Source organism: Lepidochelys kempii, chromosome 4 (assembly GCF_965140285.1).
Source record: "Lepidochelys kempii isolate rLepKem1 chromosome 4, rLepKem1.hap1, whole genome shotgun sequence".
Classification (NCBI taxonomy): domain Eukaryota; kingdom Metazoa; phylum Chordata; order Testudines; family Cheloniidae; genus Lepidochelys; species Lepidochelys kempii.
Window position 1 is genome coordinate 33,841,979 of NC_136383.1, and position 1,153,433 is coordinate 34,995,411.

The 1,153,433-nt window shown below is 41.3% G+C and overlaps 7 protein-coding genes and 1 pseudogene across 55 annotated transcripts; 3 read left to right on the forward strand and 5 right to left on the reverse strand.

Moving 5' to 3' along the window:
- Positions 1-5,828: 5,828 nt before the first annotated feature.
- On the reverse strand, positions 5,829-13,865 carry TIFA (TRAF interacting protein with forkhead associated domain). Its single transcript, XM_073340911.2, has 2 exons — positions 13,636-13,865; positions 5,829-8,112 (listed from the first exon to the last, which is right to left on the reverse strand). The coding sequence occupies exons 1-2, from the start codon at positions 13,844-13,846 to the stop codon at positions 7,532-7,534; spliced, it is 792 nt and encodes a 263-aa protein (XP_073197012.2). The 5' UTR covers positions 13,847-13,865; the 3' UTR covers positions 5,829-7,531.
- Positions 13,523-88,539, forward strand: ALPK1 (alpha kinase 1). The gene is made up of 15 exons (XM_073340905.2): positions 13,523-13,948; positions 41,767-41,902; positions 48,676-48,855; positions 54,019-54,173; positions 67,435-67,633; positions 70,498-70,557; positions 72,885-72,971; positions 73,757-73,833; positions 75,731-75,826; positions 77,641-77,745; positions 78,100-80,278; positions 82,572-82,725; positions 84,310-84,472; positions 86,807-86,993; positions 87,787-88,539. Exons 3-15 carry the CDS (start codon positions 48,735-48,737, stop codon positions 87,984-87,986), a joined length of 3,783 nt encoding a protein of 1,260 aa, XP_073197006.2. The 5' UTR covers positions 13,523-13,948; positions 41,767-41,902; positions 48,676-48,734; the 3' UTR covers positions 87,987-88,539.
- Positions 88,540-120,138: 31,599 nt separating this feature from the next.
- On the reverse strand, positions 120,139-120,867 carry NEUROG2 (neurogenin 2). Its single transcript, XM_073340054.1, has one exon. The coding sequence runs from the start codon at positions 120,865-120,867 to the stop codon at positions 120,139-120,141; it is 729 nt and encodes a 242-aa protein (XP_073196155.1).
- Positions 120,868-127,859: 6,992 nt separating this feature from the next.
- On the reverse strand, positions 127,860-179,904 carry ZGRF1 (zinc finger GRF-type containing 1). Its single transcript, XM_078852409.1, has 31 exons — positions 179,462-179,904; positions 177,196-177,306; positions 176,393-176,469; positions 176,218-176,298; positions 176,022-176,078; positions 174,922-175,107; positions 171,491-173,858; positions 168,868-168,947; positions 166,814-166,822; positions 165,086-165,175; positions 164,479-164,664; positions 163,055-163,208; positions 161,496-162,152; positions 159,322-159,492; positions 158,377-158,561; positions 157,789-157,976; positions 155,860-155,999; positions 153,635-153,781; positions 150,240-150,354; positions 149,047-149,060; positions 148,690-148,932; positions 147,266-147,425; positions 145,686-145,763; positions 144,869-145,016; positions 144,230-144,357; positions 143,210-143,333; positions 142,274-142,450; positions 141,988-142,122; positions 138,524-138,785; positions 134,833-134,964; positions 127,860-127,915 (listed from the first exon to the last, which is right to left on the reverse strand). The coding sequence occupies exons 3-31, from the start codon at positions 176,411-176,413 to the stop codon at positions 127,860-127,862; spliced, it is 6,492 nt and encodes a 2,163-aa protein (XP_078708535.1). The 5' UTR covers positions 176,414-176,469; positions 177,196-177,306; positions 179,462-179,904.
- Positions 179,559-215,775, forward strand: LARP7 (La ribonucleoprotein 7, transcriptional regulator). Of its 6 annotated transcripts, none has more exons than XM_073340913.1 (14): positions 179,559-179,858; positions 181,798-181,901; positions 183,768-183,983; positions 185,426-185,526; positions 185,630-185,713; positions 190,354-190,518; positions 191,742-191,850; positions 193,650-194,024; positions 196,171-196,306; positions 201,640-201,797; positions 202,898-203,016; positions 206,004-206,163; positions 208,476-208,567; positions 215,371-215,775. In XM_073340913.1, exons 3-14 carry the CDS (start codon positions 183,776-183,778, stop codon positions 215,449-215,451), a joined length of 1,788 nt encoding a protein of 595 aa, XP_073197014.1. In that variant the 5' UTR covers positions 179,559-179,858; positions 181,798-181,901; positions 183,768-183,775; the 3' UTR covers positions 215,452-215,775. The 6 variants fall into 6 exon arrangements, with proteins under 6 accessions (XP_073197014.1, XP_073197016.1, XP_073197013.1 ...); XM_073340915.1 differs by having other exon boundaries at positions 179,559-179,833; XM_073340912.1 differs by lacking the exon at positions 181,798-181,901.
- A 1,344-nt stretch (positions 215,776-217,119) lies between these two features.
- Positions 217,120-217,970, reverse strand: LOC140910967 (NADH dehydrogenase [ubiquinone] iron-sulfur protein 3, mitochondrial pseudogene; annotated as a pseudogene).
- Positions 217,971-248,410: 30,440 nt separating this feature from the next.
- On the forward strand, positions 248,411-815,003 carry ANK2 (ankyrin 2). Of its 28 annotated transcripts, XM_073340945.2 has the most exons (51): positions 524,221-525,055; positions 587,618-587,719; positions 611,250-611,348; positions 613,832-613,930; positions 648,515-648,613; positions 655,762-655,947; positions 656,425-656,448; positions 658,656-658,754; positions 659,977-660,075; positions 676,412-676,510; positions 679,759-679,956; positions 682,613-682,711; positions 682,866-682,964; positions 685,823-685,921; positions 689,706-689,903; positions 700,488-700,586; positions 701,270-701,368; positions 705,323-705,520; positions 707,017-707,115; positions 707,223-707,321; positions 709,798-709,896; positions 712,556-712,654; positions 721,088-721,160; positions 730,524-730,668; positions 736,586-736,688; positions 737,373-737,476; positions 742,018-742,059; positions 742,987-743,022; positions 757,180-757,404; positions 759,131-759,229; positions 760,368-760,522; positions 762,215-762,426; positions 762,886-763,090; positions 765,363-765,459; positions 770,254-770,482; positions 773,678-773,803; positions 776,263-776,385; positions 779,668-779,700; positions 782,032-782,053; positions 785,388-791,210; positions 792,647-792,721; positions 795,993-796,124; positions 796,773-796,919; positions 798,092-798,368; positions 800,295-800,589; positions 806,096-806,188; positions 806,697-806,780; positions 807,722-807,886; positions 808,517-808,699; positions 810,591-810,682; positions 812,858-815,003. In XM_073340945.2, the coding sequence occupies exons 1-51, from the start codon at positions 524,927-524,929 to the stop codon at positions 813,033-813,035; spliced, it is 12,093 nt and encodes a 4,030-aa protein (XP_073197046.2). In that variant the 5' UTR covers positions 524,221-524,926; the 3' UTR covers positions 813,036-815,003. The 28 variants fall into 28 exon arrangements, 27 of the variants coding, with proteins under 27 accessions (XP_073197026.2, XP_073197030.2, XP_073197029.2 ...); XM_073340929.2 differs by lacking the exons at positions 524,221-525,055; positions 806,096-806,188; positions 810,591-810,682 and adding exons at positions 250,569-250,585; positions 334,949-335,009 and having other exon boundaries at positions 812,858-812,963; XM_073340928.2 differs by lacking the exons at positions 524,221-525,055; positions 806,096-806,188; positions 810,591-810,682 and adding exons at positions 302,967-303,010; positions 334,949-335,009 and having other exon boundaries at positions 812,858-812,963.
- Positions 815,004-861,743: 46,740 nt separating this feature from the next.
- CAMK2D (calcium/calmodulin dependent protein kinase II delta) lies at positions 861,744-1,133,332 on the reverse strand. Of its 17 annotated transcripts, none has more exons than XM_073340953.2 (21): positions 1,132,504-1,133,331; positions 1,131,086-1,131,180; positions 1,015,695-1,015,754; positions 968,975-969,029; positions 944,731-944,796; positions 940,893-940,965; positions 934,805-934,907; positions 927,959-928,042; positions 926,847-926,941; positions 924,690-924,812; positions 923,257-923,340; positions 922,413-922,455; positions 917,320-917,354; positions 915,830-915,862; positions 911,302-911,361; positions 909,666-909,707; positions 906,912-906,960; positions 878,957-879,032; positions 872,622-872,716; positions 868,119-868,347; positions 861,744-863,748 (listed from the first exon to the last, which is right to left on the reverse strand). In XM_073340953.2, the coding sequence occupies exons 1-21, from the start codon at positions 1,132,569-1,132,571 to the stop codon at positions 863,745-863,747; spliced, it is 1,572 nt and encodes a 523-aa protein (XP_073197054.1). In that variant the 5' UTR covers positions 1,132,572-1,133,331; the 3' UTR covers positions 861,744-863,744. The 17 variants fall into 17 exon arrangements, with proteins under 17 accessions (XP_073197054.1, XP_073197051.1, XP_073197053.1 ...); XM_073340950.2 differs by having other exon boundaries at positions 917,320-917,357; XM_073340952.2 differs by lacking the exon at positions 940,893-940,965 and adding an exon at positions 941,954-942,026 and having other exon boundaries at positions 1,132,504-1,133,330.
- Positions 1,133,333-1,153,433: the final 20,101 nt, after the last annotated feature.

The window sequence follows — 1,153,433 nt, forward strand, 5'->3', positions numbered from 1 at the left end:
CCCATTATAATCAAGTATGCTAGCTTTCAACAGAGTAGCTCAAAGGGGCACCCGACCAGTTGAAAGTAGATAAGAAAGAATGGTGACTTTTGGTGACCTCTAATGTTTTTTAACTTGAATGTCCCTTTAGATTTTACAGTTATATAAACACTGAACCAAATTCTGCTCACACTGATGCTGACGTGAAGCCAGAGTGACTCTGATGAAGTCCAGTGTATGCGAGAGAAGGATTTGGACCCCTGTTTATAGTTTTCCTGCATTTTCATTAAAGGCCTGATCCAAAGGCAGTCTATGGGAATCTTTCCATTGACCTAGGATCAAGCTCTAAGACATTTTATCCCTGCTCTTCAGCAGTGGTGCAGCCAGGGCAAAGCAGAGTAGCCAACCACGAATGGCTCGTCCTGGTATAGAAAGATTATTCAGTAGCAGAGCCACAATGGCAACCAGTGTAAATTCATGTAAACCTCAGGCTGTTCTCTAATTTATGCCAGAGCACTGGACTGTACAGAACTGGCATCTGATCAAAGGAGCAAAAAGATGGCTTTAAACAATCTTTGCCCAGCACCCTGAATTTCATTGTGCACTCCTTGGCACGGAAGCTTTTTAATTGAATGGTCATAAGTAAATATAACTCTGGAATATTTGTGCTTCAATATTTACACAGCACTTGTATTTTTTGAATGTATTGGCATCCCCTTTGAAAGGAATCTTCACTGGCCACAAAGTGATCTTTAAATGGAACATTTTTCTTGTGAAAAAGTCAATTTGGTATTAAGGACGTATTTCCATTTTGAGTCAAGACTCAGATGGCACTGACCAGCTGTAGCCATGAAGGGAAGCGTGTCTGCTACAAGATAAACTTTTTTTTTTTTTTTTGGTGGGTGGGATTCTCATCTGAATTAACCGAAACCTTACAAATTATTTGGATTTGGGAATTTTGTTTCTCCTAAACTGTTTTGTCTGTTTCGAGGGCTGAATTCTCCTACTAGTCAATAGAGCTGGATCTCGACTGAATATTTTGCCTCTGTTCCACAGAAATCAATGGGACTTCCATTGCAGAATGAGTGCAGAATATACAATGAAGCTCTGTGCTGTGGTTTACAGGTCTGCTGTGTGGATTGGAATGGAGAATTTTTATTGAGTCAGCAGGTTTTTTGTGGGGGTGAGGCCTCTCTTTACTCGTCATATAATCTATTTGAATGGTAGAGACCAGAATATCAAATATTAGTTGCCATTTTGTTGAGAATATTAACTTGGGAAATGTAATAAATGGTCAGGAACAATGCAACCGAGTTGAATTTTTCTATGTAACAGGACCAGTAAATAGTGAAGAAAGTAATATCATTGTACAATGCAAATTCTGGCAACCTGTTCATAGAATCATAGAATCATAGAATATCAGGGTTGGAAGGGACCCCAGAAGGTCATCTAGTCCAACCCCCTGCTCAAAGCAGGACCAATTCCCAGTTAAATCATCCCAGCCAGGGCTTTGTCAAGCCTGACCTTAAAAACCTCTAAGGAAGGAGATTCTACCACCTCCCTAGGTAACGCATTCCAGTGTTTCACCACCCTCTTAGTGAAAAAGTTTTTCCTAATATCCAATCTAAACCTCCCCCACTGCAACTTGAGACCATTACTCCTCGTTCTGTCATCTGCTACCATTGAGAACAGTCTAGAGCCATCCTCTTTGGAACCCCCTTTCAGGTAGTTGAAAGCAGCTATCAAATCCCCCCTCATTCTTCTCTTCTGCAGGCTAAACAATCCCAGCTCCCTCAGCCTCTCCTCATAACTCATGTGTTCCAGTCCCCTAATCATTTTTGTTGCCCTTCGCTGGACTCTCTCCAATTTATCCACATCCTTCTTGAAGTGTGGGGCCCAAAACTGGACACAGTACTCCAGATGAGGCCTCACCAATGTCGAATAGAGGGGAACGATCACGTCCCTCGATCTGCTCGCTATGCCCCTACTTATACATCCCAAAATGCCATTGGCCTTCTTGGCAACAAGGGCACACTGCTGACTCATATCCAGCTTCTCGTCCACTGTCACCCCTAGGTCCTTTTCCGCAGAACTGCTGCCTAGCCATTCGGTCCCTAGTCTGTAGCTGTGCATTGGGTTCTTCCGTCCTAAGTGCAGGACCCTGCACTTATCCTTATTGAACCTCATCAGATTCCTTTTGGCCCAATCTTCCAATTGGTCTAGGTCCTTCTGTATCCTATCCCTCCCCTCCAGCGTATCTACCACTCCTCCCAGTTTAGTATCATCCGCAAATTTGCTGAGAGTGCAATCCACACCACCCTCCAGATCATTTATGAAGATATTGAATAAAACCGGCCCCAGGACCGACCCTTGGGGCACTCCACTTGATACCGGCTGCCAACTAGACATGGAGCCATTGATCACTACCTGTTGAGCCCGACAATCTAGCCAGCTTTCTACCCACCTTATGGTGCATTCATCCAGCCCATACTTCCTTAACTTGCTGACAAGAATACTATGGGAGACCGTGTCAAAAGCTTTGCTAAAGTCAAGAAACAATACATCCACTGCTTTCCCTTCATCAACAGAACCAGTAATCTCATCATAAAAGGTGATTAGATTAGTCAGGCATGACCTTCCCTTGGTGAATCCATGCTGGCTGTTCCTGATCACTTTCCTCTCATGCAAGTGCTTCAGGATTGATTCTTTGAGGACCTGCTCCATGATTTTTCCAGGGACTGAGGTGAGGCTGACTGGCCTGTAGTTCCCAGGATCTTCCTTCTTCCCTTTTTTAAAGATTGGCACTACATTAGCCTTTTTCCAGTCATCCGGGACTTCCCCGGTTCGCCACGAGTTTTCAAAGATAATGGCCAGTGGCTCTGCAATCACAGCCGCCAATTCCTTCAGCACTCTCGGATGCAACTCGTCCGGCCCCATGGACTTGTGCACGTCCAGCTTTTCTAAATAGTCCCTAACCGCCTCTATCTCCACAGAGGGCTGGCCATCTCTTCTGCATTTTGTGATGCCCAGCGCAGCAGTCTGGGAGCTGACCTTGTTAGTGAAAACAGAGGCAAAAAAAGCATTGAGTACATTAGCTTTTTCCACATCCTCTGTCACTAGGTTGCCTCCCTCATTCAGTAAGGGGCCCACACATTCCTTGGCTTTCTTCTTGTTGCCAACATACCTGAAGAAACCCTTCTTGTTACTCTTGACATCTCTGGCTAGCTGCAGCTCCAGGTGCGATTTGGCCCTCCTGATAACATTCCTACATGCCCGAGCAATATTTTTATACTCTTCCCTGGTCATATGTCCAACCTTCCACTTCTTGTAAGCTTCTTTTTTATGTTTAAGATCCGCTAGGATTTCACCATTAAGCCAAGCTGGTCGCCTGCCATATTTACTATTCTTTCGACTCATCGGGATGGTTTGTCCCTGTAACCTCAACAGGGATTCCTTGAAATACAGCCAGCTCTCCTGGACTCCTTTCCCCTTCAAGTTAGTCCCCCAGGGGATCCTGGCCATCCGTTCCCTGAGGGAGTCGAAGTCTGCTTTCCTGAAGTCCAGGGTCCGTATCCTGCTGCTTACCTTTCTTCCCTGCGTCAGGATCCTGAACTCAACCAACTCATGGTCACTGCCTCCCAGATTCCCATCCACTTTTGCTTCCCCCACTAATTCTATCCGGTTTGTGAGCAGCAGGTCAAGAAAAGCGCCCCCCCTAGTTGGCTCCTCTAGCACTTGCGCCAGGAAATTGTCCCCTACGCTTTCCAAAAACTTCCTGGATTGTCTATGTTTTGAAGTTAAGTCTAAGATAGCACCAAACAAGAGTGTTAATATTGTAAATTACAGCTGTAATACATTAGTAGAAAAAACTAACAGGAATACAATTACTTTATGTGGGTAAGTACAAAACAACACTTTCAGGCAGCAAGCGAACACACTAAACATAGTAAAGCATATGTATTTTATGACTAGATCTAAGGGCCTGATTTTGAACAGAATTGTCACTACCTGGCCTTTCTGCACTCAAGTGCAAATATCTGTGCACAGTTATTTGCAAGTGCATTTGGGTGTCTGTGTTGCATGACTGTGCCCATATATCAAATACTTAGATGTTTAAACTGATAGCAGTTGTTCCTACAAGATAAGGACAAATAAAGCAAAGCTTGGGCCATAATTTTCAAAGATGAGATCCTGCAGTTAGGATCCAAAATCCATATTTATGGAAGCTGCTAGGTTCTCAGGACAGATGAAAATCAGGTGACTTATTTAGATGGCCTAACTGATGGCACCCATTTTTTTTTAAATCATTGTTCAGGTTTTAAAATTCTGCCCCTTAATGTGCATCTAAAGCTACATCTCACTCTTCTCCTGATAAGAGGAGTAAATTTCCTTTAGTATTATAGACAGTATCTGTATACTAGCTGTAAAGGCAAATTTATATCCAGGTGGATTATATATACAATTCTCAGAACCAAATGTTTATGGTTTAAAAAGTCCCTCTACTAAATAACAATGCCCTTGTGGGTCACACAGATTTAAAAACCTGAAACAATGAAGCTGTTAGGTGTCTATCTTCAATTTAGTGTTGAGTGATCCTCCCCACCCACCCAATCCAGTGTAATCCTAAAAGCATCTCTCTCAGTTTTTCTTGTAACATAGTGAGTTAGCATTGCTATGATTTCCAGCATTCTCTCTACCTAAATCCTTTTAGATGGTTCATTTAATCCCTTTAAAAATTAGGAATGTATTTCAATGTTATCCATAACTGAGTAAAAATAGAATCATACTGGATAAGATGGTGGTCGGGGCTCAGTTCTAACAAAGCCTTAGCAGTTTGATCCTCTCCACATTAGCAGACACAACCACAGTTGATAGGAAACCCTGGAGGAGCCACGTTAGATCCTGAGGTCTGAATGAGATTCTATGAGGTGGAAGTACAGAGTTTGGCCCCAAGTTTCAAACAGGTTCAATTTCTAGCACAGACATTGCATGCTCTGTGGTCCCGTCGTGTAGTCAAAAGAGCAGGTTTGAAATCAACATGTACCTGCTTAGAAATCACAGTTAGAAACTCTTTGCCACAATGATCTATAGTGCAAATTTGTAATTGTTTAAGCATTTCCTTTGCTGCTTCCCCAAACATTCTTTTACCTGGAAGTTGCATCTGAAGTGAGAGTACGTAGTCATTCTAGATAAACCCACTCCTCATATTATTCAGTGCTCAACTTTCTGAGCCCTATTCAATATTACCCTGCGGTCCCTTTGTGCCAGCTAAGTTCGTGTAGAAGGGGAACAGCTTAGGCATGAAAGCCACCCAATGTAGGGAGCTTCTGTACCCCCTCCAGAGGATCCCCAGGCATGAGGGTATGCTGGGGATACAGAGGGAGGGGACTGGGATGTGACTGGGGGAGACCTCTGCTTTGGCAATTCTGTGCTCCTGAGGAGACCCAGAGTTTGTTACAGCAGGGGAGAAACTTGATGCAGCCCTTAGGGGCAGAACTGAATTGAATTAAGTAGAGCCAGAACCCTGAAGTTTGTGGGATAAGAGAGAAGCAGCTGTTGGGCAGGGGATTACACACTCTGGGTGAATTAAAATTAAAAATGAGGGTAAACAATGCATAGCTATATGGCTAATGTTGTTGTAGGTCTCCAGGTGGCATTATTTCAGGCACTCTTCTATTTCTCTGAAAGCATGATTTTGGAGCAATGCTCATCACCAGCTGTGATCTCATCACCATCTTTTTAGATGCTGAATAATTGCCAGTAAAGCTTGATATCTCAGAAAAATTTTCCCTTATATATTTGTGCTTACAAGATATAACCACACAAGAGGACAAAATATTATAAGGCGTGCAAACATTTTTAATAAAACCTCACATTATTCACATTATTTTATTTACACTCACATCTTTGAAGATGTAATAGCATTTTTATTATAGCACATTCTGATCACTTTAGGATTAGAAGAAAAATTATGTTTCTGTGGGGCTACAGAAAATTCTTTCCTGGGTATCTGGCTGGTGAATCTTGCCCATATGCTCAGGGTTCAGCTAATCGCCATATTTGGGGTCAGGAAGGAATTTTCCTCCAGGGCAGATTGGAAGAGGCCCTGGAGGTTTTTCGCCTTCCTCTGTAGCATGGGGCACGGGTCACTTGCTGGAGGATTCTCTGCTCCTTGAAGTCTTTAAACCACGATTTGAGGACTTCAATAGCTCAGACATAGGTGAGAGGTTTATCGCAGGAGTGGGTGGGGGAGATTCTGTGGCCTGCGTTGTGCAGGAGGTTGGACTAGCTGATCATAACGGTCCCTTCTGAACTTAGTACCTAGGAGGCTAAATATACCAACTAAATAGCTCTATTTTCACAAAATATGAATAAAAAAGTTTCAGAGTTTCATTTTCAACCCTAACATAGAAGTTAGGGTTGCAAATGGATCTCAGTCTGAATACAGATTGCACTTCAGTATCAAAGTTAATAATGCAATATAACAAGTTTGCATATTAATCCTGGTCATTTGTACTTTATTTATAAAGCCAGAACTTTGCACCGTGTTTTACAGAAATAATTAAACAGAAATATATAGCGAGAGACCCTGTGTTACTGGGGCTGTTAGTGGGACTGGCACTTTCAGCTCCTGAATCGGAGAACAAGCCAACTCAAATCCACCTGGAGGTAATGAAATCCCTATGTGCCTAGTCGACAACTAATTAGCTAATGACCCTGACAAAGGATTACCAGCTGAGTTGGTTTCTAGAGACAGGAAGTTCACCAGAGCCAGGAGCCTAGAAGTGCACTCCTAGACATGGGAATGCTTAACTAAAGGCTAGGCTGTCAAGCTACATAGTGCTGCAGAGAAGAGCTATAGCTGACACATCTGACTCTGGAGAAAATTCTTCCCAGACAGTGGCAAGAGGCCTGAACTGAGAGAACTGCTGGAGTGGACTGGTGGACTCAGGTGGGATGGATAAATTAAGATTGACTGTCTCCTAGCTAAGACACTGGGGTGAAGGTCTGGATGCATTTTCAGTGGGGCTCCAGTTAATAAACTAGACCCCCTCAGAGGGATGCTATTCCCTAAATAAAGCCTCATTTAACTTACTGATAGCCCACTTGGGGAAAGTGAGGCAGGGAGCATCTACAGGACACCTGGCCAAATAGTGGCACTATAGGGCAGGTACACCCTGTCTGAAAGAGCTTATGGTCTATGGCCCCAATCCTACAACTGGATCTGCTACCATGGGCCTTTATGCCCATGCAAAGATCCACTAACTCTGATTGGGGTTTACCACAGACAAACACAGAAGGTGATAACAGAGTGGCAGGGAGGAGACAGGATGGACATTAAATAAAGATGATGCAGGGCTAATGACATTTGTAAATGAATAAGTTCTGATATGTTTAAACAGAGTGTGCAAGAGGGGAAGAATACATAACACAGCAGTGGTAACTATGGAAAGCAAAACAAATGCAGTCTGCTGAGGAGATAAGATTTGGTCCTCTGAAGTCATACTGAATTAGATATTGGACACTGTTGAAAGCAACCTTCTCCCTTCTATCACAAATCATTTTCATCCATCTCTACTGGTTTTACTCCTTGGGAATAGACCAAAGAAGGAAACATACCACACTCGGGGATGGGCTGCAGTGAAGGCGGGTGTCTCTCTTGCAAAAGTGAAGCTTGGGACAACTCAAAACAAATCTCAAAATAATCCACTGATTCCCCATCTTGTCTTTGCATTAAGAGTTGGTAGTCTCCAAAGCGAATGATGCATTTCCATGGCAGGTCAATTTTATTTAGGTAGTCCAGTTCCACATTGTCCACAAGTAGCTTGGTCTTTTTGCTCATGTTCTTTATCTCAAAACCAAATTCTGAGCTGTTGCGTTGCCTGAAAAACTGCAGGGTAAACTGAACCCGGGAAACACGGGTATCCATTAAATTATAATGGCAGATGTTAGAATCTCGGCCAAATTTTGCCACTTCATCTACCCTGCACCGCTCTCGCTTATGGAATTTTAAGCTGCGAAACACCTGCTTTTCTTCCTGGCAAGGATGGTACAAAGTTATATGGAGACAAGTTACTGTCTCTTCAGTTTCCACTTCTTCCATGGAGCTCATGATGATGATCCTTCTCAGAACTACAAGAAAGAAAGAAACATGGAATTTTTGCAATACCAAAAAAATCCACCTGGAACGGCATCATTTAAAGAACTTTACATACTATTAATCAATTAATGTGTACTTGTTTTATAGAGAACCACGGGTAGTAAACATAGTCTAGCAGCTAGGGCACAGGACTGGTAGTTAAGAACTCCAGGTCAATCACAATCGTTCTATTCCCAGTTTTGCCATTGACTTGTTATGTGGCTCTGGACAGATCAAAAGCTTCTCTGTGCTCTGTAAAATGAGAAACAGTACAGAGACAAGGTGAGTGAGGTAATAATATCTTTTATCGGACCAAGTTCTGTGTAAGAGCAAAAGTTTGTCTCTCTCATGAACAGAAGTTGGTCTGATAAAAGATATTCCCTCACCCACCTTGTCTCTCTAGCATCCTGGGACTGACATGTCTACAACAACACTGCATACAACCATAAGTTCATAACAGGCTGTTATGAAACTTCCTTAATATTTTTAAATGTTTTGAGATCTTTGCAGGAAACTACGCAAATATATTAACTAGTTCTGCCTCTATTATAAGTGTCTTACTAAATGGATTCACCTTTGAAGAAACATTTTGGTGAAACACCACTGGAAGCCTAAGCACTTGTTTTGTTTTGTAGACCTCAGACCCATATTGGAACTATTACATAGTATTTGTTAATTACTCTGAATATTCTATATCACTATATTATATTCCTTTGACAATATGAAATGTGACAAGTACCCTTTACAAGTACAGCTTGCCTGGGATGTGGGAAACTCAGGTTCAATTCCCCTCTTCCTGCCAGAAAGTGGGGAGAGGATTTGAACAGAGGTCTCAGAGCTCTCTAATCACTACGCTGTGGGGCATTCTGGTGTAGGGTTTCCTTGGTCTCCTGTTTTGAAACAGTGGCACTCCAGCTAAATAACGGAAGTGTGATTGGACAGACCCCTCAGTCTTGCACTTCCCGGATGGGTTCCCTTACCCCTGGACTATAGAGTCATTCTCCCTCTCCTTCTGGCCTAATGACTATGTCAATATTTATCCATGGTAGAACAGTCAAGTAGGAGCTCAGAAGAACACTAGAGTTTTCAGAACTACCCACTGACACAAACTTTACCTTCTGAAATCTCATTAAGGAGTAGCTGCTGTATGTAATACGTTACAGATATCGAAAATGAATTTAAAGTGCGTGTGAAAATTCCCCTGCTTTCTCCAACAAAAATGGGGTACAGGATTTGCCATACTGCACCAGACCAGTAGTTCATCTAGCCCAGTATCCTGTCTCTAACAGTGGCCAACACTAGTTGCGTTAGAGGAAGATGCAAAAAAAACCTGTAGTTATGGAAGAGTCTGTCCAGAGGGAAAGTTTCTTCCTAAACCCCATTAATTAGCAGTTGGCTCATGCCTGGAAATATGGGGGATATATCCCTTTCAAAACTCCTTGTTGTTGTTTTTAATCTGTGCTATTGTAATTCTGGATGTTCTTGTCCACATAAATGTCATATTTAACTCTTGGCCACATAGCTTGTGGCAAAGAGTACCACAAGCTAATTGTGCACTGTGTTTAAACGGTTTTTTCTTCTACATCCAAATAAGATCATCACTTAACTGATATGTACATTTGACTATGAGATGCGTAATCAACGTTATTCATTTCATCTGAGTCATTACTAAAAGCAGTTTACAGTTCAGTTTATTGTATTTTATTGCGACATGAAGCATCATTGTGATATGGACTGACATACGATTGCCTTTCCAAGCACAAGATTGCACAACTTTAATCTATAAACATACAAAGAATGGATTACTGGTACTATGACACCTTTCTGTGATGCCAGTATTTAGAGATACCATATAAATATCTCAAGACCTCTGGAATTATTTTCCTTCCTTGATTGATATTCAAAACAAGGCACAATGCTTTTTTCTTACAAAGCAACAGCTCAGGCACAGAACATCTCCCATTTCAGTGCTGGATAAATCTGGCCAGGGAAATCATACTAGTGAACTCTACTTAAGTATTACTTGCTAGAGTGGTGCTAATATGGTTTTCCTGGCCATTATAAGCAAAACCTAAATGTTAAGAAACGAATTAATTTCAAGTAGATTATGATTTCTAGGCTGTTTATAACACCTGTAAATAATTCTGCTTTTTCCCAGCCCATCTTGAAAACAATATAGTTGATTTTGGGTAAAATTATATTGCAGTTTTATGCAATTATAGTTCTTTCTAAAGTGATTTTGGTGCTTATGAAGAGCAACTTTCAGTCATGCCTGAAAAAGATCAAAACCTTAGAAAAGATCTGAACCTGTAACTTACAAGTGGAAAATTCTACATTCCATCACTCTACTCCTAAATCAGTTGGAGGTGCATCAGTAATGCTTACTGTCTTTCAATTACCAGAGCAGAGAAGTGTATTCGGAAGAATTTGCAGATGTTGTGAATGAGACATGCCAATGCAGGCCTGTATGTTTTGTTCAAAATGTTGCATGTCAAATTTTACAAATGACCATTTGCTTCTGTTAAACGCCTAAGGCGGCAGGAGGGGATGTCAGGAAGTTCTCTCAAACAGAGAAGCCAGTTCCTAGATACTGGATTACACCTCAGTAAGTGGACAGCATGTAGATTAGACAGGGCTGCAATGGGAGCAAAATCTTTTCCACGGTGCTACAATATATTTTTAAGATATGGATTTTGTATTTTGCATGGAAATATGCACTTAATTAAACTCTTGCCCAGTTGGGGCCAAGTCCTGAAGGAAGCAAAAAGCCCCCAGCCTTTAGCAAGAGTTTTACATACAGAGGACTACAGTGTTGAACTCTTGGTGTCATTTCACATTTGGAATGTGCATACTTGGCTCACTTCCCCTTACATTCCGCACAACTCCATCAGCAAAAAATCCACACAACTTCCTTGGGGCACTGACTGTTAACATCACCGTGCATGGGAATTTGTGGATCTTTTGCTGAAGGGTTAGGCTGCCCGTACACCCACCCCACAAAAGAAAATTTCTAACAACAAATTTTTCTCTGATATTCAAACTTTTTCTACTGACAAATAAAACAAGCAGCAAGAGGCCCACAAAGCCAGATTACAAATGTGAAAACACTAATGATACAACTGTTTTGAAAGCAATTCTGACTCCATTAAATCTCAAAACTTAGAAAGGGAACAAACTGGTTAAACCATCAGGTCACGTAGAAGATGTCAGTTCCTAATAGAGGCCATAATAAATATTTGTGCATGCTCATTTAACAAATAATTTCTCCACCATAAAAAATCCTGTAAATTCAGATTCTATATGACACATCTTTGGATACTGCAATGATGAGTGTAGACAGACGGCTGCATTCCACCCTCAAATGCATCCTTGCAACACTCATTGATTAGAAGGGAATTTGTAAGTCTGTCATGGGGCAGCTGCCCCCTCACTGGTATATAAGGGGTTAAAGCAATCCTGCCTGCATGGGAGGCAGCCAATAAGGAAAAGGCTTGTAGTGTCAGCCAGTTAGTGGAATGTTTATTGGAGGAGCTAATCAAGGCCAGCCATATAAGAAGGGGCTGCTGAGCTAAGCAGAGGCAGTCACTCTCTACAGTTTGAGGGAGGAGAACTGGCTGCTCGGAGCAGAGGTTCTCAACCAGTGGTCTGGGGCCCCCAGGGGGGGGCCAAGAGCTGGTTTGAGGGGGTCTCCCCAGTATAGCTGGTATTAGCCTTACTAGGGCCCAGGACAGAAAGCTGAAGCTCCACCATGGAGGACTGCAGCCTAGGGGCCTGAGCTGCAGCACCTCGGGCTGAAGCCTGAGCAACTTAATTTTGCGGTGCTCCTTGTGGCATGGGCTACTGGGCAATTGCTCTGCTTCCTACCCCTTAATGCCAACCATAGATTTTATACAGAGAAACACAATTATTGTGGTACAGGTGGACCTTGGTGTGTTTATAGCACGTCATGGGGGCCACAGAAAGGAAAAGGTTGAGAACCCCTGGCTTAGAGGACTGGAGCACAATGGACAGAGCAGTGCTGGGCAGGGTCAACAGTTTGACTGCTGCCAAACTGAGGGCCTGATACACAGGCAGAGGAGGTACTGGGACTGCAGGGAAGGAGATGGCAGAGTTGGAGGAGGGGTAGCACATAGCTGCTGGCCACGGGATCCCTGGGTTGGGACCCAGAGTAGCGGGCGGGCCTGAATCTTCTCTCCCTCCTCCCTGACTTTGCCTCCACTTGCCACTGAGCGGCGTGGCCAGTGTATGGACTGAAGTTTGCTACTGAGATAATCAGCTAAAACCTGGACTGCAGTTCACCAGTGAGGCAAGCGGTTGGACTGAGGGGTGTTGGTCCCCTAGAACAGGGGATAGAACCGAGTGGGGCAGAGCTGGAGGGCTGTATCCAGAAGAGGACGACGGAGTCCAGGGAGTGACGCAGGTCCTGGATGCGGAGACAGTGGAGTGAGGATGGGCAGGACACCACCTGGCAACCCGGAGCTATGGCCAGCAGGGGGTGCCACGGTGGTGAGTAGAACACCTGTCACAAGGTCCAAGAGCAGAATTTCCCATAATGCCTGGGAATTGACTAGAGTAAAGACCCCCCGCCCCCCCATATCTTGCTATGTTTATTCCTTTGTGATGTTTTTGTTGTTGTTTTTTTAAAGTGAGTAAATTTACTGAGTTGACAGTGCAGCAAGATCTAGTAGAGGCATCCAGGGTCCTGACAATTAAGGGCTTGATCCTGCGCCTAGTAAAGACCATGGCAAAACTTCCACTGCCTCCAACAGCAGCAGGCAGGCGCCCTCACAGCGCGGCAGAGGTGCCCCTCCAAGCTCCATCCCGCCGCAGACCGGGAGGAGGCATCTCTTCACCCACGCAAAAAAGGAAGCGACGCTAAATGGGTGCGGGCAGCAGGCGGATGCGCAGTCCCACGCCCATCTCTGTCTGCGAGCAAGAACCTGCCCCTCAGTGGCAACGGCAGGGGAAAGGCGGCGGCCCGGTCCCTTGGCTGCCACCTGCGGGCGGGACATTTTTCTCCTCGCAGCTGAAAAACCCCAGGCGCCGATTTCGTTGGCCCAGAAGCAGCTGCTGGCAGCGCATCCAAAGGGAAACACGCCCGCGCCTGGCTCGCCTGGAACAGCGAGGGCTCGGAGGCGCTCCGCGCCGGGGCGGGCAGCTGCGCTACGCCACGTGCAGGCCGGCGGGAAGTCCTCTGCCTGGCGGGGTTACCAGCTGCGCCCCGCGCCAGCCCGCTCCGACGAGCAGCGACCCGCCGGCTGCCTGCCGCGGGCGCGGGTCATGGCACGCCGCCCTCTGCATCCGCAAATCAGCCGCACCCCACTGATTCGCTGCACGCACACACACACACCCACCCCCGCACGCACACACACACACACACACATTCTCCGCTCGTGGCGCAGCCCCTGCGGACGCCGCCCCCCCCCCTTTCCCCGCCGCTCCCATCCATCCCCTTGAAACTGCCCCCTCGGGAAAGAAGTGGGGGCAAGAAACAGCGCTCGGCTCTGTGCGCTCACCTCCGCCGGCGGGCCCCAGATCGCAGCCAGGCGGATCCCAGCGGGGTGTCGCGGGAGCGAAACGAGCCTCTCCCGCGCCCTGGGCTTGCTCCTCTCCAGGCTCGGCGTGAACACGAGACTGTTTATGCAGAGCTGGCAGAGGACAGGACTCTTCCCCGCACTCCCCTCCCGTTGCCTGCCCGGGGTGGGAGAGGGGGAGCAGCTGCACCATGGGACTTGTAGTTCGCAGCACTCGGGCGGCGGCTTCAGCAGTCCCAGGAGGGCTTCACGTAGGACGGCCACCAAAACAAACCCGCTGGACCGGCGGCTTCATGTAAGTGCCCAGCACAGCGGTCCGCAAGGCGGATAATCAAAGGGGCGCCAGCAACTTAAAAACCAGGCGGCGGTCCGAACCTCTGATTGTTGTGAATAACGCCTGCTGATCACCAGATTTGCAAGGGATTACAGAAATGTATTTCCCTCTTCTTTTGTCGCTGTGTTTTCTTTGCGCATTTAGCAGCCCTCTGTGTGTGGCGGACTCTACCGCTTGCTTTGTACACTCGTACAGTCGGTCGGTTTCCTTTGCTGGTGCTGTGGCCTTTCACACAGCAACGGAGCTGAGAAACATTTTAATAAAAACGAAAATGAGTGAAAAGCTCCCAGAAACTGTCATGGGGGAGGCAGGGCAGGTGTACTGCCTGAGACTACATTCCCATATAGGCAATGTCCATATAATCATATTAATTAAAATTGACCCATCTTGTAGAAGGTGTCAACATACCTGGCATGTATGTATTTAATTAAAGTTAAAGGAAGTGTTCTAGCTCCATTCAGAAGTTTGTTTCTATCTGGGTTCTTGTACAGGATCTATGAGGGACAGAGTTTATCTAGGTGTATCCTACATGTTGTTTGCATTCTATCAGTGTAAGAAAAAAGTTCTCTTAACACTACCATGATCAGATTTCTGTGCCACTGATTATTTTATTTTGAGCAAAATCTTACTCAATTTACTGTCTCACAGCCCTCACCAAAGTTAGTGGTGATTAATGGGACTTTTGTGTAAGCAACTCTCAGTAATCCATTCTAAATAAACATTTTTAGATATAAAAAGTTTTAAAGTTATATTTCTAGGCAGCAAAACAGGCTGAGTCAAATGGTCAGTTAATTGCTTTTGAACACCATTCTGCGTGTAAGCCACTGAAAGACACTTCACTAGTTCTCAAGTGTATTTTTCCCCTGTTATTAACCACTGGTCCCCACTAGACTTTATTTAGAAACAAACAAAATATCTGCTTATAATGTGGTATGCCGAATACTTGTCAGTGTTAATAAACTATCGATTTACATTTTAAAATAGGAAGTAAATTGAAAACTGGGTAGGTTACATCAGATGAACTACCCAACTAAATTATCCTGTACATTTAGAAATGCAATGTGAGACAGGACACTGCTCACTGAGGAGAAGGAGGAATCTTTGTTCATGAAACTTTATGGTTAAGATCGTAAACCCATTGTGACACTGCACTCCATATTCTTCATAGTATAATGATGCATTTTATGCAAGACAGGTAATGTAAGATGTCATTGGAAAAGTTATGATTTGCTGAATAGGATTATCCAGTTTGTATGCACGTATCATTTTTGTATCTGAAGTTATGAATATTGGCTATGTGTCTGTATTTCAAATGTAGTTATACCTGGTGATGCCTACTAGGCAAGATGCTTTCAGTCTAGATAGTGGGCGCTGAAGGGCCTATTCAGGGTAATGAGCCATTAGGGAAAACAGAAGGCCTCAGGAGAAGCTTATCCATCATTTGGTGAGCCTTCCTGTGAACGCTCCATACAATCTGTAAGTAATGGCTGCTATGACTCAGCAAGGTATGCAAGGGCATGTAACCAGGCCACATGATCCATCCTGGGATGTCGGTGTTTTTCCACAAGCTGAGTTTCAGACAGTTCCCTCCGTATAATAAAGGTATCTAAGGCAGAGAGTGACATCATCTGTTCTTCACTCCCCACATAAGAAGATTCTTGGAAACACCTAAGGAACAAAAACTGAACTGGGGGAAGTGCTGGACCCAGGCTAAAGGGATTTCTAGCCTGTGTGTGAAAGACCTGAGGATTCCAAGCTGTAAACCAAGTACAGCTTGTCCCTTAAGAATCTGCAAGCCTGCTTGTACCATCTCTCCGGGTGAGAGATTGGATATGAATTAGCAGTTTATCTAGTATAATCAGCTTAGTTTGCATTTTTGTTTACTTACTAAGTAATCTGCTTTGATCTGTTTGCTACCACTTAGAATCACTTAACTTCAAACTTACTGGTTTAGATTAAAACATAAAATAAATGTATTAACTACAAAAATATAGATTTTAAGTGCTTGGGAATCCTAGCTCAGAGGGGCTGTTGCATTTCCTCCTCACAGTGGGGGGTGGGAAGCAAACTGGATAATAAATTTATGCTGGTTGGGGTTTAGACCAGGGCAGGACGATACAGCTCTGGGAACTAGACTGGGAAACTGGTTATTTTGTCCGTAGCCTCTCTACTGTTGGTTCATGCAGTAGCTGGTCAGAGCCTGCAGGTAACTGCAGCTGGGTGTATCCCTGCCTGTGTAAATGCGGTGGAAGTGTAAAATTAGGAGCGGGTCTGCAGCTTGTCACAGCAGCACAGTGTGAGAGGGAGCCCAGGCTGGTGGGTCAGAGGGCTCAGTGGCACCCCAGGAGGAACCCATCACACCCATAAAAGTCAGTAAAAATGAACATTATATTTCCAAACAATCATTGCATGCCCTCTTTTATAAGTGAAGTATTTTGTATTACTCACTATGGTGATAGCTTTGATCTTATAGTAAATACCACATGTTCAGCATGACTGAATAACAGTTATCATTGTAATAAATATCTGAATTCCTTGACATCTGTAGGTTCAGAATCTCAGTCTACTGTTGCATTAAACAGTGTTTTGTCTTTAAGATCCTGTTAGAGTTGAAAGAAAGAGAGCATCTGTAAATACACGCATGCATATGTCTGAGTGTAGAGCACATGATGAATGCCGAATTAGGCCCTCTGTACAGTTTTCAGTCTTCCCACATTCATTTCGTAGTACCTAGTTTTCAATCAGTATCACACTTAGTAAAGCACACAAGCTACTTTGGACTACATCTGTTTCAAGTTTAAAACAAAACTAATTTCGAGATCTCCAATCACAAAGGAATTACTGAACAATGTCTTTAAAAATGTGGAAATCACATTTTAAAATCCTGGGATAATTCAAAAACAGACAAAGAAAAATTGTACTAAACTTTACAGTGGGCGGGGGAAACAACAACCCACTTGGGACTGGAAGTGAATGTGCAAACATTAATTTCAAATGGCAATTTTTCTAAAACATTTTCATTTATAGGTGCTTAATGTCTCTTAATTCATAACAATGCTAACAAGCAGTTCCGCTGAAACCCTGGTAACCACAGAGTTGAGCTTGGAACGTGAGATATGTATAGAGTCTTACCCAGTTTTCTTTATATGTAGTTGTAGGATTGTCTCCAACTTCTCCCTCAAGGACTGGCTTTGTCCATAACTCATGGAGTTGAGAGGATTTCTACATTTAATTTGTTGTTTTACCATAACTGATGGCCAATTTGGTTGTCTGCTTAAGTCACTGAATTTTTCAGTTGTGCCTCTTTCTTTAATAGCTTGTCTCAAAGATAGACAAAATTAGACTATGAAAGCAATGCTCCCAGCTGATAATGTGTAAAACATAAAGTAGATGTATTTATGCCAGTACATATTAGAATCATAGGAATTAATGTGATAAATAAAATTTGTAAATGTTACCCTAATATGATCTAAACACAGAAAAGGGAAACTCTCTTCAGTTCTTAGCTTACAAATAGATATTTGTGTCCTTAATTATGTGTAACTTTCAGCAATCACACCATGCTCAGATCTTCACATGAGGTTTCCTCCAATGTGTTTTCACTTCATTGGGGCTCCAGACAAGATCGAGGATGTATTGCTGTCCTTTAGAATTCAACCTGTGAGCTAAAGACTAAGCCCAGTCGTCTTGTGCTCAAGTCACCTTCAGCTGAGCTCCTAACAGTGTATCCTAGTCACTGGCCCACATGCCCAGTATTGAATCCCTACAATCAAAAGTATTCAGAACTGAACTGTTCTTTGGTGACACTCCAGTGTCACCTCTGCAATGTCTTGGCCACAGAGACAAATGCTCCATCATAAAGTGATTACATCAAGGAAAACATATTTGTATTGTAATTCCTCTACACAGAAACATTTCCCCCACCCATCAGGGTGTTTATATTATAAAGACTCTGCTTGTTAGGGAAACATTTAGGTTTGTTTTGGTTGGGTTTGTTTGGTTTTACATTTACAGCTTAATTAAGGTATTTGCCAACCAGAATAAAGTAACTTTTCTTATGTTTTAAGGAACAAATGCTGAGTCTGATCAAATTTTACTGACTGTTAGAGAAGAAAAATCCTTTCTTGGCTGGCAATCCAAGTTCAGTCAAAAATAATATTTTATTTTGAGTCCTGATGCAAACTTACTGTATAATAAAAGTTCAGTTATAGCATCTTTCATCCAATGGTTTCCAAGTTCCTTACAAAAATGAGCAGGTGTTAATTACAGATACAGTAACTGATGTACAGAGAAGTAAGTTACTTTCACAGGATCGCACAGTGAGTGACAGGTTTCAGAGTAGCAGTTGTGTTCGTTTGTATTCACAAAAAGAAAAGGAGGACTTGTGGCACCTTAGAGACTAACATTTATTTGAGCATAAGCTTTCGTGAGCTACAGCTCAATTCATCGGAGTAAGTGGCAGAGTAGGAAATAAATTCCAGGTCTTTTAAATTCCAGCCTTAACTGTTAGACAATACTGCATCTCCCATACTATGTATGTGACAGTATGATATCTGTGTGCCAAATCTTGTAATCTATACTTTTGCAACATTCCCGTTGAAATCAATGTGTGTTATGCCTGAGTAAACTTTGCAGGATTTGACTCCTTGTGAATAAATACTACAATGTTATAAAACACATGCTTAGATTACTATAAATACACAAATTCCATACCACGGATGATTAAACAATACAGTATATTACTTCCTTTTGTATACGAAAGTGCTTAACTGCTTTAGGTACATTTGGCTGGATATGTTGCTTGTGCTCATTTAAAATGATTCTTGTGATGTAACTATTTGGTGTGTACAGTTTTTTGTTTATATATTTTTTAAAAAGCCTTACTTCAGAGAGAATTTTAGATCTTAGTGCTATTGCTTTTAATGTGATAATCCTGAAAAGGATATACTGGAAACAAAGTGAAGGAAAATCATCTCTGTCATACATATCCCAGAATGTCTTTTTAGTGCAACAGTCTTGTATTGGTGTGTTTTTCTGTCAAAAAGTATCTTGTTACAGACTGATGGCGGGAGCTGCTGTGATTGGAAAACCCACAGTTGTGCAACTTTTATGTGCTTTTATTGTCTGTGCTGTTTTTCATGTCTCTTGCCTGCCTCTCATTTCCTTGAAACAGAACTAATTTACAAGAACTCTGTGATGTTTGATGATGATAAGGAATGATTGTCTTCCTGAATCAGATTACATGCTATCATCAGTCGGGTAACCTGCTTTATCTTCCCACCATTCATCTGCTTATTATTTGATAAGCACTTGGGTGTAGGAGGATTTTTCTTGGAAAGTATAGTTAATATGAGGTTAAAGAATCTTTAATGACCAGGTTATGGCTTTTTAAAGAGAGAGAAAGTGAGAGTGTGTGTGTGTGAGAGAGAGAGAAACCCATTCCTTGGACAACAGCAACTGGGTCTGATTCTCCTCTCCACACCAATTTTACACTGGTGGAACTCCACTGCCTCCAGTGAAGTTACTCCCAATTTACACTGATGTAAGTGAGAGGAGAGTCAGGCCCAGCTGATATTGTCCAAGGAATGGGTCTCTCTCTCTCTTAAAAAAGCCATGCTTTTAGGATAGCGTCATTAGCATTTACTGCAATAATACAGTTGCTTGGATTATTAGGGTGCATTTTTCTCATATTAACTTTGCTGCTGGATCTCTGTAGCTTCAGACTTTCCTTAGCTGAAAAGTGGGACTGCAAATAAATGTTGAATGGCAAAATTTTGGAAAGCTAGACAGTGTAGCCTAGTGGTTAGGGTACTGGACAGGGAGTCAGATGATCTGACTTCTGTGACCAGCATAGCCACTGACCGGGTGTGTGACCTTGGACAAGTCACTTCATTTTCTGTGCTTCTGTTTCCCCACACGCCTTCTATCTGCCTTGTCTATGTAAACTAAGGTGTTGGGACAGGGACTTTTTCTAATATGTGTTTGGGGCCCTGATCTTAGTTGGGGCCTTAAGGTGCTACTGATACAAAATATCTTAATAGTAGGAACTCTGAAGGGAACCACACACTCAAGATTTGTTTTATGTTGGATATGGATGAAAACAGCAGCACATTAGATCAGAAAAGTAATTTTGAGTAATGGACCAAAGACAAAGTTTATTTGATTCAGACTGGGCGTTATAGAATGAAAGATATAAATTTATGATATCTTCTGTTAATTATCCTTGAACTGTCATATTAACATAGTGGGACCTGACATAGATTTTCTGTGATCCTTGCCAGTAATTTTGGGTCCACAGAGAACACATTACTGAATGAGTGCTAATGAAAGGAGCACTGGGATTCAAGCAATTTTTTTTACATTCATAACTGATGCGGCAAGCCCAGAGGTGGCAGGGCTATGAACTGCTAAGCATAGAGGTGCCAGGACTCAGCCTGATGCAAATTAAGCAGTGACCAGAACTATTCTGTCAAGGAATTTAGCAGCTTAGGGTGCTCTAGGAACTCAGTCCTGCACCCATTGAAGTCAATGGCAAATTCTGAAGTTATTTGCAGAAAAAGGCCCTCATTAAAGAGACGTTCTGGGACATGCCTGATCATTTGCTTTGAGGACAGTATTGCTAATATCACGGACAAAGTAAACTGTATTCTATAGGTGATGCATGGGAAGGGGGGTCACGTGCCCTGCAGATTTCTGCCAGGGTTTATACAATTTTTTTTTGCAGGGAATGGGTTCAAAATTTTGCCCCCACCCATTATCAACAATTGTCACCTCTACTGTACTGTTAATTTTTATTCTTAGAAATAATACATTTGCATTTAGTTATATGAAATCTGAATAAATATCTGCACGGGTATGTATTCGTATTGGGCACCGGTTATATATACAGAATGTTCATTTGTTATTTGGGCATTGCTTTTGAGCAACGGGCTGATATTAGGTGACTGCTCAGCCTTGTTTATTCAGATCAACAAAACATGCTTATCTTTGCCACAGATCCTCCAGCTACATTGGAAAAAAAACACAGGCTGTGTTTATCCTACCACTTATGTCAGTATAACTGTCGCTCGGGGCCACCCCACCCTCCCAAGTAACATAAATTACACTGACCTAGGTGCCAGTGGGGACAGTGCTATGTCAGCGGAAGAAGCTCTCTACCACTGCTCGTTGGGGGTGGATTAATTAAGTCAATGGGAGAGCTTCACTGGATTACAGCATGTAAAGAACTTACAGTGGCACAGCTGTTCGGTGCAGTCATAGCCTAGTATAGTCATAGCCACAATTTTGGTACCACAGATGTTATACAGTCACTATCAACTTCTTTAGATCTGAAAATGTGTTTTCCTTAATGGAAGATAAATCCAGTGTAGAGAGAGATAATTATAATCAAGATACATGCAGAGTTTAGGGAAGGACTCGAAGACCTATCGCCTTCTTGCAGCAGCAAGAGGGGCTAGCATGGGAGAGGATAACCAGGAGAGAGAGCTGCTTCTCACTTCCACCACTCAAATCAGGCAGGAAGAGAGGCTCACATTTATCAGATTCCTATGGGCTTGTCTAAATGTGCAGCAGTGTGCACTACAAGGATGTGAATTCTAAGGCACACCAACGTAGTGCATGTTAACTGGCTCATGTAGAACCTGCTGCATGCACTAGGGGACTTTTAGTGCACGCTAACAGGATCTGTATGGGCCAGGGTGTGCAAAACACATTAGTGTATATTAAAATTCACATCTTTCTAGTGCGTATTGCTACACCATGTGCACCAGCTCTCTTTCCTATTGGCTACTAAAGATGGAGCCCCTGAACATGGCATCCCTACATCTTCCCAGTGATGTCCACACCCGTACTTTATCTCTTGAGGCTAAGCAAGATAAACTCCCTTAACTTTTCCTCATGATCTTATTTTCAAATCCCTTATTCGGTCTGATTGCCTTTTCTTTGAACCCTTTCTGTGTCCATGATATCATTTTAAAGTGAGGGCACTAATACTGATATGGTTTTGCTAAACAAATTACTAGGGTAAGTAATGTCTTGTCTCCTCATTATTTCAAAAGAGGAACTTCCCTTCTTGAACATCAGTATTTTGCAACACTCGCTTACAATAATAATTGCAACGAGACATGTCTAGTGGCTTCTCCACATAGAAAATAAGGGTTGGACTCACAATGGGGACTTGGGCACCCAACTGGCACTTAGGCACCGTAGTCTCAAAACCCCCAAGCAGCTGCTGTGTAATTCTGTAGGTGCCAAACCTCCCAAGATGCCCATGTTTTCATAGGTAAAGTTCCCTGGCTGCCTATATTTCTGCTGGCAGGTAGGTAAGCATGCAACCACCTCAGACCTGACACCACTGAAGACTAAATAATCTCTGGTTCTCCTTCAGATTTAACTTAATTCAGCTAGTGGGTGCAAAGTTCATACACTTTCAAAATGTCATTATACTCCTGCAAGCGAATACTGGCTGCACCAGCGACCACGTTTGTGTGGTGAACGGAGAGCAAACTGAACTAGAGGTGAAGCCCGACCCCTGAAGTGTAATTAGTGTGCCTAAGAAAATAAGGGTTTGGATTTAGCTGGTTCAACCGCTTGAGCAAGTTCTGAGTTTTCTTCCTTGTTTCTCCAGTACCATGTGCACTCCTAATTGATGATATCTTTTTGAGAGATTTAATAAGATGGGTTGGCTTTGAGATGTAGGAAACTATTGTCTTAACTGAGCATTAATAACAGGGCTTATTCCTCACTCACACTGATAAATGAGACTCCGACTCAGTGGAAGTCGGATGGGGCAGGTTAATATTGGTGTTACACACAGAAGTGAGACTCTCCTGACTTTTCAGTATTTATATTCTCAACCTTAATTTTGCACAAAGAAGGATTTTTGGCATAAGGGAGTGGGGCTGGGACTGTCTCGTTGGTCCTTCATTGTAAATTAGATTGGGGGAGTTTCCCATGGAAAATTCCAGCTTTTGGGGGGAAATATTTACTGCTATATATGGCATGGAGGAGATTTCTAAACAAATAGCTGTTGTTTTTTTTAAATGATGTACCTGCAGTTGAGGCAGTTTAAATATTCCCATGAAATAGTTTAGCAGCCATCTTAAAAGCAAACAATGAAAGACAAGTAGTAGGAAGAGAGTAATTACACTCACAATTGTCTGCTATCTCCTTCTGTATCTCACTGTTTACCAGGCACACAGTAACTTTCTTTTTGTAAAACACCACCTGGAACTCAAGGAAATCAAATATTAGACAATACTATTTTACTTGTTGGCTTTAGCTGTCCTTGTGTAGCCCCTCTATTCATTTAAATTGCTTTTCGGTATAGAAGTATTGCCATACCAGATCAGATTAATGGTCTGTTACAGTATCCTGACAATGGCCAGCTCCTGTAGCTTCACAGGAAGGTTCAAAAAATCCCACAATGGAGTAAACCGAGGATTACTGACTACAGCCCAGCCCTTTGGCATGACACCAGCACAGACTGCAACTTCTAGCCTTGACCCACACCTTGCAGCCAGGATCCTGACACTAACTCATCTCCTCAGAAAGCAGCATAGGTGCCTAAGCCTCCTCACTCCAGCTGGAAGGTTCCCATTTGTGGATCACTAAGCTGATAATAGGCACTTTTCTGTCTCCTGACAGGTTCGGTCACAGAGACCCCCCCCCTTAGGACTGTCACCTGATGTGCTGAGACTACCTCTGAGCCTGTTTTCTCTGCCAGTTTGGGCCTCCAGAACCCTGCTTTGTTGAGCCAGACATGCTAGCCTGCTGCAACACAGACCCAGCGTCTGAACCATGCCCCCAAAGCTGCAGACTTAACTGAAAACTGCTTAAGAAGTGCTCCTGTTTTCCGCACCCAGACACTCAGCTCCCAATGGGACTCAAACCCTAAATAAATCCGTTTTACTCTGCATAAAGTTTATACAGGGTAAACTCATAAATTTTTCACCCTCTATAACACTGATACAGAGAGATGCACAGCTGTTTGCTCCCCCAGCTATTAATCACTTACTCTGGGTTAATTAATAAACAAAAGTGATTTTATTAAGTATAAAAAGTAGGATTTAAGTGGTTTCAAGTAATAACAGAGAGAAAAAGTAAGTTACCAAGCCAAATAAAACAAAACACACAAGTCTAAGTCTAATACATTAAGAAACTGAATACAGGTAAATCTTACCCTTAGAGATGTTCCAATAAGCTTCTTTCACAGACTAGACTCCTTCCTAGTCTGGGTCCAATCCTTTCTCCTTGTACAGACCTTGTTAGTTTCAGCAGGCATCTTAGGTGAAAAGCAGGGGATTCCTTTTGTTCTGTTCTACCGCCTTTAATAGCTTTGGCACAAGGCAGGAATCCTTTGTCTCTGTCTGGGTTCCTACCCCTCCTTCTAAATGGAAAAGCACCAGGTTAAAGATGGATTCCAGTTCAGGTGACATAATCACATGTCCTGTGAGACTTTATTACCCGCTCTCTGGCACACACATATACAGGAAGTCTTACAAGTAAACAGAGCCATTTACAACCAATTGTCCTGGTTAATGGGAGCTATCAAGATTCCAAACCACCATTAATGGCCCACACTTTGCATCATTACAACAGAACCTAGTCTTAGATACAAGAATAATACATTCATGCAAATAGGATGACCACACTCAGTAGATTATAAGATTTGTAATTATACCTTACAAGAGACCTTTTGCATAAAGCATATTCTAGTTACATCATATCCACACTTATAAACATATTTTTATAAAAATATGGAGTGCAATGTCACAGTGCCTACCTCTGAGAGATGGGTGGGGCTTAGCACACACTCTTCTGGTCAGCGTCTCCCACTGGCTAGCTTAGACAGCAAGCTGCCTAGCATACTGGCTTTTGTGGCTGGCATTTGTAGGCACCTATTTCTCCCCAGTCATTGTCTATGGAGCCCAGGTTTCTAACTTGACTTTGTGGATCACAGTGTGGTTTGTCTGATTTTTTTCTAGGTGCTTAAAAGTTAGGCGTTGTGTTGCATCCCCTAAGTCCCTTGGGTATCCCACCCGTAGTATTTTACTGCCAAATATTATTTACTACTGTTAAAGGCCTAAACTTCCTCACCTTGCTCATATATGTGGTACCTATTTGATTCAGGGGAACTATTCCCATGAATAAGGCAAATAAGGTTTGACTTTTAGATGGTCTGTTAAGAAATGCACACTGTGCAAGCAAGAATTTTTATAGGTTTTTCTTTCTAGACAGAAACATTAAATAATTACCATAAGCTATCTTTTTTTGCCTGGGAAGTTCTCCAGCATAAACTTTTGAACCTCACAGAAGATAGGTAAGTTTTTAAGTACTCTTGAAATCAATTTACTTTCATGCAGAATAACCTGTAAATGCAATAAATTTGCTTTGTCTTTGGTGGAGAAAGAAATCATAGATCACATTAAATTATTTTAGAAGAGCGTTTAGATGTAGGGTTTGTTTCAAAGCCTGTTTGATGAATAAAGAAATTGAATTAGATAACACTTAAACCTGATTATGTAAATTTAACATACTGCCAGCCACTAACTGACAGGGTTTAGGAAGAATCAACCACTTTGGGTAGGTTATTCCATAATTTCTTACTTTGCATTCTTGACTCTTCCTTTGGAGCAGCTGGTTCTGGCCACTATCAGAAACAAGATACTAGCCTAGATGGACCACTAGTCTGGGCCGAAAGGGCAATTCTTATATTCCTCAGTTATTAAAATAAATTAATTTTTGAGGTGAAATCCTGGCCCCTTGAAGCCAGCAGCAAAACTCCCATTGACTTCAATGGAGCCAGGATTTCACTCTATGTCTTCTTCCTTTGTTTGATTCCCAAGGGACTAACTTTGAAACCTGGCTATCTAAACTGCAAATGCAGAATTTACAAGCACAGCTTCTATGTGGACAGAGTGGGTGTTTCCTTGCACAAATGAGTAACTGTGCATATAAGCACTCATTTTGCAGGAACTATTTAGTTGACCACTTTGAATGTGTGTGTTAGCTTTCTGACCACTATTAAAATAGCCATTAATTTGTAGGTGGTCTGACCATTTGAATACTAATTTAGAATAATTGACTGTAGTGACTCCTTTTACTCAGAATCCACCTTGTATAATGCCCACACCAGATTTAAGTGCAGCGTAAAAAGGGTAAATGTAAAGAGATACCATTATTCTGCAAAGCTGCGCTCTCACCACAAGAGGACAGAAATGAACATTAAAGGGCTTAACATTATGTGCCTTAAATATATAAAATAAAGACTACCTAGACTTTTGCAGAAAACCTATGAAAAATGTGATCAGTATGTGAGCTTTTTTCCCCAGGGGTTGGCTCCACAAACATATTTCAGAAGCCAAGTATTCCTGCACTCCCTTTCACTTCCTCCAACCCTCAAAGACGCATGTCCTACATTATTCCCCTTCAGACAGAGCATCTGGGAGTCGGAGACTGAGAACACCTTAAATTTTTCTCCCCTTGCATCTGTCGAGCCTGTCCTACAAACACACATACGTACTAACTTTACTTATATGAGAAGACCCATTAGCTTCTGTTAGGAGTACTCACCTGATTAAAGTTATGCATGTGCTTGTGTTTACAGGATCAACCGCTGGATAGCCACCCCAACCCACCGAGTGAGCTTATTTTAATGTCTTAAAAATAGAATTCCCTTTATTAAAGGATATTATTACTTTAATATTACATAGAAAACAAATATATAGTGTGATGGATTGCATTTCAAATAGCTATTTACTATCTGTATAATACCACAGTCATCATGATATTATATAAAAATTTGAACTTACATCACCCTTTGGTCTTAAACTCCTTGACAACATCCTTTGTTTGATTAGCCTTAAAATTGCTTGAGTAATATCCCCAAATTAGATGATTTTTCTGTGCCATTAATTAAATGACCATAAAGAGTGGAATACAGAATCATAACTGCCTCAGCACAGAAGGCTGGACTTGATGACTTTTAAAGGTCCCATACATACATACACTTCTATAATTATTAGAGATAGACTAGACCTATAGTTCACATTGTTCTCCCCTACTAACAGTATCTTTGAGTACTATTGCATTGCATCCTTTTCTTTAATAGGGCATTATTATTGTCTGTTTGGGAACCTTGTAGCTGAATTTCTTCAGTAACTCTCATTGCCATGAATTCCACAAGAATCCATTGAAGATGGGGTGATAACAATGATGAGATACAGAGTAACTGGGAGCTTTGGGGGCACAATAGCCAGACTTGTGAATATCTGTATACTGGTGGCTAGATGATACCAAGGAATCATAGACAGCTTACATCTGTGAATATAAAGTACTATAAATTGAATTACAATTTTCATATCTTCTTAGAAAAGAAGATACCTGCCCAAAATTATCTCGCTTTCTACTACTTGATCTAATTCTAGTCTGTATTGCTTCTGGTATGGGAAGTCATCTGAAAACAAATTGTATGCAACTTTACTGATTCCAGATGTATTTCCACTTTAATCGCTCGGGTATGTTCACATATCCCTGTTCAGGCAGGTTAAGATATTAGCCAGTAGGTGGCAATGTTGGGTTATGTTACCAGAGTTGTAGTGTAAATCAAGCCTTTGTTTTGTTCTTTTTTAAAAGACTTTTAGTGCTCGTTAAGATCTTGTGAACACTTGATCCTGAAAACATTTGCAGACATGAGTAACTTTATGCACACGAGTAGTCCCATTGAGTTCAATGAGACTACTCGTGTGTGTTTGCAGGATCAGGGTCTAATGTGCTGGGCAACCTTGGAGACTGAGGGTGAGGTTTCCAAAGGCATACAGGGGAGTTAGTTGCCTAACTCTTTTTTCTGTCCTCAACAATCTCTTCCAAACTCCTCTGTGTATCCAAAGACAGAAGCAGCATCAAGAGCAAATATTATGCCATCTTCCCCTAGCATTGCCCTGCTGCTGTACCTCAAACTTGATAGTGGGGTAGCTATAATTTTTTGAATGTATGAATTAGAATTTTTGAATTACAAGAGCTGTAAACCTCCCTTTGGAAATATCTGGGGGTGATGATAGTGGACTGGAGTGTCTGGGGGTGATGATAGTGGACTGGAGTGTCTAGGGGTGATGATTGTGAACTGGAGGTTGCTTAGAGCTCACTGGGGAAGGCAGCAAAGCCCTAATAATAATTTACAGCCAGACACTAGTACTGTATATCCCTTATTTATTTATTTTGCAGCAGCCAAAGTGTGCTAATAAGACTTGATCCCTGCCCCCTAAGAGCTTATGATCCAAATATCAGACAAGACACACAGCTGATTCTAAATGGAAGAGGAGAGGGAAGTGGGGAGGAAGGAATAGGAGAGATGCATAGGAAGGAGATGAATTTGCTGAAAGTTTTGAATCCCAGTTCTGGAGCGAGTATCCAGAACCGCTCTAAAACCTGAAGTATTTGGGAGGCATTTCAATGCAAGAACAAAATGTGACTCTCTCCTTGTTTTACTTCCCTCTTCAGTCCTCCTGCCTTTACCTGGGGGATAGGATTCTTCCCTCTCCTGCACTGCTTGGTGCCTGAATCAGTCTTCGTGAGCTTGCGTGCATGACTGACAAGGAGAGCTGTTTCTGGCAAGATGGGCTTTCCCCATCTCTCTCTCTCTTTCGCTCCCCCATCTTCTCTTTTTCCTGTGTTGTGCCTCCATTCCTGCTCCAGGCCTGTCTTGTTTCTCATCTGTCCTTCCCTCCCTGACTTCTTTTTTCTCTCATTTCCTTCTTGTCTTTTCGCCCTTTCTCCTCTTACTTGCCCTGTCTCCCTCACCTGCCATTCTCTGCTTCCTCTCACTGTCTCACCGGTTCTCCTAGCTGTGTCACCTTCCCCCCATCCTTCACCCATCCCTGTTCTCTTCCTTTTCTCCTCCTCTAGCTCATCTCACCTCTCTTCCTTCTCACTTTCTGCTCTTTCTTCCTGATTCTCCTCTGTCCTCCCTCCCTAAAAAGAACAAAGTGTTAGGGTGCCTTATGTGACAAGTTCAATCACACAGGTCTGGGACAGCAAGACATTTGTAGGGAGGCTGTGAGCTAGAAGGAGCAGATATTTGTTAGGTTGTATAGGGTATGAGCTGACCCTGCTACCATAAACTTGTACCTAGTAAGGAACTCTTCCCCAATCCTTTGATCTCTCCCCTGATTTGGCTACATTGTGGGAGCTGCTCAGGCATTCAGCTTCCTACTTTGACAGAGTGGGTGCTACGGCAGTCAGCATCAAGAAGGGATCTGTAGTGGGGTTCTGCCACAGAAAAAGGGCCATAGCATCTCTGTGACCTGGAGGTAGCAGTAGTTCAGTTCCTTAGTCAGTCTTTAGCCTCTCTGTTGATACTGCCAATAAGTCCCAGTGGTGAGGGTATTCTTTAAAATAAGAAATGTTAAATACGTTATACATCACACATTTGTCTAGAATACTCTACCTCTTTCCACCTTGTCAGAAGCTGTAGAATCACAAAGTTCATTTTTGGTGCTCAGCTGAGATCTACAAATGCACAAGGTCAACAAAAGCAGAGCAGCCTCCAGTGAGTGCCATTTTACATGCTGAGCATTTGCTGCACAAGATAAGTGTTGTAACAGCAGAACCTTCCTGTGGAATTCAATAGAGAATGGTAGAGTTTTCGGTAGAGTTTTAAACCAACTGATAAAATTCCAGAGCAGTGATATGATTCTTCATTATGGATACACTAGTTGCAGCTCCATAATAAATGCTGAGCTGAGTTTTGCACTTGAAGCATAGGTTCAGGTTAAATATGAAGAGCGGTATTACCAGCCCCAAGTGTTCAGAATCGTGAGTTAGGCCCCACAAAATTAGGAGCCTGGCTCAAAATTCATGAGATTTTTAAGAAATAATCAATTTAAAGGATTTTTTTTTTATTTGCCTTTTGACTGGGGCCTTTGTGGTTTACATTTTCAGGCTTTTCTCAAAAATCGTGAGGATTAATAATTTTTTTTTCTTTTAAAATGAAAGCTGAAATTCTCACATACTCAGCGAACTCAAGGAGCTGGAGCTCTAAAATAAACCCCAATTATCATGCATCTAGTGCTCAGATAAAAAGAATTGGCAACACTGGAAGAATATATTGTATCCTCTTCAAAATTACAGCATTAGCTCTTTGGGCACAGAATGAATTTTCTAAGAATTTACAAGTAAATTGGTTGGTTAATGTATGGGTTAATGTTAATTTTAAATGGGTCTTTTAAGAAATGTACTTAATTGTTTTTTTTATTTTTGTTTTTTGTGTCCCAAATGATCTCAGTTCAGGCATTGTCTGTCTGCACAAAAATTGACAGGTGATTCTTGAGTAAATTTAGTACAATGGGTAGGGTTTTTATTTTTTATTTATTTTTCTAAAATAAATGTTTAGAATTAATACTCCTCTTCCAATGTGCTTCATAAGTGAAGACTTATCTGAGGAACAACGTTCTTCAGAGAAACTCCCCTCATTCAAAATGGCTGCCTTCACTCAGTGTTCTCAAAGGGACTGAAGCCACCGATTGCCCTTAGCAAAAATGGAGTCAGAACTATCAGGGGTTCACCAGCTGATGCAGTTGCTGGAATAGCCTGGTTCCTGATACATATACCGTGTGGTGGAAAGACCACTGGCACCATTTATGCTAGCCCTTCTATCCCGACAGGCACGCTAACAATTTAGCCTAGAATGATCCAGGCTCAATTGGAATTAAATGTTGAAAAATCAGTCTAAATAGCATGGTATGTATGTTGGATAAACAATTGAGAAGACTGTATGTGAATACAGGGTGTTTTACAATCGTGCCAGGGGAACAAAAGTTAGTTAGCACAGTAAGTTTCTCAAGCCTAAGTGACGTCTGAGAATCTGCAAGTTTAACAAATCAGGAAAAGATTCCTCCTGCAGCTTCTCCTGGCACATCATCCTCCCATTCTTCCTTTTCTCCAGTGGATCATGGTTCTTGTTGAAACATTGTAGAATCAATTCCTGATAAAGTAGCTGTGTAATATGACTGTAAATTAATCATAGCATAGAAGTGCAGAACCAGAAAGAAACAGATATGAAAGTGCAGCAGGAACGTTATGCTCAGTCACTGGGAAAAGGGGGCAACGAGGCACTATCATGTGGCTCTTGCTAATTAGAGTGGCGTTGACTGACTTTGGAGGAACCCTCATGCAGCCCACAGAATGGGAGAGGTTCACTGTGGTGCAGGGTTTCGAGAATAGCAAAGGGAAGTGAATGATGGAAGAGACACCTTTTTAAAAATAATATCATTTTTTTAAATACGGTCTCCCACAGTATTCTTGTCAGCAAGTTAAAGAAGTACAGGCTGGATGAATGCACTATAAGGTGGGTAGAAAGTTGGCTAGATTGTCGGGCTCAACGGGTAGTGATCAATGGCTCCATGTCTAGTTGGCAGCCAGTGTCAAGTGGAGTGCCCCAGGGGTCGGTCCTGGGGCCGGTTTTGTTCAATATCTTCATAAATGATCTGGAGGATGGTGTGGATTGCACTCTCAGCAAATTTGCGGATGATACTAAACTGGGAGGAGTGGTAGATACGCTGGAGGGCAGGGATAGGATACAGAGGGACCTAGACAAATTGGAGAATTGGGCCAAAAGAAATCTGATGAGGTTCAATAAGGATAAGTGCAGGGTTCTTTCTCCCAGGGGAGAAATACTCAGAACTTCCCTTTTTGCCTTTTTGCAATCAGGCACCAAAACTGCTAGAAGCCTTGGATTATGGGGTGGGGCATGTTTTTGAAGAGGAATTTCTAGTGGATTTAGTAGAGTTGGAAGGTAGAAATCACTAATATTACTTCTAGGGCAGCACTATTGTGACTCGTAATTGTGCACCTAATTCCTTGCTGTAATTGTGCCTCCTCACTCGCTGCTATACAGAAAGGGAGCCCCTTGCATTTTCTCTGTAAAACATCAAATTAGTTGATCAAAAAAGCAGGTTTTACTGGTGGCTGGCCCCAATGGATCTATGCTGATTTACATCAACTGAGGATCTGGCCTACACAATTTAAGGGAGACAACCACCCAGTAAACATGAGTGAAGTTACACTGATTTATTCCAGGTGAGGATCTCACCATTTTAGGGAGATTGTGTATTCTGTGACTTAAACCTGTATTGACTTAAGTTATAATTTTATGGAGGTTTCCTCAAACTTAAGAGAACACTGATCATATATTTAAGGTTTTCTCCTTGGTTGTGCTTGAATTCTAGTGACTAAAATATCAGAGACATTTTCATTTATACAGGATGAGGCAAATTAAATGACTATCTTCTAAGAAGGGCTTCTAACATGGTTGCTGATTGGACCCATGGAATTGGACCCAGCTCTCCTGTTCCTGTCCAGGTGTGCCCTAGTCTGGTGTAATGAGGAGGGCAAGGCTCCTCGAGGTTATAAAGGAGAGACACCCCAAAGGCAAGAAAAAGTTCAAAACGCAGAGAAAGAATTCAGAACTCATTGTCCACAAAGCAGGAGAGGCCAGAGTCCTGAATAGAGAGAGCTCGGAGGAAGAGCAGAGCTGGGCTGAGAGCTTCAGGGTGAGGCTGCCACTCCTAAAGGAGGAAGCGGTGAAAATGCCATGGTTGAGCAGTGGTGCCAGATCAGGCTGGTGAAAGCAGAAGGCAAGAAAGCAGTCAGAGGATCACCTACAAACTTCCCAGACCAGAGAGCCGTGGCCAGAAAGGGTGGAAGACTGAGAACAGCAAAGGGAGATGGCTTCCGGCTCTCTGAGCCGGAAAACTGAAGCCAGAAAGGGCTGAAGGCTGGGAATGATAGAGGAGTGAGCCCACTGATGTCTCCAGGCAAGAGCTGGGAAGGAAACGGAGCAGAGAATCTAGGGGGGCTGGGGTGAGGCATAGTGAGGAGGCATATAGGGGAGCTGGAGCACAGTGAGAGACACTGGAGCTGTACTTGGTGTGGATAGACTTTTGGGACTTGAAAGAGTGAATGTACCATTCAGATTGTGCTGGGGAAATCTGGATTATGGTTCTGGGACCTCTTGTAATAAATTAACCCCGGAAATGGCTATTTATTGCATGGAGTTACTGAGGACTCCAGAAGAAAGGGGAAATTGAGGCATGTGCGTCTGTCAGCCATGGCCTGCCTCGAGGGTAACTCAGGAAGGGGCCATCTTATCACATATAGTGGATAATGCAGGTAGGAGATCAGCCCCTTGGAAAAGGGGACTCTGTGCAAGGGAAATTGAGGCAGCGATGGGGGAAGGAATATCTTCATTCAGAGATATTTATGTGAGTTATCACCAACTTCAGGGACCTTCACTATTCATATGTGATTTGGACCATTTTTCTTTCAGAATGACAGACTGTGGACATTTTTGCATGTAGACCTCAATAATCTTTATACCACCTCAGACTACAGTCTTGTCTGATATCGTGAACTAAGCAAAATAGGACCTGGCCAGTACTTGGCTGGGAGATGCCCAAGAGAATCCCATTAAACTGTAGGAAGTGATATTGGTAATTCAGTAGAGTAGATGGTATTCTTTTCCCTGAGTGGGTACAGAATAAGTACAGAAAGTAAGGGGCTCTGGGCTACTGACGGTTTCATCTTTCAAATGAGATGAAAAATTGAAGACCTGACTATAACAGGGACCACTGGAGTCAGTGGACTATGACCCATCATGTGACAGGGTATTAACCTTTGTAACCCTGCTGACTAGTTGTGATCATTAAAGACCCTATGGCACTCTTTGCAAGAACCAGAGTATTAGTCCTGGTGTCCTGGTCAGATTGCAATTTAAGAAATGTGTTCTGTCTGTACCTTCAAATGAATATCGTATTCTTCTGTAGTTCCTGTTCTAAGGTGTCGTGCTGCTGTGTACAGATGCCATATTCCACCCCAAGGTGGCTGCATTTCAAAGGCATATGAAGTGATCATTGTGTATAGTTTGTCTAGAAGTGGGTTACTTTGAATATCATACTGGGGTCCTTATTAATGAAAGGTTCTGGGTAAATGTAAGATATTATTTTTGTCACTTAAAAAAACCCCCTGTTTGGCTACTCTGAAGCAAATTAATTGTGCGTAAAGATAAGTCTTTGGAGTATTTAAAGGCCTGAAGAAATGTCACTGGCTTCAGGAGGCTTTAGAACAGGCCCATAAATAGCATGGTTTTCTTTCTAATTTGATTGTATTGTGTCTTGCGATGCTCACATAAGGTACCTTGTGCACTGTATTGTGTAACAATGTATGTTCTAGTCCACTATGCAAATTTTAAAGGGGCTAGGTGATGTGCATTAGTCATCTACCTATGTGAGATGTATCTTGCCCTAGAGTTTAATTAATGGACATGTGTGGAATAGCCAGCAGAAGAGTGGCTGGTTGGTGTTGACCAGAAGTGTTTTACCTGGGGTGACTGCTAAGTGATGAAGCTTCCTGGGATGATGCAATATTGACAGTTTTACTCAGCAGCAGTCACTGATCATAAAGCTCTCTGGTGAATCAGTGAGGCACCTGCTGGACTCTTTTCTCTTGTTTTCAGCTGCCACCCTGAAAATAAGAGAAACAGATATGTGTGTGCGTTCACACACAGAAGGCTTGATTTAAAACCCACTGCAGTAAATGGGAGTCCTTCTACCAATTTCAATTGGCTCTGGATCAGGTCCACAGAAAGGGATATAGGAAAAGAAAGAAAAAGAATGTGGATGAAGAAAATGCATAGGAATGAAAAGGACGTAAAAAGGAGAAAGGGAAGTAGGGGGATGGAATAGAGAAAGGGAGAGAAGCATGGTTCAAAAAACATTTCCAGTTTACAATAGTATCCCATATCACTTTCAGATTATACTGGCCATTGCAATTTAGAAGGTGGCCATCAAAATTTGGTAAATTTTAGGTAGCCCACAGAAAACTGTGCTAAGACAATCTCACCCAGAAGGCTGGTTCTCAGTTCATCTCTGTAAATTGTGAATTGTTGTTCCAGCAGCCATGTCTTCTGAATAATTGCTTGCTGTTGAAGGACCAGGTCAACATTTTACTTTAATCTTGTATGCTACAATTATAGATTGGCAGTTAGAAGTAGTGACGGCAGCCTAGCATCTCATGTGCAGTGTGACCTTATTTGGGGGGAGGGAGGTTCTGCCCCTTTATAAAAAATTCTTCATGATGAAAACATTAGGATTTCACAACACAGAGAGCACTGGTTTATGGATTTGTGCAAAGTCTCACAAGGGAACACTGTTGAATAGGCTTCAAAGTGATTCAGCCATGGCATAACTGCGGCTGTGGCCACATGTAATATAGCCTGTAGCTCTTTAAAGAGGATTAGCCTTAGATCAGGGGAAGCATTCATCACTGGATTTCATGTAAAGTAGAATATGCTAATGAAATGGAAATGTCTACAGCAAACATTGCATAATATCGTAGACCCTCAAAATTGAGCTTAGTGTCTTGATATCTCCACTGGAAGTCCAATTTCTTCCTCTCATTATTACTGGGAGAAAAAGTAAAATTTGTGATGTTACAAAAACATCTCTTTTTAGTAAATAAGGTTCATTTTGTTACCTGATTAGCTCACCAAAGTTCAAACAACAGTAGCCAATATCTTAAGGTAACTTTATGAACAATAGTGACTCTTTTAATAAATGTACAGCATTGCCAATAGAAACCCTCCTCCTCTCCCCACCCCCCACTTTTTAATCTGTTTATTTTGATCATATACACATAAGCTTTGATCCTGAATTCTTTGTGTTTCTATACCTCCCATTGGTTTTACTAGCAGATTATGGTATGCAGGAAATTCAGGATCAGTTCTGCAGATGCAAAATAATTCTGTCATATAGATCTACTCTACTGCAGCCTTATAAGCCATTTCCTCCCTTCTGCCTATACATGAATCTCAGTGCCCAGTTTTACAAAGTGCTGTGGGTTTGAGTCCCTCTCTCTCATATTCCACTTTTATACCAATGTAACTCCACTGACATCATCTGAGTTGTTCTGGATTTAGCCGGTGTTACTGACAGTAAAATTGGGCGCTATGTTTCCATTATACGTCTCTCTGCAGAGCATTTTGTGAATAGTTGGTAAAAAGACCCCATAAAAATAAAGCCCAAGAGTTTCAAAAATTACTAGTGATTCTGGTTGTCCAACTGGAGATGCTTTAAAGAGATCTGATTCTTAGAAAGTGCTGAGCGCCTGCCCTCTGAAAATCAGGCCCTTTTGTGTTGTCTCAAGTTGGGCACCCAAAAATCACTAGTTGCTATTGAAATTCTTGGCCAAATTGTATTTTTTTAAAAAAAGGAATCCATTCCTATAGTAGAAAATAGTATATTAATATACTATTTTCAAATATGTTTAACATTTTAATCTGATTTAATGCATATTATTTTTTATTAATTTGTAAATTTCACGCTGTATATTTTATCATGATGGGAAGCAGGCGAAGAGATGTGAAGCCTTGGAACTCTTACACGTGCAGGTAGTCTGTATTTACATGAGTAATCCCCTTGAAATCAACTTTACTCACATGAGTAAGCATGGGTTCACGTGAGTTTGAGTTGATCAGGCCCACGGTTTTGTATATACAGCCAGTTTTTTTCATACATGTGCAACACATTTGGTCAAATATTTGGTATAAATATAGAGAGAGATGCATAATATACCCCTATGGGGTCATTTAGGTTTTGCACATTTACACATGAAGATGTGAAGTGCTCTATAGGCTTCATCTCAATTTGCTGGGAAATAAAAGTCCTAGGAAAGGCTTTGAGCAGAGGGTTCCTCTGGCTTGATTACCAAAGCGTGAGCTTTCATTAGTTACTAGCATTTCACTCCGCTCAGCTCAGTAGCTTAGGATTTTGTTTTTTGTTGGTTGGTTGTTTGGGGTGGGGGGTGTTTTATTTTTTATATTGCAGTTTTGAAGGGTTTGTCTCTGCAGACACGGAGGACTGGTGATACATATTCATGAAAGAGAAGTCTTTCCAGCCGCTGTTAACAGTGACAAAGACTTAGCTGTTTCACACAGCAAGCTGACTGGAATTGTGTGTGGGGGGCTGCATGACCAGATTAGTGCAAACAGCAAGCTTATTTCTCAAGTCGTTAGGCCTCGCCTTCCTAACAATTTCCCCAATTGTCATTTGTGACAAAGCTGTCATTAGGTGATGGCTTCTTTTGGCCATTTTCAGATAAAGATAATTTCCTTAACTTCCATTTTATTTGACAACAAGTAGTTTGGAACAGAAAGGAAGTGCTTCAGTAGTTTATGGATTAGGGGTTTGTCACTTCAAAGGCATCTTTGATCTAAAAATATGTGCTGTACCAAATTCATTGTCTTTTTGTTAAAGATCTTTTAAATTTATTGATCTGTCTCTCAGTTATTCCCTCTTTTGCATCCAATAATGGTGTGTGAAGTGGTAGTTTTGGGAGAGAGGGGGAGAGCCAGAATTAGCACTTTTAAAATCACTACAAGAGCAAAACAACAGGTGCTTTTGTACACCAAGTCCTGACACTATCACAATTCTGCATTTAGCCAAAGATCCCTTCTGCTGTTAGCACCCTGTGTTATGCTAGAGGTATCAGTTGGGGGTGGAGGAGGTAAAAAGTTGGGACTTTTGGACTGTTCTTAAGGGAAGTAATGGAAATATTTACACACTTATGTTTCATGAGGAACAGCTTACAGTACACATTTCACATCCACCATCCTATCAGCCAGTTTTATCAAGCAACAAGAACCAATGGCCTATGAATGTGGAGTGAATATAGAGCAGTGTACTGCACAGTCTGTTGAAAATAGACACCTGAGGCACAGAGGATAGTCCAACAGGAGCAGCAGAGCATTTCAAAAATGACTCAGGTTGGGTTTGCTTGCTTGTTTGTTTTAACATTTCTGGTTAATAAGTAAACAAAGTTTGAACAGTTTAGGAATCAGTTTCTGCCCCAGAATTCCCCTCTCCTTTACATCCCCTCGTACATAAAGTGGCCAATTGCTCTACATTTTTGGTTTACAGATCGAGGAGACAATTTTATGTTCTCCAGAATAATGCTGCTCATGCAAATATTCTTGCAGGCAGCCTTTTTTGGCTCCTATGGACAGTGCAAATGGCTGTGTGAAAGAAATGTGTACAAGTTGTGAAGTGTCTTTATACCACAGTGAAATTGTGCATATATGGCCAAATTCAGGAAAGAACTGCTATTGAGAAAAATACTTAAGTACATACTTAAAGTTAAGCATCTCCCATTTAATTCAGTGAAAGTTGTGGTTCTCAGTACTTCTGCGTCAGTCCCTTCTTCCCTTATGTATCTTGTTTTGTGGATATAGCTATGGGTGAATTAACTGAAAAGGGAATATTTACATGCAACTGCAAGAAGGACAAGTCTTCCATAGACATGGAGAATTGAGGGAGATTATTTTAAACCCCCACCTATCTTAAAAATGCTAACTCTCAAGGGAAATGTTTAATGAGGATACATTCTGGAGAGCAATGAAATCTAAATTTTTTACTGACAACTTTTTTTTTAAGACCTAAAACAAAGTGCAATGTGAAACTTCACCTGTTAGAAGTTTTCTTTCTTAGGTGCTTATTAGTGTGGTGATGTCTGGTTTTCTCAAATAGAATCATAGAACTGGAAGGGACCACGAGAGGTCATCTAGTCCAGTCCCTTGCACTCATCATCAGGATCAAAGTTTTATGTAAATGTCTATTGTTTTTAAATTTCATGGATGTTCCCCTAAAATTCAAAAGAATAATCTCTAATGCTTCATTCTGAATAGATCATTTCCCTTAAAGACTTTATTCCCTTAAAAGCTAAAACAGTTTTGAAATAAATCACTTGAGACTTTTTTTTGTTTTACTAATAAAGAACATTCTTGATGTTCTACTCAGTATCTGTACCACACTGAAAAAAATCTGAAGTTCTCTGAAGAACCATATGAAGGATCCTTAAATGTCCAGTGGATATATTTACAATCCATCCCCAAAGCACTGTTTTTCAATAATGGCCAAGGTAGGTAACAGGGATTCTGTCTCCAATCTTTATTACATTACTCACCTGAGCTCTTTTTCTCAGGAGCCCATATGGCTTACAAATAAAGTGAGGCCATGCTGAAAGTCCAGTTGTGAATTAGGGATGTTTGGATCCAGTTTCTGATTCACCCCACTACAGAGATAGGAAGCAGCCATCAAGTTTGGCTCCAGACCTGGATCTAAGCTTTCCCAAAGTATGGGTAAGTGGGGTTAGATGAAGTGTTTTGTTTTGGGCCTATCTCTGCTTATAAGACCAAATTCTGCTTTCCATTACACCAGAACAAATCTATCTCAGTAATGACATTACTCTGGGTTTACACTGGTTTAACTGGGGGGCAGAATTTGTTCTGTTTTAATAATATCTAACCTATCCACATTAGCTTTTTCTGTAATGCTTATCTCTGTAGAGCCTAATAACAATTCCCTCACTGCTGTGGGCTGTTCCTGATCCCATTTCTAAACACAAGCACTTCTGCTTCAGTTTTGACTAGGGGTGGCTGTACAGAGGGCGGCTTCCCCCCCCCCCCCCCCGCCTTCTCTCCTTTTGCCTGTTAATTGGCTGAGACCACCAGAATTTGGAGGACACAGATGTCACTGATAGTTTGCCTAGGGAGCACATTCATGCCCATCTGTTGCAGTCTAGAAGGCTGTTCGTATATCCACAAGGCCTTCATTTAATTCTTGTCAGAAAGTAATGTAAATCCAGTTTACCTCAGAGGTCACAGCCGAGATTTATGCCAATGAGCCCCCTGCAATTTACACACACTGTAGTTGTATAGGATGAAAAGAAAGCCTTTCATGTTTGTGCATATTAACAAGAAAGCTTGCCTTTGGAGAGGCTTTTTTGATTGAGGTTCTTCCTTATTTTAATACAGCCAATGCCAGTTGGTATACCCAGCTTTACAAAAAGAAAACATCTAATCTTTAAACCAGAGAAGTAAAAAAATAAAAAGCCCCTAGCAAATAGCTTTGCCATGTCTCTTTCATTATCTCTGACAAAGCAAAGCTTCCATGCACCAGAAAAAAATAATACTCTAGTGAAACACAAGTGATTGTCGGAATATTCAGAAACTGAATTTGCCTGCTGCTGGGGTGATAGTAATACTGATCAGCTGAAATGCTCGCTGGTGATATTTTTTAAAGTCTTTGGTTGCTAGTGTGTTGCTTTTTCCACATGTAGAAAAATTCTAGGACATGAGACCAAATCCTCAGCTGCTGTAAATCGGCATAGCTCCATTGAAATTAATGGAGCAACACCATTTACATGAACTAGGGATTTGGCCCCAAAGTGTTCTGTGACAAGTGCATAAATGCATAGAACTAGTAGTATACATTTTCTACTTCTTTTTTTTTTTGTTAAATTGACTTTTCAATAGGAACTGGAAGACTGACAGTGCATATAAATGTGACCCTGACTATTCGGATCTGAAAAGAAAAACAGACTGCTGTAGAAATAAAACCACAACATCTAGACTTCTAAATTTCACAGGTGTGGGGCCCAATCCTGCTCCTGATGGAAGTCCGTGGGAGTTTTGCTACCTACTTCTAAAGGGGACTGGATGAGGCTCTTTAGATTTAATGGATAAAAAATGCAGCACAGGTAAAGACAAAGATTCACAGTGCTCTGCGTAAGCATCTACCTCCAAGTGCGAAAGCACAACCTGTACGTGACTTTGAACGCTTTGCACCTGTATGAATTAGAAGGGAGAGAACAGTTAAAAGGTTGCATTCTACTAAATGGAATTTACATTTAACTTTAATGCAAATATATTAAAAATAACTATTTTCATATAAAAATAAAGGATCAGATTTTTTTTAAAGTTCTTCAAGCAGTTGAGAAAAAATATCACCAAATCATGAACATACAGGGAAGAAAGATGAGAATGTTTTGCTATAGTGAGATGTGTCAGGGTGTCTGAGACAGTCATAGAGGGCCTGATTTTTAGAGAAGTTGAGTACTATGATTTAACTGGATCTAGATGAACGTTGAGGGTGGGCCTTTCATGTATATCAGTTTTAGACTGATGCAGCCCCACTGACCTCATTGGAGTTACTCCTAGAATCAGGCCCTAAGTCTGCTTAGTGTAGAAAAGGCATCTCTTCCCACTCTCAGCAATGTGTCACAGCAGTGGATTTTGCTTTGGGGAAATGCTTTCTGATGTGATTGACATGAAGCTGAGTATCATGTACACTCTGGAATTTAAACTCAGCTTGAATTTTCCATCACTAAGGAAGGGCATGAGGGAGGAGAAGGAGGCACAGCTGACACAAAAATTAAAACAGTGTTTGATTTCTGAGTTTCAGTGTAGCACTTAAAATAATTAAAATGTTTATTTGAAAGTCAAAACAGTCCCAGTCATAAATAACTACCTCATTTCTCAATTGACTGTGCTGAGTCCGAACTGAAATGCCCCTGGGATGAGGTTTAGTTGCTCCCTGTTGGGATTAATCCATAAACACAGCCTCCACATGGAAATCATCAGGTCTTCGCTTCCCCTCCATTGGTCTCCCTGGAATTATAGCATGGCCTCAATAAGATCAAAATTAGGGTAATATATTTTCAGAGAAAAAAGGCTCAGAAACTCTAACTGGGATTTCAGGACCGTAGCACCGTGAACATTTTCTAAACATTGTTCACAGCTTCTCGAATTGTTATGATGTTTGCTCCATTTTTGGAGTGTCTGTGCTGATTGCTTTTCAAAAACGGCTTCAAAACTGATTGCAGCCTAGTTAGGCGAAGTCCCAACTTTCCTCCTACCCACAATATAACTTAAAATTCCTTTCTTTTGGCAGATGGTGTGCTGTTCTAGCTCAGGGGTTCTGAAACCTTTTCACCGTGCAGTCCACACCTTACTAAAGAGATCATCTCCTGCTGGTCCCCCCCAGCCTCCTACTCTCACTCCTATTGTGTGGCAACTACAGCATTTGTGTAAGTACTACTGGTAGGTATTTTCTGGTGTTTTTAATATAATAAAGGTTTTGTCCTCCTTGGGAAAAAAATTAATTACACTGTCTTCTTTTGCTCTTCAATTCATCTCCTTCTCCATATTCTTTATTCTCCTACCCACAGCTTTCCCTGGGGCCTGATTGTCTTCTCCTCTTGCATGTTTCCCTGCTGTCAGATCTTCCTTTCTTTGGCCGATGTTGTGCAACCCCTCAATTCCCTTCTCCTCTGCTGCTTGGCCACATTGCTTTTCTGCCTAGTCACTTTCTTCTCTGTTTTCTTGCCAGTGCTAGCCCGGCATTCTGATTCCCTTTCCTCCCTGCGTCTTGCTCCCCTGAAAATGCTGCTGAGCCACTTGGTAGCTTCTCCCCTGGGCATTCTCGTTTGAGGCTCTTAAATCTGTTCCCAGATGTTGCTCCTGCTCATAACTGACCTCTCCAGTCCACCTGATGGCTCCAGCCTCAGGGACTGGCTTCTGTTTCTCCTCCTCCTCAGTAGCGATGGAGGAGGCTATAGCACTGGCTCCTCCTTTTGGTGTTCAGCTGTTCCCAGGATCTTGGAGGAGGAGCCAGCACCTTTTGACCTGCCGGCTTTCTCTGCAATCTGCAGGCAGTCTGGGAACCATAGTTATCGAGCTGCTGGTCTAACGCTTGGGAACCTGATATAGGGACGGATACTGAAATATTGAAGCCAAAGGAAACTTTGCAACTGACTTCAAGGTGGTGCAGGACCGGGCCAGGAAAGAGGCCTAGGTTTATAAAAATTAATAAATGCAATTGAAAAGTTTTACACCAGTGAAATATACATTCATAATCCTATTAAAGTCTCTCAGTTGTTCCGCTCTGGTGCCCTAAATCTCCTTCCATCTGCTCATGATAACGTTTGGTCATATACTGGACTTTAGGGTGTTGTATACATAACATGCAAGCTAGGAGTCCCTTTTTATTGGAGGTGAAGAGGTATTTAGCACTCTAATACTATTGGTATTTATTTTATTTTTTATTAAGCTACGTAAGAAATGGCAAAAGAGAGCACCAGAATGAACACATGGCTGCTTTCACCCCGGGGGCCCTTCTGTCATTCACCAACACATGGAAGCTCATGATATACCAACAAATCATACAAATATTTCGTTATTGTACAGTATGTAGACTCACTTTGCGGTGGCATCCACCAAAGAAAATCGTGGTGGGTGGTGGGTTTATTCTTTCTTGCCTTTCTTTCTAGCTACTGTGCCACTCCTTCTTGCTGGCGTGGTATGACAGGCCCAGATTATTGGCTAACAGTCTATACTGACTATATTTTGCATGGGACAGAGGAGGAATAAAGGGGGAAAAAATCTACAAAGGCCAAGTCAGCAAAGACGGTACCAGGTCACTGTATCAATATCTCAGCGATAGTCCAACGTGGCATGGGAGAATGGTTTGTTGTAGGATGGTCAGCCCAAACTGGGTAGAATCTAAAATGCCAGTGTTTTCATCCTTGTTCCCAATGGCCTGCAGGAACATAAAACATACTTACTCGGAGAGATGTGGGTTTGCAGGCTGATAGTTTACCAGATAAAAAATATCCTGATGCTATAGTTAGCATTGTTGCAGAGCAGCAAGTGGGAAATGTGAAGAAAAATGGATTGGTTTTCATAATCCTGGGAACAGACTACCTGTTGCCCACTAACAACTGAAGAGTGAGCCAAATTGTTTCCCAATAAAAGTTTTAGGACTTATAGATCAAAATCTACACTGTGGTGCTCAATAACTCAAAGAAAACTTATTCTTCCTGACTATACTCTGCAGTTACTATCGAGATATAGATCTTTTATGGGAAACTATTTCTGAAGTGACTAAATATGGAGTTTGATTTTTTTTTTAACCCATCATTCACCTTGGGAGCAACTTGGAAGTGGACAGCCTGGAAGAGGTGATTGAATTCCAAGGGGAAAAAGTGTTTTCTTGTATATTTGGGGTAGGATTTTGTGGTAACTAGACAAAAATATCCTCAAAACTACTGAAAATCACAGAGTGAGCTGGGGAAACCTATATACACGTTTCTCAAGTCTTACTTAAAGAATAATGGGCCAGATTCCCAAGTCCAGCTGCAATGTATGCAACACAAGTCGGACCATGTTTGCAAAGCTCCCTTTGATTTCCCTGTTCCTTGAACACTGTGTTTAAGGCCAGCTCCCTGTTCTTTCTTGCTCTAGTGCATTTTTAGCAGAATTTTTTTTTTCTGTGAGCATTTATCTGAAGTTGGGATGATGTGGCCCAAAACATTTCTTCTTCAACCAGCTGCTAATGCACGCTATTTCCAAGTCGGTGGGGTCTCTCTCTCTCTCTCTCACTACAGAATATATGTATAAGGAAAAGAGAGAGAGACTGTGTGTAAACTAATACATGTATGTATGGTAATAAAGTGCTCCCCAGAAAAGCAAGTTTTGTTTTTTTTAAAGAAATCTATTTACATGCAGGAATGGAACTAGGGCCATATGGCAGGGATGATTTGTCTTAACCGGAGATGTACTCATGGGACTGTCACATGCACCCCTTCATAGACAGGATTGTTTAGTCAGATAAATCAATTGGATGTCAGTGTCCCTAATGGTAAATGTAGCTCTGGTGTTTTATAGTAGCTTGAGTTGAGAGCTTTTTTTTTTTTTTCTTTGATTGACAGGTAGCCTGTAACTAGATCAATTTCTTTAGCCCTAATGGGACAAGGCGGAGAGTGCTTTGGTACTATAAGGATGTACTTTTCCAGCAATGCTACCAGGTTTAGCAAACTGAAGTTCTCACTACTTATCCCTGTACAAAAGATGCTTAGGAAAAGGAATCTCTGTGAAGCGAAGTTGTGATGAGCCTTTTCCAGTGATCTTGACAAATCAGTTTGGCCTACAATTTCACTTGTTATTTAGATTTGAAATTTTTTTTGGAGCGGGGGGAAGAAGAGAGGGTAGGTTTTAACCTCAGGATAATTGTTGTTTGTTTTTAAGTTATTAATAGCTAAATTAGGGTTTAAACATGACTAGCTGACATGATGCTGAACACGGTTTGTGCCTTATCTATGCTGGATATACTGTTGTGGTCAGTATCCTATAAGTTAATTGGAGTCTTCACTATAATGTTTTGTAGTGAAGACCAGGCCTCCAAGCTAGATTGTGTCATTTAGGTGTAGCCTTGTGTTGTGGGGTGATGCAGACCCTAGAGGGACCACAGTCTTAGGGAGCGTTATAGCTCCCTCTTTCATTGTCCCCAAAGAGCATCCAGCAGTCCCTCTGCCTGGGGAGCTAAAGAGACCACATAACCAGAAAGTAGTTCCTTGCCATTTCCCTATCTTCTGCTGGCAGTGGAGCTCTGCTGACTGTTCTGCATGCTTGGAAGAATGCAGAGAACTGGCTCAGGCCTATTTCGATTCCTACCATCACTGATGAACACTAGGGAGAAGACAGCACTGGTGGAGTGGGGCAATCTTCTATAGGCATGCTGTGAAAAACCCATCCCTGTTCAGGGGCAGCCACCAAATTTGTGAGCATCCCATCCTCCACTGACTCACTTTCAAGCATTAACTGTTACAACGAATGTACTGAAGTCATAATTCCTTCCAGTGGGTTCATGTGAAGTGAACAAAACTCCTGTTAACATAAAGAAGACTAGTGACAGGAGACTGTTCCAGAGGTATAGGATTTAAAACTGAGAATTTGCCACCTGTTTCTGTCCTGAACTGTAACTGCAAAAAGAACATGCTTCATAAATCAGTGAAACCCTGAGTAATGTAGGAGTGATTTAAAAGCATGTGCTTGTTCTTTGCAGCATTTAAGTGCTTTCACCACGAGACCATCCTTTCTCTTCCTGTAATCCCTTGCCTCATTCATTACTCATCTTCCAGCTTCTGCAACAAATGCAGATAAAAGGTTGCACAAGTAACTTTATTCTGGCATTTCCTGACTTTTGAGTGCTCAACTTTGCAACCTTAATAATGTTTAATTGTTTATTACACACATAGTTTATTGTGTGTAATTTCCAAATGGAAAAAAAAAACCCAGAAATTCCATCAGGTGGTATGATATTGGCACCCACACGGGTCATTGGCAGAACTGGAACCTTTAGAGCCACCACACTGACCTCGGCTAGAGGTAGCAGGTTGTCATCCTGTATGTGGACCAGCATTGGCGCAGAATGAGAGAGTTTGCCAGGGTTTCAGAGATATTTGCTGACCGCTGAGGAGTGGGGAGACTCGGAGATCTTGGGTTCCATTCCAGGCTCTGTAGGGCAGTGTTCTGCAGTAGGCACAGACTTTTCTGCTGTGCCCCCCTCCCCCAAAATGTGATCATTTCTGCCCCATCGTTTCCAATGTGGCCCTGCCCTAATCCTGTCTCTTCCTCACCCCTTGCTCCTTGTCCCAATTCCATTCTCCTCACCTAGCCAGTCCCAGTCTCCACTCCTCAGGGTTTTGATACCAGTCCCAGTCTACTTGCCCAGAAAGTCCTAGATCTATCACTGTAGCCTATAGGTATAGGTATGTGCTAGGGGAAGCCTGGGTATAATGCAATGAGCCTACAAAGCCTCAAGGTCTGTAAAACAGTAGCATAGCCGAATTAATTAAGGTATAAGGCCCCAAAATCCTTGGCATAACGCATTATGAAAGTTGTACCCCAGCCTGTATGCTTTGAGAGGGAGAGACGTAGCTCTTGGGAGATACTAGGATGATGACCACTCGTGATGGTGAGGAAGAAGATAACTAACACTTAAGATTGTTTTGCAAGATATGGGGATAAGTATATGGATGCTCCATGCATTTTATCTTATTTCTGCCTGGTTTGGTGGGTTGGAGTGTTTGTGAATTTGCTAATTGTATTAATAAAACTGTTATAAACCAGAGTGTGCATGTTACATTAGGATGTACATGGTTGTAACAGTAGTTCTGATAATACTGGGCCTAATCTTGATACAAGAACCTACCAAACTTCAGAGTGCTAATTAGGGAAACTAAATTAGTAATATAATCAACATACAATTAATAGATCAGGCAACATCGCTTTGGACTTCCCATCCCTGTCTCTACCCTTCTCTTTATCCAGCCATTCCCAGTCACCCCATCTTTTTAACCCAGTCTCACTGACCAGCAAGTCCCAGTACCTTTCCTTCTAGCTCATCCAATCTGTCTGTCTCCCCCAAGTCTGGCCTCCGGTTGCCCCTTCCCCATGTTTTCCAGTCTCAATTTTCCTTCCCTGGCTTCTTGTCCAATCTCAGTGTTTGCCCCCCAACTCTTTGTCCCAGTTACTACCCAGGTTCCTTATGCCAATCTATCCCTCTCTCCCCTTGCAGGTCCAGCTCTTGTCCCCTCTGCATTGAATCAAGCAGCTTTGTCCTCCAAACTGCCTGGGCCTAACAGCGGGGTCATTGACAGGCTTTCTGTTCTCAGTTTCAGGACCCTGACCTGAACCTGGACTCAGCCCAGCCTGCAGCAGCTCTGAGATGCAATGCAGGGAAAGCCCTGATCAGTCCTGAGTTGGAGCATGCCTGGTGCAACTGGAATCTTTGGGGAATTTCAGTGCTAAAATCAAGTGTCTTCTGAGCAGGCGTCAACTTCAGTTTTTCAGAGGCTTATAACTTGGCCAAAGTTTGGAATATTTTCACAGGGTCATCAGAAGACTCATCCCTGACACAAAGGCCACCCCATGCCAAACTTCAAGTCCCTGCTCCAAAATGGGGGGACACTAGAAGTTCTCAAAGTGAAGGTCACCAAAATTTAACAGGGGCAAAACAATGTATCTTTCTCTAATACGATTCTTGGAAATGGCCAAACCATTTCAGCTGAAATTTTTCTAAAAACTCCAGTCTGAAGCAGACTCCCAACATGGAAAATTTCAGCCAAAATGGTTTACGTTCGACAAAGTTATAAGCAACTGAAAACAGGACCTTATAATGGGAAATGTCAGGCAATCCTAATAATAGGCAGTGCTACAAGCCCCACCCAAAATATAAAAAACAGTCCTCTTCCCCCTCTATGTTCTAAGGTGGCTGTTGTAGCTGAATTCCATAGTTTTCTGTAATTTCAGGCTAGATTTTTTGTGTATAGTTTGTCTACGTCACACTGTGTTGAGAGCCATTGAATCAAACACTAGTATCTCTAGATATAGATTCTGAAATCTTGAATGCTGGGACAGATTCCTTTCAAGATATTATTTAGAGAGAATATTGTATTGGGGGATTATCAGCGTGTGTTGTTGATTAGGGAAGTTTGGTGGGTGGATGCATAGGAGAGAGCTGCATACTACGATGCCCATGAGTAAAAATTATACAGCCTAACTATTCCCTACAGGCTCCACTAAGCATATGCCATGTCACCCAGCAAGTGTTTGAAAATTCACTGTAATTCTGTGTTTAAAAGGTCTACAATTCAGTTCAAACTAAAAGCACTTGACTGCGTGAGTCTCCTAAGTGAAAAGGGATTCAGTACACCCTGGCTAGTCACTTCACTGCTTGTGATTTTACGGCTCCATTGAAAAGCAAGCCCTTTCTCTCTGCTCTCTGGTACCTCTGAGATGTTTGCCTTGCACAGTTTGTCACAGAGACCCTGCAGTTATTTCACACACTCCTCTAATAAAGTCTTCCGGGGCTGTCATGTATTTCCCCTATTATCTCTCCCTGCTTGAGTCTCGCAGATAATTGATGATGCTTTAGTTAATCATCTTCCCTCTCTTTTGTTCACCAGGTACCTCAGCCTTGAAGGGATCCTTTTCATTTAGAATTTGTGTCTTCTCCTAGGTAATTGATCACTGCTCACCCAGGGACGCCCGATTCGCAGCAGAGTGGGAGCAGGCATCATGAATAATCAAAAAGTAGTGGCTACGCTGCTTCAGGAGTGCAAGCAAGCGCTGGATGTGCTCTCACCCAAGCTGTCTGATGCATCGGAGGAAGACAAGAGAGAATACCAGCAGTGCAAAGGTGAGGTCCCAACGAGAGGCCCCAGGAACAAACCAGCACATTGTTGTGAACTTCCTTGCCACAGTGACACATCCCCATCCCTGTCCTATTTTTCTTCTCTCAGAAGATCAGTGTCAGGAGCTGACTGGATTTCTAGGGCATGAATGGGATGTGGGCTACAGGCAGGCAGGGAAAGAAGCCCACTTTGTTGCAGTGAATTGCTGTCAGTTCCAATTTTAGGCTTCAGTAAACATGAGCCTATAAGGAGCAGTTTAGTTTGGGAAGAACAATGCCCAAAAGTTTGCTGATGCACATAAATTTCAATTATTAAAAAAAAGATGCAACTTCTGAATGCTGGCACTTATTTACTTTCCTGTCACGAGGAATTTGTGTGTTGCTTATATATTTAACAGTTTTTCCTCATAAAAAAAATCTCACCATTTGAATCTCTTTCTTGTAAAACATTCAACACCTTTACAAGTGGTGTTCCAAGAAAAAACACTTGCAATATCCATATTGAAAGAATAACCTCTGCCATTTAATATTTGGAATAAATACATGCAAAATGAGTGCTAGGATGGAAGAGTTTTACATTGCCTGTCCTATGGAGAAGCTAGCATTTATTTCAGCATTGTGTGATGCTTGGTGTTTTGAATTATTTCAATTCCAGTGAAATTTAAATTTGCATTAGACACGAAAACCTGCAGAATGTTACGGTTAGTTCTATTCTCTTGTAATAAGCTTTCCAAGGGACTACCCAACCTTATACCATCGTAGCTTTTATTTTGCACTTGAGGAAATCTTTTGAGTTTTCATTACTGAATTTGTTTTCTGAGTGTCTTTCTTTCTGTCACCAGCTGGAGAGTATGCCTCTTCTGTTTTGCCACACAGAAAAATTATTCATGCAATGAATACGAAGGAAAATATTAATAGTTGAATCTGAGATTTTTTTAAAAGCACCAAAACCCTTTTTTTTTTAAATCGGAGAGTGCACGTGCCTCTCGCCAACTAGTTCACTTGTCTGTAGTTGGTATTATATACATTCAGTGCATTCTCCCCACTTTGCATGAGTGAGTCAATCATAATATTATTTAGTCCATTCTTGACCCATTTTGTATTCTAGTCTGCTTGGAACAGATTTTCAAACCCATGCTCTTACTGGGAGGTCAGCTGGCTATCAAGCACCTCAGTTAGTTTCTGAGCATGGTTGTGTTTGAGGGTAGTGGATAGGTTTCTGTTATAGATACGGGAAGATTTTTCTTTTTCTACAAAGGGTACTTTGTTTTCTCATCACAAATTCCTTTAAGCTTTATCACTCTTTAGAATGGACTGTTGAACTCCTAATCAGGTAACGCTTTCTTCTCCATCCTTCTCTTCTTCTTTTCTCCTATTAAATGCCACAAAGCATGAGAAATAATCAGTTTAGTTCCAGATAAGGTAAATCAGTGCCCTTATAGTTACTAAATTAGACATGGCCCTTCAGGTAAACTGCTTCAGGAAGTGAGTGATCAGAGACTGAAGTGAGGCTCAGGCTTTTCTTAGGAACGGCTGCCATGGGCTGGCTAAAAGAAGAAAATCCACTTGCAATGGGGCAGTGATAATAATATTAATACCTAATCATAATTGCTGTCTCTGTGTGTATTCCACTGGAGGGCACAGACTGCAGGTTGGCTGGATGATCTCAGACTGCAGATCCCCTTTCCTATGGCAGGTGGCTTTTAAACAGCAGTAACAATCAGATTGTGATATAACTGATTCATCAAGCCCACATGTGCTTCCAACAGAATGGCATTAGTACAGGGTCACTTATGGCAGCAGTTTGAGCCAAGGGGATTCTCTGAACACAAACGCTGAGGGTTTTTCTTCTCTCCCCTACCACAGACGTTGCCTTTGTCAAACTGGTTTTCGGACCAAACACAGGAACTGAAAACCAAATGCACACACAAATGGGGAAAAAAAGAATCCTCACCATACCTTATTTAAGGTTTTTTGTTTTGTTTATAAATCCTTCAAATCAGCTTCAGTGTAGTTTCATCTCCTTCTTCAGCCCTCCTAATTAGCAGTGAATTTACATTGCTTACAGAGATAACACAGCCAGGCCATAAAATCGGTGGTGCTTGGATTTTGGCTGAAGAGTACAATATTATTTATAGTTGCCACTGCAATATTTTATGGTTCCATAGATGATGTTACAATGCACAACACAATACAATAATTGTATTTATTGCAGTCACATCCAGAGGCTCCAGTAAGGTTTGGTGCCCCATTCTACTAGGCACATTACAAATGCTTAAGAAGACCTGCTCCCAAAGACAATCGAAGACTCATTGACTTTCAATGAGACTTAGGTTCGTAAGGCCCAAATTCTCAAAGGTACTTGGGCACCTTACTCCCATTGAAAACTCCCACTGATTTCAGTGGGAGTAAGGCACCTAAGTACCTTTAAGGATCTTGGCCTAATTGCTCAAGTCACTTTAGAAAATGAGACTAAAGTTCCCAAGTGACTTAGGTGCTTTTGAAAATTTTATCCTAAATTCTTTTTTAACTAACACAGAATCAAGGACATTTGGTTAAGATAATAGGAAAGGATGAGGCCATATTCTATCCTTTGTTTTTTATTGTATCCAAATGGGAACAGAGTCCACCTGCAGGATTGGGGCCTAATTAAAATAAAATGTTTAATGCAAACAAACAATAGCAGGTTAAGGGTAACAGTAATACAGTTATGCTCTCAGAGAGCCTGCCTATGAGTGTCCCAAACCACATTATTTACTAGTTTTGTAATGCCTGGTGCTGTTACTGTCCTCTATATGTCGGTATTATTTAATTCAGTGTGCTTTTTTTTTTATTGGGGAGGGGGAAGATGAGGAAGAAGAAAGGGAGAGATTGGCAGCATTCGGAAGTTGCAAGCAGTGGGGTGCAGCAAGTCAATATCAGCAACTGTTAAATCCATTAACTACAAATGTCTGAGTCAAAGAAGTCACTCTGGCAGAAAAGTTGACTCTGGCATCTCTGCAGATATTGCTTGCCTGCCTGCCTGTCCTCTTCCTTCTTCTGCTGCAGTTGCGGCTCTGGGCTGAAGGGGAAGCTGGGAGATGAAAAGCTCCTCTGCTGGAGGTGTCAGCCACATGGGACAGCCCAGTAGCGTATCCGAATGGCACCTTTTGGGACTCAGTGTCTCCAAGCAGGCTCCACCATGCTCCACTGGGGAGGCGGCCAGGGGAAACTTCCTCTTCGTTTAATAAGGCTACTGTACATAAAAAGGCAGGATCTTAGTTCTGTCTTCTTTGTGGTCAGCCAAGCTTCCCTCAGTCCTATTTATGTGTCACCACAGTTGTTGTCATAGAGTTGCTGTTGGCACTGGGAAGAGGTGAGCATGCTACATAGCTGTAATCCCCTCTGTCCATTCCATTGAACCAGATTTCCATGCCTTTACTCTCCGCCATACTGTACAGCCGTGGGAATAATACAGTCAATGCCCAGACAGTGCTTCAGAACACTGGGGAATCCTGGCTGCTTGTGGGGTGGTAGCAACATATAACTGCAGTGCAATGTCACTTGAGTGAGATAATATGTGCAAGAATTTGGGCATAATTTTAAAGGCAACTTTTGAAAATTTGGCCCTGAATGTCAGGGCTTCCATCATTTTCCAAGGAAAACTATTCTACAGCCCAATACATCTCACTATCAGTAAATTGACTTTAATAAGGATAAGAAATGTAGGTTTTAATTTATTATCTCTAAGATATGATTTTGTAGAAATGTAGAAGTACATTTAGCTCATTATGTCATTAAGCAATGATGATCTCAGAACAGGATTTTTCCTGGGGATCAATGACCAGCTAGAGCTAGATACATAGCTGATGATTGCCATTAATCCCGACTGGTCAATAATCCCTGGTTAATCCACTTTTATTAGCACTGGGAGTCATCAAGTTCTGGTAGTTAGCATAGAGGTCTGAGAGTCATGAGACCGGGATTCATGCCTAGTCTATTCTATTCCTAACTCTGCCACTGACTCACTGTGTGACCTTTGGCAAATCATTGAGGGGCTGAGCGTGCAACATTCCACTTGAAGTCAATGGTAGTGTTGGGTGCTCTTCACCTCAGAAAATCAGGCCTTTAACCTCACTGTGTCTCAGTTTTCCCATCTGTACAATACCCATTTTAAATAGGACTTAGAGATCCTCAGATGTAAGGCACTGCCAATGTGGAATTCAAAAGTGTAAAATTGGCATAATTCTGCTTCCATTGAAGTCAGTGGTCCATTGGCTCCAGCAGGAGCAGGGTTAATCTATGCACAACACTTCTGAAAATTCTACTGTATGTGTTATGGAGTATTATTACTTCTAACATAAACTGAAAATGAAGCATAACAGTACAGGCACATGTTGCCAGATCCTCAGCTAGTGTAAATCAGTGTAGCTCCATGGACTACAAAGGAACTACCCGACTGCATAGAAGATTTGGTCCATGGATTTTCTGTATGGATGATGCAGTTTCAGCTGGTAAATACAGGGCATTTGTAGAGAATTAATTCCCTGTGCCATACATCAGCCATTCAAATGGACTGAATAATTTCTTCTTTGTTTTCCTACATAACTGAGTTTTATTACTCCTTTCATGGTGGTACTGGGAGTGTGTGTGCACGCGCAGGGGGGTGATCCATAATTATTTCTACTACTGCAGGTTGAATAATTCATTACCAATGACCTTTGTGGCAAATGTGGACACTGAAGAATTATTTAACAAACTCTCCCAGCCTTCTAATTATCTTAGTCCTTTTTAGTCATTAGCAGATTTCTAATACAGTCTTTAGCGAAGGGGATAGGTTTACCATGCTGTTGGATTAATTCACTCAGCCAAAAACCCTGTTCTCACTTTGGGGAAAATGTTTCCTACGTTTCTTTCTCTAGTTCTTCACGCATAGACGGCCACCAAAGTGTTTTACTTCCTGCTAAAAACCTTTTTAATGGCTGGCAGCCCCAATTTACCTGCAGGGCATAGCAGAGCAACTGATGAGACGCACCCCTCTCATTATTACTCTTGTGACAAAAACCAACAGCTTGTAGTGACTGAGAAGAGGTGCAGGCAAGGGAATGCTTTTTGCAGGTTAAATGCTACATCATAACACTAGAGGCTGAATCGTCTGCAATTTCCTTAACTGCACTTTGACCTTTTCAGCTTCGCTCCCTGATGATCTAAGGACCCTTATTGAAGAGGCAAAGGAAATGAAGTGGCCCTTCGTGCCAGAGAAGTGGCAATACAAACAAGCCATAGGCCCAGAAGACAAAACAAACCTGCAAGATATGATCAGTGCAAGGCTGCATGAATTACTGGTATGAAGTTCAACACACCTGTTCCTTTAAAATCTACAAATGCAATTCTTGAATGTATAGTGCCCTAGTCCACTATATTTACTGTTACACAGATGACACCATTCCTCACTGTAATTTAGCAGACAATGATTTTGTTGATGAACTGATCAGCGGAAGCAGCTACCAGAAAAGGGCCAATCACATACAGACTAGGTATGGGACTCCATCACTTCCCTCGCTGAATTCCCCAGATGAGACGGGGTTCCGACTAGTTTGAACAGCTTAGAATCATTCCCGTTGTGATTTTAATGTATCCGTATTCTGGAGACAGTGGCTTTGTTTCATCACTCTCCATGGAGTACCTAATCTACAGATAGGGTAGACATAACGAAAGGTGGAAGGATAAAGGATAGTATTGCTGTTCAGAAACTGGGAGCCCAGTCCTGCACCCATTGAAATTAATAGTTCTTCCATTGATACCAGTGTGAGTAAAATCAGGCCCTACTGTTATATTTCTGTGCTGTGGGCTAGCTGGGACTCAGACTTGAACTTGAGATCTAAGATGATGTTCACTCCTATTCCCAGCTGGCAACCCAATGAGAGCCTTTATGTTGAATGTTAAGAGACTCTCTTGCTATGCCTGGTAGTGGGGGAAAATGGCCTAACTCAGAGCACAACACATAGTGGAGTAATGAGTCCCAGTGGACAATGCAGGAGGTGGGCATCAGAGGGTATGTATATGCTGTAATTAAAAATCCATGGCTGGCCTGTGCCAGCTGACTCAGGCTCGTGGGGCTCTAGCTAAGGAGCTGATTAATTGCAGCATAGATGTTCGGAGCCCGGGCTCTAGGACCCTCCGACGTGGGAGGGACCCAGAGCTTGGACTATAGCCCGAGCCTGAACATCTATACTGCAGTTAAACAGCCCTTTCACCCAGGCCCCGCCAGTGAAAGTCAGCTGGCATGGACAAGCCGTAGGTGTCTAATTGCAGTGTAGACATACCCAAAAAGGCTCCAGGCAGGATATAATGGGTGGAAGCAGTGACATCTCCACGTGTACAATATTTTGCTACTGTATAATGGTACAGGAAAGAAAGTATCTCAAATATTAAAGGAAAAATGTTTGCAGAACCTAAAAGGACTTTGATAGTATTCCCCGTGGCAGGACTAATTATATAAATGGGCAGGAGTATGCCTACATGGAATGATTTGTTCATTAATACAAAACAAAAACATAAAAATAACTTTACTTCATTTATGCTGTTTTACTAATCTTTGTACTTGATGCATTTGGGTCAGGGATGGCCTTTGTTCTGTTTTTGCCTTGCACAATGGGGTCCTGATCCAGGACTGGGGCTCCTAGTTGCTATGGTAATACAAATAAATAAATAATAATAATAATAGATTAGTCACTTTCACTTTATTAGCCCCTTTAACGTTCCAGTGATCTTGCACTACTGTGATGCTGTTGTGTTCAGGTTTCCAGCAACAGAGGAGAATGTTCAAATCCTCCCAGAAAACTTTGCATTGACATTTAAAATAAAATCCTGAAATACATATTTATATAATATTTTGTAAAACCTGATTTTAAAAAAATACAGAACTCTTTTAGTTCAATGATAGCACAGAGTAAGGAATCCTCTCATGAGTGAGGTCATGTGGGATTGGGCCCTCGGTTTTGGAACGAAACTCCACAACAGAAACCTGCAAAAATGTGTTTCTGCGTCATGCAAGAAACCCCTTTGATTTAAATGGGGTTTTTCACAAGCGTAAGGGTTACTCACCCAAGAAAGGGTTTGTAGGATTGAGCCCTAAACAATATTTGGTGCATAAAGACCCAAGCCTGGAAGGTGATGAGTTCAAGCTAAACAAACCGGATAAAAAAACCCACTTTTTCTCAGCCTTTTCCAGTTATAGAAATATTAAGTGTTGCTTGTTTGTTTATTTTAAAGTCAAGTGTGATATTTAGGTTCCTGGTGCCTGTTTAAAAACAGAGTTAAAACTGAAGATGAGGTGATGCCAGTTTTCCTCTCCCTTACTGTGAGGTACATCAGGACTAGTGAGCAGAATTACACTGGTGCAAGTGAAAGGGGAGTCAGGCCCAAGAGACCTGGGGAGAAATCCTGGCTGCTCTGACATGAATGGCAAAACTCTTAATGACTTCACTAAGGCAGGGATTCCATTCTTGATCTTGTATACTTCACTGGGAGCCAGGCCTGAGTAAAGCCGACAAGTTTTGGATCCAGGAACTTCAGTCATATTTTTTATACATCAGCGCAAGTCGCTTTAAAAAAAGAAAATTGGAAGCTTGAGTTGAACACCTTACATGTTACTAATAAGTGGGGAGGGTTTGCTTTCGTACGCTCCACTGATAAGGAGGATTTTATTGTAATTCTGAATTTATTTTGGTATTTTCTTTTTTTCTGTTGGTGTGTGTGGCCCTAGACAGAAATTTATGGCAGAGGCCAACCTCCTTTACAGTCCTCACAAAGCTTTCTAACTTTGGAGCATTTGTCTGCTCTCTCCCAGGACAAACACCTGCAGTAAACTCCCCAAGAAAGCTGGATAGATAGGAGATTAATGTGGCTGTAATAGCGGAGCAGTGTTTTCAGCATTATGCCCGCTCCCCAGGTAGATGGGTCTTTTCCGAGATGATACCAATTATTTATTGCTGAAACATCTGTTGATAACTGCAGCTGCCCTTGTTAAACAAAGCATATCATGGGGTCACAGACTATAGGGACCTAAAATCCTACCGCATGCTAGTTTTAAACCATTCACCAATACCCCCTGAAATCAATGGGTTACCGTCTTCTTCAATGTTTCATCATGCCATTGAAAATACTTTGTAAACACTGTGCTGCCCTTCCCCGTGTGCTTTGAAGTATTATTTCATCTTCATCGGTAATTTATATTCCAGTACTATTGTACTGTGGGGAAAAAAGGGAAAACCTTTTTTGTTTTCCATTTAATTGTAGATCGACTGACATTTTGACCTGTATTATTAGTATTAGTCAGGAAAAGGGATTTTTTCTCTCCTTCTCATCCCCCCCCCCTTTTTTTTTTCTTAATTTTAAATAAAATTTCAAGGCAGAGCAAGAGCTCCTTCAGCTCTTTGAATCAAAGGCTGGGGGAAAATGAGGCTGAAAAGGAATGTTTACAGTTTGATGAGGAAAGATAAAAGTCTGAACAACTTCTTTATTCTTTTTAACATGGAGGGCAAAGAGATAATTAAATTCTCTGAAAGAAAAATAAGCCTTTGTAAATATTGAGGAAAACCTTTAACAATTTTCATCTCCATTTATGCTAAATTATTATGTTTAGAATAAGTTCTTAAATTTAATGAACTAAGGTTTGTAAAGAACTTTGCGATCTTGAATGGAAGGCGCTTTATTACCATAGAGCGTTGTTGCTATTATGAAGTGTCAGATTTTGATCCCTTTACTCATGTTGTGTAATGACTTATTTGGTGACTAGTTCGTTGATTTCTTGGTTCTACTCAAAGGGAGTGAGTGTATTGGAATTTGGTCCTCAGCATTTGGCTTATTCTCACATTTTTAAAACTGGTGTATCAGTTCCTGGCTGCTGAATCTGGAGGAGGCACAAACAGTTTGTCTGACCTATCAAGGTGAGACGGCTTACGTCATCCTTTTAAACTGCTCCGCTTAGTATTTGTTTCAGAATTTTTGCTTTTCCAATGTGACTAAAAGATTATTTCCTTCCCCCACAATTTTTTTTTTTTTAGTCCTATTTGGGCCAAATTCAATGGGAATCTCCCCTGCATCTCTTAGAAATGTGTTCTGATGAAAATTCACGGGCATATCCAAATGACCATCCCAATTTAACTGACTCAACAAAGCATTTCTCACTTTTTTTAAACAGACAAACAGGTTTTTAAAGGAGTGGTCAGCTAAAAGTGAGCATATCCCGCAGCTAGCTACAGTGGACCTCATTCTGCAGGCCTTCTTCAGCCAAAATTCCCACAAAGTGGGTATTTTTGCTGAGTAGAGACTTCAGGATGGAGCTCTTTATTTGTATCTAAAGCCTAAAAAATGTTCCAGTTGTCAGTGAGATCCTACTGCTTCCAAACCCCAAACATTTGGAAGCATTAGGATTTTTGTTTTACTTATATGACTGCTTTTGTTTTCCCTTGTCAGACCTTGGTTGCAGCCTTAAATCTGGAAGGGTTATGCCCTCTCCATAAGAAAATCACACACACACCTGCAGGACTAAGACAGGACTCCTGGCCCTTCTGTTCCAAAACCTGAAGCGTCTGCTGCTTATATTAGCTCTGTGAACAATCTCTAAAAAGAACAGGAGTACTTGTGGCACCTTAGAGACTAACCCATTTATTTGAGCATAAGCTTTCGTGAGCTACAGTTGCATCCGATGAAGTGACCTGTAGCTCACGAAAGCTTATGCTCAAATAAATGGGTTAGTCTCTAAGGTGCCACAAGTCCTCCTTTTCTTTTTGCGAATACAGACTAACACGGCTGCTACTCTGAAACCTGAACAATCTCTGTTAGCTGTAAGCTATCAAAATGTCCCTATGTTCTGCTATCAGCCTATAGAGGGCAACATGCCCACACACACACGTATGCGAGTAGCTTCATTATGGAACAACTATATGCTCATGAGCAGTCATCTTGTGGCTACTCATGTCATTTAGTGATTTACTGGATTAGGGCCCTATCCTGCTCTTACTGAAGTAAATGACAAAAATCTCCCATGAGATTAATGGGAGCAGGATTGCACCCTGTTATAGGTTTCAGAGTAACAGCCGTGTTAGTCTGTATTCGCAAAAAGAAAAGGAGTACTTGTGGCACCTTAGAGACTAACCAATTTATTTGAGCATAAGCTTAGCTCACGAAAGCTTACACCCTGTTATAGTAATCGTTGTATTTATTATATTAAATATTTGTAATTATCACAGACCAGGATGCTATTTTGCTGGGTGCAGTACAAACACAGAACAAAAAGATAGTCCCTGCACCCAAAGAGCAAGAGGGCAAATGGGTACAGATAGACAAGGAAATAATGAGATAATACTTGTCACCATAATGGGCAGTGGTCTCATCAGCAGCCTAGCCATTGACAAGTTTTTTGTAGGCATGAGGGCAAAGAAGAGTTACCCTAAACCATCCACAAGAATCATTAAGAACTTTGCTTATTGAAAATCTGTTTTCTTTTCAAATGTAGCCAGCATATGAAGTTTCAAGGAAATTTAACTACATGGAAAGCTGGAAGGGGTCAGAGTAAGCCAGTTTTGACTAGAGGGAAACCAGCCTTAAACAGAAGTCAATTTCAAGTAATGATAACTCTTTCTTATTACTAGAGTAGTGCCAAGGGACCAGCCAAGACTGGGTCCACACATGGTGCTAGGCCATGTACACACAAGTAGACAGTCCCTGCCCCAAAGAGCTTGCAGGTTAACTAGATAGGAGAAACACAGGATGAGGGCAAGTGGTATAACTCACAAGCAGAGTGAACAATGTAAAACAATATTTAATGACTGTTAACTAAAAATACATTTTCTGCCAGGTTTGAAGAAAATATGTTAGTTTATTTCTATGTCCTCACAGTAAATGTGGCAATTTTCAGACCAAAACAATTTTTCAAGGTAAAGTTATTGAGAGATTGTGGGGAGGCAGTCTAAGATAGGCTATTGTAATGGGAACTAGTTGCAACCTTAACTTCAGGAAAGCTTATTCAGTCCTTACATGGGCAAAATTCCATGAAGTTTAATGGGAATATTCAAGTCAATGAGAATTGTGCCTTAATGAGGACTGAATACGCTTTCCTAATGACTTTACCTAATGAAATGTTTAGAGGCTAACATTAGAGAAACAGTCCTGATTAAGATGCCACAGGTGTGCCTGACACTTTAGAGATGGGAACCTTTGAAACAGCAGGAAAGAGGGGGAGCTGAGTATTTAGCTTTCTCCTTTTTGTCCCTGTTGGTAAGGTAACAAAGAGCATTATAATCTAAAGCCCTAACTCTTGGCCCTAGGTCTTTAGCTGTCCAGGCTGACCTTTTGCTACCTGACTTACATTATAAGAGCTCCCTTAGGTAATCCAAGTGTAAGGGAGAGTCAGGTAACTGAGATCTGTAGTTTTGTTTCTGTCTGGTGCTGAGTACAGGGCAAGGAGGAATTCATGCCATCACAGGCTGCCTTTCATTTCTACCGATGCCTACATCCCTAGCATCCCCGATCTTTCTTTTTTTTTTAATTGAGAAATATCACAGAACTTTTATAAGCATCGGAGAATGGCAGCTCTCTAATTATAATCCATGATTTGCAGTGCTCAGGAAACTGAAATAGGTACAAAACCAAAACTTCCCATCTGATCTGTTGGATCAAAGAACAGTTTACCTGTTGGATCCTATGGTAAATTAGCCAAAGTTACTTGTGATAATGCTGAAAGTGTCTAGCCCTGTCTGGTAAATGGCCACAGTATAGCTGTCTATTAGTCTGAGTGACCAATGACCATTTTAAAGTATTTAAAGAGAGACAAGGTGGGTGAGGTAATATCTTTCATTGGACCAACTTCTGGTGGTGAGAGAGACAAGCTTTTCAGCTACACAGACCTGAAGAAAAGCTCTGTGGAGCTCAAAAGTTCATCTCTTTCACCAACTGAGTTGGTCCAATAAAAGATATTACTTCACCCATCTTCTCTCTCTAATATTCTGGAGCCAACATGGCTACAACCACATTGTAGGAAACATTTTAAAGGTATGATATCTTGTGTACCTTAAGGGATATAAATTAACCCTGTTAATTCCCAGTTTTCAAATGATAGTATAGCAGTATCTTCAAGCCCTGGTGATTCACAAAACATTTACTGGTTTCAGAGGAACAGCCGTGTTAGTCTGTATTCGCAAAAAGAAAAGGAGTACTTGTGGCACCTTAGAGACTAACCAATTTATTTGAGCATGAGCTTTCGTGAGCTACAGTGAGCTGTAGCTCACGAAAGCTCATGCTCAAATAAATTGGTTAGTCTCTAAGGTGCCACAAGTACTCCTTTTCTTTTTGCGAAAACATTTACTGTATCTATTCTCACAACACCCCTGTGGGAAGTATTATTGTCCCCATTTTACAGATGGCCCAGATCAAAGATATTGAGATGCCTATTTCCCATTGATTTCAATTGGAGTTAAGTGACCAAATATCTTTGAGGATCTAGACCTAAGTGACCTGCCCAAGGTCACACCAGCACAGTAGGGAATCAAACCTGCCTCTCCTTAGTCCAGTGGTTAGGGCACTAGCCTAGGACTATCTTTCCTGTCATAGCAGGCAGAAACTTAGCACTTGCATAGCAGTTTACATTTTCCAAGTGCTCCATGTACTTAGTAACTAATCTTCCTGGGGTTATGGTGAGTGCCCAAAGGGACTCAAGCTTTGTTTTCCTGATTCTGACATCCTCAGAATTCCTCAATGGCAACATAGCCTCAGAGATTCACAAATGAATATTTATCCATGTGTTGTCATGTGTATAAAGTCTATGTGCTGTTAAAGCTTAGAACAGGAAATGAAAAATATATAGTAAATGTAATTGCCAGAGAATTAAGCTGAAAAGAGAGAGTGAGTTTTTGATTAGTTAGATTATTTACAAAGATTGACAGAGAAACCCAGTGCAATGCCACAGGGTTAACAATTCCCAGCAGATCCAGTCCCCACTGGAGAAGATGGGCTTTGCTAACAGTGCATTATTCAAGTCCTTCAATGCCATATCCTTCAATGCTTTGGCCTTTCATTGATTGGCCCACAGCTGATATAGATGGATGGAAGAAATATAAACAAGTAATAGACAATTTCTTTGGATTTATATACATAGACGAGATGTAAATTGTGTGTAAATTTTGGAAAAGATCTAGGAAATATAACTGAAACCACTGGAAATATGCACCATGAAAATTCCTTCCTGATGCGTTTATTTAGGATCTCTGTGAAGAATTTAAATTTTCACTAACAAAATAAATGAAAGTTGAAGTGTTCAAACATGAGTGCCTACAGCTAGGCACATAGTTCCCTAGTTAGGCACAGAGATGAATGCAGGATGAGTTAATGGTGCTCAGCATCTTTGAAAATTAAGCCGTTTATTAGCTGCCTAAGTTTCTACCCCTTTTAGTTGCAAGGGCATCTTTCCCAGTGTGAGTCTGCAGACGAACACTCTTTTCATGGGATGCTTACCTATGTGTTCATTGCTTTGTAAATAGACAGACAGGCGTGAACCAGTATTTCATTTATTTGTGCTTTTAATTCCTGTTAAATCAGTCATCACGTTAAGGGTTCCCCAGTCTTCTTCCCCTCCTCCTCTTCATTCATTATACACCAATAATATCCTTTTTACACAGTTCCTGCCAGGTCTAGTGCCAGATGGCTCTGGTTCTGAGTTTGTGTCCCGTCTTGGGAACAGCTGCCATTGTCAGTGCAAAGAAGGTGTCATGGCTTTGAACCCAAAGCTGGGACCCAAACTTGAAGCTCTATGTGGGGCAGAGCTATAGCAGTAATGCAAGAAGCCATGAAAACAGCACACACTTCCACTCACTGCTGTTAAGCAAAAGCCCTTCACTTTCAGTAAAGGCTCTTTTGCATTTTTTCCAATCAACCATGTATAGAAATCTCATGCAAACTTAATTCCGTCACCACCTGACTCCGCTTCCCAGCCATGAGGTTCCTCTTTGTATCATAAACTCAATTAGACATATGCATTTCACTTCATGGAAACAGATGTTGAAACAAAGTGTATTTTATTTCTCTCTCCCTTTCTCCCCCTAGATCTAGACACATACAGACACTCTCTAAAATGATAACAATAGGAAATATAGTAAATGAGAGAGCCCCCCCAAAGAAGGACAAAGGGGCTTAAGTGTCCATGTCTGAGCAGTAGATCTGAATTTCTGATTGCTCTCAGTTAGGCAGTTACACCTTTGAAGTCAGTGGAGTTACTCTGGGTTTATAATGATGCTATGGAGAGCAGAACTGGGTCCTCTGTCTCAGTCTGTTTAAAAGTAGTTTTGAGAGTTTCTTTGTACATGATTTTGTTTACATACCCAGCATGGCAGTTATCCAGCACTGTCTTTGGATGCTAAGGAATTCTAAAGCCATGTTATTTGGCAACAAATGAAAGAAGTGAGTATTAATTTCTCAGTGTACTGGTAGAAACACAGGAACATAAGGACAGGGACTGACACCAGGCTATGTTACTATATGCCACACAGCGTGCAGCCGTTCCTTTTTTTAAAAAAATAGCGAAGATTCTCCCCCGGGCTTGACTTTTCTACATTTTGAGTCCATTTGGTTTTGGAGAGAGACACAAGAGGCTTCAGCTTTGAGCAGAGAGCTAAATTATGCAGCTGCAAGGCTGCCAGGCCCTCCAGAATAGGATGCTTCGTTTAGATTTTTCACAATGCTATTGAAGTGCTTATTTTCCTCCTGAAGAGACACAAACAGATGCAAACTTCTGTAAACACTTTAGAAATGAATTCAGTGAGTTTGGCCTCTCAGCAGTGCTCAATAGCTGACAGAAAAATGTCTAATTAGTGCAAGTGGAAATAATAGGGCCACTTGGATTCCTTCCATCCTCCTCCAAGTCTACTTTTCCTAGGAACTCAAAGGCCCTTTTGTTTGGCAGGTCACCCTCTCTCAGGCTTTTGTGCTCCAATCTATTAAGGGAAGAAGGGGAGAAAAAATAGATTAGGCAATGCTCTGTGCTTAAATATATGGTGTGTTCATGAGCATTTAGAATGGGTAGTTTGCAGGGTCAGTTTACAGGTGCTTAAAGAGAGGGATTCCTCCATTGTAAGCAGGCAGAAGTAGAGCATGTGCACGCAGGGAGTGGGGAATCCCTTTCAAGTGCCATCCTTTCAGCAAAGACCCTCTCTGGATCAGGAAAAAGTTAAACAAAAAAACAAAAATCAGAATAGCACCTTGAAGTGTGGAAAAGCTGGGAGATAGCAAATATGCTGCTATTGATTGGTTCCATTATCCTATCATATCCTATCCAAACCATCCCTGCCTTGCTTTCTTCATCGCCTGAGAGTTACATAGCAAGCTGTGAATTTAAAAACTGGACAGAGTGGTAAAATCCCCTCTGTGAGCCTGATCCTGATCTCAGTTGCATCAGTGTAAATCGAGGGTAACACTATTGATGTCATGGAGCTACCCTGGTGTAAAAACCCATATGAATGGAAAATCCGTCTCAGTGGCCCAGTTCTCAAAGGTAGTTAGGCGCCTAACTCTCGTGAGTTACATGTACACTTGCGGTGGCGTGTAGCAGACAGACACTGCACAGCCAGCTAGTGCAGATATAAAGATCCGTGTAGATGGGGAGAGAGAGCTTAGGCAAGTAGAGTGGCATGCCCTACAGGCAGGACCCCTAGGGTATATTCCCTACACAACTTTCTATAAGCCCAAGCAGTGCCTCTCATGTCAACAGTGCTGTTTTTAGCAGTGTCGTGTCCACTGCCTCCCCACAGCCAGAGCCATGGTGAAAGGTTCCAGCAGTGAGGAAAGGCTCTGGCAGGTGGGCCTTTCCCTGCCTGGGCTTTTCTCGAGGAGAGCCTTTTCCCCACTGGCTCCTCCCTGCCACAGCCTGTTCTTGCTGGGGAGCTGCTGGAGTTTTCGCTGCTTCTAGAGCCTTTCATTGTGGGGTATAGCTACGCACCACAGGGACAAGTGTCAATGCAGCCAACCTTTCAGTGTGGCGGAGAGCTAAATGCGTGGTGCTTCTCCTTTATACACTGTTATAAGTGTAGACATAGCCATTGAGTTGGGTGCCTAAATACCTTTGAGGTTTTGGGCCAGTGTGCCTACGAGGAGAGCTAATGAGAGGGAAATGTTATAAGCCGAGTACAAACATTGAGATAGCTGCCAAAATTTTTTTTTTTTTTTTTTAAATTTTGCTCGTGATTCAGATAAAGTTCTCTCTTCAGTCACGCACTATCTGACAGGGCTTTGAGGACTGATTCTGCTCTCACTCACAGCACTTTTAACACCACTGATTTCAGTGGAGTTACTCCTGATTTACACTGGTGTGAGGGAGAGGAGAGTCAGGCCCTTTTTGGAATAGAGCTTGACATACTAGATTTTTCAAACACTCATGGCTCTGCACTTTTCACTGTATAGAGAGCTCTTTATATCCAAGCACCTCAAAGCACCTGACAAAGCTGGATAAGTAGCATTACGAGTCTCATTTTTACAAGGCGGGGTAATTGAGGGCTACAGGGAGGTTGTGGGCCAAAGACCTGGCTGGAAAGCATATTCTATGGCTGTGGAAGCACAGGAGGGACGGGTTCCCTGACTATACCATATTGTGAGAGTCTCTTCTCGCTTCCTGAAGTGACCTGCGCTCCCCCTTCTCCCCTCTGTGAAGACAACTCCTTTCACTTTTCTCTTACTTAAGACCGAGAGACCATGTGGCCCATGGGAATTCTATAGAATAGGATCCAGTTAAAAGACAGTTTGGACAAGAAGGAAGGGACAATAACTTCACACTCCTCTACATTCCTCCTACAACCGGTGCTCCCGGGGTGATTTTTTGAGATAGGAAAAGAGGCTCCTGCCATGGTGTAATGTAGACATTTCAGTGAAATGATCATTGGATGCTACTCTCCCCATCACAAGACAGGCCCTCAAAGGATGTATGAAATTCCTAATTTGAACTTGTGGAGCTCTTTTCCTCATTGCCCCATTGTGTGTGGCAGGGGACAATGACTGATCCCACAACTCCCCTGGAAAGGGCATGGTGTTTGGGCCCTAGCCTGGCAGATGTCCCAAGATCTGCATGGCTCTAGACACCCACAGAGTCTCTGTGCATCCACACTGCTACCCTGCTGGCCTCCCTTCCCCCTAACAGCATGCTCCTTCAGGAACTCTGGCTGATTCCTCATACCAGTAAGAAGGATCAGCCTCAGAGGGGACTCCAAGGGAGCTAATACTGCTTTAAAAATCATTAAAGGTGACCTGCAAAGGAAAAAACATTGGACTTCTGCCCTGTTTGCTTCTTTGTGATGTATAAAGGAGTGTTTGATCTTGTAATCTTAATGTTGCATTAATGCCAGTTATTTATATTTAGGGCTGATCCCTCAAAGAGCTGATTTGCCTCCTGAGAGGCCATAATTTCCTACGGGACTTTTAGGGAAAAAAAGGAAAAGAAAATTTGCAGTTAACACTGACCGCTCCCATTTAAGCTAATGGGAACTCCAGCAGTTCAGCAACACTGAAAATTTGGATAGTATTTGGGTAGTATTTAAATATTTATGCATGTGTAAATAAGTGGCCTGATTTTCAGAGGCACTCAAGTTTGAGTTTTCATCTTCACCTCTCCGTGCCTCAGTTTCCCAATTGCAAAATAGGACTAACAGTACTTACCCACCTATGTAACTTCCTTGAAGATTTATGGATAACAGCTGCTGCACAAACTAGATGCGGAGCTCTTGCAGCTCTCAGTGACATCAGATGGGAATTGAGGAGGTGCTCGGTACTTCTCCAGGTCAAGCAGTGTAAGAGCTAGACATTACCATTATGACTATGAATTGGTTTGTTGTCCATTTAAATTTACAAAGCACTTAACTACCATTCTAGGAGCAGTATAACAATTAAAAAGACAAAATAGGGACAAAATCCACATTACAAACCCATAAAACAAACTGCCCAACCAGAAGTTTCCATGCTAAAAAACAAATCAGAAAATAGACAGAAGTAATATTTATAATGCTAATAAACGCTATTTAATCACTATCGCCCTTACCAAAAGCCCAGGAACAAAAGAATTGCAAGCAGATTGAGAAATGCATATAGTATTTCATCAACCAGCAGATATTTGTTTTTCCCAATGTCTATTTCTTCGATCTCTGTAAAATTGTATGACTGTCTGATAGCAAATAAGGAAGACTATTTGACTGAAAATCTGGTCTCGTGCATAGTGTTGTACAAGCAGCATCATTTGGCAAAAAGAAAAGGAGTACTTGTGGCACCTTAGAGACTAACAAATTTATTAGAGCATAAGCTTTCGTGAGCTACAGCTCACTTCATTGGATGCATCCGATGAGGTGAGCTGTAGCTCACAAAAGCTTATGCTCAAATAAATTTGTTAGTCTCTAAGGTGCCACAAGTACTCCTTTTCTTTTTGCGGATACAGACTAACAATGCTGTTACTCTGAAACCTGTCATTTGGCAAAGAGTTATTAAGCCTGAGTATTTTCTGTAAACGGTTAACTGAACTTCTTTTACCTCTCCTGTTTGTGCCTGGCTGTCTCCTGTTTTTGGTGTTCTTTTCAGGTTTATTTGAAAGCCTCCATCATGGTCAAGGACTGTGCAACAGCAGCTGCTATCGTGTTCCTGATTGACCGATTCCTATATTGGGTGGATGCCTCCAGCAAACTTCTTCGGATTGCCAAAGGCCTGCACAAGTTGCAGCCAGCCACACCAATAGCCCCTCAGGTGGTTATTCGCCTAGCTCGCATCTCTGTAAATTCAGGTAACAAAACCCCTGTTAAGCGCTCGCTCTCTCCCTCTCCATTTTCTCTGCTCAGTTCTAATTAGGAGCTACTTGACTTTCAAGAGGATACTTTGTCCTATTCTGGGGATGACATTCCTATGATCCCAGTGCCATCTTTTCAAACGTAGATCCCACCCCCCTGCATCCCTCCCACCTCCTCTTGCCAGCACAAAGGGCCTGGCATAAAGGGTTTCAGAGCCAAAAGCAGTAGAGAAAATTGTGAAAGGGTGTGGAAAATACTAATTGGAGCTTTTGTTCCTTCACAAATCTGGCCTGCTGGTTTCAAACAGAGGTATCTGAATTGCTGTACTTCTGACCGAGAGCCTTTAAAAAGTAGATTAGAACACCGGCATTTTCTCTGCACTGTCCCGGCCGTTTTTTCAGTAGGGCCACTTGACTACACAAACAATGCCGCTGACAGCCCCACTAATGTAAATTGGTGCTTCTTTTCATCATACTTGGAGCGTGGATGGTACCTGAACGGCTTTTAAAGTATCTTCCCTTATTTCAGGACCAAAGGTAAAAGGAGAAGCTGACTGAATCTACCCTGGTTTTAACAACTCAATTTAAATTACGTGATTTTTTTTTTGGTAAAATAATGACAATAGAAACTATAATTTACCTTTCAGAACCATTCTTGTTTCTATCCGTGTGTTTCGAATGCTCCCATTGCTGTGGTGTCTAAGCACCAGAATATTCATATTTTGGGCTGGTGCTGCAAACATATAACTCTACTCACATGAGCAGTTCTGTTGATTTCGGGTGGACTGCTTGTGGAGCCAAAGCTGCCTCAGTATGATAAGAGTGGTGTAAAAAGGCCTCACAGCGTCTCTCTCAGCATTCAAACCTGCCAGTGTGTGACACAGGCCATTGAAACGAGTGACGAATGGCTGAGATGTGGAACACCTGTGTTTTGTTAAATGCTGTGCTGTCATTGGCAGCTTTTACTGGTTTTTTCCCCGTGAAGTCTGTGTGTAGGATGTTTCCTTGCTGCATGAATTCAATACCCATGTTCTTAAATCTGGTATTGAGGAGGGGTAGTTGTCCCAGGTTGCTTAGAGGAGTCGTGGGTTTGGGAAGAGGGTGCCTCCCTGGATTTGTTGGGGGATCGTGGGGAGAGGGATTTAGGCTGCCAGTACAATTCAGGCCAGGCCATGCATTTCCCCAGTTGAGCTTTCCTCACCTCCTTCCATCTCCCCTAAAATTAAATCTGTCCTATCGCCCTACCTCTCTGTAGCTCACCAGAGCTGCTACCCCTGCTCCTCTCTAGTCCTCCCTTCTAAGGAACAGAGGGGGAGCCCAGGGAACTGGTGGGACAACTACACGAGAGAGAGAATGTAGAAGGGCGTGGAGCCGCTCAGCCTGCAAAGAGACCAGCAGCTCAGGGCCTGTTCCCCAATCCTCTTCTGTGAATGATGTAGCAGCCTAACCTCCTCACCCCTCCTCTGTCCAAAACCACATCTCTGTGCTTGTGATCAATCCCCAGGAGCACTCCCTATTCCCTGAAGAGGGGTAGAGGGGATCAGGGAACCATAGCTGCTGGAGGACAGTCTTCTCCTTTCCTCCACTATCTGCCACTGTTTCCTGTCCTTGGAGGACACCATCTCAGGGTAGGGGAAGATGCAGGGTGGGTGGCACAGTGGAGAGCTCAGCCCAAAGGGCTTGATTATGCCTGTTCAGAGCAGCCCTACATTATGGGAAGGGTGGAGCACCACAGGCAAGCTGAGGCCTTTTAACGAGTTCAGCATACTATCCTCATTATGACCAGCCGAGTGGCCCATGAGGAGATCACAGCCATGGCACCCGCCTACTCCCTGCCCTCCTTTAGGTGCTGACCCCCTGTAGGGAGCATCTCAGAAGCAGCTCTGTGTAAGGTGCATTTCTCCCTCCCCACAGCTGGGTGGCTGTGCAGGGGCCAGACCTACATGATTGTAAGTAATACTGTAATATCTAGGTACTGGAAGGAATGAAGCAAGGCCCATAACTCTGCTAGGGGTTGTTGTTTCTTTAACAAATATTTTTTTATTTATTACCTCAATTCTACAAACACGTTGTACTGAGCATATCACATGAATGCAATGGGACTATTCGCAGCAGTAGTTCTGCACTCTAGTGTTGGCAGGATGGAGCTGTAGAGCAGGAGTTCTCAAACTGTGGGTCGCAACCCCGTTTTAATGGGGTCGCCAGGGCTGGCGTTAGACTTGCTGGGATCCAGGATCAAAGCCTGAGCGTTTCAGCCCTGAGTGCTGGGGCTCAGGCTTCGGCTTCAGCCCTGGGTGGCAGGACTGAGGTTACAGGGCCCCCCGTCCAGGGCTGAAGCCCTTGGGCTTTGGCCCCACTGATTAGGGCAGTGGGGCTTGAGGGGGCTCAGGCTTTAGTCCTACCTTCTGGGGTTGTATAGTAATTTTCGTTATCAGAAGGGGGTCGTGGTGCAATGAAGTTTGAGAACCACTGCTGTAAAGTAATACATATTAACTCGGCATACAGGATTTTCTAAGTACAAAATAGTGCAAGTGTTCTAGCTATAAAGTATCCTACTTTATCATTTCTTCTGTGTTTCTGTACATGCAAAATTGCATGTGGCATTCAGTATACATACAGGTGTCCTTTATTTCCTGACCACTAGTTCATGTCTAGCTGTGAGTGTTTAACAGCAGTCCTAATTTCAGAAATGTACTTTTATACATAGTATAATTAAAAACCACTTAAACATGAACAGTGAATGCATTAGGAAGATGGAGACTAACTAGAATAGACAGAGTTTTATTCATGAATAGTTCAATCCCATCTAGATTACATAATGCATTTTTATGTTCATCTATCTTTTTGGGTTCTTTTTTCAGGAAAACTTTTAAAAGCTGAGTATATTCTAAGCAGCCTTATAAATGACAATGGAGCAACAGGTATGTCTAAGTCATCGTTTTTGGCAGTTTTATAATTCTTTTAGCTAATTGCACCACTCGCCACACTCACACAAACTTTAAATATTATCATTCACTGCCCAACCGTTATTAAACTCCTGATTTTGCAATGACTTACACCGGGCATAATGCTTCCTACCAATATTAGTCAGAATTCAGTTGTGCTGCTAACAGTAGTAGCCTGATAAGAAATAATACTGATAACTAATATGTGCCTGCAGGATCGGGTCTTCAATTGCGATGTTCTCTTGCAGCTTGATCATGCATTCCTTGTGCACCAAAAACTCCCGCAAAAGCCCCTTTGTTGTTAGTATTTATTTCATTTTTAATTATTTTATTTTTAATGCCCAAAAATGTGGTAGGCAAATTACATATTTCCCTTCTCTCTGCTCTTTACCATGAGAGAGAGAGAGAGAGATGTGGACAATGAAGCTTACTCTTTTCAAACTTCCCTAATTCATTCAGGGCCCAAACTCTGCGAAGAAGTTCGAGAAGTACCCTGCACCTTTGACTGTATGACTGGCACTCTGCCTGCTGATTTCTGTCCGATTCTAAACCTTTGACCAGTTTCAAACAGTTGACTGATCTTTATTTATTTTCTTTTTTAACTCAGATTGTCAGAGAAATGTTTCTCTCTTTCCTCCCATTCGGGCTTTATGCACAAAATGAGGAATATTGTGTCCTGTGCCAATAATAATTGTTTCTCTATATAGTGACCACCAGAGCTAAAAAATTGGGATTTGTACCAATGGAAAAGAAAGAATTCCATCTTTCACAGCACTGGTTCTAGCCTTGGAAAGGTCTGAAATACTGAACTTAGAAGTCATAATATTTTTGTGCTATTTTAGAACACTGTTAGAATTTTTATAAATACTTCTTTGTTATCATTACTCTCTCTCCCTCAGAGGTCTATACAGTTGGAGTCAGAACTTGCTTTACGGGTGGAAGGATGTGCAGTATTGCCAACTCCAGGTGCTCAGTAATCACGAGTCAGGCCCCAAAAATCATGAGGTTTTTTTTTTTAAATTATAAATTTTTGGTGCTTTTTCTTTGCCTTTTGGTTTCTGAGCCTTTATGATTCACTTGGGTCATGTTTTCAAGCTTTTCTCCACAACAATGAGGGCTAGAAACTTCCTTTTTTAAAATGAAAGATAAGTCTCTCAAACATCCACGTAAGTCCAGGAGCTGGGGTTGAAGAGACATACCAAATATCAGAAGACTTGTGATTAAGTCAGTGTGGGTTGACAGTTTTGAATATGAACAACATTGCCAGTTTTAAAAAAATTCAAACCTCTGAGATAAGGTTATTTGAATGCTGTTCAGCGAGAATAATTGTTTTATGTAACCATAATTTGTGATATTCATTCCTTAATTATTTTCAGTGATGTGTGTAAATGTATGTCTTGTTTTTAATTATGCCGGGCAAACTTACTTATAAGTTAATAAAGTTTTGGGTGTGAACATACAATATGTATGAAAGATGCCATATAACTATCAGACAAAAATAAGAATGTAGATTCCTAAACATTATTTGATGAAATTATGAGCACTCTTGTTTTAAGATGCATAACATATTGATAAAAGAAAAGGAGGACTTGTGGCACCTTAGAGACTAACCAATTTATTTGAGCATAAGCTTTCGTTACCTACAGCTCACTTCATCGGATGCATTTCCACTGAATGCATCCGATGAAGTGAGCTGTAGCTCATGAAAGCTTATGCTCAAATAAATTGGTTAGTCTCTAAGGTGCCACAAGTACTCCTTTTCTTTTTGCGGATACAGACTAACACGGCTGTTACTCTGAAACCTGACATATTGATGTGTGATGAGAAAACATTTTTTGGCACAGGCTAAAAAAATGTGTTATGCTGCCATTTATACATTACCACAAATATATTAATTAATTTAAGTAATCACTTCCGTTAATATTTGTGATATTTAAATATTATTTATTAATATTTAGCCACCCTTGCAAACCGCTCTGAAATCTTTAGTAGGATATTCCATAAAAGTGCCAAATATTATTATTATTATTTTATTTTATTATTATTATTGCTGTTGTTCTATGGTTTATCTAAAAATAATTGGTATGAAAGCTTTATACTGGTGTATATCTCTCTGAGTTCTTTTACTGTTCCATCACCTTTGTATCTCAGTACCTACAAGGTACCTAAAGCCCTAATTCGAAGCCCACTGAAGTCATTGGAAAGATGCCAGTTGATTTCATTGGGATTTGGATCAGATTTTAAGGGCTCAGGAACCACCAACAGCTGTCACACTCCAGTGAGTTTTTTAACTCTCGTTTCAGGCGTGTGGCTGTATGACAAGGAAAGTGATAGGATTCTTGTTCAGTCAGTCTGTATACAGATCAGAGGACAGATTCTGCAAAAGCTTGGTAAGATCACACTCTGCAGCCAGACACTTTTCCATGCAGTGATTTCACCATTTAAGCGTTAAACTAATTACCCGTGTTCACAACTTACTAAAAAGAAATTCCTGTGTTAAGTAAAGACTTGGCTTATCTAAAATTTCCCCCTGGTTTCCCTGACAGAGAAAGCCACAGAAAATTAGCTCTACTCACAACTGGCTGAGACAGAAAACACTTGTAGCTAGCAAGAGCCCATTTATCAAACAAATGTAATTTACAGATCGTCAGTCTGTTTGCTGAGACCACCAGAAGATATGCACTTGTAAATGCTGTTTCTTATGTTATTTTTAATATTCAAGCAATTCCCCCCTTTTCAACATTCTTTCCTGAATTGCCAGCCAGTAACTTACCCCCATAGAGCTGTCATGAAAATTCCCTGGGCAGACGCAAGAAGGCCCCAGGATGGTGGTGCAAAGAGCTGCTGTATGGAAGCTCTGCCCTTGGTAGGATGATAGCACAGCCGGCCTACTGCTATGCTGTGCCTTCCAAGTGAATTTGCATTTTCATGACTGCTAATCTAGGATCTTTCACAAGCATAAAACTTACATTTATGAACAAACCAAAGCAATATGAAATTAATAAATGTAATGTTGTAACTAAGCTGGAAAAGTGTGATAGAATGGTTTTATACAGTCTTGAAATCTCCCAGCTCAGGTTAGGTGAAATAAACTCATCTGCTTTAAGCAATATAGAGCTATGTTGTAACTTAAAGAAGCAGTCTGCTTATTGATCATTTCTCTGCTTTATTTCAGGAATGTGGTATGAGGCAGCGGAGCTGATTTGGGCTTCAATTGTAGGCTATTTCAAACTGCCTCAGCCAGATAAAAAGGTTAGTGTTTTTTTCACCCTGAATACTCTGACTAATTCCACGTTGATTCCAGAATCCATTGTGTTTCCCTCAGTCATATGTCCTGGGTTTATTCTTCCTGGATGTGGTCAGTTTCAGTCACGGGGGGCAAATGTTCTAGCTGAACGTTACACTATACTTGATTTATTTTTACATGCATGTGCATGCGCTTATTTGAAACCAGCATGTCTTGAGCTTTGTTTTGCTTTCTGCAAAGGAATAAAATGATCATTTTCATTCATTAGCATCATCAGAAGTAAATGATCAAATGAGACGGTGCAATGTAGTTCTCTGATGGAGTGACAGACTAGTACCAAGATGCAGCCATTGTTATACTTTTAGGGAGGGGCCTTAACCATTTAATTGGAACCAAACTTTCCCGAGCTTCAGGAGTGTTCAAATTCTGAACCAGGGTCTGAATATCTATCTATCTATCTGGGTAGTTATACAGTCCCCATCATTGACATATCTGAATGGCTTACAGTATATATTCATCTTCATAACCCCCCCGTGAGGTAGAGAAATGCTGCTATTTCCATTTTACAGATGGGGAACTGAGGCGGAGAAGGGGTGAGTGACTTGCACAGAGTCACAAAGGAAGTCTGTGGCAGAGCAGGGAATTGAAGCTTGGTCTACTCAGTCTTATGTTAGTGCCCTAACCATCATAGATCCTACAGCCATCCTTCATATATTTTGTTATTAACTTTGCAAATAGCCCAGATCTTTATAACACTTCCATGCTTTAGAATGTTTGGAATCTGGATCTCAATTGTGTAAACCAGTCCTGTCTTTATAATGGACCAAACCAAAACTCCAGATCCCAAACTCCCTAAACTTAGTTTGTTAAAACTCTGGACCAAAGTTTTGCATCTTGAACCTTTGAATCAGAATCAGAAATACTTATATGAAAGCAGAGGTGTGCAGGGAATTTTACAGATATTTAAGAAGGCAAAGAGGCATCATGTAATGGAATGATTTAGCTGTACTAACTGCAATCTTAAGGTAATCTGTTGGCTGGCATCTGTTTGGGAATAGTGAACAATTGTCCTGTTTTAGAAGGACACAAATGGCAAATTCACCTATCTTCATGACATTACAAATTCTTGTGGTTCACTGACCCCTATTCAAAATTGCTCATTCCAATCCCCAGAGTTAAATCGTCATTAACTGGAGCTCCTGCCTTTTTGTCAAAATCTGGGATTTTTTTAAGTGCTTCATAAAATAGTTCAGGGCAACATTAACTCTTCAGTAGCTTGGTGCTCTATCAGCAGAACTGCATGTTGATTGCATTTGATATGGCGCTTGTCTAGACAATTTTTCCTTGTGCCTCGCAAATAGTTTGAGAAAAACTGATCAGTTCTAAATTATTGTTGTGCAGCTAAAGTTAGTAGAGTGTTAAAACTGAGCCTAAACAGATTAAGAACCTGTTTTCCAAAATCTGTTTAGTCAGGATTTAATGTAGCATTTAGTCTGAAGATATTCTTATGTCACATGATGCTGTGCCGTATTTGTCACACCTTGAAAGCTGACAGGCTGGAGAAAATAGGAAGGAAGAATGTAACAAAATTCCAATCCTCATTCAAATCCCTCCTATAATACAGAGCAAGTTCCCTAGTTGGTGTAAATGAATGCAGTTTAATTCAGTTTAGTAGAGCCATACAGACTTACACCAGCCTTCATTTTTTCCCCAATGCCCGCACATTTATAAGAATCCAAAAAATATAGTTTGGCTAATTCGTTTCCTGCTCTAGATTTCCCCATGTGTCCTCTCTTCTCTGTGTGTCTTGTAGATGTCTTTATCTTTGTGTCTTGTACAGCAGCGTCAAAAATAGAAAATAAAATGGAAAAAACACTTGTTTGTTTGTTTTTTATTTTTCAGGGAATTGCTACATCACTGGGTATTTTGGCTGACATCTTTGTTTCCATGAGTGAGAAAGATTATAATAGTTTTAAAAACAACTCTCAAGTTGACCTGGTAAATATTCATATATTAGAAGTCTTTTGCTGATCCTTGTCTAGTTGCACCAACCGCAGCCAAACTTCCTACTCTTGTCCTTGCACTGAGTGCTTGGGGAAGCTCTACAACGCCAGCCAAAGAGTTCATTATCTCACCTAAACACAAAGTGGGTGTCATTTCCCTCCAGGACAAATTGAAGGAACACTGTGTGAACATTGTTAAGACCAAAATTAGACACCTCTTAAAACTTCCAATGTGATGGGAAGGGTCTCCGGGACACAGGAATTGGTATTGATCAGACCATTAGTGTAGATAATCTAGTATCTTGCTCTGGCAATAGCCCAAGACTCATTAAAGAGAGAGCCTCTTATGGACACAAAACTTGAGAGGTGTTGAGCATCTGCAAAACCTAGTGGACTCAACTAATCAAATTCTAAGGACCGTGCTCTATCCTGACTGAGTCTTGATCTTCACTGAAATCAATGGCAATTTGCCTGAGTAATTATTATGTTTTAACTTCTTAAAGATCTCAGGATTCATTCCATAGGGAGTGGATCATGTTCAGTGCATCTCAGGATTTGTCCTATAATGAAGTCATTTATTTCACATAACTTGAGAGGAGAAATCAGTTTCCTTCTGAACTAGAAGTGCAATCTGAACATAGCATTGCATTGGAACAAACAGGGACTTTCATTTTCTTCCACAGTGTGTCAAGTCCTGTGGTCCTAAATCAGATCTTGCTCAGACAAAATTCCTGTTGAACTATGTTAATGTAAACAGTAAGGCTGCACAGTTAGTCAGAAGAAATCAGGATACCTAGAAGTTAAGGTTCACAAGGCAATTTAATTCATGTGCATTGGCTATATTTAGTATCTTCCTGTTTTCTGGTTAGATATGTAGCTTAATTTCTGTTGGACATAAAATGACTACTACAAAATCCATGGCCAATTGAATGTAGTTATAGGAATCCTCAATTTACTGCTTTACCTGATTTTATTTTAATGAAGTTGTAGCATTTCATGACATCAGGCCAAATTATGACTCATGTTCTCAGCAGATGCAGCTGGGCTCTGCAGTCAGATCAGTCCCACTGATTTCAATGGAACTATACTGGATTACCTCAGTGTAACTGAGATCAGACTCTGCCCTTTTATTTCCAACTATTTCCCACCACATTACTATTACCCTCATTATACAGTCAAGTCTTTATGGGTATGCAATGCTACCAATGGAAGCCCAAGATTCAAACTCAGGCTCAAGCCTAACCCCGCTTCCATCCACACAAAAATCACTCTAACCTAGGGCTCAGACCCAGGACCCCAGGAGGGTGGAGGATCTGAGCCTGAGTCAAGCCACGACCCACAGTTCAAGCTCTATTGCTTTGCAATGTAGACACAGCCCCACTAGATCCGTGTTCTGGGAGTCCACCAAAAGTATTCCATGAGCTGACTTCCTTTGTCCTCTGGACCGTCAAGTTTTTCCACACTGTACCACGAATAAAGGGCTAGAGCGGCCACATTTTGGGAGGGTGCTAGGAAATCTGAGATATGGGTGGTTGGACTCAGGCCCGGATAATGTAGTGTAGATGCTCCAGGCCCAAGTTGGGACCCAGGGTTCAACAATTCCTAACCTAGGGTCATAGATGAGTGTAGAGACTCAAGCCCTATGTTAACAAATCCAGGCTCTGCTAACTCAAGATCTACTAACCCTGGACTTACATTGCAGTGTAGACATACCCTATAAGTGTTACTTGCCTTTGTCCACCTCCACGAACATGACATTACAAAGATGACATAGTGTGTAAAGGAATTTTTATCCTGCTGTTTTAACAGCGCCTTCTCCAAGAGTTTGACCATCGCTTCCTGTCAGCTGCTGAAGCCTGCAAGCTGGCAGCTGCCTTCAGCCAGTACACCCCGCTTTTTGTGCTCACAGCAGTGGTGAGTATGATTTCAGTTCACATCTGGGACTTGGGCAGGATGCTGCACCCTTCCCAGAACTCCTATCTAAAACCACAGAGGAAGAAAGACAGGCGGAGAGAGAGATCCCCCAGAGTGATAGTGCTTTGCAAGTTAATACCTCACCCCCATGCAACTTTAAGCAAATTTAGAATAAAGCAGCATAATCAGATATATGAGACAATCCTTACCTCATTTCCTAGAAATGCAGAAACGAGCTGTAAGAGTTGGTATCTGTGCCTTGAAATGCATGAAGAAACAGCACTTTTTTCTTTTTATTTGGAACAGAATTCCAGATTTCTAATTCATTGACTTCTCATCCTTTTTCCTTTTCAGAACATCCGTGGCACATGCTTATTGTCCTATAGTTACTCCACACAATGTCCTCCAGAGAAGAGAAAGTTCTATTTGTCTGAAGCTAAGAAATCCTTTGAAATTGGTCTCCTCACCAAGAAAGAAAATGACCCTGTCACTAGCAGGCAGGAGCTTCATAGTTTCATTAAAGCAGCTTTTTGCCTTACAACAGTTAATCGGCAGCTCTACGGGCAGAGCGAGAGACTCTGTGTGGTGAGACAGCTATGTAGCGAAGCCATGGAGAAACTGTACACTTACAGCACTTCACCTTTTACAGAAGATCAAGACAAAGAAACACTTGCCAAAGAGATCATGTCTTTGATCATGTCTGTCAAGGAGCATTTACAAGTACAAAGCTTCCCTAATTCAGATGCCAGATCTTATGTTCCTGATAGCTACAAAGGTGTAGTAGAAAAGCCTATCTTGCGTGGTGAAGTGAATTTTGAGAAAATCCTTGAAATGCATTCCCAGCATCATAGGTCAGTAAGTGAAGTGTTTGAAAGTACTTGCAGGAGCCAGGAAACCAGGCACAGAGAAGCCAAAATGGGAGCTTGCATCACTGCCTTAAAAACTGACACTAAAAATGTAGACACTATATGTAACACTGAAGAAAAATTATGCGGTGGCAAGGACATTGCCAAAATCTCTGCTTCACAAAACACAAGAAGCCATGAGAGACTCCATGGGCAAACAAGAAGGAGATGGATTAGTTCTAATGCAATGAACGTCTCCCTTGTAGAAGAAATGGAGAGCAAGCCATTAGACAAAGTTACCAATGATGAAAATGGCATTTTCAGCAGTTTGCAAAGCAGGAGTCAAACCACTAGTTCTTTGAAGTCTTGGAGCAAGTTGTCAAAATCAAGTTCCTCTGCTAGCTGGGAGGAGCTAGATTGCAACGCCAGCAATACGCTTCCCAGAGATTGGCAACAAAGGGGAAAGGGCTCAGTGGATGAGCAGTGTTGCACAGTCTCAACTGAATCTACTGAGGGAAATGTTCAAGGCGGGAGCCTGCACTCGTCCTTCCAAACTCATCATCTCTCTCTTCAGGAGTCACCAGGTGGCTGTTCAGGTCCTTCTCAGCATTCATTAAAGAATAATATGCTCTTTGCTAATAGACTAGCAGATGTGTCCTCAGCTTCCAGAGAAGGGCTCTTGCAGGGGACAGAACCTGAAAGGGGTGCCTCAAAACAGAACGCAGGGGATGCCAATAGTATAGACTTCAGGAACAATGCTATTTCTTTCGTGGACTTAAAGGGTTCCCATTTTTCTGGTCCCAACAGACCTGAGAGGGAGATGATTTCCTCTTCCTTGGTAGAATTAGAATCCTTTGAAATGATTGAGTCCAGAACCGAGGATAGCAATAGAGACTTCAGTGTTATTCACAGCCCTACTCAGCGCAGCAGAGTGGAAGGAAATGTAATAGATGCCGAAGCGTATAAAAGAATCACAGAGCCATTATCTAGAAATAGTTATGTGTGGATTGACCCGGAAGGAGATACTGTAGACAGTACAGATGATCTGTCAGTTGAGCCTCATATACCTATAGGTAAGGTAGGTACTACTACATCTATAAGCAACAAGTCAAAAATAGCAAGTGGTTCCTTTGTACGTAACTGGATTAATAAATCTTCTGCTGGAAATGGGTCTTTTGAAATGCCTGAAGTTGACACCCAGGCAGATACAGAAGATGAATGGGAGTTTGCTTTCAGCAATAGAGGGAGCTCAGTAAACAACACTCCTGCCATGAATGCTCCAAGGCCTCAACTTAACCACAGGGTTGGGATCAGAATTTCACCATCAGGGAGGAAGAAGCCAGAAGCTGACAATTTTAATGACTGTGCTACCACAGAGGAAGATGAAGCGGAAAAGTACAGGAATGTTCTGAACAGCAGCCACAGCTCAAGCTCCTCTCTGAAATCATGGTACAAATCAGCGCAGTTTTCCAGCAGTTTCTCTGAACTAGAGAGTCCATCTTTTCTGAACTCCAGTGGGAGCTCTTTTGTCTTTGAGCCTGGGAGAACCAAAGAACAAATCCTAAAAGCTCGCTTTCTAGAGGATGATGACTATGAGAAGCTCTTGTCAGGTGTTGAGCATCACTGGCTAGTGCAGAGACTGGAGTCTACTGGAATATTGAAGGCTAGACAGCTCCATAAAGCATACTGTAAGTAACATCTCCCCTGTGTGTATATGTTATGTGCCATCGTAATCCCAAATCCAGTTATAAGAGGGTAAGAAGGGATTTTGAACTACATGCAGGCTGGCACTCCTACTATGATGATGAACAAGGTATAAATCCCTCAAAGATAGATAGAAATCTAGAGTCTGATCTTGCAATTCTTATTCATATGTGTTTGTACATTGGCCCTCTAATTCAGAGGTTAGAGTACTGCCCCTGTAAACTGAGGGTCACATCTTTGATTCTCATTTTGATTTATGCCAATAATTTAGATGAGAGTAGAGTAGGGACTGGTCCTTTCTGGTCTTGAACATCTATGAAACTATGTCTGAGTAAAGGCTGCAGAATTAGGTCTGTACTTCTTACTAGGATTATATAGATCTCAAGAGTCTGGATATTTTTAGGCCCTCCTCATTTTTCAAAATATTTACATTTAAATGAAAAAAGAGCCAAGCCAGGGCAGCACAACATTTTGGCTTAGTTTACTGTTTTGCTTAATATCGTATCCAGTTTTTTCCTTTGATCCGTTAACCAAACCAAGTAAGACTGTACCTGCTGCCAGAATCTCTCAATTATTTTTAATTTGTCTTAAGGTCCTTGTGAGTTTTATATTTTGTTCATTTCAATAAAACTCTGTTCTCAATCTGTGAGTCTAGGAGCTCTGTCTGCTAGCTCACAAAGTTAATAAACAACTGAAGCGAAGCACTAGCTTAATGTGTGGCTCTAATCCGAAGAGGGTAAGTTTTGATTAAACATTTTGATTGATCTGATCTGAAAAAAAAAATCAGAAGTTCAGTTTGTGAATATTGAGATTTCAATTTGTGATGGGAAAATTATTTGAAATCTTGAAAATTCTTGTAGAATCATTTCCTGCCCAGCTCTAAGTGCCATGGTCTATCTAGTACAGTATCCACTCTCTGACAGTGCCAGCACCAGATGCTTCAGGGGAAGGTATACGAGCCCTGCAGTGGGCAAATGTGAGAGAATCTACTTCCACATGAAGGTCTCCTCCAATCCAGGGGTGGGCAAACTTTTTGGCTCAAGGGCCACATCTGGGTATGGAAATTGTATGGCGAGCCATGAATGCTTACAAAATTGGGGGTTGCGGTGCTGGAGTGGGTGAGGGCTCTGGCTGGGGGTGCAGGCTCTGGGGTGGGGCTGGGGATGAGGAGTTGGGAGTGCAGGAGGGTGCTCCAGGCTGGAACCAAGGGGTTTGGTGGGCGGGAGGGCAATCAGGGCTGGGATAGGGGGTTGGGGCATGGGAGGGGATCAGGGGCAGGCTCCGGGTAGCACTTACCTCACGCAGCTCCCAGAAACAATGGCACATCCCCTTCTCCGGCTCCTATGCAGAAGCGCGGCCAGGCGGCTCTGCGTGCAGCCCTGTGTGCAGGCACTGCCCCTGTAGCTCCCATTGGCTTTCAGTTCCTGGCAGCTCCTGACCAATGGGAGCTGCAGGGGTGCGCTTGGGGTGGGGGCAGCATGCAGAGGCCCCTGGCTGCCCCTACATGTAGGAACCGGAGGGGGGATGTGCCGCTGGTTCCGGGAACCAGGCGGAGTGGGGCAAAACCCCGACCCCACTCCCCAGCTGGAGCACCAGAGCAGGTCAAGCCCCAGACCCCGCTTCCCGGTGGGAGCTCGAGCGCCGGATGTGGCCCCTGGGCTGTAGTTTTCCCACCTCTGTCCTAATCCTAGCAGTACATTGGTTTTAACCGTGAAGGTTTTATATTCCTTCCAAATTTGTGTTAGCATTAACTAGTATAAGTCTAGATATTCTTATCAGTATAACTGTCCAGTGCCACACAATTTGGTGGTATTCAGGCTTATATATGAGCGAGAGGCTTATGACTGGCACATAGCAGGGGCATTACAGAGCAGGAGTGAAATGCATTTCATTCTTCCTGTAGATATTTTGTGTTCTCTACTTGCTAATAGTTTTTCTTCTGGACTCCCTAATCATTTAAACTTTTATTAGTGTACAAGACGGGGGCAGGAAACCGCAAAGCAGCCCTACAGTGTGTCCTGCCAAAGCAACGCATTTTGCCTAACTATCTTATATATTTCCACTTACGGATGCGCTTCTACAAAAGATGCTGTTTCAATACTGCGCTGTAATAGTTGACTGTGACAGGGTAGCAGAGCTTTGAAACTTTGTCTGGGCATGGACATCAATCCCAACGAAAAAAACTGATAGCTCTTAGGTTTCATCCTTGGTTACTGGTATAGAACAACATTGCTAAAGAAGCTGTCAGTTTCATGTGTGGGGGTTTTCTTTTGGTAGCTGCTCTTCTTCTGAAATACTCCAAGAAATCTGGGCTGTGGACAGGCCAGGAAACAGCTGTGTATATTGGAGACTACCTGAGCGTGGCGAAGGAAGGCAAACAAAGGACTGCATTTTGGATACACTTTCTGCATCAAGAAGAAACTTTGGGAAGGTATTGATCAAGCACAAATTGCTGAAATGAAATTTTAATCAGGGCTAATTCTGCACACATAGGAACATGGCAGTTGCCATACTGGATCAGACCCAAGGTCCAGCTAGTCCAGTGTCCTGTCTCTGACAGTGGTCAGTACCGGGTGCTTCAGAAAAAGGTGCAAGAAACCCCAATGTTATAGGGGAATTATGGAATAACCTGTTCCCAGGGCAAGTATTTCTTCCTAATCTCCATTTGTTAAGAGCTGTTAATATCCTGAAGCAAAAGGGTTTTATAGCCCTTCCAAAGCTCCTGGCTATTTGATTGATCCTCACTGTTATAGCTCTGGATATTCTTGTTACCCAGTTTGATTCTGAAGTTACAGCTTTCCATTGGGACAGGTATTTAAAAAGAACCAATTGCTTCATTATTGTTTTCTATGTTATCTGACACTGTGTTACATTTACTGTCCATTTTCCTATTATGCCCTTGGGCTTGTCTACATACAAACTTGCGCAGAAGTAAGTGAATGGATTTTATTTCACACCTTTTGTTGTTTCAGATTCTCTCATTTTGCATTCCTATTTCCTATTTAAATATAATCCAGATACAACACTCGTAATCTGAAATGAGAGTTATTCACACACAGACTTGCATAAAATAGGAAAATAGTCAAATTAAAACCAATTTAGTGATTTCAGTGCAAGCTTGTATGTAAACAAGGCACACAGTAGAGTGCAGGCTTGTTGTGTTTTAATACAAATATGAGTAGAGGTTGCTCATGGGCACAAGATTAATTGCCAAGTCTTGTCCTCTGCCTCGAGTTGAGGTCTTTAGGTCTTGCTGTGCTCAGTGCTGTAACGCCCAAGTCTGATTTTTTTTCAAAAATGATTTAGACACTTGGGAGCCTAAATCCCATTTACAGTCAGAGATTTTGGCTCCCAAGTGTCCAAATCACTTTTGAAAGTAAGATTTAGGCTCCTAAATCAGTTAGGCATTGCAATGCTGAGCGCAGCAACACCTAAATGGCTTTAAAAATCTGAGCCTAGCTGTCTTGTTCTCAAGAGGATAAGGAGAGAGCTGGGCGGGGCGGAGCATGGCATGTCTGAGAGATGGATAACATTTTATTCTGTGCCGTGGCTTTGTGAAATGGACACCCCTGCCCTAAGAACTGGAATAAGTCTACCAGCTCACTTCACCAAGGCCACAGCACCTAGAGGCATTGCTTGCTGCTTGGCAGAGGGAAATGTGGATTTTGGATCATGAGTAAATGTGGTATATGGGTTATTAGGGAGTGTGGTGGGATTTTCAAAGGTGCAATATGCTCCAGTGGAAGTCAGCTAGAGTTAGATGCCAAATTCATTTACACGCTTTTGAAATTCTCACCCTAAGACTAAGATCTTTCAGAGCTAACTTCTGTTGTTCCATCAAGAGGTACAAGACCAGATTTCAGTTGTTGTCATTTTAAATAAGTTACCAATAAATAGCTTTGCTCTTGAACAACAAAGTGGATTTGTGGTGATGATTTGCATCCCAATGAGGATTTTGCTTATTGCTATCTGCCTGAGGAATTGGCTATGCTGTGTGTCTGTTTTTCCCATGTAGGTATGTTGGGAAAGAGTATAAAGAAGAAAAGGGGCTTCTTAATCATTTCATTGATGTAGAGCGACAAATGACTGCCCAGTACTACGTGACAGAATTCAACAAAAGGCTGTATGAGCAAAAGATCCCAACACAGATCTTTTACATCCCCTCTGCAGTACTCCTGGTAAGAAATCCTGAACTGAAATCAACTGAAGCAGGGAACTTACAGAAGCCAGCAGGAAATGATCAGAGAATGTTTCTCCTGTAGAACAGTGGGTAGAGAGAAAGGTATAAAATTAGGAAAGTTACAAGATCTCTGCAGAACAATAATTATTATAAGCCACTTGTGTCCCATACACAGTGGATATGTAAACACAGCATTTTGGAGCAAATGGAAGTGAGCCTCCTGGCTAAGGGTAGACCGCCGCTTCGTAGGCTTCAGAGTCTGAGCTCAAGCCGTAACTTCAAAGCACTGTCTAAACAGCTGTTTTTAGAACAGTTGTATGATCCTCGCTAGGCCAAGTCTGTCGACCCAGAGAGGCTCGCTCGTTCACACTCCGAAACACTGGGTAGAGGTCCCCTAAGAGGCAAATGCCATTACCTGGTAAACAAGTTTGATTATTTAAAGATGAAAAAACATCTAACATACAAGCACAGATTCTCACTAAAGGGTGCAATGGATGCACCTGTAAAAGTATGTATGTCCTGCCGGGCCACCAAACCCATACCTTTACGTGTGTAACTTGGGCAGGGAAGGGTTCAGTTAACCAGCTGGTAGGTGTAGTTGCCCAACTTGTGTTAGCACCTAACCAGTTTGTGCACAGAAATATGAGGGCTCATGTTTGCCTGCAGGTGCACGTACTATTTTAGTAGCTGCACCTTTAGTATGCTTCTTTAAAATTTAGCCTATACTTCTAATGGTGCTCTCGGAACTACCAGAATTTGGGTAAAATTCTGCTCCATTTATTCACTTAAATTGGCTCATTGATTTAAGTGGGACTGCTCAGCACTGGTGCCAGAATGGGGGGCAGGGAGCCGTGGCTCTCCCCACTTATAAAAGGACCATGCCCCCCACTTTTTAACAAAGGAAACATGTGCTGAGGGGAAAAAATGCAGTCCCCATGTTTAGAACTAAAGTTGCCTGTTTGTTTGTACTATAATTAAATATTATAATGTGGCTACATTTTGTATTCTGGTTATTTATGTTACAGTTGTATTCTGCAGGTTATTTAAATAGTATTTTAATTCCTCTGCCACTTTGTCCTTGGCCCACCCGCTTCGATGAAGGTTCCAGTGGCCTTGCTACTCAGATGAGCCAGGCAAGAAGGGTGTGGCCCTGAGATTGTCAATTCCTTGAGACAGGAACTTGTTTTTTCATTTGATCATTAAAATAATCATAAATAATAATTACTAATCGTAACAATGTTGCTGGAAATAACGGTTACAATAATGTGGGCCAGATCCTCAGGTCCAGTCAGTCCCCATTCAGTGCAGCCTGAGGGTTACCCTAATTTGCATTGATTTGTAATGGCACCCAAGGAGCAGATGGGGATCACCAGGTTGCATTACATCCAGACTTGCCCCCAAGACACTGTCCTTACCGAGAGGGATGGGAGGGGATGGCCTAGAGTCAACATAGCTGGCCACAAGCCATGTGGGGAGTCCTCCGTTCCAGGGAAATCTGCAGCTACCCTGAGACAGTGGCTTTCTGGCCCTCTTGCATCACCTGAACGGTGCACCGGGTCCAGAGCATTAGCCAACATCTATCCCTCTATTTTTTATAAATCTAGTTTACATATTTAACTACGTTCTATTAGATTCCTGCATTTCAAATACAAATAGCCAAGTAGACTATTATACACAGTATCTATGTCCTCTATGTCTTTGTCCCTGCATGTGTGGAATATAATTTACTGCTCTGTTGTTCACGTATATGCTATAATGCAATATGCAAATGACCTTGGATCAAAGAGCTTTGCTTTACTGCTTTTGCTAAGTATGCTGTCATTGATGCTGCTTTACACTGGAGCACTGGTTAGCAAGGCCTAATGCAGTTTTAGCATGAATACATTCAAGCGCTTGAATATGTAGACATAACTACGTCCACCAACCACAGACCATGTAAAAGATGAACGGCTGCTGGTTGTTGGTCTGCCATCTTCTCATCTCCTTCTCCCACTTTTTATACTGACTTTCTTGCAATATATTTTTCATTTGCTTTACAAGGAAGATACCTATAGAACTTGTTGATCCCCGTGTCTAGTGTCACCAGGCCGAATTAACGTTTCCAGAGCTGATACTTTCTTCTCTCTCGCTAGATGTGAGCTCTGCTTCCAGATGTGTTGTGATGGGACCAAACAAATGGATGGCACAGTGTGGGGGCTCTTTACATCCTTTTAGTGCAGTGAAAAAAAGTAATAGTGCAAATAAGAATTCAGATAGCTGAGCTATAGGACTTCTCACTGTTTTCATCTCTACTAGGATTATTTTAACCCGTTAACATTCTGTTTTCTTTCAGATATTAGAAGGCAAATCTATAAAAGGATGTGTGAGTGTGGAGCCCTATATTCTGGGAGAATTTGTGAAACTATCTAATAACACAAAAGTAGTAAAAACAGAGTACAAAGCCACAGAGTATGGCTTGGCCTTTGGCCATTTCTCCCATGAGTTTTCCCATGGCACAGATGTGGTTGTCGATTTGCAAGGTTTGTATGATGGCTGGTTCTGTTTGTTGTGTGTCCTTCCCATTTTCCAGCAGTGTGTGCTGTACAAAGAACAAAACCATTTACAGTGTCACTAAGACAAGGGGAGGCATAGAGAGGACTCAGACTCACATTGTGTAAGAAAATAGGCCATAATTTTTGGCATGTGAAATAAATAACACCTGGCGGCTCAAAGAGACCCTCCCTTTCTTCGTGATGTGAGAGAAACTGTAATCATGTTCCTGGGCCAGATCCTAGTGTGATGCAACCTTGTGTCACTCCACCCATGTGAAAGCTAAACTAAAGCTAACAGAAATGGGCCCCTGAGGGGCTTCCCTGCAAAGGGGGCTCCTCAGGTAACACCGAGACAGTGTAGCAGTTCCCATGCCACCCTTCTCCTTCCCTGTGACTGGCAAGCCCCAAAATGGCTGAAACCATTCATCCCCTCTTTAGCTTCACAGGCTCTCCTGGGTTAGAGCTGATGACCTGACCTTCCAAGCTGTTGACTCAAGTACCCTCCTCCCTTAGCAGGGTAAAGCCAAAAACAAGATGCTATTGGGACCTAATGTCATCTTGTGAATGTGTTCTTACCTGCATATCAGTACAGATGTTAAGGGCCTTATTCTGCTCTCACCTACCCTGGGGTAAATCAGGAGTAACTCCACTGACATCAGCAGAATTCCACCTATGTAAAATTGATCAGACTTGGGGTGGGTGGAGCTTAATTACAGAACACAATGAAGTGAAGGGACTATTGTATGTCATTTTATATTCAGATGTATTCTTTATTCTACAGGTTGGGTGACTGGTAATGGAAAAGGCCTCATATACCTCACAGACCCCCAGATTCATTCTCTTAATGGGAAAGATGTTTCACACTCCACCAACTTTGGAGAGAAAGGAATTTATTATTTCTTCAATAATCAACACGTGGAGTGCAATGAAATCTGCCATCATCTTTCTTTAACGAGGCCTTCGGTAGCAAAACCTAACTAGCTTTGTGCAAAGACAGCCTGACAGGTGCTGACATGGGACCTGATCCCTCACACATTTATATACATTAATAACTCTGCTTGTTAGAGAAGAGCCATAGAAGTAAAATTACTTCTATTCCTAAGTGTTGGAAGGATCTGGGTCATTGTTCCAGGTTGGTAACACCACGTTACTGAATACAGCTTGTTGTGGAAATTAACAAAACCACATAAAAGTATATTCAAGGAACATCAAGGGTATAACAAACCCACAAGAGCCAGCAATATTGTGAGCTCACACTAGAACTTTGTCCTTATAATGATCAGTCTCATCTAGAAATCACAGCACCAGAAGGAGATACGATGGTACAACCTTTACTCAGGGCTTGACTTCAATGTGGGTTTTGGCTGAGAAAGGACAGTGGGATTTGTAACCCCTGCTGCTATTAGGAGATACTATCCTAAGGAAGAGGGTGTAGTCAGGATCTGGTATAGTTATTTCAGGTATTTGGGTTTACTTGTATTTATGATTTTCAGAGACTTTTTTCAGTGTTGACATGCTGTGTTACTAAAACAAAAAGTGATAAAAACTTAGCTTCTTTTTTTCAGACCTGAGTGTGTAATTTCTTGCTTACATTGTAAAATGGCAGTTTTAACTGTGCTAGCCACAGAGCAAACCTTGCAGCCCTTATACAGGCAAAACTGCTGTTGAAGCCAAAGGAAGCCGTGCCTGAGGACAGATGGATGGACTTGCTCACATCTGTGTTTAATGTGCCCACAGGACACTTTCCTATCAGCCTGGCAGTTCTCTCTTAAAAACAAAACAAAACTCCCACTGATGCCTCTAATGGAACTCTGGCTGCCACAAATCTAAAGGCCAGTCTTGCAACCCGTATTCATACAAGTAGTCCCGCTGAAGTGAAGGGAGCTATTTGCCTTTAACGAGTATACTCAAGTACAGTTATAAACTAAGGGACTGTCTGTGCAGAGAATTAGTGTGTAGTAAGCTGGAATGTACATCTGCGATGCACCAGCCGACCGTGCACTAACTGATTGCGTAGATCCTGCAGTCGCTGCTGTGAAACTTGTACTGAACTTGTAGCATGTGGTAGTAGGATCCACGCAGTCAGTTAGTGAAAGGTAGGCTAGTTGAACTGTAGATTTACTCCTCAGGTTGCTGCATACTAACTCTCCATAGAGACAAGCCATAAGTAATGGCAAGTTGGTCTGTAAGAACATTGGTTTTGCTTTTTTTGGCTGTCGACTGGATGTGGGTAGGTTTAGGGCATTCCCTGCTGCCCTACACATGTGGAGGAACATTCTGATCTGACTTACACTAGCTTTACGTGGTGTAACTGCTCCCGAGAGGCGGTGGTGGAAGAAGGTGGAACCTTGGCTGAGCTGGCACAGGGGGATGTGATTTGCTGCTGGTACCAAGGAGGACCCAGGAGAAATTGTTTGTTTCTCTGAGGGGTGTCTCTGGCTAGGTCTACACTATGAGCTAGGGATGTGATTCCATGTCCACGCGGATGTACTCATGCTAGCTCTCATCTGAGCTGCCGTGTTAATCAGAGGGAGTTGGCCGCAAAAGCACAGACAGCAGCAGCACACGCGAGCAGCCCCAAATACGTACCCACAGGGTTCAGGTGGGTTTGTACTCAGGGCAGCTAGCACCGCGGTGCTGCCTATGCTCTTCATAGAATCACAGAGCCATAGGGATAGACAGGACCGCAAGGGCCATCTAGTCTAACCCCCTGCCAGGATGCAGGACTTGGGTCTAAATCATCCAAGACTCATGGCTATCCAGCCTCTTCTTGAAAACCTCCAGGGAAGGAGCTTCCACAACTTCCCGAAGCAGTTTGTTCCATTGTCCTATTGTTGTTGCAGTTGGGAAGTTTTTCCTGAGATCTTATCTAAATCTGCTATGTTGTAGTTTGAACCCATTGTCTCTTGCCCTGCCCTTTCTGGCTAGAGAGAACAATTTTTCTCCGTCTTTTTATGGCAGCCTTTCAAGTATTTGAAGACTGCTATCATGTCCCCCACCCCTTAATCTCCACTTTTCCAAACTAAACTTACCCAGTTCCTTCAGCCTTTGCTCATATGGCTGGCATTCCATCCCTTTGATCATCTTCATTGCTCACCTATGGATCCTTCCCAGTTTCTCTACATCCTTTCTATACAGTGGTGACCAAAATTGGACACAGGACTCTAGATGAGGCCTAACCAGCACTGAGTAGAGCAGTACTATCACCTCATGCAATGCCTCTGTTAATGCAGCCCAAAATTGCATTTGCTTTTTTGGCAACAGCATTTCATTGTTGACTCATGTTGAGGTTGTGATCCATCACGACTCCCAGATCCTTCTCAGCAGTGCCGCTGTCAAGCTAGTTATCCCCCATTCTGTATTTGTGCATTTGTTTTTTCTTCCCTAAGTGTAGCACCTTACCTTTTGTCTTTGTTGAATTTTGTTGAAATGTTGAATTTATCTTTGTTGGAAGCGTTGTGGCTACACTACTGTTCTTAGTGTCCTAACTCAGATGAGAGCTAGCACTCCTATGGATATGTGAGCTGGGAATCACGCCCCCTAGCACATAGCGTCGACATAGCCACAGAATAACAATGTCTCCTGGGGACTGCAGCTTACACAATTTTCAGGGCAGTGCCTAAAGTCACATTCTATACCCATGTGCTCATCTAGCATGAACTTATTCTCTGACACTTTGCACTCTTTTGTCACTGATGGTGTAAGAGCCTGTCATCTGTAGCTCATGTCATCTAGAAGTGCCTTCCTGTACATCACAAGCCCACGAAAGCGTATGCTCAAATAAATTTGTTAGTCTCTAAGGTGCCACAAGTACGCCTGTTCTTTCTACTTAACTCCTAGCTGTTTTCAAATCCACCCTGAAAGGATCTCTTTTCTCCCTTGGTCTACATCTGTAACTTCCCTTTTTCTTCTGTTTTCATTTCTAACATGTCTCTTGATTTAACTCTATAAAGAATGAGGATGCCAAACTCCCTACTTGCTCAATGTATCTATGCAGCCCATGATATATTAGGATTTCTGCAGAATATAAGAATATCATATAAATATTAAGTTTCTGCTCCTCATGGTTGTGAAAATAAACTTTCCAATGTACAGTGAGCCTGTGCACTAGCCTAGATAAACCTGAAACACCAACTCAAAGAAAGTTGTGAACGGTCCTAATTCCGAGCAGTATGATGTTAACTCTGAACTGTAATGATGCTGGAAGAAACACATTTGTGGATAACTAAGGCTTGCTATTGCACACATTATTTGCACATATGTTTTCTGCAGTCATGCATGCAAATTAGATAATTCCATGTACAAATGATTAAATAAACAAATGGCAGACACAGGGACAGTCCTAAAAGTATCCTGCAGAATTTTCCCACTGACTGATGCTGAATGCACTAGCAATTTTACTAGCTACGTGTTTGATCCATCTCCAATTAATGCTAATGGAAAAATTTGTGTGGACTCCAAAGACTTGTCATAGCCTCTGAAAGTTTAATTATGACATGGTCATATTCTTGTTCATCCTTTGTACAATCATTATCATCAGCGGGAGCTCTGTTGTTGACTCAGGATCGATTCCTGTCCCTGATTTTGTGACCCTGACTCACAGACCATTATATAAAACTGTAATTCTCCACCGAATGGGTTTGATGCCTTTCATTTTGGGGTTTCTTCAGTCAACATAAATTATGAGACTGAAGCAGAAATGTCTGGTGATATTCTAGGGTTCAGGAGATGTAATTTCACACTAACTCCCTCAACAGCCAGTGTCACTTACCCTGCTGTTCTGCCCCCTGAAAATACTTAATTTAATTCAAGCCACAATCCAAGGACATTTCTTGGAGCTTTTACATGTTTGCTGGGTGTGCTGGGGACATGTTTTAGTATTGCATGTACATGCAGCTGCTGCTTTGAACATTTCCTCTATTTCATTCATTTTTATCTGCACTTTTGTTATTGTTCATGGTTCTCTAGTATACTCCAAGAATCCCTGATTTTTAACACTCCGCAGTCTTTGAATGTCCTGTGGTATGTGTGCTGTCCGCAGGCTTCAATAGTGCTTACCCTGGGTAGAGGCAGCTGCCGCTTTTTACTTTTTATGAAACAATCTTTTGTTTTTTTTAGACCAAAGCTTGTAATTCATGGACATGACCTTCTTGGACTTTTGTGAGTTACCACCTGGAGAATTGGAAAGTAGCAAATGCAGTTATGTCATTCCCTTCTCAGAAACTCACTGGGGATGTATTCAAGGGGCAGAGAATGTCAGGCTTTATCTGCATTAGATTTCTTGTAGGGCTTCTCTTCACTGCAACAGATAGCTCGAGTTAGTACACTCAAGTTCCTGCACTCGAGCTAGCCTTCAGAACAGCACGGGAGTTACACGGAGTGGTTGGATTAGCAGCAGAGACTGATGAGTTGTAACTCGAGCTGTTATATCCCCACTGTGTGTCTAGCGGCAGCATCACTGGAGCTTCAACACACCCTCCTTAAGGGTATGTCTCCACTGCTCCTGGGTCGGGAGGGTGATTTCCAGGCCAGGCAGCCAGACTCAGACTAGCTCCGCTTGAGCCAGTGTGCTAAAAATAGCAGTGTGGATGTTCCAGCACGGCCTAGCTGTCAGAGTCCAAGCCTGCCCAACCCCCTGGGTCTGAGCTTGGGTGGTTAGTCCAAGCCACTGCCTGTGCCTCATTTTTTGCATCGTAGCTCAAGCTGAGCTAACATGAGTCTGTCTACCCTTGCTAGGTATTGCATCCCCCAAGCTGTGGTGTAGACATTACCTGACAGGGCAGCTGGCTTGAGTTTAAAGCACACTTTAGCTAGAGATTTTTGTGTGGGGGCAGGAATTGATTTAGTATTAACACTCAGATTATAGCTTGAGCTAACTGTGCAGTGAAGCCTCACGCTTAGTGCTACTTTGCTGGTGATGTGATTGACCTCGTAGAAAGCGCTGAAAGCCTCTGTCTGTGAAATAGCCAGACAAACTAGGTTCAGATGTATTCAGATCATTGTCCAAACTTTTTTTTGAGCTGTATGGTCTAGTGGTGGCAATGCAGGATTCAGACACTCTTGAGTTTTATTCCTGGTTCTTCCACTGACTTGCTGTATGGCCTTACTCAAGTTAATTAACCTCACTGCTGCTCTGTTTCTCCATCTGCATAATGAATACCTACCACACAGGTTTGGTGAGGATTAATTTGTTACTGTTCGTATAGCACTTTGAAGATGCCACTGCAATGTCTAGTAAGTGCTAAGTATTATCTAAACTGTACCTGGGAAGCAGCTAAAGGCCTTGATCTTGCATATGGTTCCATGCAGTTCAACCCTGTCTCCATGTGGCACCTCATCAATTTCAGTGGGGTTCTGTGTAGGTTTGGGGGAGGTCCACCCAGGGGGAACAACCTCTTGAATGGGGGGCAATATTTGTCACTTCTCAGGGAGCTGCCCCACCAGCTAAAATAGAACACCTCTGACTTTGCAAAGAGTGTGCCCCCTTGTGTTTTGTAACAACATTTGATTTTCCTGCTAAATATTTAGTTCAAGACTTCCTTTAGCTAAAATACAATTTTTTACAAGCCAAAATAGGTCTTAAAGTTCCAATATCCTGTCCCAGAAAAGCATCTGGTTGATATTGTTTAGGGTATTTTTTTTCCCTCATCTTGAGGGGGAAGGAAACTGGGTACTAAAGTTCCATAAAAATATCGGACCCCCAGTACAAAGTTAGGCTTAACAAAACCATCAGCTTTTGTTTCTCCAGCCAGCAGAGAGTTCAGGCTTTTTGTTATTGTTGTTTAGTTCTGCTATTGTTTTCAAGGTGTTGTTTGTACTGAGTTGTTTGGATATACAGATGCCCTATAATTGCACAGAGCAGGGGAAACTAGTTGTAAGGAGTGGGAAGTAAGAGAAAAAAATTAAATCTCTTTATTATGGTGCATAAACCTTCAGTGTTGGGGAGCTGTGCAGCTGCGCAGGGAAAAAATGCATTCAGAAATATAATGCTAGTGTGAATAATCCTTTCTAGAATGCTGTTTGCAGACTGCTCCAGCTTTGTCAGGTGAACTTGAACTGGGCCATCAGATTTGCTCTCATTCCCACTGCACACTGTCTATCACCCCAGGGCATTCACCGTCTTGCCTGTTGTTAAAAAAGAGCAAACAATCCATCATTGAGCCTGGGAGTCACTTTCTCATAGAAAAGTAAAATCGGCATGTGACAGTACACTCAGCTCCAATGTTTCGCAGATTAAAATGATACATGAAAACTCACGTGTTACGGGGAAGATTAAGTCAGTTATCTTGTACCACAGCCAATAAAGAAGAGGATTGTCTGCAACAGTAAAATGCTGGTTAACCTAGTGACAAAAATTGTGTGCACATGGGTTAGTGCTTCTGGAAAATACAGCTACAGAATTTAAAGGAAAAAAAGGTAGTAAGGTTTCAGGAATTAATAGGCTGCAAAAATGTTACATTAAAGCTTTTTTGCAGAACTCTATAGGGTGTTTTTAAAATTTTCTCAGATTAGTTGAAGGGTCCTAATAAATTATAAGCAACTAACACTGCCATGCCGAGTAACTATCAGCACTAATAACACTTTTAATAATTAAAGCTGACAGCATTTTAAATGGCTAATTTGCTGTTTATATTGTTTGTTTTACTTTTTGATTTCACTCTGGTAGACAGTGAAATTAAACTGATCATTTTCACTATTTTTAGTCAGTTTCACTTTTGGTTATCATGCATGAGAACAAGGGTATTGTTTTCTTTCACAATCTATCCATCTTACATAATTATATGGCCCCCATTAGATTAGTATCGGAGTGCCTGACAGTCTTTAATGTATTTATCCTCAAAATACCCCGTGATGTCAGCAAGTATAAATATCCCTGTGGGTAATTGTCTGCAGTAATTCTCCCAAGGACTTCCAGAGGAAGCCTGTGATGGAGCAAGGAATTGCACCGTAACCATTTACCCACCTTTCCGTTCTGAGGGGCTGTTACAGAGAAACCAAAAAAAAAAAAAAATTAAAAAACCTTTTCATTTACATTTTTACAAAATGATTTTTTCTATTTATGAGATTTATTAAAAAAACTTTTTTCTTAACAAAAATCTAAATTTTAAGTCTTAAGCAAGTTGGCAGTATCTCTTTATTCTAACAAATTACAGACCCTTATTGTACCTGTATTTTTTCACCGTAAAAAGGCCCAAATATGCAAGTGTTTGTCATAAATCCTTAGGAAAATAAATGTGTATGACACCATTTTGCTGAGTTTTCCCAGTGCGCTATAAAAGATGGAATGCACACCAGATCATTACAGAAGGTTGTATTTTCATGTGTGTCTCTCTGTTGGTTCCAACAGGCTTTGGATCAGGCCCTTTAACTGGGTCCCCAGTCTCTTCTGAGATGCTGTGTAACGTAAACCACAGAAGGCCAGAGTCTGATCCTATTAACAACACTGAATAGCTCATCGCTCCATGCGTAACCCCAATGACTTCAGCGTTATTGCTCTGAGGAGTAGAATACTGAGATGCTACGTGCTGTGAGGAAGGAATCAGAACCTGGCCCAAAAGGAGATGATCTAACATTTTAATATCCATTTTTAACAGTTTTATCTGGTGAGTGAGGCCAAAACCAAAGTTTGGTAATTTTCTTCCTGTGCTTCCCTGGTTGTTCAAAAATGGGCTTTCTCTGTGCCCTGGTTAGCTCTGAGTGGGTTTCTGGCTTATGGTTGCCTTTGAGTTAGCAACAAACCAGACTGACTCAGCTAGCAGTGAGCTAGCTTTAAGAAGGGTAGCCTCAGCAGCGTGCTCTTTCAGCACATCTTCCTGGCAGTAGTTGTTTGAAATAAGGACACATTGTAACGGTCGGCCTCTGTTGTTTACTTTGGTGCAAGACTTCTGAGTCAGGGAGCTCAGGATTGTAGGAGTCAATGGATAAGCATCTCAGTTACTACAGCCCTTTAATGAGAAGCAGCTAGTATGTCACTCTGTAGTTAGTGGCAATGACCGTGTAGCAGAGCGCCTGCCAGACAAGCTACAACGGCGATTGGCAGCCTAAACAATAGTGAATCACTTGGATTGCCAAAGTGCTGCTCAGTTGTGTTAGTTGGGTTCCTTTGGGCATTGCACAGCACTTTGTGCCTGGTCAGTTTTGCTGCTTCCCTTGTAATGTAATCCGGGGACTAGTTACGAATAACAAATACCCTACCAGAAATTAAGTCACTGCTGTTAGCACAAAGGGGTACAAATTGCTCCACTAAACCCAGGAGGATTCACCCCTGAGCAGGGCCATTATAACTTGTGACCAGGCCTCCAAAGGGGCCCTCCTGGTGGAGGCTGCCTGATTATGTGCTGAATCCTGGGTGCCCTGACCATGCCTACCCAACAGCGTAATGCTGTCCATTTCCGAGGCTGCACTGCCAGCCTCAGGGCCCCTCCCCTGTCCCCACCAGTGTGGGGGTTATGGGTACCTTGTGCTACTGAAACCTCCTCCAGGTGGATTTTCCTTTATTGGGAGATCTCCTTGCAAGGCTTCACTAGCCAAAGCCACTATGGCCTAGGACTTGATTCTGATTTCACACCAATGTAGATCAGAAGTAATTCCAGAAGTAACTCTAAATCAATAGATATATAACAGTGTAAGATCCGGGTGTCATCAGAATGAGGCTCAGAATGGCAGCAGGCCGCAACTTGAATCACAGGGAACTGCAACGATTCATTTTATTTATTTATAACATTAACAGGTCCTAAACAGGGGATTGGATGACTCAGGGGTGGGAGCTGGACACAGAGCATTTCAAATCTATATCTAGAATTCAGTTTGGACGTAGTGACTAAAAATCCCAGTTCTGCTATTGACTTATGAGGCCTTGGGAAAATCACTTAACCTAATTGAGTCTCAATTATTTTCTTATCTATTAATGGGATGATAAATTACTTCTGTCAAAGGGTGCCGTGGGATTAGTTAGTTAATGTTTATATTGTACTTTGAAGATATAAGCACCATATAAGTGCTAGCATGATCATTCTACAAAAGCTGTTCTCTGCTCTGTGTTTTGGTCTCTATAGAATTTTGTCATTTTATTCATAAGGAAATTAGGTCTGAGTAGGGGGAGAAGAAAACAGTCTCTCTTCTCTGCCTGCATGTTGTTGGCTCAAGTAACAGACAAGGGCCTGGGTTTATACTCCGTGCTTGCACTCTGGTGCTGCCAGGAGTATGCGGTGGGTGTGCGGGACCATTTGAAGAGATCTTTCTGTCCTTCCAAGGAGATGTGGTCCCTTCTACTTCTCTCTCTGAGTCTCTCTGGGGATCCCCTGGTGCTTTTTATAAAGTGTATGGGGCAAATCTAATAGCCTGGCCAACTAGGATGTCCCAAATGCAGCAGATTCCAGGGCTTAGGAGGAACTATCAGCAAGAGAGTAGTGGTGGCAGTGGACACTTCCAGTGCACTACCAGCATTTAACATAATTGCGGAGTACTGTAGGATATTTCCTGTGGAAAAAGAGCTCTGCAGAGCCCAGAGTCAGTCTCTTCTAATGATGCATTACTGAATAAAATTGCCTTAGTAGCTTTATATAAATGTTTGCCCTCTACTCTCCTGGCCTGAGACATCACTCCGAGTACTTCACATTAAATGGTGTCAACAATGCATTCGGAGAGACCTCTCCAGGTCTGTGGCAGCCATATGCATTCTTGAATTCAAGATGGTGCACTCCTGAAGATAATGGACACTCGTTTCAATCCAGAGATCTAAATTTAGACCCTGATCCCTGAGACTCCTCAGATCTTACTTCTTGTAGTGGGGCAAATCCCCACTTCTGTCAGGAAGGGGTTAAAAAGCTCCACTGGCACAGTGAGCTTCAACCCAGCAAGCACCTGTGAAGCTCGTCACGCCTTAAAAGGGAGGATCCCTGCTGCGTGCTGCTGCCTGTAGCTGCTCTGAAGGAGCAGGATTGCAACTCAGCACCTCCCTCGCCCTTGGAAGCCGGGGCTGCTGCCTGGCGAAACGCCTTGAGAGCCTTGGCCCACCAGGCCCTCTCAGACAGGTGAAGGGCCGGTATTTTTCCCTGTTCCTCACCCACTCCCCTTTGGCTTCCCAGTGGTGTAGGATTGTGGGTTTTGTTTTGGTTTTTGCTTTTTTTTTTTTTGCTTTTTTTTTATATTTCATGCCTCTTAGAAACAGGTCAGGTTAACCATTGTGACAGGGTCGGGCCACATGGCTACAGGAGAGGGATCCTATTGGGATCCAGAAAGTGGGCAGGCGGAAGCCCACCCACTGCTAAAGGATTCTCCCCCCCGCCCCACCCCAGCCTAAGGGGGGGGGATCCACAGGAACTGGAAGCCAAGTGATTTCAGGGGACGACTAATAAAATAACAGTAACAGGAGTGTGGTCAAAGGAAACCTGAGGGGGACACCGAGCAGAGACAGTGCCCACTGCTCCTCGAAGGCGTCAAGGGAGTCAGTGGACGCCGCCCAGAGGAACTCTGCCTGGATGCATGAATGGATTGAGGATCGGAAATAGGCCCCACAGTCACAGGAGACTCCATCGGCCAACCTCCTCTCCCTGGTTTTATAGATGGCCATTTAAGCCAGGGTCAGGAGGAGGTTGACCAGGAGGTCCTGTGGTTTTGTGGGGCCATGGATAGTGAGTGCATAGATAAGGAGGTGAGGGGAAAAGTGCAGCCAGAAATGTAACAAAATATTTGTGAGGAGCCAGAATAGGGGCTGCAACCTGGTGCACTCCAAGTAATCGTGTGCCAGCGTCTCCCTCACGCCACAGAAGGGGCAGGTGTCTGGGACAGGGGTAAACCGTGCCAAATACACACCCGTCCTCAAGGCCCCATGAAGGAGCCGCCAACTGATATCCCCAGCGGGCCTCAGGCCAGGGTAGAGTATAGGCTGGCCCACCGGGGCTCCTCACCCTTTTTGTGGGCAGTGGAAGCATACTGACTTTGTTTGGAGTACTTTAACTCCCCCCTGCAAGAAGGCCGACACCTTGAACAATGCAGCAGGAGGGCTGTGCCGAAGACTCTGAGATCACCTCTGGGGGGTGCTAGAGTGGTAATATTACCCATCCGTAAAAATAATATCCAAAAACTCTACTGCAGAGAAGCTTTTTTTCATTGGCTCCTCGTGTCTCTGATAGATTGATTTGAAATCACTGGAGTAATGTTGCTGAAATACTGAAAGTTTTTTGCAGATGAGGTTAAAAGGGTCCAGCTGGCAATATTAACTCCAGAGCCTGCATGCCACCAGCCTGTAACTGTCATTCCTCCTCTGAATAACACAGCCCTTCATTCTCCACATGGATGACAAACACATCAGTGCATGTATTGCTGCAGTTTCTCAGCAAGCAGGAATCTGGGGTGACAGTTACAAGGAAAGCTGTGTTAATTATTTAACAGAATAGGGGGCAGGATGTAGCTGGAGGACCTGTGTTCCCCTTTGGATTAAACACTGCCTCAGTTAAATCAGTTATGATGCATTCATCACGGAGTCCATCTGCGGGGATGGGAGCGGGGGATAAATGAGTTAGATCTCAGCAGCAGTGCACTGTAGAGGCACTCAGCGGCAACTGCTGCCTGTCTGAAGAAGAGCATCTCCAGACAAGCCTGCCTAGAACAATGCCCACTGTGCAGCCTCTCCATCCAATCCCCCTGCCATGTGACTCACTCCAACAGTGTGAAGGCCTGCTCCTTAACAGAAAACCAGGATCACGCTGGATGTTTATAATGGATTTGTTGAACTGGCCACAGGGCCGTACAGAGGATACAAATCTTTATCCCCTCCAGAATTGCAGAGCTTCGTGGAGCATGCTCTGGCCTCAGCACAATGCAGTTATTGCTCACTGACTGTCTGGTCTTAGCTACCCATTCAATTGACTTTATCTGGATAAGTCTCATATGGGTGCCTTTATGATCAGATTCTCATTCACAGGAGTAGAGGGAGGCGGGAGAGAGGGCTCAAAGGGAAACTTGCTCTCCTTAAAGACAATAGCAGTCCTCCCTTTGAATTCAATGGCAGCAGGAGCAGACATTGAATATTCACAGGAGATGCTACCAAGAGCAGAAAAATAATGTTTCTGCTGAGGTTTCCCATCATTTCCAATCACTCTTTTGTTTCTACAAAGAACGCCATCCCTCCAGAATGACCACAGCTGCACTGGAGTGGAACAGATTTTTATTTTAATCTGGTTTGCCTTCTAATTCCTTAGTTAGATTGTGTCTCTGGTCACTGATTATTCAAAGTAAGGGATATCATAGCCTGGGATTAATCCTTACTGAATGGATGAGCAGGACATCAGCTGCTTCTCCATCACCTCCATAAGGGCTAAGTCTGGCTCTTAGCTCTATATGGTGGTGGATACAGTCAGTGATTGAGTTCCTTTTGACATTGATGGGAGATTGGTATGCAGAGGGCAGGGAGAGCAGAAATAAATGTCAATATCTGCATACGGATCAGGGAGTAGAATTTTGCACTGGTAGAATTTTTTAACATGGCAACTGCGAGGGCAATTCTGTCCTGACTTACTGTATAGCCCATAACCCCCCACTGGAATCAATAGTGTTGCACAGCAGGTGAGTCAGGCCAGAATCTAGCACCTTTATTTCACCCAGAGACAAATCAAATAGTCGCCAAGAAAAATACATGCTTTTTTAGCTATATTTAATGCTGCACACACCCACCATGCCACCTACCTACCCATCCAAAGCAGGTGGTCAGAGAATAAGAGGGGAGTGGAGTGGCCAGAGCCTCGGCTCCGCCTTCTTAATGCACCAGCCAGCACAGCAGAGCCAGCTCACGGTGGGTAATAGTTTACTATTTGAATAGATCAGGATCAAGTTTCTATACCTCACCTGAAACATGGGGAAGTTAGGAAGGAATCATGCCTCTGCCCATCCCTGTGCTATTTCTGGGGCATGGGGGTGCACCAATGCATTGACCTGTGGACAGGGTAAGAAATGAAAGCAAAATCTAGCCGTCAGAAAGTTAAAGGAGAGTTTTCCCCCTAACTTTGCTATTAAGGGGAAAAAAACAAGACATCCACTGCAGGAATAAATGAAAGGCTGCTGTAAATTCTGCAGGGGAGGAGGGTTAGAGCACATGTAGAGTTCCAGGAATATTTCAAACAAGGGTGGGATTAATATTACAATGCAAAAGACTGACTTTTCACAACCACAAAGAATGTTAATAATCTCTCCTATCTTTTAAATCCACTTTCCTCCCCTCTTTCTGTCCCAATCTATTTTTAAATTGGATTCAATAAATCCCACATAAGTATTATTTGTAGATTACACTCAATGTACATGTTTGAAATGCATCAGTGGGCCACTAATGCAGTTCCCTGCTGATTAAATTCATGCCACCTACTGGTGGATTAAGGTGTAGGAATTATAGGCCTGTGCCTAGTGTTCCAGTTGCTGGAATCCTATGATGAACTCAGAAACAATTAAAAAAAAAGTCTCCAGCTCTCATGAATGCAAAGAAGAGTTGAATGTGAGCCAAATAGACGTGATATCTGCCTGAGTCTGCAGGCAGCCTGAAACAATAGAACAATAGTTCCTAGAGATGTGAACTGCCCTATTCATCTTGATTCCAAAAGCTGCTGCCACCCCAAGGAGGGATGGGGGGGCCATTGCCTAAGCACCATTGTCACAGCGTGGGGGTGGGCCCATGGGAGCTCTAGAATGCGCTGTGCCCACACTGCTCAGAATGCCTTAATTCATCCCTCCCTGAGACTTCAATCTTACGTGTGCCAGGCTCACCAAATGGGTGAATAAACAGTCTAGGAATGTATGTCTGATCATACAAAATACCGTACTGAAAGATGTCAATCTCTGGCACTGGGGAAGAAATGGTAATTTTGCTTGAGGGAGGCCTGATTAAAACCTGAGGGCCACACCCTGGTTGAGTCAACCATTACTCTGTGATTAGTCCCTTTTACTTCACTGGGACCACTATTTCAGTAAGGTGCCACAACCGGCCTCAGTTGGAGTGGAATCTGGTCCTGACTAAGGCCTTGTCTACACTGGCAAGTTTCTGCGCAGTAAAGCAGCTTTCTGCAGTGTAACTCCCGAGGGGTACACGCTGCCAAGCCACTCAGGGCACAGAAACTGCACAGTTGCAGCGCTGTAAAAAACCCACCCCGACGAGAGGCGGAGAGCTTTCTGCCCCAGGGCTACAGCGCTGCAATGCCAGTGTAGACAGCGTGACAATTCCAGCGCTGCGATTGGCCTCCGGGAGGTGTCCCACGATGCCTGTTCTCGCCTCTCTGGTCATCGACTTGAACTCTACTGCCCTGCCCTCAGGCGGCCAACTGAGAGCCCCACCCCTTAGATTCCTTAGGAATTTTGAAATCCCCTTCCTGTGTGCTCGGTGACGCGTGCAGTGGTCTCAGTGCATCTTTCCAGGTGGCCAAGCCTGCTCCACGCACCAGGCCATCCCCCGCTTGGAGCAGTGCCGAGCTGCTGGGCCTCACCAGCGTTTGGGGAGAGGAGGCTGTCCAGTCCCAGCTGCGCTCCAGCCATAGGAATTACGATACCTATGGACAGAGTTCACGATGCAGGACAGAAAGGGGCCATGTCCGGGACACATTGTAGTGCAGGGTCAAAGTGAAGGAGCTGCGGAACGCCTACCCAGGGGTGAAAGTAAGTCTAGGGACTTACTGGTACGGGGCTGGGCTGGGGCTGGATCTGGCCCCCAGAAGGGGCGGGGCCCAGGGCGGAAGGGGCGGGGCTGGGGGAGGTCAGAGCCAGACCCGGCCCACCCTGTACCGGCAAGTGCCTCCTTCCCCCTCCCCGGGGTAACAGCGGCAGCCGGGGGCTCTGGCAGCAGTTTAAAGGGCCCGGGGCGGTAGCGGTGGCCGGAGCCCTGGTTCCTTTAAATCGTCCCTGGAGTCCCGCCGCTGCTTCCCCAGGGCTCCAGCAGCAGGGCTGCAGGGACAGGGATCCGGCCGCCACTACCATGCCAGGCCCTTTAAATTGTCCCCAGGTGGCTGGAGCCCCTGGCCCTTTAAATTGCTGCCAGAGCCCCGCTGCCGGAGCCCTAGGGAAGTGGCGGCAGGGCTCCGGGGACGATATAAAGGGCCCAGGGCTCAGCCGCCGCTACTGCACTGGGCCCTTTAAATCGCCGCCCCAGCCCCAGCCCTGCCGCCACTACCCCAGGGCTCCAGCAGCGGGGCTCTGGCAGCAATTTAAAGGGCCAGGGGCTCCAGCCGCTGCTGGGAGCCACAGGCCCTTTAAACTGCGCCTGGAGAAGCCGATCCACCCCAGTACGGCGCACCGGCTCTTGCCGTGCCAGGGCGTACCAGCTTACTTTCACCTCTGCGCCTACCACAAGGCGCAGGAGGCAAACCGCAGCTCCGGTGCTGCTAGTCCTACAAAGAGCTGGACGTTGATACTCTGTGGCAACCCCACCTCCACTGCGAAGGCCACTGTGGATATTTCAGTGACTCGCCTGCCAGTCGAGAGTGGAAGGAGGAAATCTTGGATGAGGAGGGGGAGGGGAAGGGGGACCCAGAGCCAGAGGCAGAGGACAACTTGAAGGTCAGCGATGCATGCAGCCAAGAGCTCTTCTCTACCCCGGAGGAGGCTAGCCAGTCACAGCTGTCAGAACTTGCAAAAGAACAAACAGGAGAGGATGCCCCTGGTAAGTGGCTTTGATTCTGGGAATCGCTGAAGCGAGTTGTTGGGGGCAGGAGAGTTGCAGAAAGCAGGCTTGTGTCTGTATGGTGCACGTACCACCACATGCCTAGTCTGAGCAGTGGAACAGGGTGTTGATTGACTCCCTCACTTCACGGGAATCTGCCTCAGAGATCTCTACGAAACTCTCATGGAGATACTGGGCAATCCACTGCCGCAGGTTCTTTGGCAGAGCTGCTTTGTTTCTTGCCCCATTAAGGGTAACTTTCCCATGCCACTCTGCCATCACTGAGGAGGGAGGGCCATTGCTGCACACAGGCAAGCCGCATAGGGGCCAGGGCAGAAGCTGCAATCTTGGAGAAGAACCCTTGATTCCCTGCTCACCCTCAGCAGTGAGATATCTTCCCTAATGAACATAGCCTGTGGAAAATGAGGGGACAGGAATGATTATAAAGCCCCCCCCTACAGTGCTGGCTCTCCCCAAGAGCCACATGTCCAGTGTACAGTACAGTACAGTCCTGGAACACCTATTTGGGGAGACTTGTGGCTCATGTGTGCTTGCCTGGGGTCAGCCAGTTAGTGACAGGTATGTCAATACTGGCTATGTTTTAAATCACTGAATCAGTGGTCTGTGTGTTGCAAACAATACTGCTTCTGTAAAATGTTGCATTTTGGTTTCATAGATATGACCTTGGGAGCCCAACCGCCGTCTTTGTTATCACTGGCTGAACAGCTGCGCAGAATTAGAAAGTGGACCCCATGAAAAACTAGGGAAGGACTTTCTGCGTGAGGTCATGATGCACTCCGTGGCCGAAAAACAAGAATCCAAGGAATGGTGGGACAGCGAGAAGAGGGACTGAAGGGAGAATGCAGCACATCAGAATGAAGCCCTGGAACAGCTCTTAAATGTTATGTAGCGCCAAGCGGACACACTCCAGGTGTTAATAGCACTGCAAACCGAGCAACTCTGCACCTGCACTCCCCTGCAGCTGCTGTTGCAAAACTCTTTCCCATGTGCCTCCCACCCCCTAGACACTGCCAACACACTCTTACCAACTGCCTGGCTCCAGTCGGTCCCCACTGCATTCCACTCCTTCCCCATCACCGTCCAGTACCAGAGACTCCCAGTATCCACTTCATTCAACACCCGTCCCTCTGCAGTTTAGCCCTGCTGAAGTACAGTACCCACTGCACTGTACTCCAAAGGACAAGGTTGCATATGATACTTGGACATACACAAATCTTTAACCGTCCCGGGACCCCACCTCCTCCTGGGCCCCTCTCTTCCCCCATCCCCAACAGTACTGATGTGGTTTTTTGTTTGTCTCTCTCCTCCAGTTGTTGTTTTTAAATAAAAGAATTGTGTTGGTTTGAAAGCAATCTGTATTCCATTAATTGAAAGCAAACAGAGCCCTGCAAAGGTAATTTTCTTAAACCTTCATAGTGCATCGTCTGCACCAGCCACAATCATTTCCTAGCATTACAAGCACTGCACTCCCAAGCATAGCAACAAATATTAGTGGCTTTCAGCTTCAAATTGCTGCTTCAAGGCATCCCTGATCCTTATGGCCCCGCGCTGTGCCCCTCTAATAGCCCTAGTCTCTGGCTGTTCAAACTCAGCCACCAGGCGCTGAGCCTCAGCAGTCCAGCCCGGAGTGAAGCTTTCACCCTTCCCTTCACAAATATTATGGAGTGTACAGCACGCGGCTATAAGCATAGGAATAGTGTCATCGGCCAGGTCCAGCCTCCCATATAGGCAGTGCCAGCGGGCCTTTAAATGGCCAAAAGCACACTCAACAGTCATTCTGCACTTGCTCAGCCTATTGTTGAACTACTCCTTGCTGCTGTCAAGGTGCCCTGTGTATGGCTTCATAAGCCACGGCATTAAGGGGTAGGCGGGGTCTCCCAGGATCACATTGGGCATTTCGATTTCCCCTACTGTGATCTTCTGATCTGGGAAGAGAGTCCCTGCTTGCAGCTTCCTGAACAGGCCAGTGTTCCGAAAGATGTGTGTGTCATGCACCTTTCCAGACCAACGTGCATTAATGTCCAGGAAACGCCCACGGTGAGCCACAAGTGCCTGAGAACCATAGAGAAATAAGCCTTCCGCTTAATGTGCTCGGTGGTCTGGTGCCAGAATTGGAATATGCATGCCGTCTATCGTCCCCTCCTCATTTAGGTAAGACCATTTGTACAAAGCCATCCACAATGTCACACACATTGCCCAGTGTCATGGTCTTTTGGAGCAGGATGCAATTAACGGCCCTGCACACTTCCATCAACACAAGTCCAACGTTTGACTGTCCCACTCCAAACTGGTTAACGACCGATTGGTAGCAGTCTGGACTAGCCAGCTTCCACAGTGCAAACTCCATGGGCTTCTCCAATGACAGGGCAGCGCTCATTCTCGTGTCCTTGCGCCGCAGGGCTGGGGTGGGCTCCTCACACAATTCCATGAACATGGCTTTCCTCATCCGAAAGTCCTCATCCGAAAGTTCTGCAGCTACTGCCATCATCCCAGACGTGCATCACGATGTGATCCCACTACTCAGTGCTTGCTTCCTGAGCCCAAAAGCGGCATTCCACTGTGGTCAGCACCTCCAGGAATGCCACAAGCAATCTCACGTGGTGAGACCATTGTCAAACTCCTCTTGCTTTTGTAGTTGAAGGAATAACTCCACTACCACGTGTTAGTCAGAGCAAGCCGCATACTGGTCAACAGTGCGGGATCCATTCGTGCAGACCAATGAGACAGAGCGTGCAGTACACAAACTGTTGAAAGATGGTGCCAAATGTGGACAGAAGCATAAGGATTGCTGGGATACATCACGGGACAGTGGGATAAGACCCAAGATGCCCCACGCCCCCTCCACCTTAGCTGCAGAAGAGGAAGAAATGCTTTGTGGGATAGCTGCCCAGAGTGCACCTCTCTGAATGCCGATGCAAGTGCCGCAAGTGTGAACACGCTATTGCGCAGGCAGCTGACAGTGTAAACACACAACCGTGGTTTCCCTTCAGTGCTCTCTGAGCGGCGCTGTAACTGCCAGCGATGTAACTCTGCCAGTGTAGACACACCTTAAGGTCTTCAGGCGTTGGCTCCAGAACAGTAACTAATATAGCTGTTTTCAAAGCTGTATTGTCTGTCCCTCATTCCCATATAAAAACAGGACAATTGAGGATCTGATTTTTTTTAATTTTTTTTTTGTCGGTGAGGCATCACTGATTATTATATTGTTCAAACATGAATGTATTATTACTTCTGTTTTATTGTATTTAACCATCTCCTTCTTCCCATCCCCGTCTTTAAAAAAAATATAATCAACCAAACTAATGAGTCCAGTGACGTTAACAGTCAGTTGAGCTATATAACTTGCACGGTCATGCAAGAGGTGTTTTTTGTCTCGCTCCTTAGTTCGGGAGCACCAGTTGATATTAGCAAAGTTGAAGTCCAAACTGCTGCGCTTGATGCTAGAGGCTGAGGGCTGCAGTCCCCCTAGAGTAGGCCATCATGTTAATAAGGGTTGATTTGTAAACGGCGTCTATCCCCACCCCCCTTTGCCTGAGTCCCGCTTTTCTGCTCAATGGCACAGATGCTGCTTTGTGCTGTCTGGGACCAAGCAGCTATTAGCAGCAAATCTAGCAAGGGAAATTAATGAAGGGGACTACTAATAAAAGACAGCTCAGGACAGCCATCCCAACTTGCTCCAAGCGGTAATTAACTTTTAAAAAAAAAAACTCATGAAGGTAAATATGCCATCAGCTTTGGTCCAGTCTCTCTTTCTCCTTTATTAAAAGATGAGAGAGAGCAAGATTGTTCATGGGTAGCTAAGGCAATCAATATTCCTTTCCCGTAAGAACAACTTTCAGTAACTTGCTGCACTATTTCTCAAAATCCCTGGCATAGAAACATAGAGCAATCCTCAGAGACCCAAACCAGAGACTGTCTCTGATTAAAAGCGGCCAAATAAATAAATAGACTAAATAAAAAAACCGTCTGAAGAGAAATAGATTTGAGAGTAAAAATTATTTTAAAAGGAAGAGCATCTCTTTTGCCATCTAATGTTGTTGCTTTTCTTTCATCGCATACTCTGAATTTAATACACCATGCTAACAGCTGTAGATATAAAAATGGCAGACAGAATAAAGCTAGATGCTTGCAGACAGATCTCAGAGACCCATTGGCAGTTCAGTTGAGTTTGGTTTTGACCATTCAGCATCAACGACTAGGGGCTAATTTGCCCCCACTTAGCCCTATGCAACCCCACTGAAGTTATGTAACCTTTTATGTTCACAGTTGAATAGACTTTAAGACCAGCAGGAACCTTTATGATTATGGAGTTAGATGCCTAAATATCTTTGAAGATCTGGGCGTTGGTGTCTAAATACTGGGCCAGATCTTGTGACTTATATTTGGATAAAACTCTCACTGAAGACAATGGGATTTTTGCCTCAGTGGGGCTGTAGAAATGGGCTCATTATACAAGAAGTGCACACAGTTGAGATTATGCAGGGGATATTTCTCTAGACCCTTTTAAATAATATACACTAACAATACTGCCTGGGCCAATCAGCTTACAGTGAAAGCTAAATTTTTCCAGGACCCAGTCGGTATAGGAATTGTTTCTATGGATAGTGTGTCTCCAACTTTTGCATTTATTGATACCCTCATTGACCCATCCCTTTTCCCAACAGCCAAGTCCCTAGTTCTCAAAATGTTTCCTTTTTCAGAGTAATTCAAAGGGTTTATAGTCTATTTATTGTGTATGAAAATTACTGATTTTGAGGAGGTTATAAATAAAACATTTTCTGTTTGCTTGGGCACATGCGTACATTTGCAAGTGTGACCCTTACACTGGGATCTGCATATACTGCCAGTCTGAAAGAGAGTGCCTGTATTTCTGAGTATGATTGTTGTCCTTACCTACAAAAATAAGATTAGGGAAAGCAGTTACTGTCTACTGTTCAACAGCTTGAATGTACTGGTGAATGCAGCTGCCTTGAGCGCTTTGCCACAGAGTCAAACTCTTCCCAATAAGCCTTCTATGCTTGCTTGAAAAACACAGGCTTAGCCTTCATTTAACCGTTAGCCTTGCTTCTGGCTCAGTTTTATTCCTTCACGCTGAGTTTATCTGATTATTTCAGCTGGGTGAAACAGAAGGCCTGTTGACATCACCAGTGAATACTCTGGCCTTGTATATGGCTCTGAAGCAGCCATCTAACATTTCATAAAGACGCAGAAATCAACTTTGGAGAAGCACTGGGAAAGCTTGGATGTAAAGCACATATTAAACAGATTCTACACTCATCTGGCACAAATGAAAGAAAGCAGCACACTTATCTGTATGCAGCAAGTGGCCTTTCAAAAACACACAAATAGCATATTACAAATAAAGCCCAATGTTTTGATCATTTAAGATCTACCTAGTCTTTCCATGCTGCAAACCTCTCATTTGTCAATTTTGAAAAGCACAGCATGCAAGACGGGCCTGAGATCCAAAGTATGGACCCATCTCTGAACTCTCACAACTTTTTGGGAATTTTTTGGATCTGAAGTTTTGGTTCCAGCCCAGTTCTAAACCTGATTGTGATGAGCTGCTTTTCCTATAACTTTATTAGTATTTTGCCACAGTTGGATGGCTGCTTGTGAATTCGTATTTATTAGTGTACTGGAGAATGAAGTTCTTTGTCTCACCACACCAGATGTTACAAAAGCCCCACCATTTCCCACAAATGTGCCTCAACACTTGACCAGGCAAGACAGCTTGCAGGAATAAGAAAGAGTGCAGTCTTCCTGACCATTTAGTCTTTGGGTTCTCTGCAGAGACTGCTAAGAAGGTTGCTGATTGTAATAGTAGTTTTAGCGGTGTGGATACATGCCCTGCTTACGTGATTCCATATCTATTGCTCTTTCTCCATCTCTGAGACAAGACACACCCCACTAGAGTCACCAACAAGGCACAGTTGTCAGGGCTCTGCTTTTTTCTGTCATCTTCTTGGTTGTGTTTTCTCTACTTTTAACTTTAACTACTGCTATAATGTTGATGATACAGAACTATACCTATCTTTTGACACCTCTAGTGACTCCTCCCTGACTAACCGTCTCCAAATAGACTCCCTCATCTCCTGTGCTGGGAAATCTCCTTCCCCCTACCTCAGCAACATCGTGTAACCTACTGCCTCAGCTCCAGCTCTGCTCACCCGTGTCTTTATCTCCTCTTCCCTTGACAATGCATTTCTCTTCTATATGGTCTCCTAAAATTAACACTTCCAGACACCTGTATGAACAGGAAGCGGCCGCTTGCTTTCTTCCACACAAACATCACCACATCAACTTCATCCTCATGGGCTCCTCATTCATTTCTGGGTCAAGTTCAAACCTGTCCTCCTAAAGCCTTCCATGACCTCCATGCAGCCTGTCTCCCAGATAATTAGCCCTCTCTAATCCCCTCCCTAATGCCCCTATTTGTTTTGCAGTGACATCCTCTCAGTCCCTCACATCCTCCCCACTCTCAGTGCAATGGCCTCTGGCAGAATGACCCTTCTGTATTTGTTAGATAGCCTATCCCAAAGGAAAATTCATAGCACCAGGCTACTGTCATCTCCACCAATCAAGAAGCAAGAGGTAAAAAGCCTGATTGTACAAGGTTAGCATTACCCTTTCCCATCAGCCTCTATACTTCTTTCATTTTGAATTGTACATGGGTTTTCAGCAGTTTGAATTCCTGCTACAGGAATTATTCCAGTAGCAGGCAGCTGTCCTCCAGTGGACCAGCCATTAAAGAGGGGAGGAGACACATTGTCCGCTCATTTCAGAAGTGTGAAGAAATACTTCCCTGCCACCTCCTCTCCTTCCACAGAAAGTCAAAAGAGGAAGGAGGGAAAAAAGACAAAAGGAAAGACAGAAAGGGAGGGAAAAGCACTGCAGAGGAGAATACCTCAGTCTTAGCCAGGCAAACCACAGTTTCCAGACTTCTGGTAGGCAAGTGTCCCTCCCTCCTGTTATCTCTCTGTGTTCCAGGTTCCTGAACTCTCTACTCTTCTCCCTGCCAGCTACATCCACACAGCTTGCTGCCTCCCTCTTGCATGTGTTTATTATTAGTAGTAATTATTTTATTTTATTTCATTTATTATTATTCCCTGTCAGATGGGATAAGCAGAAGTTTACAACAAGCTCTTTATAACTTCTCTGTCACATCAACTCTCCGTCTCATTCCAAATATCATATGAAAAAAAATGATTTCTCCTTTGACTATTAGTTGTATGTATTGTTTTCATTACAATAGTGCCTAGAGCCTATTGTGCAAGGCACTGTATAAATACATGATGAGGAAAGTCCCTGCCCCAAAGACCTTACAGTCTAAATAAACAAGAAAGACAAAAAGGTGAGAAGGGAAACAAAGAAGATGAAGTGATTTGCCCAAGGTCACCCAGCAGGTCAGCAGCAAAACTAGGAATAGAACTCAAGTCTCTAGACTCCCAGCCCAATGACTTGTTTTTGCTTTCCCCCTGTTATTTTAGGGCCCAATCCTGCAATGATTTACTTACATGCTTAACATTACACACTGTGAAAAGTCCTTTTGACTTAAAAGCATGTATACATTTTGGTGGGATCATGACCTTACTAACTACTTAACTGGACTTGTGTGTACAAGAACCCTGTAAATATTTTGGGATAGAGTTTGTAGGAAAGATGGTATGCAGAATTGTAGTGCATGCATATTTAATCACCGTCCCATGTACAATGCCTATGCTGATGTGTGGCATCAACTACACCATAAAGGGCCCCCAGCTTAAGCACACGCAGAACTTTACACCGCTGCCTAGTCCCAATGGAGTTAATGTCAATGGGACTCCTCATGTGTGCAAATTTCCACATGAGCTTTTGTCATTGAAGGACCTGGACCTAGTTTAGGGTTGTCTCAAGGTGACATTGGCACTTTAAGAAAGAAATGGTCTGTGCACCTGTGGCTGGTAAGTTGCTCACTCCCTTCCCCTCTTCACCCCAATTAGGCTTAAAAAGGGCACCTGGGCCAAGGCCTAAATGAAAAAGGTCCCTGTAGGAAGTCAGATGAAAGCTGCCTGGAAGGCCCCTGAAAGAAGTCAAGAGAAAACTGGTGAGTCAGAGCTGCCTAAAAGCATTGACTGAGAGAGATGGAGAAGGGCAGGTGAAAGCTGCCTTAGGAAGAGAGAAGATACCCAGAAAGAAGTAGCAGGAGATGCAGAGACCTGAATAAGGGGTTGGTCCTAGAGGGTGGTTCCCTGAGCCAGGAAAGGACTGCAGGCAGGGAGGCCTGGCTGACTGGAATACTGTAGGCAGTTCTGTCACAGGAGACCTGACCTGGGACTACCAGAGGAGACTTGTGGGAGAGAACTGAATCTTAAAATTCTCAGGGAGAACTCTCTGGTGGATGATGGTGGCGTAGGGGGAATTGGTGACTTTTGAATGGGATTGAAGAGTTGCTGCATTATAACTTAGTTTTACTTTGGGGTTTTGAGAAGTGTTTTACTGTGTGGACTGTGGCAGTTGAATTTCTTGCTCAGAGAGAAAATGTTACTTTGCACTGGTGGAGTCCAAGGGGAAACTGAGGCAGGTGTGCACATCATGCTATGGCCTGCTAGAGAGGGCACTCCAGGTAGGGCCACCCTATGCAAGGGCCTATGTGGATTTTCAGTATCAGTTCTGTCTTTCATGGGTTTGAGGGATCATTGTACAAGTTACATTCAAAGCTGTTAAATCTCATGGTTACAGAACTTCACAAACATTTTTGTGGACAAGTGTGTTGTTTTTTTTATTATTATAGAGATGCTACTTTTAGTTTTTTACATATCCTTTCTGAGGCAAAGAGTTTTAACTTTGAAAACACAATGGTTGATCTTTTCAATGTAAAACAACTTTGAAGCTGCTGAAATATCAAATATTAAAAATCATGCAGTGATTGCATACCTGTTAATACTGCAAAAATTACAGTGCCATAATAACAATATACTTCCTAACTGAATTACTTGAAAGTACAATTGGATTACTTGTTTCCCTGGCATGATGTAGAACATTATGATAAGCTAATTTAAAAATGACAAATGCAAGACCTGATTTTTGCATTCCTTGTGTAGCAAAAACTTGCATGGAGTGCAAGCTTAAGCCTACAAAAAAATGGAAATAATCAAGAATGCAAAACAAATTCCTTATCAATAATTACATACAAAATAAAGGAGTGGTGACAATTCCACAGATTCAATGGAAAATAATCTATTATTGGGAGGGAACGAGGGAGGGAGTGTTGTTCCTGGTTCTTAACTGCGAACTATGTCAGTTCAGATTTACCTGGGAAGCATAAATTGGTTGAATTTACAGTTCTCTTAGATTTTACTGTCCAGCCTCCTACACTTACTTTTGCAGAGTGATCAGTTCCTTGATGGGGCGAGGGTGCGGAACAGCTGATCAACAGCCCTAGCCATTCAAGCACTAAAGCTCCACTTTCTCTGTCTTTGCTTCCAGACATTTGTCTAAGAGGACCGGGGAGAGGAGGGGATCTTTGTTTAAATTACACAGCCAAATTATGGCTGTATCAGGAACACTTTTAAGTTTATGATGAGATGTTGCAAGATTTATGCCTTACGTGAAAGAAAGCAAACACAGACCCTGGGGATTACGCTTTTGTCACACTGGCACTGCTCTGGCTTCTCGTTGCTATTCTGATGCCAAGGAGGGCAACAAACCCCCTTGAGAGTCCTAGAACTACCCGCTGAGCTCTGATGGTGCCATAATGCAATACACACAGGGATCATAAACTCGTTGTAAAGGGAAGATGACCTCTCTGTCACAAGGAATTACCTTTTTATGGTGAGGTGCTGCTATGGAAACCTGATTTTGAACTGTAGGTATCCCAAATCCAGTACAGTATCTGCCTTCAGACGCATGGTGTTTCACTGGTGGGGCATTGTGTTTTCCCTGCTTACCCGCCACTAACTGTAAAAAGGGGCTACTCAAGGTTATTTTAAAATGGTGCATTTCAGAAATTAGAGCCGTGGTAGCATGAAGGCCTGTGTTCCCAGCAGAGGCTCTTTCAGCTGTAGCTACAGAGACATGAGCTGATGTCAGGCACATGCCCTGCTGGGTGGGAGAGGGTCTTTTATTTGCACGTGACAGAGGCTGACAGGGCAGAGTGGTGATCCCTCCCTCCCCCCCCCCTCTGTATTTGGGCAGAGCGGCTCACATTGTATGTTTACAGACAGTAAATGATAAAAACAGACCTTTCCTTTCATGCTCTGAATGGCTGGATGAGTGGGGAATGCAAGTGAAACGAGCAAATCTCAATAATGGACAGGAACTGTACACCAACTGTAATGTACCGAGTAGGATCCGTTCACATCCCCTTCTCCCCAAGTCTTCCATGCAACCTTAGCTGTGGAGGAATGATTAGCTTTTCTAGCACATGCTCAGCTCACTTTCCAGTGACATGTTATTGCTCAGTTTAATGGATCTGTGTGTCTCTCTCCAGAAACCATAAATTGAGCTTTCCCCTGGAGCCGTGTTTATTAAAAAACAAAAAAAAACCCACAACTTCAAAGACTGTGTGGGCTACATTATGCCCCCCGATGTGAGGTTCAATGGGACTCATCTCAGCTAGGATTCTTTTTATTGTCTGAATCCAAAACTCAGCTGAACCCACAACGTTCTTGTCTGGATTTGGGTGGAAACCACTGAGCTGATCATAAAATCATAGGACTGGAAGGGACCTCAAGAGGTCATCTAGTTCATTCCCCTGCACTCCTGGCAGGACTAAATATTAGACATCCCTGCTCTTAATCAGATTCCACAGCCTCCCTAGGCAATTATTCCAGTGCTTAACCACCCTGACAGTTGAAGTTTTTCCTAATGTCCAACCCAATTGGGCTGCAAATTTAGTCCGTTGCTTCTTGGCCTATCCTCAAAGGTTATGAACAGTTCTTCTTCCTCTGCCTTGTAACAATCTTTCATGTATTTGAAAGCTGTTATGTCCCCTCTCAGTCTTTTCTTTTCCAGACTAAACAAACCGAATTTTTTTTCACTCTTCCCCGGTTGATCATGTTTTCTAGATCTTTAATCATTTTTGTTGCTCTTCTCTGGACTTTCTCCAATTTGGCCACCTCCTTCCTGAAATGTGGCGCCCAGAACTGGACGCAGTTGATGGTGGTTGCTACTGAAATCCATATCTGTTTTCGGCTTTGATCTGACTTATTGCCAGAGTGAACGTGGATGACTGTGGAGCATTTTGAAGCCCCTGAAAGACCCGGCTCAAGTTTCTGGTTTATAAGGAACCCCCAAACCAGGTTTTGTAAGGTAATGTTTTCTCACTTCCGTAGCTCCACCAATAACCAGTGCTGGTGTCTATTCTCCCTACTCCTGTTAGGACAAGGCACTCTCTAGTCTAGCCCATGAACAAGGCACTGGAGACTGGAAATAAACAGGGAGAAGAAATGTCCTGCTCCAAGTCCTGTGCTGCCTTGCTGCGAGCTGGAAGGAGCCCGGAAAAGAATAATGAAATGCTAATCACCTTGGCGCATTGCTCATCATACCTGCGTGGTAGCCACATTAGATGTCCAGGTACAGCCTTTAATAGGAAGAAAACTTCGCCTTTGGGGGCATAGGGCGTATTACCGAGCCTTTTAAAAATGCACGTGGGAGAGAGATTTGGTGGGACAATGGAATCGGTGGGGCCTGGCTTGGAGAGAGGAAAAGCACTTCCCCCCCCCCTTTTTTTTTTTTGCATTCCTAGAGGTTGGTTATTAAAAGGGGTGGTTAAGAAGAAGAAAGTGAAGCTGGTCCCACGCGCTAGCCCCACACGCTCACTGGCGTGAACGAGTGGGTCTTGTTTTGTTCCTTCAGGCCACTGGCAGATTTGGGGGGGACCCAGCCTGAGATTGCTGGCCACATCAAAGCAGTGATTATGCAAATACCCACTTTTCTTTTTTTAAGGAATTATTTATCCCACAATAACCCCCTGCCAGGGTGGGGAACAATAGATCTGGCCAGATAGGCTTCTAGCCCAAGGCTGCCGAGGAGGGGTTTGGGGGGGGGGAGAGAACCCCGCAAGTTTTATTGGGCTAACCTAATTTCACTAATTCTCTTTTCACACATTTTTCTTTCGCGACTGCGCTTTAAGGGCCGGGTTTCACGCTCCCAGGATCTCCTGGCACCGGGCAAATTCATGGGCTGCGCATTTTATTTAATTAATACATTCAACCGCGCCGAGTCCTTGGTGGGGGATTGGCGCTTTTGTAACGAGTTCCAGGTGTTTGTCCCCAGAAGTCACCCAGTGCTCTCGGGCGGATGATGAAGATGGGACCGACTGATTGCGATTAGTGACAGCGCTATAAATCTAGAGGTAACGCCACCGAGGTCAGGGGAGTTAGCAGGCTTTACTGAGTGCGAGCGGATCCCCTCCTGGGACATTTAAATAGGAGGAGGACGCTTGGCTGGAAGTGTGGGTGATTACCCAGCCTGTATCCGATCCCCCTCTCTCCTGGTCGTACACTGGCTGATGAGAGCTTGGCTGCGTAAGTCTGAAAGTGAACCAGGGCTATCGCCCCGTGACTACCTCCGGGCTCTGGCCTGTTGCCCAGCGGCTCCTCCGCCTGTCCCAGTCGCTATCTGTCTATCCCTGGCGATCTGAGCGGAGATTGGGAACGATTCGCCCTGGGCATACGGCCCTCGTGTAGATCCCGTCCATGTCTGTTCCGTGGCGGTTCGCCCCCCTCCTGTCTCCTCCCTGCTCCGCGGCTCTCTGAGCAGACGCTTGTCAGGCAGGGGCGGCCTCGCACTGCGGGACTCGTGTGCTCCGACAAGGGCTCAAGCTGCTGCTCCCACCCCCCTTCCAGGGCCGTTCAAAGTCGATGAACGAGGAGCGAGCGAGCTCGGGTACCTGCCTCGGTCCACTTCTCCATCCTGCGCCTCCGGCTTTCGGTGGAGAGCAGGGGCTGGATTACTGCCTGTTTCTTGGGGCCCCAAGGCTCGTGTATCGTAACCCCTCTTCCTTATAAAAAGGGTCGCGTGATCTGCTCTCTCCACTTCGTTTCCTTTAGCTTCCCGAGAACAATAAGGAAGGACCGGGCTCTGCTACTGCCGGAGACAGGCACGACCAGGGGGCAGAATCTGGCCCGAAGCCTCGCACTCGGTTTAGATCCCCCCCACACACACACACCCCGATTTCTGTCCAGGGTACTTGCTTTTAGAGAAACAGACCCCTAACATGGCACTTCTTGGGAAAAACCCAGTCGCCTTTCTAGTCATCTGCGCACAACCAATTCCTTCAAGGGCTCACAAGTGAATAAAAAGCCCTGCAAGTGTGGTGATCAGCCTAAAACTCTGGCGTCATGAACGGATCCCGCTGAGGACCGAGACATAGATTCCAGAGTTGTTCCGCCACAAAGGAAAACATCCTTGTAACCACTCCCCAGACTGTACTTTTCTTTTCTTTTCTTTTTTTTTTTTAAAGCAACTTCAGCAGTGAATAGAAACGAAGTTTGTGCACGCAAAAAGACCAGGCTGTCTAGACCCGAATAGTTATCACATAGCTATATGTTCCAATGCACATCTCTCAGGTCTACATTCTGGGTGTTCTCTCTCTCACACTCACACACACGTATCTGACATGAGGGTAGCACCAGGGTGGCAGACCCTTCAGTCGCATCGCAAGTGGCCCTACTATTTCACACTATCCCTACGGTGATCTCTCCTTCTGGCTGAAATCCTGCTCAGTGCCACAGAAGGCTATATGTCCGTGTTGGTGTGTGTTTGAGTATTTTATTGTCGTGAGGAGGGAATCAGATTTAATATTTAACGATTTTAAATGGGTATTTCCTTGGTAGGCCTTGGGGGGGGGGTGTGTGAATTAAATGAGTGGACGTGATTAAATGAGGGATAAGTGATTGTCGGGAACATACAGAACGATGGCTGCCTTATAAATGCAGGGCCTCGGCAACGCAAGCAGCTGTTACTGTGTCTTAGGGGTGTTTTTTCTTTGAGGATCATCGATCCGCTAGAAACCTCCATCAGAGCCTTCACAGTGCACTGGATGGAGGTGATAAAACTTTCAAACACTGTTCCGGATGAAGGAAATTTCCTATGCGTGGCCAGCAGCCATTTTTAAAAAGCTGTAATAAATGAATTCTTTCCCCATTTTGTCCTTAAACTAAAACATATGAAGTGAACAAAACATTAGTTAACTTCTATCGATGTAGTGCAAGAACAGGCCTGAAGTCATTCGATTATGCACACCTGGTCACTTAAAAAACCACCACGATTTTGTTCTAAATGTTCCGAGTGTCATTTCCTGGGCTGAGGTGATGTTGGCCTACGATGCAGGCCCGAGCGAAGTTTTGAGTGTTGTGACCGGAAATGATCACGAGCTAGCGCAGATGCTTTGGGTAAATAATCGCTGTGTGTAACGGGCTATATGTCCTCCTGAGCCTTACCTGCGAGGCTCTGTTTGGTAAATTCGGTTTCCGTTGGAAACCATAGTGATAGTATTAAATCATAAACCTCTGAGAGGCACAGAGAAAGAATCGTCTTCATACGAATACATTTACTTTCCATTTAACCTGAGGGAGTGATTGATTGAAATAGCCGTTTAATCCGGTTTATCTCACTGGATTGGTACAGATGAGAATTTGTCACATTACTCTCTTCTGTGTCCATTCTCACATAGAAAGACACAGCAAATAGCAGGGCAAAAATCTTCAGGACACTTTCGCTGAATTTGAATCAACTGCAAGGTTTAGTAAAAGAGCTCTGTTCTCGCCTTCCTCAGCGTTGCATCATGACCGAGTCCACTCACCGAGCAGCCCCAACTTCACAGCATCTCTGGATTTATATACAGTAAAAGGTAGTGGATTTATTTTTATGACCCAGAGCCCACTAAAACTGTTAAGATTTAACTTTATGGAAGGTAAAGGCAGTATTTCTAGCTGTACCTTTCAAGTTCTTTGCAATCGTGGGTTAACATTAACTTTGTAAAATCATGTAATGTCGACTGAAGTCTTAAACCAGTAAAATTTATTTTTAGAGCAAGACCAAATTTGATTTCAGGCTTTTTATTTCGAAAACGTAAGCCATTTATTTAAAAGTAGCGTTCAGTTATTTATGGTCTCCTCGTTCACATCTACACCTTGCCTCTCTTTTTAGGGAACTAACTATACACGCTTCTTCTGGGTGTTTTTGTGTGTCAAAGCACCGCAGTCGCTTTGTCATATGTTTCTCTACATGTGAACATGCAAATATACCTAGGGTTTGTATTAATGTCAGCGGATCCTATTCTACCTATTCTGACCGCCTTCGATCGATTGGCTTTCTGGGGGGTTAAGTCACTTAGCATGTCGTAGGATGCCCCCTAAACTTTCGTGGTTACAATAAATGACTCGCCCCTTTTGCTGCCAGATGATACGTAAACATTCCAATCAGAAACGGTACACAAAAGTTATGAAAATTATATACTTTATTTATCGTATCATAAGAACAATCCTTCGCTCTTCAGCTGTAAATACATACTAGAATAAACTCTGTAAAATATACAAAAAAATATACATATCTTCCATGAAATCTTTCTTTTATAATAAATAGATGTGAACACGTGTGTGGCTGATCGCTGTAATGCTCCGTGTCTGTTTAGGTTTTCAGTCTGTTGATTTATTTTTAATCTCTTGAAAGAATGGGGGAGTGCCTCGTCCCCTAAAAGGTCGAGATAAATAATGCATGAGGTAATCCTCCCTCCTGATTCTCCCCCCCCCTTTTCTCTACATTTCCCCCCCTTTTTGATAGAGAGTTCAGCCTAAATTTCCACGCTTGCATTCAATCATTACAAAGCCTACAAATTATACAATGACTTCTAACCTGGGCCTCGAACAAAACAACTTTTTCCCCTCTTATAAATCATAAGAGACAGATGGCAAAATAGGGGGAGGGAGCAGGAAAGAGAAGGACGGGACAAAAACGCATTGTGACAAAGCTGGGAAACTGAACAAAGTGCACATCAGAGAGGAAAAGTTTGGTTTGACAGGTGAAATTCCCACAGCCTTGAGGCAGCACTGGGAAGAAAGCAGATGCCAGACATCGCAAATCTGTGGCTAATATTGTTACCGGCCCTATGGTTCAGCTGCGAAAGTACTTGTCCGTCAGACATTAACATGTCAGTGAAGAATCAGAGGTGAGGAGAGCCCACCACGCAGTGGCGCTTCCTTAGCAGATTCCCAGGGCCCGCAGCGTGCCCGACGTGTTCGCACCCCTTCCCTCCACTCGGCCGCCTCGCGTGTCTCTGCCCGAGGCTCGCTGGAGGCTCTCCTGCGGGGCGGGGGCTCTTCCTAACCGCAGCGTGGGTCAGAGCCCCTGCGATCTTCCCCCGTCTCTCTCCAGGCCTGCCCGGGTACTACGCCAGCTCTCCAGCCCCCGCGCACCTTATTGCACCAGCACTAGGCGAGCGCCCCCCCCTACCCCCCCGCCAGCAGGGCCCGAGCTGCTGGCCGGGCGGCGTTAGATAAAGTCCCTGGCCTGCGGGCGAGGCGGCGCGTAGCGGTGCTTGTCTGGCTGCCAGTAGTCCATGTCCGAGGCGGAGCTGCCCGGCGATAAAGCGCAGCTGTAGGAGGAGGCGGCGGAGGACAGGGGGCTGCCGGTGCAGCTCCAGGAGGAGGCGGGCGAGGGGCTGCTGTCCGTGCTGGCGGGCGCGCCCCCGGGGCTCAGCAGCACTGCCTCGGGGAAGAGGGCTCCCGGCAGGCCGGCGGCGGCAGCGCCGCAGTGGTCGGCCAGGCGCAGGGTCTCGGTCAGCGCCCAGATGTAGTTGTGCGCGAAGCGCAGCGTCTCGATCTTGGTGAGCTTGGCGTCCTCGGGGAAGGTGGGCAGCACCTCGCGCAGCGCGTCCAGCGCCGCGTTCAGGTTGTGCATGCGGTTCCGCTCCCGGTTGTTGGCCTTCAGCCGCCGGCTCTTCTTGATCCTCTGCACCGTCTCGGCTGTCTTGGTCCCCCGGGAGCCGGGCCGGGCCCGGCCGGGGCGCCGCTTGCACTCGTGCAGCCTCAGGCTCAGCTGCAGCCGCGCCGGCTGCTCCTCCGCCGGGCGGGCCGGCGAGGGCGCCTGGAGTTCGTCGTCCTCCTCTTCCTCGGAGCTGGAGGAGAGCGGGGTGAGCGAGGAGGAGCAGGGCGAGGCCGGGCCCAGCAGCAGCAGGTCTCCCTCCGCCTTCAGCTCCAGGCTCTCCGGCTTCACGAACATCCTGCAACGAGAGCGGGAGAAGCCCCATCACGCCATGTCCCCGCATCGCCCCGGCCTCAGGGGCTGCAGCCCGCCCGCCCCAGGGCCGGGGCACTCCTCCTGCGGGCGCTCACCTGGCCTGGCAGCACCGCGCCCCGTTGCTCCCTGCCCACCCTTGGCCGTGTAGCTGCCATGCGCCTAGAGGCACACGCTGTGATCTGCCCACGTTGTGCCCGCGGTCTCCACAGCGCTTCTCCTCGCCCGCTCTAGAGCTAGCCCGGCAAATAGACGCCGAGCAGCCAGCCCCGCTGCAGCGCTGCCATAAAAACGCAGGGATGCACTCCCACCCCCGGCTGCTCTCTGCTGAGAACCTGACATCTCTGCCTTTAAAACAGCTGGAGCGGGCCATGCCGGCGCGCAGGGAGAGGGAAGCGGCCGCGGCCGGGCTTAGCAGCAAGATATTTTGCTCTCAGCAACTGGGGTTTTTTTTGGTTTTTTTTGCGCCACCGCGAGGGAGGGGAGGCGGGGGAGAGAGGAAAATAAAAACTCCATCAACGTTTGAAGCAGAGACTCGGTGACTTACTTGGCTCCCCTTTACAATGTTTTTGTCTCTTTGCGGAGTGCTCTCTCCCTGCACTGGCCCTCTCTGCAATCGTCAGGGGCAGACTTGCGGGTGTCCCCCGCCCCTCCCTTCTCCTGGAGAGGGTCCCACTGTTGCTGGATAGGGGGTGGGGGTCCAGCTGCCTTTGCCAAAGAGGAGTTGAAGAAGGGCCGGTTGCCTGCTGCCTCTCTCTGTGTTTTGTTGGTGGGGTGTGTGAGAGTGAGTCCTGGTGGGGCCAGCTGCTGGCACGCGCCCCGGCACTCCAGTTAAAGTGAAGCGGCTTGAGGTTCAGTGGCTGCGTGTCTGGCACACGACTCTCCTTAAAACCCCTTATATACCCCGCAGAAAACAATCAAATCTACCCCCAGGGCCCCTTGAGCTTTCCCCTCCCCCTCCCAGGGTTTATTCTTTCTTTTCATTTCATTTATCATCACTCATCTCATTCTTTCTCTCTCTTTTAAAGCCCCCTGCACCCCTTGCCTCCCTCCCCCACCCTCCTTCCCTGTCTTCTTTTATCTGATCCCCATAAAGTGTGTGGTGCAGCCCCGGCTGCTCTGCGGTGTGATTGGTGCCTCGCGCTCGGTTGGAGCGTGCCGCTAATTTATTAATGAATGGGGGTCGCGAGGCGCAGCTGGCCAATCAGGGAGTCCCGCTAGCCACGCGCGCTGGAGCCTGCTCCTTTTCAGCAGCTCATTAGGCTGGAGGGCAGCGAAGGGGAGGGGGACTGTAGTATCCAAAACTCAACCCCCCTCTCCTCGCAGACTCAGATGCACAGAGAGACAGACGTACAGGCCGGGACACACAGACGCACCTATAGAAAAGCTGAAGCATGAGCTGATGTATCAGATTCCACTGAGAACAAGGGCAGCTCAGAGGTTGATACTCAATGAAATTCTGTGACGCACAGTTTACACCCTACATGGACAACTGAAAGATACAATGTTGGGAAGCACGTGTGTCCGTATAGGTCTATCCAAATAATATCGTGGGCGTGGTGTACTACTATCTTGAGCAAAGGGGGTGGGGGTGGTTCTGGAGAGGTGGGGGGGGCGGGGGAAGATGCGGAGTAAGCGACCTCTAGTGTGTGGTAGTGGATGGGGGTGTGGAGGAGGAGGTTTTTAGCTGTGCATGGTGGAGGGCATGAAGTAGGGTTGTGTGCGCCTGTCTGACTCCGTGGGCAAAGGTGTCTGTGTTGCTGGATAAGAGTTGTGTATACAGGGGGTTGCAAGCCTGGAGCAGGATTATCTACGCCTTTCGGGGAGGGGTGTGTGTAAGGGTAGCAGGTGTGGAGCAGGCTGTGTCTGAGTAGAGGGGGGTGGTATGTGGCGTTGGAAGCCCACATCTGGTACATGTTGTGTGTGGTGGGAGAACTCTTGTCTCCAAGGCATAACTACCAGCTCTTCAGTGAATGAGTTGCATTCCCGCTCCTCATCATGTTTACTTGCCCATTTTAGCTTGCTCAGTGTGTTTCGCATGAAGTGTAGACCTGCCCTGAGGAAAGGAGCTGTCCAGAGTCCCCTCAGCTAGCCAAGTGCTCCTCGCTTGCCTTCTTGCAATAAAAACAAAAACAGCGAGGAGTACTAGTGGCACCTTAGAAACTAACAAAGCTCAAAGGTGCCACTACTGCTCCTCGTTGTTTTTGCTGGTACAGACTAACACCGCTTCCACTCCGAAACCTTCTTCCAATAGTTCCCTTCTGGCTTGCTTGTCTAAACAAATCCCTCCCTTCTCTTTCCCTGTGCCTCGGAGGGCATTCGAATCCTGTAGCCAAAAGACACCGGTGACAGGATGCCTGTGTGCTTGTTGGAGGAAGGAGGATTAAAGAGACTGTGGCTACGGATTCAGGGGGTTAGGGGTACACGGAATCATTAGATAGCGATCCCTCAACAACAGAATTGCCAGGAGGACTGGGGGATTTGTAGGGGAGGATTCGCATCTGTAAATGTCCTGAAATGAAATAATTGACACACTATAGCTCGGATGATAAATAACATTGAAAGTGATTTACCCAGGCTAGGAGAGGGGGAACTTTGAAAAGAACATATAGAAGCCATTGCCAGAATAGCGGCCATTTAACTTTTTTTTAAGGCAAGGAGACTAAAGAGTTTTTGCCATACAAAGGAGGAGAAAAGGGCAGCTAATGTGTCTGTTGAAATTGTTGGAAGGCCCATGTGCGGATAAGAGCTGTACCTCGTGTTCTGGAGGGATCTGAGCAAATGAAATCTTTCTTGGCAACCCATGACACACACGGGAAATAATAAATCCACGACAAATGGCTTGCGCGAGATTCATCCTTTTTTTTTTTTTTGCAGCCTCTTTTTAAAATTTCTGTGCTAACGTATTTTCTCTGCTCTGTGTCCATTCGTGTAGTTTAAGGCTCTAAAACAGATAACAAAAATAAAACAAAAGGCGAGTTATGATTAGCATTGTTTGAAAACTCGGAACAACTTTAGAATGAATATGAGAAAAGGGAAGCCTTTTAAAAATTGTCTTAAACACACAACATTTAATTAATGCCAGTTTATGATGGGGAAGAGAGAGGACAGATTAAGAAGGAATTTGCCTTATGTACATTTATGCTGGATTTTGTGTTTGAAGACTAACAAAGAGAAATCCTTCCCTAAAGAAAGGGAGAAAAATGATTTGGGGAACAAAAAAGTACATTGGAGATGCGTAGTTTTCATTACAACATACTGTAGTAAGATGTTCAAATACATATCTGAAAAATCTTAACTCTGCCTCTCTTTTTATTTTTGGCCAGAGTTTCAGCATGCTGAAAGAAATAAACAAATACAACTGAAAACAAGAGGGTTTTCTGCAGCTTTAGGGAGATGTTTCACATACACTTCATAGTTGATCAGATGGTATATCTACTTTTGCCTTGTATTTCCCTCACCCTTCTAAAAGCAGGGAAATTCAGAGGAATGAACGGAAATGTAATTTTTGGCGATGTGTTTATTTTATAATGTGCCATTCGTTCCATCGAGTGACATATTCACCAATTTTAAAACAACAATGTGGAATACAACACACTGACACAATATCCCCTCCAAAGGACTTAAACAAAACAAATCAAACAAACAAACAAACAACCCCTCATCAGTCCACGACCAAAACTCGCCCCCCACCAGGGTGAGTTTCTCCAGACCACCCTCTGAGGCAAAAGTCTTGAGTGAACACATAGGCCTTGCAACATGCCCTGGAGGTCAACAAATTTGGTCTCTGTCGGTCCAACAGGGGAAACGAATAAAGACATATACAATCAAATGAAGACCACAGCATATTTTAGGGTGCAAAATCAATTTCTATGAATATTGTTGTAAACACGATTATTGCAACTTGTGGGGGAGGAAGGAAAACCCCCAAATCTAAAAATACGTAAAGACAAACCTAAAACCTAGATGTTGATACTATCACACACAGAGATACTGTACTTACTTAAAGCTCAATGCAGCTCAACTAACTTCATATTCAACAAAGATATATTTCCAGATTCTACGTGATTTGGTCCTTCATAATGAGTGTGCCCGAATTTCTTTGTGAAAAATGCTTTTTTTATCATTATTATTTTAGCTTTCATGTTTTAGTGCTGAAACCAAATCTGAGCGTTAATGCCACTTTTTAAAAAAAGTTTTACATTTAAATGCAATTGAATGTAATACACACAAAGTTTCAGGTACCGGTGAAAGACTTCCCATACAGTCCTTGTACATGCTCTCTTAAGAGCAGTAAGATAGTGACTGGTTTCTTGCAAATCCAAAGCATTACTAAATGTAGTGGACTGAATGGAAAGTGTCTGCGAATCTGGCAAGTGATTTAAATGAACATTTTAAATATGGTTCATTAGAAGTATGGAAAATCTACATGCTTTCTTAACTGTATGCAAGAGTAAAACAAAGAGAAACTCCATGCAACAGCCCTTAGTTTCCTTTCTCGACCTTATGAAAAATCTTCAATGCAGACTAGAGTCTCCTAGGCTCTCAGTTGTTCCACATTCTTGGATTTCTCTCCCCCCGCCCATTTACCGAGATTTATTTAACTTTGTCACTGATGTAAAAAGTGATAGACTGGATATGGACAGTATTGGGGTTTTGTTAGAAAAATTAGAAATCAAAAGGCCCTTTAAAATTTCCAAACCCAATCTTTCTCCATGGTGTCAAGTTATCAGAAACAAATAGTTATGGGGGGATGCTACAGGGAAAGAAAAATTTGGAGGAAAGAACCTTCATAGCAAAACAATGTTCAGTTGCGTGATTTAAATGCGGGAACGTGGATGTTTCAGTGCTGCAATAAGAATGACTGGAAAGTGTATGTTTTTCAAACTAGTTGAGTTTAACCCAGCCTCCTCCTTGTTCAACAACTTAGCCAGGTCGTGATGGCAAAAAGCGATTTCAGTTCCTCGTCGATTTTGAGCCAAACGTGACCAAAGAACTAAGCTAGGGCTGGGCTTTCTAGCACTCTTTTAACGTAGCTAAATTCAAGAGGCACTTGTGTGGTCTAAAAAACTGGCCAAATGAAACGAAGCTGAACTGTTATGCAAAGAGCGCTGAATAGCCCCGGGGGGTGGAAAAGAAGTGTCGCCTACTGCCCACGGCATGAACTGTCCCCAAAGGGTCAAACTGTTCAGCTTCAGCCCCTTTGCCAGGCTCAAGCCTACTTTGCAGGAACAAAAGCCCAAAGCAGGCAGTGATCAAGAAACAGGAGCACAATGATTTAAGCTCATCACACAGCCCAGAAATAAAGGGCACTGAGCTGGCGTGTGAGTGAGTGAGAGACCTTTAGAAAGGCTTTGTTCGTTATAAGAAGCTTGAACTCTGAGGCGACCCAAAAGTCCTAAAAGTTTAGGGTAGGTGTTGCTCAGGGACCTTTGGCTCCAGCCCATGCACGCTTCGACCTCACAAGTTGCGAGCGAGCATTAATGGCTCGCTGCTGCCCCAGGTGAACAGGGGCCAGGGCGGGGGCCTCAGCAGGGCATGGGGGCTCAAAGTGTGTGTGTGTGTGGATGTCGCTGTACCGTCACCGAAACCTAGGGCGCTCTGCACGTGCTGCGGATTGCAGGGAGGGGCTGGACGGCGGGAGAGGTGCCGCGAGCCCATGGCGCTTAGCTGCAGCTCTCGGGCCCCTCTCCTGTGTGGGGCAGAGTTGGGAGGCGAGGGCAGAAACTCGGTTCCTGTTGGCATTTCTGGTGTTGAGAGAGGCAGCCCGGGGCACCCCCCCCCCCCCCCTTCAGTGTGTTACAGGGCCAGGGCATCGAAATACACGCCACCTCTGGGAGCAGCCCCCGCCCCCACCCCACCCCACCCCAAAGACTCGCTTTCCTCCCCCCTCTTGTGTCTGGGGCAATGAAGCAGCGGGCCAGATTGATGTATTGGTTGGGTTTCACCCGGAGCTGTCCTTGCCCCTGTGGCTTCAAGGCGTCTTTTCCCTCTAGCACAGAGCCCCCCCCCCCGGTGTGCCTGTGCCCCCGTTTTAGGCCGATTGTTCCCTTCCAGATTTGCATGGCAGGTGCAGGCCCGCGGAGTGATTTTTAGACCCATGGCCCCTCCCGTCTCCCCCAAAGGGTGTCTGCGTGCCTGTGAAAAAGGCCGCCGGTCCCCTCCTTTCCAGAAGAGAAGACTCTGCAGCCCGCGTCAGCATGCTTCAGTTTTCTTATTATTTTCTATAGATCTGGGCAAAAGAACAGCCGATTGTGTGGAAAAACCCGGTGCCTGCAAAAGGGACATTGGCCATCCAGGCGAAGGTGCGAGAGCGAGCGAGCGCTAATCACTGAACCAGGAGACAAATACGATTACCAGCTTCGAGCCTTGAGTCAGAAAGTCTCATAGACTTTAAGATGTTAATCCCCAACATAATCCTTCCTTTGGCGTGTCGGAATAGTGCAGCCACAAGAGTTGTTTTGTTATTTATATTGGCGTTTAATAAAACTCAGCCAGTGGTGAATGGGCTGCCCACTCTCCAATGGTAATTAATTCCCTATTTCAGTGACCCAATTGTGCTGGGATAGAGCAGTGGGACAGTCCCGCTGCCCCAACCCGCCTTTGTGCCGCTACACGGCTCTCGTGCTTCAACAGCTATGGAAACTCGTTCTTTTGATGTCATTCAAGGGAGTTTTCCTTGGGCATCTTCTAAACTTCAAGGACCCTTTTCTTTCTCAAATGCATGAAAAGCAGGGCTAGCTTGACCACCTCTGTAGAATTTAATGATTTGGTGAAAGGGCCTTTTGGGGGGTTGTGTAAGGGGAGAGAGAAAGAAAATTGGGCAGGGGGCTATCCAAACTTGAGCGCACCCACCTCATTCAGCTCCTAATATATACAGATCTTGAAAGCCATCCTTCCTTATTGCACATACTTCTGGGCTTCTCTTGGCCAAGCCATTTTTTCAAAAAACGATCTGCTGGGAAACGTGTATTATTTTACACTCTTGCCACACGTTCGAACAGGAGCACGTTGGCATTGTGCACTCTCAGCCCTGGGGAAAAAATGATTAAGACGGAATTATCAGCCCTTAAAAGGGAAAGCTAAAATGGGTGGAATCAGTTCGGTTCGTGTTATAACCAAGGATGCGCTATTTGCTTTTATATGTTGGGGCTTACGCGGAGCGGAAGAGAAAGTAACAGCTATTCGGTGGCTGCGGAGGGAAGGTGTGAAATAAACACGTGAAGAACATGCAGGGGCGCTGCAAAGCAGTCCCAGCACAAGCAGCTCCTTCTATGTCTTTATACACACTTAAAAAAAAAAAAAACACCCACCTTCGCAAGTCACAGAAACAAGTCCTGAATTCAACTAAGAAAATACAGAGTGAACCATATGGCCAGGGTGGCTCGAGTTGGCTGCATTTTCCCCCAGACAAAGAAGGGATTGAGAGTTGAAGGAAAGGAGAAAAAAACCAACTTTCCGGCTGATGAAGCTGTTGTCTGGAGGCAATGATCCCAAATCTCAAGGCTTTATTCCAGGCTCCGACTGAGACGTGATATGTCATATGATTAGCATCTTTCATATTTACAAGAGTAGTATAGGCTGCCAGTCTTTAGAGAAAGGCGAGAGAAAGAAGGGGCATATGCTGAAATGGATTTAGCATTTGAAAGAGTGAAAAGAGATCGGATAAATACACTTAAACGAGGATTTAGTTTTACTCCTGTTGAGTTCTAATGGATTGTTGATTGAGATTTTAGGGAGCTGTAACAGAGGTGTCAGCAGTAATTTAAAGGAACTATTCAGTCGTCTACTGTTTCTTCTCCTTCCACACTTCACTTATTAATGTCTTCAGTCACTCCCTGGGCCCGAAACACTTATCAAATATGATAGTGCGCGCGCTCTCTCGCAAATTTAAGAAAATGGATAGCTGCAAAGTTTAGGCTGTGTAATGCAGTTCTGTTTTTCACTCACAAAGAACAGCACTTCAGCTTCTGCTGGCAGCAGACTTGCATCAGATTTAAGTCATTATCTGTACTGATGTCGTGTGATTATTCAAATGTTCTTTCTTCACTACCTTTCTTTCTTAAACCTTTGATAGTTCAAGAGGATATTCAGATTGGTCTAGCAGAAAGCAAGAGTACACTGGCACCACCTCGTGGACAATCTTTATTTTATCACAAGATCATTTTTAGGCTCTAGAAGAACGTACAAGTACAATGAACAACACATGCATATTATATTAAATCACGTTGCAAAACCAAGCTTTCTATATGATATACAAGAAATACCAGTTACTGGTTTCAAGTTGTTTCAGAAACTAGGAAGATTGGCTTGAATATCTTAACTAAGTGACTTTTTTCTAAACAACTAATACTTTCAATATAAAACATTATTAGACCTGGGGCCTAGACTTATTCTTTGATTAAAATATATTTTCAAGAAGCTACAAGAGGCTTCTCTGGTGTTTTTTTTTTTTTGATCATTTTATAAGAAGCTGTTCTGGTTAGTTTCCAGACTTCTTGTACAGGTTTCCTCTTTTATGTCCAGCTCTGTCATGGAATACCATGCTATGAAGTTGTATTCATATCATTCAGGTGGACAGCAGCACTGAAGAGAAAGAATAAGTATTTGTGGGTGGCTAAAGACACATTCTTCTTTTTCAATTCTCACCATAGATTTTATTTTTAATGGGAGTCACGGAGTGTTTCATTTACTCATGAAGGAAAAAATAAAAAAGCTTCAGTGTCTTATCAATGGATTTGCAAGTAAGTCAAGTAAGAACTCTTCTAAGATAGGCCATGCTAAATGATGATGTAATTCTAAAGATCAATTAAATACTTTTCAAAGGTTATTTTTAAAAAAAGGGAAAAATGCATTTTTTTCTTTATAAAAAGCTTACCCAAATTTTGTAGGATTGGCTGAAAGAACCCATGTTCTCAGAGAGTGAAAACACTTTAGTTTTTATTATTGTTTGAAATACTGTGTCTAAAATGTTTATCCACACACCAAAACCACATTTAGGTTACATTCTTATACCCTCAGTCACAATGATTAACATTTCACTCCACAAGTGGTCCCACTGGAAACAAAGCTGCCATTTAATGTGAGTAAGGGTATCATCATCTGGCCCATAAAGAAGATGAGATAATCAGCTTGTGAAACAACCACTTACTAAATCATAGCGAAAATCCCTTTGAAGTCACTGGAAGCAAGAGTTGGCCCAAAGTAAAGAATTACTCCATCCTTTGTAAAAATTCATAAAGGGCTGCCAGCACATGTAATAGATTCAGGTGGTGGCTATGCTTTGTTTCCTGGTATTTAGAGCCTGGGATGATGGCAGTAATATCTTAAGTTTTCCAGCACGGCTACATGAAAAATGCTTTTATCACACCAACTCCTGATAGTCACGGTCACATAAGAATGCATATAACTATCAGCAATTAATATAAGGGCAACAGGAGAGGGGAAGACACTGCATTAATGTATGGTCTGCGAATATACCATCATAACTTAAAAAATTATGTTTTCAGCAAGTATTTAATATCTCAACTACAGCATCAGATAAGGCCGGAAAGGACTTCTTGGATCTACAGAACCTATTCTGCATTACACCCATCACTACGTTATTTGAGCACCCAGTCCAACCTATATGTGTGGTAAATAGCATAAAACACACCATGTGTGAGAGAGATGGATGTTTTCTTTTTCTCCATTAATGATATAGCCATGTGGTATTGCTGGAGATATTGCATATTCTCTCTCCACTAGGTATATTTCCCTCTCAGTTAGTCCTAAACAATGGCTCAGGTCACCAATAACCTGAGTCCTATTTTCAGTGTGTATTTCATTTTGCCCTCTTGCTCTTACCACTGTAATTACTTTCAGTGCTAGATTAAATTACCAGGAATGTATTTAAAACTAGGAAAACAAACTTTAAAACTTCTATTAATTGTTATGTTTCAGAATAGCAGCCGTGTTCTTCTGTATCTGCAAAAAGAAAAGGAGTACTTGTGGCACCTTAGCGACTAACAAATTTATTTGAGCATAAGCTTTCGTGAGCTACAGCTCACTTCACACGAAAGCTTATGCTCAAATAAATTTGTTAGTCTCTAAAGGTGCCACAAGTACTCCTTTTCTATTAATTGTTATGATCATTATAACAGTATATACAAAATTTGGCATACTAATTTGAATTGCTGCTTCACACTAAAAATCCTGGTGGCACCTTGGAGACTAACAAATTTATTTGGGCATAAGCTTTCATGGGCCCATGAAAGCTTATGCCCAAATAAATTTGTTAGTCTCCAAGGTGCCACCAGGACTCCTCGTTGTTTTTGCTGATACAGACTAACACGGCTACCACACTGAAAACTAAAAAGCCTGTGTGTTGCCAAACCAGCCAGAGCTTTCTCAGGATTTCATTCCTAGATATAAGTGGCAATAATTAAGCCTGGAGGTCACACAGACACAGATAACCAAAGCTAGATCTGTGTTGGATAGGATGGGGTATAATCTTGTGACTATTTGTAAATGGAAATGGTTGTAGTTTGCTGACATGTCTATTTGAGCATCCCACAGCAATAATTTGTTCCCCGTGTAGGTAGTTACAGACTGCAATCAAATCACCCCCATAACCTTCTCTTTGATAAGCTAAATATATGTGTGTTACAATTTGTTCTGAAAACACGAGTCCTTCTTCACCCTCCAATCCCTATAGGAATTGTCTGATTTATGGTACAACTATTTCTTATTTTCAGGTTTTTAAAAAGGCTGAAATTGATCAGGAGTATCAACAATACATGTGGCAAAAGCATATCCACCATTAGACAGATTCCAGAAAATCCCAAACTTGATATTTATGTTAATAAGGAACACATACGATCAACCATAACTCAGTGCCCCCAGCTACTGGGCCTTCTGATTTTGTGTATAAGAATTACCCCATAGGCAAAATCCCATATCCGGAGTCTCCAGGCATTTCTTTTGAAAGGAGGAAACCATTCACTGTAATGTATACAGGATCATGGTTCCAAGCCAAGTACTAGACTCAAATGGTGGACAATTCCAGAGAACATCTGCAGGGGTCTTCCAATATTCCTTCCAGACTCATGGGTACACATATCAGATGCCTGATGGGGTGAGGAGCAAACTTGGGGCACAGAACAGAACAGGGCACTTTGAGCTCCACAGGGCAGCTATGAAGCTCCTAAAGGTTACTTTCTATGAAGTTTCCAGAGACACCTCTAGGGTGACCACATTTTGTTCCAGTCAGACAACACTACCACTGTGGCTTATCTCAACAACCAAGGGGGAATTTGGGAGCTCGTTTCTACATGTAGAAGCAATGGAGATAATGAAATGGCAGAGAAGAATGCATTTTCCATAAGAGCAATATACATAAAGAGAGAACGGAGTCAGAAGGCAGATGGCTAAGCAGACATGCAGTCAACAGCTCAGATTGGTGTATAAATCAGGACATTGTTAACCTGATTTTACAGAAATACGGCCTCCTGTCAATCTGTTTGCCAGTCAGAAGAACAGAATGTCGACAAAGTACAGTACTTCACATCGGGGGAGCGGATGCCAGGTCCCTGGGGACAGATGCTCTCTTGCACAGATAGCCACAGGACCTGTTTTACACAGTCCCATCTCTTCTACTTCTAGGGAAGGGAATTCAGAAGATAAGGTGAGAAGCAGCAAAAGGCGATAACCCTGGTCTCCTTAACCAGTGTGGAGATAGAACTTTCTTGGCATTAGAACTCTCCAATGCATCTACCAGTGAGACTGGTTATTCTTCACCAAGGTCCTATCCTCCATCCAGGCCGTCTACTCAGACTATCTACCAAAGTGATTGGGACTCTCCTCTCTTCCAGAAAGGATTAATTAGTAAATAATTTCCTCCTTTGTCAGGAAAAGATATAGCTCAAAACAAAAAACTCAAGTACCCTGGCATCTCAGCTATTCTGGACTTTCTTCAGGACCGTATAGACCAATTACTTCAGCCAACCACCACAGTGCATCAGGTGTCAGCCATATGTAGTATCTGACATGCAGATACTTGGCAGGGAATCCTCAAGTATCCAGATTTCTCAGGACTATCAGATTTGTTAGACCTGCAGTTAGCCCAATCTCTCCCAAATGGGACCTACCACTGCTGCTGAAAGCCCTCACCCACCTTTTTGAACTACTGACATCCGTCACTCCCTTCTATTAATTCCATCAAAACCTATTTCTGGTCACTATCACATCTGCTAGATCAGTCTCGGAGTTGGCAGCGTTATCCAAGCACTGATTCATAGACTTTAGACTCTGATGACAAGGTGGTATTAAGATTCACATAATCTTTCTTGCCAAAAGTGAGCTCATGTTTCCATGCCTCACATTAGGGCATCCTACAAAAAACTGTGGCATAATCAGGATGTTTGTAGATCCCTATAGAGCTATCAAGCATATCAAATTGACAATAAGATCGGGCTCCTTGTTCATCTCCTTTCATCCGAAGTGTCAATGGCTCCAGGTAGCCATTTCCAAACCATTTCTGGTCAGACGGATCAAGTTATGCTTCGTAGAGTTGTACAATGTATCAAGAGCACTTGTTCCTGATAGAATCAAGGGACGCTCCACAAGGTCTATGGTGACTTCATGGGCAGAAAGAGCCTATACTTCCACTGAGTTCTGTAGTGCAGCAACATGGTCCTCTATTAATGCCTTTATTAGACACTATAAGGTGGAATTTCTATCTTCCACAGAGGCTTCCTACATAGCCTTAATCATTCCCATAACTTTCTCTGAGCCCCTTATAATTCTGTGATATGGTTTTGGAGATGGGATGGCTAGTACTGCACACAGTATTCCAGAGGAAGTGGCACCACTATTTCACATAATATCATTATAATATTTTCCATCTTATTCTTCATTCCATTCCTTATGCATCCTAACATCTTATTTGTTTTTTATTTTTTCTGACTGCAGCTGCACATTGAGCAAAGGTCTTCATTGAGTTGTCCACAATTATGCCCATGTCCCTTTCCTGAGCTAATACAGTTAATTTAGAACCTGTATGATGTATGAGTAATTCAAATTTCCCCTTCCAATGTGCATCATTTTGCAATTATCAACATAGAATTTCATCTGCCATTGTGTTGCCCATTCACCTACCTATAGTAGGTCACTATGGAGTTACTCTATCTTCCTTGGACTTGACTAGCACATAAAATTTTGTGTGGTCTGCAAATTTTGCTACCTCGCTGCTTCAACTCTCTCTCTCTTGATTGTTGTTAAACATATTAAACAACACTGGACCTAGTACAGAACCTTGAGGCACCCTTGTATTAATCTTTTGCGATGATTAATGATTTATTCCTACTGTTTGTTTCCTGCTTCTAAGCTAGTTTTTGGTACATGACAATATTTTGCTTCTAAAACTACATAGTTTTTGAGTAGTCTCTAAAATCTCTGAGAGATTGTCATAGGCCTTTTGAGAGACTAAAGTAAGTGTCAACTTTTCTCTTCTGTCCACTACTCACTAACATCTTTAAAGAATTCTAATAGATTACTGAGAACATTTTTCTTTGCAGAAACTGTGCTGGTTAGACCATATCTAATGTTCCAGGTGTTTTGTTATTCTCTCTGTAATTATTGTTTCAACCAATTTGCAGGTATAGATATAAGGCTTACTACTGGCCTGTAACTTCCAGGATCACTCCAAGGGCCTTTTAAAGTTAGATCTATCATCTAAACTAGGGAGTTAACAGAGAGAGACAATGCAAGTTACAGTGCTCTTAAATTTAAGGACTTCAGTTGTCAAGCAATTAGATGTAATTATTTTAGTGGTTCATATATGGAGTAAATACAGAGGTATGCGTGCACTGGAATATAAAAAAATTATGTTACAAATGCTTATTTATTATATTATACTATCTATTTAAAATATTCTTTGGCGTTACATAGAAAAGCACACAATTTTTATACCTTTTTCCTGCTGTGAAAGAGATTTTTTTCTTTTGCTTTTGCTTATTCTTTCTTTTTCCTCCAAGTAATATTTAAGAATGTTGTTCAGTTGTTCCTCATACTGGCTTACATGTTGCAATCCATTCTCTCTTCCTAAAAGCAGTCACACAGGACAATTACACCTTACGTTGCAACATCTATCATACAATCATATTGTCGTGATGAAAATATCTAATTCCCAAAACACACCAAAAGGAAATGTTTCCCTAACCTTGAAAACTGGATTTCTGCAAGGAGCCTAACCATTATAAATCAATGGGGCTCTTCTTCTAATGTCAACAGGTAGTTAACTAATTTAGTGGGTAGAGTTTTGGCATCCAACTCTTCTCTGGCAGCAGATCCTACCTCTTTTCTTTTTTTTTTCCCCACCAGCTGAGAACGGCTGTAGCACCTCCTAACATGCTAACTCACTGTTTCTCAAAGTGTGTGGTGTGCCCCACACATGGGTGTACAAAAGCGTAGCTGAGGGTGTCAGTTGTACTTTAGCTTTCAGAGTAGCAGCCGTGTTAGTCTGTATTCGCAAAAAGAAAAGGATGCATCCGATGAAGTGAGCTGTAGCTCACGAAAGCTTATGCTCAAATAAATTAGTTAGTCTCTAAGGTGCCACAAGTTGTATTTTAGAGTCTCCGTTTTCATTTTTAAAAGTCTCTGGCTGTCACTGTTTCAAGGAAAACTTTAAAGATCTGATGATGGGAATATGGCCTGGTCTATGGTGCTCAGGGGTGTGAAAAATCCACATCCAAGTGCTGTAGCTATGCCAACCCAACCCCAGGAGGACACACAGCAAAGTCAATGGAAGATTGTTTCAGTTGACCTAGTTATCGTCATCTGGGAGGCGGTATTCCTACAGTGACAGCATTTCCATTGCTATAGACTGCATCTACGTTACAGGGGTTATACTGGCATAGCTGTCGTGTTGTAGTTATGCCACTAGAGTTCCCATAGTGTAAACATGGCCTATAATTGATTCAGTAATGTCTGCCTGAGTTTGCAGAGAGCCTGAAACAATAGCTTTGAGGTGTGAACTGCCTCGTTTATTTTATTGGGACTAACTCAGATGCCAATGATATTTCAGATGTCAACACAGAATCATAGAACTGGAAGGGACCTCGAGAGGCAATCTAGTCCAGTCCCTGCACTCAAGGCAGGACTAAGTATTATCTAGACCAGTGGTTCCCAGACTTGTTCCACCGCTTGTGCAGGGAAAGCCCCTGGTGGGCCGGGCCAGTTTGTTTACCTGCCGCGTCTGCAGGTTCGGCCGATTGCGGCTCCCACTGGCTCCAGGCCAATGGGAGCTGCTGGAAGCAGCGCAGGCTGAGGGACATACTGGCCGCCACTTCCAGCAGCTCCCATTGGCCTGGAGCAGTGAACTGCGGCCAGTGGGAGCTGCCATCGCCCAAACCTGTGGACGTGGCAGGTAAACAAACCGGCCCGGCCCGCCAGGAGCTTTCCCTGCACAAGCGGTGGAACAAGTTTGGGAACCACTAATCTAGACCATCCCTGACAGGTGTTTGTCCAACCTGCTCTTAAAAATCCCCAATAATGGAAATTCCACAACCTCCCTAGGCAACTTATTCCAGTGATTAACCACTCTGACAGTTAGAAAGTTTTTCCTAATGTCCAATCTAAATGGGCTGCAAATTAAGCCCATTGCTTCTTGCCTATCCTCAGAGGTTAAGAAGAACAATTTTTCTCCCTCCTCCTTGTAATAACCTTTTATGTACTTGAAAACCGTTATGTCTTCTCTCAGTCTTCTCTTCTCCAGACTAAATAAACCCAATTTCTTTCCATCTTCCCTCACAAGTCATGTTTTCTAGACCTTTAATAATTTTTATTGCTCTTCTCTGGACGTTCTCCAATTTATCCACATCTTTCCTGAAATGTGGCGCCCAGAACTGGACACAATACTCCAGTTGAGGCCTAATCAGCGTGGAGTAAAGTGAAAGAATTACTTCTCATGTCTTGCTCACAATACTCCTGCTAATACATCCCAGAATGATGTTTGCTTTTTTGTAACAGCGTTACACTATGACACCCAGATCCCTTTCCACAGTACTCTTTCCTTCATAAACATACAGATAAGGGTAGCATAAAATCCCTCCTGGGCAGCTGTCCTAAATCTTTACCTGTAAGGGGTTAAGAAGCTCAAATAACCTGGTTGGCACCTGACCAAAAGGACCAATAAGGGAAGAAAATACTTTAAAATCGGAGGGGGGTTTGTTTGTGCTCTTTTTGTTTGTTCCCTCTCCAGCCGGAGAGAGAAGCCAACAGGGACAACATCTCCTGAAAATATACCTGGAATAATCCATCTAAGAATTACAAAAATTGTAAGTGAGGCAAGGAAATGTGTTAGGTTATCTTTTGTTTTTAGCTTGTGAATTTTCCCTATGCTAAGAGGTAGTTTTATTCCTGTTTTTTTGTAACTGTGAAGCTGAGTCCAGAGGGGAGTCCTCTGTGTTTTAAATCTTTTTATTATCCCGTAAAGTTACCTTCCATGCTGATTTTGCAGGTGTGATTTTTTTACTTTATAATAAAGCTCGTCTTTTAAGAACCTGATTGATTTTAGTGTCCTAAAGATAGAGGGTTTGATCTGTGCTTACATTGTAACCAATTGGTTGGTATATTATTCTCAAGCCTCTCCAGGAAAGGGGGTGAAGGGACTTGGGGGGATATTTTGGGGGAACAGGGACTCCAAGTGACCCTTTCCTGAATTTTTGTGTAAAATCACTTGGTGGTGGCAGCAATACTGTCCAAGGACAAGGAAAGGAATGTGTGTCGGGGAAGTTTTTAACCTAAGCTGTAGAATATAAGCTTAGGGGGTCTTTCATGCAGGTCCCCACATCTGTACCCCAGAGTTCAGAGTGGGGCGGGAACCCTGACAGCAGTCATTTCCCAAGGAACTGGAGTAGACTCTGGGGTAGGAAGCTCCCTTTTCATCACTAAAACTTTTTTTCAAAATCTACAGCTAGGGAATTAGAGGGAAGACAGGAAATATAACCAAAGAGGAAAGCTGCAAGTTTTAGCTCTAATTATGCTGCTTGTTGTGTTGGAGGGGAGAAGAGCCTTAGTTGTCAAAAGGAGAGATTTCAGTGAGTGAGGAGGGAAGATGGACAAGAGGAAGTCCCTGTATTGATAAGAGAGAGCTAAGTGGAGGGACTGATGGCTAAAAGGTCAAATTCAACAGGTGCATAGGGCTGAGGTTTGAACTGCAGAGTCTGTAAGGACTTCAGGCCCCTACCCATATTGTACCTTGTGCTGGGTTTCAGCTGTGCAACCACAGGCCCTGGGGGTTGCCTGGTGTTGGGCAGTTTGGTGGACCTCACTTCTTGAGGATTTCACTTCCTCTTTTCACCTCACTTGACTGAGTGATGTGATTGTTACAGGGGTAGAGAAGACCAATGAGAAGATGGGAGCTGCTCCATTAGAGGAGCTGGCTGTTAATACTTTTTTTTGACTTGTTGGCTACCTGCTGATATCAGGAAAAGAAAGAGCAGCCTCATACCTGCAAACTGATTACAGGCTGCTAAGCATAAATAACTGTTTGCAGATACACTGCAGACATTTAAATAAGGTGCAATACAGTTTTATTACAGCCAGAAAAAAACTATACCAATTAAGAGGTGGTTTTAAAATTAAAAATATTAATTTTTACCTTCACAGTGGTGAATTACGCGTCCCCATAGTTTGTTCTTACGCAAACAGGCCAGATTTCCCACAATCAACAAATGCCTCTTTCCTCTTGTCAGAGCAACATTCATTCTATTTTCTGAGTCTATGAACCCAACTTGTTTTGTTCTCACACACGACAAAACAATGATTTCCTTTTCTGCTCCTTGGAATGCATCTACAGTAGACACTTGGATGGCTTTAATCTCAAGAGCATCTGAGTGTACAGCACTAAGTAAATTATAAATCTGTGGACAAAAGAAGTTGATGAAGAGTCATTGGTTTATAAATATACTAGTTACATAGTCACACTCATTCATGTCTCCAATAAAAATACTGCTGAGGAGTCTGAGTCTACTCACATTAAACGAACTAGCAACTCTATTGATTATATATTACAGGAGTACCTCCATCAAGTGCTAACACAAAATTTTGCATTGAGTCTATCCTGACACAACATCCATATGTCTAATGAGGGACAGCATTCCTTCCTGGCAACCAGACAGCCCAACATAAGACTTTGAGGACAGAGTGACAGGTACATATCACATACAACTCCTCATTTGCTAAATAGAGAGCACCATGTTAGACACAATGATTCCATTCCTGGCATACATAATCAATTCACAATGGGCTTCCCATCCATTAGTTAAAATTAGAGAGGTTCTGATGTATTATCAGTCAGTTTTCTATAATGCTGATTACACTTGGGGGAGGGAATGAACCAAATTTCTGAGGCAGTGAATCTCAGCTGTATGAATTAACACAATCCTTCTGAGTTGTTTATTAGCAAAGTTATGCAAATTTATGTAAATATGTTTAACAGCAAAGTAAATGCCAACTTTGGTCTATCTATGATCAAATGTTGTTTAGCGCTCCTTCCTCACTATTGAGTCCACCAGGAAAAAAAAATCCAGATTGCTCAGTTCAAAGACACACTGTTTATAACAAGATATATTCTTTTGGAAGAAACAACTATATAAACATTACCATTTTTAATAAAGAATAGAAACTTACATTATGAAGAAAAATACTTTATTGCAATTTCTTAAGAACAGCCATACAGGGTCAGTATCCTGTCCCCTGAGAGCTGCTTTAGAGGGAATGAACAGAACTGGGCAATTTCAGTTGTCCAGTCCCAGCTTCTGGCAGGTGGAGGTTTGGAACACTCAAAGAATGGGGTTGGGTCCCTGACCATCTCAGCTAATAGCCACTGATGGACCTATCCTCCATGAACTTTTCTAATTCTTTTTTGAACCCAGTTATACTTATGGCCATCACAACATCCCCTGGCAATAAAGTTCCACAGGCTGACGGTGTGAAGAAGTATTTCCTTTTGTTTTACACTTACTGTTTATTATTTGAATCAAGTGATCCCTAGTTGTTGTGTTATGTGAAGGGGTAAATAACACTTTTCCTGTAACTTTCTCCACACCACTCATGATTTTATAGACCTCTATCACTTCCTGCTTTAGTCATCTCTTTTCTAAGATGAACAGTGACAGTCTCTTTAATCTCTCCTCATAGGAAAGCTGTTCCATACCCCGATCACTTTTGTTACCCTTCTCTGTACTTTTTCCAATTCTTTTTAATGAGACAGGGTGCCCAGAACTGCACACTGTATTCAACGTGTGGGCATACAATGGATTTAGATATTGGTATCATGATCGTTTCTGTTTTATTACTTATCCCTTTCCTAATGGTTTCTAGCATTGTTAGCTTTTTTGACTGCTGCTGCACACTGAATAGATGTTTTCAGAGAACTATCCACAATGACTCCAAGATCTTTCTTGAGTGCCAACAGCTAATTTAGACCCCATCATTTTGTATGCGTCGTTGGATTATTTTTTCCAATGTAAATTACTTTGCACTTATCAACATTGAATTCCATCTGCCATTTTGTGGCCCAGTCACTCAGTGTTATGAGATCCCTTTGTAACGCTTCAGTGTTTTTGGACTTAACTGTTTTGAGTAGTTTTGTATTGTCTGCAAATTTTGCCACCTCACTGTTCATCCCCTTTTCTCCTTTCATTTATTGATATGTTGAATAGCACAGGTCCCAGTACAGATCGTTGGGGGAACCCTGCTATTTACCTCTCTCCACTGTGAAAACTGACCATTTATTCCTACCCTTTGTTTCCTATCTTTTAACCAGTAACTGATCTATGACAGGACCTTCCCTCTTATCCCATGATTGCTTAGTTTACTTAAGAGCCTTTGGTGAGGGCCTTGCCAAAGGTTTTCTGTGTATTATATCCACTGGATCACCATTGTCCACATGCTTGTTGACACACTAAAATAATTCTAATAGACTGGGGCATAATTTCCCTTTAGAAAAGCAGTGTTGACTTTTTCCCAACACATTGTGGTCATCTGTGTGTCTGATAATTCTGTTCTTTACTATAGTTTTAACCCCATTTGCCTGGTACTGAAATTAGGCTTAACAGCCTGTCATGCTTACCTCTGGAGCCGGTTTTAAAAATCGCCATTATATTAGTCATTCCGCAATTTCATATTTGAGTTCCTTCAGAACTCTTGGGTGAATACCATCTGGTTCTGGTGATTTATTACTGCTGAATTTATAAATTTGTTCCAAAACCTCCTCAATCTGGGACAGTTCCTCAGATTTGTCACCTAAAAAGAATGGCTCTGGTGTGTGGATCTCCCCCACACCCTCTGCAGTGAAGACTCATGCAAAGAATTCAATTAGCTTCTCCATAAGTCTTCCTTGAGTGCTCCTTCAGCATCTCAATCATCCAGGGGCCCCCACTGACTGTTTAGTAGGCTTCTGATGTACTTTAGGACTAAATCAGAAATTGCCTCTTCCCTTGTGGGCTTCAGGACAAACTATTCCAAGAAACAGTCATTTATGTTGTCTGAAATTTTATCTCTGCATCTATTCCTGAGATAACATATCCAGTCAATATGAGGATAGTTGAAAACCCTAATTATTTCTGAGTTTTCTGCCTTTGTAGCTTCTCTAATCTCCCTTAGCATTTCACAATCACTGTCACCATCCTGGTCAGGTGGTCGCTAGTATATTCCTACTGTTATACTCTTATTGTTCAAACATGGAATTCCTATCCAGAGAGATTCTCTGGTGTAGTCTGATTCATTGAGAAGTTTTATTATATTTGCGTTAATGCTTTCTTTCACTTATAGTGCCACTCCCCTACGTGCGCAACTTACTCTGTCATTCCATATATTTTTATCTCGTGCTATTACTGTGTGCCAGTGATTATCCTCATTCCACCATGTTTCTGTGACGCCTATTATATCAATATTCTCATTTACTGCCAGGCACTTTAGGTCACCGATCCTAGTATTTAAACTTCTAGCAGTTGTATATAAGCACTTGTACATTTTATCAATATTCAGTTGCTTGCCCTCATGTATTACATTTAAATGGGACTCATTTACGGTTGACTGTTCATCACTTCTTGTACATACCTTATACATCTGTGACTTATATAGTGTAATCACCCCAATTATGGATCCGTCTATTCCACTTGCAATCAGAGACTGGATAAGCTTGATTATAAAAGAAACTTCTGCCATATTATAAAAGCTATTATCTCTTTCAATCTGGAGATGGGAAAGAGATTTCAAATTATGCTCTGCTGAAAGGCTATTTAAAAAAACATTTAGCCATCCAAGGATAATGCAAAAACCCTAACAAGTAAAATCCCAAACCAAGATATCTATTGACTACTTTTGAAGTTATTTAAAAACCTACCTGCTCTGTCCCATTAACATTAAAGAAACATAGTGTTGGAAGCCAATCCAATAGTGGACTTCTGTCCATCTCTGAAATGCCATCCAACAGATTTCCTTCATAGAACAGATCATTGACTACAGCACTAATAGCAGGGTGACAGCGATACTGTGTCCTAAGAAAGACTGCATCATGTCCCTAAAGAAATGCAACACAAAAAATATGAAGAAAATGTAAATAGTTGCTAATCACTGGGAAATTGCTTAATAATTTATATCAATCAAGCAACTAATAGAAAAGAGTTATTTAGATCAGTGGTCCCCAACCTTTTTTGCTCGTGCGCCCCCCCCACATTTATCTGGTCTGTGTCCCCCCAGAAGCCAGAGTTGGGGGCCTGGAGCAGGACCAGAGCCGTGGTGGGAGCTGGGGCTAGGGCCAGGAGCAGAGCTGGGGGCAGCGTGGAGCTGGGTGGCGCTCCCTTACCACTCCCGCGTGGGGGCTGACCCGGGCCTCCCCACGCACCATCCCCAAATGTCCTCCCTAGGGGACATGCCCCACAGTTTGGGGATCACTGACTTACTCTATAGTAAAAAACAAATAGAGATTAAACTATTAAGATCCAGTTGTGTCCCTGGATACATTCCTGAAGCTCTCACTGATGTTTATGGAAACTGTACCTGCATAACTGAGGACAGAAGCTGGCAAGTATACTGTAATTCACTCCCATTTTATTCACGCACATGATGTTTTCAAGCTTCTATGAGGGGTTCAATTATTGATAAGTAATACTTACAGAAAAAAAAATCTGGATAAAACGACAAAAAATCACTCTCCTACTAAGATGCATTTAGATTAACTGCCTCAGAGAACACGGGAGTGAAATCCTGGCACCACTAAATTCAACAGGGCCTGGATTTCATCCCATATCTTTTAAAAGATGTGTTTAGCAGCACATACCATCAAGCAAAGCCGGTCAAAGAGAGTCTGCTCCAATCCATTATCATGAGCACCTTCAGACCCTGGAATAATTGGTGGAAGCTGCTTAGGGTCTCCAACTAGAATCAGCTTTTCACACTCAAACCTGCAATCAGTATTCCAATGAAAATCCAAAACACAAACTCTAATTGTTGTTAGTACTGTAATTAATTCATTTTACAATGTGGTTCACTTTATAATTAGCAGTTTGCTTTGTACTGGGCTCCTCTTCTATTAACCCCTTGTGACAGAGTGAACTGTCACATGGGAGAAAAAACAAAAACAAAAAAAAACCCAACCCCACAAGCAGGTGACTCCAATTAACCTCTTAGGGGCTGCTAAGAGTGGGAGGGGTCTGGGCCAATATAAATCAGACATAGCTCATTCCAAGGGAAGTGAGAAGGAGAGGTAATATCCAAGAAGACTGAGATGCTGAAGGAGGCAAAACAGTGTCAGAAAGGGGAAGGGGAAGAAAACAAAATCACCTGGGCGAAAATGTTCCCAGTTTAGGAACAGTTGGGCACAGGCTGGGGCTTGCCTCCCTAGGAAACCTTGGACTTGCCTGAGAGAAGATAATTCATGGGAAATGGGGCTAAAGACTTTGGGTGTAGATGACGGTAAACTCAATAGTGATACACCTCTTTTAAAAGTACTCCCACATTCTCTCTAGTATCTTTTTTCTCCCCCCACCTCTTCTGTGATGGTGAGATCATCCTGGCCCCCCAGGCAATGGCTTAGTGACATGTGGAATTCGGGGCTTAGCTGGCCAAGTCATATTCATGATTAAATTCCTGGAGCTTTTAAGAATCCACCAATTCACACACCTCCTTTGTCAACTGAATTAAATGGGTGTCCACTTAATGCATACTAGTCCAGACTTTGTTTTCTTGATGAGTGCAAATTAATTATGTTCTTAAAATACCAAAGTGTGATCGTTATTTAAAGTTGTCAGTATTAGCTAAAAGTCATTGCTAAACCGAAATCTAAACAGTTGATTTGTACCTTGCAATGGGAAGGAGAGAAACAGGTTCTGTCATCTGACTGCACTCATCCAGTACCACCACAGGAAACTTAAGGTCATTCATGGAAGGGAATGGGCAGGCAGCACAGGTTGCTCCAACCACTCTCACCTTTGTGATGGGGTGTGTGGGGAAGAGATTTAATAACCTACACAAATACATTGCTACTGATTCCATGATAGCATAAGTTACATAATTAAATTTCCATCTCTCTAGGCATTTCTAGTATACCCATCACTGTGGTATACAGACACCAAAGACTGAAGTTCAACTTCTATAACATCTGGTACACATGCTTCTTCAAAGCTGCATTAACAGTTTTGCCCCCTCCCCCACAATTAAATATTTTATATTACATTTAAGGTTCCAGCGGACACCTCTTATCTTGTGATTCCCTTTCTTTAATACATTTAAAGTAGAACTCAATCATACAACCTTCATTTACTAAAGTATTTTGGAAAAAAACTTGTCAGGGTCTAGAATATATCTCATTCTATACGAGTATAAGGCTTTGGCAGCATCAGACATCAGAGGGGACTGCCAGTTTATACATGCTTGGCCTCTCAAGTAAAGACTTCTAAACTGTTTATTCTCTCTTCTTTCAATCAGTGTGTTTAAGTACCTGTTGCAGAATAGCTTTATTGGTTCCCAGCTTATGATGATCAATACTCTTCCTCACATATATTTTTTCTGCTGGAGTTAAATCTTTTTTCATCAAGGCAAGCAGTTCTTTTAATTGTTCATTTTCACTTCCAGAGCCTGCATGTAAGCTTTAAAAATATTTTGAAATGAGTTATGAATATTGAATATAACTGCTTTTAGCACTCAAATACAGGAAGTATATAAAATAGTTATATTCACTACTTCAGTATGATTGATTTAGTTAATGTTTGTAAATCTTCACAATACCCATGTGAGATATGTTTGTTTCTTCCATTATACAATGGAGAGAATCTTACCTAAGTCATGAGTGCCCAAAGCCACGTAGCAAGTTAGCTGCAGTCTGGATTAGAACTGAGGAGCTTGTTTTTCATTCTTATGCAGGCATGTTTATATATGATATCTGAGTGTAACACTCAGCTGGCGATTCTGAGTAATTGAACACTTTTCCAAGCTCTTTAAGTTCATACTATGCTTTGTTAACTTAAATTGCACAGAAAATGCTATCTAGATCACTTCTGCTTAAATCATACCAACTTTTAAACAGATGTCTAAAACCCAAACCATTTTAGATCAACACAGCCATATAAGACTGTTTGATTACAAACTATAAGCCATTACCACTATTACATTTTCTGTAAAATCAACTGCTCTGCAAGAGATGTTGAAAGACACATTAAAATCATATTTCCATAGCCTTCACAGCCATCACCTTACAGTACCACTTACTACTATCAATCATGTGATCTATTCAGTCCTCTGAAGATCTTAAGCCTTACCTGTAAGGAAGAACTGGCTTGGCAATTTTTCTAACACTTCCAACTCTGATAAAGTCCTCAAATCCAAGATCCAGTAGACTTTGAAAAAAGATGCAAGACACTTATTGTAGAAATGGAACAAAATGCAAAACTTGCATGGAAAATGACTACTCTTAACAGTGACAGATAATCAAAACACAAACTTTTTTACAGCCAATTTATCATGTGAAGTAAAGCCATGTACTACAAAACATGCACTGGTCATTTATTTTGACAAGAGTAGATTAATGTTGATTAAATTTCTCTCAGTGATACTTGATACTTTTGTAATAGTCCTCCCAAAAGCACTCCTCACCTGCATTTTGTTCCTTACTCCTTATCCCTCCTTTCATCCCCATCACTTGCTTCCACAAGCTGCACTAAACCTTAACCTCTCCAACTTCCTTCCCATGCTGGCTCCTCTTGTTGATCCTCTCAATCCCACATTCATGCTCACTTCCTTCTAATACTCATCATTGCTGATGATGTCTCTTTTTAACCCTGTCCCCTTTTATTTCTGACTTGTTCTCCTCTTGTCTTCACACCTACCACCTAACTTCATTCATTCTCTTCTCCCTCTTCTTCCCAACTCTTTTACTCCCCTTTTAGGAGCACTTGCTCCACTTAGCAACAACACGGACTTGGTACACAACTCTTAATATTCTGCTACCTATTTATGTTTGACATCACACAACCTGGCTGTTTTCCTGCATCCATATCTGCCCTCTCCTGCAGTGACCTTGCCTTCTCACACGCTTTGTGTGCTAGATGCTGCTGCTCTCTCCTTTCTATTGTTTCCAGCCCCACGCTCTCACAGGGTCACTTCCTTTTGAAGTCTGTTGTGTAACTTCCCCACCTGACTTTAGGTTGCAGTGAATCATTCTTTGACTCTGGATGGTTTTCCCTTTTCCTCAGTCCCCTTGTCTTATTCTTCGTGACTTCAATACTCATACTGACTTCCCCACTTATCCGAAAGCCTCTTGCTGCTCCCACTTCCTGCTGATTTGGTCACTCATTTGACCTGGTGTTCACCATGAATTGTTTACACTCTACCTCTTCTCATCTCCAAATCACCTCTCTCTGACCATCAACTCATCTTTCAGCATCACTCCCTCTGCCTCTTGAGACTCCCAATCCATTAGCCACTCTGGGCCAATAATAAAGGCATAGTGCTTCCTGAAGCTCCCAGAGCACAGGGGAGCTTCAGGTATGGCTGCTGTGCCACACCCCAGGAGGGTGCAATGTGCCTCTCCTCCATGACTGACCATCTGCTGGAAGTTAGTTTAAACTTAGCCTTGCACAGTTAACACTGCTGGACTTACACAGTCCTTGAGCTCAGGTGAGCTGCTCTGGGGAGGAGCAAGAGCCATTACAAGAGAAGAGAAGGACACAGTCTAGCCCAAAGGGTCTATACTGGAAAAAGTAACACAATTAAGTCTAACAGGGCAGATGTGCCACTATAATACATACAGACATACAAACATACACACAGACAAAAAGAAATGTCATTTGCTACCTATGTAGCAAAGAGTCTATAATCTTTTTAATTCAATGTTCCTTACCCAAGAAGTACCCTGTCAACAGCAACGTTAGTGGAAGAAGCAATCAGAAGTTTCCATGGGGTTGGTCTTGAGCCTTCAGCTGCTTCACTGTTTTCAAATAACTGTACCAGAAACAAGACCACAACAGACAGCAAATAGCTCTTTCCAGCTCCAAAAACACCTAGTTTTGGGAGAAATTTTGGGAGAAAACCCAAGGTTACAAATGAATAATTTCAAGGAAACATAATTTTATATTTATTGAAATTAGTTCTTCAAGTATTATGGCTTGATTTTTCTCAGTACTTCCTTTGGAAGCAGACAGCTACCTGAACAACCAATAGTTGTGGGGAATCTTGTGGACCTACAATTTGCATTAATTATCTGGAATGTTTAGAAAAAGAAAAGGCTTGAAAGTTGCTAAGGCAGGAATCCCCTCAGAAGCAAATGCAAAGTGACTGTCCACAAGGTGTGTATTATGCCCCGAGGGACAGCATGCAGATGTTTAGAAAGGAGAAGAGAACGGTGACATGGGTTACTCTACAACTGGAATAATAAATTATAAAACAGATGCATGTGCTGACAGCATAACACAATTTTTTTAAAAATAGGCAGCTTGATCCAAACATTATTATAAATGTATTTATTTTAATAGGACCCAACACTAAGAGATGTGCCTCCCAATACAGATTAAAAATAAGATCTCTGAACTAAGGAGTTTACAAACTGTTTGGATACAATACAATGAGAGGGCAAAAAGACTGTAGGGAAAAGGAGATGATCAAGGACAAAGACAGCAGCAAGCAGGTTCTGTGGTTATTTAGCAAGGCCAGTATACAGCACGATGGAGCAAAAATCACTTTTTATATTAGATTGATTGAATGATTAAGCGAAAGAAACAAATCCCGACTCTGCAATTGGATCTGCTAGAATGGAACCCAGAGTTCATGCAAAGTCCTACAGAATTTAGTGGGATCCTCCAAGGGCACAGGTGACTGTGCTGATAATCCTGAAATGGAATCAAAGCCTTAATCAGCATGTTTCCTGTAGGCCTCATGGAAGAAGTGGATCTTCAAGAAAGATTTGCAAGAGGAGAGGGCAGTAGTTTTGTAAACCAGCTGAAGAAAGACATTCCATGTATATGGGCTTCCAGTAACTTCCACTTGGTTCACTTTGAGATTAACCAGCATTAAACTGGGCATAAGGATATCCTGCACTATGGAGTATTGCAAATGGAGTGGAGCCTATGATAACTGTACAGTCTATTATGTTAGCATTTAAAGAATTTAGACATGAATATTCCACTAACAATAGCATCACGTCAACTTGTATTCTTACACAGATCAAGTCATCTAGCATCTCTTTGGGTGCTTGTGTGTACAATAAAGGGGCTCAAAGGATCAGGCAAAAATAAGGGCTGTAATTTCATGATTTTATTTGCTTTCTACCATGTATGATTGTGATAGGGAAGGCCTGTTTTTCCATTTCTGCATCATTTTCAGGTGATGCCATCATCTGAGCTATCTGAATCAGTGCTGAAGCTTGATCTGGGTTCAGCTGGAATATCTGGATCATCTTTCTGGCCAATCCCAGTGTTACTTCTGGACTGAGAAGTCCACACATCATTGTGCTCTTGGTATTTAAAGCTGGCGGAATAAATTTTCTTTTGTTGACTCTGTTAGCATGTTCAACTCTGAAAGGCCTAAGAAACACAAGAGTTGACAGATCAGTAAATTCAGACCATTTGCAACGCAATGCATCTATACGTAACTTATAAACACATGATTTTAGGTGTGCGTGCATACATGTAAAATTGCTGCTCTAAGGGGAGGGAATCAAAGTGTACTGTAGTTTTGACTTACTTTCACCAGATTTTCAAGTAAAAATGGAGAAAATATTTTCACTTTCATCTCTGTATATTTAAATATAATCCCAAATTCATACATTATTTTTCTGAACTTCCTTCTATTTTGAAATATAGTAAATCTGTATATGGCTGCCAAATATTTTCATATTCTGTTACAAATAATCTAAATACCAATTTGGTTTAAAAAACCCACTGTCCTATTTGTTTTTTTTAAATAAACCATACCCTCACTGCTTATCTGGGTCAAAGATTTCTGTTTGCTAAACATAATCTCACCAAGTTTTAAAAGTTACTGGTATGCTTATCAATACAAGCCACCTCCTGAGTCTAGTGTTATGGCTGTTAGATTGGCTCTCTTTCCTCCCCGCCCCTCCACCTCTTCTTTCCCACCAGGGAATATATATTTTAAATCTAATCTTCCTGTGATTTCTTAGTCCTGCATGTTTTTTCTGACACTTCTCTCGAGTGAAGGATAGTTATTTGAAATTTGTGGCAAACAAGTTTGCATATCTATGCATTTGTACTGTACATGTGGTTTATAAGTTTATTATTAAAGGTCTATATTTCTATATGGTTAAACAAGTCATTATACATGTGAATGATAACTTTAATGACATCATTGCAATTATCTTATACACTTAACAATTACTTTGTGACTACTCAAGAATATTTTTTACCCTTGGCATGAATTTGTTCCTATGTTACAAATGTAGGGAGGAAATACTGGAAGATTAATTAACGGAATATAAAGGTTGTTCCCATTAAATTAGTATGGTTACTGACTTTGACATTAAACTTGTATTATAAAGTTTCACAATCCAGAAATCATTAAGAAGTCTAATATTAATCTCCAAGTTACAAGAGGTGGGGCACAGGTGTATGTAAATCTAAACAAATACTTCAAACCCTTGAATGAGATTTAAGCAAGGAATTACTTGCATCATAAATTAATGAAAACTGAAGTGTGTCATTAGGTGCTAACTATACTTGATTTATAGTGCCACATTTTCCAGCTTTTTTTTTCACACTTACTTTTTGTCCAGAAAACACAAATGAAAGCTTGCTTGTTCCTGTCACATCTATATAACACACATGAGACTGTGTGCAAGCACAGAGGTTACTTATACTTACATTTCTAGTAGGTACTTCATTAGTGGTAGAGTAGCTGGATTGAAGTACTCCAGCATATTTCTCAAAGTTGTGAGCTCAGTACCAGCATTACAAACCAGCAAGGCATAAACAATCACTGGAAAGATTACAAAGCAGGTTACAAAGTGTAATCAGCCACAGAAAACAGTCTAGTAATTTATTTCTAATGTTGAGTAAATAACTTTCCCTGTTGTAATGGAAGCCAAACTGAGGACTTTACAATGTCTAACCTATGATTCTAGAGCAAAAGATCAATGAGAATGTCCTTTAAGCCCATTATTTTGAGGGATTTCTAGTTCTGGCATGAAAATCCTTCAGGGATGGAAACCTGGATACAAAATCTCAGCATTTCCTCTAATATTTTAAGGAAATTATTTCATTGTCTATGGAGTTTAGGAGATGAACTTTTAAAGTATTATTTGTTCATCAATAAACCAGCTTCATTTCCATTTTGTAAATCTCTTACAGGTGGAGTTTTCTTTCAAAGCATGAATTACAATACATAGCCTGCCTGCCTTATGTTGATTTTATCTAGTACTGTTCTTAGCCCTTTGTTTTACCCCTCAAGAATTAAAATTTATCATACATAGCCTGCAATCTTTGGTCAGCTAAATAGCTCGTTCTTTTTAGAATGTGGTGGCAGTGTTTGTGCAGAACAATTAAACTCAGGGTATATCTCTACCACAGTTAGACACCTGCAGCTGGCCTGTGCCAGGTGACTCATGCTCATGGGGCTCGGACTAAGTGGCTGTCCAACTGCAGCGTTGATGTTTGGGCTACGGCTGGAACTCAGGCTCTAGGCCCCTGCGAGGTGTGAGGGTCCCAGCCAAGCCTAAACTGCAATTAAACAGCCCCTTAGCTCAAGTCAACTGGCACGGGCCAGCCATGGTGTCTAATTGCAGTGTAGACATATCCTTAGTTTGCAGATTATTTTTAGTGCCTACCTTACTACTATAGACTCAATCTGAGGTGTATTTTACAAACTATGCAATGAAAAACTTTACCCAACGAAAACTACAATAAAATGATGGGAAGATAACAGAAACAAAAGTTCATATTTAAGCATCTTCCAATGTCTTCTGACAGTAGCCCACACAAGACCTGAAAGTTGTTCTATTTTTCTGCAGTAATGAATGCTGCAATTAAAGTCACAACACCTATTTTTACTTTAGTCTTTCTGCAGTCTTAAATGATGGAAAAACATTTTGTGTTTGGTTTCAGCTCAAAAGTGTTTAAGAACTAGAAAATTCATTAAGCTTTTCTGAATTAGCCAAATGGGAAGGAAGAACTACTTTTTATTATAGGAAAATGTAAACGTTGTTGCATATGGATAATATAAAAATAGCTAAACCTTAACATTTCAAGTTTATGTAGCTAGACCTCCATGAAGAAAAATTTGTTTTTTAAATCTAGTGTCTTACAATAACATTATGGGCTATTTAAAAGTCTCTTTAGACATGCTTAATCAGGACCGGCTCTATGCACCAGCAAAGCAAGCACATGCTTGGGGCGGCACAATTCCAGGGGCAGCATTCCGGCCACCCTTTTTTTTTTCTTTTCTTTTTCTTGGGCAGTTGCGCTCTTAGAGCTTGGGGAGGCAAATCTTTTCCTTGGGGCAGCAAAAATCCTAGAGCCGGCCCTGTGCTTAATTTAACATCTCCATTAGGGTTTTCAGCTTTGTAATTGACCAAAGTAGTATGAAATAGCCCTATTTCAATGCCACAGATAGGGTTTTTTCTCGTTTTAAAATCTAAAAGGAAAATAAATGTGAAACCTTATACCAAGACATTAAAATTGCAAAGCTAGACACAATAGTCAGGGAATGGAAGAGTTAAGGGCCCGATCCTGTGGTTCTCACTCCAGGCAAAACTCCCATTGAATTCTGGGTGCCTGGCTATGATAGAAATGTTTGCTTGGCCACATTGCACATATGTACAGTGATATTTCTTCTTAATCTTCAGTCTATTAAATGAGTAACTTGGTATATAAAGCATGTGCAGTGTACCTGTGTTAACAAAGCTATTGAAAACATAACTCTTGAATTCTTTGTATTTGTGTAAACTCTTAAAGTTGTATCAAAATAGCGTCAACAGGTGTAGGCCTCTATCCTGCTCCATAAAGAACATACGCTGCACTACAAAGAGTTCCTACTTACTTCCTCCTTGGCTTATTTGTAACTCCAGCAACCAAAAACCATAATCCTCAACATAAGCTTTCCCCCGTGTTTGGCTGTTCCTTGCGTTTCTCTGTAGGACCGCCTCTGCTCTAGCACCCACTTCCCTCTGGTCAAGGAATGCTCCAAACCCTCTAGTATCACTTTCCAAAATGACAGGTTTCAGAGTAACAGCCGTGTTAGTCTGTATTCGCAAAAAGAAAAGGAGTACTTGCGGCACCTTAGAGACTAACCAATTTATTTGAGCATAAGCTTATGCTCAAATAAATTGGTTAGTCTCTAAGGTGCCACAAGTACTACTTTCCAAAATACCACCACAAAATATAACAAACTGATAAGGAGTGGGTCTAAATGAGGCTGGGGTGGAGGGGAGAAGAACAAAACTAAAAGAAGGAAGATGGCACTAATTTACTTTTGAAATATTTGGCAAATAATAAATGTCACTGTGTCACAAAACAACTCCAACTCTCTCTCTACTGGCAGTGTTCACTTTCCGAAACATTTACAAAAATAACTCAAAACTGAAAGTCCTTTAAAAATTTATCCAACTTTATTTTTCTGAACATTCCAAACACTTTGATTTTTAAGGTGTACCAGGGTGTGGGAATATAACAACACAGGAAGGAAGATCAGCTGAGCCACAGAATAGATTACAAGAAAAGGAGGACTTGTGGCACCTTAGAGACTAACAAATTTATTTGAGCATAAGCTTTCGTGAGCTACAGCTCACTTCATCGATGAAGTGAGCTGTAGCTCACGAAAGCTTATGCTCAAATAAATTTGTTAGTCTCTAAGGTGCCACAAGTCCTCCTTTTCTTTTTGCGGACACAGACTAACACGGCTGCTACTCTGAAACCTGTCAGAATAGATTAAATAATTCCAAACTTTATTATGTAAAAATACATTTTACCTAGCAAGTTCTTAAAACACTAATGACATACTTCCTCAGTTGTAACTGGTGAGATAATCACTGTCTACCACTTTGCCTTATGGGCCCTTAACTTCTTCAGCTGCTCATTGCTCAACCAGTAAGGAATTGTTTAAATGATTGACCTGAAAATAATACTTTGCACAGTTGGATAATCAAAAAATAATTCATAATAACGTTTGAGAAATAGTCACCCTATTCCTCATTCCTACTCAGATACTTCTCATAAGTATTGGTCTATTAATGTATTAAACAATTCTTTGGGATAAAACTTACTATTTGAGCACCAATTTGAGGGATAATAGCCTTTAAGAGGCAATAATTCAACTTCATTGCTAGATGATGGTCCAAAGAAAGCACTACATGCAATGAAAGTGTCCAGGGATTCAAAGTATAGAGTCTTTGAAACAACCCAAAGGTCATCTGTCAAAACAATAGATCAATTTATTTCACTCAAGTTTCTGCTATTGCAGGCTTTTAAAAAAACTTAACATTCATTATTTTGCAAATTAAGCCATTAATACTCTTTAAAATAAAGAGGGGAAGGTAGTACAAAATTTAAAAGATTTGTTGGTACACTCATTTGAAAGGGAGTCATCAGATAATTCATAAGCTTCTTAATACCTTCTTTACTTACCATGAATTACAGTAAGCATACAACTAATGTACTAAAGGTTTTTCCCTATGGTAACTAGTATCAAGTGACTTCCGACTAATCTAAAACATTTTTTAATGCTTTTCACGCTATTTGGATTTCAGACAAATTGTTTAAAAGAACAGTAATCATTGCCAGCCACTAAACCAGATTACAATTATACTTAGCAGCTATTTTGCTAAAGAACAGTAAAACGCTAAACACAAAAAATCCTCTTCACACTAGATTCTGATACCTTTAGGCTATGTCTATGCTGTGCACCTTACAATGGTGCAGCTGTGTCACTGCAGCTACACTGCTGTAAGGTGCGCTGTGTAGCCACTTCTTATCCACAGGAAAGAGCTCTCCCAGTGACACAATAAAACCACCTCCAGCGAGGGACAGGCACTCCCGCCAACGAAGTGCTGTCCACACTGGTGCTTTTCATCATTAAAACTTTTGTCACACCCCTGAGCGACAAAAGTTTTAACAACGAAAGTGTCAGTGTAGACATAGCCTCGGTAATGTTGGATAATACTTTAGTCCACATGTAATCCCAATGAGGTATAACTTCGTAAGTAAGGTGCTACTCATCATGGTTTAGGTTGTCAAAATCTGGTCCTTAGTTTTGTATGGTAGACCAACATTTTCCTCTGCTCCCTTAAAGGGTACTGTGCTGGCAGAAAAGAGTGATGCAGGATGAAGCCGGCAAAAGCTCTATAAATTCTTTGCCATACATTATGAGAGTAAAATGTAATTACATTCTCAATTTGCCATATAATGGAGAACATAGAAAGGGGGATTATGAATTGTGTTAAAAGTCAAGTTTTCTGAACTGTGCAGGAATAGGCACATAGTTGCCCACACTCAGTTCTGGCACAAAGTACTTCAAGGTGTGCAAGTCAGAGGTTTGTCCACACAGAGTTTCAGTATCTCTCTGTAAATGCAAACCTACACTTCAGAGTACTGATGTACCTAGTGTGCGCAGAGGCAAATGTGCATGTACGCTTCTGAATTGTCCTATAGTTATATTCTACCTTTCAATTAGAAAAATCTCAAAGTGCATAAATTATGTAGATATGAGAATCACCTCATCTACCACTGAAGTGCAGCCACTTGAGTGGAATGCAGTAGCTGTCAAACAGGGGAATACAACACTAAATTTAAATCAAGACGTGAAAAATACCTTTTCCAAATGAAACTGCAGAGAACTTTAGGTAGGCAGGATGTAATTATCAAAAATGGAATATGATTGTAGCACTAGGGCAGACAACTTCCTTGATCTTGTGAAAAGTTCTTTAATGACCACAGTGGTCAAGAACCTTGGGGTTTTTTGTGTTTTTTTTTTTAATTAAACGTCTACATTGACAGTTCCTCTAGCAGAACACTAATCCCTAACACGGCAATGGGTCACTAGGTCAGAACCAGTTCAGAGAGAAGAGTGATACCTATTGAATAACCTACACTAATTTCTATGACCTGAGCTTTTCTTAAAGGCTCTCCATTCAAATACTGACCATTCCTGACTCTACATAGCTTGCTAAATCTAACAAAATCACAGGCCAAGGTGGCATGTCTGTAGACCATAAATACTATAAAATCACATAAGCTTATATTAAATATTTTTACTTTGTACAACATTCACTTTCTATTTTTCTGAACATGGTTTTCAATGTTCATGATTACAAAAGCAAAAGCTGACAATACATCTAGCTACCTTTCTAAAATCAGAACTAAGCATCATTGCTTGCCAGGATTGATGGATCTGAGGTTTTTCTCTTCTGTGATAAATGCTTTAGAAGATCACTTTAGAGACAAAACAGGAACCTGTATTAGACCTGACACTGAGATACTCAGATTCACTTACCTTTGCTGTACACAGAGGAGTATTCCTTTCTGCTCAATTTAAGATATAACTTGCTTTTAGAATCCCCATCAAATCTGTCATTTGCAATCATTGATTTCTTTAGCTTACTACAATGTTTTCTTCGTACATCAAAGGCTCTTCTGTTTTTTTTTTTAAAAAATCATATTACTTCGAGAGTCAGCATGTAATCTAAGCAAAAACCTGGCAGATTTCTGATTCACAATAAGAAACAAATCAGTCTTGTCAAATAACAGCAAAAATATGAAAAGATTTTAATGATTTTTTCAGTCTTTTCTCTCCTTTGAAGAGTTTATGAAACATTTATACCTACTAAGAAATACTTTCTTACCTTCCCACCTACTTAACCAGGCAAGAAATGGGAATGTAAAACATTTTTCCCCTTTGCTATTAGTTGTGTAGCTGAATATGAAAGCATTAACTTCGAGAACACAAACATTTAGTGTTTAAATTTGTTTTCCTCTGCTATACTACTTCAGTAGCAAGGAACGCATGACATATTAAGCCTAATTTTTAGAGCTGTTTGGAAAACTTTAAACATTTTGCAATTTCTACAAAAATGGAAAATATTTTTCACTTAAAATGGTTTGTTTCAAGACTAGCCTTACTAATTTTCTATTCATTATCAAACCTATACATTTTACCTGTAGAGTAACCATGAACTTCCTGAGCAGCTGCCTCTGCTGCTGCCCATAAATTGCAGCAGCAGCAGCAGCAGCATGAAACTTTGACAATTGCCTGCAGGATTTTAAATGGATTGCTGTGAAAGCACTAGAGTTGGCTGTCTGCTAATTCAGAAAACACCATAGAGTCATTTTTTACCTTCAGTTAACATCAGGAAGTTTATCTCCAAAGCCAGGAGGACTAGTTTTCGGTTGTTTTTTTTTTTTGTTTGTTTTTAAATTGACAGTGTGAGGTCTGCAAAAACGTATGGCTTAGACCCCCACAACTTCTTAGGGAAAGTTTCACATTCACCACTGGCAAATGGCCAGGTGGAGTTTCAAATGGTAATGACTTTTAGTTACTACCAAGCTGGGCCACAATGAACTTACTGTTCTGAAAACGAAAAGCTCAATATACCACTATTAGTCACCCAGTCAACACTGGGAATTCTTATCTGGTGAAGAGGCTGCAGCAAGTTGCTGGCTAGTGAATTATCCCATTTTAATCACTTTAATGGAGAGAGCACTTGTAGAGGAGCTGTTAAATAGAAAATGCAATAAACTGAGGTGGAATTTTACTTGTCCCACCATAGTCACACTGCTAGGGCAAAGATCTGGGATTCAGGCAATTCACACCTTTATTGCTACACTTTGTTGTAGATTCATGTTAACATTCAGAAGTTTTTCTTTGCTACCTCTCTACTCCTACTCAAGCTGCCCTGTTTATGCATCCCTGATGCAGCTCTTCTGGCCATAGCATACCACTGAGAGCTCTGTTCAGCTGATTATCCACCACAGCCCCCAAAGATGGAAGCTTAAATTCTGGAGAAACTGAATGGTAAGCATGCTTACCAAAGAACATTTCCAATTTGGCTTTATTGAGTGGATTTTTGTCAAATCCTGCTCAACAGAATGTATTTATGGGAAAAGTTACACAAATGGTAACAAACAACAATCAGAAGGGGCTTAAATGATTTATCAGATAGCAGGTACGCAATAACATTTTCACAAGACTGATGAAGAAAGCAAAGTCCTGATACTGACAGTATCTTTCTCAGTCTGAACTTCTGAAAATTTCCCCACAGAATCATTATCTCATTAGAAAAGACGGTGAACGCGGGCTAGATTCTCTGCTGGTATAATTCCACTGAGGTTAATGGGATTACAGCAGCAGAACATTTATACCTGGGTATTTACAAATGTTAACTCTTATAGTGCCATATGAAGTATATTTTGTACTCCACTATACCTCACCAAAAGCTGGCATTGCTCATAGATAGAAATCTTTTGACATCTGAGGTAAGCTCCAATACTCTTTATATCATGAAGCACTAGACTGGGTCTGGATTTTAGCTGTCCCGGGTTCACTTCTTCTATCCACTTGAAAAACTTACACTGGTCAGCTTTTGGGGCATCACAGGTATAAAAAAGGCGACCCTAGAACAAAGATAAGTCATCCAAATTTTATTTTGAAAATGAAAATCTGTAAATTTGCTAGCCCATATTGCATGCTATTCATATAAGAGAACAAATCTGCTTTTTCAGTATGCTCCATAAACCTGCTGGAAAACCAAGCAGCTTCGCAGAATACTCATTTCTGTAATTGTGTACTAACTGTGTTTCACCACTATCCACAGAATCTGATATTTAGCAAATTTATAGATTTAGAAACTCAAGTCTCAACTTAACTACATATGTGTGTAAATAAAATGTTTATAGAAAAAGATGTATTAATAATTAAATTGATACTAACACTGATCTTCACAATATTGTAATCCATTTTAATTTGTAAGTGTTAACAGAATATAATCTAAGTACCATAAAAAAGAAACAGCACCTTATTTTGACCTTCTTTTTTAACCATAACAAGCTTTGCTGGATGCTTGTGATTGCAAAGTGGAACACAGTTTTCCTTCCTTTCCTCTTGACCATCTTTCACTGAAGTGCAAAATGATGTGTTCACTTTGGAAAGAGCCTTGTGTAGCCTTTGTGACAGCTCAAAAAGCAATATGTTTAATTGCTCTTTACATAAAAAAGAGAAGGGGGGATTAAGATTACCGTTAAATAATACTTGTGTACATAAATTAAGTAAACAAATGCATCTAAATTTGTTACTATCAACCTCAAATCTAGAAGGCCAATTTTTTCAAAGGTGTAAACCTGACGTCTAAATATGATACCATCTTCTGAGTGTGAACAATTAGAAATTTAGTTCCAACTACCTTATTTCCACAAGTCCCATTTAGGTGTGTAAATTGAAGGATTTACATATTAAAATGATTGCACTTGAAAAAAGTTAAGTACAAATTTTGATGTGGGACTTAAGTGGTATGTGGGCCTTGGGCTAGACAACAGCACAGAGGTGAATTTCGCCCTTAGTCTGGTTTTTTTTGAAAAATTGGATAAAAACAGCAATCAGTTTGAACCCACTGTTGTCAGAGTAACTAAGACACAGTCAAATCAGATAGAAGTTACTGTTCCCCACCATGAAAACGCACTACTTTGAGCAAAGCTACATATATCACGACATGGCATATGACGTTCTTTAAATAAATGGTCAAGGAGTGAAGAGGCAGAGGAGCCTAATAGTCACAACAATAACTAAGTATATGTCAGAATTAAGGTGTGTGGCCAGGAGAGGCAGTCGGGTGCCCAAACAGATAGAAATCTAATATTAACATAACATGGATATCACTTCTTCACTTTGTGAAATTTTAGAAATAAATTAATAGGTTGTAATTTTTTTTTATTTATTATAGTTTCCAACAGATGTCAGCCGTACCTGTCAAAGCAGCTGTAAAGATCTGTTTGTAATGAACATAAGACTGAAACACAGTAGGTATATATGTCTGTCTTTTAGGAAGATTAGTACATTTTACTTTATCCCCACTCGGAAAAGACAGCTCAGAGATAGATATATCCTGCAAAGTAACAAAATGAGGCATTAAAAAGCCTTGCCAAACCCTGATTCTCCCTTATTCTTTTTATAAAATAAGTAATCCCGAATGGGAGGAATTTTGATTCCTAACTGATATGCAAAAGTGGTCCGATTCACCTTCCGTGGGACTACCCATGTGTGTAAAGATAAGCACATACAAGTTTGCAGTACTGGGGCTTTGGACAGCACTTTACACAGTACTACCATGTTCACTTCCAGTATGCTAAACAAAGTGAAGTTCACCCCTGTACTGAGGGCCTGTACAAAGTCTATGCACAATCTAAGTGCTATTTTGAGAGCTTTAGTGGAAGTGAGGCATAGGCATGGTACAGTTCTTAGCACAGAGATGAATTCCACTCAATCCATGACAAGTACAATTTCTGCACTACAGCAAAACTAGTTTCACTTCTACAGTTCAGAAGACTTTTCGGCATTTCATTGTGCATATACCTTATTATCTGGGGGCTGAAATATGGCCTGCCAGGTTTGTACTTGGAAACAAATATTTTCACCAGTTCTCAAACATCTATTTTCTTGATCTGTAAACTGTAAGACTTTTGTTTTTGGTCCCCCTCCTCCCCAATTCAATCCACTTTTCACTTGTTTTAGACACTGCTTTTTGTTCCGAACTCAAACATCTCTATTTGTATTTCTCAAGAAGTTCTTAGTTTATTATACATGACTCCTAATTGGTTTGCTTTTAATGCTAAAATGGATGAGAACTCATGAAAATTAACTACTGCATTTTGAAATAATACTTTTCAAGCCTTAATATTCTCACTTCTGTGAGCAGTCTATATTAATAACCATAACCCCCAAGCTATAACTATGAAATATTAACTTTAAATCACACAAAAAAATTATTTTTATCTTTCACATTTTCCTATTTTCCCCAATGTTCCTCCCTCCTTCTGCCACTGCTGTGTCAAAGGCAGGAAGAAAATGACTAATTATACGGGGGAACGATGAAACTTACTATGCATTTGACTGTATTATGTAGATAAAGTACCCAAACCTTGTTTTAAACAGATGGAATCTTACATTTGTAGTAACCTTAGCTGTCACTTACTACAGTAGTAGGTAAAGTGTGACTTTTTTTAAGTTGACTGTCACTAAAGATTGCAAAAGCATGAAATCAGCCATTATAGTCTATCAAGTTAATTTCCCCCCTCAAAACATTAACTTCTTTAACAAACAAACTAAAAATGGCTCTTTTCTCTGAAGAAAACATGAATTTAAAAATAAATTTGAAGGGGAACAAAACCTAGAAAAATTGGAGACAATTTTCATAAAAACCACCTGAAATGTACCTATAAGTCTTCTCTGTGCAAAAGTCATATGTTCATGCACAAGGAAATACAGGTACAGCTAAATATCATTTGCCTATAGAATTATGTATTTCCACCTGGTATGTGTGTGCTTGCTACAAACATGTTTTCACTCAGAATAGCCAATTTTTGAAAGTGGCCTTGCCAATTCTGGACAAGACCATAACACCACAAATGGCTTCTTGTCATCCCCCGGCATCAAAATTCAGAGCGTACAAGTCTATATCTGGCAGTGGATTAGCCAGGAGTTCGTCATAAAACAGTTATCAGAATAAAAATGTTTGTACCATAAACTGTCTTTGTGCAGCAGCTAAAGATATAGAAAATAGTTCAATATTTAGCTCTAATATCCCAAAGGAGATCAGACAAATGCAGTTAGAATGCTCAGTAAAATGTTTTTCTATCAACAATAAACATATCACACCATTCAGCCTTGCAAGTTTTTACATGCCAGGACTTTTTTTAAACATAAGTAACATGTCCTTGATCTTTTCTTCATCAAAAGTGTGGATAAGTAGGTGTGTTTTTTGTGCTTAGAATGGTGAACTTTCATGACTATTTTGCAAGGATGTTTTTGATAAGACCTGCTCCAGATAGTACAGCCAGACATGCATCGCCAGTGGATCAAACATGTAGTAAGTGTACACAGTCTGCTTGAATAGTTACACACCTGGGTGCCTCCTATTACACCACGGTGAGTCAGCTGACCTAACACCTTTTGTGCTTCTTCAGCAATAGGAATCTGGTTTAAGTGCAGAGAAAGTATCTTCCCTTCTGAAACAGAATCTTGGCTGCTAAAATTTCGGCCGTGTTTACCAAGTATGCCTTTTATCATTTGCAGATGCATAGAGTCTGGAAGGCTTTTATTCATGGCATCACTCTGACTCTCTCTAGTGTCAGCAAGTGGCATTCCAAAGACATTGTCAGCACAGAAGTAATCAGTCACTTTCACATCTTCTCTGTTTTGAGTTATCAAATCACATTGAGCCGTGTTTTGATATTTCAGCCACTTGCTTTGTCTGTTTTGTGAAGTTGCATTAGAAAACACTGGCTGTATAAACTCCCTTTGTCTTTCTTCCAAGCACTCTACAGGCACAGAAGTTTCATACTTCTTGTCCTCAGGCCCAAAAGCACAGACAGGAAATGATGCTGACTTGTCATAAAAGTTGACTGTTGGAGAACCAAAGGATTGCTGGACTTCCTCACAGTCAATTACACCTGAATAATAAACTTCTGAGTCAGGAATCTCCTCAGTGGCAGGAACAGTGATAAGTGGCATTCTTGTTCTAAGTGTGGACGGGAGTCTTGAGAGGTTGCCATCTCCTGAACAGAAAGACTCCTCTATTCCTATAAGGCAAATATGTCTTTAGCAACCTGCTGCACCAATCCTTCAGACACCATATTAATTTTAAAGACACACAGAATAAGCAAAGTATTCCAATTTCCTCATGCATCTTGACTTTATCATGTCTGTCGTCATTTCAAATGTGATTCTTACATAATTTAAATTCCTATTTTCAAATAAAAATTTAGAGGAGTTGCACTTAAGAACTATATTCCCTAAAAATTGTTTCAGTACTCAAGCAGGATAGCCTCTACTACTGCAGTTACTAATAAATATTTGGAACTGATGGCTGGGTCAGCAGCATGCTTTCAAAAAACATTATAGATTGCAGCTTTAACATTTGCAAGAAATAAAACAATACCACAAAGTTACTATTGTCCCATGTGAAAAATAAGGTTCTGGAATTACAAGAATCCTTTTGCCCAAATTCAATATGAGAAGAAATAGTCCAGGTATTAATATAGTCACTAAAAGTAGGTTCAGTGGAAGAAAATTTAAAAGCCAGCAAATAAAAAAATTACTAAGAGTGAAAGCTTGGCTTTCAGCTTTTTTTTTTTTTTAAATGCCTTATTATAAAAGGCATTTGATTTGTTGCAGTTTCTTACTGGAGGAAATACTCCAGGGAAAAAACAGAGTACATCATTGCTCTAATTAACTTACCCAGGCCAGCGAGATATTTTAGATAATTGCTATTTACAACTTTACAAAAACATACATGAGACCTGAAACAAATGACAGTTGAAGGAGCTTGGCATTTGCCAGGAAGCACTCAGAACATTTCAGGATCTAGACCCAAGCATATAGTAGCAGGTTTATGCAATGGAATTTATTCTGTGTCACAGAACTTCAAAGCTCTGCAGGCAAAAGTAGCATAACCTGTAATTATAAAGAATATTTTTCTCACTGAAAATGTATGCTGAATTTTCTTTGTCACTTGATAAACATCTGGATGTGAGGGACTTCTGTTCTTGTATGTCTATCCTATTTTCTTCACTCCTTGGAGTTGGGGACATAGAATCAGAATTCAACGAAGGAACCTGCTGCACTGATGAGAACACCTACATGCAAGGAAGCAATTTGTAAAGCTAAGTTAGGAAGAGAAACAAACGGGAGATAGTAAAAAAAACCAGTAATACTCAAAACATTGTTTACAACTACATGAAACACTTCCTCCAAAACTTTGAGGAAAGGCATCTAACAAAATATAACATGCATATTAGATACTACTGTTATTTCCATTATAGGAAAAGAGACCTAAAATAAACAACCTATTCACACCTTGTTGGGCTCCCAGGAAGTCCACTGTGTCAGTCCCAAATTAAAATCGGAATGAGAAGATGATGTAAAATTCAACATCGCTGCTGGGGGGGAAAAAAGAGGGAAAGACAACATTCAGACAGAATAATCATTCTGGAGGTCAGTCACTATTACTTCATATTTACTTACGAGATGCACTGGGGATTGCGTTTTCAATAAAGTCAAATTTCTTTTGAAAATTATCTTCTGTAATAAAGTTCAGATCATCTTCTGTAAGACTTCTTGAGCCTGGGGACTTCAGAAAAAACTAACTTTATAAAGCTGATAAAATATTATTCATCTTTCAAAATAATCATTTTCATTTTAAATGGGAAGAACTCATTTCCAATCAAAAACTTTCAATCAAAAGCAAAAAAATTTGCATTAGCAATGTTGCAGTTCTGGAAATAAGACATATAAATGACTTTCCTCCAGTTTCTTCAGTACTGTAAGGGACACTGTTCTGGAGAAAAGGATGGCACAATATTCCAGGAATCTGAGACCAGATATTTAAGTCAGGACAATATGATCCAGACAGATTTTTTTTTCCTTCTCCTTGATTCAGGACTCTAAAGTACATCATATATTGTAACAGGACTGGGCAGTTACAGGTGCCACTGTCAAGAACAGATCAGAATAGAATGTTACACTCCTGATCCCCCCCAAATGAGTGAATTGTAAAAGGCCTTGGTTGTTTTCCTCTAGGAGGAATGTATTCAATTTAATACCCCATGTTACAAATGTGTGTGTTTCACTGATCGGAGACCTTGATTAGAATAAAATTAGAAATTCAGTCTTATAAACTCTTACTCATATGAACAAGGCCTCCAGCAAAGTAAAGATTTGTAGGATCAATCCTCATTATTACTCTTAAGCAAACGTTGTGAACACAAACTAACTTTTTTAGTTCTTAGTGATTTTGATATATTTATGGTGGTTTTAATAAACATTTAGGAGGAGAATTAGCTATCTTCACATGATGTTTTCTTGGATTAGACTAAAGAAAGACAACTAGAACAAACCTCATTTTACCTGTATTAGGCCAGTCACGATAGAACTGCTTGGTAAGTGGGGTGACAATAAATAATTGTCTGTTGTGAGGCTTTCGTGCTCAACAGTATCTGGGTATTGATTCCATTTTAGCTGTGAGTAGGGAGGTCTCCTCACTAACTCACTAGCCGCTGATCCTTGTACCTGGTGCCCTGGAAATTCAACTGGCTATACAACATATTGTGATATTATTAAATGAAAGCAAAAACTGTTTAGCAACAATATATTTACAGATAATCTGTTTCCGATTATAGAAAGGAAAACACAATTTGTTTGCTCTTACAATACTGTATAGGGCAAGCATTCACGCATGTCTCTGCAACTCAGCACAAACTATTTTCCACATCTTTAATTCAACAGAAAATTGTGACATTCTTCTTTCATTTAGTGAACTACGAATTTGCAATCCATAATAAACTGCATACAGAAAGTTATATTAAAATGCGAACAAATTGGGAGGCCTACGATGAATGTTTGTTAAATATTTTCGATTGGAACTTTACCCAGCATTCTATTGAAAATGGTGAACCATTATCTTAAATTTTAAAGACATATGGCATTGTTAGCACTTGAACTCCTTAGACTGTACCTTTGGTTGGTGGACAAAGGTTTCCTGGCCTGGTACTACAGCTAGGAGAGCAGCAACAGATTTCTCTCCTTTGTTGTTCATGGAAGATTGCTGGATACAAAGCAACAAGAGCAAATTGGTCAGACAGTGCGATTGGTTATTCTGTACATAGTCACTTTTGCAAAGGAGGACCTATTCTGGCTTGAAGTCAAAATTTGTTTCATGGAAAAAGTTCTGTATTTAACATTTAACCCGGATATAGATCTCAAGAGTTTTCTGGCAGCTAATATGTCTATACACTGGAGAATACTGTAACTCATGCCCACTGTTTGGAAGCCAGAAAACTCGTGGCCCCACTGTTGACTAACTTTAATACGCAACTTGTATGGGGAGAAACAGAAGAATGTGCTTAGAAAGATGCCTATTTCTGTCAGATGGAAGAACATGATAAATTTTAATTCTTGAGGGTTAAAACAAAGGGCTAAGAACAGTACTAGATAAAATCAACATAATGCAGGCAGGCACTGCGCAAATGTCATCACACAGTCTAACCACGAACCTCAATTCAATCAAGCACTGCAGCTCTTAGTAAAGTATGCTAGAAAGCAGTAAGAGAACTCTTAAATCGTGAAAATTAAAAAAAAAAGTGGGAAAATAGCAACAACAACGAAATGCCAGTAATAATACCAAGAGCTTGGGGAGTTGGGGGGAGATATCAGCATACTATAGCAATGGGAGTAGGCAGTAAGTATTTTGGAATAGGAGATACTTAATCCCAGATTCAGCTCCACTAGAGATCCTTTAACCATTTAAGAAGATATGACACTTCTTTTCTTCAAACTGCAGTGGGACCACTGGGGGCAACCGTTACCCATCTTTTTGGGCAGGCCCTATTTCATCACACTGTAGTATCCCATTAAAGATTCTGGATATGGAATTGTTAGAAACAAAAAAATCAGTCATTGAGACCGCTTTGCCCAGGCTGGGAAGGGTCAATGCAAGAGAATGGCTGATGGATAGGAATGTAGGAAATAGGGCAGTGTATGAAGAACCTTAAAGAAATATTTATCAGAATGATTGCAGCAAGCAATGTTATGACTGCCATTATTTTCAAAATTTAATTGCATTCTATAACATTTTGCTTTTCAGCTTCCCCATTCTAATTTCCAAACCAGACTGAAAATATTCACTTGTATGCCCAATCCCATTAATCTCTTACTAAGGTGGATGCGAACTTTATCAGGGGAGTGTGGGACTGTAACTATTGTTTGTTTTACAGCACTGAAAAGGGTGCCAGGCACCTCCCACTAGATCGACAAAATAAATGTGCTGCTGTGCTTAATGCCTTACAATCTAGTTTCAGGCAAGACAGAACAAAGCAGGCCCCAGAATAGTATGGTGTGAAGGAGGAGGATTAAATGAACAAGATCCCATGGTTAGCCATCAAAGGCATGTAAGCAGAATGATGAAACAATTGTTCTTTTAAATAGTCCTTAGATCCTTTATATATTAAGAATTGGAGCTGTAAGAGCATGAGATACATGTGTGTATACATGTCATTTCAGAGCAGAACCATTTGGTACATCATATTAAAGATGATAATATAAATGCAATGACATTTTTAAAATATTGAAAATTCTGGAATTTGTGTGTAGAATATTTCACTGTTTGAGGCTGAAACAAGAAGTGTGTTCTTTCACCCTGTAGGGCCAAACTGGTAAATTAATAACAATATCCTCTCCCGCTTACCTTCTCACCCTTCAAAAAATTAAAAAAAAAAAAATTGAAGCAGTTTAAGTTTTCCTTAGATTAACTGTGGTAGGAAGGGCAGAAGTTCTCAGTACATTTACAAGAAAACTTGGCGTTATTAGTTCCCCATTTAAAAATTAAACTCGGTAGGAACATAAGAATCACCATACTAGATGGGACAAGTGATCTATCTAGACCTGTGTCCTTCCTTTAAAAGTGGACAGATGCTCTAGAAGAAGGTGTTAAGAAACCATGTAAGAAACAGAGAATAACCTACACAAAAGAGAAGTTTCTTTCTAATCCTAGGCATACTGCGGTTGGCTTTTCCCTTGAAGATGTAGCACTTTTATGGTATCGAATATAATTCTGAATATTTTATATAAATGTCCTGATAAGCTCTTAACCTAAATAATATAGTACAAAATGCAAGATCATGTATTTAGGGTCTAATCATGAGCACAGTTTATATCAGAAATTCTTATCAGTTGGAAGCAACAGAGGAGAAACCTGGGTCTGTAGGTTGATCCCAAGAGGACTACAAACCACCCATGCAGCTGTGAAAAAGGCAAATGCAGTCTCAGGATGTATTAAGTGAGGCATTTCCAGCACACACACACAGAGAGCAGTCTTAATGCCATTGAACAAGACACTGTTAAGACCTCATTTGAAATACTGTGCATAATTCTGTTGATCCATATTCTAGAACAGTAGTTTTCAACTTTTTCATTTGTGGATTGATAAATTTCGAATGGAGGTACAGACCCCTTTGGAAATCTTAGACATAGTCTGTGGAACCCCAGGTGTCCACGGACCACAGGTTGAAAACTGCTATTCTAGAAAGATGAATTTAAACAAACAGGTGCAAACAATAGCTCTAGGATGATCAGGAAAATGGAAGACATATGAGAGACTGGAAGAGTTTAGCTTATATAGTCTAGCAAAAAGAAGACAAAGGGGATATGATTACTCTTTATAAATACATCAGAGGAGTAAGTACCAGGGAGGTGAAGAGCTATTTAAGCTAAAGGGTAATGTTGGCAGAAGAACAGATGGATATAAACTGGCCATGAACAAATTCAGGCTGGAAATTAGAAGGTTTCTAACCATCAGATGCTTGAACTTCTGGAACAGATGCATAATAGGAATTGTGGGGGCAAACAACTTCATTAGTTGTGAGAGAGAGCTGGACAAACAGGGTTGCTTGTGACGGTACAAGACAGAGGTCAGAATCCCTGTGGCTCACTTCCGGTTTGTCTTATGTTCCTTAAAGCTCATGCTTCATGGCTTCAGCTAGCAGAAGGTGTCAGGAAAGGCTTTTTTCCCTCCTGTGTATTCTGGGAGGTGTGTGGGTTTTTTTGTTTTGGTCTCTTTCCCTAGAAGCATCAGGGGTTGCCATGACTGGAAATAGGATATTGGACAGTGAGTCTCAGGGCTCTGAAGTGGCACCAAGCATTCTCTCTCTCTCTCTCTCTGATACTTGGGCTGGCTGTTTCTTCATGTGCCCAGGGTCTAAGTGATTGCTATACATGGGTTCAAGAAGGAATCTTCCTCCAGGTCCAACTGGCAGTGACTCTGGGGTGATTTCGCCTTTCTCTGCAGTGAGTGGGGGTGGGTCACTTGCTAGGATTATCAGGGTTATCTCTCAATCATTTTCCTGCCATTGTGAGTGTCCTGGTCACTGGTAGACCTCGGTCCCTCCTATTCTCTGCTTGTGACACATAAGAGTCTAATCTTCTGTGGCTGTAATACTATGGTCTAATTTTGGTTGTTGGGTTTCGCGTGTGTGTGGTATTGGTGGCCTGATATACAGTTGGTAGGACTAGATGGTCTGGTGGTCCCTTATGGCCTTAAACCTTATGAGCAATATATTTTGGCAATGAGGATCACAGGTTAATAATGTGTTGAATTAAAAGTATGTAGGTATATTACATTATTTGTTTATATTCCATCGCGCAGCTCAACCACTGTGGTTTCTCAAAGTATCAAGTGGATTTAATGAGCAGCATGGGAGCTGATTTTATTGTGTATAGGAACATGTACATGAACTTTATTACCATCAATTCAGGAGAGTCAAAGTAGAAATAAGATGTCTGCATATCTTCTGAATAAGAGACTTCAGCTAACTGTTGCCTAGCTACAAAAGAAGGAAAAACATAAGTCTTAGTTACAATTTCAATTCAATCAGAAAAAATCTGAACGTTTATACGTTTCTGATCCTGCAACCCTTACTCATGTAAGTAGTTATCCCCTTGAAGTCAATGGCACTATTCACGGAAATAAGATATTCAGGTTTGGGGCACATGTTTAAGAAAGTTGCTACCAAGTACCAAAAACTGCAGAAGGTATTTTAGCACACATACTTCTTGTACATGCTTATGTCAGTGGTGTATATAAAATAGTCTGACAATACCACTCCAAAAGAGGCGGATACACTGTCGATACACATTTAAATCTGCAAATTACTGTAAGAGGTCCTCTGGAGCTGTTACTACTTCATTCCAAGAATGTCAAATTTTTTTTAAAGCCATTTCCTGGGCTATTCAATGGTCATATAGAAAAAAAAACCCCAACATTACAGCTTAATACCCTATCCCTGAAGACACTGGCAACTGCTCATATAAGTAAAGTTAAGCCTATGTCTAAGTCTTTGAAGGATGAGGACCTTACTAATTAATATTTTTCTTCATGTAGTTTTGATATAAAAGCAAGTATATGAAAGTTTCACATGGGAAGAGACAAAAAAAATTGATTGACAAAAGATCCTAACATCTTTGGAACTAATCCAGTGTCAAAACACGCAGCTTCCTTTAAAAAAAAAAAAAAAAAAAAAAAAGCCAAACCCAGTGCTTTTAATGTAACCATTTTTTGATGGGGGGGTAGGAGGGTGGGGTGGAACTCTTCAAAAGGAACTGAAAAAGGACAGCTACATTAACTGAAAACTGCCAAAGTAAAAATGTTTCCGCTAAGGACCGAATTTGTATTTTTCTTTTTTTTGTAATAAAGCTTAAAGACTACTTAAACGATATTTAGCAATATCCTTTTTAAATAACTGAAAACAAAATTTAAATTAATCGAGGCCAGCAATTACAGTTGTTGGCACTTGAGGCTTGATATTTGCTAAAGTAGTTAGCATAAATTTTTTTTTTGGCTGGTTATACCTTTATGTCTGCTTTTTTAAATTATTTTCAGATTGTTGTACCACACTTTTCAAATTAGCATCTCTAATTCACCACTGAGTAATCATGTTATCAGGGCCCACTGCTAGAATGGGAAATCTGAAATAAAATTGCAATATACAACAGATATTGCTTTCAGATGGCTCAAGTATACATTCTCCTACCTGATTATACATTTTCCAGGAATTACATCTGTTCACCCAGTTGTAAGAGTTGCTTTGTTTCCTCAACTACCACTAAGTTCAGAATTGATCCCCCTTATGTGTTTTCTATTACATATGCGGGGTCTGATTTTTATCATTTTAAATCTTTGTTTAATATACAAATGACAATGGCTTGAGGAAAACACTGTTTATTTTAAATCTCAAAATGAAAGGAAGCCATCTTCAAAAAAAATCTTACTTCTGGAGATTGCTGTCCCTTCACATGTTGTGCTGCTCACTTTAAAAACATATTAGGGCTAAATACTGTCCAATTAGTTTAAATGGCAATGCACAAATAACTGCAGACAGAATTTGACCCATAATCAGATTTTCAATTTTCTTTCAATAATTTTAATGGTATACTTTGATAAAAATTGTCAAATTTCAATGCTTACAAATTACCATGTTGATAAGTTAAATCCTTACCACAGACTCAAATGTTAGTAGGCCCTGCTCTCAAATCCACTGAAGTCCATGTAAAGACTTCAATGAGCTTTAGGTCAGGCCTAAAAGCCTACTCACTGTAGCCAATAACTGTGATGTTAACTAATTATCAGTACAAAATGTTACTCTATTTGTCTTTTGTAGTTTTGTGTAACAAATCATCCATCTTCAATCCTTGTATTTTCTAGCTGTTCCCACATTCTCTGGCTTGGGGTGGGGGAGTCGACCTCCAACTTTCAGGCAATAATGAAGCATAACATTCTGCTTAGTCACTATTATGGTCATCATTTTTCCTACAGACTCTGTTAAAGGGCCCAATCCTATATCCACAGGAGTCAATGGCGAAATCCCATTGTGTTCAGTGATGCAGGACCAGATCCTACATGAAATTAACTGTAAAAAAAATTAAATTGTGAATTTTAATATTAGTGAAAAGTTATGACTAGCAGTTCTGGAAACGGAAGCATTTTATTTAACTACAGCACAGGTACAATACAAAGTGATAGTGAAAGCTTCCCCTGCAGTATGTTTCAACATGACCTAAAATGATGACTTCTAGGGTTGAAAGGCAGTTCAGTCTCCATGCCCATTCAATCCTTGTCTCCTCTGTTGAGACTAGATAAAAATAAGTTTGTTTGTTTATCTGTGCCAAGATACTCATGGAAAGTATAAGATATCATCTGTAGAACATATAAAACTCATACCAAAATTCAATTTTCTGATTGGAAATACTTTTTTTCAATAGAATTAAATCTTTACGGGAAAATAAAGCAGCCAGGTCAAACACTAATGTAGAAATCAAATATTTAAAAATGTAATTCCATAATCCAGTGTCAAATGGAATTTGACCTAACCTTCCAATTCTTCAGCTTGTTCACTTTTCTCTTTAGTAGTCTCTCGTTGATACAGCAAACTATTATTTTCCTCCATCATTTGTAAGCTTTCTAATGCTGTCTTATGTTCTGTCAAAGATCTTAAAAGAATAATGCCATTTGCCAACTCAGGAAGCCCTGAGGAATTATCAATTTGAGCCAAATGTTTCAAGCAATCAGTTCCCATTCTTTCACCTTCCCTGGCTTCATGGATAGAAGGCATGATGCTTGATCCATTTTCAAACTCCGTTTCACCTATTCCGGCTCCCTTTGAAGATGAATGCCCTTTTGTTAAAGGATAAGTGGCAGTTCTGGAAACCTGAGTATGTTCTTTATCTAATGTATCAAATGCAATACAATATTTACTTGTAATATACTGGCATGGGTCATTGGAATTGCAAGCCCTTAGTGGTAAGGCTAGTAAAGAACTAACTGGTTTAATGTCATCACCACTAGCACCCAAGTAATTTTCTAAAGAATTATCCTGGGAGTTTGTGCCTCCAAGATGTAGAACATCTCTTTCAGGATTTTTGTCCATGACAGAAGTTTGTAAAGTAGCAGGAATATATGAAATAATTTCAGTTTTCTCAAACTTGTTGTTCTTAGTATCACATTCATAATTACTGACTCCACTGTGCACAAAATCATCAGAGCACTTTTTATTCACTAGTAAGTCACTAACAGTACACACTGGTGAGAAATCAAAGCCTCTCTCACTGCCAGTGGTTTCAATATTTAATGTACTTGCACTCATCCCTTTTACAATGTTTTCAGCCTCTGAATGTCCCAGTTCAATCAAAGAAGGAGTTAGAGCATCTTTCACACTCTTGTCAAAACCTTCATAGGTTTCATCACAAAGTTTTAATGGCAGAGACTCTCTGATCTGATTATCATCTCTCTCTCCCAGCATTGCTGAATATTTGACAACTCTTTCCTCATTACTATGTAGCATTACTTCACAGTTCCTGTGAACCCTCCTCTCACCATTTTGTGCCATAGCTCCCTTTGTCAAGCATGCTGAACCCTGTGAAAACATATTACTTTCACATACTACTTTATCTTCTGTGTCACTAAAATCAAAACCATCCAACAGATTGAAGTTAATTTCCATGAACTGTCCAGCTTGATCACTAACATCTCCACATACAGTTAATTCCTCATTTATAGCTCCAGGACCAGCCCATGTTACGTCCCCAGAAATCTTAGACTCATTAACTACACTTCCTGAATTTATTCTTGGCAGAGGTTGACTTTGTGACTGAGCAGAAGAAACTGCTGAATCTTTAAGACTCTCAGTTACTGCATGTTCATTGGATTTGGGGAGATTTATTTCAAAGGTAATAGACTCATTTGTGCTTCTAGAATAAACCTCTTCTGAAGATGAGACAAATTGAATGTTACTCTCTTTATTTATGTTTGGTTCAGATAATACACAAGTATTTGGTTGGTCTTCACCAGAACTTTCATTAATAGTTGACAGTTGAATTGCCCAGTCACTTCTGCTGGATGCAGAAGCTTGAGAAGCTATTTTACAATCCCAGCTGTATTGCCTCTCATGATCTGATAATTTCATGCAACTGTAATTTAGCTCTTTTTCAACAGGCTGCACAAAAGCTGTTTCGAACTGTGAAACCTTTGCGTTGTAAGGGTCTTGTAAATCCAAACCTACATTACTTGTTTTGTCATGTCTCCTTTCTATGACTTCTTCATCACAAGATAGTTCCGTTGAATTTGGCAGCATATAAACATCCCAACAATTATTAGTTATAATTTTCTCTGTTGTATACTGGTGCTGTATATTCTTGGTGCTTTCTCTGTCAGAGTTATCCATATGTCCAGATAGAGTTTCGCTCTTTCGTTTAAATAAAATGCCTGTGCTTTCTGATGGCTGATATCCAGAAAAACACTCTGTGATTTCAGAAGGTTTTTGCTCTTTGCACAGTTGTGTTGGCTTGGATTTCAGAAGTGCTATAATCTGTGCTTTGCTCCTGATGTTCTGTGAGACTGCCTCACCATTGATTATCTGACAATTTGATTCCATCTGTTCAGAAATGGAGATGCTGTGGTTTCTATTGTGTATCACTTCTTTGGGAATGCAAATATAAGAAGTGGAAACCAGTGAGGAGACAGACATACCGTCTCTATCGTTACTTGCGCAAGCATCATTATTAGAGTGAGACGGTAAATTAGTTTTTGCATCCTTCTTGCAAGTAGTAGAAAATAAAGGAGAGGTGATATGCAACTGAGACGGAAAGGAAGACTGAGACCACTTAGATGAAGGGGATATTATTGCTGCATCATCTTCCATTGGCACCATTTTCTTTTCAACTTGACGTGGCCCCTGGAAGCCCTAAGAGAAAAGTTTTTAATTTTAATCTTATTCATAAATCAGCTTTTAAATTTGAAACCTAAACAGTAAAAAGCAACAGTACACCTTTTATGCTGCATGTTCTTATCAAACAATTTGACACATTCATTGAACAATCCCAAATTATGCTTCTTTTGTATTGCACCCTTAAGAGCGGCAATGCTGCTAAACATAACAAATCTATTAAACCAGGAAAAAATAACTCTTGATAATATTACAGTCCCCCCAAAGCACAAAAATGTATCAGTACATTTAATACTGAAACTCTGGCATTAAGCCACTCTGTTCCCAGGCACTGCAACATATACATTATTGTGCAAACCATGTAATGTTTTGAGCCCCTCTGAAAAAAGGTGGTAAGAGAAAAATTGATAGACGTTTAAGGAAAATGGTATGAACAGAGACTGCTGAAATATACATGCATAAGAATTCACAGAATGATATGTATCAAAACAATAGACTTGCTTACATATGCTGAGCAAGGTAGTTTTGTTCATCTCCGGCAGCACAAATTTTAATTACATATTTTCTTTCCAATACATCTTACTTATTTCATTTGTACTACCCAAATATGTACTAATGCATCCACTGGAAGTTTAATACTCTTCATTACTACATTAATGTTAACGACCTGTAACTAAATCGAACCTAACATGCTGTAAAATAAAGCTGGCTAGGATGACATATTTAGTGTGAATTTAACAAGTCACGGTTCTAAATAAAATACTTATATTAATGTAGTTTGCAGCTGAGAATTATACTCAAACATTTTATTTTTATTTTCTTGTCTACACACACCTCACTTGATTTCACTCCACTGGAATTCCTCCCTTACATGCCCAAAACACAGCCTTATTCCTTGGGTAAGCAGAAAGCACTAGGAAAGACATGAAGTTGGATGCAGGTACAGGGAATACACAACCAGGAGGAGGGAAACTGAGTACTCTGAAATTGGTTTTCCCTGACACTAGTGCAAATTAAGAAGTTCCATTAATGTTTTAAATTGTATATGAATGTCAAATATACATAAGAAACAAAAACATACAGTATGTTTCCTTTTCAAGCCAACAGGTAGATGTGGCAGAGATAGACCAGTGGGCTTCAAACTATTTCTGTTCAATATAGGAGCTTCTGTTTTCTTTGGCTGCTCACTACCACAGTTTTCAGTAACTTTTGCTGCTTCAATTGTGATCAAATATCGGTCACTTTCTAAGTCATCTCCAGGTTTCACCTAGTCGAGACAAAGAACAAAAGGGATAGTGTGTGTAACGGCCAGTGAAAAAATGACAGTTTATCCTAAATGTTGCAAAACGTATGCATACTGAAAGAATTTTTGTTTACAATATTGTCATAAATGAAAGCATAACACACAATATTCACTCTATCCTAGACAACTGGAGCAGACTAGATATGAAAGCAAACATTAGCCCTTAGTTTCAAATTATGTTTGTATAGGTTTTAATGTAAAAACTCCAATTTGCTCAGACTACTGAATACTGTAGCTTTAAAAAAAAGAAGTTTTTAAACATCTAGCTCCTTAAATCCTAATTATTTATATAGGTCCATCAGTGTTTGGCTGTACAATAACTCAGTAATACCAAACAAACAGCTCTCCACCTCAGGAGCTTGCAACATGAAAAGGTACTATACAGATCAAAATCAAACATGTAATGGTGAGAGTACATTGTAGTTGTAATGCTTTCTAGAATAGGTAGGTCTATGAAGGATTTTTTTTTCTTTTTGTTTTTAAAGAAATGGTGTGAAAGAATTACATACTTTAGTAGGAGGATATTCCAAGCATAGTGGGTTGCACAACCACATGCAGTGAAAACTTACTGTACGTTACTATTCATTATCCACCATAAGCACATTTGTCAGTTATCCACTGAATACATCTGCTATGTACTGCTTTGTACTGCTTTACATATAGTGACATACAGTGACATACAAACAACCTGTCCAGATGATTGTTTTCTAATGCAAAAATTTAACAGCTGCAAGGATCAGAACATTAGCAACGATAAGCTAGACAAAACTGTAGTGTATGGAATTTTGGATCATGTGAAGATAAAAGATGCTGCCTCAACTTACTATCCAAACAAGGATAAAAGCTTTTAAATTATTATAAAAATAATAAAGAAATACCTGAGATTTAACAAATACACTCTCCAAACATTGTCCTCTGTCATCAAATAAGGTTGCCTGTATCAAAATAGGATAATTTTAAACAACAATTGTGTTTCAAAAAGCAAACAGAGTGACACAAATAGAAGATGCAAGAGTAGTACTATATATGATACAGTATTAGAGTATCATACTGTATTAAACCTGAATTCTTCACCTTATTTCCTCCAATACTGGTCTTCAAAACTCCATCTTGCCATACTTTTGATTTCTTTGTCTTCTGATGAGTGTACAAGATCTTATTTTTAAAAAAAAAATGTAAATACAAATTATTTACAGTGGTCCTACATGCATATTTGAATTTTATATACAATTATAAAAATAAGACTCACAGTAAACTCCTGACAAGCCATTGCTTTGGTGAAACAAAGCAATCCAAAGGCTTACTGCAGATATTCAGATCTTCACCCTACCCAAAAGAGAGAAGGGCAGATTTGGAATTCAACTCCGCTACAATGCAAGTGTCAGACAAAAAAGACACACATCCAGTACTTTCCCTATAAGGGAGTGGGAAGTAAGACAGGGTAAAAACTGGGTGGTGGTTATAGTGAAGGAATTTTGGAGTTCTAAATACTCATATGGTGAAAATAAGCTAACAAAAATAAAAAATATTAGCAAAAACAGCATTTTTAGTACATATCAAGAAGAGGTCTAATTTTCAGAGGTGTTGAGCATCTTTAACTCATATTCATTTTAATGGAAGCTCTAGCTGATAATATTAGCACATCTCTGAAAAATCAGTTTAATTAATGTTTATGCACACTTTGAAAATTATTAGGCTAATAATTTTCAAACAGAAAACAACATATCCACTACTAACAAATTAAGAAAGACTTTCAAGCCCCTAGTGATTTGGTGGGGCTTCATTTTTGGTACCTAATTTTGAACACTACAAAGGGACCTGATCTTCTGAAAGTGCTGAGTACACATACTGCAAAATCAAGCCTCTTTTAGGTGTCTCAAGTTGGGCACCTAAAATCACTAGTCTCCCATGAAAATCTTGGCCTAAGGCAGTCAATAGTAATCAAAACTTTATAAAACATTTCCTCATCTTCAAACACTGACACACCAATAGAGTAGAAAAGTAAATGTTAAACATAATAACTTGTATTTATATGTAAAGACTTGCACTTACATTGGGATCTTAATCATCATTATCAGTTGCTGAGACTTCAATTAAAACACAACCAAAGGAACACAGCTAACACTGGCAATTGCTCTAACTTCTTGAAATCACTGGCTGGCTCTGTAGACAGCAATATAAGTAAGTGTTTAAAAGTAATCAAACATAAGAAAAGGCACATGGCAAGACATAAAACATGGGAAAGCTGGAGAGATTACAGAAAAAAATATGATGATTAGACTAGCTATTAAAACATAGATGAAGGGATAATGAGAATACTTAGTATATTTTAACATTCGGGTTAGGGTTGTTATATTTTAACAGTCAGAGCAGTAGAGACAAGTTGAAATATCTCATAGAATACTTTTCTAGTTGGTCCCCAAAAGGTATTTTTGAAAAATCATAATATGCTGATTATGCTGTTAGCAGATAAACAGATATTAAATTAGAATATATTTTCTTTCTATATAAATGTATTTACAACTGAATCAAAAACATGTATTAGAAGATAAAATATATTCATGCTTTTTCTCATGACAATGTCTCTCAAGCTGTGCTACCTTTTTCATTATGAATTCCAGTTTTAAAGTGTCTTGTCTTTCAACTTCTTAAATTCTACACACTCACCACAAGGTGGCTCCGAACCTTTACCTATAAATTTATTCTTCTCAGTCTTTGTACTGTTTAGAGAGATATATGGAAAATCATGTTCCCAACTGTGCAATTCAGATTCTGTGGCCCATCACCATTCTTGTAACAATACTAGAAGTCTGCACTTTCCCCTTACTTGAGCTAATAACAATGCTAAATCAAGCCATTTTACACAAAGATGGTTACTTAAGAGCAGAATAGGAATTTTCAGATAGTCTTCATCTCATCCCAAGTAACAAAATGGAACAAGAATAAGAATGGAAATTATAGAATCTGTTGGTGAAAGCCTTAACGACCTAGAATAAATCAGCAATATTGATAATGCCTAATGTTAAAAATAAGACCGTACTGCATAGTTTCTATGAAAGACAGTATCTTATAATGTTTTCATAGTTACAAATTTAACAGCAGCAGAGGAAGAGAGAAATTAAAAGAATGAAAAATAATCAACTTTTCTTTCTGATCCAGCACTAATTCCTAGAAAGTATTATGGTTCTGAAAGGATTTGTACCAGAACAAACTGTACTCATATTTCTGGCAGGGCATGAAACATTATTATTTTGCTCTCATATCACTCCCTTCATATTAAAGGTGATTAACAGCCACCATCTCAAACCATTTACAAGGGAATTTTCAAAAGTATTCCATGTTAGCTAAACACTGATCTTACTGAAGTCAATGGGACTTTTACCACTGACTTCAATGACAGCAGAGTTCAGGCAATACTGAGTGCTTTTAAAAATCCCAATGTTAAAGACTAATACTTTTTACCCTTGAAAGTTGGGTTATTAGTGTAACTGAAGCTCTTAACATTTCAAAGTTATATATTATTTTTATTTTTTTTCCGCCTGATAGCAAGACATTAGGTGCTACACTTTTTAGTGGTTTCTTTGGTATAGCAGAGCTTTAAGAAAAAAAAAGTGAACCAGGACTGACTTATAGCAAATCCTGTCTCTGGGGCAAGCTGATGGGAAGCACTAAGGTGACCTGCAATGGAAAGAAGTTGGGCTTCTGCTCTTTGCCTCTAGAGGCCAGAGTACTGTACAAACATCGACCAGAGGCAGTAGTCCCTGCTCTGGAGAGCATGCATGGAGCAATCCACCCATCAGCAAGTCACACGCTAGCTAGGCTGGAGGACGCGGGTGCCGGAAGGACTAGACAAAGACAGGAGGCGAGGGTAGACATGCTGCCACGGAGCGGACAGAGGGGTACGCCCCGACATCCGGGGGCTCTTGTTTTCGTCACCAGACGCGTCATGTCACTGACTGACCGTTTCTATGGAGGCGGACGAGCCCCTCCCGAGCCCACAGGGCGGGCGAGCGGGCGCTGCACTCCTGCTAGTCCTGGTGTAATAAACAGCAAGCAGCCCGAGCCGGCCTCCCCCGCCCCGGTCTTTCCCAACCCCCCCGGCACGGATCGCGAGCCCAGCAGCGCTGAGCCTCTCCGGTCACCCTTAAAAGCGGCGAGGGAGGGAGGGCTGGCGACGTGAGACCGGACGCGGTTGCGCTAAGGGGCGATCGCTGTGCTGACCCCGATGGGGCCGGGTGGCGCCTGGGCTACGTCCGAGAGACGCGGGGCCGGGGGTGTCAGAGCGCCAGGAGCCGGCCCTCCCCCTCTCTTCCCGCACCTCTCGCGGTCTCCGCCTTTCTCCCATGTTCAAAGGTTTCCCGCGCCGCCCGCTGTCGATGACGTTGTTTTCCAGCGCGACAGCATGGGAAGCCCCGCCCCGCCTGGCGGGCGGCGCGAGAGCCGGTAGCCAAGAGGTGGCGTGCCGGCGGCACGCGCTCACGAGCGCCCTTCGCAGAGAACTGACGCTGGGATCCGGCGGAAGGGCAGGCGGGGGCCTTCTCCTGCGGCCGAGCGTCGCGCGCTGGTGTCCATGCTGTGACTGCTGCTGCGCCAGGGAGGGCAGGAGCCCGGGGAGGAGGCGGGCGTGGGTTCTCTGGCCGCGGGCTTGTGCGTCACGCCGCCAGAAGCCCGCAGGAGTTCGCGGCGGCAGGTGAAAGCCCGGCTCTCCGGACGGGGTGAGGGAGAGACATGGGGATTTAGGGCAACGTGTAACCCCTTCCGCCCCGCGGGCAGGGGGCGCTGCCGGGTGCTTTCTCCGCGCATGCGTCAAGGCGCTTCCGCGCGGCTCGTGCGATGGGCAAGAGGCGTTAGTGGCGTTGGGCGCGCTGGGGCGGGGGGCGCAGCTCATCACTGGATCCTCCCTCTTGTCCGTCAGGGCTTGAGGGGGTGACTCCGAAGTGCTGTTGCTGCCCCCTGTGTCACCTCCTCCTAGCACTCCGGAGTGAGGCCATTGGCACGGGGAGGGGCAGTTCCTTTGCGATCAGTGCAGTGGTGTAGCGAGGGAGTTGACTTCTGCCCTGCTGTGGTCTGCACTCGCCTCTCTGGCCATGTCTACACTGCATTGTAAACCCGACCCACGCTTGTGCATTGGGTTGAGTATCCAGGCTGTATTGTAAACCTGGGCTTACAGTTGCTGGAGTTGGGCCCACTTGTCCAGGATGTGATACACCGATCTTCTGACTTGGGTCTGTTGCTTGAGCTGCATTCACCCTACAAAATGATAGGGCTTGGACCTAAGTCTCACACAGTATCAGGCTCTTCCCTCTCCCTCCCCCCCCCCCCCCCGCACTCCTTGGATGGGCCCCTTGCTGATCAGTGTTGTGAGTGGATGATAAGGGGGTGGGCTCAAACCTGAGTCTGAGCCCAAGTTTCCAGTGCAGTACAGTATAGAACATACTCTAAATGACTGCAATCTAAGTTCAGCTCTGCAGCCCCCAATTCAGTTTGATAACCCTACCATACTGCATTTACACCTGCTCAACATTATAACAAAGCTGCCAGTTCTTTTTACATGCAGCACCTTGCACATGTGAGAGTAGAATAGAATCTGGCATTGTAAGCGTTAAACATATCTCTCAGTACCACTGTGACTCGTGAACCTCTGACCCATTTCTGTTGGTTAAAAGAGGGCTTTTTTTCCTGACAAAACCACAGTTGCTTGACAGTCGCTTACATCCTGTAATTCTTGTAAATGTCTAACTTTCACTGAAGTTAACAAAAGCTTATCTGAGGAAGTATAGCATTGTTTGGCCCATAGCTTTTACTGATAAGTTTTGTTATTGTTTGTTCTTTCTGTTCTTTGACTCTTTGTACATAATGTGCTGCTCCATTTAAAATCTTTTCTATTTAAATTACCTGAGCAGCTGGTGTGTATGCAGTTGGAAATTGAACAATAATTAGAAAATACTCTCTAGGTAATAGATGTTAACTGTGAAAATGTATTAATGCTGATTTTAATATAGTTATGTAAAATCAAGTAGTTCTGACCGTTGATATTGTGCTAGAGCAGGATATTGCTATAGTTACTTTGAGTAAGAAAATAGAAAAAATTGGAAAGTACTTTGGTGAGTGCTCTATTCATAAGACAATGATTGAGAGTGCTAGCTTTTTTGATCTTTGAGCATTTTCTATGACTTCACTATGGTTGAAACTCAAGAGACTTTTTTGTACAATCCTTTGTTTTTAAAATACAAATCCAATGAATGTCAATTGTTTGATTTAATGCTGAGGCCAAGTAACCTAAACCTCAGTGGTGAATGACTCAAAGGGAATAATATGAGTTTCTTCTTCCACAAATAATAGTGTTGGTTTCCACCAGTTTTACAATACAGTGTCAGGTTGTGACCCAGCTAATTCAAAGCATTTTCTTGTGCTGGCTACCAGAGTCATGACTAGCAATGAAAGAGGGAGGATTTCCTCTGTTGCAGGGGTGTCAGTTATTTTTTGTCACAGTCTAAATTTCTTGGTCAAGATATAGTCATGGTCCAGATTCCAGAGAAAATAATAATAATAATGATTATAATAAGTAAATAAAAATTTCTGGGTCTATTCAAAAGCGTCTGGTGGTTCGGATTTGGCCCAGGGTCCACCTATTGACTTACCCCTGTTCTGCAGGATCACTCCTCCTCCTACCAGAGCTGTGGCTTTCCCTTGTCTCCCCACAAGTACATCAGCCAGTGCAGCTAAGCTGGCATGTTGAAGAAAGGTTTCTTTGCAAGGTAATAGAGCATTCATCTTCACTTCTCATCCCCTTTCTTCCCTTGAGCATCTTATTGTGACTCTGAGTCCTGGGGCAGTGCATCTTCAAGCTAGCCTTGCTCAGGACTTCTGGCAAAGTCACAACTTGGGACCTGGTTAATGCTCCCAGCACAATCTAGAATTTGCCTAAACTAAAAGTTGGTTTTCTAATGTCCTTAATACTTGAAGCTTCCTAAATAGTTTACAGATTGGTTGGATACTGATAGTTAAGTGCTGGTGTAGACAAGACAAGCACAGCTGTCATTATGTGATGAGCTGTAGCTTTCAGAGACTTGGGATATTAAGGGGGGTGGGTGTTTGTTTTTCAGAGAGAGGATGTTGTCTGGAATACGTCTATAATGCCTGAATATTTTATTTAGAGAATTGGCTTGCAGTCTGTAACTTCTAACTGGACATTCATCAGAGGCATCCTCTATCGGGTGGGAAAAAGTACCTCTAATTAATAGTACAATTTTTCCTTTAGCCTCCTTCCAAGTACTGTATTGCATTGCTGACATTTGTCTTGCTGTGTGACGTGAACTCACGTTGAACTTCTGGCTCAGTGGTCAGAGTATGACCTCACTTATCCTTTCAAACTAATTGACAACTTGTTGACCTTAAATCATCTTGAATGGTCAGCTCACAGCAGGGAGATAAACTGGAATCTTGCTAAGAGGAGCCTGATTTACACAATAATCTGAAAACCATTTCCATTTTTATGCCATCTTGTTATAAAGATGAGCTTCCTCTCTGATGTTTCTTCTTACAAGCACCACTTCCTGGTATATTGTATTGCAGTACTAACCATTGGCCAAGCAATGGGAAGACTTATGTAGCTATCATGCATAAAATATTTCAACCGTTGTGATAACTTCATTTTTAGACAGCTTCCCACTTTTTCCAAGTTGTATCTGTTTTTATTTTACACATACAGAATAAAGTAGTCTGAAAGACTGGTCATTCTTAAGGTTGAAAAGTGAGCAGGCTCAAAATGAATTAGAGTTTATAGATGCCCAAGACCAAGTTTGATATTTTCTCTCTAATTATATAAACCCGTGTAACTTGTTATCTTTGCTCAAGTTACATTCTGTTTTCTAAGAGCTTTATTTTATTAGTTGCCAAGAGCCCTCAATTTGCCGGTTAGGTCAGTGGGAGTTGAGGATGCACAGCACCTCATAAGATCAGGCCCCAAATAACTGAGAAAAAGGAAAACATTATTTTTAAATACAGCACATCCAGATTATAATGTAGACTTGCAAAAAACAGTATTCATCAATGAGCCCAAAAATATGGTGCTCTAAATCTTTGACAGAATATTAACAATGTAGTGAAAATGCATTTTACTGTACTCAGAAGATGTCGTTCGAAAAATGTTGGCTCGCCACATCCTTTCCTGGTATAAGTACTCGCAGAGGTGTGTTTTAGCTTTTTGATGATCTGGCAAGGACCATTTTCTTATGTGCATCCCATTTCCACCACAAGTCCAATTGTGCTGAATACTACCGTCAAGTGTTAAAATTCATTTTGGTGTGGGATTCCTCTACAAAGAGACTGTTTTTAAACTTGGGGTTCAAACCAGAAACTCATGCAGCCAGATCCTTAGCTGGTGATAAGCAGCATAAACTTCTGGAAAGACAAGGAGGGTAAGGTAATAACTTTTATTGAACCAACTTCTTTTGGTGAAAAAGATGAGGTTTTTGTGCTTATGCAGCTCTTCTTCCTAGGACCAACATGACTACAGCAACACTGCAAACATAAAGCTCTTGGAAAATTATTGGATGGGAGGTGCAATAGAAGAGCAAAGCAGTATTGCCTACTATTTTTACAAAGTTATGTTTAATTTTCAGATGACAGAATGACTGGCATAGAGAATGAAACTGTAAGAGGCAAAGCCATGGAAGAGGAAAGCACTGAACAGAAAAAGGAACGAGAGAAAAAGAAAAGGTCCAGGGTTAAGCAGGTGCTGTCAGATATTGCAAAACAAGTAGATTTCTGGTTTGGAGATGTCAACCTTCACAAAGACAAATTTCTCCGAGAACAAATAGAGAAATCTAGAGATGGATGTAAGTTTGCTCTTAAATAATAGAAAAAGTGGTAAACAAATTTCCGTTTTGAATTGTAATTTCATCTGCAGTGGTGGTGGTCTGAATTATTGCATATATAAATTATAGAGGCATTCTGTATGTGTAGCTGCTGTGGAGGAAAAAAGCCCATTCAAGCAACTGGAGCAATGACAGTCCATTCATAAGAGAGATATGGGTACTGCTCATATGAGGAATCTTATTTATTCTTATTCTTTTCCTTCCCTTACAGCCAATTATGATGGTGCTTTTGGAGAAACTTCATGGGTGAAAATTTGTGGTTCTTTTGATTTTGTTTTTGTTTTGGTTGTTTTTGTTTTACATCAGTGAAAATGATAGGAAAGCATACAATCTCACTATTAATATTTGGTTTATAATGTAGCTGGTATGGAATCATGGAAGCTCCCACTTTAATTTTGCATTTGGTTTTGTTCCAGCTTTTTTATTTTGTGTTTTAGATACGTTTGGATGAGCGAATGGTTGTTTCTTTGCATGGCAAGGAAGACTAGTGAGAGTTCTGTAGTCTGTCCTTTGATTTTTGTTTGTGTGGTTTATTTGACTTTTACCTTACAAAGCAAAAAGCTACAGGTGTGTCAGATTTTTTGGTTAGGCTTCTTAAAGAACCACAGAATACCTGTCATTTAAGATGGAAAAGGTTCTTTCCGCTGTATTGTGCTATGTGATGTGATTGTATGATGCTAGTACAGGCTCAAAGGTCCTTTGATTTTTTTGGTAAGGTATTGTGGACATCCTCCTAGGTGGGATTGTATGCTAAATGAATGTACTAGAGTTACTTTATATCAAATGCTATGCAATCTAAAAATGATGTTAAAGCCCTCTTCCAAATGGCTATATTTTAACCTTTTTTCTGCATGTTAATGTTAAATAAACTTGGTAAAAAAATTTACCAGTACATGTATTGCAACAGTTTCTGTCAAACTTTTAGCAACATAACTCATTGCTACTAAATAGAGGGAGTGAAGGGATCTTTTGTAATGGAAGCATTGGGTTGAATCTGAACACTAAGTGAGTGCTTGGAGGAAAGGCACCTCTTCAGTGCAAAAGATTTTTACATTATAAAACCACAATAGAAAGGGGGTTTTCTTCATTTATTTCCAAAGAGAATAGTTACCAGTGGGAGCTGAAAGAATAGATCAAAATTCCTTTGGGAAGAAAGTTAATGGGGAAGAGAAATAAAATCTAAGCTTACTGAAACCCTAAATTACAGATGGTAAAAATCTACTTTTATGTAAGTTCTTGTCAATACTCAAACCAGAGGTATGCTCTTGCAGTTCTTATGCATAGAAATGGTCCCAGTGGCTTCTATGGTACTTTAGAACACCTAGATAATACTGATCTGCTGCTCATGTGAATGAGACCTAAATATGCTTTCCTTTTGAACTTGTTTTTTTTCCCTCCTCCAGATGTTGACATATCACTTCTTGTATCATTCAACAAAATGAAAAAATTGACGACTGATGGGAAATTGATAGCCCGAGCAGTTAAAAGCTCATCTGTTGTGGAAGTGTGTATTGTTTTTTCATTCTTTTTTAGCTGCTATTACTGTAGTTGAGGTGGCAGATAAGACTGTAGAAAATGCTGCCCTAATTTGTCTTTGTTGCTCTTAGCTGGATTTAGAGGGAACTAGAATCAGAAGACGTCAGCCACTGGGTGAGCAACCAAAAGATGTGGATAGTCGTACTGTATATGTGGTAAGGTTGCATCCGTTACATGTCTCATGTGTAGAAGGTTAATGGACTATTTTGTTTTTTATGAAGGTTAATTTTAAACTTATTTCTTACTGAATTGTAGACTGTAAATTCCACAGCACCTGGTCTGTTTCTGTCTTGTAAAGTGCCACGCCATGAGAATGAATAAAGGATTAGAAAGCATGCCTTATAAATATAGACTCAAGGAGCTCAATCTGTTTATCTTAACAAAGAGAAGGTTAAGAGCTGACTTGATTACAGTCTACAAGTATCTACATGGGGGAACAAATCTTTAATAATGGGCTCTTCAATCTAACAGTGAAAAAGGTATAACATGATCCAATGGCTGGAAGTTGAAGCTAGAAAAAATTCAGACTGGACATAAGGCATACATTTTTCATAGTGAGAGTAACTAACCGCTGGAATAATTACTAAGGGATGCATGGATTCTCTGTCACTGATAATTTTAAAATCAAGATTGAATTTTATTCTAAAAGATATGCTCTAAGTATTATTTTGGAGACATTCTATGGCCTGTGTTATACAGGAGGTCAGACTAGGTGATCACAGTGGTCCTTTCTGGCCTTGGAATTATGAATCAGTGAACCAGTTAGGATAATGAACAATAAATAATGAATACTAGCTGGTACTTGAGGCAGGTTGTTAATGGAATTAGAAGACTGGAGAACAATGCAGCTTTGGTGAAAGGAAATGATCTTCATAACATAAATATTCTAATGTCCCTTTTACTACTGCTTTTCTTTTGCTGTTAAATCAAGATGCAGCATATAGAGTGAATGATTGAACTCAAATTAACTGTTAGCAAGATAAGCAAGATCTATTTTAACACACAAGGGGTTGTGTTATATTGGAGAAATTTTCATGTATTTTCCTGCACTATTGCTTCCACAGTTTGTAACATAAGAGGAGCTGTGCTGATACAGACAAGTGCTTATATATATTCTCTGAGAGTAAACAAGGCTTTAGGATGATGATAAAGATGAGCTGGATGAGTCTGACAGATAATCTAGACCTATTTTATAGATCATTTATAGAGCGTACAATACAATAGTAGTTATTAGTTTTAGAAGTACCATCATGTTTGTTGCAAATCTGGTTTGCCCTATAGTATCATCAGTCTTTTGATAGCAGAAAGCTCCTAAATTGGTTGGTTTCAGTGTTTTATTTCTGGAAAACCCTTCCAGTATCTATGCACTGTGTCTATACTGAGATTTTTCTGAAAATCGCTATATTGCTACAGCACCAGCATACCAACAGTGCTAGCAATGGCAGTAAAAAATGCTGCTGGCTGATGTAAGCTAGTGCTCCCTCTGAGGAGCTGTATTCTTGGAAGATTTTCAGAAGGAGCTCTGTGTAGCCAGTTCCCATTTCACTGGGGCATTACCTAGGAGTCCCTTGGACTTCAGAGAGCTTTTATGGCTCGTATCAAAGTAGGTATGTAGCAGGAGCCATTAGGGGAATTGAGTTTTCATTGAACCAGCATTTTTTTTATTTGTAGTACCAACTTTTTGTGATGGCATGTATTCGGTAACCACCATGTCGGTATATACATGTGCAAAGTACCACAGCTCTCCAGATCAGTAAATAACGTGGGTTGCTCTGATGATTCTAGAGAATAAAGTAATTATACAGCAGCTCCTTTCTTTAACAACAAATAGTGATGGCTGGGCTTTTGTTAAGTGTGGTGTGATAGTGCTAATAGAATTCCCGAACGCAGTTGTAAGCTCTCCTTATTCCAAAGCTCTTCAAATATTTTGAAACTTTTCTGTCAATATTATTTGAAGTAAGCCTATTTTAATAAGCTAGTTAGTTAGGCTTTGATTTGAAATTGTTGTAAAAAGAATCATTAGTGTATATTTTGTAGACCACCAAATTTCCAAAGTTCTTATATGGAAAGTAATTTGCAATATATATCTGATCCTTCTTACCACCTACAGATTTTTTTAAAAAGAGAGAGAGAGACCAATGGTTTGTTTTTTTTTTATACAGAGATTAAGTAAATTTCAAACCCTGCTAAATCACTTCTTTTGAAGCGCAACCATGGGGCGGTATAGTTCTATTAGGGTATGTCTGCACCAGGGGTTATCAACCTTTTTATTTCTGAGGCACCCCCCACCCAACGTACTATAAAAATTCCACAGCCCACCTGTGCCACAACAACTGTTCTTCTGCAAATGCAGTAGATTAAAAGCCAGAGCCGGGGTTAGGGAACAACAAGCAGGGCACTTGCCCGGGACCCCACAAAGCTAAGTTGCTTGGGCTTTGACTTCAGCCCTGGGCAGCGGGATTCGGGCTTCAGTTTTCTGCCCTGGGCCCTAGGGAGTCTGACGGTGGCCCTGGTCTCTGATTTATGTCAGTGAACCCCCCCTGAAACTTGCTCGCAGCCCCCAGGGGGCCCCGGACACCTGGTTGAGAACTGCTGGTCTACACAACAATAAAACATCCTGCGACTGGCTTGGTTTGCGGGGCTCAGGCTGGAGGGACTCAGGCTTCAGGGCTGTAAAATCTGTGGTGTAGATGTTTGAGCTCAGACTGGGCCCTGAGCTTGGGCTCCAGTCCAAGCCTGAACATCTGCACCACAGTTTTACAGTCCTGCATCCCAAGCCCAACTCACCTCATCCCAGCCAGCTGCAGGTGTTTAAATGCTGTGTAGGTATTCCCTAGGGCTATGTCTATACTGCAGTGAGACACCTTCGACTGGCCTGTGACTAGAGTTTTGGGCTAAGGAGATGTTTAATTGCAATGTAGACATTTGGGCTAGGGCCAGAGCTCTGGAACTCTCCCACCTTGCAGAGTCCTAGAGCCCAGGCTGCAACCTGAGCCCAAATGTCTACATCACAATTAAACAGCCCCTTAGCCTGAGCCAACTGACACAGGCCAGCTGAAGGATTTTTAACTGCAATGTAGACACACCCTTAGAGTCCTTGATAAGTTCTGCTTCCATACTAGAGAAGGGGGGAGAGAGGTTTTTGTGCAGGATCAACACAAAGGCCGCTTTTGTAGTTTCAGATGAATAGGAACACATCCTTTGCATATCACAAAAAAATCTGCTACTGCACTTGGGCTCACGGGGACAATAGCCGTATTTTTCAGCGTATGCAGCAATGCACAGCTCCATTTTTGAAACAAGAATAAAGTCCATGTAATGTATTCCTTTAAGGAGTCGCTTCATTATCTTACCTATAAAAAGAAACTTCCCTTAAGGCTTAATTGAAGTTTAAATTTCAAAACAAGTTTTACAAAGATAATCTTACGGTTAATAAACTTTCTCTGCTCTACTTTCGACTCCCTAGCAGTGCGTAATTGTTTCTGGTGCTGTACATATCCCATTAAATATTTTATGTAGTTTTAAATTCACTGACATTTAGATTGTATCAAAACTATAATGGAATGTGCTGCTCAGGCAGGCAGAGCCCATACTAAACCAATCATTTAACAAGAAGTTTCTCTCTCTTTTGGAACAGTGTAGTGTCTTGTCACTAAGTTCTTCAGTTAAAACCTTTTTAGAAAGATAAACCCGTTGGGAGACTAAATAATGCTGACATTGCAATTTTTGTTTCTATAAGTGTTCGAAGATGTATCTTGTCAAAGGGGCCACCCATAAGGGCATCTTTAGAAAGGTATAGGAAGCTATTCCTGAACTAGAAAGAGCTAATAGTTTGGACAAGCTTCCACTGTCAGCAATAAGGGGAAGCTAGTAGGAACTGAGGCAGGCTGTCTGCAAGTTGCCAAAATGTGTGGCATAAAATTGCCAATTCATATGTGCCTATTGCCCAGGTGACTGGCTGGCTGAAAACCCCGCACTGGTCATCACTACAGATGGGCAATTAGCATACTAGTGCTCATCATAAAGTTTAAAAACTAAAGAGCTACCAGGTTTAATTTACCAGTTCTTTCACTAGTGCTTGTTTGTTGTTGCAAATGAACACCTATTTCTCTGAACTGTGAGTTACCCAAAGTCAAAAAACCATTGTGCTGTGAACTGATTGTTTCAAGCCAATGAGACTGCACTGGCTCAAGGTTCCTTATGCATGGATGTGATTGCAGAATTGAGTTTCTGGTACAGGAAACGAGAAAATAACATATATCAAATGTACATTGTTGTTTTTACCAAGGGTACAGTTTAAAGTTGTGGTGGGCAACCTGCGGCCCGTCAGGGTAATCCACTGGCGGGCCGTGAGACCGTTTGTTTACACTGACCGTCCGCAGGCACGGCCGCCTGCAGCTCCCAGTGGCCAGGAATGGCAAACTGCGGGCGGCCGTGCCTGCGGACAGTCAGTGTAAACAAACTGTCTCGCAGCCCGCCAGTGGATTACCCTGATGGGCCGCAGGTTGCCCACCACTGGTTTAAAGTGACATTTCCAGATGAATGCTAAAACCTGCTGTTCCCCATACTGATTAATTTACTATTATTTATCTACCTATTTCATTCAGTAAGCAAACTTGTCTAGAAATGTGAAAATATTTCCTAAATTTTTCTTAGGTATTTCATTGAAAACTCTTAAATAGCTAGCAGTACTAGGCTACATTGAGCCTCTGATACTGTGGTAATTGACTATATGGGAACGTGTATATTATATTGCTAAAAGAGATATGTTTCGTCTTTTTTTTTTTTTTTTTAGGAGCTGCTTCCCAAAAATGTCAACCACAGTTGGATTGAGCGGGTATTTGGGAAATGTGGTAATGTAGTTTATGTCAGTATCCCACGTTATAAGTCCACTGGAGACCCAAAGGGATTTGCATTTGTTGAATTTGAAACAAGAGAGCAAGCAGACAAAGCTATTGAGGTAGGCCCATCTTTAACACTTCTTTCCAGGTCATAATTAAGACTACGATTTAGTCATGGGTATTTTTAGTAAAAGTCACCGACAGGTCACAGGCAATAAACAAAAAGTCAGAGCCAGTGACCTGTCCATGACTTTTACTAAAAACACCCATGACTAAATCTTAGGTGCTGGAGGAGAGGGGGTTCTCCAGCAGACGCTGCTGATCTGGGGGAGGGTGCTCTGGTGGCCGCTGCTGCTCCAGGGGGGTGGGTCCCCACCACTGCTTCTCTAAGGATGGGGGCAGCCCAGGGGGTCCCGCCGCCACCACTCCTCCGAGCCACGGGGTGGCGTCTGGGACCAGCTGCCTGGGGCTGCCCAAGCAGCAGCCGGTGTGGCTGGTTCCGGGCCGGGCACGGCTGCTTGGGCAGCCCTGGGGTCAGCAGCTGAAGCTGCAGAAGTCACGGAGGTCCTGGAAAGTAAAGGAATCCATGATTTCCGTGACCTCAGTGAAAGACTCACAGCCTTAGGCATAATAGAGTGGCAAACGTGAATAGTCTCTAGTGCTGTAAAGGGAAGTGGAAGGGAAACTTAAATACAGGAATTCTCAGAAATAATATAATTTCAAAGCCTGGATATTACCTTGATTTTTTTTGTCATTTTTTCCCCCCAAAACCTGCAAATAGCTTTACAAACTGTAAAGTTTTCAAATTCAATTAAATTAAGTGAAGCAAATAAGAGAAACGCAAACTGATATTTTCTCCCTTAATTTAATTGGGCTATTTTTTAGCTCCTTTTGAACCCAGAATAAAAGTGTCTGTTTATGACAGCAGCAAAATGGGAATGAAATGGCCTTGCACAGCTCACTGGAAGAGGATAGTGAAGGTATTAATACTAACTTTTATCATAGCTTTGTGGTATGGTCTTAAGGTTTTAGAAATTATCATTCCGTAGCACAACAAAAACAAAAGTAAAACTGTTGTATTGGCCAAAGGAGCCAGTAAACTAATGACTTGAGGACTAATAAACTTTTAAGCAGTGCTTGTGGACCAATTATCCAAAAGAAGGTGGTTCCCCCTCAGTTGGATTCTTCAGAGACCACATCTTTCTAGAATGAGTGTAGGGGCAGTATATATTTTTAGTAATTATTTCTTTTTGGGGGGAAGGGTATTCCGCTGTGAATAAATTTAGTTTTTAAATAATATTTTGTTGATCTTAAATACTTTCTATTTTTTTTTTAATTTAAGTTTTTGAATAATCCACCAGAAGAAGCACCAAGAAAACCTGGGATGTTCCCCAGAACAGTAAAAAATAAGCCTGTTCCTGCGCTGAATACAAGTGACTGCAGTGTAGTGGGTAAGTATTTTGGGAGGGGGAGGGGAATATTTTGGGCATAGTAATTTTTAATTCAGACATCTTAAACTCCTTTTGCGTAAACTCCTTAATTAATCTATTAATTTAAAACTTTATTGAAACGGAAATTTGTAATTTTTTTTTTGTTTTCCTTGGCAAATATGGGTTTAGGAAGCAAAACTGGAATACAGAGATGAAGCATCTCTGTTTTCAGTAGTAAATTTCTGCCTCTCTTTTCTTCCTTGAATAAGGATGAAAATGTCCTTTCATGCTAACCAAGAAGCAACATTGTTTGCTTTCATACTGGCAGACTAAGCTGTACTATTTATTAATCATCATTTAAACAATCACCATGAGTCCCAGTCAAATTTTTCACACTAGCATAAAAACATTTAGTATTGAAGAGAAGGCTATAAATTACAATAGCAAAATTACATTTAAAGATTGTTAAGGCCACTAAAACCAAAATGTGACCACCTAACAGGTCTTGGATGGCAATCATCTGGCATTTTTCTTTCTGTTGAACTTGTTAGCTGTATTCCTTTACCAGTTCTTTCACTAGTAGAACCAGAGAAATTTGCCAGAATTTTACGGTCTGAACATCTCACTGAGGATCCTTCACAGTCTTCATAACTCCATTGCCTCTGAGCAGAGACTTCTAAATGTCAGTAGAATGTTTGCTCACAGAAACATGGGAAAATTGCCAAGGGAAAGCCCTTCAATATGCTTGAGCAGTGGTTCTGTAAATGATCTGTAGATTAATTTTGATAGCATAATCTTTCAAGGAGCATGATTATAGTTTCAGTTGATTTGCCCAGCTCATTCTTACCTTGTTTTTGACGGAGGAGCTCACTTTGTCTCATAAAGGGTCTTGAGGCTCCCTCCATTCATACAGTGAGTTTCCCCATCACATCCATCATTTTTCTGGCCAATGACTGACTACTCTTTTATTAACAACAAGACTTTGCTCCTTAATCATTTGTAGTAGTGATTGGTGCGAATCAAAAGGTGGAGGTGCTGCTTCTATGTCAGGGCCTGACTGTGCTGCTTCTCAGTAGTGTTCCCAGCCCGTGCCAGTCTGGAAGCAAATAAACAGTACTGGGTATCAGACCTAATTTTCCCTCATTACAGTACAGATAACCTCCCTATTAGGTAATTTGGCAGGCATGTAATTCTTGCTATATACAAATTGTGATAGATTCAGTGGGTTCATAAAAGCAGTTATGACATTTTCCCAATATCTACCAAAGGTTGGGTCTCCCCAATAGAACTCATAATTTGTCAGCCAGCTTTCCTATTTACTTGTCCATCTTGACTCAGTAAGGACCCTTCTCTTTCCTGCCAACCTCCAAAAGCAGCCAGTTCCAGGGAATGTTGTAATCACATACAAATCGTGAGGAAGAGCAGGACTTTACCTCCAACCCTTTCAGGCACTCTTGATTCTTTCTGCTAACTCAACAGGAAGCATTCTAGGAAACCTCTTCTCAACCTTCACTTGCAAGACCATGCCCCCCCTCTATATTGGAGATTCCAGCAAAAATCCCTCTAGTTTTATCTCATCTCCCTAAAATAATCAGTAAAGCCTTCTGGGACTATCTCTTGCCTCTTTCCAGTAATTGCAAAGAAGTCTTACAGGATGATCCCCATCCCAACTTTCCCAGGAACTGAAAATTGAACTTTGATCTCTTCATATGAGGGCATGTTGTGCTACCTCTATGTAGTTAGGCTCTCTGATCTAATCTAAACTTTCATCAGGAATGCTAATTGACAAAGTTTTAAATGTGGTGTTTTGCTTTATACAGAAGAGAAGAAGAAGAAGAAAAAGAAAAAATCCAAAATGAAGAAAGAGAGCAGTGTACAGTCAGCTGCAGAAATGAAAGAATCAAACATGGACACTACTGCAGATCAAATAAGCAAGTCAAAGAGACACAGAACAACATCTGAGTGCTTGGAAATGGAAGTATCTGGAGTCCATAGGCAATCTTCTAAGAAAGAGAGAAAAAAATGGGATAGAACAGAAAGCCCAGAATTAACTGAGGAAAGTAGGCTAGGGAAGAGAAAAAGAAGCAACTCTGGAGATGTAGAGGCATTAGGTGCAAAAGTCAAGAAAACTGCTCAAAAAGATGATGTTCATTCTGCAAAAGAAGAAACGACAGAAGCTCAAAAGGATTCCAAAGGTAAAAATATTATTGAATTTTGTAACTTTTGTATTTCCTTTTAGCTGCAGAAAAGCAAAATTAAAGAGAGATGGATTTTGGCAATCTTCCAGAGATAGTGAAAGGTGGGTTTGCAGAAGAGGAAGAAGTGGGAATTGGGGAAGAGATTGGGAGCCAAAAAAGAATTTCCTTCTCAGTGTTAGAAATCTTATTGTTAGGGTGTAAGTAAAGGCAAATCAGTTCCTGAAAACCCACTTCCTTATGGAAAGGTGGAATTTTGGACGAGTTAGTACCTTGTGGCAGACAAGTGAAGGAGTGGGGAGCCCAGTAGGAGTCTAGGCTAGAGAAGAGCAGGGTTCCATGAAAGGAGGAGGGAGTGAAGGAGCTGTGCATAGAGGGAGGTGGGGGATACATGCTCATGGCTTTGGGAGGGATGGCTTCAGGGGTTACTAGCCCTAGTACTTGGACTAGTGTGTATTGGGTAAATTTATGTGCTAAGGAGAGTGGCAATGGATTCAGACATTGGACACCAATTACTTTTTATCAAAAGGACTTTAGTCTTTTGAAGCATTTATTAGTGGTATTTGGGCCAATAGCTGGCAGATACATAAGGGTTCAGAGAATGAGTTGAGGAATATGTAGAGTTGGATGTCATTGCTCATAGAAGTTCTGTCAAGTTTAAAGCTAGCACAGAGACATTCCAGAGAGATGAGCTTGATGGAGAATAGCAGAGCGACTAGATCAGATTTGAGGCTCTTCTCAGAAATTAATACGGTTTACAGGGAAGGCTCAGACCTGGTATGGGCAGCTGGAATGCCATTGAAATTAGGTGTAGATTTAAAAACTCAGACTATGTTGAAAGGCCCCATATAAAAACCTAGATGGGTAGGTTTAAAATCAGAAAAGGAATGTGTTGGAGACGCTTTTTTCTTTTTCTTTTTTTAACTAGAAATAGGAAAGATCTAGTGACACAAGATATCAAAAGCTATGTCAAAATTACATGTGAAGATAAGGATCCATGGTTAAAGCTAAAAGTAAATAGCTAATCACTTAGACTACAGCAATCTTAGTTTGGGGAAAAGGTTGACATCCGCAGGTCAAAAAGTTTGTGTTGAGAAAACAACTTCAGAACAAAAGTCATAAAATCCTGGCAGGGACCTTTTGAGGTCGAGTCCACACACTGTGGCAGAGTGGGTTGCGACCCCGTTTTAATGGGGTCACCAGGGCTGGCTTAGACTTGCTGGGGCCCAAGGCCAGAGCCAAAGTCTGAGGCCCACCTCCCTGGGGCCAAAGCTCAAGCCCAAGCCCCTCCCCGTCTGGGGCCGAAGCCCGAGGGCTTCAGGTCAGCGGGGCTTAAGTTACAGGGTTCCTGCTGGGGCGGAAGCCCTTGGGTTTCAGCTTTGGCCTCCCCACCTGGGGTGGTGGGGCTCAGGCTTTGTCTTTGGCTCCCAACCCGGTACGATTGGGGTCGGGCTTTGGTTCAGACTTCAGTCCCCCACCCTCCTGAGGTTGTGTAGTAATTTTTGTTGTCAGAAGCGACTCGTGGTGCAGAGACGTTTGAGAATCCCTAGGCTAGTGGCTCATGCTACTGATGAGGGGGAAAAGGTAGGGAGACAGCAACTATTGTTGGAAATCCGTTAATTAGTTTCTCGTATTCACAGAGCTGGCGATGGTTTTGATGTGAACTGGAAGGGGTGTGGAGAGGAAAAGAATGATGGAGTATAGGTGGATTAAGGGAGAATTAAGAATCTAAAATGAAGGAAGCAATGGAGTACAATATCTTTTCAATTTTGTAAAGGATAAACCGAAAACTCAGTGCTCAGTGTAGTAAGGAGTGAGGGGTTGGGGATGAAACAAAGTAGAGAATAATAATACTCTAAAACAAGCACCATTGCATTCTGCATTGTTTTTCATGTTGGCTGACAGAGACAGTTTGTACTTGTCTGTACTTTTTTAAATATACTGTGGAAATAAATTAGAAGAGACCTCCCTACATTTCACTGTGATATTAGCAGGAAAAATTCAAACGGAAAAAGTTGATCATAAATGTTGTGTCTTAGCAGTGCTTCTTAGAGCAATGTAAATGAAGGAACATGCCATTTCAGTTATGTTTGTCGCTTTAAATATGATATGTCCAATTATCTTTCTTTTGGGGTTTTTCATTTAGAAGTTACTACAGAAGAGGAGAAAGATGGTGATAAGAAAGATACATCCCTTTCAAAATCAAAAAGGAAGCATAAGAAAAAGCACAAAGAAAGGCACAAGATGGGAGAGGAGGTCATTCCATTGAGAGTACTCTCAAAGTACGTTATGATATAAACTAATATGTTTATAACATTCAGAGTAGGTTTCTGAAGTTAGTAGTCCAATTTTTGTGCTGATTGCTATCTTTTTGAATGGTATGGTATATAGTCAATGGTATTAACCTGCTTGAACTGTAGGGCAGTAAAATTTTTTCCCCTCCTAATCAGTTAGCTGCTATAAGCTCTCAGTCAACATTAGTTCAAGTTAATGTCACTGCATTAATATATCAGATGAATTTATTTATTTGAGAACTTGTCAAAATTTGTTTTAAGACTGCTGTTTTAGGAGTAGTATTGGGGAAAATATTATTTCCACCATATGGTGGGATGTTAGCTATATTCAGACCATGAAAAATACACAGAACCCTGCTGTCTTTGTGGCAAGTAACTTTCAGTAAAATTTTAAGGGCTACAGTTCTCACAGCATATGTTGATCACTAGCTGGGATCAAGATTAACCCTCCTTCTCTTCCCTGCAATTAGGTTCATTATGGAAGCTTCTTAAACCTAATTAAGAATCTCTCATTGACCACTGTTGGATACTGAACTAAATGAAACTCTGGTCTGTACTTTGATGGCATTATGCAGTTTGCATGAGGCAGACAGGTCTACTTTTTCTTCATGTAAACTGAGAGGACTAAATTACACCAGCGTTGCACCCTTTCAGTTTATGGACCATGCTTTTTTCCTTCCTATTAAAGGAAATAAAGTGCCTGAGATAGTAAAAAGAAAAGGAGTACTTGTGGCACCTTAGAGACTAACCAATTTATCTGAGCATAAGTGAGCTGTAGCTCACAAAAGCTTATGCTCAAATAAATTGGTTAGTCTCTAAGGTGCCACAAGTACTCCTTTTCTTTTTGCGAATACAGACTAACGCGGCTGTTACTCTGAAACCTGAGATAGTAAATGTTCAGGATTGAACTTCAGGCTTTCAGTTAATTCTTCCAACAAGTTAAATATTGTTTTTTGCACTTGTTTTCCAATTAATGAAAACTTAGCTTCAGTTATGATTTTTACTATCCATGCAGACTGTTGGGTCAGTCATGGCACCAAATCTGCTATTAGAAAGTCACTTTTCTCCTATGTAGTCCCATGATGTGTGTAGGTAATGTTTCATATATTTTACATGTTTGTTTGGAAACCATATTATGATACTCTTTTATAAATTTTAACAGGCAGAACAAGCTATGTAGCTTATCTTGTAACTAGCATTAAGTTTCCATTTTAAATGCTGCTTTTTAGCCAAGCTGTGTTGCCAGGTCCTTTAAATTTAATGGGATTCTTTCAAAAAGGATACTTTTAAAGAGTTGTGGATAACTATGTTGTACTTTCTTAGATCCTTCCAAGATCAAAATTTGAATTGTTCATGATTGTTGATTAGTATATTCTACAAGTGAACAGACCAAATTAATCCCCAGAAACAAATTTATAAGCAGGATCTTTTACATGTTTAAACTGTTATATAGTTACCCAAATTTAAATGCCTTCATGTTTTGTCATAATGGTATATGTGAATGTGCATACTACTTTTACACCAACATGCCACTGTTAACTTTGTGTGACATTTTCAAATAAAAATAACTGTCCAATAAAATATCACAAGTTTCTAAAGTTTTACATACTTTATTAAATATTCAATATACAATATATACAATATACAATGCATCTTTTGATATTTATCTGAGAATATCTTGTTTCTTTCACTAATTTGTCCAGTATTACATTGCTATTTCCTGTAATATCTATTTGTATGTCTTACAGTCCATCACCATTGCTAAAGTGCAATTCCAGCTTTTACACAACAGAGTTGCATATTAGCAACAGTAGTGGCCTGCAGTTAAGATATTTTACAAGAGATATTTACAGCGAACTTCAGATGAAAATGTAAATTGAGTAGTTTTGTTTATTTATATTCCTTCTAATACTCTTAATACCAACATCTCATTGGATTTAAAAAACAGCCATCTGTTGCTCTGTGTGTTGTATGCTACCTGGAAAATACAAAAAATAGGTAGAAAAGCCCCAAAATACAGTACTATCAAATACAAACAACAAACTATCAAACACAAACAACATTCCAACTTGGGGGGCCTCCAGATAATCAGTGTACTTTTAACCAGTGTACTTAAAACAGCATTGATCTGTAAATAAGCAATTAGGATTCACCACAACTAAAACATGGAAGCACTTACTTTTTCAACCATCCAGCAAGTACTTCCATGTTAAAGTAGAGGGGGTCCTTTAAAACAAAGACTTAACTATTTTTGCAGGAGGGAGTGCATAGCTGTTATGAAAAGAGAAACTAACCTTCTATATAGAGATGCATTAGTGCTGTGGAGAAAAACAGAGCATTGACTTCCCCCTGCCCCCCAGAGAATTTCAAATTTATGTCATGATGCCAGTCTAAGCCATGGATTCTGTCTAAGTGCTACTTACCTCATATGGGCAGGATTTCTCCCTTAGAGTATGTTTTAAATTACTATGGTAGGGTATTTTTGTATAGTTGAAATCTACAATGCATGGAATGTTTTTGCTACAGATTAATTACAATACTGTAAATCTGTAGTCCTCTTAGGTTTCCACATCAAATGTTTTCTGTGGAAATGGGCATTTTTTTCAGTGTAGATGTTCTGCAGTTGAAAAATCAGGATTCACCATCACTAAAACATGGAAGCACTTACTTTTTCAGGAGCAAAGCAAGTACTTCCACATTAAAGTAGTGGAGGTCCTTTAAGCTGAGACTGCAGACTTCTGTTATGCCTCTTTTTTCTGTAAAATATAACTACATATATGAATTTGTTAAAATATATATATAGCATGCACATTCAGACTGGTATTTTCTAATAGTAGAGTAATATATATAATATAAAATGTAATCTTTAGGCAGCATTATTGTTGTGAAAAATCTGAAGTTTGAAGTACAAACAATAAGGGTTGATATTTTAAAGGACAGACTTGGTAGCATTTGTTACTTTTTGCAACTTTTTGCACATTTTAGTTTTCTTTCTGAGTTGTGATCAGTCTATTTTCTAGAAGTGTCATAAATTCAAGACACTCAGATCCACCACCACTGAAACATAGAAGCACTTTTTCTAGGCAGCAGATGTTAAAGCAAAGAGGGTCCTTTAAAAGTTGTCAGTAAATACCTCACTTGTAATAATCATTAATATTAATTACAACATACTCTCACTTAAATAAGTTGACCAGCAAAATCATACTAATTTTTTAAAATATAAATATAATTGTTACCTGACCCATATACTGGTCTTGTCTGAACACCAACTATTGTATAATAAGAGATTTTACACAATAGGTAAACATGATTTATTATTTTTCCTCTTGTTGTGTTTATTTCCTTTTATGGGTTAACAAATCCTGTGACACAAGAGCAGAGGCAAGGTTCCTGTTTTTTCCACATGCATATTCCAGGACTGAGATCAGGATTCACCTCTACTAAAACATGGAAGCACTTACTTTTTATAGTCATAGAAAGCACCTCCATGTTAAAGTAGAAGGGGTCCATGTAAACCAGTACTTTGCAGTGTCTGCTCTCCTTTTCCACCAGTTCAGTACACCTGCTGCATGAAATATAACACAAGAATATTACATTTCTGTTCATTATTGCATAGTAGAAATGCTTCAGAAGAACATTATAAACATTGAATTACTTGCCTGGCTCATTCCCCATGGTCTTCTCTTCCTTTTCAGTCTAGTTAACAGGGAGTGCCTCCTCAGGCTCTTATTTATACCATACCTTACTACAGAGTGGCTGTTGCCTTTTTATCTCAAAGAATCATTACATGGCTCTTTTGTTATTTTAATGTCTTTGCTCTGTGAGAACAGTATGATCCTGGGTGAGCTAGATGCTTTTTTGAAGTATACAGTTGTCAATGTTAACAGCTAAAACCATTACCACAAGATATCCTCCTCTTTAAAAATCCCCTATCAGCTTGTTTGATAGCACAGATTAGGGTAACAATGAGTCGTTCTCACAGTGGCACTATAGGCATTGTGTTTCTTTGGAGCAAAGCTCTAGCTGTTTGCAGAAACATCTCCATGTTAAATGTATGTAAATATATAAATTGCTTCCATGCAGTGTGGATTTTTTTAAAAACTCTAATGCATTTGAATAGTAAGGAATGTTCTTATCTCTATAGATTTGGGGGGAGGGTGAGTTTAACCAGTTTTTTTAATCAGTGAATTTTCTAGAGAAAAGTGACTAATTCTTAATGTAGTAAAACTAAAGAGGGCTCAGTGAACTAACCAGTACTGCATTAGTGTCTATGCTCTGTGTAATTCCAGTTCCAAATAATATGTCTGATTTACCAAAGCATTCAGAATGCTTTCTGAAGAAGATGCAATACATATGGCAATTTTTCAGTAATTTTGTTCTCCTGTTAGTATTTATTGAGGCCATTTAGAAGATAAAACGAAGTGGTAATTTAGTCAGATAACCATCAGACCCTAGACAGCTATATAAAAAGATGGGGAGGCCATTAAGCGCAACAGGGGAGAGTCTCAGCTGGTATATATTGCCATAGCTCCAATTTACACCAACTGAGCATCTGCCCCCTGATGTCAGCTATAGTTTGTGTATTTTATTTGCAAGTCATTTTGACCATGTCAGCCTATCCCCACTCTCATTCGCTATCAAGATGTTGACTGTCACCTCCAATCAGTCCATGATGCTCCATTGCCTTCATTGCCCAGTTGTTAATTTTTCAAACAAGCACCCTTGTGCCTTTTCCATACTGTGCTTTGCGCTTGGGGGGCACTCCCCATAAACATCTTCAAAGCTACCTCATTATCCTCCTTCAAAACCCTCCTCAATACTTGTCTTTTTCATCATGCCTACAAAAATTTGCTAAGTTAGACTGTTGCTATACTGAGACCATGCCTATCATGCTGACCATTGTTTCATGTTCTCTATGTATATAAATCTCCCCACTTGTATTTTCCACTGAATGCATCCGATGAAGTGAGCTGTAGCTCACAAAAGCTTATGCTCAAATAAATTTATTAGTCTCTAAGGTGCCACAAGTACTCCTTTTCTTTTTGCGAATATTGTCTTGTTCTCTTGTGCTACCCCATCTGTCTCTATCTGTTGTCTCTTGTCTTATACTTAGATTACGTTTTTGGGGGCAGGAACTGTCCTTTTGTTCTGTGTTTGTACAGCACCTAGCTGGGGTTCTGGTCCATGACAAGGGCTCCCAGACTCTGCAGTAATACAAATAATATCATAATTTTGTCTTCATGTTTGCAATGGCTTTTTTAAGTCTAATTATTTTTGCACAAGTATTGACATGTTTATTCCTAAATCTTTGTTTTACGTAGGAGTGAATGGATGGATCTGAAGCAAGAATATTTGGCCCTTCAAAAAGCCAGCATGGCTTCCTTAAAGAAAACAATGTCCCAAATCAAATCTGAGTGTGTGGAGAAGATGGAAACAGATAGTGGTGTACAAAAGCGTCCTCAAACAAAAAATGTCAAATGTAAAGGTTTTTCTGATCTTTATAGTGTGTGTTTTTATGATGGGGTTGTTTTTTTTAATGCAGTTGGTGGTCATTAGAGTTTGATATTCTAATAGAACTGGAGACTAGATCTATATCAAAATAGTTCCACAGTGTACTGACTTCTCTGAATGGAAAAGGCAGAGTGAAATAAAGTTTTTACAACACTTCATATTAAAGGAGCTATCTTATATAAAATAAATTGTATTAATATTGATTATGATTTATTGCATTATCTGAATTAATGAATAATCAAATTATTTAGAAAATAATCCAAGATTACAAAATGATCTTTGGTTTTGAGACGTTTAGTTTAATTTAATGATAATAGTTCATAGTAAACTAACACGTGTATTGCGGTAGTTTCCATTTAAGGACTGTCTATATAAGCAGTGCCTCCATGGTAGTCAGAACCATGTTTCAACTCAGTTCTTGACAGTACAATGCTAGCAAGGTTTGTGTGGTGAGTGTAGATGGGATAAACGGTGTTCCAGACAGGTTTACAAAACTATATGGTAGAAACAGATCAGGTTATGATTCACCCTGTTTAGTGACCAAGGTACTGTACACTGTTTGTACCTACTAACTCACAAGAACTACACTAAAACATTTTTCCAACAATAATAAAAGTGCCTTACGCTGTTACTGGGTTGCACTGAATCCCCTGAACGTCTGTCCACAAACTTCTAGCCTAGGAGTGTTAAACCTTTTTCAGCACTCTTCAGGATTTGGGGTGCAAAGATCCTTACCATAGGTTGTGTTTAAAACTGCAAAAGGACTTGTATATGGCCCTTTTTAGGAGGGATTTCTAATTGATTCATTCATTATGCCTGGTATTGTCACTTTGGTTTTTATCCTTTGAAATACTAGTCACTGCCATCAATAGCCATATATATATATAAACTGATCCAAACTAAGTATATATCCATTGCAGCAGTGTTTGGTATCTGTTGTTTCATTCAATGTCTGAACACCACCACAAGATTTATTGCATTGTTTGTGTGATTTTTGTGGTTATCTTGTGTTTGTCAAGTTAATACATGTGAACTTTCATTATGCTCTTTTCCTCTTCAAATTAACAGCCACCAGTGAAGATTCTGGTCCCCCTGAGAAAGCTAACACAATGGGACCACAGTTTGTGAATGGAGTAATTGTGAAGATCATTAGCACCGAACCCCTACCAGGCAGGAAACACATCAAGGTAATGCCTTTGTAACCTCAGGGCAGCTGTTATCTTTTCCCCTTATACCATCCTGAAAATGATTGATTGCCATTTAAACAAGTCATATTGAATTTCTATCTGGCAACTAGCTGTATACATATTTCTGAATAGTGCCCATTAATGGAAGATTTCATTAAAGCAGAACCAGTTTGAGAGAACCTATATCAAAACCAAAAGTAATAAAAGCTTTGGGCAGAGGAAAGCGCTCTCCCAGAGAAGTCAAGTTTACCATGAAAATAAGTTTTATAATACAGATTTACTTTTTACTGGGGGTGAGTTGTTTTCTCCCTCCATCACCAGCCCTGACTGCTCCACCCTTGCAATATAGGTATGACAGACATCAGTTGAATTCTGTATTGTTAAGAAAGCAAACAAAATAACTATTTAAGTTACTGGTAAGCTGTTGTTACTTCATATAAAGGCAAAATGGATGATAGTTGCTTAATATAGAATAATCTCTATTAAAAATAATATACTGTGCCAGTAATTTTTTACTGAACTTTTTTTTTACTTAATAAGGTTTGCTCATCTAAGAGGAACTTGAGGCCAATAAAGTGCTGCCTGAATGAGAGTCATAAAATATTTCCCTAGGTGACTCACATGTTATTTCATTTATCAAATTACATACAGCCACATGCAACATAAATGACATTTTTAGAATAATTGTAAGTGTTACTTATTTTTGTGCTTATCAAATTGGTATTTTGGCCTTAGTTTACACAAAACTTGTTATAAATTTGCAGCGCTGTGACGTGATAGAGGACCAGCATTCTTTTTTTATTATTTGCAACTTGCAGCTTCGTATGTATTTTTGGTTGAGATAAGAAAGAATAAATAGAGACATGAACTTGTGCCTGTTTGGGGAAACACAGAAACTGATGGTCATTTTTATCACTTGCCCCTAATTTAAATAGGGAACCTCCATTTCAGAAGCCCCGGCACAGTACTATATGAAGTATTAGTGTATGCTGGTTCTTTTTGTGTAGTTAGGGCTCTGAATTATTATATGGACTGAATCAGTTCTTTTATGACACTTAAATCAGAAGGTTTAACACTTGTTTACTGTTTGAAAAGCATTCATTATGTTATATTGGAATGAATACTCTGTAGATCATTTAAGGCAATGAGAGAACTATTTCAGCCCTGGTCTTGCAAAGACTTATGCAATTGCTTAATTTTACAATCCTGTGAATAATACAATTGAAGTCAGGGTGGCTAATCATAAGTGTCTAAACTTCAGCATGTGCGTAAATTTTTGCAAGATCTGGGCCGTATCTCTCTCTCTGAAAACAAATTGGTGATATGCTTTCAACTGAATCAGTCTTATCTATTTAGGTATTTATAAGCAGCTATCTAAGATCCAAGAGACATTAATGAGAGAATGTCTGACCTCCTCGCTCACTCATCACTTGTAATAGCTAAGCGCTATTCAACGTTTGTCTGCTCTTACATGTTTTATTATGTCAGGGTTTGTGTTACAACATGATATATATAGTCATGGGGATAACAAAGTTTTGGTCTTGTTTATGTAGATGAAATCAAACTGTATTAGACTCTGGTATTTTCAGATATGTAAATTAAATTACTTGCCTGATTTGCGTCAGTCTTAAAAAATAAATGATCTGACCTGTGACTAAGCATGAAAATTCTCAGGGGAAAATAAAGAACTGTGAAAATATGAATTATAATAGCAAGTCACTCCCATCTTAACTGTGGAGTCACACCATGACTAGAGAATAAACAGGGTAGACATAACATTTTACAAAATGTTACACAAAAATATTACTATGTTTTGGCTTATTTTAGGAAATTATGGAAATATTCTGTTGCTGGTCTGGTCACCTCTATGTTGTAAGTCTAGGTTTCAAAGTACATTCTTGACAGATGTGCAAAATATCTTTTGCTGGCTTATTGCATTATTTTTAATATAACATTATTGCTTAAACATTTCAATTCTTGTTACCAAAATGTTGTTTCATGCTACTGAGTGGAGGCACTTTTCAGAGATCAACCAATAAGCAAATATTCTTGTAAAATTTAATTTTGGTAGTCTGAATAATTTTCTGTGGAAATGTTAAGTGGGAATACCAAACTTAGGGGTGAAAAGGTTTTGTTTGGATCACACATGGTCTTATCAACCTAGGTGCTGGGGGAGTTTAAGATTCAGCCTTGCAGCTGGAGGGTTAAAAGTAGTGCCTAATTCTTGCATAGAAACATTTTTACTTGAAGTAAGTACCTGCTGTGAATGAAATTGACTAGGAATGAGTGATACCAGTTAATTTCCCTCACAGCAAGTTTCACAGGTAAGGTATTTGATTGAAAGAGTGTGTGTGACTCTCTTCCTTCTTCGGCTGCTGGTGTCAGTTTTCAGGCGGAGATCATTTGATATAGGAGAAAAGGAACTCCAGTATCCACCGTAGTGTTCCATGTACTGATTTCCTAACTTGTTCACCATTCTTGAGCTTTTTCTTTTCATTTTCCACAGTCCTAACCTTAAATAAAATATTTAGGTGTGGAAATAAATATATTTTTGTTGGACTAACATATGAAATGGAAATACTATTGCATTACATAATTCTTCTGCTGTCATCCCTCCTAATGACTGTAAAGAACATCAACAAGGGTTAGCTGTTGTGTGGATTCATAACAGATGTAGCCTGAGCTTGGGTTCTTGGGAAACATACAACTCTGAGGTAAATTATATAGTTCTCGATCTAGTAAAAATTGACTGTTCATAGATTTTCTTCTGAAAACTCAATAAATGTTAGCCAGAAATTATTTGACATCAGATTCGTTTATTAAGGTAATAAAGTTCCACTTTCACTTCCTTGTAACTGACTTTAGAGAATATTTCCCAAGCCATTTCTCCTTTGTGTACATCTTGGATTTTCAAAGGACAGTATTTGAAAATACTGCAGTTTATTTTTGTTCTGGCTAACCTGTCTGAGTTCTCTTTTGTGCCACAGGATGCTCTGGCAATGATAGCTAATGTTGCTTATGTTGACATGCTGGAAGGAGATACAGAGTGTCATGTTCGGTTTAAAACTCCTGAAGATGCACAGGTTGTAGTGAAAGCACATAAAGAAATTCAGATTAAAAACAACTGGAAACTCGAGGTTCTAACTGGTAAGAGGTTTATTAAAATATATGCATAAGAGACAGCTCCTAGGAGCCAAGAGCAGGACTGTTGCTGCATTTTAACTGTATTGCTGATATTCAGTTAAGATACTTTTCTGCGTTGTGTATAAATTACAGAATCAATATTTTGGTTTTATATCATTATTTCTTTTTGTTGCTATTCTCCCTTTTCTACAAAAACTAAAGCATCGAAACCTCAAACATAGTATGTCACTTTTTCTTTAGTCTGAGTAAAATGTGTTGGTATTTTAAATTGGTTGCCTTAACCAGGCCACTTAACTTTATTCTTACAAGAGTGGTCATTTGACTTTACATAACTTCAACTGGCAGATCACTTTTTGGTTTCAGTGACAATGGACAATTTGTCACTGGTGAACCATATTCCTATTCCACTCTTCAGCCTCATAATTACAATGTGATGGTGAAATGCAAGAGTGTGTCCCTAGGACATTTGGAATAATGAATTTTATGGAAATTTTTTACTAGACTTGCTGATGACTATACAGGTATAGTTAAAGTAATAAAACTGTCTTAGTTTGGATGCAGTTATACTGGTATAAAGATGTACTGTAGCATATTGCAGTTAGGGAAGTGGAGCAGACGTATGTATGTTCTATACTTCTCTCTGCTAGACAGAAGAGCCCATTACTAAAGATTTGTTCCCGCATGTAGATACTTACAGACTGTAATCAAGTCACCCCTTAACCATCTCTTCATTAAAGACAAACAGATTGAGCTCCTTGATCTATCACTATAAGGCAGGCGTAGCTATGCTGATGTAAGTTCCCGGAGTAGACCAGACCTAAGAGCAGAGGTGGGCAAATTACGGCCCACGGACCACATCTGGCCCAAGGGACCTTCCTGCCCGGTCCTTGAGCTCCCGGCCGGGGAGGCTAGCCCCCGGCCCCTCCCCTCCCCTGCTGTCCCCCTTTCTTCCCTGCCATGTGGGCAGCGTGGCTGGCTCCTGCTGCTCTGAGCATCATGGTAAGGGACGGAGAGTGAGGGGGTTGGATAAGGGGCAGGAGGTTCTGGGGGGCAGTCAGAGGACAGGGAGCAGGGGGTGGTTGGATGGGGCAGAGGTTCTGGGGGCGAGGGGGTTTCATACGGGGCAAGGAGTTTCGGGGGACAGTCAGGGGGCGGGGGAGGTTGGATGGGGCGGAGGTTTGGGGGCGGTCAGGGGACAGAGAACAGCAGGGGAGGTTGGATAGGCATGGGAGTCCCAGGGGGCCTGTCAGGGTGCGGGGTGTGGATAGAGGTCAGGGGACAGGAAGTGGGGGGGGGTTGGCGGTCCCAGGAGGGGGCAGTCAGGGGACAAGGAGCCAGGGGGGGTTGGATGGGTCGGGAGTTCTGAGGGGGGCGGGAAGCGGGAGGAGGCGGATAGGGGGCAGGGGGCCAGGCTGTGTGGGAAGGCACAGCGTTACAGTTGCGCAACCCCGATGTGGCCCTTAGGCAGGGGTGGGAAAACTTTTTGGCCCAAGATCCATAATGTAAGTGTTTATTTGTTATGTTAATTCTTAAGTAGAGTTCAGTTGGAAGTTTGTGATCTCCTGAAGGCAGCAATATTTCATTTTGCGATGAAGCCTTGCATTTAAACTGTTCCAGTTCTGAGATCCAAAGACAATCTGAAGAAATACAGCATTTAGTTTTCAAGTTATAATTTTACTATTCTTTATTTTTACTCTGTTTTTTGCCTTCAGTATTTTAGCATTGTCAAGTAAGACTAGAGTATTACAGTTGGGGTTGATGGACCTTGGCTTTGCGGGGGAGACTCTTACTTTACCATAGATCCCTTTCTGGGTTTGTAGTGCTCTCCAAGTCCTGGCTTAGGATTTTTTTTAAAAATCAGCTAATTGAAATGAAAATAAGTAACTTTTAACCATCAAAAAATTTCCCAGACTTGACCTCAAAACAAAGATGATTTTTGGGAAGCAAATTTTCTCTGTTTTTTTTTCCCTGGGCCTTCTTCCCCCACATAAAAATATTCTTTTAGATTAACACAAAGTCAGTGGTTGAAGATTTATATGTATGCCTAATTGTGTATTTAAAACTACCTTTATTGCAGTAAGCAAGCTTCCATTTTAAAATAAGGTTTTCCCCCTCTCCTAATGAAAAGCGATTAACCTGTTCTTACACAGAAGTTCCTTCCGTACTGAGAACTGAAGTGCCAGGTTTCATCCACAGATATTGTTCACATGGTTATACATATTCAAATAAGTTGACCTGGCCATGACAGATGAAATGCTGCATTCTTTATATTGGATAACCTTATTAATACACTATCGCTTCATGTGTATGTCAAGGTGATCATGAACAGCGGTACTGGCAGAAAATTTTGGTGGACAGACAAGCTAAACTTAACCAACCTAGAGAAAAGAAGCGAGGCACAGAGAAGGTAAAATAAGTTTGAATAGTGGATTGTCTGAATTTATGTTTATTTTTGTGCAACAGTGATTGAAATATGATTTCTGTGATCAAAAGCCTGGGTGGAAGGGAAATATCTGTATTTTTCCTAAACTTTGTGATCTTCCACTCCACTTTCATCTCTTATCTAATCCTGGTGACTTGGGAGTAGATTTTACAGTCAAATGCAGCAGCAAAGTAGGGAGCAGAGTCCGGTTACTGCAGTCCGGGAGTCTGGTTACTGCAGAGTCCGGTCCAGTTGCTACACATAAAAAATAAAAATGAATGATTTGCCCACCTAGACACAGGTGTTCTGAAGCAGTCACTGCTAATGAGTGTTGTGTTTGCGTGTAGTTAAAGAATTCTGATTTATGGTTCTAAGAGGTAAGACAGCTTTACATTTAATGGAATAAACTGATTGGTCCGAATAGTATTTTAAAGCTGCAAAACAATGCATTTCAAATGGAATTTAAAAGGATTTATGTGCTCTTCCATGATAAAGTTAAGGGGTCTGATTATACTAGCATTGCCAACTCCCATGGTTTTTATCAGGAGTCTTTCAATATTTGGTGTTTTCCTTAAACCCCTAGCTCATGGTGTCAGGCAATTGCATGAGAATCTCGGCTTTTATTTATAAGTAAGCTCACAGCCCTCATGGTTGTTGAGAAAACATGAACCCTTAAAGTCTCAAAAACCAGATGGTAAAAAAAAAAAAATCAAAAACTTTATTTTTTTTTAAATTGTTATTATAATTTGGAGCTTGACTCCATTTTTAAGATTGAACAGTTTGGATTGCATACACCGTGTTGGAGACCAGCGCATGAGGAATACTCCCTGCTACATCTGTGCTCTTGTATGTGCACAAACTCGCACATTTGCTGTCTATGGATGAGATTCTGTGCTACATCAGAACTTACAGCAACAGGGCATGGAGGGGGCGTGTTCGGAACCCTCACAATTCTATGCTGCTCTGAGGGCCAGAGTGGTCCCAGTGGAACCTAGGCTCTGCCCATAATAGCTATTCTTGCATAGCCCCCTAGTGCAGACACAGCATATGCCGACAGGAGGACTTCTGTCAGCATAGTAATACAGTACCATCAGTACCATCTTCCTGAACAATATTAGCTATGCGTACAGAAGCCCTCTTCTGTCTGCATAGCTGTGTCTATGTTGGGGGTTTTGCCAGCGCAGGTATATAGCCCAGGGCACGGCACAGCTAGATAGCCCAGCCCTAAGGCCAGGTCTACTTTACAAGCATCTGCCACAGTCCAGTATTGCCAACCCCAAATGATGAAAAGGTCATGAGTCAAGCTCACCAAAAATCATGAGATTATGTAAAAAGAATAGATTTGGTCTTTTTTATTTGTCTTCTGCTTTTTGAGTCTTTAGGATGCACTGGGGTCACATTTTGAAGCTTTTTCCACAGCCACAAGGTCTAGAAACTTACTTTTTCTTTAAGAATGAAAGATGAAATCATCACATATCCACTTGACTCCAGGAGCTGGGGTTTTAAGAAAAACAATGATTATCATGAGAGTTGGCAACACTGTGATCTGGCAGAGGTGGGAAGAACTGTGTTCCCTGAGTGATATAGCTGTGCTGACAAAAGCCCTTAGTGTAGACACAGTTATATTGGCAAAATTGCACTTTTGTTGGTATAGTTTTTCGTTTGCAGAAGCCGGTATAAGTTGTACTGGCAAAAGTTGAATCCATACGAGGAGTGCTTTGCTGCTATAGTGTAATAGTATAACTATACTGGAAAAGCACTCCAAGTGTACACCTGGGATAAGTTGCTGCCCAGAATCTTTGTAGAACTGTGCACTGGTGCTCCACCTAAAACTCTCCTCCCACCCTGTTGTACCCCTTAAACCCCTGTTTGTTAAGGGGTTCTTGGAAGACTGCTTGTAGCTGTCATCTTCAGTTCCTGCCCTGGGGAATTTCTCCTTTGCCTAGATCTGGGGCTTTTAGAGCCCCTTTACACCACTCTGTCCCCTTTATCTGGTGGAGAAGGGGTGAAAATCTCCCCTTACTTCTCTCTTTGTCTTGATCCCCATATATCCACTGCAAGTAAAGTCTTGTGTTTGAATTTTAAAACAACCCTTTTGTTTTCACTTGTAAAACTGGAAAATCATCTGGTTTTCTTTACCAGTCTTAGTTTCCCAGTTGCATATATAGATGAAAAGGAAAAATTTCATGTGGCTGTATTGCTGCTTCCTTCTTCAGGTAAAAATGCTATTAGAAGCAGTATTTTTTACATATAAATTAATTACTGATGTTCTCTGAGCTCTCACATAGATAAAACCACCATGCAGGGATTTGTTGTTGCCATTTTTGATTAAATGATAGATTTTTATTTTTATTTTTTAAATCAAGGGTTTGATTTGACTTCAGCTGGGGTTGTGGAAACTCAGCACCCAAGTTTCTAGCACTTCTTGTTGCGAAGATAGTACAGTATTTGCTGTGCAAATTGATGTAAGGTAGCCTGTAATGTGTAACTCATCTAGGATTGCAAAAATAAACTCTCAGTTCTGCCTAACAATAACAGCAGCAAAAGGTGCAAACTCTCACTCCTCCCCCTCTCCCATCACCTTTCAACCTGGAGAGGTGTTAGCTTCAAAGCCTAGTCAGGTCTATTTAAATGCTAACATTAGTAAGCAAGGCTTTTTGAGAGGAATGATTAACGGAAGTCAAATAACTTTAACTCTTTCACTGCTCTTTGATAGTCTGTGTTCCAACTGCAATTTTCAACAACTCTAATATCTGTTTTTTGCCATGCTCATCATTGTTCATTTATAACTGTCAAACCTTTGTTAAAGATCCTTCAGAATTAGTTATGTTTTTTTTCTTTAAAGTCACAATTTAGGAAAGCAAGAAAATTATGGTAGTAAAAACTTTCATAATTAAGGCTGTACAGTTCAAGACATTACAGTTAACTAATATTGGGAATGGGCAACAGGGGATGGATCACTCGATTACCTGCTCTGTTTATTCCTTCTGGGGCACCTGGCAGTGGCCACTGTTGGAAGACAGGTTTCAGAGTAGCAGCCGTGTTAGTCTGTATTTGCAAAAAGAAAAGGAGTACTTGTGGCACCTTAGAGACTAACCAGTTTATTTGAGCATAAGCTTGTAGCTCACAAAAGCTTATGCTCAAATAAATTGTTAGTCTCTAAGGTGCCACAAGTACTCCTTTTCTTGTTGGAAGACAGGATACTGGGCTAGATGGCCGTTCTTATGTTCTTAGCATTAAAGGGATTTAAAATCCTATTTCTTTTGTAATTTACACATACAAAATTACTCTTTGAAGATGTTTCTAAAGCACTTTAAAGATAAGTGTTAATCGTGAATCTTATATACAAATACATGCACTTTATATAGTCTGCATAGGATCATAATTCTAGTTGGAAACTCATCTATCATAAAATCAAAATTATCTTCCAATTATATGAATGAATCTGAGGGTGACAGGTTGAATACTTAGAGTAACAGCCGTGTTAGTCTGTATTTGCAAAAAGAAAAGGAGTACTTCCGATGAAGTGAGCTGTAGCTCACGAAAGCTTATGCTCAAATAAATTGGTTAGTCTCCAAGGTGCCACAAGTACTCCTTTTCTTTTTACATTGAATACTGAAGGTCAGGATATATTAACAAGAGTATTTGTCAGACTTACCTGGTACTTGGCTCTTCTCTAAAGAATTATGCAGTGTTCTTGTTCGCTCTACGCTCCAGCTTAGGCTCTGCCTACATTACATAAATTTGCCCCAGTGTAATGTTTGAGCACTGATGTAAAGTGGGGCTTACAAAGCACTACCATCAATTCAGAACAGGGCTGTGTGCTCATGTGGTTTCTACTGCAGTACAAGCATTTGGTGCAAGCACAACAGTGTGAACATGCACAATTGTTTAGTTTAACAATTTTATATTCATATAAGCAATATAGGTGCAACTTTAAGTAAAGTTTAAATACTTTACAGTGGTGCCCCAAAGTTATCTGCATTGGTGTAAGCCCTGCTCTACATATGTGCAGTGTATCTACATTAGGGAGTTAGGCTAGGATAACTGCATCAGTGTCGTTAAAGTGGTGCAAGTTTCCCTAGTATAGGCTGGGTTTTATTCACAAGAACCTCTGTCTTCTTACACACTTGCTACCTAGACTTGAAAGAAATTGAGGTACTTTTGTCTGTTCCTTGTTTCTTTGCATTTTCTCTGCTTCCTTTACTATAGTTCATCCCACGTATCTGCTATGACATGACATCTGGATTGTGTTCTGGAGGATAGTGAGGGTGCCATGGAGTGAGTTTATACTTCTGCTGTTGCAGTACACAGGGCCTATCTACATACAGACTTGCACAGATTTAGTTAAATCAGTGCATGCCCGAGTATGGATACTAAATGGCATATATCAATTTTGACTCAATATCCTCCAGAACACAAGCAAGATGTCATGTTTGTGTGGACAAGACTGCAGTTTTTTAAAGTTGGTGATTTGAGATAATTGATAAGATTCTGTGTCTTGGGGTGAATCTCAGCAGAACTTGTCATCTGTCTTTTGCAGATTTATTAAGGCCCTAAATGTGTACAGTGTATATATGTAAAATTACTTTTTTTTTTTTAAAAAAGTACATTTCTTGAGGGGAAAAAAAAAGTTTCATAGATGTGAGTCACCATGGATCCAGTGATGGCAGAAATTTCCTGAAATCCTCACTTTTGTTTAAAATAAACAGACTTTTAGGTGTCCCATTTAATTTCTTCAGAATGGGGACAAAAAAATCTGAATCTGCAAGTTGTTAACTTAACTAGTAGTGCAGTTTGCTTCCCACAAGGGTAACACATGAATATTTTTGCATTTCATACTACCTTGGACTGAGAGCTTTTCCCAGCTATTGTTCTTAATCTCCAAGGAGTGAGGTGAAGTTTGCTGTTGAGTTATGTAGTGTGTGCTGTGATAAGAATAAAGGGAGAGGGGTTGAAAGTATATGAGTAGAAATGGAAGAAAATTTGCAGCTCACATGTTAACTGTGGTTTGAAAAACTGAAGACCTCTCTTGGACTGGCATAATATTTTGAGCCTGTGTTGAAGAAGAAAGAGGGCCCTCTGGTCAGCAGCTGGACAGTGGGTGATAGAATTGCTTTTGTAGTGGGAGAGTTCCCTGTGGCAAAACAATATCCAATATTTATTATTATTATTTATTTTATTTTATTTTTAAGATTCCAAGTTGTCCCAGTGTCTTCATGGTGAGGTCTGTGTGCTGCTGTGCAAGAGACTTGGTGTTGATTTCCTGGCTAGGCTATCGAGGGCTGGGAGTGCGGAGGATATAGCATGCTCAATCTGTAGGGGAGCCACTGCCTCACATTCATTACTCTGCACCAACTCTTGTGGCTCAGCTACCAATGAGGGTAGAGCTCCAACAATGGCGCTGTCTATCCTCCCTCTGCAAAGGTGGTAAGATAAGTTACCATGACAGAGAGTCTCAAGGTTAGGGGAAAGGTGCAAGGCCCTTTGGTCAATGATGCAAATAGTTGTTAGGCAGGTTCTGTTAATGCCAGTTAAAATGGGACTCCTTCCCTGGGAATGTTTGGGGTGTTTTTTTTTTTGTTTTTTTTTTGTTTTTTTGTTATACTATATATAATGTAATATCCTTTTTAAAATTATACAGGCAGCCTTGGATTTTGAGGTTTGTTTGATTCACTGTTTTTAAAAGCTATAAATGCTTTATTTCTAAAATGTACAATCATGTCACATTCAAGGGTTGAGAGAAATTGTCAGTAATACCACAATTTAACATTTATAATTTCAGGTTTCAGAATAGCAGCTGTGTTAGTCTGTATTCGCAAAAGAAAAGGATTACTTGTGGCACCTTGGAGACTAACAAATTTATTTGAGCATAAGCTTTCGTGAGCTACAGCTCACTTCATCGGATGCTCACGAAAGCTTATGCTCAAATAAATTTGTTAGCATCTAAGGTGCCACAAGTGCTCTTTTTCATTTATAATTTCATACACCTTACAAATATTAACTAATCCTCAGCCCCTATCTTATCAGGGTACTATCTCCATTTTACAGATAAGGAAACTGAAACACAGAGAGGTCATTGATAGAGCTGGCATTTGAACTCAGGATTCTTCTGCCCAAGCTCATTCCTGTGGCCAGTACTGTTTACATTCAGATGAGTAGTTATCTCAGTCTAGAGGATGGGCCTCCTTCTGCATTTCAGTCTTTTGTCTCTCCAGAAATTGACTCTAGAAAATGACATAGCATTCCTGACAAATTTATTTCTTTAAGGTTTGATCCTGCTATAGTTAAGTAAGTAAGAGTTTGAAGCCTCAAAGAACTAGTCCATTTAAAAATGGCTATGAAGGTCGTGTTTGAGGTCTTTCCTCCCTCTCTCCCTTCCCCCACTTTTGATGGGACACTGGGATGGAATGTTGAAGGAATGTTAGACACTAATCTGTCCAGAGATTAAGGGAAAACTTTGTGCTATTTGTGTACTTTGTGATGCTACTGAGCAAAATAATATCAGGAGCCTCTTCATTTTTGCAAAAAGAAAAGGAGTACTTGTGGCACCTTAGAGACTAACAAATTTATTTGAGCATAAGCTTTCATGAGCTACAGCTCATTTCATCGGATGCAACTATCAGAGAACTATGCTCTGTGCATGTTGGTTCAACTGTTCAAAGATTAGTTATCTTCTGTGAGACCTGCTAGCATGATTATGACTTTGATATAAACCTGTAATCTGAATGCAATTTTTCTTTCACCTTTACTTAAATGTTATGGTTTTTGTTTTTGTTTTTTTGTAGCTGATTGCCAAAGCTGAAAGAATGAGACTTGCAAAGACACAAGAGACAAGTAAACACATCCGCTTCTCTGAAGATGACTGACCCAAAATTGATTTTATTCTATAAAAGGATATTTAAAATAGTCACTGGATATTTTAACTAAACCATAAACTGTTCTTATGAAGAAGTCAAAAACAGTCCATTTGCTTCATAATTCTTCAGTGTGCAATTTTATTCCAAATCCCATTTTTAAATATGCTGAGTGTTTGCTGCTCCTGAGCCTGTAGGTAAAGCTTTCTGGGAAAATGTATCGAACAAGGTCTTGCTTTGTTTTACATTTAGTTTTTACTTCTGATGAATTTTTGTATATTGCAGTTTTATAAACTGAATTACAGAAAAGACCAAATAAAACGTTTTAGAAATTGACCATATTAATTTGACTTTTGTTTTAAAAAGGTCAGCAAAGAGTAATGTGAATAATAAAGCTAATTTATGTTAAATAAATTGAGGTCTCTTTTTCCTCCAGAGTTTGATGGAGGAAGCAAAGTAGAAAGATTGAAATTATAGTAAAAACTGGATAATTATATCATCTAAAATCATATTTAAATACTTTAAGGCTGTCAGAATATTGGATTGTCACAGAGATGGTGGGCAGGCTGAAAGGAAACCTACTGAATATGCCAAAAATTAACTTAACACCTCCTTCCTTATAAAGATCTTCTTTGGAACAAGTTTTGCAAGCATATCTGTGAGGAAGGTAAATAAGAAAACATTTACATTTGTTATTTGAGAATTCTAGTTCCATAAGTAATTCCTATTTACAGCTAAAAATTTATATATTGTCCAATTTATGAGTTAAAGATGCAATCTAGTGCACTTAAATATTTCACATTGCATTGTAGGTTGACAGTATGAAATATTTTATAGCATAATTTTATTTCTGCAGCTTGAGCTGTGGGTTTTGGTTTTGGACAGAATAATGGTTAAACGTATGAATGATCAGCCCTACTCCTTTTGAAATTATCTCTCCATTAATGTAAAGAGAAGTTCACACCTTTGTTTGTGCTTTATTGTTGTCTGATTGCAGAGCAAATAAGACACTAACTCGTTGATCTATAAAGTGTGAACACTGCTAGTTGCAATCAGAAGGGTGAACAACTTGTTTTAAAAATAGATATTCCTAAAATATCAGCATAATCTATTTAAATAAACTAAGCCAGTGAAACGCATTGATTTTCTGTGCCCATAGATTGTGTTGTTGGCAAATTACAGGAGCAGTGTAAGTGTTTGTACTAGCCACACACACTGTGCTGGTGATATCAGTATATTTCTACTGTATGTAGCAATGATAGTTCACGGTGCAACACCAAGCCACCCAATTCTGCCATTATTGACAGCTAGTGTTACACAGCCATGGATAAGAAGGAACCCAATAAGAGAAGAGCATGGGGAAAACAGTGGAAAAGGAGGTGACATTAGATAATACAGAATTTACCAATCGGGGGGTTTCAGAGAGGAATGAAGCAGAGCAATAGAAGCAAGGAAAGTTTCCTGAACATAGAACGCCACAATTTGCTTTTTCATTGCATGCTTCCTGTGGCGTCCTCTAATGTGGCATACTTGCTCCAGGAGCAGTGCTGGCCTGGTAGGCTCAGGCAACTGTGTTTTTGTTTGTTTGGTTTTTTTCCCTCAAGTCAGGTTTTATTCATATAAATATTAAGGTAGAACAGGAGGGTCAGTGCCACAGAGGAAGTTCCCAGTATCCTCTCGGTCCTGCTGCTATTTTGCATCTCCTTTCTTGTCTCCTGCTTCTAGTTTCAGGGTCTCTGGAGCTGTGCGATAGGCAGGAAATGTCTCCCAGGGACTATTCAGATCGAATTTGCAGAACTCCTGAACCAGCTCCACAGGCTCTGCCACCACCCGTTTCACCTCATCATCGTACCATACCTCTACATATCAGGAGAGTGGAAAGTCCTTCCGAAATGGGTGGCCCTGAAACCTGTAGTCTGTTAGGATTCGCCTCAGGTCAGGGTGGTTGGCAAAGAAGACTCCATACATGTCCCAAACCTCACTTTCTTTCATACCAGTTTGCTGCCTGGTGCACTGACACTGCTGAATCAGCAGGAGTCGGCTCATCTGTGTACATCTTCACACTGATCTGAGAATTGAAGCGCAGAGACAGGAGATTATAAACAATCTTAAAACAATATTGTCAGATTGGGACATCAATAGCAGTCAAATCAGCCAGGGATTTAAATTGGGCATTGGTGTGATCGTGAAGAAAAGTCAGAATTGGAACAACCCCATCAGGAGGGATAAATATCTCCAATTCATTGGAACAGGTCACCTGGTCTTGCTGGATATACTTGGGCAGAATTTCAGCCACATACTCCAAAAGCACATAGCTGGTTCTGGGCCATTTCATCCTTTGGTCGAACAGTGGGATGGGTCTCTGTTGTGGAGCTCCTTTCAAAACGAGCTTGCAACAGCACTGCAGGGCATGCAGCAGTTCTAAGGCCAGCCCCAGCACTGCTGCCAACATCCTGCCCCCCGGGCAGCGAGCCGGGGACACAGGCAGACAAGTCATTGGCACAAGCTTCTGTCCTTTGCTCCCACACCATTCAGCTCAGCCACAAGAGTGAGTACATGCCTCAGAGCCAGCGTGGATGTGGCCACACCCCAAGCAGTATTTAGAGATAGCTATCTGGGGAATAAGTGGGGAGAGTGGAGAGGGAGCAAAAATTAGGAGATCAAAAAAGATTTAAATTAGTTACCAAAAATATGCAGGAAAAATAGAAGATAAGTGAAAAATTGAGACTAGAGAGAGAAAAGGGACAGAGAGAAGAGAACATTACTAGTGGTTCGAAGCTATTGCACAGGGGAATATAAGGAGATGTGCTAAGAACCACTGTGTTTTAAATCCTCCTCACACAAAATCAGATCAGCCTCTGAGTTTCACCAATATTCAGAAGTTCTCTTATTTGCAGCTTTCAGACTATTAAAAATCCTAACAAACATATAAAATGTTTAATTTTCTGCCTGGTAACACATTTCATTCTAAAGCAGGGATATTCTTTCCTTTCACACAACCTTCCATGTCGGGGATCAGCAACCTTTCAGAAGTAGTGTGCCGTCTTCATTTATTCACTCTAATTTAAGGTTTCGTATGCCAGTAATACATTTTAATGTTTTTAGAAGGTCTCTTTCTTTACGTCTATAATATGTAACTAAACTATTGTTGTATGTAAAGTAAATAAGGTTTTTAAAATGTTAAGAAGCCTCATTTAAAATTAAATTAAAATGCAGAGCCCCCGGACCGGTGGCCAGGACCCGGGCAGTGTGAGTGCCACTGAAAATCAGTTCACGTGCCGCCTTTGGCACACGTGCCATAGGTTGCCTACCCCTGTTCCATGTTTTGCACAAGGCTGAAATGGCGATGGTCTGTAAAATAAATCATGTACCCATCTTTAGTGCCACTGATTTTTTTATTTTTTTTTACAAGTGGAACCTTCCCTACCCCCTTAGTTCCTCTACATTTTTACATTAGACCAAGTGCTTAAACAAGGAGTAGTGTTTTTTCATTTTCTTTATTTAGAGTCCTGCTTATGTATATCATATGCCTTTGTTGAGCTCCTAGCCCCATTGAAATCAATGTCAAGACTCCCATTGACATTGACTTCAGTGAGGGGTGGGGGTGGTGTCAGGATTCCATCACATGCTCTTTTTCTGAAGAAATCAACAGGAATTTTGCCACTGACTACAAATGGACCAGGGCTCATATGCACAGACCAAGTGTGAGCCACCTGCTCTTCCATGGGAAGAGTGGATGTAAGTTTGTCAGAATGGCTTACATATTTTTTTAAGATTAAATTTTATAATAGTTGCTCCATTTGTTCTTGTGCCTTGCCATTTCAATAAGAGGATTCTGTCAGAGATATATTTAGCAAGACTATCCCAAAACAAAGATGTAGCCCTCCTTTCACCTTTTTGTCTTACCAGGGAGTGTACTGTCTAACTCCTATCCTACCCAAGGTTGTTTTGGTTTTTTTGGTGGAGACTAATACCATCTAGATAGAACTTCCGTGTTCTCACACAATGCCTTTTATTATTTAGAATAATTTGTTCATGGTTCAGCCACACATGGGGCAACTCTAAATTGTGGGGTTGGGTGTTTTCGTTTGGGTTTTTTGGAGCTAAAAAACACTGCCAGTCCATTTTTCAAAAATAATACAACTTGACTCAGAAAAAGAGAAGTCCCTGATGCTTCATGCTGCAAAGTAATCCTTGATCTTTGGTTATTTAACATTTTGTTGAGTCCCCCATCTCCTAGAGTATCTGCTTTTTAGAAGAACATAGTTATTCCGTGTTGTGCCTGGAGCAAAATCTTTAATGGAAACAGCTCTTCTTAGTTCATGACCTCAGTAGGCTTAGGAACCTCTTTCCTTTTACGTGATCTTTACAAGGCAGAAATAGGACAGTAAGGGCATGTCTACACTAAATCATCCACCAAGCGCTCTCCCGTTGACTCCAGTACTCCACCGGAGCGAGAAGCATAGGCGGAGTCGATGGGGGAGTGTCAGCAGTCGACCTAGCAGAGTGAAAACTCTGCGGTAAGTAGATCTAAGTATGTCAACTTCAGCTACGTTATTCACATAGCTGAAGTTGCGTAACTTAGATCAACAACCCCCCCAGTGTAGACCAGGCCTACGTATGAGTTAACTGAGGCCACTAAGCACTATCAAAATACAAATGTTGTTAATCACTTGGTTCTTTACTCAGAAAGAATTAAAGGATGGTAAAAATACAAGTTATTCAACTATGAAACAAGTGGATAGTCTTGAATTAAGAGCTTGGATCTTGGGGTCTCTGATGCCTTATGGAGGATTTCTTACAAGCCATCTTCTCTAGGTACCAATCCCTTTCAGACAGTTCAGATTCAACAGACTTCAGCATGGAGGTGGGTTTTCCAGCTACACCATTTGCGGCTGGGGAGCATCCTTTTTCGGAAGGCTTCCCTGTGTCCGGAGCTGTTCAGACCTCCCACGTCAGGACTCCTAGGCACTGTCTGGAAATGCTTTGGGGGCATAGTGGAAAAGGTCCTGCACGCAAAGCAATTCTTTGAGTAGCCTTCTCCCTAACAAAGATGGTTAATCATGTTTATTAAAGTAGTGCCTGGAGAATAACCAAGATTAGGGCCCCATTGTGCTGGACGCTGCACAAACAGAGCAATAGGTGGTCCCTTCCTCAAAGAGTTCACATTCTAAATAGACAATATAGTCAAAATATAGGAAAAGGGGTAGAACAGGCAAAGCAGAGCACCCAGTGTGATGGCAACAAACAGCATGTTCGTTTTGCAGTTTCTTGGTGGGATGGGGAGGTATGTGGAGTAAGGCTGAGGTTAAGAGACTGGAAGGGGTTGTTAGAGCAAACAGCTAATCAGCAGAGGGGAAATTCCAGTCAAAACTAGAAAATACTATCCATGTCTGTTGGTCTCTGCATAAACTGCTTCTGCAGCTGCTCTGCTGGCCTCAGTCTCTGGTTGGGGCCTTTGAGCAGTTTCTTTCCCCTCTGGTCACATGGCAGGGGGACAGGAGGCACCACGTGGGTGCTAGTGGTCCTAGAGGTGGGGTGCACTCAAGCCTATCTGAGGCAGGAAATTTAGGAGAGGAACCACAGCTTCTTTGTCAAATCTGCCGTTAAGGTTCAGATTTGAAAAACCCTATGAGCTGAATAAGTTTTTCAAAAACGCACTCCTGACTTATGCTAAGTAAACCTAATATTTGCTCTTGTGGATTAAGGTCAGGGCTCTGAAGGGAGGCAGTCTTGTCATATTTAGTCCTTCAGACACCTATTGATTTGTTTAAATTCCTTCTCTTACACTTGAGAGACTAACCAATTTATTTGAGCATAAGCTTTCATGAGCTAGCTTATGCTCAAATAAATTGGTTAGTCTCTAAGGTGCCACAAGTACTCCTTTTCTTTTTGCGAATACGGACTAACACGGCTGTTACTCTGAAACTTCTCTTACACTGATATTTTAATTCATTATCCTCTTGAGTTCATGACAAAGCAGTGGTTTTCCAGAAGAATTCCATATTGCACAAGTAAGCTACTCAGCTACAGCTTTTTGAGTTTGCCCAACATTGTTTCCAAAAACAGAGCTCCAAAACATCAGTGGATCTCTCCTGTACTTCATAGTTATTAACTGCCATTCACTTATTCATGCCTGCTGTTCTTGAACAGACTGCATACGTATACCTTCACAGTGAATGTTTCACAGTCTGGTCCTTATCAGACAGAAACGTGTGACAGTTTCCAACCTCTATTTTAAGTGAGTTTAACAAATGCTCATATTTAACTTTTATGTAGTGGTTTCAAGCAATCATTGAACAGATTTTGTTCCTAAATATGAATTCATATGGTATTGGCTCATTTGTTATTTTTAATTTGTAAGCAAAGAGCCCTGATGAGGCAGAGCTGAAGCAGTGGGGCCTGCATGTTCTCTAGTAGGCAGCAGAGGCTCTTCATGTGCACACTTCATGTCTTTTGTCGGATTTTCTGTCTCACATTGTTCCTACTCTTAATGGTGTATCAAAGGTTTTTTATCTTCAATTTTTTCTACCTCACGAATGTTCATTTTATAGTTTCTGTTTTTATCTTGTTCTTTATTACTGTATGTACCTTCTGGAGCAATCATGGAATCTTAAAATTCCACCTCTTCCGTATGGGATTTCCATTGAATAACACTGAGTTTCTGTAAAAAGACTTCCTTGTGTGGAAAATGTGTACTTTGCAGTGAAAGAACACTCTAAATCATTAGTTGTTTCCTGAGTGTGTATTCAGCATCCCCAAGGACTATTTCACTGTCTTTATTATCTCTACTTAGTTCTTTTGCTTTTACTATCTTAATGTTGTTTTTCCCATGAATGCCACCTATTGCCACAGTGTTTTATCTTGCAGAGCTAACATCAGTGTTTATGAGTTGTGGTTACAAATTGCATCAGTTACACTAATTTTTAAGAACACACTATGTAGCCAGCTTAAATTGGAATTTAAACTGGTTCTTGAAGGTTGCTAAATAAACTAATCACATTCTCACAGGCTGTCTCCTAAAGCAAATTAAAATATTATCACTATGACTGAAGTCCAGGGGAGTTTGCCCACATAGGAACTGGAGGATTTAGGTCTATATTCTGATCAGTTATTTGTATCACTAGTGCCCAGTGGCCCCAACCAGGATTGGAGCCCATTGTGATGCACCCAGTACAAACACATAGTTAAGTCCCTTTCCCAAAGAACTGACAATGAGTTTAATTTAACTTTCCTGTGAATGTTCCCCACACCCTCACTTCTCCATACAACACATAAATAACGTTATTTTTTCTAATATTAAAAATGTTGCTAAAGTTCTATGAGCATCTCTTCTTGCTACAAACGGTGATGTCCAGCATAACAAAATCTGACTTTATTTAAACTGATCAAGGTCAATAACACTAGTAACATTTTTTCAGAGGGGGGGAGCTTATTAATCGATTCACTTGACAGCCCTCAGAAATTAATCAAAATTCCAATCTGTCAGGCCACACATCATATCTTTAAACATTAATATAAATGATGCAATGTATTAACGGTGCTCTAAAACTATTATAATTCTGTGTCTGTAGAGAAGGCAGGATTGGGGTCTAAGTCATGTATTGTATCTAGGGATTCGATTCCTAGGTCTGTTATAGCTAAGTGTTCAGTTGGCCCTACTTGTTCTCTATCCCACTGTTTGTCATCTGGAGGTGCTACCCAACTATGTTGATCTCCATCATTGCTGTAGCTGAATGTTTCACAGATGTTTATTTATCCTTGCAGTACCCCTGTGAGATAGGGAAGTAGTAATATCCCATTTACACATAGGATATTGGGGCACAGAGAATTTAAGTGAACAGCTGTGGCAATACCAGAAAGAGCACCAGATCTTCTGAGTCCCAATCCAGTGCATCCACCACAAGACCATCCTTCCTCTGTATTAATACATATCCACATATAGAATGTAAAATGACAAGCAATTGAATAAAGACAGGGATTTTCTTTCAGCCATGTATAATCTGCTCATTCTCTGTGATAAAATGCAATAAATAAAGAACCCATTAATCACATATAGTCAGACTATTGATCATCTGCACAAAGCAGTTAGACTATCCCCCATAATAAAATTGTATATTTAATTTTAATACCGTTCTACAGAACTTTGAATACTTTGGTAAATTACCTGAATTTTTATGAATGCTTTGATATGTCCCCAATTTGCCAATATAATGTAGCTAGAGGCACAATATTTAAATATCTGTAAAACTGGTGATATATAGTGGTAAAGCAATTCAGCAAAAATGCAGTGGGGTTAGTCAGTCAAATATCACAAACTCCTTTTCTCAGAGTCATATTTTAGTCACAGAAATAAGTTAAAAATCTCAAAATGTAACACAATATTCCCCAATTTGAGGGATCTTAACTCAGACCTGTGGCTCTGGGTTCAGAAGGCCAAACAGTTGCTGACTTCCTCTTCTTCATGCAGCTGCTTCTGTGGCCGCTTCCTGGAGCACCTGTGTGAGCCTGAATTCCTTTTAATGCCTCATTTGCCTGGCACAGTGCAGGGATTCTACACCCTACTACAGACCTGGAATCAGGAACTCCAGAGCTTTAATCTCAGGTCTGAGGAAAAAATGCCCCTTTGTGACTTTGAGCAAGTCATTTAGGGCTTAATCTGGCTGCTACGCCTCTTGATTTCAATAGGAGCAGGATCAAACCCTTAAGCTCTTGATTTCTCCATCTGTAAAATAGGGGTGATATTGCAGAGGAATTTGTGAGGATCAGTCAGATGGTGTTCGCTTGGAAAAAGGATCACTAATCAAATAAGGGAGTTAAAAATCTGCAAGTAAGATCAGCACAGAAAGTGATTTTTTTAAAGGTCCTATTGATTGTATCTAAAGTTCTCTATAAGCAACAGTCCATTGTACAAGCCAGCAAAGCCATTTGATTTGTAACAATTGCCAATTTATTATATAAGAGTGCTGCTTTGTTACCTCTCTCTAGGATTGTTCTGGATTTGTACTATGTTCCTAACAATCCTGTTACATCCAGATACTCCTTTTTTGGACATTTGTTTTTGGCATGTGTTGGAGGATGTCTTAAATGCAAGCACACACACAGTTTTTATTTCTATATTATAAATATATTGGCATATACTTTAGGAATGCATGGAGGACAAATGGTTAGAACTATTAAGTTCTCCCTGTGCTCTGTGAAACTAATCATGTCACTACATCCTTTGTGTTACATTCTGAGTAACTGAATGATGTACATGTAAATTATCTGTATTATCATTCATTCACCAGGAAACTACAAACACACTACATTATTTATTACTTTGGTTTTGCATAAAGTAGCCATAACTAATCATGGCCAATTGCGTAGCACAAATTGTTGATGTATATCAGATACTGCTTGAACATATCAGAAAACTAATAATATAAATCTTTTAAGTGAATCCCAGTCCTCAAAGGGTCTCTGTTTAATGAAGCTGTAAGTGGAACAGAAGTACAAAGTTGCAGATGTCTGACCATCTCAAAATGCAGTGATTGCTATTATTAGTAGGGCTACAGTACTGTATTGTAGATGGTGCCATGGTACATGGACACTTTGAATTTAACAAAGGTATGTTGTCAAAGTGCCTGTCTGTTCTTTGGGGAGTATTTGGCAACTCATAGATTTTTTTTGTTAGTTTACAAGCAGAACCAACCCTACTTTCTTATTCACTCAGCTTCTAATCTGCTGGAATCAATATTGATTTGAGTACTTAGTATGCATATCTATTATCCAAACAACTAAGAACACAAGAGAAAATGAAGGCAGCATAATATTAGAGCACTTTGCTTGCTGTTACTAAGGTAACCAGTTCCCAGGTATACACGTGTTCAGTCACATCTACAGTTTTACTGCAGCTGTGGCTTTTTGAGAAGCAAAGTGCAAAGGGGGTGGGAGAAAGGTAAAGGAAAGAGGGAGGAAAACAACCCAAACACTTGAAAATGAATGACCATTCTGTGAGCAATAGTGGCTTGCTTACCAATTAAATGGAGTTCTTGTTTGGGATTTGGGTGACAGTGCTCTGATGTGTGTGCTGGTCAGTTGTAGAGGGCTGCCAGAAATGCAATTGAATTGTTAGAAAAGATTTTTAAGTGGATAATTTTCTCATGCTTGGTGATGTTGATTTTGTGCAAAGGACGAGAGTTGGAATGATGAGGTTACATTTGTCTGGCATCTGTTGAGTCCATCCAGCTTGGGGTGATTTTATTCATGCCCATTTAACTTCCTTTATTTCCACCTACCCTTCTGCAGAGATGGGCCAGACATTAGTGCTGGGGTGGGTCTGTGGCTGGTTCACTGGGCCCTATTTCTGACTTTTAAGCATTGGTAGAGTTTTATATACAGCATCCATTTGGTGATGGGCACATCACGTTTATTTATATGGGCCAGGATCTTCCAAAGTAACTAATAATTTCAGATTACCAACTAGAGACATCTAAAAGGGGTCTGATTTTCAGAGGGCAGAATTTTCTGAAAATTGGGCCCCTTTAAAGGTGTCTGAAGTTGAACACTCAGAATTGAGGCATCCCAAATCACTGGTCATTTTGGAAACATTGGCCATAATGTATAAATACATTGCTTGCATAAAATTATCTACAACCTCTCATTAATGACTCAGCATTTCCAATGTTAATCTAAAGTAATAAATAGGGGCAAAACCTGACTCCCACTTCCATGGCCATAGAGAGCCCCTATGCAATGGAACAAGTTTGGTTCCATGCAACACAGGAGTTAGGAGGTGGGAGGGAGTCTGTTCAGAGTGTCCGTAACACATGCACACTATGGAGCTCAGTTCTATAGGGGCTTTGTGCACTTCCACATGCTGTAGGGTTTGGGAGTGGGGCAGAGATGATTCAGAAAGTAGAAAGGCCATGGGCAGGGATCAACTGCTATACAGATCCACTTAGCTTTGCAGAGGTGCAAAAACTTCTGCTAAAACTTTGAGTCTGTGTAATGGCTGTGGAGCAGACAAAGAAGGATCTCCAATAGATGTCTTTAGCCAGTAGAGGGCAAAACCGCTATATAATTCTCCTCCTGAAAAGGTGACATGCAAAGTTATATTTTGAGGTAGGCACCGGTTTCTGTGTTTAATGCCCTAACTAACCTGACTAGGCAGGCCATTCTATATGTAACTTAGAGCAAAAAAATCTGTGAAAATCCACTGCCAGTCTAGTAGTTTTAGAGATCCCCCAAGTACATCATTGTCAGGAATCCTAGATACCAGAAGTCTGCTACATTTGCTGACTCATCTGGTGTCTGTGATCTGTCAGAATGATGTATTCTGGGGCTTCTGTAGTGAATACAGGAGAACAGATTTTTACAAGGAGAAAAAATACATTGTATAAACATTAATCAAAACTCATGTTTGTGCTGAATGCCCCCATGATTCCCCCTGGACTATCAGAAGAGAAATCTGGGCTTAACTCAACACTGATTTTTTCACTGCAGTTCACCTTCATTCAACTCTGAACACCCAAACACATAAGCAGCTGTACATACTTGGTGTAAGCTACTGGACGTATACAAAGCTGCAGCATGGTCAACGCTAAAGGGTGCTTCTCTACACAAACCGGACACCGGTTCTGGGAGTTTCATCCTATTGAAACTTTAAACTGAGCGTCATCCTATCTCAAAGCAGCAGGTCTACCATTTGGGGGGAAAAAGACGAAGGGCACTAGTAACAACTACAGTGATATATAGGATGTATATTATGTACATTCTTCACTTTTACTCTCCTACTATGAGAGGGCAAAGCTATTACAAAAGCATGGAATTCTCTGAATCCTTACCTCTGCTGGGAGAGTGTATTGTTGTTCCCCTCTTTCCATCGGTAGTATGTGTCTTTCCTCTATATAATACATAAGATCAACAGGGTGCATACCCATTTGCCTAACTAGTTGCTACGTTTTGCTGTTTGTTCACCTTGGCAGACCTTCCCGTTTGTTTCTCTTCTCCTTTCCTGCTGCACTCTTATGTGGTTACAGTAGGAAGAGTGATTGTGTAAAACAGGGGTCTCAAACTCAATTTACCTTAGGGCCAGCACCAGTCCTCAAATCCTCCCAGCAGGCTAATAATCTCACTGAAGATGGTGTTCAGAAAAGAAAACATTTATATTGTATTTTTATTTTGAATTTCTTAGAAATAATAAAATTGTCATATGACTTTATACAATTCTTCGCCTGCCAGAGAGTTTTTAGTGTTTGCCAGACACCTGGGAGTGCTTCAGCTCTGTCAGTTTGTTGATGTTTGGCCTCAGTGACTGAGCAGTTGAAACCTTCAGGATTGCAACAAGGTGCACCTCAGACAGGTGTGTTCGGTATTTTGACTTGTTTATATTCATTGTGGAAAAAAGTGATGCTGCCTCCATGGCTGACTCTGCCCAGCGACTAGTGATGATATCTCTGTCCCTCTCCCCCAGCCAATGGGAGCTGCAGGGGAGGGGGGGCAGTGCCTGCAACAGACATTGCTGGCAGCATGGCTGCATGTGTGTCTCTTCTGTGGGCCGCAGTTGGGAGGTTCTTGGGCCACAGATGGCCCACAGGCCGGAACTTTGAGACCCCTGGTGTAAAACATCACTCTCTTACTAAGTATGTCTCAAGGACACAGAAGGAGCAGATATATCTGGTTACTTCTCTGAGAGCCTGCTTGCCTTACAAAACAAGTTAGTAACTCCAATGGGATGTCTTGCACGGGTTTGCCCTAAAATAAGACTTTACTATTGTTGGAAGCACTGAGGTGGTACAGCTCTGGAAGAATAAACTTGATTTTATTCCTCTTTATGTACCATCAAGAAAATGGCAGTTATGTTGCTACCAAAGAATCATTTAATTTGTTACTAAGGCTTTTTCATCAGATCCCCAATTGTATTTTTTTCCAGGTTGACTGGTCCAGGCCAAGTGTTCCAGTATTTCCCTAGTGGGAAATTTCCTTTTGGATGTCATCTCAAGTGGAGATTGTATGAAATAAGGCTTATAGCAGGTGTTTTTATCTCAGTATAATTTAAGGTCTGATCCTATGAAGTGCTAAGGACTCTAAACTCCTTGAAGGGTTGGACTCATAGGCTCAGTCCTGACAGGCAAAACGGGTGTGTATTTCAATCACGTTAACTGAGCTAGCTTAACACAGCTGGAAATCTCTATCCAGATGCAAACTAACAAATTGGAAACCATATTAGTTGGCCGTGTTATAAGCTATGTCTACACTGCATACCACTGGTGTCAGTATGTAAGGTACGTGTAGCTACGTGCTGCAGTGAAAGGCTCTGGCAGGGGGAAGGCAGAGGGGAAAGGCTCCGGCAGCTCCTCCCTGCCCAACTTTTCCCCCTATCAGAGTCTTTACCTGTGTCAAGGAAAGGCTCGAGCAGCAGGCAGCTGTCAGAGCCTTTCCCTGCTGCTAGAACCTTTCCCTGTGGTGGAAAAAGACTCTGGTAGCAGGGAGGTAGTGAGACACTACACTGCTCCAACTAGCCGTGTAGATGGGAAGGCACGGCTTGGGTGTGTAGAGAGCTGTGTAGGATCATACCCTAAGTGTGTTTTTACTTGCCTCAGCAGTGCCTGTCTTCACTGCTATTTGTACCTAGGCTGGGGTGTGTGCAGTGTATGTACTTTACATGCCACCATGAGGCATATGCAGTGTAGACATACCCTTAATCTAGGCTAGAATATGGTCAGTTAATATGGCTTCAAATGTGCCAGCCTACATCTTGAGGCTTTTCATTCCTGTTAAGCTAACTTGATTCATCTAGCATAGTGGCTAAGGCTTAAATCCAATTATCTCCAATCTGTATAATATGTCAAAATATTAATATTACAAATCAGGATTGAATGTTCTTAAAATTATGACTGGCAATGCAAAATGCATACTTTACTTTTGAAATTGTTTTTAAAAGCTTCCCTTTTAATCCTCAAATCCTCTACTGTTGTTCAAGCAGGATGCCCTCAACTGAAACACTAAATGGGATGTTCGATAATTTATTCCCATTTATCCTCCAATATCTATACATCTAAGCAACACTTCTGAAATTTCTTCTCTTATAGAGGGATTTCACCTCTCTAGCTGGTAATGTCAGACACAGAAGAAGTAAATCATCTCTAGGGCCTGGGACAGTGAACACTATGTACAAACTAGTCAAATTTTACGGATTTTCCAATTGATTATCGAGCGTTTTGATCCTATAGGGGCTTGTAATCACATGGAAAGCACGTAATTTATAGGCAAAGTGTGTTTTACATCCCCCTCTAGTGGCTGATCCATTAGAGGATAACCGTCTCCTACTACAACCAAGTTTCAGAGTAACAGCCATGTTAGTCTGTATTCGCAAAAAGAAAAGGAGTACTTGTGGCACTTTAGAGACTAACCAATTTATTTGAGCATAAGCTTTCATGAGCTACAGCTCACTTCATCGGATGCATACTGTGGAAAATACAGAAGATGTTTTTATACGCACAGACCATGAAAAAAATGGGTGTTTATTACTACAAAAGGTTTTCTCTCCCCCCACCCCACTCTCCTGCTGGTAATAGCTTATCTAAAGTGATCACTCTCCTTACAATGTGTATGATAATCAAGGTGGGCCATTTCCAGCACAAATCCAGGGTTTAAAAAGAACGTCTGAGGAACAGTGGGGGGGAAAGGAATAAACAAGGGGAAATAGGTTACTTTTTATAATGAATCAACCATTCCCAGTCTCTATTCAAGCCTAAGTTAATTGTATCCAATTTGGAAATTAATTCCAATTCAGCAGTCTCTCATTGAAGTCTGTTTTCAAAGTTTTTTTTGTTGAAGGATAGTCACTTTGAGATCAGAAATCGAGTGACCAGAGAGATTGAAGTGTTCTCTGACTGGTTTATGAATGTTATAATTCTTGACATCTGATTTGTGTCCATTTATTCTTTTACGTAGAGACTGTCCAGTTTGCCCAATGTACATGGCAGAGGGGCATTGCTGGCACATGATGGCATATATCACATTGATAGATGTGCAGGTGAACGAGCCTCTGATAGTGTGGCTGATGTTATTAGGCCCTGTGATGGTGTCCCCTGAATTACCAACAGGAGAGTGGGTTTTGTGGGGCGGGGGAGAGAAAACCTGGATTTGTGCTGGAAATGGCCCACCTTGATTATCATACACATTGTAAGGAGAGTGATCACTTTAGATAAGCTATTACCAGCAGGAGATTGGTGTGAGGGGAGAGAAAACCTTTTGTAGTGATAAACACCCATTTTTTTAATGATCTGTGTGTATAAAAACATCTTCTGTATTTTCCACAGTATGCATCCGATGAAGTGAGCTGTAGCTCATGAAAGCTTATGCTCAAATAAATTGGTTAGTCTCTAAGGTGCCACAAGTACTCCTTTTCTTTTTACTACTACCAAGTAATGGAGTTACTCCTTTAGCTCAAGTGGCAGAGGTCTGTGCTACAGTTTCCAGGTCTAAATTCTGCTGATGACTTGTGGGGGTTTTGTCACAGATGCAGGAAACATCCATGGTTGAAGTTAAAGGGGAGACCTGCTGTTATAATGCAAGTGGAAGTAGCAGATATGGAGAAAGGGGAAAATAAAATACTTTCCTGCTAGAACATATTTTCTTTTGCTTATTTTCCCTTTCCATTCTTCAATTCTCCTTTCCCCTTTTTTCTTTCCTTGCTTTGGTTACTGTTCTCTTCCTTTCTGCTTCCCAATAGTTGTTTTCCCCTCCTTGTCTTTCCTGTGTCCTTATCTCTTAGCATTTTTCTTCTACCCTTCCCTTCTAATCTACCACTTCTAGTTTTGATTAATTCTCTTTTCCCCCTGCATATTAAGGTTCCTTTCCCCAAAAAACTCCTGCTGTTACTTCCTTATGCTTGAAGTCCTAGGGCTTGATTCTTTACTCCATTACACCGATTTTACTGTGGTATGAAACTAGGGTAATATAGTTTGGCTCTTGGTCCCTGATTCTGATTTTTAAAGTTATGTAGGCATCTAAAGCTGCAGAGAGGCAATCCCAGTAGGTATCCATCATAATCTTTAGACCCCCTTTTGCCCCCGAATCACCGGTGGGAGAGGATGCGACTGCTGTGGCAGGATGGAAATGGCGATTAATTTACATACACAACTTCTAGTGGAGGAAAATATATTCAGCAATTTTACAACTATGAAGTAGGTGTTTGTCACAGTCCCACTTTTTATATGAGGTGGGCCAGTGCTGCATTTGGTAAGGTCTGACTGCACGTGGACAGCGTTTTACTTAAGGCAAGGCCCAAAACCAGACATCATTAGTCTGGTTTGGAGTCAAGCCTCAGAATGTGGCTTTTTTACCAATATTTTTACCAAGTTTTTAACCAATATTTTGGTTGTTGAAGAGACCCTTCATCTATTTCATTTTCTTCTTAATTATGATATTCACCTTTTTAATCTGTGACACTTTGAGCTCAGAACACTTTGAGCTATTTATGACCTCATCAATGGGTGTTAAAGGATCCCATGTAAGAATGACTAATAATTCATACTTGCTCAAAAATGAATGCAGGATAGCTAACCAGTCCATAGTAGGCTTACTGAAAATTCTCACTGGGGACTTGATGTCTGAAATGTACACATACAACTTCCGTAAATATTTCCACATTAGCTGATGCTGGAAGCAGACAGATAAAACACATTTAGATGATGATTTGGCCGTCAGAAGAAAGGCAACAGTATTTTTGGGAAGTGGATTAACTGGTATAGAAGCTGGTAGTAGATTTCTAGAACAATGTTAATGCTGGAAAAAATGTTTTGTTTCTGTCTTCCTACATTCACTCTCCACAGTATGAAACCAGCGTGACAGCTGACAAATTGATGCCAAGCAATGAGGGCATAATACAGGCATCCTGCTATACTTTGGTAAAAGACATCTCTTCTGGTACCAATTATTCCTCTCTGCCAGCACCGGTGACACACAGCCCTCTTTATGATAGAGCACATTTGTTCAGATATAATGGAGATGCAAGAACAAGCCTAACACTGATTCTGTCTAAGCAATCTTACTTCACTTATTCTGCTAATGGGAATCTTCCCAAGATAACAATTGCTTTTCCATCACTCACCTTTCACATTTGTTAAAGAAACACTGATAGGTTCCAAGACACACGTACATTCAGTGCTGCGTGCTGAAAAGTAGATGAAAACACTCCAGTCTTATCGACCTAACTATCTAGATTTTTACTCCACACTCACCGCCATGGTATCTTCAATCCTGGCTCTCTTAGAAAGATACAAAAGGCATCACCGAAGAGAGTTCTTGAAACAGGCGGATAAGTGCCATGATCTCAAGGACTTCTTTAGAGATGCCTGCTCCTTTCAGCTGAGCCCCAGTTTCTCAGGAATGAATTCCCTAGACAGAAGGTTATACTTGTCTTCTCAGTGATCTGTGAGGATAGCCAGAATCTGAAGGTGAAACTCCCAGATCTTTGCACTTTTTCTCCACTGGCACACTGCAGCCTCCTCCTTCATTGTCTGCTCAGACCAATACAATAGTTATTCCTTCTTCAGTTGCAGGAGATGAGGGATTTCAGCCCTTCATTATTCTCTCTGCCATCTTTGCTGGAAGGCTCATGTTGTATGGCAAGTATTCTTGGAAAAGCTGGAAAGAAATACAGTGTAACAAAAAAAAGTATAGTGCACTTCGTAAAGATGGTCTGAAAGTGGGAGTAAATTCTGTTTATACATCCACTTTAATACCCCTTTAAGTTGCTGTAGTGATGTAAAGAGCCTTCGTATTAATGAGAATCAGGCCTTAGTCTTTAAGATCCCAGTTCAGCAAGGTACTTAAGCACATTACTAACTCTTTACGCGTGTGAGGCATCCAACTGCAGCAAATGCTTAAAGTTAGGCCCATACTTGAGCATGTTGCTGAATCAAGACCTAAATGTCCATGTATTGCATTTCACCACAAGATTCCAAATGACACTGATGATACAAGAGTGAATGCCAAGAGGGACTCTACAGATTCTTTGAAACTCTTCTGACCTCAAGGGTGAAACAGGAAGAAATGTTAGTGATACCTGATGATTTCTGACCATATGGCGCAGGAGGGATCTTCTCTCTCTGGTACAACCTTAAGTTGTATGGTGAAAAATTATACCTGCTGTATATAAGCCTCATGTTCCAGAGCCTGTAAATGACAATAATGCTGACAGGAAGATCGACATGACCCCAGACACATGGCTAGAGAATCCACAGTAAGGGGCAGGTCAAGGGGTGGTGTTGGGGAGTTGATTGGTGCAGAGATTCCATTTTGAAGAATCATTCTGATGGAATTTATTTTTTTGCTGACTCAGAAAGACACATGAATCTTGAGCATCTGGCCAGCACACTTAGGATTCTATTGTCTGACAAAAAGATTTCTTATATATCTTCTCTTAACGTTTTGTTTCTTGTAGGTGAGTGTATGTAGCAGAGGAGGGGGGATGTAGACATGGATACGTGTATGTATATGTATACAACATGTCCTGTTGTTCCCCATAATAGATTTGTAGGTTTGTATTTTGTACAGAATATATCTTGTTTGTGTTAAACAACATTTTATAATACAGTAGGTGTGTAAATACAAGATTTTGTTAGCATCATTATTTATTATTTTATTATAGGAGCATGTAGTGGTTACAACCGACTGGGGACTCCCATTGTGCTAGGCACTGAACAAACATTGTAGTCCCTTCTGACCTTAAAGTCTACGAGTCCCTGCCCCGAAGAGCTGGAGTCTGGGTGAGAGCTGGGAATAGAACCCAGGTATCCTGAGTCCAGGTGCACTTGTCTCCTTGTTTTGCATATTAATAGATACTATGGTAAGTAACAGTGGTATAATTCTGTTCTCTCCAGTAAAGTTACACCACTGATGAATTTAGCTCGTCATGTAAAATTCAAAATGTTGCTCCAAATTAATAAATACACATACAATAAGAGTTATATAAATAAAAACCTCAGTGATGGCCTCCAAAGCAGCTGTGTATTTTGAAAGTTAAATATGAATTTAGCAAAATAGATAAGCAAATATATATTTATATCAGACTGGAATTACTTGGTAAATTATTACCCTAATACATCGTCAGTCACCTCAGAAATAAATATGCTTTTACTATGGCTTCAGAGTGATGAGATTCTCTGCCCTACAGTAAAATAATGTATACTTTCCCTTTAAATATTTATTTTCTTAAGAGACAAAACAATAGGCCCAGTCCTGCTCTCATTTTTTTTGTATTTCTTCATTGGCTTCAACAGGGTGTAGAACTTCTACCACTGTTACAACTGTGACAGAACAAAAGCCAGGCAAGTCTAAATTAAAGGCTGCTTCCCCCTTATTAAATCACAGCCTTGCGGCGTTTTTGCAACCCCAGCAATGATTTTTCAGATTCTGCAAGTTAAAGGTCACCTTCAGCAAGAATTTTGTTAATACATATGAATGCATAGGAGCCTGTCATTTGCATCTTTATTTGGTTTAAAATCCAGGATCCCCTACATATGACATTGCTATTCTGGTTTTGCCAGCCTCCTTTTTCTTCTGAGGACAGAGCTACCAAACGAGTCAGATCTTGAGCATTTCCAATTATAGGGATGACCACTAGCAAACAGAGGAAATCCCTCCAGTCCTCACAAACGTGTATCTCTGTTGAAGAATCAAGACTAGAATGAGAGTCTGCAGCTGCAGAGCACACAACAACAATAATACTAGCTCTTTTGGAGTGCTTTTCCACTATAGCTCCCAAAACAGTTAGCACTGAGCTATCAGCACGCAGCCCTGGCTACCCATCACAAGTTGTCAGCTTCAGAAGTCAGATAGAGAAGGACTTGAACCTGAGCCCCCTCCCTCTTTGCAGTGAAACTGAGGTGCCAGGGAGGGGGAGGGAGAGTGAGCACTCCCTGCACTCACCCCACAGCGGCAGCTTCTGTCCCATGAGGATGGGGCTAGTTTCCCTCTCCAGGTGTTGCGGCCTGGTACATGGGGTTGCATCACCACTCAAGCTTGGCCCAGCTGTTCCTCTGTCATGACGGGGTGGCACTGGGCCAAATTTGAGTGAGTGGCATTGTGACCTGTTCATAGGGTTGCAGTGTCACTCAGCACTTTCAGCAACTGGGCCAAACCAGAGAGGGGTTGTAATCCTGTGCACTAGCACACAACACCACTCACTCAAATTTCATTGGTTTGGGGGCTCTCTCAAAGGAGGGATCCAGAGCAAACTACCCCTTTTGCCACCGCTACCCTGGGGCAGCCCTGTAGATATATACATGATTGCTTTGTGTTAAGATTATAACACATTGTAGCTGACTCCTGAAATTGCCAACTTGTATTAAGATTTCAAAGCACAGATGTATGCGTACAGTGGTGCCATGTGTGTATGGACCCTGTCTCTCCTGGAAAGCATCAGGGGATGTGCTGTGAAGTTCACAGGCATTAGTGGGAACAGGCAAGGGAGGAAACTTGTGGGTTACTGCAAATTAGGAAAGGTGGAGGCAATTTAAATAAGATAAGAACCTACCCAATGCACCCTCCAAAACTATGGCCGAACCCTGTTTCAAAACAGTTAATTTTGAAAACAGGTTTTTGCATGATGTCTCCGCGCATTCTGGCTTTAGCCATGATGGGAATTGGAAGTGACAAAATCTCGCAGGGAAGGCTGTTCTTGTGGCATTTATAGCATGACCAGAAGTTGGGAGTACCAGAAACCTCATGAGAAAAGCTGTTTTTGTAAACTACTTGAACCTAGACAAGGAGGAAACAGTTCAGTTGTTGGTGGTGGTGTCTAACAGATAGAGCAAACATTACATTTTAATTTCATTTCCTGTAAATAAGCTAATTGTCCGATGGGATATTAGATGGGGTGGGATCTGAGTTACCCAGGAAAGAATTTTCTGTAGTATCTGGCTGGTGAATCTTGCCCGTATGCTCAGGGTTTAGCTGATTGCCATATTTGGGGTTGGGAAGGAATTTTCCTCCAGGGCAGATTGGAAGAGGCCCTGGAGGTTTTTCGCCTTCCTCTGTCGCATGGGGCACGAGTCACTTGCTGGAGGATTCTCTGCTCCTTGAAGTCTTTAAACCATGATTTGAGGACTTCAGTAGCTCAGACATAGGTGAGAGGTTTTTCACAGGAGTGGGTGGGTGAAATTCTGTGGCCTGCGTTGTGCAGGAGGTCAGACTAGATGATCATGATGGTCCCTTCTGACCTTAGTATCTATGAATCTATGAATCTATTTTGCAGATACTAAGAAGTGTTGGTAACTCAGTTCAGATAAGCACCCCAACATTTGGAAGCTTATCTGAAGGACATTTCCAAGCCTGTTGAGGTTCATGTATCCTTATTTATTGCAAATGCCTACAGCCATTTAGCAGGCTGGAGAGAATGGATGGTGGAAGAGCTGGTCAGAAAGGGCCCATCCCCAGATAAACCTGGGGCTGTTTTAAGCCTCCCAACTTCATCCACCTCCTAGGAACAGCCCAGCTCAGCGGGAGTAAAAACAGGAAACCAGCAGCAGCAGAGGACCAGGCAGCAGCACGCCAGTCCTGCCCCAGCAGCCTCACTCCCGACTTCTGACATCAACAGAGACTTCCTGCGGGAGCGACATATTAGTGCGGAAAAGGTCCATTTGCACCGTAGATGGAGAAGATGATGGAAGAACCATGTCAGGTCAGGAAAAGGGGTTGGCAGGGAGGGTGGGAATTATATGTAGGAGACAGTTTGATTAGGGATTGGAATTTAGAAGGTTTAATGATAAAAACTAAACAATTTTTGAGAATGGTTATGGTTTGTTTGTTTTTTAAAGCAAGAATAATGATCTTGAAATCTCTTTGTTTGTTTCTTAATTTATTTTTTTAAGGTGAAGGTTTAATTCAAAACAAAGTGAAAAAGTTTCCTAGCATCACATCCTCCCTCTCTGTGCTCAGATACTGTGGTGATGGGCACCTGTAAAAAAATCTACTACTTAATATCTAGCTAGCATTTTCATGTTGTCGAGGTACCTCCAGTTCTGTGTACTGTATCTCTTTGCTATATACTTGTCGCAAAGGCAACATAAATGCATTTTGTTACTATTACAGAGTGAGAGTAAGGTGACTTGGGGCTCAATCCTGCAGAGTGCTGAGCAACTGCTGGAGGTGTTGAGTGCCTCAAACTCCCAACGCAAGACAGGATTGCGTCCTTTGTGAATGACTGAATGTGCTGTAACAGGTCATGCAGAAACTGAATAATATTCTTGGCCACAGAAGGCTGACTCATTTGTGAGACTACAGTATCTTTGGAAACATCCCATGTCTATTGAGGAAAACGCAAAGAATATTTTTTCCAGGAAGAAAGGGCATTCATTTGAAGTGGCTCTCTCCTTCCCTCTAGATGCTCTGAGAGTAGCTCAGTAGAGGTCCCCAACCCAATGGAAAGTTTGGGTATGCTGCTATGATTAAATATAGGTCTACATTTCTAAAGCAATTAACACATAGTTATAAAAAGACCATACACATTAATAGCAAAATCTAAAGCATGCACAATAAAAATCTGGTAAAGGCAGACAGTTGCATCAGCTGTTAGTCTTTTACCTACTTGCTTTTCAATAAAGGCCTAAAAGCTCTTCTGAGTGAGAATAAGTAAGACTCATTGCTAGGGAATTGCTCATGCTAGTGTTCTGATATGTTCTGTGCAAACAATAAGCACTGAATTGCCATATGTAACTTGGGGTAGGGAATAAATAAAAGCGATGTTGTTGTTCAGTTTATTTAAAAGAAAAATAAGTGTAGCCAATTTGAAGCATCATGTTAAAATTAAATTTAGAAGCATAAAGACAGCTAAAATTGCACACACGGCTGCAATATATTTTGAGTGAAAATAACCAGGTTTGCCAACTACAGTTTCCTAACAGAAAGAGATATTGCATATCAGCTCCCAGTACATGCAAGCTGATTCTGTAGGCCACCTTTATAACCATTATAATCCTTCTCAGTATTAGCTAAAAAGATAAGGAGCCAGATTCTCAGCTGGTGTAAACTGATGTAGCTCCAGAAAGCTATGCAAGATTACACCAGCTAAGGATCTGGTCCACCATGCATAATAAGAGAGAGAACAAATGAATTTTCTCTTCTGTCTCCTACTTCATTATCACCTCCAATAAATTCTCTTTTGATGATAATATAATATTTACAGAAGAAAGCATATTCTTGCTCTCCACTATATGCTGGACCTATCATCACACCATCAGGGATGATGAAATCAATCTTTTGCAGAATCAATATTTGCAAAGTCTGATTCTTACGTTGCATCATATCAAAGAGCAACAAAGACTAGGGCTAAAATCTTGGTCCTCTTGAAGTCAGTGGGAGTTTGGCATAATTTCAAGTCAGGCCAGGATTTCACCTTATGTGAATGGACTCAGTCAAAGTTATTTTCTTGCGGTATATTGCCCATTTCTCAGGTTAGTTACACCACTTGTGCCTTATCCTGTCTTACTGTGAGTCCTTTGTTCTTGAGCAATTTCCTTGGGGCCATTGCCTTGCCTGCAAAGAGTCTCTGCAGGCTGTACTCTCATGCAACACAATATACAGCAGGATTTTACAGTGTTGTTTTGTAAACCCATTATATTACATTACTAAGTTGTGAAGCTACAGTACAACAGTCAAGAGTTCCTGTGAACATCTTGTTATTTTTTCTAATAGGACCAAGATCCTCAGCTGGGGTAAATTGCTCTTGTTGCATTTAAGTTAATGGAGTTTTGTAGATTTACACCAGATGAGGATTTACTCCAGCCTTTAGCTCATTGACTTTGGCATATTAAAGTAACAACAGGTGTGCTCATATCTAAGGGGATTTATGATGGCAATGTAGCTTTGTTGTAAAGAGAATAGGAGAGATAACAGAAGTGATGTCTCATGTTGAATGAGGCAGTCCACCCTACTAATCCCATCTTCGTTTGGCATCTTTAGTGAGGTGAAACTAGCATACCTTAGTGAGCACAGTATCATCCTCTTCACATGAAAGCATGCAGAGAAGACATCTGTCTCATTTATCTAGCTAAAGTATTTATTATCTGATTATCAGAGGTATCTGAGCACTCAGAGCCTGCATTGCCATCAAAAGGTGCTTGTTGAGGACAGGATTCTTGGTGATATGACTGTCCTGAGCTTCTGAACAAGGTCAAAAGGGTGAAGAAATCAGTGCAGCCCACTTTTGTACATGGGAAGCCCAGATAATAACTCTGAATGAAAGAACCCTTGAGTGTTGAGGTCACACAGAGGAACATGCAGAATGAGAGAAGGAACATTATTTTGCTTTTATAAATCTGTTGTTCCATGCAAGAAGAAATGTGGAAGTAACTGGTAATGATGTAGAGTTATTATGGCCTGATAATTGAAATGTTTCAGAGAGTAAACTAGCTATATGAATGTTATTGGCCACTTATCCAAAAAGAACAACTGGAGTGTGAAATCACTGCTCAAATAAAAAAGCAGGCAAAAGGGCAGAGTTGTATTAGTGGGAGATTTTAACTCCCAGGCACAGAGAGGAGCGTACATTAAATGGAGGAAATAAGGCTGGAGGTATGTTAGTGGTGAGAGTACAGAAGTGCAATTTAATTCAAAATGTGCAACTAACGAGAAGTGGGACAATATTGGAGTTGGCATGAAAAGATAGACAAGATATAATTGAGGACAGAAAGGTAGGGGGAAAATATGAGATATCATTACAAAGCTCCTTAGGTTTTATTAAAGTTTTCCTAATTAAAGGGAAATCTGAATTGTGTATATTATGGATGGAATAACCCCCTCCCCAAAGCTAGCCACACAAGTGACTTGTAGAGGATGACAGAGATTTTCAAAGCTGCCTAGGGGATTTGAATGCCCAATTAAAATTAATGTGAACTGGGTATCCAAATCCTTTAGACTTCTCTGAAAATCTCAGCCATTCTCTACACTATAGCTAATTTGTTCTTAAACTTTTTCTCTCTACCTACCATCCATAGCTGCTTTTTCCACAGGCTCTCCTAGGTGGAATATGGTCCCAATAAATGTTAAGAGTTCAGGCTCACCTGTCAAACCCATGATGTTCAAGTGGTCTCGAATGGAGGCAAAAAGAGTTTATCCATCCCTGGATAAGCAATGTTAAGTAGTATCTGCAGAGTTCCAACATTAGCAAATATATATGAATGGGAAATGTCAGATCATCAGCTGGTGAAACTGTACCAAGCTCCACTGAAGGCAATGCACTGCTCCCATTCATACCAGTTGAGGATTTGACCTATAATATTTACCTCCATTTCTGATACCATTTTCAAGGCTACTGTTAAAATCACAAATTACATATAACCCTGCAATGTATGCATCTGACCAATGCATGTTGCAACCTTCAGGTTACAGGGCTCTCAAGTCCACTAAGGCCACTTTGTGCCATGTAAGCAGGGCAAAATGGCCTTAAAATGGCTGGAGATAACCAGCGCTGTACTCCTCCTTTGCAGGGGAACTCTCTGCTGGCGGAAGTGTGGCATGTGCTAGCCATCTCGTTGTCCCCAGTGTAAGGGCATATTGAGGGCATTCTGTTGGGCAGGGCATCTAGGTAATGGGGAAGAGGTGTGGTGAAGTGAAGCTCAATTATGCCTGTTCCTCCATTGATGTAAGATCCCTCAGGAACCATATGGCAGTGGCATAAATTAATTGCCCTTGTGTACCTTTCAATTGCGCTGAGGCTGGGCAGCTCTCAATCAGGGAACTGCAACCAGCTCAATGTGACACTCCCCCCACATCCTTCCCCTTCCACTCCATCCATGTGGAATGTGAACAGATTGGAAAATCAAACCCATGGCATTATTACATCAGGAACATTGCAGGAAAAAAAATCTGGGGCTGATGTTGAGAAGAAATCCAACCTCCCCCATTACACTTTGTATATTTCTACCATATATGGCATTCCTTGACATCTTTCTTTCTTTAACACATTGGGATATTTTTTCCTAAACTAAGCAGATTAAGAGGATCTTCTACCTGGAAAATATCTGGGGGGAAAAAGTTCAAAATTAAAATTCTAAAACACAGTAGAAGAGAAAACAGGAGGGGAATGAAAACATTTTCTGAATATGATCAGATTCATTGGAACACCAGACCATTAACTCTTGGAATCACCCTCCAATAACACCATTAAACACTGGAGAAACAAAGGGGAAAATTACTCAGATGTTATCATCTCCCAAAACTGAGTTGCTGCTTCGAATAATTACCTTTCTCTGAGATACCCATCTCTCCCACTTTAGCATTGCCTCTACCTTTCCACCTGAATCCCACCCGCGCCCCTCAGCCAACCTTCTGTATACTTGCTTCCCAGTCTTAGTCTCCTTCTGTCCCAAAATCCTATCCATAGCCTTAGAGTTCCTGAGCCTCTTAGTTCTTTGCCTGCTTGCAACAACCCTGATAGACCCTTCAAGTCTGTGACTTCACCAACTGTAATTATTAGGAACAAAGCCATCTGATGTGCATTCCATACTTTGGTGATGAGCATTATAAAAAAACCTGAGACAGAGAAGTGCCGATCCATGAGGGCAGGTGGTGTATGGGTTCAGCAGTTCTAGGGATGTTAATGATGTTGGAGGCTGAGAGGATGCTAATGGAATATAAATACAGGTAAGTAGGATGAAAAGAGACATAATTTTGTTCAGTTAAAATTTGCATTGGTGCAAGGTGGCAGCAATGGCCCCACCGACTTCATGCCTTGTAACGAAGGGAAAGTCTATCATGAGCTGTCTTATTGGTTGTGATATGTGATATAGACTGTGGCATGGGGGCTTATTCAGATCTCCCACTGTTTTACACTCATCAAACTGCATGGAATTCAATGGAGTTACTCCTAATTTACACCAGACTCAGATTACATTTGTTGCCTTCTCTCACTTTTCACTTCACACCTTCTTTCATGTCACTCCTACACTTAGAGAAGCTGCCTTCTTTCATGCCAAACAACCTTTAATCTTCTTTCAAATCTGCCCTGAAAACCCAAGTCTTTAATGAAGCCTTCCAACTTTGATCGCCATGCCAAGGATAGCCATTCTTCCTCTTCCTTTTGAGTTATTAGCCTACATTTGGCTGGATTAGATTGCAGACTCCTCTGAGCAGGAATCTTCTTTTGTAGGTGTCTGTAAAATATGATGTACACTTGCGGTGCTCCGTAAATAATAACTCATCTCAGTCGATATACCAATGTGTTACATGGCTTTCCCTTCTTTGCTGAGAGACATTCACAAAATCCTTTTGTCCCCTCTCATAGATGATATGAGCAATTTCCATTCTGTGCTCTCACATGTGCTGTTCTGAAATATAATGAAGAATATTTCAATCTTCTATTTAGTAATAATGTGTATTGAATTGTTTTTGAGTGAATTAAATGAGGTCTATTACCAAGACCATACTCTGTCAGTTAACAAGAATGCATATGAATGAGTGTAATTCATTCATTGATTAACAGAGCTAGTATCTCCAAGCATGTCACAAATCTACATTCCTGAGGGTTGGATCTCTGATTTAGCTGAAAGATGTGTACAGCGACATGTAGTTCAGAGAGTTCCTTGCTCTACAGGCATTCCTGGACATTTTTCCTCACTAGCCACTTTCAATATATTACACTGAGGAAATTTGCTTTGTTGTTAGTTTCAGGCACGAGAATGTGAAGAACAGGTGTGTAAGGTTAGAATGTCCCAATGTCAATAAATTAGTGATAGGAAAATCCCTAAAAAGGTGGTTTGCTCAGGATTTTTCCCAAAATTTCTAAACCTGTGAGGACCGCAGCAGGTCCCAGGGACTTCCTTCTCCATGCACCCACTTTCTGAATCGCTATCTTAGCCCATCCTTTACACACAACTAAACAATGGTCACATAAACACCACCCTATACCGGAAACCTACTGACCGCTATTCCTACCTGCATGCCTCCAGCTTTCACCCTGACCACACCACACGATCCATCGTCTACAGCCAAGCTTTGCGATACAACCGCATTTGCTCCAACCCCTCAGACAGAGACAAACACCTACAAGATCTCTGTCAAGCTTTCTTACAACTACAATACCCACCTGCAGAAGTAAAGAAACAGATTGATAGAGCCAGAAGAGTTCCCAGAAGTTACCTACTACAGGACAGGCCTAACAAAGAAAATAACAGAACGCCACTAGCCGTCACCTTCAGCCCCCAACTAAAACCCCTCCAACGCATTATTAAGGATCTACAAGCTATCCTAAAGGATGACCCAACACACTCACAAATCTTGGGAGACAGGCCAGTCCTTGCCTACAGACAGCCCTGCAACCTGAAGCAAATACTCACCAACAACCACATACCACACAACAGAACCACTAACCCAGGAACTTATCCTTGCAACAAAGCCCGTTGCCAATTGTGCCCACATATCTATTCAGGGGACACCATCACAGGGCCTAATAACATCAGCCACACTATCAGAGGCTCGTTCACCTGCACATCCACCAATGTGATATATGCCATCATGTGCCAACAATGCCCCTCTGCCATATACATTGGTCAAACTGGACAGTCTCTACGTAAAAGAATAAATGGACACAAATCAGATGTCAAGAATTATAACATTCATAAACCAGTCGGAGAACACTTCAATCTCTCTGGTCACGCAATCACAGACATGAAGGTCGCTATCTTAAAACAAAAAAACTTCAAATCCAGACTCCAGCGAGAAACTGCTGAATTGGAATTCATTTGCAAATTGGATACTATTAATTTAGGCTTAAATAGAGACTGGGAGTGGCTAAGTCATTATGCAAGGTAGCCTGTTTCCTCTTGTTTTTTCCTACCCCCCCCCCAGATGTTCTGGTTTAACTTGGATTTAAACTTGAAGAGCGGTCAGTTTGGATGAGCTATTACCAGCAGGAGAGTGAGTTTGTGTGTATGGGGGTGGGGGGGATGTGAGAAAACCTGGATTTGTGCAGGAAATAGCCCAACTTGATTGTCATGCACATTGTGTAAAGAGTTGTCACTTTGGATGGGCTATCACCAGCAGGAGAGTGAATTTGTGTGTGGGGGTGGAGGGTGAGAAAACCTGGATTTGTGCTGGAAATGGCCCACCTGATGATCACTTTAGATAAGCTATTACCAGCAGGACAGTGAGGTGGGAGTAGGTATTGTTTCATATTCTCTGTGTATATATAAAGCCTGCTGCAGTTTCCACGATATGCATCTGAGGAAGTGAGCTGTAGCTCACGAAAGCTTATGCTCTAATAAATTGGTTAGTCTCTAAGGTGCCACAAGTACTCCTTTTCTTTTTACACAACTATATGCTTCCCTCTAAAAGTTCCTGATTCTCCAACCAGCTGTATTATCTACTTGTGGTGAGGTTCAGCAGCCCGTTTACACCCTTTGTGGATCTCCTTCCACCTCAAGAAGAGGACTGGGGCATGCTATCCTATTTGTAGTATTATGTTTTCCTAATTAGGGTGTGACTAGGTGTCCCCCAAATCTTCTCTGGTTTATCCCACTTCCCCAACTTCAGTCAAGTGGTCTTAGCTGGATGTGGCCCATTTCCTGTGCTTCTAGTAACCTCTCCAATAGGTCCATTAATAATTCACACAGTATGTAGTGAGGTAGAGGTGTTGGGAAATTCAGAGCCTGCAAGACCACTCCCTCCATTCCCATGAGAGCTGTTAATTTTGTTCCTGAACCAGACGTCTCTGAATCTGTACTAGCAAAAGTCTTCTTCAACTCTAATTTTCAGTCTGTCCTAATACAGCATCCTGAAACAGCAAGAGTTGAGTGGAGGCCTCTCAAAATTAGACACAGTGGCCATGTTGACACAAGGAACAGCTGAAATGCTAAAACATGTTAAAATCCTAGTGTAGCAAAGTTATTTTAACATGTTAGCTGCTAGAGATAATTTTAATGTTAGTTAATGCATATTAGCCAACACATTAAAAAGCATACTTTCTCCCATTGGTAAAAACATGGTCAGTATGTAGCACCAAAAATGCACAAGTCTGAGCTCATGCACAGAGAGAGTATAACCTAACCCAGCTAAAGAATAGTACTTAGGACAAGAATTGAGAGGCTGCACTACAATTATGTACATAATGTTTTTGACAGCAGTATAACAAAATAGTGTGGGGGAAAGACTTCTGATAGTAGAAAGCTCTTTAATCCAGCAGACATAGGTATAACAAGATCCAATGGCTGGAAGCTGAAGCTGGACAAATTCAGACTAAAAATAACAGTTTTAAAAATGTGAGGATAATTAACCATTGAAACAACTTATCTAGGGATGTAATGGATCTCTATCACTTGAGGTCTTTAAATCAAGATTGATTCTCTTTCTAAAATTTATGTTCTAGCTGAACCAGGAGTTATGTGCTTGATGCAGGAATCACTAAGTGAAATTCTATTCCATAACAATTCCTGTTTTATGCAAGAAGTCAGGCTAGATGATTATAATGATCCTCTCTAGCCTGAACATCTATGAATCTTTGGGGCAGGGTACGTCTTTTATTTTATTTTATTTTATGTTTGTACAGTGAGGGCTCCTGACAATACAAATAAATAGTGAAACCAGGTTGTAATATGCATACACATGTTCTATGATAAAGATATACCTAAAAGACTTGGATGTACAATAAGGATAAAGGCCAAAACCACTGGTGTTCAGCAAATGAGAAATATAGGCATTCCTCAGCAATCAGACTGTGTTTGTGAATATAGTAAACCCATATGAAAATATGAACTTTTTTTGCATCTTAAAGTAAATAATTTTATTTACATTTTTATTTAGAGCCTACTTGGAAGGTAAAATTTATCCTTTAGTATTTAAAAATAATATATTTAAAATAGGAAATACAATTTCTTCCCTGTCATCTTTGGTTTCTTCTTGATATCCAGCTTGAGATGAAGCTGCATCAGTTACAAAGACTCAGTGAACACACAGTTGAAATAAAACATCTGGTATACGACCTGCGTATCACAAGCTTTAGAGTCCTGTGGCCTCCAGAATTTTTTTTTTGGAAGAAACCAGAGAAGGAAAATAGCAGAGAAAAATAAAGCTTGAAGATCACTCTCATTGACATCAAGGCAGTTATAAGTGGAGTGGAAAACATTTATATCCCAATATACTCAACACTACAGTAATGGCTATTGATCTCCAGGAACAGAATAAGGGATATTTAAAATTATCTTGATTCAAGTGGTTCTGGGAATCTCCTTTTCTTTGCTGACCCAAGCACCATCTGATGCCACATCCCCAGTTGCCTGCCCTTCTTTCTTTCTCTCTCCCCCCCTCACTCTCTATTTATTTTATTTTACACTTTACTTTATTCTCTCGCCTTAGCTTCTTCTCTTCCATCTCCACTTTTTCCATCTCTCCCTCCCCCACTTCCTTTTTTATCTGTGTGATTGATATGGTACATAGACAAGGTACATGTAAAATAATCAGAATTCATGGACTGTAGCATACAGTGCGTTCTTGTGCCTATTATAGGGAAAGAGACATACAGTAGCTTTGCAGTATGACTGGCTGATAAATTCTACTTTCAAAGTAATAAAAGCTTAAGTGACCTGTCTCTGGCTGAAATATATTAGCCTCTAGAGCATTCAGAATTCTAATGCAGAATCTTTTGAAGGTACAAAAATGGTCACCCTTTAATGAGTGCTCTAGCAGGGACTGAAAAGACAAGCCTGCCAAGGAAGATATGCATTCATTCATTCTTTATTACTTTTACCTAATTAATGAAATTCTGTTAATCCCTCAGTGAGGTGACATGTCAGAATGTAAAGTTTTGGTCTATTATAAGGATACTTAGGGCTTTACAAACAAATATTATAAACACAAAAATATTTATGTTTGCAAAGTCCTAAGTATCATTATTATATTTCATATTGTCTTGATCAATGTAAAGTTCTCAGGGGGCTGGCCTGCTCCCTGCAATGCATAGTACAGCATCACACATTTAAACGACACAGTTCCTCAAAGGTCCTCTAGGCACAGAATTGTATAAATGTGTCCCTGTGCAGGACGCTCCGCCGTCCCCCGGTCTTTAATTACAAACATGCTCTGGGTAGACCCAGCCTTATCATGAATGCATTTGTGCCGATTATGTTAATTTCCTAGCATCATTTCCCCAGGGCTCAGAGACAGAAAGCAGAGTAAATCTATACAAACACCCGCTACCCCACCCAAACGCACTTTTCTTTCAGTCCGGTCACCAGAAACTTCACGAACCCGGATTTCTGTAGCTTTGCACTGAAGTACCCTTGCCGTGATGAAGCTCCCAGCATCCAGCTGGCCCGCTAGTGGACTCACGGCACCTTCACTCGAAAGAAAGATCAACAACGTTTTTGTCTCCCCCAAGGCTCACACTCCCCTCCCCGAAGCACGAGAAGGCCCCCAGGCACTTTTCCCATTGCCCACCAGCAGGAGACCTGCTTCCTAGGCCAGTCTGCCAAAGGGCTAAAAGGGAAGCAAGTCACGTATCAGCTCCGCACTGCCTGGGTTAATTCCTGGTGCGGGGCTGCGGGCTGGTAATGGGGTGGTTAGGTGGGGTGCGCGTGTGTAAGTAAGGGGGGGGACGGACGACGACTCCCTCTTCCCACTTCCCCACCCTCGGCTCCAGCCAGCAGTGCTGCAGCGAGACGTTATTTCCAGGAGCTGTCCATGAGCTCAATCAGCGGCCCAGCCTGCTGGCTGGCTGGCTGGCTCGCCGCTCTCTGTGAGGGCCGCTAGAATAATCCCAGCGCTCGCGCCGCTCCCCACCCCCTCGCTCGCGCACACACACACGCACACACACACACACACACACGCGGGCTGGAGGCTGGTGTGCGCGGCTGCCGCAGAAGCCGCCCCGCCGCGGAGCCCGAGGGGAGGCACAGCCGCACTGGCGCGGACTTCCACGGGCAAGGTCATGCGGTGACCGGCTTCCAGCCCTTCCCACCCACCGACCGCTGCAGGGCGCGCCGGGGGCCCGGGTTGGCTGGGACGGCGCTGCGCTCGGCCGCGGCCGCGGCGAGGCGCGGGGCTCTGGGATGATCAGAGCTCCCTCCTCCTGCCCTTGGCGCTGTCAGAGGAGAGGCCGGGAGGCGGCTGCGGCGGTCGCAGGCGGAGGCCGGGCGGCAGGGCTGGGGAGAGCACAGTGACAACGAGAAGGAGCCCAGGAGCAGGAAGATGGCTTCCCCCACCTCCCCCGGCCCGGGAGGCGGGTCCTCTCCCCCCGCCAGCCAGGCACGCATTCGCCAGGTGGGTGCACCCTGGAGAGGGCACATAGCTTGGGACTGACGCACACCGCTTCACAGGACCCACTGCATGGCACTGCCACACAGTGCCTCCCTCCACTCACTGCATGGCACTGCTACGCACTGCTGCACGACACACTGCATGGCACTAGCCTCCACTGTCTCACAGTACACTGCGCAGCCTGCCACGCAGCCACACAACACTCACTGCATGGCACTGCCACACAGTGCCTCCCTACACTCACTGCATGGCACTGCCACACAGTGCCATATGATACACTGCATGGCACTAGCCTCCACTGTCTCACAGTACACTGCACGGCACTGCCACACAGTGCCTCCCTCCACTCACTGCATGGCACTGCTACGCCCTGCCGCACGACACACTGCATGGCACTGCTACACACTGCCACACAATACACTGCATGGCACTGCTACACACTGCCGCACGACACACTGCATGGCACTAGCCTCCACTGTCTCACAGTACACTGCACGGCACTGCCACACAGTGCCTCCCTCCACTCACTGCATGGCACTGCTACGCACTGCCGCACGATATACTGCGTGGCACTAGCCTCCACTGTCTCACAATATACTGCACGGCACTGCCACACAGTGCTTCCCTACACTCACTGCATGGCACTGCTACGCACTGCCGCACGATACACTGCATGGCACTAGTCTCCACTGTCTCACAGTACACTGCACGGCACTGCCACACAGTGCCTCCCTCCACTCACTGCATGGCACTGCTACACACTGCCGCACGATACACTGCATGGCACTAGCCTCCACTGTCTCACAGTACACTGCGCGGCACTGCCACGCAGCCACACAACACTTACTGCATGGCACTGCCACACAGTGCCTCCCTCCACTCACTGCATGGCACTGCTACACAGTGCCTCTGAACACACTGCATGGCATTGGCGCAACAACACGCCCTGCACGGCATTGGTACAACCACACATTGTAATAACAGCCTGGCGCACACTGACGTGATGCTGCACAATACACACACTGCAAGGCACTGGCACACAACACAGTCTGCGTGGAATGCATAACACAGAGTAATGTATGCTCCCTGTACAAAACAAACACACGCTCACTTCACACTGACACCATGTGTCACACACAGCAGACACACGTCTGACATAGAGAGCACTGAACCAAATACCACAGATGACACTAACCACCACGTGTGTTAAAACATCTCAGACCCACACAAAGCCTGACTCATTCATCTCACACACAAAACACTGCACATGAGAAACACCACATAACCTGGAAGAGTCAAATAGCAGGACATTGTATGACTGACAAACACCACTTGTCTCTTTTTCTCTCTCTCACAGACACAGAGTTTATCATTGTATTCTAGAGGAATGTGGGTTTCTATTTGCACTGTGTCATATAAGAGGGGCTGAAGCCATCTGGGTGTCTAAGAGCTGTGTGGTGTATGCTTGTGATCTGCAGATGCACTGATGACAGGAAGGGTAGCACAGAGGCGGTATGTCAATGTGTGTAGGCGTGAGTGTGATCTTTCTTGGCTGTGTTATTATTGTCATGCTCTGATGAGACACGGAGATAGCAAGGGTGGCTCTGATACAGGAGGAGGCAGGCTGAGGATGAAGTTTGGAGTTTTCCTTGGTTACTGGCTCAGCTAGGATTGGGCTTCAGGAAATGAAGTGGGGATATGTGAGGATAGCAGATGGCAGGTTTTTTTCTCTGTAAATGATCAGAGCTGCAGTTGTTGGGAAGGGGTGGGGGCGGGTGGAGGGGAAATTCAATGTAAACATGGAAAAGTTATGATAACATCTAGAAATGCTCTCAAGTGTTATGCTCACCTTCGGTTTACATCGCTTTCCACATCAGGATCTCCAGGGGTTCATGGTCTGATTCATGTAAGTTGTAGTATTATAAGGACTCTCAGTTTCTTTTCCCTTCATTCCACTTGTTTGGCAACTCAGTGAAAAATTAAGGGGTTGTCGATCTACCTGTTTGTAATCTAATTAAGTTCTGGTGACTATGCTGTACTGGATCTTTCTTTTGACTGCCATCTTGCTGCCTCTGTCTGCTGCTTCTGTTGATTTTGACATGCTGTGTCAAGGGCAAAGATAAGATATCTATACTGTTGAAATCTAATAAATATGTTCTTCAGTGACATGCACTAAATTTTCTAAAATGAATTCAGTTGTAGAAAGCAAGACCCTATGTTGTGATGACGCTCACTTTGTAATGTGGTACCACCCTGTTAAAAAAAAAAGAGAGAGATCTGATAGCAATATTCCTATATAATGTCTCTAAATAAAATTCACTGTTGCAATCATTGTGTATTTTTGATATTTACATGGCAAGGATTTGTAAACCTGTTAATACTTCCTAAATAAATATATAGAAAGTAGGACCCTAGTTGCTACTGAATTACATTAAAATTATGACAAAAAACACATGGGCCTTTCCCATCAGTGTGTACCAATCATATAGAACCCCTCCCAACTCAGTGAGCTAGATGATGTCATTTTATGAACATTGATGGTGAGGGATCCAAAAACCAAAGTATCACTGAATTTTAACAGGCAGAAGGACTGAAAGGTAAAGCACTGAAAGCAAACAGTTAATTATTAATCTGTTGACACGTCTCTCCTTACCTCTTAACATTCTAATATAAATATACAAACAAGACTATTTCAAATACTATGTAGGTGTGCATGTGTAATACATGCATGTATGTTAAATATAATACTCATATGTATATATATTGAATTATATCAGGATGCCAAGAGATTAATACAAAGTTACATTAAAACAATTTGAATAACAGTAGCTATACATTCACCAATATTTTAGGGTGTGTTACTATTGTGGGTGAGACATGTTTATTGAAGCACATGAATACAATTCCTAATTAATATAATGCAGCAATTTGCAAAAAAGAGCTGTAAATTGTAGTGACTGGTGCATTTTTTGAATTTTGAAATTGTTTTTTAGAGTTATTTTGCCATTCTCCACCTGGCCTGGTCTTCATCCACTCAAGTAGAACAGAAATACTGCCAACTTCTGACTGCAGGGAATTACAGTGATTCTGTTCTGCAAGTGTTTTTGAACATACTAGAAATAGAATAGATAATAATGGGCGTGTCCTGCTAAGGTCTGAAACGTTGAGTTTGCTTTTTATATTAGGACTTCAAAAGTAGCATGATTAAGATGATAAAATTAGTAAATTAAAAACTGTTCAAAAAAGGATTCTTGGTAAGTAATCAGATTAGTGTGCCACATATGTAGTCTTCTTTGTATCTTCTGTTGACAAAGTAGTGATAGTGTTTATGGGGAAATCTCAGCTTTTGGAGTTCAGATAACCCTTCAGAAGTTTGGATGATTATCTGAACTAGCCAAATCTATTATGTATTGAAAGGTCAGGCTGGAAATCTTGGGTAACAAGGCTTTTGTGTGAGATTTCAAGACACATTTGCTTCTGGCCCCAGCTGGAAATACCACAAGAACAGTCTTTTTTTCAAGTATTTTGGCACTTCCTGTTCCTTCCCAGCTGGAAACGGAACATGAGGAAGAAAGTATCCGGGCTTTAATAGTTCAGTCTGAGTTTGATTCTAGAAGTGAGCAAAGTGAATAGGGGACTTTCCTGAATTCATTTGACCCTTTCTACACAGTGAAATCAGCAAAGACTTGGAGTATTGGGACAAAAAGAAGTTACAGTAAAGAGCTAGCAAGGACCTGACGAAATCAGACCTTGAAGAAATCAGGTCCCAAACCTAAACACTAGGAATCTTGGAGAAATCAGGCCATAGAGAAACTTGTAGCTTGTTTGCTTATAATTTATTCAGTATGTTTATTTGAACCAGATATGCAGAATCATCCCTTGTAGTGACTGAGAGCTGCTATGGCGACTCACCTCAATAGAAATTTGATTTGATCCTCCTGCACATTTCAACCCTTTGGTGCATTTCTTAGATCTATGGTCAGAATCTAAGTCATGAATATGACTTGAATATTACGTTTCCAGTTATTTATTTTTAATAGCAAACAGTTGGGGGTTGCTGTTGCCACAGTCCACAGAGGGAAGGGAAAAAGAGAAGCCATTCTAGAACCAGTGAGTTGTTCTCTACATGGTAATATTAAAGACACAGAGACAATATTGCATTCCATCCAAAAGAAAAGTGAGATGTTACATACCGGGGAAGTGAGACAAATACCATAGGCTTCACTGGGCTGTTACGTGTGCTCAAGTGGCTAGTGGCAGGGGTGGCCTTACCATGAGATGAACTGATGCGGCTGCCTCAGGTGCCAGACCTTGGCGGGGTGCCACTAGGACCCAGAGTGTAAAAATTGTGTCTGCTGCTGGTGCATATGTATTCTCTCTGCTCTAGATGCGCAGTGATGGTGGAGTGCTGTGCTGGAGGAAGGAGGGCACAAGAGACATAACAGTCAGAGAGGAAAAAAGGTGAAAGGGAATAACAGAAAGCAGCAGGAACTGCAGGGAGAGAGAGGAGGAGGATCCTCTTATATACCTCCCTAGCACCCCCAGGAGCCTGGACTGATTAACACCAGCTTCTCAGGGAGCTTCCTGTTTCCTGCTCCTTCCCTGAACTCCCTTGAGGCGAACAGGCAGTCAGCTGAAGCAGTAGGAGCCAGTTAGGCCCTTAAGACGCTGATGTCTTCTCTCACTCAGGCCCTGCTCGTAACCTGCTTATTTGTCCCCTTCAACTGAGTGTAGAGAGCCACTATAGCGGGTACAGAACAGCAGTCATGAGTGAGAGAAGAAAACACCCCTCTGGGGCAGCATTCAGAAAAAGAAAGAAAGCAAAGGAAGCTTTTCTATCTGAGCAGGAAGGAGCTCTCCTGAGCTACACAGACACAAATGTTCATGGTGAGCCTTCCGGCCCCAGTGAGGATGTGAGTGGTGAGGAGATGCCTGATCTTCCAGTTAGTCAGAATGCAGGTGACCTAGCAGCTACTGCAGCATTCATATCTCCATCTCAAATGGATGTAACCATGCACATTCTTGAAGAAAAGTGTAGATCAGAGAAGAGTGTGGTGGAAGCACAAGAAACAGCTGCTGCTGAGTTTAGTTCCTTAAGTCTAGGACTGTAGACCCACTTGAGCGGTAGCCTGAGGGACTTCCTCGTATTGCATGGGCCACAGCAAATGAAAAATGTCATGTTCCCCGAAGACAATGAAAATAGAAGTTTCCATCCAACACATTACTGGCGTGAAATCCCCAATGGTGACAAAGTGGAGAGGCCATGGCTTATGTACTCAAAACCCCAGAATGCTGCATACTGTTTGTGTTGCAAACTCTTCCAGTCTAATGTTCCAGCCACATTGGGTTCTACAGGAACAAAGGACTGGAAAAATCTGGCAAGAAATCTGGCATGCCAAGAGAAGCAAATCACCAGAAAGCATTCCACAGATGGAAAGAGCTTGAGATGAGACTATGGTTAAAGGCCACCATAGATGATCAGCATCAAGAGAAGATTGCATCAGAGTCTCTTTACTGGCAAAATGTTCTGAAAAGGCTCATTGCCATTGTGAGAATGCTTGCTACCCAAAACCTAGCACTGCGTGGCACTTCAGATCAGCTGTATGTGCCAAACAGTGGAAACTTCCTTAAAATTGTGGAGCTGATGGGTGAGTTTGATGCTGTACTCCAGGAGCATCTAAGAAGAGTCACCACCCAAGAAATGTACACACTCCACTACCATGGAAAAACAATTCAAAATGAGATCATACAGTTACTGGCAACAAAAGTCAAACAGAAGATTGCGGCAGATCTGAAGTCAGCAAGATATTACTCTGTTATTCTGGACTGCACACCTGACATCAGCCATACGGAACAAATTACTTTAATGTTGCGTTTTGCAACAACAACAGAACCTAGTGAAAATGTTCCTGCAATGGTGACGGTCAGAGAGCATTTTCTAGAATTTATTGACATTGATGATACTACAGGAGCTGGTATGACAAATGTGCTTCTTAAAAAGCTGGAAGATACGGGAATTGCGATAGCTGACATGAGAGGTCAGGTGAGCAAGAGACTTCAAGGTGTTGACCTTGATATATCTGGAGCAATGGAACAACTGGACAAAGCAAAGTCATACCTACAGTCTTACCGGTCAAATGAGGGATTTCAAAATGTTCTGAAGAGTGCACAGAAGTTGGCAGAAGAACTTCACACTGAGGCTATTTTCCCACCCATTCAAGAATACAAGAGTCACTGAAGAAGAAGACATTTTGATTACGAGGCACGGGATAATTCCATAAGAGACCCCAAACAACAATTCAAAGTTGAATTCTTTAACCAGGTGTTAGGTTGTGCAATATACTCAGTTGAAGAACGTTTCATGCAGCTCAAGGAACACAGCAGTATATTTGGGAAGTTGTATGATACTCCCAAACTCCTCGCTATACCTGAAGAAGACCTACACCAGCAATGCAGGGCACTAGAGACAGTGTTGACACATGATGACATGCATGATATTGATGCAAGTGATTTAGGTGATGAACTGAAAGCCCTTTCAAGACACATTTCATCAGGATCAACTCCAAAGGCTGTTCTGGAATATGTGTGCACAAATAAGGTGACCACCCTCTTTCCAAATGCTTTTGTTGCTCCGCACATACTTCTAACACTTCCTGTAACAGTTGCCAGTGGAGAACGCAGCTTCTCCAAACTGAAGTTAATAAAAACACATCTACGCTCCACAGTGACACAGGAGAGGCTGTTTGGCCTTGCAGCCATCTCAGTAGAGCATGAGCTGGCCCAGACTGTGGACCTTCAGGAAGCAGTTCAAATCTTCGCAACCAAGAAGGCAAGGAAAGCACCACTTTGATTATTCAAACAGATAAAAATGCTAGGGTTTACTACGCAGACAAGAAAAGTTACATTTACTGTTCAGGCGTTTGAAAGTTAAGTGTTACTTAAAATTTTTGAACAAGGCATTTTAAGTTGTTAGTTTTCCTTTATTGGGGTAGGGAGCAGAGCAGTACCATGAGAGGAGCAGAACAGGAAGAAGGCAGAATTGAGACCTTTCAAAGTTTTGGCCCAAGTGAGGGAGCATGGGGGCGTCATTTGAGCTTCCCGCCTCAGGTGTCAAAATGTTGTGGGCTGGCCATGGCTAGTGGAGTATTCCATGTGTGTAGGAGGATCTTCTAATGTAAATTCCAGTACCATACCCCCTTCCTGACCATTGTCAAAGGGGCATGTCTAGGGTAAAAGGAGTATATGGTTGGGGCATCTCTACACCCTGGCTGTCCTTGGTTACCAAAATGGCTCCTGGGGGTCAGAAGCAACCAAAGGGAAAGGAAAGCAGTCTTCAGACTGTAGCGAAATTAACTACTAACTAGTCAGATATAAATTTAATGACAAATTGAAAACCTTATTTTTCTGTGCATATCTTTATTTCACTATTTTAGAAAGAGTTATTGCAATGATTTACAATGTTACCTAGCAGTCAGTTTGTTAGCTGCCACAGTTACATGTATCTCCATTAGGGGTCTGATGGATTATTTTTACTTTCAAATCAAGTACTTTTTAGCATTCTGAATTAGTTTTTCAGCATTCTGAATTAGTTTTTAATTCAGGTATTTATTCTGCAATGAACATGAGACAGCGACACAACATTCTGAATTAATATGTAGGGATGAATAATGAAAGAAGTGTTTCATGGCTACAAATGCCTTATATGCTTAATTACAGGTTTCAGAGTAACAGCCGTGTTAGTCTGTATTCGAAAAAGAAAAGGAGTACTTGTGGCACCTTAGAGACTAACCAATTTATTAGAGCATAAGCTTTCGTGAGCTACAGCTCACTTCATCAGATGCATCTGATGAAGTGAGCTGTAGCTCACGAAAGCTTATGCTCTAATAAATTGGTTAGTCTCTAAGGTGCCACAAGTACTCCTTTTCTTATATGCTTAATATGCATTTTGTCTACTGTATGTTTAGAATTATTTTTAATTACACTTAGAAAGGAGCCACTCAGCAGTCATGTTTCTGATCTTTGGATATGAGTTTGGTATTTCTTATTTGGACTTTTACTAGGCTGCAATGAAACAGCATCTATACAATGCAGTGGATGCCCTTCACAAACATTTAATAGTACATATACAAAGATATAAGCCCCACGATGAAATCAAATAACCCAAATACAGCTAAAATTATTGACTCTCCTTATGCAACCACTACCAGAGTCCCACACCACCACATCTCTCACAGCTTTTTATGAGGAAGGGAGAAGAGAGGTCTTGCAGCATGGCAATAAACTCAGGCTGTTACAGACCAAATGGGTACGTTAACAAGAAGCCATTATGCTGATTACATTTTGATGTACTTATGTTATCACAAAAAGAAAAGGAGTACTAGTGGCACCTTAGAGAGTAACCAATTTATTTGAGCATAAGCTTTCATGTATCAGATGAAGTAAGCTGTAGCTCACGAATATTGTCGCCCATACTTCGGATTCTGCAAGTTGGTATGGAGGATGCCAGATTGACAGCCCTGGGAAGATTGAGGAGGAGAGTCCTCTGTGATATTTGGATTAAAATATTTTGAATGAAGAGAAAAAAATAGGAAACAGCTCTTCCTTACTATCTTCCAGGATCTGTTCATCATCCATAAGAAGTGAAGACTGCCTAATACGTTAGCAGGAAAAGAATATGATTTGTAGTGCAATTTAAATGTAAGGGAGAAAAATGGAGTGTTCAGATTTGAGCTGTCTATAAATTTAAAGAGAAACTACTATCGATACCAGAGCATGAAAATATGATCAGACATCCCTTTAAATGGCACTGTTTAACTTTTATTCAAGAGACCAAAGAATAATCTTGGGTAAAATTGGTGGAACATCCTCTTATCAGTGTTGCTGATTCTCTGGAGCACTGAAATTGTAGCTAGTGACTTTTGCTGCATTCCAGAGGTGAAAGTGAAAACAAAACTGAAGCAAGAAGCACAGGTGTCAGAATGTATTATATAGTGTGAAAAGAAAAGGAGTACTTGTGGCACCTTAGAGACTAACCAGTTTATTTGAGCATAAGCTTTCGTGAGCTACAGCTCACTTCATTCACTGAATGCGTCTGATGAAGTGAACTGTAGCTCACGAAAGCTTATGCTCAAATAAATTGGTTAGTCTCTAAGGTGCCACAAGTACTCCTTTTCTTTTTGCGGATACAGACTAACATGGCCGTTACTCTGAAACCTGTCATTATATAGTGTGAGAAATTCAACATGCAGGTGAGAGAGAGATGATAACATGATCAGCAATAGCAGTGAAGTCGGTATTAGAGGTGGTGAGGAAGTAGTTTTCCCATTCAATGAAAATGTTCGCGATTACAAAGATTTTTCCAGTCTATATCAGGATTAACCCAAGACCTTTCAAAATATTTCATAAAAACAGAGAGAAAGAGTCCCCAGAGTACTCACCTGGGATATGAGAGAACTAGGATCAAGTTGCTGCTCCAAATGAGGGAGAGCAGGGGTTTGTACATCTCAGGTGAATGCCCTAACTTCTGGGGTGGGTCTCTGTGCCTCATTTTGACCAGAAATTCTATACTGGACAAGAGAAACCTTTCTGACAAAAGTGTCATCGGTTCCTATGAAAAGTTTTGGTTTTGACAAAAAAGGGTTTTGGTAAAAAAAAATTGCAACTAGCTCTAGTGAGTACGCACACAGAGTAAATATACCACCTAGGAATGTGGGAGCCAATCATCAGTAGGAAAATCAGGTTAGCAGCAGTGACTGAGTAATCTGAAATCCTTCTGAAAACCTCTCTATGTTTTTCCTTCTTTTTCAACTGTCTTCATTTTGGTATCTGTAGGGTTTTTTAACATACATATTTTTAAATTTACTGCTCTTGGTGGATGCCAGATTGACAGCCCTGCAGGATGGCATTCTCTCTCTACAGAACAGGTACAGCCAGGCAGTAACTGAGAAAACTTCCTTACACTGCTTTGCCACTTTGCTTCATCCCTGGAGGGCTTCAGTTCTGAGAGTGAGAATAGATGAGAGTTCATGGTAACTCTTCTGGGACAGCCAGCAAGGGTGCCAAAGAGTATTAGTGGCTTTTGTGATGTGTTAACTGGTCTGAAATTACTAGACACATTTCCCATAGGGAACAAACAGCAATCATATGGTAACAGTGCTTGTTCACTACTGAACTGGGCTGGATTTAAACCTGTGATCCAGAGGTGGAAGATTCTTTAATCCATTAACAGTGTCCTAATTTCCCTCTTATCTACATTTTTGATGCAAGTATTTTACTGTATTAAGGAAAAGAACTGCATCTATTTATTAGAAATTAGCCTAGTTGCAAAATTTGGATATAGGTCTAGCTTCCCCCCCCTCCACCCAGAGTCTGAGAATGTTATTTTTTTTAGGGATTCAACTGAGGCCAATCTCAGCCTTTGCTCTATCTTTAGATGCAGAATGTGGAATTTTGGACTAGTTAAAAAAAAATTGTGCAGAGCCCTATTATTATGTACATGCAAGGGATCAAACTCAACCTAGACCTGTGCTGGCTACTACTAGCATAGACCTTTACCATGGCCTGCTGTAGCCAAAGATCCACTGAGAGGAGGTTGCACTGGTATAAAGTGGTCACAACCTCTTCTTTGCCAAAGACTCCACAGATTGCCAGTGTAGTTGCATAAGACATCCCAGGAAACCCTATTATGTGCAGAAGCAATTCATCCCCTAGCACTCTGGGTGTTTGTTTGGCTCCAGTCACAGATTAAAGCAGCCTACTTCAGGTGGAATATCCTGAGGGAAGGCAGCAGCAACACCTGTGGCCTCCCAGGGGTGAACCCTGTCAGGTGCATGGGGGATCAGCTGGTGAAGGGAGTTGTAAATTGCGCCTGCTTGTTCCAGTTCACATGAATTTTGGCCGAAGGGGACAGAATTAAGGTGAAGGTTGTATGGCTATAATCGCCACTTTAATGATATGTTAACTGTTGTTGTTTGTATATGATAAAACACTATCCACAGACATACTTGAATATATTCATATTGAGAATAATACTGAAAAGTGGAAGATGATAAATAAATAATCCAGTTGAATGAAGCCTCTTTAGAAAAGTCAGGGAAAGATGCAAAGACAATCACCAGAATATTTACATTAACTGATATATTATGTGATTTACCATGTGATCTTTATAAATAAACCCGTTTCATTTAATCATGAACAGAGATGGACCCAAACAAAGTTTCCAGTTCTAAACACTTTATCAGCATCCAGAGTTTTGGTTCAATCTTATCTTTAATTTTGACCTTTTAAAGCTATTAAAAAAGTAAAAGTGGTGACATATGAGCTTAGGCAGCACAACATTAAACAAAGAGAACGTCTGCAGAAATGAACAAATATGAATTCGTGATTTCAGTAAACCACGTGTGATTTATTGGGAAAAATGCATGCCAATACAGAGTCTCTATTCAGCATTTTAAAATAATCAAACATAATGGGTAGTGAAACTGTTTGTATAATAAGTGTAAGGAAGGTATAATAGGAAAAGGTAATTATAGTTAATGCATAAATAAATCAGTGTAAATAACTACATTAAAAATATTATTCAAGTTGCAAAGTTAAACACTCAAAAATTCGGAGATATTATATTTAAGGTTGCCCATGCAATCTTAATTCTAACCCTTTCTGTGTCTCTTCCATGCACTTAATGAGGCAGCACTCCTATGGAAAAATAGCATTTGATCATGTAATTAATGACTATCATAATATACAGTAACACTCTTTAGAATGTTCATGTTCAGTGTTACTGTTTTGGCATGCTGCTAATATTTTTAAGGCAATGGTGATTTTCAAAAGTTTATAATTCAACCAGACCTAAACAGAATTTCATAGGACAAATAAAAGGCATGCCCCTAGCCCAAGGGCTTTGTCTCTGCCAAGCTTCAAAGTCTTGCAGCAAATGAGATGTTAAAGCTTCTAAAGAAAAAGGTTGCAAAGATTCTTTATAATGGAAGGTGATAGGCAAGCTAGCTATGGAGGGCACTATCAGCTCTCCTTATATTGTATATAAAAATACAGGGTGTATTGTATAGACACAAATGTGTACACTATATGCTAGCAGAAAACAATTTTTTCTTGGAGGAAGGCCCAGATCTTCAAAGGGATTTAGATGCTTGACTCCCATTGATAAAAAAAAGAAAATGGGCATTATGATGTTGTGATATTAGTATTAGAATTTATATCACTTAAAAATGGACGAAGTGATAAGCAGTATTAATAAATAAAAACTGTTTGTAAACATAAACTTCTGATTGAAGTTGCTTAGGTCTCGTACTATATGTATAGATAGTAGCCAGCGTAATGGGGCTCAGTCACTTTGGGCCTGTAGGCCATAGTGTAGTACAAGTAATAATAAATAAAAGCCTGAGTAGGAAGATGGGAACATCCATTGCTAAATTGCATTATAATTTTATCCTGAAAAATCAAACCAATTAAAATACAATAGGACTGTAAATTACACTCCACACTAATACAACAACAGTGTCTTCTGGAGAGGCATTCACAATCCTAGTGATATCTCTCGAGGGAGATTAGCCATACCAAGCCAGACTCTGGGATGGGGCTCTTTGAGTTAAATTGCAGCTGAGGTTTTCAGAGTCTCAGCTGGGAATGCCTGCCTGAGCTGAAGCAATCAGGTACAGCTGAGCCTAATTAGGTGCAGAGTCTTAAAAAGAGCTTTGTGTGTAAAAACCAGAATACAGAGCTCAAGAGAAAGATCCCCCCCCCCACCCCCCGTTGGGACTGTTTAGAGCTGGTTTTGGTGTTTAACCCACATGGAGGCAATGTAGCCAGAGATAGGAAAAAGAGAACTGAATGAGAGAGGAACCCTGTCAAAATAAACCTGAAATCCTAGAGAAAGGGTTTTTGCTCTAAGTTTTCTGTGAAATTTCTTTCTAGCTGAATAGTTCCCTGGTCTTCCACAATGATGTAGTAGATATAGGACACAACCAGAAGTGAGAGGATGTTTGTAAAATAGGGTTAATATAGTTACCACACAAACCCTATGTAAAACAATAGGTGAAACATACCATGACACCAGTTTATAAATGGTGTCAGACTTCATGTGTATCTCCCTCTGATGCTAATTGAAGACCGGTAATTATCTGCAGGACTCATAATCCTTCAGTTAGCTAACAACCTGATGCTATAATCATCTCTAGCTTAAGATGTAGTTATAGACAAACCAACATGTGAAGCACTTGAAGTGGAAAAGAGACAATTCTTAATTGCATGGAAACATTACTATAGCTGGCAATACTGTTGTGACAGTTGCTAAAAATAGGTGTGTACATAGAATATCCGAGTTGGAAGGGACCTCAAGAGGTCATCTAGTCCAACCCCCTGCTCAAAGCAGGACCAATCCCCAATTTTTGCCCCAGATCCCTAAATGGCCCCCTCAAGGATTGAACTTGCAACCCTGGGTTTAGCGCGCCAATGCTCAAACCACTGAGCTATCCCTCCCCCTCAACTGTCCTTATCCTTTGATACAAAAGCCTGAAGACAAATGCAAGTGAGGAGATCTGGATTTGGTGAGTTTTGATTCTGCTCTTGATATTCCTTAGTCATTATAATGTTCCTTGTCAGGAAAGTCAGAGACTTTGGGATAGGCCTATTTTTCCATAGCATTCCATTAACTTACAAAGAATTTATGTACGTGCATTGAAGAGGCTATACCATGTTGATGGCTAGACCGCAGGGCTATAACCTGCAAATGCTGTTGGAGGTGGATATGATTGCTTAGTGTAGATTGTTTCACTTGCTGGTTTGCATACATTAGCAGGATGCTGCAATGATTGGGTTTTAAATCCCATAGGACAACTCCTATAAAGATAAATTGTTTCCCTTACAATAATATAAAATTTATGGAAACACTTATTTTGATAAACTTTGTAGGTGCTTAATTTTCTGAAACATAATTTTGCGGTCTCAACTGACCTGATGGTATCCTTTTTAAGTATGTGTATGCAATGAATGGAGAATAAACCCCTGGGTTATTAAAGTAAGTAAACTGTGCTGATCTATTAAACTGGATGTTTTGTCTCCCAGTGGAATTTTTAAAAAAACTTTTTAAAAATAGCAACTTGTAAATGGACTTCAGAAGTTGCCAATAAGCTGGTAATTTAGACTGAGAATTGACTTAAACTGAGAAACAAAAAGGCTTTCACAAAATGTGGAACCCATAGCTATGTACAATGCTATGAAATAGACTCTTCCTTATCTTGTACTTGCTTTCAGCCATATCCTGCTTTCCTTGCTCATGAAAATCTCCCCTTGTCCTTAGTGGGCATTTTGAGTGAGTAAGGAATACAGGATTAAATCCCATGATTTTAAAGCAGAAATTCTGTGTGATGTAGCAGATGTCTGTATAATGCTTCAGTAAATGATAAATATTTAAAGAAAAAGGAAGGGAAAAATCAGCAGCCTTTGTTCATTTTCCTGCAGAATCTTGTAAGCCCAGGAAAGATGCAAGGTATTTTCATAATCCATTGTTACACCAAAAGAATCCTGAAACAAAGTCAATGAATGTGTGGATTAAATCATATGAAAAAAACCTGTCTGAGAGCTCACCACTAGTTTAAGTAAATTTTACCCTCTTTCAAAGTATTAGGAATAATATTGAAAGGCAGAGGGGCAATTAGAGATGAGACAAGAGAAGAATTACTGAGTGAAAAAGAGCTAATTAAAACGAATGTTGCAAATTAGCTGTTTTCAGAACTAAAAACTCATTGTTAAGGGAAGCTCCCCTTAAATTTAAATTGTAATGATAGTCTCCTTTTTGAATCATAATTTTAAATGAGACACTATCCAAAGAAATGGAAGTATTGTGAATGAATGACCAGCTATATCTGAAGGTTATGTCAACTGATAAAAAATATTGCTAGTTACCAACTCATATGCAATATATGATGAGTGGTTACTAACCCTTGATGGACAATCAGTGTGATAGCTATGCTAATGTCAGAATTGCACTTCCCCTGCCAGCCTCAAAATACAACTCTCAGATCTGAAGGGTTTGTCAAAGTCGCTCTGGGGAGTAATGTTTAAAAATGTTCTTCTAGTAAATTGTCTGATAATGCAGTGGATAATATTTATATCTCTTTTTCCTTCATCTGTGACACACACTGCTGGTCCCGGTTATGTGCAACTGCTCTACATTTTTGGATGTAATTAAATCAAAGTCTTAGTCAAGTCATACATCATAGCTGTGATTGCCAATATGAAGAAAAACCCGACCGCTGATACTGGACAGTAACAGAGCTTTAAAAAGTATCTTTCACTGCCTCCAATTGTGCAGCTCATTTTTAAAAGTCGATGTGGTTGTCAAGTATTTGAAATTATCTGTGGGACTTAATTACTCCCATAGAGTATCAAGAGTACAGTATATAATGGGGCAGTGACTTGAAACTTCCTATAGTAAAGGAATCTTTGTTTATGCAACAAAGATTCATTCATCAAAAATTCCTTCAAAACATTTTGGAAGAGTGTTTGCTTTGTTAATCCATTGGATCCAGTTTTGCTTCTGTGTCTGAAGTGTGGCCTACAGCAGATCAGGTTGCTGACCTTCCTATATGGCAAGGGTTCCCAGTCAGGGATTTGTGGCCCACTCTAGTCTGTGGAAAGCTGGCTAGTCACATGGTGGTGTCTCCTCATTTCTGGCTGCTAAAAGCCATTATGATATGTTAAAAATGCCTTCCTTTCCTAATGTATTACTTTCCCATTCAGGCAATAGCTTTAGTCACAGGAGAGGTGCCTGGGTATGTGGAGGGGTATAGCCGGAATGAGCCTCTGGCTTTCTGAGAGATCTGTACCCTCCTTTGCCCACCACCTCTCTTCGTTTAAGGTTATGGGGTGGTTGCCCTAAGTGTGCAGAAAGCCTGAGTCCAGGATCCTGTTGGAATAACTCAGTTGTGTCATTATTCTTCATTGTCTTAATACTGTATCTTCTGTAGGAATCCATCGTTATCATCCTCATACAGTTCTCCCCTCAAGCAATATATTCATCAGTACTGCCAACCCCAGAGATTTTAATAAAAGATTGAATCATGTGGGTTTGTCTCTTTGCTCTGCCTTGTGATTATTTCTTGTTTTAACTCCCCCAGCATCCAACAGAAATTTGCATGTGGAAATGTTCTGCCAAACATATCACGAGTAATGCAATTTTGACCTCTGCTACAGGAATGTTTGCTAGAGGACCCAACTAAGATCGGGGCCCCATTGAGCTGGGCACAAACACATGGTAAAGAGACAGTCCCTGCCCCTAATAACTTGCAATGTGTAGTGCAAAGCATGGCTGAGAGTTTGTTATGGGAACTAGAATTGTGACTCACCTAACTCTTCGCATCGAGGTACTACAAACATCCATTAGATGGGAACAACTTTCAATCTCTTCCAAATTATGCAGGATTCAAACTGATGGCCTAAGGGGCAGAGGTTCTCATATTCTCTGTAAAGCAATGAGAGAGCTCAGCTGCTACTCTGAAACCTCTCTTTACATCTGTTTTTTTCATTAATATATGTACTGATTTAGTTTAATTTATGGGAATCTACCTGTAAGGATTTGGCTCTTCCTTTCCTGCAAATTTTACGTATGTTTTAAAAATTGCATACATTTTTTGGACATTAAGTAGTCTGTTTCCCCCCTAAATTAAGTAACATTATCTCAGTTAAATACAACCCCCTCTACCTCTCAAGAAAGCAACAAAGGCCTGATCCAACTCTGAATGATATCCATGGCAAAACTGCCCCTATAGTGTAGGAGTAGGTTGAGTATGTGTAATGTTGTTCAAGGACAAACTGAAAAGGAGTACTTGTGCCACCTTAGAGACTAACAAATTTATTTGAGCATAAGCTTTCATGAGTTACAGTTCACTTCATTGCTTCACTTCAAGGACAAACTGTTAGCTCTGACCAAGAAATCCCTTTCAGCTAAGTTCTGATTTTTGCATGTTGGGGATTAGTTCACAAAATGCATCTCATTGTTTGTTGTTTGATCTCATGACTAGGATACGTCTGAGCCACCCTTTTATATACTGAGTGTAGCTACATGAATCCTCTGAGGCTATTTTTTGTTTACCTTTGCTTCTTAACACTCTAAAATCTAGCTTTCCCTCCCCACTCTGGGATAGAAAGAGTATAGAAAGCCTGCTAACGTGGTAGTCTGGCTGCTGCTCTGTTCAGGAAGGCATGCTTAGCTTTAGTAGCAGGGTAAGGCTGAGATTGTAATTCCCTGTGTGTGTGTGTGTTGGGGGGGTGGGGGTTTCGGGGAGAGAAATGTTTTGTGTGTCATGAATAGGAAAGGTCTCATGACAGTGCAAGAGAGATCTATAAACTTGCATCTATATCTTTGGAACATTCATATCTTTGGTTCAAGGTACTGTAACTCTCTCAGGGAACAGATGATCAGTGCACAGAAGCAAGAAGCCAGTCCGTTCACTTGGGATATCACACCAGCCCATCAGCTGCTTAGATGTATGCCAGCCTTAACCTTCTTTTATTATTTTATTCATGATCATGTGATATCTTCTGAATCACCGGGGGTACTCTCTTGTCATTGTGGTGCTGCTAGTTATCAGGACCATCTCTGAAAACTTTTTTTTAGTGGCAATAACATTGAAACTCTGTAAACTCTAACTTTTTCTCGGCTTATTCCTGGGATATTGTTGTGTGCTGGTGCACTTTCTCAATTAAGCCGTTTGGTAGACTGGGATTTATTTGGCAGAAGTTCCTCATCAGTTTTAGAGTGTGGGGAAAATAAGCTTGTCTGATGTCAGAGGTAGGCTTAGGGAACACGAGAGGTTAGGACCTACTCTGTTTCCATGGAATAGCAAAACTCCCACTGATTTCAGTGGAAGAAGGATTGGGCCCTTACTAAGGACTTTTCCACATTCTATCTTTGCAAGAAGGTCAGAGACTTGAATCCAGCAAGGCAGAAATGGAGGGCCAAATTCGCCTCCCCCGACCCCCCCCAAGCTCAGATTTAGTGGCCAATCACATTTGTATATGTATCTGTAAAAACTCCCTACTATGCACAATGTGAACCCAAGACGTTTAGCCCTGAAGCACAGATCTCTACCCCTTGAGCTAAAGTAGCACCATTAGCAGTAAGCTATCTTCTGTGTGGAATAGCAGTTAAAGTGGAGCACAATGAACACTTTGCAAGTGTATGACATATACATAAGCTAAATTGACATTTGTGCATACAGATAAAACCATCAAAGGGGCCTGATCGGTTGTATTCAAGGGATTTCAAAGCATTCAGCACAATGAATCAGTCTCTTTGGTTGTAAGTTTCCTGAACCAGGATCATAGCTTACTGTGTACATTTATGGTGCTATATAAATAATTTGAAAATTATTGCCAAAATTTTGTTGGCCAGCTCGGAAATTTGGCGCAAGGGATTTAAAGAAATTAAGGGACAAAAAGTCCAAACAGCCACTGATTTATGCATAACTATACACTTTTTTGCATTACTCTCGGAAGCTGATAACTATCCAGCAGAAGGGTGGTAAATGAGCTAAAATCGTATTCCTAGAGCTGTTGATAGCACTGATGTTATTGAAAACAAAGTGGTAAACAAGAGGTTTAGAGGAAATCAGTGTTTATTCATGGAAAAGAGCAAGAACAGCAGAGGGAAGAATGTTTGAGTTTCTAAGCAGACTTTAAAAACAAAAAGGAAAATTAAAAATAAACAAATGTTGCAGCATTTCTTTAACAATGACAGTGAAACAGTCAGAGTAAATAGAAGATAGTGAGTGTAAAACCTCCAAAGCAAAGTGCTCCTACCAGACCTCTCCTGCAAAAATCCCTTTGGCTCCAGTGGAAACAGGCTCGTTCTCAATATATTCAGTTTGAAGTGAACATATTGGAACTTATTTTGTGTAAATTTTCCTCACTGAAGTTTTTTGTCTGAGAAGAAATGCTTCACTGAGAGGTTTAGAAGTTTACATACAGGGACCATTGGAAATCAATAAATGCTCTATTTTTGTAATATGAAGTTGCATATTCAGCTTTTGCCAGTGGGTAATGGCAACTTAGCCCAAGGCTAATGATGATGATTAGTTAGCAGGGTACAGGGAGCTGATTTAACTGATTTCCTGCTGGTCATATTGGGAGCTACACTGAAGAGGGTTTACATCAGTAGGAAGGAAATGGTTGGGGCTGACAGAGGGAAGCCAGTGGAAATTCTTGGAGTAAAGAAAGAGAGAGAAAGTAGCAGCAGGAGGAAGGGAGTAGTCAGGAGGGGACACACTGTAGAACAGAGAGGAAAGGCAGAAGCGGAGGCCAGAGGTTGGAGGAGTGAAAGTTTGAGCCCCTAACCCTGTAGTCTTAAGGCAGAATAACTTGCCAAATGCAAGGATTGTGTGACAGTCAAATGTGTTGATCTGATGATATAAAAACATATGAGATCACTGCTAAGGTTTAGTGATAGAGTAGGAGTTTGATGAAGAAGGGGTATGTATTGCTTTTTTGGTGTCTGCTGAAGATGGAAGTGGAAATCTTGTGGAGTACTGGAGCGTGTTATCAATAGCATTGTAAGCTAGAGTGAGTGGAGCAGCAGATGGAATTTTGCAAGGGAGGTCTTCAGTAGAGAAGCAGTATGGCACCCTTGCCTGGTTTAGTTTATCTGTAGTGCTTGCTTGCCATGTGCCAGCTTGATTGACGTTTATAGTGTGGTCATTTTGGGGGCTGTGTGCTAAGTTGAGTACCCTACTAGGCAAGACTGAGAGCCTCCTAATGAGGCTCTAGCCTGCTATCTTTTGACCACTAACCCATTTAGGATCCCTTGGCAAAGGGGTGCAGTTAATTCAGGGAGAACAGAGATTGAAAAGGCCAGCTTGTAAGCGACCAGAGGAGCTAGCAAAGAAGCAGTGAAGAGGGAAGTTTTGTGATGGAGTTTAGAGGGGGACCATGAAAGACAAATACACCTAATAAACATTCTCTAAACTTAGGCTAATAACCACCTCCCCTGCAAATCTCCTCCCCCACAAGGAATGAGTGAACAAACCAACCCACGCATGAGTATAAACAATTCAGGCAGAAGTCCATCAGCACAGTGTGGGCTATCCAGGTGGTGTGTGTGCTTTCCGGGCAAGCAGCTCATGGCCCTTAGAAACTGAGTATGAGCTCTTGAGACCAGAGTGGCTAAACTGGAGGCACCAAGGGAGACAGAGAGGTACATACAGGAGACTTTCTAGACAGTAGAGCAGTCTCTCATCCAGTCTGACAGCCTCTGTGCTGTTAAGGAGGATGAAAGTCTCAAGGAAGGAGAACATTAAGCTGGAGTGGAGGGAAGTGATCCCATAGTTGTGACCCACCTTCCAGATAATGCCATAGTATCCTCTCTCACGGAAGATACCTCTATAGGGAGGGGACCCCTGTTATTATGAAGAGACAGATAATAGTAATGGGGGATTTGATTATTAGAAATATAGATAGTTGGGTTTGTGATGACTTGGAGAATTGTCTGCCAAGTGCAACGGTTGCAGATCTCACAAGACTAAACCTAGACTTATGTGTAGTGCTGGGGAGGAGCCAGTGGTTATGGTACATATAGGTACCAATGACATAAGGCAGGGTGGGGAACCTTTTTTCTATCAGGGGTCATTGACCCACAGAAAAAATCAGTTGCTGGCCACATACAGCCCCACAGGGTGGGAGAAGGTGCAGAGGGGTTGGGGCCAGAAATGAGGGGTTCAGGGTGTTGGGGTGTGGGAGGGGGTGAGGGCTCCAGCTGGAAGTGCAGGATCTGGGGTGGGGCTGTGGATGAGGGGTTTGGAGTGTGGGAGGGGGCTCAGGGCGTTGGGATGCAGGAGGAGGTTTGGGGTGCAGGCTCCAGGAGGGAGTTTGGGTATGGGAGGGGGCTCCGGGATGGGGCACGGGGTTGGGGTGCAGGCTCTGGGAGGAAGTTAAGGTGCGGGAGGGGGTTTAGCCTGGAGCAAGGGTTTGGGGTGCGGGCTCCAGCTGGGTGGTGCTTACCTCAGGCAGCTCCCAGTCAGTAGCACAGCAGGGCTAAGGCAGGCTCCCTGCTTGCCCAGGCTCCGTGCTGCTCTCAGAAGTGGCTGGCATGTCTGGCCTCTAGGCGGAGGGGGCAAGGGACTCAGCTGCCTCCGCAGCTCCTGTTGGCCATGGTTCCCTAATAAAGAGGGAGAAGATAGATGATGATAAAGTACAGATAGGAACTTTAGTACTAAAGTACAGTCAGATGAAAGAGTCCCATTCAATTACATCATTTGAAGGCAGACAACAAAATATTGACAAATTTTATAAGAGTTTGTAAACAGATGCAAGAAGTCTAAATACTAAGATGGGCGAACTTGAGTGCCTGGTATTAAATGAGGATACTGATATAACAGGCATCAAAGAAACTTGGTGGAATGATAATCAATGGGACATGATAACACCAGGGTACAAGATATATAGGAATGACAGAGTAGGTCATACTAGAGGGGGCGTGGCACTGATGAAAGAAAGCATAGAGTCAAATATAGTAAAAATCTTAACTGAATCAAACAATGCCAGTGAATCTCAGTGGATATAGAGTACTTGGGCTTTCAGAAAGCCTTTGACAGACAAGGTCCCTCGCCAAAGATTCCTAAGCAAAGTAGGCAATCATGGGATAAGAGGGGAGGTCCTCTCATGGATCTGTAACTGGTTAAAAGATAAGAAATAAAGGGCAGGAATAAGTGGAAAGAGGTAGATAGTGGGGTCCCCCAGTGATCTGTACTGGAACCAGTGCTGTTCAACGTATTTATAAATAATTTGGAAAAAGGTGTAAACAAAAATGTGGGAAAGTTTGCAGATGATACAAAATTACTCAAAATAGTTAAGTCCAAAGTTGACTATGAAGAGTCACAAAGGGATCTCACAAAACTGGGTGACTGGGCAGCAAAATGGCAGATGAAATTCAGTGTTGATAAATGCAAAGTAATGCACATTGGAAAACATAATCCCAGCTATACGTACAAGATGACAGGGTCTAAATTAGCTGTTACCACTCAAGAAAGAGATCTTGGAGTCATTGTGGATAGTGCTCTGAAAACATCGGTTCAGTGTGCAGCAGCAGTCAAAAAAGAGAACAGAATGTTAGGAACTATTAGGAAAGAGATAGAAAATAGAAAAAATCATAATGCCACTATATAAATCTATGATAACGACCATACCTCGAATATTGCATGCAGTTCTGGTCACCCTATCTCAAAAAAGATATATCGGAATTGGAAGAAGTACAGAGATGGGCAAAAAATAATGAAGGGTATGGAACAGCTTCCAAATGAGGAGACATACTGGGACTGTTTGTCTTATAAAAGAGATGACTAAGGGAGCATATGATAGAGGGCTATGAAATCGTGAGGGGTGTGGAGACCATGAATAAGAAAGTGTTGTTTATCCTTTCACATAACACAAGAACCAGGGGTCACCCAATAAAATTAATAGTCAGCAGGTTTAAAATAAACGTAAGGAAGTACTTCTTCACACAATGTACAGCCAACCTATGGAACTTGTTGCCAGGGCTGTTGTGAAGGCCAGATATATAACTGGGTTCAAAAAAGAATTAGATAAGTTTCTGGAGGATAGGTTAATCAGTGGCTATTAGCAAAAACTGTCAGGAACCCAACCCCATGCTCTGGGTGTGCCTAAACCTCTGACTGCCAGAAGGTGAGACCTGGGATGGATCACTTGATAAATTGCTGTGTTCTGTTCATTCTCTCTGAAACATCTGGCACCGGCCACTGTCAGAAAATAGGATACATTGGTTCTGACCCAGACTAGCCATTCTTATGATCTTAACACAGAGGGGGGAAGAAATGCACTAGTCATTCCCCTTAACTTCTTATTTCCATGCTTTTCAGGTTAGGGTGCATGGAATGTTTTCCTGCTGCAACCTTAGTTGTCATTAACCACAGGGTTTTTTTGTAGTCATCACCATAGGTATTTGAGACTTTTTGTTATTGTGCCCATTTCTGAAAAGTGTGTGTGCCGATATGGACCTTTGTCTTCTTGAGTCAACCATTAACACACAAAGGGCTGATCTTCAGATGATGGAAATTGTCATAGTTCTATTTAAGTCAGTAAGTCATTTGGAAGTTATGGAAATCAGGGGTATGAAAAAAACCATATTATCCTGACCAACCTAGCTAGGCCAACATAACCCTCACTGTACATGCTGCAATGTCAAAGAAGAGGGCTTCCATTGACCTAGCTAACTTTATTTGGGGAGGTGGTATTCCTGCACCAAAATAAAAAACGTCCTCTCGGTGTAGGCTGCATCTACATTACTGGCATGGGTATACCCCCATAAAGTCTCCACAGCGTAGACATACCCTGCAGATTGTAGTGGCTCTATTGCCATTAAATAAGGATAGCTTCTTACTCATCTCTGTAGTGAAATCTGGCATGAAAACTCCCATTGACTTCAGTAGGGCTAGGATTTCACCCTGTGTCTCTGAGACACATTTGCTTACTAAATTGCCCTAAACAAATGTTACGATTCCTGGCACAGTCAATACAGCTAGAGAAAAACAGTTTGATTCTTAAGGCAGCAGGATTCTACTTTGCCTCATGAACTCATTGGTAAAAATTATCAGCTAGGTTCTAATAGCAGAATCATCACCGGTAGTGGTTATTTAGAAATATGCAGACCCCAGGCTGAGTTTACGTTGCAGCAGTGACAGGTAGAAAAGTACTTGAGCTGTGTATGGTGCAAACATAGTTGTTGAGAGAGTTAAAATGCTATCACAAAACTCTCTTCTGAATACAACAGCATTTCAAATGGAATTGCTAATGCAGTTTTTCTGTACTGGTAATTCTTTCAACGTAACCAGAAGAACTCATTAATTTATCTCAATATGTGGGGGGAGATTCACTGCTTTACTCTGTGTATCCCTTATTACTGTCTCCAAACACCTGGTGCTTGGGTTAATAAACCTCCCTGGAGAAATGTCTATATGTATGCACACAAGTAACATTCTGGAGGTGAGAATTTACTCTCAAGCTGAACCCTTTTTATATTCTGTTAAAAAGGGATATCTCAGTCATCTTCAACACAGTATTTTTGTTTTTTAGTTGCAAGATGAACAATTCACACATGACATGGTGTCTAGTTCCTCTTAAACAAAAATGAGCAAAGCCCCAAATCTAATATGAAATTTACCTATTAAAGTCTTCCTGGTCAATGGAGCGATTACAATAATCCCTATAGGCTTCTGATCTTTTTTTTGAGAAGAAATGGATTGGTGACAAGTAATGACATATTTACGTGAAAGTTGAAAAACGTTTGGATAAAAGTACATCTTAAATGAAACACTTCCATAGAATTCCAGACTGTAAAAGACCGGAATGTAGGGATTGGAGAAGATGCTCAAAACCCCCCAAACAAACAAACCAAGCAAACTTCTGTAAATTATTATGTAACTATAAAAGATAAAAGGGTAAAATGCAAAACACAGTCAATGGAGTGGCTAGTTCATTGAACAGTATTTTAGTGTTCACACTGCTTTGTAACAGGGATGATTAGAGTAAGAGTTGTGACTAGGTTTTTTAATATCTGACACCAAACTGTTGCCTTTTTTGAAATGCCAAATTTAATCAACTGATGATGAAAACAATAATATAATCCATGCCTAAATAAAATTACAAAGGTAGACATGCATTCAGTCATGCATTCAGGGCATTATTTCCTCTTTAGAGAAGAAATAAAAATTTATGTTTTTGGACTTATGCAGAAAGATGAAAATGTGTATGGCCTATGCCATCAAACACCACAATACCATAGGGTAGTTTATTGTGGCAGAAACATTTGATACCTTTTGTCTGATTATTTTTTTTCAGGGTCCAAAGGTAGCCAGGGTATAATTGTGAACTAGAGAAGCTATTAGGCACTCAAGCCATGTTCTGTCATAACAACATGCACCACTCAAGGGTGCCCATTTTATGTGTAATTAAGATAATCAGTTTTATGCAATTTAAAAGTCATATTTAGAAGAGCGTAAATATGCATATAGAAATCCACAAGTGTAAAGAGAAATGCTTCTGTCTTTAAACATACAAGTACTGAAAAATAAGGTTTAGGTCCTTAAGGGTCAAATTCGACCCTCAGATATGTGCACATCTCGTATTGAAGTCAGCGGAAATCCCGCACAAATGCAGCTGAGAAAAAAATGTGGCCCTTGGGTGATATCCATGAAGCAACTATTGAACTGTATCCTCCCGCGAGCAGAAATGAGCAGCGATCACATAAGGTCATACTTATATGCGTATTATTAGAGCTGGCCGATTTTTTTTTTGACAAATAGTGTATTTGCCCAAAAAAGCAGTTCTGGATTGACTGAAACTATTCACAAATTTGAGTCCAATTCAGAGAATACTTTTGGCTGGGGGAAAAACAATTAAAGTCAAAATGTTATGTTTTAACATTTTCTAAATAAAATGTTTTGACTTTTCATTTCAAAATGAGTTTGTTTACAAATTAAGATTTATTTAACAACATGAAGGATAAACACCCAAAAACAAAACAAAATGAAAAAAAACAAAAAAAATCTTGTTTCAGGTTGAACAAAATGTTTCATTTGACCTGGCCCAAGGGGTGTGGGTTTGTTTGTTTTGTTTGTTTTGGTTGTTTTGGTTGTTTTGGTTGTTTGTTTGTTTTTTGGTGTGAAAAACCAAATAACTACTGTTTTGAGTCGATCCCAAACAATTTTTATCTCTGTATTTTTTGGTTTGGCCACTGACCTGAAAAAGCAGTCATTCACTTAGCTCTACATATTCTACATATTTGAAATAAGGGGAAAGAACAGATAAATTGTGAGAGGAGAAAAATAATAATGAAAATTCAATTTCAGTGATTTCAGAACTGTTGAGAGAAGGGACAATGGAAAAGGGGCATCCGTTTCCTCCCTTTTGAGTGATCACATGGCCAGGTCTCCAAAGGTTTAGGAGGAGATGGCCAGATGGACGGGGCATGAGTCAGGCTATGTCTATGCTACGTAGCTTTTAGTGACAAGGCTGTGCCATTACAGCCAAGCCCAGTGATGAGTTGCCAAAAGCTGAAGAACCGGTTCCTTCACTCGCTCCTGGTCTTTGGCGGCACTTCGGCGGCAGGTCCTTCAGTCGCTCCGGGTCTTGAGCGGCACTGAAAGACCCACTGCCGAAATGCCGCTGAAGACCCAGAGCGAGTGAAGGACTTGCTGCTGAGATGCCACCAAAGACCCGGAGCGAGTGAAGGACCCGCCGCCGAAGACCCGGAGCGCTGCCGGATGAGTAGAAATTAAAAAGGGATTCTCAGGGGAGCCTCCCCAGCTGAGAGGTCAGGCGGGCCGGAAAGGATGGAGTTTGCCCACCCCTTTAACAACCAGTTCTAAACCGGCTTCAAAATTTAACAACCGGTTTGTGCGAACTGGCTCCAGCTCACCACTAACCATGCCCACAGGCCCCAATTTTCTAATGTGCTGGAGGGGGTGCTCTGACCTAGGCCCCACCCACACTCCACTCCGTCCTCCAAGGCCCCTTCCCACCTCTTCCCACCTCTGTCCCTGTCCCACCCCATTCTGCCACCTTCACCAGCGTGCTGCACCCTTGCTCCTTGCCCTCCCTACCCAAGCTGCTTTCACACCAGCGCCTGTCATCGACAAAACTTTTGTCTTTCGAGGCATGGGGGGGGGGGGAATTTTTTAACACCTCTGAATAACAAAAGTTTTGTCTTTCACTTGCCAGTGTAGACAAAGCCTAAGAGACAGCTGTGGCATTATCCTGGCATATGTATGGGAATGTTCCTGTGCAAAATAATGACAACGGGCTTGATTCTGCCATCCCCTTCTCATATTAACCCAGGAACCTGTCCTTGCGACAAAGCCCGATGCCAGCTCTGTCCACATATTTATTCAAGTGACACCATCGTAGGACCTAATCACATTAGCCACGCCATCAACATGCAGCCATGTTCACCTGCACATCTACCAATGTGATATATGCCATCATGTGTCAGCATTGCCCCTCTGCCATGTACGTTGGCCAAACCGGACAGTCTCTACGCAAAAGAATAAATGGACACAAATCTGACATCAGGAATCATAACATTCAAAAACCGGGAGGAGAACACTTCAACCTCTCTGGCCACTCAGTAAAAGACTTAAGGGTGGCAATTTTGCAACAGAAAAGTTCAAGAAACTGACTCCAAGGAGAAACTGCTGAGCTTGAATTAATATGCAAACTAGATACCATTAACTTGGGTTTGATTAGAGACTGGAAGTGGCTGGGTCATTATACATATTGAGTCTATTTCCCCCGTGTTAAGTATCCTCACAACTGTCTGAATGGGCCATCTTGATTATCACTACAAAAGTTTTTTCTCTTGCTGATAATAGCTCATCTTAACTAATAAGCCTCTTACAGTTTGTATGGCAACTTCCACCTTCTCTGTATGTATGTGTGTGTGTGTATATATATATATATATATCTTCTTACTATATGTTCCATTCTATGCATCTGATGAAGTGGGCTGTAGCCCACGAAAGCTTATGCTCTAATAAATTTGTTAGTCTCTAAGGTTTCAGAGTAACAGCCGTATTAGTCTGTATTCGCAAAAAGAAAAGGACCTTTTGTGGCACCTTAGAGACTAACCAATTTATTTGAGCATGAGCTTTCGTGAGCTACAGCTCACTTCATCGGATGCATACCGTGGAAACTGCAGCAGACATTATATACACACAGAGAACATGAAACAATACCTCCTCCCACCCCACTGTCCTGCTGGTAATAGCTTATCTAAAGTGATCATCAAGTTGGGCCATTTCCAGCACAAATCCAGGTTTTCTCCCCCTCCGCCCTCCCCCCCCCCCACAAACTCACTCTCCTGCTGGTAATAGCCCATCCAAAGTGACAACTCTCTACATAATGTGCATGATAATCAAGTTGGGCCATTTCCTGCACAAATCCAGGTTCTCTCACCCCCCTCCAAAAAACACACACACAAACTCACTATCCTGCTGGTAATAGCTCATCCAAAGTGACCACTCTCCCTACAATGTGCATGATAATCAAGGTGGGCCATTTCCAGCACAAATCCAGGTTCTCTCACCCCCCTCCAAAAAACACACACACAAACTCACTCTCCTGCTGGTAATAGCTCATCCAAAGTGACCACTCTCCCTACAATGTGCATGGTAATCAAGGTGGGCCATGTCCAGCACAAATCCAGGCTTTCTCACCCCCCCCGCTCTTTTTTTTTTTTCCGGGACACACACACACACAAACTCACTCTCCTGCTGGCAATAGCTCATCCAAACTGACCACTCTCCAAGTTTAAATCCAAGTTTAACCAGAACGTCTGGGGGGCTACCCAGGCTACCTCAATAGGCTACGTTGCATAATGACTTAGCCACTCCCAGTCTCTATTTAAGCCTAAATTAATAGTATCCAATTTGCAAATGAATTCCAATTCAGCAGTTTCTCGCTGGAGTCTGGATTTGAAGTTTTTTTGTTTTAAGATAGCGACCTTCATGTCTGTGATTGCGTGACCAGAGAGATTGAAGTGTTCTCCGACTGGTTTATGAATGTTATAATTCTTGACATCTGATTTGTGTCCATTTATTCTTTTACGTAGAGACTGTCCAGTTTGACCAATGTATATGGCAGAGGGGCATTGTTGGCACATGATGGCATATATCACATTGGTGGATGTGCAGGTGAACGAGCCTCTGATAGTGTGGCTGATGAAGGTCGCTATCTTAAAACAAAAAAACTTCAAATCCAGACTCCAGCGAGAAACTGCTGAATTGGAATTCATTTGCAAATTGGATACTATTAATTTAGGCTTAAATAGAGACTGGGGGTGGCTAAGTCATTATGCAAGGTAGCCTATTTCCCCTTGTTTTTTCCTACGCCCCGGCCCCCCAGACGTTCTGGTTAAACTTGGATTTAAACTTGGAGAGTGGTCAGTTTGGATGAGCTATTGCCAGCAGGAGAGTGAGTTTGTGTGTGTATGGGGGTGGGGGGGTGAGAAAACCTGGATTTGTGCTGGACATGGCCCACCTTGATTACCATGCACATTGTAGGGAGAGTGGTCACTTTGGATGAGCTATTACCAGCAGGAGAGTGAGTTTGTGTGTGTGTTTTTTGGAGGGGGGTGAGGGGGTGAGAGAACCTGGATTTGTGCAGGAAATGGCCCAACTTGATGATCACTTTAGATAAGCTATTACCAGCAGGACAGTGGGGTGGGAGGAGGTATTGTTTCATGGTCTCTGTGTGTATATAAAGTCTGCTGCAGTTTCCACGGTATGCATCCGATGAAGTGAGCTGTAGCTCACGAAAGCTCATGCTCAAATAAATTGGTTAGTCTCTAAGGTGCCACAAGTACTCCTGTTCTTTTTGCGGATACAGACTAACATGGCTGCTACTCTGAAACCTGTCATATTAAATAGTACCTCATTTTCAAAACAGCCTTCAGCTTTGGCTTAACTGTGCTCCCACTGAAACAAAATGGGAGTTTTATCATTGACTTCCGTGGGAGCAGAATTAGGCTAAAGCTGAGCATTTTGAATATCCCATCCCTACTACATTGTTTATATTGCAGTAGCACCCAAAATGTGCTAGGCGTTTTCTAAACCTCAAGGAAGACATGATTCCTGCTCCAAAGAATTTACAGTCTAAATTTGGACAAAGTGTTGGAGGTCGAGAGTCAAACAGTAAGCAAATGTGGGTTGTGTGGGCTTCAGAGGGTTCCACAGACTATTTATATAGACTCCCTAATAAACTGTCCTCCGAGGTAGTTATTATTTTGGGAGTGGGGAGGGAGGTGGAGTTGGGATTGGAGGAGGAAGAGGGGATGAATGGTAAGGGAGAGAAGACTGGATAGACTGGAGGGAGGAAAACTTTGTATTTTTCTGTAGCGTTTTAGCCACTTTAAAAGTTTCACATCCCTAAGAGGCAATCATCACTTATGTATGAAGAATGATACCATGGAGGTACCACAAGTTGAGGCAGTTTGCATAGAGCACCTTTTCTGCAGCATGAATAACATTTATTTTCCTGACATTTCAGAAGGTGAAGCAGTGATATAATGCACCTTGTCCAAAAAGAACTTCTTACCCACAGGAGAAATATTTTAAAAGGATGCTGGTAGGTGGTTTAGGCTCTGAATTTCCCTTTAAAAGACAAAGTTAATAAACAAAACTATTGATGTTTTCATCATTGTATTAATTGGAATGAAAATAGGCTTTTTGTTTGAATTTAAATATTCCTTTGCAATATTCTCAACATAATTATCAATTATTCAAAAGGCCCCTTAGAAACAAATTTTAAAAAAGTCCCTGCCCAAAGAACTTACAATGTAAGATTCCAATCCTGTAAACAAAGTCACATGCACTTCATGTTAAGCACATGTCAATGTTTGCAGGCCCCAGTCCTGGTTACTGGCATGGTTCCCTAGGTTCATGTGGAGTCCCCGGGGTAAAGCTTCTTGTTAGTCAATACCTATGTAAGATCAGGGTACAAGAATAGATAGGATGGACCATGGGGGAAGTGAAGGGCAAGAAGGATGGGGAAGATGAAGGTCACAGTGATATGATGTGATTACAAGTTAGGTTTATCTTGCATGTTTCATGGTGATTGCAATTTTCATTGTATGTAGATAACAGATATGTGAAAGAACTAAAGTGATGCTAAAGTTTGCTGAATGTACATGTTTAGATGTGGGTGGGTGTATGGGAGGAAGTGTAGGAAGGTAAATGGCGGCTCGGAGGAAGTGAGAGAATGATATAAAGTAAAGGGAGATTAGGAGGGAGGAAGGAACAGAAGTGGGTGAGAGCAATGGAGGGCAGGGAAAGATGAGGAAGGGATCATGCAGTGAGATGGATAGAAATTAGAAACTACTTGTAGTGGTGTGAGGAAGCTGAGGTTGAGAAGACTCTTTTGGGTGCTGTTGGGTCAGTAGCTGTTGGGAGAGATCTCTGGGAGTCAGCCATCTTCTGTGGCTGCCTTTGAGTCTGCAAAGGACCGATTCTGCTCTGTCCATGTCAGAGGTAGTGGGGGTGTGTGTGTGTGTGTGTGAGAAGCAACTGTGATCAGGCCCTCTCAGATGTCCAGAGTGGCCCAGGCCACTTCCAGCTTTTGAGGCCCCTAGCTATAATAAAAATAAAAAATGACGACACATGAAGGTGATCTTCAGTGGGATTCTGCCTGTTCCTAGAGAACGGCAACAAAGGTGTGACAAGATTATGATGCTTAACAGATGGCTCAGGCACTGGTGCTATAAGGAGGGCTTTGGGATGTATGGCCACTGGGAAGCATTCATGGACAGAAAACTGTTCTCTCGGGATGGACTTTGCCTGAGTAAGGAGGAAATAGACTTCTAGGATGGAGGATGGCACAACTGATCAAGAGAGCATTAAACTAGGAATTCGGGGGAGATGGTTGGGAGATGTCCAGATAATCTCCATGCCAGGTTTTCTCTGTGAGAGGGAAGAAAATGAAGTAAGAAAGGATATAGCCGTGGGTAGGAAAATGGACATAAGGCAGAAGGGCAGTGTACATACCAGTCTAATAGGTGATACTGGCGGTAGAACGTCTGTGCCCAATCGGGTACAGAATGTGAGTGAGGCCAAGCAGCAAAAATTAAGATGTTTGTACACTAATGCGAGGAGCCTAGGTAACAAAATGGAGGAACTAGAGCTACTGGTGCAGGAAGTGAAACCAGATATCATAGGAATAACAGAAACATGGTGGAATAGTCGTCATGACTGGACTACGGGCATTGAAGGGTATGTGCTGTTTAGGAAAGACAGAAATAAAGGCAAAGGTGGTGGAGTAGCATTGTATATCAATGATGAGGTAGACTGTAAAGAAATAAGAAGTGATGGAATGGATAAGACAGAGTCTGTCTGGGCAAAAATCACATTGGGGAAGAAAGCTACTAGAGCCTCCCCTGGGATAGTACTTGGGGTGTGCTATAGACCACCAGGATCCGATCTGGATATGGCTAGAGACCTCTTTAATGTTTTTAATGAAGTAAATACTAATGGGAATTGTGTGATCATGGGAGACTTTAACTTCCCAGATACAGACTGGAGGACAAGTGCTAGTAATAATAATAGGGCTCAGATTTTCCTGGATACGATAGCTGTTGGATTCCTTGCCAAGTAGTTGCTGAACCATAAAGAGGGGATGCCATTTTAGATTTGGTTTTGGTGAGCAGTGAGAACCTCATAGAAGAAGTGGTTGTAGGGGACAACCTTGGTTTGAGCGATCATGAGCTAATTCAGTTCAAACTAAATGGAAGGATAAACAAAAATAGATCTGTGACTAGGGTTTTTGATTTCAAAAAGGCTAACTTTAAAAAATTAGGGAAATTAGTTAGGGAAGTGGATTGGACTGAAAAATTTGTGGATCTAAAGGCAGAGGAGACCTGGAATTACTTTAAGTCGAAGTTGCAGAAACGATCAGAAGCCTGCATCCCAAGAAAGGGGAAAAAATTCATAGGCAGGAGTTGTAGACTAAATTAAGCTGGGTGAGCAAGCATCTCAGAGAGGTGATCAAGAAAAAGCAGAAAGCCAACAAGGAGTGGAAGATGGGAGGGATTAGCAAGGAAAGCTACCTTACTGAGGTCAGAACATGTAGGGATAAAGTGAGAAAGGCCAAAAGCCATGTAGAGTTGGACCTTGCAAAGGGAATTAAAAGCAATAGTAAAAGGTTCTATTGCCATATAAATAAGAAGAAAACAAAGAAAGAAGAAGTGGGACCGCTTAACACTGAGGATGGAGTGCAGGTTAAGGATAATCTAGGCATGGCCCAATATCGAAACAAATACTTTGCCTCAGTCTTTAATGAGGAGCTTAGGGATAATGGTAGGATGACAAATGGGAATAAGGATATGGCGGTAGATATTGCCACATCCGAAGTAGAAGCCAAACTTGAACAGCTTAATGGGACTAAATTGGGGGGCCCAGATAATCTTCATCCAAGAATATTAAAGGAACTGGCACATGAAATTGCAAGCCCATTAGCAAGAATTTTTAATCGATCTGTAAACTCAGGGGTTATACCGTATGACTGGAGAATTGATAACATAATTCCTATTTTTAAGAAAGGTAAAAAAAGCGATCCGGGTAACTACAGGCCTGTTAGTTTGACATCTGTACTATCCAAGGTCTTGGAAAAAATTTTGAAGGAGAAAGTAGTTAAGGAATTGGGACAAAATACAACATGGCTTTACAAAAGGTAGATCGTGTCAAACCAACCTGATCTCCTTCTTTGAGAAGGTAACAGATTTTTTTAGACAAAGGGAATGCAGTGGATCTAATTTACCTCGATTTCAGTATTGTATTTGATACAGTTCCACATGGAGAATTATTAGCTAAATTGGAAAAGATGGGGATCAATATGAAAATTGAAAGGTGGATAAGGAACTGCTTAAAGGGGAGACTACAGTGGGTCACACTGAAAGGTGAACTGTCAGCTGGAAGGAGGTTACTAGTGGAGTTCCTTAGGGACTGGTTTTGGGACCAGTCTTATTTAATCTTTTTATTACTGACCTTGGCACAAAAAGCAGGAATGTGCCAATAAAGTTTGTGGATGACACAAAGCTGGATGACCTTGTAAACTGGAGTAATAGTAATAGGATGAAATTTAATAGTGAAAAGTGCAAGGTCATGCATTTAGGGATTAATAACAAAAATTTCTGTTATAAACTGGGAACGCATCACTTGGAAGTAACAGAGGAGGAGAAGGACCTTGGAGTACTGGTTGATCACAGTATGACTGTGAGCCGCCAATGTGATATGGCTGTGAAAAAAGCTAATGTGGTCTTGGGATGCATCAGGCGAGGTATTTCCAGTAGAGAGAAGGAGGTGTTAGTACCGTTATACAAGGCACTGGCGAGACCTCATCTGGAATATTGTGTGTAGTTCTGGTCTCCCATGTTTAAGAAGGATGAATTCAGACTGGAACAGGTACAGAGAAGGGCTACTAGGATGATCTGAGGAATGGAAAACCTGTCTTATGAAAGGAGACTCAAAGAGCTTGGCTTGTTTAGCCTAACCAAAAGAAGCCTGAGAGGAGACATGGTTGCTATCTATAAATATATCAGAGGGATAAATACCACAGAGGGAGAGGAATTATTTAAGCTCAGTACCAATGTGGACACAAGACCAAACGGATATAAACTGCCCATCAGGAAGTTTAGATTTGAAATTAGAGGAAGGTTTCTAACCATCAGAGGAGTGAAGTTCTGGAACAGCCTTCCAAGGGAAGCAGTGGGAGCAAACAACATATCTGGCTTCAAGACAAAGCTTGATAAGTTTATGGAGGAGATGATATGATGGGATAGCCTACTTTTGGGAATTAATTGATCTTTAACTATTAGCAGTAGATATGCCCAGTGGCCTGTGATGGGATGTTAGATGGGGTGGGATCTGAGTTACTACAGAGAATTCTTTCCTGGGTGTCTGGCTGGTGAGTCTTGCCCACATGCTCAGGGTTTAGCTGATCGCCATATTTGGGGTCAGGAAGGAATCTTCCTTCAGGGCAGATTGGCAGAGGCCATGGGGGTTTTTCGCCTTCCTCTGCAGCGTGGGGCACGGGTCACTTGCTGTTGGATTCTCTGCATCTTGAAGTCTTTAAACCATGAGTTGAGGACTTCAGTAGCTCAGACATAGGTTAGGGGTTTGTTACAGCAGTTGGTGGGTGAGATTCTGTGGCCTGCGTTGTGCAGGAGGTCAGACCAGCTGATCATAATGGTCCCTTCTGACCTTAAAATGTGTGATTTTGTGAAAACAAAATAAGACACCAAAAAAAGAGTGAGACATAATTTGAATATTTTTTATTTAACAAATGCTTTTCTAGCCTTTTTCTGTACAATGCACTAATTATTGAGGAAAAATCGAGCTTTTGTGCAGTGTCACAGTTGATATTAAGCATGGTGAGCCCATTCAAAGGCTCTTTGCCATCAAAAATGATATATTTTTAATATTTATGAACATTTTAACTCTTTAATATGACAAAATCTATACCAGTTAACAGAAATATTATGTCTTTTACCAAATCACATCTCTTATTTGCTTAAATTTGGAGCTCTAAGCTGAGTGTGTGTGTCACATTTTGGTCCGATAGGGGTGCGCATAAAAACAAGTCGTGAAACTTATCAAATGCCAAAAAGTTAACAAGTATCTAAATTTGAGGCCCCCTTTGAGCTTGAGGCCCAGGCCAAATGGCCCTCCTGGCCCCCCTCTGATTGGCCCTGACTGTGACCCACTGTTTTGAGCCTCTATTGGCTGGTCAGGTAGTGGGGAGACAGCAGCCAGTTCCTTCCGTGCATTTCTGCTTGATGTCTAGAACCGGTGGGAGGAGTCACTGAGTGGGTGAGGTTTTGGTGACATGAGGACAGGAATGTCTATGAAGATGTGCTTCTGGTGGTGGTGAGTGGCTGGGCCAGGATGCTAGGGACATCATGTGGGGACACCATTGTGCTAATGCATGAGAAACAGAAAGTGACATAGTCTAATCCAGGGATCAGCAACATTTGGCCCACGGCCCGCCAGGGTAAGTCCCCTGGCGGGCTGGGCCTGTTTGTTTACCCTCGGCCCATGCCACTTCCTGCAGCTCCTATTGGCCTGGAGTGGCGAACCACAGCCAGTGGGAGCCGCAATTCGCCGAACCTGCAGATACGGCTGGTAAACAAACCGTCCCGGCCCACCCAGGGGCTTACCCTGGCAGGCTGCGTGCCAAACGTTGCCGATCCCTGGTCTAATCTTTGCCCAAACTGAGCAAAATATAAACACAGACCATAAATAGTGAAAAGTAGATAGAATTTTTAAGCTTCTTTCAGTTTAATTAAAGTACCTTAGGATGTATTTGATAATACAGATAAGACAGCTTATTAGTCCAAATATGCTTTTAAAAAATATTCCTGGTGCAACTTCACTGAAATCAATGGGAGTATTTGTGATCTGCATCTCAAAACCAGGCCCCAAGTATCTGAAGTTGGGCACTGAAAAACCCAGGCACCCAAAACCAGTGGCCACTTTAAAAAACATTGGCCATGGCCACGCTGCCTCATTTTAGTTATCTGCAAAACTGGCATCATAATACTGCCCTGCCTCACAGGACTATTGTAAAATTTGGGTTCAGAGCCTCAGCCGGCTGAATTTGGCATAGCTCCATTGAAGTCAATGTACACAGATCTACCCTTGCTGAGAATTTGGCTCTTATGGTTTAATTGTGTGCAAATTGTCTGGTGAAAGGCTCTACAGAAGTACAAATTGATATATAAACACTTACACTAGCAGGTAAAGCAGTCTACATCTTGTGTTAAATGCTGTTCTCAAGATACTTATGTGCACCTTTATTTTTCCACATAGTTGTCCACTGTCTGGGAAGAACAGCCTGTATTTTGTTTACAATTTTTTCTCTCTTCCACATTTCCTTCCCTGCAACTTGCACACATACCAATCGTCACCATTACATATAAACACTCCTACACAGTGGCATTAATACCTGCTATCAGTAGCAGCTGGAAATGACAGAACAGGGGCATCTGATTATGGCTGCTACTGAAGGAGTGGCATCGCATTGTACTTAGAATGGACAATTGAAGCTCTATGCTTTTCCTTGCAGTCTATCAGATTCAAAGTAAACACAAATTGTCTGGATTGCACAAAAAATAAGCTAATGTAAACCTTTGCATTGTCTGCCAAAACTGGAATGTATTCTTTATTGCAGTAATACCTGAGTACACAGTTGGAGTTGTGCCTCCATTGTGCTAGGTGCTGTACAAACAGGGCTGAATTGCCAACAGTTGATTGTCAGAATTTACATGTTCTGAGTACTCCAAAATGGGAATTTTCTTTAGTACCCTCAGAGATTCTGTTTCCTACTGCTTGAAAAAGAGCTATATTAAAAAAAAAAAAAAGACAGAGAGAGAGGAGGCTGTGGGATGCTGTATTATTTGTATTTCTAGGTGAGGTACGTTCATAAATTGTAAGGGCTACATCATGTGCTCTCTCAAACAAAATCGTGGGGTTGGGGGGCAGAAGTTAGGCAGAAACTCCATGGCCTTGAGGTCAAGGACTTACTTGCAAATCATCCTGTAGTATGGGGGAGAGGAGAGGGAGGAGGTTACTCCTCCATGTAGTGGGCATCGGGTGTAGCTCTCCAATCCTGCACATGTCTTAAGAACGCTGAGGAAATTCCACAGATCTCAGGGTAGCTGAGGAGGGATGAGCCATTTATGCAACTTGTGTAAATCATCTCCAACCCCCTTCCCCTGTCCCTCTTGGCAAAGCAGTTCTCTCAGGAATATGAGAGAATCTACAGAGGTTTGCACAGGGATGCCTCTGTGGAGATAGGTTCTTCTCTGGTTCTGCTTGTAATAAAAAGTAGTGTAAAGTAATGTTTTGTTACTGGGACTCTCAGATACTTTTACAGTGCAGACTACAAATTTCATACATAAATTGTCTCCTGGATAGGGTCCTACCAAATTCACAGTCCATTTTGGTCAATTTCATGGTCACAGGATTTTAAAAATAGTAAGTTTCATGATTTCAGCTATTTAAATCTGAATTTTCATGGTGGTGTAATTGTAGGGGTCCTGACCCAAAAAGAGTTGTGGTGGGGTCACAAGGTTATTGTAGGGGGTGTGTGTGTTACCGCTACCCTTACTTCTGCACTGCTGCTGGCGGCGGCGCTGCCTTCAGATCTGGGCAGCTGGAGAGGGACGGCTGCTGGCCGGGAACCCAGCTCTGAAGGCAGAGCCACCACCAGCAGCGGTGCAGACATAAGGATGGCATGGTATGATATTGCCACCCTTACTTCTGTGCCGCTGCCTTCAGAGCTGGGCCCTAGGTCAGCAGCCACCACTCTCTGGCCCAGCTCTGAAGGCAGCAGAACAGAAGTAAGGGTGGTATGGTATGGTATTGTCACCCTTACTTCTGTGCTGCTGCTGGAGGGGTGCTGCCTTCAGAGCTAGGCACCTGGCCAACAGCCACCACTCTCTGGCTGCCACGTTCTGAAGGCAGTGCAGAAGTAAGGGTGGTAATACCGCAACCCCCAGAAAAAAAACCTTGCAATCCCCCTGCAACTCCCTTTTGGGTTAGGACCCCCGTTTGAGAAATGCTGGTCTCCCTGTGAAATCTGTATTGTATAGGGTAAAAGCACACAAAAGATGAAAATTTCAGGAGTGGAAAAGAGATTTCACGGTCTGTGACGCTTTTTTCATGCCCGTGAATTTGGTAGGGCCCTACGCATGGGCATATTCTTGCCTATTGATGACCCCGTGCACCACCTCCGCTCCCATAACACTAGTGACAGTGTCAGCAATTGCTTCCATGGCATGGTAATATTAGGAAAGTATTTGTGTTTAACTGTCTTTAGTGCTTTGTTCTTTTTAAGGTATTTACACAGTCTCCTTTTGATGTTACCAGCCAGCTGTCCAGTCCACTAAAGGTCCACTGACCATAGGCGTGAGAACTCTGGTGCCTTAGCTTAGTATAAGAGCTCCTTCTAGTGGTGATAATGTTATTATATTTGTGTAAATTTAATGCTGCATATTAAAGACGTGACTGAAAATAGCACAGCTTCCTGGGTTCACCAACTCTTACTAGCTCAGCTACATACTCTGTCCCACAATGTGTGTAGGGACTTCTGTTGAATTGGAGGAAGAATAATGTTATATTGTCTCAGCTAACACTTTACTGCCCCCAAAACCACAGAAATTTGGCTAAAGGAGCAGATTTTCTGATCTGTTTAGGTTTTCTGATTTCGGTTCTTGTCAGCAAGACTAGAGGATGGTAGGGCCCAAAGAAATGATGATCAGATTAAACAATACATTAAACATTTTTATATAGAGAAAGGGATCTTTAGTTCCTGATGCATATTTGATTTCTAGCTTGACAAATCAAAGATTCTGACTTGGAAATATTTCAGATTGTGAGCAAAGAAAAAAAGCATGATATTGAGAATGGTTTTCACTTCGTTAAAACACACTACTTAGTTTTATTTTTATATTCCTCCACAAGTGTATTTGGAATTAGAGAAAAAGGAATTTCTCTACAATGTGTTACTTATTAAGTTAAAAATAAATGTGATCTGATTTTTTTTGATAGCTTTGTTAGAATGGATTCAGGAGCAAAATGGTAAGGAATACAGACAGAGCTGATGGGGAAGAATCAGTATTATTTATTAAACATTTTTATTTGAAATAAATGAACTTTTATCATTTGGTTTGAAATTTTGCATGATTTTGGCAGGGGTTGATTAAAAGTTTTGTTGAAATGGGAAAACAAACACTTTCTATCACAGTTTTACTTTTTTCCTCTGGAAAAGCAAGCAAGTGGGGGTGGAGAGAATAAAAATGTGAAAGAAGTATTACCCCCCCCCGTTGAAATGAAATAAAATTGTTTACTGAAAAAAAAATTCAAAATGTTTCATTCCAAAATTTTTCACCTAAAAATTAAAATTTTCTACTGAAATTTTTGATAGACATTTTCATTTGGATCAAAAAGCATTTTCTATAGCAGGAAAAAATTGTAAGTAAATTTTCAATCAGCTCTAAATATAGATCCATTTCTATAGTCCATCCTCAGGCCAAACTATCTTCTTCATTAGAGGCCAGATTATAATACCTTTCCTCACACTTAGTACCACTTTACTCCTCAGGTAGTCCTCTTCAGCACAGGCAAGGAGGTCACAATCTGGTCCTAGGTGTTTAGCCTGAGCAATGACTTCACAAATGGGCCTTATGCTGCAGAAAGGAAATGAGCCCTTTCCCAACGTATGAATTAATCTTTGAATTTGGTTAACTTTTCTACTCACTCATCCGTTATCAAGCAACTCTGCACTTCCAGGTTTCAGATGAGGTCAAAATTTTATGTATTAAATTGCTCAGAAAGGCAGTTTTTGTGGGTTTTTTTTTTATCTTGGGAAACCACAGTTTTCTATACATTTTCTTTGCCTCATCATCCCAGAGGAGTCCAGATACCCTTTTTGAATACATTTTTGAAGTTTTGTATGGTTATCTGAATCAAACCTCTGAAACTTGTTGAGGTTCACAAATCACTTAAAACAAGATAAAAACTTCACTGTTGTTCTCCCTTCTGTTATAGCTTTTAGGATTATTAATTGAGGCTTTCAGTGTATTTTATCATTGAGACTAAATTTGGCGTATTATGATCTATGATTTCCAAAATTACTCACTAGAACCATATCGAGGCCTTCCTTGGACAATACATATTTAAATATTGAACATGATTTTTATCCCCACTCCGCTCCTGTTAATGATTGCCAGTGGTAGCCTTGTGTGGCCCCAAAGTCCTTATTTTAGGAAAGAGTATTGTTAAATGCATACTGGCCAATAGGGGAAGGATCAAAGTGAGGTTGAAAAAAAATCCTTAAGAGCTTTTTGTAAATCTCCCGCTCACAAATTATTTCAGATCAGAATGGCAGTCAGGAACTCTGTAGCAGCCCCTTTGCTGTCCGATAGTGAGGATTAACTTTTCATTAAGTGCCTTTATTTTTGGCCTTTGACTACCCCAGACAGCCCTTTTCCTAGCTATCTTCATTGTTTCCACAATAAAATAATAAACCAGTGGTGTTGTAATTAAAGTAGTGTTGAGAGACCGTTCCAGCAAACAGTAAATGGGGAGTTTAATTCTAAACATGTGGGTTTATTTAGAACAAAATCTGTAGAAACAATCAAGATCACACCCCAACTTCAGATTAAGTGGAAAGGCTTGTTGGCACCTGTTGAATGTATTAGAAGAGTCACAACCAATTTGTAAATTATTAAAACTGGGACCAAGGCTATATAAACTTGCACACTAATTAGCTGGAGAAAAAATAAAATCAGTTTTGTTGAGGACAGGAGAGACAGACTGGACGTAGTAATTGTAATCCCCACTAGCAAAATGTGGGTCTTGATTTGCCCATATACTGGTGAATATGAGGCTATCAGTCTACTTACAGATCCCAGCTAAGGGAGTTACACCTCTTTAGCTCAAGCAATAGTGGTTCATGCTCTTTAGCACTTAAGATACTGGTTTGAAAAACCACAGATGACCAAAGTGAGGAGTAGTGGAATAATGATGATAAATGGTTCTTGAAAAACCACAGATGACCAAAGTGAGGAGTAGTGGAATAATGATGATAAATGGTTCTTGAATGATTCATATCCTTATGGTTCCTTTCCGTTGTTTTGAGGGAAGAGGTGGAATATTTTGTGAATAGGTAAATGGTGAGTCCTGAAAAGACATGAGTTTAAAGTACAGAGCCACCAAGAACAAAGAAAAAACGATCTAAAGGGGAAGCTGTTAAGTACAATCTGATGTACTTTAAAATGGAGTGAATGTTTTCTGGATTTGAAATACTTATTGGTTGTTGGCTTTGCTTTTGGAAATCCACAATTCCCAGGAATAGGGGGCAGAGTGTTGCTGTGCAAGGCTTTGAGTCTGGGAGATGTGTGTTCAGATTAAGATTGGCTCACTAGTGAAGGAGCCAGGACTTTAGAGGGAGTTTTTCAAAAGCACCTAAGAGACACAGATGCACAAATACTATTGGAATGTCAGTAGAGCTTGTTCTCCTACATTTCTTAGGAGCTTTTGAAAATCTTCCTCTTAAAATATATTAAAAGGAATCTGACCCAAAGTGATGGGATCAGTACCAACAACTGCAGTGAATAGAGCCTGCAGGTGCAGGGCCATTAGCAGAGAGGAACCTGCCACTTTAGGTCACAGATGAAGTTAGCTTTGCCTCAGTTTAATCCTTAGAATTTTCCAACTGTAAAAAATAATGCAAGGTAAAACTGGTGAGAAAACCATTTTTGCTTTGAAGCTTAAAGTGTACTACAAATAATAGAAAATGCAAAAAGTAGAATTTATTTTTAAAGATAGTTGGTGGAGTAGTAGCTGTTTTAATAAGAAAAAAACAAATAACAGTTTGCTTCTATATTTGAGATGAAGTGTCATCAGTCCTGATTTTCTGTCAGGCAGAAGGACTAACCTGTGAAACAAGGGATGTACAGTAATGCTCTGTTGTACCTGACAGCCACTCTGCTCAGCTGCTCTTGATCCTCTGTGCCAAACAGAAGTTTGAGCATATTGAGTGTCAAAACTACCTCTGGTAAGTGAAGAAAGAGCAGCAGGTCTGTCAGCTGCTAACTGAAATGCAAGCTCCAGATAGGACATTTCTAATTAAGGATGCAACAGGGAAGCCTGATTCTTTAAAGCTTTGAGTACAGAAAAACATTGAAGGTTAATGGATGATTGATTTTTTTTTAGTGATCAAAAATGGTTTTAGAAAGTCACTTCTCATAGACACTGCTTGATTACATTGTCAGAACACTGTAAAGGGCATGATGACAATCTGTGCATGTGGTGTGAGACGGTAACTCTTGGATTGTCATCCCAAGATTACCTCATTTGAATTATTGGCTGCCTCATGAGTCATTTGAACACCGCAGCAGAGGTCTGATCAAGTGCTTCTATCAGACGCATGAACATCAAGAAGTCATATAATTCAGCTCGGTCAAACCTAGCAATGTACGTACTTATAAGGCACAGCTTTTAACCTAAATTTCAGCTATGCAGTGTACACATGTACTAATACATAATCGATTCTATGTTCCATGACATCTCCAAATCTTTTCGTATACAAAGGAATGGTCTATTGTTAGATAGGCAGCTCTACTGCATGAGGAACCCTCTGGCATATGGATAAGATTAGGTTTGTTCATGCAGTCAGGGAGTCTCTGAAGAGCTTAGCTTTTCAGTAGGAAAAAATACATTCTGCTTCTGAGCTGCGGAAATTGTGCATCTGGCCCTAAATGCTTTTAAATCTCATTTACTTACAATTACTACACACTTTCGTATATAGTGCACTGATATGGGAGTCCATTTGAAACCATCAAAATCTGTTATAAGCAGAGCACTCTGAAAATGATCCTGAGATATTAAAATAGTGTCACAGCTATTAGCTGGGTTGCCAACTTTCTAATTGCAGAAAACCGAACACCTCTTCCCCGAAGCCCCACCCCTTCTCCAAGGCCCTGCCCGCTCATTCCATTCCCCCTCCCTCTGTTGCTCACTCACTCATTTTCACCGGGCTGGGGCAGGGGGTTCGGGTGTGGGAGGGGGTGAGGGGTTTGGGATGCAGGAAAAGGTTCCAGGGTGGGGGCTGGGGCCAAGGGGTTCAGAGTCTGAGAGGGGGCTCCAGGCTGAGGCAGGGGGTTGGGGAGTGCGAAAGGGTATGAGCTGTGGGCTGAGATGTGGGAGGGGGTATGGGCTATGGGCTGGGGGTGTGGGCTCTGGGGTGGGGCCAGAAATGAAGGGTTCAGGGTGAAGGAGGGGACTCCGGACTGGGGTAGGGGTTGGGGTGAGGGGTCTGGTTGGGGATGAAGGGTTTGAGGTGCAGGAGGGGGTTCCAGGCTGGGGCCAAGGGGTTCAGAGTTCAGGAGGGGGGTCAGGGCAAGGGGTGGGGTTCAGGAGGGGATGAGAGGTGCGGGCTCTGGGCAGCGCTGACCTCAGGCGGCTTCCTGGAAGCAGCGTCCTCTCTCTCCACTGCCTAGTTTTCCTACAGGAAACCTGACTCTAAGAACTATCTAATCTAATCAGAAGACAGAAATATGGCACGTGACCTGTGGGGTCTAATAACCGCTCCCCCAGACTTCAGACTTCCAGTCCAGAATATTGATGATAAACTATTCATAAAAGACTTCAGACCTAGAATTATTTGAGGAACTAATGATCAAATAGTAATTGTGATCACTGGCAGACAATCTGTGAACAGAAAATGAGTTGTAATTCATTGAAAAAATTGTTAATTAATGATACACCTAGCTGTACCCCAGATAATGTACTCAATTGCCATAATCACACCCTAACTTTTTAGTTCAGTTAGCACTTAATAAAATGGGATGAGACGCGTTATATAGTAAGAGCTACTATGAACCTTTCAACAATAAATAAAGAACTCCCACTGGAATGCTGGGAAAGGTTCCATATTATGGGCCCTATCCTGCAGCCCTTATGCGTGTCTAACTACACTGAAGTCAGTTGGAGTTTTATATGTATAAGGGCTGCAGGATTGAGTCTAGTATAGTTTTGGACCTGCACTTGCTTTGTGTTTTTTCATTACTTTCATTTAAACAGGTTGTTTGTTCACCCTTGCCCTTCACTACTCCCCAAAAAACTGAGGTCTGAAGAACTTTCATTCAGTAAATACAAACTGGTTTATCTCAGTGTTCATGCAGCAGACAACTAAGCAATGGATTTCAGTTAGACAGGAACACAGAGAGGGTGCCTCCAGATGTGAATCGTGTTGTCATTCAAATTACGGAAGCAATTCTACTTTAAATGATTTGTTTGAGGGGAAACTGTTTTTGTAACTTCTTCCTGTTTCTGATAACCCTTTAAGTGCTTAAAATGGCAAGTGAGTTTCTCCCAGGTTACAGCCTCATGGGACACAACTGTCTGAGACAGGGCACCATCTCGCCTGTGGAAATGGAACTTTTTTGATCTGAGAGGTGCATGTAAATTAAAAGAATTAAACAAAACCTCTTAACCTCTGTGAGCACCCATCACGGGAGCCCAAACAGGAAGATTTGGGATTCAGAAGGGGCCAGCATGCCACAGTTCTTTGGGAGGGAAACACTAGCCATTTGCAAAGGAGCATTACTGGAGCCCAAATCTTTAGAGTGAAGGGAGATGGTTTTGGAATGCTTTCACGAGGCCTGACTTGTGCATTATGACGGAACAAGTACATCTCTTCTTGCTCTCCGTACTCAATCTTGGACCTGCATATTGCACCAGCAGCAGACATCTGACTGTCATTGCTCAGCATTACACACAATTTCGGATGGATAGGTGTAATTGTTGGCCTTAGTGGGACCTAGGACTTCCAGCACTAGCGTGAACAGTATTGCTAACCCCGTGCATTCAAAAATCATTATATTTTGAAAATATTTTTATTGTAATTATTTGTCTTCTCTTTTCTGACTTTTATAGCTTCTTGTTTTCATGCTTTTCTCCTCAGCCATGCAGGCTAGAAACTTACCTTTTTAATGAAAGCTGAGATTCTCAGGTAATATGATTCCAGCAGCTCAGGCTTTGAGACAGGCACTCATGATATTCATGATAAAATCACAGGAGTTGGTGACATTGAATAGCTCTCTCTCTCTGTTACAAGCCTGTAGCTGCACAGCCAGCCAGCAGCATGGACAGTACAAAACTGATTGCTGCGGTCTACAAGAACTGGGGTGGGGAGTAGAGGCAGGCATGGGTGATGTGGGTTGCAGTTTGAACATATCCAGTATTCAAGCCCAGAAGCAAGAGGCGAGGAAAGTTTCCTCGATATCTTCTACAGAGTGCTTACGAAAAAGCCTAGGGATTTTTCTGTATTAAACAAAAGAAACATGGGTAGGGAGAGAAGAGAAAAGCAGAAGATAAATTGGAAAAAAGAATGGGGATGGGGAAAGGTATGCTGGAAAATAAAATGGAAGCAAAACATTATTTATTAACCTGGTAGGTCCTGTGACTTTTTTTAAAAAAAATCCTAGATGCCTATTTAGGTTCTTAAAGTGCAACTTTGCTCTGAAGAGTAACTGTGTGGAAGTGACACAGAACATATACGTTCACTTGGTGTGTTGAGAAGCAGATTAGCTGACTTCATTGACAAACATACACTTCCACTGGTTTTTATCCCTGATAGCGCCGAAGGACCATAAAAGTTTCGTTTTGGTATTAGAGCTTCTTTGTGAAGTGCTTTACAGTCTAAGGCTGACTAGCACCATATAAAAGCTAAGTGTTTTTTGTGAGTTGATGTTTTGTTAATTTTCATAAAGAACAAACAAAAATTTCAGAAAGGTAAATGATTTACAGTTTGTATATGTTACCAAATACTGCATGTTCCATGAATTCTCAAAGATAATTGCTAACCATTCTGAGATTGCTTCAGCTGATTCCTTAAGTACCCAAGGATGCATTTCATCAAGCCCTGCCAACTTGAATATATCTAACTTATCTAAATATTCTTTAAACTGTTATTTCCCTATTTTATCTTGGGTTCCTTTCCCCTTGTTTTGTTTTGAGTATCTGATCACCATTAACCTTTTTAGTAAAGACTGAAGCAAAATTGACATTAAGCACCTCAGCCTTCTTGATGTCATCCATTATCATCTCTCCTTCCCCCCTAAGTTTAGTTTTAACTATGCCTATATCTAGACTACCACTTATGTTGGTATAACTTATGCCACTCAGGGATATGAATAAGCCACTCTCCTGAGTGACATAAGTTACACCGACCTAAGCACTATGTCATAGTTGCTGTCACTCGTTGGGGATGGATTAATTAAGTCGACAGGAGAGCTCTCTCCCGTTGGCTTAGAGTGGTTACACTAGAGATTTACAGCAGCACCGCTGTAAGCTCTCTAGTGTAGCCATAGCGCTATTTGGCCTGTGGAATCATTATTACTGGTGATGAGGTGTGAATAGAAAAGAACCAAGACACTCTGAGCTCAGGCTGAGTATGCAGGGTTGGCATCTTTGTAAAACATCAGATTGTCATTCAATACAAAAATCACTGAAATAAAATAAACATGGAATCCCATGATGCCATGTTTTCTGGAGTTACTTTTCAGTGTAGAACTGCACTTTAAGAACTGACCAGTTCCATATTCATTCTTACTGGTCTGTACGCTTGAGCACTCCAAGGTGTAGTGCAGGTGGGCCTTGCAAATTCTGGATGCAACCTGGGCAGAACATCACTGTCAACTCTGGAGGCCCTGTTCAGTGTACCCCTTAATAAGATGGGCCGGGAATATGGGGACAGAATTGTTGGAATTAACTGCAAGCTTCTAGTGCTTTATTTAAATCATGTGAACGTGATATGTTCTCCCACATTGCTTTTTCTCTTTTTTTTCCCCCTGGGAACACACATTCTTCATATTAAATAAGTGTGTATTAAATTTAAAAACTAGACATGTCAAGCATGTTTGCTGATGCACAGTGCACAGACGTGTGCCGTGATAGTTCCACTCAGCTGCCCTGTCCTCCACCCCTAAGTTCATGCTCTGCCCTCAATGTGAACCGTACATGGTGTGGAGGGCATCCATGCCAGCAAGAATTTCACCCCAGTGATTTATTTGTGAGTGTTTATGTATGAATCATCCGCAGTCTCCACACTTAGAGACACACTAAATACATCAGTAAGAGACGCGTGAGTGAGTTTGCTGTTCCAGTTCACTGTCTGTGCTCCCTCTCTCTTTTAGTTCAGTCCCTTGAACAATCACAGTCCAGTAGTGTGTGTAGTGGAAAGGGAAAAATCTGAGATTTATTGTGTAGCTCAAGTTTCTGTTTTCACAGAAAAGGAGCTTTCTTTTAATTGCATTCAGCATGTTCCCTTTCTCACAGGAACCATGCCAGAAGATGGCATTGCTGTGCACTAAGCACCCATCTCCATTGCAACAAGTCATTAAGAGCGAGTGGAAAAACTGCAGTTTGATAGTCCATTAGTGTGAGTCAGGCTGACAGGAAATAAATGTCTTCATATCTCCCATCAAGGACAATCTCATTAAAGGATCCAGAACACACAATGATAGTGATATTTGCTTTTTTTATTATTGGTACACTAATAAGAAGCTCATATTACAAAATACAGTTTAGCTCTTAAATAAGCTGAGCAGAGTGCTTTAAAAACTATAGGAAATGGAAAACAAACACAAGCTGTAGATGCTATAACCTTTCCCTCCATCTTTACTGCATGGCTTCAGCATCTGCAGATTCCTGCCCCAGAAAACTCCCCCTCCAATCCCCACCAGCCCAAGAGGAAGAGGTATTCAGTAAAATTCTAGTTTTTATGAAGATCTTTACGGGCAGTGGCATTTGAAACCTTCAGAAAATATGGAGTTCTTAAAATCCAGAACTTCCCTCCAAGGAGATCTGTGTGTAGGAGTGAAGATTCAGTGTAATCCTAAGTGATATTAATCAACTTTTGGTAACTGGAGTTCTGGGGAAAAAGCAGGACTGCAATGAACTGGTATAAAATTTCATTTCCCTTTTTCTGTTTCCTATCATTTTCTAGGGTAACAGAACATGATAGCTCCCACTTCCAAATTGCATCAGAACATTTTAACAATAATTAAAATAGAATGACTGATCTTTGGTCAAAATTTGTTAATCTCTTTAACTTTTGCTTGATTCAGTAAGGCAAAGAAACCATACACTGCATCAGTCTATCCTGTGTGGAGCTGTGTACGTTGCAATCAGAATTTTATTGGTCTGCTGCTTTTCTGAGATTGATTAAAGCTACTTGCTGTGTTTGGAGTTCCTCACTGGATCACTGGATTCCTTAGAAGGCTCCTGGTTACTGTCTTGATTCTTGGAAAACCCTCGGCTGGAATGTCCTTGCCTCATGCTGGTGCCTGAACACTATGGAGCACATTTCCTAATTATGTCCAAAATACAAAGTAGAGCTGCACAGAACTGTAATAATAATAAAAAAAATCATAGTGCCAGAAATTAACAAATACCAGAGAACTTCATTCTCTCTGTGCTGAAAATAAGGTTACATTCTTTAATAAATTTTGTAAAAAGAGACGTGGCAACGAGACTGTTCAGAAATACAGGATCACTTAGTGATCATTTAGTTATCACTTTAACCAGCAAAGACAGTGCTTGGTAACTCTCTCTCTTTATAGTGGTCCAGATCATTGTCCTGTGAGACTTACCGTAGAATCCCATGTAGAAAGGAAGAGGTTCAACTTGGTTGCACCATTTCCGCCCTCCTTCCCAAGACATTGTGCATGGCGTTTGTATCTATTGAGGGAAGAAAGGGTACAGGCTTGGTTTGGGGGAGTTGGTAGCATTTTATTAGGTGGGTCACAATGGACAGGCACACATTGAATGAATGGATAAACATATATCATTCTCCTTCCAATCCCATGGAAGCTCCTTCAGGAACATAGTGCAGCCTGGGAATCTATTATCTTTCAAAAGGAAGTCCTCCTCCATGGGTGGGAATACCCCTTTAAGAGGGACCTTGGAGGCAGCTGTGCATAGGGGAAGTCACTGGTAAAGGAATTTGTTTCTATTGGGTAACATGCTCTAAGGAACAGAGGCATGAGGGCCATCAAGGGCACAGAGCCATTATGGAGGCACCTGGCCAAATTAATGTTTGGAATCCTGCCGTGGCTCATTCTGCAGAGTAGGGACAAACCTTCCCTTATGTGACAATATGGGAGTCACTCCACGAGGGACTCTGGTAGAGTTGTCCTCTCCTTGAGCTCCCTCAGCAGGTGTTGTTGTGGGAAAAGGCATTCTGACCTGACGTTTTGTTTGCTGCTTAGAAAAACAAACCTCTAGTTTTATGGCGAAATCCCCATAGTACTATTCTTGTCTGAAGAAGCAGATTGTGTCTCTTCTGTCTATTCTTAATATTGATTTTTCCCCCTTTTTTGCCTTTTTCACTCATTAAGAAATCTTAGAATAGTTTTTCATTGTTACGTCTGTTTAAAGTTCAGCTAATACAAATATCCCCTTTGAAACCAGTTATGTTTAGATAACATTCTGATTTTTCATCTCTGATGCTGACCTGAATCTTACTGTATCACTTTTGAAAATACATAGGACCCAACTCACTGCTCCATTACTGTAGTTTCATACTTGCGTAGCTCCACTAATTTCAATGAAACGACACACCCATAGTCAAACTGGATTAATCTGATGATGAGTCTGCAACTATCACTCAACCAAGTCTGGAGGAACAACTCTAATAGTAAGATAAGCATAATGGCTTGCTTTCTCTTTAAGCAAAAAAAAAAAAAAAAAAAAAAGAGAGAAGATAGCTGCTTGCCCAACACTCTCACATAAAATACACTTTGACAGCCTGCAGGTTCCTTGGGAACTGTTACAATATCACCACCTACACCTACCTCCATTGTGGTACGACTGGATTATGACATTGCCATTTTGAGCATGATCCAGCATTCCTTTGGCACTCACTGAACTCAGTGGGAACTTTGGCTGTGCAAGGAAGTTGAATCAGGATCAACTTTGTTTTTACTCTATACAGCTAAAAGCATTATTGATTTCATTCGCAATGATTGAAAAAAGTGATTTTTAGATGCATCAGAAAAAATGGGAGCAGGAATGGGGAGAAACAAATAAGAGGTTCCATTATAGACATTTTCTAGGTTTCCTCACTTGTCTTGCTTGTGCATGTTTTGCATAGCAAGCTCCCAAATACTCATGCTTTCCCAAGCTGCATAAACAGTACTGGAGTCTATAATATATTCTGAAGTCAAACTAAGTGATTTTAAATCCACGACGGGAAATATCAGTCATGTTGTTAAGTTGGGGCAAACCATGTTCACTTATCTATCTTCTCCCACAGAACCTCAAGGTTTCATTCAAGAAGGGGTCTGTATAACAACTATGCATAAACTCCAGCAGCCATAACTGTATTTATTTTTGTTGTTTTTTATTTAATTGGGTTGATATTTAGCATGATCATTAGAACTATGTCAAAATGAAAACCCCCTAGATCCAAATACCCCTTGACTGGCAAGTGAAAGCATGCGCTGATGTGCAGTGTCCCAGTATAATCTCCTTATATCCTTTTATATATTTCTGCATACTAATTATTGTCCTTTTCCTTTTAATAATACGTTATAATATCCCACCTTCTGTCAGTTTCTCAATTTTTGGGGTAATACTTCCCCACTAAAACCTCCAAATCCAGTATGGTTATAACAATTAAGGGCCCAGTATGCAACGTGCAAGGACTACAGGATTGGTTCCTTTATGTAGAGTTGCTTTTCTAGTCTTCCTGTAAATTTTCACTTGAAGAAAACATCAAATTCATTTCACTCTTAGATGTTGTTACAGTGAAGAACACTATAATGACGAGAGTCTTACTACTCTAATGTTAAGGCCGCATTGAATTGTCTATTACTACGTAGAAGTGCTATTGGCATTTTCTCTGAATCACAACACAGTGCTGTGTTCCTAGGCATCTATAGAGAATACTGTCTGTGTTTTGCTGACTTACATTTTTTTATTTACAAGTTTTTATTCCTTAGCCGGTTTCAGAGTAACAGCCGTGTTAGTCTGTATTCGCAAAAAGAAAAGGAGTACTTGTGGCACCTTAGAGACTAACCAATTTATTTGAGCATGAGCTTTCGTGAGCTACAGCTCACTTCTTTGGATGCAAGGTGCCACAAGTACTCCTTTTCTTATTCCTTAGCCAATATCCTACAACGGTTTGCGCTGGTTTATTCTTTGGTGTTCCCTTATTTCTGAGAAATGAGGAAGGAAAGGAGCAATCTGCACATGTACTGTGAAGGGTCAAATAGCTTAGTAGGTCTACCTGAGACAGGCACTGATTTCAGTAGGTGTACCACGTGTGGATTTAAGGTCCTGGCCTCAACACCTATTGAAATCAATGGAAAGACACTCTTACTTTGAATAAGGCCCCGAGACAGAACTGGGCCAGAATGTGGTCTCCAAATAATCCATGCAGACACTCAAATTAGTTTCTGCCTTTTATTAAACTTGGTCCTCTAATCCTTTATAAACTCAGTTCTCACTAAAGCTTATTGGACAAATGTGAACTTGCAGCAAGGCATTACAAAATTTCCATTGCAAAGAGTTACCAACATTGAAAGGACTCCATTCAAAGCCTCTTTATAAGATTAACCTTCCTTGTAGACTACAGATGGCATCTGAACTTGCTATGCTAAAAATGTGAGAGGAGGGTTTAAACTAGTTTATTCTTAAGTATCTATTATGCTTGCTTTGTGATAATCTAGGCAAATTACAGTATGTATTTTCACAGTCCATATATATTTAAAAAATATATTAAACCACAGATTGCAATTACATTTTAACATAGATATTTAATAAATAGTTCCAAAGGTACTTTTTAATGGTATCAAGGATTTTGTAGGGGATCTCATCAGAAATGCTATCCAGATTTACGTCAGAATACCTACTTCAATAATATTTTGTAGTTTGGCCAGACCCAGCCTGCAGTATTTGAATTTCACCATGCAATCGAGTGCATACCTTAGAATTTGGTTAAAGTATTTCAAAAAGTAGCAAGTCATCACCTTGTACATATTTTTACTGTTCATACAATGTTATTCATAATTTGTATTTTCTACTTGGAATTAATGCTATCCTAACCCCTGTCGATGCGCATGCTAAAGCCTTGGGGCAATAAAATCATCTGGAACATATATACATATTACTCAAAGATTCTGAACCAGCTCCCTCTGAAATCAATGGCAAAACTCCCATTGGCCTTTTAGCAGGATGATTTTAAGGGTAACAGAACCTAGCTTTCCCCTTTAAAGTGTGTGGGTTTATTTGTTTTTGTCTTTAACATATTGCTCCATCCATAGGAATGAAGTACCAAACACTCTCCTGCTTTTTCATTAGTTTTTACCCATTTAATTTAGGACAAAAAAAGTCAACAGAAAAAGAACTTTCAATTTACCTGAGGTGCTTTGGTTACTATGATATTCTTGTGTACAGTTTCCATGACCACAGCTGTCAAATGAATCTCTTACTGTTTGCCAGACTGTGCTGTGTTGTGCATACATCCTCTCTTATCTTACAGCAAGAGTGTCCAGTCACAGATGGATCCCAGCAAACATGCCCATACTCTGAGACTATGCTGGGACACCATTCAGATCTTAGAGCTTACTACTCTGTGTGTGTGTAAAAATCCTTGATGTTATTGTTCAGTAAGTCTCAAGTCAACTTTACATCTTGTACCCGAAAGAAATCAAATAGGCCCAAGGGGATCTGGCAAGGCAATGCGGTCTAAGAAGCATAATCTACTCACATATTTTGTTTTATCAGCTATGCCAGCTTTGACCCTTCCATTTATTTCCTTCAACTGCTGTTGCTGTGGATTTTTCCATTCTGCCCCTTCCCACCCCTCTGGCCATGTTGTCAAGCCACCACACTCTTTCTTCTCTCATTCAAAAAAACCCCTCATTCTCCTCCAATAGTGCCCACCAGAAGCAAGTTTATAGATAATGGACCTTCGTTATTCCAGTTTTACACAAGTGCAACTCCACTGATTTCAGTGGAGTTGCACTGCCATAAAATGAAGTAGTGCATTGGGTTCTCAATCGTTTTAACAAAACTAAAAGTCTCCCTTCTCAGCTGGCCACCTGGACTAGCAGTTTTCCTCGTAATTCTGAAGCAGCTGCTTTCCTCCAGAGGCTCCTTTTTGCAGCAAAAACATTACCACTGTAATTTTGTTTCAGTTTTTCTTTAAGGATGGTGATTTTGTGTTGGAGGTTGTTTGCATATGAAACTACATGTACATTCCTGAAATCATCGCCTTGTGTCTACTTTACACGTCAGTCAGGAAAGAGAAGCTCCAGGTGCTCCTGGTCACATAGTGGTGGTGATTATTCGTATGACCCTGGCATCCAGAGGCCCCAGTGTGCTAAGTGGTTGACAGTAAGAGGTGGTCCCTGTCTCAAGGAGCTTATACTGTACATAGAGAAGGCTGCCAAGGCTGGCACAGGGAAGGGGAGTAACATGCAAGTAGAGTGATGCTTGTCACATGATAGTTACAGCGGCTGTGAAATAACTGTGCTCCCTGGGGAGGCTTCAGGTCAAGAACGTCTGCCTCCCTCAGCTCATCTGGCTGGGGGAAGGGTAGTGCTTCATCTGGGGATTGCCACCCGTTGGGTCCAGGTCCAGTGCTCTGTGAAGGGCTTCACATATTCCCTGCCACTGCTGTTGGTCCCCTGGGCTCCTGCTAGCCAGGGGCGTCTATCTCCCACCAGAATGGTAAATTCCTGACATCAAAGGAACTGTAGAGTCATGCTGTTTGTTACACTCCCAAGGGGGATCAGCAATCCCTGGAAGAATCTGTACAAACTCATTCAGAGCCCGTGTTACCTACCAGCTGTGATGCCCAGGAATCTAAATGCAACTGAGCAGAGCAAGTTCTTGTGGGCAGATGGCTTGGAGCATTCAGGAGGTGGGGTTGTCAGTTTTGGTTGGACGTATTCCTGGAGTTTTCATCACATGATATCTTTAATTAAAGATTAATCTTTAATTCCTGGAGACTCCAGGGGAGTCCTGGAGGTTGGCAACCCTACCAGGAGGCTCTAATATTGTCGTAGTGATCATGTGGTGCTGTGTGGGCTATAGGCACTGGCCAGCAGCAAGCACATGGATTACAGTCAAAAGGCTGTAATCGGAAAGTCTGTTCGAGCTAGAAGAGACATCAGTTTGCAGCAAAGCTTGGAGGCTCACTGACTTGTCCCCTGTGCAGGGAGGGAGAGAGCCTGGTGTTGGCTGTGAGTGGCTGTATTGTATCGTTCTACGACAGGGATGCTGTAGGGGGTTGAGGCTCCTTAGCTGAATTCCTTTTGTGACTTGCAGCAGGGAAGTGCTGTGTGTTACCAGTGGATTTGCAAACTGCAGGAATTGATGCAGACAGATCCTCATCCTTATCACTAATGTTTGTAACATCCATGTACCACAGGCTCACGGCTGCTTTGCTCTGTACTTGCTGTTGTAGTTGGGTGCAGAATTATGACTGTTCTTGATTTATTTCAGATTTCCAAACTAGTCTTGAATGGACTTAATGATTCTCTTCTCTTTGGAGGTTTCCTTGCAAAAAAGCAGTGTTGTCTCTTGCAAGAAACAGTGATAGGATATTTGGATTTGTGTCTTAGAGGTCGTGGCGAAATGACTGGTAGTTTTCTTGTGGGGTGGAGGGGAGAGAGTTGGGGGGTGGGGAGGTAAGAGTCTCTAAAATGTGTTACTGAGAAAGAAAAATGTATGTGTATGTGTTGCCCAGACCCTTCCTCTGTCCAGAACAGTTGTAGGGTTGTTAGTAGAAACCCTAGAGTCTGTGTTATATTGTGTGAAAACTATTGAAATGCAGAGCTGCAGAGAAGGGTAGGAGGACTGTAACCAGTGTTCTTCAGAGAGAACAGGAAATCTGCCTTTTGGGAAAAGATATCTAAAATAAAAGATTTCCCCTATTGCTTGGGGGCATCAGAAAGTAAATTTCCATTTTTATTTGAAGGCAATGGTTTGAAAGTGAGTTTTGCCCCAAGCTGCAACTGCCTTTCTACGGAAGTGTTTTTAAAAGGATAAGAAGAATGAGCTTTTGAAAAGACACATTGGGAGGTTTATTAATAAAATCCTGCATGATTTCTAAAAGGCCCCCAACCCAAAAGATTCTTGTGTACAGGTTAGTAGGGAGTTTTATTTCTTCCTCCCCATATAAACATGTGTTTTGGGGTAGAAAGCGGCTGCTCTCCATAAGATTGTTTTCGAGCAGTGCAGAACAATAGACTATTATGAGGTGACTCCACCCCTGATTCCACTTTCTTATCAAGATAATGAAGATCAGTTAGTAACTGACCTTTTTTAGTGGTGAGCTATTGAATTAAGGTAACCATACTTTTTGCTAGAAATGATTAGTCAGAGAATCACAGGTGTAGGGCACTGCTGAATTTTATCTGAGTGAAGTATGAGTAAGGAGTATTAAATAGGGTTCTTGGGTGTTTCAGCTGTTTACAAATCCAGATTGTAGTTACCTTGCTTTGGCTCTGGTTTTATGCTTTTCACAGGAAAACGGAAATCACCAATATTACTTCTTTATCTCCCCTGAAACAGTCTCAGTTGTGCTAAAGTATCTGATGTATTTTTAGTTGCTTATTCTGTGGGGGGAAATGTTTCAGAGAAATAAACCACACCAAAGTACATATTAAACTCAAATTATTACAAGTAATTTTATTATGGGAAACTGGGCAAAAATATTTTAGCTGTTTCCGATTTTGTTTTCCTAGGGCAGATGCATGTGTTTGATCTTTATAGCTGAGGTATGGAGGAGGCCTTAATACTTGGATCCCGCTTCGGTTACAAATAATGGCTGCTTAGAAGATGTTTACAGTCATGTTCTATTGTATTGTTTTTGTGGGATGATTCACTTTTACTGTTAGCACATGTTGAAAGAGCAGGTTGATACAGTATTGTATGCTGCAGAAAAACAGATATTTTAAAAAGTTCTTTGCTAAACTGCATTTCTTTTGCTAAGCTATGTTCAGGTAGCTTTTGTGTTACATTTTTTTAATCACTTATGTTCGGTCATGTTTACTTCTCTTCATCCCCCATATTTTCTTAACCATTCAGATGAGTGAACAGAATTGCAGTGCCCTCTAGTAAATGTAATGTGATTTCAAAAGATAACCTGGTATTAGTAGTCTGTTCAGTGATGGTGATAGAGGGCCTGATCAAAAGCCTCTTAAGCCCTTCCCCCCCCCACACCCTACTCTCCTGCTTATGCTCAAATAAATTGGTTAGTCTCTAAGGTGCCACAAGTACTCCTTTTCTTTTTGCGAATACAGACTAACACGGCTGTTACTCTGAAACCTCTCCTTACAATGTGTATGATAATCAAGGTGGGCCATTTCCAGCACAAATCCAAGTGCTGGAAATGGCCCACTTTGATTATCATACACATTGTAAGGAGAGTGATCACTTTAGATAAGCTGTTACCAGCAGGAGAGTGGAGTGGGGGGAGAGAAAACCTTTTGTAGTGATAAACACCCATTTTTTCATAGTTTGTGTGTATAAAAACATCTTCTGTATTTTCCACAGTATGCATCCGATGAAGTGAGCTGTAGCTCATGAAAGCTTATGCTCAAATAAATTGATTAGTCTCTAAGGTGCCACAAGTACTCCTTTTCTTTTTGCGAATACAGACTAACACGGCTGTTACTTTGAAACCTGAAATTTTTTAAGGTCACTGTTGTTGTGCATAATGACTCTCTCATGGTTCTGAAAACAAATACATGATTTTGAAGTGTAAATGTAAATTGATGCCCATTTGGTTTTGTCTACAGTGGATAGCTTTTGTCACATACTGTATATTGCTGTGTACAATGTTTGAGTCTCTTTAACTGATACCATTTAGTCATAAAACACAAGCAGATATCTCATGTAGTAAACAAAGCAGCAGATTTAAGTTAATGCTAATGTGTTCCCAGTCAGAGCCAAAAGCATTTCAGGGTTGTTGTAACACACTAGGCGCACATTCCATCCATCTAAATGTCTGAAGGAGACTAAAGATATAGATTGCCCTGTTGTACAAATCAGCTCACATGAGAGCCAGATGCTACTGTTTATTACTGTCAATAAGTTAGCTGAGTGAGTCTGGGAGTGGAAGGATGATCCTGTGGTTAGGGTGGTAGCCTGGGACTCGGGAGTAGGACAGAATGGATAATTGATATTTTTGGTTTGCTGGCCATTCAAAAAAATTGTTTAAAAAAACTGGTTTGGGTTGAATTGAATGGAGGAGGAGGAAGTGGGTGACTTCCTTATGAGCTTTAGATTAGTAGGGCACTCACCTGGGATGTAAAAGACCTGCGTTCAATCCCCCTCCTCTGCCTTGCTCTCTCTTTGGCACCACTACTATTTAGTTGTTTAAGCACAGTGGAACAGATTCAATAGGAGAGATTGAGAGCAGGGGTGCAGGCTGTGGGCAGCGCTTACCTCAAGGAGCTCCCGGAAGCGGTGGCATGTCCCCTCTCCGGCTCCTACGCGGAGGCGCGGCCAGGAGGCTCTGCACGCTGCCCTGTCTGCAGGTGCCACCCCCACAGCTCCCATTGGTCACAGTTCCCGGCCAATGGGAGCTGCGGACCTGGCATTTGAGGCAGGGGTAGCACATGGAGCCTCCTGGCTGCCTCTATACCTAGGAGCCGGAGTGGGGACATGCCGCTGCTTCCGGGAGCTGCATGAAGCCATGGCAGGCAAGGAGCCTGCTGTGCCACCGACTGGATTTTTAACAGCCCAGTCAATGGTGCTGACCGGAGCCGCCAGGGTCCCTTTTCAATCAGGCATTGCGGTTGAAAACTGAACCCCTGGCAACCCTAGGTAGGTGTGGGGGAAACTGATCCCTGTAAGTGCCTATAGTGCCTTGCCTATGGGGGAGCATGGGGTTGAACTTGAACTACTAACCTGAGTTCATTGCCATGTCTTCACCGCTATTTTAACCCAAAATAGCCAGTGCAGATTAGCTAATCCAAGTTAAGAGCACACCTTTTTGCAGTGTAGACACCCTCTGTTTCTCTGTAAAATGAGGATAATAGTATTTCCTGACCTCACGGGGTTTTGGTGAACATAAATATATGAAAGAATGTGCAGTTTTCAGAGACTATGTTAATGGGGACCAAATAAGTACTGTAATAGAATATGAAATTGATATTTGGAGGTTGGTTTTAGATGTATTTTACTGGTAATGTGTTATGTCCAATTTCTGTCAATAATTCTTAAATATAGATTTGGCCAATTAGTTAGCATAGACCTTGAAACCACTTGTTGTATTAAACTGATTGCCTAACTTGTGTTGATGCAGAATTCCAGTTACTGAACATGACATTGAATATTTATTGCCATGGCTGTGGTTGAATTTTATCTGTTTCTTAACCAGATCAAGGAGCAACAGACATTTTAAAAAGTATGGTCTTGAGCCATCAGCCTCTATGCTCTTGCGTCACAATCCTGCAATCCCTAACCCTGCAAATACATATTAATGTGAGAAGTCCCATTTTAATCCACCATTATTCAGGTGCATACATGTTTGCAGAGTGGCCCTTGAATGCCAGTGGTCCCACTTGAATGGGACTGCTCGAGTTGGGGTCATTGGTACATATCAGTTTATCATGAACTAGAACAAATAATAATCTGGTATTTGGTTTCATGTTTAGGCTGCTAAGTACAATCAGTATTGAAGTTATTACAATGTAAGAAGTTAAAGTGACATCTGTCTGCTCAGAAGCTACTTGTAAATATATGGCTCTGTTTTCCTAGGACTACCTTAATGAGATAATCAATAATTTGTTAAAAATTTAACAAAAACTAAAATCTTTCTTGAAAACAGTATTCAGCGTTTAAATGAAAGTAGACATGGATATGCTTATTATGCACAGCAATTAGACATAACTTTTAAAATAAACTCTTCAAGAAGGTTTTTTTTCCTTTTAGTTTTAAAGACTCGGTTCTTGAAATATGGATGTCTGCATTAATGTGATACAGTAGTAACATCACCATGGTGCTAATGTTACAGTTTTCAGGAAATCAAAGCAGAGCAGGTCTGTATTCTATCAGTTCTGCAACATCTGCTTGCAAATCTATAGCAATTCTTCATACAGCAACATCTCTAGGTTCTATTATGTGAGTAAAATACGTTAATAATAAATCAACTATGTGTTGAGCTTCATTAGGGAGAACATAGTTCAGTTTCTGTGGTAGAAAACATACACAGAAATATTGAAATATATTTTAAATTACTTTGCACACCGCCTAAAATTTACTTTTAATTGGATGTTGAATACTGTGAGCATTCATAATGTATGTTTGCAAAGTTACAGACTTTAGGCCCCCGTCTCCGTTACCCTGTACTTCATGTATTTATTTATGCAAGAACCAAATGGGTATGAAGTGCTACCAAATCAGAATGATAGTCTTTTAGTCTCCCCTCGTAGTCATGAAAATAACTACACATGATGCAGAGCAATGGCAAATCAGGCTCTCTTTACATTCTATTTTTGCCTGTACTCTTAATTGTATTTTTCAAAATGTTCAGACAATTATAAAAATATTATTTAGAAATTATTCAGCCAGATATCAGTTTCTTAAAGGGTACGCTGAATGTGATACACATTGCAAAAGACAAAATGGCCAATCGTTAGTAGTAAAACCTCCAGAAACAATTCTGGTGGTAATAAAATGATATTTCCTATGAAATCCATATATCTTTTTATATGCTTGCCCACCCACATAGGGATTTACAAAAACAAATAAACACGTCTTCTATTCTATTGACTAAGTCTGAAGAGAACTGAAGTACACCGGACCCTCGCTAGAACGCGGGATTTGGGATCCATGCAGGTACCGCATTAATGCAGGGACCGCGTTATAGCGGGGACTGTGTTAAAATGAATTGCAATTAAAGTAATTAAATTTGGGATCCATGGCCGCGACCCCTTTATATGCGAATTCGCACTATATAGACGCGCGTTCTAGCGAGGGTCTGGTGTAATTAGAAACTGAACAAGAAATTGAAGTTCCAAATCATCTGGTACTTAATATTCGCAATAAAAATAACTTCTCAGACAAAGTTCAGAACCAGTACTCCATCCTCATCGTCTGAAAGCTGCCTTTGACACAGTCAACTGCGCTCTCCTTGAAATCTTGCCCTCCCTTGGCTTTTGTGATTCTGTCCTCTCTTAGTTCTCTTTCTGCCTCTTTAATTGCTCCTTCAGTGTGTCCTTCTGAGGATCCTTCTCATTCCTGTTCTAGCTTTCTGTGGGGCATCCACAGGGCTCTGTCCTTGGTTCTTTTTTCCCTCTACACCACATCTCATCAGCAAACGCAAACTTAGCTGTCATCTCTATGTTGATGTTTCCCTTTGTCCAAACTAAAATTTTGTCCTGTCTCTCTGACATAGATGTGCAGTCATCAACTCAAACTCAACATGACTAAAACAGAGCTTTTAATTCCCTCCACCCCCCACCCCGCCCACCCCGAGTCCTCTTCACTATCTCCTTCCTCTATCACTGTGGACAACACCGCCATCCTGCCTGTCACTTGGACTGATAATCTGGATGTCCTCTTCAACTTGGACCTCTGGCTAGGTCCTCGCATCCAGGCTATGTCTAAATCTTATCAATTTATTCTGCATAAAATCTGTAAAACACAGACTTTCCTATCCATCCCCACAGTTAAATCTATGTCCAGGCTGTCATAATCTCAAATCTTGATTACTATAATATTCTTCTCTCTGGCTCAGTGGTGGAGCCAAGATTTGCAACAGAGGAAGAGGCAATGGGTCACTGATGGTGCCACCTGCATTTATACCTATTGGCTTTCTAATTACACGTTACCATGCCTGCTGCATTCTCTGCCCGGCACTGCAACCCTAATCCTGGCCTGGTGTGGAGGGGAGGCCCCAGCCAGGGTGGGGTGCGGGAGCTGGAGAGGAAGCCTGGCCTGCACTCACCCAGTAGTAGTGACTTCTGTCTCACAAGGATGGGCCCAGCTCCCCACTCTGGATGTTGCAACCTGGCATATGTGGTTGCAGTGCCGTTCAAGTTTGGCTCGGCTGCCCCTCCATCAGGATAGAGGGGTCACTGAGTCAAATTTGAGTGGGTGGTGTTGCAATAGGGTGTGCAGGGCCACGTGACTCTGTGCACCCTGGTTCAACACCTGGATCTGGGAGCTGTGCACAGCCCTATGGAACAGGAGCCACCATTGCTGAGTGAGCACAAGGCAGGCTCATTCTCCATACCCGTGTGAACGTTTGTGTCATGCACCTCCTTTTGTCAATTGCATAATATATTTGAAAAGGTGCTAAGCATACACCTAAAGGCCGCTAAGGGTGGGGTGATGATCATCCTCCCCATCCCACCCCCTATTAGCTTCACTGCTGCTCTGGCCTTGACAAATGCAATCTTACGCGATTCATATCATTTCAGAATGATGCTGCAAAGATCATGTTCCTAGCCCGTCTCTTTGACCATGTCATTCCTCTTTTTGCATCCCTCTACTGCCTCCCCCTTCTGTATTGCATTGAACATAAGCTACTTGTTCTTCACTTTCAAGGCCTTCCAAGGCCTATCCCTACCCTGCCTATCATTTCTCATTGTTAAATTTTCCAACAAGCACCTTCATACTTTTTCCAGTGCTGCCTGTCATTTGAGAGGAGCTCCATGTAAATAACTGCAAAATGAACACATTATGCTCCTTCAAAATCCTCCTTAAAACTCTCCTTTCTATGATACCTACAAAAAACCTAACAACAGTTAGGCTGCTGGTGTGCTGAGACCACTGCTTAACGTGCTGACTAACATTGTCTCATTATTTCCTTGTACTGTCTGTCTTTTTTATACTTAGATTGTTAGCTCTTTGGAGCAGGGATTGTCTTTTTGTTCTATGTTTGTACAGCACCTAGCACAATGGGGTCTTGGCCTGTAACTGGGGTTCCTAGGCACTACTTGAATACAAATAATAAATAATATCTCATCCAGCGTAGCTTTTGTTATAACATATTTAATACTATTCATCCGGTTGTGCTAATTGTTAATAATGGAGTGTACATGGCTTATATTACTCCTCCTTAAGATTATAGCTGATCAGTAGGCCTGAAAGCAATGAGAACTTTGCCTGAGTCAGAACTGGGGATGGGAACAAAGGAGGTGGTTTTCTGAAGCCACAAAATATACCCTGCTCCTACGAAAATGATTCTGTTGCACTGTATTCCCATTTTTGTAATGAGGGTCAGAAATGCAACCAAGTGCTTGGTTACTCTGTAGAGATGTTTTCTCTCAGCTTGAGTTAATGTTAACGCGTGCTAGGCATTTTGAATAGCAGGTGAAATGAATACCACTACTGTTTTGGGGGATTTTTTTTTGAGTGGCTGTCATATGCTATTGAAGTATGATTCAATTCAAATGAATGCAACAGTGTGCTAAAGGGGGGTATGTGGGATCTTTCCAGCCTTCTACAGAACTGTACTGTCTCTTCACTATATTGCACACTATGCAAGCATAGAAAATCACCGGAAATATGAAGATTATTTTATCTTTTAGAATTAAGTTTATGACTGAACAGAGCAAAGTCAATTTTCTACCAGGGTATTTGAGAAAATACTGACAAATTTTGTGATGAGAAATTTATAGCCTAACATTTTTAAATACTCATTGTACAGTGTGTGAGTCTAGTTATTAAACCTGGCCATAAGACTTCACTGGAGCATCTGCCTTCACTTTTGCTGCAGCATGTTTTGTTCTGTCCTATTCCCTCCTCCCACCCCACTGCCCATTTTCACTTGTCACCATGAAAGCAGAAATTGAAAATTTTTGTCTGCCTGTCTTCCTGTATTTTTTTCATAGGTCCTCCATCTGGAAGCACAGGCCAGGGATCTCAAGCATCTGTAGGGCTAGACAAAAATTAGACTTCAGTTTTCACAATATTTTGAAAGAAATGGGATTTTTTTTCTTCAGTTTTTTTCAGGAATCTTTTCATGGTTTTGATGGAAAAAATAGAAAAGAAGCATCGTTTTTATTTTAATAAAAAAAACTGGTTTTCATTTTTTGTTTTGGTGGGGCTGATTGCAAAGCCATTTTTCGTTTGAAAAATGAAAACTGTGATTTAAAAAAAATCTTGACCCTAGTGAGCACTGCTTCAGCTCAAGCTGTCAAAGATACTACAGGAGTTCATTTGTTGTTCAGTCCTCTCTCACTCATTTGTGGTTTTAATAACCTTGCATAGCTATTCCCTGGTTTCCAGATGTAGCATCTTCTGATAGTCCTATGGTAGTTATTGAGCTCATCCACTGTGTTTGCAGCCATTTGTTTTTTGTAAGGCAGTGGCAGGAGGTTTCCAGGTCAGATATTGTCTCCTCTACTGTTTTGAAGCCTTGGAGAGAAGGCTGCTAGTTGGTGTTAACTGGCAACTACACATTTTTACAAGATTGAACTGGGGAGGATGTCTGCAACACCACTGAAATCAACTGAATATAGTTGGGCACAACCAGGACGAATGATCCTCTGTTTTTTGCAGAGCCAAAGGCAGTACTGCAACGAGGGAAATGACAGTTTCTTTGAGGACAGATTGCTAAGGGACATAGTGAAAAGCATTTTGAGGTTGGTGGCATTCATGGAGCAGCATCATCTGGTGGAGAACCACTTCTAGGCATGCAGAATGGTCGGATCACATTGTAATGCAGGTTTGGGATGACAAGCAGTGGCTGCAGAACATTTGGATGTGAAAGACCACATTCCTGGATTTGCAAAAAGAAAAGGAGTACTTGTGGCACCTTAGAGACTAACCAATTTATTAGAGCATAAGCTTTCGTGAGCTACAGCTCACTTCATCAGATGCATATCGTGGAAACTGCAGCAGACTTTATATATACACAGAGAATATGATTCCTGGATTTGTGTGCAGAGCTCACACCAGCCCTCCAAGGTATGGACATCAGGATAAGAGCAGAAGAGTGGCCATACTGGGTCAGACCAGTGGTCCATCTAGCCCAGTATCCTGTCTTCCAACAGCGCCAGATGTTTCAGAGGGAAGAAAAATAAAAGGGCAATGATTAAGTCATCCAGTCCCTGCATCTGGCAGTCAGAGGCTTAAGGACATTCAGATCATGGATCCCTTATGATCTTGGCTAATAGCCATTGATGGACCTCTTCTCCATGAATGTATCTAATTCTGAACTGATGGGTGAGAAGTGAGTGATGATCACACGGTAAATGCTTGCAATTCTGGATTGCTACAGGCAATCTTTTAGGAAATCTTTTAGGAATTGGAAAATCCACAGTGTGGGCTGTTGTCATGCAAGTGTGTAGGGCCATTCATTGTATCCTGCTACTGAGGACTGTGACTCTCGGCAATGTGCAAGACATCATGGATGGATTTGCAGTTCTGGGGTGCCTGAACTTCAGTGGAGCGATAGATGGCACACACATTCCCATTTTGGTCCTAGCCCACTTTGCCACAGAGTATATCAACAGGAAGGGTTACTTTTCTATAGTTATGCAAGAGTAGGTGGATCACTGGAGATGTTTCACCGATATCAATGAGGGCCAGTCAGAGAAGGTGCATGAGGCTCGCATCTTTAAGAACACAGGGCTGTTCAGGAAGCTGCAAGCAAGGAGATTTTGTCCTTACTGGTGGATGCCAATAGTGACTTTTGGGGACCCAACCTACCTCTTGCTTTCCTGGCTTATGAAGCCATACACTGGCTACCTTGACAGCCCCAAGAAAGGATTCAGCTTTCAGCTCAGCAGGTGCAGAAAGGCAGTTGAATCTGCTTTGAGCAGTTGAAAGGGAAACTGGCAGTGCTTACTCACTAGATTAGATTTCAGTGAGAAAAATATCCCAGTGGTTAGAACTGTTATGTCTTGCATAATCTGTGATGCAAAAGGGTTCAGCACACACTTGCCCAAGGTTCCTTCCCTTGGATCGGGCTCATCCAGGCTTGGCTGTTGGCATGGACTAGAGTGTGGTGGAATCTCATACAGATCCTGGTTTGTGGCATAGCTGGACCTCTCCCCACCCCACTGTCTCATGTCTCTCTTCCTCCTTGCTGTTCTCAACAGGGGGCTCTCTTTCACGCTTTGCTGAGCTATCCGTGGTGGTCTGTGGAGTGCTGGTGGAATCTCCACCAAGTGTGGCATGCAGTTCATTGTAAAAATGGTAATTCTATGGCTCAGCACCAGATTGATTGACTGACTGTTCACCTCCCTGGCTTTGCAATATGCCTGCAGCAGTTCCTTGGCTTTCATACAGCACTGCTGCTGATTGCTGTCATACCACTTTGACTGCATCCCCTATGCAATCTTTTCAAAGGTGTCCACATTTCTATGACTGGTTTGTAGCTGTGCCTGCATGGCCTCTTTCCCCCACAGGCTCAGGAGGTCCAATATCTCCTATCTACTTCAGGCAGGAGCATGTCTAGTTCACTGAGCTGGAACGGTTGGTTGAGCGGTAGCAACTGTCCATTGTTGTGCAAGGTGTGCTCACCAAGCTGGGAAATCAGGAAAAGGCATTTCAAAAATATGTGGTGGTTTTAAAGGGAGGGATGGCTTCCAGTCTCCATGACCCTTGGGCAGGGGAGTTCACAATTGTGACCAGAGCGGTCACTATTGAGGAGTGCGGAACAGCTGCTGGAGGACTGTTAAGGTTGATGTAGGTCATGCCGGTTCTAGACTTGCACAAAGTAAAACTATTTCCCCCTGCTTTTGAAAATCCCCATGAGGTTTCTCTCCCCCCCACCCCCCGGCATAAAAGCGAAAGTGTATTAGTATCTTTATCTTCAGTCGACATTAATATTATTGGGAGAATCTACTGTAATTCTTTTCTTGAGATTTAATTGAAGAATGTAAAAGAACTGTCTGAGAAGAGACCTGAACAGTCATTTGTGTTATACTCTCTGAGTGAAGGCAGGATTTGATTATTTGTATAGTTTTCCTTGCCAGTACAGATTAGAGCTTCAGTTTCTGGAACATTAACAAAAACAGCTGTACTCCAAAGTCCCAGTTGTTTTCCAGTTGTCAAAAAATATATAAGCTAAAATTGTGAACATGTTTTTGAGGCACACTGATGAAAACCCTCCCTTTCAAATTTTAGAAAAGAATCTATTTTGAAACTATATCTGTACATACGATTAGATTTTGTGCATAGTGCTAATGCTAAGGTGAGAAGGTATATCTTAAATTTATTCTGCATATTGAATCCAAACATTTTTAAAGCATGAAATAAATGTTTCTCTTCTAGATAAAAATGGTGATTAAAATATTTACACAAGAAAGTGTGGAGTGTTCTCAGTCTTGCTTATAAATAAAGTCCAGATTCTCTTCTCACACCAGTTTGGTAAAACTATATGGACTTGAGCGGAGATACTCCTGACTTATATCACTAGAAATGAGATCAGAACTGGCCCATTGTAGTTAAAGATAAAATTCTGCCAACTCTTCCCCTTCCTAGGCTACTTTTTTGAGCTTGTTTCTTTTCATATTCTCCCTCCTGCCTTCTCTGCTCCACCAGTAATGCCATCCTAGATCTCTGTCTGCTTCCTGCACAGCCTTCCTCTGGGTTTTCTTCCACATTGCCCCTTATGCTTGGGATACCCTTCCTGAGCTGGTCTGTACTCTTTGAAATTCTTTTTCTAAACCTATTTCTTCTGTGACACCTACAAGACATTAGCCAATGCAGCCCTTGATGTGTTTTATTCCGCTAATACAAGGAAAACAAAAATTTCTCCATGCTGTGCAGTAACACTCACTGAGTTATCACATTATCTTACTGATGTTACTTCCGCTCTTCCTAACCCAACCACTTCCCTACTGTCTCATGTCATGTTTAATGTTGGCTTGTAAGGTGTTTGCGGGAGGGAACATGTCCTTTATTATGTTTAGAGATGTGCTTTGTAAAATTGTTGTGATGATAAATCATACATTTTTAGTGGTGGAGTAAAGCATGGAGAAGAGGTTCAGCTTTCAGTCATCATTTTCTTTGTTTTTCTTCAACGCAGGTCAGATTCCAATACTTACAATGAGTAGTACCTTACTCCATGCTAAGCTCCATTGGTGTCAGAGGCTTCTTGCTGGGTACTACACATCATGAGTAAAAGTATCAGGTCTCTCACTGTAATTCACATTTTTGTTTGTACAGAACAACGGAATAGGGATTTATTATGGACTTCTTCGCTCCATTGTCTCTTTGTAAAAAGCGACTTTTTTTCAAAGCACAAAGACTGATAATCATTCGATTAGGAACTTTACAGATTTTTATCTAATTGAAAAGAGAATCCTTGGAAGCTGGCATCTGAACGTCTATTTAGAATGTATCAAATAGTGAATCTCCAGTATAAGTAATATGCCAAACTATAAACCCAGATGCCTGACCAGTTCAAATTGTGAATTTTAGTATTTCATCATTTATTTTTATATACTGGTTATGCTCATTCTAGGGACTGTTTCACATTGTAGCTTGGTAACTCTTTAAATTTTTGCTCTTTTATATAAAATGACACTGCTGCTTATCTATAGAACATGCAAAACCCTCTACACTACATTTTTTTAAAGTTTCCTTTCAAATATCAACATAAATTGTAACTTTTGGGCATAAAATTGCTACTGTATTAGTGATATCATATTAGCTTATTTACATAAGAAATGTGACTGGAATATTACTCTAGAGGCATCTAAATAAATAGCACAATTAACATAACCTAGTGAATGATGTAAAAACACTGGGTAGAGCACTTTGATACCTATAACTAGGCAATTCTTAAATAAAACTATATGACCATGAAATCTGATGGGGATTTTGTATATTTATAGAGAGCAGTAAATTTACTAAATGATGGTAAAAGTTTAAGAGTTATTCTAGATCCCAACAAAGTCAATGGAAAGAGCTTTGTTAACTTAAGTGGGGTGATTAGATCAAGCTCTCACTCCTATACTGCTGATCCTTTGGGTTTATCTGTTATGCTGTCGTCATGCAACTCAGATCAAAGAACCACCTGGTACTGTACATTCAGAAGCACAGCAGGTGTACGGGTCCTGGATGTATATAAAACATTTGGCTTTATGCAGTTAAGATCTAATCCAGGAAAAAATACATCTGGTTTCCACATTGTGTAAGTCAATTGTAAAAGTTAATTTTTAGGTGTCTTCCTGGATGTTCAGGCCAGATGTATTTTTGGATAAATGAGTCCTTCAGCAGTTATGAAGCAGTTTTGCCATTTCTCCTCGGGCCTTATTCTCCCTTCATTTACACAGATGTAAATCAGGAGTAACTCCAGTGACATCCCTGTGTCTGCTCTAAGGTATGTCTGGTGCCAAAATAGTCCCCAGTTGGCCCCAGAATTATGGATGTATGCAAGTGTGTGCCAGGCAAAGCTTCAGTGCATCTGAGGTTTGAACCCTAAAAATTGGTGTTTGTGGTTCAGGGACTGAATTTTACAACTCTCCTTCAAAGAGCTATTGTTTTAAAAATCTCAGGTATTTAACTGTGTTCTGTACTGTCAGAGTACACTTAAATTGGATTTCCTTGTGTGTAAAATGTATGCCAATTTTTTCAAACGTAGTTGCTTATGTTAAGGACTTAAGCCCATGTTTAGGTACCTAAATAAGTGGTCAAACTTGCAGATGTACAGAACACCCACCAGCTTCTCTAATTCCCGTAACTCTAGTCTGGATGTAGGTGTTTAACTTGGGCACTCAAATTGGAAAATGTTGGCGATTTGTATATAACTTTATTAAAGTTTTTACATACGGTCCAATCCTGAGAGATGCTGAGTGCCTCCTGAGGGGTTCTAAATAGCCCTCAATTCTCACTGACTTCAATAGAAGCTGAGGGCACTCAGCACATTTCTAGAGGCTGCTTTTTGTGCGATCAGGCCCATAATTGGCAGAAATAAACAAATCAGAAATTCCTTTAGCAAAGTTGGAAAGAATGTCGAAACATTTCACACCGTGCTGAACTCCTAATTCATTAGTGCACTGCAGGCAGCTCTTAATACAGCCGTGCTAGAAATTGGCTGCTGTGTGTGCCAAATAACCTGCTATTCAGGCACATTCTCTGTGTTACACAAGCTAGGCCCCTCCCATTTGGCCAGTGATAAATAATTAATGAGTCAGACCTTATATATATTGAAACTTACACATCAGAGTGATGAAAATGAACATGAATGTCACTAATGCAGCCACACCGGTCACTCTATCACTTACTAAAGACATTTAGGTTTCTATTCTCCTTTTGATTTCATGTATTAATTCATTTGCCTCCATTTTCAGAAGTGTCTGCAAATTTTGGGTGTCTTGATTTCAGGGTTCCCTGTACCCAGGACTTAATTTTCAGAGGTACTGAGTACCCAGAGCTCCAGTTGACTTCACTAGGGGTCTGAATACCCAGCACCTCTGAAAATCATAGAAATCATGGAATATCAGGGTTGGAAGGGACCCCAGAAGGTCATCTAGTCCAACCCCCTGCTCGAAGCAGGACCAATTCCCAGTTAAATCATCCCAGCCAGGGCTTTGTCAAGCCTGACCTTAAAAACCTCTAAGGAAGGAGATTCTACCACCTCCCTAGGTAACGCATTCCAGTGTTTCAGTCTCTTTATGTCTAACAAGTTACCCCAAATTATTGGACCCTTTTGAAAATTTAGGCCATTGGAGTTATATGCAAGGAATGAATCTGAACTCTTAATGTTTTATATTCTCCACTGGCAAATTAAAGGTTCTTCACGTTACATTAGTAAATGTTGGTTTTACTTAATTCAGCCTGTTTTTGGCACTAATTTTAGGAAAACATTTCAATGGGACTAATTCTTACCTGTAATTTCAGTGGGATTGTCTCAGGCTTTTATACTCACTTCATTACTTGTTGGGAAGTTTCCTAGTATATAGTGAGAATTATGAAGAAAATGGCACTGCCAAGATATAACAGAGGGCAAAATTTGAAGACAGTGGGGTTGCAAGGTGAAACTAAGGAAAAAAATTGGCTACAGACTCTGTAGATACAAGAGCAAACAATAGAGCAAAATAGAATCCAGCTTATTTTCAGATCCAGAGAGAGGTCATAGGACTGGCAGTCCTTAAAGGCATCTTTTTATGTGTAGAACGAACACTTTTGCTGTAGAAGTCATTGAGATTCATGTTTTAAGGATAAAAATGGACCATAATGATGATCTAGTGTGATCTCTTCTCAGTTAATAAACCTTACTCAGTAAACTCTGCATCAAGTCCATCACGTATTTGAGTCAAAGCATATATTTTAGAAAGACCTTCAACTTTGATTTAAAGTCTTCAAGTGATGATTCATTGTTCTGGCGACAAAAGGGACCATAGTGATTATCTGGTCAGACCTCCTGTGTAATAGGCCATACAACTTCTCCAAAATAATTCCCAGAGCATATCTTTAGGAAAAACATCCAGTCTTGATTTAAAAATCAAGTGATGGAGAATCTACCACAACTCTTGGTAAATTACTCCAATGGTTAAGTACCCTCACTATTAAAAATGTATGCCTTATCTCCAGCCTGAATTTGTCTAGTATCAGCTTCCAGCCATTGGATTGTGTTATACCTTTCTCTGATAGACTGAAGAAACTATTGTCAAATATTTGTTCCCCACATAGGTGCTTATACACTGTAACCAAATCACCCCATCTTCTCTTTGAGTCTATCACTATAAGGCATGTTTTCTAATCCTTAATCATTCTCATGGCTCTTCTCTGAACACTTTCCAATTTATTAACATCTTTCTTGAAATGTGGGCACCTGAACTTGATGCAGGATTCCAGCAGCAGTACCAAATAAAGCGATAAAATAGCCTCTCTACCCCTACTCAAGAGTCCTCTGTTTATGCATCCCAGAATCGTATTCGCCATTTTGGCCACAGCATCGCACTGTGAGCACATGTTCAGCTGATGATCCACTACTACTCCCAAGTCTTTTTCAGAGTCACTGCTTCCCAGAATAGTGTCTCCCGTCCTGTAAGTATGACCTCCATTCTTTGTTCCTAGATGTATACATTTACATTTAGCCATATTACAGTGCATATTGTTTGCTTGTGCCCAGCTTACCAGGTGATCCTGATTACTCAGTCAGTGATCTGTCCTCTCCATTATTTACCAGTCCCCCAATTTTTGTATAATCTGAATACTTTAACAGTGATGATACTGTGTTTTCTTCCCGCTCATTGATTAAAAAGAGAATCAGCCACAACCCTAGAGAAGTTGTTCCCATGGGTAGTTACCCTCTATTAAAATTTGAACCTTATTTCTATTCCAAATTAGTCTAACTTTAGATACAAACATTATTATTAATATTACAGTAGCTCCCAAAATGTACTAGGTGCTGTGGAAACACAGTGGAAGACAGAGTCACTGCCCTGAATTGCTTTCAATCTAAAAAGGCAAAAAACTGACCAAAGGCTGGGGAAAGGGAGAAACAGACAATGACTGGTATACACCTAGTTAGACCCACAGTTTTTTGTTTGGCTGTATAAACTATCTCAGTTGCTCTAGTACCTAACCTCTACTTATTATGTTCATGAAGTAATTTTTTATAGTCACTTTACATTGTTGACTTTAAAGATTCATAGAGACTGGTTTACTCTGGTCCCTGTTTTTCTGACTTGCATTTTTTAGTACAATATGACTAGGGCTGTGAGTTTGTCATGGAAGTCATGGATTCTGTGACCTCTGTGACTTCTGTAATGGCCGGTGTGCCTGGCTCAGAGGCAGCTCAGGCAGCTCCATGCGCCAGGCACACCAGCCGCTGTTGCGGCAGTCTCATGCCATTTCCCCCCTCCCTCCCCCCCGGTACCCTTCCCCCCGCAGCAGCAGCAGAGTTTGGGTGTGGGAGGGGGCAGCGGATTGGGGCATGGGAAGGGTGAGGCGGACTCTGGGCGGTGCTTACCTGGGGGGCTCCCCGGAAGTGGCAACATCCCCCTCACTCAGCTGCTAGGCGGAGGCATGGCCAGGCAGCTCTGTGTGCTGCCTCTGTCCAGGGCACTGCCCCTGCAGCTCCCATTGGCTGTTTGGGGAGGGGAAGCACAGAACCAGGTAGGGGCGGAGTCAGCACCTATGAGGTCACGGGAAGCCCCCTCCCAAGTTTTAGTCACAGGTATTTTTAGTAAAATTCATGGACAGGTCACGAGCTGTGAATGTTTGTTTACTGCCCGTGACCTGTCTGTGACTTTTACTAAAAACACCCGTGACTAAAACATAGCCTTAAATATGACTATTTAGCCAAATCTCCAGCTGTTGTAAATCAGTGTGACTTCAATAGATCTGTACTGATTTTCACCAGGGGATGATCTGCCCCTAGGTCTGTATATGAACTTTGAATTACTAATTCAGTTTGCACAGGTGAACTCATTTTCTTTCACTGAAATTAAATATGTCCTAAAGAACTTTTCCACTGAACTGACAGTATCCAGAAGGAGGAAAGGAAGGCATGGGAGAATGAAAGGCCCCACATTTTTCATGACCAGTCCAGGTAAAAGGGTGAAAGCATCTTGCTTTTCGGTCTTTGCTTAAACTCTTTGACATGTTACACCTCTCTTGGCACTTCTCCTCACTAGCCCCTGATAGCTGTTCAGTGAAAAATTATCACTGAAGAGCTCAGCTGGCATTGATGGATTTCCAAGGAATTTGGAGCCATAAAACATGTCCCATAGTTTGAGGTCTCTTGTCTACTGAGACCAGTGTTCTGCTGCAGCTTTGTTCCTGCACGTGATCATGCATTAGAAGATGATTATTCTAGAAGTTTAATTAGACTCAAAGAGCTCAATCTATTTAGCTTAACAAAAGAGAAAGTTAATTACCATCTGTAAGTATGTACATGGGGAACAAATATTTAGTGGTCTCTTCAGTCTAGCAGAGAAAGGTATAACATGATGGAAGTTGAAGCTAGGCACGTGCAGACTGGAAATAAAGCATAAATTGTTAATGGTGAGAGTAATTGACCATTGGAACAATTTACCATGGTGGATTTTCCATCACTGATCATTTTTAAATCAAGATTGGATGTTTCTTTAAATGATATGCTCAAGGAATTATTGTGAGGAAGTTGTATGGCCTGTGTTATACAGGAAGTCAGAGTAGATGATCACAATGTCCCCTTCTGGCCTTGAAATCTGTAAATTAGGTAACAGTTTTAATTTAACATGCATACTCCTCAATTGCTCATCTTACCTCTACTTAGAACGGTTTACACCTTTCTTTTGCTGATGCTGGGGGCAACATCTGCAAATCATGGGATGGGATGGGAGAGAGCGCAACAGAGGTAACTGACCTTCCCATCCTGAGCAGGAGGTCGAAGATCCTTATATAGAGAGGACCCATTCTACGTGGGTTGTGGCGGGAGCAAGGAGAATATTTCCTCCCAAGGATCTTAGTAAAAATTTGTTAAGAAAATGAAGGTTTCTTATTACTTCAGCACTTCATGTTTTCAAAATTCAGACACCTGCATTCTGAGCTGGAGCATGCACCTTGCCAATCACTAGCACAGAGTATTTTTCTTATTTAAGAAATGTGCAATTAACCCACCTAGCATCTAAATACTTTCCCATCCCTCCCCTCTCCTGATTCCTTCTCTTGAGTGCTCACAGAGATATACTGTCTCTACTCCTGCCAAGCTCCCAGAGGGACAGACCCAGCTTTTGTGCTACCAGATTCTTTCAGTGTGGCACTGACAACACCAGTGGCCCGGATGGATTAAGTCTGATCCAGTGCCATGCACCATAACAAATGCTTTATGGGTCAAGTTAAATGGTGAATCTTTTGCAAACAGGAAAAACTGGTGCCACAACAACGATAGCTGGCAACTAACAGGTATCATGTCAGGACAATCAGACAAAGAAGTCCTGAGGCATATAGCATATAAAATAGAGAGCTAACTTTAGGTACATCCAGATCCATTAAGACTTGAGTGCATTTTTATGATGACTTGTTCAACAAACAGTGGCCAACATAAGAAGGGAGAGAATCTGTCATCTCTTCTTAATGGGGAGAATATGATCTCTTGGTTTATGGAGAAGCCTGTAAACTGCAAAATTACTCTGATGATGTATGATTTTATGATGGTGTAAGATTTGCAACCAGATCTAATTTTTAGTGACTTTGATTAAACACAGGTGTGACTTCCACTGTGTTAAGAGGAAGGATACTTAAATTTCTTGAGAACAGGTGAAGTGACTGCATTGATGAGCTTTGAGGAAAGACCCCCTCTGTTCCTCTCAGCAAGAAAGACTGTGACTATGATGAGAGTGGGGGTGAAATGGGATAGATGGGGATCTTTGAGAGTCATAGCATTTCAGGTTACTGGGGGTGTTTTCAGTGCACTCATTTACTTTGAGATCATGTACATTAACTGAGCATGTGCATCTCACCTGGCAATACATAGGGTCCAGTTGTGCAATATTTGTGTCTTCTTGCAATGTGCTAAGCATGCTCAGCTCTCAGTGAGGCCAGCACCTCACACATTACTAACTCAGATTCCTAAAATCCTGTCCCAGCATGCACTGGGATCACTGTTAAATTCAGGATCTTTAGAAGCAAATTCTTCTTTGGTTATTCTAAAAACTTGGGCCAGAATCTGGAGGGGAAGGTGGGAATCTTTTACGCCGCTCTTCCCCTGAGAGAAGAGAGAGAGGAGGGGAGTTTGAGAAGGTTTGTTTTAGAGTTGGATTCATAACCCTGTATTGGTGTCAAAGTTTTTCATTGTTTAGGCCTTCATCTTTTCTGCAGATTCTCAGTCAGCTGTGTTATTTATTAAAAGATGATCGGGAAAAGAAATCAAGAAGCAAATTTGGTTGTTTTTTCCTTAGATAACTGAGCTTAAAAAAAAAAGGCAGGTGATTTCGTCCTTATTGTCGTCTTTTTTCCTATCTTTTTGAAAAAGGAGAATATTGTGGGCCAGATTCAGTACTCTGCCAAATTTATGCTCAACACAGAGAGGTGGCAATTAGGGAGCTGGTTATAGCTGGCCCTGGTGCAAGGTAGAACAGCTGAGAAGCCCGCAGTGGCCCCCAAGAGACCAAACAACTGCCAAGCATAGCCAGAGTGCAGCCTCCTCCCCTCCCCTGACATGTCTTTGTAAAGCAGATGGTCTAGTTGAATCACAAGTTGTTGGGCTTGATGCCGAAATCACTGGGTGAAATTCTATGGTGTCCCTTGTGCAGAGAGTCAAACTGGATGATCATAATGGTCTGTGCTGGCCTTAAAGTCTAGGGGTGAAATCCTGGCCCTATTGAAGTTAATGGGAATTTTGACATTGACTTTTGCAGGGCCAGGAATTCACCCCATGAATCTACTGAGCTGACCGAAGGATGACAGTTTCATTTTGTCAACTTCATAGGTTTCAGAATTGTTTTAATTCTGCACTGGAATAAAACAAACTCTTTTTTGAATATTTTTGTAAAAACAGAATTATGTCAAAATATGTATTTGCAGATCAAAACTTCAGCTTTTTAATTCTGGAGGGAAGAGGAGATTTGTACCTGTGTCCATATCCATTTGGTTAGGGCACTAGTCTGGGATGTGAGAGACCCAGGCTCTAGTCACTGCTATGCCTGATTCGGAACAGAATTTTTCATCCCACATCATTCTGATCTAGGCAGATGAGGGACTTGAGCCTGGGTCTCTCACATCCCAGGCTCATGACCTAACCAAATGGACATGGACACAGGTGCACATTTCCTTTGTCTTCTGGAAATAAATGAGTGCCCTAACCACTAGGCTGTAGAGCAGGGATCTCAAACTCGAATCACCAGGAGGGCCACATGAGGACTAGTACCTTGGCCTGAGGGCAACATCACTGACACCCCCCACTCCGCTGCCCCCGCCCCCACTCCACCCCTTCCATGAGGCTCCGCCCCTGCCTTACCTCTTCCCACCCCTTCCCTGCCCCCATTCCAACCTCTTCCCCACCCCAGCTCCACCCCCTCCCTGCCTCTATTCCAACCCCTTCCCCAAATCATCACCCCTGCCCACCTCTTCTCCACCTCCTCCCCTGAGTGAGTGGCACCCCACTCCTCCCCCCTCCCTCCTGGAAAGCTCTAAGCGCCACCAAACAGGTGTTTGGCAGCAGGAAGCACCTGGAGGTAGGCAGAGGAGCGGGGACGCGGCATGCTGCAGGGGAGGGGGGAAGGAGAGCTTGGTGGCCCGCAGGAAATAACTCTGGGTGGGGGAGGGGTGCAGGCGCTTGGTGGGCTGCAGGAAATAACCCCGTGGGCCGCGTGTTTGAGACCCCTGCTGTAGAGTGAGAGAAAGCTAGTGCACGCTCTCTCAAATCTTCCTGCTGAAAACTGTGTTGAAACAGTCTCCTTTAAACGATATTCTGACCAACTCTAGAACCCATAACATGGCCCCTATACTGAGGATATAGGGAGAGTAGCACGAAGCTGGCTACATTGGTTCTTTGCCCGCTGGGAACTCCTCTATGCCAGTGAAATCCTCAGCAGTGGAGTTAGGAACAGGTTCCACCCTCTTTGTGCTACAGGAGTCTCACAAAGGAAACAGAGGAGGGGGCAGAGAATCTGTATATTTTGTGGGTCTGATTCTCTGTACCACAACATACAAGTAACTCTCACTTGTGTCCTTTTGAGGAGATGTGCACCAGGTATGTGTGTTCTTTCTCTTTTCAAATATAACAAAAACTGTGAAAATAAAATGTTGGATGCCAAACAAATGAGGTAATGCTTTAAAAGTGCAGTAATGGCTCTGGCCAGCTGGACTGCTCTGCCTCATAAGAAACCTCCCCAGACAAATAAAAGCTTCTTTAAGCATATCATATTGAACAAGTAAATGAGCAGAAGAAAGGTCACAGGTGGCTTGAGCCCTCAAATTGCGTTTTCTAGAGCTGTCCTTGTGATTTTAATTTCATAATATGTTAATGGCTGTCGGATTCTACTCCGCTGGTCAGTGAATGGATGAGAAATTTAATGCATCTCAGACAGGAGAGCACTGAAATGGTCCTTAACATAGCACACCACAATCACTGCATGCTTTAATTACGAATGTCCTTTCCTAAGCTAGAAATGGCTATGTGACTTTCCATTCTGCATCTCAGCTGTCAGGGAACTGCTGCAGCTACAAAAGTTTTGGGAATTATGTAACTGACATAATTTCTCCCCTTCTCTGCACAGCCAATATTTTTGGAGGCTATCTCAAAATATTTGCTGGCAGGGCTCTGTAGGGGGACAGTGTTTTCCAGACCGCATTCATATTTGGATTCTTTTTTTCTTTTTCTTTGTTTTTAATTGGATCAAAATTTTAAAATTTGTGAGAGAGAAGGAGGGGGAAAATGATTTCATAAACAGGTAGTAAAACTTGTTGGAAGGAGGTTAAGCAGAAACTGTTGAGCCAGATTTTCCAAAGTGCTCAACATCCACAATTTTCAAAAATGCTCACCTCCAGTTTAGCTTTCTGAATGAAGCGGTCAGGTTTTCAAAACTGTTCAACAGCTCCCACTGAGAACAATGGGATGTGTTGCGTGCTGAGCACTCTCTTGGAGTGTAAGGGTATGTCTACACTTTGAGTGTGATTCTGATTGAGCTAGTGTGCTAAAAGCAGACGAGTAACTGTGTGAGCAGCAAGAGGGGCTAGCTGGGGATCTTTTAGCTAGCTCAAACCTCTACATCCCTTTCATAATGGAAACTTGTACTGAGGTGAGTATGCATAACTGCTATCACATGATTTAATTGGGGATGGGTCCTGCTTTTGAGCAGGGGGTTGGACTAGATGATATTCTATGATTCTATGATATTTGTGTCAAAACACAAGCAACATTGAAAAGGCATATTCTCATAAGGCCACAGTCAGTGGATGACATAAGTACAGTATTTAGAGAAACCTTGATATCCTTTGCCATAAGGTTATTTCCACTTAGTCTGTGGTTTTCATTGCACAAACTTACATTTAATTAAAATAATGATTCTAAGCAGAGGCAGAACTCTCACCTGGATTTTTCATATATTTAGTAAATATATATTTATATATATTTAGTATACATTTATGATTATCTTGGCTGGTAATTTCACAGAGAGCTGTTTTTTAAAGAAGGATGCAGCAGGTTTCTCTTTTTATCAGAGAAGCAGAAATATTCTCTCTTTGTTCCTACAGGGAATTAAATAGATTACTGCACCATTAATGCTCGGATTTACTTTTACAGGCGCCTTGGAGACAGATGATATAGACTTTGGCACTTCAGTGCTTTTAAGATCACTGATGTAATCACAGCAAATGAAAATATTGCATTATAACTTATAAACAATCAGGTTGTATAAGGCTGCATCAGATTGCCACTTGGAAATTCTGATTTGAAACTCAGAAAAATCAGGATTTCTTATTCACTGTTAAAAAGATTTAGAGTCTGATCCTGCATGGTAGTATGCACCCGTAACACATTGCAAAACTGACCCCATAGGAAGGTATTTTGCGTATCTTTTTTGGGTGATGAGGGTGAGAGGAAGAGAGAAGAGACCCTGGGCCCAATCCTGCAAATCCTTACATGATGAGTACCAATGATTTCAAAGGCTTTACAGGATCAGGCCCTATGAGATGTGAGTTTAAGCATTTATTAAGCTCCTACTAAATAGCAGATCAAGAGTGATTTTTTGTGTGGTACTTCTGTAATGAAAACCTTTCAGAAGACTTTTTGACTCCAAGAACATGTGTCAAAGTGAAAGAGTTCATGCTGTCAGTGCTTTAATATTGGACATATTGTGTAATGTACACTGTCTCTAATTGTATTATACTTATGAGTCAAACTCTCACTGTGTTCCAGAAAACCTGTACAAAGGCAGCATTTGTTCTCCTTCTTTCTGACCTTTGCTGATTCCGTTCCAGGCCAGTATGCTGCAACTATCTGACAGAAAAAAGGAGCTAGCTTTAGAAGGGGAATATCCAGTGCCAGCTGGCCTGCAAACTTTAAGCAAAGAAATAGGTATATAAAGGCTCTCCCTTTAATTTAGGATCCTAATTCCATAAAGACTGCAGTTGGGTACTGCATTATTGTGTTATAGCTAAAAGCTGCAATTTATATTCAGTGGTTGTTGCTCCGGGTGGTGTTAGTGCTGTACCAATATTTTATCCCATATATTTGAAATGGGCAGCAGGTGAGAATGCTGAGTGCAGCGAGCTTGTGGAGAGAGCTGAGCAACACTAGGGTAGATAGAATCTCACTTGTCTTTAAAAAAAAAAAAAAAAAGTGTTGTGAAGTCAAAGCAAAATGTTTTGATGGCCAATCTACCCTGTCTCTCATGTACAAATATGGGCAATACTTTGTTTGAGCACAGGCCCAAACACCAGAGAGTCTCGCCAGGAGTCAGCCAACCAATCCCAGAACCCTACATGTAACCTGTGTGTTTCTCCTTGTAAGTTTATCACTCAGGTTGGTGGCTACTGACCTTGCTACAGATGTACGAGCCCTTTGGAGTTCAGAGTGAGAACCCTTCAGGTTTTAAAGCAACCTGTCTGAGCAAGCCCCACTACTCCTGTGCCCACTACAGGGATATACCCAAGATCAGTAGAGGTAAAGAAGTTGTGTGCTCCCATTTACCCCCAGAGGGAGGCCTATAAATAGGCATGGCAGAATTCTGTTTTGATTTTTTTATAATTTTGCTCCTGTATAAGAATTGTTGCTAACAACGTTTATCAACAAATTGTAAATCCGGACAAGTCACTGGCTTTGTTGCTTATCCGGATCTGGGCATCCAAGAGATACTTTTCCAAATGATTCACTTTGATTATCAAATCCCAGAGGGGTAGCCCCCTGCTCAATAGGTTTAGGACTCTTTTCAGTGGGGTGTCTTCCTTCACTGAGTCTGTGGTCTGAGTAGGGTCACATAGCAATTCAGCCAGGTTTGGAAGTAGCTGAAGATGCCACCTATACCTCCTGTACTGAAAACCTTGATCCATCTCAATCATATAGGATCTCAGAATATAGACAATAGCTGGTGTTTCCAATATTTCCCCTCATCCAATTTTACCAAGACTGGGTCTCCTGATTTAAATTTGGTGAAGCTTGAGGTTGCATTCTGACCATGAATGAAAGATAGCCAAGACATCTTAGGCATGGCATCTCTCAGCTAGGAATGGCCCTAGCCATTTGGCCAGAAAACGTTTTTGATACTACATCCCCCCTTCCTTCCCGCAGCTGCTGAGACAACCCTGCCCACCTCCCCCAACCCACAACCACTCAATCTCCCACCTGCCTCTAGAACAGGTTCTACTCTCAGCTTCCCAACCTTAAGCAGGGCCACTTAGCACCAAGTTTTTATTTTACCTGTAAGATTGGTAGCATTCTGATCTGTTGACTTATAAGAAGCTGAGGTGGGCTTCTGTGGTGACTTGCCCTATAGCTTGCAGGCTTATTTCTGGGTTGCTCTGTAGTACAGCAGAGCTGATAGTTGGGTCTTTTTGTTGTAGAATTATCTTAGCCATCTGCACTACTATCTTTGCCAGTACATTCCCTCATGGATGGTGAGAGCTAGAAATTAGATGCTTGAAATCTCACTTTATCCCAAAAGCTTGGAATTCAGAACTGGTAATCTGTGTCAGTGTTTGTCTGTTTCTTTTGGAATGCTGAAATGGGAAAAAATGCCTTTTAACTTTTCTATGACCTTTTCTAAACCAGTTGGCTTGTTGGTTTAGTGAGAAACAGAATTTTGGACTCAAATTTGCTTATGGTCCATAAAAATTTAGTATCCTTTTGTTGCTGCTCTTGTAAATAGTTCACATGAGAAATGCAAATGCATGAAACTGATGTTATATAATATGTTCTATAAACTGGCCATATCACAGTGGTATCTAAGATTTGATAGGGTTTATGATAAAGAAATTAATCCCACATTTTCTGGTGCTTTGTGACTTGTTTTATGTTAAAACCTTTGGGGGCAGGGTCTATTCTTTGTATTGTACATGTGTGCACAGAGCCTCACACAATGGGGCCCTATTCTGATTTGGGGCCTCTCGGTGCAGCTGTAATATAAAATTAATTTTCTTTAGACCCTAATTTTGGGTGGCTTTTCTTATTGTGGGTCCAATTCTTTGGAAGTTAGCAGGTTAATCACACAATGTATGTTGCTGTTAATGTTTCTGCTGATGTGCCTTAGTTCCATTTTATACCTTTTCACCTTCATAGTGATCTGAAATTGGTTCTGATAAAATGAGCTTTATAAACAGTTGGCCAGATTTATCCCTGGTGGAACTCAATTGGCTTAGTGTGCTTAGACCAGGTCTGAATGTAGCTGATTATTATTATTAAAACAAATTGCTTTTCTCTTATACTATAAAGAGACAGTGAATTCAAGTTCAAACTGCAAACTGTGACCAACTTAATCGTTATAAACTTTTGGAAAGATGTCCCTTCCTTCTCCTTTTAACTTATTGTTCTTTGCTGGAAAAAAAAAAAAGCTAGTCTTTTATAGGCCTATCCCACCTTTCATTGAAGTCAATGGGAGTTGGAATGGAACATAAGCGAGAACACTCAAATATGTTATGTTAGCTCCTTCAGCTACCCTGCAATATGGTGGTCAAGTGCAGGTGAATTAATACCCACGTCCTCAGAATTGTGCAGGGAACTGCAGACCTTAGTGCTGGCTGTGTTCCTACATGGCAGTGCTTGGGCAGGGTGGTGCACTCGACAGCTTTCCAGAATTTTGGCCCCCAATTCAAGCACTTGCTTCAGTGCTTTCCTCAACAAAGAAGAATTTAACATGCTTAAGTCCTATATAAGCATGTGCTTAAATGTTTTTTCCTGAATAAGGATGCTTTCCTCAATTGAGGCCTTTAAAACGATGTCATTGTCCTTGCTAATAGAGGCCTTGACACTGACAATACCTGACATATGCATAAGGGTCTGAGGAGCAATAATGTAAGATGGGGGTCTGCCTTCTGTACAGGTGTGCTGGTAGAAACAGTGCTTTAGGATGTTTTTGGCTTCGTGCTGTACGAGAGGGAGAGGCCAGAGGAAATTGTCTCACTGAATACAGCCTGATGGGGGGAGGAGATTACATCTTCTGCAGCCCTAACCAGTTTGAGTCATGTGCAAAGCCATACATCTCAAATTGCCTACACCCAATGTGGAAAGTGTTGTGTGACAAAGACCCAAAATGAAGGACCCCACAAAATTCTGTATGTAGGAAATGCTGTAGGATTCATTCCATTAGTGTGAATCACCTTGTCTGCATCCTCAAGTTCACAATTCTTTGTTTCCCATGTACATCAATGTCAGTGATAAAATGTGTAAACAGACCAAATTTGTATAGAACATTTGAACTTTGGGACTAAAGTAAGTTATATCACTCAAAATGAGGTATGGATGAGAGAGATATGCATTCCTGCTGACACAATGATTTCTGTTCGTGGACAATGAAAGACATCTCTGTTGGTTGCAGCTTCATTAGAAGACGATCGGGGTGAAGAATCAGCATACTGTTTGCCAAATGGCAAAGGACAAAATTCTTGAGGAACTGAATTGTATTTTCTGAAGCTTTCTTGAGGATAGAAGGCCTTTGTACCAGTGCTTTTTGGTTTTAGGTGATCTCTAATTTTTCCAGCTTCCCATAAGGTGTTGAAAACAATGGAGAGAAAAACCACATGGGTGCAGATCATTGCATTGCTGTTCTCATCATCTCTACACTGAGTAGCTATTTATTAAGGTCAGGGAAAGAAGTTGTAGAGGAGTTTGCTCCGAGGGGCATCTGTGCCATACATTTTCATGTGGTAGACAGAAAGGAGTTTAGTGTTGCCTCTCTGCTAAGCTTGAGGCACACTCTCCTTGAAAAGCGGGGAAGGGGAGAGGAGGGGGCAGAAAATTAAAAAGTGGTGCCTTTCATCACCAGACAGTTGTTCTCAGTCAGATGCCAGGAGAACATTGAATTGTCAGTCTGAAGACTGAGTACAAAGAAGTACACTTTAAATCCAGCTAAGTACATTGCACAGTTAAGACACAATAGCGTTATAAATTTGAAACTGATCCAGGCACTGGAGAGGTCCGTGAACTGTAGCTGGCAGTTACGGTTCTCTTGGAGAAGACTAAACATGGGCATGAGGACCAGAGGACTAAAGTTTTCTTTTTCAAAAGTGGATAATACAAGTTCTGCTGGCGGATCTGAGCTTATTCAGAGGCAGAACAGAGCAGCCCAACGGGAGATGGAAGCAACGGAATTTGTGCAATAGATGTGTGATTTTGGCAGTGATGTGAAATCTGTACTAACATAAAATCAGATGAATGCAGGCAGTTTTACAATTCAGCTTCTAAACTCTTCTCAGAATGCAGTGAAGAACATTTGATTTTTGTGTTTCTTACACCACATTGTGTGAGTTGTTCAAATCCATTTCCAACTTTGCAGAAAGCTTAGGAAAAGGTAAATCTGGAAAACACAACGCATTGGTCCTGGGAACAACCCTTCTCTAAGAAATTCAAATGCATTTTTGTGTTGAACGAAGAAGCCGTTGAGCAGGCTTTTTTTGGCCTGCATTTCTTTCATTCTGAATTTGTGATGTTCCATCTTCCTAGGTCAGGTGGATGGGGAGAGCTCCCAGAAAAACCCAGCATGTTGCAGAAAGTGGTGCTGCTGATTCAGTGCATAGCATTTTTCTCTTGGAACCTGTGCGCCTACTACTTCTATTATTGTGTGTTCATACAGTGGCTAAAATGACAGAGACATGTTATAAAATGTTTTGAAGATATAGCCCCTACTCTAAGGAGTTTATGATCTAAGTATAGGCAAGAAATAGCAGACAGACTGTAAAAGAGCAGGTGAATGAGAGGACCAGGATTATATCCACAAGATTGTCTATTTTTGTTGTTAATGTTCTGGGATTATGCTATCTAAGATTGTTTTTGTTTGTGTGTTTTTTTTGTTTTTTATATGTGGTGAATGTGTAGGGTGGGAGACGTGAGATGTTTGGGAAAGTGGTGAGTCGGTAGGAGGAAAAGAAAAGGGGAAATGAAGAGGAGAACGGAGGCAGCAAGGAAAAGGAGAGGGAGTAATGGATGAAGGGCATGGCTAAGAAGGAGGGGTAAGGCAAGGAGAGGTGTCATGTAGTAACTGGAATGAAGGCTTTTATCCAAAATATGTAGACCAAAAATGTTCATTGTCCTGGTTCTGAAGCTGCAGGTACCGGTTGGTTGGAAGTCCATTATAGGCTGCCCTTCTGGTCTGGGTCCTGCTCTATATAGATAGTCAGCCATTGGCATCTGGGGCCCAACTGCCACTGCTCTTGGGTCTGATGGGGGAGGAGGAGAAGTGTTGAGAGATTCTGTACTCACCCTTTGTTGGGGGGAGGGATAGCTCAGTGGTTTGAGCATTGGCCTGCTAAACCCAGGGTTGTGAGTTCAATCCTTGAGGGGGCCATTTAGGGATTTGGGGCAAAAATTGGGGATTGGTCCTGCTTTGAGCAGGGGGTTGGACTAGATGACCTCCTGAGGTCCCTTCCAATCCTGATATTCTATGATTCCTCATGGTATTGTTGGGTGGCTAGCTGGTTTAGAGAGGCTTCCATGAGCAAGGGCATAACTTGTGATGCTGCTAATGTAATTGTTTCTGGGGCATAGAGTTGTTCCCCATGGTGCTGCTCCTGCAGTCTGGCTACATGCCTTAGAAGTAGTTGGTGATGCACCAAGCAGCCCCTGGCACTTGTTGCCTGTGGCTGTTACTGGCTGGGTGTTTTTTTTTCTCCATTATCAGTGTTGGAGGGCCTACGAACTCTGTGCTACTGAAAGCACATCCTCAAGATGAGACCAAAAGGTCAGTCTTGCCAACTCTCATGATTTTATCATGACTCTTCCGATATTTGGTGACTTTCTGAAAGCTCCAGCTCCTGGAGTCATGTGGTTATGTAAGACTCTCAGGTTTCAATTAAAAATGAAAAGTAAGTTTCTAGCTATTATGGCTACAGAGAAGAACTTGAAAATGTTAACCTTAAAGGCTCAGAAGGAAAATACAAACAATCCAAAGCTTATTTTTTTAAAAAAACTCTGATTTTTGCAGTATAGATTTGTGAGTGCTTGGATTGGGGTCCTTGCAATATTCCAGTTTGGGAAATTAGTTACTTCCAACCTATCATTTTAATTGCATAGGTTGTGATATTCTTCACTTTTTGATCTAAATGGTTTTGTACTGTTGCTAAGTACTTTTAAACAGTGTCAATATTCCACCACGAAAGTAGTTACACTTCAGTTTTGATATAATTCCCCAAAATAGTGTATAAGGTTCTTTTGGATTCATCTTTCCCTGATAATCTATGAGAGGTTTGTGTACATACATGTATAGGGGATGGTAACAGGATTGAGCAATGGGTTATTTTGTTTTATCATCTAAACAAAAATGGTGTATAATTATGATTTGTGAAAAGTTCATCTGAACTGTTTTTGTCCCTCTGTAAGTTTGGCCAAAGCTAAATGTTGTCAAAATTACCAATAATGAATGTGAAGTTTGAGTACAGGTAATTCATCATTAAACAGTACATTCTTTTAAGCACTAAACTAAATTAGTTTAACTCAGATGTTGGAGTGTAGTAGCCATATTAGAAACTCTTTTGTTGGGTTGGGAAATAAAGGGGTAGGAGCAACATAGCAGAGAGGGGAGAGAAAAAGATAGTTCACCTCTTCATATGTTTCTTGCTAAATAATATAATGGTCAGCAACAGAAAATATTTTCTTCTCCCAATTCCTCATCAACAACCTATTCCTCAACCACAAATTCTAGTCTGCATAATAATACTTAGCTCTCATTTAGCATGTTTTATCCCCAGAGCTCCAAGCACCTAAGGGAAGTTGGATATTATTATCCCAATTTTAAGATAAGGAAACAGATGAGGGAAGTGACTTGCCCAAGGTCACACTGGAGGCTGGGTTCAGAGCAGGGAACCAATGGTTTGAAACCTTGGCACTATTGAAGTCAATGGCAAAACTTCCATGGACTTCCAAAGGGCTGGGATTTCACCTCAAGTCTCCTGATTCCTGGTTTAGTGTCCTATCCACTGGAACATATTGACTCTAATAGATTTTTCTGAAGTATCTATTAAAAACTTGAACAGACACAGAGATAGTGTTTTGTAGTGTACCTATTATTAAGGAAGACTTACTGAAGGGGAATCCAGATTTGTGTTCATGTTAAATGTATTGATGATGAGAGGCATATTTAAGGGTATTGGAAAATTCTGATTTTTTTCCTTTTCTTTTCTAGGTAAGTAACTGAACAGGGACATGAAGAATTGGCATTTCAAATGACCACCATGTTGCAAAAGGTACTTTGGTAATTCGCTTTAGTAGAAAGGGCAGTGTCTGAAGAATTCAGTTGTATGCGTATTATGGTTAAATTTTTATTTTTTAGACACTAGTTTGCTCTGAGGAAATGAATTAAGCACAGATCAAAAAGCCATTTTATGGTTTTCTTAGTTTAAATGCTATTCTTAAATTAATTTTAATATTTAAGGGAGTCTACTCTCTTCTTAATGCATGTATATAACTCATATTAATGGACCAAATTTTATCCTTTGTTAGTGCTTTCCAGACCTGTTGATTTCAGTATATTAGTAAACACTGAGGTCAGTGCACAAGTAGAATTTGGCCCACTATAGAAAGCTGTGCGATTACTGCAATGGTGTATCACTAGAAGGAGTCAGATGGTTTTAAGGAAGAATGGACTGTTTAATTAATGAGAATCAGTTGTGGGTGGGAAGCCCTTTAGTGCACTCAGTTCCCTGCCCCTACTTATGGACCTCTGTAAGCTTCAATGTGCTTACCCTTTCTGACTCTAAACTGAGCTCCAAACTGACTTTTAATAGGGCAGGAGGTCCTGCTTTGGGTTGTCACACTATGGAGAAGAGAATACACTTTTTCAGTATTTTTCTTTATTCTTTAGCCAGTATGTTGAAATGGGTTAATTTGTGATAGTTGAAAGACTAATAGGAAGACGGGAGTGGTGACATGAAAAGTGGACTGTTTAAGCTTTTGTTTGACTTCTTTTCTATCTTTCAAGATTTTCTTTCATTTTGAATGAGGTCATGCTGTATTGCTCCTTTGCTGGTACTCATTTGAAAATCTGTCTTATGCTGATTGTAAAATTGATAGACATGTCATGTCTGACTCTCTAAGAGATGACATCACTGAGTAGTCTTGAAAAAGCCAAATGGCTCCTTGTTCTCTAGACAGTTCTGTGCCAGCCAGATGGTTATTAAAGTGTGTAAGTGCTTACCAAGCGATGGAAGGAGGTATCTGGAGAGATGCTGTTAACAAAATGATGAGATTTGTTCATATAACTCCCCTCCACAGGTTTGGAAGCCTACTCTGCTATATTTTGTTTGCAGCATTTGTCCTGCTGGTTATCTTTGAAATAATTCAAAGCAACTGACTTTACTTGCATAGAATGTTTGTTGTCAAAAGTGACAGTCTGTGGAATCCTCCAGAAATGAGAGCCTGGATGCTGAGGAAACAACTGTCACTCAAAATAAATCAAGTTGTTATCCTTTTATGAATGCTAATGTTTAATTAATTGGCAGACTTTTTAGGCATTAAATGCTGGCTGCAATTAACCTCTTTACTTAGCCGCACGTTTCCATTAAGCCCCATTTTTCTTTTTCTGTTTTACCCTATTGGGCCTTCATTGGGATGTTCATCTTATACAGATGTGGTACCCTGTGTGGCCTCTTCTGAAACTGATGTCATGGCTACCTGGAGTTGCTTTAAGAGGAGTAGTTCAGCTTGCTTTTTACCACAGCTTTTCCTTATCTGGAAATTAATTGCCTTATTTTCCAAAGTGCTGAAGAACCCCAGTTCCTGATTATTCCAATGGGTGTGATAGGTGCACAGCACCTCTGAAAACTAGGACATACAATTAGATTTCTACAACATGAGCTGAGAAAGAAGATGAGTCAAATTTGTTCCCCCGAGACTTGCTCTTTCTTAGGAACACCAAGAACCTTTAGAACAAATGTGTATATGTGCAAAAGTGGTAGGGTGACACTACCTAGTTCCCAGTGAACAAATGCTCAGCTTCCCCTTCTGTATGAACTGGTGTTCAACTCCACTGTTGTATACTAACATATGAAAATGGAGTATGAATTGAAGGTACATGCTTTCCTCCCATTGATAAAATCTGCAGATAAGACTCAGTTGTTCAGTTTTGCTCTGTATTGAAGTGTGTAATATTTTCTGATTAATGTATATTTCAGTAATGGTAGAAAATAAATTGGAGAAAGTAGAGATGAGAGACACAGCTAGACCTTTTCATGAAATTAAATCTGTATTCAGACAAAGTAATTCCTTCTGCTATATACAGACAACATACGGTAATTTCTTCTGGTTTGTGCATGGAGTACGAATCCAGGATGTGGGTTAAAATGTTCAAAAGTGCCTAAATGATTTATAAGTGCATCCCCCTAAATAACACTGTACTGACTGGAGCATTGATTATATTTATGCGCATCAGAGGATGTTAGAAGAAAGGAAATATAACAGTTCTGACAAAATGTGTGTACTCCTCCTCCAGCAAGAAGAGGAAGAGGTTAATGAACTGGCTTGGTAGGGAAGGAAAGTATGTATCGTATCATCCCTTCGGGGTATAAGATATCTTTGCTAGAGGGGGTAAAGCTGACAATTGGGCCTCTAAAAGGAAGGGTTTTGGCCATGCAAGAGCTCTTTGGCCAAGATTTTCAAAAGTGACCAGTGGTTCAGGGATCCTCAGTTTGAGAAACTTTAAGAAGAGTTGGGGATGATATTTTGGCCCCACTGAAGTAAATGACAAAACTTGATTGACTTCAGTGGAGGAGGATTTCACCCTTCATTTTAAATGGTGGGTTCTCAGAGTAACCTTTGAATGGGCTAGTATTTACTTTACTACTGCTCTCCCAGTGCCTCAACACAACTCGTATAGAAAGGTACGTGGAGACCCAGAAATCAGCCATTGAGGATTTTCAGCAATGATTGCACAGGGTCAACCTCCCCACAATCAAGTCTAAAAAGAACAAGAGGAATTAACTTAAGTACCAACTTTGTAAAATTTTATAATAAAAACCAAAATAATAGCTTAATTGCTACTAAATAACAAGGCGACTTCATAATCCACATACATTATCTTCAAAGTGAAGCGTAAATATAAACAAAAGACACAGATTAAATCTAAACAGGTCAGTTCCCACAGAAATACAGTGAGAAGTAAAAGAGTTCCATTAGCTTTAGGCTGAGTTCGTTAGAGTCTCTGTTCATCACCTGAGTCAAAAGGTACTGCAGTGGTATCTTTCCTTCTCTTGCTTGCAGAAATATCCAAATGGAACCCCCACACGGACTTTCTCCTCCTCTGCTGGAGTGTGGAATCACTTAATTAGCTAGTCAGCTAACTAATAACCAGCGTATTGGTATTAATTGTGTAAGTGAATAATTCTGCTGCAAAATGCTTCAGAGTTAGAGGAAAACAGCCTCTTTCTGTTCCTGTGGCTGAGCTTCTCCCGACCCATCACACAGATTACGTGTCTTTGTAAAGCAGCTGCCCTGGCTACTTTTCCTCAATTAATTCTTATTAATCCATCTATAAGGAGCCTACTGAGCATGCCAAAAACTACCACAAGCAGTTCCAGAAACTTTTGGATATGGAACAGAGCAACAGACACCACTCATTCCTCCTCTATCCCTTCTCTCTAGATCTCTTAAAGTTATATCTCTCCCTGTTAGGCATGCGGGTTACATCAGCACTTTCTGAAAATCAGACCTCTTTAAGATGTCTAAGGTGAGCATCCAAAATCCACTGCCCACTTTTGGAAATCTTGTCCCTTGCTAGACTCAGAGAGAAACACACTCCGCATGAACTCAGACTTGGGGGCTCTGCCTGGGGAGGGTGGGACACTGGCAACATTGTTGTGAGTTGACCTTTTCAAAGGGCTGAAATAAAATCCTGTTTGACTAAAAATGGTGATTTGCCTTTGAACCCTAAATTTAGTAGAACACTTGGTGGCCCAATACAAAGGAAATGACTATGGGAGGACCACAGTATAAAACCTCACATTACTGTGCCTGTCTTAAGTGTGTATTTGGGAATTATATCATCTGTGCAATGTCAGTGATACTATTAATTTATTCTTTAGTTTTATAAACAGAAGAAAAATATTAGGACAACTGGTACAGTGTTTGCATGTTGAATATCCCTTGCAGTTGATAAGTGTAAAATTAATAAAAGTTTATCCTGGATAAGGTTTGTCTCTCATGGGTTAAATTAGGATCAACTGCAGGGAAACAAATGTAATGATATAAAAAGATGAAATTACAGTGATTCATGTCAGACAATTTAATCTATTACATCTGACATGTTATCAGAGCTCTGAAATGTAACTACAAGCTTCCTGTTGGAAATGTATCTTGTCCTGTCTCTCTGTGCTCCACAATGATACTCTGCAGTGAATTATCACTACCTCACTGCAGCTGTGTACATTCTACTAGAAGCCAGTGCAGACTGTCTGCTGATGAAGAAAACAAAATTCCTTTAATATTTGTGAAACAAACTAGCCAACGTTTTATTATTGTATCTTTAGAACTAGGGCTCAGTACACTCCTTGCTGTTCCAATGGTGGACTGTGTCATAGTCTCATGCAACCTAGGATATTAATACTTGATATTTTAAAAGCATTGTTTCCTTCCATAGTTGTTCTGTGACACTCAATTCTGTCCATCAAGCCATATACACTAGACTAGAAAGGTTACATTTTAAACAACATACCAAGGATATATGCTACATTCCGGTTGTGAAACTTCAAAGGACATACTGTAGCTCAGGGGTTGTCAGCCTGTGGGTTACAACCCACTGGGAAGTCATGAACAGGTTTCAGGGCAGTTGAGATGCTCTTATCTTCTCCCTTTCTTACACTTCCATTTTAAAAAAAAAATGTTTCTAGCCCTTATAATTGCAGAGAGAACTCCCCAAAAATGACCCAGGTGTAAACTGATCTTGTGACACCTGCCTGAATCTTCATACAGCCTAAAACAACAAACTTAAGAGGTGTATCTTGCCCCATTTATCATAGTCAACATCCCAGAGAGGCTGCAATTCTGCAGCCATGGAATCTGGCAGCTTCTATTATTTCATAGAATGGAACATGGTAATTATTTGGCATTTTGCTTCCGTCAGCCAACTAACATTTTCAGTTGACTCCTTGCCCTGCTGGGACCTGTCTGCAGCTGCCTCTTGCTCTCCAGCTTCCCCCTCAAAGGGAAGATAATTAGATTTTATAGTGCATGCTCCCTGCACTGTTTCAAGGAGCCAAGCAGCAAAGCAGTCCTGACCACCCTCCTCTTCTCCTCAGTCTATCAGCTGCCTTGCGGCCTGACTTTCCTCTCTGGTGGACTCTGACCAAAACACGAATGAAAATGTTTAACTACTGCAGTACTTCAACATGTTGCATTAGGATTCTGCATAGAGCCATTAGAGCAGGAGCCAGTTGAAGGCCAAGCATCCATCTTTACAAAAAACCTACTGAATTATTGAAGCAAAGTTCGTAGTTTTTCAGAATTGTTTTATTGACTGGCCGTGCTGTAAACACAAAAACATTCCCAAGTACCACAGTTGATGTCACTGCGAATAGTAAAATTTGCTAAGCCTTTTAACTGGGAAACATTGATTGTGCCTTATACCTTAGGTCTCATTATAGTTAAATTGGGCTCTGATGTAGCAAGTCAACTCAAAGCAATTGTTGTCTCCAGTGATGCAGTTGCTTCATTGACTTAAAATGTTTAGTGTTAATAGAAATTCTCTTTGGCATATTCTTTGTGACATCTTTACAAATCTAAATGGATATTAAAGCTGTCTAGATGAAGAATTATGTCTTGTTTATAATATGGGTAGCCAACTAGTAAACTGCTATTGTTACATCATAATTTAATAGACATATTAGGAAATGCTGACGGTTCTAAGAAAAAATATACAATTTTAAAAATACTTGAAAGGATAGCAAATCTTACTAGAGTAAGCAACTTGGCTTATTCTCCAGATGCCAAGGATTCCAAAAGAGGTACTTGTTGAGTCCAGAGAGAATGAGTTCTTCAAGGGACAGAGACTACTGAGACTAACATCATGAAAGAAGTTGTGGGTGTGCTAATGGGCAGAAACTCTGAAACAGTGTGGAAAGAAGATATACGTTTGTATTTAACCATGTGGTTTGCCTTTTGGCACTGACCTAGTCCTTGAAGAGCACTGCACTATAACTGGCAGACTTGACAGGTGTACTTAAAGTCACATATCTGAGTACTAACAGTAGAACAAGGCAGGAGATTTACTGCCTAAGAGCACATTTCTCAGAGAAGAACTGTCTGGAAAACCATGCACGGTGTGTTCTTTCTACAGCCACTACTTTGAGCAGAATGGTCACCACACCCAATTTGTTCCTCATTCATTCTCTAAGCTGAAAGCTATTTCAACCATAGCTACATAAGTATCTTAAAGGGCCTAAATATCCACTCACTGGGCAAGTAATACACAACTCCCACTCATAGCAAGGGCATTGTGGGTCTAACCCGACAAGGTGGTGATCATTTCTGAAAGGTGCCTTCAAGTTCCACTGGCTTCAGCACCCTCAAAGAATCAGACCTGTTGTGTGCATATTTATTTTAGGGCTTTTTACTGCTACCCATCACCACAGTTTCTGGCAGTCTTCCACATAAATCAATAGCAATAGTTAAGTCCTTAATAGACCTCATGGAGCCACTGGCACATCTCTTTTTCTGGGGTCAAAACAATGCTTGGGGGTCAAAGGCAGTATACCACCCTATGGTTTTTCCACTTGCTCATTTTAGTTAAAGTGAATATATATATTTTCTTACATTTTCTTTAGAATTTTTAATGCAAATGCAATGATCATGCTAGAGCCCTGCAGAATGAAGTCCTTTATATAGCCAGTAAATAAATGCCAACATGATCAAATTTCCCCATCCTGTTTCAACCCTGACTATCTTTATGGTTCAAAGGGTAATTTATTCTCCATGCCCAGTCAGACCTTCCTGTCTTCTGAAATTGCCAAGCAAAGTGCCAATTAATATAAAATGCTATGGTGGTTATTCAGATTTGGACACCCCTCCATTGGAAAATGAAATAAAATGATTGCAACAGCCAGCATATGGTAAGAACTTCATGTGATGAGGTACCTAGTACTTGTAATCAAATTCTTGGTGACGATAAGCTACCAACTCCCTACCCAAGAAAAATCTCCAGGCCAGAAAAAAACCAAACACACACGCTTTCTTCATTTTATTATTCTAGTTTGTGGTCATTTCGTCATGTTAAAAAACGTTTTTGTGATCATCATCATCTTCTTAAGATCCAATGCAAGTAACCCAGAAAAAACAAACTATGGCAATACAATAAATGGAAATTGGCAAGATAGGAGTAATACAACAACAAGCCACCACCCGTTACAATGAAAAAGAGTAAGAGAAGACAACAATGATCTCAAAGTACAATCCTCATGACTGCCAATTGAAGTTATATTAAGTTTTAATGTAAACAAAAGGGAAAAGAAAACCAGAAGTGCTATTTGCACATTTCAAGAAGGAGAGAAATCTAATTATAGAACGATAAAGATAAAAAGTGCAGACATGAGATCATTCTGTCAACTCAGGAAGTTTAGTTGCTGACTGTACTAAATCATTTCTAACACAAACATACAGGCCTTCTACTTCTAATCTTTGTTACTAGTGCGAGAGCTTGTTTATCTACAGCAGAACACTACCTGCAGAGTGGTGTGATATTTCAAAACAAACTGTAAAAATATTTCGCATCAACCTGAATTAGTGTTCAACCCTGACTCAAAAATGTTTGGCAAATAGATTAAGCTTGTTCATGCAGTTGAGAAACCAGCATGTTTCCCCATTCTTATCCCTAGTCAACCAGCCAGTTCCTTACCTCACCATTCCCATCAATCTCACCCGTGAAGCTAAGCAGCTGGGTTGGGAGTAGGGAGAGACTGTCCGGAGCTTGTTGGGTTAGAGAGAGAAAAGTGCTAAGCTACAGCACACTAACAGGTGAGTACATCAAAACCTAGGATAGATATGGTAGGCACAGTAGTTTGTGGAGGGCTCTTCGTGGAGATTATCATTCATCAAACATGAACTCCAAGTGAATCTGCAGAGACTGGGTCAGTTCTAAATCCTCTGAATCAAACTGAAGGATTCAGTCTCGTTCTGGGTCTCTGAACGAGATCCTGCAGGGCTCTCAGTCCTCATTACCCACACCAGACAATGATCCAGTCTTGGGGGCTAGCTACGTGTACTAAGACTCCTTGCTCCCCCGTCCCTTTCTTCAAAGGAGAAATTGCTTAGGGGATTGACTGTCTGTAACAGAATGGGAAATGAACTGATTATTTTTCCCCTTGGCTCAAGCTTACTCAAGTGCAACAGGTTCCAGAGCTGTCGTCGTCTTGGCATGCAAAGCCACTTTGCTGGCTCCACAGGAGCTGAATCAGTCAGGCCCATTTCCTTTTTGTCTGGCATCACATGGAGCAAAGCCCACTATACCAGAGCTGCTTTATTAAAACTAAGTCTTTAGACTCCTTCAATTTGAACAGGAAACAATCGCAAGTTGTCTCCACCACACACATGCCTGTAATAAGTGCTTACCCTTTTAAAAAATGAAATGTACATGATTTTGAAAGATGTCCTGTCAAACTCTACAGCATGTGTGTGTGAATTGAACATTTCAAAAACCAAAACACAAAACGAACACAGTTGTAACTTTTAAATGACTTTTAGAAACTAGTATAAGCACTTAGCCTTTTAATCCTGTTGTCTGGATGCTCTGCTGTAATTTTCCATTACTGCCAGCCATTAAAATATATACATATATCAATCCTTCCCAATATCAAATTACCCAGAGAACATCTCTTCTAGACTATCAATCTGTCTTGTCTTTAACACCATTTCTCCCAGTGGACAAAAGGGATTGTGAGTAGGATCTCCATCTCACACATGTATTATAGTGCACTGACTGAATTAACCCATTGTGCAGGAGTTCCATGCTGATATATAGACTATATAACTGGTATACAAAAAAATACCTTTCAGCTTTAGGCAAACGTCAGAGAGACAATCCGAGTAAAACATGTCAACATGCATTATACTTGCTTTACATCAGAGAGCATGTCAGTATCTCCATTGCTATGTGTTGTCAGTCCCATTGGTTATGGGCATTAAACGAATGTGGAAGTGTAAATGCGAGGGGGAGAAATGAAGGAAAGGACTGAGATAGTTTTAACTAGATACAATAGCTAGATTTTGCAAAGTTTGCCTTTGAAGCTTCACAGTAGTGGAAAAACACCAATTTTCATTTGAAAAAGTTAAGGGAATTATAATTATTTTTTCAGTAATAAGAATCAAAAGGCAGAAGAAGCCATTACTGATGGGCTGAAAGCTACCAAAATTACTTCCTTTCTCCTATATAAAGAGGTCTATAAATCTAAAGGGAAAAGCTGATAGGGTCTTAAAACTGTCCATGGCTCTCTTTTCAGTCTCCAAGTGAAATTCCACATGTGAACTGATGGCTGCAATGAGCAACGTGCTAGCTGCCAAATTTTCCCTCTTTTTTTTTTTTTTGTCTGTCTTAACCTTACTGCCAACAATGTGGGGTTTTGTTGTTGTTTTCTGCATTAACCTTGCTGCCCAAACCCCTATTTTTCTTTTATTGCAAGTATGGCAGTCCAAAGGGCATTATCGTTATTTGTCTCGAGCTTGAGAATGGGTAGTTCTTGCCAGCCAAATACATTTTATAAGGTACTTGTAAGGAAATTTATGTCTGAGAGTGAACCATTTTCCTTAAAGCAGTTTTTACAATTTTTCTTTATAACATCAGAGGGGATGAAAAAACTGTTCTGACCCTGTCTTCAAAGCCACTTTTAAAGATGTTCTCCTTGCATTGATATTTCTCTTAATTACAGTCTTTCATCTTTTTCCACACTTGATTTCTGAAGCTTCCCACATATGGCTGCACCAATAAAGGACCCTTCCCAAAGCAAAAGAGCACTTTTGTAATAGGCTTTGTACTGACTTGGGAACTAAATAGGGACAGGAAAAGAATGTTCTTTTCAAGTGCACCGATAAGCTACCTAGATAATAGTAGATTTCTGGTATTCTTTATTTCTTTAAGTTTAAGCACTAAAAAGTAGCCTGTCAGTCTCTCAACAACATAATAATAACCACCCAACAGCACTAAAAAAATCTTACATGGATAACACACAAACTCACCCCACTAGGGGCATTGGGTGTGAATGCTTTTGCAGTTACCTGGAGGAGTGCAGTGATCAGGCATGCGTGCACGGTTGCAGTGAGAAGCAGTATAAGGACATGACAAGAAGACCAGGGGCATGAAGCTATCAGAATTGTTAACTAATCAACTCAGACAGGCAGTAAATCAAAACATGAGTGAAATCTTCTTTCCACCACTCCCATTACCTTCAGGAATTCTCGAAATTCCTGTCAAATAAATGGCTTTTGTAGAATGGCTGCTGGAAGGTCATGATGTTTGGGCTATTTTAGATTAAGAGATGGAACAGTTTTCAGAGTTCCAGAGGCCAATTTTCTAATTTGTGAAAACCAAAAACTAAGCGTCAGAAGCTCTCCCACCCCCTGCTCCACCTCTTCCCCCTAAGACCCCACACCTGCTTCACCTTGTCCCTCAAGGCCCCATCCCCACTCCTCTTTTCCCCCTCCCCCATCATTTGCTGCTTTCTCCACCTCGGTCCCCAACCAGCTGAGCAGGGCTCTAGGTATGGAGGGGGTGACTAGGGCAGGATGTTTGAGAAAGAGCCACTTTCAAGGAGTGGGGGTGGGGTGACTGGGGCAGGACAGGAGGCAGCACATACGGGGCTAGGCATAAAGGAGGCTGAGAAGGGGGCCCAGGCAGGGGGCCCAGCCACCGGCCCCACTCCTCAAATGCCATGCGCTTCAGGATCCCTCCCCCAGGTGCCAGCTTCTGGTACCTCTTTCTGCTGGAGCCAGGCAGTTCCTGAGTGCTCCTCCAGCTCCAGCAGCAGCAGCTCTTCCTGCCCTCCCAGCAACAGAACAGATGGTTACTCAGGTAACTGGACTTTTGGTGTCAGGTCAGTAGCACTGACCGACGCTATCAGGTCCCCTTTTTTGACCAGTCTTTCCAGTCCAATACTGGACTCCTGGCAACACTATCCAGGACCCTCACCAAAAATTTTATAATGAGAGGATTCATTTTTATCTCCTTTTGCTTTGTGCTGTATTTGTGGACAATAAGATTAGTAACAGCTGAAAATAATCATGATTAGTAGAGCAGGTGGAAGTATTTTTGAACATTTTCCTCTCAAAAAATGGGGTTTTGTCAAAATTGAAATTATCTGCAGGAAAAGATTTCAAGTTGACATTAAGCACTGCCTCTGCCTTAGCTGCCCCAGTGCCTCATGGGAGTTGCAGGTCTGGGTCCTTAGCACCCCCATTCTCCCCTATGTGCCATTCTCCCTAGCTCGATTACATCTCCCATTATGCATTGCAGTCCCTCCGCTTGCTGGTATATATGCCAGTGGTTGGGAACGACTATTCTAACATATCAAAAGTCTAAGGTTGCACTGACTGCTCTGTTTATGGTACAGGTGCAAATTCAAGACGGTCTAAAGCTGTGAAATTGGGATCTGGATTTCAAACACCACCGGAGAGTTTGGGATGTTCAGAATCAGCATGTTTTATTTGAACTGCATCCTACTGGTGCTCATTACTCTTTGAGTCCTACTCATAAATGTACATCTCTGTTTTGCCAATGCCTTTAAGTGCTTCACCAGTGTACTCTTTATCTCAAGAGATAGTGGTTTCACTGGCAGTATTTCAAGAACCAATGTGGAATCAATTTGAAGGGAGATTTGTGTTCTAGCTAGTAGGCTGAGCAGTTTGCATTGGACATAAATGCTAATGGCTTTTTTTCAAAATACCGGTTGTAATCAGTTATCTTGACATAAACCACTGGGTTCTCTAGGCTACTGCTTTGGGCAACCACCAGTTGTGAAATCAAATGATTTGTTAAATTCCCCCATATTATACCAAATCACTTTTCTCCTGTAGAAACAACATCAGTGAAAGCTGTAGAAGACTATCCTGTTTTCTTTTCAAATTAGGCATGCGGAGTTTTCATGAACTGCCACGTAAAGGATCTGTGCTCTCCATTATGGGATCTATTCTGCAAACTCCCAGGCTTCTTTTGAATTTAGATAAAAACTCTTTTTACATGTTTAAACATAGTCATTTAGTTGGTATTGATTTAATTTTTGTCTTTTCTATTGGTTAATTTATCATGTTGCGATTTAGTGTAAGGTTGTAAAACATGGCAATTTCCTGTTTCCAAAGAAAAAAGTGCAGTCAAGAACAATTGTATAGTCTTTGTTGTAATCACAGCAATTGTTTCTAAATTCCTGAGAGGCGAATGCTGTCATCTGTGGCCCAGTCCTTTACCTGCAATGCTTCCAGTGGCCAAGTAAATGGTCTTTGCACAGGGAACTCACTGAGTTTGGAGGGGATGTGGGGAAACCCTCTCCACACCTCCGGCATCAAACCCATTGGCACACTGTAGTGGCTGCAGAGCTGCTATGGGGTTAGTAGTGTAGCCCACATCTATAGTCAGATGGGAGTCCTTTCACACGCCTCTTGTGGGGGGTGTGGGCTGGTGAGTGCGCATCGCTGCAGATATTCTAGTCAGTCCTCTCTCAGAAACACCCTGCACTGCAATGGAGAGACAAGGGTGCAGACTTCCTGTGTCACAAACAATAATTCAGCATTTCTTCTTAAGGAAGACTTTGCAAAGAATATTATGCAACTCACATAATATGCATGCATAGTTGTTTGAGGCCAATTTCCTTAGGAAATTCCTCGTGTTGTTTTCCATGCCCAGAGCCATTTTGCCTAGCTAAAAGCTGGGCCTCCTCCTCATCTTCACTTTTTTGCTTAGACCAGAATGTCACTGTAATTTGTCTATGAACAAATGTCGCCATGAGAATGAACTATAATCTGTTGAATCAGACAATTACTTTATTCACTCAAAAGGTCGTAAAAGATAATAGTGGAGGAAGTTCTTGTTTTTTCCCTGATATCTGAGTACTATAATGAGCGTATTTTCACAAAAGAGTTAGTAAAAAATAATCAAAGGATGTCTAGTTAATTTAAAGGAGAATGAAGGATATGTTGTTTGAAATTAATGAATTCCCATTCCAAATAAAGAATTGGACTTTGGTACAAACCAACATGGCTTTCGTAAAGGAAAGCTGTGACTCTGCTATTCCAGGAGAATTCTTTCAGGGAGTCAACAAAATAGTGGAAAGAACAAAGATGGTTGATATTGTTAATGTGGACTTCAAAAAATCTTTGACAGACTTTCACAAGAGGATGTTAAGGAAACTAAGTAGTCTCTGTATGCAAGTGTTAAAATGTCTGTCGTTGGTTAGGGCCAAGAGAGAGTAAACAAAAAGAAAGAATAAATGGTCTTTTTTTTTTTAAGGATCCAAATGGAAGGATCCATTCCCAATCCAACCTAGATCTGGTATTTAACTTAATGATTTGAATAAGGAGGTAAACAGTGAAGTAGTAACAGTCACAGGGAGAGGGATAGCTCAGTGGTTTGAGCATTGGTCTGCTAAACCCAGGGTTGTGAGTTCAATCCTTGAGGGGGCTATTTAGGGATCTGGGGCAAAAATAATTGGGGATTGGTCCTGCTTTGAGCAGGGGGTTGGACTAGATGATCTCCTGAGGTCCCTTCCAACTCTGATATTCTATGATTCTAGATGATACAAAACTCTTCATGTTAGTGAATGCTGTGAGGAGCTACAGAAGACCTGTTGATTGGTATATCTGAGTACTGTGGCAGAAGAAAGGAACTGTAAGTGAGTGTAAGGTGATCCATGATGAAAGGAAAGGTTTGAGCTACTTACACATGTTGATGGGTGTAAATTGGGTAACTGTTAAGGAAAAAAAGATGTCCATGTCACTGTGCACAGCTCAGTGAAAACAAGCAAACAGGATGTTTGGGTGTATTAAGAATGGGACAGCTAAGACTCAACATATTATAAAATTATATAAATGGATGGTACATCCTGAACATGAATCATGTGTTTTAATTCTGGACACCCATTTTAAACAAAAAATATATAGAATAGAAATAGAAATGGTCCAAGAAGGGCAACAAAACTGATTAGAGGCATAAAAAGTCTTCCTCAGGAGGAGAGATTAAAGGGATTCAACCATACAGTTTAAAGAGGAACATGAGGGGAAGTGCTCGAGGTAAGTAAGGTAATGAATAGTGTAAAGAAGGTCAACCAGAAATTGCTATTTCTCATACTTGTAGAACAGGGGTTTCTCCATCAGGATGGTCACAAACAGATTTCAAAGTATTCCAGTCACCCTTTCATATCTTTTCATTAAAAAAAAGTGCTTCTGGCCCCTATGATTGTGGTGGTAACTTCTAAAATGTGAACTAAGGATAAATCAATGCAGTGCTGCCTGCCTGAATCTGCAGACAGCCTGAAACAATAATTGTAAAATAGGGGTTCTTAAACCTTGGTGTTGCCTTGTTCTCCACTGAGTATATGCAAGCTGTGATTTTTTTTGGAGGCTTGTGTCTTAGTCAAATTTGCATAGGGAAGGCAAAAAGTACATCCCTGAGACTAGGGTGGGTGACCTCTTGTGCCAAATTTCAAGTCTCTGTTCCAAAGCATAGAGGTGCTGGAGCAGGGGTAGGCAAACTTTTTGGCCTGAGGGCCACATTTGGGTGTAGAAATTGTATAGCGGGCCATGAGTGCTCACAAAATTGGGGTTGGGGTGAGGGCTCTGGCTGGGGGTGAGGGCTAGGTGGGTCCAGCAATGAGGCGTTTGGGGAGTGGGAGGAGGCTCCGGGAGGGAGGGGGGAGGGCTCTGGCTGGGGGTGTGGACTCTGGGGTGGGGCTGGGGATGAGGAGTTTGGGGTGTAGGAAGGTGCTCCGGACTGGGACCAAGGGGTTCGGAGCATGGGAGGGGGATTGGGGTTGGGGCACAGGAGGAGACTCAAGGGTGCAGGCTCCGGGCAACATTTACCTCAAGCAGCTCCCAGAAGCAGTGGCATGTCCCTTCTCCAGGTCGTACGCGGAGGCATGGCCAGGCGTCTCTGCTGTGCGATGCCCCCTCCGCAGGCACCGCCCTCACATCTCCCACTGGCTGCAGTTCCCTGCCAATGGGAGCTGTGGGGGTGGTGCTTGGGGCAGGGGTAGCTTGCAGAGCAGAGCCCCCTGGCTGCCTCTTTGCATAGGGGCCAGAGGAGGGCTATGCTGCTGCTTCTGGGAGCCGTGCAGCCGCTGACCCTGCTCCTGGGCTGGAGTGCTGGAGCGGGGCAAGCCCCAGACCACACTGCTAAGTGGGAGCTCGAGGGCCAGATTAAAATGGCTGGCAGCCCGGATCTGGCTCACGGGCCGTACTTTGCCCACCCCTGTGCTAGAGCTTCTTAATTAAATGGATGTAAGAATATTATTTAACATGGGCAATAATGTATTTTCCCCTAATCTTGTTCTTGAAAATAAAAATCTCTTCCCCCCGCCCCCCCCCCCCCCAAAAAAAAATCGGCCTCAGGCAGATACCCAGCATGGAAAATTTCAGCATGAACATTTAAATTAGGCAATATTATAAGCCACTGAAAACAGGATGTGATGGGGTGTTTAAGCCCCACACTGGCTACCAATAGGTTAGCAAGCCCCTGAGCCCAATTAGACCCTGGGTGGTACTTAATTATTTTAGGCATAATTAGTGATGAAACCCAGCTGTGAAGGAGCTTGGTCTTCATAAAGGAAGGAGCTCAGGGCCATGGGAAAAAGGGTCAGCAAGAGTCCTATTAGAGAGAGCATTCTGCATTTCCTCTCTCTGTCTAAAAGCAGAGAGGAGCCTGGAGGCAGAACCACAGGGTTCTAAGTCAGGAGGAAGTCTGGGAGGCTGGGGGTAGTGAAGCCCGGGGTCAGAGGCAGGTTGTTCTGAGCCAGGAAGAAGCTGGAATCAGTGAAGCCCAAGAGTCAGTGACAGTAGGGGCATTTGGACTGAAGTTTGAGGCGCTACAGTGACTCTCTTGATACTAGGGTAGTAGAGACTGGCGGGGAACAGGGAAGGCTCCTGCAGAGCTAGGAGGAAGCTTGTACAGGGTAGGGGCGGAAGAAAGGAAGACACAGGGTTGGAGGAAGCAACTGTGGCTGACTCTGAACAAGGGCTGGAACCAGACTCTGGGCAGAAGCATGGGGGTGGGGGGGTGTTGCTCATTGCAAAAGGCCCAGGAAGGGGCTGTGGAAAAGGCCAGATGAAAGACTAGTGGTGGGAAGGCATCCAAGGAGCCAGTGGCAAGATGTCTGATGGAGCAGAACGTGGTTGCTTTTCCTAGGGTCCCTGGACTGGAACCCAGTGTCGTAGGGCAGGCCTGGGCTCCTCTACCAGCCACTGAGGAAGGTGGTAATTAGAGGTTTCTGAGAGGGAATAAAGATGAATGAAGATCCTGAGAGAAGAATGTGAGGACTACAGGGCCCAGAGTTAGTGCCAAAACTCTGTTGAAAGGATGTTGGACCTATTTGGAAAGAGCTGCTATCCTACATGCAGCCACAAGGCGGTGCAGCACCAGTGGGTCGACTCTTCTATCTAGCATCTTATAATATAAGATTTTGGACAACCTTAACTTTGTGTTGCTACTTGTGCCACCTAATGTGTGTGACCTTTAAAGGACATTGTGTTTATAGATTTATAGCAGACTTCATGCATTCTAATGCTGTTCAAGAGGCTCAACTAATTTCTGCTACACAGATATTTATATAACACAGTATGTGTTTGGCACAAAATTCAGAGGCTATTACAAGGTTGCAGTGATCTCATATGACATACCTATAGAAAATAAAATTCTAAAGAAGCCTCTTCCCAAAAATACATGAAAAATATTATGAACTTGTGGAAACTGCTAGCTTTGTATGTAATTCCAGTCCATGATAACAGGAGAGGGGAAATTTGGAGGTAACCATCAAGGGAGTTCGGACAGCAGGGAAAACATGGTGGTGTTTTAATCCCCAGCGAGTGACACCTGAGAGACATTCCGAAGAATTACTGAGTTTTCTGTGGGATTTGTTATTTTCATATAAATAGCATTGCTTGTTGCCAAGAAACTGTAATGACAGGTGATGCCATTATTTGTCTCCTTCCTTTTCCTCTAAGGGCACAGTTTTGTGCAAGAACTTAGCACAAACAGTTTGCAAATAGCCTGGAACAATAGCTTTAAGAGAAGTGTTAATTGCTGCGATTCCTCTCAATGGGGTGTTAGTTCTGAATCCCACCTCTGACAAGTCAAATCTCCACATTAACTATTGCATTGATAATCACTTTAGTAGAAACATCAGGCCACTGTGCTTTGCCCCTCATTGTTGGAATTAGCGGGAAGGGGCAGGTGGCACACATCCTAGCCTGAGGCAGGTTGATCAAAATAAAACAGGCCTGGTAATTAAAGTAAGGATCTGGAAATCATTAGATTAGCCTGTAAAATAGGAATCCCTCTGTGGAGGGCACGCAGGGGACTCAGTAAAAATACAGCCAGTCCATCTTTGCCAAGGTTACATTCAGAAAAGAAGAAGATACGAGGGGGATAGGTGAAAAGAAGGGGCCAAAACTAAGGGAAGGGATAACAGTGGTATAGAGAAGTTCCTACTCTACCTGTGGTATTTATGTGGCCCCATCACCATAGTATCTGAAAGCCGCACAATGTCTAACCTATTTCTCCTCAGAGCCCCTCGTGAGGTAGAGCAGTGCTGTTATCCCCATTGTACAGATGGGGCACTGAGGAACAGAGAGACTAACAGCCAAAAGGTATTTAGCTAAAAGGTATTTAGGCACATAGTGGGATTTTCAAAAGCACCTAGAAGGTTAGATGTTTTGTAAACACCACTAGATGCCTGGTTGCATCTTTGGGTGCCTAAAAGGCTTTGAAACTCTGAAACTCTGTCCCTAAGGCACTAGCCTGAGGTGATACAGGAAGTCCATGGGCAGAGCAGAACCCAGGTCTCTCGGGGCTAGCTCCCTATCCACTGGATCAGCCTATCTCTCTGCTGCATGATGGAGAAAAAAGAGGACTCTGACAGATGGGAGCAAAACCAAGAAGGCCAGTTCTCTGAGACTCCAGAAAATGGTCCCAGGCGACTGGGAAGGAAGTCATGGTTGAGAAGCATGAAAAGCAGCACGGGGGCAGGAAGGATGAAGAACGAGAGAACAAGCGTCAGATGAGAGGAAATCACTTAACCCCCAAGGGTTGGCAGGTTCTGCCCAATGCTGGGTGGAAGCTGTGAAATTTTACATTTTAACTGAGAACCATTTTGTTTTGTCATTTTTTTTTCTGAGTTTGAGAATAGGAAGGAATGAGAAAGTGTTGTATGAGTATCAGATGTGTTTATGCCTCAAATTCTTAGGGTTTCAGCTGTATTCAGGCCAATTCCAGAACAAAGATCAGAAATTGCATCCACAGCATCCTTAAAGTTGACAATTATTGTCATGATTTGTATTATTCTCTGGGCACCATCTGTGTGCTCAGCACTCTTCAGAATATGCCAGAAAATATAGTCCCTGAGCCAAGGCATATACAATGTGTAGCCCTGGATAAGACTGCTCAGATATTTAAGTATGAAGTGTATAGTTATAGAGCACATGTTAATATCTATGAGTGGAAGTGGTGATGACAATAGAAGTTTTGCCTGATTAAGGACTGGAAGATTTGACCCTCCCAACTTTTTTCTGAGCTGCCCAGAGCTCCTGTGCCTGTTTTGTTTTCCTTTCCCACCTGCTGTGGCCCTGATATATCTCAGAAAGCTCATTTTTTCCCTCAACTTTAAAATGTGTAATTTTCTAGGTATTTAGTTTTAAATATTCTCTTGTGAGAACTGCAACTCAATCACTGTGTTTACGAGCCTTTTGGAAAGTAACTAGCCTTTAAACAGAAGTGAAAGCAGTGTCACCAACTCCCATGATTTTGTGATGAGTCTTGTGATAATTGTTGTTTTCCTTAAAGCCCCAGCTCCTGGAATCAAGTGGATATGTGATGATTTCAGCTTTCATTCTTAAAGAAAAAGTAAGTTTCTAGCCCTTGTGGCTGTGGAGAAAGCTTCAAAATATGACCTCAGTGCACCCTAAAGTCTCAAAAAGAACACCAAATCTATTATTTTTACATAATCTCATGATTTTTAAGCCAATCTTATAATGTTTGGTGAGCCTGACTCATGATTTTTGAACATTTGGGGTTGGCAATACTGTGAAAGTGACTTGAAAGTTTCATTCCTGTTTAAAGTCAGTTTCTAGTCCATTATTTATAGTATGGTAACACCCATAGAGCCCCAAGTAGGTGCAGTATAAATTCACAGGGCCTTGCCCAAGTAGGATGTTTCCAAAAGCTAAATGATCAATTCCTTGGTGAACTGTAAAAAGTAAGTAGCCTAAATGATGGAAAGTAATCTAGATTTTTTTTCTACAGTTGTTTCAATTGTTGTGTTCAAGAGTCAATAACAAAGAATATACATTAAAATTTTAAACCTAACCAGTGTCCCTTAAATGACTTGACACAAGATGTCAGAACATGCTAGTTTTAGAACTGAGTGGGTCTAATATTTATTTGTCTTTCTTTATACTGGATTTGGATACAGTGTTCCTGTCAACTAATTTCTAAGTTATTATCTGCAAAAAACCTGGAGTTTTCAGGAGCCTAAATGGCCTCTGGAATCACAGTTAAAGTCCATCTCTTCCCTCCACTTTACCAAAGTCTGAAATGGTGCCCCTGGGATTTAGTAGTAGATTTTGCAGTGAAATGCAGCAGGTCAGGTTGTTGGAGAAGATGGAATTCAGTCCTCTCTTCCCACAAATGTAAAGTTACCTTCACCCTTGCACATAAGGGGAAAAGGAAGAGGAGATTTATTCTCTCTCTGGTATGAGAGTCTTCATTGCTTGGTAACCAAATTCTCCTACCATGCCTCCCCTAATGCCAAAATCCCTAACAGTCCCCTATCCTGCCGTCAAACCTCCAACTTCTCGTTTCTTTTCCCCAGCAACTTCTGCAATGCACACACATTCGTTTGAAATAGAATATCTGGGCAGTATAAAATCTCTTAAATTTGATTAAAAAATGATCAATCTGAGGAATATTGTACTGATTTAGGAGTGTGTTGGAGGGCACAGTGAAGAGCTATTGTCCTATATAGAATAGAAAATGTGGGCCATGACCCAGGGTTGTAAGAAGTGACTAGTGATTTTGCATGATCCAATTATTGGGTTCCCAACTTGAATCACCATGAAGGGGTCTTATTTTCCAAGGCTGTATGCTTAGCACTTATTGAAAATCAGGCCATTTCATGATAACTCAAGCTGGGCATCCAAAAAAACAGAAGCATCCAAAATCTTGCACTTGCCTATAGCCTGTATGGCAGGATCACTTCAATGTAGACTTATGGCTGAATGAAATGAATTGACACTCATGAGAGATGGGAGATTTAAATAGAGTAAGGTTTCAGAGTAGCAGCCGTGTTAGTCTGTATTCGCAAAAAGAAAAGGAGTACTTGTGGCACCTTAGAGACTAACCAATTTATTTGAGCATGAGCTTTCGTGAGCTACAGATGCATCCGATGAAGTGAGCTGTAGCTCACAAAAGCTTATGCTCAAATAAATTGGTTCGTCTCTAAGGTGCCACAAGTACTCCTGTTCTTTTTAAGTAGAGTAATAACTTTCACACATAGCTTTCTAGATAGATGGGTGACAAGTATGTTTATGTACATTCATTTTCTCTGCCCCTCTCTTATGTGTATCTAAGTTGACTGGAGTTTATAGTTAATGTTGCTCACTGAAGTGTGAAAAGGACAACACGGAATTAATTTCTATTAGAGGTCATTCTTTCAGCTCAAGCATAGCTGCCAAGGTTCATGTAATATAATGTGTGGCATTTCTAACTAGTAAGAACAAGTTGATGATTTCCTCCTCAGAGTTCCTTGAGCAGTGGAAGCAGGTGTGCATGTGGATGGCCCAGTCAGAAGCCTGTCTCCTGCACCCAGGGGTGAAAGTAAGTGTGTACGGGCTGGTACGGCATACCGGTAAAAGGTAGCCGCCAGTACCAGCCCGTACTGCTGACTTTAAAGCACTGCCTTGGCAATGCTTTAAGAACTCTGCTGTTTTAATGTCACTGCCCCTTTTGTCCCCCCACCAGCAGGGCCACCAATGGAGAGGCACAAAAGGGGCAGCGACGATCCAGCAGTGCTGCCGATGGGGGGTGCAAAAGGGGCAGCCCTTTAGTGTTGCTGCCCCTTTTGTCCCCCTGCTGCCGACAGGCTGGGGGGGAAAGAAGTAGCTGCCCCGGGGCTGAGATTTAAAAGGGCCCGGGGCTCCGCAGCGGCCGGAGCCCTGGGCCCTTTAAATTGCAGCTGGAGACCTGGGTGGCATGGGCCAGGGAGTGCAGATGGACTGGCTCGGGGACACTGACCCCTCAGCCTCGCCCCTTCCACCCGAGGCCCTGCCCCTTCCGAGGGGGAATGGGGGGTGAGCAGCCCCGTACCGGTTAGAGCTGCATTTTACTTTCATGCCTGCCTGAACCCCTCATTGATAGAGAAGGTTTGGAAGAGAATGGCAGCTGTAAAGAGCCAAGGTGTTGAGGGGAGTGGTAGGGGATAGGGTTGATCAGGAAGCCTAGGACAGACAAAGGTTGGGTTTGTTGGAGATGGGGTAGGAACCTATGTGGGTAGGTTGGGAGGGGTTAGGAGAGCCTGGAATAGCCTGGTTGGGGGATAGCTCACCCTCTCTGCCCCATCCCATCAACATACAGCCAGGGAAGCAGTGAGAGTGGAAGAAAAAAGGCAGCGTTCCTCCCTGCAATTTCTGCACCATGTACTCCTGCGGGAATCCTGTGCCAAAAAATGAAAATTATACACACAATATTTTAAAATTCTGCAATTTTTTATTTGTCAATAAATATGGCTCCAGCATGGCATTGGGGAGCACAGGCCACCACTGGCTGTACTGAGGTGGGAGATCACCCTGAAGCCTGCACCTACCCTAGTACAGGGACTTTGCAGTGAGGCTGCACCCAACCCTAACACAGTGCAAGGGTAGGGCCTGCCCCACAAACATCCTGGGGCCCTGCCTCTCTGCGCCAAGTGCACCAGGTGTGGTGGGCAGGCTCAGCCCAGCAGGATCCAAGTGTGGAGAGGCTTAGTGTTGGGTGATCCAGGTGTGGGGCACAATGGGTGTGGGTAGCTCAGTGGGAGATCTGGATGCACAGGGTCTCATTTGGGGTTGTGGGTGCAGTGCAAGGGGACTGTGCAGGGGATCCAGGTGACTCTGATTGGAGCTCCGCAGGGGGGTCTGGGTGTGGGGAGATGGGGCTTGGCAGCGGGGGTGGTCTGGGTGCTGGGGGAGTGGGACTTAATGGGGTGGGAGTCCAGGCGCAGCTGGTTGGGGCTCAGTGGGGTGGCAGTCTGGATGTGGGGGGCTCGTCTTGGAAGTTGAGGTATAGGGGGTTAGAGCTTGTCAGGGTGAAGGTTTGATGGGCCCGCTTAACAGGGGAGCCACAGCTGCTGCCTAGGGGGCGCTGCATGCCGGGCTCCCACTTCCCTCCGTGATTCCCCTATCCCCCTTTCTTCCCATCTCATCCCCTATCTCCTTTTTTTCCTCCATCTCATCCTCCTGCCCCCTCCCTTCACTTCCATATTTCTTTCCCCCTACTTTATTCCACCCCTTCCTTCCACATCCCTCTTCCCTCATTTCCCATGCCCCTGCTTACCCAGCCCTACCGCAAGGACTCACTGTTGCACAGAAAACAGGAAGGCTTCCAGCACACAGAAGGGGAGCATGGCTGGCACTAGGACCCAGGAGGCGGAGTTCAGCTGCAGAGTCAGTGGAGCCCTGAAGCCGCCTCTTTCAGCTGGGCAGCTCTGCACTTGCAGAAATGAGGGGGGAGCAGGGACATGTAACCTCATATGCCCCCCATGCCTTGCCTCTGTTGTGGGGACAGTCCCCCGCAAGAACTGCGCCCATGGTTGGCCCCCCGCCACGCGCTTCCTTTTGCTTCGCTGCCATTTTCTGCAGGGAAGCACAGGAATTCTGTGGAGGCGTACAGAGTAACCATGGCAGGCCCTGTGGATGGAAGGAGCAAACTTCATGGGAATATCCATTGTCTTCCTGCTTGCATGAGAATCCAGCGGGGGTGATGATGGTAGATGCAACATGGCTTTGAAATGTGTGATTATCAGGCAATTGCATGAAAACAAGTGAGGGCTGCAATGAATTCAGATCTAGTTTTGATTTTTGTTTTTTTAAAATGTAGATCTTATTTGACTCTCTTTAACTCTTCTATTCTCTCCAGTTGTAAGAAAAAGTCCACATACCCCCAATAACTCACCTGACTAGGAAAAGTGAGTTTTGGTACCATCAAGCTACTCACAATGACTCTTATGCAAAGTGGAGATACTATTTGAGGTCACATGATCTGATTTCTGGTCCTATCTGAGATGTAAAGTAGCTAGCTTTTCAAGGGAGAAGACCTGATAGAGAGCAACATATCTATGCCAACAGGGTTGCCACTAATAGTGAGGTTACTCTTTCAGTGGCTTTTAAAAAAATATTGTAAAAACAGTTTTCCTTTGATAGAGGATTGTTATTTCCAGTGGGGAAGATGGGTACAGTGCTCCACAGAACATGTTTATAAATAGTATCAGCTGTATCAAATCTATTTTCCATAGAAGACTCTCCAGTGTCACTAAAGATTTTACCTATGTCAGGTTACTCAAAAATTTGGGGATTTCCAGACCTTCATAATAACTATTTCCAGATCCGCAGTAGAATGCTACATAAAATTAATCACATACCTATTTAGTTACCACGTGAATGAAGTATGCATGAAAAGACTGTATGCTGTGGCTGATATTTTGCTGAGGGACATATTCAGCATCATTCCATTGCCCAAATTGGATAGATTGTTTGTTACTATTTTAAATTCATAACTGTACAGCTATTGCTCCAGTTTGTGCAATGACGCTGTTTGATGACTATGTAATAGTACAATGCAGAATCAATTTTAATATGCTAGTGTTATCTAAAAAGGTGATCTAAGGTATGTGCTGGTTATAAACATGGATAAACAATAATAACATAGATAAAGAATGATGGTCATCCTGGAAGTGGACTTACATTTTCGGCATAGCATATAACAAATAAAATAAACAGGTTGTACCAAACTTTTAGCCTGTCCTGGTGTCATGTATGCTGGTATAAATCAGGAGAAATATCACTGAAATCATAGGAGTTACAGTGGTACAAAACTGATATAAATGAATGGACAGTTAGGTCAATTAAGAGGGACTAAATCAAAGCTCAAAATAAAAGAAGCATGGTTTTTTGCTTAATACAAATGTAATCTCGTGCAGCACAGTTCATGACTTCAGATACCACACTGAGGCGTTGGGATACCTTGGTATACAAATCCATACGGATGACCTGTCTAAGTCACACCTGATTCAGTAAGATACTTAAGCATGTGCCAATACGACTAACCAAGCTCAAAATTAGGAACATGCTTACGTATCTTGCTGAATTAGGGCCTAACAGTTAGATCTTGCTATAGAAAAGGGTTAGTCCTAAATCGAGCCTGTTGAAGGCACCCCAGAGAATAAAAGGTTGCTGAAATTAAAATGTTTCACAATCAGTGTACTAAGCAAAAAAGTCAGTATCCAGAAAACTTCTCCTGAGCCACTAGTTGTGTTTCTGATATAAAATATGAATCCTTCACTAAGATATTGTCAAAAGAAAAGGAGTACTTGTGGCACCTTAGAGACTAACCAATTTATTTGAGCATAAGCTTTCGTGAACTACAGCTCACTTCGGCTTATGCTCAAATAAATTGGTTAGTCTCTAAGGTGCCACAAGTACTCCTTTTCTTTTTTTGCGAATACAGACTAACACGGCTGCTACTCTGAAACCTAAGCTATTGTCAGTGTTGTCTTTTTTTAAAAAATAAATAAATAAAACTATGCCCACAAAAACCTCCACTTACGAATCAAGGGCACAGCCCTAAGAGAAAAGGACAGTCATCTAAACATAAGCAATGTAGAGAGAAGCTTAGTGAACATCTGTTGAATTCCATATCTCATCTGTACTCAGCTGTAAATCATTTAACAGCACCTGTGCTTTAATGTCTTTGAGGAAAGCTGGCAACACAGAGGGAAGGATCCCTTGATGTGCAGTAAGCAGATAAGTTTAAAAGCTAATGCCCTCTGTGCATCTCCACCTCCCCCATCCCTTTAAAGACGTTTTGGAACTCTTTCAGTCATCATGAGACAGCTCTCCTTTAGCTGAATAGTGTTTTAGAAACAAATCTGGTGCTTTGTCAGCACTAAGTAGGATGTGAAACCAACAATTTTATTAACAAAATAATGCAATAAAACAGAGCCTAATTTTATAATCACTCTTTTATCCACTGGGTTCTTTTTAACTCTGGTAAACAAAGGAAGTACAAGGACTCAGTACAGTATACACAAAGGGTCAAATTTTGCTTTCAGTTAAATAGCTTCAACCTTACTTGAAGTTAATGAGGTGGTACCTGTGTAACTGAGAGCAGAATATGGCACAGTCTGTATACGTTATCGGGAAAACTTTATCTTCTGTACTTCTCTAGTACTCAATATGTTTCTGCCTCATATCAACCTTCTGTGTAAGAGCTGCACAGTCTATTTGCATGCAGCCTCTTTTCCAGCAACATAAATTTCCCCTCTCAAGTTGGCTGCCAGTATCATAAATGCTGTTGACCATGAATTAAGCTTTGACACATCTGCCAAGAAAGTTGGCTTCCACTGAGTTTGTAAATTAATGATTTTGTAAGTAACAACTTAAAATGAAAGCTCATTTTACAGTTTGTCTGAGACACTTAAGTCATTTTGTTTGTTTGTCATTTCTATATTAGTATTATTACCACAAGCCTGGACAAAAGATTGTCCAGAGGTTTGAGAATAGACAAAGGAAGAGCTCTTACTCATTGACTAAAGATTATCTTCACTACTAAAATAACGTGATGTGTTATGACTTCCCCTTGCAAGTTTTTAAGTTAGTTCTTTGAGCTATTTAGCATGTAACAGTTTGGAAGCTAAAGGAAACATTTTAAATTTACAACTCCAGAAAACAGTTTCACCAGCTGGATGGAAGAACAGAGTCTCTAATGGGCTTTTGTAAAGAAGGAAGGGGAATAATTGAATTTGCAAAGTGTCAGAAAAATGCAGAAATTCCCTTAATGACAGTCCTCTTGTCCTCTAGATCCTTCAAATTGACAAAGGCCCATTGATAGTCATATGGGGTAAAACTTCCAAAAGTGCCACAAAAGATGTCTTCGCTGCAGAGTTAACTCAGGTGATTGGCACCCAGATTAGCATAGCTTGAGTATGAGCCGCTACACCTCAAAGCTATATCTGAATTGCTGTCCTTACTGGTGCTGCACTCACCTGTGTATGTTGCTAGGATTTCTGGGGGCATATCCCATGGTTCTTTGTGCTCCAGTAAGCTGAGACACTTTTTGATTCTTTCCCAGAGAATTTTGGGTAAACACCTGTCCTCTGGCATGCAGGGGGAATGGTGGGAAGGCACTGAAGGACTATCAGCACTCAAATGGTCTAGCCTGTGTTCTCACTGAAAATGGAACGAAAATGAGAGAGAGCCTGTATCCACAGATGATTCAGATAGCCTGGCTTGAAAGCCCCATCAAACTCAGGTGAGAGGGCTAGAGCAATACCCAAGTAAGAGCCAGAGTTAACTCTGCAATGAAGACATACCCTCAGAGTATGTCTACGCTGCAATTATACACCTGCAGCTGGCCCAACTGGGGCTCACAGGGTTTGGGCTAAGGCACTGTGTAATTGCAGTGGTGTTGTTCGGACTCAGACCTTGCAGGGTCCTAGAGCCCAGGCTGTAGCCTGAGCCTGAACATCTACGTTGAAGTTAAACAGCCCATTAGCCTGATTGCTGGCAGCTCAAGTCAGCAGGCAAAGAGCAGCTGCAGGTTTTTAAGTGCAGGGTAGACATACTCTCAGTGACATAGGTGTCTAAGTCCCACTTTCAAAGATGACCTTTGGCTGTCAATGAACCTCCCCTCGCAGATTGGATGTAATTGCTGCCTTCAAATGTGAGGAATAAGCATACACTGTATACATTGTGTCATAGAAAAAATTAAAATAGGCTTAACATCACACTTCTATGTGAAAAATTTGGATTTTTTTTTAATATTTGACAGCACTTTGTGTATAATCCATTTCACTGCTTCCACGGTCTTGTCAGTCACTTTTACCCTAGCTAAGAAGAAACTTATAAATACACAGCGGGGAAGCAGAAAAATCCTAGATAAATTTTGTGTGTGTTTTTTAAAGGAAATTTCTTTAAAAAATGGTGGTCCTACTATTTAGAGGGTGCCTGAACAGAATGTAGTTTAAAAAAAAAAGTCTTGAGTGTCCCTTTAATTTGACTCTGATCTTAAAATGATCAGATCATCTGAACATATGCCTTTAAAGGCATTGCCTCAAGGATGACCAAGGATACTTATGTAGATTCAAGACCAACTCTTCTCTCTGACAAAAGCCCATATCCTGGGATGAAGGTTGAACAGGAATTGACTATCCCCTGCCAATCCACCTGTCATGGAAACAGGTCTCTAGAACTCTGTCACTAATCCAGGCAACAAGCAAGGGCAAAGAATAGTTTCTGAATAGTCTCTCATCTGTGAACCAGTTGGCAAACTGCAGCCATGATACCAGTGAGGTAAAGTTATTTAAAAACGAGTGTTAATTAGATCAGCAAGTGTTGGCTGCGGAAAGTACATCCCTCCAATCTGTGTAGCTGACCTTTAGGTGTAATATTAAAACATGTTCTCGAGTGAACAGTTTCTCCTTCTTACTTTTAAAATCTTGTCGTCATTGCTGTGTATTGCCGGATAATGATAGAAAATAACCGACATTCGAAATGAGTCAGAGTATGCTTTGTTCTGAAAGTATCTGTTAATATTTTTTTCTTCATAGCCCTTGGGGTTTTTAGATGGTTTCTTTGTATGTAGTTTTTAGCTCACCAGGCCAATGGAAAAAGAAATCTCTCTGGTCTGGGAAGGAATTTTAAGGTGAATGATAACAGTGTGATCTTGAAATATCTTTTCCCAGCATTAATAAAGATATCGGTCTGAATGATTTTGTCATTTTTTCCTGATGCATGTTGTTCTGATTTATCTGAAGACCAAAAAAAAAAGTTTAAAATATTTTATAGATTTGAAAGCCTTAGATTTAAAGTAAAACATTAAAGGATGTGAAACTGAGAGAGCAGCACAAACTTAGTGGAAAATAATCCAATATATATGCTTTGGACTAAATCCATGAAACTATGCAGATTTATAGCAGCTGAGGATTTGGCCTTTTAATTCCAGAATACATGTACACTAATGCAATGAGAATGTGTAACAGGTTTATGAAAGAAGAAGCTTGAGTTATTTGCAATCTGATACAAGTGACTCTGATTGAAGTCAGTGGGAGTTGCTGTGGTGGAAGAATAGGGCCCTGCACAAATGAATTTTCATTTTCAGAAGTGCACAGCACCCATCATTTCAGCTGAAGTCAGTGGAAGCTGTAGGTGCTCAGTTAGGGTGGCCACCTGTCCAGGTTTTCCTGGGATTGCCCCTTGTTTGAGGTAGCTCTCCTGGGAAATCTGTAAGAGTGGTCAGTACGCTCTGCCAGCTGTCCAGGTTTATAGGCTCAGGATCATCCCAGGTGTCCTTTTTCTTTCCTTTTTTTTTTTTTGTGCCTCAAAGGAGCAACCCTATGCTCAGTCAGTACCTATGAAAATCAGGATCTGAATGCCTTCACCCGTCAGATATCTAACATAACAACTGCACTTCTTACTGTGTTTCATTTAAGCTTATATATACATTTTGTTACATTAGTTTAAAAGTTTTGTTCTAAAGTGCAATTACTAACAGAAATATCTTACATTAAAAAAAACCCCATGAGCATATTACATAAGAATACCTATTTGAAATGTTTAGATATATTACATTTTCTTCCAACAATTGTTTTATGAGCATGTACCTGTATTTTATTTTTATATAGAATAACTGCATATTTAATACGTTTATCAGTTAATCAAATGACTCTTTTTTATGAATGCCCAGTTTAATAACCATAATCAGTCCATATGTTTGTGTTTGAAATGTAATATGTATCATAGCTATACAAAGGAGAATCAGCTTTCACAAATACACTTAATTGTAAGAGCTTTCTTGGTTGCTTTCTGGTATATATCATGCTGTTTTCAGAGTAGCAGCCGTGTTAGTCTGTATTCCCAAAAAGAAAAGGAGTACTTGTGGCACCTTAGAAACTAACAAATATTATTTGAGCATAAGCTTTCGTGAGCTACAGCTCACTTCATCGGATGCCATGCTGTGTTATTGTTTAATCTCAGCTGTTAATGTGTGTTTGAGTACATTATACATTTTTAATTTTAAATTTATTTGAATTGGGGATTTTTTGGCTGGAAGAAAAACTTTAAACAACAAACAAACATTTAAAGAAATCCCTAGCATCTGCAACCTAGCTAATAATCAGTTTGCTATTAACAAGCACACAGTGCCACCCTATGGACATAAAGTAAATGAAATCAGAGCTGGTATAATCACGGTTTTGAGGTTCACCACATTAAGGGAAGTTTTGTTTACTTGCCCTTTTGTGTTATATTAATGGCGAATTATGCATTTCTGAGGTTTACTTCAGCCCAATAAGTTTATACAATGCTCCAGCTTTCAAAATGTTTGTGATTAACTTTTTAAATTATATTTTCTAAATGTTAAATTACAATGCTAAAAAGTTTGTTAAAATCCTTACCTTTCTTGCAGATGGTGAAAACATTACAACTGAAAGAATCTTTAAAAACCCAATTTACTTTTATTCTGGTTGTTTTACTGTTGTGCATTTTCCCCGTGTGAGATGGGGTGTTCACCCCACAGAAGGCTTGAAAGTGGCTAGGTGGGCCAAGTAACAGCCTAGGCTGCACTTGAGAAAGAACCAGGGCGTAATGAGGGTTAATTAAAGAGGAAGCTCAGCTGGACAAGAACAGGAGGGCCCTGTATAATGGCCGGTAGCTGAGAGTAGAAGGGATTGGCAAAGAGATTGCATTCACTCTGAGGTGGAGAGAAGGTATGGTAGGAAGTAGCTCAGGAATACAGCGGTAAGATTCAGGACTATGCAGACCTTGACTGCTTGTTGTAGGGCCCTTGGGCTGGAACGCAGTGTAGTGGTTGGGCCTGAGTTCCCCTACCCTACCATCCACTGGGCAGTGGTGCCGTTAAGGAGCAGTGAGAGGAAGCATGTCTGGGTCAATGGGTCCCGAGAGACTGATACCCTGGTATGGGTGCACTGTAGTGATCTGGCTGGAGGGCCAAGCCATGAAGGGGAACAGTCAAGTCCCAAGCGAGCAAGACAGGAAGAATGGTGGAGTGAGCCACCACAGGAGGAATGTCGGCCTGGAAGAGCTAATCCCCAGAGAAACCAGGAGGCAGGTGCCTTTCAGTGGTGAGTAGAGCACCTGGTGACACCATATCAGAACTGTAAACAGATGGTCAGGTTGTTTTTTATTCATAGACAATTCAGGTTCTTATTGTATTGCCATAATACTGTGGTGTTTCAGTTTCCAACTCTACAGAGGGATGTTTGAATAATTAAAAAAACAAACAAAAAACCCCCCTGTTTTCTTTGACATTTAAAAACATTTAATGAAAGCTTTTCTCTTTATTTTGGGCCTAACCTAAGTTAATAGTGTCCCTTTAGGACATGCTCTCTGGAGAAAGTTCAGTTCAGTTCAGACTGAAGAGCCAGGCTTTTCAAAACTGAGTGCCTAAGGCTGGGCTCTTAAGGGTCAGATTTTCAAAAGTGCCTTATAGTTTGGTGTCTACCTCCTGTTGACAGTGGGAGTTTAAGCACCTAATTCAATTAGGCATGTCTGAAAATTCCACTCTGTCAGTATTTACACACCTAAAAAAGTGGCCTGATTCTCAGAAGTGTTGAGCAACTTTTGAAAATCAGGCCACTTGCTTATGTGCTTAATTATGGACTTAAAACTAAAGTTAGATACCCCTGACTGAAAATTGTTTGTGCGTATGTTTATATATGGTGCATGCATGAGCTCTCTTTGCATATATATTTATACAACTTATGTGGTGGTGATATTCTTGTAGTAAATTGTATTTACCATGCAACTTTGACCACCTCACCTGTATTCAGCCTACTAATCCACCTCAGCTGGGACTATTTTTTAAATATCACGCCTCTGAACACCTTTAAAGAGCTAACATTTAAAACAAACAATTATTTCACACAAATGTGGAGTCCTTCCCACCATTGATCTGAGTTGCAGAAAGGACAGCATATTTAGTCTTGGAATAATGATAGGTTTAAAGTCTGATATTTCATAACTCACCAGGATTAGTTATAGCAGCTTTAGCTATTGGAGAGTTGAGAATTCATCCTTTCTGGTGGGTATAAAATACTTTCCCCAAGCCCTGGTCAGAGGTACTGAATCACAATATTATTTTAATAAAAGAGGTATTTAAAATTATTTTTAGATATTTACAAACAGTGCACTTGGTACAATACATAAAAATAAAGACAGACTGTAAGGTAGGTAGACAAACAGAAGGTGAGACACACCAAGAAATCTAGAGGCACGGCAAAATTAAAATGTTGTTTTCCAAACTATAACAGACTCACTTCTTACAGGCATTGGGGGAGGAAGTGGGCTTTTCAGAAGGGACTTGACTGAGAATAGGTTGGTCTTAGATAAAATATAGTAATTACAATTCTCCTTTCCCTGCAAGACCTCTGGAGTTGGATTTATGCTACTCAGGCAGTCTAGCTTTACAAGTAAAGGGATACAGAAATTGTAATTGTTGTTTATTGGTAAACTCTTTAAAACTCCTTTACAACAGTTTTTCTGTAAAATACTGACATAGAAAGTACTGACATTCCCTGGTATACAGAGAATTTAAAAAATGTCTGATTGTCATTTGCATGGTGGATGACTTGCATACTTGTCTTTTTCACTTGACTGTCATGAGCAATGTGGTCACACCAAATTCATCCCAATAAAACTGTTAGACCAAAGTATATTGTATTTTGTTTGTACGTATCTTGACACCTGCGTTCTCATGCTTCCCTGCTTTTTTTTGGTGATGGCTAATACTGAATTTCCAATAGAATCTGATACATATTTTGATTGGGAATTCCATGGGTCCATGACACATTTTAATATTACATTTTACCATAGAAATTCTAGTAATGGTACCAGTTGTTTATGCAGTGATTAAAATCTCCGTGTCAGATGAAGAGAAAACAGTGTCGACTCCTCTTATGAGTTCTTGAATATAAAAGTCCTGTTTGAAAAATACACAGAGAACTTGAAATATAAGGAAGATCCATGGCACATTTTTTTTAAAACTGAGATTTAAGCTCGCTCTCCTATGTGGAGTGACCTTGGTGTGACTTCAGTTAGCTTAAAAGTCCCTGAATCAGTAAATTACAAATGCAACTAAATGCTTAGTATTTGTGAACCACATCAAGAAACATAGGGTTTATGTGACTACTCTACTCTAAACCTTTGAACATTTTTATAGGGAATAGCAGCAATTTCAATTCTGACTAGTTAAAGTGTATTGACTTGTCCTGAAGGTTTCCAGGTGGTCGTCTCTGGGAAAGCATGCCAATAAAGATTTAGTATGCCAGCATTCATTATTTATTTATTACCCAGGACACTGCCTTTAATGCTTGCAGCTCCATTAGGAACTCAATATCTATTGGCAGTAGAGTGGAAGAGATACTTTAAACTACTTCGCAAGAGCACAGGGAAAAATCTTGCTTTTAAAAAGACTAGAATTTTATATTGCACAACGAAATTGTCCTAAAAGAATTAAGGGGCATATTATACAGCCCTGTAGTAAAACTTGTGTGGGAATAGGAACAGAAAGAATCGTTGTAGTGTTCCTGACAAATGTGCTCATCAGTGGGACAGGTCTCAAGGTGGCTATAGTGTAGGAAGGAGAGGGGCTTCCGAACTTCACAGATCCAGAGATCCGCAAGAAAAGGGATCTTCTGTCCCCTTGTGTGACAGTCTCCTCTTCTACCTCCTCCCTCTTTCAGTGTGGCTTCCTTAGGCCTTCCGTATTAAGTTCTAATCCCTAGACGTGCACAGTACCCTCTCTATGGGAGAGAAGAGTGTGTGGAACCAGATGCAGAGAAAAAATTAATACTGCAAGAGCAATGTCTTGGATATATGGCTGGTTCAGAGGGAAGCATGCCACAGAGAGCGGCTGCTCCCCAGCCATGTTCTACCCTGAGATACAGATAGCGCAAAGTGGGGTCAAAAGGGCTTCTGTAAACTCTGCGTAGGGAGGAACAGGCTACAGGCGTTGCTCCCCATGCATTTCCAGCTGTGCATGTGCCATCTCCCTCTACATAGGGAAAGAGGCTCATTGATTCAAAGCAAAACATGCATGCATGCAATGATAAGCATGTGAATAGTCCCACTGAAGTTAATGAGGCTATCTGTGCTTTAAAGGAAAGGAGTACTTGTGGCACCTTAGAGACTAACCAATTTATTTGAGCATAAGCTTTCGTGAGCTACAGCTCATCTGATAAGTGAGCTGTAACTCACGAAAGCTTATGCTCAAATAAATTGGTTAGTCTCTAAGGTGCCACAAGTACTCCTTTTCTTTTTGCGAATACAGACTAACACGGTTGTTACTCTGAAACCTATGTGTTTAAAGTTACTCAATGACTTCAGTACTTTGCTGGGTAGGAACCTTATTTAGGTTGATTAAAACACTAAAATGGATCTCCTTGACATTTAAAATGGTAGAAGCATATATGATTCCTCATGGCCCTTGTTCAGCAAAGCTTTTAAACACATGTTTAAGTTTAAGCATGTGCTTGAGTGCTTTGCTGAATAGCGATAACTCCATATATTTTGTGAAGTGAGTAGTGTGACGTGTAACATATAATTGAACTTGATTCACCAAATTGCAGAGACGGTTTAATCTGAAACACTTTGTTTCTGAAATAGAGTTAGAAATAGCTGTTGCCTCAGAGTTGAAATAAAACCTATAATTATTGGTATTAATTAATTGGCTTGCACATGTTTTTGTGGGAGGGATAAGTACTGGTGTAGTTTAAAAAAAAAAAAGCCATGGTAACATCTATATTAAAAGTCTAGAAAAGAAGGGGCAAGAACAACTTAGGGGGCAGGGGAAAGAGGATTTCTTTCTTGGCTGCTATTATATAGTAAGAAGTGTTCTGCATACTTAATTAAGCCAGCCAGCTGCTGAGCTCAGATATATTAATGAGTTTCTACAGTAACTCAGAAGAAATGTGGTGGAAGCACATGGGCTTTGTCCATGTCACCAAATATTTGCAGATAGTTTTCCACATAGTCCCTCATAATGATTGCCATGTTAAAGGATCATCAAGTTTTAAAACTACAGACAAAAGATGAAAGGCAGTACCTTCTTATAATTAAAGAGTGATAAAAGAATTTGGACTAAAGCAAACTCAGTTGTTTGTATTAAAATATTTTTACTGAAAACTTGGAGCCTGATTATATGAGGGGTTTAGTGCCCTCAACTCATTGAATTTGCATCCTTTCAAAGGGACACTTCTCTCTCACAGTCAAGATCATCTGGTGTTTTTTAATTTAAATCTGACATCTGCTTTTTAAATTCTGTCCTCTGACAAATAACCTAGGAAGACAAAGGGATACTAATACAAAAGCTGAGGCATAACTGAAGTATATATTTGAGTTTCTATCAGGACAGAAGCTGGACTAAGTATTGACATCAGTGGGACTCACCTCTTCTTTTATCACTTAAACATGAAGTCGATGACATTTCTCACATACTTAAGTGCTTTGCTGGGTTAGGATCTCAATCACTTCTGTCTAATCCAGGTTTTACACAAACTTGCACCAGTTTAACTAAAAATGAGTTTTTAAACTGACCTAATTAAATTGGTGCAAACAGATTTAAATATGGTTTATATTAAGTTCCACTGCATGCATCCGATGAAGTGAGCTGTAGCCCACGAAAGCTTATGCTCAAAAAAATTTGTTAGTCTCTAAGGTGCCACAAGTCCTCCTATTCTTATTAAGTTAGTTTAATTCTGTTACCAACTGATTTAAATTGACATAGAACTTCCCAAAATAATTATTGTGTGAACTAGATTATATCTTTTAGAAAAATGTCCAATCTTGATTAAAAATTGCCATCAATCAGGTTTGCGTCCATTCAGAGGGACAGTTTCTCTGTGAGAGAATTTCTTTCCGGGGCAATACTCTGCTTTTGAAAAGTTTTTTTTTAAAATTCAATAGTAATGTTTGTAAGGAATAGATCAGGCCTTGTGTATCTATGCTCATACATGGATGCTAATATCTGTTTGGGATATGCAGAGCTCTCCTCATGCTGCACTTCTTTGATTTCACAAAGTCTGATGGTTAATCCGTCCAGGTGTTTATATTACCTCCTTGTAATGTGCCTCTCCTTATCCACACACCCCAGTAACTGGTATGCAACTTCTACCCAGCCAGTCAGCACTCAGCATGAGATCCTCTTTGTGACCGTTGGTGACAGTTCCTGCTCTTGTTAGCCCGGTTCCATCTTGTCCTCAGCCTGCTGTGGTCTCCAGTGCTTTTGTTTACCCTAGCCCAGTGCCAGCCAACTTGTCTCTCCTATTTTTCAACTCCCAATCATGTATCTCTTCTGCCATTACCTGACTTCCACCATCCACCTCCTGCTCCCTGTCTCCATTCCTGTCCAATCTATCATTGACTTCCCTCATCCTACCTCCCAAAGGCCCTTCAAACCTCTTCTAGTGCTTCTCCTATCTACCTCTCCCTTTCACTTTGGTTTTTCAATTCCCTTCATCTTCGTCCTGCCTGAATCCCACTTTAGGAGCTCCACAGCCTAATCTCTGCCCCATTCCCTTGAACATGCAAAGGGCAGTGAACAGGTTAATTCATTCATGTTTTCCGTAACTAGCAGGTATGTAGTATGAAAGCAGCCAGACTGAAACAACATATATTATAAGTATTAGGTGTTGTGTTGTCAAATGCTGTTAAAATAATTAGTTGTATAATGTTACCAATGCTTCACTTTTGAAGCTGTTTAGGATTCTAAGAGGTTTACAAGATATTACACAGAAGAACCGGAAAATAGGTCAGCGTCCAAGACAGGCTGTTAAGTGGGGAAACTGGACTCCTAAAAATACATGTGAGTTTTAGGTATTTGTGCATGTTTCTTATTTGGTTTCTGAGAGACTCAAGGCTTTTATAAAGAAACTTGGTGGCTTTTTGAGTTTACTTGAATTATTATTTGGTTTATTATAATGTGCAGTGAAACTGAGAGAAGTATTTTTATAAATATGCTCAAACAAAGAAATATATTACTCATCAGAATCTGTTGCACTTTGTCCTTGTCAGTTTCACCTCCCATCCTTTCACATACAGTCTTGTATTTGCAACAGCCCAGAGACTTGAATCATTGTCCCATAAGAAGGGGAAAACCACAGTCTTTCTTTTGCATCCTGCACAATGTTATGCTTGGAATTCTGCTACTTTCTTTAATCACTCATTAATTAGGAAAAGTATTTATTATTATTAAGACGTGCAGCATTTCAAATGGACAGCATTTCAAATGCAACTTATTTTTCTTATGATATTATATTTCAGGGTACACTGTCCACCTAAAGCCTGAGCTAACGCCAAATGAAGTCAATAAGACTATTTGAATGGGAATTGGATCAGATCCTTAGGTTGTTTGTTTACTGAGATACCACCACCTGATGGTGCTGCAGTTTTAAAATGTAAATAACTTCTCTCTTCTAGTGACCACTATGTTTGTTTATACATTAAGCTTATCTGTGAAGTTTGTAGGTCTTCATGTCTCCTCTTTTTTGGGGAATCCACCAAGCCACCCAGGGCACAAAGCTGCGGGGGTGGAAAAATGGGGTGGAGAAATGGAAAAAAACAGTGGGGGCTGCAAATACGCTTGCTCACCCCACGTGCTACAATGCTGTAGTTACAGCTGTGCAGGAACCATGGATGAACTTGCACCAGGGAAGTGGAAACCATCTTGTGAGAGGTGATGTGGAGTCTCCTTTCTCTGCAGAAAACTTCTGCCTATGCAACAGCTTCCGGTGTTGACAGCCTTCCAAATATGGCTAAGGCTTCAATCACATTTTCTAGGAAAAGAGGAGGAGAAGGACCAGTGGTGACTGCCAGTCAGTGTGGGTGCTGGAGTAAAATAATGAATGAGGAGGAACAGAGAGACAAAAGAAGAATGGGGTGTGGGACCAGCCCTAATAATGGTGGAAAAGAGAGAGCATGCAGTAATTGGAAGTAGGGCTACAGAAATTAAGTTGGCTCCAGAGGATTGTGCAAAGGTGGGCTATTTGGAAGCTAGGATGACATCCATGTGGGGGATTTTAAATTTCTCCAAGCCACAACAGTTGAATCATATTTGTCTCCTGTCCTGTACAGATCCACCAGAGACCCAGAGCAGAATATTGCTTTTCTCCTCTAAGAGATGTATATCCTGAGTGTACTGCTTTTGCACCGTTCCAGAACACTGTTTTTATAAAATTAAATGATCAGCCAGACATACTCAAGTACAGTTCAAAGTTACACACATTGTGTAGTATTCAACATGAAGCTTTGCTGGTCAAAGAATCCTTTGACAGAAGGGGCTTATTTGTGTATGTATTACTTTGAAGTCCCAGTGTCTTTAAAATTCCATTAGATTCACAGGGTAGTTCTTTCCCTAAAATGTGAATTCCTTGAATAACATTGATGAGTCCTTTTGGCACCTTAGAGACTAACAAATGTATTTGGGCATAAGCTTTTGTGGGCTAAAACCCACTTCATCAGATTCTCATAAAAAAAGATCCTTCCTTCCTATGGGATAGGTGGGATTTTATGGCTCCAGAAATGCAATAGTTAAGGAAGATGCTAGAGTGTGTGTGTAAAATCTACATAACTTGCCTCTTGAGCGGTGACAGTCTGAGCTTCTGCAAACAACCTCATTAGAATCCACCAAACCTGAGTGGAGCATCTCCAGGCCTGAGAGGATAACTCTATTTCCCTGCTTCCCTACTCAGACCACCAACAAGGGTACCAACTGTGGAATGTTATGTGATATTCACACCTGTTCACTGGGACCTAGAATGAACCATTAAAAATGTAGGCCACAGAACAGCCTGTCAAATGGTAACACGAAGAACATTGTTGCTTGACATTTTCTTCTTCCTTTTCTGATTTCCCTTCTCTTCCTATTGTATCTTCTCAGCAAATAATCCTTTCTTGGGTGAAGAGGTTAATGAAACATCATTATTAAACAAATAATACTTAAACCCTCAAAAGGTTTGGAGATTATCTTCCATTACTCACTCATGTGTGAATTGTGAGCGCCTTAGTTATTTGTTTGGTGGGAAGGGATTACAGATGTTTTGTTTATATTAATTATGGAGCTATGTCACTAGTGTTTCTCATATGGGACTCCTTTTTTGGCTATTAATTTTCTGCTAGCGAAATTAAACTTTTGGTGCTCTTTCGAGAGACAAATAATTGATTTTGTCTGCCTCCGTAGTCCACTAGACAGTACCCTCTTAATCTGCCTATCATTGAATGTTTCCAGGTAAATTTTATGTTGAATCACTATTCTTGGCATTTAAACCTCACAATTTAATTCAACTTGAGTTTGTCACAAACTGTAAAATGAATGGGGATCACAGAGAGAAATGTTGGTACATACACCCCCTTTGGCAATATCTGAGGTCTCAGAGGACTATCAAGGGATGTGGGTTTCATTCACATAATGGATGATGGTATTTTTTTTCTCTCTTCTAATTTTGAAATGTAGCATCACCAAATATATTTCAATAGTTAGCCGTCACTTCCTTGGTTTTTGCAGGTTATTCTGCCCTTGAACTTAACCTGTCACAGTTTAATGGAGGGGTGACATTTAGTCACGGTTTGACATTTTTCCACCAGTAGAAGTTAAACCATAATTTGTGAAGGTGCATTTCTTTGTATCACAGAGTCTGTTAGAGGGTCAGTTTCATTTCCAGTGGAACTGATTGACTTTGTCAGTATAATTACATCAGGGTCGAACTGATCTCAGCATGGGGATGAAAGATATCCCAAGCATTTTGATACCCCAAAATGGCATTTTGCTTTTAATTTTCACACTTTAAATCTTTTATCACCAAAGTAGAACTCTGTGCAAGAGTCCTTATTGATCCTCCTCTAACAAAAAAGAGGAAGCATTTTTGTCATGACATATACCGAATGTTCCAATCAGTGCTGTAAAAATACAAAGAGCATTGTCTGGCTTTTAAATTATTTGGCATGTCTCTTTTTTTCTTTATTTAAAACCCAAATAGTGTTGTGATCTAAAAGGCCCAATCTATCAGAAAATATATGCAATTTCATGGACTGATGGAGTTTGGCTCTGGAGGACTCCCAAAACCATCATAACCCAGTGCGTGATGGAGTTGTGGATTAGCTTGTTGAGAGAATTTATGAAAGTTTGTTCCTCACGTCCTGCATCTCACATGTACATAGTATGGACATATTCATCTCCTTGGGCTACATGCCGTCCCAAGACAGAGAACAGTCCACAACTTTGAATGTCATCTTTATTTAAAAAAAAAAAGAAAGAAAGAAAAAGCCTTTTCTAATTAAATAACAAAACAGAGAAACTCGTGCAAGCCCCTCAACTTCCAAGGAAGGCTGGTGAGTGCAATTCTCAAACAAGGATAAGGGGCTTATCTCTGCGATAGTGAGGGCTATCTGTAATCATTCAAGGGAAACCCTCCCTCTTTATCACTAACTTTACCACACTGTTTGTGTAGTGTGTGAATCTTCAGTCCAGTGGGGTTCTTTCTGTTCCCTGGCTGAATAGTACTAACAGACGGTGCACCAAATTATAGTGTGGTGTCATTTGAAATGGCCTCTGTAATGGAAACATGAGATTTTAACTATAGTAACGCTATCAAACACCTCAATAAAAATAATTTATGTAAACAACTTGAGCTGGAGGAAGTGAAACCAAAATGTTCACAAAGGTGATACGGTACTGAAGCTTTTCCCTTGTATGCAATGGTCAGGGTATGTATTATTCTAATGAATTAAAGAGGGAAAATAAAGAACTCCAAGAATATGCTTACTCCTGGGGGAATTCTACGCCAAATAATTGAAAATTCTGCGCACAATATTTTAAAATTATGCACAATTCTGCATATATTATTTGTCAAAATAACGCTATATAATCATGGCAGTTTCAATTATTTTGGTAATTTATTTCAAAATACCTGTCAGCAACTATGTCTGTAACAATACAGACAACAACAAAAATTCCCCCAGGAGTAAAGTTAAAGAGATCCCTATGAAAACCCAGTTCCTGTTTCTCTATATCCTCCCCCCACCGCCAAGCCCAGCCCTCCCCACCACCAGAGCCCAGCCATTGGGCAGCCTCTCAGCCCAGAAACTCGTACCTCTTCCCCCTAGAGGCTAGGGAGCTAGAGGGAGAAACAGTCTGATGCTGGGTGTTGGGCTTATACAGAGTTTTCTGCACGCCACCTCCTTCCTTCAGGGCATGCAGGGAACTTCAGCCGCATGGAACCCTCCATCTCCCACAACCCCCACAGTGTCCTATATTTTGCAGTTGGGGAGTTGGGCTCTGCTGGGTCCAGTGACTCCTAGTGGTGGCCAACACCTCTGCAGAATCAATTCTGCAGAGAATAAGGTGCAGAATTCCCCCAGGAGTAACATACTGTAGATAACTACTGTGGGCATGGTCCCTATGAGCTTATTATAATGCAGAATGCACCAATGGCTATATGAAAACATTATTTTGGGGCACAATAGCAGGGATCTGATGGTCATAGCTAGAATTTAGGCAGATCTTCATTAAATGAAGTACTAGTAGCTTGTGCTGGCTCTTAGTGCATTTCCATAGCACTCAAAAGAGATGACAGAAATGGAGAGGTGAGTTTACAGCTGTTTCTCTTCTTACATAACCATTGTGTGAGTGATTTAAAAATAAGATTATTTCAGCGAGTTGAAGAATACACATACAATAAGGGATGTTAAATAAAATATAATTTAAATAAAGACTCCCTAAATAGCCTGGGATTGGTAATGTGATATGCTTCTATATTACTGCTTTGAACCTGTAAACTTCAGTAATAAATTAAATTAGTTAATATCTCATGACTGTTTAATGGCTGAGTTTGCTGGTCTCAGTTCAGTTCCTAGTAGCCAGGTGTCTATATTACAAAAGCCACCATCACAACAAACTCGGGATAACTATTTTTTCCTGTTGTAAAGGAGGGTTGTGAGGCTTAATCTTTAAGTGCTTGGAAATCAGGGTTGGTTTTGGGTTTTTTTTATTTCAGTTAAAAAAAATAAAGAAAATTTAAACTCTAAATACTATGTTAATGTAATGTCAGAGTTAAGAATTCAATCTCCCCAAATGTAATTTATCTACATTGCACATATGTGCTAAGGCTAGAGTTTTCACCATTCAGTTGTAACAGAAAAACAAAACAAAAACCAACGCGCCCTACAGTATTATCAGTTGTAACTGATAAACACTGGAAACTCACACTGGCTGTATCAGCAAATATACCAAGTTGCAGCCAAGTTCTAGCAGAGCAGGCCACATCTGAGCATGGATGCTGTGGAGATCAAAAGCAGCTGATGAATAAACTCTCTTAAGAGCAAAGAATTTCTTGTAGAGAAGGTGCATGGTAAGCACCATACAATTGTTACATTTTACATTTTGAAAAGTGACTGTGCCAATAATTATTGGAAAGATTGTCAGCCAAAATTGCTGTAAGTGTTTTATCTAAAATTTGCATTAATTTATGGGAGTTGGTACAGAAAGATTAAACTGGCCTTTAAAGATGTATCTTGTTGCTGACATGACTTGATTCAAATATAAAAGAGAAGATGAGAAAGAGAGCACCCGCATTCAATCCAGAGTCAGTTTAAAATATGGCAGGTTTCAGAGTAGTAGCCGTGTTAGTCTGTATTCGCAAAAAGAACAGGAGTACTTGTGGCACCTTAGAGACTAACAAATTTATTTGAGCATAAGCTTTCGTGAGCTATATAGCTCACTCCAATGAAGTGACCATGCTATGACCATGAAATTGACCAAAATGGACCGTGAATTTGGTCGGGCCCTACTGATAGAGGCTATTGCCGGGCCAAGGAGTAAACTGCCACTTCTTTGACAATCGCTCCAGGGCCATCCCTATTATAGCAACTAACAGGAGCAGCTCAGTGGTACTCCAGCCAAAGCTTTTGTCTCTGCTCTCACCACCCAGCTCTGCTGCAACAGTACAGTGGACGCCTGCCCCTGAGCTGTATGTAGCTGTGGATGAGTGAGGGGGAAGGAAATAGCAGAAATCAGTAGATATGGAAAGAAAAAACAAGAAGGGGGGAAAGAGCAGAAACAAAAGGAAGAGGAGAGAAAAAAGTAGATAAAGGACAGTTGTGTCGTGGCATCATGCAAGAGGATACAGTGCGGGGTGGGAGCCCCCACACCAGTGCATCACAGGATAGGCCTCCAACAGAAATAAAATGGGGAGCCATTGGATTAGATTTATGTCAAGGCTTGAGAGCAAAAAGAAAATATTTTAACTCAGAGGTTGTCAAACTGTGGTCCGTAGACCACCAGTGGTCCGAGAGCTCCATTCAGGTGGTCCATGGATAGTTCCCTCTGAGGTGTGAGCCTGGGCGGCCGCACACAAGAGAATGAAGAGCTACCCACCTAATTAGTGGAGCCGGGGAGAGACCGCCCTCCTTCCCAGCCCTACCTAGGGGGCTGCCGTGGCATGGGAGAGAGGCCACCATCCATCGCATTAGAAAGGTAACCAATATTAAAATATGAGTTGTGTGCTTTTATTTGTAGATCCAAAAAAAGGTCAATTATGTGTGGTTTTTTTTATATAGTGCTTTTATCCAAAGCGCTTTACAGTAGTTAGCTAACATTCCAAACAACATTTGGAAAGATCATTAAGTGGTCTGCTGAGACCCTCAGCAATTTTCAAGTGGTCTGCGAAAAAAGAAGTTTGAGAACCACTGTTTTAACTTGTATCTTAGTATAACAGTTTTTAGATGCAATTTATAAACCTACATAAATTAAAGTATTTTTCTACACTTTATCAATGTGATGTTTTATTGGGTTTTGGGCAAAGAGTCCCAACTTAAAGTGAATCATCATTACAGTGATAGATACTGTGCTGGCAATCTGATGTAAGCCTTAGAGAAATTTGTACCAAGCAGAATGAATAAAATGAGATCCCTGGAAAACTGACTGCAGCAAAATACATCTGCTGTCAGCTGTTACTGTGCAAATATATTCTTTTATGGCTATGAACAAGTCCTTCCTTTGTCCTCTGTGTGAGTTCAGGTCAAGCAAATCACTCCGTTTCCATAGATGTGATTCCCAACTTGACTGTCAAGATTGGAAATCAAACTGTATACTCTCCTGGGCAATTACAACCATTTGCCTTAAGAGGCTCTATGTGTTGTCGTATTTGCTGAAACCATGTGCTGCTGGTGAGTTCTCCCGTTTTTGAAAGCAATATGGGCAAACAGTCATCCTACATTTTTACCAGTGAAGCTTGTTTTTTTATCCATTAAGAGTCAAACAGTGCATGTAGTTAGTAATAAACTCTGACATCTGTTCTTAATCTGTGTTGTTTGATACTATTGAGATTTAAAATATTTTTTCAGCAACATGGATGGGATTTTTTGGTTCAATGTTTTAATCTGTAGGTGGATTTACATATTGCACTGCAGCTGTCTACAGCTAGCTACAGTAATGAGTCTGCAGTTTAGAGGAGCTGCAGAAAGCAGGAGAAGAAAGGAGTGGCATTATTTCATTATACTTGGGAGTGACAGAGACCAAATGCTTTATAACCTCCACTTTCCACTGATCAACTGATCGCATCAACTGATAATGTCCCTGAGGGGCATGGTTAGCACCAGTTAGAACCTGGCATACAGTTGAACACAGTTCCAGTGCAGCACAATCCCAAACTATTCCTTCTTTGCAATTTCAGCACAAACCTCCACTTTAACTGAATAGACCATTTTTGTCCCTGATTGTATGGTTGACAGCGTTTTTTCTTCTTCAAAGCTGAACCCATTTCCTTATTCACAATCTTAAGTGTTTGAAAAATACTTGATTCCTCATTCCACAAGCTGAATTTTTAATGATTCTGGGATTGTTTCTCACATTACAGCTTGTGTTTTGTAAGCCAAGAACATTCTTTTCTGGGAAGTCAGTTGGCTCCGTATTCCTTTTAGCCCTTTACAGCTGCCAGCAGTCAGATTATTGTAAGTGAGATTGTAGGTTTAGTGTCAGGTGGAATAATTTTAGCAAACAACATGGGGTCTAAGCCCCATGTTTAAGTTAATAGCAAAACTCCTATTGACTTCAATAGAAACAAGACTATGCTGCCATTTAGTTTTTTCTGCCTTGATTCATAAAAATTACTTAAACTAGTTTTTGTGTAAGCAAAATGTTTTTATACAAATATTTGTACTGTGTCCAAACTGAGATCTACAAATATGCATTCCTAATATTTTATGTTTCCCGCCTCCTGTACTTGGATATATTTTTTGTGTTCTCATGATCTAACTTTTCAGGGTTACTTAAAAATATTTTTTCCCTTACTACTGGGTAACATTCAATTGTCATAACACTGATATGGAACACTAAGATATGCTAGTTACGTTGCCTTATTCGGTAGCTATATTTAGAAAGAATATTTATTCCTAATGAGCTTAATCATGCACCAGTGTACATGCCTGCACGACGGAGTTAGTGGGTATAAAATACCTTCTAAGAGCTTGATCCTGTGGCCATGAAAGTCTGTAGTAAAGCTTTTATTTACTTTAGTGGTGCAGGATCAGCTCTTATTCCCCAGCACTGGCAACCTGCATTGCAGGTCACAGTGTTTTGAGAAGAACAGCTGTCACTGGACCATTAGTTCCCCACTTGTGTCGGACAATGGGGACTGGGTGCAACTGAGCTGGTGTGGAAGGAGCAGTAAACTGCACCAGGAAAAATGTTGGCACAGCTTAATCTCTCCAGGGAACAATTCATTTCCTGCTCTGCTCCTGGACCAGTGCAGCTGTTTGCTGTCCCCCACTCAGGACAGACTGCAAAGTGCCAATCTTGGCCATTGTATTTTTGCAAAACTGATAATTTTATTTATCTATTTTCATATGAGAGTATCTTTTCGAGTGGAAAAACATCTAATGTCATCAAAGGACACTTAATCTTCCACTTGTGATTTTTTTTATTAAAATCAGACCCTAGACAGACAACGCTGTTGGATCTGAACAGTATTCCTCGGTGGTTACATTTAATTTTGGCTGAAGGTATTTGATTTTTTTTTTTGCCAGTGCATTACAAAAATAGTTAATTTGTTAATGAATTGTTAATTTGTTATCAAGATTTAAGATTCTGAAATGCTTCTGTTAAAAAAAACTAATATCGATGCCCTTGTAAAGTTTATTTTAGTTTTTTATTAATCTTTTACGAACATATGTATGAGACTAATGGCCAGAAGCTTGAAAGGGGAAAGAGCTCTCTACTCCCACCGTTGACGGAAAGTACTGCCAGAGAGAGCTTCATTTGCCTAGTCTACAATCCCACGGTTCCTCTAGTGACACATGGAGGGTCACTGTGATACTTGAATTTTGGGCATAGTAGGCTCCCAGAAACTCTTGGATAGGTGAAAGAGCTCTCTCACCTTTATTTGCATATATATTCAGTTGCTGGATTTTCCCAAGTTTTATGACTGTGTTCCCTTTCTCCTAATAAAGATTTCCTTGTCTGTATGCAGTCTTGGAGTGCTCGCGACTGGGGAAGTCTCTCTTGTAAGGGCACCTAGAGGGAGTGAGTTTAGTTTCCCCAGGTTTCTGGGTGGGGGCTCAAGTCAGTTCAGTTATTTCTCCAGGGGGACCCTAGATATACTGAACCCAGCACTTTTTGCTGCTGCTAACCACCTGGCAGAAGGGTTACATATGTCACGCAACTAGAAGTGATAGCTACCTTAGTGTGCCCTAAATATGTATAGCACTTGACTTCGCTACCTAACTAGTAAACGAATAGTTTACTAATGTTTTGTGCTATGGGAGGTCTCAACACACTTGACAAATGTAAGTTATTTAGCCTCGTTACAGTCTCTGTGAGCTAGGTACATAATATCTCCAATCGGCAGGTGAGGAAACTGGGATGTGGAGCAGCAGCATGCCCAATCTGAGGCAAAGAACTTGGGTCTCCTACCTCTGGTCTTGTGTCTTTACCACAAGGCCATGCACCACCCTCTTAATTTTGTGACAATGGTAAAAATGTTTAGATTCCACAAATAAATAGTAAATGTCATGTGTAAAATGCAGGTACAGATGCTGGACCAGAATCTCATCCTGTTGACACCTGTGTAAACTCAGAACTATTCCACTGAGATATTCAGTGAAGTTACCCTGGATTTACGTGGTATAACTGAGATCAGAACCTGGGCCTCTGAGAACAAAATGAAAATAAACAAAGAAAGGTCCCAATTCCAGATATTATTTTCAACTTGGATGAACAGCACCAGTAATGGCAGGATACATTTCAGAGGATCTTCTGAAAGGAAGCATTAGACAAAATGCTGGATTTCATTGGGCCCATTCATCATTTTCAGGATACATTTAGCTGCTTTGAGAGTTGTTTGAGGATGAGGGCTGCGCAGAAGGAGTGGCTTAAAATTTTCAGAGGCTGTCAGCATAAACCATCCATGTATATCAGTTTGCTTCTGTTATATTCAATATACACCAGGGGTTGGGAGAAAAACAGATACTTGTTTCTGTAGCATCTGGGCTGAAGTCACTGCTGGAGCTCTTGTTTTATAGGCATGACATTTGATAAATGGGCTATCCAGAAAGGGGGATATTTGATGAAGTCTTAATTGTCAAATTCTCCAGTTTTTTCAGATATCTATAATGTAAAGTTTATAATTGACAGGAAAAAAATATTGTAAAAATGCTAAATGAATAGTCATGTAAAAGAATTACGGTTCAGAAAAGTCCAGCATATTCATGGTATTGTGGAAGATTTATTTTTGTTTAATAATTAAGAGCTTTATTCTTGTTTCTTTCAAAACATTTCAAACGGATTTGAATGCAAGAAACCTACTATGGAAGGTGGTAACAGGAGGACATGGTGGCATGTATATTTGTTGCTAATTTTAACCTCTAGCTATCTTCTCTCCTAGGATGCACTATGCAGACAGCAAAGCTTGTGGACAGTTAGGGAACGAGTGTTCTTCACCAAGAAAACTTGTCTGGTTGGAATACATAAATCCATCATTCTAATGTGGACATTTGTGTTTGGATCCACACTGTATATTTCTTCTCACAGAATCATAGGGTTAGATAAGACTGCAAGGGTCATCTAATCTAACCCCCTGCCAAGATGCAGGATCTGTTGTGTCTAAGCCATCCAAGACAGATGGCTATCCAGCCTCCTTAGTCTGTTCCATTGTCTTACTGTTCTTACAGTTAGGAAATTTTTCCTGAGATTTAATCTAAATGTGCTATGCTGAAGTTTGAATGCATTGCCTCTTTCCTGCCCTCTTTGGCAACAGAGAACAATTTTTCTCCATCTTTTCTGTGGCAGCCTTTTAAGTATCTGAAGATCAGTATCATATCCCCTCTTAATCTCCTCTTTTCCAAACTAAACATACCCAGTTCCTTCAGCCTTTGCTCATATGGCTTGAATTCCGTCGCTTTGATCATCTTTGTCAGTTGCCTCTCGATTCTTTCCAGTTCCTCTACATCCTTTCTATACATTGACGACCAAAACTGGGCACAGGACTCTAGTTGAGACCTAACGAGCGCTGAGTAGAGCGGTACTATTGTCTCCCATGACTTGCATGCTATGCCTCTGTTAATGCAACCTAAAATTGTGTTTGCTTTTTTGCAACAGCATTGTTGACTCATGTTGAGGTTGTGATCCGCCAAAACTCCCTGATCCTTCTCAGCTGTACTGCCGAATAGAGCCTTACTCTCTGAGTAGTGTCACTGAAATAAGATGTGACTTAGTGTGAGCAAGGGTGTTAGAACCGAGCCTTTAATCTGCATAGTTTATACCGGGGTCATAAGTGCCGACTTACCAAGTTGCTGTGGGGTGCTCGACCCACACTCTGCCCCCAGGCCCCGCCCTCACTTCACCCCTTCCTCTAAGCCCCCACCCCCTCCAGCTAGCACTTACGGCTCAGCTGGCACGCAAAGATGAGGCTGCCCAGGGCACACAGGCTGTGGAGTGTGCCCATGGGGCCTGGGGGAGCCCCCTGGGGCTTGAGTTCCGTCCACCCCTTGCGACCCCCAGCTTGGTGTCTGGCCGTGTCCCTCTCCTGCTGGTGCCGCACACTACTGCCCTAGTCTCCAGCCTCAGCTCTAGCTCTGCCCAGACCCGCCCCCACGAGGCACACTCCAGGCATGGGGCTGGAGACTGGGGCAGCAGCATTCGGCGCCGGCAGGAGAGGGATGCAGGCGGGCAGACAGACAGACACAAAGCCAGGGTCAGGAGTCCTAGCCTGTGGATTCAGGGGGCTCCAGCCCCAAATTGGGTGGGCCTCGTTGGATTCTAAGTGGGTGGGCTGCGGCCCATCAGTAGCTATGCCTCCCCGGGCCCCCGCCTCTTTCCATCCCATCCCCCGGCCTCCGTTTCTTCTCCACCAGTGCCATGGATCAGCTGATCAGCGCGGGCAGGAGGTGCTCAGGAGTGGGGAGCGGGAGGCACTGATCAGTGGGGCCACCGGTGGATGGGGAGGCGCTAGGGAGAATGGGAGGCACTGACCCGTGGGGGGCTGCCAGTGGGTGCTGAGCACCCACTGTTTTTTTTTCCTGTGGGTGGTCCAGCCATGGATCACCCATGGAGTCGACGCCTATACCAGGGGGTTCTCAACCTTTTTCTTGCCGAGGCCCGTCTCAACATGCTATAAAAACACCAGGGCCTGGCGGGGAGGGAGGGATGTGCAGGGCTCTAGGCCTTGGAGTGGGACCCTTGGGCATAGGCATAGTTTTACTTCTATTCGGGGGCGGGGCAAGGGCTGGTGGGGCTCGAGCCAGTTTTACACAGTGGGGTCCAGGGAGGGAGCGCAACCTCCACCCCCAATTCACTCAGGAGGCTACCCAGACTGTCTGGACTGTGGGGAGACGCAACCAAAAAATATAACTCAAAGTGGTTACTCAGTTCAAAAAGTTTAAAAATGGCTCAGGGTGCAGGCAGAGGGTAGCTAGGGGCTGTGTGTGGGCAGGGAGGTAGCTCAGGGGACAGGCAGGGCGTAGCTAGGGTCTCTGTGAGGGCAGGGGGGGTAGCTAGGGGGCTGTGTATGGGTGGGGAGGGGCTCCCAGTGCGGCTCCCAACTTCAGCAGAGGCGTGGTGGTGCTGGGGCTCCCGGCTTCAGCCCCACATCGTTCCCGGCTTTGGAGGCGTGGGGGGGGGCCGCCCACTTTAGCCCTGTGCCACTCCCAGTTTCAGCGCTGGGGCTTGGGGCACTGGGTTTCAGCTGCGTAGCTCTGCAGCCCCCCTGAATGTGCTTTCGGACCACCATGGGGCCGCAGACCCCCGGTTGAGAACCGCTAGTTTATACCATACAGTGACAAACAGATACTGAGTTCAGTCAGAGGAACTGCATATTCCAGGTGTTAATTGCTTTCTTTCTAATACTGAACTTCATTTGTTAAAGAGAATCATAGAATATCAGGGTTGGAAGGGACCTCAGGAGGTCATCTAGTCCAACCCCCTGCTCAAAGCAGGACCAATTCCCAACTAAATCATCCCAGAATCTATGTGTTCTATTATTGATTCCATGGATAATGTTCCTACATTAAATTTACATTCTGGGGGAAATGGATAATTTAGAGAATTTCTGTTGAGCTAAACAATAGAGCCTTTTCCCACTAGGTTACCTTTACCATAACCCTGGTTAGTAATTATTAGAGCTGGGGAAACCATTTTCAACGAACAATTTACTTGGTGAATTAGTTCTTCTTGATTTCAAATTGTCTGCAAACACATTGCAACGTAAACAAACTTGTTTGCCATTTGTAATCATTTTTTGCATACTAATTTCATTCTACAGACTGCTTATTCGTTACTGGTTGCATGAAAATCACTTCCTACAAAAATTTAAATTAATTTACTACTACTGCTACTACTTAGTCTTAACCCATCATCTGAGGTCAATTCGTCATGCAGGCATCTGCCGTCTTCATCTGAGGCAGCTCTGAGGTACACCTGCTTGCCATCTTCTTTGATGCAATTCACCCACTGTTTCCTACCACCCTTATCTGATGCTGAAAATTAATTTGGTTTTGTTGTTAAATAAATCTCAGATGCATTACTGAAATTCGCTCTCTGCAAGCCATGTATGAAAAACAAATAAAAAAGGGGTGGAAACATAGCTGAAGCAAAATTATGTTTAGAAGTCACCAAAATGTTTGCGTATAATTTTCCACACCATATGCCATGCTGTGACAGTGAGTGAAAGTTGACACTATCTGATAGCTGTTCAGTGGCCTGTATAAAATGAATCTGGTGGTCTCAGGTGATTTCCCAGTTGACAGGTACCCATCGCCAAAATCATCACCCCAGTGTATGGTAATTGACAACCTTGTCACTTGCTGAAGAGAGGGTAAGTAATGAAAGGGCATGGAAAATCTGATCAGTTTTGGATGTGATTTCCTTCAGGACTAAGATGGGGCACAGTGGGGGTTCAGTATGGGAAAGCTTGTACTACTATACTTCCTGCTAAACTAGGTATGTGCTCGTGCAACAGTCTTTGGGGATATCAGTATGAAACTTTTCACGATCAGTTCAACTTGCGCGCGCGCGCACAAGAATTCTGTTTTCAACATAGGGATCATACTTGCAGTATTCTCTAGATAAAACTGCATTGCAATGACTTTTTAATGCTTGTGATCGGTGCTAGATTGACAGACTTGAAGACTCAGATGATTCCACTATTTATCTGCAGAACAAACAGCTCACAAAGTCTTGACTTGGCAGGACTACCGCAGAGTTTAGAGGGTAGTTCACTTTTTATGTGATCTCCCTGCTAAGCCTGCCACTAGGGCACTAATTGTAATGGAGTTTTTATGATATGGTTACTCTGCTAGTAGTAATTGGACTGAGATCACCAACTCATCAGAGGGTAACGAGTGTCACTATGTTCGTGGGAGCAGCTTTGACCCAGTCACCTGGAAGTGGAAGGCTCTACATCTAATTATTAATTTGCTGAAGTATCCAGTCTCTCATAGATTTTCTTTTTTTAATCACTGTTCTCCTGTATGAGGTGTCAGCGAGTCAGGAATGACTAAAATTATATTAGGAAGGGTATGTTTTGTTATACTCCCTGAATCTTGTTAGATTCTCAATTTGGGTTGTCTTGATAGACAACCAAAACTATGGACTGAAAAAAGGCCAGGAGACCCATCTGCTAAAAAGAGTTATCTGTTTCTAATTACAGTCTAGTGAGCAGAGCCTGGGGATAATGACACACCTTTCTTCCAAGTGAATATTTTCATGATCTTTGCCTGTCTCTGGAGACTCCTGCAGTGCTCTGCTAAATGGGGTCATTTGTGTGTATACAAAGGAAAGGACGCAAGATGGGGTGTATGGTACAGTATTACCTTCAAACAAATTATTGTAGAAGAAAAGGGACCTTCTTCACTCATGATTAAAATAAATACTAGAGCAAAAGACCCTCTGTACTTTGCTTTTTTTGTACTTGTTTGTATTTTAATGTAGTATAGAGCGAATGGGACTGGAGAATGGGAGGGTTTTTTTAAATAAAGGAGCTTTCTTGCTTAAGCCTCATCTTATTAGTTCATTTAGTGCAGACACAGTTATTTTAAAATGTCTTATTAAGGTATTAAAAATTCTCACTAAAATGGCCATTACTACATATTTCTCTCTGTCTATCCATTTCTAATTCATCCAACTCAGTACTATCTACATCTAATGCTGTTTTAATTCTAGCTTCAAGCAAATTTGCAATTGCAGGACACCTGCATTTGAGCAGTGTAATCTAACAGTTCAATACTGATAATGACTAAAACAAAAACAAGAAAGGGATTTGGAGTGCATTTTGACCTCTTCGTTTGTAGTAATTCCCACAACTCATAAATATTCTACTACAGGCGGAGCATCATGAACGTATAACGTTTCTTCTAATGATAAAAACAAAATAAAGTAGCCATGAAGCATTATCTTTTGATTGAAGCAGTCAGTTACCTTATTTTGTAACAGGATTAGTGAGTGGGTCAATTAAAGAGCCCTGGAAGCTAACTATTATTGACATCAATGCTTCCTCCTAGGATGCAGTTGCACTTGGTGCTGATCAGTTGGGGTATGGTTTTAGCTTATCCCAGTGTTGCTTAAAAAGAGTCACAGCTGCAATAAAGCAGTTTCCAATCTTCTTGTGTTAATGGATCAAATACTTAGATCATATGATCAGAATAGCTAATCTGTCATCCCAGTTTGTGTGCTCTTGATTCTTGCTCTGTTTCTGGCATCCTTCTGCTCATGTCTGCTCCTGCAAGAATACTCCCAAAGCAGCACTTTGGAGGATTTTCACTCGTTTCCTCTCCACCCAGATTCTAAGTGTTAAGATTTTCTTGTTGCGCACGAGAGGAACACACTTTGTATTTTGTAGATGCCTTTATAATACTGATTAAAAGGGAGTGATTAGGAATGCCCATTGAAAATCTGTCCTGATCTTTTTACCAGCTGAGTTGTGATTGACGGTGAAAGGAGTTTAGTCTGTTTCCATTTTAGCTGTATTGGTTGTATGACTCTAATATTTTATTCATCTTTTGGTCTTCTGTGAAATCTAATTCTGCAAGTTCCTGCTAATCTTATTATAAATGTTTGCCTTTGGAATAAAATTTAAAATATAAACATATTTTCTATAAGAGTTTTATACCTTTCCACATATTTTCCTTCTGTTTTTATTTCCTGGTCACTTAAAATTCAGCAGACATTCAGGTCTGTGTAGCAGAAAGGGAAGGTTTTTTTATTGTTTTAAAGTTATTTATAAATCATTTGCATCTTGAGGACAGATAAAAAAGGGTAAGTAGAATACATGGAAATTCCATAGTTTTACTTAAAAGCATCATTGTTCTACATAGTTAACACAATTCTAATTGAAAAAATGAGCTATTTGACTGATGAAAGTAAAATGAAGAAAACAGACAATAGTTTAGAGTAGTATAAACAGATTTCCCTAGTGTAGGGCCAGCATTTGGGATTCCACATCCCAGGACAGTACCTTAACCACCCAGCAGTAGTGTCTCTTTCTTTCTGAAACTTGCCCAAGAAAAGTTTCATCAAAACTGATACGGGCTTGATGAAACAGCATAGTTTGACAAAAATGTTCTGACCAGCTTTGTTGTATTATAATGTCCCTATTACTGAGGGTCTGATACTGCACAGCTTACTCACCCTGAATAGTACTTAAGCAACTAGTCCCATTGTCTTCACTAGGGCTGCTTTCTTCAGTAAGTAACATGCAGCATATGTAAGGTTGCAGCATTGAGCTCCTAGGCCCTGATTCTGCAGCTAGCTATCCATATGGACCCCTATTTCCATGCAGAGCCAGCAGCAGGATTGGGCCTATGGTAAGTGAATCTGTTTACCCTTCTTTAGTCTATCATCTGTTTTTTTCATTTTCCTCTCATCAGTCACATCCTATGCTAAGTCTAGAAGACTTTTTGAGGACAGTCATCTCCATTTTCCACAAATCAACTGCAGTCTTGAGTGCCTGTAAAGTTGCTGATATAGCCACTGGATAAGGAAGTTTGAGCACACCTGCCAAAGATGGTGATGCTACTCCATACTTAATTCTGCTTTATGGACAGCTTGCTGAGAAAAGGAAATTTAGAATCCTGGGCATCCGAACCCTTTCTTTTGAGCACTGTCTCTGATGCAGAAATATTTCAGAAGTATGAGTGTGCACCATGGTAACTGGTGCGTCAGTCTCTCTAGTATTTCACAGAAAACCATCTGAAACGTAGCAACACTATTCAGTATACAGTAATGCCAATTTACAGCAGTGGCATACCTGACCTAGAGTTTCTAGAGTGTCTGTTTATTACAGTATCTCAGTGCTCAAAATAATATTTTGCAGTTTTAAAGGGATTTTATGTTCATAAAAATTAGCTTTATGTAGCACCGCACCTACACTTTAATGAAGAATCATACAGCCCTTCTGCGAGGTAGGTAAATATTACCCCCATAGTTTTAACTGCTTGGAAAACTCTTGCCTGATGCCCCAGCAGGAATGATTGTCAGAGCCAGGAGTAAAACACAAAAATTCCGGCATCCCAGTTTTGTGTTTAAACCACTGGCCCATGCCTCTGTGTCCCACCAGATGACACCTTCCCCTGTAGCAAAGAACAATCATGCACACCTGCCCTACTCTTCAAAAAGCTTGGTTTTAGGAGTTTTTGAATGACTCCTTAACCCTTCAAAAACACGCTTGTCTTGTATTGCAAGAAGTTACAACAAACTGGAAAGAATAGCTAACTTTTTTAGTATTTTAAACGTAAATAAACATTCAACCGCAGAAAATCTACAAATGTTAAAGTAAAGCACCATGTTTCCTAGACTGAAAGGTTCTGCTACCTGATGGGGAGAAGGAGGTGTGGATGCAAGTGCAGTGACTTGGATGTTACAGTTCTTTTCAGGGTTTCTCTCTCTCTTTTTTTTTTAAGGTGGTAGTAGGGGGCTAATTAGTTCTTTCCGGGTTAATGAACGAGGTGAAACAGACTGTAAACATGCACTCAGTCCTTGTTATAGAGAACAGGTTTGATATTTGTACACATCTTTTTGTTCAGATGAACTTCATGTCTCAATGATGCTCTACTTAATTGGGCAACATTTTAAAAAACATGAATCAGGGAAAAAACTAGAATAATAATAATTAAACCTTTTGAGTATCAATATGAAGAGACAGAAGCCCTACCTCAGTCTGATAGATGGAGAATGGGGGAATGTGTGGGGCTCTGGGAGCTCATTTTAATTGTAAAAGAGTTGCATGCAGCTCATAAGCTACAGCTTGGCCACCGCTGGACTAGTCAATGTACTGAAGTCTATTGTGTATAAGTAAAACTGAACTTTCAATACATTATCTGCTTGCTGGGAAGTGGGGAGATAGCTTTTTTATTAACAAATGATAGTGATAACAAATAGAAAATGCAGATTAATGAGGTTCTACTGTATTGGGTTCTAAATAGGGCATTTTGAGGACTGGTTGCGAAGCTTGAGCTCCCATCAACAGCCATGAAAGGACGTGACTCTGACCACGGGTTAGATTAACTCCAGGGTCTGTAAAGCTTAATGTGTGGGTGTGGGGTTGTGAGGGGGAGGGGAAAATTAAGAATTTTAACCTATCAACTCATCACCCCTGAGAAGGACCCCATTGTCAGCAAACCCATTGGCTCCACAAGTTTGTGAAGCTTGGTCAGTCTTCCTTTATTTTTTTTTTCTTAAGGGACTTCCATAGGCTGGTGAATTTCTGAAGGAATCAGTGCAGCAATTTCTGTAATCAGGCAGTAAAGTGGAGTGCATGTCAATTACTTAAAAGAAAAACGGCAGTTGCAAATCTGAAGAAAAGAAATTCTACAGGCACATGCTTATGAAATAATGACCTAAAATATATGAGCTACCAAGAAGATGGCACTGAGCTGCACAAGCCTCTCAAATTTCCTCTCTTTTTAGTTTTGTACACATAAGTAAACTTGCTTATGGAAATAGAAAGAATGAGCAATTGTCTGTCTAGAAGAGGCTACAAACATGGACTTTTATGGTTCCTGTTATAAAGCACACCACTGTAGCTTTTCAAGTGTTTAAAAAGAAAACAACAACAACAAGAAAAACAGTAGTACAACACTTTTAAATGAACAATGCTAGCAGAAGTCTTGCAGCTCTGTTAGGGAATCTCTCAACCTCGTGTAATGACAAAAATTCAGTCAGGGGAAAGAGGCCTGGCATACTTTTGTGAGATTTTAATGGGACATTTCTTTCCACTGTGCATTTAGCCCTGTCATGAGGGAACTGGAAGAAATGCAATAATAGGTCAGAGGGCTTTGGCATTTTGTTCTAATTTAGAAAAGTCACACAAGTCCAAATTTGACAGCCAAAAGAAAAGACTTTGAAAAAGTAAGATGGCCTATGTGGATGTATTAAACTTTGAACATCCCAGAACATAGCATGTCGAGGGCTGAACATTTTTGAAGTTAATGTAGAACATAAGGGTTTGGAAGGTGATAAAATATTAATATATAAGGCAGGCAGAGGAAAACAGAACAAATTAGTATTCTACCTTTAACTGATTAGACTAATACATTTTTTTTAAAATATAATCAATATTGATTTATACTGGCTTTTTAATCCCACAATATTTTAAAGCACCTCACATTGGCATTAGGGCCAGCTTTTCAAAGGTAGTTAGGGCATCTATGGTGCCTAAATACATATGAAAATCTGGCCCTAACAAGTAGAGGAATGACTTTGTAGATTAATGCAGCAGCTCTTATGTGACTCAAAATGATGCACAGCCTTAGACATTGCTAACTGATTATATGAAACCAAGATTATCCAAAAATAATAGAATTTAATAATTTTGAATTCAAATTGTATAATATAATTAAAATTGTTTAATGAATATTAATTAAAATATTGCTTGGTAGCCAATAAGCTTAAAGCTGTAAGTATGAAAGTGCTTTGTCTTACATGTCAAAGCTTGTCTCAATTAATTTCGAGATGGCATCTCGATACTCAGGAAGACTCTGCATCCCAGCATGGGTCTCTCTTCTTTATAGGAAAGCAGGTTCCTTTGTTATCCAGAAAGTCCCTTTTTTCAATCTGGTATCTAAGAAGCCCATTTACACATTTTGTCATCTTCTCAAATCAGTTCAGGTCAGCCTAAACCTTTATCCCAGCCCCCAACAGTTACAGACAATAAACACTATCTTGCTGATTGCCACTTCACAATCCTCCATGCATAGCCATTATTCTTAATGACTTTTCAGTAACATTTTTGTGTCCCTACGGAGCACTCCCAATGGGTCGCGGGGGAGCGTATGTCTGCATACATTAGCTAGGAAAGTCTTTGTGAACAGCTTGCCCCAACCTACCAGTGAGAAATGTCCAAACAGAAAAAACACAATGTGCAGATATCCTGCACTGTATCACAGCCTCAAATAGATTAATTTGTCATGCAGTGAATGAGAAATTCAAGGCCAGGATGGCTTCTTGCATCGGTTGCTGAATAATGAATTCTTCTTAGAAAGTGAACATGTTATGATTTGTTCCTTGAAGCGAAAAGAAAAACAGTTGAGTTTTCCCCTTATTATCTTACGAGAATCTGGTGTAGTTATGAAGAGTTCATTGATTAGTACCATTGGTATACAACATCTTTCATTTACTCTACAAGGTTTCACTTTACCTTTCAATGTAATGGGGATGCACTACTATTGTGAGGCATGTGTAAAGGATCAGGGGATTTCTTGGAAAATTGTGAGAAATTGCAGATGGATGTTAAAAGGAGAAATACAGAGCTTTTATGACCTGTTATCAAGTTTCTAGTGAAGTTTCTAGTGTTTTGTTTCTAGTCTCTGTCCAGGTCTGCACTAGAAAATTTCACCAGTATAGTAATGGTGATTAGCGGTGTAATTTTGTTTTTGGGTTTTGGTTTTTTTTACATTTATTTTATCAGCATAAGCCCTAGTTGGAAGTTATACTGGCAAAAAGGGCATTGGTCTGTTTTTTAGAGTGGACTTTGCTGGCATGTAAAAAATACATTGGTTGTTTGGGCACCCAGATGGCAGTTGCTGTCCTGGGTCTGACTTGGAAAGAATCAGACCAGATTCAAAGTTTAATCTTCCCTCTAGCAGCTCCTTTTTCTATTGGGTCCAATATAACAGGGCAGACAAGGTGACCTTGAGGTTTCTCTAATTTAGGGAAGTCACTGGTCAAGCTGTGCATAGGTCAAACAGCAGCAACAAGGTGTCAGCTATTTACGGAGTCTGGTGGCTGTGTCAGAACTCAATTTCAGCAATTAAAAATATGATACTTTACAGCACTGAAAATTTCCTGACTCTACTCTTAAACCCAACTGAAAGTGCAGCAGAAGTTCCCTAGAAGGAAATGCAATTCTAGACAAACCCTGAGCAGAAAATGAGCACAGCCTTGGTGTAAATCATAGTGCCTTATATCACACAGCTGGACATGATACAAATAGCCCAAGCTGAAAGTTTATCAGGATAAGAAATCAGAATTAAATATACTGAACTACAGCTACAAAGACAAATAACTGTACCACTCCCACAGATAAGGGTCTTATTTCTTAACTCAGTCTTTTTTCAACTGGGCATGTGAATTCTGTGTGGAAACATTAGAGAGAATGTTTCTAGTAGAAATGGATTCAAATCAGGACTTCTGATCCAGACCATACTAAACTTCGGGGATATTCAGATCCAGAATGGATCCAATCCACAAAAGGCTAATTTCTACGTCTATGTTTCAAAGCAGAAATTGGGCAGCCTCCTCGCCATACTCTTTTAGGGATACCAGCTTGTCTCTTCTCCTACTGCCCCTTTATGGTGGCTGGCAAATCAGGCCGCTTGCAACTCTGAAGAGGCCAGAATGATGGTGGAAACCTGCAGACTCTCTTTCCAGAAGATAGAAATGGCGAATGAAAATCTGGGATAGTGGGGAAATGGGATGTAGAGGAGATAGAACAGCCGTTCTCAAGAGACTTCCATCATTTTGGTTCAAATGCCAGATCTGAGTTCAGACCTTGACTGATTAAAAACTAGAACATGAAATTTGATTCTGGTCTCGTATCTGTTGAGATGAATAGTCTTGCCTTTGCCCCTATCAGCTCACCTACAGCTTGCAAACCTTCCTACAGATAGTGTTTTGCTGCACTCCCCCAACTCCCTTCTGACCACCTGCTATCTGAGCTAGCCAGAGGTGACTGGAAGAGAGCAACAGCAGGCCTGCAAGTGAAGGTGTAGTCAGTGTTATTGTTACTTTGGAGACTAGACCATGGAGAGAGCTCTTGTGCTCCCTCCTTGTCTGTGTGCGTTGAATGTGAAAGCTTTGCTTAGACCTCTTTTAGGCAGTGAGAGGGACAGCCTAGTGCCCGTGCTCCACTGTCATTTACATAAAGAAAAGGAGTAGTAGTGGCACCTTAGAGACTAACCAATTTATTTGAGCATGAGCTTTCGTGAGCTTCAGCCCATTTCAATGCATCCGATGAAGTGAGCTGTAGCTCATGAAAGCTTATGCTCAAATAAATTGGTTAGTCTCTAAGGTGCCACAAGTCCTTCTTTTCTTTTTGTGAATACAGACTAACACGGGTGCTACTCTGAAACCTGTCATTTACATAGGCTCATTCTCAGTGGGAGCCCAGCACAGTGGCAGAGCCTTCTGAGGTGGGTACATATCAGAACACTGTCCTGGCTCCGGTTTAACTCCTGGCTAATGGGGGCAGTTGCTGAGCAGAGCTGGTTGACATTTTTTGCACAACATGATGTAGTTTAAAAAAATGGTCTTTTCACAAAATGATGCTGCATGAAAAATTGTCAGCATTATTAAATTGTGTACATTTTGCAAGATTTTCCTTGACATTGTTGCCTTGATATTTTAATTAAAATGTTTACTGAAATTTTTCATGTGCCCCAAGCCCTCGGTTTGCAATCAGAATATGTATTTTTTTGTGAACAGTAAATGTAAATAACAGTTTTGAAAACAATTTTGATAAAAATTTGAATAAATTTTTGATTAAAAATACAAATTGAAAATGTTGTGGAAAATGGGTCCATTCCAAATCCTGTGAAATGGAAACATCTTGGAAACGTGACATTTTTTCAGCTAAAGCTGCTGTATGTAGTTCATGGTAGGGAGCAGCAGGGGTACCAGATTAACTCCAGTTCTAGGTACCTCATGTGTTTTTCTCCCTGTCCCAACACGTGAATGCTCTATGTGGAGATTAGATGAATTGCACAGTCCCTCTTCATCATGAGCAGGATGAATGGTGAGGAGAAAATCACAGTCTGCCAGAAAAAGGTGGTGAACCGTCAGGAGGGAACCAGGTATCTGACATTCAGCTCCTTTTCTTCTGGGCTGTGGGGAGAAAGATCCCCAGCTTCCTACAGGGTAAAGGGTGTGTAAGTTAGGTGGAAAGGGGTTGGTGTGTGTTGGACAGCTTGACAAAGTGAGAGGAGTGAATAAGATGGCAGGGATGTGGAGAGTGAGGCATGAACAGCTGTGGTGCAGTGGATGGAAAAGTCTACACCCAAATGGACAGATCTGAGCCTTGGTGTTGGGTGCTGGTCCTGTTTCAGTTTCCTAAAGGCTTGACTTCAGTGCTGCCCCGCGCTGAGTCACCTCACTTTGGATCAGATGGTGAGATTAATTGGAATACAATCCCCCAACAGATTGCATTGGTTAGAGAACTATTTTACAAACCTAGAATTAAAAAAGAGGAAACAACAAATTCATATAAATAGCTTAAAAAAAACCAAAAGGCAATGGACCAACCACCTGGGTGGGCAAAAAAAAAAGAGGAAGGAGAGAGTTGTTGGAAATTTTGGAATGGGGGATGAGGCCTTCTCATTTTGTCCCAGATCCTCGAAATCCTGATTGTAGCCTTTAACTACAGCTGTGCTTCGAAGATCTCCTCCTGTGCTGCTCTAGTCTATTGTACCTCTCCTGACTGCTGCTTCAAGGGAATGAAGGAGAAATCCCCCTTTCCCTCTTTTCATTGGCCACCTCACTGATCCCTGTGGCTCCCACTCTGAAGGGCTAGGGGGATAAATCATTTAACTCCAAACTGATTTTTTAAAATGTTTTGTTTTAAAACTGTCTTGAGCTTTGATGTTGGTTATCTGGTCTCTTTCACATACTATGTGCACAATGGTGCTGCTGTAGCAGGAGTATAAGAAGGTGATGACAGGGGTGGTGGTGGGAAGAATAGATTGTTCAGGGGATTGTAAATGAGGGGTGGGTGAAAGGAAAAGAAAAATACTATTGATATTTAGGTACTCCCATTTTCTTTATACAACGATTAACGTACTGTACCAGCACCTGGTTTTTTTTCCCCTAGTTCTGGTCAGTGGTACAGATGTAGGGTGTCTTTTGTAGTCTTTCTAGGTCCTAGACCTGTTGCCTGTCTCTTGCTAAAAATATTTGCCATCTATACATTAACAGCTCTCAGCCTCAGTTCACTATGGTGTGGTTGCTCACATCAGTATCTTTGACCTTACTTACATGGAGTCAGTTGGAGTTATGCCAGGTCACACCAGTGAGAATTTCAACCATTATCTTTCTCTACCATTGTCTTATAGCACTGAAGTTAGCTATCTTTTTTACATTCTTTCACTCTCTGATATTAACTCTCATTCTCTTAGCAGGAATGCAAGAGACAATGCAACATTCTGTGAGCTACTACTACTTAGTCTGTATTGGTACTGGAGGAGATGAGATGTTTTGTCTTGGGTTTTAAGAACGTTTAATGTTCAGTCACTACAGCATTAATGTAATGATATAATACTCGACCAGTGTAGAACCATGATGGAGAATAACCTTCTGGCAAAGCTATAGGGAACATAGGCAGCCTAATGTTACCCTTTGTCTCCACTGAGCACGAATGTATACAGTCAAAAAACAAACAAACAAAAAATACATGTGCATTAACTGAGGGAAGGCTCATGTCAACAGACACAGAAATGGGGGCGGTATCTGCCTCTTTTTGAGGAGTGAGCTCGTTGAACATTTAAAACACACACACACAAGCAGAATGTAAGCAAGCAAACAAGATGTCAATATTATGTGCAAACCACATTGTTCTTTGTATATGTAGGGTCTTTTGCTTCCAACCTTGAAGATCTGGTTTTGTAAACAGGAGACACTGCCCTTTTGAAGGGCTGAAGCAGAGAAATTTGCAATGATTTCAATGATATATTAAAGCTTACAGTAACGATGATTAATACTGGATGATAGCTTCTGGCATTAAATGATAAATTATACCCAGTTGTTAGGTTAATACTTGCTTATTGGGAGATGAAATATTGTCATTTTGCTTATTTATTGATCATCACTTTATTCTTTATTACTTGTCTTTCTATTATTTATTCCTATTTTTATGGATTTATCTATGCCGTAAGCCAGAGCCTGTTTTTCTTCTCTTCTCCATTTTTTTATTTTATGATCCATGCCGGTAATCACTCTTTGTGGGTGAGCCAATTAAATGAACAGCACCAGCTCATGGTTCAGCCAGCGCTGCTTCCCACAGCCCCCATTGGCCTGCAGCGGTGAACCGTGGCCAGTGGGAGCTGCGATAGGCCGAACCTGCGGACACGGCAGGTAAACAAACCGGCCTGGCCCACCAGGGGCTTTCCCTGAACAAGTGGCATCCCAAGTTTGGGAAACACTGCAGTACAGAACTACATGTGCCACTGGGAACAATCCTGCCAGCTGACTGGGAGATGGAGTAGATGAGCTAAATGGCCTTCTCCATTTTTAATTACTCTGATTTTGTGGATTCATAAATTGTTTTCTTTCTGCGGACTTCATCAGACCGTCTTCTCCTCAGTAGTACATTTATTTCTTACTATTTGCTTAGTTCACAAAATTCTTCATTCTGCAGACCACCACCAAGAGCTCTACAAACCACTGGAGGTACAAATACCATAGTCTGAGAACCACTGCTGAAGGGCCTGGTCCTGGAACCAAGTCCACATGGGCAAAGCCTTGCACCTGCATAAAGGCATACTGGCTTCAGTGGGTGCAAGTCCACCTGCATGGATATAACTGCAGGATTAGTGCCTTTAAATTTAACTATTTCCATTCATGAATAGCTAATAACTTCAGCCAACATCTCCTACCTGTTCACTTTAGTTATGGTATTGATAAACAGCCTGCCACTCTGATTTCTTATGGTCAAAAGGGACAGCAGCAGCAGTTCTGTTAAAACTGATGGACCAGTGAGTTGATCTGGTATGGGAAAGTCTATGCTTCTAATTGGCTGTCAGATTCTGGTATGTATGAACACTGTCATCTTGTCAGCTTACATGCAGCAAGTTCTTCCCTCCCAAAAGAAGCTGAGAGAAAGCTTGTACCATACTCCATCAATAGCCCCATTGATTTAAATGAGGTTACTTGAATTGTACAGTGCTACTAACATAAGTAACAGTGGTAGAATCTCTCACAGGGTCTGACCCTACCCAGTTGAAATCAGTAGGAATTTTGCTGTTGACTTCAGTGAGGCAGGATCGTGATCGAAACAAGTGATAGCAGTGGGATAAGAAATCAGTTTCTGACTCTCAGTTCTGTATGCTTTTAGATCCATGGGGCCAGTTGCAGATGGCATAAGTTAGAGTATGAGGGATGTTGTAAATTACATAGGGGTCCCATCCTAGAATGCAGCTGACATAGGGACCTATTCTGCGTGCCTCTGGCCGGAGTGGAGCATCTTGCGTTAGAAAATGTGAAGGTACTTTAATACACCTTTAAAAGACTGGTATGATTTAAACAATGTGAGTGATTATGGGAGTAACATTTTCTGTAGAGAGTTTTACAGAATGATTATTTACAGTATTCTTGTCAGCTAATACTATAGTGTGCAGGTACGTGAATTACAACCTTGGCCCATCCAAATTAAAACTTAGCTTGCTTCTTACATATATAGTACCTGGAGATAAAGAATACTTTTAACTTTTACTGTATCCAAGTTTTATGCACCAGTCTATGAATCCATTACATTTCTTAATTAGGACAACTACTGCTGGAGTTCAATTTCACTTTTGTAACAAATAACAAAAGAACTTGGCCATCTGCTTATAACAACTTAAATTCTCAAATGCTGTAACACCAGTGTAAATCAGAATAACTCTGCTTACTTCAGTGCAATTACGCCATCTTTACTGGATTATGAGAGCAGAATTTGACCCTCATGCTGGTTACTAATTATGTTTTCTGCAGCACCTTTTCTTACAGCCATTGACTGGCAAGAAGACTCAGAAAGTGAAAAGAACTACCTTGATGTGAGTCTCTGTCCCTTTAGAAACATCAGAAAATACCCATTAGTATGCAGAGGTAGACCTTCAGGGAAATGAAGAGTAGTTTAATCTACAGCAGAAACGTCTGACCCAAAACCAAATAGTCTTGCCATTTAACCACATCAACTGCAAGCCTTTTGAGTGTTTTGTGATATTTCAATGAGATAGCTAAATGTTGGGAGTGAGGAAGCATGGATTACATTTAAAGAACAAAGGATGTCTTTGGAAAAGTTTCAGTAAACATTCAGTTTAGAAAATTATTGCCCTTTAATATCATGTCGTTTCTTTTTTCATAGCTGTTCCCTTGTAAGAAAGTCTTTGGGTGTTACTCCAGACAAAATGGGTTTGTTGATATGGAGTCAGATTGACATCCTTACTTGCACTAGTACTTACACCATGAATAATCTCACTGTGGGGTAAGATAATTCTCAATGTAAGGATATTGCAGCCTGTTCAATGGACAGGTCATTGGAGCTACGACAAGGTACATCAGCCGAGGATCTGGCTCAGTATCTCCAGATTAGTCCGGTGGTGAAAGTAGTTTGAAGTATGCTCAAGGAGAAGCCAACTCCACTGATCTAAGCATCTTCCTCTATCTCTATCCCCTGGTGAGTTGGAGGAATGTGCTACTCTGGTGCAGCAATTCAATCCCTCAGACGCATTTTGCTGTTTTGCTCTTGCGTCCGTCTCTGTGTGATATTGCAGAGCAGTGGCAGCACAGCAGGATGTGCCTGCAGGGCATCAAGCTAAAGGAATCGCAGATGTTAAAACAACATCAACATTAATTGACTTCAAGACAGATTTATGCTTCTTGTATTTCCGTAGAACAGCAAGGGAACATCGTATCACTGTTATATCCAGTGTTCACATCCTTATACATATAACTTGTTTACGATATCAAATGCAAAGAAAATGTGTTTCAAATACTAACCAATAAATAACAAAAGCAAACAACATTCTAGCGCAATGGTTTTCAACATTCTCATTTGCAGACCCCTAAAAAATTTCAAATGAAGGTGCGGACCCCTTTGGAAACCTTAGACATAGTTTGCAGGTCCACAGGTTGAAAACCATTGTTCTAACATAAAGAATCACCGTGATATAATTTAAGAAATCCCATCATGAGGTTCTCTGTACCATTGCATTTTAACAGGTTTCAGAGTAGCAGCTGTGTTAGTCTGTATCCGCAAAAAGAAAAGGAGGACTTGTGGCACCTTAGAGACTAACCAATTTACTTGAGCATAAGCTTTCGTGAGCTACAGCTCACTTCATTGGGTGCATTCAGTGGAAAATACTGAATGCATCCGACGAAATGAGCTGTAATTCACGAAAGCTTATGCTCAAATAAATTTGTTAGTCTCTAAGGTGCCACAAGTCCTCCTTTTCTCATTGCATTTTAGTTTATCAGAGCCCTTTGGTAGAATAATATTCCTGTATGACATTTATTGGAAATCATATTATTAATTTTATTACAAAATATTTATATAGCACTGTACATTTACTTGTTTCAGAGTAACAGCCGTGTTAGTCTGTATTCGCAAAAAAAAAGGAGTACTTGTGGCACCTTAGAGACTAACCAATTTATTTGAGCGTAAGCTTTCGTGAGCTACAGCTCACTTCATCGGATGCATCCGATGAAGTGAGCTGTAGCTTATGAAAGCTTATGCTCAAATAAATTGGTTAGTCTCTAAGGTGCCACAAGTATTCCTTTTCTTTTTACATTTACTTGGTGAATTACACATATTGCCTGCTCTGAAAATTTACAGTCTGAAGAAGGCTAAAGGCAAGACTTAGGACACCCACTTAGGAAGGGAGGGGAGAGGATTATTAATACTGAGAAGACAGGAGGAGGGGTTGCTTAAGAGATAATTTATGCTTGCTTTTGTATTATTCCTAATAGAGAGTGCCACAGATACCCACAAAATAGAATCTGTTGCTCTTATTGCATAACAAGATGTGGTGACTAAACTCTGTTCTCTTCAGCATGTTTTATAATATTCATTTTTTCTCTATAATCAACTTATTTCTCTGTATCATTTTATGTTTTTATATTATAATTTTGGGGGTTCTTTCTGTTAATTCTTCCCCACCTTATATTCCATATCTTATGAGTGGGTGATCTGTGATTTTGGTGTAGTGTACTTATTCATGGGAGTCCTATTATATTTATTATAAAGATTGCTTTCAAAAAGCAGAGCTTTATGACTTTACTCAGGCAATAGTCCCTGGGAAGTCAATGGAAGCATTGCCTGTGTAAGAGGTTAATCTTGCAAACCTCACTCAGGGGAGTAGTTCTTTATCACCCAAATAAGGCTTTCCAGGATTGGACTTTATGCCTTTGGTCTCTTAATTTATCCTTTTAAAATTCAAAATGTTGAAACATTTGAAAGTTGCTTGTACTTTAAATGCCTGTTTAAAGTGTTTGGCATTGGGCTTGATTCACCAATACATTACTTCAGTTTTATGGCTGTTAAATGGTAGTTGATAGCATTATAGTGGCATAAAATTGGAATCGTGCAGTGGTGTATCTGGCCGTTTATCTTTTAAATACTAATAAATATTAAATGCTAGAAAATGACTTATTACACGATCTTTTCTTCAAGAAAAAAACCTCAATTGGGATCAAAATGCTGTTGTAGAATTATTGCAGTCTTTCCAGCCCATATTGTTACTCCTGAGAGCATTCTGTGTCAAAAAATTAAAAATTCTGTGCCAAAATAAAAATTCTTTGCACTATTTCAAAATTCTGAAAAATTCTGTGCATTTTATTTGTCAAATAAATGTGGAGGCTCCAGCATGGAATTGGGGAGTACAGGCCACTGGCTGAACAGAGGAGGGAGATCACTGTGCAGCTCCCCCTGGGACATGGACTCGTGGTGAGGCTGGACCCAACCGTGACACAGTGCAAGGACCAGGCCTGCCCCAGAAACACCCAGGGCCCTGCTCCTCCATGCCAGGTGCACCAAGTGTGCAAAGGCAGGATCCAAGTATGGAGGAGTTAGTGTGTGTGTGTGTATGGGGGGCAGGGGGGAATCCAGGGTTGAGAGGGTTTTGTGTGGGGCAATCTGGATGTGGGTGGCTCAGGGGCTATGGATGCACAGGGGCTTGTTGGGGGGTTCTGGGTGCAATGGTAATGGGACTCTGCTGGGGGGGGTCCAGGTGAAAGTGGTTGGGGCTTAGTGGGGGGTTTGGTGTGTGTGGGGTAATAGAGCTCAGCAGGGGAATCTGGGTGCGGGGGGCTTGCTGGTGGAGTGGGACTCAGTGGGGTGGGGCTCCAGGTGCAGCTGGTTGGACCTTGTAGGGTAGGGATCTGGGGGCGGGTGGCTCGTTGGGGTGGTCCAGGTGCAGGGAGAGTGGGGCTTATTGGGGCGGGGGAGGCTTCTGGGTGTGTGTGTGGCGGGTGAGGCTTGTGGGGGGGTGAGGCTGGTCAGGAGGGTCTGGATATGAGGCGGTCTGAATGCACGGGGGTTGGGCAGAGTGGGAGCAGCTCCTGCAGAGTGATCCCTCCCCCTGCAGCTGAGGAGCAATGGGTGCAGGAAGTGTGTGTAGGTGAGTTTGCAGAGCTTCCTACAACTTGTGGAGACATCTGGGGGTGGGTCTGACACAGCTCCAGATGCCCTGCAGGGGAAGAGGAAGTCCTGTCCTCTCCAGCCTAGCCGGCACTGGCAGCTGAGTTTGGCAAATGTTAGGAAGCCACCAGCCGCGTCATCCCAAGTCCTGCCCCTTACCCCACAGTTATTTCCCTCTCTGTCTCCTGCCCTGGGCACCTGAAAAATACTGCTGGAGAGGGTCTTGTGGCTTCCCTTTGCTTCCCTGTCAGAAAGCTATTTTTCTGTGGGGAAGCAAAGAAATCTGCAGGAGACATAAATTCTGCGCATGCACAGTGCTGCAGAATTCCCCCAGAAATAATATTATGCCACTGTTTTTTTTTAAGCATAATTCCCCATTTAAATCAGTGAGGAGTTCTATTTAAAGTCAATTAGCATGATTTGGCCACCTGTTAGCAAGTATATCTAACTGTGATTTTAAAAAACTCTTCTCTGCACTTACTGTCAGTGGCAAACTGCACTTCAGTGCAGCTTGCCTCCCTTACATCTCTCCTTATGATTCATTTCTATCAGGAGGGAATGCACACTAATTAGCTGTTCAGGCTTCTCTCTCTATTTTTGGTATTTTGCCATCTGTTTCATGTTGGGGTTTTTTTGCCACTTGTACGGTAGAAATTTTTCAAACATTTAAGTTAATTTCAGAAAAAAGGAAAAAAAAGTAAGAAGGCTAATTTTTTTTTAGATGGATTTTTAAAAAATGTCTCTCAGAATAATAGGGGAAAACTGAATATGCATTTGTTTCCAAATCTCTGTTTTTAAACCGGGACAAATTTGTTTATCAGTTTACATTGTAATTTTTATTATTTTAACAGCTCCATTTTGTATGCTAATTATTGAGTTAGGGCCAGTTTCTGTTGCATTTTACAAGGGTTAAATGTTTTATCCTGGAGTATTGAAGTAAATGGGAGTTGGCAATTGATTTTAATGATGTAGAACCTGGCCCTAAATTTGGAATTACTCCAGATTTACACTAGTGGAATTGAGAGCAAAATCTGAGCCATTGAGATAATTCATTGTAGTATATTGTACATTTGGCCTGGTGTACAAACTATATAATTTTAACAGGTGTTTTCCTTTTAACAGAATTTATTTTAAGTGGCCTCTGGTATTCAAATGTTTGCAGGTGTTCTAGTTTAGAGTCACTGCACACAGGCTACATATGAGCTTGACACAGAGATAATTTTCCCTTTCTGTGTTAATGATGTGTGGAATCAATCGTGCTTTTTTGAGAGAGCACTTTATAGCTGCTTGTGTGCAAATAGCAGTGGGAAATATGCTATTGAGGTCCAAATTTGGGTTGCTTGAATTAAATCTCTGGAACCTCATGTATGAGATCTCTGTGGTTGTTTCTTCTGAAAATAAGCACTCGGATTTAATTGACAAATATCATATTGTCTTATAGGCCAAGTTCTGCCCTTCTTCAAAATGGTGTACCCTTACTATTGTTGGTGACAGTGCATATGTGTGAATGAGTCCAGACTTCGGACTTTGTCTGCATTTAAACAATAATACTGTGTGCTCAGCACTGTGCAAGGCAAAAAATACAGACAGTTTCTGCCTCAAAAAGTGTATTATGTAAGGGCTCAATTATGACATGGCTGGGTGCCCACACAGAAAAAGTAAGGGGAGGCATAAAGAGTCCCTTTAAATCTCTGCATACAGTACCCACATCTCCAGACCCTGTACGGGAGTAGGCGAGCAGCTGCTCTTTCTCCCCCACTCATGCAAGTGCATGGAAGTGGTTGGGCAGTAGTGGGAAATGGGAGGGGCCTTGGTATCGCCCACCCCAGTGTATTGGCCAGATCAGATGTGTCTCACTTGAACTAGATGTTTAAAGGTGGGGTGTGTGTGTGTGTTTGTGTATGTATACACAAGCACATAGAGAGAGAGAGAGAGAGAGAGAGAGAGAGAACTGGATATAATAAGAAGCCTGCAGAAAGAATGACTGAATTTTTTTTAAAGCTTATTATAGGTGAGGCTGGTACCTTCCCATTACAACACCCTGTTTCCAATTACTTCGTGCCGGTTGTCTGCCTCAGGCTGACTTCTTTTTTTTTTTGGTAAGTTTCAGCCAAAATGGTTCAGCTGTTTCTGAGAATGAGGCTAAGGAAAAATACATTGTTTTTCAATGTTAAAAAATATTCTGGCAACCTTTCCTTTGAACAGGTCTATTGGTTCATAAGCTGATTCTTGCAATGAAGACATTTTCCATTTTTTGGTAAGAAGGATTAATTTTTTTTATATAGTAACAGGGTTTACTCAATTAGGAAAATTATCTATGTTCAGTCAGAATTTTAATTACTTAGTAAATAGGAAGTCTGAAGAATGACTGATTTTACTTACCCAGAGACATAAATGACCTGAATAAATTAGATCAGAACTCTCATGATGACACTTCTGGCACAACAGCAGCATCAAAGAGATATCGGCTGTTAAAGCCTCCACTGATTGGCATGTCTTTGGTGCAAAATCTAAATGAGGGCCTTCATGTTCATCAACCTGATATGGCAACACATACAGAGTTGTCTTTGATTCTAGGTTTGAAATACTTTTTTTTTAAAATGACATGATTGGGATTCCTACTGATTTGATTTCTGATTTACATTAAAAATAATAACCTGAAGCACTCACATTCCTAGCACTACACCCTTTATCAACCATATTTTTTAGTTTCTGTGTTGGTAAACGCTGCACAAATATGTGCAGTCAGACCACCTGTACTACAGGACCAGACTGTTTTTTTTCTTTTCTGTGGGAAGGGATGAGATCAAGTGCTTATAGGCAGCTGCTGGGAAGAAATCGGTATCTGCTGTGATTTTCTCTTTATAGGCTGCAGAGAAAAATAATCAGTTATATTTAACCCACTTTAAAGAAATCACAAATTCTATCCAAATAAGCATAAATACAGCTAGATTTTTCACAGCATCATGCCTTGTATCCTTCCAGTATCCACCTTTGTAATAGACACCTGCATTTACCAAAGTACTGTACTAGCTTGCACTCATTGAGTCATCCGTGTCAGTAGCTAAGTATCTAGGAGAATTTTACTTGAGATCTTGATGCCTATAGCACTTGATAGAGGCTAGCTAAGCAGAGATATTGGGCCTAATTTTCATTTCACTCTCTCTGAATTTACCTTGGTGTTTCTCTGGAGACCTCCATGGAATTACTCTTGATTTGTAAGGGCATGAGGTCAGAATCAGATGTATTGCCTTTGTGTGTGTGTCTACTCTGTTTCATTACTTTCAGGTCATGGCTCATTTCATCATGTTAGATGGGAGGAGTTTATTATTAGTGATGGGGGAACCCTTTGAAAGTTTTGGTTTGGAAAAACAACTAAAAACATATCTGAACCTTTCTTGTTGGGATACGGTCAGAATTGCTCCTTGGGCGCAGGGATTGTCTTTTATTACATTTTTTGTGCAACACATACACATGGTGCCTTGGTCTTGAGTTGAGGCCTCTAGCAGTATAAAAAACAGTAATGCCAGAAAGGAAACATGCTTTTGTCAGAGTTGCACTGCTTCTGCTATTAGAAATATTGGCATAAGAACTCCCTTACTGGTATTTCCTCCCAGTTCCATTCCTTTATTCCAGAGCGGTAAGGAATTAATATTTTGTTTATATATTGCAAGCTTTTTGTGCACCTCACAGAAGGTTCTCTTTGGGGGCCTCATTTCACAACCATTGCAGAGCAGCAATGTACTCACTTTGAGTTGTCTCTCTGATGTCACAGCAGATGTAGATTTAATCTGAGTGGTTCCTGTGATTGCTAGTTAATGATTCCTTCTCCAGACAAGATCAGTCTCAGATTCAGTGATAGAGGTGGTCTGTCAGTGGTGCCAGTGGGACTACTTGCAGAATAACGTTATGTGAATGAGGGTGGCAGAATCTGACTCCGGGTTTTGCTTCTGAGCAGGGATTCCAAATGTTTTCAACCAGTGCTTGTCTTATCTTAACTGGTTTACCCACCCTTTCGTACAATTCTGGGCCTTATTCTGCACACTACTCCTTTCACAAGCAAAATTCCAATTGAATTTAGTGAAACTTCAGTCTTTATTCTACCTGAGTAAGGAGTGCTGAATCAACATGACACGACAGAATATTGCTTTGGGATTGGGCATCCAGTGCTGATATTTGCCACTCTACTTGTAATGAGTAGCCCCTTACGCCACAAAGAGCCCCCGACAAAAGTAAGAGTGGCAGAATCTGGCCCTAAATAAGCTTTTGGAATTAAAGTAAACGAGAGAGGTAACTGGAGTAAAGTAGATATTGTCAGTGATGCTTTTGTATTGTCAGCTACTGCAGTTTGCCTCATTTCCTGTTTATTTTCCACTTGTTCAGTGAGTCCTTGCCTTGTAAGCACGTGTTAATGCTATGAGCATAGCCCATCACATTCTAATCATTCTTATCAAGATCTCTATATTTTGGAAACCAGATTATCTGGTTTAGACTTTTTGGAAGAAACGGCGGAACTCTGGGGGTGGAGAGTTGTGGCTGGTTGCTAAGAATATCTCATCAGATTGCATTACTATAGCAACAGTGTTGCCAAGACTGAAAAGTTTCACTGCAATCAGTTGGAATTCAAAGTGAAAGACATTGTTTATCTCAGTAGCATTTCAAAAGGAACATAGATAGATATACTTAGGCAAAAATCCTAGGATTTGGAAAACAAACCATGTGCTAATTTCTCAGTGATCCATATTGGGTACTTGTTGAATACTGCAGTGCCTGTGAGAAAGAGAGTGCCTACATTAAGGAGGTGACTTAAAGGGATACTCAAAAAGAAAAGGAGGACTTGTGGCACCTTAGAGACTAACAATTTTATTTGAGTATAAGCTTTTGTGAGCTACAGCTCACTTCATCTGATGCATTCAGTGGAAAATACAGTGGGGAAATTTATATACACAGAGAACATGAAACAATGGGTGTTACCATACACACTGTAACGAGAGTGATCAGGTAAGGTGAGCTATTACCAGTAGGAGAGTGGGGTGGGAGGAGGGGGAACCTTTTGTAGTGATAATCAAGGTGGGCCATTTCCAGCAGAACCTGTCATTGAAGAGGTACTGTTTGCAATGTTGTAGTCAGGGTGCTCCCAGGATGGTAAACACACAAGGTGGGCGAGGTAATATATTTTATTGGACCAACCTTGAATGCTTGTCTCTTTCACCAACAGAAAGTGGTCCAGTAAAAGATATTACCTTATCTCTCTTGTCTCTTTAAAGCAGTGGGGAGCAACCTGCGGGCTGCATGCAGCCCATCAGGGTAAGCTGATTGCGGGCCCCAAGACATACGTTGGCCATCCACAGGCATGGTCTGCCGCAGCTCCCATGCGGCTCTCCTCACTCAAGCAGGTAGTTCTACTAAGTCAATCAGGATTTGGCTGTGTACAGATTTCATTTCTTATTATCGGTTTGTTCAAATAAAAAAAGTAGTGCACATCTGAAGCAGTGGTGTCCAACTACAACAGCCCATGAGGCAAACATATAATTTCAGAAAGGCTAAGAGGGGTCGCCATCAATGCTTTGTGGCAAATATTCCATCCTGTTTTGCTTCACTGATATCTCCTATTGGAGGTTCCACCTCAATAGCGGGAGTCCCCGATGGGTGGAGAGTCACTGCAATCATGCAAATTGTTGAGTTGAATGTGAGGTGGGTAGTGGCCAGGAAGTTTTACACTTCAGCTACCTCTAGCTGGCATATAGTCCTCTGGGAATCACTGGCAGCTTTTGCAAGTTCAAGCAGAGACCCTAGGTTCAGGCAAAGCCAGCTGAACTGCTATCCTCCTTCTGTCTCTTCCCCCTTTTCCCCTGCCAGGCTTCCACAGCCCAGCAGACAATGGAGCAATCAGAGCTACTCTCTCCTCCCTCACCTGGGATGTGCAGCAGCTGGCCAGAAGTTGAGCTGCTGAGCATTGGCAGTAAGGAAGAAACAGCATTTGTTCAGAGCACTCCTGGCTCTCGGCAGACATTTGTGGAGGGGGCGGCAAGAGAGAGAGTGAGAAGTGGCTGGGGAGAGGGTGATGATCCCAACTGCTGTAGTGTATCTGGTGAAGCCATGTTATGCTGACGGGAGAGCGCTCTCCTGTCGACATAATTACTGTACCTCAACGAGAGGCGGAAGCTATGTCAGCGGGAGACTCTCTCCCTCTGACGTAGCACGGTGTGGACACTGCTTTAAGTCAATGTAACTTATGTCACTTGGGGGTGGTGGTAGTGTAGACATAGCCTCAGGGGCAATGTTTCAGTTCATAATAAAATACAAATATTCTTAATGCATATGTCTTATTCAATGACCAAAAGTGACCACAAGTGGGACACCACTGATCTACAGGTTGATTCAATTAAATATTGTTTTCCTACTAACATTTACTTTCTTGATCTTTGTTCATGATGGGCTCAATCCTGAAAGGTGCTGAGCACTCTGCCACCAATCCTGTAGAGAGCACTTAAACTGGTCTTAAATTGCATAGGGACTTAACTTCAGTGGTAAAAAGAAAAGGAGTACTTGTGGCACCTTAGAGACTAACCAATTTATTTGAGCATGAGCTTTCGTGAGCTACAGCTCACTTCATCGGATGCATACCGTGGAAACTGCAGCAGACTTTATATATACACAGAGAATATGAAACAATACCTCCTCCCACCCCACTGTCCTGCTGGTAATAGCTTATCTAAAGTGATCATCAGGTGGGCCATTTCCAGCACAAATCCAGGTTTTCTCACCCTCCACCCCCCCACACAAATTCACTCTCCTGCTGGTGATAGCCCATCCAAAGTGACAACTCTTTACACAATGTGCATGATAATCAAGTTGGGCTATTTCCTGCACAAATCCAGGTTTTCTCACACACCCCCCACCCCCATACACACACAAACTCACTATCCTGCTGGTAATAGCTTATCCAAACTGACCACTCTCCAAGTTTAAATCCAAGTTAAACCAGAACATCTGGGGGGAGGTAGGAAAAAACAAGAGGAAATAGGCTACCTTGCATAATGACTTAGCCACTCCCAGTGGACACTACAGTGCTAATAAACAATGGTCACATAAACACCACCCTATACCGGAAACCTACTGACCGCTATTCCTACCTGCATGCCTCCAGCTTTCACCCTGACCACACCACACGATCCATCGTCTACAGCCAAGCTCTGCGATACAACCGCATTTGCTCCAACCCCTCAGACAGAGACAAACACCTACAAGATCTCTATCAAGCATTCTTACAACTACAATACCCACCTGCAGAAGTAAAGAAACAGATTGACAGAGCCAGAAGAGTTCCCAGAAGTTACCTACTACAGGACAGGCCTAACAAAGAAAATAACAGAACGCCACTAGCCGTCACCTTCAGCCCCCAACTAAAACCCCTCCAATGCATTATTAAGGATCTACAACCTATCCTAAAGGATGACCCAACACTCTCACAAATCTTGGGAGACAGGCCAGTCCTTGCCTACAGACAGCCCCGCAACCTGAAGCAAATACTCACCAACAACCACATACCACACAACAGAACCACTAACCCAGGAACTTATCCTTGCAACAAAGCCCGTTGCCAATTGTGCCCACATATCTATTCAGGGGACACCATCACAGGGCCTAATAACATCAGCCACACTATCAGAGGCTCGTTCACCTGCACATCCACCAATGTGATATATGCCATCATGTGCCAGCAATGCCCCTCTGCCATGTACATTGGTCAAACTGGACAGTCTCTACGTAAAAGAATAAATGGACACAAATCAGATGTCAAGAATTATAACATTCATCAACCAGTTGGAGAACACTTCAATCTCTCTGGTCACGCAATCACAGACATGAAGGTCGCTATCTTACAACAAAAAAACTTCAAATCCAGACTCCAGCGAGAAACTGCTGAATTGGAATTCATTTGCAAATTGGATACTATTAATTTAGGCTTAAATAGAGACTGGGAGTGGCTAAGTCATTATGCAAGGTAGCCTATTTCCTCTTGTTTTTTCCTACCCCCCCCCCCCCCCCAGATGTTCTGGTTTAACTTGGATTTAAACTTGGAGAGTGGTCAGTTTGGATAAGCTATTACCAGCAGGAGAGTGAGTTTGTGTGTGTATGGGGGTGGGGGGGATGTGAGAAAACCTGGATTTGTGCAGGAAATAGCCCAACTTGATTATCATGCACATTGTGTAAAGAGTTGTCACTTTGGATGGGCTATCACCAGCAGGAGAGTGAATTTGTGTGGGGGGGTGGAGGGTGAGAAAACCTGGATTTGTGCTGGAAATGGCCCAACCTGATGATCACTTTAGATAAGCTATTACCAGCAGGACAGTGGGGTGGGAGGAGGTATTGTTTCATATTCTCTGTGTATATATAAAGTCTGCTGCAGTTTCCACGGTATGCATCCGATGAAGTGAGCTGTAGCTCACGAAAGCTCATGCTCAAATAAATTGGTTAGTCTCTAAGGTGCCACAAGTACTCCTTTTCTTTTTGCGAATACAGACTAACACGGCTGTTACTCTGAAACTTCAGTGGTATTACTCATGTGCTTAAAGTTAAACACGTAGTTAATTGCTTTGCTGGGTTGATGTCTGAGTGCTCAGCATCTTCCAGAAGTTAGGATTGAAACAGTTTAGGAAAAAGCCTGATTTATTGTGCTTGTTTCCATTTTTTTTGGTGCAAGTGTGTGTGTGTATTGCATAAGAAAGCAAGAAACATGGTTGTGAAAAGAGGCAGGCTTGGGGCAGGCAGGCACTGTACAAAGCAAATTTCCACTATCAGCTCTGCCAATGCACCTCCATCCTGACTTGCAAAATCTTCCTCCTGTTCAAATGCTGGGCCTCTACTGAGCACGAGCTTCATATCATGCTGGGATTCTGTGATATGAACAAACCTCCATGGGGGAAAGAAAGAGACCACTAAATTTATTGCTCCTTGTAAAGAAGAAGGATTTGAACCCATGTTTACATGGGGGAGGCTAGCACACTGATCTCCTGAATCACAATCCACCCCCAATTTTAGAACTGTGCAAATGTACCGAATCATTAACTTTATGTCAGCGTCATTAGCCTGCATTAGTAACTGTTAGAAAAGAGGAGCTAGCTGAAAATAACAGTAGTAACACCTACACAATGTCAGGCCCTACTTAGTCCTGAAATGAGAGGTTGAAATTTCTTGATGGTTTAATTTGTGGAATGAGCAGTGGTGGCAAGAATAAGCTATACAGCTTGGATGCAGTTTAGTGCATAGAGGACATGTTGAGCTTCTTAAAAATTAGAAGTTCCAGGTAATTGGGTCAGTTTTTCATACAGTTGTTATGTCTCTTGAATGGACAAGTCTTTGAACTTACAGATTGTGTTTCCTTGGATTTATGAGAGATTCTGAGGTTTATATTGTGCTTACTAGTCTTGTCTCTGCATTTTAGTTTGATTTTTAAAACATGTTTCCAGTCGCTTTTCTCATGATGCAGTTTTGCCATAATATAAATTTGCCATAATATACAGAGGCACTATTAATGGGCTTCCCTTTGGAAGCTCCTTGGCATTAATTAAAAAAAAAAAGGGTGGCGGGGGGGGGGGAGAAGAGAGAAATATAGTAACTTCATTTGGTGGAGGGTTGCCCAAGATCATTGTAACATTAAAACTGAAAAAGGAGAAAAGGTTTTTATATTTTCATCAAATGACCCATTATGAGAACGTACCATAACATCAATTAATGAAGAGTTGCGCTCACATAAAATACTCCTAGGAATTCCTACTTCAGATCCATTTACCCAGACTAACAGAATGCTTGTTTTCAGTGAGGTCCTGAAATTGAAGGAGCAATGATGTAAACCCTTCAAAGACTAGAGAATGAGAGGAGATTTTTTCCCATCTCCTAATGAAAAGAAGCTTTTGTTAGTGAAGAGAGAATTCAGAATGTTTTAGTGTCCAAGAACATATCATTCTTTCCACTTACTGTTATTGTCTTCATTACACCAGTACTCGGATTTCAATTTTTATCAATTTGCTGCAAAGGTTCAGTTCTCCTTCCACATCTGCATGTATAATTGTCAATAATGTTAATAGGTTCTTTGCACGGTCTCTGAGAAAAGATGCTCATATGGTCACTAAATAAGTTCGAGTTAAATGTTTTTCTTGTCAATGTTTTGGATGGTTGACTGTGGTAGTGGGATAGCCAGAATCAATTTTAGCTAAAGCCTACTTCACTCAGGACAACTCCTGGCTTTTCACTTGATCAGAACTCCTTGATCTTGAACTTGTGACAACATTTTAGTCTGAAACTATTTTTATTTTCTCTATACAACTGGAAGTTCTAGTAGTTGTTCATTATGTAGAATAAAAATAATATTAGAAGGTTCTGGTAAGTTTCCTTTGATCTCTAACTAATCGCACTGTTAATAATAGAATACCATTTATTTAAATATTTTGGATGTTTTCTGCATTTTCAAATATATTGATTTCAGTTACAACACAGAATACAAAGTGTACAGTGATCACTTTATATTTATTTTTTATTACAAATATTTGCACTGTAAAAAACAAAACAAATAGTATTTTTCAATTCACCTCATACAAGTGCTGTAATACAATATCTTTATCATGGAAGTTGAATTTACACATGTAGAATTATGTACAAAAAATAACTGCATTCAAAAGACCTGTCTGCGGTTAGCTCTGTAATAGTTCCTGCCACCTTCACTCTGACTTTCTTCTTTGCATTCAAGCACAACTGTAGTCTGTTTTTCTTTATTGGAGCTCATGATAATTCTTTGGGGTTTGAAGGCTTCACACAAATATCCATTCAACGGACATCTTTAGGTATCTCATCACTGAAGACTGCTTTCATCAAAATATAAAATGTAAAACTTTAGAGCCTACAAGTCCACTCAGTCCTATTTCTTGTTTAGCCAATTGCTCACACAAACAAGTTTGTTTACATTTGCAGGTGATAATGCTGCCCATTTCTTGTTTACAATGTCACCTGAAAGTGAGAACAGGTGTTTGTATGGCACTGCTGTAGCTGGCGTCGCATGATATTTACATGAAAAATGCACTAAAGATTCATATGTCCCTTCATGCTTCAACCACCATTCCAGACGTGCGTCCATGCTTCTGCTCGATAACTATCCAAAGCACTGCAGCCTGACGCTTGTTCACTTTCATCATCTGAGTCTGATGCCATCTGCGGAAGGTTGATTTTGTTTTTTTTTAGTGGTTTCCACATCAGAGTGTTGCTCTTTCTAGACTTCTGAAAGCATGCTCCACACCTCGTCTCTCTCAGATTTTGGAAGGCACTTCTGATTCTTAAACCTGGGGTCGAGTGCTGTAGCTATCTTTAGAAATCTCACATTGGTATCTTATTTGCATTTTGTCAAATCTGCAGTGAAAGTGTTCTTAAAACAAACAATGTGCTGGGTAGTCATCATCCAAGACTGCTATAACATTAAATAAATGGCAGAATGTGGGTAAAACAGAGCTGGAGACATACCATTCTCCCCCAAGGAGTTCAGTCAAAAATTTAATTAACACATTTTTTTAACCAGCATCATCAGGATGGAAACATGTCCTCTGGAATGGTGGCCGAAGCAAGAAGGGGCATACGAATGTTTACTGTATTTGGCATGTGAGTACCTTGCAATACCAACTACAAAAGTGCCATGCGAACACCTGTTCTCACTTTCTGGTGACATTGTAAATAAGAAGCAGGCAGCATTGTCTCCTGTAAATGTAAACATGCTTGTTTGACTTAGTGATTGGCTGAACAAAAAGTAGGACAAAGTAGATTTGTAGGCTCTAAAGTTTTACATTGTTTTGTTTTTCAGTGGAGTTACGTAACAAAAAAAAATTCTACATTTGTAAGTTGCACTTTCAGGATAAAGAGATTGCACTATGGTACTTGTATGAGGTGAATTGAAAAATACTATTTCTTTTGTTTATATTTTATTACAAATATTTTTACTGTAAAAATGATAAAGTTAGCACTATATACTTCGTATTCGGTGTTGTAATTGGAATCAATATATTTAAAAATGTAGAAAAACTTCAAAAAATATTTAATAAATTTCAATTGGTATTCTATTGCTTAACAATGCGATTAAAACTGTGATTAATTGAGATTAATTTTTTTAAAGCACAATTAATTTTTTTGAGTTAATCATGTGAGTTAACTGCAATTAATTGACAACCCTAATTTTTATCTTAAGAATTTATTGAAGAGATTAAAAAAATGGTTAAAAATGCAAACATTTAAAGTGCCTAAGGAGTAACTGAGATTGGGACCTCACTGTGCTCGGCACTATACCAGCACAGAATAATAGACAGTCCTTGCCCCAAAGAATTTACAATCTAAATAGATAATTCATGGGAAAGGGATAGGACATATAAGCAGAGTGATGGCTGGCAAACAGCTTGTTAGTGCCACAATATTTTTAAATTCTTTGTGTGGGATTTAGCTAGAAAGGGATTAGTTAAATGGAAAGACAGAGGAAAGGAGGGAGAAGGGGGACTAGAACAGGGAAGAAGAGAGAGAGAGAAAAGGAAGGAGGGGAGAATATAGGGCAGCAAGAGTGAGGGTAAGGTGAAGAGACTGTGAAGTGGAACATGGGGGTGGGGAAGGCTGAAGCAAAAAGCCAATCCGCACAAGAGAATGTCTAGACTGCGTTCTGCACTTTTGACTGAGAACATCATCCATATCCACTGATTTCTGCTGGGGATACTTCTGATGCTGGCTAGAGTTTCTCTGGCTATTCATCCCTGGATTTTTTTCTTTCCACAGCCAACATGACTCGAGGAAAAGGGGTGCCACACAGGTCCTAGTGTTGCTGGAGGGCAGGGATTCACCCCTACATAGTGATAGGTCTGGAGGGAGACATGGCCCCACCCTTCACCCTAATATTGTTTGAGACTATCCATGCTTTCAAAGGGTCACTTCCTGTGTCCACATCTCAGTCTAATAAAACTCTTCAGGAGCAGAGTGAAGTAGCCTATTAAACCCTCAATCTGTTGCTGTTTCTCTCTCTTCCCATAAATGTCTGCCTATCAGATCTGCAGGGCCACTGCATCTGTGGGTACAGGGATCCTCACAAAACCCCTGATGGCTGGTTTGTGTCCCAAAGCTTTTAGCATAATAGTGTCTGAAAAAGGCAAAGGATGGTTTTGTGGAGAAAGCACTGGACTGAACTCAAGAGATCTGGGACCATTTGCCAGATCTGCCACAGACTTCCTCTGTAAACTTGGGAAAGTCACTAAATCTCTGATCTTGGTTGCAAGTGCCTCCCTAATACTAATAAATAATATCACATCATGAGTGTAATATTCAAGCCTCTGAGGTATAAAAGGATGAGTAAATGTGCAGGCAAAAGGGAGATGTGGTGTGTGACAGTATGTGAACCCTGCTGCAGACAGGAAGGGGTTAAAGAACAAGACATAGGCTCAATTATCCCCACCTTGTTACACCTGCACTGGTGAGTGGGCTTAATGAGAGGAAAGCCCTGCTGTTGGGGGCCTGATGAGGAAGGAGAGCAGCCAGGCTCAGATAGTGAGTCAGGGCCAGGAGTTGTCTGAAGACTGCAGCCTGCCCAAACCTGTTGGTAGTAGCAGGGGTCTGGACCAGCTTGTTGGTTTGACTGAAGCCCCGAAACTAGTTATTGAGTGTTGAGGCAGGCCATTGCAGCTGGAGCCATGCCTGCAAGGAAAAGGGTTTAAGATTTTTTTGTTCTGTGCATGTTGGATTTGAACGAAAGGACTCCATTACCCTGAAAGGAGCTGAACTCCCTGAAGCAACTTGGCAGGAGGGTTAAGCTACATCTATAGCAAAGTGGGCTGAAAACCAGGTGGGGAAACTGAGGCAGAGGTTCTGCGTGGCTATGCCGCTCCAGGTGGGGGAACGCTGGTATGGCACCTCTATTACATCGTGAGTATTAAAAGTTTTTGTGTCTTGCAATTATGTTAGAGAAGGGACTGCAAAGTCTAGTCCCTGGGGCATCATGTGTATTTGGGAAACTATCCGGAAGGACTTTGGACTTGATTTTCCACTCAGTTACACAAGTACACCACTGTGTTACTCCAGTTTTACACTGAAATCAATAGAGTGAGACTGGCAAAAAAAATGGAGTGCCATAGTAACAGGCCCCTAATTTGTTTTTTACTGTTTATGCTCTTTGTTTCTTTCAGCCATTTTATTCAGCTTGCATAATACGAAATTGAGTAGTCACATAACACTTTCTGGATCTCAGACATTATCATAACACTGTGAAGTTTTCTGTTGCAACACTGCTGGGAAATGTTTGAATAAAAAAACAACAAACTCAATAATTGAATTAAAAATTACTGAAAGCATTTCTGCTGACACAGAATGTGTTAACAAAGATAGCTTTAAAATGCAAAAAGTACACTTTGGGACTAAGCTTAACTTGATAATACCTCTTTTTAGTTTTCCTTGTAAAATTTAGTATGTATATAGAATCTTAAAATAATGTTAATTAGTAGCTTTACACTTAATAAATCTGGCTCCCCTTCTCTTATTTGGAATAAAGGACCCATCTGGTTAATACCAAGGATTCCAGAATCCTAGGCACCTGGAAAAGCTATTTAACTATATTGAGATCTGATTCTGATCTCACATAAACCAGCAGGAAATCTGCTGAAGTCAATGGTGTAAAATGAGTGTAAGGTTAGAATTTCTTCTGTTGGAATTAAACCCCCAATTCTGCAGATGTTGAAACTGACATCCTGTGGGAGGCAAAAACCAGAAAATAAACCCTCCAACAAATGAAAGGAATCATGTTTTTATTGGGCATAGCAACTGGTGGGTAAAGTTAGTACCGCTTTGAGGCAACGTGAGGCTGCTGCATGATAGATCTTTTTGTCTATGCTGTGGTGTTGTTTCATAGTTTGATGTCATATTGTGCATTAAAGTACATTTTAGGCTTTTCAAATAAGGTGAATTTCTGAAATATTTATTAGCATTTGAGACTGTTCCAAGAAGAGAGACACTAATGCTTTCTCATTATGAAAGGCTTATCAGAATGGAAATGTAAAAAGTATGGCTGCTACTACCCAAATTAATATGCCAGATAACTGTAAACCTGAATATTTCTCCTCTTCCACCAGTTTCCAGTCAATATATTTGTTTATTGATCTTGTTTGTTTTGCATCTAAAATCTTTTACATTACATCATAGTGAAAACTTTTTGAAAACCAAATTTAATATGATTAGCAGTAACCTCTCTTGCTTACTACAGTAGTACCTTGAAGCCTCAAGTGAGATCCTGGCCCCATCTTATTAAGTGCTGTGTTACAGTTAGTGGGAGACCTGAAGAGTTTACCATATAAGTAGACAAGACAGAAGAGAAGTATTATCATCCCCATTTTACAGATGGGGAGCTGAGGCTAACCTGGGTTAAGTATTTTACCCAGGGAAGTAGGTGGCTAACCTGAGAATTGAACATGTGTTTTCTGAGTCCAATCTAGTGCCTTAATCACAGACAGTTTTCTCTAATTCATCCCTGCTGTTGATGACACTAAGCTGAGGGGAGAAGTAGATACAATGGAGGTTAGGGATAGGGTCCAGAGTGACTTAAACAAATTGGAGGATTGAGCCAAAAGAAATCTGATGAGGTTCAGCAAGGACAAGTGCAGAGTTCTGCACTTAGGATGGAAGAATCCCATGCACCTCACAGGCTGGGGACTGACTGGCTGAGCAGCAGTTCTACAGAAAAGGACCTGGGGATTACAGTGGACGAGAAGCTGGATATGAGTCAGCAGCGTGCCCTTGTTGCCAAGAAGGCCAACAGCATACTGGGCAGTATCAGTAGGAGCATTGCCAGCAGATCGAGGGAAGTGATTATTCCCCTTTATTTGGCACTGGTGAGGCCACACCTGGAGTATCGAGTCCAGTTTTCATCCCCCTGCTACAGAAGGGATATGGACAAATTGGAGAGAGTCCAGCGGAAGGCAATGAAAATGATTGGGGGCTGGGGCACATGACTTACAAGGAGAAGCTGAGGGAACTGGGCAGAGGTAAAAGTAAGCTGGTTTGCCCCAGTATGGCGTACCGGCAAGAGCTGGTGCACTGTACTGGGGCAGCCCGGCTTCCCCAGGGGGCAATTTAAAGGGCCTGGGGCTCCCAGCAATGGCTGGAGCCCCAGGCCCTTTAAATTGCCTCCAGAGTCCCACTGCTGGAGCCCTGGGGAGGCGGCTGTGGGGCTCCAGCGGCTATTTAAAGGGCCTGGGGCTCCCCAGCTTCTATTGCCCTGGCCCTTTAAATAGCTGCCGGAGCCCCGCCGCTGCTACTCCAGGGCTCCGGGGGCTATTTAAAGGATCGGGGCAGTAGAAGCAGGGGAGCAACAGGCCCTTTAAATAGCCCCCGGAGCCCTGGGGTAGCGGGGGCTCCAGGGGCTATTTAAAGGGCTGGGGCTCCTGCTATCTCTGCCGCCCCTGTCCTTTAAATAGCCCCCGGAACCTTGGGCTGCTGCTGCTACCCCGGTGGAGGAAGGGGGGGGGGACTTACCTTACACGGTGGGCTGGGGCTGGCTCTGACCCCCTCATCCCTGCCCCTTCCACCCTAGGCCCCGCCCCTTCCGGGGGCCAGAGCTGGCCCCAGTGTACCAGTAAGTCACTCAACTTACTTTCACCCCTGGAACTGGTGTTATTTAGTCTGCAGAAGAGAAGAATGAGGGAGGATGTAATAGCAGCCTTCAACTACCCGAAGGGGGGTTCCAAAGAGGATGGTGCTAGGCTGTTCTCAGTGGTGGCAGATGACAGAACAAGAAGCAATGGTCTCAAGTTGCTGTGGGGGACGTCTAGGTTGGATATTAGGAAACACTATTTCACTATAAAGAAAGGGTAATTAGTCTAAATAGAAGTTAGTTACAATCAGAGTCCAGATGGTGCTCAGTAAGATATTTCTGGTAGGGGAATTAAATTTGTTTAAAGCTCTTTGAATCTTCCCCCTGGAATTGTTGACCAGTGTTTCAAGTGGGAAATTGCCTCTGAGATTTCGTATCACTTCAGAATGTGTTCTCCTTTCCGTGTGTGTGTGTGTGTGTTTGGTGATCAGATGAGGAAAATGGCCTAGTAATAAAGCCACTGAATTGGAATCACAGACTTCCTTTCTGATGTTAATCACTTATGGCCAGATTTTCAAAAGCATTAGTGGGAATTACTGGGTGCTGAGCACTTCAAAAATCTTTATGCTCTCTGTTGCTCATCTTTAAAATGGAGATAATGCTTCCTTTGTCTATATTCAGAGTAACAGCCGTGTTAGTCTGTATTCACAAAAAGAAAAGGAGTACTTGTGGCACCTTAGAGACTAACCAATTTATTAAATTATTTATTATTATTATTTATTTAATAAATTGGTTAGTCTCTAAGGTGCCACAAGTACTCCTTTTCTTTTTGTCTGTATTGTCTATTTAGGGTGGGCTATTCAAAAGTGCTTAGCGCTGGTTTAACTCGAGGTAGCTGTTCCACCTCAGGCTTCCCTACAGGCTTTAGCTCAGGACGCTAACCCAAGTTAAAAGATAAAATGCCCTGTCTCCACTGCTATTTTAACCTGGGATAGCTAATCTGAGTGAAGAGACAGCTTTGTTTTGCAGTGTAGACAACCCTTATATTATAAACTAGAGTTGGGGCAGGGACCGTCTCTTACTATAAGTATGTACAGGATCTAGCACAATGAGGCCCTGACTTCCACTGGGGAATATAAGCATAATATAATACACCTAACTAATGTGAATAACAATTGATGTAATTTAAAAGACAAAGCTTGTTTCACCACCGGAAATTGGTTCATTAAAAAATATTATCTCACACACCTTATGTCTCTAATATCCTGGGACCAACACAGCTGCAACACCACTGGATATATATAAATATACCATATAGAGATACAAGCCTTGATTATGTTGGCAGTGTAATGACAATTAGCAGACCAATTCATAGAGCTCTCTGAAGGCTATACTGTTTTTAGTTGACATGGAGTCCGATCTACAAACACGTGCACTTATGAGTAACTGCTTTCATAAGTGAAATTACTCACCTGCACAAGTCTTTGTGAGATGCTGGCCTCAGTTTATAGTTTTCTTACCAAAAAAATTTTCTGTAGAGGGATTCTGATTTAAGAACTTATCTATTTTAAAATTAGGAACCTAGACAAATTCTAGTTTGTGTATGTTTTAACAGTGAAATTATATGCATTTAAAAATGACAAATACTATTCTCCCAATACTTACACAAATTCTGATGTTTCAAATTGGGGAAAAAGCAGTTTTGCAAACAAACCTATTGTAGCTGATCTTCCAGGAATAATAATAAAAAAAACCCTGATATTTTAAATGCTCAGTATTGTCGTTGAAAACTCTGAGTTTATTTCCAGTATAGGAAGATTTCCTTATTAATAAACGTTTGCATGTCACAGAACTGCTGTAAAACAAATACTAATCCTCTGTTGCATATGATTATTGATGGATGTAACTTTTCATCAGGCACGTAGCAATTGTGGCATCTTTTAGCGATCCCCAAATGTAGCAGACCTTATATTTTCTCAGCTAAAACTGTGCTAACTACTGATTTGAAAATGATTATCATATTTAAATCCCATGGTTTAAAAATAAAGTAATCTCTTATAGTTTCCTTTTCCATCACCCCATCCTGTTGATTTCAGAGTGTTTTTTGGGGCATATGTGAGGGTAGACTTGTGCTTCTGGTGTTAGATTTGTTTTGGTTTCCTTTTTTTCCTACTTAGCTTGCTCTCTGAGCATTAGTGGCTGATTCCTGACACTGGTGATCCTGGCACCAATATATTTGACACTCTTCCCTGAAGGTTAATTGTATCAGAAACTCAAGTGGTTGCATCAGAACCATACCTATATATAGTAGGGGCAGAGTGACTGTCTCATCAGATTGCCTTGCCCTGGCCCAGAGCTTAGACTTCACAGCATTAACTCTAGTCTTCCCAGTTCCCCAAATGGGGCTTTTAATAATGAAGTACCACCAAGTTTGCACTGAAAGAAAACAAATCAGTTAACGTTCCAAAATTACTTTAAATCAGCATCTTATTAGATGTAGGGGTTTTGATCTACAGAACATACTAGCTGTGGTGGACAGTAACAATTGTCATGGTGAGATTAAGAATTATGGAGGTGGTAAAAGAAGTGTTGTGGGTGCTATTAATATCACTGGATCAGTTCAGCCCTACTTTTTGGATGCTTACTTTTCTAAAAATGAGATTTAAGCAGGTTATGGTACTCAAACACTGGTTATGAGGCCTATAAAATTACCTAGATATATGCAAAAAGAAAAGGAGTACTTGTGGCACCTTAGAGACTAACCAATTTATTAGAGCATAAGCTTTCGTGAGCTACAGCTCACTTCATCAGATGCATATCGTGGAAACTGCAGCAGACTTTATATATACAGAGAGAATATGAACCAATACCTCCTCCCACCCCACTGTCCTGCTGGTAATAGCTTATCTAAAGTGATCATCAGGTGGGCCATTTCCAGCACAAATCCAGGTTTTCTCACCCTCCACCCCCCCACACACACAAATTCACTCTCCTGCTGGTGATAGCCCATCCAAAGTGACAACTCTTTACACAATGTGCATGACAATCAAGTTGGGCTATTTCCTGCACAAATCCAGGTTATCACCAGCAGGAGAGTGAATTTGTGTGGGGGCGGGTGGAGGGTGAGAAAACCTGGATTTGTGCTGGAAATGGCCCACCTGATGATCACTTTAGATAAGCTATTACCAGCAGGACAGTGGGGTGGGAGGGGGTATTGGTTCATATTCTCTCTGTATATATAAAGTCTGCTGCAGTTTCCACGATATGCATCTGATGAAGTGAGCTGTAGCTCACGAAAGCTTATGCTCTAATAAATTGGTTAGTCTCTAAGGTGCCAAAAGTACTCCTTTTCTTTTTGCGAATACAGACTAACACGGCTGTTACTCTGAAACCTAGATATATGGAGTATGATGACCTCATGGGCAATGCTGATTAGAATTATGCACCAATATGTACCTATCTTTAAAAAAAAAAAAAAAAAAAGGGAACAAGAAACACCCAAGTACTTGTAGACAGTCAACCTAACTTAAATGCCTGGAAAGATACTGGAGCAAATTATTAAACAATCAAGTTGAAAGCACCTGGAGGATAATAGGGTTATAAGAATAGTCAGCATTGATTTGTCAAGAACAAATCATGGAAAGCCAACTTAATTTTCTTCTTCGATAGGATTACTGATTTAGTGGATGGGAAGGGGGGAGCAGTAGACATGATATACCTTGATTTTAGTAAGGCTTTTGACACAGTGCTGCATGACATTCTCATAAGTAAACTAGGGAAATGTTATCTAGATGAAATTACTATAAGGTCATAGAGTCGTAGACTATCAGGGTTAGAAGGGACCTCAGAAGGTCATCTAATCCAACCCCCTGCTCAAAGCAGGGCCAATCCCCAATTTTTGCCCCAGATCCCTAAATGGCCCCCTCAAGGATTGAACTCACAACCCTGGGTTTAGCAGGCCAATGCTCAAACCACTGAGCTATCCCTCTCCCTGGTGCACAGCTGGTTGAAAGACCATACTCAAACAGTAGTTATCAGTGGTTTGCTGTAAAACTGGGAGGGCATATCTAGTGCGGTCCTGCAGGGGCAGTCCAGAGTCTTGTACTAGTCAATATTTTCATTACTGACTTGGATAATGGAGTAGAGAGTATGCTTATAAAATTGGCAGATGACACCAACTGGGGTGGGGGGTTACAAGCACTTTGGAGGACAGGTTGAAAATTCAAAATGACCTTGACAAATTGGAGAATTGGTGATGAACAGGATGAAATTCAGTAAAGACAAATGCAAAGTATTTTACTGAGGAAGTAAAAATCTAATGCACAGCTACAAAATGGGGAATAACTGTCTAGAGGTAGTACTGCTGAAAAAGATCTAGGGGTTATAGTGGACCACAAACTGAATATGAGTTGTCAATGTGATGCAGCTGCAAAAAAGGCTAATTTGATTCTGGGGTGTTAACAGAAGTATTGTATGTAAGGCACTGGAGGTAATTGTCCAGCTCTACTCAGTGACTGTGATGACCCAGTTTGCATACTGTGTCCAGTTCTGGGCACCACAATTTAGGAAGGATGTGGACAAATTGGAAAGAGTCCAGAGGAGAGCAAGAAAATGATAAAACACTTAGAAACCTGACCTATGAAGAAAGGTTGAAAAAACTGGGCATGGTTAATCTTGAGAAAAGAAGCCTGAGGGAGGACCTGACAACAGTCTTCTGCTATGTTAAGGGCTGTTATAAAGAGGATGATGATCAATTGTTCTCCATATCCACTGGAGGTAGGACAAAAAGTAATAGGCTTAATCTTCAAAAAGGGAGATTTAGGTTAGATATTAGGAAAAATTTGCCAACTCTAAGGGTAGTCAAGCTCTGGAACAGGCTTCCAAGGGAGGCTGTGGAGTCCCCATCACTGAAGGTTTTAAAAAATAAGTTGGACAAACACCTGTCAGGGTGGTCTAGGGGTTTACTTGGTCCTCCCATAGCACATGGGGCTGGACTCAGTGACTTCTTAAGGTCCCTTCTAGCCCTATGTTTTGATGATTCTGTGTATTAGTTGAAATACAGTGACACCCGCACTAATGAGCACCTCCAGTAGGTGAACTTTAACAAATGGTTTAAAGTACCTTTCATGACTTTTTTTCAACATTCTGTTAAAGGCCACTTCATTGCTAAGCAACCAATTCTGGCTAACTCCCAGTGTGGTCATATAGCAGATGTATCCAGTCATATTGGTTAATACATGTGAAACCTGTAACTTTGAGACACCAGCAATTGTCTGTGATACTAGACAAACTCAAAATGGAACTCCGCATCTCAGTCCCCTCAGACACTAAATTCCGATCTGCATTCAAGCTCTGGGCCACCTCTCTCCTGATCAGGTACATTCCTTTATTGGAGATTTGCTGAAGGGATGTCAATTAATGCCTGTAAAGTTCGTTCAGATCCTTGTATGATGTAGAGGCTGGGTGGAAGGCTATGAAAGTGCAAAGCCGTTCCAGTGAGAACATAAACTGTTGCCAAATAATTGTGAGAATTTGTCCATTTGAACCGGGTAAAATATTCCTTCTTTGACCAGTAAATACAGAGGATTGCTGAAACATTAGGAAAACTGTATAGTTTCTCCAAGAAATGTTTATTTTGTCATGAATCACCTCATAGCAAGAGTGCTTTTACATGAACCAAATGGCAGAATGTTACCTGCTGAAACTGCTTGCTTTGGCTTTGCAGAAACCAGGAAAAATTCTTTGCTGAAAGGTGTCAAACAGTTCACTATTGGGGAGAATGATTTTTTCATAGCGCTAACTGTTATTAAACATTGATATTTCAGTGTAGTCAGGATCAGGGTCTCATTGCACTGGGCACTGTGCAAACACAGTGAATATGAATACACAGTCTCTGCCCTAATTTTAACAATCTAATTTTAATTTTAGAAAAAGTTTTGGTTTTGTTTGGCTCTAATCCTATGTGCAGATGGAAGTGCTCTGTTTGATCTAAACATGTAGGTGAATGAAAGTTCTGGAAACAGAAATGGATTTAAGCACCTGGCTTCAACTACTTAGTGCTTCTCCCCATTGTAATCTGTCTATCCCCTCTCAAATACCAAGCATTTAATTGGTCCACTGAGGGGTTACAGGGCACCCATCATATAACTCAGGGAAGACTCTCTTCAGCCTAACCTGTAGGATTTAGGTTACTTCTGAATCCTCTCACTGCGCCGCTTGCTGCCCTCTCCTTGTGAAGTGGGGTAGAAGGTACCAATGGGAACCTCAGTCTGTGAAGACTTTGGGTCTCTCTTTTGTCTTACAGGCCAAATGTCCAACAAACTTATTCTGGGTCTCACTTACCTCTGGGAGCTGCCTCTTTTAGTCTTTCTCCACACTGGACACTGCAGTCTTATAATCCTTCAAGCACTATCTTCCTATTCTGACTATTTTTAACCTAAACTGGGCCTCCACAATGCTGAAAGGAAGGTGAAAAACACGCTGCACTCCTGCCAGTTTAACACAACAGGGAGAAAAAAATCTTTCCTGGTCAAAAGCAGGCGATAATCACAGGGAACGCAGCTCAGTATAAGGCAGGGCAGACACCGGGGTGTGTGAGAGAGCCAGTCAGCCTCCCTAATCCTCCCCTCATTGGCCTATGGGAGGCAGAGAAGCCTTTTTTTGTACCCAAGACACATACCCATTTGCACCTTAAGACACACTGAGGGGCTGGCATCCAGTAGTATGGGTTGGCACAAGCTCTCAGGAGTTAGATCCCTCTACTGGTCCAACCAAACTCTCTTCCCCACTCCACAGAGATGTGGACGGGCTTTTTAAAAGGCTTCATTCATTTCTCTATATGCTTTAGGCTGATATACTGTAAACAGAATTTATTTATGTCGCTGGTGTATTTGGATTATTCACAATACAGCATATGAAAGGAGGCCCTATTTTAAGCAGGGAGAATGTACTGTATAGCAATTTTCCCTGAACATTTGTTGCTGTTGCTAGAATGATTCACCATTTTACACGCAGTGGGAGTGTTAATCTCCATGTTCTATCAGAGGTGCTACCTCTGCAAAAGGTAACTTAGGGAATATGTGACTGTGATAAACTGTACACCAGGAATAACTTGGAAGAGGTGTCAGTTATAAATATTGATTGCTGCTTTGGTTTTTGAAACAGAGCTATATACTGAGAAATGCATGTTACTGCTTAAAATACTGTTTATGCTTATTACTTAAAAATTAGAAATCATCTGTCATATATACTTATGTTACTGGCAAATCCTATACATCCAACACAGAGTAGAAAGTGTGACAAAGTTCCTGCTCTACCTTGGTGGGTCTTGCGCTTATTGGCGGATTTGCTTGCCTTGGAGCTTCACGGCAGCCCTCAGCGTGGCCGTTTTTCTGAACCCACAGTCCAGGTCGACTCCTCCTGTGTCTGACCAGGAGTTGGGAGGATTTGGGCCCGCCCTCTATTCCGGGTTCCAGCCCAGGGCCCTGTGGAATGCAGCTGTCTAGAGTGCCTCCTGGAACAGCTGTGCGACAGCTACAGCTCACTGGGCTACTTCCCCATGGCCTCCTCCCAACATCATCTTTATCCTCACCACAGGACCTTCCTCCTGGTGTCTGATAATGCTTGTACACCTCAGTCCTCCAACAGTCTGCGTTCTCAATCTCAGTTCCTAGTGCTTCTTGCTCCCAGCTCCTCACACGCACACCACAAACTGAAGTGAGCTCCTTTTTAAAACCCAGGTGCCCTGATTAGCCTTCCTTAATTGATTCTAGCAGCTTCTTGAATGGCTGCAAGTGTTCTATTCAGCCTGTCTTAATTGTGTCCAGAAGGTTCCTGATTGTTCTGGATCCTTCCCTGTTACCTTACCCAGGGAAAAGGGACCTACTTAGCCTGGGGCTAATGTATCTGCCTTCTATTACTCTCCTATAGGCATCTGGCCCGACTCTGTCACAAAAGGTTAGATCCATTTATATGTTATAAATGGCAACAGATAATCACACACCAACATACATCCTCTTTGGGCTTTCCTACCCATTGTCTTCATTCTGTCAAATCACATTTAATCACAGGCCTGAGTTTTCCCAATGGTAATTTGGAAGACTTTAAAAACTGTTATTGATGTTGACTTTGTTGAACTATAGGCTGCTTGCAGACAGGTTTGGCCAGTAAAACACACTCAACTCTACAGAACACTGAAAGGCAGGTCCAAGGAGCCCTGCTAAAGCATTAGAAATTTGCTAGAATACTGGGAATGAATGGCACCAGTATGCCTAATCCTAGTGAGTTTTGATTTCTAATTTTAAAAAAATGATGTAGGGGCAAATCAGTGTCTGGGTCAGGTTTTTCCACACTCTACTAAAGTTTGATATGCAGCATAGGTGAGCCCACCAGTAATACTGTACATGAAGGCCCCACTTCAGCACGAGTTTAAGACCATCCCTATTAGGCAAAACACTTAAGCATGTGCTTAAATGCTTCACTGAATTGGAGGCTAGGGACTGAATCCTCAGCAGCACCAAAGTAAAGACCAGACTCTGCTGAGGAGGAAGATGCAAAGCAGCTACTTGCTGCTCCAGAGTCTGATGCTGGTTTTCTTCCATCCCCCTCCCCATCATAGTTTAGAGCAGCCTCAGGGACCATACGGTCTGTTATCGTGTCCAGTGATCCATAGAGCACAGTGTGCTCTGGCTGAATCCACTTGCTAGAACAATCTCTTCTTGGAGTAGCACAAAGAGAGCTTAGCATGGGCAAGGATTGGTCCTAAACTCACATATCTGAGTATGATTCAGGACTTGCACATAAAAAGGCCTGTTTATGCACAGAAACTAATCTTTGTGTATGTCTACAATTTATGCACTGTATTTTGCTAATGTAGTTGTGTAATTGTGTACTGTAAAGGCAGTTCTCATCAAAATTAGAACGTGTTACTTACTTGGCAACAGCCAAGGTGAAAACTGGAAACATTATTTATGTTCATTTATTGCTTCAAATGTGTATTTTGATACAATTTTAAAGGACACATCATTTTCTGAAATGATTGATATCCTGTGACTGTACAATCAATTGTTTGCATATATATAAGGCTTCTCCTGGAAGTGCATGTTCAGCTTCCATTGAAATACGGAGGAGTTGTATATGTCTGTCTAGAGGTCAGAAATTGGCCCAGAGATTTGAGTAAAGAGTTTGAAAACAGAGCAATAACACATTAAAGGGGTGAAGATATTAATCCGTTCAGACTTCGGTAAACCTGATCAGTGGAGAACGGGACTAGCTAGGTGAGGAGAATAGGACTGGGACAAGGGTATAAGTGCGCAAGAGACAGCATAATGGACATGCTCTGGGGAAAAATCAGACACTTGCTTCATTTGTTGCAGGAATTGGAAAGAGTGTAGTGAATGAGGCAGGAGACTGCAGGAAGGCAAAGGCAGTTGAATGGTACCCTGCAATTTGGATTCTATCCCTGCCTCTACTACAGAGCTTCTGTGTGATTCTGGGCAAGTCACTTAAACCAAACTTTTCACAGGTGGTCACTAATTGTATGTTCCTCTTTTTCTGGGTGTCTGACTTGAGATCCTGGCATTTGATTAGCAGAAGTGTTGAGCGTTCAGAGCTGCAACTGAAGTCAGTGGGAATTGTGCTTGAATATATAGAGTGCTATGTAATGCTGCATACACTGAAAAATCAGATGCTGGTATTTCAAATTGGGCACCCAGAATTAGTGAATATTTGACCCTTAATCTTTTTGTATCTCTCTATATAAAATGGAGGTAATACCATGCCCTCACCTCACAGGGGCATTGTGAAAATTAATTAATGTTTATGAAGCACTCGGAAACTGTAGTGATGAGCACCAGAGAAAAGCCTGTGAGGAAATAAATTGTCTGTTCAGAGCAAGGTTTTTGATAATAGGCAATAAATAAGACATGGGACCACACATTGAAAGCTGAGGAGAAAACAAAGTATTGAATAGTAAGCACCATCCATTTTGTGCACTGAATGAGGCAATGGTTTTATGGAAAAAATAGTATGTGATCATGTAGTGAAAGACTAATAATACATATTCACAAAGAGGCCAAATTAAGGTTGTACAAATTACTTTCTAACTTTTGAGTGCTTGGCGTTGCAGTCTTAATAGTGTTCTTCTAACATACTTGCTTGTGTGTAATATCTTAGCTTTACAAAAAACAAACAAACTGAAAAAACAGAAATTCTAAACATGTGGCATTATACTGACACCTATATGGGCCATCAGCAGGGTTGGAATATGTACGTCCTTCACGCAGATCTCTGCCATTTGAGTGAATGGAGCAAGTGATAGCAATCTTCTTGCTGCCATCTTCTTTGTGGCTCAGCACTAGAAGGAGATGGGACACATTGCCAGGGTTTCACAGACATTTGCTGACAGCAGAGGAATGGTGAGACTCTGGAATTTAGGATTCCATTCCAGGCTCTGGAAAGGAGTGTCCTCTAATGGGCATAGACTCTATTTCCCCCCAAGAATTCCTCTACAACTTGCCTATCTCCTTCAACCTGTCCTTGTCCCAGTTCTCTCTCTTCCCTACCCAGGCTCCTCATCCCAGTACTATTCTCTTCATCTAGCCAGTTTCCACTGCTTGATCCATTCCCAGTCTCTCCCTGTCCAGCATGTCCTTGTCTTACCCCTCCAGACAGTGTCAGTCTCTTTGCACAGCCATTCCCAGCCCCGCCCAGCCCCTTTTTGGCTCCTCATTCCCAGTCCTTACCTCCCCTCACTCATGTTCCCCATCCCCACTGGCACCCAGTCCCAACCTCACCATCCTCCCTCCCAGACTCCTCTTCCAAATCTGTGTCCTTTGTCCCCTCTTAAGTTTCCCAGTCTCTGTCAAACTAGTCCCAGTTCTCCCTCAAAACCTCAGCTTCTTGTCAGTTTTTCTCCTCTGCTCCATCACACAGTTTGGAGTGGCTCACGTGAGTGCCAACCTCTGGGCAGACTGTCAAGATGCAGGGTAGACACCCCAAACTGGTGATATGTTCTATAATTAGATTTCACCAACCCAGTAACAAGTGTGAACTCCTAGAACAGTATACCAGTCTTACCACGGAGTCACAGACAGTCCCCTTGGTCATTTCAGTCCATCTTGCCACTCAGGTAAGCTGGACTTAGTAATAGATGGATGCTATACCCTAAAGCTCACAAAATATTCAGGTTACTCCCAGTTTCAAATGACCAGTCACTTACCTCAGGTTGATTTGTACCTTAGATTTACACCAAAGACAATGCTTTGTTGCCAATCCCATATAGTAAACTATCTAAGGATTTATTAACTAAGAAAATAAATGAGCGTTAGTACAAGGTTAAAGCAGGCAAATATATCTACACAAATGAGTTAGTCTGTGGTTTCAAAAGGTGACAGAACTGTAGTAATTTGTCAGCTTTGAATGTCTTTTAGGGCGACCCTGTGGATCTCTGCTTCTGTTTCATAGCTCTGGCCCTGAGAGAGTCCAAACAACAACAGATGAAAAATTTTCTTGTCAGCTTGTCTCGCAATGGCCTATTTAGTTTTGATAGGGAAAGAGATGATCCCTCCTGACTGTGTTCACAATTTCAGCAAACATTTTTTACAGTTACAAAGCAAAAGTGAAGCAAAAACTATATCAAGTGCTATAAGCTAATATTTAAGATATTGTAACTGAGATTAATGCATGCAGCAACTTTACAAGCATTTCATAAAGTCTAAACACATTGTTATAAATCCAGTAGCCATCTTAACCACACTAACACACAGGTGAAAGAGACTGGTTTTCCGCAATGAATTTGTCAGTGCTCAGCTGAAGCCTAAGCCTTGGCAAGAGCTGGCACCTGTTCTGCTAGTGTCACACCCTCTCTCTCCTCTTTCCCTTCCATCTTACTGGTTTTGACTCCCAGTCTCCCTGCCCAGCTAGTCCCAGTCTCCCCTCAGTCCAGCTGCTCCCAATCCCAGATTTACACTCTCTCCCCTATCAGCCTCTAGTGCCACTTGCCACCTCTTCCCCCAAGCTTCTTGTTTCAGTCTATTTCCCCCTTCCCCTGGAGGTCCAGCTCTTATCCCCTCTGTATTCAAACCATTCAGCTTCTTCCTTTAAGCTGCCTAACATGTGAGTCACTGAGTGCACAGGAGAGACAAGCTCTCCATTCTCAGTTCAGGTGATCAGACCCAGACCTGGCATGGTCCACAGCAGTCCAGAATTGCAGTTGCATGAAAAGTCCTGTTCAGCGCCAGACTGGAGCAGCGTGGATGGAACCTTCTGGGAATTTAGCTGCTAAAATCTAAGACATCTACTGAGCATTAGCCAATGGCAATTTTTTCAAAGGCAAAAAAATTTGGATACATTTGTCAATTTTCATAAGGAAGCAAAAGGCACTTTATAGCACATTTCAAATCCCTGCTCAAAAGCAGTGGGTGAGATAGAGCTTTTCAAAGAAAAGAAAAGAATTTTTTAACACAGGAAAAACAGCATATTTTTCTTAGCATTGTTCTTAGTAACAGCTGAACTGTTTCAGCAGAAATTTCCCTCCCAAAATTAGCCTGAGACAAACACTTGGTATGACAAATTTAATCCCAAATGGTTAAAGTTTGACAAAATTATAAGCAACTGAAAACAATCTGGCAATCAATAATATGGGCTGTTACCAGCCCTTCCTGTAATATTTATATTTTCATTCTGATAGGCTTATTATAATTCATGGCACAGAGACAGAGCTTAATATAAACATTGTTCATTATTTTGTTGTGGCCTTCTGAGACATTGTTATAAGACAAGACACGCTTTTCTCATAGATAATGTAAATCCAATGAATTGAGATCCTGTGACATAAATGATGATGTTTTTGCCTCATTCTTTTGCATTAAAACTGGTTTCTGAATTCACTTCTGGTAATCGTTGCCTCCCCAGACAAACACAGTCAGTTCTTGTTCACCCTGAAATAAAACATAAACAAATTAACTAACTGAAAAACCAAAACCAAAAATCCAAAGCACTTGAGGGAATGTTTCTAGTCCGAAATTATCCACACCAGGTGTCTGGTTACTATAGCAATCGCCAGATGGCATGTGACCAACATGATAATTTTAAGGTGCTTGAGAGCCCAGTCTTTTGCCTCTCTAAAAAGAGAGGCCTATAAGTTTGTCAGCTAAACAGTGGTGTCATTTGACATCATGTAAATTCAACTACAACAAGTGACAGAGGTGGTGCTAGCCCACTGGGGGCTCTAAACAGGAATATTTTGGGAGGCCCCCACACAACACACAAAAAGCACATAAGGGGACCCTCTTGAGCTGCTCCGGGTCCTAAGCAATTGCTTAGTCTGCTTACTCCTAGCTTTGGGTCTACTGAAAAGAGTTTATGGATGGATGCTTGATGCAAATGGTTGATTTGCAGCTCTCCCTGTGAAGAAAATGGTGCATTCAATTAATAGGTTTTAATTTATTTGAAGGACAGAATATTACAAGCCCTGAAAGAATTTCCTTTGCACTTTTATGCATTGCAACATGCTTATTGTTTTTGTCTGGATTTTGCCCGGCAATTTAATTGTGTGGGAATCTGTTGTGTATATGTGTTTGGAGGATCTGCAATATATTCACAAACAAATGTTCTTCTGAACAACTTGGCAGCAGTCAGATGCAGCTAACTCTAAACCAAGATCTGATATGTGTAAAACAAATGAGTAATTAATATTCTACTGCAGAGTGACTGGGGCCTTTGTAAAAAAAACCAAACAGATCACATTTTACAGTCAATATCAGAATTATTCGAGTTGGTCTAGTGAATCAGGTGACTTGGGTACTCTAAATTACACCCATCTCTAGCACAGAAGGGACCCAGGTTCCACAATATTTGTCTGCATTATCTGAAGATGGATAAACTCTTTTATGAATGTTGTTACAATTATTTCAATTTATAGCTTTGTTGAATTGGGCATTCATTAAATTATTTATACATGCTGAGAAGAATCTTATATAAAATCATAGTCCTTGATGGAAAATGTTTCTTTAGAAATGTTCCTTGATATTTCTGTAGAGTGATATTTACTGTAGAATTAAAACCTACATGCATCAATCCTTAGCAATTCCAAAATAAAAGTTAAATGCCAGTAACAAACTCACAAGTGAAATTCTGATACAGATATGTTTTTGCTTTGTCTTAGTTAGTGACCTCCTCTCCTGCCCCTGCAAATAGTGCAAGCATAATTGTAATAAAGATCAGTGTGAAAGAGAGGGTGTGGGCTAGTGGTAAGAACAGTGGGCTCGGAGAGAGGACTCCTGGATTCTGCTCCTAGCCCTTGCCAATTACTCACTGGGTTTGTCACTCTGTGTTTCTCCAAGATGGAGACCAAACCTGTGGGTTTCTCACAACTGTTGCTTGTTAAATGCCTGTGTTTGCATAATAGCTTTGGAACAACTCTTTCTCCCTCTGATTTTTGTTTTGTGTAATTCAATCTCTGTTCTATTTGGCTAATGGAAACAGAAAACAAGCACACGGTAAAGTATTAACATACACAAAGAACAAAGGGTTAGATACCTTTGTGTTGAGGTCTCCTGACAATAGCAGATACACAGCTGGGGAGATGAGTCACCCAGGTGATGAAGTGAGCTGTAGCTCACAAAAGCTTATGCTCAAATAAATTTGTTAGTCTCTAAGATGCCACAAGTACTCCTTTTCTTTTTGCGGATACAGACTAACATGGCTGCTACTCTGAAACCAGGTGAATTTGTCACTGAAGATGTTTTCTGGCTTTCTAGCATGTTGATAAATGAAGTGTTTGACTCCTCTGCTGCATGACACATCATCATGTAAATTTTTTGTGATTCTGAAGGAAACAAAGGGTGAACAGGTTACATTTAAAAATGTACAGGGAGACAGTTTTATTCTGTGCTGCTGTCCATTACTTTTGGTGCTGACATAAACAAAGAAAAAAATGCAGACCTGACCAGCATTATTTAACCTACTTACTTTAAAAATAAGTGAAAAGTATATCTAGACAACTTTACTTGTATCTCTTTAGAGAGTGAGGATTGCTGTAAAATGGGGTATGATTTATTATCTTGAGTTGGATGCACCAGAAGGTTATTCATATCAATATGGTATAAATCCAGAAGGAAAATCATTTCATACCAAACCTTTCCAAGTGCAAGTTAGTTAGGTATGAAATCCAGTCCTTAGGTTGCTTTAAGTTGTGCTGATGGCTGGCCCCAGAATTTGCAAGGTCCAAAGGGGCCTGAATTTTCCCACTTCACCCATCCTTTCCTGTGCTGGGCATAGAAAGGAGCAACATGGAATCTGCCCTTTGTGTCTGTATATGGTGATTGACTTGTACCTTTTGATTGCTTTATAATAAAGCCTATTTAATTACTGTTTTAATGGCTATTTTGCATACCTACTCCTGCATCTCTTCTTTACCTATAATCTACTTTAGTTCTTTCTGTTTTCTGTCTCCTTTTTATTCTATAGTTTTTCTTTCTGACTAAAAGAAATCCACTCCAAAGCCACCTACTTGATCTCCTTTTCTTTCTGTCTTTTTGTGGGTCTGCTATTGGTTCTGTCTGTGCTTCACTTATTGTGGAGAGAATGATTATCGCTTAGGAGACTCTTACATAACAGTGCAGAAGTGCTGGTTTATTAGGTATTATGTATAGTTTAACTTCAGCATTCCTCTTGAGGGATAGAAATAATGTAAAATGCCATTTGTCCAGTATTGAAGATATAATTAAAAATAAAAATAAATGCCTTACCCTTTCCCCTTCTCTCCTACCTCCCATTTTGGCCTGGTTTGATGATTTTAATGATAAACCATAGTTGGTCTGGTCTCCTATACCCCCTAATCCTTCCTCCCTCGCTCCCTCCCTCCCTCCCCCTGTGATTTACTCTATTGTTCTTTCCTTATCATTGTGGGACAGATGCAGCCCTCAGGGTTGAGATCAAGGTAACCAGTAGAAACCAGAAACCTCTCAAGGGAGACTCAAGAAACCCCAGAAGATCATCCTGTACAGACCATTTAATAAGTGCAGAACAATTAATGAATATTAAATACAGACACTATTAACAAAATACAACTATCTGCCTTTTGAGAAAGCAAAACATTTGCATTTATTCAAGTGGAACACACAAGTGCTTTAGTGATAGCAACAATTAAATGTATTTTTATACTTTAAATGACAGGTTGGATTCTGAATTCAGTGAAAGATTGATCAGTGGGCTGATATGTTCAGTGTGTTAGGAATTACTCCCCCCTGCCCCACCCCGCTCCAAGAAGTGGCATAAATGTGGATGAAATAGCCCAGTGTTGCAGAGGAAAGTCCTAATTTGAATATGATATATCTTTCTAATGTTTCTCCATTTCACTATTTTTCTTTGTAATGGCTGAATGCCTGTCATGTGGGATTAAATGGGTGTGTTGCTGTTGACTTCAGTGGGAGTGGATTTGGCTTTACAGAATGATTATTTGTATTGTAGTAGTGCCCAATTGCAGATGAGTAACCCACCATGCTTATGTGCAGTATAAACACATGACAGATAAAGAGAGTCCCTGCCTTGAGGATCTTAAATCTAAGTAAGATCTGCATGGTGGGTCAGGAAAGGCTACGTGAAAAAGCTGTTGGTGTTGTAGTTTAAGCAATAAAACCAATAATATGGATGCAAATAAATCTCTTTAATCTAATTTGCTTTGGAAAAGGGGAGCATCAATTAGTTGATTAATCCTTTGTCTGAATAACTTAGCTAATGAAAGCTCAGCAAATTATTGTGGGTCTTTATCAAAACTACAAAACCCACTTCTTTTTCACATCCTCTGCATCAATGATCTTCACTGTAAATGAAATCAACATTTATTTGATATTGAAAGGTGGAGTGGAAAGCAAATTAAAAGCCAAATGGGAAATGTCAGTTAACTCAATTGTTTGATCTTTCTTAACTTCATACACATGGGGCCCATGCCTGTTGTTCTTGCTCATGTAAAATGTGATGTCACTTCCTATGTTTTCCCATGGTCAGAGTAAGTGCGGGGAAGGCAGCTTGATCCATTAAAGAAAACAATGGTAAAATGTCTCCTCTTCGAAGTTTTTCTAGTTTGGTGATATATGTAACAGATTGTTTATTCTTTTCTTTATTGCAAAAGAGAAGTGTAGGTGGGGGATGGGCAGGGGGGAGTGAAAAAAGCTTGAGGGAAAACCAGAGAAAATAGTTTGGGATTGTTTCTAGCTTGATCACACTATGATCTCTGCTGCTTGTTGTAGAATCTGCTGTAGAATCTGATTTTTTCCTAAATTCTGTAATAACTAAGACTAGGGATATTATTTACCTTATCTATTCCGATCCCAAAGAAGTTTTTGGTGTTTGCCCATGATTTCCAGGGCTGTGAGAGCTATTGCTTAGTGCATTAATGATTATCCTGTTTGCCTACACAATCTCATTATAATATCGGTTCCTAAATTGTATTATACTTTAAAACACATTGAGGTACACTCTGAAGCAATTCCTGTTTTCAGTGTACTTTGAGAGCAGCCTATAATCCAAATTAAAAGGAGATTCAGGAATCAGAAGAGTACAGTGGTCCTCCCTTCTTAGATTCCTGATTCAAAGAAAACATGCCAACTTTCTCCTGTTTGGGTGGCTGACCTAGTACTCTACGTAGCAGACTGTCATGGATAAGGTTGTCAGTTGCATGCTAAAGATTATTGGTATGAAAGAAAAGATTCTTTAGCAGGTGAGTAGAACAACACGTGAAAAGAGCTTTCTGACAAGTACTAACTCTCTCACCTTCAAGAACTATCAAAATGCTTTTCAACCGTTATTACTATTTTCATAAATTCCTCTCATGCATCACATTTGTCTATAATCTTAGGCAAATCGTCAGATGACTGGCTCCCAAATTGGGATGGATTAAAATGGAAAAACAGGATATATCTGAGAAACCTGATTTCACAGTAAACAAGGAGGATGCAAAGTTGGCTAATGGAAAGCATCCAATTTGCTAGTAGATTCAGAAGAGGCTAAAGTCATGCCCAGCAGTAGACATTCCTGTTGTATCTCGGGCCAAATCTTCTGCTGGTGTAAGTCACTGCAGCTTCCTTGACGTCAAACAGACTCCTTGTTTACTTATTCTTGACTACTTATTTTAACTGCCTCTGGAAACTGTTTGCTGGCTGAATGATTTATCATTCTTCCATTCTGACATGTTTCAGATGGGCCCAGTAGCTGGTTCTTGGTGGCCTTCTGTTCACTAAAAACCTGACTGAGACCACCCATTTAAAAAGGTTAGCAAACACTGATCAGATGCCAGTGACTTGATCCAGAGGTGAAAGTTTACATATTCTTGTGCCAGTCCCATGAGTCATCCAGTCCCTTTTTTCACCTCCTATGTCTCCATCAATGGTGAATCTCATCTGTTGATATGAAGTCTTTTGTTTAATCCAGTTTGATAACAGAAGCTTGAGAAGGTAGACTTTTCTCTTGCCCTGTTCAATGGTAGTGGTTTTTTTTCCTTTGGGTGCTACTGTTGTCATCGATGCCTCAGTTGAAGTAAGTTCCCTTCCTTACTGCAAAGAAATTAAAGTATACTTTAAGCTTTTACTCTCCCTGACCTTATTTTCCCAAACTAAGCATTTTTGCCTTCAAATTCCATGATAGAAAGGACTTCTAAGTCGAAACTTCAGAACTCCTTTTGTAGCAATTGGGTTTCCTTGGGCATATAGTTGGGTTAGTAAATTGCTTCTGAAATGTGTGGCTAATATATTCAAACCTGCGTGTCTGAAGTTAGGTTACTAAAATCATACATAGACAACTAAATAGCAGTGGCCTGATTTTCAAAGGTGCTGAACCATCTGCAGCTCATGTTGACTTCACTTGGAGGTGGGGTTGCTTGGTGCGTCTGAAGATTAGGCCTCTTCATATTTAGGCACCTCATTTTAGGCACCAAACTATGAAAATTTGCCCACAATCACAGTTCTGAGAGTGTTGGTGAAGTGTACTATGCCTCTTAGGATGTGTTGATATGTTGGACACTGTAATATTTAGCAATAGCCATTTGCGCTGTATCAGGACTACTGTTCCTGACAGCTGTTGGAAATTCTCCCTCAGCTCAAGTAGCAAAGCAAATGTTTTTGGGCATGAAGTTCGTAGCATTGAAAACAAAACAAGCAATTCAGTAAGGAAGCATTTCTCACAAACTAAGAGAGCACTTATCAGATTAAAGGGATTGATTTAATTCTGCTGCAAGAGGATTCTTGAACACTTTCATGGGGACTAGCTGGCATGTTGTTAAGGAACTTTCAAAGAACTGTTCCATAATTTGCTTGCTGTTGTGTGTTTTTAGGGACTTCTGGATGTGTAATCCTTTGGCAGCTTTGTGAACAAAATTGAAACCAGGATTTATTCAGCCCCATTAAAGTTGTTCGAAGGGAGATGATTTTATACTGCTCCGTCTCTGTGGAGTACTATTTCCTTTAGTTTTTCATAGATAATTCCAGAATGCATAGGGACTAAAGTTAGCTATAAGAAGCGAACTAGCTAAGTTCTCCATTGTCATAATTACTGGTTTGGGTCCATCTCAAATTAAATAGATCAAAAGACTAGTTACAAGGAGATACGGACAGTAGAGTTTCCTTTCACTGTTCCATCTGAACACCTAAACTCTCATTCATGGGATCTTGGTGATCATGTATTACCAACCACTGATCTCATAATTGTTTTGTGGTCAGACTTCCTGTTGGAAGCTGATGGTTGTTTATCATGTATGTGATTGAACCATTCCACTGTTAGTGAGTTAACTTTTCAATCCCTGCACCATATAATTTTAAGGGCCTCCAATGTTAAAAGACTGACAGCTTGTATAGCGTTTTGCCAGCTAATGCATTGTGCACTGGGAAGTGGACCCCATAAGATATAAACATGGCACCAGCAAATCTCTCCCACCTGGGGCTTCTTCCAGCCATCTGTTATCTAGGAGTATATTAAGCAGGCTGGCAGTTTGAAGAATACTGAGGAATAAGTGGGACATCCAACATCCTTTCTCTTTGACTTTAAGTTATCTGAGCCAAGTGAGGCATTATTAGTTCACATAAAATATGTTCAGTGATAAACAGTTTGACTCCCTATTTACTAAGTTTCATATTCTGTGGTAACAGGATATAAGAAATTGTAACATGTCAGAGTGTGAACATTATTTTCCATGACTGCATGTAAGATCCTGTCGCCAAAAATTAATTCCCAGACTTAGAGAAAACAGGGAAACAGGAGTTAAGGTTAATGAGGATGTCGTCCTTCAGCGAGTTTGTACCATTCTAGCATTGTCTGTCCCATTAGTAGGTATTTGATATGCTTGTCACAACAAGCTTTTCAATTTATTCCTTTTGGAATATTGTCACAGTATACCCGTGATCTCCCATAAGGGTGATGCTGCACTGCTGCCATTATAAGCTAACAGAACAGGGAAAACATCTGAGAAGAAATGCACACTGTCACTAGCAAAACACCTATTCTTAATATCTAATAATCCTCCTTTGTTTGCAGTCTGTTCTTCTGGCCAGAAGTGGCTGCTTCCCCCTATATTTTTGTGTTCTCAAAAGCTTATGTGAGGGCGGAGCTGTGAGAACTTTTGAAAGCCTACCTAATCAAAGTGAAAATCTCAGAAACCTGCTTCATGCACCCCTGATCTCACAAGCTCTCACCGATGCCTGGCCACATTGCAGTGACAGTAGCCTTGTTTTTTCCCTAGTCTTTCTCTTTTATCTGGCTTTAGCCTTCCACCATGAATAACTCTTGGGACTTCCTGCCTGTTTCCCTGGCTGTCAGAGTTCTCTGGCAGCCATGTTTTCGTTTTCCTTTTCCAGCTGGAAGATCACAATAGATGTAGAATGTAGAGTGAAATTTGGGATAGCAGCTTCCATATTCTCGGGGGCCTGAGGCAAGCCTCAGAGTTGAAGAGAGCGGTCTTTCTAAGTCAAGCTGCATCACTGCAATACAATATAGTCAATGATTCTTCAGTGATGCAGTGTGCTGTTTTTTCCAGTGTCAATATTTTTTTCTGTCTGGGATTCTCATAGTTTAAAAATCCATGTTTTTAAATTTATCCAGTTTTTGTGACGTTTGCAAGAGAAATTCATACAGTAACAAAACAAACACTAAGTACTTTATCCCAAGGCACATCAAGGAGCAGTTTTGTAGTTGGGATATAGATGTAAACAGAAAGTTTTAAAAGTTTAGGCCTACAAGGGAAAGGGACCGAAAGGGAAAACAGCTGAGCATTTAAGATAGAGCATTTAAAAATTACTCTAGCACACGGGTATTTTGCTTATGAGTTAAAAGCACGCCCATGTCTTTCTAGGTTTCACAAATGATTCCTGACACTAATAACAAATGACTTCTCCATGATTTCCCCAAACATTTACCATGACAAATTACAGCTCTAATTATGGCATAACAGATGCAAAGTAATATTGTGTCTGCCTTCTTTGAGTTATCCCTCTCCTTACTTCAATATGAAGATTCCTACTTCTACTAAGAAAAAAGTCACCTCTAAGTAGCTCTAAATAAAGAGTTGCAGACTGCTGTTGCATATTGAACATATTGTTGTTATGATGCAGATGTTCGTTGTGTTAGCAGCTGATTTAGTCATGGAACTGCACATTCATGCCTTATTGGTTCCTTTCCACTTTCTCACCCCTCCTCCTCCTCCTCCACTGAGTAAGCAGTTAAAGTGACTTCTTCCTTTTGTTTCCCTCACCCTAGCTACTGTTAAGGAAGGAGGGCAAGTTTCTCTGTTTCTTTGTTCAGTAGTAAGTGGAAGAGTATTTTTGTTAGCATATTCACTGGAAGAAATAAAGAACTTTCTTTGCTATTCCTACAAGCATTTACATCAGTCCTTTCAAAACAAGGTGGGGGTGATTTAGTTTAGACTCTGAACTATTTGTTCACACTGTGGAAACCATTTTAGTATGATTTGGACTTAATCTCAACAATTCCACATGTAGTTTTCTTCGTCTATTGATGTTACAGCAGTGACTTCACTAATGTGCATGGGATTCAGGACAAGGGTATGTGTGTTTCTACTGCGCCTAGTACAACATGGAACCTATCTTGACTGGGGCCTCTGTCTGCTACTGTAATTGAAATAATAAATCTTAATTCATGAATTAGAGAGGTTGGATAGAATACTGGAAGGCTATGCAGGGCTCCAGTCCTAACACAGGCAGAAAACTGTTATTGAAGTATTATGGCACCTGGGAATGAGAATTTTGCCCACTTAAGAATTGGATCCAACAAAATATATTCATAAATTTGATTTAGATTCTTTGATTAGAATAAAACAAATCAGGAGTCTGTGCCCAGCAGGCATACCAGGTAAGAGAAGGTCTAGCTTCTAACATTCATTTCTTCCTTTCACACTATCAACTTTTCTTTCCACTGAAAGTACTAGTTAAATATGACTTCCATCTTTGTGGGTTTCTTTTCAAGTGGAACGGAATAACTGTAATCAGAATTTAATGTTCCAAAATTAGAATGCTCTCAGTAACCATGCTGCAAATCTGGAGTAAGAATTAGATGTGGGTTTACACCAGTATATAACTGAAAGCAGAATTTTGCCAAATGCATCCTTCCTTTGCATAAAATGTAATGTACCCCCTTGGGTTTAGGAAGCACTGCAAATTTGCTATAGTGATCTTATGTGCCTTGTATCCGCTCTGCGTTGAAGTGCTCTCACATACAGGGATTCTTGTGCAGCCTTTTCCCCACATCTCATAAAAAAGGAGATTGTATCAAGCAACAGCTAGTCATCATGCTGATCCCTGCACCCTGTGCTAGACCCTGGCATTCTCAGTTCAAGGCTTTCTTCATTGTAAAGCATCCAGATTCTGTTGTTAATTGGTTGAATCAGATTTAACAATGCAGTCAGATAAACAGTTGTGGCAGCTGCTGCCATGGCAACATCATCATGCTCACCCTCCCAGTGCGCCCTCTTCCCTCCCCCACCAACACACACACACACAGACGTGCACACATACACCCCTCCTCTTCTCCAGCAAGTGACACACTCACTAAATGGTCTGTACAGTTGGGAGGGTTTAATGGCAGAGCTCTTTGCTTCCGAAACTGTTCAAAATGATGAATGGAGAAGCAGCCCAGAAAAGTGATGGTGGGGAGAAGTACAACGGCAGTAATCAGAGGAGGAAAAGACCCAAGAAGGTAATGAGAACAGAGACAGCAAAAATGTTGTGTGAAGAAACAGAGCGAGACTGTAGGAGTGGTTTGGAGACTAGGGATGCTGGAGCATCGAGCTTTGGTTGAAGTGCAGCGATATGTCTATAGCTTTCCACTTTCTCTTCCTCTGTAGATGAGGGAAAGGCAAGCAGTACTGTTTGTTGATAACGTTGTAGTTTAATGTAGAGCTCATAATGGGTGAGCTGGCTGAGATTCTGTGATGTGTATACAGCTAAGGTGTGTGGTGTACATGAAGCTTAGAGAGGGATTTTGTTGCTGCCACTGATGGATGGCTCCATAGCTAACCTGGTGAGAAAGAAAATCCTAGGGTTTTTGGTGTGTCTTGAAAGTGAACTAATAATGTTATGTTAACCAATCTGGGCAGTGAAGTGAAAGGCTTTTTTGACAAGCAGCAGCCTGTTTTGTTGCATTAGTCTTGACTTCATTAGACCGCAAATGCCTTTCAGCACTGGATTCAGTATGTCCCTTTTCGGATAGAGGCAATTAGTTGTGACAGAAGAGATTTTTACACCTGGACATGATGTCTCTGACTTAACTTTTATGGTTTTTTTTTTTTTTGAATGACTGCAAATTTACCTGCAAATGAATTTACCCACCTTTCATTTAATTTGCCAAGAAAGTTCTGTATTTCTTATGTTTGTTTAAGAAAATGGCTAAACAGAAGGTATAAAATTAATTTAAAAAATACAGTTCAGCATTTTGTATAGATCCCTGTAGCACTTCAGTGGTGAAAACCAAGAAGGTAAAACTATACAGCCACACCCAGTTTCCAAGACACTCTTTCTCTACAGCCAGGCTGAGTGACTGATTTAATTTTTACAGCTTCCAGTACCAAACAGTTGATCCCCTGACTTGAAGTAGTGTCCTTGTACAATTAAGACCACTGATTAAATCAACAAATTGCTCTTGACTATTTTTCATTTCTCTTTCTTTTAATGTGAAAGAGTGCAGATGATCCTGCAAAATTGTAAAATGGCAGGTAAGGCAAAAACTTATCTCAGCCACTCACCCATGTTTTATTTATTAAGGGCTAGATTCTGCCTCTCATTGAGTAACATCTTATCCTCCAAGTAGTCTGATTTAAATTGGACAACCCGTCTAGTAAGGTATTGCTCAAAGTGAGGCAGAATCTGGCCCTTAAAAACAGCTTGCAGTGAATATTCACTAATATATTTTGCAGTTGCCTTTTTTAAACCTGTATAGACTTTATATTGTTATAACATTGTGTTCCAGGAAAAAAAAAAACCACTATATTTTTAGAAATTGGATCGTATATGTTGGGTATAATGGAGACTAATTAACACAGGCCTTTAGAAAAAGAAGTTTGAACCGGTAAAGGAAGTCTCCTGATGAATAATAAATATAATATGTACATTTATATTTCACAAAGCCTGTGTTTGAATAACTACAAGTATGTGACATAAGCCAGCCAAAGCAAGAAAATGGAGAGAAGGCTGAAACATCCCCACCCCACTCCACTGTGCCTGGAATATTGCCTGAGTCTCCACACAGTGGGGAATTTTATATAGCACGTCAGGTGTTAGCATTTCTGCCTCATCTTAACTCTAAATTTTAGGGCCAAATTTTCAAAGGGCCTTTATCTGTGTGTATGTATGTAAAACTCATTTGTGTGTGCACCTGTGAGTATGTACATGCAGAAATGAGGTAATCAAGTGCAATTATATTAGACATTATTACTAGGGGAACTTGGAGCAGTCCTGCATTGGTAGAGAGATGGGCTAGAAGATCTAATAATATAGGTAGGTCTTTTCCATCTCTAACTTTTATGAATTACATCTGTTAGGTTGTTTTAAAACCTAAGTGTGTCAGACACTTCTTGTCCCTAAAATGCTAATATATTCCAGTCTGCTGCTAGCCAAATGAATGCATCAAAATGTGTGTATTTAAAAAAAAAAAAAAAAAAAAAAGGTCCAGTGTCTCCCAAGGGCTAATATATCTACATCTTTCAGAAATATAATAAGTGGCCACACAGCTCTTTAAAATAATCTTTTGATAATTTAAAAAAAAATAATTTGAGCTATTTCAATTCAAGTACAACAAAATAATCTTTAAGCCTTATCTTCTTGGTAACTTTCCTTACACATATTATAACAATGACTTGCATGCATTAGACATTGAGGCTTCAAGCCTGCAAAGGGTCCTGCCTGCATCCTGGACCCTTGCTTCCATGTGAAGTCTCCATGTGGCAGTATGGCTCAGCACATGAAGATTCCTTTGTTGACTCTGGGGATACATTGCTCGGACTTCGATTCAGTCAGATCCATGCAGGTGGATCTTCATGGCTGCCTGGAGTCCTGCTAAAGTCCCTGGGCCTCCTCATAAGCTCAGGAATCTGACTGTATGGCTTAGTGTGCAGGATTAGGGCCTAAATTTCTAGGTGAATTTAAAAAAAAATTTTTTTTTTACACATTCAATGTGGCTAAATAGATTTTAGAATTTTTTTTACTCTGCCTAGAAGAAAATATTAATACTAAGAGTTAACTGAAGTCAAAAGCTTATATCAGAGAAAGATGGGATATATTAGAATGGTGGTGTAGGGGCAGCATGAACAGTTTAGCTCCTGTATTCAGCGCAGGGGGATGATTCTTAATGTAAAGTCAGCACTTTAGCAGTAACATGCGTCATACGTGGAGCAGCACCTGTTGTCACTGGGCCTGTGCACCTGGTGCCTGTTGTAACACCCAACCTGTACAGTGCCATAGTGCTGATTAATTCCTAAAATTACCCTGATAGCTCCTGGGGTGTCATCCTGTGGCATCGTGAGCACGTTCTGGAAGGTGCTAAGGGCAATGGTGAGTACTTACCGGAAGGTCTCAAACTGCCGCTGGCTTCATTGGAGTATGCTTGGCTTGGGCCATGAGTTGTAGGATTCTATGAAGTTAATTTCTTATTATAGTACATTATTGTCCTGGGAAATGAGTCTTTTGGTTTTTTTTAAAATTGTAACACCTCTCTGTTAGGAAAAGCCTGTGGGCTTCTTTGTGGCAAGTTAACTTGTTTCTGTTTCCAGTAATACAAACACAGATGGCAAGAGGGTTTCTAAAACCCACGGATTTTTATTAAACTGGTGATCATAAAACACACAAAATGTATCATTGATGGATGCAGAAATGGTCTGTCTCACTTTAATAAAGACTCCCACTCTGAACAGATGCATTAGTTGCTCTTCAAGAGTGATTAACTTTAGGGACTGCCTCTCACTCTATGCTTGTCGTGTCAGGCACAAAGAAGACCCAGTCTCAGCTGCGGCATCTAGGCTCCACTATAGTATAAATAATAAGAAAAAAATGTAATTGTTAGTTTTGCTTGTTGTTGTTTGTTTTATTTAAACAACCTAGGTGTAGTGTAGAATAGGGAATAATTATTTTGCAGATTGGCCTTATATTACTTAAGAGGACAAATCAATAACGAAGACACGAAGTCTGGTGTTTGCATTGCAGACCTACATGCAAGGCTCTGGGAGTTCTGAGAGAATGGCTTTTGCAGTTTGTTACATCAAAAATTGGTTTCAGAGTAGCAGCCGTGTTAATCTGTATCTGTGAAAAGAAAAGAAAAAAGTACGTGTGGCACCTTAGAGACTAACAAATGTATTGGAGCATAAGCTAAATCTCCCCACTATATTTTCCACTGTATGCATCCAATGAAGTGAGCTGTAGCTCACGAAAGCTTATGCTCTAATAAATTTGTTAGTCTCTAAGGTGCCACAAGTACTCCTTCTCTTTTTATCAAAAAATGGTTATTTGTTTATTTGAAGCTAGCCTGGTGTGATTAGTGTGTTTATTTTTCTAAACCTGAATCTTTCACCCTATTTTAAGCTTAGCCAATAGTTTCACATTTGCCATTTTTCATATTAAATATCTCCTGCAGGTTTGTGCTTGCAAACATTGTAGACTGGCTTGCAGAGGTTGAATTATACTTACAGGCTGTTCAGTTTTAATGACTACAAATGTAGCTATTTAAACACTTACTGTATTAGTTTTGTAAATTACTTCATTTTTCCCTCCGCCAAATTCAGAGGAAAATTCTGTATCGATTGATCTCTATATTTGTGGAATACAAGCTAGTGAGGTGTCATAAATATTTATTAGTCAAAGCTGTTGTGAGTGCCATCAGAAGTAAATTTTTAACCAGTGGTCAGTCTTCCTGTAAAATCAATATGGAGATTTCTAAAATAATAGTTCCCATCTGCTGCGTTTGTTTGCTCTGTTTGTTGCCTTTATTTTCCTTTAGCTCTGCCCCATCCGGTCTTCATCAGTTGATTCTATCTCCCAATCTCTGCCATTGTTCCTGGAAACGGACAGGGTCTACACTACTCTTTGAACCAACAGATAGGCTCTTGCCTGGTTAGTTTAACCCTTCCCCCATCCCACCATCCTAGGAGAGGGTAACCTCTGCTAATCTCAGTGGAATGCTGGATTTTACTGCAAATTTAAAGGGCAGAAGGAGCTGGTGAAGAACAATTATGTTAAATAAATTATTTCTTTTTCTCATCCACATTTGAGTGGCTAAAATCGCTTGTACTAAAACTAAACCAAATTTAGCAGCTCTGATTTTAAGACCACTCACCAGTCTAGTGTGCTGATGAACAATTCTGGAAATAAAAGTACGTTCTTATACTCAGTGGTTCGAATTATCCTCTCTCACCAGTTTTTCAGATCTGTACTTCCATTGGCTTCGGTGGCTCCCACTTTTCATAGGTGTAAGCAAGAGGAGAATTGGGTTCAGTGTTTACAGTGGTGTTACTGAGATCAGAATCTGGCCCCCATCTCCTGTTCTCTGACAAGCTTTACAGTATATTAGATTCTTGGTATGAAATTAACTGCATGGTCACAATTTCATTTCGGTCATATTTTTTCTTCAGGTTTGATTGCTGTTTGTAGCAGATAGAAACATAAAATGAAGAGAGTGTTGTGTTTGTCTCAGTAGGCACTAAGGACATTCACCCATTGCAACAATGACATTGATGATCATAAAGTTCCCTATTAATTACTACGTACTGTGGATAGTTTAATAACGGAAGTCAACAAAAAGAGAAACTGTAGTCAAGTTTGGTATATCCTTGGAGGTAGGTATGTACATGAGGGGGTTAAAAGAGAACTATATTTTAATTTTAATGTACTATTTGAAAACTATTATTAGCTTTTGATTTTCTGTCTAGGGATGTTATGCTTAAGACAGAGTAAAATTCTCCTCTCTGTTCCACAGAGCAGTTCAGCTCAACTATGATATCCTATTCTCACTACTGGATCCAGTTTGAATTCTGTGCATGAAAGGAGAGCAGAATATTGGCTGAGATCATCTGCCAGGTGAACCTGAGAGGAGAAAATTGTTTAAGTAAAATCAAAGTGACAGAGTTCAACTAATGTTTACTTAAGCGTAAATGGTGCTTTGCATTCCGTGATCTCCAGGTTCTTTCCAGTCAATCCTCCAACCCTCTGTTAACCCCATTTTAAAGAAGGAGAAGCTGAGGCACATTTAGTTAAATGATTTTTCCACAGGTCATGTGTGAGGTTCTAGCAGAGCTGGTAATACCACTGCGGTGTCCTGATCTCCAGTCTCTTGATTTCACTGCTGATGAAGAGCATATGACAGGGGACACTTTCCCTTCTGTGACTTTATTAAGAACATCTTACGTTAATTACAAACCCACCCCTTATACAGTTATTGCTAGAGATGAACTGAAAACAAAACCACAATACTCCTGGACTGTTTGATCAAGATTTGGACTTTGCACATCAGGCTCACCTCTAGTTATAGTACACCTCATTTGAGGTACCTATTGCAAAACTTTGTGTAAAAATACAAATCTCTGTATGCAGTGGGCTTGGTTCTCATTTATACCAAGGCCAATGAAGACCAATGCAGCATTGTGAAGTGGCCTTAAAATAGATGTAAATGTGGCCTGAGAGTAAATGTGTATCAGACCTGTAGTGACTATTGAAGTTGAATTATGTGTAGCTTAATACACATTAGAGAAATTGGCATTGGTGTAACTACATCAGTGGGCAAGTTTCACAGGTATAAGCCCCACTTTGTCAGAGCCACACATCTACATTAGGAATTGGTACTCTTGGCAGCATATTGATATACTTATACCAGTGTACAGAGTCTCTGGCACCAAGGACAGGAACACATGCAGAAGATAAACAATGAGGACATATGAAGAACAAGACCTTGTACAATGCAGTTCTGGGCACTGTATAAATCATTGACAGCAATGAAAATGGTTATAGCGGAGTTGTACAAGATGCTTCTGCTACTGCAGTCAGGCAATGGGTGTGATATTACACTTTAGGAATGAGAGCATTAGCATGTAATGATCACTGTTAGCACTAATGAAAAGGGGAAATGACAATGGACAGCACAGCTGATGTTCTGACTTAACTCGGTTGTGTGGGAATGCAACACCTGCTACCAAAGAGAGCCTAATGGTAGAACCTGCCACCATCTAGGGACTACCAAAGGATAATGATTTAAATCAAAATTTTTTTGTTTAGTGACAGACCAGATCTTAGTAAAGCATTCCAAAAGTCTTAACCTGCTTCCACTGAACCTATTGGAGTTTCATTATTGACTTCTTTAGATGTATGGCTGGGACCCAATCTAGTAAAATATTTAGGATTACATGAAAATTTCTTTCAGTGCTTAGCAATGTGATATGAAATGCATAATATTCCATATCTAATGGAAAACAACTCTTTTAGAGTTAGCATTACACTATTCAACACGTCCTCCTAGAGAGTGAATATTTCAACCATGCTACTCTTGCTGCTAGCAGCCTCAGATTGTTTAACCTGGATACTTTCCCCCATTGCCCCATGAGCACTGTTGTAATCTTGTCTTTAATAAACACAAAGCTCTTCTGATGAGCAATACTTTTTACAAATAGTAGAAAAAAGTAGTAAATTTAGTACTGTATATCTGTCTTTGTATGTTTCCAGTCTCCATGTTGTATCTGCCATTTGTACGCTCAGGATTTTAAAATATTTTGTAGTAGTTCTATGCAACACTTTTCACTTTTTACTCCCTGCTTTTATCCTTGTGCTAACTAATTAGTATTATTAATTAGTCACCACAGTGACACATGTGGCTGTAGCATGCCTTTCACTGCGGCATATAGCAATGTGGCTAGCGCTTGTACTCTACATGCCATCATAAGTGTAGACTTAAGCCTTAGACAATCCATCCACCTAGATATCCCCAAATATGTGCACCCATTTTGCTCCCCAGACAGCCCCCATTCAGCATCCAGTTACCCACACGCACAGGTCCCAGTCTCAGCCTAGCAACCTCTACATACCCTACAGTATCCCCATCAAGCTGCCAAGTTTTGTGCAGCTCTGTGACATACCCTGCCGCCCCCACAATCGCTACTTGGGGAGGGTGTGCTGACCATAAGGTGAAGTTTGTGGCTCTATGCAAACTTGCCAGTGCATGAATTGGCACATGTATAGCAGGCAAATGTTTAAGGTAAAAATAAGGAACCCTGGACCTTACAGGGTGAGAGGAGCAGAGGGAAGCTTGGGAATGAGAGCTTTTACCTTCTGGTTAAACTGCTGCAATTAGATATTTTCCAGTCTTTGCAAACTAAACAAGTTTCTGGTCTCGGTGAACAGAGGTGTTTTAGATCTACATTTGAAGTCATTGTGACTGCTTCTGAACTGAGTTGTTTGTTATTTCAAGTGCAATGGAAACGTCCCACTATATACTGCATGGATGCATGTCATAGATCATACGACACTCAGTCACTGTTCACAAACATCAGAATGCAGCCAGAAATGACCTCTACATGATAGACCAATTTTTCAGGTGTATACCAGCTCCTGAACTGCATGGACAAGACTTAAATTCATTGACATAGCCCACATGGTCACATACAAATCTAAGAGTTAGAAATGCAAATACCCAGTTCGCATGTCCATTTTCCCCTTTGCGCATTCAGTAGAAATTGTGGAAATGAGGCCCTGTGTGTGTATTTATTTAAGATTATGGCATTGCTGACTTGTAGGTATTTTAAGCCAGTTGCCTGAACATTGTCCAGAAAATAAAAGATGCCCCTCATAGACTTCTGGAAATACAAAAACAGTCCTTCAGAACAAAGATAAAGTACTTTGGGCAGGGCTGATTTAAACCCTAATGGATGCCTGCTTGAATTCTCTCACCTTTTGTATTGCTGCATCCCGCTGGCTAGCCCCTATGCTTACATACAGGTAAGTAAGCTGTGTGCAAGTTACCTTTGCTCTACAATTTAGCTGATGTGCACATGTGAGCATACACAAACATTTAAACATTCAGTCTCCATATGAAGTGCTCTCTAGAGAGAGGGTCTATGTTGGCAATTTAGGCTCCGGAGGAAACAGCTAAATAAATTGCCGTAATTGTGGTTTGAAATGATTGTCTAGGTTAAACACCTTACAGGTTTCTACCATATGCTAAGTTGCTCAAAGCATAACTGTAGCTTTTATTTACTCCTTTGAGCAATGAATAGTATAAATAGCCTTGCATGACATATTCTTATATACAGTGCTGTAATTGTTGGATCTGAATAAACTGCCTGTGTGAACTTGTGTATTGCTCTGAATCTACAGAATCATGTAAAATTGTGTTTTTTATGTTAAATACAGTCTGTTCACTGTGATAACCTGAAAGATGTGGCAGAATAATGTTCAAAATATAGTTAGACCATATAATCACTGCACATTAGTGTCTCAAATAGTTCAAAAATACGTAAGTATAAGAGAAGGTTAGAAAAATGTTGTGAATTCGTATTCTTTTCTACAGAAACGATTCTGGTCTTTTTGGTGATTCACTGTTATGTTAAAAAAATTGCTCTCATGTAGTTAACTTGTAGTCAAAAGGGTCTGTTATTCCGGTATTACAGTTACATGCTGCAACTACTCCGTGTCTATATCAAAGGAAGAACAGACACCAGAATATGGATTAAAGTATCATGAGTTTATAGCAGGGGTGGCCAAATTAACTGACCCTCTGAGCCACATACGATAATCTTCAGAAGTCTGAGAGCTGCAAGATACAAACAACCTTTACACATCCATTTTAAAAAAATATTAACATCCTACTTACTGTATCACGGCTAATTACTGCAAGAGCTAGAGGCCTTGTGGGTCTCCGTCCTGGTCATAAGTCTTTGGAAATCTGGTTGATATGTTGTCAAGGCGGTACAGAGGAGCTTGGTCAGATGTTGATTTGTAAGGACTGCATGACGTTTTGATTTTACTCACAGTGTCATGGAGTATGGCAATTCACAGCAGTATATTGGGCCAAAAATTGAAATGAGTCGCGCACACGTCTTTTTGAGTTGAGAATACTTCATTCCAGGCCTTGCTTCCAGAACTGGATTGTAAACTGTGATTTATGCAACATCTTTAAAGCCTGGTCTTTGTGGAGTTCCAGTAGTTCCATTTCTACAGTAAATGTTTCTGTAACCACAGTTTGGGAATCAGACAACTGTCGTTGATCACATTAACTATGAATGGGGATTACAAGAAAGGCGAAGTCTTCAAACATGCTCTGAAAGTCATCAAGCAGTCATTGTAATTTACCTCTGTATTCCTCGAGTTTGTCTCTACTTTGATGTTCCAGGGAATGTATTTACCCTACTCTTGAGATGGGGGAAATGGTTGAAGTCTCTTGACACTGTCTCTTTGCAGAAGCTTTAACTTGTTCTGGAAGCTGAAGATTGTCTGAGTAAGGCCAGAAATAATCTTATCCTTCGCTTGGAGCGCCATGTTGAGAGTTTGCAGATGTTGCCAAGGGTGAAAGTAAAATTGAAAACTTACTGGTACAGGGGCCAACTCCGGCTCTGCCAGAAGGGACGGGGCCTTGGGCAAAAGGGGCGGGGGTTGGGGGGCTCTAAATAAAGTCAGTAGGGGCCAGTACTGGCGGCCACTTTTTACCGGTACACAACCGCCTTACTTTCACCCCTGGATGCTGCATAATATCAGTGGAAAAACATCAAATCCCGCATTCATTGCTCATCTTTCAGTTGTGGATAGGACTTTTTTCCTTTTCCTTTTCTTCAAGGAAAGCACTGATAGGCTCCAACTGTTCCACAAACCTATTTAAGACATCAATAGTTGATAACCAGCTCCCAGTACAGTAGGAAGAGATGTCGTTAGGTTTGTCTTCAAGATTCAGCTCTTCAATTAAATTTTTGAACTGTCAATGAGTCTTCCAATTGGAGCGGATGAAATTGACAATTTCCAAGACAGTTTTCATAACATTTTCATACTTGAAGTATCTGCCTGTGAGATGTTCATGATGGATGATGCAATGAACAGGGAGAAACTCTGGAAATTTGGGATTGCTTTTCAAAAGTCCGATAAAGCCTACTTTCCCCCTGACTGTTGCAGGTGCTCCATCCATTGCACCACGGTACATCGGCATTTGTCAGTGCTTTGTCAAGTGTGTTCTTTATGTCAACACCACAGGTTTTCTTTTAGTGCCACTAAGGGCAACATTTCTTCTTTCACAATTAATCTGCAGAAACATAGTGAACAAATGTCGCTAGTTGTGGTTTATCTTGTATATCTGTGGATATACGGATGTGTTGCATGAGCGATATTCCATACCATAAGAAAACTAGTTTCAATCCTGTCAGGTTCCTTACTGAATGTCAAAAGTAGTGTCTGTTGACTGTTGAGGTGTAATTTGAATGGGGTTAGCTTGTTTTTCCTTAATTCTGATCCAGGAGAGTATTTAGAGGAAAAGTTGTTGTTGTGATTCGTTTTGTAGTGACGTTTTAAGTTGCTCGCTTTGTAGTGAGAGAGCGATGCATTGCATTTATGAGCGATGCAAGGCACTGGGGTTTGCCATCTTTACTAGTGCGTGCAAAATCTTCCTCCCATTCTGGCTGAAAACTTTGATTTTCTTCTTCGTACTTGTGCTTTTACAGTATGAAGATGTCATTGTCATCCATAAAATTAACGTAGGGTTAACACTTAAATCTAAAACCATTCCGCTGCGACTTATAAACAGTAAACACAGCCCGTAGTGTGCAGCATGCAAGGAGATCACAGTGCACGAGGTCTGCACAGCACTGCAATGTTACAATTTCCTGTTATAATAAGCATGTGCTGCTGAAGCTGGAGCCTAGGCACCACCTGCAGGGCTGAAGCCCCAGCACCAGCTTGCCTCTTCCTGTGGGGCTGAAGCCCCCAGCAGCAGCGCCTCTCAGCATGCAGGGCTGAAGCCCCAAGCATTGGGTTGCCACCTCCTGCAGGGCTGAAGCCCCGAGCATCGGCTCTCTACCTCCTGTGGGGCTGAAGCCTAGCCTTGCCACCCCACTGCAGGGTTGAAGCCAAGAGCACCAGCCCCAATGGGGCTGAAGCCCAAGCTTCGGCTTACCCACCAGCTGGGAAGAAGCCCTGAGCCATGGCCCCCACCAGAGGTGAAGCTGCAAGCGCCGGCTCACCCTGCTGCGGGGTGAAACCCCGAGCCTTGCTGCCCTACCGTGGGGCTGGAGCCGCAAGTGCTGGCTCTTCCCTTCTCTCACCCCGCCCCCACTGCAGAGTGAAGCCTGAAGTTCTGCGAGGCGCAGTTTGGCCACGCCTGGTTTATAGTATAGTAGTATAGTTCTTTATCATGGAAACAATTATTAAGATTTGACTGATTGCCCTGTTACTTATACTGATCTGGGTCAAAGGAGTTACATTGATGTAAAAATAATATAAATGAGAGGAACATCAAGCGTGCTCTCTCTGTGTAGGTATATGTTGTAATTATAATATATTTCTATCTGCATATCTGTCCATGTATTTTTTTTGGCTAGGCAACTAACCAACCACAAAGGACTAGATCCTCAGCTGGTGTAAATCATTGCAATGGGGACACTGCCAATTTACACCAACAGAGGATCTGGTCCCATGTTGATACATATGTATATATTATAAAATATTAAAATGAAACATGTTAAACATTGGGAAACAGAAGCACTGGAATGCATAGAGCATGTCTAATCCAGATGTGATTCATACTCATTAGCTTTGAAACACTGATGAAAGAAGCTTTATGAGCTGGCTTTTCCATCAGAGCTTTAACTGTTTTACTCAAATTGATGACACTCCATGACTACAGCCTTCTCAAAATAAGCAAGAGTGTAAGCAAAGATTGGAAATACATTCTGTTCCTACTCTAAAGGTCAGTGCTTTATCAAAAGGCTTAATGCTCCAGATAAAGAACAGAGGCCTCCCATTCAGTTGCTGGGAATATCAAGCAACAGGTTTCTGTATGGAAAATGTAACTTCCATTCATACAGTGTAGGTCTGAATGGTGCTTGGCCTTTGCTTGGGTACAGTGCTGAGTGTGGGGAGGGCTGGCACAAGATTCCCCCCCGGCCTTGGACTCCCTGCACAAAGAGCCGGTACTGTTATTATTTTTATATGTATTAATTGCATCTGGTAGCTCCCACAATGCACTAGGCACTTTCCAAAGAGGTTTCAGTGCTAAGGAGCTCTCAGTAGCAGTCCCTATGCTCCAGTAAGACAGGGACTATTTCCTGGAAGTGCCCCAAGAGGTGAAAGCCCTCGCTGCAGCTAGGAGAGCATGCTGCATCCTCCTGGGTAGTATGGCAGGTGCACTCCCTGGAGTTCTTGAGATGCAGCTCCTCCCAGAGCTCATTGCTGGGGGGAGTGGATGCTCTGTGTCAAACCAAACACAGCTCTGAGGAGAAATTACTAAGTTTGGATTGTAATGTGGTCGGGGGAAAACCCCCCCACAAAACTATTGCTGAAAACCTCTTCTGAATAATGTGACTGTATCCAAATGAACACCAGACAAGGCCAATTTAAAAAGTCATTAAATGAAAGTAGTTAAAAGTAATTAGTGAAAGCTGACCTTTTCTTGTAATTAAAGTGACTGAGATACACAATGTGTACAACAGTATAAACAAGTCAACATACTTAAAAGTCAATGAAGCGTCATCTGTTTGGGTTTGATCCTATATAGCAAAAGGTGAATGGACTACGCACGTGGGTAAGAGTTCTAGGACTGGGAACTTTGCTTAGATTCTTCCATCAGTTCTTTTCTGGGTATTAATGAAATGGTGCAATACATGAATAAATAAAATTTAAAAAAATGTTTCTTTATAGAAGGAGGAAAACACGTGACATGTTCTGCTGATGTTTTTACAAAAAAAATTTTTTTTACCTCCCAGACAAAACTTATGTACCATTTAATGAAGGAGCATGAGGAAATGAAACACTGCAGATTGAGATAACTTCTACTCTGTATGCCGATAAGGAGATAACATCTAGTTTCATGATGCAAGAGTTTTGAAATTAACTTTTGAATGAGAATGAAAGAGATCAGGTTCAGTGCTGGATTTTTTTGGCGTCCAGGATTTAAAAGTGAAATTCTACTTTATGTTATCTATCAGGAAGAACATATAAAACCCATTTAATATTACAATAATTTGAAAATATATATGTAATTGTTTTTTTCCTTCTAAGAATATGATCCGTAACTATTTATTTATACATACATACATACATACATACATACATACATACATACATACATACATACATACATACTACAGAAGTGCATAGTAGTCCCAACTGAGATTGGAATTTCATTGTGCTAGATGCTGTACCAATGTATAAAATACTCTTAAATAGCAGTAGATTTTAAAGCACTTTTCAAAGGATGTCTGTATCATTCTCCCCATTTTACAGACAGGGAAACTGAGGCACAGAGATTAAGTGACTTGTGAAAGGTCACTTAGCAAACCATTAGTAGAGCTGGGAATAGGTCTCAGTCCTGTCGTCTGTCCATTAGGCAACACTGCCTCCCCATATAGTAAGAGACAGTCTGTCCCAAAGATTTAACACTCTAAATAGACCACAGATGTAAGGTCTGAGAAAGGAAGGATTATTAATGTTTATTACAGCAGAATACAATTCTGTTATTAAAGGAAATATAGCTTACCCTCTTCCACCTTTACAGGTAAATGCAAAGTAGGTCTTCCTTCCTGATGATCATCCTCACAGAGTTCATCTATGTTAGTCCCAGGCGCCTTGCAGATTCTTGAAAGATAGTGTGTTCACAGCACTATGAATTTGTGCTGTTTCTCATATGTGTGCACATATAAAAGCAGAAAATGAGGGGACTGGATAGTTGAGACTGATCATGGGATATGGAGCTGTTTACCTCCAGGTCACCAGTTCAAATGTGGCTGAGTTTAATGGTGTTACTGCTTTGCCAAGTGTAGCAGGTTTTGGGGTGCTGAACTGGGCTTGCCTCCCACTAGGACAGGAATTCATGACATAGATTCAGGGTATTTTTAGTGTCATTTATTTTCAAAATTTTCACAAATTCTGTTAACTCTGAACAGAAGTGGTCAGAAGTGCGCATGGCAATTCCACATGCAGAAACCCCAGGTAATGCACTGCTGAGTCATTTCTGTTGCCAAGAAACAGCTCCCTTGGCCTTTGTCCCTTTTGCTTTCAGTACCCTGCTTGTTCTCTCTTGCCTGTGCCCTGTACTTTTCCCTTGGAAAACCTCTTAACCCAAAGTCACTAACCTTTGGCAACGTGGCTCCCAGGGATAGTTGAGGTAGACTGGGGGCATTAGCCCAACATTTCTGTGGCTGGTCTGCACAAAGAAACTATATCCGGTGTCCACTGGAGCTGAGTACTTAACCCACAAATTCCCCTTATGGCATGAGCCAAAAAGCACGGAAGCAAATGGAAGGCCCTCATTGACTTCAGTGGTTTTTGGATCTTGCCTTGCATGGCTTTGGGATTCAGTTCAAGGGTAAGCTCAACCTGTGCAAATGGCATCTTTTCTTGTCCTACTGTTAAGGTTTGCACGACTGCAGCTACATTGATGGCTGAACTGGTGCTAAACATCAGTATAGATAAGGCTAAGGCCTCGGTTTGAGGGCTTTAGCGATCCGTCTCTTGGGCCAGGCCGTCTGTTTAACCCCTCAACAGGCAACTTTCATGTGGAAAACTTATATTGGTAATTGATATCAGGTATTTCATTAACACCTTTACCGCAACAGTAATTACCACTTGATTGGCTATTCATGGTCATTGGTGAATTTGGCTAATGATGTCAGTCCAGTTCCCAATGAACGGGGGCCATAAAACAGCTGTCATCAAAACCACAGATACCTGCAGAAACATACTGGTACATATTATTGAAGCATGTCAGTTAACCTTTAGAATAGTATGATTGCAGCATTAAGCAGTACCACAAATGAAAACATATCCCAGTCTGAAGGGTAGAGTTAGTCCACCTTGTGAAGGCTGGAGGCGCAACATACTGGTGAATTATTTATGCTAAATAGCAGTAAGAAAAGATCTTCTGGGAAGGGCTGATTTTTTTTCATTGATTTCTGTAGACCAATAAATCATTTCAAACAGCTCTCTTCACTTTTAGCTGCCTAGCTAGTATCGAAGATTTGTTTTGTATTTGATTTTATGCCATTGTCAAGACTTGGGGATCTGTTCCCCCTCTATGGTCCATATTAAAGCATGCCTGCAGTACTCTCATGTGTGAGGGAGAAACAGCACTTGCCTCTTTGAAGGCATTACTAATCTGTGCGACTTGGCAGAAACACAATTTTAAATTGCACATTGCGAATGTTGTTTGAATGTAAACAGTTAGAAGAAAGCTGGGATTAGGTATGGGCGAGTTTGTTGGTCAACAGAGAAATCGGCTTGCCAGAAATGGTTCTTTTATGGCCCAAGGCAATAATACTTAGACACCTAAATATGTGGCCTGATTTTCAGGGGTGAGGTGCACCTCCTGACCTCCATTATTGAAGTCAGGGAGAGCTGTGACTGTGTAGAACCACTTACAATCAGCTAAAACCTCTCCAACGCATCATCAGTGATCTACAACCCATCCTGGACAACGATCCCTCACTTTTACAGGCCTTGGGAGGCAGGTCAGTCCTCGCTCACAGACAACGTGAAGCATATTCTCACCAGCAACTACACACCGCACCATAGTAACTCTAATTCAGGAACCAATCCATGCAACAAACCTCAATGCCAACTCTGCTCTCATATCTACACGAGCGACACCATCACAGGACCTAACCAGCTCAGCCACACCATCACTGGTTCATTCACTGGCACGTCCACCAATTTAATATACGCCATCATGTGCCAGCAATGCCCCTCTGCTATGTACATCGGCCAAACTGGACAGTCCCTACATAAAAGGATAAATGGACACAAATCAGATATTAGAAATGGCAATATACAAAAACCTGTAGGAGAACACTTCAACCTCCCTGGACATACAATAGCAGATTTAAAGGTAGCCATCCTGCAGCAAAAAAACTTCAGGACCAGACTTCAAAGAGAAACTGCTGAGCTTCAGTTCATTTGCAAATTTGATACCATCAGCTCAGGATTAAACAAAGACTCTGAATGGCTAGCCAACTACAAAAGCAGTGTCTCCTCCCTTGGTGTTCACGCCTCACCTGCTAGAAGAGGGCCTCATCCTCCCTGATTTAACTAATCTTGTTATCCCTAGCCTGATTCTTGCGTGCATATTTATACCTGCCTCTGGAAACTTCCACTACATGCATCCGACAAAGTGGGTATTCACCCACGAAAGCTTATGCTCCAATGTATCTGTTAGTCTATAAATTGCCACAGGACTCTTTGCCGCTTTTACAGATCCAGACTAACACACTACCCCTCTGATACTTACAATCAGGTAATTTAATTAGGTGTCTAAATGTGGATTTAGGTGCCTAATTTTGTTCACCCACATTTGAAAATTATGACAGTAGCTTAAACAGGACCTCAACCTGTGAGTGGTTTAGCATTATTGAGCTATAGTAGCTGTTTTACCAGACAATCAAACTGAACCTAAATTAAGCTGAATGTAGATTCTATTTTGTACTGCTGAAAATCTTCATTAGAGATTTTTGGTAGACAAATATCATGGAGATGAGCATGGTATAAAAACTTAGATTTGATGTTTCAAGGACATTTGGAGGGCACAATAACTGCAAGAAGTGTTTGAAACAGCTTCATTTATCATAATGATTCTCTTTCAAAAAGCAGATAGTGCATTCCATTTAGTGCATGAGTAATTTCAAGCGATGTGTCTAGTTTTCTGGTGCTTGTGCTAATTGAAATGTAGCCTGTATTTTATTGTACATCATAAAAATTACAATGATCATTTGCCAGGGTCAGGGAGTAGTGGGAAGGCAGCACATACTAATGTTGGGTGAAGACAAACCTCAAAAATCCCCTACCAGCAGAGTGTGCTGAGTGGAGCAGGACACTCAGGCTCCAGGAATCATCTAGTCTTGTCTTCTTTATTCAGAAGGTTGGCATCTATAAAGCAGGGCCTGGACCCAGAGGAATGGTGGGGAAATATTCAAAAGCTCATTAATGGTAAAATAGGTTTTTTTGGGGTGTGTCTGAGGAGGGAGGCTATGTGTGTGTGTGGGGGAGGGCATGTTGAAAAAACAAATATTTTAATTCTTGTCCAATATATTTTGCAAAATGAATAGCACTTTTAGACAGATGACTCTGTTAGCCATTTTTGCAGAAAAATTTGGTGATAAACTTCCTCTTGAAGTAAACTCATCACCACATTCACTGTCCTGACTTTCACCATGATTCAAAGGGAGGCTGAAAAGCCAAACTCCTACCCACCTGCACTCTGCCTCCTATTTAATTTACAAATAACAAAAAAATGCCCTTTGTCTTTGATCCTGCTAATGTGCTTATTTGTTCTCTGAACCCAAAAATTCCCTGAACAGAATTGCTCAATATTATTTATTAGGACTGTCGATTATTTGCAGTTAATTTATGCAATTAACTAAAAAAATTAATCACGATTAAAAATTAATTGATTAATTGCTGTTTTAGTTGCACTGTTAAACAGTAGAATATCAATTGAAATTTACTAAATGATTTTGGATATTTTTCCACATTTTAAAATATATTGATTTAAATTACAACACAGAATACAAAGTGTACACTGCTCACTATATATTATTTTTGATTACAAATATTTGCACTGTAAAAGTGATAAAATAATAGTATTTTTCAGTTCTCCTCATACAATTACTGTAGTGCAATCTCTTTATTGTGAAAGTGCAACTTACAAATGTAGATTGTTACATAACTGAATTAAAAAAACCCAACATTGTAAAACTTTAGCGCCTACCAGTCCACTTAGTCCTACTTCTTGTTCAGCCAATCGCTAAGAGAAACAAGTTTGTTTACATTTACAGGAGATAAATGCTGCCCACTTCTTCTTTACAATGTCACCTGAAAGTGAGAACAGGCATTTGCATGGCACTTTTGTAGCTGGCATTGCATGGTATTTACGTTCCAGATATGCTAAACATTCATATGCCCCTTCATGCTTTGGCCTCCATTCCAGAGGACTTGCTTCCATCCTGATGATGCTCGTTAAAAAAATAACGCGATAAGTACTTAGTGACTGAACTCCTTGGGGGAGAACTGTATGTCTCCGGCTCTGTTTCACCCACATTCTGCCATATATTTTATGATATAGCAGTCTCGGATGATGACCCAGCACATGTTGTTCATTTTAAGACCACTTTCACTGCAGATTTGACAAACGCAAAGAAGGTACCAGTGTGAGATTTCTAAAGATAGCTACAGCACTCAAATCAAGGTTTAAGAATCTGAAGTGCTTTCTAAAATCTGAGAGGGATGAGGTGTGGACCATGCTTTCAAAAGTCTTAAAAGAGCAACACTCTGATGCGGAAACTACAGAACCCGAACCACCAAAAAAGAAAATCAACCTTCTGCAGGTGGCATCTGACTCAGATGATGAAAATGAACATGCATCAATCCGCAGTGCTTTGGATCGTTATCAGGCAGAACCCATCATCAGCATGGATGCATGTCCTCTGGAATGATGGTTGAAGCATGAAGGGACATATGAATGTTTAGAGCATCTGGCACATAAATATCTTGTGCTGCCGGCAGTAGCAGTGCCATGTGAATGTCTGTTCTCACTCTCAGGTGACATTGTAAACAAGAAGTGGGCAGTATTCTCTGCAAATGTAAACAAACTTGTTTGAGCGATTGGCTGAACAAGAAGTAGGACTTTTGTAGGCTCTAAAGTTTTACATTGTTTTGGTTTTGAAGGCAGTTTTTTTGTACAGAAGTCTACATTTGTAAGTTCAACTTTCATGATAAAGAGATTGCACTACAGTACTTGTATTAGGTGAATTGAAAAATACTATTTTATTTTTTACAGTGCAACTATTTGTAATAAAAATAAATATAAAGTAAGCACTGTACACTTTGTAGTCTGTGTTGTAACTGAAATCAATATATTTGAAAATGTAGAAAATATCCAAAAATATTTAAATGGTATTCTATTATTGATTAACAGTGCGATTAATTGCAGTTAATTTTTTTAATCGCTTGGCAGCCCTATTATTTATATTAAAAATTTCCTCCTACAAATCTTTGGAAGAACAAAGGAAGAGAGAGGAATTTTCCTTGATTCATTTAGGGTCTGAATAAGTGTTTGTTGCAGTCTGTGTAAAGATTCCATTTGGATCCCAGTCCCAAATGGATACTAACTATTGCTTGATACCTTTGTCCAGTGCATACAAAACTGTGTATAAGTCCTCTCAATACTCAGTAAGTTGTTTCTATACATTGTTAAATGTGTCCAGTGTAACAAACTGGCTGAATAAAGAAACCATTGTTTAGCTGCCCTGTGTGCAGAAATGTCACAGAAGCCACTGGGAGATCAGTAGTTGTAAAGCGTCAGAATTGGGCCCTTTGGCCCAGATTTTTAAAGATATTTAAATGTTGTGAGTATTGCAACACTTAACAGACTTAGCAGCCTAAGTCTAACTTTCAAAAGTGACTTAGGCACTTAGCCTCCAGAGTCTCGTTGCAAGTCAATAGTACTTTGGCTGCTAGAGCCCAGATCCTCAAAAATATTTAGGTGCCTAATTCCTATTGAAATCAAGGATTTGGATTAAGGATCTAGGCCCAAGTGCCTAAGTCACTTTTGAAAATAAAACCTAGGCTCCTAAGTCTGTTAGGTGTTGCGACGCTGAGTGGAGCCCCACCTAAAATACCTTGCAAAAATCTGGGCCATCATACCTTGTTTCTGTATATGTTAGAATAGCTTCTTAGGGTAAATAACATGAAATCATGAAGGGAAAAAACAAATCTTGGCACAGAGTTACATTTTATTTACAAACAATAATTTAGTTATCAGCAACACTGTTGTTTCCTCTTTGTTCATTACATGTGATTTTGAAAATGAGATTCCCTTTACTTCATCTCTTCCCCTGACTCATCTTAAGAAATCTGCCTAAAATCTCCATCCCGACAGATCAAAGTGTTTTGTGCAGATTTTATTATGGGCTTTCACTCTTCCATCAATCACCTTCCCCTTGTGCAGGTGCAGTGCATCCTCAGATGCACACAACAGCAGGTGGTGGCGGGCAGGACTCTGATAACCCCCGCTCTCAGGATTAATGAGTAATGGCTCAACCATCTGACAATAGCGACCCAGCAACCTTTTGTTTTTTCTGTGACACAGCTTCCCCTGCCCCAATCTTACATCAACTCTTTTATGCTGAGATCTTTATAGACGTAAAGATCTGTGTGACAATCTATGTATTATATATATGTATATATATTTATGCACACCTATTTATATGTTAATTAGCTCATTACATACCATTTATATGAAATATATTGGGTGTAATAGTGTAGGCTTAATCACTGGTATAATAGAACTTGGCATAATGTTCACAGATTGCTTATTGTTGCTCTTCTTGTTTAATGTTTATGGTAGTTTAAAAAACGATACAGCAATAAACATTAGCAGCAGTAAGCCATTCCATTTGTATTATGATAATGCCTGTTGCAACTCCATAGTTAAGGCTGTGCTGAGATGTCTACTTAAAGCAGGATTTAAATCCCTTTTTTTTATACTTTAATGATTAGCACTTCACCCGTATTACTACGAAGAGGTATAGGAGCATGAGAAGTATTGCTACTTAAGAGGGTGACCAGATGTCCTGATTTTATAGGGACAGTCCCGATATTTGGGGCTTTTTCTTATATAGGCTCCTATTATCCCCCACCCTCTTGTCCTGATTTTTCAGACTTGCTGTCTGGTCACCCTACTGCTTAAGAGTTGTATTCCTCTCAATCTATAAAATAAGGGATGATCTTGTACCATGGTGAGCACCTGCCACTCCCATTGACTTCAGTGGTAGTGGGCAATGCTCATCATTTCTCAGGAGTGGGACCTAATTATCCAAGTCATTACTGGTAGTGTACATGAGCTGTTTCTGCAATGGAGTGAGTTTCCAGTAAAGTGTGAAAAAGTTTTTGAATCCCAGGCACAAGACTGAATACAGTATCAGAAACATGTTGTTGTAAAAGTTTCAGGGTCAATTTGTCAGCAATGACAAATCGTGGAACTCTTACAATTGTCAGGGCAATGCTTTCAGATACATATATTTTAAAGAAAAGTCCTTTATTATTCTAACCACTCTGTGCAGTTGGAAGAAATATGGGAGCTGTCAATGCCAAATGTACCCATCTTTACCATTAAGACACTTCTCTTGTCTCAGGGAGAGCCCAGGATACTCTTTTAGTCTGCAGCACTCCTTGAAGCCCAATATATTATGTATTTGTAAATACAGAGCTAGCTAGGATTTGTCTGCACAGCTGGGTATGTGTCATTATCCCCATCTTGCAGATGGAGGAATTGAACCTCAGAGAAATTAAATGACCTGCTCAAGGATACACAGCAAATGTGTGGCAGGAATAGAAACTAGTTCCCCTGACTTGCAATCCAGTGTCCTGATTGTTGGATCATTTTGCCTCAAATATGTTGGAGAGTCAGAAGGAGTTTTATGGTTTTTAGCGGGGGAAGGAACACTAAACACAGGTTTTAAGTCCTTGTGATTTGAGGGCTGATACTCTTATTTGGTGATAAATATTTATTTTATAAAGTGAAAGGTCATAAGTCCTCTGGGAACACACAGACTTAGCAGAGTGAAGCACCCTATTAAGGTTTACACTTATGGAGGAGAAGACCTGCAGGCCGGTAATGCCACTCTTCATTATTCTTATAACAATCTGTGAGCAGTTGTACAAGGTAATGTTTACTTACACAGGCTGATTGGGAGGCCTAACTCATTAATATTTGTAAAACTCCTATATCCTCAAATGGGACGATCTTTTTTGTACGTTGGATCCACTGCTGTGGACAAAAGTAATAATTCATGCCTATTTCTGTCTAATTCAGCAGAGTGGAGGTAAAATCCTTTTTTCTTAGTTAGATAGAAATGAAAATATCCTGCTGCTGGCATTTTTGCTGACTTAGCCATGCCCGCCTGAGCTGCTCAGGTGAAGAACAGTCTCTTCTCCAGTTTGTGAGAGAGAGGCTTTTGTAAGGCATAATTTTGCTTTGGAAAGCAAGGTTCCTTTTATATTTTTCCAGGAATTTTCCATTTTGAGATGGAATGGAATAGAATGGAGTGCTTGAAGTGGGTTCCTTTCACACCAGTCATTTCCCAAATGCTCATTCCCAACTGCCATTGATGCCCTGAAGTATTATTCCTTCTCTTTTCATCACAAGAGTTATCCAAAAGCTCTAAATAAAATAGTTATACCAACTGTGGGCCTCCATCTCCCCACCCCCTGAAAACAACAACACTGTCTCACAGGGCTGATGTGGCCCGTTGAGGTACTTCTTGGGTATCCATGACAGATTTTGCAGTATTCAAACTTTTTTGAGCAAAAAATGTAACTTTTAGTCACTGTAGTTGTGGAAAACACCATTGAAATGTTTCTAAACTGATGCAAACCTAGGTGATAATCAGAGTTTTTCTTTTGAATGTTTGGTTTTGGATTTGAAATATTAAAATTAACATTTAGGAGATGCAAACCCAGGCAGGTCAAAACAGAAAAAGGAAATTAAACCAAGGAACAATGAGTTTTGCCAAGCCCTATATTTGGATCTAAGATTAATGTAATTCCTTATAGTTAGAGGCTGTTCATGGATACTGGTAGCTTATTGTACTGGTTTTTTTCTTTGCTCTTCCTCTCTCATAGCCAACCAGTTCACCCTACATAATCTGGAAGGAAGGAAAATTCTTTCTCCAGTATCTATAACCCATACTTGTGATAGAAAATGGTTACAGATGCTGATTACTTGTGTGTATAGTCGAAAAACACTACAGAGACACAGTGTCCAATGTAAACCAGACAGAGCCCAAATGCTCTATTGAGATACAGCACCTCTGCACCACTCAGGAGGCACAAAGAGGCTAATAACTGTCTGCAGATAGCCAACAGAGAATTCATCCCATGGAGGGGACTTCCCTGCTAGTATAAGAATGCCTGGCTCTGAGCCCTGCACCTCTGTTCTCCTCCATTCCTTGTGACACAGGGACAAGATAGACATTTTTAAATCCACAGGGTCAGATAACTTGCATCTAGGAGTTTTAAAAGCACTGGCTCAAGAGCTTGCTGAACTGTTAATGTTGATTTTCAATAAGTCTTGGAGCATGGGGAAAGTTCCAGAGATTGGAAGAAAGCTAATATTGTTCCAGTATTTCAAAAGGATAAATGGGGTGGCCTGGGTAATTATAGGCCGGTTAGCTTGACATTGATCCTGAGCTGATATGGGACTCAATTAATAAAGAATTTAAGGGGCGGGGGGAAATTAATGCAAATCAACATGGGTTTATGGGAAATAAATCCTGTCAGACTAACTCAATATCTTTTTTTGATGAGAATACAAGTGTAGTTGGTTGATAAATTAATAGTGTTGATGTGATATATTTAGACTTCTGTAAGACTTTTAACTTGGTACCACATGATATTTTAATTAAAAAACTAGAGCAATATAAAATTAACATGGCACACATTAAGTGGATTAAAAACATCCTAACTAGTAGCTCTCAATGTAGTTGTAAACAGGGAATTGTTGTTGGATGGGTTTGCTTCCAGCGGGGTCCTGCAGGGATCAGTTCTTGGCACTATGCTATTTAACATCTTTATCAGTACCTGGGAGACAACATAAAATCACCACTCATAAAACTTGCAGATGATGCAAAAATTTGGGGACTGGTAAATAATGAAAAGGACAGGCCACTGATTCAGAGCGATCTAGATCATTTGGTAAACTGGATGCAAGCAAACAATATTAGTTTTTAATTTCGCTAAATGTAAATGCATACATGTAGGAACAAAGAATGTAGGTCATCCTTGCAGTATGGTGAACTCTATCTTGGGAGGCAGTGACTCTGAAAAAGATTTGGAGGTTGTGGTGGATAAGCAGCTGAACATGAGTTCAGCATGACACTGTGGCCAAAAGAACAAATGCGATCCCAGGATGCATAAGCAGGAATATCAAGTAGGAGTGGAGAAGTTATTTTACTTCTATATTTGGCACCGATGCAGTCGCTGTGGAAAACTGTGTCCCATTCTGGTGCCCACAATTCAAGAAGCATATTGGTAAACTGGAGAGGGTTCAGAGAAGACACACAAGAATGACTGAAGGATTAGAACACATGCCTTATAGCAGCAGTTCTCAAACTTTAGCAACCTGAGGATTTAAAATTTTTTTTGTGGACCCTCAACCCGCCCGCTCAGCCCAGCCCTTCCCCCCACCTTTCTGCCCCCACATAAAGCATAAACATCTCTGTGACTGCCCACTCATGAGAATGGCAGTACATTACATCAAGTTTTTTAGGGCCCACTCCTACAGTCTTACTCAAGCAAAACTTCCATTGAACTTAGCAGGAGTTTTGCCTGAAAAAAGAATAGAGGATCAGGCTCTTGGTGTCTGTGCATTAGACTGAAATATACATTTCAAAACAGATGCTGAGATTTTTGTAAAGTAATAAATTATGGAAGAGTGAGCCTTGAAGAGCTGCTATATGGCAGAATGTGCTTCCTTCTCCACCTCTAGTTTCATCTGTCATATGATTAGAAACCTAAACTTCCTGAGGTGTTTGTGGGGAGTGTCTGTGCTTGTTTAACCAAAGAACTCAGAAATGTGGAGAAAAAAAGGGCAAAATTTCTAAAAAAGCATTTTAAAATGTTACCTCTGCAAGCTAGTAAATATTTCACTAAAATTATGTAGAATACTATTATTCTCTGAATATTTATTATGCCAGTTGTGAAGATTCAGAGCAAGATTATCAGATCCTATTGATGTCAGTATCAGAGGGGTAGCTGTGTTAGTCTGCATCCACAAAAACAACAAAGAGTCTTAAAGACTCCGGTACTCTACTGGAATGAGAGGAGTAAGGTAAGTCGACGGGAGAACATCTCCCATTGATGCAGCACAATGTAAACACCGCAGTAAGTCAACGTAAGCTAAGTCGACTCCAGTTACGTTATTTATGTAGCTGGAGTAGTGTAATTTAGGTCAATTTACCCTGGTAGTGTAGACAAGGCCAAAGATGCACAGTAGATTCCTCTAGATTTGCTTAGACTCCCTCTACCCCCTCGTCTCAATACACATCCCTTCTAAGTCCCAGTTGCGGTTGAGTCCCAGTTGGGGTTCAGAGAAGAAACTAGCAACAATCCTAATGAACAGGAGTTTATAAGAACATATACTATGTAGGCTGCTTCACGTTTTACCTTGCAGCTTCTTACACCTTCTTCCAGTTCACAGTATGTAAGCTGGACCAACTGAGACTCTCTTATGCATTGGTAAATGGGTATAAGTGGGCTAAAGGGGCAACTTGTACACCATTTCTCAATTTGGCCTATAGTCTCCATTTCCCTTCCTCTAATCATACGGTGTAAAAAGAAAAATAAGGAAGTCCTCTTTTGTAACATTAGAAAAAACACTACACGAACAGCTTCCTTATTTCAGGTTTGTCCTACCGGCCAATTTTTTATTACAAACATTCATATCACTCTAGCAGCATCTAGTGCCCATGTACCATCTACTACCCCTCCAAAGTAAGTCCCATATTAATACTGTGGTATGCTTTCTAGTACCAAGCTAAAATTAAATATGGCACATTATCAGTGCTTTATTTTATTTTAATAAAACATGCCATATGTTGAAATTTAGCACATTCAGTGAGTTGTCTGTTTTAACCATGTATCCAAAGCTGGCTATATAAATAAATACAAGACATGAATTTATTTTCAGAGACTTTCATGAATGTTTTTGAAGAGATTTTATTGTTGAAAACTGAGTTTTCCTAAACAATTTGGATGAACAAAAAAAAATTCCATCGTTCTCATTTAAAATGGACACACTTAATCAGGGAAAGACAGTTGGATCAGCTGTCTAAATTTTTTTAAAATTTAAATTAACATTTTATTGCGTTTTATATAAAGATACATAAAAGATTAAAATACTATACAAAAGGCACATATACAAAAATATACAAACAATACTACAACATACGGCCATCTACTGCATTAAGTCTGGTACATTATAGTCCTGATTCTGCAACCAATACTAGTATTAGAGCAGTAGTTATGTAAGTTGTCCCAGTGAATATAGGAGGATAAAACTGAACTCATGGAGACTATTTTTGTATAAGTTACTGTTCAACACGAGTAAGGTTTGTGGAATTGGACTGATTAATGACCCAATCCTATATCACTGAAGTCGAAGGGAGATTTTTTTCTGTTGAGATGATCAGGACTGGGTCACAAGTTACTACTTTCTGCTACAGTAACAAACATTTTTAAGGTACCTCTTTTCTTAACACTGCTTCTGTAGTGGAGCAGCGGGTCTTACTCTGAGTTCAACACACTTTTGTTTGCTGTAATGTTTTCTTTCTTATAGAGAATTTTGTTTTTTAAACATCAGTTGTAGAAGGATTTGTATTGTTGCGGCGCATTTTTAATAGCGGATCAGCTTTTCATTTTGAGTAGTAAATATTTAGTATGATGTTCAAGGAAAATTGGCAAAGCAACTCTAATAAGGTTACTTTCCTGGTGTTCCAAGAAGTAACTGATGAATAGCACTGATTGGAAACAGGCATGATATGGCTAAGTACTGTGTATGTACATAATTTTGTAAAATCACTGCACTCTGACAGTTTCAGTCCTGCGTACGGATGACATAACTGTAAGCTGTATACTGCTATTGTCCCATTCATACAACTCGTGCTGAAGTCAGTAGGACGTTTTTGCATTAAAATCAATAACAGAATATGACTTATTGTGCCAAATAAAGAGACATAAATAAAAACCCAAAGCAAAAACAAATCCTCTTCATACCAATCACAGCACTAGAAAACTGGAACTAGAAAACTAATGACTGCAGCATGGGAATTTTAGTTTTTGTCTCTTCATCTTTAGAAGAGTGAGGCACTTGTGAAAAGGTGGCTGGACTAGGAAATTTGATAGATTAAGCTGTTTGATAGATTAAAGATGAATTTTGCTAATATGCAAAAAGAAAAGGAGTACTTGTGGTACCTTAGAGACTAACCAATTTATTTGAGCATGAGCTTTTGTGAGCTACAGCTCACTTCATCGGATGCATACTGTGGAAACTGCAGAAGACATTATATACACAGAGACCATGAAACAATACCTCCTCCCACCCCACTCTCCTGCTGGTAATAGCTTATCTAAAGTGATCACTCTCCTTACAATGTGTATGATAATCAAGTTGGGCCATTTCCAGCACAAATCCAGGTTTTCTCACCCTCCGCCCCGCCACACACAAACTCACTCTCCTGCTGGTAATAGCCCATCCAAAGTGACCACTCTCTTTACAATGTGTATGAAAATCAAGGTGGGCCATTTCCAGCACAAATCCAGGTTTTCTCACCCCCCCCCCCAAACACACACACAAACTCACTCTCCTGCTGGTAATAGCTTATCCAAAGTGACCACTCTACAAGCTGTCAAGAACACTATCCCTGATAATGTCATGGCTAACCTGGTGGCTGAACTTTGTGACTTTCTCCTTACCCATAACTATTTTACATTTGGGGACAATGTATACCTTCAGATCAGTGGCACTGCTATGGGTACCCGCATGGCCCCACAGTATGCCAACATTTTTATGGCTGATTTAGAACAATGCTTCCTCAGCTCTCGTCCCCTAACGCTCCTACTCTACTTGGCTATATTGATGACATCTTCATCATCTGGACCCATGGAAAAGAAGCCCTTGAGGAATTCCCCCATGATTTCAACAATTTCCATCCCACCATCAACCTCAGCCTGGTCCAGTCCACACAAGATATCCACTTCCTGGACACTACAGTGCTAATAAACGATGGTCACATAAACACCACCCTATACCGGAAACCTACTGACCGCTATTCCTACCTACATGCCTCCAGCTTTCACCCTGACCACACCACACGATCCATCGTCTACAGCCAAGCTCTGCGATACAACCGCATTTGCTCCAACCCCTCAGACAGAGACAAACACCTACAAGATCTCTATCAAGCATTCTTACAACTACAATACCCACCTGCGGAAGTGAAGAAACAGATTGATAGAGCCAGAAGAGTTCCCAGAAGTCACCTACTACAGGACAGGCCTAACAAAGAAAATAACAGAACGCCACTAGCCGTCACCTTCAGCCCCCAACTAAAACCGCTCCAACGCATTATTAAGGATCTACAACCTATCCTGAAGGATGACCCAACACTCCCACAAATCTTGGGAGACAGGCCAGTCCTTGCCTACAGACAGCCCCCCAACCTGAAGCAAATACTCACCAACAACCACATACCAGACAACAGAACCACTAACCCAGGAACCTATCCTTGCAACAAAGCCCGTTGCCAACTGTGCCCACATATCTATTCAGGGGACACCATCACAGGGCCTAATAACATCAGCCACACTATCAGAGGCTTGTTCACCTGCACATCCACCAATGTGATATATGCCATCATGTGCCAGCAATGCCCCTCTGCCATATACATTGGTCAAACTGGACAGTCTCTACGTAAAAGAATAAATGGACACAAATCAGATGTCAAGAATTATAACATTCATAAACCAGTCGGAGAACACTTCAATCTCTCTGGTCACGCAATTACAGACATGAAGGTCGCTATCTTAAAACAGAAAAACTTCACATCCAGACTCCAGCGAGAAACTGCTGAATTGGAATTCATTTGCAAATTGGATACTATTAATTTAGGCTTAAATAGAGACTGGGAGTGGCTAAGTCATTATGCAAGGTAGCCTATTTCCCCTTGTTTTTTCCTACCCCCCCCCCCCAGACGTTCTGGTTAAACTTGGATTTATGCTGGAAATGGCCCACTTTGATTATCATACACATTGTAAAGAGAGTGGTCACTTTGGATGGGCTATTACCAGCAGAAGAGTGAGTTTGTGTGTGGTGGGGCAGAGGGTGAGAAAACCTGGATTTGTGCTGGAAATGGCCTAACTTGATTATCATACACATTGTAAGGAGAGTGATCACTTTAGATAAGCTATTACCAGCAGGAGAGTGGGGTGGGAGGAGGTATTGTTTCATGGTCTCTGTGTATATAATGTCTTCTGCAGTTTCCACAGTATGCATCCGATGAAGTGAGCTGTAGCTCACGAAAGCTTATGCTCAAATAAATGGGTTAGTCTCTAAGGTGCCACAAATACTCCTTTTCTTTTTGCGAATACAGACTAACACGGCTGTTACTCTGAAACCTTTGCTAATATGGTGAAAGGGAACTGGTTTTGTTATGCTTTTTCATTAATAATATAAAGTTGAACAACACCTTAGATTAATGCACAATTACTATCTATTAGAGTTAGAAGAATATACAAAAAACTGTTGTATGGGTGAGTGCTAATTTTGGGACATGCTCTGATTTCACTTATACGGGTGTAAAACCAAAGTAGCTCAACTGTGGTCAATAGAATTATTGTTGATTTATCCAAAGTGAGATGAAAATCTGGGTGGGTGGGTGGGTGGTGGTAGTGTCTTAGAGAAACAATTGCTCTCTAGTCTTGCCAGCGTTATAAGCCTGATGCCTTAACTGCCAATAGAGAAGTAAATAAAATGCACTTAAAAGTTCTTGAGTAAAACATTATTTCATAATTTGACACTCAAATTCACGGAAGAGTGATTTATGGGGTGAACATCAGATGATTTTCCCCTCCCTCTCCTTTTTTTAAAGTGCAAAGCATTCCACCTACATCTTAGTTTCAGAACTTTTGTGCTTTGTGTAAACTCACGCTCCTCTCCTTTACTGAGGTTTTCTCTTTAGTCTTTTTCACTGATCCAGTCCAGCCTTCTTACTTATTCTCACTCCTCAGAGGGAATCAGTATCCAGAATTACCAGATCATATTCCAAATGAATGTATGGCACACTAGGTCCTTTCTGAACATTATCTTCCATGGCTGTAATTCAGTTATTCACATTGCTGTGAAATCTGTTAGGTAAGCAGCAGAAAGCTCTCAGACCTTCAAGGACCTCATTCATCATCAATATTCACACCTTTGGCAAACTAAATGTACCACTAATCCTATTCCCAGTGCATTATACATTGGATCATAAAAGCTAAGGTTCAGTTCTAGTTGTAAATAGAAAATAAGTTTTCTCATTTCTACTTCTTGTTCAGCCAATCATAAAACAAACAAATTTGTTTACATCTATATATGGGAGATAATGCTGCTTGCTTCTTATTTATTTCACCTGAAAGTGAGACCAGGCATTTGCATGGCACTGTGTAGCCAGGGTTGCAAGGTATTTACATGCCAGATATGCTAAATATTCATATGCCCCTTCACGCTTAAACCTGTAGGCTCTAAAGTTTTACATTATTTTGTTTTTGAGTGCAGTTATATATAAAAAAATTCTACATTTGTAATTTGCACTTTTATGATAAGGAGATTTAATAGGCAGCAGGTTTAAAACAAATAAAAGGAAGTATTTCTTCACACAATGCACAGTCAACCTGGGAACTCCTTGCCAGAGGATATTGTGAAGGCCAAGACCATAACAGGGTTAAAAAAGGAACTAAATAAATTCATGAAGGATAGGTCCATCAGTGGCTATTAGCTAGGATGGGCAGGAATGGTGTCCTTAGCCTCTGTTTGCCAGAAGCTGGGAATGAGCGACAGGAGATGGATCACCTGATGATTCCCTGTTCTGTTCATTCCCTCTGGGGCACCTGGCCACTGTCGGAAGACAGGATACTGGGCTAGATGGACCTTTGGTCTGACCCAATAGGGCCATTCTTATGTTCTTAAGAGATTGCACTACAATACTTGTATGGGGTGAATTGAAAAATATGATTTCTTTTTTCTTTTTTACAGTGCAAATATTTGTAATAAAATAATACAAAGTGATCACTGTACATTTTGTATTCTATGTTATAATTGAAATCAATATATTTTAAAATGTAGGAAAACATCCAAAAATATTTATTATAAATTTAAATTGGTATTCTTTTATTGTTTCAGTGTGATTAAAACAGCAATTAATCACATTTTTTAATCTCATGATTAATTGTGATTTTTTAAAATCTTTTGACAGCCCTACGTATTATCTTTATATACTTTATAAAGTTAAGGACAAAATTGAAGTATTTCATGAGATGTGGGAAGAGTGAAGTGCGGTAGCATTCTGGGGACACCCCTATTTTGTTTGTTGATTATATTTGTTGCTCATTGTCCATAGTTTTTTTTTGTGTATCATTTTGTAGCAATTTTTGTAAATCAGTAGATATTTATTTAAAAGAAACCTACAACCAATGCGGTTGTGCTTTCTGTATGAGAAGCTGCAGAACTATCTGTATGTGATAAATGAAGAAACGTAGTAACAACTATGATTTTTTTTTGTATCTTTTCCAAAAGAAGGAATCAAGAATCAAGGCACTGCAAAGGTCATCTAGTCTAACCCCCTGCTAAGATGCAGGATTTATTGTGTCTAACCCATCCAAGACAGATGGTTATCCAGCCTCCTTTTGAAAATCTCCAGTGAAGGAGTGACCATGACCTCTCGAGGCAGTCTGTTCCATTGTCCTACTGTTCTTACAGATAGGAAGTTTTTCCTAAGATTTAACATAAATCTGCTATGCTGTCATTTGAAGAAACTACTCTGTCCTAAATCTAGCCCAGTGGGCTACTGTTTGCATTCCTCTTATCCTATTAAACACACAAGCTAGAAGGCAGGGACCGATGAGCCATGTTGACTGAACTACTCTTTCATCCCCCTCTATTGAAGTATAACTGAAAATTTCAAACACCTCCAATCGTTGTGGACGTTTAAGGTCAGAACCAGACTTCACAGCTTGGTCCATAACTAGTTCCCTAGAGGTCAGGATTGAGGCACGTTGATAAGATGGCAGAAGGAAGCTGTCACTGCCTATACTGTACCTAGTGTATTTTCAAACAGAGAGCTTAACTCTGCAGGGCTATCAGGGTGGTATCTTTCACCAGCACTAAATTCAAATGTGTAGATACTCAAAGTTAAATAAAATATTTGGTTCCTTTAGAAAGTGCAGGGCTAAAATCTGAACTGTCAGGCTTGTGGTTCTTTTTAAAGATCTGATAGCTGCTGCAGGGAAGATTTTCTGCATTCGGCTGGTGCTGATTCTGGAAGTGCTTTGTTAGTTCCAGCACGCCTGATACTGGATGTAGATGTGTACAGGTTAAAACTCACAGATTAGAGCCTCATATGTTTTGTTAATGCAAAAATCAACCCCAGAAGTTTTTTTGTGGCTTTTGAAATATAATTATCCTTATGCATCTCTGTCACTAAATTGTATGTTGGATTTCCCACGAAGACGATGAAACATATTCTGTGTTCTTATTAAAATGCAAATTTAAGATAAAAGTCAACCTTCCGCTTTTTACTACACCCAAACTGTAATTGGAAGTATCTAGCTGCAGTATGAAAAATAAGCCAAAAGAAACAAATATCATGCAGTAGTTGCTCTGCATGGGCAGGCCTGACTTAGCAGTGCAGAGAGACTGTACCCTGAACCTTGCTGTCAGTCCATCACTAGTTCCCATCTCTAGAAACTCTGACACATCACCAACACTGCAGGAGATGATAGTAGTTAGCCCAATTTCCAGATAAAACTATTCAACCTAGTACAACAACTTGAGCAAGTTGTAGGATTAATGATTCTGCCACTCTGACATAGAGGTAAACCATGAAGACAGTGTATCTCCATTAAGTTTATAAGTAACCAAATGTAACTAAAGCAGAAGTAGAATTGTATATTTTGTAGAAAGGTGCTGTTTTAGTAATTCTGCCATTCTTACTTCATAGAATCACATCTAAGCGAGCTGTAGCTCACGAAAGCTCATGCTCAAATAAATTGGTTAGTCTCTAAGGTGCCACAAGTCCTCCTTTTCTTTTTGCGAATACAGACTAACACGGCTGTTCCTCTGAAACCTGTCATCTAAGCGACAGATCTTCATCTGGTATAAGTCGGCATAACTCCAGTGATTTCAATGGAGCTATGCCAATTTACACTAAGTGAGGATCTGGCCCTAGGTGAGTTTCTGGTGCAATATGATTTAAGAATACATGTGCAACTCCATATGTCTCAGCTCAGATTGTAATGCTACAAATGCTTTGGTATCTTGGAGCTGCATCTTCATCTGTGAACACTTCACTTGTCTACCTAAAGGAACTGTGGACTGGAGTGGCGCCCCAACAAATTACTGCTAAAAGGAAAATCAGCAAAGAACTTTTTCTTCGTATTACTGAATATTTCAGAACAGCTAGCAGTGATTTTTAATCACTGAATTTTAATCATCTTTATAATTGTAATAAAAGACAACCTATGTGCTGTGGTTAAATAAAGCACCCCAGCGTGGGCCAAGTTAGGCTTGAAAAGTTTAATATTCTTATCTGATGAGTGAAAAGTAAAAAGGAAATGAAAGTGGTTTAGCTGTAACACACTTCCAAAAGTTTCCATCTGATGGGCCTTTTGGAAATAATGTGAGCACCCCAAAAGCTTTAGATTCATGGGATGGCATGCATAATTTCAGGAAGATCCTTTTTTCGTGTGTGGCAAAGTTAGGTGGAAAGTTCGAAGACTGAGCTTCTAATGAGGAGCTAGCTTCAGCTTTAGCTGTGGGGTGACTACAGCTGTCCCAGAATAATTGCTCACGCATAATACATGGGTGCAAATGCACAAACATGGGGACTAGGTTTACTACGTTCTCTCTCACGGGGATCAGCACAGGCTTGAGTGTGCTCTATCTTACATCTCCAAGGCAAAAAAGCTCATGTATTAGAGTTGCCAATTATGTGTTAATGACTTCTTGCTGCTTTCTCACCTCTATGAAATGCCCTTGGCTTTTGACTGGCACCTCTTTTATATGGCCAAAAACCACACTCCTCCTTGTACTCTTCCTTTTCACTTCATTTCTTCAGGGGCCTCGTCCAAAAACCACTGAAATCAGTGGAAAGACTGACATCAGTGGGCTTTGGATCTGGCCCTAGTAGGGAATGTGTTTTGTCATTTTGCTTCTGTGCCACTTTTTGGGGTGGCTTGGCCCTGTGGGTGCGTACTTGTTTAGAAAAAGATACCAGGTCCTGGACTACTGTATGAATGGCTGTGGCTACTGTTACCAGGTTGTACAGGGCATTTTAATTGGGAAAAAAATACCCAATAGTCCACTAAAACTTCCCCCATGTAGATAAGCCCTAAGAAGAAGGATGGAAAGAGGTGATTTTTATTTACTAATAATTTGATAAATCCTTTTAAACTTGGTTAGTGAGCATATTCAATCTATATTGCTGTTCTGTTAATTCTGTTTCAAAGTTATTTTTCTGAATCGATATTCAAATGATAAGAGATTTGGAAAGAGCAGATGAATTACCAGCAGTTATGCTAAATGATGGCACTTTAACATTGTAGCCTTAGCTGAAAGGCACTTACCACAATTGGAATGTTAAGGCAATTAAAGTAAATTGAAATAGGAAGAGGAGCTCTCACCTCACCACAGTGCTCTGAGAAACACTGCTCCCCAAAGGTAAGGGAGCAGAGAGCTCTTCCTCTGGTCTTAGTGGTGACGGTAGAGCTCCATTTTCCCTGCAGCCTTTTATTTTGACCTCTGCAATAACATGCAGACTGCAAGAAAGAGAAGAGGAAGTGGAGTGGCTATCTACTGTACGTGAACAGTAGTTACAAAATCAGTGTTATCCTTTGATCAGGAAGAGGGTGGTGATAAGTGTAATAAGCCACCCGTGCTAAAGAAATGAGAAATAAAGGTGAAACTGCAGTGGGTATAGACTACAGATAAGGGAAAGAGAAAATGAAAAATAGACTAATTCAAAGGAGTTTAAACCACAGGATATTGTGTGTTCTGTACTGTTTTTCAACCCCAGACATTTATTGTGACACATGCAGCTAAACATGGTGCCATCAGAGATTTATAATATATACAGAATCAACAATGGTCTGCAGTTGTACCACCTTGAGGTGTGATCTTATTAAATCTCATAAGCTAATCAGGGGTTGTCCTGATTAGTATGGGGATGTGAAGGAACACTTAGGGTATGTCTACACTACGAAATTAGGTCGAATTTATAGAAGTCGTTTTTTTTGAAATCGGTTTTATATATTCGAGTGTGTGTGTCCCCACAGAAAATGCTCTAAGTGCATTAAGTGCATTAACTCGGCGGAGCACTTCCACAGTACCGAGGCAAGCGTCGACTTCCGGAGCGTTGCACTGTGGGTAGCTATCCCACAGTTCCCGCAGTCTCCGCTGCCCATTGGAATTCTGGGTTGATATCCCAATGCCTGATGGGGCTAAAACATTGTCGCGGGTGGTTCTGGGTACATATCGTCAGGACCCCATTCCCACCCTCCCTCCCCCCGTGAAAGCAAGGGCAGACAATCATTTCGCGCCTTTTTTCCTGAGTTACCTGTGCAGACGCCATACCACGGCAAGCATGGAGCCCGCTCAGGTAACAGTCACCCTATGTCTCCTGGGTGCTGGCAGACGCGGTACGGCTTTGCTGCACAGTAGCAGCAACCCATTGCCTTCTGGCAGCAGACGGTGCAATACGACTGGTAGTCGTCCTCGTCGTGTCCGAGGTGCTCCTGGCCACGTCGGCTGGGAGCGCCTGGGCAGACATGGGCGCAGGGACTAAATTTGGAGTGACTTGACCAGGTCATTCTCTTTAGTCCTGCAGTCCTATTGAACCGTCTTATGGTGAGCGGGCAGGCGATACGGACTGCTAGCAGTCGTACTGTACCATCTTCTGCCAGGCAGGCAAGAGGTGAGGATTGCTAGCAGTCGTATTGTACCATCTTATGCCAGGCAGGCAAGAGATGAAGATGGCTAGCAGTCGTACTGTACCATCTTCTGCCAAGCAGCCATGAGATGTGGATGGCATGCAGTCCTTCTGCACCGTCTGCTGCCAGCCAAAGATGTAAAGGATAGATGGAGTGGGTCAGAACAAGAAATAGACCAGATTTGTTTTGTACTCATTTTCCTCCTCCCCTGTCTAGATCACACTGCAGTCAGTCTCAGAGAAGGCGCAGCGAGGTTAATCTAGCCATGTATCAATCAGAGGCCAGGCTAACCTCCTTGTTCCAATAACAACGATAACTTTGGTGCACCATTTCTTATTGGAACCCTCCGTGCAGTCCTGCCTGAAATACTCCTTGATGTACAGGCACACCCTTTGTTGATTTTAGCTCCCTGAAGCCAACCCTGTAAGCCGTGTCGTCAGTCGCCCCTCCCTCCGTCAGAGCAACGGCAGACAATCGTTCCGCGCCTTTTTTCTGTGCGGACGCCATACCAAGGCAAGCATGGAGGCCGCTGAGCTCATTTTGGCAATTAGGAGCACATCAACCACCACACGCATTATCCAGCAGTATATGCAGCACCAGAACATGGCAACGCGATACCGGGCGAGGAGGCGACGTCAGCGCGGTCCCGTGAGTGATCAGGACATGGACACAGATTTCTCTGAAAGCATGGGCCCTGCCAATGCATGCATCATGGTGCTAATGGGGCAGGTTCATGCTGTGGAACGCCGATTCTGGGCTCGGGAAACAAGCACAGACTGGTGGGACCGCATAGTGTTGCAGGTCTGGGACGATTCCCAGTGGCTGCGAAACTTTCGCATGCGTAAGGGCACTTTCATGGAACTTTGTGACTTGCTTTCCCCTGCCCTGAAGCGCATGAATACCAGGATGAGAGCAGCCCTCACAGTTGAGAAGCGAGTGGCGATAGCCCTGTGGAAGCTTGCAACGCCAGACAGCTACCGGTCAGTTGGGAATCAATTTGGAGTGGGCAAATCTACTGTGGGGGCTGCTGTTATGCAAGTAGCTCATGCAATCAAAGATCTGCTGATATCAAGGGTAGTGACCCTGGGAAACGTGCAGGTCATAGTGGATGGCTTTGCTGCAATGGGATTCCCTAACTGTGGTGGGGCTATAGACGGAACCCATATCCCTATCTTGGCACTGGAGCACCAAGCCGCCGAGTACATAAACCGCAAGGGGTACTTTTCGATAGTGCTGCAAGCTCTGGTGGATCACAAGGGACGTTTCACCAACATCAACGTGGGATGGCCGGGAAAGGTGCATGACGCTCGCATCTTCAGGAACTCTGGTCTGTTTCAAAAGCTGCAGGAAGGGACTTTATTCCCAGACCAGAAAATAACTGTTGGGGATGTTGAAATGCCTATATGTATCCTTGGGGACCCAGCCTACCCCTTAATGCCATGGCTCATGAAGCCGTACACAGGCAGCCTGGACAGTGGTCAGGAGCTGTTCAACTACAGGCTGAGCAAGTGCAGAATGGTGGTAGAATGTGCATTTGGACGTTTAAAGGCGCGCTGGCGCAGTTTACTGACTCGCTTAGACCTCAGCGAAACCAATATTCCCACTGTTATTACTGCTTGCTGTGTGCTCCACAATATCTGAGAGTAAGGGGGAGACGTTTATGGCGGGGTGGGAGGCTGAGGCAAATCGCCTAGCTGCTGGTTACGCGCAGCCAGACACCAGGGCGGTTAGAAGAGCACAGGAGGGCGCGGTACGCATCAGAGAAGCTTTGAAAACCAGTTTCATGACTGGCCAGGCTACGCTGTGGAAGTTCTGTTTGTTTCTCCTTGATGAAACCCCCCGCCCCTTGGTTCACTCTACTTCCCTGTAAGCTAACCACCCTCCCCTCCTCCCTTTAATCACCGCTTGCAGAGGCAATAAAGTCATTGCTGCTTCACAGTCATGCATTCGTTATTCATTCATCACACAAATAGGGAGATGACTACCAAGGTATCCCAGGAGGGGTGGTGGAGGAGGGAAGGAAAATGCCACACAGCACTTTAAGCACAGCACTTTAAAAGTTTACAACTTTAAAATTTATTGAATGACAGCCTTCTTTTTTTTGGGCAATCCTCTGTGGTGGAGTGGCTGGTTGGCCGGAGACCCCCCCACCGCGTTCTTGGGCGTCTGGGTGTGGAGGCTATGGAACTTGGGGAGGAGGGCGGTTGGTTACAGAGGGGCAGCAGTGGCAGTCTGTGCTCCAGCTGCCTTTGCTGCAGCTCAACCATACACTGGAGCATTCTGGTTTGGTCCTGCAGCAGCCTCAGCATTGAATCCTGCCTCCTCTCATCACGCTGCCGCCACATTTGAGCTTCAGCCCTGTCTTCAGCCCGCCACTTACTCTCTTCAGCCCGCCACTTACTCTCTTCAGCCCTCCAGCTCTCCTCCCGGTCATTTTGTGCTTTCCTGCACTCTGACATTATTTGCCTCCACGCATTCGTCTGTGCTCTGTCAGTGTGGGAGGACAGCATGAGCTCGGAGAACATTTCATCGCGAGTGCGTTTTTTTTTCTTTCTAAGCTTCACTAGCCTCTGGGAAGGAGAAGATCCTGTGATCATTGAAACACATGCAGCTGGTGGAGAAAAAAAAAGGGACAGCGGTATTTAAAAAGACACATTTTATAAAACAGTGGCTACACTCTTTCAGGGTAATCCTTGCTGTTAACATTACATACATAGCATATGTACTTTCGTTACAAGGTCGCATTTAGCCTCCCCCCACCACGTGGCTACCCCCTCAACTCTCCCCCCTCCCTGTGGCTAACAGCGGGGAACATTTCTGTTTAGCCACAGGCAAACAGCCCAGCAGGAATGGGCTCCTCTGAGTGTCCCCTGAAGAAAAGCAGTCTATTTCAACCAGGTGACCATGAATTATATCTCACTCTCCTGAGGATAACACAGAGAGATAAAGAACGGAATTTGGTTGAATGCCAGCAAACATACACTGCAATGCTTTGTTCTACAGTGATTCCCGAGTATGTGTTACTGGCCTGGAGTGATAAAGTGTCCTACCATGAAGGACGAAATAAGGCTGCCCTCCCCAGAAACCTTTTGCAAAGGCTTTAGGACTACATCTAGGAGAACCGCAAATGCCAGGGCAAAGTAATCCTTTCACATGCTTGCTTTTAAACCATGTATAGCATTTTAAAAGGTACACTCACCAGAGGTCCCTTCTCCGCCTGCTGGGTCCAGGAGGCAGCCTTGGGTGGGTTTGGGGGGTACTGGCTCCAGGTCTAGGGTGAGAAACAGTTCCTGGCTGTCGGGAAAACCGGTTTCTCCGCTTGCTTGCTGTGAGCTATCTACAACCTCCTCATCATCATCATCTTCTTCGTCCCCAAAACCTGCTTCCGTATTGCGTCCATCTCCATTGAAGGAGTCAAACAACACGGCTGGGGTAGTGGTGGCTGAACCCCCTAAAATGGCATGCAGCTCATCATAGAAGCGGCATGTTTGGGGCTCTGACCCAGAGCGGCTGTTCGCCTCTCTGGTTTTCTGGTAGGCTTACCTCAGCTCCTTCAGTTTCACGCGGCACTGCTTCGGGTCCCTGTTATGGCCTCTGTCCTTCATGCCCTGGGAGATTTTCACAAAGGTTTTGGCATTTCGAAAACTGGAACGGAGTTCTGATAGCACGGATTCCTCTCCCCAAACAGCGATCAGATCCCGTACCTCCCGTTCGGTCCATGCTGGAGCTCTTTTGCGATTCTGGGACTCCATCATGGTCACCTGTGCTGATGAGCTCTGCATGGTCACCTGCAGCTTGCCACGCTGGCCAAACAGGAAATGAGATTCAAAAGTTTGCGGTTCTTTTCCTGTCTACCTGGCCAGTGCATCTGAGTTGAGAGTGCTGTCCAGAGCGGTCAGAATGGAGCACTCTGGGATAGCTCCCGGAGGCCAATACCATCGAATTGTGTCCACAGTACCCCAAATTCGAGCTGGGAACGTTGATTTAAGCGCTAATCCACTTGTCAGGGGTGGAGTAAGGAAATCGATTTTAAGAGCCCTTTAAGTCGAAATAAAGGGCTTCACTGTGTGGACGGGTGCAGGTTTAAATCGATTTAACGTTGCTAAATTCGACCTAAAGTCCTAGTGTAGACCAGGGCTTAGATTATTCAAGAAGTAGTATTAGGCCCTCAGTAGGTTGTGCTCACACTATTAATAAACATGGTGCTAAGGAACACTGATACTGGCAGTAAAATCATACAGTTGAGATGTACAAAAGAGGTCCCGAATGCTCATAATCATTTGAAATTCTTAAGGCACTTTCACAAGAGTAGGACTGTGCTGGCAAGGTTCCAAACGAATAATTACATTCTGTGGATCTGAAATTCACCTGCAGTTTCAGCTGGTGAAGGTATTCTTTTACTTTTTGTTGCTTTGTGGTGCAGCCATATTATGTCCCTTGAGTTAATAAAAGTTAACTATACACGATCCTTGAAAATACAGTGTAGGGAAAAATCCTGTATTGGCGGAGTATGGACAGGATGACTTAAGCAGGAACTTTGCGCTTCTAAATTCAATGATAAAAGTAAGCATATGAAGCTACAAAAATACATCTTGAAAGAGAAATTCGAACACTTTTCTTAAAACAAAACAGAAACTTTAATGTGCCACTCAGATAAATAATATGTTGATAGTTGTTATATATACAAGATGTTCATGATATCTACATAATCAAGACTGTCGCTCAAAAATGAATGTAAAAGCATAAACACAATGGACCTTATATCTCAGAAGGCCTTGGCATGTTTATTGGTTTCTCAGGAGCCTGTCTGGCTGCATACATCCAAAGGAGACAGGTTTTCAATTATTCCTAGTGTCACGGTTCCTCCCCCACTCTGAACTCTAGGGTACAGATGTGGGGACCTGCATGAAAAACCTCCTAAGCTTATCTTTACCAGCTTAGGTCAAAACTTCCCCAAGGTACAAAATATTACACCTTGGACTGGCCGCTACCACCACCAAACTAATACTGGTTACTGGGGACGAGCTGTTTGGACGCGTCCTTCCCCCCAAAATACTTCCCAAAACCTTGCACCCCACTTCCTGGACAAGGTTTGGTAAAAAGCCTCACCAATTTGCCTAGGTGACTACAGACCCAGACCCTTGGATCTTAAGAATAATGAACAATCCTCCCAACACTTGCACCCCCCCTTTCCTGGGAAATGTTGGATAAAAAGCCTCACCAATTTGCATAGGTGACCACAGACCCAAACCCTTGGATCTGAGAACAATGAAAAAGCATTCAGTGTTTTACAAGAAGACTTTTAATAAAAAATAGAAGTAAATAGAAATAAAGAAATCCCCCCTGTAAAATCAGGATGGTAGATATCTTACAGGGTAATTAGATTCAAAAACATAGAGAACCCCTCTAGGCAAAACCTTAAGTTACAAAAAAGATACACAGACAGAAGTAGTTATTCTATTCAGCACAATTCTTTTCTCAGCCATTTAAAGAAATCATAATCTAACACATACCTAGCTAGATTACTTACTAAAAGTTCTAAGACTCCATTCCTGGTCTATCCCCGGCCAAGACGACTGCAGACAGACACAGACCCTTTGTTTCTCTCCCTCCTCCCAGCTTTTGAAAGTATCTTGTCTCCTCATTGGTCATTTTGGTCAGGTGCCAGCGAGGTTACCTTTAGCTTCTTAACCCTTTACAGGTGAGAGGAGCTTTCCCCTGGCCAGGAGGGATTTCAAAGGGGTTTACCCTTCCCTTTATATTTGACACCTAGTGAACAGGGAGGCCAGCAGTGCAGCACTGCACCATTGATTCCTAGCCAAAATTAGGCTATCCCATCATATCATCTCCATAAACTTATCAAGCGTTGTCTTGAAGCCAGATATGTGGTTTGCCCCCACTGCTTCCCTTGGAAGGCTGTTCCAGAACTTCACTCCTCTGATGGTTAGAAACCTTCCTCTAATTTCAAGTCTAAACTTCCTGATGGCCAGTTTATATCCATTTGTTCTTTGTCCGCATTGGTACTGAGCTTAAATAATTCTTCTCTCTCCATGGTATTTATCCCTCTGATATATTTATAGAGAGCAATCATATCTCCTCTTAGCCTTCTTTTAGTTAGGCTAAACAAGCCTAGCTCATTGAGTCTCCTTTCATAAAACAGGTTTTCCATTCCTCGGATCATCCTAGCCCTTCTCTGTACCTGTTCCAGTTTGAATTCATCCTTCTTAAACATGGGAGACCAGAACTGCACACAATATTCCAGATGAGGTCTCACCAGTGCTGTGTATAACGGTACTAACACCTCCTTATCTCTACTGGAAATAGCTCGACTGATTCATCCCAAGACTGCATTAGCTTTTTTGACGGCCATATCACATTGGCGGCTCATAGTCATCCTGTGATCAACCAGTACTCCGAGGTCCTTCTCCTCCTCTGTTACTTCCAAGTGATGCGTTCCCAGTTTATAACAGAAATTTTTGTTATTAATCCCTAAATGCATGACCTTGCACTTCTCACTATTAAATTTCATCCTATTACTATTACTCCAGTTTACAAGGTCGTCCAGATCTTCCTGTATGATATCCCGGTCTCTCTCTAAATTGGCAATACCTCCCAGCTTTGTGTCATCCGCAAACTTTATTGGCATATTCCCACTTTTTGTGCCAAGGTCAGTAATAAAAAGATTAAATAAGATTGGTCCCAAAACTGATCCCTGAGGAACTCCACCAGTAACCTCCTTCCAGTCTGACAGTTCACCTTTCAGTGTGACCTGCTGTAGTCTCCCCTTTAACCAGTTCCTTATCCACCTTTCAATTTTCATATTGACCCCCATCTTTTCCAATTTAGCTAATAATTCTCCATGTGGAACCATATCAAATGCCTTACTGAAATTGAGGTAAATTAGATCTACTGCATTCCCTTTGTCTAAAAAATCTGTTACCTTCTCAAAGAAGGAGATCAGGTTGGTTTGACATGATCTACCTTTTGTAAAGCCATGTTGTATTTTGTTCCAATTACCATTGACCTCAATATCCTTAACTACTTTCTTCTACTCATGCTAGCTGATTCCTTAATCATTCTAACATGGAATGAACCAACAAACCTACTTCTTTTCTTCTCCCCAGGAAGAAAATATGCATCCAGAAGTCATCTGGCCTTTATCACACTTGTAGGTGGTTTTATTGCTTACATAATGTATCATTTCACAATTAATTCTAATGACTGATCTCCCAGATTGCGACTTCTTGCAATGGGGACTTTAGTAATGTGGAAAATAATAGAACACTGAGGAGAGTTTTTAATAAAGTGATGCAGGTGCAAGATGAGCATAGAAATCTGATTACCAAGTGAATGTGTCTTGCCTTCAATGCATGGTTTTGGTTTATTTATAAAATACATGCAGGGAGCTGTCTGGAGCTTGAAGTTTTACCTTTGGATAGAAATTGTTCAGGGATGACTTCCTTGTGAGCTACATGTAAGATTTTGAGAAGGATTCCATTAAAATGTGTACATGTTCCAACCGACTCTAGCCAGGGATCTTAGTGCTGTGATACCAGTTTATGAAGTTATCCTTTTCCTCTAGTAATCCATTGCAGTTGTATTACTTCCAGGGGCAGAGAGTTTACTAGAGAGTAGAAAAAGCTGGTTCTAGACCTGAGCCCTTCTGTGGAACTTCAGGGATCTGCCTGGATTTCCAGGAATCCGATCATTTGAGTATCTTCTCAACAGCTAACTCCAGCAAACCCCACCCCCACTTCCTAGTGGAACAATTAGGGAGGACTTGAGTTGGGGACTCTTGTGGAGATTGCTCCTCCCTCCAGGGTTTTCTTCATGGGACGGGGGGGAGAGGATGATCTGGGCAATGGTCATTATCAGTAAAGCTGGTTTACTCTGGAAACATTCTAGAGATCATACCTTTTTGCTTTATCTCTATAATCACCTTTCACAATTCTTTTGATCCTTCTCTGTATTGGAGTACAATGGGTTTGGAAAAAGGCACGTAAGCTTCTCTTCCCCAGTGTTAAGGAAATGTTGTTAAACGTAAGCTTTATTTTTGTCAGTGGGACAAAGTACATTGTTCAATCACTTGGTTGCCACATTCATTCTTTAATTCTTTTCAGTTTTAATCTCTTCACACTCGAGTCTTCGAAAGGGTGAGTCAGAATGCACTAATTAAAACCAAGCTTTGAAAGCACACTCTCTTCATTGGAGAACTGAATGGCATAGGAGATCAGTAATGGAATATAGAGCTTTTCACCTCTATGCCACTTGCTCAGTTTCAGTCTGGATCAGTAATGACTAGCGCTCATTGGGAAATGGGTTTTTCTATGCATTAAGTTTTGGTAATAATAGTCAACATTGTTCTTCACATTTTTGGCGGTTTTTATCTATATACCAAATATCCTTTGGCGTTTTTTTTTTTCAGTGAAACCCTAACTTCTTTCCCTTTTTTGACAAAAATGGACATTTCTCATAAATTCTGTTTTGGCAAACAAACCATTTTTTTCAACAAAATATGTTTCAGTGGAATAGTTTTGGCTAGCTCTAGTGATGACAAAAGACCATTGTGATTTAACAGTATGTGTGAAATGAGCTGGTGGTCTCAGACCACCTTCTCATAGATAAGCCTCTGCCATCACAATGAACTGCCATCTTACCAGAGCTGCCATCTTACTCCTTTCTTTACTCTCCCCAAACTCCTCAACATGAGCTTTCCAAGTCAGAACTGAGGCATGTTGGCAAAGTAGAATAGGAAAGGTTTTCATTTCTGCCTCCCTGGTTGTAACTATACTTTGGCTTTGGTTTATAGGGCTGTCAGTCTGGTTCACAAGCAATGAAAAATTCTCAATTTAAAAATATATTAATTTTGCATACCTTCTTTACATTACAAGTGTGACTGTGACACAAAATCTGTGTTACAGTGCAATCCTAAATGTTGTTGTAAGATAAATGATCACAATAAACTGGATCATAGTGTTCATTGAGCTCTCTGATAGTCACAACTAATTTACACCACTGAAAACATCTATCGTTTTCATCTTTTCCAATTGCAGTATCCAAGACATTTCCCAAGCACATACATTTTATGCAATTTTGTATACATGATTGTAGCTTACATAGTTGTGAATGGATTTCTGGTGAAGAAAGAGATTGTTCCTTCGGAATTTGGACTATTGACTGTATTTTCCCATCAGGAAGTGGAATATTTACAGGATGTTTGACAGCCAGCATGCACTCTAAAAACATAGTCTCTTTAACAGCAAATGAATGTCAGATGTCATGTGCCAATCATAAAGAATGCCAGAAAGTCACTTTCTTTAACATTGAAAGTTGAACTAGGAACTCTCTTACAATAAAGAAATCAAGTACTCTTTCCACTTTGCTGTAGAATTTCTGCATAGATTCTTCCCCAGCTCCTCCTTGGCTTCCTCTTGCAGATGTAAATAAACAGTACACAAAACCTTACAGCATGGGTGAACTGACCAAAAGTTCCATTAAAAAGCGGCAGATTATTTATTATAAATTATGTTATTTATTCAGATCCCCGTTATCAGGAATTTATTTGTACAGTGTGTCTGTATTTGCTAAAAGTGGAAAATGTTTTGAGAATAATTCCTCATAGTAAAAATCAAATGGTCCACGATGCAAAATTTTGATCTGGGTTTGAGTTACAATACCTCCCCCCTTCCAAAGTGTGTAGGGTATTCCTATTTGAGGTTCTAATGCTGCCAATTATAAAGGGAAGCCTGAATCTCAAAATCCACTTCAGTCAGAACTCTAATTAAAATATCCTTATAAACTAATGTGATTTTATGGATTAATAGAATTTCTGTCTATTAACATTGCTGTAATAGCCATTTCACAAAAATTGCACACGTTTCTCAAACTATTACTTTTGTGTTTTATGTAGAGCCTTAGAAAAGGCTAGAACATTTCCAAGAATGTTCTAATCCCCAAATAATATACAGTTTAAGGTCCACATACTCCTGAGGGCAAGAGGGAGAGGAGCTCATTTAGTGTGTGGATGTATGCATTTAAGTTTTAATTCAATTAAATATTTAATATACCTCAAAATCTCACATGTGTATCTAAGACGATTTCTTTGTAATGAACATTGACTTAAAAACAGAATCTAAATATGTAAAAGGGTTTACATACAATGTTGCAGGGCAGAAGTCGATATAAAACTAGAATAATCATAACTTTAAAAATCTATGATGTATTTATATAGTGCCACTGAAAATTTGATCTATAGCATCACTGTAGAGGCCTTTAAAAAGGACCATTTTTGCTTTCATTCCGGTCATTGGAAGTTCTCTGAGAGCAATCAAATTCATATTCTCCCCCAGAGAGACACACACAATCTCTACTAGCATAATTGAGAATTGTAGGCCTGATTCGAAGCTTAAATGATCTTTTACAAATACCTTTATGAATCTCAATACAGTGCCTTTCTATAGGTACAGATTGATAGTGCTACCTAAACTATAAAGATTCCTATTCTCCATTTTGAGCATTGAGTCAATTTGCAGTTGACAAATAATGCCTTGCTGGCTTGATGTAACTGATTTCTTCAGTTGAAGTCTGCTGATCATAAGATCAATTTAAATACTAAATACATTTTAATGGGCCAGGAAGTGAGTTTTTGCAGAAGTGGGAACCTTGGTCTTCTGCTGAGCCCACTGTATCAGATTAAAATAGTGTATGTCTTAGCTTCCCAATGCAAACAGCTGTTCAAGAGAAACTGAATTGATTAAAACAAGCAAAGTTTGCCTCCTGACCTTTGCAGTGTCCGGCTGCCTCTGCCTTATTGTTGGTGACTGTTTAGCAGAAATTTTGTGGGGCTACTGGGGTTGTTCTGGGAGGTATCAGAAAATGAACTGTACATTCATGTTCCCACTTTAATTTTGGAATGAAGAAGTGGATGGCTTTGTGTCGGGGTCATTTGTGTAAAACTCAAGAAAATACCAATAAGTGCCATATACTCCAGTGGGAGATAGGGGAAGTAGTTCATTTCCCTGGCAGTTGGCAAGCATTTAATTTTTAATTCTATTAAATATTTAATATTCCTCATTTAGTATTCCACCGTCTAACATTCAAACTGAGTTTGTTTAAAAATGCATGTCTTCTTTGTACATGCTTATGTTTAAGCATGTGAACAGTTCCATTGCAGATGAGCATAGGTTTAAGTGTTTTGCTGGCTCTAGACCTTAGGGCCAGATCCAAAGCCCATTAAATCTCTCTGCTCTCCACTGACTACAGTGGCCTTTGGATCAAGCTCCTGGATTCTCCTTTATACAATTAATAAATAAGTATTACAGCACTGTACAGTAATGGTATAATATTATAGTATTTTGGGACATTATAGTAGAATTCTCTGTTTGTTTTAATAAGAGCCTTATTGGGCAGGAGGTTGGTGATACTGGCAACATGCACTTCAATGAGGCCTGCAGCTGCCTGGCAATGTTTTCTTAAAAACCTGTTAGCAATGTTTTAATCCTGCTGGAAAATGGTATGTTTTGCTGACTGACTGTTGCACACGGCTCTTATTCCACCTGAAGATCAGAGATTTGGGAGTGACTCGCTAAAGAGAGAGAACTAGGATTTGGGAGATCAATGGTCCTAGAGGGCAACTAACCCTGTAGAGAAGGCTTCAGCTGGATTATGTGTTTCATCTTGATTTCCTTTGTGAGTGAAAGCAGACTTCAGACAGATGGTTTTGACCCACTACAACTTGGACCAGGATGGGAAAGCCACTCACAGGACTTTCCTTATCCCTCCTGACATCACCACCACTGCATTCAGTAACCTCCACGTACATTGTCTCTCTCCTTCCCCATCTCAGTTCTAGGTGATTTAGCATGTTTCAATCTGTTGGGCTGGTGATGAATTGTATCAGGGGTGGCCAACCTGAGCCTGCGAAGGAGCCAGAATTTACCAATGTACATTGCCAAAGAGCCACAGTAATATGTCAGCAGCATCAGCTCCGCCCTCCTGCTGCCAGTGCCTCCGACCCACCAGCAGCCCCACCCCCTCCTTCCCTCCCTGCACCTCCTGATCAGCTGTTTCGTGGCATGCAGGAGGGTCTGGGGGGAAGGGGGGAGGAGCGAGGTCATGGCAGGCTCAGGGGATGGGACAGGAAGGGGTGGAGTGGGGGCAGGGCCTGAGGCAGAGCAAGGGGTTGAGCAGTGAGCACCCCCTGGCTCATTGGAAGTTGGAGCCTGTAGCTCCAGCCCCGGAGTCGGCGCCTATACAAGGAGCCGCATATTAACTTCTGAAGAGCCGCATGTGGCTCCGGACCTACAGGTTGGCCACCCCTGAGTTATAGCATATGGTTATTTAATTTTATAACCATGCCAGACTGTTTTAATGATTGCAAACTGCACTTGCCAGATTAGTTGCACATTTTTATCTGCACCCTAGTTTAGGTTACACAGATGTCAAAATCTCTGATTTTGTTAAATCATTACTTATATTAATCCTTACCCACATTAAAAAGCCCCCTGAAGTGAAGAATCCCTTGGGCTTTTGAAGGCTCAGTGGAAAGTGTGACCCTTAAATTATATTTAGTGAAGATATGTGGAATTCTTTTTTTGTGTCACAGGGTGGTGTTGGTTCTCTTAACACTTATAATGTAACAAACAATTTGCAAGAGAGAGGAGACAGGTTAAGAAGGGAGGAGATTCATAATGGAAAAAGACAACTTAGACAAGCAATGTTGGAGGAAAATTTTTCAGAATGGTTTGTTTTATTTTGGCTTCTGGGTTTGATTTAAGAGCTCATGCTTCTGGTTTTTCCTACAACTTCATACTTTATGTATTAAAATGATTTAATTAAAACACCAAGTCAAGAATTTGGATGTAGATTTTCAATTTGTCATAATAATAGTTCCCTGAGCAGCTGTTATAAAGAGCTGCTACTCAGTGTGACATTTGATTTTTTAATATATAGTCAATGAAGTTAGTGGAATGTTAAGATCTAGGAGACAGATAGGAAAAATCATGAACTACATTTCACTCACAAACCATACTTTTTTTCCCCAAATTCCACTGCCTTTTGACATGATCAGCATAAGCTTGATTGCAACAATCTGGCTCAGTTTGATTGGAGTCCATATTACCCAATGCATGAAAGAGATTTTTTGCTAAAGCAAAGGAGCATTCTTTAATCTGGTGTTATGATTTTTCCCCCTGAAAATGGGTGAAGTAGTTTCATATAGCTCAGCTACAGTACATGTACTCTTCCCACATATAACCCACAGAACAATGAAGTCTCAGGAGATATGCCTGTTTACACCAGATTCAAGTGCTTACTTCCAGTGATGAGCTGCCAGAAGCTGAAGAACCGGTTCCTTCACTCGCTCCAGGACTTCGGCGGCAGGCCCTTCATTGCTCTGGGTCTTCAGCGGCACTGAAGGACCCGCTGCCAAAGTGCCGCCGAAGACCCAGAGTGAGTGAAGGGCCCACCGCTGAAGTGCTGCCGGGTGAGTAAAAATTAAAAAGGGATTCTCAGTGGAGCCTCCCCAGCCGAGAGCTCAGGCGGGCTGGACAGGATGGTCCTGTGGGCTGGATGTGGCCCGCGGGCTGGAGTTGCCCACGCCTTTAACAACCGGTTCTAAACCGGCTTCAAAATTTAACAACCGGTTCGCATGAACCGGCTCCAGCTCACCACTGCTTACTTCTCTTTCTTTGTAATCTTGATATTCTACCTTTCATGAATACCCTTCATAAGAACTGCCATACTGGGTCAGACCAATGTAGGGTTGCCAACATATTTCAAAAATAAGGGACTGTTTTCCCAGCACCCCCAACCTACCCTTTCTCCCAGTATTAATGTTGTTGTTATTATTATTTATTCATAATAATAATGAGTACTCACCTACATTTGCCACAGGTATTTCTTGCTGCTTTTTGCAGCACTTAGCAACTCTCAGTGTTGTTGTACAGAGATGAAAAATAAGGGACATCCCTTGTAACAAGGGACTGTTGGCAACCCTAGACCAATGGTCTATCTAGCCCAGTATCCTGTCTCCAACGGGGGCCAGTAGAGCTTTAGAGCCAACGGGGGCCAGTAGAGCTTTAGAGCAGTGTACAGAACAGGGCAGTTGGAAGTGCTCCACTGTTGTCTTCCACTCCTGGCTTCTGGCAGTCAGAGGTTTAGGGTTGCCCTGAGCATGGAGTTGCATCCCTGACCATCTCGGCTAATAGCATTGATGGACCTAAGCTCTGTAAACTTATCTAGTTCTTTTTTAACCCAGTTATACTTTTGGCCTTCACAACATCCCTTGGCAATGGACTTCACAGGTTAATTGTGTGTTGTGTGAAAAAAATACTTTTTTTGGTTTGTATTAAACCTGCTGCCTATTAATTGCATTGGGTGACCCCTTGCTTTTGTAGTATGGGAAAGGGTAAACTCTTCCACACCATTCATGATTTAATAGACCTCTATAATTTCCCCACTTAGTTGTCTCTTTTTTAGAAAAGCCCTAATCTTTTTAGTCTCTCCTCTTATGGAAGTAATTCCATACCCTTGATCATCTTTGTTGCCTTTCTCTGAACATTTTCCAGTTTCATTGTATCTTTTTGAGATGTGGCAATGAGAACTTGACACAATATTTAAGGTGTGGGTGCACCATGGATTTTTGTAGTAGCATTATATTTTCTGTCTCATTTTTAATCCCTTTCTGAATAGTTACTAATACTCTGTTAGCCTTTTTGACCTCTTTTGATCTCTATGTTGAGTGGTAACAGCTAATTCAGAACCCATCATTATATATGTGTAGTTGGACTATTTTTTCCATTGTGCAAGACTTCGCGCTTATCAGTGTTGAATTTTGTGTGAAAATTTGTTGCCCAGTCATCCAGTTTTGTAAGATCCACATGTAACTCTTCATAGTCAGCTTGTGACTTAACTTGTATATCTGAAGTTAGGCTTTCCGGCTGCAATTGTCAGGATTGCCGCAGGTACAGAGGCTTGTTTCAGCATTTGGTTACATACTGCAGTTAGAAGATCTGCAGTTTGAATTCATTCTGAACTCTTGGGTGAATAACATTTGTTCATGGTGACTTCTTATTAAATTTATAACAAAGGACCTATGTCAGGCCATGTGCCATCCCTGGGGCTTCACAGGGGTACTGCTGAGGTTGGACCTCCCGGCCCACCCAGGGATCCACCTCTGACTCCCAAGAGTGGCAGGGGGCCCTGGCTTCTTCCAGGGTCCTCATTGCCTGAAGCGGCCCCGGTGGCTAAAGAACAAGGAGGTTGACTGGCACTGCAGACACTTCTCCAGGCTCGGCTAAGGCCCTAGCACCTAAGGGCAATCTGGTCATGGAACTGCCCCGTAGGGCAGTGGAACACCCTCGGTTTCCGGACCCCAGGTGCAGCTCCCCATCTCCGCAGCCTAGTACCCCAGCACTGCATCTCCAGTCAGAAGATCCAGGTCCCTGACACCGCGCTCTCACTCTGAGGCATGGGACACTGGAGTCTGGACACTGGTCTTCCTGCCAAAGATCACCACTGTACAGGACACGCTTGCCCAGACAGTCTCCCACACATCAGTCCCCACTGGGGCAGGGTCCCTCCCTGTCGTGACACAAGTCTCCATGGTCCCAGTACTGCTCGTCAGGCAGACACTGATCCTCACCTCACCGGTAACCGACCAGAGCCAGTCAGCAGACTCAGGTCTGAACAGCTCCACCATGGTTGCCGGAAGGGAAATGTTTGGAGTTGGAGTGGGAGTTCAGCCCCTCGCCAAGGAGGAGTGATTCGCCACTGACCCATGAAACTAGGGCAGGACCTTCAGCGATGGCATGCCAGAAGGGACAGTGGCCCGCTCAATGGCTGTACTGGAACCCGGGGGTATGCCCATAATGTCAGCCCCATATTCCCACCTGTCCTCCTTGGCCGCTTCGGACAAACCGCCATTGGCACCGGAGTTGGAATATGGTACCGAATCCGATGCGGGAGCAGCACATCGGACTCCAGCACTTAAGGACCCATCCCCGGAGAAGGAAGGGGAAACGGTCCCTCCTCAGACAGTGCAGTCGTTGTCATTGTCTCTGGACGAAGTGGTGGCAGGTCCCTCCCAAACCGGCAGCTGCCCCCCGCCCTCCCTATGACTTCAAGGAACATCAGGCCCTCCTTAAAAGGGTGGCAACTAACCTGAACTTAAGAATTGAGGCTGTTGCAGAGGAATCCGACAACCTCTTTATCATTATATCCCCTCCACCGTGGCCTGAGTTGTGCTACCCATCCTCCCAGGGTTCCTTAAGATTGCAAAATCGCGGTGGCAGACCCCCCTCTTCAATTCACCTGCTTCCAAGAAGGTGGAAAATAAGTATTTCATCCCTGCAAAAGGGTTTGAATATCTGTATACACACATCCTCCAGCAGGGTCACTGGTCGTGTCTGCTGTTAATGAAAGGGGTAAGGCAGGGCCAAGTCAGTGGTATGCCAGAAAACAAAGACACCAAGAGACTGGACTTATGTGGCAGAAAGATTTATTCGATGGCAAGCCTGCAATTTCGGGTGTCTAAACACCTGGCCCTGTTAGGTAGGTACAGTTTTAACCTGTGGGATTCCCTGAACAAATTCAGGAGGCCCTCCCACAGACCCGAGCCCAGGAGTTTGCCACTTCAGTGGACAAGGGCACAGCAGTGGCAAGGGGAGCCCTTCAAATGGCCTGGGACGCTACTGATTCAACAGCTAGAGTGGTCAGCTCCATAGTGGCCATGAGGCGCAGCTCCTGGTTGCAGTCGTCCAGGTTATCCCAGGTGATGAAGGCCACTATACAAGATCTCCCATTTGAGGGGGTGTTGTTCTTCTACGAGCTCACGGGCTTGAGACTCCATGGCCTTAAACACATCCCGTGCCACCTTCTGCTCCTTGGGCCTCCACACTCCTCAGCAGGCCAGGAAGCTGTTCCGCCCTCCATCTCCACAGTGCAGGTCCTGGGGGACTCTCCGGCTGGGCACCTACAGGAGAAAAGATAGAGACAAGGGGTCTAAGCGGTGACACCTGTTGTCTTCCCATTTGTCTGCTCAGCCTGGCCCTTCCAGGAACCAAGGAAGCCAGAAACAGTCATTCTGAGTGTGCGTTTGAGGACGATGCCCCAGTCATTTCCCAGGATCCACCCTCCTGCTCTTTCCTTGACTGCCTCTGCCCTTTCTGGTCAGCCTGGTTTCAGCTGACTTTGGACCGTTGGGTGCGCAAAGTAATATCCTCAGGTTATGCCGTGCAGTTCATGGCCGACCCTCCTTCCTATCCCTCTTCTCCATCCCTCTTCAGGGACCCTTCTCATGAACAACTCCTCATCCAGGAGGTCGAGAACATCCAGCGCCTGTGGGGTGGTGGGTGAGGAGGTCCCTTGAGACATGAAAGGAAAGGGGTTCTACTTCCACTGCTTCCTAATCCTGAAAGCAAAAGGGGTCCTCAGACTCATTTTGGACCTGCATCGTCTCAACAAGTCTCAAAAAGTTGAAGTTCTGCATGGACTCCCTGGCCTCCATCATCCTCTCCCTGGGTCCAGGAGACTGATATGCTGCCCTCGACTTGAAAGATGCTCGATTCGGGGGTTGGACGCTTTTCTGCTCCCATGGTCTGAGGCTCTGTTGTATGCCTTTCAGTGCCATTGATTCACAAAGTCCTCGTGAAAATCAAGCAGGATGGGGCAAAGGTGATCCTCATAGCTCCAGGTGGCCATGCCAGCACTGGTTTGGCACGCTGCTGGACCTTTCTCCAATCCTCCTTTTCCCCTGATACATTTGTATCCCCTCTCTCTTCCTCCTCAAACTGTTCTAGATCTTAGTTTTGGCTGACATTAATTGATAACTCATCTTTTGGTGGCCTTTATTTTTTCCGTGCACAAATCTTCACTGACAATGCCTTCCTTTTTGTATTTCTCGCACCTAACTTTCGCAGCTATCTTATTTTACCTATCCTATATTCATCACCACGGTATGTGAGCACCTCAGATCTTAATTCAAGATTTTAATTTAGATTATAATCTTGTTGGGACGGGGACTGTGGCTTCTGTGTTTGGATAGTATCAAACATATTGTCAATATTCAATAAGCAATAAAAGATATTGCAGTGGTCCCTAGTGAATTTACATTTAGTTAAAAAAGGTTTCTTTGCATGCACACTCCTATTTAGACTGTGTATGAAATATGTTATCTCCAGTTCAGTGTTTCATCCTGAACACACCGAAGTGAACTGGTTTACAGTAAGTACTTAAAAAAAAAAAATCAGGCTTTGATTAAAGCAGACTTGTAGTTTTATTTTTCTTAGGTTCAGGGACTCTGATACAGTAAAGCACTTAAGCAATAGCAGTGGCGGATTAGCCACTGGGCCACAAGGCCTGTGCCCAAGGGATCACCACCAACTGGGGGGCCCCCGGAAAAATGCCCCCACCCCTTCCAATCAGGGTCCCGCCCCACTTGCAGTCCCTTCCAAATGCCTGCCCGGTGCTCCTGCCAGGGAGCAGGGCAAGCCCCTGCACCCTGACCCTGCTCCCCAGCAGGAGCACTGGGGGTGTGTGGAGGGGACTGCACATGGGGAGGGGCCCTGATTGCTTTGGCCTAGGGCCCCACAAACCCCTAATTTGTCTCTGAGCAATAGCTTAAATTGAACATCTGAGTAGTTCCATCAATGCCAATGTGTATTAAGTATGTGCTTAAATTGCTGTGCTGGACTGGAGCTTTAGTTAGCTTTTCTGTCACTGACTTCTGCTCTCTCCCTTTGTTGATACATTTGCAAAACCTAGCAGCTGTAGCAGCTTCTGTGCTGGTCCCAAGGTGCTTTGATGAGAAATCTTGTATGTTCTCATACACAATGCTCTGTGATGCATTGCTACCAGGGAAAGCATCAGACCACATGATATCTGAATTCAGAGATTCTGGCTTGGAACGGGAAGTTTGACCCAGTCAGTTTGAGCACAGACCCTGGCTGTGTCTTCAGAGCAGGGCTTGAACAGTGTGAAGTTAATAAGACATGGGTACCACACATTGAATAATGAGGTGAAATCAAATGATTGAATAGCTGGTCATTAAGTGAGTACTGCACATTCTGTGCATTAAACGAGCTAGGTGTGCTAGGAAAAAATATGTGATCATGAACTGAAGACTATAATAATTCATACACACAAGGGGGCCAAATAAAGGTTGCACAGGCAATGCCTTTTGACTGACTTTGCAACTTTAATGTTCTTTAATGTAGTTTGTGTGTGTACATGGAGAGAGAGTGAGCAGAATGCCACAGGAATTGCCTTTAATAAATTCACAAATTCAATACAGAATTTCATATGCTGTGGCATTAGTAGTAGTTTGGATTTCATAAGCTCATACAAGAGGAATAAAGAGCAGAAAAAATTACTATTAATGACTGGCACTTCTGACCATACTCTTCACACTAGCAAGGCACAAATGGAATTTGGGCTTGCAATAAATCATCAGTTTTGTTCTGCTATTGTCTCTTTGCGTTTGCAAAAATGCTTTTAAGAAAGCTGCCAAGAACATCTGTTGAAGCCTTGTCATGATGCTTCATTGCTCTAATTTTTCACTTAGAGCATTCCACTATTTTGCTCCCAGCCAGTCGGGGGTATTATCCAAGAGGAAATTGTATTGATGCAAAGTTGTCTGAGATCACAAAAGAAAAATAGGTCAAGACCCACCTCTTTTATACCCCTTACAACAAAGAGATTTTTATACAGTTCCCCACACAACCTTTTTATCACAGTTTTACTCCTTTCCTGCTCTACTGTGACACCCCTCACCCTCCAAATACTCATTTTCTTGCCTTTGGTGCAACTGTGGTAATCTGTAAAATACAGATTCTACAGTTAAATTTTCTAGTAGGAGGCAGGAATATGTAGAGAGTACTGCTAACTGATCATTATGCTTCTGTCACACTCTTCTGCTTTTCCCAATACGCTAACTGGTTAAAAATAAAAACAAACAAACAAAGACAAAAAACAGAGTTGAAGGACAAAGTAACATTAAGAAGATCGCTTGGACTCTTACATCTAGTTAGTTGCATAAACTTTGTAAGAACTCAATCTGTGCATGTAATCTTAGTATGTTAAACACGCACATGTTAGCAGTGCAGTTGTGTGGTATTTTGCCTGTGCAGTTGTGTACCCGAGGAATTGAAAATTATACCTTTATTACATAAATGCACAGTAGCACCAAAACTGGTCAGAATGGCTCTGATCCAATGCCTGTTGAAGTCAGTGGGAATCTTTCCAGAGACTTCAGTGGCTGTTGGATCAAGCTTGTGGTTTCTTCTCTCTAATGGGCAAACGATGTTTTCCTTGTCTGTAGAAGAATTTGTTTAGGCACCTGTGCTTATGGTTTATAACAATAATAGTATTTGGTGTTTTGAATAAAAGTCCTGTTCTCCTTGCGTGGTAATAGTGACACTGAACACAAAACACATGATCCCCGAGAATGAAAGGCAAGCACCTGGTGGTTCTTGTTAATCTGGGAGCTTTCTCCTCAATTTGTAATGCACAAGGCACTCACCTGGGATGTGGGAGGCTCAGATTCTAATCCTTGCTCTGAATCAGGAAGAGCAGGAAATTGAACTGTGTTCTAGGGGAGTGGCCTGACCACATGGCTCTGTGGGGTGACTTTTGCGATGTGACTCTGGTTTTCACCGGAAATTCCTTCCTGGACCTGAGAAACCTTTTGTGACAAAAGTTTAATGGAAACCGACCCTTAATCATGAAAAGATTTTTGGTTTCAACCAATTGGCATTTCCCCACAAAAACCCATTTGGTTGAAAAATCTCCTACCAGCTCTAGTGAAAACTCCTTAGAAATTTAATGCAGCTGCTTTCTGATTCACAGCTTCTACCTTCCTCTGGGGAGACAGACCAATGACAGACCTACCACCTGCTGTGCTGCCAGGGCCCTATGTCTGTGGGAGGCCAAAACACCATGCAGTGAGGCATCTAGGTGCCTGGAGATCTGCAGAATTGATGACAGGATTCCACACAGTCTCTGTGTTTAAAAGGCTGTGCCCCTCCTGCCAACACTAATCCCTCTGCCAAGGGGGTAATATGTCAGCTTCTCTGTGTTTCGAAACTCAGAGGTTTTTCATTCTGCACACTTTTGCATGGGAGAAAGATGGAGACTGATTGGTGTGTGTGCGTGCCTCTGATAAGCTGTATTTGGAAAATTATGGGAACACAGGAACTGCCATTTCCGATCATATTAGTGGCCCATCTAGTCCAGAATTGTATCTCTGGCTATGGCCAATACCAGATACTTCAGGGGAAGGCTTCCCCAGAGAAAGTTTAAAACGAATTAAACACAGTTAATTTTTATCCCATTATAGACAGTGAAACCTACTTAGGTTAACAAAAATCAGTTGCTCGATAGAGACAGTCTTCTAATGTAGTTGGAACAAAATTGTAATTCTAACTTCTGGGACTGAGGTGTTCTCTTATGACAGGCTGCCTAATAAAGGTGGTCTAAAGTTCAGGTTTCGCCGTATTCAGAGCAAGTCATGTTACATTATAGGTCCAATTTACAGCCCATTGGACCAAAATAGATGAGAATCTAAAAATGCTGTGGAGCCACATTGGTCGTTGTTCAAAACAAACAATGTTTTCTGCCCTCAAATTGTTTAAACCTTCTTCTGAGCTGGAGAGAGAAAATTTGGAGAAGAAGCCCGCCCCTATGATCACTGGTGCAACGTGGTCCCATTTTATTTACACTTATTTGAAATATCCAATTACTGTTGAGACATGGTGGGTGATGTGATATCTTTTATTGGACAAACTTCTGTTGGTGACAGAGACAAACTTTTATGCTACACAGAGTTCTTCATTTGGTCTGGAAAACACACACACACTGTCACAGGTAAATACAAGGTGGAACAGATTGTTCAGCATAAATAGTTCCAAGAGACCATTTGAGGTGAAGTAGCTCGTTAACTCCTCTGCAGTCATAGGACAAAAAAAGGGGTGTGGGTTAGTGGGTTACAGATTGTTGTAGTAAGCCACAAATCCAATATTTTTATTGAGACCACAATTTTTAGTGTTTAGCAAAGTTGTTAAATTAAGCACCGAGGCTCATCTTTTGAAGGTGTTATGCAGGTTTCCTTTTGAGGATGAGGACAGAGAGGTCAGGCATGGAGTGATCCTTTTGTGAAAAGTGTTTGCCCATGGGTGATATGGAGCTTTTGTGTCTCATAATTTTCTCAAATGAGCTCACATTGGTTGGTCCAAAAAAAGCTCTGACCTCAGTCACCTTTTCTCTCCAATATCCCGGGACCAACACGGCTACAGCAACAACAATACTACTGTTGACTTATACAGAGGTTGAACGTTTGGAAAAAATGCCTCTTAAAAAGCTCAGTTCTAGCTGAGGCCATTACATTAGTTTTCCATAATATGTTCATGTAACAATTGGTTGGTTTTCTGAATGATTACAAGATACACTTTATCCTGCAAGTTTTTTAGTTGAGGTGTGGTTAGTAGTCATATCTGTAGCAGGAGTGCCCTCTGGTGGTGGCTGGGAAGAACAGCATTACTAGACACTACAGGATGGGGCTGGCAAGTTTAGTTTGGAAAATATAGTCTGACAATTATTGGGCAAGTTAAAAAATGTGCACTGAATAAAACACTAAAGAAATTCACATTTTAAATAGAATAAGAGAGAAATATTCTGAAACTCTACAGTGCAGTCCTGAAGTTAGCTTGTTACTTGTAGTAGTCAAGGACCACAGAATGTTCACTACCAAAATTTCCGACATTGAAGAATAACCAATAGCCTGGTGATTAGAAGGCTTACTGGGGATGTGAGAGAACCAGGTTCAAGTCCCTGGGCACTTGTACCTCGGTCTTCCACGTCACAGGTGAATGCCCTAATCACTGGGCTATTCTGGAATTGGGTTTCTTTCTCATGTTGACGAGAAATTTTATCTTGAACCCAATGAAAAATTCCAGATGAAAAATTTGTTGAAACTGTTATATTCCCAGGAAAAGTTTCACCATATCAGTATTTTTCAATGAAAAAGCGTTTCCCCAAAAATTCCTGATCAGCTCTAGTAAGAAATTCCCCATAATTGCCCTTTCAGGATGAATGCACACAGCAGTAGATACATTTTAATTAGTATAAGTGGCAACTAGGCACTATGGATATGTACACCCTAAAACTGCCTTACGTAGATTAGTTTAAAATGGATAAAAAGTAGAACTGTTTCAGTGCTGCAAAAACGCATTGTGAATATTCACTTGAATTCATTTACTGTGCTGTGCCCCTCCGGAATGTGGTTTTACATGAACATTCAAGAGATTTGTGCCAGAAAAATTCATTGTTCATGGAGGATGAGACGCTGACTGTGTACCAGTGACTGCTGAATCACCGGGTGGCACTGTGATCTTACAGAAGGCAGATACATCTTTCAAACCAGTGCCATGCAGGTGGAGGATTGACATTCTGGCATCAAAACTGAGGTAGGGAGAAGCTTGATGTATCACAATAAATATTTCATGGACAGCTCTTCCTGTGGACATATGGGATAAAGACATGCGTGCACAGCTCCCAGAGACTACAATAGTTACTGCCTGTTTGTATCTGGCGGTTTCATTGTGTGTGTGCGTGTGTATTTATTTGCACTAAAAGATAACCAGCTCAACCCTTTGTTACCTTTCTGATAAGAATCTTTTCTCACTTTAAAGTCTCAAATATCTGATCTAAATCTGTTCATGGGTACAACGCAGTAGCTATTGTAGTCATTAAGGACAAATGCAAAGTACTCCACTTAGGAAGGAGCAATCAGTTGCACACATACAAAATGGGAAATGACTGCCTAGGAAGGAGTACTGCAGAAAGGGATCGGGGTGGGGGAGGGGGGGCGCAGAGGGGTTATAGTGGATCACAAGCTAAATATGAGTCAACAGTGTAACACTGTTGCAAAAAAAGCAAACCTTGTTCTATGTATTAGCAGGAGTGTTGTAAGCAAGACATAAGAAGTAATTCTTCTGCTCTACTCTGCACTGAGTAAGCCTCAACTGGAGTAGTGTGTCCAGTTCTGGGCATCACATTTCAGGAAAGATGTAGTCAAATTGCAGAAAGTCAAGAGAAGAGCAACAAAAATGATTAAACATCTAGAAAACATGACCTATGAGGGAAGATTGGAAAAAAATGGGTTTGTTTAGTCTGGAGAAGAGAAGACTGAGAGGGGATATAACAGTTTTCAAGTACATAACAGGTTGTTATAAGGAGGAGGGGAAAAAATGTTCTCCTTAACTTTTGAGGCTAGGACAAGAAGCAATGGGCTTAAATTGCAGCAAGGGGAGGTTCGGTTGGACATTAGGAAAAACTTCCTAACCAGCAAGGTGGTTAAGCACTGGAATAAATTGCCCTGGAATATTGTGGAATCTCCATCACTGGAGATTTTTAAGAGCAAGTTAGACAAACAGCTGTCAGGGATGGTCTAGATCAGTGCAACTCAAAGTGGTGGGCCGCGGACCGGCACGTCCGCAAGCTATCGGCTGCTGGTCTGCGTGCACATTGGAAAAAAAAATTGCCGGTCCCCCGCATCAGATGGCTTGAGAAGCACTGGTCTAGATAATACTTAGTCCTTCCATGAGTGCAGGGGACTGGACTATATGACCTCTCAAGGTTCCTTCCAGTTCTAGGATTCTATGATTATTACACACAGTGCTGTTCTCTGTTGTACCCCAAAATCCCCATGCATGGCTCCTGTTGACAGTAATGATAGTTTTGCCCAGGGACACAGTGATGTGTGTGCAACTGATATTTATAGCTCCTTTTGTTTTTAAACCCTACTTAGATTGTAAACTTGGCGGGGCAGGAACCACTTTTTTTATTACATATTGTGACAAAGCTCCTCCTCTGCCTTGGTGGGTCCTGCACTTATTGGCAGATTTGCTCGTCTCAGAGGTTCACAGCAGCCCACAGTTTGGCCACTTGCGTGGCTCAAATCTGCTGTTTACTCAGTTATCCTCATCACTGGCCAGCATGGGGAAAAGGAAGAACAACAATCCCCGCAGTCTCTGCTGATCCACCTAGTGGATCGGGGAACAGGCCAGAGACCTTCCCCCCCGGTGGAACCCACAGTCCAGGTCAGCTCCTCCAGTATCAGGTAGGTAGTTGGGGGAATGGAGGGATGGGGGGAACCCTGGACTGCCCTCTACTCCAGGTTCCAGCCCAGGGCCCTGTGGATTTCAGCTGTCTACAGTGGCTCCTGTAACAGCTGCGTGACAGCTACAACTCCCTGGGCTATTTCCCCATGGCCTCCTCCCAACACCTTTATCCTCACCATAGGACCTTCCTCCTATTGTTTAATAATGCTTGTACTTCTCAGTCTTCCAGTAGTATGCCTTCTCACGCTCAGCTTCTTGCGCCTTTTGCTCCCAGCTCCTCGCACGCACACCACAAACTGAAGTGAGCTCCTTTTTAAACCCAGGCGCCCTGATTAGCCTGCCCATCTTAATTGATTCTGGCAGCTTCTTGATTGGCTGCAGGTGTTCTAATCAGCCTGTCTACCTTAATTGTTTCCAGAAAGTTCCTGATTGTTCTGGAACCTTCCCTGTTACCTTACCCAGGGAAAAGGGACCTACTTAACCTGGGGCTAATATATCTGCTTTCTAGTATCTGAAGCAGTTTCACACTCAACATGAAAACTGGCTAGTAAAGAAAACCACCGAGGTCCACTTTGAAAACCTGAGGAATGCTCCAGTCCTTGTGCTTGATGTCAATAATGATTTTGAGGATGACTCAGCTGAACAAGAAGAGCTCATGAGGAAAGTAAAGGCTTTTATAGAGACTCTGTAGTTTGAAGCTTTGCCATCTCCCTCCACTACCAATCTAGGATTTCTTATTTATTTGCTACCAGCTTGGACCTGATTATGCTGCTTGCCATTAAAAGAACAAACAAAATAATCAGCAAATCTGTGTGTCGAACCTGGAAGGCCAAAAATGTAACTGAGGTATTTTAGTGAAGAGAAAAAAATCACTCTCCTGTAGCCATCTGGCCTGACCCTGTCACAATATGTATACAGGGCTTATCACAATGGGGCCCCGATCCCTGACTGAGACCTATGCATACTACTACCATTCAAGTAATAATAGACACACGTTATACACATAAATTATTCCTCACAAGCCAACCCCGTGGGGTAGTAAAAGTAGTATTGCCTTCATTTTACAGATGGAGAAACTGATGCAGCCAAGTTAAGTGCTTTGTCAAGGAGCACTGAGGAAGTCAGTGTTAAAGCCAGTAGAGATCCAGGCTGGGTCTGAGACTAGAACTTTGCTTATCCTGAAAAGTTCACACTGCTAATTGTTCCTTGTTTTGCATGGTGAAAAGTCATGCTCTTACTCACTTGGCCTTTTGTGTTGATGTAAATGTACTAACATCAAGAGTCAAAGCTGGACTTGTTTTTTCATCTAGCTCAGAACATGCATGTATTGGATCTGTCAAGCCACATCACAACAGAGCCTTTGTTAAGTTCTTAGCAGTGCTGCTTTTATGGTGTGATACTTTTTGAAGCTCCAAGGATCTGTTTCTATTAACATTACACAAACGTAGCATTAAATCGTAAAATTGAAATGGCAACATAAATGTTATCCAGTGAATATTATTAGTTTGAATTTAATTGAATTTTATCCAGAAATGAGGCTCACTCTCAGTTGGTGAGATAAAGACTGACTCTTGCAAGAAGAGTACTTGCAGTCTATCATCTGGGAGTCTGAAGGGGAGAGAGAAAGGATTAGCAAATCCTTTCAGGGAAGAGGTGGAACTAAATTCTAAAGTATTTTCTTATTTTACTTGATCATTTTGAAAAGTGCAAATAGTTTTGCTTAAACACCTAATGGTTCTCCAATTCCTAGCAAAATAGAGTTTACTGTGACTTCTGTTGCCTTTAAAACCTTACCCCCAATCAACATAAAAATCAACTTTCAGGCAACTGAAATTGTGAGCCCCTACTGAGGGAGGCAGTGAATAAACTATGTTGCCTGTTTTGGAGTAAGGCCTCTGATAAGGATGAGAAGATTTGATTTTAAGTGTTTACTGCCAAGAAGTAGATTTGTGCCCTTTTCTGTTGCAATAAATCCCATAGGAATAAAATACCAATAATCTGAAAAGAAAATACAATATTATATGTATAATCTTCAGGTCAAACTTCAGCATGAATCATAGAAGTTTAGCATTGGAAGAGACCTCAGGAGGTCATCTAGTCCAACCCCCTGCTCAAAGCAGGACCAACCCCAACTAAATCATCCCAGCCCAGGGCTTTGTCAAGCCGAGCCTTAACCTCTATGGATGAAGATTCCACCACCTCCCTAGGTAACCCATTCCAGTGCTTCACCACTCTCCTAGTGAAATTTTTTTTTCCTCATATCCAACCTAGATCTCCCCCATTGCAACTTGAGATCATTGCTCCTTGTTCTGTCAATCCTTTGGAATGAAGCTCAAAACCATTATTACTAATAGGAGTTATAGGATTAACTCCCCTGTCCTCACATATGGCGCCATTTCACTGAGAATAGAAACAATAAGGATAGATTTGACAGTACAGATTTAAAATCATAATCAGTTTGAACCTCTTCCTAAAATGAACATAGTGAAACATACCCTTTTCCAAGCACATTTCTAAAATGGTGTGTGTGGGGAGTGGGAGAGGGGACCTGTGTTTTACGCAGTTTATGTTGGAATAGAGTGTGATTGCAATACCACCTTAATAAAGAGCAAAACAGAGGTGGAAATTCAGTCTGATTCTGAAAATGTAACATCCTTCTCCTGATTTCTGAATAATAAACTGGCTATTTTTATTTTTGGGTTTCTGAAGAATTCAGGAGTGAATATTGAGTCATAGATTTTAAGACCAGTAGGGGCCGTTGTTATAATCTAGTCTGACTTCCTGCATAACACTGGTCAGAGAACCTCATTCATTAACTTGTGGATCAAACCCATAACTTCTTTGAGTTACAACATATCTTCTAGAAAGATAGCTAGTCTTAATTTAAAGACTACAAGTGCTGGCGAATCCACCACATCCCCATGTAATCTACCATGCTCCTTGGTCTATTGTTGCATGGCACATGTACATGCTCTGTGCATGGGCTGAGATTTTCAAAGGATCATAAGGGAGCTAGAAGCCCAATGCTTATTGAAATTCAACTAGGTGTGGTTACTTGACTTTCTAGGCTCTCTTGAAAATACCTGTTGCATGTCAGAAGTACCTGACCACTGTAGGCCAAGTCTAGCCAGCTACAGCTGAGAGGAAATGGGATCTTAATATAAAAAGCAATCCAACTACATTCAGCTTCAAAGCAAATACATAGGATATTGGCAGGTGGCAGGGGTGATATGACACTTGAAAATATACCCAGTGTAAGTATGTTCTATTATCCAAATGATGTGACGATCAGGCTACTTCAATCAAAATTGACCAAATTTAGAATTATTATTTGTTCAAAAAATAGAATTGGTACTCTGTTGTGCTAAGCACTGGACAAATACACAGGAAGACAACTGCCCTGACCTGAAGAGCTTTCTTGGGTACTCATCCGTGGAAGAGATGTGTAACATCATTAAGCTCCAGGCCATGATATAGATACAAGTACATCTCTAGGAGTAGGAAGCCAGTGACTAAGGCTGTTGCTAATACCCTTATTTAGGGTAAAAATTCAGATGAAAATGTATATATAACTCAGAACTATGCAAGGCCTTGGCCTACTAGGACATATGCTTTTGGAGAATATATTTTAGTGCTAAGACTGCCATAAAGGGCCTGAAAAATCCCACACTCTAGGTTTTATGCCATAAATCCCCTCAGTTGCCTTGTATTCTAGTAGTAAGGGCTTGTGTCTTTTTCATCCCTTTTATTTTCCTAACTTGTTTGTGTTCAGTCCTTCCACGTTTATCACCTGGATGGTTCCAGTGGTTGCCTGGAATGGAGTTGACTAGCATGACTTCAACTGGAGCAAGTTTTGATCACACACAACTTTCTTTGTCTGCTGAGGAGCACTGAGGACTATACATAGGTGATTGCCATATATATGTGTGATATTTTTCCAAGATAATTGTATTTTGATCATGGCATGGTAACTATCACAATAAAAAATGAAGTAAATGTACAAGAGGACAAGAGGAGCCTAGTGATTTCAGTGGAACTTCATGTCAGCATAAAAGTGGACCTGTGAGCCCTTTGTAGGATCACAGCTATGAGCTGTGATCATTTTAGGCAAGGGTGTATGTATCCTAGTCTGCATTTGTAATGTGTTGTGAAATATACGTCATATCTATAATATTAGTGTTTTAAAATAACCCTTATTTTAACTAAACAATTCTGATACCTCTTAATTCACCATGAGTTTGAGCCATATCAGTGATTGAAACATAATTGATCCAGCATGATGGAAGACAGTGCAAATGAATATACAACTCCAGAATTATAGATTAGGCTTTCTGGTATAAGCGGAAGTCAAAATGGCTGCTGACTTTTCCATTCCAAGGGGCCAGTTCTCCCCTTGATACATATGCTCCACTATTTATATCATCAAAAGAAGAAAGAGACCATGTGTTTTCAATCTGGTGTCTCTGTGGAAAGGAAGGATAATAGTTTCCACTCAGCTGTCCAGCCAGTGGTGCTATTGCAGGGGTCCCTGAGTCATGGGTGCCCCGCCCTAGTTGAGATGCGGCTCCTCTCCAGTGCCACATGTTGTGGAGTATGAACTCACTTTGTTCTGACTGAGAGCTCTGGTGTGATGATAATTTGAGTTCTCTGAGAAACCAGGAACTGTATCCCTTATCATGGCCCTTGGGTACTTTACAATTTAATCATCTCCTCCTCTTTAACAGGATACTTCCATTCACCATTTCTCTCCACAAACACACACTGAAGTTTGAGACATTCCCTAAAGTCACTTCAACCCATGGGAGTAAATCTGCCTGTCTCCACCCACCCCCATTCTGGCATAGCTAGCACAGGCTGAGGAAACACAATGGGCGGGGGGGGGGGGGGGGGAGAGAATAAAATCACATTGAGCCTGGCAGGTGGGGAGTGGGGGAAGGAGGGCAGATTTACTTAAATCTGCCATTGAGTTATTTCAAGTCCTTTTGTAGTCTTGGGTCACTTGTAAGTGATATGGTTCAGCTATAAACATAAAATCATGTGTCTGCTGATCTGCATTTGTTTAGAGTTAAAGGGAGTTCCGTTCCCACAGTTAGGGGATAACAGATTTTACTGACTTGTAGACTTCCTTGGTTCATGTGATTCAGTTCCATGGGTGCATGTGTTTAGGGCTTCTGGAAAAGAAGCAGAAGCCTGTTCTGGCATTCAGAAGAGAGGTGAGGAGGAGGGAGAGTGTTAGTGTACTCTTGGTTGATCATTTTTAACACTAATGACTTGATGAAATATGAAATCTCTGAACATATAGTCACAGTCAAAGGGGAACATTTGGAGAGCTCAGCTGAATTGCAATAAGGTTTCCAATTTTTTCAGACTTGTCAAATGGAGTATCCTTTCGAAAAGCTACACTTCTTTTGTAATCTCGGCAGTGCACTTTCAAATCTCCATAATAACAAGAGGTTTCTTTGGAGAGTGGTTCAGATGGTGCCACTTTTTGTTGTTGCAAGATTTGTTATTTCCCAGGCTCCCAAGAAGTTGTGCAGTGTCTTTCTCAAATTATTCCTCTCAATAAATCCCTGTTCTTTAACTAAAGATGGTAGTTAATGGTAGTTAGTATTTTCATTTTACCAATGAATTAGGGCCCAGCCCTGCTAGATGTCTGACAGGACCTATTGAGTACCCTCAGCTCCCACTGGAGTTAATGAAATCTAGGGTGCTCCTCTCCTTTTCAGGATCAGGACCACGGTGATTTATATATATTTGGATATGTCAGGCACTCCTCTTAGTGCTGGGGAGTGCACTTTGCTGGTGATGGCGATTTGAATGTTTAGTGCAGCAGTTCTCAAACTTCGTTGCACCGCAACCCCTTTCTAACAACAAAAATTACTACATGACCCCAAGGTGGGGAACTGAAGCCTGAGCCTGCCTGAGCCCCAGGTGGTGGTGGGGGGGGGGGGCAAAGCAGAAGCCCAAGGAATTCAGCCCCGGGCAGGGGGCCTATAACCTGAGCCCTGCTGCCCAGGGCTGAAGCCGAAGCCTGAGCCCCATTGCCCAGGGCTAAAGCCCGTCAGCTTCAGCTCCGGGCCCCAGCAAGTCTAATGCTAGCCCTGGTGACCCCATTAAAATGGAGTTGTGACCCACTTTGGGGTCCTGACCCACAGTTTGAGAACTGCTGGTGTAGTGTATACGCATGCATGTTATTTTGCTTCCTATAGCCAGAGCCAAAGTGAGCAGGACAGGTTCCATCTTAACAGAGAATACTGCGCCCTCCCCATTACACTTCCCTTTCCCTAACGCCTCTTTATCTTGCTTATTAGATCAAATGCAGTAACCTCTGTTCTAGAAGGCTGTTTACAATATTTTTGTCTTAAATACAGACCCAAAATAAGACCAATTGCTCCAATCTGATGTAAACACAGTATATGACCAGCATGCTGATGCAGGAGCCTGTTGTCATTGCCCAAGTCATTTTGATCTGACTCTATAAGAAAATAATGTACTCAGGGCTACAGTCCTGCTTCAGATGTAGTGCTCTGGAATTGATCAAAAAAGTCCCTTTGACAAGAAACCAAGCTATTTCTTGACAAAGATCATTCAAAATAATCTAAAATTAAGTTCTTAAAACCCAAAGTGGTCTCTTAAATCACTGAATGTTGTAAAACTGCTGAGATAATTAAGAATTCTACTCATCAGTGGGCAGCAGAATCCAGATAAAAGTAATATTCCAAAGTCTTTGAAATCCACACAAGTATTGGAAATTCATTAGTGTGCATACCAGCACTGTTCCCATTTGCCTTTTAATTGTCTATGAGCAATCTTTTATTATAAAATCCAATATACACGGAATTGGAACTCAGCTGTTTTTAAAAATTGCTGTAGTCTGGAATTTAGCAAACACTAGGCCAAAGACAAATTTTTAAAAATAGAATCTCAATGCACTTATATATATATAGGAATGCAATAAATCAGACCTTCTGTGGTTTCTGATGTATTTGTGCCTTTATGTGACTCAAAAATGACTTTGTCTTTAAAACCAATATTTCACAGACTAGTTTATAAAGATTACTGAAGGCTTGAAAATATGACCAGGCATCTACTAACCAGAGGACCCAGCCTACTACAAAGACTGTTTAAAAAAAAAAATGAAGTGAATCCCCTCTAGCAAAGTCCAAGAACAACACTGCCCAAGGCCTACCCTTAGACACCCCTGTTCAGTTGCTGGGAACAGTAGGGAGCTGTCCTTAATCCAGCTTAGGGGGAGTTATTTCTGCCCGGTAGGTTTCTGATCAATTTGAAAGCTCCTTCCCACACCTGTCTACCTCTGGGTGCTGGAAGGGGGAAGGAATTTTCTCTATTTCCACCACCCCAGGTACCTCTGGGTGTTACAGGATGTACCTCCAGTCATTCATGCCACTCTAAACCTTCTGGCTTGTGGCAGGATGGTGGTGGTATTCCCATTCTCAACCTCATCACAAGCCTCCTGATTGCTAGCAGAGGTGGTCTCTGTCAGAACTAGATAACTCATGAAATGGATGCTGGGTTAGAATAATCTCCACCTGCCCCTACTAGTGAATAGCTCCAGTATATTCTCTCCTGTTTTCAAACGGGTAACAGCCAAAACACCAGTGCATACAATTTTAGTCTTGATGATGTAGGTCATTTAAATATAATTCTTCATGTGGACAGGGGAGCACTCAGATTGTATTTGTATTTGCAAGTGTTCCATGAAATAACTGTACAATCAAGTCAACATATGCAATTGCATTTATCCAAAGCCATATTTCTTTAACAACAACAACATAATGAATGTGTTTGAAACTTTGTGCATACCACAATCATTTAAGTGAGAGTAACTTTATCTTGTGTTCAGGCAGTTCTTCTACCTAGGATTATGTCAGCACTTGTATTTTTAGTTGTGTTTTAGGTAACAAAGGTGTAAAATCTAGTGTAGACAGTACACAAACATTTGTGCATTGTCCTCACTAGAAGTTACTATCATATTAATTAACAAACCATACTGCTGATGAGATCTCTCAGAACTCTCTTAAAGTTTTTCATGTGGGTTGTGACTAGGTATGTAAATTTACCAATGGGATCCTGGTTGGAACAAACCCTTTCACACAGTTGAGCTACTGATGACAGCACTTCCATCAAAAATTACACCATACGTTAGCCTTGTTATAATCTGCCCCTAAAGGTCATATTTAAAGTGCAGTAATACTGCAAACAGAAGTACCTGCATAACCTGTAACTGAAAAAGCCTTTACTGCCACCAATGTAGTATTCTCTTTATTTACTGACTTAACAGGACTTGCCCAGTAGGGGGCTGTCATTCTCCATTCATTTCCATGGACACATACCAGAGGAAATACACTGTGTTTGTACAGTTTATGTGAAATCACATTTCCAATGGAGATGGGTTCATGCCACAATATTCAGATATGGATTCTAAACAATTAAATTTTCAGGAGGTTTGGATTTGGGATTTCAGTTCAAGTTCATCTTTAATGTCCATGTTCCAATATTAATTTCTATTGATAAAATTCCAAAGACTATTCTTATTCTCCTTGGTCCTTGCCGTTCACACAGTGTTTGAGCAGTGAACGATATGGATGGTCAGATATCCAGTGTTCTTTGGGTAGAATAGCATTGTGTGCCATCCCTTATTAATGCAGGTTCTGGTATAACAGGGCCAAATTCTTCACTGTAAATGCAGTCTGCTGAATTCACACAAAGTCAACTACGGTCAGAATTTTATCCCCCTAAAGGGTCAGTTATGCTGCAGTTCAACTTTCTGAAGCATTTTTCAGTTTTCTGTTTGTGATGTTTAACTCATTATATATAATATTACTGTAGAGCTTAGGGGCCCCAATCATGGACCAGGACCCCATTGTGGTAGATGCTGTACAAACACAGAACAAAAAGACAGTCTCTATCCCAAAGCATTTACAACCTAAGACAAGAAACAACAGAGGGACATGGAGAGACAGGGAGTACAAGGAAACGGTGAGATGATAATGGTCAGCATGATATGCAGTAGTCTCAGCACATCAACAACTTTAATACATTTTTATTTGATGGGATTGTGTTTTGTGGGCTCGATTGTGGTTGTCCCATTGAGGTTGCACAGAGCGTAGGGAAAGGTTTCCCAGGACCTTCTCTCTCTTTCTGTCCACCCCACGCAGGAGCCACTACACCATACTAGCCCTGTCCATGGTGCTAGCCTCCCTACCGGATAGGTCAGGATGAGGCCAAGCCTACCCAGCAGAGCTTGATTATTACGAAGGGCAACATGTGCTGCACCATTTCAAAAGGTGGCGGAGCTGCAGCTCTAGTGTGAACTACCTGAGAACCTCAGGAACACAGTTCTGCTGAGTCAGACATATGACAACCTGGGATTCCCTGTAACAAGGCCATTCCATCCAACTACTGTTTTTCCCAATAAAATGATGTGCATTGAAGGCGCAGTCCAGCTATCTACCTTTAGTGTAAGGGAAAGCAAATGAATTCTATATAGTAAATCTAGTCTTTCTGTAGGCAGATTCAGTCTTTGGGCCCTATGAAGCCCATGACCACAGGCCCTTGTGCTTTGGGGGAAATAAAAATGTTAAGCAGTCCGAGTTTTTGTCTTTTTTAAAGTAAGTTTCTCCTCCCATTTCATTATGAAAACTTAAGCTGATACATGTGAATACCTCCGTTCGGATGAAACAAGAAGCTGGACACTTCTACCTACCTACTCACCCATCAACCCACATAGTCTGTATGTGTAACAATGTAGTTAAGTTTGGGGTGTGTCTCAGAGAATCACCTTGATAACTCTCCTGTTCATATGGGTATTAGTAGAAAGGCTGTGCTAAGGATTCTCAGGAATGTGACATAGCTGGGGTTGTGGTGAGCAATGGCAAAAACTTGCTTTGAAAGCAATCCCAAAAATGCTAAGGCAGGCTTTGGCTATAGATATCCTGCAAAGTATTGCAGTACAGCATTTAATCTCTGTTTCATACAGCTTTGCTTGCACTAAACAGGAAGAAAGATTTAGATGTACTGCTGGCTTTAGATCAGGCTGTTCTAGCCATCCTGGATTTATAAGTAGCTTCTGGTACAGCAGACTGTAAATTGTGGCTTTGGCTGCTGAGGGCATGGAGTTGCTGGTGTGTTTGGAACTGCTTTCAGTATTTTGAGTCATACCTACAAGATAAGAGTTAGTGAGAACTGGTGGACAATTGTGTATACTCTCTGAGGGTGACATCCAAACTAACTACAGAAAGCTCAAATACTCAGACTCTATACGAGTGGACTGTGGAGCAGTTGGGAAGGTAAAATCCACCCCATCATAATCTCCAGTGTTATCCAGATTACTGTGACTGTTACAGTTAACATATGTATAGAGATCACAGACTAAATAAAAGATGCCTCATATATTTGCACTCTGCATTTTTACACATCGTAAACTATAGAAAATTACTAGTTATTTTGTGTCGTCATTTCCTTATTTGGGGAATAATCACATTGGTGTGAATTTAGGGCCAGATTTTAAAAAGTGTCTGCCTGAGTTGTGTGCACACAAATCCTGATTTGCATACATATGTACCGATAAATACTTATTTCAGGGTTTGAATGGACTCATCTGAATGACGTGAGTAGGTTATGTGCAAAAATGCATGCACATTTTTACATGTACAGCCAGGGATTCTTGAGTAATGCTGCCTATGTGAATTCTTCCAAGTTCAAACTGAAAGGGTTTCAATAATCTTTTTATGAGATCTGGGTCAAATGGATTCCCACCTCCTGAAATTTGACTTGGTTCCCATTTGAATGAATCCAGTTTTCCCCTGATGTGATCTTGCTGTGAAGGCATAGGTCAGTTTCAGGTTTGTGACCATTTGTGTGAATTTCCTGGTTTGTCTGACCCTGCAGGACTCAGCTATGAGGTAACAGAGCTCTGGCTTCAGAACGATAAATATTTCCTGCTAAATTGGGTTATGCTGTACTAACTATAGTCTGAGCCAAAGTACTATACCTGGAGGAATTTCTGAAGATAATTGAGTACTGAGCCACACAAATCCAGGTTAGTCAGACAAACACAGGGGTTAGGAAAAATATTTATTCTGACTTTTCCAGCTTGATCAGACAGTTCAGTTGAAATGCAGCCTCCTTTCTCTGGGAAATCAAATAAAATGGTTTCTTTTTAATCACAAGAGATTGGTTGAGTCAGTCAGGGAAACAGGTGAAATACATAGAAACGACTTTCAGTTTCACTTGCCTCTCATGATCTTCTCCAACCAGTTGTACTTGAAATTGAAATACACTATGTTTCAGCAGGCCTGACAAAGTTAATGGGCATCCAGCTAGGATGCAAAAATTCACAACCAATTTTTGCAGAGACAAGGTGGGTGAGGTAATATCTTTTATTGGACCAATGTCTGTTGGTGAGAAAGAGAAGCTTTCAACTGTCACAGAGCTCTTCTTCAGGAGCTCAGTATAGCTCAAAAGCTTGTCTCTCTCATCAGTAGAAGATATTACCTCACCAACCTTGTCTCTCTAATATCCTGGGACTAACATGGCTACAACCACGCAGAATACACCAACTTCTGCAGATAGTTTATAGACATAGACAGCATTTACGTAGCCACCTGAACCCTCAAATACGTCTCATTATTTGGGTAGGAAAATTGAAAACACTCCTCCCTGCTAGGCTCATGCTCTTGATTTGCTGTCTAGCTGGTCCCTGGGAGGTAACCAGTGTGACTGGCTCCTGCTTCCTATGACCTAAAAGCAGTAGCAGTGAGTGTGGTTGAAAGGACCTGCGGAAAACAGGCATCCATGAAGGGGATGAGAAGGTACATTTATGGCAGTGGTCCTGATCCAAAGCCCATTGAAAGCAATAGAAAGACTCCCATTGAATTTGGATGAGGTCTTAGTTGATTAAGTTAAAATATAATTCAACATTTTCATTGATATGAAAACAAAGAAAAAGCCTAGTTAAAGCTACATTTATAGGCAATGCAATTTTATTGCGGTAAGAAAATTGCAAAATGTGTACTATTGTCAGTGGTATAAACCTACAATTAGATGTGTACCTGGAGAAAAATGATTACTGTATTGTCCCTTTGCTATGCATTCAAAGGTCTTTACTCCACATTTGGGGTAGGATTTTCAAATGCACTTAAGTGACTTACAAATGCAAGTTCTGAACTTGTGCTTCTAAGTCACTGAAATGCTTTTGTAAGGCCTAGTATACACTTAAATATTAAGTTGACATAGCTATGTTGGTTAGGGATATAAAAAATCCACATCCATGACCGACATAGCTAGGCCAACCTAATCCTCAATGCAGATGCAGCTGTGTTGTCAGAAGAATGTTTCCATCAGCCTAGCTACTGTCGCTCAGGGAGGTGATGTTCCTACACCAGTGGAAAAACCCTTTTTGCTGGTGTAGGCTGCATCTATGCTATGGGGTTATACTGCCATAATTACAGTGCTGTAGGTATACCAGTATAGTCCCTGTAGTGTAGATATACCCTAAATCTCACCCATGGTGCTTAGATTGTAGGACAGGTATGGAAATAATTTCTCTGTCAGGGACACAGTTTGAATGCTAAGCAAGGTTGATTTTTGAGCACGTTTGTGGTTCGAGTCTAACAATTGCCATCTCATCCCGCTCTCTATTTCTCAATTATATAACTGTGCCTGTGACACTCATGCTATCATTGGCTGGGGGAAAGTCATGAAATCACTATCTTAGTTGTGCCATCTATGAAAATAGAAGTAATTGGGAGGACTAATTAGTTAATGTTTGTTTGTGAGATGATGATCGCTAAGTATGTATGTATTTATTTATTTATTTGGTAATTATTACTATTAAAATGACTGTGCTCTGGTGTACAAGAGATATATCTGTGACTGGTATTAAAGTGAACATTCACCAAGGCACGGCTCACTTACAGCACTGTACAAAGGGAACCTGTGGAGTTTCAGATACCACTGTGGCCAATTATGACCTTTTAGTGCTGACTACTGTAGGTTAGTACCATTAATTGTAGCCCTGTTTGTATCTCAGAGAAGGAGGAAGAGAAGGTAAGACAACCTAATTTCTGTTAAAGATTGTGACATATAGTTTTCCATTAGGCAATGAGTTTTTCCATTTCATGTTCTCTATTGTTTCTGTTCAATTAATAACATGGATTTGATTAAAATACTGAAAAAATTCTGGAATATAGTTTCACATTTACGCTTTTCAGTACATGTTCAGTGATTGTGATTCACAGCCCAGAGCCTTCAGGAACATTTTATGTCTTCACATGTTCAGTAATGTGACAGTGAGAGAGTGAGCCTTGTTTTCTACTTTTAAATTTTGCTCTTCCATAAAACATCAAACAATAAAATGAAGTGTCTGCAGGACAATATGCTTGCTAATTCTCTCACAGAGTTACTGTACTTTTAAAAAATGGCACAACTGTTGTGTAACTAACAAGTACATTTATTTATTAGTTTTGTAAGAGTTTGGGTTAAACAGTGGGAGGGGAAGATGGAAAGGAGGCAGTAAACAAATATACCATGGTGGGCTTCAGAGTCCAAATTTAGACACATTTTTATACTTTTCATTAGAATTAGTTTGAATTTGTCTGTGAAAGCTAGTGGCCATTTGAGTTACTCAATGTATTGATGTATATAGTTAATCAGAATTGCTTTGAATAGCTGAATTAAATACACTGTTAGTATCTAGGAGCCTTCGGTTTCATTAAAGTGCTGTGCACTGGTTATGCCGGATTTCTTATTTAATGCTTCTCCTCCCCACCCCCACAATCAAATGTGTTTGGTTCTCTCTTGATTGTGCCTATGCACATTCGTCTCCAAAAAGGAGAGTCCACAGAAGTATCATACCAGTGTTTCTTGATCAAAAGGGGTAAGAATGTCTATCTGGTAGAATAATAGCAGTTAGGCCATGTCTACACTAAAGGGAAAATTCGATCTAAGCTACGCAATTTGAGTTACGTGAATAGCATAACTCAAGTGGACGTAGCTTAGAACTACTTACTGCGGGATCCTCACAACATGACGTCGATGGGAGATGCTCTTCTGCTGACTTCCCTTACTCTTCTCGATAAGGTGGAGTACAGGAGTCAATGGGAGAGCGATCGGTGGTTGATTTAGTGGGTCTTCACTAGACCCGCTAAATCGACCACCAATGCATCGATTGCCGCAGGGTTCATCCTCCGGTAAGTGTAGACAAGCCCCTAGTTAGCGGTATGTGTAAGATGTATTACTGCACTGTATTTGAGAGCAAGTCTAAATTTCATGGAGAATTACATTTTACCTTTTTTCTAAAAAGTTGCCAGTCCTTTTTTAAGCCACACCCCTGTCAGTTATTCATTGTTTTCACCCAAACCTGCTTTTTGTCTCTCTCTCTCTTCCTGGGTGCTAGGAGGCCAGTGGGTGGGGGGCACTATCCCCATCCTAGTTGGCAGTTGGTGGAACAGCTTCTGACTCCATCATCCCCCCCCCCCTTGTCCCTCACACAACCATTAGAACATTTTTCAGCCCCTCTTCGTCTACCCCACCAGTCTACTTGGCCTCTAGACCCTTCCTCCTCACACTCATCTCCATGATTATTGGGGAGGCAGAGGAATCTTTGATGGGTCCAAATTCTTCCCCCCACTAATATGTTTGGTGCTATGCCCATGTTGATAATCAGGGGATCAAGCCAGGAGGCTAATTATTGGTCCTTGGTTCTAAACCATGCAAGGGGAAACTCTAGCTATAATTAAGTACTCAGACAACCAGTGTATCCCATGAAACATCTAGGATCTCTGAAATGCACAGTGCATGCAAAAAACATACAGCAATGTGAACTCTTGGAGCCAAATCACGCTAGGTGAAAACCTATTGAAGCCAATTAAATTATCCCAGAGATGTATCTGGCTCCTAAGTTACGGAGTTAATGATGAGAAATGTGTTTCAGAAAAGACATATTTTTCTCTGGCGTTCTGTTCTTTTTGTCTTATTGTGCATCTGCCTACTCTCCCACTCCCCTCCTACAAACCATTTGTGGCAGAGTTGTGGTATATGCTGTTGTCCTTGTGCAGAAGCCTCACAGTGCATGCCTCCTATGAAGAAATATGTGGAGGAAGATCACCCTATGTAGGAGGTAACCAAAGTTTTATTGAAAAGGAACTGTAATATCCAATCTTTTGATTGATGTCTGCAGAGGGGTTTTTTCTTTTAAGATCTATGAATGCTCCATACAGAAGGCAGTGGCTGATCATTTTCTGCTATAGTTAGGGAACTCTCCCTACTGTAAAACAAAATGTTTCCTCTCTTTAGGGGAGCCAGGTCATGTACTTTGTGTTCCTTCCTTCAGAATTGGATACCAGCATTCGTTGGTTGCAGTCACGATACTCTGTTGAAGGACATGTTTTTGGCATGAGACAAATACAAACTCTGACCTTTGCTTGAATTAGGAAAACTGTTTTTATGGGGTGTGTAAATAATTTAAATGGCAATGAACTCACAGGGTTAGTCTTAAGCCTTGCTTGCTCAAAGGTGAGCTGGAGAATGTGCACTACCCTATTGTCTCTCTCCTGGCATCAAAAATTCTAAACATTAGAGCAGGAAAAGACCTAAATCCTCTACCCGAGTGCTGAAAACTTTTGGAGTGTGCAGCACATTCTCTTGCATAGATTGGATCACAGCCCATCTCCCTCCCATTCACAACCTCTTGACAGCCTGGTACTGTAATATCATGTCATAATCAGTGCTATGTGCTCTAAAAATACATAGGAAGAGACAGTCCCTGCCCTGAAGAGTTTACAATCTAAAATGTCAAAAATAAACAAAGGGTCGGGGTGGGAAAGGCTACAACATACATATTTGGGAGTTTTATCATTTTTCTTTTAATTTAACCCTCACTGCTTTTTCTCTACTTAATTGTTTTTATCAATGTAATCGTTGCCTTTACTATCTTTGTTCATTTATTACCAATCTCACCTTTTATTAAGATAGGTAAATTGACCCTTATTTATTTTGTGCCCCCTGCCACACACACCCCAAAACCTTTAGTTAACTACTGTGAGGAAGGTTATGGAGCTATCTCCAGCACTCATTTGCAAAAGGCCGGTCCTGAGAGTTGTTCCTGGTGAACTGCAGGTTGTCAGCAGTCTTGTTCTGCAAAGTGTGCCCCATCTGCTCTGTGCTGCCTCTGCCTTCACCTTGTTGTAGGCCATCTCTGGGTGTGGAATCTCTTGTCTAGTATTGTCTGGAGTCTCATAATCTTGAGGCTGGGGGGAGTTAAGGGAACCTGCTTAGGATGTCTCTCTGCCCTCACTGCTTCCTATCACTCTCCAGCCACCTTCCCAGTAGAGCAGTTTCCTTTTTATAGGCCATTTCTGAGAAGGTGGAGATAGGGCTTCATCCACTTCCCTTCAGAGATTATTTCCACAGTCTTATAGATTTTTCTGTATTAATTAGTGTCTGTTTTTCCAGCTTCCTGCAAACAGGCAAGAGAGGGTTATCACCAGAATGAAAGCATATTGAAGGTTTTTTCGGGGAAAAAAGTCTGGTGACTGGATTGATTAGTATTTATACAATCCATAGCATCTTTCATCCAAAGGAGCCCAAGGTCCTTTGTAAACTTTAAGCCTCTAAACATGTCCATGCATAGAGCAATGTCACTTGGTATGCCCAGAGCTTAAACCGTTTGCCAAGATTTTCAAAAGTGGCTAGTGCCTCTGATTTCAGGTTTCCTATTTGAGACACCTTGGAAGGCCTGATTTTCGGAGGATGGGTGCTCAACACTTTCTGAAAGCCAGACCCCCTTTTAGGTGTTGTCAGTTGAGCACCCAGAAATTAAAGCAGCCAAAATCACTAGCTGGTGTTACCAGTCTTGGCCAGGATATGTGCTGACTGGTTTCTATATGCTTTCTCATTTATGCTTTCTCCTGATCTGTTTATTGTTTTACCCATTCCCCTTGAATGCCACTTAATTTGCAATGTTTATTATGTCTGAAGGGTTGATGGCTTCAAATTTATTATTCCAATAGCTCAAATTGTAGTAAGGGGATTGTTCTCTCCTTGCAACAGCTCCTGTCTTGCTTTATAAGTAAGGCTATGATTTAGTCATGGAGGTCACGGCAGTCACTGATTCCGTGACTTCTAGGGCTTCAGGAGGAGGAGGTGGAACTGTGGGCTCTGACTTGCAACTGGGGCTGTCTGGAACCAGGACCCTGCAGCCCCAGCCCCAGGCCTTGCGCTGGGTGCTGCAGGCAGGACCTTGTGCACCCCAGCCCCGTGACTTCCACTGGGGCCTACAGCTGGGGCTGTACACCCTCACCCTGCAGCATGTAAGGCTTGGTGAGGCTGGAGCCAGGACCACACCTCAGCCCTGGGGCTGCGCATCCCAGCCCCACGGTGTCATGGGCTTGGTGGGTGCTGCAGCCAGGGATGCGTGCCCCAGCCTCGCAGCTTTCACCAGGGGCTGCAGCTGGGGCCGTGTGCCCCTGCCCGACAGCTGCACCAGGGCCATGTGCCCCTCTGTGGCTGTGCCTGTCCACTGTGGCTACTGGAGCTGGGGCTGTGCTCTGCTTGTCGGTCCCCGCCCCCATGGGACTCCATTCCTCCCCGCTACCTAGCCCTGCTCCCCATCCACGGTTATTTTTATTAAAGTACCAGACAGGTCACGGGCTCTGTGAATTTTTGTTTATTGCCTGTTCGTGACTTTTACTAAAAATAACTGTGATAAAATCTTAGCTTTATTTATAAGCAATGCACTGTTGGTGATATCTGTGGTTTATAAATGTCAAAAAGGAAGTCTAGATTCTTTGCAACCTATTCTCTCCTTTCTTTTGCCTCGTTAACTGCCTCAATGTTTCTCACCCTGTTGGCGGCTGCCGTTGCTACCTCTTATGTTCCAGTTGTGAAGCTACAAAAAGCACTTCCTATGGGCCAGTGTTATGGACAAGGAACAGGGTAGTGGGAAGAACCCAGGAGGGAGTCAGAAAATAAGCCCAGGGTGGGTGGGCCTTGGTTACGTTGCATTTTCATTAAACACAGGGTAAGTGGACACATGTTTATTTTGCACTTTTTGTCTGGGTTTTAAAAGAGAAACTGGGAATTCACTATAGAAGAGGGAGGCTGAAGAAGAACCTGGGTTTTGTGTTATGGTGATGGAATATATTTTGTGACTTGGGGTTATTTTGGAAACATTTATGTTAATAAATTAGCCCCCAGTAAGGACATAATTGAACTAAAGTGCAAAGATGGAGTTTGAGGAACCTAACGATGGGGAAACTGGGGATGGGATGCTTGTGAGGTCACCTTAAGCCACGAGAGGGTGCTCCAGGAAAGCCTGCTCTGTTACACTGCCAGAGAGAGGGATTAGCCGCACGCAAGTCCCCACCGCCTGCTGGAAACTCTTGCTGCGCGCAAGGAGAAGGAGATGCAGTGGGGCCAAGCTGCAGCTGCCCTGAATTGTGTGCGGTTTCAGGAATCTTACAAGTGCTTGTAAGAACTCTGCTTTAATCTCAGTCCAGTTTCAACTGGCTGTACACAGCAATAAGAGCATCACAGTGCCCTGCCCAGAAACTTCCTCTGGGAAGTTCAGCTTTTTTAAAGGCACAACCTCCAATACCAGAAGGGGAAGTTTTACAGCAGCTGCAGCGTGCCTTTATCCCCACCTGGCTGTCCAGGCACAGCCTGAAGTTTGAAGAGTTGGCATTGTGAGGGAGCATAGATCCTCATTTCCTTCCCAACCTCCTATGATAGACAGGGGAGAGCCACTCCCTAATCCATCTACCTGCACAACAGTTAGGAGAGACCTGTCTACCTCAAGAGCCAAGGGTATCCCAAGAGACCATCCACTCCACATAGCCAGAAGGCACCTGATCACCCTCCTGGCCACACTTTTGCCAGCAGAGGATGAAGGATTACCCAGCATCGCTCTTGCTGTAAGAACAGCTAGAGTTGCCCTGCAGGACCTTCATGAGATAGGGAAACATGGTGCTCTGAGAGTAGTGTGTGAATATTTTTTTGGGAGGAGGTGTAAGAATGTTCCCCCCCACCCTCCGAGAAATGTCAGGTGTCAGTGGACCTTAGATACTCTTGTGGGGAACAACTTCCAGAAATGTTGACAGCACACTGCTGATTTTAGGGATGGAAACCCAAACCTTTGTATCTTATGGGCCAAATACTTAGTTGGCTTCAGCTCTGCATCTAATTTGTATTCACAAGTTTTGGATGCAGTGATCATATTTGCATACACACATTGCATATTTAGGCATCCAGCTATATGACTGGCACACACAAATTGATGCCTGTTTTATATAGGCATGCATGATAATTATATATGGAAACTATAAAACAACTTTTTGAAAATTTGACCCTTAATATTTGTGGGATCATCAAAGTTAAATGTGGCATATTAGTTCTGTTGTAATAATACTCAATAAACACAATTGAGTTAGAGGGGTGTAAACCTAGTGTAAGATTAGGATTAGGCCCAAGATTTGAGCCACTGTCATATGTAACAGATCACAAGACATCTGTTAATGTTTTGGTTATGCCGTTTTATCATTAATTTATAGTGTCTAGTTTTAGTAGTAGTTGGGCCAATTTCATCCTTGGTGAAAGCCCACTCAAGTTAGAGGATATAGACCAGGGATTGATTTGGGCCATCTTGTAAAGAATATTTGGTAGATTATTTCCTTTTCCGTCTTTAATTTGGTGAGTTTTAGTGCTGATGTGAGTGAGTTGCAATGTTCTCTACATAGCTGGCATGGTCTGAGCAAATGCTATGCAAAGATCTCTACTGCACCTCAATGCAGCATCCCTGTTCTTCCAACCCAGCCCTGGGGCCTATCTGGCGCTACCAGTTCTGTGGTGGGTTTGGAATGTGGTCAGATGTCCACAAGAGGTTGCCTGCTCTTTTTCACTAGACGTCTGGAAGTTTTAGCATCTCCTGTGCTTAATGTATTTATAGCAGCAAACTACACACCAGAAGATGGGACTAGTATTGTGAGATGGTGCTTTAACTGGGTGATAAGCAGCCAGGGGATGACAGCCCCATCTGTCCTTGATATTAAAGCTATACATTACTGTCTGTGATGTTTGGGGAGGAGATGATTTTTTTTTTTTTTTTTTGGAATTAACAGGATGTTCTTTCTATTTGTTTCTTCTTGTCTCTCTCTTTTAGTCCACAACAGTAATCATCCCTTTTTATCCCCAGCACAGTGCTTTGTAAGTCATCTTAGCAACTGGCTGAAAATAGCCTCTGGCAGTGAATAATAATGACCAGTATACGCTCTATTATTATTATTTTTTTTCCCTCTGTAGAGTTCAGCTGGCTGGGGCAGGCTGAGCTGTGTGCGCACCTCGCTAATGTCCCCCTCAGAGCAGGGTTTGGTTCGCTGCTTAATGCTGCTCTCCTAATGCAGTCTCACGTGGATCCATAAACGGCACAATGAGGGGACTTGAATATTCCTAGCCTTTTTCAGGCTCAGGCACCCGGAGTTTAGTACAGAAGTCGCTACCTGCAGGTGAGCAGGCTGCAGCTGGTCTCCTCTGAACCCAGCAGCTTTTGCTTCGGGTTTTATTTTAATTTCAATTTAAAGCAAGGGAAGAAGGAAAGGAAGAGAAGGGGGGAAAGACATATCGTGTGCTCTAGCACAGGCAGTCGCAGCAGCAGCAGCAAGAGCAGCAAGTCATTAAGTCAGACTGCACCATTTTATTCTCACCCTGCGTAGAGGTGATGCTGGAAACTGGAAGAAGCTGTCCACCCTTCTCTCCACTTGATGGTTACACAGAGGTGGCTTCTACCTGGCTCTAGTCAGAAGAGACAGTCTGTCTGGAGGAGTCCCAAAACACCTTCCTAATTTGGTGATGTGTGTTTAAAGGATGGATTTTTTCAGCTGATCTGAAGCTTGTCTTCACTGACAATCACTGCAAATGTGAAGTGGTTTCAGGCTGGTATTAGGCGTTCATCTGACTGCTATCTACATATGTGTGTGTGGCTTTGATTTAGAACATGTTTATGTTGTGCTGACTTATGAGTGCTGCAGAGGCTGGAGCAGAGCTGTGACCTATCACAAGATGCTGAAGGAGGAAGAGCTGATTATACTGTGAAGTTTTGGCTCACCAGCAGGGTCCCTGCGGAAAACCCCCCACAAATTCTCTGGATAGCCTTCTGGTGGATATTGATGCTTTGGAGCTGGTGTTTCCCGTTCCAAAATGGCTCATGCTGCTGCGTCTATTAAAAAAGTTCGGGAGGCCGAACTCGATGAGAGGGAGAGAAATCTCGAGAAGGAGAGGAAAAAGCAGCGGAAAATCCCTAGGGAGCGGGTAGATCGAAAACGCAAGGTATGAGGAATAATTCCCACCCATGCCCTTCCCTCTCTACGCAGGGCAGGGACACAGGTGTCTACCAGCAGCACTTGTAATACTCTCTCCTTTGCTTTTCTCCTTTTTTGGGATCATATTTCCCATTTGCCTCCTTCCCATCATTTCTGCACTCAGACTGCACCTAGGCTAGCTGCAATGAGATGAAAGTGCTACCAGACATGGCAGCCCATAGCCACATAGATATGTGCAAGTAAAGATGGCCAGGGGCGCTAATATGGCCTTCCTTCCTCAATCCCCCAAAGATCTGGAGCTCTGTTTCATCATTCAGGGACCAGGTGTTTCATGTCTCCAGCTGATCTGAAGCAGTTGTCAGGGAGGGAGTGGGTGCTGATTTTGTGCTTTGCAGTATTAAGGTGCATTTTGTGCTTTGTGATATCCCTTCCCCCCTTTTTCTTCCTATTTTCGCTCCATGCCTCCTAAATTATTAGCATACAGCCTTTCAATCAAAGCTGGATGCTACATACAGACTCTGTTCCAGTGCTGGAGCTATAGGATGGGTTGTTATTCAGTCAGGCATCAGTAACTGGTACTGTGTTTCAAGCTGTAATTCAATGTATTTACACTGTACACTGCAGGTGTATTTTTTTAGCTTTGGTTTAAAACACAAGTCTGCAATCTGTCATTTTCTCTTCCGCTGCTGATGAACATTCTTGAGTCTCTGTGGGAAATGGCTTTGGCTACTCTTATTTCTGATTTTGGAAGGTTTCTATCAATTCATAGTTAGATACTGTTATTCTTAAAAACTGTATTAGAAATGAGGAGCTAGTCTTAATTGGTTGCATTTAACACCCTCCCCTTCCCCCCCAATCCAAACAACAACACCCAGAATAAAAGATACAGGTACATGATTTATTTGCCAGATCTTTGTATAGTTTGCAACATTTTAGAGAAAAAATTGTGAGAAAAAATAATAAGAATTGAGATTTAAGTACCTTAACAAGCTGTTGTTAAAGATGCCTTTAGGACTAAATTGTACTGAGGATGCACCTGCTGTCAGTCTTTTCTTGACCATTATTCTTTTCCTGCCATATCAGAAATCTCAAGCTTATTGTTGTGTGCATTTTAACATATTTCTGACATTGCCTTTTGATCCATTCCTAAATAAATTGCTTACTGCATCGTACCTAAGATGGATAATTTTCTCCCTTTCTTTTTGTATTGCATTTCATGTATATTCTCTTGAGACCCACAGGTTTGTCAGTAAACAGCAAAGAAATAGGATCTCACAGTAGTACATTTTGATTTACAGCTCCTTTTAGCAACCCTTTGGGGTTCCAAGCCCATCTATTCCAATGGCCAAGCTGAGAACTTTGGAATTCATCTTATTTCCATATCATTAAGTAGTGGGATTATTTTTTTCAACGGCCTGTATTAAAATAAATAAATAAATTAAAATTACTAGGCTGTTGACACCTTATGGGACACACTGATATAGTCTCCTAGATTTTAAAAGGCTTTGTTTACAGAGTTCATTAAGTTGCATTAGAATTCTTTTTATCAGAGCAGGAATGTCATTTCTAATATACGTAGTGTTTGAATGCCTGGAACAGAGCTGCTTGGGGCAGATTGTGATTATTTTACTAATCCCCTAAATGGGACACTACAGCATAAGCTAGTTTTTATGATTACATTTTTGATTGTGGCAATTCCCGAAAAATAGCGTCCTTTCTCTGCTTGGTGGGGGGTGTTTGTCCTTGCTGGAGGGCCTTTCCACGTATATCCATTCCTCACACTCACTCATGCACGTACATGGCCAGAACATCCGTTATTTTCACTGACTTGCCTTTCAAAAAGCCTTCCCTGGTCTGTACATTTGTTTGTTTCAAACATGGATACTCTGACCTTAATTAAAGCTAGACAGAATTAAAGCTGACCTTCCTGGCATATCCTTTCCCAGAGTGCTGCATAACCCTGATTGGAACCAGGCAGACTCAGGGCTGTCCGCATGTTTGTAATATGGTAATAGAGTTGGTTGATCAGATTTTCATATCTCAGAAGCAGCAATAGGTCACTGCTTGGGAAATACCAAGCTGCTGTTTGCTTTTGTTCCTTGTTAATATTCGGCCACCGACCTCACTTCTATTTTCCTTTTACTGCAGCTGCACACTCGCTGTTACATAAATAGCTGCTTAGGTTGCGAAACAAACTTGTGTTCAAATGGAGTGGGTGTGGCTTAGATTAACAAATATCTTTTTCTTGTTCTTTTTGTGTGAGATACGTAATGGCAGAAGCATGATTGCTATGCCGCGTGTATATGATGTACGGTATATAATAGATATTTATGCATTTAAATTGACGAAGGAATACAAATCCCTCTACCGCAAAGTGATGAGCATGTCCTGCCATGTGATGAGCCCCCTCAGTTCCCTTCACTGGGAGATGAAAGCCATCAGCATATTGCAGGTCAGGCCAATAATGGCTTCAAATAAACGAGTGGTGCTTGATTACTCTCTAGCATCTGGTGCTTTGGTAATGGTGAGGATACTGTTTTAGCTTCACTATCTATTTAAATTCCATTTTGTCGGGTTGGCTGGATTTTAAGTACAACAGGGGTCCATTTTGTTTGTGGGATCAGTAGAGGGAGAGAGAATATGATGATAATAAGGTGTTGGAAACTCTCTCTGAAATATCTCCTTTAAAGATTATTGTATACTGGATATGTGGGGCAGTGCTCCATTAGCCCAGAAGGGAATTTCTCTTACTTTCTCACTGGCCCTGAAGCGTCCTCATTTTGCCAGAGGAGCAGGATAAGGTTGACTAATTTAGCTCTCCCCTGCTACCAGGACATGGGGTCTTTACTACTTTACTGTAAAGTACTGTACTTCCCCTGTCTTCCAGGATACTGCCAGGTATGTGTTGTTTGCTGCTTTGCTCCATCCATAGCCTTTTTTTTTTTTTTTTGGCGGGGGCGGAGAGGAAGGGAGGTGTTGTTGCATCCTCATGAATAGTGGTAGTGTCTGCTACTGCTCATAAGTTTCCCTAGTAGCAGCTGAGTAAAATGATTCAATCTTCTCAGTTTCACCATGTTTACAGGGTTCTGAATAGCAAAAGTGAAACCAACCAGAATCTTCTTAACTTCACTGTTGCTGTAGCTTGACATAGCTGTGAACAATAACAGAGGCTCTGGAACTATCTGCCTGCAGAGTAAGGAAGATGATATTGCATCAGTGTTCACACTTCCTGTAGTGCAGTTCTTGTTCGAAGGCTTTCTTCACAATCATTGAGCTAGAATGTTAATTTTGAAGAAATTGAAGCTTTTAATTCTTTAGAAATTGATGGGTTAGCCAACATCTCCCCTCACTGGAAGAAACCTCAATTTAGCGCTCTCAGACAAATGAAAACATTTACCCCTCCTCCCGCCAGAATCTACTTTTGTGCATTCTGCTCATCAGTTCTGGGCCTGATTCTCCTCTCAGTTGTACCAATTTTACCCTGGTTTAGCTGCAATGACGCTAAGATTTACTCTTGCTTCACAGTAATGTAACTGAATCAGATTTCTCAGGGTCTTCTGTATATAAAAAAAAGTAGATAAGTAGAGCCTAATTCTGCTCTTCTTGTAGTCAAATGGAAGCTTTTCAGTTTTCTATATACAGTGCTTATGTATAATATAATCACAGATATTGGTATATGCAAATACTGTATGAAATATACATAGGCAAACATGAAAAAACCAACACATGGTTATATTGGATACCTAAATGTCTCAGGTGCATTAAAAGCTCAAAGCCATTACAGGTAATATCTATTATTGGACCAACTTCTGTTGGTGAGAGAGGCAAGCTTTCGACACAGCTACAGTGTCTAAATCCTATTTTCAGAGGTGTCTTAGGGTGTTAAGGGCCGAAGTCCCATTCACTTTCAGTAAGACTGAGGACTAGTCTACACTGGCAACGCTAAAGCCACAGCCGCAGCCGCACTTTAACATGGCTTGTGTAGTCACAGCAGAGTGCTGGGAGAGAGCTCTCCCAGTGCCCTAAAAAACCCACCTCCATGAGAGGCGTAGCTCCCAGCGCTGGTGCACTGTCTACACTAGCGCTTTACAGCACTGAAACTTGCTGCGCTTGGGCGGGGGGGAGGGGGGAGGTGTTTTTTTACACGCCTTAGTGAGAAAGTTGCAGGGCTGTAAACTGCCCGTGTAGACAAGCCCTTAGGCACGAGTCCTTATTTTGAAGTGTTTACAGTATTGTCCCTTTCATCCAAAGTTCTCAAAGAATCTGCAATCATTAAGGCTGTCTCTACACTGCTCCCCCATTTGGACTACAAGGGTGTGAATAGCAGTGTGCACCAAAGTGCTGTGCTGCATCTCCACTGTGTGGGCACTGCGGACGTGAACTAAAAGGTTCCTGCTTTGCATTAATGTAGTTCTGTTCGAAAAGGATTACAGTCATGTGCACTAGGAACCTTTTACTTTGCACCTGCAGTCTCCATCCTGGGGAGTTACAGTGTAGCACTTTGGTACTGACTGCTGCTCACACTCCCATAGTTTGAATTGCACAGCTGTATGTGTAGACAAGCCCTAAGCTTCACAGTGCTTTTGCAAGATAGGTGAATATGATCCCCATTTTATAGAAGGCAATCTGTCCCTGGCATTAACCACTATGCAATACTCAGCCATCTGTCTCATTCAGAACCTCCTGCTTTTTCACATTCCAAGCAGTTCTATTTTTCCGTAGGTGTTGTCTGAAGCAGCTTTCCTTATGCCAAACTGTTGAAGGGGGAAAAACACTTTATACTGTACAAATATAATAGTTGATCTGATTCAAAAATATACCTCCAAAAGGCCACCTATAGTGGTTCTGTTGACCTGTTTGACTTTGACAACCTGTCCTAACATCTTCTAAGGCAGCTGGAACATCCACCACTTTTTAGTCAAAGAAAGGGAAATGAAACAGAAGTATCTCAATGGTCCTGTCTGCTACCACCTTCAATACCCTAAGGGATGTAAAAACTCGCATTCTACTGCTGCTAGACAATACACACAGAAGGACAAAGACAGAGGTAGAATCAAAAGTCTGCTGCTGTCAGCAAACTTCAGAAGATGTGTGCTTGCAGCAGAATTTAGCACCACGTAGGTAGTCATAGTCCCCTGAATATTTGCTGAAGACAGTGGCCTTGAATTTCCAAGCATTCTCTGCTTTCCCTCAATATCAAGGAGTAAAGAACATGCTTTCCCTCCATTAAACTCCTGGCATGGTGCAGTTTTCGAAACTGCAGAGAGAAATCATGTTTCATGAAAAGCATGTCACTGGAAGGTTTGGAAGGTAATGCACTTATATAACGCTATGCTTAGAAAATCATGGTTCTTCTTTGAGAGATGGTCCCTATTGAATTTCACTGAGGGTTATGCGCATACTCCTGGAGCCAGAGCTTTTCAAAATAGTACTATCCGTTGGTCCTTTGCATTGCCTTGTGGTTTCGCCTGAGATGATAAAGGGTGGGGCGGACTGACCATGTATTCAGTTCCTTCTCACTGCTTCATGGTCTGAGTCAGAGCTGCTGGTTGTTTTCGTCTGAGGTGACACACTTTCCAAACTTCCCAGAAAACCTTTTTATTTTCATACATATTCATACATATTTTGGGATTTCACTGATTTTGTAGTAGTTTTAGTGTTCGTAGTAAATTTTATAGGGTTAAGGATTTTGCAACACCACTTTTGGTGGTTTTTCGCCAATCTATTATCCCCTCCCCGCCTTCTGGGTCTGGATTATGCCGAAGATGCCAGGATTCAAGGTCTGCCCTGCCTGCCCTTGTTAGTTTTTTGAGGTTTAGGAACTTGCTGGGCCAGGAAAATGGTAACTTGTCATGTGATGTATAGGCTTCATCCTGGGAATGGTCAGGGAATAGTTCAGTCTCTCTGGAAAGGGCCTGCATTTCCATGCCTTTCCTGTAAGGGTGTGCATGGTAGTGGGATAGTGCCCAATTAATGAATTCCCCAGCATTCTCAGAAAGGGAAGAGAGATTCAGAATGATATGGCAGCCTGGGGAAGATGTATACTTCAGGGAGAGATCCGGGAGTAGGGCTTTCCTCCTTGTTCCTCAGAGTCTTAGCTCATGACAGGATGCTTATTGCCTCTCACGCAGGTGCAGTAAGCTGCCTGGTTGGTGTGTTTAGGACTTGTGTTTAGCTCTGAAAAGGGAAGTGACTTTTCATCATTTGCAGCAAAACACACTTCCCATATGTCTGAACCTTTCTCAGGCACCAGAGTCTTTGGACTAATCCTGTTTGGGCTGGTCTGTTGTGGCATTTACTATGTGTTTTTTCTCCAGCTCAGTGGCTGTATCTTCTTTGTGTCAATGTTCAGTTGATGACCACAACAAACTTCCTTTCTATTCCATAGGATTCCAGGGGGTTCATCTGCTTTTTCGTCAGAAGGAAAAAGCTTTTGGTGTTTAATACTTGGTAAAAAAAATAGTAATACACCGGACCCTCGTTAGAATGCGGGATTTGGGATCCATGCGTGGTACCATGTTAACATGGGGACCGCGTTAAAATGAATCGCAATTAAAGTAATTAAATTTGGGATCCATGGCCGCGACCGTGTTCTATGCGAACTCACGCTATATAGACGTGCGTTCTAGTGACGGTCCGGTGTATCTTTTTATTTAGATGGCACCATCCCTTAAGGCCTTCGAGCTCATAACTATTTATTATATATTACTTGTTATTATATACTACTTGTAATTGACTTAGTACCTGCAATGTATACGGCATATTACTGCATATCCTTTCCAACAATGTATGAATAAACCTAAATTAGGCAGACCAAACATAAACAGCTAAGTTTCAGGAAAGAGAAAGGGAGGAGACCGTGTCAGACAGGAAATCTAAGTTGAAGAACTAAGTGAAAAACATAACACCGCCATCAGCATCATCCTGAAAAAAGAAACAAGGCCCAATACAGTATGGAAATGGCATAAAACCAGGACGGGAGAATGAGATTGACCTTTTCTGTATCCTCCCAAACTGTATAAAATAAAAAAGGAAACAATAAATTATTAGGCTTTGTCTGAGAGGATGCTGTGTGTATATAATAGACAATTAAGGAACACACAGTGACTACCTGTGTTTAAATGTACAATAAAGTCAAGTAGTATTATTGCTTATACTGGTTTTTTCCAGGAGAGTTTCATGTTGTCTTTAGCAGTTAAACTAGGAACAACGCACACAACAGCAAGAAATAATAAAAGCCAAGGAATGTAGTTAAGACTGACGATTACTAATTCCCTTGACTATGAAGGAAAAGGAAGTAATTTCCACTTCCACTTGAAATTTCCTGGCCTTTTTATGACCTTTTTTATTGGTTTATAGTCCAACCATAACGGTATTTAAATGTAGTTTTAAAATTTAATTTCCTTGGCTATTTTTAAAGATAAGGTTCATTTTATTGTGACAGGAACATAAACATATGTGGTCAGCTTTTTCAAGATACATATCTATCCAAGTGAACTACTGATCTCTTGGATAAATATGCATTTATGCATCTTTTAAAATTAAATTATTACATATTCAGGCTCTTTCAGAAGGTATTGTGGCAGTGTGAAAGTTTGCAGTAGACTGGACAGTCTATTCACTAATGATATTAAGCCCTACTATTGGACTCTGCTATAATGGGCCCTGCTATTGACCCCAGGCCTTCCAGGTTCTTAGGCAAAAACCTTAGCTGCTATGCCAGGGAACTGCACTGAACTGGAGCTCCTGACCAACAGCCTTAGAGCTAAAGGCCTACGTGCCCACAGCAGCCGTGTCCCAGCTCCTGATTGGAGGGACGGGCAGCACTGTCATTGGTACCTGAACTATATAAAGACCCCAGCAGGAAGAGGAAGCTGTCTGAGCAACAGTCCAGTACTGCTGATTGCTCCTCAGATGGCTATGCCTTCCTTTTGAGGCCACTTATGACTCTTCCTTGTCGCCTTGCTGCCTCGCCTGACCCTGCCTTGCACCTCATCTGACCTTGCCTCCCCAACTCACTGACCCAGCCCATTGGATTGGATCTTTTGGCTATTGAAACCTTGGAATAACTCTGACTAGTTAGACTAGACTGGACTACCTCCAATATGTACAGACCTGCTGGCTACCTGCACACACGAGACTACTGCTCTCGCTTGTCCGCTAGCCTGCCTTGGTCACCAGTTATTACAAATGGCTAGATTGTACCTTTGCCTTACTTACGCAAGTAGGGTGATTGTCCTGGGCATGAACTTCCAAGGGATGGTGAACTGCTGTGCAGCTCAGCTTTTTTCCCCCTCTCCACTCTTGATTGGCTGTCTTTTTGGGGCGTGTGTGTGTGTTTTTTCTCTCCTAGCATGCTTACTTGGCTGAGTATGGGAGTGAGGCCTCAGCCCACATCTCTTCTTGGCTGAGTAAGACATACTTGGGCTTTGGGTCCAGGTAAGGTGTGGAGTACAACCTCTGCTCTCTGATACTTTGTGCGATAATGGGTGGTGGGGAAGCGCCAGGAGTAGGCAGATCCTTGTCTTCCGTCCCAACTCCCCAACACAAACCCCCACTCCCTTCCTACTTCTGTGGGAAGGCTTGGAGGAGAAGTAAGCTGCACCCTTTCACAGGGGTTGCAATGACTCCCCCCACCACTACCCTCAAAGCAAGAGGGGAGCAAGGGAGGAATTGTGCCTCAGAGGGGTGCGTCATAAAGTCTCCTAGAGCTCCTGGTGCAGCTCAAGCACTGCTCCTTTCTTATAGCTTGGCCTAAAGTCATACTCTAGCCATTAAGGTGTAAAATGGTACAAATATCTAGCAATGGCTCCATATTTCATTATTTTACTTCAGTAACACCCAGAGGCACTCAGTCAGGCTCATGGCTTCATTGTGCTAGGCACTGTACAGAGGAAAAACAGTCCATTCCCTGAGGAGCTGAATCTATAGGTTTTTGCAGTGATGATATCCAATTGAATAATATGCCTTCACATTTTGTTGCAAGATTGTTCCATAGTGTTAATTGTTTCCATAGAGAAATATTAGGAAAGAGTTGAGTAATGGAGTCCAAATTTTCCACTCATGTTAATTTCTTTTCAGTAAAGGGAACTTTTGCTATAATGTTGTTTTATAAAAAAAAGAGCCATCAAAAGAGGGAAAACCAGCAATGCGTTTCTTGCACCCGTTGTCCCAATCCATTCTGGGGCCTCTTTGCAATACTTTTACAGATATGGATTCCACTTCAATAGCTACAAGGTGGTCAAGAATTGAAGAGAGGAAATTTTAAACCTATACAAGAGGCATTCCTTGTAACCTTTTTTGTTTTGTTTTTAAATGACCTTAGCAGAAGTCTTGTAGTGGTAGCATTGTAAGCCAGACTCTACGTTGCCAGAGAAAAGCATCATTGCAAGAAGGTTTATTTCATGCAATTTTTGATATGACATTTTGTGTTCCACAATTAAAAAGAAACATTTTGAAACCATATTAGGAATGAAGTGTCTCCACCTAATAGTTAACCAATCAAATAGTAAATACTGTTCTGCAGTGTTAATTGAATAATATGAATCCATATAGTTAATAATGTTCTATGGACCTTGAGAGATTACAAGGCCCTGGTATACATCTGACAATAAAGAGGGCATCCAGAGCTTGGAATCTATCAGTTGTGTGTTTGAACAAAACATGTAGGAAAGCCATTTTGTTCATAAAACGTGGCTGTTTTTTAATACATATTTTAATAGCACCCTCACTAAGTAAATACTTGAACGTGTCTTCTCTATTACTCAGTGAATACAGGCGTATTGAAAACAGTACTATTTGTATACAAAGTGAGGAGTTGTCCCATAGCTAAATTGTTCACAGTAACTTTTTAAAACAGTCTGGCAATATTTTATTACTATTGTACATTGGAATAAAACCATTTTAGCGTAAATGCAATAACTGAATGCGTTATTCTGCATAGCGTAGGTCAATGAGATCTACATGGTCATCCCCACCAGCTTCCAGTCATATTCCAATACCCAAATGCAAATTTAGATACAAATGTCCATTAGTGCATACAAAATAACACTAAAAATAGCTTAGAGAATAGGACTGCACTGGGGATAAATCTGCTATCAATAATTAAATGTTCTGCTTTCTAACGTAACTGAAACCTTTTACCTTGAAATATATTTCTTTACTCCTTTCCAATGATCATTTAGGACTTGCTTCTAAATAGACACCTCAACTTCAGTCTTTGCTTAGGGAAGTTTCTGTGACACCAGTGGGAGTTGTCTATGATGGGGACTGGAAGATCATCCCCATAAATTTGTTACCACTAACTTCATGAATTAAGTGATTTTGTTTTTCTTTTTTTATTGATTGTGAAGATATTTTATTTTACCTTACTTTTTTCTCCTACCTAACAACTAACATTTTCTAATTCCTGAAATAATTTTTTAATATTTTATCAGATATTCTGCCTTTGTTATATGCTTATGGCCAACCACATCCAAACTGATTTTTTCAGGTTAGATTTTTACAATTTTATTTTAATACAACTCTAGAGCTAAATGACTGATTTAAAGTGAATTACTTACTTGATTCATTTAGCCTCTTTGCTCACAAATTATCTGAGCAGCTTACAATTTATTAAATAATTTTTTTGTTGCTTGAAGCTATTTTCGATAGTTCTTGGTCTGTACATGGTTCATGAGAAGTTCCCTTTTGAGCAAGTGTCATTCTAAATTCAGTCTGTGTTGGTTAGTTTTGTTGAATGTGTGATATGACTGGATAAACGTAATCGTGGAATCTAGTCTTATGAGGATATGTACCATTTACAAGTTCAAATATCCCTTTCTGAAAATATATTTTAATATGCACTTAAAGGCTTAGGGCCTAACCCAACTCTCATTGTCATCAATGGAAAGATTCAACTTAAATGGAAGCTGGATTGGACCCTCTGTGAACATTCCTGTCAGTAAACTCATTCTCTAGACTATTTACAAAATGGAATCAGACACAGATAAAGCAAATTATTTTTTTGTTTGAGTAAATATTTGCACACGCCTTTCTAAGGTGCTTGTCCATCTCTGTACTATCCAGAAAGAGTGGAAACTAAACCCTACAAACATGGAAGGCCAAATTTTGCTCTCATTTACCGAATTCAATGGGATTTTGCATGTGCAAATGAGAACAAAATTTGCCAATGTGTGTCCAATATAGAAATGGAGATCACACCGATATAAGTGGAAAGGAACAAGAATAACAACCAGACACTTCCTTTGCGACATAATATACAAGTTGTCAGTGCACTTCTATTTCAGAGATTGAGAAATCAAGAAATAGATCTATGAAGATGGGATGATACAGTTAAGGTCAGGAGTCAGGACACACTACGGGTATGGGACCAGCTTCTGAGCTTAGTTACATAGTGGCAAATTCACAGAAGCAAATGAATTTATTTTGAATTTACAGTGGTGTACCTGAGCTAAGTATTGTTATTGATACAAAGAATGTTTCCCTGTCAGATGATGCAAGTGTTATAATATATGTTTGTTTGCAGTGTTGTTGTAGCCATGTTGGTCCCAGTGAGTTCATTTGTGAGTGTAGCGATTTTCTGGTTTCACCCACGTAATTGACTATGCTCTCCAATGAAAAATGATAAAAGACAAAAACTTTTCACAAAATGTTCACTCCACATCTAATCTTTCAGTCCTCATCTTCAAAGGAAACACGGATAACACCTTCAAAAGTTGAGCCTAGGAGCTTAAATTCATAATGTTGCTACACACTAAAAATCATTTTCTTAAGAAAAACACTGGATTTGTGGCTTATCACAACAATCTGTAACACACTAGCCCCCCACCTTTTTTTTTTTTTAAATTTGCCCTGTGACTTTAAGGGTGTCAACAGGCTACTTCACCTTGAATGGTCCCATAGCATATGTGTTAACTATCTATGGTAAACATTTGTACAACCTTGTATTTAGCTGTCACACTCTTAAGTACTTTTCCCAGACTGGAAGAAGAGCTCTGTGTAGCTCGAAAGCTTGTCTCTTTCACCTCCAGAAGCTGGTCCAATAAAAGATGTTACGTCACCCACCTTGTCTCTCTTATAAAATATTAGTGTATGAAGTATAATATATAGTGCAAACCCTTACTCACCTGAGAGGTCCCATTTCACTTGAATAGGCCTGCTTCCATGAGTAACTGTTCACAGATCCTTAGCAGTAATAGTTATATGAATTGTGTGTGTCAAAGTGAACTGTTAATTGGGGGCAGGTTTCACTCCTTCAGGAGTGATGAACCAGATGAGAAAAGTCTGAGTGTCAGGTAGTTAAGAACTTGGGGGACAGATTTTGGGAGATTTGGGACCGGAAGGGCTATTGCAGCAACCCTGGAAGGAATACCTAGGCTGGAGAAAGCCTAGGTGAAACATTGTGCCTGTAGGCTGGCTGCTGGTATCAGAGCTCTGAGCCATAACGTTAAGGCACCCACAGTTATCAGGCAGGTGGTGATCTCCTAAACCTCACAATGGATGCAGAAACATTTGTAAATGGATTGTTTGAGACTAAAAGTGAATTATATTTGCAAAACAATCAGCTTACCCAATGTTTTCACTAGCAATGGCATATGGTATGTAAATGACTTAGAGTTTTGCCTGAATAATGCGTGCAGGCTCCATAGCAACTCGATGAAATGAATGATACAGCCTCATTATAGCTACAGGTTTCAGAGTAGCAGCCGTGTTAGTCTGTATTCGCAAAAAGAAAAGGAATACTTGTGGCACCTTAGAGACTAACAAATTTATTTGAGCATAAGCTTTCGTGAGCTACAGCTCACTTCATCGGATGCATACTGTGGACTGTATGCATCCGATGAAGTGAACTGTAGCACACGAAAGCTTATGCTCAAATAAATTTGTTAGTCTCTAAGGTGCCACAAGTATTCCTTTTATTATAGCTACAGTGATCTCTCTTGAAAAGCCAGCATTTACCAGCTGTTATCACACCATGACACCTATTCTAAGTATACTAAAGCACTCCAGATACCTTAGTGTGGTAACTCTTGGTAAATGATCACTTTAAATGGTGATCACTATGCTAGAATTGTTTTTAAGAACACAAAAAGGAATAAAAAACTTTGAAAGACTTACCTTTGATTGTCACAGATGACAAGCAATGGAAAACGGTCTGTAGCATGGTCCAAAAGGTGCAGAAACCCATGTGTACATTTATTTCCTTGTAGTAATTTCCTACCTAGCTCTTTTTACCTGAGAGACACTAATAAAGTCGAGTCTAGGTAGGACTTACTCCCCTGAAATGGTACCAACAAAGAATCCTCAAACAAACGGAGTCTGAAACACTTTATTCCAGGAGTGGGCAAACTTTTTGGCCTGAGGGCCACATCGGGGTTCTGAAACTGTATGGAGGGCCAGGTAGGGAAGGCTGTGCGTCCCCAAACAGCCTGGCCCCCACCCACTATCCACCCCCTCACACTTCCTGCCCCCTGACTGCCCCCCTCAGAACCCCTGACCCATCCAAGCCCCCCTGCTCCTTGTCCTGTGACTGCCCCCTCCCGGGACCCCCTGTCCCTAATCCCCCCCACAGACCCCACCCCCTAGCCAACCCACCCTGCTCCCTGTCCCCTGACTGCTCCCTATCCACACCCTTGCCCCCTGACAGGCCCCCTGGGACTCCCACGCCTATCCAACCCCCCCTGTTCCCCGTCCCCTGACCGCCCCCCCAGAACCTCCACCCCATCCAACCACCCACTGCTCCCTGCCCCCTGGCGGCCCCTGTCCCTTATCCAACCCCTCCCCGCCCCCTTACTGTGCCACTCAGAGTACCAGAAGCTTGCAGCCTGCTGCGTAGAGCGCTGGCGACACAGTGAGCTGAGGCTGCAGGGGAGGGGCCGGGGGCTAGCCTCCCCGGCCAGGAGCTCAAGGTCCGGGCAGGACGGTCCTGCGGGCCATAGTTTGCCCACCTCTGTTTTATTCCAATGCACAGAACTGAACACTACATGGTAGCAATGGAGAATAGCCTCAAAGAATCCTCATCCATAACTGTCTTTCCAGGATTAATTTTGAAACCTGAATGGTTACCATAATCTTTCTGGGAATCAGTTAGTGCCTGTCTCCCCCCTAGTGGAGAATTACATATTTTATTATTGTTCAGCCATGCTGGTGGATGTGATTTAATCAGGCTGCAACTTCATTCACTTAAAATACCTGGGAGTATCTGGCATCAAATGGTACAGTGTCGGTTGTCATCCTTTCCTGAATCATTTCACATAAACTCCACGCTCCCTTCTCTTGCCTCATCCCAGTAAAAGAGGGCCTCACTAAGGCTACATGGGGTATAAATACCTCTTCTAGTCAGCACCAAGGGCAGTGCAGTGTCCATCCCTACAAAATTCCCCTCTTCTTTTTGTTGCAAGACAGCCCTTAAAGGGCAATGCTCTTGTTCCTCCATCTAGTTGGACAAAACCCTTTCCATGAAGGGCACAGTTGGGCACATTCTATTTTTTTTGCCAATTTTTGTACATGAAAGTTTTCCAAAATGGAGCATCTCTGTGGAGGGGGAAAAAAAAACTTTGAACATCTGAGGATCTACTCTACCAAAACAAAAAACTATCTGCCAGATTCTCATAGCTGGTATCAACTGCTGTAATTCCATTGAGTTCTGTAGAGTTACACCAGTTTACACCAGCAGAGGGTCTGTCCCAGTAAATTTTGTTTTTAACCATGGGTGCAGAGTTCTAGAGAAGAATTTGATGCTTGTTCTTGGCCCTGGATATGTGGAATAACTGCATTGAAATGGAAGAGAAAAGCTTTGAGGTAATCTAAGAGAAGCAATGTATTGCTTGTTTTTAAATTTGTACATAGTAAGAAGGATAAAGTAGCCTCAATTCTCTATTTAGGCTTAATTTAACCATATTTGAAAGTTATTTGTGGTGTACTAAGCAGTAAAATGTTCTTTTTGTTCTAGCAATACTTGATATTTTCAGCAATGAGCCCTGGTGCAGTCTAAATCACTGGTGTTTTCTAGCAATCTTCATCAATCCAGAATATAGGAGGAGATCATTGATCACTCACTTTGAACCATCTCTGATTAAACTACCGTAATTGTAATATGCAAGCATGATGCTACAAGATCAAAACAGTTGAGAAGCAATTTTATTTTTAGAATTGATCTTGGAGATAATAACATAAGATTATGGCAAGAAAAATTTGTGATTTAAACAACTGTCAAGATAGGACACACTTAATTAGATAAATAGAAACATAAGGGTGAAATGCTGTCCCCATAGGAGTTTTTTGTCAGTGATTTCAAAAGGGCCAGGATTTTATCCAGAGTGATTAAAAAGCTGTAGATAATTAACCTCAAGTTTTGTAAGAACTTCACAGTATAATAACACTTTGCACTTTACATCTTTAAACTGCTTGACAATATTAGCTCACGCCTCAGAACACCTTTGTGCAGTAGGTAGGTAAGTATTATTAACCCACTTTATGGAAAACAAAATTGAGATGCAGAGAGGCTAAAAAAAACTTGCCCAAGGCTGCAAAAGGGAATCGGTGTGAGAAACTGATCTTTTGAATTACCGCATGCAGATTTATAGGAACTATAGTGCTACATCGGATGATAATAGCATAACAAGTTATATGGTGAGAAATATGAGACAATAAATGTAACTTTAGTGCCAGGTCCGGCAAAACTATTTTCAGGCAAAACCTTATTCAGCCAACCAAATACAAGTAGAAGTGCCTCTGAAGTCATTGGTACTGGCATGAGTAATGATTTTGCAGGACCAGAATAACGTTTTGTATAGTCCCATTTATCCTTACTGTATTCCAAAATCATTTACAGACTTTGTATAGTTACAGAACTAAAATGGTTAGCAGGGGGAGAAAGAGATTAAAAGTTTTAAGGAGAGAGATGTGTGCAAATGAGATGGTGTCCTTGAGGCAAAGAAACACAGGATGGCTATTTCCAACATCGGGAGCTGCAGATATTCGTATACTATGAATTTAATGCCATTTAAGAATGTGATTGCTTGTCTCAGCATTTACAAAGAAGCCGTATGTATTTTGAACTCCTTTGAAGATACGTTTCAAATATTCTGCCTTTGTCGGTAGTGGTGATAGTTTAAAAAGTAAAGTTCCACGGGTTAAGCTTCCCCCGTACCATGTTCTCTCATTCTTAAATTTGTTCAGGTATATAGGATACAGAAGTCAGCACTAGAATAACAAGAACAAAAGGGATGTTTTGGAAGAATAAACATCTGATAAGACAGGACATGAATCTGAAGACTAAATACTGACTCTTAAAAACGTACATTTGGTCTGTGTTAAATTATATCTGTGAAATATGGACATTAAAACAATTAATAATAAAGAAATTACAATCTTTCTAATTATGGATTTAGAGAAGAATTCTGAAAATATCATGGATAGACTGAGTAACCAATGAAAAAGTATTGGAGATAACTGGAACTCAGCAAACACTAGTCGGAGATCTGATGAAAAGAAAGATTCAGTTTGAAAGGCACATTATAAGAGGTTCAACAGGTAGTGCATGTTTACAGGCACTGGACCATAAGAATGGCGATACTGGGTCAGACCAAAGGTCCATATCTAGACCAGTATCCTGTCTTCCGACAGTGGCCAATGCCAGGTGCTTCAGAAGGAATGACCAGAACAGGTAAACATCAAGTGATCCATTCCCTGTTGCCCATTCCCAGCTTCTGGCAAACAGAGGCTAGGGACACCATTGATGGATATCTTCCATGAACTTATCTAGTTCTTTTTTGAACCCTGTTAAGGGAAGGTTGATTGCAGAAGAAATAGTAAAGTGAGATGTGCAGTAATTTTTAAAATGTGGGGTGTGAAATCCTGGCCCCTTGACTTCAATGGGACCAGGATTTCACCAGTAATATGTATGTAAGTTATAATGGCACTAGTGCTTTGTAGTGAAGAGTCCACCTCCTAACAGGGTTTACTCAGTATACTATGAGCAAGTTATGGGTGGTCTGCATTGATATACATAGTCGTTTAGTAGTATATATAGTCAGAACTCTACATTTCTGTGCTGAGTTGTTTCTGCCTCCTCAATTCTGATATGAGGCCTTGTGTTCTGCTAACATGTTATATATGTGAGCTGTCCTGTTGGACTGTCCATTATAAATGGTAAAGAAAGGGGTATTTTTTGAGAAACCTGCTTCGACAAATATTGTACCTTGTTGAAATTAAGTTTTCGACATTAGCGTGTTTTGTTTTGTTTTACTTGTAACCATATCTGTCTCTTCTGTTTGTACTTATTATCACTTAAATAGCTATTCTTTGTTGTTAAACTTAATCTTGTTTTATTACAAAACATCTCAGTGCTGAGTATTAAAAATGAAGGGTGAAGTCCTCATCTGGTGTGTATTCTGTCTCTTTGGAGGCAGTTTACTTAACTTCAGGGGCTGGACACTACAGGGGAGATGGTTTTGGGGAGACTTGGGACTGGAAGGGCTGTTTGTGTCACCCTGAAAGAAGTAACCATGCTAGTGGAAACCACTGTGAGGCCATTGTTCTGTGAGCGTGCTGCTGGTATTAGGGCTCTGAGCCAAAGCTGCACAGTACAGAAGCAGAGGGTTACAGGGTAGGTGGTGACAGATCCTCCTACTGGTCTTGGTGAACCCACAAAGCAACACAGCTTGTTCTTTGGGTTTTTGTCTGATAGTTTATTTCAAAGAATCATAGAATATTAGGGTTGGAAGAGACCTCAGGAGGTCATCTAGTTCAATCCCCTGCTCAAAGCAGGACCACCACCAACTAAATCATCCCAGCCAGGACTTTGTAAAGCTGGGCCTTAAAAATCTCTGAGGATGGAGATTCCAGCACTCCCTAGGTAACCCATTCCAGTGTTTCACCACCCTCCTAGTGAACTAGTTTTTCCTAATACCCAACCTAGACCTGCCCCACTGCAACTTGATACCATTGCTTCTTGTTCTGTCATCTACTACCACTGAGAACAGTCTAGCTCCATCCTCTTTGGAACCCCCCTTTAGGTAGTTGAAGGCTGCTATCAAATCCCCCCCCACACTCTTCTCTTTTGCAGACTAAATAACCCCAGTTCCCTCAGCCTCTCCTTGTAAGTCACGTGCCCCAGCCCCCTAATCATTTTCATTGCCCTCCTCTGGACTCTCTCCAATTTGTCCACATCCCTTCTGCCACTGTTTTCTTTTTTCTTATCTTGTCATTCTTTTTCACAATAAAATATTATGGGAGTATAAGAGTGAAAGATTTTTTTCACTACATAAAGGTAGTTTTCTTATAATTAGCTCGTGTAGTACAAGTGTGAAGCCATATTGTGCAGTATAACTCATGGAAGGAATGTGAGAAGAGAAGAGATTAAACATATGCTCTAAATTGAGTGCACTTCTGTCCTTTAGAAAATCCACTCATATCATTTCATTTTGGTTCCAGTTCACCAAGGTGCTGAGCATTTCTTCTCAGATGCTGATTGTCCTTGGCTTCCCTTTGCAATAGAGGACACTTGCCAACACATTAGAATAAGGCCCTAAGCTAGCAAATCTCTGCGTAGGAGGTGGATAACAGAATTTATACTGGGTTCTGCCACTTTTTTTTCTGCTCTTCCTACTCCTATAGAATGTGACTGAATTATGCTAATTAACTCTGAAGTTATGTCTACACAGCAAAGAAAGTCCTGTAGCTGGCCCGTGCCGGCCAACTCTGGCTTGTGGGGCTTGGTCTGCAGGGCTGTTTCATTGCTGTGTATATTTTGGAGCCCGGGCTCAAGGACCTTGGGGGGTGGGAGGTTCCCAGAGCTCAGGCTCCAGCCTGAGCCCAGAAGTCTGTCCTGCAATGAAACAGTTCCATGAGCCCTAGCCAGCTGGCACAAATTTTTCTTCACTGTGTGGTCCTGACCTGAGTGGTCAAGGGAGTCTTATCTCTTCTAGGGCCCAGCCTGTTCCAACTGAAGTCCAGTTGCAAAAATCCTGTTTGTCTTCAGCGGGAGCAGTAGTAGGCTCATAGAGAACATATATGAACAATCAAATATTCACCTAAGCAGGCAGCTACTTTCCAGATATACAGTGGCTGCTATCCTCCTTTTAATGAGTCATTCCTCTGCAGTAATATAAAAAAAAAGTTCTTTTGTCACCTTAATTGCAATAAGGCAATAGGGCTTTATAAAAGTTTCACACATGATCTATTTTCTTGTATTTAACATTTCATTTCATTTACCTAACTTCAACTCATTAAACTATTTATTATATAATGTTCCTTTTTTAGAGTAACTTCCATTACATAATATGCATTGTCCTTCATTCTACTTGTCTGCTTTTTTAGCTACAGTTTATAGGGTTGTATAAATGTTAATTTACTGGCACTTCTACTATATCTGTAATATAAAATGGAGAAGTTTATACAGGAACTGGGGTCCAATGGACAGAGCATTGGACCAGGAGTCAAGATTCTAGCCTCTGCCTCTGAGCAGTTGCATTACATTAACTTTTCCTGTACATACGCCAGTTTCCTCCACTGTAAAATGGGAATAATTATAATTACCTTCCTTTGTAATGTGCTTTAAAATCCATGGACCAAAAGTACTATCCATACAAAAGCCAAGTAGTATAGTAATATGTTAACATTTATAAACTATTATTAGTATTTATCACTATTATTATTTTTCACAGTGTAGTTTGTTGAGATAAACCAGTTTTAAATTTTTTGAAGTCTGGCATGCTGATTTTTTTCAGAATGTGTAGGATGAAGAGCATTCTCATTCATTAATCTCTGTTGCCATAAACTATTACACTGATAATTACTGTTTTTTTAAAATTTATTTGTAGAAAATTGGCAAATGCAGTGCTGTCACTTTAAAAGACTGGTAGATTTGAGGTTCTCTAGGTACTCGTCTCAGGGAGATTGTGCATTCCATAAATCTTAGATTTCCTTTAGCTGAGGTGGGAGTCTAGGTAGTTGTTTTTAATTTATTATGTATCACAGCTAGTAGCAAACATTCAGTATGGACCAACATGCTAATTTGAAGTTTTAACTCAAATAGTTGTCTGTTAAGGACCCAATTCTTCAGTCCTGTTCAGTCTGATTAACACTTAATCAGGTAATCCCATTGACCACTTCAAATATGCTACGCACCTTAGTAAGTGCTACTCACTGAAGGTACGTCTACATTGCACACTCCTTATGGCAGTGTGTAGAGTACATACATGGGTGTAAATAGCAGTGTAGATATAGTAAGGCATTACTTAGGCAAGTACAGTAAAGACGTGTGACCCCTACGGTATATACCCTACATGGCTCTCTACATGCCCAAGCAGTGCCTCCCACATCTACACGGCTATTGTGTCCTGCTGCTGGAGCATTTCCTCCACCGCCTCCCCCTTGCCAGAACCTTTCACTGATGCAGCTACACACATGTAGCTACACATTGCAGCGTGGACGCAGCTTGATTTTCACTGCAGTGTCGATGCCAGCAATGTGTACTGTAGATGTACTTTGAGAGTGAGGATCGTAGACTCAGTCCCCAAAAGAAATTAAACATAGCTCTAATTCTGCCCACTAATAATGACAATCATCTAACTGGAAACTTACCCATTTTCCATTATCTGAAATGGAAATTTTGTGACTCCCACTGGGCAGAAGTTCACATCTCACTGGATGCCACTATAAACGTACTGATGGGGAGAAGTCACAAGTGCAGTGTTAAAGAGGTAAAGAAGAATGGTGCAGTGGTAAAGAGGAATGGCTTGTGGAACTCTGCGGCCTGTTTTCACATTGCAATTCCCATGGGCCAAATTTTGGTCCCCTGCCATAAAGTCTGACTAAATCAGTTGTAAGGTTGGTAAATTTGCGCCCTTACAGATCCAGATAAACCCTTAACTCTCCAAAATGGAACACTGCTATAAATTATGAACTATGAACATCATCATCTTAAGCAAGTTATCCTACCCAACCCCCACCTCTACCCACCTGCACATCAGGGTCATGCCCCTTTGGAAAGAAATATATTCAATAACCTTTGCGGGATGGAGGAAAGAAATGTCAGTGCTAAGAATTTCAGGATTGTATTTAAGCTTTCTTCATTTCTGGAAAACCTCAGGATTAATGGAGTAAAAATTTAGTGTCATATTTAGTAATGATCCATTATTGTGCATATCCTAGAGCTTAGAGTTTAAAATATTACTATCTCTGTCCTTTCCATAGGAAGTTAACATTTAAAATTGGAAAGGGTAAAACATATGGCTTGAAGGTCATTTATGAAAGGCTTCCTGCTGTATATACAGCAAGGCCCTAACTTTCCTTAGCAAATGACTCTTAACATAATTGGGTCCCATTCAGTTTTATTTATTTATTTTGACCTTTCATTAATGGAGAGAGAGATTTGCGACTAAATTTGGGTTTTTTTATCTGCTTTGTGAGATAGTGGAGCTATGTGTTAAACTTCTTTCAAAGTATGCAGACCAAACTAATGAAAGAAAAATGTTAGTAAAGCTCAAAAAAAAATTGACTGGAAACTAAGGGTCCTGTTTTGCCTCTTATAGATGCACTCCCACTGAAGTGAATGAGTATCTCTTATAGATTCAGAGGACAGAATTTGACTTTGGCTCATTTAAACTCTGTTTTCTGTGTGTGGAGTTATCATGGATCATTTCAGTTGCAATGATTAGTCTTGTTCTGAGAGTGAACCAGGCCACAGGAAAAAAAAAATCTGTTGTCATGAGGAACTATCAAACAAGAAAGACACAATGTGGTTGCAAGGCATGGAATGTTCCATTTAATTAATCATCATAGTATTGCTGGCAGATCTGGAAAATGTTATTTGGTGTCTTTAAAGCTTGATTACATGTAGATGCTTGACTTACTCTTAAATTCATACAGCACAATCATAATTAATTTCATTTAATAAATTTACCTAGGAAATTATAGTTATTAACATTTGTCTACAAATGGTTTGGTAGCTTAGGGTATATCTTTCCTGCAACAATTGGCTGGCCACACTCAAATTGTTCCTGCTTTATTATGCTGGAAGTTTATCTGTGGTCCTTCTTTTCTTTACTGTCACGAACTGTTTATTTATGTATTTATTTATATATTTCACACATTGCTTTGGGAATGACTTACATTTATTTAAAATGATACAATTTAGGTGTGTGAAAATGTGCATTCATCATCAAAAGTATTTTTTCTGTTTGAAGAAAGTGTAAAAAAGAGGGATCATCCTAGAATTCCTAATTTGCTATGTTCATAACCTTAGCATTTATCTTGCTCCTCTATTTTAGACACAGTACTCAATCCAGTGTGTAGATTACACAAAGTGAAACTTGCAAGATTTCCTCTGAAACAGGGATTGGAGCAGAGATTAGAAAACATTGGTTCGGGATTGTACCGGTGCATACCAGATCACTACAATACTGGATACTACATAGACACAGGGGTCTCTTTGGTTGAAGGTATAAAAGATATTAAGAACAAGAGTTTTACTAGGTCAACTGTCCCTAAGCACAGAAACACTTTGATATAGACTGAGACTGTTCTGATGATATCAGTCTTTGGGAAAGAATGGGGTTATTGCTACAGAATGTCTGCAGATGCTGTAGGACCCCAAAACAACAAACTGGCTCTTAAATGATGTAGGGAGTTACGTAGGGAGAGTAAAGAAGTGGTGTTGGTCATTTTGCAGCACTGCCTCAGGGCAGGATGGGTTAAGGTGAGTAAGCAGAAGAGGATGCGTAGTCAAGGATCCAAAAAGTGGGACTGAGGGCCTGACAAAACTCTTGGAGGGATGACGCGTTGGTGGATGTGGTCCTCCTAAAAGTGCTCTCTTGGGAAGTTGGTCAGAATCCTGTTCTGGAGCTATGCAGGTGCATTAAAGGGGAAGAGGCTCCATATTTCCTCTACGTTGCCTTGTGCCGCCATACATCCCAAGTCAGAATTTTCTCCTAAACCTGAAAGTGTTTCTCATAGGGCTGAAACATTTCAGTTACAAACCTATATGTTGAAATCTCAGAGTCTGCCTTGCATAGCAAGAGGCTTACCATAGCAATGAATGAACTTTGAAATTATAGTATAATTTCATATATAACACAAAACACCTCCGCTGTTTTGTGGCAGTGGGCAAAGCAGGAAAAGGCATTCTTCTCCTTGACTAATGTCCTGTGCCCCAGTCGGCCAGCCCAGGAGCTTGTACTGCCCAATGAACACCCTCTTGTTAGAATCGTAGCCTCAGTGAATGACTGTTGCCACAGGGCAATACAGGGTGTATAAACTGCCTTTCTGATTCCACCCCATCTTGAAGGACGACCGTGCTGCTTCTGTGCTTAGTCCTGGGCTTGCTATACTTTGTCATGGTCAGTTTAGTAAGCATTTAATTCACAGTTTAAGTCTTCATCCTCCTAAATATTTTTAAAATATAGATTTGACATTTGGATTTTCTGTGCTCTGAATGGGCATTTTTTGCTGTAAATCCCACACCACTAGATGCTACTGCTGAGCTACATAATATGTTGATTGAGGATGTTTTTTTAAATGTCTCGTACTGTAAATTCATTGAGACAAAGTAGACTGTATATTTTTTTAACTTTCATTCAAAGGATAGAGGAGGAAAGACCCAGTTCAGTTGAGCAGCGCCTCCTAAAATTTGTTTGATACTCAATTATGCTAATAACTGTGTTAATTGAAATGATCTTAAAACTAATATTTCTTTGTTTGCCTCTGCCTTTTGGGTTTCATCAGTTCCTCCTGGGAGTGCAGAAGTCAATATTAAAATATTTATTCCTTTACCTTTTGCTTAATAATAATGGTGCATACCATATTAACACAGTGCATATCACTTCATCATTAATAACTCGTAAATGGCAATTGTAAAGATTTGTAGTAGCATCATTGTATCTGTAAAGCCTATGAATTAGGCTTGATAGGAAAGTAACATTTTGCCATGTCATTACTAGGGTCCTGGTCATGGATGGGATTCAGCATCAGTCAAGATAAACTTTTTGAAAGATCAAAGGTGTGAAACCTCAGGCGAGAAACAAGACTGAAAGTTTATATTTTCCTCCAGCACCTGAGTTAACAGATTACATTACACATCTACATTGCCTGGAATGTCTGCTTCCATTTAGAAGCAGCACCATTGACTCTGAACAGAAAGTAATTAGCAAGAATAAGTTATGTTCCAAGTCATGCAGTACTTGACCCAAAGTGACACTGATTAATAGTTTGGTAATCCTATTCAAGTGTCTTCTCCGTCCTGTCTACTTTACAAATATCATTGATTTAAATAGAGTTGAGAGAATAATTCATAGCAAATACATTTTATTTTCTGTTTGTCCATGAACAGACCTTGAAATTCTCAAATGTATTCAGAATTACTAGTGAATTTTGTCAGTGACTACTTCTTGGTATACAGATCATTCATGAATTGCACATAGGTTCAATTTGTGCTCTGATATATGTATTCATTTTATATGCATTTGTTCATTAATTCTTGTTCTGTGAATGTATATGCATCCTCATACAGGAGATATTCAGTTTTAGAGACTCGAGCTTAACCAGGGGAAGAACAGCTCCCTAAAACAGATTACTAAACACAATAGAAAATTTCTTAGTTTTGGATATTAATGGAAACCCTGCTTACGCTAGACATATTTAATGGACCATGAAATAATGGATAGGCACATGAAGCAAAACAAACTAGAAATCATACAGATGAAATACTGCTCCTTATCAGCAAACGTTAATGACAACAAAAGAGTAAAAGCGTACATTATTGGCTGCAATACTTGCAGAAAAATACGTTGTTCTGTATTGACTCCTGAAGAGTGCTCTTCTGACATTTTTGATTGAGTACTGAGATGAAGAGGATAGTGAACATATAATCTGTCTGGTCCTTTTTTCCCCTTCCACTGCTTAAAATGTGACTCTGATAGTACTTGTGTTTGCGTATCAACTTGTATCCCCAAATTTCTTATTAGCAGGACATATTTGGTCCTGATGTGACGAGTGCCAGAGACTCCAGAATTGCTGTTGATATGGAGAGAACTCCATAGGTTCACCTGACCAGATGTAGCCTGTTATGACTTCCTGGCCCAAAAGACCCTCCCTAGTTTAGATTGACTGCATCAGACCATCAAATAAAGATTTGAGTATATCCTTGAAGCCTAGTTAATAGGAAAGGGGCTTTCAAAACATTAAAAACTGTACTATTGATCTATGATGAAGGCAGATTAAGCAGAAAATTATATTTTGTTAACACTTGTCCCCATGTCGGTTGCAGGGGCCTTGCTAAAACGGACTCCTCCTGGAGGTGTGGGTCTCACAGAGCCACGCTGGCTTACGTGTTTTGGGAGCATCCCAGGATTCAACCCTTTTGGCTAGAAGTAGGTAGGAGGATTAACATGATAATAGCTGCCTCCTTAAAAATTACTTCCCAGAACTGTGTTTTTGGATACATCCCATTATCTGGGAAACCATCCAAAGCAAGGAAAGCTAGGTTCTCTAGGGCAGTGCTTGTATCCAAATGATTCTTGTTGCTTAGATGGAAGAGCAGGCTGCCTCCAGGCATAGAAGCTTGGCACTGCGACTTTGCTGATCTGGCAGCTAAAGAGCAGGTAACATTTTGGAGAGGAGGGACCTCAGAATAGATTAGAAAAGATTTGTTCTGACTTTTTAGAAATCTTTGATAAATTTCTAGTAGATGGAAACTGAGACATCACTCTCCATTAGTCTCCCTGTCTCCCTTCTTTTCTTTCCTTTACTTTTTTGTTCTTTCTTGCTTTTTGTTTGTTTTGTTTTTGTGTTCTCCTTATTTTGGGAAAAAATAAATATAAATAAAAACATCCTTAGGAGCAATTCTTAAAAGCGGAAGTCCTTAATATCTCTCCTTATCCATGACCAGTAATCAGAATGTCACTCTCATGTCACTAAGATTTCAAAGAAGTTATTGTCACTGGATGGCAAGGTCTTTTGGGGAAGGCAGAATATGTAGTTCACATAGATCAAATCATAGAGCAGTATATGAGGGTATTTCATTCAAACTATATTAAAAACCAAGATGCACCACGAATGCACAGTATGGTTCTAACCACGGGGAAAAGGCAACAATGATTTTATTTGAACAGCTACTGCCTGTTAACATAAATAGTAATACTATTGTAAGTATTCAGAGAAAAGGTGCAGATTTTGTCATCTTGAAATTTATTTCTGCATCTAGGAGGATTGCGAGTAAAATATTGCTTGCTAAAATCTTTTGACGGTTACAAAGAGCCTTGGCAATTCTGTAATACTCAGTGAATATGGATGAATAACATTTTATTGTAAAAATACTGCTTAGTGACTAAGTAGACTTAGTTGGGACTAAGGATATTATTTATTTTTCTGCTGTGCTTAGGAAGACCTAACGAATTGAAATCAGTAGTGTTTGAAACCTTTTTGCACACTGAAAGGCAATGTGCTTACACAGTCTCCTAGATACAGTCTGTTTTGAGGTAGACACAGGTTTTGCAGGAAAATACGAAAACAGTATCTGTGAAAAGCATATAAAATTTACAAGAAGTCAAATTCACCCTTCCTATATCTCAAACAAGAATAAGTTATTCAGGAAAATCATCCATATCCATATGACATAAATGTAATAGAAAAAACTACCCTACAGGGAGCCTGGTTAATTTTTTTTTCTAAAATAGTGTTAGCAACCATACAGAGAGAGAAGGTGGTGATGGAGGACTACAGCAGTCAGTACTGGGACCATTTTCTTCATTTTACTTCAAGAGCCTGGAAGAAATAAAGTATAATGGTTTAGCCTGGGATTTTCAAAGGGAGTCCAGCACCCAGCTCCTACTGACTTGTCATGCAAGTTGGATGCCTAACTTCCGTATTCCCCTTTGAAAATTCCTTCCTTAAGCAGTTCATTGCAGAGAAATATGAGGCAGAGGAGAACCTAGGAGTGAATCATGAAGTAGTCTTATTTGTGCATAATATAGGAACCCGTTTTATTCAGAAGAAAGGCTAGGGTGACTATCTTTGGAGAAGAGGATTTGAAGGTTCCTTACCAAGGTATGCCAAATTCTGGAGGAAGTAGTTTGAAGAAATGATACAAAACTTTTAAGACAGTATCACAGTTATATCATGGAGCAAAAATTGGAGCTAATGAAGGGCTAGGGTTTTGAGGAATGTTTTTAATATTGCATAATATTGCATGGAATTGCATTTAATAGTGAGCAGCTGATTGCTATATATGAAGTGAATTGCCACCGAAAGCAATAAAAGCAACAAGTTTCCAATAAAATTATAGTATTTGATGAACAATTTATTGTGTGTATAGGGGATGGGAAGTGATGTTACATTTATAACTCTGTTGGCATGATGGGTCTGAATTTGATTCCTGGCTTTCCCATCGAAATTTCCCTGAATTTCAGTGCAGTAAAGCCTTTGCTGCAGCCATGTTCTTAGATTACTGCTCCTAATAAGATCCAGCAGTGTTAATCAAAGTGAAGTAGGGCACAGTTAAACAGAGCTAAACACTTGTATGTGTTACATAAGTACAGTAAATCTATTTGATACTGCTAGCTTCCATCACTGCTTATGAATAGCTTATGTATGATAAGAATGTACATACATTTTCTAATTACTTATTTAGTGATCAGCTGTACTTCAGTCCAACCACAACCCATTCTCTGTATACACAGCAAACAGAAATATTGTTACATGCTTTTAGGTGAATACCTTTCACGCTAGGAAACAAACTTGATGAAGACTCGAGCCCATAAAGACACGGAAGTTCAGAATGAAGGCTGACATTTTAGCCACATACTCCATCCTTAGCTCAGATTGTTTTGCTTAGGATTGTGGCATTGTTCTTACAGTGTAACATATTTCAATGCATTTGCTTAAGATTTCTACAATATGTGAACATTGCACAGTGAATTAAAGAAAATTAAGGTCAGTCAATTAAGTTACATCAAAGTCTGTTTTTTCCCAAAGATTCAGCCTGGAGTTTGTCTTAACTGATTTTTGCTTGTTTTGTGGTTTATAAGTCAGACTGTTTATGATTGCAGTTTCTCTTACGGTTTAATCACTGTCTGAGTCTGGAGTTAACAAGAATGTTTAAAGATTCAGTGAGCCAGGGAGGAAAGAAGAGGAAAAATAATGTATTGTCAGTATTATGATAAACTATATCAAATAAAACTTACAATATGGTTGCAATGTGTGGAATGTCTTACCAAACTAATCATAATAGTGTATATGACAGGCAGTCTAGGAAAATATTTGCACTCCTGTAACGCCTTTCACTCCAAAAGCTCACCATTTTTTACAAATACTAGCTAAGCCTCACACCTGTCCTGCAAAGTATGTATGCATTACATCCATTTTAAACATGGGTGAAGGGAGGCAAAAGCAGAGCTGGGTAAATAACATTAGCATCCGATGAAGTGAGCTGTAGCTCACGAAAGCTTATGCTCAAATAAATTGGTTAGTCTCTAAGGTGCCACAAGTCCTCCTTTTCTTTTTGCGAATACAGACTAACACGGCTGCTACTCTGAAACATGTCATTAGCAGTTCAAACTTCCATTATAAAATTAGCTCATACTGAATGATTTTTGGGTAGATTTTTAGTAAATTTACTCTATAGTTTCTTGGAATTCTTCAAATAGCAATATATATATTTTTAAGATGGTAATTTGCTCTTTGTGAGTGGACACATACAGAAGCACAAATGTGGAGCAACATACATATTTTTAAACTTCATGAGAAAAATAATACATCTCTTTTAGTTAATATTGTATATTTGTAGATTGTATGTCCACGTGCTATACATCACTAGCCACAGAATCATTTGATGCAACAATATTTATTAGATATCAAAAGATGCAGCAGGCCAGTAAACTATACCTTTTGACTTGATAGAGTTCAAATGTAATCATCCTCACTTGGATTCTCTCCTTTGTCTCTGCTCTGTTCTGTGAAACAGTGGACACTCCACGCCTCTTCCCCAGGGACGCTCAGTTGCCGTCATATTTGGAAAGGGGCTCCTTGAAACTCATGCTAGACCTTTGAGATTGTACATTTGTATTGGGTTTAGTTTTGAAAAAAGTTATGTTACTGAATGGAAAATTATCTTTCTCTCACCTACTCTCCTTCAGTACTACAGTCTCTGTAGATGCAGTGAGTAAAGGAGCAAGTTATCTGTTTTCATATTCTTATTAAGGGTTTAGAAACATATGGTGCCTTCTGGATTAAAAGATCTGTCAAGGTCTAGAGAGGATTATTATGCTTAATATATTGAGTGATTCAGTGTATGGAAAAGAGTGGAATGATCCTTCCTTTTCCAAATGGCTCAGAATAGACCTTTGCAATTCATTGGCTAGTGAACTTGAAAGGATTGTGGTTGTGATCATTTGATGATTATCTGTTTATAAAAGTAATTGAATCTTCAGGGGATTTGTTGTTTCTATATGTGTGACTAATTATTAATAGGCACCAGAAGAAATATGCAGCTGCATCTTTGGGAGGACAACCATCACATCAGAATCACGATTATAAAATATAAATCTCCATAGCTTCATGATTATCTCTTTTAACAGAAGATCTGACCCAGTTTGCTCCCCAAAAGCCCATGAGCCATAGTGTACTGGATCTTTCTACAGAAGAATCCAGAGGAGTGGAGGACTTTGGGTCCAGTAAACTCTGCGTGTTCATCTTCCGTAGATTCCAGCAAATCCTCCTCTTATTGTTGACTTGGGTGGCTATGCAGTAGGCAAAGGATATGTGGCCTTTCCATGGATCCTAGAAATTCATGAGGAAGCAAAACACCAGTGAAACAGAGCTCTTCACAGTGTCACTTACCTCATTTTTGACTGGCTTTCTTGGCTATAAGAAGATTAACAGGAATTTGCCACACAAGGAAGATACTTCAAAAATAAATGCTAAGGAATTTTATTGATAAGTTTAGTATTGACCGTACTCTGCTGCTAACTTTCTTTCTCTCTCTGTATCTTTATTTATCTCCCTTTCTCTGTCTATCTTTATGTAAATCAGCAACATATATTCATATACATACACTCCTGTTAAATTAGCCTTCTGTGTCAAACATGTCTTGAACATGTCTTGAAATATCCTCAATAGTACGGGCAATTAACCTGTAACAAGTATAGTAGGGAAGATTTCTTCATAGCAGTACAGGGCAGCTTGATTATTCTGGAGGTGTACAGATAAGTGTGATGGTCTCAAATGCTGTTTGAGTTTAGCAGACAGGGAGCTTTGCCCTTCTGGGGCTGACTAGCAGTATTCTGGGAAAGTAAATCTCAGTCTGGAGATTAGATTATGGGTTTGATTTCACTGTTTCTCGCTTATAAGTCTTTGAGTTGCAAGTGTAGAGCTCTAAAAGTAGCCTCAAATCAGTGGTCTCATACGCTGTTCGGGGACTGGAGAGCCAGTGTGAACGGAGATGCCACTGTTCACTAAGAAGGTCTTTGGAAAAGTGAAGACAGAAATCTGTGTCAGTAGAAATACTGGAATTAAAAGAGTAAGTGTTTGTTATTGGCAATAATACATTTTATATACATTTTTTCTTGTTCACATTGTATAATGAAGAATAAACATGAGTCTAACATGATGCAGTACAGTAATATACATGTATGTAAAAGAAAATTTCCTTTGCCTCGTCAGTTTTTTAACCTAAAGAGAGATCTGCTCAAGCACAAAGACATTCTATTTTTTTTCATCTTTTACAATTGCTTTAGAGACTCATAGGAAATATCTTCTATCTTTATTGATGTTGCTTTTTATTCTCATTCTTGGAACAATAAACATAAACCCTTTCATGTTATATGCTGTTTATATCTGGATTATATTACATGAAGTGACTGAGGACTAATGTTTCAAATTATGCAATTAGTGTAAAAATGATCTTGGTAATATAAGGAACGCAATAAAAATTGTTATGATGGTTTTAGTCAGGCAAGATTCTTTGTAAATATTAGAAAATATTTGTGACTGAATTTCTTAGAGCAGGGTATGTAATGAGTTCATTTCATACATAGAAGAAGATTGCATGTTCAATGGGTTATAAATATTCTGACTTTAGCATATTAACTAGTGGGTCATTTGTCAATGGAAAGTAGCTGGTTAATAATCACTATTAATAAATATTCATAATAAATGTAAAGAATGTTGGCCCTCAGTCTCCTTAGTGTTCTAGTTGCCTTAAAAAAAGTTAACTATTTTCAAATGTAGGCAATGTGATTCTGCTCTGTCTTTGATTTTAATGGGAGTAGGATCAGCTATATAAGTTAGATTCACTATGCATATTCTGTAAAATACACTTTATAAATTAAAACCATTACTGAAACAAAAAACTGAGTTTTTTTTAAATGAAATATTTGCAGAAAAATGTTTGCAGAGGAATTTAATGTAGCTAATTTGGCAGAAAGCAAACAAGACTGCCCTGCCTGCCTTGGATTGCCAATATTTCCATCAATGTTAAAGTTTGAGGTATACAAGGAATTAAAAATACAAAATATTTACCAGTCTACTCTGAAATCTCAAATTTTTGATTTGGGTTCAGTCTTTTCAGATTTCTTCTTTAAATTTTTATAATCCAAACCTGTTCTCTTATCCCTAATGTATACAAAGCATATATTAAGTTACTACAGTTTTATTATACAAGACCCATCATGATTAATATGTACAAGGAAAAGATAATGTTCATGTTTGATATTTTTGTACTGACCTGTACAGCACTGCACATGTTCTGATGCTGGATGCATTTAGTAATATAAAATGTAATGATATAGTAGGAGATTGAAATAAACCAAACCATAATAAAATCATAGATTCTGTTGAATGCTGTTGGCTAACTTGCGTAGCTGCTGCTTTTCCAGAAGCTGTCTAACATGAACAACCGAGGTAAACAAGAATGGTAGATGAAATTTCTAACAGGACTAAGTCAGGTTCATTTTTGCCATAGCTGTTTCTCACATGAACACCATGATTCGGAAAAATTGTCTTTATGTATTGTGATTTTTGTGAATTTCCTGGCTGGCTGCATGGAATGTGAATTGACACATTGCTGTTCTTGATCCACTAAAAACTGTGAGATGAAATTCCCAAATAGGCACTGCTCAGGATTTTGCCCATTGTTTACCTTCTGGTTTTGTGTTTAAAAGCAATATTAATATAATTGCCCAAGGCTTACTGTGAATTAGAGACAGAAATAGTCTGGTTAGCAAATCCTATAGCATGATTTAAAATAGAACGAATATATTTGATTGATACTAGTCTCGGTGCATTTTCATATTCTTCTCTTTTACCTGAGAGGCACTTACATTAGCAAGACTCTACCCTGGCTTTTTGAACTCTCTGGCCCAGATTCTCTGGTATGATTTGTTCTTTACACTACTCAGTGGGGGTGCCAATGGGATGGAAGGGAATTCCCTGCTGGCATACAGCTGTTGAAAGCATTAGCGCCACCTCCTGCACCATCCCTGTGTAGGAGGCATGCCACAGGTGGGAGGAATGTGCTAAACTTTGGAGTGGAGTGGAGCTTCACTATGCTAATTGTTCATTGGCATACTTAGAGTAGCCCCAGGGCTGTTTTAAATAATGCTGGACTGGTTTTAAATCAGGGAGGTACCAGTTCCCTGATTCCTCCCACCTTTGTCCTGAACTAAGCAGAATTCAGACATGTGGGAAAACTGAGTCTCCATGAGTCTTTTTCCGAGAGTAGCACTGCTCTCTCACGATCATACGGTCTGAGCTCATGGACAAGTTCACATGAGGGGCATGGAGTGAGGAGGAAGTGTGCAACATACACTAAAATAAGATTCCTGTTCTAAATAACTACCTGCTTTTTCAGAGCAACACATTCATAAGCCCCTTGGCAATTCATCCTGACTCCTCTCCAAATGGACAGAATAGATCTTCCAATGCCAAAGGGAGAAGTGACTGTCAGCCAATTACATTGAGGGAGCTCCTGTTTGAGCAACTCAACTGGCTCTCAACTGGAGCTATCACATTGGAAGAGAGGTGGCCTCTTTGGTAACCTATTTCAGAACCATATAGAGTTTTGAAGGTCAGGACCAACACCTTGAATTCCATCCACCGGCTGCCAGTGCTGCTCATGGAGTATAAACAATGTATGTCCTCAATATTATATCCCCTTTAATATGTTGGCCTCTAAGGCTGCACCTGTTTCAGTTTCCAAGTAGTCTGTGGTGCAGGGGTTCTCAAACTGGGGGTTGGGACCCCTCAGGGTGTCATGAGATTATTATATGGGGGGTCGCGAGCTGTCAGCCTCCAGCCCAAACCCCGCTTTGCCTCCAGCATTTATAATGGTGTTAAATATATTAAAAAGTGTTTTTAATGTATAAGGGGAGGTCGCACTCAGAGGCTTGCTGTGTGAAAGGAGTCACTAGTTCAAAAGTCTGAGAACCCCTGGGTGTAAGCCATGGATAGGTGTAGCAAAGTCTGTATGTAAAACACTCTTTGTACCAAGAACAGATGGAAAAAAGTGCTCTTAAGCACAGCTACAACTTTAACATCCAACAGCAGTTTCATGTCCAGAAAATCCCTTATACTGCACACCTTAGTCACAAATTCTGTACTTTTATGAATGATGGTGACATAATCTTTGCTAATTCTTCTGGTTGCTTCTCCCATTTTATCATCATCATCTTAGGTCAGATCTTAGCCAACAGCTTTCCATCTCAGCCCTAAACAGCAGAATATAATATAATGGCTTATATTTATATGTGGTCTGGTGTCCTCCCGGTGGGAATGTCAAACACATTCCACTGCTTCCTTAGCTTACTGAGTGGTAGAGGTCTCTCTTTTTCAGCAGAAGACCATGAGTCCTTTTTTCCCCATGTTCTGAACTAATATACTTATATGTGGCCACATACACAGAGATTGGAATAACAAGGCTCTATGAATGACCTAACACGTTTTCAACCTTTGTGATTTCATTAAAAAAAAAACAAAGAAAACTAATATTTACAGAGGCTGTAGTGTGAATTATTTAAACTGGTTATGCATCTGTTATGCTAGCTACAGAGATATTGAATCAGGTTCTGTTTTCATCTAACAAGGTATAAATCTGGAGTAGCTTCACTGGCTTCAGACAAGTTACTCTGGATTTACACTGGTGTAATTCAGAACCGAGTCTGGTTTATTATTCAGAAACAGGGACTAAGATACTTTAATGTCTACTCTAGAGCTTCATAACTGAAAACCTGGCCTTTGTTTTTGGTTTGCTAGCTGCCGCCTTAGATGATAGTTTTGAAAAACAATAGTACAGTCCATAACAACAATCGCAAAAAGAGTATGGGAACTTACAAAGATATTGCAAATATGTCCCTCCATGAGGACTTTGAATCCTACATCCCAAGATACATACTTTGTTTGACTATCATGCCCTAACTAAGTTTGGCAAAACATGAAAATGTTTGCTTTCTGAGTAATTTGCCCTAATGACTTTGAACCATTTTGACAAACAACAGTAATATTGTTAAAAGGACTCTGGCAGAAAGCTTATCCCTTGCTCTGTCAGATGTCTACACAGATTGTAACTGTCTACATGCGTTATTTCTAAGGAATGCATGCTGCTCAGTATTCACCATCGTTTCCCCTCCAGCTGATACACTGGTCTTTCTTTTTCTTTTTTCTCGTCTTCTATTAATTGACCACTTTATGTCAGGAACTAGTGGAACAGAAAAGCTACCATGGCCAGGGGCTGCATTAAGCACTCACAAGGATGTGTGACAGGAAAGGTGCTAGTTGGTCAAATAGGCTCTTTCGTGTTTGGGCTTTTCATATGGGAAATGAGGCAATTTAATCTTGAAAAAATGTCTAACCAGCTGTCCAGTGAATGGATTGGTCATTTATGTGAAGCTGCTCCTTGGAAATCCATTGTTTTTACAGCTGTAAAATTGATTTCTGAGGTTGTTTATTCAAATCTGTTTGGGCAGAAATCACCATCAGCAGTAAAGCATAATGGATTTAAGCCTTCACACTTCCCCATTTCCAGCCCTCTACAAAAATCTGTGATGTGCTATAACTTCTCATCACAAGTAGATCTTTTAAATCAATACTTAATGCCTACATCCTCTTGGGATCCCTTGGTTTTGCAGATGTTCTTTACTCAGTGAAATGATCTGCCCATGCAAATGGGTCACCTCCTCACACAGCAAAGTCCCAGTGTGTGCACGAAACTATAGAGGAACAATTTTTGTGCTCATTTTAGAACCATTTCCTTTCTCTGTAAACGTAATTGTCTTTCAGACATTAATGACTGTTTTTCTTAGCATTACCACATCCATGCAGTTAGGAAATGAGACCTATGAAAAAGAAGGAACAATGGTCTGCACCAGCTGAGGAGGCCAGCTGATGGAAGAAGGCCTGAAGAAACTAAAGGTCTGAATAAAACTGGGGACTTGGGACAGTACATAGCACAGTCAAGATTTTAAAACAAGATGCCATTGCCTCTGTATGCTGTTCTCATTGACCCTGATACTGGGGTTTAAAATGTGGAGCTGAGCTGATTGAGGCAAATGGCTTGTTAGTATGTCAGCAAGTTGTGTTATTGCCTGAGAATGTTTTACTCAATATTATAATTAACAGCTAAGGGTGATCTGAAAGGCATTAAAGAGACAATAACATATTTTTCTGATTTTTTTTTTAAATGTTGCTCTATTTCTGCATTTGGCAGAGCTTCACAGGCTTCCCCTGTTTGTATAGGCCTTCCACACAGCAGGAGGGAGAGAAAAGTTATTTATAAAAAGAGAGGTATGTTTGTGCAGCTAACACAAGGCGACCCATGAGAAGGTGTAATCCCGGAAACCTACCTGTAACTCCTTTTTAAAAAATGAATAAATTTCAATTTGACAGTGTCCCTTTAAGATGAAGAGATGCTGTATTTTCTCAGTTTAGGTCTCAGTCTAGCAAAACACATAAATAGCTGCTTACCTTAAAATAAGCATGTGTTTGTGTTTTACTGGATCAAGACCTCCATGCACATGGATTTGTTGCACATATTTATGAATGAGAATCTGTAGAGGTAACTCAGTGAAGGAGAAAATGAATTTATTTACCAACAACTGGAGTACTTAAAATATCCCAATATAGAGCAGATAATGTAACCATAAGAGGTCTAACCTCAATTCCTGAGGACATGATCTTTGTTTAAAGAAATGGTTCGGTGCCACAAATGAGGGAGCATGACCTATAAGAGGTGAGCAAGGGGATGTGATTGAGGAGCACAGGAGGGCTGGGGTCTATCTGGGGGGCTGTTGGAATAGACTGAGACATTATTTTCTGGACTGGGAAAGAGGCTGGAGGATTGGCACAAACAATGGCCTGCGATGGGCTATTAGATGGGGTGGGATCTGAGTTACCCAGGAAAGAATTTTCTGTAGTATCTGGCTGGTGAATCTTGCCCATATGCTCAGGGTTTAGCTGATCGCCATATTTGGGTTTGGGAAGGAATTTTTCTCCAGGGCAGATTGGAAGAGGCCCTGGAGGTTTTTCGCCTTCCTCTGTAGCATGGGGCCCGGGTCACTTGCTGGAGGATTCTCTGCTCCTTGAAGTCTTTAAACCACGATTTGAGGACTTCAATCGCTCAGACATAGGTTTATCGCAGGGGTGGGTGGGGGAGATTCTGTGGCCTGCGTTGTGCGGGAGGTCGGACTGGATGATCATAATGGTCCCTTCTGACCTTAGTATCTCTGAATCTATTGATTTGGTATGACTGGATAGGAGGAGGCAGGTCATTGTAGTAAAAGAGCTCTTTTGTACACTAGTTATGTAGATACCAGACTACGCGCCGCACAGGTGGTGATGATATCCAAGTGAGGGGCCGGAGATCTCTATGGGGGAAATGAATTTGGCATCCAGCTTAATTGTTCCACCTGCCCTCTACCTATAATACCTCTGCCAGCCAGGGACTTCAGCGAACTTCCCCTGGACAATTTCAACTAACGGCAAGTTCTGCTTTAAACCTACATGACATAACAGTAGTTCCTCTTTCTGCCCCTAATTGTGGGGCAGCTTTTAAGTATCTGAAAGTTAGACTAAAATAAACCCTGTAACTGTCACGTCACAGCTATGTGTTGTGTTGTGAGCTACGTATTGTACCTGAGATTTAACTCAGTTTTTTGTTTTTGGATTGGCCTGATTTCAAGTTGACAGTGTCCTTTTAAAAAAAAACCACCCCAGATATGTGGGTGTCAGTGTGTGGGTGTGTTTCTTTTTACGTGTACAAGCCTTGGTTATATGAACTTTGTCTGAGTCAAGGATTTGGCATTTTCTGGTTTTGCTATTTTTGTCATAATAGATGTAACAGAAGGTGGGAGTTATTGTCTGAACCACAACAGTTTATAAATCTTAAGAAGGACAGGACTATGAGAAAACCAAGGCGAACATGAAGAGAATGAACCCGAGACGATGAGGAACAGATTACCCTTGCACATTTATTAAAAGTCCTTAAACACCATGGATGACAATTACCATAGTGTTGTGGGAAATAAATTATGCAATTTTATACCTGGGCTGTACATCATGCAGTTACTGAGGTGTCAGAGGTCACTCTAATACTTACTGGAGCTTGAACTACCAAGAAACTGCTCTTAGTGTGATGTGTGTGTGTGTGTATGTATATATATATATATATATTACATTATATTATTACAAGCTAAATATGCTGAAAGCTTTTTTATTAATACATTTTTATACTTTAAATTCAGGTTGTTTGGATATGGAGTTAAGAATTTAATCATTTAAACTATTTTCCTACTGGGCTTAAATGGCTGGCAGAAATGTTGTTATTGGGGACATTTTGTGAATCAGATTTTATCTACGCTGTATAGGTATAAATATAGCTAGGTAAGTTGTCAGGGTTCCCTCCCCACTCTGAACTCTGGGGTACAGATGTGGGGACCCGCATGAAAGACCCCCTAAGCTTATTTCTACCAGCTTAGGTTAAAAACTTCCCCAAGGCACAAATCCTTCCTTGTCCTTGGATAAGTACTGCTGCAACCACCAGGTGAGTAAGACAAAGATTCAGGAAAAGGACCACTTGGAGTTCCTGTTTCCCTAAAATATCCCCCCAAGCTCCTTCACCCCGTTTCCTGTGGAGGCTTGAGAATAATATACCAACCAAATAGGTTAACAAGGTGAGCACAGACCAGCCCCTTGGGTTTTTAGGACACTAAAAAACAATCAGGTTCTTAAAAACAGAACTTTATTATAAAAAACAAAATAAAAGAAGCACCTCTGTAAAATCAGGATGGAAGATAATTTACAGGGTAATCAGATTCAAAACACGGAGGATTCCCCTTTAGGCAAAACTTCAAAGTTACAAAAACAGGGATAAATCTCCCTCTTAGCACAGGGAAAATTCACAAGCTAAAAAGAAAAGATATGCTAATGCATTTCCACGCTATTACTTACTATTTCTGTAAGTTTAAATGTATCATTCAGTAGGAGCTAGATTACTTGCTTGGTCTCTCTCTTTGTCTCCGGAGAGAACATACACAAGCCCACAACAAAAACCTTCCCCCACAGATCTGAAAATATCTTCTCCCCTTATTGGTCCTTTTGGTCAGGTGCCAACCAGGTTATCTGAGCTTCTTAACACTTTACAGGTAAAGGAGGGATTTTATGCTACCAGTATCTGTATGTAGTAATATACTGTTAGCTCTTTTGTACAGAGGTTATCGCACAAGGGCACTAGTGTATAAATAATACTGCCCAAAGTTTGCTAAGGGAACTGAACCAATCCCATATGGAAAGGCTTATCAATCAAGGGAAAAGTAGAGTCATAAATCAACCTGACATAATAAATCCTATATGGGTCAATATCCTAAAGGGGAAAATATCACTATCTGTTTATAACTCTCACAGATACGAAGGATAACTGGGTATAAATCAAGAGGACACCATGGGGACTGCTGTGTATTTTAATACTGCAATAGTTTGAAACTTGAAAGAGAAAAATGTTGGGTTAATGCTTCTGGCTTTTGAGGAACATCATTCAGTTTCTGAGGAATTTCAGACCAAGTTCATGTGGCATATACACATTTCCACTCGTGGACTGAATGCATATATCTCAAGATGATGTTTTAGCAAAGATACAGCATGCTCTACTACAAGCCAATATTTACTGATATACTGGCTTTACAGATGCATTTGCTATCTGCTATATTTCCTTGTTAGTTTTGCCGGTTTCAAGCTCTGCAGGGAGTTTCTTAAAGTTAAGGAATAGTGGGCTAGTTCCAAAAGGGGATGCTCCTTACAGCTGTTATTCTACCTGATACGACCCTGAAGGTCAATACAAAGGCAGAGGGAAAGCCTTTGTATTCTGATTTTAAAAAAAAATGAAAATATGGTCTAGACAAGATTTAACATAAACAAAAGGGTCAGAAACTATTGCTTCAATTACAACTGAATATCTATAAAACCATATACAACATACAAATCAATCCAAAATGAGCTCATCCTGATTAATATATGAGTGAACTTTAAACAACAAAAGAATGATTAATATAAATGGTCATGAAAAATGTGCTTATACATTTTGATTGTCTTTTGTTTTGTTAAATACCAAATAGATGCCATTTGAATTAATCAGGGTTTTCTTGTGTTGGAAACTTGCAAGACATTAGCAACATTCTGAAATTTAGTGCTTTGTATAAACACAGTTAGACGGAGAGCGGTAGGAAAAGAATCAAAACAGTCAAAGGCATGCAACTGGGTAATTCAATAACCCTCACATGTAGAGGCATTTCACACAGTAGGACTTCAACTCTGTGCTAGGCAGGCTGACTGTATGCTGGAAAGCATCTCCCCCCTCAACTCCATTTACATGCATAGCTGGCCTAGTAGGTGTAAAAATAGACAGGCAGCGCCTGAATTGGAAATGGTCAGTGAATGCTGTCTGCAGTTGCTGGGGTTTCGAGTTCTCTTTGACACAGGCCAGCTAGGAAGGGAGGGAGGGAAGATATTCAAGGGAGCACAGCTTAGGAGTGAGTGATCATCTTTCTGCATTGTCTAAGTCAGCTGCCCTTCGGGAACACTGGGCACAGTCCATAGTGAAGGATAAACCCACTTGTAGGAATTGATAGAAGAACTGATATGGGCAATGCACCCGTTTGCCAGTCTTGTCACACAGGCAAGAGTATAAGAGCACAAGGGAACATACAGGATTTGGATAAAATTCCTGATTACTATGGATACAACAATGAAGAAAGCAAAGATCCCGAGGCTCAGGTAAGTCTTAACTGGTGAAAACAGACGAAAGACAGGGGAAAAAGTTAAGAATGCATGTAGAACTATATATCTTAGACTTGAAAGGGACCTCTTTGCTCAACTCTTTTGAGGCTGCTGGATAGTAGCCTGCCCAGTTAAGCAGTGTGGTAGAAGAGTGTGTGTGTGTGTGTGAGAGAGAGAGAGAGAGTGTGTTTTTAAGCTGGTGCTGTTGCATTTGCTATTGTGGCACTAAGAGTAATGAAAAAGACGGCACTATGCTGAGCAGTAGCTTGAATATATTTTCAGGTACCAAGTAGTCTAGGAATGTAGGCAGCAGAGAACTTCATGTGATCTTAAGTGCTATGAAAGCATGGATATACTATAGTATTTTAGCCTACCTTACTGCCATAATCATCCTGCATTGATAGATTAGTCACTGGTTTCACTGTTCACTAGAAATCTAGCAACATTATTTCTGGGTTTGTGGTTCTACAGTAGGGACCTTTGCCTGCAAATCCTTAATCCCATAAGTAGTCCCATTGAAGTCAATGGGACTACTCAGGCACGTAAGGACTATACAGATGAGTGTTTGCAGGAGCTAGACTTAGGTATACTTATTTCTTGCAAATTATGACTATCAGATTAAAACATACGAGTAACTTTCCTGTATCTAAGAGGAAAAAAGTAATGTGAATTGAATTTCTGTGTTACTTAAGCAGCAAGTGAAGTGCCCTTTTCCTCTGTTGCTCTTATTCCCCATGCTCAGTGTGAATAGAAAACTACAATCAGGGCCAGATCCTGCCACCCTTGCTCTAACTAGTCTTTTACTATACAAGTAATCCCACTGAAACAATGAGAGCAAAAGTGTACTACTCACTGAGTGTCATGCAGGCTTAACACCTGAGCTGACTGAGTTACTTTTGCAGCTAGTGCTGTGGTCACCAAAGCTAAATTGCCTTGAGGGATTTAATATTTTTAGATATTGACTCTGTTTCACTGATTTGTGTCATGGCCTTCATGACAACTATGGGATTATCTCAAATGTCTTTTGGGTCGACTCATTCACGAATACATACTCCGGATAAGTTCCTTAGTGTGAATATACCTCTGTCATTGTCTGCTCAGGTTTTCATGGTGAACAAATGACCTACAACGGATGAAGTAGGAGAGGGGAGAGAGCATCCTTGTCAGAAGATCACTGTCTCTGACCATATGAATCATAGAGAGGTTTAGCTCTCCTATTCCATGGATGTGATAGAACTCTCAGTTCCTGTCATAAATATAAAGGGAAGGCTAACCACCTTTAAATCCCTCCTGGCCAGAGGAAAAAACCCTTTCACCTGTAAAGGGTTAAGAAGCTCGTATAACCTCACTGGCACCTGACCAAAATGACCAATGAGGAGACAAGATACTTTCAAAAGCTGGGAAGAGGGAGAACATCAAAGGGTCTGTGTCTGTCTGTGTGATGCTTTTGCCAGGGACAGAACAGGAATGGAGTCTTAGAACTTAGTAAGTAATCTAGCTAGATATGCATTAGATTATGATTTCTTTAAATGGCTGAGAAAATTAAGCTGAGCTGAATAGAATAAATATTCCTGTCTGTGTGCCTTTTTTGTAACTTAAGGTTTCGCCTAGAGGGATTCTCTGTGTTTTGAATCTAATTACCCTGTAAGGTATTTACCATCCTGATTTTACAGAGGTGATTCTTTTGTACCTTTTGCTTCTATTAAAAGTCTTCTTGTAAGAAAACTGAATGTTTTTTCATTGTTCTTAAGATCCAAGGGTTTGGGTCTGTGGTCACCTATGCAAACTGGTGAGGTTTTTTTTTTTTAACCAAACTTTCCCCAGGAAGTGGGGTGCAACATTTTGGTGAGGATTTTGGGGGGAAAGACGTTTCCAAACAATGCTTTCCCAGTAACCCCAAGAAACGTTTGGTAGTGGCAGTGGAAGTCCAAGGGCAAAGGGTAAAATGGTTTGTACCTTGGGGAAGTTTTAACCTAAGCTGGTAAAAGTAAGCTGGGGGACTTTTCATGCAGGTCTCCACATCTGTACCCTAGAGTTTAAAGCGGAGAAGGAACCTTGACAGTTCCAATCTTGTCATCTGCACAATCTCCTACAGCAGAACTGTTCTAGGGTTTGGGCTATCATTCAGCTGTACTGTCTTCATGAGATTTCAGACAAATGTTTCTTAGTGCAGGGAGCTGTCAGTATAAATCAATGTATTTGGCATAATGGAAGCAGTGGCAAAGAGCAAGGAGCAAACTCACCTTCCCTAATTTACAGCCATTTTCAAGATCAGAGGTTCTGGCTTCACTAGGAGTGTCCAGCCAGCCATCTTTGTGATGGATTCATGCCACTTGTGATCGATGAAAATTACTGAGGAATGCCTAACCCTTTATAGAGAGAGATTGGTAGATTCCTCCTTCAGAGAGAGGAAGCTGCCTGAAACCTTTAAAAACCTTTAGCCGGCGATTTTTAAAAAATCCTTTTTTGCGGATTCTGAACTTTTCCTACATAAGGTGAGGTCATTGAGAAGGTGGTAGCAGGCCAAAAGCAGCAAAATTGTTTTGGATCCTTATCAATTAGGTTTCAGAGCTGCCTGTGGCATGGAGGCAGCACTACCTTCATTGGCTCTTCAGGGCAGTGGACAGAGATCAGACCTCCAGGGTGACACTGTCTGTAATACTATTAATCATGAGGTTCTTTTGATTTCTGTGTGGCACTGGCAGGGATGGAGGGAGTCACTTTAGGGCAGGTTTCTCATTCCACTTGTAAAGGACCCAGAAAATTACAAAGGGCAATTGCCTTTCTTGGATTGGCTTGTGGAGTCTCATTGCAATCACTGTTGTCAGTTCTTCATACAAGATAAAAAGACAGCTCTGTAAAAGAAAGTGTCAACCAAGTTTTGTGGTGATGTGGGAAATACAGTGAATATATCATCTCTTCTGAAATACAGGTATGGTATCTGGCACAGTACCTTGTTGTCTTTTTATGGTATTATTTGCTACTTAACCAGGACCTTGTTTACTGTCCTACTTTCAGCAAGATGGAATGTGGGTCTTCGTGACCAATGGAAAAGACTAGCATCAGGCTGGGGTTGGTGGCTCAGTGAAAACTTGCAGCAGATGCAACATCCAAAGTTTAATTCAGTTGGTGTACAGCCATCTTGAACAGCTAAATTGTTTTGATTAATCTGATCCCTTCTAAATTGAAATTAAAAACAGCTTTCTCTGCTACTTCAGGCCCCACTCACTAAAGAAATCATTCAGTGTGTTGGAAACTGTACTTTCACTCAGCTTTCCAGAATTGTCTGTATTGTGCAAAATAACTTTTTCAGGTGAGATGTCAAACTGCTGGATATGGTGTTTTTTTGTTTGGTTGTTCTTTTTAAGCAAGCAGGGCTCATTTTTTAAAAGGCTATTTAAAAAAAAATCAAATAAGTCTGTTAAAGATTTTAAGAAAGTAAACTACTCTAGAGTGATTTTTATTTTTATTACGAAGAGATTGGTCTCAAATGGCAGAAAACAGGAGTTTGATGGACTCACAATAATTTTTCTTTCTTCCTTTCATACCCTCCTGGCCTAATCATGCTGCTACTTGGCAGTGTGGTCTGATCAAACATGTGAGTGTTTGAGACTAAGGAGAACAGACTGCTTTCTGACCTTTTTGGGGCATGGCTTTCACTGCGTCATTCTAAGGAGGAATGTCTCCTTCCTGTGGTCGGTGTATTGGACTTGGTGCAACACAGCCATTTCCCTTAGATCTTGCTGTGAGGACAGAAAATGCCCCTGGGTAGACTTATACTGAAACACGTGACAGAAACCCTGTGTGACAACTAAATCCAATGCAAGTGAAAGTGAAACCCACCCTTCATGACACTTTAATAGGCAAATACAAAGCCATAGATAAAAGCATTCCCAAAATGCGGGGTTAAAAATAAAGGTCCAAATCAGAACCAGCTCACATTTTGGACTATTCAGATTTTGTCCATTATAGAGAGACTTGATGATTTGGATCTGACTTTTTGGCTTGTGGTCATCCAGCTTATCTTAAATATTCATGGTAAATAGGCCCAATGGCCTGTGATGGGATGTTAGATGGGCTGGGATCTGAGTTACCCAGGAAAGAATTTTCTGTAGTATCTGGCTGGTGAATCTTGCCCATATGCTCAGGGTTTAGCTGATTGCCAATTTTGGGGTCGGGAAGGAATTTTCTTCCAGAGCAGACTGGAAGAGGCCCTGGAGGTTTTTCGCCTTCCTCTGTAGCATGGGGCATGGCTCACTTGCTGGAGGATTCTCTGCTCCTTGAAGTGTTTAAACCACAATTTGAAGACTTCAATAGCTCAGACATAGGTGTGAGGTTTTTTTTGTAGGATTGGTTGGTGAGATTCTGTGGCCTGCGTTGTGCAGGAGGTCAGACTAGATGATCATAATGATCCCTGTTGACCTAAATATCTATGAATCTATGAATCTGAATATTGTATGTAGCTCTATGAATCTGTGAATCTGAATATTGTATGTAGCTGAAGGAAAATGTTATTCAGGCCTGGGTATGGTACTTGAGATTTGGGTACCATTATGTGCTTGGATAAGATGATGAAACCTAACTTTATATTTTAAAACCGTATTTGGAAATCTGACATGGCACAATGTAGCAGCCTCAGCTTGGGTCAAGCAGCAAGTCAAAATACTGATTCAAAAATTTCACAGGGCTGTCATAGGGTGACACTGATTGGCGCACCTTCCTGCTGCAGGCTATGGCATGACTGGCAAGCCTGCCTCAGTTTCCCCTCTGAGTCCCCAGTAACTCCATGCACACTTATCCTCTAGTCCATCAACAGTATTTATTACCAGAACATAGTTTATAAAAGTCTACAATAAAAGTTTCAGACATGGAGTTCATTTTTCACTCCGGTGCAAACAGTCATTAAAGATCACCTGATGCGTCATCCCACGACACCCCACATATCACACACCAGCACCTTCCACCATGCATGGGCTCTCTATCAGTCCTCTCCTGTCCTTGTAGCAGGACAGCTACCCCAGCCCTTCCAACAGGAGTGCAACCCTGCTCTTTTTGATGGGAATTGCTCTCTGGGGATGCATCCTGGCTAGGGAGCATACTTCATTTCCCCGGCCCTCTCATAGTTCCCTTGAGTCCTACTCTCCATTCCTGGGGATGTCAGCAGGTAAGCTTCTCCATCTTTCCCTGCCATCAGTCCTCTCTGGCTCCAGATCTCCAGGAAACTCCCTCCGCTGCTGCTGCTGCTCCTGCCGTCAGCCCTCAGCTTGGGGAGGCCAGCCACCAAACCCACTCTTACTGCTCTCTTGCCTTCAGCCTTCTCCCAGGAACCATAATCAATTTCTGGCAACTTTCATCTCCTGGCATTCCTGACTGAACCAGTTTGCTCAGACTCACTGGGACTCTCCCTAATAATTTTTTTTTTTAGCCTCTAGGTGCTGCCCGGCCCTCTTAATTAGCCAAGTGGGAAGGAGCATCTACTCTGGCATGTGGGAGCTGGATCTGCTTCACTTACAGCGGTCAGCCTCCCTGGAACAAGTGCTATATCCAGATTTTTCTTTGCTCTCACAAGTCCTTCATTGACTTAGGGAAAGGCAGCTGGCAGTGAGTCCACTATGCCAGACTAATGAATATGGTGGGAGGACTCCTACAAATGTCTGTGGCAGCTAGAGAGCTAAGTACCACAAAGGTTTTATAGAAGACTTTTGCAACTTGGATTCAAACCAAGGTTGATTCTGATACTTAACAAGTTTTTGCATCAGTGTTGCCTGCTGGTACTGATGATGATATTGGCCCAGATTCAGCAAAGTAATTAGGCATGTGTTTAAGTCCATCTCTATTCAGCAAAGAATTTAAACACTTAGTATAATGAACATGTTTCAGTTGAAGTCAATAAGACTTAAGCAGATGCTGAAAATTAAGCACACACTTAAGAGCTTTGCTGAATAGAGATGGACTTAATTGGTTTTGGAAACACGATTGGGTTAGCATCTATACATATCAATAGGAAGGCAATCTCAAGTCTTCTGGAAAGAGGAACTACTGATGGCTAAGAAAAATGTAAAGAAACATAAGAAAAATATAATCGTTGTATGGTTCTGGAGTCGTGAAGGAGCAAAAAAGTCAAAGGTGTGGAACAATGCCATATATCATTATTGCTTTGAGAGACAATAACAGGGTACAAGGAAACTCAAACATTAATAGTGAACAAATGGGATTTTTCATGTTAGAACCACAAACCATAGCAATTGAAACCTAGATTTCCCCTAAAATATCCCGATGGAAAGCTATTCAGAGCTCCAGAAACCTGAAAAAATCTCCATGCTGAATGCATTATCTCTACCTTGTATAACCTTGTAACACCCCAGGAATTATTAGCAAGACTTAAATTTCCCCATTAGTTACGTTTGTTGAAAGAAAAATATATGTGCTGGAAGTTAGAGGAAGCTCAGTGTGTCGAATACAACTTGCTGTGGACCCCTTTATCTTTTAAAAACACAAATCTATGATGAGACCTCGTATGACCTGTTATGAAAGTGTCACTTACACATATTAAAACTACTTTGAAAAAGCTTTAAAACCAGCATTAATTAATTTATCCCCCAAAAGATGCTTGAGATAACAGCATACATGAAAGTTGTACCTTGTTCTATTTTCTCAGCTCCTTTTCTGCAATACCTTGCTAAGCCTATTCTCTTTCATAGCTAAAAATTAGACGAAGGTTTTTAACCATCAGAGGAGTGAAGTTTTGGAATAGCCTTCCAAGGGAAGCAGTGGGGGCAAAAGATCTATCTGGCTTTAAGATTAAACTCGATAAGTTTATGGAGGGGATGGTATGATGGGATAACATGGTTTTGGTAATTAAATGTTCATAAATAGGCCCAATGGCCTGTGATGGGCTATTAGATGGGGTGAGATCCGAGTTACCCAGGAAAGAATTTTCTGTAGAATCTGGCTGATGAATCTTGCCCATATGCTCAGGGTTTAGCTGATCGTGATATTTGCGATCTGGAAGGAATTTTCCTCCAGGGCAGATTGGAAGAGGCCGTGGAGGTTTTTTGCCTTCCTCTGTAGCATGGGGCCCGGGTCACTTGCTGGAGGATTCTCTGCTCCTTGAAGTCTTTAAACTACGATTTGAAGACTTCAACAGCACAGATATAGGTGTGAGGTTTTTTTTGTAGGAGTGGTGGGGGAAATTCTGTGGCCTGCATTGTGCAGGAGGTCAGACTAGATGATCATAATGGTCCCTTCTGACCTAAATATCTATGAATCTATGGTAATATTTTTTTTCTTAGTGACACACTAAATCTTAAATATAATTACACGCTTTATTTCTTCGTGGCTGCAACTTCTTCCTCTAGTAGAAGAGAGCTGTAATCGCCTCATATACCAAATAAAGGCAAACTATATTCATTCTTCCCATCTCCTTAGGCGATGCATAACTTTTGGCTCCTAGCTATTCCTTAATAGTACTTCCTATGGTATTCAGATTTTTATTTAAATGTATGCAAGCCAATATTAATTTGATACAAATGAATGTAATTTTAATGACTACATAGGTCCATCAAGAAACTGCATCTAATATAGTACACAACACAAATGCAAATATTTTTTCTTGTATCTATTTTCCCTGTATGCTTTTATTATAACAAACAATGTTTTTGTAATAAGTAGCAATAGGCCTGGTACCAGAGTTTGGACCCATATGCCAATCTCTGTGATGGCCAGGGTGTTCAGATGCAGGATTGTGATTTAGACCCAGATCAGTTGCTGTATTGCAAAACTAGCTCCACTGAAAGTTTTGTCAACTTTTTAGTCTACTTCACAACATTCCAAGATGAACTGATCTAATGGCTGCAAATGCCTCTCCAGCGCATCATCAAGTATCTACAACCTATCCTGCAGGACGATCCCTCACTCTCACAGACCCTGGGGAACAGGCCAGGCCTCACTTACAGACAGCTCCCCAACCTGAAGCAAATACTCACCAGCAACTACACACCACAGAACAAAAACACCAACCCAGGAACCAAACCCTGCAACAAACCCCAGTACCAACTCTGTCCACATATATATTCAAGAGACACCATCATAAGACCTAACCATATCAGCTACACCATCAGGGATTCGTTCACCTGCACATCTACCAATGTGATATATGCCATCATGTGCCAGCAATGCCCCTCTGCCATGTACATTGGCCAAACTGGACAGCCTCTACGCAAAAGAATAAATGGACACAAATCTGACATCAGGAATCATAACATTCAAAAACCAGTAGGAGAACACTTCAGTCTCCCTGGTTACTCAATAACAGACCTAAAAGTAGCAATTCTTCAACAAAAAAACTTCAAAAACAGACCCCAACTTGAAACTGCAGAACTGGAATTAATTTGCAAATTGGACATCATCAGATTAGGCCTGAATAAAGACTGGGAGTGGTTGGGTCATTACAAAACCTAAACCTAATTTCCCCAATACTAATTTCCCCCTACTGTTACTCAGACCTTCTTGTCAACTGTCTGAAATAGGCCACTCTCATTACCACTTCAAAAGTTATTTTTCCTCCCTTGGTATCCTGCTGTTAATTGAATTGTCTCGTTAGACTGACTTCACACTTGGTAAGGCAACTCACATCTTTTCAAGTATTTATACCTGCACCTGTATTTTCCACTCCATGCATCTGATGAAGTGGGTTCTAGCCCACAAAAGCTTATGCCCAAATAAATTTGTTAGTCTCTAAAGTGCAACGAGGATTCCTTGTTGTTTTTACCAAAACCTTTTCTGACAGCTGTCACCTCCAGCCTCTATAGAGGGGTAGTAAGTATTAATGGGTCAAAGCCACTGAGATTAAAGCAATAGTTAAATTGTTCTCCAAAGAGAGACTCAATCAGCTGCATGTTGTTAAAGAGGCCTTGGCTTGTGCAAGGACTCCCATACAGGAAAAGTTGCCATTCCATTTTGGCCATCTTTTCAGTAATTCATATGGTTAAGTTCGCGTGCTGGTAATTAGGTTTGAGAAGATGAGATAATTGCAAAGTTTTGTTGTGCCCTTTCCTTATACATGAATCCCATTCAAAGAATCTTTAATAATGTACCTATTTGTTTATTCAGATTGCTGTTTTAATTTTAAATTTTTTTAGCTCTGAATTAACTAATTCTGTACCTTTTATAAGGAAAAGGCATATGCCAGGATAAGTAATAAGAAGATACCTGTGCAACTTGCGTGTACAGAGAAATTTGCACAATTGGTTTGAGCACAGAAATAGTAATAAAATTACTAAAATTAATAAAATAAAATTGGGCAAGTCACTTAACTACTCTGTAAAACCTATCTCAAAGGAAAGTGCGCTGGAAATGAAAAATGCTACTATATATATAGTGCATATATATAGTATATATAGTTAGTTTGTGTATGAAATCTGCCTACTCTTAATAAAGCTTGGGAAATAACTCTTCATCTCTGATATCATTACTTCTCTTTACTCAGCCGTTTACAGACCTACCAGTGTCAGATCACTGAGCCTAATCTACTACAAGTGAAAGACATAGCTTTGCCAGTAGCCAGCTTATCAGAAAGTTTGATAATGTGTTGTGATACTCTTCTCAAAAAATGCCTTGGCATTCTGGCTCACAGCTCCATTTTAGGCTTGCTATTCACAAAGCCATGTCACTGTTCAATGGTGATGCCCTCTGGAGAGCACCAGCACTTTGAGATCAGTATAGAAGATTGTTCTGAACATAGAAGATAAGATGCAAGTGGCTAAGAAATTTGTAGCTCTCAAGGTTTTGCAGCAAAGGTTCTACATACAAATATTTTCTTTTCGAGTCTCATTCATTTGAATATGGTGGCAAAAAATCTGCATATAAAATATGCAGTGTAAGGGTGCAGCTTCTGTGCAGTTTTATAGAGTTACACCCAATTGCATGCTGTCTGGTTTTAAACAGATGGTCTCTGAAACCAGAGATTAATCACATCAATTGGGACAAAAATTTAGTGGTTGCCCCAAGGATATGATGGTAAATTTAACACTATAGGAAGTCTGGCATAATAAAAAACTAATGAGAAATGTTTTCATGTTATAAAGTGTGTGTGTGTGATATATATATATTCTATATAATATATATATTTCTGCATCTTGTAGCTTGGAAACATCAAAAAAGACAGAAACTGGATCTTATACCATGTGGCTTTACTATTGTGGATGGCTGAACCACATATATTGTGTTTTCCAGACATAACTTCTATATTTTAATGTGATGAACAAGCAAAGAATGAAGGGATTTTTAATGGACTAAATTCCACATTAACAGAGTTAACAAGCCATCGGCATTGCACTATGAAAGCAGCTGGTTTACAAACACTTCTTTGCCATTCTAAACATTGTGAGTGGTTGTAACACTGTCAAATAAAACCAGAAGCTCTTCACAATGACAGTTTCTGTGTTCCTGGACAGAAATGGTGTATATTTGATGATAATACAAGGCCAATTTCATCTGAACATTTTTAGGGATTGGTAATTGATTGAATGTGCTGGCATATAACAGAGACAAGTTAATAAGCATATTTTGTTGCTCACCTGTCCATCAGGATCAGAGTTCTTTATCCTCCAAGGTCATATCCAACTAAGTGGATTCCATAAGATCGGATCTGTGTTTTATAGTCAACATTTTAAAGGTGAACTTAAAAAGGAAAAAAAGAAAAGTTCTTTGAGATCTAAGATCATCAGTAGAATACATATTTAGACATAAAAGTTAATATATAAAATACATTATTTGCTTAACTGCACAGTACTTCAGTTTTGAATTTCATGCTTTCCCCCTTCAGTTAACACACTGTGTTTAAGGCACAGGAATAGGTCAACAGGCCTGGCTTCTAGTTGCCATTCCTTCATCCATTTCCTTTGTGATTTTGGACAAGATAGTTATTCTCCCTTGTTATTTCTCATTTTCCTTGTTTGAAACACAGGACCTAACTTGCAGGGAAATGGTGAGATTAAATTCCTTAATGTTTGCAAAGTGGTCTTGAGGATGCCATATTTACTGTAAAAGATTGTAAATATTACCTTTAAAGTCGTGCATGGAATGCAGTTCCCTGTGCTATTTTATCTGTTAGTGATGCCATTAACTGTTGCTGTATGCTGTAGTTATAGCAGGTAAAAAGCTGTTAACTTTTATAAATATTTTGTATATAGAAAGGGAATTTTGAACCTCTTTCCCAGTCATAAAATTCCAACTTGGTCCCTATAATAATACATTTTGTTTTGCAATAAAAATGACTTAACATGGTAGACTCGATGGCTTTGGTAATTTAATAGGAAGCCTGTCACCCTGTAACTGAAAAGTGAATCCACAAAATCTATAGGATTCAGACATAAAACTGAATTTTTATTCTAAACTCACTTGATCATGCCCAGCATTCCACCGGGTTCTAAGACAGGGTAGTCCCTCACCATACGTGCTGCAGTTGATAAATACAGGAAGGTGGGTTGAGTAGAGAGTTTCACTTTTAACTATGACTTCCCTGGCTGTAACATTTTTAGAATGTCATTTTGATAAGAAGAAGCATTAATAGAAAGCTAAGTAAGAAAATAGGAATCTGAACAGAGCATATGAGACCCAAAAGGAAGACTGCTAACTATTCAAATACGGGATTACTTTCAACAATAGTGTATAGCTCAATTACTAGGAGTCCCTAAATTATATGTGGTTTAACAAGTGTTACATGCAGGCAAAAATTCTGGCATTGGTACTAGTCCTCAAGCAAGAGGTTGAAATCACAACCAGTGTCAGCCATTCTTTAGCAAATATTATTTCTCTAAAATGTTTTCCTCTTCGCCTTCCTGTGTCTAATATCTTAAGAATTACAGTAGATACTGATAAAAGTAAATTTGTATTTAGCCAGTCAAACTGGTTGCCACTACTGTAGTTAATGTTATGTCAGGAGTTTCATAATATATTTATACATGTTCATTGCTTTTGGAACATGTCTTCATTCTGGCTGAAATTCTTCAAGTTCAGTCACAAGCAAAAAGTAAATTTAAAAAAAATCTAACTTTTTTTATATAGAAAGATTGGAGCAAGATCACATCAATTGTTTTTGCACTATTTGACACTGGGTGACACTTTTCCCACTTAAAGTAAATTTTAAGATCTTTTTTAACTCATACATAACTCAAAACCAACTCAACATTGCACTATGACCCTTTTTTTGTATGAGTAAATAACAAAAACAAAACTATGAGATTTTAAAAGTTGGTTTTGCACATTGTGGCAGTAACTTGTTAACATCAGAGCTAACATCATCAGTTACATGTTATGTTAATTGGGACTATGGAGAGAGTTTTCAACATAACAAGCTTCCTCTGCAGACAGTTTTCAATACAGAAAAAGATTCTGAACGGAAATCTTTATGATCCTGCATAGCTTATAAATTTTCCAAGAATGAATCTTTTTTCTATAAGAGCAGAAAAAACATCATGAAATATTATTGGGTATTGTTTGAGAAATAGTATGTGTTCATGAACATTTACTACATATATATATACTGTCGTTCATATATATGGGGGCAGAGGTAAAGTTATATTTTACATTTCTAGACTTCTGAACAGGACTATTTCTGAAGCACACAGGGCACAAAATGAGACAGTTTGTGCTCCAAAGAGCTTGCAGTCTAAAAAGAGAAATAGAAGTTGGAATACAAAGGGGAAAACAGGAAAGAAATGTGTCTTTAGTAGAGACTTGCTTGAGGGTTGAAAGGTGTCTTGGCAAATTGGTATGGAAGAGGGTTGACATAGAAGAAACGAGATCTTCAAAACTGGCATAATTGTTAAATGATTAACCTTATTGTTATGTTAAAGAATTTTTTTTTTGTATTTTAATGAAGAAATAACGTGGAAGTCACCAAAATATAGGAAGCAGATTTATTCAAAAGTAGTACAAGGAGTGTTTCTATTTACAGAATACACGATACCAAAGCATAATGCACAAAACTAAAATATCTGTTAGTATTACTATTACATTGCAAATAAAGAGGAGAATTAAACAAAACTATCCCAATTTCCCAGTTTTCTAGCACCACAATTTTACTGGAAGGCCTTTTGTAGTGAAGACCTGGTTTGGGATCAGCACTTGGGAAATGTACCGCAGGACTGTATGGTAAACAATACTGGTTCTATCACAGTTGCTGTAAAAAATGCACGTTTCTTCCAGGGGCCGATGAAACATTACAGTAACTACCTGTGATAGAGTGTATTTCCCCGCACTGGCCCTAAAAGGGTAAATTAGGACAGGCAGGCCTAATTAACCAATTAAGCAGCAAGTAGGGGAGAGATGTAGGCTGCAAGGAGGCCACTAATTAGAAGCAGGCTCAGCTGGACAGGAACGGGAGGGGCCTGTATAAAGCCCAGGAGCGGAGAGCAAATGAGAAGGAGTCTGTAGTCACTTCCTGAGAGGAGGGAGAGTAGGTTGGCAAACCCAAAGAGGGAGGGGAGCCAGTTATGTAGGAAGAAGCAGAGGGAAACAGCAGCAAGGGCTAAGACAGTACAGGCCTTGGCTGCATGTTATAGGATCCCTGGGCTGGAATCCAGTGCAGAGGGTGGTCCTGGGTTCTCCTACTAGCCACTGGATAGTTACACAAGTGACACAGGGCATTGGAGATGTCAGCCGGACAGCTGGTCTGGGAGGACTGCAGTTTCCCCTGAAGGGGTAGAATTTAGTGACCTGGCCAGAGGGCCACACCGCAGACCAGAAGCTGCAGCTCGGAGAGCAAGAGAGGCTATACGCTGAGAGAAGATGATGGGTAGAGAGACTGCTGAGAAGGGTGCAGCACCTGGCGGAGCTAATTCCCAGAACAGCCAGGAGGAGGTGCTATGAGCGGTAAGGGAACCCCAACACACTACCACTGTATTTTTACCTCAGCAGAGACCTCTCAAAATAATACGTGTTAGAAGAAAAACATGTTGATGCACCAAGCTTGTCAGTTTACTTTCTACTGTAAAATATCAGTTGAATATTCTTTAATGGTTAAGTTCTACACAAGAAATGCAGCATAGCATCATTCATTTTCATAACATGGGATGACCTATAGCTCCCATGGTCTTATGTTTCCTTTTAATGGCTATAACTGTGCCTAATTCTTAATGGCCAAAATCTCTGATTTGCATGTGCAAATACAGTTTGAGTGTGTGCAAATGAAAGTTTGGGGGCACCTAAAGTTGGGTGTCCATAAATACAAGCTTCTAATATTGGCAACCCTAGACTTTGCTGGTAAATGCTTAAGGCACCTAGTTTTCTTCTTTTCTAGAGATGGCCTTGATTTTTGTTGGTGGTACATTTTCTTTTATAGAGAGAGTGGAAACTTGACTGTGGTCTGTGAATTTCTACCATCTATTAGAGAGCTCAGAAGGCTGTGCATAGGAATGGAAAGTGCATTTGGTAACAAACAGTACAATAAATTCTCTGGGTTTTTTATCATTTTTCCCCCTGCCCAAAAAAGTCACAGTGACAGGTGGTAACATCATGTAGTCAACCAAAAGTTGAAGAATCAGCTGGACTAATATTCTCAACTGCTGTGCCATTGAGAGGTGTCATGAGTTCTAATGAATATCTGCCCATAGGGAAACAAAATACTTCCCCAAGGATTATTCAAGCGATGGAGAAAGCCTGCAATAACCAGAAACCATGGTTTCACAGAACCTCAAACTACAGAAAACCCTGAGATTGATGAGTAGTAATAACATTTTCAGAGAGTAGATCTGAATTTATGAGAATACCAGTTGGTAAATTATACAGACAGTAGTATTGGTAAAAACTTGCTTCTTTAGACCTTGACAGTTACAAGGAAGGAAAAAAGATCTTGCCTTAAAAAACTGCAGAGTTGGCAGAGCAAGCTGGCACAGTAAATTACACACATTAGTATTCTGACTTAAGTGCGACCTGTTAGGTTGTCCAGGCTTTGAAATGTAGTACTGCATCTTTGAAAAGCTCATGAAAGTGGAATATTTCGTTGGTATTTGTGAGTTTATAATTAAGAAATACATAACAATATACTCCATGTTCTGTATTACTATCATGTCTAATATCAGTGTAACAGGGTGGCTCACCGCTTAAGGGCTGGAGGGTTAGGCAAGCCTGATTACAGAATGAGCCATACCTGGGAGAGACCAGGTGACTGCAGGCTCCTACTGCTCTTGGGCAATGGAGACAGCTAGGACTGAGCAGGCTCCAGTAGAGAGTCCTGGGAGTTAGGACAGCCAGATAGGGCCCACTAAAGCAGGAAGGGCCCCATGCAGCAAGGCCTGGGAGGAGGATGAGAAACTTTTGTTTGTGTGGACTTTTGGATGGACTTGAAAACTTTATTTAATTAAGTACAACCCAAAAAGTGATGGGAATGGACCAAAGAGTTTTGAGTTTCTTGAACAGCTCAAGAGAGGAAAGTGAGTTAGGCTGCCTGTAGCATGACCCTAAGCCACATGGGAGGTGGCTGGACCTCTATAAGCAGCTTTCGCTGAATTGCTGCTTTGGATCTTTGTCCCTTGGATGTTGTTGTGAGATATATGTTTCAAATGGATTTAAATGAAGAACATCATTGCTTGCTTCTCCTCCTTTTCTATAATGAAAAATATATTGGCCTACACAAGGGGTGGGCAAACTTTTTGGCCTGAGAGCCATATCGGGGTTCTGAAACTGTATGGAGGGCTGGGTAGGGAAGGCTGTGCCTCCCCAAACCCTAACCTCCCCCTCCCACTTCCCAACCCCCCTACTCCTTGTCCCCTGACCACCCCCTCCTGGGACCCCTTGCTGCTAACCGCCCCCCGGGATCCTACCCCCTATCCAACCCTCCCCGTCCCCTGACAGGCCCCCCTCTAAAGGCCTTTTCAGAATGTGGCCCTGCAAACATGGGCAGAGGACTCAGGAGGAGCCGGGGCAACTGTGCAGCCGGAGAGAAGCGGCAGTTTCCCCTTCAAAGCACCACTTCTCTCCAGCCGTCTGTGTGGCCACTGGTGCTCCTGCTGAGTCCTCCGGTCGTGCTCCCGCCACCTGCACCGCCCGCCTGCTCCCCGAGGCTGCAGGTGAGCCTCCATCCCTGCTCTCCCCTGCCCCTACAGTGCAGCCCCCTCCTGTGCTGGCGGCACGGCGTGCTGAGGCTGTGGGGGAGGGAGGATAGTGGGGGAGGGGCTGGGGGCTAGCCTCCCCAGCCGGGAGCTCAGGGGCCAGGCAGGACGGTCCCGTGGGCCATAGTTTGCCCATCTCTGGCCTACACCAACAATATGTTCTGTTCTCTTTTCTGAGTGTACTGAGTATAATGCACCTGAACGCTACAAGGGTGTGTGTGTGTGTGTTTGTTTCTGACCATGTTCAAAGATCCACAAAGAGAAGAACGGAAAAATAAACTTGGTAATGTATTGGGGGAAAAAAAGTCCAACCAATTAATTTAGAATTACACTTCAGAACACAGGGGAGCTCTTAAAGCATCATTATGGTTCTTACCAATGCAATAAATGCCAAAGATGTCCGTGATGGATAAGTCATTAATTTACAAAGCTACTGAAACTTTATTTGACTTTGAGATTCTGCTCATGCTCTTCAGTTGCTTTCCCCAATACCGGAGAACCAGATTCCGTAAGCACTCTCAGGCCCTACTTCCCAATGAGGCAAGTGATGCAGGAGCCATGGGTTGGGGACTTGAGTCTCCTCCCATTCTCTGGAAGGAGGAAACCTGGCAGCAGCAGAGTTGCTTTCATGAAAACAGTAGACTGATGACGTCGTCTAGCTTTTATTGCTGTAGGGAGATCAGGGTGGATTTGATTTAAATCATGATTTAAATCACTAGTCAGGAAGACTTGATTTAATCATGGATTTCTACATAAAAGTGCATTCTTGTTGGTTGTTATAACCTTAATACATATTCTTCACAACTCAGAGATAGATGAGACCCAAAGTGGGTCTCTTTTATGGCCTGCTGCTATTATAGGATTTCCCTTCTAGTGAGAGAATGGTATGGTAGATCTCAAATCAGTGAAGGCTACACTCAGAAAGACCTCAAGACTTCTGGAATATGCTGCTCAAACAGTTTCACTTTTGTTTCTACTGCCTGTCCCTCCCTTCTCACATTATCTCCAGACTTCTCCTTGTCCAGATCTATTCCGCCCCTAACAATCTTCTATTCATTGAACTTTTTGAAACTTTTCACTTTTAGAAAGAGGTAAGGGATTGACTCTGTGTTCACAAATGTGCAGAGAGAAAATAGGGTTGAGGTCTGTTATTTCTCACCTCTATATAATAATTATTTATTTTTATTTAAAAACACATTTTGCTGTTAACAATCATGTTATCTCTGGAGACACAAATCCACATTTGGGAACTGCAAAACTAAGCATCTCTGATGGTGTCTTCTAGACTGAGCACTGAGTCCCATTGGTTAGAGCGAAAGATTAACCTAAATAATCTATACAGAAGCCCCTGGAATCCCATAAGATTGGGTCCCTAATCCACAAACTATTGGAACTCATTTATAAAACTTTTCTTAAATATTACATGAATATATTGTCTCTTTGAGCTACAATGTATCTTAATTAAAACTATCTTTAGATGAATTTTTTTTATTTAAATCGGATTTTTTTGAGGAAAAAACCTATTTCAGGGTAGGCAGCAGGGATATTTGCTAATTTTACAAAGAAAAACAGGTGTTTTTTAAAAAGAAATTAATAAAAAAAGTTAAAAAAATAGTCAATGATTTTCTATATAGAATAGGGAAAGGAAATTCTGTTTTATGTAAGAAAATTGAAAACAGAAAAACGTAAAAGACAAAACAAATAAAAGAAGATAACAAACTGCCTGTGACTATAGACATGTGTCTTTCAGTGACCTGAGCAGTTTGTCCCTGGCCCTGCAGTCAGACCTCCGTGGCAAAAGGGTCTGCCAGTGTGGATCCACTTGCAGGACCCCGGCCTATGTCTGTATGTTGTATCTGTTTCCCCCCCACATCTGTTTTTTCCTTTTTATATTGTAAGCTCTTTGAACCAAGGAATGTGTTTGTTGTCCTGAGAGAGCATGAAGCCTGATCCTATTTGAGGTTTTTGGGTGCTACGGTAACACAAATAATTAACTAATTTGTCTTGTGTAGATTAAACCAGGTCTGCTTCCGGTAATTAACTTGCCTTTGGGTATTCTGGACCAAATTCCTACGATGTAACTCCACTGAAGTCCACAAGATGAAGTTGGCCCATTATTTCAAAGTTTTGGTTGGAATTATATTTTTATTGATACTCTGGAAAACTCTTATTAAAAGAAGAAACTAATTTTGATTCTAATGGGATTCTAGAAAATCTAGTGACCATACTTTGTTGATGAAACTAGCCAGAATTTCATCATTTCCTCCATTATAAGTGATTAAAAGTGATTCTTTCCCCTATTTAGGAGAAATGTGTTCTCACTCTGTAAAGTTACTGTGAAGCCATATCAATTTCCTTCTGAGCAGATACTCTGCTCTACCTGTTTTTTTAAAAAAGGGAGGAGGGTTTGAAAAGGAGAGAATATCAGGGATTTCATTTGAGCTCAATGGGCTTTCACATCAGTGACTTGTAAAGCGCTGAATGGATTGTAATCAATGTACGATACGGTTCCGTGGCAAATGCTATTTCATCTGTTTGTGTTTGTGCGTTGACACTATAGGCAGCAGTCACATGCATCTGCACTCACAACCTGTACTATCGTGCTGTTCCATACTTGGCAGAGCCAGTGATAGAGAAGATGTTTAATAACATGAGAGGGAGTACCATAAAGAGAAGGGGAAATAATGTACGTGCAGTGCGTGTGGCAGTGAGGAAGAGGTGAGAGGGGGGAAATTAAGATTAGGCTGGGGCTTTCAAAGGGCCTGAGAGATTTATGTCTCAAACTCTCATTGAATTACAGTGGAATTTGAGCAACTGCTTCTATTAGGTTCCTTTAAAAATTTCAGCCCTAGTATTTATAGCTGAAGTACATATTTTCCAGAGAGAGAAGTTTTTGTGGTTCTTTCCATGTCACTCAGGACCAAAAACTATAGTGGCAAACAGTTGGTGGATGGAGATTTTATCTGGCTTGCTATTGTGCGAGCAAAGAAAACAAACTGCAGTTGATCCTTTTAACTTTCAAACTAAAATATGTTCACTACCCTTTGACTAATGATTTCACAGTGTGCTTTCACAAGTATGTCCTACAAGGTGTAGAAACTTTTGGTCTGCTTGATCTCCCACTTGACTGGCCAGCCCAGCTTTTCAACTGGTACAGAGAATACATTAAGCACTGGTTCGTCCTTCAATCCAAATTCAGCGGTAGTACCTGCTCCTTTTCTCTCTGCTGAGGTTTTGATATAAATCCCCTTGATATAATAAATTCCAAACATGTCCCATCACAACCTCTTCTTTTACCATCTCTCTGTAATAAGAGCAGGTCTGTCCCAAAGTGCAGGTGTCACCCTTTAAAATATTTATGCACTGCAATCAAATCTTTCCTATTCTTTTTTTTTTTAAAGGCTAAATATGTTCAGCTCTTGAAGTTTTGCCTCATGGTGGAGACCTTTGTAAGGATCTGTAGCCTTTCTCTCTATGCTTGAATCGATACATATATTTTTTTTCTTAAAGTTCTGACACAAATATAAACCTAAATGTTAGCACTTCTAAAACTTTAATTTAGATTTGTAACATACAAACCCAACACCCCTATTCCAACATCTGGGCAGCTTTGACAATTGTTTAAAATCACAACTAAGCACAAACCAACAGCAAGCAAGCAAACTTTTCATTAAAAAGAAAAAATAGGAAAAAAAACCCACCAAACACCTCACCCTTTCTAAGAAATTGCTCCTCAACCAACCTCCTACTCTTCAGAATCTCTCCTACAAAGCTCAACCCTGTAGTATGACCTGAAGGTCAACACATCTAGGATATTTGAGACCAAGTGGGTGGGGAGCAAATTCTGAAGCCAAGTGATGCTGGCAGGACATTCTCAATGGCCATCTTTTAAACTCTTCTACACAGGGGGAGGAGGCTTCAGCATGAGCACCTCTCCTGCTTTTAACTCCAGCAGTATCACATGAAGAGATGCAGTCATTCAAGGAGGCAGGTACCACACCAGTTAGGGTTTTATGTGTTTAAAACCCTTTGTCAATGCTTCTACTTCAAGACAGTTGATTTTTTTCAAGGTCAAGTAAAAATTACAGTATAATTTTGCTGTGTGCACACACGTGTAATACAGAAGATGCTGCACTGCTCAAGATCTCCTTTGATATGGACCAACGGTTGTCAAACTTTTTTCATTTCTGGACCCCTAAAAAATTTCAAATGCAGGTGTGGATCCATTTGGAAATCTTAGACATAGTCTGCAGACCTCCAGAGGTCCACGGACCACAGGTTGAAAAGCACTGTTTTTGGTAACAACAACCTTTTGTGGACCCCTTTCACATAGTCTGCCGATCCCCAGTGTTCCACTGATAATAGGTTGAAAACCACTGATACAGTTTCAAGCATGTGGCAGAGACTGCTGCTGTGTCATGCTTCATCCAATGCCTGATTGGCTCACGCCTCAGGCTCTGTAAATCCAAATTCCTATGCTACCTTTCTTCTCCACCCTGCTGTGTGTAAGAAAGATCGTCTGTTTTCTTAACACCATAAAAGACGTGGAAAATGTACTGAAATTTGCTGAAAGGAATTTGGAAGGAAATTTTTTGTCTTGGCATGAAATACAGTTGCAAAAAGAATAGTTCTAATGATCTCCATCTGCTGTAGATTAAAATAGGTAGGAACCAGTGATGTAAATTGATCTCCTATGGAGGGATGAAGAACAGTGGTGGTTGAAATAAATGGATCAATGTGATTAGTATTATTAAGCTGCACAAAAGCTGGCTTTGAGTATTGTGGGGCCTTCAGGAGAATGGGCTTCGCAGTCTTGTTCCTAGCAGGGAGATGGGAGTAGATGGAAAATGTGTTTAATGTAAGTGTGAGATATTTCAGCAAAACTTTAAGTAGCAGACCATTCTTATGCCTATTCTTCTGCATCACTATGATCTCAATAATTTCCTCCTGTGCTAGAAAGAATGTTACCAGTCAAAAACATACTAGTAGATTTTTTTTTATTTAGCCTTTCCCTTCAAATTGCATTTTCTGTTCTGCCTGCAGAAAGTATAAAATAGCAAGAATTACTCTCTCTTTCATTAGGTCCCCAAATCTTCATACATGACCATAATCATACTGATTTAACCCTGCTGCTATAGCACTCCTTTCTTCTCTCTCTGCTGACAGCTGTATTAATTGGCAATTGACTTAACTGCAGGCTCACATATGTGCATCATTGTGTTTGTGTCTGTTGGCCAATCTGAATTCTGTGCTCTAATTAAAGACAAAGGGAGCTGGGCTAAAAGCATTTGATACTCCCTTGGGTTACTGGCAATAAACCTGTTGGACTTTAAATGTGAATATATGAGCAAAAACAGCATAGGAGGGGAATGATGATGGTTTCAACATTATCTTGGATATAGATACTTCACCTGGATATAGATACTTCACCTGGGATACTTCATCCCCTTTGGGTCTGTGGCCCAAGGTTAAACCTACCTGCAGCACTGTTTTCTTGGGAAACTTGTTAGGGCTGTCTGCCGTGCCACATTTACACACTCTGTTAATAATTGTTCATGTGTTCAAGCTGTTTTAGTCATGCTCATCTCCGCTGATTACGGATGTCTGCTGGGGCCTTCTCTCATTCAAATATTTTTACTGGGTGTTTTGAGTGAGTGAGTGTTAGCCAGGCACAGTCAAATAAGAGCCCAAACTCTAGTGAGATTTCTCTCTCAATAATGGAAACAACAGCAGAAGAGATGATTGTTTGCTTATGACCAGGCGAAATGTTAGTAAACTACCTTAGAGTCATCAGAGGTTCCTGCTGAAATGTTAGTAAACTATCCTATATGGACACATATATAGATAGAGGGATTCTGTGACTGGCAAGTTGGTTGTACTTAGCTAGACTCTGTTCCTTTCAGTACTATTGTTAATGCTAACTAGCAGGATTTTTACTCTCTTCCTTCAGGCTAACTAATTTTTTACCTTTGGCAATTGTTGCAATATTTTGCTCAGTCTGAGACTCGATAGGTCCTTTGTACCAATTTTGTACTGTTTGGGGTGTATAGGAATCAATGAAGGTAAAATGTATGGACAGTTTTCTTTGCACCATATTGTTACAGCTGCAGCATACAATGTGGATACCTATTATTGTATCAGTGCTGTATTCTCTTTAAAGCAGTAATCTGAATTTTGTTTTTTTCCTCCTCTTGTCACAGTCTGACAGCAATGCAAGCTTCCTTCGAGCTGCCAGAGCTGGCAATCTGGACAAAGTAGTGGAATATCTGAAGGGTGGAATAGACATCAACACATGTAATCAGGTAAGAGAGACTGCATGGGCATCTGTTTGCTGTACACAAGTATTGTATGTAACAGATAAAGACCCTGCAAATAGGAAAACCTTACATGGCTTTATGGTTTAGATCAATTTAAGACCTTCACAGTCAAGTTCTGAGTCAGTTTGGGCTACATTTTCAGCCCTGGCCTTTTACTTGGAGCATCCACTTTGGCACAGATGACTACGCCCACAGCACATATTTAACAGAACATCTGTATTGTAAGCAAACAAGCCTTTCTGAGCCCCTTATTCCTGGCAGTACCACAATTCAAACCACACTGAAAAAGTACTTTCTAGCTAAATAAATTGGCTTTGGGTGTGAAAAAAATGTTATAATTTAATGTAAACCTTGGATTCCCAATCATACTAGCTGGGAAGAGTTTGTTCCTGGGCAGTTCTTTCTCATGGATGAGTGCTCTGCAGCTGGCTTACTACTTTTTTCTTCCAGCTCCTCCTCTCGTGTCCTATCTATTGTGGTAGCAGAGTGTAGTGAGGTTCAGCTTCCCAGCTTTAACAGTCACCTATGCAAGCTACCACCCCACCGATATCTGTCCACTAGTTATCCCAATCCTCCTCTTCACACTGCTACTCATGCACTCACTCTTTTTCAAACAAATAAGAGGAACTGATATTTTTCATATTATATGCAGTGGTGTTTAAGGCATGTCTGTCCTAGGATATTAGAGACACAAGGTGGGAGAGGTCTTCAGGACCTGAAGAATTCTGTGTAAGCTCAAAAGCTTGTATCTCTCATCAGCCAAAGCTGAGATTTACCTCTCTCCCACCTTGTCTCTCATTTTTCATATTCTCGTTCCAGCAACCCTGTGTGACTTACAGTGTTTTGCTACTGTAGCTCACAGCATGAGACACTTAGCCAACCTACAAACATGCAGGTCATGCAAACATGCAGCCAGTATTTATTTATTGTTATTTATTTGTACTGCAGTAGCATCCTCAAGACCCAACTGGGGATCATGACTCCATTGCACTAGGGATTGTACACACTTAAAATGCAAAGATAGTTTCTGCCCCAAAGAGCTTGCAGTTTTAGTATGTGATAAGACACAATTTGGGATAGCGGCACAAAGTAATAATGAGACGACTATAATGAATGTAAAAAGCAACATTCACAGCACACCAAGTGCCTAGCCATTGTTAAGTGTTGTGTGGGCATCTTTACAGAGAGCTCCTCACATGCAGAAGAGAAGAAAGTGTGAAGGTGCTTGTGTGAAACTTTGATTAAAGAGCAATAAAGGCTGGTAACACTAGCAGAGCCAATGAGGAGGTTGATGGCTCTAGGCCATATAAGAGAGAGGCCGTAATATGGTTTTAAAAGTGAAAAGAAGTAATTTGTCCATGATGCAGTGGAGAATGAGGAACCAGTAGAGGAATGCAATTCAGTTGAAGCAACAAGCCAGGAAGATGATTTCTGCAGCAGAGTTTTGAATAGATTTAAGGACTGTGGGCTATAAAACTATTTTTGTGAGCTAAATAAATAAGATAGAGGAGGAGATCTGAGAAAGTGAATGTTTGTTTTACATGCATTAATACCATAATTAATAACTCTTTGGGGCAGGAACTGTCGTTTTGGTCTGTGTTTGTACCGAACCTATGACTAGCCTCCTAGGTGTGACAGTAATTCAAATAAATAATAATTAATGTAATTATTATTATTGGTCAAGATTTTTAGCAAATTTGGTATTTTGACACACATTCCAGGAGAAATGAACCTTGCCAAATTGCAATATATTGTGTTTGTTTGTTAAGTACACAGAAATAAACATAAAGATCTACATGAATCTAATTTACTAATAAGCACCCCAATTTGAGTCCGCATTTTCTTTTTTATATCAAGTTTTTTTTTATATCTAGTTTCCCATGATGTTTCCCTAGGATGATCTGATTACATTACTGCAATTTGATTGCTCAGGAGGTGTGGCAAGTAAACATGAAAGAAGATAGAAACAATGTGTTTGTACAATTCACAGCTGTTGTATAAATGCCTAAACTAAATAGATACAATAACTAAAAAATAAAGCTATATAATTCTGCTGTTAAGCATGTTGGTACCAAATTGTGAAGTTGGCAGGGGACCTCTTTACTTTTATGGTGATTCTGCTACGTCCCTAAACCCCCCCGTGCACATCTTGCTTTGAATTGCCGTGAAGTAAATTTTCCCTATAAGGCATTTAACTCCTAGAGCAGAGGTGGGCAGGCCACGGGCCACATCCGGCTCATGGGACTATCCTGCCTGGCCCCTGAGCTCCCGGCCGGGGGGGCTAGCCCCTGCCCCCCCTGCTATTTCCCCTCCCCCATAGCCTCAGTGCGCTGCGCCCACCTGTGCAGGAGGGGGCTGCACTGCGGGGGCAGGGGAGAGCAGGGAAGGAGGCTCACCTGCAGCCTCAGGGGAGCAGCTGGGTGGCGGGAGCACGGCAAACGTGGGTGGAGGGTTCAGGAGGAGTACTGGGTGGCCGTGCAGCTGGCTGGAGAGAAGCGACGCTTTGAAGGGGAAACTGCTGCTTCTCTCCAGCTGCGCGGCTGCCTCTGCTCCTCCTGAGTCCTCTGCCCATGTTTGCAGGGCCACATTCTGAAAGGGGCTTTAGAGGGGGGCTTGGATAGGGGGCGGGGTCCCGGGGGGCCAGTCAGGGGGCGGGGGTATGGATAGGGGTCAGGGAGCAGGGGGGATTGGATAGGGGGTGGGGTCCCGTGGGCAGTTAGGGGCAGGGGGTCCCAGGAGGGGGCGGTCAGGGAACAAGGAGTGTGGGAGGTTGGATGGGTCGGGGGTTCTGAGGGGGGCAGTCAGAGGGCAGGAAGTGGGAGGGGGCAGATAGGGTTAGGGTTTGGGGAGGCACAGCCTTCCCTACCTGGCCCTCCATACAGTTTTGGAACCCTGATGTGGCCCTCAGGCCAAAAAGTTTGCCCACCCCTGTCCTAGAGAGTCAGGTGGAGGATCTGTGGATGTTTTCCATAAGCAGGGCATTGAGAATCCACTCAGGCAAAAGAAAGGCAATTTATAAGTAGGTTGGGACAGCTACAAAATTAGCCCATCTCTCACCAGGCCACATAGGTGAAAGATGGATATTGAATCTTTATTTCTCAATTATAACAGAAGATGTATACTATCACAACGTAGGGTGCAATCCAGACCAGTGAGGGATTGTGTCACTACTTGCCCAGCAACCCTGTGTGACTTAGTGCTTTGCTGCTGTAGCTCACAGCCTGAGACACTGAGCCAACCTACAAACATGTAGGTCATGCTCTGAGTGTTTGTGTGCTGTGTAGCCAATCCAGGTTCAGCAGCTCTGACCCTAGTAGTATGTCTATGGCCCCACAATCCACTCAGGCTTCCACCAGCCTTGGTTACATCAAGGTGACCCCAGCACACTTCCAATCCTGAATTTTCACCAAATCATGTGCTGTGTAATGTGAAGCCCTCTTCTGGACAGTTCAGAGAAATAACAGAGTAGTTTTTTTCCTCTAAAGACAGAAAAGCACATGACAGCTTTTTAACTTAACCATGGTAAATAACCCTTCTCTGTATGGTTTATGGTAAAAAAAAATAAAACAAATATTTTAACAGGACATAGGTTAAGTGATGCCAAATAAAATGAATAAAGTTAGAAAGCGTTGCATGTAAAAGTGAAAATATGCATCTAAAAATTTAAAACTGAATCTAGCAAGGTACACGCTTTGTTCAAGATGGTTTCTCACCTATATTCAGTTTCCAGAGATGACTTCCCCCCCATCCCCTGTGGTTGAAGGACCCATCTTTCTCAACTTTCAAGAGCTCTGTTGCCTTGTGTCGGTCTAGTGATGGATGCCAAAGATGGCTTCTACCTTTTCTTATATCGTTCAAAGACTTTGTTTTAAGAGGCAGGATGACCTCATGCTGTTTTTCCTTTCCGGTGGACTTCCCATCACCCCTTTCTGATTTCTGTGTAAATGGGGCTTACATTGTTTTGATTCCACTGTGCTGAATTTACATAGGAGACAGGTAGATAGCTGCCTCCTCTCTTGTCTGAGAGGGAACCTGTTTCCCACTCTTTGGCCACAGACTTTAAAACCTAATATTAAGTATCCTTATTTCCTCATATAGTGTTAGTACATACATTTCATCATGGTATCAATCACCAGTGTGTCATTAGCTTTCAGAAAAGACCTCACTCTGTACAGTTTTATAATACAGTTATATTGTATACAATCAGTTGACACAATTGCTTATCATTTGAGGTTCAACCCCTCTTCCTTTATAAACCATTAAATGTTTGAAATGGATTCTTCTGAGGGTTATCCCTCAAAGTAAAGTTTATTCAGGCTTTGAGGAAGGTGACATGGAGTCTGGTGGTGAAGGACACTTCATGCTCTTTCTTCCCCCACTTGTTAGATTAATAGCTTTGTTTACCTAATGTGTAGAAATGGACCTTCATTGTCTTTGCCTGAAGACAGGGCTGATCAGAGAATGAAATATACATTCTGTTGTCAATAGCAGACCTGTTTACCAGCTCCTCCTGAGGTGGCTGATTTAGTCATAATTCCACTATGTCCATAACTCTTAACACACATTGTGTACTTACCTCACCCAAGAATATTAATGATCAGTGGTGACTTTAGTTTTCAAATGAGACTTCACAAGGCATATTTTATAAAGATTATTACAATAGTTTGTAGGGTGTGAATACAGAGGTGCTTCTAGAAGGTTGGTTTTTCTTATCTGCACTGGGTTTCTAATGCATCTCCAACTTCAGTGGTTGTCATGTGCTAGTGATGACCTCCTTGTTTGCTAGAGAGAAGGAGGCTCCTTTGATCATTTAATTCTCAAACTCTAACCTAGCATCTAAAAATTCAGAAAGCATCTTTTTTGTAATTTTATAGTCAGTGCTTGACCCTCAGGTAGTTTTATGTGGGTCCCGAAGCACTTCATAATTCCAGGGCAGTTTTAAATGGATTCAAATGAAGTAATGGGAGGTTTTACAACTATTGGTGCCACTCCTCCCTTGGGAACAATTGCTGGAAACGTGGACATGATTGTCCCACTACAAGAAAGATAAAACTCCAGTTAGAAAATGTACATGAACACAGTGGGAAACATTCTAGAGGTTCCATGCAATATGTAGACATCCCTTTTTACTGTGGAAAGCAGTAGGATCAGCCACCCCCTTCTTCCTGGCCATCTAAAGTATCATCCCCCACAAAGCATCTGATTGCTATTGACCCAGAGTGCAGAAGTCTGAGGTTTCCCTGGCTATTTCTGTGTGGTATCTGGCTGTAAGCAAACACTCAGTGGATTATTTTTAGCTGAAAGGCTTAAGTGTGTCCAAGCAGATTAAAATCTAGTTGCTCACAATCACCTACAGTAAACAACGTCCCTAGTGCCGAATGCCAATTAGTGCTGTTATTAGAGACTCAAATGACTGGAAACGGGCCAAATTTTTTGGATTTTTTTTAACTATATCTACAAAGAGTTGCAAAAAGACTTGTAAATATGGAGTATATGAGAGAGGCCCATTTATCACGTTTTAGTTTGTTTTCCCATCAGTGGTTGGTTGTTTTTACAAAATAGTTGTACAATAAAATTAGCATAAAGAATGTTGAGATCTAGTTTTTCTCCTTGGATTACTACTCACCTTTGGAAATGCTGTTACTGCTACAAAGGGTGCCACTGTTATGCACAGCATCCAGCCCGAGGCCCTCCCTTCCCCAAAGCCTCCCCCCCACTCATTCCATGTCCCTCCCCCTGCCGCTCACTCTTCTCCCACCCTTGTTCACTTTCACCAGGCTGGGGTAGGGGGTTGGGGTTCAGGAGGGGGTGAGGGGTGTAAGCTCTAGGATGGAGTGTGGGTGCAGGAGGGGGCGCTGGGCTGGGGCAGAGTGTTGGGGTGCAGGAGGGGGTATGGGGTGCTGGCTCTGAGAGGAGGATCAGGGCTGGAGCTTGGGATGCAGGAGGGCGTTTGGGGTGCTGGCTCTGGGCAGGGCCTCAGGGTGCAGGAAGGGGTTCAGGGTGCAGGAGGAGGTATGGGGTGCTGGCTCCAGGAGGGGGCTGGGGGTTGGGGTGCGGCCTCCCACTGGGCAGCACTTACCTCCGGCGGCTCCCAGTTGGTAGCGGGCTCAGCAAGGCTGAGGCAGTCTCCCTGCCTACTCTGGCCCCACACTGCTCCCAGAAGGGGCCAACGCGCCCCTGTGGCCCCTGGGGGGGGTGGGCAGGGAGCATGTGGCTCTGCATACTGCTCCTCTCTGCAAGCAGAGGCGGTGCTTGCAAGCAGGAGCAGTGCGCAGAGGGAGACCCTGCCACCCCCTCCTACTCTCAGGGCTGCGGGGCTGCACTAGCTGCTTCTGGGAGTGGCATGGGGCTGGGGTGTGGAGTCTACCTTGCTGGAAATTGCGATCGACTGGGAGATCCTCTAGGATCGACCAGTTGATCGCGATCAACAGTTGGTGACCGCTGCCTTAGACTTTGGGTTGGGTTTTTCATCAATAAGCCTGTTCCATGAGCCCAGTTTGCATCAAATAGTGACAGAAGACCTAATCTTGCAAACACTTAGACACATGCTTAACTTTTTGCAGTTGAGTAGTGCAGTTTAATTTAATGGGACGACCACTCATGCATATGGTTAAGCATGCATATAATTATCTGTAGGAGTTGTGCTCTTTTGGGACCAATACTGCAAGTCTAGCACCCGTGGTTCTCCCACTGAAGTCCGTGACAATTCCATGTACTAAGAACTTGCGAAATCAAGTCATGTATGTCTAATTTGCTGAGAACGTCTAATGAAATTTGGGAAAAATGACCCCTGAATTTGTACAATGGCTGAGAGTTTGCAGGAAGGAAGTAAAATTTGCATAAAAGCTGATGTTTTAGATTTTTAAAAAATAGGTAAAGGAAAAATAACCAAACACAAATGTAGCAAATACTTCAACAGAAATTTCATCCAGTTCTGTTTCGGGACTAAAACCCTGCAAGGTGAACTAAAATTCGGTGCACAGACTCCAACAGAGGCTAAAAAAAACAAAACCCCTACTTTTAGAATGATCAAAAACAGCTGCAATGTATTGGCCATAGGACTGGGCTCAGCTTACTGCTGGCAGAACTCACACTGTGGTGAGTTCCCAGTGTCGGTGAATCCGCACGAAGCCGGAGTGCAGTCTTGCATATTGATGGGGCAGGCTAGGAAAGGGTCAGGGCCAGGGCCAGGGCCAGGTCACTGCTGAGTTATTGTGATCCTCTCATCTCCCAGTAACCTTCTAATATCTCCTAAACAGCCTCACTAAAATCTCTTGTTCCCTAGCTGTCCATATGCCAACATTCAGCCCAGAAAAAAAGTCTTTGTGATATACCATGGTCATTGTAGAAAGCTCAGATAATGAAGGTTTAGAAGGAAAAAATTGTCAAAACTCTAACTAAAATTTCACAGATGAGGCCATTATTTTGTTAAAGAGTGGTTTTAAGAATGAGAACCAAAATAATCACATAGCTCTTCCTAACTACTTCAGAAAAGTATCTTGTCTGCCAAAGTAAAATAGGAGATGATTAAGTAGTCAAGTGTCACATCAAAATTTGAATAAAAAAGAGTTGCGGGGGGGGGGGAGGGAGATCCTTCTGCACTTCAGAATCTAATGTTGTACACTCTGTGTTATTGAGAGCATAAAGAGAATTACTGGGTTCTTTTTAAAAGTATTATTTGAGGAGTTTCTATTTTTTTTAAAGAAATGGCTTGTTCCAAAGAATTGTCAGTATAATAGGTAGAACTGGGTGAATGCTGAAAAAAAATCTGCAGATACTTCAAAAACATTTTGGCTATGTTCCACCCCATTAGTTACTTTTGAGAGGATTTATGAGAAGCAAATTCTAAATTTAAATATGTGCATCAGAAACCTGCTTCTAAGATTTACATTCATCCAGTTGGGGAACTTTTGTTCTTTCACATTTTAAGAGGAGCCATGTGTCTGTTTTGTCATGAATTATAACTAAGGAGCTGAGATTCTGTGCAGTGACAACAAATAGACTGTACCGCCTAGGCCTGTGGTTCCTCATGAGAGGACATAAAGTACCACAGACATTAAGAAGTGGAATAGTTGCTAGTCATAGTCTAATAGATCATTTGGGAAAGATGGAAACACTTTTCTAAAGACCATGATAGTAGCCCTGCAATTACATCAAGATGAGAGTGCAATATTTTATTACTTTTGACAATGTCTAAATGCTGGGGCATTTCTATTAGTTAACGGTTCCTATTCTACTACCAACCATGACTACTGCTGGTACTGTTTTATCCATTCCATGAAGTGCTTCCTTTCTGGAACTGGTTAGACAAAACTCCTCTTTTCTAAAAGTATGTTAACGATATTGGGTGAAGCACTGGATCCATTAACCACTGACAATGAAAAAAGCAGGTACAGTGTGACCTGTACATGTAAAATAGAGAGGTCAAAATAAACACTGCATAATTTTGCAGTTGCTTGAAAGAGATTTGACTCCTGTGCAATACACTGTGGTGACACCAACTTTCAGCATCAGTGGCTTAGGACTGGTGTGAAGGTCTAAACTAGGTTTATACCCACACATGCTATACAACATCAATGGTCAATTATTGTGCAAAGTACTGTGTTTTATGTGTATTAACATGGTCTGATTCAGTAAGTCAGTTGGAAAATGATTCAGAGAGTAGTTATCAGTGGTTCACAGTCATGCTGGAAGGGTATAACAAGTGGGGTCCAGCAGGGATTGGTTCTGGGTCTGGTTCTGTTCCCTACCTTCATCAATGATTTAGATTATGGCAATGTGGATGATACCAAGCTGGGAGGGGTTGCAAGTGCTTTGGAGGATAGGATTAAAATTCAAAATGATCTGGACAAACTGGAGAAATGGTCTGAGGTAAATAGGATGAAATTCAATAAGGACAAATGCAAAGTACTCCACTTAGCAAGGAACAATCAGTTGCACACGTACAAAATGAGAAATGACTGCCTAGGAAGGAGTACTGTGGAAAGGGATCTGGGGATCATAATGGGTCACAAGCTAAATATGAGTAAACAGTGTAACACTGTTGCAAAAAAAAGCAAACATTCTGGGATGTATTAGCAGGAGTATTGTAAGGGCAGGTCTTCACTACCCGCTGGATCGGCGGGTAGTGATCGATTTATTGGGGATTGATTTATCGTGTCTCATCTAGACGTGATAAATCGATCCCCAAAACCACTCCCCGTCGACTCCAGAACTCCAGCTCACGAGAGGCGGAAGTGGAGTCGATGGGGCAGTGGTCAACTTGCTGCCGTCCTCGTGGCCAGGTAAGTCGACCTAAGATACGCCGACTTCAGCTACACTATTAGCGTAGCTGAAGTTGCATATCTTAGGTTGACATCCCCTACGCCACCTGTCAGGGATGGTATAAATAATACTTAGTCCTGCCTTAAGTGCAAGGGTCTGGACTGGATGCCCTCTCGAGGTCCCTTCCAGTTCTAGGATTCTGTGAAGTCATTTTTCTTATATTGGCAGGAAATAGTATAGGAATTTTCTATAAAATGCAAAGTATCTTAAGTGCTTGGAAGGCAATTAGTAAAGACAGCAGTCCTTGTAGGCCTATTAAAATGAATGTATTTGATTAGCATATTGTTTGGATTCTCATAGTTCCCATACACCATGGAACTGTTTCCCCATGCATTGGGTAATTTGTGTCCTCAAGACAGTCTGTCATCTGGCTTTGGGACTTTCAACTACAAAGAATTAACTGTGACAGGCCTCCTTCATGGTCAGGAGTAAAGAGTACCATTTTCTACTTTTAGTTTCTTGGCCATGGTCATCTGACAATGTGTGTTCACTCTTTTGCCTGCAGAGATTCTCACTGTGAGAATGAGTGGTAGTTTATCTTCTTTGAACCAGTCATCTGGTCTATGTTCTATTAGTTCTGATTTTGAAACAAAATTGCTTGTTTCCATCCTAATTTCCCCCTGGAATGGATTTGTAAATAAAGAAGCATTAAGATAGAGCTGAAAAGGTAAATACATACCTGTTAATGGGGGGGGGGGAACCCCAGAAACCAACATTATTAGAATCTTGAAGTTATGTTTTAGTACATAGGTGCAATATTTTAATCATGCTCAATTTATAGTTCTGCCCTGTATAAGAGATAACCCTTGTTGTGGCTAGACTGTGTATGGAGAATAACATGCACCTTTTGACTTTGCCTCATCTCAGCTCCCAAAAGGGTCAAGTCTCTGGTCCATTTCATAACAGGTGGGTGAACTTGAGGATGGTGTGTGTTTGGATCTGCAGCCAATAGAGGGTGGTGGTTGGTGTCACAGAAGTGTACAAAGGGAGGAATATTTAGACACCTTTCATGCACACTGAACTTGGAGAGTAGGGTTTGAGACTCACAATGCATGTGTTTATAATGAAGGTAGACTGTTCACTTTCCTAATGTGTTTTGTAGATGTGACTACATCCCATTCTAGTTTAATGCAATCTTTCCCATCCTCATTCATCAAATGTCCAGTCTCCCAGCTTCATCACCACAAACCCTCCAGGTGCTCACTATAGTTCCTGTAGTTCCTCCCCTCCATTGCCTTCAAGAGAGGTGGGAGGTGTGGTAAGAAGGGAAGGAGAATCAAGGAACCTTACTAGGTATTCCTTAATGAAATCTAGTTGTGCCTTCAAGGTTCAGGTTGGGTTTGGTTCAGGGATAGAAAGGTTTTATGACATTTCCTCCAGGTTGCCTATTCCCATCGTTTACTAGGGACAGAAGAACTAGCTTGAATCACATCCATCTTTCTGAATGGACTATGCCTAGACAAATATTAATATTTGGAAGTTGGTTCAAATAAATTTATTAGTACTTCTGGTAGTAGCACTCCAGAATGGCACTCCATTGTGTGAGGCACTGTACAAACAGAAGACATTTCTGACATGAAGAGCTTACCATCTTACTAGACAAGACAGATGGATATAGACAAATAATGAAGAGGCAAATTGCCTAATGTTAGCATACAATTTCTCCCCATGGTCCACTCTCTCAACAACCACATATCCTACCCCACCTCTCAGTCCAGTGAAAAATCAAACTCTTTACAGCTCTTATTCACCTCACGTTGTCCTTGCACCCTACTTTGCTCTCACAGAAAAACATTCATTTGAAATTCTGGCTCTGTTGAAGTCAGTGGCCAGTACCACCCTCAGCCTCACCCTGATTGAAGGACTTGAAGAAGAAAAATCCACAAGTGTCTGAATAAGGGGCATGGCCTGGGTCTTCTCTGATGCTCCCAAGCAATTTCTTCCTGTCCCTCTCATAAGTTTGAAAGTGGCATTTGGCAGTGTGCCAACCCCAAGCATTCAAATGTTATGAATTCGGCCCCAAACTCCATAAGATTGGCTTAAAAATCGTGACATTAAAAAAAACCTTTTTATTTGCTTTGAGGTGTTTTGAGCCTTTAGGAGTCTTGTTTTTTAGTATTTCTCTATAACCAAGAGGGCTAGAAAATCACTTTTCTTTTTAAAATGAGATTTGAGATTCCTGAGTAATTGCATGACTTTTGAGAAGCAGGGCTTCAAGAAAAACACCAAATATTATGAGACTAGCAATAAAATTACAGAAGCTGTGAACACTGTGCAGCAGACTCATTCCCAGTGAAATCCCCTTGCCGTGAGATAGTTTCATCGTTCTCCCTCATCCTCTGTTGCCCTATTTGTACTCAGGCAAATATTGACTCTCTCTGAAGAGCTCTCTCATTTTAAGTCTCATGTAGGACTGGAGCTTGAATTTTTGACATAAGCTTCTTTCATTGTATCAGGGCCTCCAGAATAGTCTTGAAAGGAGAACTCTTCACATGAATCTTTCCCTCTGTGGATCTCTGCTGTCCTGGTCCACTTAATTAGATAAAGTGCTTTTTGGATGCCAGCCAGCCTCTCTTCTGAATATGTTGGACTTTACCCAGCTGACCTTTTGCTGTTTCCACTGATCATTAAGACTGAATAGAGGCTCTAATGCCATCTATGTATTTTTGGGTTATGCTCATTCATTTTATACTGACTTGCACAGTATGCAGTCATACGTAAAGTAAACCAACACTTAAATTAAATCGGCAGAGTGCAGTGGGAAGAGACATGGTCAACTGGTCTAAGCACGGAATTGATCCACCCACTTCTTTGTTCTGATTTGAGCTCTGATACTTACCCATTTACAGTAGTCCCCTTGATCTACTGCTGATTAAAACAACAGGTTAGAGCATTGTACATTTACTCCCTGGCTTGCTCACCAAGTCTCTCTGTAGACATACCCTCATTGTCTCTCTGTTCTTAAGACTCTGAAAAGCTTACCATTTGCAACATGGTGATGGGCTGGGGTTATAGCCATTAACTAGATTCTTGAGGTTAAGACAGACAATGAATAAAAGCTAGAATTATACTATTGCCAAGGTTACAAAGAAAGTTCTGGTAGACCACAAGTTCTAAATTTGTATCTTTTAATTATTCTGTTTGATTTCTAATTGAAGCCATTTGACTATAAACTGTCAGATTCTGCCATCCTTGCCCTATATTGAGTAGTAGCTTATGAGGCAAGTAATCCTAAATTTGACAGAACTGGACTCAAAGTGAACAAGCAGCTGTGGCCTAACATGTGACAGACTTGTAATGTGGAGGGAGACAATACACTGTTTACCATATTTGCTGCATAATGGGCATGGATAGGACCACTGCTGCTTTCAATCAACTCACTGTTATTTAATGCTGTCATTTCCTAGCATCACCATGCTCTCATCTGTCGTCGTACTCTCAGGCGCTTTCCTTAAATATCTATTTGCTCTCTTCAGTCATACCAAGAATAAAACACTTCCTGTGGGTCTCTTAAATGACGGAAGTCATTCCTAGCTAATGAAAAAATCCTACGAGGGGCTAATTCCTGGGTCTTGCACACAGCTAAAATGAAAAATGTGCTTAGTGGAGTTCTGTAGGATCAGAAGGGATAGAATCCTGCTCTTTCAGACTAGGGAATAGTACAGGAGTCATGCTGCAGCTGCTACTTCAGCCTTGATGGTTCAGCAGCTATTTAGCTTTCATTCTGCATGCAATTTGGATGGTGTATTTATACAGTCATGGATCTATGAGCCATATGCAAGCCCCACCTCAACCTGCTTGGGAAAAGGTGTGCCCCCATGCACATTGGACAAGAAGGTATACATTTGACTTTAGGGAGAAAAGCCTGTGTACTGCTTTGAAAATTTAGTGTCACATGTTAAATGCACTGGTGCTCCAAATTTGCCTTTTCCTTTCTTTAAAATGGTATGCTTTGTTGTTGGATAGAGAAATAATTCTTGTGGGTCTATGCTTAAGGTTAAATGTGCTTTTCTGAATAGAATAGACTAACCCCTGGTAAAGTGTTTTCTTGAATTGGAGCCGTTATTTCTCAAGTACTGTGATTTGAATTAGGGAAATGACTAGCTAGAGAATCAAATGTATTTCATTGGTTTTTAGTATTTCCAAAGTTTGATAACCGCTACTGTTTCAGAATATATTGACAGTAGCATTTATTTAGCGTCTTTATGGTGCTTTATTGCATGCTTAAATTATTATAGAATTGTCATTGCTTCCTTTAATGTGAACAGGAGTGCCCCAATGTGTTGTGAAAATCATAAATTACTGATTATTTCTTGGTTTCTGAACAGAAATTTGGAAATGTCAATGGACAAGATTCCGGTTCTTTGCTAAATTGTGCAGACAAAGTTGTCATGTTGCATTCTATCCCTATGAGCTGATTGACTGTCTTTTTGAACTGCCAACAACCCCTTATATACCACATGTTTAGGATGATGGCTTTTAAAGATGAACCATTCATTTTCTATTCTATATGAAAAAAGTAGTGGTCTACAGTATATCCATAACCTCCTAATAAGCTACATACACTTTTTTGTTCACATTCATTATGTTTAGTTTAGATATAGTCTTCAGTTTTCTTTACAAATGTTATATTTTCACAGACTATAAATTTTTCTGTTGTGCCCATTATTAAAAGTAAAATTATGTTTTCAATAGGATGGATTCCTACTAAATATTATCTGCTATTTGAGTGTATTTTAAGCACAATTAGGTAGCCTAAGCTTTGCTCAGTTATATGCAGTAAACTGGAGCATAATAGTCGCTTTGATAACTTCAAAGTGTCCTATTACTCTAATGGAGCCTGGAGGAAATTCTTTCTGTGTCTGGGGTGTCTTGTACTGCTTGGGGAATGCTGGCACTGTTTATATAGGGACGACTCTGATGGAGAGCAAGAGGTGTCTATATCTCTTCAGATCATCCATGAGCATGCCTACCCCAGGAGGAAATGCAGAAAAGGTGGGGTGGCTTGTTTGGGGGTTTTCTGAGTGTGGATCTCAGAGTGGAGCAGATCTCTTGTAACTATAAGGTCCGCTGTGCAGGGAGAGGTTGGGTAAGCTGAAACATGGGAAACATACCCAGCATGGTCAACTCTCTGTTTTAACTCCATTTATGTGATTTTTGGCCAGTGCTGTAGCCAATTTTGCAATGAGACAACAAGCGCTAGCCCTCGTGATGTCCATCTGGGTCCAGGGGAAAATCCTCTCTGATTGGCCGCCTTCTCCTCCTCCTCCTGGGGAAGAGCAACCAATCAGAACTGCTCCAGGAGGTGAACAGAGCTCTCTCACCCTCACCTCAGGATACAAGATAAAATTTTGGGTAGGGGAGATGGGAGGAACTGACGTCATTCTGCTCCTCTCTCTCACCTCCCCTGTTTAAGAAACAGTACAGCTACTAAATTTGGCTTGTCCCCACCTCCGACCCGTCCTATAAACAATGGGTCAGTCTGTTGTCTACTTCCCCCCTCTGCTCTTCACCCCTTTCTAGCCTAGGAAGGGAAAGAGGGGGGTGAATAACCCCTGGATCTGCCCCCTCCAGGCCTGGGAAGGGGACCCCATCACAGCTTCAAACACCAGGGCTGGGATGGTGGGTGAGGAGCCCTGGAGCTGCAGAAGGGGCAGAGATGCACTAATGCTCGTGACAGGGGGGAACTGGAGGGACAGAGCTGATGTGCATAAATAATTACTGGGCTGGGAGATGGGCAAATGTGGGAATGGAGTGACACAATTAATTAATTCAATTAGAATGTTAGAGCTTGGAGAGAAGCTGGCAACTCCATACCATAGTGCAGTCAGTGAGAGCTCTTGCAGAGAGGCCAAAATCAATACTATATGCGTTTGGGAGAACTGGCAACAGTTTAATTATCACACGTATTGGGAGTGGGCAGCAGACGTTAAAGACTGAAAGACGGACCAAAAACACAAGATAGTCTCAGGGGAAAAAAAATTAACCTCATGACTCTTTTTGGCCATTCTCATAATTTTGGGGGGTCAGATTCATGACAGAAGGATTGCCAGTTATGATTTTGGCATCCCGTTTTTGTAGCTACTGTGTGAAGTTAGAAAATAAATGTTTTGATTTATAAATATCCAGCATTGACATTTATCTGAAAATTGCATGGGTGAACGGCAAAGCATGGGGGATGAATGGTGATGTGTTAGTGTCCTTAATAATGTGACTGCATCCATAGACTAGTGGTCATCACTGTTGTGATAGAGTGAAGTTCCATATGGAACAGCGAAAAGAATTAATACATTTTTCAGTTCACTGCCCCCCCTCAAAAAATAAGTTCATTTTGGATCTACCCAATACTAAACTTTTTCAGTTTTCTCAACTAAACAAAATAAAATAAAGAATAAATAGTTTTGATTTGGGGGAATTCCTAACTGCTGTTTGATTAAAAGCAAATTTGGAAATGCCATTCATGGAGGAGGTGGTGTCCTCTTATATCCTATAGCCCAACGGGGTTAAAGCACTCACCTGGGATATGTGAGACCTGGATTCATGTCCCCATTTTGCCAGATTGGGAACAGGGATTTGAACTTGGGTGTCTCATACTGCAGGTGATGGGTCCTTCACACTGGTCTATAGTGTATTCTGGTGTGGTCTCTTTCTTGCTCTTGCTGAAGATGTTCTACTTTGTATATATTCTTAAATATTTTTTGAGCAGGGAATTGAACCTAGCTGTCCTTCTTCTCAGGTGGGTGCCCTAACTGCAAAGCTATAGTTATTCTCACCCTCTCTCTCTGGTCTATGAATATTTAATTTTATAAATTACAGGGGCAACCACCACTGGGTTTGTGAATGGCCCCTAAGTCTCCTTGTGAATCTAGTTCCCAAAAATGGTTTTGGATTAAACTGTTTGGTGAATGTATGTTGAATTATTGAATAATTTCAGTCAACCCAAAACTCTGTTTTTCAGCAAATAAACTATTTGTCTAAAAAGTTTCACCCTGCTTTAGTTACACAGCCACATGAAGAGCCTGAGTCCCTACTTTGAGAATAGCACACAGGAATAGCACACATAGCATTGAGTTAGTGTCCAAAACTCAGTCCCCCTTCAGAGGGTTTTCTTTACTCTTAATTTAAGGTCCACAGATGTAGACCTCAGCCTAAGCTTTCTCCTAAGTTTTACTGTTCTCTGCAGGAACTCTCTGTCCCTGCTCTTTTCTTCTAGCTCCTGCTGGTTCACACACAGGCTCAGAAAACTTCCATAATTCTGAGTTGAAGTTAATATGACTAACTTGATCTGGCCATGATGGTGAGTCAAAAGAAGAACTTTTGTTCTCTTTCCAGCATCCTGGCACAAAATGATGTCACTTCCTCTCACTGGCAACTTTAAATTGTTACTGTTTTGAATGTTTGTATGGTTCAGTTTATAGATAACTATTGCCCCATATACATTAATAATACATTTTAAAACATTTTTATAAACTCTTTCAACAATGAACTCAATAGGATTCCGAGGCCACCTCAGTCTTAACTGGAGTCACTCTGGATTTACACAGGTGCCTTGCATTTGAGATATATGAATGAATGTTAAAAATACTGAATATCAAAACATTATTTATAGTTGGGACTGTAATTTTACAACATAGCTTTGAATGGCACATCAGCTATCTTGACATAGGACAATTCTATCAAAAGACAAAAACTGTAAAATCTGCAAGCACTTGGGGTGTATCAGTTGCCTGACAGTCTTTAAAAGAGATGATAATTCAAAATGGAATATATAAGAATAATACCTGGTTTTGGCCTGAGCAGTTAGCCAATATTTGAGACCTTACAGGTTGACGCCATTAGAAGAAATGGATGATAGTCGGATATTTCTTTCATGCAATCCTGTTTATTTTCAAAGAATGCACACAAGGTCCTGATTTCCTGAACATAATTGGAATGAAACAGGAGGCAGTTTCTTTGCTCACAGTTCTAAGTCTTTTCCTGGCCAATACTCAGTCCAAAAAGCTTTTTCTCTCAAGGCCATGTTACCAGTGCTGGTCTTGTTGTCTGCTTGGCCTGCTGCCATCTCTGGCTGCTTGTGACTCTCACAGCCTCACAAAACAGCCTCCTGCCCTTGCTTTGCATTCAGACTCAGAGAAAACCCTTTCATACCATATGGCTCAACTCCTACACCTGCCTTGGCATGCAGGCCAGTGATTTATGTGGTGGCTTGTGTTGTTTCAGCTATTACTAAGCAAAGCGGCATTTAACTGCTTCATCATTTAGCCTGAATTGAAGGGAACTTTCAAACCCACCAGCACAGCCCATAGATCAAACACACACTCACTGAGAGCCACCCACCCTCCAGCATAACAATAGTGGTGATAATGGTAGTGTTGGGTATGAGTGGTAAGTCAGTAGGTTCACATAGCTTCATGAATTCACTGGCTGCAAAAGGATTAGAAGGGAGATGTCTGCACTTTCACAGCTTCATACAATTCCCCCCCCCTTTTTTTTTAGATTTTTCTCCTTTATTTCTTTGAGGTATTTTTGGGGGAATATCCAGGTGGTTGGGAAGCCATGTGCTCCTGTCTACTCTGTGCCTCTCCTTGAACCTTTCCCTCTAGAGGGAGAACTTCTGCACACTTTGTGCTGTTCCTAACTCCTCATGGCTTTCTCCATGGGTGGGAATGCATGTGTAGTCTTTTCAGTTTTGACCCAGAATGTAGGAAGACGTGTTTGTGAGCAAGATGGTGTTTATATATATCGTGGACAGAGACAAAACTCATTAAATTCCATAAGAATTATGCTGTGGCACTCTTCACGCAGCCACAGCATTGAACGGAGTGCAGCATCTGCATGTGGGATGAGCCACAACAGGGTCTTATTTTCCACTGTGTTTACAACTTCTTCAGAATTGCCCTGGTAGTACACAATCTCATATGCACATGGCTTCAAGCTTCAGTGCATGGGTCACATTCTCCACTGACTTACACCCCATTGAACCTAACTAACTACAGGAGGGAAGTCATTGACAAATTGGGCCTGATTCTTCACTTTGTCATTCTGGTTTAACACTATCATAACTCCATAGATTGAAATAGAATTGCAAGAAATAAACAGGAGTAACATACAGTGCTGAATCAGGCATAAGTCTTGCATTCTCTTTTGCCATCCCAGGCTGAAACTTGAATTGCAACAGAGCAGGACATAGACTTTTAATTTTCACACTTTTTTTTTTTTTTTTTTCACAAAAGGAGAATTTGTCTGTGGTGGGACCAATATCCAGCCAGCCAAATTCCCTCTGGTTCATAAGTGACCAAACCAAAACAACCATTATCAGTGTCTTTTGAGCACATAAATAATAATACCTTGACTTTCTTTAACAATTTTATTCCAAGGATCTCAAAGTACTGTATAAATTAAATAAGCAAGATTCCCAAACACCTTATGGCATATTATTCTCTATATTTTACAGATGGGGTAACTGAGGTACAGAAAAATTAAGAGACTTGTCACAGGTCACAGAATATCAGTGGTTAGATATTGAAATCCAACAAAAGAACTCCCAGTTGTGTGCTCTGACAACTAGACATTTATTTCTGCCTCTGCTGGAAATCTTACAAAGTTTCTTTCTCTTTGGAAAATTATAAAGCAATTTTCATGTGGACTAAGTTCACCAGGTGATTCATCCTGTCCTGTTCTATTGGAACCAACAGAACTGCAGTAGTACTAAAACCCTGTTAATATCATACCCAGCAGAGACAACCAGAATGAACTGCAATACATTAAAAGTTAAATGAGAACATCTTAAATGATCAAAATTTTAGTTTCATTGTTGTTTGCAGTGTTTTTTTAGCTGTGTTGGTGCGAGAGTGGTATTAGAGAGACCAGGTGGGTGAGGTAATATTTTTTTTTATTGGCCCAACTTCTCTCTCTCTCTTTCACTGACTTCACTGAGGCTTTTTCCACAAATCCTTTCAGCCTTTGACTGATTCTGACTTTGAGGATTTGTCTACCAAGAGACTTAGTGTGTGGCACATTAGCTTGTTAAGTACTAAGTGGCTACATGGACCCTGCACACTAAACATTCCATAGTTGCTTTTTGAGACAGGAGTATGCCAAAGTGCATTACAGAACTTTTAGTGCACAGTAGCAGGGCCACACAGCAACGTAGTGCTTAGCAAGTAAGTGTGCTGTAGATCTACACCCTGGCTGTCCACACGCTAAGTTTCCATGCAGACAAGCACTGAGTGTCCTGAGACAGCAGTGGGCAGTAATAGGGGCCCGAAAGATCCTGAACATCACCGACAAAGTGCCAAACACCCACTGCTTCCACTAAAGTTAATGGGAGTTGCAAGTGTTCATCATTTTGTAGCATGTCAGGAAGTGAAAGGGGTAAGTCTATTGAATTACATTTCTGTTTTCTAATGTCATGAAAGACCTAAAGCAAAATGTGTACTTTCAATCTGAAATGAGCACAAAAAAGTTGTTGTTCCTTACGGTAGAAGTAAATATTTACTTAAACCACATAGGCAAATATTCACAAATGCAAGGATGTTTTCTACACTTCATTCAAACTTTTTTTTTCCACAGAATGTATGTTTTGATTTTGGTGACACCTGTCAGTAAACATCAGAAGAGTGGGACTTTCTAGAGTTACCAAGCAACCCTCTGCCCTTCACAGTTGCTCAGAGACATGATTGTTTCATTAGTAAAGAATGATGCTGAATACAGGTTGTCGAACAGGGAACTTTTTTAAATCCTGTGCACTGCTCTGCCCATGTGGCTAAATTGCTTCCAACCTAACCATCCATTCCCAAGTCCATAATAATCCCTCCAGGCAACACAAACCCTCTGACTCCAGTCCCACTGACCGTGATACAGCGGTAGTTAAACTACCTGTGCCCCGTCTACACCAGTGCTTCTAGTTTGCTAATGCCGTTGGAGTTGTACTGGTACTAGGCCATCGCTGCATGAAGTGCTAGTTCAGAGGAAGCCTAAGACCGGCTGTGAAGAAAGCTTGTATCAACAATCCTTTCATTTGAAGGGTAAAGCATATTCTACAAGGGACCGATTCTACTCCCATTGACTTTGGTGGGAACCATTTCCAGCCAAAAGCTGAGACTTCAGAGCCAATCTCCTTTTTTTAAAAAGGACGACGTTCGGCTAAGTGTTGGAACAGGGTGGCAATTTCTAAGGCTTTCATAGAAACGCATGGGTTCCTTTGTGGATGTAGGGAAATTATTTAAGTAATCACTGCTGAATAGTACTCTTGCAAACTCAGCAGGAGATAAGGGGTTGAAACCTCTTTCTTATAGATAGAGGGAATTAGAATCTAGGAGAGAAGGGGTTGCTGCAGGAAAACCCTTGTACAGCCAAGTTTGAGGAGAAGGTTTAGGGTTATATTCTTTAATTATTGTGAGAGTTAGCAATGAAGCCAAACCCCAGGAAAGAGGTAATTATGCTGTGTACGTACTTTGTCAGGATTAAGACAGAACTCCTTCTGCTTTCAAATGTTGTTTAGCATATGACTAGTTTAAACAAAATCCCACCCACTTTTTTTTTTTTTTACCAGAAGGCTGCTTTTTCGTTCATTCCAAGCCTTTAGCACCTCCAACCAGCTTAGAAACGAGAAGTTTCAGAAAGCGCTGTTGCTCCAGCATGCTGGAATTCAGCTGACAGGAGCAGGGGAGCCACTTTGATTTACAGACCTTCCATCGTAAGAAATAGCAGGGATCAGTCCTGTGGGGAGAAGAATAATTACAACATTGACTCTGGATGGGGCGGAACAAAGCTCAATTTAAAAGTGTACAGTTGTGCAGGTACTACTGCAAAAGATGCAGTGCTTTCTTCTGATATTTTAGTTAAAAAGAGAACAGAAACAACTGAGCTATTTACATTTGTACAGCAGATACTGCATAGTCTTTCTCTAATCTTTTCACTGCCCCTTAATAAAGCATTTTATGTTGCAAACATTTTAAATGAATGTTATGCGAAATCCCATACCTTTCAATGAGATTTCACATAATCTATTCATTGTATTGGGGCTGAAGGACCTAATATGATATGATTAGGCATGTATCATAAGGTATACATTAAAATATTTTAACCTAGAGTGTTGTAGCTTTTTGTGTGGTGAAGCTGCTGTCCTCTGTAGAGTATTAAAATGTAACACTCTGTAGAGTATTAAAATATAGGATATCTTGTTCCTGGCTATTTGCAGTCACAGGAACGTATGGACATATGTCACAAGCACTCATATCACATTCTTTTTGCCTACGCTACTACTTCACTCTTTTTTCATTGTGTGAGGATTGTAGAGTGTTAGCCATTGTCCATATACTAAGACCTTTCGTTGTGATAAAACAGTTGTATACAACCGTAAGGGACAAAATCTCAATTTCCATTCCTGCACATAGAGTCCTATTGATTCTGAGTCTGTGGGATCATACCCAAGTATAATTATCTGACCTAAAATAATTAGAAGAACACTATACTGTCTACTTACAGAATATGTTTTTTAAAACTTTACATTACTGTAGGTAATAATATGGTCCCATGATACCCAGTAGTGTTAGAAAGAAACTGGTGTATATGTAAAATCAACTTTGTGACAAAAGTCACAGTTTAATAAGAAGGCATAGTACCTGCTGCTGAATGTGAGTAAACACATCTATCAAGTCTGCAGATCAATTTAGTGTAGCTCCTTCTGACTTTCAGTGCAGGACAGTATATTTCAATGTGCTAAAAGAATTAATGAAACTTGTTCAATGCCAGCAAACATCACAAATGTACATTTCCAAAGCTTAAAATCAGTACAGTGGGCCAGATTCATTCCTGCTGTAACTCCACTGAATATAACCTCAAAATCTGCTCACCATCCTCACCTGAACACAGGATCCAGTGGTGTTACTTCAGAAATGAATCTAGCTCTTTCTGTTTACAGCCACTAGGCCTAGTGCCATTAAGTGTCTCCTCTCAGGAGCTGAGTGCTGTCAAATTCCAGCAGGAATTGCAGACCTGAGCTGTCTGTGATTGATGAACGAATAAAGACCAGAAGGCTGCTTGTTCGTTTATTCCAAGCCTTTAGCGCCTCCAACCAGCTTAGAAACAAGAGGTGTGACGAATATTATATAACTCTCAACTGACTGTAGACTGAGTGTCGTTTATGATGCTTGCAATATGGCAAAACAGCAGAGTGCTTGAGGGCAGTGGCAGTATTTATATCTGTCACCTGGCTGATGTACTGTGAAGATCATCATAGGACTGTGAAAAATAGGATATGCAATTTAAGGGGAAGGTTTGGGGGTGAGGTGGGGTTTTGGAAGGGCGATGTTTTATGGGGGGCATTTATTTGGGACTTGAGCCGTGGGGTGGGTTTATTTGGGGAGATGGGGGTTGGGATGGTGGGGAGATGAGTGGGGGACTGTGGCAGGAGGAGGTTTTATGGGGTTTGGTTTTACTTATGGGGTAGGGGGCTATGGTGTGTTTATTTGGGGACAGGGTTGCAGGGAGTTGGCGGGTTTTAAGCAGGAGCTGGGAGGGTTGGGGGTTGGATGGGCACTGTGGGAGAAACGGGTTGGAGCGCTATGGCAGGGGCAGATTGAGTGGGGAGCTGTGGGAGGAAAGGTATCTGGGGAAAAGGGGCGGTATGTGTGTGTATGTGAGTGCAGGTTGCTATGTGGCAATGAGGGTGGCCACAGCTGGCTGTGGTTCTGTTTTGGCTCCATCCTCCTCAGTAGCTTTCCCCATCTGCTCTCCTCCATCAGTCTTGCTTGCTCCCTCCCGCCCTTGCAGGCACCAGCCCCGGCTCTGCTCATTGGCACTGGAGAGGGATGGACTCGCTGCCACACTAGGGCATGAAAGAATGAGATGAGCTCAGATAATATGGTAATGGGGGCCAAAGAAGTATCCAAGGTAGTCCTGTTAGCGAATACAGAGTTATCAAAGAGGGGGATATTTGCCTGCTGCAAAATATGGTTTGTAATTATGTCCTTGTTGCCATAAGAGAAGTGTTGTTACTGGAGGAGCTTTGTCACAGAGTACTTGAGCTCAACTATTGTAGTAAGAAATATTGGGGCTTATGCCGACAAATAACTAGAAGGTGAACCAATATTCTGGACATTAATCTTCATTTTTTACTTGGAGAAAGTGTGCGTGTGTATCTTTACAAATGTAGTGTTTTTGACTGGTATGGCCCTTTTGCTTACAGAATGGACTCAATGCCCTACACCTGGCTGCCAAAGAAGGCCATGTGGGACTGGTACAGGAGTTACTGGAAAGAGGGTCAGCAGTGGATTCAGCTACTAAGGTAATCTGTGCATGTTTGTATAGTTCATTTACAAAGCAAAGAGTTGAAAGAACTAGAAGTTGATATTTCCCCTTGTTATCCGATGGACAGTGCAAATAGTCAGGAAATTTTCAAAAAACTGCAATATAAGAATATAATATTAAGATAAATACCTCTTTGATAAAGTATAAGGTGTTAATTTCTTCCTAAACCAAAGGACCAGATCTTCCACTGATGCAAATCAGTTTACCTTCATTGACTTCAACTTACGAGTTTGATACAGAAATTAAAGGGTTGAAATTATGTGGCCTGTGTAATATAGGAGGTCAGGCTAGGTGATCGCAATGGTCTCCTCTGGCCTTAAAATCTGTGAATCTATGAATCAGCTGAGGCTCCTAGACTATAAATGAAGATGAGGACTGAAAAGTATGTGTACGGTGGGAGCCCTTAAAGTTTCACTATCATGAAAAAATTTACCCTTTTTTAGTGGCGTTTCTCATTAGAGAGACCAGAAATATAGCTGACCAACAGTAGACTATTTCAGAATAGTGAAAATATATAAGAGTAACATCTGCAGGTCCCTATGTACGCTGCAATACAATGGGACCAAGTTCTGCAGCCATAACTTCTATAGTATAATTCATCAATGTTATTCTCAGTAATGACTAATTCTAAGGAAGGGTTTTCAGCTGTGCTCTGTAGTTACCTGAGCTGTATGGCCTTCAGCATACGTTGTTGTTGTCTAGGTGGTCTGGAACAGAATCTCTTTTCCCTATCCAGTGCGTGCCACAGAATGGGGAACATTGTAGTCAGCTTCAGCAGTTCATTTTCTCAGTTGTCCGGAGCTGCTCTATTCTCTAAGCATCCCAGCTGACCAGTCTGTATGTCTGATTACACCTGCTCCTTTTCTGCAAGCTGGACTCTAGCCCTTTCTCCCTGACCCCTTTCCTATCTGGTTCTGTAGAACAGTGAAAGGAGCATACGCTGTAATCCCAGTAACTCCCCTGCAAGCACGTCCTAGCGGGGCAAAGAGAAGGTAAACAATGCTGAGCACAATAATCCATTCTGCAGTAATAATGCTGAATTTTGTGGATTCTTGGGAAAATGCCCATTTCTACAACTGTACAATAACAGGGTTGATGGCGCTGTGAGTCAGATGAATGGGGAAGATCCCTCCTCTCAGAGCTATTGTTTCTGGCTCTTCGTAGACTCAGATGCACATTAATTATGCTCGGTTCATATTTCCATGGTTATCTTTGCAACTATTAGAGCTAGAAATTTAATTTAAGAAAAACCAAAAGCTGAAATTCTGGAGCACTATTCTGTAGCAAAAAGTGAATTCTCTGGCACGGCAAATTATGGAGATATAGTGTAACATGGTTATTCACTTATTTTGGCTGATGAGTTGTGACATATAGGGTAATGTTTCTAGAATCTTCGTTAAAATAAGTCTAGGCCCTCACTCCACGCTGCTTCTCCCCACCCCTGTGGACACCTCATTGATGGAGACCTAAAGATTCCCTCATTTTACCTTTCTTTAATCCACCCCTCTGACCCTGAGCCTTACATTGAACCATGTTTTTTTCTAGCCTAGATGGGACTCTTTTAAGAGTACATTAGCATGTAATTCTTCAGTGAAACGATGTTAGATGTGGGATACTGCCTCCCCCAGGAACACCTTGGCTCACAGTGGGGCTGGGAATGAAATGCAAATCTCCAGCAAGGCTCTACTGCTCTAGCTATTTGTTTGATTAGAGAGAAATGGGTTCTCCAGGAAGCCTCCATTGCACTTTCCCCCCCGTAACAGCAACCCTGCCTTCAGCTGAGAAGGGCTGTCTCCAGTGCCATTAATGCCAGTGGGAGTCCCTTGAGGACAATACAAGGTGCTTCCTCCCTGCTTTGCCTGCTGCCTCCACCATTCTGCCAGCCCTGGTTACAGTCGAGTCATCGTGTTCTTTCCTATGCACACTTTACTAAGTGCCAACAAGTAGAAAACAGAGTAAATTCTCTTCTCATTACTTTCACATTTAGGTTTTTTTTGTCTCTGGTAACCTGGTTCTTTCAGCAAAGTACTCGGTATTCAGACTGTTCTTTCAGCCGTGTACAAGGAGATCTCATTTATTGGGTCATATAGGATGATTTAGAAGGCTCCTAGATCTCTGCTCTCTTTTGGAGAGCACAGCCACTGAGCTGAAGGAAAAACCTAGCTACTCCAGTTCTTTGTTAAACATGAAATAAACCAACAATTTGTTCCATGCACCAGCCAACTCCTATTCCAGAACTCCACCCAAAAGGTTATAAGAATATATCCAGGGGAGTTAACATGACAAAACCCCTTTGGAATGCCCTTTGGTGGCATATCCCAGCTCTGCCCCATGCAATGTCCACAATGCTGTGTACACTATAAGGTAGAACAGTGGCCTATGAAGTAATGCATGGAAGTAGTATTGTGTTCTGAATATCATAATGATTGTTAATGAAGGATCATTTCTTTTACATAACAGAAAGGGAATACAGCCCTGCACATTGCATCCTTGGCTGGACAGGCTGAAGTTGTCAAAGTTCTGGTTAAGGAAGGAGCCAATATTAATGCACAATCTCAGGTATGGTGATGTTTTCCCTCTATTGTAAGTATAATTTGGTGAAGTTTTGTAAAACAAACTTAAGGCAATAGGCAGGCACAATACATGTTTCCCCTGAACCTAATCCTGACAAATCAACCCAGCCTTGACCTGTGTCATGGATGGTATTCCTTAGTATGTGACTGTGAGTATAAGTACCCAACTGTATAGAAAGAATATATACATATATACGTCTGTTGTTTATGTGATGCATAAATTAGGATTGTTGTTGACTGAGATCACCAAAGAGAATTTTTCCTATGTGTTCTAGCAAACCAGGAGCCTCAAATAATACCACTATGCTAAGATGTTTTAAAATAATGTTTTTGTCTTAAATTCTGACCCTGTCAAGCTGCCTGGAATGGTTCACAAGCAAGAGTACCCAGCTCAGGGCAGACGGTGAAGAAGCAGGGCACAAACTCCAAACTGGTTGTGAGTTCTATACTTCGATTTCACCAACCAAGAATCAAGTGTAAACTCCTCAAGCACTATAACAGCCTTAACATGGGCTCACAGACAGTGCCCTGGGGTACTCTGATCTATCTTGCCACCCAGGTTAGCTTGCCTTTGTGATAAATGGTCCCTTACTCCAAAAATCACAACAGTGTTCAAGTTAGTCCCAGTCCCAAAAGACTAGTCACTTACCCCAGATAAATTGCACCTACACTAAAGACAATGCTTTTAGCCAATCCTATAATAAACTAAATAGAGATTTATTAACTAAGAAGAGTAAATGTGTTATGTACAAGGTTAAAGCAGGTAAACATACACACACACGGGTTACAGTCTCAAGTTCCAAAAGGTAATAGAAGCTGCTGTAATATGAAAGCTCTGTATGTCTTCTAGAGCTAAAGCAGACTAAGCAGCCAGGCATCCTTTGCTTATGCTTAGAAATATTTGCCCCTCAGAGTCCAGGTAGAATAAAGAAACCTAGTTCCTTCTTGTCCAGAATTTTTATTCTCTTTCCCCAGAGTTAAAGCTGATGAGATGAGACCATTTGCATATCTCCTATTCGTGGGTATGGGGTGCACAATCAACAAAGGCTTTTGTCCTCTGGTGTTCCACAGTGGCTTATCTGGTGTCTGTGGGCCTTCTTTTGTTGGGCAGGAGATGACATCTCTTGTGGAAAACTAGTATTTCTTCTCATTATTTCATTATTATTATTTCATTATTAGTATTTCACTTCTCTCATGATTGTGGGTTTCAGAGCAAACACTTAAATATTACCTTGTAACAGAGGATATAGATATTATAAGTGAAATTAATGCCTGGCAACTCACAAGCAGCAACTCACAAGCATGCAGCAAGTCACAAGCATTTCATAAAGTCTGAACACAGTCCTATAACTCTAATATACATTTTAACAATACTAACACACAGGTGAGCCAGCCTGGTTTCCAGCTATGCATTTGTCAGTGTTTTTTGAGACCTAAGGGCCTTGGCATGAGGTGTCATCCGGTCTGCCAGCATGACAACTCCAATACTTACTTTTCGGACACAAGGACTAAAAGCATTGTTTTTCATTGTTAACTATTGGTTAAAAAAGTTTGTAGATGGATTAGTTTCCATTATGATAGGTCTCGGTATTCATTCTTCACATAGAAGGCATTAAATCAAAGATTTGGCATGCACATTTGATCTGGGAAAATGCACCTTATTTTGTAATGCAATCCAACTGTAATAAAAAGATCTATTAATCTCTGGCATGAAGATTGACTACTCTTCCAAAATGTACCAAAGATCATAATGATGTCCTTACAGAATCTGACCAATGGTGAAATGCTTGAAGGTAAACTTCTCTCCACATTTGTGCAAGGCTGTAGTAGCAATGGCTGTCTCATTACTGCTATTTCAGACTTATAAACAACATGTCTTAGGTTCTCAGTAGAAAAGAACAGACTGCAAGCCATATAGATGGTTTGTTTTCAGAGCTAATCACCTCCACCCCCACAAACAGATTCACCTAGTGGTTATCGTTATATTTTTTTGTAGCAATTTGCAAAGTTATCACGAAACAGTATTTCAAATACTGCAATTGTTTGGAATCCTAAACAGAGGGAAATAATGAATATCTCAGACAGCATTGTTGGTAAATGCTACTCTTTAACGAAGACCATTGTACATAAACATGTATAATTGAAGTGGTGGGGTGGGTGGGTTGGAAAGTGATATTCTATATGTTAAAGAATCTGGCATCCTTATGCATAAGATCATTATGCAGTGTATAGTGAGCCAGTGGCATTCTCTGAAGTAGGTCATCAAGCTAAATACTACTGCTGAATTTAAAATATGGCTGGTAATGTTTGCACAGTAGCTTTACAAGCGAAGACCATGAGAAAAATGAGTCATACTTCAGAGGGTTAAATTAAAGCCATGTTAAATTCTGCCTCGCTCTTAGTGAACATGGGCTAGATCAGGGGTCCGCAACGCGGCCATTGCGCCCGCGGGGACAGTTGTGTGCACCCACAGGACACTGCGCCGCCGAAAGGCCGCTGTCAAGTATGACCGCCATGAGAAGCATTGCCATTTGTCTGCAGTATTTTGGCGGTGGCACTTCTTGCCACTGCTGCTTCTCAACAGCATTTCAGAGGCGTGGTGTCTGGCACCCGCCACAGTCTTCTAGGAATAGGAATATGCTCTTCCCACAGAAAGGTTGGGGACCACTGGACTAGATAATGGCCCTCACCTCCATTCCTTTTGTGCTGCAGAAGGTGAGGGGGATGGGGACAAAGAAGACAGAGAGCTGCCTTAACAAAGCAGCTGGGGATTACCAGGTGAGTGCCCCAGGAAGTGTAAAGCTGGCACAGTTGCCTTTATGCCACATGCTTCCCCTCACTCCAGCACAGAATATGTTTGTGGGCAGGGAGGTGCATAGGTAGAGTCAGAGGTGTCAGTGGATGTGGCCATGTAAATGTTATAGCTAGTGTTAATTAGAGAAGCTCTAAACTATGCTAGGGTCCAACCAGTCCTTGATCGGCTCCAGGATCTTCCCCTGACTGCCCGACTCGCACACTGAACACAGCTTAATCAGACCTGGAGATCTGGCATTTCATTGTGTGTAATATCCTGTCTGTTGCAGGAGATTGTAAGCATGCAATGACCAGTGATGCAAGCAGAAGGCAGTAGACTAACCAATGTATTTATAAAATGAATAGCTCTGTCCCTACCTTCACAACACTCGCAAAAAGATTAGGTATTTGTTTCTGTTGTTTTCTTCCTAAAAGCTTCTTTGCTAAGGAGCTCTAAGGACAACTGATTATCAGCTACACCCCATACTTCAATTTCATGTAATTGAATGCTGAGGAATGCTATGTTTCTCTAATTCAAGAAATGAACAAGTTGCTTTCACAGAATCGTAATTGGATAATTATTACACACTTTCATAAACTTTCATAAACTGTTGGTTCTAAAATTAGGATTTCAGCAATGCTAGGAGAGATCAGCTTGGAAATATAATTGTTTTAAAAATCAGGAACACTTTTTAATATGAAAAAAAAATGTTTTCTGCCAAATCAGGTAAACATTTTCACAGTGAGCTTATAACAGCCATTGCAGTTTTATGTTCCAGATTATTGTTAGCACATGAATGTATCCAATCATGCCAACAAGAATTTGCTCCTTGAATTCTTATTCAAATGGAATTGACTCAGAGGATTAGGACAGGCAATCTGACATGCTTTCATCTCCTGCCCACTTGAAACCCTTATGTATATGACAGTAGTTTCAACATTCATAATAATGGTGAGAGGGACTGTTTTACCAAGATATCTGCTGGAAAATCTATCCAACAAGACATTTACCACTGAAGTCATTTTCAACTTTGTGGAAGATAGCTCTTAGAGTAAAAGTGAGAGCAGCACCAAAGGGATAATGCAGACCTGAGACCAGACAAAACTAAGAAAGAGGAAAAGGTAATAAGCGGAGGAGGAATTCACAAACTAGTGATCATAAATAAGGTTACATTTTAGACACAGGTATTTTTATGGTCACAGGTAAAATTCATGAACAGGTCATGGGCCATAAGCAAAAAATCACGGCCCATGACCTGTCCATGACTTGTACTATTTACCCGTGACTAAAACTTGGGCCGGGGCCCTCGGTGCTCTGAGGGGGGTGGTCTGGGGGCACCACGGGTGCTAGGGGGGCTGGTCCAGTACCCCTGCTGGTGCAGAGGGGGTGGGTTGATAGGGCTGGTAGACTCCCTACCTGGCTTCGCGTGGGTCTGCAGCTCCTTGGGGGACGGAAGGCCAAGGGGGCTATGTGCGCTGCCTCCACTGAGCTCTAGTTCTGCAGCTCCCATTGGCCAGGAACCAGAGCCAATGGGAGCTGCAGGGATGGTGCCTGCAAGCAGGGACTGCACCCAGAGCCCCCTGGCTCCTCCGCCTACGTCAGGAGTTGCAGGGTCATGCCAGCTGCTTCTGGTAAGCCCGCCCTCTCCCTCCAGGTAAGCACCGCCATACACCCCAACCCCCTGCCCCAGCCTTGAGCCTACTCCCATACCCAAACCGCTGCTAGCCCAGAGACTGCCCGATAGTTCAGGCAGTCCCTCACCCAGCCGCACCGGCTACTGCAAAAGTCATGGAGATCATGTAAAGTCACGGAATCCGTGACCTGTGACAGACACACAGCCTTAATCATGAACTAATTTGGAGGCTAGTTATCATGAACCAATCAAATCTTCATAGAAAGAAAGTTAATGGCACTAAAAGATTAAGGGCCAAACCTTTCTCTTCTCTTCTCTGTAGGTTCTTATATTACACTGATCACTGCATTATCTGAGTGCCTTCCAGAGTCAATATTTGGCACTGGTGAGGCCTGAGAGGGAGTACTGTGTTGAGTTTTGGGCACCACACTTTAAAAAAGATAGGGACAAACTGGAGAGGGTCCAGAGGAGAGAAACAAAAATTAGAGATTTGGACGTATGAGACAACATGACCTATGAGAACAGGATGAAAGTATTGGGCATGTTTAGTCAAGAGAAGAGAAGAAGGACCCTATAAGTCTTTAAATATGTAATAGGTTGTTACAAAGAGGATAGTGAGCAGTTGTTGACCTATGGCTACCAAGAGTACAACAAGAAGTAATAAGCTTATTTTGCAGCAAGGGAGATTTAGTTGAAATATTAGGGAAAACTTTGTTAACTATTGGGATAGTTACCAAGGGAGATTGTGGAATCCCCATCATTGAATGTTTTTAAGAACAGGATGTCCAAGTTGTATTTAATGCTGCTGAGAATGGGGAGATGGAATAGATGATATCTTGAGGTCCCTTCCAGTTCTACTTTTCTGTGGTTCTGTGAAAGCATGAATAACTCAGGCCAGGTCATTGTTGGCCAAGATGAAATGGTGTCTCCTAGCCAACCAGAGATGATAGAAAATATTACTCATTGATGCTGCTTTCTGAGAGGTCAGCATCAGCAAGGAATCCAAGAGTATTCCTAAACTATGAACTAAATCAACCAATTCTGGGTGTACACCTTCAACCAAAGGAGATTACACCATGACGGCAAGCTCTGCCCATTAGCATCACCTCTTTCTTCCTCAGGTCCAGTTTCAGCCACCTGTTTCTTATGCATGAGCATATCTCATCCAAGCACAGGGCCATCTTGGTGGTGGTCATATGTGGTGAAGGATAGGTACAGCTGCTTATCTGCTTGTTGCTGGCACTTGAAGCCATGTCATCCCACCAGTTCACCTAGTGTCTTCATGGAGATGTTGAAAAGGACTGGAGAGAAGCACGAGTAAGGGATCTAGTGAAAGAGTTTCCCATCACTATTTATTGGGTGGATCCCCTCCAAGAAGAACTCAAACCATTTTAGTGCATCACCCTCTATCCCTGCCATCTCTCCTTACATTAACAGACATCCCACTTGGTTTGAATTAGAGGTTGACTGTCTCAGATGTGCACATCATTTCCTTGATTATCTACAAATAGACTAGACAAAATACTGAGAATTACACAATAGGAAAGTAAGAAGTAAGAAAGAAATGGGGTAGATGACGTAATAGATTTTTCCCATTGCTAGCAAATTCTTATTATATCTGTGTGTATATACCTCAAGCAGTTAGTGTAAAATAGACTTAAGGATCACCTGGAAAGTGGGTAAAAGGGATGGATGGTCTTTTGGTTAAGCATTGAACTAGGACTCAAAAGCTTCGGGTTCTCTTCCTAGGTTTGCCATAGACTTCCTGTGAGACCTTGAGCAAATCACTTAATTGCCCTGTGCTTCAGTTCCCTGTTAATAAAATTGCTGTGAGGTTCTCAGAAGCATACCTACACATAAATAAAACAGAAGAAGCTAAACATTTAATGAAAGACCTAAATCTCTGGCTAAAAGTGTAGGTTTTGTGGAAAAAAATAAGATTCTTATCTAGAGAATGGAAAAGAAGGTGATTGGAGAGAATAGTACCAAGAGTATACTGAATGATTTGTATCTAAACTTCCCAATAGGAAATACAGACAGAAAAAGGAAGGGGCTAAAAGGACAATGGAACAATTATCTCTAGAAAAGTGTTTTTAATAGACGTATTCAGAAAAAGACAAATCAAGAAATAAACGGGATGAATACAGTGAGTAAAGAGAGCCAGGTTATGAGGCCTCTGTAGTGGCTGAAATTCTGGGGCTCTGGTTCTTAGACTTACCCTGTACTTCCTTTTTAAAAATAGGCGCCACATTAGTAACATCTAAGTCTTACTAAGTTACTGTTATTGAGGAGGGTGTGTAATTCATCCTTAGCATCTCTGCTATTTCACACTTTATGTCTTTCAAACCTCTGGTGAATATGATCCAGTGGTAGTGACTTCTTGCCATTGAGTTTCTCAAGTTGCTCCATAACTTCCTCTTTAGAGACATCAGTATCTGACAAGGTCACACTCCTATACCATAAAAATTGCCTTAGCGATGGAAATTTCCCACTGGTTTCTATATAGACTGATGGAGAAAGAGAGGAACTTTTCAATTCTCTTTTGTCCTTTTTTTCTTTTGGTTTATAGAGTGGCTGCCATCAAAAATGTTTACACTTGCCAAAATTGGTATCTGAAATACTGTAGTTATTTCCTTAAACTTAGAATAAGGCAATAACGAGAGTATCTCAGGAAAATGCGGATTTTTGTTTAAATAGTGACCACAAAAGGCGCGCACACAATCTATTGTCCCCCTATCTGGTAGTGACTGAGTCTGTGATTCTAAAGTTTTTGTTCTGTTTTGCCCTTCAGCCTTACAGGACCCATTTTTTTCCCCATGAATTTTTATGCAGAACTTCCAATTTTTAAAATCTGCTACTTTAAAGTTAATAACCATGGCTGTTAATTTTAGAGAAGTGCTCCTCTATTCTGATAAGCCTAATTGTGAAGTAATTATTAATGGAATGCTTATACTCTGACCCATGCATATTACTTGAGGAGTAATAGATACTGTCCTGTAAATACTAAAATGAGTGGCTCTAAAATGCAATCGTTTAGGATATAAAAATTACTAATCCAAACTATGCCCAATTTGTGCCATCCTGTCAATATAGTGTGCAATGGAGTGATAAATTTGCTCTTAATCATACAAATGTACTTTTCCCCCTGGCTTCCTCCCTTGATTTGTAACCATATTCCCCCCGCAGTCAGGATGAAGTCATCCTGCTGACGTTCACATGTGTCAGACCTACTCTCTCCTTGATATGCTATGGGATGGTGTGATCTTTAGTAATGCACATTCCTTTCTCTTGGTGAGCTCAGTGATACTTGCCTACAGCTCTTCTTGTAAGCATAAAGATAGACAATGGTTCATCACTTAATAGCACAGACGTTACTTAGTAACCATCCTTCCAACTTCCCGTCAGTTCATGAGGTAACTGCACAGGGAGGGAAATGAATGACTTCTGATCCAGAGTCTAGTCAATCCAGTAGAAAGATTTCCATTGACTTGGATCAGGTCCTTTGATTGCATTCTAAAACTTAACAATATACTTTGACTTTGCATTGATTCTCAGACTGGTGTTGGAGGCAGTGGTTGCTTCATGGTTATAACAAGGTACATTTTCCTGTTTTATTGTCATGAATAATTTGTATCCAGTGCCAGTAAAGAATGAAACTCTGAGATCAGATAATGTAACTGAATTCATTTGAATTAAAAAGAGAGGTTGCATAAGGTAGGGGATGGAAGAGTTTATACCAGAAAATTGTATATAGCAATACAATAATTGCAGACATAGACAAGTGCACTTTTCATTCGCCAGCACACAAGTGCCAGTTTGAAGAGCTGCAAAGCCAATCTCTAGTTCAAGGTTTATCAAACTGAATTTCCTCCTAAATTTAGAAAAAGTGCCCTGGGTTATGGCTGAATCAGGAGCATTCTTGATTCAGAGCCATGTAAACAGCATGGGCCATCCATTGCACAGAATCGTCGATACTGCCCACCAATTTGCTTCTTCCACAGCTGGAGCACTTCCTCACTCTGCTTCCTCATCTTCAGTTGTTCTTGTGCTATGGGCATTGCTGAACACAGTAATTGTTTGTCTCTCTCCTTCTATCAGCGAGTGTCTGATTTTCAGACCTATGAGTAGGGCCCTTCCAATATCACTTTCCATTTTGATCAATTTCATGGCCAGAGGATTTTAAAATTAGTCAATTTCACGTTTTCAGATGTTTGCATCTGAAATTTCAGTGTTGCTACCTTGGGGGTCCTGACCCAAAAGGTGCCTGGAGGTGGGTCTGATCACTCCCTCTCCTCCCCCAGAGTAGCCGTGCAGGGGATGGACAAGTCCTGTCTCTTCCCAGCCCAGCAGTGACTTGCAGCTAGGAGTCCCCTGGCTGGTGCCTCCTGGCAGCAGGGGGAGATTGGACCCACCTCCACAAGCCACCTCCAACTACATGAACCTCCAGGGCTGCTGCCCAGCATCAGAGCTTCCTGCAGCAGGGGAATGCACTTGGAGATGGGTCTGATCTCTCCCCAAGAGAGGCTGTGCAGGGGATGGACAAGTCCTGTTCCTGCCGAGACATGCAGCTAGGAGTTCCCCCAGGTAGGGCGCTCCCAGCAGCACAGCAAGATCAGTTTTCATAGGGAAGGGCCTATTTCATGGACCGTGACACATTTTTCACAGCCATGAAATTGGTAGGGCCCTACCTATGAGAAGTGTTAGCACCATTTCTTGGTCTTTGTTCAGGTGGCACAGAAGATAACCCATGAAAAGTGCCAGTTGTCTGAGTCAGTTGTGCTTCTAATCGGTAAGCTATTGTAAGCCTCCCACTACCTTCCCGTAGGTCATGTCATGTCACGTGACCTCAGAGGGTCAGAGATAGCGGATACGCATCCACTTCTGCCTGTCCTGAGTTAGTCCTCACCCTCCTCCATATACACCCTGCTCAGTAGAAGAGGCCTCCTCAGGGGCAGGTCCTGGATGCCAGTGCACTGGGGAACTGGCTTTAAATTTCTACATCTGAAGTTTACTCTGATGGAAACATTTTTTTAAAATATGAACTGCCAGGCAAAGGGCTTTTATTGGGGATAATGTTGTGCATTTGGAAAGTATATTTTAGTCATGCGGAAAAGTGCAGCTGATTCTAAAATGGCTACAGTTCTTGGCACGTATTGTTCCCCACATGGGCAGAGTTAGAGAGGTTTGAATTTTAGGTGTCCAGTCTTTTAAACTTCAAGGAACAAACTTTCAGCAGATATTACTTGTATATATGCAAATTTCTGATTGTCACCTTTGTAATAGTACCAATTTGAACTAATGGGCATTTCTTCTACATGTGACAAAAAGGCAGATGGACCTATCCAACAATGGACTCTTTTCTTGACAAAACAGTGCCCTCTAGGCTTGACAGAGGGACTACCCCAAGCTCTGTTCTGCCGAATGGAGTCACAAATATGTAAAGGGAAACGTATCTCTCCTTTCTTCATTTGTGGATGATTTCTGGCTCCAGTGTGATACAAAGTATGCTTGACAATCACCCACGTTAGCAGCCATTTTGGATTAAGTAGAACCTCACCACACCAAAGAGCCTGGCAGGTCAGTGGAATGATTAACTTGCTACTGCAATATTCCAGCATCTGGTCCTATTGGTCTATCAAGACCAGAGTTCTGACTACAGCAGAATTCACAGTGCAACTACTGTTTCTCTTTTAATCTGATATTAGCAAAATGCTTTCTTTTTAGGAAGGAAACAAGTTTTTGAAGGTGACCATTGCATTTCTGGGCCTCATATCTTCTAGGTCTCTTGGTATCGTGCAGAGAGAGAGTCCTGTGAGCTCACATCTACGTGAGAAGCCTTCAGGCATAGCTCCTGTCAGGGTGCTCATATTTTATTCAGAGTCTGTTGCACGGGGCCAGTAGTCCACTAACTGTGACAATATCCGTACTGCAGTAGTCCTGATAGATAGATTGATTTTTTTCTGGAAAGAACTCCCCTGGAGCAACAACCACGGATGTCAATCTCCTGGACTGAGGAGCTCATCTTGATCATCACATATGCCAAAGGGAAAAATAGTTTGTCTCAGAACGATGAAATTCCACATCATTATACAGAATCAAAATGAAGAGCTTAGACTTGTGTCTGGTATGAATAGGTAAGGAAAAGCCAGGAATGGAAATAGTGTGTAGTAGCTACAAAGGAATTGTCATATTTCAGAGCCCTTCATCTGATAGGAAAAAGCATCACCTCAAATTTTAAAATTTCTGTAGCAGAGTGTAGAGAAAAAAGCAGACAAGTAGTTTGCTTTAAATTTATAGAATCTTAAAAATGTAGGGTTGAAAGGGTCCTCAAGAACTCATTGAGTCTGGTCCCCTTCACTGAGGCAGGACCAAGTAAACCTATACCATCCCTGATAGGTGTTTGTCTAACCTGATCCTAAAAATCTCCCATGATGGGGATCCCTTGGGACCCTATTTCAGATCTTAACTACCTTTATAGTTAGAAAGTTTTTCCTAATATCTAACCTAAATCTCCCTTGTTGCAGTGTGAGCCCATTACTTCTTGCGCAACCTTCAGTGGACATGGAAGTCCAACTGATCGCAACCTGTAACGTGTCTGAAGACCGTTATCAGGACCCCCCAGCCCAGTATTCTTTTCTCAAGACTAAACATGCCCAGGTTTTTTTAACCTTTCCTCATAGGCCAGGTTTTCTAAACCTTTTATAATTTTTGTTGCTCTCCCCTGGACTTTCTCCAATTGGTCGTCTAATCACTAGATTATTTAGAGTGACCCAGATACTGAAATTGAGGATTAAGCAAATTGTTCCTCTCCAGAGCCTGATCATGTTGAAAGCCCTCCAATCTCTGCCCTTCCCCGGTCTCCTTTGAACTCACATCAATTATTACTCTAGACCAGGGGTCGGCAACCTATGGCACGCGTGCCAAACATGGCATGCAAGCCAATTTTTAATGGCACGCTGCTGTCTGCCAGACCCGGGCAGACAGCAGCATGCCACTAAAAATCCGGCCTGGCCCGCTCTTTTCCGCCCACCGCTCTCTCCTTGTAGGGCAGGCAAGCTTCCCCCCGCCTCTTCCCTTAGCGTGCTGGGTTCCTGCCCCTCCTTCTCTCCCTCCCTGCAGCCGATCAGCTGATGGCCCTCACTACGAGGAAGAGGTAAAAGCGGAGCTGCAGTGTGTGATCTGCTCGGGGACCTTGGGGAAGGGGGGTGGAATCAGGGCATATCCCCTCCAGCCCTTTGTCGTGAGCCGCTCAGGGCAGGGGGCTGGGAGCACCCCCACGACCCCAGCCCATGACCCCAGCCCTCTGCCCTCACCCCTGAACCCTCCTCACACATACCCAGCCCCCTGCCCTGACTCCGGCACCCTTCTCACACATACCCAGCACCCCCACACCCCATGCTCTGACTCTTGCAACCCCCACATCCCCACTCCCACCCTGAGCACCAAACGGGAGCTCCTGCACACACCCCTCCCCCGACATTGCCACCTGCACCCCTCCCACCAAATGAGGGCTGCCCAGGTAAGCACTCCACATCCAAACCTTCTGCCCCAACCCTGAGCCCCCTCCCTCATTCTAGCTCCTGGCCAGACCATGCACCCCAAACCCCAGCCTGCTCCTTCACCCCCAGCCCTGTTCTGAGCGCACTCCCACCCTCATCTCAGTGCAGAGAGAGGAATAGAATGGCTAGAACCAGGGAGAAGGTACATACCTACTCTATGTGGACAGGGCCGGGACTCCAGACCGGCAGCAGGCTGAGTGGGGCCAGCAGCTGGGACCCTGTCTGACAGGAGCCGGTGGCCAGAACCCTCTCAGCCCACTGCCAGTCTGGGGTCCCGGCCGCTGGCCCCGCTCAGCCCACTGCTGGTCTGGGGTTCTGGCTGCCTGCCCCTTGCCAGCCGGGGTCCTAGCCACAGGCCCCGCTCAGCCTGCTGCCGGGCTAGGTGAACAGAACCCCAGGCTGGCAACGGGCTGAGTGGGCCGACGGCGTAAGATCAGCATTTTCTTTAAATTTTAAATGAAGCTTCTTAAACATTTTGAAAACCTTGTTTACATATGACAATAGTTTAGTTATATAATATATAGACTTATGGAGAGAGACCTTCTAAAAAACATTAAAATGTATTATTGGCACGCGAAACTGTAAATTAAAGTGAATAAATGAAGACTCTGCACACCACTTCTAAAAGGTTGCTGACCCCTGCTCTAGACATATTCTCATCTAAGTTTGCTGCCCTTATGGTGATCTTTCCAGTTAAAAGCATTGGAGGAATAGCTGCCCTAGTCTCTGAATCCCCTTTTCTTTATAAGGACAAGGGAATCCTTAGGACAAAATGTCCAACCCAAGGTGATATCCCAGAGATAAATTTAAGGGGCTTGCTGGAGGCCCATATTAAATTCTGTCATCAAATTGAAGACATGGTTTAGATGATTCTCCTGCCTGTGATGGAGTCACTTCTCTCAGGATACTCCTGAATCTTCTCTTTGAGAGGTTACTTCGCCCCTGAGTTTATAAACAAGCTCTTGAAGCAATTATCTTATCTTTTTTATCTTTGGAATGGACCAGATTGCACCATGTGTTGGCAAATCCTGGTCACTCCACAAGGTGTTAACCCTTCTCCCCCTTTTCTGATTGCACAAGTTGAACAATGTGCTTTACTATCAGTAAACTCAGTGGGTCCACTTCTCAAATAGTGTAAATCCAGATAGATACTTTGATTTCAGTTTAGCAAAGCCAATTGACACCAGCTGAGGACCTGGCCCATTGTCTTTCAGTTTATTTTTCCAGCTAAAGGAGAAACTGGGAAAGTCCCACTGACAAACCTGAGGATGCTTTTTACAGTAGGTAAAAGTTCAAGCATCTTACTGTTTCATTTGCTTGTCTGGCATGTGTAGAAGATGGGTACATTTATGCAAGTTATTGTACCTGCTGACTAGAAACCCAATTTACCACCAAAAGGTTTCTATTTTAAGAGATTTAAACAAAGACAATGCATTAACAGTGACAAAAGGAGAGATTTCCTCATTCATCCTTTTTTCAATCTCGTCCAGGTTCCAACTTCCTTTTCTTCCTTGCAGCACTTATTGGTTTATACAGAACAATGATCACGAAGGTATGATCTCAGCAAGTAAGGAGGAGGGATTCATTAGAATGCCTGTGAGTAAGAGATACCATGAATATAGGAAATGATGGAGAAAGTGCAGATGCTGCTGGCTACAACAGTACATAGTGGTGGTAAGATAGTGACTGTCACGTAGTGTTAGAGTATTTACACAGGGAGACTGGGAGCCTAATGCAATTCTGCAAATAGCTAAGATATTCAGAAAGCAGCTAAAATGCCAGCTTATGGTTTCATCCACATAACTACCATGCTGATCTGAACTGTGGGATTGGTTGGCTCTATCTCAATTGGACATGAAGATCTTAAGGATAACTGAGGGCACTCAGCCAGTTTTAGTGCGTCTCCATGGGGTCTCCACTGCAGCCTCAGCAGGATTAAAACTGCTGCTAGGCTGGATTTACAGTTTAAAATAAACCATGGGCAAGTCCCAAGTTATTGCATCCAGGATCAATAGAAATCCATAGAGAAGCATCGTGTAACCATCCCTGAGGCTTCCTCATTCAGCCTGTGAAATTTTTTTTAAAACTGAATTCTTCAGCGAGTCTTCAGATATACAGTAGCATAGTATTTAGCCTGCTTCGTGAAAAAATGCCTGTGAAAAGATGCTGGTTTATAGTTACACCTTTACCTATATATTATTAGTTACAAGATTCATTTTTTACAGGGACAGGTTGAGGCAGTTTGGGGCCCTTAACACCATATTATAGATCCCCTGTGGCCCGGCACTGCTCTTGGGCTGGGAATGGCAAGGGCTTCTGTCCCTTCCGCTGGAGGCAAGGAGAATGATATGAGGCCCCTTTCTTCAACCCTGGAGTAACAGGGCTCACCGCTTCCCAGAAACATCTGGGGTTGCAGCAGAGGGTCTAAGACAGTGGTTCTCAACTTATTTATCATGCGGCCCACAATGTGTTACTTGGGCCGCAGGGGTTGGGTGATGGGGCAGTGGCAGCCCAAACCCAGTCCCCCGACCTCACAGGGCCGGCCGGGAGCCCCGGACCTCACTATGCAGGCCAGCCTTTAGCATACAGCTGAGCTGGGCCACAGCTGTGTGCTAATTGGGCTGCATGCAGGCCATGGGTTGAGAACCGTTGGTCTAAGATATAACACCTAGAGTTGGTGTTGAAAATGTCAATTTATTGAAACTAAAACTTTCCACAAAAACATATTTGTTTTGATTAAACTTTTTTCAGGAAGGTTTTTCAGGTTCAGAATGGAATTTCTGGTTGTGTGTTTGTGAGAGACTCCAGAATAGCAAACAGACCAGTGGCCAGGGTACTCATCAGGGATGTGGAAGAATCAGGTTCAAGTCCTTCCTCCATATCAGGCAGGACTTGGCTCTTTCATATCTCTGATGAGTACCCTTGTGACTAAGCTATACAGTCAATCTCTTTTACCCAATGAATATTTAACTATTTATACAAAGTGGAGCAGCTCCAACAGGAGAGACAGACTCACTGAAGACCCAGGTTCAATTTGCTACTCCAAATAAGGCATAGCAGAGGCTTGAACATAGGTTTCCCACATCCCAGGTGTATGCCTAATGATTGGGCTAATGGCTATTCTGGGATGTGTCTCTCTGTTTCATTGTGAAAAATTTCTAATGATCAAAATTGCCTAAGTTTCACTCCTCATCGAAACAGAAACAAATTATGAAACCTTAAAATTTTTCACCAAATGGAATTTTTGTCCTTTTGGCCAGCCCTAATAACACACCAATCAGACGCATGATACAATTCTCTACTCTTAGAGCAATCATTTCAGGCCACCTGCATACTCAGGTAGATGTTACTATGTCAGTCAAAAGGACTAGTAATTTTGGTTGCTTTTTGTTTTAATGAAAGCTTAGATTTTTATGTAATCATGCGACTCCCAGAGCTGAGGTCCCAGACATAGGCCTAGAGTGCTTACATCTTAATCTGCCCAGATTCTGAATTGTGCTCAAAACATCTATGGAAATAGCTGAGACGTATATCCTGGCATTGTGCCTGCAAAATACGCACATGCTCTGACCATCCTAAAATAAAGGCCCACTCAGACCATGCTTGAATAAAGTTTCAGGTTTAATTCTCTACTACAAGTGAACATATGTATTAGTTTGCAGATGTAAATGTACAGTTATATGTTCATTAATTTATTTTGTAAGAGGAACGTAGCTACCTAAGTTGTCTTTTTCAATAATATTTTTTACTGTTTGTAAACAATGTATTGTAGTATAATGATAAAATGTTTATCAGGCTCAAATTATTATTATTATATTTATTATTTAGCATGTATATGACTATGTAGTATTTATATTACTGAAGCACCCAGCGATCCAAATCGGGATTAGGATTCTATTGTACTGGTCACTCTCAGCACACATCCACACAAAGACACCGTCCCTGACTAAAGAGGACAAGTGTCTTATGACTGTCTCCCTTTTCCACCACCAAATATAAACATGTTATACACTTGCAACTTTTTTATATACATGTTATACATCTGCAATTTGGAGGGGGTTGTTATAACTAAAAATTAGTGCCATCTGTCCCTCAGTATAGCCATAATTAATTGGCTGAATGGTCTATGGCAAGCAAAAAGTTAAGTTATATATCTGACCCTGTTTTGGTACCTTATAATCACCTCTGATGACTTAATTATTGTAAGAGGATGGGTTTCAGAGGAGCAGCCGTGTTAGTCTATATTCACAAAAAGAAAAGGAGTACTTGTGGCCCCTTAGAGACTAACCAATTTTATTTGAGAATAAGCTTTCGTGAGCTACAGTTCACTTCATCGGTTGAATGCATCCGATGCAGTGAACTGTAGCTCACGAAAGCTTATGCTCAGATAAATTGGTTAGTCTCTAAGGTGCCACAAGTCCTCCTCTTCTTTTTGTAAGAGGATGGAGAGTCTTTGGAAAGTCTTCCATTAACTTCAATGGGTTTTGGATAGGTCCAGAATTACGTTAATTTCAAAGTAGGCACATCTTATACATAGATTTAGTAGTTTGTAGATCTCTTCAGTGATCATGTGGCAAAGAGATAGATAGCACATTGCAGTTTTTGTTGTTTATTTTTCTTCCACTTCATTACTTTGCTGTCGCTGCTCTTCCATTGCACAGATTTCAAGCACCTGGATAAAGCATATGAACCCAGTAGGGTTTTTCACAGACCAAAATGGTGTGCTTCATCCTGGGGTAATGTCTGTAAATCAAAGGTATAAAAAATCTAAAATCAAAATACTGTGTGTTCGCATAAGTTTACGATAATATGCAAGTGGATGAGTTAAAGCAAACTAATCCTGTCAGCAAAGAACTTGCCGAACAGTAGTGAAATAAATCAGAACCAAATAGTATAAAAGTCTGTGTGTTTACTTTTTAATCTTATCTTTGTTGCCTCCAACCGCCATAACCTAAATCTAAAATTGATGCTTCTAAAGTGCTTTCACTGCGGATCTGAATTAAAACCAAGGATAAAGAACAAATACTTAGTGATATTAATTCTGGATGCTGTCCAGCCTGAAAATCCTGTTCCTGCCAACTTCTTTGGGCCTCTGAGTTGCAGAGGGGAAAAGCCAGTACCCAGGGCCTGCTTCTTTGTGCATGACTAATCCATTCTCTTCCTAGTGCCCACCCCCATCAACTGAATTTCTGCTAAAAGGTTCAATCTAGTAAAAACAACATGTTTTCAAGGAGTGGAATATCTTGATTTCTGGTTGGCTCTATTTTAGTGTCTCTCTTTAATCGGCTGTTCTGGGGGAAGTAGGAGGGGGATGCAGTTGTGATATTTGAAGCTGCTAAAATTGATGCTTGCACATTTCAAACTGTTCTTTATAAGCCAGAAAGCTCTGATACTGTTGAACACTTTTTAAAAAGTGATCAGTTTCCTGGAGAAGGGTTCTTATAACCAAAGAGTGGCAGCTGTCTTCTAAGTAGTGCTGCTTGTACCACTTTTAAGGTTCCCTATAAGCCGTGAGGAGTGAGGTCAGTGAATATATCATACACTAAATCTAGTTTGTGTAGACTTTTATATTTATTACTATGGTATAAAAATGGAGCGTAAGTGCACAGGATGCTCATTTTATCAGTAAATTTGTGAGACCATTGAAGAATGGTATTTTCTATATAACTTTCTCTGTCATGGCTTTTTTAATTTATTACAGTATAACGTTATTTACATGATCTGTCATCTTAAAAAGAGCAATATTCCTTTTATTTTTTTCTTTTAATAACCCAACAACATTAAGCTTTAGTGATTTAGAAACTCTTCCCTTACTAAATCCTCTGCAACTTTTCCTACATGCAATACATTTTCCTGACCTGTAAGACCGAATCCTGAATCAATGGAGCTCCATATGGGTAGTGCATCTGGGTGCAATGAATTAGAGGATTGGAGGCTAAATTCTTAATGAGTAGCAGTATCCAGTAGCACTCCAGGATTTAAGAATCCTTTCATTCATAGTATTTAAAGAAACTGAAGGTTGATGGAGAAAAGAGATCATTCTGCAAGTACATTTTTGAGAAATAATTTTTGATCAAAGATTGAACAAAAATTGCCTCTGTAAGAACATTTAAGTAGAAGCTTCCACTTATATCATTTTATCAGGTGGATAGTGCCAGGTCTTCCATGTGTTGTAAGGATAAGCAACTTGATAGACAATATTACCCAATAAATGCATTTGGAATACTGGACTGTGCATTCAGAATAACCAAGGCCGAGTCCTTGGTGTGTCAGTACAGTGATGCCTCATTTTAGGGAATTACACTGCACAAAAAAATAAACTGCCAGTGCATAGTTATGTAAATGTTTTCTATTCCACTGTCTATTTAAATTCCTGCAATTGCAAGTATTGCACACGTGCTTCTAACCGTTGGAACTGAAACTGTGTATAATGTCAGGTTTCAGAGTAGCACCCATGTTGATCTGTATCCAACATAAGAAGAAGAAAAGGAGTACTCCTGGCACCTTAGAGACTAACAAATTTATATGAGCATAAGCTTTTGTGAGCTACAGCTCACTTCATTGGATGCATGCAGTGGAAAATACAGGGCCTAATCACATTAGTCACACTATCAGAAGCTCGTTCACCGGCACATCTACCAATGTGATATATGTCATTATGTGCCAGCAATGCCCCTCTGCCATGTACATTGGCCAAACCAGACAGTCTCTACATAAAAGAATAAGTGGACACAAATCAGACGTCAGGAATTATAACATTCAAAAACCAGTCGAACACTTCAATCTCTCTGGTCACTCAATTACAGACCTAAACGTGGCAATATTACAAGAAAAAAACTTCAAAAACAGACTCCAACGAGAGACTGCTGAATTGGAATTAATTTGCAAACTGGACACCATTAACTTAGGCTTGAATAAAGACTGGGAGTGGATGGGTCATTACACAAAGTAAAACTATTTCCCCATGTTTATTTTTCCCCCCTACTGTTCCTCACACATTTTTTGTCAACTGCTGGAAATGGTCCACCTTGATTATCACTACAAAAGGTTTTTTTCTCTCCTACTAGTAATAGCTCACCTTACCTGATCGCTCTCATTACAGTGTGAATGGTAACAGCCACTGTTTCAAGTCCTCTGTGTATATAAAATCCCCCTACTGTATTTTCCACTGCATGCATCCAATGAAGTGAGCTGTAGCTCACGAAAGCTTATGCTCATATAAATTTGTTAGTCTCTAAGGTGCCACAGGTATTCCTTTTTTTATATATAATGTCAGTGTCTTCCAACTTCCACAATTGGCTATCCAACAATCCAATTTTCCTCTAATTAACTGATGACCAGTATGATACCATATGATACCATACTTCACCTTCTGTTGGACTGTAGCTCACGAAAGCTTATGCTCAAATAAATTTGTTAGTCTCTAAGGTGCCACAAGTACTCCTTTTCTTTTTGCGAATACAGACTAACACGGCTGCTATTCTGAAACCTGCTATTACGGGGGGGATTCTACACCAAAAAATTAAAAATTCTGCATATTTTATTTGTCAGATAATGCAATATAATCACACTGGTTTCAACTGTTTTGGTAATTTATTTAAACTACAAAACAGAAAAAAAGTCACAGTAACTATTCAGCATTTCCTAAACACATGAAAGTTAAGTTACAAACACTTGGTAACCAATACCCGCATTCCAGTTATTATCCTGAATTTTCATTTAAATTACATTACAGAACACCAAATAGCCACACCCACAAAAAAAGTCATTTTAAATTGCTCAGACTTGCACACATGACAGTCAGACAGTTTCGCTAATCATTGTTCTGGACCTGGCTGGGTACTTTGGGACGTGCTTGGTTCAGATTGTCCTGACATTTTATTGACTGCTTGGTAAATGTTTTATTTACCCTTAATTTTTTTTTAATGGCTAAGTAAAATAAATCCTGAGCTGTAATCTAACCACTGGGAAAAAAGTGAGAGAGCACATAGATCTTCCTAGCTGAATCCCTTACTGTAATTTATAAGGCTTTACATCACTCTGGCACTGTAGGGGCCTTAAAACTTTTACAGGTTTTATGTTCCTGGGGGAATTGATTGAGAATGGAAACAGTTAACTAACAATAGGAACATTAACAATGTTACTAGGCAGGCTGCTACATTTCTGCCTCACTGACAGAGCCTGCCTCTTGCATAATAAAATAATAAAAAGCCCTACCCCCTCCACCAAGCCAGAATAGTAAGTCAGAGGGACAGTCTCTCTCTCGCTTGCTGGAACTCGCACACGCCCAGCTCCTCCACCCCCTGACGGTGATCAACATCTCCCATGCAGGCACACATGCCCAGCCCCTCTCCCTCTGCAGTGATTTGCATCTCTGAGTCTGCTCCAGGCACACTGGAACAGACTTGCTGCCGGGGAAGAGGCATGTCCCCTCCGCCCTGTAGATTTCTTTCGCATTTTTCTGTGGGGGGAGGGGGCACAAAATATGTGGATCATATGAATTCTGTCAGCAGTACAATGCGAATGAGATGGGTATTACTCTTTGTGAGTTTGGTTATGAAAATCTAGTCTTGAATTTATGAAGACTCACCACTCAGAACATAAATCACAGAATAATGATAAGCAATACTTCAGCACTAGCTTCTTAGGTTGGAAGCTATGGAATAGATTCCCATAGTCTTACACTGAGTGGTACCTTCTTAGTCCTCAAGTAATTGTTTGAAATTAGTGGGACTCCCTGAGGTTTTAGGTATTGCTCAACATGAATAAGGATATGAGAATTTGTTACCTAATTTTTAAGTATAATTTGTCCTTTATCTGAAGTGTTGCATCAGGTGATGTGTTTAAAATTCAGAGCTCATTTAAAATCTTCTGACTGTTCAGTAGAGAGGCCAAAACTGCACCATGCTTAGGGACGGATCATGACTTCAGGTGTGCTCCCACATGGGGGGAGAAAAACGTGTAGCAAGCCCACTTACTTCCCTATATGTCCTATCCATACCACAATGGAAGTGCAAAGGAGAGAGAGGGGAGAGCCTTTATGCATCTGCTAGTTCCACTCCTGTACAGATATGTGAGAAGGGTAAAGGCCAAAAATAGGCTGATGCATATTACTTCACCTGGAGCAAGGATAGAGCCAGGAATCAGATTGTGCCTCTCAAAGTCGCAGTCTGGTTCCTGGTCTGTGCTGAGGCCGCTTAGCTACACACATCCCATTACTCTGCTCTTGCGGCAGTGAGAAATCCATACAGACTTACTGCCCACAAGATAAAGTAGGTCACTGGATCAAAAATCACACAGAACTTCCAGCAGCTGCAATTTCAGGTCATTGAACCCCAACAGGGTCTTAAAATAAAGGATTAAAAGTTAAAATCAGACAATGTGAGTACTTATTCCAAGGAGCAAATTATTCCATTAGTTTTGGTGTGTAAGACCAGAAGGCCGTCTCTATAGTCAATTTTGGTCATAGTTCGTTTGTAATTAATAGATGTTGAAATGAACTTAAAAGAAAACACAATTGTATGTTTCTATATGATGCTTTTAAACAACAACAATATAAGTGAATGTGTGAAATATTTTTTCTCCAAATTTGATCAACTTTGAATTTTTTGTGAATCTTCCACACACTCTCTAATTTTTTTAAATCCACGACTGTCACTAATTTTTAATTAGTTGCTGAGAGTGCATGCACTGATTCTTGTATTTAGCTCTCCTCACATCCCCTCTAAAATTCAAAATACGTATTTGATTTCTCACTTTTTATTTCCCAAATGCCAGCCTATAGCTTATCAAATGTTAATTTAACTTGTGGAATATGATAGCCTAAGGAAATAAAATTATACATGTTTAGAGCAGAGAAACTCCAGGAAGAATGAGAAGTGCTGGTTATTACAGTGTCAGTATGCCCTCCTGTCATACTCGGACTGTGATTTAATCATGTCTTGTAAACTAAACAGGATAAGACCTGGTCAGTACTTGATTTGGGGGACTTCTGAAATAAAACCCAGTATGCTGCAGGAAATGGTGGCATAGGTGATTCAATATGTACATTCTTTTTTCTGGCTTAGTACTGAAGCAGTGACCCAATATGCTGTTTAGTGAGTTTAATGCTGCTAAAAAGAGGGTCTTTCAGATGAGTTTTAATACTGAGGTCCAGACCTTTTCTCATCATCAGAGAACCCCCAGTGCATTTCACAGGCATGGTCATGCTAGCCCAAGTGTTATGCCTGAATTTCAATTTAAACAATTACATTCTCCTTATCTGAAACACCTTTCTGTTGTTTCAGTCAGATAAGGAATTCTGGTTTGCTTCAATCGTGTCTTAAAAAAAACTGTGTTAGGGTACTCTGTTAACCATCTGTTACATTGTACACAATGACATATAAGTCTGTGGAATGCTTTGTGGCCCTCGTGGTGGAAGGCGTTAGCTATATAAATGTATAGGGTGACCAGCTGTCCTGTTTTTAAAGGGACAGTCCCGTATTTAAGCCCTCCTGTAGGTGTCCTAACTTCTTCTTAAAAACAGGCAAATTGTGCCATATTTTGTGTCTTTCTCCCCCTCCCCTCAGAGTACTGGCTGGTCTTGCTGCTAGCCAGATCCCTGCTCCCCTGCTGCCCACCCAGCAGTGCTGAGTGGAGGGGTGGGTCCAGACGCCGACGATGGGGATGGGTGTGCAAGGCTGGTGGCAGGGTGAAGATGCAGCATGAGGGGCAGGCCACTGCCCCCCGCTGGTCCGTCAATGCAACCCCCACTGCATGCCAGCTCTCGGCCAGCGGGGCCCTGTCCCATTTCCAGCCAGCACTGGCTGCGTGCTGCTGTGGCTGGTGAGTGTGGGCAGGCACCAGGCGGCGGCCAGTTACATGTCACCTCTTCTGCCACACATCAGCCCGTTACCTGCTCCCACTCTTGCTGACCTCTCCCTGCTTTGCCCCTTCGCACCCCCTCCCGCCCCACAGACTGGCTGCTTCTCCATATCCCCACCGGTGGGATGCATCCTGCTCCCAATGCTGTGCAGACACCAGCAGCTGGTCAGAGTGCTCAGCTCACCAACAGCCTGGCCGGCAGGTTCCTTCCTCTCCAGCCCGGGGCACTGGCCAGGAGGAGCTGAGCCCCGCATGTGCCAAAGCCCCGCGCAGCCACTTCTGCTCCTCAGCTAGGCCGTGACTCCTACCCGCACAGAGCATGGGGCTGCTCTGTCCCCATGACACCCTCCTCTGCTGAGCCATCTCTCTGGCCAGGTTTGCTGAAGCCCCTGTAGTCAAGTTCCCTGGGCCCTGGTGCACATGCATCCTTAGGGCTTAACCCCTTCCTGCCTGCGCTGTAGCCGGGGTTGGGGGAAGGAAGGGAGAGGAGGCAGCTGGGTTATGTCAGTGCCAGTGGCCAGCAGCAGCCTGGAGGTGTTAGCTGCCTTTTGACACTGGGAGGGCACGAAGGAGCAAGCTGCTTCCAGCCACAGAGGGGCGGGGGGAAGAGATGAGCTCTGTGAAGACACGGGCCATGTCATCCCTTCCTCCATACTCCCACAGGTGGAAGCAGCTCCTGTCCCTTCCCTCCCGCATAGTGCCAAAAGGCTGCTGGCCACGTTCTGGTGTGAACCCTGGCAGAAATCTGGGGAGGGAGGGTATGTGACCCTGTGTGCCCCACCCTATGTTGCCTCAGGAAGATGTGGTGCCAGGTACCGGGACAGACGGGTCAGTTGTCCTGGGGGCGCAGCCAGGTATGGTGGGTGGAGAACGCCGGCAGGGAGGGTGGGATTGGTCGGTCACCCCTCCCCATGTGAGAGAGTTGTACGATTGTATGTGTCACCTCTCCCCAGGTGTGTGTGGGGGTATGGGCGGGTATCACCCCTCCCTGTGTGAACCCTAAAGCCTTAAAGATCAGAAGGTAAATCAAAAATCCAACTATGCAGTATTTCTTTTTAACGGGGGCTCAGTCAACTTGATGTTAATTTGAACTGCATAGTTTTGTATTGCATAGTTCTGATTGATTGCCGTTGAACTCACTTGAATATGAGTAATTTTACCAGGTGTCCTGTATTCAGCATAGGGAAATGTGGTCACCCTATAAATGTAAGATGTTATGATCTAAATGTGTTTTTTATTTGCATGTCCTTCATTCTTTTTACCTGGCATGGTAACAGAATGTATAGGAAAACATCTTTTCCACATCTCATCTCTTGCTTTATCATAGCAAATGATTTGCATTCCTTGAGGTTGAGAGAAGCTGACTAATGGCTTGTCTATATGGGCAAGTTTCTGCACAGTAAAGCAGCTTTTTTGCACTCAGATTGTACACACTGCCACGCCACTTTGTGCACAGAAACTCCTCAGTTGCAGTACTGCAAAAAAAAAACCCGCCTCAATGAGAGTCGTAAGGCTATTTGCACAGAAGCTCCAGCGCTCCTTTGCCAGTGTAGACACTTGATTGCTTTCTGCACTGTAATTGGCCTCTGGAGCCGTCCCATAATGCCTCAAGTGACCTCTCTGCTCATTGAAGACATGCACCCCTCTACTGTCAAAGCTCCCTTTCTGACAGCCATTGCATGCTGTGCTGATCTGCTCTGGGATGCAAAGCAAACCATTAATGTGGAATGCTTATGCTGTTGAACACAGAGGCAGGGGTGTGTGTGTGTGTGTGTGTCTGAATGTGTGTGTGAGAAAGAGAGATTGCTGTGCAGAGAGCCCAGGGAGGGAGGCGGGGGCTGATGTCGGTGTTTCCCCTCCCCCTACCTCAGGATTGGTTGCTTCCTGCTGCTGTCTGAACTTACATGATAGCATGCTGACATGCTCTGTCCCTCCCAACACATTGTTTCTCTCCTCCTGTATTTGTAGGTTAATGGGAGTTGCTGGTGCTCAGAACTCTTGAAAATCTGTCCACTTATCTAAATAGCTAAGTGTGGATTTAGCTGCCTAATTTCAGGGACTGAAAAATATTTCCTTAATTTATATAATTTACTGTAGTGTTAATCTGTGTGCAGAACTCTGACAGTAAATATGACTGGTGATCTTAAATGCATATTTATCCATAGAGATAATGTGTATTCACAAATTCACCAATTATATATTGGTTTGAATCTAAATACATATCCACTAGTCAAAATGAATATTTGCCTGGGAGATCATTCTCTTGAAAAATAATGTAGGTAATATAACATTTTATGAAAAAAATGCCTTTTTAATTATGGAAAAAGCAAGGAAATAGAACAGTAAAACCCCTGGTGTATCAGATATCCAGATTTTGACATAAACTAATAAAACCCAGGAAATTGAAAGATAAAGTGGGTTATCTGTCCTTAATTCATCCTTTAAGAGAAAGAGAATCTGTCCTGTTGAGATAAAATCTTCTTATGAGGAATTTATTTTTAGATTGGCTGAGAATAATGCCCTAAGTATAATGCAAAACAAAAGTTATCAGAATTCTGAGCATTTTGATTCTTTCATGGAGCCATCCACCACCAATCCCCTGAGTCTATTAAAGAACGGACTCTTCATTTGGCTTATGGTGACATAACATCTGTAGGACTTGTGTTTATAGGTCAAATCGTGCACTCAGTTTTTCTATCAGTGATGCCATGGAGTTGAATGGATGCAGGGATTGGCCCTACGTCATTAGCATATAATCCCTTCATTGGGATGCTACACTCCCTCCCATGCAGGTGGACAGGAAATGGGCAGGAAGGCATTGGGAAATGGCTAAGCCTTGGTTCTGCCCTCTCCCTACACACACATACACACCCGCCAGCCAGCACAGTTGAGCCAACACACAGTGTGGGAGTAGCTGCCACTAGTATACGACCAGAGCAGATTTCTTCATCCTGTAACTAGGGCCCTACCAAATTCATGGTCCATTTTAGTAAATTTCATGGTCATAGGATTTTTAAAACCTTAAATTTCACAGCTTCAGATATTTAAATCTGAAATTTCACAGTGTGATAACCGTGGGGCTCCTGACCCAAAAGGAGATCGCGGTGGTGTGGGGGGACGGGACACGAGGCTATTGTAGGGGGGTCACGATACTGCCAGTCTTCTTTCTGCACTGATGCTGGTGGCGGCTCTGCGCCTTCCGAGATGGACATCAGGAGTGGCAGCTGCCAGGCGGGCACCAAGCTCTGAATGTAGCACCACCGCCATCAGCACTGCAGACGTGAGGGTGGCATTGTGTGGTATTGCCATTCTTTCTTCTGCGCCACCAGCGGAGGTGGGGATCTGACCCAGCCCTGGGGCGCCCCCCAGTCCTGCCTCTCCCTAGTGCTTGGGAGTTAAAGGGGCCTTGGGCTGGTGTGTGTGTGTGTGTGTAATCACAGCACCCCCCTGACCACAGTGCCCTGGACAGTCGCCCACATCACACACCAGTAAGTCCAGCTGTGACCCCCTGAAAAGTGACAACCCCCCGTGCCACAGTCACTTCTGTGCTGCTGCTGGCGGTGGCATTGCCTTCAGAGCTGGGTGCCTGGCCAGCAGCCACTGCTCTCTGGCTACCCAGCTCAGAAGGCAATGCAAAAGTAAGGGTGGCAATACTGCGACCCCTCCCCCCTCCCAGCCAGATTTCATGGGGGAGAGCAGATTTCACAGTCCATGACACGTTTTTCACAGCCGTGAATTTGGTATGGCCCTACCTATCACAGTGTACCAGTGAGGTGCCAGGGAGAGAATTGTGATATATTGAAGAACGGTGCCAGTCAGGAAAGTAACTTACATTGTGAGGTGCAGCAAAACCCTAACAAAATTGTCACAGTAGCAGTTACAGGCCCCAAACAAGATCAGGGCCCTGTCAGGCTAGATACCATCCGAAACCCATACTGAGAGTCTCTACCTGGACAACATTGTAATTTAGGGCTTGTCTACACTACCCGCCGGATCGGCGGGCACCAATGGATCCATTGTGAATCAATTTATCGCATCTAGTATAGACATGATAAGTCGACCGCTGAGCACTCTCCCATCTTCTCCGATACTCCACCAGAACAAGACGCGCAAGCGGAGTCGATGGGAGACAGTCAGCAGTGAAGACACCATGGTAAGTAGATCTAAGTACGTCGACTTCAGCTATGCTATTCACATAGTTGAAATTGCATATCTTAGATTGACCTTGTGCGGTAGTGTAGACAAGCTCTCATATAGATACGACAAGTATAGGAAGGGAAATAGGCACACAGAGGTGAAGTGCCCAACTTCACACATCAGGTCTGTGGAAAAGCCAGGAGTAAAACTCCAGTCTCCTGACTCCTAGTGCAGACCATCAGAATACATCAGACATGCCTTTTCCATAGGCAGTATTATGTGGATTGCATCCTTCTTTGAAAATTGTTTTAAAATAGAGTTAAACAGATGTGGTAAAGGTTTTTCTACAGAAAGGATATCATTCATTTTCATTTGAGAGTTTGTCTCAAAGACCTGTCATTAGTTTGATATTGAGCAAAGAACTGGAAAAAATATGCAGTAAACTGGAGAGGCAGAGAATAAGACTAAGCCGAAACATATTACACAGCAGGAATTCTGTTTTATTTGTTTGAATTGCAGCTAGTCTGTAAAGGGCAATCCGATGATCACATTGACCTGCAAATGGGTAATTACTTTTTGAGCATTAATTGAGGAGAAGAGTGTTCATTGTAGGCAAACAACTGCATTAGACAACAGTCATCTCCCACTCCCCCAGTGATGCCATTGATCTGCTGTTACCATCTCATACAGAGTCTGTAGGCTTTTAAAGTACATCAGATACATTCATTAGTACTGACAGCATTGGATATTTTATTATGAGAAATGTTATTAACTCTAATATAATATCTCATCTTAAAGGAAACATCAGAATTAGCACAGAAGAAATAGACTTTCCCTCTCTCTCTCTCTCTCATATTATCACGTATATAGTTATAATGAGGTGGTAACTCCTCTATAATTACAATTGAGACAAGCTTTCTGGTTAACAGCCAGTTTTCCTAAGTGCTCTAAAATCCATGTTTACTCAGATTGCTTGAACATTGGTGTTCTTCATCAAAGGCATGGGGCAGGTTTAATGGTGCAAATTTAGAGAGATAAATATAAAGCCTCAGTAATTTCCATGAGTGACTTAGAGAGCTGTAGGGAACTACTGATTTTCTCAAATGAGCAAGCAAGCAAATATTAGGGGGAGAGGGAGGGAATCATCCAAGCATAATGTATAACAAAATGTACTTCATTTATATAGTTTTAATTCTTCATCATAACTTCATGTTATACTAGTAAATGTCCTATCTTTACTGTCTTTGTAATGATAATGTCAACGCAATATGAGACCACATTACCTGTATTCTGAGAAGTTCAGGGATACCATTAATTTTTGAACTGGAATTATAGGGTATGCAGATTAGCAGGATTCTGTTACGTTTGTGTGCGTGTCTGTCACAGACCTTTCTAATTATCTCATTACCACAGGGTCTAGACACCACATCCCCACCTGTTATTGCATGTAACACATTGCCAAATGGCTGGCCCACATAGAAATGGTAGCCTGAATCCTGGTATCATTGAAATCAATGGCAAAACTCCCATTGACTTCATTGGTGCAGGATCAAGCCATCAGAGAATACAATTCAAACCTAGGGGAGAGAGTCCTTTGTTCAAGTGGTACTGCCTTGTGCTTTTGCTGCAGGAGGTCAGGGATCTGTCCCTGTTGACTGTTGTAGTTTTGCTACATATGCATCTATTAATATTGTAGAAAATGTAGTATGATGTTTTATTGTACTGTTTGAGAAATAGTGTGTGACCTTGTGATATATGACAAAGGGAAGTAGATAAGTTTGTGCATGCTACTTTTACTGTGGCATGTCCTGACTTTAAATGGGAAAACCCCTACATTAAGATTTAAAGCTTCATGGATAAAGACTAAAACATCCAGATATACCAGAGTTAAAGTGAAACCTTAGCTCTGTTGCCTTATGCGTAGGCATTATGATTCAGTATTTCATTTCAAGATCACAGGCTGTTTTTTCAAATACCAAAACTAAATTTACAAAACACAAGACCACATTTCAGGCCTTCACAAAGACACAAAATGAAGTGCATTTTCCCCCTTTCCGGGTCATTTTTAAATGGTTATCCAGTTTGGGGGCTAAATCTTGATATAGATTATGCCAGATTAAGGGCCTCATAAACCAGAGACAAGTTTCTTAAAATATGGCTTTATTTCTAAGGCTTAATAAGACATTGGTCTTTTAGAATCCACACACAGATCTCCCATACCACATACAAAAAATGAGGTCCACAACACCATCCTCCTCCCCACCCCCCAACCTCCATGTATAACTCTCCCTGGTGGCTCTGTGGATTGGAGGTTGGGGCAGACCTATTTCATTACCCTTGCACCTATCTGAAACTGCAGAGGAAAATGAATCTATCAAGGGACTATACCAACTTTCCTATAGAGGTCCATTCTTGCTGTGGAACTTCCTTACAGGGGAACCCCTTGCAGGGATACAACAGAACTGTGGTGCTAGGGATTTAGGGCAGAGATGCAAGAGACTCAGATTATATAGAGGAATATAGCCACCCAGCGGAACCTCAAGATCCACAGGGTTTAGGGTGAGATCCCTCAATTTCTTCTGTGAGATGGCAAATCACACCTAGCCTCTGTGTGATCTCTAAACAAGCCAGGTTTAGAAGAAAATCAGTGCAGTAGTTCTAAAATTTTGAATGTTTAAATGTGACAAACCAGTTTTCAAAACTCAATGGGAGTTATAGGTACTCAGCACCTCTGATGATCAAGCCCTGAAGTGCAAATCCTGACCTTAAGTGAGCTAAGGGCCCCCTACCAGCAGAACCAGAGTAAGGCAAAATTTGCACAAGGGGATACCCATATATAATGTATATAACTCTGTCTTGTATTTTACTTACTGCATATTATCTCTGCAAGCTCAGATAATAGCTTTCAAAGCAAGTACTCCCTTTTACATATTGGAGCTGTGAAACATTTTTCATAAACTCTTTACTGGCCAGTGTTTTTTCCAAGGGAATTTATAAAACTGTAAAATGAAATATTTTATATCATATTAAGGCACCATTGTAGTCTACTGCCATGTCTATATGCACAGAGAAGTGGCTAGAAATAATGACCACAGAAGTTAGCACTAAATGTTTCTCTAAGAAGCTCTGAACTTTAATCATATTTAAGGTATTGAGGGTGAATGACACTAGGACTGTCGATTCATCTTATTCAATGGAAGCTTAAGGAAAAAACTAATAAACATAATTTAATGTGTAAGTATTTCCTTCCCCACAATCCCTGTGGCTTTAGCTATGATTATAGCAAACTTACTGCTATGAATGATGGGTTTCCTCAGTGTGATGGAAACTCTGTAGGTCATCATCAGCAGTATGTGGAGATGTATTATATACCTCCTGGTGCTAAATGACCGGGTCGTGTATGGGATGACTATAGCCTCCTCTAATCCAGAGTTTTATTATCCTGGTTCTAGTCCAGAGATTGGAAACTTAGTTGGCAAAACCCTTCTGCTGAGCTTTTGGGCAAATCGTTTCACTCTCACTTTAAAATCCTCTATCTCCACACATTTCTAGGAATGTGCATGATGCTGGTGTACATATTTATTAGTATTCCGTAACAGTAGGATTTTACAAATGGCATAAAATCCATGAAAATAAAAAGGCAAGAGTATAATTGTACTGTGTGGGGCTTTAATAAATATTAGACACTGATCCTAGGGTGTGGTAAATTTCCATTAGTTACACCTAATAAGTTGATGCTGTGCGTTTATCCAGGTCTGTGGGGACAACCAAAATGCTTACACAGTATAATCCCCTGCTGCTTTCTTTTGCTGTTTTGCCAAATATAAGTTTTTAAAAACTGTTTTAGTCCCCGTTGCCTGCTCACTCCAACTCTAATCAAGGCCCATTGTGTCATACTAAATGAATGCACCAATAGGAATGACTTCATTTTACTCTGTGAGGTTCAGAGCAGGCTCTGTATGGTGGAATAGGATTGTCAAACAATAGAAGCCAGGAGCAGAAGAGGCTGCTGAGTTGCAGGGCATCTTCTATAGATTATTGTTTGAAATCCAGCTGTGATTTATAAGCATAAGGGATTGCATATCTTCATAGTTTGGCTTGACCTAATGAAGAATGACCATATCCCCAGCTTTGCTAGTTGGTGGACAAAAAGTATACATGTTTGTTATGGTGCAGAGGTCAGGATGGACACTTGCAAAATAGGAGATGAAAAGGTCAGCCAGGAAATACCCTAGGGTCTCTTCAAAGTATGTTGTAAACTGTTCACTCAAAATTATTTATCTTTAGCCTCTGCCTTTGTTCAGAAAATAGAGAGCTGTAGACTTGTTTCTTGTTACTGGGCTGAATTCTCCCCTTCATTACCCCCTGGAAACATCAGTTAAGTGAATGATGATACGTGGATGTAAGTGAGTGGAGAATTTGACCTAGAAGCGCTGTCACTGTTGGTTGCTTGATCCGGAGCTTCTGATGCCAGGTGGGACTTCAAAGAAGAACACTATGTTCAGTATCAAGAGAGGTGTCCTTTATTTTTTGAATGAGTTTCTGTTAAATCACTAACCATGGAGAAAGGTGCAGCATAGCTGCAAGACAGTTAAACCAAGTATACCTGTGGTTAGCCCCAAGAAACTTTCCTAAAAACAATAGGAAATATAGGGCTGTAATAAGGGTGAAATGTGGCTCACAATCTAACACAGATTTTTTAGAAGTGCTCTCAAATCATGCTTCCCTTTGCAAGCGTTTTTTATCCTTTGACTCACCTAACCATATGGCATCCAAAGATATAAACTGCTATATGACCATTTTCAGAATATGGACTGGTCACAGGATTTGCCATAACTGATCAAACCAAGAGCACACCGATTATGGTATTCTTTTCCAATGGTGGTCAGTACTTAGTACTAATACTGATCTGACATCCAGATTTTTAATGCTTAGCTCAAAAAATTGAAACCACTGTCACCATGGTTTTCCCCAGCAGCTATGTAAATCTTGAGTCTTGTCTGCAGTAGGAAGCTTACCCGGATGGAGGATGTTTTCATCATGGTTTTGGAAGTGCTGAAAAACTTCTCATTTATACTCTGATCAGTATCAGTTTAGCTATACCATCACTGAAACCATTGCCAGCAATAGGTAATTTTCCTAGTCCAGACAAAGCTTATATGTCTCTAAGACATCATCATTGTTGGACAGTTCCTAGAGATCCTGTATTTTAGAGCTAAATGTTTCATTTTATGAAAGAGCAAATTCCACTATGTAATCACATCTTAGATCATATAATGTTCAGCGCCTAAATTATCCTGAGCTGCTTTCAGGCAGTCAGTGTGCTTTGCAGAGCAATGTTCACAGAAATTTCAGGTAGCAGTGACAACATCATTTGCTACCGTGCACTTCTTTAAGGCACTAGCCATAACTACATTTAACTTGATTGCAAATCAGCAGATTGGATTGTGGTATCCTTGGCTGAATGCTTTTACCGTGTAGGTCACAAAGATACAAACTTTAAATGAAGCAACTGAAAGGCAAGTAGCATTTCACTAAAAAAATCTTCCAGGATATCAGCTGAAATAGGGATCTGTTTCACAGTGGCCATGTTAACGGACCCAGAGTATAACTAGGAGAGAAAACAATAGAAAAGTAGAAATATAAAAGAGAGGATGGCCAACTGAGAAGACCCTGAGTCATAGTTGTCTGCTCTTAACTCTATCACATTTCTAGTGAATTATGCCATCTTGAATCTCTTTGCTTTGTCTACATGGGAAGGTTTTACTAGTGGTACTGATATAGTTGTACAGATTTAATTTGTTTGTTTTTTAACCCTCTTCCCAAGCAACATAAAATAAATTGGGAAAATACCCTTCTAATGGAATAAAAATGTCCACATAGTGTTTATATGTGTATAGTTGTATTGGTTTAAATTCACAACTTTAGTTAGATGGCGAAAACTTTCCTGTAGAGACATGACTTTTTACAAGGTTTTCCATTCCCTTTTTTATACCTCATACTGAGCAGAAAAAAGTAGCTCTTTTGGGGATCTGGTAACGGATCAAGCAGATAAGAATCCTTGTTCTTCTCCAATAGAAAAAGCATAGGGGGAGATTGAAAGCCATCAATTCCAGAATCAACTGTACTATTGCCTGCTCAGTGGGATGGGCATGTATTTTGCAGAGATTTTTTTGGAATATTTCCATATGAGGTTTACTGGAAAGAATAATGATAGGTTCTGATACAGGATTCTGAATATCACAATATTTGTGGTACTTCTAATTCATTGTACACATGCATAAGTCTATAATCTAAGGTAATGAATATCACAGCAAAAGTCTTGTGGCTGAAATCTGATTTATGTTTTATATTCTAGTTAAAAGTGTTATAGAAGGATGATGGAATGATTTATGAAAAGTAGGTGATCAGGTCCTCTTAAATTACACTGTAATTTACAGAACTTGAAACGAGCGTTGGGCCTATTTAATGATCCTCAAACAATAATATAAATGCACTTTTCACTCATATGAATTTTGAAACTATGCTGAATATTAACATTCAATGTATTTTGTTTATATGGAGGCCTGGTCTAACTAGAAAATTAGGTCAGTTTAACTATATCGGTCGGGGTATGAAAAATCCACACCCCTGAATGGCATAATTAAGCTGACCTAAGTCCCTGTCAGAAGAATTCATCTGTCAAAGTAGCTACTGCCTCTCAGGAGGTGGTTCTATGCTAATGGGAGTGTGTACACTGTAGCGTTTTAAGTTTAGACAAGCCCTGAGATATTTTAAAGTGGAGACAAAGCATATATTTCTGGTATATCAGCCTACAATTATGTGGCCGCCTTAGCTACCAACTGGAAAAAGACATCAAAAAGACATGCTATTAGCCATTGTGGTTTCTTCTGAGTACATTAGGGCATTTCTAGATGACTTTATACCTGGGCAGTCTTACTGTGTAGTCAATCGGGGCTCTGCAGTGTTGGGTTATTTATGTTTGGTGGTTTGCATTATTTTATATACTGTGAAATTATATGTATTATTTTAAAGCTCTGCCATCTCTGCTTGTCTTCTTTTGAGGGAGGGGTTTTATGGTCTCTGGTGGGAAGCCTTTTGTTAAAAAAAAAGTAGTAAATAAAGGAATATTCTTGCTTCCTTGTCAGCTTTCATAGAACTTTATTGCTAATGTTACATTCCTGTTCCGTAAGAGGGGCAAAATAGTTGTGGTAATAATGAAGATTCCCAATGTGTACTGAGTTGATTTAAGAGTATGGGAAAATATTCCAAAGTATGCCAGCTGTAAAAGGATGTATAGATTTTCAAAATCATTGCAAAGCAGCAGATACTTTGATGTTTTAAAATTCTTTCTTAATACTTGTTTTTTGCAGTCCTGACAGTGAAGCCTTTTGACTTTTTAAGTGACCTAGACAATGCATTCTGTGCCCTCTGTATATGCCATTAGTGCAGAAAATGCAACCTTGTTTCTTTTTATCAGTAGAAAAAAGTGCTGTTCTCAAAAGATACTTTTGCTGTGTGGGGTCTTTAACTTGTTTTATGTACAAAGCTCACTACAATGTTTCCTGTTGTGCTTTTTCCTAGAATGGTTTCACTCCTTTATACATGGCAGCTCAAGAGAACCACATTGATGTGGTAAAATATCTGCTGGAAAATGGAGCCAACCAGAGCACTGCTACCGAGGTAAAGCACATACTTCTTTTCTAGAGACTTTCTGTTATTTTTCTTTCCCTCATGACCCAGATGGTTTTAGAATGAGCATGATTTTCAAACCAAATATTTCCAAACTTTGGACCAGATTGTGCCATTGTGATCTGTATGTGATTTTTTCTCTTTCCGTGTGTGGGGAAGGGCGAGGGGGGGGTGGTGGTGGTGGAGGAGAATCAGTTGTCTTCACAGTGCAGTTCCTTCTTCCCCATGCTTGGAGTCATGAAAAACCCTCTTTGAATCTAGGTGTGAAATTATGGCTCAATTGAAGTCAATAGAAAAATTCCCTCTGACTTCCATGGGGCCAGGATTTCACCCTAGAATCTATATATTGGTCATGCAGTGTACTGTCCACCCACCAGCCCCAGAGGGAAAATACAGAAAAGTTAATTAGCCATTTTGGGGATGTTCCTACAGCAGCATCTAGGACAGGAAGATGTGGCAGCTTGGCTTCACTGGAGCTGCACAGCAAGAGGGCTGGTCTGAAGAGTACAGAATGCAGAAGTACAAGGTTTTTGGTGAAACTTTGTGCCTCCAGCAGATTCTGTGACATGCCCACCCTCTTCACCAAGGCAAAAATGCCATGCATGCTTTTCTACTCTAATGACCACATGGTGTGATCTGGGGAAGAATCAGCAAGGGGAACTTTGCAAAGTTTTCCTTCCACTATACCATGTAGTGGGTTTTCATTGGGATGGAGTGGTCTGGAACCTTGATTCAGTCCCTTTCTGAGCTAGAGCAAAATGTGTGAATGTTTTGTGTGTTCCATAACTAGGACTATGAGAAACATGTCTTGAAATATATATAGCAAGTCTTGTGTTGACAAAGAATAGCATTGCACCTAGGCTGTCAGATCCTGCCTCTCAGAGCTAGTTCTCCTTGTGTTAGGAGTCTCCTGAGTTCAGCATGTGCTCATCTTGGGTTCTAATGGGGTCTCACAAAATGAAACCGAGAAAAACAAACAAATATACAGAAAAATAACATTATGAGACAGATTATCTCCTGTGAGTTAGCTCTGCTCGGGGAAGGATAGTGCAGAATGGGCCTCACTGAGCCGATCAGGGTTCTCTGATTCTGAGGTTTGTGCCTGGCTTGTTGAAATAGTCAGTGTTTCTAGTTGTGATTTAATATAACTGGGAAACCAGATACACAACTCTAATGAGGATACAGACTCACCAAGCAGCATGCTGCTTCATCTTCAGATAATACATATTTGCCTACAGATCACAAGTATAAGTACACAAAAGTCTTGATTCTCGAGCCCTGGTTCTGAGCTCAGTTAAAGGGGTGTAAATCTGGATAAACTCCACTGATTTCTGTACAGTTACTGCAGATTGACACCAGTGCAACTGAGATCAGAATCTGGCCCTAAGAATATAGAAATTGAACCATGGGACCCTTCACTTCTTTCCCCAAGATCTGTAAATCAGAGAAGTTTTAGGCAATGAGCAAAACTCATATATAACACACTTTGTGTTCACTCTATTTCCCATTGTTCTCTTGATACCAAATACCACTTTCCTCTGTCTCAGAAAACTAAGTGGACAGCTGTTCTGTAAAGCCTGTCAACTTTATTACTGTTCTTTCATATATAACTATTGTGCAGTGTGAAACAGTAAAAGGAAACCTTCCCTTCCCCCATTTTCATTGCTTTTCTCACCCATTCCTTCTTTTGCTTGCACTTGTTACCTTTCTTCCAATCAGTATGGAAACTCACCCACTCTGGGTTACCTTGGCCAATGAACTGATTTGAAATAGTGTTGCATTTATGCTTGCTTACTTTGCGCTATAGCCAAACAGCTGCCTTACTATCCCTTCATTCAACGGATACTGTATCACTTGACGATGGCTCCTAAAATTATCTTTTCTGTGACCTGCATTGATTGAGATCATGTTACCATTGCAGCTTTTCTGAAATATGAAATCCTGTGTGATTGCCAGGCAACTTGGCAGAAACAGTGTTTCCAAATCACAACAGAGTTTTGGGACTCTCAAGATCTAAGCCTAGCTAAAAGTTCCTAATGACCTGCTTTCAGTCCTCCACAGAACTGCTTTGTATTTTCTGTGATCAGGTTTGTTGTAAATTCATTACCTTAGGGGATCTGGAGGCCAGTACCGTTACAATTAATCTACAGATGGGCCTGAACTCAAGCTTTGGATATTCCAAAATATCCTTGGAATTCATAGATAGGTTTTTATCCAGGGTTTCATATCTGACTCTCTTCTGGCTTTTGCATTCTAAACCTGGTAAATGCCAATTTCATCTTCTGGAGTTTGGAAGGTGAAGTCATGCTCAGTTCAATCCCGTGGAAAGGTTCCCAAGATATTTAGTTCCAGCAGAGAAGGCTAGTTCACCCAGGGAGTGGACTGAGTTCCCGCCTGCTCCCTCATGTGTGTTGATTCTGGCTGGTGACCACCAATGGAAAAAAACTAGGGCTGTCGATTAATCACAGTTAACTCACCCGATTAACTAAAAAAAAGTAATCATATTTAAAAAATTAATTGCGATGAATTGCACTGTTAAACAATAGAATACCAATTGAATTTTATAAAATATTTTTGGATGTTTTTCTACACTTTCAAATATATTGATTTCTATTACAACATAGAATACAAAGTGTACAGTGCTCACTTTATATAATTATTTTTTATTAATATTAGCACTTTTAAAATGATAAAATAGTATTTTTCAGTTCACCTCATACAAGTACCATAGTGTAATCTCTTTATTGTGAGAAATGTAGATTTACAAATGTAGATGTATTTTATTACATAACTGCACTCAAAAACAAAACAATGTAAAACTTTAGAGCCTACAAGTCCACTCAGTCCTACTTCTTGTTCAGCTAAGACAAACAAGTTTGTTTACATTTACAGAAGATAGTGCTGCCTGCTTCATTTACAGAAGATAGTGCTGCCTGCTTCGTATTTACAATGTCACCTGAAAGTGAGAACAGGCATTCGCATGGCACTTTTGTAGCCACCGTAGCAAGGTATTTACGTGCCAGATATGCTAAACATTTCGTATGCCCCTTTATGCTTCAGCCACCATTCCAGAGGACATGCTTCCATATTGATGATGCTCATTAAAAAAATAATGCATGAATTAAATTTGTGACTGAACTCCTTGGGGGAGAATTGTATGTCTCCTGCTCTGTTTTACCTGCATTCTGCCATATATTTCATGTTATAGCAGTCTCAGATGATGACCCAACACATGTTGTTCATTTTAAGAACACTTTCACTGCAGATTTGACAAAACACAAAGAAGTTACCAGTGTGAAATTTCTAAAGATAGCTACAGGTTTAAGAATCTGAAGTGCCGTCAAGAATCTGAGAGGGATGAGGTGTGGCGCATGCTTGCAGAAGTCTTAAAAGAGCAACACTCAGATGTGGAAACTACAGAAACTGCACCACCAAAAAAGAAAATCAACCTTCTGCTGATGGCATCTGACTCAGACGATGAAAATAAACATGCATCTGTCCGCTCTGCTTTGGATCGTTATTGAGCAGAACCCATCATCACCATAGATGCATGTCCTCTGGAATGGTGGTTGAAGCATGAAGGGACATATGAATCTTTAGCGCATCTGGCACATAAATAACTTGCGATGCCAACTACAACAGTGCCATGTGAACGCCTGTTCTCACTTTCAGGTGCCATTGTAAACAAGAAAGCAGGCAGCAGTATCTCCTGAAAATTGTAACCAAACTTGTTTATCTGAGCGATTGGCTGAAGTAGGACTGAGTGGACTTGTAGGCTTTAAAGTTTTATATTGTTTTATTTTTGGATGCAGGTTTTTTTGGTACATAATTCTACATTTGTAAGTTCAACTTTCATGATAAAGAGATTGCACTACAGTATTTGTACTAGGTGAATTGAAAAATACTATTTTTTTTGTTTTTGTCATTGCAAATATTTGTAATAAAAAATAAGTATAAAGTGAGCACTGTACACTTTGTATTCCGTGTTGTAATTGAAATCAATATATTTGAAAATGTAGAAAACATCCAAAACTATTTAAATAAATGGTATTCTATTATTGTCTAATAGCGCAATTAATGCGGGGGGGGGGGGGGGCGGGGGAGGAGGGAAGAGAGATGGTAGTCTGTCCTGTTAGTCCCATTGAAATAGCACTTGGAAGCAATCAGCAACTGGTATTAAGTAGAGCACTGTGGTGCTTAGTAATGCTCTCTTCTGAGACAGAATGAGAACCCCAAGACTGGGAGGATGTTGTAAGAAGAAGCAACACAGAGGGGAAGTGCTAGGGAAGAGGCAGAGGCAGAAGGGTGGATTGCCATAGTTTTGTTTCAGGTTCAGGATTCAAATTTGAATCCAGGCCACAATGAGGTTTAATTAAACACTGTAATCCTGGATACTAACTTTGACACGATGCCATCCAGATCTAGATCAGCAAGTGAGGTGTATACATATTTAAAGTGCCAAATTCTGTTGTTGGTTATAACCATGTTGCCCATTGCCTTCAATTACTTAAAAGCCTAATGATTCAGTAACATTGCGTGTAGTCAACCCAGGACAAAATTTGTCCCTATAGCTTTAAATGTTTCAGGGAGGGAGACACACAACTCACAAATAAGTATTTTTAAAGATACGGGATCCAGTCCACAGGACCAGTCAAACTCTCCTCAGATCAGGACCCGAAGGAGGAGTGAGGTAGCTGTTATATCACCTTGCTCTTCCCCAATCCTAATGGTGACCTAAGGCTGGTTTGGCCCTGGGCTTTATTTAGACCAACCTCCGAATTGCTCCAATTTATGGTAACAGCCCCTAAAGGGCTTTATTTTAGCTGGAAACTGCCAGAGCAGAGCGACGTCTTAGTCAGAGCCCTCCATCCCTCCAACGCATCCCCTAAGTTGGCTCTATGTCACTTGGGGATTCGACTGTACCGAAGGAGCTCTATCAGAGGGTTGGCTCTGGTTGATGGATAAGAAAATATATTTGTGATTGACTGTATTTTTTGTCCACATGGGTTTTGAACAGTTAAATAAGAGATGGGATTAGTACTTCGCTACTATAGAAAAATACAAACAAATCTCTTTCTGTGATGACCTGCATGAAACTTCAGTTTTTTAAAAAATCAGGTGTCTGGCTTTATATGATAGAACTGGACACATGCTCATTTTATAATTAAGGATGATCACCCCTTCATCCAAACTTTCAGGAATTTCTAGTTCTTGTCAGTTTTCAACCCTTCATTTAGACATTAATTTTTCTCTTTTTTTTTTTCAGTAGTTGTTCGCTTTCTATCTATTTGATGTTAAACTCGGGTTAAAATAAAAAAAAACCACTATTCTGAAATTTCTGTTCTTCCAGTCCAGAGGCTCACTTGAGTAGATACAGCAATATGTATACATGAAATATGCAGTGTTTTTGTGATATTTAGGAACAAGGATGTGACCACCAAACTCAGTTTCAGATGTGTCCCCCAATCCAGGATTTGCTCTCAAGTTTCCAGAGGGGAAAGGTTCCTGCGCTAAGCCATCTCACTACCAGATGTAGCCCCAGTATTAGACTTATCTTTCTGGTTCAGCTGTTTCTTCAGCTGGTCTCCCATTTTACTTACCAGTACAGAATGTAGTCTCTTGAGAGTAAGCTGCTATAATAGTGTAGCTATTGCAAAGTCTACTCATAATTTTACACAAAAGGGATTGAAAGGTATTAGTTTAGTGAGGTGCAAGCTTGGTTTGGTGAGTCTGGGCAACACCTCCAATATCTGAACAGGTTCAGGTCTTTACCGTCTCTGATGTTCCCCTTTCTCACTATTCCATCTTTCTCTTTCCCTGCTCCCAACCCAACCAAATTCTTCACTTTCCTGACCCCATTACTCTGTTTCTCTCAAATCTATCAGTCTGCTTCCCTCCCTCACTCCTTATGAAGCGTAGTTTGTTTTCCACACTATCAGAAATAACTCTCTAGTTGAACCTTCTCGCCTGGGCATGGTAACGTCCTGTTCTCCATGCCTTTCCCAGTGCTTTTGTTTTCAGTTAATCCTTGTCTATCTTCCTTCCTATCCCCTCATCCATCCATCCATGACCCAAATCACGGTCTCTTTTGTCCGTTAGTGCCTTCCTAAGAGTGGGATTTTCAAAATTACTCAGCATTAGCCTAAGTCTGTACCCATTGATGTTAATGGAAGTTTCCTCATTGAGGACAATGACATTTCACCACTGACGTCAATGGGAGCAAAGTTTGGCCAAGGCTGGACGCTTTTGAAAATTATATATGACCAGGTTAGAAAAAAAAACATAAAGTTCCACACTTGCTGGATACCCCTTCCCCTCTCTCTGCTTGCTTATGTAATGAAGTTAAATTATTTCCACTTGAAGGAATGCCTGCAGCACCAATATTTGTAATAGTCAGACTTGATTACATTTCAGCATTAGCAGAACAGGACACCTTTTAGTGCCTGAACATTTCCATCTTTAACTGAATGTAAAGTAAAACTAGAAATGTACTTGAAAGAAAAAAAAGATTTATTTCTGAAATTTTATTTCCAGAAAGAACAGCTATTGTGATGCTTTGCTACCTAGGATCAGAGTCAATAAATGACACCCAGCTACCTGACAGAATCACACAGGCAGCAAGTAACTTGGGAGAATTAGAAGGAACAATAGTAAATGTATCTGGAGATGAAAAAATTTGAGACACTCTCTCTAAAAATGGTATATTGTGAGATGCACCCCAACAGGGGCTCTCCATCTTATTCATGCCAATACCAACAACTGACCATTTGTTACCAGTTCTTGCAAGTATATCTCCAGAATCATATGATGCACAATGCTTTTAAATATGGTAAGCATTAAAGGAGATACCATAGGAGTCAGTGCAATGACCTATATGAAATGTACTTGACATTGGAAAAGGACCAGTTTGAAGTGACTAAGTAAGTGCATGTCACAGATATTTGAAGACATGTCTGAGATAAAGTTTGTGACTCCTGTGCCATTGACAATTGCTGGCCATTAGGTTGGTGGTCACAACCCACAGGCTGAAGTTGACTGCTATATACATTTAACATATGCTTATGTGTGTACAGTACTTATGGGATTGATGATATGTGCCCTTCTCCTTATGAAGTGTATTTTGTTTTCCACTTTATCAGGATGGTTTCACCCCACTAGCTGTTGCACTACAGCAGGGACACAATCAGGCAGTGGCCATCCTCTTGGAGAATGACACCAAGGGGAAAGTGAGACTGCCAGCTTTGCACATCGCTGCCAGGAAAGATGATACAAAATCAGCAGCACTCCTGCTCCAAAATGACCACAATGCTGATGTTCAGTCCAAGGTAAAAAGGCTTTGTTTTGGAGGCCTGGGGTAGTCATGTGACTGGGTGCCTCTGGGAAATGGACATTAATTCCATAATTTAAAAATAATAATTGAAAGTAACTTCTGTGGTGTATGATAAGTTACTAAAACCAGTATCACCAATAAAACATCTGCTTTTGCAGTGTATAGCTGCAGGACACAATAAATACGGGCTGTGTACTTTTTGACACATCTTGTAAACCCTTTTAAAATCTGTTCTCTTTCATTATTTATGATCACAAAGAAACAAGAATGGAAGCAGAGTTACTGAGTTCTCTCAATTAAATAGGATACTGGTGTGGCCCATGCGTGCATGGGTTGTATTTAATGTTTAATGTATGCTTGAGTGGCTTTTCCCATAATAGCAACATAACTCATTTCAACAAGCAACGTAGTTTTCCTTTTCTTGGGTGATCTGTAATATTTTTCCTCTTTTTTCCAAACCACGCTGCATCAGATGATGGTGAATAGAACAACTGAGGTACCGAGAGCAACATTTTTTTTAATTAACTTTTTCTGCTAATTAGTGGTTACTGCTCTTCCTTATGCTACTGTATTTACTTTCTGTATTATTTAGCAGTAGAAGTGAAACTTAAGGAACTTTTTTAAATACCTGCCAGTGACAGTAAAGCTGCAACCCTTTTTTTGTTCTCCCTTTGTCTTGTAATTTCCTCCAGCTTGTGAGTGTCATTGTACTGAAGTAAACTAGAGACTTCCCATGTGGTCAAAAAGAGTTAAGGACTAGAGATGGGGGTAGGTGGATGGATATATTTTTGAACTCAGTAAAATTAATTATGCAAAAGCACTCATTAGTCAAAACTAAATGAAAACTATTAGGGTGACAGGCTAATCCAAAATCCTGGCAAAAGTCAAATGATAAGACCATAAAGATTCTGTCTTCAGTTATATCCATGCCACCCCATTAGCTGTAGTGAGATTGCATAGGTGTAACTTGGCCCAAAGTGTTTTGAATCTGTTTAAAAAATCTAAACCCATTAAGGGGATAAATTCCTCATGCACCAAAAAGTAAAATACAATAGATAATTAATCTGTCACATGTATGCATTTTCAGCTTATCAAAGCCAAACATTTAATACATAAAATAGCATCCTCCAAGATGAATATTTGTTCAAATCATATTTTTATTTGGAGTAACCAGTAGAATGGGACAGTTTGTTTTAACAGAATGTTCAGAAATCCATGCAGGGCAGTGTGTGGGTATATTCTTGCATAATCAAAACGTACCCATGGTGGGGCCCCATCATGTTTTTCATGTTAATTCTGGAAGTACCAACCCTGAAAACAGTACTGTAGGGCATGCAACTGGCTATAACTCAGATATCAACCCTAAAAGTATCACCATCCTTGAGGGAAGAGATTGTTTCCAAGAATCAAATCATTAAGTAGTGTTATCAAATGCCTTTGTTTAGTCAGTTGGGGATTTTACAAGGTGGAGCAGATGGATTTTGGATGCATATGTGTGCAAGAATGTCTGCCGTTGTTAGGTATTTTCTTGGTAGCCTAAGTCTAGCAACAAGGCCACAAATTTAATGAGTGTTTGATTCTACTTAGACCTTTTTCATCTTGGGGCTGACATTGACGTAAATGGAATGAGATTAAAATAACAGGCTGAGTGCTTTGGGGAACAGTCTTTTGGGAAAAAAGTTGTTTCCAATATGTAACATCTGAGTATGATTTGCTAATGGATGAACAGTTTACTGTGCTGATCCCAATGCAAAAATAATGGAATCAGGTTTAGAATACAGTATGTTCAGAAACAGAAAATATTTCACTGTTCCTTCCATAATTGATGCAGTGTTGTAAGGACATAATATATGCAACATTAAGGCCTTTCAGAGGAGAGCTTAAAACACTAAGATTTGATCGGCTTCTCGTGAACATTAAAGATTCCATGGAACTTTTTATAAGGCTAGAAGTTTGTTCATTATCAGTATTTCAAATAAATTACCTTGTCTTACACTGTTGTGCAGCTTTCTGTACCCTGTGGCAGAAGCAGGTGTCACACTCTAGGCCACAGCATTGTGACTACATTTTAGTGGGGTTTTTTTGTTTTTGTTTTTCGGTCAGTATACGGTTTGGGAAGTGCTTTGGGATCCATCAGGATACAGGGTTTAATATAAATATAGAATGTTGTGGTCATTAAACTCTGTCTAATAACTAAAGTATTTTGATGAACCTTGAAGATACTTGCAATACAATATGAACATTTGTTGCTTTCCCAAACCAAAAAAAAAAAAATGGAATTCTCATGCTGAAATTTGCCATTCTTAGAAAAGATCAGCAAGTAAGAGCCCAACAACAAAACATGATAGGTTGAACGCCCTGTTTCAGTGTTGTGGAAAGGAGGAGAACACCGTTTGTTTGAATGTTTTCTCTGACAGTGTCTGGCCAGCTCTTTCACGTTAGTGACATAGATTCATGAGGAATAGCAAATAACACAAATGACCAAGAACTGAATGGGAAAAAAGAGCTTTTTGTAATCCACAGTAGGGAAAAACTGCATTCATTCTCTGTTCAAGACCCTATGCTATATTGTAGGTGTGCGAGGTTAGAGTAACGTAAGACATTTGTTTGCCAAAAGCTGTTAAAATCAGAAGCTCTCTGAGGAGACTGATCATATAGCATTGAAGAAATTGATTCCTTAACTAGGACTGTTTCCTTTTGTAGAGTGGCTTCACGCCTTTGCACATAGCTGCACACTACGGAAATGTCAACGTGGCGACACTTCTGCTCAACCGAGGAGCTGCGGTGGACTTCACAGCCAGGGTATGGATGAATCCTTTTTTCTTCTTAGATGGGATAGCCAGTGGATGTGGGAGTGTATCTTTGCTTAAAATTCCTAATCAAAAGCAGAGTGGAAAGCAAAGTCCTGAGGAAATTTCAGCATTTGCCCAAAGATATCTTTTTGCACAAATCTCTAAAGCATGCTTCAAGGCAACTCAGAACATTCCTTGTGAGCTTAGAAGCAAATAATTATTCCCAATTAGAAAGTAACAGGCCCCTTTGAAGATGTCCAGAATGCAAACACTCTCATGTGCCAAGTCATTTAAGAGTCCTTGCCACAGTCAGGCATACTATAAAAACAAGTATTATTATTATTTGGCTTTGCTCTTTCTCCTTAGTTTTTAAGATTTACCCAAATAAGTTTATTTATCTTTCCAGAATATTATTATATGTGAAAATATCAATATATTAACATATGTTGTGAATATATAAAACAGAATAGGGGTTCTGATTACCTGAAAGCCATCTTTGCATGAAAAACCGCAACCACAGGGCTAGCTAATACAGTCCATTTACTATTTTTTGTCACTTAACAACTGATTGTGTGCATTGCTATAGCTATCTCCACTGGATTAGGAATTTTTTTGTTTCATTTTTTCATTGCCAGAGCCTTGCTGAATTGCTTTATGAGGAACTGCCTTTCAGAGGATTTCATGTTCATGCTGACACTATTATCCTCACTAATGTATACTGATTTTCCCTGAGAGTTTTCCACCTGATGTGCTGACAAGGGCATCCTTGCTGAAAATGAAATTTTAAACACCATCTTCCAGCCTAATTAGGGCCTGGTTTTTGACACTGACTTCTGTTATGCTAATGAGCTTCTTTTGTGTCCGAACCACCATGCTGTGTATGTTGTGTGTATGTTGCAGTGATTTAAATACATAAGTTTGCTGTGAATATTGACTAACTTGGGCTCTGATATATGTTTTGTCTTACTATGTGATCGTGATGTTTGGTGTTTTGGCGAATGTGCTTCTTTGTTACTTAAGAGTAAATCAAGATACATGTCTATAAGAAAACCAAAACACCAGAAGTTCTGTATCTCAAATGACAAGTGCACCTAGCTCTGATGCTCAAAAACATGCTTGTTTATCTTCTATACTGTATTGATGTTCCTCTTTTTGTGATCCAAACGCAAAGGCATCACCATTATACACTTTCAAGTCCATCATGCTCTTTGTTTGTTCTTTTCATGGTGTAGAATGGAATCACCCCACTGCATGTGGCTTCCAAAAGGGGAAACACAAACATGGTGAAGCTTTTGTTGGATCGTGGAGGGCAGATCGATGCCAAAACCAGGGTGAGTGTTTCTATCCCTGAATATTGTGTTATCACTTCTTGGTTTTTTTTTTAGCTGGAGGCTTGGAATGTCAATGTTCATAGACGGGAAAACTCAGCTTCAGAGATTGTCTCTTTCCTGTCTTCCCTTCTGAAAGTGAGTGCAGCTACTGCATATCACAGGAGAGAAAATGCTCAGCTGAACACGATCCCAAAACATTGAGCATTCTCCCCTCACAAATAACACTAAAGCCATTTTTGATACTGTGGGTCAATTTTTCAAACGCAATTCCATAAAACTATTCCACGCAGCTATTTGCACATGTAGAATCTTCTATGTTTATAGGGAGACAAGATAGATGAGGTCATATTTTTATTGGACCAGTTTCTGTTGGTGAGTGGGTTCAAGCCTTCAAATAACTCTCCAAGCTTATCAGAAGCAAGCTCCCCACAGACCACGACACACCAACTCAGTGCACCAGACCCTGCCAAAACAACAGATGTAAAACCTGCAGACATATCTCCACTGCTACAATGATCAGCACCCCCACAACACCCCTTTCAAGATCCAGAGGTCCTACACATGCCTATCACAAAGTGTGGTGTACCTCATCCAGTGTACTAAATGCCCCAATAGCAATTATGTGGGTGAAACTAGACAATCACTACCCTCATGAATGAGTTCACATAGGAAAATGATAAAAGACGTGGGTAAACACTTTTCACAAAGCAGTCACTTTATATCTGACCTGTCAGTCCTCATCCTCAAAGGAAACCTGCACAACACTTTCAAAAGAAGAGCCTGGGAGCTTAAATTCATAGAGGTGTACACTAAAAATCACAGAGAATTGAACAGAGACACTGGATTTATGGATTATTACAACAATTTATAACTCATTAACAACCCCTGCCCTCAGCTGCCTTTCCCCCTCTGATTGGAGGGCTGTTAACAGGCCACTTCACCTTGAATGGTCCCTTGAAATATGTGTTAACTACTTATGGTAAATAATGCTAAATAATCTGTTCCACCTTGTATTTAGCTTTACACTCAGGACATTTACCAGACCTGAAGAAGAGCTCTGTGTAAGCTCAAAAGCTTGTCTCTCTCACCAACAGAAGTTGGTTATATAAAAGATATTATCGAATCCGCCTTGTCTCTCTAATATCCTGAGACTGACATAGTTATAACAACACTTCTGTGTTTATAGAAAATTATTCACCCTAGGGCTAGGATTGTACGCAGCCCTTAGTTATGATGCCATAAAAGGGACTGGGGGCACAAGACGACCCCTTATTCCATTTTGCAGTCTACCCACATTGTGTGTCACCCCAGGGGAAGGAGAAAACAGATGCTGTGGGACCACTACACTTCTCTTTCTGTGCAGGTGGGCAACGGGTAGGTGGGAAAGGGTGAGGAATGGTTTGAAGTATTGGCTCAGCTCCCAAAATGCTAGCCAGCAAAGGTGAGTCAGCATTGGAGAAGCAAATAATTTATTGTTGGTCTGTACCAGCAACAGGTTGCTTCCCAACAGAGTATGGAGGAATCACAGAGGTAAATGTGACTCTAAATCACAATTTCTTTCCTGATCCACTCACATGGCTTACCTCTGCCCCTTCGTTGATTGGAGTTACCTATATGAGATCTAAAATACATACGAACCAGCTTATGTGTGTATGATGGGATTTTTTTTTTAAGTTGCATTTTTGGAATGACCTCTGAAGATGTGCCTCCTTGTGCTAACTGATCACTCCTTTCTCACACAAGTTGCTCCTTGAGACAATTGACCTGTTCTTAAAGAGCTGTTCATTTTTAAGCCTTGATCCACTTAGTTATTAATCTTAGCCATGCCCACAATTAAAAACTGGTTCAAACTGCAATGTTCATACATGGCTCTAGGTTTTGAAATGACAGCAGTTAGAGTGTTTGAATTTGAGGTTTTGGTTTGACCTGTTGCAGAGATAGGGGATATTGGCATTCAGTTCCAGGGTTGTATTTCCAACACCATCTGAAAGTTTAGAAAAAAGAAAAGGAGTACTTGTGGCACCTTAGAGACTAACCAATTTATTTGAGCATGAGCTTTCGTGAGCTACAGCTCACTTCATCAGATGTTTACCGTGGAAACTGCAGCAGACTTTATATACACACAGAAATCATGAAACAATACCTCCTCCCACCCCACTGTCCTGCTGGTAATAGCTTATCTAAAGTGATCAACAGGTGGGCCATTTCCAGCACAAATCCAGGTTTTCTCACCCTCCACCCCCCCACACAAATTCACTCTCCTGCTGGTGCTAGCCCATCCAAAGTGACAACTCTTTACATAATCAAGTCGGGCTATTTCCTGCATAGATCAAGGTTTTCTCACATCCCCCCCACCCCCATACACACACAAACTCACTCTCCTGCTGGTAATAGCTCATCTAAACTGACCATTCTCCAGGTTTAAATCCAAGTTAAACCAGAACATCTGGGGGGGGGGGGTAGGAAAAAACAAGAGGAAACAGGCTACCTTGCATAATGACTTAGCCACTCCCAGTCATTATGCAAGGTAGCCTGTTTCCTCTTGTTTTTTCCTACCCCCCCCCCCCCCCCAGATGTTCTGGTTTAACTTGGATTTAAACCTGGAGAATGGTCAGTTTAGATGAGCTATTACCAGCAGGAGAGTGAGTTTGTGTGTGTATGGGGGTGGGGGGGGTGTGAGAAAACCTTGATCTATGCAGGAAATAGCCCGACTTGATTATGTAAAGAGTTGTCACTTTGGATGGGCTAGCACCAGCAGGAGAGTGAATTTGTGTGGGGGGGTGGAGGGTGAGAAAACCTGGATTTGTGCTGGAAATGGCCCACCTGTTGATCACTTTAGATAAGCTATTACCAGCAGGACAGTGGGGTGGGAGGAGGTATTGTTTCATGATTTCTGTGTGTATATAAAGTCTGCTGCAGTTTCCACGGTAAACATCTGATGAAGTGAGCTGTAGCTCACGAAAGCTCATGCTCAAATAAATTGGTTAGTCTCTAAGGTGCCACAAGTACTCCTTTTCTTTTTGCGAATACAGACTAACACGGCTGTTCCTCTGAAACCTGAAAGTTTAGAGGGTGTTTGGATACTGGTATTTGATTTGGGTCTATCTCATCAATAGTGTGATAGCACTGGAAAGTCTGAGAAAGTGGCCGTGACAGTACATTTCAAAACCTGTATAGTCCTAATCATCTCTCTTGCTTTTTAGCATGTAGTACACACAGTAAACAGCTCTTGAGATTGACTCAACCCTTCTGCTTCAGTTTGGCTATTAATTAACTAAATCAGCTTTCTATTGCTTCATATGCTACAAAGGCTGTAGAGATGATCCCTTAATTGAATCAATCATATGATTGTATGATTAGCATTTGATTTCTGATTGTGCAGGGAAGAGAAATACAATCATCTCTGTTAGTCTCTAAGGTGCCACAAGTACTCCTTTTCTTTTTGCGAATACAGACGAACATGGCTGCTACTCTGAAATCTGTTTTTTTACTACACCTTATATGAGAAAATGCTGCCTTTCATGAAGCGAGCACTAAGTCACCAAAGGCCAAATTCTCCAAAAGTAGTGGCTAAAATACATGCGTACAATATGCAAATGAAGGCACAAACAGCTAATTGTGCACCGTACACAAGATATTCATGTACATGCACAAGTTGGGAAGTTGTGCGTAGGTGGCCCATTTTGTGCATGCAATTATAGTTTTGCATTAAAGGTACAGACCCCTGGACATTTTGTGTTAAAAATTCAGGCATCTGTTTTAGAAAAGTTGGCCCAAAATAGATGTAAAAAGAAACTTATGATCTCTTTGAGAGTTATATCTCATATTTTGTGGACTCAAAGTACAGTTCTGCAAGCCAGATCAAAGCATAGTTCTAAACCAAACTAGAGGAACAGGACCACATACTGTTTGTATCAAAAGATCTAATTTTAGGAGACCACCCATTGTCTCTGTTTATCACCCCTCATCAGGTGGTAGATTAGCTCAAAGCTATCAGAGACAAAGATGGAACCTGCAAAGTATCACAAAGTATGCACATTCTGATTTGCACAGACTCAACAGCTTCTTCTTGCTTTAATATTCTACATTCTCTCTGCTAAAAGACACACTGTTGAGGGCAGCTGTGTGCACTTGACAGTGTGGGAGATTCCAGAGCTTTGATTTTATCTGTTGATGTCTCGCTGTGATGATGTCTTCATGCCAGCATTTTATATAGTCTTGGTGTCTTTTTATGTTTCCTTTACTTTGTCTGCATGCCTTGTGTTTTGCTGTGGCTGTGAGTGTGTAGGGTAATGAAGAGGTAGGTTGTGTGTCGCATGCCATGCATACATGTGTTTTGCATTTTAAAGGAAAGACTTCTGTCTCCTACTTGATACTAACACACTTCTCTGTCCATACTTTCCTTTCTGTTTCTCCTGGGGAAAGCTTATCTTTCTCCAGCAATGCAGGGTAAAAATGGGAAGCAACAGAATGAAATACATTAGGATGTTTGTTCTGTATTCTGGCAGCTCTGACCTTTATACTTTATTTCTTTGTCACATTAGAATCAGCACTTGGGCCAAGGAAGTATTCATTGATGTCATTCTTTTTATTTTTAACCCTCTTCACTATGTGGCATTTGATGATGCATACATCAGGACAATGTACTTTAATGTATTTTAAATAATAGTTTAATGTATTTTGAATGAGTCTTAAGAACTCTATACGCTGTGCAATAGACACATTATAATCATCTCATTAGAGCTTTATATGTTTGGAAATGTTCTCTAGGATTGATCCCTCTGGGAGTTTTTTCACCTTCTGTCTTAAATAAATGGACAAACCCCAGTTCTCAAAAAAATAGTAAATTATGGGTGCGCACTCACAGCTCTATAGTTAAAGTTGCACTGGCATTTCTATTTAAAGCAGGGATTAAACCTCTTAGTTTTGTATGGCTAGGGTGACCAGACAGCAAGGTGAAAAATTAGGATGGGGGGGGGGCGTATTAGGTGCCTATATAAGACAAAGCCCCAAATATCGTGACTGTCCCTATAAAATTGGAACATCTGGTCACCCTATGTATGGCTAATATAAGGTGTCCTATCCAAGCTTAAAGCATTTATTCCTAGAGTTTAGAACCATCTGAGAATTTGCAAGTAAATCTGCTGGTTACAAGTATGAGTTATAATTAAGGTTAAGATTTTGGCACTGGGGTGGGGGGGTATTAAAATTCACAGGACTTGGGTAATGAACGTTAAATCACGGAAGCCGGAGCCCTGCGGTGTGGGCTGGCAGCTGGAGCCCCACCGGCCGGGGCTGAAACTGAAGCAGAAGTTACAGAGGTCTGTTAAAGTCACGGAATCTGTACCCTCCATGACCAAATTGTATCCTTAGTTATACTCATTTAAAAACAATCCCTTTTTGAATTTTATAGTGAATCTTACCATTTTCCAGACCTCTCTAGAAAATAAATTCTTTAAAAAATGTGATTTGGATACTTAACCCACTTACAGATAATTCCAAAATCTAAAATATAGCCTACTTGCAAAGCTTACTAACAGGAATATTTTTGTTAATTAATATCATTAGTCATAAGCAGTTCTCTTTAGATCATGATGTTTGTCATGAGATCTGTTATCTAAAGATCTGTTATCTAGGTGATAAAACTTCATATCGTAAAAATTGTATGACTAGAACATTACATGACAGAATGGATTGTCTCTAAACCTTACATAAATAATGGTTGCAATGACATCAGATTGTCACCTAACATTTTAGATGACAAAGTTTTAGATAACAAAACTTAGGACTTCTAAAATATCATATAATGAAAAGATCTAATGATATATGAGTATATTGGTTTCAGAAATGATTGGACAGATAGTGGGTTATTCTTGGATCTGATGGGCACATGATGATTATCTAAAAGTCCATGGCAATTCAAATTTATGATTACAGGGGGGTCATGTGATCTGGGAGGGTAAGGGAAGAATCAGGTGGCAACACTTAATTCCAATTTTGTTATAAAAAGACTTTGTAACCTTTCCCTCAATGACTGTTTACAGAGGAAATAATCCTAGCATTAAAAAGGAGGCAATATTTGGCATATCAGAAAGGATATTTCTATTAAAATGCATTTCTCTTATATAAAAGAATAGTGACATTGGAGATATGCAAATGATATATTTACTACAGTGAAATGTCACTGTATTGTTAGTAAAGAGTTTGGTAAGACTGGTTGGATCTGAGTGGGAAATGGTTGCCTCATACTGAATAGTTTCAAGAGTTCAACATTTTTTCATATCCCAAATTGTGATGAAAAGTCAAAATCTTAAAAATTTTCATGAACCTAAAAAACAATTGTTTTCAATTTAGGCACTAAAACATTTTGCTTTGATAATTTTGAAATGGTTCATTTTGATTTTGACCTTTTAAAAAACTTTAAAAAAAATCTAATTAGCTTAAATGTCTAAATGAAGTAATTTCAAACAGGAAAACACTTTTTTAGAGTCACCTTTGTGTAACAGAAAGGCAACCGCAGGTTCTGGGACTTGCAACTGAAAGATAGCAGGGATTGGAAGCCTGTTATAATGGAGAATACGAATGATACCATGGGACTCCATATCTAGATATGGGGGCGGGAGGTAGAAGTGACGACCGACCGTAATAGACTGAGAGCAGTTTAAATGAGAGGGGAAAATTGCTGCGACTCATTTGAAGTGGAGGGAGATTGTGGAAGGGAAAAGAGACTGAGATGGAACTGGGAAAATTGACAGGCTGGTCACAGAGAGCTATGAGACTGTGAGGAGAGGAGGAGCAAGGAAGAATCCACACGCTGAAGAAAACATAGTGAAAGGAACTTGTACAGTTTGAATTTAGAGTGAATAAGCTTCAGACTGTCATTCACACTTTCCTTGGTTCCTGTCCTTAGAACCTGTTTAGATTCCATCATTCATAATAACATTTCCTTTCATAAGCATAGAGCATCTTGATAGATAAGAAAAGGGTTTCCAACATAGCAGGATTATATGGGTTTCCTATCATAAAACCATTGTGATGGGATCTCCACACAATTTCTCTCCACTATACTAGGAGTATGGTGGATTTTCTGCAATAATGGTACCATGACACATTCTCCCAATATAATCTCAGAACAGAGTAACAGCACTAACTCATTGAGTGGCTGTTACCATTTTGAAAACAGTGACAAACTATGAATACCTGACATTTATTTATCCATCCATCCATCCATCCATCCATCCATCCATCCATCCATCCATCCAAAGACCTTCTTAGGATATTTAAATAATTTTTTGAAAAAGGAAAAGAAAAAATATATGTAGGGTGACATAGCTAGTACTGCATACAACATAAATAATACTTTGATATAATTCTACAATTATTTAAGTATAATATATTGTGTCATATTGGTTGGGCAACCCCAGATAAGATTTTTTTCTTTATCTTTTAGATCTGTGTTTTGAAGAGCATACACTGTCGATTACATTAGAGTGTATTTGATTACAACAAGAGAATGAAGGCTTAAAGCTAGAGGCTGAAGTTACATTGACTGTTTTTAATGAGATGAAAATTGGCAGTAATAAATAAAATAACTGGTTTACAGACAGAAAAGATAAAGTTTAAGCAAATTAAGATGTCCCACACAAAGCATAATAAATGACAATTAAAAATATTAATACCACTTTCAAAGAACAGAGTAATCTGTTTAATGCAAAGTAAATTTAGAAGAAATTTGAATTATTTATTCCACAGTGCTGAGTTAAATCTGTTGCAGAATTAATAATACATGAAAATATGGTGACTGATGCCTTATAAATAGCTGCACCTAATATTTACTCCACAAATCTGGATTAGCACTTAATTTTAATACTGAAAGAGATTGACTGATAAATAAAAGAGGACCTATACAAATGTATTCCAGTGGATATCTTAAGACTATGCTCTTAATGCATAGCACATTTTTGCTATTGTTTGTTAGATTGTATTTTAGCATAGAATCTGTATAATGGGCCTAATCTTGTGAGATGCGAAGTGTGCTGAACTCCCATTGAATTAAAAAGAAAAAGAGTGCTCAGCAATTTGCAGTATTGAGCTTAGTATGCATCTTCATAAATGCTAATAGTTTTGTTGATTTCCAAAATTATTTAAATTGGTAAGATGTTTTGGAATACCTATAATATGATTTTTTTTAAAAATTAATGTGTTCAGATGTATTGCTTTCCCTTATCTGTCAAGGAAAATGCATAAAGAGTTCCTGATGCTTCACATACAATTAAGAAATCTGGGTTAGATCTTTAGCTAGTGTAAATCAATGTAGGTCATTGAACCAACTTGACTTACAGCTGCAGAAAGCATGACCCTTTGTTGCCATATAAGCCTATTCATCCACCACAGGTTTTTGGTGTTTTCCTTCTCTCTTTTTTTACTATTGTAGACATCTGTGTGAGAGCCTGATCTTTCTGTTTGGAGGAGTTCATCTATTCTTCTTGCTTCTTTCTCATTTGGAGTATGATCGGCAAGATGCTGAGTGGCTCCTAGAATGCTGAGATCTTAGAAGCTGAAGGCATTCAAAACCTAGCAAGATTGTGCCCTTCAAGTCACAGAACTGAATTTTCAAAGGGATCTTCTAAATTTTTCCAAATTTCCATATGCAAACGTTTTATTTCAGGCAAAAAATTGACATTGAATAAAAAATGCCATATGCAACATGCAAATATGAGTTCACTCATGTGCTAATGAGAGTTTTGCAGGTGCAATTTAGAAGACTTCTGTGATAATTTGGCCTATAATATTCATACAGTATCATCAACACTTCATATGTATGGGATGAAATGTGCTCTACTTCTTTTAACAAAATGGTGCTTCTTTTCCCCCAATACGACCCCTCTCCCCCCCGATTCCCTATGTAAATGCTTTGTAGTCACAATTTCTTATTTCCAGTCTTGCTGTTGCGTGGGAGTAAAGCATTTAAATAACTATGAAATGACAGAATAATTTGTCATAGTGAGCCTGCAGTGAAAAGCTAATGCAAACGATCCATAATTCATTTACGGGTTAAATAATGGGCAGCAATATCAGCGAGGGAGAGAGAGGCTCTCTGAAGTTCATTTTCAGTTTAGACAGCCAATTAAAAGGGAATGGAGAAGTTCTGGAATTTTGTGGCTGTTAGACTGATGTGATCAATCTTGATGTCATTTCTGAAAGTGAACCTGTCCTGTTTGCTTGGTTACAAAAAATCCACAAATAGAATATGGGACTGATAGAACAAATAGTTCATGGATGTTAATATATTTATGCACGTTACTCCGTTACTCTCATGAGAACAATATATACAATAGGCCTTAAATTCATCATAACATACATTATTGGGTGATGAGATGAGTATCAATCCTTTAATAGAGACAGATGCATTGTATTTCTTCACTTCTGTTAACCGTTTTATGGGAGCTTTTGTGCTGCTGGAGAACCCGCTGGCTTTATTTCAAAGCCATGATGTTTCAGCCAAGACATGGTGTGTCAAAATGACATGCTTAGTATTTTGGGCAGCACCTTCATGTGTTTTCCCAATGTACCAGGTACACTATATAGTGGTAGAATGATTAAGAAAGATATAACAGGTGAACTCCCACGCTACACTGTAGAGTGTTCAGAACCACCGTAGCTTGCTACATGGTGCTATGGCATACATATATATTATAGGCTATTGTGTCTATTTTAATTACAATCCACTTCTTGCTTAGAAGTTCCTGAAATAAACAGGACAGTTCAATTGACTGTGGTAGTCCTAATTGCACTATATACTAGTTTCTCTAGTGCAGTGTGCTTTTCCCGGTTCAGTTCTCCTCACTTTTCAACAAAACATAAATAAAAATATAGTTAATTTTTTAAAATAATAAAATATCAATTTAAAAAATCCACATGCAGTTTTCCCTCTGCAAGAGGAAGAAAGAATTGAGGAAAAAGCAACATAGAAATGGATTCTAGTTACATTGCTTAATCTTAATGCATATGGAAGGCGCTCAGATACTACAGTAATGAGAGCAGTATAAGAAACAGGGTAGGATAGAGATACCAATCTTTTATTTGTAATTATTTTTCCCAAGAGGTTAGATCCTGGATAAAAGACAAAAAAGGATTTTTTTAAAGGCTCAGATTTGTTCCTATTTTTCTTTTCACTAAAATTGAACCTTTTTAGCTATGGAATTGAGCATCGTTTTATGAACATATCTACAAATTATTCATCTCTTTGGTTTGAGTTGCTCTCCTTTTCTTCCCTCTGGGGATTTGTCTTGCTTTCTTGAATGCTTCACACCAATCATTACCTTTGTTTTGCTATTTTACAAACTAGAACAATATTGAAGTTGGTAGGCAAGCAACAAATGTGAACCACCCATTCTGATTAAAAAATAGAGCACAAAAATCCAGACATGGGAGAGCAGTACCAAATACACACCTTTCTCCTGAATCCCTCAGGGATGTATTTTCACTTCAGTACTGCTAATGGGCGTTAGGTGTGTAAATCCCTCTGGCACTGAGATAAGAATATATCTCCATATATGCAGCTGCAGTAGGATACACTGGAACTTCGGAGCAATAAAAACCCAGCTAACCCAGTTACGCTGCATTCCTTTGTAAGGATAAGGAAAAGGAGTACTAGTGGCACCTTAGAGACTAACCAATTTATTTGAGCATAAGCTTTCGTGAGCTACAGCTCACTTCATCGGATGCATTCTGTGGAAAATACAGAAGATGTTTTTATACACACAGACCATGAAAAAAATGGGTGTTTATCACTACAAAAGGTTTTCTCTCCCTCCACCCCACTCTCCTGCTGGTAATAGCTTATCTAAAGTGATCACTGTCCTTACAATGTGTATGATAATCAAGGTGGGCCATTTCGAGCACAAATCCAGTATAGGGTCGTCCTTCAGGATAGGCTGTAGGTTGTATCCTGAAGGACGACCCAACACTCTCACAAATCTTGGGAGACAGGCCAGTCCTTGCCTACAGACAGCCCCCCAACCTGAAGCGAATACTCACCAGCAACCACATACCACACAACAGAACCACTAACCCAGGAACCTATCCTTGCAACAAAGCCCGTTGCCAACTGTGCCCACATATCTATTCAGGGGACACCATCACAGGGCCTAATAACATCAGCCACACTGTCAGAGGCTCATTCACCTGCACATCTACCAATGTGATATATGCCATCATGTGCCAGCAATGCCCCTCTGCCATGTACATTGGGCAAACTGGACAGTCTCTACGTAAAAGAATAAATGGACACAAATCAGATGTCAAGAATTATAACATTCATAAACCAGTCGGAGAACGCTTCAATCTCTCTGGTCACTCGATTTCTGATCTCAGAGTGATATCTCAAAGTGACTATCCTTCAACAAAAAAACTTTCAAAACAGACTCCAACGCGAGACTGCTGAATTGGAATTAATTTGCAAATTGGATACAATTAACTTAGGCTTGAATAGAGACTGGGAATGGTTGATTCATTATAAAAAGTAACCTATTTCCCCTTGTTTATTTCTTCCCCCCCACCCCCCACTGTTCCTCAGACGTTCTTGTTAAACCCTGGATTTGTGCTGGAAATGGCCCACCTTGATTATCATACACGTTGTAAGGAGAGTGATCACTTTAGATAAGCTATTACCAACAGGAGAGTGGGGTACGGGGAGAGAAAACCTTTTGTAGTGATAAACACCCATTTTTTTTCATGGTCTGTGTGTATAAAAATATCTTCTGTATTTTCCACAGAATGCATCCGATGAAGTGAGCTGTAGCTCACGAAAGCTTATGCTCAAATAAATTGGTTAGTCTCTAAGGTGCCACAAGTACTCCTTTTCTTTTTGCGAATACAGACTAACACGGCTGTTACTCTGAAATTTGTAAGGATACAATTTTGTGAGATGCTGAGCACCCACAAAATCCATTTAAAGAATTGATCCTGCACCTTTTGAAATTAATGGCAAAGCTTCCATTGACTTTAATGGTGCAGGATCAGTACCTTAATTGGTGGGAGTTGAGGTACACTTAGCATTTCATGGGATCTGGAAAAATCTCTGGAAGCTAGCAGCTGAATACTAGAGCAAGAATTCTACCATGCATATTTCAGCTCCTGACTCCAGCTGAACTGTTCTGTATTTTGTGATATTTAAAATTGAGGGCTGGGAGAAACAAAATAATTTTAAAGTATATTCCAGAATCCACCACTGCCCCCATCAGGTTATAACTGGAATAATAAGGTGCAGTGGTTTACCATATATTTATTCCTGGGGGAATTCTGCGGGACTGCACGCTTGCAGAAAACACCCTCCCCCCACAGAATTCCTATGTTTCCCTGCAGAAAATGGCAGGGAAGCAAAAGGAAGCTATGTGGGGGTACGGGTGGGGGGGCTGACATTGGCTGCAGTTTTTAGGGGGATTGCCCCCAACAGAGGTGAGACACACAGGGTTATGTACCACAGCGCGCCCCCCCCCCCCCCATTTCTGCAAGCACAGAGCTGCCCAGCTGAAGGAGGCTCAGCTCTACTGACTCTGCAGTTGAACACTGCCTCCTGGGTCCTAGTGCCAGTTGGGCTTCCCTTTAGTGTAATGGGAGCTTTCCTGTTTTCTGTGCAACAGTGAGTGCCTGCAGTGGGGCTGGGTAAGAGGGGGCGTGGGAAATGAGGGAAGGGAGAGTGGGGGGAAGAGGCAGTGGGGAAGGAAGGGGGTGGGAGAGGAATATGGGAGTGAGGGGAGGGGTGGGGGATGGAATGTGGAAGAAAAGGTGCGAGGGGAAGTGGGAGTCCGGCATGCGGTGTCCCCTCAGCAGCAGCTGGGGCTCTCCCATTAAGCAGGCCCATTGAACCCTCACACTGACAAGCCCTACACCTAGACCCCCCTGATGAGTTCCCCACACCCAAGCCCCCACCGCACTGAGCCCCAACCAACTGCACCTGGAACCCCACCCTATCAAGCCCCACTCCTGCAGCATGTGGACCCCATAACTGAGCCCCCCACATCCAACCCCTCCCGCTGAGTCTCATCTCCTCACACCTCGACCCCCTCTGCTGAGTCCCAACCACCTTCACCTGGATTCCCTGGAGAGTCCCATTGCCCCTGCACCCGAACCCCGCAAAAAGCCCGTGTGCATCCAGATCTCCCACTGAGCCTCCCACACAGAAACCTCTCACCCCACACCTTGATCCCCCACACTAAGCCCCTCTATACTTGGATCCTGCTGGGCTGCCTGCCCACCCAAACCTGGTGCACCTGGCAAAGAGGGGCAGGGCCCCGGGTGTTTCTGGGGCAGGCCCAGCCCTTACACCGTGTCAGGGTTGGGTGCAACCTCACTGCTGAGTTTCTATATTGGGGGAGGTGTGGGCTTCAGGGTGATCTCCCACCTCAGTGCAGCCAATGGCCTGCCATGCTGGAGGCACATTTATTTGACAAATAGTATTTGCAGAATTTTGCGGAATTTAAAATATTGTGTGCAGAATTTTTAATTTTTTGGTGCAGAATTCCCTCAGAAGTGAATATATCGAACAAGTCAATTGGTGTCACAATGGCGTTTTCTGTTACTTTAAAGTCAAAGATAACATCTCAATCTCAATTACACATCTATATTGAGCAGGCATTCAGTGCTCTTCTGAGTACATGTATGGTAATACAGCATTGTGGTCTGTTAAGGTTAAAATTCTCTATATTTGGGTTTACAAGGAAAGTGTGGGCCCCTTACTGAATGAGGGAGGCAACCTAGTGACAGAGGATGTGGAAAAAACTAATGTACTCAATGCTTTTTTTGCCTCTGTCTTCACGAATAAGGTCAGCTCCCAGACTGCTGCACTGGGCATCACAGCATGGGGAGTAGATGGCCAGCCCTCTGTGGAGAAAGAGGTGGTTAGGGACTATTTAGAAAAGCTGGACGTGCACAAGTCCATGGGGCCGGACACATTGCATCCGAGAGTGCTAAAGGAATTGGCGGCTGTGATTGCAGAGCCATTGGCCATTATCTTTGAAAACTCGTGGCGAATGGGGGAAGTCCCAGATGACTGGAAAAAGGCTAATGTAGTGCCAATCTTTAAAAAAGGAAAGAAGGAGGATCCTGGGAACTACAGGCCAGTCAGCCTCACCTCAGTCCCCAGAAAAATCATGGAGCAGGTCCTCAAGGAATCAATCCTGAAGCACTTACATGGGAGGAAAGTGATCAGGAACAGTCAGCATGGATTCACCAAGGGAAGGTCATGCCTGACTAATGTAATCGCCTTCTATGATGAGATTACTGGTTCTGTGGATGAAGGGAAAGCAGTGGATGTATTGTTTCTTGACTTTAGCAAAGCTTTTGACACGGTCTCCCACAGTATTCTTGTCAGCAAGTTAAAGAAGTATGGGCTGGATGAATGCACTATAAGGTGGGTAGAAAGATGGCTAGATTGTCGGGCTCAACGGGTACTGATCAATGGCTCCACGTCTAGCTGGCAGCCGGTGTCAAGTGGGGCCGGTCCTGGGGACAGTTTTGTTCAATATCTTCATAAATGATCTGGAGGATGGTGTGGATTGCACTCTCAGCAAATTTGCGGATGATACTAAACTAGGAGGAGTGGTAGATACGCTGGAGGGCAGGGATTATGATAGAGAGGGACCTAGACAAATTGGAGGATTGGGCCAAAAGAAATCTGATGAGGTTCAGTAAGGATAAGTGCAGGGTCCTGCACTTAGGACGGAAGAACCCAATGCACCGCTACAGACTAGGGCCCGAATGGCTAGGCAGCAGTTCTGCGGAAAAGGACCTAGGGGTGACAGTGGATGAGAAGCTGGATATGAGTCAGCAGTGTGCCCTTGTTGCCAAGAAGGCCAATGGCATTTTGGGATGTATAAGTAGGGGCATAGCGAGCAGAGCGAGGGACGTGATCGTCCCCCTCTATTCGACATTGGTGAGGCCTCATCTGGAGTACTGTGTCCAGTTTTGGGCCCCACACTACAAGAAGGATGTGGATAAATTGGAGAGAGTCCAGCGAAGGGCAACAAAAATGATTAGGGGTCTGGAACACATGACTTATGAGGAGAGGCTGAGGGAACTGGGATTGTTTAGTCTGCAGAAGAGAAGAATGAGGGGGGATTTGATAGCTGCTTTCAACTACCTGAGATATGGTTCCAGAGAGGATGATTCTAGACTATTCTCAGTGGTAGAAGAGGACAGGACAAGGAGTAATGGTCTCAAGTTGCAGTGGGGGAGGTTTAGGTTGGATATTAGGAAAAAATTTTTTACGAGGAGGGTGGTGAAACACTGGACTGCGTTACCTAGGGAGGTGGTAGAATCTCCTTCCTTAGAAGTTTTTAAGGTCAGGCTTGACAAAGCCCTGGCTGGGATGATTTAATTGGGGATTGGTCCTGCTTTGAGCAGGGAGTTGGACTAGATGACCTCCTGAGGTCCCTTCCAACCCTGATAGTCTATGATTCTTTGTATATCTTATGTGTTTTCCTTTCTTCTGTCATTCAGCACTGATATTTTATTCTTTTTCATCATTTTTTCCCCCTCTCTTGCATTTGCTATCTCTTTCTCTCTAAGGGAAGGACCAGACTGTTGCAGCGTTATCTAGAATGCACTTCCCTTTCTAAGTATTTCATTGACACATCTTTCTCTAACACTGCTTTGTTCAGTGACTGAGCAGCCTGAGCAAGTGTTTTGGGACAGAATGTTCTTCTGCAATGGAGAGAGAATTTCAGAGTCAGTGCAAGTTTAGCAAAAGATTATTAGATCTTACTTGTCATTGAGCCTCAGAAAGAAGAGTCTTTTCTCTGTTAGTTTCTCTCTTCCGCTCAAAGTCTTTCCTCTCCTCCTGCTTGTTAGAAATTTTTTGGAATACGTTTCCTGGCATGGACATCTCCTATTTCATCCCTGTATCAAAAGCAATTGAAGCTCTGTGGATAGCTGAGCATCCTTCGGCCATCACACAGTATTCAGGGAGAGGCAGCACAATTTCAAAGCCATGCAGGGAGTGAGAGAGGGCAGGAGATGCATGCATACAATCTCTTCTTTGATAATGGTTTTGCACACACAATATGTTTCCGTTCCACCATTCTCAGAGTGTAACCTCAGAATGTTCTTCACTGATGCAAGCGTGAGCTGGGGTTAAAGCTTCATTCTACTAAGTCAGTTTCATCTAGACATTAATAAAAGGGACAGCTTTTGCTGGAGGTTTGCAAGATTTGCAGGTGCTCAGCACCCACTCAGTATCAGGAACGTGTGGGCTAGATTTCTGAATGTTTGTTCCATAGAAAGCAGTAAGATGGACAGTCTGGATATATGCTTAACACTTTTCTTTTGCTTAAAGGATGGACTGACTCCACTCCACTGTGCCGCACGAAGTGGCCATGACCAGGTTGTAGAGCTCCTCCTGGAACGGGGTGCCCCACTACTTGCAAGGACCAAGGTGAGTATCTCATTCACAGAACAAATTAATATCCATGACAATGCTTCAAAGCAATTACTAGGTACGCTGGAAGGGTGAGGAGGGATATAGGGACATGTCAGTAACCCCCTGGAAACGCTTTAGACTGAATAAATATTTTGGATAGAGTGATCCAAAAGTAAGGTTTTTCTCTTGAAAGTAGGGACTGAACCTACCACATAAGGAGAATTGGCATACATGAACAAAAGCATTCCATTTTCTCTTAGGAGACAGGTTACATGTGTGATATAGACAGTACTTTTTCAGGACAAGTGATCTGTTCTCATCCCATACCACAGGAATTTACTATTGTGGTTTCATGGAATCATAGAAGTTAGAGATGGGAAAGATGGGTCATGTATCCCATTCCTTCAGTCAGGGTAAGATCATTCCCTTTATATTTTCTGATCTTTTATCTACTCTTGTTATATCTCATGAAGCTTTTTTCACTTCCTTTAGTAGACTAAACAATTCCGGAGTATTCCCATTAATGCATAACTATACAACCACCAGATTGTTTTTTAAATTTGTGTAATTAAGGTAAAGCCATTTAATATAAAATCTTTCTTTATTTTGGGTATTCCCTCTTCCCTTCAGTAAAATTCTCTCTGCCAATCAGAGGATATATTTCTCATCCTACATACTGCATCAAAGGCAGATGGAAACAGGTGCTGGACAAGCATACTTATTAAATGATGTGGCGCTCCGGCCTATCCAGTATCTGAATAGAAATGGAGAATGTCACTTTGCCTTTGTGTTCTTAAGAGATTGATATGGTCATAACATATTGCATCCTAAATATGCTAAGCACTTTGCTGACAGAGCTAAACAGAGCACCAAAGAGTTAAGTCTAAAATTAATGTATTAAAATTAATTACTATTAATGTTCCTTAGTTAAAGTTCAGTTAACTAGTAACTAATACTAACAGTTACTGTTCGAAAAATTTTGACCAGCTCTAATCAGCACCTTTGAAAAGCAGGTCACTTTTTTTTAGGTGCCTACACGTGGATTTAGGAGACTAATTGTAGACACCTAAGTTTGAAGATATCAGTCTTGTGATCTATTTTAAATCAATATGAGTCTTGGCTATTTTACATTAAAAATAGCTTCCTTCCTTCACTGCTCTCGGTCTGTGGGCTGTGCCATGGACATATTTGCACTGTGTAACTTTGGATCCCTGTGAGCATCCTGTGTGGGCAGGTTATACAAAGGGTGTCTGTATAGAAGCTGGGAGGGGGTGTGCAAAGGAATCCTTATGGCTGCACTGGTTCCTTTGGCTGGTGTGCTCTTCGTCTGCTGGAAAGAATGGCTGGAAGATACATGCAGTGCTAATAAAATAGTAAATATAAATAAATATTAAATAATAAACATCTTTGTGACTCCACTGCCCCTCTCCCAAAATCTCTCTTGCACTGAGGAGCAGGGGGCCCCCAATGGAGCCAATGTCTGTGGTACAAAAGAAGTCCACACTTCGATTGCTGGATTCCCAAATTTTGAACATATATGTTCCACTGAGTCAGAGCCCTCCATTATGGCAGGAGCTGGTTCAGGGTCTTCCAGAGATCACTTGGGCAATTGGTCTGAAGCATAGCCACAGGTGTGGCAGGGAAGATCTGCACAGCGAATGGATCCTACATGTTAAATATTTTGGTGATAATCAGAGGGGGCTCCATTCTCCTATCATCAATAAACAATTCCTTCCTCCCTTTTGGGACTCTCTTCAGGAAAAGTAAAGGGCAAAGAAGCAACCAATTCAAGAAGATATTTTGTAGCCTTTTAATTATATTTTAATTAAAAGTAACTTTCAACCATCTGAACTGAGAGACACTCTTCTTCCCCACTGCCAAAATCATACCTCACCTGTAAATTGAAATCTGTGTTAGACAGCTTCCCTTCTAGTCCCCCAGCCCCAGTGGAGCTGTTCCAGAGTGGAGACAGAATGAAAAATAGAAATAAGTCACATTGCTTCAGTTCCTTCCCAGGAACGTCAGTATTTTATAACATTTTCTCTTATTTTAAAATGACATATATAATGCTGAGAGTGGTACAGCAGCCTGCCTGGCGAAGCTCCACCGAGACCCCACTGTATACATTTGTCAAGAGATGGGTCAAAATCCCCAGCAGCTGATCAGGCTGGAGCTTTCATCCAAGCCACTTGATAATAATTTCCTAAAAACTAAGCACATCAAAGTGTTACCATATTCAGATACTAGAGCCTGATTAAGTAAACACTAGGAAATGCAGCAGGATTTTTCCTGGTTGTGAGCACTACACTTGCTAGTAAATGTTTTCAGGATCAGCCCTACATTTGTAAACTCTTTCTTAAGTACCCTTGCCCTTATTTTCAGAGGTACGAGGTACACTCAGCTGTATTGACTTTACTGGGAACTGTGGGTGGTCAGCACCTCTGAAAATCAGCCCACATGTCTTTTGTGTGTACTGTAACTTGTGTGTACAGTACCATTTACAATGTTAGGGCAGAGTTTATTAATAATACTCAACAAGCCTTTTTTCTGTAAACTATGCGGGAAAGCATAAATTATTTGTGTTTAATTCCTAAAAGGCCTATAGAAGGTTTGTAGTTGAGTTCCATACTATTAATGTATAATAGTGTACTTTATGTATTTCTTTTAACCAAGAACCTAAATATGATTACAACTGTATTGTATAACTCCTTGTTGACAGTTGTAACACAGGGTCCATGACATCTTGCCACGTTGGGCTGTGAGAGTATCAGGTCTCATAAACTAAAAAGAGTTTGGTTTAGTCAGTATTTGTTGTTGGGGACCTTGAGGAAAAATAACATGTTCTACAGTATGTGTGTTGGTGATTAAGTAGATGCTTTTCCCTCTGAATGAATACATTGCCTAGCATAGGTTTGCCATAGCCTAGGAAAGCACAGTCCTGATGTTAAAGATACCATGAGACTTTTCTCAAGACAACGCACTATAGCTAAATTCCATATTTGGATAACTGTATTCTGCCTGCCTACATTTTCCACGGGTTTGCCATGAGTTTATGGCATTCTTTTTCACTCCCTTTTACAATCTGTGATGTTGCTGTGAACTGTTAGTGTTGTGTCCCATAGGTGGCTGCTTTTCAGTGCTTGATGAAGTTAGTCCTATACGTTTTGTAAAGCACATTGGGATTCTTCTGAATAAATGGCACTATATAATCATGAGTTATTTTTACTGGAAGTTTGATACACTTTTATTTTCTGCTGGCACAGAATGGACTCTCTCCGCTTCACATGGCTGCTCAAGGTGACCACGTGGAATGTGTCAAACATCTACTGCAGCACAAAGCTCCCGTTGATGATGTCACACTGGATTACCTGACTGCCCTACATGTTGCTGCACACTGTGGCCATTATCGTGTCACCAAGCTTCTGCTGGACAAGAGAGCAAATCCCAACGCTCGAGCGCTGGTAAACTTGCCTCACCCCTCTAATGCAACACTGCTGCAGATGGTAGATGTGTGTCACTGTGTAATAAAACTGACTGAAGACCCCATCCTGCAAATACTACTGAGCATAGCGCTTACTTCTTTGAGTAGTCATATGTCAGTAGGATGTAGTGCTTACTGTTGTAAATGGCAGTTACTGTTGGATGTAGGACTTCCACTTCAATGGGTCTACTTGTGGTAGTAAGCACTGTGTTCACTAGCAAGTGTTTGCATGTTCAGTTCCTGAGGCTATGCAACCGTTCTCGGAATCACAGTCATTGCTAGCTGACGCTATTACACGTTCCAGTGTTTTAATGCATTTTCCATTTGGCCTTTCACCATTTACAGCATGGTGGTGCAGTTCGTATTTGTTACCACTGTAAAAGGCCGATTGGTGTGGTAGGCTTTTTAAAATAAATTGTCCAACATTTTTGCTAGATGGCAGAAAATTAGTCTTTTACACTTATTGAACTTCCATTTATCAAATATCATTAATCATAGCATATCCATTTTTTAATTTTTCTGAAGCATAAATAAAAATATTATAAATAATTCCTTGTGCTCAGAACCTGACCATTATCCCTTAAACAGGAAGAAAAAAATTCATCTTTGACTTTATGAATTTCTAAGGTCTTTAAGACTTTACAAAGAGCCTGTCAAGAACACTTTATATTTTAATAATCCCTCCACTAAAAGGCACCTCACTGCAGCAAGGTCAACAAGATGAAGTAAAATGAACTAAATACAATAAAATTAACAATGGAAATTTCTGAAACACTACAGCTTCCTGGAAAATGTATCCAGTAATTTGATACAGTATGTGAAATTTGAAGGGTATAGATTTCTTTTTGGGGAAGTTGGGAGGCTTAATTGTTGGGCTTTACAATGGGAAGCTACTATCACCCTTAACTATGGAGTGACGATTGTTCCTCCATAATATTCATCACAATAAACATTGGTCATCATAATTAATTTCATTTATAAAGCTTCCCCGTCCTTTAAGAAGAACAGCAGAAAAGCAACTGATCGGAGCCTGGTTAAATGACATACTATAGAATTCTAACAGTTAGAGATGCCCATTTGCAGGGGTGGTGATGTTGACAGAAATAACCATTGGGATGTTGTAGGCAAGGTGTACATTTAACAGGGAGACATAATTTTATAACTCAAATTTGTCAACCACCAGACTAGAGGGCAACTTCAGGACATCTGAGCAATGCCTGCTAGAAGCACCGACAAAGCTTGTGTTGAGCTATATCTAAGCCTAGCTATTGCAGGCTAACATTTAAAGCTATCTGGACTAGTTAATTTACTATTCTACACAGTATCTCTAGCAAGTAAAGTGATGGAATAAGCTTTATGAATAATTCATTTTGAAATATATATTCTTGAAGCACTTAATTAGTTAATGTTTGTGCAACACTTTGAAAATATAAAGCCCTACATATATTCTCAGTTGTTTTAATTATTGTGTTGTAAAACATATTAATGTCAACCTATAAGTAACATTTATTTTAACAGAGACTAGCCATGGAGTAAGATGCCACTCTAGCAGCTGCTCTCCTTCTCTCTCTCAGTGTTTAACCAGCTATACTTCTAGTTGAGCACTCGCAATTCTGACCATTTTCATTAGAAAAAAAAATAATTATCTAACAAGTTCTTGCTTTGCATTAAAAAAAATTCGTATTTGTATTTTTCAGCAAGTGTCTACTTAAAAATGTAAACACTGTGGTCCTGATTTTTCAAGGCTTTGTCGTCCAGCCTAGGTCCCAATACAGCATCTATCACTACTCAGCAAAGACCGTAAGCATTTGCTTAATGTTAGGCACATGCTTATGCCCCATAGACTTTAAAGGGGCTTAAACACAGGCTTGAAGTTAAGGATATGCTTAAGTCAAATAGGGATGTACTCAAGCACATGCAGAAATGCTTTGTTAAACCTGGGGTCCTAGATCCTATTACCAGGAGTAGTTCCATGGAAGTGAATAGATCTCTTAATGGTAGTAAGGACTATGCTCAGTAGAAAGTGTTAGTCCAAGCTGCCTCTTAGTGAATGCACGTAGGAAACCGCATATAAAATATACGGTAGATATACTGCATAAATATGGACATACATAGATATAGACACATAGGTCAGAGTGTCTTTTTTTGAAGAAGAATAGAAAAATCAGATGTGATCTAGGAGAAAGGTGAACAGTTAAATATCTTGCCCCATATTTTTTAAATTACTGCAGATAATTTTGAAAGCATCTGTTGGTTTTTATCACCATCATTTTTTAATGTATGTTTTTTTTTTTCACGTGGGGCAGGCTCCACAATATATGTAAGCTGTTCCCAAATGGATGGTTTTATATTTGCTTTCTAGTATGTTCTTGACTGTCAAAAGGAGAAAGTCTATGTTTTGTTAGTTATATGTTTGTCTCTGATATATGGGCAGAAAGCCTAGCACGCTGTCGTGTATTAAGGAAATAGCAGCCCATTAAGATAACTTGGGTTTTTTATCTATGTCTCATACCCTACTATGACTGAGGAACAATGGCATCTGATATTCTAACACTACTGCTTGCAGTGTGCCAGCCTGGAGCTGTGTGGGAACGGTAGCTGCATGCTTTTAGCTAACAGAATTGTTTTTTGCACAGAATGGTTTTACTCCACTGCACATTGCCTGCAAGAAAAACCGCATCAAAGTCATGGAACTCCTGGTGAAATATGGGGCTTCAATCCAGGCTATAACAGAGGTAGAACAGTGTTTCAACTACAAAAAAATTTCCTTCTGTTCTCCCTTTTCTTCTTCTTCCTCTCTCCGTGTCTTCTTATTCATGTTTTATTTAAATGAAGAAGCCCGTCAGCCCCTGTGCAGAGGAGTAAAACTGCTATTGCTTTGTTTCACAGTCTGGCCTCACACCAATACATGTGGCTGCATTTATGGGCCACTTGAATATAGTCCTCCTCCTGCTGCAGAATGGAGCCTCTCCAGATGTCACTAACATTGTGAGTATGGCTTGGATTAGAATAATCACTGCATCAGCTCATACACCACAGGACTGAGCTGCCATGTAGCCCAGCCAAAGGTCACATTTTCATGGTTATTTATTACTAACTGAACTTCTCTGAAAAATAACCTCACATATTTCTCAAACACCCATAAAAGGCGGAAGTTGGCTATATAACAGGCACTTTAACCCTTTTGTGGTAACAATAGATTTAGTGGGTTTCTCAGCAGCTCTGGGACTCTGAATAGTTTCCTCTGAAAATGACCCTTACCAAGGTTTATCAGGGGCACGCTGCAGGGAAGAGTTTGTGTTTCCATTTTGAATACTGCAGGTTAAATCCAAAAGGGTAAACATTTTGCTGGTGTCAATGGGCACAGCTACATTGACTTCAACAGAGCAGCGCCATATAAACTGGCAGGGAATTTTTAAAAATGTAAACATAGCAGTTGAAACTAAAACCTAGAAGTTTTAAACTAAAACTGTTCCTTTACCAGACCACGGATGTATTTCCCATTTGGAAGTAATGGATTTACAATTCTAGAGAACATCACTTTTATTTTTAAAGTCCTTAAAATACGACCTTTGAGAGGTAACACCAAATGCAGGACCTGATTTGCCATGGAAATGAGTGTTTTGTGTACCAAACATCCAGCTATTCTAGAATAAATGAGACCAGGGACATTTCCTGGGGTTATATTACATGTGTTTCTTACAAACTCAAACAATAGTTACTTGCAAGTGTCTGCTTTTTAAAGCAGAATTTTACCAGTAAATAATATTTTAAAATGCTAAATAGAGGTTCTGAGCTAAATTAGTTAGTAATCCATGTACTCTGGACTCACCACCTTTTCTCTACTAGAAAGGTAAACAAATCTACCAGGAGGTTCCATTAAGTATACATACTGTACGATATTTCTTTTTTTATTTGTTTAATAAGACAAATTATTCATGACACAAATGGTCTCTGCTTTTATACTTTTTATATGGAAGCAATATTTATATAACTATTTTATTAACTGTAAAAAAGCTAACAAGAAATTTTGGAAAAGAAACTAAGTCAAGAAAGGATCTGAACTGATAACAGATATTAATAAATATTTGGATACAAAGTTTAACATTTTACAATTGTTTGTGCTTGGCAGGTGTCTTCGCTTTTACTTAGCAAATCTCACTAATTGTTTTCAAAAGTTAAATTGCTTCACTAATACAAGTATAGAATGGTCTTTATAGAAATCTAAACCTGATAATTTGCAAAATGAAAGGCTTATTCACAAACAGAATTAAAACTTTTTAACCGTACATTCTTCAAATGATGATAAGATTTTTATATGATCAAATCCTGCAATCAAATCCATTAGGACTGCAAGAATTTGCCCATTATCTCTTTACTAAACATAACTGTTGACCTTATGTAGATTTCAAAATTTATATAAACTGATGGGTTTATATAAATAAATTAACTCCCAATAAGGAGGGTTTAATTACCATATACGATCATCACTGTGAGTGGATTTGGGTTACTTTTTAACTATCTCAGTAAACAACAACAAAAATTGGTCCTTTTCTGGGCTTGATACATAGACTCAGCTCCTAGGTGAGAGGAGAGAAAGCCAGTGGTATAGTAATTACAGTTTAATCTGACAGAGTGTCAACAATAAGAGCCTTCAGCTGGTAGGTATGGTCCATCCATGGTAAAAAGATGAGGCTCTTCTCTTTATACAAGATTATACAAGTAGGTGGCAAATCAAATGATACTCTGTCATCAGCAAGAGTTCATGTGTATGTAGGACGAAAAATGTTAGACCGCGATTTATCCTGCTGTGCTGTCATAACAGAGAAGACAAAATAGGTCTGTCTATTGCTGCACTATGCCAATACCTGGTATGTCCCAGACTAGCCACATAGAGACTCTCTTGGTATATTTTACAGTACTGTCCATAAAGAAGATGGTACAGTGCAAGATTAAGCCAACATCTCCAACAGCAGGGATTATTTATTAATTTCTAATGTTGCTTTGCAAACACAGGGAAAGAAAAGTAACATCCAGAGCTTTTCATATTCACTTTCTTACCCAGCTCTTTATACTCTAAAACACTTGGACTTCCTGAAATTCATGTATCCATCTCAAATTGTGTGGGCTATAAAAGGATTGAGAGGGACTAGCTAGCATTCATTGCACACCCAGTGCCAGGGACCACAGTTTTTAGAACAATATCCAGGGATTGATATATTGCCTTTACAATGCCCTCTAAAGCTGTCAGCTCCACACAATGCATAGGAAGAGACCATCTGGAAAAATGTCCCCTTCCATTTTGAAGCTCAGGTGCTCAGCAATCCCTTGAGAATCCTAGGCTCAGTATGTTCTTATCCCCTGGCTATTTTGAAGTTCAAGCTAAAGCACCATTATGTAGAAAACCAGGGAATACCTATGATCAGGAGGGAATTTCATGTGGAATGCCATATAAAATAATTGTTTGGTGAATATTCCCAGGCAGCACTGGTGGGTTGAGATTTATTTAACATGTTGTAAGACTCTAAGTGTCAACTCTTGATTCCATTCAAGTCAATGGCAAAACTCCCATTGACGACAATGGGGCTAGGATTTCACTCTGACCCTCAATGATGCGGTTACCGTTGTCTGTGGTCACTGGGGTGCCAAGTGAAATACAGTCTCCAGTCCCTCCGCCACCCCCAAAAAAAGACATGTATATACACACTCTTCTGAATTTGTTATTATAGTCAGAGCCTCAGCTAGTCTAAGTGATCTTCACTCTACTGACGTCATAGGCATTTACACGAACTGGAAATGGCTTATTTCTCATGACTTGGGACTCTAAAATCTCTGCTTTTCTGCAGCGTGGGGAGACTGCCCTACACATGGCGGCACGTGCTGGGCAGGTGGAAGTGGTCCGCTGCCTCTTGAGAAACGGTGCCCTGGTCGATGCCCGAGCCAGGGTAAGTGTTTCATTGCAACTTCCATACCTTCTCTTTTACATGTAAACCACAATCAAAACAATGGGTTTACTAAGGAAGGATGTTTTTTCTTCAATAGACAATAAAAGGCCACATGTTGCGTATTTATCTGTTTTTGGGGCTCCACCCTAACCAGTTCTTAATACAGTCCTGTAATGTAACTTGTTTAGTTGTATTATTACTCTCTTCTAAATAGAGCAGGTCTGACTTAGAATTGGAGCGCCCAGGTTCTAACTCAATAACAGATTCCAGAGCCACATGCTGTAGATTTATAGCCTGCTGCTGTGAGGCAATTCTATTACAGGCAGGGTCTTTAGCTCTGTTTGCACTGGAGCTGAAGGTGTAATTTCTAGCTCGGGTAGACATACCTGCTCTAACTCTGATCGAGCTAGTGTACTAAAAATATCAGTGTAGCCATGGCGACGTGAGTGGCAGGATGGGCTAGCTACCCCAAGTACAATCTCATCTGAAACCCTGGGTATGTACTCAGGGCGGCTAGTCTGTCTTGCTGCTCTCACTGGATACACTTCTATGTTTAGCATAGACTCATAGACTATCAGGGTTGGAAGGGACCTCAGGAGGTCATCTAGTCCAACCCCCTGCTCAAAGCACGACCAATCCCCAACTAAATCATCCCAGCCAGGGCTTTGTCAAGCCTGACCTTGAAAACCTCTAAGGAAGGAGATTCCATCCCTAGCTAACCCATTCCAGTGCTTCACCACCCTCCTAGTGAAAAAGTTTTTCCAAATATCCAACCTAAACCTCCCCCACTGCAACTTGAGACCATTATTCCTTGTTCCTTCATCTGCTACCACTGAGAACAGTCTAGAGCCATCCTCTTTGGAACCCCCTTCAGATAGTTGAAAGCAGCTGTCAAATCCCCCCTCATTCTTCTCTTCCACAGACTAAACAATTCCAGTTCCCTCAGCCTCTCCTCATAAGTCATGTGCTCCAGCCCCCTAATCATTTTTGTTTAATCAGAGCTAGGATGGGTGTGTCTGCCCAAGATGGAAATTACACCTCCAACTCCAGTGCGCACACACCCTACAGCATGCCCCGGGACCTATTTCTGCACCATTATTGGATTCTGCAACACTACATTCTGTTGTGGAATGATAGTTAGTTTTCAGTTTACCTAGTAAATGGAATACCTGTAATTCCATGTCGCAATATTTACTTTTGAATAGTAAATGTGCAAGATAATTATTGGAGATAGCTTGTATTATCTGAAGTTTACAGAAAGAATAGATAGAAAAAAATGCAGGTTGTCAAGGGAATGATTCTAGCACATCAAGCAGAATTTCTGTACTGTCTGTTTGTTTAGCTCTGTAACCTCACACTGTGCTTTCTCCCCAGCTCCCTTCAGGGCTCCAGTTCTAAAAGACATTTAAACTCTTGAGTTTAAAAAAGTACAATAATGTAAATGCTGAAACAAAACATCAGAGGATTCTGTCTAATCTAACAGCTGAACTTCCACCATTGTTATATATCAAGTGCAATTCTCCCACTGTACACTAAAATCAATCACACAGTCCTGATTTGTATATGTGTAATGTGGTTTTAAACATTTAATCCTGACAATGCATTATCAGATCTAGATGGAATCAGTTAACACACAAAAGACCAAGCTGTCTAACCACTGGCACTTAAAAGAATTATGAGCCAGATGCTCCTTATGTAATCACTTACAAGGTTTTGTGAATATTTTTTCATTGGCTTTAATGGAAGTTGCATAGGTGTGTAAGATGCATGCAAAATGAGTGTAAACCATTTGCAACCAGGATGAGTGGAAAATTCTGGTTTAGTAGAATTTTACACCCACTTTGCACAGTATAAATGACTATACTGAGAGAAAGAATGGTCCAATGGTTAGGGCACTGGCCTAGGACTTGAGAGACCTAAGTTCCATTCCCTGCTCTTCCTGTGTGACCTTGGGCAAGTTACTTAACCTTTCTGTGCCTCAGTTCCCCATCAGTAAAATGGGACTAATAGTGCTGCTTTTCCTCAAAGCGGTGTTGTAAAGATAAATACATTAAAGATTGTGAGGCACTTAGATACTATAGGGATGAGGGCCATATAAGTACCTGATGTAGGTAGAGAGATGTGCAAGGCAGTGGAAAATATATCTGAACATGCAATATATCTGAATATATGTGATCACACCTTAAGAACTTTGTCTTTGGTTATTGGGGAATTGTGTTCTGTTGCCATTATTTGGAAAACTGCAAGCAGACAACAATACTGTACTTTTACTGGTTATTCATTACCCCTACCAACATTAGTTATATATTCTTTCACAGGCAGGTCTTTCAAAAGAGCTCAGCACCCAACAGTTCTCTCTGTGCTTAATATTTTGAAAATCTGGCCACTTCATTTAGGTGCCAAAATGGAAGCTGATCTTTGTAAAAATCTAGCCCCAATTATCAGTACTGAACACTTGGAAAATCTGTCCCTCCGTGTTTAAAAGAGCATCTATTTTTAGCCTAGATGTTCCTACAAAAATTAAAATTCCTACCACAGAAACACATTAAAGCAGTTTCTGTGGCCACAATCAATTCAACAAGTCCCAGGGACATCTTTTTGTTTGATTTCTATATTAGATGATGCATATTTTTGACAATATTGAAAAATCAACTGTAGTTGGCCACATGCAAAATGCTTGGTATATATCAGGTGAAAATATTAAGACTGGGTTGTGCTTTAAATGATGGGAGCAGAGGATTCCTGGGGTTAAGATTCCTACTCTGACATTAAACCCTTCATGCAAAAGCAGAAATATCTTTGGATGGTTTAGGGCACTCAAATATTGTGATTTTTTTTTGGTGTATCATTAGTGCACATTTAACCTCAGTCTATACAAAATCTATCTTTTGGAAATCAAACTGAAAAAATATTATACAATAAAAGCAAAATATAATGTCTCTGAGAGCCAAATTCATACAAATGTGAAACATTTGCTTTTCACCAGGGCAGTTTTGTGCATATTTTTCATGCCAGTAAAAGGCAAATTTTGCACCAAGAATAGAATTTTTCGCTATAAGTTTGTGGGCTTTAGAAAAATACAGTCAGAAAATTGAGGTAAAAACAACAGCAAATGTTTCTGAGATGTTTCATTGGAAACTGTTCTGTACAGCAGAATCCTCAAATTTGGCACAGCTCCTCTGAAGAATTTGGCTGTTATAGGGAAGGCTTCAGTTACCAGATTGAGGACTTTTTATGTTTCCTCTGCTCAAATGTTGGACCCAGATCTATGGATGGACAGCATGTGAGTGTATCACTGCAGTGCTTCTGGGATTATTAAATATCCAAGGACTTCATTTTATGATGACAAATGATTGAAGATTTGCATGTAGTTAGTTTACATTTTAAAATACACCTGGAAAGCAGCAAGAAGAGCAGGAATAGCGAGTATCTAGAAATTGCTTCCATAGGGCCAGACTCTGAAACTACTTGTGGAGTAAGGTGCTACTGAAGGTGAGTAAGGGTTTCATAAAGTAGTAATACAAAGACAGACAAGTAGACTATGGTGCAAGTGATCTACAGTCATATTTAAAGAAGAAAAGAAAAACAATGTTCCTCCCTACATTTCCCCTCCATTTGATCTAATAGCAGATTGTTTAATCGCTGCATTGGTACTGAGCATTCCACTGTGTCCCTTATTCTTTTATATATGGTGAATGTGTAGAGTCTTCCACTGGAATCCATTAGGATGGGGTATTCAGGTTGCTTCTACCGGCATTAACTGTTCACCTGATTTGAGTTGTAGGAGGAACAGACTCCACTGCACATTGCCTCTCGGTTGGGTAAAACAGAGATTGTCCAACTGCTGCTACAACACATGGCTCACCCTGATGCTGCAACCACTAACGGGTACACTCCACTGCACATCTCTGCCAGAGAGGGGCAAGTTGACGTAGCGTCGGTTCTCTTGGAGGCAGGTGCTGCACACTCTTTGGCCACCAAGGTAAGATGAGATGCATTGTGCTAGTCTCCCAATAGGAGAGAGAAGACTGTGATGTGGTTACCAAGCAGGGAGGCAGCTGTATAGTGAGGGAAGCATTTTCACTGAGAAACTGACCTGGTTTTATTATAAATAATAGTAAAACAGATTAAAGCTTTTGTCTTTCTCTGAAGCCTCAGGTTTTGGTTTAAACTGGAGACAAAATACTGGACTTGATCAACAAATGATCTTAACAAATTTAGAAAGTACTAGGTTCCTATGACAAAGGAACCTCTCTTGCCTACAAGGTGCCCTCTGTGTATCCAGATAAACACGTAAAATCATCATCCCTAGCATTCTTTAAACAAACAAGCCTCCTTAAAGGCCGTATTTCTTTTAATTGTTTAAATTAATGAAAGAACTCTGGTATCTAACAGCTGAAATGAAATTCTCAAAATAGACATTGCGTACAAATCAGAGTATTCTACAACCAGATTGACATTCAGCGTCTTAGTAAATTAGTAAGGTATTATATCACGTCATGGCATAGTTGATTATGTCAAAGATTGTCCTAAAATGTTCTACAGTACTAGTTTTGTTTGCCTGCCTATTAAAGTGTTAACAGATTCCTAACAGAAGTAATATAAAGGAAAAGGGATATGGGGGATAGAGCGATGAATCAAGAGGTCTTTTCCAAACCCATCATCTGTGATTATACGATTGCAAATATGGTATCAGGTGGAAAGAAGAGCTCCTTATTTTATAGTTGGAGCTTAAACCTTATATCTTCCAGGGTTTAGAAAATTCTAAACCAGTGGTTCTCAAATGAGAAGACCTGGATTACTGGTGGTGCTGGCTGTTTCCAGATGCTAAATCAATTAAAACAAAGCTAAAACTATACTAAATACTTTCCTAATTTTCCATGTAAGCAATTGCTGCAGGGATGTTGTGTAATCATCGCTAAGAGAAGAGGCAATCTGGAAAGTAATCTTCCTTTGTTAACATTTGATCCATGCTATGGAAAACTTGGGGAACCCCTGGTCCAAACTCTATGCAGGTAGCGTAACATAACTTGATGGCAACTAGAATAAACACCACACATTGTCAAAATGTCAGGCAAATATGTGATGGTGGCTCCTTGGTGATGTTTCCAGGACAACAGTTGCAGATCATCTGCCACCTGCTGTCCTTAACCCTTAAGATTTTCTTATCAACCTGACTTTAACAAATTATTTCCTCAGTAGTTTCTTTTTAAGATAGACATTTTGTCAAAGATCTAGTGAATCCATATTAACACTTAATAGAAAAGGTGTTTTTAATAAGACAACTTTTCACCCCTACCTCCACAAATGTATGTGTTTACAAAAATTAACTTGATACAGTCCTCCTGTTAGACAATATCTATTTCAGTAGAGCTGCAGAAGCTGTATCTGAATGTAGTGGCTATATAGGAACGTGTGTCTTAACATAGTATCATGCTTCTGGGGAGCTGCTGCAATGGTAACACCAAGTTCAGAGCTGTTCTCATTGGATTTAGTTTCTTGCAGATTGTTTGGCCTTTCATTTGCTTCCAGGGACAAATCAATGTAGTGGATAAATAATTAAAAACTCTGTCACCTGTGACAAAGTTCCTCCACTACCTTGGTGGGTCTTGCACTTATTGGCAGATTTGCTCACCTCAGAGATTCACGGCAACCCTCAGTTTGGCTGTTTTCGTGAACCCACAGTCCAGGTCAACTTCTCCTGTGTCTGACCAGGAGTTGGGAGGTTTGGGGGAACCTGGGCCCGCCCTCTACTCTGGGTTCCAGCCCAGGGCCCTGTGGAATGCAGCTGTCTAGAGTGGCTCCTGGAACAGCTGTGCGACAGCTACAACTCCCTGGGCTACTTCCCCATGGCCTCTTCCCAACACCTTCTTTATCCTCACCGTAGGACCTTCCTCTTGGTGTCTGATAATGCTTGTACACCTCAGTCCTCCAACAGTCCACGTTCTCACTCTCAGCTCCTAGCGCCTCTTGCTCCCAGCTCCTCACACGTGCACCACAAACTGAAGTGAGCTCCTTTTTAAACCCACGTGCCCTGATTAGCCTTCCTTAATTGATTCTAGCAGCTTCTTGAATGGCTGCAGGTGTTCTAATCGGCCTGTCTGTCTTAATTGTGTCCTGAAGGTTCCTGATTGTTCTGGAACCTTCCCTGTTGGGAAACGGAACGTCTTTTGCTTGCTCCTCAGCTATCTGCTTTCTATTCTTTCCTAAAGCCCCCTGGCCCGGATTTTTCTTACTTTTTGCATCTGTCTTATTCCCCCCCCCGACCGGGCCAGACGCTTTTTTTGTTTTCTTTTCATTTTTCGTGTTTTTTTTCCCGTCTACATACTTCGGCCCTTAGCTTGCCAGCACCCGCCCCCCCCCACACCTGCTTTCGGGCGCAGCTACTTGCCTCAGCTGAGCCCCCGGAGGAGGGGGGGGAAGAAGATTGCCGATTTGCTGTCCGGAGGGGGGAGTGGAAACCCCCAGACCCAGCCATTTTGCCAGCAGCTCGGACTTTACAACATTCTTAACATGCCAGAAGCCTTGGAACACAGCCAACGCAGCCGGAGAAGAAGATTTCAGCAGACAGAAGAAATAATTCAGGAGAGCTATAAATCATCGTGAAGGGGGCCGTAAGACTGAGTAATTTTCTGAATTATACTCTCGTGGGGGGGAGTTTGACTGTGATTACTTGCGTTTGTGGCGGCACAGGGGGTGTGGCATGGAGACCCCCACCCCCGATCCATTGGTGCCCCTACCCCCCCATCGTTATTACAACTGTCACGGCCCCCCCGCCGTCTGTCCCTGCTGGCAACCTGCCGTCTCCCTTCGGATCCAGCTGTTCGCTTTGAACTTTGCCTTCCGGACCGGACATAACAGCCGACCAACCGAGACTCTTTGGACAAACGTGTGTGGGTCTGCACCCCCCGCCCCCCGGATTGCTTATCCCACAACTTGCCCCTATTACCGGACCCCGATTTTGTTTCTTCCCCCCCTCCCCCAGTCTAATCCCCTCGGCATTCCTCCCCTCCCCGCCCACAGCCTAGCGGAAGAAGGGGCTACTCTGCTTCTCCCCTCCTCCTTCCGGTGTCTCCCTGTCTCTCCCTGCTCACAATGGCGGGGAACGAGAGGGGCGAGACTGCTTCAATAAAATTAGTTGTCCCTCCCCCCCCACCACCCCTGCCCGACCCCCAAGGTCCCCCCCCACCACTATTGTTAAGATACTTGCCAACCCCCCTGCTGGGGCACCGGTAGCAGGAGGCACCAGGGTGATTGCTGCTGCACCCACCGCCCCCCCAGATTCTAGGAACCCCCCCCGGTTCGCCGGAAGGGCCAGGGCGGGTGGAAAGGAAAGGGCCCCGCTAAAACCACTGAGCCCTCCATGGCAGGGGCTGCCCCCACCGCTGCAGCCTTGTCATCAACAGTGGCGCCCCTCCCTGCGTTTCCCTCCACCAGCTCTGCGATTGTCCCTCCCCCGGCCCCCAGGACGTATGCCTGGGCGGCAGCGGGCTCCCCCCTGCCTGCCGCCTCGTCATCTCGCCCCCCCCGCCTCCGCCACCATCACCAGCGGCCGAGGCCCTTTCCCCGCCTTGAGCAGGAGGCACGGCGTCTGTTGCCTCCTGGTGCCCGCCTCGCCCCACGTGGAGACATACGTGCAGGCGTTGGCGAAGGTGGTAGGACCCACGGCTATTGTGGCGGCCTCCAAGATGTATGGGAAGGTCGTTTTCTTCTTAGCCTTGGAGGATGCCGCCCAGGAGGCGGTAGAGAGGGGCCTGACGGTGGGGGGGGGTGTTTGTCCCCCTAGAACCGTTAGAAGACCTGGGCGTTCGCCTCGTCCTTACCTCCGTTCCTCCCTTCTTACCCAATGCTGCCCTGTTACCCGCTCTTTCCACCCTGGGGAAACTTGTCTCTGTCATCAGCCCTCTCCCGTTGGGCTGCAAGGACCCCACCCTCCGTCACATTTTTTCGTTCCGCCAGCAAGTGCAGCTTTTACCACCGGCAGGGGCGCGTGACGAAGAGGCGCTCGAGGGGTCCTTTCTAGTCCCCTACGAGGGAGCCCGCTATCGGGTCTTTTATTCTACCGGAGAGGCCCAGTGCTACCTCTGCTGTTCAGCGGGGCATGTCCGCAGAGACTGCCCTTTGGCCCAGGGGGGAGGGGCACCCGAAACCCCCGAGACCCGGCAGGACATCGGTCCCGTCGCTGCCGACGCCCCTGGCTGCCCAGCACCTGAAACCAACCCTCCTCCTACTCGACCCATCGCTGCTCCCGTCCGGGCCCAAGAGATACCTTCCCTACAACGCCCAGACGAGCAAGGGAGTTCCACCCTTGCTAGTACCAATCCAACAGAGCCTATGGAGGAGGGTGTGGCAAGGATATTATCGGGTATAGGAGAGGGCCCTCCCCAAGGAGAAACCCCCTCCCCTCATGTTGCCTCACCGCTACCTCCCCGAACCCCTAAACCATTGCCTCCGCCCCCCGACACGACCCCTGCTAACCAGCCCCCAGATGACGCTATGGAGGGCTGGACCCTAGTCCAGGGGAAGCGAGGCAAGCGGAAGGCTCGAGCTCCGCTGCATCCACCCGACACGGAAGCCCCCCGGAAGACCAGGAAAGGAGGCACTGCTATCGAGCCTCCCGCCATGGCCATGAGCGAGATCCATCCGCTGGTGTCGGGAGGGGAAGACGGACTGGCATTGGAGGGCAGAATCCCCCCTCCACGGGAGACCCTCCCCTCCGAGACTTCTGAGGACGCCCCTTCTGCCTGGACACTACCCAAACCCCCCATGACCCCGAGGCGACCGTTGAGGCGGGCCCTAGAGGAGAGGCCCCCGGGGTGGCAGGAGTTGGCCTCTCCCCCGTGTACGCGGAGATTGAGGCCCTAGATTTGACCCCGGTCACCCAGGGAGGGGATGATCTGCTGCCGGCTGGCCTAGAGCTGGGCAGCCTTACCCCAGCCTCCCTTTCCCCATGCTCCCTCCCTCTAATTGCCTTCCCAGGTGAGCACCCTGCAGAAGGTGGTCCACCACCTGATGCCATGGCCGCTAAGACCACCATGGAGCCAGCACCTAGCATTATTGGGAGCCCCCTCCCTTACCCCTTAACCCTTGACTCTGCTCAGGAGGCACTTTCCTTTAGCTGCTTGCCTCCTGCACCCCAGAGCCTTACCCCTGCCCCCACCCCTGCCCCTGCCCAAGTTCCCTCCTCCTGCAATGTTAATGCCGCCCCTGGGGTTATTTCCTTTCCGCCTTTCGCAGATTCCCCCCAGGGAGCAGTCTTTGCACTTTCTAGCCGCGACCCATTAGGAGTGGCAATTTTTCCCCTGCCACCCCCCTCCACCCCAAGGTGTGAAATGAATTTAATAACCCCAGCCTGTCAGACGCCCCGTCGGTGGTCCGCACCCTGTCTACCCGCCTTAGCGGACCACGAGGCTGTATTAAGAGGCCCATCAGGGAACACCTCGGGAATTGTAATCCCACCCCCCCATGAGCTGCGGCATGCGCTACGGAAGTTCCTAGAGCACACCTGTGGCACCCGCGATAGGGCACAGCTGGCTCTTCAGCTATGGGGGGACTTTGATCAAATCCTCCAGGCCACAAGGGCCCTTATAAAGGAGGGCAGGGGGCAAGGAAGGCACGGTGCTGCGGCCTACGAGCAAGCCCGCAGCTTCCGACGCGATCTACTCACCTACGGGATGGGTCACAGGTTGCTGTGCAACCCGCTGGGAGCCCTGAACACCCCCGCCAATACGAGGCCCCCACCTCCCCAGCCCTCCGCATGACGCCTCTTATTATTGCGACCCTGAATACCAGGGGCTGTAGGATGGCTCTCCGCAGGTCCCAGGTGCTCTCTGACCTTCGGGAAGAGAGGTACTCTGTAGTTTTCCTGCAGGAGACCCATACGGACCCGGCCGCGGAGGACAGGTGGTGGCTGGAGTGGGGGGACAGGGTATACTTTAGCCACTTTGCGACCTGGCAAGCTGGAGTGGCGACCCTGTTCTCCCCCAACCTACGGCCTGAGGTGCTAGGGGTCAACGAGGCCGTGCCGGGCCACCTGCTGCACCTTCGAGCCCGTATGGAAGGGCTCGTGGTTAATCTTTTTAACATCTATGCCCCGCAACTGAGCTCCAGGCGGCCACAATTTTATCAGCAGGTGTCCGACTTTCTCGGCACCCTGGATTCGCACGAGTGCCTGGTCCTGGGAGGGGACTTTAACACCACCCTCGAGGAACGGGACCGCTCAGGGGCCGAACCGAGTCCGGCCGCTGCGAATATTCTCCAAGGGATAGTTGACCATCACTCCCTAGTGGACGTCTGGCGTGACCATCACCCAGATGACACCTCCATGTTCACCTTTGTCCAGGTGGAGGCCCATCGGTCACACCACTCTCGGTTGGACCGTATTTACTTATCCCGTTTCCATCTTTCACAGGCCCACTCCTCCGCCATTTGGCCGGCCCCATTCTCCGATCATCATTTAGTCACCGTAAAGGTCTCCCTCCGTGCAGAGAGACCGGGGCCGGCCTATTGGCACTTTAATAACAGCCTGTTGGAGGACGAGAGCTTTGTGATGTCCTTCCGGGAGTTTTGGCTGGCCTGGCGAGAGCAGTGGCGTGCCTTTCCCTCGGTGCGGCGATGGTGGGATCTCGGGAAGGTGCGCGCCAAGCTCTTCTGCTGTGACTACACTCGGGGCACCAGCCGACGGCGAAATGCGGCGATTGAGCAGTTGGAACGGGAGGTCTTAGAGATGGAGAGGCGCCTGGCCGCCGATCCCAAGGACCCGTCCCTCTGCGGAGCGTGCCGGGAGAAGCGGGAGGAGCTCCAGGCCCTTGAGGACCACCGGGCCCGAGGTGCCTTCGTTCTGTCCCGCATCTGCCTCCTTCGGGAGATGGACCGCGGCTCCCGCTTCTTCTATGCCCTGGAGAAAACGAGGGGGGCCAAGAAACACGTCACCTGCCTTCTTGCGGAAGACGGCACCCCCCTCACGGATCCGGAGGAGATGTGTGGGAGGGCCCGTGACTTCTACACAAGCCTTTTCTCCCCAGACCCGACCGATCCTGACGCTTGCGAGGTGCTCTGGGAGGAACTCCCCACGGTCAGCGTGGGCGACCGAGACCGACTAGAGCTGCCTCTCACCCTGGCCGAGTTCTCGGAAGCCCTCTGTCGCATGCCCACCAATAAATCTCCGGGCATGGACGGGCTGACCGTGGAGTTTTACCGTGCGTTCTGGGACATTCTCGGCCCAGACTTAGTCACTGTCTGGGCTGAGTCCTTGCAGAGCGGGGTCCTCCCTCTGTCATGCAGGCGAGCGGTGCTCACTTTGCTGCCGAAGAAGGGGGACCTCCACGATCTACGAAACTGGCGTCCCGTCTCACTCCTTAGCACGGATTACAAAATTGTAGTGAAAGCAATTTCGCTGCGGCTAGGGTCTGTGATGGCGGACGTGATCCACCCAGACCAGACCTATACTGTCCCGGGTCGCAGCATTTTTGATAACCTCTTTCTAGTCTGAGACCTTTTGGAACTCGGGCGGAGAGATGGCCTATCGTTCGCCCTCCTGTCTCTTGATCAGGAGAAGGCGTTCGATAGAGTAGACCATGGGTACCTCCTGAGCACTCTGCAGGCGTTTGGATTCGGACCTCAGTTTGTGAGTTTTCTCCGGGTGCTGTATGCCTTCGCGGAGTGTTTGGTTAGGTTCAACTGGACCCTGACTGAACCGGTCAGCTTCGGGCGAGAAGTGCGGCAGGGGTGCCCCCTCTCGGGCCAGTTGTACACTCTGGCGATCGAGCCTTTCCTCTGTCTCCTCCACAGGAGGATGACAGGGTTGGTGCTGCGGGAGCCGGAGCTGCGGCTGGTCCTGTCGGCATACGCCGATGACGTACTCCTCGTGGTCCAGGACCCGGGCGACTTGGCGCGAGTGGAGGCATGCCAAGCCATCTATTCGGCAGCCTCCTCCACCCGAGTCAACTGGGTCAAGAGCTCTGGCTTGGCGGTGGGGGACTGGCGGCAGGTGAGCTCCCTCCCATCCGCACTTCAGACCATACGGTGGAGTGCGGGTCCACTGCTCTATCTCGGCGTTTACCTTTCCGCCACGCATCCTTCCCCGCTGGAGAACTGGCAAAACTTAGAGGGCGGGGTGATAGAGCTGATCCGGAGATGGATGAGGCTACTCCGATGTCTCTCCCTCCGAGGGAGAGCACTGGTGCTTAACCAACTAGTCCTGTCCACGTTCTGGTACCGGCTCAACACCCTGGCCCCGGCCCCGGGTTTCCTGACTCACCTCCGGAGATTGATTCTAGAGTTCTTCTGGTCAGGAATGCACTGGGCCCCTGTTGGAGTTCTTCATCTACCCCTGAAGGAAGGAGGGCAGGGCCTGAAGTGTCTGTACACTCAGGTCCGCGTTTTCCGCCTCCAGGCCCTGCAGAGGCTCTTTTATAGTGCACGTAGTTCGGCGTGGAGCATACTGGCGCACGCCTTCCTGCGCCGCTTCCAAGGGTTTCGATACAACCGGCAGCTCTTTTATCTTTCTCCGAGGGGTTTTCCGCGAGACCACTCCGGGCTGCCGGTCTTCTACCAGGACCTCCTCCGGACCTGGTAACTGTTTCTAACAACCAGGTCCGTGGCGGCCACCGTGGGAGCAGATCTCCTCACGGAGCCACTGCTACACAACCCCCAGCTCTGTGTGCAGGTGGCGGAGTCTCGCTCGGTGCGCCAGAGGTTGGTCCTGGCGGAAGTCACGAGGGTCGGAGACCTCCTGGACTACGACCGGAGAGACTGGCTGGATCCCCTGACGCTTGCTCGGCGCATGGGGCTCTCCAGCCTCCATACCCCCCGGCGCGTACTTCAGGAGGTGAAGGCCGCCTTGACCCCCGCAGCTCGGGCTTATGTTAGCCGAGCCTTGTGTGAGGGCGCACCCTGCCCATCCCTTACCCCAGGCCCGCCGGACCTTTCCATTGGGCCCCTACCCCGTAGATCCCAACAAACCCCTCACCCTTTCACTGCAAGCCGGCTGCACAAACTGCAGCCAGTTAGCTTTCAAATTGCACCACGGAAATATTTATATACACTTACGCTTCACACCCTTCACGCCCACACCCTGGTGTCCCGCCCCGATACAAAGTGGCGGGACCTCCTGCCACCTTTGGAGGGTGAGCAACCTCGGTGGGCCAGCCTGTATTCCACCTTGACCCCAAGGCCCGTCGGGGACATCAGTTGGCGGCTCCTTCACGGAGCTGTGAGCACGGGCATGTTTCTGACATGGTTTACCCCCATCCCAGACACTTGTCCTTTCTGTAATGTGAGGGAAACTCTGGCGCACGTATACTTAGAGTGTGCCAGATTGCAGCCCCTTTTCCGGCTCCTCACAAATATTCTATTACGCTTCTGGCTTCATTTCTCCCCTCACCTTTTTATCTATACACTTCCCATCCGTGGCCCCACAAAGTCGCGGGATCTTCTGGTCAACCTCCTCCTAGCCTTGGCTAAAACAGCCATTTATAAAACCAGAGAGAGGAGGTTGGCCCATGAAACATCCTGCGATTGTGGGGCCTTTTTCCGTCCTCAGTACATTCACGTATCCGGGCGGAGTTCCTCTGGGCGGCGTCCACCGACTCCCTTGACGCCTTCGAGGAGCAGTGGGCGCTGTCTGGGGTTCTCTGCTCGGTGACCCCATCCGGTTCCCTCCGTCTGACCCTTTGATTGAGGGGAAGAGCGAGAGACGCCAGCCCCAGCCGTTGCCGCTGTGGATACCATCATTCCTGTCATCTAGGAGGGGTCCTATAATACATGGGTGTCTACCCCCCCCCACCCCTAAACCGCCCACCCCGCAGCCTTGCCCATCTTACCGGGCACTCTCAGGAGAGGGAGGATCGGTGACACTGGGCGCGGCACTAGGTAACTCGAGGGGGTGGAAGACCATGAGTGTCGAGAAAGCCCCCCCGCTCTGGGTCCAGGCTAGCCTGAACACTTCTCCCTTCTGAAAGCTGCTGTGTTATACCTTCTGATTGCGTTGTTTTGTTGCATAGTTGTTTTGTTTCCTTTGGTAATTCTGTAAGCGTTACCAATAAACTTTCTTTCTGTTTAAAAAAAAAAACAAAAAAAAAAACCTTCCCTGTTACCTTACCCAGGGAAAAGGGACCTACTTAACCTGGGGCTAATATATCTGCCTTCTATCACTCTCCTGTAGCCATCTGACCCGACCCTGTCACACACCATAAAACGAAATAAAAAATTGAGCTAGTGAAAAGCTAAGTTTTGGATAAAATTTGAATTGGAGCCTCACCACCCATGCAATGGATATTGCTTAGTAAACTTTTTATGTGGTAAAATGTCATACTGTGGACATATGGAAGACTGAAAGAGAGGATATTTTCTTATATGACACACTCCTATCAAAATATTTCAGAGTGAGTAGTGCCATTACTACTTGTTAAGTCTTATTAGTTATTAATGAATAAAAATGGCAGATGGCTGTAATTTGAATTGTAACCTGCTAAAACATTCAAAGGTTGGTAGAGAAAAAAAGATCATTACGTGAAAGATCCCAGAGACTTACACTAAAATGTTTGTTTCCTAAAAAATTTTTCAGAAGGGATTCACACCACTGCATGTGGCAGCCAAGTATGGAAGATTGGATGTGGCAAAACTCCTCTTGCAGCGTCGTGCTTCTCCTGATTCAGCTGGCAAGGTACAGTCCTCCACTACAGGGAATCACTGGGTGATTGAATAGCAAAAAGCAATTATGCTTGGTAATTTGGTGAAAAAATAATGTAAAAGAAGGAAGAAGTTGCATTCACTGTCCAACTTAACTATATTAAAAAAAAAACGTCTCTCTGGAATGATTTTTACATATACATGTAATTGAGGTTACCTTGCAGTGTGTTTAATTTTTTACTTTTATTGCAGCAGGACATGTTGGTGCACAATTATAAAGACTGATACGTTACTGTGGAACAAGAAGTGCCCATTCTGTTAAATTATTCAGGTCATAAAAATCACTATGCAGAAATAATGGGGCAAGACCAGAACTATTACTTTTTCCCATGTTGCAAAGGTTGCTCATACTGATGTTTCTCTGACTTGGCGATTTCAGAACTTGGTTCATGATAAATAATAAATACTGGCCAAATAAAATTCATCCTCAGTTGCTTGCCCTGTTTTAAGCAAAGTACATCATACTAACTGTTGGCTTACTATTATTTTCAGTTTCAGTAAAGTTTCTAAAATGAAAATAATCCAGACTGAGTTAAATGTCATTTTGTTTATGTATTTATTGGCTAATCAATTAATACATTTAATATATATTGATTTGTGACTTAATGGTTGCTTATGCCCAGCTAACAACTTAATTCGGTAACACGCCCTTTACAGAATGGCCTCACCCCACTCCATGTAGCTGCTCACTATGACAACCAGAAGGTGGCTCTGCTGTTGCTGGAGAAAGGTGCCTCTCCCCATGCTACTGCCAAGGTGAGATTTCACAGCCAAGCACTGGCAACGTTCCGCTCTGAGAACCAGGGGAATAATTTTAAAACCACAACAAGAAACAAAGCAATGAAGGAGCTGAGTCAGCTGAAGGCTGGAGCCACAGTTGCGAATTCCTGGCACCCCAGAAGGTGGATATAGAGGCCTCTGCTGGTAGGAGGCTACAATTGTAGCTGACTCCTGCTTGTTCTTGAGCCTCTCAGATAAAGAGTTGGTGGGTGACCAGCAGGGGAAAGGGAGAAAGAATGCTTGGGAGTTGATGCACAAAGAAGCCTCATACTTTTTCTTCTGCCTCCTCTGCTGCCTCCTCTTCTTGCCCTTCACAGCCAGCCACAGTTTGGAGGGAAAGGAGTTCTCCTCCCCAGATAAAAGCTGGAGGAGAGATGCCTCTCCTTTTGCTTATAATTGTCCCCATCATTAGAATTCTCTTAGAGATATTTTACAACCTCATAGCTAGTTTTGTATCTGTAGTTTTCAGGATTTTTGAAGCTATGCACGAATTCTGAATAGCACTTCTGAGACTATGCTCAAGCCTATGAATTGTATCTTCTATGCTCAGGGTTTTTGTCTTTTTGATACTCTGTCTCCTCTCCCTGCTCATTCTTAAAAATAGTGCTGTTTTTTTCAATAGAGACTGTAAGAGTTGTTTTTTAAAGTCACTGTAGAGCGTTTTAGGTGCATATTTGCTTTATAGCATAGCCACTTATAGTCAAACCTTGTTACTGAAATGTAAGGACTGCTGATTATCCAATGTATTGAGAAATATGAGGAACTTCAGTCCATGAGGACACCAGATCAGGATGTCCTTGTGTGATTGAGTTCCTGAGTAAACTTTATGGATCACTCACTTGTCTATTGTCCTAAAAGAGACCCTATTCTGATCTTACTGAAGCTGCCCTGTTGCCTGTTCCAGTTAGTGACCAGATGCAAAAAGACTGATTTTCCTTTTACAGATATCAGTCAAGAGTAACTCCATTAAAGTCAGTGAAATTACACCAGTGTAAAATCAACATGCAAGAAAAATCTGGCCAAAGAGTACACAGCCAATTAGAGTGGCATCTCCATCTGATAGCTAGGCTCAGTGTGTGTCCAATATATTATTACAGACTCAGAGTAGACCCCATACAGTCTAAATGCTTTGGCTCTACCAGGTAAACCCATGGTGACATTCCTTGTGACTGAGTAGAAGGAGCTGTGCTAAGCTTCTCTCAGTCATTCTTTAAATATATTGCATATATGACTGTCTGAGTCCAACTCAATTTTAATGAAAAAGAAGCATAATTTAGAGCTTACTTTAGTACTGCATAGCAAGAAACCTGTATTTGAAACTGTGCGTGTAAAGAGGTTTGCCTGTGTGGCAGGATTAGGGCTTGTATCATTCTCTGATATGTTACAGGAGACTGAAAAAGGAAAAGGGGGGAGGGATATCTCAGTGGTTTGAGTATTGGCCTGCTAAACCCAGGGTTGTGAGTTCAATCCTTGAGGGGGCCATTTAGGGATCTGAGGCAAAAATTGGGGATTGGTCCTGCTTTGAGCAGGGGGTTGGACTAGATGACCTCCTGAGATCCCTTCCAACCCTGATATTCTATGAAAACACCCACACACGTTTTTATTGATTTAAAATTTTCTGGCTCCTACACTCTGCTCAAACTTTCCTTCAAGAAGTGGCCCTTCTTTTCATTGATGTACAGGAGGCGCTGCTTTTGCTGGTGTGGAAGCAGAAGCATTGCTGCAGTAAGAAATTTTACCAACCCTCCCCCCAAACACAAATACTACAAACTTAACAAGGATTCTGTTTGCCCTACCCCTAATTATGTCTTTGGAAATGAAATACAGGGAATTAAGTGGAACACCATCCTCTTCTTTCCAAATAAGACAGTATGTCAGTGCACTGAGACTGTACATTATGGTTATTTGCTCATGAAAGAACTCCTCCCTCTGACTGTATTTGCAGCCAGTTGCATAACTGACACAGCTATCAAAGTCACAAGTGCAAACATACATCCACCTCTATACTTTTACATCCAAAGAGCAGAGTGCAGTGCAGACCATGCACCCATCAAGCACCAAAAAGTTATAGCTCATCAGTCAGAAGCAGGGTATTTACTCATTTAGCGGGGGGAAATTGCGTGAACTGGAGCCAGTGACAGGAAAATTCTAATGTGTGAAGGCTAAGGCATAGTTAAATTCCAGCTTGGGTGGAGGAGAAGGTAGATAAGACAAAGCAGTTGCAGAGCAGGTCCTAGTAAGCTCCAAAATACAATTAACTCTAATCTGTGAGAGTAGAAAATAATACTGTTTCCAGGCACCTTATTTTACAGTGTACTGGCTTTTCCTCATTTTTGTGTAACTTCCCTCTCTTTTCTCTCTCCACCCACGCTCTAGGACTAGATCCTCAGCTTGTGTAAATCTGAATAGTTCAGTGTCAATTTGTATTAGCTGGGGATCTGGATCTAAGTTCTATTGACATCTGCTGACTACAGTATTCTTGTCAGCATCCATATGGGTCAGCCGCTACATGCATGCATTTCCAAATCATTGCATTTCTGTCTCTATATTCCTTGGGACATCTTATTCTTGTAGAATATGTTCTTCTATATATTACAATACTCAAAATTTCCAAAATTTAGAGTTTGTTGCAGTCTCTCAGTCTTCATTTATTAATCAACTACCACTTTGGTATGTGGAGGACAAGATGCACTTTTTTTGCATGATTACAGTTTCACACACTGAAAAGAAAAATTGGATTTAGAGAACTAAAGCCAAACTCATTGTAGGATATGCCTTTGAGTTAAACATTAGAACTGATGGAAAATGGAATTTCCCTCATGAGAAAATTTTGATTTTTTTGGAATGACTTTTCATCCAAAATTTCAAACTTTTTCACAGGAGGAAAATATCTGAAAAATTCCATTTTGGAATAACCAAAACAGTTAACTTTCCAGCTGCCTCCAAGGGGTGCCCAACTTCTCAGGCAGCCAACTCCCTTGGGGAATCAGGCACTATAGGGAGATAGCTGCCCAGGGAGCCTCTTCATGTTGTTCAGCTCCCCAGGGAGCTGGCTTCCCCAGGAGGCAGCTACCCAGGATGCTGGGCAGCCAGGGAAACTCAGGCTCTCAGGAAACCTGGCAGGAAAGCACTTTGTCCTGCTTTCCTGGTTTCTGTCGAAAGTGTCCATGGAGTTGACAGATCCAGCTGAATCTTTAGTTTCTGTTAGTTCAGCATTTTCTGACAGAAAAATGTTCTGTCTGAACATTTTTGACAAGCTCTACTAAACATAGATTTTAACATATTACTTTATAATGTGCAGTTTGCAATTGGAAAAATTAAAATGGCACTCATTCCCACCAGATAGCATTGAGGCAAGGAGCCCAGAGGTTTAGAAAAAGGACTAGATATGTATGTGGATATTGAAAACAGCCACAATACACCAGATAGCATGAGGGTCTATATCCTCTTTATGCTAGTTTGGGGCATAAAGTAACTACTAAATGGCAGGACTTAGGAAGAGATTTCCAAATGCATAGGCTATTCCATAATTTTCCACCTTCCTTTGAAGTATCTGGCATTGTCCGCTGTTGGAGGCAGAATACCAATCTAAGTGGACAGTTGATCTCATCTGATATAAGAATTCCTATGTAAAATAATTCTTAAGATAAAGAAATGTCGCAATAGTTAGTTTTTAATGGTTTTTCTTTTCAACATTCCTTCATATTTCTCTTTGCCACCATAATCTGAAAAGTGGACATTTTCTATTCCTCCATAATTATTTCCACTGGAAACTGACTGTAGGATTGTTAAGAATGGGAAAAATAACGACACAGGGTCTAGAGACAGATTGTTCCAAATATTTCTATGAAATAAAATGGAGCACTATTTACTGTGTGATGGATTTGTAAACATCAGAAAAGGCTATTAACATGTGGAGCCTGGTTTTAGAATGGATATACCCCTCTGCACATTGCTGCCAAGAAGAATCAGATGCAGATAGCTACCACGCTGCTGAGCTACGGAGCCGAGACCAACATTCTGACCAAACAGGGAGTGACCCCGCTGCACCTGGCCTCTCAAGAAGGTCATGCTGACATGGTTACCTTGCTCCTGGACAAAGGATCCAATATCCATGTGGCAACTAAGGTAATAGTTTATCCCCAGTGGTGAAGGGCATCACGGGGAGGACATCCAATGACTTGCAAGGTGCAATACAAGAAGAGAGCCAGCTGCTCAGAAATAGAGTCCAAACTATACATCCCTATACACATGCAAAAGCTCAAGATATGAGAAGTGTTAGGAAGCAAAGGCAGGTGGGTGAACAGCAGTAGTGAAGGTAGCTGGGGCTGGCAGAGAGAGTGACCCTGATCAGAGGCTGTCTTAAAAGCATATCATTAACAGCTGTGTTGGGTAATCTAAGGAGGATCTTCAGTGGTGTGCCATGTTCAGTGGAAAACGATGTGTGCAAGCTCTGACTGAAAGGTGGGCTTGGAGAAGCAGGCAAGCCAGGGGAAGTTGCTGCAGAACCAGCCGTGGAGAAAGGGTTGTAGTGTTTCCACAGTCCTGCAGTCTTGTAATCTCTGAGCTGTTTCCAACATAATACGAAAGTTGTACATCCTGTCTAAAGGATTAAGAAATAATAGAAGGGAGGTTGCACAAAGCTCTAGGTTCTGTGGGTCATTAGGTTGATCCAGCCCTGTGAGACACATGTCAGAGAACAATAGCTTGAGGGATGAACTAGTGGAGTGCTTATGGCACTTATCCCAATATATTGTGCCATCCAGCTTCCTTGCTGGGATGGAAGAAACTAGTAATGTTTGGCAGAGAATAATGCAGCTTTACTAGTTGCGAAAATAATAAAATAATCCTAATGAAAACCATTCTGATCCATCAGGTTTTCTATTGGAAGTGTGCCAAATCTTTCCTAGAAGTACCTTGATTCCCTCCCAAAAACATTGCATAAGACTTTCTGTGATGCAGTTTTATCCAGCCAAAAGATGCTGAACAAAATTTACTCTCACAGGCCCTGGTTCTGCAGCCTTTGCTCAGGAGTAAAAGCTGCATGATGAGGCTCTTGATGTATGAGAATAGTGTAATGCGCCATTCTAAGAAATGGGAAACAAACTGCTTTTCCATTCTCATATTCAATGTATATATTTATATAATTTATTTATATAAGCTGTTACCTATTTCCTATCCATGCGCTATCCATGTATGCTTTTTTAAAGGTTTGCTTAAATTCTCTTTTTGGGCCTCAATTCTCGTCTACAGTTTCCTTTATTTTGACTCCCACCCATAATTGTTAAGGCCCATTCCTCCCAGTTGAGGAAGGCTACATATGGCTTCCAGGGGTCATCCTACTTCATTAGCTGGCACTTCAATTTCTCCAGTGACATTACTGTGTAAAGTCCAGGTGTGGTAATCACTAGCTGAAAGCACCAATCTATAGTTACGATTACAGTTTGCTGTGATGAGCTATTTGCTAGTTTTACATGGATAGAGACCAATTCCCATCTTTGCTTAAAAATCTCTATTTTTGAAATTACAGACAGGATCTTGCTATATTTAAAAAATGATAAACTTGCAAGTCCCATTTCTTTGTTTTTGGTAACATTATAGTTCTCTTTCCATTTCATTTGTAGAGTGGATTGACATCCTTGCACCTTGCAGCTCAGGAAGATAAAGTGAACGTAGCTGATATACTGACAAAGCATGGTGCAAACCAAGATGCTCAGACAAAGGTAAACCACATAATGCTACTGCTTTCCATGTGAACAAGGATGTTATTGTTATAATGGAACATCCCATTGACTGCATAGGTTTACTTTTTTGTGTTATTTTATTGTAGCTGGGCTACACTCCTTTAATTGTAGCTTGTCACTATGGAAACATCAAGATGGTGAATTTCCTCCTGAAACAGGGAGCCAATGTCAATGCTAAAACAAAGGTAAAGAATTTTTCATCACTTCTGGTTTTTTTCTTCAGTGACCAAATGACACTAATTCATACTCCATATGGACAGCTATAGGATTGTTTTCCAAGTAGATCTTTTTACAAATTACGCATGCACGCTAGGTGTCAATATCTGCTGATTTGTGGCTGTGGTGGAATGAGTTCCCTCTGTTCTGCTTCAGGATGCCTTACTCACTAAACTGAAGTCTGGTATATTAACTCTGTGTGTGAGAAGGGAGATCTGTTCTCTTGAGTTTATCCTTTATTTTATTTGTACTGGTAACACATCTGAGCCTGATTTTGATCACATTAGTGTAATTCCATTGACTTCAGCAAAGTTACTTCTGAATTATACCAGAATAAAGCCCTCCAAGGTGTGCTATGTGGAGACAACTCTGCCTCTCTCAACCAGTGGTTTCTGAATCTTCAGAGTATATGCTTACACTGAGGGATCTGTGACCACAAAGCCTTGTTGCATCACAGATGCCTTCACATCACCTGCACCAGGAGAAGGCCAGCCCACAAGGGCCCAGCACTCCCTGGCTCCAATTCAAACTGGCTTCTTGTTGGTGGCCTGTAGTCATAGCACTACTGTTCACCTTCAGACTCACACAGTTTCCCTGGTGTTTTGGTGTCAGTGCAAACAGCTAAGCTCCGTTGATGGCTCCAACAACACCTCTGGTGTCCTTGACAACTGATCAGAATCACACAAATTTGTAATTCACTGATCATTCCTGCTGACTCCTCTGTCTCCAGCTGCTTACTTATTTGGTCAATCCACTCCTCAAAGTGGGACAGCATCATGAAAATGAGCCCAACTAAATAGCGTGAACTCCAATGCACAAAAAAACACAGAGGCAGGGGTAGTGTCAGGACATTTCCAGAGAAGACGTAGCCCAGACTCAGTAGGTTAAAACCATAGATAGGATTGTTCAAAGAGCTGGTAGGTATAACACAAGAAAAAAGTTGAAACCCATAATAAAAGCAGACAGCTAGAAACTGTGTGTTACCAAGAAGGAATTGAAAGGAATGTCCTAATTGCCCCATATCTGTTAGGTGTCACTCTGTATCTAAATGTGTGTTGAACTCATTGGGTCAGGTTCTGACTTCAGTTTCCCTGGTTATTCTAGTTATCTGAAATAATTCCATTTAAAGTTAGTTTAGAGTAACACCAGAGTACCTGAAATCAGTATCTGGCTCATTGGCTTTTTGAAAACATCATAAATCTTGGCAGCCTAACAGATAACCAGCATTGTGGATTCACTCAGTTTAAAGAGCAAGTCCCTCCTGGACAGATTTATAGCTGACAGAACATGTTAGAAGCCGAACAACATGCAATATCCTGAACCTTCAGGATATTGTATGCCATGTCCAGCAGAAAGGTGCTGTGTCTGGACTCAATCCCAAGGGACAGCACTGATATTAAAGTAATGGAAATAATGTGATTGTCAGTATAAAACACCACGACCTATAATAAACCCCTGCTCTGTATCCTACCAGATAGATGAATGCGCAGCCTAAATGTCACAAGGGCAACTAGCATACCAAGCTCATTCTCACCCATCTGTCCATATGAAAGATACGTCATAGTCATAGTTTAAGGCACACACAATTCCAAGAGATCAGTAAGAGTCCCTTAGGCTCTCTTATACATACATAAATGGTACAGTGAAATCAAATTGCTATTTTCCCCCAGTTTATTCTCTGCCTGCTTTCAAAGTCAAGTGCAGATAATTTTGTAAATTAGTTGCCTGACTAGATCCATACAATTCCCCCTCAGATCAGCTTGCTGAAGTGCAGTCTGGCTCTGCTTTTGTATTGTAGCATATCATGAATGGATCATTGGAGTAGATAAATATACAGAATTAAAATATATTTATTGGTACGCAGAACATGCAGACATTTCTCACTGTATCTGTGACACAGTTGGGACCTTTTGTAGACCAACAGAAGATGAACTGCACTGACATTCATAATCAGTGAGACTCGAAGTCAAACCGCTGTTTCATTTAGAATGGACTCAATCAGTGCTGTTAGAATTTACATGGCTTTAGAAATTAGCCCAAGTGTTTTAAAGACAAACTCTTCAGGTACCCATTAAAAACAGAGGGCTGGGAGTCAGAAGACCTGGCTCTGTCCCCCTCCCACAATTGCTCTGTGACCTTGGGCATGAGCATTATGTTTTCTGTGCTTCATTATTTCCATCTGTGAAATGGGGACGGTAATGTTTGCCCACCTTTGTCCTATGAAAAATGCTCCGCAAGTCAAAATATTATCATGATTTATTACTTCATTAATCCCTAGAGGGTTTAGAGAAGGTTGCTAAGAATTATTGTATGTGGGTGAAAAGCTGGCATAAATGTGGTTTTAAATAAATTAAATGTCTTGATTAGAGGAAGTAAATTGAAATGTATTTTCTAATCACTGTATTTTTCTCTCCTTAAAAATACGGTAATTACCACTAATAACAGAATGGCTACACCCCTCTGCACCAAGCTGCTCAACAGGGTCACACTCATATCATCAATGTTCTACTCCAGCATGGGGCCAAGCCCAATGCCATCACTGCTGTAAGTCTGGAAACTGTCTGTAGTACTACTGCAATCTGCCACCTGCATGCAGCTTGTTCCCCGGATGGCTCCTTTCTTTCCTGAGTGTGATTGACTCATTTGATTCCTCTCCTCTCTAGCCTTTTGCCGTGGTGAATGTGCTTCTCATACAGCTGGTCATCAGATGTGTGTGTGTGTGACTTCCTGCCTCCTTTCTAGCCCCTTAAGGTAGCTCTGTTTAGTTGCAAAGCTCTTTCCAGATGGAGAGTTCGTTTGAATAGTGAGTTGAGCATGGGATTTGGAAACAGTAATTCCTGAATTATAATTCCGGGTTGGCCACTGACTGGTTGTGTCACAGGCACTCTGCATCTCAGTTTCTCCATGTGTAAAACAAGGGTGGCAATAAACATGGAAGTCTTATTATTCTCCCGGTGCCTGGCCAAGATGAGGATCTGGACGAAGGCAAACGGACTGCAACCCTATTGTGTATAAAATGAAAGGGAGGCTTACTGCCCAGGATGAAGCACTTAGTCCAGACCCAATTTACACTATCCTTCTACCCATTTGTTTGCCACCTCCTGGATTGAGTTCACTGCCACTCCTGGATTCTTAGGTAGCAGTTATAGCCTGTAGCTTCTAACCTCTACAGACAGCCAGGAGTCTGCAACTGTTTTTCTTTAATGCCATTGTTGTAATAGCCATCTATACCACTGACAACTCCAGTGAGCTCTGTGTACCCAGAGGTTCCAGCTGGTTAAAAAAAAAAAAGAAAAAAACAGGCCTCAGCCTAGCTCCTGAGTGGGTCAGACTTGCCATGAGTGCATAATACAACTGCTTAAATCTGCACTGGCTTCTCACTCAGTCCCTGGAACAATACTCTGGGATTGAGTTATCCAAGAATCCATGTCTTAGTTTATATCCTACATCATCAGCTGGGAGGCTTTTATGGTCAGTTCCTGGGGCTAAACACCCCCTCAGGGCTTACTTAGTTTGAGGGTATGTTCATTGATTTCAATCACCTTGTAGAGCCGTCACAGCCTGGGTCCATCATACCTCAAAGCACAGTCACTCCAGAGGTAGCCTGGGCTCTTACTCTGGCGTTACCATCCACACAAAAACATCTCATCCAGGTTGAGTGGTGCATTCAAGTGGGACTATCTGGCACAGTTTGGGGAGGTTGGGAGTTTGGTCTGGGTTAGAGCCCCAGTTCAGCTTTCATTTGGGACTTGCCTGAGTTGCAGTGTTAGCTAGAGGTATATGTAATTCAAGAGTTACCCGAGCCTGATTCCTGTCTACACACAAAAATCTCTCACTTGGAGTAAGTGATGCTTTAAACTTGAGCTAGCTGGACCATCAGGGGATGTAGGTTGAAGCTCAAGTGCATCTGACGGTTGAGTAAATAATGCAATAAAGGTATTCTGTGCTGCTAATCCAAACACAGTGCAGCTCAGAGTGTCATTTTGCAGTATGGCTGCTCTCAGTCAAGAGAGCCTAACTCAAGAGGAGTTAACACTCAAGTGAAGCCAAGGCTTTGGGCTGGAAAGTCACCCACTTTGCAGTCGCTAAAACACTTGAGTGCTTATAGTCCGTCCATGTCTTCCCACAATTTTCACCAAGTCCCCAGAAGGACAGACAAGTACTCCCATTATTACTGCTGTACGAAGAACCATGGGATATGTCCTCAGAAGTCCTAGTGATACACACAGGTGCATACAGCAGCAATAAGGACACAGTAACTTGGATAATGCTTTGCAGTGTGGGCTGATACCTGGGGCTGATCACCCAGGTTAACTCTGCAGTGAAGACATACCCTCAGACATTCTTACCTGATGTAGCTTGTGTCTGATTTTTTTTTCTGCTTCTCCTGACAAAAAGCACTGATTTTTGGCTACACGTTGTGGATGGATTTATGCTGTGCTGCTGAGCACTTTTGAAATAAATAAACACAGACCAGATTTTGATACTCCTATTGAGTAGCTTCATTAACTTCAGTGGCGCAGCTCCTGATGTAAGATATGGTTCAGTGTGAGTGAGAATATAACAGTCTAGCCCTATATAAATAAATAATACCTATCCACATCACAAGGGTGTTCTGGGGTTTAACTAGCTAATTAATTCTTTAATTGAAGATTAAAAGGGCTATCTAAATACTAATTATTTTTATGGCTTAGATAGGCATTGAAATTAAAAGAATTCTCCCCAGGTCCTAAACTTGAAGCTTGTTTTGTTTTGTTTCCTGTTGCATCATGAGGTTTTGCATAAGTTATATATTCCCAGAGAGAGCATTGTACCTGCTGCAGATGTGAACTGTGTCTGTCAGATGTTAGACCCTAAAACTTTTTAATGGTTTTTGAATAACCTCCCAAATAATAGAGCTTTTGGAAAAAATGCAGTCAAGGCACATAATGTGTAGTGAAATTTGACAACTTTAGGGTTAAAGCATGCAACACATTTTTTATGAGGAATTGCAGGCAGATGTAAGTGTGTTGTGTTACCATGGTAATCAGGGCTATAGTCTTAAAGAAGTTACAAAGACAGATTCAGATGTAATGGTAAAACTCAGTGATTTTCCTAAGCTGTGCCTTGTTTTGGATGGAAATGCTGGCTCATGCAGTGCTGAGAGTGATCTCACTGATTCAAATCACAGTCCTCCCTCTCATTTCTCTCTCCCTCTCTCCAGAATGGTAACACTGCCTTAGCGATTGCAAGGCGTTTGGGATACATCTCAGTGGTCGATACTCTGAAGGTGGTAACAGAGGAGGTCACCACCACCACAACTGTGAGTACTAGATGTGTTTTAATGCTTCCATTCTCTATTCATAATGTTGTCTCTGCTGTACTGCTTCAGACTCCCTCTGCCTCTCTCTTCCTCTTTTTAGTTTAAGTTTTTAAGGCCCTCCTTTGCTTGGTTGTTGCAAATATATTGATGTGCATATAGATGTGCATACAGTACACAGAATTAATATAAATAGCTCTATAAATCTGAGTTTACACTGTTGAAATAGCAGGTATTCAAACCAGAATATACTTTTTAGAGAAGGGCCTGAGCGGCAAATCTAAACTTTCCTGAAGTTTGGGAGTCTTTGTATAGGTTCTGGCCCATTTCTCTATTTTTCTTTTCCATTATCCTAGTTCCTTCTTTTCTGTCTCTCCTTATACTTATACGCTTTCCTCTGTGACACCTGCTGATGCAGAACCACCACAGCAGGCTTCTTAGCAATCAGGCTATGGCAGTCCATGAATGGGTGCCAGACTTAGTGGTGCTCACTAGCAGCTCTGAAGCACATAAATCCTCAGGTTGCTCAAATCACTTCCAGAACAAATAGATCCAGTTTTATTGTAGTGTAAAAAAAATCCCAGCTCACTTCCTCAGCCCTCCAACTGTCTGGAATTAGGATTTTGATTCTCGGGGCTCATGAGTTGAGCCAAGTTGATGCCTGTGGAATAGTTTCATTTTTCAAAACTCTGTTTACTCTTTTTTTAAAAAAATAATTTAATTTTCGGGAGGACAGTGGTAACCAGCCACTTAGTTACCTGGTCAGAATAGATGCAAACTGTTGTTTTTAACCAGAAAGACAGCTATATTCTGATGCCAAGACACAAGGGGGAGGGGTGGTCTCTCTCACTGGTCACATATTGCTACAGCCTGCCACTGTTTTAGTAAGTCAGAAAAGAGGCCTTCAAAAAGCTGTGTATCACTGAACGCAGTAATGGTACCATTTTATGCATGAATTTGCTTTACTGTCTTTTACTGTGAAAACTTATAAGGACAATGTTTATTTTTTAAAGCATAAAACATTATAAAAATAGAAAGGCTATAAGCATTAGGCACCCCATACAGGCCCCATAATGATAAATCCAAAAATTAGTGAAAAGATGCTACCATATGTTATAAGCCAAGAACACGCACCACAATGGGGAGGGCGGGCAATGAACAAGAGAGAGGAAAACAATTTTGCTTTTACATCGCATGCTGACAGCAAGTCCCTGTTGAAATAAACAGAGTAAGATGGAACAAAATTGGCTTGACATGATGTTATAAATAGAGTGAGCTATGGTTTATTAATGAACTATGAGAAACAGGCTTAGTTTTCTTCTCCAAATTTGAGTCAATTTCCAGAAGAATCTTAATAAATATGGAGTATTTGCTTTTGCTGATATTTATTTATTTACTCTTGTAACAGACATACAAGTACATATTTGTATGGTGTGTGAGTTTATTCTCCCTCTCTCTGGGTAACATTTGTCAAAAGTAATTAAGTCCATTTTCAAAACTGACTTATGTAGCCTGTGTAACCCCCCCCCCTTCTGTTTTCCTCATCTTCCTTTTCTCATTTCCCTTTCATGTCTTTTACATCCACTTGTTGAATCTTCCATTGTATTTATATAACACCCAGCAACACCCTGCTATCAGTGGCTGTCCAGGTACCACAACAAAGTAAATATTAAATAATATGAATTGCAGTATGAAAAAGGAAATTTATAAACACTTTTGAAATACATAACTTTGATTTAGTTATTTTGGATAAAAGATTTTTAAAAAACCGTATAATATATATGTGAGCAGTGGACTTTTCCTCCAGACGTGGCAGATGCTTGAGGCATTTATCTTTGGGCTGAATCAAACATTTGTTGAACCTAAAGGTTTCTGTACAAGAAATCCTATTTCTTTTAGTGTATCTGCATACGCAATATGCAAATTCAAACAAGAGAGAAACAGTGTTTAAAAAGTCTTGTGGGCAAATTCATCCCTGGTGAACTACGCCTGACATAGATAGAGTTTGCCAGAGATGAATTTGACTCGGCCCTCAAATGCCGCTTTGGTGTATGCAGGTAATGTGGTCTCTGTATCGTCTTAAAGAGATTATTTGGTTGGTTAAAGAGCTTTTGGAACTATTGCCAAAAAGGAAGGATAAATTGTGGTTGCCCCCTGCAATTGAGTTTTCCAGGTGGTGAGGTTGATATTGCTAATACAATATAACATTCAACACTGAAAAAGATACATTGCCATTACAGTCACAATAGGTATTTTATTCTTCAAGGCCCTGACTAAGATCAGTGATACAACTGAGTGCTGCACGGAGAATGTTAGACAATCCAATGCTCTATTAATATGCAAGTCACTGACATTCCCAAAGAAGAGGAATCTCCAATCCTGGTTTATATATGGAACAATTGCTTCCAAAGGCCCTTGGCCTACTGTAAATGTGCAGAGTCTCATTTCCCTCTCGTTTACATCAGAATAACACTACTGACGTGAGTGGGGCTCCCAGAATATAAAGCAATGATACCGAGAAGAGAGTCAAGTCCCCTGTGTAGAGAAGGATTGACATATATAATGGAAAGCAGGTAGCATGGAAGCACGGTTGGTTCTTATGCTACAGAACACTTGTGATTTCTTTTAAAAAAAATGTTTGTCCTGCCTTCTGATTTATACTTTGCAGGTCCCAAAGTGACAAATTTAAATTGTTAAGCTGCTTCAGAGCAACAGTTAATTTGTGTACACATTTCAATGTAGTTGGTAGAAACAAATATTTTGTGATACATAAATTAGCTTTAGGTAGTGTATGATTTACCAGAGCAATACCATATCAGTGCAACTACCGCAGAGACCACATATGCCTCAGCATTTTAAACTCCATGTTATACTGGGGCCATTAAACTGTCCACAGATCCTCATCCTTTTTAAAACTGGGTGATAATTAATGGTTCTTCATTCCATTGTTAAATATAGTGGCAACTCCAGGTAGAAGAGTTAGAGTCAGGGGAGCTATAATTGATACGTTGTAGGATGTCAGAATTAACTAATATGTTTGTGCCAAGGAGACCCAGAAACACAAAGGGGGCATTGCTGTGCAATACTGATACTCCGTCTACACATCAAAGGCAGGATTTGGCTCAATATTTGAGATATTGTGCAATGCTCAAACTTAGGGGTTTACATTTAAAATAACCAATTGCGACATGCAGTGTATAAAAAAATAAACCTGATTTTCAGATGTTTAACTCTACAGTGAAGTTTGGAGGCACATGTACCGGTAAGTACAGTCTGTGTATGGACAAATGATCATTTACACACAGTATCTAGAACATTTGATCTGTATTCCTGTTGAATATGCAAAGCAGGCGCACAAATATATATATGTATGTCTGTGGTGAAGCTTCTGAAAATCTGGTCTTACAGCCAGATTTTCAAATGCAGATGTCTAATGTTAAGTGCATACACAAGTGGCCAGATTTTCACAGGTACTAAGCACCCAATGAGTTTTAGAGGGAGTGGAATGTGTTCAACAACTCTAAAATATCAGGTCACTGAGGATGCTAAATATGGATTTGGGTGCCTAGCTATAGGTTCTTTGAGCTTATATGTCTCACTAAGCATTAGGGCTGCCAACTTTCTAATGGCACAAAACCGAACACCCTGTCCTGAGGCCTCGCCCCCACTCACTCACTCCAGCCCCCCTCCCACTGTCGCTTGCTCTCCCCCACCCTCAAGCGTTTTCACTGGGCTGGGACAGGGGGTTGGGGTGTGGGAGGGGGTGAGGGCTGTAGCTGGGTTCCGGGGTGGGGCCAGAAATGTGCAGTTCAGGCTGCAGGAGGGGGTTCCAGGCTGGGGGAGGGGGTTGGGGTGTGGGTTCTGGGAGAGAGTTAGGGTGTGGGAGCGGGTTCTGACATGGGGCAGGAGGCTCGGGTTGCAGGCTCTGGCTGGGCAGCACTTACCTCAGGCGGCTCACGGTCGGCGGTACAGCGTGGCTAAGGCAGGATCCTTGCCTGCCCTGGCTCAGCACTGCTCCTGGAAGCAGCTTCCATGTCTAGCCCCTAGGTGGAGACGCGGCCAGGTGACTCTGCATGGTGAGCGCTACCCGCACCCACAGGCTCCCATTCGCCGCAGTTCCTGGCCAGTGGGGGCAGGGAAAGCACACGGAGCTTCCCTGATCACCCCAGCACCTAGGGGCTGGACAAGCCGGCCGCTTTCGCAGAGCTTTGCAGAGCCAGGACAGGCAGAGCCTGTCTTAGCCATGCTGCACCGCCTACTGGACTTGTAACGGCCCGATCAGCAGAGCTGACCAAAGTCACCAGGGTCCCCTTTTGACTGGGCTTTCCAGTCGAAAACCAGACGCCTGGCAAACCTACTAAGTATAAATGTGGTTGTGAGTGCTAATGCTGGTGTTGTGTAAGAGTAATAAACAGACAAATATATAGGTATTGATCATGTTTATGCACCATGGCCTATGTCTCAGACTATATATTGATAAACTTAACATTGATCTGATGGGATTTTTTCCTAAGTAAAACAAATTTTAGAGCCCCAATAGGCTGTCACCATATTTTGTGTCCACTTATCTGATATAACTAGATATTGGCAGGGGTACCATGTATACAGTATGCTATTACTCTTATACTGTATATTAACATACTGATTCTATTTTGGTATTTTAATTAGTTGTCGTCCTACAAACACCACTGGCCCTACCCCAAATGGGGGGCATTTTGTTTAAATAGATTAAATCCCATCTTGAATTATGATTCCTTCTCCAATTAATGTTGACACTACTGAAGTGCTGAGATCCAGAAGCTGTTGGCCAGAGAATTCTAACTCTCACCTCTGTGTTGTTCTCCTGTGCTTGTCTCTTATTCCTGAGTTCAGTATGAGAACTGGGATTTGGGCCCAATGAATGAATGGTCTGTTGCATTTATTGTAGACAGAGATAAACTTCTTAAGAGTTTTCATATCTGACTCTTACTTAATTTTTTTCTAGGCAATTCCATTTTTTCTCTTTTCCTCAGAGCTCTCCCTCTCTGTTTGTTTGTTGAGTTCTTGGCTATTTTATTCAGTGCTCATACACAGCAGCAGTACAGCATTTGGGTTACTTTCTCGTCTTTTTAACAACTGAGGTACACACACAGTGCTTTGCCCATCACTTGAAGAATATACTGTCCTCCTTCTCACCTTATTCCATTTGTAGAGTGTCAGTCTTTTTGTTTATTTAGCACTTAGTTCTTAATTCATTGCTTTTATTGCTACAAAGAAGGAGGTTGAGGTCACCTGCACTGCTGTTTGAGTTCAGTCTGCTTCAGCTGGCTCAGATTCCCTACTGCTGTCTGACCTTTCTAGGGGAGTGATAAAAAGAGTCGAAGAATTGGCTGAGGAATGTAATGAGTACAAAAGAGCTTGGAACACGTAACACATGCATTGAAAACCATACTTGTTAATTCCTTGAATCATGGTTAAGATGTAATTAAAGATGAATAACTGAGATTGCAGGCAACCAGTTTTGCCCACTCTCTGTCCTGCCCACGTACAAACTGTAGGAAGGTAAATTGAAACGGATTGTCTGCAGTTAATGCATTTTAGACACTTAAACTTAGACAAATTACCAGTATTCACAGATTCAGCAATGATGAGACGTGTTGATATGTATAGAAAAGCATCATAATAATGAATAGTGCTGTCTTCTTCACTGGCTTGCTAGAAGTATGGAAATACAGCACCAGATCTGGAAGTCCTCACTCAGTTTTTACTCAGGCAAAATCGCCATTGACCTCAGTGGGAGTTTTGCCTGAGCATGAATTGAGTAGGGGCTTCAAGGTTCATCCCTCAATAAATATTACAAGAGTTATATGTTGTTTTGCTACTTCCACGTCTGGGGTTCATTTATGCTTTTTAGGGTACTGGCCAGAACTGAGAGTGAAGCAGTGGTTAACTATTCCTGTGAGAGCTTCAACAGACATACTGTCTCCTGACACTCCCCTGTGTACAAAGGGGTTACATTGGGGTGGGCAAACTTTTTGGTCCCAGGGCCACATTAGGGTTATGATATTGTATGGAGGGCCGGGTAGGGAAGGCTGTGCCTCCCCAAAGAGCCTGACTCCTGCCCCCTATCCGCCCTTCCCACTTCCCACCCCCTGACTGCCCACCTCAGAACCCCCTACCCATCCAACCCCCCCGCTCCTTGTCCCCTGACCACCCCCTCCCAGGACCCCACCCGGGGTGAAAGTAAGTCAAGTGACTTACCGGTACACTGGGGCCAGCTCGCCCCTGGAAGGGGCAGGTCTGAGGGGGTCAGAGCCAGCCCTAGCCCACCCTGTAAGGTAAATGCACCCCCTCTTTCTCATCCTCCCCCCCCACCAGGGTAGCAGCAGCAGTGCAGGGCTCCGGGGGCTATTTAGAGGACCAGGGCGGCAGAGGCAGCTGGAGCCCCAACCCTTTAAATAGCCCCTGGAGCCCCCGCTACCCTAGGGCTCTGGGGGCTATTTAAAGGGCCTGCGGCTCCCCTGCTTCTACTGTCCTGGTCCTTTAAATAGTCCCCGGAGCTCTGGAGTAGTGGCAGCGGGGCTCCAGTGGCTATTTAAAGGGCCGGGTGGTAGAAGCAGGGGAGCCCCGAGCCCTTTAAATAGCCACCGGAGCCCCACAGCCGCTACCCCAGGGCTCCAGCAGCAGGGCTCTGGAGGCAACTTAAAGGGCCTGGGGCTCCAGCCACTGCTGGGTGCCCCAGGCCCTTTAAATTTCCCCCTGGGGAAGCCAGGCTGCCCCACTACGGTGCACCAGTTCTTGCCGGTACGCCATACTGGGGCGTACCGGCTTACTTTCACCTCTGACCCCACCCCTTATCCAACCCTGCTGCTCCCTGTCCCCTGACTGCCCTGACCCCTATCCACACGCCCGCCCCTAACATCCCCCTGGGACCTCATCCCCATCCAGCCGCCCCAGGCTCCCTGTCCCCTGACTCTCCCAACCCCTATCATCACACCCCTGCCCCCTGACAGGCCCCGCGGGACTCCCACACTTATCCAACCCAGCCCTGTTCCCCGTCCCGTGACGGCCCCCCCCCAGAACCTCTGCCCCCTGTTCCCTGCTGACTGCCCCCCGAGACCTCCTTCACCGTAACCAACCCCCCTTACTATGCTGCTCAGATCAGCAGGAGCTCGCAGCCACGCCAATGCGCTGCCCGGGAGGAGCAGCGGGCCAGAGCACTGGCAGCAAGGTGAGGCTGCGGGGAAGGAGGACAGCAGGGGAGGGGCCGAGGGCTAGCCTCCCCAGCCAGGAGCTCAGGGGCTAGGCAGGACGGTTCCATGGGCCGGATGTGGCCCACAGGCCATAGTTTGCCCACCTCTGGGTTACATCCACTGTTACACACCTTAAGACATGAAGTGTAAACCCTCCTTCACAGATACCCAGTTCTACAGGCTGGTTGCAGAGTGGATTGTGGCCATGGAGTGGTTGTATATTAGCTAGTGCTGTTCTGACCATGGAATTCCTCTTGAATTCATTGACTTGTCGTCTTGTCTCCATCCATAGAACATACCTGCTGTCATTTCTCCACAGAACCCTTTCATGCCCCACTCTCCTCACAACGCTCTCTTCTTATTGCTTTCTTCATGTCCTTGACCCACACATGACCTTATGCTAAGGTGATGCTCCCTTTGTTGAATCAGTCTCCCTCACTCTCCCAGTCTCACTGCATGGCCAAGTACCTTCTATCTTCCTCTTTGAGTCCTTCATGCAAAGTCACTGATTCTAAAAATCTGTTTTCTAATAACCCCCATGCTCACCCTTACCGGAACTGTTGCTATCATGTATTGTCTCTGGTGGTTTTGCCTTGTATAACTAATCTTGTAAGCTATTTGGTGCAGGTGATATGTCTGAATTTGTGTGTGTGTAAATCACCATGTACATTCACTCCAAGATATAGGGTGATTTGTAATAATTATGAAAAGAGTAACATTAATACACATTGCTATTTCAAGTAAGAAATGCATCATATGCTCTTTCTAAATACTCTTCATCTTTTTCAGTTTAAATATTTCACATCATTCATAGCTTAATTTCCAAATGCTTTACAATAATTTCCATATGTCCCATACAACTTTCTATGGTTCTTCTGTAGACGTTACCTAATTCTAGACGTTACCTAATTCAATTTAGAACCATCCTGGAAGCACTGATCTGAGTTACTCTACATACATCATCTATTTATATATGTGCTTTTTGTATTTTTTTTCAGAATAAATGATCATTTGCTGTAGCACAAATAGAAAGCAAGAGCAACAATGGTAAAGATTACACCCTGAAAAATAAAATCAGAGGGAAGAGACAGCATTGTAAAATGTCTGAACAGATTGAACTGCAGCTGTTGTTGAAAATACCCTGATAAATGTCTGCTATTTTTCTTGATGCTTAACTTGAGAGATGATTATTCTGTTTCTGCAGACTGTGACTGAGAAACACAAGCTGAATGTACCTGAGACGATGACCGAGGTCCTGGATGTTTCAGATGAGGAAGGTGAGCAACTTAAATTTCCTTGTTTAGTGTCTTTTACGCCACCTACAGTATAGAATTAAGCTGCTTCAATTCTTGAAATCGTGTGCTGTTTAAAGTCCTTGATTTAATGCCTTTTTGGCTACAAGATTTGAATAGAGGCATTAAAGATGACCCCAATCCAAAAACTCTAGATCCAAATGTCTTGTATGTTTGTAATGGTCAGAACCAAATTCTGAAGTCTAAACACTTTCAAACATGGGAGTTTAAAATTCATATATAAAGCTTTTCCAAAGGTGCACTTACCCACTATAAAGAGAGGTTTGAGGCGCTGAACATTTTGGATCAGGTCCACCTGTATCAGATATGCATATCAGAGAAATAGACAGGGATCTTTGTTTAATTGGAAACATTAGGTAAAGATGCATATGTCTGAAGGAGACGAAACTGTTACCTTGAAGGCCTTTTGGCACTTGCTGACCACAGATTCATAGAGCATGACATAAAGTAACAACACACTGAGGCTATTGGCACCCTTTCAGATTTAACCCCATCTGCTGACTGAAGGTGTATGTTATATCACTTAGCTTAGTCCCAAGAAAACATCTGTGAAATTGATCTGGGATTATTACCTTTGGGCAGTTTATACTGAATAGAAATAAGCAAGCTAGCTTTGGGGGATACATTTTTAATAGTTTATGAAAGAATAGTTGACAAATTTAAAATACTGTGACTTCTGGACGAATGGTGGATATACTTACAGATGATACTTATAGATTCTTTTTCTATCTGAAATGCTGAATAATTCTATAGTAATGATATTTTATGCATGGCATATCTGCTGATTCTTATTGTCTGATGGGAATTGTCCTGATTGTGAGTGCCTAAGAGATTTAGGAACCTAAATTACAATTTTAAAAGTGACTTGAAAGATTAAGTCTCATAGAAAGTCAATAGGATTTGGGTTCCTAAGTGCCTAGATACCCTTTTGAGATGGCTGTTAGGCTGCTAAATTACTTAGGCAATTTTTAAAATTTATCCTGTGTCTAATTTGTGTGTTGAACTACAGATATTTGATTTCTTTTGTCAATTTGCCCATGCTTAACAAGACAGCAGGCCATAAATCAACAAGCATTCAAATCTATATGCAGTCAAGAATATGTTAGGCTTCTCTGCAATGTAATCAATGCAATTATATCTCTAAGGCCTGACTCTGCCACCTCTATTCCCTTTGAGCAGCACTTTACTCCTTGAACAATCCGAATGGGACTACTCATGAGTGACAAAATAAGGCCTTTAACAATTACAGCATTATGTTTATATTTTTCTATCCCCTTTGTTCATGTAAGCTACCATTCAGTCCTCTTTTAATCTGCAAAGCACAGCATGGCTTTCCACTGCTGTATCTGGAGGAGCTAGTTACTGGCTATCCCCTTTTCTCAAGCTAACTTGTATGTTGTGCAGCCTTTAAACACTCTGATGATGAACGCCTCAGTGATGGGGAAGCATATAGTGGCACAGGTGCTGTTAGAAGGAGTTCTTGGAGTAAGACACAAAAACTTTTCTGTTTCTGTTTAATTTGGTTTTATGTATTTATTTTTGTGCTGAGACGATCTGCATCTGCATAATCTGGGTGCCTAATACTGATCCATGTTAAAAGAAAAGGAGTTCTTGTGGCCCTTAGAGACTAACCAATTTATCTGAGCATAAGCTTTCATGAGCTACAGCTCACTTCATCGGATGCATGTTGTTACTTTTGAGAGCATGTCTGTGTGTATTTTTCTGTATGGAGAAGCCAGAAAATCCGAAGGCAATTTTAACTGTACCATTCATTATTTGACAGCACTTATTGTGGCCTTTTGGCATGACTAATTCCCTCCAGATTATTATCTTAACATTCTGGGTTTTCTTGTCACCAGCCAACAAACAGAGTTTATCAAAAAGCTAGCAGACTGGAAATCAGCCCTCTTCTACATATCCTCTCAGGGCATAGGCGCTATACTAAGCATTTATGCCAATGCTGCCTCTGTGACCATACTGCTGATCACTGAGCAGAATGATCACAATGATTGCACTTCATGTCACCCTGCTTATAAAATCCATTCTTGGGGGCAAAAGCATTTTGGGGGTATGCAAACTTGTTGTTGTGGGTGGTGACTATAAGAGGAAATTAAAGTCGCTGGAGGCCAAAAGACAGAGACCTTTTATTACAGAGACTCAGGCTTTTCATAATTGTGGATTGTCTGTAAGAGACTAGCAGTAAGGTTCTTGCAGATCTTACCCTTAGTTGTATTACACTGACAAGATATATTTCTGAATAAATAAATGTGACACACTAAACCTTCTAACTTTAATCATATAGTTAAAAAGTTGAACATGACAGGAATACTTGAGCAAGTTAATATTTCAGAGCCCCACTGTGGAGCCTATTTATGGGAGGAGTTTGTTATTTGGTATTTTTCCTGTGAAGCAGTGGTTTTGTTTATGACTGTAATACTATATTAACAATATAATATTCATTTATGAATAATAATTCAGATGCAATATCCAATGTCAAATGATGTAAAATCAAAAAAGCCATCTAGTCCATTCATCTCCCTGGATTGTTTCCTGGAGGATGTTTGCTATTGTTCAGGTTTTAAATGTCTCAGTGTTGGGGCGAGGCTTCCACTGTATGTGGGTCCATTGGGCTCCCACTTGGTCTTTGGTAATTTTCACCCAGTAGTTTGTACGTTTAGCAGCAAGAGTCCTACTGGGGATCTTTTGCTCTTGAGAATATCTGCAAGAGTTTAGTGCTGAGGGCAGCATTGTTATTCACATAGAGGCAGTAGGCTAGGTATTTTGTGTTTGTATGTTAAATTGGTTTCTGTTTATTTTTAAATAAACATCATGGTTTGTATCATGTATTTTTAAGCACCGGAAATATGTGGTTGGTGTTGTATAAAACAGAGCGAAAGATGGAAATGCAGACACGTGTGGTGTGATGACTCTCAGATGGGTCGCCATCAATAGGTTTGGCAGAAAGAGTGAATGTTAGGCAAGATTTGAATGAAGAAAGGTAGTCATCTTTTGCATCAGAAGGCCAGGGAGTTCCAAAGTCAGGCTAGCATGGCAGAAAGTGAAGTCATGAGTGGAAGATAGAAAGTGGAATGGATAGAAAGGGAGCAGTGAGAGGGAGGCACTGAAGGAGCAAAGGGAGTGACAGATGGAAACTTTTGCAGTTGATAACACTATTACATCAAAGAACAAATCCCACTACATTACCACAAAGGGCCCCGTTACATAGACCTACACAGGCAAAATATCCATTGGCATCAGTGAGTGTTTACCTGCCTCACAAGCTTGATATCAGGACCTAAGACTTTTTGTTACAACCCAGGTTGAAATCAAGTATGTTGCATAATTGAATTGTAATCTAAAATAAGGAATGCTTCTTAAAGACTAATATTAGTTGCTCCATATTTATTATCATTACTATTTGTTTAGCACCAGCAATATGATCAGTGCTGTACATACTACAGAAATAGAGAGAGACTTTCTAGAAGTTCAGACAGATCAAGGCCCTGATCCTGGAAAGACTTACACATGTGCTTAATGTTATGTGTAATCAATGGGGCTACTCATAGCTGTAAAGTGAACCATGTGCATAAGCTTTTGCAGGACTGGGTCCTTGAAGATGAATGTTGATGAGGCAAGACATTCTAGACAACTGAGAAGAGAGAACTTTTTTTCCCTTCAGATAATTGATGAGTAATGTCATTATTACTATGCAGCCATTACTTATATGTTATTTTTGCCCCACTTAAAGTAATAATAATTATAATAAAATACTTAGCACTTATTTTAATGCTATACATGTTTAAATGTTTCTACGGACAGTAATTAATTTTTGCTCAAAACTCCCTCAAGACAGAGATTTTAACTGTTGTCATCCCTATTGTATAGATAGGGGAACTGAGGCGGAAAAGTAAAAGAACTTAAACCAAGGAACTGCAGTGAGTTTATGTCAGAGAAAGCAACTCCTAATTCTCAATTCTGTTTCCATTGGACTAGATCATGGCATCATTTTGTATTTTGACATTGATTAAATAAAGTTCATTTTTGTTTGAGGAAAGGGGATAAGAAAATATAAAATGCCAGGGTATGATTTTTTATGTGTAGAAGAAATAGTCCCAGAAATCAGCCTTAGAATAACAGCACTCAAAGAGGAATAACCATTATAAAATAAACCCCTAGTGTTTACTGTCTAACAAATTACAAAAGATTCTATCCCATCTTTGCTTTAGAAATAAATTTGTGTTGTCATTGTGTCATTCTTTTAAACATCAACAAATACTAGTCATCTAAAGAAGAGGATCATTAGAATAATGAATTTGCTAAAGCATTGCTAAAAACAGAAATAGCTTAATCATATAGGCTGAAAGTAACATATGTCCTCTACATCTATAAGTACCGTAATATGCATTAAATCGCTACATGTTTTAGTCACTAAAGGCCAAATTGTTCCATCTGTACGCACACAGAGTAGTCCCTTACTCTCAAGGAGTCCTATGGATTTCATACTTACTCAAAGTAATAATAACCATGGGAGAGTGGGGTTTCATATCCCTTCATGAACATGGATTAGTGATAAAGTGATTTCATTTAATCTGTAGAAGTAACTCATCATTGAAGCACAAGAAAAATGTGACTTTAGATTTCATAAAAGCTCAGAGTTAATCCATAACCTATTCCGCCAGATTCCTGATTAAAAGAAAAGTGGCTTCCTAGGAATTTATAAACTGAAAATCCTATTTCTCATAAGAGAAATGCACCAATAAAAAGGTTTCTTCATTCGTTTTTGTAGCATACACTAAACTTGAGTATGTGAAATATTGAAACCATTTAATGAACGTGGCCATAATATTGCCATATGCAAGAAGAGTTGACAAGAGCTAATGAGGTATTACTGTTTTGTTTAGGCACTGAAGTGGGAATCAACAACCCTGGGTTCTATTACAGGATCTGCCACTGACCTATTTGTGTGACCTTAGGGAAGTCACTTCACTTTCTTGTGCCTCGGTTTCCCCATCTGTAAATTGGGAATAGTGATATATTCCTTTGTATGGCACTTATAGATCTATGGATTGAAAGTTCTATGTAAGAGCAATATTATTATTCATAGATTCATATATTTCAAGGACAGAAGGGACCATTGTGATCCTCTAGTTTCTAGTCTGACCTCCTCTATAATACAGGCCATAGAACTTCCCCAAAATAATTCCTTTTCAAACGAAGCATATTATTAAAAAAAAATCTTGATTTAAAAATTGCTAGTGATAGAGAATCCACCACAACCCTTGGTAGATTGTTCAAATGGTTGATTACTCTCAATGTTAAAAATTTTCATTGTATTTCCACTCTGAATTTGTCTAGCTTCAACGTCTAGCCATTGGATTTTGTTATATCTTGGTCTGCTAGACTGAAGAGACCATTACCAAATATTTGTCCCCCATTTATAAACTGTGATCTGGTCACCCCTAAACTTTCTCTTTGTTAAACTAAATAGATTGAGCTCCTTGAGTCTATTACTATAAGACATATTTTCTAGTCCTGTAATCATTCTTGTAGCCCTTCTCTGAGCTCTCTCCAATTTATCAACATCGTTCTTGAATTGTGAACACCAGAACTGGATGCAGTATTCCAGCAGTAGTCACACCAGTGCCAAATATGGAGTTGAAATAACTTCTCTTCCCTTACTCAAGATTGCCCTATTTAAGGCAATCCCATTCAAGGATTGCATTAGCCAATTTGTCTACAGTGTTGCACTGGGAACTCATATTGAGCTGATTATCCACCATGACATCCAAATCTTTTTCTGAGTCACTACTTCCCAGGATAGAGTCCCTCATCCTGCAAGTATAGCCTACACTCTCTGTTCCCAGATGTATACATTTACAGTTAACCATAGTAAAACACATTGTTTACTTTAGCCCAATTTACCAAGTGATCCAGATAGCTCTGTATCAATGATGTATACTTTTCATTATTTACCAGTCCTCCAATCTTTGTGTCATCTGCAAACTTTATCAATGATGATTTTATGTACTCTTGCAGGTCATTGATAAAAATGTTAAATGTCCGAGGATCAAGAACTAATCCCTGTGGGAACCCACTCAAAGCTCAGTGATGATTCCCTGTACAATTACGTTTTGAGACCTATTAGTTAGCCAATTTTTAATCCAATTAATGTATGCCATGTTAATTTTGTGTTTTAGTTTTTTTATCAAAATGTCTGTGGTATCCAAGTCAAATGCCTTGCAGAAATCTAAGTATATTTCATCAACACAATTACCTTTATATATCAAACTTATATTCACATCAGAAATTGAAATAATCAAATGTTAGTTTGATTATGACATGATTATTGTAATTATATAATGCTGTAGGTATATTCTTTGTTCAAAATACATTATGGCTGCACCTGCCTGGAATTGCGTTGTGATAAACATATTGAAAGGTTGCCTAGTACCTTCTATGACCTTTTCTGTAAACAATGCTAAAATGCTGCTTTGTAGCTTCTTCTCAAGAATGTTCCTCACTGAATCACATCAGATATTCAAGTGCCTTCTATAGCAGCATTAAAGTAATGGGAGTATTATTTGATTATGTGTAGGCTTGGCAGAATTAGATTTTTACTTTTTTATCATAGTATTTATTTTAAGCAGTTTTTTCTATTACTGATTTAAATTTTCACAGTTGTGAGAAATTGTGGAATGGGTCAGACATTGGGGAGGGTCAGACAAAAATTGCTTAAAGACTGTAGATACTGAGATTCAAATAATTAAAGCTTTAAAACACAACTTCTCAACATCTCACATCAAAATATACAGAATACATATCCTTAAACTCTGATAAGTTCTCAAGCAGTATTTTTCTTAGTTTGCCTGTCTGTAAATGTTGATTATCAGTACTGGAAATATTTTTTCAACCATTTTTGTGTGTGTGGAGAAATGACATGTACTAATAAAAATCTAATCTTTCCAAGCCTAGTTAATGTGTGTGAGAAAAAGGTTGAGCAGACTAGTCAGGGCTAAATTCACTGCTGACATAAGAGCCGTTGTGTATTACGTAGTGGAAAACATAGGGCCTTCCAAAATTATCTAATAGCAGGAGGTGGAGGATGTAAAATCTTGGTTAGAATGAAGAAACACAATTTATAAATACTTTATTATACTTTAAAGCCACATGGCCAAATTCTGCTGTCGCATTACACCAGTGTAAATCCAGAAAACCTGCACTGAAATGAATGCACTTACCCTGGATTTACTATTTTATAACTGAAAACAAGATTTGGCTTTCTGTATGTAGCCAAGTATGGATGACTTACAGAAGCAGGTCAAAAGCCTCAATGAGAAAGAGAGAGAGAAATGTACATTCATAGGAAGTATTTGGTAAGTATACCAAAGCTAATTCCTAAAATCTTATTGACAGAAAGGGAACAATAATACAATAATACCTTTCTTCTGTGCATGCTGTGATAGGCATTGGAAACCAGCAGAGAAATTTAGCCAATATCTCCCCCTCATTTCAAAATGATCTCCATACTCTAGATTTCACACTCTAGCTGTGAAAGAAAAAATGGTTAGCTATTAAATGATCTCTTGCTTGGGCCTATTGAGACAGAGACTAGGGGTTTATTTTATAATGGTTATTCCTCTTTGAGTGTCAGGGTACTCAGGGAGCAGGGCAGGTTGGATATGGGGTGGGGTTCTGGGGGGGCCTGTCAGGGAGCGGGGGTGTGGATAGGGGTCAGGGCACTCAGGGAACAGGGCAGGCTGGATACTGGGTGGGGTTCCGGGGGGCCTGTCAGGGGGCGGGGATGTGGATAGGGGTCTTTGATCTCTGATCATGATACATAATGACCATTTGCTTTGCAAAGCGCAATAATTAGCACCTTCCTGTTACTGTCCTTCATTTGCATTACACGGCTTCTTTCTGTTTGATGAGTCACTTAGATATAGGGATATACAACGTCAATGTGTGATACTACATTCTAACAGTATTCAGATAAGTGATAACTACGCATGCAACATCCCATTAGTTTTCATGAGGTTTAAACACCAAACACATTTGAATCTATTTAACAACCACTTTGATCTATACCAGGGGTGGGCAAACTTTTTGGCCCGAGGGCCACACTGGGTTTGCAAAACTGTATGGAGGGCCGGGTGAGGAAGGCTGAGCCTCCCCAAACAGCCTGGACCCCGCCCCCTATCTGCCCCCTGACTGCCCCCTCAGAACCTCCAACCCATCCAACCCCCCTGCTCCTTGTCCCCTGACTGCCCCCTCCTGGGACCTCCCGCCCCTAACTGCCCCCCCGGGACCCCACTCCCTGTCCAACCCCCCTGTTCCCCATTCCCTCACTGCCCCGACCCCTATCCACATCCCCGCCCCCTGACAGGCCCCCCGGAACCCCACCCAGTATCCAGCCTGCCCTGTTCCCTGAGTGCCCTGACCCCTATCCACACCCCCGCTCCCTGACAGGCCCCCCCAGAACCCCACCCCATATCCAACCTGCCCTGCTCCCTGAGTACCCTGACCCCATCCACACCCCCACCAGCCCCGCTCCGGGACTCCCATGCCTATCCAACCCTCCCTGTCCCCTGACTGCCCCCCCCAGAACCTCTACCCCATCCGACCATCCCCTGTCCCCTGACTGCCCCCTGGGACTCCCTACCCCTTATCCAAACCCCTCCCCCCACCCCCTTACCAAGCTGCTCAGAGCAGCAGGAGCTCGCAGCCCCGCTGGAGCCAGCCACACCGCCCGCACTGACCGGGAGGAGCGGCGGGCCAGAGTGCTGGCAGCGCGGCATGGCAGCATCTCTGCAGGGGAGGGACCAGGGGCTAGCCTCCCCAGCCGGGAGCTCAGGGGCCGGGCAGGATAGTCCCGCAGGCTGGATGTGGCTTGCAGTCCGTAGTTTGCCCACCTCTGACCTATACCAATACACAAGTGAATTGGCCTGGCTTCCAGCTGTGAGCGTGTCAGTTTGTAGCTGACACCTACCACCTTGGTAGCTGGCTGGCATCAGCGTTACAGGAACCAAAGTAAAAGATAATCTACAGAATGATACAGAAATTAGTCCTTCAGAAAATCTGTAAAATGGCAAAAGATGGACGACAAAAACTGATTGCTTACTCATCTTGATTTTGATGTGGGCTTTATCCTGCTTGATGTGCCGGTTTTGTCAGTGTATATTAATTGCTCGTAATTTGCAGTGTGGTGCGTGTGGGAATTACCTTCCAGTTATTTGTGCCATCCCGCTGACATGCTACCCCAATCTGTAAATAATGTGGGATTTGTGAGTTTACTGATCTGTGTGGATTGTGTTTGTGTTTTGTTTCAAGGTGATGACACAATGACTGGAGATGGAGGAGAATACCTTAGGCCAGAGGACTTGAAAGAACTAGGTGATGACTCTTTGCCCAGCAGCCAGTTCCTAGATGGTATGAACTATCTGAGGTACAGCTTGGAGGGAGGCCGATCTGACAGGTATTTTACCTGAAGATTATATGCTTGTATGATGAGTTAGAGCATAAGTTTCTTGAATAGTTAAGCTCTCTGCACAGACCTTCTCAATGTCTTTAATTCAAAATAGCTATGTGATACGCCTATTCTCTCTCATTTCTATAATTATTGTTACTTCTTAGAAGAAAGGAGTAGTCAAAAGGAAGTCATGAGAAGAAAACTACCAGGAACCAAATATATTTGGTACTGGGGAAAAAAGTTTACAACTGGCAGTGACCTAATTTTCTTGTACGCTAATACTGTACATGGTCCTAACAGCCCAGAGGGCTTAAGGAAAAGTCTGTCCATGATTCATGGTAGGATGTTAACCAAAGGCATGGTTTGAGAATAAAAGCAATGTACCATCCTTCCTTGTTTTACCCACGGAAAGGAGGAGTGATATTGGCTATGTGGCAGGGTCATAGAGTTATCCTAACCTCCAGTTGGCACAGAACAGATGGCTCAGCGTTAGGGGATAGTCGGCTGAGATATTTTAGTGCCTCAGTGGGATGCTCTAGCCTGTGTTACCAGCCACAGCACAGAAGGAGAAACCTCACTGGGGCTATCTTGCACAGACGGGTGTTGTACCTGGGGTGTACTAGTGCTTAGGGAAGTGTAGCATTATATTGTAAAACCAAAATCAAAAAGAGCAATAGCCCTTTACACTTTGAAAGGGTTTATTGTAATTCACATCAAGTCAGTGTAGTCTACATTACAATACAGGGCCCAGTTTTCAAACTTCGGTATTTAACTAGTGAGCATCAATGCATAATCAGGTCCCCAAACTGACAGACAGACATCCACATTTCTAATTCAGAGTTAAGTGCCCAAAGAGGGAAATGGGTGTCCAAGATTAGGCATTTAGGTTTGAAAATTACAGTGTCTAGTATAAATTGTTCATGTCATTTCCAAATCTAGTGCATTCAGAGGTGGTATTTCCTTCAATACTGTCTGCGTCAAGAATTTGGCCACACAAATTGCAACCCATGCCACTGTCCAATGTAGTATGTTATTCCAGCACCAAACAGGTTCTGATCCAAAGCCCAGGAAAATCAGTAGAGTTGTTTCAGTTGACTTAAATGGTCTTAGGATCACTCTTGGAACAAAAGAAGCCAGGAAATGACTCAGATTGTGTCATAAGATATCTAAACCCCTAAGCATTTAGGCCTTCCAAACTTGGAACCTTTGCTGCTCCAGTAAATCCAATGAATCCTACAACACAGTGGTTAAAAAAATCAAAAAGCGTTAATAATAATCTGCTGGTGGTGATGATTTTTTTTCTTTTTGATTTTCAATGAGTTGTATAAGAAGGCTCACATAGATTGATGCTGGGCTAGATTCAGTTCTCATTTATGTCAGTGTTAATCTTGAGTACATGCATAGATCTCAGGGGATTTACACTAGCATAGTTGAGACAAAAATCTGGCCCACTGTTTGCAATATGAAAATTATTTCCTGGTCCTGTAGCAGATCTGTTTAAACTGAAATGCAGCAAAAGGACATCCAGGAAGAAGAATCAAACAAAAATGTGCATTTTCCCATGTCCATCTTTATGCTGCTCTTTCACGAATACAGTAAGGTCATATTCATGGGAATTACCACTAACACTGCCCAAATAAAGTTGCTTTGCTGCAGTACCTGAATCAGAGACGATGCAATGCAATAGAGATTTCATTTTTTTTCTGCTCTAACAAATGCAGCACAGCAAATCATTTAAGCTGCCCATTTTCATGTATTATTATGCATTTAAAATTATATTTAAAAAGCTTATACTTTTCTTTTGTAACCTTATTCCCTGTTTATTATTTCTCTCTCCCCATCATTCTTTTTAATATGCTTTCATTAGCACTATGCCCAGGTAGGTATTACACAGCCTGTAAACAGTGTCATCCCCAGTACACTCGTGCAACACCGATCACTATCCATCCATTTTGCAGGCCTGCTGATGACATATGTACTGGAGTTGTTGTTTTTCACAGGGCCAAATGAATGGCATTGCTATTGGAGTTAGGTATATTCTCAGACAAGAGAGATGACCTGGTATATAGTAGCATATAATGATCTGTCAGCTAACCTAGGTTCAGGAAAGGCTCAGGTTTGAGATTTGGTGTATGACCTCCACTCCTCAACTTAACTCAAACGTATCTGCCATGTCAGATGGGAAAGATTTCTATCCATAAGTGGGGATCTATTAGGGAATGTTTCCAAAACTGGTTTATATAAAGTTGCAGGGGGCTCCAGTAATTTTCACAGAGTGCTCAGGCAACAGAAAACATTTTGTATTTCCCACACCAGGTGTCACCAGTGGTAAGTGCTACATTTATCCTCTCAATTGGTCACTAGCGGGGTGAATGGAGTCCCAGTGATCCAGTGCATCCTGCAATTGTGAATTTGGCAACATTATCTGAACAACCCATGCAGAGAATCTATGTTTTAGTAGATTTCCTAGAGTATCTTGCCTCTTACTTAGTGTAACTTTATGTGACAATATTCCTAAAAGCCTAGCAAAAATAATAATTAGTGTACGTGTCTCTTAATCAGTTCTGTTCAACACCGCTTCCCATTAATAATGAGGTCTTGGTTCCCAAAAGCACCCTTGGTTCTAGGTTTACACCACTTAGTGTACTTCAGCACCAGATGCTTTAGCAATCAGGTTGTTCCTTATGTATGCAACTGATATAATCCAGAGAAAATGAGGAATGCCATTTCAGTGTTTGTCTTAAACAAAATTTTAATGGAAATGTTATACTCCTAATTCATCACAGACCTCAGTCACATTTTTGTAACTATCATGTCTCTTAATAATGTCCATACCTTCAATGTACTGGGCATGTATTTATGAACATGTACCATTCACTGGGCATGTTGTGGGCAAATGGTAGTGCTTGTAATAGTAATGTCTCCTAACCACAGGAGAAAGAGGACCAAATCACTGCAGGATATGTCTCTGCTGCAGCTAGGAGCCTCCCAACCCAGGTAGACAGACTCACACTAGTGGGGCTTGGGCAAATGCTCTAAAAATAAAAGTGTGGACATTGCAGCTCCAGTGGAGACTCGGGCTAGTCAACCAAGCTCAGACTCAGGGGTTGGCAGGGCTTGAGAGCTCAAGCTGCCAGCTGAGCGGCAACATCTATGTTGTTATTTTTGTATGCTACTTCGAGCCCCACTAGCGGAAGTCGATCTACCCAGGCTGGGAGGCTAAATCCAAGCCACAGTGTAGACATAACCTTAGAGACTAGCAGTAGAGCCTAGTACATGTTTCTTTTCACTCAGTAGTGGTCTGGTGAAACCTCACGTTAGCTGAACAGCAGGACCTATGATCTGGATGGCACTGTAAAAAAGCTGTGAATGTTTCAAGCATTAAAGCAAGTAAAGGATAGTGGTAAAAAATGGGGTCTGCTACTGATGTTTAATTTCTGATATAAGAATGAATATTTACTGAAGTAATGTTATTATGGAAAACAAGGTGTAGCACTACAAAATATCTGCCAAAGTAACATACTTTGTCTATTCAAAATGACCTACAACCAAGGCTTTATACAGTACATTTTATTTAAAACAAGTTATACATGGACTAAAATGCATGAAATCCTAACCCCATTGGAGTCAATGGATGTTTTGCCATTGCCACTGCCTTTGGTGGAGTCAGAATTTCATCCAGGGAACATATAATATCCACAAAATGCCATATATCACCCTTGCTCAATTCTGTTTGCCCACTCATCGGGGTGAGTAATATTTGATGACGTGCAAATGAAATATCATTCGTTTTTTCACCATCATTATCCTGGTCAGAGTGGGTGAGAAGGTATTCTGCACTAATTTTCATGGCAGTTTTCCAAGGCTGATATTCATGTAATATTTTCATCATCTTTGTTATGATCAATTTTGTACAATCCATTCAATATGGCAGGCATGCAAAGGAAGGGCATTGGTAGCTCTTTTAATTTTATGTATCTCTAATGTAAATGCGCCAGGCCATTTATTTGTAAAATACAGATACTGCAAGAACCGATTGGATGAATGTAATTATATACAGTGTCATTGAACAGGAGCTGTTGCTGCACTATTTTTGTCTGACTTCCAATACGTTTACATTTAATAGTACTTACTTCAATCTGATGTATATAATGCACACTTAATATTTAAAATACTTGAAAATAAATTATCCCATTTTAAACCTACAAATATATTGAATTCTTATGGTACATCCACAATTAATTAGAGTAGAGCTCTGATTAATAGAGACAGATGTAAATTAACCACTAACCAACCAGGAGTAGAAGGAAGCTTCCCGTACGGGCATGTTATTTCAAAACTATCTGTTATGGGGTTTCTTCCATCTTCCTCTGAAGCATCTGGTACTAACCATTGTCAGAAAGTTTATTGGGCTAAGTGGCCCACTGGTCTAATCCAGTTCGGCAGTTCCAGTGTTCTAATGTTTCTACATTATCATGGACAGTACCCACGCAAGTGCAATCCATGAGAACATAGCTAGTTCCTAAACTTACATGTAATGTGTCCTTAGCTACATAGAATAATAACAAGAAGTACACCTACATGAATGTACAGTGATACCTGTAAAATCCGAAGGGGTGTGAGCTGTTGATTTTTTGGAAAAAAAATAATCCCCCCAAAAATCCTGTATTTACTGTTGTTTTTCATAGATTCATAGATTCATAGATATTTAGGGCAGAAGGGACCATTATGATCATCTAGTCTGACCTCCTGCACAATGCAGGCCACAGAATTTCACCCACCACTCCTAAAAAAGACCTCACACCTATATCTGTGCTATTGAAGTCCTCAAATTGTAGTTTGAAGACCTCAAGGAGCAGAGAATCCTCCAGCAAGTGACCCGTGCCCCATGCTACAGAGGAAGGCGAAAAACCTCCAGGGCCTTCCAATCTTCCCTGGAGGAAAATTCCTTCCCGACCCCAAATATGGCGATCAGCTAAACCCTGAGCATATGGGCAAGATTCATCAGCCAGATACTACAGAAAATTCTTTCCCGGGTAACTTGGATCTTACCCCATCTAAAAACCCATCACAGGGTTTTTAATATGTAAAGGGCAAAATTAATAGTACTGTGAGGCAGAAACTCCATATTAGCTCGATATGTCTTTGTGTGCTAGGGTATCTTTGTTTTGTTTTGCTTTTTTGGATTTTGTTTTGAGCTAGCAGATATTGCAATTAAGTTCTGAGCTGGGCGCTTGGAAGCAGCTTATTATTGCCTTGCATCTCTCATTGCTACAGCAACCAGTTTTCTATATTGCTGTGTGTACGTACAAAGGAACCTGTGCTCACATTTTGAATTGTTGTTTTAGAGATGCTGCAGGCATGCAGGAGGCACTTTGTTTTACACAGGAAGCATGTGGCTGGCCACAGTTCACCTTGCTGTGTACCTTCCAGGGGACAAAACTGAACCTTACTCATTTATAATTTGAGTCAGAAAGAATGGATCAGAATGAAACTTCAGAGGGACTCATTTTGCTTCTTGTCAGATATTTGCATCTATTTTTTCCTAGACAATTCACTTGTATTATGGAGCAGAAGAGAGAACTTGTTCAAAGAGCCTCAGCAGGAGTAACTGTTTAGTATAAAGGAAGCAATTAAGTAACATAGCTAATTTAAAGCATTGGTGGATAGAAAATAAAGTAGATTGTGATATAGTTTAGTCTCTTGCGTTCTCCTTTTAATTAAATGAGAGGAGTCAGTCAAAAGACTTTGGTTCAGTGCTCAATCAGAGACCCACAAGACTCTATTTTATACTCCCCCTGGAAGTTGCATTATATTTGCTAATAGCATGCTTTTTTCACTCTTCCGCTTGGTCCTTCATCCCATTTTCACAATACCTTCTCTACTGCTGATATATTGCCATGGCATCCTGCCAACCTACCAGCCTGCGGTCCTTCAGTTCAGACAGGTCCCACACGTTGAGCCATGCCTCCTACCTGAGGGACAGTGCCATGATTGATGATACAGTCATAATACCCAGCCACCAGGTAAGACCTTTCTCTTTATGTTACTGATCAGTTGCACAATATGCATTTATTTTAAACATTCAATTTTGGAAATATGAAAAAGAATCCCTGTGTGGATTCTGTTAACTGTACGACGTAATGTGTGCTGCAGTATTAACTGTACCATAAACTTGTCTAATTTCAAACTGCTATTAAATGAACTAGCTTATTGTATAATACTAAAGTATATTCTGTATGAACCAGAAATGTGTGAATGCATCTACAGTACATCTTTATAGGGCTTTCCATTGTATCTGATTTTTTAGCAATGTTAATAGGCATGGGGTCAAATGTTGAATTGCTGTAAATGAAATCGAAGGAGCTTTGCTGATTTACACCAGCTGAGGATCTGGTCCACTATTCAGAGGGAAGATTTTTGAAGAGACAATCAAGTCATTGAAAGAGGGGTAAATCTGGTCTCTCCCAGTATTCCTGTTCACTGGGGCCAGTAATATTTGTGGTTGTTTAGAAAAAGCACAAGATGTTACAATAAGATGCTTGTAATACTTTGATGTCATTATTGCTCATTTTTATTTGTTGCCTTTTTTAAAGTGTTAATCATTTGCAGCCCTGCTATACAAAAATAACTCTTACTTATGGTTCGTTTGGCTCATTGCTTTTAAATATGAAAATACAAATTAAATAAGAGTTCTTTCGCATTCCCAGGTATCAACTCTGGCCAAGGAAGCTGAAAGGAATTTGTATCGCTTAAGCTGGGGCACTGAAAATTTGGACAATGTGGCGCTTTCTTCAAGCCCTATTCATTCAGGGTGAGTAACCTAATCCATTGATATGTACTATGAGGGTCAGAAAAACAGAGAGAGAATAACTGAGGTCCCAGCTGCTTGAGCTAATGCTTAACTTGGAGTTGAATAATACTTCATTACAGTCTAGTATTTAAAAAAATTGTTATAACCATTCAAATTCAGCCAGTCAGAAGAATATGAATATGGGTCCGATCCATTGACCACTGAAGTCACTGAGAATCTTTCCATTGACTTCAGCAAGCATTGAATCAGGCTTTACATGAGGGATTTTGACCGATTACTACATAAGAACGGCCATACATGGTCAGACCAAAGGTCCATCTAGCCCAGTATCCTGTCTTCTGACAGTGGCCAATGCCAGATGCTTCAGAGGGAATGAACAGAACAGGTAATCATCAACTGATCATCCCCTGTCGCCCATTCCTAGCTTTTGACAAACTATTAATACCCCATCCCCACCCTCACCCCAAAAAATGCTTGGGGTTTTTGGAGAGAAAAACATATCATGCCTTTTTTGTTTTCACTAATAATGGAGAGCAAGGGCCTGATCCTGCCACATGATGAGCACCTCTTGTGAGGTCATTTGACATCAGAGTTTGAGCAACTTTGAGCCCTCAGCACTTCACTGTGTCAGGCCTTGACAGAATGAAATTGCAAAGTGAGAGAAGGGAGGCTGAGTGAACTGTGCAAGTGCTTTTTACAAATATAGTAAACTATGCCCCAGAACAGCAATATGTAATGAAAGCTGTGAAAAAATTCTAGAAATCACCAGTGATACAACCAGAATCTTGAGAGACTGTCTCTTCTAATGAAGATTATCTTTCTAATAAATAAAGTGAATAGTGGTTGTTTGTGTGATGCAAAAATCCAGCACAGTAAGTTATGTTTATTGCTAATCAATTAATGTCCTCCAAGTAATATTCAAGCAGCCTTATGAACGTTTTGGTTTATACGTTCCTGACCAGTTGCCTTCAGCTATCCCCACAACTGAGTATTTTTTGTTAGCATTTTTATTGGCACCAGTTTGGTGAAACATGAACAAGACAGAAACTAAATAAACCAGACCTGACCAAATCAGGGTTTATAAATGTTATCCTGTGTGGGCAAAAAATTGGGGGCTTGTTTGCTTATTTGCATTTTGGAATCAAAAATGAGTAACTCTGAACACTTATATCTAGAAAGAGAGTGTGTCAAGATTTAGATTTGAAAATTATTTTGGTAGATAATTCTAGGAATTGGTGCCAGATAAGTAAAGGTCTTTTTTCCAGATGATGTATATTACTTTTCGCTACACTACAATTGGACTGTCCAGTGATTGCAGGTGATAAGTTATTTACTTTTTTATCTTTTATCTTATCTTTTTTACAGTGTTTTCACATTCTCTGGGGCTTGATTATTTCACACTTTTGTTCAAAGATTAATCAGTGATTCCTTAGATCTTTTGTATGACCAAGTCTGAGTTCCAGGGTCAGGCAATTAAATGTAATAGAAGCAACTGCCTCTGTAAAGCCATGGGGAAAATAATTGTATTTAACAAAAGACAGAGGTAATATTTGGTATTACTATTCTGTTTTTGATTTATACTGTTAATATACCAATAAAATATAATACTAAAGGAGCCTTCAAGAACCAAAATCCAACCCTTGAAAAATGTCCCATGAAAGTATATTCTTACCTTCCACTGACTTATCGAAAGAATTAACTTATCTTTTGTATGTTAAAGGGACACATTGGATTAAATCATAGCGTTTAAGAACCATGTGTGCTTAACTGAGTTCTAGGATTAACATCTTATTTTAAAACTGAAGCAAATTTAAAACTCTGCTTTTCTCTCTTAATGCTGTTTGTTTAATTATTGCATTTCACTTAGTTGGAACAATGAAAACAAATTTGGCATTTACATGATTTTCCCACTACCTGAAGTCATTATTAGGCTATCATACACTGGCTGATTGCTGCAATATATGGCTTGCGAACACTACAGGGAAATGTTTAAATCACTCAAAAAAACTTTTTGTTTGCAATTGGAAAACAAGTGTTATGGAAGCATTGATTTTAGGTTGTTTAAAGCATGGGGCTTTGTCCCAAGACACCACAGAAAGAAAGACAAGACACCAGGAGTGTGATTTAATTAGGCTATAACTTTATTAAATAACACACTGGGAATTATCTGTCAATAACTTGTCCAGTGCAGGTTCTTCCTGCTTTGTATGTGAGGGAGGACTGCGGTCAGCCTTCTACTCCCCTCCCCCCCGACACACACACACACACACACAGTGAACGTAGACTCAGGTGATGGGATTCCACCCTCCTTTCATATGAGGATTAAGGGGGTGTGAAGAGTTGTTCTGTCCTTGCTGTCCGGGACATTAGGAGCCCCAATCTCATTCCCACATTCTCCTATTCTGCTTGTAATCGTGAAAACCGAACTCCTATTAACAAGCACCTGTACTGGCTATCTGTCAAATTGTGACAATGTGAATTTTAAAACTTACCCTACCCACCAGATCCCTGGGCTGCAGTGGGGAAGGCAAAAAGCCCATCACATTGCCCAGCCCAATATGGAAGTGAGGGAAAGATTCCTTCTGAACACCAAAAAGATGACTGGTATGCTGCCCACACAAGCCTCAAAATCCACAACCCAAAGGAGGGAGAGCTGTCCTGAGGGTGCAGAATGGTACTCTTTAGCAAGAGGAAGGGCTTATAAGCCCTACTTTGGGTGCATACGAGACAATAGGTTTATATTGGGCCCTTCTGTCTAGCCAGTCAGCCAAGAAGCCCCCCTCCTCAAGATGAGAGGCTGAATGCTCACAGCAAGGAGAGGAAAAGGGGGTGTGGGGCATTCCTTAAATAGCAAAAGGTTTTTTCCCTCCTGGCCCTGATAATGTATCTCACAACTTAGGCTGTGGAGGGTGTGTGTATGTATTTTAACCATACATTTGGGGTACATTTACCCAACTCTGTCCTTTTATAGGCTCATCAATCATATGAGTGAAGAACAACAAAACAAAGGTCAGAGATTCTGATAGCCACCTTGGAAACAAGAAAACCTCCTCCTCCTCTGGGAGCTGACACCCCAATAGTGTGCAATAATTTAGTGTAGAACATTTCCCAATTATTTTGCAGAGTTAGTATTCTCTTTATATCTTAATAAACCGGCTTAAAAGGGAAAAATATTGCCACATTATAATTTTACGGCAGAAGGACATCTAACCTCCATTGGAGACAATCAGAGTGTCCTTCTCATTAGGAGACATGCATGAGATGACATGCTCAGCAAAGTTAAGATTGTTTCAATATGTTAGAGACTCTTGGATGCTGTAACCAATGAGAAGGCAAAGACCTATCACTTTTCTGGAAATGCCAGAAAATATAGTCTTTATTTTTTTTAACTTCCTGTCTCTGTGTTAGGAGAGATAAAGGTTTTGGACAGGTTTATGCAGGTCTCTTTAAAGAGTTTTAGTCACACAGTTTACAGTGAGTTTGTAATCTCATTGTGAAAGGGGCATAATGTTTTCATTAGGTTGGAAAGTGAAACACTGAATTTGAAGATCTCTTTCCATTTGCAGTTTTTAGATATTGCTTGTCAATAGCACATTTTTGTATCTTTTTCATCTATCAATGTGGTTTGTAGCAGTGAATGCAACTGGTACAGTTTTAAGGCATGGTACATATGCAAAATTGTTACATTGTACTTGTTTTGTTGGGTTTTGGTGACATGCAAGCAACTCCAGCTTTACTCTTCTGAATTAAGTGATTACCAAAAATCTTCAAGACAAATGTGTATTTAACAGTTGTCTGTTAAATTTAGTTAAATTTATATTACAAACAAACAAAGAGGCAATGTGATCAAGTGGTTAGAGCATGTGGTTAGATCCAAGAAACCTGGATTCTATTACCTACTTTGTTATTAACTTGCCCCTGTGATCTATGGCAAATTTCCACTTAGGGTTTTTCTACCCAGCAATTTAGTGCACTGCAAGCCAGGGTGCGAATCTACGGTGCACAAACTGACCATGTGGACCCTGTTACAGTGCACTAAAAATTCCCTAGTGCACTTTGGTCTACTCCCATTTCAAATAGTAGTACGGTAAAGCACATTATAGAACTTTTAGGACATGGTAGCAAGCTCTACATGGCCAGTTAGTTCATGGCAAGCTAGTGCACAGTAGATTCACACCCAGACTTGCCACACATTGAATCACTGTGTAGACAAGCCCATAACCCCTTTGTGCTTCAGTTTCCTCTCTGTAAAATTGAGATGATAACGCTTACATTTTATATATAAAAAAGCAGATCCTCAGATGAAATGCACTGCATAAGTAAGTGCAATGTATTATTTTTATTATTACATATACACATACATTTATTAAATAGATATTCTGGAAATAGAAGTCTGATTGGTTAATAGACAATCCAAATGCATGTGTGGGGTTGTGTTGGTGAGTTTACCCTCCTGGAAACATTACTTCCATCAGTGGGACTAAAAAACAATAGAGAATCACCAGCTGAAATTGACAAATAATTAGCGTTATCATTCTTAGCTGCCTGTCTGCAAAAAAGGAGATTGGATCATTGCTAACAAGGTAAACTAAATAAATTTAAAGTGTTGTATTTTGAATCCCTTAAATTGTTTCCCTAGTGTGACATTCACTTCCTGGAAATAGTTGTGAAAACAGGACATGGCAGGTAGCAGCTGAGAGTCTTTTTCAAATGTACAAAATTAAATGATATCAGAATACACTGATGCCTTTAACAGGTTATTTAAAACAAAACTCAGGTGTGTTTCATTATAGGCAAAGTTTTGCTGATGTCAAAAGAAGTAAATGACACTGGAGACATCCATAATAAGAAAGTGATGTCAGAAAAGTACATAATTGACCATATAATGTATTATCGGGAACATAAATGGTTAGAAGAATAAGTTTAAAATGTATCACTCTGGAGGGGGAATGAAAGGAGGACCAGAAACATGCTAAGTTGGGGTAAGCTGGAGGACAGAAGGTTCATGATAGGAGACTTGAGAAGAGAGGGTTGCGATGGAATCTTAGCTCCTATGGAATTGATGTCACCAGAATCTCTTGATGAAATTATATTTGAGACATGTAGATACAGAGTTACTCATGTTATGCTGTGGGCCCAATTTTCAAATTTGAACACCTGAACTAGGGAGCACAGTCCCTTATCTGGGTTTCAGATAAGTATTCAGGACTCCAAATGCCCAATTTAGGCACGTGAGTGCCAACCTGAACACTCCAATTCAAAACTGGGATTAAGGCACACATGTACAGAGGATCTGATGACATCCTAAATCATTCTAATTTTGCTGTTGTAGTAACCCGTGGTGTTTGTTTATGCTTATATCCCAAACTTACTTTATCCTCTCCTCATATATACTATATATAGATATATATACAAAGTTATATATTTAAGTCAAAAACCTCTTCTGTTTTCTTCTTATATTTCACTTAATCCATTCTTTTTTTTATGCTAAATGATCTATTCTGTTGCAGCCGCTCCTCTCCATGTCTTGATCATGACAACAGCAGGTGAATGTCTGCATAATTCTGTTAATATGTGGCTCCCCCCCACCTTTTTCATCCTTCTCCTTATTTACCTCACTTCAGGATGCTTTAGTATGTTTGTCCACTCACCCTCGGAATGGCAGTTAAACAGAGCCCTATTTTCCCCACCTACAATGTGTCCCTTTTCTCCCAACGGCGTTACTCCCCTTCATAAGAAAAATGCTTGATACAAAAAGGGTAAAATTGGTCCTATATTCTTAATTCTTGTTTGATTTTATTGATTTAAATTGAATCCTTCATGTTGGTGCCAAGTGCTGCACTAGGTGACTGATTAAATTTTGCTGAGCCACTGATGTGTTTGGTGCTGCACAGAGAATAGCAAATGATGCAATCTCTACCTGAAGGAGATTGTAATCTATTAATAAACTGAGGTCTGGTATATTCATTGGAGATATATTCCCTTCATTTTTTTTAAAACATCACTGTAATGGCAGTTGAAAGATACTTCTAAATTCTCAGATGAATAAAATTATTAGGAAAGTAATGAATCACAAAATCATTTTTAAAGGATGCACACCAACAGTCCTGCTCTTTGTTTAGCATAATAAAAGTATTATCATCAGTGAAGGGTACATTACTGTATGCAAATTCCAATTGTTTCCAGATGCCTTGCAGCTAGAGCCATGTTTTTTGTCCTCCCAGAATGTATTTTCCCCCCATACTATATATAGCTCAGTTTTGACCTGATTCAGCACTCACTGAAGAAATTGAAAAGTCTCCCGTTAACTTCAGCAGGCATTGGGGATCAAGGCCTTGATTCTTAGTATCTTTGAATGTGACCTTTGGATCAGTTTTCTTGTCCAGTTTTAAACTTGAGAATTGCTGAAGCAGCCTGATAAAACTATTTGTTTCTACTTTTTTCATGCTCTGACTAACTCTGAATGCTGCTATCTCCTTGTTTCCCTGTTTCTTATATTAGTTAAGATGCCTTAGAAAATTTCTTAAATGTACCTATGGTGGATATAGTTCAGTGATGACTGTTATTGTTTCATGCTATATGATGAGAAGCATGTGCCTTACTAACTCAATTGAAGAATCATTTCTGAACTGACTGTATAATGAGGGTGTATTGCTTTTGCATTTTCAGTTTTTATGTTCATTTTAACATTAACCACAGCCTGTTTTAGAAAGACTCTTCAGGGAGCTGTGTTTGCATGGCTGTTCAAATGGTTCTGCAGACAGAGATGTGCGGCTGAGCCCCAGCAATCTGGTATTCATTGCTATCTGAAGAGACTAACTCTTAGCAAACAGTTTACAAAACAATGACACTTAGCAAAGCCCCAAAATAATGTCTTCTCTTCCCCCAAATAAAGGTCTAGCCATTCTTTATTTCGTTGTTTATTTCTCTGCTGTATTTTTAAGTGGGCACAGAAATAGTTTGTTTACATGTTATTGTCATACCAAGAAAATCAGACCAGGAAATAACTTAGGGGTTGTTTACGTGAACATTTAATTTGCAGCAAGCCAGGCTGTGAATCTTACCCCACACTAGTCTGCCATGCAGACCATGCTGATGGACACTAACAGTTCCTTAGTGTGTTTTGACCTACCCTGCTTTGAAATTGTTAGTGCATGTCAGTAGGGTCCACGTGGGTAGTTCTTGTGTAGGAGGCTAGTGCAGGGTAGATTTACCCCTGAGCTTGCTCCAAACTAAATGTTCCTGTAGACAAGCCCTTAGTGTCACAGCAGAAGGTGCGCAATACAAAGATTCCTTGGAACCGCATCTCAGCTCTTCATGTTCTCAAGGTAGATACATTGAACACCATGCATTTTGTATGTTTCTTGCAAATGAGACTATAAAAAAAACCAACAAGCTGACAAAGGTTTGGTCTGTTTTGTGTGGAAAGCTTTGCAGACATCTTGTAAGAGTAATGGGCTTGCTCTCATGGGCTTAGCCAAAATGACTGCTCTTCCTCAGTGGGGTAATATGTATATATTTGTGAATTGCTATAGGATCCTTTGGAATAAAAGGCCTTATGTAACTGGTAACTACTATCTCTTCCTTACACCACGTTAACATTTGATTATAAAATTTTGGCCTACATTTGTATTTGCATAATTTTGTTTACATAGACCATTATTTGTGCCTTTTTAAAGCACGGTTTATAGGTAGGGGACAGAATTTACATACAGAAATCCCATTAGTCCCAAAGAGTTTTGTATGTAAATTCTGTCACATTTGCCTGAGTGATAGTGTTTGAAAATGGTGTGTGCAGAGTTGCAAGCACAAAGATGGAAGCTTCATTGAGGCAGCTTTAATGATCTGGACCATAAAGCTTGAATATTATATTTACACAATACTATGACCTACCTCCATGAAGTATATAAAATTACCTTTATGGCTTTCATGCATCTCACATATCAACTCCTCCCAAATATAGTTCCAGTCAATTAGGACCTACATAGTGGACAAAATTTAGCAGTTAAACCCCTGTATAAGTGAGGGCAACTTCACTGATGTCAATGGGCTGAATTTGATACATTAAGTAGAGTGGACATTGGTTGGTCTCACCTGTAACTGTTCTTGCCAGAACAGTATGTCTTAGCCTCCTCCCATGGAATACCCAACTTATATCATATTTCCTGAAGAGTATTTGCTTTTCGTCCCTTTAATTGCTTTTCATCTTCTCTTCATCTTTTCATCTACTACAACTCCCCCTAATAAGGAGAATTTCACTATCTTGCCCTGAAACTTCCTTTTCGCTCTGATTTGGGCCATAACAAGCACTTGACATTTGTTTGCAAGCATGATTAATCCTAAACTCTAGGAAGCACAGCTTAGTAACTGTGCTGGTTGATCCAGTCCTGCAAGACTATATAGACGTTAGGGTCATAGCCTACGTTTGCTAAGCTTCATTTCCAGCTTTTTTCTTTAAAACTTTGCCAGAAAATGAAACATATTCAAAAATTGTCCATCCCTACCTCCAGGAAAGTTTACCTTCTTGTTAGTGCAGTCAATTCTCTTGACACATGTATATTTTGACTTCATTGCTTTAACTCCTGAATTGCTGCCATCTTGGATCAGGACTCAATTAAAGTTTAAATAGAACATAATTCTAATAAAACAGGTTTCAGAGGAACAGCCGTGTTAGTCTGTATTCGCAAAAAGAAAAGGAGTACTTGTGGCACCTTAGAGACTAACCAATTTATTTGAGCATGAGCTTTCGTGAGCTACAGCTCACTTCATCAGATGTTTACCGTGGAAACTGCAGTTTCCACGGTAAACATCTGATGAAGTGAGCTGTAGCTCACGAAAGCTCATGCTCAAATAAATTGGTTAGTCTCTAAGGTGCCACAAGTACTCCTTTTCTTTTTTCTAATAAAACAAATACATCTACCCGCACTTAAGAAATACAGTTCCATGAGATGTATTTATTACAGGAGGGACCTTTAAAACATGGTGTGTGACAGATTTCTTCAGCTATATATAGAGATGTAAAACTAGAAAAGATTCATCTAGCCCATTGCTGTGTTGATACAGGTATGTTTCTTTCAGTGTTTTGTGTACTCTAGGGCTCAAAAGAAGGCATTCCTATCACTCACTTGAGAGAGATCTTTCTGAAAGAGTCTTCATGGTTAGAAGTTTCTCTTATATTTGTATTAACTTGACGCCATTCAATTTCATCCCATTGCCCCGGCTATACCCCCAATACCATCCTAATACCTCTTCTTTACTGTTTTTACACCCTTAAAATGACTATAGATATTATATCTCCCATATTCATCAGTTTCTGTAAATTAGTTTAGTTCTTTTGACCTTTCCCCATAAATCAATCTCTCCAGATATTCTCTGACTTCCCTTTTACAACATATCTATGGTACTGAATAGGCATGGACCCCAGCCATGAAATTCAGGTTTGGGTATGAATTTTGACCCAACTCCTTTCAAGTTCTGTAAGCTTGGAATTGGGGTACCATTGTGCAGAGAGAGAGAGAGAGATTACTAAATGTGGATCTTAAGTTTGATCCAGATTTTGATAGCTCTGCCCACTTCAAAACTTAGGACTCTAGCCCATCTCTAGTACTAAGTGTCCAGAACTGTGCATAATATTTTAGGTATGATCTCACCAGAATCATACAGAAAGGTACTATTAACTCTCTAGTCTGTGAAATAATGCATGCATATGTCTAAATTTGCAAAGGCTTTTTATTTTGCTGCGATAACAAATAGCAAAGTCATACATAATTAGCTGTTCTCTATTACTCATAATTCTCCTTTGGTGTACAGTATTCCAGTTTCTTCCTTCCTACTCAATATCAGTTTCAGATTACTCTTCCATAGATACACTGATCATTAGCTTGCATTTATCTAATTTTGTTATTTCTTGCTCACAGTCTTAACCCTTATTTTATTCTTATGTCTTCACTGGTGTTTGAATCACCTTCCAATCTAGAATCATCTATGAATGTAAATAATATGCTGTTTTCTCATCCTCTAGATCACTAATAAAATATCAAATTAAGCACCGTCCCTGCAGCATCTTCCTCCAACTCAATACATTGCTGTTGATCATTAACTTTTGTTCACAGTCCCTCAGAAAATGTTTACTCAGTATGACACCGTTTGACTTTTTATGTAAAAGTTTCTGAATCAGAACATTGAACACATTATTAAAATCTGTTACAAACTAGTGGGTGAAGCTGTAAAGTAATTAGATTTTGAAAAGCAATTAATTTTCCATCATGATTTGTTTTTATTCAACCCCCATGCCTTTGTTTTTACCAAACCCATAATTGCTTATGACTATTATAATCTAGAAGGTTACTGGGTTTTCTTCCTCTTAATATTTTTTCCATGATTATACTCTGGATAGAGGTTAGCCTTATTGGATGTAATTGTCAGGGTTGCTTATTTTATTCCCATTTTTAGAAGACTGGTATGACATTTGATTTTTGATATACATCTGCTGCCTCCTTCGTTCTCCAGGATTTTTTTTTTCAAAATTATTTACCAGTGATTTAATAAATTCATTGTTTCATTACTTTAAAACTCTTAAGCCATGTAGGGTGAAATCCTGGCCCTATTGAAATCAATAGAAATATCATCCACACTTGCTGATTTGCATATATTCCACTTACCATGTATTCTTGGACCATTTTAGGCCTGATCCTTCACCATTGAAATAAGTGAAATGTTTCTCATCGACTTCAGTGAACAGGGCTGGCCTTACCATGAGGTGAACTGAGGCAGCCGCCAGGTGCCAGACTGGAAGGGGGGAGGGGCGCCACTAGGACCCAGAGTGTAGAAAATTGTGTCTGCTGCTGGTGCATGTGTATTCTCTCTGCTCTTAGGGATGGTGGAGTGCTGTGCTGGAGGAAGGAGGGCACAAGAGACATAACAGGCAGGCAGGAGAAAAGGTGAGAGGGAATAACAAAAAGCAGCAGGAGCTGCAGGGAGAGAGGAGGAGGAGGAGCCTTTTATGTACCTTTCTAGCACCACAAGGAGCCTGGACTGATTAACACCAGCTTCTCAGGGAGCTTCCTGTTTCCTGCTGCTTCCCTGAACCCACTTGAGGAGAACAGGCAGTCAACTGAAGTAGTAGGAGCCAGTTAGGCCCTTAAGACGCGGATATCTTCCCTCACTCAGACCCTGCTACCAGCCTGCTTATTTGTCCCCTTCAATTGAGTGTTGAGAGCCACTATAGCTGGCACAGAACAGCAGTCATGAGTGAAAGAAGAAAACGCCCCTCTGGTGTTCAGAAAAAGAAAGAAAGCAAAGGAAGCTTTTCTATCTAAGCAGGAATGAGCTATCTCCTATCTAAGCAGGAAGGAGGTCCTGGGCTACGTAGACACAAATGTTCACGGTGAGCCTTCCAGCCCCAGTGAGTAAGTAAGTGGTGAGGAGATGCCTGATCTTCCAGTTAGTCAAGAGTGCAGGTGACCTGGCAGCTACTGCAGCATCCATATCTCCATCTCAAATGGATGTAGCCATGCACATTCCTGAAGAAAAGTGTAGATCAGAGAAGAGTGTGGTGGAGGCGCAAGAAACAGCTGCTGCTGAGTTTAGTTCCTTAAGTCTAGATGATCCAGGACTGTGGACCCACTTGAGCAGTAGCCTGAGGGACTTCCATGTACTGCATGGGCCACAGCAAGTGAAAAACTTCATGTTCCCCAAAAACAATGAAAATAGAAGTTTCCATCCAACACATTACTGGCGTGAAAACCACAATGGTGACAAAGTGGAGAGGCCATGGCCTATGTACTCAAAAACCCAGAATGCTGCATACTGTTTGTGTTGCAAACTCTTCCAGTCTAATGCTCCAGCCACATTGGGTTCTACAGGAACAAAGGACTGGAAAAATCTGGCTAGAAACCTGGCATGCCATGAGAAGGCAGCAAATCACCAGAAAGCATTTCATAGATGGAAAGAGCTTGAGATGAGACTAAGGTTAAAGGCCACCATAGATGATCAGCATCAAGAGAAGATTGCTCTTGACTGGCAAAGTGTTCTGAAAAGGCTTATTGCCATGGTAAGAATACTTGCTACCCGAAACCTAGCACTTCGTGGCACTTCAGATCAGCTGTATGTGCCAAACAATGGAAACTTCCTTAAAATTGTGGAGCTGATGGCTGATTTTGATGCTGTACTCCAGGAGCATCTAAGAAGAGTCACCACCCAAGAAATGTACACACACCACTACCTTGGAAAAACAATTCAAAATGAGATCATACAGTTGCTGGCAATAAAAGTCAAGCAGAAGATTGTGGCAGATCTGAAGTCAGCAAGATATTACTCTGTTGAAACAATAGTAAAGAATAAAATTGTCAGACACATAGAAGAACATAAATTGTTGTGCAAAAGTCAACATGGTTTCTGTAAAGGGAGATCATGTCTTACTAATCTATTAGAGTTCTTTGAGGGGATCAACAAACATGTGGACAAGGAGGATCCAGTGGACATAGCGTACTTAGATTTCCAGAAAGCCTTTGATAAGGTCCCTCACCAAAGGCTCTTACGTAAATTAAGTTGTCATGGAATAAGAGGGAAGATCCTTTCATATTGAGAACTGGTTAAAAGACAGGGAACAAAGGGTAGGAATAAATGGTAAATTTTCAGAATGGAGAGAGGTAACTAGTTGTGTTCCCCAAGGGTCAGTCCTAGGACCCAATCCTGTTCAACTTATTCATAAGTGATCTGGAGAAAGGAGTAAACAGGGAGGTGGTGAAGTTTGCAGATGTTACTAAACTGCTCAAGATAGTTCAAACCAAAGCAGACTGTGAAGAACTTCAAAAAGATCTCACAAAACTAAGTGATTGCGCAACAAAATGGCAAATGAAATTTAATGTGGATAAATGTAAAGTAATGCACACTGGAAAAAATAACCCCACTATACATACAATATGATGGGGGCTAATTTAGCTCCAACTAATCAGGAAAAAGATCTTGGAGTCATCGTGGATAGTTCTCTGAAGACGTCCACGCAGTATGCAGCAGCAGTCAAAAAAGCAAATGAGATTTTTGGAATCATTAAAAAAGGGATAGAGAATAAGATGGAGAATATCTTATTGCCCTTATATAAATCCATGGTATGCCCACATCTTGAATACTGCATACAGATGTGGTCCCCTCATCTCAAAAAAGAGATATATACTGGTATTAGAAAAGGTTCAGAAAAGGGCAACTAAAATGATTAGGGGTTTGGAATGGGTCCCATATGAGGAGAGATTAAAGAGGCTAGGACCTTTCAGCTTGGAAAAGAGGAGACTAGGGGGGGATATGATAGAGGTATTGTACGGGAAGACTTTGACAAACCAGTAAAGTGCCTGAAACCACTATGGCTTATTGCTAAAAGCAGCCAAGTCAGCAGGCTGTAAATTGACCAAGTCAGCAGGCTTAGCTTAACCAAGGCAGGAGGGGAGGGGGGTCTTTAGGTGCCACAGAGAGGGCAGCTTGACCCCGTGTCCTTCCTGATAAGAATTGTGTTGAAGTGGCTGATACATGCATAGAGGAGCAGGATGTGCCCCAGGAATATCTATTGGGGGCCTCAAGGCTGCAAACTCTGGAAAAACCCACACCTGGTTAATCAATAATCAGAAGGAACCTTTTGTTGGACCACTGAAACTGCTTGTAACAAGTTTTCTTTAAGGGGCATGTCTAATGTATAAATAAGGGGAAAAAGTTTGAGGTAGTTGGACTCTTTTTGGACTCTCCCTCTGGATACATCTTGCAGTCCCCATTGGCAGATGAAAGATTTGGCCACTGGAAGCTGGCCGCTGTGCCACTCGAGAGCCACACTCAGCTTTGGTAATTATCAAAGGTTGGGGGTGTTTTACTAACCTTTTGCGGAAGTGTGTAAGTGCTTGAGACTAAGTAAAGTTTAGCTTTAAGTGAAAGCACTTTTGCATTGTCCTGTTTGTACCAGCCGGCTATTGGTCGGACGGCCATGTCTCCCCTGATTTATTTCCTGACACCACCTCGCACAGAGTAAACGTTACCAAGAGCTTTGGGTTGAAAGAACCCCGGGTAACAGTATATAAAATCATGAGTGGTGTGGAGAAAATGAATAAGGAAAAGCTATTTACTTTTTCCCATAATATAAGACCTCGAGACCACCAAATGAAATTAATGGGTAGCAGGTTTAAAACAAATAAAAGGAAGTCCTTCTTCACTCAGCGCACAGTCAACCTGTGGAACTCCTTGCCTGAGGAGGTTGTGAAGGCTAGGACTATAACAGGGTTTAAAAGAGAACTGGATAAATTCATGGAGGTTAAGTCCATTAATCGCTATTAGCTAAGGAATGTTGTGCCTAGCCTCTGTTTGTCAGAGGGTGGCGATGGATGGCAGGAGAGAGATCACAAAATCATTACCTGTTAGATTCACTCCCTCTGGGGCACCTGGTATTGGCCACTGTCGGTAGACAGGATACTGGGCGGGATGGACGTTTGGTCTGACCCAGTATGACCTTTCTTATGTTCTGTTATTCTGGACTGCACACCTGACATCAGCCATACGGATCAAATGACTTCAATGGTGCGTTTTGTAACAACAGAACCTAGTGAAAATGTCCCTGCAATGGTGACTGTCAGAGAGCATTTTCTAGATGTTGATGATACTACAGGAGCTGGTATGACAAATGTGCTTCTTAAAAAGCTGGAAGATATGGGAATTGCGATAGCTGACATGACAGGTCAGGGCTATGATAATGGTGCCAACATGGGAGGAAAGAACAGAGGAGTGCCGACACGGATCCGAGAGTTAAACCCTCGAGCTTTTTTTGTCCCATGCAGTTCTCATTCATTAAACTTGGTGGTCAGTGATGCAGCATCAGCATCTAGTGAGGCTGCTAAATATTTTAATGTAATTCAAAGCATCTATGTATTTTTCTCTGCATCAACTCATCGATGGCAAATTTTGAAGCAACATTTGGGAACATCCTCTCTGACACTGAAACCACTGAGTGCCACACGATGGGAAAGTCGAGTGGAGGCGAAAAAGCCTATCCAACACCAAATTGGGAAGAATGGATGATGCCAGAGTTGCCATTATGGAGGATAATGCTATGACAGGAACTGTTCATGAGAGAACAGTGGTAGAGGGAAATGGAATCACCAGAAACATACATAACTTCGAATTTCTGTGTGGTTTAGTGTTGTGGCATGACATACTGTTTGAAATAAATGTTGTAAGCAAAAGACTCCAAGGTGTTGACCTTGATATGTCTGGAGCAATGGAACAACTGGACAAAGCAAAGTCATACCTACAGTCTTACCGGTCAGACGAAGGATTTCAAAACATTCTGAAGAGTGCACAGAAGTTGGCAGAAGAACTTCACACTGAGGCTGTTTTCCCACCCATTCAAGAATACAAGAGTCACCGAAGAAGAAGACATTTTGATTACGAGGCACGGGATAATCCCATAAGAGACCCCAAACAACAATTCAAAGTTGAATTCTTTAACCAGGTGCTAGGTTGTGCAATACAGTCAGTTGAAGAACTTTTCATGCAGCTCAAGGAACACAGCAGTATATTTGGGAAGTTGTATGATATTCCAAAACTCCTCGCTATACCTGAAGAAGACCTACACCAGCAATGCAGGGCACTAGAGACAGTGTTGACACATGATGACATGCGCGATATTGATGCGAGTGATTTAGGTGATGAACTGAAAGCCCTTTCAAGATACATTTCAGCAGGATCAACTCCAAAGGCTGTTCTGGAATATATGTGCACAAATAAGGTGACCACCCTCTTTCCAAATGCTTTTGTTGCTCTGCACATACTTCTAACGTTCCTGTAACAGTTGCCAGTGGAGAACGCAGCTTCTCCAAGCTGAAGTTAATAAAAACACATCTACGCTCCACAGTGACACAGGAGAGGCTGTTCGGCCTTGCAACCATCTCAGTAGAGCATGAGCTGGACCAGACTGTGGACTTTCAGGAAGCAGTTCAAATCTTTGCAACCAAGAAGGCACGGAAAGCACCACTTTGGTCATTCAAACAGATAAAAATGCCAGTGTTTACTACGCAGACAAGAAAAGTTACATTTGCTGTTCAGGTGTTTGAAAGTTAAGTGTTACTTAATGTTTTTGAACAAGGCGTTTTAAGTTGTTCGTTTTCCTTTATTGGGGTAGGTAGCAGAGCAGTACCATGAGAGAAGCAGAACAGGAAGAAGGCAGAATTGAGTCCTTTCAAAGTTTTGGCCCAAGCGAGGGAGCATGGGGGCATCATTTGAGCTCCCCGCCTCAGGTGCCAAAATGTTGTGGGCCGGCCCTGTCAGTGAAAGCAGGATTAAGCATTTTATTAATGGCTGTATTAACAAAATCAGCTATTACTTCTGAATTGTCAATGTCCCTAGTCCGCTGATGCTTTTTTACTCTCGTTATCTTTATATCCTCTCTCAAATGTGCCTTTCTTGGCCTATTTCTGTTTTTGAGGATAGTAGCTGGCCTTACTAATAAATATTTGGGATCTTTCTCTTGCTTATTCCAGCTGCTAGATACCCTAAATAAACGGAAGACTGACAAGTTAGTTTGCTTCATGCTTTTATGTCTTTGGCTGAGAAGGGTTGAAGTTAAATAGCTAGTATTTTGCACCTGTGACGCTCATTAGAGACACAGACCATACTAGAATTGTAAGTTGACCTTCAGTAGATCTTGGATGTTCCAGTGGATGGAACACAGGGGCTGCTACTATATTACTTGTGAACATGCTGCAAAATTCCAGTATAAATAAGAATGTTGAAAAAAGAGATATTTGTCCTATTTCTAACTTCACTTTTACACCACTGATTTGTTGTCTAAACAAATATCCTCTTCCAGGGCTACTTCACAGGTATACAGGCTGTCTGTTTCATGGGAAAGCATCATAATTTCAGTTCATTTCTCATTTTTTAGCTTATCTGAAAACTTTCACTCCTTAGAAAGCTTCACTTAAAAAGAAAGTACCACCTGTGAAAATAGCAGAGGCCAGTATTGCTATTGTAGCAGGGATTCCTTGATTGGGTACTATGCCATATGCATTATTAGGGATGTTGAATTATTATTTATGGATATTATTATCTATTTATTTGTATTTCAGTAGCAGCCCCAGTGTGCACAGTGATGTTGACACACAATGTGCGATGAATTGCTTAATTTCTAAGAAAAAGATTTTCATTGGGAATAAAGTATTCCCTGAATGAAAGGAAAAAAATTGTTGACTCCATTATCATTTACTATTAGTTGACCATCTTGAGCACTTGTTGAATAATGAAAAAAATTGTATTAATGATTAGTTCACTTGAAAAAAAATGCCAAAATTAATTCAGTAAATTATTTGCACCAAATAATTCAGCCAGCTCTAATAACAGTGGTAGCAGTTTCTGTAGTTGTTCACAATATTAACACCAGATTGTGAACTCCTTATGCCGTCCCAGAACTTAGGCTGTTGTTAAATACATTTCTAAAGCATTCTTCATCATTGAATTTTAGGCTGATTCTCAGAGACAAAAGTCACAAACATTTTCATTCATTTATTATAAAGGTGACACAAAAACTGCATCTAGATAATGACTTTGTTTTATCTTGGAAAGACAATCACATAGCATTATTGTAAAAGTTGAGCAACTAGCATCCTTGATTTCCTCTTTCATCCCTATTCATAAATATATATATATAACACTAAACTATATCTAGAATGGATTAAGATAGGTAGAGTCCTTTCTTCAAAAATGAACCCTAAGGAATTAAAGCTGTAAATACTTGTTCATTTTTGTTTGTTTTTTGTTAAAACCACAGAAACCATCAGTCCCCTGAGGAATGAGATAATAGTTGTACTCCATAGGGTATTACACTAAACAAAATCTAGAGGTATATGAATGGTGGTAGACTAGGAGACTGCATGTGTGGGAAGGAGTGGGAAGTCTCTTCATATGGCATCCATGGTGCATGGCGTGCTTTAGATTGGCAGGTTGTGGCTCCTTCCTCTCATTCATTTTTATGACGTGACTTGCACGGAGTGTTGGGTGTTCTGTTTTAACAGCATGTGGAATGAATTGTAAATGTTTTGATAATGAATGGATTCAAATATTTGTAATACCGAGTGACCCCAGAGAGTGAAAAATATCTGTATTTGTCTCTCATGTGGTAAGATTTTTTTATTGCAGGTCTCTCCGTGCAGATGTTAGTATTTGTGTGAATCCCTGTCTGATGACTAGTGTAGTCCTAAAAGTAGGTCTGGTATTATCCTGCCTCATGTACTTTCCCTACTCTCGCTGCAGCAAGCCGGCCTCTCCACCCCCAGGGCAGTGATGATGATAAGTCATGAAACTAAACAATATAAAATTTAAAGTAGCCATTTTTTCTAGGGTTTTGTATGTTTCACAGAAATGGCTTTAATTAAGCTGTGTCCCAGATCGCAGCACAACTATCAAAATCAGCACATTGTCTAGTCATGACTGAACAAAGTGGGCTATAGGTAGGAGAAAGGAAAAAAATAAAGGCAATTTATCTCAAGCCATGAGGGACCTCCTTGCCACAGATGTCTTCCTGCCACTGTAGGGTGTCCTACAGAGACGTATTAACATTGTGTATATATAGTAAGAGAGAAAAAGCAGAAATTTATAAATAAACCCATTACAGAATGGTTACCACCTGCTCACATCTCCACATCTTTCTGTAGTTGTCTTATCCTTATATAACAGAGGCACACTGGGACAGTATCCTAATTGACAACAAGCCCATCTCACATTCGATTATATGCCATTCTCTCTGTATAAGGAAATGATTTTAGTAGAAGAATCCCATCCTTATTTTCTCCTGTCCTGTTTTGTCTTTGGAAAGGGTAAGGAGAAAAGTGGGCATCTGAAATGTAGTAAGAAGTAGTGTTTATCTTGTTAAAAGTCAATATAGTCACTTTTTAAAAAAAAGTGAATTGAAATCTTGAAGATTATTTTTCTTCTCTCTAGTCAGTTTGTCATGATATCATATAGTGAAAAGTTTTTAAGAAATGCTAAATGTTAAAGAGATAGGGAGACATTCATACTTGATATAAAGAGCTACAACTCCCACTGGTTTTAATAGGAGTTGTAACTGCTTACTCCAGAACAAAATTTGACTCATAATCTGTGAATTACATAATTTTAGGAGTTTTAGTTACATCAGACTACTAAAAAAATTATACTGATCTTTCAAAAAATCAGAATTGCCTTTATATTATTGCATTAGTAAGCCATTTTCCTTTAATAATATATATTAAAATTGTATACTATACATGTGTGTGTATCATGCCCATCTTACATTGCAATGACACTAGTGGTAGAAATATGCCAGATAGCATTGCGGAAAAATATATAATATGAAAATGTGTATATCGATATATATATGTATAAAATAAAGACACTTGGTCATGACGCTATATTTTATATATGGTATATTTCTTCCAGCAGTTGCATTGCAAAATAAGAGTGTTGCTATGAAAAGCTCTTAAGATAAATATTTTTAGTGCAAGCCATCAGGGATGTTAGCATGAATTAGTGCTACATATACAAAAGGGGAGTTGGTTTTTTTAACTGTACGGATTAAGAAAGTGCCCTAGATATATAGTTTGTTACATTTTGGAAGAAAACCATTTGGAACAGAACTGAAGTGATTTTGCTTTGGCTAATACACTTTCCAGTCATATCTAATATAAATTTATTTTCAGCTTCCTGGTTAGCTTCATGGTGGATGCCCGTGGTGGTGCCATGCGAGGTTGCAGACACAACGGGTTAAGGATCATTATTCCTCCTCGGAAATGCACTGCCCCAACACGAGTAACCTGCAGATTGGTCAAACGTCATAGACTGGCCACCATGCCGCCGATGGTGGAAGGAGAAGGTCTGGCCAGCCGCCTGATTGAAGTTGGACCTTCTGGTGCTCAGTTTCTTGGGTAAGACTTTCTGTTTGACCGAAATGAAAATGATAGGTATAGCTCCATCTGTTTGCAGATTGCACTGGGGTAGCCCCTGCTTCAAGATTTAAATGGAAAATGTCTGTTTAGTATACTGTTACATATTGATCATAACATTATAGGGCCCCTAGTGCAAATCAGCGATTAGTTTGTCAGCAATTCACTTAGCTTGTATGCCTTTTCATTTGAAAACACTGATTTTTTTAACCACTAACACTAAGGTTTAGTGTGCTTCCTCGAATAAGTTTATTAATCAGTGCCGTGCTAGTAAAATGGAAATCGCATTGCTGTCAGTGTTAGGCAATTCATACTCTATTTATATCATCCACAGTTAAGGCATGAATAACAAATAGCACAGCACTGATCTAAAACCAAATTTAAAGCCTGCTACAGATACAGCACAAGTTAAAGCTACTTATAGTAGAAACTTGTGTTTTGTCTATAGGCCTGCTGTCAATAATTTGGACTATCTGGGAAGCACAAGCTTTTGATTTTTCTGGGGTTAAAATTGCAAGTTCAAACAATAGGACAACTCAGGAATTCTTTAGCAGTTTATTTTGTCCTATGTTGCAATACCCAATAGAAAGATCAGAACTGCAACTACTGCTGTGCTTGTTTTAGCAATTTTCTGCTGAAACCAGCCGTTCTCCACACTTTTGTTTGTTTTACCAGCTACTCTCCTTATCAACTGTAGCATCCAAAAATGGATGATTGAAGGAACCCCTCCAATAGAGTGAATGGCTTCAGTTGGAAACTGACGAATGAAGTTATGAAAGGCAACAGTTTAAATCCATTTTGAGACAATTCAATTGTAGTTAAGTCCTGTCATGTAAAGGTAATCAGCAGAGCCACCTTCTGAAATTATATCTGGAGGAATGAGCTTGAGGAAGAGTGAGAGGTGGTTTGATGTTTTTTAAAAATACATTGAATCAAGTATGAGAGGGGAAAGTATCCATGCTTGTTCCCAATATTTTATTGATGCTGTTCTTTAATAATGGATCAGGAAGGGTTATGAAACACTGGGAACATAAAGCTAGAGGCCAGTCCTCTTCTGTGACAAATAGGGTGCTCCTAGGTTTCAGATGCATCAGCAGAAAAGCTGCCAAACAAAATACTAATTTGATATTCTCTTCTAATCTAGGTCAGTTCTTATCAAAAACCAAATTTAAAATACCAGCAGAATACCTCTGCTGTCACAATAATTATTTCTCTAATCTTCTCTCCTTCCCCACATTCACACTAACATGCAGTACCTTTTATTTTTTTAAATGGTCCCTCCATCCAATGAGGAATCTCAATAAAAATTCATCTGAATAACACACATGCATACGTTAGTCAGAGTTTTTGTGTCGCTCCTGATAGGTTTATCCCCTACTAATGGGCATTTTTCTGGGTGGCGTCCTGGCAGTGAAATCAGGTATTGTGTACTGTACCTGCCAACACAAATATTACTGTACTACACTGACACATCCATTCTAAGAGCCGGATTCTGCTCCCATTAAGTTCAATGACAAAACTTCCATTAACATTAATGGAAGCATTTCATTAATTTCTATCAGCAGTGGGACACAACTAAGGCAGAACCTTATTCAGTGTTTCACCTAATTCTACTCTGTTGACCAGACAGTGGCACTGGGGTTCTGAAAAAAACATACATAAAGCTTATTTATGTTCTTTCTTTCACTGCTGCTTTGGATGTACTCAGTAAACTTCATCTGCCTACGGCTCCTCCCCCACTTAATGAGGGAGAAAGCTTGGTCAGCCGAATCCTTCAGCTGGGGCCTCCTGGGACCAAATTCCTTGGGTAGGAGAGACTTAAAACAAATTGATGGATGCTGGCCTCCCCTTTCTTCTCCTTCTCCTGCAATATGATTTATTTTTTTATGTCATTGTGCCCATGACATTGTCCCTTTCTATGATTTGAAATTTTGTATATCTAACCTTTAGTGGACCATTTTCCAATCCTTGTGGTATGTGGTTTTTGTTTTGGTGGTATGTTTATATCTTTTTTGTAAAGTTCTGTGACCTTCATTTTTGTTTTAGCATGAGATCTTCCTAGCTGTAAAATGTGCCAGCTGTTTTGTGCTTGATGTCTGTAGCAAAGCAACCTGGATTGGAACTAAAAAGAATCTTCTGTGCGTGTGTCTATTTTGCACCCATTGCTACCAAACCAATAATAATATGTTATATGTTGGATATAATATAACATAGTATGAATAAGCATGACACTTATCAAGTACATGATGGCCTATATCATTATGCACTCGTGAGGTATATGTATAGTGCATATTTATATTTTCTTACAGAGTGTAGAAAATACCAGAGTTATGAGTGTGTGTATATATATACACACACACACACATATATATTTACGTGTGTTCATAATGAAACAAATTCTTATCTCCTCTACACTAGTAGAAATCCAGATTAATGTTGATGTAAAATCAGCATAAGTGAGAGATTAATCAAGCCCATTGACTTCAGTGACATTATTCTGATTTTCACTAGTATACCAGATTAGAATTTGTCCCACTGTCTGTATATACTGCAGTGGATTCTCTTTGAAATGAGATTGGACAGGTTAACACACATGGTGGCGACAGCTAAAATGAGCACGAGTTTTAGTAATTTTATCAGTTTGTAACAACACTCTAAAATCTCTGTTCAAACTACTGCTTCCTTACTGAGTGCTGTCAGTGTGTACCTTCAGTGTGTAAAGAGATGTATGCACATCTAAACTGTCCTACCGTACATACTGAGTCCTTATAAAAAGCGAAGATGCTCTAGTGACCCACTGATATGCTGTTCAGGATTGCACCCAACTATGCTGGAGAAGTGGGTAGAATTCCAGGTTACTTTGTAACAGACTGAATGGATTGCTGTTACTTCTGTTTCTTCCTTTCTCACCCATATACATTTAATGTGCTGTGTTGCTGTGTCAGGCCTGTGATCGTGGAGATCCCCCATTTTGCAGCTCTGCGTGGGAAAGAGAGAGAGCTGGTAATCCTGCGCAGTGAGAATGGGGACAGCTGGAAGGAGCATTTCTGTGAATATACCGAGGATGAACTGAATGAAATCCTCAATGGAATGGATGAAGGTACTCAGTGCTGGGACAAGGGTGAGGTGGGGGTTGAAGAAGAAAACAGAGGAATTAAAATGATCCTTTGTATTATTTCTGTATCTGGGGAAGACCTAGTTTATCTCCTCTCTGATTGACTGCCTCACTACTGACCTTCTCTCCAGAGGCCATGTTGCCACATTCTGCTGATGTTTCACAGGAGTCACAGTGGAACATCATAACATGCTTAGTATACATGGCAGTGCTGGGGGTATATGTGTGCTGACATCCTAGCACATTTACAAGCATCAAAGAGGCAAAATATGTCTGGTATTATCTGGTAAAGAGCAGTTCTTCTTTGGGTGCTGGTCCTTAAGTGTATTCTACATGTGTGCACGTGAATACATGTGTGCCATGCGCCTGAGTCCAGAGGTTGGCCACCACATATGCGCAGTAGGTCTCCTCATGCTCCCAACCGATGGAATAAGAGCCAGTGTGGGCCGATGCCTCTTCAGACCCTCTTTCTCAGTTCACGCTTCTGCTGTGGATGCAGCAATGGTATCTGCAGTACCACAAGCATCTTTGCCTCCGGCTTCCTGGCTCACTCCCACCTCCAGTCTGAGCGCTGCTTGCCAATAACCCCAATGTGGAATGGACATAAGAATCAGCACTTGAAGAAGAAATGGAGGTTACTTCCTGTAACTGGAGGTTCTTTGAGATGTGTGGTCTCTATCTCTGGATTCCACTTCCCACCCTCTGTCCCGCTGCTTCGAAACCTGTTGGATTTGTGGTAAGAAGAGGGACTGGAGAGATTTCAGCCTGCGCTGGCTCTTATATCTTCAGTCACAAGCATGAGGAGACACCTACTGCATATGTGGTGGCCAATGGACACTACTTGTAAGAATTTCTGGATTCGGGTGCATGCATACCCACATGTGGAATACACATAGGGACCACACATCTCGAAAAACTTCCAGTGACAGTAAGTAACCTCCATATATAAAACTTCTTAGTGTTTAACTCCCTTTTGGTACATGAATTCCCATGCCCTTTTCACAATACTAAACTAAGAGCTTCCTTCGCAAATATCTCACCATGCTGTATTTTATTACCTTTATGGAAGGCTGCTTGTTTGGAGGGGCTGAGTAATCACAGATACTATTGCAACTTGAGGGGATAGTAATAACTCCATAGTGGCACTGACCATGATCTACGGCAGGGAGATGGGCTTTGTGCTGTAGTTGAGGATGTACCTGAAGGATGCATTTTAGTTTTTAGAAAGGCTATACTTAGATCTTCATTCAGTGTGGTACTTGAGCATGTGCCTAACATTAAGCTTGTGAGTAATACTATTGAACTGAATGGGACTGCCTATGTGCTTAAATCACATACTTAAGTAACTCACTGATTGGAGCTTTGTGCTGTTGATGTTATCCTTGGCCTTCAAGTAGGTACATAGTGTAAAGATCAGCTCAAATCAAAGTTCTTGATTTATATGTCCCCCACATTACAGGAAAGTAAAGATCTTGTTCTGAATTAGGTGTTTTGGGCTATCTCTAATTCCCCACTCCCTTCAGAATTCTGACTTTTACTGTTTTTGCTTTAAATTTCAAAGGTCTTTAAAGCTTTTCACCTTTATTTGCTATGTATGTATAGCTTTTCTTGTCTGGAAATTGCTGTGTTGGCTCTATGAAATTCTCGTTGTGTGAACCTGACTCATTTTTCACTTAGTACTTGACACTCCAGAGGAGCTTGAGAAGAAGCGTATCTGCCGTATCATCACCAGGGATTTCCCACAGTACTTTGCAGTGGTGTCCCGGATCAAACAGGACAGCAACCTCATTGGACCTGAGGGAGGTGTGCTTAGCAGCACTGTAGTACCACAAGTGCAGGCAGTCTTTCCAGAGGGCGCACTAACCAAGCGAATTCGTGTTGGCCTCCAGGTACAGAGAAGCAGTGACAAGGCTTATTACACCTTCCTCATTGGCTTTTCATTTGAGCCATGACCCTGGTAAAACAATACATTTTCTATATTGCATAGTCAGCAGACAGCTGAACAATTACATCAGCTCACCATTTGCCCACTGCTATCTAAAATGCCACTACAGCAAAATAAAAATTGTGGGAGAGAGAGTCAGGTCTAGAAGCTAGAGCAAGATAGTGAGAGTCAGATTTCTTGAGTTTTATTCATGACTCTGTAAGTGACTGACTGTCGGATATTGGGCAAGTCACTTAACCTCTCTGTGCTACAATGGTAATGCTAACGTAGTTCACAAAGGAGTTGTGGGATTTAATTACGACTTGCTATATAACACTGGCAGGGGTCAGATACATTCATTTACATCTTCATTAAGCTACATTTCCATATTGTTTATTCATTTTTGTCTTGTTACTTTGGAAAGGCCCAACCTATGCACAATGAACTTGTAAGGAAGATTTTAGGGAACAAGGCAACCTTCAGTCCTATAGTCACCCTGGAGCCAAGAAGGAGGAAATTCCACAAGCCAATCACAATGACTATTCCTGTCCCCAAAGCCTCGAGTGATGGGATGATGAATGGTTATGGGGGAGAAACACCCACTTTAAGATTACTGTGCAGCATAACAGGTAGGCTTAGTGCACTAGAGTTTTGTATGTGATGCAGACTCTTGAGATCACAAAGTGTTGTTGGTCAAATGTATTAAAAGATTACATTGACATAAATCTCTGTAAAATCTTTACTGGGGGCTGTGATATGAAAATAAACTGCATTCATTCCACTGGAGTGGAGCTGATATTTCACCACTTGGGAGAACAGCAGCAATATTGTATATTTTTCTCCATGCTGTATAGCCCCATGCTTTTCACTTCTTAGCATTTTCTTCATTGGTTCTGTTTATGGAGCACCATATTCTGGTCAATGATGTCCAAACATTCATGACACATAAGGAAACACAATCAATGTCCCAGAGAGTTTAGGGCCAAATTTGGAACCCCTGATTTTCTTTGGTCAGCTCGTCCTATTGAAATCAGTTATGAGTAACTGCTCATTAATATGAGTGAGGGGTTCCCCAACTGGCATATAAAATATAATACGACAGATTTTTCTATATGTGCAAAATATTCTTCTGCAGAATTAATTCTGCTGAAATAAATAGCAAAACTTTAACTTGAGTCTAATCAGAATAATTGGAAAAGGAAGTTCTATACACTAGAAATCACAAATTTATTATGATAATTTCTTCCTCCCAAGTACAACTTCAGCAGAGTTGTTACTGGGATAATTTCCCACTATATGGGTAAAGAATCTGGAATGAGCAGAAGTTATGTTTTTCTCCTTCTTAGCATTTGCACAACATGCCTCAGGTGGCACGTGATCAGGATTCATTACTGAATTTGGTCTGCTGGTTAGATCATTAGCTTTCCTGGCTTGGGCTGGGTACTGACAGGAAGTGTGACATGAATGCTGATCCATGCCCCCGTTATGTTTAGTTATGACATAGAGTAACTCCTCACTTAAAGTTGCCCTGGTTAACGTTGTTTCGTTGGTATGTTGCTGATCAATTAGGGAACATGCTCGTTTAAAGTTGCACAATGCTCCCTTATAACATTGTTTGGCAGCCGCCTGCTTTGTCCACTGCTTGCAGGAGGAGCAGCCCACTGGAGCTAGCTGGTGGGGGCTTGGAACCAGGGGGGGCGAGCAGCTGCCCTATCAGCTTCCTGCTCCCCTAAGTTCCCTGTGCGGCAGCTGCCCATCATGCTATCAATTGTCGGCAGTTCAGCTGTCCCTCAGCCCACTGCCATGTGCTGCTCCTGCCCTGTGCCTTGGAGCTGCTCCCGGGAGACTCCTGCTTGCTGTGCAGGACGGGGGGACAGAGGGGAACTAATGTTACGGTGTCCCCCCTCCCCCCGCTCCTGTCCCCCGCTTACCCCTTCTCCATATAGAGCAGGATGGGGACATGACAGGGCTCAGGAGGGAGAGAGCTTGCTGGCCGCAGCTGCTGTCTCAACTTCCTGATATACTTCAAAAGGCAATGTACTTAGAGTGATGTCAGCATACTTAAAGGGGCAATGCGTGTCTCTCTCTCTCTCCCACACAAAGGGTGTGTGTCTCTGTCTGCCATGCTGTCTCTCCTCCCTCCATTCGTGCTGCCTTGTAGAGTGTGAGGCTACATTAACAACAATGTGTTAACCCTTGAGGGCTCAGCCGAATGCTAGTTCATCATTTAGCCATAAGGCATTCCCTGGGAAATATCTTACGCCCTCTAACTTCACCACCTCAACCAAGCTTCACAGTCATCATTGCTGTGTACAGTATTAAATTGTTTGTTTAAAACTTATACTCTGTGTGTGTGTGTGTGTGTATATATATACACATGCATATATATAATCTAGTTTTTTGTTTGGTGAAAACAAATTCTCTGGAACCTAACCCCCCCTATTTACATTAATTCTTATGGGGAAATTGGATTCGCTTAACATCGTTTCACTTAAGGTCGCATTTTTCAGGAACATAACTACAACGTTAAGCGAGGAGTTACTGTACAGAAAATTTTAGCCTCATCTTTTTGCTTTACTATGTCAGAGGTTTGCATTTAGCTGTAAGTCCCATACAGTTTCAGATGCAGTTTGAAAAGATTGTTTCCAGAGCTGTGCTTCAGCACTCATCGTTTGAGAAAATGAATATTGGTTTATTTGGGCAAACTCTCTCCTTGGCTAAATCCATGCAATCCTGTTAACATCAGTGGCGTAACATCAGGTGTAACTGAAGGAAAAACTGGGCCTATTGTTTACAACAATTTGAAACATGCTACAAATTTCCTACAAAAAAGAGGGCTGGGATTTTGCTTGTTTTTAAACTATTATTTTTATTTATTTATTTATTTATTTATTCTTTCAGGTGGAACTACCCCTGCTCAATGGGAAGATATTACAGGAACAACACCATTAACGTTTGTCAATGAATGTGTTTCCTTCACAACAAATGTGTCTGCCAGGTACACACACAGCAAAACATCTCTGTTAAACGGAACCCTTTAAATCTGGTCCTTTTTTCTTCCATGCATTTCTCACTTATATCTAACATCTCTTTTGGAAGGGGTTTAGTTTAGTTTAACCATGATCTTCTATATAGCAGAATAAACTGATTATTTTAAACTGTTTAGTGGCAAAAGATAGCCACAGTTCAGCAAGGTACTTAAGCATATGTGTAATTTTACCCATTGAAGTCAATGAGACTACTCAAATGTTTAAAAGTATGGACGCTCTTAAGAACATTGCTATAGCATGAATGATTAGACCCAGAGTGCATCCATCTAACTGGGATGTGAGAGGAGATTTTATAATTGGCCCAACTGCATTCATATGATCTTTTATGCCTGAAGATGTTTTTTTTACAGACATATGTGGGATTTTCAATGTTGTACTTGCTGAATTAAATGGGAATTTTATTGTAGGTTTCAGTGGGTGCAGAGTTGCAGTATCAATGAACCCCTTTGAAAACCTCACCATGGTTTTGCCTGATAGGTGCTCCTCGACTGGGCAGCCAAAAGTCTTTTGTTTAAACAGTTAATTGAAGATTCATCCAGGGAAAACCCACCAGGGGAAAGAGGTTGCTTCTGTACTTGGTTTATAATTTATAAAATAATATGTTACTTCCAGCAAGCTCCAAAGAATCAGAAATCGGAGAGGGAGAACTTGTATAATGACCTGGAAGTGGTCCTGTATGTAAATCCCAACATGAGACACAGTCAACAAACTGAGTGAAGCTTACATGAAAATGAACCGCAGTAACACATCCTTCCATTTGCAAACAAAGCAATTGCACATTAACTCATTCTAAATTAATTCAGCTAGAGTATCTGCCTATCTGCAGATTTTGCTGCATTGCAGATACAACAGAGACATGATTTTAGCAGCTGTTCAGTGTCACCGAGATGAAATACTTTCCTGATCAGATTCATCCTTCTGAATAACTATAAACAGAATCTTCAAAAGAATCTATATTTTTTATTAACATATGGTGTTTATTATTATCTGATATTTATATTACAGTGGCACTGAATCAAAATCTGGTAGGCCCAGCAGTGGAACATTTTTAATAGTGAGGGTGTTGAAAGCCAGCCCCCTTACCTTTGTCCACCGCCGCCTCCCCCGTCCCCCCCGCCCAGAGTTGAGGCTGGCAGCCGGGACACAGGCCCGGGGCCAGCAGCATCCCCCTGCATCCCTAGTTCCCACGCCTTTGAGGCCCAGACACACATCTAGGAAGATACAGTTCCTTCCCTGAAGACTTTTTAATCTATGAGCCCGGTCCTTCAAATTCTTGTGAGTAACTTCACTCATGCAACTTGTCCCATCAGGTTCAATAGAAATATTTGTATGAATAGAGCTAATAGAGCCATCCTTGCTTCCATCCCGCAGTATAAAGGCATATATATATATAGCACATGGCTAGGGAAAGGGGGGATGACAAGGGAGCAGAACAAAATGTCTGCTTTTCACCAGCAGAGGGCCGTACAGAGCTCTCAGGATCTAACACCCTTTCTACTGAACCAGTGTTAAAATTGGTGGATGATATAGACAAACATTTGGTAGCCAGACCAGGTACTACTACTATTTTAATTAAATGAATCTACTGACAAGCAAGTCTAAGCAAAACAATGGTAAAATTGAGTCAAGCTTCTGGAACCTTGTCTAGACAAGGGCTCTGTTGGTAGAACTGGTGAGACATTTCCCCAGTGTAGACAGCCCCACTTGCAATGAAAGCCCAGCAGTAAAGCTTTAAAAAGGTAAGTACCCAAAATGCTCAGTCTCAAATGGATGGGGAATAAACACTTTTCACTAGAGACCAAAAGAGAGACCTCTTCAGCTGTATTTTGTGTCTCAACAGCTGTATGCAGCATTAGTTATGTTAAAGGTCATACATTAAAGACTTCATTCAATAGTCAGCATTGCAGATTAGACACTGTATTTGAGAGATCCAGGTCTAGAGCTGCACTAGGGTTATGGCATCAACAGCAAGCCCAGATGTGGAAGTTGTTAGTGTGTGAACAATGAGTCACAATTGTTTGACGTATAGGCCTTCTTAAACAGGGGTTTTCAAACTTTTTTTCTGGCGACCCAGTTGAAGAAAATTGTTGATGCCCGTGACCCAACAGAGCTGGGGATTAGGGGTTTGGTGTGTGTGTGTGCGGCTCAGGGCTGGGGTAGGGATGCAGGAGGGGGTCAGGGCTCTAGGCTGGGGGGGTGCAGGCTCTGGGGTGGGGCTGGGGATGAGGGGTTTGGGGTGCAGGAAGGGGCTCCGGGTTTGGGGGGGCTCAGGGCTGGGTAGAGGATTGTGGCGCAGGCTTACCTCAGACAGCTCCCAGTCAGCTGCACAGCAGGGGTGCTAAGGCAGGCTTCCTCCATGTCCCGGCACCGCAAACCGTGCTGTGCCCCGGAAGCGGCCAGCAGGAGGTCTGGCTCCGAGGTGGAGGCGCGCAAGCACCACTCCCCTAAGGTCCCATTGACCGGGAACCAGCCTATGGTAGTGCAGAGCCAGTGTTCAGGTGGGCGCAGCGCGCAGACCCCCGTAGCTCCCCCGCCTAGGAGACGGACCTGCTCCTGGCCACTTCCGGGGTGCAGCGCGGTGTCAGAACAGGCAGGAACCTGCCTTAGCCGGGCAGCACTGCCGACGGGACTTTTAACGGCCCGGTCAGCGGTGCTGACCACAGCCACCGCGACTCAGGGCCTTACATTCCATGACCCAGTACTGGGTCATGACCCGCAGTTTGAAATCCACTGTTCTATAAGCTCCACCTGCTCTCTTTTCACTCAGCAAGATATTTAAACCTGTGCCTAAAGTAAAATCCATGAAGTCAGTGAGCAGTACTGCATGTGCTTTAAAGTTAGCCACAGGCATATGTACCTTTCTGAATTGAGGCCTTAAAATGGTTTTACAAGAATCACACTCCCATTCACAGGATTAAGTCCTTCCAGGCAATGTTTGGGAAATCGCTACATTTCTCTAGAATACTGAAGAAGTTGATTGGAATCTTGGCCAATTTCCATTCCATCAGACACAAATTTAGTCTCAGATGTACTTTTTGTCTGCTGTACATGCAATCAAATTTTAAAATGTTCCTCTGTTTGAGCACTGTGGAGGCTTCTCAAGGTAGGTTTGCCTCCCTGGTTTGAGTCAGATACAGTACAGTCTTTCCCCACTTCTGTAAATTAAGGACCTTTGAGTATCAGATTTGCTTCCCCATGTTCAGATGTCATCAGTTTCCACTGTTTAGTCAATGAACACATTCAATGTTGTACAGAAAGGCACAGAATGAATATCCATTATTGTTCATCTTCAGTTGAGTAAGACCAGAGTAATCACGTTTCAAAGTGCATGGTTTGTGGGACGCTGTACCATGTGATCTACAGTAAGTAATAAGCCCCCTGTAGATTGTATCAACTCTGAGGAGTCTTTGACCCCTCGTGAATTCCTCCTCCTTCCTACGGGTGTCAAACTCAACCACGTTTTCCACCCACTCATCAAATTTTATTTAAATGAAATTCCATCAGCTCCAGAGATAAACTAAATGAAAATAACAGCTTTTATTCCTTTCATTTTAAAATATATAACAGGGCATTTATGCTGCTTCAGCTCAGAACTGTACAAGATAGGATTTTTTTTTCACTGCCTTTATTACACAAAGAGCACTCTATTTGTCTCAACAAAGTGTATGGCAGTTGTAATCAAAAATGGTAATATTTATGTTCTTGCATTTTGAGAAGGGGTAATGTTGCTGTCTACTGACTAGCCAAAAGAGCAGGTGGAAGGTAAGGTAGTTGGGAAGTAAGGGAAGTTTTCCTTCTGCTCAACTGGTAGAGGCCTGTTTTTGGAGCTGTAGTACTAGTCCTGGTTTCTGAGGTTTGCATGCAATTTATATAGTGATCTGTGTCTACTGTCTGCGATACATGGGTCTGTTGCAACATCACATGAATGAAAGTTGCTTAGTGAGAAATAGTGAGGAATGTTTTCAATGAACTCTGCTGGAGGAAAGTGCTAGAAGTTGGTATTCTCTTGTAAGCAGTTTAAAGTAAGTGGTTGTTGAATAAGTGAAGCCAGATAAACGATGGCCTCTCATTGATTTAATCAGTTTATAGGCAGGCATATTATCTAAGAAACTATGTCAGGCAGTATGGGCTGTATCGTTTGTAAAATCCAGATAATACCTGAGGTTCCAGGCTTTCATTTCTTGCTCGGGTAAATCTGCCTGGCCATAGTGCAGGAGCTGGTTAGTACTGGGGGATGTTCTCTAGGAAAAGAGTTTCCTTTCATGTCCTATCAGCAGATCGTATGTTCTGTTCACTGCTGTAAAATGCAGTTTCTTGTCTAGTTGACATGGAGATTAGTAGGGCATATTTTGGTTTACAGCTAAGCCTTAATGACAACAGGTTAGGTGAGCAGGGCTTTAATTCAGCAAGTTACTGTTTATTGTCCTGACCCTGCAAAGACTTCCACATATACTTCACCCAAACTTGAAATCTTTGCTGGATTAGGATCTATATCATTTGTTAAAATTTCCTTTCAGCAAGAAAAAATGCATTGTGGGTAGCCTGACCCTCATCTCCCAAAATTGATGAGTTTTAATTTTCTATTTTTTTCTGGTTTTTTCATGAATAACTGTGGCTGTGTTACTTGATGTCAGAGGGGAATGGTTCCAGGACAGTGTCTACACTACCAGCATGGAGATTTGCATTGCTTACATCTTGCTAGATGGCCAGTTTCAATAACTGCTCTTCATGTTCCTTCACAGGTTTTGGTTGGTAGACTGTCGACAGATACAGGAATCTGTTACTTTTGCCTCCCAAGTGTACAGAGAGATTATCTGTGTGCCCTACATGGCCAAATTTGTTGTGTTTGCCAAATCACATGATCCCATTGAAGCTCGATTAAGGTGCTTCTGCATGACAGATGACAAGGTGGATAAAACGCTAGAACAACAGGAAAACTTTGCAGAAGTTGCCAGAAGCAGGGATGTAGAGGTACAATACAAGACTATAGAGTATCATTTTTTTTGTCTTCATTCACAGTGTCTTGCCACATCTATTTCTAAAATCACAAATTCTGCATGCTATCTGATATAGGAGGCAGACATTAGTATTTAAGAAATGTTTTGTAATTGGATTCAAAATCAAGCTTACATCCTCCAAACCAAAGAATGTGATGGTATATTTTTGTGTGTGGAAATGTATACTGGCCTTTTGAGTCTGCTTTTCTGTTCATAAAAATGAACAGCAATTGCAGAAAACTCTTTTTATACTTTCAAGTTGTATGCATAGTTTACATACCGAGTTGGTTATGTTTTGTAAGCAGAATACTCTGATCTCAGAGCAAGGTGTAAGATAATTCAAAACAAGCACCAAGTTTCAGGCCAGCTCTGAATTGATATGAAACTCTCATGTCATATCAATGGGAGCTAAGGTAGGCCATCACTGAGTGCTTTGGAAAATCCCAGTTGTAATCTTTAGATTAAAAGAAAGCATTGGGACGGTGCTGGAATGAGTGGCCTGTAGATGCTTCATTCTGGAGGCTCAGAGTTCCAAGCCCTCGAGTAAAATTTTAAAAAAACATCTAAGTGGCTTTGGGAGCCTAGATTCCATTTTTAAAATTGACTTAGGCACCTAGAAACCTAAATATTATTGACATTCAATGAGACTCAGGCTCCTAAGTCTCTTTTGAGGCATTTTTGAAAAAAATAATCTCTAAACTCATTCCTTTACTCCTCATGCCAATAGGGTTAGAGAGTATTATATAGGTGGCACTCTCTATCGAATCCAGGGGAGGGGAGTCCTCAGGATACTGTGATGATCACTCCTATGCAAAACAGCAATACAGAAAGGTAATGGGTCCTGCCTTCATCAAACGAACTCTGCTGTGGTGTACAAACAATGCTGAGGGAGACAGGAATACTCCTGCTGAAAGGCTCGCTTTGTTTCTTGTCAAGCAAGAGTAATGCTAGTTTTGGGGGGAGGAGGAAAGATTACAGTGGGCTATTTCCTGTGGCCCTTAGACAGGCAAAACTGTCACTGAAGTTGGTAGGAACGTTGGCTATGAAGGACCGCAGAATTTGGTACACAAAAACAGAGAAATTAGGTCACTGGGCAGCTACAATGGAGGGAGATCACCCCAAGGGCAGGTGTAGCAGTATTGCACACCGATGCACACACCTTACAATTTTCTCAGAGGAAGAAGCAGTTTTAAACCCACCTGCGCACTCTGTAGGAACCCTGTCTGTGGAATCTACCTGGAAGATGTTATAAATCAATGCATCTACCAGCCTGCCTCACCCACTTCCTTCCAACCCAGGGCTGCTCACTTTGTAGCCTGTGCTTTCTGACTCCAAGACCTTCAGTGGAATGGTGGGATGAAGGCAGCTGTGCACTGCCAGTAGACATGGGAGCTGCAAGCTTTGTTCAACACTAGGAAAAGCGCACAGTGACCCTTTCTGTGGTGGTCACAGGAGAGCGATTTAATTTTAATTAGCTTTGCGATGTAACCTGTCAAGACAAAATCTTAAATTCCTTGTTATTCAGATAATCTCCCACTGACTCCTTTAGAAGTTTGCCTGAGGAAGGAACTCGAAAAAGCCAAGTAACCACCTCAGGATTCATTCTTTTGCACTTATTAGTCATGTTTTTGATGTTTAAATGATTTAAGCTTTGTAAGGCACATCAAATTTTATAGAGGATGGCGCTCTGGATTTTCAAAGGCTCTAAGAGCAGTTAGGTGCCCACCTGCCACTTTCCACCGAATACCTATTAATAATCACAAAGATCGTCAACACCTTGACAGCAGTAGTTGGATTTTGTCAGCATGTTTACTGTTGACATCAGTGAGAAAAGCCGTGTTCATCCACCAACACCAAGAAGTTAAATTAGCAGGTTTGATAAATATTCATGTTTCGTATTGAACACAGAAAAGCCTTTCTGTGTGGATATTAGCGCTGTTTGTTAAATGCTCTTTTACTGGCTGAGTCAATTCCTTCAAATTTGATGACAAGCGGGAAATGGATAAAGCACAGTGCATTCTGCCTCCTTACAAACACATTTTTCTACTCTAAATCCCAACATCCATAAATGATTTCTCAGGTTCAGCATCTGGTGCTAAAGGCGGTGATAGGCAATCTTTTGCAGAGAAGACAGATAAAATAGATGCTCATTACATTGGCAAGGCTAAATTCTGGGGAGGTAGAGGTAAGAAGTGCTCTTTGAATGTGCTGATAGTTTGTGTGGGGTGACTCCAAAAACTGTGATGAGATGAGTTCCCTGGGACTGAGGAAGGGTCATATAAATAACTACCAGGAGATAGAAGCAGTATCCTAGAGGCATCCTAGACATTCACTTGAGGCCTGGTTTTCAGAGGTACTGAAGGCTCATAACTTTAGTGGGAGCCAGTGGGATCTGCAAGTGCACAACCCCTCTGAAAACTGGGCCTATGGAGCCCAAGGCAAAAGCCTCAGCTCTAAGACTATTCCAAGTAGATTGGACCGTTACGGTCACCCTGCTGCAGAATACACAAACTATGGAATTATTTGAATTGACCAAGAAGGTAAAACGTGTAACCTCACGATACTCTCAGCCAAATTTGCTACATGCTAGCTCAAAATTGGGATCCTGAGTTTGCTCATGTACTAAGATCTTTCCTTCAACTGTAGTGGTGAACACAGAGTGACTGACTGCTTGAAGAGGGAACAGAGTTAGTCAGAAAAGGGCAGGTGAGAGCTGAAAAGAAAACTGGGGTAGGTGCACTTGTCGTGCTGTGGCATGATGCTAGCGGGTGCCCTGGGTGAGGGCCACTGTATGGTAACCAGTTTAGTGCAGTATGCTGAAAAATGCACACGTTCTTGTAAATGGAAAATCTGCACAGATTTACGGAACACAAGGCATCGTTCTCATTAATAAGCACTTCTCACTACTCTTAGTAGATGAAACTAGTATGATATTCAAAATTAGAATTGAAGTTAATCATCTGAAATGTGTCTTCACACATTCTGGAAAATTATAGATGGCAACACTAATGCTGAGCGTTGAGATCATTGTATTCTGAAAATTTTAAGATTGGTTCAAATCAATGCAGAATTGTGCTTTCGTAAGGATAAATCAAAATGTGGTAGAAATGAATATTGAATATGGCCATTCATATGATTTGGGGGGGTTTCTTTTTTTAACTCCACATAGGTATTAGAAGGAAAGCCTATCTACGTTGACTGCTTTGGCAATCTGGTGCCACTAACAAAAAGTGGGCAACATCATATATTCAGTTTTTATGCCTTCAAAGAAAATAGACTTCCACTGTTCGTCAAGGTAATGGAATAACTTCAGTTATGGACTGTGGTTTTATTCAGGGCTGGCTCTGGGTTTTCAATACACTTGTCAGTCTGGAAAATGTCCATCCCACAGATTCCCCACCTTCACATGTAAGAAATTCTGAAATAAGTATTTTGTTGATATGAGCAACCACTGCCTCCTGTTGTCTGGTAGGGCAAACCAGACTTTATTGAATGGTCCCAAATCTGGGTAAAAATGCACGGTATGCGTACTAATCTGTGGCTATATCACTCTCATCAGTGCATGGCATACTTACAGTGATGCATTTCAGTCGTTAATTTTGTCTCTTTTGGAAGACTGCTCTCTATCTAATGAGATGAAGGAACAGCTCCTTTAGTCCTTATGTTTTATTTTTCATCCTTTGATTGGTCCATTTGCAAGTGCAGTCCTCTGTTTTACAGAAATACATTGTGACAGAAGGAAACACTTGTGCAAGGCAGCAAGTGGATTTACATAATTGGGAAAATCCTCTTAATACTCCTGTTTTCGAACTCTGCTATTTATAGTAGCAGATAAGCCTCCGGAGCGCTGATACTAAGTGGTTTGACTGTGGTTCACGAGAAAGCTACAAGTACTGGTCTGCATCACAGACAGGTTGGCTGAATTGTACTGTGCTGGCCTTACTACTTATCACACCAAAATCATATAAATACAGGTGTAGTTCTTCAATTGTGCCATAGGTATTCTTCATCTCTGGGCCCAAACTTACTCCGACTGAAGGCAATGCAAAACGTCCTTTGACTTTAATGTGAGCAGGAATGAGTCCTTTATGTGTATTTCAAATTATGCTGCTCATCCACTGCCTTCATAGGGTCTCAAGTGGAGGAGCAAGCTGATTGTGATAACAGCTGTAGACCTACTGGCATGGATCTGCTGTGCTTACACCTACCTCTGACAAATGCACTTCTCTCCTTTTAGAGGGAGAGGTTCAGAGGGCTTCAGGTGCAGTTATAAGGTGACTCAATTACTTTTGAAAATTGTCATATCAGTGGCACTAGAAACAGCCCATAGAAAAGCACTTTCATAGGCAGTGCAGAGCAGATTTTCCCCCAATTCTCTGACAATGGGTTTCAAAGCCATCCCTAAGTGACTGTGCCTCGGAGTATTGGGGTAATTCTGTATCACCAACAGTGGTGCCAGGGCCTACTGGGGCTGAGATTGCTAAACCAGTCATTTCACGTCCTTGTTTAACTTAAAAACGTTTAATGATCTCTGTGATGTAAAATTAATTTAGCTAGTCAGCGATACAAAAGGGGATTACTTGAGAAGTGAATTTTGAGAAAGCACCTACAATTCTAGATAGGTTAGTCATAACCAAGGAACGCCCTCGTGTGTCACCTCCCCCCGCCCTCCAACCCAGCCCACTATTGGAGGAATGTGACTTCTTTCTATAGAACCGATTCAGCTGTGTTTGTCACATACTGCTGGCTTCACATGGTTGTGACCCATCCTGAATTTTCTAATACAGTCCTGAAAGTATGTCGTGTGGCTCTCCGTCCTGTAGATTCAGGTTAATAGACGCGTGTAACCACATGGCTATATTTAAGATGAATTTTTATCATTTGGCCTTGGTGAGGAAACCCGTAATTAGGTATAATTCTTTTATTTGTATGTACTTCCCAAGACTATTTACAGAACCTAAAAACACTTCATATTTGAAGTCCTAAATGTTGCATGTCCAGTTCTGCCTTACAGATGTGATACATGGGGATCTTCCAAGGTTTACTTCGAAGTCTCAGAACATCTCATGATCTCATAATCATTTTGTTTTGTTTCAGGGGTTATACATGGTCACACTTAAATAACTTGAAGTTTTTCAGAGATATTCCAGCAGTATTCTCAATGTTAAGTGCACTGATTATGGCTTTAATTGATAAGGTATTTTGAAATGGAAGAAAACTTTTAAGTGTGACCTTTGTCACTCTCTGCCTATTGCAGAGGCTAAATGATCAATTACTGTCTCTTGTTACTAATGAAGTCAAAGAAGCAGCAATTGATGATAATCTACCTAGGAAGATACAAAGGCATGTATAGATTATGGTGGTAGTATGTGTGAATTTTGAAAGTTTTTATTTTATAGATTAATTTTAAAATGACCTAGCATCAATATGTCAATGAAAAACAGAGTTAGTGCCGGTTACCATGAGAGCATAGTCACAGTGCAATTACTGTCTCAAACTGCATTGTGTGAATAAATCGTTATTACTGACTTCAAAGTGTCTAAATTGTTTAGCTGATCTCTCCTGTTTTTCACATATATACACATACTCAAATATATAACAAACAGAAACAACAAGACCATAAACATACATCCACATACATGAAGAAGCTTTTTTCCAGAGCTAATCTCTTCCTGTAACTAGTTTTGACACTGCATATGGAATACAGAGTGCAGCTAAAGTACAGATTAAACTTTTATATCTTTGCTGCATTAGGTACGAGACTCCACACAAGAACCTTGTGGGCGACTATCATTTATGAAGGAGCCAAAATCTACAAGAGGGCTAGTCCATCAAGCCATCTGCAACTTAAATATCACATTGCCACTTTACACAAAGGTAATGTTAACTGTACTATATCAGAGCTTTATAGAAGTTTTTGTTTAGGATCATCAGTATCACAGCACAACCAGGAAATAGGCAGGAGGGCAAAAGATTGTTAAAGACTTATAATTTAGGGCATGTTTTCTATAAACTCAAGTCAATCTATGTTAGGCTGACATACAGCTGCAGTGGTTCATGTCCACGCTGCCCTTCTGTCGTTAGTGCGCATCCTCACCAGGAGCGCTTTCACTGATTTAAGAGGGGCAGCGTGGGGGACTGAAAGCCAGGGCTTTCAGCTCGATATGCGGCTCCCTGCTCCTCACTGGGAGCCTGGCTGCCTGCCTCCTGGCTCCCTTCTCCCCATCAGGAATGGGACAGCCGCACTGGGTTTCTCGATTCCCCGCTCCACACCAGTAGCACGGCAGCTGACCAGACTCCAGGCGCGGAGCTTCCTGCCGGGCACAGCCATACTCCCCGTGGGGAGTACGGAGCCAAGAGACCAGGGAAGGCAGCCAGGCTCCTCGTGGGGAGATCTATGCTTGGTGTCCAGTCGACTGCCCCATTCCTGGCAGGGAGTGGGGAGCCAAGAAGCCCGGTGTGGCTGCTCTCTTCCTGGTGGGGAAATTAGAAACCCGGGGGGCATCCGTGCTTCCAGCGGGGTGATCTGCACCCGGAGTCCGGTCATCTGCCATGCTCTCAGCAGGGAGCAGGAAGCTGAGAGCCCAGGCAGCAGCCCAGATCAGAGCACGGAGCTGGGAGCCTGGGCAGCAGCCTGACTTGGAGTGGGGAGCCGGGACCCTGAGGGGGCAGCACGGCTGCCCATGGGGAATGGGGACACTGGGCAGCAGCCTGAGCCAGGAGCCTGGGTGGCAGCCCAGCTTGTAGCGGAGATCGGGTAGCAGCCTGGCTGGGGAGCCAGGAGCTGGCTTCTTGTCAATTTCATGGCTCCAGTGGACAGAATGATAGCCAGTAGATATAAGTAACGCAGTGTCTACAGGGACACTGCATCACCCTAACTATACTGCCATAAGCCCTTTGTCTCTCGTGGAGGTGGAGTTTCTATGTTGGAGCAGTAGGACAATTAAGCTATGTCTACACTACTGCGGTAAGTCGACCTATGCTACGCAACTCCAGCTACGTGAATAACGTAGCTGGAGTCAACATACCTTAGGTCGAGTTATCACAGGTATACACCGCGGTGAGTCAACGGGAGAAACTCTCCCGTCGACTTACCTTACTCTTCTCATCCGGGGTAGAGTACAGGAGTCAACTGGAGAGCAATCTGCTGTGAAATTGGTGGGTCTTCACTAAACCCGCTAAATGGACCGCTGGTGAATCGATCTCAGCTATAGTGTAGACCTGCCCTTACATTGGTGGGAGCAAGGCGATAGTGTGTACACTGGCATAATTAGGTCGACATATGCTGCCTTAGTTGACTTAATGCTGTAGTGTCAACCAGGCCTAAGGGTTTTAGTATTAGCAAGGGAAAAATAAATAGTATTCAGAATCTATCAGTTTATTTGAATATTGGCACAACCATTCTTTTGAGAACACACAATGCATATTTGACATATCACTTTGCATGGGGGGAATATATCAGATTTGAGGCAATATATCTTTCTGACTGAATTTCAAATGACATTATTTCCATTCTTTAAGTTTTTAAACATACCCTTCATTCTGGAGATGGAATAGTCCAAAAAACAAAATCTGGGTCACAAGGGATATGCAAAGTGTGATGTGAAGCCCATTGAAGTTAGTGGAAAGACTACCATGGACTTCAGTTGATTTTGGAATGGGCCTAGGCTAAGCTTGATCTCCATGCCAAAATTATATTGAAGCTAATGACAATTCTGTACAGTGTTAAAACACAGAACTGGAAATCAGTGAGTAGACTTAGGTTCCATTCTCATCTTTGCCAAAGACTTCCTATGTGATCTCGAGTAAATTGCTTGACCACTTTGTGCCCTAATGCCTTCTCTATAGAAATGGAGTTCCCATTCAAGCCCACCTCTCACTGGGTTATATAAGAATAAATTTGTTAATATCTATAATGCACATTCCTCATATATAAAGTGCCAAAGAAGTTCCAAATATATTTTTATTATTTATTACCTGGCCATAAGAGGCTTGAAAATCAAAGTATCTTGCAATGGCATTTCCATGTCACTGACAGAACGATTTCATTGTTCATTCATATTGTTGGACAGAAGTGAAGTTGCAATAGTTAATGTGCTCTACAAGTTACAGTAGTTATAACAGCATCAAAGCTAACAGAATCAAATCCTAAATAGGATTCTAATACAGCAGGAACACTTTTTGCCATCTGTTCAAAGCTGTCAAAAATCTGCCACAGTGTGCTTAACAACATCATACTTTGCAACTGCTCTCTAATCAGAACCTTCTCAAAGGGCATATTGATATACCTGGTGAAGGAAAGCAGCTAATAGCAAAGGCAAGTAGGAACAAGTCAGTATTTGCTAATATTTATAAATAGTATATTTGAGCCCAATTGGGGTTCCACTGAAGTCCATAAGTCTTTTCATTCATTTCAATGAGAGCTGGTTCAGGCACTAAGAGGAATTCACCTGTGCAGAGGGCCAGCACAATTCTATTCTATCCTCCTTGTACCTCTCTAATAACCACAGTACTTGAGTGCCTTCCACGAGTGCATTAAGCGAGACTAACGTCTGTCTTGTTGCCATTCTTTCTTACCAGATGGGCAGCCCCCTGCCCAGGGGTGAATTTCACCCTTGATTAAACATGATTAGAAGAAATACATTACATTATTGTGAGATGTGTTGTAACCTGCTGTAGAAGGTGCCTTGTAATAGTCAACTAGAGCACCATACTTTTATGTATATGCTGCATGTCTCTATCATATGCCTTAACACTGCTCGTAACACTTTAGTTTTGAAAGGGTTATTAATTATTAAGTAATTATTAAGTATTTTTAAGTATTTACCCATGCTCCCTTAATATACACAGTATGTACGAGTTCTATGGTGTATACCTACATTCCATCACAGGATTTAGGACACATTAGAAGCCTAATATCCCACAAGCAGCTTTTCTGTTTATAATTTGCTTGACACTGCCACCTTTTATATTTAAACTGACCCTCTGCCATTTTTGATTCGTGACAACTGACTTGCAAAAACTGTGCTTTTTACCTACTCTTTGCCTGTTGAATTTTGTCAGAAACAATACTTTTCCTATCCTTTTCTTCTCAATAGTCCGTATTTTTTCTCCTCTCTTTTTCCCCTCTCTTGTTGCATGGCATTTTGGGGCTGAAAGGAATCGGAATCAGACCAAGAGCAGGAAGAAGAGGTAATTGTGTTATAATGCCACTTCATCATGGCTCTGCTATTGGTTATTTCTACTAACAAGTGAGCACTAGCATAGGTCTTAGAAGACTGAATGTTTTGTCCTTTGGGGCATATTATATTGTCCACTGACCTAGTGCTAATGAGATGGTTCAGTTAGGAGCACCATTCCTTATAGGTTAGTCCTGTTTAAGTTCCATTTTATGAAGTTCAGTGAGATTCATGGTTGCTTGCAAAATTGATGGGTAGAAGGGTGCAAAGGATTGTTGTTTTTACCTAGGGAAAAAAAGGTGTTTTATCCAACAATAAATACAAAGGACCTTTTTTTTTTTCGGTATTGAAAAGATTTCAATAGTTTTTTGTAGTCTCAAAGCAGTGGTGCTGGAACAATTTGTATAGTGGGGGTGCTGAGAGCCATTGAACCAAACTGTACACTCTGCATATGATGGAAACCACTTCAAGCCACGGGGTGCTGCTGCACCCCCAGCACTTCTAGTTCCAGCACCTATGTCTCAAAAACATGTGGCCTGATTCTCTCTTGTCTCAGAGCTACTCAGTGCAGAAGATAAAGGATGGTGTCTAGGTGCTAGTTACACCTTCCTGATTCTCATACAGTTTAGAATTGCTACTAGGCAATTCTACAAGACCCCAAGTGCCAATGGAGCATGGCATAGCAGAGCTGTGCTCTGACCCCTTTGGAACAACCCTGACATGCTCTACAACACAGGCACAAACCCAGATCCAGCATAGTTACATCCAGCAGACAGTTCCACTACACCAGGGAAATTCTTGGTGAGGAATTGAAGCCAGATTATGGCCCTTTGTGCCACCTGAATTGCACAAAGGGGCTGTAACCCACTTGAGAATCTGTACCTTTTATGACAAAGTCCATGTATTTGTCTGATGGGTCAGCTCCTCTTATATTTGCAATCACATTATATTCTTCTGGCAATTACAGATATTTCTTAGGCTCTGAGCCTTACATGGTGAAGTAACATCAGAAAAATATTTATGTATTTTTAGTTGTGTTGTATTGACGGTTACCAGCTGGAAACAGAAAGAGAGAGCTAGAATCATATGACCAGCCAGCACCCTATGAACTATTAACATATTCTCCACGAATCACAGAACGGAGTTTGGAAACTACTATTGCAAGAATTTTAGATAACACAATTATTCAGGTTGCCATTTAAAAAACTAAATATTAGGGATTGGAATGATTATAATAGAACACACCTTAGGCCATAGACATTTAAATAATTGGGCCGTATTTTCAGAAGTGCTCAGCACTTGGCAGGTGGCAAGTAAAAGTATGGCCATATTTTTGAAGAGCCTAATAGCGGCTGAGCTCTTTTGGAAATCTGGCCCAGTTATGGGTGTGGAACATTTCTGAAAATCTGTTTCCATTTATCTATCTAATCTGATATCCTGCTTCTGTCAATTGCTGATACACATAGGAGTTACAACTCCCTTCCCAACACCCAACAGTGTTAGACCCTGAACCATGAGGCTAATTGTTTCAGTTTTAAAAATGACCTGCCTGGGTCAATATCCCAACATAGAATTAAAATAGTAGTTTTTACTGATTTTGTATTACTAAAATTCATTATTATACAGACATAGAAGAACACTTGGGGAACTATTGTGAGGTGAATTGTCCAAAAATTAGACCAATTTTAGGGAGTCTGTATTTCCCTTTGTTCATCTGTGGGATTTCCACTAGCAGTGCAGTAATTACACAAGGACATTGACATTAAAATAGTTGCTTACATTAATCTGTAGTTGTTCACCTAAGGTTTACCAATAGTAATGTAACCTACAAGTGATCATAAGGCAGGTGTGTGTCACAATTCGTAATAATGTATTTCTGTTCTGATCACTCCCTTGAAAAGCAAGAGATAGAAGATAAAGATAATAGTTTGGGGCAACATCTTGCATTTATCCACATATAGAATTCTTATTGGCGGATATGGGAATTCTTCACACTTACTGAAGACAAACGGTGGGCCCCAGGGTTATATGCAATATAGTTTTAGCATTACCCAATTCCTTTCTTTCCATTCATTCTACCAGTAGAGTTGACTCTCAGGGTTAAATGTTCAGAATGTAACCCCTAATTTTGTTCACACCATTTTGGATGTGTAAATTCCATTTACATGTGAGATTCTTTTATTTGTGCACAAATAATAGTGCTGTCAGAATTCCACAGACAAAACTGTGAAGACAAAACCAAAGGCGAACTTTGAAAATTTACCCCATAAGACCTTATATATACATATATATACATGCACAAGTGTGATATTGTAACCATTTCACTTTGTGTGTTCTCTTTCAGGTTGACATGACCTCAGAAAAAAGTAAGATTAAAAAAATTATAACAACTGTTTGTGTGAAAGCTGATTAAGAATAAAGAAAAGCATGAAAGAGACCGCAAGCTCTAATTGACATTACTAATAATTATAATAGTTTAAAAATGTAATAGTAAGCAATATAATAGGAATGCAGCTATTCAATTAAATACATTTTTAACTTATAAATTTATAAATAATACCATATTAAGACAATTCATCTAAGCATTCACTTTCCTTCAACATCCCTAGAAATCCTGCTATTGCTGTTATGCTTGTATAAATATCCATCCCTCCATTTTTATGTTTTTGTATGTTTGTTGGCATAGTATTGTCACCTCATTTTTATCAGAGAAATGACAGTATCACTTTTTAATAAAAGCATCACTAAACTCCCCAATATACTTCATTACCTTGATTACAAGAAACACAGGCATATGTAAAAGTGATACTGTCCAAAGTAATCAGGCTGTGTAATCCCCATTACTGTGGTGAAATATGATTGGCTATATGGCTTTAATTAGGTCCCCCCCCTCCGCCATTATTACTGGAGCCTGACAGTTATTAGTTGGAGTGATAGGGATTAATGGTGGACTAGTGAGAGTGGACTGGCTTGGTCCTAACCCATAACAAACAAAAACAACACGGAGTCTGGTGGCACCTTAAAGACTAACATTTATTTGGGCATAAGCTTTCGTGGGTAAAACACCACTTCTTCAGATGTTTCTTCAGCTGCACTATAACAAACAAGTGCTCTGCTAAATGTCTCCCTTTAATGAAGATGCAAACCCAGACAAATTTATCTGCTCAATTTGAACAATCCTGTGAGGAGAGCTGAGAGCTTTTGTATGCAGCAATTTTTCTTACTAACTGCATTTTGGGGGAAAAAATGACTTTTGACTTGTTTCGGGGTTGCAGCCATCTTTAAAAGTGAATACAATTTAATACAGAGGAAAAAGTTCATTTCTGCATACTGTCTTTGGAAGTTTTGCTATTGATCCATGTGGCACTACACACCAAATTAGAATTAGTTATTTTTAGCACCAAATTCCTGAGACATTAATCTTTCCCATTTCCCCATTTTTTAAAAAATTATTTATTTAGCGCATGGTGCCACTGTGTAATAAACTCCTTTCTAGTGTGAGGGTTTTACAGGATTTAATGGTAATTATTTGCACAATGGCAAACCGATCTTTTCTCTTTTGGGGTTCATAGCCGAGGCCCTGACCCTGCCAAAAGGTCAGGCTCCTGTGCCCATGCGGAGTTACACTGAAGTTAGTGGGGTTCCATGCAGACACAGTGCATCGCAAATTTTGTTTTTATTTACTAGATTAAAAGGTTACTAGAAAGAAATGAAGCATTTGGAAATCCTAACTTAAAGGATTTTGAAAACAAAAAACAAGAAAAAACCCATCCCTGATGTACCAACCCTCTTCTTTTGTTGCTGAAACGGAGTGATTTTCATTAGAACAAATAGGCTTTTCAAAGAGCCTGGATTCTTAAAATCCCAATAAAATTCCATACCAGTCAGAAGCAGCTAACTAGACCTCCCAACCTGTATCAGTACCCACTAACCTGGATCCCTGGACCTATGTGGAAATCCATAAGAATTGTGGCTGCTCTACATAGATAAAGGGGTCCACACTACCTATTCACATTGGTAGTGGGCTTAATGCCAGTATTTCCCATGAACTGACAATTTGTCAAGTATTATGAAGCGTGCACAATGTTGAATTTGTCTCAAATGTCTCCCAGCAGTTCTGGAGATTTCACAAGCTTTCCTTTATTTCCCATCAAACCTTAGTTGCTCTGTTAGCCCTCTCGTTTACCATAATGGGCGTTTGGTAATACTATAAAACAACACAGAAATGACCTGTTAGTCTGGGAAACAAAAAAGTCCAGTTTTACTGTGCCTACTTCCCCAGTGGAGGAATACTCTGAATTCATGAAATACAAAAAAAGTATTGCAACAGGGTGAATATTTTTTTAAACAAATGCAGATATTTGGTTGCACAGAATCTTTCATTTTGGTTTACTCCATCTTCAATTAATACCTTATGATACCGAAACATATCACTCTTAGTATACTGTAATATTTTTAAAAGCAAGAAAAATTCATTACATTACAAATAACAGTGGTGCTCTGGACATAACTGACATTAATCCTGTACTATTTTATTCAATCAGATGCAGATTTCTTAATAATCCTTGTTCGAATTGGGCCCTGTCACAAAATATTCTCCACAAGCAACTGTGCCATATCCTGAGCTGCCTACAATCCTATACTTTGTATATTGGTTGTGGAGAATAGCTAATACTTCACCACAGTATGTTGTGTTTTATTTTCATGTATTATTTTAATTTATAACCATTCTCCACCTATTGCTTTTAAGTAAGGCTACATACCCAACACCTTTGCTTTGCATGGAAATAACTTGGCTTACATAAACTGTATGTGTGTCCAGTGTGAATGTCTGATTTTTGGTTGCCATACATTACATTTTTTGAACCTTTAAATTCACATTTAAGTTGATTCAAGGTTATTTTTATTTCCCCTTCTTTTTTTTCCTTCTCTTTTTTTATCCTCTATCTATATGTTATTTGTCAATGAGGATGTTCCAAGGAAAGGACCATACCTCTTGAAGCAGAAGAATGTTTGTTTCATTGTTTAGGTGTGAGATCCCCTTAGATGAAATGCCGGTTTGCAGCTGATTCAGATCTCTCTATATTTGATCATACTTTAGATTACTGCAGAATTAAATACACATAAATATTTTTTATTTTGATCATTAAGAAAAACAAATGCATACTTCTACCCAAATGTTACTCTGACAGTTTGCTACCACTGGCTTTCACTTAGAGGAAATCGAATTTTAATGGGTTTTTTGTTTGTTTGCTTGCCCCCCCCCCTTTTTTTTTTTGCCTTTTTCTTGTTTTTTTTTTTACATTGATCTATAACATCAAACAATCTTGAGATGTCTATCTGTGTAATTTCACTGTGTTCCCGCATTGTTTTTTATTTTTAATTTTTGTTGTTGTTGTAATTTTTATGTTGTCCTGATAATTTGGTTTGTTAAGCTTTGGTGGTGTTGTATGTGTGGATGTGCAATAGTGGGAAAATTAAGCAAGTTATTTCCTGCCCATTTTCCTTTTCAGTTTTTTTTTCCTGTTAGCTTTGCTTTGCTCTTGTATCCTCAGATCTTGTGGATCCACCATGCCCAGCCCATTTTGTTGACCTTCCTACCAATGCAACCAAAGACTGTCATTTTCAGTCCTGATTACATTTTTCAATCTCTATTTTTGATTTCCATTTTACTTTCAATGTTTTTCATTCACATCAAAGATGATGACGAGACAGAATCTACAGAAACATCTATCCTGAAAAGCCACCTGGTTAATGAAGTCCCAGTACTAGCCAGTCCAGACTTGCTATCTGAAGTTTCTGAGATGAAACAAGATTTGATCAAAATGACTGCCATCTTGACAACTGACCCTTCTGATCAGTCAGGTTCCATTAAGGTGAAAGATCTTGGGAAAGCCCCTGAAGAAGAGCCAGGGGAGCCTTTTGAAATTGTGGAAAGAGTGAAAGAGGACTTAGAGAAAGTAAATGAAATTCTCAGATGTGGAACCTACACAAGAGAAGACCACATACTGCCGAGGTCCCATTCTGGACGAGAGCTAGTGGAAGAGGAATGGGTTATTGTCAGTGATGAAGAAATTGAAGAGGCCAGACAAAATGTTCCTTTAGAAGTCATTGAACCTGCCTGTATAGAACTTAGGATAGGAAAAGGAACAACAGAGATAAGAAAGACAGACATGACAGGAATGGTAGACTATCTTATCGAGGACTTAAAAACGTATGTGTCTCTTCATGAGGTGGAGCCACAAACATTCCAAGAAGATTTAGTAGGAGAGAGATTTGAAGCTGTTGTTATAAGCAGGGGTTCTGAAAAAGGAGAACAGGGCTCTCCAACAGCTGAAACTCAAGGTACACAGGAACAACGCAAACCAGCCTTGGAAATTAAAAAACCAGTTAGGAGGAAACTAAAAGATAAACAAAGGCAAAAGGAAGGAGAGGGAGAGACACAAAGCAGTGAAGAACAATCAGGACTAACAAAGTTCAGTTCTGAGGAGTCATTAGATGATGAGCCAGGTTTAACACCTGCAGCTGTTCCTGATGTTAGCGCTGTATCCCCTGTAATAGAAGAAACGCCTATTGGCTCTATAAAAGACAAAGTAAAAGCTCTTCAGAAGCGAGTGGAAGATGAACAGAAAGTACGTTCAAAACTGCCTGTCAGAATCCAACCAAAAGAAATCACTACTGAGAGGCCTGTTACAAGGCCAGTGCAAGCTAAAAAAATAGTGCACAAAGCACAGCCACCTGTTTCACCCTCAGCTAAAACAGAAAGACTTGAAGAGACTATGTCAGTCCGGGAGCTGATGAAAGCCTTCCAGTCAGGGCAAGATCCATCCAAGAATAAATCTGGACTGTTTGAGCACAAAGCTATCAAACAAAAGCAGCAGCTCTCTGACAAAGAACCAACTAAGAGAGAAGCAGTTTATTTAGAAAGTGAAACAGGACAGGTACCACCACCTAGGAAAACAAACAAAAAAGAGAGGCTGACAGTCAAACAAACCAAAGTCCTTAAGATAGATAAAGATTCCCCATCAAAAAAAGGACCAAAAGCTTCTTCTGATTACGCTAAAGAGGAACCTGTAGATAGAGGCCAGGTACAAGAACAAAGCTATAAAAGAACTGAACCTTTCTCTCCAGTATTTGATGAAGAAAGTTCCAAGGAGCCAGCAGTTGTGAAGGAAAGTACAGCTGAGGATGACCAAGGAGATACTGACTTCCAGATCAGCCCGGACAGAAAAACTTCAACCGACTTTTCCGATGTCATTAAAGAAGAGCTTGAGAGTAATGACAAGTACCAGCAGTTCCGACACCTTTCAGTCACTGAGGAGGGAGAGCTTCACTTAGAGCAAGTACTGACCAGTCCTTTCAGTGTTACCATCCCCTCAGAATATGTGAAAGATGGCTTCCTACCTGCTCTCTCTTTGCAAAGTGGTGCTTTTGATGGAAGCTCAGAAAGCCTTAAACATGAAGGTGTAGCAGATTCTCCTGGTAGCCTGCTTGATGGAACCCCTCAGATCAGCTCTGAGGAAAGTTATAAGCATGAGGGTCTGGCAGAGACTCCAGAAACAAGCCCTGAAAGTCTGTCTTTCTCACCAAAGAAAACTGATGAGGAAATTGGAGAAACAAAAGAATCCACTACAGTGCATAGAGCAGCAGAGACATGTTCTCCAAAGGAACTCTCTCCAATGAAAGGTGAAAGAGGTATTGCTGCAGAACAGCTAACTGCAGATATTGAAGCTATCAAATCTCATCCCGATCATTTATCAGAACAGGTACCTTCAGCCCCTGAGAAAGGGGCAGGCAAACTTACGGATAGTAGCTCAGCTTCCATCATGAAAGATGTTAGCAGTGCAAAAGAATCCAAAAGCACTGAACACACACACGTAACTAAATCTTCTGAAATGTATGACAGCTGTTTAGAGAAAGAGATGACCTGTGAACATCATGTTGTTGTTAGAAGTCCCCAAGGGTTGGAACTTTCCCTTCCTAGTCATCACAGTGAAAGCTTTAGCCCAGTGGCAGATGAATCCCTGGCTATAAGTCATAAAGACTCATTGGAAGCAAGCCCAGTGCTGGAAGATAACTCATCACACAAAACACCTGATTCCCTGGAGCCTAGCCCTATGAAAGAGTCGCCATGCCGTGATTCACTTGAAAGCAGCCCTGTAGAACAAAAAGCAAAGGCTGGCATTCTTGCAGGACAGGTTCCCCTTCAGTCTTTCCCTACCAGAGCAGAAATGTTTCCAGAGCTGGCATCTATGCGTTCCAGAATTCTCCGCGACCCTGATGGAAGTGCTGAAGATGACAGTTTAGAACAAACATCCCTCATGGAAAGTTCTGGGAAAAGTCCTCTTTCACCTGACACTCCTAGCTCTGAAGAAATTAGCTATGAAATTACACCCAAAACTGCAGACTCGCAGGCACTGTCAAATATATCTAAGTCAGCCACAATCACTGAAGTCAGTGAAGAGCCAGAGGATGATTCAGAAAGTGAACCAAAGAAGAGGTTCACTCCGGAAGAGGAGATGTTTAAAATGGTGACCAAAGTCAAAATGTTTGATGAATTGGAACAAGAAGCAAAACAGAAAAGAGAATACATAAAGGATAAAAAGCAAGAGGAATCTTCTTCAATTCCTGATTCAGGTGCTGCATATGAAAATGAAGCAACAGAGCCAACAGCCATTGAAGAAAAACATATACCTACAGTAGTGACGTCTTCTGCAGACATTAGGAAAAGTTCTTCCTCTTCTGAAAGTGAGCCAGAATTGACTCAGCTGAAAAAAGAAGCTGACTCAGGCCTCTTAATGGAACCTGTAATTAGAGTGCAACCTCCTTCACCACATCTATCTGGGGTAGACTCCAGTTCCAGCCCTGAAGAAGCAGGATTTCAACCTATTGACCCCAAACAACATGTTTTCAGGATGGAGGAGTACAAAGGAGAATCCGATAAGCCCACAAAAGGAGACAAGGAGGAACCACCTGCGTTTGGTGATAGCTGTAAAGCTTACACTGAAGAATCAAACATTTTTCACTCTGATACTGGTATCATAGCAGAAACAGATGAATCAAAGTGTTGTTATAGTACAGATGAAAGTGAGACAATTAGCCCTAATGGCCCAGTGACACGACTTGATGGTGCTTTCTATCATGCAGTTGGTGATGATGCTCAAAAAGAAGTTTGGGTTCATCAGCCATCCCCAGCACAACAGCAACACTATGCTTCTCAGAAACAGACTGATGCAGCTGGAAAGTTAACACATGAAGACCTCAGTGCTTCAGGGGATGTGTCTGGGAAAGTATTTGGTCCCTTTGGACATGATACTTCTCAGAGTCCTGCATCACAAGATGATGCATTGGCTGAAGATGTTTCCCCTGCAAGCTCTGCTTTGGGAAGTGCTTTGACAAAATCAGACAAAGATTTTGAGACATGCCAAAGTGTTTCTTATAGTGAGACACCTTCCAAAGAATATTCATCCCTTACCACTAAAAAGGATGAATTTGAAGGCTATGCAGCAGATACTGATGAAAGTGGTGCTCCACATATAACAAGCCCATATGAAAATGTCCCTTCTGAACAATTTTTCACTAGCTGTGAAAGTAGGATAGAAACTGATACAAGGCAGATGACCAGTCCATCACCCAGAGATGCTCATTCTGTTGAAGTAAAAACAATGATTGAGGACACATTAGTGGCAGGTTCCCTTAACAGACATGCTCCTCCAGGTGAAGATCAAACTTCAGAAGAGGTATATATGGAAATAGAGTCAAAACAGAAAATATCAACTTCAGTGCCTTCAGCAGCAGACCCCATAGCATTAGATCAAACTTCCCTTCAGTATATAAAAGATGAAGCTGAAAAACTGATCAGCCAAGTGGTCATCACCAAAACAGATGTGGATTCTGACAGGTGGAGTGAAATACGTGAAGACGATGAAGCTTTTGAGGCTCGAGTAAAAGAGGAGGAGCAAAAGATTTTTGGTTTAATGGTGGACAGGCGGTCACAGGGTACAACACCTGATACCACACCAGCCAGGACACCCACAGAAGAAGGGACACCAACTAGTGAACAAAACCCTTTTCTCTTCCAGGAAGGAAAGTTGTTTGAAATGACTCGAAGTGGAGCCATTGACATGACCAAAAGGAACTATGCAGATGAAAGCTTTCACTTTTTCCAAGTGGGGCAGCAGTCTCAAGAAGAAGTTTCTTTATCTGAAGAAATGAAAGAGGCCACAGAGATGGAATCTGCTAAACTAGAGAGATCACCGGATCCATTTGCACCTTCAGAATCAGATGAAACTGATATAGAGGAAAAAGATGCACTTACACTAGCATCACCAGTATCTGAGCTTTCTGATAAATCAGAGGAAATGAGGAGCACAGGTGTGAGTGTGGGTACTACAAAAGCTGAACTTAAATCTAGAATTCCCATTAAAATGGGTATTTCAGTTTCTTCAAAATCACCAAAGAAAGAGATTGCTGCCTCTGAAGTTTCTGAAGTAGATCCCTTCTCCAAAGTGGAAACTGATGATACATTTGACAGCAGTCAGGTGCCTTGCCCTATCTCTCCAGAGAAGTCTGTGATAGATGTGCAGTTAGATTTTTCCACAGTCACTAGGTCTGTGTATTCTGAACAGGATGATGAGTCCCCAGACTCTTCACCAGAGGAACAGAGATCCGTGATTGAAATCCCTACTGCTGTCCTGGAGAGCAGCGTGCCTTCTTCTGAAAGCAAATCCAAAATTCCTGTCAGAACAACTCCTGCTGCACCGCAGTCATTGCAACAATCAGAATATGAGATCCTGCCCTCAGATGGCTTTCTGGACAGCTTGCAAGATGAAATAAAGGATGACCAAACAAAACCAAAGTCTAAAATTCCTGTCAAGGCAGCTTTCCAAAGAGCCGAGCAACAGTGTGCATACACAGAAACATCTATCAAGAAGCCACAGTCACCCAAAGCTCTTGATATGACATGCAAACTATCTATGAAACAAGATAGTCGAAGCAAATCTGAATCTGATGCAAGTGTTCCCATAGATCCAAAGACTAGGCGTTCAATAAAAGCTAGGAGTTATGCTGAGGTGGAAGCAGAGACCAGAGAGAGGGTGGATGAGATGAAGCTTGAGCTAGAATCAGATGATGTGACAACAGCAAGATCAAAGATATTTTCATCAAGACTGCCAGTTAAAGGCAGAAGCACTCCAGCTTCCCACAGTACTGGTAGTCCCACAAAAGAACATAAGGACCATTTTTTTGACCTTTACAAAAACTCCATAGAGTTCTTTGAAGAGATTAGTGATGAAGCTTCCAAGTTAGTGGATAGACTTACCCAGTCAGAAAGAGAGCAAGAATTAATTTCAGATGATGAAAGTAGTAGCGCCCTAGAAGTTTCTGTTATTGAAAATGTGCCATCCATTGAGACCCAGCATTCAATTTCCGAAGACATCTTTGACACCAGGCCCATTTGGGATGAGTCCATTGAGACTCAGATTGAGCGTATTCCTGATGAAAATGTCCATGACCGTGCTGAAGGTATTTGCCAGCCACTGGGATTCCTAGTGCTACGCATGTCATGAATTTTATAATTCTTTTTTGTGTGTGTGCGCGCGCGTGTGTGTGTGTGATTTGTGCATCATTTTCTTTGAGCTTTCTGTGATTGTTAATGTGTTTGTGTAAGCTGTGTTTGTTATTGTATTGTGTCTATATTTTCTTATCTTGGAAACAGTCTCAAGATTGCACACTGCGAATGCTTATGGAAAGTGTTAACACAATAAGCAGAAAATCCTTTGCTAAAAACATGATATTTTGCTTTAACACAACTGATTCTTCAGGCCATGTGAGTTTTGACTTTTGGTTTTCCTTTTGCTTTCCTTGACCTCCTATTTTTACTAATAAAATAAAATTAGTAAACTATTTTGCAAATAAACACGCACTGTTGTTGAAACTGGGATAGGTGTATTTTTTTTCTTTTGCAGTTTGAGGCCTCAATACTGTTTCACATCTTAAAAATCATTAAACTCCTTTTGTTTTTTGACAGCAAATTTCTCAAGAATGCTCCACATATCACCAGTAACTTAATATAGTGCATAGTGATTGGTGGTGTTGTTTTCCCCCAAGAAATGTTAACGTTTATATAATATCATTGAGTAGCCTCAAAGAAAATCCAATAGTTAAAACTTATGAACATATACATACATCTGTATTCCTGTAACTAAATATTCAGATGGTAACTTCATGAAATCCATGGGAAAACCAAAACTTAAACTCTGCTGGTCTCAAATTGGATGTGGGGATGGGTCTTTATACTTTTATCACTGAAATATATAAACACTGACAAGTGGAATCTTGTCTTTCCCAGGCTTTCTTTGTAAATATCCTGGGTTATTCTTTGAATTCAGTTGTAGTAATCTTTTATGAAATAATCAAATAAAATATATTGCTAAATAACAAATACAAACTGTAATTTGAAATTCCTTGTGATTGAATAACATTTCTTTAAAATAATAATATATCAAAAAGAACAAATTGCAGTACATTTTTGACTTCTCTTTGGCATTGACTAAAGAGAGCTTGGAAAACACAGTTTTTATCCCAGTAACAGTTTGCCCTCTCCTCTTTAGTTCTAGATATAAGGGGGCTTATTGTTAAATAGAAGCCTAAGAATAACTTTTTTGGATGAAATGGGTACAGTAGACATTTATATCCTATTTTGGCATGTACATAAGTAGTCTGATTTTCAAAAATGCTGACCAGCCAAAAGCTCCAATTTGAAAATCAGGCCTTTTGGGGCACCTAAATAGGGCTGTAAAAGCCTAATGTTAGGTATCTATTTTTAAACACCCACAGTTTATGGAGCTCCAGAGCAGTTAGAAGAAGAATGCTTTCCTTTCTTGAGATACATCAGTTTTGTAGCTTCTCCTTGACTTGTTCGTAGACAACTTGTGGCTGTTCTGTTTGACCTTATTTAGATCAACAGGATGATCAAGGAAGAACAGAGGAAAGACTGGCACACATTGCTGATCATCTTGGATTCAGCTGGACAGGTAAACTGCATGTAATCTCTTTCAGATAAAGTATGTTTATTCAGAATTGGGTTTTTCTTCCATCTATGCTTCTGCCAGATGTCTTTATTAATGAAAGACAATTCTCCAATAGCTTATAGAAACTAGTTTTCTCAGGATATTGATGAACTTACGACCTTGCAGTAAAGAAAAGGAAGAGTATGGGCCAGATACTAGACTCTATGGCCCCTCACTCTATGGCCAGCATAAGAATGACACAGAACCAACATACATAAAACAATATCTCTCCTCCTTGCAGCCCCCGAGGACTCTGGTTAGAGGCCATATCAGGAAGGTGGGTGTGTGGCCAGAGCTGCCTGTACGCTGGCAATTCTGGGCTGCAAAGCAGCCACAGGCAGCTGAGTAAGTCTTCCATAAATGAGAGCAACCCCTTTTTTTTTTCAGAACTGATGGCAGAGTTGGAGGGGATGAAAGGGACCATATTTGCAACAGTGATTTTATCTGCAGAAACCCACACCAGGGTGAGACAGATACATCATTGGTGGAGAGGCCAAATTGGAACTGAGTGAAATTAGTAATTCTACTGCTGGAAATCAGCTGACAACAAGAGGAATTTAAAGAGAATGAGCTGTGCATAGTTCTCTGTCCTGCATTTGGTTGCACATTGTCCAACAAAAACTTCAAACTCAGCTTCCCTTGATATCTATGTTTGCAATGAACTCTGCACCTTTTCTCACTCAGTCCACTGTACGTGGACCATCCTCCCTGGCCCTATGCCATGCAACCCCACTCCCCTCTTGTCATACCTCTAGTCATTTCCCCATGAATTTAGAGAATAGAATCCTCAATCACTTCCAGAGGGTAGGCAAATTTACCATGGTCCTTGATGGAGGAATTCCAAAGAAGTCCCATTTTGCTGTAACCCCCTAGGGCAGTATGAAATCCCTGACAATAGGGTTGAAAAGGGAGTTACAAACTGGAGAAAATTTTAAAATCCATCATACAAACAAAATGAAGTTAATCTTCTGTAGTGGGTGTTTCATAATTTTCCTCACCATATTTGCAAAACATCAGAGATGCTTTTGTTTCAACAAATATCCCCTATCCCTCTACTTTGAACCTGCAGGTAAGTAGATGACTCGTGCCTCCCCATACTGAGGGAGAACAATCTAAAGGGGAGGACATGTGACCGCCCCATGTGTGTCCTCTGCCCAGAGACCTCTCCCCGTCCCATGTTACTTGTGGGGGGACGGACGGGACTCTGTCCTTCTCTCCCTGTGCCTCCCCCCCCCTGCACATTGGGCCGCTCTCCCTGGCATCTGGGTGGGGAGTGGGATGGAGTCACTTCTGCTTGAGAGAGCCTGGCTGGGAGGCAGCGTTGCCCCCCTCCGTGCCAGGCTGCCAGGGAGAGCAGCCTCTCTCCCTCCCTGTCCCAGCAGGCCAATCTGGGGCGGGGCACTGGACCCTCCATGCCCCCGCCTACACATTGCTAGAGCTACTGCCATGGCTTTCCCCTTCCTCTTCCTCCTCACTGTTCATGGCTAAGTTTCTGTCTCAGGCCCTCTGTTGTATCCACGGTGGTCTCTGGGGTGCTGGTGGGGCCTCTGCCGAGTACAGCATGTAGCTTATTGTAAAAGCAGGAGGCCTGTGACTCTGCACCAGATCTATTGTTGGCCTCCCTGGGCTTGTGAATATGCGGACGCATTTCCTAGGTGCGTGCTCACCAAGCTGGACAATCAGAAAAAGGCATTTCAAAAACAGTTTAAAGGGTAGGTGGCTTCCAGTCTATACGACCTCTGGGCAGTAGAGTTTACAATTGTGACCAGAGCAGTCACTGTCAGAGGGACTGGGGCATTGTGGGACAGCTAGGGTCAACAGAAGTCTAGCAGTGTCTACACTCACACTGCATCGACTTCAATGGGTCGATCATGGCTCAGTGCCATTTAGGGAGGTGGTTTTACTGCATTGTCATAATAGGGATCTTACATAGGCCAGAGACAAATCTGAGTATAGGCGCATGCAACTTTATAGTGTAGACCAGACCCAGTGTTCTGCACAATCCTTGCCCTCCTGCTGCACAGAGAGGAAAAGGGACACTTCGTATCCCAGCTTGGTATTGTAAGGGCAGCTCACCATCTTGCCTTTAATTTGGTCTTTTTCTCATCACAAACTTTGTTTTAGCTATACACAGCAGTGACAAACCTGAATCCTGAGTGGTTAGAATATTCTAATGATGGCAGCAGAGCAGAATGCCTGCCTGAAACCTGGAGGTACACACACAGATAGTGGCAAAGGTTCTTCTTCCCTATTTTACTTTGGGGGTACAAGGAAATTGTTTTTAGAAAAAAGTTCTGCATGACTCACAGCTCTAAGTCTAATTTGTAGCTAAACTGCATTTGTAAAATTTGTTTTTCAATATGTATTCTAGCTGCTTACATTTTGTTTCAAAATTCCAAGAAGGCCTGAATTTTCAAAATGGATTCATTCAGGGCTAGATTACCCAATCTGGGGCCTTTGGCACATCACTTCATGGGACCCCCTATAGCCCTGCCATTCAGAATTGCAGTGGCAGGAGGTCCTCCCAAAGAGACAGGGGCATTGATAAAGGCCCCAGTTTTCCTGCCAGGAATGGCAGTAGAGGTTCCCCAGTATTTACTCCAACAGCTGAGTTATATCAGCTTGGATGAGTTGGCTGAAACCCATGCCTTCTTCTGCTACACACTGTCTTATGTTGAAGTGGTATTGACAGGAGCCTCCCACTAATTCTGGGTGTAGTTCATGTTTCATTGAGAAGAAAGGAGTAGTTCCCTCTCTCAGAACTATTATTTGAGGCTATCTGTCAACACAAGCAGTCCTGGCTACACTGATTACTCTCAGTTCACATGTTCAAACTTTGCTTCCAAACTGTAAGCCCTAGAAACTTTTTTTTAAAAAAATCGGAATGCTAAGATTCTGACCATCACATGTCCGTAGAGGCCTCTAGCACTTACACCTTAATCCAGCCCTGGATTCAGTGCCTGCAAAATGTGCCATTATTTAAAATTAACCAGTTATTCAACTAGATTCAAAAAGCTTCAGATACTAAATGGAAATTGGGAACGATGGATTCTGGAGGATTTGGTGGTCTCTAAATAAAAATGTCTCACCCTAATGTCTGTAGGTATGGCACATAAACTGAAGAGAAGTTTGGTGTCAGGGAAAGTAATCTCTGTGGTTGCAGCTGCCAGCCTGAAAAGGGGCCCACTAACGACAAATGTGAAAGTCTTTACAAAAAATGGCTTCTTGTTCACAGAATTAGCAAGAGAACTGGATTTCACGGAAGAGCAAATTCACCAGATCCGAATTGAAAATCCAAATTCACTGCAGGACCAGAGCCATGCACTTCTGAAATACTGGCTTGAAAGGGATGGGAAACATGCTACAGGTAAATTTTCTGTTATTGCATGAACTGTACTTTCCCAGACTAGTAGGCTAGACACGTGCTCACCCACAGTCACACAAAGGAAATATAGATAGAGTTTAGAAGAGTACGAAGGCAACTGACCAAAGAATGTACTTTCTTTTAAGCAATAGAATCTGCATAATGAGGAATAGCACAGGATTTTGTGTTTAAGTTATTTATCACAGCGCATTTGGAAGGCAAAAGCATAACATCTCACAGAAGGCAGAAATCCCACTTTGTAAGTACCTTGGCCTAGATTTGCAAAGGTATTTATGCACCTGCCATTGATTTCATTGGGAGTTAGGCACCTAAATATCTCTGAGCATCTAGGCCTTAAATCCTACATTACCCAGCCAAGCAGAAAAATGTGCATTAGCTGAGGCAGCTTTCCAGCCGATGAGGTTAGAATAATTCATGCATGAAACCTTTCCAAAATATCAGGTTGTCTATAATAACGATTTTTTCATTCTGTCCCTTGGTTCTTTTCACATATGAGGTATTTGCATTGTATGTATGATAATGCTGTTTGAATATCTTATGCATTTCTGTGATTTGGGGCATCGGTGGCCCAGGAGTGTATTCAAGACAGAGCTCTCAGCTCAACTAAATGGTCTCTTTCTAACATCACAGATACAAGTCTTACCCAGTGTCTAACAAAAATCAACCGAATGGATATTGTTCATCTAATGGAGACCAGCCATATGGACTCTGTGCAGGGCCATGGCACTCGCACCTATGCAGAAATTGAACAGACAATTGGACTGGATCATAGTGAAGGTAGATGCTTCCTGATGTTAACCCTTTACCTTTTCCAGCAAGTTACTTACTGACAGAGTGATCTCATCTGTGCACCAGATTCCATTCTCAAATGGGTAGTTAGGAGACTCACCTAACTCTATCATTGTACTTGTGTAGTAGTGGCATCTAACTTTAAAAACAGGAAAATTTAATAATGAAGAACGTAGATGAAATAATACGTTTTATCAAACACCTGCCATAGCCAGTTCTTATAATGTAAGTAAATTAACCTTTGCAGAAATTATTGTACACTGTGGGCCAATCTGCTCACAGTTATATAGGTGATTCCATGAAATCAATGAGGTTGTGCCCATTTAAATGAGAGAAAAGTTTATCTCACATTTAAAAAAATACTTTATGTAGAATATTAAAACTATATTTGTCCCATAGCTTGGAAGGCCTCTGAATACAAGTGGCCATGGTAAAAACTGCATTTGGTGCTGTGATTCTGTTGGATTTCATAAAGAGTTGCAGTCATTAGATGGAAAGACATTTAAGAAACACCAAGATGTTACACAAAGTGGCTTTCTCTGACCATTCTTTGGGTAAAATATGAATATAAGGTCCTTATATTATTCCACTATTCCACTTTTCATTAGAGTAAGGATGTTAACTACAATGTCTTGATCAAATTCCAATTCAAGATGTTAACTACAATGTCTTGATCAAATTCCAATTCAGGTAATTACATTCTTCTCACCTAAATTCCTCCTGCAGTTTTAGTTGGCTAGAGTATTCTTCAGTCTTCAAAACATTGATACTGAGCACTATAGGACTTGGTGAGTGAAGCAATAATCTATATATCCCTGATGTACTGCAAAGGGCTATTGTGGGTCTGAATTAAAATTTCTGAAGTGCTTTCAGCTCATTCAATGGCTGATATTTTAGATAGGGAGCTCATTTGTTTTGCAGGTTACTGTAAAGCCAGCTGTGTGGCAATCCTAGAGATAAGTCTAACATTTCACCAACTACGTTCATCAATTTCTTCATCTTCCACCCAAATTGTGCACGATAAACCATCCACAGCCTACAATACATTGAGGCTTTGAGAAAATGTGTTTCTTCTGCCTATTGAACCTCTGACTTAGAGTGGCAAGATCATCTTGTTTCCCAGGGAGCATTCTAATTGTGTTTTTTTAACTCATTCCTAGGATTTTCTGCACTGCAGGAGGAACTGTACAGTCCAAGACACAAGAAGGAAGAGGAGCATTATAAAGAGAGTGAGCCATCTGATCACCCTCCCATTGTCTCCGAAGAAGACACTTCTGTCAGTTACTCTTCCTTTCAGGAGGGCACTCCCAGGACTGAGACAGACATATCAGTTGCAGAGCTCCTGCGACAAGCACACAAAGAGCGAGTGCAAGCTGAGTTCTCAGGGAAACTACAGGATCTGCCAGAAGATTCATCAGCTGCACAACAGGAGTACTTGTAAGCATCAAAAGATGGCTGGTCAAATCCATAACCGATAGCATGTTGAACAGAAATGCACTTTTATTTATTTTGTATATCTTTAAGAATATGTTTCAGGGCTTACGTTAATCTCTCATTATTTGAGAACAGGATGAAATCTATGTGGGGTTCTTATACAGGAGAGAAAACTCAGTGACGGATTGGCTCATTATTAGTAATAAGGAATAATTTTGTCTCAGTAATTACAAAAGAAAAGAAGATGTAGGCATGAATGGGTGGAATTATTTTGGAGGGCTGTTTTATTGATTGGGGTGCCAGCAATTTTTAAATGACAATTTTGCAACACTTAATACAGTTGAGTTATATTTTTGATGTTAAAACTAATAGTAATAATTTCCTTAATGGAAAGAGTCAGTGACAGAGGGGTGACATTGGTTATTTGCACATTGTATCTTTTACTTTCAGACAGGAATTTTAATTCAGAACGCTAACCGCTCTTCCAAAATCTTTATTCGCTAAACTCAGAACTATATATGAGTAACAGGAACTGTATGTGAAAGGTATACTTCAAATAGTTAAAGAGAAAAAGATGTTTCAGGACTACTTAAAGTAACAATACACTTTAAAATTATAGGCCCAGAGGGAGTGCACAGCACCGGTTGGTAGTGTGTAAAGGTAGCTTTGACTCACATTTACACTCCTTCGATCTTGGTCTGGCTCTGTGCTAGGAGGGCTGCTCTAACTTATGCTGAGAAGGACCAAAAAAAAAGGACTTGGATTTGCTTAGAGATAGTAGACTGGAAAAATTTGCAGAAGACAAAATGCTCAAGTACAAATACTTACAGTATACAAAATGTCAGTAAGATCTTACATTTTCTGTACATACGGAGTATGAAGCGTAGATTTGTTGAAGTTATTTTGGTGCTGCTTAAGATGATTTTAAATATTGTGTTCAGTGCCAGTCATCATATTTTGGAGAGGATAGTGTTGAGATTGAATAGATGTAGCAATGGCCAGGGAGAAATTATTCCAGCCTTTGATGCATGAATGTGGAAGAAAGATTGACCAGACTTGACCTAAATAGAGTATGAAAAAAAATAAGAGAACCAGAGGTATAGGAATCATGTAACGGTACAAATGGTACTGAAAGGGAAAAAAAATACTTTGAATTAACCACACTCATCTGTAAGTTATATTGGGACAGTATTTTGTTAAAGCATAGCCATTTGGAGCCAAATTGTGTAACCTTTACCAATACTCATAAATGTTTACTCATACAAATAGTCCCATTGACTTCACTCGGACTGTTCATATGTAACTACTCACAATGGTGAGTAGGGAGCTTAAACTCTGGGACTTGATTTGTAATTTTTCATAATCTTATTTTTCCAAACCCAGAAATGATTAAGTTTTAAGGAGAAAACTCACAAATAAAAGTAGTCTATGGGTGTTCGCTCCCGAACATCTTAGTAGCAAAGGATTGGATTCTGCTCTGACCTTTTCTCCCCTGTGTAACTTCACTGACACTGATGGAGTTGCTCTTGATTTATATGGATGCAAATGAGGAGAGTCAGCCCCAGAGTAACATTCTAGAAAATAAAGTGCCTGATCCTGCTTTCCAAGTGAGTGAGTCCCATAGATGTGTGTGGAGTAAAATTGGGGGGAATGGGAGGAGACTCAGACTTGAACTGTTTCCATAATGTTTCATGATAAATATTCACTAGATGACAAGCAGAACTAAACCTCCGAAGTCACCATTATTCCCAAGTATACGACAGCACAATTTGCATATGTGTAGGTTTCAGTTTTATTGTTAACTCTTTTTAGTTCTTTGTTTTAAATGGTTTATACTAGCAACTAAACAACAGCAGAGAAATTAGTTCACGGAGCATGTAACCTCATAAAATGCTTTGCAGTTAGCTCCCTTGAATCTGTAATCCACAGTGTCACAACTCCAGGAACAGAAGAATCCATAGCACCAAAGGCTGAAAAAGCAGCAGGCTTTGCAAAGGAAAAATCTAAAGGCTCCACCACAGGATCTGAAGAGCACGAGAGGCCATATCTTCAGACGCCATCATCCAGTGAGCGAGGTGACTCTCCCATTGCACAAGAACTTGAAGACCTCCAGCTCTCCCAAGAAGAACTTTCCCCAAGGAGAACTAGTCTGGTTATAGTGGAGTCAACTGATGAACAGCCAGCAAAGTTTGAAAGACATTATGATGATGAATCTTTTGAAAAGGTAAATACCAACCTCCGCCCCCCACATCATAAAATATTTGTTAGGAAGAGCAAAATTCCTTTGTCTGGAGTCTTTGGATTATTTTATGTTTGTTTTATTTTGTCTTAAGCAGATGCTGACACAATCAGCTCTCATGGGTATCTTTCAGCATGATGTGACAAATTTAGCGCAGATGTAAGCATCAACAACTTGCATTGATGACAATGGGAGCTGTGCCCACTTACATCAGAATTCAATATGGTCTTTAGAATAAGACGCATTTTCTGAGTGCAGGCCTGTGAGATAGGAACTCCTGTGTTCTAACTCCAGCTCTGCGGTGACTCACTCTGTAGCCTTGGGAAAGTCACTTAATTGTTTTGACTCAGTTTCCCCATGAGTTAAATGATCCTTTCACATGGTTGTTACAAGGATTAATCTATATGGATATTTTGAAGATGAGAAGCACTGATCTGATTATGCAGTGCTTATTCTTGTTCAGCACTTATGCAAGTGGTGCCACTAAAGTCAATCGGACTGCTCATTTGAGTGAGAACTGCTCTACCTCAATAAGGGTTGCAGAAATAGGCCCTGCACAGGGGGGAGCTGAAAAAGAGAAGACAGTCATGAAATCCAAAGGAAAGTGTCACTGACAGTGTCAAAAGCAGTAAAGAGGTAAAAGGGCCGTAGTGACTCTGAAATTTGACCAAGAAAAGGTTGTTAGGTGATTAGACAAAGGAAACGCAGTGGATCTAATTTACCTAGATTTCAGTAAGGCGTTTGATACCGTGCCACATGGGGAATTATTAGTTAAATTGGAAAAGATGGGGATCAATAGGAAAATTGAAAGGTGGATAAGGAATTGGTTAAAGGGGAGACTACAACGGGTCCTACTGAAAGGTGAACTGTCAGGCTGGAGGGAGGTTACCAGTTCCTCAAGGATCGGTTTTGGGACCAATCTTATTTAATCTTTTTATTACTGACCTTGGCACAACAAGTGGGAGTGTGTTAATAAAGTTTGTGGATGATACAAAGCTGGAAGGTATTGCCAATTTAGAGAGAGACCGGGATACCCTACAGGAGGATCTGGATGACCTTGTAAACTGGAGTAATAGTAATAGGATGAAATTTAATAGTGAGAAGTGTAAGGTCATGCATTTAGGGATTAATAACAAGAATTTTAGTTATAAGCTAGGGACGCATCAATTAGAAGTAACGGAGGAGGAAAAGGACCTTGGAGTATTGGTTGATCATAGGATGACTATGAGCCGCCAATGTGATATGGCTGTGAAAAAAGCTAATGCGGTCTTGGGATGCATCAGGCGAGGTATTTCCAGTAGAGATAAGGAGGTGTTAGTACCATTATACAAGGCACTGGTGAGACCTCACCTGGAATACTGTGTGCAGTTCTGGTCTCCCATGTTTAAAGAAGGATGAAGTCAAACTGGAACAGGTACAGAGAAGGGCTACTAGGATGATCCGAAGAATGGAAAACTTGCCTTATGAAAGGATTCAGAGTAACAGCCGTGTTAGTCTGTATTCACAAAAAGAAAAGGAGTACTTGTGGCACCTTAGAGACTAACCAATTTATTTGAGCATAAGCTTTCGTGAGCTACAGCTCACTTCATCGGATGCATACCGTGGAAACTGCAGCAGACTTTATGTATACACAGAGAATATGAAACAATACCTCCTCCCACCCCACTGTCCTGCTGGTAATAGCTTATCTAAAGTGATCATCAGGTGGGCCATTTCCAGCACAAATCCAGGTTTTCTCACCCTCCACCCCCCCACACAAATTCACTCTCCTGCTGGTGATAGCCCATCCAAAGTGACAACTCTTTACACAATGTGCATGACAATCAAGTTGGGCTATTTCCTGCACAAATCCAGGTTTTCTCACATCCCCCCACCCCCATACACACACAAACTCACTCTCCTGCTGGTAATAGCTCATCCAAACTGACCACTCTCCAAGTTTGGATGAGCTATTACCAGCAGGAGAGTGAGTTTGTGTGTGTATGGGGGTGGGGGGGATGTGAGAAAACCTGGATTTGTGCAGGAAATAGCCCAACTTGATTGTCATGCACATTGTGTAAAGAATTGTCACTTTGGATGGGCTATCACCAGCAGGAGAGTGAATTTGTGGGGGGGGGTGGAGGGTGAGAAAACCTGGATTTGTGCTGGAAATGGCCCACCTGATGATCACTTTAGATAAGCTATTACCAGCAGGACAGTGGGGTGGGAGGAGGTATTGTTTCATATTCTCTGTGTATACATAAAGTCTGCTGCAGTTTCCACGGTATGCATCCGATGAAGTGAGCTGTAGCTCACGAAAGCTTATGCTCAAATAAATTGGTTAGTCTCTAAGGTGCCACAAGTACTCCTTTTCTCCTTATGAAAGGAGACTCAGGGAGCTTGGCTTGTTTAGCCTAACTAAAAGAAGGTTGAGGGGAGATATGATTGCTCTCTATAAATATATCAGAGGGATAAATACTGGAGAGGGAGAGGAATTATTTAAGCTCAGTACCAATGTGGACACAAGAACAAATGGATATAAACTGGCCACTAGGAAATTTAGAATAGAAATTAGATAAAGGTTTTTAACCATCAGAGGAGTGAAGTTTTGGAATAGCCTTCCAAGGGAAGCAGTGGGGGGCAAAAGATCTATCTGGCTTTAAGATTAAACTCAATAAGTTTATGGAGGAGATGGTATGATGGAATAACATGGTTTTGGTAATTAAATATTCATGGTAAATGGGCCCAATGGCCTGTGATGGGCTATTAGATGGGGTGAGATCCGAGTTACCCAGGAAAGAATTTTCTGTAGTATCTGGCTGATGAATCTTGCCCATATGCTCAGGGTTTAGCTGATCGCCATATTTGGGGTCAGGAAGGAATTTTCCTCCAGGGCAGATTGGAAGAGGGCCTGGAGGTTTTTTGCCTTCCTCTGTAGCATGGGGCACGGGTCACTTGCTGGAGGATTCTCTGCTCCTTGAAGTCTTTAAACTATGATTTGAGGACTTCAATAGCACAGATATAGGTGTGAGGGTTTTTTTGTAGGAGTGGTGGATGAAATTCTGTGGCCTGCATTGTGCGGGAGGTCAGACTAGATGATCATAATGGTCCCTTCTGACCTAAATATCTATGAATCTATGAGTGGAGACGAGGCCATGGAGGGCAGATGAGAGTAGGTTTAGGATGGGTTGGAGAGAATCTCAGGGCAGTGATGGTAGGTGGTGTGTTCAATAAGGTTAGAGGTATGGGGGAGAAGTGAAGGTTGGTGGGAGTCTGAGAGGCAGATGGCTCATTGGTGTGTTTTTGTTCATTTGTTAATATAGGGAGCGCCCCCCGCCCCAAACCCAACATGTGTTGCCAGGAGCATGAGAAAGAATGAGAGTGAGACAGGTTGAGGGACATGGTAAGGGTGGGAGGAGAGCTGTCAGTAGGGTCTGGAGGCATTGAGACCAGAGGGTTAGGGGAGAACAGGTGAGAAAGCCATCAAAGTCAGAGGAGGAGGAGAAAAGAATGATAATGGGGCAGAGGACAGATCTCATCAGTATAGTTGAAGGAGGGAAATACAGCTCTGGATTTGTTGTCTTAAGCTAATAATGTATTTTGCATTTTCACATCCAGCTAGGGCTGGGAAGTCTCAGACTCAAGATAACAGACATTAAGTAGGGTAGCAGTGAGAGGGCTCAGCATAAGGGAAAGTAGGCCCCGCCTCTCGCCTGCCACTATACCAAGAGGAGGAGGAATAGCCTTCCTGGCTCTCCTCAAAGACAGTCTTGCACTGGAAAATAATTAGTGAGTGTTCATAAGATCAGATTTACCAAACCTTTTCTGAACAGCCTAAAAAGGTATGAGTCATCAACAATTCAAAGGTTTGGCACTATGCTTATTTGGCTTGGAGTAATACATCCAGCACTACTAAATGCATTACCAATGTGTCAAAAGGCAACCTAAAAGCAAGTTAGAGCACACTTGGATGGGTGTATAGCTAACTTGCAGTGCAGAATTAATTAGTGCAGAATTAATTGCAGTGCAGAATTAATTTGGCGTACCTTGGCCTGAATGCCATTTTTTCAGTTTGAAAAAACTGAACACACAGGGCCAGATCAGCTAATATAAATGTGCTTGACGTCAGTTATCTCAGTGGAGCTACACCAGCATCTGGCTCACTGAGCCAAAGTCTGCCCTCGTTTTCAGCTTCTGCAACTGTGTGAACTTCTGGGGTGTTGAGTGGAGGTGTAAGTGATGGCATAGTCTTGCCGACTACACCCCTTCCCCCACTGAAGACGGTGGAGGAGAAGAAAAGAATGCCATGCCTGGTAGGTTACACAGTGAGGAAGTCACACGTGGGGGCCATGAGTAAGAGCAATGCTGAACAATGTACGTAAATGGGCGGGAGCATTTCCAAAGTGAGGGCGTCTTTGGAATTAATAGCACCACACATTTCTGTGGGAATTTTTAGTGAGCATTAAGTTCTGGTGTCATATGTTGTGTATCATCTATCAGTTTGACTACCTAGTTGTTCCTGGGTTTATTGCGGATGCCACTAGATAGAGGGCTGAGCTTGGCATTTCAGTTCCATATCTAATTTTAACTGATCCATGTGTCATAAGAGACATTTCTGACTTCATGAAAAGGCCTTTGTTCTCTTTATGCTTGGTTTATTCAAGATTAAATAAGGATTTTTTAATAAATGGATGTCTTCACCTAGAAATCATTAAAATATTTAACATACTTGCTAAGCACTAAAGGAAATTAAAATCTGCTTTCCATCATTCCTATTGTTCTTTAATCTTTTCTTTTTTACCATCATATTAATTGTTTCCATATGCACTGATATAGTTGATGATTGGTAGGACTATGGGAGACTGCAACAATTTCCCAGTAGAACTCCCAGCACACCATGCACATGTACTCTCTCTGCATTTAGAAGTGCTGTCTTATGCAGGAGAGAAAACTTCAAGACAGGCCACTAAATGTTGTTTTTGACATTCCCAAATCCAGGTGGCAGTGCTAGGAATTAAATAGATGGTTGTTTTCCTCCTAGCTAAATGAGTTAGGCCCAGAATATATATGCCGTGCCGTGCTGTGCTGTGCAGCTGTCAGAGGATAGGAAACTTATTCTTATATTATTGGTTTTGTAATGTGTCATACAAAAGAGATCTGTATTCAGCACTGATATGAATGGTACCTTATGTCCTAGATTCAGCAGTTTTATACAGCAACACTGCTGCTAGCCAGGTTATCGCAACCTCCAGTAAGTTAGAGTAGGTTAAATATGTTCACCTAAGATTTGTCATCCACTCTAACCAAACAGTGAATTTTATTAAGATAAAAGAGAGACGGCGAAAGGAAAGTGGTGATATGCTGTTCATTGTCCACATATATGTTTCTCAAAAAGGAAATATAGTAGTCAAAAACCTTGAATCAAAACTTTCAGAATAGATTATAACTATGGTGGAAAAGTCATAAATACATCAGTTTGATAAATAGAGCAATGCTTCCATGCTTCTACTAGGAGCTAGCAGAGGAATTAGGTGAGCTAGAGACCAGCTCAGATGAAGAAGAGATGGTAACTACCAGGGTCATTCGCCGCCGGGTGATTATTCAGGTACTGAGTGTTGAACTACTGCACGTGCCACTGGCAATTATGTCCTGGTTACATCTGTAGAAAACCTTCATAAGGTCTGCTGCTAAGGCAACCACCTATGAAGTTGCCAAGCTCCTGAATAATGCATGGCCATTAAATAACTTCAATAATATTATTCTAATACGTTTTAGGGCGGAGGAGAATTACAGTAAGACTGTCAGCTATAGCCTATATTGTGGAGATGCCTCAGTAAGGGAACAAGGACTTTGTTTTGCTTTTTTTTTAGGCCCACACATGGCCAGGTGAACTAATATTTATTTGCCTGTTGGTTGTGGTATAACTTTCCTGTGCATGTCTTTAAATATTAATTTGCTGAATATTGTATGGAGTTTAACTCCTCAGCATTGATGCATCTTGACTGCTTTTCAAATTCTTACTTTAACTAACTAATAATTTTTATACTGTTTATTTAAAGCATCCACTTATATTAAGGCATTGCTTAATAAAGTTCTGTTTTCTTGTCATGCAGGCCAATGATATGCCAGAAATACCACCGGAAACGGTGACAGAGGAGCAGTACACAGATGAACATGGCCACATTGTGGTGAAGAAGGTATTGTCAGTCATACGCTCTGGTGCATTCTTACTGTCCTTAGGTAAAATGTTCAAAACTGCCTAAGGTACTTAGGAGCTGAAGTTCTATTTTCAAAAGTAATTTCAGCTGTGAAGGAACTGGAATGTCTGTTTTGCAGAAAATTCCACTAATTCAAAGTTTGTTGTCATTCCAAAAGCACAGCTATATTTATTTGTTATATCTTTATTTTATGTTTGGGGTTGGCGGGGGTTTTTTTTTGTAATTTCACTGACATTTTATTGCAATCAACAATTTTCAGGAATCTTCATTTTCCAACAGAAGAATGTTCTGTTGGAAAATGCTCTATGGAGGAGCATAATGCCAATTCAGTTTCCGTGAGACGTAGGCTCCTAAGTATCTAAGATTTTTCAAAATGGGACTTAGGCTCTTAAATCACTTTAAGGTGCTTTTGAAATATTTTACTTGTCTTAGTGGAGAAAGCACCATCGTGTGGTTATTTTTGTACAGCACTTTCATCACCTAAGGGTCATTAATCACTGTGGGCTAGATATTGATACCTTTTATTCACAATGAGTAGCACCAATGGGAGCATGATACTATTCAGGTGTCAATATGGATGTCCGAATCTGTCCCCATGGGAACTGGGCAATCAAAATGCTTGAGGTGACAGATTTGGTTTTGCATCTGCTTTATCATTTTTCAGCACTTAGATACTACTGAGATAGGCACTTTAGAAATAGATGATAAGAGTGTATGTGCTAATAGCAAAACTGCTATTGAGTTCAATGAGGCCAGGATTTCACCCTCAGCTTATTAATGTTTGCGAAGTGCTTTGAGATCCTTGAATGGGAAGGTACTACACATAGTATAGAAGTTTAAGGTCTGTTTTTTATTGTTAAGATAATTCTGTACCTAAATGTTGAAGTGAACCAAAGACAGAAGTAAGTTTATCCCCTTAGGTCACCAGAAAGATTATCAGGCGATATATTTCACCAGATGGCACAGAAAAAGAGGAAGTCCTAATGCACGGAGCACCACAAGAACCTGTTATGATTGAAGAAGGAGATGGGTATTCCAAAGTCGTAAAGCGGGTTGTGCTGAAAAGTGACATTGAACAGTCTGAGGTGATACTTTCTAAGATTTCTTTTCATGGAAGGAAGAGAGCTAGAAGAACAGTTCTCTTATCCCTCCCCCCGCAACCTATTCTGTGTCACCACAGTCTATGACTGAAAGTGCTTGACTAGGTGTTTATCTTGGCTTTCGGTGTACTGTTTTTAAAAAAAAAGTACTTTAAAGGGCATCAGTAAAAACCAGAGGCAGACTTTCAACCTTGTGATACAAATGAAGATTACATTTTTCTGGCTTGAGCCCCAAAATGAATTCAATAAAGCAACTTTTTATAGGTGGAGCTTCTGTAAAATAATCTCTTATCAATCCATGCTCTATGTTTTGTTTTTAAATAAAGTAAATGCAGCGCTTTCCTGGAGAAGGAATTCTTGTGTTTATCCATAGTCCAAACACACTGTGGGTAGTGACAAATACATTTCCATTCCCCTGCAATCCTTGATTTCTAACAAAGATGTCTGTCAAAGACCTATTCAATTCACCTATGAATTATATTGATTTTCAGTCTCCTTTTATGGATGCCCTGAGCGATCTATCTAAGTAGAAAGTGATTAAATAAGAGTATGTAGATTGTGTTAAGGATTTCCCTAGGCTGAAATGATGATCTGCAATCCATATCTTCTTACCAGGTGACATTCTCTGAACCCAGTGTTCTGACGGGTGCCTCAGAATTTCAGGCTGAACCAGTGGAAGGCCGGAAGGTCAGTAAAGTTGTAAAGACCACAGTGGTACAAGGAGAGAGAATGGAGAAGCACCTGGGTGATGCTAGTTTAGCCACTGATCTTCCATCAGCCAAAGAGGACTTTGAAGAGGTAAAGTGCCTTCATTTGGAATTCACAGAAAAGAAATTTAAATCTGGCACTGTGGCAGAGCATATACGGACAAAATCTACCCCCATTGCAGTCAACAAACTAACACCTGGCAGTATCAAGCCCCCACTGTTAGGGAATTTGCTGCTAAATGCTTGAAAATAGCTACCAACCGCTAGGGATAGCTAGTGGGCTATAGTTACCGTTTCCTAATGAGCTGTAGCTAACCGTGGATATCAAGCTATACCTGCCTACCACCACCAGTTGCTACAGCTAGGTAAGTATAGCTATCGATATCCATCTACAGCAGGGGTGAGCAAACTTTTTGGCCCACATCTGGATACGGAAATTGTATGCAGGGTCATGAATGTAGGGCTGGGGGGCAGAAGGCAGCGCAGGGTGTGGGAGGGGGTTCAGGGTGCCAGCGGTGTGAAGGCAGGCTCCCCTGCCTGCCCTGGCCCTGCGCTGCTCCCAGAAGGGGACAGCACCACAGCCCGGGTTCCCCATTCCCAGGCAATGGCAGCTGTGGGGGAGCGGTGCCTCCAGGCAAGGGCAGTACACACAGCCCTTTGCCAACCCGCGGCAGGCAGGGGGCCTGCCTTAGCCCCGTGGGCTGGATTGAAAGCCCTGACAGGTCATAGTTTGCCCTCCCCTGATCTACAGCTAGGTAACTCTATGGATAGCATCCTAAGCTACAGGTAGATATTGTTCCTTGCTGCTAGCTCCCAGTTACTATGCATATTGATGAATAGCAAGAGACAGCTACCAACCGCTACAGCATAGGGTACAAATAGGTGTCTGTAGCTAGCTTCTACCTATAGCTACAGCTATGGAGAGTTATCCATAGTCACATGTGGCTATTCCTAGGGATAGGTCATTGTTTATAGGAACAGGAAACATTAGCTCTGGCTAGTTAGGAATGAAGACTGCTAGACAGCCACATCGCTATAGCAATCTATACCTACCAAAAAAAAAAAAAAATTAAAAATGGAAAGCTGGTGTCTTCTACCAAAATCCAGGACAACCACAGAAGTGATCCTATTAAAAAAAAAAAGAACTACGGAACAAATTAATATGTTGAAAGCCCTTGGGGAAATTAGAAAAACAGGAAAATTCCATGCAGCCATTTAGAAAATTGTTTCCCGTATGGTTGTCTCCTAATATTCTATAAGGCCAAGGGTGGGATCCACACAGAGACGTAGGCTCTGTAATGCTGAGCATGGACAAGGAGAGTTATGCACCTTCAACTGCAATCCACAAAGCCAGCACATTAGGCAGGAAGCTGCCCATCAGTGTGTCCTAAGCCCTGCCCCCTCTTGTGGGGATGGGTGCTTCAGTCCAGGCTGCAAAGCAGTGGCACTCTCTGCAGGGCCTGAAATAAAATGAGGGCATACTACCTCCCTTATAACCAGCCACAGTATGGGCGACCCCTAGTGCAAGTTCCCCCTTTTCCTGAGGGGGGAGTTTAACAGTGGTCTCCCTGCATTAGGTGAGTGTTTTAGAGTGATGCTACACCTAATGAGTAAGTCTTTCACTGGCCTACTTAATTATTCTGTTCTTTATTCAGAGTGGAACAACTGCAGGAGGAGAAATGGTGGGAGTCCCCCGCCCCAGAATATTCCTTAGCCTTGTAGTTAGGACTCTCACCTGAGAATCAACCAATGCCATTTCAAAGTTAAAAGGGTACACTGCCATACATCTGTAATGATTAACTAGAGAGATTTTTAAGGGCACAAAGGGCCCCTCACTCCCACTCAAAGTCAACAGGCATGTGGCAGTTCAATGCTTGTCATGCCTTGCCTCTGATACCCCTTACAAAAACAACCTAATGCAGAAGTATTAAAGTGTGCAGTACAATTAATTACCTAAGGTTGTGTTATGTGTTTCACTTTAGGCTTTGAGTTTTACAGGTAACCAAATGAAAGTCCAACTCCCCACTTTAGTAGAGAAAGAGATCATGAAAGAGGATGGATCAGTTATTAAAAGGTTTGAGTTGGCATGGCAGTGAACTTTTAACAAACTAACACTGAAAAAAGTGGACGGGAGATTAAAATGTCTTGAGCAAGACCCTTGGCTGGCAGTGTCTAAAGCAAGGGTAGTCAATAGGTTGACCACAGACCAAATCCAGACACTTTTGAACAGACCCCTGGCCAAAAGTAGAACTGACATACTAAATGATGTAAGCTAATATACGGAGTACAGTGAAGAAAAAAAATAATCAGGCATTGAAAAGCTCCCCTCTAAGACAATGTATAGCTGATTTTACAGGAGATGAGGAATAATGGATTGTAATTAGTCATTTTGAAATTAATTTACACAGCAGCTGAAAACTCAGATTCCATATTCCTTCCTTTTTAACCATTTAGTTTGATGAGTATTTTCAAACATTTGATTGTGTGTGCGCAAGAATGAGCTGGTTTCTGAGCATGATTAGAGTTGTTACTCTACTATGTAAATCAGGTGCAGAGATGAGCTGTTCAGAAGTATTTGGAATCCAAACCTGGATCTGATTTTTTAACTGAGGGGTTATAGTACCTTGTTCTGAAGTTCCAGGTAGATGTCATCTCTAGAAAGTATCATATGGAGGTTTTTACTGCATAAGGCAGTCTTTGTATATACACCAGTCTCCTTGTGACTATTTTTTGGAATAGGTTAATATTGTGATATTCCCATAAAAGAAATAGAATCTTCAGTTCTAGAAAGTAATCCTATTATATATTTTTGACAAGTATATTGAGAGCAAAATGTGTTTTTAAAAGCATTTTATACAGCATATTCAAAATTTTAGAGAAAAGTCATAATGAATTGTCTTGCTTTGTGACACTTCCCCTATCCCCTAAGAGACATTATGCCCACTGTTACATCCAGAGGTCCAATTTCACTAGATGCTTACTGATGCTAGCAGTGAATTTGGCTCCACCTGGGGTTTGACAAAAAGGTTTGGAGTTATTTAAAATTACACAGAACATGTGTATGAGAGGGAGCAAGTAGGTTGACTGGGCTTAGAGGAATAGATGATAGTACTAACGGGTCTGGCCCAAACAAGTGACACTAAGTCTGAAATATTTACCAGATAACCACAAAAGCAGATGGATACTGAAGAGAGGGTGTGGGGAGGGAAGGAGAACCACAAGACCATGAACTTCAAATGCCAGCTTAATAAGTCTGGCAGGCTCGTGTAGGCTGATTTACTTTTACTGTAAATTTCCTCTCTCCTCTTTGCAAAGCACACTGTCCCTGCTTCTGTTAAGAGTGGCCACATAATATTTCCAAAGTATAAATGCAGTTTATGCATAAAGTGTCTCCCAAATGTTTGCTTACTTTTGAATGGGTGGGGACATCAGTGAACATGATTTATAGCCTAGGGCAAATCACTGTCCTTTTGGAGACTGCTGATAAATACACATATATCTCACAAGCAGCTAAGTTGATGCTAGAAGATGCAAGCATTGAGAGCTAAGTTTATTTGTTCTGTTTGAGAAGGAAAATTAATTTAAGGCCAGAGGGACTCCCAGGTCTACAACAGCACCCGCTCGCTGAGCCCGACAACTGAGATTGTAAAATACCATTATAATGTTTTATAATCTTTTTGTAGCAGGTCATTCATTTAGTAGTGAGTGCCTGTCTGAAGTAGTCAGTGAAAGATGGAACAGTTGTAAGAAGGATAAACAAAACTTATAGTGGGCTTAACTTCAGCATACAGAGCTAAGTAGGAGAGTCCTGCATGGATTTCAAAAGCTGTTGCATGTTGGTGCATTAGAGCATATATTTTTTCAGGCATTTGTTATAAAACTGTATGATGTAATCCTTGTGAAAAAAAATCCAACAACTGTTTTGAGCTGTTTTTTCACAACTATACAAGATTAAATTTAAAAAGCAATCTGGTTTTGTTTCTCAACTATTTAAGTTTCCAGTCACTGTTTGTTTAGAAACTCTGAGCTCAGTATTTGGGGTCGTCAGTTACAGTTCTTTACCGTCTTGCTGCCTTAAAATTCCACCAGTCCTACTCAAAAGGCAGAATGCCTTTTACAGAAATTCCATGCTATGTAATAATTAATTCTGCAGGAAAGGGGGAATTTTAGCACTTCAGGAGGAGTTTCTAATGCTTTGGGGGGGAGGGGGGCAGAAATGCCACATTCATTTACTTACTCTCATCTTTAGGACAACAATGAATAAATGCAGCTCACAGAAGAGGACCGTGGTGAAGGACCAGTATGGAAAACATGTTCTTGTAGAACAGCTGGAGAATAGACCAGAAGCACAGGATGACCTCCAGCATGACCTCCAGCAACTTCTTAGACATTTCTGCAAAGAGAACCAGAAGCAAGAGGCCAAATGAGAAGCTGCCACATCTCACTACCCCCACCACCTATCCAATATGCGGCATTCACTCTCATCGATATAGACTTACATAATCTCTGGAAGTCACTGACATTTCTTCTTCAAGCACCTACAATGAATTCAATTTTCCTTTCTTTTCTTTTTGTACCTGTAAGCTAATTTGTGACCAAAGATAGCATCCTTCGTTCAGGATGGTTTATCCACTAATTCATCACCTTTGTGCTGTACTGGGAACTTGTGAACTTTGCCACGTTGCTGTTCCTTTGCTTCTGCACTAGCTCCAATTTCATCCACAGGCCTCTTCAAGTGACTATGTACATGCATCATAAAAAAAAGGCTATTAACATGTAAACTGTACATAGCTAAAGTGCTTGGACTTAAAGACCTCAAAAAACCCCACTGCCCATTAGGACTACTTTTAGCATCGTGGATTACAAGGTCTATTTGAAACTGCTGAACAGCAAGTAACAACAAATATTGCTAACACAATCGACTAAAGATACTCTGGGGAGGAAGCACTGCAGACCTTCTGCATCCATAGGACTTCCAGTTTAGTGAGCTCTTAGGAAAAGACTCTAAAAGTCAGTCTGATTACAGCTGACTGTGGCTATCAATACTTCTAAGATTCTTGGACAGCCACTTAAAGAAGGAAAAAATACCCAATTAGGTAATCAACTTGCTAGCAGCTATATCTATGGCTAATTTGCATATGGTATTAGAATCTTTTAGATCTGGACATGTGGCAGGGTGTATTAAACAGCTACAACTACAATAGTTTCCTGTTTTCATCACTGCTTTAGCAAACCACATTGTCTTACTGGTGGTACTTCCTGCTGGCCACTGCACTGTAGATAATTCTGGAGAAAAGACTTACCCACTATACAAAAGAAAAAAAGCTTAGACTAATGCACCACATTTTATCAAAATTGCCTCTTATCTGATACATGCATGTGGCATTTAAAAATCAAATCCTCTTGTAATCATGTCAGAGACTTGTTAACCCTCTTAGCACTGAGCGAGCAATTTTTATCTTCCAATTAACTTTTCTTTTTTTCAAAAAAAAGTCACTGACTAGGGCCTAAAAATGCTTGAAACATTAAATTTTGTTATTTGATTTATATTTCTAAACTAACCATCTGAGATTAACAGCATCCCTGCACTTTTATTTTGAAAGAAGGGAATATAAAAATCCGAAATATTGTGTGCCCTATTCTTTATTCTACTAGTGGTTGGATTGCTATAGCATTTTAACATATATAATATATACACACACACATAAATGTACATTTTGAATCTGTTATTTGATAAAGAAAAAGTATATTCACAGAAGATGAAAATGAGTCAAGTCCTCCTCGGATTGATATTTTTCCAAACGTATCTGACCTTTTACTCTTGTAGAAAAATGACTCACTCAGTGCTCAGAACGTCCAAAAAAAAAAAAAAACCCCACCCATCAAACAATGGTACTTCCTCATTAGAGAGAAAACATCTTGGGAGATTTGGCTTCCTGCAAGCAAAGCAACCCAGGGCACCGTGCTAATAGTTTTTTGGCAGTCAGATGGGAAACAAGCATTGCTGGCAGCCAAAATAAAAGAAACCCATGATGCAACATTTCAAGACACACCATGGCTTTCTAATTGTCAAGGACAGCACTGAATGACATTCAGGAACAGGGCTGTAAAGAAATGCATTTCTGTTGTGTTATTTGCGGTGCAGATGATGTTCAGTGTAACAACATAATGGTTATTCACCTTTTGGTTTTTTGCTGTGTTATCAAAGAACTTGAATACTGTGAGAAGAAGTGATTTTTAAGTTGATGAATCAGCATCTTGTTCCCATGGTGATAACACTAATTGAATATATCTATGAGGGCATGTATTAGTTAAATAAACCTACAGCACTAACAATACATAGCTGCAATGTGTACAATGGCTGATTTAATTAAATAAAATGTACAAGTGTTAAATGTAGCAATAATGGCTTGGGTTTTTTTACTACTGATTTGACATTCTCTATCTTGATTTTCTGGTTTGACCACCACAAAAGTCACATGAGGAGTATTTTTCCCCTTTTAAGTTCATTTATTTTATAAAACTGTATGGTTGCAGCCCTTAGTGGTGAGCCTGTTACCATAATATGCAATGCAATTATCACTATTTCCTAAAATAAGTACAGGAAACGATGGTAAATGTTGGCTTTAAGAGTGACCATTTTACTGTATTAACTTCACTGAGCATCTGAGGGCACAATTTGCCCTTAAACTGTGCAACATTTATCTTTAATATGTACAGATGTGGGCCAAAGTATGCCCTTGAGTCCCACTGACATTACATATGGAATTGTAGCAAGTATTGGCCCAAGTGACTTACCCTTAAAAGATTCTGTCCCATCTTATTCCCCTGCCACCCATTGAAAATATAGGGTGTGGCTGAGTTGGTGCAGAATTTGGCCCATAACAACATGGACACAGAGTCCAAGTCTGCTAAGGACTATATCTGGAGTAACTGTATTGATGTTAGACCAGTGTAACAGACCAGACCCGAGCCTGAAACTTCAGCCCTCACGCCTGACTGATGCCATAGAGAATTAGTTTACATAAAGAATGCAGGACTGGCCAATGCAGCTCAGGTAATTACAGTGCTAACTACTTGGTAAAACACACAATTTTCTGATGCATGCAAAGGAGTTTTGTTCTGGGGAAAAGTGACTAGTGATCTCAAAACAAATTCTGTGAGCGCAGCTTGTGCACGATTTCTGTAAATTCCTTTGCTGAGATAAGAGAAAAAGTCTGCCACCAGGGTCTAAGTTTCTTAAAGGATCCAGTTTAAATAATTTAACTCCTAAATTAGTGAACTACAAGCAAATCTGCTCAATGTTCTTTGAGAGAAGAGAATATGTGCTGTAATTTTAGGGAGGATAAGGTTTTTTTAAAAAAAAAACAAAAACACATACACGAAGAAGTGGAATCCATGCTGTAAGTGCTTAAAAAAAATAAAAAGTCTTCACTATGGAGCTACTACTCGTGCCCCTCTGGTCACCTATTACAACCAACCAGAAATTTAGCCCTTGAATGTACTGACTTCTTAGTTTATATCTGTCAATTTTAAACAGAAAAGTTTCTCACAGAAGATTCATTTAAAGGATTAAATATACTTGTTAAACAGTCTTATTCCTTCCCCATTCATGTTACATGCTTTCATTGTCAAGTGATTAAATGTAGGCTTTGTACTCTTATCCTTTTTTTATGCCACTGTTTATTTTAAAAAGACTGTGAATGAGATTAATGTACCCTTTTACTCACCTGTATTTAGAGCCACTTGTTTACAAGGTGTCCTCTATCTTCAGTACAATTCCAAAACAAGAAGTCAGTGTAAGTTACCTAGAAGTCCATGAAGCAGCCCATAGTTAAGCAAAATGCAGATTCTTATTGGTGTGAGTACTTTATATTGTTGTGGCATCATTTGGTTATAAGGAGGCTATTGGGGGAGGTCTAACCTGGGTGCTAGAAATAACATTAGCATGCTGTTATGTTTTACAGAATATAAAATCCTGACCTTACTAGATCTCATCAAATACAGGAAAAAAATATGTCCATGGTGACTAAAGCTTTCAGGTGTTCACAATCCTTTTATAACTAACTCTGAACAAGCACAAAATGTTCATTGGAAGAGGAAACATTTGCTCAAGCAACCTGTTGCTTGTACCCTTTAAGTAGTCAGAGACAGAGCGAGCAAGAACACAGCAGAAGTGTTTTGGAAGGAACAGAGTGCGGACAGACTCCTAAATTCTCCTTTTCACCTCCCCATGCCTTGCTCTAAAGTCTAAATACCACTGATGTATGCAACCTGACTGGTTTATAGACTAGTGAAAGCAGATTGTAGGTTATGCTATATCCTGAAATTGTTCCTGGAAGCAGCTCCAGCCAGGCCAGAGACATCCTCCCCTGGCCCTCCCCAGATAAGGTGGGAAGGGATGGGATGGGATGGGGAGAGTGTGGGGATCCCAAAAAAAGTTTCCCCACCAGTTGCTGTCCTGGCCAGTCAGGGTAAGCAGCTGGTGCGCCAGGACACTTTGTTTACGTAGGTTTACCTCCGTGCCTGTGGACGCTTGAGGTAAACAAACCATCTCGGCCCTCCAAAACTTATTCTGATGGCCCAGGAGCCAAAGTTTGCTGACCCCTGAATTATAGGGTCAGCTTATGAATAAGTCATAAAAATTTTCCATTTTTACTTATCCATCTTGGGGGGGTCAGCTTATAAATGAACCGGCTTATGATCGAGTATATACAGTACATTGCCACTAGAGAAGGAGTTCTGACATCAGCAACTGGTTATACAAGAACTAGTAGACAACAATTGACCCAGATCAACAGTACTTGCGACTGTGAATCCTTGCCCCTCACATTCATCAGCTTGTACTTCTTACTAAAAGCGTAGACTTGTAAGTTTGCTTCATGCATTCAGCCAGTGAGCAAACATTTAACAAAACACACCAGTTCCCCAGACCTTCACCGATTCACGAAGTAGAGTGTGTATTGCTGGACATCTAGCATCTTTCCAAGCTCCCTGGTTAATTTTAAGCAATTAAATGGAAAAGGATGTGGGTGTATACACACTGCAGTCCACAGTTAGCAGAACTCAAGTTAGCAGACCTTGGGTTTGTTAACCTAGGACTTGAGCGTCTACACTGCATTTTGTGGGCCTGAGTCCAACCACTCATATCCAAGACTTCCTAGCATGCTCCCAAAATGTGGCTGCTCTAGCCCTTTGTTCACAGTACTATGTGGAAAAACTTGAATGACCACCTAACTTTACACTCCAAAAAACAGTGAGCCCACGGGATACTTTTGGTAGACTCTTAGAACATGAGTTCAGTGGGGTTGTGTCCACACTGCAAAGCAATAGCGCTTGAACCCTGTGTCCCAGTTCAACTCAAGGTCCGATCCTCCATCCCCTTGGGTTAGCACAATTTGTATGAGGACAGAAGCAGTTCAAAGCCTGGGCTTCCGTTGCAGTGTAGGCATATCCTATGACCACTACACATGTGCTTAGCATTAGAGAAAATTGACTAAAAGCTCAATTTTACACTGTAGCTACATAATCTGTTTTATGCTTCTCTCAGTCAGGAAGGAACCCAGCTATATAAGTTTGGGCTCCAATAACATATATAATGTTCTCTTTTGTGTGTCAAATAAGGAAAGGAAATGTTTCCCCAAGCCTTGTTTTCTCTCCTCCTTAAATGGCTTACCATTCATCTCCTCATGAGGATCACCACCCACTCATTTCTTCAGGTGCTCAGTATGTTTTATAAAACATAGGTCATCCAATCAGAGAGCAGAGATTCTGACTTCAATCATAGTGTAAATTCTAAATAATGAATACTCATAGCAGAAAGTTTACTCACAATCTATTGAACGTTTACAGAAAACAAATTAATGAGCTGTTCATTCATAACATAAGGGGACTAAATCCACTGAATAAATTATTCATTCCCAATTGATCAGGGAGACCTAGAAATCAGCAACAGTAATAAAATTCACTGCAGAGACCTACATGATCTTAGCTGTGACATGACTCTTAATATAATTATTTATCCAGGCCTTTCTGGGCTCTGAAGAGCAAGGAAACATGACTTATGGTTCTCAAATTGCTCTGCTCCAAGGCCCCTCCCTCCAGCAGAGTTATTTTCTAGTCATTGCTGTAATGGGGTATATTTGAGAAACATTTTAGCAAGTGGATAAGCAACACTATCACTGATTTGCTGTCCAGGATTTAAGGAAGACATTCTAGGATGGATGAGGAATTCAAGTCTGTCTTTCCTGGGGCAGTTTACGCACTGGTTGATAAAACTTTCTTTGATGCCACTTTCAGTTCCTACTAAATCAGCCCAACCCACTCCTCCTCCCCACTACTAGAGCACAAACTTTGCTGTTATCAGGCTGCTAGTTCATGCATTCCGCCATCTACCTCTAAGTGAGGAGAGATGGGTTACACAGCTAAAAAAAGACAACATACAAACTGTAAATAACTGGCTGAACTCCCAAGATGTAAGAGGCTGCCTTTCATAAGGGCCCTGACCAGCCTGCCAGAATGGAAGGTGTCTGTACTTAAAGGCATTTTACACAGCTGATTTGAGTATATGGCTCCCCTGGAGGAAAACCTGTCAGGGCTAGTCGACACTGAAAGTGCTGCAGCTGCTTCATTGTAGAGCATTTAGCAAAGATGCTCAATGCTGAGCAAGCGCTCCAGATGGCATAATAAAAGCTACCGCCCCTCACACATGTGGCAGTTATATTTGTGGGAGAAGCTTTCCCCCTGACGTAACAGTGTCCACATCAGCAGTTAGGTCAGAGAAACTTATGTCACTCGGGGGAGGGGGAATGGCTTATTCACCCTCCCTCCCGCCCCCCGAGCAGCATAAATTATATCAATATAAGAGGTAGTGTGTAGAAGCCCGTAGTCTGGTTAATCAGCACCATGCCCATACTGTCAAGGAGTAGGAGGGCAGACATCACTGCAAAGAGATCAGGAAATGAGAAGTGATTTTAAAAATGAAAAGAACTGTGTTCCCCGCCCCCTCCTTTCTTCTAATTTTCCAGTGAGTTCCTGATCAAAACCTTAATTTTCTCTTTATAATTTTACATGGTCAGGAATGAGAGTCATGCATAGGCTGGGTTCCTCAGATAGCTGTGTTCTGCATATAAATATGGACCCAGGAGACAGTACTTGATAGTGTTGAAATTAAAACACACACTGGACAGCTACTGCACAGTGAAGGGCAGACCATTGAGCACCCACAGGTCCCACTGATCTCAGCTGGAGTCAAACCCAATCTGCATTTCTGACAAATCTGGCCTTAAGGGCATCAAGCAGATTAGACAAGGCATACAAAGATGGCACCTGAAAGATACAACACAAACCCCTTGGTCTGTTTCAGCAACAATTTAAACAAACTGAGTTAAATAAGGGAACGGCAAAGTGAAACCTATTAGCATGCACTCCCTTCCTGCCATCCTTGTATGTTATCAGACTGAATTATCTGGCTGGCATTCCTCACAGAGACAACTTGATTCACATTTGTACTAAGGCCCCTAACCATCGTCACTCTGGAAGCACAGTGGGCCTTAAAAAGGTGGTATGTGGCCCTTGTATAAAAGAGAATCAGGCCCCTCCAATACCTTACTCCCTCCGTCCATTCCTTGCTTCTCCAAAAATATTTTACACTGTCGACCTCTGGGAAAGCATTTGCAGATTACTAGTGAACAGTGGACTACGTAGAACCATGGTCTCACATAGCGTTAGTAGGGCTGGAGGGTGGGCCTAATCAGTGATGAGCTGCCAAAATCTTAACCGGTTCCTGATAAAAAGTTCTGGTTTAAGGGATGTGCCACAGTATGTATTTTTCGTACCAGTAGGGTTACCATACATCTGTATTTTCCTCACAGACAGCGACTTAAGAACCAAAAAGTATGACCTGTCCGGGAAAATAAGGATGTATGTTAACTCTACCTAAAGTTCTTTTTTAAAACTAGAAATGACCTCCGTTTCACATGTTGGGGTCCCCGCCACTCCCTGGGGGTGTGCTAGGGTGACCAGATGGCCCGATTTTATTAGGAACAGTTCTGATTATGGGGGGTCTTTTTCTTATATAGGCGCCTATTACCCCCACCCCCGTCCTGATTTTTCACACTTGCTGTCTGGTCACCCTGGGGTGTGCACATGTGTAGGTCCCAGCTGCTCCCTGCCCCCCTCATTGAATCAGGTGTGCAGGGTTACTGCCCTAGCAACTGCAGGGCACCAGTGCACGTGGGGCCATATAGGGGAGTGGGGCAAGGCTAGCTGGAGGCAGGGTAGGGGGGTGCGGGGCTGGCTGGAGGCAGGATGGGGCTGACTGGAGGCAAGGCAGTGCTGCGGGGGTGGGGGAGTGAGGCAGGCATTGGCTGGAGACGGGGGTGTGTGGGGCTGGCTAGCTTCGGGCAGGGGGGTACGTGCGGCAGGGGCTGGCTGGAGACAGGGGGTGGGGGGGTGGTTGGCTGTGGGCAGGGTGGTGGGTGCTCATGGGGAGAGCGGCTCGGAGCAGCCCGAACAGAAGGACACAACCCAGCAGAGCAGCTGGGGACCCACAAGGCCAGGGGAGGAGCAGCAACACCAGGGCTTGTGCCTAGGGCCAGGCGGCAGCCCACATGGCTCCTCAGCGCAGCGCCCCCAGCGGCCGGAGGAGGAATTACATCACTTCTCTGCCGGAGCCCATCAAAGCCTCAGCGCCCCCTGCAGGGAAGCGGGTTAATGACTGGTTCGTGTGAACCAGCTCCAGCTCACCACTGGGCCTAATGGCTAATATTGTCCTTTCCTTGGTCATGGCTTAGCAAGGAGACCCAAAATTGTCAGGCTGGAGTACTTTTAAAAAAAAAGAAAAGAAAAGGTGCTTGAACCCAACTACCAGTAGCAACTCCAGAAAGTGCCTTTTTCTGCTTCACTGCCCAGGAACATGAGGGAATACAAGGGAGGTACTTCCTCAAATTATCAGGAATCCTAAAAGATTTCTCATTCAAAGCAATGAGGAAAAACTGTGCCCAGAAGAAACTAGAAAGCCACAGAGACAGCTCTGTGCTGCATAAGAGCCTGCCACCAGATCAGGAATGGGCAGTCATGATGACAAGTGGATGCAGGGATCAACCCCCTAGTCCAACATCCTTCACCTGACCAGATCATACCTTCTTCTGATGCAGCTGAGGGGGGGGGGTGTCTATCATTTTTGTTCCACTTTGGCAACACCAGTGGTACCAAACTGAACTGAAAATTCTCCTCCTCCCACTGCTATTTCAGGCTGCCAGGGGATCATCTTGGGACAGTGAAAGAGTCTGGAGGAGGATGCAGCACAGAGCATACTAAGAACCTTGCTGAACACTCCCCTCCATTGGTGTGAAGAACCAAAGGGGAATCCAATTCTCCTCCCAGCTTGCTAAGATGGGAAAAAGAAAACATCCAAGGTGACATCTTGATTCTATTGAGATCAACCCTGGAATGATATTGACTTCAGTGAGGCCAGGATTTCAGTTAATTTCTCCCTGAATCTTTCCAGGAAACAGGATCTACTACTGTAAATTTCCTGACCAGCAGGGACACAAGAAGCCCCAGATCACTGGGAAAGCTGACCACATATTTCAGTCTAGAGAGGACAAAACGTAGAGCCTTGAGGCGAGACATTAGATGGAGGAGAGGCAGTGAAACACACACAAGAAATGCAACCAGAGGACTCTTTGAGGGACGTGGGAGAGCCTTCACCTTCTCATTGTAGAATTTTTGATGTTTCCTCATTCCAGAAAGTAGTCAGTACCACCCCACTTCCTATTGGCCAACTGCTTGCGTCATACAAAACCAACATCTCGACTGGTAATAGTCTCAACCCTGCTGGAAGTCTCATGAAAAACAAAAATGCATAGCCTAAGGACTTGAAGAGGCAGGAAGAATTACTGTGATTCCTTCTATACAGGGCTGAGGCTGTACCAATGCTAGATTATGGTCTCCACTTCTGTCAATGCAACAACTTTCAGAAGCTCCAAAGTCACTTGAAAAATACCAAACACAAACATAGGCAGATTGCGGTTGCACCCAGACTACTAGCATCTAACCTATTGTGACCACCATTATTAAGGGAAAAGAGCTAAAGTTGTTACTCTTACAGATCACTGATTGTACCATAGGAAACAGATCTACACAACTGAAAACTAAGTAATGTTATTTTACAAAATAAAAAACCAAACCAAACCAAAACCCCACACCCACAAATTATGCCATTCTGGGGACAAAAAGTCAGCCTTAATTGGAGACTGGCCAGGATTCTGTGAAAACTTCAGTTTTACTTGTCAGCCACTAGAGGGGAGCAGTTCACAAACTTTAAACAGAACAGCTGAATAGATCAGATTACTGTTCTCTAGGAGCTAAATGTTTCAGTATTATCAATTCATATTTGATATTTGGTTTGTAAGAGATTAAGCATAGAAATATAGGTCTGGAAAGGACCTCAAGAGGTTATCGAAGTTCTGCCTCAGTGCAGCAGGAAGGACAAGTATACCTAGGTCATCCCTGACAGATGCTTTTCTAACCTCTTCTAAAATGCCCCAGTGACAGGGGTTCCACAACCCTTGTAAGTACAGTATACATCTGATTATCCAAATAGCAGAGGGGACACAGAGGTTATTCAGCTAATTGGCAGGGCAGGAGTCATTCAGCAGCAGGGTGTCCTCCTCACCCTGGCCAAGTGCTTCTTCCTTCTCCTCAGGTCCACAAGCCCAATGACACCCAATCCCTGCATGTACAAGGAATGGTGAAGGAGGGAGAGAAGGGGAAGCTGCATTCCAGGTGGGGCAGAGCAGAGAACCCAGACCATGAGTCTGCTCTGTCCCACCAAGACTGCAGCCTTCCCTGCACCTCATTTCTGCAGGGAGCCCTCTTCAGCTCCACCGTCATGGCACCACTTATAGACTTTAAGGCCAGAAGGGACCGTCATGCTCATCTAGTGCAGTGGCTCTCAACCTTTCGAGATTACTATACCCTTTTCAACAGTCTGATTTGTCTTCCATACCCCCAAGTTTCACCTCATTTAAAAACTACTTGCTTACAAAATCAGCCAAAATACAAGTGTCACAACCCATTGTTACTGAAAGATGCTTAAGTCCTCATTTTTACCATATAATTATAACTCATGTGGAATATAAATATTGTATTTATATTTCAGTGTATACTATATAGAGCAGTATAAACAAGTCTGCATGAAATTGTAGTTTGTACTGACTTTGCTTTTTATGTAGCCTGTTGTAAAACTAGGCAAATATTTAGAGGAGTTGATGGAAGACCTCTGGTTGAGAGCCACTGATTTATTCTGATCTGCACATTGCAGGCCAGAGAACCTCACCCACCCACTCCTCTAATAGAGCCATAACCTCTGGCTGAGTTTCTGAAGTCCTCAAATCATGGCTAAGGACTTCAAGTTACAGAGAATCCACCTTTTACACTCTTTTAAACCTGCAAGTGACCAGTGCCCCATACTGCAGAGGAAGGTGAAAAAATCCCCAGGGTCTCTGTCAATCTGACCCCACGGGAAAATTCCCTCCAGGCCCTAAATGTGGCAATCAGACCCCGAGCATGTGGGCAAGACCCCCCAGTCAGATACCTGGCAAAGAATTCTCTGTAGTAACTCGGAGCTCTCCCCATCTAATGTCCCATCACTGACCACTGGAAATATTTGCTGCTAGCAGTTGTAGATCTGCTACATGCCATTGTAAGCAATCTCACCATACCATCCTGTCCATAAAACTTATGTTCAGTTTTAAAACCAGTTAGGTTTGTTGTCCCCACTGCTCTCCTTGGAAGGCTGTTCCAGAACTCCACTCCTTCGATGGTTCATCTAGTTTCAATTTGTTCTTGTGTCCACATTGGCACTCCTCTCTCTCCCTGGTATTTATAGAGAGCACTCATATCTCCCCTCAGCCTTCCTTGGGTTAGGCTTAACAAGCCAAGCTCTTTGGGGCATGCTCCTTCCCTGCCATGCCAGTGGGGCTACCTTGGGCTCCCTACACTGCCACAGGAGCCATTCAGCAGCCAAGTCTTATTCAGACAAAGGCGAGAGGAGGGGCTGGAGAGGGTTGCAGTTTGGCGCTGGCTGGGGAAACAGAGGGAGGCCCAGCACCAGGGTCTGGACTCCCAACACCCCTCCTCCCCCAAGATGGAACTGACTGAGGGGTCCTGTTTTCTGTGCCTACAAGCTCTGTTTTGGACTGTATTCCAGTCATCTAATAAACCTCATGGCAGGAGGCTGGAGGAGGTATGCCTCGATTCCACCCCCTTCCCAAGGCCCCACCACTGCTTCATCTCTGCCTCCTCCCCCGAGCAGGCTGCTGCCCCGCTTCTCCCCTCCTTGGCGCCAGCAAACAGCTGTTCAGCAGCAGGGGAAGCACAGTTGCAGGAGCCTGCAGGACCAAGCTCTGCCCCTCCCCCCACCCCCGAAGACTGCGGTGGGCAGAGAAGAGTGGGCCGGGCCAGGGCCTCTTTGGAGCATGGGTCTGGTCCCATGGTAAAGCCAGTACTGCTTAAAAAGGTTTCCATATTCTTCAGTGGGTACTGAATCAGAGTAGATTCAGACCCTTTATTTGATTTTCACCATTCGTGCAACTAGCTCTTTACCTTGTATTCAGGTTGAATGATAAGACCAAATTATGTTAGTGTAGCCGTGTCCATCCCAGGATGTTAGCGAGAAGGTGGGTGACTTGCTGGCATGAGAGACAAGCTTTCACGCTTACACAGAGGTGACCTGAAGAAGAGTTAAGCTCGAGAGCTTGTCGCTCATGCTAACAGAAGTTGATCCAATAAAAGTTATTACCTCACTCCCCTTGTCTTTCTAAGAACAGACTGGGCAGTTATGTGTAAGTTTACAGTCACTTTCATTTCCTGAGACTTATGTAGTAGTTCTAATGTTGACATGACAGATTTAAATCCGGAACCAAAAAGTCATTAATTGGTAACCATTGTACAGAGTGTCAGGGTCCCTCTACTATAACATTTTGTAAGCTTTTTTGGTGGACGGTCACAGAATTTACCTCCAATGTGGCCTTAATATATTATATTATAGTATTTGTATAGTATTAGGGGTATTTACAATATCACCTAGAGTGCACCAACTGCAATTGGGTACCTGTTTTGCTAGGAGCTGTTCATGCACTTGGAAAAGGACATTCCCTTTCTTGAGGAGCATGAGCGATGTCGGTTTCAGTAACAGGAATTTAAGCCAGGTCTCCCAAGTCCCAATCCTGTGACTTAAACCAGAGAATATGACTGGTCCTGTGATTATCTTTGCAAATAATTTTTTTTCTATACAAGTGCTACAAAATTGTTAAAATATTGACTTGCAAACAGTATAATATTTACTAGTACTAGCCTTTTCTTTTTCACACTGACTCGAAGGATATATATCAGTAGGTAAAGACACCGACCTTGAAAAACCTATATCATTTATGTAACAGAACTGAATATTAAACATGGTACATATGGAGCAGACTGTGCCCAGGCCTGTGCATTCATGGAAGGTGGGAAGGTACTTTATACCCTCACACAGATGTTGAGCACAATTGCAGTCCAAGGTTTTCTGCACATGGGCTGAGGGAAGCAAGTTACACCTTTGGATTGGATGTGTGGTCACTGATCATTAGCCACATTTAGGGTTGCCAACTTTGTAATTGCAGAACACTGAACACCCTTGCCCCACCCACTCCACCCTTCCTCCCTCTATCGCTTGCTCTCCCGCACCCTCACTCACTGGCTCATTTTCACTGGGCTGGGGTGAGGGGTTGGGGTGTGGAAGGGGGTGAGGGCTCCCAGCTGGGGGTGCGGGCTCTGGGATGGGGCCTGGGATGAGGGATTTGGGGTGCAGGACAGGGCTCTGGGCTGGGGCTGAGGGGTTTGGAGCGCAGGAGGGGACGAGGGCTCTGGCTGGGGATGCAGAGTTCACGTGCGGGAGGGGGGTCCCAACCTGGGCAGAGGGTTGGGGTGTGGGTTCAGGGTGCGGGCTCTGGGTGGTGCCGACCTCAGGTGGCTCCTGGGAAGTGGTGTTATGTCCCTCCACCTCCTAGGCTGCAGTTCCTGGACAATGGGAGCTGCAGGGGCAGCACACGGAGCCTCCCTGGATGCTCCTTCGCCTAGGAGATGGAGGGACTGCCAGCTGCTTCCTGAGGCCGTTCAAAGCCAGGCACAGAGCCTACCAGTCCTGCTGCAGCCAACTGGATTTCAGTGCCCTTTTTGACTGGGTGTTCTGGTCAAAAACTGGATGCCTGGCACCCCTAGCCACATCTGCAATTGTCCCTCTTGCCAAACCTCCATGTTATAGTGGGTTGAACTCCAACAACAGAGCAGTGCTGTAGGATGTATGAGCTCAGTATATCTTGCCTTTCATTTTATTCTGCACACTGCAGATATGCAAAGTACCTGTTCTACTGCCTTTAGAGATGCCCCTGCCTACATGATTTGCACTATGATATTACTCATATGACTAACAAAGTAGTTCATAGTCATACTTCACTTGGCCATTTTGTTTCATGATTACAGCTGTGTGGAAAGTAGAATTCAGGTTTTACAAGAAATTCTGCAATTTTGAAATTCTTTTTTCTTAATTGCTCCATAGACTTAATAGAACATTTCACAAAAAAAGACATTTCAATATGAAAATCCATTTAATGCAAAAATTCAAAAAGTGTTATGTTTCAACCTTATTGAAATACTCTCCCGCAGCCCTCTCCACCCCACCCCCCCTCAAAAAAAACCTAACTCCATAAAATTTCATCCACGTCAACATGTTTCCATGGAAGTTTGTGATTTTCCAATGGAAAAATGGTTCAGCAGAAAAAATTCCAGCCAGCTATACTATTGACACCTGATTAATTCCTTTTCTTTGTGGCCAGATTACCTCACCTCCTCTGTTCACAGGGCTGCCCTTCTACACCTGGGACCGGTTCACCTCCAGGCTTGACCTGCCCCTAAAAGCTATGCTTGTTTTCACTTTTGTAATAGAGTCATTGCAGATGGGGTTGTATCCATTTGTCAATATTTCTACTATATTCTAAAATATTTCTACGCCTTCATGAGGAGTGCATGACAAAAAACAGTAACCTACCTCTCATAACTGTTGTTCGAGATGCGTTGCTCATGTCCATTGCAATAGGTGTAAGCGCGTGCCATGTGCATGATTGTCGGAAGATTTTTTTTCCCCCCTAGCGGTACCCGTTGGGTTGACTGTGGAGACCCCTGGAGTGGCGTCTTCATGGCAGTGTATATAGGTCACTGCCTGCTCAATTCCTTCTTGCCGGAATACTTCTACAGCGGGGAGGCGGGGTGGGATTTGGAATGGACATGAACACCACATCCTGAAGAACAACGGTTACGAGAGATAGGTAACTTTTTTCTTCCTCGAGTGATTGCTCATGTGCATTCCAATAGGTGCCTTCCAAGAAGTTTCCCTGGGGAAGATGATGGAGTTCACCTGGTTGCTGAATGCAGGACTGCCCTGCCAAAGGCTGCACTGTCCCTTGCCATGTAGTGTGACATGAAGGTGTGGATGGAAGACCACATTGCTGTCTTGCATATGTAGTGGATAGGGACCTGTGCCAGGAATGCTGCAGATGATGCCTATGCTCTCATGGCGTGTACTGTAAGGGGAGGGGCTGGAATTTTTGCCAGGTTGTAGCAAGTCCTGATACAGGACATGAACCGTGATGAAAAGCGGGATGAGATCAGGAGCCCCCTCATCCTTTCTGTGATTGCAATAAAGAGCTGTGGTAATTTACAAAATGGCTTTGTGCACTCAGTGTAGAATTCTAGGGCATGCCTAACATCCAGGGAATGGCACATGTGTTCTCTGTTACTGGCATGGGGCTTAGGGAAGAACACAGGTAAAAATATGTCTTGGTTCACATGAAACTGGGAGACTACCTTTGGCAGAAATGCAGGGTGAGGGCATAGCTGCACCTTGTCTTTATAAAAGACCATATAGGAGGTCAGTGCTCTAAGCTCAGATATCCTTCTGGCTGAGGTTATGGCCACCAGAAAGGCCATGTTCCAGGAAAGGTAGGTCAGAGGGCAGGTTACCAGAGCTCAAAAGGGAGCCCTGTGAGTACGGGCAGAACCAGGTGGAGGTCCCACTGGGGAACAGGCTGTCATACCTGGGGATAAAGTCTGTCCAAGCCCTTGAGAAACTGGCCCCCTAGGTGTGCTCCCTCAGATACTTTGTAACATGTTTTGGCATGCCCTCTCATATACAATGTATCCAGCATGTCCCCTTATACAATGTTATACTTCCACAATCCCCCCTTTTGGTCAAGGCTATGCCCATGACCAATGACTTAGTGGATTCCATACATCAATTGTTTTTTTTCATTACTTTCACTGGTGACATTTAACATTAGATTAGCACCCTGGTTAGGGGTAACCTGATGGATGGTGTGTCTTGTGCAGTTTTGGATACAACAAGAAGTCAATTGAACACACAAAGATTATTAGAATTCCAAATAGGATAGTCACTCTGGATTCCCCAGACCCTCAGGACACAGTAGCTGAGGATTAAGCTTCTCAAAGGACACATGTTGGAAGCAGGACCCTTTCTGGTTCCAACAACCCCTTTCGAGGGAACCGCAGTCATGGTTTTACGTCCACCAGGCAGCAGGCGCTAGGCTCACTACTGCTTCTTGTTTGTTGGGTCCTGCTGTCTGCTTACCTTCTGCTTCTGGCAACCCTTACAAGAGTGCCGATTGTAAGGTATTGCAGGCTGTTCCTCTTTGTCTTCTGGGGTTGAAGCTGGTTCTGTGTGGTCTTGCAGAGGTGCTTGGTCCCCTTGAGGTGGCACTAGCTTACACTGTGAGGCGTGGATCCATGCAGTGATGCCGGATAATTTCACTGCTGTCTGGGTGGTGAGCAGTACCTGGTATGGACCCTTCCACCGGGGTTCCAAGACGTGCTTCCGAAGGTGGTGCCGCAGGTCGACCCAATCACCAGGCTCAAGAGTGTGACAGGCAGCAGAGGTGGGTTCCGTCGGCCAAGCTGCTCGCACCTGCGAATGGAAGGAGCTCACAGCTTGCATTAACCCTTTGCAGTACTGGAGGAGCGTGCTGTGAGTTAGGTTTAGGTCTGGGGCTGGGGTAATAGTAGCCATTGTTCGCACAGGGCGTCCCATGATGATTTCAAATGGACTCAATTTGTGTCTCTGGGATGGGGATGACCGAATTTCCATAAGGGCCAGTGGTAGAGCAGCTAGCCAGTTTAACCCTGTGGAACTACAGATTTTTGCCAGCTTATTTTTAAGCACACCATTTCGCCTTTCAACTGCTCCTGCACTCTGTGGATGGTAAGGGCAGTGCAACAGGTGGGGGACATGTAATACCTGGTTTAGATGTTGAACAATTTTTCCAGTAAAACGTGTTCCCCAGTCACTAGACAAAGTGGCAGGAATTCCCTTGGTAGGGATAATGTGGTTTAACAGACATTTTGCAATGGACAATGAAGCAGCTTTGTGACAGGGAAAGGCTTCAATCCAACCCGAAAACAGACATAACTAAAATGAATTCATGTTTCTGACACTTTGGCATTTGTACAAAATCAAGTTGCCAGTGTAGGAAAGGTGCTTAAGGCAAACCCCAGAACCCGTGTGTTACTTTTCCAGATTTGCCTACATTGTGGCTTTGACAAGTAACAGAAGCGGCACAGTGGCAGGTTGCAAAGGAGCTGAAATGGGGAGCCCACCACCCAGCCTTACTCATAGCAGAGACCATCCCCTCCTTGCCGACATGCAAAATACCATGTAGCAGGGCGGCTAGAGTGAGAGGGGGGGCTACAAAGTTACCGGTGGGCGATCACCAAAGGGAATCAGAATGCAAAGAGCAATCTAAAGCACTCCAGGAGTCCGTTTCTGGGGCAGAATCCTGGAGCTGAGTGATATGAGACAGGGATGGTGGCGTTAGAGACAGAGAGGGGACCAAGAAATGCTTCTGGTGAAGGTTTTATAGTGGCTGCTGCAAAACATGCCGCATCAGCAAGTGCATTACCTTTTGCCACCTGGGTGTCTGCTGCTGAGTGGCCAGTACACTTAACAATTGCCAAGGCAGACGGTAGTAAAACTGCATACAGGAGGGCGGCAATGTAGGGGCCATTCTTGATAGGGGTACCAGTAGAGGTAAGAAAACGTCGAGCCTGCCAGAGGGTGCCAAAGTTATGCACAACCCCAAAGGCATACCGAGAATCAGTACAAATAGTGGCAGAGAGCCCCTCGGCTAGAAAGCAGGCACGGGTTAGAGCAATTAGTTCAGCCACCTGGGCAGAGGTCACAGAGGGTAAGGGCGCAGCTTCTATGGTCTCAGAGAGACCACAGTGTACCCTGCAAGAAGGTGGCCTTGGTCATTTCTATAACAGGACCCATCAGTGAATAATACCAGGTCAGAGTTAGGGAGAGGTACATCTGAAAGGTCGGGGCATGGGACAGTGATAGCGGAGACAGTTGCAAGGCAGTCATGGGGTTCACCATCACTAGGTAAAGGAAGGAGGGTAGCAAGGTTTAACCGGGAGCAGCGCTTAATAGTGATATGTGAGGCTGAAAGCAGCAAAAGTTCATACCTAGTGAGGCGAGCAGAGGAGAGGTGAGCAGTAAATAGAACAGCCAAGTTTGCATAGCAAGTCCAGTCCCAGAAGGTTTGCAGGGGTGGAATCAGAGAGGAGGAATGCATGCTCCTCAGAGAGGGGACCGACCTGAACAGACAAAGGTTTTGAGCGGGGAAGAGAGGTAGGGATCCCTGTAATGCGAACAGCAGACACAGATTTTCCAGATCGGGGAACCTCAGGCAAGTCAGTGGTGCGGATTGTAGAAAGAGAAGCTCCCAGTATCAACAAGGAAAGGGAGAGAGAGAGAGCGAGCGCGATCATTTACAGTCAGGACACATTCTCCAGTAGGGGACAGAGGTAATAAGGGAGCTAAAAAACTTTGTGAGGTTCCCCAGCATCCCATCATTGTTGGGGTGCAAATAGGGTGGGGGGGGATCAGCTGGAGGAACCAGCGGGGGGGTTCACTTGATTTCCCATACAATTATTAGGTTGTCTTGGACACTCTTTTTTCAGTGTCCAGGCTGTTTACAGTAGTTACAAACCCCAGTTAATCCAGCCCCCCCCGCTCCTTTCTGCAACCCCGTCCCTGTCCCTTGTGTGGTCTGCTTAGTCCTGAATAATGCTGTATCTGCAGAGCCATTAACTTTTGGGAGGACTGTTCCTCCTTTCCTTTTAAAGTGCGGTGGCAATGCTCTGCTACTGCCAGCAATTTGTCCATGGTTTCAGTCTCCCATCCCACACTTATTCGTTTTAACATGATGCCTGTGGCAGGGAGAAGACCATCAACAAATGCATGTGCCAAGGCCCCCTGCCCATTTACATCGGGCTCTTGTATTGCTGAATGTTGTAGGAAAATATCAGTTAGCCGGGACCTATAGTCGCCTGGGCTTTCTCCTTGCCCTTGCTTATGACAACGTATTGCTGTCCAGTTTGTTTTAGGAGACCACACTTTGGGAATGGCTTGATGCAGGCGCTTCCAAAGAGCCATACACCGGTCTCTGTATGCCAAATCTGGGCCAGTACTTTTTATGGTTGAGTGGCATGCCTCAGGTTGCCCAGTCTGTGGCAGCCAACCATTTTTCATAATAACTGGCAGGAGCTAACAATTTACACAGTTGGAGGAGATCTGTCTCAGAGGGTTCATAGGTTTCACAGATGAACAGAAACTCCTCAGCAAATTTGACAGTTTTCCTGTGGTTTGGGAAAACTTTTATCTATAGTTAAAAGTTCCGTACGAGTCCAGGGCTTATAATCCCATATGGACTCACTTTCTCCCATCATAAGGACTCGTAAGGGTGCCACAACAGTTTGATCAGAGTCTCTCATTAACTTCCCATCAGGTTCTCTTTTCTGAGAGGAGAAGAGAAGAGAATCTTTGCAGACTGCTTTGGATTTCTTCTTCATAATATTTTGCAGAGCTGCGAGGCCAATGAGGGTATCTTCTTCACTTTCATTATCTGTAGTCACTGAAGATTTTCTCTTTTCTGATTTCTTATTTGCGCAGGAGTATGGTGGGGGTCGGGTTTGATCCGGATCATTGCACAGGACTAGGCAAAGGGGAGCGCTCGGACTAGTGGTGGGAGAGACTGCATCCAATTGAACTGTTAGGGGTTTTTTTTAGAATTTTTGAGAGGTGAGTTTTGACTCAGTCCATCTACAATTTGCCTCTTCCCACCACTGCATGAAGCAGTCTACTTCTCCTCTCTCCAATTTGGTTTTTGGGAGGACGAGTTTGCTTTTTAAAGCGTCCACTTGATCCTTGTCCCAAGAACCTAACAGTGGCCACTGTAATTTGGGGTTCTCTAGAGCTAATTTGGACCATTTTTCAAGAAACCTACAAGAGTCCGGACCCCTCCTAAAATACATAAAATAAGCTGGAGTTCCCTTAGGGAACTGTTCTACCTTAGACTTCTGATTACCCATCCAGGAGGACTTCACACAGCACTCGCACAAGAAGGAAATTCAGGCTCAGCAGAGCGGTACCCGGTGCAACACACAGAAAGGAGCCCATAGGCTACTGCCTCAACTGCCCTTGCTTTCATGCCAGGGGTTATACCCAAGGTGTGGTGCGGCTGCAGCTGTGCAGATTCCACTTATTCAGACCATGGGGATGGGGACCCCTTGGTCAGCCAGTCTCCGGACAGAGATGGTTCCCAGATTCAGACACACACCACAGGGTAGACAGATAGACACAAAGACAAGACAGTCCTCAAACTGGTTAAAGCACAAAAATAATAATTACCTGAGAAGTCTGATTCCAGAAGCTGGATCCAAAGACCCCTACCCGAACAGGGTGGGAACCAACAAGTTCAATGGTGTAGACTGCGCTGCTGCTGTGTACCTTTCTGTCTCATGGAGGATCGCTTGGATTAAGCATCCAGGCGCCGGCTGCCACGATTGTCCTGCAAGGCAGTCAGGGATCACACAGCCACAGTGAAGCCGCTTGCCATCTCGGTAGGACCTCCAAATTGTCAAAGTTTGACTCAGACTCACAATCTATCAGACCACTCTGTTTTATTAGCAAAGCTGCTCTCCTAATACATTTAGGAGTGAGCCCCCCCGAGTGGGGCTTGTGTCTTTTAATTTATACAGTATTTTGGAGAACAAGTTACAGAGAAGTTACAGACAAAAGAAAAAAGATTTTAGTCACCACCCTTTGAGATCCCCGAGACCAGTCATGTATCTTCAATTACCTGCCACCCTTAACAGTCTCCTTTAACAGCTTCCAGTTAAGTTAGCTAATTGCCCTTCACACCTTCCATTCAAAAGCTAACTGTCCCTACGTGTGCTCCCTCAGATACATTGTATATGAGAGGGCATGCCAAAACATGTTACAAAGTATCCAGCATGTCCCCTTATACAATGTTATACTTCCACACTACTTAACATCTAACCAAAATAGTAGTCAGCCATAGGTACAAGTACATTCCCACTCAAGATTAAGGAGTTCAGTCCAGTTGTGATATCTCAACTCTGAGTAAACTTCAGATTTTTAAATGGTCACCATTATATCTAAAATAATTTAATGTAGGCTGAATCCACAAACACAATCTCAAACAAGTACAAATTAGTTAAACCATTTAATAATATAGAAGAAAAAAGTGTGTATTGATTGTGTGGGTGGCAAGATACATCTGGTGAAAATGAAGCGTGTAGATACATGTTTTTTCTACATGATCCCTAAAATTACTACATGTGTTTTCCCAATTGTCGCTGGATTACCTTCCAGGCATAGGGCCAAACTCCTCTCAGAGCAGAGTCTGAGTGGAGAAGGCAGCTTAGGCCATCAGTTCAAATAAAAACCATGAACTTGCACCAATGCAACTCTCAACCTTTTAAATAAATGTTTCATGAACATCTGTCCAAGAAATTAGTTTGTTCACAGAAGGCATTCTGGGCATTGTGTATGTAACCCCCAAGGAGATTACCTAGATTCCTGGGGCTCTGTCTGCTGGCACACTGTCCCTGGTAGGGAAGGGGTACCAAGGCAAACTCAGAGTCTGCCCAGCAACCAATAGGGAGTAAGATGCCCCTCCCCAGAGTTCAGGAAAAGGGAGAAGCCATTTTTTTAATCAGTCTGGAGCCAGCCAGGAGAAGGGCAGGACTGGCTGTGTGAGAAGCTGGTGTGTCCCAGGCCTGCATGCAGGGTTCTCCCTGAGAACTGGCCCATAGGGACTTGAAAGCAAGATCCCTCAGCTGGGCTTTTCCTTCTCCACTGAGGATTCCCAGTTTGTAGAGTTTTGTGGGGAATTTTTCCCAGCCAGGCTGAGTTAACCCTCCAGCTCCCTAGGCGAGGCCAGTCACCACATGGTCAGCTCTGCTCTGTCTGCTAGTTCAGGGCTGCTGCCTGGTGTGTGTGTGTGGGGATGCTGGGCTTGGAGGCTACCGTTTGGATTTTAGTACATGTTGTGTAATCTGCACCTTGAGCCCTGCACCCCTTTGTGGTGACGGGAAATCCTGAGACCGAAGCAGCCTGACTTCTGCCTGAAGAGGATCCCTGCCAGCAGAGATCAGCCCCTTTGCAGTGACTGAGGAGTCCAGAGTCATCTCGGAACTGGAGGATCATTCTTGGAGTTTGTGAGTGCACCATCTATTAGTCAGGGAATTTGTTTTGGAGACCCCTACTCCCTGAACTGAGTCCTCAAGCCAGGGAGTAAGGTTTGGGGATTTTATAACCTGCTGCATATTAAACCTGTGGAGGGATTTACCACCTTCTTCCACTTGTGAGTCCTTTGGGCTGCACTTGAGAGTCTTTTAGCCACACTGCTAAACCACTGCAGAGAAGAATTTTTGGTCATCGGTCATCAAGGGCCGCAACAAAGTACACGTACCAACAAGACACTAATTTTACATTTGCTACATCAAGTCACATGACTGGGGAAAGTTGCAGGTATTTGCAGAGTGGGCACCGGTGGACCTAAAGATAGTGTTTTACTCTGTTATGTTATATTTGTCTCCTCTTTAATAAAATTGTGTTAATATATTGAATGTGTTAGTGTTATTTCTTGGAAATCTCCAATTATCTGGAAAGTAAGTGGGGTTTGTTTTTTTTCCTTTTTTTTTTTTTTTTTTTTTTTTTAACCCTGTGGTTAGAATTTTCCTCCCAAGCTGCCCTGGTGACCCTGCCAGGAAGGAGCGAGGGGGAGTGGAAACACCACCAAATAAATTTGTAGGAAAAAAATAGAGATACATCCTGCTGAGTGGGTGGCAGGATCCAGAAGAACCCAGACCTGTCCATCAAACCCTGTAAACAGATTGGCATTAAAGACAGTAACCGGGTAGAGATGGGGCACTACATCTATATGAACAGAACTTCATCTCCAGAAATAGTCAAGCAGCTACCTTCAAATCACTTTGCCCTCCTCTGGAGTATAAATTGACCGAGACATCCAGTCATGGTGTCAAAAAGAAAGAAAAGTTTGACACTCAATAGAGTACATTCTTAATACTGTAGTTCACAAACAACCCATACGCTGAAATATATTCACGTAAGTGCCCACTGAAGAATTTTTAATAATGAACAGATTTATCAAAGTCAAGGTTTGTCCATGACTAGTTTATCATCAGAAACTAGAGGATTCAATTCATCTGAGAAATTGTTTTCTGTTAATAGTTTGTCAAGCTTTAGCTAAGTGACTTGCCAATTATTCAGTGACAGATTCCAGTCTTCTTACGTCTCACAGAGTTGCACATTAACATCAGGCATAAGGTATTAACGTAAGCCAGCTCCCTGACCTGTCTGAAAAACTTGACACAGCCAGCACCTCTTGTGGTACCATAAATACCATAGTACTCAACTGCATGTGTAATGCTGACATACCCCAGCCGGGATTAAACTGGAGACCTCTGTAGCTTATTGCATGAGCATCTACAGCATAAGCTAAAAGCCAACTGGCTGTTTGCTAACACTGTAGAGCAGACTCATTTTATCTCTTTCTCTAAGTGATCTCAGCGCCACTACATGGGACAGAACACCACACCCAGAATGTGTGTGGGTTACATATGCAAATATTGGTTTTGGTTGTTGGAGTTGGGGGGGGGGGAAGGCTGGATAACACTGAACCCTGGAGAATCAAACATTACAGGTATGGCACATGAAAAAACAAAAAACCCCACACCTCACCAAAAAAAGTTACTTCTGTACTTTTAGTATCTTATTAGTAAAGTTCCCGCTGATTTCAGTGGGATGACTCATGGAATGAGAGTACTGCTCAGTGAAAGTAAAGGAGAGAGGAAGCCAGCTCTTAATGCACAGAATGTGCATTTTCTAGTTTGGAGTTTAGTTATTGTTCCAAGGCAGCACAATCTATTTAGAACAAAACCAAACCACCCACAACCAAATTTGGGCTCAGCCAGGAGTTAAGTAAATTCAAATCTAAGCAGCACAGTTATTTATATAACTTACCAGCAATACTTATCTCATCCAAAAAAGAAGGTTCAATTAGGCAATCTTGGATTTCATTTTGTAGGAAATTTCTTCCAAAGGACAGTCAGTCATGTACTGCTTGCCAAAGGCGCTATTATCAGCTGGATGTAGACTAGGGCTGAGATACGGTGCTTGCCATGAGGTGTAGGAAAAGAGAGAGTGGACAAGCAAAACTACAAAAGTGTAGTCATTTCAGACATGCTGCAGTTAAAGTCATGTAAGAAAAAGCATTGTAACAGGGTTAACTCACCACTCTGTACTTCCTCATGGCCAGGCATAGCATCACAGTGTCCTTGTGGGGTAACAGCCCTTGTCAACAGTTTCTTTCAGAGAACTCATATCCCTCCAGCCAGGGCACAGTCTTTAGCCTGTTCCTTCCAGGGTCAGCTACCCAAACTAAAGTTCAAAACTATCTTAACAGAAATCAAAAGCTTCCACCCTCTCCACAGCTCTTCTTCAGCACAGTCACAGTCAGCCTGCAGCCCCCACACTGGGCTCACCTACCCTTGTACACCACTTCCTTGAGGCTGGTAGGGGAATCCAGTCCCAATCTCAATTCTGGGTTACAGCCCAGGGCCCGGCCGGGCCCAGCCCAGCCCGGCCCGGCCCTGCCCTGCCAAGTCAAATCCTCTACCCATAGTGCAGTGTTCCCTGCACCATTTCCTTCCTCACCTCTTTACTTGCCTTCTCAATCTCCCAATCTGCTCCCTGGGTGCTCACTCAAGACCCTGCAGGCACCTTTTGACTCCCTGCATTCTCTTTCCTCCAGCCCTTCCTCAGCTGGGCCCAGTCAGTAGTTAAACCTGAAATCACCTAATTTCTCTCAGGTGGGGCCCATTCTGTAATCAGGGCTGGCTTAGTCAGGGGCTCTCTATTATTATCTCAGAGCTCTGGATGATCTCTGAGTGTTGATCTCTCTCTGTGTATATATATATATATATATATATATATATATATATATATATATATCAATTTTATTGTCAGGCTCTGGCTCTGACCCTCTTACACCAATCCTGTAACTGACTTCTACTCTGGGTTATCTGTTTTCTTCTAATGAGATTGGGCCAGCCAATGGTGCCATGCTGAATTCCATGAGCTGAAGATCTGGCCCATTGTTCTCATGTTGGGCCAGATTCTGCCACCCTTATGTTCACTAGCATAATACCCCACAAACAAGCCCCGTTGAAATCAGTGTTCGTAGAGTGAGGTATTACTCAGTGTGAGTAGGAGTGGAAGAATCTTGCCTATTATGTCTAACTATTCTTTCTTTAATGTAAATTAAAGGCTGTTTTCTAAATACTACACTTTTAAAAGTAGATTTTCTTCCTGCCTAATGCAGCTGCCATCTTGTCCTTAAGATGCAGCATGTTGCAGTCACTGTGTTTTCTCTGTCATGGAAAATTTCTATTTGTTCAGTCTTTGGGCCCAATTCTGAGAAGTGCTGAGCACCCACTAGTTCAGTGGGAGTTCAGGGTGCTCAGTACCTTGGAGGAAGCGGTTAGTGCCTCTTAGGGTTAAGCCCTTTTGTCATAAATATAAAGGGAAGGGTAAACCCCTTTGAAATCCCTCCTGGCCAGGGGAAAGCTCCTCTCACCTGTAAAGGGTTAAGAAGCTAAAGGTAACCTCGCTGGCACCTGACCAAAATGACCAATGAGGAGACAAGATACTTTCAAAAGCTGGGAGGAGGGAGAGAAACAAAGGGTCTGTGTCTGTCTGTAGTCGTCTTGGCCGGGGACAGAACAGGAATGGAGTCTTAGAACTTTTAGTAAGTAATCTAGCTAGGTATGTGTTAGATTATGATTTCTTTAAATGGCTGAGAAAAGAATTGTGCTGAATAGAATAACTATTTCTGTCTGTGTATCTTTTTTGTAACTTAAGGTTTTGCCTAGAGGGGTTCTCTATGTTTTTGAATCTAATTACCCTGTAAGATATCTACCATCCTGATTTTACAGGGGGGATTTCTTTATTTCTATTTACTTTTATTTTTTATTAAAAGTCTTCTTGTAAAACACTGAATGCTTTTTCATTGTTCTCAGATCCAAGGGTTTGGGTCTGTGGTCACCTATGCAAATTGGTGAGGCTTTTTATCCAACATTTCCCAGGAAAGGGGGGGTGCAAGTGTTGGGAGGATTGTTCAGTGTTCTTAAGATCCAAGGGTCTGGGTCTGTAGTCACCTAGGCAAATTGGTGAGGCTTTTTACCAAACCTTGTCCAGGAAGTGGGGTGCAAGGTTTTGGGAAGTATTTTGGGGGGAAGGATGCGTCCAAACAGCTCTTCCCCAGTAACCAGTATTAGTTTGGTGGTGGTAGCGGCCTGTCCAAGGTGTAATATTTTGTACCTTGGGGAAGTTTTGACCTAAGCTGGTAAAGATAAGCTTAGGAGGTTTTTCATGCAGGTCCCCACATCTGTACCCTAGAGTTCAGAGTGGGGGAGGAACCGTGACACCTTTCTTTGATGTTTTTCCTTGACCTGAAATGAAAACAAAACTAGACTGAAGAGTATGTTTTACTCTGTGACTATGAGCATGAAAAACATCATTCCTGTGGCTTGGTTTAGTTTAGTTTAGGGGTTTAGTTGATGACCCTTACTGGTTATCTAGCACCGTTTTGGTCTAACAGGGAGATGAAGCTGTCCATAAAAGGAAAAGTACAGGCAAGCTTGACGCAGACCAAGAGAGAGGAAAAGGAGGAGAAATGATGTGGGAAATCAGCCGTGAATTTTGTTGTCGTGTCGTAATTGTTAGATGAACAGTAGGAGTAAGGGAAATACAGAAGAAAATTATTTAGACCTAATTGGAAGATCTGTTATTTTCCAAAAGGTATTTACGGACTGGACAGCCCAACAGCGTTTGGCATTTTATAAAACCTCTAGCTTTGTGAAACAGTTTTTATAATGGTGGCAGGACAACAAACATAAAAGTGTCTAGTAGAATGGAGAAAACATCCTCCCCAAAACAAAAATGATGGAACAGTAAACTGGGTGTCTTGCATAAATAGACAGGGATGAACATGAATAAAAAAGACACTAAAAATTGTGAAAAGAAACCACCACAGGAAAAATATGTATCTCGCTTTCTGTGTTTTTGACAGGTGGGATATGAATTTGGTCCACAGTGAAGAATCGAAAACAGATCCAAAAATCAGTCGGTGTGCTTCTTCCAGGTCTGGTTATAAAGTAGCCAAAATCTCATGAGTGAGTCTAAAAATGGGATTTGCCCCCCCATGGAAAGAGTCAGTGTCAGCCCTGGTCTTGCTGACTTTCTTGGGTTTCCTGTAGATGCCAACAGAACTGGCAACAACAGTCTATTTGTATGATCTACATCTGCTGTTTCTATCCTGTGCTTTTCCCAGGTTAGTCATTACTGATGGGGAGTTTACATAAAGCCTCTGAAGACAGTATGTAAAAGTGAAGAGTTAAAATGGCCTGCTTGAAGAGAGGTTACATCAAGTTGCTTCTATCCTTTGGCTGGGCCAATATTTTTCTTCCGATTCTGTCAAAGTAAAGTGTCTACACTTTATATGCTAATCTCTACTGTTGTCATTAGAGCAATTTTCCTCCTCAGCAGGTCATCCAAGTTTGGGAAATCTAGAAAAACCATGATGCTACTTGTTTGTATTATAGCGTAATATACCACCATTTTCAATTCTGTGTGGCACGTAATCGAATGCAATAAAGTATGGGATCATATCTGGATTAGCCTCACTCCATATCTGTTTTGCAATTGTGACATCAAACTGATTTACCTTGGTGCTTCAGAACAGCTAGTGTGCACTCTGCTTGATCTTTGCTTTAGAATTTGGCAAGGAAATGTGGTTAGACAAAAGGATAAAATAAGATGACTTGGATATGGAATTGACAATTTTGCTGTAAGTCAAACAAGCATCCTTTTGTTCATAGCCATGAACATACATTGTGCTTCTGTGCAGAAGATGACAACTATGTATTAGCAACTTGGAATGCACTAGCTGGTGCATAGCTTTGCCCCCTTGTTGGTGAACCACATTTCCTTGGGCAATATAGTAGGGTGAGGTACCTGGACTGCACCTTTTAACATTATCTTGAGTGCTGTACTTGGGGAAAGGATCACTACACCTTATTCTGGCCCTGTATCTGCCTAGTCCTGAGAACTTCCAGGTTATTGCTTTTTGTTAGGTGGAGCACTTGGTTTCCATTACTATTAGTCATTAAACTACCTAATTATCTAAGGATCCAGGATTGTTCATTCTAATCCAATGTGTTCAAATAAATTTGAAAAAATTGGTAGAAGGTTGTAAATGAGGATTAAGAACAATTCAGTACTCTGGCTTTTTTTCCCTTAAGCTTGAGGACATGCTATACATTTCAGAGTAACAGCTGTGTTAGTCTGTATTCGCAAAAAGAAAAGGAGTACTTGTGGCACCTTAGAGACTAACTGTAGCTCACGAAAGCTTATGCTCAAATAAATTGGTTAGTCTCTAAGGTGCCACAAGTACTCCTTTTCTTTATACTGTACATTGTACATCTTAAGTTTATCTACTGCTGCTTATCCACCACATATTACCACTGCTTATGACATTAGAAACAACTTGCTATGGAAGTTAGGAGGTCACAGAAAAGGGAAGATTATGGTATGCAAATATCGTTAGCAAGAAAATGAGGCAAGAAACACAGAACACGTGGGGCCAAATGGTGCCACCTCTCATCAAAGCTCAAAAATCTGGCTTTGGGTGGACTATTTTGCCCCCTAGCCTACTGGGTTGGCATGGAATAGCTGCACTGGTGCTCTAGTGGAAGAGACAAATGGGGTTCCTATACACCTCATACACTGGTTGTCGCTACTGCAGCACAGACCTGTCTAGTGGCTACCCGCAGCCCTCCATTCTGCTGTAAAGAAAGGCCGGACAGAGTCCAAGGGGCACAGAGACTTCCCAGCACACACCCTGCTCTCAGCACAGTACAGCTATTCTGCTTGTATTGTGGTTTGGTATATAAACAGAGGGTAGGGCACCACGTGTGACTTAATATAGCGACTGATTAGTTTCTAAAACGTTTGGGAGGTTTTCTACTCTAGGAGGTGCCAGCTTTCAGTCTTTTACACAGCAAAAGTGAGCAAAATTGAAGGACATGTCATCTGATCTTATGAGGTCTTGCCCAAGAAAAGCAAGTATGTCTTAGACCACTTCACCTATTTACATTGTAGAGACAGTCTCCCTTTGTACAGCTTACAGCCGGTCTAGAGTGTCTTTTATCCTGAGATGCAGAACTGAAGGAGATAGGCCTGGGAAATACTTCCCTAACCACAACACATGTTCAGTGTGTATATTTTCCTCACATAATGGGTTTGAACTGTTTTAAGCATTTTGCTCACTTTTACATAAGGTGGTTACAACTTTGCAAGAGGAAATATGATCTTATGTATAATGTCCATGTACAGTGTAGCATGTGCAATATAAAGTGATGCTTCCTGGCCACTGCAATGTTATAACAAATATATACTTGTAGTACTTAGTTACGGCTCTAAGAGTGGGAGGGGGAACTGCACTGCCTCAATGGTGGAGGTACAGAATGTCACACCATGAAAATGTTACATTTCTTCTGGGATGATTAGATCCTCAATAGCTGAACACATCTTTATGAAACTCGAGGCCACAGTCGGTGCTGGCCCTGGCCTTGCAGCCACAGTCGACACCAGCCCAATGAGAGTCCATGAAAATGTTACATTTCTTCTGGGATGATTAGATCCTCAATAGCGGAACACATCTTTAGGAAACTTGAGGCCAGAGACGGCACCGGCCCTGGCCTTGCAGCCAAGCAAGTCAGTATGTACAGCTTTCCTCTGGGTGTCTTCTTAGGGAAAGGACACAGAATATCCACAGCTACATGCTGAAATGGAACCTCAGTTATTGGGAGTGGCTGGACAGGGGCCTTGACCTGGTCATATTGCACCTGGGAGCCATACAAACTCTTCCTCAAAGTCTAACTTCTTCATTACCCCTATAGTGCAGAGGAGAACCTCCTGAAAATCATTCCATCGCATTGTTTTTAAGCTGTGCTACGTGGAAGAATCTTTTAATCTGCTTAAGAGCCATTTGATGTTATCCATCATCTATGTATTCAGGTCTTCCTGTGGGAAAGCCAACCACAGGTGGATAAAAAAGGAGGAAAAGACCACTAATACATCCCCATATAAGCTCACCATTATCTTCCCAGTAGCAGGCAGGAGGAAATAGTTTGCCCCACTTTCATCGTAGAAATAGATGACCAATGGCTTCTGCACAGAACACAAAATCTTTCCACATAGAGCACCTGAATGTCTGCATCACTTCTAGGGCTTTGTCAGACCTGCCTTCCAGTCCCTATCAGCATGGTTCCATTACAGCCACCCTGCCAGGGCTGCCCCAGGCTGGAACAATGGGTGCTGGAAGCTTCAAGTAATAAGAGAGACCAAAAGCATGCTCTCATTCATATTCTGCATTTGCAGTTTTGTCCATTTGCTTTCAGTACCCTGCAACATCTTCCCCTGGGATTTCACCCTGGTGTGGAATACAGAAGCCCAACATCCCTAGAAAGTCATGGGAGAATGGGGAGCGTAGCCCATGACAATCTGGGGGCTCTGGTAAGTCTGCTTTCTCTGCTTTGCAGAGTGTCTTTCAAAAATGTGAAGCAAAAATCTCAAATTTCTTATAAAAGTGCAGGAAGACTTGGGAGACTCTAACCAAATTAATAAGCACAAAATGTTTTCATGGTTTCTTCAGGTGATTTTTGTTTTTTAATTTCAGTGAAAATAGTTTTCTTTTTGAATTAAAACCACATTTCCCTGCCATGATGGAAACTCCAGCACAACCGTCTACGCTAGGGCTTGAGAACCAGAAAATGAACATGACCACAGGAAGTGAAGAGAATTAAACAAACCAGAAGAATTTCCCTGCCCAGCCGAGGGGAAGGCAAATGTTAAAAGAGAAGGAACCAGCAAAACTGGTGAACGCTGAATTTCATTTAAAAAAAATATTTGAATTCTTTCATCCCAGGACACACTTGGTAAAAAAATACATAATGTGACTTCTCTGCATAACCTCCTTCTGACCACATTGTAAATCATAGTCATCCGTGTGGCTACCTCTCTAGCATGTGTTACTATACTAATTGCTCATCCTGTTTTAGGAATTATTCTCAATTTTTCACTACTGTCAGCTACTTGGAGTGATCAACAGGACATGATGTTCACACCTTTCAATGGCATCTATTACTCATCTCCAGGATGTATGTAAAGACATGGAAATAACCAATGAGTTAAGGTTTCATTTTCTCAGAGCACTTTCTCTCCTGTGGTTTCACAGAAGGAAGATACCAATGGTTTCTGCTGTCTACATTTTAAATGTGCCTTCTAAATTGGAGGAAATGGTTAAAGTTGAGATTTGCCAATATTTTGGGGATGCCTAACCCTTTGCTCCCACATTTACTTCCTCCATGCACGGGCCGAGGGACATACTGGCCACTGCTTCCAGCAGCTCCCATTGGCCTGGAGCAGTGAACCGCAGCCACTGGGAGCCACGATAGTCTGAACCTGTGGATGCAGCAGGTAAACAAACCAGCCCGGCCCATCAGGAGCTTTCCCTGCACAAGCGGTGGAACAAGTTTGGAAACCACTGCTTTAAACCATACTAGAGTTACAAGGGAATTCTGTTCTTTATTCCCCCTGAAGAAATAGAGTATAAAGGGTTTGTATGTGTGTTTGAATCTTTAGTGATGATTATCCCAGTAGATAGCTGGGAAGAAGTGTTTGCAGAGGACATGTGTAGATTTGTTTATGTAATGTTGGCACCCTCGTGGCCAACATGGAGTCTACTCTGCAGGCAGCTCTGGCCAAGAAAAGGGCTGCGCAGGAACGCAGCAGGGAAAGATCCTTCTACCCCAGGGGCATCTGTTCCAAACCCCCCATCGTGAACACGCACACACTGGAAGAATGTAGGAAAAGGAAATATTTATTTCCACAGGGATGAAAGAAGTGGTAAAAGAGGGTTGCATTCATCACAAGGCCCCAGATGTTTTATCACAAGTCTTTGAGAAGTTTAGCTAACTTTACACCAGGTTAACTAGCAGCAACCTATTCTGTTGAATAGTCAGTCCTGGCAGATCTTTTGTTTAGCTGTAGAAACCCTTTCTTTTTCCAGGTACGCATGACGACACTGGCTGAGGTATTCTAGAATGGTACTTTGCTGAATTAGAGCCCTCATCATCATGCCATCAGGTTTCAGGTCTCTCACAGCATGACATTCATCCTCTAAGAAGGAAGAGGCCAGTGCACCTGCGACTCATCAGCTGCCTCTGAATTGGGTTTAAGTGAAGGTGGAAAGGGGCAAGTCAGAGTACCTGTAAACAGAGAAAAGACATCTATTGAATCTATTGAAGTCATGGAGTTCCCCTAGTGTAACTGCAGCTGCTGCACACTTAGACTTTGTTCACCCGCTTTTTCAACAGCAGGTGAACAATCACCTAATATTGTATATTTGCTTTCCAAGTTGCCCTCTTTTGAATAATAAATCATAGGGCAAGGGTAATAAATAAAAAGCTCATCCACATGCATATTTCAATGGAACAAAAAGTATCTGATATAGTAGCAATGAATTAACAAATGCAAAGAGAGACAGGCTGTTTCAATTAATTATTCACAAGACAGTTTTCTTCACAGCATTAGCAAAATTAATACCTACATAGTGAATTATATGTTCATGCACCCTTACCAAAGTTAATCTCTGGTTCTCCCCCACCCCTATAGAATCTCATTTTTAGTAAAAATTCTGTTTAATGCTTTTCTTTAGTAGAGCTCAAAACACTTTACAAATGAGGTCAGTACAATCATCTCCCCTCCCCTCTTTCTTTTTATATGGATGGGGATACTGGCACAGGGAGGTGAAGTGACAGCCAAGTGACCCAGGGACAGGCAGTGGACCAGCAGCAGAGCCAGGAATAGAAACCAGGTCTCCTGAATCTCAGGCCAGTGCTTTAAACTGCTAGACCACACTACCTCACATATATTAGCATATTGAAAATTTAGTACACTGTAAAAGTAAATTTCTGAGAAACATGAAATTGAATTAAATGTAAAAATATTACATTAATCTACTTTTTTAAAAATTTCTGAACTGGAAAGGTGCAGAAACCAGAGGACCTTGCTAGTTTTAGGCCAATCTTATCATAGCCACGATCATATATTGTGCTCAGGAAGTGAGCTCTAGGGCCTGCAGATCTCAAGCAATCTAAAAGCTTGTGAACATTGAAGGAACCAAACAAAGTCCTATTCTTGTGCACCTTAGATGCTTTAGGAGGGCAACTTTATGCACTTAAGTGGCAGTAAGATTTTCATCCTCAAGGTCACACTGCAGTCTGCCAAAAATGTGTGAGTCAAGAGAAAAATCAAACTGCACCACTACAGGGTAGTTACTTTCAATGACCACATGAAAAGGGTAAAAAGATGTTAATTAACTTAAAAGTAACAATACCAAAATTCTTCACAAATTTACCAGATTCCTTTTTGTTTAGCCAAAGAAAGAACTGAGACTATACTTGAATGTATACATTTTATTAATTGAATTACATAAATAGTAATAAATACATTCATAAATAAGGAGTTACAGAAAGCAAAACAAGGTGATATGACAGTCAAAGTTCAATCCATGCATTTAACATGGAGTAGTCCAACTTTTATCAAGTAGGTATAATCAGACCTAGTTAATTCATTTCACACATCATAAAGTGGCGATTTTAGCAAAATCATCTTAATACAGAACAGAATTAACTACCAGTGTAAAATCTTTTAATACAGGTCATTGTTCAACACTTAAGTGGCAGAAGTAGAAGTTTTCCACAATTATTACACGTTGAAAAGCTCAATAAGGTTTAAGGGATCCCCTAAAGCTTCAGAAATGCTAACCTCTTGAAAGTCTCTGGAGATATCTTTATTCTGCCTGGTCATCTTCATCCAAGATTTTGGAATTAGGAATGACAGTAAGAACTGAGGTAGCCAGGTGAGTCCTCTGACCCTGTTGAAATTAAAATTCAAACCTCAGTGCTTTCAAACACCTACCCTAAATTAACTTTCACGCCAATCAAATTGCACCAAACAGGCAACCTCAGCTTTGCCCTCTAAATACATCTACTAACGTACGTATACAAAACATCTAAAATTGCCAACAATTCAGTACCTGAAAAACAGTCATAATCACAAAATACTGCACCTCTACCCAAATACCAAGACTTAACAGAAAAATACCTACCTAAAACATCCACATCATCATCCTCTGAATTCAACAAGCATAAAAAACTATTAAAACACCACTATTGCCACTTACTTCAAGAGACACAACTGCTAAAAATACTCTAACTTCTGACACAATAGGTGCACAGTTAAAATTGAATGTGTGGTACACTTTGGTTGGTGTGACTGTTTAAGTAGAGTAGGTGTTTGAAATTTGTGAAATGGGGGGAGTAACTGCCAGTTTCAAGAACATTTAGTTTTGTTTGCTTGTTTTTAGAAATGTGTGAGAAATATACAAGGTAGGTGTTACCAGTAGTAAATGTTAATCTTGTGAATCTTAACTTTATTTAAAGAGTTTTTTGGGGGGAATTGAGGGTGAGTGGAGAATAGAAATGCATGCCTTCCCTTAAGTCACATCTTTGCACTTCCAGTAGGAAATGATGATTTATTAATAAAAGTAAGCTATAATTCTATAGAACTTGTGTGTTTAAGGTCTCTGAATTTCAGATTCACAGTTATGCCTTGATACAGGGCACTCACACTCACTAGCCAGCTAATGGAGACCCAAAGGGCCTCGGAGACACAAATCCTAGTTACAGGGAGGTCAAGCTGCCTATGTTACGGAAATGATGCTACTCCCCCAGATTTCAAAAGCGAGATGCAACCTGTACCCTGATTACAGGGTACTCGCTGCCATTAGGCATATAGCAGAGACCATAACCTGAATTACAGGAAGGTCAATCTGTACATTGAGTTTCAGTACAAAGAGTTCAGGTTTCAGAGTAACAGCCGTGTTAGTCTGTATTCGCAAAAAGAAAAGGAGTACTTGTGGCACCTTAGAGACGAACCAATTTATTTGAGCATAAGCTTTCGTGAGCTACAGCTCACTTCATCGGATGCATACCGTGGAAACTGCAGCAGACTTTATATATACACAGAGAATATGAAACAATACCTCCTCCCACCCCACTGTCCTGCTGGTAATAGCTTATCTAAAGTGATCATCAGGTGGGCCATTTCCAGCACAAATCCAGGTTTTCTCACCCTCCACCCCCCCCACACAAATTCACTCTCCTGCTGGTGATAGCCCATCCAAAGTGACAACTCTTTACACAATGTGCATGACAATCAAGTTGGGCTATTTCCTGCACAAATCCAGGTTTTCTCACATCCCACCCACCCCCATACACACACAAACTCACTCTCCTGCTGGTAATAGCTCATCCAAACTGACCACTCTCTGAACAAAGAGTTCAGTACATCCCATTTCATAGAGACTTGTCACATGTACCCTAATTACAGGGTTGTCATGCTGACTAGTGGGGTAGAGCATGGCGTAATGCCAAATGAGCAAGTGGTCAGAGACCCGGATCCTAGTTACAGGGCGGTCACATTGCTCTATTTAACAAAGAACACAATGCCCCTCCAAAGACAGGGGGAGGTGACCTGCACCCTGAGTACAGGGCAGTCACACTCATTAGCCAACTAACAGAGCATAGTTTCAAAAAGACACAACGGCACAGACAAGGACCAAACTTATAGGTCTGTCATGCTGCTCAAGGCATTAAAAGGCTCGAGATTCCCATACACTCTAATTACATGACCTGAGGCCTGATTTAAAGGGAGGTTACTGTGCCCAGAGTCCCTTTCCTTTTCCTCCATCTTCTTTTCTCATCTGTGTGTGGCATTCCTGACATTTCCTTCCTCTCTACTTGTGCTTCAAGATGCCTGAAACAGAGAGAGGGAGTACAAGGCGCTTGTAAGTGAGAACCCCTTTTGACAACTCTACGTCCCGGAAGCAAACTCAGTGTACACTATTGATTCAGTGTTCTTTTCCGGGTCTGCAGATACCCTGGATATTTAGGTCCCAGACAGTTCTAGGTGGTACTCAGAAACCTCCACAACGATTTCCCCCTCCTTCCAAGCCACACTGGGTGAGGAAAGTACTGAACCCATCCTTCTGTAAAGCCACAATGTCTAGATTCCCCCTTGACAACTATTACACGAGGCAATCTCCACACAAAATCAAAAGGCATTAAATGATTACGGGAAGTAAGGAATTAATTGACAAGTATTCCTAAATGAATGTGACAAGGTATACTGCCTGGATTGACATAGTCCAGAACCGCCACAGGACACTCCCTTTCGGAACTTACCACCAATAGCGTGCAAGGCCTCCAAGAGAACAGCAAGTGAATATAAAGCAGGAGACTTGGCTGCAGAATTCCAGGGAAGTTGGAACCACTGCTCAAAGGGCCAGAACTCTGGACACAGTCTCATGGGGGCACCATAAATAGTAGCTGATGAGACCTGTACTCTGTTTACAGGGTGCTCATTCAGGCCAGCGGGCTGCATTTGGCCTACTGCCAAGAGACTAGAGGGCAAAGACCCGATCGCTGATTACAGGGCAGTCGCTTGCAGCAAAGATCGTAACCAGAATTACAGGAAGGACAAGCTGTCAAAGTACAAAAGAGCTCGATATGTCCCATTCTAGAGAGACTTGTGACATGTACCCTAATTACAGGGTTGTCACGCTGACTCGTGGGGTAGAGCACGGCATAATGCCAAATGAGCAAGTGGGCAGAGACCCAGATCCTAGTTACAGGGCAGTCACATTGCTCAGTTTAACAAAGAGCTCAATGCCCCTCCAAAGACATGGGGAGGTGACTTGGACCTGATTACAGGGTGGTTACTCACACTAGCCAACTAACACAGCATAGTGTGAAAAGGACACAATGGCAGAGACCAGGACCCTGCTTATAGGGCGGTCAGTTTACTTAGGTTTCCACAGAGCTCAATATCCCCCAGAAGACAGAGAGACTTGGTCTCTCCCCTAATTACAAAATCAGGACTCCCACCAACCTGCTGATGTGGTATGGTGTCAAAAGAATGAAGGGCAGAGACCAAACCCCTCGATACAGAGTGGTCACATTACCCAAGTGTTAGGAGCTGCTCTATTTCCTTTGACCTAAATCACCCTCATTATAGGCCAATCATTGCCATCAGCCCACTAAAAGGAACTAAACCCGAAGAAAGCAGAAGTGGAGAGAGACTGTCCTTTGCACTAAAAGATGATATCTGAGCTCTTACTCTTCCCTTTTGTGGGGAGGAGGAGGATAAATATATTAATACATTTTCAGCTCTTTTTCCAATTCTGAGGAGAGTAAATAAAAAGCACTGCAGTGATTTAACTTAAAGAACTCAAAATAAATAATAAATAAAGAAGTTCATACCCATTTGTATCACGTGCTCTCACATACACATACATACAAAACAAAGGGGGACTTCCCAGAACAGAAAGAAAGCTCATTGCAATAGGTCACTTGACCCACAGTGTTAAACTTGACCAATCTTCCTCCCCTACAAAAAGAAAGGGAAAAGGCATAAAACCTGAACCCTGCTTACGGGGCAGTCACACTGTTCAAGGGATTAAAAGGCTTGAGATCCCCATATAGTGTAATTAGATTACCGGAGGCCTGATTACAGGCAGGTTACTGTGCCCAGAGTCCCTTTCCTTTGCTTCCATCTTCAGTGACTGTCTTCTTTCTTCCCCTTTGCTTGACATTCCTGAACCTTTCTTCTTGTTCACTTGTGCTTAAGCTGCCTGAAACAGAGAGAGGGAGCAAAGAGGCATGTGTTAGTCAGAGGCCCTTACAACAACTCCACATACCTCAGATGAGGATTTTCCCCTCCTGAGTGAGAAAAGTACCAAATCTTTTGCGCTAAGCTCCTCCTCCTGCATCATCTCAGCCTTTGCCGCCCAGGCTCCGACCCGCCCCCTTCAGAGTCACCTCAGCCGAAATTTCCCGTCCAGGCTCCAACCCTGCACCTTCAGAGTCACTTCAGCGTTTCCCACCCAGGCTCCAACACCCCCCTTGAGAGTCACCTCAGCTTTTCCCGCACACGTGTCAGACTCCTCCTCCTCTGCCACCTCAGACTTTCCTGCCCAGAGGCCGGGCTCCTCCTCTGGCATTACCCAGGCTCTGACCTCCCCGCGTCAGAGACACCTTAGCCTTTCCCGCCCAGGCTCTGAAACTGCCCCTTGAGAGTCACCTCAGCTTTTCCCGCCCAGTCTCCAATCCCCACCCCGCCCTTCAGAGTCACCTCAGCTATTCCTGCCCAGTTTCTGAGCCCCTCCCCTGGTAGCACCTCAGCCTTTCCCGCCCAGACGCTGAGTTCCTCTTCTGGCGTCACCTCAGGCTTTCCCGCCCAGGTGCCTAGCCCACTCCTCTGGCGTCACTTCAGCACTTCCCCCTACCTCATTTGATCTACCTCAGACATTTCCTGCCTCAGCCCAAGCCCCATAGACCAACTCGTGCCACCTCATCTCTTTGCCCAGCCTGCTGCCTCAAATCACATTCCTCACCCCCTTGTGCGACGGCAGCATTTCCCTTCTGAACTTGAACCCTTCCCTCAGCGCTTCCTGCCTCAAGCCCAACCCTTCCCTCTGCTCATGCCCCTTCTGTGGGGGTTTGCCCCCAGCTTCCTCCTACCCTCTTGGCATCGCCTTTTCCCGCTCCACAGCAACCTCTGCGCCTTCTGCCTGCCTTGTGTTGCAGTTTCCCACCCAGTCTACCACCACCTCAGACTTCCCACCAGAGCCAGCTGCTTCCCGCCATCTCATCACGGTGCTCCAGCCTCGCCTTTGCCCCTCCTGCCACCTCACAACCCGGCCACCCACTCCCCTTTGCTGCTTCTCCCTGTTGAGCCCCCCCTTTCCCTGAGGGCCTGGAGGAGCGTTAGCATTTCGAAGACCAGGGCATGTGGCCCTCTGCTCCTAAGCCCTGCCCCCCGCTCGTGCCGCCTCAGAGGTTCACTCAGGCCCACCTCACAGTCGGTGCCCGCTGTCCTCTAACCTGAAGTCTCACGCTGACTCAGCCTCTCTCTCACACCAAACGCCCTCCCTCCTGAACCAATACTCGCCCAGTCTGAGCCCTGCCCCCTGGTGGAGCCCTTTGTGGGCTCCATCCAGCCCTTGTGGCTGGGGCTAGGTTTTGGAGTCCTGGTGCCATGGTGGCAGCAGGGCAGCGATGCACAGAGCTGCCTCCAGAGGTTTGAGGGGTAAAGCCCACTTCCAGGCCACTTCACATGGCAGTCCCTGCCCTGAGCCTGCCCTGGCCTTCTCCCATGGGGTAGGGGGAACCAAACCATCCCCTGCTGTCCCTCAGCAGTGCACAGAGCCTGCCGCCACTTGCTTCCCCACGGTGCCAAACCTGGCCCCATCCCTGCAGCTCACGCTCTAGCACCAAGCCCACCCTGGCTTCCCTCATCCCCAGCAGCGTGGTGCCATCCCAGGCACTTTGGCAGAACCCACCACCAGCCCAGGGAGGAGTTGGGCCTCTCCCAGCCTTAGGTAGCGACTTCCCATTTGCACTGCCCAACTCTACTGATGGGAAACAGAAACCAAGTGAGAGAGGATCCTCAAAGGTCTTTAGGCCCCTCGCTCCCATAATGGCTAAATACCTTGGCGGATCTGGGCCAATATGTAAAGAAGATACAGCAAAAGCTTCTAATGTAGAGAGAGAGCTCAGGCCCAGACATCAGAAAGGAAATGACCTGCTCACTGAGATGTGCTGAGGTGCTATCTACACATCAGGCAAAGGACTTTCAAACTTGATTTAATTATATGGATGTGTTTTATAGTATACAAAAATGAAGAGCTTGTAATTTATAATTATATTCTGTTGTGTATTCCTCCTGAAGAAATATAATATACAGGGTTTTCAGGTGTGTGTGAATCTTTAGCAATAATAATCACAGTAGATAGCAGGGAATAAGTATTTAAGAGAACATACATGTATGTGTGTGTGCAACTTTAGTGCCCTCATGGCTAAGATGGAGTCTGCTCTGCATGCAGCTCTGGCCAAGAAAAGGCACGCGCAGGAACGCAGCAGGGAAAGATCCTTCTACCCCAGGGGCAGTGGTGAGTTGGAGCCGGTTCGCACCAGTTCGCTGGAACCAGTTGTTAAATTTAGAAGCCCTTTTAGAACCAGTTGTCCTGCCTTAGGTGCTGACTCCGTGGGTGCTCCCCTCCCCGCCCCAGCTTACCTCTGCTCCAAGTTACGCCCCACTCCCTCGCTTCCCGCGAATCAGCTGTTTGTGCAGGAAGTCTGGGAGGGCTGAGAAGCAAGTGGCGGCTTCATGCTCAGGCCCAAGGAGGTGGAGCAGAGATGAGCTCGGGTGCGGGGGTGCGAGGAGGGCCTCCCGTGCCACAGCAGGTAACCCTGGGGTGCAGGGGCACGCAGGGGAGCCGCTCCCTGCCCCAGCTCACCTCCACCTCCCTGGGCCTGTGTGTAAAGCCGCCGCTTGCTTCTCAGCCCTCCCAGGCTTCCTGCGTGAACAGCTGATTCGTGGGAAGCGGGAACGGGGGGCGGTGAAGCAGAGCGGGACGGTGGGTTCAGGGGCGGAGGCGGAGCGGCAGTGAGCTGGGGCTGGGCACGGGGCGGGGAGCTGCCAGTGGGTGCTCTGAACTCTCCAAATTTTCCCCAGGGGTGCTCCAGCCCCGAAGCACCCACGGAGTAGGCGCTTAAGGTGCCACTTTTGATGTGATCAGTGGGTGGAGCAGCCGCTCCCCCTGCTCCCCCCCAGCTACGCTACCCTGCCCCTAGGAGCCAGAGGGACCTGCCTGATGCTTCCCAGGAGTCGCCCCAGGTAAGCACTGCTGGGACTCCCCACCTCGCCCCCCGGCAGGTCCCTCTGGCTCTTAGGGGCGGGGCAGGGTGGGCACCCCCTACGGTGGCCCACGAGACCATCCTGCCCAGATCTGGGGGCAGTCAGGGGACGGGGAGGGGGGTGGATGGGGCAGGGGTCGAGGGGGGGACGGACAGGCCATGACCCTCTCGTGGTGTGAGGAGGGAACCGGTTGTTAAGATTTTGGCAGCTCATCACTGCCCAGGGGCATCTGTTCCAAACCCCCCAGAGTGAACACTTCACACTGGAAGAATATAGGAAAGGGAAATATTTATTTCCATAGGGATGAAAGGAGAAAAAAAAAACAGGGGAAAAGATAGGGGGAGCAATAAATCAGGATTGCATTCAACACAAGGCCCACAGGCCCAGTGGTACCACAGTGTGAAAGGACAGACACTGAGCAATGCGTCTGCACTCAGAGTTCAAGAGACGTGGGAAAGTTCCAGTCCAGTGAGCCTTGGGTGCTCCTGGTTGTCTTCGGTGCCAGTAAACGTTCCCCAACAAACCCCTCCAGTGTCCTCTTCTGGAGCTCTCTGCCAAACCACACAGAATGACAACCTCCTCACTTAAGGAGCTTCAGCTTCCCCCATTTATTCCCAAAGCAAAGTCACCAGCACCAGTACTTATGGTGCTATACAGCTCTGGGCAGCAGTGATACTGGATCCAGGTCTGGGTTGTCCTTGGGTGATTCCTCCGTGGCACAGTGCTCCTCCTGCTTCCTGCCCGGGGTGTCCCCAATCAGCCACTCTTTCCCTCCCAGGTTTTGGGCAGGTTCTTGCCTGCTTCACTCTGTGAGGGCCTGCTTGCTGCAGCCCTTCTCTCTGGAGCTCTCCCCTCTCTGCTCCCACACCAACAGCACTTCCACTTCCTGAAACAATCAGCACTTTCCCCCTCAGGACAAAGATTCCTCCTCATTGATAAACATCCAATCTTGATTTTAAAGATTTTCTCTCTAGTCTAACTCCCTCTATAACACAGACAATAGCACTGTCTTGAACTGATTCCCTTTTGAGCAGATCTTTTAGAAAAGCATCCAATCCTAATGTCCAGTGATGGAGAATTCACCACAGCTCTTGCTAAGTTGTTCCAATGGTTAATTATCCTCACTGTTAAAAATGTATTCCTTATTTCTAGTCTGCATTTGTCTAGCTTCAACTTCTAGCCCTTGAATTTCTGACTGCTGGATTAAAAAGTCCTCTGCAAAGCACCCTCAGAGGGAACAGAAATGTAATGAGTCACCCCTTCACTATCTCTTTAATAAGATGATTAGATTGACCTCTTGAGTCTATAAGAGTCTCCCTCCATTTGATCTTCTGGGTGCACCTGATCAGACTTGAGTTCTAAAACAGTGCTGATTTTTTCCCCACCATGAAGAGAACTGATAGCAGTTCTCAGTGGAATATTACTGGAAAAGTTGTGTGAGGTTATGAGTATGAGCAAATATTGGTACTGATTTATCACTAATGCTCTGCTGCAATAAAAAAATCATATACAATTTATGGGGCCCACTGTTTACCCACATGTACTACAATGTCGTAACAGAGCTATGACCATATTTTCCTGCTTTTAGGCTAAGAAATGGCTGCAGTAGCTTGGCATCATTATCCACAGTTACCACACAAACAGTGACTTTTAATGGTGACCACTATCAGGCTTTAGCTGAATATCGAACCTCAGAAACTCAGTAAAAAAAAAAAAAATCTAGATATAAACCCATCTTTCCCCACATCTTACATGGTGCTGCTCAAACTTATACACCTACCTGACAGGGTTGCCAGCCCTCCAGGGGTGTCCTGAAGTCTCCAGAAATTAAAGATTAATCTTTAATTAAAGACTATATCATGTGATGAAATGTACAGGAATGCACTGAACCAAAATTGGCAACCCCACTGCCTGAATACAAATCATTCCACATGATTGCCAACTTTCTACTTACACATACCCTGGCTGCTGTCACAGAGTCACATACACACACTGTCTCAATTTCTGTGCACATACACACCGTTGATACATATTCACCCACGCATGCATTGAGGAGGTAGATAGTCTCCTCCCCATTGCTTGCACATACTTATATTCCCATGACATAAACATCACACAGACAATCCAACACGTGCATACTATACACATACTTTTCAGGTGATCCCAGCCATGCACAGAGGGTGAACTTCTGGCCCCACTGATGTTAGTGGACGTTTTGCAATGTTAGCTATCTGCACAAGAGGGTCAATGGCTACAAAACACTCTGCTGAATGTTATCAGAACACTGTTCTATATTAACATAGCACAGCCCTTCAGAAAAACAGCCATGAAATATACAGGGATTTGATAAAATTGTGTAAACTCATGAACACTCCATGTTTCTCTTTGTACTGTTGCTCCTTTAAAAAAAAATTAAAAATTGCGTATGAATGTTATTATTTCTGTTTAGGTTGCACAATTAAAGGCACTCACCAATACTTATAATCACTTTTGCATTGTGTATCCATCCTTAAACATCACAATATGGTATATGCAGGATGCAGGCTAGATACTGTTGGAGAATCTTATATTTGCAACTTTTGGGTCTTCAAATCCTCCTATGTGGAAAGCCTATGGGAAAATATCTGCCTGATTGGTTTCCCTTCCCAATTCTCCTGCTGCTGGAGGAAGGACAGACAATCAGAGCTGCAGCATGCGCTAAGGAATAGCCCCAGTCCATAAAGCAAGCCATGCTTTCTTCCTCTCCCCTTGTGAGCACAGGGCTGGGGAGTTCCTGAAGCACTCAGCGCTGAGCAGTCAGAATGTGGGGGGGAAGGCAGCAGCTCCTTCCTGGTCCTGCAACCTTCAGCCTGCTCTATACTAGAAAGTTTGTTCAGCAAAACTTGCCTTCTGCTGGCACAGCCTGGCATGTGAACACACTTAATTTGGCAAAAAGCCTCCATTTTTGCTGTCATAGCTCTTCCCTTTCTCAAACCTCTAGTAGTTCTTTGCCAATATAGTTATATCAGCACAGTGCCAGTATGAAAGCAAATGTATCTGTTCTGGCACAAGAAATCTTTCAACAATAATCCCAAAATGCAACAGTCCCTTCTCAGGGTACCATATATTAGGTTCCCAAAAAGAAGACACGGAGAGATGAGAGGGAGCTGTGTGTGTGTGTGTGGGGGGGTGTACTTGCGGCAGGGGTACTCACTGGAGGTGGGAGCACAGCAACTACGGTTGCCAGCTTTCTACTTGCACAAAACTGAACACCCTTGTCCCGCCCCCATGCCTCTCCTCCAAGGCCCCACCCCCACTCACTCCATCCCCCTTCCCTCTGTTGCTTGTTTTCTCCACCTCACTCACTTGCTCATTTTCACTGGGCTGGGTCACGGGGTTGGGGTATGGGGGGGGGTTAGGGCTCTGGGGTGGGGCCAGGAATTAGTGGTTTGGAGTATGGGAGGGGGCTCCAGGCTGAGGCAGGGGGTTGGGGTGTGGAAGGAGGGTACAGGATCTGGACTGGGGGTGTGGGTTCCAGGGTGGGGCCAGAAATGAGGGGTTCAGGGTGTAGGAGAAGGCTCTGGGCTGAGGCAGTGGTTTGGAGTGCGGGGGTGAGGGCTCCAGCTGCGGGTGCAGGCTCTGGTGTGGGGCCAGGAATGAGAGATTTGGGGTGCAGGAGGGGGCTCTGGGCTGCGGCAGGGGGGTTCGGAGGGGGAGCCAGCCCTTGGGGTGGGGGGGCAGCGTGTGCAGCCCCCTGGTTGCCCCTGAGCATAGGAGCCAGAGAGAGGACATGCTGCTGCTTCCGGGAGCCGCAGGCCTGCCTTAGCCCCACTGCGCTGCCGACTGGACTTTTCACAGCCTGGTCAGTGGTGCTGAGCTGAGCCGCCAGGGTCCCTTTTCGACCAGGCATGCCGGTCGAAAACCAGACACCTGGCAACCCTAGCAGTGTCGCTCCTTATTACAATGAGAGGCGCAAGCCCAGGATACAGTGATGGTCGTCAGCCAGGGCTGGGGCCTGGGTGAGCAGAATCCTTCAGCTATGGCTTGCAGGGGAATGGACCAATTAGTTGCGCATGAAGGGGAGGACCAATCAGTAAATGGACCAATTGGGGCTCTTTCTGAGCTGCAATTGTCTGTGATGCAAAAACCTGGCCATTTCCTGTTACTTGAAAAATCTGCCCAGAAAGAGAAAGGAAGCTCAAAGAAGAGAACATGGTAGGGAAAACCTGGACGTATGGTAACCCTATGCTTTTGACAATGAATAGTCTGATAAATTTTAAACTCTGCTACTATCCCACCACCAAGCCTGGGAGGCAAGGGGACAAAGAAATCCCACCTGGAGCTGCCAACTCTCTCCCAGTGTTGATAAGGGGGTCACTGGCCTAGAAAAGCAGAGACCAGCACCAGCATAATTAGCCCTTCAAATCAATACTGGGAAGACACTACTGTGTGCTAAGGTACGGGGGGAAGGGGCTGTATTAATTTGTGTGCTAGGAGGCTGGACACAGTATTACTCCAGGTACTTGAGTGGGCAGGGCGTGTTATTAATCCAAGTGCTGGGGATCACTAATGGGCAATATTAATTCGTGGGTCAGTTGGTAGTAGGAGACAGAATTATTTGGTGTTTGTGTTGGGTTTTCTTTGGGACTCCCTCACACCAATAGGTGGGAGCTGGAAGAAAACACAGGCAGACACTGCTTTATGTGAAATTATATAAATATAAAATGCACTTGGATTTTGGGCACCCATTAAGATGTTGACAGGTACGTCACAGGCAGCTGGATAAAATTTGCACATGCACCTAAGGGCTTGTCTACACGGAGCAGTAATCCACTCTACAACGGGTGTGATTTCTAAAGCACACTAAGGTGTTGCAGACTAATTGGTCCTTGTAGACCTTGCTGGTGTACACTAAAGTTTCCCTAGTGCACTTTAAGGGAGTATTGTTTCACACAACATTACATTGAAGTGCACCAGCAAGGTCTACGTGGACCAAATAATGTGCAAAATGTTAGTGCACTTTAGAAATCACACCCCCCATAGAGTGAATTAACCACCAGTCTAGAAAAGCCCTAAGGGACTCAGGAGACTGAGTCCCATATTCAAAAACTTTTGAAAATGGGACTTAGGTGCCTAAGAAAATGGTCCATTATATAAGTTCCTAATGACTTAGGTACTTTTTAAAATGTAAAATTTGCCACCTCTCATTGCAACCACGAAGGCAAGGCTGCCCTTCTGAAAATGTAGGTGTAACGTCCCAGTCATGCAGTCCTTTCACATGCAAAACTCCCCTTGACTTCAGTGGGAACTATGCAGACAATGGCAAGATTAAGTCCTCACTGTTAATTGATATGTTTCCTTCCAACTAATAATTGTTAAAAATAGGGAAGCTGAAATCTTAGTGTCCTCTTGAAGCCATTTGAACCATTTCCCTGATTGTTAATACAGCTAATTTTGGGGACTAAAGATCTTTTGCTGGAATAAATTGGAAAGTTATTGAATATAAAATATGATCATAAGGATCCAAGAAGTGAGAGCTTACAATAACCAGGGTCCAGGGAGATCTCCAAAGACGAAACAAAACAAAACAAGACCCCCCCCCCCATCTTTCTGAGAATGGAAATACTATATTTGTGAGAGATTTACAGCACTTGAGGAAATAGTAAAGGAGTCTCTGGAACAGAGTTCTGTAGACAATTTTAAGTTCGAAGGGAAAAGAGTTATTTTCTTCACTAATCTCTTTGAAATCAGTCTTTGGATAATGGATTCAATTTGTTTCCATCATGTTTGTCAGCAGTGTAATGTAATTATGAGCTCTTGTTAAAAAAACAGATCTTCCAACCATGAAACAACCTGTGTTGCTTGTTGGTAGTAGAAAGAGTTTCATGAAAAGTACCATACTTTCCATTGTGAAACACATTGGATCTGTTTGGGCAGACCCAAATAGAAAACATGGAAACATAAAAATCCACCAGGTGGCAGCATACTAAAATATTTATTGTATGGTACCACAAAGAGATGCTCAAAGTGATGTTAAAAACATTTTTCAAAAATCTAACCTGATTTTTGTTTTTTTCTCTCTCATCAACTAGTTAATTTTATACACTGGACTATATTCCAATCTGTCTACCCCACTGTAAATGCATGGTAAATCCACTGGCTTCAAAGGAGCTACTGCAAATTTACATCAGGGTAGTTAAGATTGTAATCTAGTCCATTATCTGTAGAGCCCTACCAAATTCACGGCCATGATAAAAGTGTCAAACACCATGAAATCTGGTCTCGCCCTGTGATATTTGGTCTTTTGTGTGCTTTTACCCTATACAATACAGATTTCATGGGGAAGACCAGTGTTTCTCAAATTGGGGGTCCTGACACCAAAGGGAATTGCAGGGGAGTCACAAAGTTATTTTAGGGTGGTTGAGGTATTGCCACCCTTACTTCTGTGCTGCTTTCAGAGCTGGGGGGATGGCAAAAGGCAGCACCCCACCAGCCCATCATGTAACAGCCCAGCATGTAAGCTGCTCTACAGGAAGCCAAGAAGTCATGAGCCTGGGAGCTAAGACTCCCAAGGCTTTCACACTCTGGGCTCCCCAGTAGCCCCGTAGGTGGACTGCCAAGGACCTGGATAGGTGAATTGGCAGGAAACCATTTTTTTACTGCACTGTTAGCTCATAGCTATAACTTGAGTTTTGTGCCTAACCCAACACCCATCCACACATACAAATCTGTAACTTAGTTAAATGGTACTTTAAACTTGAGCTAGTTGGCCAGTTGCAGGGAAGGAAGATTGAGGTTTGAGTGCTACTGATGCTTGAGCTAGCAATGCAGTGGTGATGCCGCACTTTAAGTAACAAACCCACCAGCTACTAGTAAAATTTCTCTTTACAGCTCAAGTGCTGTTTCACAGTGTGGCTACTCTTACTCAAGTTAGGCTGTCTCGAGTGGAGTAACTTGAATGAGGCAACTGCTTCAGTGAAGACAAACCCTTAAATCCGATTTGCCTACTCACTTTTGAAAATGTGGTTTACACTTTTAAATTACTTAGGGGCTTTTGAAAATTTATCTCCATGTTTTTTAATTTTGTTGAAGGGATTGAGTTAGTTCCATGTATTTCCTATATTTCACAAGAGATCCAAAGTCCTATGCACTTAATTTATCTTGAAGAGTTTTGAACATTAAAGTTGTTGGATAGAACTTACCCTAAATAATATCGTTAAAACTGAAAACACTGACCATTTCAGGAAGATAATCTTGAAATCCCAGTATTTCGTCCTAAACATATCATATCTCAAACATTTTTCCCTTAAGACCAGTTGGGGTTTGTGACATATTGTTTGCTGCTGCTATACTCACATAGAAGCTTGTGCTCCTTTTCTGTTATCAGTCCGAAGGCAAGGACTATCTTCCTATGTCTATGTACAGAGCCTAGCATAATTGGCCTCTGATTTTGACTGGGGTGTTTCAGCTCTACCAAAATACAGATAGTTCACAGTAATAACTATTCCTGTAATAAACAGACCTTCGCTCTTCCACATTCTTATTTGCATTATTATGTAGTTCCTATGCTGGCTTCATAGTGTAAATGCTAAGATACAAGCAAAGGCTACGTTGAAGACTAGGGTTAAAATGTAATCCAACTCATCCAATCCTTTCAACTAATAGTTTGGAAAAACAGAAACAGATATTTTATATTACATTGTACTTTTCCCCCCCATGCTTTGCACAACACAACTTATTGTGAAATAAAACCACAAACACAGTATCAGCAGAAATCACAAATTTATTAATCCTTAAATATATGTCAGTCATTTACCATTATGGCAAGAAATATGTACACTGTGTCCCATGGTAAACTGCAGTGTTCCAAAATGACAGAAGACAAGTGTATAATTTGATTGTGGTGGAGAGAACGAGTCACAATTTCCTCACGTCTTGGTGTGGAAGACAAACTTGATCTACAGTAATACATCGACACCACATGCTATGTTAAAAGTGTAACCCCCCCACCCTACACCTAATTTTGTTAAATCTAAATACATTTATACTACTTATAGCTGCTTCACAAAAAAGGTAAAGAAATTAATGAGAAAAAAATTAGGCCATTACTTTTTTATTTTTCACAGATCCCATTGTCAAGTTAATATGGCTCAACACATTTACTGTAAATGCTTATTTTAAATATACATTGTTTTAAGTCATGTAATAATTATCAGAGAAGCTTAAATCCATCTACTGTACATCCACTAATAACAACATCAAAGTGTAAAGGAACGCTTCTGATTTATAATCAACACAGAAAGTAAAATTATACAAATTAGGAAGTCTTCCCATTTTAAAAATTTCAGGCTGCTGAGAGCTGTAAATTGTGATTGCTAAAAAGAACACTGATTGAGATATCATGCACTATACAGCGCTGCAGAAAACAGTTAGCCCCACTGATAATAAAACAATGAACAAAACAAAAAAGAAACAGACAACCCCTCTATTCTTCTATTAAAAATGGGTGGGGGGAAAGGAGGGAGACAAAATCTAAATGTTTGCAGGAATATACTTTCACAGCTATAAAATAGAAGCAAAAACAGTCCAGGTCACAAAGTATATGTATTAAATTGACACTGAGAGCATTCCCTGCTTACTGTACAGGTGTATGCAGCAAAAGAAAAAAACCCTCAAAACAGTTACTAAGTTATGCTGCAATAGTTGTTGTCCCTAATATTATGCACTGTGTAAGGATTTTAATAAGCCAAGAGAAAATGGGGGGGAGGGGTAACACCATTGTAAAGTGTTACAGTATTATTAGAAAATTGGTATATTCATGATAGTTTTCCAGAGTAGGAGTCACTACAACGGAAAGTAGACAAACTCTTTACACTAACCTTGTAAGGCCTAATAGTACTCGTTTAAACTAACCACATATCTGGAATAGAGCATAAACAAAATAAAATAATCCTCTAAAGCTTCCTTCATAAATTTACTGTACACCCGGAAAGTGATGATAATCTAGTTTGTTTTACCCTTTCACTTTAATCATCAAAAACTATCTCCACTCAGTCTTCGTTCCCCACAAATTTTAATTTTGCTCTTCTATCACCCAATATAAATTTTCAGTTAGCATAAAAAAGTAAAGGTAAAGACTCAAAATAGAAAGACAAAAAATGTTACTGACTGGCCAGAACAGCAGAAGTTAATTCTAACGTGTTCAAGCCAGAAAATGATACAATTTTTCCAGTTTAATAACTAAAATGGCTTCAGCTGGTACAAATCCAACATATTTTTGCTTTCACATTCATCAGTGATTTTATCCATTTTTGTGTTCCAACAAAACTATTCTGCAGTAGCAAAGCTGTAATTGGAAAGCTCATTGATTTCTACTATGACCAAAGCAAAACCCAGTGGTTTTGAAAACAAACAAGCCAAAGTTTTATTTTTTACAAACATAGTAATTTTAAAGTTATTTGTTAAAATTTCGCATTAATAGAGAAAAATGACAAGTGGATTGTGTATCCACTACTGTACTCTGATTTTTGTTTTTTTTGTTTGTTTTGTCATTTTCAATTTTCTTGGAACATCCTCTTCACTGAAGTGTAAACAAAATATACAGATGAAATATACAACAAAATGATGCATCACAAATGCATTACATGTAGAACCGTCACAGCTTCATGCACTCATAAACATGCATGAAGAGAAGAACAGGATGGCCCACATGGTAACCAATCAGGTGCTTTGAGTACGGAGAATGCAAGAGTGGCATCGTTGAATTTTAGCTGGAGGAGAAAAAAACCCAATATTGCTGTTATTCCCTTAGCAATATCACCACTTTATAAACACTACAAGTGTTGGACGATAAAGTCTTCCCCAGTCTACAACCTTGCAGGATACTGCTTCGAAAAGCAAACAAGCACTTGTGCTGCTCTTTCCCTCTTCAAATCACTTTATAAACACCAATTAACCTTCACTGCATGCCAGGAGGTTGGTTAATAGTATCCTTACTTTAGAGAATGGGCAACTCAGGCAGAAAGCTTTACTGATTTGCCTAAGTCCACAGATGGGACCAAGTTCAGAACTGAGCATCTGTCAATCCAAAGGGCATCTAAGTTGATTTATTTTACACCACTTTATGGTCCCCTCATGCGCATAGTACACAAACTTATACTGACTGACAGATTCACATACAACTTACAATATATCATTTACATCCCCACTTTACACACTGCCTTTGTAAGTAAGTTGTGAAAATCAGGGAGTTTGAGCTGATGTCATCATTTGCATGCAGAGGGGACCAGAAGAGGTGGGTAAGAGGAAAAGAACCTAACAGGAACGTGTAAGAATATTTAAAGTAGGCCACTCACTATTAATATCATTATTATTTGTATTACTATAGTGCCTAGGAGCCCTAGTCATGCACCATGGTTCCACTGAGCTAGGTGCTGTACAATCACAAAACAAAATCCTTACCTAGGCCTTCTTTTGGCTCCTCAGTATGTAACATATAACAACTAAGATCCCCTTATACACTGATAAGTGGGTACAGGGGAATCTAGTGAAGTATTACATCATGTCTGAATTTGGCCTTGGGATTGAGTTTCAGACCCAGTAGTTCCATGGCTGCTAATTCCATGCTGAGACCAGGAGACAACTCTTCCGCGTGTGTGCGTGCGCGTGTGTGCGTGCGCGTGTGTGTTCAGTAGTTTTGCAAAAATAAGCTAAAAGAACAAATTCAAAAGAATACTGAACAAAGAGCAAGTTAACAGAGATAATCGCTCATCAAACGTATCAGTTAAGTAGATACAAGCTGTGTAACAGATGGAAACCAAAGTTTTTCCATAATTTTCTTGACTTAGTTAAAAAATAATCTAAGTTTGTGGCCATTTTATGAGCCAAATAAATTCATGTGAAAGGGAAATATCTCTGTGTATATACAGCAGCCTCGGGGCTCAGTTCTGGCCTCAGATTTATGTGCATTCATCACTGCAGTCTTGACAAATCAGCTACTGTGCTTGCCCAAACTGATTTGACACGATCCAGAGAAACATATTCCCGCAAAGACGGAAGATAATAGCTATGATTGCTTTTGTAATTTTATTGTATTTGAAATCTTTTTCTTTAGCCAGTGTGAATAAGACTTACTATGTATTACAAAAGTGTGTTAATGAATGGAAAATATAACATTAATAAGTATTCTTATAATGACAGATCTATATCTGATGGAGTACAAGTATTCTAAATCCAAGAAAGAAAGAAATAATAAGGATATGGTACTGTGGAATTCCACTTTTGTGAAGCTCCAGAATGGAGATATTTTTGCATTGCTATATTCTCTGTAAGAGCTGATGGTGAATTCATTATAAAAGATAATCAGGAAGGTTTGTAGAAAGTGACTTCTATGTGTTACTCATATTGCATAAGTTAAAAATGGTGAGCCTCATTAAAATACTAAACCCCACATTGATCAATTTACTCCCAAAACCTGGTTGCAGGAATTACTAGGCAAAATTCTATCTCATATGTTATGCAGGTGGTCAAACTAGATGGTCATTATTCTTCCTTTTGGCCTTAATTCTACGAATGTGTGGATGTATGAAACTACTTGGTTCTCTCTCAGTACTTAACAAAATACATGCAAGCAGAAAAATTAAAATGAAAAGAACTAAAATTTTCCCTAATCTAGTTCCTGTCATCCTGGTATGAACCCTTGTTTTTCAGTGAGTATCAGGATGAAATATTGATTCTTAGATATTAATCCTTTCTGGATTTTGTCATTTATGCTTTCAGCCCCCACCATGAGATGGGGCAGACCTGTTCCACATATCCCTCCAATGGAAAACCTGTGTCTTACAACCATCACAATCTCTCCTGTTCTGTTACACTAAATGTACTTTGTTAAGCATTGGCAGTGTGCTTGGAGCTGTGCAAAACAGAGGAAGACAAGGCCCCTGCCGCCAATGGGCTTACATTTTAAAACAAACACTATGGTACAAACATACAGATTAACATATTATAAAGCCAGGCGATGGGTTTCTCTAAAAACAGCATTTCATTCCTTTTAAAGTTTAACACCACTTTGTTCAATCACTATAATTCATTGGTTGACAGATTGACATTGCAAGGCTTTGTGGAAGAAGCATGTTGTAAGGAGGGAAGATAATTGATGCAACAAGGCAAGGTGGGAATGCCAGGTATAAAGAATAGCACAAAGGCAGAAGTGGGAGAAACATAATAGTGAAGTTACACGGGAAAGGAAAATTGGAAAGAGTAAAAAATAAAGAAATGAGAGCAGAGCTGTAGACATGAATGGACTCAGAGCCTTGAGAGTGATGACAAGAAGTTGGAACATGATGCCAGAGATGACAGGAAGACAGGTGAGGAAATCAAAGTTGTGAAGGGAGCAGGCAAAATTGACTATTACTAGAGCAATATTTTGGATAGACTAGGTGGGGCAATGCGGAAAAGAGGGAGGCAATGGGGGGGAGGACATTGTTGTCGTCAAGGCAGGAGATCACCAAAGGAAATGCATACAAGCACTTTTTAGGTGTGAGGATGGAAAGGATGGATTTTCAAGATGTGGTAGAGGAGAGAGAGGATTAAGTGACATCCTGGAGGAAGAAAGAGCAGTCTAAAGTAACGCTAAGGCTTTGTCATCCAAGTTTGAAATCTCAGGAACTTCCTCCACTAAGGAAATTCACACTGGTGTAAGTATGTTGATGTGCAATCCTCAAATGTAGATGTACTGCAACAGTACAGCTTAATTTGGGAATATACCAAAGTAAGCTGCAATGGTAAAGCATGTCTACATGAGGAGTTGGCAGACTGATGCTGTTGCACCAATGCGAATTTTCTTAATGTAGATAAGGCTGCAGTTTGCAAGCCTGCATCATGGGGAGAGCAGTGGTGTAACTGACAGTAATAAGTGGGGGAAAAGCAGAGGGTTGAGAGGAAAGATGAGGGGCCAGAACCTCAGCTGGTACAACCTGATGTAGCTATGGGATCAATGGAAGTACATGATTTACACAACTGAGGATTTAGCCGGAGGAATTCAGTATTTTGCATGCTGAGTCTAAGCTGCTATGATTCCAAGGATGCAGTATCAGAAGGTACTTAGAGATGCCCGAACACAGTAGGACAGACCATGAATAGAGAGAGAGATTTGAGAGTCAACCACACAGACATAGTAACTGAAGCAGTGAGAACTGAGGAGGTCACTCAATGGGAAAGTATAAAGGGGGAGAGGGAGAGAGAAGAATTGATGACACTTATTTGTATCTTATAATTTATAAAGTAAATAATCTGACTCTAAATCATCTAGCTGTGTACATGGCTAGTCTGTGTAAGCACTAGGGCTAGCTGGAAAACAGGAAAATTGCTAACATTTTCATTTTTCATCAAAATTTTGTTTTTGTTGAAATTTTCCAGCCAGATCTAAATAATTATCTTTCCTATCACTTCTCTCTCTTCACTTCCTCCCAGTCCCCTTGGACTGTATTTATTATGCCCACTTTTGTATCTGGTCTCAGGCCTGTCTACATTAAAGAAGCTTCCGCTTCACATCAGTGTGATTACACCATTGTAAACCCCTTCATGTAGACATGCTGCACAAGTAGAAAGTGCTGCTGACACCTATGACACTCAACCCAGAGATTTACTGAAGTAACCTGCACTGGTGCAAGCCCGACTTTGTATTGAGCCAGCGCGTCTATGTTAATGGTAGTGTAACCACATCAGCTGAGTTACACTGGGGCAAACTTCCCTAGAGAAGAGGAGGCCTAAAATGAAAACAATTTAAACTCTTCAGGGCAGAAACTGTCTGTGTGTATGTACTTGTATGTGTCCTTACTATGTGTACGTACAACACCCAGCACAGTGAAGCCCTAAACTGAAATGGGCCTGCTTGTAAACAAATAATAACAACAAAAATTATTACAAATATTTGCACTAATACTGTATGCAGCATACTGAATTATTAAATGGACTGTGCAGAATTGACAGTGCAGAAGTTACACTGCAATGCTGCTTTCAAGAGAATGAAAGTTTTATAGAGTAAGGCCAGAAGGGACGTTTAGATCATCTAGTCTGACCTCCTGCATAACACAGGACACTCTTACCCCCGTAGATAATACTGTTTGGATAGATTTCTTACTTGATCGGTACTGTTGGTGACCCTGAACGGTGAAAATGAACATTCTGCCATTTGCCATCACGGCGGTGCCAGACCCGGGTCTCCTCGGACTGCATAGTCTTTGGCATTCCACTTCCATCCATGTACTGCGTCAGCCGTATGTATGCAATGCAGGCAGCATCATCACCCACAAGATGGACATGGGGATTGAGGATAATGGTGTGGATTGGCTTATTACTCTTGGACAAAGCTATGGGAGGGAACACACACAAAATCAGTTTTTCCCAAGTAAACCAACAGAGTTAGCCATGTCTCTCAGTACTGAAAATGGTGTGTAAATATATCAAGATTAGCAGATGCTAAATACTAAACACTGTTTTACTGATAAGCAAGCAAAGCTAGCACAAATAAAGTTGGAGCAGTGGGAAGGGAGTGGGACGACAGAGATGAAGCATGTACTCCTCTCTTCTATCAGAAAATCATTCTAAAATAATAGTGGTCTATATGAATGTGCCAAATAAGTTACAATAATTGTCTGCTTTTCAACCCTGATCAGTTTCAAGATTTCTTGCCATAATAAAGACATAAAAGAAGGATGTGTAATTATGTTGTTCCCTTTCCTTTGTTCACTCTTAGAAGTGAGGTCACAGGATGAATCTCATGAGTTAGCACCTGAGCTCTGCTCTTAGTAATATATTTGCATTATTCCTATCTCTGATCCCTGTTGGCTATAAATTTCCTTTTATTTTTTTTTAGTTGACATTTCTTATTTCTGATGTGCTGTCTTTGTTGAAATGATCTCACCGAAGTCTTTGGCCAGATTTCAACATGATTATTATCCAGTGATCTTAAATTGTTTTGTATGTATCGTTTGATGGTTCTAGCGCTGTAGTAAAAGCGGTTACCAAATGCTTTATTTATGTGGTTATACTTCTCTGTACTTTAGAAAATGTAGTAAAAAGACATTTAAAAATAGAATTACTTTCTGTGATTTGGGATCTGTGCATGTTGTACTGTGAACTCCATGTTGTTTTGTGACCCAGTTTTGTTTCAGGGCTCTACTTCGCTCTGTAGCAGCCTTTGTGGATTAGAACATCCATTTTGCAATAGGGACTTGACTCCTAATAGAAAGACTATGTCTAAGAAGCAGAGACAAAGCAATCGACAGCCATCAATGTTGAATGACTTTTCTCTATGGAACAATGGATTTTCTACTGGTAAGGCCAATGTCTTTGAAGGTCTCTCTATACGGAAGTTGATGTGGGGAGAGTAGGGGGTGGAACATGGAATTTCTTCAGTGGAAAGACACATGCACACAGGGGGACAGAGGTGGTTATCAATACCAGGTTTACCATGGTGCCATGCTCCAAAGGGGCCCCGGCCTGGCCCACTCTTCTCCACCCCCTGTTCTCTCCTGTGGGGGCAGCGGGCAGAAGCTTGGTCCTGCCAGCAGCCAAGCTCCCTCCCCTCGCCTCTTCCCCGGAGCGTGCCGGGACCAACCCTAGTTCCTGCCCCGCTGTGCTTTTGCTCCCGGCCCCTGCCTTGCTCCAGTCCGCAGGGACTAATCCTCCCCCCATGCCACACTGTGCTCATCTTTGGGGACTGGCCCTGATTTGAGCAGGGGGTTGGACTAGATGACCTCCTGAGGGCCCTTCCAACCCTGATATTCTATGATCTTGCCCCTGGCCCCTGCCTCCCTCCATCTGGGGATCAATCTTTCCCCCCGCCCCCACGTTGCCCAGTTGTCAGGGTGAATAAAAATCAATTATTTTTTTTTAAAAAAATCAAAAAATCAGATTTTTTGTATTTAAATCGGATTTTTTTTTGATAAAATGCTTTTTGAGGGAAAAAACCTATCTAAAGATAGTTTTAATTAAGATACATTAAATCTTATCATGGAATAGGGTTTATAAATTCTAATTCTATAGTAGGAGACAATATATTCGTGTAATGTTTAAGAAAAGTTTTGTAAATGAGTTCTAATAGTTCATGGATTAGGGACCCAATCTTATGGGGATCCACGGGCTTCTATATAGATTATTTAGGTTAATCTTTCTATCTACCCAATGGGACTCAGTGCTCAGTCTAGAAGATACCATTAGAGATGCTTAGTTTTGCAGTTCTCAAACTGTGGATTTGTGTCTCCAGAATGTTTTAAAATAAATAAATAATATATAGAGGTGAGAAATAACAGACCTCAACTCTATTGTCCCTCTGCAAATTTGTGTACTCAGAGTCAATCCCTTACCTCTCTCTAAAAGTGAAACGTTTCAAAAAGTTCAATGAATAGAAGATTGTTGGGGGGCAGAATAGATTTGGACAAGGAGAAGAAATCTGATAAATGTGAGAAGCGAGGGACATAGGTTTTTTTGTTAAAATATTATGTTTGCTGTTGAAGAAACAAATCCAGAATACTTAACGTTGTTTTAGTTAAATAAAACAATTTAAACGTCCGTCTGGTGATGTTCTCCTCCTAATACAGCATGGAAAGAAAATCCTCCAAATATTAATGATTAACCTGTTGAATTGGAGATAGGTCATCTCCCAATGATTTCATAAATATCTGCTTCAATTACCTTTGGTAAATGAAATAACCAAATAATTATTCATTTTCTGATATAGCTGTAAAACTCATCTGAAAAGTTTTCAAAATAAATCACTGTTTAAAAATGTATAGTGTGAACCTTCTAAAAATGAAACCTACATCTATCTGAGTTGTGAAGAATATGTATTAAGGTTATAACAAACAACAAGAATGTACTTTTATGTAGAAAATCATGATTAAATCAAGTCTTCCTGACTAGTGATTTAAATCATGATTTAAATCAAATCCACCCTGCCCTTGCCCCTGGCACCTTCATTCCCCACAAATACGTTTCGCGCCAGGCCCACAAAAAGTTAATCCGGCCCTGGCGGTTATTAAAAGCTAGTTGCTACTCTGAGCAAAGGGTTAGTCTCCTGCTGCATGTCAGAAGAAAAGGGCGGGAGGAAAGACAAAGCAGGAGGGCTCCCTATCTTATCCACACTGAGTTCAGACTCAAAGATAGCCCTGGGACACAGCTGGGAATTTGATGGATACATTATTGAGCTGCACTGTTAGTCTATAAACTTGAAATCAAGTTTGGAATTTCCTTCCAAAAAAAAGCCCTACAACAGGGCGTGTCTAGCTGAGCCATTGGCCATGGGGGAGTGGAGGGAGGAAACTAGAGGCAACTTCAGGGGCAGGACATTCATCCCTGTCACCAGTGACTGACAGGTCTGATTCTGCCCCAAGCTGCAAGCAGGCTGATGTAAAGGGCCTATAGACCTTAGCACTAAGGAGAAAATGCTAAATGCTTGCAATTCTCATTTCCAAGTAAGTTAGACAGTAACCCACTTGAATAGGTTACCTAGGGAGGTGGTAGAATCTCCATCCTTTAGTTGGGGATTGGTCCTGCTTTGAGCAGGGGGTTGGAATAGATGACCTCCTGAGGTCTCTTCCAACCCTGATATTCTATGATTCTAAGTAACCTGAATCCTTACCCAGGACATTTTACTAAATAAACAACCATCACCAATGCCAACTCTTACGCTTCTAGATGCCCATCCAACATCTCCCATCTGAGTTAGTAGAAGAATAACATTTTGCATTTAGTAGTTTTCATTTTACTATCCATTCATATCATATTCTTTAGTTCTCACATCATTTGTGAGATGTTACATTTTATTAATATCTATACAGATGGGGAAACTGAGGCATTGAAAGTCAATGATGGGTTCACAAAAGAGAATGGGAGTCTACCTCAGAATTGAGATTATAATTTAGGAGTCCCTGGAGCTAGTCTTGTGCCCTGATATTTCTCACTCAGAAATTGCTGGATGAGAAAATCAGTTTCATTAGTTAATTTATAACACGATCAGTCTCTCTTTAAGTTTCAAATCTGTTCTGAAACTGTGTCATCTATAGTACCGGATAGTCTATGGTATGAACAAGTAAGCAGTGTAGCCTTTATTTTCTGAAGCTGACATGGTTGTATTAAATCCACCAACTGATGTGCTGTGATCACCATTAAAAAAGTCATGAGTCCAGTGCTTCAGCTAGTATGAATCAACGTAGTGACTACAGTTTTTCCTTAGACTTACAGTAAGAAAGAATAATGATCAACTGTTAGGAAATGCTGACTTTTTAATGGTGATCAGTTTGTCCATCACTGCAGACTTTTCAAATGTGCCCAATGCTGTGGTTCAGCCCCTCTAGCTCTGAAAAATAAAGAGTGGGAATCACTTGCCTTCCAACCCTATCTACCTTTCAGCCATCCCTCCACACCCCCGTCCCCCAAAAGATATTACACGAACTTGACAGTTCCTCCACAATCAAAAGTTCCCCATGGTTTCTAAGCAAGTTTAGCAAAAACATGAAAAAATATTTCATACTGCATAACTCAAAATTAAATTTCAAAAACATCATTTGCAGCTACAAAAAAGAGCTGGATTTGAGAAGCACACTTGGAAGTATTTTAAATGTGATCAAATAGGAAAACACACCATTTTCAAAGTAGAACCTGTGAAAGTCCATCCCTTCCACTAGATTCCCCAAAGCTTCAGGTTCAAAACATGTAAGGCCTGGATCACAGATCTTTCTGTGGAAGAGAAAATGAAACAGTTATGACAAATGTATAGTCAGTTTCAGATGCAGCACAGGACTGCTTTCTTCTTGATGTCTTTGAAACCAAAGGAATCCTCAGATTGGGATTTTCCATCCCTAATATATACAATTCACCATATGAGGGAATTCTGGCTAAGTCAGTGTTTCTCAAATGCGGCCACATGCAGCCACCAGGGGCTTTTCTTGCGGCCACAGCCTCCTGGGCTGTGATTTTGGGGGGGGGTGGCACACGGGAGTAGCTCTCTCTTCTCCTCCCTGTTGCTCCTGAATGCACCCCCTTAGTGCTGGTGCTGTGGCCACCAGCAGGGATTAGGCCCTGCTCCTCTCTGGAGTCACCTGGGGCACAATGCTGTAGGAACAGGCAGCCATTGAGTTCCCCACTTTCCCTGGGGCGGTGGGGCTCAGGCTTTGGGCTTCAGCCCTGGACACTGGGCTTCGGGCTCCAGCCCTGAGCTCTGGTTGCGCGTCAGCAGGCCTCAGGCTCCAATGGCAGGCTTCAGGCTCCGTCCCTGGGTCCCATCCTCCAGCCGTGAGGCTTCGGGCTCTGACAGCAGGGCTTCAGGTTCCAGTCCCCCCACTGCCTTCCCCAGTCCCCTACCCCCTTTCTCTTGACCCCCACTGCCTACCGTGACCCTCCATCCAGGACTTAATTTGTCCCCAGGCTTGCCAGGGCTGAGTAAGTCTGTTGTGAAAAGTGATACTTGTATGTTTGTAAATATCACTTTTCACAACAGACTTACTAGCTAGCAATAAATAAATTACAATGATTTGGACATGTATATGTGCATATTTATTTGGTTTTCCTAAAGCTAATTAAGTATTTTAGGAAAAATGTGTCCTGAGAACCCCTGCTCTAAGTGATGATTATGATGGCGTTGAGGGAAAACTGGAGGATCTTTATATCAGAGGCAACTATGGAGCAGAAAGTTTAACAGGAAAGGAGAGACTATGTCTGACGATGTCTGAGGAAAGACTTCAGAAGGGGCAGGAATGGTAAAATGAGTGCTATACCTAGTCATGTGGAAAAGAAAGCTTGAAGAAATGCAGTCTATCAACTCGAATATTAAGGTCCAGAATAGACAAGAGAGGTTACTCACTGTATGCAGTAGCTGTAGTTCTTCAAGATGTGTGTCCCTATGGGTGCTCCACTTCGGTGTGCGCCTTTCATGGGAGATTTTCATTGGCAGTGTCTGTTGGCCCTCGCATGCACTGTTAATAACTTGTGCCCTGCACCGAGGTTATGTCAGACTGCGTGGGCAAACTGCCCTCAGTTCCTTCTCCATTGCCGAGTCTCAAAAGGAAACTCTGAAGCGGAGAGGAAGGAGGGCGGGTAGTGGGGCACACCTAGGTAAGGCTGCGATTCTTTCATAGAGGTCACGGATTTGGTGACTTCTGCAGCAGCTGGTGCGGCTGACTTCAAGCTGCCTGAGCAACTGGCCCTAGGGCCAGATGTTCAGGTGCCCCATGACTAGCCACACTGGCCACTGCTGGAGTGACCCAGGACCAGCTGCTCCGGCAGTCCCCGGGGCCAGCCGCATTGGCCACTGCTCAGGAGGCCCCAGGCAGCTGGCTCCGGGGACCACCCAAGCAGCAGCTGGTGTGGCTTGTCCTGCAGACCGCCTGAGCAGTGGTTCTGGGGACGGCCCTAGGGAGCGCACGAGCAGCGGTCCTTGGGGCTGCTCCGCAGCCAGCCTCACTGGCCACTGCTCAGGCTGTCCCAGGCAGCTGACTACAGTGGCACCAGAGAGTGCCCACACAGAGGTCCTGGGGGTGCCCTGGAGACTGCCTGAGCAGCAGCGGCCCTAGGGGCGCCTGGATCTTGGTCCCTGGGAGCAGCGGTCGGGGGGTAGTCAACCCCCCAGCACTGGAGTAGGCCCCCCCACCACAAGGTCCTCCCAGAGCAGCAGGGCCTCAGAAGTATTTTTGGTAAAAGTCATGGACAGGTCACGGGCCGTGAATTTTTATTTATTGCCCGTGACCTGTCTATGACTTTTACCAAAAATACCCGTGACTAAATCTTAGCCTTATCCATAGGGGGACACATCTCAAAGAACTACAGTTACCGCTCAGGGTGAGTAATCTCTCTTTCTTCTTTGAGTAGTGTCCCTGTGGGTGCTCCACTTCAGGTGACTCCTGAGCAATATCCCCATAAAGAGGAGGGAGCTTTGGAATTGAGTCCAGCACAGAGGAAAGAACTGCATTGCCAACTGCCACATCAGATCTAGAGGCATCAAGTAAAGCGCAGTACCTGGAGAAGGTATGTACACCAAAGACCATGTAGCAACTCTGCAGATCTCAAATACTGGGACATTTTTAAGTAGAGCCAAAGATGTAGATTGTGACCTCATCAAGCAGGGATTGGAATGCTGGCAGGACTGTAACAAACTATAATACACCCAGAAATCCATTTTGATGGTCTTTGGGTAGAAAAAGCAGAACCTTTATCTGTCTGCAAACAAAAAGAATAGTCTAGGAGATTTAGAAAATGATTTAGTCCTGTGTAGATAGAAGGCTAATGCCCTCCTGACACTGAGTGAGGAAGGTAGTTTCCACGTTGGAATTATGGTTTTTGGAAAGAAAACTTGTAGGTGAATGATTTGGTTCCAATGAAACTCAGAAGACACTTTAGGAAGAAACCTGGAGTGTAGTCATAAGGAAACTTTTTCCTTATAGAACACCGTAAAAGGAGGGTCTGCTATTAAGGCTTCAGTCTCTCTGACTCTGCAGTTGATGTAATAGCCACTAAGGAAACTATTTTCATAAACAAATACAGTAAGGAGCAAGTTACCATCAGTTCAAAAGGAGATTTCAGGAGACTTTTAGGAACCAAACTTAGCTCCCAAATTGGGGTGGGGACTTTCCATCAGTGGGAAGAGAGATTGCCCAGACTCTTCATATGAACCTTATGGTTGTAGGGTGAGCAAACAGATAGATCCCCTCAATAGTGGTGGAAAACCCAGTAAGGCAGCCAAATGAATCTTGAGAGAACCAAGTAATATTCAATGCAAGGGCAGCATTCTGGAGTTCACACTAGTGACTGAATCTTCTCCACTTCTGAAGGTATATCTTGTAGAATCTGTCTTACTATTTAATAATATCTGCTGTACTTCTGCAGAACAGACAGATTCTAACCCCGCAAACTATCAAGGAGCTACACCTTGAGGCAGAGAATGCTCAGATTGGGATGAAGCAGTTGACTCGCACTCTGGAAGAGAAGCTAAGGAATCATTAGAATATCTGTTGCTGGACAAAGAGCTAGGCTAAAGGAAACCATGCCTGCCTTGACCACATTTGGGCTATTAGAATAACTCTGGTGTTGTCCTGTCTAATTTTCTTCACCACTCTGAGAATCAGAGGCATCGGGGGAAAACACCATTAAACAGCTTCTTCATCCAAGTGAGGAGAAAGGCATCTCCCAATGGGACCTAAACCTCCCCTTGAAAAGAGCAGATGGAACTTTTTGTTCGAAGCTGTGACAGAGAGCTCCACTTCTGGAAATCCCCAAGTTTCAAGTATGCCAACAAGAACCTGGGAATCCAACTCCCATTTGTAATCGTGGGGGAAAAAACCTGCTGAGAGCATCAGCTGTGACATTTTACCTGCCCAAGAGATACGTTGCTGAAATTCTTATGCAATGTTTTATATACCAGTTCCATAACCTTATTGCTTTGGCATAGAGAGAAGAGGATCCATGTTTACTCTTAGAGCTGTGGAACTTTCCCGCTTCACTGGTACTGGAGAAGCCCTTCGTCTCAATGGTACCAAGCTTTGAGGATTAAGTCTCTGAGGCCGTTTACCTTGTCAAAAAGTGAAGTCTCTTTGAGGTGGGTTCCTTAAGAGGAAAATTAGAGCTCCTCTGAGGATATTCAGAGGAGGATTCAGGCTTTCCCTTTCTAGAAGAGTGTTGCTCTGAGGTTGAAGGGGCACAAGAGATCCCCAGGAACTGATGTACAGCGGAGTTCTCCTGACCTAGTTTCAAAGGGGAGTGAAGAGAGCAATCCATCATTAACAATTGCAGCTCGATTTCCCAGTTCTTCCAAGCCTTGGATTTGAGGGCTAAACGAAGTTACGCTTCTGTGGAATGTGTGACGCTTCCAGGGAGCAAACACAGTTAGAGTGTCCATCGCTGAGTGATACAGCCTCTCTACATGAGGCAACGTTTAAACCCTGATGAACTGGGTATGCCCCTCACAAGGAGGATTTCCCCAGAGGAAATAAAATGATGTTTCAATAGCCAATAACTAAATACTGCTACTAACAACTTAACTAGCTAAACTAAGTAGAACAAACTCAGCGAACAGGTGAGGCATGCACAATGCAAAGATGCTAAACTCCATCTCAAGCTGAGGCAATTGAGAAGGAACTGAGGGCGGTTCGCCCATACTCAATAAAGGGCATGAAGATATCAGCGGTGCATGCGTGGGCTGAATGGACACTGCTAATGAAAATCTCTGATCAAAGGTGCATAGGGTGCACATGCACCTGAAGTAGAGCACCCATGGGGACACTACTCAAAGAAGAACCACCCATTCCTGCCAACCTTTTTTTTTCCTTTCCAGATTTTCCTCTCTTATGGCAAGTAGAGCTGAGTTCATAAAGCTGATTTATTCCCATGGGTCTTGTTTTCCATGAATGATGGAAAACTTCTAATTGGAGACTTTTCCCACAAAATTACTATTTGTCATTTTAATGTCCACTGTTTTGACAATTAACACAAACAATAAAACAGCCCTCCCACTCTGAGATTTAAATGAGGTGGCATTCTATTTCTTTCATGATAACCCAGAACAAAGGTTCCTTATCCTCCATCCAGTTTGCCCTACTGCAGAGCATGCTTGACCTCAAAGGCATATGACCTCATGCAAATCAGCCTGCGAAGCAGAAATATGATGTATGTGAAATTCTGTGATCCATCGATAAACATGGGCATTAACATTTCTGTCTGCCTTGCTTTCCTATGCGTCATTCCAACAGGGAACATAAATTATAAACTGCATCATGCTGGAATGAAACACAACACATATAAGCATGAAGGATGAAACCTTGGTCCCAATGAAATCAGTGGGATTTCAATGGTCAGCATTTCACCTAAAATTTTCTTTCAGTGTTTGACCAGAAGATAAATTTTCAAAGTCATAAATGGAAGTTAGGGCATCTAAATCCTACTGGAAGTCATAGGACTTAGATATTCAGCTGTTACTTGTGCCTTTGAAAATCTCCCCCACGATCTGTTAAGTCTGAAACCAATGTTGCTCCCAATGTTTAAATGGTAATTTAATTTTGGTTAGATGTTTCTAAGGCTTGAGTTTTGCCATGCTGCAAAACAGAAAAGTTTTGAGCAAAGTTCCATTTGACATTTTTGTACAACAGTTTATGTAACAGTCAAAGGATATAAAGTGCTCAGACCAGGTAAAGGCACATTACTGGTAATCTGTCACTGTCTCATAGGCGTATTACTTCCCTATTTCAACTATTCTAGAACCTTTAGCTTTTCATGAGCTGAAATAGTGTCTTTAGCTCTAGACCTTTAACTTTAAACAAAATATAATTCGTTTTTGTTCCAAATACATTTTAATGGGTTGGAGTAAAAAAATAACAGAACTAGCTATAAGGTTAATTGAAAAACGGAATACCTAAAATGAGTTATTTAAGCAGAATTTTTTGGGGTCCTGAACAGAATTTCTGAAGTAAGAGTGGTGCAACACACAATGGGAAGCGAGAGAGTGCAACACACAGCCGGAGAGAGGTAGGAGAAGGCCAAAGTAAGTGCTTGGGTCTTGCAAATTCACACCCGGGCTTGCTATGTACTAGCTCTCCATGTAAATGAGCCAAAAGTCCCAAGTGGCGTTAATGTATTACAGTGCAACAGATGAATTCTGGTGATTGTGAACCTCTGCTTATACTGAAATCTTTCTGACAAAACAACTTTCCAGTATATTTTGATCTTGATTCTTAGATTTTAAATCATGAGCATTCTCTCCTCTCTGCCTGATGAAAGAGATCACTGCATATGTTATGTAGCGATAATGGGTCTGATTCACTATGGTGTTATTCCATGTTTATCGTAATATAACGCTACTGAAATCTACTGTTATACCAGTGTGTGACTTGTGCATTACAGCCGTGAATCAGGTTCTGTTTCCTCAGGGCCTACAAGCATGAACATTTTTATACTTTTATCTCATCTTGTCTCTTGCAAAATGAGTCAACTTACGTGTAAGCTTCAAAGTCCCCATTGTTGATAGCTTCAATCAGCTGCTCAGTAACCTTGATAATCTCCTGCTTACGAGCTAAAGAAAGGATAAACAGACAAAAATACAACAAAACATGAGATGGGAACAAAAGTGGAAAGTGACAGCACAAAAGACTGTCAGACTAAATAACAAAGACAAGGACATTTACATATTTCCCTGATCAGTGTGACTGCCATTCATTCCATGATTCCACTTTCTTTTCTAGTACCATAGCCAGAAGTGTTAAATTACTCACTTTACAATATATTGGCCTTAGTGTATTTCTGTATTCATAAGGAAATAAAGCACATGATACATTTTCGACCTCGGTTCTGATCCACTTTCTCTCACTGAAGGATCTATAGATGTGTAAAAGCAGCCAATTGTCATATTATGAGCAATATTGTAATGATTCACCTATCTGGAATCTGGAGCTTGTAAGTGTGTCAACCTGATCTCAGAAATCTATGTTTACAATGTTCCAGAGTAACAACCGTGTTAGTCTGTATTCGCAAAAAGAAAAGGAGGACTAATTGGTTAGTCTCTAAGGTGCCACAAGTACTCCTTTTCTTTTTATGTTTACAATGAATTTTTCTCCACTTAGCCTTTGTTTTGGCCAAACACAAAAAGGCAGGGTGCCAGCACTTCCTTAAATGGCACACTGCCTTTAATAGTAGAGATTGAACCATGAGAAATTAAGAACGTAAGAACAGCCAGACTAGGTCAGACAAATTATCCATCTTGCCTAGTATCCTGTCTCTGACAGTGGCCAGTGCCAGATGCTTCAGAAGGAATGAACAGAACAGGGCAATTCTGAATCATCCATCCCTTGTTTAGTCCCAGCTTCTGGCAGTTGGAGGTTTGCAGACACCCAGAGCATGGGGTTGAGTCCCTGACCATCTTGGTTAATAGCCATTGATGAACCTATCCTCTATGAACTTATTTAATTCTTTTTTGAAACCAGTTTTACTTTTGGCCTTCACGACATCTCACAGCAATGTGTTCCACAGATTGACTGCACTGAGTGAAGAAGCACTTCCTTTTGTTTGTTTTAAACCTGCTGCCTATTAATTTCATCATCTGACCTCTAGTTCTTGTGTTATGTGAAGGGGTAAATAAACTTTCCTATTTACTTGCTCCATACCGTTCATGATTTAATAGACCTCCATCATATCCTCCCCTTCGTCATCTCTTTTTGAAGCTTGAGCAGTCCTACTCTTTTTAATCTCTCCTTGTAAGGAAGCTGTTCTATACCCCTAATCATGTTTGTTGCCATTTTCTGCACGTTTTTCAATTCTAATACATCTTTTTTGAGATGGGGCAACCAGAACTGCACACAGTATACAAGGTGTGGGCATACCATGGATTTATATAGTGGCATTATATTTGCCGTTTTACTCTCTCTCTCTTTCCTAATGGTTCCTAACATTCTGTTAGCTTTTTGACTGCCACTGCACACTGACTTGATATTTTCAGAGAACTGTTGGTGAGGACTCCAAGATCTTTTTCTTGAGTGGTAACAGCGAATTTAGACCTCATTATTTTGTATGTATAGCTGGGATTATTTTTCAGAGTGCATTACTTTGCATTTATCAACACCAAATTGTATCTGCCATTTTATTGCCCAGTTTAGTGAGAGCCATTTGTAACTCTTCACAGCCAGCTTTGACTGAACTATCTTGAGTAATTTTATATTGTCTGCAACCACTCCTGAAATAAGCCCAAACCACTATTTAAGAGAAATTTAGTCCTGATACCATATCCAGATCTTCCTCTGCAGAGTCGCATTGATTACAGTAGGATCTATATGGATTCAACACAGATCTAACTGCAGCAAAGAGTCCTTCAGCTGTAAGCTCTGTGGCACAGTGAGTATGTCTATTATTATGTTTGTAAACATCTAGCACAGCAGAGTTACAGCAGATCTTTTGATGCTATCATAAACAAATATTAAAATAATAAAAATGCTTTATAAAAGACCAGTATTAAAACGGTTGTGTGTATGTGTGTGCACGTGTGTATTTTCTTTGATCAATGATGGAAGCCCCAGTAAGACTAAATGGTCACTCAGCTAGCAGGGCTAGTGGGTAGCATGGTGGGATACGGAAGATTTTTAAAAATAAAGAGAGGTTTCAGTTGCCTGATTTCTTGCAGGTAGCATGGATGAATTTGTATGGGGCGAGAACCCTGGCTTTGCTGACCAGCACTGGCAGGGTGCTCCACGTATACTGAATGATGCAGAAGAAAGTGTGGAGGCAGCTGCGGGAGAAGCATAAAAATGGGGCACTGAGGCTGGCATCATCAGCAGAGCAAAGATGATGGTGGGGTGATGAGAGAAGAGACAAGAGCAGTAGAATGAGGAAGGGTCTAGAAACTGAAGGACCAAGAAGTTTAAACCTGATGTGATGAAGAAAGGGGAGTGAGGGGAAGGACTCGAGGAGGGAGGATAACATGGTGAGTTGAGAGGGGAAGGAAGATGATGCCTGGAATCAGAAATCTTGTATGCCATGCCTAGTGTAAAAGTAATTGAACTAGAGATTTAACAATACATTAAGAAATGTAAATAATTACAAATTGTTAAATTAGGCAATAGAAAACAATATAGTTTTCTGTTGTTGGATAGACTATAATTGGTGGATCACTGTAAATAAGGCCAAGATCTAATGATATATGGTATTTCCCAGATGCAATTTACAGTAAACCCCAAGGACAGATCATAATTTATACTCAGCTGGTTGGTAATAATTTAGTGATAATTTTGTGTATGTTGATATTATTCTTTGTTTCACAATTAATTAATATCACATTTGATTTTACCAAAACATGCCCACAGCTGGATACAAGGTCATGTATATACAAAGTCATGCAAATTAAGTGGTGAACATCTGAATATACTCTGCATCATAATATACTACTAAGTGATCACAGGGGGCTTCAGGAGATGGTTTTTCAAGTGGGGAGCACTGTCAATGGTATGTCTTAGCATAATTCACTTTGGCAATGCTTAACTCATTCTCATCTGTCTGTGGCTTCAATAGCACAATCTAGAGCTGTGCAAAAGACAGAAGCTCAGTTTCACAAAGGATTTTCAGATTTTGAAAACTGGCTTCATTCTTCAGAGAAATGTGTCACAGGGTGGACCGGGCCCTTTAAAAGGGAACTGGTATGTCCCACCTTTGCCTCATTAACAGCATCACAATGGGGCCTAATAGAAGACAGCTGGTTTCCATAAAGAGCCAGAGAAGGAACTGGAAATAGGAAGATGAAGCTGTGGCAGAAATTGCAGTTAGCAGGAGGGAAGATTTGGGCTTAGAAGCTAGAGGGCCTTGGGGGCAGGGGAGGAATGGGGCGGGATTGCCTGCTGATCTCTCAAAGAGGGAGAATAGACAGCACTGGGAGAGTGATGAACTCTGTCCTGGGGAAGAAAGGACTCCAGGTAGGAAGCCCAGGGATTTCCTGCTGTGAAAAGCAGAGAAGGACTCTAGCTGGAAGGGATGGAGTGGCTCCTTGATAAAAAGTGGGTTGGACAGAAGAGGAACTTGGGGACTGGCAGAAGATGCCAGAGATGAACTTTTGAGACTTTGAAGACAGTTTGAATTGTTTGGTAATAAACTCAGCCCCCAAAGAGGGATAATTATTGGTCACAAGAGAGCCTCTAGTGGAGTTAGTGATTTAAGAAGCCCTGAGCAGAAGGGAAAATTGAGGCAGATTGCCACAGATCCACCGCTGGCCAGGGTAGGTGGCCCATCCTGTTACAAAAATAAACCAGAAAATGTGAAAATTCTCTGTGAAGAAACACAAAATGTTTAAAAAAGAGACTTTTCAAAATGAAAAACTGAAACATTTTGTTCCAAAAATGTCAAAACATTTCCCCCTCCCCAACTTTCCAAAATAAAATTCTGCTTAAACTGAAATGATTTTGTGAAGCATTTTGATTTCAATGGAACTGCACATTCTGAAGGAATATAATTCAGTTGAAGTTTCTCTGTCCCGCTCTAGTATGAACATTTGGCAAAACTACGCATCAGCTGATCTGCCCTCTGAGCACAAAGCATGTCCAATCAGCAAGCTCCACAGGCCAGCAAACGAGATTACGGAAACATTGTTGGCTCAAACAGCACAACTGCTTTATGTATTTCAGTACTAGTATCAATCCTTCTAGTGCTCTTCGCACTTGTGGAAAGACTTTTCAGCAAATAAAACTCACTGTAAGAAATTCACAATTCTATACTATATTGCTATACTATATATGTTGGTTACACACAAATATAATTGGTTTCAGAGTAGCAGCCGTGTTAGTCTGTATCCATAAAAAGAAAAGGAGTACTTGTGGCACCTTAGAGACTAACAAATTTATTAGAGCATAAGCTTTCGTGAGCTACAGCTCACTTCATCGGATGCATTCAGTGGAAAATATAGTGGGAGATTTTATATACACAGAGAACATGAAACAGTGGGTGTTACCTTACAGACTGTAACAAGAGTGTTCAGAAAAGGTGAGCTATGACCAGCAGGAGAGTGGGGGGGTGGGGGTGGGTGCTTTTGTAGTGATAATCAAGGTGGGCCATTTCCAGAAGTTTACAAGGACAGTAGGAGGGGAAATAGTTTTAATTTGTGTAATGACACATCCACTCCCAGTCTTTATTCAAGCCTAAGTTAATTGTATCCAGTTTGCAAATTAATTTCAATTCAGCAGTCTCTCATTGGAGTCTGTTTTTGAAATTTTTTTGTTGAAGAATTGCCACTTTTAGGTCCGTAATCGAGTGACCAAAGAGAAGTGTTCTCCAACTGGTTTTTGAACGTTATAATTCTTGACGTCTGATTTGTGTCCACACAACAAAAACACTAACCCAGGAACCTATCCTTGCAACAAAGCCCGTTGCCAACTGTGTCCACATATCTATTCAGGGGACACCATCATAGGGCCTAATCACATCAGCCACACTATCAGAGGCTTGTTCACCTGCGCATCTACCAATGTGATATATGTCAGCAATGCCCCTCTGCCATGTACATTGGCCAAACTGGACAGTCTCTACGTAAAAGAATAAATGGACATACTCCCCGCTCTCCTGCTGGTAAATAGGTCATCTTTCCTGAGCACTCTTGTTACAGTCTGTATGGTAACACCCACTGTTTCATGTTCTCTGTGTATATAAAATCTCCTCACTATATTTTCCACTGTATGCATCTGATGAAGTGAGCTGTAGCTCACGAAAGATTATGCTCAAATAAATGTGTTCGTCTCTAAGGTGCCACAAGTACTCCTTTTCTTTTTACACATACAATTGTACACGTACAAAAAAAAGTTAGATTTATTTCTATTCAGTGAGCTTATTGAAATGCAGCATCTACTGGCTCTCTATCAAATGTTCCTAAGACAAAAGTGCAATACAATTCAGAGTAGCAAAATTTGTTCCAGCAGTGCTTCTTCCTGTATGAAAAAAACTCAGATTCTCATGCCTTACTTATCTGAAAGCTGGAATAAACATTATGAAAAAACTACAGCTAAGAACAAATGTAAGCAACATGAAGTGTTTAGTAATTAAACTGAAACATAAGAAAAAAAAATCTCCACAGCTCATGGAATTCTACACAAACAGCAGACAATAGTAATTTTTGAAATATCACAAATCTTGCGTGTGTAAGAAGGGAATAATAGATATAAGAACTGGTTCAGAGTATATACATATAAATGTTTAAAATTGTTTATAATATAACCAGAATCCAGGGTGGGCAGAGGCAGTTTGGGAAGCAGGGGAAAATAGGAGACTGGGAGGGATATAGACTTGGGGGAGGTACAGGAAACATGTCATGGAGCTGTGCTTCACCTCAGAGTTGGGGAAGGCAGGAGATTTGATAGATGTGGAGAAGGAGATGTAGTGGCATAGAAGACGAGATGAGTTATCAGTGAGAGTGCAGAGAACTAGCTGATGTGGATATTGGTTGGAGCATGGTTTTACTCTTGCAGACCTTATGAATCAACCTGATTTTAACTTTTGGCACTCATTAAAAGTCAGAGAAATTCTGAAATAAAATTTCATTAAAAAGTTAAGGTTGCATTTTAGTGGAGACTACCTAACATGTGCTCTCCATGACCCTCCAATTTTTTTTTAACATTCAAATACACTTCAAAAAACAAATAGTAAAAAACCTGTAAATGAACAGATAAGGCAGTAAGACAGCTAACAAATTCCCCTCTGCCATATAATTCTTCATCACTCTATCACCATACTCAGTTTATGCTCCCTACCAAACTTTAATTTAACTTCATTCTTTTGTTTTGTTTTCTAATCGAAATATACTATTTGCTGCACACTGATGATTTTATATCTGTATATTTTTGGGGAAATGTGCAGTAAAGATTTCAGAAAAAGTATAATCCACGATATATTAAGTCATGTTGGAGTTTTATAAATTCTCTCAGTACAATATGCTGAAGGAGTAGAAGAATGCTTTTATGCACAGAACTGGAATGGATGAGCTCTTTGGTGTTATGCAGAGTGTTGATCATAAGGTGCTGTGAGGTTATATAAGTGTACTGACCTTGAAAGTGCTTAAATTATATTCACTGTATCGTGCAATGCCTAACATATGTAATAGGCTTTTATTTTTTGTAAAGATCAATCGTATAATATATCAGTGGTATGGCTTAAAAAGTTGAGACCTACCACAGAGAAAGGGAAAGTTTTCCCAGGAGGAGAGGCTACTAAGGACTGCTAGTGAGGTCCAGTAACAAGGAGCCTGAGGCAGTGGCTAGCCTTTCTGTCCATCCCCCACACCTTGTGTGGGGACAGACTGACACTATAGGCAAGGGGCCCCGGAGGGCTGCTCCCAGACAGTGATCTGTGGTGGGACCGGGAGTGCTGCCAGGGACTAGAAGTAATTGGACTCAAGAAGGACCATGGGAATAAGTTGAACTCTCATCAGTAACAGAGAAATTGCCCAAGAGTGGGGGCTCCTGTAGGAGACTCAGGGCAAGAGACTCAAAAAGAGACTAAGACCGAGCCAAGGCTGAGTGTCGGCTGACTGCAGACCTGTGATCTGACTTCAATATATAATCTACACAGTATATAATATAAAGCATAGTCAGTTAAGGGATTGTGGTACCAGTATTTCACACAAACGTGACCTTTATTTTAGCGCGTGGGCAGGCATATGATGATTACAAAGACATTTCTAACAAAAATATTTTGAAGTCAAGCTAAAATGGATATCTAATACAACGGAATGAAGGGAATATGTTACAATTTTGGCTGAAATTATTAGAGCATTTAGCATTATAAAAACATTAATCCCAGTACATGCATCAATTCTTGTTGATTTATTAGACTCTGGCCACATTTTACAGGGATGTATTTTACATCTACTCCATGTTTGACAATCTACTGGTATACAAGCTATGCAAAGAGGGTCTTGGAGAGCACCGCACCGGAATCTTTCAGATTAATGAAATTTATGTACTAATGGAACAAGGTAATGCAGAAATAAATCAGGCCTACAGAGCCCCACGCAAGAACACACTATTTTTGCATCAAACTAAGGAAATGTGAATACATATTAAGGTCACTCTATAGAAATAATCAATATTTTAGTATGCTAATCACAACAAAAAGGAATGGAGAGAAAAATCTAAGAAGAGTTAAGCATAAAAAATACCCGTTGACATGTAAAAATGAAGACTGCTAGTTTACCCACAATGGGGTACCTGTTCAAACCGATTAATGAGAAATGCATGCAGAACCCTTGCTAATTGGATGAGCACAACACTGCTGATGCAATGGTTTAAAATTGTGGACAATGTGCTTTGTGCTGCAACAGTAATAAAAACAAAACAAAAAAACTCTTAAAACATGCTCCCTCACAGGTTAATAACACTTATTTTTTTATTAATACTCCAGATGACTGACTATATAATTACTGTGCTGGAACTGTTATTACCCTGATTTCACATAACTGGGTGTCCTGTGGTTTTATTGTTCCTTGGCATACTCCTGTTAACGTAAAGTACCTCTGAGAGCAGTAATTATTATGAAGCCAAAAATAAAGGTCATCGTCATGTACTTTCTAGTCTTATAGAAAATAGCTGCGTATCAGTTATGTGCCATACAGAGGCAGCTTGTTAATTCACATTAATACCTGAGGGATCCATTTCAGATTATCAAATTAGCAAGCAAACAGTCTGTGCCCTATGAACAAAATCGGGGGCAGTATATCACACTCACTTGCCTCCAATATTCTTATGAAGATAAAACTTTGAAAATGACTTATCCCAGTGCTCTTTACAATAGACCTTGGGACACTCTGTGCTATCCATTTTAAAGCAGAACACTCTTCATTGAGCTCAGTGGGGAGTTCTGCTTAAAAATAGATGGAATGATGTGGTCTAGGTTAATTTGTAATAAAAACTGGATCGCAACAACCAGCAATTTGAACAGTTAAAATGTACAGTTAATAGTACTTTTGTACAGTACACTGCAGAGTTTGCTGGAACAAAATATTACCGATTTTGAAAACACAAATGAAATTGGAGGCAAAAGAGAGAAAACACTCTAGTATCATTCACTGAAAAGAATAGGTATAGAAAAACACATCAGATGTCATTCTGTTGTGCAGCACGCATTACTGCCCACAGATCTAGAGACAGATCAATAGTCAAGTGCTACAAAGCATTTTCAGGGGCTAACCGTTCAAATTTTAAGTTGCTCTGGCTGTTTTATACTGCTTTTAAGGTTAATTTCTGCAAATTATTTACAAGAAAGAAAAAAGATGTGATAGGTGAACATCTACTCAGTATCAATTATTGCTCAGCTGTATAAGAAACATATTTGCAAAATATTGTACAAAGACCATGCATACCCACGTTTGTAATCCACATAGGGACCATCCCTCAAAGAAGAAGGCCCTGATTCAGCAAAGCACTTAAGCACATAAGTAAGTAGGTGTGTAAGTGCTTGTCTGGATCAGAGCCTAAGGACCTCATCCAAAGCCCAAAGAAATTAATGGAAAGACTTCCATTATCTTCAATGGTATTTGTATCAGGATCTAAAAGAATCTTGTATTAAATTCCTTATTTCTAGAACCTTTCTGGTGACAACTTAAATTGATCAGTAATGTGTCCTTTACCACAAATTGTGAAAAATATTGTAGTTAAAACTCTGGAACTTATTTTAAAAAAGATTTTAAAAGTTTACACTGTAGCCTTAGGTTTCAGAGTAACAGCCGTGTTAGTCTGTATTCGCAAAAAGAAAAGGAGTACTTGTGGCACCTTAGAGACTAACCAATTTATTTGAGCATGAGCTTTCGTGAGCTACAGCTCACTTCATCAGATGCATACCGTGGAAACTGCAGAAGACATTATATACACACAGAGACCATGAAGCCTTAAACATTCTAAAAGTTGTTTTGATTTACTGTATGCCCATTCTAAACACTTAAGCTGTCATCTTAAGAATAATACTCCTTTCTAGCACCTGCTGTTCCTAACGATTCACTCCGATTCACCATCTTATGAATTGATTGGTTTCTGAGATTGCTGATTCTTCTCAGCCTTCCCCATCACCCTTCAGGGGAAATAAATAAATAAATAAATAAAAATCTACAAGTCTCATTGCTTGTCTAATGAAAACCCAATGCATCATTTCATAATAGACATATATCTGAAAAAGTTATGCCAGCTAATCATTTTTCCATTTAATAATGACATACAAGATCCAATACAATGAATGCTTTATCTCTCATATCTATCTTTATCTCTCATATCTCATATCAGATCTCATATCTCTAACCTCTATCATATTATTATGTTAAACTTTTTGTCAAATTCAGCAAATATGATGTCACTTTGTACACGTTACTGTAGTCACTTTTGAAAAGTCTATCTGCTAACAGTTACCACACAGTTAAGTTAATCTCTCTCTTATGTGGAAACTTTTTTTTTTGAATGGCAACCACTCTATAGTCTCAAAAAGAAACGTATAATGGTGAATTGCAGCTATAGCGAGTTAACACTAAGTTTCTACTGAGATTCCTTAATGTGTTATATTAACCACAGACCTGGCTTACTGTCTCAAGAAATAATGTTTAAATGCATTAACAATGTCAAAGCATCTTATGGTAACTGAGACATTAATATGATTTGTATACACTTTTTATATAAATTGTACTCCCACCTTATGACTCTCTAAATTCACTCTGAACTGTATCTTTGGTCTCAGTTTTATAATAGAATAAATGATAATACTCTTTGCTTCTATTATGCCTTCCTTTTAAATATCTCAAAATGCTTTAAAAACAACAATGAAATGTATGCTGTAATAAAAATAACCAATATTCCCATGAAATGAGGTGTTTGCCCCATTTTTACAGATGGGAAAACTGAAGTGTGGTGCAAGAAAAGCCAAGACTAGAAGCCAGAACTTTTAATTTCCAGAGCTATGCTTTAGCCACAGGTCAATCCTTCCTCTCCATTTTCTTTCTTTCCAACCCCACTACCATTCATAATGCTATCTACCCTGGTCTTGTATGTAACGGTAGATGAGATCCTAACAAGTTTTACCATACCATACTCCTCTAGCATCCTTCCTATCTATTAGATGGAAACTGTAGGTTATAAAGAAACCCACACTATTATCCTTACCTGTATGCATGGGCTGGTCCAGACAACAGAGTACACTGTTCTAGCCTACCTGCTACTGTATTATCACTGTCAATTTATTGGGGTGAAATCATAGCCACACTGAAATCAATGGTAAAACTCCCATTGACTTCAGTGGGGCCATGATTTCGCCCCAGAAATTTATATGATCCTGTGATAACTTGCAAGCTTTTGTTATGTTCCTGCAAATCCTGTGGTGCAAATTCCTGCAACTTGTGCAAGGTCATCATGCTTTTTAATTTTTCAACAGGGTCCACGGTGCATCAAAGGATTAGATACCACAGTATTTTCTGCATCTAAATAAGATGGGGGAGAGGATTTTCTCATACCATAAAAGCCTCCAGTTAATTCAGAATAGCTACTGTTGTGTCTGTGAGTAGCCTTTACTGCTAACAGAGCATAACAATATCATATTAACTCGGCAGGACTGCCTCTTTTGAGCACCTACAGGATTGAGCTTGTTTGTCCCACAAACATAGTAAGTGAGAGATTCTGAGAAGTGCACTAACATGGCTCTAAGAGGCACTATTGGCCACTTTTACCCTTCATGTACACTTGTTGGCGGGTTATCTGAGGGCAGGAGTCATATTGAGAGCTTAACAAAAAGTAAAACCAGGAAAAAATATATGACGAAGATGAACACAGAATATCACAGCTTTGTCTCTAAAATCAGCATATTCCATCAGAATGCCAACTATTTCCCCCCACGTGGTTTAATGTTTTTTATAACTACAGTGTAGTTGAATAATACAAACTGATATGAGAAGCAAATATGAAAATTACATCAGTAAAAGCAATCAGTGGTACATTATGTAAATCATATCAAGTAATGCATAGATTCTTTTTAAAAAGTAACAATTTGTGATGTGCTGTTCTCCAGTTTAATAAATGGAGTTAGGAGGAGGAAATCAGGAATAACTCTGAATCCTGAAGGAATTATTTGCTCATTTCTGTAATGGAAATGACTAGACGTGATGTATTAATGTCTGCAGAATTGATTCAAAGGACCAAACAAGATAAATTGTTTTAACTTGTTGCTCTTCCCTTCTGTCTCCTTGATATTTAAAGGAAAAAGAGGATTTTTAAAAATATCTTTTAATTTCCTATACGAGTAAACAGCAAAAACTTTTTATAATTATATTACATTATGATATTTAAAATTGTATATTATTTTTATTTTGGAATCATACAACACAACAAAATGCATGGAATTAGGAACTGATCACACCAATCCACAAAATAAGTCCTTGTTTATATAAAACAATGCTGTCTACCAAATGACAAGAACACTTTGCATTTATATAGCATCTTTACTCAGAGAACCTCAATTGTTTAACAATTATGGGTATGTGTTACTATTGCCATTTTAAAGGATAGGAAATGGAAGCACAGAGAGTTTAAATGGTTTGTCCAAGGTCACAGAGTGAATCAATATCAGGAATAAATCAAGGTCTCTTGATTTCCAGTCCCCTCCTTTAATCTCCAGTTCATGATGCTGGCACAATAATGATATGGGACATACGGAAGGATTGGGATTGAATGGTTTTCTCCGCTAAGTCTGTCTGCTCTAAAAGTATGGAACAGAAAGCACACCAAAGGGGTAGGGCCTGCAATGTCTTCTTTAATGTCTGATTCAAACCTTAGATGAAAATTTTAGGTTAATTTCCGATAGACTGTATCTGTGTCAATAAACAAAGCTATGTATCGTGGCAATTCCTGTGGGGAGTGATGGGGACTAAAACGGGTAGTTTTAATTTACATGCTGAGACACAGTTCATTTTACACTTCATATTAGCTAATCTTAACCTTATGATCCATACTATAGACCTTAAAATCAATCAAGTAGAAATGTATGAATTCATATTGCTTATAGTGCTGCCTTTTTGTCACTGTTTTGAAAGAAAAGAAAAAGATATTTTGAAGCATGACTGATATGCCACACCAACCCAAACGTCAACAATGACATGATCTACCATACAAAGGAAAGAGCCTGATTCACTGCTGTAGTACTTCAGTTTGACACTACTATAACTTAAATGGAGTTACATTTGCAAAACAACTGTACAAATGCAGAGGTGAACTCAGGTCCTTAAATTTATAAAAATGAATTCACTGGTGCAGACTGAAGGTTCAGAGCAGAAACTCACTGAACTGGAACACGTGTGCTTCCATTTGCCCTTATTTTAATTCAAGATTAGATGCTGGGAAATGACCATATACGACATATACTGTAAACTGAACACTAGCCTAATCACCACCACATTATACTCTTTTATGTCCATACTTTTTTTATGCCACATTTCAGAAGGGAAGATTATGTAGTATAATGGTTGTGATGTTGCACTGCATAATGTTTTGCGGAAATATGCTTATGAGTGTGAATTTAATGTAACTGGAATATGCTTTATACAAAAGGTCTCTTGTAAGGTATCATTACAAAGTTTATAATCTACTGAGTGTGTTCATCCTATTTGTATGAATGTATCATTCTTTTATCTGAAATTAGGAACATGAAGTATAACTCTGAGGTCCTATTGTAATTATGCAAAGTGTCGGCCATTAATGGTGGTTTGAAAGCTTGATGGCTTCCATTGACTAGGACAGTTGGTTGTAAATGGACTGTTTACTTGCAAACCTTCCGGTGAATGTGCGGGCCAGCCCTGGAAGACTGGAGGCTGGGGTCTCACAGGACATGTGAACATGTCATTTGACACTGGAATCCATCTTAAACCTGGTGCTTTTCCATTTAGAAGGAGGGGTGGGGCTGCCAATCATAAGAAAACCCCTAGTTTCCAGCTAAGATGTCTGCAGGAACTAACAAGGACTGTACCAGGGGAAAGGATTGGGCCTGGACTAGGAAGGAGTCTAGTTTGTGAAACAAGCTTATTGGAACATCTCTGAGGGTGAGATTTTACCTGATTCAGTTTCTTAATGTATTAGGCTTGGACTTGTGTGTTTTTGCTTTATTTTGCTTGTGACTTACTTTGTTCTGTCTGTTATTACTTGAAACCACTTAAATCCTACTTTTTATACCTAATAAAATCACTTTTGTTCATTAGAAAACCCAGAGTAAGTGTTTAATACCGGGGGGGAGAAAACAGCTGTGCATATCTCTCTATCAGAGGGTGGACAATTTATCAGTTTACCCTGTATAAGCTTTATACAGAGTAAAATTGACTTATTTGGTTTTGGATCTCATTGGGAGCTAGGTGCTGGAGGCAGGTTACCTGCTGAGCAGTTTTTAGTTAAAATCTGCAGCTTTGGGGTTGTGGACCAGACCTGGGTCTGTGTTGCAGCAGGATAGCATGTCTGGCTCAACAAGGCAGGGTTCTGGAGTCCCAAGCTGGCAGGGGAAATGGGCTCAGAGGTAATTTCATCACTTCAGGTGACAGTCCCAAGGGGTCTCTGTGTCCGAACCCATCACAATGGTCACCCTTAAAGACCTGCAACTGTCTTAGAAAATGCTTTAGATATCTTGACTTTACCCCAGTAACTGTAGTATTCCAGGTATTTCCTACAGTAAGTATAGAATAGGGATTCTCAAACTGGGGGTTGGGACCCCTGAGGGGGTCAAGACGTTATTACATGGGGGGTCACAAGCTGTCAGCCTCCACCCCAAACCCCGCTTTGCATCCAGCATTTATAATTGTGTTAAATATATAATAAAGTGTTTTTAATTTAAAAGGAGGGTCGCACTCAGAGGTTTGCTATGTGAAAGGGGTCACCGGTACAAAAGTTTGAGAACTACTGATTTAGAAAGTACAAATGAATACTACAGATACTGAGATAATTGCAGACACTTAGCTATTTTGTCTGCTGTAATTCTGGAAAGTCCTTAAGGGTAATCAATGTATGTATCTTGAATTATGCAAGACATAAACCCCAGGAACTCTTGAATACACAACTCTGTAGAACCAGCATGTGTTCTCCACAGACTTACAATACTTTACACAAAGCTCAGGACTGGAGACTAACTACCAATCTGATATACTACCATGATGATTAACCATGTTTTTAAGAATCATTGCTCACAACACAAAATGTATTAGTTTAAATCCCTATGTTGGCAATCAGATCAGTTATAGCAGGCTATCATTATGAAATTATTTTGCATACAGCAGATGGCTGTTTAATAGCATTATGCCATTTCTTAAAGAAAATATCTGCTGTCTTATATAAGCACGGTGAGAAGTTTTTTTGTGAGGGGAGAAGGAGTTAGGGAGCTTGTGTGTTTTGTGTTGCTGGGGCGAAAGGAGGAATGGACCGAAGTAGTACAGATTTATTGAGATTGTTAATACTATATCCCTACACACTACAGGTTTCAGAGCAACAGCCGTGTTAGTCTGTATTCGCAAAAAGAAAATGAGTACTTGTGGCACCTTAGAGATTAACCAATTTATTTGAGCATAAGCTTTCGTGAGCTACAGCTCACTTCATCGGATGCATACTGTGGAAAGTGTAGAAGATCTTTTTATATACACACAAAGCATGAAAAAATACCTCCTCCCACCCCACTCTCCTGCTGGTAATAGCTTTTCTAAAGTGATCACTCTCCTTACAATGTGTATGATAATCAAGTTGGGCCATTTCCAGCACAAAGCCAGGTTTTCTCATCCCCCCCCCCACACAAACCCACTCTCCTGCTGGTAATAGCTTATCTAAAGTGACCACTCTCCTTACAATGCGTATGATAATCAAGGTGGGCCATTTCCAGCACAAATCCAGGGTTTAACAAGAACGTCTGGTGGGGGGGGGGTAGGAAAAAACAAGGGGAAATAGGTTACCTTGCATAATGAGACTGGGAGTGGCTAAGTCATTATGCAAGGTAACCTATTTAGGGAGGAAAAAATCACGTTTGTAGTGGTAATGAGAATGGCCCATTTCAAACAGTTGACAAGAAGGTGTGAGTAACAGTAGGGCGAAATAAGTATGGGGGAAACTAGGTTTTGTAATGTAAAAACCTCATTTCCCCCATACACCCTTGTAGCCTAGGTCCAGGAGTTCAAAACATCTCTAACAACTGAAGCCAAGGCAGGTGCTTTAGTGACATTCATAAACATAACAAATAATTAATTTGGTGGGTTATTGCCCGGATGCTGTTCCATCCTGCCCTATGCTGTTCAAGTTGATTTGTACAGCTTTAAAGAGAGGAGCTATACAGGGTATATGCAAAGACCTCAAGACTGATCATTCCATCCATGTCACCAGAAATTCTAATTCACCCTAATTCACATGAAATAATTCTTTTTTTCTTATGTCAGGCTCATCACACAAGTTTTTCCATTCTATTCTTCAACACAGACATTTTGCGCAATGGAATTGGATTTTACCCGGCCTTGAAGACAGATTTCAGGAATGACTTCCTTGGAGCATTAAGCTGCCACACAGATGACCTACTCTTTTCCAGAAATATTAATAGCGATTTACTATAGTAAAATGGTGCTGATTTAACTAAGGAACAAAACAATCAAATGCAAACCCACCCAAACCATAGTATTTTAAACAACAACAAAAATAATGGTTAGTCTAGGCCAGATCGCAAAGGTCTTTTGTCGGACTGTGAGATGGGGGGGCCATCTCAACTGATGGTTTCTCTCAACTTACACAGCACAAAGGAAGGAATGGATTGGAAAGGCTCAGACTCATGCCAGTGACTCTGTGAGTTTACATTTTCCAAGGACTTGGCCGCTGAATTGATGGAAAGAAACACAACATATGAACAAACAAAGATGAAGAGGTAGAGCATGATCAGAATCCTCAGTAGACACTGACAGCAGGAGCGGCTGCTGGGGCACAGCAAAGATGGTGACCAGTGAGATGAAGAAGCAATGGAAGAAGAGGACTGGTGAGCAGAACATAACCTCTCCATGTCACCCTCCTTTTTGAAAGCTGTATGTGGGGCATGGAGATGTGAGGAAAGAAAAAAAGGCCAAAAAAATGGTAATTTAATCACAATCAAATGGATAAAATCTCTGAACACAAAAATAACACTAACAATGCATTTTAGGAAAATGAGGGCTGAGGTCAAGGAAAAAGACAGTGGTATCAACAAATGTCTCTGTTCAGATGCCAGTGCTAAGTGTCAAGCCCTTTAATCAGATACTCTGATATGATGGGTTTGAAAAGAGCCATACTCTTATAGTCTTTGGGTCTTAAAAGACCAGTTTTGGGAAAATAATAAGTAAGCCAAGCAACAAACAATATATAATTCAACCTGCTTAATTTAAATTGGTTTATTCATAGAATTTTAACCCAGAATAAAATGAAGTCAAATAAACAAATCATATGTAAGCATGTGTTTCCTGAATGGATTACATATAAAAGGTACCCACCATATGGACAAATTGAGCAGCACAGATGAACCGGAGTTTATCTGCTTTGAAAATGCCCTAAAGCTCAGCCCTTTTGCCCGTGGGAAATCATCACTCTTACTATTGTTTACATCGATCCATCTTCAGGGACACACCACCATGAGAAATCTAGATATCAAGACCATTTTGTATTCAACAAATCACCTCTCTAAAGCTTAGGTGTATTACTGGCAAAAAAATAAAGAAGGTATTCTACAACATTAGTGAGAAAACATATCTACCATTCTTACACTGGAGAGATGCTATTGATGTGTTTGGGCCTCACAATCTACCTTCATAAAGGAGGAGAAATCCCACAGATATTCCTCTCAGATGCCCTTTACTGTGGATTAAATTTTCAGACTCATCTTCATTTCCACAGCTGCAATTATTTCCAGGTCCCTTTACTACCACTTGGATGTCAACATAGTCTATGGTTACAGCCATGTTCTTAGGTGTCCAAGTGCCCTAAACTGGTAGAAAGGATTTCATGCACAACATTTGTCTCGGTATATATTTTTAAAAGTCTTGTGCTGTACCACTGTCTTATAAAGAAAGTTTCTATTAAAATTCCACTTTTAAAAATACATACCTACAAATGGTACATGGATATGATTTGCTGACCCACATTTACTTGCAGTATTATTTTTAAATGGAAACTATTACATTAAAATGTATGAAAAATGAACTCTTGCTCTGGTTTCACTGCCTCCAAATTACAGAAATACCTCCCTTCCAATACAAAATAATAGCACAAGGCCCTGACACACAACGTTAGAATACGTCCTGCAGGTCTCTGATGAAGTCAAGGAGTAAGAATCTGTGCTTGAAGACAGATTTGTGAAAGCAGAATTCAGGCTGCCTTTTAAAATATTCAAACCTCTTAACTAGCCACAATGCCTATATACATTCACACACGCACATGCACACACATGCTCAGCATAAAAAGAATCGGGCAGGAAAATTTTAAGTCTCACACAGATTCATAGTGCCCACATATCTGTAATGCTGTCTGTAAACACTCAAATCAATAACCTACGAAATAAACAAATTAACTGATGACAAATAAAAAGATTTGTGCACATCAGAAATTGAGTATGTCCCACTGCATTTTGGTTGCTGCTCCATAGGTGTGCAAATGGGTGTGGTAGGGGAAGACCTATGTATATGTGCACAAGAGAAAGCCACAATCCTGCTGCTTGTTCAGTTTGTGCACAATGTAAAAAGAATGGGGGTATGTTAAGTACCTTCAAGCACTTGTAACACCCTAAAGGGGGCATTCCAGGTTAGGAGTGGGTCCAGAACATTTGTACATATGCTGCATCTCTAAAAATAAGCTGGGTGTAACTTCTCTGAGTGCTCTTCCCAGAATCCCTGAAGGCATCCTAACTTCTTCTCTTCTCCACAGGTAGAAAGTTTCCAGCCTTTGCCTCTATTGTGGTCAGCCTCTACAAATCTCTTAAAGTGGCAGTGACTACAAAAGTCACAATATATAAGCAAGATATGCCAGGTTATGGGACCTTGCATAATGCAGAGCTGCTATTCCCCTGACTCATTCTAGCAGTCAGAACAAGTGGGTCCTATCTGCTTTAATCCATGATATAAAATAGTTTGAATATCACTCTGAGGTAGAAGGAACAACGGGCACAGACAGAGGTGCTGCCAGGAGCAACCCTAGGGACAGGCAAACACATAAATGTACTCAAACTGGCTGGAAGTTTATATTTGTTATTTAAATGAATAATAAATAATAATACTACTCCCTATTTTGGATTAAGTTTGTGTACTGTGTTAGGAGCAGGATGGGAGTGGTACTTGTTGAGTCTAATAGGAACTTGTACAGTATTCCTGAACACAGAGATGCTAAACAATGAGAAAAACAACATCAGAAGAGGGTTCCTCAAGTCATTGCTTCCATTCAGGAACTCTTCACAATCTGCCCCAATATATACGTATCTTATCAGGTATTCCACTTGAACACACAAGCAAACTTTTATTGCTGCACTGTAATTAACTGGCCAAATGTTAGAGAGTCCCTCCAGCAGCAATGTTAATGAAACAGGGACATTTCACAATTCTTCATTTTCAATCAACAATTCATCAGCTCCAGCCAGATGAGCTATTCCACATATTTATTCTCCACAAAGTTATTATTAAAATGATATTTTGTATCTCAACAGCCTCAGTGACAATAATATTCTTCATTATCCTTTGGGGCTAGAGGGATAAGTGGGTCCACAAAAGGGTCAATAAAATGTAGGAACCAATAGTGCCTAACAGGGACAACTCTGAGCAAAGGGTGGTGCTGAAGTGGGAATCTGGGGAAGAATTGTGACTCAGAGAGGCACAATGCTTCCTGGAGCTCCCCAACATGCAAAGGGGCTTGTCTCTTCATGGGTACAGCTTCCAGTCTCCCTACACACTCACCTCCTTCCTGCCTACTATGTGGTGTTACACCTGCAAGGGCACAAGGAAGGAGGAGCCTCCAAACTTTGGGCAGGGGAACTCAGGAATAGCAAAGGGGCCTGCCAGTGTCTGTAGGCACAGTCATCTTGTGCTCTCTCCACCTCATGTAATGGAACTGACTGGACTTTGTGTAGACTGTACAAAACAGCAGCATTATTGAGTTGTTTCAGATGTTTATTGTTCTCCCTTGAGAAGACTGCTTTGTGATTCCTGATAACAGTTTTGCAATTAAGGTCATTAACAGGAGTTCTCTTATGTCCTTCCGCCAATTTTCCACTTTTCTCTTTAATTTAACCAGGACACAGAAGATAGGCATCTAGGGCTTGATTTCTATGGGAGCAGGAGCAATGGAGACCTTTCCAATAACAGGACAGCTTAGAAAATAAACAACTGTCAAGCCCTTGCTGCTCTGCCCTACAGTTTTGCTGCTTAGTTTCTATTGCATTTGTTAACTGCTCCGTAGCAGAACCAGGAGCAGGACCACTCTCTCTTCTAACTCAGACATGTATTGTTATTATCTTTCCTATCAGGAAACAGTGAGTATAAACGGTATATAAACCTTTGTTAATTTTGATATTAAACAACCAAATAAACAATCTTAAGAAAAACATTTTTTTTAATTTACGTTCTCTTATAAGCGCACTACTGGATGAGCTAAATTTCAAACAAACTTTTTAGCTAAATTATAAACCCAAGAAAATATGGGCTTACAAATATGGTATTATCTCTAATCATCAACATAGCATTATCTCTAATAGTGCAGAGGCTCAGCTAGAATTAAATTATATAGTTAATATATATATATAATATATAACTGTAGTTGCTAAACTACACAGAATGGTTTGAAGGAGGATATTACGAATAAAAGTAAATTGCACTGCAACTATTTTTCTTCAAATCAATTGCAGATAAACTTAATTGTTCTTCAAACTATTGCTTTCCATTAACTAAAATTATTTTTATTATGCTGTTATTTAAACTGAGAAATTATTGGTTGCTAATATACCTGAAGCATGCTCAAGTCAAGGTAAATCATACACTGAAACTTTGAGAACAGAAGGCAACATCTGTGACTTAATTAAAGTTAGTTCTAGATCATATACTACTAAAAAGCACAATCTACTATTAGATTGTAACTAGCTATGCATGAGTGTGAAACTGAGGGGAAGAGCGCACAGGAAATCTCCTCATTACACCTCGTACAACAAGTGAAAAAATTTACCCAAGTGCAGAGGGCCAGCGTAAGCCCTATGAACCACTAGTCTCTCCAGATGTAGTGGGAAAAGGAGTGGAGAGAACAGTAGGCAGTGTTAACACAGCTGAACAGGCATAAGGAGTACACATGATGAAACCTTTCCAAGATAGTAGCAGGGACCATCCTCCCATGTGTACTCAACAAAGTCCACAATGCCTCATGGTAGGGCAATGTACATCTCTGCCTCTCCTACTGACAGGTTGTGGCTTTACAGTCACAATCTAATATTCAGTGAAACTCTGAGGACATTGGCCTTGGTTTTGATTAGGACTATCACTCCCTTGACAAGTGAGGGGTTAACTGTAACAAATCTCCCAAGATCCCATTTACTGGTACAGCTAGTATCAAGTCATCTGCATTTTAGTCTGAAAAGTCGCTATATGAAAAAGGCACATCTTGTTAGGTTCTACAACTGCTCCATGTGCATGCAGAATCGTATCTGTTGCCTTCAATGACTAACAACTTCTTAGTACTTTGTTTCCTGTGTTTTACTTGCAAAGTCAACACAGCTAAGAAAGAGTGAGCTACTGATTCAGCTAGGAGAGACTGGATTATACTCCTTCTCACACATTATCAGCACAATTGTTTTTAAGTTCCAGTTCTAGCACTAACAAGTTTGTCTTCTTGAAGACAATGATGTTCCACATGCATAATCAATGAGATAATTTTCTTACTGGTGATGTTGCTTGAGAAGGAAATAACCAACCTTGATTTTCAGGCCTACGGTTCATTTTGCAAGGCTGAGAGTTAGAAAAATGCATCTTTTTTATTTGTAAAATGAACATCTTTGGTATTAGAGAGGCAAGGTGGATATTAGAGACCCACTTTGTCTCTCTAATATCCTGTGACCAACACAGCTATAACAACATTGCAGACATATTTGGCATGGAAGTAAATGAGAAATGGAAAATGTGGACGCCATAATATTCTTTTTACAGAATCAAACCACACTTCAAGAAAATTGAGCTAACCTATTCCCACATTAAGTGTTAATTTTGGCTAAAATCTCTAAAAACTCTTCTATTGGAGTATCCACTATAATTCCCATATTCTCTGCAGGTATTATTTTTATCATGACTGCAGCAAAAACAATAGAACTACATGGGCCGGGAGAACAATTTGATAAGTGACATCATGGAAGTGAGAATTTTCCTTTTTTGATCATGCCTTCTGCTGAAGTTCAAAAGTATTTTTATGGCCTTTCACATACTGCACTTTCTTCTGCCAGCTCTTTCCTACATACCTACCATGCCCTCGACACTTGTTGTGTGTGCTACAGACAACTGAAACACCCTGAGACCAACACAGAAAAACATGGGACTTTGTTTTTTATTCACACTTAATGTCATGTGATGACCAACTTGTGTTAGCTGTATTAGCCCAACAACTTTTTTCAGGGATTTCTCTCTTTTGAAAACAGTGAGAGTATCAAAGCAAAATCAAAGCAAAAAAGTACTTAAATACAGTACTACTTCTTTATTTTCAAGTGGACAGTGACACACTAAGCAAAACTACACTGGGAATTTTCTGTAGCTATACTGGTTCCTGAAATAACAGGGCAAAAGGAACTTCTTTACTCTGCATTACATGTCAATAACTAGATTGTTCAGCCATCTCTGACTACTGCATCAAGGGTAGTATGACGTTGCAGTCCATCCTCCAATCTTCTAACTGTGCTCTTCTCCACCACATTCGTGACCATCTGCATCCCTACCACACAATCAGATGGTGAAGATTGCGCTAAGACACTGCACCACAGTCACACTGTGAAGATTGGGCTAAATCAAATGTCTGCATTGTGGCAGCCACTCTGCCTTTTCCTCTCAGCAGTCTGTTAAGTCCATGATCTACATCCAAGGTCGCAAATAAGTAGATGTAAATCAGGGCTTCTGAAGTTTGCCAGCACTCCTGCCTTTCTGTTCCAGAGTAGCTGCCACTCTACAAAGAAATAGCACTTGGCCTTAATGTGCCATTGTTCATCTGAGATTGGCACTGGGCTGGCAGCATGAGACAGAAGTGCATGAATGGCAGGAGGATGTTGTGAAGACAATCATGGCAAGTCAACAGGAAATGCAGGTATAGGTGATTTCTTCTGGAAGTGGGCAGATCTTCTGATAGGAGGTATGGGTTGCTTATTTGCACCTGTTGTCAGATTTGTATTCAGCAGGTTGTTTTCATCCATCATAACCCTCCATGCAGTTTTATGGAAGCTATATGTGCCATCACATATAAATCAGATGTTAAAGTACGTCAAAGACAACCACTAACGATATGAGTGGTTGTGTTCATCTCTGAAACAATGAGATGCATTTGCCAACTTCTGCCCCAAACTGTTGCGTACTGCTCTACTGATGCAAGAATACCAGCCCCAGGACTGAGGTGAGTAAAACATTTGCCTCACTTCCAGGAGGTTCCTGCTAGTCTCTGGATCAAGGCAGTGCAGAAAGTCATCTTTTACTTTACATGTTCTAAATGGGGCTGGTATGTTAGGCTGAGGTCCAATTTGACTCCTAAGTTAGTGACATCTGGCTGGAAAGGGAGTGAATGATCCTCAGCACAAACTGTAAGGGGCTGATTGGCCAGGAAATTATTCAGATGGAGGGTTGCGGCCACCTTCTTAAGACTCACTAAGTGCAAGTCTCCACTGATGGAGCTAAGTAGCCAGAGAGTTCATGTCCTTGCTGAATCACTCTTCAATATTTTGTAGATTACTATCCATGTTGGTAGGTCATAAGTATCTATGGTGACAAGGAGAGGCATTTCCATTTTGAACCACACCATAGGCTTACAGGAAATAGTCTGCAGAACCTTAGTGGTCAGCCCCACATGCTAGACAGTGTTGTTTGCAGTTGACAAGTCTGCCAGAATGTGTTAGGTGACTGACTTGATCTTAGGTGCACCATTTGTCAGGCTTTAGGTTTTAGGCAGTCAGGCCTGGTGGTTGGAGTGGTGGTCGAGGACAGGTACCAAGAGTCAAAGCTGGATGCAGATTCAGGATAGGGCTGAGGGCAATGCTTAAACCAGGATCCGGGGATAGGCCATGGATAAGAACTGGGGTCAGAGTCTGTAGATAAGCCAAATCAGGATGATAGTGGAATCCAGATGCGGGTCGAAGCGGGGCTGGAGTCAGTCCAACGGTCTGGGAGGGAGAAGGCGGATGCATGGCTGGAGCAGGTCAGAAACAGGGCTGGAGCAAGGTTGGAATAGGGTACAGACAAGTCTGAAGTGTGCTGGAACAAGGCTTGGGCAAGACTGAGGCAGAAACAGGGATAGGATTGAAGGCACGCTTGAACCTCAGGGCGCCTGTAACACTGTGAGGCAGCAGGAGAATTCCTAGCTGAGCGGTGCTGTTGCACAGATTAAGGCTGTGTCTACACTGCCACTTTCAGCGCTAAAACTTTAGTTGTTCAGGGGTGTGAAAAAACACCCCCGAGCGACAAAAGTTTTAGTGCTGAAAAGCGTCAGTACAGACAGCGCTTTATTGCCGGGAGCCTGGCTCCTGGCGATAAAGCTACTACCGTTGGTTCAGGGTGCTTTTTTGTTTTTTTTTGTTTTTTTTAAATTGCTGGGAGAGTTCTCCCCCGGTGATAAAGTGTGTCTACACTCCCCAGGTCACAGTGCTGCCTTGGCAGCACTGCTGCGGCCGCGCTGTAAAGTGGGCAGTGTAGACATACCCTAACTTGCAGTGAGAGGGAAACACCTGTGCCTTGGGGGTAATTTGACCTAGGCCCTGCTCAGGGATAGGCATGCCTGAGCAATGAGTCACTGCAGGCTTGGCTTTGAGGGATAAGTCAGTGTAGCTGAGTTGCCCCAGCATGCCCCTAAAATGAGTCACTGAAGGCTCTGTTGAAGGGGTGAGTTTTTGTAGCTGAGTGAACAGCCCTGGTCTGTCTACAGGTTTGCCTGACATTCTCCTTGCGTGAAGTCAGCCTGAACAAAGAGCAGTTGTGGCCTGATAACCTCACTGATGTGCATCAGAATCAGTCTCTCTCAGAATCATAAGCTTGTATGTAACACAACAGAAAGAGATGTGTCGATAGCTCTTAAAATCTTCCAGTGGTTTTTCCTGGTCTTGGAATGCCTATGATCTTTGCCCCGTGCCACATTTTTGGGATGCAGTTGTCCTGGAATCATCAATTAAGGAACTTGAACAGCAAGCTTTTGGGCCTAGGTGAAGAAGGAACTCATGTGAGTATTATCCAGGCTTCTGGGGGACTGCCTTCTTGTGACATCCCCATGAATAGTGCACAGCAAAATGAAAGTCAATGAAGTGTTGAACACAGGCAAAGAGCAAAATGAACTGCATTTTAATGCACACATTTTGAGTCTGAAAAGGTTTCTTCAAGTGTCAACTTGTTCAGTGGAACTAACACAGCAGGGTATACTTATGAATATGATTTTGAGCTTCTACAGCATCTGTGGTTAATTCTGAATAGTTTATTTTCCCCCACCCACATTATATTAATAGCAAATATCCATACTACAGTAGCATCCAAAAGCTCCAGTTGGGATTGGAGTCCTGTTGTGCTGACTGCTGTACAAACACACTAGAGAAAATCCCTGCTCTAAAGGTTTACAATCCTAAACATATCTAATGGCTCATTTACCTGTAAATAACTACAATAAATGGATCCAAAGCACCTGCAGGAAATAATGGAAGCATTTACATTGCCACAGTGTTCTAAATATTTTCCAAATTTATTCATTTTTTTATAGTAATGGGGAATCAAAGGAACTGCAGCAACAGTCCACCATGCATCAAAAAACAAAAACACCCCAACCTTATCTTACTGCAAATAGCAATGCTTTCTAAAATTACATTTCATTAAATTAAATTTCAATTAAATTTGAGAAGAAATTCTAAATCTCAATTTTCCACTCTCTGCTGCTTTGGAGGAAAAAGCAATGCATGGTTTGTTGGAACTAACCAGTATTTTTCAGAGAAATTTGTTTAGCTGTCTTTCAAAGCAGAGAATGTGAAATATTTAGCTACATTAATATGTGGATGAAAGCTTGCAAACTGGCTTATTTTTGAATTTGCACAAAGTTACATAGAGCTATTTAATTGTGATCATCTCCAGTGCCTGATTTTGAAATGTCAAGGTTAACTGGCTGTTTAAAAATAGTTTCCCCATTATTCTTTTGCTTAGTAATTGGGAACAAAAATATTATTATTAATGAGATTATGCTGCAAAAGATGTGATGGTACACTGTGCTGGGTGTTTTTCTGATAGCCTTTTACTTAAATAAAAGAAAAAAATTAAATAAAGGTTTGACTGCTTCATTGCCCATTTGTTTATTAGGCCTGTCTGATGAGGCTTTCGGTAATACCTGTTTGAAAGGAACTGGGCTGGTGAGTTCATAGTCACATGAACTTCCAGGGACCAAAATACCTTGGAATCACCTGGTAAGTGTCAAATATTTCATGGGACTTGTAGAGGAGTAGTTATATAATAGCACCACACACATTCTCTGGGATTTACTTAGAAATTTTGGAATGTGTGAACTGAGTGTTGGTGGTAGGAAGGAGAAGTAAACAGGGAGTTCTAAAGGATAGGACAAGAAGCATCCTTAAACTTGGATAGTTCCATCTGCTTTGCACAGCGGGTGGTAACTCACTGAGTTCAGCCTAATATATTCAGGTAACTGTGAATGCTGGATAGTTCCAATTACATTTTTAAGGAAGGTGTGTTTTGAATCCAGATAAAATAGTTTTTCCCAAAGGTTGGAGCACCTGGAGGGGTGGGGGCACTGGGTACAGATGGACCTGTCATCATCCTCTTTTTTTATAACTAAGTTTTTCTCTGGAGACTACATAGGTTTTTCTATCTGTCTGTTTGAAATAAATGATCTTGTTGAAGTGATAATATACCAAACCATACAAACACTGCTTAGCAGGAGAACATTGTTACTTGAATCCTGGGATAAGGTTTTATAACACACAAAATAAAAGTGAAACAGAAGCTATACACCTCATTAAGCAAAATAACTCTGTCTAAAAAAGACAATATATAGGATATCACCAGGTTACTGATGTTCATTTGAATGCCAGCTCATAAACAATGGAATGTCCTACTAAAGAATTATCTTATCTTGCATTTCTTATTACATTTCTGACTTGGAAATACTCATGAGTCCTAAACCATTACATTATCAGTCCCTTACTCTGGCAACATCAATTACCTTATCAGACAAGGATACTGCCTGCTCCATTATCCAGAAATAAAATAACAGTTGACTAAACACGATTTGAGCAACTGCATCCACTGAATCAGTTTCATATTCTAAAATGTTCTCTCACGGTCTTGTAGCTATTGAAAACTCCAGCACTTTAATAGTGACACCCACAGACATAACACTTCTGGAATAATACAGTGCAAAACCAGCCCAACACTCTAATGGTTAATTAACTGAGAAATCTCTCTTTTTCTTAGTACTTCACCTCTTATTTTTCAACATGTCCCTTCTTATTCCTGTTTCTGTTTTGTGAATCCACTATAACTAAAATTTTGTACTTAAAGCTAAAAACCAATGTCTTATATGAAACATATAATACACAAGCTGAATACACTGGTTTTAAACCCACAAAATGTTATTAAAATAAGAATGAATAATGTCACAGCATAGAATTTAAAAAAGAAAAAAAACCTTAAAAAATAATCAAAAAGATTGCAAAGTTAAGAAGGTTATTGTGCAGAAAATCAAAAAGAAAAGAAAAAGGTGACTGAGGTTAAGACAATTATAGGGCCAGAATACAACAGAAGCACAAAAAAACACTGGCATCTGAACAGAAATGTTTTATAAATGCTGATCTGAAAAAATGCATTAAAAACACATGAAATAAAGCAAGCAAACAAAAAAATTCAAAGTACCATATACAAAATGAAATTTAAAATAATATTAAATGTCATTAGTTTTTAAATCTACACCTACTACTGCCATAATTATAATTTTAAATGACAAACTTCCTTAATTGTAAAATACTACAGAAACGGTACATGTAAAATTTAGTCTATCGAAGTCAGATTATCCAAGTCAGAACTTAACATATAGAACTTCAGCAATGAACATAATTTTCAAAAATAATTGTATGTTCTCCTTGGATTACTTAGGAACTCCCTCCATCTGACAGATCAACAAAAGTTAATAAAACCTACTGAAATATATGCATGTAGCCATGGTTTTGCCTTTCCAACTGTCAATCATACCTTTCACATCTTCGTCTTCAATAGTCGTATTGGAACTTTCTGTTGACTCCTGTTAAGAAGTAAATACAAGTGAAATGCATAAAGTGACCCAGCATATTATTCATGCACCTATGAAAATTACACTTGGTATTGTACAGATCATGCAAAGCCTTGAAGCAGGCTATGTGGATGTAATTCACAAACAAATGGCCACAGGGATTGAGATGTTTGTACCTGAAACTAAATGTCAATTTTCATCCATTTCAAAAGAGAACATTTTTATTAAAGGTATTTCTGGCTGTCCAGTTTTTGAATGTCACACAGATGTATGGGGAAATAAATATCTTCATGAAAATGAGTTAACTTGTTGGGTTTTTTTACATTCTACTAGACAGAGTATGTCTGAACTGTTATATGAATTACGTCAGCCAAATATTAGAACTCACCATTTTAAGCTTCGTGAATATCAACTGTGTAAAATAAGTCATTCCATTTGAGCTTTTAAGTATAAAGTAAGCAGAATGTTGTATTTCACAATTTAAAGCACTTCTTCTGCTCATATAAGAACTCATGCAATAAACTGAAAGGCTCCCCTTGATTTCAATAAGAATTGAATCAAATCCATGATTGCATTTTTATACTCTCCTTGTGCTAAAAAATTTGAAAGAGAGAGCAAGTTACTGGAGAGGCCCACAACAATGCTCCTAGATAATCTAAGATATCTTTGAAGAAATATTCTTTAACCAACCAGCCACACAGAGGAATGACTTGTCCATCAGACAGTTGTATTGAAATCTTTGCAATGTTAAAAGGCAAGGCTCTTATCACAATTTTTATAAGATATTAGAAATGTGAAAAATTAGGGAGCACACTTCAAAGGACAATGTCAAAGGCAGTAGGCAAAAAATTTGACCTACTCTTTTTCTCCTAATTTTTTTTTTTTGCAGAAGATATACTTTTTATGATTTTTAAAAATAAATGCTTTGTTGCAAATAAAAAAAAAAAGAAAAAGAAAAAGTCAGAAGCAAAATACTCAAGAGTAAAAATATCCATAACAAGCCAGTTTACCTCTGAGACAGAAGGGAAAAACATAAGATTTATTTCAAGCTTCCGAAGGGTTACTATCCACATTAATTAAATAAAAATTCCAAAATACCCTGACAGTGTCCTTTTGTCTACTACAATTTCACAAGACAAGTCAAAGAAAAGTTTCAGAATGGTTAATGCATTATTCAAATGTAAAAGAACAAAATTATATGCAGCAATAAATCAACTACACTAATCAATCCACACATACAAACCAAGCTTAATAAACCATCATGCTTTTCCTATTGTGAATGGTATTAGACTATTCACTCCACATAAGGGACATACCATGCTCTATCATATATAGTACCTAGAAGAAAATAAAAACCACACACATACAAGCAGGAAACGTCATGCACAAGCTCACAAGAGAGATGTGGCCAGTAATATGGAAGCATCCACTCCAGTTGTCATGCTAAAATATTTGTTTTTTTAGATAATGAAATTTAACAGTAACTTTCCCCATAAGTAGTTTTCCTGTCCATGTTATAACTTTTTGGGACATAAAATATCTAAATTGCTATGAATATATAATAATGTCAAGTAGATGTAGTCATGCCAAAGAGCTCCAGTGTTTTGTTTTTTTGTTTCCCTTTGCTGGGCTTTAGTAAAGATTTGACTAAAATTAAAATGCTGGCGGTACACTGCCTATTAATAAAACATGGGAGATGAAATATGGACCATGGGTGCAGAGAGTAGTTGGTACAGTAGTGAAATGAACATCACAACTTATTCTTACCCACAAACTATAAAATAAATAATCAAACGAAGAAGCGAGATGACTACAATATGCACAATTAACACTTTTTCCATGCTTGTGAAATGCCTGCATCTGATATTTTCCACTCAGACTCTATCCTTTGCAAATACAGTATTGAGCGACCACAAGTAATTACACTAGATAAATGTAACAATCCTTTGGAAACTTTAAATTCTCAGCACACACATTAAAATCTGTTTAAATAAGTGAAATCTGCATATGAAAACTCGGAACATGAATCACAAACAACAATATTCCCTAGCCCCTTTCAAGTCCACATAGGGAGAAAAAATTACCACACATTATAGAAACCAGACATCAAACACAACCATCACAGCACACAGAAGAAAATAAATGAGAAAAATCAAACCAAGATTTATGAATTCAAAAGAGCTTCTTGCCACTTCAAGTGTTAGCTTCTTTTCAAACTGCAAGATGATGTTATGGAATAAGTCAAAAGTTCCATGCAGAAGACATGTCACAGTATGATGCATAAGCATGCTGAGAAACAGCTGATGGAAAGAGCTCAAAATATGCCTTCATCTTGTGTATGAAGCTTTCACTAGAATCGTAAAAATAACCTTACTATACTCTGTGTCTGAATACAATGTTCCTTTATTTTTCTGAGAACTGAAAGTTCTTCCCTGAAGCAAGAGATGTACAACACACCATAAACCTGGTTCCTCAGGGTGCTGAGCGCCCTCACCGCCTACAGACATCCACAGGAGCTGAGGGAGCCAGCAGCCAGGCAGAAAGCATTCAGTGGGAACAAGCCACAGATGAATTAGGCCCAAGAGGCACCAGGTGCAACAGATACAGGAATGAGATTTTCCTTGCTAAGCTCTGGGTAATGGGCACATTCTGGCTTAGAATAGTGGATGAAATGTGCACTTTGGAGAAGCAAGATGGAGCTAATTCTTTCTGAATACCTTATTTCCATCAGGGTTGTGGATTACTGTAGTTTGGGGCTCCTGAGTGAGAACAAAATAAAGAGAAAAACAGTTCTCATTGGTAAATACATTCACATTAGTGTGAGGGAGCGCGAGAAGAGCCAGCAGACAAATGCTAAACAGTGACAAGAGCTAAAGCAAATGTTAACTGCTGCCAAAAGATGAAACAATGTCTCTAATAAAGATTCTTCGACTGGCAACCCAGCAAGGGAGGTTACCTCACCTACTGCAGCGGCATGCAAAGACCTTATTCATGATCAACACACACACAGGGCTTTGAAGCTCTGGGGAGGTCAGCTGAAGAGGCACTCTGTTTCACAATGTCTCATATCAGATACATTGTCCCTTTTTGTCTGACCCTGCTTTAGCTCAAAAATGGTGAACTATTTTAATTAAAAAAATACTGTATGCTTATTACTAAAGCAAAAATGAACACAAATCAAAATAAAGATGGGCTGAACAGATTCTGAAAGATTTGCATACCTCTAAACACAAACGGTGTTTGGATGTACAGGGGTTATTTCCAGTCTGTTGCCCATTTGAACAGCATAGATACCAATTATGATGGAAGTTCTTGATGCCATTTCAAAGGTTAACTCCCCTCTTGCTTCCCTTAAAATGTCAGTTAGCTGGCCCAGAACAAGCTGCAGCAAGTGTAGCTTTTTAACGTACTCACAGAGGCCTGGGAACCTGATGGAGTTGAGGACTCATGTACATACCATGAAACCTTTAAACTACTGCTCTGAAATGACTTGACTTAATGCAGGCTTCCATGGGAGCTGCACATGCAAATCTATGGCAGAATTTGTCCTTATGTTTATATTAAAGAGCAGAAGCATTTCTTCAGAGCTATGTACCAAAATACATGAGAAGTAATACTGCTTAAATTTAGGTAATTAAATAGCAGCATTTGTGTTCGTAAGCCTTCCTCCATCTTAAGAAATGTGACTTAATAACAGAAGCAAGATTCTGACATAGAATTTTCATGTACGCTGTCCTACTGTTTAGTAATATTCCCCTAGCAGAACTTATTACAGAGTAATGCTTACTGTAGATTTAAAGTGGCACTATTCAAAAAGCTTTATAGGACTAAGGTGCCTTTTGATACCAGTAAGTGAAGCCTTGCAAAGTCCTGCTGGGTTGTCAGAGAATAGGGGGAATGAAAATCTGAATAAGGTCTATATTGTTGTTGCCTAGCAATAGTCCTGTTAGCTCTCCTTGATATCAAAACTTGTGTTAAGGCAAAAGAAAAGATAACAGGTACAATTTAAAAAATAAGTCAGCACTTAAAAGCATGGAAACAACCATCAGGTGAAGAGCTAAGGGCAACATCAAGCGCATTCTATTCACTTTCTTACACGGCATGCAAAAAATTAAACTATCGCTACTAATGCTACTACACCACCACATCCAGCTTTTGTGTCACGTTTTCTATTTATAAAAATGTTGCTTCACAATGGACTTCCTCACAAAAAGAAAACAAAAAGTACAAACAACAAGAAAGAGAAAAAAATTTATAAAGCAAACAAAGAATAAAAGCAAAAACAAACAAAAAAACCCAAAGAAAACAGTAAAGAACTTAAAGATAGGGTGAAAAGGAAGATTCCAGGTATACCAGCGCCGGGGTAGGAATATTTTCTTTGGGGCTGGTTACCACGTTGGTTTTGTTGTTTATCTGTAGGTATGCAGAAAATAGAAATAGACAAGCCTTAGAATTCTTGGTAGCTAGCATATCTATATCTCTCTATATAGAATATCTATATACAGATATAGATAGGGAAATAAAGAATCACAGAAAGGTCAACTTATGAACTTGAAAAAAACACTGACAACAGATTTGATAACTGGCTATAGCTTCTCCCAAAGACGCTAGTGACAGTATTTTGGACTTGTTCAAGGAAGTCCTATATAGAGCATAGGCAGTTTCAGCTCTGACACATAAATGAATGAAGAATTTTTTAATAGTGGCTACAACCAAATAATAGGAATTCACAATTAATATGGATTTTAGAAAGAAAATGCCTGTATTTCCATTGTGATTTATTTGCCAGTTTAGATCATGCAACAGTGTTAAGTAATATACCATCATTTCACTTTATTTCTAGGAGGGTGTCACTAGGTTAAACGTCATTTTGTTTTTCACGGAAGGAAGCTTCAGTGGTTCAAATTTATGTGTCATTTACACCTATATAAATCTGTAATTGGTAACTCGAGATTTATATGGGTGTCATTGAGGTCAGAATATGTACAGGTACATTCACTTTGAGATTTTTTTCAAACAAGCGTTTAGTATTTCAAATGAAAAACGTATATGTTTCGTTTTCATTTAATGAAATAAACTAATTTGCTTGTTTTGAAAAACCTTTCCAATCTGGCTGAACCTGCAGTAATACCTTTCGTTTACTGTACATTGGCCTTTCAGTCCACAGAACCCAAATTAAGAGTGTAACTTCCTGTACTGTAGCTTCTCAACATTACTACTTTTGGCCCTGATCCTGCAAAGTTATCTATGGGAGTAGTCTCAATGACTACAAAAACGCAAGTCTTTGAAGAACTGGGCTTTTATTTGTTTAAAAAATATTATTCTCTCTTTAAGTAAGACTTTAGCAATTAATTTAAATTTCTCTGATTCTTATACCCATTTTTAAAACCCACCTTCCATAACTAAACCAGGTAAATATCACTGTGGTTGTAAAACTGGAAAGATTTTAAAAATCAAGCCCCAAATAAAGTTTTCATACCCACTGGAAAGCTGGTTTCAATTATAACGAAAGCTTGTTGGACTCTGATGCTGTCAAACTATTTTCAATTAAAATTACTAGGATTTTTTAAAAATATTTTTGACCAGTTCTACTTATAACAGCAGCAGGTCAAAGAAGCAAAATGTAAGGTGGGCTGTCTGCACACAGGGTTGGCATCATTTCTACCCATCAGTGGTATAGAATCTCTACAGCTCTGCTGTGTTAGTACTCTGGTACTGAAAATGTAAACATTACATGGGAAAGAAATGCAATAATGCAAATTCAGACTTCTCTTCTTTCACTGATGGACATTTTGTCAATATTAAAGTAAAATTAACTACCACATTTAAAAACCAAAAGTCAAGCCCTTTGTGTCAGTCAGGCTGTTGATATTTTTTATATAAAAGCCTTTAGGAAATCTAAATGTTGAAGACCTGAATAATATTTACCAGAGTGTGTAATGACATATATTGGCCTAGCCCTAGCCTAATGGTTTAAGCACTGGACTGAGAGCCAGGAATTTCCGAGTTCTAATTTGAGCTCATCAATTCCTCCATGGCCTTAGGTAAATCACTTAACCTCTTTGTGAGATGGGGATAATGATATTTAGGTCATGTCTACACTTCAGATTTTCCCCAATTCTACCTCTTCACTGGTGCAATCCCTAGTACAGACTGATAAAGCTGCTGAGTAAGCTTTATCTGGGCAAATGTGCCCTAGGGGCGAAATCATGACCCCACTGAAATCAACGGAAGCTGCTGTAGCATTGATTTTAATTGTGCCAGGATTTCACCTGAGATGTTTGCATTGGTGGCTGCCCATCAGTTGCTGGAATCAGAGCAAATCTGAAGCATAGCCAATGTCTTAGTTAGGACATGTCTAGACTGGGGAACTCTGTTCTACTGTAACTACATCCATGTAGTTAAGATGATGGAAATCCCTAACACGGACACATTGCTCTGGTGCAAAATGGGCTTGCACTGGATTTCAATTTATCCTCTAAGATATTGAAAGACACATGCCAAGCAGGGCAGTGTATCTACGTTAGGGACAATCTCGGCCAGCACTTAACTACCTTACAGGGGTTTAGTAAGGAACAATTAATGATAGAAAATGTACTACCTGCATTCCTTACTCAGGGAAAAAAACCCACTGAATTCAAGGAAATGTTATTTTTTTAAAATAAGACTACATAGATTATGGGAACAACAACAATACAGACAACCATGGACAATCATATTCTTTTTCTCTTGTAACAAGAGAAAAATCACTCTCCCAAGTTTTACAACTAAAAATGAATATTCATTAACAGTTTGGCCATCAAGAGAGAAGTATTCAAAGAGCAAAAGAAAGAAGAAATGAACACATACAAAGCATATATGAGAGAGGGAATGAAAGTTTCAACAGACTTCTTACAGTCCTAATCAGCAACATCAGAAATCAAACAACACACCATAGAAGTGCTTGTCATGGAACATGTAACAGACAAAGGATAACCAAATTTCAGAGAGAATTTTGCCTGAGTAAGGAGAGCAGCATTGAGCCCACACTCCCCTCGTCAAAATCCTATAAAAAATAAACAACAACATTCATTCCACTACCATCAAGAACTAAAGAATATATACTCAAACTTATTAATGGTACATCAAGAATACAGAATTTACATTAGTACAAATGAAAAAGAGAATATATTGCATAGTCAAGTTATTTCGTCGGTATGAGCACAGCTTGGCTAAATACTTCCAAACTTAAAGAAAAATGGTAGGTTTTAAATCACATTTACTGCGTTTATTTTAACAGAAAGGGGAAACTATTAAAAACAAATTCAGCATTTTCATACCAAATGATTAAGTGATTATGGAAAATTATTCTAAATTGGTGTACTTCTATTTGTTGTCAGGAAGGAAAACTTTTTCTACTAAAATTGTGGTTGCTGTGAAACAGCTTTTAACTTTATAGCATCTCTTTCTCTCTCTCTCTCAGAGCAAACAGTTGGGCAGTGCCACACTGTCCTAAGTATTAATGTTTTTTATATATTTTATAAAAATTGTACAAAACTGTCTCTCGGGATCTAAATCCTCCAAGCATCCTATGTAGTGTTTCAGCAGACTAAGAGCTGGCACGTGGTGTGTTTGGGATGCTGAAAATATCCCAACATATCTGGTAAATGGCCTGTACTTTTGTATTAAAATGAACTGTTCTCTTGCATGAAACACTGAATCCAGCTAGATGATATAGGCCATTTACCAGACAGGTATTTTCAAGGGGAGGTCTGCTTGCCCGTGACAGAGTGACCAGTTGGAGAAAGTGGAACATTTGCTCTGCTCTACCTGGATCAGCAGTACAGAGGCATGGTGAAGTGTCACCGTTGAGTAAGCTGCCTTGCCAGGATCACCACCATCATCCCAGAATTCAGGATCAATGCCAGTTAAACAGGAGGATGGTCACTGCCTGCCTGAGGACCCTGGTGCTGGGGGAAGGGAGTCTATGTATTGGTTCTCAAATGGGGGATCTGAGTTAGAGGTTGAGAAGGTCTTGGACTAGGAATGGGACTGGTTGGGGGTCTGGAGAAGAGAAGGAAGGCGGCATGTCTGCTGTGGCCTGTGGTTGTAGCTTGACATCCTGATGTGAGTCAAATGACACTAAGACGCTTAGAAAAACCTTATTATTTGATTCTAAAAGTACAACATCCCCAAAAAGAAAATAAACAGCCATCCTTCCATTTGTTATTTGATTTCAAGGGATAATAAAAATATACAAAGCGGGGTTTTGAAAATCACCTTAAAATGTCCTAAATACTGGATATCTGCTCAGTTATAGCTGGAATCAATAAAAGTGGATCTTGCAGTGAATTTATTTATTTATTTATTTTTTACAGAGGGGGCAGCAGGAGTACAGAGGTGTCTCTTAATGGATTCCTGATGTTGAACCGTATTCATACTATATGGTAAAAGCTCTAGCGATTTCCCAAGTATTGAAATTTTTAATTTTTTTTAAGTTTCTATGTAAGTAACTACACAGAGGGTAATGTCTCCATTACACTTATTATTATCCATTTATTATTTTAATGTTATTAGTTTTTAATACAAGGAGATTAAGAAATTAATAGAAGACTGTTTAAACGAATACTTTTTTTTTTAAGTGTACTAAAGACAGCTGCATTGGCCAATGTTACATCTACTTTTTTGTATTTATATTTCTATAGCTAAAAATCTTGCTTTAAAGAATTGCGGAACAATTCATTACAGATGGCACGTAGCACTTCTTGGTTTAGAAGTCACAAGTTTTCATGTTAAAGGTCTTGTAGCTTCTCAAGTTATGTTAACAGATTAAATGCATTTATTTGATTTCTAAGTGTGAATGTTTCACAGGAGGAAAAATCTGGCAGATAAAGATCCTCACCATCATTTGAACACTCGAACTGGACTTCCTTTTCTGAATTGACCAGTCAGAGAGAAAAGGAAAAGAAGAAAATGTGACTGGTTGGATTGAAAATATCAATGCATGGAGTACAGCATATTTTTGTTTTCAAAAAGACAGCATAAGCTGCGGTAGAGAAGGAAATACTTTTTTTGTGCGGGGAAGTTTCTACATGAGAAAAATGCTGAAAACAAAGACTCCCACGCAGGTAAACATTTCCCCCCTTGCTTCACATAACTGAGCAGGAAAATGGTAAAAAACTGAAATATCCTGAAAACCGGAAGTATGAGATCCCAACGAGTGTAATATTAGCAAACCATTGACGAAAATTCTCAGCAACGTTGCTATCAAAATGGAGATACAGCAGATGCCATTACAAACCTGTAGGAAGAATGGTATTTATAAAAATACTAGCCTGACCCGAACACATAAAATTCCCGCATTCCACAAAGACGTGTTAAGGAATCTGTATTGCAATGACCGAATAATACAGAATGATGTGCTTCTTCATCCTCTTTAAGATGCCCATTATTTGACTTTGGGTAACATTCAGGTTAGAGTATACTGAATTCATTTTAAGAGCCTTAACATTTTTAAGTGTGAAAGAATACGTGTGCGAGAATAAGTAAAGAACAAATCTGCTGTGAACTGAGTATTTCAGTAAGTAGCACTCTGTTAAAGAAAAGAAAGTTTAAGCAGAAAACTAAAATTCAGGTCAAAGACGCTCCTGAGAAAGAGGCAGAACTGAGAAGAGAAGAAACTTTGCATTATCTACGGAAAGCTGGGGTGCTTTATTTAGTCTTCAGGAATCTCTGAGAAAAAGAAATACAACATTTTTCAATGCTCAGTGATTTTTTTCCTGGCTATTTTTCAAAGTATCTGTTTAGAATATTCATTTGTGAAGCATCTCTCCTCCTGCGGGACCTGGTGATATGAAAATAGGAACTCTAAATAATCTATGAAAGTTGCCAGAATGTTCCCATTCTTACCAAGGTCTATTAGCCAGGATGAGCTTATTCAGTGAAATCTTAAACACCCGGACTTCTGCCAAACACACCAAGTACACCTGGTGGAATGTACCTCATGTGGGGCTTCTAGTAAGCTTCTGACGTTCCATCAAGCTTACATACCCACGACCAAAGTCTCATTTATATTAAGCAGCTAAAAATACAGTGAGTCACTAATGACTGGACTAGCTTTTATTAAAAAGCAAGGAATATATTCCCTTGTCAGCATTTTTCAGAACCTTATTTAAAACATGGTACAGTTTTTCAGCTATTTCTTTTCTGACACATTATTTTGAACTTAAACTAACTTCAACTTCTTCAAATATACAGTGAGAACCATTTCTTAACACAACCTATGAAGAAGAGATGTAGTTATTTCCAATCGCAAAGTCAATAGACGTTAGAAGAGTACAAGGAAAAGAAAGCTGAATAAGATGTATCGTTTGGTGCATTTGTTTAACTTACCTTGACTCCATCAGGTTTTTTCAGTAAACTTTTTGCTGCTGTAAAATGAGAGAATAAATTCAATGTCAGCTGGTTATCAATAAACTCCATCAGGTTTGAAGCAAAGCAAGCACTTTCTGTTTTTAGTTCCTCCCTCTGCTGCTTTACATTTAGGAAATGGAATATTTACAGCATTTGAGAAATTCCAAACTACTGGACATAAGGCTGCAGTACCACTTTTCTTAGATTTGCTACCTGGATTTTGTCAAGATCTATACTGAGCTGCATTAGGCACTAAACACTGCCACATCCAGTAGAATCTCATTATTTCACATTGAGAGACCTACTACAAGTTTCTCAAATGTGTGCATTAGCGTGTAAGCAAACACACAAAAGCCCTGAATTGGCAAAGGTGTATGCATATAACTCTAACTGTATGAGTAGATGAACTGAATTCAAGTGAATTATTCACATGGGTAAATGCTTGCAGGGTCACAGCCAAAAATATCAAGAACAACAAATCACTGTCATTTACTATTTTGCTTTATTTATAAGTGAATATGGACTCCTAGAAAATATATTGTAGAATACAGCAGAACCCCATTTAACCGAGCCTCCATTATGCGGCTCTCTGTATTAACCGAACCACCAGTTGCCCAGCGCTGACAGCGGTAGGACTTGGGCTGGAGCCCTGGGAGGCTGGGGCTCCTGCCTGTTGTGCTGACAGTCAGAGCCCTGCTGCCCAGGGATCACAGCTGGAGCCCTGCCACCCATTCCCCAGTTTATCTAGATTTTTGGTTATCCAATCTGGCCCTGGTCGCAGGTAGATCGGCTAATTGTGATTCCACTGTATTTTGTAAAAATGATAGCATTTTACTATTACATTTTTGCTCAGAAATGGGGATAGATTAGCTTTTTTGTGATAGATACAAATGCCCACTTTGCTGTTGGGGCTGTGGCCAAGCCAAACCAGCGGAGAGAGACCCTAGACCGCCTTGACTCCTAGGGTTAGCCTGTGACCTATGCAGGGTTATGGTGGAGTGGAGAGGAATACAGGGGTTGGAACTGGCCATGAACCCCAGCCTGTAGCTGTTCACCTAGTTCAGTGGATACAAAGACACATTACTGACTCCCCTGTTCCTTTGATTTGGAGTATTTAGTACTCCTTCTGGAGCCAGGTGATCAACTCTTAGTGCCCTCTTCACATAGCAGGATACCGACGAGGAGAAACAGAAGAAGAGCTGAAGGCTGCAGAGATGAGTTGGGAGTCGCAACCTCTAGGTCTTGTCCATGCTGTTATAGCTGGTGGTGACATCAAGTGACTAAATGGCTGTGGGTAAGCCATTGGGCTTTCATTTGTTCACAAACGTTTAAAGGGCAGTTTGCAGCCATTTCTCCTTGTTACACAGAGAGGCAGTTGCTGAGGACAAAAGTGCAAAGAATGGAGGGTTTGGAAGACTTTGGACCTGACTCTTGGTGTTGATGGGCATGGAAGTTGGCTTCGCTGTCTTACACAGCTCGAAGCATTACTCATCTGGACCCTTATCCTGAACATGAAGAAGGATAGCAGGGATCACAGGCCCCTTTATTTGACTGGCGGAAGGAGGGCTTATTCTGTTGGGAACTGCATTAGTCTAGTTTCAGCCTGTTTTCTAGGGTACCACCATTTCCCTGGGTTAAGTTAATGAAGATAAAGCTTCTGCTTCATCTACATTTCTGTGTCCATGTCTTATTCACCTGCTGTGTCTGCGTCAAGTGCTCATATTATTATGGTTCTACTATAGACATGATGGACTATATAACCATAGAAACTGTGCAGAAAAGAACAGATCTTCATTAAAGTGTCTTTCACATTTGTTAAAAGGATACTAGAACTTCAGCTAGAGCTGAAGTTAAGGTTATCTTCTATAATCTAGTAAAACTCCTCAAAAAGCACTTTATCAATTAGGATAGCAGATCCACTCAGACCTCTGTTAAGACTGTGTCTCTGCTGCCCATCATAAACCCCTATTTTTCAGGAGCAGAAAAATTTCATTCATAAAAATTTATTTCAAGCTAAAGTTGACACAAAATATTTCCACCTGTGCTAAGGAAGAGTAACGCAGAACATTTTTATATGTGAAAAGCATATGTTATATTTAAACTATGCTGCTGTTTTACTTTAAACTCTTTGGACTAAAGACTGCCTTTTTGTTAAATGTAGGCACAGCACCTAGCACAATCGGCCTTGAGTCTTGATTGAGTTTGAGGCTCTACCACGGTACAATTAATCAGATAGAAGGAGCATCAAATTCTTAAACTAATTTAGCAGAAAATGGCTGTTTTCAAGCTATAGGAAAGCAAAGAAAATTAGAAGTTTATTGGCTTTACAGGTTATTTTATTCTCCTAGAACTAAAAAAAACACCTACTGAAAAATATTAATTCTTATAAGTTGCTTGTCATAATATGAACTACATCCTTCCAATGTTGTTTTATGTTTAAAATCTTTTACATGTTTCTGAAACATTAATTTTTTAAAATAAAAATTAAATAAAACAAACAACAAAAGAGTCATAATGAAGGTTGTAACAGCCATTACTCCTCCCATTGTGCCGGTAGGATTGCTAGGGTGTAAGGGGATGTGTCCCTTGAACGGTTTCTTGCATGAGACTGGTATGTGATATCTCATATTATGGGACATATTCTATACTTCAGTCCTGTACATTAACAGGAGCTCCGTGCCCAGAACAAGCGTAGTATATACCCTGTACTTTGCATACTGCAATAACCACACACAACTATTTAAAGAAGTGTTAGCACCATCTTTAGCTATGAATCTTTTGCCTTTTTTGTTGGCTTGTGATATAATTCTAATACTATTTAAAAGCATTTTGTGTAAGCAAGGACACTGTATGCGAATCAAAAACTACAGTAGCAAAGCATATTCTAAAGTAAGCTAACAATGAAGAATTTGACCATGCTGATTTCCCACAACTAAAAAGCAATTGTTATAAATAAATCCTAAGGCACTGCTAATAAGCCAGAAAGCAAACTGAGAAGAAATGGAATTGTGACAACATGCAGAGATTAGTGTGGTTCAGGTCAGATGGCAATTTTGCTTAGGAGATACAAAAAAGATGTTTCTTTCAGTTGCTGAGGGTCTTACCTCACAAGAAACACACATTCCACATAAAAGGAAGAAAGAAAAGGAAAAATAAAACACTTTTATAAACACATTGTTATGGACAAATAACCTTGAAAAGCATGCTTTCAATGAAATTCAATGAATAAATAACTCAAAAACTAAAATGTCATCTCAAGTGCAGGTATGTCTTAAATTAACCACTGAAATGATGGATGAAAAAGCCTTTGATCACCATGCTGAGACATTCTGAAATAATATTTTTAAAGGACGATGACATTCTTGTTCTTCAGAGGTGTTAGACCTTACATATGATGTATGTGAAACAATGATTATGGAGAATGATTACAAATGATACACGTGCTTCATGTTTTAAGATAATCCATTTTTGACAAGATACTCAGTCTTCGACTACAGCATTTCTGTTCAACTCTTAAAGGAAATTGAAAGTTACTGGCAATTCATTAAACATTAACCAAATATAATTTACAATCCCTAAAGATGGTTTTACATGTTACAATTGTATATTAAATAGGGGAACCTAACAAAGAAGGGCACGGTATATTCCAAGCACCAAACAGATTGGACCAATTGGTCTCACTTGCATCCTGCTGTAGCTTGTTTATTTCGGATGCTTTGACACTTATTATTCTTCAAAACATGCCCAATGCACTATAGCATTTTTACCTGTTAATTAAATATATTGCAACAGAATTATCTCAGACAAAGACAGGATGCTGCAAAGTCACTGCAGAATTCACCCTACGTTATTCAATTGCCTGAATTCTTGTTTGTGGGTGTCTTATATGCATTATCAATGTCTGGTTAGGATAAAGGTTGTCAGAATAATTCTCAAATATTGAGGTTTACATTGGGAGATTCCCAGCTCCTCCCTTCCAAATAAGAATTGAAACACAATGTAAACAAAAATATATCATAGCTATTTGGGGGACAAGCGTTTGGCTAATCAGCAGGGAGGGGAGTAGATGGTCAGAGGAAGGAAGAAAATGAGAAGGCAGAGAAGTTTAGGAAATCGGAGGAATGAAGGGAAAGAAAGGCTTTAACACTTTTACAAATTTCCCTTTCAGAAATTTATAGCTATTTTAATTTTGGTATTTTTTCTTTTCTCCTTCATTGAAAAACTTTAAATATGTAACTATAAATTTAAGCATCACAATATTTTGAGCGCGTTCCTAATTAAGACATAATTATAACGGTGCCCTGGGCTAATAAACACCTTGGGTCTTCAGCATTAGAGTTTGATTACTGTAAACACCAAGAGCACAGCTGTTATTTCATAGGCAGAAATGTACTCTTATGTTACTATAACACGATGCTTGAGAATGAGGCAGAAGTAAAAGAGTGAAGAACTTTCATGTGTTTATTAGTATTAAGAAACCCAAACACACAGGAATGGTATTAGAGGTAAACTTGATATATTACTAGAAAAGTAGTAAAATATGTACTATAAGGTCGCTTTTTATATAAGGTAAGAACATAAAAACTTATGTCTGTAAAGTTTAAAAATGTATTTTAGATTTGCGTATTCAAATGCTCTTCTACTATGTAATTTAACTTTTAAAATATTATTCTTTGACCATATTTCAATTTGCACATTTATCCTTAGCATTTGCTATTTTTCTCTTCCTACCTGGAATATTTTCTGGTCTCTTTGATAGGATTCTACAAATAAGAACGAAAAAAATGTCCCCCTTCACAATAAGGGAAACAAACAGACAGTGCACCAAATTATTCTAACTACCACCTGTACCTTACAAAAGGCTCAATATGACCCTTTCAGTTTAATCTACAGCAGCGAGTAATTTTTGCTCTGATCACTCCAAAAAAGAAATAACTTTAATACACTATACTTTACATACTCCACAGTAGCAAAGAGCTTTACTGTACTAAACTAATTCTCATTAGGCCTGGTTGCATTAAGCAGATACCAAAATGTAAAGAACATAAGGATTTGGAGCTCAATAAACATACCTGAGAAATTTCTGGTAGCCAGCATAGTTGTCAGAATGGCCCCCTGTGTACACATATGTTAACTCAAATTAGCATTATTTACGCATAGCTCTGAGCATGAATAGACCAAAAAGGCAAATATGCTTAATCATAAATCATTTGACTATCGAGGTCAACTCCGGAATGATAGATTTTCTATGAATTATTTGGCATAAGGTGGAGTACATTGGGAATGGAGAAACTGTAGCTTATTCTTAAAGCTATTACCTATCATAAATCCCCGAATAATTACTGAGCTGTCAGAACAAGTCTTGCCACAAATGTATGTGCACACACAGGGATATTTGTCATCAATTAAATTGCACACATATGACACTGGAAATAGAACCCAGACCCTTACTTCAGTTGCTTGGGATGAGTTGTGTTCAACTGGTGGTTTATATGTAACATACATGACCACAACCAACTAAGGGAGGTTTTCCTTTATCTAAAGGGAGAAATGCCCGTGATTTTAAAATGGAGGGTCATCACTATCATCCTGATTCCAAAGAGGTATGTAGATGATATTTATATTAATTGTATCTTAAAAGCAGTACAAATGCTGCTGGAAATGCATGCAGAGCTCAATCGTATGTTGTTTATTAAGCACTGCAGCACAGTTCACATGGCTGTACTTATTTAAAGATCCAAGCCTGATGTTTGTTTATATAAACTTGTTTTTAAGCGTTCGCAAGATAGTTAATATTCTCCATAAAATCCCTTTAAGGAATGGTTATCCTCTACATGGAATATATGTCACTGTATCCTTTTACCCTTCAAAAATTACCTGCTACTAAAATGCCCCTGAAGAAATTGTCTTTCTTACCTTTAGTTTTCTTCTTGCATTGAATTTCTTCAAGCAATCTACAGTCTCCTGCCTGTGCATCATAGAGGCCACAGTAGAACGTTGCTGAGGAAGAAGAAAAGAACAATATATTCAAAACACACAAATATATGAGTTATGTTGTATTTACTGGAGAACAAACATATCATAACCTGCATGGGCCAAATTCCTAAGTCTTAAGCTCCTATCCCTCACTGGTATCTACTCAAGCAAACCTCAATGCACCAGTGAAGTCTCCAAGATTTTGCCTGGGTGCAGGAATGCATGCCAATGGAACCTGATACAAAACTAGAGACTCAGTTTATACTCAGTCCTTACCTATGAAAAACTCCAACTTAAATCAGTGGGGTTTACACCTGTGTAGAGACTGACTAAAACCAAACCATTCTGGCCATATATAATTATAAAAATAAAAAATCAGTAATAGCATCCTGAATTGTGGTGTCCTGTAAAGTTCTCTTTTAAAAAAATGAATGGAATTTTATTTAACATTACCAGTATTGTGTGATGCATGGGAACATGAAATGTGTAAAAAGGAAATATTCAACATCCTCCTTATTTCTTCTGAAACTCATTATCACTTGTATTGTTCTATGATAGAGAAGACACTGCAGCCTACTAGAATGAGTGCAGGGCTGGGCACCAGGACCACATCAGTTCTGATTGTGGCTCTGTTAGTGACTTGCAGAGTATCCTTAGGCAAATCCCTAATTTCCTGTTTCCGTGTTTTACCCTACCTGCACAATGGGGGCAGTATCATTTACCTATCTCCCAGTGTTTTGAGAATTAATTGTTCTGAAGATGCAAAGCACGATATGAGAGAATTTTTCTTGATACAGCTCCATACTGTATTCCCTGAGCATGCACATAATAATGATGTCTTAAAGACCATGAGAAAAGGAGTACTTGTGGCACCTTAGAGACTAACAAATCTATTTGAGCATAAGCTTTCGTGAGCTACAGCTCACTTCATCGCATGAAAGCTCAAGAAAGCGTATGCTCAAATAAATTTGTTAGTCTCTAAGGTGCCACAAGTACTCCTTTTCTTTTTGTGAATACAGACTAACATGGCTGCTACTCTGAAACCTGTCATTAAAGGCCATGATCCTCCATTCTCAGTGCAAGTGGATGTCTGTATCCACTCAAGAGCCCCAGTGAAGTCTCTGGGCACACAGGTCTGCCTGCACAGGGCAGTTTCTTAGGCTGGAACCTCAGTTACGGTAATTATTTCTAGATTCACAGAGTCTAGATAATTACAGTTTTATCTCCTCTATTTAACTACATTGCAATGAAACAGCTCTAAGGAAGGAAAAAAATAATCATTAACCTTCTGAATTTGTGCACTAGATTTTGGAGAATGCTATCAACTATTTTGCATGTACAATTTTTTAGGCATGCAAGTGGAAACTACTTACACATATCCATGGATGCTTCAGTGCCTCTGATGCTGTGATTCGTTTGGCAGGGTTGATGGTAAGCATTTTATTGATGAGGTCTTTGGCTTCAGGAGTCACTGTATCCCACTCTGGTGAGGGAAACTTAAGGAAAAATATATATGTAATTCTCTCTCTGTATGTGTGTATACACACACACACACAGTATGTCACATGAATGGATAACACAGCTTAAAAATTCGAAGACTAAAGAAGCCTGTTATAAAGAAAATAATTTCAAACAACTTTTTATGTAAACATGTTTTTTCTTCTTTATTGTTTTGATGACTTCTAACAGGCTTGTTTCAGATATTAACTTATTTTGTGGTGCAACATGATGCAAACTGACACTTAGAGGATGAAATTACAAATTCAAGGGGAATACAGTTGGCTAAGAAATTCAGATCAGGGAGTGTGCTTTTCTGTGTGTTTGTACACGGCCTAATACAGTACTGCAATAAAAATAATAAACAAAATTATCATATAGACTTATTTGTCTTCTTGAATGTTAAACAGTGTATATGACATCTTAATGTTTAAACTCTGATTTATGAAACCACTTTATCAGGTACTTAAGCCCATCCCTGATCAGCAAAACATTTAAGCTTGTGCTTAAGTCCCATTGGAATGGGACTTAAGTGTGTGCTCAAGTGCTTTCCTGAAACACAGCCATAAGCAACTTGTGTTTTTCACTTTATAAATTAATGAATTTAGAGCTTGTGGAAATTGAGAATGGGGCACGGGTTGCTTGTAGTTTTAAACTAGTATAAATGGTGGATTCTCTATAACTTGAAGTCTTTAAAACATGATTTGAGGACTTCAGTAACTCAACCAGAGGTTAGGGGTCTACTGCAGAAGTGGGTGGTTGAGGTTCTTTGGCCTGCAATGTGCAGGAGGTCAGACTAGATGATCATGATGGTCCCTTCCGACCTTAAAGTCTATGAATCTAATAGCGCTCGAGTCACTGCTGATCCAGAGAACAGGTACCTAGGGAGAGTGAGAGTGCTACCTTCTTCTGCAGGGACCACCTCTATGGAAGATCAGTCCAGTCTCCATATGTATTTAATCACTGCCTTCTCAGCTGTGACTGCAGTGCCAACTGGAATGGTATGTTTTGCAATATGGGCGCTTGACCACTAAGAACAAGACTGAGACCATAAACTCATTTCCACTACAAGGCTTACATGAATGGCTTAAAAGATAGAAAGCTCTGTATGCCTTACAATTTTTTGAGTCATTCAGTCTTTAAATTGCTTATCAGTTGAGCACCAATAGACTCCAATTTCACTGTGTCTAAAATAAATGTACTATACTATAAAATCTATAACACTTCTGAACTACTACTCTAATCCTTCCAACGTTCACTGCTGGGCACTGACAGTCAATGGGACTATTCCCACATAAGTGTTTGCAGAACTGGGCTCTATAACGCTACTGTTATGCCTATTTAGCCAGGCTACAACTTTATGAAAGATAATGCACAGGAAAAAGTTATTTAGGTTGGTACCAGTGGTACATTGAAGAATTTAAAGTTTTGTCAATTTAGAAATACTACTGAAGATCTGAACAAAGCAAAAGTAACCATCATTCATAAAGGATTTTAGACTAATGTAACTACCAGACTCAGACTTTGAGCAGTAAAGGAATTTGATAAAAAACATACTGTAGGAGGTATTCGTATTTGTAAGGCTCCTTTTGCACACATTTGTCCCAGCCAGACACACATATGCAAACTTATAAGTGAATCAACTGAGATCACAGCTGTGATACTCTGTAACTAATCTAACTGAAATGTAAAATCAGTAACAATAACCAACAGAAAGAAAAACCTTGTGCTCTCTCAATACCATCCCTAAAAAGCAACAGTTGTAGGATTGTGGGCAAAGGTACACAGTAGTAGAAATATAGGTACTGTTTAAACAGGCAGATAGAAATATACTGCATAATGGTATATATTATATATTGTACAGGCCAAAGAGATGTTTACTCATATAAAGAGAGTGGATCATAAAAATGCTGATAAGAACAGAAATATTTAGGAACTAATTCCTCCTTAGTTTTCACTCCCTTCTTAGTCTAGCAAACTCATACTGAAAGCTCGAATTAAAAACAATTATAAGAGTAGCTCATAATACATACGTCATAAGCACCAGCCTTGATCTGCTGATAGAGTCTGTGCTGGTCTTCATCCCAGAAAGGAGGGTATCCCACAAGGAGAATATAGAGAATGACACCTGGAGGAAGTCCAAAGTAGCACTAATTAAGCCATTCATGTAAACTAGCCACAGTGAACATGAACTGAATCATGCCTCAAGGCTGCACAAAACAGGAACAAACAAATAAGGCAAATGACTTATTTGGTAGTACAGCTGAATAGAAATCTTCCACATGTTGGAAAATAAACATCCTGACAATGCTCTGAGGCAGCTGTAGAGTTCACATGATGACATCCTGGAAGAAATTATGGGGAGTGCAGGTGAAGACTACGTGCCTGGAAATGGTGCCTAGATACTATGGGGATGGGCACATTGGAAATGTCTAGTTAGCTCTAGAGACAGACAGGGATATCTCCTCTAGTCCTACTCGGAACAGTCTTAGACAGCACAGAGATTAAAACCAGCCTGCTAATGTAAGTGCTCTCATTAGTGTACTGATGGTAAAGATGATGGAAAATTTTAAGAAAAGAGTCTACCATAGACAAGCCTATCTGATTTGTCATTTATTCGGCCGTGGTTTTGGGATAACTACAAGACGCAAGTGCATTCACAGATATGGCCTAATCAATCTGTCTATGCTACAAATAGTACCTGTTAAAGAACCAGATTACAAAATGGTTGTCCCTTAACCTGGTTACAAATATGATTTCAGGGCAATTCAAACATTTTAACTGGGCAGCTAAAGCAATGGAGAGAGATTGGTATTTAGCCGGGTAATGAAATATAATTAAGGCCCAGTCTATAACACAAACTGGAACCATGTTTGTAACCATGTTAAGGAAAAATTGTGTTGTTGCTAGGTTCTAGGACACTGTTACACCTGTAGTGTAGACAGGGTCAAGAGTGCTCTGACAGCACATTTGCTTAACTGTAACATTCAAATAATAACTACTATTCAAATAAACAACTACTGAAAAGGTAAATATGAGATAAGGAAACATTTAAAATTAACTCTGAAATACATGAAACAGAGGCTCCTAACGGACAGATCATAATGTAGTGGGCTAAATACAATTCTTCAAAATTGTTTCTTACCACATGCCCACATGTCCACTGGCTTCCCATAAGGATCTTTTCGTAGCACTTCTGGTGAAAGATATCCTGGTGTACCAGCAAAACCTGTCAGAAAGCATGATGAGAGAGTTAGCCAGTCAGTCATGAGAACAGTTGTGTTCTCCATAACTGAATATACAGTATAACAAAGAATTTCTTAAATAACACCCTCTTCTGCAGACTGTGTCTATATTAGCTATTTAGTTTTAAAATCTCCTACCTTTGGGACACCTTTAGCTCAGCTCATCAGGTAGTAGTGACAATGGGAGTGTTGGTGTAGACAGGACACCACCATGTCCAGTGTAGAGGTATGACAGTAAAAATAACATTGGACATCTGCCTACATCTGCAATCCAATTGTTGTTACTACTGGTGGAGCTACACTGATGAAAGAGCAAGAGTGGGAGATTTCACATAAAGATTCAGTGCAGACACTCTCATGATTTATGTACTACAGTAAATCTATTGTAGGCCTCCAGCAATGACAAGCAGTGCATTTATTTGGTGTCACAGAGTCATAAAAGTTACAGAGGGGAAAATTCTACTATATCTTCCTGTCCATCTCCCAGTAAATGCAGTATCTTTTCTATTTTATCCAGGTCAGCGCCTAAGCCCTGGTCTACGCTGGGGGGGAGGGAGGGAGATGTCGACCTAAGATACGCAACTTCAGCTACACAAATAGCGTAGCTGAAGTCGGCGTATCTTAGGTCGACTTACCTGGCTGTGAGGATGGCGGCGAGTTGACAGCTGCCGCTCCCCCGTCAACTCCGCTTCCGCCTCTCGTGAGCTGGAGTTCCGGAGCTGATGGGGAGCGTGTTCGGGGATCCATTTATCGTGTCTAGACAAGACTTGATAAATCGATCCCCGACAGATCGATCACTACCCGCCAATCCGGCAGGTAGTGAAGACCTGCCCTAAGTGACGTACTTAGCCCGTGAGTGTCTTACAGAGAGGAAAAAGAAGGTGTACCTGATCATATGAACATTTTTGCTGGTTGTTTGTTATTAGACTGATCAGAGTTAGCATAAGATAAGCCCTAAACTATAGAAATTATGTCAGTAGAGCTCATCTAGGAATCACAAATCATCTCCTGTGGATCCTTTAATTCAGCCATCTATCCATTCTGTGGATTGTCAGACTGACATCCACGTAAATTTGTTACGAATGTTATCACATATTTTATACTTCGGTGGTATCAAGTGCACTTATTGTCCAAACAGAATACAGTAAGAGTAAAGCTACAGTCTCATGTTCATATTAAAAAAGTGAAAATACTCCATGAATAAAATGCAGCTGGATCCCATGGAAAGTTTTCTCAATGTATAAGCAATAAGTAGGGCCAGAATTAGAAAACTAGTGTAGACCAGTGTATATTACAAAATGTTATCCAAACCCTTTCTCCCAAACTGGGGATTCATCCCAGTTAATGCCAGGTTGTGGTACTCTCACTGCCCTCCTTTGGAAATTGAGCTGAGGGGAGTAGAAGTTTTTGCTCCCACCGGAGCATCATAGTGCCAGTTGCTCATAGTAGAAATCAAATCAGGCTGCAGCCTCTTTCCAAACACTGCCATTCATTTTTCAGATTGTGCCAGCTCTTTACAGGCCACCTCTGATATAAGTGACATTGTGGGAGTTTTCTACTACCACACCTGGGTCCCCTGTGGATGTTCCAGGTAAAAGCTGGTCCAAACTCTGTAGTGAATTTGGTTCATGGAATTTACAAGTTCCTCCTCATTCTTTAAATACTAGACAATGTTGTTTTCCTCTTAGGAGAAACACAAAATGGAGGCATGGAAGACACCAAAACATGCCAAGCATTATGTAAAAATGAAAGTAATTGATGACTAGAATGAATGAATGCTGGTACACTGACAGATGAATAATCTCAGACTTTTTCTAAAACACAGTTTTAATGGAAACTGTCCTGTTCGCCAATGGCCATGAAGTACTATTGCCTATAAGACTGCCTGAATGACCAGAATATTGATTTGGTGACTGTTACTGTATTATGCAAACTTGGCTAGAATATTTTAATCTATCTATAATTGAAAAATGATGCAATTGAGCCTACAAAGACCAGTTAAGACCATTTAACTGAATAGTGTCTATGTGCCTAGAGCCTCAGCTGGTAATCTTTCCAGCATCCTCCCCGCCCCCCCCCACTGTGCCCCCTTCCCCTCCCTCCACAGCAGTGTCCTCTTTTGGGGAACCTGAAATATGGTAACCCTAAATTTAAGACAAGGTGCAACTAGGGCTCAATCCAGCTCCCAATGAGTTAACAGGATCTTTCCATGGACTTTAATGTGGGGTAATGAGTCACCTGCTTCAGTGAGTCAGCAGAGCCCACTTGATGGGTTTCCAGTAGATTAAACACCTGCTAACTGGGTGGGGTGTTTTGGGAAAACGTTGCCAAGCTTTTTACAAACAGCTACACAGAAATGAAGCTTATTTGATTAACAAATGTGCAAAACAGGAAAATATCTTGCATTCTCCAAACAGGAAATAATATATTCTGGACCATATTCTCTGCTGGCATAAATCTACTGACTTCAGTGCAACTCTGCCAGGAGAGAATTTGTCCCTCACAATACACAGAAAAAGATCCTGATGGGTTCAGAGCTATAAGTAGTATTTGTGAGTCACTAAGTGCTGGAAAATCCACCAGATAACAAAAGTTCCACTGGAAATTGGGAGAGAGAGAAAGTTCAACATATTATTACTATGCAGAGCCCTGCAAGTTCAAGTTCTTCATTGTAGGGCTAGCTATGGGTAGATCTACAGTAAAACCAAAGATGTGACCGTAGCTTAGATAGACGCACCCGTGCTAGCTTTAATCAACCTAGCATGGCTAAAATGCAGTGACGTTACAACAGCACAGGCTTCAGCATGGGCTGTACAAGCCTGCCCAGAACCTTGGGTACCTACTTGCATTGCTAGCCCACACTGAGACATATGCTGCTGCAACTTCACTGCTATTTTTAGTCATGTTCACTAAATTAAAGCTGGCATGGGTATGCTTATCTGAGCTGTAATCAGTCCCCCCACTTTCGATTGCAGCGTAGACATACCCTATAGGAAGAATGGCACTTGACATGCATCAGAAGGAGTTGCTTCTTCAAAGGCTCATACATCATGCACAAATATTCAACACTGCATTTAATCAGGCATGATCCATGCATGTTCCTTGCAAAAACCTGAACAAACACTCCTTGCATCATGGGCTTTGGACTTTTACCAGTATAAAGTAGCAGACTAGGGCCTAACTCTGAACTCATAGCGGTGTAAGTCAAAAGTAACTCCATGAAAGTCAATGGAAAATTAAGCCCAAATTATATACTACGCAAGGGCTTTGTAGGTGGAAAAAGAGGGGATTTAAAACATTATTAGAAAGGGATGGGGAAAAAAAATTACAAAACAGGCACAGAACCCTTCATCTCCAAATAGAAAAACAAATAAAAATTGCTTTGTTACAACATGCTGCTTTCCTCATTCCACTGCTAACAGCTGAATCCATACCAAAGATATTTGAAAACAAATCCATTCACACTCTCTTCCCTACAACTCCCCCACACTTCCTTTACCAAGATGGGGAAGTTTTTAACAGCTGGATGAAGGTTTGAATTGGTTCTTTTTGTAATTCAGAACCACTTTGTCCTTCCCTAATTTCAACAGCACCACAGTGTTGTTTGATTAAAGGGTAATACTGGGCCTATGCTATTCTTACTGCCTTGGCACCAGAGGCCTTGGACACTTACCACTTTGGTTCCATTTTTAAATTATATAATAATGTTCATTTTTCACTAACCTACGCAGCAATGTACAGAATTTCTTACATTATACCCTTCTTAAAAGTTTTTTGCGTCAGCCCCCGCTGAATTACTTGTAGCCCAAAACATTTACTTTAAATGCATCACAGCTGCATAGGATCAAGTGCAGAATTTATTTTTATAGAGACCCACAGGAACAGCAAAATCCTGGGCACTCTTCTGAATTCACCCTATTACTGAAATACCATTTAAAATATCTTTGAAATTATTATCTTTATTATGACATTATCTTTGAAAACTCGTGGCGAACCGGGGAAGTCCCGGATGACTGGAAAAAGGCTAATGTAGTGCCAATCTTTAAAAAAGGGAAGAAGGAAGATCCTGGGAACTACAGGCCAGTCAGCCTCACCTCAGTCCCTGGAAAAATCATGGAGCAGGTCCTCAAAGAATCAATCCTGAAGCACTTGCATGAGAGGAAAGTGATCAGGAACAGCCAGCATGGATTCACCAAGGGAAGGTCATGCCTGACTAATCTAATCGCCTTTTATGATGAGATTACTGGTTCTGTGGATGAAGGGAAAGCAGTGGATGTATTGTTTCTTGACTTTAGCAAAGCTTTTGACACGGTCTCCCATAGTATTCTTGTCAGCAAGTTAAGGAAGTATGGGCTGGAAGAATGCACTATAAGGTGGGTAGAAAGCTGGCTAAATTGTCGGGCTCAACGGGTAGTGATCAATGGCTCCATGTCTAGTTGGCAGCCGGTATCAAGTGGAGTGCCCCAAGGGTCGGTCCTGGGGCCGGTTTTATTCAATATCTTCATAAATGATCTGGAGGATGGTGTGGATTGCACTCTCAGCAAATTTGCGGATGATACTAAACTGGGAGGAGTGGTAGATACGCTGGAGGGGAGGGATAGGATACAGAAGGACCTAGACCAATTGGAAGATTGGGCCAAAAGGAATCTGATGAGGTTCAATAAGGATAAGTGCAGGGTCCTGCACTTAGGACGGAAGAACCCAATGCACAGCTACAGACTAGGGACCGAATGGCTAGGCAGCAGTTCTGCAGAAAAGGACCTAGGGGTGACAGTGGACGAGAAGCTGGATATGAGTCAGCAGTGTGCCCTTGTTGCCAAGAAGGCCAATGGCATTTTGGGATGTATAAGTAGGGGCATAGCGAGCAGATCGAGGGACGTGATCGTTCCCCTCTATTCGACATTGGTGAGGCCTCATCTGGAGTACTGTGTCCAGTTTTGGGCCCCACACTTCAAGAAGGATGTGGATAAATTGGAGAGAGTCCAGCGAAGGGCAACAAAAATGATTAGGGGACTGGAACACATGAGTTATGAGGAGAGGCTGAGGGAGCTGGGATTGTTTAGCCTGCAGAAGAGAAGAATGAGGGGGGATTTGATAGTTGCTTTCAACTACCTGAAAGGGGGTTCCAAAGAGGATGGCTCTAGACTGTTCTCAATGGTAGCAGATGACAGAACGAGGAGTAATGGTCTCAAGTTGCAGTGGGGGAGGTTTAGATTGGATATTAGGAAAAACTTTTTCACTAAGAGGGTGGTGAAACACTGGAATGCGTTACCTAGGGAGGTGGTAGAATCTCCTTCCTTAGAGGTTTTTAAGGTCAGGCTTGACAAAGCCCTGGCTGGGATGATTTAACTGGGAATTGGTCCTGCTTTGAGCAGGGGGTTGGACTAGATGACCTTCTGGGGTCCCTTCCAACCCTGATATTCTATGATTCTATGATCTCAGGATTAAAACTCACCCTGATTATTTTTTTTTCCTGATTTGCCAGTTGTTTTTGCCATTAATACACAACTTCATTCTGTATTATTTTTGATCAAGTCCTGTTGTGCTGGCTTGACCAGTTATATGCAGTGGTGATATTTAGGTCCCCAATGCAACTCTGTGTCTTCTGGATTTTGGAAATCCACTATAAAACAGAGTGGGATTTAAAACACTGGACTAGTTAATAAGGACACTGTTATGCACAAATGTGTACATATGTACCCAACTCTTCAGACACTCAGCATGGCTAACCTACTGCTTTTGTTCTGTTACTCTGACAGCAAACTCCAGGTTTTTTACTTAATTTTTAAACATAGTTTTCCAGCTACTGTACATGTGAATGGTATCTGCGACAACCATTTTGTGCTATATTGTTCCTTTGGAGTCCTAATTATTTTTGGTTTATGCTCGACATATGTTGAGTTAAAAACACCTTATTCATACATACCTTAGTATTTTTTTAAAAACTGAGAATAAACTCTTTTTCTCGCTTTTATTTATTTTGACCTTCAGGTAATGACAATAATGAATTTGCAATCTGCAGATGTTTTCTACATTAAATCAGGCCTGGATGAACTGATTGATTAGTTATCTGGGGGCTGTATTATCTTTTCTGAAGCATGAAGGGGACAATGCATGTCCCCCATCCCTAGTGATCCTACTCCCCTCGCACACTGTGTGTCCACCTACTACCCTTACCGTGGATCTCAGAATGTGTGTAAAGAGCTCTGCCTGACCCCTTCTTGCATGATCTAGAGGATACAATTTGACAGTGTATATCTTCCTTCGGGGGGGTTGGGGGGGGAAGGATTTAGGAGATGATTTGAAGTAAGAAATTTCTCTTTTTGAAGTCATAATCGATGCATTTGACTCCACCCTTCGATATATCTTTGTGCCTCCTACTGAAAGTCAATGGGACTTAGGTTTCTTAGTCCCTAAGTGATGTCTGCAAATGGGACTTAGGCTCCTATGTCACATAAGTGCTTTTAAAAATTTTACCTACTGAGTTTTTAGCAAGATGCTGAGCTCCCCAGACTCTGCCGAGGTAATAAGAATTCAGGATGCTCAACACTGTGCAGGAAGAAGCCCAAAGTGAAGTAAGATGTAGAAACTGAATTACAGTACAAACAAAACAGCCAACCACCACATATTCAACTCTACTATGTATGATTGTCCATTATTATTATTAGGGTGGGAACAGGAAGGGTTGGGAGGATGGGCAGAAATGTGAGGTTAAAGAAACAAAAAATAGAAGAAGGTTCACTTACCAAACCAAGCCTGTTGTTCTCCTTGAACTTCTATAGCCAATCCGAAGTCTGCCAATTTTACAGCTGCTCCCTTGGATTTGCTAGCTAAAAGTAAATTCTCAGGCTTTATTCAGAGAGAGAGCAAAGAGGAAAGGGGGAGAGAGGGGAAATGAGATGAGAACACATCGTAAGTAACTTTTTTCAACAGTTACATTTTCCAGTCCAGTATTCAATGATTGGCAATACTGAAAAGTACAAAACTATTTATAGAGTGAAGAAAACAAACCATGCATTTCCCCTTGAATATTACAGAAACCTATGTCTTTCATTCATTCTAAAGGACCACCTGGCCTGCAAATGGCCTTCCCAATCCTGCATGATAGCAAGACGAAAAGAGATGTGTAGACCTACTGAAGAGATTATGGGGATCTGTGTGATCAAACTTTGTGTTTGGCATCTGCCTTTGTGACACAAAGCTGGCAATCACAATTTACCTACAAAAATGTTGCTGGGGAAAATATAGGTTGGGTCTGATCTGCATGCAGAATTTTTGCAGGATCAGTATATTACTCGCTGCAACATCATAAATGTGCTTTGCGTCATACAGCAATAACAGTAAGAGTCATGATTTTTTTATATATATATATATATATATATTTAGAGAATGGATATTAAATAGATTATATAGTGCAATCTCTTCAGCATGGGAACTGTACCTTCTGTGTTTGCACAGTGCCTCGCATGGTCTGTGTTACCAAAAATAGCAACAGCAAGGATAGTAATAATAGCTACTGTTATTGTTGTTGCTATTTGTCATCACTTTTCAATTACAAGTTAGATTCTAGGAAACAGCAAGAAATGACTATTTTTAACCAAATAAATGGTTTTGAACAATTGCTGTACACTGAATATGAGAGTCTTTTTGTATGGGTATATCTACTACTATTGGAAATGATCATTCATTTAGACAGAACACTATTAATGCATGCTTATGAGTTTCAGAAGAAACCGGAAAAGAATGGCTGAAGTATTTTGATGAGGTATTTTGTAAGTAAGGTACTTGGATTTGTTTCTAATATGAATTCAAATGCAACATTAACTTTACATATTTAAAACAGACGCTAAGGAAATGCAAAAGTTAGCATTCCAAATAGTGTGTTTAGTTTAAAATGCGTCTGTGTATGCTGTTAAACACACCCCTTAGAATATACAGGACATCAATCTTTGCAAAGATAAGGCTGCTAGAGCAAAGTTAAGTTTTGTTAGAATTTGCAGAATATTGTAGAATTCAGAAAAAATATAGCAGAGACACTAACTGTAGGACCCAATATTCTTCCCCTGACATTTTCTTTTTCGCCCTGACATTAATACATTTTCTTTAAAAAAAAGAGAGGACATGCCCTATGTTGGCTTTAATTACTATCTCCCTTCTACAAATGTATCCCACTAATTACCTGAAGCATTTCTTGTGTAGGGATGTTAAAAACAGTACACCAAATCATTACATCTTGTCTTAAAGTGAGGCCCCAATGCTGCCAAGTCTTCAATGTGAGCTTTATTTTAAGCATGTGAGCACCTTCATTGGCTTCAGCTGGACTATACACATGCTCAAGGTTAATAATGTTTGCGAGATCAGGGCCTAAGGCTGTAAGCTTTTTGGGAGAGGCTGTCTTTTAGTATATGGCTGTACAGTGCCTAGCACAAAAGGACCATAATGTGAATAGGGCCTTTAGGCATTGCAGTGATTATTATGATGATAAATAACAATGGCTTCTAACAAGGTTCTTCTAAAATCTTGTTCAGAAGTTTATTATTTTCCTGTCACACACAACTTTTATGAACCAAAAACCTAGCAAAGAACTACCTATTCATTGAATGTTATTTACACCAACAGGTATTTTTCTTTTTCCTTCTTGCTATTTTTGCGGTAGCTGTATCTAAAAAGGTTTAATCAAAAAGTATTTTTTCACCCTCACTGAATTTAAAAATGGTTGAATGAAACTTCCTTGACTTCTCATCTTCTCTCTATCCCCGGCAAAAAATCAACGTTGGGTTGAGACCAAACATGGAAATTCAGTCCTAAAGGAATTAGTCATTTTTAAGCAATTACTAAGCACTGAAAACAAGGGATGGGGATTATATGAAAACTGGTCTAGTAATAATGAAAACTATAATATAACTGGAGCTCTTCAGCAGAGTTACCACCCACCCTCTGGCATTTGTTATGGAAACAGTTAACTTCCAAAAGAAATATGAGAAAGTCATCTAAACGTTCGCCCCATATATGCTAAATCTTACCAATTATTATGTTAAAAACTGTGACATACACGAGATTCAGTCAATACATTTATTTAAAATAAAGATTAAGGTTTCCCAGAATAAAATGTAATCTATTTTTCACTTGAATTATTTCCATCTATTTAAATCACAGTACCCCCAATATTTAAAAAATAATGTTAAATGTTTCTTTAACTTTGACATGTTTTATAAATATTAATATAAACAATGTCACATTGTCTGTTATTTCCTCATACCTATTTCAATGTATAGCTAACATTCTTAGAGATTTTCAATCAAACAGAGAGAAATTTGCAGTAAACAACTTAAGGCAATTGATGGTCCTATTTGTTTGTGATCTTCAACAATCCAACACAGTGAAATTTCATGCACTACCAGTTGACACACAAGTCCTAATTCATGAAGCACATACCCTATTTTGAATGGGATCACATTGTGAAATGGTATAACTCTTCCCCCCCCCCTTTTTATACAATTAGAAATCTGTAATCTCCCTATTAAATGGGATTAAAGTACGGTAAGCAAATACCATTGTCATAAGATAATAAGTATGTTTCAATAAAAAAAGAAGGAGCACATTTACTCCTATGATAAGAGCAACAGCCTTCCAGGCAGTATAGTGTGGGACTATGTCCTTAAAGAACATGCACCTGCCAGTTCAGAATAACAAGAAACACACTAGATATTTATCATGCATGAACTTCAAATGACTAAGTCATATATGCATAACTGGAGAGGAACTGGGAGATTTTACAGCATAATCTTGTGTATCATCCATGAAACTAACAAATCAGTCTGGATCAAAAAGTTGCACTCTGCACGAAGAAAGTCTGGCTGCAGTCATGCATGTAGAAAAGCAGTGATGATTTTAAAAGTTACTTGTAAATAAATTAACACAGAGCTGAGTTTATGGCTTGTGTGTGGAAATGTCTTTATTCATAAAGGTTTTGTGTGGGGTTTAATATATCTGGAGCCTGATCTCGAATATTTTTTTCACAATGGGAGTCTGTGGGGGTTGTTAATCACCTTAGATTCTCAAAAGAAACATGGCCGCTGATTGCCAGAGCCAATGTAACTTAGATCTTGAAATTTCTACATGCAAGAGTTCTGTGAACTATGTGAAAGAAGACAGCCATTAGTAAGTGTTTTTACCAGCAATTTTAAAAATCCTATGAGACAGTTTTTTCTGGATTGGGTTCTAGATCCATTCCAATACACCAAGGTTCCCAAACAGTGTTCCATGGAGCACTTCCTGGTGGTCATATAGTGCCAGATCACGTCTTCATTTCTAGCTGCTCAACTGCATTAAAAAAGAGCTAGAAATATATATATATACTTCCCTAAAATGAAGCTAGATCATCCCTCTCACACCAAATGGGAAAGGACATTTTGCAAGTATGCTGTCAGGATATGGATAGGGTTTGAGGAAAAGATACTTCCAAACCCTCACAAGGCCAAGACCATCCCCCCTAGTTGCCTGGCCTCCTACAGTTCTAAGTAGCCTCTCCAGGCTTCCTTGCTGGAGTTTCACGAGATCCTTGTGTGGAGAGAGTTGTAGAAAACTCAATATGGCCCTGGAACATATTCCCTTCTCTGTGTCACTTCCATGAGGGCAGTAGGGGGCTGATTTTCAGTTTCCTCAAGTTTTCATCTTGAAAATGAAATTATTTCAAAATTAAGCACTAATGGGTGATAGGAACAAAGTCTCTCTACTGCTTCCAATTCATTCAGGATTTGCCAAAATAAAAAAAAATCCACAAGTGGGCTGGGGTGGAGAGAGCACAGTTGGGTTACATAAGGGATTATTCTTTTTTCATGCATCTCTAAGAAAATGTCACTTTATATGAACGGTACACCAAACCATTCCTTATCCTCTCAGTATATATAGCTACACACCAGTTTCTTTAACAGTGGATTGTACAGTATATACAGTGTGAACGGGCATCTTTAAAGCAGCTGGTCAAATTTCATATCCTTTCATTTAAAGCTGGTGCTGACTGAGACATGTGTTATCCAGCTGCTGAGAAGGATTTGTAGACTGGACAGAGACTTGGCATTGTAATGTTGTCCAAAATATGAAATATGGAGCTCCATAAGAGCAAAATGGAGGATGCTGACTATGCTTTCGGAATCCACCACGTCCCCTAGGTTTTCTGATTCGTGTTTTCCTGCATTACAACTCCTTAGATTTATCTAGTGTAACATTAAGGAAATCTATAAATAAAATAAAGTAACTATACAGCTCTTTGCTGGGGGTCAGAGACGAGGAGAGGGAAGACAACATTTTGATCCCGGTTCTATCATTGGTGATGAAAAATCTCAATCTGGAAAGGAAATTCCACCTCCTTATAATAAAATTCCTTGATCAAAGAGAAAGGCAGTTGGCAGTACGGGGAAAACAGAGACAGAGAGTGAGTGTACTCAAATGAAGGATTGGGTGAGACCTACAACTGCCTTCGGCTATAAGGATGCCACCTTTTTATTTCCTTTTCAAGGGGAACCCATTATTCAGATAGTTTCCATTAGCCTTCTATATAAACAGACTAACTGCATCTAGGATCTTGGAGACTGAGTGTTGTCTGAGTTTAGTTTTTCTCTTCTTTTGTATGAAGAATGAGAAGTTAGTACCTGTGTTTTTATAGACAGACAATCTAGCTTGTCTCTAAGAGTATGTCTACATTGCAACTAGACACTTGCGGCTGGCCTGTACGAACTGACTGAGGCTCGCAGGGCTTGGGCTGTGTGGCTGTTTAATTGCAGGGTAGACATTTTGGCTTGGGCTATAGCCTGAGCTCTGGGACCATCCCATCGTGTAGGGTCCTAGAACCTGGACTCCAGCCAAGTGTCTACACTGCAATTAAACAGCCTCTTAGCCCGAGCCCCGTCAATCTGAGTTAGATGGCATAAGCCAGCCATGGGTTTTTAACTGCAGTATAGACATATCTATGAGCCATCCAGGAGCAGAAACTTCAACCTCTTTAGTTCCATCTCAAACTTGCACCAGATGTGAGAGGAATTTGATGTAGCAGTTATCTCCAGTCATTTGGAAATATATGTAGTTAAGACGGGTAATATTCCTCTTAGCAAAGGGAACTTCTTTTCCAAAATTCTATTCTAAATAGTACCACCACTCTGGGAAGAACTCTAACCTTAAAGAACTTTCTGGTCAGAAAACTGCAGCAATTCCAGCTTTAAACAAAGGTGGCCTGTAGCACAGTCATCAGCCACAACAGGAAATAGAAAAGGGTAGGCCTTGGTAGCAGCGATCTCAGGATGGCCATTTACCACTAGGCCATGTGGCCTGCATGTATTAATATGCTTCTCAGGCAGCTCTTTCTAAAAATGGTTTGAAAGTCATATTCATGTTACCTCTGCTGCCCCCCTACCACCCCAGACAGCTCTGGGACGACAGAGTGGCATACTGTTTATGTAATTACATTACGTGCTCAAATACTTGAAAAATAACTTTTTTCCTTTTCTTCTCTGTTACTAACAGATGTATAGATAATGACAATCCCTTAGTAGGTTGAGAGGATTTTAGAGGTTCACTCCTATTTTTGCCACTGAGGAGGGAAAGGAAAATATTTACAGTTTCACTGGACAAGTTTGGTAACCATAATTGCTTTTTAAATTGAAATTCTATTAAACAGCAACAATTTGTTCAATTAGGTTAGCTATTCCAGTTCGGTAAAGTCTACAAGCAAGTTTATGCAAAAAGACATGCTCATTTCTTCTGCCTTTACATGCACATCTGCAGCTGAACAGTAAGTAGGAGCTGTGTGGTGAGATCTGCTCCAACTGTATTACTCACCTTCAAGTCCCGATGGACTACTCCCATCTGATGACAGTGTAGCACAGCCTCCAGGATCTGCTGAATGCAATGACTGCATGCAAACACCAGGGGGCGTGTGTTAGTTCCAAGCTTACACTCACTGTCTGTATACCCTCAGCGAGACTGGGTTAAAGTGCAAAACTAGCAAACAACTGAAGATGTTTTTACACAACCTTCAGAAATGTACACACATCACTCACACAGAGCAGCTACTATCTCAGAAATACCATGCCAGGTGAAGGCTTTACCTTATTTTAACCCATTTTGATCTGTACTTGGCGTTTGGAAGAAGGAAGGTCAACGTGGACTCCACTTGATTTAATGGAGAAGTCCTGTTAATGGGGATATGCTATTTCGGAGATTACTGTATTTTAAAAATGCAACAAGTACTGATACTGAAAATGTGTTGATAACATCATTTTTTAAAAAGTTATGTTAAATATTTAGTGGCATTTGTTCCTTTTCCTCCCTTACTTCCTGAGAGCTCTCTGTTGCATTAAAAATCATAGCAGCCATTAAGGTAAAATTACTATAAGTAATGTATTTTAGATAAATTATTAACTTCTCATGTTTTAATTTAGTTGACAATCATCTCTTGCCTGAGAGTTCGTCATACTCTAATGGAGCAATGTGTGACCAGTTGTTCTGCTACTGCAACCCATGGTCTCAGAACAGAAGTGGTGTTTAAATCTGCAGGCTGACATACATCACAGCCAAAGTGCAACTCCAGATGCATACAGAATGATTAATGAAATTCCTTCCAAAATATAGTATCATACCAACCACGTTCAACTAGGTGGGATAAATCCAACACCTTGGAAGCTTACAGGTTTCAATCTTAAAGTAATTACTTCCCCTTTTGCCATGATGTATGTTAGGCCTGTAGACTTGCAAACTGGAAAGAGGTTCATGCATTATTTATTCAATTAGTCATTTTGAGGGTGAGGAGGATAAGCAAGGGAACATCTCAGCCAACCCACCCTCTGCCCTTTCAAAGTAAAAAAAAACTCTTATCCAATTTATGGGCACCAGATACTGACCTTCAGGTCTCTGTGAACTATGCCATTTAGGTGACAATGATTAACACTTTCTAGAATCTGCTGTATACAATGACTGCAAAGATACAAGGGCAGAATGGAAGGGAGAACATTTTAAAGGCACATAATCACATCAAATGCAAAATAAAAAAAAATTAAAAAAAATATAAGGAACAAAAACAGAGTTACATTTCCTGACAAATCTTAATTGCACATGGAACTGGAACAAAACAATGCTGAATATAAAAATATTTCCAGATCTAAAACAAACAAAAATAAAACAAACAAACAAACAAAAAAAACATTTAGCATCTAAAGTGTGATATCATCAGACAGAACAATTTGTGTAGTGTTTTCATTCAGCAGCACGGAGATTTTTAAAGAACATAACAAATCTTAAAAAAAACAGAAAAAATTTGGGAGGGCAGTGAAATCCTTAAATGGTTTCTGATATACTTTCTGAGAAAGTTTATATTCTGACATCAATATTAACACACAAGTGTTGAAATAAGGAAATGAACAAAAATGAAAAGATACAGAAGAAACAAGAGTAAAGAATTTAAAAAAATAAACAAGAAAAAACAAAACATTTATCATTTTGAATATAATGGTTTCTTGTAGAAAGTATTAATGGGAAAATAAATGTAAATGTTTCAATAAGGAAGTATACATTTTCATTTAAAACAGCAGTGACAACAATAATTTGGTTAGTAGCCACGTGTAAAATGGAAATCAGCATTAAAGGTCCTGAACCAAAATCTTCAAACACGGGTGTATGAATATAGGTTTCTAAATGCGTAAGTGTATAACTAAATGCTGAGAACCCATAGTTTGCATTGAAATAATTACCACTGAAAAATCAGGCCACTTTTATTTAGGTGCTTAAAATATGGAATTAGCAGCATGGTTTTTTATACATGCAATTTAAAATTTTTGGCCAATCTATAGTGCCAAAAAACACAGCGGAAAACTTTGGTTTTCTACAGCAATGGAATGATTTTCAGACATTTTTAGCACTGTTACAGCCAATGAGAAGGGCTCATTTTTACTTCTCATTGGGTCGAAAATCTGGGACTATATGTACTGTACTTGTCAAAGGGCCATGGATTTGATGCTGATCATATTAAATGTTTTTGCCATGAAATTCAGTAGTTAGGGACAGTCATAAATCAGTAAGTAGAGCCCAGTTCTGAAAACCCTTTCTTACATGAGTAGTCATTAACTCACTTAAGTAGTCCTATTGACATTAAACAAACTGCTTGCATGAATAAGGACTACTTAGGTAAGGGTTTGCAGGAACAAGACCTATTTTTATTATAGATCATGCATCTATAAAGCTCATTAGCTATTTCTAAGGACACACACAAACATATACATAGATGTATAATATTCCTAAACACTCCACTTGTTTAATACAGTATATATTTGTATGCACCCCTTTGCATCACATAATAACAACTTTTAAACCAGAATAATCACCTCAGTTTTTCTTTTCTTTAAAAAAAAGCATAACCACTTTGTGGCATTTGGCATCAGCATTAGAAAATGTGACTGTTTCCACAGAACTAAAGAAATTAGAGTATGCAAAAATTATTCAGTCAGCCCTCCACAACTGCTAATCCAATTTTCTCCTCTGCAGCATGTTTTGTCCAGCTTAGTTTTAAATGTCCTGAGCGATCAGGTTTCCTTAGGAGATTATTTTTCAGTCTAATCAATTTCAGTGTCAGGAAGTTTCCTAACATCCTGCCCAGATTTTCCTTTGCTCACCATCATCCCATTACTACTTGTTATACACACTTGGGACACTGCTAATGTTTTCTCTCCATCTGCTAAATGAAATTTAAAGGACAGAATATTTGTGCTGTTATTTTAAACTCTCCCAAAAATGTGTTTTACATAAAGTGACTGTGGTTTAAAAGAACAACCCTTACCATTGTAAAGGACTGATTGAATGTTATATTACTACATGGCATCTCTATGTGATTTGGATATTATAAATATACAGAAGCAAAATATCTCGTTAAATTTATTTTAAAAGGAGTTTTCCTACAAAGTTAGCAATGGGACAAATATGAAGAGGTGCATTAGGGAACCTAATGGACCAGAGTGTTTGCAGATTTGGAAACGTCACGAGGTCAGCAGAACACTGAATTGGGGAAAGGCTATGGTACCCTGGATGCCCCTATCTCTAAAGAATCATGTTAAGATTCAGCCTTTTCTTCTCTTTTTTCAATAAGCAGTTGCAGTTACAGCTAATAACTGCAGCTCCACAGTTTGAGCACTGACAGAGACATGCAGTCACTACTACTGTTTGTTAATGGGGAAAAAATGTATCTCAAAGGAATGAAAAGTTTTTTGGATTCAGAACACTAGTAATATTAAATATGTAGAGCTTTCCAAAATTAATGTGTATTAGAAGCTTTATGTCACATTGAAGTATTATTTCCATTCTACAGATGGGAAAATTGAGGCAGAAAGTATCTTTACTAAGGACACAGTGAGTGTCAGAATCATGTTATGATAACAGGGGTGAAATCATGGTTCTATTGAAGGCAATGTGAAATTTACCATCACCCAAACTGAGCTCAAGCCACTAGACCATGTCTATCTTCCAAATCTAACAAAGCCTTGATGGGAACTATAGATGAAGGCTGAATTGCTCTGTTCTAACTGATGCCAAACACCATAAGTAAACATCAAAATAAGTAAATATGCTAGCATAATTAAAGGTAATTGTTAAAATCTAGCAATAAACAACATTTTAGAAATCAAGCACTTACCTGGCATCTGCTTCACTGTAATATTCCCTTGCAACTATATCCTCAAACAGTTCACCTCCAGTGACTCTGTGAAAACAAACGATTCATTAGGGCCAGAAGCAATGTGGCAAAAAGAGTATCTTAAATTATTATTATGGATCTAGCCATTATTCTTTTTTGTCTGTGTGTGGAACAGGCGGTCATCCTTATTACAATGCCAGACTTTCCCAGCTAAGTTCACAGCTGGTATAAAGCACATACAACCCTATTTATTTCAAGGAGCTACAACAGCTTACATTGGGGTGAATTTGATCTATGACTCATGCCATGCCGGAAAAAAACCACATAAAATATGAACATGTACAGGCTGCAATAATGTTTGTGTATTTATCTTGCGGTAGAAACTGACATAGGATAAATATATAAAATGTAACTAATACAAAGTATATATAAGCACAAATAAGATCATCTTAATTTTGTCATAGAGTTCTTTAAAAAAAAAAAAAGTTCAAATCCAGTCATTCACCAAAAACCCATGAGAGTAAGGACATGTAAATTCATCAAAAATACGTATGAACAATGATGTCAAGTATGTTCTAGGAAAAAGAGCCAACTTATCAAATCAGGGAATGCACCAACAGGTAACACGAACAAACATTCACAGTATACTTTAATGGCCACCAGTTCAACAGAACACTTACGATAGTGTTTAACTTTAAGCACATGAATAGTCCTATTAGAGTCAGGGTGTTTAAAGTTAAACATGCAGTTAAATGCCCTCCAGAATCAGAGCCTTAATTATCAAAAAAAGTTTACTGACTTCTCACTAAGCCATAACTACTAAATTGGCAGGCTCTCTCAGTCTTGGTGAGTTCTGCCCCAGTCACCACACTTGAGAGAAGTTCTGTTCTCCCTCCAGTTGCAGTCCTGAATGACACAGAAGTCCAAAGATATGCTGCCTTCCCCACTGCATCCGTAAAAGGTCCTTTGCCAGCACAAACAGATATCCTGAATTGATTGTTATTCTGTTATAAATACACTACTGTAATCCAAAGGAGTATTTAGAATAATTTATTTTAAATTTTACAAGAAACCTACTTACTTTTACTTGCTTCTGCCCTTTCCACCATAAAATCCCACCTCAGTTTGCATCTCTGTATAGAGCCTAAAAGGACTCCTTGCAAGAAGTCTGAGTTATGTGTATGCCCTTTCTGTTGGATTTTTGGAAAGTCTTGCCTCCAGTGATCTATGCATATAAGGTGATTCCAGGATGCCAAGTCTTCAAAGAGGTCACATTTCATCATAGTACATGAATCAAGTGAAGCCTCTTATAGCATACTGTGTTAGTAAATTGTCAAAGTAGAAATTTTAGCTCTGGGCTTGTCTCCATGTTGTGTTAGACTGCACTAGAGCAGTGTAAACTCCAGTGCACCACCTGATTTGAACATGTTGTGCACAACCTGACCTGCATGGACACTGCTTGTGCACACTAAAAGTTCCCCTAGTGACCATTAATGTAGTCCTGGGTACTATATTAATGCACATTAGGGAACTTTTAGTGTGCACCAGCAGTGTCCAGACAGGCCAGTTAGTGTGCAACACTCCAATGCTCACTAGAATTTAAATCCCTCTTGTGCAAACTAACGCACTGTGTAAACAAGCCCTCTTAAGCAGCAGTGGAATATAAGAAACTTGTATTAAAATGATGGTTTTTCAAGCCACTTAAGTATACTGAACTGCATTTTTCTATTTGCAGAACCTAATTGTATTTTATGTGAAAAAGTAAACAGGTAGTGGGGGCTGAATTCTACAAAACTGCATATTTATTTCTCTATTGCTGTAGTAGTTGCTTGTGGCTAAACATTAGTTATTCAGTACAATAAAAGCAATTAGCTGAGATACAGGAATGAACTACTCAGCAAGGAGTAAAGCCCCCTTTGTTGGGGCAGTTTGTTGCCAATTGTATTTTTATTTTCCAAAGTCCATTTGCTGGTTGGAATAAATCCCCCATATTCGAGGCTAACATATTAGGGACTCTGGAGAGCAATCTACTTCATATAACAGAATATTATTTCATAGCACAGTCTGTAGCAAAAACTGTAGGAGTTACATTACATTCACAGACAGGTTGCCTAATTCTCATTTCTCTTCGTCTTCTACCCTCCAGGTGTTTGTGTTGGTTGTTAAGGCACAAAAATACTTAATAAATGCATATGTTCTTTGGTAGCTCCTGTTACATATATTTTTGTTTGCTTTGTCTTTGGTAAAAAGAAAAGGTTTAATTTTCACTGTAATATAAATGAATAAAAACAAAAAATCCTTTGATCTTGTGCCTCACTAGAACAAACTCTTTAGATCCAAGCAGAAAAGAAAAGAAAAAGCTTTTAATCAAAGCAGTTTTTAATTAAAAAGTACACCAAAATGTTGCTTGTTCTAATCAAAATTGAAGAAAAGGAGAAAACGGCAACATATTTACTGACACTGGATGTTTACATGGCATCCCTAGCTAGTGCTATGAGATGAAAAACAAAAGCAACAAAAATACAGGTGAAATTTTACTGACAGCAAACAAATAGCCAGAAATTCCTGCATTCCTTCGTCTTAAAGAAAAGAATTAGACTCTTAGGGAACCCTCAACATCATCAGCAGTATAACTGGCCATTGATAGGACAATAATAAGCAGAACAATTAACATTAATCGCTCCCTTCCTCTCACCCTGGCAATTTAGTACCAAAGTGGACACAATGTATTCCTACCAATGTGTGGATAACTTTTTTGCAAAGTAAGTCTTATTTCATGTATTTTCAGTTGCAAAACAAGTATGTATAACTGAGAGGGGTCTGAGCTGCCACGCATGGAATTAAGCTTTCCCAAAGATCGGGAGTGTTTGGTTCTGAGGTTCTGGTTGCATCTCTAAAGCAATAACATGAACTTGAACCATGATCCACTGTTTATACATCTGGCTGCTTCACTGACATTGTTTTGTTACGGTAGAAAACTTCCAACTGTCTTATACAGGAATACCGGGTGAAATCAGCTCTCCAAAGTGCTGCTGATCAACTGCAGAAATAATTAAGGTTGATTTCTAAAACCAATTTATACAGAGGAAAATTAAGGCAGCCCATATCTAAAACATTAACTTACTAATATTAGGATCTTCTGTTTAACAATTCCTTAGGGCTTGAATAGAGAAAAACTGAAAGTACTGCAAAGCACTGTGGAGAAAGGAAATACATCATGTATAGACATGAGGTTATGTGCGTGAGGTTGAAGCTAGCTTCCCGATACGGACTAGGCCTCACTCTGTGCAGGTGCAGAGTGTGGCACGCATAAGCAAACTGTAAAAAGGGAGCAAACGTGATTCTCACTCTGCGCTAGAAAGCTGCTGAATGGCTGCCAAGTCACTCCCTGCAGCAATTGAGACCTAGGAGGGAAACACATGGCTAGGGGCAAGGGTCTGCATTTTTGTTGTGTGGACAGTGCCCAGCACAAGGAGGCCCTGATCCAAGGAGCAATACAATACTATACAAATACTATTACTTCTACTAATAAAAATCAGTGCCTCATAATAAAGTTCACACTTAAACCACTCTCCTCAGACATACCTACTGTATTACTAATTTCATCCTTATTTTTGGTGCTGGGTGCTTGATATTTATTGCCTTTCAGTGTGGATGACTATGCATAGCCCTCGACCTTACTTGTGCCTCTGTTTCATTTGCACTGCGCTCGCACTGAAACACAATAACCTTGAACTTCATACTGCATGGTACATAAGGACTGCAGCATCAAGGCCTACAAAACATATTTTGACTTCCTCCTCCCTTCATAATCGCACAAAATCAAACCAATCTGCCTGAAATCTTGCATGTGCCTCCACAGTCCCCCTGAGAAATGACTATGGTTAACAGTCGTGGGGAGAATGCAGTGCAGAGAGCTTTAGAGGGAAGGAATCTGGCAGGGAAGGGCAGCTATATTTCTTCACCTTTCCCACATAAGGGCCAAAGGCTTTTATATTACTATGAAGGCCAGGAAAGGGGAGACACAGAGGATTTCTCTCTTCACTTCCCACAGCAATTAGACAGGCATGGATGTCAGCAGGATCTTTAGGTGCAGGGGGTGTGGTCAGTCATGAGGATGTGGAGAAAGGAGTGAAGTGTCTCCCAGGGTTACGTTCCAGTTCTGTTCCTAATTCTGAACCCACAATATTAATGGAAAGAAACTACCTCCTTATGCTGACAATCCTAGTGTATCATAAACCTACGCATTGACATTCTCTTTTTGTTAAAGGAGCTGTGAAAAGAATAAGCACGCCACTGGGATTTCATTGAAGCCCTCCTTCTGAAAACTGGGTACACTGTTCATGCCCAAGCAGCTGTATTTTCTGGTGTTATTATTGCCGCTAAATTAGTTTTGTTTCAGTGAATTGGATGGAAACAACTTCTCTTTTCGCAGTGTATCTATAAATGGTTATTCAGTCACTTTGGAAGCACAAGTGTAACCCACATGCATACACTGCTCCATTTAGTTGCATAAGTAAGGGAAAACAAAGTAGGGTGGATACACCATTTCTTGTTTTGGGGGCTGTGTGTGTGTACAGATTTACCAGAGCCAGGTGCGATACTCCCTTGTAGGAGCCAGAAATCATGGGTGTAGCCATTGCTAAACATTCTCAGTAACCATTTCAAAGATATATAAAAAGCTTTCATTGCAGGACATACCCATAGTCACCATCTGAAGGCTCAAACAACTGGAGCTCAGTGAGAAGACTACAAAATAGGGAAAGTTGGAGCGAGCCAGGGAGAACTCAACAGCTAAACGATGCAGGGATAAGAGCTGTTCACTGTCTCAAGACTGTGGCAAATCCTTTGGATCCACACAGTGTGCAACCTATCTCACTGTAAACCAGAGAAGGAGACTGGTAGTTATCACTGGTTGTGAGAGTTGAAGACTGTTGCTGCTGATGAGCTGCAATAGTCACAACCATTTCAAATATTGCTTGCAGGTTGTTCATGCTTATTAACCGTTACTTCTTGACAAATTGCGGGTCACACTTTCTCTCTCAGAACTGTAACTCTGTGTAATGTTAAATCTTTGTACGGAAAGGACTGAGCTGTGGCCTGAACTTCTGCAGAGGAGCGGGCTGAAATGGTGGCAGGAGCACTGGAACTAGAAGTGCTGATGTGCTTTCCATCATGTACAGGGTTTACAGGTTTGTACAATGACGCTCAGCACCCTCACTATAAAAACTGCTCCAATGGCAGTGAATGCAGGAAAAGGGAAGTAATCACATATTATATCACAAGCTATAAGCCATATCCTGAACACACAGAGGTCAGTTTTATTGTGATTTAGTGAGAGCAGCATCAGATCCTATATTTTGTGGAACCTGTAGAAAATTACAGATAGGCGCTGTGATTGATTTAGATTGTTCGCTTCAGGCTGGTGACATTAAAAGGGTGATACCATTGAGTCGCCTTGGAATTCAGTCATTGCAGTCCTGGCATCAAGGGGTCTCTATTTAGATGACTCAGAAAGACATGGCAACAAGCTGAGCTGGTATGCACCACTGCAGTTAACATGGCTTTGAGCCAAGAAGTTGTGCTCCTTGGATATTGTGAATGAATACTGTGTGGTTAGAACATGGTCACCTTTCAAGAAGGGTGTACTGGGGTCTTATGGTGAACATCTCCTCTTCCATATCGGGAAAAGTAAGGTGACTATTGGGGTTTCCAAATCATCTATGTAGACATACTGGATGAAGGCTTTTGGGTAATCTGAGAGACTGTGTGAGTATATTTAAGTTAATAGTTATTGTTCATTTAGAGCTGTGGCTCTCAACCTTTCCAGAGTACAGTATCCCTTTCAAGAGTCTGATTCGTCTTGTGTACCCCCAAGTGTCATCTCACTTAAAAACTTACAAAATCAGACATAAAAATTGCTCACTTTCTCATTTTTAAAATACATTCATAAAATAAATCAATTGGAATATAAATATTGTACTTACATTTCAGTGTATTGTATACAGAGCAGTATAAACAAATCATTGTCTGTGAAATTTTAGTTTGTACTGACTTTGCTAGTGCTTTTTATGTAGCCTATTGTAAAACTAGGCAAATTTCTAGATGAATTGATGTACCCCTGGTTGAGAACCACTGATTTAGAGAAAGAGCATTCAGTATTTATTTACATTGAGCTCTTTATAAAAAGTGCTCTAAGTGTATACATGTATATATTCCATATATAAATCTTATTCCTCCCCTTTGTTACTTTGACAATAGTCATAGGTGTTAGTAAAAGTAATAAACCTGTCATAATTTCCATAACCTTCTGATGTGTGTTTGATAACAACTATATAAGGAATCAGTAACCAGGGAGGAGGATGACCTTAACATTGTTCAACCTTCAATAACATGGAGGTCATCACTTTTTCCTGAGTAACTCTACAAAGTAGGGGGTTGGTGGCAGCAAACCAACTGAAAATTATCTTCTAGATTTAAAAAAAAATACAAAAGAACCAAACCAAACCAAGCACTTCTTATGGATGATTTCTGTAAGGTAGAGCTTGTTTTCATTCATGGTTAGATATTCACCAGAGCTAAGACCTATATATTACTTTCATCCAGAAAACGCTTTAATGTTCTTTTACAGACAGATATGATTGAAAAATGGTGTGCTATGTTTGCTCACCAGTTAGGCACTTCTGTCTGTTTCCTCCTAACGAAGTGTCAATGAAGGGAACAATGGTCAATATGGAAATTGCTGGATTCTTATTTGTAAGGATTTGCAAGTTACACTATCCTGCTGTGGCACCAGGTAGCATACACTTTCTAAGCAGGCATGTGTCATGAGTTATTTCTTTACACTGGGTTTGATTTGATTGTTCTGTTCCCAATACATTCTGCACATGCCAGTGATAGCTTTTCTGTTCCCGTCCTCTGTATATAACTTTCTAAAGAGCGCATCGCAGGGATGACATATTAAACGTTTACTTTAAAAACAAAACAAGAGTATTAGTATCATACAGAATTGTCAAGACTCTCTACACCATGTGCATCTTTTCGTGGGAATGCATATGTGGGAACAAGAGGGAGGACTTCTCACATAAAGCTCAGTTACTTTCATTTCACCTTAAAAGAGCAACAGCAGTTAGCAGTTTTTCATTGTTCAGTTTGAGGGCATTTGTATTCAGTGCAATGAATTTTATAATCAGTAAGTCAATTTCTAACATTTGCTAGTGTTAAAGTAGCTTCCAATATTGTCTTTTGTTGTGATCATTTATGAGAGCACATTTACCTCATGTATAGAATGTAAATGCTTAGAAAAGCTTATGCATATCGACGAGTCTATAACAGGAAAAGGCAGGCTCTCGAATTGTTAACACCAATAAAAAATCTCCACAAAATAAACATTTAGGTTTTTTTTTTAATCTCCTTGCTTACACTTGTTATTTACTAAAACAGATACAAGGGGGGGGGAATAGCCTTCGAATTACCATGGCTGTATATTTTTACATTTGTTTGTGACCATTTTTCTTTCTGTGGCAACATGAAGGTTCAGACATTTACCCTAGGCAAATTAGTCTTTTTTGTATTTGTCTTTCTTTTACACACACACACACACACACACACACACACACACCTTCTCTTGAAATTCTACAGCAATGCCAATTCTGAATGTAACAATTGTATTCCAACAAGTGCTCTCTGTTTTAAGACAGGACACACTGAACTCTATGAAAAAGGATCTAATTGACTAATATAAAAGAACCTTCAAGTGGTTCAGCTGTTTCCATTCAGGTACCATAACTCTGCCAGTGCACATGTTGGTAACAGGATTTGAACTAATCTGCCTCACTAATACGGAAAGGTGACTTGTTCATGTTTTTTTCCACTGTAGCATGCAGGTGCTAAATGATCTTGAACAACCTTTATTTCATAAGTCGAGCCTCTTTAGCTAAAAATGGGTGGAAAAGCAGAAAACTTCATGAAGTCCACTAGGGACATCATAGGTTTTATTTATCTGGGAATCACTGATACACTAAGGGAACTGGTAACATAAAAGCTCTAAGAAAGCCAGATATGAGTCTGTTCCCCTTCCACCATTTCTCCTTGCATTAGATTGCCCTATGTGATGTTTCTCTGCATCTACCCACCTCTCTCATCTCACATACATATGGTAATTTGAAGGCTATTATCCCCCCCTTTGTATCTGTCAATGAAATCTATTTTAGTAAATAACAAGTGTAAGCAAGGAGATAAAAATAATTACTTTTCTGTTCCTTTTTTTTATCTATTACAAATGGTCAAAAAATAAAAAACTAGTTTCATGAAAAAAACTGAAATTGTTTTAATTTTGAAAGATTTGACGTATTTCTGGTTTTTAAACATTTCAATACTTTTTTGGAAATTTTTATCAAAAATATCAAAATGGTTACTGAACTTTTTTGTTTACTAGAAACTGTTTTCTGTAAATGCAAATTTTTATAACTATTTTAATAATGTCTACAATAGTGTTTTTGATCAAATTTGCAAATAATTTTTTTTCATTGAGTAAACACTTTTGACTATGTTGACAATATTGTGAAAAAATATTTTGAAAAAGGACTATTTTTGTTGAAAACACTTTTCCTTCAAAAACTTGTTACCAGCTCTGATCTCTACGCTGCTTCAGTTCAACCATAATGTGACTATTGTATTCAGTTTTCTGCATACGCTTTCAACAACATTGAAAACTTTGAGTGCATTCAAAGAAGAGCAACAAAAAAATGTTAGGAGGCTGAAAAAGAGCTACCTACATATAGAATAACTCAGAAATAAATGTTCATTTGTATGCATGTAAGCATATGTATATGTGAGGTGGAAGGGAACAAAAGTAATTTCAGTGACCTGGTATTACTTTGCACCTTGGCTCATGCAACTATCACGTAATCTAGAATGCCCTGTGTCATAAATATAAAGGGAAGGGTAAACCCCTTTGAAATCCCTCCTGGCCAGGGGAAAGCTCCTCTCACCTGTAAAGGGTTAAGAAGCTAAAGGTAACCTCGCTGGCACCTGACCAAAATGACCAATGAGGAGACAAGATACTTTCAAAAGCTGGGAGGAGGGAGAGAAACAAAGGGTCTGTGTCTGTCTATATGCTGGTCTTTACCGGGGATAGTCCAGGAATGGAGTCTTAGAACTTTTAGTAAGTAATCTAGCTAGGTATGTGTTAGATTATGATTTCTTTAAATGGCTGAGAAAAGAATTGTGCTGAATAGAATAACTATTTCTGTCTGTGTATCTTTTTTGTAACTTAAGGTTTTGCCTAGAGGGGTTCTCTATGTTTTTGAATCTAATTACCCTGTAAGATATCTACCACCCTGATTTTACAGGGGGGATTTCTTTATTTCTGTTTACGTCTATTTTTATTAAAAGTCTTCTTGTAAGAAAACTGAATGCTTTTTCATTGTTCTCAGATCCAAGGATTTGGGTCTGTAGTCACCTAGGCAAATTGGTGAGGCTTTTTACCAAACCTTGTCCAGGAAGTGGGGTGCAAGGTTTTGGGAAGTATTTTGGGGGGAAGGACGCGTCCAAACAGCTCTTCCCCAGTAACCAGTATTAGTTTGGTGGTGGTAGCGGCCAGTCCAAGGACAACGGGTGAAATATTTTGTACCTTGGGGAAGTTTTGACCTAAGCTGGTAAAGATAAGCTTAGGAGGTTTTTCATGCAGGTCCCCACATCTGTACCCTAGAGTTCAGAGTGGGGGAGGAACCTTGACACCCTGCATGTGCACATGTGTGCAAGGGCATGTAGGAGACAGAGAAGGACAAGGGTTGTAAACAATATTCAACTTACCCGCACAAGACAGTGATCCTCCTCTGACATACATCAGTATAAATCATGACTTCAATAAAGTCCGTGGAGTTTCAGTGGTATAAAACTGACTTCAGCAAGAGGAGGCTCAGACCTCCAACCTTAAATTTAGCAGTGAACAGTAGTGAATGCCTGCATAGTTAGAGCTAGCATGTATTCTTAAGTGTTTTTTGTCAGTTCCAGGTCTGTTGACACACCTCCCCATGAAAGCTATACTTTTAGGGAGGAGCAGCCCTGGAACAATATCTCCATTGGGAAAAGTATCACAGCAGCAACCACAACCTACTCAATATTATTTTTTGATAGATGTAGGACCCATGTTCCTAGGAGAATAAAAATTCAATTCCTTACCCATGGCACAAGGCAATCACTCAACTATGCACTGGTAGAGAAAAATATCCAAAAACACATGGTCACCAAAATGTTTAAATCCCTGTGCTCAGATTTGAACACTCAACATAGCAAAAATAAATAGGGCACATTATTATGTTACATTAGTACATCTAGCAGGGATCTGCAGCACGATTTACAAGGGGTCCTTCACATTTCTGCATAAATGCAAGTAGGAGGAGTTACACTTGGAAGAACTGTCACTTTGAATTCCTGGATTTCTGTGCAATTAAAATCTCAACCAGTGAATTACAGTAAAATATCTATTGGGGTACTGTTTCATGTAACACAATAGAATAAAAGTGATTTTTTTTTTTTTTTTTTTTTTTTACAATTTCATGCTTAAATGTGAAGATTTAATATAAAATCTTTAGGCAGAAGGGCTCTTTCTCATTTTTAAATTATACTACATCACATGCAAGCTTATGCCAAAGATATACCACCCAAAATGGTTCAGATCAAAGCACGACCGGAATTAGGGTATATAAATGAACCAGCAAACTCTCCTTGCAAATAGCAAATTTATCTAGAACAGTCATTGTAAAGAAATGATCAGATTGTGAAAATTATCCCTTTTCTATTAATAGAACCCCCCCCCCAGTTCCTTGGGTAGGATGCAATTTTAAGGGAATTTATAAAGATATGGTAGTATTTAATCCTACACAGTCTGAAAGCAACTATTAAGATAAATGAATGATTCGGGTTGGGGTAGGGTATGGCAGTGTTATGCCACAATCAGAGATCACTTTAAAAAAAACCAAGTACGTAGTTTCCATACTATAGAAACACAGAAAGGACATTTTTGTGTGATATAAAACATTATAAATCTTTTACCTCCATTAATTTTTCTAACAAGTCACCAAAATGCATTTAAAAGTAGACATTTATAACTGCTGCAAATGATGTAATGTTTCATGTCATCAGTGGATTTAGAGCACCTCTAAAGAAATAGTTATTTTTTAGTTGTAAAGTAAAAATAAAAATAACTCCATCCCCACTAAAACCAAGAATGCAACACATACTGCTCCCACCTTCCAAGAGACCTCACAATCAACCTACCTCCCCACCTTGCAGGATTTCTTTTCTTTTGTTACTCTCTCTGACTCTCAGATGGCATATTTCACAAACATATAAAGACATGTTGCAATCCAGTCTTCTTAAAGAGGACCACATAAACTGAAACACACATTGCCAACTATTTCCCTGAGGTGAGCTGCAAGCCCCTTAGGCTATTCACAGGCTGATTCTGATTGTCTGGTCCCCTATATAACACACACAGGCTCTGCACACTGCAGAAGGCTTGTCTGTCTCTGCAAGAGAGTGTCTCTGACTTTGAAGTCAACAGAATTAATATACATTTGCAGTGGTGTAACAGCAGAATCTGATTCTCTTTTTGTGCTATCCCTACCAAGTTATAGATATGGGGAGCAAAGAGCTATTTGACATTTGTATACTAATCAACTGTCCTGGCCACATGGTACCTATACTTTGCTGAGATACTCCTGTTATACACCCAATATACTGCACAAACACAGCACCTGCAACTACAGTAGATATAGCTTCTAAAAATACATTAATAAAAGGGCTAAACACAAAAAAGCCCCTCTGCCAGAGATGACCCCATGGAACTAAATCTCTATACTGTAGCATATCTGTCTGCACCCATGAACTGACAGAAATAACATTTCACATGGGTGGAAAAATCTGTCCTTCCCAGAGAAAAAATGTGTGACATCAGTATATTTCATTTTGTTTTCACATAGATCAAGTTACCAAGCACTCCCCCTTTACTAGTTAGAGAAATCTAGGAGAATTTAGGAGAACAATATAGGCTCAGCATGGGCAGAGGATATAAACAGCTGCTTTTGGCTAATGTTACCCTTAGTCTCTGTGACAACAACCTTTTGGCAATAGCTTTTGTCTCTACTAGTTGTAATGTATACAATTTGTTAGTGTTAGAATTACTTTATTTCTTAATAGTACAATACATGATAATGAAATAAATATATAGATGCAAAAAGAATATCAACAGGGAGGTGTATGGCCTCAAAGAGTAAACTTTCTTTTTAGAAAAAAGAAAAGGAGGACTTGTGGCACCTTAGAGACTAACCAATTTATTAGAGCATAAGCTTTCGTGAGCTACAGCTCACTTCCTCAGATGCATCACGAAAGCTTATGCTCTAATAAATTGGTTAGTCTCTAAGGTGCCACAAGTCCTCCTTTTCTTTTTGCGAATACAGACTAACACGGCTGTTACTCTGAAACCTTTCTTTTTAGAGGGTGCACAGGATTTTCAGCTTTGCAATTACTGAAATGAAATGGCAATCTGAAGGAGGACTAGTGTTGCTATAATAAGAGAGTTCCTTGATACATGCTGTGCGTTCTGAATTCCACTGGAACAATGTTCAAATGAAGCTGCTTCTCCAGTCTGTAAAAGCTATACATTAGGAATAAAACATAAAGAGAATTCTTCGTCTTTTTCAGGAAATCAGGTTTATCATTCAGCCTAGCAAACAGAGAGCTTTCCTGTAAATAGCAAAAGCTCTACCTATTTACTTTGGTGTTTCCTTTTGCTGACAATTTCCTCCCAGCAAATTTACATTTCAGAATGATATATTCATTTGACTTCCTAAATATCTCATTTGTATAAATTGTGTGTCTGTTAATTAAATCACAATAATGGAAATAAAAATGTGCACTAATGGCAGTGACGTTCAGTGGAGTTACTCTGCCCTTGGGAAAGGCGGAAGTTGGCAAAGCTGTTCAAGGCTGAAACCAGCATTGCACACCTGTTTCTAGAGAGGTAATTACCCCTTTTAGAATAAAATTTGGTCTTGACATTCACCGCACCCAAGAATCTTACAGAGCCTTTTTCCAAGGCAAAAAACGTGGAGGTAAACTTAGGCTAAACCTGGATTGTGGTCATAAATACATTATATTGATTTCATTCCAAGATTAAGCAGAAGGAAGAGTTGATAGTGTGGAAATCTTTATTTAGATATAAATATCTACAGCAGTTGCAAAGGAGATATAGAAAATTATTGGCAATGTAAGTTTCCTGTATTAAAATGTCCTGTTCTATGTAATTTGCTACAGTGTTAAAGTCCTTATTTAAATGGTTTTTGTTTTCCACAACGATTAATATTCTCGAACACAAAATATTAATGGGTAAAAAATGGGTATAACTGTTTTTCAGTCAATTCCTCAGCAGAAACTCATGTCATGAGAGGTTTTGGTTTTTTTTAAAGCGTATCAGTATGACAAAAATAGAAATGTAATGATAGTTACAAAGTATACAACACTGTGAACTTCAGCTTGGCATTCACATTAGCTTGATATTGCATTTGTGATTGGTCCTGCTTTGAGCAGGGGGTTGGACTAGATGACCTCCTGAGGTCCCTTCCAACCCTGATATTCTATGATTCACACAGGAACTCTCTGAAGAGGCAAGGATAGAATGCAGTTCTCCAGGGCAGCACTGAACTGCTTTAACCATGAGACCACTCTTTCTCTTCCTGCAATCCCTGCCTCACTCACTAGAAACCTTCCAACTTCTGCAACAGATGAAGCTGGGGGTCCCACAGACCACAGCCTCATTCACTGAACAAGACTGATTTGCCTCCAGAGCATGTCCATTGTGTGCACTGAATGAGGCTGTGGTCTTGTGGAAAAAAATAGTACATGATCATGTAATTAAGCACGACCTCATATAATGTACACACACAAGGTGGCTGAATTAGGTAGAGTTCCACAGGCAACCTTAATTTTGGCATTTCCTAACTTTTGAGTGCTTGACTTTGCAATGTTAACATTCTATTAACACAGGTTTTTTGGGTATAATTTCCCACGTTTTAAAAACACGAACTGAAAATACAGAAATTCCATCATATAGTATATGGACATCAGTAGCTTCCGCTGCACAGAGCTGTGCCACTTAAAGGTAATAGAGTAACCGATAGCAGTAGCAGGCTGTATTACTTTATGTGGATCAGCACTAGAGGGGGACGAGACATGCGCTTTGCCAGTGGTTTCACAGACATTTGTCAACAGCAGAGGAATAGTGAGACTCAGGCATCTTGGGTTCCATTCCAGATTCTGGTGGGGCATGTGCTCTAGTGGGCACAGATCCTTCTACCCATTCCCCTCAAGATTGGTTCCTTCTATCCTGTCCTCTCCAACCAGTTCCTGTCTGAGTCCTGTTTCTTCCCTGCTCCTGGCTCCTCACCCAGTGCCATTCTCCTAACTTAACTAGTCCTAGTCTCCACTGGTAAGGTTTGTCATCCCAGCCCCAGTCGCCTTGCTGAGGAAGCCCTATTTTCACCCATCTGAACTCCCTGTTCTGATTCCAACCTCCCTCACTTCCAGTTTTCTTGTCCAGCCATTCTCAGATCCCATCCCACTTCCCAGCTCCTCATCTGATCTCTCTCTCTCCCACCTGCCTCCAATGCCTGTCCCCATGAATCTCATCCCCACTGGCTTCCACTCCAACATCCATCCCTGGGCTCCTCATCCAACCTCAGTGTACTTCCCCCAACTCCTTGTCCTAGTCTCCTTGCCCATCCAAGCTCAGTTTCAACAATTCTCAATGACAAGTCCCAGTTTCCCTCCCCCAGGCCAGCCTCTAAGTCCCAGGATCTCCAGACCCACCCTCAAATCCAGTTGGTCTGTCCCCTCTGCATTTGAGCCAGGCAGCTTCCTCCTCCACGCTGCCTGGGTTCACCAGGGGCATCAGTGAAAATACAGGAGAGTGAAAATACAGGAGAGAGAGTCTCACTGCACTCAGTTCTGGTGCATGGTCCCAGCCTGGCCAGCAGCAGCCCTGGCTGGAGCATATCCAACAAGCATGGATTCAGGGAAATTAATTAAAAAGCTCTAGCAAGTGTCTACTGAGCATGTGCAAACTGAAATTTTTCAAAGGCGAATACTATGGCCAAACTTGCCTGGATTGCCACAGGGATGGCAAAAGACACATCCCTACCACTAAGGCCCTCATTCCTTCAAAATTTCAAGTATCTGCTTCAAAGCATGGAGGCACTAGAGTTTCTCAAACAAAAATAAAAGGTTGCCAGAATTTTTTAAACATGAACACCACAACATATTTTCCCCTAGTCTCATTTTCAGAAATATCTGAACTGTTTTGTCTAAAATTCTCCCTCAAAATTCATCTTGAGGTAGACTCCCAGCATGGAAAATTTCAGCCTGAATGGTTCAAGTTCGGCAAAATTATCAGCAACTGAAAACAGGATCTTTTAACTTGAAGTGTCGGGCAACCTTAATGACAGGTGACACTACCAGTCCCATCTATAATACAGTATTCAATTGTGAAAGTAGAATGAATTATATTGAAATTATAATTAATTAAAGAAATGCTGCTTGAAAGGTTTGTTGAAATATAGTTGTCAGGAAGAGAAACATTAAGGAGTGTGAGACAATGGGTCCTCATACTAATTAACTTAGAGCTCCTACTGAGCTAGGAGATTGGTAAATGTTAGTTTGCAAATAAGATATGTATATATATTTGTCAGTTTCTTCTTCCTTTTGTCTCTTATGTTAAATTGGCTTTCCCTTATCTGTTTAAATAAGTTAGCTTGAGCTTTGGCAAGAGGCTCACACATATCTGGGTGCATTGGCAAAGCACTTTGCTAATAAACAGAGTGGTCTGATAAATTTGTGAGTCTTGAATCTGACTTTGACAATTTGGAGGTTCCACTGAGATGGCAACCGTCTTCACTGGGGCCGTGTGACTCCTGACCATTCTTAGGATGCCGTGGCAAGCCGGCAGCTGGGCATTTGGCCCAAGCAGTCCTCCGCCAGAACGGAAGGGTGCATGACCACAGTGAAGTCTATGCCATCCAACCTGTTGGTTTCCACTCTGTTCTGGTAGGGATCCTGGGATCGGACATCAGGAATCTGGTCAGGTAATTATTTCTGTGTTTTGTCCGGACTGAGGACTGTCTTGTCTCTGTGTCTATCCGTCCTCCCTGTGGTGTGTTTGAGTCTGGGCACCGTCTCCATCCGGGGATCGGCTGACCAAAGGGTTTCTGTCCCCACGGTCTGAGTGAGTGAAATCTGAACAATCGCAGCCGCACCGCGCCTTGGGTAAAACCCTTGGTGAGAAAGCAAGGGCGATTGAGGCAGTAGCCTGTGGGCTCCCTTTGTGTTTTGCACCGGGCATCACTCTGAGGAACCCGACTTTCCTTCTTGTGTGATTGGTGTGTGAAGTCCTCCTGTATGGGTAACCAGACATCCAAGTCGGGACAGTTCCCTAAAGGAACACCGGCTCATTTTATGTATTTTAGGAAGGGTCCGGACTCCTGTAAATTTCTGGAAAAATGGTCTAGGCTAACTCAGGAGAATCCCAAAATTCAGTGGCCACTGTTAGGATCTTGGGACACAGACCGAGTAGACGTCTTAAAAGACAAACTCGGCCAACCTAAAACTAAACTGGCAAAAGGAGAGGTCGATTGTTTCATGCAGTGGTGGGAAGAGGCAAATCATAGGTGGACAGAATCAAAACTTGCCTCTCTCAAAGATTCAAACGATAAGTTAAAAGCTTTATTAGAAGCCTTCTCTCTCGCTGCCAGACCGAGCGCTCCCCTTTATCCCATTCTCCGAGAAAACCAGGATTGATCCCATCTCCCTTCATACTCCCATCTCATTGTGGGAAAGGACGAAGAAAACCCCTTATTAAATTCCGGGGAAGAAGATGAGGAAGATGCATTAATTGGCCTGGCATCTTTGTATCGGATCAATAGGCGGTCACAACAACTCCCAAGGGTCTCCAGTTCAGACCAGTCCAGATCGTCCAATACCACCCAGGCCCATTCCTCCGGTACCACTCAGACCCGTAAAGAAAAACCCCCCATTCCCCCGAAACCCTCCAGTCTGCCTGACCTCTCTGTTTTTCCCCATACATACGAAGATAGCCTGGACACTGACTGGGCCCAACGCTTACGCTCTGGCTCTAAACCTATCCAGGCTCCCCTCCAAATCCTGCCTACTGGGGGCCAACAAGAGGGTCCCACTTGGAGCTATAAACCCTGGACTCGTACAGAGCTCCTTTCAATTGTAAAAGGCTTTCCAAAGCCCCTGGAAAATCCTACCACATTTGCAGAGGAATTTTTGTTAGTGTGCGACACCTATGAACCCTCTGAGGCAGACCTCCTGCAGCTGTGCAAGCTACTTGTAACCCCTAGCGAGCATGAAAAATGGCTCACAGCAGCCAACTGGCCCATCAGTGAGCGCCATTCAACTTTACCAGACACGGTCCTGACACTGAATACCGGAAAAAGTGTAAAGACTGAGCTAAAAACCTACATGAGGCCATCCCTCGAGTATGGACTTCAAAAACAAACTGGACAGCCACACATTGCTGTAAACAGCGACAGGGAGAAAGTCCGGGTGACTATTGCACCTGACTGACTGATGTTTTTCTGCAACATTCTGGTATACAGCAACCGGGTGAAAATGGGAAGGGCGCCCTGGCTCATGCGTATGTTAATGGCCTCCTACCTGCTATTGGCAATATGCTAAAGCGAATAAGTGTTGGGTGGGAAACTGAAACCATGGATAAATTACAATCAGTGGCAGAACACTGCCATCGCACTGTAAAGGGAAAGGAGGAACAATCTTCCCAAAAGTTAATGGCCCTGCAAATACAGCATTATTCAGGGAAAGGTAAACAGTACCGGGGAGGTGGATGTGGTCACGGGAGGGGCCGTGGAACAGGATTTTCAGGTTTTGGAGGTGTTTATAATTACTGTAAACAACCCGGACATTGGAAAAACAAGTGTCCGCGTTGGCCTAATAGCTCTGTAAACAACCAGCTAGACCCCCCTGTCGGCACAGCCCGACAGTCCCCAGACTTACTTTGTCCCACAGCAATGATAGAACACCAGGGAACCTCAGGAAATTTTAGTTCCTTTACTACCTCTCACTCCCACGGGTGAATGTGTTTGGGCTATTAATGATCTTTCTCTCCCTTTCCTTGTTGATACGGGAGCTTCGCTCTCTGCAGTTCGTACTGCCGACCTGCCTGAGGTTTCCCGCTCCGAAAAAACCATATCCGCTGTGGGCATTACGGGAGTCCCAACCCCTTATCCCCTTTCAAAACCTCTACCAGTCCAGGTTGGTCCCCTTTCCGCGGACCATGCATTCCTCCTCTCAGATTCCACTCTGGTGAACCTTTTGGGTCGGGACCTGTTATGTAAACTTGGCTGTACCATCTACTGTTCCCCAGATGGTGTCTACTTACAAATCCCCCAGTCCTCTCTGAGTGATTCTGTAGCCTCCCTGCTGTCTGAAACTCCCCTTTCCGCTCCGGTCCCCTGCTGCCCATTGGTCCCGTCCCTTGAACACCTAATTTCACAGGTCCCATCCTCTCTGTGGCCAACCGACCCGTCTGAAGTGGGCTGTTTACATACTGACCCCGTCTGCATTATTGTTGATTCCTCCAAACCTCTGCCTCGCCTGTCTCAATACCCTTTAAACCCCGAAGCAGAGGCTGAAATTGCTCCAGTCATGACCGCCCTGTGGGAACAAGACATTATTATCCCCTGCTCAAGCCCCTGTAACACCCCTATCCTCCCAGTTCGAAAAGCTGATGGTAAATTGTGGTGGTTTGTTCAGGATCTTCGGGCCATTAACCGCATTGTCATACCCGCCTTTCCCGTTGTCCCTAACCCAGCTACGATTCTGGCTTCTATCCCACCAGATGCAACTCATTTTACTGTTGTTGATTTGTGCTCTGCTTTCTTTTCTGTCCCGGTTCACCCTAACTCCCAGTTCCTGTTTGCCTTTTCTTACAAGGGGCAACAGTACATATGGACCATACTGCCCCAGGGGTATACTGAAAGCCCGTCATATTTTTCCCAAGCTTTAGCCCGAGACCTTGCTGACCTTGTTTTCCTGTCCAGGTCCACACTAGTCCAATATGTAGATGATCTACTCCTCTGTTCCCCTTCATTGTCTGCCTCTGAAACTGACTCTTTAGTGCTCCTTACTGCCCTAGCAAATAAGGGTCACAAAGCTTCTCGCTCTAAACTCTGTCAAGCTTCTGTCACATACCTTGGCTTTCTCCTCTCCCACGGTTCCCGTGCACTTTCTCCCACCCGCGTCCAAGCTATCCTTAGGTTTCCCCGACCCCGCTCCCCACGCCAGGTCCGGAAGATTTTAGGCATGGCTGGATTTTGCAGACAATGGATTCCCCAATATGCCTCCCTTGCAAAACCTCTCCAGAAACTCACTCGATTCTCTGTGCCTGACCCCATGCCGTGGCCCCCCCGAGGCCAATTCTGCCTTTGTTTCCCTCAAACAGGGTTTGGCTTCTGCCCCTGCCTTAGGGCTGCCTGACTATTCTAAGCCTTTTACCCTTTTCTGCCACGAACAATCTGGGTGTGCACTTGGAGTTCTCACTCAGATGCACGGAGAAAAGAACCGCCCAGTGGCTTATTTCTCTGCCACTTTAGACCCTGTTGCCCAAGGCTTACCCCCCTGCCTGCGTGCTGTGGCTGCTGCAGCGCGCCTAGTCGAAATATCTGATTCCCTTGTTCTCCGCTCTCCTCTTACCCTCCTGGTCCCTCACTCTGTAGAAACTCTCCTGCTACAACGTAACACAGGCCATCTCTCCTCCGCCCACCTTACCAGGTACGAACTTTTACTACTATCAGCTTCATATATCACCGTAAAGTGTTGTTCTCAGTTAAACCCTGCCACTCTCCTTCCTTTGTCTAATGACGGTGATCCCCACGACTGCCTTGCAACTGTCTGATGTCACCGTCCCACGCTCTGACCTTTCTGATGTCCCTCTCCCTAACTCTGACCTCGTTTTATTTACTAGATGGTTCCTGTTTTCGAGATGACCAAGGTCGTCTCCTTGCAGGATACACTGTAGTTTCAGTCTCTGAAACCCTGGAGGCTGCGCCTTTACCTTCTGTAACCTCAGCACAAGTCGCTGAATTAGTTGCACTCACCCGTGCCTGCTTTTTGGCGGGGGGACACTCCGCCACCATTTACACTGACTTCCGCTATGCTTTTGGGGTTGTACATGACTTTGGTACCCTCTGGCAAACTCAGGGTTTCCTTACCTCTGCCGGTACCCCTATTAAAAATGGGCCCTACATCACTGCCCTCCTGTATGCAGTTTTACTTCCGTCTGCCCTAGCTATTGTTAAGTGTCCTGGCCACTCAATGGCGGATACTGATGTTGCTAAGGGTAACGCATTTGCTGACGCCTCTGCTAAACATGCTGCTGCCATAGAACCTTCCCCAGATGCATTTCTAGGTTCCCTTTCTGTTTCTATACTACTGCCGTCCCTCACTGACCTCACCCTGCTCCAAGACTCTGCCCCCGTAACTGAGAAAGAATCCTGGGTTGCCCAAGGTTGCTTTCTACATTCCGATTCTCTTTGGCGCTCACCTACTGGCGCCTTTATAGCCCCCTTTTCACTCTACCCGTCTCTGGCCGCCCTGCTACACGGTATTTCGCATGTCGGAAAGGAGGGGATGGTCTCTGCTGTAACTAAGACAGGATGGTGGGCCCCCCATTTTAGCTCTTTTGCAGCCCGCCACTGTGCAGCCTGTACCATTTGCCAAAGCCATAATATTGGTAAACCTGTAAAAGTGGCCCAGGGGTTCCGGGGCCTGCCTCAAGCACCGTTCTTGCATTGGCAACTTGATTTTGTACAAATGCCTAAGTGTCAACAATATGAATTTATATTGGTTATGGTATGTTTATTCTCTGGTTGGATTGAAGCCTTTCCTTGTCGCAAGACTGACTCACTGTCTGTTGCCAAATGTTTGTTAAATCATATTATGCCTGCCAAGGGAATTCCTGCTACTCTGTCCAGTGATCGGGGTACACATTTTACTGGACAACTTGTTCAACACCTGGACCTTATATTGCATATCAAACACCTGTTGCACTGTCCCTACCACCCACAGAGTGCAGGTGCAGTTGAAAGACGAAATGGTGTACTTAAGAATAAGCTTGCTAAAATTTGTGACTCTACAGGATTAAGCTGGCCAGTAGCCTTACCATTAGCCTTTATGGACATGAGATCCACTCCATCCCAAAGGCATAAATTAAGTCCCTTTGAAATTGTTATGGGACGCCCTATGAGAGCTACTACTACCATTATTCCCGTTCCAGATTTGAACTTGACTCACAGTGTGCTCCTTCAGCATTGCAAGGGACTAATGCAAGCTGTAAGTCACTTCCATTCACAGGTTCGAGCCGCCTGGCCCACGGAACCCACCTCCGACGCGTGCCACAACCTCGAGCCAGGTGACTGGGTCTATGTACGGCGCCATCATCGAAAGCATGCCTTGGAGCCCCGGTGGAAGGGTCCTCATCAGGTACTGCTTACTACACAGACAGCTGTTAAACTATCTGGCATCGCAGCATGGATACATGCTTCACGGTGTAAGAAGGCACCATCCCCAGAGAACCAGTCATCACCTCAGGATAACGCAGAGTCAATTTTGACTCTAGAAGAAGACGTAGAGGAACAGTCTGCAATACCTTACAATCTACGCTCTCGTAAGGGTTGCCAGAAGCAGACGAACAACAACAACAACAACAAAAAAGCAGTAGCGACCCTAGCGCCTACTGCCTGGTGGGCATAAAACCATGACTGCGGTTCCCTCAGTTGAGGTTGTCAGAACCAGAAGAGCCTTGCCTCCAACATGCGCCTCTGCCTGTTCCTCGGCTGCTGGTATCTTACGGTCTGGGGAGACCACGATGACAATTCTTTTATCCAGCAGCAGGTGTGGATAGCTCAGACCCTTAATATTTCTAATTGCTGGGTCTGCAGCCACATCCCAGCCCACTCTCAAACTGGTGTTCCTGTCCTGGCTATCCCACTCAAGTCTCCAGAACTCACTGGAGGGCCTCGTCCGTTTAACAAAATATGGAACAGCAATGACACTTGGGAAGCGGTGGGAATAAATGCATCTAAATGGATAAGTGTGGTGGAGGGAAAAGGTCATTGGTGTTGGGTGTGTAATGGGACAGGGCTGGATCTGGGGAAAAGCCGTTGCCTTCAGCATATTGTGGCTAATGGTGTATGGGATTATTCAAACAAAACTAAAAAGTGGCGGGCCGGGTATGGAGATGTGAATTTTTTCTCAACCTGGGATCAAACAGAGAAATCAATCTCATGTTCCCCCTACAGTAACCTTAGTGAAAACAATACACTCTTTCAATATCATGCAAATAACACCACTCCTCGTAAGAAGAATTACCCTGTACCCTTTGGGGGATACTACTCCTCCTTTGCAAACACCTATGTGACAAATGGGTGCAACCGACCCTTCCCGGCCTTAATAGGCCATCATTGGGTGTGTGGGAACAGAGCTTATACCACACTACCAGCTAATTGGTCAGGAATCTGTTATCCCGCCCAACTCTTCCCACAATTCCGAGTGCTAGGAACCTTCCCTCGAGAACGCCTCCGCAATTTCAGGCGAAAAAGAAGGGACTTAACAGATGCCCAATGGTATGTAAATAACATAAGCCCCTTAACCTGGGAAGAGGCCATTGGCGGTTCCTTAATACCATTAGGGGGAGTAATACACCATGCAAAAAGGCTCCTAAGGTTACAAGCAGTAGTTGAAATAATGGCAAATGAAACCGGAGAAAGTTTAAGAGCCCTGGCCAAAGAAATGGGGGCAATCCGACAGATGGCCCTCCAAAACCATCACGCATTGGACAGAGTGCTGGCGGCAAAAGGAGGGACTTGTGCTCTCACTGGAAAAGACTGCTGTGTGTATAAACCAGACAACACCAATGGATCATGCTAGCCACTTAGAACAAATTCCCCACGAAGAGCCAAGTTCTTTATGGAAGTGGCTAAGTAACCTTTTCAATTTCTCTGGCGTAGGAAACTGGTTGTTTCAGGGAGCCCTAACTCTCTTGTTTGGAATCTTAATAATTTTTGTATGTTTTCAGTTACTTTCCTGTTGTATCCAAAATTGTGTCAGGCATGCTACACAGATAGCTGCCCCAAACCAGAGTGCTACTTTGATGGTTTTAAATATCACTGATGAACAAAGAGATAAAGAACGATTGATATGTGGAACCCAGTCATTGTTGGTCATTGTGTAGCTTGACCAAAAGGAGGGATTGTGAAAGTAGAATGAATTATATTGAAATTATAATTCATTAAAGAAATGCTGCTTGAAAGGTTTGTTGAAATATAGTTGTCAGGAAGAGAAACATTAAGGAGTGTGAGACAATGGGTCCTCAAACTAATTAACTTAGAGCTCCTACTGAGCTAGGAGATTGGTAAAGATTAGTATGCAAATAAGATATGTATGTATATTTGTCAGTTTCTTCTTCCTTTTGTCTCTTATGTTAAATTGGCTTTCCCTTATCTGTCTAAATAAGTTAGCTTGAGCTTTGGCAGGAGGCTCGCACATATCTGGGTGCATTGGCAAAGCGCTTTGCTAACAAACAGAGTGGTCTGACAAATTTGTGAGTCTTGAATCTGACTTTGACACAATGTACAGAACCAATAACATTTATTATATGACTAGTATATTACACATTATACATTTATAGTAATTGTAAAATCCACAGATAGTAATCACAGGATGGGCTAGTTTGCTCTGAGATAATGAGAAAATCCTTTACTAAATTTCAAGAAGAAAATCCTTTAGTAAACTTGCTAAAAGTCAAATTTAAAATAAACAGAACTTTAAGCAGCTACCACTATGGGGAAAAAAATCACAACTGTGATTAATAACTTCAAAACGTATAGCAGTTTGGTGTTAGTTTAAGCTGATATTCAAAATACACTGAGGAGGGTTTTTCAACATTTGGATATGCAAAGCTTTGCACATGCTGTTATCACAGTGACATATACAAGTCAGATGTGTACACACAACTGATCAGTTATGCATCATCCTGGCCATGTGCATGCACATCATTTTATGAGTTTATTTTTGCCCCTAAAAATTTTGAACATCAGGTCTCCGGTGTGTTTTTTGTTATACAAGCATACACAAGGCATATACTTACAAATCAAAGACTAAGTAATGGAATCCTTCTTCTGATATGCTGTCATGAAGCCGCACTATTAAAAGAAGAAAAAAAAGAAACAGATTTATCTCACATGGCTCTCTGTTTTTTCCACTCTACCCCAGGTTTTTTGGTTGGCTAGTGTTGTGTTGTTCTTCCACCCTCTCCCCCCAACCCTTTCTCGAGTTGTTCTTTTTTGCTTAGGGCTTTTCTTTTTGAGGCGATAACAAACAAAACCATCTATATAATTCTGTACTTATTTCTAGGGGTGTCCGTGTTATGGCAGAGAAGCACTCTGTGATCAATTCCTATCCTCCCTCCCCACTTTGCCTCTGCCCTTAGTGTGCGATAGAATTTCTGCAAACACCATCTGAAAATATATTACATTAATATTAATGCCAACCAACTAGTTCCTTTCCCTTGACAAATACTCTCTGACCACCAGTCTTTGAAATAAGAGTGTACAAAGGTTCCCAACTGCTGAACTTCAACTGTGTTAGATACATGGTACTAGTAATAAGGGTTATTTTCTCAAAACCATTAACCAGGAATGTACTGTAAAAATAGTTAAGTGTCAACTAATGCTAGATTTCAGAAGAACAAATTATTCTAACATTGTTTTAACAATTAAAATGTTCAATAAGCAGACACAAATATATGCTAGGGGACTATAACCGGCTGAGAAACAAGAAAGCATTCTTTTGCAGGCTTCATTGTGACTAAATCAACAGCATTTGACTACATAAGAGAGAGATGAATTTAAAAAAACAAACAAACCCACACACTTCAGTTAATATTTTGAAGCACTGGCTTTATGGAAGTAGAAAGTAGCCAATGTTAAAAACAAAACTGTTGCCTATGCAGATAATTTATTGTGTTGTTCTTGTCAGTTTCTCAAAGTCTAGCTAAATTAACTGCCAACAGTTTCAGCCCAACCCTCATTTAAAATGTCCAAACAAATGATCTGATTTAAGAAATAAGTAATTGCACTCTACAACACACCAATCCTACCAAATAGAAATACAACACATTTTCCTTTCCAAAGCCACATTTTTGTTCAGTATAAATATTTTTGCTCTTGAGGTACTAATGGAGCACTCTTCTGAATGAAAAGGGTACGGCTTGGTTTGAACTCATTTTCTCTCTGCCTTTCTAAACAGAAAAGCGAAGAGACTACAGAGATCACCACTGCCACTGAAGACTCTGCAACATTGGTGGGTACGTCTTAATGCAATAAAAGACCTGAGGCATGGCCACAGTTGGCCCAAGTTAGCTGACTTGGGCTCATGGGGCTTGGGCTGTGAGGCTATAAAATCAGTGTAAACCTTTGAACTTGGGATGAAGCCCGGGCTCTGAGACCCCGCAAGGGGGTTGGGTCTCGGTTGACCTGGGCTCAAAGACTCAGCGCCATGTTTTTTTTAATTGCAGTGCAGGCATACCCTGTGATACATATTGCAGCTTTTCACAGGCTGACACTGCCACCCAAAAGACACTGAACCTGAAGTCCCCCAAATGATATTTGCAACATAGAGCAGCACAGCTAATCTTCTTCTTCAGAACTCACTGCTACCAAGTATGATTCAGAACAAGAGCTTTGTTGGATTAAAAAAGGGATTAGATCTATGGATCCCAGAACACCCAGACGTGTTATTTATTGGTAAAGATTAACAAACAAAACAAAATAAAATTTTGGAAGGTACAGATGCTTCAGAGTATAAGCCAAATTCTAACTAATGAGGTTTATGAATAATTTTTCACTTTATGTTGGGTTCAAATGAATTATTTTTTATAAAGCAGTGATTACTAGGCAAAGTGGGTGAAAAATTATATTTGAAGAACTATCCTGCAAAAAAGCTAATATCCTCTTAAGCTATAATTTTATGTGTGCATTCTCCTCCTGTAAGTTAACAGGAAACAAGAACAAACTTGTGACAACAAATCAGGTAGCTGAGGATATGCTGTAGTTCCTCAGAAATACATCTGGTTCAAAGCTAGTTCACGTGCCCTACAAAGACTCTTTAGCCATAATACTAAGACAAGCATACAAAAAAGAAAGATAATTGGTAGAATTATAACATGATCTGATTATAATGTTATCCCCCCTAATAATTATAGAGTATATAAGTATAACGTGTTCTCTCCGTTTTCATAGAAATCAATATTATATTTTGCTGACAGGCTGTCCTTTTGTGTGTGGAAGGGGTTAGGGGATGAGGAAAAGTTGCTACAGTAAGAGGAAGGATTTTGGATATGGAGCATCCTTCAATATATTATATTTACCCTATTCTGTCATGTTTTCTCTATGATACTATTATTTATTTATTTTACTGCACCCAAAATTGTGCTAGGTGCTTCACAGCAGACAAAAAGAGACGTGATCTGTGCCAGAAAAGTGTTTACATTCGAAGGATTCTACGAACACCTATACAGATTAACAACTTTACACACACACGAAGAATCCCACTGAACTTACTGGAACCCTTCACACAAGTAAAGTTATTTATGTGCAAAAGTATTTGCAGGATTCTTAGCTGGGACTAGCAAGGGTGACAAGTAGGCAGTAGATGGGGTGCAAATGCATAAAGACCACAAATGTGGTCAGTCATACAGTTGCAGTGCAGCCTTATGCACATTGTGACGGGTTGGATCACAGACACCCCCTGGGAGCTGCCACCTCATGCGCCAAGACTACTTCTGCCCCTGCTTTCCCTGCCAGCTTAGGACTCCAGCACCCTGTCTTGCTGAGCCAGACACGCCAGTTTGCTCCAGCACAGACCCAGGGTCTGATCCATGGACCCGAAAGCTACAGCCTTGATTGAAAGCAACTTAAGAAGTGTTCCTGTCCTTGACACTCAGATGCCCAACTCCCAATGCGGTCCAAACCCTAAATAAATCTGTTTTACCCTGTATAAAGCTTATACAGGGTAAACTCAAATTGTTCACCCTCTATAGAGAGATATGCACAGCTGTTTGCCTCCACCCCCAGGTATTATTAATTAACCCAGAGTATGTATTAAGTAAAAAGTGATTTTATTAAATACAAAAAGTAGGATTTAAAGTGGTTCCAGGTAGTAACAGACAGAACAAAGTGAATTACAAAGCAAAATAAAACAAAACATGCAAGTCCAAGTCTAGTACAGTAATAAAACTGAATACAGATAAAATCCTCACCCAGTAAGCTTCCTTTTACAGACTAGTCTCCTTCTAGCCTTGGTCCAGCAATCACTCACATCCCCTGTAGTTACTGTCCTTTGTTCCAGTTTCTTCCCGCTTCCCCTGAAAATAAACAAACCTGTATCCCTCCACTGGCTCCCAATATCCCCACTTAGACTTCTCAGTCTGTCTCTCTCATATTGTCTATTCCTCCTACCTGTTTTCCGCCTCAGACACAAGTGATGAAGGGCTACAAGTGAGTAGGCAAAGTACTGGCAGATCATGGAGTTCAAATCTATTCCAGGACTCAATAGTAGCAGTGGAGGAATGTAGCAGTAGAGGAAGTAAAAGGGAAGGAAGTACACACCAACTGTACCCACCAGAGCTCAGGCAGATTTCCAGGCATCTACAGATCAGACAGCCAGGACAACCAAGAGGATTAGTTTCAGCAATGTCTGGGGAAATGATGGGTCAGCAGGACAACCCTCCCATAAAATCACCTTGAGGAGTGAAATCCTGAAAACTTTGAGATTCCTAAAAGACGAGATAGGACCAGAGGAGAGTGGAGGGATGAGGAGCCTGGGAATGAGAGTATACTTCTAATTTCCTTCATGCTATTCACTAATCCACAGTACTCTACTGGTTAAAGAGGTGCATGTAAAATTTTATATAATTTTTTTTCTGTTCAGGAACCCTTCCAAAACCATTTACCTTCCTTCAAATTAATTTGAAGACACACATGGGTCCACCAAATACTATTTTTCATTAATTTCTGCCAAAATACCTTAGAAAGGATTTCTAGAAGAATGAACTAGTGTGACAGTCTGTACCCTTATGTTCACCCTTTCTACAAGACTATGATAAATTTTGTACAAAGTATGCCTTGTGAGGTATCGTTTTAAAACTCAATCTGCTGAACATTATTGTCCTGGTAAAATGTGTGGGGCAACATTGTATGTAAAGTTTATCTAAACCAGTGTGTATTTGGACTCAAGTGTTTGGGAAACTCTATTTGAGATAGCAAGGTGTGTGCATACCATTTTCTATTAATGAAATGACAGACTTTATATGCACTTGTGTTGTCCAGGAAGGTGCTGGGCAGTACAAGATGCACATTTCTGGGGGAAAATATGGGACTGGGAATTTGCTGGAATCGTTCTATAATATAATTAAAGATGGCTGGCTGAAACACTCTTGAAGTATAGCTGGGAGTAACTTACACGCTGGAGGCTGTATGAGAGCAGGCCAGGAGTGGTTGCTCTCACAGCAAAGCAGTGTAAAAGGCATCCCATGTTGGAGAACTGAGGGGACACAACTGTTCAACAGTCCAGATCGTACCCTGGGTAATGTCACAGCTAGTCAACTGCAGAATCTTTTAAATTGTGTTACCATCTAAATCACATTGCAGAAGAACTGTGAAACAATTACGTGTTTTTAATTATTAATTATTATTATTATTACTTAAAATGATGTGACAATTTCCTAAGCTAATTTCTCTACAATAAACTGTATTGGCTTTAATGGTTCAATGAACAATGACAACATTGTTCACAGAGCCAAATATAGACTCAGGCTACCCCAAAACCACTTTGGATTCAGAGACTAAGGGTACGTCTTCACTACCCACCGGCTCGGCGGGTAGTGATCTATCGGGGATCAATTTATTGCGTCTCGTCTAGACGTGATAAATCGATCCCTGAATCGACACCTATACTCCACCTCAGCAGGAGGGGTAAGCGGAGTCGACGGGAGAGCCATCGCAGTCGATTCGCCGCCGTGAGGACAGCCAGGTAACTTGAACCAAGATACTTCGACTTCAGCTATGCGAATAGTGTAGTGGAAGTTGTGTATCTTAGTTCGAACACCCCCCCCCCAGTGTAGCCCAGGCCTAAATTTATTGAGCAACCACGAGAAGGAGGATTTTCAGATTTCCCCAGATGATAGCTTAATATATTAAATAATATTTCCATGCATATAAGAAATTTTTAAATAGAGAAATCAAATAAACATGACTTTTTCCTTAGTAACATTTTGCTTTAGGAAACATCTTGTGTTTATACAATACTAAAGAGAAAACCAGTTGTTGGCTGACTCTCTGCCCAGAACTTCTGCTGAATCAGAAAAGCCAAGTCTGTAGGTCCAAATCAGAATGAATGGATAGTTTGGCTGGTTCTGCAAACTAAGTGTTTCTTGCTCCAGATGCATTGCTTGCCATGAACGGTGTATACACAGAAGATGCTCCAGTAACACACATCTATTCATTCATAGCCAATGCAAGAACATAAGAACTAAAATTATAAACGTAAATTACGTAAAGAACGTAAATTATAAAACTAAATATTTTTAATATCCATTATAACACCAACAGTACAAAAAACAGGAGGAAACATAGTTTGGATATTAAAGTCTGCTTATTTTTCATCTTCCAGCTCCTCACATCGGCTTGAGTTTTTCAAAGTACCTTTATGGCCCATAGTTATTTCTGTTTGTTATTTACTGTGACCCAATGCTCTGCCTCTTTAAGAGCCAGGGACCTGGGGCCAGCCATCATTGTTTGTTTATCTGAAGCAACTGAAGAGGAGACAGGTATTCTCTCTAAAGAACTGGGCTGTCAGTAAGGAAGGAGAAAGCAGGAGCAGTTGGAGGTTTCTTCGGAGAGATTTCCAGAGTCCCCCGGAAGGAGAACTGGTGGGAACCTGCTGAGAAAAAGGGGCTTTCTGGGAGCACACAAAGAAGAATTTGGAGTCTTTATTTTCTGACCTCACACTTGGTAAAGCAACCCCCATCCTTTCATGTATTTATACCTTCTCCTGTATTTTCACTCCATGCATCTGATGAAGTGGGTTCTAACCTATGAAAGGTTAAGCCCAAAAAAATTTGTTAGTCTCTAAGGTGCCATAAGGACTCCTCGTTTTTTCTCTTAATAAATTACCCTAAATTACCCCCAAACAAATGTGTTACTGAAATGAGGAGTTTATTCTTTCAATGGACAATCACATCCTTCAAGAATTCACAATTTGATAGGAACAATAAAGTCAGACAGTAGATTAGTTCACCAAAAAGTTCCCTTCTATAAAGAAAAATAATCACATCTAAAAAGTGGTGCCTAGATTTATTTTTGTCATACTGTTAAACAAAATTATCAGAGTATGTGGAACAGAGAACAGTGATAAAGTGCATATCTGAAAGACAATCACTTTGAAAAAAAATCCATTCATTTTTAGCTTCTGATAATACCAATAACAATGAAAGAAATACTTTGATTTGCCTCACAAATTGAGAGACTAAAAAGGTGCTTTGTGAGTCACATTCTTCTTGTATTTTAAATTGATAGCTAATTATCTCCTATATTCCAGTCTCCTATATCCAAGCCAGACCTCTCTTCTGATAACTGCTTATCAAAATTCATTTTTGTTAGCCAAAAATCACTAAGATAAGAAACTAGTGCCCCACATAAAAGAAATTTGAACTCAACCTTCACCTGAACGACTTTATTTTAAACCTAGTATGTGCTACAGTTAGTTCTCTGTAACAGACTTCAGACATCCAGAACACTAAAATGCAGGCACACTGTCACAGGTCAGGGCAATTGTGCCTGCATTCCCTATCAGTGGCCCAGCAAGGGCACCCGCTATGTTCCTCAGCTATTGCTTCTCTTGAGTGGAGACTAGTGTCCCTGTGCCTTCTGACTGGGGTATTTCCAGGCTGCACAGTTCCCAACCTTGTCTTCACTGTGTATTTCCCCGCACAGGCAGGTTGCTCAAGGATATATGCTTACTTTCTCTTTAGAGAGGGATATAACGGGTGCAATTGCTACAGATATGTTAGTGCACAGACTTCCTATGCAAGCCTACTTTATTATTAAGGTACAAAGCATTACAGAGAAAAAACAGTAAAAATATTAAATATCCTACACAAGTATCCTACACATGTATCCTACATAAGCTTACCAGAAGAACACTAACCCTAACATGGTTTCTGGCAGGACAAGTCATTCCACCCTCCAACCTAGTGGAGTCTTTGTGATTTCCAGTTCATCACAGCTTCAGCTCAAAAAAAGCACACTCAGAACATGTTTAGTTGACCCTTTTATACAGATCCAGGGGTTTCTGATCTGGAGTTTCCAGAAGCAGGTAATTGGTACACAACGGGTCTCTCCTTCTCCAGCACTTATCTTCAAAAGGTTGGCTTTGGAGGGGAGAATTTGCATTCCCTTTACCCCAAGGTACTTCAGACATATTGTTCCAAAAAGACCTTTGAAGGTCTTAATATCTTTCAGAGATTGCATTAATCTTGTCTTCCTGCTAAAGAAGTTCCATACACTCTCACAATAGTACATAAACATTTGCATTTATAATTCAATGTACTCCAAAGGTATTAACCCTAATTCAATAAGATTTTAACTTAATTCAATAAAGTTCATTCAGGATATTGTCAGTTTGCCAAACACATCACAGAGAGGAGCAGCACTTGTTAAGACTGAATGAAATATATACTATGTGCCATAGACAATGAAAGTGTGTCAGTGAAACTGCAGAGGCCCCTCCTACTAAAGAAGATGCTCTAAAACTTCTCCAGTCACCTTGTTTATTAATACAGCATGGAAGGGAATTAATAGGAGTTCAATTACATTGCAATACTTCCAGCCTTATTTTAAATGTGGAGATAAAAAAATAAGAATCAGGATCCCTGGAGTCCCCGCTGTTGCCCATCCCAGGGTGTGTCGCTTACCAGCCATGAGCGTAGATCAGTGAAATTAAAGCTCTAACTTGAATTAGTGTATTACTAGAAAGGCACACACACATTCATCAGTAATGAACATGGAGCTGTAAAAGACCAAGAAGGCAAAGTATGTTTGTTGGAAACCCCCAGCCATTTCCTTAAAGAGTATTGTACATTCCTTCCTGTATCTAGGACAGGGGTGGGCAAACTACAGCCTGGGGGCCACATCCGGCCCTCCAGATGTTTTAATCTGGCCCTCGAGCTCCCACCAGGGAGTGGGGTGGGGGCTTGCCATGCTCCGCACGGCTCCCAGAAACAGTGGCATGTCCTCCTTCCGGCTCGTACATGTAGGGGCAGCCAGGGGGTTCTGCACGCTGCCCCTGCCCCAATCGCCGGCCCCGCAGCTCCAATTGGCTACGAACTTCGGCCAATGGGAGCTGCAGGGCCAGCACCTGTGGACAAGGCAGAATACAAAGGTGCCTGGTCGCGCCTCCGCCTAGGAGCCAGAGAGGGACATGCCACTGCTTGCAGGAGCTGCTTGAGGTAAGCGCCACCCAGCACCTGTATCCCTGATCTCCTCATGCACCACAACCCGCTACCCCAGCCCTGATCCCCCTCCCGCCCTCCGAACCCCTTGGTCCCAGCCTGGAGCACCTTCCTGCACCCTGAACTCCTCATCTCCAGCCCCACCCCAGAGCTTGCATCCCCAGCTGGAGCCCTCACCCCCTCCCGCACCCCAACCCCCAATTTCGTGAACATTCATGGCTCGCCATACAATTTCCATACACAGATGTGGTCCTTGGGCCAAAAAGTTTGTCCACCCCGATCTAGGAAGTGTGATATAAGTTTTTTTTTTAAAGCTACCAATGCTCTCCTTTTTCACCATTCCCAACAGCATGCCAGGGAAAATAAACATACAAAAACCCAAACCCAGAGATTTCTACTGTCTAATAACTTAATTTCTTTTTAATTTTTTTCAGGGTTGCACTCTTAATATAAGGAATATAATAACAAGGAGTCCGGCGGCACCTTAAAGACTAACAGATTTATTTGAGCATAAGCTTTCGTGGGTAAAAACCCCACTTCTTCAGATGCATGGAATGAAAATTACAGATGCAGACATAAATATACTAACACATGAAGAGAAGGGAGTTACCTCACAAGTGAAGAACCAGTGTTGACAGGGACAATTTGATCAGGGTGGATGTAGTCCACTCCCAATAATAGATGAGGAGGTGTCAATTCCAGGAGAGGCAAAACTGCTTTTGTAATGAGCCAGCCACTCCCAGTTCCTATTCAAGCCAAAATTAATGGTGTTAAATTTGCAAATGAATTTTAGTTTTGCTGTTTCTCTTTGAAGTCTGTTTCTGAAGTTTTTTTTGTTCAAGTATAGCTACTTTCAAATCTGTTATAGAATGTCCAGGAAGATTGAAGTCTTCTCCTACTGGTTTTTATATGTTATCATTCCTGATGTCCGATTTGTGTCCATTTATTCTTTTGAGTACAGACTGTCCGATTTGGCCAATGTACATGGCAGAGGGGCACTGCTGGCACATGATGGCATATATAACATTAGTAGACGTGCAGGTGAATGGGCCTCTGATGGTCTGGCAGATGTGGTTGGGTCCTCTGATGGTGTCGCTAGAGTAGATATGGGGACAGAGTAGGCAACAAGGTTTGCTACAGGGATTGGTTCCTGGGTTAGTGTTTCTGTGTTGTGGTGTGTAGTTGCTGGTGTGTATTTGCTTCAGGTTGGAGAGCAGTCTATAAGCGAGGACTGGTGTGCCTCCCAAGATCTGGGAGAGTGAGGGATCATTTTTCAGGATAGGTTGTAGATTGTTGATAATGTGCTGGAGAGGTTTTAGCTGCAGGCTGTATGTGATGGCCATTGGTGTTCTGTTATTTTCCTTGTTGGGCCTGTCCTGTAGTAGGTGATTTCTGGGTACCCGTCTCGCTCTGTCAATGTTTCCTCACTTCCCCAGGTGGGTATTGCAGTTTTAAGAATGCTTGATAAAGATCTTGTAGGTGTTTGTCTCTGTCTGAGGGATTGGAGCAAATTCGGTTGTATCTTAGGGCATTGTAGTTTCCTCAGAAAGTCGGTGGTGTCTCGAAGATAGCTAGGAGTGCTGGTTGCATAGGGTCTGAGGAGAGTTCAAATAACCAGATAATCCTGCTGTAAGAGTGCCGATGCCTGAGATGATGGGGCATCCAGGGTTTCCAGGTTTATGGATCTTGGGTAGCAGATAGAATACCCCTGGTCGGGGCTCTGAGGGTGTGTCCGTGTAGATTTGTTCCCGTGCTGTAGCAGGGGGTTTCTTGAGCAGATGGCGTAGTTTCTTTTGGTACTCCTCAGTGGGGTCAGAGGATAGTGGCCTGTAGAATGTGGTGTTGGAGAGTTGCCTGGCAGCCTCCTGTTCATAATCTGACCTGTTCATTATGACTACAGCACCTCCTTTGTCAGCCCCTTTGATTATAATGTCAGAGTTGTTTCTGAGGCTGTGGATGGTGTTGCATTCTGTATGGCTGAGGTTATGGGGCAAGTGATGCTGTTTGTTTACAATTTCAGCCTGTGCACGTCTGTGGAAGCACTCTGTGTAGAAGTCCAGTCTGTCATTTTGACCATCAGGAGGTGTCCATGCAGAATTCTTCTTCTTCTTGTAGTGTTGGTAGGAGGGTTCCTGTGGGTCAGTGCACTGTTCAGTGGTGTGTTGAAAATATTCCTTAAGTTGGAGACGACGAAAGTAGGCTTCCAGATCACCACAGAACTGTTTCATGTTCGTGGGGGTGGTGGGGCAGAAAGAGTCCCCAGATAGGACAGACACTTCCACGGGGCTAAGTGTGTGGTTGGATAGATTAACAATATTGTGAGGTGAGTTGAGGGTACCACTGTTGTAGCCCCCTGTGGCATGTAGGAGTTTACACAGTTTACTGTCCTTTTTCCTCTGTAGAGAAGTGAAGTGTGCATTGTAAATGGCTTGTCTCGTTTTTGTAAAGTCCAGCCACGTGTAAGTTGTTTTGAAGGTTGGTTTTGTGTGAGAGTCTCCTGTTTTGAGAGCTCATTCTTGATCTTCTCCTCTGCTGTACATGATGCTGATCAGGTGGTTCCTCAGTTTCTTTGAGAGTGTGTGTCTCTCACCATAGTCAGTGTAGTATGTCAATTGCAATGGATTTTTTACCTTCAGTCCATTTGCTATGATGTCCATCTGTTTGCACTTAGAGAGGAAGATGATGTCTGTCTGTATCTGTGCAAGTTTTTTGTTGAGGTTGATGGACTTCCACTCCAAACGGCTAAATTTAGTGCCTTGCATGGTGACAAGTATGCATGGAGTGAAAATTATAGATACAGGCATCATGCATCTGAAGAAGTGGAGGCTTTACTCATGAAACCTTATGCTCAAATAAATCTTTTAGTTTTAAGGTGCCACCGGACTCCTTGTTGTTTTTGTGGATACAGATTAACACAGCTACCCCCTGATACTTGTCACTATTAATATAAGCTCAAATCATTCCACAAATGACCACCTTTCAATCAACGAGCAAGTAACAAGCTGTTGGATTTGGAATTATGAGATAAGCCAGTGCAATACTCCTCTCATTCATCAGAGATTTGGCTTTTGAAATCATTTCAAAACCTAAGATCAGTATTCTGGGGCATTACCTGGCCTATATCACTTGGTCTGTTACATTTCAAATAGTTGCTTAAAAACAATTTCAGGTCCCCTAGTCCACAGACAAAGATTGATCCAGATTCAGTGGATCTGGTTTTGCTAGGGAAGGAAAGCTTTGGTGTGTCTCTATGCCCCCAGGACTCAAAACTGTACCATGGAGACTCCTCTCTAGAATCACCATGGCATGACTCTTCTCCCTACCAAATGCATTTGGGAAGAGAAAGTCTCCTCAGCACAGCCAGCATGAAACAACACAGCAGCAGTTGCAGCAATGCCAGGGCTTGTCTACACCACGAAGCTTTTAGTGACAGCCTTGTCACAATGTCAGCATGTGTAAATGCTCTTTGTCGGCACTTTTGCAGACAAAATACTTCCAGCCCCGCAAGCGCTGCTGACAAAGCTGCGTTCACGCTGCCACTTTGCTGTGGCAAAACTTTTATATTTCAGGTGTGCGTGTGTGGGGGGGGGGGGCTTTTTCAAGTACTTGTGAAAGACATAAGTTCTGTCAACAACTTGGCAGTGTAGACAGGCCCTCTGAAACAGATGATGACATCAGACTGCTTTAGACAGTTTTCACTCTAGAGTTCTCGCCTCTGTGCTAATTGACTGTTTGCTGCACCCAGCCACCTCCTGCCTCCCCTTTGACACAGTCACTTCACTTCAGCCTCACTCCTGCCCTATGTGCTCCACTTTTTCCTTCAATATCATCTTTTCCTTCCTTTGTCTTTCAGCTCAGCTAAAGCCTCCTAACACAACTGTAGGGCAATACAGTGCCTAGCATACAGAGGCCCCAATTTTGGTCGGGATCAGACACAGCCAAGATGCAAACACATAGCAGCATGTGTGCTGTGGAACAGAGGTGGCAGCTCTCCAGGTTACTGTTGTATAGTTGAGGTAAGATATCTGGCAACTTCCTTACACCACAAAACTGGGGGAAGGGGAGGGGAAGTGCATTAATCACAGATCAGTATCCTCTGGGTTTCACTGGTGACTGGCACTATGGGTGCTGAAACTGGGGGGTGCTGCCACACTCCCTGGCTTGAAGTGGTTCCCATCAAATACAGGGTTTAGAGTTGGGTTCAATGGATCTCAGCAACCTCACTATAAAAATTGTTCCAGCACGACTGACTGGCACTACTCCACTGTGTGTAGGGGAGGATTCCTTCCTCAGCTCAAGCTTCTGAAACCCAGTGAGTACAGTTGAGAAACTTGGCAATACTGTTAAAATAGGGATTTGCCCTTTACAATGTCTTTTTTACTGCCACATCCTGTAATTCCACTCATCTGAGTCCACTAAGGTTTGCTGCTTTCTAATAATACTACTTAGCATTTACAGTAGATAGCGCTTTACAAGCATTAGTTAATGAGGGCCCTTGTCTAAGGGATTTGAGATATTTAGAGGCTAATCTAAATTTAGAGATTAGCTATGGTACAAACGTTCAGGAACAACTGATTTTTGGAAGATATTTACACGTTGATGGTGTAAAATATGGTGATATTTTGTGTATCTAAAATAATCTTCCACCATGCTGAAAAGGTACACATATTGTATACTAAAATATTTACTATTGTTTGCAAAAAGCCATTTATTCTGCAGCACTGCAAATGAACCTATCTTCAGCACTGATGTATGAGAATTGTACAGCATTCAAATTCATTCAAAAGATAAACAACTTTTTATTACAGCACCAGTTCACAGTCATTTGTGTTCACAATTGGATAACAACCCTCTTAAGATGCATATTCACTAGCATAATTAAGAAAAGGCAGCAAAAAATAATTGGGCATTTTAATAATTGGGCAGAATGCATTTGTCCTAGAGGTACTGTATCAGTAAATGATAACTTGTATGAACAAAATTCCACCTATTCTAAAAATACTCAATTGTGACTAACAGCCAAGTCTTGGGGGACATAGGGCTAAATTTCTGTATCCTGAGTAAATGACAGAAATATTTCTACTTAGTCTCCAGCAAATTCTGCACTCAAATTTTAAACTGTTACTCAACAATAACAGAATTATACCACTTTTAAACAAAAATAGTTTTTCACTACATTAACATGGGCAAGAGACTCCTGTGATGCAGACGGAAATACAAAATTATCCCGGCACATAGAATTAGTGGAATTGAACTCATGAAAACAATGTTGGGCCAGATACCCAACTGAGAGTCACTGCTGAATTCTGGCCAGGAATTTCCCAGGTGCATGAGAAGTCTCTGCTGCCATAAAGCTGACAAATGGAAAGCCTGCATCAGACCACCTCTGAAATGTAGGGTGCACATCAGAAAACAGAGGAAAGAGCAAATCGGTTGTGTGGCCTGGAACCCTCTGAGATGCTACATTAATGGTGCAAGTTAAAGCAGCCCCACACCTCTACTCTTCCTAAGATCAGGGAGCCATGACCAGCTCCCTGGCACTCTTGTCTGCACTGAGTGGAGCTTGGCCATAGGACCTCATCTGACCTGATCCACAAGCTGCAAAACGATCTGCTAAAATTTAATTTGATTTGGGAAGACATAACAAATAAATTATGAAATACAGACAGACATTGTGGGATGTCTTATGGTACGTGAGAAGTTTTCAGGGAGAATAGCTGCGACTACCCAGACATTTTTTTCTTCATTTTGTTCAGTACGTTCAGTCTATATCATATAGATACTCACATAGCTTCTGAGAGAACTGCATTCTTAAACCCTTACTCATGTTGAGTAGTACCTTATTTCATTAGAAATCCCACTGAAGTCAGTGGAAACAGAGGGCATAAAATCAATTGTTTAAAAACAAATTAAAAATACAGTTTTTAAAATATAAATCAGATTTTCATTTAAATTAAATACATGTTTTTTAAAATAAAACTATTTAAAATTAAATTTGAAATGATAATCTGAGTTCAGGCCTAAATTTACTACAATCTATTAAAATCATTTAAAGTAAATACATTTTAAAAAATTAAGCAGTATATGTTGGGTGCCATATTTAAAAGAAAGTCAAACCACTGAACTGGCGGAAGTCATTGGCTAAGAACCTGAGTTTGTTGAAGGCTAAACCAGCTTTTGACAGCAGTAGCCTTTTATACAGATGTGGAGAGAATATTTTCTTCACTTAAGTTTATTCAACTGGTTCAGCTCAATGTCTAGTTCAGCCAACATTAAGAAACCAATGGGAGTTGAAAAAGTAGGAAAGTTTGTTGTCTTCTTCCCGTCTATGTATAATAACTAGGTGTGAGTGCACAAGCTCTACTAGTTCTAATATCTTGAAGGACCTGGTGACCAGAAACAATCAGTTCAATTCATAAACTACAGATACTCTTTCTGTTTAATAAATCAGTTACTTTTAAAAGCAAAACATGTTCTTACAGATTTTTTGATAAGCTATTGTTCTTATGCATCCATCACATTTAAGGTAGTTTTATTTAACAAATAAAGAATTTGAAAATGCTGGTTTTAGGTATTTTTAATTGAATTTCAATTTCAATCCAAATAGAGTTTTACTCAAAGCACAAGTAAACAAAAAATCACTTAATAAAAAAGAAATTCATCATTTACCATTTTCTAACATAAAAATTGTAAAAATTAAGATCTGAATATATGTATAAATATAGTGTATTCTGATCAGCAAAAAGCATAAAATTTACTATATTGAGTTGCAAATCAACATACTGTATTTTAATGGTTACCAATCAATGAGAATCAGCCTCTCTTTAGGAAAACTACTAAGATTAAAATTGATTATTTAAAACAAGATTTCCTTGCTGATTTAAATGAATCCACTCTGAATGGGAATACTCGAGAAGTAAGGTACTACTCACTGTAAGAACATCAGAATTTGGCCTACTGTGTTTCATAACTGCACTTTTACATGCATGGAAGTCAGAGTATTCTATTTGGGCAGCACTTTATTTTTTGAACAAGTATTTGAATAATTACTTATATACTATATTTTTGATTGATTTCTAAACATTGGACCAAATTCTGTTTTCCATTATTCCCATGGGACCCACCAACTTCAATGAACTTTTACAAGTATAACGGAGGGCAAAATTTTACCCTACAATTAACGAGACATTGAGAGCCACCTAGTGATCTTAATTACATCCTTGCAACCCCAACGAAATCAAAAGTTGCATGAGTATAACACGCAGAATTTGTCCTTTTTATGTATAAAATCAGTCTCTCTCTATGTGCTTAAATATGCCTTACCTTTTCACTTCCTTCACTGTTGCATTTATTTATTTCTCTTTTCTAATCAAGATTAATCTGATTGCCTAGCAGACAAAACGGTAAGTAGCGATATGTACACCTTTTGCATTAAAGCCAAAATATACTCAATCTGAGGTTTTAATATGGTCCAATAATTTCCTGAAGATTATGGGAGCTTTGTTATTGACTTCCATGGGTCCAGATTTTCCCTTGTGTGAATCTTGAAGACTACTTAGACCAGTGATCTCCAAGATTGATGCTCGCAGAGAAAAATAAAAAGTCTCTAGCTGCGACAATTACAATGAAAACCTTCAAAATTTGAATAGAATGTAACGAAATCAAAGATGTCTGCCTGAGATTGCAGAGAGCCTGAAACAATAACTTTGAGGTGTAAACTGCTAACTCAGATGCCAATATTGATACTTTAAATATCAACATTTTAAACTATTTCATTGCTCATGAAAGTATGTAAGCAAAGTGAGGATGTGTCATAATATAATGGTCTATACTAGAATTTCTAGAAGTGTTAACCAGTGAAGGGCAAGGAAAGTACAGGACAAGGAAAATGTATAAATTAAGATTAACAGATTTTGAACACCACATGGCAAAACTAAAGAGAGGGAATGCAGTTGGTTTCACTTTACTGAAGGCAGGGTTCAGCTTTCAAGTTCGAGTAAGACTGGCTTAGATCACCCCTTCTTACCACATTACCATCTCCATTCAACATGTCTGGTCTCCCCCTCATGCCTTCTCATAAAAAGGCCTTTATATTTGGATAAAAATGTTCAAATATCTTCTTGCACTGATTTCTCGCACCACAGTGAAAACTAAAAATCCATATGCAAGGACAGACTTTATATCCTTCACTAATTAAAGGTGCATTGCTTTGTCTGTCTTGATGGCCTGCTGGATAGCTCTATTTTCTAGGGTATAGAAAATATGGATTTGGAAGGAACCTTATGACCCTTGCTTTTCAGGTTGGATAGTATGGAATCATCATGATGGCCTGGGGTTTATCAGCTGCAGAGACCCATTATGAAGAGTGAGAGCACAGAACCGACAACTAAAGCTCACTGAAGAAGGGGGCAAAAGACAGAATGAAAAACTGGATGAAATCTACTGCAATGGGAAGATAAGATTCTCTCTCCTCCCATTGTACATTTTTTCTATGTCCATATGGGGTGAAAAAGTTGGAACACCTTGTGAGGGGGTCCCCGCAGGGTGCCACCTGGAACTGGAGTATCACTGAGCCCGCCTAACCCACCAGCCTGGGCTCCCTTTACACTGTACTGCTTTGACCGGCTCTCAAGCCCCCTCCAGTACACATACAGGTAGGGACACACTCAGCTGCAGCAGAACATAGATGCTGAGATCAGCTCTGTATGGGATGGCTCAGCTAAGGAAGTGTACACAATTATACCATCTTGGGCTGCACAGAGGTCTGTACAGCATAAGCTCATGAAATCTGCCCCCTCCCTCAAGGTGGAGAGGAATACATACAGCTTTCCCCCCAAGTTATGATTTCCACACACTGGTTTTAGAAAAAACAAAAATAATTCTATTAACTACAAAAGATAGATTTTAAGTGATTTTAAGGGATAGCAAAGAGATCAAAGAAGCTTACTTAGCAAATAAACAAAAACACTATCTAAGCTTAATATACGAAATAGATTGGATAAGAATAGCAGAGTCTCACTCTAAGTGATGATACAAGCAGTTTGCAGAGATTCTTGAGGGCAGGGTGGATAAAGATACAAGTGGCATTATAGGTTTCCAGGCTGACTGCGACTCTGATTTCTATATAATTTTTTTTTCAGTTTCAGGGTGGATAAAAATCAATGATTTAAAAAAATAAATAAATAAAAAATTGGGATTTTTTTTATTTAAATCAGATTTTTTTGATAAAATGTTTTTTGAGGAAAAATCCTATCTAAAGATACTTTTAATTAAGATACATTATATCTCATCACGGAACAGGGATTAAAAATTCTAATTCTATAGTATGAGACAATATATTCATGTAATGTTTAAGAAATGTTTTGTAAATGAATTCCAATAGTTCATGGATTAGGGTCCTAATCTTATGGTGTTACAGGGGCTTCTGTATAGATTATTTAGGTTAATCTTTCTATCTACCCAATGGGACTTAGTGCTCAGTCTAGGGGTCTCAAAGTCCCGGCCCATGGGCCATCTGCAGCCCGAGAACCTCCCCACTGCAGCCCGGGGAAACTTTTAAAAAAGTTCTTTCATTTTGCCATTGTGGCTGCTGGCTGAGGGGGCTGGGAGGGGAGTGGGCAGGAGAGATTCACATGCCCCTCCCCACAACATCACTCCACCATGCTGCTCCTGGGACCCTCCCAGAGGTTGCACTCGGCAGCCTGTCATTCATACAACTTTTGAGGTCTGTGGCCTGTGGGACATTCACCTTGGGCAGCTCAGCTCCCTGCAAGTGGTTCCCTATCCCTGCTGTTGCTGGCCGAGCCCCGGAGGAGAGACCCCGTTGCTGGCTCTGTCTGCTGCAGGCGCCACCCCCCACAGCTCCCATTGGCTGGGGGAGAGGGACAGAGATACCATCACTAGTCAGCAGGCAGAGTCAGCCATGGAGGCAGCATCATTAGTTGCCGGGCAGAGTCAGCTGCTGCTGCATGAGGACAAGGGAGCGAGGGAAAAGAGTGGGAAACGGGCTGGGAGGTGGCATGACTCATGAGGCTCCAATGACAGCGTGAGGGGGCACGCTGCCTCCATCTCCCCTCTCCAAGCGCTAAGTCCGTGGCCAATGGGAGCTCTGGGGGATGGCACCTGCATGGAGGCAATGTGCCTGGTGCCTACAGATAAGATAAGGTGAAGATAAGAAGGAAAGAGGTTCTTTCTAGCTGTTGGCACTGCAAGTCTGTGTAATGAAATGTGGCCCTTTATTTACTTTTTTACCCACTGTCCCATGTAATGTTGGTAGGTTGTGTAGGAGAGGCCATCTCAGCAGGAGTACCAGGAGGCACAGAACCTGATGGGAGCATAATCCCGTGAAGGGATAGAACCACCCACTGCCCCATCTCTTTAGGGTAGTAGCCATGCTCCTCACCCCCTGCATCTGACCAGTGGGCAGACCATGACTGTGCTTCCTCTTCAGCCGCTTTTGTGCCCAAGGAGGCTCAGCCCAGCAAGGTCCTCCTCTCAGCAGAGCATGGAGTGTGCGAAAGCAAAGCAGGAACTGCCTCGTGGTAGGATGATCTTGGTGGTCCCTAAGAGACCAGGTTTCTATTCTTGGAGCTGCCTTTGCCAGTGATATCCAGTGTGGCCTTCGGCAAGGCCTCTGTTCCCCAGCTGTCACACAGGGATAATAATAACCCATCTCTCTCTCTCTCTCTCTCTCACACACACACACAGAGATTGCTTGTAAGCATCTTACAGAGAGATATCTCAACCTAAAAAACAGCCTTACAGAGAGATGTCTCAACATCGCCAATTCTGACATAAGCGGACTGTTCATTATTTCGTCACTGAGTACCAACAGACTGCCTCATGCTTGATCCGCAAACACGAAGTTGCTGTTTTAAAAGACTAGAATATCAAACAACCTTACACGACAAAACATGCACAGCAATATGATAAATATCAGAGAGGAGAGAGAGAGAAGATGGGCTCAGAATTGAAAAAAGAATTAGAGAGGCAGCAGCAGCTTTTTCAGAAAGCGAGAAAATGGCTAAGTGTGGGAAACCATTTACTGATGGTGAATTTATTAAACAATTCATTATTAAAGTCAGTGAGATAGGCTGATATTGCTGAAAACATCTCTCCTATCTCCAAATACAGTAGCAGAGCGTATTTTTGAGCTCTCTAAAGATATCGATGGGCAGCTCATCAAGAAAAGCACAGCTTTTCACGCATATTCAATCGCAATTGATGAGAGTACCAACTTGGTTGACAATGCATAGCTTGCCATATTTGTGAGAGGCGTTGATGAAAACTTTGCAGTAATTGAAGAATTGCTCAGCTTGTCAAGAATGCGCAGTAGAACAACAGCCAGTGAAATTTTTCACTGCCTCACAGAAGCACTGGAACAACGCAGTCTGCCATGGCACTTGTTAGCAGGCTTAACCACTGACGAGGGACCCAGCAATCATTGGTCAAAAAAATGGATTGGTAGCACTAGTACAAAGAAAGATGGCAGAGCAAAATCCGGAGCAACGAATAGCGTTACTATCATAAATATAAAGGGAAGGGTAACCATCTTTTTTTCCACAGTGTTATAAAATCCCTCCTGGCCAGAGGCAAAACTCTTTCACCTGTAAAGGGTTAAGAAGCTAAGATAACCTCGCTGGCACCTTACCAAAATGAGCAATGAGGAGACAAGATACTTTCAAAGCTGGAGAGGGGGGGAAGAAAGGGTCTGTCGGTCTGTGTGATGCTTTTGCCGGGAACAGATCAGGAATGCAGCTCAGAACTCCTGTAAAAAGTTAGTAAGTAATCTACCTAGAAGTGCATTAGGTTTCTTTTGTTTAATGGCTGGTAAAACAGCTGTGCTGAATGGGATGTACATTCCTGTTTTTGTGTCTTTTTGTAACTTAAGGTTTTGCCTAGAGGGATTCTCTGTGTTTTGAATCTGATTACCCTGTAAGGTGTTTAGCAACCTGATTTTTACAGAGGTGATTCTTTTACTTTTTCTTTAATTAAAAGTCTTCTTTTAAGAACCTGATTGCTTTTCCATTGTTCTTAAGATCCAAGGGTTTGGGTCTGTGTTCACCTGTACAAATTGGTGAGGATTTTTATCAAGCCTTCCCCAGGAAAGGGGGTGTAGGGTTTGGGGGGATATTTTGGGGGTAAGACATCTCCAAGTGGGCTCTTTCCCTGTTCTTTGTTTAACATACAGTTGCAGTGCAATCATCCCTCCATAATGCCAACTATAATAAAACTTCAGAGCTAAGGGTGAACCATTCAAGAAATATATGTTTGCTGACCATGTTTTAAAGAAAGGCACACCAGTGAACTGGTGGAAGTCACTTAAGCACTTGGATTCAGAGACTGTTGAAGTTATAATCTCACTTTTAACAGCAGTAGCTTCTTTCTTCTGCCTGTATAGAAAGAATATTTTCTTCCTTTGGACTAATTCATTCCAAATTGAGAAATCGTTTGGGACCTGAAAAAGCAGGAAAGCTCGTTTTTCTTTTCCAGATTATGAAAAAACATGAAAATGAAGGTGAAGATGACCGAGTAAGCTGCAGAAGCCAATATTTTAAGTTTCTCATGTTGACCTGGTCGATTTAATTTTTGTTTTTTTGTTTTTTAATTAACTATTTTAGTTAAAAAAAAACACCAAACCTGATTATAAAAAAAAACCTGAACGTTTTACTAAATTCAAAAATTTATATGCTTGTTTTGTTAAAATATTATATGTTTGCTGCTGAAGAAAAAAATCCAGAATATAGAACATCGTCGTTTTAGTTAAATAAAACAATTTAAATGTCTGTCTGATGATGTTCTCCTCCCAATACAGCATGGCAAGAAAATCCTCCAAATATTAATGATTAACCTGTTAAATTGGAAATAGTTCACCTCCCAATGACTTCATAAATATCTGGTTATTTCATTTACCAAAGGTAATTGAAGCAAACCATCATTCATTTTCTGATATAACTGTAAAACTAATCTGAAAAGTTTTCAAAATAAATCATTTAAAAAAAGTATAGTATGTACCTTCTAAAAATGAAACCTACATTCATCTCTGAGTTGTGAAGAATACGTATTAAGGTTATAACAACCAACAAGTATACACTTTTATGTAGAAATCCATGAATAAATCAATTTGATTTAAATTAAATCCAGCCTGCTGGAGGGCAAGCTGCATTTATTTGCAGCTTAAAACCCCAGGTATAGATTTCACAGGTTAGAAATCTCTCTAGCCTGGGTTCAGCCCATCTCCCCCAGGTCATTCCTTGTTTCTTAGGTGTTTCCAGAAGTAATCTTGGGCGGGGAGTCAGTAAAGAACCACCATGATGTCACTCCCCTGCCTTAAATAGCTTTTGCATATGGTGGGAACCCTTTGTCTCCAACTTTTTAGTTCCCACACCTTTCAGTGGAAAAACACTGGTATTCTATGATGGAGTCCAGTACCAGGTGACTTGGCCACATGTCTCTGTAGGGCCATAGCAGCCATGAGTCAGAGGCTGTTTGTGCTCCTGGTGGGAGATTAGCATCTTCTTAGACCTATTGTTCTTCCTAATGGCCCTTCCCAGCCAGCCATCCAGGCTGATTGCATTCTGTCTAGTGGGCGTTTCCCAGGTGTAAACACATTTGTAACAGATGCATAGACAATATTCCTAATTGCAGATACCAAAATGATACATGCATACAAATAGGATAATCATATGATATCTCACATGACCTATTTTGTATAAAATAGGTCATAGTTATGCCATAATAATATCATAACAATATCCTATGAAGAATATGGGGTATAGCGTCACACACCTGTACGACAAAAATAAAGAAACAGACTGGAAACACCAGCCCTTAAAATATATCACTTTGTGTATAACTATACTTAAAATATATTTAATAACTTTCTCTGTCCAGGAACTCCTTGGAGTAATCCAAAACAGACTTCAACTAGATCCTGGCCTCAGAACTACACAAAATCAGATAGTATTTCCTGTCTAGAAGGGACCGCCCCCACACTACTTTAAAGCTTGCGAGTGGAAGGTTTCAGCACTAAATCCAGATCTATTTTTGATAATCAAGTGTATGACCTTCTAAGTCTAGAAAATTGGTTTACTGTGGCACTAATCAGCCAAGCATGCTTAGGATTTCCTCTTGTCTTCTCTTCTCAACTGAAATATCTTAGAAAGAGAAACAGAACAGCTTTACTTACTTATCATTGCCAGTGAGAAGTGTGTTCTACCTATTTACAAGGTGTCCCACTTCCATGAGATCTGGTTTTCAGGGTATCTTAAAAGCTCATGAAAAAACAAAAGTTGGATTTAATTACTCACAAAAAGAGAGAGGCTAATTTTAACCCTATGGTGTAAATGTAAATGAAACTCAGAATGAAGTGTTCCCCACTCCACCGGATCTTTTCAAAAGATGTATGGCAGGCGTTAAACCATCTAGTGCAATATTTTCAAAAATGAGTAACTCAACATTTGAGAGACCTTAAATCACTAGTCATGTTTGAAAAATCTTGGCCAAAGTATACTTCTAGCCAATATCAGCAATTAGATAAAATAAATTTCCTGTGACATTTCCTTTTTAGAGCCATTCAACCTCGTAATTTAGTTTCTTTCTCATTAGTTTATCACAAATCAGAAGAAGTACAATTAACTTTCTAATTTTTCAAAGTATCACAAGCAAAAGCAATGGGTCTGTATTTGAACAGGGGTTCCTTTCAACATGCTCCTGCTAAATATGCTTATACTTTTTTACATTTCAAGATGCACACGGAAAGACTGAAAGGCGTTTCAATTTCTGAGTTAAAGACAGATTTAAAAAAAAAACACACCATGATTTGTAATAGACACAACTATAAGCTGTAGTACTGCAAGGAAAGAACAGTTAGATCGAACAGTTAGAACCTTTGTTAAAAAACAAAGCTCTACTGACATTTCTGGCAGGTAATTTATAAATTATTTAGTGAAATAAATGAATAATATTAAGATTCTTGCCAGCAACTTGATTTCAAGTTAAAAAAAGTTCACCCCTGCACACACAGTAATAATCCTAACAGGAAGAGTGTTTATGAGTAACCTGCATTACTGCTTTGATCACAGCAAGTGCTGGAACTCCAGAGTCTGTGCCCACAATTCTGGACTTTGTACCATCTTTTACCCAGTCCCTCCGTTCTGTTATTCTATTCTCCATCTAGCTGTTACAATTGTTATGTAAATTAGCTTTAAAAAAAACAAAAATAAGAAGGATCACTAATTATTTCTATGGAAACAATTCCCTAACACATTGGGATCAGTGAATTCAGGCAGTTTTCATTCCAGCGACGGTTAAAAAAAAAAAAAAAAAAAAAGAGAGAGAGAGAGAGAGAGAGAGAGAGAGATGACCAGAATGTTGAAGCTATCTACAATATATGACAACTATGTTGTTTTCTTTTTTTAAGGTTAGCAACCTTATTTATTTATATAGTTTGATTTGTAAAACAAGAACCAGCCACCTCATTAACTGTGGGCCTTTGCATCATTTACATTTAATTTATCAGTGTCGCCTGTCTGCCAAATAGTAGCCAACTTTGAGGCCTTGCAAGTCAGTTTCTCACTGGAAGAGAAATCCATGGCACACAGTCCAGCGATTTGCTTAGAGTAGCTCATTTTATTTACCACACACACAGTCCTTGAACAGAGGTGACCACAGGAAGTACACAGGAAAATCCCTCTTTCAGAAATCTCAGCCCTAACACCCACGGCTTGCTTTCCAGGAAGCAATTATGCCCCCCAAAATGGCTCTTGTTAGAAATGTTAAGGTAGAGAACAAATTATTCCGCTGTTTGCAACAGCTTTTTCTAACAACAAACTGCTTCACAAAACTAACAATACAGCATTTCTTCAAAGACTACACTGCTCCCCTGCCAAGAAAAAGAACTTGCAAGACTCTGTGTAACAGCGCCATTTAGTAACTCTCACCATAATATTACATTACCAAAATTTACTTAAAACTAGACTGCCCCTCGTAAGCCATTTTCCACCCATGATGATAACCTCTGCACAATCTATGATGCCGATTCTATCCTATAACAATGGAGTAGGGAAAAGATGGCTCCAGGCCCCTTGCCCAATGCCTGCCCTCTTCTTTCCACACCTTGCCCGCAATACAGCCCCATGCCAACAGCATTATGTTGGCGGAGGAGTCCACTTACATCACGGGGGCTCTTTTCTCCCCTTTAAATATCCTGAACAATGCAAAGGGATGCTATTTTAGTGGAGAATTGGCCCTACTGTACCCCTCTTCTCCAATCCCTGAGGAAAACAGACAGACCTTGATATTGCCTCATTCACCTTCCAGTGATCATCCTCAGCCAAAGTTAGGATGCAATCCAGAATGAAGTTAGCTTCCTCAGCTTTTTGTCAATGGAAGTCCTTGAATTTTCTGTTTTCCACAGCCTCAGCCCTATTTCCTGGGGCAGCATTTCTGACATGTATGGGAAGGGAGGGGTAGAATCTTAGAGGGCTGCAGTCTAAAGCGAACAGGAAAATTCTATCTCAGAAATTAGCCTGGCAGAAGAAAATACTCCAGTGACCTCCCATTCCACAACCTTTTATCCAAGACAAAGAGAGGAGAGCTGCAGCAACTTCAACAGCAATTAGTGCCAGAGCAGCAGCTTCTTGTTGCAGCCTTTCAACTGAAGAGGGGGATTTTTTGCCAGTCCTGCAGATACTTAGCACTGCCTCTGAGGTGCTGAGGACCCTCATCTCCCACTGATTCTCGTGGGAAATGAGGTAAGCAAGCACTTCTCAGTATCAGGCCCTATATTTGTCATTTACAGGGTTTGCAAGAAGTAGGTTAACTGTAACTATTAAGGTAAAAAATTATTATGAACAGAGACAGCAGCATTCTATCAGTCTCCTAGAAACCTCATTACCATACTATCATACTCCTGGAGGGGAGAAAAGCTCAGAAATTATCGTTTTTGTGATTTGCTTCTTGAAAAGACAGCACATACACCTTCTGCATTTATTACAGATACATTTTTAACAAAGCAGTAAAAATAAATAAATAAATAAAATAAAAATCAGCCTAGAGTTTTATTCATCCAGTCTGAGGAAAACAGACTTTAAAAATCAAAACTTGAGTGGAATAGTTCATGGACTGTGGAATTCTATAAGCAAGGTATGCCTCAAAAATCAATATGAAACTTAATGAATTTTCCAATCAGAGTAAATGAATGTCTAAGTCATCAGAACAACAAAGTTAAGTGTACACGAAGAGACTAAATGGTTAGGAATACAAAATCGCCATACGAGATAGACCAGTGTGGAACAATTTGCTAGGGACATTATAAAATCAAATAAAATCTCATTTAACGCATCCATTTTAGAATAAGACCTTAAAAATATGGTATTTTCCTCTTTGTATGTATTTTTGCAAAATTTTTTAAAAGGCACTCCATCAAACTAGCCCTTTTTTATGGCAAAGTTTGGAAAAGGTAGAAGTGAGCTGCAGGAGAAGCTGCAGAGCCAGTCAAGGAGATCTGCTTTGGCATATCTTTCATAGATTGTGACCCTGAACACATCCTTTAAACACATCCTTAAAAATAAGATGTAACTAATCATGGAATAGTCTGAATGGCTTCAGAGGAACTACTTGTATGCGTCTAAAGCTAAAGTACATGCTTGCAGGATTTGGGCCTATGAAGGGTGTGCACAATACAGCCATTAGAAAATGGGAAATATGTCAGAGAAAAAAATTGTTTGTCAAAACATTTCAAAATTTGAAGTTTTTCCTACCAGCTCTAATACAGAACATCTAAGCCTTGAAACAGGCTACTCTTTTAATTCATTACATACCAGATTCCAAAGCTCTACGTGTTATGAGGTTTCTAAAGTATGTAGAGATCCTAGATTAAAAGTACCACCAAATTCTAAAAACAATATTACGAATAAACTGACTTGTACAAAGGGCTATTTTAATCTCTTATCCTGTGTCTTTTACAGTGATGTTTGCTATGAGCAATGAAAACCATGATCTGCATTTTTCTTGTCTGTCTGCTCCATGGTGTTAATACATTTATATATGCAATAGGTAAGCCATTGCATCTTTGTCTACTTAAGAAAGTTGCCCCTGTTAAACAAGTGTAATTCCTGAATGTACACTCTAATTTCAATTTAAGAGTGATTTTTCACTTTATCTTAAACAAATTCCCTATCACCTTAAACTAAATGAATATAAGCCTGGCTTAAACAGAAATAAGCATCCACACAACTTTTTGTGCTGTTTGTACTTATAAAGTCACACCTTTAGTTAAACCTGATGCAATTTTTTATGCAGACAAGCCCTGAGACTTCACTGTTTCCACAGTGCGCTACAGTAAAATTTACTGTGCTGATAAATTGGATTAATTGCTGTAATGTAACAACTCCCCATAAGAATTGCTAAGGCATGTCTGGGCAAGTCCCTGGCTGGCCCAGGCTGGAAGGTTACAAAAGAGTAATAAAATGGATTTAGTGAACAGGAATCTGGCATATTGTAAGATCACAGCAACTCACAATATAGATCATGCATTCAGATATCACTCAGCAGGATTCTGCTGTATTCATTTTACAACCTCCAGAGATAGGAGGGATAGTCTAGAGGTGAGGACTGTGCACAGGGACTCAGGACAACTGGGTTCAATTCACAGCTTAGCCAAATCTTACTGTGTACCTTCAGTAAATCACTTGACCTACTCTGTCCCTTAGTAATAGGATTTTAAAGAAACAGGGGGAAAAAAACAGGAAAATGACCAGAGATATTAACTCCACATTAATCCTCCAGTAACCTGCAATACCCGCTAACAAAGAGTTCTAATAAATAATAGTAAACTCGAGGTTTTCAGAGAGAGGCTGGATAGCCATCTGTCTTGGATGGTTTAGACACAACAAATCCTGTATCTTGGCAGAGGGTTAGACAAGATGACCCATATGGTCCCTTCTAATCCTCTGATTCTATGAAATAATATAAACTTAAAATATTGATTAAAGAGGGGGCAGAAGCAGTGGGGGACATGGTGGGATGGAGGGGTGGATGCGGAACCAGGAATGCAGTGGAGTCCAGGGGCGATGGGGGGGTGGATGCAGGGCCAAGAGAGAGGGTGAGTGGTGAGCCCCGCAGCTGTGCAGCAGGAACCAGGGGTTGGCGCCTGCTGCCATGCAGCCAGGGCTCAGTGCCAGACATGCCAAACCCGCTGGGGGGAGTGGGGAAAAAGTGGCTTGTTTTTGGCTTAACTGGCTTGTAAATTGCTTGTTGTCTAGTTTTTGGCTTGTAGCTTGTTTGGCTTATAGCTTGTTGCTTCTTTTTTTTTTTTTTTGATCGGCTCCTGGAAAGCAGGGGCAAGGGTGGGAGAGAATCTGGGTGCATAGTGGGCCCACCACAGTCCCAGACTGCACACCGGGGGGATCTAGTCACATGGACTGTTGGGGTTCTTAAGGATTGGCTTGTTTTGGCCTTGTTTTGAAATGGGATTAGCTTGATTTTTGGCTTATTGTGAAAGTCAGGGTGCTTATTTACTGCGTGAAAGTTGGCAACTGTGGTCAGTGCCCATAGCCAGAGCCCAGAGTTAGGGGTAGGCGCTGCATGGCCAGGGAGAGGGTCAGTGCATGCACCTGGAGCAGGAGCTGCATGGCCAGGGCAGGAAGTTAAAGCCCAGGGCTAATGCCCACCACCATGCAGGCAGAGCTTGGAGCTGGATCCTGGGACCGCGTGGCCGGATCTGAGGGTCAGTGCTTGCTGCCATGGGGCCAAAGCCAGCATCCGTTGCTACACACCTGGGAATCGGCACAGACACAGGGCCGGGGATTGGCTCCTGCTGCTGTGCACCCGGGGATTGGCGCCTGCTGCCACTTGCCTGGGGCCAGGGATCTGCGCCCGGGGCCAGCAGCTAGGATTGGAGGTTGGAGCACATGACTGGATGTAGGTGTGTGAGGCCAGCGGCTGCCGCCGGGGTTGGGGGTTAGTGCCATGTAGCTGGCATCTCATGGCCAGAGATAGGGATTGGAGCCTGAACTGAAGCCCTATGGCCGAAGGCCAGGGTCTCATGGCCAGAGCTGGGGGTCAGCACCCGAAAGCCTGCAGCCAGAGCTGGGTGCTGGCGTCTGAAGTCCCAAGGCTGGAGTCCTGGTCCGCGCAGCCAGACTCCCTAAGTCCCGGTGCTGGAGCTCACCTCCCAACCACCCCGGAGTTGAAGCCCGATCCTCATTCTCTACCAGCAGAGAACTCAGTGGTCCTACAGCATTGTGCCCCACCTGTCTCCAGGGGACATGCAGGGGTGCACATCCAGGAGGAACAGGGAGGGAGGGGCCAAGGCTTCCCCTCCATCACCGCTCAGGAAACTGTTGTGGCTGCAGGGAAATCCCCTAGTGGTCACATTTGAGAAAAGTTGCTTTAGTGCACAACGGGAGGGGAAAGTGATGGAGAAACAGGGAGCCTCTTTCCTCTGTGCAAGCAGCAGGGCAAGGTCTCTACACAGCATCCAGAACTGCACAAGGAGGTGGTTCTAGCTAACACTTTGACTAGCACACAATGATTCCCAAGGTGAGTGGCTTTACCCAGCAAGAATTCTTTTGTAGAGATTGAACTGGGCAGAATCTCTGCTCTCCTTTCCCTTTAACCAGTAAACAATACCTGCAATAAAAACGGTTTACTTCATAGTCCTTTACAATGTGATATTTCTTAGAATGTTATGCATATATTCTATATGTCTTTGAAGGTAGCAGAATGCCTGTCTGAAAGGTTTAAGAGACCAAAAACAGGATAGTTTCTATATTTGGTCTCCTACTTCCAGCTATCAGTGCTATGCAGCCAAGTGCCATACAACAATGTCAAAAATAGTGAACAGAAAATTTCCCCTAACCTAGATAACCAAATGCTTCTAGAATCAATCAAAATGACATCTAAGCAGATTCAATAACTTAATAAAGCATAAGACTGTGGGTCAGCTGGAATATTTCCATAATGGTGTCATTCCAGCACTGCCCATTGGGCTGGGACTCAGACCCATCTGTTAAAGTTCCCTCTGTATCAATGAACTATCATAACAATTCTCTGCCACCAGTGTCCAGAACCAAAAACAACTATAAATGACTTGATTTTTATGGCATGGCAGAGTGAAAATGAGTGATGATTCCAAGTGACCGAAAAAGTTTGTTTTAAAATGGGGACAGGAAAGGCATATTAATCTAACAGATGACAAACTGCAGGCTTGTGATGAAAAATTATCATATTTTAACTTCTGTTCACTGTGGGGGCTGGTAATTAATTATCTCTGTAGCAACCTATATGGAACTTGGAGGGAAGAAGCTGCAGTTGAGAAGAGTATGAAGAAGGCACCAAGAAGCCAGTCTGTATGCACAAGGCCTAAATGCTAGTTGCGGCTTCAGAATCTCTGTACACAGTTCTCTTCATTAAACGCCAGTTCAGTTTTAGAAACATGGAGTCCTTTCATGTTATTACCCATGGGTCAGTGGTGAGTGGGTCAGTGGTGAGAGACAACAAGGAAGATTAACAGGCAAACAAAGTAGCATTCAGAATCAGAGCAAACAGGCAGCATGGAGGGACTCAGATTCCTGAGAGAGCTGGATTTACAGACAAAAACTTTGCATGGGCATGAAAAAGGTAGAAGGAAGAATTGAGTCTGTATATGGAGCTGATCATGGGGAATAAGATAAATAAAGGCCAAGGTTTTTTATTATCTCATTGGTTAAAAGGGATATGAAGTGAGTGTGATACTGGTGCCAAGTATAATGCCCAAACGCTGAAAAAGCAGATGAAAGGTTCTGATGAGTACTATGATCCCAGACAGAATGAGCCTTTTTTTAAATAACCCAAACCAAGAAGCAAAAGGAAGAATAGATACTTACGTGACAAAGCTGGGAATTCTGGCACCCACATGTAATTTTGAAGACATTAAAGATTCCCAAATTAAATATGTATTCCACAAAGGATCCTGTGATTCCAGTTTATAGGAGAGATCATAGAGAAAACAGATCTAACCCTAAAGAAATGCCTCCAAATATGAAGGACAGCTCAGCTGTCCAGGTAATGCATCAAAACAATGATAGCCATTAGCGTAAAATAAGTACACTAGCTCAAGCAATCCAGGAAATAGGACAGAGATAGGTTGACCAAAAATGTAGGCATACATGGTCCAGTGTGCAGTATGAAAGACGGAAAGAAAAATGTACATTCAATTAGCTGTCATCCAAGAAATGTAGGCAACATAACCACTTTATGTCCCAATGCAACAGTTTCCCCAGGAAGAAAAATGCAGCGGTACATTTAAGGACTGAGGACACAGAAGCTTCCAATGAGGAGAAGGATATCTGCTATGGGATTTGGGCAGATCCAAAGACCCAAAGTATTCATGCACTGCAAAAGTCTGCCAGCTATACAAACTGCCAGATTTGTAACTATGATCTTAGAATGATAAACAGTTTGATTCCAGCTGGAACGTGGAGCCTGCTGCCATGGTATCACAGTAGAACACCAGAATATCCTTAACATGAAAAAGGAGGGAGAACAGTCACTATGAGACTTGTCCAGCATTCTAACCAGAATATAAGGGCATACTGCAAGGAACTAGAGGGCAAGGTGAAGTTAGAAATAGACCCTTCCCCCCCCCGCCCCCAGACATGCAGCCTGTTAAGCTACTGAAACAGAGTTCCATTAGCCAGTCTCAAAGAGCCTGTTTAGTTTTACAAGCATGGATTCCTTATTACCGTATATGCGATATATGAAACAAGCTCAGCTACACAAAAATATTATCTCAGAAAGTACAGAAATAGGAACACTCACTACAACTGCTCAACTTCCAAACAGAATGAGAAAGATGATATTCCTTCAGAAGTAGTTTGGGATGAGATCTCATTCATGATTTTCATTTAGTTGTTAAAAAAAATAATAGCCTAAGGATGGTTGCTGGTGTGTGAACGTAGATTTGGATAAGGTGGTCTTCAAAATCCAACCACTGCTTGGTGACTTTTTTGAAATGTATTGCAGTTTCTAGTGAACAGGTGTCCACATCACAAAAAACCACCACCACATTTGTCACAGGCTGAGTGGGCATGGAAACTGTACTATGCTTTTTCTCCCTAGAGGTGGTCCATCCAGATGACCTGGAGCACAATGGCAGGCCTTTGGGGAAACACAGATTATCCTCAAATGAGTGAGATTAGCTTTTCAAAATAAGAAAAAAAGGCAGTAGATTATAATTTACTGTGTTTGATGGAGATAAAATTACCACTAAAGTATGTGTTATGTATGCAGAAAATTGCAACCAACAATTATGTTGCATTGGGAGGCTTGTGCTCAAAAGCCTAGAGTATAGCAGAGCTGAAGACCAAGATAAAAGAGTTAGATTATTTTGCTTATACTAAATTCTAATACAAATCCAAGAGTGCAAAACAAAAATCTCTTAAGAAACCAAAACACACTTGCTTTTATACAAGTCACTTCATAATGAAATGGATTTCCTAGCCTGTTTAGGGTCGGAGAAATAGAGAAAATAAGGCAGGGGGAAATGTTCCCTTCCAAAATATTTTTTCCACTTTCATAATTGTAAAAGCACTGTGCTTCATTCACTAGTTTCTGTGTATATTTCTTTTTTATACCCAGTATGCTGGCTTCCAAATACACTAGAGTCCCCCATTAATTCCTCTTATGAAATGTGTACTCTGTGGGACAGAAAGCCTAATTGAAAGGGTAATATTAATTTTTTAAAAAGAGAAAAAAGGGAGTTGTGTGTATGGCACAAACCAAAATAAAGTTACTCCATAGGCTGTAAACTTCCACACATACAAAAAAGCCATTTGTGAATCAGTTGGAAAGTACATTCAGAGACGCCAGGCATTCTGTTTACAAATTCTAATTAAATTATACTTCCACCAAGAATTAATGTCACAATATTTTATCGTTACAATTACCACTGACAAACAAACAAAGAAAAGAATGCCAGGATGCTACAGCTGTAGTCAAGACTCTTTATTTCACTGTTTCCACCTCCTCTTCCACTGGTTAGCAAAAAAATAGATTGTGCTAAATAAAACACCTCAAAATGATATAGCTGCTCATGTCCAGTTATTGTAAGAATGCCATTCTGCATCTTTTAAGGAAAGAATATTTTATCAACAAGACAGCATTCAAAATAATTTGTGTCTGCAGAAGCTTTTACAGAGATATCTATTATGAAAAATGACTGATGTAGGAAATTTATTTTTCAAATTTGTAATTCATAGCACACAAACAACTCCTTGCCATAACCCGTATCTTCTGCATTCAAAATGATGAGTGCCATTAATTATCTGTTCATTACAATCTTAACATTTTATAAACCATCTAACTATAGTTCCCACTGCATGCAGAAAGCAAGATTTGCTCAACAAAGATTCCATGCAGGTAACACAGTACCTGAAATTCTTTCTCACTAGATTTTATGGGCCTGCACTGTTTTCAGAAGGGCCACTGAAAGCTAATACAAAACATACATAAATCATGAAATGATGATACATACAGACACCAAAGTACCCAGAAAACCACTCTAAAGCTTTATAGTGAATAGAACTCAGAGCTTTCTTCTCCAAAAAGCAGAGGTTTCTACCATTTGAGATAGCAGAGACTCTTCATTATCTTTAAAGTAGTACTGGGGCTTATATTTTTGTGGGATGGCTACTAGAGGGCAACTTAGTCACAAATATTTGACGTGCCCCAATTTTATTTAAGCCGATAGCACTCATACACATCCATGCTAGCTAGCTGGATACAGCTTGTCCTCCGCCTTAATAGAAAGCATGTAGGGTACATAAAATTTCACTCTAACAGTTGGGTACCAATCTGATATAATACTCAGAACCTTCTGCTCCAAAACATAACCCGTTACACCGAATGAGTTGAAAGAAAAATCTCCTTTTAGTTAGAGTATTAGAGACCCGTGTTTTGGGAGGAAAAGGTCCAGAGGAAAACTGCATGTTTGTGGTTTAGCTAGGAGCCATGATGTCTATGTATATGTAGAACATGTAGTCACAAATTCACTATGAACCGTTTTCAAATAAAACTTCATACAAAGTTTCAAAAGTAAAGATTTATTTCTTGCATGTTAAAGAAGTATGCAATTAATATTGAACTAAATTATTTTTTTATCACTCTCAAATTTGCAATGCAATTGGCAATATGAGGGGTTTGCTTTTTTTTTTTTTTTTTTTAAAGAGAATATACCAGGTAAACAAAACAATAAATCAAATTATAAGTGAAGTGCAACAGCTTTCATAGTCTCCTGATCTTACACAACTGCAGCAGGGTCTCTAAGACAGTTATGTACATTGGGTTAGTCTATTTCACATTTAAAATCAGTGGCTACAGAAATACAATTTTATTCTGGCTTTATGGAAAGAAAAAAACAACTTTGCAGAAGAAATGAGAAAAATGTTATGAAAACAGTTTCTGAAATTAAAAGTATCTACAGTAAGTAGCTACAAGTAGGCTGTGTAAACCCTCCAAAGTTTAGTTCATGGGGGTTTATATTTTATCATCAGATACATATGACCACGGTATGCATGGTGCTGTGCAGGGGAAAAAAAAGACACAGCTGGTAGCAAACCTTAGGGCACCTTACCTTCTATACCACACAAAGAATACCGTGGTGATCTCCAGGGATCTTGCGGCTAACAGCTAAGGGCACAAGTGTTGTGAGCTCAGGATAGGCTATTTTCTTTTTTATAGAGGGCTTCAAGGGCCTCCATAAATCTCTATATTATTGAAGACAACAATAACAGTGGTTTTTTTGGATTTACAGGCAGGATGCTCCTTTTTGCACACATCTTCTCTCACTATAAAAGAGGCTATAAATGGCTTGTCTCTCCTCCTAGATACTTTTTTCCTGGAATAACCCTTTGTAGTGCAATCCAAAGGCCCAATCCTGCTCCTATTTAAGTAAATGGGAGAAGGATCAGGCCCTATCTGAAATGAAGAAAGTCCACAATAAGAATGTTTTACACTTCTTTTATTTAGTGCCTAGATATTACTGTATTGTGCACTCTACACATTACCCCCAGAAGTAATTAGAGAGAGGCAGAGCACAGCATTACCACTGTACAACTGCATATCATACTTGGTAGGGACAGTGTTAAAAATAAAAGACAAACTGATAAGCACAGAATTGTTCAAAATAATTATTTAATTATTATTTTCTTGATTTCATAGAATCACAGAAGATTAGGGTTGGAAGAGACCTGAGGAGGTCATGTAGTCCAATCCCCTGCTCAAAGCAGTAATATCTAGGCACTAAATAAAAGAAGTGTAAAACATTCTTATTATGGACTATCTTTTCATTTCAGATGAGGCCTGATCCTTCTCACATTTCTCCTACTCGCTCGCTCTCTCTGCCACATTTACAAGGCTGCTATTACAGAAGGGAAAGCGCACAGCTACTGTTTAATATGTTTGGCCAAAGTAATTTCCTGTCTCAAGCATCTGAAGTCAAATCCTCCTTCTATTCTCCACCCCTTAACCAGCAACTCAGACACCGGCTGCACTATTCTGACCATATATTTAACTGGCTTTTACATTAACTAGGAAATTTAACATATTACACTATTTTAAAAAATCACCAGAAGAAAATTATCCATTTTATTTATCAAGGAAGCTACAGCATTTTGTTAATTTATTAGAATTAAGGCGATCTAGAATTACTAAAATGACCATCCCATCTAACTGCTGTAGGTACTCATAGGAGGCAACTGGAGGTGAAACTAGAATCTCATGGATGCCCGAAGCCCATGGTTTAAAACTGCCCTGTAAAACAGTAAATGCTCTCACATATTCCTGAAACCAGCATATATAGTATATATCTAAATAACTTGTTTGATTTTGTTTTATAGAGGGAAGGGGGATAATGCATTTGATTCCTAAAGTCAGTACTTGTTTTATTTGTAACAAATTGGAAAACAAGGAAATGTGAGATTTCAAGTCAAAACACACACACACACACACGACCTGATTTAAATCTCATATCAGTTTTACACATAGACTTTATGAGATCAGTCAAACTACTCCTAATTTATGCTAGTGTAAAATCAGAATTAGGCTCTTTTTTGAAAAGTCAATTTCTGTCAGATATTTTCTATCAGTTGCTGTAGGGCTTACAAAATCTGTTACATTTATTTTATATTACCAATGTGTATTTGAATGTAGTGATATGCACAACTTCATACAAATAGTAACCACAGACATTCTGAATTTAAAAGTAAAGGTCTATCTCCTAAAAAAAACCCCCTGTTAACACAATATTGTTTTTTCTCAATTGAAGGGACATAATGAGGTAAAAATAAATGATTTTTTCTTCTTCCCTCATGCAGCATTTAACAGGTTCTGTGCTGCAACTAGTTACTGTGATGTGTAAGCTAAGCCTTATCAAAATTAAAAAGAGCAGACAAGGATGAAGATACTTCTGAATAATTAAGGGAGCCACAGGATTCTAAATCACCACCAAAAGAAACAAAGAGTTGAGTACCAGCAGAATGTTATACCAGCAAAAGTCTCAGGAGATGCAGATTAGCAATCAGAGGCACAGCATGATTTGAGCTCTCTGTGATTGCAAAGCAAGGGTTGGGTATTCAGAACTTACCGAAAGGTTAAAGACCAGAAAACAGAAAGGTAAGATGTAGCCTTCATTATTAAGAGCCGATTATTCTCCTTTCCGAATTTCTGCTACAGGTCCTATTCTCCTCCAGAATTGGAAGCATTGGTATATGCAACAGCTAAAAATGTGCCATTTAATGTAACTGTTACACGTCCTTTGTGGGCTTTCTGCTCAATAATGGGTCTGCTTTTAATGTATGAAGTGTAACTGTATATAAAAATTAAAAAATAGCATCCCCCCCAACAGCTGTCTTAATCTATATTATAGAGTCTCTTCTGGAAGTTTACAATCACATTAGCTATCTGTAACAAACAATAAAAAACATTGTATACTATAGTATTCCTATAGTAGTTTGTAGGAAGAAAACAATAATACTATAGTATACAGTAGTATACTTCCTTTAATAGTTTGTAGGGGTGCTGTACTTTTGAGAGTTGTGGACACATTTCTTGTACAGAGGAATAATCACACCTCCTTTTTATTGTATGAATATGTGACAGGACTCCTGTCTTCTCATACAAATGTGGGGCCTACTTCCGTTCCTCCCTTGTTTCACGCATCCTGGCAGAGTTCCTCTGGGCAGTGTCCGCTTGGTTCCTAGACACCTTTGAGGAGCACTGGGCGCTGTTCTGGGTTCTCTGCTCAGTGTCCCCCTCTGGATCCCTGATTCAGTACCTGTGACACTCACTCCTGACCCTGTTATTCATTAGTTGTCCTCCATCATTATTTGAATCCCAGGTCCAGTAGGAGAAGGGGCCTTCAGATATAGGCGGGCTTGCGCCCATCCATCGACCACCTCCCTGACTTCAATAGGTGCTGGGTCTCACCACTCTGTTACAGAAGAATGTTAGTGATTGTGAAATGTGTCAGATGGAAGCCACTGTGTCTGTTACTGTGATCTGGAGCATCTGTTACCATGACCTAGAGGGACCAACTTTAGGTATAAGAAGATAGTTAACAATTGTTTATTTGCTGATCTTTCATTTTCCTGAAACTCCCACCAAAGATGCCCCAATACTATCAATAAGGGTCATGGGGTTTGGGATGTTGCTTCCTAGCCCTGAGCAACTATTCTAATTTCACATAGACTACTGAGTGTTCATTGTACTGAGTGTACAGATGTTCATTTCTTTGCCTGTATGGGCTGAATTTGAACCAGTGATCTAGCAGTGAAAGGTTTTTTATCTTCTTAAAAGCCTCCTGACCAATTCAGTCCTCTTGAACATCTGTTCAAGAAAACATTTTACTCCTCTCAAACATATCCAATGACAGTTTAGCAAGATCACGCAGAACATGATCTTCCAAAGTCACTTTGTAGGAAGAGTTCAGCACCTCACAGGATTGAGCATACAAGTGAGGGGACAGATTAACACAATAAACATAACACCTCGTCCTGCACTGTCCAGTCCTACAACCAATTCAAAGATTTCTGGTACATAATAACTGCTGTAATGGAAAGCTGCCACACACTGGTTTATGATCCCAGATTTGTTGAATTTCACTGATAATATCATAAATTTTCAACCATTAGAATATGCAATAATATCCTTGGTGGCATTTTTGAGAAAGTATAATAAAAACAAATAAAACTGTGGTTTTGCTGCTCGTCTATCTGTGTTTCATGCTGTCACGTAATGCTTCCAGGACTATGTTTCCCAACTTCAACTGGGAAATGAGAATGCATCTGAGAGTGCTACAGAGATAATCTGCTCAGATTAATTTATTTTATCAGAGACAGAAAGGAAAGAGGAATGAGAAAGAGTTCTGAAATGAGAGTTTTCCTTTCACATTGACCAAGTGGCTATACTCTTTGACTGCAGAAAGATTTATACTCCGCCCATAGCTGCAGAGGTGACAGGTTGCCTTAAAACAGAGGTAAAAAAGGAGAAAATATTGAGGTAGGCTATGCAATTCCTAAATTCCTAATTCCTGCAGTTTCCCTTCTAATTTATTTTGTGTACAGTTTGTGATTTTTTTTTTCACCATAGTCCATTTCTCCTTTGATTTCTATGGGTCCTTCATACAACAGAAGACACAGGCCCTTTTTTTAATAGGAAAATGTGGCTGTAAAACCACATGAAATGGTAATGGGACTGAGGGACATGGGGGTGGGCGTTGGCGGGATGGAGGCGGAATTGATACTACTTTTAACTCACTAAAAAGAACATGATTTAATTTTTTCTGTAGGTGACATTATAAAGCTGCTTGGAACCTGCAGATAAAGGCAGATGAAATGATAGTGTTGAATGCTGTTAAACTTTCATCGCACCGTACACAACATTTTGATATTGCAAAGAAATCTATCTAGGCATTTCTAAGGGCTTGTCCACACAGACACTTAGTCCTTATCAAGACGGGGAGTAAATCTAGTGTATTAGCCTGTTGTACTGCACTAAGTTGCCATGTGGACCCTGTTACCATGCACTGTAAGTTCTGTAGTGCAGTTTGAAACAGCAGTAAGTCAAAACACACTATGGAACTTTCAGTACATGGCTAGCTAGTGCACGTCAGACTAGTGCACTGTTCATACACACTCCAGCTTGCTGTGCATTAAGTCTCTGTGTGGACAAGCCCTAATGCATCTCTCAGCACTTATCAGCTAGGTGCTGAAATGAACAGTATGAGACACCAACACTTAAGTGGATTCCCAGGTTTTTATAAATAAATATTACAAATCATCCCTAATAACCAGTGGGCTCAATGGATAATGTTCTGTTCTTATACCTGGAGGTGAATCCTAATAAAAGATTTGGGAAACAGACTTTTTTTTTATTTTATCAATATGGTTTAAAAAAAAAAAGGCATCCCTACTAAATTAATCCCAGCTAGCACTGAGATAAATGTTTCCACCAAAACTTATTTTGAAGAAAAATGCAGATTCAAGTTGACCAAAACATTTCTCAAATTTGTTTAAAATTTGCCAAGTTATCTTAGTTGAAAAAGAATCTGAAAAAACTGAGTTGTTTTATTTAGACATTTTCAAAGTGACATTTAAATTTTTTAATTCAAAATGACAATTCCAAAATTTCCTTCAAATTTATTTAAAAAAAAATCTTTAAAAAATATCAAAATCAAAACAAAGGGTTTTGTTTTGGGTCAAATTAAATGTTTGTTAACCAAACCAAAACACGTTTGTTTGGTTTTTTTACTTTTTGGTTCGCCAATATTTTCTTTCAGTTTGTCAGAACTGCCAGTGATATGAAAAAATTAGTTATTACATAGCTTTAATCCCAGCTAAAACTAACCAGTATTCCCAAATGATCTGAAGATCATTTAATTTTTCAGCATCTATGACTTGCTTCTTTTTCAAAACAGTGCAACTGCCTGCTCTGAGACTTTCTTCACTGAAAATTTACAACCTTGGCAATTTATACCTTAAACTAAAAAGTTTCATGGTTCACATGTGCATGAGAATTTTGAATATCCAGAGCTTATCTCTCACCCAATTAACATTTTTCATAGTCAGGATTTATTTCTACTACTTAAGACCAATGAATTTCATGACATATTAATTGGAAATCTTTTGCTTCGCAGAACACCAACACAAGCTGTTTTTTCCCTGGCTCCACTGTACATGAAGCACTTGAAGAATGTGGTCTGGCTAGTGGTATAAACTGGATCTACAGTAGAAATTTCGAAGTAAAAGGTCAATGACGAGAAATCTGTTAAGCAAATGTTTCAAACAATGTCCTGTCCAACTTGGTTTGGCTTGCTGTTAGCTGATTGAACAGCATATGCCAGTTTCATAAACTAGGGGGGGTTCTGAAGGAGCGTGTGGTCCTGATTTGTCTGGGACAGTCCTAGGTTTAGCAAGATTTTAGCCAGCTGGACTATTTTTTTAGAAAGTTCTGAGGCAATGTGGGGTCCTCGTTAAGTTATTGCACAAAAGGGCAGTCACAGAAAGAGATCTGGCTGCAGAGCAGAAACTCTACTGGTTCTTGGCTTCTGGGCTTTCCCCAAATAATACATCTGCAGTAAGAGTGAGGACACTACAGGGGGAGAGGTAACTGTTTGGGGAGCTGTGGAATCTCCATGGGTTCCGCTAGTTAGTAGAACCCTCAACGTTTTGAGGCCTTGATCTGAGATACTCAAAGTCACTTTAAATTCACCAGGATCTGTTGACTCAGGCCATCATATTGTGGTGAGAAACCAGCACTGCTGTAGATCAGTCTAGTGTACAACCTATTCATGTATAAAGCAAACTGCCGGAGCTCTGCTAATAAAAGAGAATTAACCCTTTATCTGATTTTCTTCTGCAAGACACTGTAAGGGAGGCCTGAAGCCCTTAAAATGATGTGGTGGGGTGGGGGACAAGAGGTTAGAAGGAACCTGGAGCCCTAAAAGAGCAGCTATGGAGGGGAGTAGAGGACACTGCGAGCACCAAAGAATATCTTTGGTGGACTGGTGCGGGAGAAGGGGCTTAGAGCCCCAAAGAATAGGAAGTTACTTACCTTAAAGTACAGTAACAGGAGATGAGTGATTCCTATCTGTATTCCACTGTGGCTATGCATGCGCTCCATGACCCTGAAGCCTGAGCATTTTAAAAGCAGTGTCCACTGGTCTGCACATGTAACTTGGCTCACCTTGTGCCCCTGACTGAGGAGATAAAGGGTGGGGTGGAAACACCACCTCTCCATTTCCTTCTCTGCTGTGAACCACAAGATGATCCAAAGCAGCGGGGAAGGAGGGCAGGTAGTAGAATACACATACGGACTACATTTTGAAGAACCTCCAGTTACTATAAATAAGGTAAGTAACTTCCTCTTCTTTGAGTGCTGGTCCCTATGTATATTCCACTGTGGGTGACTAACACGCAGTACTCAAGTAGGAGGAGGGTCCGAGGATGCAGGTGGCAGAGCTGAATGAAGGAACACCATTCCAAAGGATGCATCAGTGATATGGTCCTGAACTAAAGCATAATGCCTTACAAATGTGTAGATAGATCTTCACAGCTGCTTTGCCAATATCAAGTAGAGGCACTTCTTGAAGCAATGCCATACACATAGCCTGTGCCCTCATGGAATGAGCCCTTACCCCATGAAGGGGAGGAAGAATAAACATCTGATAGAGCAAAATACAGCCCAAAATCCATCTTGAGATTCTTTGAGAGGATATAGCTTGACCCTGAATTCTTTCCACTATGGTGACAAATAGCCCAGGAGACTTTCTGATGGGTTTTGTTCTCTACAGGTAAAAGGCCAAAAAGCTCGCTGAACGCTAAAGGAATGGAGCCTGAGCATGAGGATGGGTGACATTTTTGGAAAAACACAGATAAGTGAATTCACTGGTTTAGGTGAAACTCTGAAACTACTGTGGAGGTGAACTGAGGGTGCACATATAATGAAACTTTGTCCCTATGGAATATAGTAGAAGAAAGATCCTCCATCAGCGCTCCAAGCTCACCAACCCTCGTGGCTGAGATGATTGTTACCAGGAATGCAACTTTAATGGATAGGAGAGACATGGAGCAAGAAGCTAATGGTACAAAGGGAGGCATAGTGAGTACCGAAATAAGAAAATTTAAGTCCCATTGAGGAGCTTGCTTTTCTATTGGCAGAAAGGTTCCAATTAGGCCTTTCCAGAATCTGTTAGTCAGTGACTGGGTGAAGATTGAGTAACCCTCTTAAGGTGAATGGTATGCACCGATTGCTGCAAAGTGGACCCATAAGGAGCTCATGGACAAGCCTGCTATCTTCGGGAAAGCATATAGTCCAAAAGAAGAAAACTTGGGGGGCTACAAGTCTTTGATGGCCCATACAGAAAAATGTCTCCACTTGGCAAAATAGCATTTTCTAGTGGACTCCTTCCCAGAAAAGATGCTCTGTACTGCATCAGAACACAATATTTTTAAAACTATTTACAGATAAAGGAATAAAGACGAAGCTTTGGACAATGAAGGTTCCGACCCACCCTTTATCTCCTCAGTGGCAGCGAGAAGGAACTGGAGAGGTGGTTGGTCCAAACTACCCTTTATCTCCTCAGTCAGATGCACAAGGAGACTGAGGCAATGTGTGGACCAACAGGCACTGCTTCCAAAATTCTCCAGCTCCACATGCATCAAGCGCATGCCTCCCTACAGTCGAATACACATAAAGGCCAGCACTTGAAGAACAGATACGGCTAGCTGTGCAGTGAATAGATCGGGATGTCTGCAGTAGTGCAGCACTCAGATGTAGCTCCTGTCGGTAGCCAGAGACAATCCTTATATGAACACAGCCTCGTGTAGAGGCAGGGGAGACGCACATTTTCAGGAAATCAAAACTACACATCTAGACTGGCGGTTCTCAAACTGTGGGTCGGACCCCAAAGGCTGTCGTTAAACTTACTGGGGCCCGGTCCTAAAGCCAAAGTCCAAGCCCCACCACCCAGGGCTGAAGCCCTCAAGCTTCGGCACCCCACATGGTGGGGGTGCTCAAGCTTCGGTCCTCCCTTCTGGGGTCTTCTAGTAATTGTAGTTGTCAGAAGGGAGTCGCGGTGCAGTGAAGTTTGAGAAACCCTGTTCTAGACCCTTCTCTATTGTCACAGAATTTAAACTAATTAATAGACTTCTCCAGATAGCTTCTTGGTGGACATCTGCTTGGAAGTGTAATGTAGGACAATTAAATGCTCCTACAAAGGTTCCACACCAGTAATTATTTTTTGTGAAAAGACATAAGCAAAAAATAAAGGTTCTCTTGTATGTTGCCAGTGGTCTACATTTTGGTTTCCTGCATCAGTCCCCTTTTAAGAGAAATACCATTTGTTTGTAACTAAAAAAAAAATGATGAATGTATTTCTAGGTTACAGTTAGGCTGGAATTTTAAAAGCTGCTTTATCAACGCCCGCTATTTTGATCTGATTATAAAGAAAAATATCATGAAAGGGAATTAAGAAGGGCATGTTTTTTTTTTTTAACATATGTCTGGTCAGAAAATAAATCGATAAGGCTTTGTTCACAAATATGAAAGAAAATAAATTGTACAGACCTTAATATAGTCTAGATATTGTTTTAGAAAAATAGACAAATCAAATGTTGACATTTATGACAAAAAAGCTCAATTTCAGAAGGGAGATTTAATGAAATGAACTATGAACAATAAAAAATGGCACTTCAGTTACTGTCAGTTAAGAACAGGCAAAAGCAACTTAAAAAAATAATAAAAGGGATTTTTGTTCTGAACTGTTTCTTGAAGTTTTTAAGTTTTGAGGCTGTAAAACCAGGCCACTCGCTTACCCAGGACTGAAAGAGAAGAGAAAGGATAATTTAATTCTAACAAGGGAAAGACAGGGACATATACTAATTCACAAAAAAACTGCAAGTTATGAAAAACCAACCTAACTAAAAAAAAAACCACAAAAAGACCCCCACCATGTTTGCAGTCTTATGAGAAGGGAAATAATATATTAAAATAGAAGTCTGCTTTTCTCTGCAGACTGCATTTTCAAGAATCATTTCAGCACCTTAATTTAGATATTTGCTGTAGCAGCAATTTTTCTTTTTCAGAAGAACCCATTATTGTCTGGGCTCCGATCAATTCAGGAGCTGTACATCACTCAGAGAAAAATGAAGGGCAGAAGAAAATATAAAATTTAATATAGCCATCGTCCTTCACAGATTAAATGGGCTAGAGCTCATAAAAAAAACAACAATGTATTCATACTCATCAATATACTCCTTTCCATATGTAAATGTTAACACATTACTACCAGATTTCATAGTCATGACAAAGCCTGCTAAAAATAAGTTCTGAAAACATTTTCAGAAATTAAATTTTATTGTGATACTATCACATATTCTTCCTGATCAAGAGAGAATTTTAGGAGTAGAAGTGTTTAAACTGAATTTTTATACTGTTTATAAGGAGAACTTCACTGGTAGCATGCTGTAATGTCCAAAGCTACAGGCTGAAGGGACTGTTGCCCATTATATTTTATATTTATAAGTACATAGGGCAGCAGTTTTTCCTTTTAAACTAAAAGATTCAGTCTAGCATACATACAATATATGTCTTGTTATATGTTATTAACATATCTTTTTACATTCTAAGCATGACGCAGCTTCAGTTACATAAGTCGGACATATTCAGTTACGGACATAAGTCTAGTCTAACTTACAAGATCATGCACTCAGCATTGATCTAACTCTGCTTTCCACTGAAGTTTTACCATTAACTTCAATTGGATCAGAATAAGGCTAACATTTAGCATTTTTGGAAATCCCACCTCAGTCAACAATAGGCCCAAAAATAAGATTGGCTGCCAATATAAACATAAGTGAGACTTCTCCAATTTTACAGTGTTTGTTTGTCACATCCACATTACAACTTTGAATGGAATTTTCAAAAGTACCTAAGGAGTAAGGCACACATTGAAAGTCAGTGGGAGTTGGATGCCCAAGTCCTTCAGATGCCTTTGAAACTCCCACCTTTCAGAGTATTTAATTTACTTTTAAGTAATGTGGATAACAATGTTTAAATCAACAGCTGCTAAACCAAAAAAGCAGGAGCAGAAAAAGGATTTCCACATATTATGATTTCTGGAAACTTTTCACCGAAGTTTTCAAAAGTAGGACCCTAAAGTTAGGCTCCTAGTTCTCCATTTAGGCACCCAAATAAGTGGCCTGATTTGCAAAAGATTTGAACAGCTCCCCAGAGACTGACGTCCATGGGAGCTGCTGGCTGCTGAGCACATATGAGAATGAGGTTGTGTATTTGTCAAGGGAGGCAAGCCTTGCTTTCAGCTTGATGGCCTTTCTGTCTGCATGTCGTACAATGACTTTTGAACTTTCTATCTGATCAATTCCAAAATTTCAGGGAATATTCTAGGCTTCATTGGGCAGAATCCTATTGATTTTGTTGAAAACTGGAAAACCAGAAAATCCTCAACCCACTCCAGTCTGCTTGACCCTCACAGGATCCCTCGTCCCTTCCTATTTTTGGCCAGTCCCCCCCAGCCAGGCCTCTCTCTCCCATTAGTAGGCCCCTCGCCAAACAGGTACTCAAAATACTTATGGGGAGGGGACATGGGGTCCAGCTGGGTTTACAGTTTGGCCTGCTTTAGCAATGAAGTTTGCAAACCTCTAGTTTAGATGCCTAAATGTGGATTTAGAAGCCTAATTTTAGGCTCCCACTTTTGAAAATCAGAGTCTTTGTAAATGTACAGAATTTTTTTCTACTCTTGAAACTGCCTCTATGATCTTACTCCAAGATAGAGACCAGAACTAAAAGCAAACTTCTTCATTCAGCTGTACAAACAAGGTACTTTAATACTTGAGAGCTTTTAGGATGGATATAAAACTAGTTCTCTGGCAGACACATACTCTCCATGCTCAGCAGGATATTCTGTTATAGGGAAAGGGGAGTAGATACGTTTCAGTGACTTGATAGTGTTCATGGAGATTCTACAACATGAAAACAAACAGCCTCTCTCATAAGATTCTGAATCCTGATATTCTTTCTCAAACTGAACAGCCAATTAGAAGAAAAAGTGTACTCTATTATGTGATTCATTGACTGAATTACCTATTTCAGAGTAGGTTGCACAGCATGGAATTTCTTCTGTGCCATCTTATTGAACATCAACAGTGTCTCCTCAACAACTACAACCCTTCTGTGTTTTCCAGCTGTATGTTTACTTGCTGTAATAACTCTAATAGAACAGCTGGACAGCATACAATAATAATATTGGTTCAAACTATTCAATGGAACAAAATAATTTAATCACATGCAATCATATATTTCAACAGTCCTTTGTGGATTTTAGCTCTTCTTATTTCATAGCAATTACTGTTTACATTTTCTTCTTAATCATCTTCCTTGGCTTCAACATTGCTTTACTATAGCAAGGGATGGGCAAACTGGTTTGGGAACAGTAAAGAAACAACCAACTGTATCTAACCAAAACTTTTTAAAAAGTTTTAAACTGTTCAGAGGAGTTGCAAGTTCAAGGGAGTCCTCCTGTCTCCGTATCTTTGAGCTTCCTGTTTTTTGTTTGAAATTTTGATAGGGATTTTTGAGTGATTCCAATCTCCATTTTGAGCTGTGGTTTCTGAGTTTTTTTGTTTGTATGTTTTGTTTTTTACACTTTGTCATTGCCATTAAAGGGGAGGAGACATTACTGAGTATGACACAAAATCATACTTTTGCTGCTGGACTACTGAGGTAGCCTAAAGTTGGCTCAGGTGAAGATTCATAGATGTGCACTGAAACTGCTGGCAGATAAACCAGGGTCTCAGTCATCCTCAGAGTGTGATTCCTCATGGCCTACAAAGTTATCATCAGTTCCTATTGGTTCACACTTTCAAGACAACAAGCAACCCAAATCAAAATCTTTGGCAGCCTCTACTGTGAATGCCTGAATGCAGGGACACAACAATGAGGAGAGGAAGGGGTTTACTCTTCTATATACATCCTCAACACAGTGACACAAATCATAAAAGCACCAAACACGAGCTCAAGGAGATGAAGTCAGTATGGATGGTTGGAAGTGACCACCTCATAGGACACCACATCTCAGGGGAGAATTATGAGTTTGGAAGGAACTCCGCTGTATAAAGGAACCTTCTTTGCCACCTGTTTCATTTAACTTCCCCCAACTTTCTACCTCTATGAAGCTATTCTGTATTTTCTCTTTTAATTTCTGTACTGACACACACCATATAAAGTGATTACATTCTCTTACCAATATTAGGGTGCTTCAAAAGGCGACAGATTCTAGCTTCCCTTTCCAATTTCTGGTGATCTGCAAGAAAGAGAAACACAACCATAATTTTTTTGTTTAATCATGAAAAGGCACATCATTCTATATGGTACTGAGTGTTGAAACACATATGGTACAGTATGCGACATGGTGGTTAAAATGTATCCTCCTTCTCCTACTTAGAATCACCATGATTGTACATTTAAGTTGTATGTCACACTGAATCAAGGTACTACATCCACCCTTTGCTTTGCCTAGCTGCTCAACCTATAGTGGTTTTAGAAAATCAAGCTGCCTACTCAGTGGGAAATGGGATGTATTCACACCATGACCTATAATTATCAGATAATAAACTATGATTATAGAATTAAACAGAATGAAGACAGCCCTGAATCTTTAGGAGGATTCTAATCCTAGACTATGATGTGTTTCAGTGCTGCCTAAGGTACTCAGTACATCACCAATGAAGTGCTAATATTCCATTGTAAAGAGAACACTTTTCAACATGCTAGGGCATTCTACCAACATATAAAATGCATATAAAATCTCCCCACTATATTTTCCACTGCATGCATCCGATGAAGTGAGCTGTAGCTCACGAAAGCTTAAGCTCTAATAAATTGGTTAGTCTCTAAGGTGCCACAAGAGCTCCTTTTCTTTTTACTAACACAATGATGCCGTAGGAGGATTCAGTAGCTAAATGACCAACAGCAGCACCCCCCCCACAATGCCTACATTACACTACTTCTCAATTAAGCTGATTACCTGTTAGCCTCTTAAGAATAAATGGCTAAAAGGTGTTTCTTTGTTATGGGTTGCTCTAATGCAGGGTTGGAAATCTTTGGCATGCAGCCCATCAGGGAAATCCGCTGGCGGGCCAGGATTGTTTGTTTACCTGCAGCGTCCGCAGTTTCGGCTGATCGCAGCTCCCACTGGCTGCATGGTTCGCCATTCCAGACCCATGGGGCCTGTGGGAAGTCGCACGGGCCAAGGGATGTGCTGGCCACCACTTCCCGCAGCCCCCATTGGCCTGGAACAGCGAACCATGGCCAGTGGGAGCTGCGATCAGCCGAACCTGCAGACACTGAAGGTAAACAAACCGTCCCGGCTTGCCTGCGGATTTCCCTGACGGGCCGCATACCAAAGGTTGCCGATCCCTGCTCTAATGTGGTCCCTGTGGGCCAACACAGCCTAACAAACAAACAAAGAACTGGTTCATAAAAAGTTATAGATTTCAGATGGCTGGAGAAATATATTTTTCTGATGGACCTTGTAATCTTGCTTTCAGGGTCCTGAAGGGAAAAACTTCCAAAGAGACAAATGGAAGGAAATTCCCTTCATTTGTTCCTTTTAATTGATGTGGACCAATTCCTCGTCATAATCCCTCCTCCTCTACTTGTTTGTGTTTTTGTAGTAGAATGATGTAAAGCACAATTGTTTTATAGCTGTGGAGTAACAAGATGACATGATATATGACCACATCTTTGAACACAACTTGAGGTCAACAAATTAAATTATCCACCTCTGACAACAGCAACAGGATCAGTAACAGAAGAGCATCAACATCTGTCTCACAAAGACTGGATGTCATACCAACAGCATCTTACACACAGTATGCTGCTGCTCAAGGGCAACTATGTTGCTATATAAACTAAGGCCCATAAATTAAACTATAGATCTTTTAATGTCATCATCATCATGTTTACAAAGTGTTATGGCCTCCTCTTTCTTCCAGAGCAGAGTCCACTTTAGCAGCAGTCTCACTGTTGCTTGGCCTCATAAGCCAGTGTGCAGATGTTCAAGGGAATATGAAAATGCATACAAAGGAAAATATAATGAGTATAATAGATAAACAGTAAACTGGAAAATGGAATCACTCCAAGCTCCCCTTTGCTGATCTCATATGCAGAAAAAGGAAAATCAACTGCAGTACAGTCAAATGAGCCAGAAAAAAGTAAGATAGAAACAGCTGTTGACTGACACTAGTTCTAGGTTGTCTTTGATATTGTCTGTCTGCCAAGTGGAATCAACTCCCGACTACTGAGGCTAGCTCTCTCTCTCTCTCTTTGGCCCCCACTTACTAAATCAACTAAAATGGTGACCAAAAAATACAATGCCTGCTGTGTGTACATGAAGATTTTCACTGAAAGGTTTTCTGTATAGGGCTGAACAAGATGCACCATATTTGTTATTCGTGCTCAAAGTGTTTCTTCATATTATCCCTCTCCTCCATGTCCTGTTCTTCAACACCACTAGCACCAGCTGAATGGCCTAGCTTTAGTAATCACATGGATTCAAGCATGTGTGTATTTTAACGAAGACAGTGTCTGCAGGGAGAGAGGTATGCCTGTAACAGAATAAAGCACCTTATGTGCTAAAAAGACAGCTGAAGTAAACACTTACGGGGAGACAGCTTAAGTGTTAAATAGCTACATGAAACAGGGCTGGCCACATATCACTCTTCACCTTCCAGTACAGAGAAGTGTCTTTATGGGCAGACACAACAATGGTAGCTGGCAGATATCTATCGACCCTCTCTGTGGCATAGCTTTGGTTGATTCTTCTTGTAGCTTTGGGAAAATCCCGACAGTCCTGCAGGCTGTCTCCACTATAGCCGTAGCTCCAGAACCTGTTGGACATGCTCCTATTTGTGACATGATGCTGCCTAGCATTTGAACAGGGCCCTTCCGCAGGCACTTAGTTAATTATTCTTTGCTTCCAGTGGTTTTTGTCCTCTGTGTTTTTCAATCTGAGGTCCTGTAAGGCCTCAAGTTACTGACCTTACTGTAACAAGATCTTCGAAATGTGTAGTCCCTATCTGTATTTCACTGTGCAGTACACATGTGCACCAAGAACCAGAAGACTCTTCCAAGAAGTGTCCATTGGTCTGCACCTGCACTCTTGCTCTTCTCCTTCACAAGGATGTAAGAGATGGTGTGGACTGACCACCTCTCTAGTTCCTTCTCTACCACAAATCATTTAGGTCTGGTCTACACTACGAGTTTATGTTGGATTTAGCCGCGTTAAATCGAATTAACCCTGCACCCGTCCACACAACGAAGCCATTTTTTTGACATAAAGAGCTCTTAAAACTGATTTCTGTACTCCTCCCCAACGAGGGGATTAGCGCTGAAATCGACATTGCCATTTCAAATTAGGGTTAGTGTGGATGCAATTTGAAAGGTATTGGCCTCCGGGAGCTATCCCACAGTGCACCATAGTGACTGCTCTGGACAGCGCTCTGAACTCTGATGCACTGGCCAGGTGTACAGGAAAAGCCCCAGGAACTTTTCCTCTCATTTCCTGTTTGGTCAGGCGAGCTCATCAGCACAGGTGACCATGCAGTCCCAGAATCGAAAAAGAGCTCCAGCATGGACTGAATGGGAGGTACTGGATCTGATCGCTGTATGAGGAGATTTCAGAGTAGCAGCCGTGTTAGTCTGTATCCGCAAAAAGAAAAGGAGTACTTGTGGCACCTTAGAGACTAACAAATTTATTTGAGCACAAGCTTTCGTGAGCTACAGCTCACTTCATCGGATGCATTCAGTGGAAAATACAGTGGAGAGATTTATATACATAGAGAACATGAAACAATGGGTGTTACCATACACACTGTAACGAGAATGATCACTTAAGGTGAGCTATTACCAGCAGGAGAGCGGGGGGGGGGGGGGAACCTTTTGTAGTGATAATCAAGGTGAGCCATTTCCAGCAGCTGACAAAAACGTCTGAGGAAAAGGAGAGGGGAGGGATAGCTCAGTGCTTTGAGCATTGGCCTGCTAAACCCAGGGTTGTGAGTTCAATCCTTGAGGGGGCCATTTAGGGATCTGTGGCAAAAACTGGGGATTTGTCCTGCTTTGAGCAGGGGGTTGGACTAGATGACCTCCTGAGGTCCTTTCCAACCCTGATATTCTATGATTCTATGAACAGTGGGGGATGCGGGGGGAATAAACATGGGGAAATAGTTTTACTTTGTGTAATGACCCATCCACTCCCAGTCTTTATTCAAGCCTAAACCCTGGTCTACACTAGGACTTTAGGTCGAATTTAGCAGCGTTAAATTGATATAAACCTGCACCTGTCCACACGATGAAGCCCTTTATTTCGACTTAAAGGGCTCTTAAAATCGATTTCCTTACTCCACCCCTGACAAGTGGATTAGTGCTTAAATCGGCCTTGCTGGGTCGAATTTGGGGTACTGTGGACACAATTCGACGGTATTGGGCTCCGGGAGCTATCCCAGAGTGTTCCATTGTGACTGCTCTGGACAGCACTCTCAACTCAGATGCATGATTGTTTGCCGTTGCTCTGACGCAGGGAGGGACGACTGACGACACAGCTTACAGGGTTAGCTTACAGGGAGCTAAAATCAACAAAGGGGGTGGCTTTACATCAAGGAGTACTTCAGGCAGGACTTCACGGAGGGTTCCAATAAGAAATGGTGCACCTAAGTTATTGTTCTTATTGGAACAAGGACGTTAGTCTGGCCTCTGATTGATACATGGTTAGATTTACCTCGCTGCACCTTCTCTGTGAGTGACTGCAGTGTGACCTAGAGGAATGAGTCCCCTAGACAGGGGGCAGGGGTGGGGGGGGGGTTGCAAATGAGTACAAAACAAATCTGGTCTATTTCTTGTTTTGATACACTCCATCTATCTTTTACATCTTTGGCTGGCAGTAGACGGTGCAGAAGGACTGCATGCCATCCACATCTCATAGCTGCTCAGCAGAAGATGGTACAATAGGACTGCTAGCCATCCTCATCTCTTGCCTGCCCGGCAGAAGATGATGCAATAGGACTGCTAGCAATCCGTATCACCTGCCTGCTCACCATAAGATGGTTCAATAGGACTGACTGCAGGACTAAAGAGAATGACTTGATCAAGTCACTCCAAATTTAGTCCCTGCGCCCATGTCTGCCCAGGCGCTCCTGATCGACCTCACACAGGCGACCAGGAGCACCTCGGACATGACAATGACAGCTACCAGTCCTATTGCACCGTCTGCTGCCACAAGGCAATGGGTTGCTGCTGCTGTGTAGCAATGCAGTACCGCGTCTGCCAGCACCCAGGAGACATACGGCGACAGTGAGCTGAGCAGGCTCCATCCATGTAACTCAGGAAAAAAGGCGCAAAACGATTGTCTGCCCTTGCTTTCACGGAGGGAGGGAGGGAACAGGAGCCTGACGATATGTACCCAGCACCACCCGCGACAATGTTTTAGCCCCATCAGGCATTGGTATCTCAACCCAGAATTCCAATGGGCAGCAGAGACTGCGGGAACCGCGGGATAGCTACCCACAGTGCAACACTCCGGAAGTCGACTCTAGCCTCGGTACTGTGGAAGCACTCCACCGAGTTAATGCACTTAATGCATTTTCTGTGGGGACACACACACTCGAATATATAAAACCGATTTCTAAAAAACCGACTTCTATAAATTCGACCTAATTTCGTAGTGTAGACATACCCTAAGTTAATTGTATGCAGTTTGCAAATTAATCCCAATTCAGCAGTCTCTCGTTGGAGTCTGTTTTTGAAGTTTTTTTGCTGAAGAATTGCAACTTTTAGGTCTGTAATTGAGTGACCAAATGGACGCTCCGGGACAGAGCTCCAGACATGCCGATTCTACGCTGAGCTGCATGCAATTCTGGGGGGGGGGGCGCCACCACTATCCCACCCCTGTCCATAGATTCCGATGATGGGGTACTCTCCACCATGCCTGAGGATTTTGAGGATGGGGAACATGAGGAGGAGGAGGAGCTTGACGAGAGCACAGAGCACACCGTTCTCCCCGACAGCCAGGATCTTGTTATCATCCTGACTGAAATACCCTCCCTACCCAACAAAGCTGAAGAAGGGACCTCTGGTGATTGTACCTTTTAAAATATAATACATGTTTCTAAAAACAAGTGTTTTTTAATGATTAAGTAGCCCTGAGAACTTGGGATGCATTCGTGGCCAGTACTGCTACTGGAAAAGTCTGTTAACATGTCTGGAGGTGGAGCGGAAATCCTCCAGGGACATCTCCATGAAGCTCTCCTGGAGGTACTCTAAAAGCCTTTGCAGAAGGTTTCTGGGGAGAGCAGCCTTATTCTGTCCTCCATGGTAGAACACTTTACCACGCCATGCTAGTAGCAAGTAATTTGGTATCATTGCATGACAAAGCCTGGCAGCGTATGGTCCCGGTGTTTGCTGGCATTCAAGCAACATCCGTTCTTTATCTTTCTGTGTTATCCTCAGGAGAGTGATATTGTTCATGGTAACCTGGTTGAAATAGGGGAATTTAATTAAGGGGACATTCAGAGGTGGCCGTTCCTACTGGGCTGTTTGCTTGTGGCTGAAAAGAAATCCTTCCCGCTGTTAGCCACGCAGTGGGAGGTGGAGGGGGGGGCATTGGTGCTGAGCTGTTTGCATTTGGCTAGCAGGGATCTTCCCTGATACCAGCCACGTGGTGGGGTGAGGGGTAAAGCAATCATCCCAGAGAACTGGATGGTGTGGGGGTTAGTTTGGTTCCTGCTGCTGCACGTTAACAGGAAAACTGCAGCACTAAATGGCCAACTCAACGTGCTTTGCCTGGTATGGGAGAGGAGAGTGCTGCTATTACGAAGGTTGCAGAAGCTGAAAGACTGTGGCTTACCATGGCCACCTGCAAGCTGAATTCTGTTGCCTGGCACTGCGTGTGTGACCTAACACCAAAGCCGCAAGCACTCAATATAAGATACAAAATGCAACCTTGTACCAAAATCACATGTGCTATGTAGGTGAATAGCGTAGTTCACCATGAGAGAGTATAGCCATTGTTCTGTAAAATGTATCTTTTTAAATACTTCACTCCTTTTTTTCCTCCAGCAGTTGCAAATGTTTCAAGCCTCCCTCCTCCATACCAAAGGCTATCTCAGATAAGGTGGCCAAAAAAAAAAAAAAGCATGTGCGATGAAATGTTCTCTGAGCTCATGCAGTTGTCCGGCACTGACAGAGCTCAGCAGAATGTGTGGAGGGACAGAGTACAGAGTACAGGAAAGTGACCGATAAACGTAAGGAGAGGTGGTGGCTGGACGATCAGAGGAGGTATGAGGCAACACTGGGGCTACTGCGGGATCAAACGGACATGCTCCGATGTCTGATGGAGGTTTATGAACGGCAGCAGGATCACAGACTGTCGCTGCAGCCCCTCTTTAACCACTCTCCCTCCTCCCCAATTTCCATAGCCTCCTTACCCAGATGCCCAAGAATGCGGGCGGGGGAGGCTCTGGGCACCCAACCACTCCACCCCAGTGGACAGCCCAAGCAACAGAAGGCTGTCATTCAAGAAGTTTTAAAGTAGCCTTTTCCTTCCCTCCTAACCTCCTCCCACACCCCACCTGGGCTACTTTGTGAGTTCTCTCCCTATTTTTGTAATCAATTAATAAAGAACACGTTTTTTAAATGATAGTGACTTTATTTCCTTTGCAAGCAAGCTGTGATCGAAGGGGGGAGGGTGGGTGGCTTACAGGGAATTTAGAAGCAACCAAGAGGGCGGGTTTTCATCAAGGAGAAACAAACAGAAGTGTCACACAGTACCCCAGCCAGTCATGAAACTGGTTTTCAAAGCTTCTCTGATGTGCACTGCTTCCTGCTGTGCTCTTCTAACTGCCCTGGTGTCTGGCTGTGCATATTCAGTGGCCAGGCAATTTGCCTCAATCTCCCACCCTGCCATAAACGTCTCCCCCTTACTCTCACAGAGATTGTGGAGCACACAGCAAGCAGCAATAACAGTGGGAATATTGGTTTCGCTGAGATCTGAGCGACTCAGTAAACTGTGCCAGCGACCCTTTAAATGTCCAAATGCACATTCTACCACCATTCTGCACTTGCTCAGCCTATAGCTGAACAGCTCCTGACTACTGTCCAAGGTGCCTGTGTATGGCTTCATTGAGGGGTAGGCTGGGTCCCCAAGGATAACTGTAGGCATTTCAACATCCCCAACAGTTATTTTCTGGTCTGGGAAGTAAATGCCTTCCTGCAGCCATTTAAACAGACCAGAGTTCCTGAAGACGTGAGCGTCATGAACCTTTCCCGGCCATCCCACATTGATGTTGGTGAAATGTCCCTTGTGATCCACCAATGCTTGCAGCACCATTGAAAAGTACCCCTTGCGGTTTATGTACTGACTGCCCTGGTGGTCCGGTCCCAAGATAGGGATAAGTGTTCCGTCTATAGTCCCACCACAGTTAGGGAATCCCATTGCAACAAAGCCATCTAGTATGACCTGCACATTTTCCAGAGTCACTACCTTTGATAGCAGCAGCTCAATGATTGCATTGGCTACTTACATCACAGCAACCCCCACAGTAGACTTGCCCACTCCAAATTGATTACCGACTGACCGGTAGCTGTCTGGCGTTGCAAGCTTCTATAGGGCTATTGCCACTCGCTTGTGAACTGTGAGGGCTGCTCTCATCTTGGTATTCTTGTGCTTCAGGGTAGGGGAAAGCAAGTCACAAAGTTCCATGAAAGTGCCCTTACGAATGCGAAAGTTTCGGATCCACTGAGAATCATCCCAAACCCTCAACACTATGCGGTCCCACCACTCTGTGTTTGTTTCCCAGGCCCAAAATGGGCGTTCCACAGCATGAGTCTGCCCTAGTAAACCATGATCTCCAAATTGCCGGGGACTGCAGTTTTAGAGAAATCTGTGTTCATATCCTCATCACCGCGCTGCTGTTGCCTCCTTGCCTGGTTTTTCAGGTGCTGGTTCTGCATAAACTGCATAATAATGCGCGAGGTGTTTACAATGGTCATAACTGCTGCGGTGAGCTGAACGGGCTCCATGCTGCGCTATGGGTCTGCTCGGGCAATCCAGGGAAAACGGCGTGAAATGATTGTCTGCTGTTGCTTTCACGGAGGGAGGGAGGGTTGACTGACAACATTTACCCATAACCACCCGTGACAAATTTTTGGCCCCATCAGGCATTGGGAGCTCAGCCCAGACTGGGAGCTCAGTCCGGGGACTGCGGACACTGTGGGATAGCTACCCACAGTGCACCGCTTGGAATGTGGATGCTTGCCACAGTACTGTGGATGCATACCGCCGAATTAATGTGCTTAGTGTGGATGCATGATCTCGACTTTATATAATCTGTTCCCAAAAATCGACTTTTGTAAAATCCGAGTACTTTCGTAGTGTAGACATGGCCTTAAAGATCCGAAACTGAGGGGAAAGAGGGGTGTGTAATAGAATACAGATAGAGACCACACATCTCGAAGACTCCAGTTACAATAAGTTGAGTAGCTTACTTACTCAAGTAGTTGAGTACGTGTGTGACTGACAAGCAGTGCTCAGATAAGGAGGAGGGTGTGAAGGTGCAGGCAATATAGATACATGTAGGATCACCACCCTAAAGGATGCATCATCTGTGGAGGCTTTAACTCAGCTGTAAAACCTCATGAACATATGGATAGAGCTCCACATTTCTGCTCTGCAAATGTCAAGTAAGGCCACTCATGAAGTGAAGCTACCGAAGCTTCTTTTGCTCAGGCGGGGTGACCTCTCGCCCTGTGTGGTGGCGATGCACCAACTGATAAAGTAGGATACAGCACTGAGAGGTCTTCTGAAAGGACGAAGGTTGTCCTCTCATTTGTTCTGCTATAGCAATTAATAATGTTGGTGACTTTCTTATTTTCATTTTTTGCAGGTAAAAAGCTAATGCACATCTCACACAGAAGGAGCAGAAAAGATTTCGTTCATCAGAGATGTGAGGCTTTGAGAAAAACAAAGGAAAGTGTATTGTCTGATTTAAGCAGATGGGTTAACATTTGCAGGAGACTTAGAATATAAAAACAGCCATACTGAGTCAGAGCAAAGGTCCACCTAGCCCGGTATCCTGTCTTCCAACATGATACAATGCCTGGAGCTTCAGAGGGAATTAACGGAACAGACAATCATCAAGTGATCCATCCCCTGTTGTCCATTCCCAGCTTCTGGCAAACAGATGCTAGGGACACCATCCCAGCTAATACCATCGATGGACCCATCTTCCAGTACAGCCAATTCCCCCGACAATGAAAAAGTTGGGTCCATTTTCATCCGCGGTGCAGTCCATACTGTTGCTAGCACACGGGATGGGGCGGACTTCTTTCAGAGTCCCTGACACCTGATGGTCGCAGAGTCTTCCTAATGAGGATTGGTGTTTCTAAACAGGGTTCTCATGCCTGCTGGGTTCAGCTGGGAAAAGAGCAGTAGATACTGCACATAGAAGAGATTCAGGAATCTCCGCGACAGCAAAGGCAGCATTTGTGGTCACCACTGATTGGAAGGAGCAAGGACAGAAGACGCAGTTTTCAAACCTTGATAACTGGGGCATAAATCTAAACCCTGCACCAGGGAGGCAGGGAGAATTACCTGCAATGAAGATTACCGACAACTAACTATCCTGATAAAACTCTATAAACTATATACAAACTTTAAACATTTTAAAAAATAAATGAGGAGAAAGAATCAGCTCCAGACACTGGAAGGTTTTCTCTCAAACCATGTAGCGGTAAATAGGAACTGGAGAGGGGGGTGTTCTGCACTATCCTTTATGTCCTAGGTATGACACATGAGGAGAGAAAGGGCATAGGTGTGGACCAACTGACACTGCTTGCAAGATCCTTCTGGTCCCAGACCTATGGAGCACGTGTGTACCTGTAAAGGGGTTTACAAACCCCATACTGAGCATAGGCAGAAGGGAGAGGAGAGTCTTTTCCTGTTTACAAGCGTAAGCAGTGTCAAGATGAGCTCCACCCTGACGTCTGGTGGTGAGGTGTGGCAAGTTGTGGAAAAGAACTTCAGGGGCCGATCTCATTTGCATAGGCACACCCACCCCACCTAGAATGAGGCCATAGCTGCCCAAATGGTCACTTTGGCTGCTGTGGGATCCCCAGTGTCTCTGTTATTGGGGCAGGAAGAATAAATTGTTATTACCCTGATTATGGGAACTGTGCTGGGAACTGTACTTGGCCTTTTGTTATGATGGAGGGACTCACCATCAACTAAGTAGCACTTGCTAGGCAAGGGTCATGGATTCTAAAACTCTGTGAACTGAGAGAGGCTGGGGACAAGTATTAATACTTGGTGGCATGGGCCCCTTGGTGAGGGCCTTACGTGCTAATTGCACTTCCTCCTCTCTCCACTGTGGAATATCAGAGCTAATTTTGATTCCATTAGGAGTCTAGTTACAGGCTGCTGAGCTCACTTTGGGCTAATGGTGCACCAGCACTGAGGCTCCCCTACTACAAGCTGAATTCACCAAAGAGCTGAACTGACTAAGAGCTGAAATCACAGAGTGTTGTGTTAAGTAGTGGGGGAGCGTGAAGATATATTGTGGAGCAGTTTGCGGGACGGCTGGAGTGCCTTGTGGACAGGCTGGTGGAGCAGTTCATAGGATGGCGGGAGCTGCTTGTGGGCCGCAGAGCAGAGCCGAGCAAAGCAGTTCGTGGGGCGGCTGGCGGAGTGGAGCGAGGGCCTATGGAGCTGTGGGGCGCTCAGCTTCAGATCATGTAAGGTGCCCCTTACCTCTCTCTCTCCCCCCCGCCATCTCCACCCAGGTTGGGAGGTAAAGCTCTGCAGATAAACTTTCAAACTCTGGGACTGCCCTGACCAGGGACAGAGACTTTTGGGTCACTGGACTTTTGGGACTTTGGGGTTGCTGGACTCAAGAACCAAAGGGAAAGGGAATGCCCCAATTTGCTTGGGGTGGGTTTTTTTCTCATGGGTTGTGTTATGAATCCTGTTGGTGGTGTTTCCCCAACATAATGCCACATTGTTTCTCTCTGTTATTAAAAGGCTTTTTGCTACACTCAGACTATGTGCTTGCGAGAGGGGAAGTATTGTCTCTTGGAGGCGCCCAGCGGGGGTGGTATACATTTGTCCCAGGTCACTGGGTGGGGGCTCGAGCCGGTTTGCATTGTGTTATTGGAATGGATCCCCTAGATATTGAACCCGGCCCTTGTTGCTGCCAACTCTGATGGGCAGAAGGGTTACACAAGCAAGCAGCTTGATCACACCCCCACACAGCTGCCAGAACTGCCAATCCTTGAGACAGGCACCTACAGCTGTGGTCAACAGAGAAAACAAGACCTGCTATAAAGGGGAGAGAACAAAGTGGGAGAGGGAGGCAGGGAGGAATGACACACCAAAGGCACTACAACCCTGCACCAGGCTGCCTCTGAGAAAGCAACCAGGAGGCTAACGGAGATTGCAACTCTGGAATTCAAGGGCTGATGGACTCAGTTTAAGGTGTGTGTTCAGGAACTGATAAGATTGGAAACAAAGTGTGGAGGGCCACTTAAGAGAAGCTGAGACTCCTACATAGGCCACACCCAGATGTGTTGACAGTGCCCCACAGTGGAATACACATAGGGATCCGCACTTGAAGAAGAACCACAACATATAAGCAGGTCATCATCTTGCTGTAAAGTGTTAATAGGGTTTTGCTGACTCATTGGTTCAGCTATAAAGAAGGTGGGCGTGGCCCTCAGGCAGAGACAAATTTAGGGCTGGAGAAGATGGCTCCTGACAGAAGAAACCCCAAGTGCAGGCAAATCAGGGAAGATGCCTTTGACTGGGAGAAATAGGGGGATTGAAACCTGAGAAGACGACTTTGCCTGCGGTTTCATGGATGTAGTTTTGGAACTAGCAATTTGTTACAAGCCAGACCCCAAGGAGGGGTGATTTTATATAGATTCTATGAAAGAGGAAGGGACATCACAGGCTTACACATCCATCAATGACCTGTGTACAACACTTCCCAGAACAACATGCTTTTGTAAATGTGACAACCTACTTGCACAGGTCACACAGAACACTACCACTCTCTGGGATGCAAACCTTTGAAGAGAGACCACCTCTTACAAGCAACCACTTTTGCTAACTCCCACGAGTGGTCACTCTGGACAGGTTTTACTGTATCAGAAACCAGTTTATGGCTGCAATTTCAAAAAGGTAATTAGAAACAGAGAATGTAAATGAAAATGAGACATGCATGGGGGCTCCTTAGAATTACCACAATAATGGAAAAGCTTGGACAAACCCTGTGAGAGAAATATTGAACCTCTTATACATCATTTGTTTGTGCTGATAAAAAAAAGTTCTTAAAAACCCAGTGGATTACTGAATATGATGGGATTATAGACATTGGACAAGTGTCATAATGCCACACAGCATGAGGTTGGAATGCTAAGCATAATCCACAAGGCACATATGGATAGTGAGAAGTGTAAGAAACAGCCTGAAATGCTCTTTTCTGGCCAGACATTAAGCTAAAGACAAATAAACCTGCTGGATTTACAAAAGGAACCTAGAATAGAAGAATGCCAACAAGAACAACAAGAATGCCAAACTCCTATTAAGAGTGGAGCAGAATGTTAGATTTCAAATATAAAGTGGCTATAAAATGTTTAAGCTTAATCCATACTGAGAAGAAAATCTTTGCATAAAATATATCAAAAGAATGAAATTTAGTTGAAGGCCCAAATTACTGCAAACTAAAAAAGGAATTAATCTCATGTTGACAGTATATAAAGCATTAGTGCTAAGACAGTGTACACATCCCAAAATGAGGAAGAAGGGGAGCTGAGCAGCAAGAGAAAAATCAGGCTTTAATGCCAAACATATAATCAAAAATGTAGCATGTCAAGAAAGAGTTACATACTTATTTATCTCTCTCTCTCTTATTTAGCTGTCTATATGCCAATTATAAAATAATTGTCTACCACCTTTATATTTTTTCCACGTGAGAAGCTAAAAAACAGATAGAATGGCAAAACTTAACACATACACAGAGATAAGAGAAACTCAAACTCAAGAAAACAGTCAGGACGGTTATTTGTTTTGAGTTTCATTTTTAAAAAAAAACCCTCAAAATGCAAGCAAGGAGCTTAAACATCAGTAAGGTAAATCCAGCCCTCTTTCCTGTGTTCTAAACTATTTTATTAAAGCAAATCTCTTCCTTCTGTTATTGTATACATGATGGGAGAAAGGGCATGGGGTCTGAAATGATTTAGAGGAAAGAAGCAATGGGAATAATAAGATTTTATAAATGGAAAAGGTTTTCTTTGAAAATACTATTTCCTGAGGCTCGATGTAGATAATTTTAATGGAACATGTAGCTAAAGAACATATTGAAGTATATGACAACAAGTTCAGATTCTTCAACGACTAATGAAGCTCACTGAAACCTGGAAAAATATACAATATGAAACACTGAATTTGAGAAACTGATTGTATGAATGGTCAGACTTGAACTCATCGTGGATTACTAGGAACTGAAGGTTGTACCATTACCATGTATCCTTGACAGTAGATTTTTCCAGTAGTTATTTCCTCCAGATAGGAAATATCTTGAACTTGATATATGATTTCTGTGGCAAACGGTTTAAAGAATCTCCATATATGTTTGGTAATAAATGGGCAAATAAATGGAGAAATTTGAGGGGAGAGGTTAATGTTTTGGAAGTATTTAACTTATTTATACTGAATATATGAGTTCCTTGGATGAAGCCATAACACATTTTGTAAGAGCTATTAGAACTGCTGTCCTAGCCCAAATTTCCTTTTAATATGGTATCCTACACTTCAAATCCCAAACTGCCATCATAATACGAATGCACAAAATAAAACTTTCCAGAATGATAAGAACTCCTCTTATTTCAGGTGTGGATGTGTCCCCATTGTACCAAGCAGCTATGCAGAACACCAACATCATGGTCAGTGGACACAGTCTGAGAACCTAAATTCTTCATCCTCAACATTGCTAAGACCTCTGGATCTTTGATAAATTTAGTGGTTCATCCTGGAATGCACCTACACCCCAGTGCAACCAGTGTGCCCAAAACTGAATAAAGTACTACAAATGTAGCTTCACCTTGCATTACGCAAATAGCACTATTCTTCCCTTGCCCTTTTTTTTATTTTTATTTTTTTTTATTTATTAAATAAAATGACTTGATCTTACTGGTATTCTTTGAGGCAACTGAACAATACGTTTCCATCATCATGAGGCTCTCAACTATAATTCCCTCCCACTTTTCATGGTTATTACATTCCAGAGCCCTAGCCAACAGTAGGCAGGCCACTTATTGAGAAAAATTTATATTTGCTCAAGTTAAAATCAACCAGGCAGTTCACAGACCACTCATCTTTCTAAAGATAATCTGTATTTGACACTTTCTTTTAACTGTAACCAACTGCAGGACTGAAAGACTCCAAAAACTTTTAGATCACCTGGACTAAGAAACCCAACCGTTTGATCCTGGTTTGGCTTTCTTCATACCATGTGGGTTGAATCATAGAATATCAGGGTTGGAAGGGACCTCAGGAGGTCATCTAGTCCAACCCACTGCTCAAAGCAGGACCAATCCCCAATTAAATCATCCCAGCCAGGGCTTTGTCAAGCCTGACCTTAAAAACTTCTAAGGAAGGAGATTCTACCACCTCCCTAGGTAACGCATTCCAGTGTTTCACCACCCTCCCTAGTGAAAACGTTTTTCCTAATATCCAACCTAAACCTCCCCCACTGCAACGTGAGACCTTTACTCCTTGTCCTGTCCTCTTCTACCACTGAGAATAGTCTAGAACCATCCTCTCTGGAACCACCTCTCAGGTAGTTGAAAGCAGCTATCAAATCCCACCTCACTCTTCTCTTCTGCAGACTAAACAATCCCAGTTCCCTCAGCCTCTCCTCATAAGTCATGTGTTCCAGACCCCTAATCATTTTTGTTGCCCTTCGCTGGACATTCTCCAATTTATCCACATCCTTCTTGTAGTGTGGGGCCCAAAACTGGACACAGTACTCCAGATGATGCCTCACCAATGTCGAATAGAGGGGGACGATCACGTCCCTCGATCTGCTCGCTATGCCCCTGCTTATACATCCCAAAATGCCACTGGCCTTCTTGGCAACAAGGGCACACTGCTGACTCATATCCAGCTTCTCGTCCACTGTCACCCCTAGGTCCTTTTCCGCAGAACTGCTGCCTAGCCATTCGGTCCCTAGTCTGTAGCGGTGCATTGGATTCTTCCGTCCTAAGTGCAGGACCCTGCACTTATCCTTATTGAACCTCATCAGATTTCTTTTGGCCCAATCCTCCAATTTGTCTAGGTCCCTCTGTATCCTATCCCTGCCCTCCAGCGTATCTACCACTCCTCCTAGTTTAGTATCATCTGCAAATTTGCTGAGAGTGCAATCCACACCATCCTCCAGATCATTTATGAAGATATTGAACAAAACCAGCCCCAGGACCGACCCCTGGGGCACTCCACTTGACACCGGCTGCCAACTAGACATGGAGCCATTGATCACTACCCGTTGAGCCTGACAATCTAGCCAACTTTCTACCCACCTTATAGTGCATTCATCCAGCCCATACTTCTTTAACTTGCTGACAAGAATACTGGGGGAGACCGTGCCAAAAGCTTTGCTAAAGTCAAGAAACAATACATCCACTGCTTTCCCTTCATCCACAGAACCAGTAATCTCATCATAGAAGGCAATTAGATTAGTCAGGCATGACCTTCCCTTGGTGAATCCATGCTGACTGTTCCTGATCACTTTCATCTCATGTAAGTGCTTCATGATTGATTCTTTGAGGACCTGCTCCATGATTTTTCCGGGGACTGAGGTGAGGCTGACTGGCCTGTAGTTCCCAGGATCCTCCTTCTTCCCTTTTTTAAAGATTGGCAGTACATTAGCCTTTTTCCAGTCATCCGGGACTTCCCCTGTTCGCCACGAGTTTTCAAAGATAATGGCCAATGGCTCTGCAATCACAGCCGCCAATTCCTTTAGCACTCTCGGATGCAACTCGTCCGGCCCCATGGACTTGTGCACGTCCAGCTTTTCCAAATAGTCCCTAACCACGTCTTTCTCCACAGAGGGCTGGTCATCTATTCCCCATGTTGTGATGCCCAGTGCAGCAGTCTGGGAGCTGACCTTGTTAGTGAAGACAGAGGCAAAAAAAGCATTGAGTACATTAGCTTTTTCCACATCCTCTGTCACTAGGTTGCCTCCCTCATTCATTAAGGGGCCCACACTTTCCTTGGCTTTCTTCTTGTTGTCAACATACCTGAAGAAACCCTTCTTGTTACTCTTGACATCTCTTGCTAGCTGCAGCTCCAGGTGCGATTTGGCCCTCTTGATTTCATTCCTACATGCCCGAGCAATATTTTTATACTCTTCCCTGGTCATATGTCCAACCTTCCACTTCTTGTAAGCTTCTTTTTTATGTTTAAGATCCGCTAGGATTTCACCGTTAAGCCAAGCTGGTTGCCTGCCATATTTACTATTCTTTCGACACATCGGGGTGGTTTGTCCCTGTAACCTCAACAGGGATTCCTTGAAATACAGCCAGCTCTCCTGGACTCCTTTCCCTTTCATGTTAGTCCCCCAGGGGATCTTACCCATCTGTTCCCTGAGGGAGTTGAAGTCTGCTTTCCTGAAGTCCAGGGTCCGTATCCTGCTGCTTACCTTTCTTCCCTGTGTCAGGATCCTGAACTCAACCAACTCATGGTCACTGCCTCCCAGATTCCCATCCACTTTTGCTTCCCCCATTAATTCGTCCCGGTTTGTGAGCAGCAGGTCAAGAAAAGCTCCCCCCCAGTTGGCTCCTCTAGCACTTGCACCAGGAAATTGTCCCCTACGCTTTCCAAAAACCTTCCTGGATTGTCTATGCACCGCTGTATTGCTCTTCCAGCAGATATCAGGAAAATTAAAGTCACCCATGAGAACCAGGGCGTGCGATCTAGTAGCTTCTGCGAGCTGCCGGAAGAAAGCCTCATCCACCTCATCCCCCTGGTCCAGTGGTCTATAGCAGACTCCCACCATTACATCACTCTTGTTGCTCACACTTCTAAACTTAGTCCAGAGACACTCAGGTTTTTCTGCAGTTTCGTACTGGAGCTCTGAGCAGTCATACTGCTCCCTTACATACAGTGCTACTCCCCCACCTTTTCTGCTCTGCCTGTCCTTCCTGAACAGTTTATAATCATCCACGACAGTACTCCAGTCATGTGAGTTATCCCACCTGAATGAGAGATCATCTTCTTTTCTATGACAGTTTTAAGAGTGCAAGCTATTTTTGGTAGGTAATACATCTGCAACCAGAAAAAGCTTCTACACCATTCACTCTGCTGTATCTCACCATACCCAGTGATTGGGAGTTGTAACACCCAGGACTGCTTCCAAAATCTCAGGACTTTGGATACAGCCATTGTTACCAGTGACACAGCTGCATCAGGGAGAGAAGAAAGAATGAGATATGCCTTTCCAAGACAAGCTACGGAGAAAGCGGATCTTGAATCTTTGAGCATCATTGTTTTCAAAACCGATCTAAGTTTGAGATAAATTTATTTTCCTGACTTAAAACTAAAACAAAGTAAAAACAAACAAAAACCATTAGGTTGGGATTTTCAAAACTAACTAATATATTAGCACAAGTCCCACTAAAAGTAACTTTTGAAAGTCAACCTTGAAGTCAGGTCTTTTGAGCATGAGAGAAACCAGATTCGGGTGGAGGGAAGGAAGGCGGCAGAGTCCATGGGGCAGCCAAGAGGAAAACCCTCAAGCTTATCAATTTCCCACTGAAGACCAGTATGCTTCTCACTGAAGCCACTCTTTCACACATGCTCAGTACTCTTCCAACATCTGCCTATATAGAATACCTTTATTGTTCCAACCATCTAGGTACAACAATTAGGGGTGAGTTGTTTATACATGTCATTGATAGCTAAAAACAAAACACAGCTGAAAGCTCATGAACTTATTTTATCTTAGATTAACAAACAACACTATAGTAAATCCACTAACTTCACTGTCCCTTAATCTTCAACTCCTTGGACAGTAAAAACACAAAAGCACTATACGGTCTCTCCTGAAGTTATTTCACAGTTTCTGCTCTAAACCTTTGGACTGCTCCTTATTCCTTGCCATATAGGTTTGGCCAACTGCACAGAAGCAGCATGAGGTTGTCATACAGACTTGATTCCCTGATATCAACGCTTCTCTCAGGATTAACAAAACACTTGGTGCTCAGTTTCCTTGTAGTTCACTTTAAGGCCCCCACACCTCTAATGGCAGACTAGGTTTACATAACCTATGCCTCCTACATTCATTGTACAGAACTGAAGTATATGAGCATCTTAAAGGACACAACAGAGCTTATGTCTTACTTTGTAATATAGGATACTGGGTTCTTCTACTGAAATCAGAGGATGCAGTCACTAAAATTTGAAAGCAGAAGTGCTAGAATATAATTATACTGTTCTAGTTCTAATTTTAGGTTCTTTTGATTAGCATTAGCTACATGTCACTCAGCATATATTTTTTTCCTTTCTAGAAATAAGATTCCGATTCTATTAAACAGAACACCTATTTTTTCAAAAATGTTACACAAAACTTTTTACCTTACTAATGTTTCTTCAAATGAGACAAAGCTTTGCCATAATATTTTCAATGCTTATACAAATTCATAAATGTTTAAAATTCTAATTTTTAAACTATATTCACAAGTTCCTTTGAAGAAAAAAAGGTTGTTTCTTTAACAGTATGTGTCTCAGAGCATGTAAAGAGTAAAAAAGGACCTATGTAGTATCCAGAAACAGGAAAATGACTTTCTATTTATTAGTTTTTAATAGTTTTGAGATCTGCTGAATAATATACTCTTGGGAAAACCAGAGCCAGATACTCAGCTAGTATAAATCAGCTTAGTTCCATTCAGAGGTCAACTAATTTAGGTTATTTTTAAGCCAGAGGGACTTGTAAATTCCAATGTTAAGGACCCTAATGTGGAACACCATACCAACTGTTCCTTCTCTTTTATGTTGAGGGAACTCCAACATAAGCACCTCCAATGACCACAACTCAGGGTGGATAAAAATCAAAGATATTTTTTATTTAAAATCGGATTATTTTGGATAAAATGCTTTTTGAGGACAAAACCTATCTAAAGATAGTTTTAATTAAGAAACTTTATAGCTCAAACATATCTCATCATGGAATAGCGATTATAAATTCTAATTCTATAGAATGAGACAATATATAATATTTAAGAAAAGTTTTGTAAATGAGTTCCAATAGTTCATGGATTAGGGACCCAATCATACAGGGTTCCAGGGGCTTCTGTATAGATTATTTAGGTTAATCTTTCTATCTACACGATGGGACTCAGAGCTCAGTCTAGAAGATACCATCAGAGATGTTTTTGCAGTTCTCCAACTGTGCATTTGTGTCTCCAGAGACAACATGCTTGTTAACAGCAAAATGTTTTTAAATAAACAAATAAATAAGTAAATATACAGAGGTGAGAAATAACAGACCTCAACCCTACTGTCCCTCTGCAAATTTGGGTACACGGAGTCAACCCCTTACCTCTCTCTAAAAGTGCAAAGTTTCAAAGAGTTCAATGAATAGAAGAGTGTTGGGGGTGAAATATATCTGGACAAGGAGAAGAAGTCTGGAGATAAATGTAAGAAGGGAGGGACAGGCAGTAGAAACAAAAGTGAAACTTTTTGAGCAGCATATTCTGTAAGTCTTGAGGTCTTTCTGAGTGCAGCCTTCACTGATTTGAGATCTGCCACACCATTGTCTCACTAGAAGGGAAAACCTATAGTGGCAGCAGACCGTAAGAGAGACCCAGGTTGGGAATATGTTAATGAAGTTCCTCTACCTGTGGGTAAGAGAGGCATGTGTGCAAAATGCAAACGGTGCAACAAAAAAATGGAACAAAGCCTGGTTGCCCAAATGAAACAACATCATGAGAAGTGTTCCTTCTCAGGATGAAGCTGCGTTGAAGATGATGAACAGAACATGTCTGAACATGCAGGATCTTCAGGTTGGTAAACTTTTTTATTTCATACCTCTTTCCTAAGGTCTGCCTGTCTTCCTTCTGGACTATTCTTGAATGCTCATGTTTCAGCAAAAAATATAGATGTTACTCTATGGTACTATCATTTTAGATGCAGTTGTGATAAAAAATAAATAGCTGAAATAGGCAGATCTTCCTTTTACAATTTCACCTTTAAAGTAGTACTGAGTGTCCGTGAATTCAATGAGTAATACTAAATGAGCAGTATGGTAATAATAATTAAATAACTGCATTGACTTATTTTGTTTGGCAGAATCCATCCTCAACATACAGGATTCTGAAGACTATCCATCTTCAAGATCACCATAATTTTCTATGGCTTCAGAGTTATCTACCAATGATAGTATTTCAGTCACATCATGTATGTCACATAGCCACAGTATATCACCCATAGCAAAAAGAAAAAAAAATCTTTATCATCCAGAAACAACCATAGATAACTTTGTGATAAGAACTAGCAGATTACAAAAAAGAGGTAATTGATGAAAAAACTGCCCAGTTTGTTTATGCAATAAACTTCTTTCCGCATGATTGAGAACCCACACTTCATTAACATGGTTCAGTCATTAAGACCAGGATACAGTCCACCCAACAGAGCAGATGTCGCAAGCAAATTGCTGGATAAAGCGTATGAAAGAGGAATTGAGCAGTGTTCAAAAGGTCTAGAGACTAAAATTGTTAACTTGAGTCTTGATGGGTGGAGCGATGTCCACAACGATTGTGTTGTATGTGCTTGTGTGACAACAGAAGAAGGGAATGTCTTCCTTAGAGAAACAATTGATACATCGGGAAATGCACACACAACAGAATACTTACAAGAAGGAGCAGTAAAAGCTACAACAAACTGGGAAAAGAAATTCAAATGTCTAGTACGCAGCTTGGTCACAGACAATGCTGCAAATGTATCCAAGATGAGAAGAAATTTAGAAGAGAGTCCCAAGCTAACAACATACAGTTGCAGTGCAATCATCCCTCTATAATGCCAACTATAATAAACTTCAGAGCTAAGTGTGAACCATTCAAGAAATATAGGTTTGCTGATTATGTTTTAAAGAAAGTCACACCAGTGAACTGGTGGAAGTCACTTAAGCACTTGGATTCAGAGACTGTTGAAGTGAATCTCATTTTTTAACAGCAGTAGCTTCTTCTGCCTGTGTAGAAAGAATATTTTCTTCCTTTGGACTTATTAATTCCAAACTGAGAAATCGTTTGGGACCTGAAAAAGAAGGAAAGCTTATTTTTCCTTTTCCAGATTATGAACAAATGAAAATGAAGGTGAAGACGACCGAGTTAGCTGCAGAAGCCAATATTTTAAATTTCTCATGTTGACCTGGCTGACATTGTCGATTTAATTTTTGTTTTTTATTTTTTTAAATATTTCATTTAACTATTTTAGTTAAAAACAATTTTACAAAAACAAACCTGATTTTAAAAAAAACATGAATGTTTACATTCAAAAATTCATATGCTTGTTTTGTTAAAATATTATATGTTTGCTGTTGAAGAAAAAAATCCAGAAAATAACACGTTGCTTTTTTAGTTAAATAAAACAATTTTAAACATCTGTCTGGTGATGTTCTCCTCCTAATACAGCATGGCAAGAAAATCCTCCAAATATTAATGAATATTGAATTGGAGACAGTTTACCTCCCAATGACTTCATAAATATCTGTTTTAATTACCTTTGGTAAATGAAATAACCAAACAATCATTCATTTTCTGATATAGCTGTAAAACTTATTTTGAAAACTTTTCAGATTAATCACTTTAAAATTACCTTCTAAAAATGAAACCTACATCTATCTCTGAGTTGTGAAGAATATGCATTAAGGTTATAACAACCAACAAGAATGCACTTTTATGTAGAAATCCATGATTACATCGAGTCTTCCTGACGACATCATGATTTAAATCAAATTCACCCTGCCACAACTTCTGCAATATTGCACTGGAAAAAATGGGATGGCTCAACAGGCAAGTCCCAGGGCTCTTAGGATTTTATAGGTCGGAACCAACACCTTAAATTCCATCCACAATCCATCATCCAGACAGTGCAGATCCCAGAGTACCAGTGTCATGCACTCAAAGCAAGTAACACCACTTAATAATTTGGCAGCTATTTCTAAATAAGCTTTATTTTCTTGGTTGATTTATGGAATAGTCCCTTTTAGGGTACACTGCAATATTCTAACCATGCAGTCACAAAGCTGTTGCTCATTGTAGAGGTAAATTATTAATTTAGCTGTCCATCACTTGAAACATCAACTGAATAAGACTTTACTAATGTTATGGTGGGTGAAGAGAACCTTCCCCCCCACCACAGCCATATTGTAAGAAATGAGAAAAACACCTTATAGTAGAATAGTTCAGCATCAGTCTGTGACATCTAGCACTTATGCGAGGGAGCACGCCAATATCCCGTCTTCTCACTAAACAATATAGAATAAGAGATCTGCCTACAAAAGATACTCTACAGCAATGGCACAGAAGGAGTTAACTAGGAGTTAACCCAGAGAGAATCACTGTGGGCAGCGTTAAATGTAAATACTTATGGCCTGCGGGTCTATTGTATAAGACTGAAATTGCTATCACCTTCATCTGCTTTGCCCCTGAACAAAACCAAGGAATGTGGTTTATATGTAATTTAAGAGCATCAATTAAATATATTTTGAAGGCTCTTCTCAGCCACAGTACTCTCTGAAAAATGGTCTAATTCCACTTCTAAAATTAGGACCAATAATTTACATGAGCTGAACTCACTAATAGAGCATCTATGCTACCAAGCCACTGCCTGAGCTTGTTAATTTGGAAGAGACAATAATTTAAAGTACCTTTTACATGTTGCAGTACAGTCATTTGTAGACTATATGAGAATTCAAAAACAACACAGTAATTTACATAACAGCTCGCAAACCTCTGAGTTTTCCATTAGTGGATTTCAAATACCCAAATGATTAAAAACAGACAGACCCACAACCCTCACCCAATCTATCATTAAAACGGCAGCAAATGCAGCAGAATATTGGTTCTTAGAATTCTCATAAATAGTGCTCTTTTCAAATCAAATTATTTAGCATTGACTCCCTATTCCTGGAAAAACGTTTGAAATTCCATCTTTATTTTCTCTTCTCTCACTGGTGTTTACACTCAAAAGTGGGACACAATAGAATATATAATAAAATATAACTATATATACTAAATAAACTACTACAGACATTAAGAAAAAGGCATTTAACTGAACCCAAATTTCCTAATACTTCCTGACTGTAAGCACTTGCCAAGTGGCCATTATTGTAAAAACAGCTTTTCCATGGGTACTCCAAACCATAATGGATGCCAGTCTGCAATAATGGGAAACAGCAGAGTCTAATCTCGTTACTGGGCCATTGGTCTAAAGCATCAGACAAGAAATTAGAGTATGCAGTTTGCCCTCAGTTATATCTGTAGGTATGTTCTGCATACGAGCGTTGATTCAGTCAGACTTTTGAATAAGAAGGGCAAACAAAATGTACAATATTAATTCAAGAAGCTTTGTAATCACTGAGTAGATAACAAATAAACACCCGTTGACTTTCAATATTCACCTTTAAGGCATAAAGACAAAAAAAGCAAATTTGTGCTCAGCTGTAGAAGCTTCCAACAATAGGAACAGACAAGAAAACACATTCTCAGATAGCTAGTGCTTCTTTAGGGCTTTATTCCCATCTTCTATTTTAATATTTAGCTTTCACAAAAGGTGCCACATTAATAGACTTGGAGACTGAACCTCTATTTATCTACAAAGCAGGTGTGACACAGGCAGAGGCTTATCCAAACCACCCTACAAAGCAACCTGACTTCAACCCTGATTTCAACTCACTAATTCGAAGGGGCAAAAGGGTAGTTCAGTCTCTGTTCAGTTTTTGGCATTTCTGCTGAGAAATATATATATATATATATATATTTCTTTTTAAATATATATGTCCTCTAAAAATTGGATAGAGACAACAAGCACATTTGACACAGAGCACTGAGCAAAGAGAAAATAGTAACCAAAAGTGATTCCTATTATTATATTTACATTTTCTTTGGCAGTGCCCAAAATTGTGTTAGGTTTTTAACAGGCCTCTAATTAGGATCACCAAAGAGCCTATTATCTAAATACTGACTTGGGCTGGATTTGAACCAGTGATGCAGAACTGAAAGGAATATTTAAAAACAAACAAACAAACAAAAGAAAAGAACTCCTTGTGCTCTGCTTTCAAAATGAAAAAAAGATGGACCCAGTGAAGGGACTTGAGGAGAGATGACATGGTTTAAGTGTTAGGACAAAATGACTGTTTTAGCTGCTGAATGTTGCCTGAAGAAGGAATAGAGGAGAGACTCAGGGATGCTTTATGGAAGGAGGTTACAGTAATCCAAGCAAGAAAGAACAATGAGGAGCCAGAGTTTTGGCAGTAGAAAGGACATGGGGTGTGTTTTAGAAATGGCTATGTTAAAGCCATTGTTGTACAAACACATGCAAAAACACCAACTCATAGAAAAGCTCATAGTCTAAAAAGCAGCAGCAGTGGCAATATTTGGCAAAAGCATAGTTGTGAGGAGAAAAGGCTCAGGAGAAGTCAAAGATAACTCCAAGGCTGCAAGCTTGAGTGACAGGCAGAATGATAAAATTGGCAAAGGTGAGATGAGAAAGGAACTAAGGGAAAAGGTTTAGGAGGAAAAATGGGCTCAGTTTTTGCCATGTTTAGACTAAGGAAGGGCTAGGTCTTCCATGAGGAAATATTGGAAAAATAGGAAGAGATGCAGGCCTGTACAGAGAGTAAGAAGTCAGAAATGGAGATGTATGTTGAGGTGATGAGAGAGACCATTATACACAAAGTTAAGTATTTGGTGTAATTTCATCAGAAAACAAATGTAACTGACTAAATACTTTCACTTGCATTTGGCATTCAATGAGCCTGAGTCTCCACGGCGCTACATCACTTTTGAACCAGTGTTACTCCACTTTAGTGGGGTTACACTGATATATGACTAGTATAATCCAGTAAAGATTCAGACTCAGAAGTGGGTGAAACAATTGTAACATATCTATTTGGAATTCTCTGGAGATTATCAATGAGAGTTGTTTTCACTTACACCAGGGCTCAGTATTTACTGCACTAGATACTGTAACCATATGAAATCTGTGCTAGTGTTTTCAGTGCTCTTATAAGTGATTATATTGGAATGGGAGGTGGGCGGGGGGACGAAGATTGGATAATTGACTCCTACAACATCAATGATGCATGGTGGGGAGACAGATTAGTGGATTTCATTGTTCAAGTTTTACGAAGGAATATGGAAAGGTCAATAATTCAGGTTTCAGTTTGCATACCTGGTTTGAGCAGATTTAAGATTTTGGAAGAAGGATTAAGAAAAGACCTAAGATTGAAAAAGGCCCTTTGGATAATATGAAGGAAAGTCCAAAATCATGTCTCCCAGATTTAATTTTTGAAGCCATCCTAGTACAGGGAGGAGGGATAGCTCAGTGGTTTGAGCATTGGCCTGCTAAACCCAGGGTTGTGAGCTCAATCCTAGAGGCGGCCATTTAGGGATCTGAGCCAAAAACTGGGAATTGGTCCTGCTTTGAGCAGGGGATTGGACTAGATGACCTCCTGAGGTCCCTTCCAAACCTGATATTCTATGATTCTCTATATAGTCTGTAATTGCAGTTAGTATTTTCTGCTGAAACTGTACTTCATTTCTTAACAAGATTCTGACTCTGAGCCTTTTTACGTGTCCCCATATAGGAATAATGAGTGCAAAAATTATGTGCTGTGATGTACTGGATTTGCTTTTGGGGCGGGGGGTCTCTGTTGCTACCTGATTGTGTACTTCTGGTTCCAAATGAGGTGTGTGGTTGACCCGTCAGTTTGTAACTCTGAGGTTCTATTGTAGTTATTTTATCCATTTGGGGGTTGGGCGTGGTTGTTGTTGTTTTTGTTAAGGTTTTCTTGTGGGATAAGAGGAAATTAAATGAAAACCAAAACCCTTGAGACTCACTTTTGTTTCCTCTAGTCTAGTCTGCAAAATAGTATGTGTTTGCGGAATCCTGCTACTGAGCAACCACTTGACTTACTCAATAAATTGTTGAGGTGTGTTACATAGAAATAAAGATGAGGTGCTAAAACCAATACGCACAAGGCTAAACTAGAGAATTTCATTTATTGGAATGTATATTTTCAGACAAAAAGGTACCAGTTTCCTTGTTTGAAAAAAAAAAAAAATCCTCTCACTACAACCCAAATGCCTGCATACAGCATCCCACCCACACATAGTGGAATTGATTTACAATCAACTCTCACTAAAATAATAAATATTTTAAATGCTAATACGAGAAGGGTAATGCTATATATTGTAGTATTTTAGGGCACTGGTACTGACGTCATTTGTATTATATTTTAGATAAATGATTGGAACAATAACAAATCTGAAGTGAGAACATGCGCCCAAAAAGTGAACACTAGTTATACCATCTTAAAGAAACAGTAATGTTTTATTATTCTCTAGAGGCATTTGGAGCAGGTGCTGTCCTCACCATTTTTTTCACTGAGTCACTGAGCAAAAATCCGAGCTAGCACTTGTATGCTCATGAGGGCACACTGAATTAGCAAATTAACCATTGTGTAATTAAAATGGATGCTGTGAGAATGTGTGATAAATTAGAAAGAACTCCATCGATCCATAAATCTTAGCCCTGGTCTACACTAGGACTTTAGGTCGAATTTAGCAACGTTAAATCGATTTAAACCTGCATCCGTCCACACAGTGAAGCCCTTTATTTCGACTTAAAGGGCTCTTAAAATCGATTTCCTTACTCCACCCCTGACAAGTGGATTAGTGCTTAAATCGACGTTCCCAGCTCGAATTTGGGGTACTGTGGACACAATTCGATGGTATTGGCCTCCGGGAGCTATCCCAGAGTGCTCCATTCTGACCGCTCTGGACAGCACTCTCAACTCAGATGCACTGGCCAGGTAGACAGGAAAAGAACCGCGAACTTTTGAATCTCATTTCCTGTTTGGCCAGCGTGGCAAGCTGCAGGTGACCATGCAGAGCTCATCAGCACAGGTGACCATGATGGAGTCCCAGAATCGCAAAAGAGCTCCAGCATGGACCGAACGGGAGGTACGGGATCTGATCGCTGTTTGGGGAGAGGAATCCGTGCTATCAGAACTCCGTTCCAGTTTTCGAAATGCCAAAACCTTTGTGAAAATCTCCCAGGGCATGAAGGACAGAGGCCATAACAGGGACCCGAAGCAGTGCCGCGTGAAACTGAAGGAGCTGAGGCAAGCCTACCAGAAAACCAGAGAGGCGAACAGCCGCTCTGGGTCAGAGCCCCAAACATGCCGCTTCTATGATGAGCTGCATGCCATTTTAGGGGGTTCAGCCACCACTACCCCAGCCGTGTTGTTTGACTCCTTCAATGGAGATGAAGGCAATACGGAAGCAGGTTTTGGGGACAAAGAAGATGATGATGATGAGGAGGTTGTAGATAGCTCACAGCAAGCAAGCGGAGAAACCGGTTTTCCCGACAGCCAGGAACTGTTTCTCACCCTAGACCTGGAGCCAGTACCCCCCGAACCCACCCAAGGCTGCCTCCTGGACCCAGCAGGCGGAGAAGGGACCTCTGGTGAGTGTACCTTTTAAAATGCTATACATGGTTTAAAAGCAAGCATGTGAAAGGATTACTTTGCCCTGGCATTTGCGGTTCTCCTAGATGTAGTCCTAAAGCCTTTGCAAAAGGTTTCTGGGGAGGGCAGCCTTATTTCGTCCTTCATGGTAGGACACTTATCACTCCAGGCCAGTAACACATACTCGGGAATCACTGTAGAACAAAGCATTGCAGTGTATGTTTGCTGGCATTCAACCAAAATCCGTTCTTTCTCTCTCTGTGTTATCCTCAAGAGAGTGAGATATAATTCATGGTCACCTGGTTGAAATAGGGTGCTTTTCTTCAGGGACACTCAGTATAGCCCATTCCTGCTGGGCTGTTTGCCTGTGGCTGAACAGAAATGTTCCCCGCTGTTAGCCACAGGGAGGGGGGAAGGTTGAGGGGGTAGTCACGCGGTGGGAGGAGGCAAAATGCGACCTTGTAACGAAAGCACATGTGCTATGTATGTAATGTTAACAGCAAGGTTTACCCTGAAAGAGTGTAGCGACTGTTTTATAAAATGTGTCTTTTTAAATACCGCTGTCCCTTTTTTTTTCTCCACCAGCTGCATGTGTTTCAATGATCACAGGATCTTCTCCTTCCCAGAGGCTAGTGAAGCTTAGAAAGAAAAAAAAACGCACTCGCGATGAAATGTTCTCTGAGCTCATGCTGTCCTCCCACACTGACAGAGCACAGACGAATGCGTGGAGGCAAATAATGTCAGAGTGCAGGAAAGCACAAAATGACCGGGAGGAGAGGTGGAGGGCTGAAGAGAGTAAGTGGCGGGCTGAAGACAGGGCTGAAGCTCAAATGTGGCGGCAGCGTGATGAGAGGAGGCAGGATTCAATGCTGAGGCTGCTGCAGGACCAAACCAGAATGCTCCAGTGTATGGTTGAGCTGCAGCAAAGGCAGCTGGAGCACAGACTGCCACTGCTGCCCCTCTGTAACCAACCGACCTCCTCCCCAAGTTCCATAGCCTCCACACCCAGACGCCCAAGAACGCGGTGGGGGGGCCTCCGGCCAACCAGCCACTCCACAACAGAGGATTGCCCAAAAAAAAGAAGGCTGTCATTCAATAAATTTTAAAGTTGTAAACTTTTAAAGTGCTGTGCTTAAAGTGCTGTGTGGCATTTTCCTTCCCTCCTCCACCACCCCTCCTGGGATACCTTGGTAGTCATCTCCCTATTTGTGTGATGAATGAATAACGAATGCATGACTGTGAAGCAGCAATGACTTTATTGCCTCTGCAAGCGGTGATTAAAGGGAGGAGGGGAGGGTGGTTAGCTTACAGGGAAGTAGAGTGAACCAAGGGGCGGGGGGTTTCATCAAGGAGAAACAAACAGAACTTTCACACTGTAGCCTGGCCAGTCATGAAACTGGTTTTCAAAGCTTCTCTGATGCGTACCGCGCCCTCCTGAGCTCTTCTAACCGCCCTGGTGTCTGGCTGCGCGTAACCAGCAGCTAGGCGATTTGCCTCAACCTCCCACCCCGCCATAAACGTCTCCCCCTTACTCTCACAGATATTGTGGAGCACACAGCAAGCAGTAATAACAGTGGGAATATTGGTTTCGCTGAGGTCTAAGCGAGTCAGTAAACTGCGCCAGCGCGCCTTTAAACGTCCAAATGCACATTCTACCACCATTCTGCACTTGCTCAGCCTGTAGTTGAACAGCTCCTGACCACTGTCCAGGCTGCCTGTGTACGGCTTCATGAGCCATGGCATTAAGGGGTAGGCTGGGTCCCCAAGGATACATATAGGCATTTCAACATCCCCAACAGTTATTTTCTGGTCTGGGAAGAAAGTCCCTTCCTGCAGCTTTTGAAACAGACCAGAGTTCCTGAAGATGCGAGCGTCATGCACCTTTCCCGGCCATCCCACGTTAATGTTGGTGAAACGTCCCTTGTGATCCACCAGAGCTTGCAGCACTATCGAAAAGTACCCCTTGCGGTTTATGTACTCGCCGGCTTGGTGCTCTGGTGCCAAGATAGGGATATGGGTTCCGTCTATAGCCCCACCACAGTTAGGGAATCCCATTGCAGCAAAGCCATCCACTATGACCTGCACATTTCCCAGGGTCACTACCCTTGATATCAGCAGATCTTTGATTGCGTGAGCTACTTGCATCACAGCAGCCCCCACAGTAGATTTGCCCACTCCAAATTGATTCCCAACTGACCGGTAGCTGTCTGGCGTAGCAAGCTTCCACAGGGCTATCGCCACTCGCTTCTCAACTGTGAGGGCTGCTCTCATCCTGGTATTCATGCGCTTCAGGGCAGGGGAAAGCAAGTCACAAAGTTCCATGAAAGTGCCCTTACGCATGCGAAAGTTTCGCAGCCACTGGGAATCGTCCCAGACCTGCAACACTATGCGGTCCCACCAGTCTGTTCTTGTTTCCCGAGCCCAGAATCGGCGTTCCACAGCATGAACCTGCCCCATTAGCACCATGATGCATGCATTGGCAGGGCCCATGCTTTCAGAGAAATCTGTGTCCATGTCCTGATCACTCACGGGACCGCGCTGACGTCGCCTCCTCGCCCGGTATCGCGTTGCCATGTTCTGGTGCTGCATATACTGCTGGATAATGCGTGTGGTGGTTGATGTGCTCCTAATTGCCAAAATGAGCTCAGCGGCCTCCATGCTTGCCTTGGTATGGCGTCCGCACAGAAAAAAGGCGCAGAACGATTGTCTGCCGTTGCTCTGACGGAGGGAGGGGCGACTGACGACACGGCTTACAGGGTTGGCTTCAGGGAGCTAAAATCAACAAAGGGTGTGCCTGTACATCAAGGAGTATTTCAGGCAGGACTGCACGGAGGGTTCCAATAAGAAATGGTGCACCAAAGTTATCGTTGTTATTGGAACAAGGAGGTTAGCCTGGCCTCTGATTGATACATGGCTAGATTAACCTCGCTGCGCCTTCTCTGTGACTGACTGCAGTGTGATCTAGACAGGGGAGGAGGAAAATGAGTACAAAACAAATCTGGTCTATTTCTTGTTCTGACCCACTCCATCTATCCTTTACATCTTTGGCTGGCAGCAGACAAAAAAGGCGCGAAATGATTGTCTGCCCTTGCTTTCACGGGGGGAGGGAGGGTGGGAACGGGGTCCTGACGATATGTACCCAGAACCACCCGCGACAATGTTTTAGCCCCATCAGGCATTGGGATATCAACCCAGAATTCCAATGGGCAGCGGAGACTGCGGGAACTGTGGGATAGCTACCCACAGTGCAACGCTCCGGAAGTCGACGCTTGCCTCGGTACTGTGGAAGCGCTCCGCCGAGTTAATGCACTTAATGCACTTAGAGCATTTTCTGTGGGGACACACACACTTGAATATATAAAACCGATTTCAAAAAAACCGACTTCTATAAATTCGACCTAATTTCGTAGTGTAGACATACCCTTATAGATAATGCACCTACTTCAAAAGTGCTATACAGCACAAAAGCCGAATGCTTTATTTACTACCAAATGCACCTATCTGCTTATACTTTCATATACTCATTGCTTTATATAGGGCAAGTATAGCCATTTCTCGACATTCAAGCTTTTAATGACTGTTTTATTTCAAAAATATAGAAGTATAAAATATATGTTGAGCAACTGAAACATTACAAGCACAGCACAGGCCAACACTGCAATTTGTGATGGAACTGCAACCCTTTCCTTGCCTGTTTGGATGTGAATGGAAACTGAAGCTGATGAATCTTTAGATCACAGTACAAAGCCACATATTTCCCCAGGCCTTCGAGGGGAGGGTAAAATGGGTGGTCTTGATTTGCCATTTGGGGTTGGTTATTTTAGGAAGGACGAGAGGTGTTAATGTTATTCTTTTTTATATGAATAAGTCTTAAACATATGTCCTATGCATTTATGGCCATGTGTAGGAGCTGTATAAATCAAGATACATTAACAGCAATTTCCAAACAGTGGGAGAATATGGCAAAAGGACAATCATCACAGTCATACCAGAGAAGATGAACAGCAGTAATATTCAGCACATCTCATCTTCAAAGCCTGGAACAAACATTAACTAATTAATCCTCCCAACACCCCTGTGATATAAGGAAGCATGAGTATCAATTTAACAGGTGGGGGAAGAGGAGTTAGAGATTAATGCCCAAATCATCCATCCTAGTAAACAGGGCTTCTCCAACAGGGGCACAGGAGGAATCATCCTCCACAGGTTGCAGAGCACTCAAGAAGCACTCTGCAGCTGCTTCAATAACCTCCACAGCCACCCAATCCTCCTCACACAGAAGAGTCTGGCCAGTGGATCTGCTCAGCTGCAGATCAAAGGGCTATCCCCTGCAACTTCTCCCATCCCATCTGTACTCTGTGCAACCACCTCCACAGAGATGAAGCTTCCAGAGAGTACAGCTCTGAAGTGTACAAGGAGTACAGGCCTCCCCAGTGAGGACACTCCTCTCTGTGGCCTCTTCCGCTACCCACCCACAACCCACACCCTTGTAGAGTGTAACTCTCCCTCCTTCTCTATATCCATAGGGGGCCCACAACTGCAGGTGAACAGGGCAGATTCTGCTTGCACAGGAATTGGAGGACAGGATTCTGTGACTTAGAGGCGTTTACATCCCCTCTGTCTCACAGAGCTGAGTTCCATAGGAGCTCTGGCATATCTGGCACACAGGAGTTTTGGGCAGACTGGAAAAGAAATGGAGTGGTGGATCCAGGACTACAGAACTTGCACAGTAGGTGTGGTAAGGGTTAGCACCTCTCTAGAGCTACATGGATTTACTATCAGCTTTTACTCTGTGATGAAGAGGGGAAGATTCTCCCCACCTTCTTCATTTAGACCCTTGCAGCCCTCCCAGGTGCACAATCCAGTTACTGCACACTGCATGCCATATTTACCCTTAGTGGTTTTCCCAAGGCCATGTTGGAATTCATTGTCAAAGCCTAGATTAGCATTTGAATTTTACTGAATTGATAAATGCCATGTCTCATTCTGAAAGAACTCACTTCATTCCCAGATAGCTCCCCCCGGCACCAAGAGCTTCACTCTGGCTTAGTTTGGCACGTGGCAAGGGTCATGTTCTGGTGATCAGGAAGAGATAAGAGGAGTTCCTACCCAACAGCATGTCAACAGCTCTGTTCCAAAGACTCTAAACAAAGTAGCCTCTTCCAAAATCACCTCACCTACCCACAAGAAGTCTGTTAGGAAAGGGAAAGGGTGATGTTTCAGCATGGAACGCAACCAATTCCTTTCTGATCTTGGAGGGAAAAAGACAGCCTTGCTCATCCTGCTTTCTGGGCTCCGGAAGTAGATCCTGACCACTCTTATGGAAACTGTTGCTGGGCTCAATAGGACCCAGTTGTTCCCTGCTCCAAAATTATACTTCCCTTCGTCTGATATGTGACTCCAGTACATGGCTGGCTAATAAACACACACTGATACTTAGGTATGAATATTCCCCAGTATGTCTACAGTTAAAAGGAACTGTGTGTTTTCCTTCCAAATCCTGATGAAGCAATAATTCATCAACAAAAAAACCTGCAGCTCACCATATCAGTCAAGAATACCAGTAGCCACATTTGTACATGATTTACAGTAGCAGGTTATTTTATACCTTGAAATGAGTCATGACCCACTGACTGTTAGCCAGTGATGACTGAAGTGAATCATCATTATATTTAAAACAGTCACCAAGAATCACTTTACTAAAATAGAACATGAGCAAAATCTCTGGTTTTGAACCTGCTTCAGGAAATAATCTGGAAATCTGACCTCAAGTTTTTCATTTCTGGTTCTAAAAATAAATATCACAGTGTCACTAAGCTGCATCTTTTGAGCAGATGTTATTTCCAGAACTAGGAATTGTATTAGTCATTTGTGAGGGGGAACTTGGATCTTACTTTGGGGAATGAGGAATCATCATTAGGGACCATCCTAAGAAGTCACCATAGAAGCAAAAGGAGAACACAGTTAAAAGAGGATACAAAGAACTGAAATAATGAAGCTATTTTGAGTTGGTGCAAGTATGTGTTCTAAACTCTTCTACCGCGATGGCCAACTCTCCTTCATATTTCTCAATGCATTATCACCTTTACAGGGAATTGGTTTTGGAAACAGTTGAAAAATGTTCACCTGCAGATATTCCTGTTAAAGGTCATTGGGATAGGAAAGATTTTCATGCTTTAGATTAGCACTCTAAAAACACATTTTTGTCATTTGTGGCTAAATTAATTCACTGAATTAATGGTGATACATTTGGTCTGCCATACATTATTTAATATTTGTGCACTTTCTTTATGATGTGTGAGTTTTTATTCAATTCACTGGCAGCCTACTGGTAGCAGCACTGGTAGCTTTGAGTGCACAAATGTAACAAAAGAAAAGAGAGACCCGATAGAGCTGAGTCAAAAGATGATCTCAGTAATCTCATTGTCCAGGCAAGTGGAGAATGGACAGAGTATTACCAAAATGCCAAATGTTTTCTTCTAGGTTTAACGGCTCTCTTTTGGGTGGGTCCCAGAAAGACATGTCAGGACAGTACCCTTTATTTCTTCTTTGATTGTAACCACTGAAAACAAAAGCCTGAGGAAGTCTTAGCTATATTGGCAATAAATTGCTTTTCTTGAAATCTGTTTCCAGATGTGAAAGCCAAAGTCTTAAAGAAACAAAAGTCATCTGATTCCTGCCCTCTGGGAAGCAGCAAAGGAAATCTACATTATCTATCTGACCCAAATCTGTTCATAGATGGTGTTCTTTCATTCTCAAAAGAGCTAGATTACCCAACCTGTAAATCAACAAAATGAATCTTAATGTCCTCAAAGTCACTTTATACTCCTCTGGCATTATAAAGAGGCATTAAAGGGAATAAAGTATATTTTACACCCAACTTTTAGGCTTCTCCACTTGACTACAGCAGTGTAAAGTGTGGTCTTAGTATAAATGAGAATAAAGCCCAGAGAACCTAGTACAACTACTTCCCTGGGATTGCTCCAAGAAATAAGCCAACTCCACCACCTTTTCTGTAGTCACTGATACTTTAAAAATAAAATGCACAATGACAAATATTATTCCAGCAGAGGCCAGAGATAAAACATGCAGAAACTAAGAGACTTTTGTTTCCTTATGCAAACCTCTCTCAACTCAGTGATGATTATCTCAGACAGAACAGTAGACTTTAACCTTTATGGGGGGAAAATAACAGAACAAGGAACAGGTCTGATAAGAACAAAAACATAGGTTTGGTGATTTTATTCTGGCTTTAAAAGGAAATTTGTTGACACTATCAAAGTCTGAATTTTCATACAAAGGCCAAAAACTGGGAATATTAAAGTGTGTGTCAACCAAGCGTTTGTTTTTTTTAAAAACTGTCTAAGTACTTAAATACATAAGGTGTTTCCTTTTAATATGTTGATAGTGCTACAGGAACAGAGATATTCATGCACTATGAAAATGAATTACTAAAAGATCATTTGACTTAATCTCAATATTTACTGAATAGCAGATTAAAAAAAAACCCACACAGGAACAGGTATTGATTTCCACATAAAACTGTTCTTCAGCAATCATGACAATCAGATCAAACAGACTTCCATATTGAATAATAATTCTATGATCTTTCCTTTTAAAATGAAGTATATTATGGCTAACTCGCTTTATCATATTTTTGCTACATTGCCAGGATGCTAAATCTTTGCTCTTAAATATAGAAAAATCTCCAAAAATCTATTCATGAACACAAACTGCAGTTCAACTACCTAAGGCTTTATTCTATTCCTAAGAGATGGTACTTAAACAATTACTTCACAAGGATTATGGGCTTTACATTACAGCAGTCTTTGATATAAGGATTCTGGAGTCATAACCTCCCGAGCTACCTAAGGATACTCCTATTACGAAAAGTAACTCTAAAAATAACATTATGATGATCCATATTGATTGTATCTCATTAATCCCACATTAGATTGCTGAATTTACAATTTTTTTAAAAAGAAATTTTGTTAATAGCCAGCTTTGCAAACTTGGTGTAGGATCAGAAACTCAAGCTGGTTTGTTTCACCTTCTAAAATCATGATCAGTAGTAAAGAAACTGTTGGCTAAATCATGTCATCATTGTGCTACCAAGGCAACTCCAAAGTCTTTAGATAATACTCTCAGTTAAAATGGTGCAAGCTTATTCAAAAACTCATGGCCAGATTTGTCTTTATCTGCAGAGATGCCTAGGATTTGGATAAATCTTCCTGTATTCTTCATCTGATTTTCTATTTTAACAGTCAGTTCACCTTAAGGAACTGAACCTCGTGATCTAAAAGCATGAGCCTCCACCATTTAAACAAAAAGAATAAGTCCCTTAGCTGGCAGCTGTAGCAGGCTCATTAACCTCTTATGTGTGGCAGCAACTGGGGGGTGGGGAGGAGATATACTGCTTATTGACTTAGTCATAAGAAGCAGCTTGATACATGATTAAGTTTTCAAATAGTTTAAAATCCTCTGCCATTTTTCCTACGTGGTGCCCAAATCCTAGTCCATGTTTCTCAGGCAGTTCAATTTGCTCATCTAAATTGGTAATTTTTTAGGATACTTTGTCCATTTTACCAAGACTGTTTGTCAAGGAGATAGCAGTGAGGCCCTCACCTGAGAAGAAAGGTCACAGTTATTCATGCACAGTGAACTTCTAGGTTAAATTACTGAAATGCTCTTTAATTCGATGCTTGAGAGCTTCTACTATTGCAGAATACAACTGCTGCTTAGTGGTGTTTTTTTGAAACACACGCTTCAGAGCCTGTACTGGCTTCCATTTCACTTCTGAAAACATATCTAGTTATTAGTTTTTAACATATAAGCCCTTAATGGGTTGGTCCTGTCTACTTCAGGGACACCCTCCCCCCACCCGGCGCTTATCTTTCCTCATGCACTATCCTAACGGTAGATATGAGCTGAGACACTTGAGGTAACAGCTCCCCAGTAAAACAGTGTCAAAACTAACTGACTGTCCTCCTTCAAATCTCCCCTTCAAATTCTTCTCTCTTGAGAAGCCCACTAAAAAGTTGACAATGGTCAGGCTGCTTGCTGTGCTGAGACCACAACGTGTCATGCTGACCAATACTGTTGTAGTTTTTTAAGAGAGGGTACCCATTATTGCACTTTTCATTGAGTTGTAGAGGTTCTGTCTGAAGTCAGTGGATTGAGTGAATTGGTCAATCAATATTTTGTCATTTAAATTAGCATGTATTAATTCTGCACATGTGCTTGTAGAAGTAGATTACAAAATCTAAAATGCCAAAAAAATGAAAAGATGTATTGAAGAATGACACTTAGTCTCTCTGTTCATTAAGACAATGGAAAAGCCCAATTCTTTAATCCAGCTTCGGGGAGAAATTCTATCACCTGCAGGGGAGGGTTGGATTAGATGGTCATGCTGGTCCCTTCTGGCCTTGGAATTTGTGAATCTATGAGTCTCCCATTTCATCTCTCTCCTTAATGGGTGAGTGCCTGTATTGCCCTCAAGCTCACCAGCAGGGTCTACATATACCAATTAATTCATAAAACACTAGTGCCTAATCACACCCCAGTGGAGTGCGCTACCCCACCAGATAGACAGGCCCTAATTCTTATCTATGATTAAATATATATTCAGTCTTTTAAAACAACATGCAGCTCTCTGGTCCTGCGGCATTCAGGAATAAAGCTGAAGTACACACTGATATGCAGTATTATATGAAAAACTAAATTTCAGTTACCTTTCCAATAATATGTATGTAATAAGATGTTTAGCATCTAGGCAATAGTCTCTATACTACGTATAGGGAAATGTATGGAACACTGAAAACCATTATAATGTTATCTAGCTGAAAAGGTAAAACCACAAGATTTAAAAGACAACCACTATACACTATTTCAAAATCTTAAAAAACAACATTTCAAATTGAAAACAGGCAGTTAACTGGCCTAACAGATGAAAATTCAGGGCTCATACTACAACTTATGCAACTCTGAACACTGATTATATTTACAGACTTTCTTACCTATGTTGCTAAAAGTATATTCTAATATGAATGGTTCAGAAGATCAAAGACACTATTTTAAGAAATGAATATTTAATGCTCTGGTTAAAGATTATAAATGTAAGGTATTTTTATACTACCAAATCCTATTTATTGAAGAAAGTTGGGATTCAGCCACTAGACCTCACGGAGTTCAATTCTGTTCCAGAATCTTGCATCATGAAGGTGGAAAGAAAGAAGATGAACTCTGAATCAAGGGAAAGAGTTTCTCCACTCTGAATTATTATACTGAAAAAAAGTCCCTACATTAAACATGCAGATACACTTATGAAAGAAAAATGGTTTTAGGGCCCAATCCTTCTCCACTGAATATCAGGTCCTAATTGCCCAATAATGTTTTTTCCTCAGGACCTGCTGCATAAATAAAAAAGGGTATTTCACAGAAATACTGTCGCTTCTGAATAGTTTTGTGCTACTATAAAGATATTTATTAGGCCAGTGGTTCTCAACCAGAGGTCTCCTAGGCATCTGCCTAGTTTTACAACAGGCTATATAGAAATCACTAGCAAAGTCATTACAAACTAAGATTTCATACAGACAATGACTTGTTTATGCAGCTCTCTACAGTATATCAGCAGTTCTCAAACTGTGGATTACGAGTTTGGTTTTGGTTTTGATAGGGGCAGTGTTAGATTCGCTGGGGTCCATGGCAGAATGCCAAAGCCCAAGACCTGCTGCCTCCGCTGAAGCAAAAGCCCAAGGGCTTCAGCCCCAGGCACTGGGGCTCAAGCTTCGGCTTCAGCCGCAGGTGGTAGATGTTAGACTTGCTGGGGCCCATGGGAGAAAGCTGAAGCCGGAGTCTTGTCATATGGGACTAAAGCCCAAGCCTGAGCAACTTAGCTTTGTGGAGCCCCCAGCAATTGCCCTGCTTATCACCCCATAAAGCCAGCCCTAAGAGTAGGATGGGGAGAAAAAATTAACTGCCTCCCAGAATGACAAAAAGAAAAGGAGTACTTGTGGCACCTTAGAGACTAACCAATTTAGAATGACAAGGCTCACAAGTGAAAAACAGGCTCAAGTATCACACTGAAATGTAAATATGATTTATTTTATAATTATATGGTCAAAATGAGAAAGTACGCAATTTTTCAGAAACAGTGTGCTATGACACTTTTTTATTGTTATGTTTGATTTTGTAAGCAAGTAGTTTTTAAATGAGGAGAAACTTGGGATACTCAGGACAAAATCAGACTCCTGAAAGGGGTACAGTAGTCTGGAAAGGCTGAGAACCACTGTATTAGGCAACCAAAAGAAATCTGTTTTGTTTCCCCACACAGCAGTTTAATTTTTTTCAATATTCTATCCACCAAATCCTCATTCATATTGGCTGAATCTATTATAGAGAAAAAAGTCTTCTCTTGAACCTCAGGAGGGTGGAGGGGTAGAGAATTTAACCTCCAGATTTAATTAAATCTCTGGCACAAAACCATGGAGAAAGTAGCAATGTAACTCTAAGTTCACAGAGTAAAGATTCATTGCTCATATACTGTACATGACCACAAAATTTTCTGTTAATTCCAGGAACTCACATCCAGTAGTACACATAACACAGCTGTGTGAGCTGGAAAAGGATTCTAGGTACATGTATGGAAAAGCACATAGCAACATTCTTGCTTTGCCCTTAAATTTCTATAGCCAGGTCTGCAAAGAGTTTTATAAAATAACAGAGCAGAGTATGACTATTTCTGCTTTACCTCAGCATGGCTCTTCAAGATTTGAAAGAAAAGAAAATATAAAACTATATTTCAATGTCATTCATTATCTATCACACTGCTGGAATGTTTTTAATTTTTCAGCTTTGAGAGGCACACTGCAGCCTATTTCAGCTGCCTGTGTTGTTCAGAAGAGCATAACTGTCATTAAAGCATACTGTGAAAGGAAAGTAGCTTATAAGATAACCAGTTGTTTTTCAGTGTCTGTAGCAGATTTATCCCACCCAATAGATCTGATGATTGCCACAGAGGAATGTTGGTAAAAGCCAAATGTGTGGAGTCATTCTTGGAGATGAAGATGGAAACAGTGATCCTGACCATAATCTTAAACACAACATTATTCAAGCCTATCTCAAGAGGAAAAAACAAAACAAAAAAACCCCACAAAGATGGAAACAGAGACAGACTTTAAACTAATATGTAAGAGTTAGAAGGTACACCTCAGCATGCCTACAGTATGTACAAATCACCTACCGTTTGAAAAATTCCCTGGCAATACTGGAGGCTTAAATGGGCTCATTCCGTTAAGAACAGTTCACCTTTAACTCTGAACTGAATTTATTAGTTAAAATTCAATGTAAAATGTTACTTGACCACAGTTACACACTATATAGCTACATAAAGACGAGAGACTGATGATTCACACTCTATGGTTGACATAGATCAGGGGTTCTAACACTTTACCACACTGAAACCTCTTTTTGCATATCACTATCTATCTCGGAACCTCTCCTCTTTTCTGGCCAAGACCCCGCACTTATAATAAGCAATTGGGAAACGCAGTTGGTTGTGACCCTCAGAATGAGAACTCCTGATACAGATGGATTAGACAGTTACTAAGCATCTCATGTCTCTATATTTAATAGTAGTATTAAAACTAAGTGTTTCTCAGGGTGCTGAAAAGATCAGCCACTGAAGGAAAATGAAAAATGGACATTGTCAAATTACTCTGTGGTTTGTTTTCTCTATTGTTTATGATGCTCTTATAGGAACTGAAAAACAATTGGTCTTTTGATATTAATGTTAAATCTTCTTTCAGCTAAATGCTGCTCTGTTCTCAATCAATAGGCATAAAATTACTTCGGGGAGGAATTCTGTGCCACTGTACATGTGCAGAGTGTATGTCCCTCACAGATGTCTTTGCTTCCCCACAGAAAAATGATGTACTGATAGGGAAGCAAAGGGAAGCCACAAGAACGATCCTACGACTCTCCCCAGCAGTACGTTTTGGGTGCCCAGGACAGCTGGCAGAGAGGTAAATCACTGTGGGGCAGGGGGTGGGACTGGAGAAGACCCATCTGGTGGCTCCTACCCTGCGCTCAGCTGCTAGTCCTGGCTGGGCTGGAGAGGACAGGACTTCCTCTTCCCCTGCACGGCATCCAGGACACTGTCAGACCCACCCCCAGATTTCTCCCCTGGCTGTAGGAAGCTTTGCAAACTCTCTCCTCCATGTCCGCTGTGCTTCTTGCACCCATTGCTTCTCAACTGGAGGGGGAGGGATCCCTGTACAGGGAGCTGCTCCCCCATCCACCCAATCCCCCATGCATTCAGACCCTCTCATACCTAGCCCCTCCCACTCCCTATGCACCTGGACCACCCCGACAAGCCATCTGCACCCAGATCTCCACCCCACTGAGAACCACTCCCCCAGCATCTGGAACCCCCTCACTGAACCTACCAGACCCCCCCTGACAAGCTCTAGCCCTCCCACACCCAGACCCCTCTCCCTGTGCTGAGCTCCAACCACCTTCACCTGGACCCCCCCACCCACGCAAAGTGCCATTACCATTGCATCCAAATCCCCCACTGAGCTGCCCGCACCCAGATTGCCCAACGCAGAGCCCCTCCACACTTGGATCCTGTATTGCTGAGCCTGCCTGCCCACCCCTGGTGCACCTGGCACATTGGGGCAGGGCCCTGGGGTATTTCTGAGGTAGGCCTGGTCCTTGCACTGTGTCAGGGTTGGGTGCAGCCCCACTGCTGAGTCCGTGTCCCAGAGGAAACTGCACAGTGATCTCCAACCTTTGTGCAGTCAGTGGCCTGTGCTTCCCAATGTCATGCTGGAGTCTCCACATTTATTTGAAAAATAAAATTTTCAGAATTTTAAAATATTGTGTGCAGAATTTTTAATTTTTTGGCACAGAATGCCCTCAGGAGTAGAAAATGTATGGTGATATTTCTTCCTGACCAGAAATTCCTCCTCCAGCATGCTGCTGGGAAGAAGCATAAATGTTGTTTGCACTCTGTCAACGATCTGCATCTCCCATGGCTGATGTTCCAAACATTGCTGTGGTTGATTGTCAAAAGGATGTACCAACCAAACACGTCCACAGTTGTGACTTTGCAAGTCAGAACAGTGAAAATTCTGAGATCAGCATAGAAAACTGAATTCTTCTAGCCCAAACCTTTGTAACTTACATTTCAGCAAAATAATAAATAAATAGTGAGTGGAAAACCCTTCGCTAAGACAAAAACAGCTAAAAGTCTCTGAATTGACAGTGAACCAAATTCTTCATCTGCCACCTCAAAGCACAGCAGAATCAATGTAACCTACCCATTTATCTAAAAGGGCACAATACCGCTTATATCCTGCTGTATAAAGGGGCCAAGCTACCCCCCCACTCGGTAAGGCAACTCCGATCTTTTCATGTGCTGTAATATATATACACTGCTTACTATTTTTCACTCCATGCATCTTTTCATGTGCTGTAATATATATACACTGCTTTCTATTTTTTACTCCATGCATCTGATGAAGCGGGTTTTAGCCTACGAAAGCTTATGGCCAAATAAATTTGTTAGTCTCTAAGGTGCCACAAGGACTCCTTGTTGTTTTTGCTCATATAGACTAACACGGCTACCACTCTGAAACCTGACACCTTAGGAAATGTTTTTTATGTACCTTTTTTGTACTCTGATAACAAAAAAATTATTTGAGGTGTTTAAATGTATTTTGAATCTTTTAATGAGAACTAGTACCATCAGCTTTCCAAACAAATGTATAACAACTTATAGTCATGCATCATGCTACTTTCTACAAACTTAGATAAACTATAAATAAAAGGAAACCTTGCTGTCAACTAGCAAGACAGTTTAAAGAGTTTCATTGCCAAGGCATTCAGAATCGGGGGTAAGGGCAAGAGAGCCTGTACTCTCCCAACTCACCACTACATAATGCTCTAGGCTACGGACTCTGCCTGAGCTTCCAGTCACCAAGCCTCCTCTCTCTGCCACAGAGGCTGGTCTTTAGACAACTGCACTAGACAACTGCAGGAAAATAGTAACCCCTCATGGTCAGCACATCGGATTGAATCCACAGAGATCAGGTGCATGGAACCGGGAACTTATCTGCATGAGCCACCTGCTTTCTCTTGGGTCTTTGTTGGTCCCAACCAGGGGTCAGCCAAGTAAACTAGATTATTCCTGAAGATTGGTAAAGTCAGCACATAACTTCCCAACTTTGAAGATGGATCAGAACATATTAAGGCAGTAGAGTGAATACCACATACAGTAATATCAAACAGTCCTGCAGAATGAGCTAGATTCTCTTCTGGAATCCACCCCCTACTAGCCACTTCTGTGGCATAAAGGAGATGGATTCTGGCAGCAAATTACCAGCAGAGATTTCTCCTGCTGGAAGGGAATTCAGTGCTGTTCCAACTGTCCCAGATCCAGGTCTAATCCTAGCATAAAAGTATAGTGAGTGGTATCAAGGGGTGGGGAAATAGCAAAACAGATCTCCAACACGCGACAACAAACCTGCGTTACTGGCAGCTAACTGGCAGCAGCTCTAATGCATGTCAGGGTTGAAGCAGCTCTCAAGAGTAGGGAGCAGTAATCCACTCCTTCACACAACGCTCCCGTTCCAGCACCACATAAAGCAGGAGAGAATCTACTTGACAATGGGAAAGTATTACTGTCTGTGGAAAGTATTACTGTGAATTTCCTGAATTCTATGTGCTTAAAATCTTTATTAATAAGTTGTATGGATGTTAAGTTTATACATATTAATAACAGTGCCCCTTCCCCCCAATCTATAAATACTATGTCATAGAGCACATTTTAGATATGTATTTATTTAAATAAAACTGAAAGTAATGAAAAGGTAAGTCAAGAGTATCTGACATGACCTGGAAACGTTACATTTGCAGAGTCTTGTTTGCTACAGTAAATATTTAATAAAGCAATTCTCTCTTCTACCACACTAGCCACTAAAGTATGCATCTGCCTGAATTTGCATTTTGATAACATGGAGAAAAAACAGCCATCCTTCAAAACAAGATCTTTACACACAGACTGCAGACCAACTCATACTCAGAGTAAACCTAATGGGAGACTCAATCATAAAAACACTAAGACAAACTCTGCAGCTATTATTCGGGCAAAAAAAACTGCTAGTGACTTCAGTCATTACTCCGGGAGAACTGTCACTGAAGTATCTGGTCCACATCTAGTAAATTATGAGTCACGCTACAGAAACTTGGCTATACTGTTATTTTCAAGTCTAATTCAAATTTACTCTGACATCCTACATTCTGGCTTTTACCATAACAGTATCTATATCTACAGCCAAAAGACAGTTCAGTACCACAAAGTGTCTCCTGGGATAGTATGTACACCTTATACTGAAAGGGCCATTAAAAATTAGCTCTTTTGCTGCCTTTTCTTTCACAGGATCTAGTTAAAGAGAGCCAGAAATTGAGCTGCTTCTAAAAGTCAATTAAACAGCAGCAACACTGTCAAACATCCCCATCTTTTATAGCCTAACCTAATGCTTACAGAACACATTAAAACACACTTTGCCTTTACTTTTCTTACATGGTAAAATCCCATGTAATATCCCTTCCTTACTCTTTATTTTTAATTGGATGGTTACAAGCAATATGTTTTTTTCTTACTAAGTATCTTTAACAGTTGCAGTGGAGAAATGTAAAAAGATACGGTCCCTGCCCTGAGGAGTATACAAAAAAGCCAATTCTGCAGTGAGAAATCTGTGGGCAGAGCCTGCACCTATGTGGTTCTCTTTGCAGGATGGGGGGCTACAGAGTCGCCTGTAATCAACAGAAAGAGACATTATTTGAAGATTGTCAGGTGGGTCACCATTATGACAGAAGGAGCATTTAGCTAAGCCTCAAAGTCTTATTTTTAGACACATGTAATTTTTCCATAGATGTAAATCTCCAGAGAGAGTTATAAATATACAATATTCCTGCTTTGCTAACTGAAGATAAACATCCAAATGCCATTAGTACAAATGAATAAACTAAAAAAAAAAAAAAAATGAAATGGAACATTCCCATGGAGAAAAACGCATTATATTTGCCTCTAATATAATTACTGCAAAATGTAAAGCAAAATTGAGAAAAAAAATTGAAAAACTCTCTTCACTCTAAACCGCAGGTGCTGCCAACTCCTGTATGTAGCTTTTCAGGACCATGTTTTTCATGTGGCAGAGTTGATACCTTCATAAACCTTACTCAGATGACAGACTCGGACCACATTCATGTCTTCTGTTACTTTAAATCAATTTTCCATGCTATCAGAGCAAGAGTTACTGACAAATACTAATTAAATTCACTATCCATTCAGGCTCACTGCTTAATATAGTTGAAAAACAACAGCCAGTAGCTGCTATGCGTGTCTAACAAGGGTATTTGCTGTTTTAAATGAGGAACAAAGCATTTTACAGAACATAATAGATTGACATTGGTTTACCTTCGGTGCCTGGCCATGGCCTCCAGTCCTCCCACATACAAGTGTAGTGCTAATGTCCGCCAAGACTGCCTGAAACAAAAGATTTAGGACTATGGACCCGCTTCATTACCAGCCTCTTTGCAGCTTCCTGCCCTCATTACTGGTTCAGACCAGTCTGCTAGTCTGTTCCTTTCCCTCCCTTACTTCTGAAACACATGGCCTGAGTATGGGGGATAAGCACTGACAGTCAGCAAGGGAAACTTCTCTAATACACCAAAACCTCTCACTTAGATCTCACCTCGACACAGACATATGCGCTGCACAGCAAAGAATGCAGGTGACTGGACTGACTGGAAGGAGAGGAGTGGGCTGACAGTTTACAGACATGCACCACACCCACATTACCAGAAGAGAAGGGAGGGCAACGAAGAGACAAAACAAAGGGGACAAAAGGATAGGATACTAAAGAAGAGAGAAAAGGAGTACTTGTGGCACCTTAGAGACTAACCAATTTATTTGAGCATGAGCTTTCGTGAGCTACAGCTCACTTCATCGGATGCATACCATGGAAACTGCAGTAGACATTATATACACACAGAGACCATGAAACAATACCCCCTCCCACCCCACTGTCCTGCTGGTAATAGCTTATCTAAAGTGATCATCAAGTTGAGCCACTTCCAGCACAAATCCAGGTTTTCTCACCCTCTGCCCCCCCCACCACACAAACTCACTCTCCTGCTGGTAATAGCCCATCCAAAGTGACCACTCTTCACAATGTGTATGATAATCAAGGTGGGCCATTTCCTGCACAAATCCAGGTTCTCTCACCCCCCTCCAAAAACCACACACACAAACTCAATCTCCTGCTGGTAATAGCTTATCACTTTAGATAAGCTATTACCAGCAGGACAGTGGGGTGGGAGGGGGTATTGTTTCATGGTCTGTGTGTGTATATAATGTCTACTGCAGTTTCCACGGTATGCATCCGATGAAGTGAGCTGTAGCTCACGAAAGCTCATGCTCAAATAAATTGGTTAGTCTCTAAGGTGCCACAAGTACTCCTTTTCTTTTTGCAAAGACAGACTAACATGGCTGTTACTCTGAAACCTAAAGAAGAGAGAAAAATCCAAATCTCCTCCTCCACCTGTACACTTTCACCAGCACTATGAAAATCCACTAAAGCCTCTGGCTGGAATTTGACAACACTAATTAATTAAATCTCTAATTCTGGAGCATAAACGAATAGAACAAATGGCTATATTTTAACCTTATATTATCCTGCATAATTATTACAGGCCTATTCGCAGGCTGCCAGTCTGATACCAAAACACTGATATATCCAGTGCATTAGAGCTGGATGAGCTAGTCTTTGCAGACAATTTATTTGAGGAATTTAACCCTACAATCTGGTCTCAAGTTGTCTGTAAACAGATCACTGTTTACAAATTCTTCCTTATTAGAAATCCTTTGGTAAACACATTTGATGAACATTCATCTGAGCTGAGTCTTGTTTGTGAAATCTTTGCAATGAGTAGCCACCAGTGGCAGCTATCCCAGGATAACAAGACAGGAACAAGTGACTCCAGCAGAGGATTGCCAGCCTTAAATACATGTTACAGTGGGGATGTTTCACTAGTCAACAAGGAATACGCACAGAATCTCTTTTTCCATGAAGTAGTAAGAGTCTGTCTATCTTCTCTAAGACTTTAAAACTGGAGTGTGGAAGGGGAGGAGGAGTCAGGCCTGCCTATGCAGGGGGAGGGGGATATTTGCGGTGATGTACTGTGATAATTTCAGCTTTGGGTAAAATGTTTCGCTCTTTCTGCAGTGTTATTTTTCAGTTTCTCCTTTTAAAGGCCCCAATTCAAGAAGGTACTTAAGGACATACAAGGTTTTGAAGTCAACAGGACTATCATATGTTTAAAGTTACCCATATGCTTAAGTACCCTCCAGAAATGGGATCAAAATGCGTTGGCGTGAAACAAAAGAAGGCTATGTTTCACATACAAACAATTAGACATAGGGTGTGAGAAATACCTAGGCAAGTCATAGACTGCATACTATGTATCTACTTACTGAGACAAAGTTCTATCATTCTGTGATTGTCAGGACACTTTATGATACTCAAATTATGCATCTGATTCAACTCTATAGGATGTGGTCACTGGTAAATTACATACAAGTTTTGGGTGCCTCACTTAAGTCCACGATGCTCATTATCTTTAGCAAGCACCCAACAGGCAGGCTGGTTAAAGAAAGGCTGACCGAGTGCTTACTACAACTGACTCTTCGCTGGTTTGTGGAAACTGGACTGGACCTGCTCGGAAGTCTAACATAAGCATTGTCTAACTAGGAAAATTATCTGATGTGACAAGGGTGCGGCTTACCTAGCGTTGAACATGGTTTAACTCCAAGTGTAGACCAGGATTAACATGTTCAGCTCCAATTCAGAAGTCATGGAGCAGGAAAATCATATTTTCTGGAAGAGTGCTAATCATGATTTGTCCTAATTTAGACTTGCAGTTAAATCATGTTCAGCACCAGTTCATCTGCACCCATTGGTGATACCCATTTGCAGCTACTGGAAAAGTTTCTGGTGTAGAAAAGGCAATAGGGAGTAGTCTAGTCACATTTCCATATAAGCAACAAGGATTAATTCAAGTCTATGACGGGTAAGACACAGAGGTGAATCAGGTTGTGAATCTACTTAATTTTAAGTATCGTAAGCTAATGGATTCTAAGTAAATAGGATTGCAGCACTGTGGAGGTCTCCCATGGACACTATGTTAAAGCTAAGGGAAAAGTAGCAATCGCATCAGTCAGTCATCCACCATGCCACCTGTTGTCTAGCAACCAGATTTCCCATCACACTGTGACCACTTGACAGAACTGCAGTGAAACTATCCCAGCATGCAAAATGTCTAAGTATTTTCACTGTATGAGCAAGACCTTAGAGCTTTTTCATCACAGAAAAAGAGGCACATTAAAAGTTTTCAAAGGGACTTTCAGCAGCACTGTTCTATTTATATCACTGTCCAGTGAAATGGTTTTCTGTGCCTGTTGCAAAGCGTCCTGCCACATACAGAAGAGAAACTATACAAAGCCCTTTGAGACAACCACTAAAACTCACTGTGCAGTTTCATAGTGAAACCAGTTCTAAACACATACATCTACATACTACAGTCAGTTGATTTTCACTACCAAAACAGGAAGTTCACACATTTCCATTGTGACAACATTACCATATTATTTACTGGTAACCAAACTGACTTTATTCTCTTTGTGTGCACAGTCTATATTTTTCTTAAGAGAAGCTGAATATTATTGTGACACATGGGCCATACATAATTTAGTTACAAAAAATATTCAGGAAAAGAGAAGAGCTATTTCTATAGCTCCTGAAAAAAAGTTGTTGTTTAGACAACTTCAGTCTCTCAAAATAAAGTATGAAAATACTACCAGGATTCTCAGAATCTCTGACTAGACAGATAAGAGAATTCTCGATTACAGTGGGAGATTTTGCATTCAGAGATCTCTCACAGGTTAGGGATTGTGAGTGAGATTTCAAAGTCACAAAGAGCAGTCGGGTACCTGACTAGCACTGAAACACAATGTGGGCTTGCAGCCCACTTGTGCCACTAAAAATCTCCCCTCTATATTTGTAAATGGGTCCCGCATGTGACTACCATATGGAAAACTAAACATTAAATACGAATGACCTGGATTCAGTCCATTTCACTGCCGCAGGATGAACAACGTATATCCAGAGAAGAGACACTTGAACACTGTACTGCACTGTCTTGTAGAAGATAAATCCAGGTACACATACAGCTTTAAGATTTATTAGCAGAGCTGCTGTGCTGTGCCTTCAAACAGCTTTTATTCCATACTAATTACCAGAAGTTTTCAGATTACAACATTACAGGAGCACATCCTTATAGATAACACTTTGGAATTCCTGTACCTAATATGCTGCATGATCATTGAAAATACTGGTGGTATGAATTAAACTACAGCTCTGGGAGGAAGAGTGGAGGGGGTGGAGGGTTAAGTAGCCTAAATTTTATGCCACTTTAGTTATCGGTTAAACTACCATAAAAATCAGTATGCATGCTTTCAAGAGTAACTACCGCCTCCTCTGCTCCAAAAAACAAAACAACAAAAACAGATGAGTACAGATTTCCTTTGTTATTAATAATAATAAATAATGCCTAGCTCTTATATTGCTCTTTTTATAAGTAGATTTCTAAGTGCTTTATAAAAAAGGTCAGTATCTTATCCCCATTTTACAAATGGGGAAACTGCAGCAGAGAGGTCAAGTGATTTGCCCAACTCACTTAGCAAGGCAGTGGCAGAGTGGAGAAAACAACCCAGGTCTCCTGAGTTCCAGTCCAATGTTCTAACCATTAGACCATATTGCAGATACCACATATCTACTTGAAGTGAATTTATACCAAAAAGGTGACCTTGTACCAAGATACAAGTGGCATTATAGGTTTCCAGCTGACTATGACTCTGATTTCTATATCAAATTTGTTCAGTTTACAAGTAAAAATACGTTTTATCTAATAGGTTGAGTTTGTGGGGGAGTCTAACATCTACATGTCAAGTAGTACCCTTTCTGTCTTGCTCTTCACTGCGAGCAATAAAGAATCTACTACTAAAACTTGGCTAGCTAATCTATCAAGACAGAGAATAGCTCCATAGACGTTTTTGGATCTGCAGTGCTGACAGTCGTCAATTTTTTTCCAGCAGAGGAACAAGACAACAAAACATTCACTACACAGATAGAGCAAATCTTCCTAAATCAGAGTTCTCTCTCCCTTTCTGATTATAACTACACAGAAAACTAATGCTGCATAAACCACATGGCCTCTAACCCATTCCCACACCCAAACTATTATTATTATTTATTATTATTATTAATTAGATGTGCTCATAAAATTATCATCTGCAAAATTAAGCACATTTATGACCACCTGTCAAGCAGACCTGCAGGTATTACAGATAACTATTCCAGTAAAAGGAAAGGGAACATGGGTTTGACTCTAGAAAACACCTTCCTATTTAAATGCATTTTAAAACAGAACAATGACAGTGGTAGACGTGTACCATGAAGTCAATGGCTCTGCTGCAGGCACCAAAACACAGGCAACTTTAAAGATTTAAATACCCAGAGTGCTAGCATGTTAATGCAGGGATCAGCAACCTTTGGCACACGGCCCACCAGTGTAAGCCCCCTGGTGGGCTGGCTTGTTTACCTACCACATCTGCAGGTTTGGCTGATCGCAGCTCCCACTGGCTGCAGTTCGCCGCTCCAGGGCTGCGGGAAGCAGCATGGGCCAAGGGATATGCTGGCTGCTGCTTCCCGCAGCCCCCATTGGCCCGGAGCGGTGAACCACAGCCAGTGGGAGCTGCGATCGGCCGAACCTGTAGACGCGGCAGAACAAACCGTCCCAGTCCGCCAGGGGGCTTTCCCTGGCTGGCTGCATGCCAAAGGTTGCCGATCCCTGTGTTAATGCAGTATACTAGAAAATTCAAGGCCTACTGCATCTCAGGAAAGGCTGCTGTGCTCATTGCTTATCATTACTCCATGTGACTTGTAAAGTGGCATAAGTCAAAGAGATACTTTGTAAAGAGATACGTACTGTCCTAAAAGTAAAGCGCAAAAGGAGGATTGCATGGGGGGGAGGGGCAGGGGGAGCAAATTGAAGAGGACAAACATCAAAAAAATTGGTAAGAGCAGAGGGAGTATGAATGATGTCTTATTGTGGTGCTACAGTGGCACTTCATATTTAGTTTCCATTTCACCTCCACTGACTTAAAAAACACACCTCACCCACTTGCAAGGCCTTGGTCAATAAGGCACTCCTAGACATTAGAAGGTAGTGCTACATATTTACACTTTGCTGTAAAAACACCTATTTTCACCGTCATAAGAGTTCATGTGAAGACCATTTGCCATGAAAGGTTAAAAACTCTCACGACTTCTAACGGAGAAGATCTGTTGCATTATATAGTGTTAGACTTTGAGGACTAGTCAAATGAAAGTACAACTTAGAGCCTACATTTAGGAAATTCAATAAATCAGCTTAGCTGGACTGAGCAAACCAATATCATTCAGTTTTCATCAGCTAGTAGAGAAAGCTTTCCAGTTTTAGCAAAGCTGGTTGTCTTGGTGTGCCAGTCCACAGTGAAGTGCTGAACAATCTTTTCCAACTTAGTCTGCACTGCTAAATGAGTCCCAAAGGAGATAAAACCAGAGAATTTGTCTAAGCAACACGCTACAGCAAAACACACACAATTAAACAATAAGTTTCCAACAGGAAAGTTCCAGAATATTAGTTCAAGATGATTTTATTAACCATTTTTATATTTTTAAAAAGTTCTACCTAAACTACCCTTCCATTCTTTGAATCTTTCAAAGGAAAGCTTCACTAAGCTAAAAAATTAGTAGAAAGTATCTGTTTCTTCAGGTAGATAGCATGTACTGACACATTCTTGCAATTATGTATCTTTGTCTGGAGAAGAGAAGACTGAGAGGGGACATGATAAGAGTTTTCAAGTACATAAAAGGTTGTTACAATGAAGAGGGAGAAAATTGTTCTCCTCAACCTGTGAGGATAAGACGACAAGCAATGGGCTTAAATTGCAGCATGGTGGTTTAGGTTGGACATTAGGAAAAGCTTCCTGCCAGGGTAGTTAAGCACTGGAATAAATTGCCTAGGGAGGTTGTGGAGCCTCCATTATTGGAGACTTTTAAGAGCAGGTTAGACAAAAATCTGTCAGGGATGGTTTAGATAATTTTTTGTCCTACTATGAGTGCAGGGGACTGGACAAGATGACCTCTCAAGGTCTCTTCCAGTCTTACGATTCTGTGATTTTTAAATGACTGCACCGACTTTTGACTCACTTCACTGGCAGAGTGTCAAGAGAGTATGCAAATTGTTCAGTGAAGTTCAAGAGAAAAATAAAAAGAGCCACAGCTCTAAATATATCAACATGCTGTGCCTACTGTACAGGGTGAGCCCTAGATCAAATGACTCCCCAGGCAAGGAGCGTCTTCAGCACTGCTCCCCCGTCCCAATTTGTTAAACTTTTGAACACCTTATTTTTATTGCATTTGTAACCCATTTCACAACTTTGATGCACGATTTGGATGCATGATCTACCCATCATACAAGATGATAAATTTGCACGCTAGGATCTGTGAATCTGTATTTATTCATGCATATATAAGCAAATAAAAAGATTACCGTATATACTCGTTCATTAGCCCATTCGTTTATAAACCAACCTCCCCAAGATGGATAGGTAAAAACTGTATGATCCTTTCATAAGCCAACCCTATATATCAGGGATTGGCAAACTTTGGTTCCCGGCCCGTCAGAGTAAGCCGCTGGCGGGTTGGAACATTTTGTTTACCTGGAGCGTCTGCAGGCATGGAGCCCCTCAGCTCCCTGTGGCCACAGTTTGCCGTTCCCAGCACTTCGCGCATCTCCCATTGGCTGGGAACGGTGAACCGCGACCACAGGGAACTGAGGGGCTCCATGACTGCAGACGCTCCAGGTAAACAGAATGACAATGTATTAGATAGCCAATTCAATGATTTCATAGAGTTTAAAATCATCAAATTTTGGTGCAGACCCCCGCTGTTTGATGCGTCACTTTTTTACCAAAAATATTCAGCTTATGGATGAGTATATATGGTAGTTTCCTCTAAACTTACAGAAACTTTTTAAATTTTAAGAGTTTTTAACTAATTAGTGAAAAATGAAACCACATACGGAATACCTGCAGTATGATACTTCAAATATGCTCTTTTCTCTTTTGCTGCTAACAAAAATTACTCCAAGCCCGGCACCCCCCCAAGCCCGATATCCCAAGTGGTTCCCTGGGTCCCCTGCCCCTAAATCCAGACCTGCCACTGTATTGTATGCAACTGTGTACTGCTACCACCTGATTAACACAAAAACACCTGGTCATCTGAAACTCTCTCTCATACGAAGTTACTTTTTCATGGAATTGTTCTACAAAAAGGACAAAAACAATGTAGAGAAAGAATGAAGAGAAATGTGCCAAGTGCAAAATTAAATTACTTCACTCCTAGAGTCAACTAGGGCTGGCTGTGGCACTGAGAGAGTTTGTTCTCTAAGAAAAGAGACAGGTACCAATACACTGAATCTAAGGCCAATCCTGTTATAAATGAAGTTTTCAGGATTGGTTGTATTTTTTCCCCTACTGCTCTTCACTGATGTGAATAGCTTTCCTTAGAGAACATCTTTTGTTAAGAGCTTTACTAATGGTTATAGCTACAGTCTCATATAGTAAGATCGCTACTATAGATACTATAGATGTATAACCAATTTATTTGAGCATGAGCTTTCGTGAGCTACAGCTCACTTCATCGGATGCATACCGTGGAAACTGCAGCAGACTTTATATATACACAGAGAATATGAAACAATACCTCCTCCCACCCCACTGTCCTGCTGGTAATAGCTTATCTAAAGTGATCATCAGGTGGGCCATTTCCAGCACAAATCCAGGTTTTCTCACCCTCCACCCCCCCACACAAATTCACTCTCCTGCTGGTGATAGCCCATCCAAAGTGACAACTCTTTACACAATGTGCATGACAATCAAGTTGGGCTATTTCCTGCACAAATCCAGGTTTTCTCACATCCCCCCAACCCCCATACACACACAAACTCACTCTCCTGCTGGTAATAGCTCATCCAAACTGACCACTCTAAGCTATTACCAGCAGGACAGTGGGGTGGGAGGAGGTATTGTTTCATATTCTCTGTGTATATATAAAGTCTGCTGCAGTTTCCAAGGTATGCATCCGATGAAGTGAGCTGTAGCTCACGAAAGCTTATGCTCAAATAAATTGGTTAGTCTCTAAGGTGCCACAAGTACTCCTTTTCTTTTTGTAAAAAAGCTGTGATTCACAGGTGTGATGCCAAAATAGGTCATTAATGACAAGAGCAATGTCACAAATTCACAAATACCGGCTTATATAAAACACATTTTTAAAACAACTGGTAATATAATTTTGCATATAATTTTAACAACTCGTCCTTTAACATTTTATTAATAGTAATGTTTCATCCTCCCCAGTTAGCATTTTCAATACATTATGAAAATAAGTAGGATAGCTGTGGGTAATGTGCTACTGAAAGCTGCAACTGCACTAACTTCAGTAAAAGAAAAACAAAATATAAAACAATGAATACGCTTGGATTTCATGCATACAGCCTTGTTGCTTTAAATCATTAAAAAGCTAGAACAGGAATACTATGCGCACACACAATGCACACACACAGAAAACACATCATAGGCAGCTGAATAAATTTAAGATTAAAATTTGTATTTACACACACACACAGCTTGAAAAATCAGACTGTTTCGGAGTGACTGCTCCCTTTAAGGAAAGATGGGGCCAGCTCCATGTGGGCCAATAATTAATATGTGCTTCCAAGCCCAAGGGGGCAGGAATAAGGGTGGTGAGGGGTCAAGTAACAATTTAATGGATTCCTGGGCCTTATAAAAGGACTGAGTGCATGGGTGTGGAAGTCTGTAGGAGGCCAGATATGTTCATTAGCTGCTTCAACCACCAGTGACCCCAGAACAGGTAAGAACTGGGGGAGAACGGCAAGTCTTGTTCGGTGGCTGGGAGATGTATGGTCTCAAATCAGAGTTTGGAGACGACTATTTGGAGTACTTTCCCTTCCACTGACCATGGAAGGACTGACCCCATCAAAGCCATGGATCTGTGCTGGGATCGTTAAGTCTTCTGAAGATTCACCACCATAGCAGGCTTCCCCCTTGCTGGTACCGATGGGTAGACAGACACAGAACCCAAAGAGTGGTGCAACATTGAACACTGCAGCGCAGGAGTTGGTGCCGAGTGGTCTGATGGCATTGGGAGAACTATACCAGCACCGGCAGGCTTAGAAGGTGTCTTGCTGCAAACGCCTCAGATGTAGTCGGCACTGAGATTGTCTTTGATGGCTTTAGTGCCACTGAAGTCAAGAGTCCCATTTCTGGCATATATGTCTTGATGGAGCCTGTACGTCGCCCGAGTCAATGGTTCCAGTGCTGCCACAGACCTAGAGGAGGAGTGCTTTGAATCAGCATGTACTTGACTCCTTTCCTCCCGCTTAACTGGCTTGGAGGGTGATAATCTTCCTCTTCTTGAAGCCCCTTTGGAAGGCTTTGAAGCCTCTTCCTAGGCACTGGAGAAAGAAATCAGTGCTGGGAATGAGACAATCTCAGAAGTGAACTTCTGACTGAAACTGCAGCACTCAGCACCTACTCAGACTGGGATGGTTCCAATGGTGATCTCAGTGCCACCGCCATAGCTGGAACTTCAGCCTAGGCTCCCTGTCTTTCTTTGTCTTCGGCTTAAAATCCTGACAAATTTGGCAGCGGTCCCTTGCGCGAGTCTTGCCCAAGCACTTGAGATAAGAGTACTGCAGGTTGCTCATGGGCATGGATGTGGGTTTTTTCTTCTAGAAGCACAGGTCTTGAAGGGGCAGGTTTGGGGTTCTTTTAAGTAACAGCTACTAAATAACTCATTAAAATTTCTAAAACTATTTACATCTAAATACAGAACTACCTATACAAAAGGCTGAGAGATATTGCTAATGCAATAAAAAGCAATTCTATTGTGTACCCTCAGAAGCAGTAGGAAGAAACTGAGGGGGGATGGGGTGGCTCTACCCTTTAAACCAGCACTCACTGGCATAGAATAGAATCATAGAATATCAGGGTTGGAAGGGACCTCAGGAGGTCATCTAGTCCAACCTCCTACTCAAACCAGGACCAATCCCCAACTAAATCATCCCAGCCAGGGCTTTGTCAACCCTGACCTTAAAAACCTCGATGGAAGGAGATTCCACCACCTCCCTAGGTAACGCATTCCAGTGTTTCACCACCCTCTTAGTGAAAAAGTTTTTCCTAATATCCAACCTAACCCCCCCCCCCACTGCAACTTGAGACCATTACTCCTTGTTCTGTCATCTGGTACCACTGAGAACAGTCTAGATCAATGGTTCCCAAACTTGTTCTGCCACTTGTGCGGGCAAAGCCCCTGGCGGGCCGGGCCAGTTCGTTTACCTGCTGCATCCATAGGTTTGGCTGATCGTGGCTCCCAGTGGCCGCAGTTCGCTGCTCCAGGCCAATGGGAGCTGCTGGAAGCGGCGGACAGTACGTCCTCTGGCCCGCGCCACTTCCAGTTTCAGGCACTTTCAGGCATGTGACACCAGAGAGCACTCGAGCCAACAGCACAGGTACTGCTGAGGGAAAAATTTCCGACAGCCGTGCACTGGGTGCACAGACACTAGGTTTGGAATGCATATGTGCAATCACTCCAAGAAACTTTTTTGTTTCTTGGGACTTTTAAGTTTGAACTTTCGCTACTCCAAAGGGGGTTAGGTGTGGAGAGTGACCAAGCTGGAGGGCAGAGCCATGTGAATCCTTGGAAGGGACAGCAAATCTTGGGCTGAGGGATGGGGCACTGAGACCAGCAGTGCCAGACTTGGCCATCAGGGGGCACTACAGGGAGGCATGCCCCATCGCTCTCTCTCACACACACACACAATCATAGAATCATAGAATATCAGGGTTGGAAGGGAACCCAGAAGGTCATCTAGTCCAACCCCCTGCTCGAAGCAGGACCAATTCCCAGTTAAATCATCCCAGCCAGGGCTTTGTCAAGCCTGACCTTAAAAACTTCTAAGGAAGGAGATTCTACCACCTCCCTAGGTAACGCATTCCAGTGTTTCACCACCCTCTTAGTGAAAAAGTTTTTCCTAATATCCAATCTAAACCTCCCCCACTGCAACTTGAGACCATTACTCCTCGTTCTGTCATCTGCTACCATTGAGAACAGTCTAGAGCCATCCTCTTTGGAACCCCCTTTCAGGTAGTTGAAAGCAGCTATCAAATCCCCCCTCATTCTTCTCTTCTGCAGGCTAAACAATCCCAGCTCCCTCAGCCTCTCCTCATAAGTCATGTGTTCTAGACCCCTAATCATTTTTGTTGCCCTTCGCTGGACTCTCTTCAATTTATCCACATCCTTCTTGTAGTGTGGGGCCCAAAACTGGATACAGTACTCCAGATGAGGCCTCACCAATGTCGAATAGAGGGGAACGATCACGTCCCTCGGTCTGCTCGCTATGCCCCTACTTATACATCCCAAAATGCCATTGGCCTTCTTGGCAACAAGGGCACACTGCTGACTCATATCCAGCTTCTCGTCCACTGTCACCCCTAGGTCCTTTTCCGCAGAACTGCTGCCTAGCCATTCGGTCCCTAGTCTGTAGCGGTGTATTGGATTCTTCCATCCTAAGTGCAGGACCCTGCACTTATCCTTATTGAACCTCATCAGATTTCTTATTTCAAAATCAGGCACAGAGAACCTTCCAAAGGTGAATCAAATATAAACTAATTTAGAGTCGTTTTCTGTACCTATAGTTGACTAGCTCCAAGAAGGCAGTAAGAATTCTAAGAATGAAATTAACATGACTCAGAACAGTTTCAACACTGCTATGCTAAACCCCAGGGGCAGCAAGTTATACTGAAAATAAGCATGTCAATTTCATACAACTGCATGTTTGGGAAAGCTATGAACAGCAGCCAAGAGAGGAGGTTACATGAGTTATTACCAGGGTGGAGGACCCCCAAAAAACAGAGGAGAGGTAGCATAACAGTGTACTCTGTACCCTATGTCCTTAAACTCAGAGGGTCCTGGAAGAAGGACAGAGTTACAGAAAACTCTCCCTTCAGGCAGCTGCAGGTTTTAAGACATCTGCCATACCAGCATGAGCAGAGCCCAATGGTAATACCCTGGTAGAAATCCTTTCCCAATACTTAGAGTGTTCTTACTGTCCCTTGTGGTTGGAGCCTGATCACTTGTGTTTTGGACTGTTATACTAGGTACAAGGGTTAAATCTATCTATCTGTTACACTGCAGGCTGAAATTCCCTAATGGATTCTCACCAGACAGCAGTTTGAACCCACACACTGGATCTGTGTGCTTCTGTGCCCAGGTCTGGACAGGTTCTGGCCTCTTGGACACATTTCTCAAACACAGACTCCCTTCTTTGGCATCACTTGTAAGAAATACGATCCTATAATCCAACTGCCCTGGATCCCCGGACCTAATGCTGAACTCCCCAAGTCTCCTCATTAACTTATGCACCCCCTTCCTGGAGCTCCATCTACATGGATAATCCAATTTATAGTTTAACCCTTCAGGGACATGTGATAGTTGAAGCAAGTAACACAGAGATTTTGCAGAGGGATTTCTAAACTAAATATGCTTTACTCATAGATAAATTACAAAAGATACACCAATCTAGGCAAAACAACACACAAAGGCACACAAAACTCTGCCTCAGTTTCCTCACCACCACCAGTATCCTTGGGGATTTGGTACGTGTCCTTTCTAGTTCCCAGAACCGTCCTCTCTTCCTTCCTTCCTCCTGCCCACTCTCACCTTCTTGTCCTGGTTGGCAAAGGCACTTAAAACAGACCTTCTCTTTCTCCTCCGTCATGTGACCCTCCTAGTCAGCCTCAAAGCCCCCATCAGGTGATCAAGTTCCCACCAGGTGATAAGTTGCTTGGTTACTGCCCATTTGGATTCCAGAATGAAAAACGTATTTGCAGATTTGGCTACGCTCTTTAGTATACCTACAGCATTGCCAGGTCAAAGTCATTCAATGGTAACAACCCTTCATTGCTCAGCATTATGTCCCCTGTGTCAACCACCCCTCGGAACTTCAGTCCAACACGGGAGATAAAAAGACAACAGGAAGGGCACAAGACAATCTGACAAAACCAATTACAAAACAAATTGGAGTTTAATTTGAGAGAGATACATACAGACATGTACTAAACCTTCACAATAACCAACTATCTATATAGCTACACACACACACACAACACAGTTTTCATTGTAAGTTTCATTTACAAAGAAGTAGTAGTCTATACAGTACATAATTCATTCCAGAACTTGTGAGAGACCAAGATTAGGTTATGTTCATAGATATTCAGAACCAATTTTTTGGAAAGTAGAAACCCAGGTTCGTACACAGAAGGGTAGCTGCATAAGTATTTACTGTATTTGTATATGCAAATCAGTAAGTTGTTCACAAAGTAATCAGGAGCTTAACTGTGCACATATTTATTCTGATTTATGCATGCAACTGTGGCGAACATACACACAAGCATGTGTACTTTGATTTGACTACTGCCAATAAAAATGAGACTTGCAGAAGCGCTGCATCTTTGCAACATCAGGCTACTTATATTTAGGAACCTAAATATAGTTTTTAGGAGCCTAACTTTAGGCACCCACATTTGACTTATCCATAGAGCGTATGTCTACACTGCAACTGAAAACCCACAGCTGCCCTGTGACAGCTGACACAGGTTCATGGGACTCCAGCTAGGTGGGAAAGTGCGAGGTGGGAAGGTCCCAGAGTCTGCTCTGCAGCCTGAGCCCGAATGTCTACACTGCTACTAAACAGCCCTGAAGCCTGAGCTCTACAAACCCAAGTCAGCTGGCACAGGCCAGCCACGGGTGTCAATCGGCAGTGTAGACATACCCTATACGGTTAAGTCACTTTTGGAAATGGGACTTAGGGTCCTCTGTTACTTAGACAATTTTGAAAATTTTGCCGACAGCCTTCAAGGCCCTGGAAGTTCCCAACCATGGAACTGCAGTTTGTGTCTGAAAAGTAATTAGGTAAAAAAATCCTGGCACTTCCTTACTCAATGATTCTGCTCCCTGTGGGGCAGAGCCAAATGGGACTGAGTCAATGGGACTTTGGCTGCTACACATTTCAGTCACTTTTGAAAATGGAACTTAGTCAATTTAGAAAATGTTAACCTGCAAGTTTTGGATGAGAATAGTAGGGACTGTTAATAAGAAGTCACTTTTAGGAAGAATCATCATAATGAACTTGAACAAAGAATATCGCTTAAAAGTTTGAAGCCAATGTTACCCATTAAAAGGGGTGGAAATTTACATTTTCTTTAAAGATTGAAAGTTAAGATGAGCACTGACATGCAGAGCCAAGCTTTTAATCAAGCCTGAACCAGGTCTCCATTTTTGTGTCCTCCAGCTAAGAAGGGATGGACATAGCTTTCACCAAATTGTATGTTTCTCTTCCGGTTGGCCATATGAAGTCACTAGTCAGTGATGTGAAACTTCCCAGTCTGAGGCTAAGCACTCGATGCCCTTGTTGACACTGCAGTGATGTATTGAGATTGGTTCTGAATGCTGATGCATTAGGAAAACACGCCTGCAAAACTGAGTCATCTCTTCCCTTCCCATTCCGTGTGTGTGTGGATGTGTGTCCCCGTTCCACCCCACCAGCCCCTTCTTTTTAATCATCCTTCCCTTTCTTGCAATCCCACCACATACATGGTATAGTACCAGCAACTGATCACAATTCATGCTTGATCTCCAACACAGAGATTTTCTCCAGATGTGCTGGCAGAGAAGAGTGAAATACACTAGAGTTGGTCACTCTATCACAGGTTTCAGAGTAACGGCCATGTTAGTCTGTATTCGCAAAAAGGAAAGGAGTACTTGTGGCACCTTAGAGACTAACCAATTTACCTGAGCATAAGCTTTCGTGAGCTACAGCTCACTTCCTTGTATGCATCCAATGAAGTGAGCTGTAGCTCACGAAAGCTTATGCTCAGGTAAATTGGTTAGTCTCCAAGGTGCCACAAGTACTCCTTTTCTTTTTGCACTCTATCACAGAATGTCTAATTCTGCTATTGCCAGTACTACTGGAGAAGTGCTAAATGCAGAAGCTCAAGCAGTGTTCTCTACCATGGAATTCTACAGAGGAATCATTTTAAAATGTGAATTATATACCAGAACCAGATTTTCCAAGTGAGGTACATACAATTGCATGCATCTGTTTGCACATGCCTAACTTTGGAAGTCAGGCCCTTACTACACACATTTACTGAACAACTTACTGATTTGCATATACAAATACAGTAAATACGTTGAGTTTTGAGATGCTACATCACAACAGTGAATCACAACTCGGCAACAGATCAAAATAATGACATGACACAACTCAAGGAATTGGCGAACTGGAATCTGCATCATTTCATCACACTTTGATGTGTTTGATGATTCAGCCTGCCCAAAGGTTACAAATGTCAGGCTCCACGTGAAGTTTATGAAAGTTACAAGACTCCAGAAAATGTGATTTGAGAAAGGCAGAATGAGTGTTGGGGAGGCAGAAGAAGGAACATTTTTTTAAATGTTAAACTAAGAAAAGCCATTTTATACCAGGGGTTCTCAAACTGGAGGTTGTGACCCTTCAGGGGGTCGCAAGGCTCATACATGGGAGGTCGTGAGTGGTCAGCCTCCACCCCAAACCTGGTTTGCCTCCAGCATTTATAATGGTGTTAAATATATACAAAAGCATTTTAATTGGGGGGTGGGGGGTGTCGCACTCAGAGGCTTTCTATGTGAAAGGGATTACCAGTAAAAAAGTTTGAGAATCACTGTTTTATACAATAATTACTGCAGTTCCACATCAGAATCTCCTTCTTCAGTTCAGCCCCTGGGTTTTATTTAACTTTGATAATCTATGCACAGTGCTTATGTCAATATTTGAAACTCCAGGAGGCAGTCAGTTAAGGTGATGCAAATTATACATTAAATTTTGCTGTGCCTAATCAGAGTCCACAGCCACAGGCATTTAACTACATTACTGAGTTAAACTTACTGCAGGCAGAATTCTGTACACAAAATCATCAGTTCATGTGTTGCTTTCTCATAAAGATCTACTTTTCTGAATGTTTAAGAACAGTGAAAATGAAAAGCAATTAAACCATTCTGAAAATCTGAAAACAGAAACAAAAACAGACCCATATTGTTTTTCACCCTTCCCACCAGCCAGTCAGAGGTTTCATCATTCTTCAGTTTTTTAAAGCATTCATATCTATTCTCAGCATGACTTCATGTAACTAGCGTAACACTGGAGATTGGTCAGTGACCATTTTAATTTAGTTCTTTGTAGAACATTCCTCTGCAATTCACTTCCACTCGAGGTGTAGTGTACATTAAAATATATATTATATACACACTTTTTTTCCAAAGCAGAAATGGTAGCAACTGCAGTAGTTAAGGTCAAGTTTCCACTTCTTTTATAATATCCTTTTTCAGTTCCTCAGATACCTTGCCTAGCAAAATCCTTTTTTAGACTGAAAAAACCCCACACAGAAGACTGAAAGTCCCCTGCCAAGAATTTTGCACACACAGAACTCAACCACTGAATTGACCTGATGCAGATATACCTAGTCTTGCAGATCTGTTCGTGACCAAGACTTGTTTGAAATAATTTGTTTTAGCAGTTTTTCAGTTATAAGCATATAAAGTTTTTCTCATTTATGCACTAGAGGTTTATATTTTTGTTTGAACAGCTTGATCTAAACCAGGGGTCGGCAACCTTTTAGAAGTGGTTGCTGAGTCTTCATTTGTTCTTCACTTTAATTTAAGGTTTCGCGTAACAAGAGCCGTCAGCCGATTGGCCGCAGGGAGGGAGGGGAGGAGGGGTAGGAACCCAGCACGCTGGGGGAAGAGGCGGGGGGAAGAGGGAAGCTTGCCTGCCCTGCAAGGACAGAGCAGTGGGCAGAAAAGAGCGGGCTGGACCGGGCAGGATTTTTAGTGTATGCTGCTGTCTGCCCAGGTCCGGCAAACAGCAGCGTGCCATTAAAAACTGGCTTGCTTGCCATAGGTTGCCGACCCCTGATCTAAACCTTACAATGCTGTGAAGACATATGACCTCACAAAATACAAAAACAATAAACCCCATATCCCTCCATTACTTTCAGTGCAATTTACTAACATTTCCTCTTTAGTCCTACAGTTGCATTTGCGCAGAGCAAAAATATGATGACCCTCTTCTTCCTCACTCAACCACAACCAATTAAAAGAAATTAAATCAATAACTGTACTTACTCTACAGAGTTGTTTCAATGCCTGAAATCTCTGCATTATTAATTGCTGCAGAATTTATCATTAACAGCTTAAAGACAGTGACAAGATACTGCAGGAAGATAGTTGGTCCGACGTTCACAGAACTTTTTTCCTGTATTTTGAGCATCTAGAATTCAAATTAGGTACAAATAATTCAATACCACATCTCAGAGCTAACATCACAAGCCTAGGCGATACCACTGAACTGTATTAGCCCCAAACACAATACAAGTGAAAATGCAGATCACTTGTTCTTGTCTATCATAGAGGATAAATATACTTAAACTGCAATATTTGCATTTTACTGTATGTAAGTTTGTTGTATTTTGTGCAAATTTATTTTAAACTACAAAAAGGATTTCAACTGCAAAAAATGGGCCTCTTCCTTTAAAAAAAAAAGTTGTATTGACAGACTCTGAACTGATTTCTGAATCTGTCCTTTTAAGGGTACAGCAGGTTTGAGATTATTTGTCTTGTGTTCACCTTTCATTCAGAAAAAGTTACCACTGTTTCCCAGTAGCTGTAGGATCATGGCTATTCCCTCTGATCAGATTCCTTTGGTGACAGGACGCTATTAATGTTGAGATATGTTCCTCATCCAAGGACCATTTAAATGGGCCAACCTTAATCTTCAAGGGAGAAAATACAAATGTGCATGTATATAAAGTCATATGACAGTTACTCGGACATATGTATTATCTATGCCCATAGGCTTTTTAAACGGTTAAAATTAAGATGAGTAGTTTTTCCCTATACATACAGCATGTGTTAGAGTGGTGCCTGTCACTGAGGCTTCTAAACGTACCACCAAGAAAAATAAAGACATGTATTGTTACAGTATTAGAAAAAACAGATCAAACTAAGTTTTAACAGCGTTAGCACAGGAGGACTGCTCTTTCACCAGAGAGATTTACTTTCAGAACAAAAGCAGTATCAAGGAGATTATCTGATTAAGGATAAATAGCTAAAGCCTGGAAAATGTTAACTGATCTAAATGATTTGAAAGACAAGGTGGGTGAGATAATAGCTTTTACTGGACCAACTTGTTTTGGTGCTAGTGAAAGACAAATTTTTGAGCTTTCGCAGAACTCTTCTTCTCACCCACCTTGTCTCTCTAATGTACTGAGACCAACAAGCTACAACAACACAGCAAACACTAAGTGATTTGGTAATCTGACTGGTTTCTTAAAAGGGGATATTTTCCATAACCAGGGAGTTGTTTGGGTTGGTTGGTTTGTGTTTTGTATTTTCTTTTAGAAAGTGGTTTGCTTTCAAACCACCATTATTAGACAAAGGTTTCAAAGACTGCAAACATTTCCCAGAGGATACATATATCAAATACACGAGACACAACAGCAAACCCTGTCTCCCATCAGACTCTTGCATTCATGGAGGGCTCTCACTGCACAAAATCAATATGATTTTGCACTGGGGCTCAAAACTATATGGAACCACTATCTACTCCCCCAGCTTTGAGAAGGAAATACAATAGCTACAAGGCAGCTCTGTTGCTTCTTCATGCTAGAGTCTAAGGGGAGAATTTCTTTCTCATCCAGCTCCCAAGGATGTTCCTCCTGCACATCTCAGTTCAAGGAGATGTATGTGCATGAGGGACAGAGCTTGTGATTAATTTTGAAATTTTCTAAAGCCATGTTAAAACAGCAAGAGAGAAATAGGTTTTTAAGAAGAGTAACTGGAGATGTTAAAAACACAAAGCACCCAAAGACAGTAGTTGAAGACCACAGTGAAAGAAGTAAGGGTCCTGCCTGGGTTATTAAGGATACTGTGGATTTGGTTGGAAAGGAGCCCATGTAAAAATACAGGGACATGAATTTGATGAAATGGGACAGGCAGAGTGTCATTGATTTCCTCTTGCAACCTTCCCAAATGACAACGTTCTCTAGGTTACAGATTCTGTTTGTCACTATAAAGAGAAAATAACCTTTTGCTTATAAAAATGATTGACTAGAGACTGTTCCAAGCTTTAAACGGTCAGAATTGTAAAGACAGAAGATATTTAGGCAATAATGAATGAGTTAAGGAGTCTCTCCTGGAGATTAATGAGCAGATAATCACAACCAATTATTACTGATAATAGTCTCTAATGTAGGGCCCTTCATTTCAAAGTGCTTTTTAAATATTATGAGCTTCAGTCAACCCCCACAAATGCAGAGCAGACAAAATTTGCAAAATCCCTGTGTGCTACTGGAGGCAGCTAACCTGATTCATACAAAGGGTGCCACCTTCCCCCAGGGAAAATGCAAGAAGGGGAAAGTTTTAAACGCTTTAAAAGCCCTCCCAGCAGAGGTTATCTGTGAGATTAACTGAATCATCACATCACCCTTGTTTCTGGCCCAAACAACGTTGTGGGCTCTGCTGGGATCAGACCATACCTGTGACATGGGATGAGCGGCTTGTACTCTTACCCTTCAGGAGGGCTTTCTGCTACTGGGATATGGCTTGGATTTTGCCAGGAAGGCGGGTTGGTGCGGGAGGTGTGTACGCGTGCCACACAGAGGAATCCTTTCACCTACCACTGAAATGCACCTACCTCTCTGGGTGGAATGCTGCAACTGTTTAACAGCTCACAGCATACTCAATCACTTAGGGCTTGTCTTTTCAGCAGTGCTGATTTAGCGTGGTAGTATCGATGCAGAGGTGCCGATTTAGTGTGTCTGGTGAAGACTCATTAAGTCAAGGGGAGAGCATTCTCCCGTCGATGTAATTACTCCCCCCTAACGAGAGGCAGACGCTATGCTGGCAAGAGAACGTCTCCCACCGACACAGTGTGGTGTAGACACCGCTTTAAGTTGATGTAAGTTATGTTGCTCAAGGGGGAAGTTTTTTTCACACCCCTAAGCGACATAACTTACATTGACTTAGGCGTTAGTGTAGACAAGCCCTTAGAATGGGACATGCAGAAGAAAACATGATCTAACTGGAATTGATGGAGGTACTTAGGTAGGCAGAATATAGTCTCCCAAATTGAAATTTAAACAGACTATTTGGGCTAACACTGGTACCCTTACAAAATATTTCACTGGATACTTGATGACCAGAGGTGCCCCCTGACATTATGCTAAGGCAGTGGTTGGAATAGTCTCACAGCTAGAGGGATTCTCTGTGTTTTGAATCTGATTACCCTGTAAGGTATTTACCATCCTGATTTTACAGAGGTTATTCTTTTACTTTTTCTTTCATTAAAACTCTTCTTTTAAGATCCTGATTGCTTTTTCATTGTTCTTAAAATCCAAGGATTTGGGTCTGTGTTCACCTATGTAAATTGGTGAGGATTTTTATCAAGCCTTCCCCAGGAAAGGGGGTGTAGGGCTTGGGGGGAAGACGTCTCCAAGTGGGCTCTTTCTCTGTTCTTTGTTTAACACGCTTGGTGGTGGCAGCATAGGTTCCAAGGACAAGGCAAAGTTTGTACCTTGGGGAAGTTTTTAACCTAAGCAGGTAAGAAAAAGCTTAAGGGGTCTTTCATGCAGGTCCCCACATCTGTACCCTAGAGTTCAGAGTGGGGAAGGAACAGCTAAATCAGTCTCATCCTTCCTGAAAGAACCTAGGTTTTCCTTAGAGGTCTCCCCTGCAAGTATTAAGCACAACTCCAAATGAAATCCCACAAGATCACAGTCGAAGATGGCCCCCTTGACTCTTATTACCATTATAAAAGCTGAAAATGAAAAATAAAACAGTTTTCAGATTTGTTTAACAGGTGATACAGTTTCAATAATTCATGACCTTCTGGTATACTGTAATTAGATTGCTTGAATTCTCTCTAAGCATTCCATTCAATTTACAGTATGCCATAGATTTTAAAAGCCATTCTAATGACCTTCCTAACTAATCTGTAAAAAATGCTGCAAGTCAGGTGTGGATCAACAGACAAATGTAAGCAAGAGATTAGGAAGCAATATGCCATGGTTTACAATTTTAATTTCTTGATGTTATTTGATGCGGACATAGTGGCCAAATGAGGACAGACACATGAATGGTATTAAGCAGCAGGCCACAATTTTTATTAAACACAGGGGAGGGGCACTACCTGCCCATCACCCATACTCTCCTACACCAGGCATTTAATTAATTGCAAACCAGCTGAGCGGCGAACAGCACAGAGGCTAACAGAGGGAGTTTGCCTCGGATCCGTCTGAGAGGAGGTACACTAAGGGCTGCTTTAGGGAGGCTATGTTGGTGAGTATCTGAGTGTCTGTTGTGGGGACAGTTTGACAGTGTGCTTGACTGGTTGTTTGAAAAGTGTGAATTGGGAGTGCTTTGTTCCAGGTGAACCTTGAGTGGGCCTGACTGTTATAAAAAGCCAGTCAGCTGTGAACCAGCTGAGTGGCGAACTGCAGAGAGGCTAACAGAGGGAGTTTGCCAGGAAGTTCACCCGGGGAGAGCCCACTGAGGCTTACATCTTGCCAGCTTCTCTGAGTAGTTACTACAACTGCTGAGGAAGCTCGTAGAAGGAAGGTAGTATGGATAGGGAGTGTTCAGCTGTTGTGACCTGCACTGGATGTGCCATGTTTGTCTTTCTTCCACAGGACAGAAGCGACTTGGTCTGTACAAAGTGCAAGCTGGTCTCCATACTGGAAGAGACGGTTCAAGATCTGGAGAAACAAGTATCAACCCTGCATTGCATAAGAGAAACTGAAGATTTCCTGGACAGACGTCAGGATACGCTTCTACGGGCACAATGTTCTGAAGATTCAGAGCAGGCTGCGCAGCGGGGACAGGAGGACGGTAAAGAAATTTGGCGGCATGTGACCTCCAGAAGAAGAAAGGGGAGAGTCCACGTACCAGCAGCGCAGATAAAGGTAGGCAACCGTTTTCATATTCTCTCCACAGGTACTAATGCGGAGAGTGGACTAGATGATACATCTGAGGGAAGGGAGCAGAAGGAGACTCCGCCGATTGGAAGGCATGAGATGTACTGTCCTTGGGATGGGGGTTCCACGACCACCGCTCCGAAGAGGAGGCGGCGGGTGGTGGTGGTCGGGGACTCCCTCCTCAGGGGGACTGAGTCATCTATCTGCTGCCGCGACCGGGAAAACCGAGAAGTCTGCTGCTTGCCAGGAGCTAGGATTCACGATGTGACGGAGAGACTGCCAAGACTCATCAAGCCCTCGGATCACTTACACTTCTCTACGTGGGCACCAATGATACCGCCAAGAATGACCTTGAGCGGATCACTGCAGACTACATGGCTCTGGGAAGAAGGATAAAGGAGTTTGAGGCGCAAGTGGTGTTCTCATCCATCCTCCCCGTGGAAGGAAAAGGCCTGGGTAGAGACCATCAAATCGTGGAAGTCAACAAATGGCTACGAAGGTAGTGTCAGAGAGAAGGCTTTGGATTCTTTAATCATGGGATGGTGTTCCAAGAAGGAGGAGTGCTAGGCAGAGACGGGCTCCACCTAACGAAGAGAGGGAAGAACATCTTCGCAAGCAGGCTGACTAACCTAGTGAGGAAGGCTTTAAACTAGGTTCCCCGGGGGAAGGAGACCAAAGCCCTGAGGTAAGTGGGGAAGTGGGATACCAGGAGGAAGCATGAGCAGGAGAACGCGAAAGGGGACGGCTCCTGCCTCATACTAAGAGAGCAGGACAAACAGCAAGTTATCTCAAGTACCTATACACAAATGCAAGAAGCCTGGGAAACAAGCAAGGAGAACTGGAAGTCCTGGCACAGTCAAGGAATTATGATGTGATTGGAATAAAAGAGACTTGGTGGGATAACTCACATGACTGGAGTACTGTCATGGATGGATATAAACTGTTCAGGAAGGACAGGCAGGGCAGAAAAGGTTGGGGAGTTGCACTGTATGTAAGAGAGCAGTATGACTGCTCAGAGCTCCGGTATGAAACTGCAGAAAAACCTGAGTGTCTCTGGATTAAGTTTAGAAGCGTGAGCAAGAAGGGTGATGTCATGGTGGGAGTCTGCTATAGACCACCGGATCAGGGGGATGAGGTGGACGAGGCTTTCTTCTGGGAACTAATGGAAGTTACGAGATTGCAGGCCCCGGTTCTCACGGGAGACTTCAATCAGCCTGATATCTGCTGGGAGATCAATACAGCGGGGCATAGACAATCCAGGAAGTTTTGAAAAGTGTAGGGGACAATATCCTGGTGCAAGTGCTGGAGGAACCAAGTAGGGGCAGAGCTCTTCTTGACCAAACTGGGAAGAATTAGTAAGGGAGGCAAAAGTGGATGGGAACCTGGGAGGCAGTGACCATGAGATGGTAGAGTTCAGGATCCTGACACAGGGAAGAAAGGAGAGCAGCAGAATACAGACCCTGGACTTCAGAAAAGCAGACTTTGACAACCTCAGGGAAGTGATGGGCAAGATCCCCTAGGAGAATAACTTGAGGGGGAAAGGAGTCCAGGAGAGCTGGCTGTATTTTAAAGAATCCTTATTGAGGTTACATGGACAAAGCATCCTGATGTGTAGAAAGAATCGTAAATATGGCAGGTGACCAGCTTGGCTTAACAGTGAAATCCTTGCTGATCTTAAACACAAAAAAGAAGCTTACAAGAAGTGGAAGATTGGACAAATGACCAGGGAAGAATATAAAAATATTGCTCGGGCATGCAGGAGTGAAATCAGGAAGGCCAAATCACACCTGGAGGTGCAGCTAGCAAGAGATGTTAAGAGTAACAAGAAGGGTTTCTTCAGGTATGTTAGCAACAAGAAGAAAGTCAAGGAAAGTGTGGGCCCTGTTCTGAATGGGGGAGGCAACCTAGTGACAGAGGATGTGGAAAAAGCTAATGTACTCAAGGCTTTTTTTGCCTCTGTCTTCACAAACAAGGTCAGCTCCCAGACTACTGCACTGGGCAGCACAGCATGAGGACGAGGTGACCAGCCTTCTGTGAAGAAAGAAGTGGTTCAGGACTATTAAGAAAAGCTGGACAAGCACAATTCCATGGGGCTGGATGCGCTGCATCCGAGAGTGCTAAAAGAGTTGGCGGATATGATTGCAGAGCCATTGGCCATTATCTTTGAAAACTCATGGCGATCAGGGGAGGTCCCAGATGACTGGAAAAGGGCTAATGTAGTGCCCATCTTTAAAAAAAGGAAGGAGGAGGATCCGGGGAATTACAGGCCAGTCAGCCTCACCTCAGTCCCTGGAAAAATCATGGAGCAGGTCCTCAAGGAATCAATTCTGAAGCACTTAGAGGAAAGTGATCAGGAACAGTCAGCATGGATTCACCAAGGGCAAGTCATGCCTGACTAATCTAATTGCCTTCTATGACGAGATAACTGGCTCTGTGAATGAGGGGAAAGCAGTGGACGTGTTGTTCCTTGACTTTAGCAAAGCTTTTGACATGGTCTCCCACAGTATTCTTACCAGTAAGTTAAAGAAGTATGGGTTGGATGAATGGACGTTATGGTGGATAGAAAGCTGGCTAGATCATTGGGCTCAACGGGTAGTGACCAATGGCTCCATGTCTAGTTGGCAGCCGGTATCAAGTGGAGTGCCCCAAGGGTCGGTCCTGGGGTCGGTTTTGTTCAATATCTTCATTAATGATCTGGAGGACGGTGTGGATTGCACCCTCAGCAAGTTTGCAGGTGACTCTCAACTGGGAGGAGCGTTAAATACGCTGGAGGGTAGCGATAGGATACAGAAGGCCTTAGACAAATTAGAGAATTGGGCCAAAAGAAATCTGATGAGGTTCAACAAGGACAAGTGCAGAGTCCTGCACTTAGGATGGAAGAATCCCATGCACCGCTACAGACTAGGGACCGAATGGCTAGGCAGCAGTTCTGCAGAAAAGGACCTAGGGGTTACAGTGGACAAGATATGAGTCAACAGTGTGCCCCTGATTGCCAAGAAGGCCAATGGCATTTGGGGATGTATAAGTAGGGGCATTGCCAGCAGATCGACGGACGTGATTGTTCCCCTCTGTTTGACATTGGTGAGGCCTCATCTGGAGTACTGTGTCCAGTTTTGGGCCCCACACTACAAGAAGGATGTGGAAAAATTGGAAAACGTCCAGCGGAGAGCAACAAAAATGATTAGAGGACTGGAACCCATGACTTCTGAGGAGAGGCTGAGGGAACTGGGATTGTTTAGATTGCGGAAGAGAAGAATGAGGGGGTATTTGATAGCTGCTTTCAACTACCTGAAAGGGAGTTCCAAAGAGGATGGATCTAGACTGTTCTCAGTGGTACGAGATGATAGAACGAGGCGTAATGGTCTTAAGTTGCAGTGGGGGAGTTTTAGGTTGGATATTTGGAAAAATGTTTTCACTAGGAGGGTGGTGAAACACTGGAATGTGTTACCTAGGGAGGTGGTGGAATCTCCTTCCTTAGAAATTTTTAAGGTCAGGCTTAACAAAGCCCTGGCTGGGATGATTTAATTGGGGATTGGTCCTGCTTTGAGCAGGGGGTTGGACTAGATGATCTCCTGAGGTCCCTTCCAACCCTGATGTTCTATGATTCGATGATTCTATGAATTGATTCCATTTTGAGTGTTACAGGGCTCCTTACCATATAACCCATTACTGGCGCCAGGGTTAGAGGGCTCCTGATCATATAGCCCATAATGCGGGTTAGGCTCTCACCAACCTACGCCCCTCCCCCTCCCAGGACTCAGCTCTCTCTCTCTCTCTGAGTCCTAGAATCCTTCTCCCACAGGACAGAGGGTGTAGCAGGTGGGAACCTCTGCCCGCGAGGGCCACAAAGTTTCACTCTATCACATGAAGTCAAGGCCCAACACCAAAATTTGAGGCCTTTTACCACTGGGAGCTGTTAATTTTATTCCTTATCTACACTGGAAACTGGCCACATGTTGCAACGAATAAACATCTCCACCTCAGTACCTCCGTTAGGTACTAAGCATGATCCTACTCAACCCTCTGTGACTTGAAGATGCTGCAAAGAAGGAAAAAACTCCTTGATGCAAAAAATTCCTTCCTGATGCCGTAAACAGGCTGGCGTAAACACCCGCAGCATCTGTCAGGCCGGGTTCCCATTCCTAGTTCAGGCTGGGCTGCTGGAACACAGCCAAAAGAGTCTCCACATGGCCCGTGTGCTGGGCTAAATCCTGGGAGCTGGGGAATCCTGAGTAATCAGTCCCCCTCTTCCCTAGCTGGTCAATGGGTGCTAGAGACTTCCAGGAGGAGCTATGTATTGTCCCTTGGCAAGTGTCTCCCTCCCTTGCTACTGGGACTGTCCCCCTTTCACCACTGGCCCCATCAAGTTGCACTACCCACTGATGTAGGTGGGTGGCATTTCTCATACCAGACCGGTAGGGTCTTTGTCCTTCTTTACCTCTTAGATGAATACTCAGAGATTTAAGAGTGCAACTAAATGATATCTTTCTCAGAAAGGCGACAGTCTAGTAAACCCAATGCAATGATGACACAAAATATGGAGCTTATTAACATGGCAGACATCTGCATATCTTGGCATAACTTAAGCCTAAGCCTTTAAAACATGTCCAACACCAGATGCTGCTTCTGTGTTTCACACAGAGCAGACAGACTGAGTTGCTAACTTGCTAGATTTAACCACAAACTCTTGCTAGAGCTCTGAAGTAACTTTCTCTTTTACCTTTTTTCTTCTATATGTTATGCCTATAAATTTGTGAGAGAGAGCCAGCAGATCAAGCTATATTATTTGATGTAGTCTGGTAAGGTAAAATGTTATTACTAGATAAAGAAATCTAAACAGGTGTCATTTATGATTTAAGAAACCATATCAGTACGTTAAAGCTGTCTCAAGGCATTCTGTAACAGGCCCTTTCAGTTTGAGGAAGTTTTATGACCTAGTCAACCTTATCACAAAATATTGCAAATAGTTCACACCATGTTGTCTATTTTAAATTGAAATGTGATCAATACGATATATATATAACTGATCTTTAATAAAGATGTAAGCAAATCAAGTATTTGTATTCAAGAAGCCAGTGCATTCAAATGGCATGTTGAAAAGGCAACATGAAGTGCAAATCTTTAAGGTGAACCAACCAACATGTTATAATGCTATACAGCCTGATCAATTGTATGATTGGCAGTTGCACAGAGAGAATTTTGCATATGAAGCGTTTCTGCTAACTCTATCACTGAGTTGTAGAGAACAACTAAGTACTGGTCCAAAGGTGTGTAGAGCTTTTTTGCATGGTTAAATTAAATTGTGATCTCCCATTGGTGACTGATCAAGCAAATAAATCAAATGATTTTAACTGCTGCATGATGAACTCCTACACAAGGTCAGAACCATCAACTAGTATGAAGAGATTTGACATAAAAACTTTCTTCTAACTTCAAAATGGTCATTTCTGAAAAACAGCTAAAAGTGCTGATGGAAAGAACATGGAATTGTGCAAAGTTGGCCAGAGGACCACACAACATAGAAAGTAACTTGCCAAAGTAGGTTGCTGACCAGAGCTAAACCAGAGAGAGTTCAACGTATGGCCAGACTTACACAAAATGGAATGGGGCACAAGATGTTTTGCATGACGCTACTAGAATTTTCCAGACACAGTTGCAAGAATCCATAAAGGAGATGCCTCTTTTTTTCATTAGATCGTGAGAACGGACACAAATCATATCCTGGATGGTTATTTCAAATATTTGCCAGAAGCATGGGTCACTTTCTGATTGGCCCAGGGCAACTTTGCAAAGAAGAGAACAAGGCCACACCACCCAGCAGAAAGTGCACTATATCTATCAACACATTGTTCCCTGAAACTGAAACATCTGGACAAGGAAGACTGACCGTCTCTGCCTGGCCAGGAGACCACCCCATGGTTGGAAACACTAAACTCTTGTCTTTCTAACACCTATCTAGGGAGACTGCTGTGAAATTCAGAAAGAGAACAGGAATATGGTTGTCACTTGTCTTGAGAAACCAGTAATTGAAATTTTGAAGCTGAGCTGCAGAGAACTCACCTTCATGCCAGTTCCTACTGATAAGCAAAATGAATTGTATACATGTATTTACCCAAGTGATCATTTGATTACATAAAACTAAATGTTTATAAGAAGTAGGAACCCGAGTTAAAACCCTCTGAATGATTTCAATGGACAATGTACACTAGCATTTCACTAACAAGTTTCGTTTTAGTTATCAAAAAAATACACCGAATCGCTAACTCAGTTTAGAGTATTGAGAGACTGGAGAAATTCATTACGCTAATTAAGTCTAATACTGTACATCTATAGCAGGAAACTGTGCTTTCCCATAGCAGAAGTTAGCTGTGAGACATCCTGGTGGTTTCAAAGAGTTTATCGAGAAATCACAGAGATTTTTGTGGTCAAGAGAATTGATAGTTTCTCAAATAAAAAGAGGAAGAAGCTTTGAATTATGATGTAAACTATAGCTTTTGTCTCTATCCGAACCTTTGGTTAAATTGACATAAGAGCTCACAGTATTGCTGAAACTCCAAATAAATTAGAATAGCTTCAAAATACTTACCGGCATACTATATTTGGGTTTAATATTAATGTACAAGTGTCCAAGCTTGGCTGTGAGTATCATCTGAACTGAACTGACATTCTTTGATAATTAAGTAGCCTGTCTAAATTTCTAAATACTACTTAAAATCGTTTGGTTGAACTGACACAAATAGTCCCATAAATTCATATTATCTTCATAGGAAGTAAATAAGAATCTATAGTCAAAGATCCACAGGTCTAGACTGATACCAAAATCACCTGCCCAATCTAATACAGAACTTGGATAAATGTTTGCCTTTGTAACAAGACCCCATATTAATTAAAACTAACTGCATGGTATTGGGCAATTAATTTCAATTTCCTCTGCCATTTTTTAGAAAAAGGACACATGGTTTAGGAGCACAAAGTTTCCTATGTAATTTTGTGCCCACATTTACACATAGTGATTGCAATTGCACATGCAAATTAAGCATTTGTGCAGAGATAATACTAAATGAGGGTAGCTAACGTAACACTGATTTTTAAAAAGGGCTCCAGAGGTGATACTGGCAACTACATGTTTGCAAGCCAAACTTCAGTACCAGACAAATGGGTTGAAATTATAGAAAAGAACAGAATTATCAGGCACACAGTTAAACACAATATGTTGGGGAAGAGTCAACATGGCTTTTGTAAAGAGAAGTCATGCCTCACCAGCCAATTAGAACTCTTTGAGGGGGTCAACAAGTGTTGTGGACAAGGGTGACCTAGTCAATACAATGTACTCTCACCAAAAGGCTCTTCAGAAAACTAAGCAGTCATGCAAAAACTGACAAACGTCAGGGGACGGTCCTCTCACGGATGAGTAACTGATTAAAAGCTAGGAAGGAAAGGGTATGAATAAATTGTCAGTTTTCACAATGGAGAGAGGTAAACAGCAGGATCCCCCAAGGATCTGTACTGGGACCTGTGCTGTCCAACACATTCACTAAAGATCTCAAAAAGGGAGTGAACAGTGAAGTGGCAAAGTCTGCAGATCATACAAAATTATTCAAGATAATTAAAGTCCAAAGCTGACTGCGAAGAGTTACAGCAAGTCTCAAAACCGGGTGTTTGGGCAGCAAAATGGCAGATGAAATTCAACATTGATAAGTGCAAAGTAATGCACATTGGAAAATGTAATTCCAACTATACATACAAAATGATAGAGTCTAAATTGGCTGTTCTCACTCAAGAAAGAGATCTTGGAGTCACCACAGATTGTTCTCTGAAAACCTCTGCTCAATCCACAGCAGCAGTCAAAAAGGCTAAGGGAATGTCAGAAACTATTAGGAAAGACAGAGAAAATTAGACAGAAAATATCGTAATGCCACTATATAAATCCAGGGTGCACCCACACCTTGAACACTGTGTCAAGTTCTGGTCACCCCAACTCAGAAAGGATACAGTGGAACTGGAAAAGGTTCAGAGAAGGGCAACAAAGATAATCAACGATATTGAATAGCTTTTGTACAAGGCAAAAAGAAAAGGAGTACTTGTGGCACCTTAGAGACTAACCAATTTATTTGAGCATAAGCTTTCGTGAGCTACAGCTCACTTCATTGGATGTGAGCTGTACATTGTACAAGGAGAGACTAAAAAGATTAGGGCTATTCAGCTTGGAAAAAGAGAAGACTAATGGGGGGTATGACAGAGGTCTACAAAATCACGAAAGGCATGAACACAGTGAATAGAGAAGTGTTATTTACTCTCTCACACAATACAAAAAACAGGGGGTCATCAGATGAAATTAATAGGCAGCATGTTTAACACAAACAAGAGTAAGCACTTTTTCCACACAAAGCACAATTAACCTGTGGAACTCATTGGGAGTTGTTGTGATGGCCAAAAGTATAACTGGGTTCAAAAAAAGAACTAGGTAAGTTCACAGAGCATAGATCCATCAATGGCTGTTAGCCAAGATGGTCATGGATTAAACCCTAAACATCTGACTGCCAGAAGCTGGGAGTGGAAGACAGAGATGGCTCACTCCAAAATTTCCCTGTTCTGTGCACTCTCCCTGAAGCTGGCCATTATAAGAGACAGGATACTGAACTAGATGGGCATTTAGTCTGATAAAGTATGACAGTTCTTATGGTCTTATTTTCTTATTATGATGTTTATTCATCTAAACACTCATTTGTTTGTACGTACAAAGCTGTAACTGTGCACTCATTTTTATACATAGACCCTAGGCCTCCTTTTTCTACATTTGGCCCTCCATATCACAGTTGCCCAATCTATATAATGGAGGGTTTTTTTTATCCTAATCCTGCCTAAGTTTGTCGCAAAGATTAATCTACCCTTTTACAGATCTTTCAAGAAGAGGCCCCTTCAGTAAATTTAGACCTATAATTCTGTAGGTGCAATTTTCATCCTGAAAATACTTCCTTAAGCAAAAATTTGGAAACAAAAATGGTAGCAATTGGACATTAAACTACCTGTTTGCACAAAACAGGAAATTGGTGTTAATGTGCCAAAAATTCATTCTGAGTATAAAATTGGGCACAAAATTATAGTTAGCTTGGGGTCTAGCTGAAAACTATTCCCAAAATACAAGAAACGATTAATTTTGTGTGATAACCAGGTGAAGCTCAACATCATCCCCACCCACCCACAAATTTCAATCTGATAGCTACAATCCTGCATGCAAACTCACATCTATTTAACTAAAACATTGTTACTCACATATACACACAGTATGGGTTAAGCTTATTTATTTATTTAACCAGAAACTCAAAGCTTGTTTTTTGTTTTGTTTTTTTTACATATTATGCTATACCCACCTAAAGACATTATTTATCACTCATTCCCAACAGGTAGGCCAATATTTGTCCTAACTACTTTAATTCATGTAGCTAAAAGAAAGATCTTTGAACTGATTCTCCAACATTCTTTCCTGTGAACTACTAATGCAAACTTTACTTGACTAGATTGATCAACTGCCATTCTTATTATTTCCGTTTGAGTGACCCACAAAACCACAGAAATACACGATTAGAATATTCTGCATCTCCCAAACATCTTTACAGCCATTAGTCACTATTGCCCCAGCTTGTTCCTTTAACTGATTATCAGTTCTCATTACATATTTACTGTACAAAGAAAACACATTCCACAGTAGCAATGTAAACATTGCTCAACACTCTAGAAATGAAATTCTATTATCACTAACAAATTAACGCTACCAAAAGAAATTATCAATATATGTTTGTAATTTAATAACATCAGGATGAAGGATGAATCAAATTTTAATTATCTAAATAGTTTATCTGGACAGTGTTTTAGTCATGTCCCCAAATGACAATTCATGGCGATTTTAAATACAAATGAGCTTAGAGAAGACGCATGGTAGTTATTGTTTGCTTTGACGTTGTTAAGCAACTGGAAGTTTATCAGGTTTCTTCAGCCAATTAATTGCCCAACCTGCCTTAGCAGAAAGCATGATCAATGAGTCAAATCCTCAAATAGCTTTAAACCTTGCGCAAAGGGGCTTTGCATGCTACTATCAAGAGATAGGGCTCAATTAGATAATTCCCACAAAGCAAGTCTAGGTTAAGAATTCTTTCTGCATTTGTACTTCATTTCTTTCACTTTAGAAGAAACATTCTACAGATGAAAGCAATCTAGGCACTCCTAGTAAGAATCTGTCATCACATCTAAAAAGAAACAGTGACAACTTATTGTAATTCAACATATCATGCTGTGCAAAAGATGGAACAGAGGACGTATGAAAGAAACAGTTTTTTCCTCCCACAAACATCATACCTGTAACAGCTCTATATCCATGTGCATTAATTTGCTCTCCAGTAAGGAGTCCTGACTTTATTAGCTTTATATTTTTTAAAAGTGGAGAGATGAGCAGTGCATTACTTTAACTTAAAGATAGGTCAACTAAGCAAGAACTAGATACTTTTCACAGGAATTGGTTGCATCAATATAGATAAGTTAATAAAGCTGTACAAATCCTCACACATTCATTTCTCATGAAGATCCAAGTATCACATTTCACTTCTCCCATGTTGTCCAAACAAAGAAAAAGCATGGCCCTGAATTGGGGTGACTAAAAATAAGTCTTTTGCAAACAAATGAAGGCAAAACATCTGTACAATGTAAACTCTATGGTTTTAGTTTGATAACATGTTAGAACAAGTTAGGCTTCAGATAATCAAAGATGACATCTTGGGTAAACCCACTTCACTGCGTCACAAATGTAATCTCATCTTGAATGACTCCAGGTTTGTCATCCCACCTCACAGGGTAAACTCTTCCACTGACAAACTGACTTCACTAACATAGTTTTTACTAATTTCCAAGTTATGATTTTGTTTCTTTTTACTAACCACATAAATGCTGCCTAATATGAGGTATGTGTGACAAAACTACACTTTGATTGCTGAACCATCTCTGACGTGCAAACAGTGCCATGGAATGTCAAAACATCAATGAATGATGTGATTGAGACCAGCAGAGAAGGGGTTAATATAAAGCCACTGTTCTTTGGTTTAACTGGTGTCCAATTAAAGAGAAATCATTTCCCTCCCCACTTTGGAGCATTATGCTTTAAATATTTATTTGTAGTGATGTGTCCACCATCTCTCATCAGAGTAATGTCTAAAATTAGCTTCTTCAGCCTCCTACTCTAAATGACTGTAACTGATGTACCCTCAAAATCACAATTAAATTTGAACACCCTTAGGTTTTTCAAAATTGTACCTCCCATTTTTCCTGCTCCATTTTACTTTGCAAGTCGAGATGTTAAACAGTTTAAAGAATTTTTCTTTAATTTCTGATACCACTAAGCAAAAAGATTCTAGTCTACATTGTGACAGTTTAATAGGCTGGATGCTGTACAGACAGCACTTCTATTTAAAGATGCTTTTTTAAATGGCTCACTAATAACTGTAGATATGTTAGATAGAGTTATCAGTCATGCATTAATCATCTGCTTAGAAATCAGACTAGATAGTTCAAAGGTTTAAGAGGCCACAGTAGAGGGGACTCAGGCAGGGGACTCAGAATAAAGTATTTCAGTTCTTGCCATTTTTCAGTACAAACAGGCTTCACTTCCTATATTTCTTCCCTCTTTTAATGCTTTGAAAAAACAGCCTGGACTCCCACCATTCCAAATCTAATCTAAATATATTACAAAAGAGAAAGGAGTATTGTTTTAATCATTACATTGGAAGTTTTGAAACTATACACATGTGAAGTGAAAAAGCTATACAAAGAGTTCTTTTCTTATTTGATAATTGGTGAGCTAGGGAGGAGATGTGTTGGTTCCATCAATCCACATTGATGGGTTTCCAACCCTACTGTGACAGGCAAGGAGCGATTAAGAATGTAAACCAACAGTGCTTAGAATTTTGGTGTCATATCAAATATTCCTCTGCAATTAGGGAATATAGATTGATCAACTTTTACTTGCAAAAAGACAGTTTAAAATAAAACAGTGTCTGGCGTTGCAGCAAAGGTAGAAAACATTAAAATAAACTTCCTATAAATAGTCTGTAGTCCTGTACCCTTAGTCACCAGCTGGGGACACTGGAGATAGACAGACATCCACACCCAGATTAGGTTTCTGTCCCTTTCTTCAAGGGTCTGTTCATTGTTTTCCCAAAGGAAGAAAATTATACAAAAAGCAACACTAACAACATTCTGGTTAGACATGAAGACTGGGGTCCTCTGGCTTCTGGTAGCTACAGAATAGGGTTCTTTTTAACCCCAGGGGAAAGGGTTCCACAAGACCAGCCTGCAGCCTCCTGCTCTGTTTCCCAGAAAGCATCCTCACCCATCACCATAGACTTATAGATTCCAAGGCCAGAAGGGACCACTGTGATCATCTAATCTGACTTCCTGTATAACACAGGACACAGAACTTCCCCGAAAGAGTTCCTAGAGCAGATCTTCTCGAAAAACATCCAGTGTTGATTTAAAAATTGTCAGTGATGGAGAATCCACCATGAACCTTGGTAAACTGCTCCAATGATCAATTATTCTCACCATTTACTGAGCTCTCCTTTATATTCCAGCGGGAAGTGTGGGCCAATCATAAGGTACTGATAGCTGATTCCCAGCAACTCTGCTGGGCTTCTCTCTGGGGTAGGGTCAGCTTCTCCCTACCCTTTCCCTCTTCCAGGGCTATTAAAGGGGAAGATTGCCAGTTACATAGCCTAACATGAACAGTTTAACTCATAATTTCTTTGACAAGTTAGGAATAAAATGGACAACAATTCTCTTTTTCAAAGTGCAAGACATTCCAGAGACTAAAGTGTGGAGGACTCTTTGCCTGACAGATCCAAACAACAAGAACCAAAATTTTCAGATAAGAAAATGAGCAGCCCGAACTTCCAAATTCAGTAATCTGGGATGCATAATGTTTAGAAATATTCTAATAAATTAAGGAGGAAAACTGCAGTGTCAGTGGCTCCAACATAAAAGAAAAAACAAATCAGACTATTGGTGCAGTAGCAGCTATCCAGACTCGCTCTTTTATGTGAAAAGTGAAATCTGTAAATGCTGTCACCAAATTTTCCCAACTGGTATAATATCTAAGGAACTTGCACATAACAGTTCAGTGGACAGAGTGAATGACAAACTTCATGAAAGAGAGAAAAGACATAAGTAAATAGGGAAAAGCCTGAAAGGGAGATGAAGTCAGGAAACAAAGAGAGATAATATTACCTGGTAAAAAACTGAACTGAAAGAAAAAAAAAATCTACTGAATCTAAGAAAAAGAATAAGGCCTGGTCTACACTGGGAGGGGGGAGGGAAATCGATCTAAGATATGCAACTTCAGCTACGAGAATAGCGTAGCTGAAGTCGACGTATCTTAGATCGACTTGGAATCACTTACTTCACGTCCTCGCGGTGTGGGATCAATGGCCGTCGCTCCCCTGTTGACTCTGCTTCTGCCTCTCGCCGTGGTAGAGTTCCGGAGTCAACAACAGAGCAATCGGGGATCTACACTAGACGCGATAAATCGATCCCCGATAGATCGATCACTACACGCCAATCCGGCGGGTAGTGTATACGTGGCCTAAGGTCTAGTGCCCAACTGGAGAAGAGAATACTAAGACAAAGGAATTCAAGAGCATTCAAGTATTACTAAAAACAAGGGGTTAAAATCCTGGCCCCATTAAAGGCTATGGGAGTTTTACTATGGACTTCAGTGGGGTCAGGAGCTCAGCCAAGACCTTAGACCAACAGTACGCAAATTGGTCTTCTAGGCTGAAAAACAAATACATGAATGAGGCCATGTTACAGAAATGTTTAACAGAAACTGAGTTAACCTTTGATCTGCTGACCCAAATCATCTGGTATAAGCTCAGAGAGCTCAAATTCTGCCGAGCTCTAAACGACACTAGATACAGATTAGCACATCAAAACACAGTACAATAACTGAAGACAGCTTCCAGGATGCTTTCCCAAATCTCCAAAATATTGTTTATGTGCCAGCAAAGAAAACTGTCACAGTGAAAGTTATGCTACTACAGTCATGTCCATGAGAAAACAGCTTCAAAAGATGGCGTAGAGTACATTTCTGATCTATTGTATCTTGAGCACTATCATTTTTTTTATTTTAATTCATTATTTGATTGTACCCAAACTTTTCTTTGTGGGGTTTCTTTTTTAAAATATTAATTGATCATATATTGTTTACCATCATTGTTGAATACTGGATATCAAATACTGACAGCAAATAGTATGTGATCAATCACTATTGTTTAAAAAAAATCTCAAAAACGTTTGGGTATATTCAAAATATTTACAAATACATTTATGAAAGACAATCTTCTGGTTGATAATCCATAAGCAGAAACGGAAGTGGAATTCATTAGTTCATTAAGTAAGTTAATCACTAAATTATTTGCTCAGCTCCAGTGAAAACATAGACAACTGGCTCATAAAACACTAAATATCATTGTTGTACATGCAAATTAAACAGCATTGAGATGGGACTTAAGTTCATAACACAGAGGTACTTTTCTCAATTAAACATTAATATTGTATAGCTGTCGGACTACTCTTCAGCTTGACACATCTATTTTAGATTTGGATGATGTTTCTTTACAGGGATGTCAAAGCTAGATAGACATCCTGATGAAAGAAAACCAAAACTTCTAAAACTCAAATATTTCACTACAGTCTTCACTACCTTAAGCATTTATTTAACAAAAGATAAAAGAAAAGGTGGGCTGACTAGGCAGACTCACATTATTCTACTGTTTTTAGCTAAGCTTAAAGTTGTTCTATAATATATAAAGGAAAGCATGGAAAGAGGAACTCTGTTTATCTAAAACTTATTAATACAAAACAGAGCAGAGGAATGTTCCCCTTTAAAAATACATTCGTTTCCACCATATAATCTGGAGGACAGAATTAGGTGCCAAGCCAGCTTCCCCAATAGAACACAGTTCAGCAGGACTTGCGTGCATAATGTGTGCAGAAGACTTTATTCAAAGTTTCTTGGGGTAGTTGTAGTTGACCATTTTTCCTTTGGAGGAATTGATCTGGTTTTAAAAAGGGGACTCCCTCCTCTTGTCTATAATGTAGGGTTGCCAACTTTCTGATTGCAGAAAACTGAACACCCTTACCCCAACCTCTACCCCTCCCCTAGGTCCTGCCCCTGCCCGGCCCCTTCTCCAAGGCCCCACCCCGTCTCTCGCTCTTCCCCCACCCTTGCTCACTTGCTCATTTTCACCGGGCTAAGGCAGTGGGCTGGATTGCAGAAGGGGGTGAGGGCTCCGGGATGGGGCCAGGGCTCACACATACTGAAATACTGAAATTTTACACTGAAATTTTCCTTTCCATTAAAGGTCACCAAAAGGTCATCAGTTCAAGTGTTATTATTTGCAAATAAAGAAATGTTTATGGAAAAATACATCATCGTCTTCCCTGAACAAATGGTGCTGGATATGAAATGAAGAAATTAAAATCTGAGGTCATGAGTTCCTCCTTTCATGGGGAGAGGTATAGCTCAGTGGTTTGAGCATTGGCCTGCTAAACCCAGGGTTGTCAGCTCAATCCTTGAGGGGGCCATTTAGGGATCTGGGGCAAAAATTGGAGATTGGTCCTGCTTTGAGCAGGCGATTGGACTAGATGACCTCCTAAGGTCCCTTCCAACCCTGATATTCTATGATTTATCAGATTTCAGCCAACAAAATTTCTACAAATATGTTTATGTGGTAGGTAAAATAGGAAAAAAAAAATCATTTCAATGCTGCCAGCTAGGAAACAAAGTATGTGCTTGTAGGAGATTGCATGCTGCAAAGAGGAATTTTTGATCATGGGCTGGTAAGAAGAATTAGTGCTAAAACATCATAAAGAAAGCAAAATGGCTAATACAACACTTCCACAGCTTTTTAACAGCACAAGTGACTGTACATTCTTGTTTCATCCTGCCACTTCCAACCATCATTCACTCTCGTCTAATGTTGCACTCTTTCCTTTACCTCCCTGATAGCCACCACCCCCACCCCAACGCCCCCCAAAAAAAGATTACAGGGTGCCAGAAAGAGAGGAGGAGCTGGCAAGGCTATTATGTTATATATGAACAATGGAATATACCTCACAGGACTCTACATAGATATCTTGCAATGTATTTCTTCTTCAGCAGCCACATGAAGATGCAAAAAAACCCAAACATTCATATACAGTCATTTTAGTCCAACAAGAAAGCATACAAGTAAAGGCTGTATCTATAAATATCTTCCGGGAATAATTATGAAAGAAAAGCCCTGTGCAGAGTAACTAAGGAGCTTATCAGTCAGAGATAACCCTTTACAACAACATGCAAAGATGTTGAGAAAGGTGAACAAGTAATACAATAGCTAAACTTCAGCCGGAAGGTACAGTACAAACCAGTATCAAGGGGTGTGTAAGGCCAGGAAGTTTCTAGAGTAGTATATTTAAGGTTTTCAGATTAAGACATCCTTCCATATTCTAAACTTCTGTACATGATTTATAGAAATTTTTCATTAACATAACATTTTGGCATTTACAGATCACAGTGTAATGGAGGAACTTCTGGTCAGGGAAGAACACTTTCGTGAATTTCTTTGACAATTATTTAAAATGCCAATAAAGTTACAGAATATTTTACCATGACAGTTTAAAATGTTTTGTCAGAACGTTGTTTGTAAAACATTAGAGAGTTGCAGTTGCCATTCCACAGTTATGGTTTGGAGACCATTTCCTTTCTAAGCCCAAATTTGACACCCTAACTTTCTCACAAAAACATCCATCCTTTCGGACTGAAAAATGTGTATGCTTAGTCTTAGTTTTGGGTGAAATTCTGATACTGTTCAGACAAAGTATTTTCAAGTTACGGGCCTTAGAACAAATATTTTTACATTTTAAAAATTGTTCTAAAATGTTTTGCTCCACTAATACCTCAAAATGGCTCCACCTAAAGACTCTAGAAATCTTTTACACATTAGTACCAGTTAAATATATAAGATAAATTTTCAAAACCACCTAAGTACTTTGGAACTTAAGTCCCAGTTTTAAAAGTGACTTGGGCACTTAGGAGCCTAATTCTCATTCTGACATAGGCAACCCATGCCCAAGTCACTTTTAAAACTGGGACTTAAGCTCCAAAGTCACTTAAATTGTTGTGAAAATTTTACCCTAATCAGTAGGTCTAATTTTCCCTATAAATCTTTAGTTATCCTATTTCCCCAATCATCATCAATAAACATTATCAATTACACATGGAAGCCTTAGGACCTTTTAATTTTCACGGACTCTGATGTAATACAATGTCTGCAGGTGGAATTTATGGGAATTAACATCTCTGAGCACCAATGCAGCAGGGAAAGGGAGAGGCTAGTGTAACCCACCACCTCCTGGGTGTGGTGTTCTGTCCCATCTAGTGGCACCAAGACCACATAAAGAGAGAGAGATAAAATGAGTTTGCGCTACAGCCTTAGCTAATAGCCAATTGGCTTTTAGCTCATGCGGTAAAGGCTCATGCACTAAACTCCAGAGGTCCCAGGTTCAATCCCGCCTGCTGATGACCAGAGTCTCTTGGCATTACACTAGCACACTGCCCGTTATCCTGAACAACTACTTCAGTCTTACAGAAGCATACTAAATCTTATGTACCACACTTTTTGATACACTTCCAACATGAGCTACATATTCCCTTGATAGTAGTCTATATTCTACCTAAAAATGTACAAATTACATTCTAACTTTACAGGAACCTTCTACTCAGCCACAGATCCTCCTTAAAACTCTCCCTTCCAAAGACGACCACTACAACGAGTTCCTTCTTGTATACAAGACAGATCAAAGAACTGTCTCTTGCATATTCTCCCTATAGTCCAGAAATTACAATATTTTCACTTTTCATCAATACAATATCTTTAAAAACCCATAATTGCTGCTCCGCTCTGCTCTCCATAAGAGTACAAACACTAACAACCAAAGACCCAGCTAGCCACAGAAGATTCCCACCATGACCCAATGTAGTCTACAAACAATAGCAGTAAAGCAGAATTCTTTATGTATTTCTCTAGATGGGACAGAACACCACACCCAGGAGGCATGCGGGTTACACTAGCCCCTCCCTTTCCCTGCTGCACTGGTGCTCAGAGATGATAATTCCCAAAAATACCAAAACGTGACCTTATTAGTGCCACATCAAGGACAAAGAGGAGTATTTATTGTTTGTATCCCAACAGTACGCAAAGGGCCCAGTTGAGAGTAGGGCAACACTGCGCTCAGTTCTGTATAAATACATAGAGACAGTCTACGTACTAAGAAAAGGAGTACTTGTGGCACCTTAGAGACTAACCAATTTATTTGAGCATAAGCTTTCGTGAGCTACTGAAGTGAGCTGTAGCTCACGAAAGCTTATGCTCAAATAAATTGGTTAGTCTCTAAGGTGCCACAAGTACTCCTTTTCTTTTTGCGAATACAGACTAACACGGCTGCTACTCTGAAACCTGTCTATGTACTGAAGACCTTAGAGAACACAAACAGTAATAGGCACACAACAGAGAAGCAAAATGATAAAAAAAAGTGAACATCTTGTTACTTACATTAATTTTGTTTATTTAATAATTTCTTTCCCATATGTCCAGAATCTCTAGCCAGTCTGCTCTATCAGTACAGCCTAAACACATCCTTCTTTCACTTCAGCCCATTACATGGTGAGTGATTCAACACCAAAGGAAAAACAGAGTTTACAAAAGTTTGAAAAGAATCTGAAATAGTTAAGGTAGGTATTAATCTACCGTGTGGGTAATGTACACCAAACCCATGGTACAGTCACAAAGAAAGTTGTTCATGGGATCTTAACTATGAATAGTCAAACTTTTGTTTTCATTCCTCCCCACCCCCATAAATTCAGCCTTATTAATTTCCTGTGTTCCATGTTTTGTCTTTTCCTGCAGTTTTTAATAAGATTAAGGCTAATAAGGTTTTAGCAGCAGTACCAGCAATCAATATATCCTTATATTTTTTTCCTCTGCATCTTGTAGTAAACATAATACATAAGTGAATATCTATTGAGAGTTAATCACCCTTGAAATTACTCTTGTTCCACATGTAAAATTAAATGACATTAATTTAATATATAAAATGTCAATTACAAATTAAAGAAAAACTGATCTGACATTATCTGTTATATCTCATTCATACACTGTAATTGCCTATGTTGTCAGTACATCTTTGTGTTTACTTGTGTAATGCCCACAGACCCCGGCTGTCAGCAGGCAGGATTGAACTGGAGACCTTTGGAACTTAGTACATGAGCTCTACTGCATGAACTGGAAGCCAAGTGGCTATTAGCTAAGGCTGTAGAGAAGACTCATCTTAGCTCTCTCTTTAAGTGGTCTCAGGGCCACTAGAGGGAACAGAACACCACACCCAGGTGGTGTGGGGGTTACATTTGCACTAACTGAACATGTACTAACACCATAGGCACAGTTATTTTCTGTAATTCAAACAAGGTACCATTAGTCTAATTAAATATGGATGAAAACATTAAAATTCAGCAAGGTACCGAAGCACATACATAACTTAAGGCATGCAAGTATTCCCATGGATTACTCACTTTCTATACGGTACAGATATGTACTTTACATATCTTGTTGAATCAGGGCCTAAACTTTTTAAAACGGGTTTTTAGTAATTTGAACCCTGATCCTACAAAGGCCTGTGCTAAACTTAATTTATTGTAAGTAGCCCCAACTAAATCAATGCTAAATTCAGATTGTGCATAAGCCTTTTCAGGATGAGGGGCTTGCACTTCCCAGTTCAAAACTAATACTATGAAAGAAAGATGTTCTTTGTGATAGGCAGGTTTGCTATTTTATAACTTCTCTAAAGATGGAGAGAGACTTTGTCCTAGTTCTTCACAGAGAAAGTCAAACTTCGCATCAGAAAGCTTTGAGTAAATTATTCATCAAATAGACTGGTAGCAGATATTTAAAGATGATAAACCCTGTGGGAAACACAATGATTTAAGAAATTGGAAACAGTAATTCTTTCGTCTCTAGATGACTGGTTCATACACAGTTCACGGTTTTAGTGAACAAGCAACACTCTCTCCTCAAGGCACTTGTCTATTATATGTAGCTACCCCTACTTGGTGCGGCATTCTGTGGTGGCTAGGCCAACTAGAGATGGATGAGCCTACAACAGGCTTGGTTAAGAGAGCTGGGTCTTTTAGTTCACACTATTGCAGCTCATGTATTGAGATCCAGAGATCTCATGATCAATCCCCAAGGCCAACGACCCACTGAGGGGCACCAGCATTACAAGCAGTGGCCCTTTTGGGGAACTAGGGAACTTCTGAAGCTCAAGACATGCTTCCCTGGCCAGGGGAAGTATGTAAGCTATGCCTACTTGGTGTGGCACGCTATCCTCCTCTAGGGGTGGGTAGGCCATCTAGAGACTGATGAGCCTACTGCAGCCATGGCTAACGCACCAGGGTCTTCTAGCTCAGGCAGCAGAGGCTCATATATTAAGATCTAGAGATCCCAAGTTCAATTTGTGATGATGATGATGATGATCCACTCAGGGGTTGCTGATTACTTTTCCTTGGTTTTCCACCAGCTCTGTTGCTAACACTGTTTGAACAGTGTCACTTTTAATGTCAATACAATGCTTTGCTTCAGATGCCAAATCTGTAAAAAGCATATATATTTTAAAATTACAGTAATTTTAAAACAAAATGGAAATATCAATTTCATACTTCCTTAGCTGCAAAAACTTGAGATCAGGATTCTGGGCTCAAAGTTGGGGGGAAGTGCTGGACCCTGTAATACAAGGCCCTATGTGTTTCCCTCACCATACAAGGGAATGTCACAAACACCTAAAACAGGTGGAGTGAAATTTCTGATACAGCTTGAATTGATTCTGTCCTCTGTTACTAAAGGTAAAACACAGAACTCTGATATCAGTCCTCTGTGGGAGCAATGTTTTTCAATTCACCTTGAAAATTTATACTTTTTAAATCACAAGCTCTCTTTTTCTGCACTGCAACTACCTTCTCTTCACCCTCCCATTTAAATATCAGGAAACTAAAATGAATTACTCTAGGGAAATAACTTCCTATTTCTGATGAAACATCAGAATCAATAATTAAATGAAACACTTGGCCTCAGATTACAATTTCCTTGTCAGAGGGCGTACAAGACAGCCATTTGCCACTGCAATATCATTGCTTCCTCCATCTGTCCTTGGCACTGTGGTACATTACAGAGCCCAGCAGTTACTGTTCTCTCTTCTCCATAGTTCATTCTGCCAGAGAATGAATGTGAATCAGAAGAATTCAGAGGCAAAATTACTTGCCTTCAAGAATACTTCCAAAAACTGTGAAGTACAGAAGTAGCACTATAGGAGTTATCTTATAGGTTAAAAGCTATGACCCTGATTCTCCACTGCGTCCAAACTGTGGACGGATGTGGTGAAAAACTGCAACTGCGGGGAGACAACTGGGGCTCCCCAATCCTTGGCCCTGTCAGAAGAGAAAGCAGCAGGGGGCCTATTCTAACTGAGGCTTTGTCTACACTGGAACTTCATCAGCAAAACTTTTGTCATTCGGGGGTGTTAAAAAACGACACCCGCGAACGACAAAAGTTTTACCAACAAAAAGCACCTATATGAACAGCACGTTGTTGGCAGGAGCATTCTCCTGCCAACAAAGCTGCTGCCGCTCCTTGGGGGTGAAAGTTTTTTGTCAGCAGGAGAGCTGTCTCCTGCTGACAAACAGCAGCTTTACGCCTTTTAGCCGCACGGCTGTAGCAGCACAGCTGTGTCGCTAAAAGGTGCGTAGTGTAGAAAAAGCCTTAGACCAGTGGAGGGTAAGACACAGTGGAACTCTGCTTCAACATGGCCCCTTCCCTGCCCACATCTCACTTTGCTCCCAAAGTGCCCCCTCCCTCCCTTACATAGTGGGTTTGGCAGACAGCTAGCATAAAAAGCAGCTGCACAGAAAAAAATGAATGTAAGTGACTTCTAGGCTAAAAACCTGATGCAAATACCACTGAGTCTTTCCACGGAATTCAGCGATCTTTGAATCAGACCCTAAAAGCTGGAAAATACAGCTAACACCAGTGTAATACTAAAAGCAATTAAATAAAGTATATTTTAAGGAGTATGCCAAACAGACTCACCAACAAACAGTGACAAATCAGTAAAGATATTGGATTTACAATAATTTGCTAGTACATGAATGGGAGGCAAGATATGGGACAAGGCGCAACAGGAAGAGACCGTACTTGAAACAGGCTGAACAACCACCACTTTGAATTAGTAACCAATCAACTGAGAAGCTTGGTAGTACAAAAAAATATGTGATTCCTACTAAATGGCAGCACTCTCTAGCTTTCTAACTACCGGCTCTACAGTAAACAAACAAGAGTTATTGGACTAGAATTGCCAGATTTGTCTTGGTTCTGTGTTACATCAAAGAGTAAACATTTTTTCTCCCCAAGCTCACCCATAAAGGTGAACTTTTCTTCTAGTTCTTTTTAAGCACTGAAAATATCATCTTGACTTTCATTGTTGTTAGAGGGCTCTTTGGAAAATTAGCAATCCAGTGAGATTAGGGTATCACAAGAGACTGAAACCAGAGCAAATAAGAGGGGAAAGATTTTTAGTTAAACTATTTAAAAGCGTGGGCCAGATCTTCAGCTTGTATAAACTGGCACTGTCCCATTGACTATATATGTCACCTGAGAATCTGCCTCTCATATTTGTTTTTGTTGACATCTATTTAATTCAAACTGCTGACTTGGGAGAACTACTTTTTTTGTGAAAGATTCATCCCAACACACCCTCATTGGCTATAAAATTTCTCATCCCAATTATACAGTTCTCCAAGGAGCCATCCCAATAAAATAGAGATGACAAGGCTTAATACTCCAGTTACACCGAGTAAAACAAAAAACAAGTAAGGAATGAAACAAACAAACACACACCTACTTTTAAGCCTTCTTTGCATAGTCAAAAAGAAACTAACTTTTTTTCACCTCTGAAATACTTTTTCGCCCTTCTGTGGTAACCTTTTTCAAGTCTCCAAAGTCAGCACTAAAGGGAGAACATTACAACCACTCAAAGCAATTCTGAGAATTTGATGACAGCTTTGACACATCCCTCTTTCCTGAGCAGCCTTTCACTTTTAAATAAGTAAAGCATAGTCACTTATGAAAGCTTAAAGTGGGCCAGCAATGCTCATCACTCAGCAATTCATCACACGACACTGATTTACCTAATTAAAGTCATGCTGGAGTAAGTGATGGAGCATTTTGTTCAGATTTCCATAGAAAGTCTCATCAGAACATGAAAAACCTTCCTACATTGATAAGTTACAACAACAAAAGCCCTTTATAAATACACGATTAGCAATAGATAACTTTCAAGATTAGAAGACAGAAAGACAGACTTGATTCTGTCTTTTAATTTGATTTGTATTCATTTGGTTTCAAGATTGACTTAACTCCTTATTACTACAAACCCATACTCAATAGTTTTATCAATTTTTTTAATAAACTTTCCACTGGTTACTGTGTTAGAACTGCAGGATATGGGGTGTTACATAAAAGAAAACCTTTTACTCTAAAGTTTACAGAGAACTATCTAGATTTTTAACCTCCTTCCCAACTGCCATGGAACATTCCTTCATGGTAACCTATATCCATACTGGGAACCTCTTTTCCATAATGGGACCCCAGCCATACCCTTTCAATCATCCTGGGATCTAACAAGTACCTCAATTTCCATTTATCACCATGGGAGGGACTGGGTGGTCAAGACCCCATCCTCAGGTTGAGAACTACATTCTATATTATATCAAGTATGAATGAATGACAAATTAAAATTAAACCTGTCACATTTCAGATTTAATTCACAAGAGTCTGGACTCTGTGTAGGAATATGACCAATACATAACAGGGGATGGATGTGTGTAACATGAATGAAAAGTAACCAGTTTGGAAAACACTGTCACATGTTGAAAATGTGTGTGTTAATACTGAAGCTGAGCTGAATCTGAGATAGCCAAAAATCTGGATAGAATAAAAAATGTAGCAATTTCAAATTCAGTTAAGCATTTGTGGATTCAGACAAGAAAACTGTACAACTTGTGTTAATGTATCTAATAAAGAGAGTTTCAAGAACGTAGATATCATGGCAATTTATGTGAGAAGATAACTTAGATAGAGCCAAAATTCTGATGTATCAGAAAAGGCTTACTCAGACCATATGCAATCATTTTTCTCTTGTGACGGAGTTTTAAAGGTGCGTTGGGGAACAGGGAATGGTGGCACCAGTCTCAACACAGAAACCAGGATTGTCAATTCCAAATGCATCTTTTACAAATGTACCTAAGTGACACAGTTAAGATGGAGACTGGCCCCAAACTGAAGAGGGTGAGTTCTAGCTCACCATGAGTCATGGAAGGATTCTGAGTGGGAACAACTTGGACTTCCAAATAAGTCTCTAGGAAAGGGGGTATGGAGCTAAGGTTGTCCATATTCTCCTGTATCATCATCAAAGATCACTAAATCTGAAGGTTCAGACCAGCTGTGCACACAGAAACACTAAATTAGACCAACTAACTAATTTTAAGCATCTAAGTAATTCTAATTATTTCAGGTTTCAGAGGAACAGCCGTGTTAGTCTGTATTCGCAAAAAGAAAAGGAGTACTTGTGGCACCTTAGAGACTAACCAATTTATTTGAGCATGAGCTTTCGTGAGCTACAGCTCACTTCATCAGATGTTTACCGTGGAAACTGCAGCAGACTTTATATACACACAGAAATCATGAAACAATACCTCCTCCCACCCCACTGTCCTGCTGGTAATAGCTTATCTAAAGTGATCAACAGGTGGGCCATTTCCAGCACAAATCCAGGTTTTCTCACCCTCCACCCCCCCACACAAATTCACTCTCCTGCTGGTGCTAGCCCATCCAAAGTGACAACTCTTTACATAATCAAGTCGGGCTATTTCCTGCATAGATCAAGGTTTTCTCACATCCCCCCACCCCCATACACACACAAACTCACTCTCCTGCTGGTAATAGCTCATCTAAACTGACCATTCTCCAGGTTTAAATCCAAGTTAAACCAGAACATCTGGGGGGGGGGGGGGGGTTAGGAAAAAACAAGAGGAAACAGGCTACCTTGCATAATGACTTAGCCACTCCCAGTCTCTATTTAAGCCTAAATTAATAGTATCCAATTTGCAAATGAATTCCAATTCAGCAGTTTCTCGCTGGAGTCTGGATTTGAAGTTTTTTTGTTTTAAGATAGCGACCTTCATGTCTGTGATTGCATGACCAGAGAGATTGAAGTGTTCTCCGACTGGTTTATGAATGTTATAATTCTTGACATCTGATTTGTGTCCATTTATTCTTTTACGTAGAGACTGTCCAGTTTGACCAATGTACATGGCAGAGGGGCATTGCTGGCACATGATGGCATAGATCACATTGGTGGATGTGCAGGTGAACGAGCCTCTGATAGTGTGGCTGATGTTATTAGGCCCTGTGATGGTGTCCCCTGAATAGATATGTGGGCACAATTGGCAACGGGCTTTGTTGCAAGGATAAGTTCCTGGGTTAGTGGTTCTGTTGTGTGGTATGTGGTTGTTGGTGAGTATTTGCTTCAGGTTGCGGGGCTGTCTGTAGGCAAGGACTGGCCTGTCTCCCAAGACTTGTGAGAGTGTTGGGTCATCCTTTAGGATAGGTTGTAGATCCTTAATAATGCGTTGGAGGGGTTTTAGTTGGGGGCTGAAGGTGACGGCTAGTGGCGTTCTGTTATTTTCTTTGTTAGGCCTGTCCTGTAGTAGGTAACTTCTGGGAACTCTTCTGGCTCTATCAATCTGTTTCTTTACTTCTGCAGGTGGGTATTGTAGTTGTAAGAAAGCTTGACAGAGATCTTGTAGGTGTTTGTCTCTGTCTGAGGGGTTGGAGCAAATGCGGTTGTATCGCAGAGCTTGGCTGTAGACGATGGATCGTGTGGTGTGGTCAGGGTGAAAGCTGGAGGCATGCAGGTAGGAATAGCGGTCAGTAGGTTTACGGTATAGGGTGGTGTTTATGTGGCCATTGTTTATTAGCACTGTAGTGTCCAGGAAGTGGATCTCTTGTGTGGACTGGACCAGGCTGAGGTTGGTGGTGGGATGGAAATTGTTGAAATCATGGTGGAATTCCTCAAGGGCTTCTTTTCCATGGGTCCAGATGATGAAGATGTCATCAATATAGCGCAAGTAGAGTAGGGGCTTTAGGGGACGAGAGCTGAGGAAGCGTTGTTCTAAATCAGCCATAAAAATGTTGGCATACTGTGGGGCCATGCGGGTACCCATAGCAGTGCCGCTGATCTGAAGGTATACATTGTCCCCAAATGTGAAATAGTTATGGGTAAGGACAAAGTCACAAAGTTCAGCCACCAGGTTAGCCGTGACATTATCGGGGATAGTGTTCTTGACGGCTTGTAGTCCATCTTTGTGTGGAATGTTGGTGTAGAGGGCTTCTACATCCATAGTAGCCAGGATGGTGTTATCAGGAAGATCACCGATGGATTGAAGTTTCCTCAGGAAGTCAGTGGTGTCTCGAAGGTAGCTGGGAGTGCTGGTAGCGTAGGGCCTGAGGAGGGAGTCTACATAGCCAGACAATCCTGCTGTCAGGGTGCCAATGCCTGAGATGATGGGGCGCCCAGGATTTCATGATCCTGGGCGCCCCATCATCTCAGGCATTGGCACCCTGACAGCAGGATTGTCTGGCTATGTAGACTCCCTCCTCAGGCCCTACGCTACCAGCACTCCCAGCTACCTTCGAGACACCACTGACTTCCTGAGGAAACTTCAATCCATCGGTGATCTTCCTGATAACACCATCCTGGCTACTATGGATGTAGAAGCCCTCTACACCAACATTCCACACAAAGATGGACTACAAGCCGTCAAGAACACTATCCCCGATAATGTCACGGCTAACCTGGTGGCTGAACTTTGTGACTTTGTCCTTACCCATAACTATTTCACATTTGGGGACAATGTATACCTTCAGATCAGCGGCACTGCTATGGGTACCCGCATGGCCCCACAGTATGCCAACATTTTTATGGCTGATTTAGAACAACGCTTCCTCAGCTCTCGTCCCCTAAAGCCCCTACTCTACTTGCGCTATATTGATGACATCTTCATCATCTGGACCCATGGAAAAGAAGCCCTTGAGGAATTCCACCATGATTTCAACAATTTCCATCCCACCACCAACCTCAGCCTGGTCCAGTCCACACAAGAGATCCACTTCCTGGACACTACAGTGCTAATAAACAATGGCCACATAAACACCACCCTATACCGTAAACCTACTGACCGCTATTCCTACCTGCATGCCTCCAGCTTTCACCCTGACCACACCACACGATCCATCGTCTACAGCCAAGCTCTGCGATACAACCGCATTTGCTCCAACCCCTCAGACAGAGACAAACACCTACAAGATCTCTGTCAAGCTTTCTTACAACTACAATACCCACCTGCAGAAGTAAAGAAACAGATTGATAGAGCCAGAAGAGTTCCCAGAAGTTACCTACTACAGGACAGGCCTAACAAAGAAAATAACAGAACGCCACTAGCCGTCACCTTCAGCCCCCAACTAAAACCCCTCCAACGCATTATTAAGGATCTACAACCTATCCTAAAGGATGACCCAACACTCTCACAAGTCTTGGGAGACAGGCCAGTCCTTGCCTACAGACAGCCCCGCAACCTGAAGCAAATACTCACCAACAACCACATACCACACAACAGAACCACTAACCCAGGAACTTATCCTTGCAACAAAGCCCGTTGCCAATTGTGCCCACATATCTATTCAGGGGACACCATCACAGGGCCTAATAACATCAGCCACACTATCAGAGGCTCGTTCACCTGCACATCCACCAATGTGATCTATGCCATCATGTGCCAGCAATGCCCCTCTGCCATGTACATTGGTCAAACTGGACAGTCTCTACGTAAAAGAATAAATGGACACAAATCAGATGTCAAGAATTATAACATTCATAAACCAGTCGGAGAACACTTCAATCTCTCTGGTCATGCAATCACAGACATGAAGGTCGCTATCTTAAAACAAAAAAACTTCAAATCCAGACTCCAGCGAGAAACTGCTGAATTGGAATTCATTTGCAAATTGGATACTATTAATTTAGGCTTAAATAGAGACTGGGAGTGGCTAAGTCATTATGCAAGGTAGCCTGTTTCCTCTTGTTTTTTCCTAACCCCCCCCCCCCCCCCAGATGTTCTGGTTTAACTTGGATTTAAACCTGGAGAATGGTCAGTTTAGATGAGCTATTACCAGCAGGAGAGTGAGTTTGTGTGTGTATGGGGGTGGGGGGATGTGAGAAAACCTTGATCTATGCAGGAAATAGCCCGACTTGATTATGTAAAGAGTTGTCACTTTGGATGGGCTAGCACCAGCAGGAGAGTGAATTTGTGTGGGGGGGTGGAGGGTGAGAAAACCTGGATTTGTGCTGGAAATGGCCCACCTGTTGATCACTTTAGATAAGCTATTACCAGCAGGACAGTGGGGTGGGAGGAGGTATTGTTTCATGATTTCTGTGTGTATATAAAGTCTGCTGCAGTTTCCACGGTAAACATCTGATGAAGTGAGCTGTAGCTCACGAAAGCTCATGCTCAAATAAATTGGTTAGTCTCTAAGGTGCCACAAGTACTCCTTTTCTAATTATTTCAGTGACTCATGCTTAAAGTGAGGCATGTAGCTAAAAACCTTGCTAAATCAGGGCCCAAGGCCCAGATTTTAAAATATATTTAGTCATTGCTGTAACATTTAACTGATTTAGGAGCATACAATCTCATTTTCATAAGTGATTTAGGCACACAATCAATGGGATTTAGGCTCCAAAGTGCCTAAATCACTTTTAAAAATGAAATTTGTCCTCCTAAACAAGTAAGGCATTGCAACACTGAGTGCATCAATGCCTAAATACCTTTAAAATTTTTGGACTCTAGTGTCTATGTCATCTCTATTAGAAGGGGATTTGGGGATAAATAGAAAGAGTAAGACTCAAGCTGTTGTGTAGTTTCTTACAATAACTTCAACCTTAATTCTCCCTTTGTGGCTTTTACATCAAGAAAAAAAAAATTATAACTGGCCAATTAGGAACATGAAAACTATTAACATAACAACCAAAAGAAAAGGCATGAAATACAAATGAATACACTGTGTTTTTATCAATGTAGAGTGGGATTTTGGAAGCAGATCAGAAGTGTTCAGCATTTACCTGAGTTTTATACTGCAGCCCATTACAGAAGTATCTGAGTACCTTCTACATAAAATCAATAGTGAAATCACTAATGGAGGTCACAGATTCTCTAGTATGCCTACTTTTTGAGGGTAAAAGCTCTGCTTGAGATAGGGTTTCTAACTTTAATTAATTACTTTTTTGGCTATTGGTTAGCACTGGATGGGTAGAAGGAGGCGTCAATGAATGTGCACGATAAAAATATTTCTATAAAGAAATAAAAGAAATACAAAATCAGTGGGAACTTTAGATGTTCATCAACTCTAAAAAATAGGCCACACATTTTTATGCTTAACTTTAGGCATCTAAAGTTGAAAATTTTAGTAAAGTTTTATAAGTCTGAGTTTTATAAGTCGGAGCTAAACCATGGCTCCATAATCTTGTTTATATAAATTGTATGGTCACATATTCCCGACCAAGCAACTAGGTAACTGGAGTAATATATTGAAGTTTATTCTTTATATTTAGGTCTATTAGCTGAAGATGCAGAAAGTAGTGTTAGTAGGCAATATTCTGTCACTTTACCATATATGTGTTACAACTGGTGAATCCAGTTTTGATTTTTAAGTCTGATAGTAACAGAATATAGCGTGGCTTTATTGTATAATTATATTTAAAACTAAGGGAGCCATGCTATTTTTGTATTAAAGTGTTGACTTACTTTATATCTTCCTTTTCTATTTCAATACTGGGAACAAGCTATTTTCAGATGTTTTCTTTCTGCTATACAATAGTTAGTATAATGTTCTCTGCCATCCCTGCACAAATTATCTATATATCTGAATTGCTCTGTGAAGAGGAATTCTCTCTACGACAACTGATGTCTTAAGAATTTATTGGAGAGAATGGCAGCCTATTTTCTAAAATCTGGTATGTGCGGTGGGGGGTGGTATTTTTTCGTGTATTGTATTAATATTCACAATATTAAAAGAGCAAAAAGTTTTACATTATTTTCCCCACCAGCAGAAGAGAAGCTTCTAAGTATTATCAGAAAACTGAATCCAATCAATCGAAATGTCCTATATGAAAACAAGACAGCATGAAATTACATCTATAAATGCATACCTCCCATATGTAAGTTTCTCCCCTGACAACTTCGAAATTAAATAAATTGCAAAACGTTAAGTTGTACAGTAATTGGTTTTCTGTTGAACATTTAATCATTTAACATTTAAAATACTTATCCATGTAAGCTGTATTCTAAAACATGATCCCAGATAGATACACGATCCCAGGCTTCAGTGTACATTTATTTATTTTCTGAATCTGTTCTACTCACTATCCAATGCAAACCAAGGCCTGATCTCACAAACACTTACGCATGTGTAGCTTTATGCACATTAGTACTGTAATCCCACTGAACTTTTCACATGCTGAGTTGTTGACCTATACCATGTCTTTCAGATCAAAACCTAAAGAATTAATATTGCTTATAATTAACCTTCCAACACCAGCAAGACACATTCAGTGAGGCCAAGTTTTTCAAACACAGAGACAGAAAATAAGGTTCCCATGTCCACACTGAAGCACTTAAATAAATTATCTGATTTTCAAAAGTGCTGAGCACCCTGCAGTTGAAGTCAATGGGAGTTAGGCACTCAACCGCAATTTGTGCTTTGGAATACTTCACACCTCAAATAGGAGCTTCTAGATGCTCAGCACTTTTGAAAATCAGGTCACATCTTAAAGCACCTGTGGGAGCCTTACATTAGGCACCATTTTTGAAAAATTTAGCCTGAGAATACAAAACAAAATCAACACAAGCTTTGTTGTGCATTTGTACGTGTCATTTTATTTACCAAACCAGCCACCAACCATTAGAAGGCTCAGAAGTAACAACTGCAAATTAAATACTTCACTTTTAATTATGCTTCAATTTATTCAAAGTGAAGAGAGTCTCAAATGGATTCAGCTTTCCTTTAAATGAACAGTGAATTAGTCTACTGTAAGCATGTGTGCTTTTGTTGTCACTTTCTTTATCAATTTTCTTACACACAAAAGTATGTGACCCTTGCAGAACTGAACCCTAATATTCAACAGAAACTATTCATCATTTAGCTTTATTTCAGAGCACATTCCAACTTGGCCTTGCATGGTAGAGCTGACAGTGGCAGCAGGCTACAGGAAGCTATCATATCAAATCTTGAATTACATTTTTGCAATGGAAGCAAATGCTTACGTCTCACCTCTCCTCAAACATATGCTCAGGAGCTTTAGATGCAGTATAGGGGAAAAAAGCACTTACACACATCAGTTACTGGTTGTGTAGATCAAGCCTTTCAAATAATTATTCTGAATAATTCTGTGTGGCAGGGACTAAGTCTTCCTATGTTGTTCTATAGCACCTGGGATAATGGGTTCTGAAGTGACTGAGGCCTCTGCACGTTACCATAGTATAAACAAACAGGAATGATGGCCCGACAGGGTGGAGAGAGCACAACTGATTCCAAGCTGCATATCCAGTGAAAGCTCTAAGTGAAAGTTAAGACTAAAACAGACTCCAGCTCCTTCCTACAATCTCCATAGCACAAAAGTTCCACCTTTCTTCCTTCCCTCTACGTTCAATAAAGGCAGAAAGCCTAGGCCCTTTCTGCTGCCTCCATTCTTCCCCACAGAATTTCTATCCCACACTAATCTGTCTCCAGTAACCCAACCCCGTTGCCCACTCCCTTCTACTCTTTTTCAGCCTTAATGTGACAGAGCAAGAAGTGGCAGCAACCTTACATTCAAGTGAATGGAAGAAAGATTAGGGTTCCAACACACGGAGTCTGCCATCTTTCCATCTGGTAGAGTTCTGATTCGTGAGGGCTGCGTGCCCCAATGCTCAGTAGTGGCACTCAGTAGTGAAGGAGCTGGGTTACAGCCAAACACAGGCAAGCTCTTACAGGGGTGCTGATGGTCAATGGCTCACTGTTAGGGCCCTATCAAACCCACGGTCCATTTTGGTCCATTTCATGGCTGCAGGATTTTTAAAATCGTAAATTTCATGATTTCAGCTATTTAAATCTGAAATTTCATGTCATTGTAGGGGTCCTGACCCAGAAAGGAGTTGTGGGAGGGTCACAAGGCCCACATTGTAGCGGGGGTTGCAGTACTGTTATCCTTACTTCTGGGCTGTTGCTGGCAGTGGTGCCGTTTTCAGAGCTGGGCAGCTGGAGAGTGGTGGCTGCTGGCCAGGAGACCAGCTCTGAAGGCAAAACCACTGCCAGCAGCAGCCCAGAAGTAAGGGTGGCAATACCATACCATACCATGCCATCCTCACTTCTGCGCTGCTGCCTGCAGAGCTGGGCCCTCAGTCAGCTGCCGCCATTCTCTGGCCGTCCAGCTTTGAAGGCATGAGCGCAGGAGTCAGAGTGGCACAGTATGGTGTTGCCACCCTTACTTCAGCACTGCTGCTGGCATGGCGGTGGCGCTGCCTTCAGAGCTGAGTGCCCGGCCAACAGCCACCGCTCTCCAGCCACCTAGCTCTGAAGGCAGCGCAGAAATAAGAGTGGCAATACCACGCCCCCCCCCAAATAACCTTGTGACCCCCTGCAACACCCTTTTGGGTCAGGACCCCCAATCTGAGAAATGCTGGTCTCTCCCATGAAATCTGTATGGTACAGGGTAAAAGCACACAAAAGACCAGATTTCACGGTCTGTGACGCTTTTTTCATGGCTGAGAATTTGGTAGGGCCCTACTCATTGTTATTCCCCCCAGCCCAAGAGCAGGATGGGGAGGAGAAGGAGAAGATGATTCTGGGCCTGATTCTCCTCTCAGTAGACTTTTATACTGGTCTAACTCCATGGATTTTAGTTAAGTCACTTGAAAAACACCCAAATGACTTCAATAGGCAATGGATCAGGTGCTTACTGTTGCTATACTCTGGAAGGAAAATCTTCCCCAGGTACAAATCTAGATTCAGTCTCTATGCTTAACTATACAGATGTCTGTACTGTCTGAACAAAGCAAATAGCAGCCATACTCATAAGAACAGCCATACTGCATCAGACCAAAGGTCCATCCAGCCCCGTACCCTCTCTACCAACAGTTGCCAATGCCAGGTGCTCCAGGGGGAGTGAACCTAACAGGTAATGACAAAGTGATCTCTCTCCTGCCATCCATCTCCACCCTCTGACAAACAGAGGCTAGGGACACCATTCCTTACCCATCCTGGCTAATAGCCATTAATGGACTTAACCTCCATGAATGTATCCAGTTCTCTTTTAAACCCTGTTATAGTCCTAGCCTTCACAACCTCCTCAGGCAAGGAGTTCCACAGGTTGACTGTGCGCTGTGTGAAGAAGAACTTCCTTTTATTTGTTTTAAACCTGCTACACATCAATTTCATTTGGTGGCCCCTAGTTCTTATATTATGGGAACAAGTAAATAACTTTTCTTTATTCACTTTCTCCACAACACTCATGATTTTACATATCTCTATCATATCCCCCCTTAGTCTCCTCTTTTCCAAGCTGAAAAGTCCTAGCCTCTTTAATCTCTCCCCATATGGGACCCATTCCAAACTCCTAATCATTTTAGTTGCCCTTTTCTGAACCTTTTCTAATGTTAGTATATCTTTTTTAGATGAGGGGACCACATCTGTACGCAGTATTCAAGATGTAGGCATCCCATGGATTTATATAAGGGCAATAAGATATTCTCCGCCTTATTCCCTATCCCTTTTTTAATGATTCCTAACATCCTGTTTGCTTTTTTGACTGCCGCTGCACACTTTGTGGATGTCTTCAGAGAACTATCCACGATGACTCCAAGATCTTTCTCCTGATTAGTTGGAGCTAAATTAGCCCCCATCATATTGTATGTATAGTGGGGTTATTTTTTTCCAATGTGCATTACTTTACATTTATCCACGTTAAATTTCATTTGCCATTTTGTTGCCCAATCACTTAGTTTTGTGAGATCTTTTTGAAGTTCTTCACAGTCTGCTTTGGTCTTAACTATCTTGAGCAGTTTAGTATCATCTGCAAACTTTGCCACCTCACTGTTTACCCCTTTCTCCAGATCATTTATGAATAAGTTGAATAGGATTGGTCCTAGGACTGACCCTTGGGGAACACCACTAGTAACCCATCTCCATTCTGAAAATTTACCATTTATTCCACCCTTTGTTCCCTGTCTTTTAACCAGTTCTCAATCCATGAAAGGATCTTCCCTCTTATCCCATGACAACTTAATTTACGTAAGAGCCTTTGGTGAGGGACCTTATCAAAGGCTTTCTGGAAATCTAAGTACACTATGCCCACTGGATCCCCCTTGTCCACATGTTTGTTGACCCCCCTCAAAGAACTCTAATAGATTAGTAAGACATCATCTCCCTTTACAGAAACCATGTTGACTTTTGCCCAACAATTTATGTTCTTCTATGTGTCTGACAATTTTATTCTTTACTGTTGTTTCAACTAATTTTCCCGGTACGGACGTCAGACTTACCAGTCTGTAACTGTCAGGCTCACCTCTTGTGTCCTTCTTAAATACTGGCTTTACATTAGCTATCTTCCAGTTATTGGGTACAGTAGCTGATTTAAAGGACAGGTTACAAACCATAGTTAATAGTTCTGCAATTTCACATCTGAGTTCTTTCAGAACTCTTGGGTGAATGCAATCTGGTCCCAGTGACTTGTTACTGTTAAGTTTCTCAATTAATTCCAAAACCTCCTCTGGTGACACTTCAACCTGTGACAATTCCTCAGATTTGTCACCTACAAAAGACAGCTCAGGTTTGGGAATCTCCCTAACATCCTCAACCGTGAAGACTGAAGCAAAGAATTCATTTAGTTTTTCTGTGATGACTTTATCCTTTTGTGTCTCGATCATCCAGGGGCCTCACTGGTTGTTTAGCAGGCTTCCTGCTTGTGATGTACTTAATAAAATGTTTCTTACCACCTTTTGAGTTTTTGGCTAGCTGTTCTTCAAATTCCTGTTTGGCTTTTCTTATTACATTTTTATATTTAATTTGGCAGTGTTTATGCTCCTTTCTATTTACCTCACTAGGATTTGACTTCCACTTTTAAAAAGGCATCTTTTAATCTCTCACTGCTTCTTTTACATAGTTGTTAAGCCACAGTGGCTCTTTTTTTATTCTTTTACTGTGTTCTTTAATTTGGGGTATACATTTAAGTTGAGCCTCTATTATGGCGTCTCTGAAAAATGTCCATGCAGCTTGCAGGGATTTCACTCTAGTCACTGTACCCTTTAAATTCTGTTTAACTAACCTCCTCATTTTTGCATAGTTCCCCTTTCTGAAATTAAATGCCACATTGTTGAGCTGTTGAGGTGTTCTTCCCCCCACAGGAATGTTAAACGTTATTATATTATGGTCACTATTTCCAAGCGGTCCTGTTATAGTTACCTCTTGGGCCAGATAAGTTGCTTCTCCCCTTGTGGGTTCCTGTACCAGCTGCTCCAAGAAGCAGTCATTTAAAGTATCAAGAAATTTTGTCTCTGCATTTCGTCCTGAGGTGACATGTACCCAGTCAATATGGGGATAATTGAAATCCCCCACTATTATTGAATTCTTTATTTTGATAGGCTCTCTAATCTCCCTTAGCATTTCATCGTCACTATCACTGTTCTGGTCAGGTGGTCGATAATAGATCCCTACTGTTATATTCTTATTAGAGCATGGAATTACTATCCATAGAGATTCTATGGATAGATGGGGATTCATTTAAGATTTTTATTTTACTCAATACTAATTATTGTGTTTTTCACCATTTATGTCATTTACTTATTTCCATTTCACACATTTTGGACCAAAGAAACAGTCTTGTCAATGTCACATATTATAGTCACTCAGTTCTGCTTTCATGGTATCAAAATATTACAGAAGAACATTTAAATTTAATTAAAAGCTTTTCATTGAAGGTTTTTTAAAGGTAATTAGATTTTTAAAAAATATTTCTCAATCATTTGTTAGGTATTATAATTATTTATTTCTTTTCATTTTCTTTATGTGTGTGTGTGGGGGGGGGTCTAAAAATATTTGACATTCTTTTAAGGAAAAGTTTTTTTAAAAAAAGATATTTAACAGGCAAAAAAAAGTACTGTAGGCTAATAACATTCCACTTTAGAAAAGATAAACAGCAAAAGAAAAATATCTTGACTTAGCTTAGCCTGTTTCAATAAACTTTTGAACATAAGCAGCTGAACAGGTAAACTTTAATTAAAAAAATGCAAAAAGACAGTGTGGTTGTAATATCCTCACATCCAAAGGGCAATCATTATGTTTCCATGATGAAATGATTCTTTGTCTTTTCATGGATAAGGTGTCCTACAAACAGTCAAAACATTTATTGAAAGGTGTTTTCTCCACTGAAATTTACTCAAGCCTTAAGGTATGTAATATCTTGAGAACCTTTCTAGAAAAGGCAGAAAGCGAATCATCATATGCTGCTGTCAAAGCTGGGTATCATAATCACAAAAGTTCAGTGCTAACTTAGCTGCCTTGCAGCAAATCAAGATAATCTACACTACAGTACAAAATCTTCACTGCAATGCAGTACCACAGTAACCAAGAACTTCTCAGTGATACATTACATTTTGGTTTAGAGTACTGATAAAAATAAGACTGCTTCTTACATTGAAGGATTTGAATAAAATCAGTCAAAAGAACAAAACTATAAGAGAAACAGACCAATTAAAGACACCAAACTCAAAAGAGTGACATCCAGTAAAAAAAAAAACATTCCTGCAAGAAATCTCCCAAACCACAAGATAGCTAAGCACTGGTGTGAGGTTTTACATGCAATACAAATAACTCATAGGCCTCCCTTGCCTAATTAAATCACAAACCCATCTCCTGAAGAGGTTAAAATGTAAATGAAAGCTTAGGCTTGGCAAATCCCATCGGATTGTCAAATATGGATATTATGTAGGTACTCCATTTGTTCCTGCAGCTATATGACTATGCAACGTGACTGACACTGCAGCACCTGCATTCACGTTGCGGAATATTACGAGTAAGCTGTTTCTAATTATAATTAAATCAGGAAAAAAGTTTTGAAAGCATCTAAAACAGACTCCTTGCTACAAATTGTTTGCTTATGAACTCCATACATTGACAGTTCACATTTTCCATCCTTTAAGCTTTGGGATGGAATAATTTTACAGTGTGCATGTGCTGTGCTTATCAATTACATTAAATGGAGTGATTTTGAGAGCTAATTTCAATACAGTCTACATCTTGGTCATAGTTAATATCTGTCTGAAAATGAATTTCCAATGCACCCTAAAATTTTTGGTTTTGCATCAAAGCTAGATAGATAGCACAGTAATGCTAGCTGATAATTTTAACCTGACTTCTGCCTACAGATGTAACAAGGCAGATAGATGATGGATCTGAACATGGAAACAAAACAGACAAAAAACAGTGTTACAAAAAGGAAAAGAATTATCAGCTTCCTATCTTGGTACACTTGGTTTTTGGTCAAACCAAACACTTGGTTTTTGGTCAAACCTCAAGCCAAATTATTGTTGATTTGTCTAGAACTGATCAGCAAAAGATACATGGCAGACTGGACCTCATCAACTTCAAGAGCAAGCCTGGCTCCAATTTCAAAGTGACTGCACAAATATACAGAAATTCGTATCAAATGGATGAAAGATACTTCTGCTGGGAAGTTAGAGTCAGTATAACGTCTCGGTGCAGTGTTATGAAAATAAAATTACACCTCATACAAAGAGAAATTTCCTTTATGGTTGCCATCAAAACATCAATACTGTTACTTTTCTATTATTAATAAGCTTTATTTTATTTAAAATTCTTTTTAATTTGATAATTTTTTAACCAAACTTGCCTAATACTTTAAGTTATCATCACAGTTCTCTGTGAAATACTTAATATTCAAGAAAGGTAATACTGAAAGCAGAAGTTTCATAGGTTGCCTCAGACCACCAGCTAAAGCAAAGGAGATTTCTACCAAATACAAAACAGATGCACTGTTGTATGGACAGATCTCTAATGAGCTGAGTAGGCCTTCACATTTAGACAGCCTTCTATTCCTTTAAAATAATGACAAGGTAATTTCTAATCCTAATGTTGAGTTGTTTTTCCTAGTCTGATTTTAGTTGTAATTCTAACCACATTCTTTAATTTTCCTTTAAATGAAAGAGAAAATGAGTTTGAAGTTACTTTAAATGTTTGCAACTAGCCAAAAAAGGCTGAACAGATGAAAACATTTTTTTTTAATTAGGACACTAAGTATCACAGCTCTGCAGGCACTAGCTTTTCTGCTCCAGAGACCCAAGTTCTAAGCTAGACTTAGTCAACAGGTGGAAACAAGCTTTGTCACCTCATTTTCTCATAAAAAACTACCACAGAACATAGCACAATTCACTATGTTTGGCAGTTTCCACTCAAGAGAGGCTCAAGACTGGAATAACAGAAGCATTACAAGTCAAGGCTGAGGTGGATTCGCAAAGCTGCACGGAGGAAATATGCACAGGTCTTAACTATACTTGGCAGGAGCCAGTGCTTTCAGCCAGTATCACTTTCATGAGCACCAAATTCACTCAGATGTTAAATACCTTGCACTGGAGCTGACAACTTCTTTAGTAACTTCCAATCAAATATAACACGAAATAGCAGAGTTACAAGTCTCATATGAAGAGGTAGACAAAGCTACTGAACCTCAAACATAGGAGAATGGACGGGTAACACTACAATGGAAAAAAAACAAGTTGCAGAGTGGGTGGGACTACTGTAAAAAAACCCTCTCACAAAAGGCAACATCTGCTCAGGCTGGTATTACATAAATAAAGGTTCTGGTGCACAAAACATTTCTAGTAATACTCAGATTAGAGTGAGAGGAACAGATATTATATATATTCTCACACACACACAAACTAAAACATTTACACGAATAAACAGACGGATTGGGTTTATGTAGCTCTCCAATAGGAAGCAGATGTTCCATTCACCTTCAAAGCATGATTAATTTAAAATAAACATTTAAACAAAAGAGCTATCACCTTCAACATGAGTATGTATTGTACGTGTCCTTCATCCAATAAAGTTAGGAAGAGGTTATGCTTTTCTATAATACTTTACAATCCTCAAATTGTCCTTACAAAGTATCCCACAACTGATAAGTAACTGCATATGAAGAAGGATATAGGACCCTGACGAAATAAAACCCAGAGGTACCAGTAAGATCCACTCAAGATACCTATCCTATATATCTGAGGGTGCTCAAATAAAGGTAGGTAAATGATTACATCATTTTGCTTATGTTTGCCTGTGCAAATAACATAATTTGGTTTACATTTTTTTAATCTGTCAGAATCACCAGGCTGTCAAAGCAGGTGTTTTTAGGTTACAGGAAGAGGATATGTTTTTACCCTGCCCTTCAAGCCACAGTGCATCAGAAAAGCAGCTAACGTGGAAGGACTTGGAATAATAAGCATGAAATAAGAGTAGTAAGAATGGCTACTACATGCCAATCATGACTGGGAAAGAGTAATGTATCACTACCTCTTATCTGCACACCTAATACCTCTTCTTGTCTCATTAGACGATTGCTTTTATTTTTCATTTTCAATCAACTTGTTCATTTTAAAACCTAATCAGATGGATAACGATCACATAAGCGTCTGCCTAATTTTAAATCAATAGGAGAACTAACATGTTAAAGATAGGCAATGTATTTAAGTACCTTACTGAACTGGGACCTCAAATCACAATAGGCATAAAATACTGTACATTATTTTGTATACTAAAGAAGCAAATAAAATAAACATACAATAAAATTGAAAATGTTTAATATTGTTCTTGTGCCCTTATTTTCACATTTTAAGACAATAATTAACATATTACACTACATCATATTCATATGAACATATTGTAAACACACACAAGTAATACTTCAGATACGCAGAACATATTAGAGAGGTTTGCAGACTTGATATAAAAAATAAAAAAACAAGGAAAAAAGGTTTAAAAAAAAGTAACGGGGAGAACACCAAGAGACTGTGGAAGAGCAAGTAACATGGTTGCTTTGATTCCTGGTTTTCAGAATACTATTAAAAGATTACTAACTAATGGCCCCATTGTGAAAATAGTTACTATTGACTATATTTCTTTATTCCTGCTTGTAGCCCTACTGAAGTCATTGGGGATTATGCATGGGAGTACATATATGTGCAGGAGCAACTGTGAACAGGATTGGGCACTTAATTTTTTTTCCTCTTAAAAAAGTGTTTTGTTTTGTTTTAAGAATAGCTTTTGCTTTGAAATTTGATTTGAATTTAAGCAAAATACATTCAGTGAACAAATTCTCGACAAAAACAGAAGACAGAAAAAATATATTTATGTTACAAAATCAACATGGAGATTTAGAAACTGTACAGTATGGGGAATTCAAGATGAAGACCTCAGTGCCTAGCTCTCTTCCCTCTTATGTTGAGTGAATCTGAAGTAACTCCAGTGAAGTAACTGGAGTTAATTTGACATAAAACCAGCAAAGTCTACAGTGGAGAGGAAGGAAAGAAAGAACAAGTCACCCTTGAATAACTCCCTCTGGCTGACTCATTAGTGGAAGGAACCTACTCATGAGAAGATGGGTCAGAGGCCCAGTTCAAGCCCCAGGAAGTAATGGAACAGAATGAAAAAACAGGGAGATCCCAGACAATGTTCCTTCTCTCCCCAAAAGTTCTTCAAGCAACAAGGTGTAACTGATTATCATTTCCTGTCATCTTAAAGAAAACACTGAAAGGGAAACACATTTAATACATAAGAGAAAACATGTTACCAATCAACATATAATTAAGGTGAGAAACAGACCTCCACAAGACTTTACTGAAGCAAATGGCTTAGAGCTCAATTCTATGGACCCTGCACATACAAAACTGACATTTGCTTCACAAGAGCAGGCCCAGAGGGGTTTTCTGTTTGTTTAATTATAGACAACATTATGAATAAGAATAGCATCCAGTTATCCTAAAATTACAAAGATAGAAGTCTAAATTTTATTAATTCTTGTGCTTCAGGGTTACGCTCATCACCTGCTAGGGTCAGAACGAAATTTTCCCTAAGGTACATAGTATTGCACTGTTGGGTGCATTACTGCAGTTTTCTGGATTCCTGCAAAGCATACAGCATTAATAGAGACAAGATATCAGAGGGGTAGCCGTGTTAGTCTAGATCTGTAAAAGCGGCAAAGAGTCCTATGGCACCATGACTAAACGGACCACTAGTCTGTAGTGGCATGGTAATTTTTCTCTCTTTGCCATAAAAAAATATGCTGAAAAATACCATCTTATATGGTTCACATTTCCATTTATCTCCCTACAGTATTTTAAACAACTTTATGGTTCATGAAATGTTCCACATGGATAGATTTATAGATGGAAATACCCTAGCCACACAGCAAAATTCCTCAGAGTCTCCGAACAAAATATTGTTCCAAAAGGGTGAGAGTGCCTCTTCAGTCTCCGTGCAAATCACAGGTAGTTGAAAGAATCTGCAATTGGTGTGGTCACCTGTGACATTTCCTTGCACATGGGGACCCTTCAGTGAATACAGTACAGGAAATATCAGTGAAGCACTTCTCTCTTTCATAAAATAGCAAGATACTAAGAGTGGAGAGGAAGCCAAATGAGAAGACAATAAGTAACCAGCAGAAACCTCCAAGGATCTGACCCAAAGCCCTGTGAAACTAATTGCAAGTCTCTCACTGATGTCAGTGGACTTTGGATCAGGTGACGGGTATGGAAAGATTGGAATGGATAACTCCTATGGGTTCCTGTATCTGCCCTACAAATATGTATACTTGCCACAGATAGTTGCTCACCTTTCTGCTGCAATGACCAAAGGGTTGGCTGGGGTATTTTTTGGCAACATGGACAAAGACACACTAGGAACTGGACAGTACCATCGAGTGATCATCAGAAGGCAAGTACTTTTGGTCACTACAGATCTAGTGCAAGTTCAGATGAGTTAAATGACTGCATATAATGAACAATCTGCTGAGCACACCGATTTCTGTTCCTTTTCAATCTAATTAGAGAGAATATGTCAAAAGTACAATGGTTGCAAAAATCTTTCATATTTTCTTATTGTCCGTGAAACACATACACTGTAACTGAAGATTAAGACCTCGATCCTGCAATGGGATCTGCATAGGCAGAGGATCCATCCACACAGAGCTCATGGTAGGGTTAAAGCCACAATTCTTTCAAAAAAGAAAAAAAGAAGAGGTTGAAAGATAAAAATAAACGCTATTAAGTTTTGTCTTCTTTTTTTTTTAAAGTTTGATGCATAATAGGTCAAGGCTGAATAAAATAATATTTTAGAATAGCAAACTTTATTCTTCCTAACTATATACCCATAAATAGGACAGCCTCTGCAAATAACAAAACCAAGGCTTAATAAAAAGTAACAGAATATATATAAGATTAAGCCTAGTACAATGTAAAAGCAGCACAGATATATTGCTTTATGCTATTACTTTTCCATACACTTGCCAACTCTTCCACTTTCTTTCAGGGCTCTACTTTCCTGCAGTATGTTCATGCTCCTAGTTTATTACGAACGTGTTCTTCTGATACAAATGACCAACTGTTTATTTTCTAACAATACCAATCTGAATTAATTATCTCTTCATTCTTCATTAAAGTTTAAGAACTTACAAAAACCACAATTTGTATATGAAGCGTGACATTATTTTTAAATGAAAAGAGGAACTTCTATATGTTCCTACAGAAATGTTAGTTAACTAACACAAAAATTGTTCATAAAAGGCATCTCTACAATGAAAGGCTATACTTCTATTATTGTTTAAGAACAACAAATCAACCATGGAACTGATGACATTTCTACCTACCTGTTACCAATATTATAGAAAACCATGCATTTAAAATCAACTTCTTTATTTAAAAAAAAATCTAACTTTAAACAATAGTACTTTTTCCTATTGTAATTTGGATTAGTTAGGTATGTGACCACATTCCAAATATATGAAATTTGTCATCAATTTAAAACACAAACTTAGTTTTGAAAATGAGAGCAGTAGAAATGCAAAGTGTTGTGCAGAAGACCCCCAAAAACAAACAAACAAATGAAAAAGAACATGCAGCACTTTAAACACAACAGTGTTTTGAAACTCCTTTGTAAAGATTTAATCATGCAGGGAAGAAAGTGCAAATCCAGACAGCTTTGTATGACCAGATCAATATTTCACATTGGGAGGACTATGAACCTAAGTGTTCAAATATACTCAAAGAAAACATACATGGGAAAGAGCTGTTTGACTAGGCAACACTAACTGAAACCCAGAACTAAGAATATTAATACTGTTTGAAATAAACTTAGTAAAATATAATCAAAGTTTTGATTATTCCATATCATTTGTTAAAATACCTCTTCAATATTTCAAGCAAAAGTCTTACTGAACACTATGTGAATTTAGTGAACTACACCAAAGAGAGCCAGTCACCATACATGAAATTCACCTCAGCACAGAGTACCTTGTATGTACCCCGTGCACTGGGATGAAGTTCACTTTATGAACTGTCCATTAGAATTACAACAATAGCATATTCTGTATGATTTAATACACCGGTGAATTATCGTATGAACCCATGAAAGTCAATGGCTCCATCTCACAATGAAAAACATGTCAAGATGTGAAAGAATTAAAATAATGGTGTGATTTCAAATACTATCTAACCTACAATCTGTAAACCCATTATCAGTTATCCAAATGAAAATGTATCACAGTTTGATGCTATATAACATATAGCTCCTATATCGTAAGAAATATCTGAAGACAGAGAAATTGGAAGCATGCTTTTAAATAAACTACAAATGGTTAGGGTCATAAGTACATTTTTTCTAACTTGATGCATGCTTATTGATTACTGTTTCATATCTGGAGCTATTTACCTGACAAAATACCTCAGTACACTGAGTCTATGTAATTATATGTATACTGTGTGTATGTGTAGATATACACATACATACACACTCAATACAAAACAATTTCTTATGTATGTTAATACCCTCACTATATGGACCATATAACTGCAATAGAAAAGAAAGCAAAACTTCCTACTAGCAATTTTTGAAGAGTTCTGTAAAAACTAGCTCTGTGAAAGTTGCCTGATCATGACCAAACTATTTGTGCAAATTTGTACAGGCAGAGCTGGACAGTTAGTATTCCCTACCCCTATAATACTCACTTAAATCCACTGACAACATATCATGTATACACACATGTGTATGTAAGGAAAATGACACGCCCACAATCTATTATTCAGGTTTAAAGTTTAAATCCACAAAAGTAAGGGAACTCCGAGTTGAATTCTTGGGTACCATGAATGCAGAAATCCGAGATCTGTGCATGATTTTATACTGCATACTGCATTCTCAATTTCTTTGGTGAAATTCCACAAATTAAAAGACTACACCAAAGATGAATTTGGTCATGTATGTGCTGCAATGTCTAGATAAAACTGTGTAAGAAAAGTGCAAAGTAGAAGCATTTACTGTGTCCTGTGCTGCTTTTAGGAGTTTAAGGCAGACTCTTAAAATTTACTTTAATAAATGTTATAGTTTCTTCACTGTAACACATATATTTAAAATTGTAATATATATGTGATACATTCAAACCATAATTCATTAACAATCCAGTGTTGATTCCATTACAGTCTCTCGTGTCAAGAGGGACTTAATTTTTTAAATATTTATCTGTTTTAAATGTCAATATTTTGGCTAATTTTCTTTTAAATATCCAAACTAACAGATCAACATTTTCAACTGATATAGAAAAAATAACTGAAAATCAAAATGTATTTTTAAGTAAGAAAAAGTTCTCAAATCACAAACTTCCATTTTATTTACTTTCCTCACCCCTCCATTAAAAAAAAAAAAGCCAAATCCTAAAAATGAACAAACTCATTAGAAATATGGTTTTATAAAACTAAAAAGGAAAAAAATAACTCTCTCATACATTAAGAGCCTGAAGACAAGAGGTAGTGAAAAGTAAACTTTTACAATCCTGTTACTGAGCTGAAAATAAGGTTATATAACGCAAAATGTTGAATGATCCCCAGCTGTTAGAGCAGCATGAAAAGTTACAGCTATGCCACCATATATTAGAAGTATTCTTTTATATATTTATTAAATGAATTAATGAAATCAGAGTGCTGTTTATATACAATGCTCCCCTTGTATAAAACATAAACCAAGCCACAAAGGCAGGTTTACACACTGACACTGTTTACTCATTTCCATGCTCATCACAATACCATAAATTCACATGAAAGTAAAGATAATGTCAACAGAGAATAATCCTTAATCCCTAACATCCTCGTACAAGCATGTTAGTGTGGATTTACCAAACAATAAGTATAAGGCCTATTTTCAGCAGTCCTAACACACAGTAAATATATAGTTTCTTTAATGTAGTGTAAACACACAACCAGTGAATATCTAGATATAGATACAAACAGCTGTAAAATACATACTCAGATATATACCACATAAGGAAAATATAAATAAAAGGAAAAGAAAATGTGTGCATGATAGAAATAACAGTACAAATGCTTCACTTAAACATCACTACTTGGTACACAAATAGTTACTTTATAAAATGTCTACCCTATTACACTACATTTTCATTTGAAAAACTGTATGTGCAGCAGATCAGATTTTTTTCTAAAGGTGTTCACTGTTAAATATGGCTTGATTAATTATGTTGATATTTAAATATAATGGAAGAATGTTATTCAATTAAGATTTGAGCAAATTTTTCTTCATAAAAATTAGAGTGAGAGAGCATTTTCTCAAAAAATAATAAAAGAAAATGACATTCCAGGCTGTTATTCTAACTCTCTCTCACACAAAGCTGAAAAGCAGATTTGCATCTTTAAAAAAATGCTCTAGAATTTGTACATCTTTCCTTTTAGCATGGTAGAGCAGTAATCTCATATCTAAGCACTGTCGGTCAGTGAAAGATTACTTTACAACATGGAAAATCTAACCAGTATTTTAGGAAAATGGAAAATATACGGAGAAAAAATAAAATATCTACTCAGTGTACAAAAGCTTAGATATAGTACTATTTTAAACAAGAAAAAAGAAGAGGGTAGAGGAATCGAGAGAGAGACACTGAAAATATTGGGTTGAAAATACCCACCTCTAGCAGACAGCTTTTTGGTGTTGATAATTTTGGCAGCATACTCCTGTCCTGTAGGAATTTTCACACATCTTCTCACCACTGAGAACGCCCCCCTGAAAACCAATAACCAGACAAACATCAATACAAGGGTTGTAATACTGGATAATGGTTCTAATAATTTGAGTTTAACTGATTTGATTGAAACGCATAACGTCAATACAGGAGACAGGAAAATGAGCACAAAATGGCAATCATTACTCATTTTATAGATGATAACAGTACACTGGATTTAAAATACAAGTGAGCACAAGTCATATCATTAAACAGTTTAAATATATGTACACAGCAAATTATAAGCAAATGGTATTTACACACCGGAAACGTGAACATTTTTACAGTTCCCTGCCTCAAAAGCCTCAAATGCTCTGTGACTACCTTACAGGCAGCAAAAAAGTGGGAAAAACGAAACAAACTCTGTGTAAAAATTTCACCTCCAGCTCTGTCAACATGGCGATTGTATTTAATTAAATTTAAACACTGAGCCCATTTGTGTGACTAGGAAGTACATCTTAATGAATACAGCGCTACACGGGGACATTCCTACTCCTTGCAGAAAAGGAGCATTTGAATTAGATAGCTGTTCACGACATATTCTCCATGTTTTTAATACCAAATGGCATCCCCACAAGCCTTTTCAAGTCATTTACATAAAGAAATGACACAGCAATGAATTCACAAATTAAAAAAAAAAATCAGAGAGAAACTGGAGACTGAGCAATAATTAATTTCAGGTCTGAACAATACACAGCCAGCCAGCTTCTTTGTAAACAATGGATCTATGAACGTCTGGGTGTATTTTCGAGTGTCTAAATAAACCGCACAGCTTTTCTGATCGTGGACATGAAAAACACAAAAGCACACTCTGCTCTGGGCAGAGCTTTCTCTGACATTAAGATCGAAAACAACAATATTTCATAAATAATAAGAGGAGGGCAGGGGAGGGGGCAAGCTACATTCACGCAGGGTCGCCCTCCCTCCCGATTAGAAGTGCTGGTTGCAAACTATACTGTATACCCAGCTGAACTTTCCCCATCAATAAACGTGGCACCGAATTGTATCAAGTATAAAACAGTCACCCATGCAAAACAGAGAAGCAGCTGTGTTGGAAAAAATATGAATTTATTATCTAGATACGTGCATAGAGCTGAATCCTCCCTCCCCCATGACAGCTCCAACTGCAGAGATCAGCAATGCACTAAGTCTCCTTTGCAAAGGATCTGAGACAACAGCCGGCCTGACACCCCCCCTCTCCCTTCATTTTACACCCAAACAATAGCCCCCTCTTTGCCCAGCCTTGATCTGTCAAACCACCTCCCCTGCCCCCAGCCGAAAGACCCTTTCCCGGCACAATGTGCAGCGGCCGCCAGGTCTCTTACTTTCCAAGCTCCTCGAAGAGCTGGTACTCGTCGGTGAACCTGGTGCAGGTAGGGGTTGAAGCCATCATGAGTCCAGGCTGCTCCTGCCGGTACCTCGGAGGAAGAGAGGGGCTGGGAAGAGCGGGGACGGAAAGGAGGCGAGACGGGAGAGAAGACGCGCTGCTTCTCCTCCTCCTCCTCCGCCGCCTCCCGGCGAGTCGCTGTCACCCTCGCTGGCTTCTTTACTTTCTCACCGGATGGTTTGATGGGGCTGGTCGGGAGGGGATCTCCACGCCTCCCCGCGAGCTACCTTGCCGCTCTTCCGCCGCGCGCAGCTGCTCCCCCCCTCCGCTCGTGGGTTCGTTCAGAGTGGCACCCCACCGGTCAGTGCCCAAGGGGAAACTGACGGCAAGAGGGAAACCAAAACCCGCGGGGAGGCGAGCGGCAGCAAAGCCAGCCGTGAAGACGACTAACACAGCTGGGTGGGTGGGTGGACGGAGGAGGAGGAGGAGCAGCACTGGAACCCAGCAGCAGCCCGGTCCCCGCCGCCTCTGCTCCGCGGCGGGGCTGTGCGCTAGCCCGGGCGGCAGCCGGGCGGTAGGGGGGGCTCCGCGGCTCGTCCGGCCGCCGCTGCTGCTGACAGCGCAGAGCTGAGGGGGAAGGGGGCAGCCTGAGTTGAAGAAAGAGCTGGGGGGGGGGGTCTTTCGCCTCCTGCGGCGGCGCCTCTGCCTTCCCCCTCCCGCTCTCTGTAGCGCAGCTCCCTCTAGCGGCGGCCGCGCCCACGCGGCGGAAAGCGGCGCTCGCGCGGCCTCCCACGGAAGACGGTCTCTGCGGCCGCCTGCTTGCTCAAACCAGCGGGCGGCCGCGGCACCCCCCTCCCCTTCCCGCCCCTCTCGCTCTCTCTTTCGTTTTTTGTTTGTTTTGTTTTTCAGGGCTCCCACCGTGGGAGCCGGGCCCGTTTTGTGCACAAGCAGCGGGGAGACGGGTGAATTTCTCATTCAAACAGCAACCCTCCCCTACCCTCCCCGCGGCAGAGGCTGGGCATCAGCCTAACCCAGAAGGCCGAGAATCGGGGAGGGCGGGTGCAGTTCTGCTTTGTGTGCCAGGACTGGCGTAAAGCCCGCTGCAAGCTGCACAGCTGCACGCTACGCCGGCTGCTCAGCCTCAGCCAGCCAGCGAAGAGGCACGTGGGTCCACTCAAGAGCCGAGGGACTATCTGCCTGGCCCCCGCCTACGGGGTGACAGCTGCGCGCTGCCAGCGCACGGTTCCCCTCCCGCCCCAACGCCCGCGCGCGCGGCTGCAGCGCCCCTTCGGAGCAGCGAACGCTGCCTCCCCGCCCGCCCATCACTGCATCCGCCCTTCGCTGAGTTCCGTTCTGTAGCGTCATCAGCGACGCACTCTCTGCGTTACGTTCCAGGCAGCCTCCTTGCAGCCAAGAGAGGCGTGCAGCTTCTCGCGAGATTTCTCTTCTGGTTGGGGCGGGGCAGGAGCGAGTGAGCTGCCTCACGAGGTTAGGAGCTGCTCCCCAGTGTCGCCGAAGCTGCGGGTTTAGCGCAGCGGGAAAGCTGGTGGCGGAGTGTCTACGTGCAGGGAGAGGTCTGTGCATATAGACACAGTACCTTTCCCCACTGCTGTCGCCTACACAGTCCCCTGGACGCTTCTTTGTAGTTTTCCCAGCGACTCCCCCGATACTGGGAATCTGGTTTATCATCTGGTGTCTTGTCGACAGGGCTGGTAGCAGTATGGTTAAATTTGCACAACACCCTGTTTTCAGTGGCTTATCACTTTGCCAGCCTTTCATCTTTTAATCTTAAATTTGACATGATAGGTTTCTACCTCGGGCCGATTAATTTAGGCATTTAATTTTTATTCTATTTCTTTTAAAATTTCAGCAAAAAAATAGTTCAGCCACTTTCCAAGCAGGAGGCTAAGGGAAAATATGTTCTTTGCCAATGTTTAAAAATTCTGCTGACCTTTTCTTCTAACAGCTGTAGTGCCCTTGTGCTTTGGAAAAGGGACTTGATATTTGGCAGGAAGGTGGCCTTTGTGTCAAGGATATCCCTTTTGCCATCCCCATGACAATCTGTCCCAATTGCAGTTTGTGCATGGTCAGTAGAGACTTCTTTAATTTTAGTAGCAAAAATCACTGAAGATTCTATCCTCATTCAGCATGTTCCACCCCCTCCTAGCTGCTTGTGCTAACCAGACTATGCGGCCGTTTAGCTCCACAGAGTGGCTGAGCATGTGCTATATGCTCTCAACTTCTACGTGTAGCAGGACTGCACGTGTGTACATTTAAGGAACATTATTCAGGTTACAAAGTTAAGTACTCAAAGTTAGGATATGTCACAATTAAAGTTGGTTTTGTTATGTGTTTATACAGGGCACAGAAGAATGAGGTACTGGTCTATGACTAACATCCTTATTTACAATCAAAGGTCTTAAGTATTACTTCAGTACAAATAATAATAGAATAGAGATCTAGTTAATGATAGGTATTAATAGAGACATAGTTACTGGGGTAACAAGGTGAAATATAATGGCATGTGCTATACAGGAGGTTAAAATAAATGTTCTCATGGTTCCTTCTGGCCCTAAAACCTGTGAATCTATGAATCTCCCTGCCCACTCAGGGTCATTAAAAATACCAAAATGTTAACCTGAGTATCCTGGCCAAATATCAAGCAGGGCAATTCTTCTCTGTCTTACTGAGACTGGGATGAGAGGGGTTCCTTTAATCAGATGCAGATATTTTTTTTCATTATCTTGTCTCAGACTTTGCAGTATTTCTGTTAATTCATTCGCTGATATGTCCCCATCCCAGCGACAATTATGTCTCATTGCTGGGATCCCTGTAAATGTAGGGCTTGCCTACACAGAGTAGTAGTGCACAACAGAAGTATGTAAGTTTTAGTCTGCACTAGCTGGCTCTTGTGGCCCTGCTGGTGTGCGCTACAAGTTCCCTAATGTACATTAACATAGAAGTACTTTTGAAATGGGATGACAAACTCTCACATTATCAGAGGTCATTTCACCTTTCTTTCTCAGTTCTTTCCCATATGCCTAACAGCAATGGTGTAATAATTAATCAGTGAAATTAATATCTACACAGTACTTAAAACAGCACAATTTAAATTCTCATAAATTCACATTAGATGTTTACTGTAAAATTCAATTTGCACATTGAGGCCAAAATGTTTCAAGTACGGTGTCTAAAAGTTAACCACTTAAATCTACATTTTGGCACCTAAATAAGAGTTTACATATGTAATAGGTACCCACAACTCCCACTGACTTTAGGCAGCCAAGTTACAAAATCAGGGCCTACAAGCCTGATCTTGACTATTCACCACAGGAGAGAGTTAAGAATGTAGTAACTTTTGTCTCCAGTGAGGCAAAGAGCACATAACCCTCTTTAAAGATAAGTTCCCACTGGATGAAACACATGTGCGGCATGGATGCAGACATCCCAGGCTCATTGTGTGCATACCGGAAAGAAAGAGGGTGTGGGTTTTGTAAACAAAGTCATGACCAGGTACAAAACATTTACACCATATGTTCCACCCCAACATTGCATATTCAGCAAAGAGTGTAAACAACTGGAGGATGCATTAACACAGGCAACAGCATGCACCACAGAGGGAGGAAAGAAATTACAGGCAGATGGGGAGGACATGGTGCAAATAAAAAGCAAGCAGCCAGCTTGTCAGCGTGCCTTCCAACATCTTAGAGCTGTAAAATAGGATGCAAGTTGTGCATAAATGTACATACATTTCCATAAATAAGGCACAATAAATCAGTAGTTTTAAAACCCCAGTGCATCTTGATAACTGCATGCACTTTAGGGACATGTTTGGTAGGTGTTATGTATATATATTCTAAAAATAAACATATTCCCATGTTATGTTTCCAACACTGTTCTTATCTCATTTTCATGGTGATATGTCCTAATAACAAGTATTTGGGGGAAGCACCTATTAGTATACTCCTGGGGGAATTCTGCATCAAAAAGTTAAAAATTATGTTCCAAAAAATTAAAAATTCTGTGTACAATATTTTAAAATTCTGTATATTTTATTTATCAAAATAACAATATAATCATGCCAGTTTCACTTATTTTGGTAATTTACTTCAAAATACCTGTCAGCAAGTATGTCTGTAACAATAAGACAACAAAAAATGTTTTTTGACAAATAGATTCCTTACTAGGCATATTAATATAAAACTTTGAGTAATAATTCATTTAAACTACACTTGCGCAGTGACACAGAATTCCCGCAGGAGAAATTAGTAGTAGTACCCCATGCTTCTCATTTAATTAACACAAAATGTCAAAAGGAAATGAAGAAAGTCAAGTCATTTTCATCAGCTCTGTATAGTGCTCTTATGGTTATGACATCATGTAGCTGCACACTGGAAAGACAAGAATCCAAAAAAAATCATTCCTCTCACCCTTTTCCTCCCTCATGGAGCAATCTGAATAAAATCCAAAATAGGTCCAAGGAGTTTTCATAGGAAATCTTAAACTGGAATTGGCAAAACATGAGAAAATTGGGCATTTGAAAAAGGGAAATATTTACTTACACTTCTTTATAGTGAGAAAAGCTGGGAAATCTGGATTCAGAAAATTTACATTATGAAAGAAATCAAACACAACTCTGAAACGTCTTAAAGGCTGGGATATTTCTTAAAACACACCATTCACTCTGGATAAAATTCATCCCTCTGCAGATGGCAGGGAGGAGCATAATTCCTGACATTTAAGTCCCACATAAGCCCTCAAAATTGGATGAGAGTCAAAGCAGCAAAAAAAGGCAACCAAGGATCTGACCCACTAAATTCACTTTTGAAAAAAATTGTTCAGTATGCTACTAAGGCTAAGGAAACAGATCTTTAATTTGTGGATCTTATATTGGATGAAGAAAGTCAGATATAAATGGAGAACAAAAAGTCTCTTTAAAAAACCCTGAAACAGAAAAATTCAAGAGAGGATTGTATATAGATAAAATATATGAAAAACCAGATAGCTAGTTCCTCTAAAGAGTCTGTAATTTAACAAAATCTTGCAATTCAGTGGAATGAATTTAACTGTAAACTGTGATAAAGCCATTCACTGTGGAAAAAGAAGTGGCATTTATTTTAAAGGTTTTACTATTCAGTGAGCTCTTTAGCTATATAGTTTTATTTTTAGATAGTGAGAGTGAGGTTCTCTTGTTATTTGTGATACTTGCAAACACAGGCTTTCAATTTGCCAGTGATGCATGTGAAAGAGTTACTGAGCTTTTAAAAGGTTATTTGTGTAGACTTCTCATTATGAGCACTGCTAAGGAGATATATATATATCATATATATATATATATATCATGAACAAATTCAGCAACCAATTTAGAACAAAGGTCTAGACACAAAATGGCCTGGACAATGGAGCAGTTTTATTTGATGTTAGATATATTTATTTGTATGACCAGATGGTCTTGAACTGCAATACTTAGTCATCTCCAAGGCGTCATGTTCTCTTGTGGCAAAATTCCCGAGCACCCTAGGGCAGCAGACTGGAAATTCTGAAGGAGCTTGAGGTGTGTTATTGAATTAAATATGAAAATGAATAAGTTAATCAATAAAATATTCCTTGTGTTATTCATTTGGGGTTTGATCCAAAGCCCATTGAATTAAAAGATTCCCATTGACTTAACAGGCTTTAGTCCTTTTACTGTTAGATTCAGTTTATTGTAGTGTCCTCCTAATGGTTCCTCAGATGTTAGTACTGACAGTGCATGACTATGTTACAGAAATTGTCAAGAGAGTAGCTGGAGATATTGGCAGCAGGGGCATTTGGTTAACTATCAAAGTGTAGGAGGTAGTTTGACCTTGTGAGATAAAAACATTAGCTGAACATTTCTACTAAAATGATCATCTGTGAAATGGTTAGCAACATTGTCATTTAAAGAGCTACCATTAGGTTTTAGAGTTAACAGTTTGTTTGACTGAATGAGGGCAGTTTGTTTCTCTGTTAGAATGATGAAGAAAGACATCACTGACTGGATTATATATGGTCGTGTTTGGAAAGTTCTCGTGGAAGCCCTATGTTCTATGAGGAAACAAGAGGCTGAATGTAAAGTTTAGAGGAGAGAGAGGCGACTGGAAATGAAAAGGAGGAAAGGGAAGACAGTGGATGGAGAGGAAAGAATAGAGAAAGCGAGCACATTGTGTAAAAGGTAGGGGGGAAGAGGAGACTAATTTGATTTTAGGTGGAAAAGGGAAAGAGGAGACAGACTGGATGCTGCAGGGAAAGGAGAGATTAGACTGGAGGGAATCTGAGCAAGGACATGTACCTGGTGTACATATAGAGAGAATGAATGACTTTTTTGCTAACTGGTGGAGAATTAGAGAGAGATATGATGAATGAAGAGGACAGGAGATAGAAGAATAGAATTTGTTTAGAAAAGGGAAAGTTGTGATACTGAAGAGCGGGGAGAGAGAGAAAGATTGAGGGTGAGAAGTACAGTAACTCCTCACTTAATGACGTCCCGGTTAACGTTGTTTTGTTATGTCACTGATCAATTAGAGAACATGCTTGTTTAAAGTTGCGCAGTGCTCCCTTATAATGTTGTTTGGCAGCCGCCTGCTTTGTCCACTGCTTGCAGAAAGAGCAGCCCGGTGCAGCTAGCTGGTGGGGGCTTGGAACCAGTGGGGGCTGGCAGCCCCCTATCAGCTTCCCGCTCTCCTAAGTTCCCTGTGCTGTGCGGCAGCTGTCCAGCAGGCTATTAATTGCCGGCCAGTTCAGCTGTCCCTCCCCCCATTGCCGTGTGCTGCTCCTGCCCTCTGCCTTGAAACTGTTCCCGGGAGCCTCCTGCTTCCTGTGCAAGGGGCAGGGGAAGAGGGGTGCTAATGTCAGGGTGTCCCCCTCCACTCCTGCCCCCCACTTACCCCATCTCCATAGAGCAGGAGGGGACAGGACATGACAGGGCTCTGGACGGAGGAAGCTTGCTGGCAGCAGCTGCTGTCTCAACTTGCTGATCTACTTAAAAGGGCAGTGTACTTAGAGTGCAGTCAGCATACTTAAAGGGGCAATGCGCGTCTCTCTCTCACACACCATGTATGTCTTTGTCTCTCTCTGCCATATTGTCTCCCCTCCCTCCATTCCGTGCTGCCTTGTGGAGCGTGAGGCTACATTAACAAAAATGTTTTAACCCTTGAGGGCTTAGCCGAGTGCTAGTTCATCATTTAGCAGTAAGGCATTCCCTGGGAAATATCCCATCCTCTTCCACCCTCTGACTTCACCACCTCAACCAAGCTTCACAATCATCATTGCTGTGTACAGTATTAAATTGTTTGTTTAAAACTTATAGTGTGTATATGTGTGTGTGTATATACAAAAATATAATTTTTTGTCTGGTGTAATTTTTTTACCTGGAACCTAACACCCCTCGCCGCCCATTTACATTAATTCTTATGTGGAAATTGGATTCACTTAACATTGTTTTGCTTAAAGTAGCATTTTTCAGGAACATAACTACAACGTTAAGCAAGGAGTTACTGTAAGATTAAAAAGCTTGAAAATGATGGCATATAGGAAGAAGTATAAATGAAGGATGGAGGAAGAGAGGATTGGGTGTAAGAAAAAAGGAGGAAGAAGAGATGGAACAAACCTGGGGAAAGGAAGGAGAGAACACAGCAAAAATCATTGTTGAAAATACAGACAAAAATATACAACAAAAGGAATGAAGAAGTGAAGTGGAGGGCAGGAAAAAGAAGGAAGAACAAAAGCCAGGGAGGCACATGGCAATAAGTTGCATTTTTAGACATTTATATCATAGAAAGCTGAATACCAAAATATTGCAATAAAATCAATTTCAGTAGTGATGCATTGCATTGCTATATAAACCCTATATCCTGGATACACAGAACACAGCTATAAAGACATATGTATGCTTATAAAGATATATTGATATGCATTTTATTGCAACATTTTGGCATTCTGTTTTCTATTATAGACAGCATTTCCACTGCCTGTGAGGAGGCTGTACGTGTGCAGGAGGAAGTGGGGGTTCTGCCCTTTCACCCTCAATCTTAAATACCAAGCCATCCCTGCTTGAGATGCCTTTTATCATTGGCTCATTGAAGACACTTCTGAGGAGCAATATTTTGGAACTTGATTCACTTCCACAGGAGCAGAGAGGTACAATTCCTCCTTAAGGGAAAGCAGGCAGTCGATGCCCTAACACTCTTTGCCCTTCCTCAGGAGTTCTGCTGGTGGAGTGCAGCTTGAAGCTGTGATTGGAGTTCCATAACAGCCCCTTAAGAAGAGATTGTCTTGGCTACTCTCTCTCTCTTTCTCTCTCTCTCTCTCATATCAGTGCTGCCCACTTTGGGGTCTTTGCTAGCTGTGCCCTCCATCCCCAGGGGGTGCTACATGTGAACTGTAAGAGCCAGCATCACTCTGGATTATAGCCCGAGATGACTGAAGTGCTTGGGATTGTACTAAATGACAGACATTTTTTAAAAATAATTCTCAGAGAGGTTACCCCTGGTTCCTGTGTAAATTCCTCAATTCTGCAATGGGGAGTGAAAGGTGAAAGGGAAGAATGGAAAGAGGGAAAGAATGTAGGTGGTTTAGTCTTACATTTTAAATCCTGAGGATAAGTGATGCAGCTCAAAGCAATGCCCCAAATACAGGAATTTGGACTCCAGCAGTAAAGTTAGCGAATACCACTGCTCTAGGCCATGCTACCTTTTGAACACAGAGATCTTTATTTAAAAAGGGATCCAAAACACTATTGTAAACTGTTACGTGTTAGAACATTAATGTAGCATAACTTTCATAAGAAAAGCCATTTTCTTTTTTCCCTTAGAATCATAGAATATTAGGGTTGGAAGAGACCTCAAGAGGTCATCTAGTCCAACCCCCTGCTCAAAGCAGGACCAACCCCAACTAAATCATCCCAGCCAGGGCTTTGTCAAGCCAGGCCTTAAAAACCTCTAAGGATGGAGATTCCACCACCTCTCTAGGTAACCCATTCCAGTGCTTCACCACCCTCCTAATGAAATAGTTTTTCCTATATCTAGATCTCTTCCCCCACTGCAACTTCAGACCATTGCTTCTTGTTCTGTCATCTGCCACCACTGAGAATAGCCTAACTCCATCTTCTTTGGAACCCCTCTTTAGGTAGTTGAAGGCTGCTATCAAATCCCCCCTCACTGTTCTTTTCTGCAGACTAAATAAGGCCAGTTCCCTCAGCCTCGCCTCGTAAGTCATGTGTCCCACCAAGTTTCTGTTATTCTAATCACATCATAGTTCCTTGACTGTGCCAGGACTTCCAATTCTTCCTTGTTTCCCAGGCTTCTTGCGTTCATGTACAAGCACCTAAGATAACTAGTCGACTGCCCTACTTTCTCATTATGAATCAGGAGGCCTCCCCTGTTGCACCCTCCTCCTTGTGTTTCCTCCCGGTATCCTACTTCCCCACTTACCTCTGGGCTTAGGTCACCATCCCCTGGCAAACCTAGTTTAAAGCCCTCCTCACTAGGTTAGCAAGCCTGCGTGTGAAAATGTTCTTCCCTCTCTTCGTTAGATGGATCCCATCTCTTCCTAGCAATCCTTCTTCCTGAACAGCGTCCCATGGTCGAAGAATCCAAAGCCCTCTCTCTGACACTACCTGCAGAACCACACATTTACCTCCACAATTCGATGGTTCCTACCTGGGCCTTTTCCTTAAACAGGGAGGATGGACGAGAACACGACTTGCACCTCAAACTCCTTTATCCTTCTTCCCAGAGCCATGTAGTCTGCACTGACCCGCTCAAGGTCATTCTTGGCAGTATCATTAGTGCCCACGTGGAGAAGTAGGAAGGGGTAGCGGTCCAAGGGCTTGATCAGTCTCAGCAGACACTCTGTCACATCCTGAATTCTAGCTCCAGGCAAGCAGCACACTTCTCAAGTTTCTGGGTCTGGACAGCAGATGGATGACTCCATCCCTCTTAGGAGGGAGTTCCCAACCACCACCACCCGTCTCCTCCTCTTGGGAGTGGTGGTCGTGGAACCCCAATCCCTAGGACAATGCATCCCATGCCTTGCAGTCGATGGGGTCTCCTTCTGATCCCTTCCCTCAGATGACTCTACAAACCATTCTCCACTGTAGTACCTGTGCAGAGAGCCTGAAAATGGTTTCTTACCTTTATCTGTACTGGGGGTACCTCGGTTCTCCTCTTTCTTCTCCTGGAGGTCACATGCTGCCAATTTTCTTCCCCGTTCTGCAGTGTTCTCTCTGATTCTTCAGCATGCTGTGACTGCAGTACCAAATGCTGACTTCTATCCAGAAAGTCTTCATGTTTTCTGATGCAACGCAGGGTTGATACTTGGGTCTCTAGTCCTTTAACCTTCTCTTCCAATATGGGGACCAGCTTGCACTTCATACAGACGAATTGCTTCTATCCTCTGGGAGAAAGGCAAACATGGCACATTCTCTGCAGGTCACAACAGCTGATCGCTAACTGTCCATAATGTCTTCCTTCTAAGAGCCTCTTCAGATGTTGTATTTATTGCTCACAGATGCCTGAAAAGCAAAAACACTCTGTGGGAACTCCCCGGCAAACTTCCTCTGTTTGCCTGTCCTCTGTTTGCAGCCTAATCCAGCAAAGGGCTGGATCCCTGTAGGTTGAGCCATCATCACCCACCATTAACTACAGCTGAATCACTCCTCTTAAGTGAGTAAGAATGTGCCTACTGAAATCAATGGGAATCTTTATATCAATTTTGGTGGATAATGGATCAGGTCCTAAACCTGGTGAGGACAACAGTTTGGACATTCCCAGCTGCGAATTTTCTTAACTAGCCAGACTGCAGGGCCATTAATCGTATCCTGCTATGAAGGACTGTGACTCTGGGAAATGTGTGTGAAATAGTGAGTGGCTTTGCAGCAGGGGGGTTCCCTTACCACTGTGGGATGATAGATGGCATGCATATTCCAATTTTGGCCCCAGTCAGAGTACATCAATACAGTGGGCTACTTTTCTGTGGTATTGTAGGCGCTTGTGGATCACTGGGGTCATTTCACTGATATCAGTGCTGGCAACAGACCTCCTGAAGTTGGAATCTATTGTGAATGGGATTTCTCCTGAACTGCAAATAGGTTTCAGGCAGTAAAGCCAGAAATTTCACCTAAACAGACATTCTGAGATTGAACAACCTGGCTACATCATAAGTTGCTTATATATGTTTATTATGTATAATATCCAAGAGCTGATATCAAGACTGAATCTAATCACACCCAGATAGCAGTAATCTCAGTAACTATGTATTGGAATATATATTTTACATTTAAGAGGTACAGTGGAGAGAAGGTACAAGTAGGAGGGAGGAATAAAATGAGAAAAATATTACATCTTTCAATCATACCTTTAATTTTTAGTCATGAAATTAACATTAAATGGTTCCAAGATGCCACTAAAAGCTGAATTTCAGGACTAATCATCTGGCTAATGTTATCGTTTTCATTTAATAACTTTCAGACTTTCTTTATTCAGTATTTCCAGCATCAACACAAAAATGCTCTGGTATGAAATATGTATGGTGACAAATATAGGCATATCTGTTACAAATGTCTCTGAAAATCAGACACACCCAGACTTCATCAAATTCCTCCCCACTCTCCCTTAAGGAGGAATAAAGGAGAACTCCACTGCACAGAAAAATCAAATCTAGATAAAATAAGAAGATTTACCAGATGGACAAAGTGACTCCAAGAAAAGAGAAAGAAGAATAAACAGCATGTCTCACCTACACAGACATAAAAATCCCTGTGAGCCAAAACACCTATGTAAAACTGGCTATGCGACCCTGTCCACACAGTGAAATTGACCTGTTGCTGACAATGCCTGTTATTTCATGAGCAATATCCATTAAACCACATCAGCCAGCATTCAGGGGAGCCAATGGTGATAATTATTCATGTGTTAGTTTCTTAGGTGAGACAAGGTTTTAGGGTAATCTCTCACTAATGTGTAGGGTTGTGCTAAACAGCAGGTCTCCGAGACTTGAGCCGATAGCATAGCAGTTTTGGAGGTGCTGTTTCAGAGACGTAGGCCAATGGCCTGAAGCTGCTCGGCTGGAAAGGGTATCCTGATTAGCACATGTCTAGCAGCTGTGGCTGGGTTGGCAGGTCTAAGGAAAGAGCTAAAACTAGCTGGCCATGCACAGTGGAGATACAGCATGCTGGCTGGCAGAGTGGAAGAAAGGAACACTAGAACCTTGAGTGTGGGCACTAAAAGAAGCAACAGGGTTGGAAGGGAAGAGATGCAGAGCTCACTCTGTGGAAGAAAAGGTTGAAGTGCATTATAACCCTCTGATCTCTGAGCAGTTCTCAGTGAAACACATCAGGACTAAAGGGTTAAGTGTTTACACAAAAACATTAGGTCCCATGTTGAGTCATCCTGGCCTTCATACCATATGCCTCCTAAACTATACATTTAGAAGAGGTTTGACCAGCATATCAACCTAATTTATCTCATTTCACTGCAGGTGGAGATGAGGGACTGGAGAGTTTAGTGTGAATGGGGATGTAAAAGAAGAATGTAGAGAGAGGCAGAGGTCATACAGAAACACACAAAGGCCTAGAAATCCCAATGAAAGTAGAATCCTTAGGTACACAGATCTAAGAATGAATCTAATCCCAAAACCACTTTGAAAACCCACCCTATAGAGATACTTGATACTAACTTTGGCAGTACGTATATACCTAGGCATGCCAATAAGCAAATGAAACTGACATTATATAAAATCAGACCCTCAACTAGTGTAAATCAGTGTAGCTCTAGCTGAGGATCTGGCCCTAGGTTTGTAGCTCTTTTGCTTTTAAATAAAATAGGAGTTATTTAATAATACTGGGCCAGATCCTTAGTAGTATAAACTGATTGACTTCAATACACTAGCTGAGGATCTAGCTCTAATATTTTGAAGTGGAAATTCTTTTTAGGTAAAAGGTAATATAAATAAATAATAATAATTAATAATTGGCAGGCTTTGAGGAGATGTGGAATTTCTTCCTACAAGAGAAATGACAATATGTTAAAAGGACCATTATAGATTCTATAATTACCAATATTGGGCATGGTGAATAAATTCAGATTATCTGAAAGCAAGGTGACACTGAACTTCGAAGTCAATGAGAAATACATAAAGGAATATGTTAGTATTTGGACACTTCCCATCCTGTTATGTCATCTAGTGGTAAAAAAAACCAAACAGGATCATTATGTTTCTTCATGGATGGTGCCTATATCTTCTCATTTTATGTATTACAGCCACTTTATATCTTCAGTGTTTATCTGAAGAGTTTCCAAAAGAGTGTACATCTGACTTATTTCTGCAGCTGTGTTTTGCTGTTGTTTCTCTGTTTTTATTTTTACTAGTTGATCATCCAAATCCACCTTGAAATTTCTTTCATTCGCTCCAATCTGAATCTCATAAGAAGAAGAGCTAGATCCAGAGCTCATTAATTCTTCTCCTGAGCACATGTCTAGCAGCTATGGCTGGGTTGGCACGTGTAAGGGAGGAGCTAAAGCTACATGCTGGATGTTAAATGCTAATGCTGGATGAGAAATAAATATATTTTCCCAGTAAAGCAGAAGATTTTATTTTATTGTATTTTAGCAATCCTATGGAAAATACACAAATTTGGAAAAGTTGGCTGAGACTCTCAACATCATCAAGCGTTATGTATTAACCATATGCACTACTGACAAAGTTCCACAAATGTTCACAGTGCTTCAAACTAAATAGAAGGTACCAAAGAATAGTGATCCAGATTCTCTGGCCTTTTCCACTTCCTTTGTGCTAATCAGGCCATGAAAATGGATCAGTGATTGCACGTAAGTCTAATGCAGGGGAAACATTGCACAAAAAGAGACATTACAGCTGGCTCCTATAACCTGCTCACTGCAGCTCCCAATGATACCAGGACCATGGAGAGATAGAGAAGAGGAGTGGTTAGAGTGTGATGTGCTCCAGTTAACTCACAGCTTGCAGACAATCCCTTGGAGACCATTGCCAATGGGTGCAATTTAGAGCAGTGCCCAGACTGGTCTAACCTGTGCTCAGAAAAATTTCTGTGGGTTAGAAAATCAAAGAACTATAGTGGGATCCCTTACAGCTTGGTTGCACTCAGAGGAGACTAAGCACAGCAAATAAACTACCTCAGAATCTTGACTCTGAATGCTCTGTGGAACTCATAGGTTTTCATGCACTTTCTGATACAGAAGAGGGAAGGGACTTGAAGTACATGTACTGGAAAGCTATTATAGGCATATAGGGGAGCATGAATGAAGAAGACTAAGGATGCAGTCAGGAAAGAAACATTGGGAATCAGGTGGTGTTGATAGGAGGAGATGAGGTCAAAGTAAATGATAGTGAGGTTATTTAAAGTTTTGAATGAGAAAAAGTTTGAACTTGTATGGGGAAGTACAGGGTACTGTACTGAGAGTCAAGAAGTTGGGGGACATGATCAGAATGATAGGAAAGGGATTATTCTTGATGTCAGTATTGTTGATAGAAGGAACAGGAGATAGAAGAGAAGGATAAGCCAGAAAGCAGGAGGTTCTAGAAATAACTAGATCATGGGCTAGTGTTTTGACAGTGGAGATGGAGATGGGGGCTGACTTTTGCACGTATTATTATGGAAGAAGCAGCAGTAACACGTGGTGAGCACCTGGATGAAAATGGAGAAGGAATGCAATAATGAAATCAGGGAGCATGGCAGATGGTGTACTGACAGTGAGAGAGAACAGTGAGAGAAGGGAAGAATGATGATAAGCTCAATTTTCATCTCATTTGCAAAGCACAGTTTTCCAGAGGGCTTACCTTCTGACAAGCTTAACATTTTCAGAATGCAAATACCTTCAGGGCTTATAAATTACTTATGTCTTCGCCACCATACTCAAAGCAATAGAAAAACATTTTTTATTCACTGTCCAAAAATCGTCAGGTAAAATACTGATACTTTGAATTTAATAAAAAGTATCTGAATCAGTTCACTGGGACAAAAATCTGTGAGAAGAATAATGGAAATTATTCATCCCAATTTCAAATGAAACTACTTGGAAAAAAAGACTTGCTAAATGCTTTCTTAAGACTTGCTAAATGCTTTCTTGATTCCTAGCTCAAAAGCTATCCAATGAGTAGAGTTTTGAGGGATCAGGTGAGAGCGCCCACAGCCAGTGAGAGTATATTTTTGTCTCAAAAGGTGTCACGGCTGCCAGGATTAGTTACCCCATTTCAGAGATGATGCATCCACTTCATACTAATTTGGGCCTGCTTTTCCTTTCTATGTTGGCTGAGTTTGACATTCCTGGCTTTTCAGGTTCTAGGAAAGGAAAGTGTTGCAAACACCTTTTGAAAATACAGTACTACAATTTACAAGAGGAAAAATCTTTAAATCAGGGTGTTATTTATGAAAAAAGTGGCACCATTCTACTTTGAACCTGTTTGCTCCAAAAGAGAATATACAAAATTAAAGGCCCTTCTCCCCTTTGGACACTGATCTTCTCTCTTTCTTGGAACTTTCAAGATCTGACTGCTGGGTTTGCATACTTTTAACTTTCACTGGCAGTGATTGCCAAAGTAAAGAAAGACAGAAGAAGCCTGTTGAAGTAAACTATCAGCTCCTTAATAGTGTGCAAGCTTTGGTTAAAGTGAGCAATTTTCTATCATGATGAAATACAAAGTAATTCATACTCAAAGAAAGGACAGATATATTGAATATTTCATACCTATTGTACATTATGCATGTGACAGCAATTATGCATTTTATCTATAAATATAGAAACATTACAATGACAGATAAAGTTAACCAACCATAAATTCTTGCTAGTTTATGGTTTTGTTAGGATTTTTTTCCTCAGTTGCATCTGGCTACTCTTCACAGAACTAAATGTTGGCATATATATGTACCAAAGAGTATGATGCCAGCTACAGGCTTCACTTCAGCAAAGCCTTTTCTTTGCTTTCCATCAGCATATGCCAGTTTAAGATCAGCAAGACTTGCTTTGATTCATCCTGCTTTTACCTTCACTTGGCATCAATCCCAGTGTGGAGCAGCCCACTCTTCCAGTATGCTAGGATCTGGAAATATGCTGCCTAATACTGAGGATTCCATTTTCAAGCTGATATGAGTACCGAGAAAGACAATCCAGTCTGCTGACTTCAACCCAGTAAATCATGGTAGTTCAGACGAGTGGGGAATTTGCTTTCAATTTTCAAAATGACACAGGCAAAGCTAGAATGCAAGTGGAAAAGATCTTTCCTCAGTGAGATCCTAATGAAAAAGATGCTTTGCAGTGTTTTCATTGAACTAATCTATACCTGACTGCTTTTTACATTTATGATTACTCCTTTCCAGCCTACATACCCCAAAAGGAGAAAAGATTAACAAAATAAAACTCCCTTAAGGACTCATCCATCACAGCTTCAGTCAGCCCTGAAGTCATCGCTTTGCCAAATGTCTCCTTCTTCATTTATGAAATCCCAGGATTCATAGGGCCAAATTAAAATTCCTTAAACTGTGCTAACAAAATATAAATGTGATGTCATAAACAGATAATTGTGCATTCAGATTACACAGTTACATGTGCAAATGCTTTATTTTTGAAAAACTGGACTACAGATTATAGTTGGGATCCTTCCAATCCCTTGGAAATTTTGAACCCTGATGTCAGATCTCAGAAGTCTGTAGGTGGGGTGTTAATGGATTTAAACACTGACTTGAGCACATAGACTGAAGAACATAAACTCTGGAGAAAACAGTGATAGACACCAATACTTTAGGGAAATTGTATATATTGTTCACCAAGAACTTTGTCCCTCAAAGATCGGTATTTTCATGTCATGAAGGTGTTTATGCTGAAGCTGACCATCTGCAACAATCTGGTCAATTGTTCTTGTAGTTTGAATGGCCACGAGTTTCTCTGCTGCTGAGGCAAAAAATGACCAATGAAGCCTTGCAAAAGGGCATTTCCAGTATCCTGTGCATTCGTGTCAAGTGTAGAATTGGTGAATGGAACATTCAAACATTAACTGAAATAGCTAAACCCATTTTCCTCGAAAAGCAGATGATGTTCAAAGCTGCATCAGGCAATCACCTCCATCTGCATTGGTCTGGTTTTGGCAGCTTTCTTGATATGGTCGTATGCCTGGAGGACCAACGGATTCTGAAGCATGTGTACCAATGATGCTTCTGCATGGCTGGCGATCGCATGGTGCTAAAGCTTTGGTGGCACAGTAAGATTGCCAGTGATGGTAAGAAACTGAATATCCAGCCAGATTACCTTAAGGATGTAGTGAGCAATGGATCCAGGTGGCGCTCAGTCTGCAAGGAGACCATATCACTTAGGGATTTGCCACAATGATGAAGCAGCTTTGGATTGTCAAATCATAGGTAAAAAATAATAAAATCCTGAGGTTCTTTTGCATTGTGCATTGGACATTGATCTGTGTCTAAACAGTTAGTTTCCCCTGTTGCTTTTGTGCACCAAACGAAAAACATGCTAAGAATATAAAAACTGGATTCTGCACTATCAAAAAATTGGCCAAAGAACTCAGAGAAAGGAGGAACTACTTTTAGATTTTATAGACTTCCTGAATATAAAATATTGTCAATCTTGCATTTCCAGCCGAGGGAAAACTCCTGTTGCAAATAAGGCGCATTTTGCCAGCATCAGAACTGAAAATGACCTGATCAGATCTCCCTACTGCATACATCTCTTTGGAAGGGTGAATGTGCATATCCAGAATGGAATGGAATTCATTTTAAAAAACACTCTATTTTATAGGGTCCTTTAATTTTGTGTAAATGGAATGAAGACTGTGTGAAAGGAATAGTTTGATCAGAATTTAGTGTACATTATAATGTATAAGTACCTGGCCTGAAGATGTTGCTATGCATTCCTCAAATTTAAGAGCTGAATGAATTGGAGATCTAGTTACTTTATTTCAGGGCAAAGCAACCAGGCATTCATCTAGTTTCTCGTTTGGGGCATTCCAAGTTAAAAAATTAATGCCACAATCTTGATTTACTTCTGCAACAAAAAAATTATAGATAACAGTGATCTAACTAAAATGCTTGGCAGCATAAGTTGAGAGACTAGTTAACAATTAAACCAGGAGACACTTGAGTTATGCTGTGTATACTGGGAATTTTCAACTCTTAATAAATTATTATGTCCATATAACTACACACTCTTGGAGGAATTCTCTCTCCGGTTATGGCTTCTGTATGCTACTGCAGTGGTACATAGAAGCCAAAAAAAGCCCTTTAGCCATCTAGGGGAGAGTTTTAGGAGAGCTGTACATAGACACCTTTGCACGCCCCAGGGTAGGGCCCAGAGCTAGGAATATGTGGGTAGGGATGGGAGCCCCTAGAATACTTTAAAGCAAGTGGGAACTGCTCTAAGTTATGGTGCCCACTCCCATCCCTACCCACATTCTGTCTGTCTAGGGGCTGTTATGCTTCTGTAAATTATGCTAGAGGCTGCTGTAAATTATGCTACCAACCTCTGGAGCAGCACAGAATAGTGGAGGGCAGGGGAGGTGCAAGAGTATCTTAAAGTTACCCTTCCCCTAGGCTGCACCCTTCTGAGCCATGCCTCTTAGAGGCACCAGAGAGAATTTCAACCTCTATTTCTTTGTCTTTTCTATATGACACTCTTTAAAATGTAATGAAATATGTGCACACCAATAAAGAAGCCTCTAACTGTTCAACTTCATGCCTGATTTTAATGTTTGATTTTTAACAGAGTACCTTTTTTTGGTAGTCCTTTCACCCCAAAGCATGACTGGGAGATACTGGCTCTGATCCAAAGCCCATAGAAGTCACTGACTTTCCATTGACTTCACTAGGGTTTGAATCAAGCCCATTCTGAGCTCTGGTACAATACACTTGGGACTGGGTTGTAAGAAGTTACATTAAGTTATCTTTGGAACAACTGATCAATTGAGTGACTCACTTCTAGCCTATTTCTAACTAGAATTATAATGACTGAATTGGTTAGTTCCCCCCCCCCCAAGAATATTCCTTTCATTATCCTATTTGTGTTTTAAAAAATCAGTACTTCTTTAGCCTTTAATCTTTGTTTAATATTGTATACTGTTAGCCATGGATTTATTTTGGGCTTTTTTGTGTTATTTTTGGAAAAGAGAAGGTGTCTAACCCAAATTAGGTTTCATAGCAATGCCACTGCCTCACTGCCCTATTAGTAGCGCTATACAAAGCTATTAATAGCAGGTCCTGGTCTGCAGCTTCCACATTTAAATTGTTACTGTGTAGTACAACAATGAATGGCAATAATAGGCAGTATATTAGTTATTCCACCTCAGAAAAGAGTACCAGATTTATGAGATGCTGAGTGATGCATTATTTATTGGTTGCCAGGGGGTTGTGTTGCTCTTTTACCTTTCCAGACTCTCAGGAGATTTTATTTGTTGCCGTTTATTTGTCAGTGTACACATATATGCTGACAAGCTACCCAGTAACAGTTACATGTGACAGACTGAAAACATTGTCTCAGGGTCCTTTAGAGAAGTGGCAGGACAGCTGGGGCTGGAAGGCATGCAGTTTTTGTAAACAGAGTATGACCTTGCACTATGAACACTGAAACCTTGATTATATCCTGGGCCAAGGTCTGACTAATGTTCACATTTGCCAACACCTTAACCAGTATCTTAAATGCATATGAGTCTGCCTAATTTTGTAAACATTCCACACAAAAGATAGGACTACGGTTGAGATAAACTCTCAGAAGTCAGGAAATTCTGAAAGTTAAGGTTAAACTCTCAAACGAATTCTTCCCTCCTTCTGCATATGCTTTAAAATGGGGTCTCCTTATATCTTCTAATATTATGTTTCATCTGTATAGAGAGATATAAATACAACAAAACATAAATCATTTTGAAAGCCAACTCCTCAGATGGTGTAAGCTCCATTGACTAACTGAAAAGGTCACAACTTCAGCTGGTGATCTGTTATATTGACCAGCTTAACATCTAGCTCATAGTATAAAGTAGAATTTTACTGTCTTGTATTTCAGCTTCTCCAAACTTTATTACACTAATTCCTTTTGTGTTGACATTTTCCTTGCTTTACTTCTATACACACTTGCACTCACACTGAACCTGAGCTCTGTATTATGGCAAAGCTCCCTTGAAGTTCTGCTTGATTTAAAATAATCTGGTGTAGGCCCACACAATCTGATCCAGTGTGACAGATTTTCGTTACCAATCTGCCTGGGCCCATAGTTGAGGATGCGGGAAGAGAGGGGAGGTGTAAAAACTTCAAACGAAAGAATAATTTCAGTGGTTGGTATTGCAAAGCAGTACCCCAGATTCTGCAAGGATTATCCAATCTGCATTCCTCCTCAGACAACATTCCTATTGATTACACTGAAAAAGCTTACACTGAAAAAGAGCTACATTGGAAGGCTGAATGCTGCAAGCTTCTTGGAGGCTAAGCTAAAAACCAAGCACATGTATGCTTTTACCTCAACCCTGTAGGACTGAAACTACTTGTCAATCCCAATTCTGTAAAGTGAAAATGTGAGAGACCAGAGAATTCTACTTGTAATAATTTAGATGCCAATTTTGCAGTCAGTTTCATGTGGGCCCAAGGGCCTTTGGATGGCAATGAAATAACAAGAGACAAACTAAACTAAATAAATACCAAATGGAAATGTTCTAAAATACAGTTTGAATAACATATTTCCAAAAGCAAAACTCAAGAAGTCATTCAGTTTTCTAAGTGAACTAAAGCAATCTCTGCAATTCTCAATCCCATTTGAGTTTTGAAGGGGATATTACAGCGATTACATCAAATCATTCTATTATTCTTCCATTTTGCCTAAATGAATGCCTGTAATTTGTATCCAGAATGCCTTCGTATGTTAAGCTTCAAAGATTACTGGCAAAGCA

Coding starts and splice junctions, on each gene's coding strand:
- TIFA (XM_073340911.2), bottom strand. CDS start 13,846: ATGGTGCAGCTGCTCCCCCTCTCCCACCCCGGGCAGGCAACGGGAGGG. Junction 8,113..13,635: donor TCTGGGGCCCGCCGGCGGAG/GTGAGCGCACAG, acceptor TCTTTCTTGTAG/TTCTGAGAAGGATCATCATC.
- LARP7 (XM_073340913.1), top strand. CDS start 183,776: ATGACTGGCATAGAGAATGAAACTGTAAGAGGCAAAGCCATGGAAGAG. Junction 201,798..202,897: donor TCAAACAAAAAATGTCAAAT/GTAAAGGTTTTT, acceptor TCAAATTAACAG/CCACCAGTGAAGATTCTGGT. Junction 206,164..208,475: donor GAAACTCGAGGTTCTAACTG/GTAAGAGGTTTA, acceptor GTGTATGTCAAG/GTGATCATGAACAGCGGTAC.
- ZGRF1 (XM_078852409.1), bottom strand. CDS start 176,413: ATGGCTTGTCAGGAGTTTACT. Junction 163,209..164,478: donor TCGTGACTGGCCTAATACAG/GTAAAATGAGGT, acceptor CCTTGCATGTAG/GTGTTCTCATCAGTGCAGCA. Junction 150,355..153,634: donor CTCAAATTGGTGCTCAAATA/GTAAGTTTTATC, acceptor TAATCTTTCCAG/TGATTGTTTATGCCTTGCTG.
- ALPK1 (XM_073340905.2), top strand. CDS start 48,735: ATGAATAATCAAAAAGTAGTGGCTACGCTGCTTCAGGAGTGCAAGCAA. Junction 72,972..73,756: donor ACAGATTCTGCAAAAGCTTG/GTAAGATCACAC, acceptor GCTTTATTTCAG/GAATGTGGTATGAGGCAGCG. Junction 77,746..78,099: donor TTTTTGTGCTCACAGCAGTG/GTGAGTATGATT, acceptor TTTCCTTTTCAG/AACATCCGTGGCACATGCTT.
- CAMK2D (XM_073340950.2), bottom strand. CDS start 1,132,571: ATGATGGCTTCAACCCCTACCTGCACCAGGTTCACCGACGAGTACCAG. Junction 969,030..1,015,694: donor TTTGAAGCACCCTAATATTG/GTAAGAGAATGT, acceptor TTCTTTTAATAG/TGCGGCTTCATGACAGCATA. Junction 917,358..922,412: donor GGCTACCAGAAATTTCTCAG/GTATGTTTATTG, acceptor CTCATTTTACAG/CAGCAAAAAGTTTACTGAAA.
- ANK2 (XM_073340945.2), top strand. CDS start 524,927: ATGGCTCATGCTGCTGCGTCTATTAAAAAAGTTCGGGAGGCCGAACTC. Junction 743,023..757,179: donor CTTGATCATGACAACAGCAG/GTGAATGTCTGC, acceptor ATTTATTTTCAG/CTTCCTGGTTAGCTTCATGG. Junction 776,386..779,667: donor CATTGCCACTTTACACAAAG/GTAATGTTAACT, acceptor TGGGGCTGAAAG/GAATCGGAATCAGACCAAGA.
- NEUROG2 (XM_073340054.1), bottom strand. CDS start 120,867: ATGTTCGTGAAGCCGGAGAGCCTGGAGCTGAAGGCGGAGGGAGACCTG.